The sequence below is a fragment of the Engystomops pustulosus genome, chromosome 2, assembly GCF_040894005.1.
Source record: "Engystomops pustulosus chromosome 2, aEngPut4.maternal, whole genome shotgun sequence".
NCBI classification, from domain to species: domain Eukaryota; kingdom Metazoa; phylum Chordata; class Amphibia; order Anura; family Leptodactylidae; genus Engystomops; species Engystomops pustulosus.
In genome coordinates this window covers 219103769-220257201 of record NC_092412.1, presented here as the reverse complement: position 1 = coordinate 220257201, position 1153433 = coordinate 219103769, and the positions used below count along the sequence as shown (strand labels likewise).

At 41.6% G+C, this 1153433-nt stretch overlaps 3 protein-coding genes and 3 long non-coding RNA genes across 13 annotated transcripts; 4 read left to right on the top strand and 2 right to left on the bottom strand.

Annotated features, from left to right (window-relative positions):
• Positions 1–316563: 316563 nt before the first annotated feature.
• LOC140116736 (uncharacterized) lies at positions 316564–359050 on the bottom strand. Its single transcript, XR_011852945.1, has 3 exons — positions 358998–359050; positions 317452–317618; positions 316564–316850 (listed from the first exon to the last, which is right to left on the bottom strand). It is a non-coding gene; the product is annotated as an uncharacterized lncRNA (long non-coding RNA).
• A 63172-nt stretch (positions 359051–422222) lies between these two features.
• On the top strand, positions 422223–431995 carry EXO5 (exonuclease 5). Its single transcript, XM_072138211.1, has 6 exons — positions 422223–422430; positions 426011–426077; positions 427521–427783; positions 429521–429625; positions 430652–430824; positions 430910–431995. The coding sequence occupies exons 1-6, from the start codon at positions 422274–422276 to the stop codon at positions 431375–431377; spliced, it is 1233 nt and encodes a 410-aa protein (XP_071994312.1). The 5' UTR covers positions 422223–422273; the 3' UTR covers positions 431378–431995.
• A 3317-nt stretch (positions 431996–435312) lies between these two features.
• LOC140117090 (tapasin-related protein-like) lies at positions 435313–445401 on the top strand. Its single transcript, XM_072133524.1, has 7 exons — positions 435313–435457; positions 438621–438782; positions 440241–440483; positions 441082–441423; positions 443900–444229; positions 444653–444736; positions 445253–445401. Exons 1-7 carry the CDS (start codon positions 435397–435399, stop codon positions 445399–445401), a joined length of 1371 nt encoding a protein of 456 aa, XP_071989625.1. The 5' UTR covers positions 435313–435396.
• Positions 445402–457372: 11971 nt separating this feature from the next.
• LOC140116735 (uncharacterized) lies at positions 457373–459988 on the top strand. Its single transcript, XR_011852944.1, has 2 exons — positions 457373–457518; positions 458326–459988. It is a non-coding gene; the product is annotated as an uncharacterized lncRNA (long non-coding RNA).
• Positions 459989–483356: 23368 nt separating this feature from the next.
• On the bottom strand, positions 483357–1000652 carry RAP1GAP2 (RAP1 GTPase activating protein 2). 8 transcript variants are annotated; one of them, XM_072138202.1, is made up of 24 exons: positions 1000458–1000652; positions 861571–861606; positions 649990–650074; positions 571093–571128; positions 559463–559507; positions 551668–551700; positions 550693–550902; positions 546615–546718; positions 545105–545183; positions 543518–543571; positions 542110–542193; positions 527554–527654; positions 525693–525822; positions 519399–519554; positions 510059–510130; positions 506036–506122; positions 505752–505886; positions 501461–501598; positions 500368–500480; positions 498223–498336; positions 495215–495332; positions 492977–493094; positions 490627–490709; positions 483357–486223 (listed from the first exon to the last, which is right to left on the bottom strand). In XM_072138202.1, the coding sequence occupies exons 1-24, from the start codon at positions 1000625–1000627 to the stop codon at positions 486221–486223; spliced, it is 2304 nt and encodes a 767-aa protein (XP_071994303.1). In that variant the 5' UTR covers positions 1000628–1000652; the 3' UTR covers positions 483357–486220. The 8 variants fall into 8 exon arrangements, with proteins under 8 accessions (XP_071994303.1, XP_071994307.1, XP_071994305.1 ...); XM_072138206.1 differs by lacking the exon at positions 1000458–1000652 and adding an exon at positions 928231–928322; XM_072138204.1 differs by lacking the exon at positions 1000458–1000652 and adding an exon at positions 895750–896047.
• Positions 662016–663226, top strand: LOC140116734 (uncharacterized). Its single transcript, XR_011852943.1, has 3 exons — positions 662016–662094; positions 662979–663102; positions 663176–663226. It is a non-coding gene; the product is annotated as an uncharacterized lncRNA (long non-coding RNA).
• Positions 1000653–1153433: the final 152781 nt, after the last annotated feature.

The window sequence follows — 1153433 nt, the reverse complement described above, 5'->3', positions numbered from 1 at the left end:
CTGTAAAACTAAAGGTTACTAAATAGAAGGACAAGATAATTAAATGTATAGTAGCACTGGTGTACCATAGAATGGTATACTATATATACTATTTTTGTGGTTTCGTTGAATCTCCAGTTTCCATCTATTCTGCCATTTTTGTGCTTGGATAAAATATTTTCCTAACACCTTTCCTAAGACATAATCTTCTCTGCAGGAGCTGTACAGCCAGGGGGATGGAAAGTCATTACAGGTGAATGTTCATTGAACACAAGTTCATTGCTAGTGGGTGTTTTTGTTTTGGAGTGAATTACATATTTCAGCTTTGGCAGTGACAGTGTTACAATCACATAGTCATTTTCTGCAGAGGATTGAGGATTTTTATATACTATTATTGATTTACCAATGCAGAGGGACTTTTCTCAATGAATGCAATGTGTTTCTTATTGATTCTTGAACCTTTAGAGCTTATAGAGTTCCCCGATTATAGCCAAACATTTTGAACAATATCATCTAATATTTTCAGAAGCAGTGAGTCCGGCATGAAACATAGTTGATAGAATTATTAAGCCGTATCTTTTTCTTTGTATTTTTTTTAGTGTGATAGCAGTGTGTTGAAGTACAAATGTGTCAAATTTTAACTTAGCACTTGGTGTATTTAAGAGGTGTCCTAAGATTTTTCAACACTATTAAAGAAGATAACTGTTAAAAAGGGAAACACAAATGAAACATTTGCCAGAGGACCTCCTATTCTAGTGTTGCCCTATGGACCTCTTGTCATGCAGAGAACATGACAAGTTACTAGTGGCTGAATGGCCATGTGTTATGTAGTAACTTCTGGTCTGGTCTGCACCAGATGCTTCGGGACATCACTAGGAGGGCAGGTCCTTTAGTAGGGTTTATAAGAAGCTAATAGTTCAAAGGCAACCTTTCCTAATAAACCCCTAGCAGTATGTTGCTAAGCAGTATAACACGTTCTAGACAATGTTTCTTTCAAGGTCCTGTGTGGTGGCATCATCCGGAAAGTCAACTTTAAGTGAGATGTAAATTTGTTGTACAAAGTCAAGGAGGAGGAGAGTTTAAGACTGAAGTCAAACTCTCCCACCTTGTGAACGTCTTTTCCCCTGTGGTTGACATCATGCACCAGACTTCAGGAGATCTAGTAAGTGATGTGTCTAGATTCAGGAACATCAATTACAGTGAAGGGGGCATTCTGAGGCAGGGAGAGCTTGACTTCAGTGTTAAGCTCCTTGACTTTATACAACCAATTTACATTTCACTTTAAAGCTAATTTTCTGGGTGATTCCACTACGGGGGTGCTTGTAAGAAACATGATCTAGGAGGTGTTTAGCCGCTTGGCAACATAATGTTAGTGGTTTGTAAGGTCAATTTCTAATTACAGAAAAATCCTGGATAACACTATAGTGGCCAGCGAGAGGTCCTTCCCTGTCACTGTCAGCTGGACAAGATGTGTTAGGGGACTCCCAAAATTGCTGGTTGGGCAGTGAGTGCAATGTTGGAACTGAGAGCTGGAAACAACCCTCCCCCAATCACAAAATAAGTCATATAATTCTACAGGAAATCAAGCACAAAATGGTGGCACACACTGGGCTACATATTTTTTATATCAAGAAAAAATTAAATTTTATTGCCAAAACAAGAAGTGCCACATTAAATAGACAAGTTAAATGCACTAAAATTTGCAATACATGAACTATCATACACAGCTTCTGAATCATGGCGTGCTACTGATGGTTAAACCAGCTACTATGAGGCTAGTGGAGCGGAAGTATACGGGGGGAGGGGGGGAGGGGGGATTGCCATCTGGTCAAGTACTATATAAAGTTGTAAGTAGAGATGAACGGATCTGTTAAGATTCATGCTCAGCCAAGTTCAGGCGAACCCGAACCTTAAGGTTCTTTTCCAAACCTGAACACTCGCTCACACCATTCAGGTAGTAACCTCCGATCTCAGTTGTTATGCTTTAAATGCCGACGACATTTGTGGTTCCCGATGATATTACAGGGAGCGATGATCCTCAGGAGAATGTGTCTGTGTGGGGCCGCCTGTAATAAAGCTTGTATTGCAGATTTTATTGTTTTTAACTTGTCTGTTTTATTTGCCACTTTTTGTGTTGCCAAAATATCAAAATATATGTATGACTTGTGTGTAAAATCTTTTTGGATTTGTTGGTTTTATCAAATCTGCAATAATGGTGTGAAATAATCCCCCTCCCCTCTGTTATTGGGGCACATTTACTAAGGGTGCCAGTTTTCGGTCGGACTTTGCACATTATTTTAAGTGAAAACTGCTTGCACAGGTATTTAAGAAGTGTCAGCGCCACATTTCTGTTGCAGGTAACTTTATGCGGCGCGGCTGCACTTTTCCTCATGTGTCATAAATTTCTACACTGAAGGGGGCGGTCCAGAGCTCAGTGGGATTGTGGGCCAGATTTAACATGCAAAGTCTGACAGAATGGTGTCGCACGTCCGATGTTAAAGGTGCACCAAAAAAAGTGGTGCACTCTGTCGGGGCAGTGCAGAGGGTGCCGGATTCATGAAGAACGGGTGCCAGAAATCCTGAATCTGGCGCCCTCTGCACTATACAAAGGCAAACTGCATATAGTGCTGTTTGCACTGTTCTCAGTAGATGTGCCCCATTGTCTCCTGTGCAGAACTGACATAAGATCATTTTCCAATCTCTAATTGTATTACAGGCTGTACCTCCATCCATGAAACCATGGGCCAAACAAATTAGATGCTACCTAAATTTATAAGTCTCTAAAATAGGCAACCGCTTGAGTTGCAGTTTTAACTGCAATGTGTGATAGCATTATCAATTACCATATATACTAAAGTATAAGCCGGCCCAAGTATAAGTCGAGGCCCTTAATTTTACCACAAAAACCTGGTAAAACATGTATTTTTTTTTACTCAAGTATAAGCCGAGTTTGGGTTTTCGTACACATTTTTTTGTGCTGAAAAACTAGGCTTATACTCGAGTATACATGGTATGTGAAAAATGCTCTCAAACAATTCTCAAATATTTGTATATTATACAGTGAATTCCACAAGGTCTTAAATTTTAGACTGAAACATAAATCCAACAAGTATCCACAACTAACTACAAATGCAAAGTAAAAACCCACACTCAAGGAAAAATACTACATTGAATATTTAGGAATTAAGTAATTTTACTTTCATGGTCTTTGATTCATACATAAACTAAAGTATTTACCCTATAAGGTAGGGGTAGTATATTGTTACAGCATGGTTATCCTATATGTGTGAACAGAATCAAGTCAAGAGTTTTGATGGCTGTCACAAAATGATGCCAGTCTAAATATCCTCCACACCAGCTAGTAATAAGAAGTTGTGACTCCATAGCTATTCCAGTGCAGTACTTGTGGGCCAGAATTGAACCAGTGCCAGTATTCTGGCAGAGGTTATAGTCAGGGGAGTAACTAGAAGAGGCAGGGCCCCATAGCAGACTTCTGAATAGGGCCCCCTACCCCTCCAGAAAATATACATATTTGTATACTCGCACATTTATACACTCATGCGCAAACATTTTTGTATTGATATATACATTTATACACTTACACAGATCTATCCCAATAGCTGCTGACCATATGCGGGAAGTAGACGGCAGTAATTAGAGATGAGACTGCTTGTCCTGTTATTTTGCTGTCCCTTTCCTTTCCCCAAACAATTCCTATCTCAGCTCCCGGGTCAACTGTGTACTGTGGAAGATATGCAGTGTTATATACATTTTATGCTCTACAATGTGCAGCATAATATGTATACAATGGTGCGCATCCTGCGTCCTGTGTCAGGTCAGATGCCGGGGCCCCCTGAATCTGTGGGCCCCATAGCAGCTGCTATGGCTGCTACCACTGCAGTTAAGCCCTGTCTGTGGCATTCACCAGACTTCACCTGTGAGAACTTCGTGTCCGAAATATCAGACACAGAGTTCTGGGTTTTAACGCTCAGCTGACACCACAGTGTAACACCCACAGTCGGAGTATGCTCAGATTGCAGGTGTTTAACCCTTTCAGCACGTCCACAGCATTTAAACTGTCCGCTGGGGGGTTTCTAATAAAATTTATTTCAAATTTCATTACAAACACTAATGTTCCTCCAAAAAAGTCAAAACTTATCAGCCAAAATTTACCACTAAAATGAAGAACCGCTAAAAATGTGACACAAGTAAAAGTGTTCAAAAGTTATAACCATATAAAGGGACGCGAGTCAGAATACAAAAAATGGGGCTGAGCTAAGCTAAGTCCTTAAGGCATTAAAACAGGTTTTTTTTTCAACTATATTTTTTTATATATTGTAAAGCTGCCCACATTTCTACAGAATCTTATTTCACATTTTTTACATACTTTGTGAATTCTTAAAACAAAATATCTATGTTAGGATAAGTCTGTAGCATAAAAACTATGGTTTATGCAGATACACATATATTCACATGAGTAAAGTTAAAAACTTTCTTTCACACTACTTTTAGTGGACCGTGACTTCAGACATCGCCTTAGGAGATACAGGTGGTCTGCACTTCTTCAAACTAACAATAAGAAGTTAAAAAAAATAAAGCGTTCCCAGGGAAAAGGAAACTAGGACATCAGCCGGGTAGTAAGCCATAATACTGTGCAGTAAAAAGCAGGCTTTTTGGAAAAAAGACTCTTCCGCTGTGTTGTTACTACCTGTGTTGTGTTGGCTGCCAATAATATCACACAGCGTGGAATAACTTACCATCACACCCCTCTATCTGGAATCCCCATTTTTAATGATTAAAGACTCCTGCCTCACTTATTACTGGAGTTTCAAGGAACTTCTGCAAGACTTTGTGCAATAAAAATAATATCATATGGAAGTTTTGATGGATATACAGTACAGTATGTCAAAACTCTGGAAAGTATGAATTAAAGGGGTTGTCTGAAGGTACAAAACATGGCTGCTTTCTTTCAAAAACAGCTCCACCCCTAACCATGGTTTGTGTTGCAACTAAGACCCTTTTATTTGGATATAGCCGAGCTGCTAAAGCAGCATAAACCATGGTTTAATGGCCCAAATTGCCCTGTGAGAATTTTTATATGGGCATGTGAAAAAATATATTTATACTCACCTCATCCCTGGTGCCTGTGTATTCTGCTAACTATAACACCACGGCTTCACTACACCAATGCTGTAGGTGCGGCCCATGTGCAATGTAGCCAGTGTATTATCTTGGGTTAACTTGAAGAAGGAAGAGGCACCAGCGTGGGATCTGCAGATATGAGTGCGGTGTGCCTCATCAGACTCACATCTAGGTCAGTAAAAAAGTTTCTTTTTTTATTTTTACCCACCGACATCCATCCTTAAGGTTGATTTAGGACCACAGGTCCATACTTACCTGTAGTTGGTTTAGGGTCCCAAATCTGCCAGTCCCTCTTTAATGTCAATCTTCATATTGTTTTATGCTGAAAATCTTAACATAATTTTCAGCTTAGAAACATGCACCACTAACCACTATGCAGAAGTATTTTTCTACTTTTTAAGTTGCATATTATAATTCAGCTATACAGTAACTCCCTGTTCACTTTTTGAAAGTGAAGTATCACAATGTCCCAAACTTTTCACACTAATAAGCCAATGATATGTCAAGTAATCGATCCTATATCCTATCTCCCGTCAGTTATCCGGCAAGCACCAGATACCAAGCTCCAGGCTTCTCTGCAGTCACTTTCACCTTGGTCCTTGTATAGAAGATGGCGGCTGATAAATGGTTCAAGCAAAGAATTTTTTATTAAATTATTTTATTCTGTTTTCTTATAAAGAATGGCTGGAGCATTATACAAGCTCCTTCACCTCTTGTGTCACCCCCTCAACCTCATAGACTGTAAGCTCTTGTGTCACCCCCTCATCCTCATAGACTGTAAGCTCTTGTGTCACCCCCTCATCCTCATAGACTGTAAGCTCTTGTGTCACCCCCTCATCCTCATAGACTGTAAGCTCTTGTGTCACCCCCTCATCCTCATAGACTGTAAGCTCTTGTGTCACCCCCTCATCCTCATAGACTGTAAGCTCTTGTGTCACCCCCTCATCCTAATAGACTGTAAGTTCTTGTGTCACCCCCTCAACCTCATAGACTGTAAGCTCTTGTGTCACCTCCTCATCCTCATAGACTGTAAGCTCTTGTATCACCCCCTCATCCTCATAGACTGTAAGATCTTGTGAGCAGGGCCCTCACTCCTATTGTTCCATATGACTGTTTGTACTCTAGAATGTAATATTATATCTGTATATGTCCCCTATGATTTGTACAGTGGTGCGGAATATGATGGCGCTATATAAATAAAGATTATTATTATTATTATTACTACATTTCTCACTTGTGTTTGGAGAATAGAAGTACATACTTGTAAGTGTGACACACTTGTATATATGACACAAAGGGTAACTTACTTTACATTCTTAACCTCCTGTTCTAAAGAGGACAGTATAAAAGGCAGATAGCTCCACTCTCATTGCATTGGCTCAACAAGTCACTTCAGCTCACGGTAGTTGCCCTATGAAGGAAATCTACCACACAGGTGCTGTGCTTATAATAATAAAATAATAATTCTTTATTTATATAGTGCACACAGATTAAGCAGTGCTGCACAGAACTTGACAAATCGGTCCCCGTCCCCATGGGGCTCAAAATTTAATCAACCTACCGGTATGTTTTTGAGTGTGGGAGGAAACTGGAGGACCCAGAAGAAACCCACGCAAACACCGAGAGAACATACAAACTCTTTGCAGATGTTGACCTGGATGGGATATGAACCCAGGATCCCAGTGCTGCAAGGCTATAATGCTAACCACCAAGCCACGTGCTTCTGGGGTATGCCTCCGGAAACAGGATTGGTTCTTCTTTTTGTTTCCAATAGCTCAGATTTGGAGAAAACCATATTTAACAATTATGCAAATGAGGTTCAAGAGCTTTTGGCTGTATCACAGAAGCCCAACCACTGCTAAAAATTCACCCATTCATTCAGAATTTCTGATTACCTCCTCCTTTCTTAAATGGCAGTTTGAATAATTAGCAGACAACGCAGCAATAAAATATGTGATATAGGCTCATTTGCATAATTTTTAAAGACTAACTTTAAAGACTAATTTTTAAAAACTAAGATATTTAAAGCAAAAATAGAAATGGATTCTTTTTCAGGAGGCTCATACCAGCATGTAAGTGTGCACTGCATCCAAGTGTTAGATTTCCTTTCAATAAATAAATAGGATGTGATGTGGGGGTAACTTCAAAAACAACTGAAGTGATCCCATGCCGAGCTCTAATTGATCTCATAACTTAATGGACATCAGAGATTTACTGATGGTTGATGTCCCAAACTTACTTACTTGTTACATCAATCAGAACTGTGTAAAGTAATTAATACTGAGGTTGATAGTTTAGCATTACAGAGGGATTTGTGGAAGCTTGAGGAGTGGGCAGAGAAATAGTTGATGAGGTTTAATGTAGATAAATGTAAAGTTATGCACTTGGGCCATGGAAACAAAAAGTATAATTATGTTCTAAACGGTCAATTACTTAGTAAAACTGAAGCTGAAAAGGACTTGGGGGTATTGGTAATTTTAGTGACCAGAGCCAGGCGGCCGCTGCAAAAGCAAATTAAATTATGGGATGTATAAAGAAAGGAATTGATTCTCATGATAAAGACATAGTCCCTTATATATATCCCTGGTCAGACCACACCTGGAATATTGTGTACAGTTTTGGGCACCAGTGTATAACAAAGGACATAGTAGAGCTGGAACGGGTGCAGAGGAGAGCAACCAAGATTATTAGGGGAATGGTGGGACTAGAATACAATGACAGATTACAAAATTTGGGATTATTCAGTTTAGAAAAAAGACGACTGAGGGGAGACCTCACTACAATGTACAAATACCTGAACAGACAGTACAAGGATCTCTGCAAAGATCTTTTTATACTTAGGCCTATGACCAGGACAAGTGGGCATCCTCTACGTCTAGAGGAGAGGCACATCTGGAATAGTAGATAAATGTGTCTTACTGACGAAAGACAAATGTCCAGTCAACATTTCGAAATGTCCCCAAAAAGGCGCAAAAATTGCAATGTGCCAATAAATATTTAAAAAAAGACAGAAAAAACAGATAAAAGGCCCCCAAAGTGTTGCCTGCAGCTGCTTCTACATTCTTCCTCCAGCCGATTGGTTGGAGGCGGGCACACAAAACGCCTATATCCCCTAATCCCTGTCATCAAGAAACACAAATCTGGTTGATGCTTAACAGAACCGGAGATATCCACTCTTAGGGGGTCTTTATTATCAGGAGATATAGCCGGCCACTGTCATGACGTAAATAAACGTCCTTTCCGCAATCTGTCACAGTAAAGGCTGGTATATATTTATACGGAGCAGTCCTGAAGGGGTTAAGGATAGGGAACCAATTTTTTTAAAAGCCTGAAAAACGACTAAAAAAACACTTCAAAAACTATTCGGAAATTGGGTTGTTTGTTATGCATGACATCACTTTTTGAAATGTAAGATATTTGATCAGTATGCAAGAAGAAGAGTCGGTCACATAATCTTAACTTCTCATAACTTTGTGTGATACTTCCAGACGCAACAGAAAGCAAATGTGCTTTTTCGTAATCCGTACCACATCAGAGAAAGGCAACGCGGTAAATGTTAGTGCCATAAAGAGTTCTGCTTATTCAAGTAACATCTGTACACAGAACATTTGGCGATAAGTGTATCATTGCAAAGTGTTCATATGCTCGATGCTATTAGCTTAATTATTCTTGGGAGATCTTCAGGCTTTAAGAGCACCACAGGAAGGAGAAAAGGATGGAGCTTCAAATCTGTAGGGTATTTTTAAGCCTACAAAAAAAATTGCGTGGTGCTGCACCTTCCCTCTTATGAGCTGCCCTTAACGGTCCTAGATGGATCCAGCAAACATCCACTATTCAATAATCCAGTAGAAGAAACTCTTTTGTGACCGGAGCTCAAAAAACGAAAAAGATGCCCCAGAAGAAGCACAGAGGCGAAACCCTGGGTCGGGCAAGGATTGGCGTCCTCGTGGAGTCATTTGTGATATGCGCATTTTTTATCTACATATGTGAGTAGAACTGGAAATAAAAGTTTTAAAAGTTTGAAACTGTCTACACTATGTCTGGATATGTCTCTTATATGCAGTGAGTGGAGGAGACTAGGACAGGAGTGAAAATATTGACGGTTTCTGGTCTGAATGGTGACTTATCCCTGAAAGTGATCCCTTGTGTTTGGTGCACAAATAAGGAGGAAACCTGCATGGATCGTCTTTTTCGTTTTTGAGCTCCGGTCACAAAAGAGTTTCTTCTACTGGATTATTTTTAAGCCTACCTTAATTTTCATACATGCAGTGGAATTATTCTGAAATGTTATTGGGTCACTTAAATCTATCTAAATATTTTACGGAGCTAAGCATATGTTCCAATGTTTAAAAAAAATTGTTACCTTTCTTAGTAGTGATTAGATCTCTTGTCTTCAGGCAATCCATATCTCCTGTAATGATGAAGGGTTAGGAGCTTTCTTATTTTTGTCAATCTGTCTTAGCCCTCGAATGACAAAGATCTTGAATGACCAAAAAGATGTGAACAAACGTGTTAAGTAATGGACAAAAAAGTAGAAGTTATTGAAGTTGCCAGTATGTTCAGGGGAATGTCCAAAAAGCAAAAATTGGGTCTCTAAGTATTGCATCACAATGGACTATAAAATTGAGTTATTTGCATAGTATGTTATTTAAATGCTAGTTTCAGATGGTTTTCTGGTCAGTATTTTGAGAGCCTGAAATCACAAATGGATCCTAAACACAGAAGATTTGTTACACTTTCTCTCTATATGATCCACTTTTAAAGGTTTAACCATTAACTACATTTATAATGTCTGTCCCCACAATCTGTAAAATGTGGGACTTCAAGTCTATACAATGGTGCCAACTTCTGGAATGGGCTTTACCTGGAAACATAGAAATCTATGGAGTGCAGAAGGAATTAGGATACTTGTCCTTTGCTTTATTGAGTTCTGTAGGTTTCGAGGGACAATTAAAGGGGGCCGCTATTCTTTTACTGCTTTAATAATCCTGAATGTTCATCAAGTGATTTAGAAGTGCTGCTACTTACTTTAGTGCTGTCTGCAGACTTTCTGTGGATCTTTGTTTCCATGTCTGAACACTGATGAATAGGAGGGATTGGCCCTGGCAGCAAAAAATAATGACTCTTCCTGCTGTCACCCCTCCCCTCTTCCTGTGTCAGTCAGTGAGACGGACTGTCAGAGAAAGAGGCACAGTGGGTGACACCATTAGTATGGACTAAAGGAGTGATAAACAGAAAGTTGTGTATATATGCAGAGGGCATCATGGAGAGAACAGGGAAAGGCCTCAAAAAGGGCAAAGCTACAGGTACATATACATAAAGGGGGCTTAAAAGTGGCTTGGGGTCCCTTGTTCTTGTTATTGCACATGGGGGTTGTGGCTGTCAGACATTTATATCCCATCCTGTTAATAGAGAATAAACATAAAGTATAAATTACTGAATACCATTTAGCAATTTATTGTCACGTTTTTCGTATTATAAAAGCATAACTTGCTCATACGTTTTGATTATTGTGTATTCTTTCACTCAGAAAATGTCAAGATATTTGATCCAATTAGCAGCACATTCACTTATTCTGAGAAAATTGTTTCTAATTAATAAAATTCAAGCACTACGTCTCAAGTACCTTTAATAGACCTCAACAGTGAAGTGCTTAAAAATAAGTTCATAAAATTAAACAAAAATGAAGAAAAAATAGAAAAAAAATGTTTTAAAAATATCTTGATGCAGCTAGAATCACTGAGCACATTAATTACGGGACCTAATTGTATGTTGCTTTTTTTGGTATTGAAAAGCAAACATATCATAATTTGAGGAAAAAATTGCTTTTCTTTATAAAGCTGTGGGAATAATGTACTTCTACGAATGCATTTTTATACCTAGACAATCAAAGTTAACCTGGAAAACCACTGGCCGGATGGCAGAAGGGTACTCACCTCTCTTAAGCTCCCCGTTCCCCGTTCTATGTTCCCACCTCCTCCTGCGATAGACCTGTCAGTACCCATGACCGCTGCAGCCAATCAGTAAAGAGTAGGGAGAACAGTCAGGCCTTAGAGAAGTGTGCAGAAGGAAGGGGAAGCTGGAGCGGTTCTAACATCTATTTTTCATGAAGAACAGGCACCCCAAATCCTGAGTCTGGTGCCCTCTGTACACCAGACAGGAAAACTGCACATAGTGAAGTTTGCAATGATTTTAATAACTGTGGGCAATTATTTCAAAGAGCAAATATTATGATATTGTAACCAGGACAAAAAAAAGTAATTATGGAGACTGGAGTGGTCATTTTCACTCCTCAGTAGGATCTTAACACAGAGAGGGTGAGGACGCCACATCAGCTGCGCTTGATAATTCCAAAATGGCCCGAAAAAATTTTTCCAGCGCTCAAAGCGGAACTGAAAAAGACATATTTTATGCCATCACATAAAAATATAAAAAGTATAGGAAGGTCAACTAAGACTGAGAACTTTTTCGATAAGATTCTATACTTTTTATATAAGATTTAACATACTATATTTTTAATGTGATAGAATAAAATATCCGATTTTTAATACATTTAATACATAAATTTTACAATAAAAAGCAAATCGGCTTTACAGACATTGACAGTCTAGATGTACAGTTCTCATACATCTCAAAAAGTACCGTATAATACATGCGCTTTGCATTGAAACTATACGAATACTAATGTAATGGTGCTGGGAATTCTATTACTACAAACCACAATTTGGATACAGAAACCTCCAATCACGTTTCATTAGAAATGATCATTTAGCAGGGTTGCGGTTTTACCCATGAAGAAGCTGCCCTAGGCCATTTCCATCTATTTTGAGACAGAAAAAAATGTGCTCCCTTTGCTTGACACATCTGGCGATGCAGAAAACATACCATTATGTGCTAACAAGATGTTCTTATGACAATTTTAATATGTTCTTAAAAAAAAATCATGAAGTCACCTACTATCAGCGTAGTAGAGGAGCAATGACAATGTGTTACACACCAGCCCCCATAACAGCAATAACAAAATATTAGATACATTAGATGTTTAACCGCTGAATGCTTCATGACACTCTATGTCAGTGATGGCTAACCTATGGCACTGGTGCCAGAGGTGGCACTCGGAGCCCTTTCTGTGGGCACTCAGGCCATCACCAGAGATGACTCCAGGTATCTTCCTGCAGTCCCAGACAGCCCAGGACTTGCTGTGCACAGAGATATTTTAAAGTGACAGCGCTACCTGGGACTATTTTCTGCTTTATTGGTGTCCTCAGGTGCTGGTATCAATGAAAACTGTGACAGAGAAGGGAGTATAAATCACAAATTACATTTCTGGGTTGGCACTTTGCGATAAATAAGCGGGTCTTTGTTGTAGTTTGGGCACTCAGTCTCTAAAAGGTTTGCCATCACTGCTCTATGTTATGGATACTCATATATAAAAGCACCTTGATATACAATGATACACAGATATGCCATGGTGTTTGTGCAGGCTGAGGAGCTGAACAGGAGATAGTTGCTGCCAGTTGACTCCCTAAATGCCACAGTCATGTTCTCATTAATGGATGGAGCGGGATGCAGAGCATGTGCCTGCCCCTTCATCCTATAGTATGGGAGTGACAGGAATAGCCAATAGCACATCACTCACTTTTCTCCGGCACTCATATTAAAGTGAATGTCTGTGCTTATCTATTCCTGACACTCCCATTCAATTGATTGGAGTAACAGGACACATGCTCTTTCTGCCGTTCCATCCATTAGTAAGAACTGGCGGTCCTCTTATCTTGATCCATAGGGATTCCTGCAGTCGGACCCAATAAGCTTGTAATCCCTATCAACAGGACTACAAACCCTTTCCGTACATTATTTAAAGCAAATCCTGTGATGAAAAATGTTATCACCAAGTAAGAAAAAGTTTTTTACTCTTATTTATTAACACCATGTTAAAGATGCACCAAAAAAAGTTGGAGCACTGTCAGAGCAGTGCAGGAGGCACCAGATTCATGAAGAACAGGTCCCACAAATCATGAATCTGGCACTCCCTGCACACTACACAGGCAAACTACACATAGTGGGGCAGATTTATCAAGCTGTCTGAAAGTCAGAATATTTCTAGTTGCCCATGGCAACCAATCACAGCTCTCCTTTGAAATATTCATGAGCACTGGTAAAATGAAAGCTGAGCTGCAATTGGTTGCCATGGGCGACTAGAAATATTCTGACTTGACACTTAATAAATCTGCCCCAGTGTCTTCTAGTCCACAATATTTTCTTTTCATCAGAGAAATTACATTTCTGGTCATAGAAACTAATTGAATATACACAGACCTGATAAATATGAAGAATCCTCTGCCTCACTGATTAGATTCTTATGGTTTTAAGTGACCAGCTTCTTTTTCTCCAATGTTGACCAGTTTACTTACATGCTTAGGCGGCATGAACAAATATATCCTTTCAAGCTCTTATGTTTTGACTCGATCTGAGGAAGGCAACAGTTTGCCTTCCTTTGTTACTCGTAGATACTAGTAAAACAAATACTCCTTCTGTTTATTCCTTGTTGTGTTTTTTTTTTACTTTAATATGTTTTTTGATTAATTATCTTCTCATCATCTTATCAGGTGTTTCTATAGGAAACTACTTTGGGATAGATTCCCCAAAATGTTAACACTCATATGCTTTCCACAAGATATTTATCTGATGGGTAGCATTTTGACCACCTGGACACCTATTGATCTCTTGAATGGGTGTACTCTGATACTAGTCAAAGTGGAAAATCTAAGAAAATGACAACTGCTATTGTACCACAATTTTTCAGTAGTTCAACAAAACAAAAATCAATAGACCCAAGAATGCATATTCAACTGAAACCAATGAACTTGGGAACAACATTCACATAGTTGCGCAGTCCCAGATGTCACACACCCTCCAATGATATAATTTTCAATTATCCTGAACGTAACTAATAGGTCTCAATCTGGAGACTGCTAGTTAAGTAATGACACTAGTTATACATTGACAAGACAAAGAAAAATAAGCAAGTGCTATCGGACACACATGTAAGATACTTCCAGGCAAGTAAAGGAATGAGTCTGGGATTGAGTTTATGACTTTAAACATGAGTTTACTCCAATAGATGAATCAAGAAACTGATGACCCATGACACGTACAGCAATAAGGAATGAACACTTTTGTTGTAAATGTTCTATTGGAAAAAAACTAATCCATGTTTAAATACATTTGCTGGATATTGGATTTTTTCCTCTTCTTGGCTGCAATTCTACATCACTCCCATCATCGCACCACATCACAAAACATTTCATGGCAACTTCCATATTAACACGGTGTAACTAAATATGATAAAGAATCTGCTAATTAATGACTTGATACTGAATCCATTGACATACATGTATAGTTCCATTATAACAAGCATGTCATTACAAAGGTGAAATGATTATCACATTACCAAGATGTCTCATTTAACTTTCTGTTATAGTCTATAAAGCTTGGTATTCTACAAATAGTCTCTCTGGAAGAAATGATTACTATTATTTCCTTACCACACAAAAAAACTTTGTTCAATTTTCACAAAATTTAATATCTGATGATTCCCCACTCACTCCATAGGCTGCTGGTCAAATTTCTTTTTGGCTTCATTCACACTTCTGTATGTTCTGTACGCTTTTCTGATTCTCTTCTGGTACCTGACCTCTGTCTTGAACCTCTTACTACCCTTTGAATCTCGATTTGTCATTGTTTGCTCCTGCACTTGCTGACTGTTGCTGGTTTGTTATGCCTTATTGTGTTTTTTATTTGTTTGTCTTGTTCCGTGTGTGCACAGAGACCTAAGGAGGGATTGTCTTCTAGTTGTCTTGGGTCAATAGGACTTGTTGAGGCAATAGGCAGCTGTCAGCTTTAAGGAGCTTATCTTAGAGCTTACTGTCCTGTTTGTCTTTCTGAGTTCCAGTACTCCTTACATTTAGTATAGAATTTGCTGTCTCACATATATTCATATCATATTATTTCCTGTCACACTCATGGGCAAGTGATGATCACACAGCTTACACACAGAATTACATTACTGATTAATAAAGACCCCAGATATGCTCTTAAACTAAGTACACTTCTAAAACCGTGACTGCAAAAATAACTAAACTCGAGACCATGCCGTTCAAATAAACAGACATCACAGAGCCAATCCTCTAGATAATCTTAGACAATACCCTAGAATTTGATCCCTGATTAAATACAGACACAAAATTACACCCAAAATTCTAGATGACACTGTAGCCCCAATTAGCTCCCATCCTTACTAGGAAAGTACACAGGTTTGACTCTTTATACAACATAGTCACCCTAGAAGACCTGAATGTCCATTCCAACGCGCTTTGATTGTAGGTTAAGTGACAACCTTCATCAAGAGATAAATGGGATAAAGTGAAAGCTAGACATTCACTCTGTTGCAAAGACTTCTCTACTCAAAGGTGGGACATTGCCACCAAAGTCATTGCAGCACAATTGTGCTCATGTTATATGTATGCAGCAGCATGCTGGCTTTTTCTGCTTCAAACTAGCACAGCTAAGAGAGGCCACATACACGGTCGCTGTCCATGGTAGCTAGTAAGATCTGTCCATGACGGTTTGTCTATGCTATATTTATACACTTTCTATTCTATATTTAAACACCAGAATAAACATAGTATACAAATAATATACAGAACCCCAAATTAATTAATACCTCAGACTAGACCCCAGGATATGGACCTCAAAATACAGGCCTTAGTACAGATCATTATGGACCTACAAACATATGGCATGGTCGTGTGACCTTATTCATCATCTACTCTTGAACCAATTTATACTACAGGGTTCCTAACAGTCTCATAGCAGTCATATAGCCAGTCCCATAGCCTTTCCCAGGCACCATTAATCTTTCGCTCAGTACAACCCCTGAAATAAGTCTGGTTTCTACTTCTCTTTGTGTCCTCACGTTCTGCTTTACTTCTGTACACAGCATATTCTTTTAAGTGATTTATGCTCATTGAGTAATTTCTTAAATTAGTATGATTTGCGCTAATGTGATAATGATCGCACCTATATTATGACAATTTTTTTTATTAATGTCACATTTACTGTTATATAAATATTTATTTTGTTGACACAAAGTAAAATCGTTAATTAGCAGCACTACAATATAATATCAGTAGGTATAAGGAAGTGGCGTGCCCCATAAATGCTGTATTATATTTCTTACTAAAATATTTTATGTATAGTAACCAGTATATGGTAAATATTACAATTAATTAAAAAAATCACTGTACTTCACATATTGGGCATATTGGGGCTTATTTACTAAGGGTAGCGGATTGCACTTTTATCTGACTGTTCACCATTTTCAGGATTTTCGCAGGTTTGACAGGTATTTAACAGGTGGCTGCGATGGGATTGTGTGGAATGCGATTGGTTTTTGGGGCAGCTGCGCTTGCTTTCATACAACAAAAATTGGGGGGCGTGCCATCGGACGATCCGACTGATTTGAATGAGCGTGGGATTTAAGATGCAAATTGTGTCGCAAGCCATGCACTTATATGCACAGGAAGAAGAAGGTGAACTCTGGCAGACCTCAGCGGGGAAGTGACACATGCAGGATATCGGACGCATGATCTTAGTGAATTGCGGCAGAGCGCATGATCATCGGACAATGCACTTTGGGTGAACTCTAGCGGCAAGGTAAGTAAATGTGCCCCATTAACTTGATTGCGTTTGATTGAGTTTCTACTTTCTACTTTGGAGAAGAACAGACACATGAGCAAGATATATAATAGTCAAGTAATTTTCAAGTAATGGGAAAAGTAATAGTACTACTAATAATTGTAGATGGGAAGACCAAAATTTCATTCATAGAAGCTTCATTCAATTTTTAAAAATATTCGGTTCGGTTGCGATTCTAATTGGTCCGAACCAATGTCGTGACACTTGTCCAGGAAATTGGTAGATAACCCTCCTCTATTCCTAACTGATTGTACAAAAAGCAGGTATTCGGAATATTTGTAATATACCATACCATTTGTTTCAAAAGAAATTGGAATCTTCAACCATAATTTGAGCTAAGGTATATATATGGATGCATCTGAGTGTCCTGTGCCTAGGGGATTGAGAAGGAGAGGTTTAGGTTCTAGCCATGAATAAGTGCTAAGAAAAAGCTAGGCTAGGTACCTAAACCTGGAGTTTTCAGGGTATATAAAAAATATATGGGTTGGAGTCACAAAGTTGAAACAGGAAGGCAAAGTTTATAATATTCTGTTCATGTTATGTAGTTTTTATTTTTGTCTGTTAAATCCCTTTAATGACATTTTTCTTTACCAAATTTGCATCCAACTTTACATTTGCCTTTCACACCGAGAAATTAGAACTAGTAGGAATGTATTGGACTATGCCCATATCTTTATATGCACTTATTACATTTCTTGAATAGATTGCATAATTTCATATGAACAAATTTTTTCCATTGTAATCTTGAATTGAAAGACAGTTTGTAAACGTCCTTAATATTGCTAAAATTGCTGTACTGCACACTCAATGGTTGGCAATCAGATCCCCATTCTTCCAGCCTCCATTCTGAGCCTCTGAAAAGTGCCATTTATTTTTTGCCAGCTCAATCTGTTTGAAAATTGAAATGACATAGACTTAACAGCACTTGACATGAAATGTCACTTTTCATTTCACCAGCTCAGTCTCATCACCAAAAGATATCCTCAGGGCAGAGTGAGCTGTTGAGAGCAGCATATACTGCTTTGTACCCAAAATCAAACCAGTGTCTTGGGACTCAAAAATGTGAATCACAGTATAGTAATTTATGTATAAATATTTCTAAGCTGAAGAATTTCATACACATATATAATAAAGCGAATCTGTATTGTCATTACTTGTATCGGATTAAAAAAGTAATGAGCCCTTAGCTTCAACATAGCCGGATGAAAAATGCTTTCAAAAGTAAAATTTTTATTACACAATTATAAGGCTCCTAAGCACACCACCATACAGAGCCTATTAGTAGATTTGATTTGGGATTAATCCTAAAGGAGTTTATCCTTTGATCCCATTTCCATCATTTCACCCCATCGAGGAATCTGGGCTTTACTGCGACACAGTTACGACCTCTTGTAGAAGTCTCAGGCAGGTAAGAAGAAGCAAATTTTAAGCTTTAGGGTGTCAGACAAAGAATGGTCACAGACAGATTGACATGGAGGCAAGAGAAGTTCAAGTCGAGGTCCGGTCTTAGCAAGATGTGATTTATGGTTTGGTGAAGCTGAGGTCATCGCCAAGGTTCAAGGACACAGGGAACAGATAAAATGAGTAGTGTATCTTCTTAAACAACTCATGGACTATAACCTATAATGCCAAAGCAACTTTCTATATGATAATATACTTACTACAACCAGTGATTAGGTCCTTTATATTTCACAGAGGGGGAGAAGAAAGCCCAGGAGGTGTGTGAATAAATTGGCAGTTGTGCCTCAAGCACAGGAATACCAACTTATATGTCCATATACCTTACTTTATCTCGGATTTGGCTAAAGACCCAATTTCCCATGCAATATCATGACCTTGTAAAAAAAAAAGATGCAGTTAAGAACAGAATGAAGCCAAAGTATCATCCCTTAGATGTAACTTTTTTGGTGTTTGAGGTATGAAAAAGGGGCAATTTCTGGCACATGCCATTGGCTTTTGGGCATATCAAGTTTGCACTGCCACTTTTTTGGCAATCAAGGTGTGAGGAATTAGCAACTTCTGACACATGCCACTGTCACATACATGGAGAGAAACAAGCCAGCCAAAGTTACTATGATCTGCACCAGAAAACTGGCAAAGGTTAAAGCTGAATCCACTCCAATGTAGATTTCAATTCCAATGCCAGAGTCAATAAGAAGTTGGATCCCATCAATAATTCATGATTGTGGTGTGCTGGCTGTGCTAATCATAAAACCTTAATACATTGACCCCAAGGTGAGATGAGTGGATACAACGTTTGCCTTTGGATTCAGGGTTAATATTTGTCCACGGAAACTGAACAACCCAGGTCAACCATATCCATGGAGAGGTGCTAATGGAGTCAATTTGCCGGATTGGCAATATTATTCAGGTTGCCCGGCTGAGCCTTAACATAAACGCTGGTTCCACTCATCTCGAAATACTATGCCCTAGCATATCACAAAATGCATATCACAAAAAAGTTTTCATGTGTGGCTGTGACTCATTGTTTTCATTTATTTTGTTTTTTAAAGTTGATCTCTTTGTACAGGGATGAGTTACCTTACAGGCCCCGTACGATGTCTAGAATCTGGTGCCACATCACCCACTGTACTCCTTAAATAAGCCTCTGCTTACAAACCAGAACTATAATAAATGCTCTCTAGGGAAAGCTACACCCAGACTGCAAACTTTACACAGAAGAGTTCAAAATCTTGTGCAAAATTTCCAAATTTTAAGGTTTACAGAACTAATTAAGAAATAAAAATGAATATAATTTTTTTTTATCAGTTTAAAATAAATGACAGTATTTAAACATAAAATGTCTTCCTCCATAAATATAATTTCATAAGGATGTTTCATTTTCAGTAACATAGAGCCATTACATTTAAACATACAGGCAGTCCCCGGGTTACATACAAGATAGGGTTTGTAGGTTTGTTCTTAAGTTGAATTTGTATGTAAGTCGGAACTGTATATTTTATCATTGTAATCCCAGCCAGAACTTTTTTGGTCTCTGTGACAATTGGATTTTAAAAATGTTGGATTGTCATAAGAACCAGGATTAACAATAAAGCTTCATCATAGACACCTGTGATAACTGTTATAGCTGTTTATTGTAGCCTAGGACTAAAGTACAGTAAATTACCAACATCCAGACGTCTGTTTGTAACTACGGGTCGTATGTAAGTCGGGTGTTCTTAAGTAGGGGCTGCCTGTACTTAAAATGGAAATAATTGCGCATATTATAGCACAATATATTAGTGTCATTTGTTGCTGCTAAAACTTTGAGTGTTTTCAAAACTAATGTAATGAATGTAAGAATAGGCAATAGCACAAATTAGATGGTATCTTTTTTTAATTTTTTAAATTATTTTATTTCCAATTTTTATGATACAAAATTTAGAAAAAACAACCAAAAAAAGGAAGAAAAGAACCTTGTCAACATATATGTAGATACAAATCAATATATTTGATAATTAAGAAGAGAAAAAAAGAAATTGAAGAAGATGGTGTCTATTCATCTATTTGAAATAAAATAGAGTCACTATAATAATCTAAATAATAATGATATTAATAATCTTCATATAGAACATCAAATTCTGTAGCATTTTACAAATCATATGGGACGTATACAAATAAGATGAGACATTACAGAGTAACAGACATTCATATGGAACAATGGGTGTGAGGACCCTGCTTGCAAGAGTATACAGTCTATGAGGATGAGGGGTTGACCCAAGAACTTACAGTCTATGAGGATGAAGGGGTGACACAAGAGCTAACAGTTTATGAGGATGAGGGGGTGACACTAGAGCTTACAGTCTATGAGGATGAGGGGGTGACACAAGAGCTTACAGTTTATGAGGATGAGGGGGAGACACAAGAGCTTACAGTCTATGAGGATGAGGGGGTGACACAAGAGCTTACAGTCTATGAGGATGAGGGGGTGACACAAGAGCTTACAGTCTACGAGGATGAAGGGGGTGACACAAGAACTTACAGTCTATGAGGATGAGGAGGTGGCACAAGAGCTTACAGTCTATGAGGATGAGGGGGTGACACAAGAGCTTACAGTCTACGAGGATGAAGGGGGTGACACAAGAATTTACAGTCTATGAGGATGAGGAGGTGACACAAGAGCTTACAGTCTATGAGGATGAGGGGGTGACACAAGAGCTTACAGTCTATGAGGATGAGGGGGTGACACAAGAGCTTACAGTCTATGAGGATGAGGAGGTGACACAAGAGCTTACAGTCTATGAGGATGAGGAGGTGACACAAGAGCTTTCAGTCTATGAGGATGACGGGGTGACACAAGAGCTTACAGTCTTTGAGGATGAGGGGGTGACACAAGAGCTTACAGTCTATGAGGATGTGGGGGTGACACAAGAGCTTACAGTCTATGAGGATAAGGGGGACACAAGAGCTTACTACAGTCTATGAGGATGAGGGGGTGACACAAGAGCTTACAGTCTATGAGGATGAGGGGGTGACACAAGAGCTTACAGTCTATGAGGATGAGCGGGTGACACAAGAGGTATAAGAGCTTGTATAGTGTACCAGCCATAGAATAAAATTATTTAATATATAAAAAGGCTGCTGCTTGACCAAAACCCATTGCCATCCTAAATACAAAGTCCACGGTGAAACTGAAAATTTGCAGCCGGATATACATTGTCCCGAAAGTCATGTGAATGGTTCCTTGGTCTGATTGTACAGTAGAGGGCAATCCAGAGAATTGACGCAACTCAGGAGAAGTCCAGGAGACATGTGTAGGAGGTTCAAATTAAGGAAGAGAATAATCACTGGGAGACCACAAGTTGGGTGATAGACTGAATATAGAATGTAAATCCCTTAAAAAGCTATTTCAATTACAACTATTTGAACCCAAAACTCAAATTTGAGGGCGTGACATAAACACAACAATGGTGAAGGTTGTGAAGAAGTTAAACTTTAACCTAGAGATGTGATGTTTAGGTGTCGACATACCATTGTTTTATTTGCAATATACCTTAATTAACTAAATTATTTGCATAAAATATCCTAAAACTAATTTAATAAGACATGGTTATTGATCTATTGATGATTATTTTCAATATCTCAAATGTTTTTTTTTTCAGGGTCTCCCTCCTCCCCGTTAGAAGGAACATATGACTGAAGCTAGATACCACAACCTGGCCAATTTTGGTCTGTAAAAACGAACATCCTTTTTTCATTGATCTGTTTGGAATCTTTTTTTCATGTATTCTCATTAATTATAGTCTCTGAGTTACCAATGAAAAATGCTTCCAACTGGGTCATGCTTTTACTTCTACTTTTTAATGGGGTGGACATATTTGGCACAGTCTATGGAAAACATTTCCAACGACTATTTCCATTTTACACCTCATTTAACAGGGTTTTTTGGTGCACGCAATCGGATTTTGGTGCAATCGCGACGGCTTTCATGCGACACATATCGGGAACGTAGTCGTCGGACATCCTGACTGATTTGGACTAATTCAGATTTTAAATGCAAATTGTGTTGCATAAAAGAAGGGAAGAAGAAGGTGAACTCCGGCAGACCTGAGCGGGGAAGCGACACATGCAGGATCTCAGGCGCACAATCTTGCTGAATCGTGGCATACTTTATCCTTGTCGGACAGCGCACCTTGGGGATTGCGCAGGGACCGGGTAAGTAAATGTGCCCCATTGTGCATTAATTAAAGGAAATCTACCTTTAGTTTACTAATAAGAACAATGTTCCTCAGGACTTCTTTAATTATAATTCTATAAGCCGCGGTGGGGAAATATAGGGGAACATGTATCAAACTTTTGGCTTGCCTTTTTCTTTAATTTTTGAGACTTTTCAGGGCTCATGTGCTCATTTGAAACTTTTTTTTAAGCCTAAACAGTCTCCCTGCATTGTCTTGTTTTCTGCAGTGTTCCTTGAGTTTTAAAAGTCACAAATTTAGGCTTAGAATTTGCACATATACTAAACATATGTATATACATATGTACATATACTATGTATGTGTGTGTACATAATGGGGCATATTTAATAACAGTGCAAACTGCACTAAATGCAGTTTGCCTGTGTAGTGTGCAGGGTGCACCAGATTCAGGATTCAGATTATTGACCCCTTGAGAAAGACCAGCAGGTTGAAACATGCATTGGGGGCTGAACGCCAGGTAATGCCTGTCTGCATTTTACCCTTTCACATATATTTACATATACTTGTTGAATGTACGTACAGTTGTTTTGCCCTATACCTTGTGGTAATATGAACTGTGAGGATGCACATTATCAGTCACATTATTAGTCATATACTATTAAATAGATGTCACAGTCTATGCGGATTAGTACCTTAGGACTAAGTAAGTGGACTCCCTGGACCACCGCGGGGGATAACAACACTAGCCGAAACCCGGGAGCGGAGTCTAAGTGAACTCCTGGTCTTCGCCAGAGCCCGTCACAAATCGTGATGGTCTTGCTGCGGCGGGGAGTCACCAGGTCGCTCCGCGGGTGCAACTAGGCCCACAGTGGCAGCCAAGGTAGGGACACTGGGACCATGAGAAGGCAGGACCACGGGAAGGCAGGCAGGCAGGAACACGGGAAGGCAGGCAGGACCACAGGAAGGCAGGCAGGCAGGACCACAGGAAGGCAGGCATGCAGGACCACAGGAAGGCAGGCAGGACCTCGGGATGGCAGGCAGGACCGCCACAGGACACCAGGACCGCCACAGGACACCATGAACATGGGAATCACCATAGAAAAACACAGAGGCGTCTGGAAACGCTCAGGAAGGCTTTCTCTCCAGTAGAATGACCTGAAGATCCGGCAGGGGATGCTGGGAGTCGCCAGGCTATATAGCCGAGCCAGGAATGCCAGAGCCAATAAGGAGGACGCTGGCCCTTTAAGGCTGGGGGAAGTCTGCACGTGCCCGTCCTAGTGGCGGGAGCGCACAACTGCAGGGAAGAAGCATGCGGCCTACACGCTGGGAGCCAGAGTGCAGGCCGGAGCCAGGAGAGGTAAGTGAGGGCTGAGGGAGCGGGGACCGCGGCAGCAGGCAAGGGTGCACCCTCAATCCGTACCGAGGATCGTGGGTGTAACCATGACAATAGATTGTTTGATGCATTCCCTTAGACTAACCTATTGTATACTACGGACCCATTGCCTGGCCTGTTCTTTTTTTTTGTCTCTCCTGATATTTTTATCCTTTTAATGGTATCATGTAGTTAATAATCTGTTAATTTATTTGCAATATGGCCGTTGGTGTGTTTGTCCCTCTTTGTTCTATTTTTTGGTTTTTTGGTATTTGATAGGGTAATACTGGCCACCCTGGTATTTATTTATTTATATGAGGAGGTCACGAATGACCCCTGTTAATAAAATTATATAGTGAGATTTTTTCTGTTTGGTTATATAATGTGATAGTTGGTTTGGCATTTACCTTTTGCGCCATACTTGTGGCTTTATAAAGTTTGGAAAACAAAGGCATTCTGGGACTCACAAGTTATTAATAAGACCATGAAACTGAACTCACCACAGGTGGTTGTAGCTTGTGATACTTCAGGTGCAAAAACTGTGCCTCAATTAGGCAAATAAACAAAACTAGTACATTAATGTGGGCACTCTTTTGGACATTACATTAATGGGGGCACTCTTTAGGACATTACTGGAGATTAAATTTATGGGGGAACACTGCTGGACATTTTATTAATGGGGGCACTCTGCTGGACATTATACTAATGGAGGCACTCTGCTGGACATTATACTAATGGGGGCACTCTGCTGGACATTACATTAATGGGGGCACTCTGCTGGACATTACATTTATGGGATGACTCTGCTGGACATTATACTAATGGGGGCACTCTGCTGGACATTATACTAATGGAGGCACTGTGCTGGACATTTTATTAATTGGAGGGGTTGCTGTGGACATTTCATTTGTGAGCGGAGACCACTGGACATTTTATTGATGAGGGGAGACTACTGGACATTTTATTAGAGAGTAGTGGCCGCATTTCCCACCCTAGGCTTATATTCAAGTCAAAAAGTTATCCCAGAGTATATACAGTAAATTCCACTGCCAGCTTCGATTTTTTCGGTTAGCCATGTGTTTGGTTTCAAACTTCCGGTCAAGATTCGTCCGAACTTGCCTAACCCGAGTCACTCTACTCATCACTACTACAAATCACTTCGTTACTCTTTATTTTTCTAAGAAAAAAAAACGGTTACATCCGTATTTTCTGATTTGCCGGTACAATAATAAAATTATGAACAGTGATATTTGATAAATGCATGCAATAATATTAATGCAATTTAATCCCAGTCGTGTAATCCCAGTTTATGCATGCACACTCCACATCTTAACTCACACATACAGTGGCCTATTTTTGCAGAGCCATAACTCTAGGTCACGCAGCCAAATTGCTCCCTGAGCAAAACTCAAGAAGCCTTTTATTATAGTAATGACCTTAAATAATGTAATGCCCTAGGATTAAAGAGACACATTTAGATTTAGTACTTCTGCTAAATTTAAACATGAAAAAGCTGTCAGCCTGTACATTCATTTTTCATAAAATTTCGGAAAAAAAATGTTGAATCAAAGTACAGTTGTCATCAGGAAGGCTGAACCTAGATGACCCCATCAACATGGAAATATTACAGCTATGGACTGTTTTAGAAACAGCTTACGTAACATTTACATAACACTCAGAAAATGAATGCACAACACAGTCCCACATCATCAGCAAGATCACGGACACTCTGAATAGCCGGATTTCTTCAGAGCTGGATACAGCCTAGTCCTATGGTCCAAAGTTTATGTACAGATGTATAGCCAAATATTATGACCTAACTTATTGTAAATTATCCATTTAAATAAAAAAATTACCCCACATTATGAAAAATGAAAATCCCTAAATCAAAGGGTTTTTTTGCCTCCTAGAATTAGAATCTTGCATTCACTAAATTGGAGCTCATCCCTGGAAAACAGGTCTAAACAAGAGCATATAAAAAACTAATATGGCATCACACAATGTAGATAGAAAATACATAAAGCATTTGAAGTTCCGTAATATTTTTTTAATGTTACACAAATGTAGCATTCTTTACCCTGATTTCTGCAATGTGTTAACTTTCTACAGTGTGAAATCTTTCTTTCAAAGAAAATAAAAGCCATTTATGGAGTCATAGTTATGTTAAATAGGTTTTCATCAGACTATTTTTTTATAACAAATGCACTACATATGTCGTTAAATAGATGATAGATGAGGGACCCACATGTATCAAGGGAACAGAGATCTGCTGAACCCCTTCCCACAGCCGGGCTTTATGGAGAGTGAGATGCGCATGCACAGCCACACACCATTTAACTCTATAGGAGCGCTGTCTATACTATTTTCATTGCTCTCATACTGTTGAATAGAGTGGTAGGGGGGGCAGAGGTAGAGTAAGGGGTCAGGATGCTGACCACATCCATACATTGTCCTCCACTGCATACTGTCTAAAACTGTTTAAAACAAGTATGCTTGAAAATGGTCGTAAAACACTGAAATGTCGCATCATAGAATATAAAGATCACACTTCGCATCACTACATTCCGGAGTGCTGCCTCTTCTTTGGATCTAAATAGATGGATTGGTAGACAGACAGACAGATAGATAGATAGATAGATAGATAGATAGATAGATAAAAAGATAGATATGAGATAGATAGATAGATAGATAAAAATCAAAAAAATGGTGGCACTCCAAGTTCTTGTGAAAAAGGAATTCTTTTATTCCAAAAGTGCAACGTTTCAGCTCCCATATCTTTTGGAATAAAAGAATTCCTTTTTTACAAGAACTTGGAGTGCCACCATTTTTTTATTGGATTTAACAAACCTGAAGGTCGAGCACCCGATTTTTCCTAACTGGTGCAGCTGAATTGTTTTAATTTTTATAGTTAGATAGATAGGTTCAGTGAAGAGGCAGCACTCCTTGTAGTGATGAAAGGGGTGAAGCTTTATTCCATAAAAAGCAACGTTTCGGTGTACCGTTACACCTTTATCAAGCTTCACCCCTTTCACCACTACAAGGAGTGCTGCCTCTTCACTGAACCTATATTGGAGACCCTGGCCAAGGGATCACCGGCTTCTGCACCCACCGCTGGCTGTGCTGCTCTGGATATTCTACTTTTCTACTTTTTTTAGATAGATAGATAGATAGATAGATAGATAGGGATTTATAGCAGCACAGTTAAAAAAAAAAACTTTACATAAAAAAAGACCGCAAAGTCACTTGTCTGGGCAACAGGACTGTCAGAATATATAAAGATATAAAGTAAGTACAGCATTCCACACAAAAATTATTCAAGCCAATGTATTTGGATAACAACACTTTTTTTACTTCTATTTTTTGTGTGAAGTGCTGCCTTTTGGATAGATAGACAGATTGAATAGGAACTCTTTAAATGGCTTCTTGCACCTATGTTCTGAGCTTCTTCTGAGCAATACATGGGGATGCTCTGTGTAAGTCTGTGCTTGACAGCTTGCTCTGCAGAGTTTATTTCCTTCGGATGAGTGATGGATGGGCAAACCAATTAGCAGCTGGGGAAGAGTCCAGAAACTCCACGTCACTCATGTGCTGGTCCCTTGTTACTTGTGGGACTATACCCTCTTGTATTTTAATACTTGCTTCATTTTTGACTACTCTTTGCCTCTTGATTTTTTAACTTGCTGCCATCTTGATTTTGACCCACTTATCCTGACTTGTCTTGTGTTTGTCTTGCCTGTCTGTCTCTGTTAGTTTATCATCTGTGCAGAATAGGAACTAACATTCAGTTCTCCCCTGCAGGTTAGTGTAGTTCTTGTAGGTAAGCGGGGACGAGATCATGGGGAGCTTAGGGCCTGCACCTCGTTTTCTGTCTTGATATATGGTGAGGCTTCATTCCATTGACATCAACTTTCAGCCATCTGCACACCTTTGTCAAGCAAAGTTTAATGACTACATGCCACATATATATAATAAAAGTATCCAATCCATAATGACAAATGTAGTAATTATGTATTTCCTAATCCTACTACCAGGGGTACTGACTAGGACCTGCAAGCCTTGCAACCCCCCCACATTGTTAGGGGATGGACTTCCTTTCATTAAATAGGTAGGTAGATAGATCGATTTATCAACCAATCAGACGATAGATACTATAGTTATATAGATACTGTAGGTACGTAGGTAGATACATACTGTACATAAATAACTGCCTATCAAATAAGCAGAAAGTTAATGTCTTTCTTATCTTTCAGACTAATTTCCTGTCCTTTATTTCATATTCAGCAGGTTGTCTGCATTCATGATATAAAGAACACACAGATTAAATAGTAAGGTGACCTTTTCACAATCTAACCATTAATATAGAAAACCCAGAGATGTCATTCCTCATTATCAGCTTCGCCCAAAGACATTTGAAAGAGATAATGATCTGAAAATGTATCAAGGAAGAGACATTAAGGAATCTATACAGTACATTGTCCGTGAAATCCCACTAATTATTAACAAGACTTTGAATTCTATTGAATAATTAGAGACGTCCTTATTGATGTGCAAAGAAGAGGCCCTGAACTTCTACAAGCCTTTGCTTCTAGCTGATGACATCATCACAGATAATAATTTCCAACACTATAATCACTGCAGAAATATAATAACAAGAGGGAAGAATATATAGTGTTGATGATAAATGGAAAGATAATGTCTGAATCAAGACTCCGTCTCCATGATATTTCCAGCGGCTCTTTATTCACTACTTGTGACAGAGTCATAGCAGTGCGTATATAATGATATAGACACCTCAGTGTCGCAGAAAGGGAAAAGGAATATGTTTTACTGCTCAGGTTTTGAGCTATGATTCTTTTGAGAAATATTAAATCTTCCTCACAAATTCTGTGTGAATAATACCTGAAGTTATTAAGAAGTTGAAATAAGTTGGGTGTCGGATGTTCTTTTTTCCTTGCAGATATTATGTACGGAATTATTGGCTGCCAGTTTGCAGTTTACAGAACACCAGTCTCATATTAGGGCCAGTATAATCTAAGGATCAAGGATTATAAATCACATACACAGACATACGGGTGTGCGCCCCCTCTGTCAGGATCTGTTCTTCTTTTAGTTGCTTATTCACTTGTTTTAAGAAGACAAAAAAATTGAAATGCGCTCAAGAGATATAAGAGATACAAGATAAGATATAAGAGCTGATATCTCCAGATTAAACATTAAACTGCTTTAACACCTTAACTATGAGTGATCTAATAGTACAGTGCAGCATTGCTATGTATGTTCTGGGATTGTAGGTCCATAGACAGTGGGTGACTGCAGTATTATACATCAGACACCTCCCACTGGACCACCGTGGACGATGATGTAAACCGACACTTGGGACTGGAATCTAAGTGACTTGCTGCGGTGTGGTACCACCAGGTCCTTCCACAGATGCGACTTTGTCTGTGGTGGCTGCCAAGGCAAGGTACTGAAACGGAAGGCAGGTTCGTGGTCAGGGACAGGCATGAGGTCAAGACAGGCGGAAAAGGTTCGGGGTCAGAGACAGAGCAAAAGGTCAGGGCTGGCAGTGGATGTTAGTAGACAGGAACAGGTCCGGGGTCACAACGGGAAATTACACTAATCGCAAAGGGAAAACAAGCTTTTTCTAAGGCTGTGAGGCACAAAGATCCAGCAGGGTGTGCCGGAAGAGGCCAGTTTAAATAGCATTCTGGGAAATGGCTACGCCTGGGAAATGGCTGTATAAATTTGCTAAAGCCGGCACGTCTACCCAAGGAGCTGGGGACATGTACGCACAGCCGATGGACCGGAGGCAGGAACAAGCACAGGTGAGAATCGCTGGCACTGCACAGGCTGGCATGGAGGGGCACGGGTGAGCCCACGACCTGTGATATGGGTCGCGGCAGAACCCGTGAAAACTGGTGCATGCATGCCACCATCTTGGCTCTGATTGTTGCCTCCTGTGACCTATTTAGGAGCGGTCATTCATTACAAAGCCTCTAAGAATATAGCTGAATTGTGGATTTGTGTCAAAAAAAATTTTCCAGCTTCCCAGTACATTGCATGGAATATTAAATGTTGCCACTAGGAAGTACAATATTTCCTGCAAAAAACAAGTCTTCTTGTATATGGAAAGAGATGAGTAAAGAATGTTAAGCCTTTAACCCTTGTATGTCTCAATGGTGGCCTCTATCAGGTCAGTGAATCTCTCCAGAAGAAAAAAACAAGTTCAAATAAATAGATACTAATATGAGAACACATACAGGAGCCTTTATGATATCCTATTCTGAATCCATAGGCATCAATAAGGCTTTGGTTCACTCATTCCACTCTGATTGACTTTGAGAATCTTTGCCCTCTCATGTAGAGCTTTTACAAAGTAAAAAAAATGGATGAAAAGGTTCTTCCTTGCTGTTTCTGTTCTAATTTATCCCAAATGCGTTCCTAGTGAAAAAGGTCTGTATGGGATAAGTTACTTTTTTATAAAGCTCACCCTACCATGCCTTTATGAAGTTTATTTTGTGCCTTCACTAAACTGTCCCTATAAACTTGGAAGCACAAAATGAAGCATTGAGATCTTCGCTGCCACAAAGAATCTTAGGCCAACCACTCAAAAACAACTATTCACAGGCGGGCCCATACTTAAGAACACTATGTGACCCCTAGTTAAACACGGACCCCTTTGCCCACTGTGACCTCTGGTGAAGCTCTCTGGATTCTTTACTATAGTCCCAGACTGCAAAGATCAGCTGTAAAGTTTCTTGATAATCCTTGGTCCCATTACAGCAAAAAATTCTCCAATTGTCACTGGGGTCCAAAATTTTTTGTCTGAATCTAAAATTATAAAATATACAGTTCCGACTTACATAGAAATTCAACTTAAAAACAAATGTATATAACCTATCCTGTATGCAACCCCGGGATTGCCTATATACTCCCTTTGGGTGAAGAAATCTACTTTGAGATGTTTGCCTCCTGCTTATCTATGTTCCACATCCATCATGTCCAAAGGTATAGAACTTCAGTAACACTATGGGGGACATTAATCATAGTGGGTCTCAGGTTCACCTATTTTTGCGCCTGGTTTGTTCTCTTTTTTGGCTTGTGATCTATGATGGATCTAGTTTTGCCTTAGTAAATGCACTTTGGAATTGCCTCATGTTCGATTCATTTGCGCCAAATTTGTCTCAAATTATTAGATCCCATTTGTGACCAATAATGAAAGTAGACTGAGGAAATGTGACAGAACGTTCAGGGCTTCATCTCTGCATCAAAAAAACTATCATTGTGATGCAAATGCATGGAATAAAAGTTACAGAGATGTAAAAAAAAAAAAAAAATTCTTGCTGAAATTAGTTTTTGCCTTTTTTATTATAATGTACAGAAAATTGAGTCTGATAATATTCTCAGATCTGTACAATAAGACAATAATCACTCACATAGATGATCCCATAGAAAATGAAGAAGTTGTTACTTGAGAAATTTTACATTTTAAAACTGAGCAGAAGTATTTTCCATGTTGCATAGAGGTAATTCTTTATTTGGCAAACGAATATATATGTTTTTAGTAATGAAAAGTGAATTTTTTTGGACGTGCACCTGCTCAGAGTAGGTTCATTTTTGTGCCTTTTTGCACCTTTTTAGGCGCAAATTAGTGATAGATGCCGTGCAAACATCTGTATAGGAGGCACTCACTATGTCAGATAAGGCACAGGGACTCAAAACCACTAAGTGCCGAACTTTGCTGTGCGCAAAACATTCAAACAGACTATGATTAATGTCCCCCCATGCCCTTTATTTGGCTTGCTTTTTCCTAGTTTGTTAATTAAGGTTACCTTTATAATTTGTTAAATATATAGAGTATAACTATCTACATACACTACTTTATACACATATATTATACTACATTAAATTGGATTAAGTAATTGGAGGAGATGTATCAATCTGTCTGTGCCAGAAAACTAGAGTAATATGCACCTGTAAGGCCATGTGCCATATTTACTGAAGGTTTTATACCAATGTTAGGTTATTTTCTGACTCCTATGAAAAAGGGGCGTTTCCTTTGTAAAAAGGGGTGTGTCTGCGCAGAAATAAACCATCCACCAGTCTGTGTGCCAGAAGATTTAATATTGGGGCTCAGCAAACTAAACCAACCTATAGGAGGTGCAAAGTAGGACTCTCCAGCCTTATACTGCACCAGATTAATCATCCAGCATCAGACACAGTGATATACCTGGTACAGCAGAGAAATGTCTAGTCCTACTCTACACATTAATACATCTCCCCCATTTTGTTTTGATTCCCTCTATACTTCTTTTTATTGTGTCTTATTTTTGGTATAGGTGTCTTTCTTTGTATTGATGTATTACTTAAAATGTATCATCATGTTTATTCAATAAAACTGTATTTTTTACCCATTATATTGTTTGGATGGGTTTCCTTATTTGTATAACCTATATAACATTATTTGTCACTCTAAAGAACACATTTGTAATTCCGTAGCAGAAGTGTGATTTCCAGCTCTGCACCTGATGCTAGGTCGTGTGTCTGGTGGTGTAAGCCTCGGATCCAGCTATTTAGTCACAGTAGCGGCTTCTGCTGATCGTAGTTCTAGGAGCGGTTTGGACCATGCTTTTTAACTTTTTATTGTCTTCCTCTTCATGATTAAGTTTCTGTAAAACCTAAACACTTCCACATTTCACAATGGTTGTTTAGAGGGGTTTCACCGCGCTCCTAGGAGGTAGAGAGGAGTAGGAGAGATGTTTGGAGAAAGGTTTTTGTAGAGAATATTATTGTATCTAGCTGCTGCGTCCTCTGGTTTGCAGGAACAGGTCCTGATGTGCAAAGATTTGTACAGTGGGTGGCCAGTGGATGGTCGCGCTGCTATTCAGAATTTAGTGTATCGATAAAGCATTGTATGCATAGCAACAGTTGTTCATTAAATGAAAGGCATTTATTTCACATAAAAACAGTAAGTTTAAGAATTCAACAGTATAAGATTGGACAACGCGTTTCGGGGTGGATTAACCCCTTCTTCAGGTCCACGAGGTTCTGTAGGTTGTAATAGTGTATTGTCAGATTTCGGAGAATTATACAGAAGTACAGTTTATAATTGCATAAGAGATGACATTATTGTCTATAATCGATAAAATATTTAAATACATAAAACAAAGTAAGATTAATACATAGTTAAAAGGTATGATAATAAGTAGGAGCAATCGTTGTTATAAAGTCAGTGTTTAGGGGTATAATAGAAGTTTGGATTCATTGTTACAACAAGGAGAGAAACATCTATTGTTACAATTCATAAGGCTCATAAGTGCCTTTCATAATGTTCACAGTTATACATAAGAAGGACAGAAGAAATTTCATGAACTTGTTCTACTAGTGGCATCATATCACTGTACTACAACTCAAGGGAACTTGTCATCCTTTTTTCACATTTAAAGGAAATCTACCATTTGATTTGATGCATTATGAACCAAACATATTTTAATGCTGTAGCTACACTGATACAGAAACATATTTTGTTTAATCCCTGAAATAACTGGTTTTGCAGAAAAAAAATATTATAAAATTATGATAATGAAGCTCTGGCGCTTCTGTGGCTGTCTCGGTGCTTCTCCTCACCCTAATTATGCACTGCTCCTGCCTTCTCCTGCCCAGGATAAGATGATAATCCGTAATCACTGCATTGTCCCTGACAGGCAGAAGTAATTGATTGACTGCACCATCCCACAGCTGCTGTGTATGAGTCATCCAGCTCAGGTTGATTAGTCCTGTCTGGACAGTTCAGACAGCTCTTTTATGTATGGAAGCCAGTCTGCACCTAGCTTTCCCAAGGTCCAGGGACTAAAAAAGATATTTTTATGCATCAGTGTAGCTACAGCATTCTAAAGGTATGTTTGATTATCAATGCATAAAAGCAAATAGTAGATTTCCTTTAAACCTAATGGCAGTTTTCTATAGCAACATACAAGTTAATGCTGATAAGGATTTTACAATAAAGATAATTTTGCTGCATACACGGAAAAAGCTTTGAAAAGTAACTGCACATTTCCCTCCTCCACGCAAATCATCAAATCACAGAATCAATGTCCAAAACATCTGCCTCTTCTCCCCTCCCCTCTGACCATGTTAATGTAAGTTTTAATGAAAATCCTGTGCATGTGCTGTGCTTTTCAGTACTTTCAAGATGATCATACACAAGGGACAAGCCAGGCAAAGAATACAATGACATGGTCAGAATGTGTTGGATGTGTTGATTGTGTGACTTGATGACTCACGTTCATGAGGGGTCTGTGCTGCCAAGGTGCCAAGTACATTAATTTTTGGTAATTAGAGAATTGGACCTGTATTATAAAATTAACTTATTACAAGGTGTGTCCCCATACTTGTGTCCCGTTACTTCCATCTCCCACCTCCGCTGATCACCAGATTGGATGCTTTTAGTTTAGTGGCTCTTCTGGCAATACAACTCTTATTCTATTATAACCTTGCAAATTCAATCACAATAAGATTATCTTAGGTGTAAACCCTTTTTATGCGTCAATTGCTATTTATAGAGCCTGATTCCCACCTGTTCCTTTCTCCTTTTAGCCAGACGTGATGCAGGATATCATTCTCTGACGTCCGAGTGACTCACATTCTGTGTTTTTCTTTGCTTTTTAAGAAATCATTGTAGAATCCCGGCTACTTTAAGGAAGCCGATACAGTTCTGGCATCCTCATGGATATCAGATGTTCTCTCTTGGCGAGCCACAAATCACAGAATGAATAGGACAGATTCCATCTAATGGGCTCTGTTATTTTTAGATCAAATTTGCTACTCCAGAGAACAGCTGGACCTTCCAAAGCAAATCTAATTTTAGGGTTTTTTTGACATCTTTATGACTTGATTGGCACACAAGACAGTAAAGCAGAATAGAAATGTATCAAGAAGTAAAGTAATAGGCAAAAGCTAAAATAATTACAATAAGAATTTTCTATCCACATTCTGCTAATATATCTTTAGTTTATTTTATTCTTTCTTTTTGTGCTGCTGCAATTAGCTGTTATTTTAATTATCTTTGCTTAAGATGATTTTAACTACAGGGTATAGCAATGTTCTAAAAATAATTACTATGTTTAATGAATCAGTGACAAGTTATTGAATTTCAATCATTCTCAAACCACTGCACATTAATGCACACAGCTTACATAAGTACAACACACATTACATACAACAATCCTTCTGCCGGAATTAGTTTTAAAGGAAATCTACCATTTGTTTTTATACATTATGAACCAAATGTACCTTGAGAATGCTGAAGCTACACTGATGTAGAAACATATCTTGTTTAATCTCTAAACCAAGTGGTTTTGCTGAAAAAACACCATCATTGGTGTTGCTGCTGATGGCGTCATAGTGAGCCTGTCTCTGCCGGGTAATAGAGCAGAGAGAAGAAAGAAGAGTAGCCACGAGGATGGTAGCATTGGGGAGCTGTGACAAGCATCAGGGACCGCCGGAAGGTGAGTATGTAAATTTATTTTTTTTAATGTGCTGGGCAAAGTGGGGGCTGGCTGGCTATATACTACACTGGGCTGGCTATATACTAAAGGGGGCTGGATACATAATAAAATGGGCTGGATGGCTATATACTAAAGGGGGTTGGCTGTAGACTACACAGGGCTGACTGGTTATATACTAAAGGGTGTTGGCTATATACTACAGGGGGCTGCCTATAAACTACTGGGGGCTTTCTGGCTACATACTACTGGGGGCTGGTGGGGTATATACTACTGGGGGCTTGATGGTTATATACTGGGAGGCTGTGACCAATGCATTTCCCACCCTTAGCTTATACTCAAGTCAATAGGTTTCCCCAGTTTTTGGTGGTAAAATTAGGGGCTTTGGCTTGTATATGGGTGGGCTAATACTCGAGCACATACTGTATGTAAATCCAGATACCAAATTCACACTGCCTGATTCAGATTTCACCTGTTCCGATGATGATGTAAAAAGAACAAAATCAATAACCAGTGAGGAGTTTTGGGTAGGAGATAGTCAGACATATATTGGAATTTAAGCAACTTGTATTCTGGTGGCTGACGGTGGGGCAAAGTTATCAATATGTTTACTATACAAATCTGTCTAAAATGTTGTGCGTGGCAAGTTTGACAAAATCGGGTGGCTTAGCTCACCCAACAAAATGCACCAGAATGTGGGTAATTTGTACCTTAATTAGAGCCGTTTTCTGATACTGTATGTCAATGAGTAGAAAAAGTGTCAAATTCAGAATAAAAAAATCATGTGTCTCCAAGCTATCAGTGAACCCCACCTCCTTCTTCGGATTGACAGCTCAATGTCTCTTCATATCTTGGCCTGAGCATACAGGAAGTCTTCTCCCTGTCCACTTCCTGTCCTCATCAGAATGTTGTCCCTCTCACTAAATGGTGAATTTTGCACTGAGTAGTGTGGAAACTTAAACTGGTGGGAAAAGGCAGCTTTAAGCTGGGACACCTGCACTACACTTTTAAACAAAGGTACAGTGGGTAGGGGGGAGTAAGGTTTATGATGCCAATTCTTGATGAAAGTTTCTCTTTAAATAGGAGGTAAAAGTTAGATTGGACAGTCCCAAACTATGTCATATTTATAATTCACTATCCAACACTTTGACAAAATGAGACAGAATTAAGGCAGAATAAGACTAATTTTGCACTTAAAATAAAATTTAATACATCTTTATTGAAGGGTCCATATTTCTTCTCAACCTCATCACATATAGATGAGAAGACCACTTTAGGATAAGTATTTCTGACCTTTATGTTGAGATGAATAAAGTCTTACAGCTCATTGATCAGCTTTGCCGTCTCTCTTAGTTACCCTGTGGACCTGTAGTTATAACTTGATGCCCTTTACAAGTGCAGCATTATATACTGAAAGATCCAACTCACCAAGAGTTGACCTTTCTTTAGATGATTTCTTAGCTATAGCCATTTGGCTGAAATAGTTTGTATTGTTTACCTCTGCTTCCTAGGAATGGCCAATAGGAGGATTGTCCATAACATGTTTAGTTTTAAGAGAAGTTAAAAACAAGTAGCAAGCTCACAATGATAGAATATTGGATAGTTTAACCCTTTAATGCCATACTGCTAAATACTTCCTAATTAGAATTGCACATGTATAGACCTCATGACAGTTTCACCAAGAGCTATATCTTCTGAACTGTGACACCTACCTACACATGTCATTTTTAAGTGGAGATTCTCACTTTAATATTACACTAGGATTGTGTTTCTGCCATGAACCAGAGATGTCCACTGTTAAATTTGGAGTTTATATTTTTATATACCGTATTTTTCGGCCTATAAGGCGCACCAAAAATCCTTTAATTTTCTCAGAAATCAAAGGTGCGCCTTATATGCCAGTGCGCCTTATGTATGTACTTATACAGAAGAAATGTACTACAGACAGGATGTACTGTACATTTACCAGTGTTTAATAGCTCCATCCCCAGAAATTTCCTGCACCTTCCCACACAGTATACAGGGTCCCTAGCTCCTGAAGTGCCCTGGCACCACAACTAACATTGTGCCCATCCTGCCCTCCCCTAGCACGGAGAGACCAGAGCTGCCATAGTGCCGACCACGAGGCAATCATCATCATCATCATCAGTAAACAATCCCCCATACCTGCCAGCCCTGTAACAGGGGAAAGAGAAGGAGCCACAGGGAACCCCACAGGAATAACACCCTGGCTGAGGAGGGAAGGAGAAGGGGCAGAGGGAGACCGCTTAACCCCTGCTGCATCACCCTGCATTAACCCCCAGCAGACCATACCTCTGAGATCGGAGCTCTCTGACACGCTGAAGACAAGTTTCCCGGGAAGTGTAGCTGGCTTGAACTGTGCACAGGTCTGCCACCTGCTGGTCATTTTTAGGTACTGCATTTGATCCTGCGCCTTATACTCCAGTGCGCCTTATATTTGAACCTAGATCTCTTAGCAGGCATTTATTAGAGGTGCGCCTTATAGTCCGGTGCGCCTTATAGGCCGAAAAATACGGTACACCTTAGAGTCCTGAGCTCATTCTTTAACAGTGGATATTTCCAGTTATGTGGCACCTAGAAACACCTAGATTCTCCTCTTTGAAATTACATTGTCAGCTGTGTTTCTAGGTGGCATGGTTCAGAGGCTGTCGGTGTTTGAAGCTTTTGCCCTCCAGCCTGCCACTTGAAGACAGAGTGGAGAAGGTGCTGTAGGGAGACAGAGCTGACAGTCTGCAAAAGGACATGCACCCCCTGCATCTGTTTCTGATCCTGAGGAAGGGCAACAATTTGGTACCATACATAATTTGGTAAAGGTCTATTCCATTTTTACTGCTTATCAAAAGACTGTAGTGATTAAAAATGACAAAAATGCATCAATTTTTAACATTTTTAGCTACTAATCTGCTAATTAAAATTAAAATTAAATCCACCAAGCAAAAGAAAAGAGGAACAAAGTGCAAGATGCAATGTATTTAAGAAACCCATGAATAAACTTTATTGATTGCAGTACATATTAAAAACATATCCATAAAAAGGGAAATGGCTACAGGAGAGACAGAAGTTTACATAAGCCAAGAACCACAGTGTACAAACCATCAATAATTTACAATAAAGGTCATTGTGGTACCAACCATATAAAGTGTTACAATATTATGTATGCCCAACCGGTACACAGTAATATCAACCCAGTTGCTGCAATCACAGCAGCTATAAGAATATATATTGGGTACACAACATGTGTAACTGTGAGTCGGATGCCTGTGACCATAGTTACCTGGCGTATAAAATCCCCAACGCGCATTTCAACCTGCCGGTCTTGCATTTTGTTCCTCTTTTCTTTTTTGAAGAAGCTTGGTTGATATGATTGTATATTTGTGAGTACAACTTTGAGTTTACAGGCATATTGTGCTGGATATTGATATAGGTTAGAATTCACCTTTGACACTCTGGTTATTGCTTTGTTATGTGAGTTAATTTTAAAAAAAAACATGTAATTAATAAAACCATCCTATTAAATTAAAGTATTGCATGCCAACAAAAAAAAAAGTAAAAATAGTTGATGATGTAAAATGGTTCCAAAGAAATCATCATTTACTGAAGAGTAAAAGGGACCTGCAAAAATTGACCTGGACATCCAGGTTCCAATTACCCTTAACCATGAAATGGTTAATTTGCGAACAATGAAGCTACAATGGTTACTTTTTAGTTTGTCATTCACAATCTACGGATGTGTGCATCGAATCACAGTTCTATTTTTATCACAATCCAATCAAAATAATTACTGAATGGAGTAAAGTTTTCTTAGAAATTCTGCATTTCCATGAATTAGAGTCTATTTACACTTGGCACCATACTAATCCCACCAAGGCCCCGCCGCCGGCAGTCAGTTTGCTCTGCCCACTCCATGCATCTGGTGTCCAAGCCCTTATTCCTAGATCTCCAGTTACACACAGAATGATGTGCAAATTTGTGGGCAGGGGTGGGACAGCAGATGCATGAAGTGGGCAGTGCAGCCTGACTACAGGAGGCTGGGTTACCTGACTGCAAGAGGTGGAGTTACCTTACCTCAGGCGGCAGAACTACCTAATTGTATCGTACTAAAGAATTTCATGATGATATTTTATTCATGCTGAAACCTAGAAATATGATAAAAAGACCTCAGAGGATGTACATATTACAAAAGAAGGCACTGTTCAAAGGGGACCTGTACCCAAATTTTACCCCACTAAACTACTAGCCCCCTCAGGTAGGGTATGAAATATCTTTTCTAGAAAATTCTCTTTTATGTCAAATCTTGTTTGATTACCTATTGAAAATCTCCCCCAAAGCTGATTTGGAAGGGATTTCTGCTAGGTTGTACCTATTTAGACTTTAGCTATATTCTACACCTTCTGCCCATCCCCCTTCTGCCCTACTCTCCATCCTGTCACACCCAAAGTGCCGTGTGGGCAGGAAAAGCCTCCAAACTGGCAGAGAAGTGGCTTTGTAGACCTCCAGAAAATTGTCAGACAAGGTATTTTTAATCTCCCTCACTGAATCCATTTTGAACCATATGGCCGCATCTGGCCTTTAAATAGTTTTTTTATGATCTTCTTTAGCTAAAAAGGTTTTTTTTTAAAATATATTTATGAGCTGCTAGTGCTCTGAGGGGCACCACCGGAGCACCTACAGGTCACCAGAGCAGATTCAGTCAGTGATGCTGCATTATAAGATATGAATCAGATGGTAGATTTCCTCTAACACAAAGTTGTGCTTGAATGGCTTTATGTGCAGGACAACCCCTTTAAATGATCTTTCTTAGTACAGAATACTATATACAAAATGAACGTAAGAGACTTTTCCAACATTTTATAAATTCTCATCACACTTGAGACATTTTTGTGAGCTTGAATATTCTGAGTAGATTGCGGCATCCTGGCCAGCAGAGTAGAAGAATAATTTTTATTTATTATTCTTCCATGGTTTATGCCTAGGCAGGAGACACTGTAGATAGCATACAAATAGTTATTACACTAAGTGCGCAGAACTAAACTGAAAGTAAGGCTAAAAAAAAAATTCCCTTTTTTTTTGCCTTAAGATCACAAGCCAAGGGAGCGATAAGGGATGGAGCATAAAAAAAGGTGGTAAATGGAGTGAAAATAAAGAGACAGCAAAACTGTGCTAAGACTCGAGATTGAAGAACTCCCTTTTCTTAGAGTTCAACTGTTGCCATAGCAATTAACTGCTGGCGCTAAGCTACATTTTAATTTATTGCATGGTGCACAGGCATAAGGCCATTCTGTAGGGAAGGAATTGCTGTTAGTTTGTGAATACATAGTGAAGGTTTTTCGACCATGAAGCAGGAGCCGCATATTAGAATCACTTTCTGAGGCTTGTCACCCTTATTGTCTAAGAGGTTCCAGTCTTTAAGCAGAAATAGTAAGAGTGCAGGGAAAAGGGCGGCCTTGACAGAGATCTAAGTATATGTTCTTTTACCTGACACACATCTCCGGGGAATTCACTCTCCACAAGTGACAGAGGACACAGCTAACATCCATCTCCCGTGCTGAATATATTAAGAAACACTGTAGACTGCGTGGCAAGGTCTTACCGAGGCGTAGAGTGTTTAACCGGCCTCCCTGCCACTAGCGCTATCCGCCCGATACCGAGACTTCAGTACATTCTGTATTACTGAACACAAACGTTCTCGCTCATGAAGTGCTATGCAACTGCAATAAAGAAAGGTTTTTTACATTTTTTCTATATACTGTATGTTTTGCTGTTTAATATTTAAGCTACAGTAAACCCAATAATGCCTGATTATTGAAAAGAACAAAGAACTTGTCATCATCCTTAAATGTACATTTAAATTACAATCTGTATGAAATAATAACAATAGCCAACATTGCCGTTCTTCTGTTCTTCATCTTGGAAATGTATGAAATAAAGGTATTAACCTTAACATCTTGGCCCTTTTTCATTTCCAGTTTTTGCTCCCCTCCTTCAAAAATCCATAAATTCTTTATTTTCCCATTTACAGAGCTGTGTAGGAGCTTGTTTTCTGTGTCTAATATTCCATGCCATGTACTGGAAAGCAGGAAAAAAGTCCTAAATGTGGGTAAATTTGCAAAAAACATGTTTGCACCACATTCTTGTAGGCTCTGTAGTTATTCCTTTCACTTTTCATTAAAATTGACACCTCCACTTTATTCCTTATGTTGGTACGATCATGGGGATACCAAATGTATATAGGTTTTCATATGGGTCAATAGATTTAAAAAATCAAAACCTTTATTATAAAAAAAGGTTTCTTAAAAAGTTTCCTGGCTCTAATAACTTTTTCATACTACAGATTACAGATATGTGTATGGTCTCATTTTTAATTTTATATTATGTATAAATTTAAATTTTATATATTTATTTTTTTTACTATTTTTTAGTCCTCCAAGGGTACTTTAACTCATGGGTCCCTGGTCACTTCTACCATAAACTATAATACTGCAGTATTGCAGTACTTGGCAACTTTGCTGGGGATCTCTAAGTATCTGCCTCCAGCAGACACCTAGAGATCATGCTGAATGACAGGCCTGGTAGTTTATTATAGACTCCCGTCAGTCATAGTAACTGATCTCTGGCCCCTGATGACCTCAAAGGGGGCAGTGATTGAATACAATATGGCGGCACGCATAAGTGATTTAAATGTCTCTTGCAAATTTGCTGGCAATTACATGGTTAACACCCACGATCCTGTTCTAACACTTACAGCATACTCACTAGTTTCTGTTTACTGGTCCCTTATGACGTTTGTCCCACATATAACACAATTATCCTTTTGTATGGCAAAGGGATCAGGATATGACTGCAGATCACAAGAATTGACATGCTCAGCACCAGAGGTGTAACCACCTGTGACCACACAAGCTGAAAAATGGTCAAAAAAGTCAATTTTTGAAGTTTAGTTATTCACTTCTTTATAGAGGCCCTTTAGCTGCACATAGTAAAGGAAGCATCTCCCTAGCCTTCCCCCAGTTATAGCACTATTCAAGTTCTAGCTTTATCGGAACAAAGCGAAAAGCTATTAAATGCTGAGATATGAAATGGTTCGATCAACAGACCTAGCTAACCAGGTCCTGCTTATTCATGAGGGAACCGTCCAGGCTGTCCCCTCTCTTCAGCTTCTCTTGGGTTGGTAAGGGGGCACTCCTATACCAGATGCCGTTAGTGACTGACTGCGGCTGACTGCTCCTCAGACCTTCCCCCTCATGAATACACCGGACCATCTAGGTTTGTCGATCGGACCGCTACGTACCTCAGAATTTCATAACTTTTCGGTATGTTCAGATAAAGCTAGAAATTTAATAGTGCTATAATTGGGGAAAGGCTAGGTAGGTATTTCCTTTCATATGTGCAGCTGGAGTATTTTACTGACCTGACAGGGTCTCTTTAACCCCTTAAGGACGCAGGGTTTTTCCGCTCATTTCTCGCTCTCCAACTTCAAAAATCCATAACTTTTTCATTTTTACATGTACAGACCTGTGTGAGGGCTTATTTTGTGCGTAACAAATTTTACTTTCCCGTAATGTTATTTATTTTAACATGCCATGTACTGCGAAGCTGAAAAAATTTCCAAATGTGGAAAAATTGAAAAAAAAACGCGTTCTTGTGGGCTCAGTTTTTTCGACTTTGACTGTGCACTCAAAATAACACCTCAGATTTATTCTATGGTTCAGTGCGATCACGATGATACCAAATTTATATAGGTTTTATTGTGTTTTAATACATTTTCAAAAATTAAACGAATGTGTACAAAAAAGAAAAAAAAAATTTTTGCCATCTTCTGACGCTAATAACTTTTTCATACTTTGGCACACAGAGCTGTGTGAGGCATCATTCTTTGCAAAATGAGGCGCCGTTTTCATTGCTACCATTCTGAGGTCTGTGCGACATTTTGATCATTTTTTATTTCATTTTTTATGTGATGTAAAAAGGTGTAAAAGTCGCATTTCGGACATTTGGGCGCCATTTCCCGCCTCGGAGGTCACCGCCGGCCGTAACCGTTTTTATATTTTGATAGATCGGGCATTTTGGGACGCGGCGATACCTAATATGATTTTTACTGTTTATTATGTTTTATATCAGTTCTAGGGAAAGAGGGGTGATTTGAATTTATTTTATTAATTTTTTTTATTTTTTAAACTTTTTTTTTCCACTATTTCTTAGACCATCTAGGGTACATTAACCCTGGATGGTCAGATCGCTCCTACCATATACTGCAATACTTCTGTATTGCAATATATGGCATTTTTGCAGCACATTCATTACAATGAGCCACTGGCTCATTGTAACGAATCTCCAGAAGCCATGTAGCCTCATGTCAAACGAAGACCCGAGGCTCCCATGGCAACCGATTGCCGCCCCCCAATGACGTTCGGGGGCGCGGCAATCGTAATAAAGATGGCGGCGCCCGCGCGCCGCCGTCTTTTAACCGCCGCCGCCGACTTTGCCGGCGGCAATGAAGAGGTAAATAGCCTCAATCGGTGCAAGCACTGACCGTAGTTATTAGCGGTGGGGGTTTTCTGCAATATGAAAAAAAACCCACCCTTGTATGAAGAGGACTCAGCCCGTGAGCCCTCCTCATACACTCCTTACACCTCTGCGCCGTAGAGCTACGGCGCAGAGCGTTAAGGGGTTAAATGACAATGGGGCAGATTTACTTAGCCGGTCCTGTTGCGATCCCCACTGTGCGTTCTCCAACGAGGATGAAGTCCGGTGCGATTCTTCAAGATCGTGCGTCCATTTTCCTGCATCTGTCGCTTCCCTGCTGAGTTCTGCCGGAGTTCACTTTCTTCTTCCCGGTGTATGAGAGTGCATTGTCTTGCGACACAATTTGAATTGTAAATCCTGCGCTTAGTCCGAATCAGTCGGGTTGTCCGTCGGCCATGCCCCCCGATTTGCGCCAAAATCCAATCGTGTGTGCCAAAAACCACACTTAAATGCGGCGCAAATCGGAAATAGACGGGAAACCCAACAAAAATGTGCTGTGCGGACCCTTAGTAAATGTGCCCCAATATCTCTGGAAAAGCTTTACATTTCAAAACAAATTAAACTTGTGACTTTAAATTGATAGGATAGTTTTATTAATTACATATTTATTTTTCTTTATAAAATTACCAGGTAAATTACTACAAATGTGAAAAATATGCTTTTTTGTAATTTTTCAAATTACATTTTTTTGTAATAAATAGTAAAACTGCATAAACATTAACCAAAATTTGTTATAAATATGTACATCAGCTTTCCATCATCCTTTCCCCAAGTTCAGCTACAAATTCAGAGGGTGCATGTACTTCCACAATTCTGCAAGTCTTTTCTAATGCCTAAAAAGTCTAGACTTGCATTATGGTGTCCTTTTTGAATTAATTTTTTTGTCTCATAAAGTGAACTTTTATACCGATATATTTTTTTTTTATCATGTCGATTTGCTGGAATTCCTATGGTATTTTTTTGTGTTCTTATTTGACTGCTCTCCATGAATCAACTTGAATCGAAATCCTATACCACCATTGAAAAGGAGGTGTGCTGAACTTACTTTTTTCTCTTTGCATATGTTCACACATTTCAAACGCTTATATCTCTTGACCCCTGGGACCTAGAATTGCCCGGCATCTGGATTGTGTTCGGATGATTCAGAACTGAGATATCCACTCTTAGGCCCCTTTCACACTTGCGTTTTTCATGCGTGTGTTCTGTGCATGATGATGTGAAGCTAGAATTGTAGTCTATGCAGATATGGAAAGAATAGGGGTCTTCCATTTTTCATATTAGTTTCTCCATGCACAATTTTTCCCAGATCCTGCTCTCCAGACATTGCACAGGTGTACAAACCAGCTGTTCACCCTTAGTTTTCACTAATTTACTGCTGGTTTCTACTACTTATTCCATGCTGCAGAGCTGCTCATCCATGGAATGAAAGCTGTCCGGCTAGTCATTACATAGATCTTGTATTAAAGACTATGTGAAGCTTAGGAGGCTTAATCTTACATAGCAAGAAAGTGATGCAGAACTTTTAATAGATGTATATTGGTAAATGACCATATATATTGCCTGCCCCACACTTTAACACACAATATAAAAGACATGTGGCAAAGCTGCCAACCCCTTTAAGCACGGATAAAATGCCATAATTCTAAAAGGGAAAAGATGAGCAATACTACATGTACAGGCTTCCGTTTGTTTTGCAATGGTTAAAATGGAGATGGGAAATAAAAGTTGATTTTAGAAGGAAGGAGGCCATGGACAACAAATATAAGAAGATTACCACAGTCAAGGTGCCTGGATCTAATAGTAAGTGTGCCTGGTTTATCATGACCGATTTTGATGGTAGGTTACGTACCAAACTGTCTAGGAAAATTCTTAATTTATTAGAATGTCTTGCTTTTTTCATCTTTTTTCATATCAAGCAAACTGATCAGTCATCTCTACATTAATGTCAAGACATATCACATGCTACTACTAAAATATAAACTTTTCTGGTTATTAACATTAGCACATACCGTCAATTAAAAAGAAATTGAATAATAGGAATATTGGTCTGTTTACCAGCTGAAAGAAAAATATAATGGGGGGAATGAATTATTACTTATGAGGCCAAAAAGGATCTGTGCCAATCTGACACATTTATGAAGGCTTTTAGACCACTTTTGGGCGTTTTCCGAATTGTCCTTCAAAGGGGCATGGCCTTGTGAAATGGGGTATGATTTTGAAGAAAGGGGCATGGGCATATGGAAATTAGTCCATGTGGCAAAAAAATTAAGGAGGGTGCGCCAAAATGTGGAGCGCAGTTTAGACCAGTGATGGCAAACCTTTTAGAGACCGAGTGCCCAAACTACAACCAAGACCCACTTATTTATCGCAAAGTGCCAACACAGAAATTTAATGTGGGATTTATGCTCACTGCTCTGTCACAGCTTTCATTCATACCAGCACCCTGAGAATACCAATAATGCAGAAAATAGGATACATTTGGATGATCTTTATAGCTTCCCTTCAACAGGAAGAATTGTCAGGGCTGGAGCAGGTTCTGTCACTTTCACTTTAAAATAGCTCTGTGCACAACAAGTCCTGGGTTGCAGGAAGATACCTGGAGTCCTCTCTGGTGATTGCCTGGGTGCCCACAGAGAGGGCTCGCCACCAGTGCCATAGGTTCGCCACCACTGGTTTAGACCAATTAAAAGCAGGTCTCAAAGTAAAACTCAACAGTCTCATAGTGCGATAGATTCATTATCACTATGATGAATTGGGTGAGCACAAGACTAGTGGTGACCAGCTCTGTGCTGAGACATTAATAAATTCCCCCTAATATGCTGGATTTAACACTGCTAAGGGTCTACCTTTTTAAAAAATTTTTAGTTGAACAGAAATTATTTCTTTTTTTATACATAATGAATAGGTCTCTTGCTTTAACACGACTCTTCTGCAACTTCATAAATCCTCCAAAACAATTGTACAAAAGATGGCGGGGAACACATTTCTCTGTTGAAACGTTACAGCCCACAGTGTTTGTATAAGATATCAATCAAGGGTATATTTTTCAATATCTGTGTGGGATAGTATCACAATGCAGCAGTTGACATATGCCCTTTGTATCTTACACCTACACAGCAAATGAAGAAGAATAATACTTTCTTATGCAGAATCTCCGAGATACAAATTCTTATTTTATTAGACATTATGCTGAACTAGTGAAATAATCTTAGCATGTTTTGTAAAACAGGTTTTCTTATGCATTGATTATTAATAAGATGGTCACTAAGGATAGACACTGGATGGGCTTCCAGCTGTAAAGAACAAGAATGGAAGAATGGTCTCCATATACCTCTGTCTCTGCAATCTGAGAATGCTGTAACAAAGAACATGACATTTTGGAACTGTAAGTAACAGAAATATGGCATTTAAATGGCAAAAAAGTTGAAATGAAAAAAATTACAAATATGTTTTGTAAGATGGACAAGCTGGACAAGATGGACAATGAATTTAGCAAGAAATAAAACCTCATCGAGCTACAGGACTGTAAGTTGTTGTATGTAAAAATACTATACATGGCTCTTCTAAAGTTATTCTTGTTTGATATCCCACCACTTTGAAGATTAGATTCCTGCTTCTCCTATTTAGGATATATTTATACCTTTCCAGAGCATCCTCCATATTCTGAAACTTTCTACCAAAACGTTTCAGTCTGTTTTCCACCTTCAAAACATTCAACCTGAAAACCCATCTGTTTAGGATTGTCGACAGCAATAACTGCACTGCTCTGCTCCCTCACCTACAATTCCATATAGATTGGAAATCCTCACAGGCTTTCTTCCACTTCTTTAACTTCTTCCAGATTACTGTAGTTGTTGTGCCTTATGTACTTGTTCTAGAATAACCAGCATCAACTGCACATAGCAGAAGCAGAGAAAGAGAGATACTGGGGGACAGGGACACGTGAGTATGTTGTGTTTATTATTTTGAATTACACTTAAGGAAAGAGATGGATGCGGGTCCACAGGATAGGGGGGTTGTGGTACATTATTATGGGGGTCCACAAGAGAAGGTAAAGATGAGGGGTGCACACAGGACAAGTGGTAGCTGAGAGGGTCACAATATGAGAGGGAGTAAGGGGCCACAATATGAGGGGGTGTGGGCGAAGGGGCCTCAATGTAAGAGGGGCTAGCAGGATGATGTAGACATGAGAGATCATGAAAAGAGGGGGCCCATAACATAAAGGGCCACAATATAGAAGGGAGATGACAGGCCACAAAACGAGGGGAAGAAGATGGGAGCCACTATATTAGGGGGATCTGACAGTCCACAATATGAGCAATATGAGGAGGAGATGAGGGGGTCACAATATGAGGGAGAGATGAGAGGCCACATATGAGGGGGGAAAGTGGTTACAATATTAGGGGGAGATATGAGGCCATAATATGATGGAAAGATGAGAGGGGCCACAATATGAGGAAGAGATTAAAGCTCCCACAATATCAGAAGCAGATTAGAGGGGCCACAATATGAGGGGAGAAGATGAGGTGCCACAATATGAGGAGGGGATGATAGGCCACAATATTAGAGAGGAGGGGAGAAGTCACAATAACCTCATGATTTGTAAAGCGCTATAAATAAAAACATATTATTAATAAATCATGAAATTAATGTTGTTCTTAAGATAATAAGAATATTGGGAGGATTTATGAAAGTGTCAGTGAATAGACCTGGGCGGCACAGTCATATTCTGCACCAGATGCTGGATAATGTTTATGGAATAGTTTTGTAGATTTTATGTTGTGGCACACTGCTCACTCTGCTATACCTCATTGTTCCTGAGGATTGTCTTACTTGTAATTGATATATGAGTATTTTTATGTTCTTGTCACTTTGCATTTGAATGTTTAATGACATATATTGGAATTAATTTTATATTACAATGTTTTAATATACACATTTCTATTTTTGATGTCTTCCCCTGAGGGCTACTTATCCCTATAGTATAAGGGCACCTTATAGGTACCAAGAAAGACTGTTCTTTACATACTTTTTGCTCACTATGGTATTTTCAAAGACAACAGTCCGGCTTCAAGATACAAAATCAATCAACGTTTCGGATAAGCTCTTTATCCTTATTCGTGGCTGACTGACATGTATGTGGTTAAAAATTGGATTTTGGCTGCACACTTAATCAAGTATTTGATGCAGGTGCACTGGAGAGGGTCCCAATCCCATATAGTGTAAGAAAATCTTGGACTCCAGTCACACTGTATAGGTTGCAGGGAGTTTTTTATTAATACAAACTATTATACGTGACGTTTCGGTCAACAATAGACCTTTATCAAACTCAGTCTGTAAAGCGGAATCAGTAAAGGGAGGTATGCTTGTAGCAATGTAGCGCTGCCCAGAAGGAATAGCGGTCTGTGCCGCTTAGGGGAGTGTGGCGCTGCTGACATGTATGTGGGACATGTATATAATTGGAAAAGACAAGAATAAAGACTTTGTATTTTTTACTCCATTTTTTACTCCATGTGGTTTTTGTATCTTGAAGCTGACCTGCTGTGTTTGTCTAGTTGCACTCCATAGCTGGAGAAACCTGTGCTCGATCAATCCACTTGTTTATCCGGCTGCATCTCAGGTAAGCTGACTATGTGTTTTTCTTTAGTATTTTCAGTTACATCCTACTATTTTTCTGACCATCATTACAAGCAGTAATTGTTATCTCTTCCGAATATGTATATTCACTTATCTATATTTGTCCATAATCGGTGCATTATTATAATTACTCTTGCTCTACATAGCAGTGGATGTCGAGCTGACTCCACGGGGGAGATTTATCATTACCCTGGCTCTTTACGGTTCTGTGCCTGCCTTTGGAGCTCCGCTGCTTTCCAGATTTATTAAAAATAGTCCATATCATTTATCATTTCAAATTGTCTAAAATTTACACCATTTTTTGCCGCAAAAAACTCCAGATGAAACCATACTTAAGGAAAACGTAGAAAATGGAAATAAGTGACTTGAGACATTTGTGCAACATTTTTGAGACACAAATTTGTATCAAATGTCTCAAAAAGATCTTAAAAAAAAACAATTAACACAAGGAAAAAGTGCGATTGATAAATTACCAAAGAAGCAGACAGAAAAACTAGCCAAAAGAAACAGAGATAAGATAAATGACCCCCTGTGAGTCGTGTATAGAGGCTGTCACTTTAGATTCAAATAACTTCACTTCTATAACACCTAGAAACATTGGGGCACATTTACTTACCCGGCCGCTGGAGTTCACAGAAAGTGCATTGTCCATCTATAATGCACTGTGCGGTGATTCCCTAAGACCGTGCACCCGATATCATGAATGTCTCGCTTCCCCGCTCAGGGCTGACAGAGTTCACCATCTTTTTAGTGGTGAATCTTAAGGCTAGGGCTTGCAACACAATTTAAAATTCAAATCCCGTCCCAGTCCGAATCTGTTGGGTTGTCTGTCGGCTCGCCCCCCCGATTTCTGCCGCATGGAAGCTAAAGCAGTTGCACCACGAAAAGGGCCGCGTTCGCCACAGTCCCAGTGCAGACATTTATTAAATACCTGTGCAAGCCATTTTAGCCTAGAAAAAAGTGCACGGTCCGACAAAAGTGAACAGGGTAACCCTTAGCAAATGTGTCCCATTATTTTGCCATATTAAAGGTAAGTCTCTCCTCCTTCAGATCACATCAGGCTTGAGGTTATATGAGATACAGAACCAGAGATACAGACAGTTAAAGAAATAGGTTGAAACTGGATCTTTGTCTGCAGCTCACATTTTCAACTCTGGGGCAGATTTACTTGTCACGATCCCGCAGTGCGTTGTCCGACGAGGATTTGGGTCTGCCGTGCGTGCAATTTCCTGCATGTGTCGCTTCTGCGGTGAGATCCGCTGGAGTTCACCTTCTTCTTCCTGGTGTATGTGAGTGCTTGATCTTGCAACGCAATTCCATTTTTAAATTCCGCTGTTTATCCGAATCCATCGGGTTGTCCGACCGCCACGGCCCCAATTTCTGTTGCATGAAAGCCGACGTGCCACAATCCAATCGCGTGCACCAAAAACCTGGGGCAATTCAGTGCAAAATGGAAATATTCGGGAAACCCGCAGTAAATGAGGCCCTCTGTCTTTAAGGTCCATAGAGCTCAAGATAGAGGCTTCTGAAGTGACACTTCGTCTCCAATGACTATGAATATGACTCTTCATACCCTACCTGAAGGAGTACCTTTAAGAGTGTCCTAAAGCCCTATATGGATTCGTCATGTTACACTGGATCTGCTGCTGTTTGTTAGTGGTAAAGTTTTATCTGTGACTCAGATTTAGTAGAAGGCTTTGTTCTCTATTTAAGATATTTATATTTTTGAAAATTCTGTCCTTTCGTGAATTTTATTCTTAATAGACCAGATTCTATTTAAATCTTTTCTTCATGTTGAGCATACCTTAGATCTGTCACATGGAGCTTAGATATAGTGCACTGACATGCTTTTGAACAATGTGCACATATGGCAGGGTGAATATCTTATCTTCACTTCAATCACCTAACATTAAAAAGTCAAATGGGAACATACAGAAACCATATTCAGTGCTAATGTCTGGTAATGACATGAGGACACTTAAAAGCTGTTCATCCTTTGATAGCTGTCTTTCAGATCCATGCAGGGGATCATGGAGAAGTACAGTAGGTTGACTGGAAGCCAAAAAGTCTCCAGCAGGGAGGGCAGGATGTTAATAGCTGAGATTCCAAAAAACAAAGAACATTACACTAACTTATAACAGTCCTACTCCCCCGAGTTCATTAGAGTCACATCAAAGGGTAAACACAGAATTTATCTCAATTCTGCACAAATCGAAAGGAAATAATGGTTATTTCATACATTTCATACACATATTACATTTCATGATACATATTCAAAATAATGCACGATTTAGTTTCAGACATATACCACTATATGCTTTCTAATATGGGCATGGGTGTAACTACAGCGATAGCAGCTATAGCAGCTGCTATGGGGCCCGCAGTGTCAGGGGGCCCCATCATCCAAACTGACACACTAAAGAATGGAAGATGTGCACCATTATATACATATTATGCTGCACATTGTACATAGCACTGTAAGTACAGCTACTATTCACTTCAATGTGTTTGGCACCTGCAGTGCAGTCAGACAAGAAATATACTGACGATATAGCTGTCTGTGTCTGGATCCACCCATAGTGCATAACAGCTGATCAGGCAGGGTTGCCAAATGACACAGCCTTACATATCCACTATTTCTGATAATGCTTTGCTTCTACTAAAACTGTTAAAAAATTAAACAGTTCAAAGTTAGACACAGTTTTATTCTGCACCAAACTGCTAAAACTGTCAAATGCTGTATGAAAAACCTATTTAATGGATTCGTTCATGACGGAATATTGTAACAAAATTTTGTTGCCAGAATACCATAAATTAAATTTTTGTTTTTGGATAGGCAAAGGGCGAAACACATCCTTTACTAACCAGAAAACCAACCAATGCAAGTGGATACAAAAGTCTCTAAAAGTCGTAGATTCTTAGATGATTTCTACGCCTGATAGGGAGGGGCAGCCATGAATTTGCATTGAGATTAACAACTTTTTTGCGACTTTAAAAAAGGCACAAATTTCACATCTGGATCAGGTGATAACTCTGAGAACACTGCAAGAGGGAGACTGTTGTCGTTGTCAAAAAGTCGCAAAAGTGCACGTCATGAAAAGTTGCAAAAAAGAAAGAAAAAGCCATGTAAACAATTTGATATGTGTGCTCCTATGAGTGATCCCTGAATAACCGTTGTGACTAGGACTTGCTTGACTTTTTAACAGATGGATCATTGGTTTGTTGAAATAATGGCTGCAGGCGCTGATCTATTAAAATGTATTGCATTCCGCCATGTAACATTCGTAAAACAGACAACACAGAGCTGATGTGAGCAGCCGGCCTGAGGCTACCATACCTCCTGCATACCCTCAAGTTATTGCCCTGACTTCATGACATCTGGACATACTCCTGTAGTGGAACAAAATTTGCATCAAAAGATGTCTGACACTTTCTTCTCATATTTTCCAAACAGGTTTATACTTATCCATGTAGCCATGAATAAGACTATGTCGAAACGCGTAGGCTTTATCTGCTGATTTAACATGTGTCTTCCAAGTTCTCTTTTTTGCCTGGCTGGATGTTTTATAAATTTGAAATAAAGTGAAGAAGATATTTTAATGGATCTTTTTCTGTTTTGTGTTGGAACATAATTGTACCTGAGAAGCCCAGGTGATCCGTCGCACGGACCAGAAATCTCCTTTTCCACTGAATAAGGAAGGGGAGCTGACTTTTTCCTCTATTTTGTAGGCTTATACTTACCCATATATTTTGGTGTTATTCTGATTAAAATGAGCTTATTGGGGCACATTTACTAAGGGTCCACGGACCGCATTTGCACCGGGTTTCCCGACTATTTCTGGGGTCTTTGGTGCATGCGATCGGATTTTGGCGCAATCGCGGTGACTTTCATGCAACACAAATCTGTGGCGTGGCCGTCGGAAAACCCAACTGATTTGGACTAAGCGCAGAATTTAAAATTCAAATTGTGTCGCAAGACATGCACTCACACCAGGAAGAAGAAGTTGAACCCCAGAGAAACTCAGCAGGGAAGCGACACATGCATGATATCGGGCGCAGGATCTTAGTGAATCGCGGTAGACTTCATCCTTGATCGCACAGGGACTGGGTAAGTATATGTGCCCCATTATGTTGTGTATAGATAATATTTATTGGAGCTAATTGTTATCTGGTTGGATGGAACATAGGGCAGCTTTAAAATATTGGGGAAGAGAATTCTACAAAACCGGTAGCACTAAAGCTCAGATGAATTCAAGATCACTATATTTATTAAAATTGTAATCTAAGTTATTACATGGCAATGGGGAATATTAACAGTATCTAATTTGCTTTCTTATAACTTCTAATTATCCATTTAAGTTTTTAGCAATATATAGTAATTTATATACTAATCCGTGTGTTTTCTGTTCTCTTCCTTTCATCATATACAGTTTTTGAGATGGAAATTGCATTCAGCTGCATAAGTAACCTCCGCAGAATTACAATGAAATTGACCTTTATTCCAAAAGTTTGTGAACAAGAAGTATAATTAATAGATGCCCAGTGTATAATAAATTTGCAGTCTTTACAAGGTGGTATATTGCTAGAAGCTTTGCAGCCATTAATTTTTAACAAACTAGGTGCCGCCAATGCTGATATTACCATTTTTATGCCTTTTATAAAATTGTAAGAAAAGACAAAAAAAAGTGTTGCTTGTGAAGTACCAATGCACAGTCAGCCCACTGTAGAGTATATTGCGTATGCAGCAGCTAGAATATAAGTACTATAGACTAAGAAACAGCTTATCTATACTGATGTGTGAAATCAAAAAAGTGTTACTTTTTTCTCTGTTTTTACTTTTCTTAGAAAATTTTACTAAAATTGACTAAAATAGCAGCTTTATTATTTTGAAAAAAAATAGGCTACAAACAATATTGTATATAGGCCCTCCCTGATAACAGTAAACAGAGTAAATTACATAGATTAAAATGTGATAAATAAATTAAAAGTACAACAAATGGTATTAATGTGTAAACACAACAAAAGTAAAACAGGAAGTGGACTCTGAATCATAGAGAACTTTTACTTCCAGTATGTTCCTAATCTTAATGGGTAAATATCAATATCTAGAACCTATATTTATAATAGATCATCATCAATGTCAGATCATTGGGATTTGATATGAGGTTGCAGGGCTTGACATCTTCCTTCTTGACAATCCCCATGGTCAGCAGGATCGCCACAGCGTAAGGGACAGAAAGAAGACAGGTTGTGTTGTGGCAGCATTTTTGGTCAATGATGGCTGTGCTGCGCTGCAGTTTGACTGAGGTGTCTGCCTCTCTGTGCCAGGGCTGTTATTAGGGCAGTATCCATGATACCCCCTGTGAGGAGTCCAGTTACAGTGTCATGAAAAGAGGGCCTGGTGCTAGGTAATCCTAAACTTGCCAAAACAGTTTACTCAAGTAGTAATAAATATTTGTCAAAAAGTAATCAATTGTACAGGTGTCTTTAAGACAATGGTTCAATTGATTACCATAGAACTGCTGCAGGGTCTTCTGGTCTGTGAGCATTGGCTGTATCCCAATACTGTGTTGGCTGCCCCTAAACTCTGGGGTTCTAATCAATTGTTGGGGTTCTTTTACAGGTAAAAATATGGAAGAGCATGGAGCAATTTCTGCTTCTCAGAGTGGAGCTATTCATCAGAGAACCCACATTTAATACTTTGACTAAGACCTGAGAAATGCCAAAGCTGCTCCTGCTCATATCACAGCCTCTGTTGACACTCCTGGCTGAGTTGGATGAGCTTGTGGCCACATGACTTCTGTGGACACAGAAGCAGAAATGGTCAATTTCTAAAGTTACTTAAAAGGGTTGTCCAATGACAACAGGAATAGCGGCTAACAAGTTGTCATTGGACAACCCATTTAAGTCACAGCAGAACTTGACTATCCAAACTTTGCTGGGAGTTTAGTTGCCCAAAATTCTGCAACCTGTTTCACATAAGAAATATTAATTGATCTTAATCATCAAATTGCACAGTAATGTTTTTCAATAAAGAGCTAAAGTACCTATACATTACAAAAATCCTTGTACATAAATATTCTGTGATATTTTTACATCCACTGAAAAGCCAAACACAAAATAAGATTACAAACCTCTATTTAGCTTCCAAAGTCTGACTACCAAAGTACAGACATAAGGTATGAAGGTCATGTCCTGGAGGAATAGGAGAGAAACGATCCATTTCTTTTTTAGGCATGTAGACATTTCATGTGTAATGCGGTTGTCACATTAAAGCTCGATATGCTCACTTTCCATTATTTCTAGCTTTAGAACTATTCCCATCTGGATTCTAGCTAATCACTGGATGACAAACATGTTATTAACACAGTAAATTAAAGAGGATGTTGCCCTTTAAAGTGCAGAAGTGTACTAAATTGTATTAATAATCATATGTGACTGGAAAATATACTTGATGTTATTGTTGATATTATTTTTCCTAACAATTTTCATCCACATTAATGTATCACTATTAAAGGGGTTTTCCCACGAAAGAAAATTCTCCCATTTCAATTCCCTAGTGATGTTAACACAATAAAGATCATTTTAACAATTTACTTTACAATTATTGCTGTTTTAGCTCCTAGATCTCCCTAGGCTGCTCAGTGTAAAATCCCAGGGTGTGGTAGGGGCTTCTCTAAGCAGACACATTGGGGCACATTTACTTACCCGGTCCAGTCGCGATCCAGCGGTGGGTTCTCTGACGCTGATTCGGGTTCTGCTGGGATTCACTAAGGTCCGTGAGCCGATATTCACCAGGTGTCGATGCTGCGCCGAGGTCCGCCGAAGTTCACCTGCTTTTTTCTGGTGTATGTGAGTGCTTGATTTTGCGACACAAATGGCTTTTTAAATTCTGCGGTTTTTTCGAATCCTTCGGGTTGTCCGGTGGCCACGCCCCCCGATTTCTGTCGCGCCAAAGACGGCGCGTTTGTGCCAAAAATCTATCGTGTGCGCCACAATCCCGTGAAATACAGCGCAAAGCGGAAATATTCGGGAAAAACCCAACGGATTCGCGGCTGCGGACCCTTAGTAAATGTGCCCCATTGAGGCTCATTTACTAAGGGTCTGAACGCTGCACTTTCGTCGGGTTTCCCGAATATTTCCGTTTTGTGCCGAATTGCCCCGGGATTTTGGCGCACACGATCGGATTGTGACGCATCAGCGCCAGCTTTCACGCGACAGAAATCAGGGGGCGTGGCCATCGGACAACCCGACGGATTCGGAAAAACAGGGGAATTAAAAAAACCAATTGTGTCGCAAGATCAAGCACTTACATGCACCGGGAAGAAGAAAGTATAATTCGGCGGACCTCGACACAGCAGCGACACCTGCTGGATATCGGGCGCACGACCTTAGTGAATCCCGGCAGACACGAATCCACGTCGGACAACGAGCCGCGGGATCGCGACTGGACCGGGTAAGTAAATGAGCCCCACAGAAAGAGATGAGACAGATCAGAGATGCATGAGATGATTACACAGAGGCTGATAGACATAGGTGGAAAGACCATTAGACTGTTACACTGTGACCTCTGCTACATCTCACAGACATGTGCCTGCCTCCCCCTCCCCTGGATTACTTATCTTCTTGTAGCTTGAAGTTTTCAGCTCTTCTTTCTCTCTGCTCACGATGTCCAGGCAGGAAGTGAGAGTCTCTGAGGCAGAGAGAGACAGAAATCTCAGCTCCACGATCTCACACAGAAATCCAAGAAGGCACCCGACCCTAAATCAGAAGTTACTGCGTCTTGCCTAGGGGCAGCTGAAATTGTGTACAGCAGGGCTGATAGAGACAGGTTGGACTTATTTCTATGAAATGCTGCATTTTTGTTAATAACAGTGAATTAGAGAATTTGTTATTTTGTTATCCTGTGTACATATAAGAAACCTGTTTTTCTGGGAATACACCTTTAACTGGTTTATTATGAACAATTCACTTCAAATAGTTTCTCCATTTATTAGTCAATTGTTTCTTGTGCAGAATGTTACCAGTTGGAAACAGTTTCCTGACCAGACATGAGCTGTCTGATTCATTGATTCATAGATTTGGTACGTAACTACTCTCTCAAATAAAATCAAATTGTCAAATAGCCCCCTCTAATTTTATCATTATGGTTATGGTTTCTGAAAACAAATCAATAGACCTCTTTCTATACATAAAAAAATATGTGTTTTAGAGGACATTTACTGAACATTGGTTCAGACTGATCCAATTGGGACTGTGTGCAGTTTGGCTGTGTAGTGTGCAGGGTGTGCCAGATTCATAAATTTTGGGCCCGTTGTTCATAAATTTGACGCCCCCAGCACTGCTCTGACAGAGTGCACCAACTTTTTTTGGTGCACCTTTAAAATGGGTCCGACTGTGCACCAGAAACGGCCCATTATGTGCAGAAATTTGTGTCGCAACAGGTATAGTGCAGCTTCCACACAAATGAGTCATGTGCGACACATGTATGGACACTTCTTAAATACATTTTCAAACAGTTTGAACATAAAAGAACACGCAAAGTCAAAAATGGGCCTCAGGATATGTGCTCCTGTGTGTCATCACTGCATTGTTTGTGCTTGGACTACACCAGATCTTTTGTAGGACTGGGCATCCATGACCATTGCCATGTCACAAGTTGTGTCTCCTTGGAACACTTTTGAGAAGCTTTAAACATAGTACACTTTGATACACTGGGGCACATTTACTGTTTTATAACTGAATTTTCACATTTTTTTAGGTGTAAACGGCTTGCACAGGTATTTAAAAAGTGACCCTTTTGTGGTGCAGCTGCGTTGGCCACCATGCAACAGAAATTAAGGGGCGCTCCGGCACTCAGTTGGACCGTGCGCCGGATTTAACATGCAAAGTCTGTCACACGTCCTATGTTAAAGGTGCACCACAAAAAAGTTGGTGAACTCTGTTGGGCCAGTGCGGGGAGCGCCAGATTCATGATTTCAGGTGCACGTTCTTAATGATTCGGTCAAACCCAGCATTATGCACGGGCAGAGGACTTTTAGTGCAGTTCCCTACATTCTTACTAAATGTGCCCCAGTGTTTCAAAAACACTAATAATAAATAATAATTCTTTATTTATATAGCGCACACAGATTACGCAGCGCTGCACAGGCATGTCAAATTGGTCCCTGTCCCCATGGGGCTCACAATCTAAACAACCTAACAGTATGTTTTTGAAGTGTGGGGGAAACCCACGCAAACACGGAGAGAACATACAAACTCTTTGCAGATGTTGACCTGGGTGGGATTCGATCCCAGGACCCCAGTGCTGCAAGGCAGATGTGCTACTCACTCAGCCACCGTGCCGCCCTACTGCACAATACATTCTGTTTCAGATATGTTTTTACTGAGTTATCTTGCTGTCACAATTTGGCCATTGTCAAAGTCATTCAGACTCTTCTGCTCATAATCTTTGATTCCAGCGCAACAACAATAAAACTGTTTATTTGCCGTCAAATATTTCCCAACCCAAACAGGTGACACTTTAGTGAGATAATCAATGTTATTCCTTTCACGATAATGGCTAATACTATAGGTCTACATGTCTCAATACAATTACATGCATAATATTATGTTATCAAAATAATATAATATAATGTTTATTTAACACCTAAAAGACAATTCCTGTTTGGGCTTTCAGGACATAGCACTTATTTTAGTTTTTCCATAAACAACACATAAAACATAACTTTTTTCTTTTTAATTTGACAAAGGCTTGTTATTTTATGGCAAATATAAAAATAACCAATAACAAATAGCAAATCACATTTGTTTAAAGGGGTTTGCCAATAAAAAAAAGTTATTGATGTTTACACAAAAAAAGATCATTTTAACCCCCTTACTTTACAATTATACTTAGTTTTATTGCTGATCGTGAGTCTTTCTAAGCAAACACTTCATGATTCCTCTGTACTATGAGATGTGTGCTGACAATGTACTTAGATTATCAGGGTACAGGGTTTATCTAAACTTTTATTTAGCTTCTGAACATTCTACTAGAATCTGACACATAGAAAAATAGAGATGAGTCAGATGAGAGATTAGAGATCATGAGATGGATAAAAAACACAATGAGACTTTCAGCTCTGCTAACTCACCTAATACACATTGTCAGCTCTGCTATATGCCTCCCGGATATAGACCTTGTCTGTAGCATGTATAGTAAGTCTCTATTAGCTGTATTGTGCTAATAATAGTGAATTAGAGAATGTGTCATTTTGTTACCCTGAGTATATTTAAGAATCTTATCTGTGTGGAAATACCCTTTTAAATGGTGCCTCATTGTGAGAGCTAGAATTTTTTATTCCTCAATGAAGAGGCCATAAGTATAAGTATGCTCGCCCTGAAGTCATACTCGCTCTGCATTCTCAGAGGCACATCAAGCCCTCCAAACCAAAGGTCCTACCAAATTTTCTGTAGTGTATGATGATATGGAAATGAGTCAGTGGCTCCGATGAATTATAAAATGAACCCCCACTCTTCAATGCAATCCTGTGAATTGAGTCAGGCGGGTGTTCCTGAGCTGAGCTGAGTCAGGCTGCAACACCCCCTTCCTCCAATGTCGTCTTGTACACACGCCTTCCATACATAGCATTCATACCACTTTCTCTGCTGCAGACTACCAGGAGGTGTATTCAGGAGGCGTGTGGAGAAGGTGTGGGTTATGTAGTGAGTTGCTCTGCATGATGATGCTGAAATGAGTCCGCAGGCTGCAACAACCCGTTCCTCCTGTGTCCTCTTGTATGCATCCCGCATACAAGAGGACACAGGAGGAACGGGTTGTTGCAGCCTGCGGACTCATTTCAGCATCATCATGCAGAGCAACTCACTACATAAAATGTGGTAGAACCTTTGGTTTGGGGAACTAGATGTGGCTGACAGGTTCCTTTTAAGTGAAGTATCCGTTCACAAAATCATGTTTTCCCTGAGAAAATGTAATGTCATAAATACAAAGAAATCTTAATTTATATTATATCCAAATCAACCACAAGCTCTACTGCATCCTCTTGTGCCAAGTTTCAAACTTACCAAATCCGAAAGATTTTGACCCAAATAAATACTATATTCATACTATATGAATACTTGATATATTTTATTAAATAGTCACAAAAATAGTAGTCACAAAAATAATAAAAGGATAGGCATACAATGGGAACACTTAATTAAAAACAGTGCATAGCCAAACAATAAAAAAGCAAAGTATCAAAGAAGAGGAAGTCATTATTGGACACATAATGCAATGATCTCAGTATAGAGCAGCTGAATACAAGCCTAAGCTTGTGCATAGATAGCCTCAGAGAGTCATAAGCATGGTTACCATACCAGGAGAAGAGGTATACACTGTGCAGCCCCAACACGTGTCTCGCCAACTGGCTTTATCAAGGGGAGTGTCAGGTAGAAGTGCACTGGGGATTATATATCTCTGTGTACTAATGAACAATAAGGAACAATTAAGCAGGAAACCATACAGATGAGTGTGTGACAGCAGGAGGAGGAAAAACGAGGGCATACAAATTACCCGGCAGCCCTAAGAAACATCACGTTATGTGATCGCGATAGTTGTGTATATAAGCCGATGCCATATGACAAAAGGGCTACCGCACTTGTCCCCAGCCACAACAATGATAAGGGACCAGGTAACCTAGGCTGCCGGAGTGTGCAGAAACTCCCGATATAGAAAAAAGCACATTGATATTGGGGAAGCAAAGACCTATGAAAAATGGGCCATATACAGTGAGTGGAGCTACATAAAGTGCCACATATAAATATAAAGAATGTGACAAACATAGTTAAGAGTGACGGAGCCACTATAAATGCATACATAAAATATGGATCAGTGCATAATTAGTACCAAGCAAAATCTAATCTACAATAAGATAATAATACAACAATGGCAATGAACTAAATTTATAAGGGCAGAATATGAAATATAAAAAGGCCATAAAAATGCGCTGCATATTTATATTACTAAAATTCATGATATATGTGAAAATGCAGCGAAAGAACAAGCACTAAAGTGACGTAGTGCTACAGTATAAGTATAATTAACAGTAATGGTTGATCAACTTTCATATACAGCCTCCACTTAGAGAGAAATGTTCACAAAGGTACTATACAATGAAACGGTGGACATATAATATACACTCACCGGCCACTTTATTAGGTACACCTGTCCAACTGCTTGTTAACACTTAATTTCTAATCAGCCAATCACATGGCGGCAACTCAGTGCATTTAGGCATGTAGACATGGTCAAGACAATCTCCTGCAGTTCAGTATGGGGAAGAAAGGTGATTTGAGTGCCTTTGAACGTGGCATGGTTGTTGGTGCCAGAAGGGCTGGTCTGAATATTTCAGAAACTGCTGATCTACTGGGATTTTCACGCACAACCATCTCTAGGGTTTACAGAGAATTGTCCGAAAAAGAAAAAACATCCAGTGAGCGGCAGTTCTGTGGGCGGAAATGCCTTGTTGATGCCAGAGGTCAGAGGAGAATGGGCAGACTGGTTTGAGCTGATAGAAAGGCAACAGTGACTCAAATCGCCACCCGTTACAACCAAGGTAGGCAGAAGAGCATCTCTGAGCGCACAGTACGTCGAACTTTGAGGCAGATGGGCTACAGCAGCAGAAGACCACACCGGGTGCCACTCCTTTCAGCTAAGAACAGGAAACTGAGGCTACAATTTGCACAAGCTCATCGAAATTGGACAGTAGAAGATTGGAAAAACGTTGCCTGGTCTGATGAGTCTCGATTTCTGCTGCGACATTCGAATGGTAGGGTCAGAATTTGGCGTCAACAACATGAAAGCATGGATCCATCCTGCCTTGTATCAACGGTTCAGGCTGGTGGTGGTGGTGCCATGGTGTGGGGAATATTTTCTTGGCACTCTTTGGGCCCCTTGGTACCAATTGAGCAAGATGGTGAGTAGGAGGGGTAAAGTGGCTACCGGGGCGTGGAGTAGCCGCCTCGTGTAATCTCAGATGCGGGTACTCCACGCCCCAGTAGCCGCATAATAAAATTACCATAAAAGTAAAATAAAAGTTACTAAAGAAGAGCGGGGACTTGAGGATTAGCCCTTAAAAGGGCTATCCTCACGTACCATTGATCCACCTACCACCCGATCTACCTTTATAGGTAGATTTGTGGTGGTAGGTTTCCTTTAATAGCTGCATTCAAATTAGGTGCCCCTATCCTTGGCTCCCTACCAGTTTGATGTGCAAGTTTCAAACTTGATTGATGGTGGGTAAAAGAGAACACCATGATCCTGGGTAAAATTTTAACAATTTATGGTTTCAAAGCAGTCAGAACAAATATTTTCTCAAGTAATTTTATTATGCTTAAATTTATTAAGCTTATTATGTTTTCAATTTGCATGCACTGCATTTTGTTGATATATCCCCTTGAAGTTGATAGAATTTATATAATAGTGATTCAGTTCTGAACTGTTGTCAATCACCCTTATGCGCATTGGGCATTGTTGGTATTGGGCATTTCTAGAGTCAATGCCAGGCTCATGGTCAGCATCCACTATTTTAAAAATGTTGTTGAATATTTGATGGTGTAGGAAGAACGGATGAGTTGCAGGAATGGACTGGTCTCTTCTCTACTGTAAATGGTTATAAAATTAAGACAATAGTCCAGTCCCAAAACCAGCTTTAATTTTTACATTGTACGGTTGAAAATAACACGTCCATCAAAATGAATCAAAGAAGGATAGGGAAGGGATATACAGGAACACAATTCTTTATTATATTATACTATACTTTATTATTTACTATAATATAACCATCGATGTTAGTTTGATGTAAGTGTCTGAGGCAGGCTATTCTACTGATTCACAACTCTGGTCACTTCTTCAGCTTAAACTTTTTTTCTTCAGAAAGAGACAATGGGGGAGATTTATCAAGCTGCCTAAGAGTAAGAATGTGCTTAGTTGTCCATGGCAGCCAATTACAGCTCCCCTTCAAAATATTCATGAGCACTGGTAAAATGAAAACTGAGCTGTGATTGGTTGCCATGGGCAACTAAGCACATTCTTACTCTTAGAGAGCTTTATAGATTTCCCCCTGTGTCTCTTGTCTTTTTGTGTAATTTAACCTGAAACAATTCCCCACCTTTTTTCTACAGACCATATATATAAGTATATAAATTATTCATGTCCCCACTTATTCATCTCTTTTCAAAACAAAAGAAATCTAATTCTGTAAATCTTTCCTCCATCAGAGACCCTCCATACACCCTATCATTTTATGGCTCTTCACTGTACCTTCTAAATATTCAGAACTAAACTGCCTATTCCACATGAGACTGAACCAATGCTTTGGACAGTGATAATATTACATCATTATCCCAAGTCGGTACCTCTTTTAATACATGACAAGATCCTGCTGACATTAGGGGCAGGTAGAGCATGAGATGCTGCTCTTGATTCACTCACCATTTATTGTATCATGTGTGGATAAGGTGGATTATTCATCCACAGTTCGATAACCTTCTATTTATCCACACTGACCTTCATTTGCCTCTTGTGTGCCCAAACACTCAGTTTGTCCAAGTTATGTGTTAGTTATTGGGGCACATTTACTTAGACGTCGAGAGGAGTTCACAGAAAGTACATTGTCCGACCGGATGCACTCTGCCGCCATTCACTAAGATCGTGCGCCCGATATCCTACATGTGTCGCTTCCCCGCTCAGGTCTGACAGAGTTCACCTTCTTCTTCTTGGTGCATGTAAGTGCTTGATCTTGCGACAAAATTTGAGTGTTTAATCCCGCACTCAGTTCAAATCAATCAGATCGTCCGATGGCACGCCCCTTGATTTCTGTCGCATGAAAGCCAGCGCAGCCGCGCCATTATCCAATCGCGTTCAACACAATCCCCAGTTAAATACCTGTCACAGTGGCGCAAATCCTTAAAATGTCGGAAATTAAGGTCCGCGGACCTTAAGCCCCATTGTGTCTAATCCCTGTTACCCAGCAGCAACTCCGTAGAACCCAATCCTTTACTCTGGCTTACTAAGTGTGGATTGGAAAAATTTTCTGTAGATGTCAAATATATAATTTCCTACAACCACTCTTCATATGTTTGTTTCTATTGATTTGCAGACCCCAGTGGACCCCATAGTTGTAGCATCTTGTTTGTCCCTCTTTAACTTTTTTCTTTCTTACTATTCCTACAGCGTGGCTATTCCTTCATAATGGAAAGCGAAAGAAATTATTGAAACGCAGCATTAAAAAAATTAGCTTTTATCATTCTGTTCACAGAGCTGTGAGGAGCCTGACATTGTGACATATCAATAGGTAAGAGAACCATTGTGAAGCCTCGATTCTTTCCAGCTACATTAGACATTCTAATTAGGTGAGCAGAGACGTGATGCAGAACCGTAGGATTTAGGTGCCCTCTGTTTCTGAAAGAGAAACAAGCAGGTGGCACAGGGAGCTAGAGGGAAGAGATGCCAGATTTTGTCTTAGAGGTCATTAAAGTAGGAAGGAAATGGCTCCTCATAGAGTTGAATGACAGAAGCAGCATTATAAAAAGTTGAAAGCACATTTCCAGCAGAGATTGTGAAATATGAAGAAATAAACAAGAAAATGCTTTGAGAAAGCAAACTTGTCAGAGACAGGGTTTATTTCTTATTTGTCAAATGCAAAGCATTGCCCAGTTGATTCCATTGTTTTAGGACCCACATGTATTGACAGAATGAAAATAAACCGTAATAATTCGTTTCTATAAGTGGCAGAAAAGTGCCCCCTATTATAAAGCCTTTCATTGCTGGCTGGCCTCATTAGCTTATGAAAACTGTATACAAGTTCATTTATTTATTTTCATACAAGACCCAGTGCTCACCTGCGCTTGGACCCCTGTTATTATGTTCTAACTGAATAAATAAGTAGAAAACACTTAGGTAGGTGAATGATTATGGAGTCTGTGTGAGAAGAGGAGAAACATGGGCGACTGTATGGGGAGTGGGCGTACATGGGGGACTGTATGAGGAAAGGAGGCAACATGGGAGATTTTATGAGGAGAGGGGACAACATGGCGGACTGTATGAGGAGAGGGGGAAACCTGGGGAACTGAAAGAGGAGAAGAGGAGACATGGGGGACTGTATGAGGAGCGGGGGAAATATGGGGAACTGAATGAGGAGAGGGGAAACATGGGGGACTGTATGAGGAAAGGAGGCAACATGGGGAATTTTATGAGGAGAGGGGAGAACATGCCGGACTGTATGAGGAGAGGGGGAAACATGGGGAACTGAATGAGGAGAAGAGGAGACATGGGGGACTGTATGAGGAGAGGGGGAACATAGGGGACTGTATGAGGAGAGGGGGGAACATAGGGGACTGTATGAGGAGAGGGGGAACATGGGGTACTGTATGAGGAGAGGGGGAACATAGGGGACTATATGAGGAGAGGGGGGAACATAGGGGACTGTATGAGGAGAGGGGGAACATGGGGTACTGTATGAGGAGAGCGGGGAACATGGGGAACTGTATGAGGAGACGGGGAAACATGGAGGACTGGATGAGGCCCGTTTTGTAGGCTATTCAATTTTCTCTTTTTCGTTATTGGGGCCATTGGGGCCATTTTTTTTTTTTGCGGGACGAGATGCTTTTTTCAGTGTTACCTTTTTGGGGCTGGTATCCCCTATTGTTGAAAATTTAGGAACTTTTTTTGAGGGCAAGCATCAATTCTGTACTTGTTAATAATCATGTTATCTTTATTCTATGGGTCAGTTCGATTATGGGGATACCAGATTTGAATATTTTTTCTTACGTTTTACTAAATTTGCCAAATAAAACCCTTCTTCCGAGTGGCATAACATTTTTATTTTTTTAGCTACAGAGCTTGATGATGGCTTGTTTTTTGGAGGACATGGGGTTAAACATGTTAGTTGTCCCAATGCCTGATCTATTCAAATATTTAAATAACAAGTCAAGTGTGATGACTCCAGTAAAAAAATATAAGACAAATGGGTGTCTGATGATTAGTCCCGGCCATCTACACACTTGAACATGAGAGGAGCGGTTTGTATGAAGTAGTCAAGTATTTATTATAGCGAATCTGAGCACTGGGACTCAGTGTAAATATATTCTGCTGCTTTGATCTACTTTTTGGAAAATTGCATTGAACCATGAATGCACGTCTTCAGTATAAATACTACTACAGCCTAATGTGCTGGTTGATAAAAGGAAAGATGTTTGATCACAATGTTTTCATAGAATATGCTGAAAATTATTGCATCCCAACCTGACCTAAGCATAACTGGTAAAAAGTTAAATTTTTGATTTAACCTTGAACCTAGGCTTCTGAAACATCTGCTTTAGTACACATTAACATGTCCGCCATTCATTCAGTGTTGTTAATCCATAGTGATTGCCATATTACTTGAATCACAGCTCGCTATAGTTTTAGTGTGGAGATGTTTCTGACCCAATCCTAATCATTAGCCATACTTCTGTCTAGGTGTCATTGTTCATCCCCTAAATCCTACTGCTCTATATTAAGTATTTGATTATGAAAAAGGGTTATAGATCCTCAACATGGTTTGCCAGGTGACATGGCTTCATGAGGGGACATGGACTAGATGCGCCACGCTGTGTGAAGGGTGAGGCCATTACACTCCACACGAAGGCATTCAAACAGCTTAAAGGGGTTGTCCACTTTAAGCACATTACAGCGAATAATACATATTGTTGGTGTACGCAAAGTTAATGAATTCTCCAATATACTTTCTGTATCAATTCTTTATGATTTTCTAGATCAAAAGTATCTGTTAGATTTCCATTATTATTCTATATATAAGTTTCATTAGTAGCAATTTGTATTTGATTTGGTGCCTAAAAATAACCAGAATCATACAGAATCTTAGAATAGATTCACTTTTCTCTAGTGTAAATTGCTATTGTACCTGGAAAAAACATTACTATATACAACATGGATACCAGCAAGTTGAGGCTGATAACTAAGGCTCAAGTAAGGGAAAGAACATCTGTATTTTAGAAAATGAAATGTCCACTGTATGGTGTATAAGTGGAACAATAGTAGAGGAAGTGTGTGGGCACAGCCGACACCTAATACAAAACAAGGCAGCACGATGAAGTGGACAGGGGGTGTGAAGGCATTGACTCCACCGGAGTGGTGCTCTTATCCGAAAAGGTACAACAGTCCAAATAGATGCAAGAATAGAAGGACGGATGGCACTCACCAAAGGTAGAAAAGTCTTCTTTATTGATTCAGGATAAAATACAGGGAGGCACGCAGTGCCGCTATGCCGACGGGCCGTTTCGCGCCGTTCGGCGCTTTCTCCAGGCAATGACAGCGCATGCGCGCCCCCTACCGGAAATAGGGAGAGGGGCGGAAGTTCGCACGCGTTGCCATGGAAACAGCAAAGCAATCTGGTTCCCATACACGCTCCGCCTGTAGTTGCTATGGGAGGAAAAGAACCCCAGCAATTCGCTAGCTACTAATGGTATTCATAAAAGATATAAAGTAGTCAAAAGATATCCACGGGGTAATAAATTCCCTAGGCAAGCAGGCGGGGCGTGCTGGCAAAAATGTGAAATTAAAAGAACGCAATACGCGGTATATGTGACTTAAAAACACATTTGGAGAGACACATCCATATCATAATGAGTTAAATCCAACACATGTTATACAAAATTGGCTACAAGAAGACCTTCATCTCATTGCGGTCATTGAGGCCCAAGGCACCCATAGCATTAAATTTCATGATACACCTGCTTTCTCGACGTAATAAATTTGAGGCACGATCCCCACCCTCAGGGGTGCACTCCACCCTTTCAATACCAGCAAACCTGAGGACATCGGCATTCCCATTGTGTTGTGATCTAACGTGTTCGATGAGACGTGGGCATCCGACACCAGTGGTGATAGATCTTTTGTGTTCTCTAAATCGGGTGGACATACTCCTAATCGTTTTCCCAAAATAATATCTCTGACATGGGCAAAATATAATATAAACGACAAAAGTCGTTTTGCATGAGATGAAAGCCTTGACTTCTTGAGTGACCCCTCCAAAGGTGATATATTTCGCTTGACTAATAAAGTCACAGTGGCGACAGGTACCACATTTGAAGTTCCCTTTAGGGATACCCTTGGAGAGCCAAGTGCCTCGAGGAGAAGAGTACCTGCTCTGAACCAACTTATCCCGCAGGGTCACACTTCTCCTGAAGGCTACAATGGGTCTCTGCACAGTAAATTGGTTCAACTGAGAATCTTGTTTCAAGATGTGCCAATGCCTATTAATGGCTGTTCTTATAGCTGTGTCGCACGGACCATAATCGAAGGTGAATACAAAACGTCTGTCTTTGTCAATATTCCTATTTTCATGTGGCGCTTTTTTTCTTTTCAGCAATCCTTCCCGTGGCACTTTTGAAGCCCTTTGCAATGCCCTATCTATCAAGGGTTTAGGGTACCCGCGTTCGGCCAGTCTTAACTTTAATTGCTCTGCTTGTGTATGGAAACCACTGTCCTCACTATTTAGTCTCCTCAGTCGCAGGAACTGGCTATATGGTAAACCCTCCTTAGTATGCTGTGGGTGGTAACTCGTGTAGTGGAGGAGTGAATTCGTGGCCGTAGGTTTTCTGTGGGTTGTGGTGTGCAATTGACCTTCCTTTACGGAAACCTTTACGTCCAAAAATTCAAGTTCCATACCTCCAAATACTGCCGTGAACTTCATGTTCATCTGGTTCTTTTGGTTAAGGTAGGTGACGAAGTCCAGGAAGGACTGTTTGTCGCCCTCTCACACGATAAAAACGTCATCCACATATCTGTGGAACGCCTTTATCTTCGTGGCGTATGGGTTGTCCAGAGAAAAAATATAACGGCCTTCAAAACAGGCCAAAAATATATTGGCAAGGGTACAGGCCACCGGAGTACCCATCGCCGTTCCGGTATTCTGGACAAACCACTTGCCATCGAAGGTAAAGGTGTTATGTGACAAAATCAAGCGTAGTCCCTCGCATACAAAGTCAATATAGATGTCCTTTTTTCCGGCATTAATGAGAACATCCCGTACACTCTCCACTCCTAATTTTTGTGGGATACGTGTGTACAGACTTTCAACATCAATTGATGCCAGTTGGTAACTATCTTGCCAATGTACACTCTGAATGACTTCAAGAAAAGCATTGGTATCCTTTAAATAGGATGGGATGTCAGGGAGAAGTGGGCGTAATAACCAATCCAAGAATTGGGACAGGGGCTCAAAAAGTGAGCCGATGCCCGCAACTATTGGACGGCCGGGGGGATTTTGTAGGGTCTTATGAACTTTAGGTATAAAGTACCAACACGGATACTTCGGGTATTCTGGAAATAGTTTTTTGGCCATGGACTCTGACAAAATGTTATTAGTGACGCTCCACCTAAGATAATCTCGCAGCCGTGTTTGAAATTTAAAGGTGGGATTATGGTCTAGGGGGGTGTAGGTAGACTCATCCCCTAACTGACGCATTGCTTCCCCCTCGTAATACTCTCTGGTCATGAGGACCACATTGCCCCCCTTGTCCGCCGGCTTCACCAGTATGTCAGAGCGGGTCTTTAGCCAGTTAAGGGCATTTAACTCACCCCTAGTCAAGTTCCTGGGGGGTTCAGGATAAACCAGGGATTTTACATCTTTTATGACCATCTGGCAAAAAGTTTCAACCAGTGAGTCCGCCGGACAAGGGGGGCAAAAAGTGGACTTTATACCTCCACTGAAGGCCGTAACTTCCAAAATTGGACTGGTGTCCTCCAAGTGACCCGACATGTCCCCCTCGAGGTCAAGGTCCAGTAATAGCTGGATGTCCGTGCCTCGCACAGGGGATGCCACGTTTGGGGGAAAGAAGCCCAATGGGCCCACGGTACTGGGAATCTCTCCTTCACACTGCTTATGGATAGTACTGGGTTTTTCTTGAAAGAATTTGTGTAGGCAAAGTTTGCGCACAGCTTTAAACATGTCAATTTCGAACCCTACGGGATCGAACACGACCCCCATAGAAAAATTAAGACCTTTAGATAACAAAGACAGACAATCTTTTGATAATGCCACATTTGTGAGATTAATAACGTTAGTAGATCTGTCACCATGATCACTAGAAACATCAATCAACGTCGTGTCCAAGTTAGTAAAGTTAGTGTCCGAGTAAGCTGAATACAATGGGGAAGGGTAGGGGTGGGAGGGTTCAAGGGAGTTAGAAGGGCAAGGTAGAATGCACGGGGATTCAGAGGATGAACTTGTACCTCTCAGCGCCAGGACACCTGCTTCCTCTTGTAGCCGGCTGGACGCCCTCCTCTTCTTCCTCTGCCTGCCTCTCCCTCTCCTGATCTTTCGTCTAAAGGAACCAATTGGGATGAAGCTGATGGAGCTGCCCCTTGTGGTGCTCGAGGTTGGTCCCCGACGGAGTCTGAGGCCTTGCTGCCTTGATCGTCAGATGCACTTGAGTCGGACTCTGTGGTCCAGAAATCGGTTGACTTTGTTTTGTTCTTCGCTCCCTGAGATCTCCTCCGGTTTGGCCTCTTAGTAGTTGTCATATTCCAGTCGAAGACAAATCCCGAATCAAAATCTACTTTATCTCTGAGGAACTTGTCCCTTTTCTTCTCTTTCACTTCTATTTGGATAAGAGATAGCCGTTTCTCCAATTTTTTAAAAAACATTTGATTTTGATTTTCGGTGAGTCTTGTTCTAAGCTCGGTTTTGGCTTTACAGAGCTCTGTTGTTACCTTGGTGTATTCCTCTTCATTTTGTTTGAGGACTAACCTCATGAGGTTTAGGGAGTGCTGAAGATGCAATTCTTTCCACTCCTGCATAAAAGCCGGTATGTCTTTGTACTGTGCTGGATTCTTGAATACACGTAATCCCCGTGGTACGCGGTTATTGGCATTATATGACCTCAATGAATGGTTAGTCCAAAAGAGACGGACTTCTTTTTCTGCCAGAGACATTATTTTGTATTCCAGTGTTTTTGTGCTCAACATATGGATAGTGTCCCCCAGATTACATAGCTCGAAGAATGCGGATGCGTTATCTCTCCCTGTATATAGAGAATTATCTTCGCCTTCTGCCCCCACTTCTGTGTCCATATTCATTTTATAAACGTTATGCTGCTTTTACTTGGGTAATGGTGTCCTGTTGGCGTGCTCCACGTGTGAAGGAGCCTATTATGGAACAATAGTAGAGGAAGTGTGTGGGCACAGCCGACACCTAATACAAAACAAGGCAGCACGATGAAGTGGACAGGGGGTGTGAAGGCATTGACTCCACCGGAGTGGTGCTCTTATTATCCGAAAAGGTACAACAGTCCAAATAGATGCAAGAATAGAAGGACGGATGGCACTCACCAAAGGTAGAAAAGTCTTCTTTATTGATTCAGGATAAAATACAGGGAGGCACGCAGTGCCGCTATGCCGACGGGCCGTTACGCGCCGTTCGGCGCTTTCTCCAGGCAATGACAGCGCATGCGCGCCCCCTACCTGTAGTTGCTATGGGAGGAAAAGAACCCCAGCAATTCGCTAGCTACTAATGGTATTCATAAAAGATATAAAGTAGTCAAAAGATATCCACGGGGTAATAAATTCCCTAGGCAAGCAGGTATGGTGTATAAGTGTTCTTTTAAAAGGAACATTCTCTTTAAATTAACCCACCCAAAATAAATACTTAAAAAAAAAAAACTATGAATACAAGAATTTCCCTTGTTCCTAAATGGTTCCTTTCCATGGTTGCAATGTTAAAAAATCAGTTTGTAAACGTATATGTAACTTATATGAGTCCAATGATATTAATGGAGTTCTGCATATAAAATTTTATTTGCATTGCCCTGCCTCCCTGTTTCTGATACACAGGACATACTGCTGTATGAAACTAGTAGTATATCTGCCAATATACAACTTAAAATGGATGCAGCTCTGTTCACTTATTTTTTAGAGGTAGAAATAACTGTGTCAAATGTTTTACTTGGTGCCCTGCTCGAACGTTGAGGGGAGTTCTGTTATTTCTTTGAGCATTTCATCTCATGTGACCATGGTCATCTAAGCTCCGTTAACCAATAATACCTGCCTCATATATGTATATGATCACATGAAATCACAGCACACCTCCATGGAGAGATCAGGAGGAATACAAGTCCATGGAAGAATGGGGAGGAGCAGGAATCCTTGAAGGCAAGATGTGTTTTCATGTGATCAGATACATACATGGGGTAGAATTTGTAAATGTTACAGGGTAGGCATCTCCTTGGTTACATGACATGAAGCACTGAATGGTGAAGAGACATATGTCACGGGGAGGAGTAGATGGGAGGTTCTGGCTGTGCAGGAAACACCCCCTCTGATGATTTTATGGAGATGTGAGGGTAATTTTTTTCGGTAAAAGAAGAGTGATATTTAGTTATTAGGGCTCTATGAGAAACTCTATGAGAAACGGTAAGAGGCAATATTACTTCCAACTTAATAACTGTGGAGCTTTGATTTTTATTAGTGAGAGTATAAGAACAATAAGAAGTGGTATGGAAATAATATTGCAGCAACATAAGGCACCTTAATAGATCCTAATACATAAATTATAGCTAATATCTCAGTTCTTTGCTCTTTGCCATTTAAAACATAGCGGGGAATCGTAACATTTGCTGTACTGCAAACTTTTTGATTTAGGTCTAAGCATTTGCTTTCTCACAGTTTGTCTCCTAATTAAAAAAAATAAATCTTCACTATTATCTATTATCAAGCGCCATTATTCACATTGCTCCAACGTCTACTGTTTTCATGCTGTGAAATTTTATCATTATGAGTTAAATCTGAAAGATCATAGAAAACTCCTGGTTTATACATTTCACACACCTAATTCATCTATTCATCACAAAGCATTTATCAGAAATTTTCCAGGAACGTCTCAAATCATAAAGAGGTTGTGCCCCCCAAAGATGAATCTTGTGGTATGTTTAGAACCGTATATAAAGTGCCTTTTGAGTCTCACAGTTAGATAGGAATTTACTATGAATCAAGATTTCCTGGTTTTTCCAATTGTTATTTATATATTTTTCTTTTCTTGATGGAGGCATCTTATAAGGGAGCCTAATACAATGGCATATCCAAGGTCACGTAGACGTTATTATCAACTTTCATTGTTCACAGTAGCATAAAATCTGTGCAATTACTGTAGCAAAATATCTTACAAAAACGTTTGTCCTTTTTTTTGGTAACTAATGTCAATTATTTTTCTCTCATATCTAAAATCAACAGAATACAAAATGAAAAAAAATTCACATCATACCTTTTACATATAAAGAAAAAAAAATCCATGAATTTAAAGGGGGCCTGACACCAGATTTTACCCCATTAAACTGCCACCCCCCTCAGCTAGGGTATGAAATGTCCTCTGTAGAATTCCCTTTTTAAGGTGAAATCCCAACTGTTTATCTATAAAAAAAAATCTCATCCGTAGTCATGTGAAAATGAGCAGAGATGAGTCATATTGAGATTAGTCAGGTTTAGAGGCTGCATGGCAGTAGCATGTGTTTGATTATATAGTACCTAGAAACAAGCTCCTGGTGTCACTTTAAAGACAAAAAATTTACGTGTATGGCTGGTGTTTCCATAAGCTTCTGATACTACTTTGTCTTTGCCTGTATATCTGGTTTTGTAGTTCACAGAACCACAAGCCTAATGTGATCTAAAGGATTTAATATATTTAGGATCTTATATTTAATAGAAGAGCAAAAGCGTGTTTCTGGGTACCCAGAAACAGAGTATAGGGGCTCTGAACTGAGGCTCCTCCTACAACCTCTAAACTTCAATAATCAAAAATATGACTTTTCTCTGCTTATTTTTACTTATTTTTAACTTTGGAGGAGATTTTTCTTTATAGGTAAACAGGTGAGATTTTACATAAGGGAAAATTCTAAAAAGGACATTTCAAACCCTAACTAAAAGGGTAAATTGTTTAAAAGGGTAAAATATTACGGCATGTTCCCTTTAAACTCACATGCTACCAAACCAAAGAGAACTGGAACCCTAGGGCCACATTCACAAGATCTTCTAAGAGGATTTTATGGATAACACAGTAAAATTAAAGTCCACGAGAGTCCAAAATTATTAGGCACAAGGTGCAAATTTTTTCAGTTAATAATCCATGACATGTCAATTTTTTGTATGTTTTCTGGTGTGGATTTCATGAAAATTTGGCAAAATGGAGAACAAGGAGAATGTCAGCTACACATAAATCAAGTACACAAGGGGATTTTTATGCAGATCTGCATGAAATTCCGCAAGTGTGATAAAGGAAGAGGAAGTGATGTCACAGCAAGAGGAGGGGAAGAGGAGCAGGAGTTATTTCACAAGGTTCACAAGAAAGTAATATAATGAAAATTATTTAAGTACAACTTTTTATCTAAAATAACAGGAAATATTGAGTTGATAAAAAACTGCAATGAAATCAGCATCAATTCCACATATTTACTTGCCAATCTCATGCAGATTATTTGCATACACATCCTGAATGTGTTAATGTAGTCCACAAACGTAGGTAAAAATGACTTAGCGCAAGAGGATATTAGACAGGACTATTCGAAGTATGAAAGAGGAAAACAGTAATGTGCTTAAAGGACATCTGCCACCAGGATGAAGGATTGTAAACCCAACACTCTAACATACTGATGCGTGCTCTCTCTTGTAGGATCTTCTCTTCTTCCCGTGCCTTTTCTTAGCTTCATGTGCCCTGTTTTTACAAAAAAAGGCTTTTACAATTAGGCATATGAGCCTGAGGGGCTCCTGTCTCCACTAACACCTAAGCCTCATTTGCATGATTTATAAAGCCTTTTTTTGTGACAATGAAATTATGGAAGCTCCTGGTAATTCCCTCCCTACTGGTGGTCTGTTCCTAAAGCATGTGTTCATGCCCTTATGTAACCATCGCTCCCAACCCCTCCTAACAGCTAGGTCGGAACTAATTTGCTCTTATACCCCCTTGTGGCAAGACCCAGGGTCTAATCAGATCACACCTTTAACCATTTACATATCTCCTTAACATAACCGCATACTGTATAAACTCAAGTATAAGCTGAAGTACATAATTTTACCACAAACAAATGGGAAAACGTATTGACTCGAGTATAAGCCTAGGGTGGGAAATGCAGTTGCAATTCTCTAATAAAATCTCCCCCCTCATCAATAAAATGTCCAGTAATCTCCCCTCATGAACGAAATGTCGACAGCAGCACCTTCAATTAATAGAACGTCCAACAGTGTGCCCCCATTAATATAAGGTCCAGCAGAGTTCCCCAAATAATAAAACATCCAGTAGAGTATGCCCAAAAATAAAACATCCAACAGAGTGCGCCATTAATATAATGTCGAGAAAAGTGCCCCAATAATAAAACCTTTAGCACAGTGCCCCCATTAACATAATGCCCAGCAGAGTGCCCCAATAATAAAACATCCAGTAGAGTGTCTCCAAAAATAAAACATCCAGAGTGCCCCATTAAAATAATGTTGAGCAGAGTGCCCCCTTAAAAAAAATAAACTTAGTACTCACCCTCCTGCACTAACCCCCATAGTCTTCTTCTCCCCACAGCACCTCCTCAGGTTCCCTGCCAAGTCGGCAGATCTACAACTATGTGATCTGCAGACACAAAAACGATGGCGTCAGCAGGCTGTGACGCTATTGTGTCATAGTTTCTGGGTTCCCGTCCGGGAACCCAAAGAGGTTCTACGAGGAGAAGAGGACACAGGGGTCAGCCAGAACTGTACGTTGGATAGGGTCGACGGAGAACAACATTTACTAGTGCACCATAAACTGGCATATGATATTGTATTATTATATTATTATGATATTGTATATTATGATATTATATTATGTACAATTATTGTAGTGAGATGTGAGAACATCAGATGACATCTGAGTGTAATGCAGGTTACTGCAAATGCTTTGTTTCCTAATTTTTTTATGAATAAATTTTTTCATGTCAATTACAGTATTTAATCAAAATTGTAATTTTTCTTATTACTGATCTATATCAAGCATTTTCCTTTATCTAATTAGTTCTTTTTAAAATTTAAGGGACAGATTCTTTGCGTCATTAACGGTGATTTGCTTTACATACGATTTCCTCTATTATTTCCTTCCCGTCACATTATTGATCACTGGGCTTTACTGGCAACAGGAATAAATAGAGACAACAAATCACTGAGGTCTCTTTCTCTTGTTCCTTTTCACTGGATTTGTACAGTATTGACTATTGATTTTTCAGTAGATATTTCAATCACTTTCTATTAATAATCCCAAATAGTTATTTTACTGTATAGTGTTCTTCTGTTCATACAGCGTTATATCAGTTAGCAGTCAACATTCATCAATTCTATATTGTTATTATTCTGGAGTCAAAGTTGCTTTGTGTAAGAGTGCTGGGCACATAGCTCCATGGGTATGATCAAAAGACCATAATTCATGTTGAATGAAAATATACTCTGCAAAATCACAGTTGCTGAATATATGTGCTTCTTCATATACTGGATTTTGCAGTATGATAAGAAATGTCTGGCTATATGATATACCCTAGGTTTACAAACAATAACCTCCCTGCTGGTCTGATGAAGCAGCGGAGTTAAAGGTATTGTGAAACAGTATTGGAGATACAGGCGGTCCCCAACTTAAGAACAGATGACGCCTAGTTACAAACTGACTTCTGGATATTGGTAATTTATTGTACTTTAGTCCTAGGCTATAATAATCAGCTGTAACAGTTATCACAGGTGTCTGTAATTAAGTTTTATTGTTAATTCTGGTTCTTATGACAATCCAACATTTTTAAAATCCAATTGTTACAGAGACCAAAAACATTTTCTCTGGAGCTACCATGATAAAATGTACAGTTCCGTCTTACATACAAATGTACCAATCTCTGCATTAGGCTCTGACTGCAAGGACTTATGATTGGAGTGACAGGTCAGGCATTTGTCCTTTTCATGCACAATCCATGTCTATGGGAGTAAGAGAAGTTACTGAACAAAGAGCATCTTTAGAACTCCTATTAAGGATTATGAAATGACTGGTCATATTTGAGAGCTTTGCTCAGCAATTTTGGACACACTGATAGTAATGAATGGAGCCAGACACTCATCACTTAGTAAGAACGGGACCCTGTGCATGGGAGATTACAAGAAAACTTACAACCACACAAATGTTACTAACTTTGGTGGCGTACAAGCCTTGATAAAGTTTGTTGTGGCTTTACCCTTCCAACTTATCACTGCCAAACTATGTTTTGCATCTTCAACCCTTCTTTTCCTACATTGCCCATGGCTTGTTCTGGTGCAGTATCTTGGATTGTTGGTCTACTTCCTTGCTCCCTCTTCTTGATATCCATTAATTGTCTACCATATGATGGCTATCTTTTATTCTAGTTCACATGGATTTCCTGTTGACTGGATAAGCCTTTTTATATGTATTATAATTCAATCAGCTTTTCAATACAATGGGGCACATTTATTAAGGGTCCGCGGACCACATTTCCGTTGGATTTCCTGACTATTTCCATTTTGCAGCGCATTCAGCATGGGTTTTTGAAGCACGCGATTGGATTTTGGCGCAATCTCGCCGACTTTAATGTGACACAAATCAATGGGTGGACCGTCAGAGAACCTGACTGATTCGGAATGAGCACGGGATTTACAATTCAAATTGTGTTGCCAGACAATGCACTCACATACACCAGGAAGAAGATGGTGAACTCCGGCGGATCCCGGGCGCACGATCACGGCAGATTTCATCCTCATCGGACAACGCACCTCAGGGATCTCGTAGGGATCGGGTAAGTAAATGTGCCCCAATATTGTTTCATGTATTTGTGTAAGAAACTCCTGCCACTTCAAGGGTTTGCAAACATGACACCAATAATTGATGGACAGATGTCTCTAGTTTTAAAGAGGAGATACTCGTTACCTGTAACCAGACAAACTTTGTTTGTTATCTTTATCCCCCTTTTGCATAAAACTGTCAGCAACAGCAACTACAGGATTTCATCCATCTGAGCTTTTTGCATTAAACTGCAAATTCTCTTTACTCCTGCCTACAAAACCAAGTTAACATCTCTCAAGATCAAAAAGAGAAAGATGTTTTTTATTTTTTTAACCAGATTTTGTTTAGTTGCATTTCTGCTTTGCTCCTAGGAGCAACGGCTCAGGACCGGTCCACAAACAATCCCACAATTAAAACAAAGGAAAGAGAGAAATGACTCTGACCGGTGCTCCGACAATCCTTATACAGAATAGCAGGGCCGGATTAAGGTTGGTGGGGGCCCCTGGGCGCAAAATCTGGTGGAGGCCCCCACTAAGTGTAGCGTACATACACGTCCTCCTGCTTCCTTTACACTATCCCAGCAGTAACACAGCTACATACAGCCGCCTCATCCCCAGTAACAAAGCTACATACAGCCGCTTCATCCCCAGTAACGCAGCTACATACAGCCGCCTCACCCCCAGTAACACAGCTACATACAACCGCCTCATCCCCAGTAACACAGTTACATACAGCCGCCTCATCCCCAGTAACACAGTTACATACAGCCGCCACATCCCCAGTAACACAGCGACATACAGCCGCCTTACCCCCAGTAACACAGCTACATACAGCTGCATAGCCCCCAGTAACACCGCTACATACAGCCGCCTCACCCCCAGCAACACAGCTACATACAGCCGCCTCATCCCCAATAACACCGCTACATACAGCCGCTTCATCCCCAGTAACACAGCCACATACAGCCGCCTCACCCCCAGTAACACAGCTAAATACATCCGCCTCGCCTCCAGTAACACAGCTACACACAGCCGCCTCACCCCCAGTAACACAGCTACATACAGCCGCCTCATCCCCAATAACACCGCTACATACAGCCGCTTCATCCCCAGTAACACAGCCACATACAGCCGCCTCACCCCCAGTAACACAGCTACATACAGCCGCTTCATCCCCAGTAACACAGCTACATACAGCCGCCTCACCCCCAGTAGCAGCTACATACAGCCGCCTCACCCCCAGTAACACAGCTACATACAGCCGCCTCACCCCCAGTAACACAGCTACATACAGCTGCCTCATCCCCAGTAGCAGCTACATACAGCCGCCTCACCCCCAGTAACACAGCTACATACAGCCGCCTCATCCCCAGTAACACAGCTACATACAGCCGCCTCATCCCCAGTAACACAGCTACATACAGCCGCCTCATCCCCAGTAACACAGCTACATACAGCCGCCTCACCCCCAGTAGCAGCTACATACAGCCGCCTCACCCCCAGTAACACAGCTACATACAGCCGCCTCATCCCCAGTAACACAGCTACATACAGCCGCCTCATCCCCAGTAACACAGCTACATACAGCCGGCTCATCCCCAGTAACACAGCTACACACAGCCGGTGGCAGCCAGTGTTGAGCACAGATCGGGGAGTGAGTGGAGAGGGGGGAGCGAGTGGAGAGGGGAGAGCGAGTGGAGCCGGGGGGGGGGGGGGCGGCAGCCAGTGTTGAGCACAGATCGGGGAGCGAGTGGAGAGCGGGGAGGGGTGGCGGGGGGGCGACAGCCAGTGTTGAGCACAGATCGGGGAGTGAGTGGAGAGGGGGGAGCGAGTGGAGAGGGGGGAGCGAGTGGAGAGGGGGGAGCGAGTGGAGCCGGGGGGGGGGGGTTTGGGGGTTTGGCAGCCAGTGTTGAGCACAGATCGGGGAGCGAGTGGAGAGGGGGGAGCGAGTGGGGAGCGAGTGGAGCCGGGGGGGGGGGGGCGGCAGCCAGTGTTGAGCACAGATCGGGGAGCGAGAGGAGGGGGGGAGCGAGTGGAGCCGGGGGGGGGGGGCGGCAACCAGTGTTGAGCACAGATCGGGGAGCGAGTGGAGAGCGGGGAGCGAGTGGAGCCGGGGGGGGGGGGGCGGCAGCCAGTGTTGAGCACAGATCGGGGAGCGAGTGGAGAGCGGGGGGTGGGAATGCTCCGAGCCGGTGTTGAGCGGGGAGCGGGGAGCCGGAGGCGGTGTTGAGCGGAGCGGGGAGCGAGTGAGCGGAGCGGGGGGCGAGCGGGGGGCGAGCGGGGTTGCTTGTTTAGGCGGTCCTGGAAGCAGTCACCTGTGCCGGATGGGGAGCGGAGTGACTCCCCATGCAGCAGGATGAGTGGGCGTGCAGTTTATGCAGGGGCTGGATCGCCGTGGAGGCGCTCGCCAATGCCCGGAGGCGGCGTTCGGCTCATGAGGGGGGGCACGGGAGGTGCGATCTGGTGGGGGCCCCTAGGGGGGGGCAGATGGTGGGGGCCCCGGGGCTCGAGCCCCGGGAGCCCCGCCTATAATCCGGCCCTGCAGAATACAGTAGTGCAGGCTCTGCTGACAGTTAGGCATGTCCCTTGCTCTGATATCGGGCATTCAGAGGGTGCGGCCGGCTGGGAGTGGGTTGACGCTCATGCACTGGCGTATGATAAATATCAACCATGGTGTCAAGGAAAGCCCAGTGAAAGTAAAAACACCTTTGCGGACAGCCTGACACATCTATTAAAAGGATTCTCTGCGGATATCAGAGCAGGGCACTTGCCCAACTGTCAACAGAGCCCATACTCTGCATCTAAGTGAGCATCAGCCAGAAACCAGAAAGTGCACTGTCATAAAACATACGACAGAAACACTACACTATAAACTGATAAATAGAGATGAGCGAACATACTCGTCCGAGTTTGATGCTCGTTCGAGCATTAGCGTACTCGAAACTGCTCGTTGCTCGGACGAATACTTCGCCCGCTCGAGAAAATGGCATCTCCCGCCGTTTTGCTTTTTGGCGGCAAGAAACAGAGCCAATCACAAGCCAAGAGACTCTGCACTCCACCCAGCATGACGTGGTACCCTTACACGTCGATAGCAGTGGTTGGCTGGCCAGATCAGGTGACCCTGGAATAGACTAGCCCCTGCCTGCGCTGCTCGGATCATTCTGTGTCTGGATGCCGCTAGGGAGAGAGCTGCTGCTGGTCAGGGAAAGCGTTAGGCTGTTCTATTAGAATAGTGTTAGGCAGGAGTGATTCTACAAGAACCCAACAGCCCTTCTTAGGGCTACAATAACGTTATACTTTTTTTTTTTTTATTTGCTTGTGGCTGGGCTTGCTGGCACTAGTAGTGCAGCTAGTACCATATTGTGAGGAATTTGCAGGGGGACTTGCTACCGTTGTGTTTAGCTCTTAGTGACACACATATCCACCTCAAACACCAAAGTGGGACAATTTATTAGGGGTTTGAGTAGAATTAGGCAGAGTCTGCTGATTTTTTTTTTTTTTAGCTGTATTTCATTTTATAGCTCAAACTCATCTTGCAAAGCAGTGTGCTCTCATTGTAGGCTACAAAATAGCCATAGAAGAACCCCAATGGCTTACTTAGGCCTACAATAGCGTTATATTTTCCTTTTTTTTGTTTGCTTGTGGCTGGGCTTGCTGGCATTAGTAGTGCAGCTAGTACCATACTGTGAGGAATTTGCTGGGAGACCTGCGACCGTTGTGTTTAGCTCTTAGTGACACGCATATCCACCTCAAACACCGAAGTGGGACAATTTATTAGGGGTTTGAGTAGAATTAGGCAGAGTCTGCTGATTTTTTTTTTTGTTTTAGCTGTATTTCATTTTATAGCTCAAACTCATCTTGCAAAGCAGTGTGCTCTCATTGTAGGCTACAAAATAGCCATAGGAGAACCCCAACGGCTTACTTAGGCCTACAATAGCGTTATATTTTCCTTTTTTTTGTTTGCTTGTGGCTGGGCTTGCTGGCACTAGTAGTGCAGCTAGTACCATACTGTGAGGAATTTGCTGGGAGACCTGCGACCGTTGTGTTTAGCTCTTAGTGACACGCATGTCCACCTCAAACACCGAAGTGGGACAATTTATTAGGGGTTTGAGTAGAATTAGGCAGAGTCTGCAGATTTTTTTTTTTTTTTACCTTTATTTCATTTTATTGCTCAAACTCATCTTGCAAAGCACAAAATCCAGTTGTGTGCTGTCAGTGTAGGTTAGAAACTAGCCATAGCAATAGGATAGCATCGTTTTGTTAAAAAAAAAAAAAAAATAAAAAAAAAATAAACACAATTTTTTTTTTTTTTTCAAGTTTACACTTTAATTTGGAAAATGTTTAACCCGAGGGCTAGGGGTAGAGGACGAGGGCATGGATGTGGGCGTCCAACTACTGCAGGGGTCAGAGGCCGTGGTCCTGGGCGGGGTGAGACACCACCTGCTGATGGGGGAGCAGGGGAACGCCGCAGAGGTACACTCCCTAGATTCATCATGTCTCAAGTAATTGGGACTCGTGGTAGAGCACTGTTGAGGCCAGAACAGTGCGAAGAGGTGATGTCGTGGATTGCGGACAATGCTTCTAGCCATTTGTCCACCAGTCAGTCTTCCACGCAGTCCACCCATGTCACCGAAATCGGCACTCCTCCAGCTCCTCCACCTCAGCCTCCTTCCCCCCAGTCTGCCCCTTCCCACCAAAATTTGGCATTTGAACCGGCATACTCTGAGGAACTGTTTTCTGGACCCTTCCCACAGTCACAAACCACTTGTCCTGCTGCTGCTGAGCTATTTTCCGATGTCCAGGTTTTCCACCAGTCGCAGACTGTGGGTGATGATGACATTATTCACGTAGTGGAAGAAGTGTGTAAAGAGGTGTCGGACGATGAGGAGACACGGTTGTCAGACAGTGGTGAAGTTGTTGTCAGGGGAGGAAGTCCGAGGGGGGAGCAGACTGAGGGATCGGAGGATGATGAGGTGACAGACCCAAGCTGGGTTGATAGGCCGGGTGAACACAGTGCTTCTGAGACGGAGGCGAGTCCTATAGCAGAACAGGTTGGAAGAGGCAGTGGTGGGGCCAGACGGAGAGGCAGGGCCAGAGCTGGTGCATCAGCGCCAAATGTTGCCCGTAGTCAAGCTCCTGTGGCGAGGGCTAGATTTTCAGAAGTCTGGAGGTTCTTTAAAGAAACACCGGATGACCGCCGGACTGTGGTGTGCAACCTTTGCCAAACCAGGATCAGCAGGGGTTCCACCACTACTAGCTTAACTACCACCAGTATGCGCAGGCATCTGAATGCTAAACACCCCACTCAATGGCACCAAGCCTGTTCACCTCCGGCCGTGCACACCACTGCTCCTTCCCCTGTGTCATCTGCTAGTCAGCCCCCTGCCCAGGACCCCGGCCCAAACACCTCCCGTGCGAAAACCCGATCTTTGCCTCCACGATCCTCCACAGCATCCACCAGCGTTCAGCTCTCCATACCCCAGACGCTGGAGCGCAAAAGGAGGTATAGCGTAACCCACCCACACGCCCAAGCCCTCAACGTCCACATCTCCAAGTTGATTAACCTGTAGATGCTGCCCTATAGGCTGGTAGAGACCGAGGCCTTTCGAAACCTACTTTTCCCGATGTGCCGTCCCAGCCCTGCACAAGCACATGTCAGAGAACATCCTCCGTGCCCTGACCAACGCCGTTTCTGACAAGGTCCACCTGACCACGGACACGTGGACGAGTGCTGCCGGGCAATGCCACTATATATCGCTGACGGCACATTGGGTTAACTTGGTGGAGGCTGGGACCGAGTCTGACCCTGGGGCTGGTCATATACTGCCGACACCGAGGATTGCGGGGCCTACCTCGGTCCAGGTCTCAAAGGCCTACTATGCCTCCTCCTCCTCCCACCCCTCCTCCACCTCCTCCTCTGAATTACCATCCGTGGGCATGGCGCCATCAGTCGGTAGCTCTAGGCACAGCAGCAGTGCCATCGCTAAGCGACAGCAGGCGGTGCTCAAACTGCTGAGCCTAGGCGATAAAAGGCACACCGCCCAAGAGTTATTACAGGGAATCACGGCGCAAACTGTGGCTGGCACCGCTGAACCTGAAGCCAGGCATGGTTGTGTGTGACAACGGCCGTAACCTGGTGGCGGCTCTGCAACTCGGCAGACTGACACATGTGCCATGCCTGGCCCATGTGTTAAATCTCATAGTTCAGCGTTTCCTCAAGACATACCCCAATCTGTCTGATTTGCTCACGAAGGTGCGCCGCATCTGTGCACATTTCAGGAAGTCCAGCACAGATGCTGCCACTCTCGGGGCAGCGCAGCGCCGCCTCCAACTGCCCGCTCACCGACTGTTGTGCGACGTGCCCACGAGGTGGAATTCAACACTAACCATGTTATCCAGAGTTTACCAGCAGCGCAGAGCGATTGTAGACTGCCAGATGTCAACTTCCACCAGAACTGGTAGTCAGGTCAGTCAGCTTCCTCAAGTCTACAATGAGGAGTGGACGTGGATGTCTGATATCTGTCTGGTGCTGAGTAACTTTGAGGAGTCAACACAGATGGTCAGTGGTGATGCCGCCATCATCAGCCTCACCATCCCGCTGCTTGGCCTGTTGAAAAACTCTCTGGTCAGCATGAAGTCGGAAGCTTTGCGCTCGTCACAAGAGACGGGGGAAGAAGATTCCCTTGTTGATAGCCAAAGCACCCTTAGGTCTGTTTCTCAGCGCATATCGGAGGAGGTGGAGGAGGATGAGGAGGAGAATGTTGGCGAGACAGAAGAGGGGACCATTGTTCAGTCCTTCACTGTTCAGCGTGTATGGGCAGAAGAAGAGGAGTTGGAGGAGTTGGAGGAGGAGGAAATGGACAGTCAGGCCAGTGAGGGGAGTGAATTCTTGCGCGTTGGGACTCTGGCGCATATGGCAGATTTCATGCTAAGCTGCTTATCCCGTGACCCTCGCATTCAAAGAATTTATTCCAGCACCGATTACTGGGTATTCACTCTCCTGGACCCACGGTACAAGCAAAATCTTTCCACTCTCATCCCTGGAGAGGAAAGGAGTGTGAGAATGCATGAATACCAGCAGGCCCTGGTGCACAAGCTGAAACAGTATTTCCCTTCTGACAGCGCTAGCGGCAGAGGGCGTAGTTCTGCGGGACAAGTAGCGAGGGAGAGTAGGCGACCAGGCAGCTTGTCCAGCACTGGCAGGGGTACGCTTTACAAGGCCTTTGCCAGTTTTATGTCACCCCAGCAAGACACTGTCACCTGTCCCCAGTCTCGGCAGAGTAGGGCTGATCTTTACAGAAAGATGGTGAGGGAGTATGTAGCTGACCATACCATCGTCCTAAATGATCACACAGCTCCCTACAACTACTGGGTTTCAAAGCTGGACATGTGGCACGAATTGGCGCTGTACGCCTTGGAGGTTCTTGCCTGCCCTGCCGCTAGCGTGTTGTCTGAGCGGGTTTTCAGTACAGCTGGTGGCATCATCACCGATAAGCGTACACGCCTGTCGACTGACAGCGCTGACAGGCTGACGCTTATTAAGATGAATAAAGCCTGGATTTCTCCGCATTTCCATTCTCCACCAGGTGAAAGAAGCTGAACCTGAATAATGTATGCACTCCTCCTTTTCATTGTCCTCCTTCTCCTCCTCTTTGTACACTAAAGCAGAGGAAACTGGCTATTTTTTTGCCAGGGCCAACTGGCTCTGGCTATAGTACTCTATGTATTTAATTTTTCTGGAGGGCCAACTACCCTGTCCTCTGTTTTAAACAATTTTTGTCTATGTAATTTTTCTGGAGGACCAGCTACCTGCTCCTCTGGTTTGAAAACTTTTTTGGACTGCCACATACAGGCACTCAATCTATGTAATTTTTCTGGAGGACCAGCTACCTGCTCCTCTGGTTTGAAAACTTTTTTGGACTGCCACATACAGGCACTCAATCTATGTAATTTTTCTGGAGGACCAGCTACCTGCTCCTCTGGTTTGAAAACTTTTTTGGACTGTCACATACAGGCACTATCCAAATTAAATTGTCTCCATAGCAGCCTCCACACGTCGTCTTTTTAGCTGCCTTCACACGTTGTCTCCATTGCTACCTCCACACGTCATCGCCATAGCTGCCTCCAAAAGTAGTCCATATAGCTGCCTCCATACATGGTCCCCTTATAAAACGAGCTGTGTCAGGCAGAATTTTGGGTTGTTTTCATGGCTTCCACATCAAACTTAACTTTGTCGCCACCCTGCTGTGTAATCCACAAAATATACTGGCAAACTTTTATCATTTACCAATATTATTTCAGCGCTTCTTGCGCATCTGTTTACATTCCTCTCACCCGCCAGAACCCAAACTTATAAGAACGCTACTACACTTGATCTTATACAAAAGGTTCTTAGAAGTGCTGTTTGGGGAGTAGCCTAGAGACAGGGGCTTGGATTGGCGAAAGCTCGCCTGGCAGCAGAGCGCCAGCTCCATCCCAAGATCCAACTAACATAGTTTTAACTGCAGCACCTTTAATCTACTACTAGTTCACTGCCTCCATACATGGTCCCCTTATCAAACGAGCTGTGTCAGGCAGAATTTTGGGTTGTTTTCATGGCTTCCACATCAAACTTGTTAACTTTGTCGCCACCCTGCTGTGTAATCCACAAAATATACTGGCAAACTTTTATCATTTACCAATATTATTTCAGCGCTTCTTGCACATCTGTTTACATTCCCCTCACCCGCCATATCCTAAACTTGTAAGAACGCTACTACACTTGATCTTATACAAAAGGTTCTTAGAAGTGCTGTTTGGGGAGTAGCCTAGAGACAGGGGCTTGGATTGGCGAAAGCTCGCCTGGCTGCGGAGCGCCAGCTCCATCTCAAGATCCAACTAACATAGTTTTAACTGCAGCACCTTTAATCTACTACTAGTTCACTGCCTCCATACATTGTCCCCTTATCAAACGAGCTGTGTCGGGCAGAATTTTGGGTTGTTTTCATGGCTTCCACATCAAACTTGTTAACTTTGTCGCCACCCTGCTGTGTAATCCACAAAATATACTGGCAAACTTTTAGCATTTACCGATATTATTTGAGCGCTTCTTGCTCACCTCCTTTGGTTCCTCTCTGCCACCCATTGGTTTTAAGCCTGAGTCCATTTGGGGTATGTTGCCAAGACACTCTCTAGCCTGCCGCTGCTGCCGCTGCCTCTGCATAGTCCCCTATAGTGTCAGGGTCAATTATTGGATGTTTTAGATGCTATCTAGCCTCATTCGGTCACTCTGTCATTGCCATGCTGTTGCCCATACTTTTGGCATAATGGTGCGATTAAGCAGCCTCAGAGGCATCCATGCATGCTGCCCCTGCTGTTTCCTGTCCATTTCCGTGGTGTTTCCATCCTTTTCTGAGGTTCCCAGGTGCTTGGCCAAGCTTCCCTGTGCAGATCCTTGGTCCCCTTGAAAAATGCTCGAGTCTCCCATTGACTTCAATGGGGCTCGTTATTCGAGACGAGCACTCGAGCATCGGGAAAAGTTTGTCTCGAATAACGAGTACCCGAGCATTTTAGTGCTCGCTCATCTCTACTGATAAAGCATCCCTAAAAAATTAGGCCTGTCCTTGGCTGATGTCTAGACAGGACAAAAGCATGCTAGGGGTATTCTGGAGTAGGAGCATGCTAAAATATAACTTTTATTCAATTCACATAAAACCACACTCAAGTGACATGTGCAAATGGTGTAATATAAGGAAAACAATAAAATTTAACCTTATTCGTTATAATATCCTCACGGCTCTCTGTATAAGCTTGGACGTCAAATATAGGGAAAACGACACCCTTACCGTGATTCTGGCGTCATTGCGCTTCCGGGCTGGAGATCAGGGGTGACAAATGGAAAATCTGTCCCTACACTGCTCCAATTGAATCCCGCCAGTCCACAGCTGACCCTGTACATATAAAGCATGCCCCGTAAAATCGCCTTGTACCCTGGCGCGTTTCGTCAAACTGACTCTTCAGAGGGATTTATGCATATAATGGTGGTTGGAACAACCTGCCAGATACTCGGCTCAGGTTGAACAAAAAGTGGCATGCATATCAAAAATATAACGGGCTTGCTGTAAGCTAATGCCCGGGAGACAATGGTAAAGCTGTTTGTCCCCAGTCCCAGTGGTGAACTAGGGGACCTTTTGTGTGCAGCTGGCACAGAAACTCGCCAGCTGTCTAGACAGAAATCTAGTTTTATTATTGATTATAAGAGGGCAACATGGAAACATTTAAAATTGTTATTACTTTGCTTTTTTAAGTTGATTCTTTTTGCAGTATATATTGTATCAGGTTTGTACCTGGTCTGACCTAATCAGGTCAGCTCGCTATGTTTAGTTCATGTACTGACTGCTTAGTGGAGCACCATCTGTGAGCAGAGCACTGGGAAATAAGACGACCCTCTGTGATATTGATCTGGTGATTACAGGTAACATTTACAAGCAGGTGGCTTGCAGGAAAAGGTTAAATCAGCAAATTTTGTGTCGTTTTCTCCCATTTGAGTTTTTTCATTTGTTAATAAAAACAAAATCAACAGCATAAAAGAATAATAGATTATGGCACTTACTGTTAAAATATTCAGTCATTTCTGTGCTCCCATTCTCTGTGTCACAATCCTGAGCTGTAATTTCATTTCTTGATCTCTTTTTATTTAATAAAGCAGGTTGTTATTGCATAAAGGTCTGAGTGTTTTAATATTTGATAATGTGAATCTTGCGTGAAGCAGAACACAGGAGTAAAATAGCATTTTATAATAATGTCTATCTGAGCCTAGTAATCTTCTTTTCAGATTTTCAATGGCCATTGACTGCAATATTCGGTATTAAAACACTATGTGGGCTTTCTGATGCCTATTTCCTATTTGTCTTTTCATTGCTAAGTATCTTTAATTTGTCAACATATGTATTTCAAGTACAGTAAATCTTTCTGTTAGCATAAACCTGCCTTTTCAATCTCAGTACAATGTGGATTAGGAATTTAGAGCCTGAACAATAAATTATTCTTTGCATTTAGCATATTAACATATATATTGCTTGTAGATCAATACATAACATTTTTTGGCAATTTAAAATTCAGTTGAAAGTGGTTTCAATGAATTTATTGACCTTCCTACAACCATTACTTATTGGGGCACATTTAATATGGACCTTGTGCCAGTTTTGTGGTGGACTTTCCATTCTTTAAGGTGTAAACTGCTTGCACAAGTATGTAAGAAGTATCAGTGCCAAATCTGTGTCGCACCCAACCCTTTTGTGTCACGGCTGCACTATTCTTCATGCGGCAAATTTAGTAATTGGAAATTGACGTTCTGGTGCACAGTCGGACCGTGCCCCAGATTTCTCATGCAAAGTCCAACAGAAGTGTGTTGCACGCCCCATGTTAAAGGTGCACCAAAAAATAGTTGGTGCACTCTGTCGGGGTAGAGCAGAGATGAATGAAGAACGAGAGCCACAATTCATGAATCTGGTGCCCCATTTTTTTAAACATTTTTTACAGAATCAAATGGAAGCTTACTTTTATTATTATTTATTTATTTTTACTGTTGTTTTTTTTGTTGACACATGTCTGAATGCTCCAGAACAGAAACTTCAAACTTCTGTTTTAGAGGATAGCCCTTAAGAGGACTATGGGAATGTAATTGAGCCCTTCCCCCACACCGCGATTGATAGCATTGTATACTGAAACTGGTAGAATTGTGTGTGTGCGGATATCGCCGCTCAACGCGAACAGCTGGGACAAGACGCTGATGTTGCAACAGCTGTTAGCCAATGAGCAACAACTTTTAGCCAACAGCTCCTACTGTCTGTGCCTGATAAATATGATGGGGAACCCAAACTGTGCAGGGACTACATTACCCAGTGTTCCCTGCACATTGAGCTCATGCCGTCTCAATTTGTTACGGAGTGTTCCAAGGTGGGGTTTACCATCAGTCTCTTCTATGGGATGGCCATGGCCTGGGCTACTCCTCTTTGGGACCGAGACGACTACTCTCACGGCCTTTCTGGAAGAATTCCATGTTTGAAGAACCTGCATGGGCCTTCTCTGCCGAGACTGCATTGTTGAACCTGTGCCAAGGAAACTTGTCCGTAGGGGAATATGCTGTCCAGTTCCGTAACTTGGCCTCGGAACTCTCCTGGAATGATGCAGCCCTGTCAGCAACCTTTAGAAAAGGTCTCTCTGCTCAAGTTAAGGACGCATTGGCCACCTGTGACCTGCCATCTACTCTGAGTGGTCAGATCTCCTTAGCTACTCTGATTGACGTGCGGTTTAGGGAACGTACTGAGGAGTTACGCCATGAGCAACCCCAAGTCTGTTCAGGACGTCTACCTCGTCTGGCTCCTGCTTTCCAAAGGCCGCTTCAGCTCCTGGCCATACCTTCTGCAGAAGAGCCTATGTAGTTGGACAGAACCAGACTCTCTCCCCAGGAGCGTACAGAAGACGTCAGGGGAACCTCTGCCTATGTTGTGCCAGCCCAGAGCACTTCTTTTGCCCTGTCCGTCCCCAACATCCGGGGAATGCCAGCACCTAGGATTCTTGGGAGAAGCATCCCTAGGTGTAAGCAAAGATTCTCCATGCTTGACTATTCCGGTGCTCCTCAGCGTTGGCGTCTGCAACCAGCTCCTGATCCCGGCTTTCTTGGACTATGGTTCTGCGGGGAACCGTAGCCCTTGGAAGGCCTACCAATGTGTTACCGGGACTTCACTGATGTGTTCTCCAAAAATCAGGCAGAGATCTTGCCACCTCATTGTCCCTATGACTCCCCTTTTGATTTGTTGCTGGGTACCTCTCCTCCCCGAGGTCGGGTGTACCCGCTCTCCATTCCTGAGACACAAGCCATGTTGGAGTATATCAAGGAGAAACTGCAAAGAGGTTTCATACACCGTCCTCTCCTGCGGGCTCAGGATTCTGCTTTGTTACCAAAACAGATTGCTCCTTGCGTCCTTGCATTGACTATCGTGGGCTTAACAGGATCATAGTTAAGAACCACTATCCCCTGCCATTGAGCACAGAGCTATTTGACCACCTACGTGGTCCAGGATTTCCTCCAAGCTGGACCTGCTTGGGGAAACAACAACCTCATCCGAATCCGTGAGGGTGATGAAGATAGCATTTAACACCCGAGATTGACATTTCGAATATCTTGTTATGCCATTTGGACTTTGTAATGCTCCAGCTGTCTTCCAGGTATTCGTCAATGACATCTTTCAAGATTTGCAGTATAAGTGTGTTGTGGTCTACTTGGACGACATTTTGGTCTTCTCCCCGGACCTTGAGTCCCATCAGTCTCACATGCGGCAAGTTCTTGGCTGCCTACGGGCTAATCGTCTCTACACCAAGCTCAAGAAGTGTCTGTTCCACCAACAAAGCCTAACTTTCCTCGGTTACATAATCTCCGGAACGGTATCAAGATGGATCCAGCCAAACTGTTGGCAGTTCTGCAGTGGCCTGGGCTTCGCAAACTATTACCGGCAGTTTATCCCACATTTCTCTACTCTGGTCTCTGCCATCATGGCGCTCACCAAGAAGGCTCCTGTTCTCTCTAGACCTGACTCGGAGAAGCCTTTTATTCTGGAGGTGGATGCATCTTCTGTAGGTGCAGGGGCGGTGCTCCCTAAGGGCCAAACGCTCATGTGCGGCTTCTTTTCTAAAACCTTTTCTCCTGCAGAGAGGAATTACTCTATAGGGGATAGAGAATTTTTGGCTATGATACTTGCCCTGAAAGAATGGCAATATCTCAAGACAGCCCAACATCTTAATCCCAGGCAAGCCCACTGGTCACACTTCCTCTCCCGCTTTAACCTGATAATCCACTTTCAATCCGCAGAGAAGAACATCAAGGCGGATGCCTGTGCCTCCGATGTCGTTGGAGAAGAGCTCCTCAGCATATTATCTCTCCAGAACAATTGGTTGTTGCCGTTCCGGGGGATCTTCGGCGGCTTCCCCCTGGAAAGACATATGTCCGACCTTCTTCACGCCTTGCAACGCTTGGTGGCCCTCATCTCCCGCTACTACTGGTAGCCTGACTTGGTCAAAGATGTTGCGGACTTTGTGGGATCCTGCACCTCATGTGCTCATTATAAGACTTCCCACCTGAAACTGTCTGGTCTCTTGCTTCTGTTGCCGATACCCAGTTGCTCATGGTCACACATGACTGTGGACTTTGTCACGGACCTTCCATCTTCCTCGGCCAATACAGTCATCTGGATGGTGATGGAAAGGTTTTTGAAAATGTCCCAATTTGTTTACGTCCAGGACTTCCATCTGCTCTACGTCTTGTCAGCCTGTTCTTTCAACATATCTTCCGGCTACATGATCTTCCTCAACACATTGTCTCTGATTGGGGGGTCCAGTTTTTTGCCCATTTTTGGCGTTCTCTCCGCAGCCAGCTACAAGTAAAGTTGGATTTCTCCTCAGTCTACCACCCTCAGTCTAATGGACAAGTAGAGAGGGTTAACCTGACTCTGGGATGTTACCTCTGTCATTTTCTTCCTGTCAAGACGACTGGTCTGCTCTGTTGCCGTGGGCGGAATTCTCCTATAATTCTCTGGATTCTGAATCTTCTGGCTCCACTCCCTTCTTAATTGTCAATGGACATCATCCACGCCCTTCTCTTCCTCTGCCTGTGTCCTCGGACATCCCTGCTGTTGAGGAGTTGGTACGAGATCTGAAGTCTATCTGGGAGCAGACTCACCTCTCGTTGTTACAGGCTTCTGCCTGTACCAAGCTCCAGGCTGACAAGAGACACTGGTCAACTCCTGTTTTCTCTCCTGGTGACAAGGTCTGGTTGTCCTCCAGGTACATCCGGCTTAAGATTCCTAGGTACAGGCTTGGTCGACGATTCTTGGGGCCTTTTGAGGTCCTGAGCCGCATCAATCGAGTGTCCTACAAGTTGCATCTTCCTCCCACTATGCGCATCCCATACTCCTTCCATGTCTCCTTGCTGAAGCTTGTCATCCTGAACCGCCTTTTCCTGCATGTACTTCCTCCTGCTCCTGTGGCTGACTCCACCGACATCTATGAGGTAAAGGAGATCCTTGACATGAAGACGGTGAGGGCTAAGCAGTTCTTCTTGGTTGACTGGAAAGTCTTCGGGCCAGAGGAGAGATCTTGGGAGCCTGAGGATAATATCCTGGACTTTGATAATCTGCAGAGATTTCCAGCCCAAGAAGAGGGGGTGGCCGAAGGGAGTGGGGGTACTGTCACAGGTGCTCCCGCGACCCATATCAGGGGTTGCGGGTTCACCCGTAACCATCGGTCACCACAAGTGCAGCCCTGGCGTGTGTTACCTGTCCCCACTCCTGATTTGCATCCTCACTCCGTGCACACGCATCCACTTCTCCTAGGGCGCACACTTGCCGGCTTCAGGAAATTTAAAGGGCCAGCACACCATTAATTGGCACTGGACATTTTCCCAGAAGGCTATTTAAACCTGCCTCTCCCATCACACCCTGATGGATCTTTGTGCCTACGCCTTAGAGAAAGCTCTTCAGCCATATTCCTGCGTTCCTGTGTTATCCTGCTCCTAAGTTCCTGTGTTCCTGCATTTCTGTGCCCCATGTTCCGTGTTCCTGTACTTGTGCTCCTGTGTGTTCCTGCATTCCTGTTCCCGTGTTCCTGCATTCCTGTTTCTGTGCTCCTGTGTGTTCATGTCCATTCCTGTGTTCCCGTTCCCATCTGCCTGGACCTCCAGTTGCTGACCCCGGATCTTTGCTGCCTGCTCTGAACCTGAACCTGACCAGAAGACTGTCTCGTGCTCAGGTACCTCAATCTTAGCTGCCACCCCAGGCTAGTCACACCTGTGGAATGACCTGGTGGTACTCCTCTGGTGAAGACCAAGTGCCACTTAGATTGTGGTCTAAAGTGTAGGCTAGTACCACCTCCCGCGGTGGTCCAGAGGATCCACTGAACCCGAATCCTGACACAAAGCTAACCAACAATGAAGACAAAGATACTTAATAAAATATATTTGCATTGGCGCACTAGGTTGGAAAACTTTAATGAGTATTATTAATGTCGCTGGTATCTTTATAAAGGTGACCTGCACCCAAACTACCAAGTGGTTACCACGTGGGGGCCACGTATAAGCATAAACATATAGTTCAAATACCTGCGCCACAGATAAGTATACAAGGGACACCAATATGTCATATGGAGCACCAGTTATAGTTTATGCAGTTTACTGGTGCTCCATATGACATATTGGTGTCCCTTGTATACTTATCTGTGGTGCAGGTATTTGAACAATATGTTTAAGACAAAGATACATCCTGCTTTTATTAAAAAAATAAAAAAAAACATCTGGAGCTCTAGTGTCTAACATCTGCTGAGTATCCCTCAGCACTTTTTACAAGTAACCTTGTTATATCAGGTTCACATTAACATTATTCTCAGCTGTAATGTTCTGCAACTTTAAGCAAAATACACAGCTTTGTAATGTCCATTTTTTTGTGACCAATTGGCATAACTTAGATTCCATTTCATCAAGATTCTGCAGCTCTGATGAATAGGATAGCAGCCTATAAGCATTGTACAAATTCCCATTGTAGCCTTAATACCAGTCTGAACAAAGACATGATGCTAAAGGGAAGGTCTTATAGTTACCCTTTTCATTTTTTCTACATAATAATACAGTAAGTACTCTACAGATGTAGCAAACCTTACCTTGACCTTTTCTATTGATTTCCATGGCTTTTGTTATGTGATATCATAAGGAAGAATGTTATTAGGTTCATCTTAAAGAATGTTACATTTGTAGATATGCAGGGTAGATGGGAAAAGGTGAGTGAAATATCGACTCAAGAGAAAAAGCGGAAAGGAAAACAAAGAGAGCGCACATTGAAGTGTATAGTTCAGTAATAAGTAATAGTGAAAGTTATCCACATGAAACACTCCCCTTGGAGGTATACAAGTGTACAAGGACATTAAAATCAATCTATCATTTGTTTTCATGTCTTATGAACCAAACATACCTTGAGAATGATGTAGATACACTGTTGCAGAAACATGTCTTGTTTAATCCCTGATCCTAGTGGTTCTGCTCAAAAAACTATTCTAAAATTCAGGACCGTGAGAAAGCTGGGTTGCATTTTGGCATGCAGGTTACACGGATCTTCCTGAACTGTCCAGACAGGATTCATCAACCTGGATAAACAGTAGCTGGGGGATGGTGCAGCGTTTGATTACTTCTGCCTGTCAGAGACAACACAGTGATTACATCATTCTCTGAAGCAGTGCATCATTAGGATGAAGAGAAGTAATAGAACAACCACAGGAGTGACAGAGTCTCATTATCATAATTTTATAATAATTTTTTCAGCAAAACCACTCAGCATGATATGATATACCATGATATGCTTGTGCATCAGTGTAGCTACAGCATTCTCAAGGTATGGTTGGTTCACGATGCATGAAATCAAATGGTTGTGCTACCTAGTGTTCTAGATCTTACCTGGTAGTATACCATTCAGCTTGGAAGTATCTCAGGAATCAGTAATTACTGTACACTCACTGGCCACTTTATTAGGTACACCTGTCCAACTGCTCGTAAACACTTAATTTCTAATCAGCCAATCACATTGCGGCAACTCAGTGCATTTAGGCATGTAGACATGGTCAAGACAATCTCCTGCAGTTCAAACCGAGCATCAGTATGGGGAAGAAAGGTGATTTGAGTGCCTTTGAACGTGGCATGGTTGTTGGTGCCAGAAGGGCTGGTCTGAGTATTTCAGAAACTGCTGATCTACTGGGATTTTTACGCACAACCATCTCTAGGGTTTACAGAGAATGGTCCGAAAAAGAAAAAACATCCAGTGAGCGGCAGTTCTGTGGGCGGAAATGCCTTGTTGATGCCAGGGGTCAGAGGAGAATGGGCAGACTGGTTCCAGCTGATAGAAAGGCAACAGTGACTCAAATCGCCACCCGTTACAACCAAGGTAGGCAGAAGAGCACCTCTGAACGCACAGTACGTCGAACTTTGAGGCAGATGGGCTACAGCAGCAGAAGACCACACCGGGTGCCACTCCTTTCAGCTAAGAACAGGAAACTGAGGCTACAATTTGCACAAGCTCATCAAAATTGGACAGTAGAAGATTGGAAAAACATTGCCTGGTCTGATGAGTCTCGATTTCTGCTGCAACATTCGGATGGTAGGGTCAGAATTTGGCGTCAACAACATGAAAGCATGGATCCATCCTGCCTTGTATCAACGGTTCAGGCTGGTGGTGGTGGTGTCATGGTGTGGGGAATATTTTCTTGGCACTCTTTGGGCCCCTTGGTACCAATTGAGCATCGTTGCAACGCCACAGCCTACCTGAGTATTGTTGCTGACCATGTCCATCCCTTTATGACCACAATGTACCCAACATCTGATGGCTACTTTCAGCAGGATAATGTGCCATGTCATAAAGCTGGAATCATCTCAGACTGGTTTCTTGAACATGACAATGAGTTCACTGTACTCAAATGGCCTCCACAGTCACCAGATCTCAATCCAATAGAGCATCTTTGGGATGTGGTGGAACCGGAGATTCGCATCATGGATGTGCAGCCGACAAATCTGCGCCAACTGATGCCATCATGTCAATATGGACCAAAATCTCTGAGGAATGCTTCCATCACCTTGTTGAATCTATGCTATGAAGAATTGAGGCAGTTCTGGAGGCAAAAGGGGGTCCAACCCGTTACTAGCATGGTGTACCTAATAAAGTGGCCGGTGAGTGTATATACTCTAGTATAAGCCGACCCGAGTATAAGCTGAGACCCCTAATTTTACCACCAAAAACTGGGAAAAACTATTGACTCGAGTATAAGCCAAGGGAGGGAAATGCATTGGTCACAGACCCCCCCCCCCAATTTATAGCCAGCAAGCCCCCAGTAGTATATAGTCAGACAGCTCCCAGTAATATACAGCCTGCAAGCCCCCAGTAGCATACAGCCACCAGCCCCCTGTAGTATACAGCTAGCCAGCCCCTAGCAGCATACAGCCAGCCTGCCCCCAGTAGTATACAGCCAGCCTGCCCCCATGTAGTATATAGCCAGCCTGCCCCCAGTAGTATACAACGTGCCAGCCCCTAGTAGTATACAGCCTTCCAGCCCCCATGTAGTATACAGCCAGCCAGCCCCCAGTAGTATACAGCCTGCCAGCCCCCGGTAGTATACAGCCAGCCTCCATGTAGTATACAGCCAGCCCCCAGTAGAATACAGCCTGCCAGTCCCCAGTAGTATACAGCCTGCCAGCCCCATGTAGTATTCAGCCTGCCCCTAGAAGTACACAGCCTGCCCCTAGTAGTACACAGCCTGTCCCTAGTAGTATACAGCCTGCCAGCCCCCAGTAGTATACAGCCTTTCCCTAGTAGTATACAGCCTGCCAGCCCCCATGTAGTATACAGCCTGCCCCTAGTAGTATACAGCCAGCCCCTAGTAGTATACAGCCGGCCCCCACAGCACTGAAAAAAAACTTGTATACTCAACCTCCAATGTCGGCGCGGCTCCCCGATGTCAGCGCGGCTCACTGTTGTCCCCGATGTCAGCGTGTCCCGTCTTCTTTCTTCTCCGCGGCTCCAGCACCTTGGTGCATCTATGCTACGAAGAATTGAGGCAGTTCTGAAGGCAAAAGGGGGTCCAACCCATTACTAGCATGGTGTACCTAATAAAGTGGCCGGTGAGTGTATATACTCGAGTATAAGCCGACCCGAGTATAAGCTGAGACCCCAAGTTTTACCACCAATAACTGGGAAAAACTATTAACTCGAGTATAAGCCAAAGGAGGGAAATGCATTGGTCACAGATCCCCCCCCAATATATAGCCAGCAAGCCCCCAGTAGTATATAGTCAGACAGCTCCCAGTAGTATACAGCCTGCCAGCCCCCAGTAGCATACAGCCACCAGCCCCCTGTAGTATACAGCTAGCCAGCCCCTAGCAGCATACAGCCAGCCTGCCCACAGTAGTATACAGCCAGCCTGCCCCCATGTAGTATACAGCCAGCCTGCCCCCATGTAGTATACAATGTGCCAGCCCCTAGTAGTATACAGCCTGCCAGCCCCCATGTGGTATACAGCCAGCCAGCCCCCAGTAGTATACAGCCTGCCAGCCCCCAGTAGTATACAGCCAGCCCCCAGTAGTATACAGCCTGCCAGCCCCCAGTAGTATACAGCCTGCCAGCCCCCATGTAGTATACAGCCTGCCCCTAGTAGTACACAGCCTGCCCCTAGTAGTACACAGCCTGTCCCTAGTAGTATACAGTCTGTCCCTAGTAGTATACAGCCTGCCAGCCCCCAGTAGTATACAGCCTGCCAGCCCCCAGTAGTATACAGCCTGCCAGCCCCCAGTAGTATACAGCCAGCCCCCAGTAGTATTCAGCCAGCCCCCATGTAGTATACAGCCTGCCCCCATGTAGTATACAGCCTGCCCCTAGTAGTATACAGCCAGCCCCTAGTAGTATACAGCCGGCCCCCACAGCACTTTAAAAAAAAACTTGTATACTCACCCTCCGATGTCGGCGCGGCTCCCAGATGTCAGCGCGGCTCACTGTTGTCCCCGATGTCAGCATGTTCCGTCTTCTTTCTTCTCCGCGGCTCCTCTTCTTTTTTTTCTTGCTTCTCTCATGGACGCGGCCATGTTTTCTTCTAGCAGGCGCATCTATGACGCGGCCGCTGCTGACGTCATAGTATGCGCGGCCAGGAAGAAAACATGGCTGAGTCCATGATAGAAGCAAGAAGAAAGAAGAGGAGTCGCGGAGAAGAAAGAAGACGGGACGCGCTGACATCGGGGACATCGGTGAGCCGCGCCGACATCAGGGAGCCGCGCTGACATCGGAGGGTGAGTATATAAGTTTTTTTTTTTTAAGTGGGTACATTTTTTTGTAGTAGACTCGTGTATAAGTCGAGGGGACATATATATATATACGGTAAGTTTTGCAAATACTGGTAAATCTTATGAAGATTTAAGGTGCTGCTACAATGTCACTTCAATACAATTTATAGGTAATTACGACATGTTTCAGCTAAGTGAGCCTTCATCAGGTACAATAACATGCTTCATATATTTATTTAACCTGAAGAAGGCTTGTGTTCTGTCCTAAAAAGCGTGGTAATCATCACTAAATCTTATTGTTATGGTATTGTAGCAACATCTGATGGGCCATATTTTTTACTGTTTTGCACTTAAGTGCAGTTGTTGCATTTTAATTATGGCACTTTTTTTTTTTTATGGCACAGAATTATCACAAGCTACAACCATCTGTGATGAGTTGAGTTCCTACCTCTCATTAATCACTTTCCTTTAGGCGCAGTTTAGGTGCATTTTAGGCACAGTATAGGCGCAATGATAGATTTGCCACTCTGCTTCTCTCCAACACCCCGGTATGAGAATGTTCCTCACAGCAGAGCACAGGTATGTAACACCCTGAACCCAGCGCTCTCTCCTCAGCAGTGGCTTCTCCTAGAGGGGATCCCCCAGTGCTGATCCCCTATAATTCTGTTCAGACACCAGTGTGGTCATCCTGCTACACGGGAAACTTCTTTGTATCTGGAAAATCCTAAAAACTTCTCTTCTCTCCTGCTCTGAGCTGCTGCTTTTGCAAATTCCTTTATAATTAGAAGCTTGTGAACTGTAAACAGAGGCTGCACATAGTGTCTCTACTAGTGTCTGACTGAGCTCTGTTGCTGAAGATTAGCTGCTCTGCACAAGCAGAGCACTAAAAGTGTTCTGCCTGTCTGTATTGCTCAGTGCACCAAAAATCACGAATCTGGCGCCTCCTTGCACTGGCCCCAAAGAGTTTGCAAACATTTTTATGGTTCACCTTTAACATAGGGCATGGGACAGACTGCATGTTAAATCTGTTGCATGGTCCGACTGAGCACCGGAACGCCCCTAATTTGTGTTGAGATGCCTAGTGCGACACATTTGTGGTGCAGACACTTCTTAACCCCTTAACGCTCTGTGCCGTAGCTCTACGGCGCAGAGGTGCGGGGAATGTATGAAGAGGGCTCACGGGCTGAGTCCTCTTCATACAAGGGTGCGGGTTGTTGCATATTGCAGCAAACACCCACCGCTAATAACCGCGGCAGAACTCGCACCAATCGCGGCTATTAACCTTTCCATTGCCGCCGGCAAAGTCACGGGGGGCGGTGATCGGTTGCCATGGTAGCCTTGGGTCTTCATTTGACCCGAGGCTACATGGCTTCTGCAGATTCGTTACAATGAGCCAGTGGCTCATTGTAATGAATGACCTGCAAAAATGCCCTATATTGCAAAACAGAAGTATTGCAGTATATGGTAGGAACGATCTGACCATCTAGGGTTAATATACCCTAGATGGTCTAAGAAATATTGAAAAAAAAAAGAAAAAGAAAATTATAAAATATTAAAAATTCAAATCACCCCCCTTTCCCTAGAACTGTTATGAAACATAATAAACAGTAAAAATCACAAACATATTAGGTATCACCGCATCCCAAAATGCCCGATCTATTAAAATATAAAAACGGTTATGGCCGGCGATGACCTCCGAGACGGGAAATGGCGCCCAAATGTCCGAAATGCGACTTTTACACCTTTTTACATCACATAAAAATGAAATAAAAAGTGATAAAAATGTTAAAATAAATAACATTACGGGAAAGTAAAAATTGTTACACACAAAATGAGCCCTCACCCAGGTCTGTACACATAAAAATGAAAAAGTTATGGATTTTTGAAGGTGGAGAGCGAAAAATGAGTCAAAAAACCCTGCGTCCTTAAGGGGTTAAATACATGTGCAAGTAATTTCCAGTAGAAAGAACATGCAAAGTCCGACAGAAAACTGTCGCAAAGCCCTTAGTAAATTTGCAGCCAGTATGTTATAGAGTAGGGGGTCACTAAGCAGATAGTACATAGGGGCGCATTTTTTATGCTGTTTGCGCCTGTTTTCTGGTGTGGGATGCAGTTTTTTTTCTGCATTCTATTTTTTATGTGTCGGCGTCATAAATTTTTTCCGACACTCTTTTAATAAATTAGTCTCACGTTTTGGGCTTTTTTTCCCCCAACACTTTTCCTTCACTTCTAACAAGTGTTGCACACTTAGACCCCAAAAAAGCCTATCAAGTTCAACACCTTAATGAATATGGGGAGTAATTTCAGACACTTTCTGCCATGCACCAAATTATTAACATGCAAACTGGGTATAACTCTTTTCAGTTTTATTAATGTATTCCGTACAGCTATGTAAACAAAACTCAAAAAATGCAGAATCATATTAGCCTGGAAATATGTTGAAAGGAAAAGCTGGCAGTGTCTTTCAGGTCAGCATGAGGTTAAACAAGGCAGCCAGTGCCTGCTAGACTTAGATGGGTTATACTGTGATGAAAGCCACAGAGTGAGAATTAATGTGCAGAACATTGCTATATTAATGAATACACTAATCTCAAAAGTGCCAGTAAATACATTGCTGTCAGAATATTGTTTATTGTGGCTGAAGGGTATATCACTTCCAGGGAGCGCAGTAATGCTGAAGGAAGATAGCAGAGAACCAGGGACAGAATTCGGGAACTCTGTAATTGGTTTCCATTACAAAGAAGCCGCTCAGCACCAAGTGAAATGTATGAAAAGAGACAAAGCCACAGAGCTGTCTCTGGGAAGGACAGAATGATTATGTTTAATGCATGTGTTTTGCTTGTACTACACTCCTCTAGGAAAGTCCAGATGGTGTGGTTATCTTTTGCTTTGGAAGACAAAAAACATAAGATTGTACATCATTCATCTGAAAGCTCCAGAGATTATTTTGTTATAGAGAGAGGTGCACAGATTTTACAGAGATGTCAGCAGCATCTGTGCTTGTACAGACAACCTGCGCACAATGCTCATCTACATGGTGGGACAGTGAGATGGACCATGTCATCCTGCCATCGTGAAATACCCTTTATCTATAAATATGTATTATAGAAGTAAATGCCTGTGTTACAGTACAAGGGAATTACACCTAATACCATGTCATTAAAGGAAATCTACCATCACAATCAGGCATAATAAACAGTGTCTGACTGGGGTTCCTTGGGCCCACCGGATAAATTATGCTGGGGGCCCACCCACCATCAACTTCTAGAAAACAGACTCTAGAATCCTCCTCCAAATTGAGTTGTCTTCTGCTATATCTCTGGGGTCCAGTACTGGGTTAGAGCCAGGGCCCACCGGAGGATCCTCTGGTACTATGGTGGGCCTACAGACCTACACTGATAATAAACCAGAGACACTTACTCATAGATCCAGACACTGTGATAATCTTCTTATGTTTGTTATCCACATCCTTCATCCTTCTAAAATCTCATTTTAAAATGATGCTAATGAGTCAGACAGGTAATGGGCATGTTATCAGAGCTATTCCGTGCTGTAGATTCACAGGTTGTTACATTGTGAAGGAACGCTTCCACCCCTCCACTGTGTGCCCACTGCTGCCAACTATACAGGTAGTGCAGTGTAACAGCAGCTTGAGAAGCCAGAGCACAGAGGGTAACACTCCCATTACTCTTTAGGCTCATTAGCATAATTTTAAAACGTTGATATTAGAAGGAATGGATAACAAATATATGAAGATTACCACAGTCCCGGTGCCTGGATCTATGAGTAAGAGCCCCTGGTTTTACATGATAGATATTGATGGTAGATTTCCTTTCACTGACTAATACCATTGCAAGCAATGGGAGTATTTCAGGGCAGGTTCTCTTGTAAGGCTTCCTTCATACTATATTGAACATGTAAATTCCACACACAGATGTGTGTACCCTGATCAAAACTCATATTTGGTTAAGGATTTAAAGGAAACCTACCATGATGATTCTACTATCAGGAGTAGATCTGATGCTGGATTCCTCTTGCCTGCCTCTGCCCTAATCTGTAATCTAATCACCACAAACAGGTTATATTTGCATGTAGCTGTACAGTTGACCCACTAATGAATTTTACTTGGGAATCATAGGTTTACCAGCTACACTTGCTCCTCTGGAAAGGCTTTCCTCAAAAACAGTAAATAATAAAACATGCATATGCCATAAATGAATGGCATGGTGTGATAAGCGGTAAAAGGGAACCTGTCATCAAGAGCTCTGTCTCCCCCATGTCCCTTTAAAGAATAGTGTGCACATTTCCATTTTTATAAAACAGTTTTTTTTCCCAATAAACAGGAAAGTTAGATTAAAATTTACCTTCTTCTCTGCAGAGCAGTGTCCCGTGTCCCATGGGAGTGTCCAGAAGCAGCCCCCTACCCCCATCCTTGGGAAACCACCCCATCATGTGTCTCTTTCAAATTTAAAAAGCCCATCTCCCTCCTATTTGAAATAGACTCATGAAGGAGCAGTTTCCTGAGGGTGGTGGAAACTGTTTCTAACTGGCCCCTCCCATGGGACACTGCTCTGCAGAGAGAAAGCTAAACTTTTCTTTTTATCGGAAATTGCCAGTTTAATTATAAAAACATGCACACTACTCTTTATAGGGATAAGGGGGAGCCATAAAAAGGGCTCCTGATGACAGGTTCCCTTTAAATGGCAGTGGCAATATATAACATCATTAGTTATAAAGTGTACAATATGCACATTTTTGACAGCATAAAAGATGAGAAGCTCTTTGTTCTAAGTCGCCTTCTCTTTCAGGATTGACTTGGTTAATGAATAACTGGAAACAACACTCCGTGCTTGCCAAACTTTGAGGCAACCCACTGTGTCCTGTCACTTCTGCCTACCATTTGATTAATAATAACATATTCAACTTCTTATTTGGAAATTATAATCATTAAATTCACGGACACTGCAAAGCTTAATGTCCTCCCAATATTCCAGAACAGCACACAACAGGGTATTCGCGTTCTGTTCTTTTGTGCATGTCCCTGGTGCTTAGCATTGCCATGTGTCCTTGTTTGTCCTTCCGTTAATGTCAAAATATATAGAAGGGACAGCATTTTTTTTATGAAGTGACAAGGTTTATATACAGAATAGGGCAATTATTAGACTTTGTTTTATGCTTCTCAGCCTTTGAGTCATATTTTAGATGTCATCAGGACATAAGTAAAGAGGCATCATAAATATCCAAAGTCAAACTGTGTTTACAGAATACAAAATGAGAAAAAAGAATTGCATTGATGTCAGCAGCGTTTTTCTTTTTTTTATAAAATAACTTTCTACTTCAAGGGGTTGTCATATAAAGATAGTTCTTCTACATATATACTAATAAGGCATCATAGAGGAGGTATTCCAACTGCAACTGACACACACAATGATCTACTAGTTGAGCAACATGAATGCTCTGCTCACAGCAAAAGCAGAAGACCTTGGTGAAACAGTCAAAAAGTGGTGTAAACAGCAATACAGGCAGTCCCCTACTTAAGAACACCCGACTTACAGACGACCCCTAGTTAGAAATGGACCTCTGGTAATTGGTAATTTACTGTTCTTTAGCCTCAGGCTACAATAAACAGCTATAACAGATATTAAAGATGTCCACAATTAGGAGTTAATGGTAATCCGGGTTCTTATGACAATCCAACATTTTTAAAATCCAATTGTCACAGAGACCAAATTTGGTTGGGGTTACAATTATAAAATATAAAGTTACATACAAATTCAACTTAAGAACAAACCTACAGAACCTATCTTGTACGTTACCAGGGGACTGCCTGTAGTTCTAACATTATATTTATATATGCAATGTCCATCATAACTGCCATGTAAGGAGGATAGTACATGGAAAACATGTAATGCTGCTAAAGACCATCAGTCCTGGCACACAGTTTAACTTTGAACCTCATCTCTCCTATGCAATTTATTTTTTAATAAGTCAACGCACTGAAATGATCAACCCTACTGCAACCAGGTAACTGGTAACTGAGGCCTATATCCAGATTATTTTATTAAACAGCCGTCAAAACAAAGACAATGAAGGTTAATTTCTACGTCCCTAGTTTTCTCCCTGCTCTGATCATTGATCATCATTAATTTGAGAGAGGAGGTGGAGAGAACAATGTAGCAGGCTGCACAGTACTCTCTATAACTAGACAGTAAGTTTTCGTCTGATCAGTGTTAGTATAATCAGGGAGAATATCCCAGAAACTGCACTGCAGTCATTGTGGGTCATTAATCTTATCTGACTAGTTTTTGCCTGTCTTTTTTCTGTCTGCTTCTTTGGTAATTTGTCAATCTCACTTTTTGTATTTTTAAATGTATTTTAAATGTATTTTTTTTCAGATCTCTTTTTGAGACATTTGTTACAAATGACTCATAAATGTTGCACAAATGTCTCAAGTCACTTCTTTCTGAGTTTTTCTTAAATATGGTTTTGAGTTTTTTGTGCAAATTTTAGGCAATTTGAAATGATTGCGAGATTTAGCATATCTGGAATAGAAAATAAATGTGTCTTACTGCCGTAAAACAAATCCATAGGAAAAACATATCCATAGGATATATCAAACTATTGCAATACACCAAAAAAAATTCAAAAAACACAGAAAAAGCAGGAAGAAAAATAAAGATAAATGATCCCATTGTGAATGTAATACTGGAAGAGTTTCCAAGGTCCATGTGAGTATGAAAAAAACTCACAGTAAGAAATTACATTTAACAAATTCTTCTTCTAAAAACAAAGGAAAGTAGCAAACATCTGACAACTGAACACAAGTAATGGAAGGAGTGACATTAATCACAGTGTACATGTTAACTTTGTCGAAATGTCTACAAATGTTCTTCATGGGTATTCATAAAAAGAATAAAACCATTCTAAAAATATATTGCAATACATTTCTGTAGGAAACTGTATGAAGGAACAATGGAATGACCTTGAGCAACCTTTTAAGATTTTAAATATTAGGATTCCTCCAAACTGTCAACTGCGATATATCAATGAGTATTAGATGATTTCCTTTCATTTAGCAAACCCATATAAACTCTGTTTAGAAAAAAAATCACTCCTGATAATTGTCTTCTGAGGTGGTAGGGACTTGAGAATACAGAAAATAACAAGGAATGACCTTCACAATGAGGATAAATCTTAACATTGGAAAGAGGTAATTTCCTATACATTCAAAGTGTGACTTTAGTCCAGAGGTTAGACAGCTTCTTGTAGTAAATAGCAGGTGGAAGTCATTGGGGCAGATTTACTTACCCGGTCCATTCGCGATCCAGCGGCGCGTTCTCTGAGTAGGATTCGGGTCTTCTGGAGATTCACTAAGGTCGCTCCCCCGATGTCCACTAGGTGTCGCTGCTGCGCTGAATTCCGTCGGAGTTCACTGAAGTTCACCAAGCCAGGCCGGGTGCAGGTAAGCGCGTGTCAAGCGACACATTTTTTAAATTAAATACGGCGGTTTCTCCGAATGCGATGGGTTTTCCGATGGCCACGCCCCGATTTTCGCCGCGTGCATGCCGGCACCGATGATCCACATTCCGATCACGTGCGCCAAAATCCCAGGGCAATTCAGGGAAAATCGGCGCAAAATGGTAAAATTCGGGTAACCCAACGTAAAAACGCAATTTGGGCCCTTAGTAAATGACACCCATTGTCTATAGTTTGTCTGGAGGCTTTGGTGGCATCAGCAGGGAATTGGCAAGGACAGAGGCTGCTCCTCTCCAGGTAATTAAAGGATATGAGGATTCAGTATGTAAAGTAACAGCTACATTGTATCTTATCTTCACTGTATTAATAGAAATAAAATTTTCCAGCATAGAAATGAGCATGTGATGTTACCATGTTTCTTTAATATTAATGGAGGTCAAGTAGAAAAAATTACATTTATCTTGACAAAATCAGATGAATTGATTGAATACCTAAAAAAAGATGACATTTGATTACCCTTAAATATGCTCAGGACTTTTTTCAGGATCAGTGGTAGAGGATTCTCTGGACCACCGCAGACAATTATGTAAGCCGACTCCTGGGACTGGAATCTAAGCGGCACCTGCTTTTCACCAGAGCCTGCCGTGGGTTGGACTTGCTGCGGCATGGTACCACCAGGTCATTCCACAGGCGCGACTTTGTCTGTGGTGGCAGGCCAAGGGGAAGTACAGAATCGAAAGGCAACTCTTGGTAGGGGCAGGGTAGTTACTATAAACGCAGAGGACATAGGAAAAAAGCTTTCTCAAGGGCAATGAGGCACAAAGATCTGGCAGAAAAGACAGGAAGGGGCTGAGAATGTATCAGAAATTGGCAGCCAGCCAGCGCCAATTATTGGTGCACTGGCCCTTTAAATCTCTGGACGTCCGGACCCATTGTGGGAAAGCGGAGAGGTGAGCACAGTGGCGAGGGTCCAGGTCTCTTGTAGGGGCACGGGTGCACCTGCATCTCGGCTCGTGGGTCGCAGGTGCACCCGTGACAGCTCTGATCTGTTATTAAAACGTATATTTGTGGTTGCAATTACCTATTGGTAAGTATTTTCCCATTTGCTTATGTAGGAATAAGAACATTTCCCAGAAGTTCTCCTCTTCAGTATTAATTCTCTGTGAATCTCTAAATATGGAAGTGGCTTTGTGATGATATCATTGTAAATCAGGAGAATCCAATTTTGATATCTGTTTAAGTCTCTTGCTCTCATTCTCCAGATTCTCAGAATTTTTGGATTGTACTATAAACATTACGTACTGTGGAATAATCAAATTTTTCATATCTTTCTGAAAATTTTTTTATATTCAGTCATGAGACTTATAAACACAACTTCCATGTGTTTTGTAATCTTTGCCTCAACTATTTTGAGATGTGTTTATAATGAACCACTGTGCCACCTAACTGGTTTGGTGTTGGACTAATCCCAGGGGTATTTTCCAAATGTTAAATATTACTCCTCATCCCATATATAGGAATCTCAGTGATGAAAACACGAGGCTGCTTCCTCTGAAAGTAGTCCTTGGTGTTTTTACAGCTTGCACAGGAGGGTGAGAATATGCTGGTGCAAAGGACCTCGGTTCAAGAGTTGGAGACTCTGAAGAGTTGGTCCAATTTCAAGGGTGACAAAAGCTATGACCCTCAGGTCAGAAAAGAATGGTCAGGAACTGAAGGAATGTGAAAGAAAACCAGACATTTTATCAATTGGAGTATTTTTCTGGGCTCAACTGGGCACAAGCATGCAACTGACAATGTATATCTGGCCACAGTATTGCGTTACCACAAATTAGGGGAAAATACATTAACATGAACATGAGGTATTGTTGCACGTTGGACTTATTAGGAGGCTCCAGCTACTGGAATAAAGGTGTGCTGCGCTAACAGAATGAAATCTCCACCAGATTAGGCCTGGAAGAGATTTTATATATAGTCTCCACAGTTTTTTTTTTGGTAAAAGGGAGTTTGGGTCAGGAATGTGCACAAGAAATCGGGGGTCATTTACTAAGGGCCCGAATCACGCTTTTCCGAAGTGTTTCCCCAATATCACCGTTTTTCCCTGAATTGCCCCGGGTTTTTGGCGCACGCAATTGGATTGTGGCGCATCAGCGCCGGCATGCATGCGACGGAAATGGATGCCATCGGCAAACCTGACGGATTCGGAAAAATCGCCGAAATTTTTTTAAAAAAATGTGTCGCTTGACACGCACTTACCTGCGCCCACCCTAACTTGGTGAACTCCGGCGGACCTCAGCTGACTTCAGCACAGCAGCGACACCTGGTGGACATCGAGCACACTACCTTAGTGAATCGCCGGAAGACACGAATCAGCATCGGAGAACCCGCCGCTGGATCGCGAATGGACCGGGTAAGTAAATCTGCCTCATTGTGACTTTTTGATGCCTTCTTTGCAAGATAATTGGCTGTCGAGGCATAGTTAAAGTCCCCCATAGTTCTTTGTACCTTCATGATTTATAAAAATAGCCGATAATAGTGGTGAGTTATTAACACATGACTCAAATTCAAGGGTGACCAACCATTTTTTAATTGTGTCCCAAGAACAAAATTTGGAGTTGGAAACCAAGGTAAGGCTTCAAGTCAAGGTAAGACTGTCAGGCTTCCTGCACCAGTTTTTAGACTGTCTTTGGAACTTGTTGAATGTCAGATTTATCATAGGGGCTTAGATAGTTTCATTAATGTGGCCCCCACCTTGGAAAACATATTTGCATATTTCCCATTATTGTGGCGCATGAGGTTTTACCTTCTGCATTAGATTTGAGACCTTTTGGTTTCACATTTGTGTGCAATGTGTTTTCTATGGGTGACCAAAATGCCCATATTAGTAAAGTATTAAATAATGGGGCTTATTTACTAAGGGTCCGCGGACCGCACTATCGTCGGATGTTCCGTTGATTTCCATTTTGCGCCGCATATAGCAAGGGTTTTTGGTGCACGCTATTGGATTTTCATGCAACAAAAATGGGGGGTGGTCCGTTGGACGATCTGACTGATTCTGAAAAAGCGCAGGATTTAACATTTAAATTGTGTCACAAGACAATGCACTTACATGCACCGGGAAGAAGATGGTGAACTCCAGCGGACCTGAGCGGTCAGCGACACTTGCAGGATCTCCGGCGCACAATCTCTGTGAATCGCAGCACAATCCATGATCGTCGGACATTCTGGATCGGAGATCGAGACATGGACAGGTAAGTAAATGTGCCCCAATGTATTCAATATGATGAACTTTTAAACAAGAAAACATAAAAATCCCAATTTTGCCACCGATTTAAATTTAAATAAAAAATGATTACATTTCCCGAAACAAAAGCACACAATTCAACTAATGAAACCTCACACAGTCATATAAAATGAAATGTATAAGTTGTGGCACATGCCTCTTTGCCGCACCCCTTTTACTGGGTCACTTCTTTTTTGTACTAGTCATAAGAGTGTCTTATCTGCAGTATCCCATGTTTTGGATTATTTTCCCTATTTTTGCCACCGTCACACCTGTTGGGCATGAAGTGGTGTTAAGTGGGATTTGCCCCTTTCTTGCAAAAATGATTGTAGAATTGTAGACTTGACCGACCTTTTGAATAACCACATAGAATTGTCCGACCACAAGGAGAACTGTCCATCCAGAGTCTGTTAACATACCTGATGTGACCAAAAGAGCAGTAGAACATGAAGTGTTGGCCTGCAATGCCCCTGCATTTGATAAATGTCCCCCCATGTATATATAGTAATACGTTCTCTTGATACTTAAGTTCATATAACAGGACAAAATAAAGTGTACAGGGCAATGAATCCAACGCTGTGTTGGATCAGATCCCTAAAATCTTTTCATTTTATTTCATTCAACTATTAAATGTACATATTAATATGCAGGTTTATATATTTTGCAATATCTCCAGGTACAAGTTACTGAATCATGGAGTTCTGGCTGAGGAACAGAAATAACTTGGCAAAGTTAACCTCAGATGTATTTTTTGCAGAAACAGAAATATTTTTTGCTTTTTTTTTTGCTTTTAACCCATTCTTATGTGTACTCTGGTAATTGAATGAACATAACTAAGTCTACCCTTAGTATTTCTGTAATGACAGGTACTGAGCAATACCAGGCAGATAGAACACTTAGGCTGCGTTCACACGTTCCATCTGGTTTCTGTTTTAAAACAGAATCAAGGCGGAACAGGGAGAAACTCTGCCCAATCTCATATGCGTTTTAACAAAATGGGATGGGTTTGGTAGCTAGCACCCAGTGTTTTGCCGAGCCTCTCCCTGTTCCATCTGGATTGTATTTTGAACTGCGATACAATTGGAACATGTGAACGCACCAGGATGTAAACCAAGCGCACTTACACAGTGGTGTGTGTGCCCTCTGGCAGGATCAACTTTCTATTAGCTTCTTATACTGCTGCTTTTATTAAAAAAGCTTTCAAAATTTGGAGAGGATTCAAGATGTTAATCATTTGCATAATTTTTAAAGCCCTTTTTTCTTTAAGAAAAAAAAGGGCATAAGAAGCTGAAAGAAGAGCAGATCCTGCCCCAGGCGACACACCAGAATGTAAGTGTACTTGCTTTACAATCTTTCATCCTGGTGAAAGATTCCCTATCAACTGTAATACACTATCGGCAGTACAGGGAGTCTTTAATTTCCATAGGAATGGAATCATTCTCCTTGTCCTCTTGTTGCTTTCAGTTTCATATACAGTGTAAAAAAACTCAGAAAAATTACTTTCTATCTTCACTACTGCTAATACAAGATTGTAGTGGCAAAGCAGTTAAAAAAGAAAATTCAAGCTGTAGAAGAAGTCTGTCCAAATGAGATATTAGAAATGTGTTTAATTGGTCTATTCACAGTTTCACAGCATGTGCCTCCGAAATAACGGACAGTAATCACTGCTATACCGTCTACTGCAAGTGCTGTCAGCTTTTTAGGTGGAAATGTGCAGCATAGTCTAAAACACAACAAACCGATGAAGTTGCACATAAAAATCTCTAGCTAGTGTTTTGCATTGGAAAGTTTCTCCTGTATCCATAGAAAAATAGCAATTAAATAACAAAAATATCATAAAACATACATATTTTATGTAAAAGAAAATTGTATAAACACACAAAATTTTCCCCTCCACCGACTGCAACATTGTGTATCCATTACAGAACCACATCTCTCGTTACCGTTATGTTCTTAAGTTACAATCAGCACTTTGGAAACTTCTGTTTCTTATTGTCATGCAGAATAATTAATTTCTAAAGACTTTTTATGACGAGTAATTCTGAAGAAATATTACCCAGCTGCACCTGCTTTTTATTTTTCGCACATTTCTGCCTGCCACAGCTAGCAGACCAGAGATGAGAACAGCCGTTTGTTGGGCAGCTATGTAAAAATATGTGTTTTGGCTACAAAATTGATTCCCCCTTAAACAGATGAGGAATCTTCAATTAAAACATATGGTGGCTCTACATGGCTTTTGGCGATGACTACTGTGGAGTGTTATTTGCTGTTTGTCAGGTGTTTCTAATCCCTCTGTTGCCAGTCAGGCTCAAATTAGCCATGCTATACATCTTAGTCTTCAATAGTAATTGCCGAGATCTGTAGTCTAAACATATTGGTTAGCTCTTACAATTCAAAAAAAAAAGATATAAAAAAAGAATGTAATATTTAGAAGTGTTAAAGTTTCCTGTTCTCTATTTCTACCGGTCCTAGTGCTGGTTCTGGTCTATTTGAAAAAAGAACTTGAAAAATTCCAATTGCAATTCCTGCATGAAGAAACCATGGTATAGAGGCAGGTCAAGACTTCTATTATTATCTACAGATATGTTTACTGCTGCCTTGCTGTGCTATAGTGAACCACCTAATAGGGTTCCAAGCTCATGCCAGCTTCATGGTCATCCTAGTTAGGGAACTCTGATCTGGATGAACTTTGGTGAAAGAATAACACTTACTTTTGCTATGAAGTTTTTCTTTTCAATTTTCGAAACAGCAACATATGAGAATGTGTCCTTTTTAACTTTACTTGTACATGTCCAGACACATGTGTCAAATTAGCATTTTAAGACAATGGGGCAGATTTACTTACCCAGTCCATTCGAGATCCAGCGGCGCGTTCTCTGCGGTGGATTCCGGTCCGGCCGGGATTCACTAAGGCAGTTCCTCCGACGTCCAGCAGGTGGCGCTGCTGTGCTGAAGTTCCCCTGAGGCCCGCCGGAATGCACTGAAGTACACCGGCCTATTCCTAGTGAGAAAGCACGAGTCCCGAGACACCTTTTTTTAAAAAAATGCGGCGGTTTTTCCGAATCCGTCAGGTTTTCATTCGGCCACGCCGCCGATTTCTGTCGCGTGCATGCTAGCGCCGATGCGCCACAATCTGATCGCGGACGCCAAAATCCCGGGGCAATTCAGGGAAAATTACCGCAAATCGGAAATATTCGGGTAACACGTCAGAAGGGTTAGGCCAGGGGTAAGTTTAAAGAACACTTAAAGGGCACCTACCACCACAAATCTAACTATAAAGGTAGATCGGGTGGTAGGTGGATCAATAGGACGTGAGGACAGCCCTTTTAAGGACTAATCCTCACGTCCTCGCACTTTTTTGGAAACTTTTATTCGGCACATATGTAAATCTGAGGTTACTGGGGCGTGGAGTAGCCGCATCTGCATGGAGTCTGCATGCGCAGACGGCAGGATTGTCGGACGAGGGTGCGCAGCTTCCTTGTAGCTGTGCACCGAGGATTGTAAGTAGGAGGAGAAAAGAGGCTACCGGGGCGTGGAATAGCCGCCTCGTGTAACCTCAGATGCGGCTACTCTACGCTCCAGTAGCCGCATAAAAAAATGTACATATGTGCTGAATAAAAGTTTCCAAAAAAGTGCGAGGACGTGAGGATTAGTCCTTAAAAGGGCTATCCTCACGTCCTATTGATCCACCTACCACCCGATCTACCTTTATAGGTAGATTTGTGGTGGTAGGTTCCCTTTAAGGCTGGGTGGATATAGGAGAGGTGAGTGCTCCTCACGTCTCCCATTTCCATAGAAGTTGGGCGGCCAAGCCACAATACTTGCAGGAATAGGTGCGACGCTTCGTTTTGCAGTGTGGCCACCTGGCTCGGTCACAGTGTGATGAGACACGGTAGGCTCACTTAACCGGAACCATGTACAATAAACCTCAGTGTCAGCTGTGAGCTAGTTGCCATTTTTGTGATTAGTTTATGGCCACCATATATACTCATGTGCATGATGCCTTAGGGTTATGGTTAGAACTAATAGTAAGCCTGATGGCAAAAAATTGTAGAGAATAAACAAAACAAGATGAAACCTTTTTATGAAAAAGATCTGTGTTCAAGAAGATTAGATGTGTCAGGCTTGCGGGTTGTGGATCCTCTGGACCACTGCAGACAATGACTCAAGCCACTACCTGGGACCGGAGTCTAAGTGGTACCCGGTTTTCACCAGAGCCCGCCGCTAAGCGGGTTAGACAAGCTGCGGCGTGGTACCACCAGGTTGTTCCTCAGGCGTAACTTGTCTGCACTGGCGGCCAAGGTTGAGGTACAAGAACGGCAATCAATCTCGTGGTCAAAGTCCAGGCACAGGGTCAGGGCAGGCGGCAGAGATGCAACGTCAGGGTTCAATCCGGGTTCAGCAACAGGAGGTCCAAACAGAAGGGTATGGGAACACAGCACACAGGAAAGCAGCGCGGAGGATCACTGGTACACGGGAACATGAAGGAGCTCAGGTAACACAGGAACGCAGAGGGACACAGGAACGCAGGAGACCCAGGAACGCAGGAGACACAGGAACGCAGGCTAATCGCAGTAAAGCTTTCTCTCAGGCTGTGAGGCACAAAGATCCAGCAGGGCTTGCAGGAAGAGGCAGGCTAATATAGAGTTGAGCAATATGGCCAGCACCAATTAATGGCGTGCTGGCCCTTTAAATCTGGAGAAGGAGCCGCGCGAGCGTCCTAGCAGTCGGGGACGTGTGCACACAGCGGAGGGGAGCGAGCCGGGAGCTGGGACAGGTGAGACGCGCTGGCGGCGCGCTGGCAGGGGCAGAGCAGCAGGAGTGAGCCCGCGACCCGCGATATGATGATAGAATCAGAAAGAATTTTATGGTGCTAGTTGTCCTGTCAGACACCCCAATGTGCTTTAAACATCACACACTTCTTCAAAGAGCTTGAAGCACAAAGTGGGGTGCTGAGCATTATAAAGGAGATTAGACTTTAGTTTATGAGGTTGAAAAAAGACACATGTTCATCAAGTTCAACCACAGAAGGGAAGGGATTGGAGGAAATATGTGAGATGTGTTTCATCTCCACTTCCAGCATCTCGCTGCCCAATATCTGGCGGGTCTGATACTACTGCGCATGTCCAACTCTCCGGACGTGTCATCGGAAGACGGGCAGAGGACAGATCTATGGATCTGTTCAGAGGTCCATTGAAGACAAATATCCACTATCATATAATTGGCTGGACATAACAACTGTCCCAATACAATGGGGGTCATTTACTAAGGGCCCGATTCACGTTTTCCCGACGTGTTACCCTAATATTTCCGATTTGCGCCGATTTTCCCTGTATTGCCCCAGGATTTTGGCGCACGCGATCGGATTGCACGCGACGGAAAACGAGGGACGTGGCCGAGCAAAAACCCGACGGATTCGGAAAAACCGCCGCATTTAAAAAAAAAAAAGGGTGGTTTGGGACGCGCTTACCTTCACTTGGTCCGGCCCGGTGAATTCCAATGCGTTCAGATACTTTTCAGCGCAGCAGCGCCACCTGGTGGGCGGCGGAGGAACTGCCTTGATGAATCCCGGCCGGACCCGAATCCACCGCAGAGAACGTGCCGCTGGATCGCGAACGGACCGGGTAAGTAAATCTGCCCCAATGTCTTAATTATCTTCTGTATCACACCAGTTATGTCATTACCATGCATGATATTCACTGACAATTCATGTAAAAAGAAAATGCATGATATGAACATATCCCATGAGATTTAAAGTGAAAAATAATTATGTATTTACAAAAGTGCATTTTAAATACAAATTAAAAAAAAAATTTAAAAGTGAAACAAGTGCTATAACATGCAATATTATGAAATTCATAAGACAAAAAACAAAATGGTGTAACCATAAGAGTAATGAAAAAGCTATAATGATAATGGTAATGATAAAAGAAGCCAACACACTTTAAACCACACTTTAAACTAAAGAAAAAAAGAGAAAAAGATAACATTTTTGGAGGTCCAACAGTGACACACATAGATTTGTGTCACAGTTGGACTTGCAAAAAAGTCATACCATTTTTTATTATTAAAAAATACTACAAGAAGTATACATGATACATAGACTAATAAAAACATTCAAAATTGTACATCAACAACAAATGGTTGTGTGGACCAGGTGAGGTCATTCAACCACACACCTCCTAATTAGCACGCCAATACACCCAAATATAGTAAGTTAAAAAGTTAAACTGAAATAAAACAGCCTGACAAAAAACACCCAGCTACATAATCCCCAGTAAATTCCATGTCCCAAAGTAAAATGCAGGGTATAAAGTATGGATAAAGATACCTACAAAACGTTAAATGTTAAATCAAGACAATATACCAACAGACTTTCATAGGGTACAGCAAGGCAGACACCAGTGGCAAGTATACAGTGTCTCGGATAAGTAGCGATGGGCAGAGGGCTCCTCACTAGAGATGAGCGAACACTAAAATGCTCGGGTACTCGTTATTCGAGACGAACTTTTCCCGATGCTCGAGTGCTCGTCTCGAATAACGAACCCCATTGAAGTCAATGGGAGACTCGAGCATTTTTCAAGGGGACCAAGGCTCTGCACAGGGAAGCTTGGCCAAACACCTGGGAACCTCAGAAAAGGATGGAAACACCACGGAAATGGACAGGAAACAGCAGGGGCAGCATGCATGGATGCCTCTGAGGCTGCATAATCGCACCATTATGCCAAAATTATGGGCAACAGCATGGCCATGACAGAGTGACAGAATGAAGCTAGATAGCATCTAAAACATCCAATAATTGACCCTGACACTATAGGGGACGGCATGCAGAGGCAGCGGCAGCAGGCTAGAGAGTGTCATGGCGACATACCCTAAATGGACTCAGGCTTCAAACCAATGGGTGGCAGAGAGGAACCAAAGGAGGTGAGCAAGAAGCGCTCAAATAATATCGGTACATGATAAAAGTTTGCCAGTATATTTTGTGGATTACACAGCAGGGTGGCGACAAAGTTAACATGGAAGCCATGAAAACAACCCAAAATTCTGCCTGACACAGCTCGTTTGATAAGGGGACGATGTATGGAGGCAGTGAACTAGTAGTAGATTAAAGGTGCTGCAGTTAAAACTATGTTAGTTGGATCTTGGCATGGAGCTGGCGCTCCGCTGCCAGGCGAGCTTTCGCCAATCCAAGCCCCTGTCTATAGGCTACTCCCCAAACAGCACTTCTAAGAACCTTTTGTATAAGATCAAGTGTAGTAGCGTTCTTATAAGTTTAGGATATGGCGGGTGAGGGGAATGTAAACAGATGCGCAAGAAGCGCTGAAATAATATCCCTAAATGGTAAAAGTTTGCAAGTATATTTTGGGGATTACACAGCAGGGTGGCGACAAAGTTAACAACTTTGATGTGGAATGCCCTGTAATAGCTCTTGGGCGGTGTGCCTTTTATCGCCTAGGCTCAGCAGTTTCAGCACCGCCTGCTGTCGCTTAGCGACGGCACTGCTGCTGTGCCTAGAGCTACCGACTGATGGCGCCATGCCCACGGATGGTAATTCGGAGGAGGAGGAGGTGGAGGAGGGGTGGGAGGAGGTATAGTAGGCCTTTGAGACCTGGACCGAGGTAGGCCCCGCAATTCTCTGCGTCGGCAGTATATGACCAGCCCCAGGGTCAGACTCGGTCCCAGCCTGCACCAAGTTAAGTGTAGTAGCGTTCTCATAAGTTTGGGATATGGCGGGTGAGGGGAATGTAAACAGATGCGCAAGAAGCGCATGATGCGCATGGAGCTGGCGTTCCGCTGCCAGGCGAGCTTTCGCCAATCCAAGCCCCTGTCTCTAGGCTACTCCCCAAACAGCACTTCTAAGAACCTTTTGTATAAGATCAAGTGTAGTAGCGTTCTTATAAGTTTAGGATATGCCGGGTGAGGGGAATGTAAACAGATGCGGAAGAAGCGCTGAAATAATATCCCTAAATGGTAAAAGTTTGCCAGTATATTTTGTGGATAACACAGCAGGGTGGCGACAAAGTTAACAACTTTGATGTGGAATCCATGAAAACAACCCAAATTTCTGCCTGACACACCTCGTTTGATAAAGGGACGATGTATGGAGGCAGCTATATGGACGACTTTTGGAGGTAGCAATGGAGACAACGTGTGGAGGCTGCTATGGAGACAATTTAATTTGGATAGTGCCTGTATGTGGCAGTCCCAAACATTTTTCAAACCAGAGGAGCAGGTAGGTGGCCCTCCAGTAAAATGGGATAGATTGAGTGCCTGTATGTGGCAGTCCCAAAAATGTTTCAAACCAGAGGAGCAGGTAGGTGGCCCTCCAGTAAAATGGAATAGATTGAGTGCCTGTATGTGGCAGTCCCAAAAATTGTTCAAACCAGAGGAGCAGGTAGGTGGCCCTGCAGTAAAATGGAATAGATTGAGTGCCTGTATGTGGCAGTCCCAAAAATTGTTCAAACCAGAGGAGCAGGTAGGTGGCCCTGCAGTAAAATGGAATAGATTGAGTGCCTGTATGTGGCAGTCCCAAAAATGTTTCAAACCAGAGGAGCAGGTAGGTGGCCCTGCAGTAAAATGGAATAGATTGAGTGCCTGTATGTGGCACTCACAAAAATTGTTTCAAACAGAGGACCGGGTAGGTGGCCCTCCAGAAAAATTAAATGCATGAAGTACTATAGCAAGAGCCAGTGGGCCCTGTCAAAAAATAGCCAGTTTCCTCTGCTTTACTGTACAAAGAGGAGGAGAAGGAGGAAAATGAGGAGGAGGAGGAGGAGTGGATCAATTATTCAGGTTGAGCTTCCTTCACCTGGTGGAGATTGGAAATTCTGAGAAATCCAGCCTTTATTCATTTTAATAAGCGTCAGCCTGTCAGCGCTGTCAGTCGACAGGCGTGTACGCTTATCGGTGATGATGCCACCAGCTGCAGTGAAAACCCGCTCGGACAAGACGCTAGCGGCAGGGCAGGCAAGAACCTCCAAGGCGTAGAGCGCCAGTTCGTGCCACATGTCCAGCTTTGAAACCCAGTAGTTGTAGGGAGCTGTGTGATCATTTAGGACGATGGTATGGTCAGCTACGTACTCCCTCACCATCTTTCTGTAAAGATCAGCCCTACTCTGCCGAGACTGGGGACAGGTGACAGTGTCTTGCTGGGGTGACATAAAGCTGGCAAAAGCCTTGTAAAGCGTACCCTTGCCAGTGCTGGACAAGCTGCCTGCTCGCCTACTCTCCCTCGCTACTTGTCCCGCAGAACTACGCACTCTGCCGCTAGCGCTGTCAGAAGGGAAATACTGTTTCAGCTTGTGCACCAGGGCCTGCTGGTATTCATGCATTCTCACACTCCTTTCCTCTCCAGGGATGAGAGTGGGAAGATTTTGCTTGTACCGTGGGTCCAGGAGAGTGAACACCCAGTAATCGGTGCTGGAATAAATTCTTTGAACGCGAGGGTCACGGGATAGGCAGCCTAGCATGAAATCTGCCATATGCGCCAGAGTACCAACGCGTAAGAATTCACTCCCCTCACTGGCCTGACTGTCCATTTCCTCCTCCTCCAACTCCTCCAACTCCTCTTCTTCTGCCCATACACGCTGAACAGTGAAGGACTCAACAATGGTCCCCTCTTGTGTCTCGCCAACATTCTCCTCCTCTTCCTCCTCATCCTCCTCCACCTCCACCTCCTCCGATATGCGCTGAGAAACAGACCTCAGGGTGCTTTGGCTATCAACAAGGGAATATTCTTCCCCCGTCTCTTGTGACGAGCGCAAAGCTTCCGACTTCATGCTGACCAGAGAGTTTTTCAACAGGCCAAGCAGCGGGATGGTGAGGCTGATGATGGCGGCATCGCCACTGACCATCTGTGTTGACTCCTCAAAGTTACTCAGCACCTGACAGATATCAGACATCCACGTCCACTCCTCATTGTAGACTTGAGGAAGCTGACTGACCTGACTACCAGTTCTGGTGGAAGTTGACATCTGGCAGTCTACAATCGCTCGGCGCTGCTGGTAAACTCTGGATAACATGGTCAGTGTTGAATTCCACCTCGTGGGCACGTCGCACAACAGTCGGTGAGCGGGCAGTTGGAGGCGGCGCTGCGCTGCCCTGAGAGTGGCAGCATCTGGGCTGGACTTCCTGAAATGCGCACAGATGCGGCGCACCTTCGTGAGCAAATCAGACAGATTGGGGTATGTCTTGAGGTAACGCTGCACTATCAGATTTAACACATGGGCCAGGCATGGCACATGTGTCAGTCTGCCGAGTTGCAGAGCCGCCACCAGGTTACGGCCGTTGTCACACACAACCATTCCCGGCTTGAGGTTCAGCGGTGCCAGCCACAGATCAGTCTGCGCCGTGATGCCCTGTAATAGCTCTTGGGCGGTGTGCCTTTTGTCGCCTAGGCTCAGCAGTTTGAGCACCGCCTGCTGTCGCTTAGCGACGGCACTGCTGCTGTGCCTAGAGCTACCGACTGATGGCGCCGTGCCCACGGATGGTAGTTCGGAGGAGGAGGTGGAGGAGGGGTGGGAGGAGGTGGAGGCATAGTAGGCCTGAAACACCTGGACCGAGGTAGGCCCCGCAATCCTCGGCGTCGGCAGTATATGAGCAGCCCCAGGGTCAGACTCGGTCCCAGCCTCCACCAAGTTAACCCAATGTGCCGTCAGCGATATATAGTGGCCCTGCCCGGCAGCACTCGTCCACGTGTCCGTGGTCAGGTGGACCTTGTCAGAAACGGCGTTGGTCAGGGCACGGATGATGTTGTCTGACACGTGCTGGTGCAGGGCTGGGACGGCACATCGGGAAAAGTAGTGGCGGCTGGGGACCGAATACCGAGGGGCGGCCGCCGCCATGAGGTTGCGAAAGGCCTCGGTCTCTACTAGCCTATAGGGCAGCATCTCCAGGCTAAGCAATCTGGAGATGTGCACATTAAGGGCTTGGGCGTGCGGGTGGGTTGCACTATATTTGCGTTTCCGCTCCAGCGTCTGGGGTATGGAGAGATGAACGCTGGTGGATGCTGTGGAGGATCGTGGAGGCGACGATGGGGTTTTTGTGCCAGGGTCCTGGGCAGGGGGCTGACTAGCAGCTGACACAGGGGAAGGAGCAGTGGTGTGCACGGCCGGAGGTGAACGGGCTTGTTGCCACTGAGTGGGGTGCTTAGCATTCATATGCCTGCGCATACTGGTGGTAGTTAAGCTAGTAGTGGTGGAACCCCTGCTGAGCCTGGTTTGGCAAATGTTGCACACCACAGTCCGTCGGTCATCCGGTGTTTCCTTAAAGAACCTCCACACTTCTGAAGATCTAGCCCTCGCCGCAAGAGCCCTCACCACGGGAGCTTCACTAGTTGACAGTGGCGCTGATGCACCAGCTCTGGCCCTGCCTCTCCGTCTGGCCCCACCACTGCCTCTTCCAACCTGTTCAGGTCGAGGACTCTCCTCCGTCTCAGAAGCACTGTGTTCACCCGGCCTCTCAACCCAGCTTGGGTCTGTCACCTCATCATCCTCCGATCCCTCAGTCTGCTCCCCCCTCGGACTTCCTGCCCTGACAACAACTTCCCCACTGTCTGACAACCGTGTCTCCTCATCGTCGGACACCTCTTTACACACTTCCACTACGTCAAGAAGGTCATCATCACCCACAGACTGTGACTGGTGGAAAACCTGGGCATCGGAAAATTGCTCAGCAGCAACCGGACAAGTGGTTTGTGACTGTGGGAAGGGTCCAGAAAACAGTTCCTCAGAGTATGCCGGTTCAAATGCCAAATTTTCCTGGGAGGGGGCAGACTGGGGGGGAGGAGGCTGAGGTGCAGGAGCTGGAGGAGTGGCGATTTCGGTGACATGGGTGGACTGCGTGGAAGACTGACTGGTGGTGGACAAATTGCTCGAAGCATTGTCAGCAATCCACGACATCACCTGTTCGCACTGTTCTGGCCTCAACAGTGCTCTACCACGAGTCCCAGTAACTTCAGACATGAACCTAGGGAGTGTAGCTCTGCGGCGTTCCCCTGCTCCCTCATCAGCAGGTGGTGTCTCACCCCGCCCAGGACCACGGCCTCTGACCCCTGCAGTAGTTGGACGCCCACGTCCCCGCCCTCGTCCTCTACCCCTAGCCCTCGGGTTAAACATTTTTAAAATGAGAGTTATAACTTTATTTTTTTTTTTTTACTTTTTTTTGTTTTTTTTTGTGTTTTTTTTTTTTTTTTGTGTTTTTTGTTTTTTTTTGAGTTTTTAAAACCAAACAATGCTATCCTATTGCTATGGCTATTTTCTAGCCAAGTATCAAAGCACACTACTATGCCAGATGAGATGACACTGAGTTATTGGCTAATAGAAATCCAACCCCTACTGAATTTTGCCACTTCGGCCTTTGCTATGGATATGTGCGCCACTAAGCGCAGAACACAGCGGTCGCAAGTCTCACTACAAATTGCTCAGAATTGGCAAGTACATGCACTGCAGAAACTACAGCCACCAGCAGATCAACCAGAAATCAAATATATAGAACGCTACTGTAGGCTTCAAGAAGCTGTTTGTATTCTCCTATGGCTATTTTCTAGCCAAGTATCAAAGGAAGCACAGTACTATGCCAGATGAGATGACACTGAGTTATTGCCTAATAGAAATCCAACCCCTACTGAATTTTGCCACTTTGGCCTTTGCTATGGATATGTGCGCCACTAAGCGCAGAACACAGCGGTCGCAAGTCTCACTACAAATTGCTCAGAATTGGCAAGTACATGCACTGCAGAAACTACAGCCACCAGCAGATCAACCAGAAATCAAATATATAGAACGCTACTGTAGGCTTCAAGAAGCTGTTTGTATTCTCCTATGGCTATTTTCTAGCCAAGTATCAAAGGAAGCACAGTACTATGCCAGATGAGATGACACTGAGTTATTGCCTAATAGAAATCCAACCCCTACTGAATTTTGCCACTTCGGCCTTTGCTATGGATATGTGCGCCACTAAGCGCAGAACACAGCGGTCGCAAGTCTCACTACAAATTGCTCAGAATTGGCAAGTACATGCACTGCAGAAACTACAGCCACCAGCAGATCAACCAGAAATCAAATATATAGAACGCTACTGTAGGCTTCAAGAAGCTGTTTGTATTCTCCTATGGCTATTTTCTAGCCAAGTATCAAAGGAAGCACAGTACTATGCCAGATGAGATGACACTGAGTTATTGCCTAATAGAAATCCAACCCCTACTGAATTTTGCCACTTCGGCCTTTGCTATGGATATGTGCGCCACTAAGCGCAGAACACAGCGGTCGCAAGTCTCACTACAAATTGCTCAGAATTGGCAAGTACATGCACTGCAGAAACTACAGCCACCAGCAGATCAACCAGAAATCAAATATATAGAACGCTACTGTAGGCTTCAAGAAGCTGTTTGTATTCTCCTATGGCTATTTTCTAGCCAAGTATCAAAGGAAGCACAGTACTATGCCAGATGAGATGACACTGAGTTATTGCCTAATAGAAATCCAACCCCTACTGAATTTTGCCACTTCGGCCTTTGCTATGGATATGTGCGCCACTAAGCGCAGAACACAGCGGTCGCAAGTCTCACTACAAATTGCTCAGAATTGGCAAGTACATGCACTGCAGAAACTACAGCCACCAGCAGATCAACCAGAAATCAAATATATAGAACGCTACTGTAGGCTTCAAGAAGCTGTTTGTATTCTCCTATGGCTATTTTCTAGCCAAGTATCAAAGGAAGCACACTACTATGCCAGATGAGATGACACTGAGTTATTGCCTAATAGAAATCCAACCCCTACTGAATTTTGCCACTTCGGTCTTTGCTATGGATATGTGTGCCACTAAGAGCTAAACACAACGGTAGCAAGTCCCCCTGCTAATTCCTCACAAAATGGTAAAAGATGCAAATTAAAATAAAAAAAGTAGAACGTTATTGTAGCCCTAAGAAGGGCTGTTGGGTTCTTTGAGAATCACTCCTGCCTAACAGTAAGCTAATAGAACACCCTAACGCTTTCCCTGACCAGCAGCAGCTCTCTCCCTAGCGGCATCCAGAGACAGAATGATCCGAGCAGCGCGGCCAGCGGCTAGTCTATCCCAGGGTCACCTGATCTGGCCAGCCAACCACTGCTATCGACGTGTAAGGGTACCACGTCATGCTGGGTGGAGTGCAGAGTCTCCTGGCTTGTGATTGGCTCTGTTTCTGGCCGCCAAAAAGCAAAACGGCGGGAGCTGCCATTTTCTCGAGCGGGCGAAGTATTCGTCCGAGTAACGAGCAGTTTCGAGTACCCTAATGCTCGACCGAGCATCAAGCTCGGACGAGCATGTTCGCTCATCTCTACTCCTCACACATATAGTCCTCACCAGGAGACTTCCTCTGGGGTACGATGAGCCCTCAACACTTTACTTTGGGATAAGGGAGTTACTGGGGATTATGTAGATAGGTGGTTTGTTTGTCAGGCTATTTTAGGTACTTAAAGGGATATTCCCATTATAGCAAATAAATGTTAGTGTTTGTGTAATTTAAAGTTACACAATTTTTTAATATACTTTCTGTATAAATTCCTCACAGTTTTCTAGATCTCTGCTTGCTTTTATTCTATTGAAAGCTTACTTTCAGTGGACAGAAATCCGACCAAGGTCATACAGAGCTGTGTGATATAATGAGCCGTGCACCTGTGTGACCATGGTCAGATGTCGCTCCACTGGAAGTAAAAATAGAAACTTTCTATAGAAATACAGCAAGCAGAGATCTGGACAACCATGAGGAAATGATACAGACAGTATATTAGAAATTGCATAACTTTTAATCACACAAACAATAACATATATTTGCTGAAATGGGAATACCCCTTTAAGTTTAACATTTCTAACAAACTATATATCAGAAGAGTCAGAAATGTGCCAAAAATGGTCTAAAAGGCTTGATAAATGTGTGTACCTTTTTTGGATGTAAATCCAAATTTTTATCGTTGGTGCAATAATGAATTTCGCTCTATTGCCTCACCCGACACCACAAATGTAACAATCTCTAGAGCCAAATGTACCTGTTTTCCATCATCTTAAGCATTATACTGAATATTTCCAAGGTAGAATTAAATAATAACTAATGTGATAATACAATGTTTTCTAGATATCCTAAACAGAGGTTCAGATGTGTCATTTCTTACATCTCTTGGCTGGATAAGGCCAGATGTTCTCATGTGTCTTGATGTAATTCTCAAATTTGTTTAATTAATACAATTTCTAATGAAACCAATTCACTACACAACATTGTTTCACAGTAATCAAAGCCTTAAGAGGCAACAACTCCCAGTACAGGGAAGAGGGGATGGGGAGGGGTCTCAAATAGAGATGAGCGAGCACTAAAATGCTCGGGTACTCGTTATTCGAGACAAACTTTTCCCGATGCTCGAGTGCTCGTCTCGAATAACGAGCCCCATTGAAGTCAATGGGAGACTCGAGCATTTTTCAAGGGGACCAAGGCTCTGCACAGGGAAGCTTGGCCAAACACCTGGGAACCTCAGAAAAGGATGGAAACACCACGGAAATGGACAGGAAACAGCAGGGGCAGCATGCATGGATGCCTCTGAGGCTGCTTAATCGCACCATTATGCCAAAATTATGGGCAACAGCATGGCCATGACAGAGTGACAGAATGAAGCTAGATAGCATGTAAAACATCCAATAATTGACCCTGACACTATAGGGGACGGCATGCAGAGGCAGCGGCAGCAGCGGCAGGCTATAGAGTGACATACCCTAAATGGACTCAGGCTTCAAACCAATGGGTGGCAGAGAGGAACCAAAGGAGGTGAGCAAGAAGCGCTCAAATAATATCGGTACATGATAAAAGTTTGCCAGTATATTTTGTGGATTACACAGCAGGGTGGCGACAAAGTTAACATGGAAGCCATGAAAACAACCCAAAATTCTGCCTGACACAGCTCGTTTGATAAGGGGACCATGTATGGAGGCAGTGAACTAGTAGTAGATTAAAGGTGCTGCAGTTAAAACTATGTTAGTTGGATCTTGGCATGGAGCTGGCGCTCCGCTGCCAGGCGAGCTTTCGCCAATCCAAGCCCCTGTCTCTAGGCTACTCCCCAAACAGCACTTCTAAGAACCTTTTGTATAAGATCAAGTGTAGTAGCGTTCTTATAAGTTTGGGATATGGCAGGTGAGGGGAATGTAAACAGATGCGCAAGAAGCGCATGATGCGCATGGAGCTGGCGCTCCGCTGCCAGGTGAGCTTTCGCCAATCCAAGCCCCTGTCTCTAGGCTACTCCCCAAACAGCACTTCTAAGAACCTTTTGTATAAGATCAAGTGTAGTAGCGTTCTTATAAGTTTGGGATATGGCGGGTGAGGGGAATGTAAACAGATGCGCAAGAAGCACTGAAATAATATCGGTAAATGATAAAAGTTTGCCAGTATATTTTGTGGATTACACAGCAGGGTGGCGACAAAGTTAACAAGTTTGATGTGGAATGCCCTGTAATAGCTCTTGGGCGGTGTGCCTTTTATCGCCTAGGCTCAGCAGTTTGAGCACCGCCTGCTGTCGCTTAGCGACAGCACTGCTGCTGTGCCTAGAGCTACCGACTGATGGCGCCATGGCCACGGATGGTAATTCGGAGGAGGTGGAGGAGGGGTGGGAGGAGGAGGAGGTATACTAGGCCTTTGAGACCTGGACCGAGGTAGGCCCCGCAATTCTCTGCGTCGGCAGTATATGACCAGCCCCAGGGTCAGACTCGGTCCCAGCCTGCACCAAGTTAAGTGTAGTAGCGTTCTTATAAGTTTGGGATATGGCGGGTGAGGGGAATGTAAACAGATGCGCAAGAAGCGCATGATGCGCATGGAGCTGGCGCTCCGCTGCCAGGCGAGCTTTCGCCAATCCAAGCCCCTGTCTCTAGGCTACTCCCCAAACAGCACTTCTAAGAACCTTTTGTATAAGATCAAGTGTGGTAGCGTTCTTATAAGTTTAGGATATGGCGGGTGAGGGGAATGGAAACAGATGCGCAAGAAGCGCTAAAATAATATTGGTAAATGATAAAAGTTTACCAGTATATTTTGTGGATAACACAGCAGGGTGGCGACAAAGTTAACAACTTTGATGTGGAATCCATGAAAACAACCCAAATTTCTGCCTGACACACCTCGTTTGATAAGGGGACGATGTATGGAGGCAGCTATATGGACGACTTTTGGAGGTAGCAATGGAGACAACGTGTGGAGGCTGCTATGGAGCCAATTTAATTTAGATAGTGCCTGTATGTGGCAGTCCAAAAAAGTTTTCAAACCAGAGGAGCAGGTAGGTGGCCCTCCAGAAAAATGAAATAGATTGAGTGCCTGTATGTGGCAGTCCAAAAAAGTTTTCAAACCAGAGGAGCAGGTAGGTGGCCCTCCAGAAAAATGAAATAGATTGAGTGCCTGTATGTGGCAGTCCAAAAAAGTTTTCAAACCAGAGGAGCAGGTAGGTGGCCCTCCAGAAAAATTGAATAGATTGAGTGCCTGTATGTGGCAGTCCAAAAAAGTTTTCAAACCAGAGGAGCAGGTAGGTGGCCCTCCAGAAAAATGGAATAGATTGAGTGCCTGTATGTGGCAGTCCAAAAAAGTTTTCAAACCAGAGGAGCAGGTAGGTGGCCCTCCAGTAAAATGGAATAGATTGAGTGCCTGTATGTGGCAGTCCAAAAAAGTTTTCAAACCAGAGGAGCAGGTAGGTGGCCCTCCAGAAAAATGGAATAGATTGAGTGCCTGTATGTGGCAGTCCAAAAAAGTTTTCAAACCAGAGGAGCAGGTAGGTGGCCCTCCAGTAAAATGGAATAGATTGAGTGCCTGTATGTGGCAGTCCAAAAAAGTTTTCAAACCAGAGGAGCAGGTAGGTGGCCCTCCAGTAAAATGGAATAGATTGAGTGCCTGTATGTGGCAGTCCAAAAAAGTTTTCAAACCAGAGGAGCAGGTAGGTGGCCCTCCAGAAAAATTGAATAGATTGAATGCCTGTATGTGGCAGTCCAAAAAACTTTTCAAACCAGAGGAGCAGGTAGGTGGCCCTCCAGTAAAATGGAATAGATTGAGTGCCTGTATGTGGCAGTCCAAAAAAGTTTTCAAACCAGAGGAGCAGGTAGGTGGCCCTCCAGAAAAATGGAATAGATTGAGTGCCTGTATGTGGCAGTCCAAAAAAGTTTTCAAACCAGAGGAGCAGGTAGGTGGCCCTCCAGAAAAATTGAATAGATTGAGTGCCTGTATGTGGCAGTCCAAAAAAGTTTTCAAACCAGAGGAGCAGGTAGGTGGCCCTCCAGAAAAATTGAATAGATTGAGTGCCTGTATGTGGCAGTCCAAAAAACTTTTCAAACCAGAGGAGCAGGTAGGTGGCCCTCCAGTAAAATGGAATAGATTGAGTGCCTGTATGTGGCAGTCCAAAAAAGTTTTCAAACCAGAGGAGCAGGTAGGTGGCCCTCCAGAAAAATGGAATAGATTGAGTGCCTGTATGTGGCAGTCCAAAAAAGTTTTCAAACCAGAGGAGCAGGTAGGTGGCCCTCCAGAAAAATTGAATAGATTGAGTGCCTGTATGTGGCACTCCCAAAAATTGTTTAAAACAGAGGACCGGGTCGGTGGCCCTCCAGAAAAATTAAATGCATAAAGTACTATAGCTAGAGCCAGTGGGCCCTGTCAAAAAATAGCCAGTTTCCTCTGCTTTACTGTACAAAGAGGAGGAGAAGGAGGAAAATGAGGAGGAGGAGGAGTGGATAAATTATTCAGGTTGAGCTTCCTTCACCTGGTGGAGATTGGAAATTATGAGAAATCCAGGCTTTATTCATCTTAATAAGCGTCAGCCTGTCAGCGCTGTCAGTCGACAGGCGTGTACGCTTATCGGTGATGATGCCACCAGCTGCACTGAAAACCCGCTCTGACAAGACGCTAGCGGCAGGGCAGGCAAGAACCTCCAAGGCGTAGAGCGCCAGTTCGTGCCACATGTCCAGCTTTGAAACCCAGTAGTTGTAGGGAGCTGTGTGATCATTTAGGACGATGGTATGGTCAGCTACGTACTCCCTCACCATCTTTCTGTAAAGATCAGCCCTACTCTGCCGAGACTGGGGACAGGTGACAGTGTCTTGCTGGGGTGACATAAAGCTGGCAAAAGCCTTGTAAAGCGTACCCTTGCCAGTGCTGGACAAGCTGCCTGCTCGCCTACTCTCCCTCGCTACTTGTCCCGCAGAACTACGCACTCTGCCGCTAGCGCTGTCAGAAGGGAAATACTGTTTCAGCTTGTGCACCAGGGCCTGCTGGTATTCATGCATTCTCACACTCCTTTCCTCTCCAGGGATGAGAGTGGAAAGATTTTGCTTGTACCGTGGGTCCAGGAGAGTGAACACCCAGTAATCGGTGCTGGAATAAATTCTTTGAATGCGAGGGTCACGGGATAGGCAGCCTAGCATGAAATCTGCCATATGCGCCAGAGTACCAACGCGTAAGAATTCACTTTCCTCACTGGCCTGACTGTCCATTTCCTCCTCCTCCAACTCCTCTTCTTCTGCCCATACATGCTGAACAGTGAAGGACTCAACAATGGTCCCCTCTTGTGTCTCGCCAACATTCTCCTCCTCTTCCTCCTCATCCTCCTCCACCTCCACCTCCTCCGATATGCGCTGAGAAACAGACCTAAGGGTGCTTTGGCTATCAACAAGGGAATCTTCTTCCCCCGTCTCTTGTGACGAGCGCAAAGCTTCCGACTTCATGCTGATCAGAGCGTTTTTCAACAGGCCAAGCAGCGGGATGGTGAGGCTGATGATGGCGGCATCGCCACTGACCATCTGTGTTGACTCCTCAAAGTTACTCAGCACCTGACAGATATCAGACATCCACGTCCACTCCTCATTGTAGACTTGAGGAAGCTGACTGACCTGACTACCAGTTCTGGTGGAAGTTGACATCTGGCAGTCTACAATCGCTCGGCGCTGCTGGTAAACTCTGGATAACATGGTCAGTGTTGAATTCCACCTCGTGGGCACGTCGCACAACAGTCGGTGAGCGGGCAGTTGGAGGCGGCGCTGCGCTGCCCTGAGAGTGGCAGCATCTGTGCTGGACTTCCTGAAATGCGCACAGATGCGGCGCACCTTCGTGAGCAAATCAGACAGATTGGGGTATGTCTTGAGGAAACGCTGAACTATCAGATTTAACACATGGGCCAGGCATGGCACATGTGTCAGTCTGCCGAGTTGCAGAGCCGCCAACAGGTTACGGCCGTTGTCACACACAACCATGCCTGGCTTCAGGTTCAGCGGTGCCAGCCACAGATCAGTCTGCGCCGTGATGCCCTGTAATAGTTCTTGGGCGGTGTGCCTTTTATCGCCTAGGCTCAGCAGTTTGAGCACCGCCTGCTGTCGCTTAGCGACGGCACTGCTGCTGTGCCTAGAGCTACCGACTGATGGCGCCATGCCCACGGATGGTAGTTCGGAGGAGGAGGTGGAGGAGGGGTGGGAGGAGGAGGAGGCATAGTAGTCCTGAAACACCTGGACCGAGGTAGGCCCCGCAATCCTCGGCGTCGGCAGTATATGACCAGCCGCAGGGTCAGACTCGGTCCCAGCCTCCACCAAGTTAACCCAATGTGCCGTCAGCGATATATAGTGGCCCTGCCCGGCAGCACTCGTCCACGTGTCCGTGGTCAGGTGGACCTTGTCAGAAACGGCGTTGGTCAGGGCACGGATGATGTTGTCTGACACGTGCTGGTGCAGGGCTGGGACGGCACATTGGGAAAAGTAGTGGCGGCTGGGGACCGAATACCGAGGGGCGGCCGCCGCCATGAGGTTGCGAAAGGCCTCGGTCTCTACTAGCCTATAGGGCAGCATCTCCAGGCTGAGCAATCTGGAGATGTGGACATTAAAGGCTTGGGCGTGCGGGTGGGTTGCACTATATTTGCGTTTCTGCTGGTGGATGCTGTGGAGGATCGTGGAGGCGACGATGGGGTTTTTGTGGCAGGGTCCTGGGCAGGGGGCTGACTATCAGCTGACACAGGGGAAGGAGCAGTGGTGTGCACGGCCGGAGGTGAACGGGCTTGTTGCCACTGAGTGGGGTGTTTAGCATTCATATGCCTGCGCATACTGGTGGTAGTTAAGCTATTAGTGGTGGAACCCCTGCTGATCCTGGTTTGGCAAATGTTGCACACCACAGTCCGTCGGTCATCCGGTGTTTCCTTAAAGAACCTCCAGACTTCTGAAAATCTAGCCCTCGCCGCAGGAGCCCTCGCCACGGGAGCTTCACTAGTTGACACATTTGGCGCTGATGCACCAGGTCTGGCCCTGCCTCTCCGTCTGGCCCCACCACTGCCTCTTCCAACCTGTTCTGGTCGAGGACTCTCCTCCGTCTCAGAAGCACTGTGTTCACCCGGCCTATCAACCCAGCTTGGGTCTGTCACCTCATCATCCTCCGATCCCTCAGTCTGCTCCCCCCTCGGACTTCCTGCCCTGACAACAACTTCCCCACTGTCTGACAACCATGTCTCCTCATCGTCGGACACCTCTTTACACACTTCTTCCACTACGTCAACAAGGTCATCATCACCCACAGACTGCGACTGGTGGAAAACCTGGGCATCGGAAAATTGCTCAGCAGCAACCAGACAAGTGGTTTGTGACTGTGGGAAGGGTCCAGAAAACAGTTCCTCAGAGTATGCCGGTTCAAATGCCAAATTTTCCTGGGAGGGGGCAGACTGGGGGGGAGGAGGCTGAGGTGCAGGAGCTGGAGTAGTGCCAATTTCGGTGACATGGGTGGACTGCGTGGAAGACTGACTGGTGGACAAATTGCTCGAAGCATTGTCGGCAATCCACGACATCACCTGTTCGCACTGTTCTGGCCTCAACAGTGCTCTACCACGAGTCCCAGTAACTTCAGACATGAACCTAGGGAGTGTAGCTCTGCGGCGTTCCCCTGCTCCCTCATAAGCAGGTGGTGTCTCACCCCGCCCAGGACCACGGCCTCTGACCCCTGCAGTAGTTGGACGCCCACGTCCCCGCCCTCGTCCTCTACCCCTAGCCCTCGGGTTAAACATTTTGAAAATAAAAGTTATAACTTTAATTTTTTTTTAACTTTTTTTTGTGTTTTTTTGTGTTTTTTAGTTTTTTTTTGTGTTTTTTAGTTTTTAAAACCAAACGATGCTATCCAATGCTATGGCTATTTTCTAGCCAAGTATGAAAGCACACTGCTATGCCAGATGAGATGACGCTGAGTTATTAAAAAAATAAACGTAAAATAAAAACGGAAATGGCAGACTGTGCCTAATTGAAATCCAACCCCTAATAAATTTTCCCACTTCGGTCTTTGCGATGGATATGTGCGTCACTAAGCGCAAAACACAGCGGTCGCAAGTCTCACTACAAATTGCTCACAATTTGCTAGTAGATGCACTGCAGCAAGGACAGCCACCAGCAGATCAACCAGAAATCAAATATATATAACGCTACTGTAGGCGTAAGTAAGCCGTTTGGATTCTCCTATGGCTATTTTCTAGCCAAGTAAGAAAGCACACTGCTATGCCAGATGAGATGATGCTGAGTTATTAAAAAAATAAACGTAAAATAAAAAAGGAAATGGCAGACTGTGCCTAATTGAAATCCAACCCCTAATAAATTTTCCCACCTCGGTCTTTGCGATGGATATGTGCGTCACTAAGCACAAAACACAGCGGTCGCAACTCTCACTACAAATTGCTCACAATTTGCTAGTAGATGCACTGCAGCAAGTACAGCCACCAGCAGATCAACCAGAAATCAAATATATATAACGCTACTGTAGGCGTAAGTAAGCCGTTTGGATTCTCCTATGGCTATTTTCTAGCCAAGTATGAAAGCACACTGCTATGCCAGATGAGATGACGCTGAGTTATTAAAAAAATAAACGTAAAATAAAAAAGTAAATGGCAGACTGTGCCTAATTGAAATCCAACCCCTAATAAATTTTCCCACTTCGGTCTTTGCGATGAATATGTGCGTCACTAAGCGCAAAACACAGCGGTCGCAACTCTCACTACAAATTGCTCACAATTTGCTAGTAGATGCACTGCAGCAAGGACAGCCACCAGCAGATCAACCAGAAATCAAATATATATAACGCTACTGTAGGCGTAAGTAAGCCGTTTGGATTCTCCTATGGCTATTTTCTAGCCAAGTATGAAAGCACACTGCTATGCCAGATGAGATGACGCTGAGTTATTAAAAAAATAAACGTAAAATAAAAAAGGAAATGTCAGACTGTGCCTAATTGAAATCCAACCCCTAATAAATTTTCCCACTTCGGTCTTTGCGATGGATATGTGCGTCACTAAGCGCAAAACACAGCGGTCGCAAGTCTCACTACAAATTGCTCACAATTTGCTAGTAGATGCACTGCAGCAAGGACAGCCACCAGCAGATCAACCAGAAATCAAATATATATAACGCTACTGTAGGCGTAAGTAAGCCGTTTGGATTCTCCTATGGCTATTTTCTAGCCAAGTATGAAAGCACACTGATGAGATGACGCTGAGTTATGAAAAAATAAACGTAAAATAAAAAGAAACTGCCAGGCTGTGCCTAATTGAAATCAAACCCATAATAAATTTTCCCACTTTGGTGTTTGAGGTGGATATGTGTGTCACTAAGAGCTAAACACAACGGTAGCAAGTCCCCCTGCAAATTCCTCACAATATGGTACTAGCTGCCAGCAAGCCCAGCCACAAGCAAACAAAAAAAAAAAAGTATAACGTTATTGTAGCCCTAAAAAGGGCTGTTGGGTTCTTGTTGAATCACTCCTGCCTAACACTATTCTAATAGAACAGCCTAACGCTTTCCCTGACCAGCAGCAGCTCTCTCCCTAGCGGCATCCAGACACAGAATGATCCGAGCAGCGCGGGCAGCGGCTAGTCTATCCCAGGGTCACCTGATCTGGCCAGCCAACCACTGCTATCGACGTGTAAGGGTACCACGTCATGCTGGGTGGAGTGCAGAGTCTCCTGGCTTGTGATTGGCTCTGTTTCTGGCCGCCAAAAAGCAAAACGGCGGGAGCTGCCATTTTCTCGAGCGGGCGAAGTATTCGTCCGAGCAACGAGCAGTTTCGAGTACGCTAATGCTCGAACGAGCATCAAGCTCGGACGAGTATGTTCGCTCATTTCTAGTCTCAAACAAAACAGATAGTGACCTTATCAGTCCCTCTACCAGCAGTTTTGAGCTTTCTGTGTTAGGGAAGAGCCCTGGAGATTTGTATCATTATACCTATGTGCGTGTAGCAGCAGGGCTGTGAATGTAAGTCTGTATACCAGGTCTGCAGATCTTGCCAGGACTCTGGTGGGAGATGTAGCCTGAAGAGCTTTCTGCGGTCTACACCAACCTGCAACACAACTCTTCCCATCACTCAGAGCAGAGGGAAGAGAGTCTGAGGAACAGCCCAGTGCATAGAGCAGAAAGTCCTTAAATGGGTTGGCCACCATTACTAAGCTTTACTAGGAAGTAAGGGCACCCATATATTACATGCCCTGGTAAAGTTTGTGTAAAGCTGCAGTGGTCAGAGGGGCATGCAGATTTCCTGAACACACTCCTCCTACAACTGCCATGGGTTATGATGGAAGGGGTGTGCATACAGTAATAACTGCACTGCCTCCTCCATCCACTGGAAGGCAGCAGGACATGGAACGGCACAGCACGTGATGTTCTGGGTACTGCTGCCTGCAATAAACTTTATGACGGTAAGTACTATATGGGTGACCCAATTAGGGTCTTATACTTACCCTAGTAAAGTTTTAAAACAAAGGTCTTCCAAAAACAGTGTCACAATTGACTATGGGTAGTGTGTGGTATTGTAACTAAGTTTCATTAATTTCTATACAGTTGAGCTGCAATACCTGTCAGGCTTGGTGATGTTTTTGTAAGAAATCTGCCATGTTTTTCAATCCCTTGAAGGTGGAAATATCTACTATAGGAGCTCGAAAAAAACAAAAAAAAGACATGCACGTATGTCTTGACTAAAGATAATTGACCCCTTCCCCTTGTGTCTCTAATTTATTCATTTATTTCCAGCATTTTGATTTGACCTAATCGAGAATTCCAATGTTTACTAAAACAGTCATAACATCAAAGTGTAAAGCTTCTAGTTAACATTGGATCATAACTGAGCGCAGTAACACATCTCTGTAAACTACTGTATGTACTGCGCTGGTAGAATAGCTGAATGAAGGTCAATTGTAGAGCTGCACCTTAATAACAACAAGAAATAAGAGTCAGCAGAGCACACGTACATGTATATTTATATGAGCACCACACGGCCCCCGCTAGTTAGATGCATAGTGTCCCTAGTTATAACGGAAAGAGAATAATGAAGCTCCAGACTGTCCTATTTAATTTCCCCTGAGAAAAAAAGGAACTGCGAGTCAGTTATCCCAAGAGAGAAAAATATAGGCAACTATTAATATTTCCTCTACATGTGAATGTCATATGCATGGTAACTAAAGCTACATGTATTTATAATAGTTGCTAAGTAAAGCAGTGATGCGATTGTAACCCAAGAGCGATAAAACTATCTATTATTTACAGAAAGTAGAGAAACCAAACAAAACTCCTATCTGTGAACAATTTATAGCAGCGATGGCGAACCATTTCGAGACTGAGTGCCCAAACTGCAACCAAAGCCCACTTGTTTATCTTAAAATGCAAACATTGCAATTAAAGCAGTAACTTAATCCTGACACAGCCTTCAATCGTATCAGCACACTAAGGAAACCAATACATTACACAGAAGGAGGAAATTCGAATGATCATTGTAGCTTCTCTCCAGTGCCCCCCGACATGAAGAATTGCTGGGCCTGTAGAAAGAGCTCCAATGATAACCCAGCCCGGTCTGGACCTCCCTGCTCCTCCCATAGTCCTAGGGATCAGTTTAAAACTGCACTGAGTATGGCACATCTTTGACTGCCTCGGACTGCAGAAAGAGGCTTTAAGTTCTTCTGATTATTGGAGGTTCTAGTGGTCAGTCCCCCAATAATCACATGCTCACTGTGATAATTCTCTTATATTTGTTATCCATAGCCTCTTTCCACTTAAAATCAACTGTTAAAATTATACTAATGAGCCAGAAGGGCTCTGCAGGACATAAATCACATGTCTCCCCCTGCTCCTGCTCAGCACTTCTACCCTTCTTCTGTCTGATGTAATCTCACAAGCAGAGGAGGCTTCAGCACACAGTAAGAGTAAAAAATGGTCCTGCACAACCTGTGAAGCTACAGCACAAAATGGCTCTGGTAACGCCCCCACTGCCCTTCTGGCTCATTAGCATAATGTTAATAGTTGATTTTAGAAGGAAGAAGGTCATTTATAAAAAATATAAGACAATTACCACAGCCACGGTTCCTGGATCTATGAGTAAATGTAGTTGGTTTATCATGATGGATTTTCATGGAAGATAAGTTATTACTATCCAACTACCATATGTACTTGAGTATAAGCTAACTTAAATATATGAGCCAAGGCAACTAATTTTACCACAAAAAAATGGGAAAACCTATTGACTTGAGTATAAGCCCAGGGTGGGAAATGCATTGCTGACAGCCTCCACCCAGTATATAGCTCGGCAGCCCCCTCTTCCCCTGTATAAAGCCAGCCAGCCATGCCCCAATATATTGCAAGCCCATGCCCCAGTACATAGTCTGGCAGCCCATGCCCCAGTATATAGCCTGCCTGCCCATAGTATATAGCCAACCATCCCAAAGTATACAGCCAGCCAGAACATAGTATATAGCCAGCCCATAGCATATAGCCAGCCCATAGAATATAGCCAGCCAGCCCATAGTATATAGCTAGTCCGTCCAAAGTATATAGCCAGCCCGCCCATAGTATATAGCTAGCCTGCCCAAAGTATATAGCCAGCCAGGCCATAGTATTTTTGTATAGTAGAAGAATATCCATTTTCACATTAAGCATTGCAGTATACAACATCCTGGAAAACTCTATGGGGACCGGGTCAACGATGGCAAAAAGAAAAGGTGTGTATCTTGCTGAAAGGATAACTTGCAGAGAGAATTCCCTGGATTATAAGAACACAGGTTGTACCCCCAGATGAATAGAGCAGCTAATTACACTTGCTCCCTGGTCTATTCCTTGTATATTTCTATGACACTGACTGCAATAGCCAAGCAAAGTACTCTACCCCACATTCATTTAAGAGAAATGGATCAGAGGTTTAGTGATCCCTGAGGGAGGTCCCACTAGTCCAACCCCCACCAATTAGAAAGTTACTGTGGAGGAAGGACACATATGTATTCAACACAAATATTGTATCACTTTGTAATGCAAGTTAATTACTTCTCTATATTTCTTCCTTTATACAGTGATTTAACTGGGAAATACTTTCTCCACAGAAAAGAAACTGTGTATATCTTGAAATTAATGAACTCTATGTAAGGTTTGCTGATCCACTTCTTACAATTTGACTTTGCTAGACTTCAAAGATCCTTATCTGCGAGACACTGGGTGAAATACAGCAGTTCAAACAGCTGTGCTAATAACTTACCACACTGATACTGAAAGAAAGTAACGCAGAACTTTTAACTACTGCAAAATTATTTAGTGCTTTATGACCTATTTTCTTTAACTAATCTTATTATACGACTTTTAAGTTTAAAATCTGTTGTAAGTGTAACTCATCAATGACTTTGCCGTTCTATATTATTTCCATTGTTCTGTTATAGAAGAACAACCATGGAAACTACTGTCTCATATAATTAAAAGGGCTCCCATTTACTATCTCTTACCTTTGACTATTTGTCACGTTTAAAAGAAATCAAGGGGAACCAGCAAGATGTCTAGTATAAAACATAACCTTTAATAATTACCCGATAAAATACAGATACCCAAAAGTTTGTAAAACACACAAAAATACTGACTTAGATGTCCAAGTGAAAAAGGCAAAATTTCAAGTCAATAAATAAGAAAACAGACCATGACCTTATAACCCAAGTACATCATTATGGACACTGAATACATAGAATTGGGATATAGAGAAAAAACAGGTTTGAACTCACCAGTCTTCACACGGAAGTCTCTTCCCTAATGAGTCCATCTAACCATGCACAAAACGTGTGCGGGAATTGTAATTGTATACCCTTTAGTAATAGGGCATAATAGCCACCATAAGGGACAGAGTTGGGACCTTTGTTAGGGCCGGGAGCAAAATACCACGGGGTCAGATCTGAGGCTATATGTAGGGAAAAACAGGAACTTCTAATAAGGATCCCTCCAACTACGAGACTCCAGTTTATATGAATTCGATGTCCTTAATGATGCACTAGGGCTATAAGGTCATGGTCTTGGTCATGAAATTTTGCCTTTATCACTAGGACAATCTGACATCTAAGTCTACATTCCATAGTACTGCGGACATACATCGGCGCTGGGGTGAGGGGGAGGGGATGAGCGCCGCTCACCCCCTCCCCTCTACATAGTGATATATGGGGGCACATTTACTAAGGGTCCGAACAACATATTTTCATCTGGTTTTGAGGGTTTTTTTCTGTATTGCCCCCGTTTTTGGGCGCACGCAATCGGATTGTGTTGCATTGGCGGCGGCTTGCATGCGAGACAAATTGGAAGGCGTGGATGTCGGACTCCGATTTGCTAGAGCCGATCGTGTTTACCGCCATCAAGAAGATGGCGTGCCCATGTGTGGATCATCGCTCCCTGTGACTTGATCGGGGAGTGGCGATCCATCTCCATGACAGCCTCGGTTCTTCCAAAGACACAAGGCTGTCTCGTTTTAACCCATTCAATATAATGTGCTATCAGCACATTGTAATGAATGAGGAGGAAAATCCCCATATAATGCCATTCTGATAACCCAGAGTATAATGCCATATAAGATAACCTAGGGTTAAAGTTCCCTAGGGAGTCTGAAAAATAGTAAAAGTAAAAATAAAAAATAAATAAATATTAATAAACAGTAAAAATCATAAACACATTAGGTATCGCTGCCTCTGAAAATGCCCAATCTATCAAAATATAATAATGGTTTTTCACTGCGTTTCACCCCGTAACGGAAAATAGCGCCCAAAGTCGAAAATGGTACTTTTTTTCATCTTGAAATATATTAAAAAAATCAATAAAAAGTCGTAAAAATCTATGGCAATGAAAATAGCATTAAAAAGTCGCAAAATATGACATCACCCACAGCTCCGTACACTAAAGTATGTAAAAGTTATTGGCGCCAGATGATGGCAAAATTAAAAAAAAAAATTTGTACAGGAGGTTTTAATTTTTGTAAATGTATGAAAACATTATAAATCCTATACAAATGTGTTATCTCCGTGATCGCACCGACCCAAAGAATAAAGTAGACATGTAATAGATTTTTGAATGTGGTGAGTAAAAAATGGAAGTGAAAAAACTAAAAAGGGCCAAGTCATTAAGGGGTTGATATTGGCTATTTACTCTGAGTTTATTTCCTCATATCTATATCTCATAGAATCCAGCATAGACATAGAGGGATTGTAGCTATTGTTTATTGTCCCCTGATTCTAGGCCCTTATTCTTGTTTTACCTCTATTTAATTGAAAAAGTTTTGAATAAACTTTGATTGACCATAAATTTCTGAAACTTAATGGAATGTACCATTCTGTCGATGGGTGTCATTAGTGACTTATACTAAACGAAAGGTCTTCTTTTTGTATTAGTAACTAGTCTTAGCCCAGCCTTGGCATCAAGTTTTTGTGTTATTTTTAAAGTAACACTTTGGTTTTCAATGACTTCTGCTTTACAATAACACAGTGACACCTATTAATGTAACACTATTGCATTTACAGCAGCAGATCACGGCTTGTCATTTGTGACAACAAATGGTCTGGTCAACCTTAATCGTTTCTATTAATGTTAAATCTACCCAACATGTGTTGATGAAATGTTGGTTTGATGAAGGAATATAATAAAATTCAGTTATATGACCCTCTCCCACAAAGTTTTTTTGTGTGCATACATGGATGAATAGGTCACCAGCCTAGTCATTTCCGTTCTGCTGTTGCCTGCAGCCCCCTCCCAGTACTCATGGTAGATGCTCCCACAGCCTCATAGCTATTTCCATCCAGATACAGTTCCTTTAGTCACATATAATATGAGCAGCAAAGAAAAATATCTGCACTGTGCACAATTGGGTTCACGTGTGACAGATATTTTCCTTTATGGATCTTGCCAAAAGAAGGTTTTGTACTTCTATATACATACTGCAAGGAAAGGGGAAAAAAAAGTGTTTGCCGAAATGTTGGGGTTTCAGATAAATATGCAGACATATGAGTATAAGGGAACAGGCGTGGAGTACAAAATCCGGAACATTGTACAGCCTCCAAAACAAGGTTCAGAGTACAGGATCGGGGTACAGGTATCGTTTCCACATCAGGCAGAGCACATGGTTTGGGGTTTCAGATCAGGTTGGGGATTTACGGTTTTGGGATCAGGCAAGATACAAGATTTGGGTTTCTAGATCAAGCAGGATAAAAGGATTGGGTTTCCAGATAAGGTTGGGGTTCAGGCTGGATGCATAGTCTGGGTACAGGTTCTGGGTTCAGAATCAGGCAGGATACAGGATTTAAGGACAGAAAGAATTTAAGATTCCAGGTCAGAGTTCTAGGTCAGGTTGGGGTTCCAGTTCACACCGGGGTTCATGGTACCGGTTCAGCCTGGATACTGACTCAGATTCAGGTTTAACTACAAGTTAAGGGTTTTTGGTTCAGCAAAGCAGAAAGAGACAGTTGTACTCCATGATATAGGAAAATGTGTAACCAGCACTGAGTGAACTGGGATTAGTCCTTCATCCTGGATGCAACCACACAACTGACTGGCTAGCTCCTGCATCACTTAACCCATAGCTAAGATCAACAATGAACTGCAGAATGAACCACCTAACTTTCCAGGGATCTGATACTGTCGATCAGCTCCCAGCAAGGCAGCACTAAGTGTGGCTCAAAGACTTTGGAATTAGAATTCAGAATTCTTTCTGAAGTACTTCTAAAACTTTTCTGTCTAGAAACATTAAGGTACTGGCCCACATCTATTACTATTGATGCAAACTGCACGTTGTATGCGCCACATTCATGAAGACCAGATCATGAATCTGGTTTACACTGCCCGCGGCCAAAGTGCATAAGCTGAGTGCACCAGTTTTATTCTGGTGCATTTAGTTTAAGGAGCGAGCTATACATTTATGTTGGACTTCTGACACAAATGCGGTGTCCGGTGCAAATATGCACCCGAACAACCCTTTCTGTGCATAGTATTGCATACCTTTATTATCCAGATCCTTCAATTACCCTGCTCCTTCATTTAAAAAAACACATTATTTTATTTTCATGTAAAGGGGGCAGAAGTGCTATGGGAGGCACTCCCTTAGACCCTCTGGGCTCTCTCATTCCCCCCCCCCCCCATTGTACTTTTACCATATCCCCTACCTATGATGTCACTCAGCTCTTGGGATTGTGCATGTGCAGTATGCTCTTCAATGCACTGCCATGTACTGCTGTGGCTGCTCTTGAGTAGCAGATGACAGGGGGGGGCCAGACGGTGTGGCAGAAGTGTTGCAGGGGGTGTGCTGCCGGAGCCCAGAGGGACTCTGCTAAAGCCCGCAAAGTACTTCTGTCACATTTACATAAATATTAAAGAAATGTTTTAAAATGAAGGAGCAGGCTAATCTATTTAGTAAATGGAACCTAAGGACAGGTGGTGATTTGTAGAAGTTAAAGGGGTATTGCCTGGATAATGCTAAATTCATATACAAATTGGTCCTTAAAATATAAGCTAATATGTAAATAGTTGTTATTTTAAATTTAGCTTCCCTTCGCCAAAAAATCCTCAAATTTACACATACATTGTAATGGTGTATCAAAATGTTACTGGCCCTTTAATCAGTCCATTAGATTTCTCCACACGGAGCAAACACAGGACTGAAGATGGCCGCTGGTCACATGTCCACATTACATGTCCTGCACCTGCCTGGGCAGGTCATGTGACCACCACTAGTTTGACTGTAGTCGGTTGGTTGCAGTGCATCCAGTATAGCCAGTGTTGTGGTGAGACGTCATCTCAGTGAGGTAATGTGCAGTGATGGCAGTTACACACATCATTACTATGGTAACAGAGTAAGAAAGTCTGTTAGATCATCACCAGGGAGTATAACAGGGAGGAGGAGTATCATGGGATTTGTAGTTTCCAGTGGCGACCATCTTGTTGATAACTTTGCCTACTTTAGAAAGGCCATAGCATTTTGAGAATCATAAAATCAAACTACTTAAGTTCCATTTTGTGACTAATAACATTGAGATTTGTTATATACATTTATTTATAGCATTATGGGTTTTTGTATCAGACATTCATATTCCTGGATTACCCCTTTAAATTTAGTAACTTATTTCCTCTAAGAAAAGTTGTGCACAAGAAGGATTACATTCCGTAATCTCAGATTTCCTTTTGCTTGTGTATATGCATTTGGCAGGATTTATTAGGCAGTGTTTTATAGCTATAATATTAATAATACTTCACTGATGTTATTTACTGTTAGTGTTGCAAAGCAAAATAAATGTAAAAAAAAAAGCGCCTCCACATAAACTGTGCTGTTTGCAGTCTGAAATCATTCAATTTGCCAGTCTGTTGGTGAACTCAATGGAATGAGCTGTTTACTTTGTTTTTTTACTGGCAGCTGCTACTGTGCAACAGAGAAAACACTGACAGTGTCTATACTAAAATACAAATTAAAAATAACGTAGGAATGTAATTGGCGTCGTTAAATAAATGATTTCATTTACAAATTCAATATTTGTTTTCTTCATGCATGTTTCCATCTGGATTATTATTTTCATTTTTTATTCTAATAGCTTAATGTTTGCTTTCATTGTTAGGATTGCAAATTATGGGGAGCTAAAAATTTGATTCATTGTTAATCCGCGCTACATTCAAATTTGTAAAGTAGAGAGAGCAAGAGCTTCATCTCCCTAGTGCAGGATTCAGGTGGAACCTTTTTAAGCATGATACGAAAAGTTTTTATCTTGCAGCAACAATACAAATTACAATTTTTTAATTTTGGGGCGAAGGAGGAATTGTATGCAGCCGTTCTCTCTGCAGTCTCTTCCTATGAATTTGCAGTCCTCTCTGAGTGGATGGAGAACTTGCTCTTCCCGCACACTTCTCCCTCCTCCAACCTACTGTAAATATATTTATTAATCTGTCAGCTCAATGGAATTTGGTCCCTCTTGTAAGCAAGACTAAATTCAGCAGAGATTTAAGTGTGTAAAGCAGATTAGGTCGGCAGGAAGCAGAATAGTTGGACCCACTTTATGTTAAAAATGAAGAACTTTGCTGTAATAAGGTATATTGCTATTTTTGGTGTGTACTTGTAATATTCAATTGTTTTTGAATATTAAAATGAAAAAAAAAAAACTAGTGTAAATCTCAGCAGTCCATAGAACTGCTATTAGACCTAGATATGAAGAGGACCCAATATATAATTTCCTTCTTCCACAGTGTAAGTCTATCTACATCAAGGACTGGAAGGAGCATGGTGAATTGAAGTTATATAACTTGCTTATACTAGTAGCTTTTGGCTCTCTTCCTTAGATCGGTTTTCCCATAAACTACATGTACTGTATCTCTAATCCATTGGATAGGGCATAAATGTCTGATCTAGGGGTTTGAATGCTAAGACCCCCTGTTACTAGCAAAACTAGTCCCCTTATCTGCCAGTGCTCTCATTAGCATAAAACAGTGAAAAAACACGGAAGACCGAGTGTTACTTTGCTGGCTTCAATTATAAAGGGTCCGGGAGTAAGAATTCTTTGCCAACTTTGCCAATTAAGGTTGCCTTGCAGGCTTGTGGAGACTTATAGCCATTGATGATCCACTAGGGGAATCTGTTTAATATGCAAATACGTTTTCCAGGATGAGATAAGGAAAACTACACCTCTTTTGGTACCTTGTAAGGCAGTTCCCTTACCATAAAGCAGGATTTTCAGAAAGCCTAATGACATGATGTGGGATTAAAACCAATATATCTATTGCAGAAGGAACAGATTCTTAACTGTAGACAGCGCTGTTTCAACGTGGTTGAATCCCACCACCCATAACTGTCTTTATATGATTGTAATATGGTACCCCTGTGTCTATAGAACTTGTATTAACGTTTTAAAAGTATTTGTCTTCTTTATTCCATATCAAGTAACAACAGCCAAATAATATATGCAGGCGCTCCCTGACATATGGACACCTGACTTACAAATGACACTTAGTTACAGAGGGACCTCTCTGCTCCCTGTGATGTCCGGTGAAGCTCTCTGGATGTGATACTTTCTCCCAGGTTGCAATGATCAACTATAAAGTATCTGTAATGAGGTTTTATTGATAATCCTTCTTCCCATGACTGCAAAAAAATTTGAAAATCCAATTGTCATTGGGACAAAAACTAGAGCTACAATTATAAAATATACCTGATCCAACTCTAATACAAATTCAACTAAAGTACAGACCTAAGGCTAACCTATTATGTATGTGACCCCGGGAATGCCTGTACATATACACTCACCGGCCACTTTATTAGGTACACCTGTCCAACTGCTCGTTAACACTTAATTTCTATTCAGCCATTCACATGGCGGCAACTCAGTGCATTTAGGCATGTAGACATGGTCAAGACAATCTCCTGCACTTCAAACCGAGCATCAGTATGGGGAAGAAAGGTGATTTGAGTGCCTTTAAACGTGGCATGGTTGTTGGTGCCAGAAGGGCTGGTCTGAGTATTTCAGAAACTGCTGATCTACTGGGATTTTAATGCACAACCATCTCTAGGGTTTACAGAGAATGGTCCGAAAAAGAAAAAACATCCAGTGAGCGGCAGTTCTGTGGGCGGAAATGCCTTGTTGATGCCAGAGGTCAGAGGAGATTGGGCAGACTGGTTCGAGCTGATAGAAAGGCAACAGTGACTCAAATCGCCACCCGTTACAACCAAGGTAGGCAGAAGAGCATCTCTGAACGCACAGTACAACGAACTTTGAGGCAGATGGGCTACAGCAGCAGAAGACCAGACCGGGTGCCACTCCTTTCAGCTAAGAACAGGAAACTGAGGCTACAATTTGCACAAGCTCATCGAAATTGGACAGTAGAAGATTGGAAAAATGTTGCTTGGTCTGATGAGTCTCGATTTCTGTTGTGACATTCGGATGGTAGGGTCAGAATTTGGCGTCAACAACATGGAAGCATGGCTCCATCCTGCCTTGTATCAATGGTTCAGGCTGGTGGTGGTGGTGTCATGGTGTGGGGAATATTTTCTTGGCACTCTTTGGGCCCCTTGGTACCAATTGAGCATCGTTGCAACACCACAGCCTACCTGAGTATTGTTGCTGACCATGTCCATCCCTTTATGACCACAATGTAGCCAACATCTGATGGCTACTTTCAGCAGGATAATGCGCCATGTCATAAAGCTGGAATCATCTCAGACTGGTTTCTTGAACATGACAATGAGTTCACTGTACTCAAATGGCCTCCACAGTCACCAGATCTCAATCCAATAGAGCATCTTTGGGATGTGGTGGAATGGGAGATTCGCATCATGGATGTGCAGCCAACAAATCTGCGGCAACTGTGTGATGCCATCATGTCAATATGGACCAAAATCTCTGAGGAATGCTTCCAGCACCTTGTTGAATCTATGCCACGAAGAATTGAGGCAGTTCTGAAGGCAAAAGGGGGTCCAACCCGTTACTAGCATGGTGTACCTAGTAAAGTGGCCGGTGAGTGTATACAGGAGGTCCCATACTTAAGAACACCTGACTTACATACGACCCCTAGTTACAAACAGACCTCTGGATGTTGGCAATTTACTGTACTTTATCCTTAGGCTACAATAAACAGCTATAACAGTTATCACAGGTGTCTACAATTAAGCTTTATTGTTAATCCCGGTTCTAATCACAATCCAACATTTTTAAAATCCAATTGTCACAGAGACCAAAAAAGTTCTGGCTGGGGTTACAATGATAAAGTATACAGTTCCGACTTACATACAAATTTAACTTAAGAACAAACCTACAGACCCTATCTTGTATGTTACCCGGGGACTGCCTGTACTGTATTTTATATATATATATAAAGAATAATCAACACTAGGTTCGCAAACCTGTTGGAGAGACCACCATTACTTATTTTGACATTTTAATCTGTACCTTTTCCATATTTATATGAAAGAAAATATATGTACATTTTGGAGAAATTACCTTCGCATTAACCATTGCATATCTAACTCCAGTTCTTCAATCATTCCCATAAGAATTTATCGACATCAATAATGCTATTGCATTTGAAAGTGAAAAGGCTTTTGACCCTTCCATCCTCTGATATTTTGAAAAGGATTTCCACTGATACTTTGGTAGTTATCATAAAGCTGTCAGGCAGTAGAGTTCGCTGAACATCTTGGCTTACCTTTCATACCTTCTCAGCAGAAATTCTATTTTGTAGCTTGAATTAAACTGAATCTACCAAATCAGCTATCTGAGTAATCGATACACTCCTCCAGGCTGGGTCATTACGAGATCACCAGTCAAGCAGAACAGGGATTAATGTCAGTCTTATGCATGTCATCTCTCTGTAGCTCCATTAAAACTGCCTTAAAGAATAGAATGAGGAGACTTTACTCTTTTATTTTATTTATCATTTTGAAAAATCTTCTCTTACTATTTATATACAGGCAGTCCCTGTGTTACGTACAAGTTAGGTTTCATAGGTTTGTTCTTAAGTTGAATTTGTATGTAAGTCGAACCTGTATATTTTATAATTGTAGTTCCAGACCAAAATGGTTTTTTTTGCCCCAGTGACAATTGGAGTTTCAACATTTTTTGCTGTAGTGCGATCAAGAATTATCAATAAAATTTCATTACAGACATCTTACATATCATCTCTGTAGTTTGGGACTATAGTAAAGCACTCAGAGAGTTTCACCATAGGTCACAGTGGGCAAAGGGGTCTGACTCAGGACAACCCAGGACTTGACAAATTGGTCCCTGTCCCCATGAGGCTCACAATCTAATCAACCTACCAGTATGTTTTTGGAGTGTGGGAGGAAACCGGAGTACTTAGAGGAAACCCACACAAACACGGAGAGAACATACAAACTCTTTGCAGATGTTGACCTGGGTAGGTTTAGAACCCAGGTCCCCAGTGCGGCAAGGCAGAAGTTCTACCCACTCAGCCAGTGTGCGGCCCCTTCACTGTATATATATGCATGTGTATAGTCATGTGAAAAAGAAAGTAAATCATTTTGATGTAATTATAAGAAAATCAGCTCTTAGAAGTTTGTAAAATTAGGTACATACACAGATCAAGTAGAGCTGATTCCACCATAGAATTCAAAAAGTTCTATGTAGTTCTAGTAGTTTCTTTTTCCATTTTATCTAATGCAATATCCATATACGCTAGAAGTCTCTACGGAAAAGAACATCTGACCTAGCCATTTCCAATATCTCTGCACCTTCCTTTTCAGTCTCAGTTTCCAAATTATGTAATTCTATACACTCAAGTCCCAGTCAGTATGGCAACCTATTGGCACACGTCTATTGGGTTGTGTGTGGGGGGAAGAGGGGGGCGGGGGGGGGGGGGAATGGCAGATAGAGGGAATATATTGGAGTCTAATAGAACCTTCTTTATGAGATACATTTACGTCAAGGTGAACTTATGTAAACAAAATCCATGATGTACAGGTATTTACAGTGCATTAGGAGGTTAAGAACTTATAAGAACATTTTAGATAACTTAATGGACATCTGCCACTAGGATTGAGGATTGTAAATCAAGAAATCAAGCACGCTGATTTAGTGTGTGCCCCCTCGGGCAGGATCTACTCTTCTTCAAGATTCCTATGCTCTTGTTTTTAAGAAAAAAAAGAATGTTCAAATTATGCAAATGAGCCCGAGGAGCTCCAGACTACATAGATGTTAATGGAGCCTGGAGTCCCTCAGACTCATTTGCATAATTCTAAAAGCCTGAGGATTGTAAACCAAGCATGCTGACATACTAGTGTGTGCCCCCATCGGGCAGGATCTACTCTTCTTTAAGATTCCTATGCCCTTGTTTTTAAGAAAAAAAAGGATATTCAAATGATGCAAATGAACCTGAGGAGCTCTAGGCTCTGTAGATGTTAATGGAGCCTGGAGCCCCTCAGACTCATTTACATAATTCTAAAAGCCTGTTTTTTTTAAAGCAAGGGCATAAGAAGCTAAACGAAGTGCAGATCCTGCCAGAGGGGGCACACACTAGTAAATAAGTAAGCTTGGTTTACAATGTTTCATCCTGGTGGTAGATTTCCTTTAAAAATGTGACTTTTGTAAGTGTAAAACGGCATACATTTACACCATAATGTTGTATGAATATTTAAATAATGAAATAAGTAATAGCATTTTATCTGTTGCTGGTAAAATAGTACAACTGCATTATACTATGAGGGACGTCTATGTCACTACCGTGATTTCTCCCAATAATTACAGTAGAATAGTATCAAACCCCGCGGCTTGCAACTGCACCTTTTAACTTCCACATAAAAATAATGCAGTAACAGTAATTGAGGATTTACAGAAATAATCTATAAATGCTATAATAAACCCAAACATTTGGAATCCATAGTGTTTTCTATAGAACTCTTTCCGTAGGAAAACCACAAGCCATGTGAACCTTAAAATCAATTCTCTAGCAGTTAAACACAGCGTAGGCCCCACAGCCTTACTCTGCATTGCAGTTAAACTCTATCGCTACCTGGGGAATAAATCCACATTAATATCTAATAATAAATGGGAAGACGTACAGCATGGAAGTGAATGTATGACCCACTAATAAAAATATGTAGTCATACACTAATGTAAATATTTATACTGCACCGTGCCATTAGCTCCTGCAGTTAATCTATTTCTCTCGCTAATGGATTGGAGTCGAATGTGTTCCCAGAGCCGTTTACATTAAAAATTATTGATATATCACACAATGTGGCTGCCCAACCACATTTCTAAAGTTAGTTATATAGCAGTCACAGTTTCAAGTGCAGCAGTTTAATGGATTGTTTTATTAGTGGTCAGAATAATGACTGAATAGATAAGACATCAGTACAAGGAGTTCTGGCCTCATTCTGCTAGGTTTCCTATTTTTTCTTCTCTAACTTTTATAAGGTCATTATGATACATTCTTAGACAATGGAAAATCAAAGTTCTAATAGTTAAAATAAATCCCCACAATTTATTGACATTGACTTAAAGCTCACAGAATGTAAGACAATCATACAGTATTTATTACCACTGTTGTGGATGTTTGAATACTGCAGTATAAAGCACAGAGTAATTTTCTGTTGTCAAAATCCATCCCTTTGTGTAGAAATAGCAAAAAAATTATGTGTTACTGTATATGTACCATATATTTTCATGCATTTTATTTCCTTTATTTAATTTAATTTACGTGAAATGTCCAGCTTTTAAAGGATTAAAGGGGTTATCCAGGTATACAAATTAACTTATGGCCAGGCTGGGGCGGGCTATTTAAAAATAATAACGGACCGCGCCGAGGTCCGTCTCATCTGTGCGCCGGTTTGTTTACAGGGGCGCACAGGGAGCTTCCGGCCGGCCGGAAGCTCCCATCCGACACCATCTCCCAGCGCTTACATCGCGGACCGGAAGCTCCCTGTGCGCGGCTTCTGTGCCCCTGTAAACAAACAGGGGCACGGACCGCGGCGCGGGACATAAGCGGCGCCGGAGGAGGTAAGTACCCGTTTGTTATATTTAAATAGCCCGCCCAGCCCAGCCATAAGTGAATTTGTATACCCGGATAACCCCTTTAATACTGTTAGCCATTGGGTTGTATTTAGGCACCTGACCCTGCCAAACCCAATTTGGTCCCCTCATCCCTAATATTCAGTACTAGAAATAATAAATGATTGGGTTTTCCCCTTTCTCAAAGTTTCACTCTTCAATATTGAACTCCACAGTCACGCTTATGTCTCCACTGTGTTACAGTCCCATTGCCCATACACAACAGAATATCATGTATTTATAATTTTCACCTACCATAGTGCAATATCATCCTATATTAACTTACTCTTCTCAACCCATCACTTAAAGGACATCTACCACCAGGATTAATGATTACAGACCAAGTACACTTGCATGCTGGTATGCACCCCCTCTGGTAGGATCTGCTCTTCTTTAGCCTTCTTATGCCCTGTTTTTTTTAATAAGCTTTAAAGAAATAATGCAAATGAGCCTTTGGGGCCTGAGGGTCCATTAACACTTACGGAGCTCGAAGCCCCTCAGACTTATTTACATAGTTTTAAAAACATTTTTTTTTCAAAAACTAGGGCATAAGAAGCTAAAAGAAGAGCAGATTCTGCCAGAGGGGGCACATACCAGCATGTAAATGTACTTGATTTGTAATCCTTAATCCTGGTGGCAGATGTCCTTTAACCACTAAATGCTTTTGTCTCTGCCAGTGATCCAAGACTATGAAACTCTGTTATGTGAACCTCGGTTTCTCATCTCAAAGACTTTTCTGGAGTTTCACCATTTTTTTGGTGAAAAAATGTTTGCAATGTTTACTCATGTTTAGCATACAGTCGCATAAGCTAGGGGCCGTATATGTCCCCAATATGTTCATGTGAATGAACCCTTGCTCATATTTGCCAAGTATTCAGGGAGATTTAAAAGGATTTCCACTCTGTCTGAACATATATTTTTTAAGTTAATAGTAGTGCACTTCACTAAATGGGCTGTGAGCCCTGTTGCCGCCATAGTAGGTTTATGTGACTTTCATGTCTGCTTATAAAATATTAATACCTGTAAAAGGGTTCCAAGATCTCACATGAAATTGATATGGACCCCACTGATTAGCAATGAAACTTGTTGACCCTATTGTTCCAGGAATACCACCTGGTTGCCATTACAGGATTATTGGATGGTACAGATGATGTTATGTAAATATTATTGTTGGCAGTATGATCTCATCATTGTAACTGTCTATATCAAAGTATGATGATTGTAGTGACAAAAATATAACAAACATGACAGATTTGCATATGATGGACATTAGGAGCCACAATGTGGACAGAGACAACTGGACACTTAGGTCACTCAAAGTGACACCACCATTAATTAAAACTAACTGTGATTGTGCTGGAGAGATCCCACTCCTGATACTTATATCCTGGCATTGTAGACCTTCTCCCATGCCAAGTCTGCCTTGGTCCCAACAGAGCAACAGCCATGTGAATCTCAGCTACCTGTATACAACTCATTACCTTCCTGTTGTAATTTGAAGAATGGAGGAGGGGGCTGCTGGGAAATTCTAAGTAGTAACAGAAATCACTTGAGGCAAAACAAGTTACAGAAATTAAAAATGCACAGGACATTAATTCACAGGACTTGACTCATGACTCCACCTCTGCACAATGCCACCTGAGGCCAGGAGCTCATGATAGAAGCGGCACTGAATTGTTGTAATGCAGGTTCTGGGAAAAGACAGAGAGAAACACTGGAAATGAGATTAAAGCCCTTAGAAGCTTTCCCTGCCTACATATCTTTTTTACCCTAAGTGGAAAAGAACAAATATTCAACGTTCCCTTCCTGCACCAAAGTCCAAAACACAGAGACGAAGACCAGACAAAGACAGAAAGCTAGTCTCCAGAGCCAGGTCAAAACCAAGAGGACAGTTGCAGTACAAAATGACAAGTTAGGGGGATACATGCAGGTGGTTAAAATGCCAAAATACAGAGTACATCCCAGACAGCAAGGGAGTAATGTGAGCGGAAAAAGAGTCTGTCATAAACAGCATGTTAGAACCTAATAGTATCCCCCCAAGGCAAAACCGGAGGGAAAAGAGGAGTAACCAAGACAAATTATGTAAATGTAAAAATTAAAATACTTTTATTTTAAACAACAAAAATGAAAAGACAGATCATATAAACAAAATTGGATACAGTGTGGTGATGACACAGAGAGAATAGCGGTCAGAACCAAAGGCAGTGGGGGAAAAAATGTGAAACATGGCGGACTGTAAACAAAAAAGAGAAGGGGGGAAGGGAACCCACTAAGGTACTGGCTGGTAATGTCTACCGTGCCCGGTACTAGACCAATGGTGTGGGAGCCTACCCAGTAATGAAAAAAGTCCTTACCAATTTAGGGTGGTAGCGATATGTTCCACTGCCTGGACTGAGCCGCTCACCCCGACGCGCGTTTCGGCTCGGGGATGAGCCTTCGTCTGGGGGTGGCGTCATAACGTTAGAGGGCCGTAAGATAAATAATCTATCGGCCAATAGGAGCTTGCAATATTGTACACGTGGGTCAGATGGTGCCTCCCCTAGTAATACCGGAACAACGCGAGGTCGCGCCACGCGATCGCGCGTCACGTGATGTACGTCACGTGACCGCGAGATCACGCGCCCGCGAGATCGCGATGCCCGGAGACAACACAGAGTTGTTGGAGAGAGTTTTAATCGGGGATATTTGGCTGGCGCATGCGCTTAGTCACCATGCGTGATTGTACTGGAAATGGGTATATCTTTTTGGCAACATCAATGCATATAGAAAAAATCAATAACCCAATAAAGTTGGATACAGTTAAATGATGTATAATAAGTTAAATTCAATATAGGACACATATTTGTGTAGCTAGTCCGCTACATATGTTATGGGTGCCAATGTAAAGTGCAATTGATCGGAGAAAGTGCTAAGTGCATAGAAATATAAATATGAATCGCATAATTAATAACATATAAACAGTGTACAAAGGTGACTGCTGAATTACAGTCATTTAAAGTGCAATATCAACTGTTTTGAAGTGCTGTGTGCATAGTTCCATTTTGACACATCAATTACTTAAGTTAATATGCAAAACTCATAAACAAATATATACATATTGTAAAAATTATTGAAATTATTATAAACAATGATTAAACTAGTACCTATAAATTCATATCCACTTAATAAAAGAAAGATTCATATTTGAATCTCTATATATATTTGACATTGCTATTGATGTTAATTGGTGCAATTGCTACCAAGTGAAAAAAGTGAAAAAAACACACGTGAAGGGAAGGGAGAGAGGTGAGGAAGGGGATGTGAGGGAAGGGGAAGGAAGGGGTTGGATGTGATAAAAAACCGTGAAATAAAGCGTGAGTAATAGCTAAAATGATAATTGTATTGTTATTAATGGTTACATTTTGGAACCTAAGACCACATATTGCATCTGGCTTGATACATCAGATAATAATAACGCAGTTTTTAACTGGGGCTTCTTAAATAAGTAACAGTGCGCTTGTTTTAGTCGCCAATCCAACAGATTGAATGGTCCTATAAGGGATATTCGACTCTTGTCCAACTTAATAAAAGGGAATTTTGTAAAGATGAATAAACCATTCCTGAGAAATTATGGGAGCCCATATAGTGCAAATATTGCAGTTTCTGAAAATACAAAAGAAAATAATCAAAAGTAAGATAAAATGAAATAAAAACACTTTAAAAACTGGTGCAAAAATGACGCCAGTGAATGAGGGCATTTGACATTATGCAGAGATATATTTGGGGTAGAACAAAGTGGAACGGAAGCAGTCTACTAGAGGTAAGGAGCGAAACTTAGTGTTTCATTCAAGCCCTTTGGTTTGAGTGTATTTAGAGTCCAGATCCAGCGTGTTTCACACTGTGCAAGACGTTGTTGGATTGGTCCACCTCTAATGCCTAAATCAATTTTATCAATACCCCGCACTTTCAAGGCATTTGGATCAGAGTGGTGTTTATCCCTGAAGTGTTGTGCTACCGGTTTCCCATCCAGGAGTACATTTGTGTCTGCCCCAGCCCTAATGTCTCGCATATGTTCTGTGGTATAAATCAATCAAGGGAGTCAACAAGCATAAACCAGTGTTCACACTAGGAATGTCAGAGTGAAACACAATGACACAATCAGTACATCCTTAACCACACTTTACAGACAATGGATGACGCCATAACAGATGTTGCAATGGAATTGTATTTTTAAACGCACATCTAGTTCACATCCAAAAAAGCAGATTCCTCTCTGTATCTTTAAACATGTGCCCCTTTAAGACCATATAAACCCTATTAATTGAGGAATACCATCAAAATATATTAAGAATATAAGTTTTTATAACTCCATCAAAGTGTTTATCTATAAAAGTTTTTTTCCGTATTTACTTCCTAGGTATTTCTCTATTCCCCAATTCCTTTATTTGAAAGCTTCTGCTGTTACAAATTAAAGAAGAAGCATTTGAGCCGGGAAGATAAGTGAGGTCTTAGAATCTGAGAGAAACAAACATCTGAAATAATTTCTAAATACTAAAAGATGCAGCAGAGAAGGGTTAGGAGCCTAGTGTCATTTTATGCCATGTGGGACTATTTCCACTTCACCTCTTTTGCTCTGCTGAAAATCATCACATAAGTAGAAAAAAATAAAAAAAGATTGCAGAATTCTGAAATCTATAATTTGCAGTATTTGAAACTCCCTTCTTATGAGTTTTCTTATAAACCAACCTTTGACAACTTCGAAAAAACACAATTTAGACTTCTGGGAAATCTCAAACAATTATGAGTTCTGAGAGCGGAAAGTGGAGACTAAAGACACCGTATGTGCAAAATAATATTGTTTTGGAATACTGTGTAAGTAACTTAGCAGATATTATGTACAAACATGATGGTAAAACCTCCTCTCCTCTAGGTGTAGAGGATGCCTCCTGTCTATGGTGATGGTAGAACCTCCTCTCCTCTAGGTGTAGAGGATGCCCCCTGTCTATGGTGATGGTAGAACCACCTCTCCTCTAGATGTAGAGGATGCCCCCTGTCTATGGCGATGGTAGAACCTCCTCTCCTCTAGGTGTAGAAGATGCCCCCTGTCTATGGTGACTGTCGAACCACCTCCACTCTAGGTGTAGAGGATGCCCCCTGTATATTGTGGTGATAGAACCTTCTCTCCTTTAGGTATAGAAGATGCCCTCTGTCCATGGTAATGGTAGAATCTCCTCTCCTCTAGGTGTAGAGAATGCTCCCTGTCTATGGTGATGGTAGAACCTCCTCTCCTCTAGGTGTAGAAGATGCCCCCTGTCTATGGTGACTGTCGAACCACCTCCACTCTAGGTGTAGAGGATGCCCACTGTATATTGTGGTGATAGAACCTCCTCTCCTCTAGGTATAGAAGATTCCCTCTGTCCATGGTAATGTTAGAACCTCCTCTCCTCTAGGTGTAGAGGATGCCCCCTGTCTAAGGTGATGGTAGAACCTCATCTCCTCTAGATGTAGAGGATGCCCCGTGCCTATGGTGATGGTAGAACCTCTTCTCCTCTACATGTAGAGGATGCCTTCTGTCTATAATGATGCTAGAACCCCCTTTCCTCTAGGTGTAGAGGATGCCCCCTGTCTATGTTGATGGTAGAACTGCCTCTCCTCTAGGTGTAGAGGATGCCCCATATCTATAGTGATGGTAGAACCACCTCTCCTCTGGGTGTAGAGGATCCCCCCTGTTGAAGGCAATGGTAGAATCGCCTCTCCACTAGGCATAGAGGATGCCCCCTTGTCCTGAACTTGCTCACAGAGCTTAGTAAATTTAGGCGAATAGGTGTGGTCTGACCAGTAAGGGTAAAACGTATCATGAAAATCAATACCTCTCTTGATACATGTTTTAATTTTATTTGCTTTATAAGCAGTCACCTGTTTCTGGTCTCAATCCACTAACGACCCCTAAGTCTTTTTCTGCTTAAAATTTACCAAGTAATTGACTTTTAAAGCATAATTGTAATTTTTGTTTCCATGGTCCTAGTGGATAACTTTAAATTTATCTACATTAAAATTAATTTCTCTGCCCAATTAGTGACAACCCTCTGTTTTCTATGAATAAGCCATTTTCTGACCCAAATTTTTGCCCTAGTCCTAGCAGTCTCATTTCATGTACCAACCTTTTATGCTGCACTGTATCCAAATTTTGTGCAAGCACGATCCAGCTCAATCCAAACCAGATGCAGCGTTGAGTAAAACTTCTTCTTTATTTAATGCATTTTAAAAGACATAGGGATAAATCATAATTTCCAACGCGTTTCAGACGCGGTGTGCGTCCTTAATCATGGATTACAATGCTTGGTGCAGGTAAAACATTTAAGTGAATGGGAACATGTCATGTGACAAAACGGCACCTCCTACAGGGGAGGGAACAATTATAATTCAGCTGTTGATGTAACCATGGTGACGGGTAAGCGGATGAGCGGCAAACTTAGCCGGCAGAGATGTGTCTAAAGTAACCAAAGCAATGCCCGCAATAAGGAACGGCCAGAGAGAAAAATCCTTTTGGAGGGAAAAGAAAACCCAGGTTAGGAATAATAAATGTATCAAAGGGCAATGGGTTGTCTCTATGACTGTTCCAAAGTAGAATTATGACAATATTTAATTGTCACATGAGTTCACCATAATGTATACGTGATATTAATATATTAAAAATGAAAAACACAAAACACAGAACAACACAAATACTGAGCGTAGCAGACATAAATTCACAAACCACAAGAATGGATGACTTAAATATAAAGAATGGTTGTTCAATAATGCAACATTAATTCATTCCTAATGTTCATGCCAAAGGGTGATCAAGCACGAGTCTTCCAATGTCACCCCTCCTTTTTCGGATTGAAACTTTTTCAAATGCAAACGCTGAGAGGTTATGGGTTAGCTGACAATGAGTATTTTTGAAGTGTGCAGAAGCTCCCCTGATATTACGGGACTCATTCCCAGTGATGTCATTAATGTGTTTAAGAAGTCTTATCTTGAATTTTTGGATATTGCAACCAACATAAAGAATGTTGCATTCCTTACATTGTATGACATACACAACGTTGGAACTAGTACCTGAAGTATTGTGAAAAATCTTAGTGGGTTTGATGAACGTGCAACATCTGCACCTTGTTGATCCACAGCTGTAAAAACCTTGGTTGTGAAGCCAGGTTTTATGGGAGTGTTCTTCTCTCATCATTGAAGGGGACAAAATGTTACCTAAAGTGCACCCCCTACGTGCCACAACCCTACAGCCATCCTTTAGAATGTGATCCAGTTTATCATCATCCCGTAGGAGAGGGAGATGTTTTAGAACTATTCGTCTAATGTCGTAAAAATCACAACTATATTGGAGAGAGAGCACCGGTAGATTACTAGTAGTGGTGGCATTAGAAGTGCAAGATTTTTTATTCAATAAAGGACTGCGGTCTTTCTACTAGCTATTTGAAAGGCCCTGGTAAGTGTTTACCGAGGATACCCTCTCTTAGTAAGTCTATGTGAGATTTGTTTCGTCTCCCTATGAAAATCTTTGTCTAAACTGCAGTTTCTTCTACTTCTGATAATTTCTCCCACGGGTATGGCTTTAGTGGTGTGTTTGGGGTGATGGCTAGAGTAATGTAGGATTGTGTTTCCCGCTGTAGGTTTTCTGAAAGTAGAGGTGGAGATAAACTCTCCAACAGTTCCACATAATTTAAGATCCAAAAAGTTATGTCAAATGTAAGTTGAAGGTATTGTTGTTTAAATACTGTATGAATGAGGGTATGGCAGATACATCGTCCCTCCAAATAAGGAGGAGATCGTCGATGTATCTGCCATACCACTCAATGTGAGACAGAAAAGGATTTTCCTCAGTATAAATGAACTGGAGCTCCCACCGTGACATGACAAGATTAGCTAAAGAGGGCAAAAATTTGGCCCCCACAGGGACTCCTTGGATCTGTAAATAGAAATTGTTAGAAAACATAAAGTAATTGTGAGTCATGAGGTGATGTGTGACTTGCATGATATATTCTTTCAAATCCTGTGAGTGATTGCTGTATGAGTTTAAATGAAATTCTAATGCCTTAATTGCAATAGTATATGGGATAGATGTGTAAAGTGAAGTTACATCACAGCTTAACTAACAGTAGTTACTGACCCATAGGTATTGATTGAGATTTCTGAGGACATTAGAAGAATCTTGGATGTAACCAGGGACCCTCTTTACAAGAGGTTGCAAGAGGGTGTCCAACCATTCACTCATTTTTTCATTAACAGAGCCCATACCAGAGATGATGGGTCTCATGGGTGGAGGGAAAGTGTTTTTATGTGTTTTAGGTAAACCATGTATAATGGGAATTATTGGTTCATGTACTTGTAACTGTTCACCCTGTCTCGGAGTAATGACACCTAAGGAGACACCATCATTAATTATGAGAGAAATTTTCTCACTAAAAATTCTGGTTGGATCACAATCAAGTGTTCTATAGACATCAAGACATCTATAGTCAGCAAGTAAAGAAAAAATCACGCACAATTCTATCTTGATAGAAATTTTCATGGAATGTGTCCGTGATTGCACTGGGTAAAAATAACGGTTGCTGAGTCTGAAATTACACAAGAAATTGACCTCCAGATCATTGGGAAAGGTGGTGTCAAGTGATGTCAAGTTCAGCAAGGTGAGTTGTTCCCGGAAATTGAAATCACTAAACAAATTGCTATTGGATTTCATATCATCATGATTAACATTATCAGGAATATGAGAAGTGTCATCATCCGTGAGAAAATGTCTCTTTATAGTGAGATCCTGAACAAATTTTTCAAGATAGAATTGTGCGTGATCTGCATAATTTAAAACAAAATTTGTTAACTAAAGGAGATGGTAACCTGTCCAGGCGACAACACCGTGCTCTTTCCGATTTAAAAAACAACACTGATCTGATTATTAAAATGTCAGATAAAGGTGGCACTGTTGTTCTCATGGACAGGTCACTTTATTGTTCCCAAATTTTTTTCTTTACTTGCTGACCATGATGTCTATAGAATACTTGATTGTGATCCAACCAGAATTTTTAGTGAGAAAATTTCTCTCATAATTAATGATGGTGTCTCCTTATGTGTCATTACTCCAAGACAGGGTGAACAGTTACAAGTACATGAACCAATTATATAATTCCCATTATACATGGTTTACCTAAAACACATAAAAACACTTTTATTTAGCTAATCTTGTCATGTCATGGTGGGAGTTCCAGTTCGTTTATACTGAGGGAAATCCTTTTCTGTCTCACATTGAGTGGTATGGCAGATACATCGACAATCTCCTCCTTATTTGGAGGGACGCTGTATCTGCCATACCCTCATTCATACAGTATTTAAACAACAATACCTTCAACTTACGTTTCACATATCATTTTAGCACCAATGAGATAAATTTTTTGGATCTTAAATTATGTGGAAATGTTGGAGAGTTTATCTCCACCTCTACTTTCAGAAAACCTACAGCGGGAAACACAATCCTACATTACTCTAGCCATCACCCCAAACACACCACTAAAGCCATACCCGTGGGAGAAATGATCAGAAGAAGAAGAAACTGCAGTTTAGACAAAGATTTTCATAGGGAGACGAAACAAATCTCACATAGACTTACTAAGAGAGGGTATCCTCGGTAAACACTTATCAGGGCCTTTCAAATAGCTAGTAGAAAGACCGCAGTCCTTTATTGAATAAAAAATCTTGCACTTCTAATTCCACCACTCCTAGTAATCTACCGGTGCTCTCTCTCCAATATAGTTGTGATTTTTACGACATTAGACGGATAGTTCTAAAACATCTCCCTCTCCTACGGGATGATGATAAACTGGATCACATTCTAAAGGATGGCTGTAGGGTTGTGGCACGTAGGGGGTGCACCTTAGGTAACATTTTGTCCCCTTCAATGATGAGAGAAGAACACTCCCATAAAACCTGGCTTCACAGCCAAGGTTTTTACCGCTGTGGATCAACAAGGTGCAGATGTTGCACGTTCATCAAACCCACTAAGATTTTTCACAATACTTCATGGAACTAATGTTTTTCACATTAAACAACATCTCACCTGCAATAGTTCCAACGTTGTGTATGTCATACAATGTAAGGAATGCAACATTCTTTATGTTGGTTGCACTATCCGAAAATTCAAGATAAGACTTCTTGAACACATTAATGACATCACTGGGAATGAGTCCCGTAATATCAGTGGAGCTTCTGCACACTTCAAAAATACTCATTGTCAGCTAACCCATAACCTCTCAGCATTTGCAATTGAAAAAGTTTCAATCCGAAAAAGGAGGGGTGACATTGGAAGACTTTTGCTTGATCGAGAAGCTTTTTGGATCATGCAACTAAATTCCATGTCACCCTTTGGCATGAACATTAGGAATGAATTAATGTTGCATTATTGAACAACCATATTTTATATTTAAGTCATCCATTCTTGTGGTTTGTGAATTTATGTCTGCTACGCTCAGTATTTGTGTTGTTCTGTGTTTTGTGTTTTTCATTTTTAATATATTTATATCACGTATACATTATGGTGAACTCATGTGACAATTAAATATTGTCATAATTCTACTTTGGAACAGTCATAGAGACAACCCATTGCCCTTTGATACATTTATTATTCCTAACCTGGGTTTTCTTTTCCCTCCAGAAGGATTTTTCTCTCTGGCCATTCCTTATTGCGGGCATTGCTTTGGTTACTTTAGACACACCTCTGCCGGCTAAGTTTGCCGCTCATCCGCTTACCCATCACCATGGTTACATCAACAGCTGAATTATAATTGTTCCCTCCCCTGTAAGAGGTGCCGTTTTGTCACATGACATGTTTCCATTCACTTAAATGTTTTACCTGCACCAAGCATTGTAATCCATGATTAAGGATGCACACCGCGTCTGAAACGCGTTGGAAATTATGATGTATTCCTATGTCTTTTAAAATGCATTAAATAAAGAAGAAGTTTTACTCAACGCTGCACCTGGTTTGGATTGAGCTGGATCGTGCTTGCAAAATTTGGACTTCTCTTTGCTGGAACGAGGATCCGTGCTCTCCCTCACTCAGGGTTTTCACGTGGTAGGAGCTGAACACCACGTTTGTTTGTTCACTGTATCCAAATACCTTGGAAAAGCCTTAACACACAACACCCACATCTTACCCCAATTCCAGTCTGGAACTTACCTTCTCGTAGAAGCCGATCAGATTAGTTTGGCTGGGCTGATGTCTCATAAATGCATGCTAATACTGGGTTATTAACCCCTTATCACCGACACTAGTTTTCAGCTCAATGACCAGACTCGATTTTTCAAATCTGACATGTCTCACGATAATTGGTTATAACTTCGGAACGCTTTAACATATCCTGATGATTTTGAGAATGTTTTCTCGTGACACATTGTACTTCATGTTAGTTATAAAATTTAAGTGATAAGTTTTGCGTTTCGTTCTGAAAAAAAGTGAAAATTTGGCAAAAGTTTGTAAAAATTCTTCATTTTCCAAGTTTGAAATGTTCTGGTTTCCAGACAGGAAGTAAAACTACCCAAAAAGTTTGATAATTAACATTTACAGAATATCTGCTTTATGCTGGGATGATATTTTATGCTTCCGGTCATTTTTCTAGGATGTTATGAGGCGCAGAACTTTAGGTGCGATTTTTCTTATTTTCATGAAAATTGCCATAACTCACATTTTGAGGGACAACTCGGCTTCCAAGTGACTTTGAGAGGCCTAAATAATAGTAAAACCTCATAAATTACCCCACTATAGAAACTTCACCCCTCAACATATGTAAAACAACTTCTATTAAGTTCATTAACCCTTTAAGTGTTTCACATGGGTTAAAAAATATGGACCTGCGATTTAGAAACTATGGAATTTTTTTGGAAATACATTCATTTAGGCCAAAACTGACATTTTCAGAATAAATTAAATGATGAAACGCACTGCAACGCTTGATGCCCAATTCCTCCCGAGTTTACTGATACCCCATATGTGGTGGTAAACTGCTGTACGGGCGCACGGCCGAGTATAGAATGAATGGAGGCGCCGTCCACAGCAGATTTGTATTGTCACATTGTACGACCTATAAATTTTTATTTTTTTTGGTAATGCGATCATATGAGGGCTTATTTTTTATGGGATGAGATACAATGTATAAATAATTTATTTTGGGAGTCTAAAGCTTATTCATGAGATTTTATTAACTATTTCAAGGGGGACACAAACAAAATCATCAATTTTTATTTTGGATTGTGAGCATTCCCCCCCCCCCCGCTCACCGTAACGTAAAAATAATATTTTATCTTTATTCTCTGGTTCACTACGATTGCGGTGATACCTCATTTATATAGTTTTTCTTATTTTGCTCAATTTTCCTGAGCAAAACCAATATTGGAGAAAATCGCATTGTTTTTACTATTGACAAGTTTTCAGGGCCATAACTTCTGTATTTTTCTGTTGTCAGATCTGGTTGAGGGCTTATTTTTTGCGAAAACAGTTGTTCTTTGCAGTCGTATCATATTAGGTACCGTAACTTTTTTTGATCACTTTTTAGAACATTTTTTGTGATGGTGTTTGATGAAAAATTGTATATTATGGGAAGTTTTTCGAGTTTTTTTTTTACGTAGTTCACCGAGCGGGTTCAATATTGATTTAGATATATTGTACAGATTAATACGGACGCGGTGATACCTCATTTATATAGTTTTTCTTATTTTGCTCAATTTTCCTGAGCAAAACCAATATTGGAGAAAATCGCATTGTTTTTACTATTGACAACTTTTCAGGGCCATAACTTCTGTATTTTTCTGTTGTCAGATCTGGTTGAGGGCTTATTTTTTGCGAAAACAGTTGTTCTTTTCAGTCGTATCATATTAGGTACCGTAACTTTTTTTGATCACTTTTTAGAACATTTTTTGTGATGGTGTTTGATGAAAAATTGTATATTATGGGAAGTTTTTCGAGTTTTTTTTTTACGTAGTTCACCGAGCGGGTTCAATATTGATTTAGATTTATTGTACAGATTAATACGGACGCGGTGATACCAAATATGTACGTGTTTTGTGTTTTATATACTTTATTTGCATTTTATGTGTTACTGGGGAGATTATGGGACTTTTATTTTATTTATTTATTTAATTATATTATAAAAAGATTTAATTTTTTTTTTTTTACTTTTTTACATTTTCTACTTCTTGGCTTGAATAAGCGATCATCCGATCGCTTATTCAAGCCTTTACACTGCAATACACTTGTATTGCAGTGTATAGTGTAAGTAACTGAGCATGCCGCGCATGCTCAGTTACTTACAGCCGGGTCCTGCCAGGAAGGCAGGACCCGGTGAGAAGAGGAGCCGACAGCCCCGGGTCGCTCGTCGGAACCCGGGGCAGCGGCAGGAGGGATCGGATCCCCCGGTAAGCACACCGGGGGGGTCCGATCCACGGGGGACACACTTGCACGCCGCGGTCATGCTTGACCGCGGCGTGCAAGGGGTTAAACACCCGGGATCTGAGTTTTTACGATCCCGGGTGTTAGTGCCGGGTCTGGGCTGTAATATCACAGCCCGACACCGGCACTATAATAACCCGATGTCCCGAAATCTTCTTCTGATGCGCCGCCGTAGAAAGGCGTCGCATCAGAAGAAGTACCCTTAATGACCGCCGTAGAATCCCGATAGGGCGGTCATTAAGGGGTTAAGTTATGTGTTTTCAAATGGGTCAAAAGCCAAAAAGTCATCTGTTAACAACAAATTGTTATAGTAAAGTCATTAATGAGGATTCATGAATATAGATAACACACTCTTAACTGGAGGACACACTGGGACACATTTGGAAAGACCACAAGCATAATGAAATCCCCATTTATTTTGATAGCTTAGTTTCTGTTTTTAAATGGAAGTTGCTACTGTCACATAATATTTATGTGATTTATGATTTCAAATCTTTTCAAAAAGGTTGAAGCAAAGGGAATCAACAACATTCCAAAAAATTATGACCATAATTGTTGCTATTGAATTTTATATACACTCTTAAAGAAATTAAAATGTATGACACTGAGGGTTATAATATCATTAGACGGGTATTCTATATAATATATATACATATAAATATTTGCATGTCTTTAGAAAAAAACCTACCTGTGTGAAGATAATTACCATAAATGAAGTCACATTGTTCATTAGAAACAAGTTAGTAATCCTTGGATACAACCACCCCTGCAGCTTGGCAGCGATGGCCATGCACTATTGAGTCTTGCCCAGCCACTGGATTCAGCGTTTATTGCCTCAGGAAGGCTGCAGTAACTCCCGGCAATATAAATAACTATAAGTTTCTATGTACAATAACCCCAGCAGCGGTGATCGTATCCAAGAACAGTTGTACTTTATTTCTAATTGACTATGTGACTACATTTCTGGGAAATTTTCTTCACACAGGCACTTTTTTTTTAATAACATGCAATTAAGAAATGTATATTTTGTAGATTATTTAAATGAAATATAAACACCCAAATGAAAATACCCCTTTAAATAAAAAACAGGGATGACTTCTACATGTCTGAAATCATACTTTACAACACTCCCAGGTTTACGAAGGTCACACTCATTAAATCTCGTGGCTGCCTTCCTCAATATATGGTTTCTATGTTCTCTAACACATTTTATGGCAAATGTCAAAGACTGCGTGACTCATGCAAGTAAACATGCTTCTGACGTGGCATGTGCAATTATTTTCTGTTAAAAACAAGGCTGTCAGACGCTGATAGACTAACAGTGTATCTGGCAGTGACTCACTCAAGTTCCAAAATTAAATGTATACTGGTTGTCAAATGTAGCTCAAAAACATGGTTTTTAAGAAAACAGAAATCACTTAGTAGATGCTGGTTTACGCAATAAGAATTTTTTATGACCATGAACTTTTAAAAGTTTTATATCCTAAAATAGAAATGTATTGATTTTTTTTCATTTGGAACCAGAACATATGACAGTCATGGATAGATAACAAATAGTAGATAAAAAATAACTAGTAATTGGACCATGAAGTTTATCATAATTATACTCCAGAGTCTATTAAAATGACATATTATGTTAGGAAATATGAAAATAAGTTTTGCCAGAAGGGACAAGGAAGACCACTCCTACTTTGTAAGCCAGCCCCCTTACCATCAAGCATGACTTTCAGGAAGCCTAATGACATGATGTGGGATTAAAGCCAAACAAATTGGGGGTCATTTACTAAGGGCCCGATTCGCATTTTCCCGACGTGTTACCCGAATATTTCCAATTTGCGCCGATTTCCCCTGATTTGCCCCAGGATTTTGGCGCACGCGATCTGATTGTGGCGCATCACTCAGACGGCCTCGGTGAATTCCGGCGCGTTAAGATGCTTTTCAGCGCAGCAGCGCCACCTAGTGGGCGGCGGAGGAACTACCTTATTAAATCCTGGCCGGACCCGAATCCAGTGCAGAGAACGCGCCGCTGGATCGCGAATGGACCGGGTAAGTAAATCTGCCCCATTGTGTTGCACAGCTATTTCTGATCCATAATGTGTTCATATGCAAAACATGCCACCAGGGCTGAGAGGGTCAGCTTGTAGACTAGGACTGGAGTGGCTGGCTTGGCTGCAGCCTCAAGCTTGTGCCATAGTAGCACTACGTCCTAGGGTAGGCCTCAAAAAGAGAGAGTTTGTAAAATACCTCGCAGGTCAGTTTATTGTGAATAACTCAAAACAACAGCAACAGGGTAACAGGCTGGCAACAAAATCCTTGAAAGGAATGGAAGGTCTGACAGTGGCTTTGGTAGGAGTATCTCCAGTCCAAGTCCAGGGATCTCTGTGTGGCTGGGATCTGTATCCTTTCTGTATATTAGCTGGATGAGCTCTGCCTAATGGTCAGCTAAATTTGGTGCAAGCTTCTGGGTGCCAGGGATATTCCTCTGGACACTCAGCAGGATCTGCAACCTGTCTCCTGAAGGGAGGTTAGAGTAGCTTGAAAGCAGACTGGGGCTTATTTACTAAGGGTCCCGTGGGCATATTTCCTTTGGGTTTTCTGATGTTTTCAGGGATCGCGCCGCTGGGACAGTTGTTTAGTAGGGTATTATGTTTCGCACGCAATCAGATTTTGACAGATCGGCCTCGGCTTTAATGTGACAGAAATGGGGGGCGTGCCATCGGATGATCCAACGGATTCGGACTCAGCGCGGAATTTAACTTTAAAATTGTGTCGCTAGACATGCACTTACATGCACCGAGAAGAAGGTGAACTCCGGCGTACCTGAGCGGGGAAGTGACAGATGCAGGAAATCTTGGTGAATCAGGCCAGAGTGCACGATCGTCAGACAATGCACAGCGGGGATCGCGACAGGACTAGGTAAGTAAATGTTCCCCACTATCTTGGAATAGCTTAAAGCTAAAAGCAACTCATTAGATTAACTAATCAATTAACTTGTCCCTATCTCCTAACAGGACAGCAGAGAAAGACCCTGAATTATAGACAGAACTAAAATGTATAGCCTTGGGCTGTGGATATACTTCTGGGAAAAAAATCCAATGACAGCCATGAAATTATGCAAAGGTAAATAGAAAGTAGTTTAACTCTTACAGAGTACAAGATAGTACACATGCATATACATGGGACACTACTGGTTTCCTTCACTTGGTGGTAGTGTCACAGCAGGGGCACAGCAATGACATACAATAGAATGGGATAGGAATAAACTTGGAATGCAGCTTGGCTAAAGGGATAAAGCTTTAGCTAAGTACCTGGTGAGTGTGGTCCATTGGAATTAATACCTGCTTGGACCATTGAATTGACCGGTCCTAACTGGGTCCACTTAGCAATAACACCAACTAGATTTAGTAACGGCCAAACTCCAGGACATAACTCATTCAAGAAAATTACTTACAAAATATATTGGGGAATTTTTTAAAGCATTTAAAGAGCCTTAATCCCCCCTCTCCCACTGGCATACAGCATGCCACATTAAGTAAGAACTACTGGACTTGGAAGGGATCTCTGCCAGGTTTAGACCAGGTCTAACGTGGCAGAGATTTCAGCTATAGCCTTTGCCCCTAACTGCCAATTTCAAACAGTAATAAGATTGTTTTTGTAATGTTTTTGTAATCAAATGTAATGTTTTTTGTAATCAATAGGTTGGGACATCTACCTGATATATTAATGTGGATCCTTTGGGGCAATTTACCTATTTAAACTACCTGCTGTGTCATGTAGAGCTAATACTTTAACTTTTATAGTCCAGCTGTTCCTTTCATTCCAAACCTTCATTTGAGAAATATGCAAACAGACTGAAATGCTTTCAGGGGCACCTCTCACTAGATCCAGGGGTGACATATGCACAGAAGTAATATGCACTAGTTATAAATTGAAAATATATTCTATTTAAATATCATGTGATGTAACTATACTAATGTTACATTAAGCAATCCATAAGTGTCATAATATCAAGATGTTTCTAATTCGTGTCAAGATTTTATAACTATCTGTCAAAAAGTCAAGATGTTGATAAATAGTGAGACGCTTTACTTACACACAGACAAGTTTAATACACTACTCTAAAAAACATTATGTTAACACATAAAGATAAAAAATTAACTTTATTTTTTATCTCATGGCTAGAAGTGGTTGGGAAGAAAGAAAAACCAGAGAAAAAAGGACACAGAAGCATTTTTATTTCAATATATATATATATACCGTATATACTTGAGTATAGGTTGAGTTTTTCAGCACTAAAAATGTGCTGAAAAACCCTAGCTCGGCTTATACCCGAGCCAAGAAAAGAAACAAAAAGTGTACTCACCTTCCGACACCCCTCCCAGCAGGTCTTCTTCCACACATCGCGGCTCTGGCATCTGCTCCGTGTCTCTGTGCGGTCTGTCGCAGACATCGTGACATCAACCGCTCACTGACATTGTAATGTGAGCGCCGGCATAGGCATACACTATGATATCAGCGAGCAGCTGACGTCAAAATGTCTGCAACGGACCATGCAGGGACACTGAGCCGATGACAGAGCCGCATTGCATAGAAGATGACCTGAAGACGACCCCGTCAGTGTCGATAGGTGTGTACACTTTTTGTTTTTTCCTACTTTATATTGTGGGCAGAGGCTGGCGGGCTATATACTCCAGGGGCTGGCAGGCTATATACAACAGGAGGCTGGCAGGTTATATAGTACAGGGGCTGGCAGGCTATATACTACAGGAGGCAGGCAGTGTTAGTGAGTGTTAGTTTAGTGAGGTAAAATCTGTTGACAGTTTCCCTTTGAAGAAGTTGACCAGTGATACATTTAGTGAAGCCTCAGAATGATGAAGCAAATAAAAAAATAATGTTGAAAAACTAGAACAAACAGATCATGCACGGAACTAAAACAGAATCATCAAATATTACAGCCTGGAGCAAATCTAAAATACATTGATTGAATCTAAATCAAAAGCAAAACTTGTGGACTGCACACACTGTACTTCTAATGTGAATAAAGTACATTGATCCAATTGCTGGAGTTACTCTGTTTCATTCTCTATTCTTCTCAAAAAAAAAATAAAAAAAAACTTTTATGATGTTGTGAATCTCACATGTTACTACCCTTTGTGAGATGGCAAAGCAGATCTCAGGGGCTATTCTTAGAGATCACAGCTCTTGATCTGATGATGGCAGTGCACTAGATATAAAGCAGTACATACACTAGGTATGTGGCCAGTGCAGTGTGAAATAACAGGAATACAAACTAAATGATTTTTATTGTAACATGAAATCTTGAGTTAGACATTGTTCACTTGTCTTTTAGGATCGTGTCTCCTTTATCAGAGAAATAAACATCCTAAATAGGAATCTGTGTAGAGACATAACCATATCTCCCAACTTCTGTGCTGGACAAAAGACCCAATGTGTATAGAGTGCCACCCCCTCACAGTATAATTCCCACTTAATGCCCGCTATCTCCTCCCACATTATGCCCCCCCCCCCCGCAGCTCCCTGTCACATTGTTTCTCTGCCATCTACCCCTCACATTGTGGCCCCTTATATTCTGCCCCCCCCCCCATTTATTGTGCTCCCAGTCATGTTATGACCCACCTGATACTGTGACCCCAGCTCTCCCTCATATTGTGACCTCCCAGCAGCTCACTCTCTTATTGTGTTCCCCCAGCAGCTCCATCTTATAATACTCCTCCAGCTGCTCTCCGTCACATTAGCCCCCCAGGAGCACCCCCTCATACTATACTGCAGAATAGTAAATGTATGGCGATCTTCCAGGCTATCAGCGGCGCCAATCACTCAGAATAATTCCTTTTCATAAACGAATATCTTTATCCATAGGCTGTATAATACGCGTTTCGAGCCCAGGACGGCTGCCGAGACCACTACAATACCTAAGCTACTTTACGAGTTGTACTGCTTGTACAACCAGAAAGGTGAGCAGATTACCAATCATATTTTTTACCAAGCCAGAAACTGCTTTCACACATGTGTCGCTTGTATCGCTTTTCTTTCTTTCTTCCCTTTCTAATTCTACTATACTACAGAAGCTTCACCTCATTTTACCCCAAGCAGTTCCCATCATATCACACTCCTAACCATCTCCCTCTCATATTACCCCCAAGCATCTTACCCCATTTTACCCACCAGAAGGTCTCCCATATAACACCCTGTCAGCTCCTCCTCATATTGTGTCCCCAGATCCCTGTTGTTGCTGTTTAATAAAAGTTAATAAAGAGCAGATACTTACCTCTCCACATTCCCTAGCTACACCTCACCCCTGCTGTGTATACTACTGTAGCTGGCAGCCAGGATGACATGATTACACTGCTGCACTCACCAAGCACAGTGACAATGCATTATCACTGTATTGCACGGTTCTAGAACATAACTCCTACTAGCCAGAACAGCAGGAGAGAGCCCGAAATCTGGTACTGTCCTTCTGGATTCGAGGCGGTTGGGAAGTATGCTGCAACACATTGAGAAGACTTAACAGCATGTCATAAAACCAACATTCACAGGACTAAATTGGTTGATATGTCCTGTTTAGCTGCTGGTTAAAATGGTTCCTAAGAGCTCTGCATGAGTTATATTATTACTGTATTCATAGAGTGCCTTGCAGCACTGGAGTCCTGGGTTCAAGTCCCACCCAGGTCAACATCTGCAAACAGTTTTATGTTCTCTCCGTGTTTGCGTGGGTTTCCTCCGGTTTCCTCACACACTCCAAAACATACTGGTAGGTTGATTACATTGTGAGCCCCATGGGGACAGGGACCTATTTGTCATGCTATGTGCATAATCTGTGTGCGCTTTATAAATAAAAATAAAGAAAAAATTATTAAAGCAAAGGAACCATTGGTATAAATTTACAGAATTTCTTCTTTTTATGTTTTCTGCTGTATCAGACTTCTTCTCTGCACAGTGTTACCTAGCTGATTTGTGGCTGAAGAACAACACATTGCTTAGGTGACACTTGAGGGCCATCATTTAGAGTTGTTGCCAGATAGGCAGGAACGGTTGGGGGTTTTAGTGTTAGGGCATCAGTATCCCCTTCCCCTCCTCTCCTGACATTTCCAAGTGTTGAAAACTTTGCTTTGCTTCGGACACTCCCTGCTTGTTAAAATGATCCATTGACAGTTAAGTATCCTTCTGTTGGGAACCCTAGTGATAAACCACAGCAATACCATAGTATGAAGTTTATTATAGGTGTATTTAATAATAAACTTTATTTATATTGCGCCATCAAATTCCGCAGCGCTTTACAAACCATAGAGGACATATACAAATATAATAATACATAATGCAAACAGTCATATGGAGAAATGGAGCATTCGGGCCATATTGACCCTGATCAATAAAAATGGCAAAATTCTAGTTTTTTCCATCCCCTGAGTAAAAAAATGTATAAAATTCAGTCAATAGGTTATTAGCACCCCCCAATGGACAACAAAAGCATCAAACTTGTCAACTAGTCTTGCAGAAAAAAAAACAAGTCCGAAACCAATAACATACATGGAAAAATAAAATAAAAACAGCTTTTATAATTCAAAGAAAAAATTGAAAAAGTCTATTCATTATTCCAGTTTTCGAAAGTTGAAAGTGCATGAATCTCCCCCTCCCCATCAGTTTCTTCGCTTCTCCAACCCGCATACCACTTTGGGCCTATCACAACTCAGAGCGGGCAGGGAGGGGCAAAAAATCTGCCATTTCACAGCTGATCTAGAGGCTGGAATCGGCAGAGTTTGTGCCCATATCCACTAAGATTCTTGACCTTCATTGTGGATATAAGTGCTGAACCGCCAGCGAAGAGAATTTCCCTCTATGAGCCTTGAATCCTAAAATTAACTTAAAAAAAAAGCCGTACATTTTGTACTTGAGAGCTATCCCTGAACCTCATAAAAAATCTCTTTTAAATTATTTTAAAAAGTGGTGATTTTTGTCACCATGTCTTCAAAAAAAGCTTAATAAAAATCCTCACGTACCCTTATTTTTAAAACCATCGTTTTCACCAAAAAGACAACACTTTCTGGTAGCTTTGAAGATAGCATGCCAAGTCCTCACTGTTAACCTTTGTTAGATGTCACTTATAAAAGAATTAATGAAGATTGACCCCACTGTCACCTTTCTTTACCTTCCCAGCAAAATCCATTACTTTGACACTTTTATATTTTTCACTCATCCGTTTTAGCCTTGATTTCAGATGGTGCTCTGAGGGTTAACTAGTTCATTCCTGGAATAATATTCCGACTTCTATTGTCATGTACTGGGGTATATTCTACTACACAGCACATACCATGGCACACATTATTTCTTCCTCCTCTTCTTCTTTCAGCTTTTTCTATTTTTAGTATTGGCATGGAGCCTGACTACATTTTAGTCAGTGGGAATCACATTAGGGCAGGACGAGCTGAATAGAGGGATTAGTATGGGCAGATGTAACATCAGGTGCAGAGCAGTAGGTTAGTAACCTTGCTGGGGCTGATAGTTTGAGAATAATTACCTCTGTATTTAGCACGCTGCTTTTAAGTGACTTTTTTGTTGCATGTAAACATCCAACAGTTTAGAATCCATATTAGCTTGTAAATCTTTTCTGCATGTTACACTTAAAATGTATTCCTAAAACATTTAACTTGGTTTTATTCCAGACTATTTAAAGGAAATCTACCACTTTCTCAGTAGACATTTAGACTAAATATACTTACCTGTCAGTGTCTTCTTCCAGATCCTGGCACATATGTTCATTAGGCTTGAAATTCCAAGATTTCTTGAAGAAAATGCATATGAAAAGATGTTACTTAGCCTCGCATGTCATACAGGTGATCTCGGCTAATGATTACACACGCCCCAGTGTGACGTCACCAGGCTCTCCAGCCAACAGGTAAGTATATTTAGTTTAAAAGGCTATCAAGCAAGTGATAGAATCACTTTATCACTAGCACTATTTGAGATATTAAATGTAAAAGTCATGTAAAAGGGTTGACATTAGAGATGAACGAGCACTAAAATGCTCGGGTACTCGTTATTCGAGACGAACTTTTCCCGATGCTCGAGTGCTCGTCTCGAATAACGAGCCCCATTGAGGTCAATGGGAGACTCGAGCATTTTTCAAGGGGACCAAGGCTCTGCACAGGGAAGCTTGGCCAAACACCTGGGAACCTCAGAAAAGGATGGAAACACCATGGAAATGGACAGGAAACAGCAGGGGCAGCATGCATGGATGCCTCTGAGGCTGCTTAATCGCACCATTATGCCAAAATTATGGGCAACAGCATGGCCATGACAGAGTGACAGAATGAAGCAAGATAGCATCTAAAACATCCAATAATTGACCCTGACACTATAGGGGACGGCATGCAGAGGCAGCGGCAGCAGCTGCAGGCTAGAGAGTGGCATGGCGACATACCCTAAATGGACTCAGGCTTCAAACCAATGGGTGGCAGAGAGGAACCAAAGGAGGTGAGCAAGAAGCGCTCAAATAATATCGGTACATGATAAAAGTTTGCCAGTATATTTTGTGGATTACACAGCAGGGTGGCGACAAAGTTAACATGGAAGCCATGAAAACAACCCAAAAGTCTGCCTGACACAGCTCGTTTGATAAGGGGACCATGTATGGAGGCAGTGAACTAGTAGTAGATTAAAGGTGCTGCAGTTAAAACTATGTTAGTTGGATCTTGGCATGGAGCTGGCGCTCCGCTGCCAGGCGAGCTTTCGCCAATCCAAGCCCCTGTCTCTAGGCTACTCCCCAAACAGCACTTCTAAGAATCTTTTGTATAAGATCAAGTGTAGTAGCGTTCTTATAAGTTTGGGATATGGCGGGTGAGGGGAATGTAAACAGATGCGCAAGAAGCGCTGAAATAATATAGGTAAATGATAAAAGTTTGCCAGTATATTTTGTGGATTACACAGCAGGGTGGTGACAAAGTTAACAAGTTTGATGTGGAATGCCCTGTAATAGCTCTTGGGCGGTGTGCCTTTTATCGCCTAGGCTCAGCAGTTTGAGCACCGCCTGCTGTCGCTTAGCGACGGCACTGCTGCTGTGCCTAGAGCTACCGACTGATGGCGGCATGCCCATGGATGGTAGTTCGGAGGAGGAGGTGGAGGAGGGGTGGGAGGAGGAGGAGGCATAGTAGGCCTGAAAGACCTGGACCGAGGTAGGCCCCGCAATCCTCGGCGTCGGCAGTATATGACCAGCCGCAGGGTCAGACTCGGTCCCAGCCTCCACCAAGTTAACCCAATGTGCCGTCAGCGATATATTGTGGCCCTGCCCGGCAGCACTCGTCCACGTGTCTGTGGTCAGGTGGACCTTGTCAGAAACGTTGGTCAGGGCACGGATGATGTTGTCTGACACGTGCTGGTGCAGGGCTGGGACGGTACATCGGGAAAAGTAGTGGCGGCTGGGGACCGAATACCGAGGGGCGGCCGCCGCCATGAGGTTGCGAAAGGCCTCGGTCTCTACTAGCCTATAGGGCAGCATCTCCAGGCTAAGCAATCTGGAGATGTGGACATTAAGGGCTTGGGCGTGCGGGTGGGTTGCACTATATTTCCGTTTCCGCTCCAGCGTCTGGGGTATGGAGAGCTGAACGCTGGTGGATGCTGTGGAGGATCGTGGAGGCGACGATGGGGTTTTTGTGCCAGGGTCCTGGGCAGGGGGCTGACTATCAGCTGAAACAGGGGAAGGAGCAGTGGTGTGCACGGCCGGAGGTGAACAGGCTTGGTGCCACTGAGTGGAGTGTTTAGCATTCATATGCCTGCGCATACTGGTGGTAGTTAAGCTAGTAGTGGTGGAACCCCTGCTGATCCTGGTTTGGCAAAGGTTGCACACCACAGTCCGTCGGTCATCCGGTGTTTCCTTAAAGAACCTCCAGACTTCTGAAAATCTAGCCCTCGCCGCGGGAGCCCTCGCCACGGGAGCTTCACTACGTGACACATTTGGCGCTGATGCACCTGCTCTGGCCCTGCCTCTCCGTCTGGCCCCACCACTGCCTCTTCCAACCTGTTCTGGTCGAGGACTCTCCTCCGTCTCAGAAGCTCTGTGTTCACCCGGCCTATCAACCCAGCTTGGGTCTGTCACCTCATCATCCTCCGATCCCTCAGTCTGCTCCCCCCTCGGACTTCCTGCCCTGACAACAACTTCACCACTGTCTGACAACCGTGTCTCCTCATCGTCGGACACCTCTTTACACACTTCTTCCACTACGTCAAGAAGGTTATCATCACCCACAGACTGCGACTGGTGGAAAACCTGGGCATCGGAAAATTGCTCAGCAGCAACCGGACAAGTGGTTTGTGACTGTGGGAAGGGTCCAGAAAACAGTTCCTCAGAGTATGCCAGTTCAAATGCCAAATTTTCCTGGGAGGGGGCAGACTGGGGGGGAGGAGGCTGAGGTGCAGGAGCTGGAGGAGTGCCGATTTCGGTGACATGGGTGGACTGCGTGGAAGACTGACTGGTGGACAAATTGCTCGAAGCATTGTAGGCAATCCACGACATCACCTGTTCGCACTGTTCTGGCCTCAACAGTGCTCTACCACGAGTCCCAGTAACTTCAGACATGAACCTAGGGAGTGTAGCTCTGCGGCGTTCCCCTGCTCCCTCATCAGCAGGTGGTGTCTCACCCCGCCCAGGACCACGGCCTCTGACCCCTGCAGTAGTTGGACGCCCACGTCCCCGCCCTCGTCCTCTACCCCTAGCCCTCGGGTTAAACATTTTGAAAATGAAAGTTATAACTTTAATTTTTTTTCAACTTTTTTTTGTGTTTTTTTGTGTTTTTTAGTTTTTTTTTGTGTTTTTTAGTTTTTAAAGCCAAACAATGCTATCCTATTGCTATGGCTATTTTCTAGCCAAGTATGAAAGCACACTGCTATGCCAGGTGAGATGACGCTGAGTTATGAAAAAATAAACGTAAAATAAAAAGAAACTGCCAGACTGTGCCTAATTGAAATCCAACCCCTAATAAATTTTCCCACTTCGGTCTTTGCGATGGATATGTGCGTCACTAAGCGCTAAACACAGCAGTCGCAAGTCTCACTCCAAATTCCTGACAATTGGCTAGTATATGCACTGCAGCAAGGACAGCCACCAGCAGATCAACCAGAAATAAAATATATATAACGCTATTGTAGGCGTAAGTAAGCCGTTTGGATTCTCCTTTGGCTATTTTCCAGCCAAGTATGAAAGCACACTAATGAGATGACGCTGAGTTATGAAAAAATAAACATAAAATAAAAAGGAAATGGCAGACTGTGCCTAATTGAAATCAAACCCCTAATAAATTTTCCCACTTTGGTGTTTGAGGTGGATATGTGTGTCACTAAGAGCTAAACACAACGGTAGCAAGTCCCCCTGCAAATTCCTCACAATATGGTACTAGCTGCAAATAAAAAAAAAAAAAGTATAACGTTATTGTAGCCCTAAGAAGGGCTGTTGGGTTCTTGTTGAATCACTCCTGCCTAACACTATTCTAATAGAACACCCTAACGCTTTCCCTGACCAGCAGCAGCTCTCTCCCTAGCGGCATCCAGACACAGAATGATCCGAGCAGCGCGGGCAGCGGCTAGTCTATCCCAGGGTCACCTGATCTGGCCAGCCAACCACTGCTATCGACGTGTAAGGGTACCATGTCATGCTGGGTGGAGTGCAGATTCTCCTGGCTTGTGATTGGCTCTGTTTCTGGCCGCCAAAAAGCAAAACGGCGGGAGCTGCCATTTTCTCGAGCGGGCGAAGTATTCGTCCGAGCAACGAGCAGTTTCGAGTACGCTAATGCTCGAACGAGCATCAAGCTCGGATGAGTATGTTCGCTCATCTCTAGTTGACATGTTTTCTCTAGATTTTTGGCATATGTGTCCTAGGTTGTAAAAAATGGGGAAAATGGTGTGAAGCTTTACTAGGAAACGGTAGGGCAGATTTCTCAATCCCTATTCTCTGGCTTTACAGTCCGGTCAGGAGTTTACTTTCAATTTGACTCCTGGATAGTGATCAGCAAACCATTAGAAATTCCAGTTTGAAACCCTGTTTGAGTCCCCCCACCAGCGACACACGCAATCAGTGGCGGCACCAATCATGAGTGTTAACTGTGTCAATGCTGCTGGCAAAGTCGCCAGTGGCAATTAAATGTGGTGCTTCGCGCAGCCATTTTGGGAGGGTTGTTGCTCTTGATGACGTTGCTTTTGATCCACCAAGATGGATGCACCCTGTGCCACCAGCATGTCACTGCTAGCGTGTGGGATTTAGCCAGTTAAATGCTGCTGGCTTATTTGGCGACGCCATTTTAATTATTATTATTATCATAATTATTAATAGAGCAGCATTAATTCCATGGTGCTGTACAATCAGTAAGGCGTTCACATACATTGCCTTTAGACAAGAACAAATGCAAGTACAAATACAAAAACGAAAGCACTACGGAATTTGATGGAGCTATATAAATAAAGATTATTATTATTATTATTATTATTACAGAGATCAGGAGACAAGTAGAAGGAGGATCCTGCCCGTGAGGGCTCACAATCTATATGGGAGGGTAGAGTCACAGAACAGTGACATGATCGGTGCCAGCATCAATCCCAGCCCTTAACGGCAGGTGGGGCTTCGTCCTAACCTGGTCACAAACTCCTAATGAATCTAAACAGCCTAACAGTATGTTTTGGACTGTGGGAGCAAACCGGAGGACCTGGAGGAAACCCACGCAAACACGGAGAGAACATACAAACTCTTTGCAGATGTTGTACATAGAAGCTTTCTATAGAAGGACAGCAAGCAGAGATCTAGAAAGCCATGAGGAATTGATACAGAAAGTATATTGAAAAACTGTTTAATTTTTTTATCATAAAAACATTAACATTCATTTTGTGAAATGCAAACACCCCTTTAAGCATTGGGAATCACAGCCAGGAGAAGTCATATTGAAGTTCTTCTCCAGATGGGACAGTTCATTACCTGCCAGCAGGGGCGTCACTAGATCAAAAGATCGGGGGCCCACGCCCCAGATCTTTTGTCTGGTGCCCCGGATCTCCCTGGGTCAGCAGGACATCAGTCCTGCTGCCCGGGCATCTTCTCCTCTCTCACCACGATCCTATGTCACTGGACATAGATCGGGATGAGACAGGCACAGTACACAGCCTACATGCTTTCCCTGCAGGACCTGTGATGATGTCACGATCACATGACCTGCAGGGGGAAGCAGTGCACGGAACTGCAGGAGTCAGGTGAGAGGGAGAACATAGGGAGATCTATATGGGCACATTACAGGGGTATCTGTATGGGGCACATTACAGGGGGATGTGTATGGGGCACATTACAGGGGGATGTGTATGGGGCACATTACAGGGGGATCTATATGGGCACATTACAGGGGGATGTGTATGGGGCACATTACAGGGGGATGTGTATGGGGCACATTACAGGGGGATATGTATGGGGCACATTACAGGGGGATGTGTATGGGGCACATTACAGGGGGATGTGGATGGGGCACATTACAGGGGGATGTGGATGGGGCACATTACAGGGGGATGTGTATGGGGCACATTACAGGGGGATGTGTATGGGGAACATTACAGGGGGATGTGTATGGGGAACATTACAGGGGGATGTGTATGGGCATATAACAGGGGGATTTGTGTGGGGCACATTACAGGGGGATGTGTATGGGCATATAACAGGGGGATGTGTGTGGGGCAAATTACAGGGGGATCTGTGTGGGGCACATAATAGGGGGATCTATATGGGCACATTACAGGGGGATGTGTATGGGGCACATTACAGGGGGATATGTATGGGGCACATTACAGGGGGATGTGTATGGGGCACATTACAGAGGGATGTGTATGGGGCACATTCCAGGGGGATCTGTATGGGGCACATTACAGGGAGATCTATATGGGGCACATTACAGGGGGATCTGTGTGGGGCACATAATAGGGGGATCTATATGGGCACATTACAGGGGGATGTGTATGGGGCACATTACAGGGGGATCTGTGTGGGGCACATAACAGGGGGATGTGTGTAGGGGAACATAACAGGTGGATGTGTGTGGGGCACATAACAGGGGGATGTGCGTGGGGCACATAACAGGGGGATGTGTGTGGGGCACATAACAGGGGGATGTGTGTGGGGCACATTACAGGGGGATGTGTGAGTGGGGCACATTACAGGGGGATATGTATGGGGCACATTACAGGGGGATGTGTATGGGGCACATTACAGGGGGATGTGGATGGGGCACATTACAGGGGGATGTGTATGGGGCACATTACAGGGGGATGTGGATGGGGCACATTACAGGGGGATGTGGATGGGGCACATTACAGGGGGATGTGTATGGGGCACATTACAGGGGGATGTGTATGGGGAACATTACAGGGGGATGTGTATGGGGCAAATTACAGGGGGATGTGTATGGGCATATAACAGGGGGATTTGTGTGGGGCACATTACAGGGGGATGTGTATGGGCATATAACAGGGGGATGTGTGTGGGGCACATTACAGGGGGATCTGTGTGGGGCACATAATAGGGGGATCTATATGGGCACATTACAGGGGGATGTGTATGGGGCACATTACAGGGGGATATGTATGGGGCACATTACAGGGGGATGTGTATGGGGCACATTACAGAGGGATGTGTATGGGGCACATTACAGGGGGATCTGTATGGGGCACATTACAGGGAGATCTATATGGGGCACATTACAGGGGGATCTGTGTGGGGCACATAATAGGGGGATCTATATGGGCACATTACAGGGGGATGTGTATGGGGCACATTACAGGGGGATCTGTGTGGGGCACATAACAGGGGGATGTGTGTAGGGGAACATAACAGGTGGATGTGTGTGGGGCACATAACAGGGGGATGTGCGTGGGGCACATAACAGGGGGATGTGTGTGGGGCACATAACAGGGGGATGTGTGTGGGGCACATTACAGGGGGATGTGTGAGTGGGGCACATTACAGGGGGATGTGTGTGTGGGGCACATTACAGGGGGATTTGTGTGGGACACATTACAGGGGGATGTGTGTGTGGGGCACATTACAGGGGGATGTGTGTGTGGGGCACATTACAGGGGGATTTGTGTGGGGCACATTACAGGGGATGTGTGTGTGGGGCACATTACAGGGGGATGTGTGTGTGGGGCACATTACAGGGGGATTTGTGTGGGGCACATTACAGGGGGATTTGTGTGGGGCATATTACAGGGGGATTTGTGTGGGGCACATTACAAGGGGATTTGTGTGGGGCACATTACAGGGGGATTTGTGTGGGGCACATTACAGGGGGATTTGTGTGGGGCACATTACAGGGGGATTTGTGTGGGGCACATTACAGGGGGATTTGTGTGGGAGGGACATCACTGGGGATATTACAGGGGGGCTGTGTGTGGGGACATTACAGGCGAGCTGTGTGGGGCTCATTACTGGATGGATGTGTGGGGACATTACTGATGGGATGTGTGGGTGACATTACTTGGGGGGGTGTTTGGAAGACATTACTGGGAGCTGTTTGGGTGACATTACTGGGGGATGAGTGGGTGACATTACTTGGTGGGGGGTGTGGGGGACATTACTGGAAGACAGTGTGGAAGACATTACTGGAAGACTGTATGGAAGACATTACTGGGGGATGAGTGGGTGACATTACCAGGGAGGGGGCTGTGTGGGGGACATTACTGGGGGGCTGTGGGGACATTTCTTGGGGCGTGTTCACACGTGGCAGCAGAAAGGGCCTAGGTTTGATCTCACATGAGTTTCCAGTGATGATTATGTGATGGATAAGAGCGCCTGGTCTCTTGTATTTGTTTAGATGCAAACCTGTGAGCGCAGCCGTGCAGTATTTTGGGAGAGTGTTAGGGGCAGCAGCAGGACAACACTGTCAGGGTGTGTTCACACATTGCAGTTACAACTGCATCACAATCAGCTTTGAGGGGGTTTTAGGTGCAGTTTTGCTTCTTTTACAAGTGAAAGACATGAACTAAATGGGTGAATTTGAGATTAAAGGGGAAACCTGCTCCAGAAATGTCTTTCACTTGATAAAATAATAAAACTGCACCTAAAACCACCTCAAAACTGATTGTGATGCAGTTGTAACTGCAAAATGTGAACGCAACTTCAGAGAACCGAGATTTCGGGACAATGAAGGACATAAGATGTCTGTGCGGTGAACTCCACAGGAAGGAGACGTGGTGATGCGGGGCCTAAGGGTGGTGGCACATGTGGCGTTTTGATCCAGGTTTTAGTCCGTTTTTTGAAAACCAATCCGTTTTTGTCAGTTTTTAATTAAGATAATTGGGAAAACCGGACAAAAACGAATGCGTTTTTAACAGATTGAAAATGCTTGAGAAAAAACGGGTTTAAAAGGTCACGTGTGCAACCACCCTAATAGTGAAGTGGACATGTCACCTGTAGTCACTGGATGTAAGTCAGGATTTCTCTTGTGTTTCTGTAGCTGTATAAACCCTCAGTAAAGTTGTTATTGGCACAACCACGTGTGAGGGGTTTACTGAAATTCTGATACAAATGCATTGGGGCCCGTGCCCCGGATCTTTTCCCACCCTAGCAACGCCCCTGCCTGCCAGTGTATGTTATCAGTCCTGACTAACTTTATATTGTGTGAGACAACCCTCAGCACGAGTAGTGTCAGCTAGACAAGTTTGCTTCTGAAATTTGGTGATGTTTAAAGATTTTCCTCTAAATTAAGCAAACTGAATGTAGCGGGGGATCAGGGGTAGGGTACTGTATCTGTATACAGTATGTAAAACTCAAGACCGGGGGTGGGGCACAGTCCTTATGTGGGAGCCTTAATCCACCACTGCTCAATGACATGTACTGCTTCTAAGACTTGTGCAAAACAAAAATCATCCACACATTTGTTATACTATTCTTTGACATTGATGTTTGTGCCTCTTTTACTTATACAGTAGTTAAATAACTCCATATATCACCCCCTCAATACCTCCCACACACAGCACCATGGGTCGTCTTCTAGAAAATGTGTGCTTTAAACAAGCATATAAACCTTCTTATAAAAGTGTCATAAACTATAAAAAAAAATTCTTTACATCTAATCCTCATACCAGAAATAGATTGAGAGGTATGTAAGTGACTAAACAAATTCTTTACAGAACTAATGTTAGTTTCCCACCTACTGTACTTTCAGTTACCAGTGGATATCTAGATGAATGCTGGTAATGTGAAAAGAGAAGAAATCATATAATAACATGAACATTATATATAATTGTACATAAGCTAATAGGTATTCTGACAATATACTGTCATGTTCATGCAAGACTGCTTTAAAAAAATTATGGAAATGTTAAAAGAAGGGTTTAAAATGTTGATGCAGCAGGATTATAAACATAAAACCAATAAAACCAATATTATAAAGAACTATCTCCAGTGTAAAAAACAGCAAGGATTCCTGAAAGATAATTGAGTCTCCTCGGGATTACATAAAGTGACCAAAATTTGTAAACAAGCCTAAACCTACAAAAGGTCTGTGATTAGTTCTCCAAGATGTTTGGAACAACCTTCCTGCCAAATTCCTTTGAAAATCATGTGCAAGTCTACCTAGAATAGCTAATAGTTTTTAAAGGCAAAATATGGTCACAACTAGAGATGAGCGAGCACTAAAATGCTCGGGTGCTCGTATCGAATAACGAACCCCATTAAAGTCAATGGGAGACCCGAGCATTTTTTTAGTAAAAGAGAACATTAAAAGAACAGTGCATTATAAAATATCCCAGATGTTTACTGATGTTTTACTTGTAAGAAAAAATTGAAATAACACTATTCTTCACTTTCCAGGTGTTCGCGCGTGTCTCCCGCTAAGTTAGGAGATGTTCAGAACATCTGGAATGTGAAGAATAGTGTTCTTTCAATGTGTTCTGCACTTAAATGGTCCTGTATTCACAGTTTTTAATGTTTTAATTCTATTCTTCACTTTGCAGATGTTAGCGCGTGTCTTCCGATAATTTTGGAGATGTGCGCGCACATCAGCAATGTGAAGAATAGTGTTATTTAAATGTGTTCTGCCCTTAAATGCTCCTGTATTCACTGTTTTTAATGTTTTAATTATATTCTTCACATTGCAGGTGTGCGCACGTGTCTCCCGATAGGTTCAGAGATACGCGCGCACAGCTGCAAAGTGAAGAATAGAATTAAAACATTATAAACAGTGAAAACACGAACATTTAAGTGCAGGACACATTGAAAGAACACTATTCTTTACATTCCAGATGTTCCGAACATCTCCTAACTTAGCGGGAGACACGCGCGAACACCTGCAAAGTGAAGAATAGTGTTATTTCAATGTGTTCTTACAAGCAAAACATCAGTAAACATCTGGGTTATTTATTATGTAATAAAAATACTGTTCTTCACTTAATTTAATGCTCGATCTCGAGCCGGCGAGATACTCGTCCGAGTAACGAGCCAGTCCGAGTATGCTAATACTCGACCGAGCAGTATACTCGGACGAGTATACTCGCTCATCTCTAGTCGCAACAAATATTGATTTGGATTTGGATTATTTTCTTCATTCACTTTAAATTTTGTTGAGAAGCTATACAAAAAAATAATACCTATAACACATGATAATTCTTAATGCATCGTTTTACACAACTGCCTTAATGGGGTATTCTCACCTGTGCATTCACATTTAATTAATTCATCTACCATATAAATTTATTTTTTCAATTAAAAATTGTACATGTGCAAAGACAATGTCCCATAGAAAGCTATCCTTGAATACAACTACCCCTCTACTCTTCCAGTGGTGGGCAGATTTGAGCGATTGAGCCCTGCTCATCCACCTTGAGTTAATTACCAAAGGAAGGTTGTGGGACATGCAGCAACTTACAACCATTTCATATGCAAAAACTATCTAAAAACTACTAACTCTTTCCTGCAGCGGTGGTTGTATCCAAGTACAGCTACCGTAAGTATCTAAACGACCATATTCTTTTAATAAAATCCAATTGAAAAAATTTATATATACATGGAAGATGAATTAAATTAAACGGGAATGTCCAGATGAGAATACCCCTTTAAACTTTTACAGTATTTATAAAAATTATATTTTACCAAAATCCAGTGCAAATTGGAAAGCAATTTCTTTCAAAATTTTGATCTTTCATATTGATTCATCAGATCTTACTAGGTTCAGAAATTTTGTGACATTTGGATTCCTATTTCTGGATAGGAATGTCTGACTGAAGAGGTAAAAGACATTTCTGAACCAGGGGTTTTACTTTGTATTTCAAGAAAACAGTGTAGTCCATTAATTGATGTTTATTGGTAAACTACCTAATATTCTGCCCCTCAAACATACGCACATTACAAAAACATGACGTAAGGTTGCCAACCCTTTAATAATAAAGGGCTATAGGTAGCATATACTGGGGCAGATTTACTTATTAAAGTTTTATTATGATTAAAGGATTTATTAAAGTTCCTCCGACGTCCACCAGGTGGCGCTGCTCTAAAGAGTATCAGAACGCACTGGAATACACCGAGCCGGGCTGAGTGAAGGTAAGTGCAATTTTCGCAACACATTTTTTTTTTTTAAATGCAGCGTTTTTTTCCGAATCTGTCGGGTTTTTGTTCGGCCATGCCCCCCAATTTCCGTTGCGTGCATGCCGGCGCCGATGCGCCACAATCCGATCACGTGCGCCAAAATCCCGAGGCAATTCATGGAAAATCGGCGCAAATCAGAAAAAATAGGGTAACACGTCGGGAAAACGCGAATCGAGTCCTTAGTAAATTACCCACACTGTCTCCGTTTTGGAGAAGTCAAGGTTTAATCACCAGTGGTGACAGGGCTACTATAAGAACTGTTAAAGGAAACCTACCACTTGAAGTGGTAGGTGTAAGAAGGCAATACCGAGCGCCAGCTCAGGGTGAGCTGGTGCCGCAGCTTCTTTTTGTTAGTGTTTTAAACCGCTGTATCGCGGTTTTAAACACTTTTTAAACTTTATGGCCGAAGCTGCTTCGGCGCACCATGCGCGCGACCGTGCACGCTGCTACATAAGAAGTGAAGGAGAGCCGCGCGCACGGTCGCGCGCATGGTGCGCCGAAGCAGCTTCGGCCATAAAGTTTAAAAAGTGTTTTAAACTGCGATACAGTGGTTTAAAACACTTACAAAAATAAGCTCCGGCACCAGCTCACCCTGAGCTGGTGCTCGGCATTGCTTTCTTACACCTACCACTTCAAGTGGTAGGTTTCCTTTAATCTGTGGAATAACCGAGCTCAGGCGCTGGTTACAGCAGGGACAGCAGAGAGAGCCTTCAAGAAGGGTCTAGATGTCTTTTTACACTTCAATAACATTGATGGTTATGTTACAAAGAATTGTTTCCCATAAATCCCTTCCTCATCCAATCCCTTCCCTTCCTTGGTTGAACTTGATGGACATGTGTCTTTTTTCAACTGTATAAACTATGATACTATGATACTGTGTCTATCATGCTGAAACACCTTACCCACAGAGACTTTATGATGGCTTTATCTCTTAAAACTGATTTAAACCTAAACTAAGTAAAATGTTATTTCATTTAGTCATAAATTAGCTTAAAAGATTGCTCAGGAGAGGAAAGCAAGAAACTGGAGACAGGTTTGTCAAACACATTTATACATTTTTACACACATACACCAATTTATATACTCATGGACACACATTTATGCACTCATATATACACATAACCTGAAAACACATATGGTAAATATGCATCATATCATTACACAGACAGTATACATACAATAACATATACAGACATACAGTAGGAACATGTCACTACCTGTATTTGTGAAAAACGTGGTGACAGGTTGCATTTAAGAATACCTAACTAACAGACAATCCCTAGTTACAGACCTCTGGATGTTGGTAATTACCGTAACTGTACTTAGACTACAATAAAGAACTGTAACAGTTATCACAGGTGTCTACAATTAACCTTTATTGTTAATCCTGGTTCTTATGATAATCCAACATTTTTAAAATCCAGTTATCACGAAGACTAAAAACAATGTGGAAGATTTACTTACTCGATCCCGTCGCTATCCAGCGATGTGTCACCAAAGTGACCAACCTCTGTTAGTTACACTGCCCGCGTAAATATGCCATCTTGGATAGGTGGGTGAGGAATTATGTGCAAAATTGTAAGGCTCCCTAGTGCATGGTCTGTGATGTGACCTGACAGTGGGAGTTTATAAAGAAACTACAAAAACATTTGAAGATGATGGGAAAATCAATCTGTTTAGAAACACACAAGTTATAAACTGGAAAAATGTCCTTAAAAAAGGTACCCACTTTTCGAAATATCTTAAAAAGGGATTTTGAAAGACAAGTACCTTAAGAAAACCGAAATAATAAGACTCAAATGTGGTGAAATAATAAGTAAGTAAAGAACAACAAAAAGAAAGCTGTAAAATTTCAAGTGCTTCCAAGTGCTTTCAATTCCAAGAATCCTTAAACAAAACTAAAACGGTTGGCCCACTAGAACAACGTAGCCTAGAATAGAAAGGAAAACAAAAAATACTGCGCTATTAAATGTCTTCTTTTCAATTTTATTTACAGAGGGAATAAAATGTCAGCTGAAATGTTCAGAGAGATAGTAAACTCTCCATTAAATGTCAACTGCCTAGCTTAAGGAAAAGACTTAGAAAGACTAAACTAGTCATGCCATAATGACTCAAACCTCATGGACAGACTCTAGTTTTTATACTTAATGGGGTTGTCCAAGGTAAGAAGATGTTGCTATGTGACTCAAAGTGGGTTAAACCATAAAGATGCAATGTACTTACTGATCGATCGCCTCTTTCTTTACAAAGATTATCAAGTTCCTCCTGATTTCTGCTTCTTGGTCTAGTTTTGAATTACATGATATTCCCCCTAGTAGAACATTAGTAGCTAAAGAGATGTACCGACTCAAAGGGGTTTTCTAAGAATCCTTTAAAATCCCATATGGTCTCCCAGTTACGGAATATTTTCAGTCTTTTGGTCATTAGCACTATTGGCTCGGCAGTGGCATTTTTTGGGAACAGAACCAAGGGATATCAAAAAGGAAGGCTTAAGGTTGGGTGTTAGTTAGTTGAGAATGTTGCAGAAAGGGAGCATAAGTTGTGGGGACTTATTCCTATAGGTAACAAGTATAAACAAACTAAATTGAACCCGACGTGGCTTACAGCTACAGTTAAAAGGGCAATAAAGGATAAAGATGGGGAATTCAAAAAATATTAATCTGACAGGTCACCAGAAGCCTTCAATAATTAGAAAACTCTTACCAAAAGCAGTAAGTAGAAAGTAAAATCTGCCAAAATACAAAGAGAATGACAAGTTGCCAAAGATAACAAAATAGATCTTAAGAAATTCTTTAAGTATATAAATGCGAAAAAATGGTTCAGAGCAGGTGGGACCACTTTATACTGAAAATGGGGTTTTGATGACTGGAGACCAAGAGAAGGCGGAGAAACTAATTGTTTTTTTTAGCTCCTTTTATACAAAAGAAGAAAGACAATATGGTGTGGGTGGTGCCATTTTGGGTCATGCATCCTATAATATACTAGACTGGTTGAATGTAAAGATGATCCAATCTAAGATCAATAAAATCAATGTTACAAGGCTCCTAGGCCAAATGAGCTACACCGCGGAGTTCTTAAAGAACTCAGTTCTGTTATTGCTGTGCCTTATGACTGGTACAGTGTCAAGTGACTGGCACAAGGCTAATGTGGTGCCAATATCTAAAAAGGGCCCCAGAACTTTGCCAGGAAATTACAGACGCCTGATGGGTAAAAGGCTAGAGAAAGCACCGGGCGGCGCGAAACGGCTGTCGCCTTTGTGTGTACCCCTGCTTCCCTCTCTACCCCAAGTTGGCACACATGCCGAATGTATTTTAACTCAATATGAAATAAAGAAGACACTTTTTCTGGGTGAGTGCCGCTTATTTTCTCTTTTTTATAGCATGTCTGATGGGTAAAATAATGTCTACTGGTTTGGCAGGAATTGTTTGCAACTGGATTGTAAACTGGCTGAAGGATTAATATTTTTTGTAATGGGGGCTTATTTTTTTCCGGGATGATGAGATCCACTTTTCAGGTACATCACTTAGGGGGGTTCAATAGCTAATTGATAATATTTTATTAACTCTTTCTTGGTGGGGGGTAAGAAAGTCATTAATTCTTGTTTGGGGGTTTTCATTTTATTTTTGTTGGCATTTCAGTACCATAAAAATCATATGTTTATCTTTAATGTATAGGTCACCACTATTACGTCAATACCCCATTTATATAGCTTTTTTATGGTTGACTTGTTTTGCAGAATACAAAAGAAAAGTCCATGTGGCAAGTGTGCTTCAAAGGAAATCCTTACAACTGTGAGCATTTGGTGATCCTCCCTGTCCTCTTGAAAGTGCAAAAGGATACACCCTCTGGTTGTAGGTTTTTGCAGACAATGAAAAAAATTCAAACAATCCAGCACTTCTTTATTGAATCATCATATAAAAGCATCATATAAAAGCACATGGTGGTATCCACATTTGTTTGTTATGGATACAGCAATAGCAATTATGTAGTGCTTTGTGGCGATTTTCACTATTTTATGTCATATGTATTTTAACATTGGATTGGGGAATTTTGGGACTTTAATTATTTTATAAATTATTTTTCTTATTTTATTTTTTATTTTATGTTGTGGGTCCCAGCTTCTCCTAGTTATGCACCTGACTGGATATCTACAAATCAGGAAATCGACTGGCTCATCTCTAAAATGAGCCATCACATTTTTTTTACATGCTTAGGGTGTTTAACGCCTCTAAATAGCTATTCTATATTTTCATATATATCATAATTTTCATATTACTGATTTTTTTTACAAAGGTAAATTCATGATTTATGTAAAACTTCAGAAATTTGATTTACCTTTGTCACGGTTCTCTATTTTATGAGAGCGATCAGACGGTTGCTGTTGGAGTTTTTCATTTTCAGTGCACTGAGATCATTCTGAAATCTTTTTGAGCGAAAGACATTTTCAGAAAGTGGAAAAGATTTGTGATATCTCGTCAAGTGAAGCATGCTGTTGTTCTAGGTAACAACAATTCCAAACTGCTATCTATCTGTTACAAGTAAATTCTCAATCTAATGGGACTACTACTTCAGCTTAATCGACACTATTAAAGTACAAGCTTTGGAGGGTTTTTTTCAATTGCTCTGTAACTGAAGATCACATGAGTTTGCCCATACTGGAAACTTGTGGACCCTGTCCATGACATCCGGGATAACCCTCTCACTACAAGGAGGTGGATTTTTTTCTCCACAATGTTATTAGTATGAGCCGCATTGGAGTTTTATCCTTTCTGTCCATTTATAAATAATGGCAAAGCATTTCCTTTCTATGTCTCTAGGACCATCAAACCTAATAGAATCTATATTATTTCTTATAAAAAGGAAATGTCCTGCCTTACCCTTTACATGAGGAGTCCCTGCAACTATTCCCTTAGGTTAGCTTATATTGATTTGAGAAATACAGTATTGCAACATGCTTACAAATTCCATGACAGACTTCCTTGACAAAAAACACTGGATATCTTATACATGAACTTGTCCCACATATGTAAGCAGAGGCTGAAATGAAGGGGGAATGACATTGGGGCACATTTACCTACCCGGCCGTGGAGTTCATTCAAAGTGCATTGTTCTGACGATCATGCACTCTGGTGCGATTCACTAAGATTGCCAGCCCAATATCCTGGATGTGTCGCTTCCCCGCTCGGGTCCGGTGGAATTCACCTTTTTCTTCCTGGTGCATGTAAGTGCATTGGATTGCGACACAAATTGAAAGTTAAATCCTCAGTTCAAATCAGTCGGATCATTCAACGACTGACCACCCGATTTCTGTCACATGGAAGCAAGTGCACCAAAATTCCATTGCGTGCCACACAATCCCCTACTAAATAACTGTCCCAGCGGCGCAAATCCCAAATACCATGAACAGTTTGACGAAAGTTGGATCCTCAACCCTCAGTTAATAAGTCCCATTGTCTTGAAAAGCTGTTTACCCTGGAACACACATATTTGGAAGTACTCAGCCAAGAACAAAGGTACATAGTAATAATAATAATCTTTATTTATATAGCGGCATCAAATACCGTAGCTTTACAAATCACAGGGGCCCTGCTCACAAGAGCTTACAGTTTATAAGGAAGAAGGGGTGACACAAGAGCTTACAGACTATGATGATGAGGGGATGACACAAGAGCTTACAGTCTATGAGGATGAGGGGGTGACACAAGAGCTTACAGTCTATGAGGATGAGGGGGTGACACAAGAGCTTACAGTCTATGAGGATGAGGGGGTGACACAAGAGCTTACAGTCTATGAGGATGAGGGGGTGACACATGAGCTTACAGTCTATGTGGATGAGGGGGTGACACAAGAGCTTACAGTCTATGAGGATGAGGGGGTGACACAAGAGCTTACAGTCTATGAGAATGAGGGGATGACACAAGAGCTTACAGTCTATGAGGATGAGGGGGTGACACAAGAGCTTACAGTCTATGAGGATAAGGGGGTGACACAAGAGCTTACAGTCTATGAACATGAAGGGCGTGACACAAGAGCTTACAGTCTATGAGTATGAGGGGGAGACACAACAGGTGACAGTCTATGAGGATAAAGGGGGTGACACAAGACCTTACAGTCTATGAGTATGAGGGGGAGACACAAGAGGTGACAGTCTATGAGGATGAGGGGGTGACATAAAAGCTTAAATTCTCTGAGGATGAGGGGGTGATACAACAGCTTACAGTCTATGAGGATGAAAGGGGTGACATAAGAGCTTACAGTCTATGAGGATGAAAGGGGTGACATAAGAGCTTACAGTCTATGTCACAACGGCTGTACTATTGTAATATATTAAAGGGGTTATTCACGAAACAATTGACTACAAAAAGCTGTCAAAGAGGTTAAAATATTTCAAAAAACTATTTGTAATGGTTACCTGGAATTAAAGATTCCTTTCTACGTGTTATTATGATGCTTGTTCAGCCTCTATTCTGCTCCACACAGAAGCAGATGTGGGAGGGGCCAGGCACATGCACAGCACTGACAGCGGCAGTTATTGCACAACTCAGCGCTACAGAGCGCTCAGCCTTCAGAGTCTCCTTCCACCTGCTGTGCTCAAATAGTCCCTGCATTTACTGATCCAATAGAAGTCCAATAGAAATGTGTCATACACCCCATGTTAAAAGTGCACCAAAAAAAGTTGGTGCAGTCTGTCAAAGCAGTGCAGGGGGCACCAGATTCATGAAGAACGTGCACCAGAAATCCTGAATCTGGCGCCCCCTGCACACTACACAGGACACTGCACATAGTATACATGTACTATGTATTCTCACAGCATCATGGTCGGTCAGGTTGACATGCATGGCGGAAGTCTAGGTGGTTGCAGGGGAGGCAAACCCGACATGTATCGTCACTCAAAAGTGCCACTTACCCCTGAGGAAGTCACTTTGAAGTGAGGATACGCATGGAGTTTGCTGTCCCTGCATTTTTCTAGACCTCCGACATATTTACACTTTACTGTCCGCCTGACCTAACATGATGCTGTGAGAATGCATTGTTTTGCTCTTCTTGTATGCACTGATTGTACAAAATTAGGTGCAATAGTTGTTTATATGACTTTTACTAATAAACTTTTGTATTTTTGTATGTTGATTGCATCTCTTTCTGTGTATTTTTTAAGGTATTGCAACCAAATCACTAGATAGATAGATATGTGATAGATATGTGATATATAGATAGATAGATATATAGATATGTGATAGATAGATAGATATGTGATAGATAGATAGATATGTGATAGATAGATAGATAGATAGATAGATAGATAGATAGATATGTGATAGATAGATAGATAGATAGATATGTGATAGATAGATAGATAGATAGATAGATAGATAGATAGATAGATAGATATGTGATAGATGGATAGATAGATAGATAGATAGATAGATAGATAGATATGTGATAGATGGATAGATAGATAGATAGATATGTGATAGATAGATGGATAGATAGATATGTGATAGATAGGAGATAGATAGATATGTGATAGATAGATAGATAGATAGATAGATAGGAGATAGATAGATGACAGCTTCTCACATGTTACTGATCTTTAGCTACTTCCCTGCTAGTCAGGGACAGGGGCCCCTTTGCAGGACAGCAGGGTAACATGGAAGGAGAGTGAATGGTGGAGAGTACAGGAGGAGGACTGCATCAGGAGAGCAGTGTAACATGGAGGGACAGTGCATGGTGGAGAGTACAGGAGGAGGACTGCATCAGGTGAGCAGGGTAACATGGAGGGAGAGTGAATGGTGGAGAGTACAGGAGGAGGACTGCATCAGGAGAGCAGGGTAACATGGAGGGACAGTGCATGGTGGAGAGTACAGGAGGAGGATTGCATCAGGTGAGCAGGGTAACATGGAGGGAGAGTGAATGGTGGAGAGTACAGGAGGAGGACTGCATCAGGAGAGGTCAGAGCTCAGCCTGTTACTTATGTTATCTCTGCAGCCTCCTGTGTGACCTGACTAATGGTGGAGGGAGGAAAGGGCTGATACATTGCTATGATCCATGTTAGGGGAGGACTCCTCTGAGCAGACATGTCTGGCTGCAGTTACCTTGTATCTGCTGCTATAGGCTCCTGTGTAGCTGGTGAGCAGTGGCCATCACAGCACAATCTCTGCCCCTCCTCCTCTCTCACCTCCTATTGGCTGCAGTGTGTCAGGTGATCTCTCAGTGTGCAGAGGAGCTGTGAGCCAGTGGAGTGATCTGTAGTGGAGAACAGCTGACTGACTCCCTGTGCGCAGACTCGGCCAGATCAGCTGTTGCTCAGGACGGGACACAGCTACCACCGGGGGGCGCCAGCAACCAGAACAAAAGGAGTTATCTCAGTAAGCCTGCAGATTTTGTAATAAGTGTAAATGGTGAAAGTACTTTTAACAATGCATTGGACCCAATTACAGCAATGTGCAATGGTGACATAACCCCTTTAAGCATCTTTCCATGCCAGGCCTCCGAACCTCTGAGAGGCTTCTGGCTTTATTGGAAGTGATTGAACCCCTCTCCCCTCTTCTGTATGACAACATTAAGTACCTCCACATCATGTGCCATTAAGAGGTTAAAGTGGTTGTCCCACTCCTGTTAAAAATAAAAACACATAGTTTCAGTCACTGCTGCAGCCAATCACTACACCATGATATTGGTCTCAGCGTATAATCTGAGGCCAGTCAGGCATCTGCTATTGTTGTACCAGTCACACATGAGGTCAGTGATTGGCTGCAGAAGTGTCATGGTCCATGCTGCCAACACAGAAACAATGCACGCTAACTTAAGGGGGTATTCCCCTGAAAACAAGATAATTAAATATTAAATATAAGGATAGCAAAATAACACATTCTCTTACTCAATGTGATTAACAAAAATACAGGATTTCACAGATATAATTCCAACCTTTCTCTATAAGTCCTGGTGTTTACAATTTTGGTTGCCCCTCGATCTGACCCTAAATCTTCTGACTATGTTCGGAGTCTTCTCATGAATAGCTTCTCTTGTATGCATGATACAGTGCACTCTCCAGCCACTCTCCCCTGCAGTACAATACTAGCTCAGAAACAGGCACTTCCTACAAGCTACAGAAAGATAAGGTCTTTATCCAGGAAAGGAAGGCATATAGTAGAGCTAACTCTGTGGGGTGCATTTACTAAGGGCCATGCATCAGTTTTCTGTTGGATATTGCACTTTCTTTTAGGTGGAAACTGCTTGCACAGGTATTAAAGATGGGTCCACACCACATTGTGGCACGGCTGCACTATTCTTCAAGCAACACAATAGGGGCTATTCCAGTGCTCAGTCAGATGATGCCCCAGTTTTAACAAGCATGTCCAACAGGAACAAGTCTGACAGAAATGTGTTGCATGCCCTATTTTAAAGGTGTACCATGAGCAGTTTTCCTGTGTTTAGTGCAGAGGGCGCCAGTTTCATAATTTCTGGCGAACATTCTTCATAAATCTGGCACCCTCTGCACTGTACACAGGCAAACTAAACATAGTGCAATTTACACTGTTCTTAGTAAATGTGCCCCTGTGTGTAAGCACTACTAAGGGTTTCATAGGGGGTAATTTATGTTTTCTCTTTTTTTTGTCTTTTTTTCTGTCTGTTACTTTGGTAATTTATCAATTTTACCTTTTCCTTGCGCAAAATGTTTTTTTCATATTTCTTTTTTGCAACATTTATTATAAATGTCTAAAAAATGTCACACAAATGTCTCAAGATGCTTCTTTCCATGTTCTCCAGTTTTTCTTTCAGAATGGTTTCATTTGGAGTTTTTTGCGCCAAAAAATATTGCAAAGTTTAGACAATTTGAAAAGATTGCGACATTTAGCACATTTGAAATAGAAGATAAATGTGTCTTACTTATGATAAACTAATGTGGGCGGACTTCAGTGCACATTTCAAAAAGTCTCCAAAAAGATGCAAAAATTGCAATGTGCAAAAAAGTCTCAAAAAGACAGAAAAAAGGAAGAAAGATAAATGACCCCTATTGTGTTTTATATATATCTAATGGATCTCATCATCTCTCATCTCTGATCTCTTTTTCTATGTGTCAGATACTAGTACAATTTTCAGAAGGTAAATGAAATTGTATATAAACCTGTACCCTGTTAATCTAAGCACATTGTCAGCACATAGAATCTCATAACATTTAATATGAAGTGTCTGCTGCACATGAAGCTCATGAAGCTCATACTCTAGAATCTTACACTGACCGTCACTGAGTTATAGGGGCTAAAACAGCAGTGAAACTGAGTAAAATAGTAAAGTAAGGGGTAAAATATTATCTTTGTCACTAGGGGATTGAAATTTGAGAAATCTCTTTCATGGGAAAACCCCTTTAAACAATCTCAAGGCCACAATCAATATTTAGTAGACTAATGTGTTACATATTTAGCAATTTTGAACTATTGGAACCTAAAAGAATTCTAGTTCTATACATCTGATTGTAGAGATGGAGCTTGCAGGTTGTCAATGACCCCCAGTTTTGATCAGCGCATTTTCCTGGATCGATGCCTATGTAGTAAATAAAATCCTTAATGTGGACATAGTGAAAGTGACAACTTAATTCCTAAGCTTTCAGGTTAGATACTTCTTAAATGCATCAACAATACCAGCTCCCACAAGATTGGTATCCGGGGATTGTGAAGGCTATCTCTTGCTTAATTAGTATATTGCAGAGCTCCCATCCTTAATGTATTTCATTGATTTACCACTTCTGTATCCAGGCAGGGAGGAAAGCCTGTGTAAACAAGTAGCAACTTCGACTTCTCACTGTGTGCAAAAATAATATTGTGCATATACGTATACAACAAAAAGAAACAGAATTGAGACAAATAGGTGGGAGTGAGGGAAATAGGTATATAGAGAGATATTAGATAGATATGCTGTCTGTGAAAGCATGTGTTTGGTTGCATGTGTGTGTGCATGTGTTTTCTATGCATGAAATTCTGCAGCAGCTGAGGTCTGTATTATGAGGCTCTGCAGCAGTTGAGGTGTGTATTAGGAAGTTCTGAAGCAGCTGAGGTGTATATTATGAGGCTCCGCAGCAGAAGAGGTGCATAGTATTAGGTTTTGCAACAGCTTTCAAAGACTTTGGGTGGGAGGGGAGGCAAATTTTGAGGTTCACCCTGTGAATGACCTGTGACCTGTGATTGACCTATAAACTGCACTGTCCACTGTCTACCATTTTTACAACTTCTTTGATGCCTTCTACAATGATGCAATTTTTAACCATATGGATAAGTCTTCCAAATTGTACATTGTTAAAGGACAGATAAAGTTGTCTGTTTTTGTTAGTTTTTTAATTAGTTCACAGGCTGAAATGCAGACCAAAAAATAACTAATATTCCCAATATTCAGGTGAAAAAAAGAAGGAAACTGTCAAGTAAAAGCCAATATGTTGGATGTTTTAGTATAAAGCAGAATAGACTTTCAAATATTTTATGTATAATTATGGCATCTGGCATTAAATCATATTAAAGAAATGTATGGCAAGATCTTATTTTTATTTTTAGAATTATTATTTATTTTTATCATTAGAATTATCATGAGGTACAGTGTATTTATAGTAGATCCTCATTTTCAGGTGCAGTGATGGGTGAGAAAATACACCAGGCTGGAGGTGCGACATTTAAAGGTAAAGAGAGTCCAGCAGGCTGAGAAATTACATCTTCATGCTTTGAGAGTTCATAAAATGCAGCATGGTTGTATCACCACTAAGTATACCTTCTAATTTTTTTTCTTCTGTTGTAAGTATATGTTAGGAGGATTCCAGACATATACTTATAATTAGAGATGAGCGAGTATACTCGTCCGAGCTTGATGCTCGTTCGAGTATTAAGGTACTCGAAACTGCTCGTTGCTCGGACGAGTGAAGAACAATAAAGAATAGAATAAAAACAGTGAACACAGGATCATTTAAGTGAAAAAGACAGTGAAGAACACAGTGAAGAATAGATTACAGATGTTCGGCACATCTGCTACTTGTCGGAAGATACGCGCGGAACGGCAGCAGTGAGACATCAAGCAGCAGGGAGACATCAAGCAGCACGGGGAGACATCGGGCAGCACGGGGGAGACATCGTGCAGCGGGGAGACATCGGGCAGCACGGGGAGACATCGGGCAGCACGGGGGAGATATCGGGCAGCACGGGGGAGACATCGGGCAGCACGGGGGAGACATCGGGCAGCACGGGGAGACATCGAGCAGCACGGGGGAGACATCGGGCAGCACGGGGGAGACATCGGGCAGCACGGGTAGACATTGGGCAGCACGGGGAGACTTCAGTGGAAGAAGAGGAGCGGATCCCGGGACAGCGTATCACCCCGACAAGTAAGCAGATGTGCCGAACATCTGTTAACTTGTCGGGAGATAATATACGCACGGAACAGTGAAGAATAGATTGCAGATGTTTGCATACATCTGCTAACTTATCAGAAGACATTCTTTTTCAATTAAATAACACATTTTATTCCTGAACCATGGTCCCTTTGAAAAATGCTCGGGTCTCCCATTGACTTCAATGGGGCTCGTTATTCGAGACGAGCACTCGAGCATCTGGAAAAGTTTGTCTCGAGCACCCGAGCATTTTAGTGCTCGCTCATCTCTACTTATAATGCATAGTGTCCCACTGAATAAGCACCTAGTGGGATACATTCTCTTGAGAAGCCCCACCCCTTCCAAAAGTGGGAGGATCAAACATCAGTAACAAATAACATCACTACAGTTACTCAGTTACATCACTGAGGGAACACCCACAGTATACAATCAGCATAGGCTAGGGACGGATACCATTGTCAGGGAAATATCCCTTTATCTCGATGTGATGGTGGTCCAAATCATTGTATAGTACGAGCTGCTCGGTGAATCACTCAGACCTTCACATGTTGTTTGAGAGGATTCCAATTTATTTAGGTTGCAGACAGTTTTTATAGGTTCTTGAGACAAAGGAGCCTATTGACCATACCCACATTCCAATAGCCAACAGGATGTAACTGAAAGATGATCAGTGTCCTTGGGGGGATGGTGCTATTCATAGGGATCTTTTCTATCAATAGAGCCAAAAATCTTTGTATAGATACATGATAGAAGAACAGATTCAAAAATGGATTAGATTCCCTCACAATTCCTCCCTTTTTGTGAATAATTTCAGGTACTGCTCAGGTGGTACATTGACATGTGCTAGTCACACATCCAGGACTTATCTAACCCCTTCACCTGCTTCCCTCCTGAGCATCCTGAACATTATATCACAACACAATTAATTCGGTCCTAATATTAATGGTAGGTTCTCTACACTCTCTTGGCCAAATTGTACATAGGTATAACCACTCCCTCTGTAGAATTAGGTGTATACCTAGGTTGATATCGCACAATCCTTGGTTTCCTTCGCCACAGTTTTACAACAAGCTAGATTACTACTCTTATGCAGATATAAACAAATACACATAACAAAATGATTTGAAATATTGCTTGCAAAACTCCCATGAGCCACCCAAAAGTACCCTTAAACCAATTGGCGGGGTTTAAGGATGCGAATGTGTCAGACCACCAGCTGTCCTTATTACTATCATGCTCCTTGAGCCATCTATCTCTAAAATCAGCAATTTTTGCTAAATTCGTCTTAATTTGCATGTTGCCTTGAGGATCGATGTAATGACAACATGTTGGCCCTATGACTTGACACATGCCACCCTGGGACGCAGTGATGTAATCTAAAACTAATGTATGTTGGTTGGTTACCACAATTAACTGTCTCTGGATGACATTTGTCTTATTCACAGCCCCCAAAATCTGAAAAATTTGTTGATCTAGATAATCTGTGGCTTCTACCAATTTATCCCACATCTGCATTATCATAGGATAAATAAAAAGTGTGCTGAAGATTGTGTTAGCTGTTCCCATCTCCACCACATGTGGGCGTCCGTCTGGTCTTGGAAGATTATCTGCTTTTCTCTTATGTAATGTGTGCTTGGGAATAAGATTTACATTTACATTGGTATGGGGGACAATAAAAGTGGCAGGAGTAAGGCGAGCCAGTGTACAAACTCCTGTAAAATTGCTAGGAAGCCATTTATAAGCCTGATGGCCACATACAACATATATGTTTTTCGGTACTCCAACGACAGTGCCATTAAAAAGCTCTGCTACCCATCTGACTAGCATGTTCACCTTCAGGATTTCACTCACTTCCTGTTGGAAAAAGGTGTCATTTGAAAGGAAACCTGCAAATCCAACAGGGGTAATATCAATAGTATCTTAAGTAATATTAACATTTGGAGATACAGATTCATCTTCATGAGCAGCTGGATTCAATACTCTTTTGCAATGGCTGGCGTGAATCCAATTAGGCTTCCCTTGTAACTTCACGGAAGTAGATGTGGTCAGAAGGACTTGAAATGGTCCTTCGAAACGTGGCTCAAGGCTTTTTCTCAAGTGTCGCTTCAAGACCACCCAATCTCCAGGTTGTAGATTATGTGATCCTCCTACTGCATCATGGTCTGGAATAGAAGCAAAAACTTGTTTATGCACCATAGCTAGATGTTTTTGCAGGGCTTGGACGTATCCTGTCAATTCTCCATGGTACATCTGTAAAACTTGTGGAAAATATAAGCCCATTCTAGGAGCAGATCCAAAGAGAATCTCAAAAGGTGAGAGGCCTGTTTTCCTGTTGGGAGTGTACCTTATAGAAAATAAGGCCAAAGGAAGACAATCAACCCAGTTCTTCCCTGTCTCTTCCATGGCTTTCTGAATTTTTAACTTAAGAGTCCCATTTAACCTCTCCACCTTCCCACTACTCTGTGGATGATAGGGGGTATGGAAGGCCTGCTCAATCCCAAGTGCTCCCATTACCTCCCTCATCACCTCCCCTGTAAAGTGGGAACCTCTATCACTCTCTATGGTCTCTGGAATCCCAAATCTACAGACTAGCTCCCTCATTAACTTCTGTGCTGTGTTTTTTGCTGTGGCTTTTGTCACAGGATAGGCTTCAGGCCACCCAGAAAAGAGGTCCACACACACAAGTACATATTCATAGCTACTTACCTTTGGTAGCTGTATATAGTCAATCTGCAACCTCTGGAAGGGGTAAAGCGGCTTTGGAGTGTATATATGAGGGTCTTCACTACTCTCCCTAAATTGTACTAGGTACATATAAACATACTTGTGTAAATGGACAGTAGCAAAAGTGAATGTAAGTGATACTCAATACTTATCCACCACGGAGCATATAGAGTCTTAGCCTGGTGAACCATCATAGGGTAAAGGGCCCTTGGCAGACATTGCTTGTCACCTTTTTGCCATAGTCCACCCTCCTTCCATTGGGTCCCAGTTACTCCGGTCTTGCTTCCTCACCTGTGAAGCCGGTTTCTATAAAGACAGGAGTATAGATAACCCTACTGGGCCAGCGAGGGTCACAGACTGTACTGATCCAGGCTCCTTTCCCCTAGGCTTTCTAGTAACCAGTATGGTCACTTCATGAGCTTTATAGGTTTTACCTTCTAGGATGGACCTTCATTGTAACACTAAGGCCTCTATCAGCTATTTCAAAGTCTCATAGTTGTTGATAAACTTACTATATGAGGTCAGGAATCATAAGGAATCCCAAAAGACTCACATTCTTCCCCTCTGCCACTTTACACTCCTCCATCAGTGCCTTCACCTCCGCCTCCGGTACAGACAGGTAGGTTAGGAGTGGTTCTGCTGCTGTTACCTCATGTTGTGTGACCTCTGCACATCTGATGTAGAATTAACCCCATTCCTGGTTTCTAAAGCCATCTACAAAAAACTCAAAATGCAGATTAATGATATATTAAAAGGTAACTGGTTCATTAATCATTAAGTTAATAGAAAATTTTAGATACAAGCTGTCTACCTCATGTCTCCCCCCTTTGAATCTAGCGAAAATAGTGGAGCTGGATTCAATGTAATAAAGAGGGCACATTGTAACCAAGGTTTCTAGTCATGAAGAGGTGAAATAGTAATAGGATAGTCCAAAACTACTACAGAAGCTTTTTATGCGTAGGCAGCAGTAGGATACAAAACCAAGAAGGATCCAGGTTGTCATGTGACACACGATCAGCAGCTTCCGGCCTGTTTCCTCTCCTCTGAGGTGCTTGGCTTAAACTTAAATGAGAACAATAAAAAGTGAACAATATATTCCAGAAAAACACAGTATTGGGACCAATGCCGATGTATCAATGCTGTATAATTATAAAACTATAGAGTCATACTGGGGACACATGCTGGGGGCACATACTGGGGGCACATAGTGAGGGACAGTGTTATTGAGCAGAAGCATCACTAGAACCAGTGACGTAGGAGGCTTCTAGGAGTGTTATAACTTCTGCCTAAAAAGCTCCTAATAATACTCTCAGTCATAGCTGCTGAATAGGACTAATAGTGTAGGGATCATAGGGAGGTTTTACTCCTGGTTAAAACAATAAAATTACAGATGTTGCACTTGAATCAAACTCAAAATCTGCTAAGGACCATGAGGGTTATCAGTCCTCAGTAATGAACACACATTCTCATTGTTCCTTTCTTCTCTTAACATTCCAACATGTGCTCCCCCTCCCCCCCCCCCCTCCTGTGTTCACTGAGACAAGGGGGGAGGCAGCCCCCTCCTTCTCCCTGTGGTGTCTGTAGTACTACGTGTCCCAGCATACCAGGAGAACAAAGAAGGAATCTAACACACCATTGTAACATCTATGATCACTGTATCATCCTACACAAATTGCAAAAACTTTTGACCACACCCTTCAGACTTTAGGTGTATTATAAAGTTTTACACTACATGTCTGATGTTTTTAAACATAAATCACAAGATTTCTCAGGTCCAAGCTTACAATGAACAATGTCCACAATTGTGTGCTGTGCTTTCCTCACATCTGGTAACTGATGAAATGCCATTAGCACTATACATGATATAGACAAAACACATATTTATATCTTTGCCATTATCTGCAGGACTGTATAATGGAATAAACTCATACATAGAACATCTACAGTATCTGGCAAGGGTCAGCTCAGGGAATCCAATTGGGACTGCACAACCGTCCAGGAGCTCTCCCCACAGAAGACCAAAATCCGTAACAAATATGTTACTACCCGGGTTTTTGGACTTTGAAGTTCTGAGAGGTAACTCCTAGATAAGAAGGCACAGTCTCCTATATTTATTCCCTGGGTACTATATCTTAGTTGTCTTCTAAAGTTACAACAATATCCAAATACAGCTAAATACAGCTGAGCGGACTGTAAGATGCAAATCCAAAGATCTTTAGGCAATGCATCATTACCCATACTACTGGTCTACTAAAATATATCAAAGTGAGAAACATCTGCCCCCTACAGGAGAAACATCTGAACGCTACTTCTTTGTCCTGTTGGAGCCCGCACTTTTTCAAATCTAGTCTTGACCGGATATATTCCAGTGTGGGGGTTGGGTCTAGGTGCCACATTGCATGCACATGTCTCCGCCAGTCTGTTTCTTTGTTTCCATACATCAATTCATCCACCATTTTAGGGTGGAGGCCGAAATTTTTCTGAATGTTGTCTTTTGTCTGTCCAACGTTTTTGTCCGTCATCGTCATAACACTCATACAACACACAATTTCCTATGGCTGTTTCTTTATAACCTCCTCTGGTCACTTCCTCTGTAACTTTCTTCTATCCACTTGCAATTTCCATCATATCATTATCATTATGCAACCAGCCTTTGTTCTTTTAAGAACCTTTCCATTTACCAACATACAAACAACCATCTTTTTGATATACTTGTCCTTTTTCCAACATTCTCTGACATCCATGTACAGTTTTTTTTTTTTTTTTATCATTCAAGATCCGTACGTCTGGTTTTCTCTCTGAATTGCCTCTCATCCTACCTAGCAATTTTTCCCATAATTTTCTATATTATATCTCTAGTGCCGGCACACACTCGCAGTCCCCCACTCTTCCTTAGGGCAGTTTTAACCACTTCTAATTCTAAAATTTTTTTTTTTTTTTTTTAAACCGTTTGCCCGTCAAGAGATGACTGCAGTCCCCTTCCATGAAGCAGCTCTGGAACCTACCACACAAAATAAATTTATAAAGTCCGACTGTCCAAACTCAGTCTACTTTGTCTCAAGCGAATTACGTTCCAAAAAGCAGCTAGCCTAGGGAACTCTTTAGGTAGGGGCAATTCCCAGCACGTTCTTAAAACCAGTACAGTACAGTATCACAATAGCGCTATCAAACACACATGTTCAAACTCACACAATACCCATATACACTACCACACATCACATGGAGTTTTCAAATAAACTAACAAGATTCTTTGGACTGGGCAATATAGGCATGCAACTCACCGGATGTGGGGAAATCTAATCAAGGAGAGACAGAACAATTTGTAAGAAAAAAAAGCTTCTTACCTTTTTGTGCAGCTGCATGGTCTGTCTGTCCTGAAAGGATTATCCCTAAATTCTCCGGTAGGCGTCATGCAAACCCAGGTCCCTGTTCGGGCGCCATGTTTTGTCAGGGAAATATCCCTTTATCTCGATGTGATGGTGGTCCAAATCATTGTATAGTACGAGCTGCTCGGTGAATCACTCAGACCTTCACATGTTGTTTGAGAGGATTCCAATTTATTTAGGTAGCAGACAGTTTTTATAGGTTCTTGAGACAAAGGAGCCTATTGACCATACCCACATTCCAATAGCCAACAGGATGTAACTGAAAGATGATCAGTGTCCTTGGGGGGATGGTGCTATTCATAGGGATCTTTTCTATCAATAGAGCCAAAAATCTTTGTATAGATACATGATAGAAGAACAGATTCAAAAATGGATTAGATTCCCTCACACCATACAGCTCCTGTAAGCTATTATGAACTATGTTATAAATTTACCTTTTCTCATAGCTGCAGCAGGAAGAAAAAGCTTAGTCTACCATACTGATCCACCCTTTATATGTTCACAAAATGAGATGTGAACAGTGTTAGTCTTTCATATAATAATGATCTACATAAGAAGTAGTGATGAGAAGACTGGGTAAGGCTTGGTGAGTTTGGCAGAACCTTGATTAACCATTAGGTTTGGATGTCCAAACACCCTGCTATTAATGATGGCACCAATCATGGGTGTTTTATCCTTAACGACAAAACCCACTCTTCAGCTTGTGGCATCATTTCTCAGAAATGTCATCTGAAATGATGTTTGGAATGCCCCTTTAACATAAAAGGTGATGTGGTGATCATCGGTATTAAGTAATGTCTATGTAGCGGGTATAGGCAGTCTTCTATTACGTTGCTTTAGGCGTGTTGAAAGTCTACAAATAGGAGACCCTATTCAAACCCAGTAGTGTTATTGATAGTCTAAAAAAATGTGTTTCTCTATATAAATCAAGAAAATGAGCTTGTATTTCTTATGATCACTCTATATAACTTTGCAGTAATATTGATATATAGCAGCAAATAGAAAGTTATACGCCTTCCCACCCCTCACATTATGGTTTGCAGAGAGGGTTATGAAAATGTAATGTTCCCCATTCCTCATAACTTCAAGACAAAGTGACAACAAAATATTGTAATAAAATAACATTATGTCATTTAAGGACATTATTAAACAGAAATCTATCATATTTTACATTTTGTGATGGGTTAGATGTTGGCATTTACACATATAAATCCTAAGGCAATTGAGTCCTACAGTATAATACAGTATAATAAGAGTGAAAATATATATAATATACATTAGAAGTATGCAAATTTATAATAAAAACAGGATGAAACATTCATCAAATTCCACAAAGCAGCTTACACTTATTAAAAACTTGGAGGGAAATGTATACCATATATAATCGAGAATAAGCCGAGTTTGCAGCACAAAAACCTCTCTATTCACGATGCCCCTCGGAGGTCTTCTGTCTTCTGAAGCTCCTGCTCCGTCTTCAGGTCCCTGCATGCTCCGTCGCACACACTATGACGTCAGCCAACATCATAGTGGGGGCCAGGGACTGCTGGCTATACATACTAAGGGGCATGGGATGCATTGGTATATACTGGGGGAGGGTGTAAGTGCTGACTAGCCATATCATCGGTGGAAGCTGTGACCAATGCATTTCCCACCTTAGGCTAACACTCGAGTCAATAGGTTTTCCTAGTTTTTTGTATTAAAATTAGGTACCTCTGCTTTTACTCGGGTCAGCTTATACTCGAGTATATACGGTAACTTATTGAAGAGTTCAGTAAATAATATTATGGCAATATTGCCAAAACCTAATTCTATTCAGCAAAAATATTTGAGATGCTATGCTCAGATTACAATTTTAGATAAAAAAAAATTCTGCATGCAAACTTACTTAAATAAAATACATTAGGGCACATCTACTAAGAGTATGGGAAACTGCACTAAAAGTGCTCTACCATGTATAGTGCTCGGTGCAACCGATTCATTATGAACGTGCAGCAGAAATCATGAATTTGCCGCTTCCCCGCACAGGCCCGACATAGGTCACCAATTTTTTTGTGGTGCACCTTTACCATAGGCTGTGCGACAGACTTTGCATCTTAATTCTGGCATACAGTTGGACTGAGCGCCGGAACGCCACCTAATTTGTGTCGCGTGGTGGCTAGTGCAGCTGCACCAATGAAGGGTCACATGCGACACAATAACATTGCAGACACTTCTTAAATACCTGTGCAAGCTGTTTCCACTAGAAAGAACGTGCAAAGTCTGACAGAAAACTAGTGCATGGTCCTAAGTAAATGTGCCCCATTGTTTCTCTATTTACAACAAAAGTTAGTGTACTCTATATATGTATATAGGCAGCATCGGACTGGCCCACCGGATTACCGGAGAAACCTCCGGTGGGCCCTGAGTACCGAGGCTGACTTCAGAAGTGGAGTCAGGCTGCCGGGGCCATCGGGCGCTGGCAGACGCTGTTTCCGCCAGCACCCGATCACAGCCGAGAGTCGGACACTCCCCAGGGCCGCCGACTGAGACGCGCTGTGCATGTGTTGTACTTGAGAGCCGCCGGTCGCCAGCATCAGAGCACGGTTGCCGCGGCTCTTGTGGGGAGGGCGGGACTGTGCGGCACCTGACAGAGACGCGAGCGCATAACAGCTTCCACCCAGAGCCGGAAGTGAGTGGCAGCTCTTGGCCCTGTGATGGCATCATGGCAGCTCTGGGAGAGCCAGAGAGAAGGGGGCTTTGATGGCTGCTGTAGGGGATGGGAGGGGGGGCCAGGGCCCTTTATTGGCATCTCCGGGGGAGGGGGGGGGCAGGGCCCTTTGATGGCATCTCCGGGGGAGGGGGGCCAGGGCCCTTTGATGGCATCTCTGGGGGAGGGGGGCCGGGGCCCTGTGATGGCAGCTCCTGGGGAGGGGGGGTGGCTTTGATTGCAGTGTCGGGGGGAGGGCCCTTTATCTCACATGACTGTTGTTACTCTTTAATGTCTTATTTTATTTGTTCCCCAGAATCTGTAACGCTATGGAATTTGATGTGACTGTACTGGGGGAGGACCTGTGACTGTACTGGGGCAGGGGGTAGGACCTGTGACTGTACTGGGTGGGGGTAGGACCTGTGATTGTACTGGGGCGGGGGGTAGGACCTGTGACTGTACTGGGGTGGGGGGGAGAACCTGTGACTGTACTGGGGCGGGGGGTAAGACCTGTGACTGTACTGGGACGGGGGGAAGGACCTGTGACTGTACTGGGGCGGGGGGAAGGACCTGTGACTGCACTGGGGCGGGGGGGGGAGGACCTGTGACTGTACTGGGGCGGGGGGTAGGACCTGTGACTGTACTGGGGCGGGGGGGGGAGGACCTGTGACTGTACTGGGGCGGGGGGGAGGACCTGTGACTGTACTGGGGCGGGGGGGAGTACCTGTGACTGTACTGGGACGGGGGGGAGGACCTGTGACTTTACTGGGGCGAGGGGGGAGGACCTGTGACTGTACTGGCCATGATAAGGATACTGGCTACAGTGGCATCATCATTGTAAAATTGCCTACTTTGGGATACTGATGTACTGTTTATGAAGTGAGGAGCCTAAAATCTACAGAAAAAGGGCCTGGCGGCTTAGAAGCTGCCATGGAGGGCTAGGTCATAGAAGAAGATGGAAGTAAGATTTAGACTGGTAAGTCCTGGTATTACCCCTAAGGGTGATGTCACACGTATGCGTTCTCAATCTGTTTTTGGCCCCTTTTTGCTTAAAAACACATTGAAAACGGACTGAAAACGCATACGTGTGACATCACCCTAAACTCACAATTCTGCAGCATCTCTCATGTGCTGTGACTTCTATGAGGAGAAAATAAGACTTTTTCTTAACCCCTCAAGAACTTGGCTCTTTTTGGTTGTTTTTTTGCTCCCCACCTTCAAAAATCTATTAATTCTTTAGTTTTCCACGTACAGAGCTGTGTGATGGCTTGTGTTCTTGGTAACAAATTGCACTTCATAGTGATGGCATATAATATTACATGCTTTTTCTTTTGGGCTTGGATTTTACGGCATTCACTGTGCGCCACAAATGACATATCTACTTTATTCTTTGGGTCAGTACGATCATGGGGATAACAATTTGTATAGGTTTTATAATGTTATCATACATTTACAAAAATTAAAACCACCTTTACAAAACAAAAATTCTCCATTTTGCCATTTTCTAGTGCTAATAACTTTTTCGGTGTATGCATGTGCCCTCTCTGTCCTCCCTCTCCAGACGTGCGCCGTACTGTTAGGGCAGATGTCAGAAAGGGGTTAAAGAGCTATAGCCACTGTACACAGCAATACATGGACTGACATACTCATACAGACATGTCAGATCTGTATTGTCCGGTGACTATTGCTGCACAGAGCTTTATCCACTCATATAGTGGTTAGTGTAATAACACTCTGCAGAACCCCTTTTGTAGACATAGAATATGACCGCTATATAATCACGGTTTGCTGCAATGGACATCTTTTTTTAGCACCCTTTAGATGTTGTTCTTAGGTTTGTGTCTCATATTAACAAGTTAGTGTATTTACAACCACCAGTATGTCACCTGTGTTGTTCTAACTAAGCTTTTATTCTGTTTGTATGGAGCATATTCTGGTGCTTTAATTCTGATGTATATAGTGAACTTGGCTGAATGCTGCAGTTATGTATGGAGCTTGGTTCTGGCCCTGTATCTAATGTTAGATGATTCTAATAAATCCGCCAGAACGTGTTTTACACTTCAGTTAGGAGTAGTCAGGTATTCTCTCACTACATGAAGGGTGGGCCTCCCAAAAAAATTTCTCTGGTGGTCCCAAGGTATTCCAGTCCGACACTGTATATAGGGCTAATTCGCATGATGTTTGCACTTTTAACCTTATATAGAAGTGTTTTTCTTTATCTTGTCTCTTGGTTGAGCAGTGGGGAAGATTTATCATTAGTCATCTTACTCAGAGTGGGGCATATTTATCAGGATCACTGGGGTGGCGCAGAGGCCCTGAAATAATCACAAACGCTAGCCTATTGCTAGCTTTGGCGATTATTTGCCCCGATCCGCCACCTTCACGCCCCACTGGGGGCACGGGCGGCTGAGCTGAGGGCGCGGCAGGCCAGGAGAGTTACTGTCCCCGCGCCGGCACACTTGCAGCTGCCGGCGCCTATTCATATGTGAATTTTGCTCATACTTTTTAATCTTGTGGCTTGTACAGCTTGGCAAATGTGATCTCATTTTGGCACATGAGAAGTTAAGTTACCCACAACATAGATGTTTTCTTAGGTTTTATGATATCCAAAAAATGGTTTAGACTAGAACATGCCCTACATTTAAAAAAAAAACATAGCCATTTGACATGATTATGTGCAGAGGATTTGCAACTTTTTGACAAAAAAGTCAAAAGTCACAATTAGTTCTTAACCCCCTCCTGTGCCACTTGGGGAGTGGAATAGATTTATTCTTATCGGTCCCTTTTCCATTTTTGTTTATGTTTTTTACCCCCCTCTTTCCATAGTCCATTGTTATCTGCAGGACATATTGTAATTCAAGGTGGTGCCATTTCATCATTTCAGTGGTGGAATTGACAAAAAAAACACAATTACACCTTTTACCTATGGGTTTGGTTTTAATTATTTTCCTGTGCAATAACACATCTCCTTTATTCATTGGTTTGGTATATCAAATTTATGTGGGTCATATCATAATTTAATACTCAAAAAATTGAATACCAAAGAATTTTTTTCACCATAACTTTTTCATACTTCATGTCTGGAAATGGGTAAGGGGTCATTTTATTGTGACATGAGATGCCATTTTCTTTTTTACCACGTGGTAACCATTACAATATTCTGGTCACCATTTATTCAGCAAATCAGCTAATCCATAGGATAATCACATTCATATTTTGATATTTCAGGGCATTTTGTAATGTAGTAATACCTAACATACTTATGGCTCTGCGTTTATTTTTTATTTGTGATCTAGAGAAAGGGGGTGATTTGAATTTATACATTTTTCATTTCTAAATGCTATTTTTTACCCTCTAAGGTACTTTAACCTTAGGCTGTCTGATGACTCATACAATACACTGTATTTCAGTATACTGTCAATATATTGCTTATTAATGAACAGGTTTAATGACAGTTATTGGAGTCACTAAAATACTCCCAGCTGTCATTGCAACTGAGTGGTGCCCCCTGATGTTGACACAAGCGGTGCAGGCCAGCAACAATATGATGGCGCCCATATGCTGCACTTTATGTAGCCTGTGCCCCTCTCACCCCCACGGATTAATTATATGCAGCCTGGGACCCCTCAACCCCCATGGATTAACCATATGTAGCCTTAGCACCCCTCACCCCTCCATGTACTAAATGTGGTCAGTAAAATAGAATTAAACAGAAATTCTCAGCTGAGTACTTAGGTCCAGCCGGGTCTCCCACTCTCCTGTCTTCTGGTCTTCTGCAGACATCTGCGCAGTGCAGGAAAGCAGGTTGGTGTTGCAGCACACAGAGCACTGCTTTACGGCACCAGCACCCAGGTGCCGCCAAGCTGCTAGGGAATGAGGTGGGCCTTCAGCATTTGCCAGGGTTTGGCTGATGATGTTGGTGCCGACCCTTGATATAACACACAATGACATACTCAGCTCTGCTGCCTCACCGAATCAATAAAACACTCAGTCAGAACTATTATGTCACCCCCTCCTCTTGGAGCAACAGCTTATCTTGTCTGTAGAGTTTGTAGAGCTGACATTTCCTCTGTATCTCCTGAACCCTGGCACCTAGAAACAGAATTATGGTGTCGTATTAAGGATGTCAAACCAAAAAAGAAAGAGGCAGCCCAATTTGGTACAGCAGTATATCACCGCAACTCCCAAAAAAACTATGCAATACACAACCCAAAAGAGAGCCGAAGAAAACCTCAATAGATAAATAAAATAAACAATGTATTTTATTAAAGTGACAATGCACACATTACAAAAACATGTATTATTAGGACAGAAATGGGGGGGGGGGACAATTTAGCCCCTGATGGAAATTGGGCCCCTGATGGAAATTGAGCCCCTGATGGAAATTGTGTGTTTAGTGGGAGCCGGTTGGTAATTTACTATTATCTATCAGACCGTGCAGTCTGTAGCACTAGTTTTCTTACATTAGGTTCTGGGGTTTCTTTTAGGGCGCTTATGTTTTCGATGGTTGCCCCAATTTCCATCAGGGGCTAAATTGTTTCCCCCCCATTTCTGTCCTAATAATACATGTTTTTGTAATGTGTGCATTGTCACTTTAATAAAATACATTGTTTATTTTATTTATCTATTGAGGTTTTCTTCGGCTCTCTTTTGGGTTGTGTATCGTATTATGGATGTGTATGGATGCTTCACAGAACCAGAGATATCCACTATTAAATAGTAGTAAAAAAAATGTAGATTTTTAAATACAGCTTTTTATTTCCGTGCGTTCTGATTGTAACTTTAAGAGTGGATATCGCCGGTTCTGTGAAGCATCCATACACAATTCTAGATGCCAGTATCCAGGAGATATAGGCATTTGAAATGGGCAGAATGGAGAAGCATCTGCAGGAAAGACTGAGCTTACAGTTTGCAGAAGTAGACCCTAAGCAATTGTAGCTGAACTTGAGGAATGGGTGATGGAATGATGCTGTACATATCTGTAACATATTTTGGTGAAAGTTTGTTCAGCTTTACTATTTATTTAAAAAAAAACCTTTATCAACAAATTACAAAATAGCTTATTCTTTCACATTTATAATAATTTTTTGGTTAATTTTACAAAGAAAAAGTATGTAATTAATAAAACTATCCTAACATGTTAAAGTCTCACAATAAAAAAACAAAGTAAAGCTTTTCCAAAGATATCAACATCTAAAGAGGTGCATAACAGAACATCAGAAAAACCACAAAGAGGCTAATGGATACCTTTAGGCTAGATGCATACAAAGTCTAAAATCGTGCCTTTTTTTACCTAACAGCAAGCGACTACACTAGAATTTAAAGGAATCAGAGCCTGGTCAGAACCATTTTTGACAGATCACTCATTGACTTCATATAGTTCATATTCATATAGCATTAAAAAACAGATACAAAAATGATGCAAATCCATGAAAAGATGAATAAAATGTTTTTCACAGCCACGAATCTGCATGATATCCTGCAGTACCTGCTGCTCAATAAGTCGAACATATATACTGTATATGGTGTAAAAAAGTACATTTTGTGATATGTATAAAACTATTTATCCTTTTTTTCTTCTCCTGTGATATCTGACACAAGATTAGAAGCTATCAAAATTGCATTGCAGTTGTGTTCTTCTTACTTGTCCACTTACTTGTAGATGTCTAGAATGTGTGTATCACAAGTTAAGCTACTTTTCACTGTAGTCTGATCAAGGTTTTGCTAGTGTATTACTTTAATGATGAATTTATATTGCATACAGTACCAGGACTAACCTTAGTGCATCAGCACCAGAACAAAACTAACTGCATGTATAGAGTACCAGAAACAAGCTCACCAAGATTACTGAAGATATACAGTACAAGGACAATGTAGTTACCTAAAAAAGCACCCCTTTAATTTTGGATCAAAGAGGTCAGATGAAAAAATCTCTAATTTAATTCCACTGCCCCTAAAACCTATGAATTAATGCACAGGCCCTAAAAATAGTTGCAATTCCTGGAAGGGCATAAAGGGTTACTGCCCACCACTTGTGCACTAGCTATAGCTTGGCCAGGAAATGGTGCAGGCTACACAGCAATTCTATGCTAGGCAGGTCTTTATGTAGCTTCTGCACAACTGTCGGATTTATGAGGAGGCCGGAGCCGCCAAATATATCCAGTGCCATGGGGGGGGGGGGGGGATTTACATAATGGAGAGTTACTCTATCCATTTTCCTGTCACAAGAACAGTGGGATTGATTTCCACTAATAGGTCACAAAGCAAGGAGAAGGGAACACAGGACAAGGATTTTTCTTTCCTGTTCTCTGTAATCAACCTCCTTCCTCCTCCCTTCCTGACCCGACTGCAGTATGGAAACAACAGCCAGGAGGCAAGGTGAGACTGTACTGTTGCATAATGCATGAAAGCAAATGGTATATTTCCTTTGAGCAAATACTAAAATACCATACTTACCTCCAGAGCAAGGTAAGTATAAATATTAGCTTTTTTTTTTAGAATGCTGGCACAATGGTGATTTAAGGACCTGTGGTTGGTTTAGTGTCCCAAATCAACTTGACTGGCTCCTTTTAAGGATAACAATGATGTGTATAGTGCCATATACAACAATTCCTATCTTTAGCAGAAACACTTATATGAGTTGCCTTAAAAATGATTGAATACATATCTCCAAGAACAGCCGGTGCATAATGCACAGCAATGAACTTGGTGAGAATTGTAGAGTGGGAGGAGAACTTCTGTCTTATTGGTCAATTGAACCCAGACAATCTCTTAAGGCATCTTAATTAGAGATGAGCGAGCACTAAAATGCTCGGGTGCTCGTTATTCGAGACGAACTTTTCCTGATGCTCGAGTGCTCGTCTCGAATAACGAGCCCCATTGAAGTCAATGGGAGACCCGAGCATTTTTCAAAGGGACCATGGTTCAGGAATAAAATGTGTTATTTAATTGAAAAAGAATGTCTTCTGATAAGTTAGCAGATGTATGCAAACATCTGCAATCTATTCTTCACTGTTCCGCGTGTATATTATCTCCCGACAAGTTAGCAGATGTGAAGAACAGTGAAGAATAGAATAAAAACAGTGAACACAGTGAACACAGGATATTTAAGTGAAAAATGCAGTGAAAAACATAGTGAAGAATAGATTACAGATGTTCTGCACATCTGCTTACTTGTCGGGAGATACGCTGTCCCGGGATCCGCTCCTCTTCTTCCACTGAAGTCTCCCCGATCTCTCTGCCCTTCCCGATGTCTCTGTGCCGCTGCCCCAATGTCTCCGTGCCTGCCGCTGCCCCGGTGTCTCCATGCCCGCCGCTGCCCCACTGTCTCCGTGCCCGCCGCTGCCCCGATGTCTCCGTGCCTGCCGCTGACCACGATATCTCCGTGCCTGCCGCTGCCCACGATGTCTCCGTGCCTGCCGCTGCCCCGGTGTCTCCGTGCCTTCCGCTGCCCCAGTGTCTCCGTGCCTGCCACTGCCCCGCTCTCTCCGTGCCTGCCGCTGCCCCGCTGTCTCCATGCCTGCCGCTGCCCCGCTGTCTCCGTGCCTGCCGCTGCCCCGCTGTCTCCGTGCCTGCCACTGCCCCACTGTCTCCGTGCCTGCCGCTGCCCCACTGTCTCCGTGCCTGCTGCTGCCTGTGCTGCTCCCCGGTGTCTCTGTGCTGCTCCCTGGTGTCTCTGTCCTGCTCATCGTGTTCTTCAATGTGTTCTTCACATACTATTTTGTTCGCACCGTTCCGCGCGTATCTTCCGACAAGTAAGCAGATGTGCCGAACATCTGTAATCTATTCTTCACTGTGTTCTTCACTGTGTTTTTCACTTAAATGATCCTGTGTTCACTGTTTTTATTCTATTCTTCACTGTTCTTCACTGTGTTTTTTTAATTAAATGCTCGATCTCGAGCAGGGGAAATACACGTCCGAGCAACGAGCCGTTTCGAGTACCTTAATACTCGAACGAGCATCAAGCTCGGACGAGTACACTCGCTCATCTTAATGCCTACAATTAAAACCAGAAATTCTACAGGCATCTGATTTGTGGACCAACAATAAAATGTGAGCAGATTGATATTCTTCCAGATTCCATGAAGTAGTCTGGACACTTCTTAGCTGTCTGCATAATTTAATGGTTTTGTAATATTCTATTTAATCACTTCTTTAATCACTGTTTTTAAAATTCTTTTTAATAAAACATATTTATCACACTAAAATATATTGGACATTTAACTTTATTATCTTATCCTGGTCTTTTACCAAAATACGATTCTTAAGAAATATAATTTTATTATGTTGGTTAAAGAAACACTTCAAATTTTTCTTTTTTTTTAAATACAAGTCTCTGTCCCATAGTCTTCATGGTAGGTCTGTTTTAAGATGTGCAAAAACAAGTTTGTTTGAATTTATCAATGTAATCAGAAACGCAACTTTTTGGGGGTCATTTATTTTAAACTTTTCTCTTAAATTTGTGACTTTTTGAATCATTCGCATATTTGTGGCACAAATTCGTTACTTTTTTACTTGCCTAGCAAAGTTAGCAACGCAAGAATTTTTCAGTCTTGCGCCTAATATGCCTTTAAAATCTATATGTGGAGGTATAAAAAGTAGCAATTTTGAAGCAAATTGTGGTTTAAAAGTTGCAAAAAAAACTGGGAAGAGATTACAAATAAGTTTGTGACTTTCGTGCGACTTTTGTGGGACTTTTTAATAAAAAAATTAATAAAACAAGTCCAAAACATAAAATAACCCAAAAAAAGGAAGGCACACAAATGTCCTTACTAAAGATAAATGTCCACCGTTGTGTAATAGTGATTCATTGGTGCAAAGAAAATATCATTTTAATTCAATGTAAATTATCTAACAGATGTAACGGTAACAAATCAGAGGCATTTCTAGCTCAGGCACCAATGCCAATCGAAAACAAAATGATATCATCCTGTGGCCTTTCTAGTCAGTTATCACTGTGCTATGATTGTAGCCTGATTGTTTTATACCTGTATTTTTGTTATTGGTGTGTCTGCATTATGTCCTGGTGTTTTTAAGTCTCAGCTGTGTTCATTTGTATTGTATCAGGAGTAGTCGGGCTCCATTTAATGTTGGTTTTGTCATTCAGTACTTGCTAGCTATTGTTGTATATATAGCTTATCCCTGCCTCTGTTCTGTAGGAATATCTACACTTTCCAGTAGCTTGTTTCTCTGATTGTGGTGAGAGATTCTGTGGAGTTTGTCTGTTCTCTTGTATTCACTCACCATTTTCCTGTCTGTTTTCAGTTGTCTCTGTTGTGTGTTAGTGTGCATGCTGGGATTGCTATTTCGCCAAGTTTTTCTTGCAGCAATCGTTTTACTAGGGGGGCACACATTTAGTACACCAGACCCTAGTATCCATTAGTCCTTTTTCCTACTATCTGGAAAGGTCTTCATGTTCAGAGAGAGAGAAGTTGTCATGTCCAGAGCTAGCCCGGGTAAGCTGACCATCACCTGCCGTCAGGAACTAGCTAAGCCTTAGAGTAAGGGACAGTTTTCCCTTCACTGTTTCCCTAGTTCTTGCTGCTCTCTTTATACGGTTTCCTGCTTTCTTGTAAACTGTGACACATAAGGGCACATTTACTAAGGGCTTTGCACCAGTTGTCTGTACAAAGTACATTCTTTTAGTGCAAACTGCTTGCACAGGTATCTAAGAAGTGTCTACACCACATTTGTGTGACACACGACCCTTTTGTGGCGCAGCTGCACTAGGCATCTCGTACGCCCATATTAAAGATGCACCAGAAAAAAAGTGGTACAGTCTGTCAGGGAAGTTCAGGGAGCACCAGATTAATGAAGAACATTTGCCAAACATCATGAATCTGGCGCACCCTGCCTTATACACAGGCACTAATCTTAGTAAATGTGCCCCACAGACTCTACAAGTCCCGCCTGGTCCTGGTGTATAGAGCAGGTGATGTGCGAGACCAGGTGCGACATGTAGAGTAACATGGAAGTGAATAGATTAGAACACTGATGGCGAACCTTTTAGATACAGAGTGCCCAAACTACAACCAAAACCTACTTTTATGTTGCAAAGTGCCAACAATTTGAACACTAACCTATTTATCTCTGCTGTGTTACAAGTTTCAAACGTATTGACGTCCTGAGGACACCAATACAATAGAAAGCAGGAGACATTTGGATTGTAGCTTCCCTCCAGGGTCACTTGAAGAGGAAGAATCAGGGGACCCCAAGCAGGAGCTCCAACGATAACACTGAGCGTGGCTTCTCCTGAGCTGTTGTTTTGGACAGCAGGAGGAAGCCTTAAGTCCTACCTGGTAAATTCTGTGCTGGGTGCCCACAGAAAGGGCTCCGAGTGCCACCTCTGGCACCCATGCCATAGGTTCACCACCACTGGATTAGAATATGAGGTGCTCTGAGGTTCTCTGGTAGCCAGAGCACCCGAGACAATTTGCATAATGTTTATAACTCTGTATTGATGAAGTTGCAGTGTATATGGTAATAATAAACAAAATCCTGAGAAGAACAATTCTTCAGTAACTGATTAGTAGGACTACTTCACCATCAATGAAACTGATGGTAGATGTTGTTTCAGTTTACAATAAAGTTTACAACAAGTTTACACAGTCGTACGTTTTTGGATTGTAGTATAGATTGTAATTTTTGTATTTCGTACTTCAGTTTGTTCTTGCCTTAATGTAATGTATGTGGCCCCCATATTGAACGCATAGATCCATGGAACTAATGATGTTCTATAAATAAATAATGGAAAAAATGATAAAGTATCACTCTCCGAACATAGAGGAGGTAATTTACCTTGATTTTTCTTCCTGCTTTTTCCGTCCCAAATGACTTTTATCATTTCAAGTTGGCTCAAATTTGTGACATTTTTTGGCATAAAAAACTCCAGATGAAACCATACTTGAGGAAAACTTAGAAAATGGAAAGAAATGAAAACATATATAAGATAAATTACCCCCAGAGACTAGTTGCTGCATCTATGTCCTTTAGATCTATCCAACATGGTGGAAGAGGAGGGGTTTACATCAAATGCTGGCATACCATGTGCCAGCATGTGATAAATCACTCCCAAAGTGTTGTGCAAGGACTTGTTGCCCCGTATCTTATGGCCTGTGCGCAGCATGGTGGCTTATTGGTTAGCACTACAGCCTTGCACCATTAGTATTCTGGGTTCAAGTCCCATTCAGGTCAACATCTGCAAAGAGTTTGTATGTTCTCTCTGTGTTTGCGTGGGTTTCCTCCCACACTCCAAAAACATACCCCATGGGGACAGGGACAGGGACTGATTTGGCAAGCTCTGTGTATGGAGGAATCTGTGTGCCCTATATAAAAAAAGCAATAATAATTATTATTATAAATATGCCTCTGGTCATGGCTATGTAATGAATCTTGAAGAGAAGACTTGGTTGTTTACAATCCTGATCATATGCATTTACCTTCAGGGGTTAAAATTAAATCCTAATACCATCAGCTGTTGGACTGTATGTTCTAGGTTGCTGGTAATTGATGGTGGAAACACTTACCATGTACATATTGTACTTTGTATTCCTATATTTATATATTTACAACACTTGTTCACATCTTTGTGCAATATTAGCATGAACAAAAGGTTCTTAGAGCCAAAAGAAAAATGTGTCTCTGCTATAATGTGTCATGGAATTGGGAGTCTTATCTTGGTATTCCACATATCATAGCGCCATTTATATAAAATATCCATAGGTCGTGGAAGGTGGACAGTATATTCATTGCAGCCTGTGTACATATTCTCCATTTCCATCCAGCTGAAAGATTGACTAATGAAGCCATAAATGAACATCTTATTAGCCTAATTCTCCATGGGAAAGTACTATAAGTAGCTATTTGCTCAACCGATATCATTTAAACAACTTCATCAATCTTCGTCAACGTGTGTCCCTGGGTTTAATTAACCACAGTCTCAACAAGGCGGGGAGATGGTATGAAAATAAAGTGTTGTCATGTAGGCTATTTATTTATACCCATCACCACACTAAACAGCAATGTAATGTTTAAATCTCCTGCTTGGAAGCTTTTTTCCGTGGCGTAGACTATTAATAATATTATATATTCACTGCATCGTACATTAGGCAGAAAACAATCTGCATAAAAGGCATCTAGTACGAGGAAATGCAAAAATATTCTAATCAAGTTTGCATTTGAACCATTTTGGTGGTGTGTATTTTTATTATTTTTTTTTAATAATACTTATACTATGAAACATACAATTGAAGGGATTTCCATGAATAATAAAGTTGATAATAACCCGAAGAACATTGATTCAAATGAGTTTTAAAATCTCCGTTCAGGGTCATGAATTATGTACAGAAAATAAACACCAATGAAAAAGCACAAGTTTTTTAATGAAATAATTATGTTACAGCATATTATGGAAAAAAAACTTCTCTTCATGTTCAAAACTTTCAACCCTCGCCCCACTAAGGTTATTCTCTAGCCCTAGACTGTTAGTGATGAGTGGACCCAAGAAAGCTTGGGTTGATCTACGTCGCCCAAACCAAAACTTGAAAACGTTGTTCGGGTGCCGAACACAAACCTGTACCCCCACCAGTTACACCCCAGATGTATCCAGTGTTATCCAGTTAAATTCATTTAAATCCCAGTGGGGTGTACAACCCCATTTTGGGCAGGATGGTCACATGCCGTAAGCCTGGATGTGCATGCGCTACATATTTACTTCCAGTGAATAGAAATCTGTCCATGGTCATGTGAAGGACACACAGGTGCGGGGGCCGTTAGTATCACACATCTCTGATTATTCTCTGTGATATTAATGGCTCATGCACCTGCGTGTCCATCACATGACCATGGACAGATTACTATCCCCTGGAAGTAAACATAGAATCTTTTTATAGTAGGATAGTAAGCAGGGATTGGGGCTTACTTACTATCTGACGTTTTTGGGTTTTGCACGGCTGTGACAGATATTTAACAGGGGATTGATTGTGTTGCATGCAACTGGATTTTGGCGCAGCTGTGCCGGCTTTCTTGCAATGGATGATCCGACTGATTCGGACTGAGGATCCGCAGGATTTAACTTTCAAATTGTGTCGCAAGACAATGCACTTACATGAACCAGGATGAAGAAGGTGAACTCTGTCAGAACTGAGCAGGGAAGCAACACATGCAGGATATCGGGCGCACGATCTTAGTGAATTGCGGCACAGTGCATTATCGTCGGACAATGCACTTTAGGGGAACCCCTCCGGCCTAGTAAGTAAATGTGCCCCATTATGTACAATGAGGAATTGATATATAAAATATATTGGAAAATTATGTAACTTTTCATTGCACAAATAACATCAATTATTTGCTGAAAGTAGACAATCCCTTAAAATACCATATATACTCGTGTATAAGCCGAGTTTTTCAGCACAAAAAATGTGCTGAAAAACCTCACCTCGGCTTATACACGAGTCAAATAAAAATAAAAAAACTTAGTACTCACCCTCCGGTGTCCGGATCGATGGCGCGGGTCCCGATCTTCAGCGCGCGGGTCCTGATCTTCAGCGCGCTACCAGATGGCGGCGGCTCCTCTTCTCTCTTCTTTCTTCTGTAGCCGGCAGATCGCGTCCATGCAATCTGCCAGCGGGTGCGCACTATGATACCGCGATGTCGCGGCTGATGACGTCATTAAAGGGGGTTGGCCACTTAACCTCATGTTTTTGCAAAGTGTGTGTATGTGTGTGGGGGCAGGATATTAGGTAATTCAGCAATATACATGTGTTAATAGTATTGTTCCGCTTTCTTGATATGTAAAGTGAAGTCTCCTGTCTTACCTCATCAGCCAGGCATCCCTGTCCACAAAATGGCCACAGATGGAGGGTCATGTGATGTCCGCGACCAATCAACCTGCCAGGACTTTATAGTAGTATTCAATAATATAAGTGACCAACCCCTTTAACTTAGAAAAAATGGATGAAAGTACAAAGCTGTATATTTGGAACCTCACTTGTCACAATTGGTGTAAGGATTACATTTAGCTTTAATTGTTTTGACCTTTAAAGAAGCATATTTCTATATTTTATTTTACAAAGATATTGTCAATGTGAAAAGATGTAATAATGAGAGATGCAAAGATGAATATGTTAACATTAAAGATTGTCTGCCTACCCTTTGTCCTTGGCCAGATGTCTTTCAAACCGCTCTATTCCAACTTTCAAATCAATACTGGATTGTGACAATATTTTTTTATGGAAAACCCACTGGCAAATATAAACAAAGCAACTGCAATAGTCCAAAGTCATAGAAGAAGAAATGTGTGCAATCCCATTCAAGAAAACTAGTGTCTGGGTAATGAAAGCAATTGTGTGCCCAAATTATTAGCACCAAAGACACCATAACAAACCAAAGATGAATGGATGACGTTAATGTCATAGGATTCCACATCATGCAGCGGGGACATTACTGTGCACTTTATTTCTTTTTTATAAACTTTGTATCTTCCCATTTTAACTTTTTCTGAGGTTATTAATAATTGATGCAATTTTGTTGACATTTTGCAGGCTGAAATTGAAAGTCTCTTGATTACAAGGAAGCAATAAGATATGCATTACTGCAAGAAGGATGGGAATCAAATAAAGACCATGAAGGTGAAATGAAGAGGGTGCAGATATATGTATTCTATTTGCCACCTTGGGAATTGGAAGTTCTACCAAATGTTAGACAAAATTATGCACCAAACAGTAAATGGTAAACATTTAACATCCTGATATAAATGGTCACACAGTCATAATCAATTCATTTAACGTCCAATAACCAAATATTTTTAAAGTAATCCACCATCAAAATCCATCAATATAAACTGGGGGCATTAAAGGGGTATTCCCATCTGGGCATTTACATTTAATTTAATTCATTTGCCTTATGTAAACATTTCTTCAATTGGATGTTAATTAAAAAAATGTTCCTGTGTGAAGATAATTTCTCATAAATGTGGTCATGTTGTCCCTTAGAAACGAGATGGCTTCCTTGGATACGACCACGTCACACTCTGGCAGCGCTGGCCAGACTTTCGCTATAAAGTCCTGCCGGACCACCAGGATTCAGCAATCATTATCACAGAACGGCTGTGCGACATGCAGTAACTCCTGGACATTTTATATACCTTTTGTTTCTTTGTGCAATCCCTCCAGCAGAGGTGGTCGTATCCGAGGAAGTGATCTCGTTTCTAAGGGACAACATGGCTACATTTATGACAAATTATCTTCACACAGGAACATTTTTTTTAATAACATCTAATTAAAGAAATGTTTACATATGGCAGATTAATTAAACTGAATGTGAGTGCCCAGATGAGAATACCCCTTTAACTTTTAGACCCAGGCACCGTGACTATGGCCTCCGTCCTTCTAAAATCCACATTTAAATGTGGATTACGAGAGCTCCTCCGTGCTGCAGCTTCATAGGCTGTTATCCACTCCCTTCATTTGCCTTTGATGTAATCTCACTGCAGTTGAAAAAGTTTCAGTACACAGTGGGAGGGGAAGTGTTCCTTGCATATTATAACAGCCTGTAAATCTTCAGCTTTGAGCGGCTATGGTAACACCTCATCTTAATCTAAAAGTTGAAGAAGCAGATAACAAGATCTAAAAGATCATGAAGAAGCAGATAACACTGCTTTTTAGGTAGTGTTCAGACCAGATTACTACAGATCTAACTGTATTTTGAGAGCTGCAGTGACTCAGTTACACCACCACACCTAGAACAAAGCTGCCTCAGGGCATCTGATACGTGGGTGATCTGGGTTTTAGACCACCACCACTTATATTAAGGAAATTATCTTGTGATACATCTGGAAGAAATTGTTTAGTGCTCTGATTATCAGCGGGGGACTGGAGGGGGCGTTGCTAAGATCTTACCGGATGTTGTAGCTGGGGTAAGTCCATAAGGAGAGAGAGGGAAGTTCTTGACCACCTGGACCTTACTCAGAAAGATTTTAGTGAGAGACCTTCTGTGTATAATCATCCATGTAAACTACCTTACAAAAAGGTTAAGATATTTTTAATATATCTTTACTGGTTGAATTAATTTGCAATTCTGTTGCTTGGAAATGGACAATAAGGCGGAAAAGAAACGGAAATACACCGGCAGCAAGCCCTTAATGTAGACCTGCTCAGCGGTGCTAACCTACTTGCTTATATTACCCTAGACGGAAGGTGACAACTGGTCGACACTCCCTATCTGCACCAAAGTAAAACATAGAACCAGGACAAAGACAGAAGAATGGTTGAACAAATAGAGGTCACAACCAAGAGAACAATCCAGTACAGAATAAAGAGAAAAATGGTTGGTCAGAACACAAGCAAGGGTCAGAAAATCAAAACATATGGAAGTCCAGAAAATGGTAGCAAGCGCTAAAGAAGAATTAAAGCAAGCGCTGGGAAGGGGGCAGATAATGTCTCTTATGGGATATCAAAGAGTGGTTGGACTGGTCCACTGACACCTAGGCAAACCAAACTAGCAGGAGAGAAAAGTGAGCTTAGGAGGCAACTGTCCATCACAGTTAGCTTAACCAACTTCAGTCCCGAACAGATTCAACAGGAATTTCCATTAGAAACTGAAGTCCTTTACCAAATTTGAGATAAGTTAAAGATACAAACATTTGTTAATGTTTCAGTATCTTGGATGAATTTGTATCAACAAACTAGTTCATTATTACAAAATTCATTATTTTTTTTACCTGTTCATCAAGAGGCTTGGCAGAAATAAGTTAGACTTAACATGTACAACATTTGTCAATATTGTGTATCAAGCATCCTCCACTATCGAATTTGGTGTATTAGGTATAAAAAGTAGCCATGATTAATAGTGTTGACTAAACCACAAAGTTTGTCCCAAACCAGATCCGACCTTGAACTCCATTAGAACTCCAGGTCTGGGTTTGGCTCAAAAACCCCAGTCTCCCGCCATAAAACCCGAAAAACGGTGCTGATAACGATCACAGGCATCAACTTTTTGAATGCAGCTGGTGGCATTTAAGTCAATGGAACACATGCCAGCACCGATCTCTTATGTTACTGGTTTGGGTTCGGGTTCAGTACATGGACCCAAACACATTTCTTGAATTCAGCTTCTCTCATCACTTATGATTAATGAATTTGTTTACTGCATGAACATTATTTTGTTTGATCTTCTAAGGATATATTTTTGAATTTTCTTTTTCTTTCATAGATTTTTTTTCTTTCTGCCTTGTGTAGTTGCCCTGGTAACTATTCACATACTCTGAATGAGTTTGTGAAGTTCAGAGAAGTGTTGCAGCTACACTAAGACTAATAGAGACAATTAGCTTTGTGACAGGTCTGAACTGGCAGTTACAGCAAGGAAATATTCCTTTTTTGCAGGAATGCATGAAGAGAAATAAAAAAAGGCTAATATTAAAGTTCAAATGCCTAGGTAGGGAGTCTTATTGTGCCCTACCGTTGTTAGTTTTATAGTTTCATAGCTTTGTATTTTTTTATGGTTTTTTTAAACTTAAGATTTAATAAAAAATTATTAGTTTTCATCATGTTTGTCGACCAGTGGGTGTCTGATCAAGAGAAGAAAGCGATAACATCACCAATATTAAGTGCACATTTCATACACTCCTTAGTGTGAAGTGGTTGTTTAGCCATTTAGATAAATTTTGGCACACAATGTCCCCAATGTTTTGAGTGTTTCTGTTACAATGCATTTCCCATCCAATAAAGGAGTCCATTTTGGTTTTAAAGGAGATCTACCATCAAAATCAAACATGATTCAACCAAGAGCATTTACTCATAGATCCAGGCACTGTGACTGTAATCTTCCTATATTGTTACCCTTGGCTTCCTTCTATAATCAACTTTTAAAATTATGATAATGAGCCAGAAGGACCTCTGCTGCCATATGATTTCAGCAGGAAGAGAAAGAATGAAGCGCTGAGGGAGCAGGGGGAGTGGGAGGCAGTGTAAGGGAGGGATAGGCTATGGTAATAACCCCAGAGCCCTTCTGCTTTATTATCATAATTATAAAAGTTAATTTTAGAAGAAAAGATACCATGGATAAAAAAATATAAGAAGATTTCCACAGTACAGTGCCAGCATAGACAAGCAGCTTCTTTCAATACCTTTGTTTTGGATGCTCCCTAATACCCATGTAGTGTTCTCCTAATATTTGACAAAGCCACAGCCCTAGTCATATATTAGGCGCACAGCTTGCTACAATTGACTCCACTAGCGGGCTGGAGTCAATTAAAGCAAGTATTCAGAAGTTGCTAAATCTAATGAGACATGTTGGCCCCGCCTTTTTCTTGCCCACACCACTCCCCCTTTAAGGGAACTTACAAAAAACTGAAACTCAAATTGCTTGCACAAATGGAGCAGAAAAAGACACAAGTCAGTGGACGAAAATCATGAAAGATCATAACAGGTCATTCATATTTGTGAACCTGTGAAAATAGAAGACAAACAACCAAATGTAAAATGAATCTGTTGCGCATCAGAGTCTTCTTCACCTTGTATTTTGTGCCTGCATGATTCTGAAAGAGGTTGAAGGGTAAAATTGTACAGCATAGGACTTACAAAACTGTAAATATGAAAGATTAAAAATGGTGTTAGAAATATCGTGAGGTAGAAAGTGTATCACAAAAGTAAGCTCAATGCTTGAAGTTCATCTTCGGTGTCCATAGCTAGAGTTTGTGATTCTGTATGAGAATTGGGACATGCTGCTACTTTTTTTTTTTAGAAAGATCTACATTAACCAAGCACAGATTCTTCTTCTAGTGTGTTTATTGATATTAACATATGGTCCCCATTTTGGAACCAGACCAGTTTCTTCTTCAGGCAACTTTAAACATTTTTCTAAAAGCCTCTAGAAGAAGCTGATCCTCTTCCTTTATATAAGAGCCTTCTACTACATAATCTATAAGGTGTATTTATGCAACCTACAGGATGACTGCCCCACCAGAGTACCATTACATCCTCCGGTTGGGCCCAGTTTTGACCTAACACTGGACCCAATATATACATCAGAAGACAAACTGATTTGTAGGTTGGTAAGGTCTATTTCCTGGGTCAAGAGGAAGTTAACTCCAAGAATAATTTAATTAGTGCGCCTAATGAACCCCAATACATTACTGCAGAGGAGAATCTTGGTAAGCTAAATTTCAGATTATCACAACCAAAGTTGTACTTGTTTCTGCCTGACTATTCGCAACAAGTTGTTTCTGTTTTGCCACTGATTTCTTGCATTATTGACCACCTGTTTATTCTTAACAGCAAAGGTATAAAGAACCTTGCTGTAATCTTTAAAGTCCACTTTCTAAAAAGTTTTAAATTACTAGAGTAGCCAAAAATTGAAAAACTGTAGTTTACATGCCACCAAAGGAGCTGTAGACACGATAAAGAAATGTTCCAATTTAGCAAGCCATATGATCTTTCGACCTCCATTGCTAATAATCTTTTATTCGACTATTTATAATTATTATTGTGCACCATTATGAGCTGCCGCGGTATCATGTTCTATACACATTCTGGAGAGACGATGATGTGCTTTATTCCGTAAGTCTTGGTTTTGTCAACAAGCAATCTCGCTGCTCTTCTATAATTTGTTGTGACAGCTGCTGATATCACAGCTGCAGGTGCTATGTCCACGTCTCTTAGATGAACATTATTTTGATTTACACTTGTCATTTGTATGCTAAAATGTTCAAACTAAAACGTCTCCCTAAAATTTTCCAATCATCTAGAATTAAAGGAAAGGCAATTTACATTTTAATATTAGGCATTACATTTAGTGCTTTGTACCTGGTTTTAAAGCAACATTTTAATGCAATTTAGCCGGAGTTTAAACTGAGTTCTTTAAGATAAGATATATCTCAGAAGTGGGGAAAATGTTGTTTTTTTATTGGCTCAAAATTCAAATTTAGTTTCACCCTGATATAATAGTGAATGTGTTTTAGACCTTCATCATCAGAGCAAAATGTTATCTTTTTGCAAGCTGCATTTTAAAGGTGAAATTGTGTTAATATTTAATAAAGGTGAATATTTGTATCTTTGTCTAAACAAATAAATATTTGCTTTTTTTAACAGGAAGAATAATGCTTTCTAATTACCGTATATACTCAAGTGTAAACCGACCCGAGTATAAGCCGAGGCCCCTAATTTTACCACCAAAACCTGGGAAAACCTATTGACTCGAGTATAAGCCGAGGGTGGGAAATGCATTAGTCACAGACCCCCCAGTATATAGCCAGCCATCCTCCTATAGTATACAGCTTGCCCCCAGTAGTATACAGCCAGCCCAGCCTGCCCCCAGTAGAATACAGCCAACCCAGCCTGCCCCCAGTAGTATATAGCCAACCCAGCTTGCTCCCAGTAGTATACAGCTTGCCCCCAGTAGTATAAAGCTTGCCCCTAGTAGTATACAGCCTGCCCCCAGTAGTATACAGTTTGCCCCCAATAGTATATAGCTTGCCCACAATAGTATACAGCCTGCCCTCAGTAGTATACAGCCACCTCAGACTGCCCCCAGTAGTACACAGCCTGCCCCCAGTAGTATACAGCTTGCCCCCAGTAGTACACAGCCTGCCCCCAGTAGTACACAGCTTGCCCCCAGTAGTACACAGCTTGCCCCCAGTAGTATACAGCTTGCCCCCAGTAGTATACAGCCTGCCCCCAGTAGTACAAAGCTTGCCCCCAGTAGTATACAGCCTGCCCCCCAGTAGTATACAGCTTGCCCCCAGTAGTATACAGTGAGCCCAGCATTAAAAAATAAAAATAAACTTATATACTCACCCTCCGGTGACCCTGATGCACAGCGCTGCTCCCCCGATGTCCGCGCGGCTTGTCTTCAGGCTTCCGCGCCCGTCTTCTTTCTTCTGCTGGGCGCCGCCATTGTTCTCTCCCGGGGCGGCACGGGGAAAAACAATGGCGGCGCGCTGCAGAAGAAAGAAGATGGGCGCGGAAGCCTAAAGACAAGCCACATGGACATCGGGGGAGCAGCGCTGCGCATCGGGGCCATCAGAGGGTGAGTCTATGTTTATTTTTTTTAAAGTACTTTTTACTTTTGTATTGACTCGTGTATAAGCCGAGGGGACATTTTTCCGCACATTTTTTGTGCTGAATAACTCTGCTTATACACGAGTAAATACGATACATAAAACTGGACAAAATAGGAAATGGGAAAAAAATCAAAAGCCAAGAGAATAAATTTTTTTTCTAATAGTTTCATGCCAGGCAGTTTACATAGATAGCTGTGCACAGCACTGCTTTCCTGCCAAAAAGTGTCTAAGATTCAAGCGGTGAACTCTCTTTCTCTTCTCATGCATGATCCTAGATGTAACAGCCATACAGCTCAGGGATTATCTCACAGCAGACAGTTTAGTGTGATACTACTCAATGCTGCTCTCCTGACTAAGCACCGCCCTCATCTCTCAGCAAACAGCTCAGTCTGATTCAACTCAGTTCCTCCTACAGTCATACTATTCCATCTCACAGCAGACAGATCAGTGTGATTCAGCTTAATCTATCCCTCTGTTCGCCCCACCCCCACTGACTGTTCAGTCTTATACAACATGTCTTTCAGTTTTAGTAGATAAAAAAATATATGTTTTGTATAAAATCACTCTGTCACTTTATAACAGTATCACCACATGAGAGTGAGGAGAATTTATTAGTATTATTTATTAATATAGTAGCCATGAAGTACAAATATAAATGGAGACGAGAAAAAAAAAAAAAAATTTCAAAAAAAAGGTTATTAAATGTTATATATTTGTATATTTATTTTATTACTTTAATTACAATATGTTAAATGTTGTTATATTTACTTAATATTAAGGTTGTATTATGACCGAGGACACACTTTGGCTTTACTTATCTCTCAAGGAAATTTCAATCAATTATCTTAATCCACCCCGATGACAACAAAAATAAAATTTTTCTCCTTCATAGAATGCCTTGAGTGACTTTGTTCCATCCACTTTACCTGAGAATGAGACAACCTCATAAGACTTCTAGAAAAACAAAAGGCTTTATTCTCTGGCCATTAAGAAACATACATGTAAACTGTGAATGCAAATAAAATAATAAATGTAATGATTATGTGAACACTATTATTGCCATGTGAGGGCTGTCTTAGGTCATTGACCTCTGACAAGAATAGACGTTGTACAACTTTGTGAATGACAGCTGTAGCTGGACTCTGCAAGACTAACCCCCTCACTATAGACTATTTTTATAATTACAGGCAGTCCCCGGGTTACATACAAGATAGGGTCTGTAGGTTTGTTGTTAAGTTGAATTTGTATGTAAGTCAGAACTGTATATTTTATCATTGTTATCTCAGGCAGAACTTTTTTTGGTCTCTGTGACAATTGGATTTTAAAAATGTTGGGTTGTCATAAGAATCAATATTAACACTAAAGCTTCATTACAGATACCTGTGATAACTGTTACAGCTGATCATTGTAGCCTAGGTCTAAAGTACAATAAATTACCAATATCCAGAGGTCAGTTTGTAACTAGAGGTCGTATGTAAGTCGAGTGTTCTTAAGTAGGGGACCGCCTATAGTTGCACATTCAAGCTTTCTCGTCAGCTTCATGTAAAGGACATATATGGCATCATGCGTTCTCTTATGTCATCAGTCACATGTTTATGTAGATTGTGAGGGGCAGTCCCAGGATTTCACCATATATAATAAAGTTTATTTGAATGCTCTGGGGGGTGGGGGGGGGTGGATAGAGCACTAAGCAAGACGTGTCACCTGTCTCTTTCTCTACCCCCACTATCTCTCATGGGGATGGCTATGTTGACCCTGTATGTCTGTCAGTCAGTCTGTCTCAGTCTCACACCCACAGTTAACTAGCTGTTAGCCATTGCAACGACAAAACTTATAGAGAATGTACAATACTCGCTGGTCAAACTCTCCAATTAACACAATGGGCCAGATTAATCCAACTGTTTGTGATAAAATCCTGTTGTAATTTGAGGCATTTGTAATTGTAGTTTTTAGACACTTTTCTGACTAGTACAATAAAACGGCCATGACTTAGGAGAAAAGTGGCTCTTGGGTTCATGGGAAAAAGTAGTTGCGCAAAAAATTTTTCACATGAGTCAAAATGGTGACACTTTTCTGGTACACTAGACCAAATAATACATGGTGGTCAGAAAGTCAATGGGGATGATTTTTGCCTATAGGTTTTTACAGTTTTTGAAAGTGTCTTTCGATATCTATCAGATTTCTTACAGTGATACATGCGCCACAAGAGGTGTTAGTGGCTGCCATGGATATGTGACTTTTTAAATTAAATCTACCTACCATACCTGGATTCACATGAAAAATATGGCAGAAGTTTCCTGAAATGAATAGTGCAGGGAATCAAAAGTTGCAAAATAGTCATTCATTTGGTGCAAATTTGACAAAAAACTGATGTAACTGCAGTGATACTTCCACTTAACCCTTTAATGACCCTTTAATAGCACGTCATGGGTTGGCCCTCTTCATAGCCAGTAAGTCTTTGCTGCTTATTGCTGCAAAGACTTACCGGTAACACCCGCGACCCGATGTTAACCTGCACATCGCCGCCGGCAGAGCTGCTGGGGGGTTCAATAAAGATGGCGCCGCACGAATAGTAAAAGTAAAAATTAAAAAAAAATTTAAAAAAATAAAAATTATTTAAAAAACCTAAAAATACAAATCCCCCCCTTTCACCAGAACAATAAATATAAATAAACAGGAAAAATCACAAACACATTAAGTATCGCCGCATCCGAAAATGCCTGATCAAAATATATTAGCCTTTTTTTCACTGCGTTTAACCCCGTAACCGAAAATAACGCCGGATTTGAAAATGGCACTTTTTTTGTCTTTTTTGAAAAATATAAAATATTCAATAAAAAGTGATCAAAAGATCGCACCTTCTGTATAATTTGATGTTTCATACTTCACAGAAAAGTTTTACTTATTTATCGAAAGCAGTATAATGCGGTTAGTCTTGCTAAGTGTTCAGCAATCAGCACCATCGAGTTCTATCGGTATATTGGACCTATATTTTTGTTGACTATTTATCAGAAGTAAATTCACAATTATACAGAAAATCCGATGAACAATGGGATATCTAGCTCGGAATAACTAAAAAAAGCTTTGTGAGATTTTCCATTTTTATTTGCTTTGCTAAAGTGTGTGATTAAGGCAGCACCGTGTACATTTCCATCACCATTAGAACACTTAAGAGGCTTTAGTAGACTCAGGGAAACCTTTAATGCCTTTTCACATTAGTCTGTACTTGGTCTAATGGAAAGGTTTGGATGACGTCTTTATGGTACTATGTCAAGTTTACAGCCAGTACTAGAGTCCTAAGTCAGAACAAGCAGATGAAGCTGAAGGGTTTTACTGAGTGATTTGCCTCCTCGGCACAAAGAGTCTGATTTACCGATTTGACCTACTCCTACACAGAATACTGCAGCGTTACATAGTGTGAGTCTCAAAATACAGTCTGACTTTCTAAAAGGGATTTAATATTCACGTCAAAATGCTTAAAAATAACTTAATTTCAATAACTAATAACTTTACACTAATACTATACACATGGTAAAGCAAAGGATTATATATACACCATAAGAGAGACTTCATGATTTAAGTTTATAATAATAATCTTTATTTATATAGCGCCATCATATTCCGCAGCGCTTTACAAATCATAGGGGACATATACAAATAAAATAAGACATTACAGAGTACAAACAGTCATATGGAACAATAGAAGTGAGGGCCCTGCTCACAAGAGCTTACAGTCTATGAGGATGAAGAGGGTGACACAAGAGCTTACAGTCTATGAGGATGAAGGGGGTGACACAAGAGCTTACAGTCTATGAGGATGAGGGGATGACACAAGAGCTTACAGTCTATGAGGTTGAGGGGGTGACACAAGAGCTTACAGTCTATGAGGATGAGGGGGTGACAGAAGAGCTTACAGTCTATGAGGATGAGGAGGTGACACAAGAGCTTACAGTCTATGAGGATGAGGGGGTGACACAAGAGCTTACAGTCTATGAGGATGAGGGGGTGACAGAAGAGCTTACAGTCTATGAGGATGAGGGGGTGACACAAGAGCTTACAGTCTATGAGGATGAGGGGGTGACACAAGAGCTTACAGTCTATGAGGATGAGGGGGTGACACAAGAGCTTACAGTCTATGAGGATGAGGGGGTGACAGAAGAGCTTACAGTCTATGAGGATGAGGAGGTGACACAAGAGCTTACAGTCTATGAGGATGAGGGGGTGACAGAAGAGCTTACAGTCTATGAGGATGAAGGGGGTGACACAAGAGCTTACAGTCTATGAGGATGAGGGGGTGAAACAAGAGTTAATAGTCTATGAGGATGAGGGGGTGACACAAGATCTTACAGTTTTTGAGGATGAGGAGGTGACACAAAAGCTTACAGTCTATGAGGATGAGGGGGTGACACAAGATCTTACAGTCTTTGAGGATGAGGGGGGGACACAAGAGCTTACCGTCTATGAGGATGAGGGGGTGACACAAGATCTTACAGTCGTTGAGGATGAGGGGGTGACACAAGAGCTTACAGTCTTTGAGGATGAGGGGGTGACACAAAAGCTTACAGTCTATGAGGATGAGGGGGACACAAGAGCTTACAGTCTATGAGAATGAGGGGGTGACACAAGAGCTTACAGTCTATGAGGATGAGGGGGACACAAGAGCTTACAGTCTATGAGGATGAGGGGGTGACACAAGATCTTACAGTCGTTGAGGATGAGGAGGTGACACAAAAGCTTACAGTCTATGTTTTAAATGTTTACTCCATTAAATTCTTTGATGAATTAGGAAGTTAAGTTGCCCCAAGGGAGGTGGAGGGAGCTTTGCAGATAATGGATGCACACTGTTCTGTTTATGAGTGTATTGTATTGTATGGATGCAAATGATGCTCAGATAAAATTGAGAATTTTCACTTTGTTAAAATTAACTTGAATTGATTTCAAAATGACCTTAGTGGAACGTCTGTTTTGAACATTATTTTCACAAAGTTAATCTTCCGTGTGCTCCAATTACTAGTCTCCTCTTTTTTTCTGTAAAAATGGCCACTAGTTTCTCAGTAGTTTAAGACACTCCTGCCTCCTCTGGACCAGCAGTCAAGATCAGGGGAAGAGTCTTAGACTACAGAGTTGGTTGATAAGCCAGTGGCCATTTATAAAAAAAAATGACAAGGTGACTGGAAAATCCTAGCTGGTACAGGGCCAGAATTATTTAAAATGAAAGGCATCAAATTTTTTTTAAACTTGCGTACTTAATACATTATACACTTATTGTAAATATGCCATCGTAAATCTAAGGTTACTAATGTAGGATGTACCTGCTTGTAGTCAGGAGCTTATAACTTATTGCATGTGGCTGTAAAGCTTTGTTTTTAGCAGTGCCCTAATGTCAAAAAGGTTTTGACCTTCTTAAGAAGTCCCTTTAGAACATTCATTTTCATATACTTTATTATGGAATTTTGAGTGAATAGATGAAGAAGCCTCATGAATTAGAGTAGAGAGCGGCTATAAAGCACATGGAGCACCGGAGCATCCGGTATACATGACTCTGACAACCAATTTACTTTCAAGTGCATAATGTTTTATCCTTATGCAATGACATTGCAACAAAATGAAACGTTATACTAATAAAGAGACAACAATATGTAAACAGCACAGAGACGCTGCAGGTATTTGAGGGATAATTGTTGAATAAAATCAGTTGAAAACAGAAAATAAAAATCAGTCAATACATTTTTCCAATTATGTCATTGCAAACATTGTAGCTAATACCAGAAAAATCAATAAATCCAATTAAAAAAAAACTATAAAAACAATGTGAATTAAATTCTGGTATAGGCAACATCCACAGCCAGCAGCCAGGGTGGGCTTCGGGATTTAGTAGGCCCCTGGGTTACAGCGCCTTACTGGACCCCTTTGCAGTGAACTTCCATGGTGGCATTAAAAATTTAGAAACTAAAACAGTCTCTTGTTATTCTTTAGTTTACCATCCCAATCAGCCCCCTCGTGGTTATTTTATATACAGCCCCCTTATGGTTATTTTATATACAGCCCCCTTATGGTTATTTTATATACAGCCCCCTCGTGGTTATTTTATATACAGCCCCTCGTGGTTATTTTATATACAGCCCCCTCGTGGTTATTTTATATACAGCCCCCTCGTGGTTATTTTATATACAGCCCCCTCGTGGTTATTTTATATACAGCCCCCTCGTGGTTATTTTATATACAGCCCCCTCGTGGTTATTTTATATACAGCCCCCTTATGGTTATTTTTATATACAGCCCCCGTATAGTCATTTTATATAAAGCCCTCCTCAGACCCTATGGATTTATTAGATACAGCCCCCTCACTCCCATGAATTCCTTATATACAGCCTTATGTGGGCCCCTCCAGCAGCTCTGGACCCTGGAACTTGCCCGGGTATGCCCAGTGCTAGCGCCGGACCTGTCCACAGCTTTTAGAAGTACATTATAGGACATCTACCACCAGACTCAAAGATTGTAAAACAAGCCCACTGACATACTGGTTTGAATTCCCACTGGCAGGATCTGCTGCTCTTTTAGCTTTTTAAGCCCTTGGTTTTGCAAAAAAAAAAATGAGCCTGAGATTTCAATGGGCCTGGAGCCCCTCCGGCTGATTTGCATCATTTTGAAAACCTATTTTTCATTAAAACTTGGGATTGAAAAGCTAAAATAAGAGCAGATCCTGCCAGAGAGGGCGCACACCAGTATGTCAGTGTGCTTGGTTTATAATCCTTCATCCTGGTGGTAGATTTCCTTTAAGCTAAAAGAGGCATGCTTTTGCTTATCCCATGCTGGAATTCCCTTGTGGAGCGTGCATGGCTATAAGTCTCCACACACCTACAAGGCCTCCTTAATTGGCAGTGTCCATAAGGAGAACTATTATTTCCTAAAAAGCAGTACATTTAGGCAGACATTCTCTAATCTGACTCCAATCCTTTCAATAGATGCATTTGATGTAATAATAATAATAATAAAAATAATTATAATTATAATAATTCCTTTATTTATATAGAATACACAGCTTACGCAGCGCTGCACAGAGCTTGCCTAATCGGATGTAGAATCCAGCCGAGCCTCTTAATATACTGTGTTTCCCCGAAAATAAGACAGTGTCATATATTCATTTTTGCTCACAAGGCACAAGGTCTTATTTTCAGGGGATGTCTTATTTTTTCCATAAACAAGAATTCACATTTACTGTTGAACAAAAATCCACTTCTCTAACATCCTTAAAATTCTCCAATCTCTAAATTTCATGCTGAATTTCTTGTGACTCCATTTCTATTGGAATCATTTGCCCTAATCTCTCATGTTTAGCAATAGCACTGTTCTTAAAGGAGCCCATCTTGTCGGGGTAGCTGCTTGTATCGCACTTGTAGCACTTGCAGTGCAATATTCAGTTATTTTCCTCTTGCCACATCTACTAATGCTAATGAATGGCACAGGGAAGCTGCTGCAATGACTGCCTCTAGGTCTTATTTTGAGGGGAGGCCTTATATTTCTAAGCTTGAACAAAATTGTACAAGGCCTTATTTTCTGGAGATGTCCTATTTTAGGGGAAATAGGGTATAAGGTCATTGTGCGCCAGTGAGAAGGTATCTTGACCAGACTTGATAAATCTGTGTTTTGATTCTGTGATCCCTATCATTTTCCCTTTCTGCATTAGATTTCCTGGTGTGTTTGGGGTTTGTGTCCTGTTGCATGAGCGACTTTCTGCCATGCTTTAGTTGTTGGAGAGATGTCTTTACTCTCGAATATTTTGGTATACAACTCTATGATTGTAAAATTCCCAGCTCAACTTTGCAAAGCAATCCCAAATCATCACTTTGACCACAATGATTGACAGCCTGTATGAGGTGTGATCTGATCTACTTATGGCAAGACATCTTAGCTTCAATCTCATCAAAAGGACATTGCTCTAGAAGTCTTGTATTTTGTACAAAGCAATTTTGCAAACTAAAGCCAAGCTGTCATGTTTTTTTTCGCAAAGAAGAGCCATTCTCCTTGCTAATCTTTTTAAGAAGCCATATCTGTTTCTTTCTAATTGTATTGTAATAATTTGAAACATTTAACATTCTAAAAAGTCTAGTCAAAGATTCTTTTAAATTGCTCTGAACATTGGCTGGTCTGACCTCTGTACATATCTATTATTAGTACTATTATATCTACTATATCTACTATTTCAGAATCTTTCTAACTATAAAATGAGGACCTTCAAATTAATCAGTCATTAACAATTCAATAATTCCTGATGAATTCCTCATTGGTGTGGTGTTAATATGGACTCAAAGTACATGTACCATCAAAATCAAGCATGATAAACCTTTATAGCTTATACCCTGTTTCCCCTAAAATAAGACATCCCCCGAAAATAAGACCTAGTACAATTTTGTTCAGGGTAAGAAATATAAGGCCTCCCCTGAAAATAAGACCTAGCGGCAGTCATTGCAGCAGTTCTGCCCAAGCCGTTACATTACTATTAGGAAATCCTTATAAATGCTACCAGGATAAGAAGGGTTCATTTATGGAAAGTGAAAGTGAGAAGGGGGCCAATGATTCTAATAGAAATGGAGTCACACGAAATACAGCATGAAATTTAGAGTTTGGAGAGTCATAAGGAGGTTAGAGAAGTTGATTTTTTGTTCAATGATAAATGTAAATTCTTGATCATGGAAAAATAAGACATCCCCTGAAAATAAGACCTAGTGCCTCTTTAGGAGCAAAAATTAATATAAGACACTGTCTTATTTTCGGGGAAACAGGGTAGTTACGGACACTGTAATTGTGTTAATCTTCTTATATTTGTTATCCATTGCCTTCTTCTTTCTAAAATACACTTTAAATTATGCTAATGACTTTAAAGGGCTCTGGAAAGCGATATCAAAGCCCCTCTGTGCTGTAGATCCACAGAGTCTAACACTAACCCCCTCTCACTGCGTGCTAAAGCTTCCTGATCTGCAGTGAGAATACATCGGGCAGAGGGTGGGTTGATGTCTTGAGGAAGCAGGGGGAGCGTGAGGCAGTGTGACAGCCTTTAGATCTGCAGAATGGAGGGGCTCTAGTAAAACCCCACAGAGCCTGTCAGATTTATTTGCATAATATAAAAAATTGGTTTTAGAAAGAAGGAGGCTATGAATAGCACATATGAGAAGATTACCACAGTCACAGTACCTGGATCTATGAGTAAGTGTCCCTGGTTTATCATGATGGTTTTTGATGGTAGATTTCCTTATATTGTACAAATCAAGAAGTGCTTTTAAAATAGTGGTCACATTTGCTGATGGTTTTTAGCAGTAAGGGTGTATCTAGTGTAGGTGTAGTATCTTTTTGAGTTCCTTATACATTTTGGTTTGGTTCATTATGACTCAATGGAATCTGTTGTATGTTGTTGACCAAGGGGTGCACTATCTTTTTCTCATGACAGTATCCGGTTTATATCTGACTGATGATAGTGCATGGACTTGTCAGACATATATACTAGATATACTTTACATCAATCATAAAGCCATAGTTAGTTTTTCCTATGGATTATTATTATTATTAATATTATTATTTAATTTACTATTAATATTATTCAATTACGAATATTCTTTTGAATGCAGTGTAAGAACCCCAATAATTTATAGTAAATCTTTGGGCAGTTTCAGCAGAAATATTCCCTGCAAGGCTTTTATTCGGTCTTCATTCATTAAACAGAGTATGATGACGTCCATCTTTAGGACCCTAGAATTATTTATTATTAAATAACTTTTCTATTAAACATTTTATACCTCTCTAACGTTCTGTCAGAATACTTACTAATAAGGCGGCTTTGCATAGTGGGAGAAAAGCAGTTTGCCATTTTTTTATGGCATCTTAAAAATGTGTCTGGCCATAACTCACACTATCTTTATGCTGGCTGAGACAGGAGCTTCTAAAATCCCCCAGAGATGCTTTCCGAAGATGGCACCGCACTATGCTCCATCCACTATATAAAACAGACCATCTCTCTTTATACCTTCTCGTCAAAGGCTGGATTGTTTTCTGATTAATGTTATAAATTATTACTGCATATAAAGCAGAAAATGCTATTACTGGGTATTATATGGATTTCATAATAGTTTCATGGCATAGATAGGGCTGAGAAAATAGAAAATGACAGCAATGAATCTGACTGTGTTGAAGTGTGTTATTTCTCTTATTGATGTCTCTCTATCAAATTGCAAAGGGCAAACTAGAATAAAGCAAATTTAAGCAGCACAGGCAGTTTGCTCGAAATTGGCATATAAAGAACGAGCAGACAGACCGAATAAGTAAAAGTGTGGTGGTCACAAAGAATAAAAGGCCAACGGAGGGCCAGGCAAGTCAACGATGAGATGGAATAGTAAGTGGCCAACCAGTTTATTGGGTAAAAATCTGAAAAGAAATTGAGCATCTCAGAAGAAACTTGTGCACCAGCCTTATTTAAAGTCACCAATGTTAGTACCCAAAGAGAACAGTAAACCCGTTTACCTGAAGGTCTTCCCCTTCTGGCAACTATCATAAGGGTTCATGTTCAAGTCTTGTTTTAGTTTAGTTTCCCTAAATAATTTATTGCAGAAGTTGTCTTATTGCCATAGGACAACATAAACAGCAATAGTAGAAACATATTAAACCAAACGGCCGTTAAAGAAGTCTGTGCTTCGCACCCAAGATCAGGGTGTAGTCTTTATCCATGGAGATACATACATTTGTACATCTTTTGTAAAATTGGATGATGCACATGTCTATGCGGTAGTTGGTGCATCAAGGTTGTGCTCTCAGTATCTGGAGAACTGCTATTCCCATTATTCGCTTCTTCTTCTAGATCTTCTTGCTACTTCATGCTTCCCATAAGTCAAATTTCCTGCTTTTCTGATGGAGTGGGTTGTGGTCCAGGAAGGAATAACAGTGATCTGGGCCCTTAGGGTATGACCTTGTGGACCAACTGCCTCAAAAACAGCACAATAAATAGAAATAAAAACAATATTTTAGAAATCATGGTGCATTTCTATACAACATGCTGCCAACAGATTATAATGGTTATGGGGGTGATAGACTTTATTTACGTAATCCCTTTAGCCTCAAAATAGGAAATAATATGCTAACTCTCTAAGCAGAAACATCATGATCCCTCTAGTGCTGTGAGAGGCTATGTCCTGACAATGTGCTTAGGTTATCAGGGTATAGGTTTATCTACACTTTCATTTAGCTTCTGAACATTCACTAGTATCTGATACATAGAAAAAGTAAGTCTCATTACACTGCTGATCGCTGGCAGGAAGTGTGTGTGAGCTTGTCTTAGAATGCAAGGAGATGGGCTGATGCAGATAGGAGCTCAGTGCAGCGTTAACCAGGAGAAGAATCTGTCCTGCCCGGCCCTAGATTTCTGATTTATGGTTGGATTCCAGGGCAACTGAAATTATATATTCCTGGACTGATAGAGACAGGTTGGAATTATATCTGTGGAATGCTGTATTTTTTGTTAATAACAATGAATTAGAGAACATGTTATTTTGTTATCCTGAGTATATTTAAGAATCTTCTCTTTGTGGAAATACCCCTTTAATAAATGAATGGAATGGCCGGTGCATACTCAACCTGCTTCTCAATCCATTTGAGAATGGGGTCATTCTTATGATCATGGGGCTTCCAGCTGTCATACTGTAAATACGAAATCACAATACATCTTTGGCAATATCCTTATTAATTGAAGTTTTCAGAAGCAAAATTTAAGATGGAAAACATAGCACACTGTGCAGGGGGCTTTATCACCATGATGTCCAGTTATTTGTTCTACTTTTTGTATATAAGACTAAAAAGTCTCAAAGGTCCAATATAAATAGACCATAAATTGTTATGTTTTACAACACACACGATAAACTGGAGCCTCGTTATGAACTGCTACTTACAGAAGGTTTAGTAGACTCCAGAAGACTATTGTCACTAATATGCTACTATTGTCCGAAGGACAACTGAGGGAAATGCAGCTTTATAAAAGGACCATTGCTATTATCACCATTAGGAAGTTCTTAAAAGCTCATGAAATAGTAGGGTTGGGATCTCGCACTTGACTTCAAACAAGTGTAAAGGCTGATAGCATTTATGATAATATCAGGGCATGTGTTTTTCATGCTTTATGGTCCCCCATGGCGATAACTCAAATAAAATATAAATTACCGTCTCCTTTCACATAACTGCCATTCATCCTGAAATGGTCTCCTAATCTTTATGTGATTGCTTTCTCTGTGATGGAAATATTGCTTTTTGTACAGTATTTATTGCTGGTTCTTTCAGAAGTATTGACTTTATGTAACAGTTTGACATACATCAAATACTTTGCAGGCTTAATAAACCTTTTCATTTTTTGGTCTGCTTTCACTTGTAAACACAGTAAGATTTATGTCGGACTTGATGCCAAGACCCTTCATCCTAGAAAAAGGTCAATGTTCCAGCATCTCAGGAAAATGTTTAATTATATTTTTTTTATATATTTTTTAGGAACGCAAAGTATAAATTAGTGATATCACAAAATCTCCTGAGTTTAATAAGAAACAACAGGTGTACAGCAAAGTCACACAGTGAAAAGATGGCAGAAGGTTGCTGCCATGATGAATCACTATTTATTGGGTTTTGTATGCCAGATTTTAGGCATACAAGCCCCCCAAAAATTTCAATTGCTGGTGCAACAAAAGTATTTCTATTTTTTTAATACCATGTCCATGTGTGAAAGGGCCATGCCCGGTGATGGAGTGGACCATCGTGAGGCATTTCTGCCCCCATCCCTGCGCACTAACCATAGATCAGGCCTGAAGGGGCACGGGATAGAAATGAAGATGGAGCCCCCTGATATTTCTGGCACGCAGATGGGGTGGGAGAAACATCATATACTGAGGAAATGAAGGAAGAAAAAGGGAGTTGCATATAAGTAGGATAAACAAAATAATTATTTTATTGTTTGACAAATACATGAACATAATTAAAAACCATTAAAAAGTCCTAAGGCGGACATGATACATCAATCAGACAATAGTAGGGGGTTTGTAAATGATAATGTGAAAATACATATGTGCATACATTTAAGAAACAAGATTCAAATGTACAAGGAGGCCAGATAAAGGTATTTGTAATAAGGTCCTCCTCCTCAGACGTAGGTTGGGTTTTGAGTCATCAGCTCTTCATACTTTTACTATGTGCACAATTATGCTTTATATGTTTACTAACTAACATTTTTATGGTTTGCTTTACAAATTTTATGGAGACCAATGTAATAGTCCTATATTCATTTCTATATCTATAGTCATCACCTATTACCCCTATTGGGACCTTATTACAAATACCTTTATCTGGCCTCCTTGTACATTTGAATCTTGTTTCTTAAATGTATGCATATATGTATTTTCACATTATCATTTACAAACCCCCTACTATTGTCTGATTGATGTATCATGTATGTCCGTCTTAGGACTTTTTAATGGTTTTTAATTGTGTTCATGTATTTGTCAAACAATAAAAGAATTATTTTGTTTATCCTACTTATATGCATCCCCCTTTTTCTTCCTTCATTTCCTCATTATTCTTTGGATGCAGATCAAATATTATATTTTGACCTATCCATGATATGAAACATCATATACTGGCTTACCATGTGAATAAACATAGCTAGCAAAAAATATAATTTATACAGCACAAGTCATTTTCAATTACTGTAAGTTGCAAAAGGATTAACCTTTTCATTTTGATTGAAGATTATTCTACATAGATAATGTGTGCCACCAACAGTGACTTGCTATTTCAAAACAAGGTTTATTTAGCAAAAAACATAGGGGCTTATTCAGTAAGGGTCCGCGGATCGCACTTTCAGCGGATTTTAGAAATTATCAGGATTTGCGCAGCTGTGACAGGTATTTAATGGTGATTGTGTTGCAGGTGATCGGATTGTGCGGCAATTGCACTGGCTTTCATCCGACAAAAATCAAGGGGCGGGCTGTCAGACGATCCAACTGATTCAAACTAAGCGCAAGATTTAATATTCAAATTGTGTTGCAAGACAATGCACTTACAAATACTGGGAAGAAGAAGGTGAACTCCGGCAGTTCTGAGCGGGGAAGTGACACATGCAGGAAATCGGGTACAAGATTTTGACGTCGGACAATGCACTTCAGAGGAACTTTGTCGGCTGGGTAAGTAAATGTGCCCCATTATTTCAGGCTTTAAGAAATTTAAAAAAAAAATTGAAAAGATTATTAAAACTGATTATATTTAATACAAAAGTACTTTATGAAAAATTGTTACTTTGTCTATTATGCCTTATACAGAGCTTATAGTCGGTCTTTCTTAGCAGAAAAAATATCACATACAAGACAGACAGCTTTCCAAAAGAAAATAATATAATCCTTACATCCACTACCAACAACATTCACTTCTGACAATTGATGATGTCACATTTTACTCCCCCATCCTGTAAAATGGTCTCTATACAGATAACACCACTGACCCATCATTACATCACTACTGACAATAGGTGATGTCACAGCTTATCTCCTCCCCCCTCCCTGTACAATGACCTCTATACAGATAACACTGACCCATCATTGCATCATTACTGACAATAGGTGATGTCACAGCTTATCTCCACCCCCTCCCTGTACAATGACCTCTATATAGATAACAATGGTCCATCATTACATCACTACTGACAATAGATCATGTCACAGCATATCTCCTCCTCCCTTCACAATGACCTCTATATAGATAATACTGACCCAGCATTACATCACTACTGATAATAGATGATGCTACAGATTATCAGCAAGCTTTGCTACACAGAGCATGCCTAGAAAACTCTTAGACTTCAATAATGTGCCGCATGCACATGACTGTAAATAGGGGCCATGTACTATCTGCAAAACAACTGTTAATTTGCAGCCCACATTAACATTTTGTGCATGGTCATGGTCTGGTGAGGTACGGTACATTTGGTATTAATACGTTCAAAGGAAAATGGGGGATCCATTCTCTTTAACCTGGCCCTGATGTATTCCATTGTATTATGGCAAAGTATCGAGCCAGTGGATGGAGAGTGCTCACAGGCAGAGCCCTCTGCATAGAAGGTGGGCATTTGCTGCATATTATAGCACACACCCACCTATAATACCTGCGAATGGTTCTGGCACTGATTATGGGTGTTAACAATTTAAATGTCTCCAGCAAAGCCTCCAGAAGATTTTCCATCTTGGATTGTCCCGCTGCCCCCATGTGACCTCACGGTTACCATTACACCCTGGGGTTTCTGTTAGACACCAGGATATGTCTAGGCCATACATTGTGAGGACACCTTGGAATCCTCCTGACACGTCCTTACAACCTATGACACAAGACGTATGAACCCAGCCTAAAGGGAACAATAGAAAGGTGGTAACATATGTAAGAAAAATGCCTTTCTTTTGCTATTGATTTGATAAATATTTGTCTTTCCATTGAATACGGTAAAAATGCTAATCGATTAAATGAAGCCAATACATGGAAAATGCTATGTTAATAGGCAATTCTTTTAATTTGTAAAGCTCATTTATCAGTTTTTCAATTACTAGTGTTCTGGTGGAGCAGAAATCCATACATTTGAAAGTAAAAATGGCAGGTCTTTTCTTTTCTCTGATAGGTTATTTTTTTCTGCAAATCCTTGTTAATGGTTTTAAGTAGTTTATTTTCTTAGCATTTGTGAATTTTCCCTAAGTTATAAATGTTCATATTTGCAAAAAACTATTTTTAAGAAATTTTCCATTTGATTTTACATAAAATAAAGGTGTTGTTTGTATTAAAGAATCTGAGAATAAAGGATAAGAAAATACTAAATGTTAGCTTGCACCACTAGTATGCTAGAAGCTCTGCTTTTACTTGATACTCAAAACTCTATCCCTCTTTCTTTAGGATTTAGTTCTGCTTTGCTGATAATACTTCTATTGATATGTAAGGATTATTTATATAACCCTTTTTTATTTTTGCAACTGTTTTCATTGTATTGTATGTAAATTTTTTGTACTCTTTTTTCATTTTTTTCTGACAATTATTTTTTTTAGTTTGTACTGCACTTTTGTGTATTAAATTTAAAAAAATCTTCTTTGTAGTCTTAAAAAATGTATTTTTCTGAAGGAATAACATTATCAATATTAATTCAGAGAATTCTATAGATAATTTTTTAACATTGTTATTAAATTGTGTTAGGAACTTGTAAAGGATAGGCCCCTATTGCCTAGTTAAAGTATATGTGGTGGCAGCAAAAGTATACAGATGCTGAGACACTAGGAGAGTAGATATAGCATAAGTCCATCATCTAGGATAGGTGGGGATGTATAAATGGTATATTGATAACTAGTGTATTTGCACCAAGTGATTGATCTAAGAGTGGGGGAATGTTCCATATTATGGAATGGTTTTAACTTTTTTGGGCCATCCAACTTTCATTTTATATTTTGCAGAGGTTATTTTCAATTTACATATTTTATGTAAATTTTTTGAATAACCATTAATAATGGATACATGTCACAGTGGCAGTCAACCTGAAACTCCAACTTCTGTGGTGAATACATAAAACAACTTTGCCGTAAGAAAAACATCAATCTTGCCAGCTAGATCAATAGAAAAGTAAGGTAACTATGTATAGTCACAAACCACTAAGCATAAGAAGGCTAATGAGTGTGTGAGTACACTAACCCCTACTCTTAAAGAATGGTGAAAAATGAATATCTATCAGGCAGATAGATAACACATCAGTGCTATCAGACCATCAGGGAACAATGTGAGATTTATCATATTTTTTTTTCTTTATTAGAAATATTTATCATAAGTTTTGCACTAGTTTCTGGCAGGAACTCTGCAAGGTTTACTATAATTTATGCCATCAATTTGTATCACAGTACTGTTTTTTTCCCCATTTCAGCAAAGATTTTTTTGCTTGCTGACATTCTTCAGGAAGCTTCATTGCTTACTTCTAGTGGACTGAAATGTGTCCATGGTCATGCGGTGTCACACAGGTTATAATGAGCTGTGCACCTGTGTGACATCACATGGACCATGGACACATTTCTATCCATTAGAATAAAGCAATGAAGCTAACTATAGAATAACAGCAAGCAGAGATCTAGAAAACCTTAAGAAATAAATACAGAAAGTACAGTATATTGGAAAATCGTAAAACTTTTCGTCACACAAACATTATCATTGATTCGCTGAAACGAGATGACCTCTTTAAGTTTCAGGTACTGGGGGTGGGCTTACACTTATATGTCAAAGAATAATGTGCATGTTATCACTTGGGGGAGTGGAGATTCAGATTGGTGGAGGCAGTGTGAATTTTAAAGAACCTCCCCCCATAGACTGCACATAGAAATCTGATTTATAAATAAAAGTACATTGTGATACATATATATCTTGTATATGATATGTTTTGCATAAGTAACAGCTGGAGTCTCTTAGAACAGTTTTTCAAATATATATATATACATTTTCTTAAAAAGAAATAATGAACTTCTTAAGAACTTTAACTTCTGTCTCACGTCTTCAAGCTCTGCCAGAGACCGGGAACATTGCAATCATTTCCTACCAAGTCAGCATGTAATTTCCAAAAGTCTCAAAGGCACTGGGACAGACATGAGAGAGAAATGTGTCCCTGAATCAGGCAAGAATCTAAAATAACGTGCAATAATAAAAATAGAAAAAAAGAACATGGAAAATGTAGAACAAAAGGAAGAGTTTTTTGACCCACTGGCCTGTGAAATGGTAGCACACTCAAGAGAAACATCAGATTACTGTGACCCTGAATGATTCACTTCAAATGCACATGCCTGAGCCTCTGAATCTTAATGGCCGTGTGCATCCAAGGGTTGTTTAGTACTAGACAGAAAATGTCTTAGATAATCTTCTGAGATGTTATAAACAATTTTAGCAGAGCAACGTGACCTAAAATGTTAGCACTTACCTGATATTTGTAAGTGAAATTATTAAAGTTTCCTAATTCCTAAAAAAAAATCACAAATGCATAAAAAAGATCTTCGAACGAAGACACAAGAGCAACAACTTTTTGCAACTTCATTATGGATATCAAGCAGTTTTTAAAATATTTTTTATACAACAGTTTTTATTGGAAAGTACGATGTAAACAACGTAAGAAAAATCTTAATCAAAGTATAAAATCTAAATAAATATTAGATAAACTATAAAAAAGAACAAAAACTGGAATCTTGCAATTACAAATAAAGTTGATGGGGGGCACATATTATCGTATCTGTGCTTAAAAAATATCCACCAAGGATCATAAGAAAAAAAACCCAAAAAAGTAAAAGTTACTTGGTAATATTAAAGGAAACCTACCATTTAGAATGGTCGGTGTAAGCTGTAAGAAGCGCGGTATCGCGGTTTAAACACTTTTTAAACTTAAGAACAGAAGACGCTCCGGCGCTGCGTGCGCACGATCGTGCGCACGCCTACATAGGAAATAGCGGAGATGTTGCGCGCGCACGGTCGCGCGCAGCGCCGAAGCCCCTTCTGCTCTAAAGTTTAAAAAGTGTTAAAACCGCGATACCGCGGTTTATAACACTGACGAAAGTAAGTACTGGCACCAGCTCACTCTGAGCTGGTGCTCGGTACTTACAGCTTACCCCTACCATTCTAAGTGGTAGGTTTCCTTTAAGTAAACATTTTTCTTTAATAAAAGTCATTATAAAGTTTTCTATATTCACCTAAAACCAAAAATTTGCCTGAAATGGATAGATCATTGGTGTAACTGTCCACAAGTTACTGTGGTAATAATAGCGGAATCCAGGTGTCCAGGTGCCTCAACAGCGCATGCCTGGCCACTGTTGCCAGTTTGTGGGGTTGGTCGTGTCCAAGATCAACTACCATCACCATAGACAAAGGTTCTTTTCTGTAAGAGCAGTGAGACTATGGAACTCTGCCACAAGATTTTGTAATGTCTGGTAATTTGAACATTTTCAAGAGGGGTCTGGATTACTTTCTGAAGAGCAATAATATCACATTGTATGGAAATAAAACTTTTTGTTATTAGTTTCTGTTGATCAAGGGGGTTATCCAGACCATTATATTAAGGATCAATATGGCCCGCTTTTATAAAAAATTATCTTCTCACAAGTAATTTTTTAATAACATGTAATTGAAGAAATACTGTTTATACATATATATACCATATATACTCAAGTATAAGCTGAGGCCCGTAAATTTTATCACAAAAAACTGGGGAAACCTATTAACTTGAGTATAAACCTAAGGTGGGAAATGCATTGGTCAAAACCTCCCCCCAGTATATAGCTAGTCACCCCCTGTGCACCAGTAGATAGCCAGCAGCCCCCCCAGTATAAAGCCAGCCCCCAGTATATAGCCAGCCCCCTAGTATATAGCCAGGAAGCCGCCTTTCCCCCTGTATACAGCCTACCAACCCCCAGTATATAGCTAGCCCCCCAGTATACAGCAGCCAGCCAGCCCCCTCTGTACTCACCTTTCCAAGACAATCCCACCCTCTACCCACAGGTCCTCTTCTTGATCCAGTCCTACTGGCAGTTACTATGGTGTCAGCCAGTTGCCAATGTCTTAATCTGTGTGCCACTAGCGTGCATGGATCTAGTATAAGCTAAGTTTTCCTTTTCCAGCAAAGAAATAGTGCTGAAAAACTCGGCTTATGAATCTAATAAAATGTGAATGCTAAAATGAAAATATCCCTTTAAGGGAAAGAAATCAAAGACTGATTTCCAGCACACTTGTTGAACCTATAACCTTAAATTAAAAGGATTTTTTGGTTGCTCATTGTACAATAACATGTTAAGACCATGCTTAGGCCTTGAATGATAGACAGGAAACATGTGACTAGTGTACATTTGTTATTTCGGATGCCATTCTTTGTTACTTTCCCAGAACTTGAATAGATTGGGAGATTTGTATGTTGGGTTCTACGTGAAGCATAGAATATAGGGTATGATGATGTATGAATGTTTTTGTGGTGACACCATTGGCTAACTATAGAGTATAGAATGTACAATAAAATAAAATGAATAAATGGACATAATAGGGCTCATTTACTAAGGGTCATGGTGGGGAATTTTGTCTGTGTACCTTCTTCAGGGTTAAAACTGCTTCGACAGGTCTGCACTGGGGTTGTGGCGCACACGGCCCTTTTTGTGGGTCGCTGGTTGCAATGGCTTCCATGCGACACAAATTAGGGGGTGTGCCGTCGGATGGCCCAAATGATTCGGACTGAGGGCTGTATTTGACTTTTAAATTGTGTTGCACGCACTATGTTTAAGATACACCACACAAAAGATAGTGAACTTTGTCGGACCTCAGCAGGGAAGCTACACATGCAGGATATAGGGTGCACAATGGCGGCACAGTGCATTGTAGACGGACAATTCACTTTCTGTGAACTACGATGACCCTGTAAGTAAATGTGCCCCAATATCTAGGACTGTCATAGACATCTAAGTATATTCCCAAGCGAATCCAATATAAAATTTATTTACACATTAGAAACTATGAAAGCAAACACCAGATTGTTGTGAATTTATATGGAAATATGAAATATGTTCAAAGCCTTTTTCCTTGACAATTGAGTGCTAGGCAGTAGTGAGCATCAAGTACTGTATGTCTGGTATAAATATGAACCAATTGATACAAAATAAAGCTTTTATTACAACTCCAGTAAGTAAATCTTTGTGAACATGTGCTGGGCATACAGATCCCTGTGCTAAATAGATATTGATATAGTAACAGGAAGCCCCAGGCTGCACACAGAAGCACGTCACAGATTCACCCAGAAGAGCCTCATTCAATTCAGTGTAATTCCAGCCAGCAGGGTTGGCGATAATGCTTCAAAAGGAGGATGAGAGGTTACTGGAGCAGATAATCTGACATACATCCATTAATACTCTTTTTTCACTTCCCTGCCAATATTATGTGAGAGGAATTAGAGCTATTTTTATCTTTTTAATTGCCTGAGATATTCACGATCTGTATTCCTTCTGCCGAACTATAGCCATCTTTCCCAGTTATTAAAAACTGTAGTAAACCTCTACAGATATTAGTGTATTGTATGTGACTGAAAAACAATGTTTTGCCGGGTACCGTAGTAGTTGCCATGTATATGTGTATGCGAGGAGTATGTGATACTTTAACGATTGATAAAATTATATTATTGAATTACTAATGAAATAGTATTGTTTTACTGAATTTGATATATTTATACTTATGTTAATGTAATATGTGCTGATATGTCCACCCTTAAAGCGTAAGGTAACTTTCTAAAATATTCTGTGAGACAATACAGAACATAATAAAAGTAAACTTTATAATACAGTCATTAAATAAATACCGTAAATACTTGAGTATAAGCTCAAGTAAAAAACAAACTTGGCTTATACTCTAGTCAAAAAAAGGAAAGTCTATACTCACCTTTCTGACGTCCCCCACAGGTCCTCTTTTTACATTTGGATGTTTCAGGACCGTGTGACATTGCAGTGCACAGGATATGATGACTTTTTTATGTGCTGGGCATACTGGGGCTGGCTATATACTGGGGACTGGCTGGCTAAATACTGGGGGCAGGCTGGCTATATATTGGGGCAAGCTGGCTGGCTATATAAGGGGGTCAGGCTGGCTGGCTATATACTGGGGCTGGCTGATTACATACTGAGGGATTGCTATATGCTGGTAGCTGGCTGGCTATGTAATGGGGGCAGGGGGCTGGCTAGCTATATGCTGGGGGCAGGGAGCTGGCTAGCTATATACTGGTGCAAAGGGGCTGAATATACCTTCTTGCTTCTCTTGTATTACAAGAGCAGGTTGAGTGGTAAGAGGCAGAGAGTACACTACAGATAGAGGCGCTTTCTGTTCCAGCAGCAGCTTCTACACTTTTCTCAGCAGCCTGGAGAGGAGTGAACAGTAGCAGCACTACAAACAAGATAAGCTCTGGATCTGTGTGAAGGGTAACATAGTAGAGCTGACTGTATGTTTTATTGATTAGGTTAGGCAGCAGAGTTGAGTGTTTTATTGTGTCTTATATCCATGTCATGACTCTGATCTGTCTCATCTGTCTTTATCTGTGTCAGATATTAGTAGAATGTTCAGAAGCTAAATGAAACTGTATATAAACCTGTACCCTGATAATATTGTCAGCACACAGAATTTTATAGCACAGAAGAATCATAACGTGACTGCTCAGCTAGTGCTCATTCATACTCTGCAATCTTACACTGACCAACCTAGGGAGTTATGGGACCAAAAACATCAATAAAACTGGGTAAAATTGTAAATTAGGTGGTTAAATAATATCTTTATTGTATAAACATCAGAGAGAGCATATGAAATAATGTGATATACAAAAAAACAATGTTTACATGCTGGAGGCAGCCAAGTTTGACGTGTTCCATGTTTCTCCTACACCTACAGGGCAATTAGGATTTACTTTAACTTGTAAGTTTCTGTTACTTTTCTCCCTTTTTATTTTGTAACTGTTTGTCTTCCTTATTTTTTTATCTTTTTAATAACTTTATTATAAGGGCTGAACTTCTTTTTGTATTAAAGCTTTTACTTTAATACTTTAATCCATAGCCCTATAAAGTGTAACTCTAAAGAGACAAGAGTGGATGTAGATGGGGATACCTTTGGATGTAGCTTGGAACTAGAGATGAGCGAGCACTAAAATGCTCGGGTACTCGTTATTCGAGACGAACTTTTCCCGATGCTCGAGTGCTCGTTTCGAGTAACGAGCCCCATTGAAGTCAATGGGAGACTCGAGCATTTTTCAAGGGGACCAAGGCTCTGCACAGGGAAGCTTGGCCAAACACCTGGGAACCTCAGAAAAGGATGGAAACACCACGGAAATGGACAGGAAACAGCAGGGGCAGCATGCATGGATGCCTCTGAAGCTGCTTAAATGCACCATTATGCCAAAATTATGGGCAACAGCATGGCCATGACAGAGTGACAGAATGAAGCTAGATAGCATCTAAAACATCCAATAATTGACCCTGACACTATAGGGGACGGCATGCAGAGGCAGCGGCAGCAGCGGAAGGCTAGAGAGTGGCATGGCGACATACCCTAAATGGACTCAGGCTTCAAACCAATGGGTAGCAGAGAGGAACCAAAGGAGGTGAGCAAGAAGCGCTCAAATAATATTGGTACATGATAAAAGTTTGCCAGTATATTTTGTGGATTACACAGCAGGGTGGCGACAAAGTTAACATGGAAGCCATGAAAACAATCCAAAATTCTGCCTGACACAGCTCGTTTGATAAGGGGACGATGTATGGAGGCAGTGAACTAGTAGTAGATTAAAGGTGCTGCAGTTAAAACTATGTTAGTTGGTTCTTGGCATGGAGCTGGCGCTCCGCTGCCAGGCGAGCTTTCGCCAATCCAAGCCCCTGTCTCTAGGCTACTCCCCAAACAGCACTTCTAAGAACCTTTCGGATAAGATCAAGTGTAGTAGCGTTCTTATAAGTTTGGGATATGGCGGGTGAGGGGAATGTAAACATCTGCGCAAGAAGCGCTGAAATAATATCCGTAAATGAAAAAAGTTTTCCAGTATATTTTGTGGCTTACACAGCAGGGTGGCGACAAAGTTAACAAGTTTGATGTGGAATGCCCTGCAATAGCTCTTGGGCGGTGTGCCTTTTATCACCTAGGCTCAGCAGTTTGAGCACCGCCTGCTGTCGCTTAGCAACGGCACTGCTGCTGTGCCTAGAGCTACCGACTGATGGCGCCATGCCCACGGATGGTAATTCGGAGGAGGAGGAGGTGGAGGAGGGGTGGGAGGATTTGGAGGTATAGTAGGCCTTTGAGACCTGGACCGAGGTAGGCCCCGCAATCCTCTGCGTCGGCAGTATATGACCAGCCCCAGGGTCAGACTCGGTCCCAGCCTGCACCAAGTTAAGTGTAGTAGCGTTCTTATAAGTTTGGGATATGGCGGGTGAGGGGAATGTAAACAGATGCGCAAGAAGCGCATGATGCGCATGGAGCTGGCGCTCCGCTGCTAGGCGAGCTTTCGCCAATCCAAGCCCCTGTCTCTAGGCTACTCCCCAAACAGCACTTCTAAGAACCTTTTGTATAAGATCAAGTGTAGTAGCGTTCTTATAAGTTTAGGATATGGCGGGTGAGGGGAATGTAAACAGATGCGCAAGAAGCGCTGAAATAATATCCGTAAATGGTAAAAGTTTGCCAGTATATTTTGTGGATTACACAGCAGGGTGGCGACAAAGTTAACAAGTTTGTTGTGGAAGCCATGAAAACAACCCAAAATTCTGCCTGACACAGCTCGTTTGATAAGGCGGGCATGTATGGAGGCAGTGAACTAGTAGTAGATTAAAGGTGCTGCAGTTAAAACTATGTTAGTTGGTTCTTGGCATGGAGCTGGCGCTCCGCTGCCAGGCGAGCTTTCGCCAATCCAAGCCCCTGTCTCTAGGCTACTCCCCAAACAGCACTTCTAAGAACCTTTTGTATAAGATCAAGTGTAGTAGCGTTCTTATAAGTTTAGGATATGGCGGGTGAGGGGAATGTAAACAGATGCGCAAGAAGCGCTGAAATAATATCCGTAAATGGTAAAAGTTTGCCAGTGTATTTTGTGGATAACACAGCAGGGTGGCGACAAAGTTAACAACTTTGATGTGGAATCCATGAAAACAACCCAAATTTCGGCCTGACAAACCTCGTTTGATAAAGGGACGATGTATGGAGGCAGCTATATGGACGACTTTTGGAGGTAGCAATGGAGACAACGTGTGGAGGCTGCTATGGAGACAATTCAATTTGGATAGTGCCTGTATGTGGCAGTCCAAAAAATTTTTCAAACCAGAGGAGCAGGTAGGTGGCCCTCCAGAAAAATGGAATAGATTGAGTGCCTGTATGTGGCAGTCCAAAAAATTTTTCAAACCAGAGGAGCAGGTAGGTGGCCCTCCAGAAAAATGGAATAGATTGAGTGCCTGTATGTGGCAGTCCAAAAAAGTTTTTAAACCAGAGGAGCAGGTAGGTGGCCCTCCAGAAAAATGGAATAGATTGAGTGCCTGTATGTGGCAGTCCAAAAAAGTTTTTAAACCAGAGGAGCAGGTAGGTGGCCCTCCAGAAAAATTGAATAGATTGAGTGCCTGTATGTGGCACTCCCAAAAATTGTTTAAAACAGAGGACCGTGTCGGTGGCCCTCCAGAAAAATTAAATGCATAAAGTACTATACCTAGAGCCAGTGGGCCCTGTCAAAAAACAGCCAGTTTCCTCTGCTTTACTGTAGAAAGAGGAGGAGAAGGAGGAAAATGAGGAGGAGGAGGAGTGGATAAATTATTCAGGTTGAGCTTCCTTCACCTGCTGGAGATTTGAAATTAGGAGAAATCCATGCTTTATTCATCTTGATAAGCGTCAGCCTGTCAGCGCTGTCAGTCGACAGGCGTGTACGCTTATCGGTGATGATGCCACCAGCTGCACTGAAAACCCGCTCTGACAAGACGCTAGCGGCAGGGCAGGCAAGAACCTCCAAGGTGTAGAGCGCCAGTTCGTGCCACATGTCCAGCTTTGAAACCCAGTAGTTGTAGGGAGCTGTGTGATCATTTAGGACGATGGTATGGTCAGCTACGTACTCCCTCACCATCTTTCTGTAAAGATCAGCCCTACTCTGCCGAGACTGGGGACAGGTGACAGTGTCTTGCTGGGGTGACATAAAGCTGGCAAAAGCCTTGTAAAGCGTACCCTTGCCAGTGCTGGACAAGCTGCCTGCTCGCCTACTCTCCCTCGCTACTTGTCCCGCAGAACTACGCACTCTGCCGCTAGCGCTGTCAGAAGGGAAATACTGTTTCAGCTTGTGCACCAGGGCCTGCTGGTATTCATGCATTCTCACACTCCTTTCCTCTCCAGGGATGAGAGTGGAAAGATTTTGCTTGTACCGTGGGTCCAGGAGAGTGAACACCCAGTAATCGGTGCTGGAATAAATTCTTTGAACGCGAGGGTCACGGGATAGGCAGCCTAGCATGAAATCTGCCATATGCGCCAGAGTACCAACGCGTAAAAATTCACTCCCCTCACTGGCCTGACTGTCCATTTCCTCCTCCTCCAACTCCTCCAACTCCTCTTCTTCTGCCCATACACGCTCAACAGTGTAGGACTCAACAATGGTCCCCTCTTGTGTCTCGCCAACATTCTCCTCCTCTTCCTCCTCATCCTCCTCCACCTCCACCTCCTCCGATATGCGCTGAGAAACAGACCTAAGGGTGCTTTGGCTATCAACAAGGGAATCTTCTTCCCCTGTCTCTTGTGAGGAGCGCAAAGCTTCCGACTTCATGCTGACCAGAGAGTTTTTCAACAGGCCAAGCAGCGGGATGGTGAGGCTGATGATGGCGGCATCGCCACTGACCATCTGTGTTGACTCCTCAAAGTTACTCAGCACCTGACAGATATCAGACATCCACGTCCACTCCTCATTGTAGACTTGAGGAAGCTGACTGACCTGACTACCAGTTCTGGTGGAAGTTGACATCTGGCAGTCTACAATCGCTCGGCGCTGCTGGTAAACTCTGGATAACATGGTCAGTGTTGAATTCCACCTCGTGGGCACGTCGCACAACAGTCGGTGAGCGGGCAGTTGGAGGCGGCGCTGCGCTGCCCTGAGAGTGGCAGCATCTGTGCTGGACTTCCTGAAATGCGCACAGATGCGGCGCACCTTCGTGAGCAAATCAGACAGATTGGGGTATGTCTTGAGGAAACGCTGAACTATCAGATTTAACACATGGGCCAGGCATGGCACATGTGTCAGTCTGCCGAGTTGCAGAGCCGCCACCAGGTTACGGCCGTTGTCACACACAACCATGCCTGGCTTCAGGTTCAGCGATGCCAGCCACAGATCAGTCTGCGCCGTGATGCCCTGTAATAGTTCTTGGGTGGTGTGCCTTTTATCGCCTAGGCTCAGCAGTCTGAGCACCGCCTGCTGTCGCTTAGCGACGGCACTGCTGCTGTGCCTAGAGCTACCGACTGATGGCGCCATGCCCACGGATGGTCGTTCGGAGGAGGAGGTGGAGGAGGGGTGGGAGGAGGAGGAGGCATAGTAGGCCTCAAACACCTGGACCGAGGTAGGCCCCGCAATCCTCGGCATCGGCAGTATATGACCAGCCGCAGGGTCACACTCGGTCCCAGCCTCCACCAAGTTAACCCAATGTGCCGTCAGAGATATATAGTGGCCCTGCCCGGCAGCACTCGTCCACGTGTCCGTGGTCAGGTGGACCTTGTCAGAAACGGCGTTGGTCAGGGCACGGATTATGTTGTCTGACACGTGCTGGTGCAGGGCTGGGACGGCACATCGGGAAAAGTAGTGGCGGCTGGGGACCGAATACCGAGGGGCGGCCGCCGCCATGAGGCTGCGAAAGGCCTCGGTCTCTACTAGCCTATAGGGCAGCATCTCCAGGCTTAGCAATCTGGAGATGTGCACATTAAGGGCTTGGGCGTGCGGGTGGGTTGCACTATATTTGCGTTTCCGCTCCAGCGTCTGGGGTATGGAGAGCTGAACGCTGGTGGATGCTGTGGAGGATCGTGGAGGTGACGATGGGGTTTTTGTGGCAGGGTCCTGGGCAGGGGGCTGACTATCAGCTGACACAGGGGAAGGAGCAGTGGTGTGCACGGCCGGAGGTGAACGCGCTTGTTGCCACTGAGTGGGGTGTTTAGCATTCATATGCCTGCGCATACTGGTGGTAGTTAAGCTAGTAGTGGTGGAACCCCTGCTGATCCTGGTTTGGCAAATGTGGCACACCACAGTCCGTCGGTCATCCGGTGTTTCCTTAAAGAACCTCCACACTTCTGAAAATCTAGCCCTCGCCGCAGGAGCCCTCGCCACGGGAGCTTCACTAGTTGACACATTTGGCGCTGATGCACCAGCTCTGGCCCTGCCTCTCCGTCTGGCCCCACCACTGCCTCTTCCAACCTGTTCTGGTCGAGGACTCTCCTCCGTCTCAGAAGCACTGTGTTCACCCGGCCTCTCAACCCAGCTTGGGTCTGTCACCTCATCATCCTCCGATCCCTCAGTCTGCTCCCCCCTCGGACTTCCTGCCCTGACAACAACTTCCCCACTGTCTGACAACCGTGTCTCCTCATCGTCGGACACCTCTTTACACACTTCTTCCACTACGTCAACAAGGTCATCATCACCCACAGACTGCGACTGGTGGAAAACCTGGGCATCGGAAAATTGCTCAGCAGCAACCGGACAAGTGGTTTGTGACTGTGGGAAGGGTCCAGAAAACAGTTCCTCAGAGTATGCCGGTTCAAATGGCAAATTTTGCTGGGAGGGGGCAGACTGGGGGGGAGGAGGCTGAGGTGCAGGAGCTGGAGGAGTGCCGATTTCGGTGACATGGGTGGACTGCGTGGAAGACTGACTGGTGGACAAATTGCTCGAAGCATTGTCGGCAATCAACGACATCACCTGTTCGCACTGTTCTGGCCTCAACAGTGCTCTACCACGATTCCCAGTAACTTCAGACATGAACCTAGGGAGTGAAGCTCTGCGGCGTTCCCCTGCTCCCTCATAAGCAGGTGGTGTCTCACCCCGCCCAGGACCACGGCCTCTGACCCCTGCAGTAGTTGGACGCCCACGTCCCCGCCCTCGTCCTCTACCCCTAGCCCTCGGGTTAAACATTTTGAAAATGAGAGTTATAACTTGTATTTTTTTTTTAACTTTTTTTTTTTTTTTGTGTTTTTTAGTTTTTAAAACCAAACGATGCTATCCTATTGCTATGGCTATTTTCTAGCCAAGTATTACAGCACACTACTATGCCAGATGAGATGACGCTGAGTTATGAAAAAAATAAACGTAAAATAAAAAAGGAAATGGCAGACTGTGCCTAATTGAAATACAACCCCGGGCCCTAATAAATTTTCCCACTTCGGTCTTTGCGATGGATATGTGCGTCACTAAAACACAGTGGTCGCAAGTCTGACTCCAAATTGCTCCCAATTTGATAGTAGATGCACTGCAGCAAGTACAGCCACCAGCAGATCAACCAGAAATCAAATATATATAACGCTACTGTAGGCGTAATTAAGACGTTTGTATTCTCCTATGGCTATTTTCTAGCCAAGTATTACAGCACACTACTATGCCAGATGAGATGACGCTGAGTTATGAAAAAAATAAACGTAAAATAAAAAGAAACTGGCAGACTGTGCCTAATTGAAATACAACCCCGGGCCCTAATAAATTTTCCCACTTCGGTCTTTGCGATGGATATGTGTGTCACTAAAACACAGTGGTCGCAAGTCTGACTCCAAATTGCTCCCAATTTGATAGTAGATGCACTGCAGCAAGTACAGCCACCAGCAGATCAACCAGAAATCAAATATATATAACGCTACTGTAGGCGTAATTAAGACGTTTGTATTCTCCTATGGCTATTTTCTAGCCAAGTATTACAGCACACTACTATGCCAGATGAGATGACGCTGAGTTATGAAAAAAATAAACGTAAAATAAAAAAGGAAATGGCAGACTGTGCCTAATTGAAATACAACCCCGGGCCCTAATAAATTTTCCCACTTCGGTCTTTGCGATGGATATGTGCGTCACTAAAACACAGTGGTCGCAAGTCTGACTCCAAATTGCTCCCAATTTGATAGTAGATGCACTGCAGCAAGTACAGCCACCAGCAGATCAACCAGAAATCAAATATATATAACGCTACTGTAGGCGTAATTAAGACGTTTGTATTCTCCTATGGCTATTTTCTAGCCAAGTATTACAGCACACTACTATGCCAGATGAGATGACGCTGAGTTATGAAAAAAATAAACGTAAAATAAAAAGAAACTGGCAGACTGTGCCTAATTGAAATACAACCCCGGGCCCTAATAAATTTTCCCACTTCGGTCTTTGCGATGGATATGTGCGTCACTAAAACACAGTGGTCGCAAGTCTGACTCCAAATTGCTCCCAATTTGATAGTAGATGCACTGCAGCAAGTACAGCCACCAGCAGATCAACCAGAAATCAAATATATATAACGCTACTGTAGGCGTAATTAAGACGTTTGTATTCTCCTATGGCTATTTTCTAGCCAAGTATTACAGCACACTACTATGCCAGATGAGATGACGCTGAGTTATGAAAAAAATAAACGTAAAATAAAAAGAAACTGGCAGACTGTGCCTAATTGAAATACAACCCCGGGCCCTAATAAATTTTCCCACTTCGGTCTTTGCGATGGATATGTGCGTCACTAAAACACAGTGGTCGCAAGTCTGACTCCAAATTGCTCCCAATTTGATAGTAGATGCACTGCAGCAAGTACAGCCACCAGCAGATCAACCAGAAATCAAATATATATAACGCTACTGTAGGCGTAATTAAGACGTTTATATTCTCCTATGGCTATTTTCTAGCCAAGTATTACAGCACACTACTATGCCAGATGAGATGACGCTGAGTTATGAAAAAAATAAACGTAAAATAAAAAGAAACTGGCAGACTGTGCCTAATTGAAATACAACCCCGGGCCCTAATAAATTTTCCCACTTCGGTCTTTGCGATGGATATGTGCGTCACTAAAACACAGTGGTCGCAAGTCTGACTCCAAATTGCTCCCAATTTGATAGTAGATGCACTGAAGCAAGTACAGCCACCAGCAGATCAACCAGAAATCAAATATATATAACGCTACTGTAGGCGTAATTAAGACGTTTGTATTCTCCTATGGCTATTTTCTAGCCAAGTATTACAGCACACTACTATGCCAGATGAGATGACGCTGAGTTATGAAAAAAATAAACGTAAAATAAAAAGAAACTGGCAGACTGTGCCTAATTGAAATACAACCCCGGGCCCTAATAAATTTTCCCACTTCGGTCTTTGCGATGGATATGTGCGTCACTAAAACACAGTGGTCGCAAGTCTGACTCCAAATTGCTCCCAATTTGATAGTAGATGCACTGCAGCAAGTACAGCCACCAGCAGATCAACCAGAAATCAAATATATATAACGCTACTGTAGGCGTAATTAAGACGTTTGTATTCTCCTATGGCTATTTTCTAGCCAAGTATTACAGCACACTACTATGCCAGATGAGATGACGCTGAGTTATGAAAAAAATAAACGTAAAATAAAAAGAAACTGGCAGACTGTGCCTAATTGAAATACAACCCCGGGCCCTAATAAATTTTCCCACTTCGGTCTTTGCGATGGATATGTGCGTCACTAAAACACAGTGGTCGCAAGTCTGACTCCAAATTGCTCCCAATTTGATAGTAGATGCACTGCAGCAAGTACAGCCACCAGCAGATCAACCAGAAATCAAATATATATAACGCTACTGTAGGCGTAATTAAGACGTTTGTATTCTCCTATGGCTATTTTCTAGCCAAGTATTACAGCACACTACTATGCCAGATGAGATGACGCTGAGTTATGAAAAAAATAAACGTAAAATAAAAAGAAACTGGCAGACTGTGCCTAATTGAAATACAACCCCGGGCCCTAATAAATTTTCCCACTTCGGTCTTTGCGATGGATATGTGCGTCACTAAAACACAGTGGTCGCAAGTCTGACTCCAAATTGCTCCCAATTTGATAGTAGATGCACTGCAGCAAGTACAGCCACCAGCAGATCAACCAGAAATCAAATATATATAACGCTACTGTAGGCGTAATTAAGACGTTTATATTCTCCTATGGCTATTTTCTAGCCAAGTATTACAGCACACTACTATGCCAGATGAGATGACGCTGAGTTATGAAAAAAATAAACGTAAAATAAAAAGAAACTGGCAGACTGTGCCTAATTGAAATACAACCCCGGGCCCTAATAAATTTTCCCACTTCGGTCTTTGCGATGGATATGTGCGTCACTAAAACACAGTGGTCGCAAGTCTGACTCCAAATTGCTCCCAATTTGATAGTAGATGCACTGAAGCAAGTACAGCCACCAGCAGATCAACCAGAAATCAAATATATATAACGCTACTGTAGGCGTAATTAAGACGTTTGTATTCTCCTATGGCTATTTTCTAGCCAAGTATTACAGCACACTACTATGCCAGATGAGATGACGCTGAGTTATGAAAAAAATAAACGTAAAATAAAAAGAAACTGGCAGACTGTGCCTAATTGAAATACAACCCCGGGCCCTAATAAATTTTCCCACTTCGGTCTTTGCGATGGATATGTGCGTCACTAAAACACAGTGGTCGCAAGTCTGACTCCAAATTGCTCCCAATTTGATAGTAGATGCACTGCAGCAAGTACAGCCACCAGCAGATCAACCAGAAATCAAATATATATAACGCTACTGTAGGCGTAATTAAGACGTTTGTATTCTCCTATGGCTATTTTCTAGCCAAGTATTACAGCACACTACTATGCCAGATGAGATGACGCTGAGTTATGAAAAAAATAAACGTAAAATAAAAAAGGAAATGGCAGACTGTGCCTAATTGAAATACAACCCCGGGCCCTAATAAATTTTCCCACTTCGGTCTTTGCGATGGATCTGTGCGTCACTAAAACACAGTGGTCGCAAGTCTGACTCCAAATTGCTCCCAATTTGATAGTAGATGCACTGCAGCAAGTACAGCCACCAGCAGATCAACCAGAAATCAAATATATATAACGCTACTGTAGGCGTAATTAAGACGTTTGTATTCTCCTATGGCTATTTTCTAGCCAAGTATTACAGCACACTACTATGCCAGATGAGTTGACGTTGAGTTATGAAAAAAATAAACGTAAAATAAAAAGAAACTGGCAGACTGTGCCTAATTGAAATACAACCCCGGGCCCTAATAAATTTTCCCACTTCGGTCTTTGCGATGGATATGTGCGTCACTAAAACACAGTGGTCGCAAGTCTGACTCCAAATTGCTCCCAATTTGATAGTAGATGCACTGCAGCAAGTACAGCCACCAGCAGATCAACCAGAAATCAAATATATATAACGCTACTGTAGGCGTAATTAAGACGTTTGTATTCTCCTATGGCTATTTTCTAGCCAAGTATTACAGCACACTACTATGCCAGATGAGATGACGCTGAGTTATGAAAAAAATAAACGTAAAATAAAAAGAAACTGGCAGACTGTGCCTAATTGAAATACAACCCCGGGCCCTATTAAAATTTCCCACTTCGGTCTTTGCGATGGATATGTGCGTCACTAAAACACAGTGGTCGCAAGTCTGACTCCAAATTGCTCCCAATTTGATAGTAGATGCACTGCAGCAAGTACAGCCACCAGCAGATCAACCAGAAATCAAATATATATAACGCTACTGTAGGCGTAATTAAGACGTTTGTATTCTCCTATGGCTATTTTCTAGCCAAGTATTACAGCACACTACTATGCCAGATGAGATGACGCTGAGTTATGAAAAAAATAAACGTAAAATAAAAAGAAACTGGCAGACTGTGCCTAATTGAAATACAACCCCGGGCCCTAATAAATTTTCCCACTTCGGTCTTTGCGATGGATATGTGCGTCACTAAAACACAGTGGTCGCAAGTCTGACTCCAAATTGCTCCCAATTTGATAGTAGATGCACTGCAGCAAGTACAGCCACCAGCAGATCAACCAGAAATCAAATATATATAACGCTACTGTAGGCGTAATTAAGACGTTTGTATTCTCCTATGGCTATTTTCTAGCCAAGTATTACAGCACACTACTATGCCAGATGAGATGACGCTGAGTTATGAAAAAAATAAACGTAAAATAAAAAGAAACTGGCAGACTGTGCCTAATTGAAATACAACCCCGGGCCCTAATAAATTTTCCCACTTCGGTCTTTGCGGTGGATATGTGCGTCACTAAAACACAGTGGTCGCAAGTCTGACTCCAAATTGCTCCCAATTTGATAGTAGATGCACTGCAGCAAGTACAGCCACCAGCAGATCAACCAGAAATCAAATATATATAACGCTACTGTAGGCGTAATTAAGACGTTTGTATTCTCCTATGGCTATTTTCTAGCCAAGTATTACAGCACACTACTATGCCAGATGAGATGACGCTGAGTTATGAAAAAAATAAACGTAAAATAAAAAGAAACTGGCAGACTGTGCCTAATTGAAATACAACCCCGGGCCCTAATAAATTTTCCCACTTCGGTCTTTGCGATGGATATGTGCGTCACTAAAACACAGTGGTCGCAAGACTGACTCCAAATTGCTCCCAATTTGATAGTAGATGCACTGCAGCAAGTACAGCCACCAGCAGATCAACCAGAAATCAAATATATATAACGCTACTGTAGGCGTAATTAAGACGTTTGTATTCTCCTATGGCTATTTTCTAGCCAAGTATTACAGCACACTACTATGCCAGATGAGATGACGCTGAGTTATGAAAAAAATAAACGTAAAATAAAAAGAAACTGGCAGACTGTGCCTAATTGAAATACAACCCCGGGCCCTAATACATTTTCCCACTTCGGTCTTTGCGATGGATATGTGCGTCACTAAAACACAGTGGTCGCAAGTCTGACTCCAAATTGCTCCCAATTTGATAGTAGATGCACTGCAGCAAGTACAGCCACCAGCAGATCAACCAGAAATCAAATATATATAACGCTACTGTAGGCGTAATTAAGACGTTTGTATTCTCCTATGGCTATTTTCTAGCCAAGTATTACAGCACACTACTATGCCAGATGAGATGACGCTGAGTTATGAAAAAAATAAACGTAAAATAAAAAGAAACTGGCAGACTGTGCCTAATTCTACTCAAACCCCTAATAAATTTTCCCACTTTGGTGTTTGAGGTGGATATGTGTGTCACTAAGAGCTAAACACAACGGTAGCAAGTCCCCCTGCTAATTCCTCACAATATGGTACTAGCTGCAAATAAAAAAAAAAAAAAATTATAACGTTATTGTAGCCCTAAGAAGGGCTGTTGGGTTCTTTTAGAATCACTCCTGCCTAACAGTAAGCTAATAGAACACCCTAACGCTTTCCCTGAGCAGCAGCAGCTCTCTCCCTAGCGGCATCCAGACAGAGAATGATCCGAGCAGCGCGGGCAGCGGCTAGTCTATCCCAGGGTCACCTGATCTGGCCAGCCAACCACTGCTATCTACGTGTAAGGGTACCACGTCATGCTGGGTGGAGTGCAGAGTCTCCTGTCTTGTGATTGGCTCTGTTTCTGGCCGCCAAAAAGCAAAACGGCGGGAGCTGCCATTTTCTCGAGCGGGCGAAATACTCGTCCGAGCAACGAGCAGTTACGAGTACGCTAATGCTCGATCGAGCATCAAGCTCGGACGAGTATGTTCGCTCATCTCTACTTGGAACAAATGGTGATCTTTATTGAAGTAAGTGGCGACGTTTCGGTGTTGTACACCTTTTTCAAGGCTTGAAAAAGGTGTACAACACCGAAACGCTGCCACTTACTTCAATATAGATCACCATTTGTTGATTTTGAAACTTGGAGTGCTGCCCACTTCTTCCAAATACCTATCTACACAAGGACCAAGCAAGGACCCTTGGGGGCACTGCACCCCTCCATCTGAGGAGACTTAAGAACTGTGCGGACTTGATCTTTATCACATTATATAAATATTCATGTATAAGCCGAGGTTTTCAGCACAAAAAATCCTAACTTATACACAAATGTATAAAAAATAAAGTAACATACTCACCTTATGATGCTCCCTGAAGTTTTGCAGAACACATGGATGCATTTCTGCCTGCTCTGAGTTAAGAGAAGGAAGAAGAGGAGCTGCGGGGAGCATGAGAAGGTGAGTATGTAACTTTATTGTTTAACACACCAAGGGGCTGCAGGGAATTTATTTAATAGGGGGGGCTGCAGGGCATATCATCATTAGGGAGGACTTCTGGGGATTTCCCTAATAATGGGACTGCAGAGCATTGTATTAATAGAGGGACTGCAGAGCATTTCATTAGGGGAGCTGCAGGGCATTTTATTGGAGGGCTGCAGGGCATTTTATTGGAGGGCTGCAGGGCATTTCATTGGAGGGCTGCAGGGCATTTTATTAATAGGTGGACTGCAGAGTCTTTCATTAGGGGAGCTGCAGAGCATTTCATTATTAAGAGGGCTGCAGGGCATTTCATTAATAGAGAGGTTGCTGAAGGGCATTTCATTACAAGGGGGTACATGGAGCATTTCTTTACTGGGGGAGAGCTGCATGGGGCATTTCATTACTCGGGGAGACTGCTGGGCATTTCATTACTGGGGAGTCTGTGACCTATGCATTTTCCACCCAAACTTTTATTCTACATAGAATATATATGTTAATATATAGTTTATATGTGAATACTTTGTATATTATCAATTTCTTGGTGATATATTAATATTCACACAGTAGAGCATGTTTCTTTAATATGCCTATTCATGCTTTTTAATGCTTTTTTTGTTCATAATTTTTGTGTATTTTTTTGTTTTTGTTTGCTTTATTGCTTTAAGCGATATTTGTAGCATGACATTACTTTTATCGCTCTGCTGTTGTATGATATTTGGTATGTGGTGGCAGCACTGGTTGCTTGTACATGTTGTGCTCAATTTATAGCATCAAATCTAAGGTCTGATAACAAAGGTCTAGATAATATACTATATTGCTGCATTGCTGAATCAGATCCTGGGTAGCATCCGTTATGTATAACGGTAGTGTGTTAGAATAGATATCGGATGATTGAAGTTTAACTTTGTAACATGAGAATGGCCCTAAAAAAATTAATAGAACCAATAGAAGTCAAGTCACATACAAGACCTAATCCATTGACATGTGATTTCACATAGAGGTACCTGCATAGTCATGATTGCGTTAAAAATGTACAGAACGCAGAAGAGAACATCTAAACAATTCAAGGAATCCTCCCCATACACAAAGTGCATCTGTTTATTTAAATCAACAAAATTTGCTGTTACAATTTAGGTCATCTTAAAATTTTTCGCACAAACCCCAGTGCTAACACAGAATTTCACACGTATAATATATAATCTACTGTTTTCATGTAAGTTTCCAGCACTTATAATACTGCAATAATTTCTTCTTCTCTTAAGGGATGTTTTTTACAACACCGTTGTGCTCCAGGATAGATTGTCTTCCTTTTTTTTTTAATAGGCTAAATCCATCACCTGTACAAATCTGTATCTGAACATAACATGACAGCCTCCCTGTCACGCACAGAGATTACAGATTGTGTAATCTGTCTGCCAGGAGGCTTTCAATGCAGAGCCGAACATCACTGCATTGTGATTAGTTATTGTCTGCGGATGCCTAAAACCCTATGTCCAATAGTTTATTCTAGGATATTTTTCTCGTTTCACCTGAATCGCTGCTTTTGAGGTAGACGTTATCCCTTATAAGAAAGTTATATTCTTCAAAGAAATTAACAAATTCGGAAAGTCGCCTTACAAAACTGCAGTATCAATAATGCACATATAGGGGCATATTTATCAGGACCTCTGCGCCACACCAGAGCCCTGAAATAATCGTAAATGCTAGCTTATTGCTAGCACTTGCGATTATTTGCCCCGATCCGCCACCTTCACGCCAGTGGGTCGTGAAGGGGCGTGAAGGGAGGGCGTTGGCGCACTCGTTGCTGCCGGCGACTGTTCATATATGAACAGTCGCCGGCTGCGTTTTTTTCTACACAAGGCCCTCTTGATATGTTTGGCTGCGACTATGGAGCGGCGATAAATATGCCCCATAGCCTTCATGTTACATACTAGTGTATCTTCTGCAAAATCTTTGAAGTGCGCCAGTGACATGCTAAGTGCGACAGCATGTGATGTTTCCCTCTACCATGCTGGATTTATCAATAGGTCCTGGCCTTCTCATAATCACGTGGCTCCACTGCGCCAATGGGGCAGTTGTAAGTAGGTTAGAATTTCGCCATAGCCTGCATCTGAATGGGTGCAGGCAATAGTGTTGTCCAAGCATGGCATAGGAATGCCCCGTGCCAGCCCACTCCACCACTGGACATCCCTCCCTTCATGTCACATGAACGTGTTCCCGCCGGGCCATTGACGGTGACTGGGTGCCATAGACATTAATGGGAACTGATATAAAGCCGCAAATGGTGTGGCCGTATATCGGTCTCCATTATATTTGTGTGAATGAGGCCTTAAACTGACCTGTGGCAGTCACTATTATATCCTTCTGATCAAGTTTTCCCCCAGGAAAGAGTAGATTTACCAAGTTCTAATTTGAAAGGGAATACATTTTTAATCCCTTAAGGATGTAGCCCTTTTCCGTTTGCACTGTACCATATTTTATTTTACACATTGTAAAGCATTTGCGCCAGTTTTCTGTCTGCACTGAGAATTACATGCAGACTGCTTGCACATGTATTTATAAAGTGTCTGCAACAGTTTTGTGTTGCGACTGCGCTGTCCCCGACAAGACAGAAAAAATGTCCACCTATATGGACGTTTTAGTGCGCCACATTTATTAATGACGTGCGCCACAATTCTGGAACAAGAACAAACACACTTCCCGAGCAGCGTAGGGGGCGCTAAATTCATGAAGACCTTACTCTGCACATAGTACAGACTGCACTAGTTTTGATAAATCTGGGTCAAAATGTTTTACTCTATTTGTCCTGTGTTCAGCACCAAGTTCTTATGCCTGAGCTTTCTTCATAGAGCCTTAACGACACTATATAGGTATGTCCTGTGCCTTTAAGAGGATTACTAAAAAATATAATGCTTTTGATTTCCAGATTTTAAGACTGTGAGAGTTAAAGAGTGTGCAATTTATATGTGATGCTAATTTATATCCAAAAAACACATTTATGAAATTATCATGTAAAAAGAAAAAAAGGGATGCGTATATCAGACTGAAAAACAAATGTTATTACAACTCATCAATTTCATAAAAACCTTTAAAAACCACTATGGGGTCTACAAATACATAATGACATGGACACACGAACTGGGAATACATTACATTTAGTATATAAGAATAAATAAGTGTGGTATACAATGAGTAAGACCAAGCTGTGTTTGGTATGACACAAAATGTGATAGATGGCACAGGCTTGGGTATACAGTATAAAGTGACAAATGATAGTAAAATAAATAGTAATACCACCAATATCTAAGTGTTTACTAAAGAGGTATAGTAATATATTACCAGTCCTGGTCCAAGTCAAATAAAAGCACCCAATGCATATCACTTATCAAATAGACTTCATCAGGGGTAATAAGGGGTACCTCATGGTTGATGAGATATCAGACCCAGAGAAAAAATGGACGAGAGGCTCCAGTTCAAAATGTAGATTTAGGATTTTTATTGGTAAAAACCAGGGTTAGTGTAAAAGCCAAGGGTAACGCATTTCGAGGGAAGACCTCCCTCTTCTTCAGTCCTTAAAGATTTGCATACTGAGGACCTGCCAAGGGGAGGCGTCGGAAGGTGAGTACACTGTTTGTTTTTTGCTGGCTATATACTGGGGGGCAGGGGCTGGCAGGCTATATACTACAGGAAGAAAATATGCAGGCAGATGGTGTGGTACGTTCCAACAAGGTTAAAATTTATTCCAATTCATCATACTCACAAAAATCCATTAAAAATGCGCATATCACAAATTCACATAACGGGACGCTAGCTTTCTATCCGCCCGACCCAGGGTTTCGCCGGCAAGGCTTCTTCTTGCCGGCGAAACCCTGGGTCGGGCGGATAGAAAGCTAGCGTCCCGTTATGTGAATTTGTGATATGCGCATTTTTAATGGATTTTTGTGAGTATGATGAATTGGAATAAATTTTAACCTTGTTGGAACGTACCACAACATCTGCCTGCAGATTTTCTTCCAGTTACAATATAATAAAGGAGGAGAATGAGAGTGTGATGGTGCTAGTCTGAATGGTGACATACTTTCAGCAGGAGAAATTGAAGATTGGTGCTGTTCATCGAAGTTTTAAGATAAAATAAGAGGGAGAAGAAGAATCCTTGGAGCTCCGGTCATAGTGAAAATATTTTTCTCTATTTTGTGGACTTTTTCAAAGACTGTGTGGACCAGTCTTATACCGTGAGTAGCTCCTTAAGGGGCAAACTGTGCACCACGAACCACTGTGTTTTTATATACTACAGGGACTGGCAGGTTATAGACTACGGGGGCAGGAAGGCTATATACTGGGGGGCAGGCTGTCTATATACTCTAGCGGCTAGCTGGCTATATATTGGGAGGCTGTGACCAATGCATTTCCCATCCTCGGCTTATACTCGAGTCAATATGTTTTTCTAGTTTTTTGTGTTAAAATGAGGGGTCTCGGCTTATACTCGGGTCAGCTTATACTCGAGCATATACAGTAGTTAACCCCTAGGCGCACCAGGACGTTTTAGTACGTCCCCGCGGCTAGTTGCCAAGCGCACTGGGCCGTGCTATAATGTCCTGCTTCTGGCAACGGCTCATGAATGGAGCCGGCACCAGAAGCAGTGGCTGTCAGCTGTCTACCACAGCTGACAGCCTGCGCTAACAACCGCGATCGGAGCCAAATTTGGATCACGGGTGATAAACCCTTACACGCTGCGGTCCCCTGGTAAGCGGCTCGGGGGATCCGATCCTCTTCTGGGCAGCCCGAAGACTGCCATGTGCCAACTGCCGACTGCCAACGTTCCGAAAAAAGATAATTTTTAATTAATACCCTATAAAAAATACTCTCAAAAGTGATTTTAAAAATGTTATGCACTCTAAAATAAGCCCACTAAAAATAACAACTGTTCTTGCAAAAAATAAGCCCCTAACCAGATTTGTCAGCCGAAAAATAAAAAAAGTTCTGCATATGAAAAGATGGTGATTAGAGATGAGCGAGTATACTCGTCCGAGCTTGATGCTCGTTCGAGTATTAAGGTACTCGAAACGGCTCGTTGCTCGGACGAGTATTTCCCCTGCTCGAGATCGAGCATTTAATTAAAAAAACACAGTGAAGAACAGTGAAGAATAGAATAAAAACAGTGAACACAGTGACCACAGGATCATTTAAGTGAAAAACACAGTGAAGAATAGATTACAGAAGTTCGGCACATCTGCTTACTTGTTGGAAGATACGCGCGGAACGGTGCGAACAAAATAGTATGTGAAGAACACATTGAAGAACACGGTGAGCAGCACAGAGACACCAGGGAGCAGCACAAAGACACCGGGGAGCAGCACAGAGACACCGGGAAGGCACGGGGAGCAGCACAGGCAGCGGCAGGCACGGGGAGCAGCACGGGCAGCGGCAGGCACGGGGAGCAGCACGGGCAGCGGCAGGCACGGGGAGCAGCACGGGCAGCGGCAGGCACGGGGAGCAGCACGGGCAGCGGCAGGCACGGGGAGCAGCACGGGCAGCGTCAGGCACGGGGAGCAGCACGGGCAGCGGCAGGCACCGAGACAGCGGGGCAGCGGCAGGCACCGAGACAGCGGCAGGCACCGAGACAGCAGGGCAGCGGCACAGAGACATCGGGAAGGGCAGAGAGATCGGGGAGACTTCAGTGGAAGAAGAGGAGCGGATCCCGGGACAGCGTATCTACCGACAAGTAAGCAGATGTGCCGAACATCTGCAATCTATTCTTCACTGTTTTTCACTTATTTGATCCTGTGGTCACTGTTTTTATTCTATTCTTCACTGTTCTTCACATCTGCTAACTTGTCGGGAGATAATATAAGCGTGGGACAGTGAAGAATAGATTGCAGATGTTTGCATACATCTGCTAACTTATCAGAAGACATTCTTTTTCAATTAAATAACACATTTTATTCCCGAACCATGGTCCCTTTGAAAAATGCTCGGGTCTCCCATTGACTTCAATGGGGCTCGTTATTCGAGACGAGCACTCGAGCATCAGGAAAAGTTTGTCTCGAATAACGAGCACCCGAGCATTTTAGTGCTCGCTCATCTCTAATGGTGATGCTAAAATGAACAAGATTTTCTCCAAATTAGTTTTTATTCAGTACAATTGAATAAAATACACAAAACCCCCACATATTTGGTATCCCTGCGTCCGTAACAATCTGCATAATAAAACAGAATCATTATTAGATCTTCAAAGTGAACTTCGTGAAAAAAAACCCCCAAAAAGCTCCAAAAAAAGATAATTTTCAATTAATACCCTATAAAAAATGCTCTAAAAAGTGATTTAGAAAATGTTTTGCACTCTAAAATAAGACCACTAAAAAGAACAATCCTTCTCGCAAAAAATAAGCCCATAAATAGATTTGTGAGGCGAAAAATAAAAAAGTTATGCATATGAAAGACGGTGATGCTAAAACTAACAACATTTTTGCCAAATTACTTTTTATTCAGTAAAAATAGGAAAAAATAAAAAATCTATATAAATGAGGTATTTTCGTAATCGTGGAGACCCATAGAATAAAAATAATATATTGTTTTTATGATATGGTTAATGGCCAAAAAAAAAAAACATAAAAATTTTCCTAAAAATTGATGATTTTCATTTCCTCCACCAACAAAGAGTTAATAAAATCTAACCAACTAGCTATAGATTCCCCCAAATTACGTAGCAGAAAAGTACATCTCATGTGGCAAAAGAAATAAGCCCCTATAGGTCCACATTAAAAAATGAAAAAAATTATAGCCTGTACAATGTGACATAGCAAATCTGATCTGGATGGCGCCTCCTTCCCTTCTATGCCCGGCCGTGCGCCCATACAGCAGGTTACCACCACATATAGAGTATCCGTGTACTCGGGAGAAATTGGGTATCAAATTTTGTGGAGCCTTTCTTTATTTAATCCATTGTAAATGTTAAATTTTCCAACCAAAATGAGTCTATTGTGAAAAAATATTACAATTTGCAGACTGCACCTCTATTTTTTTTAACCCCCATAAAACACCTAGAGGGTTAACAAACTTCTTAAAAGTGGTTTTTCAAACGTTGAGGGGTGTAGTTTCCATAATGGGGTAATTTATGAGTGTAGCTATTATTTAGGCCTCTCAGTGTCAATTAGAATTTGAGCAGGTCCAACTAAATACAGGTTTTGGTGATTTTACAAAAAATGTGAAAAATGATACCTAAATTCTGAGCCTCATAACATTCTAGTAAAATATGTGGAATCTTAAAAATCCATGCCAACATAAAGCAGATATTTGGGAAATGCCAGTTATGAATTTATTTGGGTGCTGTGAATATCTGCATCAAAAGTAGAGAATTTAGAACGTTGAAAATAAAGAATTTTTCCAATTTTTTTCCAAATTTTGTTTTTTTTCATAACTAAACGCAAAAGATTTAATTCAAATTTTTAAACTAATTTGAAGTACAATCTGTACAATATTATCATTTTTCACCTATTTTCTCTACAGTTTTGATTAATGGTTAATAATTGTACTTCACCACATGGAGAAGCCATAGATTTTGGTCACTCATAGATCAAATATTCCCTTCTATTGTAGCTTCTGCATTATTAAAGCATGACACTGTAGATCTAAAGCTCCCAGGTGCAGATATGCGGATAAACCTTCTGTAAAGACTCTGCTGGGATTTTTCTACTCTTTTACAAAGTGAGTAGCACACAGTATACTGAGGTTTATTAGATATATAGCATTGCTAGGCAGACATTATATTGTAAAAAAATGTCTATAAAATTTCATTGACGCACAGAATGAAGTATTTTACGAGACAGAAGATGCCTGTATACATAGCTATTTGGGTTATACTCATATTGAAACTGCCATCCAGAGCATGTATAATTCCTCATAGGCACAAAGTAAACTGTAATTGACATACTGCTATAGGTCAGTTGTGTATTATTGTGTACTATTATGGGTTGTGGGTATTCCTACTAAGACAAGAAGATTAAATAACTTCAGGAAAACAAAATAACACTTGCTCTAATTCACTGTTATTGAAAAATACAGCATTTCACAGATATAATTCCAACCTGTCTCTATCAGTCTTGGTGTTCACAATTTTGTTTGCACCTGGATCCAGCCATTAATCTTATGACTGTGGTCAGATTCTTCTCATAAATAAGAAGCAGTGTGCAGAGACTTACTCTTCCAGTTACAGACAGATAAAGTCTTTATCATGGGGAGGGAGAGGCATATAGCAGGGCTGATTCTGTGTGTGTTATCAGAGCTGAGAGTGTCATGAACCATGAAAATCTAAGCACATTGTGAACACACAGGCATCATGAAGTGTCTGCTTACAGAGTTCCTGCCCACACTTTGGAATTTTACAGTTTTTTATATATTTATTTTGCACTACACTTTATATTTATTAATGTAACAATGTATATGATATTTATTACACTTGTGCATTTGTGGTATATGTGCAACTTGTTCTGCTCATTACAACAATCTGTGAATCTATAGCATTGAGGGCCTCTACCAGCGTCCCCAGAGCCCTTCAGGCTCATTAGCATAATTGTAAAAGTTGATTTTAGAAGGAAGGAGGCCATGGATAACAAATATATGAAGATTACCACAGTCACAGTGCCTGGATCTATGAGAAACTTTCGATCCTAGATTTTCAGGATAGAAATCATAGTACTATAAATTATATTTTGTTACAATTCTGAATGATTAAATTTATGTTTTTTAATACATTTATTTTTATTTGTCATTAAACACATTTTTTTTAGTAAAGTGTACATTTTGAATTATAAATTCTTAATCTGTATTTTCTCTCTGGGATTAGAATATAAATATAGGATTTCAAGAACCTTGGCCTTTAAGGTTGCCTTATCCTCAGAAATCTTATCTCAATGAAAATTACATGAGACATCTCCATTCGTTTCAACAGCCAATCTGATTTATCCACAGTGCTTTGAGGGCAACCTGCCGAGTAAAGCAGCAATGGGTAATGGGTTAATGGGATATCAGATGACATTGCAATATATTATCAGTTCCTGCATGGAAACCTTCTTGCTATTATGAGGACATTTACAAGAAAATTCCCAAAGGCTGAAATAAACCTTTCAGCACAGACCTATAGAAATATGATTTTAAAAGCAGGCTGCTGAAATGGTGCCCATGCATCAATTTATGGGAATAACCTTTTGTATATTCTCCTCTCGTAGAATAGTAAACATCATGTTGTGAAATTGATTCAATCTCTCACTGATTTACTAGTTATGCTGACATTTTATGCTACTATGAAAATGTAAGGTGAAGTCAGAGGAGCACTTTCAAGGAGAGCCCAAATGTCACATATAAGTGCCACCATATAAATGTCCATTGTATAGACTGCATTTAAGGTCAAGTTTTTATTTAAAATTTACAGTATTAAGTAAAATCACTTTTCTTTTCCATTTATGAATGTGCCCTTATCCCAAGAGAACCGAAAAGCTTTAATAGTTAAAGGAAATCCACCATCATGTCAAACCAGGGGAACTTACTCATAGTTCCAGGCACTGTGACTGTGGTAATCTTCTTATATTTGTTATACACACCTATTTATACACACCTATTTCCTTTTAAAATCAACTTTTAAAATTATGCTTATGAATCTGAAGATCTCTGGGGGTCATTACAAGAGGCCATCTGTGTAGCTTCACAAGCTGTTACTCCGAAGCAGGAGCACTTTTCCCCTACCACTGTGTGAGATCACAGCAAACAGAGGGAGGGGTAAGAGCAAAGGGGCTCTGGTAACACCTTCCAGAGCCCTTCAGATTCACTAGCATAATTTTAAAAGCAATTTAAGTAATTTCCCACATGAGAGTCCAGGAAAATGAGCTATAGTCATCCTTAACTATATCAACTTTACCCACTTTTAACCACCGGACATGCATCATGTATTTACTTACTTATTTATGCTTGTGATGCAATTTTTAGTCTGAGCTGGCAGAATGTGTAGCTCTTGGCACAGGATTCTTATAAAAAGCACTTACCTGTCAGCACTCAGAATGGATTTCCTGGCACAGACCATTTAATACAATATGTTCCCACTCCTAATTAATGATATACATAAAGTCCGTAAATGCATATTTAGGCACAGAAAACATAGAAATCTGTGCCTCCTGTTGTTTTATGAGACAATATATTCTGCTAATACACTTCCTATGATAGCAGCTTTTCCATCGTGCAATGTATAATTTCAGAAAGTTTATAAACACAAAGTTAAAAAAATGAGCCAAAGCCACCAAACAAAATAAATTACATCAGACATAACTCATCAATTTACATTTCAGCATCGGAGTGTGATTTAACATCAAAAAGAATTCTCAAAATTGTGTTTATATTTGTTGGAAGTTGTAACATTCTGGTCCGGTTCAATTAAACATTTCCATTTCAACCTCCAGCATTACTCTTTTATATTTGATTTACTAACCTATTTTTTCTGATAGTGTAAGGTGTATACCAGGAGAACATTAGTTATCAAAGACATAGAGGCTGCAGGGAAATTGAAGAGGAAAGTAGCACATTTTTGCTTCTTCTCCTGCCCCTGTGATCTTCCTGTTGGTGTCTTTAATTATTCATCTTATAAATTTACTATTGTAAAGAATTTCAAATAAACATTTTGATCTACTAGTAGATGTCCTGGTGCGATAGTTATACTGCTCCAATTGACCAACCCCCAATTCACACAGATTCACATAGATTTCTTATGACTATTTTTTGATACACCAAATCAACATTTCATTGTATTAGAACATCATACAGATAATAATAATAATTTCTTTATACTGCGCACACAGAGCTTGCCAAAACAGTCCCTGTCACCTATACGGCTCACAATCCAATCAACCTACCAGTATGTTTCGGAGTGTGGGAGGACACTGGAGGAAACCCACCCAAACACAAGACAACATGCAAATTCTTTTCAGATGTTGATGTGGATGGGACTTGAGCCCAGGAACCCACCCCTGCAAGCTGCAGTGCTAACCACTGAGCCACTGTGCTACCCATACAGATGGATGCCCTGTTCAGTTCCACCTTGTGTTAGCGAAAGGACCATCACCAAAAGTGGCTATAGGTATGGAAGACCTAAACATATACATTACCCAAATACTGTATAACACCTTGAACCTTACATAGCCTCACTACTTCATAGCTTTAAATGTGATATGACTAACTTTTCAAGACAACATCTTCTCTTGATATTGTGTCACAAATAGGGATGAGTGGACCATTTGAGTTTTGGGTTTTGGCAATTTTGGCCAAACCTGAACCTGAATGTTTGGTTTAGGTACTCAAACATGAACACTCACCTCCGCTGGTAACACCCGCAATCAGAACTAGCAAGGATCCTGTGTGTTAACCTTTAAATGCCTCCGACAACACCCCAGTGACTTTAGGGAGTAGCGATCCTGTGGAAAATGCTACCATGCACATCACCAGCACCATTTATCGGTTTACGACCAGCAATCGGTGCCAGCAATGGTCACGGGTGTTACCTGTGCGGATGAACCAGAACACCAAACCCAAACTTGTGGCTGATGTCTGAGTTTGGGTCTGCTCAACCCTACTCACAAAGCGATATGCTGTATTGTATGTTCTGTGCATTCCAAACTATTGGAGGTTTACATTGCATGTCACTTGGTGTAGAATTGGTATATGATAAATAAAAGTTCATAAATTTGAGCTACGTTAACGGTGAACACTTCTATATCATCATTTCTTCTGTAGTGACCACTCATTGAGAAAACCTCTTATAATTTTCTCTTAAATATTATACATTGCTTTTTATTTTTATAATTGTTAGATATAGCAGTGATAGTTTTCCTGGTGAGTGTCATACTGTCCTTTATTCTATATTGCATAAATGATGGGAGATCTTAGCTTAGCCCTAGAAGATTTTCAGTTATTTCAACTATTAGCATGAGCTAATGCATATGAAATTCAAGGAGACTATAAATTAAGAATGTAGTAGGGGAGAAAAGACCAATGGTACATGTCCTTGCCTAGTTGGTGCAGTGTTTTGCACGTTGAACATACTTATTTGTGTGAAGAAATAAAACAGTATTGATCATTTTCAGATTATGACTGAAATGGGATTCGGTGGTCAGCTCTTTCCAATGTCAGGCAGCAGCCACCTAGAAGCGGAAATTATAGCACCCACAACAAAAGTGGCGTACCAGAACCTGAAGTGGTTCTCCCAAAGTTCTACTGCTTACACATTACACAGTGCATAAGTATTATGCCATGGCATTTCTATTTGTATGACGGGAGTGCTGCTGTGCACCTGTGACATAGAAATGGAATTTAAGAAGCTCTGCAGTACTTAATTATGAGAATTGGTGGGATTTCAGGCAGATAGCAAACCATAATCATAATAATATGTGCATGCCAAACACACCAAACATTGTGGCTTTGGGTCCCTGAACCCAGATTGCAGCCAGAAGTTTAGGTTCAGATTTGGCGTTTGAGCTCACCTGCTCACACAGACACGTGCACTGCCAATATTTAGAGTTAACAACCACAATTGATGGCAGGAGTTTGCCCTCAGTTCAGGTTCGGCTGAACCCCATTGAGTCCGCTCACGTGTAAAAATGAAGAAAAATGAATTAAGAAACGGTTATCCTGAAAATTCTACTTTCATTCTGCAACAATACTCTAAGTATTATTTCTTTCTTAATAAAATTTAGATGCTTTACAAGTGTATACAGGTGGTCCCCTCCTTAAGGACACCCGACTTACAGGCGACCCCTGGTTATAGATGGACCTCTCTGCCCACGGTGACCTCTGGTGAAGATCTCTGGATGCTTTACTTTACTTCCAGGCTACAATGATCAGCTTTAAGGTGTATGTAATGAAGTTTTATTGATATTCGTGGGTATTGATAATGCTTGTTCCCATAACAGCAGAAAAATGTTGAAAATCCAATTGTCACAAGAAATTTTCTTTTCTGTAGTAACAATTATAAAATATTGCAGTTACATATAAATTTGATTTAAGTACAAACCGAAAGAACCTATCTTTTAGTTAACCTGGGCACTGCTTGTATATGCTCTAAAACATTTCAATAGCTATAGAATAAAAAATATCCATTCCTTTACATTTTGCAAGGTCCATTGTTTTGCAGTACATATTTTATACGATTGTTGAATTGTTGAATGTAGCTATTTAGGCATCCATATAAACAGAAGGCAATATTCATTTTTATCTTCCTTAGAATAAAAGGAAAAGGTTGAATCATTGTCTAATATTTTTTTTCTAGGTTATTCTCATAAAGATATTATGTCCTGCTGAAAATTAAGAGAGAAAGGAGCAAAAAGAGGAAAAAAATAAAAGATTTATTGAGTCTCAAAGCTTCTCGTTAAAATGAAATGTGTTGAGGAAAGCGGCTTCCCACATTTAATTGTTTCATTCGCAGTAACTATCTGCCAGTCTACTCTAAAAGCCTATTAATTCCATAATTTAGTGTGAGGGAAGAGACCTAGGCAACTGATTTTTTTTTCACTTCATTGACTAACTGTCACAGGACATCATGGTTAAGGGTGTCTTCTCCTTGAAAATTCAAGATACCTGAAAAATTAATATCCAAAACATCTTAAAATACTTTGAATAAAGAATACGCTCTCATGAGAAATAATAAAATATCTAGAACTTAAGTCAAATAATATTTATTTAGATGCAAACCTATTTTAACTGTTTAAAAAACCAATGCATGCATGTAGACAATTTATTCCCTCCTACATATTTAATAGTCAAGCGTGATTTATATTATTGAAAACTAGAAGCAATTAGGAACCACAGCAACTGAACTGGAAAGTAAATTACAGAACATAGTTTCAGAGTCAAAAGTCACTCTTCTGAGTTCTGACACTTCTTTTACATTGGAACAAAAACTGTCTTTATTGGAGCTTCATGGTGTCACAGTGGATGGAGCAGCGTAACGCACAACAACATCATGGGGCACCGATGAAGTGGAAACTTTTTAGTGGAGTGCACTTCTCTAACTGACATTACATTAGTAGAACCTGAGTTTGGTGAATGCCAGGAGAACATTACCTTCCTGACTGCATTGTTTCAATTTAGGGTTGTAGTGCAAGGGTTTTTCCAAGGAAAATCCTAATACCTCAGCATAAAGCGACATTTTGGACAATTGCATGGATCTGAATTTGTGGGAACAGGTTCTTTTTCTATCCATAAATACACGATTGGGATACTTGGCTGGACTGCCTTTACCTCAATGCCATTAAACACTTTTCGAAACTCTCCAATGTGCTTAAAAAATTTTTCCTGACTTTATTCCATCTTCAAAAAATACATCAATACAGGCTAGAAATTTCCATTGGCACTAGATTATGGATGCATTTTTTAAGGATGGAATAAAGTCAAGAAACAATTTTTAACCACATTGGAGAGAATATTTGATTCTGGAAACTCCATGGGTCTTGGGCCAGTCATTGCACACCGTTATGGTGGAGAGCTGGTGTTATGATTTTTTGGTGTGAACTAGAATTGAGGTTGGGATTCAAGCCCTTTTGTCATAATAAAAAACACTGAGTCTGATTTGCAAGGATAGAAGATTCCATAATCACATTTTACTAATGCCATAAAAGTTCAGATTTTAAGCAATTAAAATCGAATCATGTGCATTCCATAAATGACCTTACAAAGTGCCTAGCTTTATGTTCTTAAAAGTTGATTTATAGTATATGGTAGGTGCACATTAATCACTTTGAATATTATAATACCAAACATAAACTGTAGGGAGTTATTTTTATCAATTTATTGAAACCTGAGATGAAATTGACCAGTGCTTCAATGGCAGGACATAAAGAAGGACAACGAGCACTAATACTGAGCCACCAAAATGTCACCTGCATGCTTATTGGCCACCCTAAATATTAGCCAATAAATGGGCATCGTTCTCTTCCTACGCTACGTGTGAACACGTAACAAGACAGGACAACTATCATATAAAATATTTTATATAGAATAAATATCAAGAAACAAGGAGGAGCAAATACACCAAAAAGAGAGCTGGGCAGATTAACTGTTTGACCAGCAAGGGAAGATGGTCCAGCTCTCACCAGAGTGCTGTTTTAGTAGTAACCAGTTTCCCACCAACACAGTAAAGAATAATGTACAACAGTTTTTAAAAAATCTCTAACTTTTATGGATTATGAAATAAATTAGATAAAATTTTACCTGCCTCCCTTTCAGCTTTCAGCTTCAAGTCTCAGGTTGTGCGGTACATGCAGCTGAGTCTGCTCCCCTCCACTAAAGGTAATCGCTCATTATCCTCCATGTGCAAATTCAAATGAAGCGTCCCTCCTCCTCCTGCTCCCTACTCTTGCGGACCGCAGCAAGCAAAGTTTGCGCCTGAGCCGTCAGCAGCTAATACATGCATAAGATACATGCATAACAACTGAATTAGATGTGTGTCTGTGTGCCCAGATCCAATAATGAAGACATTGATAATTACACTACTTTGATAAGTTTTACCTTTTACAGATTTCCAGAATATCTATGTCAGGGTCGCTAGGGAGAATGCTGGGATTTCTGGTTCTTCTGCTGGTGCCAGCAGCGTTCTCCGACCCCCGGCGCGTATCCGCGCAAACTCCACCTCTCGTCCCGGGCAGCGGCGGCTAAGATCTCGCGCTGTCTAGGAGTTGTGTTCGGAACTGCTGGGACTTGTGGTACCTCTGCATGATGCCTGGTTGTTCTGTACCAATAGGGGTTAATTCCCAGAAGCTGTCCAGCTCCTATCAGGTTCTGGAGGTGGAGTTCTAGCTGCATAAATTGCAGCCTCACTAGTCACCTGTGCCAGTGTTTGAAATCCCTTCTCCACTCGCTCAGCATTAGGTTTGACTTGCTCTGTATCTGTATCGTTGTTCACCTCGGCTCGTTTTTGACATTGACTCTTTGCCTTCTGATTTTGCTATTGACGTACCCTCTCGTTGTGAATCCGGCTAGTTAACCATTCGTTTGTGTTTTATGTTTGTCAGTCTGTGTGTGTTTCCCTTCCCACACTTGAGCAAGTGTATTTCGACTCTTCAAGTAGTCGCCCCACGGTTTAGTGTGGGGGGGCTATAGGAAGGGACAGAGGTTGGGGCAAGCTCAGGGCACACTTTCCCCTGTCCTTTGTGTTACCCAATCCTAACAATCTATTTCAATTAAAACAAAAAAGACTAATCTGGGGAATCTTTGGTGAAACAAGCTTAAGGGTATATTCACACCACACATTTTCAATCAGATGTTCTCCCACTACAAAGATTTGCGAACTCATTACGTTAACACAGAAAAGGGTTGGACCCTTGTATTCACTAACACTACAAACTGTTTTACCCTGTCTTGTTACCAGGATAAGCCAGGTTATTCAGTGCTACATCTGTATATTAGTCACTGTCAGCAGCTCTGCTAGCAGCTGATCAGTAGGGTACTGGGTGTGAAACTCCCTATTGGTCTTATATTAATAAATTATTTCAACTATCTCTGGAAAAGATATGCCATGGACCCCTTCAATCACTGATATGGGAGTAGTTAGGATAGGGGGGCTGTGCAGACAAAAATGAATGCATGGCCCCCTCCACTATGTAAAAGCCAGCAGGACAAGGAACACCAAAGGAAGTTCTGAGTCCTGCTACCCAGGGGCCATGTAACCCATGGCTCCCTGCAGCAAACAAGAAACTTTAAGAACATAAGTATAATTTGAGTGATTGTATTACAGTCTTATACTCACCTTGTTAAAGATTTTAAGTGGCCAATCCCTTTAATGAAATTTGGAGAAGTTGTTCCATAACGTAATGGCCCATATTTATCAAAAACTATATGCAGTTTGCCTATGGAGTGTGCAGAGAGCGCCAGATTCATGAATTGTGGCGCCCGTTCTAAATGAATCTGGTGCCCCCCAGCACTGCTCAGACAGAATGCAGCAACATTTTTTTTGATGCATGTTAAACATAGGGTGTGCGACACAAATCTGTCTGTCAGTAAATGTGGTACAAGGTCCGCCTTTCAGTGGCGAATTTTATGTTGCGTCGTGTATAGCACAGCACCGACACAAATGAGTCGCGGACACTTCATAAATACATGTGCAAGTAGACTGCACTGAATAGAACGTGCAAAGTCAGACAGAAAACTGGTGCATGGGGCTCCAACAGATCTGGGCCAATGTTTCTGATCTTATTTATTTTTAAAACAGCAATATATTTCCAAAGTTTGTCTTATAGAGAAAATTTTACATATCTAATGAAGCAGAAACAATAAAAAAGTTAATTACAAAACTTTTTAAATATATAACTTCATAAACTTCTCAGTTAATATTCTACACAAGAGGTTTCGGATAGGATTACTTCACTTACTAACAAATCACAAGACTGAAGTATTTTAGTTCAGTGGGACCCTCATATGAGCTCTTCTTGTTTACCAAAAATTCAAAGAGAATAAATCATGGTCACACATTGCTTTGCCACGTGGCTTCAAAGTACATCTGTAACAGCGCTGAGATAACATCATCTGGGAACTGCGAGCGCGCCACTGTTTTATGCAAGAGGTTAATTAAAACATTCATCAAAGACTTCTAAACTGAAGCGTCTGGGGCTTCATCTCTTTTAATTATTATTTTCACACATAGTCTTAAAAAAAACATAAGCGACTCATACAATCTTACTGGTGTCTGATAAAATCTGCACGTAACTGGATTGGATGCGAACAATGGAGATTATTCTCTGTTAATAATAACCATTATACCCTAATAAAATCCATTTGTAAATGTATCATATTGAAATCGTTTTACTCTTCTATAAAACATTTGTTTAATTTTACTAAGTTCTAATTATAATTATTATTTTGCCTTTTATTTTATCAAAGGTTTAACTACATCAGTGTGAAAAAGTTTCAGGTTGCTGTAGAAATATGCTTCTTAGTAGTCCCTCCTCCACATGAACATTAGGGAAGATTACATCACAAGACTCCGGCCTCCTGATGTATTAGGCAGGCTGGCTGTGCTGTGGCCGTACAATTCTACATAAAGCCTGCGACTGTTCAGGCTTCATTGGCCACTGGAGGAAACCTCCCTCCCATGAGCCGGCCCACTCTTCTGCCTGCCACGCCCTCCTTTACATTACTTTTGCGCCCAAGCGGCGGGTAGGTGACATTTAAATTTCATCTGGGCATTTAAATTTAATTTCATTCATTTGCCATATGTAAACATTTCTTCAATTGGATGTTATTAAAAAAAATGTTCTTGTGTGAAGATAATTTCTCATAAATGTAGTCATGTTGTCCCTTAGAAATTAGATAGCTTCCTTGAATACGACCACCTCACATTTTGGCAGCAATGGCCAGACATACGCTACTGAGTCCTGTCCGACCTCCTGGCTTCAGTGATCATTACCACAGGACGGCTGTGGCACAAGCAGTAACTCCCAGACATTTCATACACAAAAACTTTTTGTTTCTTTGTGCAATCCCTCCAGCAGAGGTGGCCGTATCCGAGGAGTCAGTGTTGTTTCTAGGGGACCATATGACTACATTTATGAGAAATTATCTTCACACAGGAACATTTTTTTAATAACATCTAATTGAAGAAATGTTTATATATGGCAGATATGCCTGGTGGTTCACTAGTAATTGTAATGATTTCAGGGCTTATACAACAGAAAACTGGCATACAAGCCCTGATAAATGTCCCCCATATTTTCTTTTGTGTCCATTTGTTGATTTAAAGGAAACCTACCATGAGAAATCTAGTATCAGAAGTAGATTTGAGGGTAGGTTATTCCTGCCGTCCTCTGCCTTAATATGTAATTTAATAATCCTGGAACCTAACTAGAGATGAGTGAACATACTCGTCCGAGCTTGATGCTCGATCGAGCATTAGCGTACTCGTAACTGCTCGTTGCTCGGACGAGTATTTCGCCCGCTCGAGAAAATGGCAGCTCCCGCCGTTTTGCTTTTTGGCGCCCAGAAACAGAGCCAATCACAAGCCAGGAGACTCTGCACTCCACCCAGCATGACGTGGTACCCTTACACGTAGATAGCAGTGGTTGGCTGGCCAGATCAGGTGACCCTGGGATAGACTAGCCGCTGCCCGCGCTGCTCGGATCATTCTCTGTCTGGATGCCGCTAGGGAGAGAGCTGCTGCTGGTCAGGGAAAGCGTTAGGGTGTTCTATTAGCTTACTGTTAGGCAGGAGTGATTCTACAACAACCCAACAGCCCTTCTTAGGGCTACAATAACGTTATACTTTTTTTTTTTTGTTTGCTTGTGGCTGGGCTTGCTGGCACTAGTAGTGCAGCTAGTACCATATTGTGAGGAATTAGCAGGGGGACTTGCTACCGTTGTGTTTAGCTCTTAGTGACACACATATCCACCTCAAACACCAAAGTGGGACAATTTATTAGGGGTTTGATTTCAATAAGGCACAGTCTGCCAGTTTCTTTTTATTTTACGTTTATTTTTTTCATAACTCAGCGTCATCTCATCTGGCATAGTAGTGTGCTTTCATACTTGGCTAGAAAATAGCCATAGGAGAATCCAAACGTCTTACTTACGCCTACAGTAGCGTTATATATATTTGATTTCTGGTTGATCTGCTGGTGGCTGTAGTTGCTGCAGTGCATCTACTAGGAAATTGTGAGCAATTTGTAGTGAGACTTGCGACCACTGTGTTTTGCGCTTAGTGACGCACATATCCATCGCAAAGACCGAAGTGGGAAAATTTATTAGGGCCCGTTGTTGTATTTCAATTAGGCACAGTCTGCCATTTCCTTTTTTATTTTACGTTTATTTTTTTCATAACTCAGCGTCATCTCATCTGGCATAGTAGTGTGCTTTCATACTTGGCTAGAAAATAGCCATAGGAGAATCCAAACGTCTTACTTACGCCTACAGTAGCGTTATATATATTTGATTTCTGGTTGATCTGCTGGTGGCTGTAGTTGCTGCAGTGCATCTACTAGCAAATTGTGAGCAATTTGTAGTGAGACTTGCGACCACTGTGTTTTGCGCTTAGTGACGCACATATCCATCGCAAAGACCGAAGTGGGAAAATTTATTAGGGCCCAGGGTTGTATTTCAATTAGGCACAGTCTGCCATTTCCTTTTTTATTTTACGTTTATTTTTTTCATAACTCAGCGTCATCTCATCTTGCATAGTAGTGTGCTTTCATACTTGGCTAGAAAATAGCCATAGGAGAATCCAAACGTCTTACTTACGCCTACAGTAGCGTTATATATATTTGATTTCTGGTTGATCTGCTGGTGGCTGTAGTTGCTGCAGTGCATCTACTAGCAAATTGTGAGCAATTTGTAGTGAGACTTGCGACCACTATGTTTTGCGCTTAGTGACGCACATATCCATCGCAAAGACCGAAGTGGGAAAATTTATTAGGGCCCGGGGTTGGATTTCAATTAGGCACAGTCTGCCATTTCCTTTTTTATTTTACGTTTATTTTTTTCATAACTCAGCGTCATCTCATCTGGCATAGTAGTGTGCTTTCATACTTGGCTAGAAAATAGCCATAGCAATAGGATAGCATCGTTTGGTTTTAAAAACTAAAAAACACACAAAAAAAAAACCACAAAAAAAAGTTAAAAAAAAAATTAAAGTTATAACTCTCATTTTCAAAATGTTTAACCCGAGGGCTAGGGGTAGAGGACGAGGGCGGGGACGTGGGCGTCCAACTACTGCAGGGGTCAGAGGCCGTGGTCCTGGGCGGGGTGAGACACCACCTGCGTATGAGGGAGCAGGGGAACGCCGCAGAGCTACACTCCCTAGGTTCATGTCTGAAGTTACTGGGACTCGTGGTAGAGCACTGTTGAGGCCAGAACAGTGCGAACAGGTGATGTCGTGGATTGCCGACAATGCTTCGAGCAATTTGTCCACCAGTCAGTCTTCCACGCAGTCCACCCATGTCACCGAAATCGGCACTCCTCCAGCTCCTGCACCTCAGCCTCCTCCCCCCCAGTCTGCCCCCTCCCAGCAAAATTTGCCATTTGAACCGGCATACTCTGAGGAACTGTTTTCTGGACCCTTCCCACAGTCACAAACCACTTGTCCGGTTGCTGATGAGCAATTTTCCGATGCCCAGGTTTTCCACCAGTCGCAGTCTGTGGGTGATGATGACCTTGTTGACGTACTGGAAGAAGTGTGTAAAGAGGTGTCCGACGATGAGGAGACACGGTTGTCAGACAGTGGGGAAGTTGTTGTCAGGGCAGGAAGTCCAAGGGGGGAGCAGACTGAGGGATCGGAGGATGATGAGGTGACAGACCCAAGCTTGGTTGAGAGGCCGGGTGAACACAGTGCTTCTGAGACGGAGGAGAGTCCTCGACCAGAACAGGTTGGAAGAGGCAGTGGTGGGGCCAGACGGAGAGGCAGGGCCAGAGCTGGTGCATCAGCGCCAAATGTGTCAACTAGTGAAGCTCCCGTGGCGAGGGCTCCTGCGGCGAGGGCTAGATTTTCAGAAGTCTGGAGGTTCTTTAAGGAAACACCGGATGACCGACGGACTGTGGTGTGCCACATTTGCCAAACCAGGATCAGCAGGGGTTCCACCACTACTAGCTTAACTACCACCAGTATGCGCAGGCATATGAATGCTAAACACCCCACTCAGTGGCAACAAGCGCGTTCACCTCCGGCCGTGCACACCACTGCTCCTTCCCCTGTGTCAGCTGATAGTCAGCCCCCTGCCCAGGACCCTGCCACAAAAACCCCATCGTCGCCTCCACGATCCTCCACAGCATCCACCAGCGTTCAGCTCTCCATACCCCAGACGCTGGAGCGGAAACGCAAATATAGTGCAACCCACCCGCACGCCCAAGCCCTTAATGTGCACATCTCCAGATTGCTAAGCCTGGAGATGCTGCCCTATAGGCTAGTAGAGACCGAGGCCTTTCGCAGCCTCATGGCGGCGGCCGCCCCTCGGTATTCGGTCCCCAGCCGCCACTACTTTTCCCGATGTGCCGTCCCAGCCCTGCACCAGCACGTGTCAGACAACATAATCCGTGCCCTGACCAACGCCGTTTCTGACAAGGTCCACCTGACCACGGACACGTGGATGAGTGCTGCCGGGCAGGGCCACTACATATCGCTGACGGCACATTGGGTTAACTTGGTGGAGGCTGGGACCGAGTCTGACCGTGCGGCTGGTCAAATACTGCCGACGCCGAGGATTGCGGGGCCTACCTCGGTCCAGGTGTTTCAGGCCTACTATGCCTCCTCCTCCTCCCACCCCTCCTCCACCTCCTCCTCCGAACGACCATCCGTGGGCATGGCGCCATCAGTTGGTAGCTCTAGGCACAGCAGCAGTGCCGTCGCTAAGCGACAGCAGGCGGTGCTGAAACTGCTGAGCCTAGGCGATAAAAGGCACACCGCCCAAGAACTATTACAGGGCATCACGGCGCAGACTGATCTGTGGCTGGCACCGCTGAACCTGAAGCCAGGCATGGTTGTGTGTGACAACGGCCGTAACCTGGTGGCGGCTCTGCAACTCGGCAGACTGACACATGTGCCATGCCTGGCCCATGTGTTAAATCTGATAGTTCAGCGTTTCCTCAAGACATACCCCAATCTGTCTGATTTGCTCACGAAGGTGCGCCGCATCTGTGCGCATTTCAGGAAGTCCAGCACAGATGCTGCCACTCTCAGGGTAGCGCAGCGCCGCCTCCAACTGCCCGCTCACCGACTGTTGTGCGACGTGCCCACGAGGTGGAATTCAACACTGACCATGTTATCCAGAGTTTACCAGCAGCGCCGAGCGATTGTAGACTGCCAGATGTCAACTTCCACCAGAACTGGTAGTCAGGTCAGTCAGCTTCTTCAAGTCTACAATGAGGAGTGGACGTGGATGTCTTATATCTGTCAGGTGCTGAGTAACTTTGAGGAGTCAACACAGATGGTCAGTGGCGATGCCGCCATCATCAGCCTCACCATCCCGCTGCTTGGCCTGTTGAAAAACTCTCTGGTCAGCATGAAGTCGGAAGCTTTGCGCTCCTCACAAGAGACGGGGGAAGAAGATTCCCTTGTTGATAGCCAAAGCACCCTTAGGTCTGTTTCTCAGCGCATATCGGAGGAGGTGGAGGAGGATGAGGAGGAAGAGGAGGAGAATGTTGGCGAGACACAAGAGGGGACCATTGTTGAGTCCTTCACTGTTGAGCGTGTATGGGCAGAAGAAGAGGAGTTGGAGGAGTTGGAGGAGGAGGAAATGGACAGTCAGGCCAGTGAGGAGAGTGAATTCTTACGCGTTGGTACTCTGGCGCATATGGCAGATTTCATGCTAGGCTGCCTATCCCGTGACCCTCGCGTTCAAAGAATTTATTCCAGCACCGATTACTGGGTGTTCACTCTCCTGGACCCACGGTACAAGCAAAATCTTTCCACTCTCATCCCTGGAGAGGAAAGGAGTGTGAGAATGCATGAATACCAGCAGGCCCTGGTGCACAAGCTGAAACAGTATTTCCCTTCTGACAGCGCTAGCGGCAGAGTGCGTAGTTCTGCGGGACAAGTAGCGAGGGAGACTAGGCGAGCAGGCAGCTTGTCCAGCACTGGCAAGGGTACGCTTTACAAGGCTTTTGCCAGCTTTATGTCACCCCAGCAAGACACTGTCACCTGTCCCCAGTCTCGGCAGAGTAGGGCTGATCTTTACAGAAAGATGGTGAGGGAGTACGTAGCTGACCATACCATCGTCCTAAATGATCACACAGCTCCATACAACTACTGGGTTTCAAAGCTGGACATGTGGCACGAACTGGCGCTGTACGCCTTGGAGGTTCTTGCCTGCCCTGCCGCTAGCGTCTTGTCCGAGCAGGTTTTCAGTGCAGCTGGTGGCATCATCACCGATAAGCGTACACGCCTGTCGACTGACAGCGCTGACAGGCTGACGCTTATCAAGATGAATAAAGCATGGATTTCTCCTAATTTCCAATCTCCACCAGGTGAAGGAAGCTCAACCTGAATAATTTATCCACTCCTCCTCCTCCTCATTTTCCTCCTTCTCCTGCTCTTTGTACAGTAAAGCAGAGGAAACTGGCTATTTTTTGACAGGGCCCACTGGCTCTAGCTATAGTACTTTATGCATTTAATTTTTATGGAGGGCCACCGACCCGGTCCTCTGTTTTAAACAATTTTTGGGAGTGCCACATACAGGCACTCAATCTATTCCATTTTTATGGAGGGCCACCTACCTGCTCCTCTGGTTTGAAAACTTTTTTGGGAGTGCCACATACAGGCACTCAATCTATTCCATTTTTATGGAGGGCCACCTACCTGCTCCTCTGGTTTGAAAACTTTTTTGGACTGCCACATACAGGCACTCAATCTATTCCATTTTTATGGAGGGCCACCTACCTGCTCCTCTGGTTTGAAAACTTTTTTGGACTGCCACATACAGGCACTCAATCTATTCCATTTTTATGGAGGGCCACCTACCTGCTCCTCTGGTTTGAAAACTTTTTTGGACTGCCACATACAGGCACTCAATCTATTCCATTTTTATGGAGGGCCACCTACCTGCTCCTCTGGTTTGAAAACTTTTTTGGACTGCCACATACAGGCACTATCCAAATTGAATTGTCTCCATAGCAGCCTCCACACGTTGTCTCCATTGCTACCTCCAAAAGTCGTCCATATAGCTGCCTCCATACATCGTCCCTTTATCAAACGAGGTGTGTCAGGCCGAAATTTGGGTTGTTTTCATGGATTCCACATCAAAGTTGTTAACTTTGTCGCCACCCTGCTGTGTTATCCACAAAATACACTGGCAAACTTTTACCATTTACGGATATTATTTCAGCGCTTCTTGCGCATCTGTTTACATTCCCCTCACCCGCCATATCCTAAACTTATAAGAACGCTACTACACTTGATCTTATACAAAAGGTTCTTAGAAGTGCTGTTTGGGGAGTAGCCTAGAGACAGGGGCTTGGATTGGCGAAAGCTCGCCTGGCAGCGGAGCGCCAGCTCCATGCCAAGATCCAACTAACATAGTTTTAACTGCAGCACCTTTAATCTACTACTAGTTCACTGCCTCCATACATGGTCCCCTTATCAAACGAGCTGTGTCAGGCAGAATTTTGGATTGTTTTCATGGCTTCCATGTTAACTTTGTCGCCACCCTGCTGTGTAATCCTCAAAATATACTGGCAAACTTTTACCATTTACGGATATTATTTCAGCGCTTCTTGCGCATCTGTTTACATTCCCCTCACCTGCCATATTCCAAACTTATAAGAACGCTACTACACTTAACTTGGTGCAGGCTGGGACCGAGTCTGACCCTGGGGCTGGTCATATACTGCCGACGCAGAGGATTGCGGGGCCTACCTCGGTCCAGGTGTTTCAGGCCTACTATGCCTCCTCCTCCTCCCACCCCTCCTCCACCTCCTCCTCCTCCGAATTACCATCCGTGGGCATGGCGCCATCAGTCAGTAGCTCTAGGCACAGCAGCAATGCCGTCGCTAAGCGACAGCAGGCGGTGCTCAAACTGCTGAGCCTAGGTGATAAAAGGCACACCGCCCAAGAGCTATTACAGGACATTCCACATCAAACTTGTTAACTTTGTCGCCACCGTGCTGTGTAAGCCACAAAATATACTTGCAAACTTTTTTCATTTACGGATATTATTTCAGCGCTTCTTGCGCAGATGTTTACATTCCCCTCACCCGCCATATCCCAAACTTATAAGAACGCTACTACACTTGATCTTATACAAAAGGTTCTTAGAAGTGCTGTTTGGGGAGTAGCCTAGAGACAGGGGCTTGGATTGGCGAAAGCTCGCCTGGCAGCGGAGCGCCAGCTCCATGCCAAGATCCAACTAACATAGTTTTAACTGCAGCACCTTTAATCTACTACTAGTTCACTGCCTCCATACATGGTCCCCTTATCAAAGGAGCTGTGTCAGGCAGAATTTTGGGTTGTTTTCATGGCTTCCACATCAAACTTGTTAACTTTGTCGCCACCCTGCTGTGTAATCCACAAAATATATTGGCAAACTTTTATCATGTACCGATATTATTTGAGCGCTTCTTGCTCACCTCCTTTGGTTCCTCTCTGCCACCCATTGGTTGGAAGCCTGAGTCCATTTAGGGTATGTCGCCATGCCACTCTCTAGCCTGCCGCTGCTGCCGCTGCCTCTGCATGCCGTCCCCTATAGTGTCAGGGTCAATTATTGGATGTTTTAGATGCTATCTAGCTTCATTCATGTCCATGCTGTTGCCCATAATTTTGGCATAATGGTGCGATTAAGCAGCCTCAGAGGCATCCATGCATGCTGCCCCTGCTGTTTCCTGTCCATTTCCGTGGTGTTTCCATCCTTTTCTGAGGTTCCCAGGTGTTTGGCCAAGCTTCCCTGTGCAGAGCCTTGGTCCCCTTGAAAAATGCTCGAGTCTCCCATTGACTTCAATGGGGCTCGTTACTCGAAACGAGCACTCGAGCATCGGGAAAAGTTCATCTCGAATAACGAGTACTCGAGCATTTTAGTGCTCGCTCATCTCTAAACCTAACCTAATTTATTACAAACATTATTTTAGTAATATGTAAATTAACTGCAGAGGCTACTGGGGCGTGGAGTACACGCCCCAGTAGCCTCTGCAATTACCTTGCATATTGCTAAAATAAAGATTTTAACAAATTAGGTTCCAGGATTATTAAATTACAGATTAGGGCAAAGGCAGGCAGGAGGAACCTACCATCAGATCTACTTTGATGGTAGATTCCTCATAGTAGGTTTCTTTTAAGGTATAGCACGCAGACAAACTCATTTCGATGGGGTCATAATTAGAGATGAGCGAGTATACTCGTCCGAGTATACTGCTCGGTCGAGTATTAGCATACTCGGACCGGCTCGTTACTCGGACGAGTATCTCGCCGGCTCGAGATCGAGCAGTAAATTAATAAAATAAATTGAATAAAAGAATTTTTATTGTAAAAAAAAAAATATTACACATGTTTGCAGATGTTTTACTTGTAAGAACACATTGAAATAACACTATTCTTCACTTTCCAGGTGTTCGCGCGTGTCTCCCGCTAAGTTAGGAGATGTTCGGAACATCTGGAATGTGAAGAATAGTGTTCTTTCAATGTGTTCTGCACTTAAATGCTCCTGTATTCACTGTTTTTAATGTTTTAATACTATTCTTCACTTTGCAGCTGTGCGCGCGTATCTCCGAACCTATCGGGAGACACGCGCGCACACCTGCAATGTGAAGAATAGAATTAAAACATTAAAAACAGTTAACACAGGAGCATTTAATTTCAGAACACATTGAAATAACACTATTCTTCACTTTGCAGCTGTGCGCGCGTATCTCCGAACCTATCGGGAGACACGCGCGCACACCTGCAATGTGAATAGAATTAAAACATTAAAAACAGTGAATACAGAACCATTTAAGTGCAGAACACATTGAAATAACACTATTCTTCACATTCCAGATGTTCGTGCACATCTCCTAACTTAGCGGGAGACACGCGCGAACACCTGGAAAGTGAAGAATAGTGTTATTTCAATGTGTTCTTACAAGTAAAACATCTGCAAACATCTGGATTTTTTTTTTTTTGCACTGTTCTTTTACTGTTCAGTTTTATTTAAAAAATGCTCGGGTCTCCCATTGACTTCAATGGGGCTCGTTATTCGAGACGAGCACTCGAGCATCTGGAAAAGTTCGTCTCGAATAACGACCTCACACAACAGACCATGGCTTTAATGTGCTGCGGCCAATGCAATACAAACATTCATATTTGGAGAGCCAAGGAATGCTATCAATAACATGAGTGCTAATAGTTTGTTTTTATCAAATAACTAAATGAAAAGTGATTTTAAAAAAGAAATCAAATCAAAGTTTTGGGTGACTATCCTGTTTCTTAAAACTACATCAATTATTTGAAGTTTATTTGCATAGAAGGAACTTGACAGGAAGGTTTTGACAAACATCTTGAAAACTTAACCATAGTCTCTTCATGTAATTTTAGAGAGACAGACTTGTTCTTCAATGGAATTATGACATTGATTGAATGTTTGGGGTCATTTTCCAGCTGCAAAATAAATTTTTAGCTTTTTTTTATTAACATTTTTATTAGAGATGAACGAGCACTAAAAAGCTATTCGAGTTATTCGAGAGGAACTTTTGCCGATGCTCGAGTGCTCGTTTCGAATAACGAACCCCATTGAAGTCAATGGGAGACTCAAGCATTTTTCAATGTGTCATTTTATTGAGAAATAATGTCTTCTGATAAGTTAGCAGATGCATGGAAACATCTGCAATGTGTTCTTCACTGAAGAACACATTGCGATGTTTCCGTACATCTGCTAACTTATCAGAAGACATTAGCGCAGAAAGGTGTTCTTCACAATAGTATGTGAACAACAATATGTGTTAAGATTCTTCACACATATTGTTCTTCACATACTATTGTGAAGAACACCGTTCTGCACTCATGTCTTCTGATAAGCTAGCAGATGTACGGAAACATCTGCAACGTGTTCTTCAGTGAAGAACACATTGCAGATATTTCCATACATCTGCTAACTTATCAGAAGACAATTTTTCATTGACTCGAGCAGTTCTCGAGCAGGCGAAATACTCGTCCGAGCAACGAGCCGTTTTGAGTACATTAATACTCTAACGAGCATCAAGCTCGGATGAGTATGCTCGCTAATCTCTAATTTTTATATTTTTCAGCTTATACCTTCAAGAGTTCAGAGTTCTGTACAATGATAGGAGCTCGTAGGGTTAGATTTATCTGTGGGTTAGATTCTATATCTAAAATCTAGTGTACAAGCTGAAATATACCCAATTTTTCCTCCCTTACACAACCTCAACACTAAGTGGCCATGGAGGGTTGTGGCTCAGATATCTTAGAAGGAATTATCTAAATTTTGACAAACTGTTTGGTGGCAAAGGTTGTTTTCAGTTTTTCTTTTCCAAAGTTGCTTATTTGCTTAGTTGCTTAAAGACACAGATTCCTCTTACCAATCTTCATCTTGTCAAAGGATCCAAGCATGTGCCTGTTTTAAAGTTTAAATAGCAAAAATATTCTAATAAGGCAAGTATAAAAATGGCAAAATATGCCAAAATAGATGTTTTTGGAAATTGTCTGGCTTATGGAGATTAGTATTGCTCAATTGTACGTGTGTACAAAGCTTGTGTATTGTATAAGCTGCTATCCCAAGTATTTATGTTAGAGATCACTATACATACAGTCTGTTTTGAATATAATTTACATTGAATACACTATGCAAATCATTAGAAATGTGCTAAAAATTAAACAGCATAATAGTCACCTTACAATTACAGCTAATCTGTCTGAATTATGTATAATGCTAACATAAGTGCTTTTCGGTGAGAAGATAATAGTGGCTTTAAGAATCTAACTTAGTGGTCCTAAACCATCAGGTCACAGCTGAAGACCAGGCCAAAGACCAGATGGACTTGGGCTGCAGCCAAAGAACTCAATAAAAAAAATCTATCATGTTCTAAAGCTGAATGTCATTACATTGCGCCTGTTGGCTTAAGAACCGCACTCTCAGTCATGGCAAAGGAGAGAGAAGAACTGCTGTGGGAGAAAGAGGATTGGTGAGTATCAGATTTAGATTTTTTTTTCTAGATAAGGAGAGGGGGTGGACTGTGGAAAAAGGGTCACTGTATGAAAGGGCCTTCAAGAAATGGGGCTGCTTTGTAAGAATGCTGCTGTAGCAAAAGGGGAATTTTGAAGGACATATACCACCAGCATCAAAGATTATAAACCAAACACACAGACAAACTAGTGTGTACCCCCTCTGGCACAATATGCTCTTTTTTTAACTACTTATCCCATGGTTTTAAAAAAAATGACTGTTTAAAATTATGTAAATTAGGCTAATTTGCATAATTCAAATCCTTTTTTTCCCCTAAGAACAAGGGCATGAGAAGCTAAAAGAAAAGTAGATTCTGTCAAAGGGGGTACACACCAGTATACCAGTATTCTTGGTTTACAATCCTTCATACTTGTGGTAGATTTCCTTTAAGGGGTGCTACTGTAGAAAAAGAGTCATAATAACAGGGGACTGTAGTATATGAGGAATTTTAAAGGGGGACTGCAAGTAAGTGGGGGTTGCTAAAAACGGTCACCATATACAATGGGGGAAGAAAATATGCTTTATGGGAACACATGAAATTGGGGTTAGTTAAAACTTTAAATGTATATTTTGGGAAATTTTTCAATGTCATATCCTTTACAGTTTAGGTTTAGGCACCACTTTGTGACTATAGATTTTGTTTTTGAAGTCACGCAGCCATGTTTTTCAAATAAGATTTAACTCCATGTGAGAAACATTTATGATATTTAATATAATTTTAAGAAATGTAGCTCATTTCTACAAATATATTTAAAAAATGATAAACAGTATAATTATTATAAAAAAGTTGAACAATCTACTGGTTATTCCGAGAAACCTTGTTTATCTAGAACTTGTTTTTGTGCATTGAGATTTCTTCCAAAATGTTTTAATAATGATGTTAAGAAGTGCAATGAAATTTCCATTACTTAAGTGTTATATAGAAATCTACAGAGACTTCTCTGTGCGGAGAAGTTTTACTTTTAAAAAGCAGCTGATGAAAGAACGATTTAAGTTTTAAATTCCATTTGCACTTTAGACACCGCACCATTAATAATGCTGAAATTTATTGGCCCTTTAAAAGGAAGCATTACTTATAATGGGCATTGAGTGATTTTAAGCATTTCTTTTTGTGTTTAAGTTGTATAGGTGGGAAGTAATTTATGTATTCTTCCTCTGGCTCTGTGCGATAAGTGCTGCTGTTTTTTTTTTCTTCTTCCATTTAACTTATTTTACTTGTTAGAAATATTACAGGAAAATATTGTACTTTCAAATGTGAATATGATATCTGTTTTAGTCCTTGTTCCTGAACATGACATATATAAATAAGTATGTAATACTGTGTAATATCTTTTGAACAAATTGTATGTTCCAGGTTAACTGCATGGAACCGTAGGCACATCTCTAGAAAAAAAAAATGGCATTGTGTAACTTAGGGGTATTTGTTACCTAGAGTGAGATAGCAGGTAGACAGGGCCACTGCCACCACCCACCATAGCAGGGTAAGTGCAGGGGGCCAGTGCTGCTGGGGGAACCACTCTCTATCCACCTTGGCAGTGGAAGATACCAGGACATGGGTACTGGCTCCTGCAGTCAGTGACAGGGGGTGGTGGCACTAGCAGATCACTTGATGTACAGACTTGCCAAACACTGGAAAAATCAATTGCATTTGTATCTTTGAGACACAGATGCAATTGAAAGGCAGACGGCCACTCCCTGCCAACAAATCACGGTCATGGGAGTATCTGAGTCCCTTTGCCGTCATCATGATTATCTCCCCTATATGCTCTGTTAGCTCTTTGTCCATGCCCATCTTCTGGCAGAGACTATTTTGATGACAAAGGGACTCAGACTCCCCCATAACTCAATGCAGTTTCTCGACATGGAACCTTATTTACTTCTATGTACTTTCAAAGGTGAGTGGCATGAGTAATGCCAATTAAAAAAGCTGATTGGGAAATACTGTTAAAAAGGCTATTGGAACCTGTCATTAGGTGAAAATATTTTATCCTGATGGCAGGTTCCCTTCAAGCCAGAACTCAGGAGCATCTAGCTTAGCAAACATGCCCCATTTATTGAGGAAAATATAGGTCATATGGCCAAGCTTAATAACTTTCTTATTTTTCAGAGTAGCTGTTTAAGGTTGTCTTAAGTCACTATTTTGGAGTTGTCATTTTTGAAGCCTATTTCTTTAATTGACTGTTTCTGCGTGGCATTAAAAATATAAAAACCCTTTTAACACTTTGCACGAACAATACATTCAGGGGTATATACAGCTTTTTGATCAACTTTGGTGAATACCCGACAGTTCTGGCATCATTTTTGTTTACTGTGTTGCATAGATAATAGCCCAGATTTATAAAAGTGTTTGCGCCAATTTTGTGTCTCAGCTGCACTGTGTCCAACAAGACAGAAAAATGTGCAGATAAAGAGGCATGTTAAAGAGGCTTAGTAGGAGTTTGTGCCACATTTATTACTAAGATGCGCCGAAATTCTGCAGCATGAATAAAGTGCGGCAAAAAATAGTGCCCACTTCCCGAGCAGTGCAGGGGGCACCAGATTCATAAAGACCGTGCACCAGTTTTGATTAATATGGGCTGCAAATATGTCTTGTTTGCGGCCCATTTTGGCTGGTTTATATTAGCTGGAAAGGGGGGGCGCACTGCTCCACCTCCCAAAGTCCATTTAAAGTAAGAGGCGAACATGGCTGCACGGCACAGTTAGGGTGTGGTATACATGGTTCATTCCTCACTGTCCCAAGCCTGTGCACAATGAAGGTCTAGGGGTGTTGTGAGCTGGTCACAGTCCAGACAGCTCACAGCCAAAATAAGACAGCTATCGGAATGGGGCCTTACTGAAACTCAGTGAATGTGGGGGTAGTTTGGGGAACATATGACTGAAATTAATACCCCTTGGGACCTCTTTAACTCCCTAAATTGGTAAAAGTTTAATCAAAAAATAGTACAAAAACATCAAAGACAAGAAACACATGTTGGCACATGTACTAAGGGTTTTGTGCCAGTTTTCTGTCTGACTTTGCACGTTCTTTCTAGTGTAAACTGCTTGCACTGATATTTAAGAAGTGTGTGCACCTCAAATGTGTTGGTTGCACATGACCCTTTTGTGGTGCAACTGCGAAGCCACCATGCAACACAAATTAGGGGATGTTCCGGCGATCAGTCGGACCGTGCGACTGATTTAACATGCAAAGTCTGTTGCACACCTTAAAGGTGCACCACAAAAAAAGTTGATGAACTCTGTGGGGCCAGTGCACTTTTGGTACAGTTTTTTACATTCTTAGTAAATGTGCCCCATGGAGTTTTTGTTGCTATTTTGGTTCGAATCAAAATACACTTTTTTTAACCAAAACAAGAAGAAGGTTAACAAGAAATAGAAATATAAAATAATTAGTAGTTCTTACCCTACCTTAAGAATCTAATCTTAGCTTCAGCACAGAAAAACTGCAGCAAAATCTTGACTATTTTTGTCACTGGTGGTTGAAACTCTGGCACAGGTAGAAATATGGACCAAATGTTCTCCTCGGCGGCCCTAAAGAACTGGTGGAATAGTCAGCATGTAGGTTGGTAGGCTGTCAAAGAAGACCCACAACTTCCAGGACCAAAGGGCATCTCAGGCAATCACGCTGTCCCCTATTCTGGTAAAGGAGTCATTCCCCCACAAAGCAGGCATTTATCCTCTATATTTTGTCTTTTTCATGACTTCAAAGAGAAACCCCCTTCAAAACGCTCATTTAAAAGGGTTAATTTTCCTTTGAATGTGAATTTAATGGTTTTTATTTAAGACAGTCTAAAGACGCATTGCGCTATTAGAGCAGATTTTGGTTGCTTCCCTTTGAAATGGGCTTGTGTTTATCTCGAGCCATTATGCAAACCAGGTTGATGCTTTGCAATTACATCAACTAATACAAACTGCCTCCCGCACCTGAAATTTACAAGAATTATTTGCCAATTCCGCTTCACTTAGCCCTGGATAAGATATTTATCTTGTTCTTCCCTTTGTTTTTACTTTTTCAGAAAACACTAAGACAAGCCAACATGAAAAGTAGGTATTGAAGCTCAGCAATGTTTATTGTAATGTTCCTCGGATCAAAGGTGTTTATTATGGAATATTGCAGCAAAGTCATCCAGCGTTTTACAGAACACATTTCCTCCCCTGACACCAGTGTAGAGAAATGGACTAATCTCTTCACAAAGGTTGCTCTCGCAAAAACCATGCGCCACTTTTAAAATGCTAATTTCCCGGGTGGCAGAACTATAAAAAAATCATTAGTAACCTCTAACTATTGAATTTATAGCAGCATCAAATTGTCTGCTGTGCACAGATGCTCACTGGAATGGTTTAAGAAAAAGGGACATGCGCCAGTTATTTTTTTTATATAATCTTAGGGTTTTTTTCTGTGTTTTTAATTTTTTGCATAAAATAAGCACATGTTTATGTCCATTGTATTTGTGCATTTAGTTGGCTTATTTATAAGGAATCTACAGTCCAGAAAGTATGTAAATAAGTTCTCTTCGTAAAATGCCATGTAATAGTCCATCTGCTCAGCCTCTTCATACAATGATTGCACATTAGCTCCTGTGAACAAAATGCATTGAAGGTACAAGTGCTAAAAAGTAAGGTAACAACATTGGCAATTACCAGGAAGGCATATTGCTCAACATTTTGCCCATAATGGAGAACCAAATGAGAAAAACAGATAATATAACTTAGAGCCCTTTAAAAGAGGGTACAAAATATGCAAATGAATATTTATCTTTGAAAAATAACATCTGATTGTTACCATGAGGCCTATGAACTGAATTAGGAGATTAGCGAGCTGAACCCAACATATTTGCTATTTTGCCCAGAAATCACTAAAATGATTTTGGCCACATGGCCGTGTAGAGAGGAAAGAAGATCACACAGATTCAGGCAGGAGCATAGCCCATGATGCCTTAGGAAAAATCTAGCAGTGCATAACTTTAGCAACCTTCAAAGCTGTATTGAGACGTTCTCTATGAGAGGCTAAAATATTTGGATTTTTCTTGCTGAATTCCAGGGGTAAGTCTTCACTCTATATGGTATATGAGTAGCTCCCCTCACCAGTCTTAGACATATATGTAGGCTGCCAAAACCTGGGCTAAACTAAGACTGAAATACAGACAAACATAGGATGCATGCCCACATAGATATTTTTAGTGCATGCCCACAAAGGGCTCAAGCATTTAAAAGCTATCCTCCTCCCCATATTTAGGGGGAAGCCAAAAGGAGTCAATCTTAAGGATCTGTGTATCAGAGATATACTTTGAGCCTTTTTAACTGTTCATTTAATGCTGCTTCTGCAACTGTTACACTTTTGTGTGGACTGGATAGTTTCTGTATAGCTAGAATAGTTTATCCTATCAATTTACTGTCAGATCCACCAATATTTATCCTTTTTCAATAGCCTGTTGAGGGTACCTCTCATGAGAGGGTCCATGGTGTATTTTCCTTCACACACCCTTTCCTTATTCATCTCCTGGTCTTTGCACACATTCTGACAATGCAATATTAGACAGTAGTTGCCACTATCCACTTTGCATCACATGCACATTGGTTACTTTCCTTAAACCTATCCTGCTTCTTCTGTGGCAGCATCATACAAAGCTCTTAAGGACAGTTTGCCCCCTCGCCTGCCCCCCACAAGTTTGTGTACTAGTCATCCCTTTGGCATGGTTTCTCTTGATCATACCTTCATTGTATTTATAAGCACAGTGGAGATGTGATGTACAGTTAATGAAGATACTTTTGGGGGTGGAGCTCTACTGTATTGGCTGATATAGGCTGATACTGTGAGAGCGTCCTCCTGGACCTGGATCTTGTACCAGTAGAGAATCCTTGTTTACTCTATTGCATGGTATAAGCAGGAAACAGTCTGTCCTATGCAACATACCTACGAAGCAAATGAATATAACTAAAATAATGTGATGGTGATGCAAATAAATATCGGTATGAAGTCCACTTGAAAAAAAGTAGTCCCAGATCTATGACTAAGGACTTTAATAGGTCTGAAATGCGTCAGGAGACACTGAATATACTCATGGTTGTACATTTTAGAGCTTTTAATCCAGAATCAAAGATTTTTTTTTTTTTTCTGAACAGTGAGTGCTGACCCATTTTTTTTTCATTATCAGCATGAACCTCATTCTCTTAAATTTGACTAATACATTTGTGGTTCCACTATTGCCTAAGCATTACAATGTTAAGTATAAGATAAAAGTTGGGAAAACTTTTTTCAGAATAATTGATTATGCAGCATTTGATATATTTGCTCACATTCATCCTTAGGTAACAGCAAATATAGCTACAGTCTAATACATATTCACCACAACAAAATGACCCAAATGAGATATATTAATTCAGTATGCAAACAATATTGCTAAAAGATTTATTTCTCTCACTGAACGCTAAAATGTCATATTGATTTGTGTAAAATGAATCAATTTTAAAGAAATTTCCTATTCAGCGCAGCATATTTGTAGCACTTAAAACAGAATGTGTAATCAAAGAAGCTCTACAAATGTTCCATTGGGGCAGGTGGAGCACCGTCATCCTCCTACCCCACTACAAACTGGTACAATGTAAAATTCCTGTTTAATATATAATATTGTCAAAGTGAAAAACTGTTACAAATCCCAGTCCATACTTTATGTTCAATGGGGGGAATTCTTTATCTTTTTTGTCTATGTTTGGCGTTGTTTTGCCACAGTGGTTTTACAAATGCTGTTTTGTGACTTTCTATTGTGCCAAATAAACATAGGACAGTGCAAAGTCCCTTTAAAATGTTCATTATTTTCATAGACTGGTTTTCACAAAACTGAGCTGAATTCATGATTTGCTCATTTTTAATTAGGCACAAATTTTGGTGCAAAATTACTCCAGTCACCCCCTGGCTTAGGAATAGGAGAAAAAACATTACCAAATTTATCAAGACATCAAGGGACATGTGCACCAACAAGAAATATAGACTCACTTGATGAATTCACTTGACTTGATAAAACAAAAATGAAGTTGAACATAGACAACCCAGTCAAAGACAAATTGTAATAATTCCCCCCAGTATTTGTATGTGTATGAATATATCGCTTGCTTTTTCAAACCACATACCAAAGCAAAAGTGTTTGTCCATGCCACCATTGTCTTCTAGTTGTCCTTCTCATTGTTTCTCATTTATATCATTCAATCCACTGTGTATGATTTTTGCCCGGTTAACTATTTTACTTTTTGTTTCTCCTATTCCCTCTGTCATTCCTCTACTAAACCCATTTTCCTAAAAATTACCTTTAAAATAATAACTATATCATCCAAGACCTTTTCCAACCTGATGCCCTCTTATATCCCTGACCCAATGAGTGATCTGCACTAGAGATGAGCGAACATGCTCGTCCGAGCTTGATGCTCGGTCGAGCATTAGGGTACTCGAAACTGCTCGTTGCTCGGACGAATACTTCGCCCGCTCGAGAAAATGGCAGCTCCCGCCGTTTTGCTTTTTGGCGGCCAGAAACAGAGCCAATCACAAGCCAGGAGACTCTGCACTCCACCCAGCATGACGTGGTACCCTTACACGTCGATAGCAGTGGTTGGCTGGCCAGATCAGGTGACCCTGGGATAGACTAGCCGCTGCCCGCGCTGCTCGGATCATTCTGTGTCTGGATGCCGCTAGGGAGAGAGCTGCTGCTGGTCAGGGAAAGCGTTAGGGTGTTCTATTAGCTTACTGTTAGGCAGGAGTGATTCTCAAAGAACCCAACAGCCCTTCTTAGGGCTACAATAACGTTATACTTTTTTTATTTTAATTTGCATCTAGTACCATTTTGTGAGGAATTAGCAGGGGGACTTGCTACCGTTGTGTTTAGCTCTTAGTGGCACACATATCCATAGCAAAGACCGAAGTGGGAAAATTTAGTAGGGGTTGGATTTCAATTAGGCACTAACTCAGTGTCATCTCATCTGGCATAGTAGTGTGCTTTGATACTTGGCTAGAAAATAGCCATAGGAGAATACAAAGAGCTTACTTACGCATACAGTAGCGTTCTATATATTTGATTTCTGGTTGATCTGCTGGTGGCTGTACTTTCTGCAGTGCATGTACTAGCCAATTCTGAGCAATTTGTAGTGAGACTTGCGACCGCTGTGTTCTGCGCTTAGTGACGCACATATCCATAGCAAAGACCGAAGTGGGAAAATTTAGTAGGGGTTGGATTTCAATTAGGCACTAACTCAGTGTCATCTCATCTGGCATAGTAGTGTGCTTTGATACTTGGCTAGAAAATAGCCATAGGAGAATACAAAGAGCTTACTTACGCATACAGTAGCGTTCTATATATTTGATTTCTGGTTGATCTGCTGGTGGCTGTACTTTCTGCAGTGCATGTACTAGCCAATTCTGAGCAATTTGTAGTGAGACTTGCGACCGCTGTGTTCTGCGCTTAGTGACGCACATATCCATAGCAAAGACCGAAGTGGGAAAATTTAGTAGGGGTTGGATTTCAATTAGGCACTAACTCAGTGTCATCTCATCTGGCATAGTAGTGTGCTTTGATACTTGGCTAGAAAATAGCCATAGGAGAATACAAAGAGCTTACTTACGCATACAGTAGCGTTCTATATATTTGATTTCTGGTTGATCTGCTGGTGGCTGTACTTTCTGCAGTGCATGTACTAGCCAATTCTGAGCAATTTGTAGTGAGACTTGCGACCGCTGTGTTCTGCGCTTAGTGACGCACATATCCATAGCAAAGACCGAAGTGGGAAAATTTAGTAGGGGTTGGATTTCAATTAGGCACTAACTCAGTGTCATCTCATCTGGCATAGTAGTGTGCTTTGATACTTGGCTAGAAAATAGCCATAGGAGAATACAAAGAGCTTACTTACGCATACAGTAGCGTTCTATATATTTGATTTCTGGTTGATCTGCTGGTGGCTGTACTTTCTGCAGTGCATGTACTAGCCAATTCTGAGCAATTTGTAGTGAGACTTGCGACCGCTGTGTTCTGCGCTTAGTGACGCACATATCCATAGCAAAGACCGAAGTGGGAAAATTTAGTAGGGGTTGGATTTCAATTAGGCACTAACTCAGTGTCATCTCATCTGGCATAGTAGTGTGCTTTGATACTTGGCTAGAAAATAGCCATAGCAATAGGATAGCATTGTTTGGTTTTAAAAACTCAAAAAAAAACAAAAAACACAAAAAAAAAAAACACAAAAAAAAACAAAAAAAAGTAAAAAAAAAAATAAAGTTATAACTCTCATTTTAAAAATGTTTAACCCGAGGGCTAGGGGTAGAGGACGAGGGCGGGGACGTGGGCGTCCAACTACTGCAGGGGTCAGAGGCCGTGGTCCTGGGCGGGGTGAGACACCACCTGCTGATGAGGGAGCAGGGGAACGCCGCAGAGCTACACTCCCTAGGTTCATGTCTGAAGTTACTGGGACTCGTGGTAGAGCACTGTTGAGGCCAGAACAGTGCGAACAGGTGATGTCGTGGATTGCTGACAATGCTTCGAGCAATTTGTCCACCACCAGTCAGTCTTCCACGCAGTCCACCCATGTCACCGAAATCGCCACTCCTCCAGCTCCTGCACCTCAGCCTCCTCCCCCCCAGTCTGCCCCCTCCCAGGAAAATTTGGCATTTGAACCGGCATACTCTGAGGAACTGTTTTCTGGACCCTTCCCACAGTCACAAACCACTTGTCCGGTTGCTGCTGAGCAATTTTCCGATGCCCAGGTTTTCCAACAGTCACAGTCTGTGGGTGATGATGACCTTCTTGACGTAGTGGAAGTGTGTAAAGAGGTGTCCGACGATGAGGAGACACGGTTGTCAGACAGTGGGGAAGTTGTTGTCAGGGCAGGAAGTCCGAGGGGGGAGCAGACTGAGGGATCGGAGGATGATGAGGTGACAGACCCAAGCTGGGTTGAGAGGCCGGGTGAACACAGTGCTTCTGAGACGGAGGAGAGTCCTCGACCAGAACAGGTTGGAAGAGGCAGTGGTGGGGCCAGACGGAGAGGCAGGGCCAGAGCTGGTGCATCAGCGCCAAATGTGTCAACTAGTGAAGCTCCCGTGGCGAGGGCTCCTGCGGCGAGGGCTAGATCTTCAGAAGTCTGGAGGTTCTTTAAGGAAACACCGGATGACCGACGGACTGTGGTGTGCAACATTTGCCAAACCAGGCTCAGCAGGGGTTCCACCACTACTAGCTTAACTACCACCAGTATGCGCAGGCATATGAATGCTAAACACCCCACTCAGTGGCAACAAGCCCGTTCACCTCCGGCCGTGCACACCACTGCTCCTTCCCCTGTGTCAGCTGCTAGTCAGCCCCCTGCCCAGGACCCTGCCACAAAAACCCCATCGTCGCCTCCACGATCCTCCACAGCATCCACCAGCGTTCAGCTCTCCATACCCCAGACGCTGGAGCGGAAACGCAAATATAGTGCAACCCACCCGCACGCCCAAGCCCTTAATGTGCACATCTCCAGATTGCTTAGCCTGGAGATGCTGCCCTATAGGCTAGTAGAGACCGAGGCCTTTCGCAACCTCATGGCGGCGGCCGCCCCTCGGTATTCGGTCCCCAGCCGCCACTACTTTTCCCGATGTGCCGTCCCAGCCCTGCACCAGCACGTGTCAGACAACATCATCCGTGCCCTGACCAACGCCGTTTCTGACAAGGTCCACCTGACCACGGACACGTGGACGAGTGCTGCCGGGCAGGGCCACTATATATCGCTGACGGCACATTGGGTTAACTTGGTGGAGGCTGGGACCGAGTCTGACACTGGGGCTGCTCATATACTGCCGACGCCGAGGATTGCGGGGCCTACCTCGGTCCAGGTGTTTCAGGCCTACTATGCCTCCTCCTCCTCCCACCCCTCCTCCACCTCCTCCTCCGAACTACCATCCGTGGGCACGGCGCCATCAGTCGGTAGCTCTTGGCACAGCAGCAGTGCCGTCGCTAAGCGACAGCAGGCGGTGCTCAAACTGCTGAGCCTAGGCGACAAAAGGCACACCGCCCAAGAGCTATTACAGGGCATCACGGCGCAGACTGATCTGTGGCTGGCACCGCTGAACCTCAAGCCAGGTATGGTTGTGTGTGACAACGGCCGTAACCTGGTGGCGGCTCTGCAACTCGGCAGACTGACACATGTGCCATGCCTGGCCCATGTGTTAAATCTGATAGTTCAGCGTTTCCTCAAGACATACCCCAATCTGTCTGATTTGCTCACGAAGGTGCGCCGCATCTGTGCGCATTTCAGGAAGTCCAGCCCAGATGCTGCCACTCTCAGGGCAGCGCAGCGCCGCCTCCAACTGCCCGCTCACCGACTGTTGTGCGACGTGCCCACGAGGTGGAATTCAACACTGACCATGTTATCCAGAGTTTACCAGCAGCGCAGAGCGATTGTAGACTGCCAGATGTCAACTTCCACCAGAACTGGTAGTCAGGTCAGTCAGCTTCCTCAAGTCTACAATGAGGAGTGGACGTGGATGTCTGATATCTGTCAGGTGCTGAGTAACTTTGAGGAGTCAACACAGATGGTCAGTGGCGATGCCGCCATCATCAGCCTCACCATCCCGCTGCTTGGCCTGTTGAAAAACTCTCTGGTCAGCATGAAGTCGGAAGCTTTGCGCTCGTCACAAGAGACAGGGGAAGAATATTCCCTTGTTGATAGCCAAAGCACCCTCAGGTCTGTTTCTCAGCGCATATCGGAGGAGGTGGAGGTGGAGGAGGATGAGGAGGAAGAGGAGGAGAATGTTGGTGAGACACAAGAGGGGACCATTGTTGAGTCCTTTACTGTTCAGCGTGTATGGGCAGAAGAAGAGGAGTTGGAGGAGTTGGAGGAGGAGGAAATGGACAGTCAGGCCAGTGAGGGGAGTGAATTCTTACGCGTTGGTACTCTGGCGCATATGGCAGATTTCATGCTAGGCTGCCTATCCCGTGACCCTCGCGTTCAAAGAATTTATTCCAGCACCGATTACTGGGTGTTCACTCTCCTGGACCCACGGTACAAGCAAAATCTTTCCACTCTCATCCCTGCAGAGGAAAGGAGTGTGAGAATGCATGAATACCAGCAGGCCCTGGTGCACAAGCTGAAACAGTATTTCCCTTCTGACAGCGCTAGCGGCAGAGTGCGTAGTTCTGCGGGACAAGTAGCGAGGGAGAGTAGGCGAGCAGGCAGCTTGTCCAGCACTGGCAAGGGTACGCTTTACAAGGCTTTTGCCAGCTTTATGTCACCCCAGCAAGACACTGTCACCTGTCCCCAGTCTCGGCAGAGTAGGGCTGATCTTTACAGAAAGATGGTGAGGGAGTACGTAGCTGACCATACCATCGTCCTAAATGATCACACAGCTCCCTACAACTACTGGGTTTCAAAGCTGGACATGTGGCACGAACTGGCGCTGTACGCCTTGGAGGTTCTTGCCTGCCCTGCCGCTAGCGTCTTGTCCGAGCGGGTTTTCAGTGCAGCTGGTGGCATCATCACCGATAAGCGTACACGCCTGTCGACTGACAGCGCTGACAGGCTGACGCTTATTAAAATGAATAAAGGCTGGATTTCTCAGAATTTCCAATCTCCACCAGGTGAAGGAAGCTCAACCTGAATAATTGATCCACTCCTCCTCCTCCTCATTTTCCTCCTTCTCCTCCTCTTTGTACAGTAAAGCAGAGGAAAATGGCTATTTTTTGACAGGGCCCACTGGCTCTTGCTATAGTACTTCATGCATTTAATTTTTCTGGAGGGCCACCTACCCGGTCCTCTGTTTGAAACAATTTTTGTGAGTGCCACATACAGGCACTCAATCTATTCCATTTTACTGCAGGGCCACCTACCTGCTCCTCTGGTTTGAAACATTTTTGGGACTGCCACATACAGGCACTCAATCTATTCCATTTTACTGGAGGGCCACCTACCTGCTCCTCTGGTTTGAAAAATTTTTGGGACTGCCACATACAGGCACTCAATCTATTCCATTTTACTGCAGGGCCACCTACCTGCTCCTCTGGTTTGAAACATTTTTGGGACTGCCACATACAGGCACTCAATCTATTCCATTTTACTGGAGGGCCACCTACCTGCTCCTCTGGTTTGAAAAATGTTTGGGACTGCCACATACAGGCACTATCCAAATTAAATTGTCTCCATAGCAGCCTCCACACGTTGTCTCCATTGCTACCTCCAAAAGTCGTCCATATAGCTGCCTCCATACATCGTCCCTTTATCAAACGAGGTGTGTCAAGCAGAAATTTGGGTTGTTTTCATGGATTCCACATCAAAGTTGTTAACTTTGTCGCCACCCTGCTGTGTTATCCACAAAATATACTGGCAAACTTTTACCATTTAGGGATATTATTTCAGCGCTTCTTGCGCATCTGTTTACATTCCCCTCACCCGGCATATCCTAAACTTATAAGAACGCTACTACACTTGATCTTATACAAAAGGTTCTTAGAAGTGCTGTTTGGGGAGTAGCCTAGAGACAGGGGCTTGAATTGGCGAAAGCTCGCCTGGCAGCGGAGCGCCAGCTCCATGCGCATCATGCGCTTCTTGCGCATCTGTTTACATTCCCCTCACCCGGCATATCCTAAACTTATAAGAACGCTACTACACTTGATCTTATACAAAAGGTTCTTAGAAGTGCTGTTTGGGGAGTAGCCTAGAGACAGGGGCTTGAATTGGCGAAAGCTCGCCTGGCAGCGGAGCGCCAGCTCCATGCGCATCATGCGCTTCTTGCGCATCTGTTTACATTCCCCTCACCCGGCATATCCTAAACTTATAAGAACGCTACTACACTTGATCTTATACAAAAGGTTCTTAGAAGTGCTGTTTGGGGAGTAGCCTAGAGACAGGGGCTTGAATTGGCGAAAGCTCGCCTGGCAGCGGAGCGCCAGCTCCATGCGCATCATGCGCTTCTTGCGCATCTGTTTACATTCCCCTCACCCGCCATATCCCAAACTTATAAGAACGCTACTACACTTAACTTGGTGCAGGCTGGGACCGAGTCTGACCCTGGGGCTGGTCATATACTGCCGACGCAGAGAATTGCGGGGCCTACCTCGGTCCAGGTTTCAAAGGCCTACTATACCTCCTCCCACCCCTCCTCCACCTCCTCCTCCTCCGAATTACCATCCGTGGGCATGGCGCCATCAGTCGGTAGCTCTAGGCACAGCAGCAGTGCCGTCGCTAAGCGACAGCAGGCGGTGCTCAAACTGCTGAGCCTAGGCGATAAAAGGCACACCGCCCAAGAGCTATTACAGGGCATTCCACATCAAAGTTGTTAACTTTGTCGCCACCCTGCTGTGTAATCCACAAAATATACTTGCAAACTTTTACCATTTAGGGATATTATTTCAGCGCTTCTTGCGCATCTGTTTACATTCCCCTCACCCGCCATATCCTAAACTTATAAGAACGCTACTACACTTGATCTTATACAAAAGGTTCTTAGAAGTGCTGTTTGGGGAGTAGCCTAGAGACAGGGGCTTGGATTGGCAAAAGCTCGCCTGGCTGCAGAGCGCCAGCTCCATCCCAAGATCCAACTAACATAGTTGCAGCACCTTTAATCTACTACTAGTTCACTGCCTCCATAATAATAATAATAATAATCTTTATTTATATAGCGTCATCATATTCTGTAGCGCTTTACAAATCATAGGAAACAAATACAAATGTAATGTAACAGAGCACAACATTTGTATGGAACAACAGGAGTGAGGTCCCTGCTCGCCAGAGCTTACGGTTTATGAAGATGATGGGGTAACACGAGGTAAAAGAATATTTAATGGTCAAGCCATTCTTCTTAGGGAATAGAAAAAAATATAATAAATGGAATTGCTGTCGCTTGAACCACTCAGCCGTCATCTTATATACCAGGTCCAGGGTGAATGGGACTGCAGAGAAGTCTGGTGCCTGTTGGTTGCTGGATAACAGATGGGAGGACAACACAGGACGGGTTAGTAGAAGAGTTAAAACTTCATGCAGTTAATGAGTGTTATAGGCTTGCCTAAAGAAATGGGTTTTAAGAGCACGTTTGAAACTTTGGAGGTTAGGTATTAGTCTGATAGTCCAGGGCAGAGCATTCCATAGAATTGGTGCAGCTCTAGAGAAGTCTTGGAGACGCGAGTGGGAGGTCCGCACTAGGGTAGAGGTTAATCTAAGATCACTGGCGGATCTAAGAGCACGGGTTGGGCGATAGACTGAGATAAGAGAGGAGAGGTAGGGGGGTGCAGCATTATACAGAGCTTTATGGATGAGGGTTATTATTATTTTAAACTGTATTCGAAAGGAGACTGGCAGCCAGTGCAGCGACTGGCATGAACTGTAAGCATACATGGTCCCCTTATCAAACGAGCTGTGTCAGGCAGAATTTTGGGTTGTTTTCATGGCTTCCATGTTAACTTTGTCGCCACCCTGCTGTGTAATCCACAAAATATACTGGCAAACTTTTATCATGTACCGATATTATTTGAGCGCTTCTTGCTCACCTCCTTTGGTTCCTCTCTGACACCCATTGGTTTGAAGCCTGAGTCCAATTAGGGTATGTCGCCATGCCACTCTCTAGCCTGCTGCCGCTGCCTCTGCCTCTGCATGCCGTCCCCTATAGTGTCAGGGTCAATTATTGGATGTTTTACATGCTATCTAGCTTCATTCTGTCACTCTGTCATGGCCATGCTGTTGCCCATAATTTCGGCATAATGGTGCGATTAAGCAGCCTCAGAGGCATCCATGCATGCTGCCCCTGCTGTTTCCTGTCCATTTCCGTGGTGTTTCCATCCTTTTCTGAGGTTCCCAGGTGTTTGGCCAAGCTTCCCTGTGCAGAGCCTTGGTCCCCTTGAAAAATGCTCGAGTCTCCCATTGACTTCAATGGGGTTCGTTATTCGAGACGAGCACTCGAGCATCGGGAAAAGTTTGTCTCGAATAACGAGTACCCGAGCATTTTAGTGTTCGCTCATCTCTAATCTGCACCTTACAGGAACTTTCCTTTTATCTCTTTTTCTTAAAATAACCTGCGAGACCTTGCATCCACATGGTCTGGAACTCATTATCCTGATACATCAGACTACAGCTAATTATCGAAAACTTCAAACGAAATCTGAAGACCCACTTCTTCAGAATCACTTACACAATACAGTTACCCTATCCTACAATATCAGTAACCTGTACCCTTACATATTGTCTTCACCCACCTTCCCTTTTATAGATTGTGAGACCTTACAGCATGGTCCTCTAACAGAACCGATAAAATTTTTTAATATAGATACCACTGATGCATTTTATGGCATGGTATATAACATAAAACAATATTTCAGCTGCCGTTAGCTTTAAGAATGATGTCATGGCAATTCCTCCAAAGCATATCAGAGCTGTGAAGTAGTCAACTAACACATTCATTTAAAGTATCTAAAAATTAATTAACAGTGTTATCACAATTTTTTTGTGTTTCTCAGATTATAGCAGTGTAATATTTTTGTTTTATGAATTGTCTCTAGTTATGATGATAATATTAATAATTAAGGCCTTATCAATTCGTTTTTCCATTAGGTAAAGCTACAGGCTATTATCAGACAGATTAGGCAAATGAAAAAGGAAAACAATGTTTCATTCAACATAGAATTCAATCTTATAGTCACTGTATAAATACGGATTTATGGGGAAATGAGGAATATTTCAATATGAGAATGAATTCTACCATAGCTTGAGCTGCATATTATTGAGGCTACATGCACAAGGATACGGCTGATTTTCTTCCGTGTTGGTATCCATCTGTAAGAGCTCAGTAGTTCCCTTCAAAGGGTAAATTGGTCCAAGAACCTGAAATACAGCCATGTGCATGGAGCCTGCCATCACTCACTTGTTTTAATGGTAGCAGGGTCGGCTCCAGGAATAAGTAAGCCCCTGGGTGACAAAGTGTCATTGGGCCCTATTATAGTGAACTCACATGGCAGCATTAAAAATTCCGAAACTGAAACAGTCCCCTCATGGTTATTTTATATAAAGCTCCCCTCATACCCTATGGACTCATTAGATACACTCCCCTTCCCCTATGGATTCCTTATGTGCAACCTTATGTGCTCCACCCCCAGAAGCTCTGGGCCCCAGGACATGGCGGGGCAAGCCTAGTGCTGGCGCCAGCCCTGAATGGAAGAGTAGTTTAGATTGCAGACTACTTCTCTTTTCACTGGGTATAGCACTGAAGAAGATCACCTACCCCCATCAGTCCCTTCCACAGTGAATAGAGCAGGAGTGTACCTGATCAATTACTGTAAAACTCCATTGTTTTGATCAGTGGCATTCAGAGCAATCAGATCTCTATTAATCCAGCAGTCATTTCTAGGTCAGTCATTGGGGTACTTAAGTACATGTTTTGTTTTGTTGAGTAATGTATTTTGGATTGGAATATGACTATATGACATCTTTATGATAGTAGGAACATGATAAGTATGTGGGGAATTTATTAGTTTCTGGAGCTCAACTTCATTGTTGTTTTGCACTAGGTTTTTACATTGTGACACATAAAGATATGGACGAGAGGCTAATTATTATCTTTTAATGTACCTAAATAATATTTTCCTTGATAATTCAGCTCTTTGAGTAGGTTAGATTATCCAGGGACTGTCTGTAAATAGTTAAGTCATAGATACTTACTCAGGTTCCTTTATCTTGCAGCTTTCAGAAGGACAGAAAGCTGATTTACAGACACTGCTTAAATAGAGAAGAAAGGCAGGTGTAAAAGAGGGACACAGGAACAGATTTAATAAAAAAATTATATTACAAAGTTTACTATTATTATCTGCTCTAGTTATGATATTTTTGTTCAAAGTTTAGTTACGGAAAAAAGTTAAAGAAAATAAAATCATACTGTAATGGAGGAGTTGGATTTAGGGAGGACAGACAAGACCGCACAGTAAGCCCCCCAATAACCTGTTTTACCTTATGCATAACAAGATTGACAAGGCGAGTCAAAACAAAGATAGCAATAAAGAACAGAATCAGAGGTACAAAAGGATAGTCACAAAACGTAAGCCTCGATCTGGAAGACAGAGATTCAGGAGACTTTAACCAGCAAGGGGAAAATAGACCACACTGGTCCATATTTATCAAAAACTGTGCAAACTGCTCAGTGTAATGTGCAGGGTGCGCCACATTCAGGAATTGTGGCTCCCGTTCTTCATGAATCTGGGGCCCCCTACACTCCTCTGGAAGTGTGCACCATCTCGTACAGCTCAGACCAAAGAAGATAGCCTAATAAAAAGTATTCCACTTTATTTACTTCATGTACTTCATTTATTTTTTTGAGGAACATGATCCAAAATAAAATATTCTTTCCTCCTAACTGAATCTAAACAACCTTTTTTGGTAACTGTTATCTAGGACTGCACATGGTCTTATAGGAATGTGTATTTGTATATGTGTTACTCCTGCCTCTGTATTTGTCTCTTTCAGTATGGATACAATTTTGTGTTGTGCACATATATTATATGCAGAGCTGCGTCTTTCAGCACCAGGGAAATTTTTATTCCTCTTCCTCTTCTCTTCTTTTGCTTAGAATAAAGTAAGTACAGTACATTGCCTCAGACAAGCCCTTGGGCAGATTTGCACTCACATGGCATGTCAACAATCCCACAGATCAGGCGAAAGTTATGTATTGATAAATTGGAAACATGCTTGTCAGTGTTAATTCACTTATTCTATGTGCACTGTGGATGTGTCAGAACTCAGGCTTCTTGCTGGAAAACCACACCCAGTGCTGCCTGTGATTGACAGCTGCTTTTCTGATCCTGGGAAAGCTGGGTGTGTCTTTGCACTTGTTTTGTCTGCAGCTGCGGTTTGAGTGATGGACGGCTGAGTCTTATATTCTGCCCAGCCCTTCATTGGCTGCTGGTTATTCATTCTAATCTATGTATCTATGTATCCTACTGACTAGAGATAAGCAAGCACTAAAATGCTCCAGTGCTCGTTACTCGGGTCGAACTTTTCCCGATGCTCGAGTGCTCGTATCGAATAATGAACCCCATTGAAGTCAATGGGAGACTCGAGCATTTTTCACTGAAAGAACACTTTGAAAGAACGCTGAAGAACACATTGCAGATGTTTGCAGATGTTTTCACTGAAAGAACACATTGAAAGAACACTGAAGAACACATTGCAGATGTTTCCGTACATCTGCTAACTTATCCGAAGACACGAGTGCCGAACGGTGTTCTTCACAATAGTATGTGAAGAACAATATGTTTCCATACATCTGCAATGTGTTCTTCACACATATTGTTCTTCACATACGTTCGGCACTCGTGTCTTCGGATAAGTTAGCAGATGTACGGAAACATCTGCAATGTGTTCTTCACTGTGTTCTTTACTGTGTTCTTCACTTAAATGATCCTGTGTTCACTGTGTTCACTGTTTTACTGTGTTCTTCACTGTTCTTCACTGTGTTTCGTTAAGTAAATGCTCGATCTCGAGCCGGCGAGATACTCGTCCGAGCAACGAGCCATTTCTAATACGCTAATACTCGAACGAGCAACAAGCTTGGACGAGTATACTCGCTCATCTCTACTACTGACCATTCTATTTTCTATAAGATTCTGGACCTTTTCCGCCATCTTGGTTTTGACCCGGTTTGTTTGACTCTGCTTGTCTGTCAGTATCGTTTTCCTCCTAGTGTTACCCCACCTTCCTGTCTCAGTCTTGTGTCGGTTTCTGTGTACCAGTGTGAACACAGGTCTATGCCAGACAAAGTAAGCCTTCCCTGTCATCTTGTAGGGTTGCTCAGGGACCGTCAGTTAGGTTCCTGATAGTGGGTTCGCCCTTACCAGGGCGGTTCATCTGCTTTAGGCAGAACCTTAGCCCACAGGGACGTCTTAAGGTGAATTCGCCACCACTTACCTAGTGTAACAGCTAGTGCCAAGCCTTGTTGTGGTTGCGCAGTTGCTGAACAAGTACTGACAGAATGAGATCAGTAATGATAAGAAATTATTTTGAAATAATTAAAGCTTTACCTGCAGTTAGTTTACATACATGTAGTTACCATCTGAGCAACCATTTCAGACTGTATACTGTAGAAGTGCACTGTTCTTGGTGCAGGTAAGTGTGGGTCAAGTGACGGCCACGCCCCCGATTTTTGTTGCATGCAACCCAGCACGATTGCACCGAAATCCGATCACATGCGTCAAAATACAGGCGGAATTTGGCGCAAATCGGAAATCGGCGGGATACTCGACGGAATCGCGTAATCCGGACCCTTAGTAAATGAGCCCCAATATGTATATAATGGTGCTCATTCTCCATTCTACCAGTGCCCCCTGACACTCCGGGCCTCATAGCAACTGCTTTGTCTGCTACCGCTGTAGTTATGCCCCTAGTATGTAAGCATAGATGACTGAAGGGTTCATATTTTTTACATTATCTTATAACATCACTACGGGAGTTTGAAATGTCTGTGATCACTGTGGATGTATGATACTAGCAGTTATATGGTACTAGCAGTGGCACAGCCATCAGCCTTTTTACCTGGATGGAAACAGGATCACAATGATAAGTGCTGATGAGAGGGATCCCGGCCTGACTCCTCCTGACTTTGGTAATGTCCAACAGGATTTGTACTGTACCTTTAGCAACTTCCACTCAAACTTCTGATGATGTACAGTACGTGGAAAATAGGACATCAATCAAGCGAGCATGGAAGATTTAATCATGACTCTTCTTCAACCATCCATGTGACACTTTCCAGGTTATGTAAATAAGCATCCAAAGCTCATTTTCAGCATAATGCAGAATCTTCTAGAATATACAAGGTCATCAATATTATCCTGATACTGTCCCACTTAACAGGCTGATTGTCATTCGTGAGCCTTAAACATCACCACAAGTTCCCTTTAAACCTTAATTGGGGAAGTTATAAGAACTAAAAATATTTTGTTAAAAAAATAAGGATGCTGAAAAATATGGTTTATATATACAATAAAGTTGCTACAGATTCACAAATTTCTTTTCAATGTGAATCATTAGCTATCACTTACATCCAGAGCTGTTCTTTTGTGTTGCATATTTCATTTTCACAGTTATCAATTAAACTACAACTCCCATGATCTCTCAGTACTCAGTACCAGCTCCTCCTTCTTGTGCTCAGCTCCCAGTGATGATGTAGCGGACTGTCCTGCTCTGTTACTATAATAATGATGTGTGCAACTTACATCATTGCACATTGTCTCACTGAGATGATGTCTCACCACAACACTGGCCATACTGGATGCATTGCAAGCAACTGGCTACAGCTAAATAAAGTGATCACATGACCTGTGCAGGCAGGTGCAGGACATGTAATGTGGACATGTGACGAGCGGCCATCTTCTGCCCTGTGTCTCCTCCACAGGGACAAAATCAAGGGACTGATTAAAGGGAAAATAACATTTTAATTCTTTATTATAATGTATGTCCACAGCATTTTTTGCTAAGGGAAATTTTAAATAGCAACTAATTACATATTAGCTTAGAATGACCCATTTAAATATGAATTATACTTATTCCTGGAACTCCCCTTTAAGGTAGATCACTAAAGTCATTATCTTAAAAAAAAATCTGAGCTCTATATGATCTACCTAGTAAAATACTCATTTTATGAGGAGCTATTGTATTCTTTTGATAGTTTGGTTGCATGTTGCCTGTTTTTACATTACAGTTTGTTACTGAGATCCCATGTGAAAGTATTGGTTCAGGCTGCCATTAATGAATTAAACCAGATATACTTGGCAAAGATCTTTTATTACATTTAGTTACTTTAATCATTTTCATATTATAAGAAGGTCAATACTGCATAAATTATGCAAATGAAGACTAAATTTAATCTATAGCCTTTAAACAAAGCACGCATTTGCATCTTGTCTTGATAATTTAACTCAAATTGCATGAATCCTGAAGTTACACTTGCAAGCAGCTGGTGCATTAAAGGGAATTGGTTTGAGACTAATTCATACTGTTCTAGGAAGAGCTGCTGAACCAAAGATTGCAAAAAAATCAGACATCGGGAGCACAGGTTTCTATAAAAAGAGTCATACTCTTGTAAGATTGGAAGATCAATAACAACTAACATTAAAAAAGGATTTCAAATATACAATAGTGTTACAATGGATGTGAACATGAAAGAAATAATCTCTGAAATCTCTAATTGGTCAGGGTGGCTTTCAAACAAAATACTGAAAATATTGATTACAAAGTTGAACGTTGGCCTAAAATCAATGAGGGAAGGGGCTGACATAAAATTGTGTTATGTCATTTTATCAGAGACAGTGGAGCACATTTACTTACCCGGTCCAGTCGCGGTCCCGCTGCGCGTTGTCCGACGCTGATTCGGGTCTGCCTGGATTCACTAAGGTTGTGCGCCCGATATCCAGCAGGTGTCGCTGCTGCGCCGAGGTCCGCCGGAGTTCACCTTCTTCGTCGCAGTGCATGTAAGTGCTGATCTTGCGTCAAATTATTTTCTAAAATTCCGCAGTTTTTCCGAATCCATCGGGTTGTCCATGCCCCCTCATTTCGGCTGGCGCCGATCCAACACAATCCGATCGCATGTACCAAAATCCCTGGGCAATTCGGTGCAAATAGGAAATGTTTGGGAAACCCAACGATAGTGCGGCGTTTGGACCCTTAGTAAATGAGCCCCAGTATTCCTAAATTTTGTATCTAAATGAAATGTACAGACATCTATAATATATACATGTAGTCATGAAATAAGGAAATTATGCCCTGTTTGAATTCCTTGGTTTTACATTACAAGATATGGTCCATAAAAAGTCAGAAAATTATGTAAATAAAACCTCAGCAACAAATTAAGACAATTCAGACTGCTTCATTATTTATTAAACAAAATGATTGGAAAAAAGGAGAAACATTGGGGCTTATTTACTAAGGGTCCCGCAGCCGCATTTCCGTTATCCGACAGGTATTTAGTAGGCGATTGTGTCGCCATTGGGGGGTGGGCGGTCGGACAATAAAAGATTTGTTAACTTACGCTTTCAAGATACCAAGGATGAACAACTTCATCAATGACCTCAGATACTTAATTGTTGTTGGCTTTTACCCTGGGAAGGCTTATGTTTCCATTACCAATCAATTTGGTGTTCTATGTTGAGAAAGATTTAAAAAATAAAAACATATGTAGGACAGGACATCCTAGCAAATCTAGCAAAACCATAGCAATAGTCAAATAAAAATAGAGCTCAGACTCTCCAGGTATCAGTCTGTATGTTCAAGAACATGCCCATACATTTAGTTAAAGATGTTATCTATCATTTTAAAAGAAAAGTGAGGTCCGGCAGTGACATATATCATACGGCAGTGACATATATCACTACAGGTGAATGGAAGGAAGGAAGTATAAAATGTTTATCATTTTCTTAGCCTCCACAATCCATATATAATTTTTTGTTAAAACCTGGACAACCTCTTTAAGCACGGGACAATCATGTCTTGTGTATTGAAGGGTTCCCAGCTGGAAGCCTCTTCTTCCTATAAAGAATGTTTGCAAAGTTTAACATATACAATCGACAGGCCTTCTGAGAACATCTTGTGAACAGACAACAGCGTTATACCAGCCAAGCATAAGGCCCATCGACCAACATGGGGAGAGAAAAAGAACTGGAGCGCACATCCACACATCACATAATTATCTACTCCCACTAGGCTACATTGTATAATGAACTCAAGGTTCTTATTTACATTTTGATCAAATTGTATAAGCCCACTAACCACTTCATGGTGACCTTGTTGTAGTGGGTCCCTACACTACTGTGTGCACCATCACATGGCATCCACCGCCGCTGCAGCACAGCCCAGCAGGGACCAAGACCCGGTTGCCCCCAGCACCCATTCTGGCAGGCATAGCCCCCTGGGTCCCCACCAGCACCACACCACAGAAGCAGCAGATGCCATGCAAAACCACACCATGTGAACAGGAAAAAGGCTCACCATGTGTGACAAGGTGTTGAATACTCACTGTTCCATGTGGTCTCAGACACTAGCTGAGAGGAAGTAGGCGGCCCCTATATGCAGTCTCCTGCTTATTTAAAAACACCTGGGTCGAATGGGGAAGAGTGCTGGTACCAGGAAAAAAACTAAATAAATGAAGGGATAGAATATACTAAACCAACATGGGGATAGAAAAAGAACTGGACCACAAATCCACACATTACACAATGATCTACTGCCGCTAGGCTACATTATATAATGAACTTAAGGTTCTTAGTTGCATCTTGATCAAATTGTATGTATATGGCCCATCGACATCCCAGTGGCAAAAGTCTTGGAAATAATGATAGCCTATGAGTATATCAATGTATGCATATGTTATAAGTCTAACCAAATTCCCACTTGTTGCATATGTTAAGCTGTGCTCTTAGGTGTTTTCAACATGTCCAGAAAGCTTAAATACAGAAGAGACGAGTGGTAATAAAAACATAATAGCCCACAGTAACTAGAATAGGTTTATTTCAAAAGTCTGTTGACCCCACAAGAATTTGCACAGAAAACACTCAAAATGCAATTAGCTGTAAAATACAGCGGTCTGTCGAAGGATGAATTATCTTGCTACAACAGTAACACCAGCATTTCAATGTTCTCCGCCATTCCTTCCAGCGAATGAATAAAAATGACTCTTTGCCTTCTATATTCACGTAAGATGATTTACATGCAGAGAGAAGAGCGACAGACTGTTCTAGGTAATTCGATAAGCACTCGCCACCCTTAAATTAATATGCAGCCTCCTTTCAAGTGCTAGCTATTTCCAAGTAATTGGAACACTGACTTAGTTGAGGGAAAAATGAGATTTCAATTCACTTTTACATGTCATTTAGGCAGCTAAGGCAACAAAAGACATGTTTTGCATACAATGCAGTTTTCAGTTAATACTCTGATCTTCTACACATTCTTATGACCCTACCTTAGCTAATTTTAACAAAGCTTCATAGGATATTCACTTCTATCTGGGTTTTACATGGCCTTTATAAGACTTTTAGAGCCATTTTTTAGCCTCATTGGGTACTTTATAGACTGTGGTTGGGGCAATCATTTTGACAGTAAAATGTTACAACGCATTTCACTAAATCATGCTTTTGTCCTTGCATATCTTTCCTTACTGTATTATACTATCATTACTGTAAAATGAGATGACCAGTTTCAAGACAATACTGGTTTATGATATTGTGCCAAAAATGCAAGTGTGTTTACCCTGTAGAGGAAATCAACCATTTGAAAAAAACTAAAAACTAGAAAAACTCACCTCCGCTCCTCTTGATGTTGATTCTGGCACTGTCTTCAGGTAGTCTTGACACGCAGGGATCACCTAGAAAAAAATTCCTTTTTTAAATGCTTGGGGCGGGCGGCATTTCAATTTTCGCCTCAGCCTGCAATAAGGTTAGAATCGGCCCTGCCAGGAAGTGATCGTCATACTGAATAAAAACTCTCAGAAAATGATTTATTAGACACATGTGTTTATGATTAATTGTAAAGAGAGCCTGTCATCAGAAATTGGCCTAATAAACAACAGTATGTTGTCAAACAGCTGAACAGCTTCTTAATCATGTTTCTTTCAAGGCCCAACTTAGTGGCATCATTCAGAAAATGATCTATGAAGTTAGACGTTAATTGGCTGTATAAAGTCAAGAGGGTGGAGAGTCAAGTTCTCTCTGCCTCTGAAAACCTTTTCCCCTATGATTGACATCATGTGTCGGACTTCAGGATCTCTGGTCAAATGACATCCCTGGACACAGGACCATCAATTACAGTGAAGGAGCGTTCTGAGGCAGGTAGAGCTTGACTTCAGTGTTAAACTCTCCACCTTCATGACTTTGTAAAACCAATTTACATCTCATTTCAAAGTTGATTTTCTTGATGATGAGACCACACCAAACCATAAAAGAAACATACTCAGCTTGATAACTTACTGGTAGTGGTGTTTGCATGGGGTTCCTCCAGGTCCTCGGGTTTCCTCCGGGTCCACGGTTGCCTCCCACACACCAAAACAAACCAGTAGGTTGATTAGATTGTGAGCCCAATTGAGGACAGGGACCAATTTGGCAAACTCTCTACAGCACTGCGTAATCTGTGTGCGCTATATAAATAAAGAATTATTATTATTAGGTCAATTTCTGATGTCGGTTTCCCATTAAGTTTCAAGAAATATACATTTGTTAATCTATTTGTGTACAGTATATTTCCCCTACCTACAGATTTATAATTTTATCATTGTAAATATTTTTTTTTATATTTTATCACCATGACAATGATAAAAAAAATCTACAATAAACAATTTTCTAAACTAATAAAAATTACCATATATACTCGAGTATAAGCCGAGACCCCTACTTTTACCACCAAAAACTGGGAAAACCAATTGACTCGAGTATAAGCCGAGGGTGGGAAATGCATTGGTCACAGCCTCCCAGTATATAGCCAACCAGCACCCAGTAGTATACAGCCAGCCCCCAGTAGTATACAGCCAGCCTAGCCTGCCCCCTTAAGTATACAGCCTGCCCAGCCTGCCCCCAGTAGTATACAGCCTGCCCAGCCTGCCCCCTTAAGTATACAGCCAGCCCAGCCTGCCCCCTTAAGTATACAGCCAGGCCAGCCTGCCCCCTTAAGTATACAGCCAGCCCAGCCTGCCCCCTTAAGTATACAGCCAGCCCAGCCTGCCCCCTTAAGTATACAGCCAGCCCAGCCTGCCCCCTTAAGTATACAGCCAGCCCAGCCTGCCCCCTGTAGTATAAAGCCAGCCCAGCCGCCCAGCCTGCCCCCTTAAGTATAAAGCCTGCCCAGCCTGCCCCCTTAAGTATACAGCCTGCCCAGCCTGCCCAGACTGCCCCCAGTGCTATACAGCCTGCCCCCAGTAGTATACAGCCTGCCCTCTCAAGTATACAGCCTGCCCATCCGGCCCCCTTAAGTATACAGCCTGCCCAGCACTAACAAAAAAAAACAAACTTATATACTCACCCTCCGGTGGCCCCGATGCACAGCGCTGCTCCCCCTCGTGGGTCCTCTTCTGTCTTCTATCTTCCTCTGTCTTCTGTCTTCCGCAGGACGCCGCCATGTTCTTCCCTCCCGGTAGGCGCATACGCTGACGTCATACTATGTGACGGCCGGAGAAGAACATGGCGGCGCCCTGCGGAAGACAGAAGACAGAGGAAGATAGAAGACAGAAGAGGACCCATGTGGACATCAGGGGAGCAGCACTGTGTATCGGGGGAGCAGCGCTGTGTATCGGGGCCACCGGAGGGTGAGTATATAAGTTGTTTTTTTTTTTAAGTGCTTGGCTGCCTATTGACTCATGTATAAGCCGAGTTGAGATTTTCAGCACATTTTTTGTGCTGAAAAACTCGGCTTATACACAAGTATATACAGTAAATATTAAAAGAGACTCTGAGGGTAAATACATCTAAGCAAATAGTATCAAAAAGGATCTAGAAGGAAATAAAGTATTTCACTAGTGCCACCTATTGGAGGTAGCTACTCCAATAGGGACACCTACTGGAGTCATTGCTCCAATCATTGAAGAGCCTTAAGAGCTGACTAAGGATATAACTACCCCTAAAGCCAGAATCGCTTCGTTATATGTCACCCTCATAAAATCCACACTATGTATTACACAAAATGTACCCAGTGTTTTCCCAGATAGTGTCCTTTCATACGGTTTAAAAAATAGTATATGTATAATACATTAATGCAAATAGTCATGGCCCCCTATCACATTTCTTCAATTTCATAAGATGGAGCATCCATTATATTCCCGAAATGTATGGATTAGGATGGTTGACAACATTTTCCCATATTCTTCAAATTTCATGAGGAAAAGATGCTAAGAACAATCAACAAAACCGACCAACTCTTTACTAGTAAAACCGAGACTTCACTTTCCATACATCAGTTTCCATCAGCTCTAACATGAAGTTATAAAACTAGAAGTATTTGAGAATGTTCTAACATGGATAATAATCATAAACTGGAATGAAACTCTGCTGACAAAGTATTACTGACAAATTGTTAGTGACAAAGCAATTTAAGGAATAATAGTATGGAATCTAAGTGGTTTTCACCAACAGAAAATAGAAATGTGTCATGTGCCAAAAGTAAATCTAGGAAGTATCATACTGCTCATGACTTGGTGATGATGTCATCTTTAAAGGACCTCTTCAAGGGGAGAATGGAGGTTAATGTATTGATCTTCTTTAATTTACTGTCAAAATAAGCCAATATTAAAGATGATTTGTAAAATTCATGATTTGAGTACATACTCAACAATTCCATTGCCATTTGTCTACATTATGGGGGATATTTATCAGGACCTCTGCGCACCGCCAGTGGCGCAGAGGCCCTGAAATAATCACAAATGCTAGCTTATTGCTAGCTTTTGCGATTATTTGCCCCGATCCGCCACCTTCACGCCAGTGGGGCGTGAAGGGCGTGAAGGGGGGGCTTGGCCGGCCAAGCGGAGGGCGCGGTCGGACGGGAGTGGGCCTGCATGGGGCGTTATTGTCCCCGCGCCTGCGCACTTGCTGCTGCCGGCGACTTTTCATACGTGAAAAGTCACCGGCTGTGGTTTTTTCTACGCCAGGCCTACACTGGCGTTTTCTACACTTGGCGGCCTCCCGCCCCGATACATTGGGCCCGATGTATCGGGCTGCGAATTTGCAGCGGCGGGGCTAACATACGCTGGCGCACGAGCACCAGCGTATGATAAATATCCCCCTATGGGTCTATGAGGTACCTTATCACCACAAAATTGCACTGGCCATATGAATAGTGCTGCAGCTAAGCCTCTTAAAGAGGACCTGTCACCCTAAAAAAAGGCGCTAGGAGCTGCTTACTAAAGTAAAGTAAGCAGCTCATGGCACTACCCCATTTTTAGCAGTGTTAAACTTCTAACTTTATCCTTACCCTAAAGCTAGCAGACACTGCAGTACCATAGCTTCAGAACGTCGGACCGTGCTTACAGTGGTTTGGCGTTTTCATGAGGGGGCAGTGTGAGGCACTGCTTCTTCTCTGCTGTCAACGCCTCTCGGACCGTCCCCTCATGAATACGCCAGACCACTGTAAGCTTGGCTCGGTGTTCTGAGGCTATGGCACTGCAGTGTCTGCTAGCTTTATCGGAGGAAAAGATATTAGTTGGGGATCCCTACTGTAAGGTATTCTTTATAGCTGTTTGGATTGAAAGGTAATAAAAGCTCAAATCTGTATTGAAGAACACTTTATGGACTAATGTTAGTTTTTTTTATTAACTTCATAAAACAGAGAAATAAGTAGTCAATTATTGTCAAAGTTAATAAAATAAATCTGAAACCCATTGTCATGCAGCATTTTCTCTTGTGAAACTTTGATGAATAGATGTCTACCTTAGAAACAATAGATGCATTATCCACATAAAGATGCTGTGAGTGACAAGCAGCGCCTCACAGAAAAGACTACTATACAAAGTAGTATATCAAAGTTGTAAATACTGACTAGAGAAAAAAATATCTGACAATGATAAAAATATTAACAGAGAAGAAAGCTGCATTATATTAACTCTACTAGCATTGTCTACAAGTCCTTAAAAGGGTTTTCCCAAAAGATCCAAAAGATAGGGCCTAACTTGCCACAGATCACGAGAATGGGGGGAACTGATGGGGTCCAATGTACCTTCGTCGTACACCTTTCCGCTCCCTGAAATGAGCGGAGCAAGCGGCTTTGAATATCTGTGCTGCTCCATTCATCTCTACGGAGGTGACGGAGATTGCCGATCAGCAAGTTAAGCCCTCTTCTGCGGACAGGGCCTTACTTGCTTCCTGGAAATACCCCTTTAAAGTGGAAATATATCCCTAATGTGGAATGTGATACAACATGTGGCATACAAATTTTTGGCATACAGTATATAAATAACCTGTTGGCTGCGCCACTGTATATGAGGGACATTTATAAGGGCTTGTACTCCAGTTTTCTGGTAATGCCTAGAGAGCCACCAGGAATTGTGATTATTTTGCCCTTTACTACAATTGGCGTGTAGGGGTTCCTGCCCCCGCACTTATGTATAGGGTATAGCCTGTGACTGGTTTCTGCTTATAGTCCAGGGCCAGAATAGCCCACGGCTAAATGGAGGCTACGGCCTACTGATGTATACGGCAGTGCCAGAGGGATGTGCATGATGCACCGGGGTGAGATAAATGTCCCTCTATATTTGTTACAATGCAAAAATTCTAAAAAAAAAAAAAAAAAAATTTTGGAAGTTTGCTTATCCAAAGCTTTCAGGATAGTGAAAAAGAGAAAAGGAATCATTAATGATCTTAGAAAATCAAATGCCCATCATTCTACAATGAGAAAGATTATTCACAAGTGGAAACTATTCAAGACATTCAACAGTCTTTCCAATAGTCGATGTCCCAGCAAATAGACCTCTAAGTGTTTTTGACCATGGCCCAGAGAACAATAAAACGACTGAACAGGCCTCTGTAGAATAAGTCATGGGTTGTTTTAAGGTTGTATTATCACATTTTAAGACCATCTTAGAACCAGATGTTAGTTATTGTGTCCTGTAATGTCAAACCAAAGAAGTCAAAGAGATTTGTGCCATGACTGTAGATTTGTATTTGTAATTATACATTGTATTAAAAAAGCTTACATAGAATTTGCATATATTTTTAACAATTCTTTCACTATACCGTTTCATTAGCCAAAATGGCTATGGAACATGTATGCTAGGGAGTACTTATCTTTTCTCATCTAGATATTGTTATTGAAAAGGTTCACATAAGGATATAGAAATGTGTACATTTCAAGGTGTGCCGATCCCATGCCAGACATAGATAAACAGTACAGAACTCTTTAATGGTACAAATGAGAACCAACTAATTATGTTTCCATCTTATAACTGCATGCATCTGCAGGTAATTATGTGCAATTATACCATCCACAGCTCTGAGTGTCTTGAGGACCTTATATCCTTAATTGTCTACCTAGGTACCTAACCACTTAAATGCTGCTGCTTCTATATCTTTTCCATATAGTATGAAACAAATGAAATAGATCTGCTAAAATGGGAGGTTATTTGGGAGCATATAAAATGCCTGCTGAGCAGAATTTTTTAAAGAAATGCGTACCAAAAACCAATGGAAAGCATAGTATTTATATATACTGCTTAAAAACATAAAGGGAACACTAAAATACCACATCCTAGATCTCAATTAATGAAATATTCCTGTTGTAATTCGTTATTCAGGACTTAGTGTAGAACAATAGAGAACACAAAACTGATCAATGAAAATCAAACTTCAGTGGAGATGCCTTAAGACAATGAAGTCATATACACAAAGCATGCTCCCTATGTTCTTCAGAGTGATCTCCTCCCAAACCTGTTTTAGAATTCACTATTGGATTTAGGTCTTGGGAATGGGCAGACCAGTCCATAGCATCAATGGGGGAGATTTATTAATCTATTTACAACAAAAATCTTTTGTAGATTGCACTAAAACTGTTTGCACCACATTAATAAAGAGTTTTAGACAGTTTTCTGGTTCTCCTACCACTAGCTTGACAAAAGGGGAGTGGCCTATGAAAGGGGGAAAAATCATCAGTGTGCCAAAAATACTGCTGACCCTACAGAATTGTGTCCTAATTTTCTGGCGTAAAGTAAGCCAACTAATAGGAGGTACAGGGTACGACTAGACAGTCTTATACTACAACAGATTTATTATCCAGCAACAGACACTTAAAGGATACCTGTCATCAGGTCTCTGTCACTAGTCTTGTCACTACTACCTATTGGAGCAGCTCACAAGGATCCCATCCCAGCCTTTATCTAATCAATTCATACATTAATCATTGTGCAATCATCTTTTCTTTATTATGTAAATGAGGCTGGTCACATGGTCAGAGGCAGTGATGTCACCCCTGTTACCCCTCCCCTCTCCTCCCCCTCCTCATGTCTGTGTGTAATGTATAGTAAAGCATTGCTGGTGTGTGTGCTGCATCTGCTGACATGTTCCATCCTTCTAATACACATGTAACAGACACAGACATCAGCTACACAAGTACCTGACATGTTCTGCTATAACATGGCTGCCTGGAGCTGTTGTATCTCTCCTATACACACACAGGCTGCAGGAGGCGTGGCCACCAGCAAGCACATGGATCAGCCTTTACACCATTATACAGGCTGTCAGTCAAGCACTGGGGGTGTGGCTGTGCCGCCCACTCATGAATAAGCTGGACAGCTTGATGCTAATGACTCATTGGACATTTCACAGGTCATTTGCATACAGCTTTAGGACCTCATTGCTTAGGTTTACAGGCATGTAGAGGGACAATGAAGGGATAGAGGCAATGCTTTCTAATGGCAGTTTATGAAAATCTATTTAGATTACAGGGTTATTTTGCCTGACGGGTTCTCTTTAAATGTATCTGGTGCAGAATAAGACTAGTGTAACTTTGCACTGTCTACAGAGCCGGTTTTAGGGGGCGGCAAACTGGGCATTTGCCTCTGGCTGGCAAATGCCTCCCTACACCATTACTACCCACTTCTAAACCAGTCATTTTAAATGGAAGTCAGTCCAATCCAAAGAGCACATCCTAGCACGATGCTGCAGTCAGGGTGATGTTGCTTATCACATAGAGACTTTTTTGAAATCCAATGATATACCTCTGCAGACCATCTTGTACCATAGCCAAAAGCATAAATAACACTGACCATGGTGTCTGCAGACACGCGGTGTCAGTCACATATATTAAGTATGAGCATGTTCCTATTGGTAGACATAATGGTAGACATGTCAACTGTGTTGTTCTCTGGAATTTTTTTCAGGGCTCCTGAAGTATTTTCCCTGTTACTCCATGCACAGACACCTGCACTTTTGTTGGGTTGAAGCTCTTCTGTAGCCATGTCCACTTCTCTTAGTGTAACAGTCTGTTCCAGCCATCTGCTCTAAAACTTTCTCAGAGAGACATCAAGCAAGTCACTGACATCAAGCAAGTCTTTATACTGTAATTCTTACAAATATATAAATATATAAGTAGATATATAAAATCAAAAAATAAATCCTTAAAGGGATTTTATTAGTAATTCTTCTCTATTGACTCACACACTTAGTGCTAGAGTGAATAGAGTCTTATCTTCATTGTAATCTCTCGAGTGCTTCATTTGTTTGGATCAAGGATGAGTTTGACTTCACCTTCAAATCTCTAATTCAATGCGCTGCTTTTCTTTTCTTTTGATGTTTTCCATATGTAAATTCACTTATAGCATCTTGCTAATAAGTGCAACTTTTGCATATCTGTAAAAAACATTATGAAGAACATCATCCAAGGTTACTGACATGAAACCATTCTCAAGGAGTACAATATGCCTTACACATAACTCATCTTATGTTTTCTTTCTATAGTTTTCTTAATAAAAGTATGTCAACATGACTATATAGTGTGTCCTGCTGTGACGTGTCTACTTTATTTGGCTATGAAAAAACTTTCTCTACTGCAACATCAGCTCATCAAGTAATGCATGTAATTCGTTTTGATGGTAATTGGTAGGGTATATAGCAAAGCATGAACCTGTGACCATTGCTGGCGGGCATGAGATATGAATTATCCTAGTGAAAACTAGTCATCTGAGCTACATTAATTTAACATTTTCATGACATATTAAAACATTTTGCAAAATGTTACCAAAATTTAACATTTTTTTGTTGGAATATGCTGAAGATTGCTGGTTACTCTCCTCTTTTCTGTATATAAAATACAAATTATTGTTATTATGTATATTATGAATAAAATGCATATAAATACCAAGATCAGGTCTGAACTTATAGATATGGTACAATCCAGGTATACAACTTGTTCGTGTATAATGTGATGGTCAGGGCCAGCTCCAGGTTTCAGTAGGCCCTGGGCAGCAGAGCCTCAGTGGGCCCCTTTGTAGTGAACTCCGGTGGCGACATTTAAATGAAGAAACTAAAACTGTCTCCTGTTTCCAAAAATATTCCCTAGTTTATCATTACAAACAGCCCCTCATGGTTATTTTATATACAGCCCTCTTGTGGTTATTTTATTTTCAGCTACTATGAATTTATTAGACACAGCCTACCTCAGCCCCATGGATTCCTTATTTACAGCCTTATGTGGGCCCCCCAGCAGCTATGGGCCCCAGCACTTGCCCAGGTATGCCCAGTGCTGGTGCCGGCCCTTGTGATGGTTTATAGGTGTAGTGTCCACAGGCTTTAGGTTATGGAAAATTGTTTTGCATTTTTTCTAGTAAACTAGAAAGTGACAGCACTATACCAAAACTAGTCTTGTGGGTCAGATATAGCTGGGTGGGTTCCATGGCGCACCGCTGCAGTGACGGCATGGGTACAAGAGATCACAGTCAAATTTAAAAATATTGGAGATTGGACAATACATTTTGAGCAAATTCTACAATGTAAGTAGCTTTATTCACATACACCATTCATGGTAGGAGAGCTTCAGAAATACAATTTTCTGTTAGCAGGAGTGCTGCAATTAGCCAACAGGGAAAAGGCTCTCTAAAACTTAGGTGAAGGCACTTAGGACTTTATACTAGAACAGTAGGCTTCTATTTTAAAGGGAACCTGTCATTAGCAACTGGCCTAGTAAACCCTTACCAATATATTGTCAAGCAGCGTAATGCCTTGAAGTTTTTGTTTCGTCCATGGTCCAGTCATCATCTAGAAAATCAACTAAAGTGAGATGTAAACTGGTTGTGTTAAGTTAAGGAGGCACAGAGTTTAACACTGAAGTCAAGGTGGGGAACTCTTCCTACTCTTCTGTGATTGACATTGTGCATTGGACTTCAAGAGATCTGGTTAGTGATGTCTCTGAAAACAGGACCATCAATTACAGTAAAGGGGGCTTTCTGAGAAAGAGAGAGCTTGACTTCAGTGTTAGAATCTCTGCCTCCTTGACTTTATTTACATCTTACTTAAAAGTTGGTTTTCTGAATGATGCCACCACACAGAATCATGAATGAAACATGATCTGGAAGGTATTCAGCTGTTTACCAACATACTGGTATTGGTTATTAGGTCAATTCCTGATGACAGGTTCCCTTTAAGGTAGATGTCTGATGAACAGATCTGTGAGCACTCTGATCACCCACCTTCAGCCATAAGACCTCCACCATCTGAGTGTACCCTTGGTTTACCATTACCAATCGTCTTTCTGTAGGCCTGCAGAGAAGGATTGGATAATGTAGTCACTGAAGATACGTAAGTTTTAGAACATGTTATTTCATGAATATATTCATTTAATTGCTGTACCCTACAAATGGCATATCATATTCTGTTTGACTCTGATCAGAAGCAAGGAAAACAAGAATAGCTGGTTTTGACAGTGATGCATCACTGTGAGTTGGATCAATAACCAAGGTTTCCTGCATAACATACATGCATAGACAATGCTCTTATACAAACATGAACTGTAGTTCACACCAATTCATATGACTTATAATAAGCTTCTATATAGAGATGTCTTTATTGTTTTTGTTTTAAGAGTGCTAAAAAGAACAGTGTAATGGTTTCAAACTGCAGATATAAAGAAATTTATTTCCAACTACAAAATTTATACAAATCAGCAATTTTTTTTTAGAATATGTCCACAGCTTCGATCAATCTTGATCAAAAACAATAGGTTGGCTAATCCATCACCATATAACAGTAAAACAAAGAACACTAGGAAGAAAATCAACAGTTCCGCTCAAATTCCTACATCAGAAAATAAAAGTAAATCTTGAATTTTCAATCCTAGACATTAAGAACAGAATTTACTCTTCTTTTCCTACATCTTCTTTCAATAATTTGTATTATTATTATTATAATTATTATTATACTTACTATTTTAATTATATAAATTATGGTCAGTAAAGTTGTCAAACATAAGTTGCTTCCCCCCACTCCCCTCCCCTCTTCATTACTGCTGCCCTCACTGGCCACTATAAGGAGGGTGTCTCTTGTGAGCCATTCCGAACCCCTAAAAGGTATGCAAGGTCAATTAATTATTGATTTCAAAGGCATTCCAGGAATGTACAGGTAGCGGGAGGCATCGGAAGTGAGATAGAGTTGTCCACACAACCTTTGACTTGGCACTTGGCAATCGTAATTGGCGCATGTTAAAGGGGTATTCCGATCAGGGCATTTACATTTAATTGACTTCATTTGCCATATGTAAACATTTCTTCAATTGGTTGTTAATAACAAAATGTTCCTGTGTGAAGATAATTTCTCATAAATGTAGTCATATGGTCCCTTAGAAACGAGATAGCTTCCTCAGATACGACCACCTCACACTCTGGCAGCGGTGGCCAGACATGCGCTATAGAGCCCTGCCTGACCACCTGGCTTCAGCAATCATTACCACAGGACGGCTGAGAGACCTGCAGTAACTCCCGGACATTTCATATACAAAAACTTTTTGTTTCTTTGTGCAATCCCTTCAGCAGAGGTGGCCGTATCCGAGGAAGCCATCTCATTTCTATGGGACAACATGGCTGCATTTATGAGAAATTATCTTCACACGGGAACATCCAATTAAAGAAATGTTTATATATGGCAGATTAATGAAACTGAATGTGAGTGCCCAGATGAGAATACCCCTTTAACTTTAGATATTTAATTGCCTTAAAGTCCCACTATACAAAACAATATACACAAGAGAATATACAGTAAATACAGTTGACAGAGTATAGATTACAAGCAGAGAACAACAAGTCTAAGCAAACCAAAGAAAGATAATTACTTTGTGTTCCACCAATGGGAATGGGATGGCCAGCACTTTCAGATTCTCCCTGTCTTGATGTTGTGATCTGGTGTTGTTATCCTCCCCCATGGCAAGAACAATGGCCAAGGGGACTGATTTGCTTTTATGGGTGGTGTAGTCAGACCTCTTCAACCTCTAGGTGTATTCTAGAACACCTCTTACCTAGACCAGATTCAGAACCTTGGATGAGTTCTAACTTCTCAATAGGTGGTCATTGGACTACAATTTCTGTGCCATCAGACCCTTCTGGGCATCCAGTGTCTTTTGTTACTGAACATGACCTATGTATATCCTCATTCAAGGATTCCAGAATAGATTGAGACCCAGGTGTATGTTCTCTCCAGTGCCCCAATCTGAGAAACAGGGTGGCCCATAATTGCATAACTGGCATATGACGTTATTGGCCATATATTTTTTTGGAGGGAAAAGTCTGTAGTGTCAATGAGTCTGCTGAAAATGTAAAGTCCCCCTTTCAAGCTTTTTCCCCTGGGGTATTTATTGCTCTATTCAAGATAAGGCTGGAGAAAGTGTTTCATTCTATGTAATCTTTTAATGTACATAAAAATACCTGACATGTGTCCTGCTTGTATGATCAAACTTTGCTTCTAATTTTTTTAAGGCAACAATCTAAGTGAATAGTAAAAATGAATATAAAAACTTTATAGCACCTGAAGAACTAAAATACAACCTAATTAACACATAGAAAGGTGTTATAAGACTTTACTAAAAATCAGACTGTGTGTGCTGCAGTTATCATAGACATTTTCCCTCCAATTAAAAACTGAATTTTGCAATTAAAAACTTTCATCTTTTTCTCTTTTTGTAAATGTTAACATCTAAATCAGCTGTTCTATTATTACCATATTTTTGGACAATAAGGCACACTTTTAGAAAGAAGAAATATTGCTAAAAAGTGCATGGGTCTTTAAGTCCAAAGGTCAGGAGAATTCAGTACTGCCAGACCCTACTGACCACCATCCTAGAGATTGGGGAATTGCTTTGTCAGCACTTTAAACAATCTCTGACAATCTCTGCACTGCTTTCTCCCTCTCCTGATATGAGTTTTACTGCAGAAACATGTGACTGATCACATGCTTCCTGCAATAGTGCAAGGGCCAGATGACAGGTTGTGGCTGGGACTAGAGATGAGCAAGCACTAAAATGCTCGAGTGCTCGTTACTCAAGTCGAACTTTTCCCGATGCTCGAGTGCTCGTTTCGAATAACGAACCCCATTGAAATCAATGGGAGACTCGAGCATTTTTCAAGGGGACCAAGGCTCTGCACAGGGAAGCTTGGCCAAACACCTGGGAACCTCAAAAAAGGATGGAAACACCACGGAAATGAACAGGAAACAGCAGGGGCAACATGCATGGATGCCTCTGAGGCTGCCTAATCGCACCATAATGCCAAAATTATGGGCAACAGCATGGTGATGACAGAGTGCCCGAGTGAGGCGAGATAGCATCTAAAACACCCAATAATTGACCCTGACACTATAGGGGACGGCATGCGGAGGCAGCGGCAGCAGCGGCAGGCTAGAGAGTGGCATGGCGACATACCCCAAATGGACTCAGGCTTCAAAACAATTTTTGTGGTTTTTTTTATAGAGCAAAACGTGCAGAAGAAATCAGACAGCAACCACAGAAGATGATTGCTATGGATAGTTTCTAACCTACACTGACAGCACACAAAAGTATTTTGTGCTGTGACTGAGTCTGTTACTTTAACTTTTGAAAGACGCTAATGTAGCCCTAACAAGGGTTATTGGGTTCTTGGAGAATCACTCCTGCCTAACAGTAAGGTTCTTGGAGAATCACTCCTGCCTAACAGTAAGGTTCTGCCTAACAGTAATCTACTAGAACACCCTAACTCTATCCCTGACTAGCAGCAGCTCTATCCCTAACGGCATCCAGACAGAGTTTGATCCAAGCAGCGCAGGCAGGGGCTAGTATATTCCAGGGTCACCTGATCAGGCCAGCCAATCACTGCTATCGACATGTAAGTGTACCACGTGATGCTGGGTGTACTGCAGATTCTCCTGGCTTGTGATTGGCCCTGTTTCTGGCGGCCAAAAATCTAAACACCGCAATATGCCATTTTCCCGAGCGGGCGAAATACTCGTCCAAGCACCGAGAAGTTGCGAGTACGCTAATGCTCGAACGAGTATTAGCGCTCATGCTAGTATGCTCGCTCATCTCCAGCTGGGACAGAATATGGTTAAATGTATGTAACAGGCCTAAGTGAGTGAGTGAATGTAGAATAAAGTGTGTTATTGAATGGTTGTAGAAGAGCTTTGTGAAAAAATGGATGTAACTGAGCTGTCTAAGTAAATGGATGTTGCAGGGCTGTGTGTGTGTGAATGGATGTAGCTAGCTGTCTGTGAGTGAATAGATTTACCAAGGCTGTGTGTGTGTTGGATGTAGCAGCTCCAATTGCAAACAAATTGGGAATCTTGTCACTCTTTAAAACAACTTCTTTATAATTTCAGTTTAATTGCCCCAACAAAGATACTGTTTATATATACACACACACGGTGCCCCAACACAAACACAATTGCCAGTGCGTAGTGCAGTTTGCCTCACTATCCTGCAGAGAAAGCTGGGATTTTCTTATTTTTCAGCAGGAGGTTTAAAAGGCTTTTCCTCTGCATTTTTGGGACACCACTCATACGACTGTTTTGCAGGGTTGAGCTGCATCTTACCTAATTGTATTTTTTTAATTGTATTCTTTGTTTCATTGAAGCCAATTGGTAAGATCAAAAGAGTTCTTTTTTTTTGCGCTCCATATCTCGAAAGAAAAAGACAGAAATGTAGATATTTTTGATAATTTATTAAACAAGAAAAACTGAAATATCACATGGTCATAAGTATTTAGACCCTTTGCTGTGACACTCACATTTAACTCACATGCTGTCTATTTCCTTCTGAGATTTTTCTACGCTTTCTTTGGTGTCCAGCTGTGTTTAATTAAACTGATTGGGTTTGATTAGGAAAGGCACATACCTGTCTATATAACAACTCAGTATGGGTCCACACAAATGCGTTCAGTTTTTAAGATGCAATTTTTGAAGCTAAAGGCAGGTGTGGATCATGATGGGTGAAAACACATAATTGGGAGCTGCTCCTCTTCCTTTTTTCACTCAACTCTTGGTTTGGACATCATAAACTGCATTTGAAAAACTGAACATGTGAACGCACCCTCACAGCACACAATGCATGTCAGAGCACATGCGAATCATGAGGTCTAAGGCACTGCCCAAAGAACTCAGAGACATAACACACTCAAGGACAGTGGCTTCTATAATCTTTAAATGGAAAAAGTTTGGGACAACCACAATTCTTCCTTCTAGCCAAACTAAGCAATTGTGGGTGAGGAGCCTTGGCAAGATAGGTAAAGCAGAAGCCCAAGATAACTGTGGCTGAGCTCCAGAGATGCAGTAGGGAGACGGGAGAATGTTCCACATAGTCAACTATCACTACATCTCTTTACTAGTTGGGGCTTTAATTGCCAACAGAAGCCTCTCCTCTTTTAGTGTTTATTATAAGCTGTATGCATGGAAAAAACAGACACTGCTTATCACCTGCAAATACAATCCCAGCAATGAAACATGGGGGTGGCAGCATCATGCTGTGGGGGTCATTTTCAGCTGCACAGGATGACTGGTTGCAAATGAAGGAAAGATGAATGCGGCCAAGTATAGAGATATCCTGGATGAAAACCTCTCCCAGAGTTTTCTAGACCTCAGCCTGGGCTGAAGGTTCACCTTCCAACAAGACAATGACCCTAAGCACACAGTTAAAATAACAGTGGTTTCAGAACAACTCTTGACTGTCCTTGACTGGCCCAGCCAGAATCCTGACCTAAACCCAACTGAACATTCCTGGAAAGACTTTAAAATGGCTTCCACCAAAGTTCACCATCCAACCTAAGGGAACTGGAGGGGATCTACAAGGAAGAGACAGAGGATCCCCAAATCCAGGTATAAGAACTTGTTGCATAATTCCCAAGAAGACTCCTGGCTATATTAGCTCAAAAACTGCTTCTACTCCATACTAAGAAAAGGGTCGGAATACTTATGACCATGTGATATTTCAATTTTTCTTGTTAAATTAGCAAAATATCTTAATTTCTTCAAAATTTAAAGGGGTCTTAATGCTTACCATACCCAATGTATATTTTTTCCTTTTTTTGGATGACTTAATCTGGGATTCATCAAGTAAATATAAGGATTATTGCTGTACTCTTCTAAAATGATTTTACAGGTGCTCTGGAAGGAACACAACCCGTTTATTCGTAAAACTGCAGTCACACTGTTTTGAGTTTGAGAATTTATTAATAGCTTAGTGACATTTCTGTTATACAAAAGATCTTCATCAGATTCTGCAAAATATAGCAAAATACAGAATATAAAAGCCAGAAACATATAATGTTTACTATATGTACATATTGCAATACACAGGTGAAAAAACAGTAAGTGTATCCCGTGTGGGCAACAGCAATATAATAAAGGGCTACAAAAAGACATATGTGTATAAGAAATTAATGAAAATAACAACATATTATTCCTTTGCTGGTCTTCTATCTGCCCCCTCGAATGATTATTACGTTAATATGCCTTATAAAATATCTCCATACTCAGATTTACCCATTATCTCCTTATTATAGAGCCAATATAAACCCCATGTATTGCCATTCATCTCCTGTATGCTCACACTCTTTCCAATACATATATACTCACCTGCCTCTCGATCCTGTGATTAATTGCTATATCAAGTGTTCAGCCTAATGCTCATGTTCCAATGTGCCTTCCACATCATGGAACACAAACCTCCTAACTTCCAGTTTGAGACCGGAAGATGTCATAGCCGAGAGACATGCCCGGAATTACTCCACCAATGCTAGCACTTCCTGCTCACGCCATTCTACATTTTCTGTGCCTAGTATCACTATATGCAACCTTATCTTTGCTTCTAACAATATATTGGTAAGTTTTATCTTTACTATTATCTTCTTTTCTGTACCTGTTTGGATAATCCCTAGAGCAGTGGTGGCGAACCTATGGCACGGGTGCCAGAGGCGGCACTCCAAGCTCTTTCAGTGGGCACCCAGGCCATTGCCCAAGCACACCAGACAGGACTCAAAGAATTTTCCTGCAGTTCCAAACTACTTAAAAGAAGCTGCTTTCAGTGATATTTTAAAGTGATACATACTTGGTTACATGGGACTGTAGGAAGAGGGGAATGTGTAGACAGGGCTGAATTATCTTTGGAGGACCTTTTGCTGGCCCCACGATTCTCTGTGTACAGAGGGACACTGGAAAGAAGCTACAATGTTGCAAATATTCCATCTTTTTTTCTACTATGTTGGTGTCGTCAGGAGGCAAATATGATTGAACGTTGTTGAAGAACAGGGAGCAATAAGTTACTGCTTTATTTTTGGTTGGCACCTTGCGATAAACAAGGGGGCTTTGGGGTTTCAGTTTGGGCACTCGGTCCCTAAAAGGTTCGCCATCACTGCCCTAGAGCATTGAAAACCCCATATGTAGACTATACATTATATCTTGGCACCCATACGTCTCTGTACTGTGCATATTGTGCACACCTTGCATTTTGATTATATATAGGCCTACTAATATCTCATATACATAAGCCATACAATTCTTAAAACAGTGTGACTGGAGCTAATTTGGGTTTCGTCTTATTGTAAGTAAATGGTCAAGACTGTCAATATATAAATGATCTTACCATAAAAAAACAAAATGCCCAAACTGATTTGTCCCTTGATAGGCTTATCTGGTTGATAATCACATTCTTCTTGTTGAGAGTATGTTACCATGGAGTTTTTTCTAGCTCAGTTTTTCACTTTGTAAATTCCTGCAAATACCCAGAGTTTGAGTTTTACATGAGGTTTTTGGGGCTGCTTTTGGTGTTAAAGGGAATTTGTCACCAAGGCACTAATTTTGTGTTATTACAGCCAACAAAAGCCCATAACATGACAAAAGCATATGTGCTTTTGTAATTTTTTTTCGGATGTATACAACCACTAATATAGGCATTAGAGTACAGTAACTGGCTCCCTGACAAAATGTCTTCTCCTAGATCACATCATGCCACGCACCGTATTCCATCACCTCTGTGATATTGCCAACTCTTACCCGGTGTGCAGTCTCTCGCTGGAGATGAGGCTCTCACTGCACATGCAAGCAAGATGACCTCACCTGATGTCCAGGGGGGATGGAATTCGGTGTGTGAGCTAACATGATTCAGGAGAAGAAAATTTTGGAATTTGAGTCCCAGCCCTCAGGTCTTCATGGGGGCATTGGCAGGAAGCCAGTAATGGTACTATAATGCTGAAATTATGTGATGTATACATCACACAAACATGACAAAAGCACATTTGCGTTATGGGCTTTTGGAAGCTGTAATAACTCAAAAATAGTGCTTTGGTGGCAATTTCCTTTTATAAAGTGGTACAAGATTCCTTACAAAAACCCTGTCCTATGATTAAATTCTGTTTCTTCCTTTTTTTTACCATAAGGGATCTTTAAAATTATTCATTGGAAAATTCTCCCTGTCTAAACAGTCCAGTTTCTTGTTGAAGTCAATGAGAGACCTCATGACTGTGTTTTCCCAAGGGATTTCGGTCCATAAATGTTTACAATTCACCATAAAACTGTGTGTAGAAATTCCCTGGCTTTTAATTTTCTTATTAAGATTAGTATTAATATTATTTTTATGTTTGCAGAAATGGCATTTTCCTATGAAGTATATGAGTATTTCGTATAATAAACACTTTACCAATGAACATTTTGCTAAATTTTTCTTCGCCAACCTGAGTAGTATATCTTGGATTGTCTAACAAATTGAACAACATATCTACTGTAAATAAAGCAACAGTTTGTACACACACCGACTCCTTAGGTGTTTTTTTGTTTTTGTTTTTTCTCGAGGGGCCAAATCATTTCTGCATTTGTAGAAGTGTTATTTACCAAGCAGCAGCTGAACCAACCGGTCCTGCAGCAAGTCACAAGAGTTCTACATTCAGAATAATAAAGCTAGCAAACATTTGGCAGGCAACGCTGTCCATCTGTGGCGGGATTAATGTTTGTCTAGAAATAAGCTTAGAAAATGGTTCTATTGGAGGGTTAAATCGGATATTAAATATGATAACACAGAATTTGTGACATAGAGGCTGAACAGTTATACTTGTAGAGATGACCCATGCTTTGCTGAAATCGATTGGCTTAATAACGGGAATCGCTCTTATTTGGATGAGTAATGTCTGTAAATAACTTGCTTTCAAGTCATTGGGCTGGAAAAGGTGTAAAGAGCAAGCAGGTGTTGAGGACAGCAGATGGCCAGAGACTCGTGGGGGCAGGTTAGCCTGTCTGCAATTAATTCCTTTCCCAAACTGCAAGGCACTGTGTACAGTGCTGCCTCTGCTCTTCTGTTCTCGAGCCATCTGGCAGATTTTGGATGTTTTCTACAGACTTCCCCAGTTGGAACTGCCAATGTTTCGTGTTCCTGACCTGAAGCTTTCCCACGGTTCCTACCCTGTGAGACTTCAACTTAACGCCAACTTTCTAATTGTTGGAATGATTTGTGATAAGGACAAGTGGCCAAAAGATAATGAGAGGAAAAACACATTTCAATGTATCATGTTGGATTATCGAGGAGGACCCTAGAATAAACACTATTGCTTCAGATTGCTGGACAACCGTTTATTGGAAAGCATCAGCTATACAAAGTTTAATTTGTTGTGAAAATGTATTATAATTAAAATGTAACTTTATTAATCTTCTATTATCCAGATTTAATTATGTAATGTCTTTACAGTCAGCCTGTTGGTTATTGCTGTTGGTCTTTTTGTAGTACCCACTGTTAAAGGGAACCTGTCATCAGCAATTGGTCTAATAAACCACTACCAGTAGATTGTCAAACAGTGCAACATCTTCTAGTTTTTGTTTATTTCAAGGTCCAGTGTGGTGGCATCATCCAGAAAATCAACTTTGAGGTGAAATGTAAATTTATTGCATAAAGTCAAGGAAATGGAGAGTTTAACAATGAAGTCAAGGTGGGAAGCACTGAGCCCCTTCTCCTTTGTGGTTGAGATCATGCTTCTGACTTCAGAAGATCTATTTAGAGATGTCTCTGGATGTAGGACCATCAATTACAGTGAAGGGGGGTTTCTGAGAAAGAGAGAGCTTGACTTCAGTGTTAATATCTCTGCCTCCTTGACTTTATACAACCATTTTACATCTCACTTCAAAGTTGATTTGCTGGATGCTGCCACCACACTGGGTCATGAGAGAAACATGATCTATGTGTTCAACTGCTTGACAACGTACTGGTAGTTGGTTAATAGGGTCATTTCTACTGACAGGTTCTCTTTAAATATATAAGGCTTGATGGAGGTGGTTCACATCGAAACGTCGCCACTGTTTCAATAAACCTCACCCTTTGGAATTTTGTATTTTTGGAGTGCTGCCTACAGTTTTTTAACTTTAATATATATAAGTAGTGAAACAAAGTATCTTTTTGCATAACAAATATAGATTTAATAGACTAGAATATTAATAACTTAACAATCTGGCCCTTTTTTTAGTTGAGTGCTTCTGTTTATCACTCCCCACCTTCCACAAGCTAATTTTTTTTATTCATTTTCTGTCTACAGAGCTGTTTAAAGGCTTGTTAAATGTGTGATGAATGCTTCTTCAAGTGTCAGTATTTAATATTCCATTTTAATTTTCCTTTATTGACATCAATTAATCAATGAAAATTAATATTAATTAATCAGCTGATATCCATACAGGGTACACAGTTGATTTTCCATACAGAAAAATACCAAATCCAAATGACAAAAAAACCACAATTGTACATTTTTTTTTACAGGATTTGTATTTACTGTGAAGTCCATTGCTTTTTTTACTTTTTGGGTCAGCATGACTATGTTTAATTTATATAGTTTTTGTTATGATTTAATAATTTAAGAAAATTAAAAAATGTAACTAATATTTTACTGTATACTACATATTCTATAATATAAGCTTTTCATACTAACCAGAGTATAAGGAGTTATGGTCATTGTAATTTTTTGTTGGACGAACTGACCTTCTAATTGCTACCATTTTGGTGACTGTACAACTGTTTGATTATATTTTTTTCACATTGTAAAATGGTGAAAAGGTGCTTATTTGGAATGTTGGTTTTTGTCTGTTGGGGGTTGACCCAGGGGATTGTCATTTTCATAGAATATTTTGGAACACAGCAATGCCTAGCATGTTTATGATTATGTTTGATTATTTTAATTTCTGTTCTAGGGAAGGAGGGTGATTTGAACTTTTTTGATTTGAATCCTTTTTTATTTTTAAATTTTTTTAAGGCCACCCTTAGGGAACTTGAACACTAGGGGTTATGATTGCTGAAACAATAGTCGGCAGTATAGTAGTATCTATTACTATAGTCTTGTAGTATTTTGGAAATTTTAATGGTTCTGTATTAGACTCTGCCTTTAGCCGAATGTATTATATAGTCTTAGAATACTTGTTTTTAAAATTACAGATTTTTTTTCAATTCTCCAGAAGAAAAATAATAATAAATCACAATTAATTGAAAGTATTCCAAAGTAATGACAATGAAGACAACAATTAGGTCCTGTAAAAAGCAAGGCTACATTGCTAAATAAAAGGTTCTGGATTTATACACAAGTTATATATAATTTGGTATTGTGGTAATCCCACCAATCCCATACCTCCCAACCGTCCCGCTTTCGGCGGGACTGTCACAGGTTTTTAGCCATGTCCCGGGAGGTTAAGAGAATGTCACGTTCTTCTCTGCATTGTCCCGGTCCAAGAGACTGAGTCCCGTCTCCTGGTCCCGGGACACACTGGCTGCAGAAACAGAGGAGACAACGCGGCTGCTGTGAAGTCTGAGCTCACAGTACAGCACGGCCCCACTCCTCCCCCGGTCCGCCCCTCCCCCTATGTGAGCTGTGCCGAGGGATGTGTGAGGAGGGGGGGGGTCACCTACAGAGCGGCGCTGTGTCTTCAGATTCTGAGCTCTGCTCCCTGCACGGCACAGTACAGCAGAGCATGGCAGAGCACAGCCCCTCCTCCCCCCTGTGTGAGCTGTCGCGGGATGTGTGAAATGGAATCATCAGGGGGGGGGGTACCTGGAGAGCGGCTGCTGTGTGCCCCAGCCATAGACCCTGCACACTCCTCTGCTCCTTCTCCTGAAGCTGTGGAGGTGCAGGGGGCAGCACAGAGGAGAGATAGCAGCACCTTGTATGATGTGCCCCTCCTCCAGCAGCTACAGACATCCAGCATCTGCACAGCAGGGATGAGGTAGGACACAGCCTGACCCCCACAGTAACCTGTAGCTGTGTGACAGGAGAAATCTATCAGGACTTGTATGTCAGCATTGTGACGTACAAGCCCTGAAATAATCGCAATGTCACCACGCTCTAACAGAAACCGCGCTGGTCTCAGAAACTGCTGATCTACTGGGATTTTCACGCACAACCATCTCTAGGGTTTACAGAGAATGGTCCGAAAAAGAAAAAACATCCAGTGAGTGGCAGTTCTGTGGGTGGCCTTGTTGATGCCAGAGGTCAGAGGAGAATGGGCAGACTGGTTCGAGCTGATAGAAAGGCAACAGTGACTCAAATCACCACCCGTTACAACCAAGGTAGGCAGAAGAGCATCTCTGAACGCACAGTACGTCGAACTTTGAGGCAGATGGGCTACAGCAGCAGAAGACCACACCGGGTGCCACTCCTTTCAGCTAAGAACAGGAAACTGAGGATACACTTTGCACAAGCTCATCGAAATTGGACAGTAGAAGATTGGAAAAATGTTGCCTGGTCTGATGAGTCTCGATTTCTGCTGCGACATTCGGATGGTAGGGTCAGAATTTGGCCTCAACAACATGAAAGCATGGATCCATCCTGCCTTGTATCAACGGTTCGGGCTGGTGCTGGTGGTGTCATGGTGTGGGGAATATTTTCTTGGCACTCTTTGGGCCCCTTGGTACCAATTGAGCATTGTTGCAACGCCACAGCCTACCTGAGCATTGTTGCTGACCATGTCCATCCCTTTATGACCACAATGTACCCAACATCTGATGGCTACTTTCAGCAGGATAATGCGCCATGTCATAAAGCTGGAATCATCTCAGACTGGTTTCTTGAACATGACAATGAGTTCACTGTACTCAAATGGCCTCCACAGTCACCAGATCTCAATCCAATAGAGCATCTTTGGGATGTGGTGGAACGGGAGATTCGCATCATGAATGTGCAACCGACAAATCTGCGGCATCTGTGTGATGCCATCATGTCAATATGGACCAAAATCTCTGAGGAATGCTTCCAGCACCTTGTTGAATCTATGCCACGAAGAATAGAGGCAGTTCTGAAGGCAAAAGGGGGTCCAACCCGTTACTAGCATGGTGTACCTAATAAAGTGGCCGGTGAGTGTTTGATTCAAGTAATTTGTATTGACAGACGGTGCTTTAATCAAAAATGGTCAAAAATTGTATTATCTTGAAAAATACATATTAGATTAAAAAATTAAAAAATATGTGAGAAATATTTTTTAAAAATCCATCCCATTATACTAAAGTTGACCATGTATTTTCACGCCTCTGGGGTGAGATTGGGGGTATGTAAACTTTTATGCAAAAATTAAATTCAGTGTAACTCTGGAATAACAAAGTGGATGTAGTCGTTTTATAATTTCTCTGGGGGCTGTATAATGTGAATACCCTTGCCTCTCACACATTGGATAGCTTGATAAACTAAAGTCTTCTCCCAGATTTTGGATATGATGTGTGACATGTTTTTCAAGTGTTTGCACATGTTTTGATTTAAGGTATTTACAGCAACATCTTTCGCCAAAATTGATTTTAAAAGTGATTTTAAAAAATCTTAAAGTTTCCATTTAAGATTTTAACCCCATAGCACAATAAGATGTACCCTTAAGTCTTGTTGCGCATGGGGGAGTATGAAGAGGGCTCACGGGCTGAGCCCTCTTCACACTCATTAGGTGTTTGCTTCAAAATGAACGACACGCCCGTCACTAACGCCTTCGATCGGTGCTAGCACTGATCCCGGGTGTTAACCCTTTGATTGCCACCGGCAAGGCTGCCAACCGCATTAATGAGCCGTCAGCGCGTGGGCCCCGCCATCTTGTCTCCGATCGTCACTCCCCGTGACATCATCAGGGAGCAGCGATCCATTGCCATGACAGCCTCGGGTCACACAAAGATCATGATCATGATCTAGGCTATCTATTACAATGTGCGATTTGCACATTATAATAGATGGTGTGCAAAAGTACTGCAGTGTGGCAGTATATAGTAGGATCAATCAGACAAACTAGAGTTAAAGTCCCCTAGGGAGTCTGAAAAATTGTAAAAAATAACAATAAAAAAACTTTAAAAAAAATTATATTTAAAAAACCTAAAAATAAAAAACACCCTTTCCCTAGAAGTCAAATAAACATAAATAAACAGTAAAAATCATAAACACATTAGGTATCGCCACAAGCCAAAAATGCCCGATCTATCAAAATATAATAACTGTTTTTCACTGTTTAACCCCATTAAGGAAAATATCACCCAAAGTCACAAATGGCATTTTTTTGCCATTGTGAAAAGAATAAAAAATTAAATAAAAAGTGATTGAAAGGTTGTACAGTCCTAAAAATAGAAGCATTGAAATCATCATCAAAATTTACAAAACAAGATGCTAGCCACAGCTCTGTACACCAAAGTACGAAAAAGTTATTAGCGCCAGAAGACAGCAAAATGAAGATTTTTTTTTTGTGCAGGTGGTTTTCATTTTTGTAAATGTATGAAAACATTATAAAACCTATACAAATTTGGTATCCCCGTGATCATACTGACCCAATGAATGAAAGAGACTTGTCATTTGGCGCGCACAGTGAAAGCCGTAAAATCCAAGCCCACAATAATTGGCGCAAATGTGTTTTTTCATAATTTTCACTGCATTCAGAAATTTTTACTTGTTTTCCAGTATATAGCATAGAATATTAAATACCAGCACTATCAAGTGTTGCGCAGAAAAAAGCCCATACAAAGCTCTTTACATGGAAAAATAAAAAAGTTATAGATTTTTTAAAATGGGGAGTGAAAAATAAAGACGCAAAATAGAAAAAAGGGCCTGTTACTTAAGGGGTTAAGGTTGGTAGGGAGTTGAGCTTGATATCATTGGATAGAGTTTTGAAAAATATTTAGCACTTATATTTGCATTTTTTTTGATCCGATGTGAATTTTAGCACATCCATTTTATGTATACGTATAAGGTATTGAAGTACTGGTATAAACCTGTAGAATATGGTTAATGTGGTTGAATTCTGTCCCTTCCCAAAGAAGATTAAAAATTAAAATTATTTTCCTTGAAAATTAATAACGAAAAAAATAATTTGGGGAATTCCAGAAATAGGAAGTAGTAAGCAAGTTCAATATTTTTTTAAACAGGAACCAGTATAGTGAATTTTTTTTTTTGCAGTAAAGAAGCAGCAAAGTTTAAGAGCTATTATCTAAAAATAAATAATAAATATATGTAACTAAGGAAAATGTGTGCTTGACATCCACAAAAGTACATTCCTCCAGGCTGGAGGTTTATAAATATCCATCCTCAGCACTTCCTTCTTCAGAGTCACCAGGGAATCCTGGACAAATAACAAAAATCAGCAGTTTGAGATTTTTTGTTAAGTTTCCCATTTAGTATTGTTTTCAACTTTGTTCACTTGTTAATCAGTATTTTTCTCCTTCCTTACTGGAAACTTTCCATTACTCATTTTCCTCCTTACTATTTGTGCTGCAATCAGCCTGAGGCTCTTACATTACAAGTCTGGAGCTTGGAAAGTACTTGTGAAATGAACATGATTCAAACAAATTCTATTTTCTGTTAAATAACAATAAGTATGTTGATATAGCAAAGATCATCCACACAAGGGCCCACATTTATCAAAGACAGTGTAATGTGTACTAGGTGCAGTTTGCCTGTGTAGTGTGCAGAGGGCGCCAGATTCATGAAATGTGTCTCATGTTCTGAATAGCTCTGGCGCCCCCTGCTCTGCTCTGAGAAAAAATATTCTATTGGAATTTTCTTCTAACTGTACGATGGTCTGGAGTTTTTCTGCCATTTTCCTAAACGGGCCCTTCTATTAAAAAAAGTGATGGCACTCGAGAAGAATTATGGAATGATTTTTCTACTCGACTTCAGACTTCTGTAAGGAAGGATTAAAGTTAGGGGATCATCACATTTATCGATGTAAATGAAAATAACTAGGATGTAGACAAAAGTCTCTGGCTCATATTGTTATTAGGCTTATACCCATTAACACAATTTACAGCTCTTCTAATTCATTCACACATTTGATACATTCACATTTCTCAGTACTGTACACTCTCCATTACTTTCATGCCACAACTTATTACAAAATTGCACTGCTGCACAGGATGTTATTGTGTTCTCTGTATACACTATATTATGGGTTTAAGCTTAAAAAAGACCCAGAAATCTCAGTTGCATCAGGAATATTTTGATGCACAATTCCAGAATATTTGTCATAGATTTTAGCTATAACTCACACCAGTTTGATGCTGTACACTATAAGAATTTTTGGGTTACTTTGGCAAGGTGGCAGAATTTTAGGAAGACAAAGATTTTGGCATGAAATTGTTGTTTCACCAAATTTGTATAGTTTCTAAATTTGAAAACTGTAATAAATTAATCAGTACATGTCACGGGGGCTCCCGCGATCCATGTCTCGGTTCGCGGGTACACCCGTGCTCCGCTGCCTGCCGGTCCCCGTCCCCCTACCCTCACTTACCTTTCCTGGCTCAGGGTCTTCGGTGTGCAGGCCGCACGTCTCCTGCCTTCCAGACAGCACGCTCCCGCTCATAGGGTGCACGCGCAGTGTCTCCTCTGAACTTAAAGGCCCAGCGTCCTTTCCATTGGCGCTGGTCACTCCTATATAACCCGGTGGTTTCCTTCACTCCCGGAAAGATCTTCAAGTCTTCCCAATGAAGTGAAAGCCTCCGTTGTGTATCCCGAGGTCCCGTTCCTGTGTGTTTCCTGAGGTCCTGTTTCCTGTGCGTTTCCAGATGCCGCCGTGTTCCTGTGCATTTCCAGATGCATCCTGTGGTCCGTGTCCTGTGGTCCGTGTCCTGTGGTCCATATACTGTGGTCTGTGTCCGGTGGTCTGTATCCTGTGGTCTGTATCCTGTGGTCTGTATCCTGTGGTCCGTGTCCTGTGGTCCATATCCTGTGGTCCATGTCTGGTGGTCCGTATCCTGTGGTCTGTGTCCTGAGCTCCATATCCTGTGATCCATGTCCGGTGGTCCGTATCCTGTGGTCCATGTCCTGTGGTCCATGTCCGGTGGTCCGTATCCTATGGTCTGTATCTTGTGGTCCATGTCCTGTGGTCCATGTCTGGTGGTCCGTATCCTGTGGTCTGTGTCCTGTGGTCCATATCCTGTGGTCCGTGTCCAGTGGTCCGTATCCTGTGGTCCTTATCCTGTGGTCCTTATCCTGTGGTCCGTGTCTGGTGCTCCATATCCTGTGGTCCGTTCCTGTATGACTGTGCTCCTGCTGTGCTGTCCAGGGTTCCAGCCCAGTGGTGACCTCATGCCTTCCTGTGCTTCTGCCGTGCCATCCAGGGTTCAAGCCCAAGGGTGTCTTCACTCCGTACCAGCGTTACCAGACTCTTCCCGCACCCCCGTGCGCGACTGTACATTTTTATTGAGATCTTGATATTGACCATAAAACCTAAAAGCGATTGGCCACTTTACTTTTGATACTTTTATAATGTGTGTGTAAGTGCAGGGGGGCAGGATGTAAGGTAATTTACCGATATATATTTATTAAAAGTTCTGCAACACTTTCTTAAAATGTAAAGTTAAGCTCCTGGTTCGGAAATGTATTTAACTTCATTAGCTGTCAATTCTGTCCAAACAGTGACAGTAGTTTAGTTGGAGGGTCATGTGACCACAAGTCAAGTGCCAGTGACCAATCAACCTGCCATAACCTTAAAGCGTTTTTCCCATTAAAGAAAATTCTCAAGCTCCCCATGCAGTATGGCACCTTAAGCAACGTATCTGCTTGACCAGGCTATAAAAATGCAAAAAAAAACATAATATAGAAAACTAGAAAACACCAACATTCAAAGTCAACTAAACTTTAATTCTGAACATACTCTAGTTTCATTTGTGACATCATTTGATAGGTAAGCAAATTTAAAGATCCACAGTCTCATATTATTCTCCGCAATATACATTGCTGGCTTTATAATTTCCAGGACTGCTTGTCCTCTTATAGTAAATAAATCCATCTTATGCCACAAACTAAAGGTTGCCGTTACACATCAGTGAAATCATCCCAGTCACTGCCTCTCTACTACTGAGCCGAAAAGAACGTACGGTTTTAGTATTACAGATTTGGAGAATTGGGGCATTTCTGACAGCACAGCAGGGATATAAATTCACAATAGTAACACAGCAGTCATCAAATTACTGTAAAACAGAAATAAAAAAATTATAAGAAGCTTGTTTGGATACTATGCTGTCTAAGCAAAAGCATACAGGCTTCCTGCAGCTGCAGCCATTCAGCTATTTTTACAGGCAAAACATGAAATCCCTTTAAGCTGCGGTAAACTTGCAAAATACCATAAACCAGCTTTTCTGTTAAATCATATAGAAGTCTTCATTAAATACAGAAGAGATAGAATTATCAATATATGTGGCACAGTCACCCGGTAATGGACTCAATCTTTCTCCTCCATAGTAACATATATCTTATTTCCTGCTTGCGGGGGTTAATGAGAAGAGAGGAAGCCCTGGCAACGAAGCAGAAAAGAAGAAATGTCCAATTAGTATGACAAGGTAAGGTTCCGTGGGCTGAAAAGCTTCTTTTCTTTCAACAAACTAGAAACCATTAAGAAATAAAACATCTTCCCATTGACAAAATTTCGCTCCCACACATCCGGCTAAATAATCATTCCAATGTGGAATGGAGAGGAATAGTGAGCTAATGAATGATGCATACACTGAATTATGTCGCCACTTTAGCTTTCTACTGTCAGATAAAATGCCACTTCAAAAGCCTGCACATGAAAGCTGGGCTGAAGATCAACAGATTAAAGATTCAGTGCATGTTCAGTGGAAAAATACAATGTTACCATATACCTCCCATATAGTTACGAATGGAAATACACAGAGGAGACCGATAGAGGATGAGATCCTTTTAGGTGCTGAATGTCAATGACAAGAAAAGAAATATATATACGTAAAGTAATTGTCAGGATCAGTGGTAGTGGATCCTCTGGACCACCGCGGGCAATTACGTAAGCCGACACCTGGGACCGGAGTCTAAGTGTCACCCGATTTTCGCCAGAGCCCACCGCAAAGCGGGTTGGACTTGCTGTGGCGTGGTACCACCAGGTCGTTCCATAGGTACGACTTTGTCCGCGGTGGTGGCCAAGGCGAAATACAGAATGGAGAGGCAGAAGCGCGGTCAGGGACAGGCAGGAGATCGAGACAAGCAGCACAGGATCAGAGACGGGGACGTAGCGGAAGGTCAGGGCAGGCAGCACAGAAGCAGGGTCAATAACAGAATCGAGGTCATCCAGGGTCGGACTGGGGTGCCTGGGGCCCACCTACTACTACATATAAATATTATAGAAACTGAACAGAGGGGAGACGTTGGCGCAAAAGTTGGGGGTCTATATGAATAAATGTTATGGGATAGGTGTCGCTGCTGGTATAATATGAGCCACCCGAGCTCATGAAAGTGTACAACACAATAGAAGACAAAATAACAATATACCTGCGCTGACTGTGACTACTGATGCAAACAATGATATATGAAGTGAAGAGATGTATTGGCTGGATGGGTAACTGACCTGATTAAAAACAGTCTTCAATTGAGGAGGTGGTGATGATCAGGAAGTTTCTCCGCAGTGTGAATAGTCCCACAAGGGTAGTAGCTATCCAATGTAGTAGATGGCTTTTTCTGTGAGCCAAATTTGAAGTTAGTCCAAGAGCAGAGCGATTCAGTGTGGGAGCCCCGGTCGGTGGCTCGACCACACGATGAGTCGGAAGTGAATAGTGACTCTAAGTCACTCTAAGTTACGGATGGAGCGGTGGGACATAGGTGAACACGCACCGAACGCGTTTTCAAGAGCTACGGCTCTCTTCCTCCCCCCCTCCATATTTTATTAAGGCCCCGCCCCATATATGCTGCCATTCCCTCCGGCATCTAATGTTTGAGTGTGGTGCGCACACTTAGTGATAGTACTCAAGCGGCTGCTTCCGGCCGCATCTAGTACGATTGCAGCCATTGGTAGGGGCCTCCCATGCAGGGGTGAAGAATTTAAGCCTTTATGTTGCCCGAGGCGAGCCATAGAGAGACACACCCCCACCCATATATGTAATATATAAGGAAGTGTCAGGACCAGATCCATCATATTGGTTTGGTGTGAAAATAAAGCAATGCAAAATGCATACAGAGTACCGCCATGTAGTACAAAATGCATACAGAATGCCACCATGTAGTACAAAATACATACAGCGTACCGCCATGTAGTACAAAATCCATACGGTGTACCCCCATGTTATATAAATACATACAGAGTACCGCCATGTAGTATAAAATTCATATAGTACCGCCATGTAGTACAAAACAGATACAGCCAGGCCCAGCAATCAGTGTATACAGCTTCTCCCCCAGCAATCAGTGTATACAGCTTCTCCCCCAGCAATCAGTGTATACAGCTTCTCCCCCAGCAATCAGTGTATACAGCTTCTCCCCCAGCAATCAGTGTATACAGCTTCTCCCCCAGCAATCAGTGTATACAGCTTCCCCCGCAATCACTGTATACAGCTCCCCCCGCAATCACTGTATACAGCTCCCCCCGCAATCACCGTATACAGCTCCCCCAGCAATCGCCGTATACAGCTCCCCCAGCAACCGCCGTATACAGCTCCCCCAGCAACTGCCGTATACAGCTCCCCCAGCAACCACCGTATACAGCTCCCCCAGCAATCAGTGTATACAGCTCCCCCAGCAATCACCGTATACAGCTCCCCCAGCAATCACCGTATACAGCTCCCCCAGCAATCACTGTATACAGCTCCCCCAGCAATCACTATATATAAATATACACACACATTACACCTATATTTACACCCTTTACATGGTATACCTGCATATACACATGTATACATATATCACATGTAAAACCTGTATATGCACATACCTATATATATATACACACCTAATACATGTTATACCATTATATACACACATATAGAACACATTACACCTATATATACAGCTATTACATGTTATCAGTCTATATACAAGCACATGACATGTTGTACATATATATATATATATATATATATATATATATATATATATATATATATGACAAAACACACATACACAGGGAAGACACACACATATACACATTACACTTACCTGATATCTAGCAGCAGGTCCAGGTCAGGCAGTGGATTCATCATGGCAGTGGATGGAGCTGTCTCCTCTGTGCAGCAGGCCCGGGCTGGTGGGCGGGGCTTCTCCTGTCAGCTCTGCCCAGGCTGCACCTCCAGGGAGACCAGCCACAGGTTTGAATGTGGCGCTCCTGCTCCTCCTCCTCCAGGCTGCTTCTGTGGTAGTGACACAGGAAGCGCTAACAAGGGCTTCCTGTGTGACAGCAGCACCGCACAGGACGTCCTGCACGGCGCTGTAAGCAATAGTACTTGCATCTGAATGATGCAAGTACTATTATTAGTAGTAGAGGAGCAGCCTCCATTAAATTAGAGGCACAAAGCTCCGGCAGGGTGTGTAGGGAGAGGCTGGGTTAAATAGTATTCTGGGTAAGGTCAGCGTCAATTAATGGCGCGTGGACCATTTAAATCTTGTGATGCCATCACGCGCGCGCTCTAGGACATGGAGACACGCACTCACGCCCGAGGACCCGAAAGCAGGAGCCGGGACGGGTAAGTGAATGTGCCGCGGAGCGGGGGCAAACGGGGGAGCACAGGTCGCGGGACCACACATAACAATAATCTTATGACACAGTGAAACATCACCAAAATGACCTCCTCACTGAGAAGACCATCCTCTATTGCAACGAGATCACACAGATTACAACTTTATCTACTGGTCATGATCTAAGAAAGGACTTTGTGGGGATTTATCATGTCCTGGTGTTTCATGTGTGAGTGCTTGATGTTCTTTCTGCCCCTTTAGTTGCTGCGTATATATCAAGAGGCTTCAGCTTCTTCATATATCCTGTGCCTGACCATGCAGACAGTCAGTTCCACACTAGGTCATGCCTGCTGTAGACTTGTGCTCTGTATATCCGTAAAGTCTGCACTCGTTCCAGCATAATTCAAATTCAAAGATTTTTATTGATAGTAGTATAGTTATCCAAAGCATGGTTATCCAGAAATGGATTGTCAGAGTGGAGAAAGTACAGCATATAGGCATGTAAATTGAGGACGCCCTTCACTTACATATCTATACACTGTACTCCCTCTTGCCACCTTGCTAAGCAGCTGTCACTTTAATCTTCTATACCTTCGCAATCCATGCCTGATGAAGAACCTGTTGGGGCCTGAAACATGAAACAACCTTTGATTGCTATCCTACTTTCAATAAAAATCTTTAAAATTTGGATTATTCTGAAATGAGTGCTGACTTTTTGGATATATATTGATATGGAATGGTACCCTAGTTATGCACCATAATTATCCTAAAAGAAGTGATGTGCATTATTATTTTACCGTAGAATTTTGTTATAACCTGTGCCACAGGCCTGTGGAGGTAGTGTGCTGCCCGCTTTTTACTTTATTTATCTACAAGAGGATCAAGCCAGAACCTTTGGGGGCGCTGCACCCCTCCTTATTAGGAGTCCACAAGATTGTGCTGACTTAGATTTTACTTCTTATATATATATATATATATATATATATATATATATATTGTACATTGATTGAAAGTCAACTAAACACCTTGGGTTTTTTTAAAATAGCAAATTATTCCAATCACAACCTGACATTTTAAACTGTAAATCCCATGTAAATCACAGGATTTATATGTCTCATTCATGAGGGATTTGCATTTGGTAAATAGGAGATTTACAAAAATGCATAAATTAATGACATGAATACCTAATTACATGAATTCATACATTAATGAATAAAGGAGCCGTATGAGAGTAGAGGCGACGTGTCTTCTCCAGAAGGTGTTTGACCATTCGTTTTGACATGATTGATCCTATTACTGGGATATACTTCACAAGCTTTGGCACAAGCTTATCCCATTCTCCTGCTTTTCTCACTCATTATTTATATTCCCGTCTGAAAGTCGAATTTCTTGCTTCAACATTTTTTTTTATTGCAACAATATTTCCTTGTGGTTATTGCTGGATCTCTTATAAGTATACGAAAACCAACAATTTATTTTTTTGGGCTTTAAGTGAAAACTCCTAAGTTATAAAGAAAAAATATATCTACAGAGAGGTCAGGAGGGAAGAAAATGAGGGGCGTGCTTGTAATATCAATGTGTACATTTTACAAAGGAGAGATAAGACTAAAGGGAATAATGCAGCTACTGTATAACAGAGAACACTTGACACAACTCATGTTATTCAAGGCTTGATTATCAATGTTGCAGTTGGACAGATAATTTGACCAATCTGGTTTCAATGAATAGAAATTTTGCATAATTTAGACAAATATCAGATGATAACCACAGTCACGGTGCCTGGATCTAAGAGTAAATGTCCCTGGATTATCATGACGGTTTATGGTGGTAGATTTTGCTTAAACCATTGTGGTCTACAGTATTCAAAAAATAAAACAAAACCCAACCTGACATCAAAGGGGTTGGCCACTTTACTTCAAACTGTTTGTAATATGTGTGGGGCAAATTTTAGGAAATTTAACAATACACATCTATTACTACCCCTACGTTCTACACCACTTTCTCTTAAAATATATAATGATGTCCCTGGTTTAGAAATGGCAGCAGATACACTGGCCATATATGGAGGTTCATGTGACTGTAACTGCCATTGACAAGTCTACCTTACAGGACTGTAAGCTTGTATTCATGAATACTATCATAAGGTCCTGGAAGAAAAATTGGGTGTGTTAGGGTCACATGACCCTCAATCCGTGGCCATTCTATGGCCAAGATTGCCAACTGATAAGGTCAAAGTAATTTCTATTGGTGTGTACTTTTAATTTCAATAAAGCAATGCAGAACTTCGATGTATATTGATATATTGGTACCTAATTTCCTGCCCCCACATATTAAAATAATTTTATGTAAATTGGCCAATCCCTTTAAGTTTCTTACATACTGTACTTAATCCCTACTAGGACCACTTATTATCTCCCATATCATTTTAGTACCAAGAAGCATTATATCCTCCCCATGGAAAAGGTTGCTCATGCACCGACAAAAGCATTGGTTATTCAGACCAAAGAAATGGAATTTTGTTCCAACTTCTACTTCCTATCTTGGGAGAAGAAAGAATTTGGATCACAGATTTATGTTGCTGAAACTTTTAATATAATGCTACACCTCACACTCTGGTCTAAACCAACTAAGCTGATGGCCCAATTATCGTCAAAGCTCTATAATGGTGATGTACCCCCCTATATATTATCTGTGAAGGTAGTGTGCATAGAATCTAAAAGTAGAATGGGCCAAATGTAAACAAATGAGAAAGTGACCTTGTTTTCCATAGCAACTAATTAAAGTTTTTTTTTCCAGTAAAATCATAACTAGAACCAATTGTTATAGGAAACAAGGACACTTTTGCTCTACAATACATAAGTAGTTTTTTGTTCTTCAGTGATCATCAAGCCATTAAAATAGTAAGGTAAGTAATATATTAAAGAATAACTGTTGCTATAGTTGTAGAAGGGAAATACAAGACCAGATTGGGCCCTCTAAGCTAGTTTTGTTGGATATTTGAGGGCCCTTATACCCACAACCTAAAGGTGGAGCCTTACCTGAGGTGCTCCTGAATTTTTCTGGAGATTTGACTGCCGAACATTCAGATTTTGTGTGCTGGATTTCCATGATACAGTAAAACCAGTAGATGAACTGGATCGGCGCCAGAATCAGAATTTGGATAATTTTCAGTGTTTAAGATAGGGAGCCCACACTTGGAAGTATTGTTGATAAGAATGTCTTTTTATTATTTGATTATTCATTTCAGAGGTGAACTACCTGCTCCATCAAATCTCTAAAACATTCCACAAGGATATACATAAAATCGTGTATCATAAAACAATATTTTATACAAAATATATACATACATTTATATTAAATAAATAATAAATGTATAGAACAGCTAGAGTACTCCTCCTTTCTAAGTCCGAAAATCCCTTTACTCGCCCTCCACCATTCACCATGACAGCACTAATCACTAAAAAGGTGACTTCCCTATATTGAAACCACCATCTTAAATTTCTTTATGACCACAGACAATTTGATTTCCCCACTAATAGTTTAAATCAGCTTCCTTTGATCATATATCTCTAGCCCCACAAACAAAATGTTACAACTACCAACACCAGCACATTACAGCCCTGCACCACGGCCCTCAAGATCAGCACCATGAACCATGGACAGCTCCACACAAGTCAGTAACCTAGACCAGTAGCCTTATTAATAATAATAATAATAATTACTTTATTTATATAGCTCCTACAGATTATGCAGTGCTGCACAGATCTTGCCAAATCAGTCCCTGTCGCCATGGGGCTCACAATCTAATAAACCTACCGATATGTTTTTGGAGTTTGGTAGAAAACCGGAGGACCCGGAGGAAACCCACGCTAACACGGAGAGAACAAACAAACCCTTTGCAGATGTTGACCCTGGAACTTGAACCCAGGTCCCCAGCAATACATGGCTGTAATGCTAACCACTAAGCCAACCTTGACATTGGACAGCACCACATAGGTCCAGCAATACATTGCTGGTAAACACTTTCACCGTGGCTTCATCCCACAGTCTGCACATGCTCTTAGGAGAAGGAAAAGGCGGCTCCTCTACACGCCCCTTCCTGCAAAAACACAAACAAATACTATAGGGGACTGAACAGACACCAGCAGTCCATACTGATAAGGTGGTCAGTTCCTCATGGTAAGAACCTTTTGTATTTCAATTAAACTATTGAAATGTTAAAGTGAGACCATTTGAGGTACTGTATGTCTGCCAAATAGATTTAGAGGCCCATTTCTGAATGGGCAGAAGATCATTTTACTTAAATGTGTTTTCTTTCAGTACACTTGCTCCATCCAGCACTATAAAGCCCAGAATACCTTTCAATTTAGCTTTGCATGTAAAAGCCCAGTTTCGAATTGTAATTTTCCATATTAGCCACTCATCTGTTACACCTACTTACACCTCCTCATTTAAAAGTAGTCTAGATACATGCATGTGTACATAAATAAATTTTAATAATATACATATTTTTACTTTATATAACCTGTCTATATAACTTTAAAAAATATGAACTTAAGCTGTACATTCCTACAGTTTTTGTTCCTTTGGCACCATATACTGCCACCATTGAATATGATGGCTTATTATTCGAATATCATTTATAAAATATTGTTTTATGATACAAGATTTAATATATATCCTTATGGAATATTGTTTTATCGATCTGTTGAAGAAGGTAGTTCACTTCCTAAATGCTTAATCAAAAAATAAAATATATTCTTATCAACAATCCCTATCTTAAACACTGATAAACGATCCGGTCCATCTCCTGGTTTTACTGTGATACTATAGTTGACATTACATATAGCATACAGAAATCCAATATTTTATGATCTTTAATAAGATATGTTCTTCGTTACATTTAATATTGGTTTTACATACACTACGCCGATATATGCAATGCAAAATTATTGGGGGATTGTATTAATCCACTCTAGCCCGACGTCTGGCATCATTTGCGTCTAAAACACCTTGTGCCCTATTTATCAAGACTTTTAAACTCTTTTCTGACTTTTCCAACTAATCTGACTAAGGGACATGGACTATGAAAACTGGGGTTGGTCTCCGAAACAGGGATGTGGCCGCACAGAAAATTGTCTTTACACGAAAAAATAAAACAATGCTCTACATTATGGCAAACGTCTAGGCCAACTAAAAGCAGATCTAAAGTAGGATTGGATAGTCTACACGAGAATGTATCATCACAGTGATAAATCTGGCGCACCAAAAGACTACTGTTGGCTACAGCAAAATTAGCATACCTTGCAACACATTGATAAAATCTGATAATACTGACTAAAACAAAAGAATGTTAAGATTTTTGTTAGCATAATCCGATAATGTAATGTGAAGAATGTATTGTGTTTGCGCTAGTATATTGTGCACCCCTCCTTTTAATGTAAGTACCAATATGAGTACGTAGGATCAAAAGGTTATCAACCATAAACTATAACTCCAATATTATAAAGTTTGTTACAATTCTTATTTATACATAATGTGGCAATCAAAAACCACTAAAACATACAATAAAATCTACAGAAAAAATGCTGTTGTGATGGCCAATTAGTCCAATACATATACATCCATTAAAACTATCCAAGTAAGCAAATCCAAAAGTCTTTTTCATTGTAAAAGATACTTAGAAGGAGGTGATTAGCCTCGGTCTGAGACAATATATAACAGCAGTGTATTCTATTTCTTATTGTTTATATAATGTATAAAAGTAAAATATTTATTGTTTAATAAAGAATTATTAAAATTTATTTTTAAAAAGTTATGTTAAAGTTAGATGCATCTGCTTATTTATCTTCTCATCTGTAATATTACATTTACAGGCGGTCCCCTACTAAAGAACACCCGACTTACATACAACCCCTAGTTACAAACGGATGGATGTTGGTAAATTAATTTACTTTTGCCTTAGGCCCCTTCCACACTTGCGTTGCAGATCACGTCAGAGTTTGATCAGGGTGCGATCAGGGTTTGGTCAGTGAAAAACGCACATTTTGCATCAGAGTGCAATCAGTTTTCAGTCAAAGTTTGTTCAGTGTCTCAGTTTTTCACTCGCGTTTTCAATGCAATTTCAATGCGTTTTTTCAAAGGACTCAGGACTGAGCTCTATCTTTTCTATGACAATTGATGCGTGAAAAACGCATTGCACTTGTATTGGACTTGCAAGTGTCTCAGAGTGCAATGCGTTTTGATGCATCTCCACGTGTATGGTGCATTTTTCACGTGCGTGACTTGCAAAATTAGAGCATGCTGAGATTTAAACGCGCATTAAAAAAAACGCGCGTGTGTGCATGAAAAAAAGTCTGAAAAAGCCCATTGATTACATTGGGGGTCATTTACTAAGGGCCCGATTCGTGTTTTCCCGACGTGTTACCCGAATATTTCCGATTTGCGCCGATTGCACCTGAATTGCGCCGGGATTTTGGCGCACGCGATCGGATTGTGGCGCATCGGCGCTGGCATGCACGCAACGGAAATCGGGGGGCGTGGCCGAACGAAAACCCCGCGGATTCGGAAAAACCGCCGCATTTAAGACAAAAAATGTGTTGCGAAAATTACACTTACCTTCACCAGGTATAGGCCGGTGAATTTCAGGGCATTCCAGCGCGCCTCCAGGGAACTTCAGCGCAGAAGCACCACCTGGTGGACGGCGGAGGAACTACCTTAGTGAATCCCGGCCGGACCCGAATCCACCGCAGAGAACGCGCTGCTGGATCGCGAACGGACCGTGTAAGTAAATCTGCCCCAATGGGTCAGAGTGCAATGCAAGTTCTGCGTGTCAAAAGCAAGCGCAGAAAACGTGCGTGAAAAACGCAAGTGTGAAAGGGGCCTTAGGCTACAATAAACAGCTGTAACAGTTATCAACTGTGTCTGCAATTAAGCTTTATTGTTAATCCTGGTTCTTATGACAACCCAACATTTATAAAATCCAATTGTCACAGAGACCAAAAAAAAATTTGGCTGTGGCTACAATAGTAAAATATACAGTTCCGACTTACATACAAATTCAACTTAAGAACAAACCTACAGAACCTATCTTGTACGTAACCTGCCTGTAGTTACATCCTTGTATGTGCCTCTTGAACAAAGAGTATTTATATTAATGATAACATGGGAAGATGTTGTACTGGATACAAAAACAAAAAAAATCTAAAAATTGCTGAACACAAAGTAATAGGTTATTTTCTTTTCTTACTTTTTTTCTGATGACATTTCAATTATTTTCAAATGTCCTTCACAGTTCTGTTTTTTTAGTGTCCCCATCCATAAAGTTCTTACAACTTGCTGTGTCTGATCCCTGAGAAGTCTTATTAATTTTAGTCTGAGCAGAGATGATGATAACACAGCCCATACATATCACACTGATGTTAATAACATTTGCACAGAGTTATTTATATGCTCACATCATTTTATTTCTGGCCCGTTGTGATGCATAGATAATTGCCCTCAACTTAACCTTGACTCATCTGGAAGCAGAATAACATTTTTATCTGATCACATGAAGCTTTCTTTATCCATTAGTAAAGAGTCATGGCTGTTTTTAATGACTGTTTTAGGGAGCTACCCTGAAATATCTGTTCAATGGGGCATCTTCCAGAAACTGCTACTGGACCGAGAAGGAAGGTCCTGGAAAAAGGAATCGGTAATTCATCAATATGTACATTTTTTTTCTTTTGGGATCCATTTTTCTCATTTATAAAATAATAGAAGACATTGGAGCCATTTATCTTATCTCTCTTTATATTGGCTAGTTTTTTCCTGTCTTTATTCCATCTGCTTCTTTGATAATTTATCAATCTCACTTTTTCTTTGTGTTAAATGGGTTTTTTTCCAGATCCATTTCTGAGACATTTGTTACAAATTTTGCACAAATATTCTCACATTATTTTATTTCTGGCCCGTTGTGATGCATAGATAATTGCCCTCAACTTAACCTTGACTCATCTTGAAGCATTTTTATCCATTTTCTAAGTTTTCTAAGCATGGTTTCATTTGGAGTTTTTTTTGCGCCAAAAAATGTTGCAAATTTTAGACAATTTTAAATGATAAATGTCATTTGTAACATAAAGCACATCTGGAATAGAAGATAAATATGTCACACCGACGAAAAACAAATGTCCGGCGGACATTTCAAAATGTCAAAATTGCAATGTGACGAAAAATGTCTTAAAAAAGACAGAAAGAAACAGGAAGAAAATGGCCTGCATTGACTTCTAGTGTCACTCAGGTCCTTAATATTAGCTATGGTCCCCAAGGCTTCAAGGTCTGACATCATGGATTTGTCACATACCATTAATATACTTTATGGGGTACATTTATTATACGCAGGTACTAAGTGTACCAGCGTATGATGTTCCTCCCACCCAGCTCCCAATACATGCGGCAGGAAGCTGTGCTGCATCAGAGGACAGTTCTACGTTAGGTCTGGCCTGGTGAAGAATTGCACTTTAGCCTGCTCCTGAATGGATGCAGGCTATACATTGTGCACAGGAGCAGAGAAAGAATGTCACTCTCCTTCACGACCCTCCACACCCGTTTGGCATGGAGGTGGCTCAAGGGGGGAAATGGAATTGCACCTATTTCAGGGTTTGTACATCACATACCAGGCGTAGAAGCTGGAAGTGATGCTCCACATACTGCAGTCTTGACTTGATACAGTCAAGATCAAGTATATTATGAATGTGACAACAGTTCTTTTGGTCCAACAGGAACAAAAGCCCTGGGCTCAGAAGGAGATTTTTCTTTTTTTAAACATACTGGCTGCAATCCTATAACACTTTTTAAAAAAATCTTAGATCTACCCTTGGAGTAAGATATTATTATAATAACCTCCTGTATTATAGAGTTAATATTAACCCCTGGAGAGGGCTGGAGAGCCAGCAGCTGCACAAAGATCTTAACAAGGATCGTCGTTCCCCGTGACGTCATCGGCTGTCGCCATGACAGCCTCAGGTCTTCCAAAGACCAGAGACTGCTTTGTGTTAACCCATTCATTACAATGTCCTATGTGGATGAGGAGGAAAATCCCCATATACTGCCATACTGAAGTGCGAATGCGTTGCGTTTTTTTCACTAATGCGCAAAGTGTTTTCTCACCAATTTCACTGCATTTGGAATTTTTTTTCCCGCTTTCCAGTACATGGCATGAAATATTAAATACCAACCATTTTGAAGTGTAATTTATTAAGAAGAAAATAAGCCATAGCACAGCTCTGTTCCTTTAAAAAATAAAAAATGTATAGATTTTTGAAGGTGGGGAGTGAAAAATGAAAACGCAAAAACGAAAAAGGGCTGCGGCGTGAAGGGGTTAAAAGTGGCAATAACTTATAATAAATTCGGTAGTTCATCCATCACCAATGAATAACAAATGCCTAAACAAATAAGAATCTGCCACCAATACGCTATTACGTTAAGTTTTCTAACTTATAGTTGTTAAATAACTAAAAGCCTAAAGTTTATACTTATTGCACCATGTTACATAGCCCACAGTTTTCTTTGGATATAAGTTGTTATACAAATGCCACATGTCACGCTGTGTCTTTGTACGAGATTTGTCCGCAGGTTCCTCAGTTACATTGAAGTTGTTCTAGATTACTGTATTTTATGAAACAAGGAAAAGGGAAAAGGGCAAAACTGAATTAACATCTTAGTTCAAATCTTACATGGAGATCCTTATAACCTTTACCGTTTTTGTTTATATTGTTTTAAGTTGACATTAGATTGCTTTTTGTCTCCAAGGACTGTCAAAATGTTAGAGAAATTGGTAAATTTGTATCATGTTATTTTCCTCTATTAACTGAACCTAGAGTATTGAATTTAAAAAATTTTAAATAAATCTTCTAAAAGTTTTCTGTACATGTTAATCAGATACTTCACATTGATCAATGACAGAAACACTACACGGGCATTCACGAACATCTCCAAATTTCATAACCTAGTTCTATTAGCTCATCCATGGTGCACAGCGATCAGTGGACAGATAAAGTCCATTGAAGGGAAATAGAGAATAGGCGGCACTCACTGCGGTGGTTGCAACACACTTTTATCAAGTAGTCATTTCAGGAAGACGCTGTTAAAGGCTCGGCAGTAGACCGAGTACAAAGCACATGTGCTTCATCAAGCAACTGACCTTCTTTTCACACCAATGTTTCAATGCTTTTACAGTACATTATAATTACTTTATAATTACTGTATCTCTCTTTCCATCTACTTATGGACTTGTGCATATTACACAGCAGTCAATCTAAATAAGCAAAACTACAGCGTAATTGAGGCCACAGCTTCTGCAGTGTCAATGGGTTTCTGACACTAACATACACTTTGGTTGTCACTAATCATAGCTATATCCATTTGGTGAAGTAGAACAAGAATAACATTTAGTATATTCCAAAATGTAATGCTTAGCAAAAGGCCAGTGACAGGAAGGATGGGAAAAATAACTTATAATTCAAAAATTACATCATTAAAGTTACGCTGTGTCCCGCGTAACCTGCCCATGCAGCCAATCGAGCAAATTGATTCCCCAATCTACTATCCAAGGTGATGGTTGGCCTGCCATTTGTGTTTTTGGAATGGTGGCTTATATATGTGGTTGTAGTTTTAATATAGGAGCTGTGGTACAGTTACCCGTTTCAGCTGTTGTCGTTTCTTTTTGTATCATTCTCCATTTCGATTCCAGAGCCAGGGGGAGCCACATTCAGCTAACTAGGGGGAATCCCAAGCATTGGATGTCTACTGATTTGATAGTGTTGAGGCTTCCTGAGATCACAGTCTCTTATAGCTGTAACATATACATAAGGATATGATTTATATATTTCATAAGTGATATATTTCATGCATAGTGAAGTTTTTGGAGAACAATTATAAAAATAAATAATTAGCCTGGTATTACTAGAAGCCATGTTTAGAATGTATCGCATTAACCAGAAACTCCATAGTTATGACCACAAGGTGACAAGATCCATTTCAGAATTCAACAATAGACAAGACATGTTTGACATTGACACTGCTGGTTATCAGAAAGTTGCCATCAAGGTTAAGAAAAATACATGCAAAATGCTGTATTATTATAATATCAATGAACACAAGACAAATGGATCTCCACCTACATGTTGTCCATTAAGGGAGGGATGAAACAGAAAAAGAAAAATAATGCCCTTTCTTTGTGGCAGCCTTCCAAGAGTAATAAATCTCTCATGAAGAATTGAGCTTGAAACAGTATCAATCTGTCAGCGGAATCAAAGAAGCAAAGTGACTTTGTGCAATAAAAAATGGAGACAGAGAAATAAACAATGTGTTGAGGGAGAAAATCGAAAGAGTTTTATAGGTTTTTAGAACTTTAGGATTCGTAAGATGCTATCTTCTGCACATGCTTTGAATGTCTGCGTATTGTTTACGAGGGAAAGATCTTGTAAAAAAAAAATCAGCTTTGGAAAAACAAAACAAGCAATTTCTCTGAGCTAAACTTTAAATCTTGGACTGCTTATAGCTAAGAAACTTGGCTATATATTGACATCAGAACGGTTGTGAAGTTCTGTTTTATTCCTATGTTTGGTTCCCTTTCAGTGGGGGGGGATGTTTGGAGAAGATACAACATAGTAATTTGAACCATCATGTTCTTTTGCTATAAGTGAACTCTTTAACTCTTTAATTTCAATTCAATCGGTGTGACTAGCACTTTCTGACCTGTGTTTCTAACCAGTTCCCATGGACTTAAACTTGGTACATTTCCTGAAGGACTTCCCAACATTAGGGGGCATTAACTATGCCTGTAGCATGTATTAAGTCCCTTCCCTGACAGGTTTTCCACCCAGCGTGCCATTTTTTGGGCATGATAGGGCAGAGATCATGGTGGGAGCGGAGCAGAATGGAAAACCAGCAGAAACTATAGCTAAAATCTTCACTAGGTCAGGCCTTGTCTAAACAGTTTTGACCTGGCAGAGATGGCTTCTGGATCTACTAGAGTTCAGAGCCTCTTAGTTGATCCGGCCAGCAGAGCACCACCATGGGAAATTTTCAGATTAGTGTGCAAAAGGGGTTTTACAGTCGGGGACATTGCCCTGCACCTTTTAGATAATCATAAGTCACTCCCTTAACTGATTCAATGTTATTAGCAATTCTAGTTTTAGAGATAATGTTATATAAAGTTATAAGGTCACTAGGTGTTTATAGTCACCCATCTCCAGGGAAACAACAACTTCACAGTCCCCAGCGCTGGCTGCGTATGCATGGTAGGCAGTCTTCATCATCCTATGTGCCCGCACATTTGCTCCACACAGTGAAATTCTCTGTGCAGCTTCCTTCCTTGTATGTACAGTGCTCACCTCCGCCTCCTCTACAACACAAGACAACAGCACTGGAGGCCAATCACTGCTGTGCTGTGCATTCTGTGCACGAGCACACTCCGGGTTGGTGGGAGCAAAGCATCGTGGGACTTGTAGTCCCAATGCAGAGCTGAGCGGCCATCTTGCTTCCTCGGTTCCTGCCTGCAGGAATAAAGAAGTAATTCTTTGTAAAAATCGCAATTACCACAAAATTTAAGTGGAAGTTATTGTATTAGATGGTGTAGAGGGTGTATTTACCACACCCAGGAGTTTGTTTTGGAGGTTCAGGGACCATACAACCCCTTTAATAAATCATCCCCCCTTGAGTTCATTTTCAAAACACCTTCTGGGTTAGATGTACTGTCAATCAGTGACTTCTCCAGGGCTGCAACCTGGTCTTCTTAAAGTGTAACTCCATTACTCTAAAAACAATATATTGTATATTTATATTAGTTGCTGATAAACTACAGTATACTGTAGCCAACATTCCTACTTTGGACCTAATGAATGAAGGATCACAGTAAATGTGGTTATATTTTATTTATTCTTTTGAATTATTTTTTACTAAATTTGTCTCTTTTCATCCTCCTGCCTTCTTTTCTGTTTTTATCAATTGGATTCCACTTTGCTAGCAAGGCAGACTCAAGATAATTGAGGTATCAGACAACAAAAAAGCTTTAGGTTAGGCAGAGGGGGGAGGAGGAGTGAGTCGCAGCAGCAAAGACTCTACCTAACAGATGTGAGGGGACAGCAACTTAGTGGATTACCAGTGATATAATGACTATAAAAAGTGTTGCTCCTCTTACACTAAACTATTGATTTATGAAAAGTTAGGCACATTTTTAGTTTGAGTTGGGCAAAACTGGCTCACATTTAAAGCGCCTCCTTGCCTGTATACTTATCCCTAGAATGCATGACCATAGAAATCTACACTTTTACATACCTGGGGCCTTTTAGGCCCATGTGCAAATAACATGGAATAACTCAAATAAAAATACTTTTTAAAGTTTATTTGAAAAATGCTAAGTAAGGATGCATTCCTACTAGCGCTGGTGTCGGCCAGGAGGGGACCTGAAATGGATCTGACCTCCTGGTGTCCCCAGCTAAGGCTGGTATATTCCGGGCATTCTGGCAGCCTTAACTGTAGTTACCAAGAGATCATATCCATTACAGATCACCTCCTGGCAGACACCAGCACTAGTGAGAATGCATCCTAAGATGTGAATAATTCAAAACATTTTGTGCAAAAAAAACCCCAAAGTAACTCAACGGGCTTAAAACGCCCAATATACTCATTCGATATAACTCTTTATAATAACGTTTTTTTGTCTAAAAAATTTTTTTTTATATAAAAGTTGCAGTAAACATGCTGCAGGAATTTCCCTTTTCAAAGTTTCCTTTTCGAATTTACTAATGACCGCAACATCTTTCACATGTTATCTGTAATTCAACATCTGGAAGATGAAATTGTAGTATTTTACACAGGACTGTCTATCAAAAATGATTGCTTTGATTTCTTGGTTAGTCAAACCCCTGGATGTAGACTGTGCCATTGTAACCTTAGAAGTCAGTAAACTATAATGAAAATAAATGATTACAATAAGGGTTGCAGACTCTTTGTTAGTGTCTGTGCAGCCCCCTCCTCTCACCTTCAGCAGGTCACCACTTTCTTTTAGGTGAAGTGGAAATCTTTGGATTTTTGGAGCTCAGAGTTTCTTTTTCAAGAAACAAGAAAACTGACTCCTTCCTCCTTCCTGTTCAGGAACTATGATGATGTCAGAGAAGCATGACATCATGAGGTAGCCTCCTTCCCAAGATCACATGAGCATGTAGTCAGGCACAATCCACACTCAGTCATAAAGACTAAGGCTACATTCACACGACCATATGGGGGACATATATACTGCCGACGTATATACGGCCGATATACGTCCCCCATAGACGGCAATGGGCGCACGGCGGCACCGTACCACTCTGTACCCGGGAAAAAGATAGGACATGTCCTATCTTTTCCCATAATACGGCGCAGTGCGCCATTTATCCCTATGGAGAGGGGCGGGGGTGAGCTGCGCCCACCTCCTCCTCATCTCCCCGCGTGCTGCCGTTGCCCGCTACGGTACGGCGGGCAATGGCAGTGTGAATGCAGCCTAAGTCACAGTTTTCCCCAGCAACAGAAAAGACAAAAAGACTTAGGATCACATGTAAACCTAGTACGGGCCTAAAAGGCCCCAGGTATGTAAATATGGGGTATTCACAAAAAAGAGTTATTATTCCGAAATGCCTGTAACATAAAAATATATGAACAACTGGAAATGACTAACAACTATATCACTGAGGAATACCTAGAATTTCAGAATTCTAACTAAAGTAATCTTGCGGTAAAAAGAAAAAAACTAACAGAGCGGGCCTGCGAGGCCCCAGGTATGCATTCTAGGGTTATAGTATAGCAGGTCAGCAGACAGAACAGTGAGCTCTACACTCCAGACCCCCAAGAGACCTGCTCCCACATATCCTATCAATATGGGACAAACATGTGCAGACATGTTAAGAGACAAACAAACAGAAAAAGACAATCAAGTGTAGTAAATAGTGTGGGTGGCAACTGCGAGAGCATACAAATAACCAAATACAGAAGAATAGTCACTAAATAAAGCCAAGAACAAATACCAAGAGTACAGAAGTAACAATTACAGAAAAGCAGAAAATAAGCTAGTAAAAGAATATGACCAACAAGGAATGAGCTGCATACAGGATATTTACAATGAGGTGTAACTCTGCCAAGGTGGTAGGATCAGGCACTCACAGTCACTTGGTGTTAATTCTTACTGGTTCAGAGCCTGGCTGAAGAGTGACAGGTGTGGTGAATAAAATCACAGCCAGCCACTAGAACATAGTTCAGACTGCCGGATGAGGGTCAACCACAGGAACAGCCAGCATTACCTCAACCTATCAGCACGAGTCGAGTAAGACTCTCAGACACAGGCGTAACACTGATCCGTTGCTGATGTTAATTATACAATTATATGGTAAAATAGCATTGATTATATTGATTAAACTGTGGGGTAAAGCAGTATAGTGTGTAAATATTTACCTGCCTGATCTACATCTAATGTGAAATAAAATACATAAAAATACCCCAATAATACAACAGACAAAACTGCACTTATCCGGTTGTCAAGAAACCTGTACATTTTCCTTTACAGTCTTGTATTGTAGTGAAATTCTTTATTTCAATTTTATGCATCAGTAGATTTTACCAGTAATTGGTATTGGATACATATAAAAAAAAATAAGGGAAACATTCCTTTAAGAGTAATCTTAAACCAGCCAAAGCACACAATAAATTTTCAGTGCTAAAGTTTTCTAATTTTGCTACATTTTAGCCTTGTAGGTCAATACTTGTGACAAGGACACATAAAGGTTGGTGACCTTGCAACAGTCAGCTCTTTCTTAATCTCCTTTGTTAATAGCCTAATGCACTTTTCAGAAAAATAGAAAGCTAATTGAGAGCGGCTGAATATGCTCAATGCTGGACTGTCAGATGAAGAAGTTAAATGTCCTTTAAACAGACGTGTCCCCTAATCATTAGGGGATGTAGCTATAAGAAAGAGAGATGATTAGATGGAAATTGTGCTGGAAAGAGAGGGATGGCAAACTCGGGACAATTATGAGAGAGTGTTTCTTAAAAGTCTCTGAGCTGGAAACGTTCCAGAGATACCTGATGGGCTAGAACAGTAATGTAAAAATAATATTCAAGAGAGTAAGTTTGGTGAATTGTCAGCTATTAAATGTGACACTTGGGAGCATGGAACAAACTTCTGACATTGCATACATCTCAGTTACTCATAGCCAAATTTGTCTTTCTTTCAATAAAAAATAATTGAGCTCTATAATTGTTTGGGGATGAGATTCTCTGGACGTTCGGTACACTTGAATCAAGATTTTTAGCAGAAATTGTTCCAATACTAACAGGGAACGGAGGATTTCGGGGTTTTTTTGTTGTTTTTTTTTTACTCCACACTAATTATTAATACAGCACAGTGCAAAAATAGTTATTTTAACCCTAACTGCAATTATAAGTGGCACAAACAGTATTAAAGGGATATTCCCATTTCAAAAATTTTTAATGTTTTTATAATAAAAAGTTATACTATTTTCGAATATACTTTCTGTATCAATTCCTCATGGTTTTCTAGATCTCTGCTTGCTGTCATTCTATAGAAAGCTTCTATGTTTACTTCCAGTGGACATAAATCTGACCATGGTCACACAGGTGCACAACTCGTTAGTAGCATAGAGGACAATCCGCACTATGTGATAGAACGAGCTGCGCACCTGTGTGACCATGGTCAGATTTCTGTTCACTGTTCATAGAATTTCTGTAGAAGCACTGCAAGCAGAGATCTAGAAACCACGAGGAATTGATACAGAAAGTATTTTGGAAAATGTTATAACTTTTTATGATACAAACAATAACATTCATTTTCTAAAATAGGAATGCCCCTTTAAGGAAAGAATTGAACAATAAAAATCCCTGCTTTTCCTCTCTTAACTTCCTCTCCTTTCCACTAATTTTATCATCAAAAATAGTATCTGGAAACTGCCTTACAGCACCCAATATCAAGGACACTTGCATAACAAGAAAGATATTGCCTTAGAAAAGTTACCAGTTACTAAGAATAGACACTTCATGCTTGGCTACATTTATTGTTCAGGGATACCAGTGCGCGACACAGAGGGATCAGGCAGGAGAATGGTCAGGGATAGTCCGAGGTGAAGAAAGGCAGAGTACAAGCAAGCAGGCAGTGGGTTGGTCTGGCAGTATGGGCAGTATGGGTTTGGCAGTAATCGGGGTCAGGGTTCTACATTGAGAATAAAATACCAAGAAAGTAGTCAGGGAATAAGCCAAGGATCAAACATATACAAAAAGTAGAAATAGTAGGACACTGCAAGTAAGGAACCTTTTTGCTTGCACTGGGTATGCTGGGTTATAAAGTCCCTGAGTAAGCAACGCTAGGAAGGGAAAGTTTTTGGACACACTGGGGGTCATTTACTAAGGGCCCGATTCGCGTTTTCCCGACGTGTTACCCGAATATTTCCGATTTACGCCGATGATACCTGAATTGCCCCGGGATTTTGGCGCACGCGAACGCATTGTGGCGCATCATGCTGGCATGCACGCGGCGGAAATCAGGGGTGTGGCCGAACGAAAACCTGACGGATTCGGAAAAGCCGCCGCATTTAAGAAAAAAAATGTGTCGCGAAAATTACACTTACCTTCACCAGGTATAGGCCGGTGAATTTCAGGGCATTCCAGCGCGCCTCCGGGGAACTTCAGCGCAGCAGCGCCACCTGGTGGACGGCGGAGGAACTACCTTAGTGAATCCCGGCCGGACCCGAATCCACAGCAGAGAACGCGCCGCTGGATCGCGAACGGACCGGGTAAGTAAATCTGCCCCACTGACTTTAAATAAGCCAAATGATCCCGTATCATATGGAAGCTGGAAGAGGAGGAGCCAGGGAGCTTAAGTGCAAAAACAGATGAGGAGATCTGAATATGAGGCAGGGACCTGCAAACTTGTTGTCAGACAATACAGTGGTAAGATCTTGCAGTTTGGTATGTGACCAGGTAAGGGACCTGTTGCCGTAGTTGTACTGCTATCCAGAATAAACAGCTAGAAAAGCCTGCGGGGCAGAACGGAAAACTAACCCCCTCTCTCAATACATTATATACAGTAAAATATACCACCAATACAGAGAAAATGGTCACATGAATAGAAAGCACAAAATTTCATTTGATATATAAGCAAACTATAAAACACATTAAAACCAGTGGGTGAACATATATGCAAAACAAAAACGTGCCATCCCAACAATTTCAGGGAGTGACAGTCAAGTTTTAAATGTGACCAGAGATGCAAACCCACTAATATGTGCATACAAATCCCTAACAACCTCCTGATATTGCAAAGTGTAACGTAGTAGCATCCATAAGCATAACTGAGGGAATTACAGAAAAGGACATGCAGGAAAGTAATAAGGCTTGGTTCACATCTTGATTTTTGTATACAACTAGCAAATACATCGGGAAAGAAAAGTTGTTGCCTCTGTCTGACCAGTATACATCGCATCCGGCTATGTCTTTCCATCCTGCTCCCTCAAGTTGAGTGACATAATACACTCAGTGGAGGCTTTAGTAGCCCATGGGGAGTGGATGCAGCGTATACATCCCGGAGCCCCAACTGCTGAATGGATACATCGCTCAGCAGGGGGATGGTGATGTCACTGTCTATATAAGGACAAAGACATAACTGGGGAAACACCTCCTACATTAGCAGCTAATCACCAGCTGCTGTTGTACACTCCTCCCCCATATTCAAGGGGAGGAGGGATCCCTGGCCCCGCCTGCCTCCAGGCCCCATGAAAAGGCTTGGCCCCAGTGGGGGATGTTGCACATATAAGTGCAATGTCTTGCGACACAATTTGAAAGTTAAATCCTGCGCTCAGTCCGAATCAGTCGGACCGCCCGACGGCACACCCCCTAGTTTGTGTTGCATGCAACCCTTAGTAAATGTGCCCCATTGGCCTTTACTCCTTAGCCTTCTAGACTATTGATTTTCTAGACTGCCCCTTTTCATTACACACCTCTTTGGCAATAGGAACTTCTCTATTTTCTTTATACTACATATGTACCCAGTGTTTTGAATTTTGAATTTGGGGACCAGCTTAAAATCACGTTAGAAACAGAAATGACCTGTTCTTCATTTCACTGTAGGAAACCAGAGACAGCGACACTTCTGGCAATGAGGTGGTTATGTATAAACAATCTAAAGATTTTGGAAATGAAGGTTGAGATACTTTGTATCCATATCAGCATTTTATTATCTTTTTCTATCCCATTACCATGCTGTATATTTTTCAACTGTCTCCAATTACTAATAAGAGAAGATCTAACATTTTTGGCAGTATTTGCATGTATTCTATTTGCGTAGCACACTAGGTATCCACCCAAAACCACATACAGAAGATAGCCACTAATCTTCAAAGATATTGTTCAGTTTCATTGCAAGTTTCACAGCACAAGTTCCAGAAAGGACATCTCTTGCAATAGCATTTTACGGAGGCATATATCATTTTAAAGAGCTCCTGCAGTCCAATCCATCAATGACAGTGGAGATCTTTGCGGCTATATGACAAAACAGTAGGGGACGTCCAATTAAGAAACACAGGACACAGTCTGTGGATACTACTAGAAATAGGCTGAACTGTTCTCTCTTTTAGAAAGAGTTTATTTTACTTTACAAAGATATACACGGCACAGCATGTCCTTTTTCCCTAATCCTAGAGACACACTAATTTAAGAGGAAGGTTACAGATTCCTTCATATCCCATAGATATATCCCATCACTCCTCTCTGTATTGAAATTGTCGGTCACGCTATGCAATATATAAGACAGGCAGTTCTGCTTATTCTTTTCACTAAGGGAAAGGGTGCTGGCACATAATCTAACATGCAGAGACTAGTAAGCAATATTGTAATGGAGTAAAGGGGGTCAATGAGAAAGTAATACAATGGAAAAGTACAGTTTATCCTCATTCCTAAAGAAATTTTAAAAAGTGTCCATAACCTGTGAGATGCTACTACGGGAGCTTTATAAATGGTGTAACTGAACCCACTGTAAAGTCTGCATTAGTAGGGGCAGTGAGCAGTATATAAACTCTGGAGGCTCATTTAGATGCAAGTCTTGGGACATATCTACAGTGAGACGTTCTTAAGCAGACCAACCAAATTTGTACAAAAAGAATTATAGGAGTTGTCTGTTTCGAGTCAAAAGTATACAGAATATAAGATTATGGGGTGAATTTATGAAGACTGTCATCTTGCACAACATTCTCAATAAATTCCCCCCATTAGTGCACAGTGTGCCGGATCTACTAAGAGGCTCCAGTCTCTTAAAAGTCCCAGATGTGAGCTATGCCAAGTTGGACCAGTTGAGACCAGCTCTAACCTAGTGGGGATTTTAGCGATAATCTCTACTGATTTTCCAGAGGAGACTATGGTAAATATGGTGGGGTAGGGCATTCACTCTCCTGCCTGCCTCCTGCACACCACAATCCTGCCCAGCTCTTAAATACTTAAAAAAACTGTGAGTTTGGGGCTCAACTAGAACCAATAAAACAGTCATTATACTATAGAATATTCCAACACACATATCCATGGGGCTCAGTCTCTTGTCTATCTTTGTTAGGTGATGAATGTTGAGCAGACAATGGTTGGTACCTAACTTTGTGGGTTCAACCAGTTTGCTTCAGAGAGCCAATCCGTTAAGTTGTCAAGTCTGGCACCACAGATTACAAATTTAGCACCTATTTTAAATATAAGCAATGAATTTTTGGAACTGGAAAGTCCCTTTACATGTATTTATTTTTTTAACATCGTATCCTATGGTGACACATGGGCAGAATATAGCATGAGCGGATGAGTTTTTAACATATAATTCATACCACACATCTCAGACAAGTGTGTATTAAGAGTAAAATTAAGGCAAACACATCGGCGCTGCCTTAATTGTGTGTCCAGAATCTGGGTTCCTCATGTCCCCATAGAGAATAGTGTACACATTGGGAAAGTAAAGTAAAACTGTTTTTTTCCAAAAAAAGATAAGTTAGATCAAAGTTTCCCTTCCTGTATGCAGAACTGTGTCCCTAGTCCCTGGGAGTGGTCAGTGAGGAGTGGGGCAGACATGTATGATGTCCGGATAGGGGAGAAGATATGGGGGACATTATTTGAAATCAATGAATGATGGAGTGGTTTCCCGAGGGTTTGGGATAAAACCACTCCTCACCGGCCACTCCCAGGGGACCAGGGAAACACCTCTGCATACAAAAAGATAAACTTTGATCTAACTTATATTTTCTTCATAAAAAAGGCAGTTTAACTATAAAAACTCTTTGGCAATGTGTACACTATTCTCTATGGGGACATAGGGGAGCCAGAAAAAGGTTCCCTTTAAAAGAAATCTAAATTTAGTGAAATTCTAGTAATTATTTCATATTGATTAAAAAGCCAGATGAATAAAAAGTTCCAGTTTTTTAAAATTCTTTATCATTTCCAATGATTTATTTGGCCAAAGAGAAGTGACTTCCCTGCGGCATCCAGCTACCAGGCACTACAGCGACCTGACATCTATTTGTCATCAGTGTTTGGATGAGTGCTGCGAGACTGATGTCTCAATGTTGTATGATACACATGAACAAAGCCCGGTGGGGAAGACAGATACGTAGGCCTCTTTTTTTCCACTGATATAGTTGTAATATGATTTTTATACCTACTGTATCTTCAATTGACCTCCACTGTAATTGAAGTTCTTCAAAAAAGTGAACGCTTTTACTGGAGATGCAAACATTTCATACACTTCCTTTATGTAACCTCTGTAACCGTAACATTTTATTCACTTCTTGCAGAAACAGTTTATAAAAAAGTTACTGTAATGTTACCAGAAATATGGCAGCAGAAAATCACCTATATTATAAACATGTTTTAATGTTCAACAAATAATTTAGGAATTTTGTACTTATTTTCCAAATAAATTGTGATGTAACTATCTACATTTAAAGGGAACCTGTCAGCAGAAACTAATCTACTAAATACTACCGTATGTTGTTAAACAGAGTAAGGCTACAGTCACATAAACGTGTGCCCGCCGTACTGTAGCAGGGAGGACACACGGCGGCACACGGGAGAGGAGGAGAGGGTGAGTGCTGCTCACTCGCCCCCCCTCCCTAGCGATGTATGGCACACGGCGTGTATTACGTGGACAGATAGGACATCTCCTATCTTTCTCCCGGGTACAGAACGTGCTGCACTGCTCCATACAGCACCATGCGCCCATTGCCGGCCTATGGGGGACATATACATGACGAATATACGTCTCCTGACAGCCGTGTGAATATAGCCTAACACCGTTGAAATCAAGTTTCTTCCATGGCCCAGGGAAGTGGCAATATCAAGAAGATAAAATTATAGTGAGATGTAAATTGGTTGTATAATGTCAATGGGGTGGAGAGCTCAGCACTGAAGTCAAGCTCTCCCCATCTCAGAACACCCCTCTGCTGTGATTGACATAATGCAATAGACTGTCTCCTCCCCCTCCCTGCTCAATGAGCTCTATATAGAACTGACCACAATAAAACATTTCACTATAGCTCAGGTAGTTCCTACAATCATGGACTTATAATAGAAGGAAAAAAGTAGTATATGGTGCTACAGCAAACGGTTCTAAATACAATAGGGGACACATTCCCTTTAGTGGTTAGTTACAGGGCACTGTAGTGTTGATCTTGTACATTGTAAGTTCTTGCGATCAGGGCCCTTACACCTGACCATGTAATTGCTCTGTAATGTCTTTTACTCTCTCTCTATATGTCCCTCGAGAGATCTACAGCGCTATGGAATATGATTGCACTCTAGAAATAAAGATTTTTTATTATTATTATTTCCATACTTTTAGCCTGCATTTATAGGATAAACTAAAGTAGGACAATAAAGGACCACATCATTCAACCTAACGGTGAACACATCATATTGTTAGTCCTCGGGAATCACTGAAAATCTAGGAAAATGTGCCAAGGATAAAGCAACAATGTTTTGTTCTCATCATTGTTGGTGGTCCCACAGCCCAGACCTCCACCATTGAAAACTCTGACTGGTTTCTATGAACTGGAGGTATCCTATAAATTGGCAGCATTTATCATGCATTACTGGAGCTGACACGGGTGTACATGGGATGTCAGGCGACATAGCTCCATGATATTAGTAACAATGAATGATTGATTTCAGTGATAGCAATGGTCAAATACAATGCATCAAATATTGTTGTGTACGATCGCGAAGGAAAATGAGGTTCACAACTCCTGCCTGGCTCTCCCGAATATTTATCTTGTATTTGCTTCAATGAAATGTGGGATATAAAAAGGGATATAAATGTGGTGGCCATATCTGTTACCGGTATTACTCTTTACTTTTTCTTTGCCCTAGATTTACAAATTACACACAAAATAATTAGACATTCTGCATCTCCACATCAGACAAGTTTTTCATATTCATTTCATCTTAATTTCATATTCTATTAAGTTTGTACATTTACAAATTAGGACCATGGTCCTGCAAAAAACAAGGTACATAAAAATTCTCATAGCCAGAAGTATTGTGCCTGGTTTAAACCAGGTTTTCAACAATTTTAATATTGATGACTTACCTTTAAAATAGAAAAAAATAGATCAGTGAGTTTGTATCACTTGGCACCCGTGATGGTGACGGCACTCTGTTAGTAGGTGGTTCTCAGTCCGCTTTACTCCATATATAGGACATGGTACACACCAAGATATGATTATATTTCAGTGAATTTTTCACATAGCATAGCCTTTACCATGGTATACGATCAAAAGATATACAAGTTACACAGATCAAAGTAATTTACGACATTTCGGTCATCAGGCTGCCTCACCACACATGTGGTTCCGCCGTTGCATCAGCCAGATCGTACTTGATAAAGGTTGAGATGACCGAAACATCATAAATTACTTTGATCTGTGTAACTTTTTATCTCTTTTGATCATATACCACGGTGAAGGCTATGCTATGTGAAAAATTCACTGAAATAAAATCATAAAATTTATCTTGGTGTGTGCCATGTCCTCTATTTGGCACCCTTGCCAGTCAACCATGGTTTGTTGGAGATTCCGTTACTGACACCACTGAAACATTGGACATACCATATTGCTATATTTTCTGTCTACTGAAATGAATGAAATGTATATTTTCCAACCCACTGGAAACATATTTTATAGGGATGAGTGGACTCAAACCACAATCTGCTGGTCTGTGCTGAACAGTGTAACACTGCTGCATCTATTGTAGCACTAGGAGCTGCTTACTTTAGTAAACTTTTTTATGGATGACAGGTCCTCTTTAAATGCTGCCAGATATTATATGTTAGTGGGTGATTTGTTTTCAGTTCAGGTTTTAGGTGAGCCCTCTTCATGCACCCTCACCCAACATGTGACGTAACATAACGTCACATGTGGGGAAGGGGTTTAGAATCTGTTTCAGCAAGCAATTTCTTAGACAATTCTAGCCTCCTTTGACATGACTCCCATTCCTTGGGGAAAAACTTTCTGGCCATTACTTGCTGGAGAATTCAGGTATGTTGTTTTCCCTTTGACACCCCTGAAATAACCTTTACTACTTTACCACCAATGACACCTTGCTAGCCTCCTAGAGCCCTTTACCCATGGACTGATCCAAGGATATACAATCCAGAGTTTTCTAAATTCTCACGGTGTATACACACTCATAAATGTAATTGAATTAAACATGAGCTTGAGCCAGTGTCTACTTGAGTATACGTCCTGAGACAAGTGTCAAGGAACTGTCTTAAGCAAAACCCTCAGAGATTTTTCACTGCTTTCTCATACCTGTTGCTTGTTTAAAATATCTGAGTAAGAAAAGGCCTGACATTTTAAGAGCCATTTTTCTGTTTTAATAAAAAGATTCCAAGACAACGATGACCTTTTTACCAAGGATTTGTAAATGCCAAAAACTGTTTGCATGAAATCTCTAGCCATCTTTTTTTCCATTCTCCAGAAAATGAAATCTTTATGTTTGAAAAGGCATCATGGTTGAGATGATGTCTAAAATGGCATTAACCATTACATTACTCTATCAGGCAGAATCCTTACTTCTGTATTACATGTTATATTACTTTAGAATACCAGTCTGGGAGTGTATATATATGAAGTATATACATTACACTGTTCACATTACAATGTACCTCATTGTAATGTGAGTAGGAAGTAGAATTTATGGGAATTTGATGAAACATCTTTATTTGTCTCTGAGGTTATTGACACCAGCTTTTACACCACCAAAGTGCCAACACCATCAGGTAGGATATGAAATGTCCTTTCTAGAATTCACTGTTTTAAATGAAATTTTGCACATTTACCCATAAAACATCCCTTCAAAAGTCATTTGAGATTGAACAGTCACTTTTACAATCTGAAAGAGGACGTTCATTTCAGATTTACATATCTTGGGCTCTTTAGTAACTAGTATGTACATACAAAGAAGTGATCTTTTAAAACTTAGCTTTTACTGAGAAATATTATAAAATATACAAACATTATGTGGTACAAAATAGCAACTGCTATGTAGAATCCTTAGTGCATGAACCCCATCTAGGAAAAAAATAGACAAATGCAAAACATGAGCTGGGTGGCCTAAATGGATAAGGTTTCACATGACACAATAAAAGACACCAGGCTCACCTTGAATGCTCAGCAGCATAAGTCATCAATGCACACTATCCAACTTCCTTGGACGCGACAATTGTTCATTGGTTTTGTTTCAAGAAAGAGGCGTCAGAGTGCTCGTCCAGAAAGAAGACACAACGTGTCTTTAAAGTGTGAAGAGGATAGGTGAGTACAAGCAGGGTAAGATGGGACTTACGGATGACAAGAATGGGGTCAAGATGACAATGTCACTCTCCCTGATGCACCCTAAGTCCAGCTTCTCTGATACCCTGAAAACCTAACCTCGGAGTCGTTGTTCATAATTAGCCACAACCCCGACAGGAACCTATCCCTGGCTAGATAGTCCTATCAAGCAAGCCTATACCGCCGGAATGGTTCAAGTAAAGGAATTGAGGAGAGTCTGGTATACAGTTATGGACCGTATTTTGTCCTATGAAAATTTAATACACAACGTAGGGATCAGGGCAACCGAATTGGGATTCGGTTGCCCTGATCCCTACGTTGTGTATTAAATTTTCATAGGTGGCCTTGAAACTTCATAAATACGAACAGTACAAGCAGCTTTGCACTAAAAAGAACGTGCAAAGTCAGACAGAAAACTGGTGTTGAAAGTTTTAATAATTCTAGGTCAATGACTTTAAAAGGCTGGGTGAATTTTCTACAAAATATCAGGTTTCTTAAATTAGGAGATTGATATGTCCAACAGAAAACGCATTTTACGTAAGCATAAAAAAGTCTTCCCATTTCTATTATATTTACATTTCCAATAAACTAATTCTAAATTGTTCAGTTCTCTGCAGAATACTAGTGAGACTTTTGTATGTTCCTGTTGTTTAAGAATAAAAAATGAATAGTTTCAAAAAAGGAGCAGCACCTGTCATTTTATTATTTTATCTCTGATTGTGGGGGCTTCAAAAATATCATTCACAAACCTAAACATGAAATTTGTAATTAGTACCCTAAAATTGTCAGGTTATCAAAATCAAGCAAGGGACACTTATTTCTAGATCCAGGCACTGTGACTGTGGTAATTTTTATATTTGTTATATATGGCCTCCTTCCTTCTAAAATCAGCTTTATAATATAAAATGATGCTAATTTGTCAGAAGGGCTCAGGTGGGGGCATTACCAGAGCCACTCCATGCTCTGGCTTTACAGGATCATGCTACACAGGTTACACTGTGCAGAAGCATATATTTGCCTCCCACTCCCTTCCTTCAGCACTTCCCACTCACTCTGGTTTCATATATTTATTCAGGACAAACCTGCTCCGGGCTGCTAATTATTCCTTCTGTGTGATGGATACCTCCCTCTCACATGTTGGAGAGGGAGGTGACGTCAAGCAGGACGGGTGAATAATTAGTCCAGGCATGTCAACATTAAAGGAAATCAACAACTGCAAAAACATAAAAAACCTACAGATACTCACCTCTGCTCCTCTTCATATTGCTTTCGGCACTGTCCGTTGCTAGTCTTGACATGCTGGGATCACCTAGAAAAAAATTGTAGAATTAGCAGCACGGAGCACAGGGACAAGTTGTCCAGCACTCTGGGCTAATTATGCACATGCAAACACCTCCACCTCTTAAACTGGGAGAGGTTGGCAACACGAGTGGCGTGCATTCATACCTCTCACTTGAATTCACTCCCAGCATGGGACAGGCAGGCACGTGGGCATGCAAAATTAGCAGCCCAGAGTGCTGAACCTCTTGTTATAAGTTTGTTTTCTAGTTGATGCGGGCATGTCAAACGGACAGTGCCGGGATCAAGATGAAGTGGTGCGTATTTTTAAGTTTTTAAAATGTTTTCAAAATGGTTCAGACACCATCTTGAGTAATTTGCCTGGAAATAATTTGTCCTTGCTGTTTTTCTTATTCTCTGCAGCATCTGCTTATCTTGTTTGATAACTGGGGAGCCTTCACAATACATTTGTGGCTTGGATAGTGATAAGATTTTGTTCCTCGGAGAACAGTGCTTTATAGAAGAAAACAATGGGGCAGATTTACTTACCCGGTCCATTCGCGATCCAGCGGCATGTTCTCTGCGCTGGATTCGCGTCCGGCCGGGATTTATTAAGGCAGTTCCTCCACCGTCCACCAGGTGGCGCTGCTGCGCTGAAAAGCATCGGAACGCGCTGTTTTAAATGCGGCGGTTTTTCCGAATACGTCTGGTTTTCGTTCAGCCACACCCCCCATTTCCGTCGCATGCATGCCAGCGCCGATGCGCCACAGTCCGATTGCGTGCGCCAAAATCCCGGGGCAATTCAGGGGAAATCGGCGCAAATTGGAAATATTCGGGTAACACGTCGGGAAAACGCGAATCGGGCCCTTAGTAAATGACCCCCAATATGTAGCATATGTCAGCATATTTTTCGAAAGCAGGGAGTTTTCCAAAGTATATTCAAGTTAACCTACAGCATTTGAGTATTTTATCATCCTTTCACGCCATATGCAAAGCTTTTGTCTTCTTTATACATGGCTGTGCACCCAAAAAAATGTGTGAATGAGTGCAGTTACAACCTGTATGTCTTCCTGTTCATTCATGCCAGAGCTGGGAACAAAGACTCATATAATTTGGAGATTGCCTTGCAAATGAGCAAGGGGTTTTAAAGCCCTGGATAAAATCTCTAACAGAAATGATCAAACATTATGCTATTTGTTAATCAGTTTAAGACTGTCTTTTAGTAAATGTGCCCCATTATATGAATATTTTAGACAGAAAACCGGTTCTACTCATGACCTATTCCAAAACATTTGGAAGGTACTTTTCTACAAAAAAACATTGCTTCCCCAATGATCAGCTGACAGTCTCTGGCTCCATAGAGACATCTTTACTCATGGCGAATGGGCAAAAGGAATGATTGTACTCAGCCAGAGAAAACATCCAGTACTGAACACATTAATATTTGTTTTTGGAGGTATATAAAAATAAACTGTAACAAATATAAAAATTATAATTAACAAAAAAAAGTCTATCTTTAAAATGAAGGTGTTCTTTAAAATATAAAAGTACTTAAATCCGCTACAGAGAAATAAAGTATGGAGACTAGAAGATAATTCACTTTTGCCACAGTTGTCCCTATGCAATTATTCCAGTTAAGGCATTGTACAAAATATTACAGCGTAATTGTAGCTTTTCTGAATTAATTGCAATGGGATACAATGATGAACTAACCATGTTGACAGCCCCTTATCATACCGATTCCTCACAGATGCACAGCGCCGATGCTGATAACCAGCCGGCTTTAATAATACTTTGGCTCAACGAATAGAGTGTGCAGATGTTCTAGTTGAGGTGAAAATATTTTTGTGAAGAGGAGCGGAGATTGCTAGGGGAAGATATGCTACAGAAATGTCAATGATAAATGTTAGTTATCACAAAAGAGATAGGAGCGATGGGAAAAGAAATGTCTGGGTGGCCAAGAATGTGAGGAGAAAGACAAGGCAGAGCGGAAGTGTATACATTGTTCAAAAGAAGACAAGTCCGATAGGAATGCAGCAGCTGATAGCCGTGTATGCTGGAGACAGATAAGAGCAGTGATGGGGGGAGGGACTGCGTGATTGTTGGCAGCAGAAATGGCAAATAGGGAGCTAAATTAGTTAGAAACATTGTAGCAGAGATAAGCTACTTATGGTTGTACAACTTCTAAACAACTACAAGACCCAGAATGCACTTTATCTAAAAGCATGTAGCATACTGTAGCAGGAAAAACACAGCAAAAGCTGATATTTTAAAGAGGATTTTTAAGGATAAGAAAAAAAAAATGCTCATTCTTTACTGAACTACTTATTTTGTCTTTTGGCCACGATGGATTTTGTCGATCAGCTCAGCTTGATAAAGGATAAGGTGCAATGCCTGACACAAAGCTCAGATCTTTATAAGCCAAAAACATAATAGAAATGGGCTTATTGCACCATAGCCTTTACTTCCAAAAAGTTAACATGGGTTACAGAGAATATCATTGTGCAGATGTACCTTTTACACATACAGTATACTATATCAACCCCCTCTCTACATAGCCTAACAGCCAAAAAAAATTGAATGATCCAAAAAATTTGCCACTAATGGCAGTTTCCTACAAAAACCATAATGCCTTGCATGTATCTCTTTTCATTGGTCCTGACACAACTTATTGCTGTCTGCAGTCTACTTTGAATTTGCTATTATTCTTACAACATAGATAACAGGTATATACAGTGAACCATAGATTAGCAGTTATCAGCCCTAAGTTCCAGAGTGCTCTTACTGCTGCTAATAATAAAGGGGGCTGTTTTTATTTATAATTAATCCCAAACTGAGAGGTAACCAGGCACATTAAAAGGGCATGTAAATAAGTAATTTAATTCTTTAGGGACTCTTTACAAGAGGTTGTGTGACACATTTTGCTTCAGAAAATCTTCATCACATGCTGAGAAAAAATATGTAGTGGAGCTTTTAACAGTAGTGAACAGCAGATGAACCCAAAGTGTACGGGTTCATTTAGATGAGCATTTGCTAGGCCAAACCATGTCCCAGACGAACACAGGGCTGGGAGGAGGAGGGGGAGGGGTAAGCGCTCTTCTCCCCTCCCCCCTCCGTAGGCAGACGAGCAGAGCCATAGGTGCACATGTACTAAGGGTCATGCACCAGTTTTATGTCAAACTTTGCAAATACTTTTTAGTGCAAACTGCTTGCTCAGGTATTTAAGAAGTGTCTGCACCACATTTGTGTCGCACGTGACCCTTTTGTGGCGCGGCTGCACTAGGCATCATGCAACACAAATTAGGGGTGGCGTTCTGAAGCTCAGTGGCACCATGCGCCAGATTTATCACGCAAAGTCCGACAGAATTGTGTTGCCCGCCCAATGTTAAAGGTGCACCCAAAAAACTGGTGCACTCTGTCTTGTGTAAGATGTATAGTACGGTAATATGGTTCATATTGTTCTTTAAATTCTTATTTTCAATGGTCTACAAAATGCTATTCACTTGAAATAATCTTAAGAAGGATAAACTAATACTGATTGCATACAAAATAGTATAACTATATGCAAAGCGATAAAAACGACTTGTTCAGTGATTTTTAGAAGCGATTTTATGCAAACCATTAGCTGTTAACAATTACTTTAATGTGTACAATTTAAGCAACATTTGAAAGGTAACATAATGCATCTTTAATGTGGAACATAATGGTTAACAGCATGTATACGTTAGACTTTCGGGAAACTTTCAAATTACCCTTCCATTTTATGTGTAATTTGTAGTGTGAATTGTGTGCTTTATTTCTGCAAATAATACTGAAGTACGCATGTAGTTAGTAAACCTGTAATCAACCAGGACCTTCAGTCGCTTAGTGCTGTATTTTATAGAACTACAGCAAATTTTGCAAAATGTTGGCTTCAATAAGTGGGTGTGGTGTTTCTTATGTGTATTATCCACTGCTTGTACCATAGGACTGAAAGAGCAATCAGCGTCCTGATGATAGATCTTACTTAAAGGGGACCTCTCAGTTGGTTTGTTATAGGTTTCACTTCACCCCAAACCTAATGGTCACAAAAGTAGCTGGTATTCAGTCTTCTTGGGTTAGCTTTGGCCCCCAGAGTCTTTGAATTGTGTCCGCTTGGTGTGAAGCCAAGGGTGGTCTTGATTCACTAAGCAACTTAAACTGTTGCTTCCCATCATCTCAATAGCAGAAGAACTGGCAATGATGAGTAAAATAGGTTTAGAACCCTAAACCCTTGCTTCATAAAGATATATTGGCAGTTCTGTGGTCCCAAACCACGTGTGCAGTCTGCACACAACGGTACCGAGCGTGTTTGTTTTATCCATAAGGCCTTTTTAATCTTTACTCTTGTGAGTATTACCATTAAAACAATTTTAACGACCATCGTTTTTTTTTTCCTTTCTCTTCCCAAATCGAATCTCTGGTTGGAAAGGTACTGCATCTTTTTTTTTTTCCTAAATGTGGAGTGGATGAACGTAGAGGCGGAGGATTAATCAATTTTGTACTAACATTTACTGGTTATTTTTTTAGATCTTTTTAACCTGTATCCTCCTTGCGCCGTTTTTTTCCATTCTCTTTGCGAGGTAAGGGTAAACTGAATATCGTTCTTCTATTTAGTATTCATATATAGAAGCTTAAGGTCCTGCAAAGGGTGATTGCTCATAGACAATTAGGATCACATGACCCTTAATCTACAGCCATTTTATGCACACGCTAAATCTGATTTTTGCATGTTTATGATCCATTCTACCCTCTTCAGTGTCTGAATAGTCAGATTTTGATTCCTGTCTAACTCCCCTTTGAATCTGACTACTAGTAGAAGATCCTCTAAATAGGGAACCACTATTAGGGAACCTCTCCGATAAGCCAATAACTCTACCATCACTTTGGTGAAAGTTCTGGGAGCTGATGAGATCTCAAAGGGCAGGGCCCAGAACTGGAAATGTACTATTTGGCCCCCACATTCCTGACTGCAAATCTTAGGAAGCTCTGACTGGAGGTGTGAATGGGGATGTGATAGTATGCATCCTTTAGGTTGATGGTACACATGAAAATCTCTTTCCCTATTAGGGGAGAGGCGGACTTTATAGATTTCATCTTGAACCTGCGATACAAAATCCAATTGTTTATTCTTTTTACATATATAATTAACTGAAACGACTCATTCGGTTTTCTTTATAAGAAGTTTGGGGGAATAGAAGCGTTTCCCCTTTCTTTCAACAGGACAGGAACAATCACATCCAGCATAAATAGATCCTAAATATTGGTCCACATGAGATTCTATTATAGTTTTGTGGGTTGGTAGGAAATAAGAAACCTGAACGGGGAAACTTTTACGAACTCTATCTTGTAGCCTGAAGCTAGTAAGTCTAGTCTCCAAAGATTTTGGGTGACCTCCTCCCACCAGGCTCGAAATGTTTTTGCCCCACACCCTGGCGTCACTCTTTAGGCTCCTTATGTCTAGGGGCAAAGAGGAACCCTCTTTGCTTACCTCCCCTGGGAAAAATTTCAGCGCAAATAAGCTTTTCTTTTTTGAGGACCTTCTTTCTGTCTGATGCTTTTTCAAAAAATAGAATCTAGGTCGGGCCCAAAGAGTAAATTAGTCTGAAAAGAAAGGCCACAGAGTTTATTTTTTTATTTAAAGTCTCCTTCCCAATGTTTCAACCAAAGAGCTCTGCCCGCTGAATTTGAAAGTGCAGTCTCCTTGGCTGCAAACCTTATGCTCTCAGTGGAAGCATCCGCTAGGAATGCTGTAAGTGGAAGGGATTGAAAGATCGCCTCTCTAGGATTTTAGTTACTTTAGTTATAGAGCCCTCCACTACTGGACGTCCACTAACACTTGCTATCATCAAATAGAAGCTTATTTCGGAATTCTTTGACAACTGGCGTTTTTTTTTATCTTTCCTCTCCTCTAACACAATCCCTCTAAGTATGTCATTAAAGGGAAACACTCTTTTCTTCCTAGCCATTAAACCCCCAAAGAATTCATCCTCTATCGTTTTAGGAGCTATCGCTCCGTCAATATTCAGAATGTCTTGCACTGCCTTTAAGAGGTTTTGCAAGTCTTCTGAGGAAAAAATGTATCTATGGCAGAGTGTATCTTCTGGAATGTTAGATGATACATCATTGTCCCAGGATTCCCTGGGATTGCCATAAGTGAAGTCAGACTTGGAAACAGAATCAGAGGAGGCCTAGGTTTTTTACTAGGAGTTCCGGACAGAGAGAGGACCATTCACCATTACTGGGTCGCAGGAGAACACCAGAGTAAACACAAGACCTCTGATCAACAGGACTCCCCATTTATATAGCACAGTCAGGCACCAGCATTACTGTTTGTGATCCAGCCCGCACCGTGCACACGCTGGAGCCAGTGGTCATCAAAGGGACCCTCTTTGTGCACCAGCTGGAGTTATGCTAGGAAGATAACTGGCACGTTAACCACACCCCGGCATCCAATGTCTCTTGCATTATCCCCCAGCAGACCGCCAGAAGGTGACAATGCCAGTTCAGCTGTTGGGATCTGAAGACCGCGGGAGCCTATAAGTGCCTTGCCCCTTCACCCTTGATGCAGAGATTTCTCTCTCAACCTATCCCCTGTAGGAACAGGAAGCACTGGTGAGGGGTTGCTAAGGAGGGAGATTTAACCTCCCTCAACTTCCTGTCTCTACAGGGTAAATGAGCAATCCCCAGGTGGGGTTGTTGTAGGGGATGTAATGGAAATCTCTTCTTTTATCAACATTCCTATGCGATATCTATTATAGGCGCTTGCAGAGGATTAGTTTCAAATATAGTCAGAGGGGCTGTTTCTCAAGTTTCTACTTCATTCACAAATATAATCAGTTAAAAAGATGTATTCATTAGAAAAATATGTCGACAGCAGCTGAGCTTTTTTCAAGTCAGTAAGGATGAACCACAATTCCTACAGTGCGTGGTCTTGTGTAGGCTTGTTCTGGAAAAACCAGTACAGTAAGGATTTTTTGTTCTTTCCATTCATTTCTTGTTTAGTTTTTCTTTACGTATTTGATACAAATCATACTAATGAGAACCAGCGAAGGTCCTCATATTTTATTCTTGTTTTGAAATATGAAAGTGTCTCACATTAATGGTATTCCATGTATCAAAGAGTAATACTTATCCAATGGGAACCCAGGAGGAGGTATTATATAACATCTTCTTTTTCCTCGCTTCTCATACAGAAAATAATATTCCATTGATGTGCTTTTTCACCCTGTGCAATCAATAAAACTAATTGCAGGCAGTTTTCTTCAAGAGGGCTGATAAGGTATGGTGCCCTTTGTGGGAATGATCTGCTTGTTAGGCATTCAGCTGTTTCCTACATGGAAATGCCAAACAGCTGCTGACATTTACCACCTGTTGACTTAATATTATTGGCCTTCTGATTCCATACCACACATGTATAGAGTACAGATAGCCTATGATGCTGGTTAAATATACATGGCATGCAATAATCTTGAACAGAGAATTCCCAGAACAGCTTTAAAGCAAGAGTGTTTATCCAGAATGTATTCACATAGGAGTATTGTGAATGTTAAAATGTTGCATTTAAACATAGGCAAAAAAAAACTGACTATGTGTTACACATTTATCTCTAGGAGCTGCATACAGCCATAGGACCAATCCAATATAAGTCTGACAAATAAAGCATACAAAATTATTCTGACCGGAGGACCAGAATCACTTGCTTCTACTGCTTCTTACTTTTCATCTGAAAATTCCGATATAGTATTTAAAACTTCTCCTCCAGTACAAGTTCCTGAATCCTCCGATTAGAATAATCCACCATTCAGCGGCTATTCCTGCATTTTTTTTGTGTATCCTCCCTCATTCACACTAATCGTCCTAGCTGATCGATGGAAGAAATTCACAAGCAGATAGCGTAATACATTCTTGGCACTCAGAATTTATTCAATAAAAATATACTCACAAACGATTATTAAAAATGCGCATAAAAAATTTCCAAATGGGACGCCAGCTTCACATTACCGCCCGACCCTGGGTTTCGCCAAACACGGCTTTTCCGGGGTGTTGTTAGCATGAAGTCTCAATTGCTATTCAATTCATCCTATCCATAACCCTCTATGGAACACGCCTTCTCTTTCACTCATTATCCTGGACCAATCAGAATCAGTAGTACTTCTCAATCCTATTGTCACAGTTACCGACGTACCGAGGATCGCGGGTGCCCCCGTGCCTGCTGCCGCGGTCCCTGCTCCCCCTGCCCTCGCTTACCTCACCTGGCTCCAGCCTGTACTCTGGCTCCCAGCGTGTAGGCCGCATGCTTCTTTCCTGCAGTCGGGCGCTCCCGCCACTAGGGGTGCCAACACCGATCGCGGGTGTTTTCACCTCGATCGCTGCCGGCAATGCTGGGCGCCGCCATCTTGCTGCAGATCGTCGCTCCCCGATGACGTCACGGGGAGCGGCGATCCGTCACCATGGTAGCCTTGGGTGTCCCGAATACCCGAGGCTACTTCGTTTTAACCCAGGGACAGACAGTAGGTGTTCTCCTTAAGGAGACAATGCCAATTAAGGCCACCTTAAAGGCGTGTGGAGACTTAAAGCCATAATGCATCTTCGTTTTAACCCATGCATCACAATGTGCTAATTGCACATTGTAATGAATGGGGAGTAAGATCCACTTATACTGCCATACAGTAGTATGGCAGTTTATGATAGGATGAATCAGTCTACCTAGGGTTAAAGTACCGCGTAACCCTGTAACGGAAAATAGCGTCCAAAGTCAAAAATGGCACTTTTTTGCCATTTTGAAAAATATTAAAAAATTAATAAAAAGTGATCAAAAGGTCGCACAGCCCCAAAAATTATAGCAATGAAAACACCATCAAAATCTGCAAAAAATGACACTACCCACAGCTCCGTACACAAAGTATGAAAAAGTTATTGGTGCCAGAAGATGGCAAAATAAAAAAAAATATTTTGTACAGGAGGTTTTAATTTTTTTAAATGTATGAAAACATTATAAAACCTATACAAATTTGGTATCCATGTGATTGTACCGACCCAAAGAATAAAGTAGACCTGTCTTTTGAGACGCATAGTGAAAGCTGTAAAATCCAAGCCCACAAGAAAACGTCGCAAATGTGGTTTTTCACCATTTTCACTGCATTTGGATTTTTTTTCCCGCTTCCCAGTACACGCCATGGAATATTAAATACCGTCACTATGAAGTGCAATTTGTTACGCAGAAAATAAGCCATCACACAGCTATGTGAAAAATAAAAAAGTTATAGATTTTTGAAGTTGGTGAGTGAAAAATGGAAGTGAAAAAACTAAAAAAGGCCAAGTCGTTAAGGGGTTAAATTAAGTCCAGGTTGCTGATAGAAGTACAGTGTAATCTTGGAGGTCTACCAGTTCTCTTAGAAGGTTCTGAAAACTGTGGATCTGATTTTCTAGATAGTGTTTAACACACAGGTTCATACAGTCATCAGGGGAAAATAATCAAGTGAAAAGTTGATCTGCAATGACTCTACATTATGCATGAGGCTCATGTACTTAATACTAATACTAAGATTATTGTTTTATTTCATGCAACCTCCACTAGGCAAATCATTTGCTATACACACTCTTGAATACTAACAGACCCATTATATATTTATGTTTCATAAATTGAGCCGCTTTATCTCGCTTTTAATTGTTTTTGGCTAACAGTAATTGCAAGCCATCAAATTGCTTCTAATACTTATTCATAATTCATGTCATGTTTACTTTTTACACTTTTATACATATTTAATTTTTTTCTATTATACAAGTGAAAATTAAAAGTCATGTATTCAGTTTATGTATACCTTACAGTACATTCCTGACACCCATAGCAACCCATCATGTAGTTACTAGAGATGAGCGAGCACTAAAATGCTTGAGTCCTCGTTACTCGAGTCGAACTTTTCCTGATGCTCAAGTGCTTGTTTCGAATAACGAACCCCATTGAAGTCAATGGGAGACTCGAGCATTTTTCAAGGGGACCAATAAAATGTGTCATTTTATTGAGAAATAAGGAAGTCAGTCCTGGTTCTTCATTTTTTTATTCAGTGGAATATTCGTTGAACTTCAAAAAGAAAAATGACCCTGTTAAACATCTGCAATGTGTTCTTCACACATATTGTTCTTCACATTATATTGTGAAGAACACCTTTCTGTACTCATGTCTTCTGATAAGTTAGCAGATGTATGGAAACATCTACAATGTGTTCTTCACTGAAGAACACATTGCAGATGTCTCCGTACATCTGCTAACTTATAAGAATACATTAGTGCAGAAAGGTGTTCTTCAGAATAGTATGTGAAGAACAATATGTGTGAAGAGCCGTTTCGAGTGCGCCAATACTCGAACGAGCAACAAGCTCGGACGGGTAAGCTCGCTCATCTCTAGTAGTGACCATTCATAGCACATTGGGGGAGATTTATTAAAGTGTTGGTGAATAGACTATAGTCAGACACCACAGTCATACTGGGGGCCTGTCTCTGGCTTCATCTTACCTGTCTGCTCCAGCAGCTGCCAGGTGAAGTAAGTTCCCCCTAACCACTTACAGGGTCTCTCGGGGTCTGTTAGCAGGTTCCTGATGGTGGGTTTTCTCTTGGAATATCAAGGTGGCATGGCTTTAGACTTTCTGTTCTGATTTGGTTCCCATTACAGATGCTTGTACTTTGTACACATTTTAGAATTTGTTCCTTGTTTTGCTATATTTAATTCTGTTGTAACTATCACATAGATTACTGTGAAATTTAAGTTAAAAACCCCCCAAAAACTAAAACAATTAAAACTAAAATTCCCTAACAAAAAAAATCCTGGTCATCAATATAGTCCAGTAAATGCAAAATAGTTTACTGCATACAAGTATCTGAAAGACAAAAAGCTAACAAAGGGCTACTGTAGCTACACAGACATGAGCTCTGATACCCTAACCAGTAAGTGAGACTTAGAAGGTAGTTCCTCCCTGTGCCAATGTGCAAACATACAATAGGAAAGAAAACACAAAAAGAGAAAAGTCAGCAAGCCAGGTCACAACAAAGATAGCAATGAAGTACAGAATCTAAAAAGCAAAAGAGTAGTCAGGAACAGGAACCAAGATCAAAATACCATAATTGCAGCAAAGAGAGTCTCTCTCACAATGTATGGAAAGGTCAGGATAAACCAGAAGTGAACTGAATGTGATTAGAGCATTTAAGGTAAACCAGCCCGTCTGCTCCGGATTGATTGGAGCAGAGGTATGTCAGTCATAACACTTAACCATTTCTGGACCATTGCAGCTGAACAGCTAGCAAGTCCATGTTCACACAAACAATGAAATGCACAAATAAAATCAGTCACCACAAACAAAGGATTAAGCTGACACGGCATAGTATTTTTTATTTAAGTAGGTGTAACATCTGAGTTCAGCAGAGGTCTTCTTCATTTACAGCATTCTGGCAAATGACATCTTACAACTGTCTTGGCTAGGTAACATCGAAGGGCTCCTAAGTAGGGATCACATGATGCAAATTATCCAATAACAGCTGAAAGTCATGAAGGTTTGCAATGATTGCTTCCTTTAGATAGAGTGCAGGACCTCCTTTGGAAGAGAAAGCTTTTCTGTGCTCTATTGGTTACTCATGGTCATTGGCTTAATTCATTTGCTACACTTCAGAAGTAGCCCATCCATTCTCCCACATTCTCCTGTCCCAGCACCTGCTACTGTGCTGGGACATAAGGACTGGTGGGCGGGCCAGGTGCTTGGGAGTTGCCAGAGGGAAGCTTTAGTGCCCCTGTAAATAAAACAGGGGCACAGCTCCGATGGACTGAGGCACGAGGTACCGGGAAAGCCAGAAGAGGCAAGTAAAGATTGATTGCTATTTCTAATTGGATAACCTTTTAGGGACATTGAAGGTTAGTTGGATTGTAGTTTTATGGTTTTAAGATTTGCATTATTTATTGTTTTATTGTTTGACAACAATTTGCATTATCATGTTATTACCACCACCATCCTATTTAGTTACCCAATAATAACAACTTTATTTTGTCTTGTATTGTTGTCACATATTAGTGATATAACATGAGCTTCAAATTTCCTGTTGATTTGACTGTACAATTGTCGACCTAATGATATATTATTTACCATTAAACTTACCGGTAAATAGGAAGCACCCCCCCATGCAAAGTTTCTTATTTTCTTATATGTGGATATATTTACTTCCAACTGTGTTCTGCGTAAAGTGGTGTATAAAAATGAAAAGGAAAATTTATATGCATTTTTTTTATGTGGAACAATAGATTTTATACCTGACGTTTAGAAATAAGTCCTAGAATTTATTTTTTAATACAGTCTACCAGTCTCTGACAATGGATGTTCTTTGAGCGTGTACTGCTGATTGATCTTCAATACAATCTATGTATGATTAATTACACTTAATAATGGACTGTTTTGTTGATTTTGCATCTGAAGTGATGTGCGCACCATATATATAATAATCAGCTTGAAAAGAAGCCTTGACGAACATAGAGTATCCTTTAATGTGTTGTCAATGCTGAGGACAAAAGATAAAGTGTTTATGGAGACGCCACGCCCTTTTTTGTATTGACTGTCCACAATATGGATAATTACAGAGTATGGTTGAAAAGACATAGGTCCATCAAGTTGAAACAAGGAAGACAAGGAACGGGGCAGAGACAGCATATAGAGGAACACAATTCTACACAATATAAATTAAATACTTGGATCATTAATAAAAAGACAAAACATAATATATTAATATGATGACTACCTTTTTAAAATTTTAGATCTTTTTATCCTTTTTGGTTTACCCTTTTACATTAATTGGGAAACTGTGGTGGGTTCACTCTTGGACTGATCCTGGTACTGTCATCTGGTCATGGTGCTTCAGAGTAAGATCAAGCTGAGTATGTAGACTGGACACGCTACATTGGGAGCAGACCATGAGGCCACATGTGCCATTAAAGTAGTCAGAGAGTACCCTAGAACCTGAGACCACCAGAGATAGGGGGTTCAAACAGCTATGAGCCAATGGTGTTATACATGCCTAAAGAAGACTTGTCCCTCCCTGACCTTACCAGAATACTGTCCTTCTCCCTCGGAAACACATTTCAGTGGGTGGGGCCAACATAGATAAATGGAGAAAATATTTTACTGGTGGGAGGAGGTAGCTTTAAGCTGAAACACCTGTTCTGCGCTTTTCAACAAAGGCACAGTTGCAATTCCAGCTGTTTAACCCCTAAAATGCCATGGTCAAACATAACTGCGGTACTTTAAGGGCTTCCTTATCTTTTCCCCCACGATCCCTCCACTACGCCAGCTCCGTGAAAACCCTGCAGTCTGATGAAGGACCCCAGGGCTGCTTTGAGTAGCTGCCTGACATATCTTGCACCCGACAGGACTGCGCAGGATTGCGTTGGTTTACAACTCTTATACACTGCCATACATCAGCATGGCAATGTATTAGTGGTACAATAAAAAAGTCGTACAGTAAAAACGTTTTTTTAAGTTTACAAATAAAAAATAAAAGGAAAAAATGATAAAAGTACCCTAAATGCCCCACTTATAAAACTCCCACATATAATTTTAAAAAGTGAAAATCACCACACAAACTTAACATACAAGATATCACTGTGTCCGTAACCCGTACTAAAAAAAACTAATCAATAATAAACCTATATTGCAAATGCCATAAACAATGCCAAAGGTTAGGATTTTTGTGTATTCAATCAAACAAAAATAGAATAAAAATGATTAAAAGAATTAACCAAATTTAACGCACAATGATACCAATAAAAAGCACAACTAATCCTGCAAAAATAAGCTCCAATACAGCTCAATGAACAGATAAATCAAAATGTTATGTTGATTAGAAGATGACGATGCAAAGTGATTTTCCTCTCAAAATGCATTTTTATTCTCTAAAAAACTATATAAATGGGATTTCCCCATAGAACATAAATAACTACATCTTATGCTGTGTATAAAGAAAATAAAAGTTAAAAATCAATATCAGAATTATTTTGCCATAATCTGCGATATTTAATTCTTCAGTTGCAAGTTATTAAAAAAAATTACCAGTGCAGAGATTTATCTTAAATGGTGCCATGTTTTCCCTTAGAAACAAATAGTCCTCCTTGGATACGACTACTCCCACACTCTTCCAGTAGTGGCAATGCGTGTACTTTGGAGGCATGTCTGACCATCATTAGCATTCATTACCACTTTGTGCAATTACTCCAGCAGTAGTGGTTGTATCTCCCGTTTCTAAGAGACGATATGACGACACATGAACATTTTTAAATACATCCATTTGAAGAAATACATCTATAAGGCAGATGGATTAAATTAAATGTGAATGTTGAGATGAAAATACACCTTTAAGAACACAGCTCATTTTTCAAACTTGTATGAGTCATTATATGGGATCATAACTTTATAACGAAGCCATTTTTCTGACACGGCCTATTTTTACAAAACTGACATGTGTCACTTTGACATGGTTATAACTTTGGAACGCCTCAACATATTGAAATTGTTTTCCCGTGACACTAACTTCATTTCAGTTAAAAAATGTTGGTGGTATTTTTTGCGTTTATTTATAAAAAAAAATTGCTGTAAAAATGGAAACATTTGCGATTTTCACAAATTCAAAATGTTCTATAGAGTCATAACAACAAAAATACTTGATAACTAACATTAAAGGGATTTTCCCACAAACTAAAGTTAGGCCTAACTTGCTGATCAGTGGGGGTCTCAGTGCTGAGACTCCCACAGATCGCGAAAATGAGGGATCCATTGGACCACTTGCCGCTCCGTCAGACTAATGGAGCAGAACGGTCACGCGCAGCCGTCTCGAGTGGTCTCTATGGAGCTGACGGACATTGCCAAATGATTCGAAACACATTAATCATCGAAGATAAATGAAAACTTGGATTGTTTTTGGTGACATTATGCATTTGAAAAGTTCCTGAGGTACAAGAACTATGGAAACCCCTCAGAAATGACTATATTTTAGAATTTACATAGGGGTATATTGATCATTTTAACACCAAAAATATTGTATAGAAAGTATTAACTTAGATTCATTTGAGTGAATTTTTTTTTTTCAAAAAATCTGGTTGCCAAAATTTTATTTTAGAACAAAATGTTCCGCGTAGTATGTTATCCAGTTCTTGTAGCATTAACTAATAACCCACTCATGGTCACAAACTGCGGTGCACATAATAGCTCGAAAGTAAAGGAGTGTCAGTAGACGTTTGGAGGGCGACTTTTGCTCGAACAAATTTCAAGTGTTATGTGTCTATTAGATTCCAGAACAAGGGAAACCCCCAAAATGGAAACTAAAGCCATCAAGGAATACAGTAACATTATTTTTGGGGTGACAATACCAAATTAGAAAAAAATATATTATATTAAATGTAAATGTCCAGGTGAGAATGCCCCATTAAAGGAAACCTACCATCAGGAATACACTAAATGAGGTATTCCTGATGGTAGATACCTTTCTCTCTCTTAAGCTCTATATCTTTATATAATCTTTTTGCTCTAGGTAATTAGATACAAACTTTATATTTCGTTTATGTAATTTGACTTCAGAGGCTACTGAGGCATGAAGTGCCAAGATATTTGGCTACCTCACGCTCCTGTAGCTTCTGAAGTCTGACCTCCCTGTGCGACGTTGTCTTCGGTTCTTCATCCCGTGCCATTTGAGTCTCCTCAGGTGTTTAGCCCATGCCCAAGAAAGTGGGATAAGTGTTGGAAGTTAATGTGCATGCATGGGCATGGCTGCGTAGCCGAGGAGTGCTGCGGGGGTGTGCAGGAAGGTCAGACTTCAGAGGCTAATGGGACATGGAGTAGCTTTAGGTTATGATGCTTGACTTGGTTACCTCTGTTACTGTATTCCAGATGGTAGGTTTCTTTTAAGGGGTTAGAGATTATCGTAAGTACTGCATTGTATGATTTTTCATTTATCGCTGGAAGTACACTATCAATAACACCATCAATAACTCACTGGCTGAGAATCATTTTTGTGCTTGGCTTTCTTGGGTAACCCTTTAGCTCCACTGACTTGATGTGTTAACACAAATAGCTATAATCTACACAATTCCTGAGGACATTCCTCCTATTGCTATCATTGATAAAATCATAAACCTCTTGTTGATCTATGAAATCATCAAAGCTCCTCAGTAGGCAAGTTAAATCATGTAAATTCAAAGAAAGCAATGTATTATATTTAGGATTGTGTGTGTCTCAAATAAAAACCCTTGTACTGGCCGCCTAAAACCATGTTTTACACAAAAGCTGATTAACAAAACATTGAACGCATTTTTTATGTGGAAGCAGATTAGAAAATAAATTGGCATATAGGTTTTAATACATTCATTGTGTAACATTCATTTTCCCATACAGTTAACTGACAAGTAATTGTTCTTGTAAAGAAATGCAGACACAGCACGAAATTCATTTAGCTTTTCACGCCAAGCAGGGATATGGCTTTAGGTCACTACTGGGGGTAAAATCCACCATTCATATTCAGAATGCATATTTTAACCCTGGCTGCATAAGCTGTGTTCATTATTTTACCACTGCGGAGGTGAAAAATGTGGGAGAAAAAAACATGCTAAAAATTAAATATGATCGTAGTCAAACTGATCAGACATTGGGCAGCACAAAACCACATCCTAGATGTCCTAAATGGAACACAATTAAAAAATTGGTTGACAACTGACTACCTGTACATGGGAAATATGCAAATACATTTTCTAGGATGGGATAAAGAAAACCATTACTTCCTGACCCTAGTAAATAGCTGCTTCTTATTCAGCTAAACCAGTTCCCTGTACTGTACTGAAGAGATGCAAACACATTGATACAGTACGGTCTACAGTTGGGAATCTGTTCCTTCTGGAGTAGTTATACTGGGGCACATTTACTTACCTGTCCCGTTGACGCCGCCAATCCAGAATGTCCGACGAGAATTTGGTGCTGCCGCAATTCACTAAGATCGTGCGTCCAATTTCCTGCATGTGTGGCTTCCCCGCTGAGGTCCGCTGGAGTTCACCTTCTTCTTCCCGGTGCATGTGAGGGCTGATCTTGCGACACAATTTGATTTTTGAATTCCGCAGTTTGTCCGAATAAGTCGGGTTGTCAGATGGCCGCGCCCTCTGATTTGTGTGGCACGAAAGCTGGCGCCGATGTGCCACAATCCTGGGGAAGTTCTGCACAAAACAGAAAAATTCGGGCAACCCGACGGAAATACTTCCGACGGACCCTTAGTAAATGTGCCCCACTGTGTTGGCTTTAATCCCGCATCATGTCATTTGGCTTCTTCAAAGTCATGCTTGATGTTAAAATGCCTGCCTTCCAAGCTATCTAAAGGCATTGCATATTTACCAGAATCCTGCTGTGAAACATCAGTGGCTATAAGTCTCCACACACCTGCAAGGTGGCCTTAATTGGTAAAGACTCCATAAGGGGAATATTTATTTCCCATTCCTGGTACATGAGAATATTAGGCGGTCCAGTTGAGTACAAAATGGATATCATAACCTCCTTATATTGCAGATTTGCTTGCCTTTCACAGTTACCTTAAGTTCATCCTGTAATTCTACAATTACCTAATTTTAAGTTATAAAAACACACTCCTGACTCCAGATATGACAAACAGAAATCTTATACCCATAATAATTCCCATACTTGTCATATTTAACATTATCTAAACTTGCATCCACTCCACACAACATATTCAATACTTCAAATATTGTCAAAGGTTCTTGCAGCAGGTCAATGGGAAATGAATTTTAGCTTGATAACAGGGGTTTGATAAGCAGTGATGGTATTGCAATCTACCCATTCCATCAGAAGAACATACCATATGAAGTAAGTTTAAAGCCTTGACAACATGATGTCCACTGAAATAATTGGATTGTTGGTCTGCAAACTTTTGGTAATGACCCTGAGGGAGCTACCTTACAAGATTGTGTAGATGCAATGTTTTTCCTTTCCCATCTTAGAAAATATATTTGCATATATCTATTCTAGAAAGTCAAAATTCTTCTGTACAGATCGATAAAAATGGGTGGCAACAGGTTATTTTCTATGATTAGGGTTATTTTTTCTATTCCTTAAACTTATATTTTATATAACTGGACACTTACACTCTTATATTTAAGCACAGCTTGCAATAAAGGACACAAGTATGGGGTAACTGCATGTTTTTTAATCTTAGATGTAGCTAATTGTTTAGTGTTGTAAAATGGGGGTTTACCAGTTGACAAATCACCCTATAAGTAAAACCAGTGTTTTGTTGGGCATCTTATAAGCTTTTCATGTTTACTCTATTTTTATGCAAATTAGCTTATAATTGCTTCAGGCCATGGCTACTTGTGCACCAGATCCCCTCTGCCGATATCTTATTCCTACACATTGCGGCTCATTTACTAAGGGTCGTGCAGCTCACTTTCTTTAGACTGTGCACCTTTTTTGGGGATTACGTGGCTTGCACAGGTATTTAAAATGTTTCTGCACTGAGATTTTGGTGCACGCAATCCTTTTTTGGCACAGCTGCACTGGCTTTCATGTGGCAAAATTTATGGTGCATGCCATCACTCAATCCGACTGATTCTGACTGAGTGCGGTATTACACTTTCACATGTGTCACAAGCTCAAGCACTTAGATGCACCACTTAAAAGATGGTGAACTCTGTCGGACCTGAGCGGGAAGCGACATATGCAGGATATTGGGGCGCACGATCGAATTGCATTATCGTCAGACTATGCACTTTCAGGGGGAATGTAAGTAAATGTGCCCAATTGTATCAAAAAATTTATAAAGAATGAAGCTGGGCAGCTTGGATAGTAGATATTCATTACTAACAGAAGAGCCCCTGTCCTTAAAGAAGATAATTAGCAAAGGAAATAGGAAAGGAATGTCTACAAAACTAAAAGAAATGTCCTCCACAATGCTGGTTTCCTTAAACAAAATCTACCATTTGCTTTTGTGCATTATGAACCAGACATACCTTTAGAATGTTGTAGCTACACTGATGCAGATACATATCTCGTTTAATCCCTAATGCGATTGGTTGTGCTGATCCGAGTGGTTATAAAATTCAGGACCTTGGGAAAGCTGGGTGCCTGGGCTGCTGTATGTAAACACATTCCATGGAGCTTCCTGAAGCATCCAGACAGGACTAATCAACCTGAGCTGGATACAGAGCAGCTGGGGATGGTGCAGTGACTGGTTACTTCTGCCTGTCAGGGACAACACAATGTTGACGTATTCTCAGTTTATGCTGGGCAGGACAAGGCTGGAGCAGTACATAATTAGGGTGAGAAGCGCTGAGCCAGCCAAAGGAGTGAAAGAGCCTCACCATCGAATTTTATAACAGTTTTTTCAGCAAAACCACTCAGTTCAGGGATTAAACAAGATCTATTTCTGCATCAGTGTAGCTACAGCATTCTCAAGGTACGTTGGTTTACAATGCATAAAAACAAACGGTAGATTTCCTTTCCGGTATTTGTAAACAGAGTGTGGACACTGGTCTATCAGATATTACTGATTTGTAATGTGACTGGCATTACATGGAGTCTACCAGCGCTTAACTAACCCTTTAGTTAAGCGCTGGTAGACTCCATGTAATGCCAGTAATATTACAAATCAGTAATATCTAATAGTGTCATTGCTTCATTTGAATTGCCGTAGTTTAGTGAGGTATGTGAGATGGATAGATGTAGCAGTTCCCCACTTAGTACTAGACCCACCAGGGAAAACTTGGCGGGTGACAATCCATCACTCAGTGATGAATGACAGGTATTTTTGAGTAGTTACTAGAGTTTATTTCACCACATAAATGCAGTCAAAACAATTTGCCTTTCAAATCGCTCTCAAAATAGGACAATTTTTCAGCAACAGATTCCTCTTCGAGGGCTGAGCTGAGGATCTATGATGATATTTACATTCTATCCGGGATGCTTTTTTTATACCTGCAGCTGAAAATTCATAAAAAGCGGCCAGGCTGCTTTGCCAATTCCCTCCTGCCTCGTCCGTATCCTACATTTAAGTCAACAAATCACAGCTTTTATGGAGTGAAACATATCAAGGATTAGCATCTGAAGCCAGTTATTAAAACCAGCAAATCTATAGCATACACAGATGTGGGGCCGGCTGAAATGCGTCTGGCTCTATACGCAGACAGTAATTTTACACTCTCAGATGGAATACACTGGATGTACGCCGGGCTTTATTACCTTTATTATTAACTTTAAATAATGCAGCTTGTCTATCATTTGCATAGCGCTCTGAGGACGGCTTTGCTGCTAGGCAGGTGTGCTTATGAACACTGAATGTAGGACACTGCGGGGTAAACTGTATATGACAACTTGTTATGATCATTCCCAAACGCCTGATGCACTCCTATTTTCAATGTTCATATGGATTCTAAACATATGCAAATTTGGCGTTTTATTGATCATAAACAATGCAGAGCCACAGGGATTGCGATTGCCGTAAGTCAACAACCTATCATGATATTATCATTAGAAGTATATATTAACATAAAAGTGCAGATGAGACTATCGCATCATAAAACAAGGACAGTTAGCATAAACACAAGAATGTCATCTAAAAGAAAAGCCAAAAAGTTTACAGATTCATTCGGCCTTAGAAAACTAGAAACTTCAAGAGTTCTCTTTACCATTTGCCTTCCTTTTACATTTTTATGTTTCCATTTTATTTTTATTTACATTTTTTAAAGGAAATCAACCATCAAAATGAATCCTGATAAACCAGGGGCACTTAGTCATAAATCCAGGCACTGTGACTGTGGTAATCTTCTAATATTTGTTATACATTGCCTTCCTTCTAATATCAACTTTTAAAATTATCTTAATGAGCCAGAGGTCTGTGGGATCACATTGTGCGCTTCCCCCTTCCATTGTGTCAGATTGCAGAAGGCAGAGAAGAAAGTGCTGAGAGTGCAGGATGGAGGGTGAGACAGTATACAAGCCGGTGAAGCTGCAGCATGAAGAGGCTCTGTTAAAGGAAACCAACCACCTGAAAAGAATGAAAAAAACCCTATTAATACTCACCCATGCTCCTCTTCACCTTGATCCCCGTGCTGTCCGTCACTAGTCATGACACACCGGGATCACCTAGAAAAGAAAGTTATAATAAGCAGCACAGAGCACAAGATTTCTGACGCTCAGGGCTGCTAGTTATGTCACTAGCATGAATTCACACCTCTCATGTGACGTCACCTCGCTCTGCCATGCTAATAATGCGGGGGCTTGAATTATTAGCAGCCCGGAGCACGGAACATCTTGTCCCCGTGCTTTGTGCTGCTAACTATAACTTATCTCTAGATTAGTGATGGACAAGGCCGGGATCAGGAGGAGCGAGGGTGAGTATTAATCTTTTTTTTTTTTCAGGTGGTTGGTTTCCTTTAATACGTCCCAGAGTCCTTCTGGCTCATTATTTTTTAGAAGGAAGTAGGTCAATGATAAAAAAAAGAAGAAGACTCGGATCTATGAGTAAGTGCCCCTGGTTTGGCGTGCTTGACTTTATGGAAGTTTTCGTTTAAATCTTTTTCTCAACACGTTGGACATACAATATACTGCAATACTACTTTTTCAAGGTGAGCACAAAACTGCAAAATTGTGTCAGCCATGTGACCAATATAAGACTGTTATGGTTCTGACATGACTGGTGGGAGGTAGGGCTTCCTTCTGATTCCAGGTACAGAAGGGTAAAGTTGTACATGCAAGTCCAGGAGCACATGAACAGTAAACGTTGCACTATGCAGTTAATAGGGACTTCCTCCCCAAATTAGAAGGGTAATAGGTAAAAGGAGATTTATGGGCCATAACACGCCAAAAGGAAACAGTTCATATAATGGACACATTCTAAGGTCAGGTCCATCTTGTGGTAAACCAAATCTGACCATCTATGAACCTCAGGAGAATAGATGGTGTGGTCTAGTCTGAGGAGGGGGAGGGAGTGGGAGTCATGGTTGTGTCTGCCCAGAAGGAGGAAGTGGAGTCTTCTGTCACTAGAGAATGTGCATGTTTAAAGGAAACCATTCATCACGATTTCACATTTTCACCTAATAACAGTATCCCATAGTCCAGTGATAGCCAACTTTTTAGAGACCAAGTGTCCAAACTAAAAGGAAAACCAAATTATTTCTATTAGAGAACTATGTGCTGGGTTGAAGGCCTGGGTGTCCACAGAGAGAATTCTGAGTGCCACCTCTGGAAGCTGTGCCACAGGTTCCACACCACTACCATTGTCATTTTAATGCTAAATTCTCGATCTACTTTTATAATTTACATTAGTGGTTCCCCTCACTGTTTAATGTTCAGTATACCTGGTTCCCAGCCAGTAAACTGCATCGGGCCATGGGATCATCATCATTATCTTCTCACAGCTCTCACAACTCTACTTCCTGCTTCCCCTCCCTCATGCCAACATGAACTGCAAGCAAAACTCAGCTCACATCTGCATGAGTTGTAAGAGTAGTGTGAAGATAATAATGATGACTCCCTGACTTGATCCAGTTTCCTGGCAGGGATCCAGATATACTTTTATCAACTTTTAAAAATGAGGGGAAGCAACACTGATAATTCTAAAAGCAAATGGGAATAAGTATTTAAATGGCTATAGAAACCTGTAATTTGGAAAAGATGTATCCCTTTAAACATTCTCCATCTAACTTCACCTAAAACCATTTCCAATAAGGATTTTTATGCTGCCATAAGGGGTCCATGTCTTTGGCATCACACTGCAAAAGAACGTTTATAATGAAAATAACAAGGACATTTTAAATAAAAGGAAAATAAACACTTCAAAAACACTAGGACTGTTTGGTTCATGCTCATCTTTAGAATAAATGTTCTGATTTATTTTGGATCACATTAGTGGATAAGAACATTGAGTCTAACAGGCAGATAATGGGTTTCCGACGAAATACAGGCGGTCCCCTACTTAAGGACACCCGACTTACAGACAACCCATAGTTACAGACGGACCCCTCTGCCCACTGTGACCTCTGGTGAAGCTCTCTGGATGCTTTAAAATAGTCCCAGATTGCAATAATCAGCTTAAAATTGTCTGCAATGAAGCTTTATTGATAATTCTTGGTCCTATTACAGCAAAAAAATTTTAAACTCCAATTGTCACTGGGGCAAAAAAAAAAAAATTGTCGGGAACTACAATGATAAAATATACAGTTTCGACTTACATACAAATTCAACTTAAGAACAAACCTACAGTCCCTATCTTGTATGTAACCCGGGGACTGCCTGTATACCTATTCCAAGGGCTGTTTCAATGGTCAATTAACCAGTGGTCTCAAAATAGCTTAGCGGGAGAAAACTTTTGCAAAGGTTATGTCTCTACGGATTATTTCTGTTGAAGTGCTTCAGGATAAAAGTATTTTGTACTAAGCACTTACATCATACAAGCACCAGAAGAAAACCTTTATTGAGAGCTGTTGAATAATACTCCATATCATCTGTAGTTAACAATAATCCAGGCTCTCGGTGACCGCTACTCGGCCCAATTTAATTTAAGCTATATTGCAAAAGTATTTATGAAAATGGCTTTAGCCAGATTATACATGAATTTGTGTACTGAATTTAAAGCAAAAAAGTTCTGAAGAGGGGATTTATGTGCTAGTAACTAATAACTACTGCAAGTATTGAACACATACAGAGGTTCTTATACAATACAGCAGGTGCTAGGCGAGGAATCAGATATTCTGCATTAACTTTTAGTTTACCTCAGAGTTCTTTGAATTTAGGTACTTTTATTTACACTTTTTTAAAAAATGAACTCAATTTAAAGGATTTGTGCACCAATCCTACCACCAGAAGAGACCACCTATATCTAATTCATTTGACAAATCCTTGATTTGTGTTGTAGCAGGGCCCTATAACACCAGCCATAGCTTCAAATTCACGGACAAACCCTTAAACCTGTGGTGCCCCAACCCATTTATATTTTTGTGTTTCCCACCTTTCATAACCGATAACTTGGTGGAGGAACATAACCAATTCAGCTCGTAGCAAGTGAAGTCAGAGCCAAGAATGGTTTCTGATCCTGTGTCAAAACCAAATTTTTAACACATGAATATGCTTTTATTTAAACCAGCTTGGCTGTAAGTTTAGGGTCGTTGTCCTGCTGGAAGATTTTTCTCCAGGATTTCCCTATACTTAGCTCCATTCATCTTCCCATCAGTTCTGACCAACTTTCTAGTCTTCACTGAAGCTTGGCATCCCCATAGCATCATACTGCCCCCACCATGTTTCACAGTGGGGTTGGTATCTTCAGGATGATGTACTATGTTGCACTTGTCCAATCATCAGCTGTCCTAATCACCCTCTTCCATATGCTTACTATGTCCCTTACAGAGATTTTTTGCAATCTGGACCTCTAATTTCAAATGCTATGTGTAGAGGAAAGCCATCACTGCATATGACCCTGAACTCAACATCTCCACCATGAAGAATGATGGTAGTGGCATCATGCTGGCAGATGTTGGCCAACAGTGATGGGAAGATGTTGAAGTTTAATCCAGGCTGTTAGAGGTCATTAAAAAACTTGAGGCATAGGTTCACCAGATGTTTTACCTTATCCCCAGGCTAATATCCATTTGCCATGCTTTCTGGTTGCCATGAGAAACTGTATAGTAAAGCTGGAGGAAGCTTGTTGAGATGTCACGAGCATGTGACTCATCACATGCTTTAGGTCGGCCAATTACAAACAAGCTGTCCTGCATCATTTGAAAGTACTTAGTGTGGTGCAAAGGACCTTTAGTGGTGTCAAAAACATGTGACTCATCACAAGTTTCAAATTGGCCAATTAGAAATATACTGACCTGTTTTGGCTCCAGTGCCATGAGCTGATGTCACAACCTGGAAATGCCCACCAACATCGGGAATAGCTGAATCTGAATTTAATGTTAAATATACCAGATATAGCTCAGGCTAGGAAGAAGCTAGAAGCATGATACAGGTATTGTTGGAATTGGTATCAAAGGCTCTCTCCAGCTGTGCTAACATTATTTTGTCAGTAACTTTAGAGTTACACTTTAATCCCATTGAGAATCTGTGTTTTGACTGAAAAAATTGCTGTTAACGATGTTCTCTGATCTAAGCTAAAATGAGCAAGAGCTGTGCTGCAAAGAAGAATTAGCGAAGCTGGTACATCCCCTAGCAGACTGGCAGCTGTCACTGCGGCCAAACCTAGTCCTACAAGGTATTGACTGGGGGCAAACACATATGCATGCCAAAAATCGGCATAGAAGATATGTCATTTTATTAACACTTCACAAATGAAGTTGTGTTGCTCTCTCACATAAAATGCATTTATAAAAAATAAGGAAAAAAAAAGAAAGGTATAAATCCTTTTCTAACCCACTGTATTTGTGCTTGTTTGCGATCCCCTCATCGAATATACAGCATCATGGAATGAGTGGTGCTGAATGAATAAATATTATGTTGTAAAAAATCCTTAAAATAATACTGAGCTTAAAAAAAAGGGACACAGAAATGTAACAACATGAAAAATATCTCTGCAAAAATATTTTTAGAGAAAAATATGCAAAAGGAAATGGCAGTGAACTGCTAATGAAGTAGTAAATTTATTCCAGATTCTTCACACTAAACTTACTGCTTGATTAAAGTATGGCTGTCACATCTTTGCATATAATTCTCAGATCCACATAACTCAGCCACCATCGACTTTGTTGTTATTTCTGAAGCAATGTATTAATAATGAACTCCTTTCCATATTTTCATTCATCACATTTTAAATAATGCAAAGCGGCTACAAAGTTGCACCTTTTTGTCACCAGCAGTAATAGACCTTTGCAGCTGACTTGACTTAAAGTGAACCTAAAAATCTTGTTCTTCTTGTGTTTTTTTTTTACCTGCTTTAAAGCAGGAGTATGAGACTTGTCAAAGGTGACCTGCCTATTACAAATTAGGAAAAAGCTTGAAATGCAATTTCCTACAACATACAAAAAAGAAGCTCTTTATTATTAAACATAAAACTTTAGATGGGCAAATGGAATTAATCAATTTATTATTACTCTACAACACTATTCTTTTAGCCCCTGTGCCACCATCACACCAAGTGGGTGTGACAGGTGGAACACCCTGGCATACTGAATTTAGACCAGAATCCTAGTGAGCCAAAGTCTACGCCTGTATATCCAGCACATTGTGAAAGATTAGGAGTGCCGCAAAATGGGGCACATTTACCTCCATCCGGAGGAGTTTACAGTGCATTGTCCGATATCCTGCATTTGTCACTTCCCCGCTCAGGTCCGACAGAGTTCACCTTCTTTTTCCTGGTGGAGATAACTTAAATTAACAAGCTTTAATACTTACTGAGATATGAGTCAGATAAGGCACATCAAACTCACATGTGAAGATCCTGTGCCAGTGCCTCCTCTCATGATGGGGCATTTCCTTTATTAAGTTCTGCCAGCAAAATATTGTAGTAGTTTACTTATTTACTTGTTTTGAGGAAACAGCAATAAACCCCTTGATTGTAGCTTTGTCGACAGCAGCATTGTTCCATTTCACTTTCTAATTTTCTAGGACGGTAGTAAGAGGCACCTGGCGCCCTGCCGTGCATTGAATTAATCTAGCCTGGAACTAAAGTAACGATCAGTGGAAAGGTGTATAGTTATTCATTTACAAACCATGCCAATAAAAAAGCATTCAGATAAACTGTGTGTGTTTTGTCACTATTCCAAAGTGCTGAGCCATATCCCTCCGAAAACAGCTGACTCCCCCAGACTGAATCAATACCAGTTGCCGGAGGGCTTCACTATGTACTTGAAGATGTTAAATTAGTAATAGATCCCAATTAAAGCTCTCTCAGAAATACAAGTCTGGTTTCATTAAAAATGATATTAAAAACATTGCAAATAATATATAAATGAGATTGTTAATAATTAACAATCATGGACTGAATGTTTATGCATGATGCACCCGATTCACATCAGGCACACATACCTTCCACTATGCAAGATCGGTATTCAATGCAGGAGAACAGAAAAAAATCTATATCAAAACACAGGGAAAGAAAATTTTCCCTATTACCATTTATTCAAAATCAACAGTTCTCAAAAGTTAATTATTTTCTAGGAAGATGAAAACTTTGTACAAATGTTTGGTAAGCCATTTGCTGTCCTACTCAATGTTTTATCTCTACAATACTAGCTTCTAGATACTGTAACCTAGCAAAATCGAAATGCTGCTTTGGAGAACCTAAACAAATAATAAATTGCATGTATGAGCATACAGTAGATGTCAATTTCCCATGCTCGAAACCAGGAGAATATGGTGGCCAGATTTCACAGACCCTCTGTGTCGAAAACAGAACTCTAAGTCACAGTGATAGATAATGCAAGGAGACTCTTCTTCCCCACGAAACAGCAGCACCAGACTGTACCACTAAAAATATAATGGCTCGCTAATGTTGTCTGGAGGTTTTAAAATTTCAGAATCACTTTAGATGATGAGGTCATGCTTGACCATGGCATTTTAGGGATAGAAGAGAAACTGTCACCAGAGGGCCATTTTTAGCTGAAATAAACGACATGGAACTTTACTTAACTCCCTGCCAGATTCTTTAACCGAGTCCCGGGAGAAGGCATTTCAAATCTTAGCAATTGTCATCTTCTTTGCATCCCTCCTCCCATCAGCATCCTTCTCCCTCCCCTTGATGATGTTGGCTCACCGGAGCAAGCTATTCTCGTGCTTACATGGTGAGGTCTCTCGCATCCAGCGAGAATGGAAACATGGCGAGCAGCCTTCACTTCTCAGTGTGCACGCATTAGGCATTAGAGGGAGGGAGGAGAACGATGATGGAAGGAGGGATGCCAAGGAGCAAATTAGGATTTGGAGCTGCCCCCCTCTCCCCAGGACCGTCAATATAACACACAGCTCTCATAAAAACATGTCTGGAATATACGGTACTGTGTCTATGGGAACTTGTTCCTTTCCAAAAATGGTCTTCTGGTCATAGATTTCCTTTAACACTCACTATCGTGTGGGTGTTAGAGCAGGGTGTCAGCTGTAATATACTGCTGACACCCACTCTGTATGGCACCAGTTCCACTTTTTAGCTGGTACTATTATGCCCGCAAGTCAGGAAGGGGTTATGGTCTCATTTTTTAAATAACTTCATCAAATTATTGATTTGTTGGCTTATTTTGGCCTGAACTTTATTGACATTGACTGCAAAGTTTAATTAAATAACTTACCCAATAATCCTTCCATAACTATCTGCTCCTGACTTATTTTCCTCCCTTTTTTTGGTGTGAAAAAAGTAAGCAGAGACACAACATTAATAATCCACTTCATTGATGCAGAACAAAGACAACCAGATGAAAAACTAAAAAAAAAACACAACATACCAAAAAATATCCAGGGAAAATACATGGAAAATAAATTTATGTAGCACAATCTTATCAAGTATATGCAGACGAGCTTCCCCCTCAATCCACTGCTTTTATGCCAAAGTCAAGTCTGGAACTGTAATGAAAATTTAATTGACATCCTCTCATTTGGCAATGGATAGAATATGTGAAAACAAAATGAAAAATGTGCCTGTAACCAGCTTTGCTGGAAGTCAAACAGTATCCCTCTAGGAGAGGAACCATCTCTGCTTTGTACAGTCATTAGTGAAACTGGAATATCATACTACCCCAAAATCTGTAAAACACATTGAAGGATTAAGTATTTGAGATAACCAGGAATAAACCTGGCAGTCCAATGTCCTGTAGAAAATAAACTCACACTGACTAAAGGGAATAGATAAAAAATGACACCCAAGTGGCACAAAGTCTTCCCACAGCGTTTGTCTTTCTCTTAACACATATTATTATTAACACATATTATTATTAACACATATTATTAGATTTCTTTGATAAAAGGAACCATAAACGTAATAAATCATAACTTCCAACTATTTATATATATATGCCAGGAAAACTGGCAGATACATAAAGATTCATACACAATGGGATCCTTGGCTGCAGTATTTGCATCCCTAACACCTTGTACATTTTAATAAACCATTGCATATTAACACTCATGCCGAAAAAGACAAACTTCTTATTTCTAACCCAAAAAAGTCTCCATCGGACACACTTGTCGAAATCGCCAATTAAACTATTTCATCTCAAAACTGCAAAACTTGCAAATCACAATGAAGGTCCCAAAAGGTTTTTTCTTTTTTTCTTAACAGGCCTGGTAAAGTTGAGTCACTTTTTTTTTTATATAGATTTGTGCATTTCATGTGCAAATTATTCCAGATTTCTGTCGTAGACAGTTTGATACATCACCCCCAATGTTTAGCGACGATTAAAAAACTTACCACTTAATCTGAGGATTGTACAGATCAAACTAAAAGGCCGCATCAACTTTCATGAAACTTTCTACAAACAGGATGGAGATCACCAATGCGGACTGATGACTGGGTTTGTTAAAATATTCGGGTAAACATTGTGAAAAAATTTGGTTCCAGATCCGGCCTCCACCCCAAGCATGAATCCCATTCAAGTCTTCAACCCATTTCACTTCTTTTGATAAGTGATGGGTACTCAACTGTTAATCAACCAGTGTGCCACGTTTTCCCAAACATGAACCTGAAGTCCGAACAACAGGCTATCATTTGGCTTTGTGGTTGTGTGTGACAAACCTGCCATGTTCGGTATGGACTCAACCTTTACGGTTCGGGTCCAAGTAACACTACCAATGAGTTACTATAAGTAAAATGCCCCCTCTCTGCTGGTGTTCCACAAAGTTCTGTCCTAGGACCTCTTACTCTTCCCCATGTACAAGTCTGGTCTAGGACAACTCATAAAGTCCCACGGCTTTCAATACCACTCATATGCTGATGACACTTAAATGTATTTCTCTGGCCCAGACATGTCCTTCTTGATAGCTTGATAGTCCATCGGTCATCTTATCTTTTTTCTCCTCCAGCTTTCAAAAAAGTTAACAATGGATGAAAAACAGAACTCATATTCTTTCCTCCATTTAACAAATTCCTCCCAACGGTCTATCTCTCAAAAAGAATGACTCCATACTCTCCCTGGTACCAAAAGTCTGCTGCATTGGTGTAAGCTTTGACTCTGCCCTATCTTTTAAGACCCACATCCAAGCCCAAACTTCAACCTGACATCTCTACCTCCAATGCATCTCAAATCCAATCCGTCTTCGACCCAGAGTCTACAAAATTGCTAGTTGGTTCCATTATACTCTTCCACTATTTCTCTTGTCAACTTACTTAATACAGTCTAATACACAACACTGTCAATATTTGGCTTTTCCTGACATCAGTAAAGTACAACACAGATATTGTACAACACAATACATTGCCCCCTCCCCCAACATGTTTTGCGGCAAAGAGCACCATCAAGGGTTGTGGGTCAAATGATTAGTCTAAAATTAATTTATCATTAGACCAGCACCTTGCAACATTTCTATGTCTGACATAGAATGTAAAACATGTGGTGCTCATTCCCGATTGCATGTAGTTCAGCGGAAACGCGTATGTGAATTGGCCACACCCTTCCTGTTGGATGTGATCATTACTTCTTGGTCATCCTTCTCTTTATTTCTCATCTGCTTCTCCCCTCTGCCAGTCCCTCTACTAACTATCACCAAAGCTACCTATACTCCGCCTGGTCCATACATCCCACTTAATAAGTGGAGAAGTGTGTAGTAACCCAGTGGTCACAAAGTAGCCCACACACTGAATATAATATGTAACAAAGAAGAAAAGGCTAGTATGTATAGGCATAAAGTACATTTCTTTTATTAATTCAAAATATTTCTTTAAACAAACACCATGCATCAAAAATCACTTAAAAACAATTAAAAGTGTGGAAACACACACAAAGAGACAACAAGTGGACCAAAACAGTACATATCGGTCCACACTCAGCCACGAGTACTAAGAGGTACACAATCAATTCCCACAAAATCACAATAACACATACAAAAACAGTCCTGGATGACTAGAATAATGTGGGATAGAAAATAGGAAGACTTCTGCTGTAGCCCCTACATCAATCAACATGGGTCCCTAGTTCACTGAGGTACTCAACAGTAGAAGGATAAACAACTGGCGAGTCATAGGGTAACCCAGGGGTACAAACAACATCCTAGGTACTCAAATCAAAAAAGAGGTCACAAAATCAAGAATTGGGAAGCTTGGGTCATAGTGTTACTCGTGGCTGGAGGCACCCCATGCGTTCCGTCGCAGACCTGCGACTTCCTCAGGGGTAAGTGCCTACATGTTGGTGAGCTCTGCTTTAAGTATCCCGGGGTGACCACCTACCTCAAATCAGGCTTGTGCGCACCTAATACACAACAGCTGTAAGCTGCCCCCACGCGTGCGGGTATAAATTATCACGGTAGTAAGTAAAAAGTATGCGCATGCGCCGTAGCATATACAAACATTCAAGTACAAGGTATCGCGATACTGGGAAGTATAGAGTATGCGCAAATGCGCAGTAAAACAAGGACGGCGATTAAAAATTGGGATGTTAGGTATGCGCATGCGCTGGTGCGCACCAAAGGGACAGCAACCCCATCCAGCCAAATGTATATGTATGCGCCTGCGCTGTCCCTATACACACAACGAGTTCAGAATGGGACAGACGTCCGCCGCAATGCGCAGTTAAATACAAGGATGCGCTGGGATGCTCGATCAAGGTAGATCACTAAGGGGTAAGTATAGGATACCTATAAAGTCTCCCAGACCGGCAAAAAATGAAAACCAAAAAATGGGTTATGACAGTAATTATTAAATATAAATTGTGCAAGTAATAACATGCTTGGTCTTATCTAATAAAGTTCCTTCCATACGTGCGTTTAAATCTCACCACGCTCTACTTTTGCAAGTCATGCGAATGAAAAACGCATAAGTCTATGGAGATGTATCAAAAACAGTTTACAATAAAGAATGTGGGAACAGTTACTGATGATAAACCAAACTATGTTTTGCTTTTGGGTCTGCTGAGCCATTAGCCACCCAATAAAAGGAAAAACAGAAGCTTCAGGAGAAGAAAGCATTGCATAACCCCTCTATGAAGCACTGGTGCAACTGCACTTGAAATACAGTATGCAGGTAAATTTTGAGACCCAGTTAATGAGAGAAGATATCACGAAGAAGAAATATCCAGCTGGATGAGAAGAGTTGGTCAGTAGGTAAAAAATTCCAAAGTTTATTTAATCCATTTAAAAAAAATATATACAGCACAGCACGTAGGAAGGATAAAATGGCCATGAATAAGGTATTATACCGAAACGCGTAGGCTTGATGCCTTCATGTCCTTTTTATCCTTCCTATGTGCTGTGCTGTATATTTCTTTTTTTAAATGGATTAAATACATTTTGGAATTTTTTACCTACTGACCAACTCTTCACGTCCAGCTGGATATTTCTTCTTCGCGATTTCTGCTTTGTGTGCACCTGTGGCCGAGGTTGTCCGTACTTGAGCCATTGGAGTCGTAGAGCAAAGGACTGTCAAAATTATATATTTTTTTTCGTTGAGTTCATCAGAGAGGTGCAGCCCTCAACCAATTAATAAGCAGTATGAAGGCAGGTTATGAAAACTCTATGTTGTGTGAAGAGAAGAGATACGGATAATAATGATAATGCTATAGAAAATATGTGAATGGTTCTTATGACCACACTGTAGTCAGACTGATTTTTTCCAGAAATTGGCTGAGAATCATCCATCAGTCTTCTAGAGAAGAGTGATTTATCATAAAGTGAATACCTTTGTGGGTTTTATTCCATGCAACGTTTCAGCTCTGAATTTTTCTTTTCGCATATTGTTAGTCTAACTTTTATGCTAAACAGTTTTATCTCAGCTGTTTGTTAAAAGGGGTTGGTTAACTATAACAAATTTTGACAGGGTAAGTATAAGATCTTAATAGGGTGACCCATATTATACTTCACCTGTACAAAGTTTGCAGTTCAAAACAAGTTATGTGACCCCCAAGCAACAGGACTTGGAAAATCCTGTGTATTGCTACTTTCTGGTCGATGGGATATAACAACTCCTATAAAAATGGATGGAGGGTCATGGCAAGAACATTCTCATTCCTCTCCAAACACCGATAGGGGAGTGATTATGACAGAGGAGGTGGGCTGACAGTAACAAGTGCATGGTCTCCTCCATCCTCAGGAAGCCAGCAGGACGCTGGAATTTACAGGAAGTCCTGCTGCCCAGGGATCACCTTGACCTGCAGCAAACAGCAAGCCAAGTATAATATGGGTAACCCTATTAGGGTCTTATGCTTTCACTCTTAGTGGCGGATTTATCAGAGCTAGTACGCTAGTATAAACCCTGAAATAGTAGCAAATCCTGGCAATGCCAGACCATGTCATAGTGCAATTCTACAACAGGCAGGACCAGATGTAGAATTGCCCAGTCAAAGTCTATCAATATATCTGGCAGCAGGGTTAACATCATGCCCTGGCAAACCATTTATTGACATTATTAACATTATATGCTGCCACTCAGGAACTATACTGTGTGTCTACTACTGAAGCCGGTCAATATCCTGAACCTCAATATTTTGCTCTATTTAAAGACACTCGACTTAAAGACAACCCTAGTTACAGACGAACGTCTCTGCCCACTGTGACCTCTGGTGAAGCTCTCTGAATGCTTTACTTCAGTCCCAGGCTGTAATAATCAGCTGTAAGGTGTCTGTTATGAAGTTTTATTGATAATCCTTGGACCCATTGCAGCACAAAATTTTGAAAATCCAATTGTCACAGGGACAAAAAATTTTGTCTGGAGCTTCAATTATAAAATATAGTTCCGACTTACATACAAACTCAACTTGAGAATAAACCTAAAGAACCTATCCTGTATGTAAACTGCCAGTATACAGTATGTCTACTGATCTATCAAATTTCTTACATACATATTTTTTGTATATATTTTTAATACTGATGTTTGTGTTTCTTTTTGCCTATATCTCTATTTATTTTTTATTGGTCCTATACATTTTTTATGATTAAAAATGTCCATTCTTTCTCCTAAAACTACAATCTAGTAGATCGGTGGCACTCCCCCAAAATATAAAAAGGGTTCAGTGGCACTGACTCAATCCAATACTTCAATATATTATCCCTATATGACCGTGCTCATCTAAAGCTCTTACCCAAGCCAAATATTTACTCCCCCAAAATACAGCATGTACAAATGAATCAGTTTCATTATGATCTATTGATAAGAAAAAAACACAGACACAAACACAAAAAAATCAGACAATGGACTTGGTGTACGAAAACAAATAGTCTGCGTGTTACTTATCTGGGAGCGAGTCAGGAACACAAGCAATCAGAACTGAACTAAAATCAATAGAGCTCTTTACATTGTATAGAAAACAAGCCGGATTCTGTTTACTCACCCATAGATGGAAAGGGATCACCCATCTCACCTCTACATTTGACAAGTCATGTCTGATAGATCGAATCCTTTCAGCCTATGTGGTATGAATGCTTTATTTATTACAGAAAACAATAAAGAAAGGCTGTAAAGTTATATATTGCTGTCTTCTTCACAAAAATGTACGTAAAGGTGATAAAGAGTAAAAGTTATATTCGCACAATGTAAAAGTAGTCACGACTTTTGTAACAATTCAAGAACTAATAAATATGATCGTACTTATAACAATCTTAAATGTGGGTTTTAAGAGATGGAGGAGCTGATCTATGAATACTGTATTGAGACAGCTAAAAATTAGGCTTAAAGGGGTATTCCCATCTGGGCACTCACTTTTAATTTAATTCATTTGCTATATGTAAACATTTCTTCAATTGGATGTTATTAAAAAAAATGTTGCTGTGTGAAGATAATTACTCATAAATGTAGCCATGTTGTCCCTTAGAAACGAGATGGCTTTCTCGGATACGACCACCTCAGATTTAGGCAGTAGTGGCCAGACATGCGCTATGGAGTCCTGCCTGACCACCTGGATTCAGCGTTCATTACCACAGGATGTTTTTGCGACTTGTAGTAACTCCCGGACATTTCATATACAAAAACCTTTTGTTTCTTTGTGCAATCCTTCCAGCAGAGGTGGCCGTATCCAAGGACATAGTCTTGTTTCTAAGGGGCCATAAGACTACATTTATGAGAAATTATTTTCACACAGGTACATTTTTTTTAATAACATCTAATTGAAGAAATCTATATATATATATATATATATATATATATATATATATATATAAAAATAGAAAAATAGGCGGCACTCCAGTATTGTGGGAAAAATCAAGTGGTTTTTATTCCCAAGTTGAATAAAAACCACTTGATTTTTCCCACAATACTGGAGTGCCGCCTATTTTTCTATTTTGTATGGAGTATGGGACCTAGCCGGCCCGTTTAAGCGTGCACCCAACCATATCCGTTAAGCAGTGCCGCTGTGAACTTTTTCTCTTCTCTCTCTCTCTCTCTATATATATATATATATATATATATATATATATGTATATATGTATGGCAGATTAATAAAACTGAATGTGAATGCCCAGATGAGAATACCCCCTTTAATTCACAAAATTCATCAATTTTAGAATAATGGGGCCAATATACATTAGGACTTATTATGTGCTTGGCTAGGACATAGTTTGCACTGCAAATTAATGTTCGCCAACCAAGGACTGGCATTGCTGGTGTGGGTTATAGTAAAGCTAGAAGCACATGCTGGTTGTCGGTCCATTTGTGCAGGATTAGTTATGATCCAAAGAAAGGGTAAATCTGTAAGACAACGGAGTAGTAGTGGAGGGGGTGGAGGGCTCCTTTTAGGAGACTTCCTCAGGGGGGACTTTCACCCCTGAGGAAGTCTAGTAAAAGGAGATGGAACGCGTGGGGAGCCCTCCACCCCCTCCACTACTACTCCGTTGTCTTACAGATTTACCCTTTCTTTGCTGACTGGAACACTGTGGTCCCGTGTGTAGTGTAATGTATTATGGCTTCTTCCAGGATTTTACTGACCCTTTCTTTGTATTATACATCTTGATTGTATTTATCCATTTTTTGATATTTTGGATTAGCCAGTACACACAGTCAGGTATCAATAGGTTACTTCAGAAATATACCATCCATTGTGTGAGGGGGTGTTGTAGGTTTATACTCACCTGTATAACCAACATTGCATTTCATATATGTACTTGGTACATTTTTAATTGATTTTAATTTTGAGTTTTCCTTGTACGTTTCATGTGTAACCCAATAAAGATTTTTCTATTTTTTGTGCTACATTTTGCCTTATGACGCACTCTCTTTGTTCTTGGCATTCGTGATAATTGTTTATGGTGTGTCGGCCTTTGTTATATTTGATTGGGCTGTGCAAGGTCCTTTTTGTGTCTGTCATTTTTCTTGGGAAATGCTTCAAAAACTTTGAAGAAGATATGTCAAATAACAGGAAGGGAAGAGGGCATCCAATCTGGGCTAGGTGGTCTAGTCGGACGGTAAAAGGAGTTTTTTTATCCCCTCTTTTTTCTATTGGGTCATCACCGGTAGCGGGAGGAAGGGGCAGGTAATTTATGGATTATTTGGTCTCCCTTTTTGTATGATCATCTTAAATGTATATATTTGATAGTTATTTCTGTAAAGAGATGTTGTTGCGGTTACACCCGCAATCCTCGGTACGGATCGCGGGTGCACCCGTGCCTGCTGCCGCGGTCCCCGCTCCCCCAGCCCTCTCTTACCTCTCCTGACTCCGGCCTGCACTCTGGCTCCCAGCACGCAGTTCACATGCTTCTTCCCCGGGCCCCCCCCCCTAGTGGCGGGAGCACGCGGACTTCTCCCAGCCTTAAAGGGCCAGCGTCCTCCTTGTTGGCTCTGGCATTCCCGGCTCGGGCTATATAGCCTGGCGACTCTCAGCATCCCCTGCCGGATCTTCATGTCATGTTAATGAAGAGAAAGCCCGCTGTGTTCCTGAGCGTTTCCAGATGCCTCCGTGTACTCTGTGATTCCCATGTTCCTGTGGTGATTCCCGTGTTCCTGTAATCCTGTGGCGGTCCTGCAGTCCTGTGGCGGTCCTGCAGTCCTGTGGCGGTCCTGCCACCCTGTGCCGGTCCTGCAATCCTGTGCTGGTCCTGCAATCCTAGTGGTCTTCCGAGGTCCTGCCAGCCATCCTTCCGAGGTCCTGCCAGCCCGAAGTCCTGCCATCCCGAAGTCCTGCCTTCCCATGCTCCTGCCTTCCCGTACTCCTGCCTTGGCCCTACCTTGGCTTCCGCCGCGGGTCTAGTCGCACCCATGGAGCGACCTGGTGACTCCCCGCCGCGACTCTGGCGAAGGCCAGGAGTTCACTTAGACTCCGCTCCCGGGTTGCGGCATGATTGTTATCCCCCGCCGTGGTCCAGGGAGTCCACTGACTATTCCCCTGAGATTGTGACAGATGTGCATTATATATAGACGTATATATTTGATTTTCGCAATAAAACTATTAAGAAAAAAAAAAAGATTTGTCGGCCAGCAGCAGAGCAGGAGCCATGTCATCAGGGAAATATAATGACCTGCCCATATATGGTGTTTCTGAATTTCCTAGGGCTTCCCCTGACACAAGGTCTCTCAATTATTTAATGTTATTAAATACAGAGCTGGGACTTCAGCAGTCGTGTGAGCAGCATGCCAAGGATGCGCAGGTAGGAGGGGACTCACAGGCTATTGGGGTGTGGACTAGCTTTTTCTCCCACTGCCACGAGGCTACTCCATACTCCAGTAGACAAAAATTAGCATGTTAGATAAAGTGTGGCTTAGTTTAAAGAAAGTATTATAGAATTATGTAAATACAGATCAGTACTTAGGAAGCTACTATCAGATGCACCTGATGGTAGGTTTCCTTTAATTTAATAAATCTAACATATATACACATTTCTTCAATTACAGTTTATTGACTGTCCTTGGATACGACCACCCCACACCCTGACAGAAGTGGTCACGCATACAATATTAAGTCCTGCCCAACCAGGACTTAACTTCTGGCCATTTCATATACAAAAATAATTTGTGCTATCACTCCAGTAGCAATGGCCGCATCCAATGTCAATAATCTCATTTCTAAGGGAACATATGACTAGATTTGATTAGATGACTAGAGATGGTAAATTATCTTCATACAGGATCCAATTCAAGAACCTATGAATATGGTAGATTAATTAAATTAAATGTCAATGCCCAGATGAGAATACCCCTTGAAGCCCCATCTGTTTTTCCTCTAACCATACTCCCTTGTAAAATTAAGCACAAAAATGTGTGAACTTGTGATGTGGCTGATTTCCCATCTCAGGTTCCCATGCTCAATTTCACATGACTTTGGAGGAGATTCTTTTTTTATAGGTAAACAAGAAGGATTTTTGGCCGCAAAATTAGATCAACAAAAAGAAAGTCAAACAACTTCTAAACTCCTTGGTGCGCCCAAGGCCATGCACAACAATATAACATCACAGTGCAAAACACTGATAAAATGGAGCGCTGTTAATAAGGAATGCCACCCAATGGGGCTTATTTACTAAGGGTCTCGCGGATGCATTTTCGTCGGTTTTCCCAACTTTTCGGGATCGCGCCAGGGATTGTGTCGCACACAATCGTTTTGTGTCACAATCGCGTCGGCTTTCCCGCGGCACAAATAGGGGGGCAGGCCGCTGGATGATCCGACGGATTCGGACTATGCACGTGATTTAACATTTAAAATTGTGTCGCAAACCATGCACTTACATACACCAGGAAGAAGAAGGTGAACTCCGGCGGACCTGTTCAGCAAAGCGACACGTGCAGGAAATCGGGCACACGATCTTCATGAATTGCGGCAGAGTTCATCTTCGTCGGTCTGGATCAGGGATCGTGCAGGGAGCGGGCAAGTAAATGTGCACCATTGTGTTTCAAGCCCTGGCTTCTCCTACTGTTCTGGCGTCAGTCAAGTGTTGAGATCTGATTTGTGTCTAATCACAGCTTTCAGCTTTGACATTTGCACACAATCATGTTAACTACTGGACTCAGTGACACCGGTTTTTGAAGGGTCCATCGGATTTTCTGTGTTCAAGTTCCACCATATAAGCCACATTCTGGCTACTCCCATTGTAGAACACTTATAATGCAATTTTTATGAGCTCTGTGATGTATCATTCCTCTGTTATTTCTCCTGACAATAAGTGAATGGACTGCATTACCATTCATCTAGTAGATCGGATGGGCAGCTACACAAGGAGATTTGTCACTGTATTTCTCATATAATATTAGCCAATATTAGTCTATAAAAACTTGCACAGGCCAACCTATATGTAATACTTATGATATCTGCAGTGGTATTTTATCTATTAGCGGACAAGATTTCAAAGAAAACATGACAGTTTTACACTGTCTAGGAAATGTACGATTCCTGCTGCTGGACGCATGGATGGATATTGATCATATGTTTCATTGTGAAAGTGAATTTCTGAGAAATGTGGTTAAAAGGACGAATGCTCCTTACTGCAGCTGAAAGCTATAGAGAAAGCCTTCCATGGAGACAGGTCATATCACATCTGACGCTCCTCGCAATTATTCCACTTCAGCTTGTCAATGGCACAAATATGTCTGGAACTAGACTCGGAGAAGGTCACTGTTGAAGAATGATGGTCATACTTGTAAGTTTCCAACAGTGAGAAAACATAAGTAACCAGAATCACCATCAAGCTGCGTACATTTACACCGGAGTGTGGCCATGTTTCCAGATCACTAGGTGACGGTAATCAACTCCACCATAAGAAAGCGAATGACTGCCATCAGGTGTCACATACTGGAACAACTCTGAAGCAGATGATGTGTGAAAATATAAGACACCGGCCCAGATATATCAAAACTGGTGCTATCTGCCTTAGTCTGCATTCACACTAACGTGTGCCCACCATACTGTAGCATGGCGGACATACGTCGGCGCTGAGGAGAGGAGGAGAAGGGGGTGAGCAATGCTCCACTCCACAGAGAAAAATGGGGCAGGGCGCCGTGTTACGGGGAAAGATAGGACAAGTCTGTTTTGTGCAGTGCAATGATGACTGCACGTGTTTCTTTAGAGATAACCATGGTTAACAGAAGAGAAACAATGATGCCAAGCACCAGCCTCCTTTTAAAGTGTCCAGTGGTGTGATACTTACTTAGTCATGACAGATTGATCTCCAGCCCTGTCCTCATCAACACCCACACCAGTGTTACTGGAGCAATCACTGAAATGATGTTAGCTGCTCCTTTTGAGGCAGGCCTGCAATGAAGTTGAAATCTGTTTTTGGGGAAAAAGTTCATTTTCTAGGCAAATATTGACTTTGCAATTTATTGCTGTTAAGCTGATCACTCTTTATAACATTCTGGAGTATATGCAAATTGCCATTATAAAACCTGATGCAGGAGACTTTGTAAAAATTAACATTTGTATCATTCTCAAAACGTATGACCATGGCTGTATACTATAAATTACCTGTAAGACTTTCCATATACAGCAGTGTCCCCTAGTGGTGCTTTACAAAAATGCAGAAAAAAACATCAACATTTGGAACCAGAAGGGTTATCTGGGATAATTTAGCTTTCCATAGTAACCTGAGGTGGGGAAAAAAAACAATAAAGGTAATACTTACCTCTTTTCCCCCACTACTGACCAGCTCAGCTCCTCACATAACAACGGGCCTCTATCAGTATACAGAGGCTCAGCTGTGACGCCAAACCGTCAGGATTCATTCCTTTTATAGGGCGTGTTCACATGTTGCGTTAATGCATGCATTTTAAAATGCATCACAACAGCTGAGAAGAGGAGATTTACATTGCTGTGAACATTGCGTTTTAAAAACACATGCAGTAACGCTGTGTTAACATGGTGTTGACACATGCATGTTAACACTGTTAATATATGTTAACATCACGTTATCACATGTGTTTTGTAAATGCAATGTTGATAGCAATGCAATTAGGCAAATCACCTGTGCTCAGCTGTTATGATGCCTTTGAAAACACATGCGTTGATGCCGCGTGTGAACTTAGGGTGCGTTCACACGATGAGTTGCATTTTTTGATGCTTTTTTGACGCATTACAAAGGCTTCAGCCGTGATCACATGATGAGGATACATTGGGGCAGATTTACTTACCCGACAAGGATTCGGGTCCGGCGCGATTCACTAAGATAGTGAGCCCGAGTTCCTGCATGTGTCGCTTCTGCGCAGAGGTCCGCCGGAGTTCACCTTCTTCTTCCCGGTGCATGAGAGTGCTTGATCTTGCAACACAATTCCTTTTTTAAATTCCGCCATTTGTCCGAATCCGTTGGGTTGTCCGTCGGCCACGCACCCCGATTTCTTTCGCATGCAAGCTTCGCCACAATCCGATCGCGTGCACCAAAAACCTGGGGCAATTCGGTGCAAAACAGAGATAATCGGAAAACCCGATGAAAGTGCGGCATTCGGATCCTTAGTGAATGAGCCCCATACACAACGCATAGTGTGAATGCACCCTGAGGCCGGCGCAAAACACCGGCGGCTCGTTCCCGATCGCAGGCGTTTCCATAGAAACGCTGATGCGATCGGGCCGAGGCCCGCCCCGGTGGCCGCGACTTTGTCTGCATTTGCAAGCGCAGACAAAGCGCCATGTGTGGCGCCGGCCTTAGGGCGCGTTCACAGGATGCATAGCATCGCATTTTTTGATGCATTTTGGCCGCATTCCAAAGGCTTGATCCTTGATCACATGCTGAGGTTACATTGCGTTTTAGGAGATGCAGGGGAAACACAATGTAACCTCAGCAAGGCTCAAGCCTTTGGAATGCTTCAAAAATGCATCAAAAAACGGGACACAATGCGTCGTCTGAACGCACCCTGAGGGCGCGTTTACACGTTGCGTTTTCATTGCGTTTGAAACGCATATACAACAGCTGATGGGAGGTAATTTGCCTAATTACATTACCGTTTACGTTTGTAAACGCAATGTTAACGCATGCGTTAACAAAATGCATGCATTAACGCTTTGTTAATGCATGCGTTAACATCGCGTTTACGATGCGTTTTGTAAACGGACACGTTAACAGTGATGTAGGAAAATCACCTCTCCTCAGCTGTTGTATATGCGTTTCAAACACAATGAAAACGCAGGTCAAAATGCAACGTGTGAACGCGCCCTCAGGGTGTGTTGAAGTGGTGCAGGTAGAATTGCATTAAGTTTTGATTTGTATTTTAATACAGTTTCTTAATCAAAATCACTAAGACACATTCAGGGGCAGATTTGCATTTTGGCCCTTAAGTTTAGGCCGCGGTCACACATACCGCTAGGCGTCCGTCATAACGCGACACTAGCACACAGGGGGCGGTCCTCGGCCCGAACGAACATGCGTTTCCATGGAAACGCATGCGAATGATAAGCGGATCGCATGCGTTTCTCTGGAAACGCATGTGCGTTCGGGCCGAGGACCGCCCCCTGTGCGCTAGCGGACGCCTAGCGGTACGTGTGACTGCGGCCTTAACGGGCAAAAAGCAATAGACTCCCTGCATGGTCATTTGGCACGGTGGCTGAGTGAGTAGCACTTCTGCCTTGCAGCACTGGGGTCCTGGGTTCGAATCCCACCCAGGTCAACAACTGCAAAGAGTTTGTATGTTCTCTCCGTGTTTACGAGGGTTTCCTCCGGGTACTCCGGTTTCCTCCCACACTTCAAAACATACTGGTAGGTTGTTTAGATTGTGAGCCCCATGGGGACAGGGACCAATTTGACATGCTTGTGCAGCGCTGCGTAATCTGTGTGCGCTATATAAATAAAGAATTATTATTATTATTATTATTATTCAGAACAAAGCTGCGAAATTCTGGTACCAACTGTGGGTTTAACCGCAAACAGATTTCTTATGAGTCTGGCTGTTACATGAACATTTTCTTTTGGTCGTGTAAACACATGGCGTTTATGTTGTGTTTTGAAACTCAATGCAACAAGAAAATGAAGGGGCTTGTACCCCTCTTGAAGGCAGCAAACGGTAACAAGCACCTCATATTTTGTATTGTTTACATTCAAAACATGTAGCGCTAGTTACCAATCCCAGCCTTCCAGAGGAAACACATATGGGATCGGCTCAAACCCCTCTCCATTCTAGATGCAATGGGGCAGATTTACTTACCCGGCCCATTCGCGATCCAACAGCGCGTTCTCTGCGGTGGATTCGGGTCCGGCCGGGATTCACTAAGCTAGTTCCTCCGATGTCCACTAGGTGGCGCTGCAGCGCTGAAGAGCATCGGAATGCACTGGAATACACCGAGCCAGGATGAGTGAAGGTAAGTGCAATTTTTGCGACACATTTTTTTTAAAATGCGGCGGTTTTTCCGAATCCGTCAGGTTTTCGTTCAGCCACGCCCCCCGATTTCCGTCGCGTGCATGCCGGCGTCGATGCGCCACAATCCGATCACAATCCCGGGGAAAATCGACGCAAATCGGAAATATTTAGGTAACACGTCGGGAAAGCATGAATCGGGCACTTAGTAAATGACCCCATTTACATTTCATTCACAAGCAGAACATGTGACACATATCGCTAGCACTGAGTTTACAAAGGTCATCAAATGGGGGAACACAAAACCTGTTTAAATTCTATGTACAATTCACGGTGAATAAGGATGCGGTCACACATACCGCTAGAGCTGCATTTACAAACACAGGGTACTGGGGCGGGCCTCAGCCCAATCCTAACTGAGACACCAGGTTGTGGTTACCGATCTCTAAGCTGTGTAAAGTCATTAATACTGAGGTCGATAATTTAGCATTACAGAGGGATTTGTGGAAGCTTGAGGAGTGGGCAGTGAATTGGTTGATGAGGATTAATGTAGATAAATGTAAAGTTATGCACTTGGGCCATGGAAACAAAAAGTATAGTTATGTTCTAAACAGTCAATTACTTGGTAAAACTGGAGCTGAAAAGGACTTGGGGGTATTGGTGGATTGTAAACTTAATTTTAGTGACCAGAGGTAGGCAGCTGTTGCTAAAGCAAATAAAATTATGGGATGTATCAAGAGAGGAATAGATTCTCATGATAAAGACATAGTTTTGCCCTTATACAAATCGCTGGTCAGACCACACATGGAATATTGTGTCCAGTTTTGGGCACCACTGTATAAAAAGGATATAGTAGAGCTGGAACGGGTGCAGAGGAGAGCAACCAGGATTATTAGGGGAATGGGGGGATTAGAATACACTGACAGATTCTGGTTACCCTACCAAAAAGGTTTTGCTTGTTGTTAAGGGGGCTGCCTTACAAGGTAGCTATGAGGCACTGTTTTCCTTTTTCCATCCTGAAAAATGTATTTGTAATCACCTGGTGGAGCATCAATGGATGCAAGTCTCCACACACCTGAAAGGCAGCCTTAGGCCCCTTTCACACTTGCGTTTTTCTCGCACACAAGCGCGTTTTTTTAACGCGCGTTTAAATCTCAGCATGCTCTACTTTTGCAAGTCACGCGCGTGAAAAACGCACCATACAAGTCTATGGAGATGCATCAAAAACGCATTGCACTCTGAGACACTTGCAAGTGCAATGCGTTTTTCACGCATCAATTGCCATAGAAAAGATAGAGCTCAGTCCTGAGTCCATTTCACGTGCATTTTCTGCGCATGAAAAACACATTGAAATTGCATCGAAAATGCGCGTGAAAAACTGAGACACTGAACAAACACTGACTGAAAACTGATTGCACTCTGATGCAAAATGTGCGTTTTTCACTGACTAAACCCTGTTCGCACCCTGATCAGACTCTGACGTGATCTGCAACACAAGTGTGGAAGGGGCCTTAGTCAGCAAAGCTCTTATTTCCAAAACCTGCAGAACAGCATGGTAAATTTTGAAGGGTTTTCACTAAGGCCAGTTCCACACTTGCGAGTGTGATACGATGAACTCACATCACACTCACAACGCATGCTGCCCGGTCTCCCGGCCCGAAAGTTCAGTTCCCATATGCAGCGTTCGTGCTGGGAGACCCGGGCAACATGTGTTGTGAGTGTGATGTGAGTTCATCGTATCACACTCGCAAGTGTGGAACCGGCCTGAGGCCGGCGCCACGCGTAGCGCTTTGTCTGCGCTTGCAAACGCAGACATAGTCACGCCCACCGGGGAGGGCCTCGGCCCAGTCGCATCAGCGTTTCTATGGAAACGCCTGCGATCGGGAACGAGCCGCCAGTGTTTTGCGTTAATTTAAAGCGAAACACCGGCGGCTCGTTCCCGATCGCAGGCGTTTCCATAGAAACGCTGATGCGACTGGGCCGAGGCCTGCCCCGGTGGGCGCGACTTTGTTTGCGTTTGCAAGCGCAGACAAAGCGCTACGTGTAGCGCCGGCCTTAGTGTACAGCCATATGTGCCATTCGCATTGCATTTAGAAACGCCAAACGTGTGTTTCACTGGAAATGCGATTGGGCCAAGTGCCACCTCCCCCAGCATTAGGATTGCTTTTCGGCATATGTGACTGTACTCATAAGGTGCCCTAAGCAGAATAACTGATGCTATCAGTTATCTAATATAACTTTCCTTATAAATGCCTGGACAGAAGCCTGTAACACCTGTGCATCGTGGTGGCAGGTGACCTGGTAGAGGCGCTATAATCTGATGCTAATTCATGCTCTGTCTTTACACATTTACATAAAAAGCAGATGTATGACATCCCAAGTGCCATCTGTACTGCCGCCTCATATTTATGCAGCGTCATGAATTACATTAAATGGCCCGCTTCTACTTTACTTTCTACAATGAACTGAAACGAGAACATTTTTTATGAGAAAAGACAAGTCAGACGGGAAACCATATCAGTTCTTGTTAGAAGTAATAAAGCTTGGATCGTGTGGTGGGATTTTCAGGGAAACACTGGTTGTGTCACATAGTCTATAGTGTGGACAAGGTCACGTGTACTCATATACACATTGGTCCGTGATCAGGGACCTGAGAAGTGCCGAGCCACAGACTGATCCCTCTGCTGGGGACTGAACTCTATGTATAATATTTATATATGAAGCACAGAGTTCTTGCTTCCCCGATATGTAGCAGAGCTGACATTGGTCTGTGATCAGTCCAGTACAGAGCTGCTGAGGGGGGGACACACATAAGGCTGTACATAAGGAATCCATAGGGGGTGAGGGCGCTTTATATAAAATAATCCTGAGGGGGCTGTTTGGGATGACAAATTAGGGAATATTTTAGGGAAAAGGAGACTGTTTTAGGTTCGGAATTTTTAATGTTGCCATGTGAGTTCGCTGTAAAGGGGCCCACTAATGCTCTGTCCCCCAGGGGTCGACTGACACCTGGGGCCGACCCTGAAGAGGTGTTATCTGGAGAGCACAAATCTGTAAATATAAAGCCCATGAATATATGGCGCAACTTAGTTTTGGCGTTATTTTTGACACATTTGTAATTTTTTTCCAGGTTCACGGCATTAAATGGTGACACTAGGAAGTAATTGTTTCACAGATAGCAATGAACAATGTGGTTCTATAAGTTAAAAAAAATAAAGTTGTGGCTTTTGGAAGTAGGGGAGTGACAAATGTAAAAGGGCCGCAGCGATAAACTACATCACACCCACCTCCTTGTACTGAATGGCTTCCTATGTAAGACTGGGGCTAATATGCTCCGGCCACTCAGGGGTTACAGAGGCAGCGAGGGAGAATTGTTTACATCACGTGACTATGGACACGCCCATACTACGTCACACCAGGTTGTAGCTCCTGCGGTCCACGGAGGGAGTGTCTCAGGATGAGCGAGCCAGGTAGCAGTGCAGCATCTGCAGGGACAGGGGAGGGCGGAGCCAATACAGAAGCGGGAGACCAACAACCACGTGACGACAATGAAGATTCCTTCTCAGACATCAGCGACTCCGAGCTGCTGCAGCTGCAGGATGCGACGGAGACGGGTGAGTGACGTCATGGTAGGGGGCGTGTCCACGCGCCTGGATTAGCCTGAACATGTCGCTGTGTCATGTGACCAGTGTTATTAGATCACGTGGTGCATCAAATCCATATCCCATAAATACTGTATTATTATGCACTATTTTGTGCTCTTGGAAACACTAGTAATAAGTCTTTGCTTTCTGCAGCAGGTTTCAAAGCAGAAGTAGGAGAATGCCTTAAAGGGGTTGTCTACATTACTTTTTGTAATGTGTGGGGGGCAGGATATTAGGTAATTTCCCAATATACATCTATTAATAGTACTGCTCCTCTTTCTTGATGTTTAAAGTGTCTTTTACCTCATCAGCCAGACATTCCTGACCATAAAATGGGCGCAGGAGGGTCATGTGATCTGTAACTGCCCTTGAATAATCTCCTTGCCAGGACATTGATCATATATTCATGAATCCTAGCATAAGGTCCGGGCAGGGTGATTGCTCATGGACAGATAAGATCACATGACCCTCCATCTGCGGCCATTTTATGGACAGGAATGTCTGGCTGATGAGGTAAAAGACAGGAGGCTTCACTTCACATATCAAGAAAGCGGAGCAGAACTTTTACACACACATTACAAAAAAACATGAGGTAAAGTGGCCAACCCCTTTAAGGTTGCTTCAACCCCTTATGGCCACCGCAGCAGTCATGTTATGTTTACACATAAATAAATGTTATTCTCCCCTCCTACCAAATGCTACTACTTTTTTATTACTCAATCTACAAGCCATATGAGGGCAGGTTATCTGCGGGACACATTGGGGGGACATCAGGGCTCATACACCAGTTTTCTGCTGTGCAAGACATAAAAGAGTCACCATTACTGGCACGTGGTCAGGTATTGCAGCATTTTCACAGTTTTCAGCCTCACATACACACTTTTTTCATGTGGACGGAGAACTAACTGTCACCTTTGCAGGGTCAATTTTAGACAAAGTGGGGCACTTGGCACAACTTAAAGGAAACCTACCACTTAGAATGGTAGGGGTAAGCTGTAAGTACCGAGCACCAGCTCAGGGTGAGCTGGTGCCGGTACTTACCTTCGTTAGTGTTATAAATCGCGGTTTTAACACTTTTTAAACCTTAGAGCCAGGAGAGGCTTCGGCGCTGCGCGCGACCGTGCGCGCGCCTACATAGGAAATAGCGGAGATGTTGCGCGCACGGTCGCGCGCAGCGCCGAAGCCTCTCCTGGCTCTAAAGTTTAAAAAGTGTTAAAACCGCGATTTATAACACGCAGCGCTGAAGCCTGTTCTGGTCTAGAGTTTAAAAAGTGTTAAAACCACGATACCGCGGTTTATAACACTAACGAAAGTAAGTACCGGCACCACCTCACCCTGAGCTGGTGCTCGGTACTTACAGCTTACCCCTGCCATTCTAAATGGTAGGTTTCCTTTAAAGTGGGGCCCCAAATTAAACTATTTTACAGTCAATAAGAGGCTCCTTTAGCCCTGCACAATAATAACACATAGTTTACAGTAGTATTGTAAGGCAATCTGTAATATGGGACTGTGGGAGATAGATGACAGGTAGATTGATGCTAGAAGATAAATATGAAAAATTATATAGATTTATAGATGCGTAAATATAAACTAGATAGCTAAATGATAGAAGATAGATATAGATGCGAGACAGAAGATCGATTGGTAGATGGATAAATAGGAGATAAAAGATATTAAAATCCAAAAAGATAGGCAGCACACCAATATAAAAAGAAAGTGGGTGCTTTATTCCCCCAAGTGCTACATTTCAGAATCCTTTCTCAGGCTTGAGAAATCCATGAGAAAGGATTCTGAACAGGATCCTAAACGTAGCACTTGGGGGAATCAAGTACCCACTTTCTTTTTATATTGGTGTGCTGCCTATCTTTTTGGATTTTTGTACTAGGAAGTGGAGAGTAAAACCAATTAAGAAAGCAAGCACTCACCCTATACTTATTAAGTGGTGCAGCTGTGAATTGGTTTTAAATTCTAGATAAAGATATATAGGGGGTCATTTACTAACGGCCCGATTCGCGTTATTCTGGCGGGTTATTCGAATTTTTCCATTTCGCGCCGATTTTCCCTGAATTGCCCTAGGATTTTGGCGCACACGATCGGATTGTGTTGCATCGGCGCCGGCATGCACGCGACGGAAATCGGGGGGGCGTAGTCATAAAAAAACCTGACGGATTTGGAAAAACCTCTGCATTTTTAAAAAAAAAGTGTCGCTGGACACACGCTTACCCTCACTCTGCCCGGCTTGGTGAACTCCAGTGCATTCAGCGCAACAACGACACCTGGAGGACGTCGGAGGAACTGCCTTAGTGAATCGCCGGAAGACCCAAATCCACCGCAGAGAACGCGCCGCTGGATCGCAAATGGACCGGGTAAGTATATCTGCCCCATAGTGATAAATACATGGACAAAAAGCTAGATAGACAAATGGTTAGATAGACAGATATGTATATAGGAGATGGATAACTTGACAGATAGATGATATATAGATAGGAAATAGATGATCAGCAATGGGGTATTAAAAGAGCAATACATCATCTGCCCACAAAAGTCCATATGCAGGGGGCCCCTTTAGGGCAGGGGACCCTTGGCAAATGCCCAGTTTGCCGCCCCCTAAAGACAGTCCTGAGCCTGTGGCAGCAGAGGAAATGTTAAGGTTGGCACGTGATGCGCTAGCTTCTAATACAATTATGTAATACAGCAAACACCCTCCCAGTTAATGAAGGGTCAGCCTAAAGCTCGCTCTTTACATGCTTGATGCCTCTGCCAAAATATTACGATACTTATCATTAAGGTAGCTAGGCAGCACTGGAGTACTATTTTATGCAGGTCCTGTCTGGCTTAGAATTGCACTATTAACAAGGAACACCCCCCACCGGCCCACTCCGCCACCAGCAGCTCCTCCCTTTACGTCTCTCTGCATAAAATCTGTACAAGTTCTTTAAATTCAATCATTGATCCTTAAGATAACAAGTCCTCATATGGATCTGTAAACTGAAAAAAAGTTTTTGGGATTGAAGTGAGTAAAAAATGGAAAAAAAAAATTGGTGGTTAAAGGGATATAGAGGACTTAAAAGCTTCTCACTGTCAGTTAGGTTTCCAATTTCAAGACATTTATGGCCCATCCTCAGGATCATCAATATTTTTGGGAGTCTGATACTTGGCACCTCTGATCAGCTGTACATTAGACATTAGGAAATCATTATGTTATATAACCATTAGTAGACTAAGATCAGCGACTCACGACCTTGGTTGGTCCATGAGTCACGGACCATTCTCTGGCAGGATTTCATGGGGGACAGGATGAGGCTCTGTGCATCAGTGATCTATTGATAAAATGAGAAATAAGAACTTCTTATATCATTTACTGTTATGCTCTGAGGTAAGTCCATGAAACCCTGGCAGTCTACGATTCACAAACCCACCATATTGTTTGGTGGTGGTCTGATGGATACAGGCGGTCCCCTACTTAAGGACACCCGACTTACAGACAACCCATAGTTGTATATCTGTTTTTCCAAGTAAGTTTTAAAGTCTGCTGTATTTTTATTTCTAGGAGACAGATCTTTATCAGAGAAACAAACTAAGCAAGCAGAAGACAGAAGGACGGGTCTGGAATCAATGTGAGGCTCTGTTCACACACTGGATTTGGGATTGGGTTTTAAGGGAGGCAGTGGCAGGATAAAACATTTTTTACACCTATCTTGCTTCAATAGTGGAATTACAGCTGAAACGGCAGAAGGTGGCCGCACACAGATAGGGCCCATTGCCCTCAAATGGCATGAGGCATAAGCCTATCCCAAATTTTCCATGTGTACGTATCTTAAAACATATAATCAAATATATTTTATTTCACAACCCACAGTTAGTAAAGTGTTTGCTTCAGTTTTCTGTTTCACTTTGCACATGTATTTATGAAGTGTTTGCAGCGGTTTTGTGGCAAGGTTGCTTATTTTTGCTACAACACAAAACTCTACACCTGAAGTGCTGTTTTGGTGTAGACTGCGACTCGACAGAATTGTGTTGCATGCTCTATGTTAAAGATGCAACAAAAAAAAGTTTGTGCACACTTCCCGAGCAGTGTATAGGGTACCAGGTATTAAGGATTGTGCGCCAGTATTCAATAATCTGGCGCACTCTGCACATTTGTGAGGCAAACTGCACATGGTACACTACTTTTGTTAAATGTGGACCAATAGCTCTTGTGGTGTAGGTTAACTTTGCCAATTACATTCATAACTATGTCCAACAACTTCTTTGCTATCCTCCTTAGTTTAGCCCATCAAAGGCAGTTGATGTTTCCTCTCGGTCTGTGAGACCCAAGATTTTGTAAACAAGAAATGCTACAGCTGCTTGAGGAGACACAATTGTTGTAGGGAGAGGTCATGTGATGCTGCTTTGTGTTACTAGCATTACTGAATTTTTGTCTGTTTCTCAGCACCTGAAGCAGGTAATACAGCACAGACTATACACTTCATGTTACTATTTCATTGCTGGCTTGTACTACTTTTTCCATACTTATTCCAGTTTTCTGGCATAGAAGCACTGAAATAATCACAGTTTTTTGCACCAAGTGTTGTTCAGGATTGAAGAAAGTGTTAATTAAGGGGGAAAGACAAGGAATATTTAAAAAGTTCTTTGGATCCAGAGTCCTTATGGAAGAGTGGTAGGGAAAAGTGATGTATATGTGCCCTTTAGTAGTTTGTGGAGACCAGACTTCAGGTCAGAGGTTATCAAGCTGTATCATTCCAGATGTCGTAAAAATTACCTGGACACTTGAAAAGATGTTAATTGCCTTTCTGCCAATATATATTTCATGACAGACAGGAAGATGATAGTCTTCACTGCTGCTGAGGGAGATCTCTGACAAGTAGCTTGAGGTCAGAAATATCAGGTAACGCTAAAAAGGGCGAGCAGCACAACATGGGTATCATTCTGTTTGTTTTGATGGGGAGTTTCTGAGCCTTTGATCATTTTAGTCTTGAATTGAAGCTCAATGAAATTGCAGAAGAATCTTTATGCTTCTTTATCTATTTACTTTCTCATTCCCTTTTATTCTTTTTCAGTAATGTAAATGCAGAAGCTGGGGAAGGCAGTCATCAAGTCCAGACAGGAGAGAACAGATCGAAAGACTTCCTACAAAGAAAAAGAAAGACAGAAGGAGAAACCCCACTAGAGAGATATTCCATGAGATACCTCTCCGTGACTGACATTTGTTCCCAGGTCTGGTGTGAGCAGCAGATGATATATAAAATGGAGCAGCCATTACTGATAGAACCCGAAAAAACAGCCGCTATGAGCGAAGGATCTAGTATTCACTTGGCCAGAGGTTAGCAGAGTCTTGTGTTTCATCTTCTACAAGTTTAATATACTTTATATAACTTATTTAAGTTTCCACTTTTCTTATTTCATGCATTTAACTGCAACATAAATTAGTTGCAGAAAGTTTGATTGTTGTCCTCTATCTACAGGATAGAGCATAACTTCTCGGACCCCCATGGTCATTCACACTGATGCTTTGGCATGTTGAGCTTGCATCATGCTGCTTCGTTTAATACCGGAGTATCGTCAAGAACGCCACTAGGGTATCTCCACCACTTCCACTAACTGTTACTGAGAGTGTGGGAGATAGCCAAGCGATGTGCTTGACAATTTTCACTGCTCTCATAGTATTGGATGGAGATTCAGGACACATGCTCATCCTGCCTCTTCATCAATTAGTGAGAACTGGATCCCCATTCTTGAAATCAGTGGGGATCCCAGAAGACAGACTCTCACTGATCTGTTTGCTGTCACCTTTCCTTGGATAACTTTGTACAACCCCTTTAATTCCTCTCACTGAAAGGCCAATAAAAGGTCTGTTCCCCATCGGATGCAGGTACAAACGTAGCGTTGCTTATGGACGTTAGTTGTATTGTGGTGATTGCTTTCTCTTCCCCCATACGTTTCAGGACTCCCTTTTCTGTAAGGGTCTTCATAGTTATTAAGCTGACACTTACATAGACCAGAAAAATTATATAACGCTCCATGAACATGAATTAATATACCTTTTAGTACCATTTGGTCACAACACGAGTGACGTCACATTTAGGGTTCACAAAGGAGATTAGTAACTTCAGGGCCAGTAGTTGGAGATAAAGTTGGGGATTAAACCTGGAAACATTATAAGTAAGTTTTACTCAGGCACTAATTCCTTGCTATAGTGGACACATATAGCTACTAATACACCTTCCAGGGTTGTGTACCAAAGCAGTTATGTTTTATCCTCTGGTGACTAAATGCTTGATTTTGCAGACGCTCGGCTTTATATTTAATACCTAATTCTTCATGTTTTTGAGCTGCACAGCAGGGGTTTTGTGCCCATGTCTCAGTCAGTGCTGCTCCTCTTACACTTCCCAGTCAGCCCATCCTGTTCATTCACTCTACATTATATTGGTTATATAGAGAACCCGTATTCGGCGTATCCCTCCTTTCACAAAACATGACATTTGTGACTGACTTGTAAAACCAATACATTGGCGAAATTCCCTACACTTTTTGTCTAGTGAAAATGCTTATCTAACTTCAAAGTGCATCATACTGATATTTATACAAGGAGTCCCTTCTTCCCTGCTGTCATCATGATTACATATCGCCACTGCTGGGAAGCAGGGACTCCATGTATCAAATATATCTATGATGATTGGAGTCCCTTCCTCTGCACCGTGGTCAGTCTGTAAAATCCAGTCACTGCTTGCTTTGGGATTCACAGACTGACCACGGTGATCTCTTTTAGCCCTAACTCATCAGATTGCACTGTATCATCAAGGTTTTCATTTCTAAGAATGGTCATTTGTGGAGCAGCACAAAGTGTAATTTCCATAATCACAGGTAAGTATCTATCACATATGCTGAACATGCTTCCCAGCAGTACTAACAAATCTATCACTATATTGAGTATCCACAGAGATTTCTTTTGGTGAATGTTCTGTGTCCAGACATAACACAGTACAGAACACTGTAGAGAATTCTTGCTGTAGCTCTACAATGCAAAATGCTTAAAATCACATTTTTACGTCTTCTTTAGAGCTAGAAGTCCATGATGTGGTATCAGTGACCACACAGACCCGTGAAGACCGCTGGGCAATAAAGTGTCTGAATATTTTAGCTATGATACCAGTTTTGCAGGGTGGTGAGTAATTTACATTATACATCCATAGAGAGAATTATAATTATGTTTTTCTGTCAAAAACAGACTGATCACTGTGCCGCCATATTGAAAGGAAATCTACCATCAAAATCAAGCATGATAAACCAGAGACACTTACTTATAAATCCAGGCACAGGGACTGTGGTAAACATCTTATATTTGTTATCCATGGCTTCCTTCCTTCTGAAATCAACTTTTAAAATTATGCTAATGAGACTAAATGGCTTTGGGGGTGTTGCCAGAGCCCCTCTGTGTTGCTGCTGCTTCACAGGCTGTTACACTGTCTCCCCTTCTGCTCTTGCTCAGCACTTCCCTCGGGCTGATGTAATCTCACTTCAGCAGAGGAAGTGTCAGCACACAGTGGGAGAGGGGAAGTGCTTCTGCAGGCTGTAACAACATGTAAAACTCAGATAATAGTGCCATGAATATATAATTTTTAAAGTTGATTTTAGTAGGAAGGAGTCCATGGATAACAAATATAAGAAGATTAGCACAGTCATGGTGCCTGGTCTTTGAGTAAGAGTATGAGTATTTATTGTAGGGGAAATTAAGACTTGGTCCTGAACATATTCAGTTCACCTCTACCTTTACCACTATGAAGAGAGATTCAGGTGGAAAGTAGCCAGGGGGTCCAATGAGATGGGTCCGCATGACCATGTGCAGTACGCCGGATGAAGCCTAGGGCAGTACTCCTCTCATTACTCCAGTATTGTGCGTGGTGATGCATGCACATATGACCCATGTCTACCTGCCACCCCGATTTCTCTGCATATTGCCAATGGGCAGAGCTGAGCTGAATATGTTTGGTGCCTTTAACCCCTGTATTATGGCATGCTGGAGGTTTCATGGTCCAAAACTGACAGATTAGCTTTAAGATGGAGCCATATTACTCAGCCAAGTGCTGCAGCCTCTTTACTTTTTCCTTTAGTTCAGCTTCCATGATGTAAGCCAAATATGTTATTCTACACGGTATGATATCTACGCTTTCTATTTCTCGCTGACTGATAGGAGGCAGAGTCCGTGAATTTCCAGTTTTCAGAGAGCTTGATGGTGTTTATGTGGTGGGAGTAATCGATGAATTGGGATATTCTTCAAAAGGTGAATTGGAGCTCCGAGAACTGAAAACCAGAGCCACCCCAACCCTACCAGGATCTGCTCAGAGGAGGAGTCATGAGATCCAGGTGAAGTCTCTTGTCTGTATATGGTCTACAATTCACATTTTCCTCATATGTTCTAGAATCTAATGTTCCTGGTTGTGACCTCTAGGTCTCGATTTACAAGATACTATTTGATGGGATGGTGAGCGGAGTTCTCCAGGCTGATGTTTTGATTCAGCATTTGAAGCTGAGGCCAGAACAAGAACTAGGACCTCCGGTGAAGGAACACGCCATGAAGTGTGGACTCACCGTGTCTACATTCAAAGATGTGATGGAGCTGACTTGTCTGAACCTCACCTATAGTGACTTGCCTATGATTGACAGCCTGAAGCTTGAATACTGCTTTCAGGGCGATGGTTCCCTGCTAGGATGTGATGAAGTGACGTTTCAGAAGGAGAAAGTTTTAGACCAAGTTACATTTTACTTATCGTATTGGAAGGGACTAAGAGACTTTCAGGGGGTGGACATTGAGGATGCCTGGAAGTGCAGAATGTGCGATTATTCAAGTATTTGTGAGTGGAGAGCACAGAAAACCAAGAATATCGCTTTTCGGACATTTAATAAGAGATTTAAGTGACGTCCTTGAAGTTATTACTTTAAAGAAGAAAACTCGGCGCTCAAATGAATAGATGTGTGGAGGTGTCACCGCTAACCTGTGACACGGAAAAAGCGCTCACTGCAGTGTTGTGACCTTGTTCATGCACTTGATTGACAAGCCGTGCAGGGTGTCAGACCCTCGCCAATCCCAGACTGATAACATAGCCAAAAATGTCCTTTTTTTCAATCCATTTTAATAAATTTCGGATACAGACTGTTGATTATAAAAGAATAATTATGCAATTAATGGTGATAACTTTCATGCTACATCAGTATTTTTAATATATCTTCAAAAATATATTGTATGGTTACTTTTTTTTATCCATTCGTGTACATTGATAATTTAAATTTTTTTGGTTTTTTAATAAATAACGCAGTTTTTCTATATATCTGTGCATGTTTTACCTCTACAGCAATAACAGATTTTATTGCTTTCTTTTTACAATTTACTTTCAATAATGACCAGAATGGTCTCAATGGCCTTCACAGCACAGTCTATTCATACCTCAGTACTGTGCTAGAACTTAAAGGGGTTGTCCAGTTTCCACAATTAATATTATTGTTTGTGTAATGAAAAGACAATACATTTTCCAATATACGTTCTGTATCAATTCCTCACTATTTTCTAGATTTCTGCTTGCTGTCATTCTATGGGAGTCTTCAATGTTTACTTCCTGTGGATAAAAAGCGGTCGATGGTCATGTGATATCACACAGGTGCACGGCTCGTTTACACAAAAAAACTCATATATTTGGTATTACCGTGTCTGTAACAATCTCTACAATAAATTCTGGGTTATTATATTGTCACAGTGAAAAACTTGCAAAAAGATTTTTTTATTTTCTGTATTTACTCGTGTTTAAGCCGAATTTTTCAGCACAAAAAATGTGCTGAAAAACCTTACCTCGGCTTATGCACCATTCAATAAAAAAGCAAACTTACTTGCCTTACGGCGCCCCGCATGGCTTCCCGATGCTTGGGGCGGCTCCTCTTCTGGGTTCTCTTTGCACTCTGCCGGCCGGCGCACACTATGATGCGGCGGAGTCGCCGCAGATGATGTCATAGTATGTTGTTACAGCAAAGAGAGGAAAAAAACGGGCCGGAGGGCGATTATGTAAGTTTATTTTTTTATGTGCTGGGAAACTGGGGGCTGGCTGTATACTACAGGGGGCTGGCTGGCTGTATGCTACAGGGGGCAGGCTGTCTGTATACTACAAGGGGTTGGCTGGCTATATACTGGGAGGCTGTGATCAATGCATTTCCTACATTCGGATTATACTTGAGTCAATAGGTTTTCCCAGTTTCTGGTGGTAAAATGAGGGCCCTCCGCTTATTCTCGAGTATATACGGTAAATCCCTTCACATCAAAAAATTAGTGATCAAAAAATGTTACATAACCCAAAATGGTACCACTGTTAAGAACAACTCTTCTTGCAAAAAATAAGCCCTCAAACCAAATGAGATTTACTCCCAAATTTACTTTTATTCATTAAAATTGGGCAAAAATAGAAAAAAAACTATATTAATGAGGTATTGCCATAGGGAGAATAGAGAGCTCATAGATAACAAATACAGGGGGGGGCATAAGTATTTGATCCCAGGCTGGTTTTGCAAGTTTTCCCACCTACAAAGAATGGAGAGGTCTGTAAATGTCATTGTAGGTAACTATCTGACAGAATATTTAAAAAAAAAACAGTAAATCACATTGTATGATTTCTAAATAATTTCTAAGCATTTTATTGTATGAATTAAGTATTTGATCCCCTACCGACAAGCAAGAATTGTCTCTTTTAGTTTTTCTTTAAGAAGCTCCTCCGACTCTGTCTCCACCACATGCCAAAGAGCTGTCTAAGGACACCAGGGGCAAAATTGTAGGCCTGCCCAAGGCTTGGATGGGCCACAGGACAATAGGCAGGAACTTGGTGAGAACTGTGAGCACATTTATTAGAAAATGGAACAAACACTATGACTGTTAATCTTCCTCTGCCTGGGGCTCCTTGAAAGATCTCCCCTCATGGGGTAAGGATGATTCTGGAATCAGCCCAGAACTGCACAGGAGGACCTTGTCAATGACCTGAAGCCAGCTGGGAACACAGTCTGATTACTGTGAGTAACACACTACACGGTCATGGATTGAAATCATGTAGGACTCGCACGTTCCCCCTGCTCAAGCCCAGACCGTTTGAAGTTCTCCACTGACCATCTGGATGATCCAAAGGAGGCATACGAGAAGGTCTTGTGGTCAGATGAGACCAAAACAGAGCTCTTTAGTATCAACTCCATTTGCTGTGTTTGGAGAAAGAAGGATATCTACAACTTTAAGAAGCTAGGGGCAGTGGAAACTTCATACTGAACCATATTGAAAGGAGAGAGGAAGTGACCATGTTTAACAAGATTTTAGTCAAAAACCTCCTTTTCTTAGTAAGAGCATTGAAGATGGGTTTCGGCTGTGTCTTCCAGTATGACAACGACCCCAAACACCCAGCCAGGACAATTAAGGAGCGGCTCTGTATGAAGCACTTCAATGTTCTGGAGTGGGCTAACGAGTCTCCAGTCCTGATCCCAATCAGAAATCTTTAGAGGGAGCTGAAACTCAATGTTGTCCAGCGACAGCTTCAAAACCTGAAAGATCTGAAGAAGATCTGTATAGAGTACTGGGCCAAAGTCCCTGCCACAGAAATACAGGAAATGTCTGACCACTGTCATTTCTTTCTGTACCATATATTGGGTTCTGTTTTTCTATGGGATCAAATACTTATTTAATGCATAAATTGCTAATTAATTATTTAAAAATCATACAATGTGATTTTCTGGATTTTTTCTGTCTCTCACTGTTGAATTAATCCTACAATAAAAATGACAGACCTCTCCATCCTATGATGGTGGAAAATTGTCCTGGGATCAAATACTTAATTCCCCCACTGTGTACAATCAGAAGATTATCGCATGGTGCCTGGATCTATGCGTATGTGCCCCTGGTTTATCATGATGGATTTTGATGGTAGATTTCATTTAAATGGTTTCTTTTCCAGGAAATAAAGATACTCAAAAGGGTTTTCCCTTTTATCAAGTTAGGCCCTATCGGTGGGGTCTAAGTGATGAGACCCCCGCATATCACAAGACCTGGGGGTCCAATGGGGTCCCAGGTACCTCCGTCGGACCCCTTGTCTCTCCCAGAGATGAATGGATCAGACAGCCTCGCATGTCTGTTCTGCTCCATTCATCTCTATGGAGCTGACAGAGATTGCTGAGCGCTGCACACCACCCGTTCTCATGATCTGTGCGGGTCTCATCACTGAGACCTCCACTAATCAGCAAGTTGGGCCCTATCCTGTGGATCGGGCCTAACTTGTAAAACATGGAACTCTGAAAAAATCACTACTTTTTTCATGGGTCACTGATTCTCTTCTCTTCTTGGTATCTCCTGATCGGGCAATCACTAGCTGCAGTGGGGGCTCACCTATTCATATTGGGTTTGACCCATTTTGACAGATACTTAAAGAAGTATTCCAAATCTTATCAGTGTTGGCGCTGAAAATAAGCCACATCATGCAAATACTGCGGTCTTTACAAACAGCTGATTGGTGGTGGTTTTTGCTCCTAGAACAGCCACCGTTATAATATTAATCCACTATCCCAGGGGTAGGTGAAGAATACAAAAAGAAATCCTTGAACACTCCTTTAAGTATCTTTTTACTTCTATGCAAAACCCCTTCTAGTTGTTCGAGGCACAGACCAGATTCTTAATAAAACTTTTGCAGCTCTACAATTATCTAGTAGCTCAGTATTTATAATAATGTGTAGCTATAATGTCTATAGTGTTAATAACTCTGTGGGAAATATAGACACTGCATATGTTTCTCCATACAGAGCTGTATACTACATATAAGAAGATGAAGTCGTGATAGCTTCCAGGACACTCCCACACTCTGAATATTCAGAAACGAAAGTAAAAGTAATTTCACATCAGAGGATTGAAACTGCACTGAAAGCTCTGGAATGGAGTCCAGCCGTCCTATATACCTTATACTATGTGCTACGTATGTGCTGCTGATAGGCGGTAAGGATCTGTGCTTCTACTGTATTCAGTCACACTTGTGTATACTATGGTGGGTACATGGATCTTCTCAGTTTTATCTGCCCGACCTATTCTAGAGCTGCAAACCAATTCTCCATAATACGTATAGACAGGGAACTTCTTGTTCTGAGCTGCCAGTTTATAGCAGTCTGTGCCAGTGTCTATCCACAGAGATGGCTAAACTGTGACATAGCTGCGTTCTAATGTTAAATTGCTCTTATGCTTAAAATTAAGAGCATTTGGTAGAAGCAGTAAGGTATAAAGGGGAAATTGTATTACAAATGCATTAAAGTGACTGCATTTTTGATTATTTTTAAAAATTGTTTTAAAGTCGATATGTATATTTAATAAAAAAGTATTATCTCACCCTAGCTGCTTAACCCGATAGTAGACTGACTACAGTTTTACAACCTGTTTTTAAAGAGCCTAAATTTTTTTATTAATTCATTTGATATTTAACCCCTTAAGGACGCAGGGTATTTTCGCTAATTTCTCGCTCTCCATCTTCAAAAATCCATAACTTTTTCATTTTTCCGTATACAGAGCTGTGTGAGGGCTTACTTTGTGCGTAACAAATTTTACTTTCCCACAATGTTATTTATTATTCCATGCCATGTAGTGGGAAGCCGTAAAAAAATTCCAAATGTGGAAAAATTAAAAAAAACTGCATTTGCGTCATGTTCTTGTGGGCTCAGTTTTTACGACTTTCACTCTGCGCTCCAAATAACACCTCTACTTTATTCTTTGGTTCGGTACGATCGCGGTGATACCAAATTTATATAGGTTTTATTGCGTTTTAATACATTTTCAAAAATTAAACGAATGTGTACAAAAAAGAAAAAATTTTTTTTGCCATCTTCTGACGCGAATAACTTTTTCATACTTTGGCGCATGGAGATGTGTGAGGTGTCATTTTTTGCAAAATGAGCCGACGTTCTCATTGCTACCGTTTTGAGGACTGTGCGACATTTTGATCGCGTTTTGGACATTTGGGCACCATTTGCCGTTCCGGAGGTCACCGCCGTCAATAACCGTTTTTATATTTTGATAGATTGGGCATTTTGGGACGCGACGATACCTAATGTGTCTGTGATTTTTACTATTTATTATATTTTATATCAGTTCTAGGGAAAGGGGGGTGATTTGAACTTTTAATATTTTATTATTTTTTTACATTTTTTAAACTTTTTTTTTTCTTTTTTTCCCCACTATTTCTTAGACCCTCTAGGGTACATTAACCCTTGATGGTCTGATCGCTCCTGCCATATACTGCAATACTACTGTATCGCAGTATATGGCATTTCTGCTCACTATACCTTACAATGAGCCACAGGCTCATTGTAATGGATATGCAGAAGCCATGTATCCTCGGGTCAAACGAAGACCCGAGGCTACCATGGCAACTGATCGCTGCCCCCCGATGACGTTCGGGGGAGCGGCGATCGGAGGTAAGATGGCGGCGCCCATGCGCCACCAAATTTAAAGTGCCGCCGGTGACTTTGCCGGCGGCAAAGAAAAGGTTAACACCCGCGATCGGTGCAAGCACCGACCGCGTGTGATAGCGATGGGTCTTTGCTGCGATATGCAACAACCCCCACCTCTGTATGAAGAGGACTCAGCCTGTGAGCCTTCTTCATACAACCTTCACAGCTCCATGGCGGATATATCCGTCACGGAGCGTGAAGGGGTTAAAGGAAATCAACCACTGAAAAAACATTAAAAACCTATAAATACTCACCTCCACTCCTTTTCCTCTTGATCCTGGTGCTGTCAGTCGCTAGTTTTGACATACCTGGATCTCCTAGAAAAGAAAGCTATAATTAGCAACAGAGTGGTGGGAAAAGATGTCCTGCACTCTGAACTGCTAATTATGCACGCCCCCACATTTCCCTCCCCCATGCTATAAGCGAGAGGTGATGTCACACAAAAGGTGTGAATTCACGGCCCTTGTGTGATGTCACCTCTCTCTCCCATGCTCCCAGCATGGGATGGGGAGGTGCAGGGCATGCATAATTACAAGCCCAGAGTGCTGGACATCTTGTCTCCACGCTCCATGCTTAATTATAACTTTTTTTTCTAGGTGATCCCGGCATGTCAAGACTAGCAATGGGCAGCGCCGTGATCAAGATGATGAGGATCGGATGTGAGGATTTTTATAGTTTATTTAGTGTTTTTTCAGTGGTTTTTTAATCATATCTGCAGTTTCAAGGTGAATCTACACTGAACATACACACATATAAGCTCACACTTACCTCACGTAAGTCATCTGTGCCGTCTCCATGCTAGGGCTGTAGCTTAAAGGGAACCTGTCAGCAGAAATTGACCTAATAAACCACTACAAGTATGTTGTTAAGCAGCTAAACACCTTCCAGATCATGTTTATTTCATGACTCAGTATGGTGGCAGCATCCAGAAAATCTACTTTTGAAGTGAGATGTAAATTGGTTGTATAAAGTCAAGGAGGTGAAGATTTTAACACTGAAGTCAAGCTCATCTGCAATTGATGGTCCTGCATTCAGAGACATCTTTGACAATATCTCTTGAAGTCTGATGGATGATGCCCCACCTTGACTTCAGTGTTAAAATCCTCACCTCCTTGACTTGACTTTATACAACTAATGTACCTATCGCTTCAAAGTTGATTTTCTGGATACCACCACCAAGGTTCATGAAAGTAACAAAAGCTAGAAGGTGTCACAGTGCTTGACAATATACTTCTAGTGGTTTAAGAGGCCAAATGCAGATGACAGGTTCCGTTTAAGGACCATTTGAAGTGCTTTCAAAAGTCCTTGAAGGTCTCCTGTATACACGTGTGTAGAGAGTGGGGCACATGTATACGGAGTGCAGGGCTACATTGGTGCCAATGCGCCTAACTCTACTCTGTGTTGAGTATCAAGACAGAGTTGAAATCTTAACCGACGGAAGTCTCCCCAAAACCCTCATATCATAACCTCTGCCTATTATACCTTTAGATTGTGTATTTTAGAGTTGCCATCATCATGATAGTAAGTGCATTTATGCCACTCATTATGGGGGAAAGGTGTATATATATACTGTAATTGTTATATAGAATGTCTCTGTGGCAGCATTTTACTTGTGTTTTTTGGGCATTGAAAATTTATACAGCTTTTCATTTTTATTTTAGGAAATTGGTCCATTTTAGTGCCAAACATAAAATTACCCTGTTTGTATGGAGTTCCACACAAAAATCTGCTGGATAACCAAACCGACAGCCCAAAGCCAGCGTGGATAATACTCGGAAGCAGACATGTCATTCATGAGCAGGGAGTTAAATTTATTTTTAAAGGTAACTTAATTTTTGGTTGATTGAGATGATATTCTAAAATATCTGATAGTTCCCAATTTATTGGACCAGTGCGGCTGCGCAAGGAAACCCGGCTGTTGTTTCCGTACAGGCTTCTCCATCTTCCTGTCTATTGGGAGTTTTCCCAATGTATGTCTTATTATTGGGGCATCTTGAACAACACATTATCATGTATACAACATTGGACGATGTGCAGGAGAATGTGCCATAGATGTTATAGTCCCGCTGTGTGTTGAGGATGTGGATGCATTTTTTATACCACAGAAGAATTTTTATTGTTAAAGGTGGGATGGGATATAAGAAGAATCGGATGGAACTCAAGAAGGATGATGGTAAGAAGGCAGTCCAGAGTGGGGCTTTGGTATCTAAGCCAATGCACTGGATCCACCACTGCAGGGATCCCTTTAAGGCTACATAGACTAGAACAATGTTTTCATCCATGTGCTTTTTTCAATGATGGCACACTAACCTTTATTTAAGTGTGTTCACTGCCTTGTACAAAATCATAAATGAAAATAGAAAATATGCAAATATATATAGAGACATTTCTTCAGATTTTGTTTGTATTTGGTTTTTCATCTGGGTCAGAGTCTCCAGTTTTATTTATTTTTTTGTTAAATATTGAGTGTTTTGGATTTTGAGGAGATTATGTGAAGATTGGTAAAAGTATTGCATATAATGGGGCTCATTTACTTACCCATCCAGAGGAATTCAAAGAAAGTGCATTGTCCAACGATAATGCACTTTGCTGTGATTCACTAAGATCGTGCACCCGATATCCTGCATGTGTCGCTTCCCCGCTCAGGTCCGACGGAGTTCACCTTCTTCTTCCTGGTGCATGTAAGTGCTTGATCTTGTGACACAATTTGAAAGTTAAATCCTGGACTCAGTCCGAATCAGTTGGATCGTCCGACGGTACGTCCCCCAATTTCTGTTGCATGAAAGCCAGCAAAGCCGTGCCAAAATCCGATCACGTGCGACACAGTCCCCTGTTAAATACATGTCACAGCCGTGCAAAACCCAAAAACTTCAGAAAGTCTGACGAAAATGCGGCTGCAGACCCTTAGTAAATAAGGCCCAATATGTCAGACTCTATGTGAGTGGTGTACTAGATACATATGTCCTGCAGGTGGCAGCATAACACCACTCAAGAATTTTAGCATTTATCTTTTTCTGCATTAACAATTAGTTCCAAAGGATCCCATGGTTGTTCACCATCAAAAAAGTAATTCATGAGGTATAACTTATTGGTTTTATTGTTTGAAGGCTGAGGTATGTAAAAATATATTATCCTTCTATTTACTAACATGGGAATAAATCTACTAAATAACAATAAAAATATCACCAAATAATAATATAAGGCAGATTACAATCTAGATTATTAGATGCCTTTGTTGTGTCTTTGAGGTTTATTTTAAGACAATAAATTTTATTTTTCAGATTCGCCTGTCAATCCGTTACCCTTTTTGAAGGAGGGTTTAAATGATGTGAAATGTGATATCACACCATATTTCACAGCAAACACACAGATTTTATGGCCTGGAGTGAATACAGAAAATGTACTTGATACTTGGTATACCTACACAGTAAGGCAGGATGCGGGTAAATTTCATGCTGTTACCATTTTTGCTAAACTATCAGAGATGGCACAGAAGAAAGAAGAGGATACACATCATGCATTAGGTGGGTAACAAAAATTTAAGAAAATCTACTACTAGGATGAAGGATTTTAAACCAAGTATACTTACATGCTAATGTTCCCCCATTGGCAGGATGCACTTTTCTTTTATCCACTTATCCCCTTGTTTTATAAAAAAAAAAAAAGGCTTTACAGTTATGCAAATGAGCCTGGAAAGACAGCTATGGAGGGGGCACACATCAGTATGTCAGTGTGCTTAGTTTACGATCCTTCATCCTGGTGATAGATTTCCTTTAAATAATTTAAGAGAACAATTATGGTATATGAAAACCTGATTATCCAACTAAATTTAGTGACTTGTTTTATGCTTTGTTCTGTAAATATCTTGCGTCCCCTTAAAAAATTCCAGACCTGGATTCTCTAATTCTCACACCCACAGATAACTGGTCATAGCTATTGCAGTATCATTAGCATACAGATTAAAATTGGAATTTCTCAGAAATGACATAATAGACAGACAAATTAAAGGTTAATTTTTTTTTTTTATTGTAGTTCATTTCTCTACATGATGTCAACAGATTTTAATGCTTGAGGAGGTGGTAGACTCCTTAAATTTTCATGCCTTCTGTGTTTTCTCTGCAGCTACCTTAATGGTAATTACCAAAACCCCTAATATCTATGTAAAACTAATGGGCAGTACTCTCCTGGACTGTGCATTCACCGTGGATCACCGGGCTGATGTCTCCGTCACTTGGAGTTACCGGGGAAGAGGAAGTCCAGAAGTGAAAATTCTCTCTTACAATGGGATCACAAAAAAGTTACATAATAACTGGAAAGATGCTCATATGTCGATAGAGCAATTACGGAATGGAAATGCCTCGCTACTTGTCACTAATTTATCTCTGAAAAGTGAAGGGCTCTTCACATGCGCCATATCCGTAGCTTCACTCTTAATAGAGGAGGAGATTCATCTCAAAGTCAGAGGTGTGTGTTTTTGTTTTAGTTGAGAATTTCTGGTTCTTTGGAGATGGTGTTAAAATGCAAAAAAATGTGGCACATTGAAGGCATGTACCCAGATGTCAGTAATATTTGTAAAACAAAGTTTTAGAATGCATCACAATGCCCTGTTATGACATCACAATATCCGTTATCATCATACATCATAATTCTGTCTTTTGAAATTACAGTGTCATCATAATTCCCTTTATGACATTTAAATCCCCTTTTATGACAGTCACATTCTTCTACTATAACATCAGAATGTTCCATTGTGACAGGGTATAGATCAGCTGTGACATCATCTGTTGCCAGTTGTGATGTAATGATGGGTCAGTGTTATCTATATAAATGTCATTATACATAAAGGAGAAGGAGATAAGCTGTTACATCATCTATTGTCAGTAGTGATGTAATGACTGGTCAGTGTTATCTATATAGAGGACATTGTACAGGGAGAGGGAGGAGATAAGCTGTTACATCATCTATTGTCAGTAGTGATGTAATGATGGGTCAGTGTTATCTATATAGAGGTCATTGTACAGGGAGGGGGAGATAAGCTGTGACATCATCTATTGTCAGTAGTGATGTAATGATGGGTCAGTGTTATCTATATAGAGGTCATTGTACAGGGAGGGGAGGAGATAAGCTGTGACATCATCTATTGTCAGTAGTAATGTAATGATGGGTCAGTGTTATCTATATAGAGGACATTGTACAGGGAGGAGGAGGAGATAAGCTGTGACATCTATTGTCAGTAGTGATGTAATGATGGGTCAGTGTTATCTATATAGAGGACATTGTACAGGGAGGAGGAGGAGATAAGCTGTGACATCATCTATTGTTAGTAGTGATGTAATGATGGGTCAGTGTTATGTATATAGAGGTCATTGTACAGGGAGGTGGAGATAAGCTGTGACATCATCTATTGTTAGTAGTGATGTAATGATGGGTCAGTGTTATCTATATAGAGGTCATTGTACAGGGAAGGGGAGGATATAAGCTGTGGCATCATCTTTTGTCAGTAGTGATGTAATGATGGGTCAGTGTTATCTATATAGAGGTCATTGTACAGGGAGGAGGAGGAGATAAGCTGTGACATCATCTATTGTCAGTAGTGATGTAATGATGGGTCAGTGTTATCTATATAGAGGTCATTGTACAGGGAGGGGGGACATAAGCTGTGACATCATCTATTGTCAGTAGTGATGTAATGATGGGTCAGTGTTATCTATATAGAGGACATTGTACAGGGAGGAGGAGGAGATAAGCTGTGACATCATCTATTGTCAGTAGTGATGTAATGATGGGTCAGTGTTATCTATATAGAGGTCATTGTACAGGGAGGGGGAGGAGATACGCTGTGACATCATCTATTGTCAGTAGTGATGTAATGATGGGTCAGTGTTATCTATATAGAGGTCATTGTACATGGAGGGGGAGGAGATAAGCTGTGACATCATCTATTGTCAGTAGTGATGTAATGATGGGTCAGTGTTATCTATATAGAGGACATTGTACAGGGAGGAGGAGGAGATAAGCTGTGACATCATCTATTGTCAGTAGTGATGTAATGATGGGTCAGTGTTATCTATATAGAGGACATTGTACAGGGAGGAGGAGGAGATAAGCTGTGACATCATCTATTGTCAGTAGTGATGTAATGATGGGTCAGTGTTATCTATATAGAGGTCATTGTACAGGGAGGGGGAGGAGTTAAGCTGTGACATCATCTATTGTCAGTAGTGATGTAATCATGGGTCAGTTTAATGTATAAACAGGTCATTGTACAAGAAGGGGAGGAGATAAGCTGTGACATCATCTATTGTCAGTAGTGATGTAATCATGGGTCAGTGTTATCTATATGGAGGTCATTGTACAGGGAGGGGAGGAGATAAGCTGTGACATCATCTATTGTCAGTAGTGATGTAATGATGGGTCAGTGTCCCTTCTTGAGAAGGACCTGGGGGTACTAGTAGATCATAAATTGAATAACAGCATGCAATGTCAATCAGCTGCCTCTAAAGCCAGTAGGATCTTGTCATGTATGAAAAGTGGTATGGACTCTCGTGATAGGGATATAATATTACCACTGTACAAGGCATTGGTTCGGCCTCACCTGGAATATGCCGTCCAGTTCTGGGCGGGTGTCCATAAAAAGGATACCCTGAAGCTGGAGAGGGTTCAACTTAGAGCCACAAAAATGATAAGGGGTATGGAGGGTCTCAGTTATGAGGAACGATTAAAACAACTAGATTTATTTAGTCTGGAAAAGAGACGACTACGAGGGGACAAAAGACGAGGGGGCACTGTCTCCGCCTGGAGAAATCAAGGTTTAATAACCAGAGGCGACAAGGCTTTTTTACTAGTGATGTAATGCAGAAAAGAAGGTCATCACCAATGTATTAGCAAATAAATTATCTTTGCTCTTAAATCTTCTTGTGCAATATATTTTTTTTTGTAGAAAGCCCCTCGGTTAGTCTCAATGTGGCCTCTGTAGTGACTCTGAGAGAAGGCGATGAGCAGAAGTTTCTTTGTGATGCCACCAGTTACTATCCTTTGGACGTCAATATCCAATGGCTACGTGAGAAGAAAAATACTGGATTTCTGCCATCCTTAATGTCAAATATCATCTATAGCAGTCACAGGAAGAACCATAATGGTACTTACAGCTTGTCAGGTTTCTTCCTATACACAGCTTCTCCACAAGACAATGGCGTTACATTCACCTGCCGTGTGGAACATGAAAGTCTCCAGAAACCAATCAGAAAGAGTGTGACGGTCATAGTAGAAGGTAAGGCTTGCATGGTGTTTATTTGTTAATAAACCCCAGAGTGGGGGCCCTTTAATAAGAATGACCCTGTGGACTCGGGATGTTTTACGGGGAAATTGCTACATTCTCTGCCTCCATGACTTTATGCATCCAACTTACACCTCACTTCAAAGTGAATTATCTGGATGATGTCGCTACACTAGGCCATGACAGAATCATGATCTGGAAGGTATTAAGATGTTTGACAACATACAAATAAGGATTTCCTGGGCCAATTTCATCTGACAGGTTTCAATAAACATTCAACCTAGGATGTTGTGGTGGACAACTGGGTCATGTGGGTGGTCAGAGAATCGAGATGACTAAGCCAATTTAGAGTGAAGTAAAGCTACAGCTCTGTATCCTACAGTCGTCTTGACAAATCTCTTGCCTTGTTGCTTGCAGAATCCCTGACTTGGAACTTTGTGATATTCTTCATCTTCTCCCTGAATCTGGTTCTTCTCTTCTGTTTGATAACGATCTTTAAAGGTAATTATTTCATGACATTGCAGGAGCAGAATGACATCATTTCTAAAAGTTACATATATAGTTATTGGTCATGTTAACTACTTTTAAATTTTCCTTATAATAGCGAGAATCTCCAATACTTTTTTTGTCCTGTGAACTAAAAGGTTTCTGCTTGGGTTGGCAGCACCAGGTGTTAGCCTTGTGTAGCCCTTCTGTGCTCTGTCCCGAAGAACCCCCTGTCCTCCATATAACATTGCTTCATGTTCTGAATGTCTGTCTGCTACCTGGGCAACCATTGTAGTTAAAATTGGTTAATTACTGACACTCCGCCCATCTAAATGGAGTAAAATAGCTACCAGATGGTCATAAACGAGGAGGCACATGGCGGTACCAGTCTGGGTACCATTACCGGCAAGTTCTCAGTGAACGTCAGCTAGGCAAGCCATCAGGCTTATGTATTGCAGAGAACATAATAATAGTTGTCAAATGAATTGGGAATTGTAATTTCTGGATTTTATATTTGAATCTTTCCTACAGGAATTCTGAAAGTAGTGAAAAAAACTATTGAAAAAATATTATTTAAATATCATTCTGTTTCGGACCAAGTGAGAGGCCTGAGATGGGTGGCTCTTGACACCATCAGTGTTTTTTTAATTAAGCTCTTCTGTAATGGAGGAACATGGTAAAAATAAGCAGAAGCCCACCCCAAACACCTATATACTGTATATAGACTGGTCCATGACTTTAGCCAGTGCCAGGCATAAAAGTTAGATATTAGAGAATGAATATACAATGACATATACATGTCTGGAAGTGCCTAGGCAAATCACAGAGCTGACCCCTGAATTTAATGCTAACCATATTAAGAATTTAAGCCAAACCAAAAAATGCTGTTTCTTCAAGGAGTAGACCCTTTAACTCACTAAATCTTGTAAAACCTTCAGCACAGCAGTGAGTCGCTAAAATCAATATAGTACTAGAAATACATTAAAACATAGTAATACCTGGTCAAACAAATAAAGTATAAAGTATCTTCACCACAATGTCAATATCAATGAGTGTATAACAAAAAGGTAGGCAAAGAAATCATACCAGAGTTATGATAAAGAAGCACATTTAACAGGTTGTGTCTGCATAAAATATATAGATTTTACGCAGCGGACAGGGAGCCCATAGGATGCACCTAGAATAATAGGGACGTACCTATATGGTACAGGATGGGATTTGACCCACAGAAGGGCTCCCACCCTTACAAGGGCAGTACTAAAGTATATGCCTTATTAAAACTATTGAGGAAAACCCCAGAGTGGTAAACATTGGTGAGCCCAGGTTAGAGGTCACCCGCCAGGTAGCCGATGCGGGAGCCCACTTACCGATCCCTATGTGGTCCAATAGAGATAGGGTCCACTATTGATTTCTGGGATAATTATAAAATTGCCACGCCCCTTACAAACCAATCTATTGTCCGGTCATGAGGTATCCTCCGGAACACCAGCCTCATCTAATCCAGTATCATGCTCTATGTTGTGACATTGATACTAGTTAGTAAGGGGGCATGGCACTTTCGGTTATAATTATCCCAGAAATCAATAGTGGACCCTATCTCTATTGGACCACATAGGGATCGAAAGCCATACACAGCTCTGCTATATGTCACCTATAACACATACTGTCAGATCTGCTGTGCCTCCCCCTTCCCCGGATAAAAATCTTATCTGTCTATACGGGGGCCGTTCAATAAGTACCTGTGTTTGACAACAGATGGCATTCCTGAGGTAAGTTGGTATTATCATTGTGTGCTGCCATCTTTCAAATGACGGCAAAACAAATTGCAGACTGATTGATTGGTTAGTTTGGATTTGGCAGCCATTTGAGTAAGACGTGTTTCGTGATTTTCGCTATGATGGAAAAAGAGCAGTATTGTTCGGTAATTTGCTTTTTGATTTTGGATGAGAAAAAATGCGAGGAGATAAAAGCAAAGTTGGATGCTGTTTATGGGGACTAGAGATGAGCGAACACTAAAATGCTCGGGTACTCGTTATTCGAGACGAACTTTTCCCGATGCTCGAGTGCTCGTCTCGAATAACGAACCCCATTGAAGTCAATGGGAGACTCGAGCATTTTTCAAGGGGACCAAGGCTCTGCACAGGGAAGCTTGGCCAAACACCTGGGAACCTCAGAAAAGGATGGAAACACCACGGAAATGGACAGGAAACAGCAGGGGCAGCATGCATGGATGCCTCTGAGGCTGCTTAATCGCACCATTATGCCGAAATTATGGGCAACAGCATGGCCATGACAGAGTGACAGAATGAAGCTAGATAGCATGTAAAACATCCAATAATTGACCCTGACACTATAGGGGACGGCATGCAGAGGCAGAGGCAGCGGCAGCAGGCTAGAGAGTGGCATGGCGACATACCCTAATTGGACTCAGGCTTCAAACCAATGGGTGTCAGAGAGGAACCAAAGGAGGTGAGCAAGAAGCGCTCAAATAATATCGGTACATGATAAAAGTTTGCCAGTATATTTTGTGGATTACACAGCAGGGTGGCGACAAAGTTAACATGGAAGCCATGAAAACAACCCAAAATTCTGCCTGACACAGCTCGTTTGATAAGGGGACCATGTATGCTTACAGTTCATGCCAGTCGCTGCACTGGCTGCCAGTCTCCTTTCGAATACAGTTTAAAATAATAATAACCCTCATCCATAAAGCTCTGTATAATGCTGCACCCCCCTACCTCTCCTCTCTTATCTCAGTCTATCGCCCAACCCGTGCTCTTAGATCCGCCAGTGATCTTAGATTAACCTCTACCCTAGTGCGGACCTCCCACTCGCGTCTCCAAGACTTCTCTAGAGCTGCACCAATTCTATGGAATGCTCTGCCCTGGACTATCAGACTAATACCTAACCTCCAAAGTTTCAAACGTGCTCTTAAAACCCATTTCTTTAGGCAAGCCTATAACACTCATTAACTGCATGAAGTTTTAACTCTTCTACTAACCCGTCCTGTGTCGTCCTCCCATCTGTTATCCAGCAACCAACAGGCACCAGACTTCTCTGCAGTCCCATTCACCCTGGACCTGGTATATAAGATGACGGCTGAGTGGTTCAAGCGACAGCAATTCCATTTATTATATTTTTTTCTATTCCCTAAGAAGAATGGCTTGACCATTAAATATTCTTTTACCTCGTGTTACCCCATCATCTTCATAAACCGTAAGCTCTGGCGAGCAGGGACCTCACTCCTGTTGTTCCATACAAATGTTGTGCTCTGTTACATTACATTTGTATTTGTTTCCTATGATTTGTAAAGCGCTACAGAATATGATGACGCTATATAAATAAAGATTATTATTATTATTATTATGGAGGCAGTGAACTAGTAGTAGATTAAAGGTGCTGCAACTATGTTAGTTGGATCTTGGGATGGAGCTGGCGCTCTGCAGCCAGGCGAGCTTTTGCCAATCCAAGCCCCTGTCTCTAGGCTACTCCCCAAACAGCACTTCTAAGAACCTTTTGTATAAGATCAAGTGTAGTAGCGTTCTTATAAGTTTAGGATATGGCGGGTGAGGGGAATGTAAACAGATGCGCAAGAAGCGCTGAAATAATATCCCTAAATGGTAAAAGTTTGCAAGTATATTTTGTGGATTACACAGCAGGGTGGCGACAAAGTTAACAACTTTGATGTGGAATGCCCTGTAATAGCTCTTGGGCGGTGTGCCTTTTATCGCCTAGGCTCAGCAGTTTCAGCACCGCCTGCTGTCGCTTAGCGACGGCACTGCTGCTGTGCCTAGAGCTACCGACTGATGGCGCCATGCCCACGGATGGTAATTCGGAGGAGGAGGAGGTGGAGGAGGGGTGGGAGGAGGTATAGTAGGCCTTTGAGACCTGGACCGAGGTAGGCCCCGCAATTCTCTGCGTCGGCAGTATATGACCAGCCCCAGGGTCAGACTCGGTCCCAGCCTGCACCAAGTTAAGTGTAGTAGCGTTCTTATAAGTTTGGGATATGGCGGGTGAGGGGAATGTAAACAGATGCGCAAGAAGCGCATGATGCGCATGGAGCTGGCGCTCCGCTGCCAGGCGAGCTTTCGCCAATTCAAGCCCCTGTCTCTAGGCTACTCCCCAAACAGCACTTCTAAGAACCTTTTGTATAAGATCAAGTGTAGTAGCGTTCTTATAAGTTTAGGATATGCCGGGTGAGGGGAATGTAAACAGATGCGCAAGAAGCGCATGATGCGCATGGAGCTGGCGCTCCGCTGCCAGGCGAGCTTTCGCCAATTCAAGCCCCTGTCTCTAGGCTACTCCCCAAACAGCACTTCTAAGAACCTTTTGTATAAGATCAAGTGTAGTAGCATTCTTATAAGTTTAGGATATGCCGGGTGAGGGGAATGTAAACAGATGCGCAAGAAGCGCTGAAATAATATCCCTAAATGGTAAAAGTTTGCCAGTATATTTTGTGGATAACACAGCAGGGTGGCGACAAAGTTAACAACTTTGATGTGGAATCCATGAAAACAACCCAAATTTCTGCCTGACACACCTCGTTTGATAAAGGGACGATGTATGGAGGCAGCTATATGGACGACTTTTGGAGGTAGCAATGGAGACAACGTGTGGAGGCTGCTATGGAGACAATTTAATTTGGATAGTGCCTGTATGTGGCAGTCCCAAACATTTTTCAAACCAGAGGAGCAGGTAGGTGGCCCTCCAGTAAAATGGAATAGATTGAGTGCCTGTATGTGGCAGTCCCAAAAATGTTTCAAACCAGAGGAGCAGGTAGGTGGCCCTGCAGTAAAATGGAATAGATTGAGTGCCTGTATGTGGCAGTCCCAAAAATTTTTCAAACCAGAGGAGCAGGTAGGTGGCCCTCCAGTAAAATGGAATAGATTGAGTGCCTGTATGTGGCAGTCACAAAAATGTTTCAAACCAGAGGAGCAGGTAGGTGGCCCTGCAGTAAAATGGAATAGATTGAGTGCCTGTATGTGGCACTCACAAAAATTGTTTCAAACAGAGGACCGGGTAGGTGGCCCTCCAGAAAAATTAAATGCATGAAGTACTATAGCAAGAGCCAGTGGGCCCTGTCAAAAAATAGCCATTTTCCTCTGCTTTACTGTACAAAGAGGAGGAGAAGGAGGAAAATGAGGAGGAGGAGGAGTGGATCAATTATTCAGGTTGAGCTTCCTTCACCTGGTGGAGATTGGAAATTCTGAGAAATCCAGCCTTTATTCATTTTAATAAGCGTCAGCCTGTCAGCGCTGTCAGTCGACAGGCGTGTACGCTTATCGGTGATGATGCCACCAGCTGCACTGAAAACCCGCTCGGACAAGACGCTAGCGGCAGGGCAGGCAAGAACCTCCAAGGCGTACAGCGCCAGTTCGTGCCACATGTCCAGCTTTGAAACCCAGTAGTTGTAGGGAGCTGTGTGATCATTTAGGACGATGGTATGGTCAGCTACGTACTCCCTCACCATCTTTCTGTAAAGATCAGCCCTACTCTGCCGAGACTGGGGACAGGTGACAGTGTCTTGCTGGGGTGACATAAAGCTGGCAAAAGCCTTGTAAAGCGTACCCTTGCCAGTGCTGGACAAGCTGCCTGCTCGCCTACTCTCCCTCGCTACTTGTCCCGCAGAACTACGCACTCTGCCGCTAGCGCTGTCAGAAGGGAAATACTGTTTCAGCTTGTGCACCAGGGCCTGCTGGTATTCATGCATTCTCACACTCCTTTCCTCTGCAGGGATGAGAGTGGAAAGATTTTGCTTGTACCGTGGGTCCAGGAGAGTGAACACCCAGTAATCGGTGCTGGAATAAATTCTTTGAACGCGAGGGTCACGGGATAGGCAGCCTAGCATGAAATCTGCCATATGCGCCAGAGTACCAACGCGTAAGAATTCACTCCCCTCACTGGCCTGACTGTCCATTTCCTCCTCCTCCAACTCCTCCAACTCCTCTTCTTCTGCCCATACACGCTGAACAGTAAAGGACTCAACAATGGTCCCCTCTTGTGTCTCACCAACATTCTCCTCCTCTTCCTCCTCATCCTCCTCCACCTCCACCTCCTCCGATATGCGCTGAGAAACAGACCTGAGGGTGCTTTGGCTATCAACAAGGGAATATTCTTCCCCTGTCTCTTGTGACGAGCGCAAAGCTTCCGACTTCATGCTGACCAGAGAGTTTTTCAACAGGCCAAGCAGCGGGATGGTGAGGCTGATGATGGCGGCATCGCCACTGACCATCTGTGTTGACTCCTCAAAGTTACTCAGCACCTGACAGATATCAGACATCCACGTCCACTCCTCATTGTAGACTTGAGGAAGCTGACTGACCTGACTACCAGTTCTGGTGGAAGTTGACATCTGGCAGTCTACAATCGCTCTGCGCTGCTGGTAAACTCTGGATAACATGGTCAGTGTTGAATTCCACCTCGTGGGCACGTCGCACAACAGTCGGTGAGCGGGCAGTTGGAGGCGGCGCTGCGCTGCCCTGAGAGTGGCAGCATCTGGGCTGGACTTCCTGAAATGCGCACAGATGCGGCGCACCTTCGTGAGCAAATCAGACAGATTGGGGTATGTCTTGAGGAAACGCTGAACTATCAGATTTAACACATGGGCCAGGCATGGCACATGTGTCAGTCTGCCGAGTTGCAGAGCCGCCACCAGGTTACGGCCGTTGTCACACACAACCATTCCCGGCTTGAGGTTCAGCGGTGCCAGCCACAGATCAGTCTGCGCCGTGATGCCCTGTAATAGCTCTTGGGCGGTGTGCCTTTTGTCGCCTAGGCTCAGCAGTTTGAGCACCGCCTGCTGTCGCTTAGCGACGGCACTGCTGCTGTGCCTAGAGCTACCGACTGATGGCGCCGTGCCCACGGATGGTAGTTCGGAGGAGGAGGTGGAGGAGGGGTGGGAGGAGGAGGAGGCATAGTAGGCCTGAAACACCTGGACCGAGGTAGGCCCCGCAATCCTCGGCGTCGGCAGTATATGAGCAGCCCCAGTGTCAGACTCGGTCCCAGCCTCCACCAAGTTAACCCAATGTGCCGTCAGCGATATATAGTGGCCCTGCCCGGCAGCACTCGTCCACGTGTCCGTGGTCAGGTGGACCTTGTCAGAAACGGCGTTGGTCAGGGCACGGATGATGTTGTCGGACACGTGCTGGTGAGGGCTGGGACGGCACATCGGGAAAAGTAGTGGCGGCTGGGGACCGAATACCGAGGGGCGGCCGCCGCCATGAGGTTGCGAAAGGCCTCGGTCTCTACTAGCCTATAGGGCAGCATCTCCAGGCTAAGCAATCTGGAGATGTGCACATTAAGGGCTTGGGCGTGCGGGTGGGTTGCACTATATTTGCGTTTCCGCTCCAGCGTCTGGGGTATGGAGAGCTGAACGCTGGTGGATGCTGTGGAGGATCGTGGAGGCGACGATGGGGTTTTTGTGGCAGGGTCCTGGGCAGGGGGCTGACTAGCAGCTGACACAGGGGAAGGAGCAGTGGTGTGCACGGCCGGAGGTGAACGGGCTTGTTGCCACTGAGTGGGGTGTTTAGCATTCATATGCCTGCGCATACTGGTGGTAGTTAAGCTAGTAGTGGTGGAACCCCTGCTGAGCCTGGTTTGGCAAATGTTGCACACCACAGTCCGTCGGTCATCCGGTGTTTCCTTAAAGAACCTCCAGACTTCTGAAGATCTAGCCCTCGCCGCAGGAGCCCTCGCCACGGGAGCTTCACTAGTTGACACATTTGGCGCTGATGCACCAGCTCTGGCCCTGCCTCTCCGTCTGGCCCCACCACTGCCTCTTCCAACCTGTTCTGGTCGAGGACTCTCCTCCGTCTCAGAAGCACTGTGTTCACCCGGCCTCTCAACCCAGCTTGGGTCTGTCACCTCATCATCCTCCGATCCCTCAGTCTGCTCCCCCCTCGGTCTTCCTGCCCTGACAACAACTTCCCCACTGTCTGACAACCGTGTCTCCTCATCGTCGGACACCTCTTTACACACTTCCACTACGTCAAGAAGGTCATCATCACCCACAGACTGTGACTGTTGGAAAACCTGGGCATCGGAAAATTGCTCAGCAGCAACCGGACAAGTGGTTTGTGACTGTGGGAAGGGTCCAGAAAACAGTTCCTCAGAGTATGCCGGTTCAAATGCCAAATTTTCCTGGGAGGGGGCAGACTGGGGGGGAGGAGGCTGAGGTGCAGGAGCTGGAGGAGTGGCGATTTCGGTGACATGGGTGGACTGCGTGGAAGACTGACTGGTGGTGGACAAATTGCTCGAAGCATTGTCAGCAATCCACGACATCACCTGTTCGCACTGTTCTGGCCTCAACAGTGCTCTACCACGAGTCCCAGTAACTTCAGACATGAACCTAGGGAGTGTAGCTCTGCGGCGTTTCCCTGCTCCCTCATCAGCAGGTGGTGTCTCACCCCGCCCAGGACCACGGCCTCTGACCCCTGCAGTAGTTGGACGCCCACGTCCCCGCCCTCGTCCTCTACCCCTAGCCCTCGGGTTAAACATTTTTAAAATGAGAGTTATAACTTTATTTTTTTTTTTACTTTTTTTTGTTTTTTTTTGTGTTTTTTTTTTTTTTTTGTGTTTTTTGTTTTTTTTTGAGTTTTTAAAACCAAACAATGCTATCCTATTGCTATGGCTATTTTCTAGCCAAGTATCAAAGCACACTACTATGCCAGATGAGATGACACTGAGTTAGTGCCTAATTGAAATCCAACCCCTACTAAATTTTCCCACTTCGGTCTTTGCTATGGATATGTGCGTCACTAAGCGCAGAACACAGCGGTCGCAAGTCTCACTACAAATTGCTCAGAATTGGCTAGTACATGCACTGCAGAAAGTACAGCCACCAGCAGATCAACCAGAAATCAAATATATAGAACGCTACTGTATGCGTAAGTAAGCTCTTTGTATTCTCCTATGGCTATTTTCTAGCCAAGTATCAAAGCACACTACTATGCCAGATGAGATGACACTGAGTTAGTGCCTAATTGAAATCCAACCCCTACTAAATTTTCCCACTTCGGTCTTTGCTATGGATATGTGCGTCACTAAGCGCAGAACACAGCGGTCGCAAGTCTCACTACAAATTGCTCAGAATTGGCTAGTACATGCACTGCAGAAAGTACAGCCACCAGCAGATCAACCAGAAATCAAATATATAGAACGCTACTGTATGCGTAAGTAAGCTCTTTGTATTCTCCTATGGCTATTTTCTAGCCAAGTATCAAAGCACACTACTATGCCAGATGAGATGACACTGAGTTAGTGCCTAATTGAAATCCAACCCCTACTAAATTTTCCCACTTCGGTCTTTGCTATGGATATGTGCGTCACTAAGCGCAGAACACAGCGGTCGCAAGTCTCACTACAAATTGCTCAGAATTGGCTAGTACATGCACTGCAGAAAGTACAGCCACCAGCAGATCAACCAGAAATCAAATATATAGAACGCTACTGTATGCGTAAGTAAGCTCTTTGTATTCTCCTATGGCTATTTTCGAGCCAAGTATCAAAGCACACTACTATGCCAGATGAGATGACACTGAGTTAGTGCCTAATTGAAATCCAACCCCTACTAAATTTTCCCACTTCGGTCTTTGCTATGGATATGTGCGTCACTAAGCGCAGAACACAGCGGTCGCAAGTCTCACTACAAATTGCTCAGAATTGGCTAGTACATGCACTGCAGAAAGTACAGCCACCAGCAGATCAACCAGAAATCAAATATATAGAACGCTACTGTATGCGTAAGTAAGCTCTTTGTATTCTCCTATGGCTATTTTCTAGCCAAGTATCAAAGCACACTACTATGCCAGATGAGATGACACTGAGTTAGTGCCTAATTGAAATCCAACCCCTACTAAATTTTCCCACTTCGGTCTTTGCTATGGATATGTACGTCACTAAGCGCAGAACACAGCGGTCGCAAGTCTCACTACAAATTGCTCAGAATTGGCTAGTACATGCACTGCAGAAAGTACAGCCACCAGCAGATCAACCAGAAATCAAATATATAGAACGCTACTGTATGCGTAAGTAAGCTCTTTGTATTCTCCTATGGCTATTTTCTAGCCAAGTATCAAAGCACACTACTATGCCAGATGAGATGACACTGAGTTAGTGCCTAATTGAAATCCAACCCCTACTAAATTTTCCCACTTCGGTCTTTGCTATGGATATGTGCGTCACTAAGCGCAGAACACAGCGGTCGCAAGTCTCACTACAAATTGCTCAGAATTGGCTAGTACATGCACTGCAGAAAGTACAGCCACCAGCAGATCAACCAGAAATCAAATATATAGAACGCTACTGTATGCGTAAGTAAGCTCTTTGTATTCTCCTATGGCTATTTTCTAGCCAAGTATCAAAGCACACTACTATGCCAGATGAGATGACACTGAGTTAGTGCCTAATTGAAATCCAACCCCTACTAAATTTTCCCACTTCGGTCTTTGCTATGGATATGTGCGTCACTAAGCGCAGAACACAGCGGTCGCAAGTCTCACTACAAATTGCTCAGAATTGGCTAGTACATGCACTGCAGAAAGTACAGCCACCAGCAGATCAACCAGAAATCAAATATATAGAACGCTACTGTATGCGTAAGTAAGCTCTTTGTATTCTCCTATGGCTATTTTCGAGCCAAGTATCAAAGCACACTACTATGCCAGATGAGATGACACTGAGTTAGTGCCTAATTGAAATCCAACCCCTACTAAATTTTCCCACTTCGGTCTTTGCTATGGATATGTGCGTCACTAAGCGCAGAACACAGCGGTCGCAAGTCTCACTACAAATTGCTCAGAATTGGCTAGTACATGCACTGCAGAAAGTACAGCCACCAGCAGATCAACCAGAAATCAAATATATAGAACGCTACTGTATGCGTAAGTAAGCTCTTTGTATTCTCCTATGGCTATTTTCTAGCCAAGTATCAAAGCACACTACTATGCCAGATGAGATGACACTGAGTTAGTGCCTAATTGAAATCCAACCCCTACTAAATTTTCCCACTTCGGTCTTTGCTATGGATATGTGCGTCACTAAGCGCAGAACACAGCGGTCGCAAGTCTCACTACAAATTGCTCAGAATTGGCTAGTACATGCACTGCAGAAAGTACAGCCACCAGCAGATCAACCAGAAATCAAATATATAGAACGCTACTGTATGCGTAAGTAAGCTCTTTGTATTCTCCTATGGCTATTTTCTAGCCAAGTATCAAAGCACACTACTATGCCAGATGAGATGACACTGAGTTAGTGCCTAATTGAAATCCAACCCCTACTAAATTTTCCCACTTCGGTCTTTGCTATGGATATGTGTGCCACTAAGAGCTAAACACAACGGTAGCAAGTCCCCCTGCTAATTCCTCACAAAATGGTACTAGATGCAAATTAAAATAAAAAAAGTAGAACGTTATTGTAGCCCTAAGAAGGGCTGTTGGGTTCTTTGAGAATCACTCCTGCCTAACAGTAAGCTAATAGAACACCCTAACGCTTTCCCTGACCAGCAGCAGCTCTCTCCCTAGCGGCATCCAGACACAGAATGATCCGAGCAGCGCGGGCAGCGGCTAGTCTATCCCAGGGTCACCTGATCTGGCCAGCCAACCACTGCTATCGACGTGTAAGGGTACCACGTCATGCTGGGTGGAGTGCAGAGTCTCCTGGCTTGTGATTGGCTCTGTTTCTGGCCGCCAAAAAGCAAAACGGCGGGAGCTGCCATTTTCTCGAGCGGGCGAAGTATTCGTCCGAGCAACGAGCAGTTTCGAGTACCCTAATGCTCGACCGAGCATCAAGCTCGGACGAGCATGTTCGCTCATCTCTAATGGGGACACTTCGCGATCTATGACCACAGTTAGATATTGGTTCAATGAATTTAAACGTGGACAAACATCCGTTTTTGATGAGGAGCGACCAGGACGCCCCTGCAGATATGGTTACCAAAGAAATCATTCAAAAAGTCCACGACTTGATACTCGCTGATCGACGAATAAAAGTGCGCAAAGTAGCAGAGGCTGTAGGTGTGTCGACCAGAACAGCAATTAATATTTTACATGATAAGTTGACGATGAAAAAATTGTCGGGCCGATGGGTGCCCAATCTCGGGTGTTTCTAGGTGGGGATTTGGGTATAGTAGCATACAAAAGTAAAGAAGAAATGTATTACGGCTCACCTGATCTTAAGCAAGTCCTCACACATGGGTGACTATCCATAAGGAAATCCTCAATTCTGCAGAGTGCTGTGCGTGTGGCCTGCCAGGACTGCAGGTGAAAGTAATCCAAAGTAACAAAGGGTCGCGGCACTTCTTAAAAAACAATATATTCTTTATTTCTTCATTTTGAAATTGCAGAGGACATGGCAGAGGTTTTGCCTACACTATTCGAGTGTTAGGTGCTCTTAGTCTTGGCCTGTCCTCTGCCATGTCCCCGGCAAATTTAAAATGAAGAAATAAAGAATATATTGGTTTTTAAAAAGTGCTGCGACCATTTGTTAATTTGGGTATGGTACCTGAACAGATTTTTAAAGTTCATCCAAATCTGAATTTTAAAGGGTCCTCTAATCAGTACTTGTAATGCTTACCTTAATTTGTCTTTATCCATGACCGTATGCTTTAACAGGTTGTGTTTTTGTTTTTTTTTCTACAGGCAGAAAGGCAAAGGTAGGTTTTTTATATTAAAAAAAAAAATCTTACAGTTCTAAAATAATAATTTATGTGAATTTTCTAATTTATGTTTCAGCTAAACGATTTTCACTTTATTTTATTAGTCAAAGCCTTATTAAGCAGTACTGAAAATTTATTCAAGGTAAGTGCAAATGCATATCTGTATTAGTGAACCAAAGCCAAGGCCCCTAATTTTACCACCAAAACTGGGAAAACCTATTGACTTGAGTATAAGCCGAGGGTGGAAATGCATTGGTCACAACCTCCCACAATATAGCCATCAAGCCCCCACTAGTACATAGCCTGCCAGCTCCCTGTAGTATATAGCCTGCCAGCCCCCTGTAGAATATAGTATGCTAGCCCCCTGTAGTATATAGCCAGCAAGTCCCCTGTAGTATATAGCCAGCCATCCCCCTGAAATATATAGCCAGCCCCTCCCCTGTAGTATATAGCCAACCCCCTTTAGTATACAGCTAGCCAGCCCCTTTAGTTTATAGCCAGCCCCCTGTAGTATATAGCCTGCTAGCCCCCTGTAGTATATAGCCAGCCGACCCCCTGTAGTAGATAGCCAACCCCTTTTAGTATATAGCCAGCCGTCCCCCTGTAGTATATAGCCAAACCCCTTTAGTTTACAGCCAGCCAGCATCTTTAGTATATAGCCAGCCAGCCCCTAGTTTGCCCAGCACATAAAAAAATAAACTTACATATTCACCTTCTGGCAGTCCCAGATGTTCGGCACAGCTCCCAGATGCTCTCATGCCCATGGCTCCTCTTTTTTCTGCTCTCTGCTGTATTAACCGGCAGAGGTGCTTCCATGCGCTCTGCCAGCCGGCACACAACCATGTGCAGGGAGTCTCCAGAAGATATGCTTTACTTTTAAATAACTTTTAGATTTTTTACATTAACTGATTTAAGTAAATTATCATCTTTGTGTGTTTTATATTCAAAGGTTTCCTTGAGAGAAAAAGCAGGAGGTCCATCTGACATCTTATCTCAAAAATAAAAAAGCACGCGGGACAAAAATGGAAACTGTGTCTGCGGCTGTAGGATCATGATTTTTTTCTCTACTGTCAAAAAAGTACCATCACCACCTGCCTAAAAAATATACATACTAAAATAGGGGCAGGAAGTCTGAAGTGTTAGGGATTGTATGAATACATGAGGATATCACACAATACATGTAGCAGAGATTTGATGTCTTGTATGAAATACATGAGGATATCACATAACATCCTCACGTATCCTCATCAGAGATACATGTATTGCCTGTATTTTATGAATGGGTTTTGTCTTTTTATGGAAGTTATGCAATTTTCCAATATGCCTCTTTATCAGTCCATTCAAATTTAAAGAGGACCTGTCACCAGAATTTTACACCCCTCACACCAGTAATGTGGCGAATGGAAACCTGAAAAAGGAACTTTATCTATTATTGGAATGTCTCAAACATCGATAATGGAGATGTCAACTTGGTTTCCATGCGCCTTCCTTATACTTCTGTACTTATCATATAACCATGACATATGGAGATAAACAATGACAATTCCTATAGAAGGAAGCAAGAGCTGTTTAAAACATCAGAAATTGATTCCCACTGTAAATTTTCATAGTGCCGAATAATTTTTTATTTAAAAAATGAAATTTTGGCAAAAAATTGTAATGTTTGTCAGATGCAGTAGACATCCCACTCCATTGGTTGTGCTTAGTAATAATATTGATTGATTAGGTTCAACCCCTTACCTAACACTGTCAATTGCGGCCACAGCATCTAAGGAGTCAGTGAGAGTCTGTGGCCTCTATTGTCACCTCTGCAGTACATTTTCTTAGTTCCTAAGGAGTTGTTCAGGGGATATACTCAGGGGGTCTAATGTTGGCCACATGTTTGCAATGTTGTCCATCTATAACTGGTGGCGAATCTATGGCATGGGTGCCAGAGGCGGCACTCAGTGCTTTTTGTGGGCACCCGGGCCATTGCCCCAGCACACCAGACAGGACTCAAATAATCTTCCTGCTGTTCCAAGCAACTTAAAAGATGCTGCTTTCAGTCATATTTTGATATTTTTTTCGCTACTTGGAACTGTAGGATTAGACAGGGTCGAATTATCTTTGGAGGACCTCCTGCTGGCCTCACAATTCTCTGTGTACAGAGGGAAACTGGAAAGAAGCTAAAATGATGAAAATTTTCCATCTTTCTACTGTGTTGGTGTCCTCAGGAGGCCAATCTGATTGAAAGTTGTTGAAGAACAGGGAGCAATAAGTTACTGCTCTAATTTTTGGTGGCACCTCGTGATAAATAAGCAGGGTTTTGGGTTGCAGTTTGAGCACTCGGCCTCTAAAAGGTTTGCCATCACTGATCTATTAGATCTGCTAGATGATTAATATCAGCACAACACTGAAATAATATACTGCGACCGAAAAGCATTGCTTACGATTGTAGTCATTTTAAGTTTTGTAATGGGATTTTTTTTGGGATGTGTTTGTATATGTAGTATTACTGTAGATCATTAGGGAGATACTGTATACTCTGCATTACTGTATATTTGTACATAGCATCTGTACATATTAGATTATTGTATACACTGTGACTGGCAATAAAAGCTTTTATTCATGAATATATAGAAATAAAATTACAATTTTTATGTTAAGAAATTGAACTTTTAATTAGTTATTTAAGTTACCGTAGTTAAGATACAGAATCATCTTTTCATTAATATTCATTGCTGGTGGTATATGTTTTGTAGGGGAAAAAAAAGTAAACCTGACAGGTAAATCATGAAATCACCTCTAGAATAAAAAAAGTCAGGATGAAGATATTTTTAGAATTAGCAATTAATCACATAAATGTATTTGCGTGGTCTCCCAGAAGATGCAAAATGTGAATGAGTTTTTGTAGTTAGCACGCGATCGCTTTGTGGCACAGCAGCGCTGGCTTTCGTGCGGCAGAAATCAGGGGGCGTGCCGTCGGAGGATCCGACCGATTCGGACTGAGCGCAGGATTTAAGATTCAAATTGTGTGGAAAGACAATGCACTTACATGCACCGGGAAGAAGAAGGTGAACTCTGTCGTACCTGAGCGGGGAAGCGACACATGCAGGATATCGGGCGCATGATCTTAGTGAATGGCGGCACAGTGCATTATCGCCAGACACTCCGTACTTCATGAACTCCGCTTGGGAGGGTAAGTATATGTGCCCAAGTAAGTGTTTGTAATCAGCAATCCAGGCCGGGTTTTGAATGGATATAACATATAAATTCCAGGAATGATTAGGAATAATGAAAGCTATTGAGGAAGGGATAAGACGCCCTGAAACGCGTCTAGCAGAAAATACCTATATTGGCAGGAGTTTTGAGGACCACAGGATCTAACATTCATATAGATCTGACAGACATTCTGCACCAAATAACAACTATACTGTGCACACTTATAAACAGCTGGCAAGTACCTAAGTGGATCTGCAGTGACTGGTATCAGCTGCATCCACACATTTGGGCACATTTACTTACCCGTCCGAGTGGCGATCCTCGATCTGGACTGTCCAACGAAAATGTACTGTGCCACAATTCACTAAGATAGTGCGCCCAATATCCTGCATGTATCCCCTCCCCGCTCAGGTCCGCCGGAGTTCACCTTCTTCTTCCCGGTGTATGTAAGTGCATCGTCTTGCAACACAATATAAAAGTTAAATACCGCGCTTAGCCCGAATCAGTCGAATCATCCTATGGCCCGCCCCCAATTTGTGTCGCATGTAAGTTGGCGCAAATCAGAAACCGTCGGAATTCCTGACGAAAGTGCGGTCCGTGGACCCTTAGTAAATGAGCCCCATTATTATGGGAACAATACAGTTGAGCATTAGGACCCAGCATCAGTTTGTACAACTCTGAAGTTAATCCAAAGATATCCAAATGGTGAAACTCTTTACATCTAATATAGGTGTGATTTGTCTGATTATCAATATATGGGACAGATAGAAAGTCAGGTGACATCTAGTTGTTATCTAACTATTATCCCAGCCTGATTTTGCATTATATTGTGCTGGTTTGTAATTTATTGATTTTATAATATTTTTAGTGTATATATGTGAAAATTCTGATATTTAGATTGCATCAAGTTATACAAGATAGCTACGTGATGTGTATATCAAGATGTATTCACAGGTGTATTATTAATAGTATTAATAAGATTGGACGCATATGTGTTGCTAACACATATGTTGATTTTGAGAAGCCCCCAACGGACGTACCAATGCCACCCCATTGACATCACAGGAAGGTGCCGCATAGGCAAGATGAAGCGCTAGTTGCGTGAAACGACTGGTTCCTGTAAACACTCCTGTGTAACTATGTTCCTCTCCCTGTGATGCAGGCTGTTTTTACGGTGTAAAGAAATAAAGAAGAAGATGAGTACCAACTCTTTCCTTTCTCTTCTCTTTCATGATGAATAAATACTCTGTTCTGTGTTCTACTAAAGACACGGACATCAACTACACAAGTACCTGACATGTTCTCCTATACACATGTTAGACACAGATATAAGCTACACAAGTACCTGATAGGTTCTGCTACACACATGTGAGAGACACAGACATCAACTACACAAGTACTTGACATGTTCTCCTATACGCATGTGTGAGACACAGACATCAGCTACACAAGTACCTGACATGTTCTGCTACGCACATGTGGGAGACACAGACATCAGCTAAACATGTACCTGACGTGCTCTGCTATACACATGTGAGAGACACAGACATCAGCTACACAAGTACCTGACATGCTCTGCTATACACATGTGTGAGACACAGACATCAGCTACACAAGTACCTGACATGTTCTGCTATACACATGTGTGAGAAACAGACATTAGCTACACAAGTACCTGAAAAGCTCTGCTATACACATGTTTGAGACACAGACATCAGCTACACAAGTACCTGACATGTTCTGCTACACACATGTGAGAGACACAGACATCAGCTACACAAGTACCTGACATGTTCTCCTATACACATGTGTGAGACACAGACATCAGCTACACAAGTGCCTGACATGTTCTGCTATACACATGTGAGAGACACAGACATTAGCTACACAAGTACCTGGCATGTTCTCCCATACACATGAGAGACACAGACATCAGCTACAAAAGTGCCTGACATGTTCTGCTATACACATGTGTGAGACACACACATCAGTTACACAAGTGCCAGACATGTTCTGCTATACCCATGTTTGAGACACAGACATCAGCTACACAAGTACCTGACATGTTCTGCTATACACATGTGTGAGACACAGACATCAGCTACACAAGTACCTGACATGTTCTACTATACACATGTGAGAGACACAGACATCAGCTACACAAGTACCTGACATGTTCTGCTATACACATGTGAAAGACAGACAACAGCTACACAAGTACCTGACATGTTCTGCTATACACATGTGTGAGACACAGATATCAGCTACACAAGTGCCTGACATGTTCTGCTATACACATGTGTGAGACACAGACAACAGCTACACAAGTACCTGACATGTTCTGCTATACACATGTGTGAGACACAGATATCAGCTACACAAGTGCCTGAAATGTTCTGCTATACACATGTGTGAGACACAGACGTCAGCTACACAAGTTTCTGACATGTTCTGCTATACACATGTGTGAGACACTGACATCAGCTACACAAGTACCTGACATGTTATCCCATACACATGAGAGACACAGACATCAGCTACAAAAGTGCCTGACATGTTCTGCTATACACATGTGTGAGACACACACATCAGTTACACAAGTGCCAGACATGTTCTGCTATACACATGTTTGAGACACAGACATCAGCTACACAAGTACCTGACATGTTCTGCTATACACATGTGTGAGACCCAGACATCAGCTACACAAGCACCTGACATGTTCTACTATACACATGTGAGAGACACAGACATCAGCTACACAAGTACCTGACATGTTCTGCTACACACATGTGAGAGACACAGACATCAGCTACACAAGTACCTGACATGTTCTCCTATACACATGTGTGAGACACAGACATCAGCTACACAAGTGCCTGACATGTTCTGCTATACACATGTGAGAGACACAGACATTAGCTACACAAGTACCTGGCATGTTCTCCCATACACATGAGAGACACAGACATCAGCTACACAGGTACCTGATAGGTTCTGCTACACACATGTGAGACACAGACATCAACTACACAAGTACCTGACATGTTCTCCTATACACATGTGAGAGACACAGACATCAACTACACAAGTACTTGACATGTTCTGCTATACGCATGTGTGAGACACAGACATCAGCTACACAAGTACCTGACATGTTCTGCTACGCATATGTGGGAGACACAGACATCAGCTAAACATGTACCTGACATGTTCTGCTATACACATGTGTGAGAAACAGACATTAGCTACACAAGTACCTGAAAAGCTCTGCTATACACATGTTTGAGACACAGACATCAGCTACACAAGTACCTGACATGTTCTGCTACACACATGTGAGAGACACAGACATCAGCTACACAAGTACCTGACATGTTCTCCTATACACATGTGTGAGACACAGACATCAGCTACACAAGTGCCTGACATGTTCTGCTATACACATGTGAGAGACACAGACATTAGCTACACAAGTACCTGGCATGTTCTCCCATACACATGAGAGACACAGACATCAGCTACACAAGTTCCTGACATGTTCTGCTATACACATGTGTGAGACACAGATATCAGCTACACAAGTGCCAGACATGTTCTGCTATACACATGTTTGAGACACAGACATCAGCTACACAAGTACCTGACATGTTCTGCTATACACATGTGTGAGACACAGACATCAGCTACACAAGTACCTGACATGTTCTACTATACACATGTGAGAGACACAGACATCAGCTACACAAGTACCTGACATGTTCTCCTATACACATGTGTGAGAGACAGACAACAGCTACACAAGTACCTGACATGTTCTGCTATACACATGTGTGAGACACAGATATCAGCTACACAAGTGCCTGACATGTTCTGCTATACACATGTGTGAGACACAGACGTCAGCTACACAAGTTTCTCACATGTTCTGCTATACACATGTGTGAGACACTGACATCAGCTACACAAGTACCTGACATGTTCTCCCATACACATGAGAGACACAGACATCAGCTACAAAAGTGCCTGACATGTTCTGCTATACACATGTGTGAGACACACACATCAGTTACACAAGTGCCAGACATGTTCTGCTATACACATGTGTGAGACACAGATATCAGCTACACAAGTGCCTGAAATGTTCTGCTATACACATGTGTGAGACACAGACATCAGCTACACAAGTTCCTGACATGTTCTGCTATACACATGTGTGAGACACTGACATCAGCTACACAAGTACCTGACATGTTCTGCTATACACATGTGAGAGACACAGACATCAGCTACACAAGTACCTGACATGCTCTGCTATACACATGTGTGAGACACAGACATCAGCTACACAAGTACCTGACATGTTCTGCTATACACATGTGTGAGACACTGACATCAGCTACACAAGTACCTGACATGTTCTGCTATACACATGTGTGAGACACTGACATCAGCTACACAAGTACCTGACATGTTCTGCTATACACATGTGTGAGACACAGACATCAGCTACACAAGTACCTGACATTTTCTGCTATTCACATGTGAGAGACACAGACTTCAGCTACACAAGTACCTGACATGTTCTGCTATACACATGTGAGAGACACAGACATCAGCTACACAAGTGTCTGACATGTTCTCTCCTTCCATACACATTCATGTATCCTGGAGCAGTTGAATACACACACAGGCTGTCGGGGGCGAGGCTGTCCGCACCAGGAAGCAGATAGAGGCAGCACCAAGATTGCATCAAGCCTCCCATTCATGAATAAGCTGGACAGCTGAATATGATGATGATTGATTGGACCTCTCTCAGGTAATTTTCATACAGCTTTAGTACCTGATTGCTTAAGTTTGCATGCATTTAGAGGGACAATTAAGGGATAGGACCAATGCTTTCTAATTGCAGTTTATGAATACATATTTAGTTTTGGGAATTAGTTTGCCTGACAGGTTCTCTTTAAAGCTCACTGTATTTCAGTCCTTTCAGAACTTTCCTCTACTGACCCTAAGAATTGCCCCATTAGGAGCACACAGTGAAAGCTGTAAATACAAAGCCTGTGAGTAAATGGTAGAGCAACACCCCTGCCAATGCGCATGGCAGAGGAGTAGTTGCGAATAAGCCCCCTGTACCATTTAGTACATTCAGAGGTAATTTTGCAGCGGTAGATACTGCCTGGATAGGCAAGGGTTAAGAATGTTTAATGTTTATCATCCAATGATATACCTCAATGCACTTAATTGTGCCAGCCACTCCGGTACTCTAGTACATTTTAGTTATTTCATGAATTTCATAAAAGTTTGGAATTGTTTTCCAACATCCCAGTACATTGCATACTATGTTAAATGGTGACATTAGGAGGTACAATTTGTTTCACAGATAACAATATGGTTATATAAATGGAAAACTGGAAAAGTTATGGGTTTTTTTTTTGTGTGATCTGTCAATCTGTGGAATAGCCTGCCTCAGGCGCAGGTCACAGCAGGGACAGCAGAGAGCTTCAAGAGGGGTCTAGATGCCTTTTTACACCTAAATAACATTTATGGTTATGATATATATATATATATATATATATATATATATATATACTGTATAAACTATAATACTATGATGTTTTTTGGAAGGAAGGAAGTGAAAATAGAATTGCAAAATTGGAAAAGGGCCACTTTGTTAAAGGGTTAAAATAAAACACATCTACTTCCTTGTACTGAATGGCTTCCTATTTAAGACTATGGTTAATATGCCCTGGACACTCAGGGGTTAATATGCTCTGGGACACAACAGTAGGCGTTCCCCAGTTATGACACAGACAGGGAAGGAGAATGTTTAATGCAGGGATCCAAAAGAGTCCAATAAAATCATTATATTTTATTCCAAATCAGGATAAAGGTAGTGTCCGCAGTAAAAACACACATACACACCAAATTATTTCTACAATAATGCTACTGACATCGTTATGTAGATTTATTGTTTCTTGTTCTGTTTCTGGTACTTTCTTTTTGTATGAATAAACTGATTCAACAAAAAATATTGTTTATTTAAATCTTAGGTGTTAGGGGAAACAGCACAATGGAGAGGGGGGTTATAAGAACATTGGTAGAAGAACTGTAAAAAACAGTCAGCCTGTGTAGTGTGCAGGGGACGCTAGATTCAGGATTTCTGGCGCATGTTCTTCATGAATCTGGCGCCCCCTGCACTGCCCCAACAGAGTGCACCAACTTTTTTTTTTGGTTCACCCTTAACATGGGGAATGCAACTAATTTCTGTGGGACACTGCATGATAAATTTGCCGCGCGGTCCAACTGTGCACCAGAATGCCCTATTCAGTGATCAAATTTGGCGCATGAAGAACACATATTTGGGGCAGACACTTCTTAAATACCTGTGCAAGCAGTTTGCACATGAAAGAATGGTGCAAGGACCTTTGTTAATATGCCCCAGTGTATCACACTCATGTATGTGAGCGGTGTACTTAATATCTCTAGCCTGCAGGTGGCGACATAACACCACACAAGAATTTTATCATTCATTTTCATCTCCAATAACAACTACAGGCAGTCCCCTACTTAAGAACACCTGACTTACAGACGACCCCTAGTTACAAACAGACCTCTGGATATTGGTAATTTATTGTACTTTAGCCCTAGGCTACAATAAACAACTATAACAGTTATTTAAGGTGTCTGTAATGAATCTTTATTGTTAATCCTTGTTCTCATGACAACCCAACATTTTTAAAATCCAATTGTCACAGAGACCAAAAAAGTTCTGGCTGGGGCTACAATTATAAAATATACAGTACGTAACCTGGGGACTGCCTGTAGTTCCAAAGCAAAAGAAGTCAGGGTTGTCCATCATCCAAAGAAACAGTGACAACATATTCTCCATCAGGGGAAAACTATACTGAATAACAATAAAGATCACTTACTGATAACATAAGGGATATTACAATCTAGAATATTAGAAGACTTTTTTTTTGTAGTTTATATGTTTCTTGGTCACATACAATTTTATTTTTCAGACTTACCTTTCAGTCCATTGAAGGAGGATTTAAATCAGGTGAAATGTGAGATTTCTATGGCCTTGTGTGAATACAGAAAATGAACTACGCAGTAAGTCGTAATACAGGTACATTTTATGATGTCGTCATTTTTCATCGTGCATCAGGTGAGTAACAGAAATTAGATAATTTTATAGAATAATTTTACATGCTGCACTGCTATTGCTATGAGATATTGAAGGATGGTATATTTAAGGTTGGGTTATCTTCCAATGGACTGACTCTAATGACTTGTTGTATGCTTTGACATCATACATGATTTTGACATATACACATAAATGAAATACATCCAGACCTGGACTAACTGATGAGATTGGTTGGAGCAGCCGTCCAGCTGTGAGTAGGCAAAAAAGTTGTAAATTTTGCCAATCAGCACAGGCGTTGCCTTAAAGGGATTGTTCAGAGAAAAAACATTATTGGCCTATATAATAACAGATTGATGGGGGTCCAACACCTAGCATCAGCCGGACCAGCTGTTCTCAGCATCAGATAAGCTGGGTGTCAGAACCGTTCAGTGTGAATTGTGTCTCAGGGGTTTTGACACGCCCGATTGCGGTGGTGCAGCAAGTTCTGACAGTAATGTGCAATGTGAATTGTGCCTTTGGAGTCTGGACACACCCGATGACTTTGGTCCAGCAGTTAATGAGTTACCTGGTCTTTGCTGGACTGATGCAGGTGATTTCAGCTCCAATCAGCACTAGTCCTATCAGCTTCTTGTCTGTCTCTCCAGCTTTACTGGCTCAATTGCGTGCTGGCTATTGTCTTGTTCTTACCTGGATATCCCAGCTCCCCATATTTCCCTGTGACCTCTTTGTACCTTCTGTTATCGTTGCCGAACCTCTGCCTGACTTTTACTACCGTTTTCTGCCCACTGAATTTGTACTGCGATTCTTCTGGTTTTGATTCTGGCTTGTCGACTACCCCTTATTGTGTTGTCTGTCTTGTCCTGTTACGTGTGTCACTTACATAGTATAGGGACCGCCACCGTGGTTGTCCGCAGCTGCTAGAACTGTCTTGAGGCAAGTAGGTAGGGACAGTGGGGGGGGTTCAGCCTTAGGGCTCACTGTCTGGTTGTCTTGCCCCCCTATACTGACAGAATAGCCAGCCCAATATACTGTCGCTGTCATGGACAGCAGAACTGCGTTGACAAATATTGTGGAACAGATGCAGCAAATCAACACCATGGTGCAGGAACTAGCTGTTCGGCTTCATGAGCAGGAGACGGCCCCACGTCAGTTTACCATGGCTTCCCCAGCACCACCTGAGCCACCTGTACAACTCCCAGATAAGTTCAGTGGGGATAGAAAGAGATTCTGTGCATTTCGGGAGGGGTGTAAATTGTTTTTTAGATTGCGCCCCCGCTCTTCTGGGGATGAGGTCCAGAAGGTGGGCATAGTTATGTCTCTACTCCAGGGGTCACCACAGGAATGGGCTTTCTCGTTACCTCCTAGTTCTCCTGAGTTGCAGACGGTGGATGGGTTTTTTCAGGCCCTAGGGCTACTGTATGATGACCCGGATAGTGCAGCTGATGCTGAACGTCACTTGACAGGTCTGAGGCAGGGTAGACGTCCTGTGGAGGAATATTGCTCGGAGTTTAGGCAGTGGAGTGGTCCCTCCACTTGGAATGACTCGGCACTCCGATTTCAGTTTCGTGTCGGACTGAATGATCGGTTGAAGGATCTGTTGGTAGCTTATCCCACTCCTAGTTCCCTTGAGGATAGCATGACATTAGCTATCCGAGTTGACAGACGCTTGAGAGACAGGCTAAAGGAGAGAGGTACATCAGACGCTTTTAGACCTTCACCTATTCGTGTTACCAACCCTAGTCCTTCCCCTTCTGCTATACCCCCATCAGAGGAACCTATGCAAGTGGATTCTACTGATGCCAAGACCAGACGTGCATATCGTGTGTTGAACAACTTATGTTTCTACTGTGGGAAAGCAGGACATCGAGTCCGGCAATGTCCATCCCTTCCTGGACCACCGCCGGAAAACTTCTACGCCTGAGTGACTATCGAGGGGGTCACTCAGGCGAACAGGTAACCTTCACCAATAAGAATAAGTTATTATTGCCTATTTCATTGTCTTTGGGAGGGAGAAACATCTCTGGTTATGCTCAGATTGACTCGGGGTCTTCTGCTAATTTTATTAACCCTATGTTCTTTTCCGGTCTAGAGGTGTGTCCCCTTCTGCTCCAATCTCCTGTTAATGTCACAGGAGCAGACTCAGCCCCCTTTGCTCAGGGGGATATACGTTACATCACTCCCTGCCTTGAGGTTAAGGTGGGGGCAGTTCATGTGGAACGTATGAAGTTTTTGTGTCTGCATAACCTGTCGTCTGATGTGATCTTAGGTTTGCCTTGGTTGGAGAAGCACAATCCTGTTTTTGATTGGGCAAACCGGGAACTGGTAAAATGGGGTACTGAATGTGACTCCCATTGTGAGGTGGTTTCTTTTGCTGAGTGCTCTTCCATGGAAGAGGGTATTCCGAGTTTTTTGTCCGATTATGCGGATGTATTTGATGAAAAAGCTGTGGACGGATTGCCGCCACACAGACCATACGACTGTACCATTGAATTAATTCCCGGTGCCAAGTTTCCTCGAGGTCGTATTTTTAACTTGTCTTGTCCAGAAAGGGAGGCTATGCGGGAGTACATTAAGGAAAGTCTCCAGAAGGGTCACATTCGCCCATCTTCCTCCCCATTGGGAGCAGGGTTCTTTTTTGTGGGAAAGAAGGATGGGGGATTACGACCCTGTATAGATTATCGACAACTTAACAGAATCACTGTTAAGAATCAACACCCTCTACCCCTGATTCCTGACTTATTTAACCAAATTGTGGGGGCCAAATGGTTTTCCAAGATAGACTTGCGAGGGGCTTACAATTTGATTAGAATCAGAGAGGGTGATGAATGGAAGACCGCTTTCAATACACCAGAGGGTCATTTTGAATATCTAGTGATGCCTTTCGGTTTATGCAATGCCCCGGCGGTCTTTCAACATTTTGTGAATGATATATTTCGTCAGCATCTAGGTCGTTTTCTTGTGGTCTACTTAGATGACATTTTGATTTTTTCTCCCGACTGGGCTTCACACATAAAACATGTTCGGGTAGTGATGGAACTGCTTAGACAAAACAGTCTGTTTGCTAAGTTGTCTAAATGTCAGTTTGGTATCCAGGAGGTCTCTTTTTTGGGTTACTACGTCACCCCTAATTCCTTCCGTATGGATCCCCTTAAGGTGGTGGCCATCGAAAAGTGGGAACGTCCCAATAATTTGAAGGCCTTACAAAGATTTCTGGGGTTCGCTAATTATTATAGGAAATTTATTAAGGGGTTTTCTGTTATAGCCAAACCACTTACTGATCTCACCAGGAAGGGGGCAGATCTTGTCAACTGGTCTCATGAGGCTATCCGAGCATTTGACAAGCTCCGTAAGTGTTTTTCAGAGGCCCCAGTACTGACTCAACCTAATTTTGAACGTCCATTTATTGTGGAGGTGGACGCATCAGAGGTAGGGGTAGGAGCGGTGTTGTCCCAAGGATCGGACACTCTCACTAACCTGCGACCTATTGCGTTCTTCTCAAAGAAGTTCTCTCAAGCTGAATGTAACTATGATATCGGTAATAGGGAACTATTGGCCATCAAGTTGGCATTTGATGAATGGAGGCATTTCCTTGAAGGTGCCAAACATAAGGTGGTGGTACTCACTGATCATAAGAATCTGGTTTACCTAGACAATGCTAAACGTCTCTCGCCACGTCAAGCCCGATGGGCTTTGTTTTTTACCAGATTCGATTTTGAAGTCACTTACCGACCTGGTTCCCGTAATATCAAGGCTGACGCCTTGTCTCGTAGCTTTGATTTAGAAAGTTCCCCCAGAACTCAATCTGATACTGTTTTAAGACCCGGGGTAGTAGTGTCTATTTTGCAACCTGACTTGGTGACCCTGATTGCAGAATCTCAGGGTCAAGCACCTCATAACACTCCAGACTCTTTGTTGTATGTACCGCCTAACCTTCGACTCCGAGTTCTTGAAGAGATTCATAGTTCTGTTTTGTCTGGTCATCCAGGTGTGGCAGGTACTAAGTATCTGCTCTCACGCCATTACTGGTGGCCATCTTGGGCTCGAGATGTCAAGGCTTTTGTCGAAGCTTGTGAGGTTTGTGCTAGGTCCAAGGTCCCTCGTAGGCCACCCGAGGGTCTGTTACATCCTCTACCGGTCCCTACGAGACCTTGGACGCATCTTTCTATGGATTTTATTACCGACTTGCCACTATCTAAGGGTAAGACAGTCATTTGGGTAGTGGTGGATAGATTTTCTAAGATGTGTCATCTCATTCCACTACGTAAACTGCCTAACGCTCGCACACTCGCCACACTTTTTATTAATCATATTCTACGTCTTCATGGGGTGCCTGAGAATGTTGTTTCCGACAGGGGTGTCCAGTTTGTGGCTAGGTTTTGGAGAGAGTTCTGTGGCAAATTAGGTATCTCTCTGTCCTTCTCGTCTGCATTCCATCCTCAGACAAATGGACAGACAGAGAGGACCAATCAATCGTTAGAGCAATTTCTAAGATGTTTTGTGGCTGATACTCAGAATAAGTGGAAAGACTTCATTTCTCTAGCAGAGTTTGCTATAAACAATCATGAACAACGTGCTATTAAGATGTCACCATTCTTCTGTAATTATGGTTTTAACCCCAGGTACTCGTCTGTTCATTCTGCAGAATCTATTAATCCCTCAGCCGAGGCCATTTTCTCTAAACTGTGCACAGTTTGGGCCCAAGCTCATCAGAACTTGGTAAAAGCCCAAGAGTCTTATCAAAGACATGCTAATAAAAGACGTATATCTGGCCAGCAATATGTACTAGGTGAGAAGGTCTGGCTTTCAGCTAAAAATCTGAAACTTAGGGTGCAGTCAGGGAAACTGGCACCCAAATATATTGGACCTTATACCATTGTGGAAATCATTAATCCGGTAACCTTTAGGTTGAAACTACCCAATGCTCTTCGTATCCATCCTGTGTTTCATAAGTCTCTTCTTAAAAGATATGTGCCACCGGTGTTGCCTTCACCTCCTCCGGCTCCACTCATCGTCCAGGGGGAATTGGAGTATGAGGTGGAGAAAATTTTGAATTCCCGCTGGGTACAGGACTCCTTACAGTATCTGGTCCACTGGAAGGGTTTCGGACCGGAGGAGCGCACGTGGGTCTCTGCTAAGGACATGCATGCGCCCCGTCTGGTCCGGCGGTACCATTTACATAATCCTTCTAAGCCTGGTCCAATGATTAAGGGTCCTGAGGCCCCTCATAAGAGGGGGGGTACTGTCAGAACCGTTCAGTGTGAATTGTGTCTCAGGGGTTTTGACACGCCCGATTGCGGTGGTGCAGCAAGTTCTGACAGTAATGTGCAATGTGAATTGTGCCTTTGGAGTCTGGACACACCCGATGACTTTGGTCCAGCAGTTAATGAGTTACCTGGTCTTTGCTGGACTGATGCAGGTGATTTCAGCTCCAATCAGCACTAGTCCTATCAGCTTCTTGTCTGTCTCTCCAGCTTTACTTATAAGGCAGCTAGTGGCTCAATTGCGTGCTGGCTATTGTCTTGTTCTTACCTGGATATCCCAGCTCCCCATATTTCCCTGTGACCTCTTTGTACCTTCTGTTATCGTTGCCGAACCTCTGCCTGACTTTTACTACCGTTTTCTGCCCACTGAATTTGTACTGCGATTCTTCTGGTTTTGATTCTGGCTTGTCGACTACCCCTTATTGTGTTGTCTGTCTTGTCCTGTTACGTGTGTCACTTACATAGTATAGGGACCGCCACCGTGGTTGTCCGCAGCTGCTAGAACTGTCTTGAGGCAAGTAGGTAGGGACAGTGGGGGGGGTTCAGCCTTAGGGCTCACTGTCTGGTTGTCTTGCCCCCCTATACTGACACTGGGAATGGAACATGTGGGCCAGGGCTCCATTCTCTGTGCACTAAAGGTGCTAGTTTTTGGATCTTTGCCAATTCTATATTGAGGACCCGTTCTACAGAAGTTTTAATGATATTCTTTAGATCATAATTCTATGAGATTGGCTGTGCTACATAGAGAGAGATGGAAGACAACTTCATCCATTGTGTTGCGCCCAACAGGGCCAGACGAAGGGTCCCAGTGGTATGGAAAACCTTGTTTAGGATGGGGCCCCCTCTTTAATATTCTACTTAATTATCCTTAGGAATTCAGCTCATTTACAGCGTTTCCTTGGAATAAGTTATTTTTGTGGAGACATGCTATAACTGGTATTGTCCCCATTGACCTAGACCAGTGATGGGCAACCTTTTGAGCTTGGTGTGTCAAAGTTCGCCAAAAAAACAAGCATAACTCGGGTGGTGTGTCACCTTGAGAAAAAAAATATATTTTGTGATGTTTATAGTTTAAATAACAAATATGTATAATTATTTAACTTACTTGCTCAGTGACTTCTTTGTTAATCTGTAACTTGCTGTTATTTAACTTGTGTGGGGTGCCATGAACTAAGATAAGTGAGGGGGAGGGGGAATTATTCCAGTGATGGCGAACCTGTGGCAGTCCAGCAACAGCTGGACTGCCACAGGTTCGCCATCACTAGTCTATATGCAGCTATTCTATACGTATAATGACCTAGTGACTTTTTTGTTGCTGAATTTCAATTGAAGGTTGGTATTTCGTACACTTCACGCCCCAGCAAGCGCTACTAAGTCCATCTGTCAATCTGTTTCTTTTGTTGTTTTTCATATTATTTAATGCTGAGAATAAGGTCTCACAAAAGTATGTAGAGGGAAAAATAATAAGTAAAGCTATATTTTTCAGGGTGCTAAAAGTGTCTGGTAACCGGTTCCAGGCACTCCAAATTTCCTGTTCATAGTGGCACTTCTTTTGATTCTCCAAGCGGCACCTTTCTAGATTATCAAGCTTTGACCTCAAGTCAACAAACGCCTGACCCCAGATGCAGTGCTGAAATTCTACAAGTTGCATCTCCAAATCATCAATTTGTATCCATTGGAAACCATTTAATTCCAAACTACTGTAGACTACTACATCAGGATACTTAATTATTTTCATGGTCTGTTCTAGGCTTCTACCTTTATTAAATCTATCACTGAACTGGTCAACTAAGGAGTCTAAAACATGCTGGTACTTTATATGCAAGGGTTTCATTTCATTTTGTAACTTTTCAACTCTCCAGTGGCCGCGTGTCAGTGAAAATGGCTACGTGTGTCAGTGCTGACACGCGTGTCATAGGTTCGCCATCACTGACCTAGACCATGGTCACCTGTCAGTGATAGATCCACGCAGTGGTTGCTTAGGTATCTACCCATAATTTTTAGTCAGTTATCTTGGTGTTACATTTCTGACTGTCTCTCCTGGTAATATGTCTTTAGATCTTTGTTTTTATTTTTTGTATTATCATGATATATTATCATGATATATTGTACTCTCGCCTGTTCTTTGGTTTACATGTTGGTTTGTACACTGGGGGGCCCAGGTCTTGTAAACAGCCTGGGGCCCATGGGCCCATTAGATTCAAGTTACGCCACTTCTCAACCCTCTAGAGACCATAACATTTTTTCATGGGTGCTCTTGCGACCCATGACTTGGGTTGCAGGTGCACCCATGTGCCTCTGCGTGCCTCACTGCGGCCCCCTCATTCTGGACACCCTAGGCACGTACCTCATGTACCTTGTTACAAAAACGGCTCAGGCCATGAGAGAAACATAATGTGGAATGTGTTAAGATGTGTTGAATTCTGCTGACAGGTTCTATTTATCATCCTACGTAGTATGTTGTGGGGGGGAACTGGGGCATGTGGGTTGTCAGGGAATAAGGGCCACTAAGCCAATGTAGAGTGAAGGAAATTCTAACTACAGGTATTTAGCCTACAGAAGTCAATTCTCTTGCCTTGTTGCCTGCAGAATCTCTGACTTTGTGAAAAGCTTCATCTTCTTCCTGATTCTAGTTCTTCTTTTCTATTTGATGTATTTTAAAGAGAATTATTTCATGATCTTTTAGAAGCAGAATTGCATCATTTGTAAAAGTTACATATATATTCCTAGGTTATGTGGACTACAGTTAAATCCTCCTTAAGTTTTTTTGTAATATGTTTTTGTCTTGTTACCTAGAAGGTTTCTGCTTGGGTTGGCAGCACCAGGTGGCAACCATGTGTGGCCTTCATGTGCTCTGCCCTGGAGAACCCCCTGTCCTCCATATAACATTGCTTCATGTTCTGAATGTCTGTCTGCCACCTGGGCAACTATTGTAGTTAAAATTGGTTAATTACTGACACTCCGCCCATCTAAATGGAGTAAAATAGCTTCCAGATGGTAATAAACGAGGAGGCACATGGTGGTACCAGTCTGGGTACCATTACCGGCAAGTTCTCAGCTCGGCTACCCATTAGGCTTATGTGTTGTAGAATATATTATTCATTGTCAGATTAATTGAGAATTTTAATTTCTAAATTTTAGGTTTGAATGTACCTTGTTACAGAGTTCTGAAAGTAGTGGAAAAACAAGTCAAAAAGAAAAACAAATCTTCAGATATCATTCTGTTTGTGACCCACCGAGAGGCCACTGAGATGGGTGGCTTTTTGTGCCGTTAGTGGTTTTTTTTTTCTGTAATGAGGAACATGGCAAAAGGTTTGAGAAGCTCTAATATAGTATAGTATATAACTATTTCCCATGACATCTGTAAGATCTATCCTCCTGCTATAGTAATAGTTAGTGTGTAAAATGTTTTACATCTCCAAAGTTTATCTTTAGATCATTGGGCATATTGCACACTATGTGGAATCGTTGTGTGATGTTTGCAACGCTAATTTCTATCTGTGGCAGAAACCAGCCCGTAAAAGCAGCAGTTTTGACCATACAAAGCCGCACAAAACTGTGTACTTAAAATGGGCCACAAACAGGGGGTAGTTTTCAACCTGTTTAGTCAACGTGGAGATGACCAAGTGCTCCAATAGGAGCTGAGTGCGTGTACAAATAAATTGGGGCAGATTTAGGACCCGCTCTATAATTTGTGTTGTGCCCACCCAACTCAGTCACTAACCACAGTATACATAATAGAAGTCAATCTCAGCCAAGAGACGGCCGCACAAACCAATTATAAAAGTTGTGTTCACGTAGCCTTAGGAAGCAGCCCTGGAGATCTGTGTGACCATTCCTTTGTGTTTTAGTAGCAGCAGGACTTTGAAAAATGCATTTATATTCCAGGATTGTAGCTGAACTTGGAGCACTTGGAACCATTGTGAAAGAAGGTCTGTGCGGGGAAGTACATAGATAATTTCTTTGGAAATAAACACCTCTTAAAAGTGTAGGATTAAACAATGAAACAAAGTTGACTTAAATACTCCCTTACATTAATTTGATTTTAGGACTAAGAACAAATTGAAATGTGTATAATTTAAAAAATTTTAATCTGGAATTAAGTATGCAAGTGCATTTGTCATTAAGAGAGATGACCCAGATATTTGACAAGTGGTGTTATCTGCCTTAGTGCAGGTTTCCTGACTCCTGTACAGGCTGCACAAGATAATTCAATACTGGTGCATGGTCTTCAATTATCTGGCGCAATCTGCGCTGCTATGGAAAGTGTGCACTTTCATTGTAGACTATGCGCCAGAATTGTGTCGCAGCTCACTATTACTGTGACATAATATGGACTAAGTACTACTTCATAAATGCATGTTCAATCTCCAAAGACCTTTGTTTTAGTGCAAAGATAGACAAAAAAAACTGCTGCAGACACAATAATATATCTGGGTCCAGGGCTGCATCTGCCATGAGGTGGGCCGATGAAATCGCCAGTAGATCGGACTTGCCAAACACTCAGCCTGTTACATCTGCACCTGCCTATAAAGACTTAAAGTACAGCTGAGGTTATCCTTATAAGTCCCATATTGTTCCACTCTGTCCTTGTTAGTCTCTTGTATTCCTTTCCTAAGAGCATTTGTTGTTGGGATTTACAAAATCTCTCTCCACTTACTCCTTACGCTCAGAGAACTAATCAAATTATCTTCTGGATTGGGTCTCTGGTGTATCATATAAGGTTTTCTGGACCAGTGCTCTTCCACTGCTCTAGTGTTGTACTGAGATGGCCAATGTTTTTTCTGTATTCTGGTACATTTGCTTAGTGATTTCGTACTGCATTATCCTCCTGGTTCTGACTTTTTTTTCTGATTGTATTATCTAGTCTTTGTCTTTGTGTTTTCACCGTGGCACAGGAAGGAATTGTTGACCAGTTGTCTCTTACCACTTAGATTAAGCATGGCCTTAAAGGGGTTTTCCCACAAAGCAAGTTTGGCCTAACTTCTTGATCAGCGGGGTCTCAGTGATGTGACTCCCACAGGTCACTAGAATGGGGGTCTTATGTCCCCCATCGCATCCCTCATAGCAGCACCAAAATGGCTGGGGCAGCTGGTCACGCATGGCCAGGCTGCGCCGTTCATCTCTATGGAGCTGGTGGAGAATGCTAAGTATAGTGCTTGACAATCTCCATCAGCTCCATAGAATTGAACAGGGCATCCTACACATGCACCTCCGGCCATCTCTGTGGTGATAGGAGGGGTGTATTGGGTTTACATCGGACCCCCATTTTCGTGGGGGTCCCATAAATGGAAACCCCCACAGATTAGCAAGTTCAACACAATCCTGTGGATAGGGCATAACTAGCTTTGTGGGAAAACTCCGTTAAGGCATGGACAGTTGGAAAGGAGTTTAGTCATAGGGTTCACTTTCCTTCAGCCCTTCCAGACTGTTCCCCTATATCTTTACAAAACCAGTGAGCCGTTTCTATACATGGCCATATGAAATAGGTATTGATTGGAAACAAATGTTCCTTGGACTATTTATCACAGAATTTTTTTCCCTTTTTGTTTTCTAGCATATCGGAGATGTGGACTAATGGGCATCTTCTGTTTGGTGTCAATTGCTTTCCTCTGGGCCAACAATGTGGGAGTATAGGTTGGACTTGATTCACTTGTGTCTATATTCAGTTTGTAATTCATATATAGGTAGTATAGCACTGGCATAGAAGCCTTGAAAAAGTTGCAAATCATGTTGGAAGGCGGTAGGCCCATCACCTATGCACTACCTACAATACTAACTATATTCTGTTCCTAACACAGGTCATAGGGCAATTCCATGCCATGCGAGGAATTGATCTGGCCACACGGTCTTGCACTGGAAATACTAAGAGGAGGAAGGGCGAGGGGGGGGACATCAAGAGCTGGCTCATGTTATCCTCCCATAATACTTCGATCTATGCTACTGTATAATTATGAACAAATTGTCCTTCCATATACAGTTTGCACATGTCGTCAGGGCATCGCCCTCTTTACATCAGATCACCAGATGTAGACCGAATTCTCATTTAGGCGACAAATACATTGACTTTGTAACTTCAAAATTTCTCAGGTTTTAACAAAAGAAGTCAAACTTTTTGTGCACATAAAATAGGTCATTTATTGTGAATCTTGCAAAGACACATTTAAGCAACAAAATATACATTTGTGAACTTTAGATTTCAGTCTATACATTACTTGACCAAAGCAATAAATTAAATGTACACTATTTACAGACAGAGGTCACCGGAGACTTACAATAAGCACCACCTATCTAAAAAGGATACAAATAGATGTACAGTATAGAGTTTCCCCTTCACTTCATCCACATACTTAAAAATGATTTTATACTCTAAAATTAGAAACCGACTCTGCTTATTGTCATTTAGTCTAGTGCTACATTTAGGTAGAAATGATATATATTTATATCCGCATGCTTTGTATTTACACAAATCTTAGATTTTCTCTGCAAAAAAAGATTATCTGACAAAAAAATACAATTCTAGAACATGGATCCGCATTCATTTCTCAGTAATGGGCAGATTCTTTAACCACATAGTCCATGACAGCGAAAGGGTGGATTTCAAATATTCCTAAAATATCATTAAATGTACAATGAGATTTACAGAACTTGGAAAAAATATATAGTTGTGTCTCTACAGAGAGACTTAAGACACAATGGAATAGATATTGGGGGCATAATATTTTATGATATCATAAATTGTCATCAGTTAAAGGGGTTGTACATTGAAAACTAAATACATACGGTACCCCCATGTCAGACTGTCTACTATATCTTACTACGTGAGTTTTAGATACTTTTAAAGGAGAGAATATTCATATGATTCATAACAGTGTTGGAACATATGTACCAGTATAGTATGGTCTCTTAAAGGGGTTGTGTGGGAATATAATTATTTTTATATATATGGCTAAGTTTCTTTTTAAAAAAGCGCTGAAGACGTTATACTCAGCTCTCTCCACACTCTCGTTCAGCCAAAGCTCTGTCCATCACTGTCGGTCCCTGTTTGTATACTGAGCCCGGCAGAGAAGACACATCAACAGCCCCGCGTCTGCTGCAGCCTAAGGCCCCTTCCACACTCGCGTTGCATTTCACGTCAGAGTTTGATCAGGGTGCGATCAGTTTTTGGTCAGTGAAAAACGCGCATTTTGCATCAGAGTGCAATCAGTTTTAGGTCAGAGTTTGTTCAGTGTCTCAGTTTTTCACGCGCGTTTTTGATGCAATTTCAATGCGTTTTTCACGCGCAGAAAACGCGCGTGAAATGGACTCAGGACTGAGGTCTATCTTTTCTATGGCAATTGATGCGTGAAAAACGCATTGCACTTGCATTGCACTTGCAAGTGTCTCAGAGTGCAATGCGTTTTTGATGCATCTCCATAGACTTGTATGGTGCGTTTTTCACGCGCGTGACTTGCAAAAGTAGAGCATGTCGAGATTTAAACGCGCGTTAAAAAAAACGCACGTGTGTGCGTGAAAAAAAATGCAAGTCTGAAAAGACCCATTGATTGCAATGGGTCAGAGTGCACTGCAAGTTCTGCGCGTCAAAAGCACGCGCAGAAAACGCGCGTGAAAAACGCAAGTGTGAAAGGGGCCTAAAACTCCCGTTGTAGCAGGTACAAGGCTATAGATGCTGAGTCACTGGCAGCCTATGTATACAACCAGAAATTGGCAATATAGCCAATGAGGGAGAGGCAGAGGAGGGGAATATAAGGTCTTGATTATTTTTAAACGTCGCCCATCCATAAATTAAAATTTTATGTTCCAGGACAACCCCTTTAAGTCCACCGTTGAACACATTTTGGTTTGTAGGTTTTAAAAACTCATGATTTCATTATATAGCGCTAATAATCTGTTTATTGAAGTCCTCTTTTACTCATGTGACCATTTCAGCCAACCTCTCATTCCTCAGGGGTTTTGCATTGACACGCTTGTGTCCAAACAAGCAAAAATCTAGAGATGACCACCAGGGGTGGCACTACTTTTGCAATTTGTTTAAAAACCAAAAACTGAAGATATATTTTAGAAAATGAGTAAGGGTGAAGCAACTCTCTGTAAGCTAGATGGTGTCTCACTGACCCTTTGCTTTGGACATCTTCTACACAAATGTCTTTTGAGTATGAGCAGAGAACACAGTGTTCCTCATCTGGAACCACTAATTGCATCTCTGTAGTAGATTTTACACACCACTTACTAACTAGAAGGCCTTATAACGGAATAAGTTATACAGTGTGAACTACCCTTTTCATATACTTGATTGACCGAAAGATCTAGTCGTACAATTAGCAGTACCTCCAAGTCTAGAAAACACTATGCTATCAGATAGTTCCCATAGACCTCAGATAGGGATCCGAAGTCAAATAAAGTATCTATTGAATTGAGTATATGCGATTTAGGAGGAAATAGCTCCACTTTATTTGTGGATTACGGTATATCTGGTATTGCAGCTCAGCTCTATTAAATTGAAGCTACAGAACATAAGAGAAACAGTAGGCAAGTATTCATAAAAACATGGCTAAATACGAAAGAAATTATTAAAAAAACAACTAACTGAAACATAATGTAATCAATAGGATCAAACATTGCAGATTTCCATTATCTTCCCTGAAAATCCCAAAACAGAAAATAAGCTGAAATAAACATTGCATTAATATTGATCACTTTTATGACAGTGTATTACACAAAATAAATAAAATGCCCAGTATTACCTCCATGGGTAAGGACACAGGTTGATTTTTTTTGGGTGCAGTTTTCGAATCTAAAACTGGTTTGGATTATAGGGGACTTTTTGTTTCAATTCCCTTTGGATCTTAGCCTCGAAAACTGCATTAAAAAACTAAATTTGCGTCCTCGCCATAATACAACATGAACCAATTGATTAAAATTGAATAAAATTATATTCAAGCCAAAAGCAATTCATCTATGTCACAAAATAAATAGAATAAAATCAAAGCGTCTGAAATACCAATTCAAAATGAGGGTTTTTTTTTTTACTGTGGAAATTCTTGGCTCCGTTAACTTTACTTATTAAATTGAAATGTCAAAAAATAGTCTGTAAACATTGGGTAAAATCTGTACACAACATGGTTTAAAAGGACTTCAAAGAAGCAAGTGGCCTGGTGCCTTTCTGAATGACAGCAGATGATAGAGGAGAGGGTTCAGAGATGTAGGGTTTTCTACCATCGAGTTTAGGAATTTTAGATAAAAAGCTGCTTAAAGGGAACCAGCATGTTGTCAAGCAGTTGAACAACTTCTAGAGTATGTTTCTTTTATGACCCAGTTGGTGGTATCACCCAGAAAACCAAATTTAAAATTAATTGTATAAGGTCAGGGAGGTGGAGAGTGTAACATTGAAGTCAAGCTCTCCCTGCCTCTGAACACCTCCCTCCATGTGATTGACATCATGCACCAGAATTAAGGAGATCTGCAGGACCATCAATTACAGTGAAGGGGGCGTTCTAAGACAGGCAAGGCTTGACTTCAGTGTTAAACACCACGCCTTCTTGACTTCATAAAACAAGTTTACATCCCACTTCATAGTTGATTTTCTGGATGATGACACGACTCCAGGACATGAAAGAAACATCATCTAGGAGCTGCTCAGTTACTTGACAACACACTGGTAATTGTTTAATAGGCCATTTTCTTTTGACAGGTTCCCTATAAATACAGTGAAGACTGCAAACCCAAATCAGTCTTCTTTAAGCAACTTTTTAGATAAAACTACTGAATCAAACAAAGTAAAATATATATATCCCATATTTAACATCACCCCATCTACCTCCAGATAGAATTAGAGGAGATCTGCCTGGTCTTCTGTCTTTGTCCTTCAAAAGTACAACACCTAAATAGTAGATGCAACAGTGGGTTGGTTAGCACTGAAAAGGTGGGGGTCAAGTAAATTTATTTTACTTAGTCTATGTGAGCATAAACATGTATGGTACCATGAGCTATCGGCACAAATTGTGGCTAGCTGACGGCGCAGGGGCATGTTCTGGTGAGCACACCCTGTCTCACCGCACCATAAGCAAAATGTGGCCACCCAGCTCCTATGAAGTAGTGCTCACCCAAACCAGTTCTGTTTTTAGGTTGGACAACCCCTTTAAAGGAAATCTTCCACCAGGATTAAGGATTGTAAACCAAACGCACTTACACGCAGGTGTGTGCCCCCTTTGGTAGAACCCACTCTTCTTTTAGCTTTCTATACCCATGTTTTTAAAGGTAAAAAAGGCTTATGCAAATGAGCCTTAGGGGCTCCAGGCTCAACTAACATCTATGCAGCACATAGCCCCTCAGGCTCATTTGCATAATATTTAAAGCCCTTTTAAAAAAAAAAACAAAGGCACAATAAGCTATAAAAAGAGCAGACCCTGCCAAAGGGGCCGTGCACATATACCTTAGTGTGCTTGCTTTACATTCCTTGATCCTGATGGTAGATTTCCTTCCTTATCCAATCGACACTCATTATATTTGGTATATTTCACTATAATCTTAAAAACTTGCGAAGATTTCAATGTACTCTATAAAGCAGGTCTAATACAATTTATAAAGTGTATAGAACACCACAAATCATAGAATAGAACCTGTGAGCGTTAGTTGTACCCATGGATTTCTCCCGACCAACAGTAGAGGGCAGTCACAGCAAATTAAAAACAGTTTGGCTTATTATGGGTCATTTTCTATTTGCATATTATTAACATAGCCTAACAAAGAAATTACATTTTACATGACAGCCTTCCGAGCAGCAAGATGTCTATGCATTAGAATCCAGCACTGACCTTTATCACTTAATACTAAAGGTTTTTATTATGCATGTGTACAGATTTATTTTAAATAATTTAGTACCAAAAAAAGAAACGGTGCGTCACTGTCTAGAAGGGTTCAGTGTGCCGCAGCTTTCAGTCTAGGAGCTCTGTTTTGTATAATACCTCATAGCTATGTGTCTATATATATATATATATATATATATATATATATATATATATATATATATATATATATGAGAGAGAGAGAGAGAGTCTATTGAATGTAGAGTAATACAGGACAAAACAAAATATTCCAAATATAAAACCAATTAAGTAAAAAAATAAGTAAAAAACAACTCAAACTATAAACCTAAAAATAAGTGTAGGGTTGTCATGTAACGTATCGTTTAAGGGCTGGTCACCGCTGCAGCCAATCAATGACCTTGTTTCTTCCTGTGGATATAGGGTCACTGATACGCTCTGTGATTGGTTGCAGCAGTAATCTTTCCCCAAATGTCATGTCTGAAATGGTGAATGGGCAGTCAGCGCTGGAATGGAAGGGCCGGGTAGATTTATTTCACTTATTTTAACACTTACTTATAAAGACAACTAAACTTTAAATGGAGTCTTGAGAAGGTTTGAATATTTTTTTATATATTTCTTTTGTTATATATTTTATACCTTTCATATTTTAATATTCACTACTAAATTATGGTTGTTATAGGCAAATTATCCCCCGTATTTGTATTTTAATAAAAATGGATTGGAGATTCAGTTATGTGTTTCTTGAATTAGCTCAAATTTAATTAAAGACTCAAATTTCTCAGTTGAAGATGGATTGAAATTCATATTGTGACTAAAACCTTCTCACAATATGATGTTCTCATGAACATTTGGTCATCTTGTTGCACATAACTGGACTTGTCCAACCAAGAGGAAAGACAAGAAAAAAATATCCATGGAAACTCTCCCAAGACATCTAAGAGATTGTCCAAAACCATAGAGAAGACAAATCTGCTCAGCGTGGGGGACTGCCACCACTTTTGAGAGGTTATATGATACTTTTATGTGGCATGGGCACTCACTGTGCCCAAAAAGAGATTGCAATTTTTAAAACTGATGTAAGATTCTGCACAGAAAGTGGGGATGGTCAGATTCCAAGACAATTTTCAAATGTCATAGCTATACCTACATAGCCAAGATAGACATCAGGGGGAGATTTATCAGAAGTGTCTGAGGTAAAACTGTTCTAGTTGCCTACAGAAACCAATCAGAGCTCCGCTTTCATTTTATAAACAGCTGTTGGAAAATGAAATCTGAGCTCTGATTGGTTGCCATGGGCTACAAAAACAGATTTACCTCAGACATGTCTGATAAATCTCAGGCCTAAGTGGCCGTTCTTCAGCACACCCCACGCTCCTACAGCAAATTAGAACTATTGGTGGTAAGACCTGGCATGCTCCGTAAGAATAGGTATGTATCAAACAGCAACTACTAATTCTGCAGAGGTAGAAAAAGTGCTCAAACAGATGGCAATACAATCCATTATTCCATCCATGTTCTCTATGCAAAGATTTGTTTACTGTCATCAGGCATGCAAGACAGGCACACATGATGTCAACTGAGGGTCTCCTGATACCAAGAGAGGTTTATAGTGGACACTTCTTGCCACCAGGTGATATGGCTACTATCTACTATCTGGTGTCAATGAATTCCATTTTAGCCCCAAGAAACGTCATACACATACAAGGAGTAGCATAACATCTATAAAAGCCGATGTCTTACTTTTACTCCTGACAAGTCAAAAAGGCCAAGGAACCTTAATCTGTGGTAATATTTCCCATTGTTGGAATCGTCATTCAAGCCGTTGCACATTCAGATACATTTGTGCGTAGACATTGCATAAGATACAGAAAAAGCAGCCATGTTTAATGAAACTGGTTATTCAATGAAATTGTATGGCGGATGTAGAGCCAAATGAGGGTTCTCAGGTGCTATCTAGGTAGATGGAACAGCAGCATTTGGTAATATCACTGTATCAAACATGAAGTACCACCCTTGGGAATATGTCCAAAATTGTGGTAAGAATTCCAGTGAATATCATTCATGAACTTGGCACTCGGTGTTCAGGTGCTGTTGCCTATAAAGACCGTGCAAGTAGGATGCTTCACATAAAAAATCTCTTTGATTAGACAAAGTAAAACCAAAAAATTGGGCAAAAGTCAATTCCACTATTGGACAAGACAGGTCATACTATAAACTCCGTTCACAAGACGAGTGTCACGAGACACAAGGAGTGCACTAAGATGGCAGGTCTTTCTTTGATTGGTGGGAAACAGCTTGGAATTGAACATTTCCATGAATGCATTGTGGCAGTAACTATTCATGGAGTGACTATACCCTCGCAGGCTAGTTTTCAAGTTGGTAAATCCAATTCGACAAGGCATCATCTCACTGCAACAAAAAATAAACAGTTGTCAGTACGGGGAACGATGAGCGAGGTGACAGGTTTAGTGTAGAATATCAGGCTGAAACATAGCATTCAGAGATTATGGATTACTCACAATAACAACATGCTCCATGACATACGCAGCAAGACAAAGACGGATTAGAAGACAGTAGAGACCCAGGGCATACAGAAAGCTGCCAGAAGGAAATGCAGAGTAATGGAAAATATATGGACATCTTCTATCTAGATGCCTAGACTTCGTATATGCGAAATGCTCAATGATAAGCAAACAGTGAAAATGAAGGAAATCTCTTCAACTCGGTAGGCGTCAAGTAATCCATATTTATATCCGCCATTATAACAGCATTACATTTTTCACATACCCATGAGACCACAGGTTTTTCTTCCTTTTTATAAGGCCCATTGCCCACAAGGGAGGTTGTTCTGGCATACAATGTGCATGGTGGATTTACCGAGCCCAACCTAGAACTTCTAGACTGAACTGTTGCTAGACTGTTCATTTCAGTAGTTCAAGGTTTACTCTGATAAATCCTGCCCATGCAAGTGTGTTTTATGGAACAATTTTGTGCACAACGGACCTAAGGGTATGTTCTCATGTCAAATTTTGTGGGAGGAAGAAATTAAAACCCAATCCTGTGTATCAATGCTGAAGTATTTTTTAACATGGATTTTGAACCTCCATGCATTGAGATGACTTCATGAAAATCACTCAATAATAGATTACGTTGCTCGAGGACAGTGCATCCACTTATATTATGGTTTCATGTAGAACAGATCCATAATGTACCATCATTATAACTGATATTACATAAAGTAACACAGACCCTTATCTTGGCAAATTTAACAGAAATTCATGAGAAATCCTAATCACATAGCATACTACTGTGTGCATCTTCCTTTAGTAGAGTCACAAGAGCACCAGATATCCCTACTGAGCCATCACTTGCACCTCTAGGCACTATTGTGGACAGATTTTTAAAGGGGTTGTCAACAACTTAGGATAGGTCATCAATATCTCACTGGTGGAAGCCCTATGAGATTTATCTTTGAAGTAGGATTAGAGTGTTTCTACAACTGCAAGTAACACTAGGCTATGTTTCATTTGTGTGATATTTGAAAAGCTTTGACAACTGTGCAGATATCAACATTTTTTGGCAAAGTTAAGTAACAACTTGAATTTAGTTTTTCTGTTGCTATAATGGAAACAGAATTGAAATAAGCCTCACATGTGATTATAATGTAGCCTACAGAGAGTACAGCAAGTATTCAGACCCTTTTACATTTTTTATTATTTAAATCATTGAAGAAAATTAGTAAGATCAAAAAATTTTTTGCTCATCAATGTACACTCTGCACCCCATCTTGACAGAAATGTAGATATTTTTGCTAATTTATTAAACAAGAAAATCTGAAATTTCACATGGTCATACGTATTCAGATCCTTTCCTGTGGCACTTATATTTAACTCACATGCTGTCCATTTCCTTCTGACCCCTCTTGAGATGGTTCTACTCCTTCATTGGAGTCCAATTATTTTAATTAAAAAGACTGGACTTGATTAGGAAAGACACACACCTGTCTATATAAGACCACACAGTGAATGTCAGAGTACATGAGAATCATGAGGTCTAAGAAACTGCCCAAGGAGCACAGAAACAGAATTGTGGAAAGGCACAGATTTAACCAAGGTTACAGAAGAATTTCTGCAGCACTCAAGGTTTCTGAGAGCACAGTGACCTCTATTATCCTTAAATGGAAGAAGTGTGGGACAACCACAACTCGACCTGGCCTTCCAGCCAACTCAGCAGGATCCTTGGTGAGTCTGCCAATGGAAACTTCTCCTCAATGCAAGTCTGCATACTATTTACAAAAAACAAAAAAAAAATAACAAAGTAGTGGCTTCTGAACAATTCTGTGACCGTTCCTGACTGGCCCAGCCAGAGTCCTGACCTAAACCTAATTGAGCATCTCTGGAGAGACTTGAAAATGTCTTCCACCGACATTCACCACCCAAACTGAGGGAACTGGAGAGGATCTACAAAGAGGAGGCAGAGGATCCCCAAATCCAGGTGTGAAAAACTTGTTGCATCATTCCCAAGAAGACTCATGTCTGTACTAGCTCCAAAGCTGCTTCTACTCAATACTGAGCAAAGTGGCTGAAAACTTAAGACAATGTGATATTTCAGTTTTTCTTGTTTAATAAATTAGTAAAAATATCTACATTTCTGTTTTTTCCTGTCAAGGTGAGGTGCAGGGTGTACATTAATGAGCAAAAAAAAAGAACTTTTTTGATCTTACCAATTGGCTGCCACGAAACAAAGAGTGAAATATTTAAAAGGGCCTGAATACTTTCCATACCCACTGTATATTATAGCAATTTTTTCAGATTGCTTTGCTTCCACCATTCTCATCCTGATAAGGTTCTGCTCAGCATCTATTATACCTAATGTATATAAGACTGGTAGTTTGTGAATGAACAACAATAAATGAGAGTTTGACGGTAATAGCCACTGCCTGTGTCAGAGAGACCAGCACTGCGTGAGAGGTTGGCAGATAGCATTGACGAGAGAAGAATTGACAGTGGGGCACACGGACAGGGTTTTTTTTCGCGAACGCGATCAGATTTTGGTGCAATTGGGCCAACTTTCATGTGCCACAAATTGGGGGGTGTGGCCGCCGTACAAGCCGACTGATTCGAACTAAAATTCAAATTGTGTCGCAAGACATGCACTCACGTACACCGAAAAGAAGATGGTGAACTCCGGCGGACCTCAGCGGGGAAGCTACACATTCAGGATATCGGGCGCAAGATCTTGGTGAATCGCGCTGGACTTCATCCTCGTCGGACAGTCTGGATCGGGGATCGCGACAGGACTGGGTAAGTAAATGTGCCCCAGTGTGTTTAATCTGGGAGTGTAGCATTGTGGTACAACATTTGAAATCTACAGTATTTTTCGGACTATAAGGCGCACGGGAGTATAAGGTACACCATCAATAGATGCCTGCTAAAATGTCTAGGTTCATATATAAGGCGCACCGGATTATAAGACGCACCTGATTATAAGGATGAATGACCAGCAGGTGGCAGACCTGTGCACAGTTCAAGGCAGCTGTTGTCTGTAATAACGGTTCATATATAAGGCACACTGGACTATAAGGCACACCTTTGATTTCTGAGAAATTCAAAGGATTTTTTTGTGCACCTTATAGTCCGAAAAATATGGTACTTATTTTTCCATCTTCACCTCAGTAAGTCTCTTGTAGAGACTGAAGTGCACACTTCTACGCCCCCTCCAGACTACCAAGTCATGTTTCACACTACACTAGTTCCTTTTTTATGTTGTATATTGTTATAGATATTATATATCTCTAATCACTCTAATATCTCTCACAATATATTCAATTATTGGAATTGTCTTTGAACTTTAACCTATTTCCCATGAACAAACATCTAAGTATACTCTGATAGTGAGCAGGTATCTACTATGGCTTGTCTACTTACGGACAAGTCATGTAACAAGTCCGATCTCCACCTGCAGAGCACCGGCAGGGAGCAATATCAAAAGTGACGAGTGATACTACACATTCAGAATATGTTGTGTATTTTCTGTTCTTTATAGTTTCCTTAACAGTATCTATTGATTGCCAACTTGTTTCAACACTAAAAAATGTGTGTCCTAAAATAGTAATAAAATGAAGCAAAAATATCAAAGGTGGTTTCCATAAAGTTATTTGCATAAAGAGAATTTTTGTCACCACTTATCCTTAGGATATCAGAATGGTAGTGGTCCACCTTCTTGTCTCTGATTTGAGCCGCTGTAGATCAACTGAGCCAAACAAGTAGCCTATGGAGGGATATGTTATATCTTATGTAGTAATTAAAGATGATCCCCCTGTCAAACTGGCTGGATGTTGACTGGTAGTGGTAGTGATGATGGACCTCTCAGCGGTTAGTTATGAAGGTTAGTAAAGTTTTAGGTACTATTAAAGTAACTGAAGCTACAAAACAATTTAGAGCAAAATGATGAAGCTTTAAGTCATAAGATGCGTTTGTTGATACTAAGCTGCTTTTTATGTTGCAAGCTCTCAGGCACTGGATCGTTTACATGGCTCACGAGGCCATTTTCATGCAACAGAACATAGGACCATATGACAAGGAGTGATATTATTACATATAAACTCCATAGATGAAAACGTCATGGAGTTTGGTTTCCATGTAAGGATGGAAGAAGCCAGTCACTGCACAGGCAAGATGGATAATAGGTTTAGAAACTATTGTATTACCTATGTTAGACGCTCAAACCTTTCACAACCCAGCTCATAAGACACAATAGTACAGCTCGCCCATGCTGCCTAGGGTTGGACATCTGTAGACAATGCTACTTACTGTACTTGAGCCGGAACTTGACTGGCTGAGCTTATCAAAACGGAATTTGAGGTTGGATCTTGGGGAATTTCTACTCTTTACATCTGTGAGAAGGAAAAATGATCAGAGGTGATTTTACGACTTCATTCACCCTCCGGCCTTGTGTGGGAAGCTTCTGTACTGTCAAATTATAGTAGATCTAAATCATAGACTATCCCCTGCGAGGGATATTGAGGAGACCCCCTTTGCAGGTGTGTGGTCACTAAAAATTTGGGTAAGGGGATATGAGTGAGAGATTTTCTTGGGTGAAAAAAATAAAACTATACCTCCAGGGCTAACATTAAATAAATTAAGAAATTTCTAGAAGCCTTGGGACAAACCTTGATTTGAAGGCAAAACCATGTCAACTGCAGATAGCTGCAGTATCATAGTTTTTGTCACTCATTAGCAGAGCACAAAAATGTTTTGGTTAAGTAAGAGGCCAAGGGTGGCTTATCCCAAGTCATGTTGCAAAACTTCCAGAAAGTTGGTAATTAACTTAGCATAGACTTAAAAGGAGCCGCCTTCTATAAAGTGGCATTAGAGGTAATAATTTTTGATTTTTCCCCCTTGGAACACATATATGCATATTCCTTTTCCCTGGACTAAATAGTTTAATAGATGCAGTTACAATTTAAGTTGCGAATCATAAAAAATAATAGTGGCCTTTTTAAAACACCGCAAAAATCCTTGTGCTTAAATATTGTTGTCCAAAGATCTACTTCGAAGTTCCCCTGAGCATTTCTTTAAATCAGTCTTCTATAGCTTCTTTTCAAAGCTCTCACATTGGTGGAGCCAAATTATCTTCCGCATCTTCATACACAAAATAGGATTTAATCTCAGTTAACAAATGTGGAATAACCTGAAAGTAGACCTCTGGCTTTAAACACAGGTATCTCAGCAGAGGAATAAAAAGGCTTATCCAATTATAAATATATATATATATATATATATATATATATATATATATATATATATATATATCTGCTCAAATTGTTGTACAAAAATTCTAATCTCATTAGTAATTCACCACATCTCCAATTCCAACCCCACCTGTTTCTCTGGCAAGTTCTAATCATGATCCGGTGATGACCTTTCGTGATGGGATGTGTAATCACTAAAGCCAATTACTGGCCAGAGAGTTGGCCAAATACAGTCAGTGATTGGCTACAATGGTTATATGTCCCCCATGTTAGAATGTCTCCATTTCACCAGGAATAGAGAGTGTAAAAAGATAAGGCAGTATCAGAACAGGAGATGGAGGCTGATAAGGTGGGTATAACTTTTTAAAAGGAAATAAAAGAATAACTAAACTTTTGACAAAATTCCATAAATCAATAGTTCAGATGATAATAGTGAATTTCGTAATATACTTTATGAAAGAAATCTGTCACTGTGTCCTTCTTTTTCCTCTGCCTTTCTTTCTGTATTAAGCAGCTTGCGTAAATCGGCTTTCTGCCCTGTATCCACTGACAGCTGAATGATAAAGGGACCTGATAAAGTTTCTAATGACTTTAATCTTTACAGACAGTCCCCGGATAGTCCAATCTTCTTAAAGAGCTCAAACATTAAGGGAAAATATACTCTAGATATGGAAAGATGGATATTGACCCCATACTTCTAGAATCTCTATCACTCTGATTCTTCCAGTTTTGGGGCCATGCATCTGACTGGAAGTACAGGGGGGTCATGAGTCCCACTTCATCAATGAGCAGAAGAACATTGGATAACACAGGAAGTGAAGTCCTCTGGAAAACATAAGTGATACCCTGGGTCCAAGAGGCCAGTCATTGGTTTAAACAGATCCTGTGACCCTCCTAGAAATCCAGGTAGGTGCAGGTGCCAAAACTAGAGGTAACATGTCAATCGGGAGCCAAGTACATATTCTTCCATATCCCATGGATTCTTCTTATCTTGACCCCCCCCTCCCCTTTAGTTACTATCAGCTTCCTTATCTGTCTAATATAGATGAACCTTAAAAAGCTTTCAGATACTCTGCTCACTACAGGAGAAAGAAGCAGAAAGAAGGCAGGAAGAAGCTGTTTTACTGAATTGAGTAGATTACAAACATTACAATTATCACCTGCCCTTTTCATTTCTAGAATTAAAAAATGTTTAGTTTTATTTTATTTATATGAGTTCATATTGCATCCAAGAAACTCTTCATTAAGGAAGAGTTTAGGTCAGATCTCATCAGACCTTAAACTAACATCATTTTAAAAGCACCAACTTATTTCCCTAAATGTAAAACCATTCTATAAACTTGTGCTATAAATAGCAAATAGCCTCCTTTTTAAAGTCCTATAGCCTTAAAGTTGAATAAGGGAAGCACCTGTAGGGCTCCTGCTCATGATTACAGGGGTAGTGGGAGTATGGCTCTCGTGGCTAGGCGACGGACTGTAGGCAAACACTTCCTGTCTGTAGGGTGATGCTGTCAGAGGTTGGCTGCCCTGTGGAAAATGTTTGTAAAAATAGATTTAGATCCTTTTTTTCTGTTTTTCATTCAACAAAGGCAAAAGTAACTGCTGGATCTTATTACAAGTATAAGGCAATGCACACAAATATCCTACAAAGAAAAAAAAAACTGACAGTCTGTATTATTTTCTGCTCTCCTTTATCCCCCTAAGCAGTCATAAAATCATTTGTTGTTATGGCTACCAGAAGATTTGCGCACATTGAACCATTATATTAAATAAGCCCTAAATGTTATAGATTGACTTCAGTTACTCCGGTTATTGGACATTTGTCTCAGATACAAGTTGACATGAAATACATCACACTAAGTATTCCAAACTGGCATCAAAATGCTGAAGACGTTCTAATGGTTATGTCAATTCTGTGAAGACCACTCAAATTAGATACATCATAACAGTCCTAGTAAGAAGATATTGCTTCTCCAGTGCCATGGGAGTTTCCAACAATATTTAAGCAATTTATAAAAAAAAATATTTCCTATTTATGTTACTGGAACAATACAGTAATGACTCCGATGATCTGTATTTTTCATTATGTGAATTAATTGACTAAGCCCCCCCCCCCCAATTTGGTGTATATACTAATGTTTAATTTACATACATTTTATTAAGTACCTATAATCTTATAAAAATGCTATAGTCAGCTTGGAATAAACCACATTACAAAAGAATTAATTTTTCTCTGCATTCCTTGCTTGTTCAGGGTTAGTGTAGAGCATGATCTGGGCAGAGTGCCTTTTATACTAGGTACTAGGTGCTGATCATGTCTGTTAAGATGTATAAGATGATCACAATTGTTGTTGGACTGGTCCACCAAAGTACCAGAGGATCCTCCAGTGGGCCAAGGCTCTAACCCAACAATGGAATCTATACGTCAAGCAGAAGACAACCCAATTTGAAGGCTACAAAAACTATTTACTAGAGGCTGATGCAGGTTGGGCCTCCAGGATAATTTTGTGTGGTGTCCAAGGAAGATTGCATTACATTACTTGGTAGCAATCTACGCTGTGTCTATGCTGGTAACAATTAATTCACTAACTGTTCTAGGAAACTAGAGAATTGTAAATGGAATGAAATAATTATACCTTGATGCCAATCTGGACTGGTTTAAAGTTCCAAGAATTCTGGAAAACCATGCGGGGTGGGGACGCCAAAAAAAAGAAAATGTACTTACCCTGCTATGGCTCCTAGTTTCTGTGTCTCAACAATATTTTAGGTCTTAGGCACCTGGAGCCTGCCTGTAAATGGTGGGAGTCATTGGACCCATGCACAGCTAACTAGGAATTCTGGAAAACCCATTAAGGCTATGTTCACTAATGTTGTCTGGGATCTTGATCATAATGGTAACTGTGATGTATCGTCAGATTAGTGTGTGATACCACTAGTATTTGCCATGGCTAGACTGTATTCTAGCATTTGAAACTTGTTAACTCGTGAAACCAGACCATGTATATTAGCTGAAGAGTTTATGGCTAGAATTGCTGTGCAAATAAAGGATATCATAAAGCTTGTTCTATTGTTGAACTCCATTTAATCCAACATTATGACTAGGTACCTTCAGAAGGAGCAGTGAGCTGGGCTATTTTCTGGATTTCAACATTCCCAGTTGCCCAATCCATTGTTCCCATGGGACACTTGCCTATGGGTATTAGGGCAACATAAGTGCCTAGTCTCAATAAAATACTGTATACCTATACCGTCCAGGGGTACATGGAATAAGTACTTAAAGGGGTTTTCCCATGAATGAAAGTTAGGCCCTAAACCCCTTTAACACTGCCCAATATCATGTGTAGGATGTAATTCTAATAATCACACACATACAGCTTAATTTTAAGACAAATACTCAAATTACCAATTTTACCAAGTGTATTGAAGGAAGGTATATTTATAATTGTCTATTTAAGTTTTGGGTCGTCTTACATTTTTGAGAAGATCTGCTCCTTATCTCCACTTGTTCTACTAAACCATATAACAGAACATTAGTGATGTTCTACCCCGCTTTAAGGCAAATCAATGTGGAAAAATTGGATTTCCTGAATTTCTATGAACACAAGGCATTCATTCAAGGCACATTAGTATCTGTTTAATATACGCACCACACTCTCATATTCCTCCATAGCCTCGCTCTCTCCAGCTGTGCTGCTGAAACTGCTCGTACTGGATGAAGAGCGGGAGATGTTGGATCTCCCATTCTCTTTCAGCTTGATGTACGGCCTGAAAAACAAAATGATATAAGGAAAAATTCATAACACAAAAATCTTAACATTTTGATTTTAAGGCCATTGATCACTACCAAATTAGCTGTATAAATTCTGAGAAGCTATTAAAGATCTTTAAAATGATGTATATACGTGAACCAATAAAAAAAAAATTATACCCTCCACAACTGATCCTCAACTGCTCCTATTATGTGATTCGTGGCTCCTCGCTGATTTCTGCTTGTTGGTTATTTTATAAACAAGAAATGCCAATTCAACCAATCTCTGGTCAACCTACTGACCTGCCTCAGACAGTGAATGCTAAATTTCCTGAATGTCAAGAAAGAGCAGGAGAGCGGAGAGCAATAAAAAGCCAAGTAGTCACAAGTATAGGCTTTAAATAAATGCCATTGGCCAATGCCATTTACTTAACATTTTCTTGTAGGTAAATTTAAAATGATCTCCTAAACCAAACACTAACATGCATGTCTATATGGCTTTTAAAAGATCAAGAACTCTCTAAATGGGTTCTGGTTGCAGGGTTCCGATCTTGTGAACCACACGCTGAGATGCACTGCTTGGGGATATGATGTTTAGTTCCCTTGGCTAGGTTGGGTGTGCATTGTGTGGAAAGCTGAGTGGTTTCATCTTGGAGTTTAGTGTGTGTGTCAGGTGTGGGTTATGGACGGCCTACCCAATCAGCAGCTGGGGTGGTGTCCATACTCCAAACTCCTAATATACCTGCTCCTCCCTTCACCCAGGTGCTGGTTGTACTGGTCTTCTGAAACTTGTGGTTCTATCTTCTACATTCTGTGTTCTGACCCTTGTTTAATTTTTTGACTACGCTTTGCCTCGTTATTTCATACTTTGCAGCCATCTTGGTTATCCTGACTCCACTTGTCTCTTTCTCTCTCTTGTATCTCTCTGTTGGTTTGTCTTCTGATCTGAGCACTTACTCAGAGTTGGGACTGTCAATGTGCCCCAGTTTATTAACCTATACAAGGGCATGAACCTTTTTTATCTATGTTGACATAAGCATTTTGGAAGCCAGAGAAGAACTGGCTAAAGCATACATGTTATCCATGCACACAAGCCAAGCAAGAACACGGCTGGAAGGAGGAAAGGGACCATAAGGACCATGATATGGCCGCAAATTGTGTGGCCATATAACAGGCCAGAATATGGTTGTGTGCATGGTGCCTTACTCTGGAAGGATCACTATTTATTTCAATTGCAGTGCAAACAGCACTGTTATAATTTTTGGAAATTTAGGACATGATTGAAAGCAAAACAATATTTTATTTTAATCTTACAGAATCCTTTAATAGACAGGTCTCTTTTGGTGACCTTAATGATTACATGAGTGGTTGCAATTGATTGCTAATATACCATCTGAACTGTGTTTGAAAATGGTTAAATATAATGTGTATGAAGGCAAAATATATTTTTTTCTCTGTAAGGTTTTTTTATTTGATTATAAATACAACTGTTGGAGCTTGTACAGAGCAGCAGAGGATATTTCCCAGTGGAGAATAGAACAAGCTCTTGTAGATCACTACCAGGATTTAGCCAGAGGTAGTTACAGAGCAGTTGTAAGGCAACGGGAAGAAGAATTATATTCAACAGTGGAATACTTGAGAAAAAATACTACATGATAGAGAATTCTAAATACTATAGAATACTAAATGGTAAGAGACAAAGGATCCTGAACTGATGCAATATGTGTATTTTCCTTTATTGTGTGATACTTGGTGCCAACTAAATAAGGACATACTGTAGACTGTAGTGCACACTGTAGACTTATTAAGTGGATACTAAAGACTGACTGTAGACAAGAGCATACTGGAGATTTACTGTAGACTACTACACATTAAAGACTTACTGTAGTCTAGAGAATATTGCAGACTTACCGTAGTTTAGTGCACACTGTAGTCTTAGCAAATTACTTAGTTTAAAGACTGACTTTAGACTAGAGGATACTACAGACTTAATGTAGACTTTTTCACAGAGCAGACTTACTGCAGACTAGTACACACTGTAGACTTGGCAAGTGACTTAGTCTAAAGACTGATTTTAGACTAGAGTATACGGTAGGCTTACTGTAGACTATTACACACTCTAGACTTAATGTAGGATAAAGCTTGCTGTAGACTTACTGTAGACTACAAGTCCCTTGAAGTGCTCCATTTGATTAGAGCGCTGGAACCCATTCTCAAGCTGTACCCAATTCACATCTCTGTTTTTTGCCTTCTAAAAAAACTTTTTGCTTTTTGCTTTCAATCATCAGCTTTAACATTGAGTTGTGGATAGAGTTTATATTTTTATTCCAGCATCTTCTGACTCCCTAACTTCATGTAATTCCCTGGAAGATGCTCGGATCGATGTGTAACAACACAATGAGCTGATTTATCTAGTTTTAATTCACCTGGTAACACAACGCTCATTTAAAATCAATGCGTCTTACAATGAAATATTGATTCTCTTATAGGTGGCGGAGCATTTATATGGCGCACATCTAACCTTTGTATATTGGCAGATGTAAATTGTGAATAATTATTAGCAATAATTAGATCTGACCAGCTACAGAGGGTGAGCTACTGAGTCACTGTCCAATATAGGAACTTACATTCATGTTTATCAGTGTCCTGTACAGACCAGAGCTAGATTTTCGGTCACAGATCGCCAGGGATGGCCAATACCTCTCTGCAGCTATGGTTAAACTGCTGGCAGCTTCCCTTAAACTGTATACAATGATTCACGTTTTTTTGTTTGGGCCAAGGAGCAAATGATTTTTTTCATTGAAATTTACATATTTTTAGATATGATATCTTCTCAACCTTCTCAGATACCATCATTCTGTAATTATTTGGCTTCAGTGCTACACAAAATGACTGTATTATCATTACCTTTCTTTGTTGGGGCATATCTCCGGAGAACTGGGATTAGATGAGGTTTCAGATTTCACATCCTGTGATGAATGGGCACAATCTTGAATTTTCGGTGTGGCGGACATGCTATCACTGTCAATTAGAGAGAGGAAAAGTTACTATACTACAAGCAGCATATAAATGATCTACCATCCAAACACATATTTAGAAGACAATCCTCTTGAAAACATAAAAACACAATGAACTTTGAAAATACTTGATATGAACCACCAAAATCCATCAGGATTCAGCAGACGCTTACTCATAGAGCTAGGTACTGTGCCCATGGTAATCTTCTTATATTTGTTATCCATGGCCATATTCCTAAAAGGGGTGTTACCAGAGCCCCTCCATGGTGCAGCTTCAAAAAGCTGTTACACTGTCTCCCCCTGCTCTGTAAGCACTTGCCTCTTCTCTCTGCCTGATGTAATCTTACAGCAGCAGAGAAAGTTTCAGCACACAGTGGAAGGGTGAGTGCTCCTGCACACTGTAAAAGACTATAAAGCCTCATCACGGTGGGGCTCTAGTAACACCCCCAGAGACCTTCAAGGTCATTAGCATAATTTTGATTTTAAAAAGTAGGAGGCCTTGGATAAACAAATAAACAATGCCAGGTTGCCCCATTCATCGCTATGGAGCTGACAGAGATTGGTGATGGAGCGCCATACTCGGCAATCTCCTTCAATTCCTTTGAGATCAATTGGCTTCTCTGCTTATCTCGGGGAGGGATGAGGGGTTCGATGAGGGGTCTGACAGAATACATTGGATCACATCAGACCCCCTGTGTCGTGATCTGTGCGGTGGTCTCATCACTATGACCCCCACCGATCAGCAAGTTAAACCCTATCCTGTGGATATCCTTGTTTTAAGTGGGAAAACCCCTTTTATCTTGACCTTTCAGAAAGAAGATCTATGCTGCAGTTCTTACTATAGTAGACATCAGTCTATCCTTAGTTTCCACCAGTGTTGTAGTAATTACATTCATGGTACAAAGATTCTATACAGCGGCAGCCAATCATATGTTCTGCGGCTCCATACATTTTCCCAGTTTCCAGGAAAATCATGTGTGAAGTACATTGATAGAAAGTAATGCTCTTCAATGACAGACACAGACTAGTTATTATAATAAGGTGCTGTGAAATATAACATTTATAAATGTCAGAAAAGAGCAATGCTGAGAGTACACAAAGGACCAGACAGGCAGAGCAGAACTAAGAAATATGTATGGTCATTTTGGAGAATGTGATCAGTAGAAAAAAACATTGATAGAGGTCATGCAGTGCAAAATCTATCGCCTGTTTTCTTTTTACAAAAGCAAATCCACTTGCAGAATCCTCTTCCCATCCTGATACGGGATCTGTTTGTTAAAATTGTTTTTATAGGTTCCGTTGTCTGAAAAATCCAGTTTTAAAAATATATATGAGCTGCAAGTGCTCTGGGGGGAGTCTCAGGAGCCCCTCCATGCTCCGGCTGCACTGGTAAATATACGCCCCCTGGAGCACTCATGCCCCCGCTGCTTTGTCTTAGATACCTGAAGCCAAAGTCATAGAGTTGCTGCACTGAAATCCTTCATCTCATTTTTAATCTAAAGTCAATGGATTTTTCATGAACAGATCCTTCATGAAGATGGTAGGAGAATTCTTCAAGTGGACATGATTTTGTAAGTAGAAAATTAAAGAAAATCTACCATCTACTACCTTCATCTTGGAAAGATTGTAAACCAAGCACACTAACATACAGGTGTGTGCCCCTTCTGGCAAAATGTGCCCTTGTTTTAGCTCCTTATGCCCTTGTGTTTTGCAAAAAATGCTTTAAAATTTATGCAAATGCACCTGAGGGGCTCCAGGCTCAATTAACAGCTATAGAGCACAAAGCCCCATGAGCCCAGGCTCATTTGCATGATTTTTAAAGCTTTTTAATGTAAAAACAATAGCATAAGACGATAATGGAAGAGAAGATTCTGGCAGAGGGGGCACACACCAGTATGTCAGAGTGCTGGGTTTACAATCCTTCATCCTGGTGTTAGATGTCCTTTAAGGTTCTTCTTCAAATTTAAATTTGCTGATACAACTGATATAAGTAAATATTACGTCTAATGATTTTATCATGCAAGACAAGCTTTACCATCGAGTTCGACTTTCAGACGGTGTCTCAGCTCCGGTGTGCAATCGAGGAAAGAGACCAGATCTCCGCTTTATGGGGCTCTTGGACTGTGTCTTTGTCACCACTGTGGGGGGCTGGAAAACATATTCACAAAAAATTATTATTATTATCTGCCTTGTATTAAACTAAAAGGAAATCTACCATCAAAATCAAACATGATAAACCAGTGACAGAAAAGCCCCACACCAGGAAAAAATACTTAGGGATTGGAGGGAGGGTGAGACAGTGTAGCATTCTGTGAAGCTTAAGTGTCCCCAGTTTATTATGCTTGATTTTGATGGTAGATTTCCTTTAATCTTAGCATTCTAAGATTGTCTGAATCTGCAATAATCTATTGCTTATTTTTTGTTTATTTGCAAACTACTGTATAACCTTTTTGCTGACCAATTGTACAAAAGAAGCAAATAAAAAAAAGTAGATCAAAGAGGTGTATTCACTTAACTTTAGATGCCAGTCCATAAGCACTCTCAATCAGAGAGCCCTTAACACTAGGTGTGGATCGTATTAAAAAAAAAAATCTTTAACCCAACATTTACAGTACTTCGTGGTGGGATCTTCCATTAAAATCCAAAAATTCCCACCTAGTGGACAATTGCTGTATAATCTGCTCCAGTTTCTCGTGCAGGCTGTAGCCAGTGTACGGGAGCAGTCAAGGAAGTCAAGGAAGACTTCAAGGAAGGAAGACTTCAAGGAAGACTTCTTCAAGTCCCTCCATGCCCACTTTGAGTGGAGGTGGTGTACGGAGGAAAATAGTTGCAAATCTTGGCTGTGTGCCAGGAACTGCAACTATTTCAAGGTCTGTACTGCACAAAACACTATGGGTAGAACAGGCCCATATTCAGGCATGTGATTATCTGTCATTTTACAAAAAAACCCTCAAACCTATTATTCCCTAGGTGAATAAGGACATTTATTTCCAATGACTATGTAATAGATGTACATATGACTTAAAAATAAAGAGAATAAAGATGTCAAAAACAATTCTGGAGATGAGCTTTGCGCATATAAAGAGAACACACAGTACAGGAGACACTTCTACATTCCCAATGCTTACGGAGAAGGTGGTTTTGGTCATTTCCGCAGTTGTGTGCACAATGCCTCCGCTTAGGCTCCCAGATATCCCCCCGGATTGATGCTTTTTTTGACTTCCCACCATAGTTTCCATGGAATGACTGCGTACCCGGATCGCTCTCTTAGACAAAGAAAAGAAAGAGGAAAATAAATAGATTTTTTTATGTGTTGACCATAAAACCACCGGGCAGTGTTTGCTATCAGATAAGCGGCATTGTCTACTGCCTAAAGATTAATCCAAACATGTATAACCAGAGGAACATGTGCTTGTTCTCAAACATACTGTCATCAGAATCATTTGTATCCTCATCTCAGCACATTGTCTGACCGTGGCCTTTTACACATATATAACAAGTCTCTAGAAAAAGACACTTTGATATTGAGCACTTTCCATTTCTTGTCTGAGCTGCTGTGTACTGTGGAAGATGTGCACTGCTATATACATATTATACTGTGCAATGTGCCACACAACATGTATATAATGGTGAACATCCTCCATTTTTAGCTATGCAGGTCAGATGCCAGGGCCCCCTGACACTGCGGGCCCCATAGCAGCTGCTACCACTGTAGTTACGCTCCTGCAGACAGTATAGGCAGTTGGTGTACTCGATCCAGGTCAAGGTGTTTTCATATCAGCTCTTTTTTGTCAGAAATTGCTTCGCTATTCACTAAGCTAAACCTACTGGACTATTTTAGATAGAGGAGACCTTTAGGAAGGAGAAATCATGTTTAGGTACCTTGGCTTATATTCCAGCATATACAGTATTTATCCCTTGCAGTGTAGCAATGACTGGTGGAGGGAATCTCAGCAGCTTCATCCCTATAAAATTATTTATAGTAATAACACAAAACCTTTTATCCAGAATGATGTAATCATTTCAAGGCCATTACCAAGTGTTTACTTTAATAGGACAGAGGAATATATCATGTAGGGAAGTACTGTAAAAAAAAAGACTGATAGTTGAGAGTTTTGAGAGCAGGCTCGGTTGAAATTCCGAAATATCTTTATTGTAGCATGTAACTTCCCAGTTAAATTGACGGCCCCTTTCTGTGTCCACTGACGGATCTTTGTGCCTCGTGCCCTTGTGAAATCTTGTCTCCTGTTTCCTTGTGCATTTATAGTGTTTTCCCGTTGTGACCTTGATTCCATCCTTGAGTTCACTCCTCTGCTGCCAGCCCTGACATTCTGCCTTGTTCCTGACTCCAATCCTGTGCCCCCTGTCCTGACCTCCAGCCTGTCCACCACTCCGTCTCAGCCTTACCATTCTGTACCTCGCCTTGGCCACCCCGTGGGAAAATCGTGCTTGGGGAACGACGTAGTGATATCCCACCGCAGCAAGTCCAACATGCTTTGCGGCGGGCTCTGGTATAAACCAGAGGTGGTTCAGTGGGTCCACTACCCCTCATCCTGACACTCCCATCTGTCATGACAAAGATTTGGTGCTTCCAAATGATGCCACCAGGGTGTGAGGGGGGGGGGGGGTCGATAAACTATCCCAAGATGGTGGTGCGCATGCTGGCATTTACATAGTTAATAGCGCTGGCACTGACCACATAGCCTATGAGCAGTCTTCATACATCCTTATGAACATAACGATGTATAGGTCCTTCATGTGTTGTTGAGTTGTTAACATATACACTCCACACATTGCACAGTCAGGTCAAGTAATATTTATGAAGCAGCCATGTATGTATTAAATTATTCACAGTACGTATAAGGAAAGTGAAGGGCACATTTTTGTAGTTTAGTGAACAGCATATTTGTCTCAAATGAGATTCTAATTGGAAGTGGCCTGACTAGGCGGACTGCAATCCCAAGCAATTATAGAGCATCTAGTATGTTATTAACAGGCAAACACCTCACCAGACGACCATGCCAGCCATTATCTTCCAAAGTGGCACCGCTACCAGGGGCTTAAATGCTGATCAAACCCGGAGACGGCGTTCTGAAGCTGGAATCAGAGCGGTACTCTTTAATTAACCATTCTGCAGCTGTTTGGATCCACGTTAAATGTCAGTCCTGGCAGCTATCCCGGTATTCGTACATGCCATCTGGTCATGGGATGTCAATTAGGGAAAGCGCTATATATATATGTGCATGTTTAATGGGAAATATTTCTTATTTCAAAGGAACTGCTCTATTCAGTAAAACATTTCTATGTTCAGCTTAAAGTCAACTGGAAATAAGTTTGCATTCTGGTCCATTTACTTAGAAAAGATAGAACATACAGCATAATTGATGTATGTTCTACTTATAGCTTTTATAGGGAATGTCTCCACTAAATTTAAAGGGGTTGTACAGCCACTCACATGAAAAATTAAACTAACTTGCTGTTCTGTTGGGGTCCTGATGGTGAGACCCTCATGGATCACGAGACTGGGGGTCCATTGTACCTCAAATATCTGGTTGTACATGTACCCTATTCTTTGCCGCTAATCGAGATTGCCGTACCAATTGTTTTCTAGATCACACATTAATGTGTAAATGATGTCCATATAGATGCAGGAAGGGGGGGATGATGTCACAGCTTATCTCCTCCCCCACCCTGTACAATGACCTCTATATAGATAACACTGACCCATCATTACATCACTACTGACAATACATGATGTCACAGCTTATCTCCTCCCTCTCCCTGTACAATGACCTCTATATAGATAACACTGACCCATCATTACATCACTACTGACAATAGATGATGTCACAGCTTATCTCCTCCTCCTCCCTGTACAATGACCTCTATATATATAACACTGACCCATCATTACATCACTACTGACAATACATGATGTCACAGCTTATCTCCTCCTCCCTGTACAATGACCTCTATATATATAACACTGACCAATTATTACATCACTAAAGACAATACATGATGTCACAGCTTATCTCCTCCCCCTCCCTGTACAATGATCTCTATATAGATAACACTGACCAGTCATTACATCACTACTGACAATAGATGATGTCACAACTTATCTCCTCCTCCCTGTACAATGACCTCTATATAGATAACACTGACCCATCATTACATCACTACTGACAATAGATGATGTCACAGATTATCTATATAGAGGTCATAAACTGTGACACCATCTTTTCTTAGTAGTGATGTAATAATGGGTCAGTGTTATCTATATAGAGGTCATTGTACAGGGAGGGGGAGGAGATAAGCTGTGACAACATCTATTGTCAGTAGTCATGTAATGATGGGTCAGTGTTATCTATATAGAGGTCATTTTACAGGGAGGTGAGGAGATAAGCTGTGACATCATCTATTGTCAGTAGTGATGTAATGATGGCTCAGTGTTATCTATATAGAGGACATTGTACAGGAAGGAGGAGGAGATAAGCTGTGACATCATCTAATGTCAGTAGTGATGTAATGATGGGTCAGTGTTATCTATATAGAGGTCATTGTACCGGGAGGGGGAGGAGATAAGCTGTGACATCATCTATTGTCAGTAGTGATGTAATGATGGGTGAGTGATATCTATATAGAGGTCATTGTACAGGGAGGAGGAGATAAGCTGTGACACCACCTATTGTCTGTAGTGATGTAATGATGGGTCAGTGTTATCTATATAGAGGACATTGTACAGGGAGGAGGAGGAGATAAGCTGTGACATCATCTATTGTCAGCAGTGATGTAATGATGGGTCAGTGTTATCTATATAGAGGTCATTGTACAGGAGGGAGGAGATAAGCTGTGACACCACCTATTGTCAGTAGTGATGTAATGATGGGTCAGTGTTATCTATATAGAGGTCATTGTACAGGGAGGGGGAGGAGATAAGCTGTGACATCACCTATTGTCAGTAGTGATGTAATGATGGGTCAGTGTTATCTATAAAATATGTTTTCCATAAATATGTGCAATTTCTCTTTAAAGGCAAATGCTGCCATGATCCCCAATTTTGCACTTAAAGGCCCAGGGATGATGTGTTAGTAGGAGGTCTTGTCACTGCTGTAGCCAATCACGTTCAGCAGCAGTAAATGGTGTCATGGAGAAAACTGTTGGGAAATCTAGCTATTCAGAGATCAGTTTCTCTGCAGCGCAGCCAGAGGGTAAATGAAGCACTGCACAGTGTTCATTGTAAAAGGGTTAAAAGTGTTAATAATGCAGATCAGGACAGATCCTCCAGAGAGAGAGGTTGTATATGTAACCATTCTGTACAATTAGTACCCCTCACTAATAACCTTAGAATTCCAAAATAATTTTCTTCTATTTCGGGCGTGGTAGTATTCATGTGCACAACTCTACTTTACTCACTTTGAAAGACTCCAAGAAACCTCCATGAGCACCATTTTCAAGTTTGTCTTCTTCTGGACCTAAGCCAAGCATTGCTTGTGTGTGCACATGGAGATCATCATGAAGATTGTCCAAAAGAGCGGCTCTTGTCCGATCCTGGGCCAAACAGAAGAAAAAATGTAGATGTCAATCACAAAAATAAATATCCCAGAAAATTTAGCTACCAATATTATATGAAGTCCCACTGTATCAGAATGTATATATACCAGATAACCTTTACATATATCTGCAGAGGATATGCTTACCTCAAGCTTAGCAAACTTGTCAGATTTGCAGCAAGCATGCTCACCATTAATGAGCTTGGTCAGTAAAAATTCACGGAATTCAGCATTCTGGAAAGAATGGAAAAGTACAACATTTGTTATCTATAAAACTTCTTTATATCATAATTTATAAAGTCAGGAAAATTAATAACCTAGTAACATTGGACAAAAAATGTAGAAATTGACCATAGGAAAAAAAAAATGAATAAAGGGGCAGTTGTCCATGGTTTGGGGCCCCAGCCTTGATATGTATTAATAAAAGGTTTGCCCCATGATTACATTTGATTTTGCTGTACAATTTTCTATTGGAATCATTATAATAAAAATACTTTTAAGGCTGCGTTCACACCGGCGCCGGGGAGAGGAGGAGGGGGAGAGCGCTGTCACCCCCGCCCCTCTTCATAGCTTAACATATAGACCCGCACCAAATTCCGTCAAAAGATAGGACATGTCCTGTCTTTCTACGGAACGATACGGTGCCGAAGGTGTGCTGCACAATACCGCTCCCGTATGGCGCCGTGAGGCCATTGCGATGTATGGGGGACATATATATGCTGTATATACGTCGACCGTATATATGGCCCCCATATGTTTGTGTGAATATAGCCTTAGTCATGATGTTTAGAGGTAGAACATCCACCTAATGCAATGGTGGGAAACCTATGGCACGTCTTCTCAGCACAGGGTTTGCCAGACATGTTGAGTTCTCAAGGCCTCCTCTGCCAGTCCTGGGTTGCCCAGGATGTGCTGCGTTCAGTGATATTTTAAAGAAGCACCTCCTGACCTTCCTGGGACTGCAGGAGGAATAACGAGCAGTAGACAGGACTGGGTTCCAAACTTCCCCTTCTTCTTTTCAATCTTTTGGTGCCCTCAAGATGCCAATACGGTTAAAAGCTGTGGCAGAGCAGTGTGCAATAACCAGCTTATTAAGTAGGTTTTTGGCTGTAGTTTGGGCACTCGGCCTCTAAAAGGTTCACTATCGCTGACCTTATATAGTGTTGGTAAGATTACCATAATGACCATGTGTGACTTTCCACAGTTATGTTAAGTGGACATGAAAAACTGAAGACACAAGTGACTCTTAGCGCAAGAATTAAACATTAGAAATTGAATCTAACTCCTGTGATACTTATATTCTGTACAATGTACATAATGGGGCAGATTTACTTACCCGGTCCATTCGCGATCCAGCGGCGCGTTCTCTGCACTGGATTCGGGTCCGGCCGGGATTTATTAAGGTAGTTCCTCCGCCGTCCACCAGGTGGCGCTGCTGCGCTGAAAAGCATCGGAACGCGTTGTAGTTTACCGGCTCGGGCTGAGTGAAGGTAAGTGCAAGCTCCGCGACAGATTTTTTGTTTTAAATCGCGCGGTTTTTCCGAATCCGTCGGGTTTTCGTTCGGCCGCGCCCCCCGATTTCCGTTGCGTGCATGCCAGTGCCGATGCGCCACAATCCGATCGCGTGCGCCAAAATCCCTGGGCAATTCAGATCGGCGCAAATCGAAAATATTCGGGTTACACGTCGGGAAAACGTGAATCGGGTCCTTAGTAAATGACCCCCAATGAGTGTATAATGTGGTCTTATGTACCAAGCAGCATCTTACGAGTGGTACAATGGCAGCCTTCCAAGCATAATCCACACCTATAAACCAGAATAGAACTTTGGAAACTTTCTACCCATCCCATATATCTTTAGAATTTGCTATGTTTGTAAATTTTTATGATATTTTTCACCCTTGAAAATGTACTTCCAAGCTCCTTAGTATTGTGAATTTTTTTAATCTGCTGTGAATCAGGTTGTGCTGTATCGTTTTCATTTGTAAGGTACATTGCCCTTCTAATGCTTAGCCGGCACCGTACTATACTAAGACATGACTCAGGTACAGTTTGGTCCATTACAAACACTACATGATCCTAATAAAGAATTTTGCAATACATACTCAAGCAGCAGGAGCCAGTGGTAAGAAATCAGAAAGTGTGAGACATAACGAACGCATTTGGTATTCAGATTTCCCTGCCTCTCTTTCATCTCTATGGGCGCTGCAGGATCTCATAGGCTTGGTAGCTGACATGCTGACGCATTTATGACAGCTCAGGGAGAGCCATGACTAATATTTTGACTGCCAAAAGCTGGCACTCATTTTCTTTCCAAATGATGGTCTGTTCCCTGCAGAGTACAGGGAAATGGACTGAAAGGATAAATTTGTTAATTTCTTTGAGTCATGCCCTGCTCGCTTCTCTGTGTCTGTGGTGGCTGCGGGCAGGTGTCCCTCCTGGAACGGGTTACATGAGTGAATGCACGTCTGGGAGGGAAAGGAACGTAAGAGAACATAACCAACTTCACTTACTACATAAACCACAAATGTACAGAGATAGGTATCATTTAATTTCCTTGTGTGGTCCCATAGATTGTTGAACCGATTCCCACTGCTCAATATAGTTTTATCACTATGACATGGAAAACTAAATCCAAACTAGAACCTGAAACATTTTGGGAACTTTAAAAGAAATCTACCATCAAAATCAAGAAGGATAAAACCAGTGGCACAGAGACTGTGGTAATCTTCTTATAGTTGTTACCCACGGCCTCCTTTCTTCTAAAATAGATTTTTACAATTATGCTTAGGAGCCTGAACAGCTCTGGGGGTTGTTATCAGAGCCCCTCTATAACCTTACAGGCTGCTACACTTTCCCCTCCCATTGTCTGTTTAAACTTCCTCTGATACAGTGAGGTTAGATCAGGCAGAGGGAGGGGGAAGTGCTGATGGATACGGTTGGAGGGGAGACAATGTAACGGCCTGTGAAGCTGGGAGAGGCTCTGGTAAAACCCATTGGAGCCTTCGGGGTCATAAGGATAATTTTAAAAGTTGATTTTAGAAGGAAGGAGGCAATGAGTAAGTGTCCCTGGTTTACCCACACTTGATTTTGATTGTTCTTTAAAATTCAAGAATAATACACAGAAATATTTAACTTTTTGCTTAATCAAACATACAAATCAACAATTCTGGAATACAGTGAAGGAGGGTGAAGCTTGTTCTTCCCACAAGCTCTGTCCCTGCCTAAGTCCCAGCCCTGTGCTAAAATGGATAAGACAACTGTACGGTGGTCGCTACTATGAAAAAGTGCACAGACACAAGACAAACATCAAGTAAAGTCTAAAAAATGGGTCAAAACCAATTAGACTAAGAGTACTTAAAGTTCAGATTCACATCAAAATCACAGAAGAATATCAAGAAACACCTCTCCAAGAACCAATTGGATTAACCGACAGGCATTCCAAATGACAATTGAGACACATCCCCAGCTCAGAGAGGCTGCTGACCTGTCACTCAAACAGCCTCCTGCAGAGCATCACACATCAACACGGGTCTGTTTCACAGCCAGAGGAAATGAACTGCAGAACCTTGCTCCAGCAAAAACCAAGGATTAAGGTGCAGAAGGTGTGACTTTGGAGAGTTGTGATATCTCCCTAGCTATCTGTATTTAATTATGTTAAACTTCTACCAACAATTATCTCTCACTGCCGCACTGGAACCCCCCTATAGGTGCACAGTGTTGTGTCATAGCATACACTGCACAACACAGCACACACAATACTGGTGCAAACACTTCATAAATACATGTCCAAGCAGTTTGCACACGTATTAATGTGCAAAGTTTATGTGAAAACGGGCGCAAATTCAATAATAAATCTGTGTATAATGTGTGTAAAATGTGAAAACTTGTCTTATATGATAAGACTTTTATACACTATAACCAAATACATGATTTATTTTGTAAACAAGTGTAGCTTTAAATTGTAGCCAGCTGGCACAATACAAGTATGGCACTTCATTCTGGTTGACATGTAATGGAGATTTTAGTTTATGTTGTTTTACACATCTGGTATTGTTGAATATAATGAATGTTCCTCTACAGCAAGGAGAATGTTTATCAGGATAATAATAGCTTAGAGGGTCCCGTGCCTTATGTCTCCTGGCAAAGCATGTAAACATTTCTATTTCTTACTTTTTGAAACACTGGTGGATTTGGAAGCGGTGGCCCAAAAGACGGGACATCTTCTCGTGCAGTCACTGAGACCTGGATAAAAAAGAAACAAAGTTAGATGAAATAATTGTAACTTCAATAAGACTCATTTTGGAATTATTTCTTAAATACTGTATTTATAAAGTGAGACTTTCCGTTTAGGCCCAAAACTTGTGTCAGCACTACTCCAGTGCCGTGCTGGTGTAGAGGCACAAATACAACCCTTTCTAAATTATGGACAGCAAATGGACTACTACTAGAGATGAGCGAGCACTAAAATGCTCGGGTGCTCGTTATTCGGTACAAACTTTTCCCGATGCTCCAGTGCTCGTACCGAATAACGAGCCCCATTAAAGTCAATGGGAGACCTGAGCATTTTTTCGCTAACACAACACATTAAAAGAACAGTAAATAATAACACATTCCACATGTTTCCAGATGTTTTAATTGTAAGAATACATTAAAAAAAAACACTATTCTTCACTTTAAAGGTGTTAGCACGTGTCTCCCGCTAAGTTTGGAGATGTGCGCCGAACATCTGGATGTGAAGAATAGTGTTCTTTCAATGTGTTCTGCAATCAAATGGTCCTGTGTTCACTGTTTTAACTGTTTTTATTCTATTCTTCACTTTGCAGATGTTAGCGCAAGTCTTCCGATAATGTCGGAGATGTGCGCGCACATCAGCAATGTGAAGAATAGTGTTATTTGAATGTGTTCTGCACTTAAATGCTCGTGTTTTCACTGTTTGCACTGTTTTTATTCTATTCTTCACTTTGCAGATGTTCACGCATGTCTCCCACTAAGTTCAGAGATACGCGCTAACATCAGCAATGTGAAGAATAGAGTAAAAACAGTGAAAATATGAGCATTTAAGTGCAGAACACATTGATATAACACTATTCTTTACATTGCTGATGTTCGGCGCACATCTCCGAACTTAGCGGGAGACACGCGCGAACACCTGTAAAGTGAAGAATAGTGGGGTTTTTTTTGGATTCTTACAATTAAAACATCTGGAAACATGTGTTATGTGTTGAAGAACAGTGTAAACACTGTTCTTCACTGTCTTTTATTAATTTAATGCTCGAACTCGAGCCGGCGAGATACTCGTCCGAGTAACGAGCCGGTCCGAGTATGCTAATACTCGACCGAGCAGTATACTCGGACGAGTATACTTGCTCATCTCTAACTACTACATATCATGTTATGGAGGATAATGTCATGTATCTAACACATTCTGGCATATGACCAACAACAGTGAGCAAGAGAATCAAAACCCAACTGTCACTATTAGATGAGCGTATCTATTCCTTGGTCCGTAGACTTGATATGAATCTGACATTTTTCAGGCATTAAATCGATGCGAAACCTTTCCTTCTTTACTTCGGACAAAGTCCGGATGGGCAGGGGTAATTTTAAAAATTAGTCTAAAAAGTAATAAAATCAAGTCAAGCATTTGTTAGGAAAATAATGGGGCACATACTTGTCTGGTCCTGTTGCGATCCAGCGGCGCGTTCTCCAAAGAGGATTCAGGTCTTCCGGCGATTTACTAAGGTCGAGCGCCCGATATCCACCAGGTGTTACTGCTGCGCCGAGGTCCGCCGGAGTTCACCATCCTCTTCCTGGTGCATGTAAGTGTGGGTCAAGCGACACTTTGTTTTTTTTAAATAGCGCAATTTTTCCAAATCCGTCAGTTTTCCAATGGCCACGCCCTCCGTTTTTCGCCGCATGCAAGTCGGTGCCGATGCGACACAATCCGATCGTGTGCATCAAAAACCCAGGCCAATTCGGCGCAAAACGGAAAAATTCGGAAGACCCGGCGGAAAACCGCGATTTGGACCCTTAGTAAATGTGCCCCAATATGTGTTTCCAGGGACTAGACGGGAGTTAAATACTAATTTCCAGGACAATTGAACCAATATTGAAAAGATTCAGATCCCAACAAAATCTGAAAAAATGAGCAAATTTTTAATGATCCACTCAAAATGTTGTGGGAGCAAACACCAATGATCTACAATGTGACCTCAGTGATGGATGGGATCTCAACACCTTATTGCAACTTTTTTGAAAAAGTTTACCAAAAGCATAGATTAATAATAACACTATTCTTGGTCATTATGTGACTGTGAACCCATTCAGAACTTCACGTTACTCAAAATCACGGACAGTATGAAATTCCAACAGGCTACCGCTTACCATTATCAAAATGTGTGCAAATACGTTGAAACATGGGATATTTCGATAAATACACATCAGATTCAAAATCTTAAAATAGATGTATGTAATATTTTTCTAAAAACTACCAAATGTTACCCAATTCGAGCACTTAATGTAGAGTATTTATAATTAGAAAACTGTGTAGGCAACAAGAAACATCCTGATCTTCAGCCCCCGAAGAGAACCTAAAACAGTTACATTGTTGTTCCTGGGTTACGCTGAATGTACTTTCTACATAAAAAATTTGATCCCCCACCTCACCCCCAGGGGGTGCAAATACAGGTTAAACTTTAGCACCATTGGATAGATTTTTAATAAATATTTATGTTTTAATTTTTCTATTTGATGTGTATTTCTCAAGATATCCCCATTTTTGAACAATTTTTTACCCATTTTGGCTTTGGTAGATTACAGCGCCATCTGTAAATGAGGATTACTTGAATTGTGGATTGAATCCATTTATTTTTTATTCTGGGTAATCCCAATCTACAATAAAAAATGTGGGTTCCCATTTAAGATTTTAAAGTAGCCTAAGGACATACATACATTTGGTATAATTGGATAGAATTTTCAAAAGTATTTCACACGTATATATTTAGTATTTTGATCCGATGTGTATTCCATAAAATATTGCACTGTTCAGACCTTTATGCTACACTCTGTATATATATTAATATTAATATGGCTATGGGATCCAGGCAATCAATGCCGAAGCTCCAGAACTTTGCTTTACATGTGACATTTTACTTACATTAGTGGAAGAAGCCTTCATAGGGGTCAATTATACAGTCCATAAACTTATTAGTGATGTTTCCAGTAAAATGACTGCACTTGTATTAGTTGTAAATCAGTTCACAACATGATTACTGCTGTTATTACATTAAACGTATGACCTAAAATCTTGAATGTAAGCAGTAACCTTCTATAATTGTGGGAGGAATAAAGGACCAAGTCCCTGTTATGTGCCGCTGCTTTCACTACCTGTAAGGTTACTAGGGAACATGTCGTTTTACCAAACCTGGTAGGTTTTATAAGTTTGTTTTTTTCTATTAACTATGTGACTCTGACAAATATAGGCTCGCCACAGGAACCCAACACTATCAAATTATTAGGAGAACCATAATTGGTAAGACAAAATGACCATACAGGAAGAGGTCAATTCTTTTCACATGTCTCTTAGCATTTTTTCAATAACATCTAATTGAAGAAATGTTTATATATGGCAGATTAATGAAACGCGATGCGAATACCTAGACGAGAATACCCATTTAATGTGTCATACGTGCAATATTTGGATCAGATTTTGACTTTCATATAAAAAATTGCAATTTTGGCACAACTAGTTCCTTATTTTTGTCCTACGCCACTAACTGATAACTATAATAGATTTATGCCTGAATTTGTGACTTTTTGAAAAGTGACTATTTTACAATTATTATCGGTCTTATTTGGATTAATATGAGAAATCTGGAGTAAGTTGTGTGAAGTGAAAAGTGGAGTGTGTTGACACAGTCACTCTTGATAAGATTAAAGGGGATATCCTGTCCACAGTATAGGGAATAACTTGCTAATCTGTGGGGGAACCAAGGGGTGGGATATCCACAGATCATGAGGGGGATCTATTGTACCCCCAAGTGAACCGAGCAGCTTGTCAAAAAATGGACTTGCTACTGAAATCAACTCTATTGCACTGATATAGCTGAACACAGTACTTGGTTACTTCCGCCATAGAAAGTGAATTAAGCAGGAGGCACAGTTGCTTTGTTCACTCCTTAAGGTTAATTTTCTCCTTGATAACATTAATCTTTAATATGTGATATATTCTATGGTTAAAATGTGGATTTAGTATTTTGTAACACATTTTTGAGACATAAATTTAAACTTTTTCTAACAATATAGGTTCCAAGAACCACTTTTCTACCATTGGCACCTACAAGACATCAGTAAGCTGGTATTGTAGTTACATCTCAAAAGGATTATACCCAGTACGTTGAAGATGCCAAAATTTACAGTAACATTCAAACAAATTAAGACAGTGAACACTGTCCCCTAATCCACTTGTAATAGATGCAGAACCAAATCCATGCCAAGACATGAATCTGTTAATATATGTGTTTGTGTTACATGTGTTTTCATGTAGGGACAGCTGGTATTTTAGTATTTTCTGATCCATTTAAATCATCAGGTCAATAAAATTAAGTCTGGCATATGCTTTTCCAATTTGGAGACCATTACGCTCTGGCCAGGGATACCTCCTCTCCATTATCCTCATAAAGCAACAATTGTAGCTAATAACCCCATCTTTGTCCTACGCCTGTGTGAGTTTCTGCCTAGCAACCATCCTAATGGGGGAAGTTCCTGTCCTCAAATAATATTTGCACTAGAATATTGTCTGGCTAAAGCCAGCTGCTTCTTGGAAACAATTAACAGCTCTACACAAGCCAATCTGTTCTTCCAAGGACGCCTCACCAAACAGCACATTCTGTAACTCTTCATATAAACCGGCATCTATTCGAACAATGCCGCCCGGCCTTCGTTTGTGGAGATCTAAGCAGCTTCCTCTCCTGAGCTCAGCTTTATTGTTTTATTGCTATAAACCTTATGTGCCTCCACCCGCTCCCCCTGTCAGTGCTTGGCCATGTTTCCTCTCAGTTGGCATTCGTAGAGATAGAAAATGTACACTGATAAGCAATGAGGTTTCCAGGTTTCATTTAATATCCAGTTAAGAACACGGTGGTGGGTGAAACAGCTGTTTATGACTTGTTAATTCCAGCAATACGTTTATCCGATGTAAAAAGTAGATTTTTCTGTTTTCAAAATGTCACCCTCCTTCGGTGGCTGATAAGTAAATGTCATGTCACTTAACCCCTTCTTCAGAATGCTGAAGGATTCTTAACGACAGATTCCTAGAATATTCGCTTATTCCATATGGCCAGATGGACAGTAAAGTGAGCTAGTGAGTTTGCTAAAAAAAATCTAATAATAAATGAATAATGTGTAGTTGAAATACAGAAGCAGCAAAGTTTAAGGCTTGCTGCACAATACTGTGGTTGGTCTTTGAGAAATTGGCCATGTGCCGGCCGGATTTCACAGACCGACCACCACGACAAGGACTCATCATAGTGATATATGATGAATGGAGTTTCTGCTTACCCGTTAAGCAGCGTCGACCTGTGTTTATTATTACTGTATTAATTATAGAGTAGATGGTGCTTTACTAATGGACAAAGTGGTGGACGAGACACACATCATTGTTGGTGTCCTCTCTAAATACAGTTCGACAATGTCTTTATGACATGCTTTATTTTAATGATTTATTTCATAATGCCTTCAATCACTGGGAGCATTTATCAATTTTTTTTGGTGTAGAAAAAGGTGACTTTTCAAAAGGGGTTGGAAGAAGAGATGAGAAGACCCAATGTTCTGTTTCGGCCGCCCAACCCGGACACGTTGACAGATTGTAAGTGAACAGCTAAGACGGCAAATGAACTCCCCTAGCTACTAGCCACGGCCATTATTGGCCAGGAGAACTCTAGTTGCTAGGGGCATTCATTGTCTGGATTGGCTGCTCATCAGGCCACCAATTCGGCAATATGTTAGGGTCAGGTGGCCGAACCCGCACCCCCAACCAGGATGTCAGGTCCCCTCCTCTCTATTGTGAGGCTATGGCAGGGAAAAGGCATATCCACTGAGCTCTACCTGATTTACTACGTTTTATGCTTTCTGGTGTGATGCTACACCTAGTTTCTTCAGCATTTATTAAGCACACGCTGCACTGGGGTAAGGAATTATCCAGATGGGCATAAAACACCAGTCTTGGTTAATGCTCACCACTGTATGTCACTGGATTATGTATTGACATTAGGTATTTATCCAATTAATGTTTAGGCTAAACAAATTTAGAGCATTTGTATGCAGATCTATTGGTATATTGTACGTGGGAGAGACCAATTGTATCCTGTATCCAGTATCTACATTTATCTACATTTATCAAGTGCTTTAGACAGTTTTTAGATACTATGATGATTAGTAAGACAAAATATCATGAAAAGGGGTGTGGCTTTGCAGGGAAAGGGGCTTTGGCCAAAATTATGGTGCATTTTTCATAAATAAAATATATAAACTAAATCAATTAGGAAGTGTAAAGCTAGACTACAATCCCACACCATGTTTTTAGACTTCTTGTAGGTCATACTTGGTGTTAAGGGGGCTGCCTTTCAAGGTAGCAAAAGGAGGTATTGTTTTCCATTTAACACCTTGGAAAACTTATTTGCATTCTTCCCAGAATTCCCTAGTGGAGCATCTATGGCTTTAAGTCTCCACACGCCTTTAAGGTGGTCTTAATTGGCAATCTCTCCTTAGGAAGAACATCTACTGTCTGACTTAAGCTAGACTAGAGATTCCAGCTTCAGAGCACAGAATATAAAATAGTCTGAGAGTCATTGAACAGAATTGTAGAGCACAGTGAAGAGGTATATCTTCAAGCTTCCAATCCAAAAATCTACAATAGAGCCTAAAGTAAGGACAAGGAGACAGATTTTTAGTCCCCTCCGGTTCTAGGGTACAGGTGCATCCTTACACCCTCTATAGCAAGTTGGGAATCAGTTGAACTGCACCAGAAAGATTACAGAGTACCATAAACTGTATATCAGCTATGTATTATATATTATTTTGTTATTGTGATTAATTTATTGTGAACTGGAGGGTTAAAGAAATATCACTTCATAGTTAATGCAGCGTCTAATCCTTCTTGAACTTTTGACATTAGTAACATGAAATAATGTCTATATATTTTTGAGCACAATGTCATCTCCAGACCATACCGAAGCACACAGAAATACATAACAAAACAACAGATTTCCCTATTCTTGTTTTTCTTTGTATAAGGTTTATCTGAAACAAAGTAAAGACCTACAATAAGGTCAGGTGGCGGTCAAAAAGCCATGGGCTCTGCTGCCGATGTCATTTCTGCTACGTTGAAGAGGTGACTTGTAATTTTTCTTGTACACGGTTATTTGAGGAAAGGGGAATGAGACCACCTGTGCCCATATCTCTCCTCTAACACGGCACCAGTTAGACACCTTTTATGTATAATTTTTATGTAATTGACTTGTTCAGCAGCCAATGTCATTACGTTCATCTGTTCACTTGCTGCTCTTGTTAGCCATGACCTAGATAGATCCCATTTGACATAATACTATGAGGTGTTGTAATGACCCCGGTAATGTTGGAGCTCAAGCTTTGTCATTTTGATTGCCCAGTAGTTTTTGAAGTTTACTTCTCATTATCTATCCTAATAAAACTGTAAAATATATTCTATACAAGACACTGGATAAAATATCACATAAAACATTCTGTATTTTGTTGTATGGGGAGAAAAACAATGTGGTTAAACCCTTAAAGACCAGTCGATTTAAAGGGAACATTAGGATGACACATTTTCACCTACTGACAGGTTCCCATGACCTTTTAAATACTAATTCCCTATCTGGTTTTATAATTAACATTATTGGTTCCACTAACTTTTAAATATGTTTAAAAGTATACTTGTCCCTTTGCCAGCAAACTGCATTGAGTCACGCGTGTGTGTGTGATGCAGTTATCACCATTATCTGCTCTCTGTTCAGCTAGATCTTTCCTCCCTCCCCCCTCCCTCCCACATGCAGTTACCTGACCCCGTGCTTCAATCAAATCTCTGTCAGGTCTGTCCGGCAGAAGTGAGGGGGAGGGAAAAAGGAAGGAGGGAGGCAGATCTAGCTGAGCAGAGAGGAGATGATTATGATGACACCAGGGACTTAAACTCCTGGGACTCATTGCAATTGCTGTTTACTTTTTAAAATGTGGTTTGCACAGTTAAAATTAGACAGATGGTTTGCACGGCATAATCTTTGGCACCTGCTATTGAGAAATTGTGACTTTTTGGTCTTTTTGCTCTGCCACTTTCAAAAAGAGTGGACATGGTGGGGTGGAAATCAATGCAGGTCAGCATGGAGATACCTTCAGCAGTCATATTTACTGTAACCTCAGTATTTCGAATTTGGTGGGGCAATACTGAAATTCCGGAATGTCTTAGTAATCCTGGAATACTAGGTGTGGCGCACATATCTGGCACACAAGTCCCAGTCTCAATACATTGACCCCATAATCTTTATTCTATTGGAAAGTATGATTTCTAAGACAGCAACTTTTTATAGTTTTTGTTTTTATTTAATTTTGCACAGAAATGTTTTTCAGTTGCCAAATTTTAAAAAAGAACCTGTCAGGGTGATATGGGACACTAAACCAACCAAGTCCTTGTGGACTTGTGGTTTAGTGCCCCAAATTGCCCTGTTAGAGTTTTCTCCATGGCAGTTAATAAAAAATAAAACTTTATTCTTAACTAGAGAGTTACAGGCACAGTGATCTCATCCCAGGTGCACCTTCACAGTGATATAATGAAGCCAGAGTAGTACACCACAGCTTTATTGTGCAAGTGCTGTACCTCCAGTAAATGCGCAATTAAGCTGAGGTACACTATGGCGGCTTCGTTGCATCACTGCACAGGTGCAGAGAGCTCTGGACTGGAGCAAGTTTTACTTTTTTTTATTGCCACAGCAGAAAAAATTAATGGGTGATTTGGGACACTTAACCACCAGTCCATAATGAACTGTGGGTTGCTTAGTGTTCCAAATCTCCTAGGCAGGTTTCCTGTGTAATCCAATTATTTTTCCGCTAACACTGCATTGTTTTTTTCAGCATCACTTGGAGATTACATTGACTTCTCAATTTTTTAGCTTTTTTTGGCAGTGGGATGAACCTATCCACACTGCAACTTAGGTGGATAATCCCAATAGGTTTGATTATTTCCTTTTTTACAATTTCTCTTACTTTTCAATTACTTATGGACATGAAATCCTTTCTATAATACACTGCCCTAGTTGAGAATTATTTTTATTTGACAGGTCACCTACTACAACTTGACATGATATTGCCACCTGGCGATAGTACAGCAATAAAAATTCATACCCAAAGCCTTTTCTGCTACTATAATTCTAGAAGAGTGATGTATCTAAATATCTATTAAGTATAGGACCCAACAATATTTTGATGTTTACATGGACCGTACCTTATAAGTTGTATTGTCCGTCTCTGGATTCTCCACTTGCACCACAATATACGCATGCAGAAAGTTTGACGCAATCATGTCTGGAACGAATGGGGTATTCTCTTCTTGAAACACAATAGCGACTATGTCATTCCCAATGTGTCTTTTCCTCTGCAACTGAAATGAGATGAAGACAACAGATGACATTGTCATTGTCACTTTGTAGATACAATGAGGCTGGATGGTCAAACAACTACAGAAATTTTACAAGACGAGTCTCAATTATCGCTAGAAAACGATAATAACAATAATCAATAGTAATAATAATTGTTTATATAGTACAAAAATATTCCACCCAAGAAAGAGGGTACATTGGTATACAGCAGTTAAATCCAATTGTTAAATGACTAAGGAATAACTTGCTGGATTTCTAGAATTTGTGAAGGCTATCATCCCCTTGTGGTAAAATGATTATGTAAGGGGTCTTCTAGGGGTCTGAGCAAAAAAAAATGAAATGTTACTCATCACTTTCCATTCCCCAGCTACTACAGTAGCACCAACCCCAGTCCACTAATACCACAGGAAAAACTTGGGGTGGGCACTCAACTCAAGCTGAGGGGGAGGGGTATTACAGGTACTACAACCCCCTATTGGCTGAGTAGCCTCCGCCTGTGTTTCCTGTGGTTTTGGAGGAGCACGCAAGAAGTGGAATTTGGTCGGGAATAGTTCTATTCAGGGCCGGCGCCAGCACTGGGCATACCTGGGCAAGTGCTGGAGCCCAGAGCTGCTGGGGGGGCCCCACATAAGGCTGTACATAGGTATTCAATGTGGGTGAGTGGAGCTTTAAATAAAATACCCATGAGGGGGCTGTTTGGGAAGATAAACTAGGGAATATTTTAGGGAAGAGGAGACTGTTTTAGTTTCTGAATTTTTAATACCGCCATGCGAGTACACTGCAAAGAGCCGCACTGAGGCTCTGTCACCCGGGGGCCTACTGAAACCTAGAGCCGACCCTGGTTCTTTCAGAGTAATATAGTGCAGGAAGTACCAATTCAACTGGTTACTAGCCTCCGGTAGCATTATTTAATAGTGCCATGGAAACCTCACACATCACGAGAACAGGCACCATGTTGCTGTATTCATCTCTCCGAAACTGACGGAGATAGCCAATGGCTGTATTCATCAATCTCTGTCAGTTCAATAGACAGTGAATGGAGTGGTATCCTATTCTTTTAGGGTGCTAAGAAGTACAATGGAGACCTGTTCTGGTGATTCTTGGGGGTCCCACCAGTGAGGCCCCCAGAGAACAGTAAGTTTGTCCCTATCCAGTGGATTGAGGGTCACTTGTTGTGACTGTACAACCCCTTTAACCTCTTGACAAACAAAGTGCAAAAATTGTCAATAGATCAGGCCTTGTTGGCAGAAAAGTTACTTTCAGAATTCTGGCTCAATTTGATTAGTAAACCTGTAGCCGCATGAGGCTTCAATATGATGATTGTAATGTCTATTCTCACACAGCTTGAGCAGTAGACTCATAATATTATGTAAAGTTATTATTTCCAGATGTAAACTTTTCTTCACTTTAAATGCCATCGCTGTTTGTGAAGGGTTTTAATAATATCCCTGGTGTTTATTGCTAATGATAAGCTTCTCACAAAAATGAATAGACTTTTCACACTTACTTTATGACTACCTAGCAATACAAACAAGTATTTATTACTGCGGGGACTATGCAAATGGGAAGCGGTGGCCTCTTATGAATTAATAGTTCTCAGTTCATTCACTGCGCTCATTGTAATGTGGATCACAACACACCATAGTGCCGGCGAATCCAGATGATGTTCAGCAAGAAACTGGAAACTGGATGAAGCTGTGGATAATGATCAACAGGGTTTCTGCTAAAGAGAACCTATCAGCAGGTTTTACCCCACTACTCAAACCAGCCTCAGGAAGAGTGTGAAATGTCCTTTCTAAAATCATTTTACCCGTTTAACTATAAAAAAAAAAAAAAATCTGCCCAAAACCAGGCAAATGTGACTCTTCTCACCTCATTTCCACATGAGATGAGTCAAGTTTAGTGGTCGAAGGGGTAGTGTCACTTTAGAAGCCCTTATCTTCTGTTCTAAAGTACCTGGAAACATGTTATTTGTGTTATATTAAAAATTAAAATTTCATATTTCATAAGCTCAGATAAATATCCAGCCGGCCTACTTTTTGCCTGCCTGTGTGTCTAGCTCAGTAGCTGACAGAACCGTAAGCTTGGGATGGGATCTGAGCTATGAGATTCTTACGTTTAATATGACACCAGATGCATGTTTCGAGGTCCTATAGAACAGACACTAGGGGCTTCTGCAGTGACACTACCCCTGAAACCACTAAACTTGACTAATCTCATGAAAAGAGTTACATTTGCCTGACTTGAGGGGAGATTTTTTAAATAGATAACCTTGTGAGATTTCCCATAACAGGGGGAATTAAATAGGATATTTCAGATTCTACACGAGGGGCCTAGTCGTTTAGTGGGGTAAACCTGGTGACAGGTTCCCTCTTAAAGCAATGGTTTACTTGACCAGATTTAACAGCAACTTATAATCAATGGCAAACATTTGTCTTGAAGTATCTTTAAAGAGAACCAGTAAGTCTTACACTTTCAGATGGGCGGTTCCATTCTCTTTTGGGACAGACAGCCCATACGACAGTAGAGGGCATACTGAGCATACAACGATTGGTCAGAAACAGGGGCGTAACTACAGCGGTAGCAGCCATAGCAACCGCTATGGGGCCCACAGGGTCAGGGGGCCCCGTCATCCGACCTGACACAATAAAGAATGGAGGATGTGCACCATTATATCTATATTGTACTGCACATGTCCAGCATAATATGTATATAACATATACTGTGATGTATATATGCGGTATCTGTGATGTGTATATGGTGTCTGTATACACTGTATGTGAGTATGTTGCATTTGTTGGGTATATGCACATGAGTGTAGTTATATGTGATTGTAACTCGCATGTGTGAGTATACTAATATGTATATTTTTTAAGTGGGAAGGGGGCCCCACACAGTAGCCTGCTAGGGGGCCCTGTCTCTCCTAGTTACGCCACTGGTCAGAAACATCACACCTCCCTACCTCTTCTACCTTATCTGAGAAAATTTGCCCACCCAAGCTGATCTGATCTGTCAATGATCTAAGATTATTCACCTGTTTAGTTCAAACCTCTCACTCGCATCTCCAATACTTCTCCCAAGCTGCACCAATTCTTTAAATTGTATCTATTCTTTAAAAATTGTATCTATTCATCTTTCACATTCCCTAACTGCATGTAACTTTAACTTTTTTTCACTAACCAACCCTGTACCCATATAATTCCTCGGCACATAATACCAATATACAGGTTATTCTTCAGTTCTATGCATCATGGATACATAAAGATGGCGGCTTATGACTGGTTATTTATTTACTCAATTGATTTACTTATTTCTTCTAATAATATAATTTTATTTATAACATAGTAAAAAATTGCTGCACCATTGTACAAGCACTGTCCCCTCCTGTGTAACCCTTCAATCGCTGCCTCCGACAGTCATAGTTATAATTTCACCTTTTATAGTTTTGATTCACAAAAAACAGCTCTTTTACTTGTTCTTATCCATGAGGGTGCATGCACATGGCGGTATGCCTGCACTGGAGAGCAGGAGGAGGTGACCGCTCCCCCCTCCATAGGAAACAGCAACCGCATATACGTCCCCATAGACGCGCGCCTGAATGTACCCTAAGTGGTATTTTTGTATGTACTGGTGTTGCACATACATATTTCTTATCTTATCTTATTCTCTATATCTCATATGGGATTTTATTACTGACTGGTAATAAGGAAATAAACTAAATGCTGGTAAATAAGTCATACAATGAGTCACTGTTTTATATGAACTGAACCCATCAGCATCTGTTCTCCATAGAAGTGTGGGAGTCTCTTCTTGACGAATAAGCAATATGTCCACAACTGTGACTATAGGTAATGGGGGAGATTTATCAGAAGTGTCTAAGAGCAGAACTGTTCTAGATTCCCACAGTGACCAATCAGAGCTCAGCTTTAATTTTAAAAACAGCTGTGGAAAAATGAAAGCTGTGCTCAGATTGGTTTACATGGGCAAATAGAACATTGTTAGAAGTTTGTTAAATCTCCCCAATATACGAGTCTGTTAGAAACCTCTGCAGCAGATTCCATCAAAAATCACACATAAATACTTACCCTTCTACTTAAGATTTGTATTACTGCATTGTTATTTGCACCAGTGCAATCCGGTTACCCCGGAGGGATCACTGGGATTATTAACTCCCTGTACTGTATCATTCTGTTTAAAAAACCCAATAAAAAAAAAAAAATCGCACTTAAAAAGTCCCAGAATGCTAGCCCAGCGTAATGGACATGCAAATCCTTTGAAGGATACCATATAGTTTATAGTAGACATCAGGATCCATTTGTGTTCATAGTAAACATCCTTCAATTCAAGAGAATGGAGAGCCAACAGAAGTGAAGCTCTCCACACACATAACAAAATATTGAAGTGAAGCTCTCCACATAACAAAATATTATTGGTGTCCCTCCTTGGTATTTTGGCAGTTGTGGAAACATCAGCAGGTCAGGCCTGTGGGACTTGAGGAATGTTACCTAATTACCTACAAAATAATACTTTTCTTTTTCGGAGGATGATGGAGCACCTGGGCAAGAACGCTCTTGGACAACACATGGAGTTCCCTGTCCAGTATTGAGGGTAGTTGAGGGGTTAAACAGAAGAGTTTCTCAGCATTCTTGGCCGGCTGAATTTGCTGTGTTGTTATCCTTGTGATAAGTGTAAATTACAGCAGTCACATAAGAAAGCTACTTGACCCCCTTGATCCGTCATGATTTAAGTGTTAGGGTGTGGGGTGAGTGTTCCATAAGACAGTACTGTACTATATTCTATGTGTGTTTGACACCTTAGGGCAGTGGTGGAGAACCTATGGCACCTGTGCCAGAGGTGGCACTCAGAGCCCTTTCTGTGGGCACTCAGGCCATCGCCCCAGGGGTTGACAGAAGTGCATTATCTCTGGAGGTCCTCCTGCTGGACCTATCATTCTTCCTGTACAGAAAGATCCAGGAGAGAGGCTACAATGAGAGTCTGAATTTGTTCTCCTTCTATCAACTGTATTGGTGTCCTCAGGGGGCCGATACGACTGAATGATGTGGAAGAACTGGTAGCAATAAGTTACAGCTTAAAATGCCATGTTGGCACTTAATGGTAATTAAGTGGATTTTGGTTTACAGTTTGGGCACTCGGTCTCTAAAAGGTCCGACATCACTGCCCTAGGGGCATATAACATAGTAAAAAATGTAATTAAAAAAAGGTTAACATTTTTTTAATAAAAAATAAAAAAACTAAATAGAATTACCCCTCCCCTTTCCCTTATATGTATATATAAATAAACAAATAATCATAGCAATTTAGTGTAGTGCTGATAGAGCAGGAAGGGGGGGGGGGGGGTGGCGTGCTCCTGAACAGTGTGAAGCTACAGTTTTGTCCACAGTCAGATGAAGGGGGCTCTCCTGAAATGTGTCTCTCTGGACATTTTTTAGACTCTTCATGATCTTATTTACTACTTTTATTGTCATTATTTATTTATTATTTATCCTCAATAAACGTCCTTATGGTGTCAGTTAATTTTGGCTTTTTCTGGTGTAGACACTCAGCCGTATAAGGTCAGTTTAGCGCCCCACCTATAGCCCAATATTTTTATGTTCTTTGCAGTGAACCTAAAGCATGGAGGGGGTCAGGTAACACCCCCCTCATAGCACTTCTGACTTATTACCATAATTAGTGCCATTTGGAAGTACAACTTGTCCTACAAAAAACAAATCTTCATATAAAAGATAAAAATAATAAAGCTTCTGGATGGGAAACAGAAAAGGACATAGTCCTTAAGAGGTTAAAGTATAGAAAGGCTACACAAAATGTAGAATAATATATACACATATCGTAATATAATTGTATTCAATATCATATAGTAGAATAAATTTATATTATACTCATAAATGAGCGTCTTTGCTGCATATTGCGGATTCCGGAGAAGAAACTGCCTGGTTACAGCTCAGTGATCTGGGATTATCTAGATAGTTTTGCCTTCCTAAATAATCCAATATTCACAAGCCGGTAATGATTTTAGGAGATTATGGTGCCAGCAATATTTTCCAGCATGTTTCTTATGATATTATAGAAATCAGGAAGTAGAACATTTGATGAGTGTCTGACAGCTTAGAGGTTCTCACCTGCTGGGTATCTCCTTCTGTAAACGGTAACTTAGTGGACACGTGAAACATGATCTCCTTGTCTCTGAATACAGTGTAAATGGACTCAATGCCCGTCTGACCGTGTGCCACATCCAGCCCTCCGCGAAAACTGAAACAAGGGGACAAATTATTAAAAACTAGGTATGAATAACAGTCATATTAATGGATTTATTTATTTCCGCAAAGGTTGAGATACTCACCCCCGCTCCTCTTCATCTTGATCCCAGCGCTGTCCATCGCTAGTCTCGACACATCAAGATCACCTACAAAAGAAAGCACTCTGGGCTGCTAATTATGCACACCCTCGCCATCTCTTGCGTGATGTGACATCACGGTGGGGTGGGTGTGCATAATTAGCAGCATGTAGTGCCGGACATCTTGTCCGCATGCTCCGTGCTGCTAATTATAACTTTCTTTTCTAGGTGATCCAAGATTATCGTCGGACAAAACCAGGATAAAGGTGAAGAGGAGCAAAGGGTGAGTATTAATAGGTTTCTTTTATGTTTTTGAGGTGGTTAGTTTTTTCGTTAAAGTAAATCTACCATCCAAATCAAGCACCACATACTAAGAGATCCATGCACTATGACTGTGGTAAGCTTCTTATATCTGTTATCCATGGCCTCCTTACTTCTAAAATTAACTTTAAAATTATGCTAAGAGCCAAAAGTGCTATGGGGGGCATGTCTTAGCCCCCCTGTTTTGTAGCTTCACAAGCTGTTACACTGTTCAGGAGCACAGTAATCTCACAGAAGATGAAGGAAGTTTCAGCACAACGTAGGGACACAGGTTGAACAGTGTAACAGCCTGCAGCACAGGGGTTTCTGAAGTAAAACTGTTCTAGTTGCCCATGGAAACCAATCAGAGCACAGCTTAAACTTTTTAAACAAAAGTGGGAAAACTGAATCTGAGCTCTGATTGGTTGTCATGGGTAACTAGAACCATGTGGCTCTAGAGGACTTCTGATAAATATCACCCATAGATCTTTAGTGCTTGGTGAGGTGAGGACTCATATAGTGGATCCAACTTTCTTGAACTTGTATTTGCTATCTCTCACATTAAAGGGATGTGTCCCTATACAAGACCACCTGTACACAAATGCTCTCAGACTGCAGAAATGGACCCTGATGCTGGTCACGTCCCAGGGACCGAGCACAGTGCAGTGGATAATAGTCGCTAGTGAATTAGGATGCAAGGGGTTCCTGACTACCACCCAAACAGCAGCACCGGCACAATAAGAACTGTTTCAATTTCTGCGATGCTGTTTGGCCGGCTGACAGGGATTCCTTGCATCATATTTCTATGCATTGTAGTGAGCCCAAACTGTACTCGTGCAGCAGCCATAATACTGACATTATTGATTGGATAGTGTCAAGGACACAACCCCTACTGGTAACACCCAGCTGTCAATTTATTCATAAATATTCAAGATACTCAGATAAATGTCTTATGTGGGACAATGAGGTAAGTTGTCTCCTCTCTACGCATTCTTGTTCAGCCTTTGATGTCCACAAAATTGTTAAAATTGTAAAATCTAGATTGATGTCAGACTTTTTGATTTCTGTAAATGCTGCAGCTTTTATACCTCCATTTTTCGCAAAAAAAAAAAAAAAAGACAAAAGAAAGATTGTGAATGGGCAATCAACTCTGACTACAGAGAGACCATAAGTCTTGATGGAAAAATGTAATCAGCAGATCTTTTCAACATCACAACACAAAATATTGATTTTCAACCCATTTTATGCCACTTCAGCCATTGCTACTGTTTGCTGTTCTATGGCAATCAAAACAATTGTGGGGTTTTTTTAGATGCCATCTGTGACTTTTAATCTTTGTAACTCACCCTTTGAAGTCTTGCAGTAAGACCGTATCTCCAAGTAAGCTCAAGAATTCTCGGAAGGCTGGACTCTCCTCATTATTGCCAAAAAGTTCCTCTTCTAGTGTCTGCAACGTACAAATGTTTGATTTTGGGTGATTTTTGGGAAAACTAGATTTCTGTGTTGTAATTGTAATTTGTAATATATACTTTACCCTTCACCTATGGGCAACTAGTAATCCCTATAAAAGGTGTTGACTCTTTAACTGCTGCCAACAAAGCCACCATTTTCTCTACAATTATTGGTCCCCATCAGCGACATTTAAAGAGTTAACACCGGGAATCGGTGCCAGCAATTGGTTGGGGTGGAGCCTGAACACTGAGCCCAAACGGCTGGCTGAAGCGCAGGTTCAGGTTAGGGTCCACTCAACATTATTCCCAATGCAAATGGTTAAACTATATGCTAAGTATAAGATAAAAATAGGAAATATTTGGCTACACCCATAGTAATCACAACAGGTTTACCCAACTTTACCAAGTCTACTACTAACACAAAATCCAGGGTTTGCACCAATCAAATGATGTTCCATGTAATTCTATAGCCAGAGAAAAAACAGAGGTCAGTGACCCAAGGCAAGGCTCTACATACCCCTCACCCCCACCCACCATCACCACCATGGATGTGTAAGTTCTCTATTTTATTAATTGATGGGGATGAAAATGGAACAGATGAGAAACACACAAGTAAAACATTAACAGTTGTAATATCCATTAAAATAAGGTTATACATGAGTCATGACTCCATTGTTTGCCGCCATTGAGCAGAGCTTGCAGTCGTAAGTTCTACCTTATAAAAACATGGTCTGTATAAGGTCGATACTTATCACGCCTTGTATGATGCCAGTGAACCACACCCCCTTATTTTGACTGACACCTCTTTAAATCACTGCCTTGCCTCCTTGCACTCTGGGACCGTCTACAGTTATTCAACTACAGACATACAAAGCTCTATTTACTTATAGGAAATATTGTGTCAATTTTTTAACACGGTGCCTTGTGTTATATTCGTGTCATGTGACCAGGGCATTATCTAAGGTCCCATACCCATTACATTTGCAAAATGTACCCCATGTATGTATCTGATCACATGAAATCACAGCATGCATCCATGAAGGATGGAGATGAGTAGAAAACCATGGAGGCTGCTGTGATTTTATGTTATGAGATCCATGGGGTACATTTGCAAATGTAAAGGGTTTATAACTAGAGATGAGCGAGCACTAAAATGCTCGGGTACTCGTTATTCGAGACAAACTTTTCCCGATGCTCGAGTGCTCGTTTCGAGTAACGAGCCCCATTGAAGTCAATGGGAGACTCGAGCATTTTTCAAGGGGACCAAGGCTCTGCACAGGGAAGCTTGGCCAAACACCTGGGAACCTCAGAAAAGGATGGAAACACCACGGAAATGGACAGGAAACAGCAGGGGCAGCATGCATGGATGCCTCTGAGGCTGCTTAATCGCACCATTATGCCAAAACTATGGGCAACAGCATGGCCATGACAGAGTGACCGAATGAGGCTAGATAGCATCTAAAACATGCAATAATTGACCATGACACTATAGGGGACGGCATGCAGAGGCAGCGGCAGCAGTGGCAGGCTAGAGAGTGTCATGGCGACATACCCTAAATGGACTCAGGCTTCAAACCAATGGGTGGCAGAGAGGGACCAAAGGATGTGAGCAAGAAGCGCTCAAATAATATCGGTACATGATAAAAGTTTGCCAGTATATTTTGTGGATTACACAGCAGGGTGGCGACAAAGTTAACATGGAAGCCATGAAAACAATCCAAAATTCTGCCTGACACAGCTCGTTTGATAAGGGGACCATGTATGGAGGCAGTGAACTAGTAGTAGATTAAAGGTGCTGCAGTTAAAACTATGTTAGTTGGATCTTGGCATGGAGCTGGCGCTCCGCTGCCAGGCGAGCTTTCGCCAATCCAAGCCCCTGTCTCTAGGCTACTCCCCAAACAGCACTTCTAAGAACCTTTTGTATAAGATCAAGTGTAGTAGCGTTCTTATAAGTTTAGGATATGGCGGGTGAGGGGAATGTAAACAGATGCGCAAGAAGCACTGAAATAATATCCGTAAATGGTAAAAGTTTGCCAGTGTATTTTGTGGATAACACAGCAGGGTGGCGACAAAGTTAACAACTTTGATGTGGAATCCATGAAAACAACCCAAATTTCGGCCTGACACACCTCGTTTGATAAAGGGACGATGTATGGAGGCAGCTATATGGACGACTTTTGGAGGTAGCAATGGAGACAACGTGTGGAGGCTGCTATGGAGACAATTCAATTTGGATAGTGCCTGTATGTGGCAGTCCAAAAAAGTTTTCAAACCAGAGGAGCAGGTAGGTGGCCCTCCATAAAAATGGAATAGATTGAGTGCCTGTATGTGGCAGTCCAAAAAAGTTTTCAAACCAGAGGAGCAGGTAGGTGGCCCTCCAGTAAAATGGAATAGATTGAGTGCCTGTATGTGGCAGTCCAAAAAAGTTTTCAAACCAGAGGAGCAGGTAGGTGGCCCTCCAGAAAAATGGAATAGATTGAGTGCCTGTATGTGGCAGTCCAAAAAAGTTTTCAAACCAGAGGAGCAGGTAGGTGGCCCTCCAGAAAAATGGAATAGATTGAGTGCCTGTATGTGGCAGTCCAAAAAAGTTTTCAAACCAGAGGAGCAGGTAGGTGGCCCTCCAGTAAAATGGAATAGATTGAGTGCCTGTATGTGGCAGTCCAAAAAAGTTTTCAAACCAGAGGAGCAGGTAGGTGGCCCTCCAGAAAAATGGAATAGATTGAGTGCCTGTATGTGGCAGTCCAAAAAAGTTTTCAAACCAGAGGAGCAGGTAGGTGGCCCTCCAGTAAAATGGAATAGATTGAGTGCCTGTATGTGGCAGTCCAAAAAAGTTTTCAAACCAGAGGAGCAGGTAGGTGGCCCTCCATAAAAATGGAATAGATTGAGTGCCTGTATGTGGCAGTCCAAAAAAGTTTTCAAACCAGAGGAGCAGGTAGGTGGCCCTCCAGAAAAATGGAATAGATTGAGTGCCTGTATGTGGCAGTCCAAAAAAGTTTTCAAACCAGAGGAGCAGGTAGGTGGCCCTCCAGAAAAATGGAATAGATTGAGTGCCTGTATGTGGCAGTCCAAAAAAGTTTTCAAACCAGAGGAGCAGGTAGGTGGCCCTCCAGAAAAATGGAATAGATTGAGTGCCTGTATGTGGCACTCCCAAAAATTGTTTAAAACAGAGGACCGGGTCGGTGGCCCTCCATAAAAATGGAATAGATTGAGTGCCTGTATGTGGCAGTCCAAAAAAGTTTTCAAACCAGAGGAGCAGGTAGGTGGCCCTCCAGAAAAATGGAATAGATTGAGTGCCTGTATGTGGCAGTCCAAAAAAGTTTTCAAACCAGAGGAGCAGGTAGGTGGCCCTCCAGTAAAATGGAATAGATTGAGTGCCTGTATGTGGCAGTCCAAAAAAGTTTTCAAACCAGAGGAGCAGGTAGGTGGCCCTCCATAAAAATGGAATAGATTGAGTGCCTGTATGTGGCAGTCCAAAAAAGTTTTCAAACCAGAGGAGCAGGTAGGTGGCCCTCCAGTAAAATGGAATAGATTGAGTGCCTGTATGTGGCAGTCCAAAAAAGTTTTCAAACCAGAGGAGCAGGTAGGTGGCCCTCCAGAAAAATGGAATAGATTGAGTGCCTGTATGTGGCACTCCCAAAAATTGTTTAAAACAGAGGACCGGGTCGGTGGCCCTCCATAAAAATTAAATGCATAAAGTACTATAGCTAGAGCCAGTGGGCCCTGTCAAAAAATAGCCAGTTTCCTCTGCTTTACTGTACAAAGAGGAGGAGAAGGAGGAAAATGAGGAGGAGGAGGAGTGGATAAATTATTCAGGTTGAGCTTCCTTCACCTGGTGGAGATTGGAAATTAGGAGAAATCCAGGCTTTATTCATCTTAATAAGCGTCAGCCTGTCAGCGCTGTCAGTCGACAGGCGTGTACGCTTATCGGTGATGATGCCACCAGCTGCACTGAAAACCCGCTCGGACAAGACGCTAGCGGCAGGGCAGGCAAGAACCTCCAAGGCGTACAGCGCCAGTTCGTGCCACATGTCCAGCTTTGAAACCCAGTAGTTGTAGGGAGCTGTGTGATCATTTAGGACGATGGTATGGTCAGCTACGTACTCCCTCACCATCTTTCTGTAAAGATCAGCCCTACTCTGCCGAGACTGGGGACAGGTGACAGTGTCTTGCTGGGGTGACATAAAGCTGGCAAAAGCCTTGTAAAGCGTACCCTTGCCAGTGCTGGACAAGCTGCCTGCTCGCCTACTCTCCCTCGCTACTTGTCCCGCAGAACTACGCACTCTGCCGCTAGCGCTGTCAGAAGGGAAATACTGTTTCAGCTTGTGAACCAGGGCCTGCTGGTATTCATGCATTCTCACACTCCTTTCCTCTCCAGGGATGAGAGTGGAAAGATTTTGCTTGTACCGTGGGTCCAGGAGAGTGAACACCCAGTAATCGGTGCTGGAATAAATTCTTTGAACGCGAGGGTCACGGGATAGGCAGCCTAGCATGAAATCTGCCATATGCGCCAGAGTACCAACGCGTAAGAATTCACTCCCCTCACTGGCCTGACTGTCCATTTCCTCCTCCTCCAACTCCTCCAACTCCTCTTCTTCTGCCCATACACGCTGAACAGTGGAGGACTCAACAATGGTCCCCTCTTGTGTCTCGCCAACATTCTCCTCCTCTTCCTCCTCATCCTCCTCCACCTCCTCCGATATGCGCTGAGAAACAGACCTAAGGGTGCTTTGGCTATCAACAAGGGAATCTTCTTCCCCCGTCTCTTGTGAGGAGCGCAAAGCTTCCGACTTCATGCTGATCAGAGAGTTTTTCAACAGGCCAAGCAGCGGGATGGTGAGGCTGATGATGGCGGCATCGCCACTGACCATCTGTGTTGACTCCTCAAAGTTACTCAGCACCTGACAGATATCAGACATCCACGTCCACTCCTCATTGTAGACTTGAGGAAGCTGACTGACCTGACTACCAGTTCTGGTGGAAGTTGACATCTGGCAGTCTACAATGGCTCGGCGCTGCTGGTAAACTCTGGATAACATGGTCAGTGTTGAATTCCACCTCGTGGGCACGTCGCACAACAGTCGGTGAGCGGGCAGTTGGAGGCGTGGCTGCGCTGCCCTGAGAGTGGCAGCATCTGTGCTGGACTTCCTGAAATGCGCACAGATGCGGCGCACCTTCGTGAGCAAATCAGACAGATTGGGGTATGTCTTGAGGAAACGCTGAACTATCAGATTTAACACATGGGCCAGGCATGGCACATGTGTCAGTCTGCCGAGTTGCAGAGCCGCCACCAGGTTACGGCCGTTGTCACACACAACCATGCCTGGCTTCAGGTTCAGCGGTGCCAGCCACTCAGCACCTGACAGATATCAGACATCCACGTCCACTCCTCATTGTAGACTTGAGGAAGCTGACTGACCTGACTACCAGTTCTGGTGGAAGTTGACATCTGGCAGTCTACAATGGCTCGGCGCTGCTGGTAAACTCTGGATAACATGGTCAGTGTTGAATTCCACCTCGTGGGCACGTCGCACAACAGTCGGTGAGCGGGCAGTTGGAGGCGGCGCTGCGCTGCCCTGAGAGTGGCAGCATCTGTGCTGGACTTCCTGAAATGCGCACAGATGCGGCGCACCTTCGTGAGCAAATCAGACAGATTGGGGTATGTCTTGAGGAAACGCTGAACTATCAGATTTAACACATGGGCCAGGCATGGCACATGTGTCAGTCTGCCGAGTTGCAGAGCCGCCACCAGGTTACGGCCGTTGTCACACACAACCATGCCTGGCTTCAGGTTCAGCGGTGCCAGCCACAGATCAGTCTGCGCCGTGATGCCCTGTAATAGCTCTTGGGCGGTGTGCCTTTTATCGCCTAGGCTCAGCAGTTTGAGCACCGCCTGCTGTCGCTTAGCAACGGCACTGCTGCTGTGCCTAGAGCTACCGACTGATGGCGCCGTGCCCACGGATGGTAGTTCGGAGGAGGAGGTGGAGGAGGGGTGGGAGGAGGAGGAGGCATAGTAGGCCTGAAACACCTGGACCGAGGTAGGCCCCGCAATCCTCGGCGTCGGCAGTATATGACCAGCCCCAGGGTCAGACTCGGTCCCAGCCTCCACCAAGTTAACCCAATGTGACGTCAGCGATATATAGTGGCCCTGCCCGGCAGCACTCGTCCACGTGTCCGTGGTCAGGTGGACCTTGTCAGAAACAGCGTTGGTCAGGGCACGGGTGATGTTGTCTGACACGTGCTGGTGCAGGGCTGGGACGGCACATCGGGAAAAGTAGTGGCGGCTGGGGACCGAATACCGAGGGGCGGCCGCCGCCATGAGGTTGCGAAAGGCCTCGGTCTCTACTAGCCTATAGGGCAGCATCTCCAGGCTAAGCAATCTGGAGATGTGCACATTAAGGGCTTGGGCGTGCGGGTGGGTTGCACTATATTTGCGTTTCCGCTCCAGCGTCTGGGGTATGGAGAGCTGAACGCTGGTGGATGCTGTGGAGGATCGTGGAGGCGACGATGGGGTTTTTGTGGCAGGGTCCTGGGCAGGGGGCTGACTATCAGCTGACACAGGGGAAGGAGCAGTGGTGTGCACGGCCGGAGGTGAACGGGCTTGTTGCCACTGAGTGGGGTGTTTAGCATTCATATGCCTGCGCATACTGGTGGTAGTTAAGCTAGTAGTGGTGGAACCCCTGCTGAGCCTGGTTTGGCAAATGTTGCACACCACAGTCCGTCGGTCATCCGGTGTTTCCTTAAAGAACCTCCAGACTTCTGAAGATCTAGCCCTCGCCGCAAGAGCCCTCGCCACGGGAGCTTCACTAGTTGACACATTTGGCGCTGATGCACCAGCTCTGGCCCTGCCTCTCCGTCTGGCCCCACCACTGCCTCTTCCAACCTGTTCTGGTCGAGGACTCTCCTCCGTCTCAGAAGCACTGTGTTCACCCGGCCTCTCAACCCAGCTTGGGTCTGTCACCTCATCATCCTCCGATCCCTCAGTCTGCTCCCCCCTCGGACTTCCTGCCCTGACAACAACTTCCCCACTGTCTGACAACCGTGTCTCCTCATCGTCGGACACCTCTTTACACACTTCCACTACGTCAAGAAGGTCATCATCACCCACAGACTGTGACTGGTGGAAAACCTGGGCATCGGAAAATTGCTCAGCAGCAACCGGACAAGTGGTTTGTGACTGTGGGAAGGGTCCAGAAAACAGTTCCTCAGAGTATGCCGGTTCAAATGCCAAATTTTCCTGGGAGGGGGCAGACTGGGGGGGAGGAGGCTGAGGTGCAGGAGCTGGAGGAGTGGCGATTTCGGTGACATGGGTGGACTGCGTGGAAGACTGACTGGTGGACAAATTGCTCGAAGCATTGTCAGCAATCCACGACATCACCTGTTCGCACTGTTCTGGCCTCAACAGTGCTCTACCACGAGTCCCAGTAACTTCAGACATGAACCTAGGGAGTGTAGCTCTGCAGCGTTCCCCTGCTTCCTCATCAGCAGGTGGTGTCTCACCCCGCCCAGGACCACGGCCTCTGACCCCTGCAGTAGTTGGACGCCCACGTCCCCGCCCTCGTCCTCTACCCCTAGCCCTCGGGTTAAACATTTTGAAAATGAGAGTTATAGCTTTAATTTTTTTTTAACTTTTTTTTGTGTTTTTTTTTTTTTTGTGTTTTTGAGTTTTTAAAACCAAACGATGCTATCCTATTGCTATGGCTATTTTCTAGCCAAGTATGAAAGCACACTACTATGCCAGATGAGATGACACTGAGTTATTAAACAAAATAAACGTAAAATAAAAAAGGACAAATGGCAGACTGTGCCTAATTGAAATCCAACCCCTACTAAATTTTCCCACTTCGGTCTTTGCAATGGATATGTGCGTCACTAAGCGCAAAACACAGCGGTCGCAAGTCTCACTACAAATTGCTCACAATTGGCTACTAGATGCACTGCAGCAAGTACAGCCACCAGCAGATCAACCAGAAATCAAATATATAACGCTACTGTAGGCGTAAGCCGTTTGGATTCTCCTATGGCTATTTTCTAGCCAAGTATGAAAGCACACTACTATGCCAGATGAGATGACGCTGAGTTATTAAACAAAATAAACGTAAAATAAAAAAGGACAAATGGCAGACTGTGCCTAATTGAAATCCAACCCCTACTAAATTTTCCCACTTCGGTCTTTGCAATGGATATGTGCGTCACTAAGCGCAAAACACAGCGGTCGCAAGTCTCACTACAAATTGCTCACAATTGGCTACTAGATGCACTGCAGCAAGTACAGCCACCAGCAGATCAACCAGAAATCAAATATATAACGCTACTGTAGGCGTAAGCCGTTTGGATTCTCCTATGGCTATTTTCTAGCCAAGTATGAAAGCACACTGCTATGCCAGATGAGATGACGCTGAGTTATTAAACAAAATAAACGTAAAATAAAAAAGGACAAATGGCAGACTGTGCCTAATTGAAATCCAACCCCTACTAAATTTTCCCACTTCGGTCTTTGCAATGGATATGTGCGTCACTAAGCGCAAAACACAGCGGTCGCAAGTCTCACTACAAATTGCTCACAATTGGCTACTAGATGCACTGCAGCAAGTACAGCCACCAGCAGATCAACCAGAAATCAAATATATAACGCTACTGTAGGCGTAAGCCGTTTGGATTCTCCTATGGCTATTTTCTAGCCAAGTATGAAAGCACACTACTATGCCAGATGAGATGACGCTGAGTTATTAAACAAAATAAACGTAAAATAAAAAAGGACAAATGGCAGACTGTGCCTAATTGAAATCCAACCCCTACTAAATTTTCCCACTTCGGTCTTTGCAATGGATATGTGCGTCACTAAGCGCAAAACACAGCGGTCGCAAGTCTCACTACAAATTGCTCACAATTGGCTACTAGATGCACTGCAGCAAGTACAGCCACCAGCAGATCAACCAGAAATCAAATATATAACGCTACTGTAGGCGTAAGCCGTTTGGATTCTCCTATGGCTATTTTCTAGCCAAGTATGAAAGCACACTACTATGCCAGATGAGATGACGCTGAGTTATTAAACAAAATAAACGTAAAATAAAAAAGGACAAATGGCAGACTGTGCCTAATTGAAATCCAACCCCTACTAAATTTTCCCACTTCGGTCTTTGCAATGGATATGTGCGTCACTAAGCGCAAAACACAGCGGTCGCAAGTCTCACTACAAATTGCTCACAATTGGCTACTAGATGCACTGCAGCAAGTACAGCCACCAGCAGATCAACCAGAAATCAAATATATAACGCTACTGTAGGCGTAAGCCGTTTGGATTCTCCTATGGCTATTTTCTAGCCAAGTATGAAAGCACACTACTATGCCAGATGAGATGACGCTGAGTTATTAAACAAAATAAACGTAAAATAAAAAAGGACAAATGGCAGACTGTGCCTAATTGAAATCCAACCCCTACTAAATTTTCCCACTTCGGTCTTTGCAATGGATATGTGCGTCACTAAGCGCAAAACACAGCGGTCGCAAGTCTCACTACAAATTGCTCACAATTGGCTACTAGATGCACTGCAGCAAGTACAGCCACCAGCAGATCAACCAGAAATCAAATATATATAACGCTACTGTAGGCGTAAGCCGTTTGGATTCTCCTATGGCTATTTTCTAGCCAAGTATGAAAGCACACTACTATGCCAGATGAGATGACGCTGAGTTATTAAACAAAATAAACGTAAAATAAAAAAGGACAAATGGCAGACTGTGCCTAATTGAAATCCAACCCCTACTAAATTTTCCCACTTTGGTGTTTAAACACAACGGTAGCAAGTCCCCCTGCTAATTCCTCACAAAATGGTACTAGATGCAAATAAAAAAAAAAAAAGTAGAACGTTATTGTAGCCCTAAGAAGGGCTGTTGGGTTCTTGGAGAATCACTCCTGCCTAACAGTAAGCTAATAGAACACCCTAACGCTTTCCCTGACCAGCAGCAGCTCTCTCCCTAGCGGCATCCAGACACAGAATGATCCGAGCAGCGCGGGCAGCGGCTAGTCTATCCCAGGGTCACCTGATCTGGCCAGCCAACCACTGCTATCGACGTGTAAGGGTACCACGTCATGCTGGGTGGAGTGCAGAGTCTCCTGGCTTGTGATTGGCTCTGTTTCTGGCCGCCAAAAAGCAAAACGGCGGGAGCTGCCATTTTCTCGAGCGGGCGAAGTATTCGTCCGAGCAACGAGCAGTTTCGAGTACGCTAATGCTCGAACGAGCATCAAGCTCGGACGAGCATGTTCGCTCATCTCTATTTATAACCCTAAATGACATCACATGACATTAAGTGCTGAATAGTAAGAAGGCATGTGGAGGAGTAGGTGGGGCCACCCCTCTGATTCCAGGTAATATAAGATGGGTTGATTTATAGGAATGTGAGGGAAACAATTTTAGCTAATAGATGGGCATCAGTTAGTTACTAGGGCTCTATAGGAACCTGTCGCTAGCTGTATTTGTGAAAATGTGGAGAAAATTTAAAGAAATCCAGGCATTAAAGGGGAATTCTGGTAATTTTATGATGAATTGCCGTTTGGTTACAAAATACCACTGGGGGGTCCCATTGTACATCCACAATGAACAGTTAGCTAGCGGTTGTAGGCTTTTGACTTCTAAGGGATGGCGGAGACTATGATCTAAAACCAGAGTAACCAATAAAATCTGTACAACATATACTGTATATAGATTATACACACAAGGTGGGTTGAATTGGCACAACTAAGTATATGTACGTATATGGTGAGATCGAGCAGCAGATTGATGATTTGTATTCCAATCCCTTCTCCCGCTGTCGCCTTCCATCTCACATTATGGGGACTCCATAACAATTTGCAGCTACACAGCGCTGGCACCGCAAAGAGGCACAAAATATGGAAAGTTAATTAAGATGCCTGCCAGAATTTTCTGTGACAAATTAGTGGATTTATTACTTTCTGTCTTTCGTGTTCTGATCCTTTTCCCTAATTGCAACATTTTCATTACACACATGGCTTCATAGTGTAATGTTTCAGCAGAGGGAATCATCTAATCTCTAGTACTCGGAGAACACATTCAATTTGTAATGTAGGGGATACAAAAAAGGGAACTGTATAATCCTAAAAAAAAACCATAATCCTCAAAATGTGTTGTACGGTATGTTACTGTAATGTTGGTATTAGTGTATCGAGTCTTTAGTAATGGGCAGTGATCTAAAGTTGAAGAATAAATATAGGGTGGAATGTTCTGACCACTGGCAGTAGGGTTTGATGACACTGTCTTCTACAGGTATAATGCTAACACTTATTTTAGGTGATAGATGTCATCCCTGGGAGATACTCCTAGAATGGAGAACTCAAACCTTCCATTTTGTTTTACGATGTCTTTAATGAGAAGGTTAACCATGATAGTCAAAATATTCTCTGTGTCTCCTTTCAAGGTTTTTTGGCTGAGGTATCACGTGTGTTTTCTCATATGCAAGGCATAAAAAAGTCGCAATGTCTGGTGCAACTTTTTGATCTATCTGTGCGAAGCAGGGAACAGCATAGGTTTATGAGGGATCGGTCCTGTGTAATCTGATTGGCTTCTACAAGGAGGTAAGTTCCAGACTGGGTCTGGGATACTCTGTGGATGTTGTATATCTGGACTTTTCAAAGGCATTTGACACCGTGCCACATAAAAGGTTGGTATATAAAATGAGACTGCTGGGACTACGGCAAAATCTCTGTATTTCAGTAAGTAATTGGCTTAGTGATAGAAAACAGAGGGTCGTCATTAATGGCACATTCTCGGATTGGGTTGACATTACCAGGGAAGTGCCACAGGGGTCAGTATTGGGGCCACTTCTTTTTTATTAATGACCTTGTAGTGGGTTTACACAGTCAAGTTTCAATATTTGCAGATGATACTAATCTGTGTAAAGTAACTACTACAGAATTTTAGCATTACAGAGTATTTGTGGAAGCTTGAGGAGTGGGCAGAGAAATGCTTGATTTAATGTAGAAAAATGTAAAGTTATGCACTTGGGCCAAGGAAACAAAAAGTATAATTATGTTGTAAACAGTCAATTATTTGGTAAAACTGCAGCTGAAAAAGACTTGGGGGTATTGGTGGATGGTAAATGTAATTTTAGTGACCAGAGTCAGGCAGCTGTTTCTAAAGCAAATGAAATTATGGGATGTATCAAGAGAGGAATAGATTCTCATGATAAAGACATAGTTTTGCCCTTATACAAATCCCTGGTCAGACCACACATGGAATATTGTGTACAGTTTTGGGCACCAGTGTATAAAAAGGACATAGTAGAACTGGAACAGAGGAGAGCAATCAAGATTATAAGGGGAATGGGGGGACTAGAATACAATTCTAGATTGCTCAGCAATTTCCGTCATCTCCATAGAGATTAATAGAGCAGAACAGTCATGCACGGCCGTCTGCTCCATTACCCTGACGGAGAGATGAGGGGTCCAACAGAGGTAAAAGGGACCCCATCATATCCCTCGTTTTTGTGATCTCTGGGGGTCTCACCACTGAGAGGATACTATGAAGGCAGGGCAGGGCAGGAATGACTTGGCCAGGCAAATTTACTAAACCTGTGCCATAAAACTGGAGCAGATATAGCTGTGTCGATTATTAAGTGTTGATACATTGTTCCCAATGAATACTTATAAAGACTGGCAAAGTACTAGCTATATAGACATTAAATGAAGTGGCAGATGCCTGTGCAGAGAAAATTAAGGGGTTGTCCGACTTAACAGAAAACTCTGCAGACATGCTGGTGAGGGGTGTTAAAAAATTAAACATATTGTTACCTCCCGTTTGTTTACAGGGGCATGGCACTTCAGCTCTGACAGGCTGGCACGCTCACCCATCTCCAGCGCCTGCTACAGCAAGTGGACAGGGGAGGGGTGGGCATGACAGTCTGATGGAATTTGTCAGAACGGAGGTGCCGCGCCCTGTAATCAAGTAACACCCCTCCTCCGCCTGCAGAGTTTTCAATTCAGTTGGCCAACCCCTGTAATGGGGGTAAATATTAGCCTAAACTCCCAGCTGATAACTGATAATATATACCATATGTAACAACCTAAAATGTTCCCACCCGTAGAACTACATTGCAGTGTATCAGCCACTGCTTCTTCAGATTATTTCTCCCATTGCCTGTATTTGTATTGCTCAGTCGGTGATACATATCTTGTTTGTCTGTAGCTTCAGCAAATGCTTCTTGGATTGAAACTGAAGCGAAGGAAATTCACTAATACACCATATGTCATGTATAAAGTAGTTACAAACACGTCTTCCCATCAATCTTTGTGGATTAGGTCACAGCTTTAGCTGCCAGTTTAATAGCTGCAAATAATTATTCTGAAGGCCGAGTCATTCCGTCTATTGATCTGGTGATTATTTCCAGCATGTGTCACATTTATTGGGAACAGCCTTTGATTTCATGTGTGAGCAGTAAAATATATATATTAAATATGACATTTAAATATGTTCGGATGTTTTTTTCTATTGTAGTAGGACTCAATAAGAATAGACAATTCCAATAGGACATGGACTGCATTGAGAGCAAATATGCATTTTATGTACTGCATGTGCATCACCAGTACAGGGAAGGCACATCCATGTCTCACTGACCCAGTAAAATCAATAATACATGAAAGTGTTAACAATGAAAAAATACAATAAAAGCTAATATATAAAGCTGAGTGTATATGTATGTATGTTTGTCCGCTAAAGGAATCTGTACTGTTGCATTTACAATCACGAAATTTTGCACAGCCGCTCTCTATGACTCAGGGAATGTCATAGACTGGGTTTTGAGACTAAAATTTAACCCCACACTTTCCAAAATACACTTATTAATCACCATATACAGGAGCCATTGTCTGCTGGCTGTTGTGATAGTTAGAAGCTGAGCCCTGATTGGTTGCTGTTTTGCCACAGGTCATTAATATGAGCTTTGATTGGTTACTATAGGCAATGAGTAGAAGACAGCTTATGTATCTTTATTTTCTAGAAGATGTCCCATGCAAATTTTCATGTATCACTTTTTAGGCGACTTTTTAGGCACAAATCTTAACCTGGATACAAAGATAGGGACACTTCTGATAAACCCCCCATAGACAAAGTGACAGTCAGAGACAAACACAGAGACAGTCAAAGACAGAGACAATCAGAAACATAGACAGTCTAAGACAGTTAGAGTCAAAGAAAGTCAGAGAGTCTAAGAAAGTCAGAGACAGTCAGAGACAGACACAGTCAGATACAGTCAGAGACACCACCTATGGATGCTTTAGTGTCTCAACTCGCCCTGACAGCTTCCTTTTCAGCTTCTTTGACATTATGATATTTTTTGCAGATCCAAAACTCTTGCCAATGACTGAATAATATTTGGATGTGTGAATGCAGAATACACATGGCGGTATATACATAATAAAGATGACCTTGCACTTACTTGCCTAAACTTCTGATATATAACACCAAACTTGAAGGTATTGTTGATTTCATGTTCATCATATGCGACAATCATTTGTGACGCCTGGAGATAAGAGAATGAATCCATTGTTAATTACCTCAAAGCGGGTTTCCCATGAAAGAAAGTTCTCACATTTTAATTACCTAGTAAAATTGAAAAGTTTACACAATAAAGATAACTTTTAACCCCTTAATTTGCAATTTAAGTTTTAATGCTGTTTTAACTCCTGTCACTCCCCAGGCTGGTCAATAAGATTCAGCAGTATGGATGGGCACTAGAAATGCAGACGCTACATGATTCCTCTGTGCTATGAGATGCTGTGTGCTGACAATGTGCTTAGATTATACGGGTAAAGGGTTTAACTACACTTCCATTAAGCTGCACATATAGAAAAAGAGTCATGAGATGGATATAAGACACTGCGGTATCTTTATTTTTGCTTGTTTTTTTTATTTTTTGCAACTTTTTGTGTTTTTGAAACGTTTCACTGTGACTTTTGCTGGTGTTTCTCAAGTACACCTTTGTCTGCACCTTGTGCAGTGCCTTATGTATCTTTATTTTCTAGATGTCCCATGCAAATTTTCATGTCTCACTTTTTTTGCTTACTTTTGTGACTTTTTAGGAGCAAATCTGAACCTGGTACAGGGCAGGTGCAGACGGAAGGATTTTATTCTCTTGGCCCCTGATTTAACGTGTAAATTGGAATAAGTTTTAAAGTTGCATTCACATGTGGAGTTTACATTGAGTTTTTAAATGCATTGCAGATACACATGCGTTTTACATTTTGCACTGCAACAGTAAAGAGAAACACTTTTAAACTAAAACGCATGCAATGCTTTGAAAAACGCATCCCTCACCACGTGTGACCGCAGCCTCATATGGTGTCATCTCCCTGGGGTGTGACTAGAGTGCCTAAAAATGCAAAACACAGCCTCAAATCCAAAATTTGCAGTAGTGTCCACTTCTGTACATAACCCCCTCTCGTGGCTTGTGTCCAGGTTCATTTAAGACATTTGCAACAAAAAGAATAAGATATATGACCTCAATGACGCACTCCTCTCTGCTTCCTCACCTAATCAATAAAACACACAGTTTGCAGGAGTGATAGAGACAGGTTGGACTTGTATCTGTGAAATGCTGTATTTTTGTTAATAACAGTGAATTGGAGAATGTGTTATTTTGTTATCCTGTGTATATTTAAGAATCTTATCGCTGTCGGTATACCCCTTTAACAAAGCAAACCCTGCGCAGTAGAGGGAGCTCTACTGCTTTTCGTACTGTATTAGTAAATCCAAAAAAGGTGTCTGACAGTTGCCATATTGGTTCGTACATTTGTTAGAGAACTCAGATTAGTTTACCATTTCACAATAATAGATGTATAACATACCTTGGGGTAGAGAACAGGATTAAACTTGAGTCCTGTGGCGTCATCACATAAGGCCTGTAATAATAACAAGGAGAGAGTCGGAAACTTGAAAAGTAAATGCAAATTGATGAACAACTGTCTCATTGGCCCATTTATTAAGAAAAGTGCAAACTGCACTACGTGCGGTTTGCCTGTAGAGGGTGCAGTGTGCGACAGATTCATGAAATGTGTCTCATGTTTTTCATGAATCTAGCGCTCCCTGCACTGCCTCGACAGAGTGCACCAATTTTTTTTTGGTGCACCTTTATCATGGGGGCGTGCAACACAATTCTGTCAGAAACTGCACAATAAATGTTTTGCATGCCCCTTTATGTGCAGAATTTTGTGTTGGGTCGGGCATAGCGTGCCACAAATGTGTCTCGGGCACTTTACAAATACCTGTGCAAGCAGTTTGCACTAAAAAGAATGTCAGAGAGAAAGCTGGCGCAGGGGCTTTAGTAAATATCGGCCACTGTGTCCTTACTAATGAACCTTCAAGGAAATTGGATGACCTGACTAGACTCCAGTATGTTTTCATGCATTTCCTATATGAAATATGATAAGTCAGAAATGGAAAATTAGGATTTCTTTGTATTACTATGTGTCTGTCGAGTGCAGATATCGACATTTTAGATAAACATTTCCATAAAATTCTAAAAACAACAAATTTGTTGCTTGTATTTGTCTTCCGCATGTGTCTTGTTTTCTCCTCTTTCTCCCACTTATGGAAACAAATACGGTCTCTGCGTCACCCATATGTCCAATGTAGTTATGGTCCGTATAAAATATGGAAGGCTGGCAAATGATGTCATTGGCTTGTTTGGGTCTCTTGATTTTTTTGCAGTGTGAATGACTACATAGCATAATTAAATATAATTTAAACAGAGACTGCTGTATAAAATATGGATGAGACACATCCGTGAAGCAATATAGTGTGCATGTAGCTAATAACTGATTGGCCCCGTTGTGCTTTTACCGCCCAGCTCCCATATATCTAACTGATTTGTGCAGGACCCAAGTGTCTGATCTTTACCAACTTTGAATTACTGACCTTTCCTAAAATAGCCATTAATACTCCTCCTTAAGTGTAATGGTAACTTAAAGAGATATTCTGATATGTGCATTGACATTTAATTTATTTCATCTGCCATATACATACATTTCTTCAATTTGATGTTATTAAACAAAATGTCCATGTGTGAAGATAATTTCCTATAAAAGTAGCCATGAGATCCCTTTTTCTTTGAAACAAGATAGCTGTCCTTGGATACGACCACCCCTGCTGGAGTGATAGCACAAAGAAACAAAATGTTTTTGCATATGAAATGGCTGTAATTTATTGCATGTCCCACAGTCGTCCTTTGATAATGAACCCTGTATCCAGGAGGTCAGGAAGGGCCCAATAGTGCATGTCTTGCCACCACTACCAGGGCACGGGGGTGGTTATATCCAAGGACAGCTATCTTGTTTCTAAGGGACAACATGGCTACTTTTATTGATGAGAAAAAGAATGTGTGTACCTATAAGCAGTCTGAACCTAGCCTTTCACTACTGAGTATAAATTCTTACCTTTGCTATCTGCGGAACACTGGGAAGTTTGTTAAATCCAGCCAATGGGATCCGCTCATGTAAAGTTTTAGCTTTAGACCTAAATAAAAAGCCACATATATGAGGTCAAACAAGGAAAAACATAGAACATTTGAGTGAATTGTATAAAATATTTGAACAATTCACCATTTTACTAGTATTATTAATTGTGATGATATCTAACAGGTGTAGACATTATTATGTTTTATTGTTCTAGCGGAGTAAAAATATGTTTTCTCACTTGTTGAGATGCAGCACTTTATTTATTTTTTTTTTTTGCCAACACTAAAGGCCAACATTTTTTGCAAGAAAATACATTTTTAAAGCCCAGTAGCGCTGTGTAACAATGCAGGTTGCTACAATTTTACAATTTCTTTAACAATAATTTTTTAAGAAGATTTTTAAAGTTTCTATTACACATTATTATTATAGAATGGACCTGAAGTGCAGATTCAAGATTCGGCTGGGTTCCTTCTAGCTCAGACATATTGCTGGATTGGCTGCCGAGCAGCAAATCCGGCAAATTAACGATCCTAGAAATTAGCCATGGCTATGATTGGCTATGGCTATGATTATATTTTATAGAATTTTTTTCCTAATAAAGTACCCACCGAGGATTCGAGGCTGAAATTCTCTGATCTTGTACACAATGCAAATAAGTTTTCTAGGATGGAACAAGGTAACATTGCCGCTTAAGCTTGCCAATTAAGGTCGCCTTGTAGGCATGTGGAAACTTATAGCCATTGATGCTCAAATGGGGAATTCTGGAAGAATATGCAATTAAGTTTTCCAGAATGGAAAAGGAAAACCATGTCCTCTTTTGCTGCCTTGTAAGGCACCCCCCTTAACATCACGCATGACTTTCAGGAATCCTAATGACACAATGCGGGATTCACTCAGCCAAACCAGTTCCCTGGGCTGTACTGAAGAGACACAACCACAACAAAACAGTGCTGTCTATTGTTGGGAATCTGTTCATTCTGGAATAGATACCCTAGTTTGGTTTTTATCCCACATCATGTCATTAGGTAGAAAAAGAGGTGTGGTTTTTCTTTTCCCATCCAGAAAAATGTATTTGCATATTTTCCCAGAATAACCTAGTGGCTATAAGTCTCCACATGCCTAAAAGGTGGCCTTAATTGTCAAATGCTCAGAAATACTTAGCATTCCATAGCATAGTAGCTTATTACTGATATTTGGCTTGTGGCATGGGACAATATTTGCCAAATTTGCTGTAACCACCTAAGAATTTAAGGCTCTCCCTTTTTCCTTAAAAATCCAGATCCCAGTGGAATTTTATAGGGGATAAGGGTACTTGTGTTGGTCCCTTCTTGAAAAAAGACAAGACAGGATGTAGAGTGTATACATCACAAAACTAATAATCAGAATCTAATAGGAAGATAAGTATGACAGATCTAGGGACATTTCCCAACATTCTCATTCCATGTGGATACACCATTGGAGAAAACACAAATGATTCTATTCTACAAACCTGAGTATAATTCTTAAATATTCTATGCTGTCGGCTTCTTCACATTTGATTGAAAGGATCAAGTTTCCAAGGCTGCTTCCAGTGCAATAAAAATTTAGATGGTCCTAAAATGGAAAAGACAAAAAGATCATGTCTATTTATGACTAGACAAAAATCCAAAAACATTTTATGTTGTAACGGGAACAGCTAGGATGGACTGGAAGGGGAGACAAGGACAGTAGTGAGCCCTTAGGCTCAATCCGGCCTTCAACAGTCGGGCAGGAGCCTCCGTCCATCCAGACAGGAAGCTCCTGTCCGTCACTGTGTAGTGCTCGATGCGGCCGGAAACGGCTGCTCGAGCACTATTACTGGAGCGATGTGGCCGGAATACATCCCGGGGGCAGCATAGGATATAATTAATTATGAGGGGCAGCATAGGAAATAATTAATGGTGGGGGCAGAATAGGAAATAATTAATTATGAGGGGCAGTCTAGTAATTAATGGGGGGAGGCATATTCAATAATTAATGGAGAGGGGTCCCAGTATATTTAATAATTAATTGACCTAATTAATTCATTAATTGGGCCAATATTTAAAATTGCTCACAAGGGGGTGCAGTATATTAAATAATTAATTGAGGGGGGTGCAAGTGTGTTATGGATGCGGTCACATGTACTGATATTAATTTTTAAACTTTAGTCCAGCCCTCCAACGGTCTGAGGGGGACAGTGAACGGCCCCCTATGTAAAAAGTTTGGGGACCCCTGCCTTAGGCTAAATGCCCTTCCTAGCTACCCCTGCCTAGTTGCTCAACCTACCCTGAGTGGTAGGTGTCAACTGGTCAATGTTTATTTCCTGCACCAAACATACAAACATAGAAGAGTAGTTGAGAGTCAAGTTGGAACTCAAGATAAACAGAAGCAGGGGTGAAACGGCAGGCAGCCCTTATATGAGATGTCAGAGTCCCAGTCCAGAAGATGACTGGACCAGTTCTCTGAGACCCAGAAAAGGGAGAAGTGTGATTGGAGAAATCAGGTCCGCCGAAGTTCACCATCTTCTTCCTGGTGTATGTAAGTGCATTGCTTGTGACACAATTTTAATCTTAAATCCCGCACTCAGCCCGACGGCACGCCCCTCCAATTTCTGTTGCATGAAAGCCCGTGCCGCTGTGCCAAAATCTGAACGCGTGCGACACAATCCCCTTCTAAATACCTCTCCCAGAGCAAATCCCAAATACCATGAATAGTCCAACGGAAATGCGATCTGCGGACCCTTAGTAAATAAGCCCCATTCTCTTTCCATATGTAATGTGAATCTGTGAACACCCAGAATGGTTGCATATATCACAAAAGCATTCACATTTATTTAAAATGTGCCAAATCCCAAGGCACAGAACTCTACATAAGAAATCCATGAAGAAAACTAAATAACTTCAGTAAAAGTTGCCTGAGGGTATATGGAAGCCAATGAAGTCATTTGAAGGAAGAACTCCTTCTCAGCTCAAAATGCAATAATGTGAAATTCCATCAAATCCTCAATAAAAGGGAAAATCAATCAATTTTGTTCAGCACTTTGTCATTTACAAGAACTTGCACGTAGACCTTATTTCCTTCCAGCGCTGTAATAAGAAGAGTCATAGATAGAACAAAATTCACTGCCATCGGAATTAAGATGACTCCTCATATGGTGGTGTCTGTGCAACTCCTATAAATTACAGCTAAGGAAACACATTTATGGTTTTTATCATAAATGTAAATCTTTGATTTTTAAGGTCAAAAATCTACCATGACTACAAGGCAAAATTTGTCATATTAAATGCCCAGATCAATAAAATGCTGCTATGTCTATGACCTCCAGACCTAGTCCCTCTCACTGCTGCGGGATGGATATACAGTAAGTACATCTTATCCAATCAAGGATTCTCTATGAGGAAACAGCACAGACCCCAGACTGATACAGATGCATTGCAGAAAACTATCATGATATACTGTATATACAGGTGCATTACCTGATGCCCAGGTAAACTTCATTAGAAACACTAGTCACATTGAGCTTTCCTCACTATTGGACAGAGAGTTTGGGAAAACTATTGTTTGAGCCTTAATTGCTGTTTCAGCTTAAAAATGCTCCTCTGTTTTGTCCCAATATGGCTGGAACATGATGGATCATATTGCAGTGAACAAGGTCCCTTGGGCTCAGCCATAATTTTTTCCCACTTATAATGAAGCAGAACAGTAATATCAGAGCACAGATGTGGTAATTACATATATAATGAAATACATAGTCTAATAGTTGTAGGAGTTAATCATTTCTATAGATACTATTAGTACACACAAGGGTAAAGGGAAGTGAGAGGCAACTTCATCAAGATCCCCTTAATGAATGAGGACTGGAATGAAGCGCTCTTCTGAGAATTACACATTAGTCTGGTCTATGAGATCACTTTAATGTAAACCCTTACTATATATCACTACAGAGAAGTTACTGGGCTAAAGATTGAGAACAGTACTGTTATCAGTCACAAGAATTCTGTCAGAGTCAGCTAAAATTTATGAGGTCTATATATGAGGTCTATCAGGGCCGCATCTGCCATGAGGCGGGGTGAAGTCCCCTCCTCAGGCGGCAGAATGCAGACCCTTTAAGAGGTGGCATTTTGCCACCAGTAGTACGGACTTACCAAATGCTGGCACGCACTACCTGAAAAATCAGTTACATCTGCGTCTTTAAGATGTAGTTGATAGGCAGAGCGGTGCACCACAGCTCGCCTGTACGCACTGCTCTGCAGGACACAGAACGACACACGTGATGACATCATCACTCACCCGTCCTGTGTCACTACAGACAGTGCGGCTGTTGGGAGAAAAGGACGAGGAGCTGCGAGGGAGCGCCAGTTTCTGGAGGTTTATTATTTTTGATGAGGCTGAGCACAATACTATGGGGGGGCTGTGCATAATACTATGGGGGGGAGGCCGTGAATAATATTACGGAGGGGGGCTGTGCATAATACTATTAGGGAGGATGTGCATAATACTATGGGGGGGCTGTGCATAATACTATGCAGGGGCTGTGCATAATACTATGGGGGAAACCTATGCATAATACTATGAGAAGGAAGATGTGAATAATACTATGGGGCGAGGCTGTGCATAATAGTAGGGGGGGAAGGCTGTGCATAATACTATGAAAAGGAGGCTGTGAATAATACTATGGGGGGAGGCTGTGCATAATACCTTGAGAGGGCTGTGCATAATACTTTGGGGGGATGGCTGTGCGTTATACTATGGGGGATGGCTATGCATAATACCTTGGGGGGGCACTATACCTTGGGTGGAAACACAGCAGAGCATAACCCTATGAATACCGGACATAGGGTACAGTGGTCCGGTGTATTCATGAGGGGGATCTGAGGCGGCGGTGACTGCAGCATAGAGCCTGGCAGTTACCACCAGCCTATGGTGTTGGAGTATCGGTCCAAAGATGAATCTGGAAAGAGGGCAGCGCCCCAGACCTCCCCCTCATAAATACACTGGATTGCTGTAAGCTTGGTCCAGTGTTCGGGGGCGATGAAGTGCAGTGTTTCCTAGCTTATCGGTATATTCCAATAAAGCTAGCGATTTCACACTGCTATAACTGGGGTAGGGCTAGGGAGCTGCTAACTTTAGTAAGTGCCCCTGGAGGGTTTATTTCTCCTGACAGGGTCTCTTTAAACCCTTTATGGACATGTATCCAGTGAATTGAGGAAAACTTTGCTGTATTTTTATATTGCACAAGGTTTAATGTTTTGTTGTGCATCTAACTGAAGACTTATTTGTGCATTTTTTGTCAGCATTTTAATGGAAGTGGGCGTGGCTTATCCCTTGAGCCAGATTTAGACTTTGCACCTTTTTCGAAATTGCTCAAAGTTTTTGCACAGTAAGTCATCTGCTTGTGCACAGAACTGGGCAAAACTGTCATATACACTACAAAGTTACAGGCTGTCACCCAAAGCAAAGAAGTGGAATACAAAGTATCCCGGCAATACACATCCAATATTCACCTTACACAGTATACATATGTGTAGAATGAAAAAAGGGTAAAATAATGTGAAAAAAATACAAACCTTTCCCATGAAATGTTTTCTGTATGCCCGTGCTGATCCTTTATATTCTAGTTTATAGCCATATGTGCTAGGGCTCATGGGTTCCTCCTCTTCATCACATATACTGCTGTCTGAGGATGTGGGAGTGCTTATATTTTCTGGATCTTCTATCCAATAACCTCCAAACTGAGGCAGGATAATGAGTGGGTAAGCGCTGTCCTTCTCCAGGATCTATAATTGAAACAAGCAATACTTTATGGGATAAAAAAATTACGTTGTATTCTTACCAAAAAAAATAACTCTTGACTCTGGAGGCCAGGTGATCAATATGGGATTGGAGAGGGTTAAAAAGTGACTGTGATATCTACAGTACTCAAAAATGTATCTTGAGTCAACCTCTCACAGAGAAAGTATTTACATTGGATACCACTATTTTCATGGTCATAGATAAGGTCTGTGATGTCACATCCATCCATCATATGGTCTATATGCAGGTCAGTCCCTATTCGCTTTACAGGCAGTCTCAGGGTTACGTACAAGATAGGTTCTGTAGGTATGTTCTTAAGTTGAGTTTGTATTTAAGTCTGAACTGTATATTTTATAATTGTAATTCCAGTCAATTTTTTTTGGTCTCTGTGACAATTGGATTTTAAAAATGTTGGATTGTCATAAGAACCAGGATTAACAATAAAGCTTCATTACAGACACCTGTGATAACTGTTATAGCTGTTTGTTGTAGCCTGGGGCTAAAGTACAATAAATTACCAACATCCAGAGGGCCCTTTGGAACTAGGGGCCGTCTATAAGTCGGGTGTTCTCAAGCAGGGGACCGCCTGTACAATGTATAATGGTATGATGGGTAGAAATAATAAGGACAACCCCTGGGTGTTACAAACTGAACGTGCTCAGCTCTCTATGCTTACAGAAGGCAAATACAGTAACTTCAGTAACTTCTTTTGTTTTACACCCTTTTATGTAATATTAACTGTGGATTACCTCTTCTATGCTGGGATATGGGATGTAGTCATCCTGTAAGAGGAAACGAAAAATGTATTAATTATCATATTAATACTTCACATTAAAGAAACAAAAAGTTATTACGGTATTTTCCCAAGAATATGGATGAAAATTATGAAGAATTCAAGCCATTCATACATAATAACACCTGTCCTCTGCATTTGTTTGAAATTGTAGGTTCGCTCTGATGTTCATAATCAATATCATCCTCAATATTATCATCAACATCATCCTTACATTTTTAGATATCATCATCAATATGATCTTCGATATCATCATTAATTTTTTAGATACTATCATCGGCAAACATCCTCGCTAGCATCCTATCAATTATTATTTTTGTATCATTACTAGTGCAATCTTTTATTCTTTGGCTAATTAAAAATCTATGCCTGGGTTAGAAAATATTAATAAAGTTTTCCACAAAATCATAGTGTAAAGTACTGACTGAGACCACTTCTGGTAACAGTATACTGCATGTCCTGGGTGTCTTTTAACCCACAAGGGAGGCCACACAATCAGACAAGCAGTCTGTCATAATGTTTCCCAAAGTTTACTTCACTTCCTGCAGTACAAGATCCACCCAGAAAGTGCAGTGGGTGGTGATATATAGTTTTACTATGTTACCACTATACATATATCAATATATATTTATAGTCTTCATGCTGTAACTACTGCCCTCCATGACATCTTTAACCACTAGAAGACTAAAATTCCTAAACACTAAGTAAAATGGGACTAGCATTTTGCCATTTGTACTCAGCCTCATTCACGTCCAACTGTACCAGAATCATTGAGAGACAACTTGAGTTAAAGATCCTCTTTAAAGAGAACCTGTCATCAGGAGCCCTTTTTCTGTCTCCCCCATAGAGAATTGTGTGCACATTGCCATTTATAATTAAACTGGCTTTTTCTGATAAAAAGAAAAGATAGATGGAAGTTTACCTATCTCTCTGCAGAGCAGAGTCCCGTGTCCCATGTAAGTGGCTAGTGATGAGTTGTCCCCCCATCCTCGGAAAACCACTTAATTTAAAATTCCAATAACCCCAATATCCCTCCTATCTGAAATAGACCCATGATGGAACGGTTTCCTGAGGGTGGGGGTGAAACCACTCCTCACAGGCCTCTCCCATAGGACTAAGGACACTGTTCTACAGAAAGAAAATTAAATTTTCATTTAACTTTTCTTTTTAATTGGAAAAACCCAGTTTTATTACAAAAGCACTTTGGCAATGTGCACACTACTCTCTTTGGGGACATGGGGGAGCCAGAAAAAGGGCTCCTGATGACAGGTTTCCTTGTAGGATTTCTAGACTCTTACTGCAACCTTCAGTTTTTAAAGCACTTACAAAACACAATTTTGTAAGCTACAGTACCAATAAAAGTATACACCCTCATTTACAGTGTAAACAATGCCTGTGTTTTATCTGATACTCCACCAAATGATTAATTAGTTTATTTGCTTTCTAGGCATGGAGATCAGCATATGGTAAAAAAGATAAGACATGAAGTAGATGCAAACTGGGTGCAACTAAAGCGAGTATATTTATGAGCGCTATCAAACTATCTATCTCCGTCTCCCAAACTATCCGAAGAGGTGTTGTGCTGCGCCTCAATAATTCATGACTCTTCATTGTCCTTTTATATGCCTCAATGATGTGCGCAGCATAGAAAACAATCATCCGCTGTGCACAATCTCGCTACCATTAGGAATGCAGGGAGAGCGCTGTAAAACAAAGTTGAGCTTTTATTAAGCCAGATGGTAAAGAAACTATTCACAATCCCAACAAGTTGATTTTGAAAGTAAATCAATAAAAAGAGAACTGGGAATTCAGACAATTTGCGAAAGAATGTGCGCTATCATTTATACACGTAATGCCATGCCCATACTATGCCAGCAGCCTAATAAACACTGGATGCCAACTAAGGGCAGATTCACATCAAGCATTTCCCACATGGTTTTCTTTGGTCTTTCTCTGGCCATTGTTGAGATGGCAGATATTTGTCTCTAGACAAAAATATAAAGTTGTTAAATTCAATAAAACTTCAAAAAAAATAAAACCCTGAGGGGAAATAAAATTGACAAAACTAGAATTTAAACATAATACATGTTATAACTCACAATACATATAATACTGAATCCATTGGATGATCCCAGGAGTAAGTCCCCTGTTAGGCCCCTTCTCCACTGGCGTTTTTCACGCGCGAGTTCTGCGCGTGCATTTGACGCTCAGAACTCGCATTGCACTCTGTCCCATTGTATTCAATGGGTCTTTCTCCATTAGCGTGGTTTTTAACGCGCGTGCTTGCGTTCGTTTGCACGCGCGTCAAAATCGCAGCATGCTCTATTTTTGCGGGTCACGCACGTTTTTCACGCCCCATTCAAGTCTATGGAGATGCATCAAGAACGCATTGCACTCGCAATCATTGCAAGTGCAATGCGAGTGCAATGCGTTTTAAACGTAAGGGTTGCTAGGTGACCAGAATAACATTATTTCCCCTGCTCGCGAACGATCATTTAATTAATAAAACACAGTGAAGAACAGTGAAGAATAGAATAAAAACAGTGAACACAGTGAAAACAGTGACCACAGGATCATTTAAGAGAAAAACACAGTGCAGAACACAGTGCAGAATAGATTACAGATGTTCGGCACATCTGCTTACTTGTCGGGAGATACGCGCGGAACGGCGCGAACAAAATAGCATGTGAAGAACAATATATATGTGTGAAGAACAAATTGCAGATGTATTTAAACATCTGCAATGTGTTCTTCACACACATATATATTGTTCTTCACATGCTATTTTTTTAAACTTTTCTGCGGCATTTCATTCCAAGTGAAATGAAGAAATGAAGCAGAGCTGAGTCTGTTATACGGCACACGCGCAATAGATTTGTAATCTTGGAATTACGGCGCCGCTTTATCGGATTCCACAATCTGTTTATTATTTTTCTATTAAAAAAAAGACATTTATTTTTACAATTTCTCTGATATTTCGATGTGCAGCCATGTAGCAGTGTTGGGTTTGTTGCGTGGCACAATTATGACATCACAGTAGGTCTGACATCGGGCGCCGCTCAGGAAGGTCAATCCGAATTGACTATTCCATTATTTATTATTAGAGTATAAGGGATTTTTTTTTAATTTGCTGAACTCTATGAACCGTGGTGCGTGGCTGAGAGTATTGGGGTGTCGGGTACCACATCGCACCCCCTGAGTATACGCCGTGTCATACAACCATCAAGTTTGTTCGCAGACACTTCCCATGAGTGACAGTAAAACTACGACATAGAAGAAGCAGATACAAGATGCAATAGATATAAAGATGATGTAGGATTGATGAGTTTGTCGTCGGATACAATGTATCAAAATATTATATTGTATCAAACACAAATTTAACACTGCTACATCTGTATTTGACTCTTTCAGCTCTGCTACATATTTTTTTGCAATGAGTAAACCCTGTTCCTTTAGTTTTTTCTGCATTTAATTTTTCGGATAGTCGCAGTCGCGTCTCCGGTCGCTTGTTGATGCGCTTAAAAAGTCATCGACTTATTCCCATAAAATGAAAGTTCTGCAAACTTTACAGAGAATAAATAAACCGAGGCGGCCACTGATTTATGGCCCCGGGTACAGGGGGGGCTGTGGACCCGTGTAGCAGAGCTGAATGTGTCATTACACGGCAGATGTGGGTTTGTCAGATGTACAAAAGTTAAATATATCTGATGCAGCAGAGAGGCGTTAGTAAGAATGTTGATGTTTGTAGTTGTATTTAAACATCTGCAATGTGTTCTTCACACACATATATATTGTTCTTCATATGCTATTTTGTTCGCGGCGTTCCGCGCGTATCTCCCGACAAGTAAGCAGATGTGCCGAACATCTGTAATCTATTCTGCACTGTGTTCTGCACTGTGTTTTTCTCTTAAATGATCCTGTGTTCACTGTGTTCACTGTGTACAATGATTTTATTCTATTCTTCACTGTTCTTCACATCTGCTAACTTGTCGGGAGATAATATACACGGGGAACAGTGAAGAATAGATCGCAGATGTTTGCAAATTATCAGAAGACATTATTTTTCAATTAAATAACACATTTTAATCCCAAACCATGGTCCCTTTGAAAACTGCTCGAGTCTCCCATTGAAACGCGCGTCAAAAATGCGCCGAAAACGCAAAAACAACGCTAACAACACGCGCGTGAAAAACGCAAAAACGCAAATTACTCCAAGGAAAAATGGAACAAAAACGCAGCCAAAACGTCAGTTTTTCACGCATTGCACCCTGACGTGAAATGCAACGCTAGTGTGCAAGAGGCCTTACACTTGCGTTTTTCACGCACGGGTTCTACGGGTGCTTTTGATGTGCAAAACTTGCATTACACTCTAACCCATTGCAATAAATGTTTTTGTTCTGACCACAAACACGTTTTTTCAACGCGCGTTTAAATCTCAGCATGCTCTACTTTTGCAAGTCACCCGCTTGAAAAACGCACCATACAAGTCTATGGAGATGCAAGGTGCTTTATTATTTGGTGCAGAAACAATATGGTTTAGAACTTTCTTCCATTCATGAAGGTGAAATAGAACTCCCTAGACCAACTGTTAGCTTCTCTAGTTGTGCAACAAAAATTGCGCCACAAAATGAGTTGGAATAATAGAAGCGCCGGAAAAGTCGTGAGTGTCGGAAAAGCACAAATATTGTTCATTTATATTCCTTAAGTAGATCATTTGAGGTAACCTGTATCCATCTGTGTAATGCCGGGTTGAGGTGTCTGTGTGATGAGCTGAGATGTATATTTCTGATCTGGTGGATATAATGAAGATGAGGATTTATTGCCTTCACGCTGCTCATGGCTGCTATCGTCTCGGAGAAGAAGCGCTGCCTTTCTGTTACTTGCTATCCTGAGAATTCTACGAAAACAACATTCACTGCTGACGATTGAGAAGAATAGAGAAATTGCCCAAGGGGGGATATTTAGGAACCATATTACCAACCTTTCAAAAGCAAATTTTAGATTTTATTACATTCTCATCTCACTGTAGAGTCTCAAAAGTTCAGTGTTTTGCCTGCGCTCACACAGAAAAAGCTGAGATGTTTTTAGATGTATGTGCTTTTATACTGAGTATATACTATGGAAAATGATGGCTACAGGGTATATATTCTCTGTTGTATAATCCAACTGCTTAAGAACAGCATGACCTGCAGACAGGGTCACCACATAACAATGCAAGGGTTATAGCAAAAAGAAAATTAAGTAAATCTAATCCGCATCTATACAAACTAATGGCATGGATGGGTCTGTGGGCTAGGTGAAAGCCAATACTGAGGGCGAATGAGAGTTTATTGCAGTTTATTGATTTGTTTTTTCTAAAAATATACTGCATGAACTTATCACAGGAGTAGTGATAAATGTCTAGGAATCTAGATGCCTATAAGAACTGATGAGTAACATACAGTTGCTCATTTTGGGAATGGGGGTTATCATGGCTTGTACCTGTGTACAAAGAGAAGACATACCCTATATACTCGAGTATAAGCTGAGATTTTTAGTACAATTTATGTGCTGAAAAAGTCCCACTCGGCTTATAATCAGGTATAAGCCCAGCTGATGTCACTCAGCTGAAGGGTTAATCTATGGACCAGTCTTCTGGAGGTTTAATCTTTGGGGGCACTCTGCTGGAAGGTTAATCTATAGGGGCACTCGGCTGGACATTTTATTGATGAGTAGCAGTTGCATTTACCACCCTAGGCTTATACCCGAGTCAATACGCTTTCCCATTTTATTGTGGTAAAATTAGGCATCTCGGCTTATACTCTGGTCAGCTTGTACTCAGGTATATACGGTATGGCTGTGCCAGGAATTGTGACTTTTCCTCCTTTTTGCAACCTCCACCGGTCCACCAACTCCTAGTGCAGGTGGTTATGGTGCAACTCTAGCAGTAGACAAGTCAGTAGGAGAGCCAGGTGACCCATACCCCACCAACCTCAACTGAATTCATTCTCCTATGCTCTTTTTGACCTTGAAGAGAGAAATTTGAGTTTTTCAGGAACAGAAGTCAAAATAGTAGACATGAAAGTTTACAAATAAAATTGCAACACTTTTATTGTAAACACTATGGGGGGAATACATTTATCAAATTCTTTTCTCTAATTTTGCACCTTTTCTAGGTGTAATGGTCAATATGCACTTTATTTATTCCAACCTTTATGACCTCCCAGCAAAGTTTGCCTTAACTGGAGTTTTCCAGTGTTGTGCCTGACTTAACTTTGGATTCCAAACGTTGATGTTTTAAAATATTTAGCATTGTGGTTACTAATATTAGCACAATGGGGGTCATTTACTAAGGACCCGATTCACGTTTTCCCGACGTGTTACCCGAATATTTCCGATTTCCGCCGATTTTCCCTGAATTGCCCCGGGATTTGGGCGCACGTGATCGGATTGTGGCGAATCGGCGCTGGCATGCACGCGACAGAAATCGAGGGGCGTGGCCGAACGAAAACCCGACGGATTCAGAAAAACCGCTGCATTTTTTAAAAAAAAATGTGTTGCGAAAATTGCACTTACCTTCACTCAGCCCGGCTCGGTGTATTCCAGTGTGTTCCGATGCTCTTCAGCGCAGCAGCGACATCTGGTGGATGGCGGAGGAACTACCTTAATAAATCCCGGCCAGACCCGAATCCAGTGCAGAGAACGCGCCGCTGGATCGCGAATGGACCGGTTAAGTAAATCTGCCCCAATAACTCCACTCTGGCAAAGGAAATGCATTAGAATGGGTCGCTCACTAATTTGCAAAATTTGTGCAACTTGTGCCAGTTTTAACATCATTTAAGATAAATAAAACAAGCCCAAACCCCCCTCCCCCACTCACACACCACACGCAGGGCGCGGTCACACATTGCAGTTATAACAGCATCACAATTAGCTCTTGCACAGGTATTTAAGAAGTGTCTGAGACAAATTCCTGGCGCACGCGACACAAATAGTGACGCTCACAAAACTTTGTGGCGCGTCCTGCATTAAACACAGGAAACCCCACTTTTAATGCAGTTTTTACGACTCTTAGTAAATGTTCCCCACAGTTCACACTTTCAATATGTTTTTTTCTCGCTCAAGATTTAGGATCCAACCCAGGCAGGCAGCCCCCGGGTTACGTACAGGATAGGTTCCTTGGGTTTGTACTTAAGTTGAATTTGTAAGTAAGTCGTAACTATATTTTATAATTGTAGCTCCAGATAAATTTTGGTTTTGTCCTAGTGACAATTGGATTTTCAAAATTTTTTTCTGTAATAGGAAGAAGTCAAGTGTCCTTAAGTAGGGGACCGCCTGTACTTACAAAAGGTAGATTTCTTTATCTGAATAGAATACAGTGTAAGTAAAATTAACAAAACCACACCTAAAATCACCTATTAACTGGAATGTGTTATAGCACCCATATAAAAAGAAAGACTGGAACATTTCTAGATTAAGTATAAATGATCCTCACTGATGCATATTCTGAATGTGTTTTTCTCCAAATCTCTTGATTTCCTTAACATTGTTTCTAACAGCCATGGTAACATATTAAAACTGGGATAACTCCTCCACTAATCTCCGTTCACCTTCCGCTCCATGTGTAGTAGTGTCGCGTACCCTATGCTTCTGTCTTTTACAGTGAGAAATATAGAACTATAATTTATGTCATCAATAACGGAAGAGCATGACGGAAGCTGCCGAATGCAATTGAGAACTAAGCCTCACATTTCGGCTCCTTCTGCACCCACCTTATTTTTCTGGCTGCTACTTTTCTGTTCTTCTAGCTTGGGAACCTAATAGAGAATAAGCAAAATTATAGGATTTAGAGGAAAAGAATGTAAGAGAAATAACTGAAAGGCTCAGTATACAGAGCCCATTGTCCATCTTCCCCCCCAAAAAAACAAAAGATCAAAACTATTTATCTTCTACAAAACATTCTGGGTTTCCATTTACTCATATCACATATCTATAAGGCATCTTGACTTTGATAACAAAGCTCATATTCAGACAAACATCCCACAATAAAGAGTGTTCCACATGAAGCAGCCCACTTTAGGTCGGGTAAGTACGGCAATTAGTCACCACTTTTGAACTGGGTACATGCAGAGAGATCTACTTGGAAAGCTTTTGAACTCCAGTAGGTGCTTGCAGTGACACACACTTCTGAGGCTTTGAGCAGGGGGTTCCATTCATATAACCATCTTGAAAGTATACTTCAAACGTGCCTCAAGAATGCTTCAGAAGCAAAGACTTTTCATCCACGATGCGTATCGGCTCATAAAGGAGGCAACAATGTATTTCTATATTTGGCAACGTCCTAGCCAATGTATTTTCTGAAGATATATACTTGCAACCATGATCTCATTCCTAATTATTTTCTACATGAACTTTTCCTAATACTACTCCCCAATTTTGGCATTTGATAAGCACCCCGCTTAGTTCCTATTTCTAATGTCACCACACTGTTTTTGTATTTTGGCCCTAGTTATTGTAATTGTTATTACATTTTATTTATTCATCTGTGTTTGCCTAATTATGCATTATGCAGAAGGCGCCTACCACTAAAAGTAATGATCGGTGATGGCCACAATCACAGGGTCCAACTCGGGAATTTGTCACTTATATGATGGCTGCGACTGTTGCTTCCGGTCCCCCATGGGATCAAAAGGGGAAGTAATCTCTGGTGGTGACAGCCGGGAGTCTCTCTTAGACGAGATCAATCTGAATTAGACCCTGCAGTAGGCAGCATCTAATTAAAATGTAGCAATTTGCCAATAAACTGCAATGCAGTTGTAGAGCAGGTTATTGAATAAGCAATTAGTCCTTCTTGGGGGAAAATAGTAAAAAAAAAAAAAAATGAAAAGGTTAAAAAAAAATCTAAAAGTTCAAATTACTCTTGTCTCAAAATGCCAGATCTATCAAATATAAAAATTATAATTACTTGTGGTGAACCCCATAATGAGAAAACACATCCAAATGTCCAAATCCCAGTTTTTTTAAAAAAAATTTATTAAACTTTTCCAGCAAAAAGTAACATCTTACATAGTATATAATGGGGTGAATTATGGGATAGAGTATGTGGTAATATGCCAAATTTGTTTATGTACAAAAGATAACTTTTTAATATATAAAAATATAGTAAAACCTATATAAATTTGGAATCTCCATCATTGCAGTGACCCACAGAATAAAGGGGATGTGTCATTTGGACTCTACAGAGCCAACATTAGAAAGGTGCAAATGTGTTTTTCATTAATTTTGCCTCCTTTGGAATTGTTTTCCAGCTTTTCAGTACATTTAGTTAAATATTAAATGGTGCAACATGGAAGTCCGAATCGTTATGCGAAAAAAAAGTGCTCAAACATTTCTGTAAATGGAAAAAAAAAAATGACAGCTTTTGTAAGGAGGGGGAGAAAAAAACAGAAACACCTAAAACTCGAGAAGGGCATAAAGCGACAAGGGGTTAAGACGTACCAGACTAATTTTGTTATCGTGCCCTGATATTTAAAAAGTTTGCGAAACTTAAGAGTAAAGTCTAGAGATGAGCGAGCACTAAAATGCTCGGGTACTCGTTATTCGAGACGAACTTTTCCCGATGCTCGAGTGCTCGTTTCGAGTAACGAGCCCCATTGAAGTCAATGGGAGACTCGAGCATTTTTCAAGGGGACCAAGGCTCTGCACAGGGAAGCTTGGCCAAACACCTGGGAACCTCAGAAAAGGATGGAAACACCACGGAAATGGACAGGAAACAGCAGGGGCAGCATGCATGGATGCCTCTGAGGCTGCTTAATCGCACCATTATGCCAAAATTATGGGCAACAGCATGGCCATGACAGAGTGACCGAATGAGGCTAGATAGCATCTAAAACATCCAATAATTGACCCTGACACTATAGGGGAGGGCATGCAGAGGCAGCGGCAGCGGCAGCAGCGGCAGGCTAGAGAGTGTCATGGCAACATACCCTAAATGGACTCAGGCTTCAAACCAATGGGTGGCAGAGAGGAACCAAAGGAGGTGAGCAAGAAGCGCTCAAATAATATCGGTACATGATAAAAGTTTGCCAGTATATTTTGTGGATTACACAGCAGGGTGGCGACAAAGTTAACATGGAAGCCATGAAAACAACCCAAAATTCTGCCTGACACAGCTCGTTTGATAAGGGGACCATGTATGGAGGCAGTGAACTAGTAGTAGATTAAAGGTGCTGCAGTTAAAACTATGTTAGTTGGACCTTGGCATGGAGCTGGCGCTCCGCTGCCAGGCAAGCTTTCGCCAATCCAAGCCCCTGTCTCTAGGCTACTCCCCAAACAGCACTTCTAAGAACCTTTTGTATAAGATCAAGTGTAGTAGCGTTCTTATAAGTTTGGGATATGGCGGGTGAGGGGAATGTAAACAGATGCGCAAGAAGCGCTGAAATAATATCGGTAAATGATAAAAGTTTGCCAGTATATTTTGTGGATTACACAGCAGGGTGGCGACAAAGTTAACAAGTTTGATGTGGAATGCCCTGTAATAGCTCTTGGGCGGTGTGCCTTTTATCGCCTAGGCTCAGCAGTTTGAGCACCGCCTGCTGTCGCTTAGCGACGGCACTGCTGCTGTGCCTAGAGCTACCGACTGATGGCGCCATGCCCACGGATGGTAATTCGGAGGAGGAGGAGGAGGTGGAGGAGGGGTGGGAGGAGGAAGAGGTATAGTAGGCCTTTTTTAGACCTGGACCGAGGTAGGCCCCGCAATCCTCTGCGTCGGCAGTATATGACCAGCCCCAGGGTCAGACTCGGTCCCAGCCTGCACCAAGTTAAGTGTAGTAGCGTTCTTATAAGTTTGGGATATGGCGGGTGAAGGGAATGTAAACAGATGCGCAAGAAGCGCATGATGCGCATGGAGCTGGCGCTCCGCTGCCAGGCGAGCTTTCGCCAATCCAAGCCCCTGTCTCTAGGCTACTCCCCAAACAGCACTTCTAAGAACCTTTTGTATAAGATCAAGTGTAGTAGCATTCTTCTAAGTTTGGGATATGGCGGTGAGGGGAATGTAAACAGATGCGCAAGAAGCGCATGATGCGCATGAAGCTGGCGCTCCGCTGCCAGGCGAGCTTTCGCCAATCCAAGCCCCTGTCTCTAGGCTACTCCCCAAACAGCACTTCTAAGAACCTTTTGTATAAGATCAAGTGTAGTAGCGTTCTTATAAGTTTGGGATATGGCGGTGAGGGGAATGTAAACAGATGCGCAAGAAGCGCATGATGCGCATGGAGCTGGCGCTCCGCTGCCAGGCGAGCTTTCGCCAATCCAAGCCCCTGTCTCTAGGCTACTCCCCAAACAGCACTCCTAAGAACCTTTTGTATAAGATCAAGTGTAGTAGCGTTCTTATAAGTTTGGGATATGGCGGGTGAGGGGAATGTAAACAGATGCGCAAGAAGCGCATGATGCGCATGGAGCTGGCGCTCCGCTGCCAGGCGAGCTTTCGCCAATCCAAGCCCCTGTCTCTAGGCCACTCCCCAAACAGCACTTCTAAGAACCTTTTGTATAAGATCAAGTGTAGTAGCGTTCTTATAAGTTTGGGATATGGCGGGTGAGGGGAATGTAAACAGATGCGCAAGAAGCGCATGATGCGCATGGAGCTGGCGCTCCGCTGCCAGGCGAGCTTTCGCCAATCCAAGCCCCTGTCTCTAGGCTACTCCCCAAACAGCACTTCTAAGAACCTTTTGTATAAGATCAAGTGTAGTAGCGTTCTTATAAGTTTAGGATATGGCGGGTGAGGGGAATGTAAACAGATGCGCAAGAAGCGCATGATGCGCATGGAGCTGGCGCTCCGCTGCCAGGCGAGCTTTCGCCAATCCAAGCCCCTGTCTCTAGGCTACTCCCCAAACAGCACTTCTAAGAACCTTTTGTATAAGATCAAGTGTAGTAGCGTTCTTATAAGTTTAGGATATGGCGGGTGAGGGGAATGTAAACAGATGCGCAAGAAGCGCTGAAATAATATCCGTAAATGGTAAAAGTTTGCCAGTGTATTTTGTGGATAACACAGCAGGGTGGCGACAAGGTTAACAACTTTGATGTGGAATCCATGAAAACAACCCAAATTTCGGCCTGACACACCTCGTTTGATAAAGGGACGATGTATGGAGGCAGCTATATAAACGACTTTTGGAGGTAGCAATGGAGACAACGTGTGGAGGCTGCTATGGAGACAATTCAATTTGGATAGTGCCTGTATGTGGCAGTCCAAAAAAGTTTTCAAACCAGAGGAGCAGGTAGGTGGCCCTCCAGAAAAATGGAATAGTACGCTTATCGGTGATGATGCCACCAGCTGCACTGAAAACCCGCTCGGACAAGACGCTAGCGGCAGGGCAGGCAAGAACCTCCAAGGCGTACAGCGCCAGTTCGTGCCACATGTCCAGCTTTGAAACCCAGTAGTTGTATGGAGCTGTGTGATCATTTAGGACGATGGTATGGTCAGCTACGTACTCCCTCACCGTCTTTCTGTAAAAGATCAGCCCTACTCTGCCGAGACTGGGGACAGGTGACAGTGTCTTGCTGGGGTGACATAAAGCTGGCAAAAGCCTTGTAAAGCGTACCCTTGCCAGTGCTGGACAAGCTGCCTGCTCGCCTACTCTCCCTCGCTACTTGTCCCGCAGCACTACGCACTCTGCCGCTAGCGCTGTCAGAAGGGAAATACTGTTTCAGCTTGTGCACCAGGGCCTGCTGGTATTCATGCATTCTCACACTCCTTTCCTCTCCAGGGATGAGAGTGGAAAGATTTTGCTTGTACCGTGGGTCCAGGAGAGTGAACACCCAGTAATCGGTGCTGGAATAAATTCTTTGAACGCGAGGGTCACGGGATAGGCAGCCTAGCATGAAATCTGCCATATGCGCCAGAGTACCAACGCGTAAGAATTCGCTCCCCTCACTGGCCTGACTGTCCATTTCCTCCTCCTCCAACTCCTCCAATTCCTCTTCTTCTGCCCATACACGCTCAACAGTGAAGGACTCAACAATGGTCCCCTCTTGTGTCTCGCCAACATTCTCCTTCTCTTCCTCCTCCACCTCCACCTCCTCCGATATGCGCTGAGAAACAGACCTAAGGGTGCTTTGGCTATCAACAAGGGAATCTTCTTCCCCCGTCTCTTGTGAGGAGCGCAAAGCTTCCGACTTCATGCTGACCAGAGAGTTTTTCAACAGGCCAAGCAGCGGGATGGTGAGGCTGATGATGGCGGCATCGCCACTGACCATCTGTGTTGACTCCTCAAAGTTACTCAGCACCTGACAGATATCAGACATCCACGTCCACTCCTCATTGTAGACTTGAGGAAGCTGACTGACCTGACTACCAATTCTGGTGGAAGTTGACATCTGGCAGTCTACAATCGCTCGGCGCTGCTGGTAAACTCTGGATAACATGGTCAGTGTTGAATTCCACCTCGTGGGCACGTCGCACAACAGTCGGTGAGCGGGCAGTTGGAGGCGGCGCTGCGCTGCCCTGAGAGTGGCAGCATCTGTGCTGGACTTCCTGAAATGCGCACAGATGCGGCGCACCTTCGTGAGCAAATCAGACAGATTGGGGTATGTCTTGAGGAAACGCTGAACTATCAGATTTAACACATGGGCCAGGCATGGCACATGTGTCAGTCTGCCGAGTTGCAGAGCCGCCACCAGGTTACGGCCGTTGTCACACACAACCATGCCTGGCTTCAGGTTCAGCGGTGCCAGCCACAGATCAGTCTGCGCCGTGATGCCCTGTAATAGTTCTTGGGCGGTGTGCCTTTTATCGCCTAGGCTCAGCAGTTTGAGCACCGCCTGCTGTCGCTTAGCGACGGCACTGCTGCTGTGCCTAGAGCTACCGACTGATGGCGCCATGCCCACGGATGGTCGTTCGGAGGAGGAGGTGGAGGAGGGGTGGGAGGAGGAGGAGGCATAGTAGGCCTGAAACACCTGGACCGAGGTAGGCCCCGCAATCCTCGGCGTCGGCAGTATATGACCAGCCGCAGGGTCACACTCGGTCCCAGCCTCCACCAAGTTAACCCAATGTGCCGTCAGAGATATATAGTGGCCCTGCCCGGCAGCACTCGTCCACGTGTCCGTGGTCAGGTGGACCTTGTCAGAAACGGCGTTGGTCAGGGCACGGATTATGTTGTCTGACACGTGCTGGTGCAGGGCTGGGACGGCACATCGGGAAAAGTAGTGGCGGCTGGGGACCGAATACCGAGGGGCGGCCGCCGCCATGAGGCTGCGAAAGGCCTCGGTCTCTACTAGCCTATAGGGCAGCATCTCCAGGCTTAGCAATCTGGAGATGTGCACATTAAGGGCTTGGGCGTGCGGGTGGGTTGCACTATATTTGCGTTTCCGCTCCAGCGTCTGGGGTATGGAGAGCTGAACGCTGGTGGATGCTGTGGAGGATCGTGGAGGCGACGATGGGGTTTTTGTGGCAGGGTCCTGGGCAGGGGGCTGACTATCAGCTGACACAGGGGAAGGAGCAGTGGTGTGCACGGCCGGAGGTGAACGCGCTTGTTGCCACTGAGTGGGGTGTTTAGCATTCATATGCCTGCGCATACTGGTGGTAGTTAAGCTAGTAGTGGTGGAACCCCTGCTGATCCTGGTTTGGCAAATGTGGCACACCACAGTCCGTCGGTCATCCGGTGTTTCCTTAAAGAACCTCCAGACTTCTGAAAATCTAGCCCTCGCCGCAGGAGCCCTTGCCACGGGAGCTTCACTAGTTGACACATTTGGCGCTGATGCACCAGCTCTGGCCCTGCCTCTCCGTCTGGCCCCACCACTGCCTCTTCCAACCTGTTCTGGTCGAGGACTCTCCTCCGTCTCAGAAGCACTGTGTTCACCCGGCCTCTCAACCCAGCTTGGGTCTGTCACCTCATCATCCTCCGATCCCTCAGTCTGCTCCCCCCTCGGACTTCCTGCCCTGACAACAACTTCCCCACTGTCTGACAACCGTGTCTCCTCATCGTCGGACACCTCTTTACACACTTCTTCCAGTACGTCAACAAGGTCATCATCACCCACAGACTGCGACTGGTGGAAAACCTGGGCATCGGAAAATTGCTCATCAGCAACCGGACAAGTGGTTTGTGACTGTGGGAATGGTCCAGAAAACAGTTCCTCAGAGTATGCCGGTTCAAATGGCAATTTTTGCTGGGAGGGGGCAGACTGGGGGGGAGGAGGCTGAGGTGCAGGAGCTGGAGGAGTGCCGATTTTGGTGACATGGGTGGACTGCGTGGAAGACTGACTGGTGGACAAATTGCCCGAAGCATTGTCGGCAATCCACGACATCACCTGTTCGCACTGTTCTGGCCTCAACAGTGCTCTACCACGATTCCCAGTAACTTCAGACATGAACCTAGGGAGTGTAGCTCTGCGGCGTTCCCCTGCTCCCTCATAAGCAGGTGGTGTCTCACCCCGCCCAGGACCACGGCCTCTGACCCCTGCAGTAGTTGGACGCCCACGTCCCCGCCCTCGTCCTCTACCCCTAGTCCTCGGGTTAAACATTTTGAAAATGAGAGTTATAACTTGAATTTTTTTTTTAATTTTTTTTTTTTTTTTGTGTTTTTTAGTTTTTAAAACCAAACGATGCTATCCTATTGCTATGGCTATTTTATAGCCAAGTATGAAAGCACACTGCTATGCCAGATGAGATGACGCTGAGTTATGAAAAAAATAAACGTAAAATAAAAAAGGAAATGGCAGACTGTGCCTAATTGAAATACAACCCCGGGCCCTAATAAATTTTCCCACTTCGGTCTTTGCGATGGATATGTGCGTCACTAAAACACAGTGGTCGCAAGTCTGACTCCAAATTGCTCACAATTTACTAGTAGATGCACTGCAACAACTACAGCCACCAGCAGATCAACCAGAAATCAAATATATATAACGCTACTGTAGGCGTAATTAAGCCGTTTGTATTCTCCTATGGCTATTTTCTAGCCAAGTATTACAGCACACTACTATGCCAGATGAGATGACGCTGAGTTATGAAAAAAATAAACGTAAAATAAAAAAGGAAATGGCAGACTGTGCCTAATTGAAATACAACCCCGGGCCCTAATAAATTTTCCCACTTCGGTCTTTGCGATGGATATGTGCGTCACTAAAACACAGTGGTCGCAAGTCTGACTCCAAATTGCTCACAATTTACTAGTAGATGCACTGCAACAACTACAGCCACCAGCAGATCAACCAGAAAACAAATATATATAACGCTACTGTAGGCGTAATTAAGCCGTTTGTATTCTCCTATGGCTATTTTCTAGCCAAGTATTACAGCACACTACTATGCCAGATGAGATGACGCTGAGTTATGAAAAAAATAAACGTAAAATAAAAAAGGAAATGGCAGACTGTGCCTAATTGAAATACAACCCCGGGCCCTAATAAATTTTCCCACTTCGGTCTTTGCGATGGATATGTGTGTCACTAAAACACAGTGGTCGCAAGTCTGACTCCAAATTGCTCACAATTTACTAGTAGATGCACTGCAACAACTACAGCCACCAGCAGATCAACCAGAAATCAAATATATATAACGCTACTGTAGGCGTAATTAAGCCGTTTGTATTCTCCTATGGCTATTTTCTAGCCAAGTATTACAGCACACTACTATGCCAGATGAGATGACGCTGAGTTATGAAAAAAATAAACGTAAAATAAAAAAGGAAATGGCAGACTGTGCCTAATTGAAATACAACCCCGGGCCCTAATAAATTTTCCCACTTCGGTCTTTGCGATGGATATGTGCGTCACTAAAACACAGTGGTCGCAAGTCTGACTCCAAATTGCTCACAATTTACTAGTAGATGCACTGCAACAACTACAGCCACCAGCAGATCAACCAGAAAACAAATATATATAACGCTACTGTAGGCCTAAGTAAGCCGTTTGTATTCTCCTATGGCTATTTTCTAGCCAAGTATTACAGCACACTACTATGCCAGATGAGATGACACTGAGTTATTAAAACAATAAACGTAAAATAAAAAGAAACTGGCAGACTGTGCCTAATTCTACTCAAACCCCTAATAAATTTTCCCACTTTGGTGTTTGAGGTGGATATGTGTGTCACTAAGAGCTAAACACAACGGTAGCAAGTCCCCCTGCTAATTCCTCACAATATGGTACTAGCTGCAAATAAAAAAAAAAAAAAATTATAACGTTATTGTAGCCCTAAGAAGGGCTGTTGGGTTCTTTTAGAATCACTCCTGCCTAACAGTAAGCTAATAGAACACCCTAACGCTTTCCCTGACCAGCAGCAGCTCTCTCCCTAGCGGCATCCAGACAGAGAATGATCCGAGCAGCGCGGGCAGCGGCTAGTCTATCCCAGGGTCACCTGATCTGGCCAGCCAACCACTGCTATCTACGTGTAAGGGTACCACGTCATGCTGGGTGGAGTGCAGAGTCTCCTGGCTTGTGATTGGCTCTGTTTCTGGCCGCCAAAAAGCAAAACGGCGGGAGCTGCCATTTTCTCGAGCGGGCGAAATACTCGTCCGAGCAACGAGCAGTTACGAGTACACTAATGCTCGATCGGGCATCAAGCTCGGACGAGTATGTTCGCTCATCTCTAGTAAAGTCCCTTGCATTAACGTAGCTTACTGTATACAGTGATTATCTAACACTGGGAGGAGTCAACCGTTTCTGGTGGTCATGTGATGTGGAGACATGATGTAAAAGGCTCAGCAATGCTACATCCTGCATCATATAACCTTCGAGTATATTGAGGGACCCTGTAAGCAGGGAAGCTGAACATATTTTAGTAAGTGGAATGTGGAATATAATAGTGAGCATAAATGTTTAACCCCTTCAGGATACAGAATTAAAGTGCGAGTTTCAGAGATGATTTACTCAATAAGGTACACAAAACCTGACAATCAGTAAAGCGATGGTTCTGTAAATGCCATAAAAGGACGCCTTCATAAATCTCTTATTAAATCCTATGTTTACTGGGTGCTGTGTTATAATAGGATATCATGCACAGTACAAATGATATTTTACTGCACCTGACCCAAAATGTCTGTCAAAATCCAATTAAGATCTCTAATTTCTTAGCAAGCCCTGTAATAAACACAATTGCTAGACCCTCCGGCACATTTTGGCAACACGGCATGGATAATTACCAATGAAAGATTGTACAGATAAGTAACAAACACTGCGACTGTAAATGAGGCTCTACATAATAAATATTACTGCTGATTAACCCTTTTCATGAAGGTTTTTCTTGACTTTACATTAATGATGATGGTGGTTAGACTTACAAGTCAGTGGGTCTACACTATTCTATTTGATTAGGAGTCTCTTTCCTCAACCTGGTCTCTTGGACCCATGGTTGGGGCTTCCCAAATATTGGGGGATGTAGATTCCTTGGTGTACCAGTGGCACCAGAGTGGTCATTGTATTTCTCAATCCTGACATCATGGTCGTAAGCCATATTATAAAAATGAACACTAGAATATGTATCATGTTTCATTCCCATATTTTTAAAGAATAAAGATTTAACACCTTTAAAAAATAAATAATCAAATGAAAACCCAAACACGGTAGGTATCCCTGCCTCTCAAAATGTCCAATGTATGAAAATATAAAAACAATGAATGCCCGCTGTGAATGCCCTAACATTACCAAACCCTACCTTTTTCACCATTTTGCCAGCCATAGAAATTTAATTAAAAAGCAATCAAAATAAGTGCACAGTGAAATCTGTAAAAACTATGCTTACTAAAAAATGTCACAACTGTGTTTTTTCCTCAATTACATCACATTTGGAATGATGCTACTAAGAAGTACAATTCCTCCCGTAAATGACAAGCCTGCATGTGTCACTGTTAATGGAAAAATCTAAAAGATATGGCTATGGAAGGAGGGGGGAAATAAACAGAAATCCAAAAATCGAAAAGGGCTGCGACCTCAAGAGGTTAAATGTATTAAAACATAATCTAACCTATAAAATTTGATATCAACATGATCACACTGACCCAAAGAATTAAGGGGAGTTGTCTTTTGGAGCTCACAGTGAAAATTGTAAATGTAGAACATGCAAGAAAATGGCCCAAGTGCCTATTTTTGGTCAATTTCACAGTTTTTCAGCTACCCAGTACATTGCATGAAAAAATAAGTGGTAACTCTATGAATCACAATTTGTTATGCTGAAAACAAGCCCTTACACAGCTCTGTAAATGGAAAAAAAAAATAGCAATAGCTTTTGGGAGGACGGGAGGAAAAAATGGAAAAGCAAAAAGGAAAAAAGAATACAGTTTCAAAAGGGTTAATATCAAACAGGAATTTGCAAAGATTAACTCACGATTCTGGTATTAGATCTAACATGTCAGTGCCCTATATATGTATTACATATGTATTTATCAGAGAAGAGAAGTATTTTTCTCACCTGCATTTTTTCCAGCATCTCGAAAAACTCTGCCGACTGAAAAGAAGAAAAGAAACTAATTTAAAGGAAACATATGACATTGTTAAAAAGTGACAATCCAAGAAATTTTTCAATGCTTGTTAAATCAGAAACTTTCCTAATACTGGTGTTTTCTTATTTAAAGACAGATATTACTTATTTAGCTTTTTACATCTGAGACCTGTAGGAAAGATGAACTACCTGGCACAATACAACATCACTACACAATGCTGCAGGGTACAAAAAAAAGCTTCTGGCGTGCCCCCCCCCCTGTGATCTTTCAGTCTCACAGAGATACTTCTGCACAGCCACAACATCAAGCGTAAAGGGACACAAGGAGAGAAAGACTTGTGGCTTACATCTTCTAGGCTTTTGATTTGGAAGCAAATGAAAAAGCGCCATTGTGCCCACTGGCTCCACTATGATAGGAGATCATGCAGAGAATTGGATCTTAAAGGGGTTGTTCACTTGAAATGTATTTATGGTATATATTATTACTATTGAATATTTTATATTATTATTTATATTTATTTATATGTATTTTTACGTATTTATTCATATTCTGTTCAGTTACTATAATCTTCATTTTTCAGAAACAAAGATAATGGGGGTCATTTATCTTTAGTCAGGACATTTGTTCGGTCTTTTCTTTGGTTTTTCCAGGTTTTGGACTGATTTATCTTAGAGGTTGATAAATCGGTGGAGTCTTTGGAGTTTTTGTGACTTTTCATTAAAAGGGGATAAAAGTCGCAAACTCTTCTGTCATCCCTTCGAAAGTTTTTCGTACCCCTGGAGTTTATTTGCAACTTTTTAACATTGAGGCCTTTTCATACGTCCACATCTACATTTTAATGATATATCAGACGCATCACTGAAAAATTCTTGCGCAGCTAACGTTGCTAGGAGAATGGAAAAGTCGCAAATTTAGGCGCAAATACTGTATTTTCTGGACTATAAGACGCACTTTTTAGCAAGAAAAAATCTTGCTAAAAAGTCCCTGCATCTTATAGTCCGGAGGTCAGAAGGATCCAGCACTGCCAGACCCTCATGACCGCTGTAAGGGAGATCGGGTGATGCCCTGAAATAGAGCTGCACCCGATCTCCCAGAGAGGAGCCTCCGTACTGCTCTCTACCTACAGCTACAGGACCCGCGGTGATGTCAGCATCATGTGACTGATCACATGCTTCTTACATCACCACAGGTCTCATACTGCCATGCTGCACTGGGACAGGATAAGAAGAAGGGAAATGGGGGAAGTATGTGTGTGTGTGTATATGTGTGTGTGGTTCTGTGTGAGTGTGTATAGGTGATGCAAAGTTGAGTGTGTACAGTTGAGCTGAGTGTGTATAGGTATGAATGATGCAGAGTTGAGTGTGTATGTGGATGGATGATGCAGAGTTGAATGTGTATGTGGATGAATGATGCAGAGTTGAGTGTGTAAATGTATGTCTGTGTATGCTATGCTTTAGTGCGACCAACAGGGATATTTTAATTGGTGTAAAATATATTTTTCCTTTTTTTGGAAGCCTAAATCTGGGGTGCGTCCTATAGTAAGAAGCGTCTTATAGTCCGAAAAATACGGGTATGCATATGTGCCAAAAAGTCACAAAAAGAAAAGAAAATAATAGATACAATTCTAAGATAAATAACCCACAATGAAGTGCAGCCACATTTGTTGTCACCTTTGCAACCAAAAATGATTTTCAAAGTTTCACTGCTTCTCTTACTATACTGATACATAACAAAATGTTTTTATCTTCATAAGCGTGCAGCTACATAAACCAGCAATTTCAGGAAGCAGGATTCTGGATGGACCAGCTCACATCTCTGTCTTCAGTTATTTCCTTCATTTATTGTGAGCCCAAACCTGGAGCGGGTGCAAGTCTTATCATATACTCTACGGAGGTAAGGTATCATGTTCACTGTTCAATGTTCACCTTGAAAATTTGCATTATTTTTGGGGTGCAGCCACCTGCTGAATACCTTGGAAGGATTAAGCAGGTGACACCGAAGGGGTCAGGTTTCTATCATACACCGAAGCACGAGCGCTGGCATAATTCTTCTCATGTGTTAGACCACTCCTGTTTTTGGATCAAAATGAAAGAAGGGAATAACTGAAGACCTAAGAAAGATATGAACTGACCATCCAACATATCCATTCCACACGCTGAATGAAAAATAAAAAACAATAAGGGGAAAACCACTCCAAAAACTCGTCCAATTACAACTTTCCTTTCTGCTACATCCTACTTTAATGACAATTCCTACAGTGTCGTTTAGACTCCAGGCTTTCATGGTGACTGATCGCAATCAAGATGGTGGTACCCCTGCGCCGCCGGCTGTTCCATGTTACGGTTTAGCTTTTGTCAGTTACAATGTTTTTGTCTTCCATTCTTTCTAAAATGTAGAGGAATGACATGAAATTGAAAATAATATGATAATATGACAGTGTAATGTATAAAATACGGCTGTAGACCATGTGTAGGTCTCCAATATTCTGATCTATGAACTGCTACAGTTGTATAGTTTTGTTCTTTGTTCTTTATAAAAACGTTTTGCCTGATTCACTTGTTTTGCTTTTTCTAACTAAAGATTAGCTGTTGGGAGTTTCCAGCAGTCCTGAGGATCAGCTCAAACACTCAAACATCCTATATGGAAATAAATATTTGCTCACTACTGAATGGTGTATAAGCCACCAGACGTTAACATGTGGCATTAACCTTGTAGAGGACATTGTCATTTCATGAGAATGTTTTACAATAATCCTGTAACCTCAACAATATGTGATTTCACATGAAATTTCTAAGAAAGTAGTCCTCTGGTAGGCCTAAGAGAATATGTCTGGTTTATGTGAGTTAGGTTCAGTTCACACATGCGTTTCCCCTTCCGTTATGAAATGGCTGAAAAAAAAAATACAGCAGCCAGTGTCTTTCTGTTATTTTAATTGTAATGGAAGACAACCATACATTCCGTAAATTGAAGTCAACGGGGATCGAAAGGTGCATGGAGCCTTGCCGTTCCTAATTTCTGTTATGCTCCCCTAAAATGGAGGGTGTAACAGAATCCCCTGATGCATGTGTGAACTGAGATTTAGCTTGGGACCATGGGAACAAGTTCAGTTTTATAAAAAACGGTGCAAGGGTGCAAGGTAGGTGAACACCTCTTTAGAAGATTGTTCTCATAATTACAAGGACTACATACCATTCTTTTTGCACATGAATATTTAATGCAGGGCCTAAATTGAGTCTCTATACTCTAATACAGGCGGTCCCCGGGTTACAGAAACGGCAATTACAAAATCTCCAATTCGTGGAAAAAAGTATAGGCTTGTTTATTAATAAGATAAATGCTAAAAACAAGTAAAAACCCATTAAAAATGTGTTATAAAAACAATGTGCATTTCGAGACCTGGACCGGGCTCATCCTCAGTCAGATTATAAAAAAGCCTGTACTTTTTTCCATGAATTGGAACGCCCAACTGGAATTTTTTTTTTCGAGCTAGCTATAGCCCCGACTCTTGTCTTTATATATATCACAATACCCATTGGGGGTCATTTACTAAGGGCCCGATTCGCGTTTTCCCGACGTGTTACCCAAATATTTCCGATTTGCGCCGATTTTCCCTGTATTGCCCCGGAATTTTGGCGATTGGATTGTGGCGCATCGGCGCCGGCATTCGCACCCGGGAAACGGGGGACATGGCCGAACGAAAACCCGACGTATTCGGAAAAACCGCCTCATTTAAAAACGGAAAATGTGTCGCGGAGCTTGCACTTACCTTCACTCAGCCGGCCTCGGTGAACTCCAGCACGTTCCAATGCTGGTGGATGGCGGAATAACTGCCTTAGTGAATCCCAGCCGGATCCGAATCCACCGCAGAGAAGGCGCCGCTGGATCATGAATGGGCCGGGTAAGTAAATCTGCCCCATTGTGTATGTTTGGGTCACCCGAGGCTGCCCCATGGATTAAGGCTTTACTAAAATTTTTAGAAGCGGTTGTGGCTTTTGTATTTTCACATCTATATACCTACGGAGGAGAAATACAACTTACTGCACAATGTTCCACTTTCCGCTTTCTTTAAAGTCCAGTAAATTAATCTGATGGGCAGAGAACCTCTAAAAATAGACATACGAAGAACTGTAACCAAGGGGCTGCCTAACGATAAATAACCCCCTATAGGTTTCGAGCATCTTCTTGGGTGCTGACAGAAGAATTGTGCATATGCGGAAATTCTTGATCCTATTACTGTATGATACTGTTACATAATTCCTTGGAGATTTTATCCCTAGATGTAGCCATTCCCTCCGGATTACTTGTATAAATAATACAATTTGGCTGCAGACAACCTTATATTATTGGAGACCTTCCCGGCCAGACATTTGCGCCCAATAATACCTTTTAGAAAACCTCAGGTCAATTGCACACAATTGAACTGTATGTTCTTTATATCCTGGGCTATCATTTTCTTTTGATGTCTGAATGGTGGAATGGTTGAACCTATCTAAAAGTCCTACAGACTCGTGAATGGTCTAACTGGTTCCTGTGGTCAGGTACTTGTCGGCCCCTGTTTGCAGCTATTGATGATATAGGATCCTGGCAAATCACATATTCTATTTTCTCTCTCCTGACAAGACTTTACTCTGAGGAAAACATATTATTTTCTCCCTAGAACTGCACCTTACATAGCAAAATGCTGAATGTGTTAGTTGAAATCTACAAGGAGGGGATTGAGTAAACATGACTTGTAGCTGCGCACTTAAACACTGCACGCTGCTTTTTTCCCTTCTCTTTACGTCTATTTGCACAAACACAAAGCGAACAAGTGATAGATGCTGAGATGTGGGTGTATGATGGGAAGACGGAGAATGAAATCCAGACAAAGAACTGATAGCCACTGGGAAAACATGTGTCTATTCAACTGCCATGTGACATTTCCTTTTATATAAGACATAATGGTTTCCTGCTCAGTGATTAAGAGCATATCCCGTGGTTTTGATGGACAAGACATCAAACTATAGCACAATCTATGTTAGTGGCGGAGGGACTGGCTTTTAATTGCTGGATTAATGCTCTCATGGGAACATGTGTGGCGCTATGAATGGTGGTTGTCACAGCGATAGCAATAACAATTCTGGAAAGAGAAGCGACATATAGAAATATATAGCACAATATATATTCCTAAAAATGTACTGTTTATGACATATGCACAAGCTTCATATCATATAGGATCATAGTAATATGTATTTAGAATCATTTTCTGTCTAAAAAAGCTAAATTTGAACCAATACTTCTTCTAAAGGTTTCAATCAACATCGGTACCATACGTGTTCACATGGACTTTTGTATTATCACGGCACAGTTCAGACATAATATAAATACAAGCAAACTGCTCTAGAGTCTTCTCTAATGACCAACACAGACATTTCAATTTATGAAAAACATGTACAGGGAATATTTTAGGAACATTTAGAATCCAAACACTCTGTAACTTGTTGGATTGCGCCTTCCAGGCTTGACTGATATCCCACAGACCGGGGTACGTCATTCCAAGCCACCTCCAATATACAGTGAAGGGAAGTGGATTGGCCTCTGCTTCATCTACACACTGAGCCAGCACTAAGTTCTGCTGGACTGTGGAATGTGGGCTGTCAAATAAAAGGGATGTTGGGTCTATGTCCAACTGGAAGTTCCAAGGGTGTCAAGGAATATGCTCCATCCAATGAGTGGCCTCCTGGACCATGGGACATCAATTTTCCAGGGTTTTCCCTTGGTTCAAGAAAGCAACTCATTGGATGCAGCAGGTCTTGTGACCCCCTGAAACCTGGAACCCCCTGGTCAAGGGAAGACCCAAAAACCAAAAATACCAGAACAACATGGGAACACGGAGCTGTATGTGTTCTTTATTTTTCCCCACCTAGCCCTGGCCCCTGGGAGTTTTCCATATCCATAAACCAACAACAGAGATATGCCTCAGATGCACTCTGGTTACATAACACTGGAATTATTACTCGGGTTGTGCAACTATGTAGGAGCATTGAACACCAGACAAAATACTGATACTCTAGTGGTCCTATAAATTTATGGTGAGATTTTGGACTTGTCGGGGGGTGTCTGTAACCTTGATGAGCAAATCTGACCATGGTTGATGGTGTACACACCACTTAGGATCTATTGATGGGTTGTATCGTGAATTTAAAATTAAAAAACAAAGAAATAAAATTACATTGTTTAGAAGTTCTTTTTTTTGTTCTAAAGAAATAATCTACACATGTTGAAATATTGAATTGTTAAAAAGAACTCTGTACTACATTTCAGGTAGGAGATAACCTAAGTACTAAACATATTCAACATGATTTAGATTGCTGCCAAGCTTTGTACAAGCAAGTTTAGGAAAAATTTTATATTTTTTGCTAAACTAGAACATGTAAAATAGCAACCAAAGCCCCTCTTGCTGCCCTGCAGATATAAATGAGCTCATTATATTTTCTACTTTTGGGTTCACATTAATTTTGGGATAATAACTTCACACAGTACAATCTCCTCAATCCTAATGAGGATCTGTCACTCATGTACAATGGATCCAGTCATTTCTGAGTTTTTCTCCATCTACATTCAATCCATAAAGTGATGAACTGCTGTAGTTATGTAACTGAAACACAGAATGGAGGAGAATCTTTTCTACGCCTCATAAGAATTCATGGGCCAAATGTTCATAAATATTCATGGACTGCACAAGGTTATAGGTTCACATTAAAATATCTGTGTGATAGACTCATGAGAAGATTGGCTAATATCTAGATCTAGATAATTAATAGATTAAGTGTTGCTAAGCCATCTCTGTAATTTACTAAATCCAGAGCATCGCCCTGATGCAGCCTCTGCCGTGCCCAGAGTGCAGTTAAGTATAAAATTATCCCTACGATTATTCTTAGAAGTTTAACTATTTTCAGCCCTGTCGCTGGAAAAGGAGCCTCGCAAGGTCTGAAGCTCAGAACTTGGACTTCCCAGTAATGAAGCTATATCATGAAGATTTTATACAAAGAGAGGATTCATCACAGAGGATGAATCTGCTATAAATTGTAACAAATATATCACATAATATTTGCATAATTTGCTGCATTTTTAAGGACGACCTGTTGGCTTTCCTGGCATTTCTTTTTATCGCGAGGACTGAATGTCTTCCTATATCTATGGAAGTCTCAATGTAAGTTTCAAAGGTCAAAGAGACAAAGAGAACTTAATTCGACATAGCAGAAGCCGTATGAACCAAAGCCACTTGACCGCCAAAGGTTAACCTAAACTCTCTGCTGTCTGAGGCAAGCTATAGAGCGGGGCCCTCCCCACCCCATCCAATAGTAAAGTATCAGGTTATTTTTTTTTTATAAATGGGTTTTCCATGCAGTGTCTAACACCTTTGCTGACATCAGATGTGAAAAGACGGTGGGGCACATTCTATTGTGTTTCCCGAAATTTCCTTTTTGCGGCAAATTGCCCCATGTTTTTGACGCACACGATCGGATTGTGGCGCATCGGCGACGGCTTTCATGCGACACAAAACGGGAGGCGTGGCCGTCTGACAACCCGACTGATTCGGACAAACTGTGGAATTTAAAATACAAATTGTGTAGCAAAATCAGCACTCACATGCACCAGGAAGAAGAAGGTGAACACCAGCGGACCTCAGCGGGGGAAGCGATGGATGCAGGAAATTGGGCGCACAAGCTATGTGAATCGCGGAAGATCCGAATCCTTGTCAGACAATGCACAGCGGGGACCACGACGGGACGGTAAGTAAATGTGCCCCAGTATTTCTAAGTCCTGCTTTGTAGCAGATAACTGCCCCTGATGTTGTTCCCCCATCTTGCTCCAGGTGGTGCTGCCTAAGATATGAGGCTCAACTCAAGTCTAAGTTTTAGTTGGTACAAAAAAAACATTACTCTCCTGGTATTAAATTATTTTTTGTGCAAAATTTTGTGGAGTAGCAGTCTATTCTATGAGGTTTAACCAAATCCCATTCACACACTGCAGAAAAATCTGCAGCGGCAACGAATGCACAACATGCCATTTATTGGCTGCGGTTCATGGTACAATTGCATTGTATAAGGTAGAACTCCGCCCAATTCTTCAGCAAGATTACAGCTTATTTCTGACGCTTGTGGAATGGCTGGGGTGAATTCTCCAGCCATTGCACTGGTCTGGTGATTGCAGAGGGAGATGTATGCAAAGTTTAGATATTAATGACCTATTGTGACAAATGTTGTTCAATGCCACCTCCGGAACGAACGTCATGAAAAGAGTAGGACGCATAGGACTGGCATCTGTGTAGTGGTCTACAGCTTCACTCTGATTCAGCTGAATAGGACCTAAACTACCATGACTGGTCGACCACTAAATAAAATCCAGAGCTCTATAGCTAGATCAGTGGTGGTACAAGTGTTAGGCCTCATACACACAATTGAAAGTAACGAGGCAGCAAACAGGAAAGTTTGCAGCCCGTTTTGGCCAGGTGGAAATGGGTGGTTGAGCACCGCCCATTTCTACAATAGGGGCAGGAATAGGGCCTGCTCTATATTTTGCGGCACGGCCGTCACCCTGTGACCGTAAGCAATAGACCTCTATAGGGGCTTGCTGCAATTTGTTTACATTACATTGGAAACTTTGTTATTACTGCTCATCCATGAAATATATAATGACTAGTTTAATAGAATATTTGTCAATAAACCAAATAGGTCAAGTAATTAATTCTGAAGTCATTTCTAAAATAAGTTGTCTCCTGCTGGATTTTCGGAGCCATTATTATGCTGAAGCCAAAGAAACCATTATTATAATTGGTCAGTTCCCTAAGACAATCTACCTACTCACTTCACAATTAAAATTAAGTAAAACTAATTGACAATTATCCTGCTCACCAGTGCTGGGAAGTAAGGAAGATATCATAGACATTTAAGAAGGAAATCCAAGGATGACAAACGACTACAAAAGAAACATATTGTAAGTAGTTACAGTAAATTCCTGTAGAGTCTGCAAGTGCCTGAGGCATGAAGTCAACAATTAGTCTGTCCCGATCAATGCTTAGTGAGGGAACGCAGATTAGAAAAGCCACATACAATAATAAAACATATTGAAGAGTGGAGTTCTCAAACAATAATGTAACCTTTCTATTGAGCAGTAGTTAAGAGCCTTTCTTTATACACGTATAGAAATGTTATTCACCTTGAATCCACCTCCCACACATCTGCACTTGGATTCTAGCAGGCAACCACTGCCATCATTATACTGTTGTCTATGGTGTGATGCATTGCTGAACACATGGATACTATTTTACCCCATGCAACAAAGCATTCATCATCTTTATTTATCCACATTATGGTGTCTAATTCCCAAGTACTCCGAGTTCACTTCAGGTAAAGATGGCTGATCTACAGAGTCATTCCCTATATATAGTGGCCATTAGTGACAGATCCAATGCTAGTATCCAGATTAACTGTGCTGGTGCCAGGTTGGATGACTTGTAGTATCATAATATATAAGGCTGGAAAAAGACGCAAGTCGATCAAGAACCTTTGTCTATGGTGATGGTAGAACTGCCTCTCCTCTAGGCGTAGAGGATTCCCCTTTTCTATGGCAATGGTAGAACCGCCTCTCTTCTAGGCATAGAGGAGGCCAAAAGCCTCACTGCCCTTACAATGAAGAATCCCTGTGTATGGTAATGGTAGAACTGCCTTTCCTCTAGGCATAGAGGAGGCGAAAAGCCTTACTGCTCTTGCAGTGAAGAGTCCCTCTCTATGGAGATGGTAGAACTGCCTCTCCTCTAGGTGTAGAGGATGCCCCCTTTCGATGTTGATGCTAGGGCTCCCTCTTGTCTAGGTGTAGAGGATGCCCCCTGTCTATGGTGAAGGTAGAACCGCCTCTTCTCTAGGTGTAGAGGATGCCCCCTGTCTATGGCGAAGGTAGAACCGCCTCTTCTCTAGGTGTAGAGGATGCCCCCTGTCTATCATGATGGTATAACTGCCTCTCCTCTAGGCGTAGAGGATGCCCCCGTGTCCTGGTGACAGGTCTAGGTATAAAAAGATCTTTGGAGAGATCCTTGTACTGTCCGTTCAGGTATTTGTACATTGTAATGAGGTCTTCCCTCAGTCGTCTTTCTTCCAAACTGAATAACCCCAAATTTTTAATCTGTCATTGTATTCTAATCCCCCCATTCCCCTTATAATCCTGGTTTCTCTTCTCTGCACCCGTTCCAGTTCTAGTATATCTTTTTTATACACTGGTGCCCAAAATTGTACACAATATTCCATGTGTGGCCTGACCAGAAATTTGTATAAGGGCAAAACTATGTCTTTATTATGAGAATCTATTCCTCTCTTGATGCATCCCATAATTATATTTGCTTTAGCAGCATCTGCCTGGCTCTGGTCACTAGAATTAAGTTTACCATTCACCAATACCCCACCAATTAATGATTATCTGACACAGCTCATCTTTAAAGTGTAACTAAGCTTTCAACAAAATGGCATAAATGAACTGTGCAGATAATAATAGTAAACTTTGTAATATACTTTATTAAAGACATATGGCCCTGTGCTTTTGTTTTTTATCTGTCATTCTTCCTTATTTAAGCAGTTTGTAAAAAAGTATCTTTCTGCCCTGTATCCATTGACAACTGAGAGATGAAAGAACATGAAAAGTATAATGACTTGACTCTTTAAAGACAGTCACTGCATAGTATAATCTTCTCAGGGATACGAATTATGAATGGAAATATTATCTAGGTATGAAAATAGTTAATTATTAGCCTCCTGATCTGTCTGAGGTGGATAGAGTGCAGAAGGCTTTCAGATACACTGCTCACAATAGGAGAAAGAAGCCAAGTTTACTATTAAAGGAAACCTACCATTTCAAATGGTAGGTTTAAGCTGTAAACACCGAGCACCAGCTCAGGGTGAGCTGGTGCCGGTGCTTAGTTTCGTTAGTGTTAAAACCGCGGTATAGCGGTTTTAACACTTTTTAAACTTTATAGCAGAAGCCGCTTTGGGGGCTGTGCGCGACCGTGCGCGCGCAACGCCTGCGGCATTTCCTATGTAGGCGCGCACACGATCGTGCGCACGCAGCGCCGAAGCAGTTTATGCTATAAAGTTTAAAAAGTGTTAAAACCGCGATACCGCGGTTTTAACACTAACGAAACTAAGCACCGGCACCAGCTCACCCTGATCTGGTGCTCGGTGTTTACAGCTTACACCGACCATTTGAAATGGTAGGTTTCCTTTAAAGCTGTGTATCATAGTCTATCCCTACCACTAACAGGCAGGATAGAAACTGGTTGAACATGGACTAAGTGGAAGCATAGGGAGCACTACAAGTAGTGCAGTGTATTAAATAACAAATAAAATAATCTCAGTCAGTGCCCCTGTGTGGGGGTTATGACTGCACATTTATTTTTGTATAGGGCAGGAAATAAACTCAGCTCTGCTACATCGGTATTAACAAACAATGGCTATTTGGGATAAGAATGCTTCCCATCATAATAAGGTGCATATACAATAGTTTAATAAGCACAGGTTGTATTTTTAGACACAGTCTCGACTGTAACAACACATAAGTTTCCAAGTAAAACATGAAAAGCCGGACCACTAATGCATTTGACATTGTGCCCAGTCTATGAAGAAAGAATCTTAATAACATTAACCATGTACTCGTACGGTGGAAATAACAAAGTGGATTTGTGGCATATTCCTGTACAGACAGCCTGAAGGTTCTCTTAATTCTCAAGTTACTGAAACCTGCTTTTAATCGAGGCAGACTGTCATAGACTGCTCCTGGTTATCTTTCCTGGTGTATAATGGGTTAAAAAAATGAAAAGGTGGGCCAGTGGTAATGAACAGGAACCAGGTCACATATTGTCATCTATCAAACTCTAAACGTAGGACTTGTGAGTCGTCAAGGACACCTCCACTTGAGCTAAAGAACCCAATATCCTATAGTATACATGGTCTCCTATGTTTAGTATTTAGACACAGCTTAATTTATCTAACCACCAATCCACCCCCAGATTTATTTACCCACCCTAAATGGAGAGAGAAATATAAGAAATATTAACATACCAAAAATCTTGATTCATGTTGGCATCATGCACACAACCATATTTGGGGGCTGTGAGCTAGCACCACAAATTATGGTCTTTTGAGTGCAGTCACGGTGAACCCACCAAGCAATATAACCCACTCTATAATTGGTTGTCCATCAGCACTCACTCCTCCTGTCTGCACCCGGACAAAAATTAGAAAAACAGGGTAATGTTTATGGGCGATTTTTGCATACAGTTGTGCATATGACACTTTCTAATCAACAAATGTATTTCTAGCATTCATAGAAATACTATTAAAGGGAACCTGTCATTAGGAGCCCTATTTCTAGCTCCTCATGTCGCAATAGAGAATAGTGTACACAAAAGTGTTTTTTTTTTGTCTTTTTCCCATAAAAAGAAAAATAAGATGAAAGTTTACCTTCCTCTCTGAGGAAGGAGCAGTGTCCCGTGTCCCATGGGAGTGGCCAGTGAGAAGCAGTTCCACCTCCCACTCTCGGGAAACCGTTGTCATGCTGTCATCTATTTCAAATAGGATATGGGCATTTTTAAAGTTTAAAATAGACACATGACGGAGCAGTTTCCAAAGGGGGGTGGGGGGTACCACTTCTCACTGGCAACTCCCATGGGACTCTGCTCTGTAGAGAGAAAGGTAAACTTTTATACAACTTTTCTTTTTATCTGAAAAAGCCAGTTTTATTATAAAAACACTTTGGTTATGTGCACACTATTCTCTATGGGTGCACAGGGGAGACAGAAAAAGGGCTCCTGATGACAGCTTCCCTTTAATATAGTATTTCTATTAATGATCGCTATAATAATAGAAATACATTGGTTGATTAGAAAGTGTAATGCGCACAATAAACATTACCCTGTTTTTTCCATTTCGTCCTATTGAAGATGGGAGGAAAGAGCACTGATGGACAGCCAATTATAGAGCGGGGCTCCTAATGACAGGTTCCCTTAAATTATACAATAATTACTTTAAAGTATCTAATTGTTTCTTACATTAATTCATGTATTAATGGTCAGAGTTCTAGATGAGATTCCACAAGGTTTTCCAATATTTCCTTGTGGTTTATTTGTCTGTAGACTACCATGTACAATACTACAGCCTACAGTTTTCTGATATGGCATCTATCAGTAGCATCTATTTTTCTTGGCTTCATATAATTTACTTGCCCTTTCAGTATTGGGCACACATTAATACATGATTTATAAATGTTTCTTCCCTCTAAAGTGAAAGTCAGAGTTAAATTGTGAATTTCACACAAGTGGGGGTCCGACACTGAGTTAAGGGTCCCACACTTAGGACCCCAACGACCAGCTTTGGCATCAGAGAATGTAGACAAAAGTCTAGTGCTGTTCTCTGGGCAGTGGCCAACTCGGGGTTGGTTCCTATTCTGTTAGTTTTCTATAACCAAAAACTGATTGTACAGGGTCTTAAGTGACCCCCTACTTAACTGTGTGTATAGATGAAGAGGCCTTCAATTTTGTGAACCTGAACCTAAAATTATCTCTATAATAAAGTTGTTTATAGACTTAGATATTTGAGACATTTTTATCCAAGGCTAAATTTACTTCTTGACTTCCAAACAAAGACCTTATGCACATGGTGTGCTGAGGACTGTGTAATAGAGCTGGCAATATAAAGAGATTTTTATAATTTCATCTAATTCAGTTTTACCATTATACTCGCTCATACTATGTGTAGGGTAGGATCCACCATTACCGGCAATTGACTTCGGCACGTCTTACTCTATGTTGTTGACCTGTTAGTTTAGTCAGCCTCGATGACAGTGTGAACCTTACTACATGAAAGCCGATATATGAATAATTGTTTGCATTCTGGGCAATCCTAATCTTATGTGTATAAACCGGCATAACAGCTACAGCATAGTAATACACCATAAACCAAAGCAAAATTATACTACATCCAAATAGCAGAATATGGAGATCCGTACATACAACAAACACATCTATGTTATAGGCAGTAACCTAAAAACAAATCACAAAAATAAAGTTTCATCCACGTCCTTCCATGAGAGTGTCACCAAGATTTTGCACGGTGGAAACGTTTGTGTCCAGTTCCTTTCGTCCTGGGCGCATTTAGTTAGCAACTCAATAAAGTCATCATGCTTAATGTACTGGAACCAGACAATTCATTGCAAACCAAACATGACAGGAACTAACACGAAATACACAAAAAGTCGGAATAAAGTAAAGTAACACTCACCAGTCTCATACTGAAATGTGCCCAAGAAAAGAAAACAAGGATATTCCTCTATGACATTGAGCATGTAGGAGAAACCTTATCAGTATTTTACTGTGTGCAGATAAAGAAGTTAACCCTTCATATAACCGGTAAATGCACATAATCCTTCCGGTGGAAAAATATAGATTTTTTACTTGATGCACATGATTAGTAAAATCCATGTAGAAATATAATTCCAAAAGAAACATAAAAATGTGAGTATAAAACCAGATGATTATATTGTCATGGTGGACTCATGGAAACAGAATTACAGATTAGTCTAATTCACATTTTCATCAGAACCTTAAAAAATGACCCCCCCCCCAATAAGACAGCTAAAAAGAACAACTCTTTCAAAAAATAAGCCCATAAATAGATTTGTCAGCCAAAAAGTAAAAAAAGTTATGAGTCCAAAAAGATGGTGATGCTATTTTTTTTTAATTAGTTTTTATTCAGTAAAATTAGGAACAAATTAAAAAGCAATAGAAATGGGGTATTGCCGTAATCGTGGTTATCCATAGAATAAAAATAAAATATTGATGAAAGAATTAATAAAATTTCATCAGGATGTAGATGCCCCAAAATGATGTACCTGAAAAGTGCATCTCATCCAGCAAAAAAATAAGCCCCCATATATCCACTTTAAAAAAAGGATAGCCTGTATAGGGTGACAACGCAAATCTCCTCTTCCATTCTACGCTCGTCCATGTACAGCTGTTTACCACGCCAAATGGGCTATCATCAAACTCTAATTTGTGGAAAACTACTTCTTCACCATTAACATTGGACTGGGGTTCCTATTTTGGGTGTCCATCCTTAATTATTCAACAGGATTTAGACCAGTATAAGGTAAGAACCTGGACCCACCGGAGGATCCTCTTTTACTCTAGTGGGTAAGTCCCACTCTGTTGCGACGTCACAATGGGGAGAAGTCACAATGAGGCATTGTAATCATAATATGAGGTGATGTAATATCACAAAAGAGCATTGTCACAACAGAGCATTTTGGTGTCAGAATGCAGCATTGTTGTAGTACAGTTGGGTATTGTCACAGAGGGGCATTGTGATGTCATAACGGGGCAATGTAACAATATGGGATTTTGATGCTACAATAGGGCATTTTTATAAAAGGAGACAGTGGGGCACATTTACTTACCCGGCGTGTTCTCCGACGAGGATTCGAGTCTTCCGGCGATTCACTAAGGTCATGCGCCCGATGTCCACCAGGTGTCGCTGCTGAGGTTCGCCGGTTCACCAACCTATTCCTGGTGCATTTGAGTGATTGATTTTGCGACACAAAATCGTTTTTTAAATTCCACGGTTTTTCCTAATCCGTCGGGTTTTCTGACGGTCACACCTCCCGATTTCTTTCACAATCGCGTGCGCCAAAATCCTGGCGGAATTCAGCGCAAGATGGAAAAATTTGGGCAACCCGGCGAAAGTGAGGCCACGAAGCCTTTAGTAAATGAGCCCCAGTGTGATGTAACAATTGAACATTGTGACATCACCATGGGGAATTGTTAAATTGGGACAATGTGATGTCAGAATGGGGAATTGTCGCAATGAGGTAATGTTACAGTGTCAAATGTTATTATGATGTCAGAATAGAGCAAAGTAATGTGACAATGGATATTGTGCTAGCACAATGGATACAATCACAATAGGACATGGAGGATTGTGACCTTGGGGCACTGTGATGTCCGAATGACATGATGTCACAATAGGGCGTTTTTCTGACACAATGGGCAGCATTGCAATCAGCGTGTTGTCACCATGGAGAAGAGATGCCATAATACGGTATCGTAAGTGTAGCATTGTGACATCAGAATGGGCTGTTGTTATATTGTCACATATGGAAATTGTGATGTCACAATGGCCATTGTTAAAAGGGCAGAATTGTCACAATTGACATTATGATGCAGTGCCAGACTGGGTTTTCTTAGGTTTACAAAACAAAATTATTCTGAGGGCTGAACATTCATAATTTCCCAAAAAGACCCTAAAGCCTCCAAATTAGATAATCTTCTGCTGTGTCTATGTGGTCCGATATTTGGTTAGAGCTAGGGCCCACTGGAGGATTCTCTGGTATTCTGGACTGGCCATAGAGTCAAAGGGACCTCTTTCCTCCTAGTGATATGTGGGGGTCTTATCACCCGCAACAACCTGGAATAGAACTTCTCACATCATTAAGATTTTGGGACTTCAAGCACAGGATTTTATATATGTAGGGATTGCAGGCAACTCTATCTGCTGTACTTACAGTGACGTCTGTTATGTAATTTCTCAGCAGTGTATCTGTGTCTTGACATTTCTATGCGCCACTAAGCTATTTTTTACATATTTATGTGTTATACAATCACTTCCTATTTAGACACAAATAATGCTTATACAATACAGACAGCGACTGTACATTCAGTACATACTGTATAGTTTATAGTTATTTTCTGTACAATTATTGATAAAATGTATGATTTAACCATGTAAACAATTGTGGGATATGTTTTTATTTATATCAAACCCATATTGCTGAAAACAAGATGAATTGTATTTAAAGTGTTCCCCCACTTTAAATACAATTCATCTTGTTTTCAGCAATATGGGTTCGATATAAACCACTGCAGTCAATCAGAGGGCTGAGCAAGGACATGCTATTTTTGTGCCAGGCTCAGCAGTGATGTGCCATATGTCATCAAAATTCAATTTATTATGTAGTGGTTGTAATGTCTCCACCATAACAGAGACCGGGTTACCCCTAGAAGTTGGCGCAAGATTGTCCTGGGTAAATAGTCAATGAAGAGATGAAAACAGGGGTACTATCATCTGGGATAGCAATAGTATTCAAAAGAGTACCAGTGGTGCTAAGCCCGCAATAGAGACCAGACTCAATATATCGATCGCATAGCAACAAGAAAAAATTGCGGCACTCACCATAAAACTTTCTTCTTTATTTCATCCAAACATAGAAAGGTTCCAACACATGGTTGCTACGGGGTAGAAATGGGAGCAGGGGTTTGCAGGTGACAGCCGCTTCGCACCTAGCCTTTCGTCAAAAGGATAGAGGAGGCCAAAGAAAGCGCCAGACAGCGCGAAACAGCTGTCGACTGTAAACCCCTGCTCAACATCCCTACCCCGTAACGACCATGTGTTGGAACCTATCTATGTTTGGACATAATACAGAAGAAAGTTTTATGGCGGGTGCCAAATATTTTCTTGTTGCTATGCGTTCAATATATTGTCCTGGATAAAGATGATTACAGTTTATATGGATAGATTATGCAAAATAATATTATTATTATCAAAAAAATTTATCTAAAAAAACCCCGTTAAGGCTAAACACATTAGATAGGAGAGTTACAGGATAATCCATCATATGATGTTGTGCCCCTGTGCACCTGTGACCCTCACTGTGGCGCTGCCGGCTCCCATTCCAAACTCACCTCTCCACGCTCCTGCTCCCGTCCGGCCTGGCCCACTCATGCACGCGTTCCCGCTCCCTAGGGCGCCCAAGCCGGCACTCGGAGATTTAAAGGCCCAGCGCACCAATGATTGGCGCTGACACTTCTGTATTTCCAGGATTTCCTGGCAGATCTTTGAGCTCATGGTGAGAAGAGAAAGCAAGTTTGTGTTTCCTGTGCCTGTTCCTGTGTTCCCGTTCCTTTCTTGTCCTGTTCTTCCGTTGCTGACCCCGGATCTGAACTTTGACCTTGCATCTCTGCTGCCTGCCTTGACTTTGTGCCTGAACTTTACTAGTCGCACCTGTGGAATGACCTGGTGGCACCCCGCCGCAGCAAGTCCATCCCGCTTTGCGGTGGACTCTGGTGAAGACCAGGTGCCACCTAGATTCCGGTCCCAGGTGTCGTCTAGTACCACCTCCCACATGGGTTCAGAGGGTCCACTGACCCTGACCTCTGACAGTATATTTGATGTTGAGCTTTCGAAAAGAGAACTCGTACCCCTATTGAATAGAGCAGCTGGTTCCAAATACACTAGCGTGCTCTATTCACCTCTGTGGTGCTGATGGAGATATATGAAAGCAGAACTTGGCTGCTACTCCACTCATTTGGAGTACCAGGACCCTTGTTCTTGTAATTTGAGGGCTCTTGTAGATAAGAGATAACTTGTGGTGACTGGACAACCCATTTAACACATGATGACTGGATTACTCAAATATTTCTGAGAATCGGGCGCCATCTGGTATGTTTTCTCCCCACAGACCTCTGATAAATTATGCCTTATTATTCCTCATACAACAGAGTTTGAGTCTAGAGATTTTAAAGAATCTACAGGACCCTTCTTACCATTTATCAATGCTCTGTCTCCTCGGTATGACCTGCCATCAACATAATGAACAACACAAGAAACCACATCGGTAAAAATATCATTTTTGTAATAATTAGTTACAGAGTATCTTAGCATCTGCTTAATTATGCATAAGTAAAGAAATTCCCCAGGGAATAAAATCATCAGAATAAGTTTTGTTTCTGTGATTATATAAGCTGTTCTTTAAAGAATCGGTCTTCTCGGAGCCTGGGTAAAACACTGTGAAGGTGTTCATGGGTAATGAGGCGTTGCGAGGGGCTACCTTTTTCAACATACGCTTTCATCTATGGTATAATAAGCCCTGGCTGGGAACAATATGTTTGCTTGGCAGCTATTTAAAGTTGCAGACAAGTTACAAATATAACATACAATTCAGTAGACGGTTGTAGACCTACACGTACCAAGCATAGGTATGCGGCCATCTGCCGGCTGCATGGGGATATATATTGCTACAAGGTCACATCTTCCCAATAGTTGTGGAAGTCATGGAACAAGATAATTATATCAGTCCTATTAATATATTTTTGTGTGGGAGAAATAATCCATGATGTAAATATTTAACCCATTTAAAGGGCAACTTTGATACGGAGATAAGGAATTTCCTCTACTTGTGTAGCTTATAGAGTGTAACCTCAGCAGATGACCACCTTTTCGAGAATATCGCCCTCTTTTCTACACCAGATTTCCTGTTCGACTTACTTCTTTGAGAAGACCACCCAACTAGTAGACCATATGCATTGTAATTTTGGTTGGTCACTGAAAATAGGGACATTCAGGGATATTGACCTTCGATAAGGGCTCCCCATAGCAGCTGTATTCTTTATACAATGTGGGACTTTCATTTAGCAATATCTATGCAGATTACCAATACATCAGTGTAGGACAAGAATACACTATACACTGTAGATGCTATGGTTGAAATATTTCTACTTCAAAGATAATTCTTTCCTACATGAGCATGGGCATATATTGATTGCTAATTGGAACAATCAGCAGTTTATGAGTCCAATGTATTCATCAGGGAAGCACCTTTCCACCTTGTTGTCCCCTCATCATAGCAATTAACAGACTGTAGAGTAATCAATCATCACTGAAAGGAGTAGAAGGAGGTAGTGAGAAGTGAGGAGGAGAGCACCACTCATGAATACATCAGACTCATAAGCTCCAATGATAGATCATTGAGGCCAAATAGTGCAATAGTTTTGGATTCTGAGGCAGGACAAACATTATGTTCTGTTATACATCTGAAAACAGAAATAAGACATCACTACAATGACTGAACATGGATTGAAAACCATCAGACAGTTGGCTTATATTTTTATTTGTGATGATTTTTATTGCCATCACACATATTCTTTGAAAAATAAAATATTCCCATCACATCTCTGAATTTAAAACAGACAATAGATATTTCCCATGATCCTCACGCAGTTTTACATGGCACTTTATTCCCATTCACATATAAAATTTATCACGTAAGAGCACTCCATGTTATCAGGTGTTTAAAAATTCAGGAGAATGGGTCAGTCAATGGGGAAGTCTATATAAACAATGCTTCCAGCTGTCCCTTCGTAGGAGCCGCTGGGGTTTCATAATTATTTAGACTTGCATGCTCCATCATTAAAATTTTATCATCGAATAAAACGAGGTAAAGTTTTTTCAAGTCAAGGTTTTTTTATGCAGAACATTGTGCCAATATCTTTCATTCACTAGATATAGACCAGGTAGAAGTGACTTATTTAGTCTTGTAGATCCATTCGGGCCATGGGATGGATACAATAAAAGAGCAGCACCCATTGTTAAGGAATATAAAAGATCAAAGTTGGCCAAATCAAATTATCTCAGCTGGTCCACCCTACCTGCACTCTACTTGGATGGTATTCTAACTCATCATCATTTGTTAGAGGGAATCAGAGATCAACACACAAAAAACAAGCCCTGCCAGATGTATCAGGCAGCTGTGTACTCTCCTATCCTATGTGCACGTATATGGGAAGTTAGGAGTTAGACGACGCTTAGTTACAAACGGACGTCTTGTTATTGGTAATTTTCTGTACTTTAGCCCCAGGCTACAATAAACAGCTATAACAGTTATCAAATGTGTCTGCAGCTAAGCTTTATTGTTAATCCTGGTTCTTATGACAACCCAACATTTTTAAAAATCCAATTGTCACAGAAACCAAAAAAAAAAAATTGTCTGAATCTACAATTATAAAATATACAGTTCTGACTTACATACACATTCAACTTAAGAACAAACCTACAGAACCTATCTTGTACGTAACCCGGGGACTGCCTGTATTAATATTAAAATCAGCACTTTCTTTGTGCCAAATTATCTTAAACTTTCTCCGAAGGTTCAGTTTTAAAAAATTGCCAAGTATTTTGTATCATCATATCACATACATATCACCATTTTAAAGACAGGACTGAAAACCAAACTAGTAAAGAGTATATTGGACCGGACAAAGGAATAATAAAATACCCACAAGATTTTGAATATCCAATTGTCACTGGGACAAAATAAAATTTTTGGGTTCTTTGGGTTTGTTCTTACATACTTACAGAAGTTACAAACTGACATACAAAAAAAAGTTAAGAACAAACCCAAAGAACCTGGTAATTCGCGGACTGCCTTTATTGGGTCTCTAGGGGTTCAAAGGATTTTTATTATTCCTTTATCTGGTCCAAGTTTGTTCTGTAATTGGAACAAGGATTATCAATAAAACTCCATTACAGAAACTAACAGCTGATCATTGCAGGATCTAAAGTAAAGTCTCCAGAGAGCTTTACCAGAGCTCTTTTTTGATTAAAGGGGTTGTCCCAAATTTTTAAGTTATCGTTTTTCCGCCAGATAGGGGATAACAAGGGGGTGGTTGTGGATCCCCCCTACCCAGGTCATGAGAATGGAGAGAATGAGGATCCTCTTCTCATCATTGGACAAATATTCTCCCTGCCTTCAATTATATGGGTGTGTCCTGTACTAACATAGTCAATGAATGGATCACATTTTCCCTGCTGCTTCACCCATCAGTGAGAACAGGATGCCTGTTCTCCGGATAGCGGAGGTCCCGTTCTTGTGATCATGGGGGATCCAGCACTGATATCCTACAAATAGGCGATAACCTAAAAACCCTTTAAAATTAAAAAATAAATATCATGAAATTCTCCTCAATTTCACCTATTTAGGAAACACTGAATGATAAGGATACACAATGTGCCAATAAGGTTCCTCCGTCAGGCTCCCTGTGTTATTATTAGCTCGTGTGATATTTTCAGTTACATTAATTCAATTAGTGCCATTATTTTACATTTTACAGGAATGTGTTTTGACAGCACTGGAGATATCACACAGACTCTTCACAGTTTTCCAGTCTAACGATCGTTTGTGTATTGTGATTTGCATAGATTATCATTTTCTACTAAGTCATGGGAAACGGTATATTACTTAATTATTAAATATTTGTGATCTCTGTGATCCTTAACCAGTCATGATGGTGATGGACGGTAAATCTGATTCTACAAAACAGTCAGTAGAGAACAATACTGTATCCCTCCTAATGCTCACGTGTGTTGTAGAAGGGTCGAGCAACTGGACCTCAATAGTTTTTTCCTCCCCTCTCCTCTATCAGAACACCAGCACTCCTTAGATGAGCCGAGTGTGCATGTGGAAAGGGAATTTGGAAATATTATTAGTAGCCACATGAGCATTCGACTCACATTGCCCTTATCTTCATGGCCAGTATCATTATTGATTATGCTGGATATACACATCCAATGAAAATCAGGTGTATGGACCCTTCCAATTATCCCGGGATGGTAGACAATGGTAGGGAAAAAAATCTAGCATCAAAATCCAACATGATAAACCATGGGCATTTATTAAGCACCATAACTGTGGTAATCTTCTTAACCATGGCCTCCTCCATTCTAAAATCAACTTTCTAAATTATGCTAAGGAAACAAAAGTGCTATGGTGGGCGTTACCTGAGCCCCTCCGTGCTGTAACTTCACCCTCTTCTCCCTCAGCACTCACCCCTTTCTCTACCTGCTGTAATCTCATGGTAGCAGGTAGTTTCAACATGCAGTAGGGGGGAGGTGCTAAGGGATTAAGGGTGATGTGAGGTTCTCCTGTTCTATGTAACAGCTCGCGAAGCTACAGCACAGCACAAAGCACTGTCTAATTAGCATAATTTTTTAAAATTGATATTAGAAAAAAGAAGAACGTGGATAAAAAATTTGAAGTAAATTACCACAGTCACTGTACTTGGATCTCTGAGTGATTTTAATTATAGGTTTCCTTTCCTTTTCTTCTTCTACATGGGTAGAAAATCCAAATTTACAAAAAAAAAAAACCTCATATTGTAAAATACAACATAATACAGTCCACATTATCATTACCAACTTTTCACAGCAGGGAATGTGCCGCCCTGACACTAGAGACTGTTAGAGGGAAAGCCGTGCTATAAAGTTGTCCAGCAGGTCACAATAGAGGAGGCATTGTATGCAAAACCTAAAAACCATGCTGCAGGCTGCAAGAACAAAAAACAATTGATCGAGCCGTTTACAACCGCCACCGAGTACACCGACTACTGTATACACATGTTCCTAAGTGCCGCTTGTTTCACACTGTTCCTGTTCTATCGGTTTATTACTAATCACATTTTATGTCTCTGTTTATTTTCTTAAGATTCCTAAAGAATCTTGATGAACAGGAACCAAGGGGAGAGGAAATTGCCATTCAATCCGCACAATTTATAAAGGAAAACAAGGGTTGGGTTCTGTGGGTTTATTTATCTGAATGCCAATGACCAAAAATGAACCGATAAAATGATCTTGCTGAGAATTATAGAATTAATGACCCAAATTTCTGCTAAAGTTTAAAGAATACTTAACTTTTTAACTAACATTGCAGAATTCAGTCAAGGTTGGCTGTAAGAAATCGAAAACTGGCTTCTATGACTCAACCAAAATCCCCCCCAGAGGGCTTCAATGTAATCTGGCACCTCAATAAACTTCTGTCTACATCGCTAGCAAGAAAGAATTCAGCAGAAATTTCAAAATGAAAATCAGATCAGGAAGGGAGGGAGGATGGAAGATAATAAGAGTGAAAGTATTTTGCGAAGGGAACAGTTTGCTCTGATAAGATCATAAGGTTTATACTATTCTCTTGCACTATTGATCTATGCAAAGTTTTTTGAAAAGTTAGTGACCATTTAAAAGTTGTCATTGGATTTTTCCCCATTAAATTACTATCCCCCTTCAGGTAGGGTATGAAATGTCATTTCTAGATTTCTGTCTTTTAGGTGGCATCTCTTCTATTTACCATATAAAGTCATGTGAAAATCAGCAGAGAACAGTCATATTTGTGTGAGTCAGGTTTAGAGGCTGCAAGGGGAGGAACACTGGGCTCTACAGTACGTAGACAGGGCCGCATCTGCCATGAGGCAAGATGAAAATCTCGCTTCAGGCGGCAGAATGCGGGTCTCTGTAAAGGGCGGCGAAAATTCGCCGCTCTAAAGTGGGCGATTCGGGCGTCCATTAACGCCCGAATCGCCCACCAGCTAAATAAATCGCGCCTGTCTCTTTAAGACACAGGCGCGATTTATATGCGGAGCAACGCAGCGCCTTTCCGGCAGCTGCGTCGCTCCGTTCTAAGCAGTGACACAGGCGTCATGACGGCATGCCACCTGTGTCACTTTGCGGAGCCGCGTCTCACAGGAGAGCCGCGTGAAGACGGGACCGCGCGCCGAGGGAGCAGCTGCCTGAACGTGAGTATGATTTTTATTATTTTTCATGTATTTAATTAATTAAATGTGGCTAATAATTAATAGTAGGGGGGGGGGGCGCTATATATATCATATGGGGCCAGAATTATTTTATACTGGGGGGGGGGGGCTTGATGGAATGCTATGTATTTTATTTGGGGCTATAATTATTTTATACTGGGGGGGGGAGCGCTATATATATCATATGGGGCCAGAATTATTTTACACTGGGGGGGGGGGGATGATGGAATGCTACGTATTTTATTTGGGGCTATGCAATATATATTTATATTTATTTGGGGGGGATGCAATATATTTTTATATTATTTGGGGCTATACCGTAATTATTTTATACTGGGGGGAATGCTATATATATATTATTTGGGGCTATGATTGTTTTATACTGGGGGGATGCTATAGATATTATATGGGGCCAGAATTATTTTATACTAGGGGCGGGGGGGGGGGGGTTCTGTATATTTTATTTGGGGATATAATTATTTTATACTGGGGGTGGGGACGCTATATATATTATTTGGGGCTATACTTATTTTATACTGGGGGGTGCTGTATATATTATATATCACTATATCACTAAGCTGGGGGGATGTATATGGGATACAGTATATTACTAAGCTGGGAGGGGGCTGTATATGGGGTACAGTATATTACTAAGCTGGGGGAGCTGTATATGGGATACAGTATATTACTAAGCTGGGGGGGCTGTATATCAGGTACAGTATATTACTAAGCTGGGGGGTGTATATGGGATACAGTATATTACTAAGCTGGGGGGGCTGTATATCAGGTACAGTATATTACTAAGCTGGGGGGATGTATATGGGATGCAGTATATTACTAAGCTGGGGGGGCTGTATATCGGGTACAGTATATTACTCAGCTGCAGGGGCTGTATATGGGATACAGTATATTACTAAGCTGGGAGGGGACTGTATATGTGGGGCAAGATTTTATCCCTATATAATGAAGGGATGTGTTATATGTGGGGTAGCGTGCGGTCAGTTGTGTTGTGAGGAGTATATATTATTTAGGAGCACAGTGTTGTTATCCAGGAGACTTTATACTGTAAGTGACTGTGGTATTTTTAGGGACGCCGGGTGGAGATGCTGCACGGAGCTGAAGATATCTGGCCATGAATTCACCTGTGATACTTCATGGATTGGAGAACCCGGAATAAAGTCCTCCTGATGGAAGAGATTGTCATCTATAAGGTACTAGATGCCACTAATGCCTCCCAGATTCTGTAGTCAGTCACACAGTGTCAGGGAGCTGTCTGTAGGGTTGTTAATTGTTAGTAACGTTTTCAGCATTTACTTAACAGGGAGGGGGGGGCAGCATTTTAATATTCGCCTCAGGCAGCAAATATGCTAGAATCGGCTCTGGTACGTAGAAACATCCCTTTTGATGTCAGATTAAAAATAAGAGTCTCATCTTTCAAACCACATCAGTTTGTGATTGTGTGTCCTACAGAACCAAAGATACAGGCAACTAAAGACATACAGGCGGTCCCCTACTTAAGGGCACCCGACTTACAGATGACCCTCTGCCCACTGTGACCTCTCTGGATTCTTTACTTTGGTCCCAGGCTGAAATGATCAGCTGTAAGGTGTCTGTAATGTAGTTTTAATGATAATCCTTGGTCCCATTAAAGCAAAAAAATTAAAAACTCCAATAGTTACTGGGGCAAAAAAAAAATTCTTCTCTGGATGTTCAATTATAAAATGTACAGTTTCAACTTACATAAAAATTCAACTTAAGAACAAACCTATGGAACCGATCTTGTACGTAATCCAGGGACTGCCTCTACAAGGAAATATGAGTTGCATATAAAAATCTATCTCCTGACTTAGAATTAGAACAATTAGAACAGTTTTGTCTCTGACACTCGTGATAAATCTCCCTATTTCTAGGTCTTTGGAACTGAAGACAGAGCATATTTTTTCACTGCGACTTTTGCTGTGGTTTTTTTCAAGTACTCCTTGGTCTGCAACTTGTGCAGTGCCTTATATATCTATATTTGCCATATTTTATGTGCGACTTTTCAGTAAAATATCACTTTTTTTGCTTATTTTTACGCCTTTTTAGGCGCAAATTTGCACCTTATTTATGACAGGTGCAGAGGAAGGACTTTTTTCCATGGACCCTATTTTAACATGTGATCTAGAATTATTTTGGATGTTTGAAATTTTTAAAATGTTGCACATAAACCTATTGGGCATTAAACGTTTGGGTTTTTTTTTCAATTATTATTAATACAGTTTTGCATCTTGTTACACACATTGGGGCACATTTACTAAGGGTTCGCAGACTTTTCCCATTTTGCGGCGCATTTAACTGGGGTTTTCATGCAACACGAATCGGGGGGCGGGCCGTTGGACGATCCGACTGATTTGGACCGGGCGCAGGATTTAACATTCAAAATTGTGTTGCAAGCCATGCACTTACAGGCACCAGGAAGAAGAAGGTGAACTCCGGCGGACCTGAGCGGGGAAGCGACACGTGCAGGATATTGGGCGCAGGATCTTAGTGAATCGTGGCAGCACCGAATCCTCGTCGGACAACGCAGCTCGGGGATCGCGACGGGACGGGTAAGTAAATGGGCCCCATTAGGTTTTGTAAATGCCATGTTGACAGCTATGTAGTTTGGCAGTACAAGGCCACTTTGTGCACACAGACATCAATGACGTGTACGTGCAGTATGTCATCACTGCAGGTGAGAAGTGCACAAGTATAATCCCATATCCCTCCCATAAGATAAAGGAGTAGTTGCTCAATTTTAGCTTATATTGAAATCCGTTCCTTAAAAATGTTCCTATAATATTTATGAAGAGTTATGGTCCTGCCAGCAGCCAGAGGACAGACCGCTATTAAAGGGATTTTCCCACAAATTAAGGTTAAAGGGCTTGTAGCTGCGCGCCCTCGTCCGACGATCCTGCCGTCTGCGCATGCGCAGAACAGCAGGCCCGCGTCACTGCTACGAAGCTGGGGCTGCACAGGCGCGGGCCTGCTGTTCTGCGCATGCGCAGACGGCAGGATCGTCGGACGAGGGCGCGCAGCTACGAGCAGCTGCGCGCCGAAGATGGTCAGTAGGAGGGGTAAAGTGGCTACCGGGGCGTGGAGTAGCCACCTCTTGTAATTTCAGATGCGGCTACTCCACACCCCAGTAGCCGCATAATAAAATTACCATAAAAGTAAAATAAAAGTTACTAAAGAAGTGCGGGGACGTGAGGATTAGCCCTTAAAAGGGCTATCCTCACGTCCCATTGATCCACCTACCACCCGATCTACCTTTATAGGTAGATTTGTGGTGGTAGGTGCCCTTTAAGCCCTATCCACAGGATAGGGCCTAACTTGCTGGGTGCACTCAGGCCATGGTTCCTAATATAAATGGTAAATAATAATATTCAGGAAGCACTAAACCCCATAAACATAGGAAATGATATATTACCAGAACTCTGTTACTGCCTAATTTATTACAGCAGTTTAATAAACCTTCACACTTTACCCAAGATAACACACCAGTACTGACACTCCCAGAATCCTTAGTAATAACTCTCTGCTCATTGAATGTTTTACTAGTTTTGGAATATGTGACAGCTGGATGATTATCATTGAAGTAATGAGTTTCTTCTGTATGTAAAACCAGCGATAGAGCACAGTCAGGTCTATGGATGCTCCTCCAACAGCTAGGGGCAACACGGTGGCTCAGTGGTTAGCATTACAGCCTTGCAGTGCTGGGGAACTGGGTTCAAGTCCCAGGGTCAAAACCTGCAAAGAGTTTGTATGTTCTCTTCGTGTTTGCGTGGGTTTCCTTCCACACTCCAAAACATACTAGTAGGTTGATTAGATTGTAAGCCTTATTGGGCACAGGGACTGATGTGACAAACTCTGTGCAGCACTGCTTAGCTCTGTGTGCTATATAAAGAATTATTATTATTAGATAATATTTTATACCTTTTGTTTGTTTACCATGTTACCTTTTTACAAATGTTAAATATATACTGTACACAGGGCAGTGGTCTGACCCTGCACATAGTAGCAGATAGTAACTACATGGAGTACTTCACATGTATCAGGTAGTGATGGAGGAAAGTCAAAGAATGTAGACGCTTTGTTCATATTATTATCTTACAAGTATCTCATATGTCTCCGAGCAATTGCCTTCATGTTCTGAGGTTGTCTATCTATCTGACTGATTATCTATCATATTGAGCTATCTACATCATTTATCATATCTATTGTGTTCATCTACATTATCTATCTTTCTATCACAGTTTTTTTGTTGTAGTTTTTGTGACTGTCCGGACTGTCAGTGGGTTTTTGCACCTAAGTTGTGATTGAACTTGAAACTAGCGGCACCAATATAACAGGTGTGGTTTTCTCATTTATCCTATGTGGCCAGATGTTTTACTATGCCTAGCAATGATTCATCACTAGACACTTTACACTGAGGTGCTATTTCTGAGACACAAAGACACTGGAGCCGGACAGTGGTGGAGAACCAGACATTGCGACAATTGCGCACCTAAAATATAGTACAGGTGCATAATCATGATGGGCAAATGAATGAATCCATCATGGCTGCCAAACAGCAGGCGCAAAATAGAGAGTAAACCAGACACACTAACAATACAACTGCATCTAAAATGTCATACATCTACCCCTATTTCTTTTCTGGAGATCTATCTGTATTTTCATCCAGAAGAAATGGCAGCGCTCCAAAATAGTGAAAAGCTGCGGTGCTTTATTCCGATTCTTTATTCTTTTCAGTGATATCTATATCTGTCTAGATTATTCCTATAAAATAAATACATCTAACCGTAGACATATACACATATATATAAAGATAGATAGATTGATAGATAGATAGATGGATAGATATATAAGTTGAGGAAAAGGCAGCACTCCGTAGTTGATGTCAAAATAAAGTGGGGGTGAGACACCCACTTTATTTTGACATCAACTACGGAGTGCTGCCTTTTCCTCAACTTATATTATAGTCTCCTGCAGGGCCGGATTAAGGTTGGTGGGGGCCCCTGGGCGCAAAATATGGTGGGGCCCCCATTAAATGTAGTCCAGACAGGGAACAGATATCGCTATACAAAGGCCCCCAGCAATCACTATATACAGTCCTCAGCAATCACTATATACAGCTCCCCCAGCAATCACTGTATACAGCTCCCCCAGCAATCACTGTATACAGCCCCCCAGTAATCACTACATACAGCTCCCCCAGCAATCACTATATACATCTCCCGACAATCACTGTATACAGCTCCCCCAGAAATCACTGTATACAGCTCCCCCAGCAATCACTATATACAGCTCCCCCAGCAATCAATACATACAGCTCCCCCAGCAACTACTGTATACAGCTCCCCCAGCAATCACTATATACTGCTCCACCAGTAATCACTATATACAGCTCCCCCAGCAATCACTGTATACAGCTCCCCCAGCAACCACTATATACAACCCCCTAACAATAACTATATACAGCCCCCTAGTAATCACTATTCGAACCCCCAGCATTATTTATATAAAGTCCCCCTATAACAACTATATACAGACCCCATAATAACTATAAACACCTCCTATAATAACTATATACAGTTCCCTATTATAACTATATACCCCCCATAATAACTATATACACCCCCCTATAATAACTAACTATATACCCCCATAATAACTATATACACCACCCTATAATAACTAACTATATACAGTTCCCCTATTATAACTATATACACAACACCTCCTATAATAACTATATACACCACTCTATAATAACTATATACCCCCTATAATAACTGTATACACCACCGTTTAATAACTAACTATATACCCCCAAAATAACTATCTACCCCCTATAATAACTATATACACCCCCTATAATAACTAACTATAGACCTCCTATAATAACTATATACACCACTCTATAATAACTATATACCTCCTATAATAACTATATACACCCCCTATAATAACTAACTATATACAGTTCTCCTATTATAACTAATTACACAACACCTCCTATAATAACTAAGTATATAGCCCCCATAATAACTATATGCACCCCCCTATTATAACTATATACACAACAGCTCTAATAATAACTAACTATATACCCCACCAATAATAACTATATACAGTTATATCCAGTTTATTTTATAAATAAAATTGTACATCACCTTCCTCCGTTCCCCCGATGCACGCCGTCCTTGTGTTCTTACCGCGCGGTTATCTTCGGAGGTGTACCAAGATGGCGGCGCCCTGCTAGCAGCCAGCGCAGTGACATCACACGCGGCGCCGGCGCCGTGACGTCACACACGGTGTCGGCGCCGTGAACACAGGGCGCCGCCATCTTGGTTTCCACGGATCATCAAATGGCAGAGCAGGGAGCTTATTGTTCCCTGGCTCTGCCTAGCATTAAGCATTTCTAAGCCCCATGTGCGCTACTTACGGCGGTCAGCCCGGACCCAAATACATAGTGGGCGAATCGGGTGGTCAAGCGACCGCTCGAATCGCCCACATTTGGTGGGGGCCCCTTTAAGGGCAAAGTGGTGGGGGCCCCGGGGCTCTAGCCCAGGGAGCCCCCCCTATGATCCGGCCCTGGTCTCCTGGCCCGGGGACTTACGGTCTGTGCACCCACCAAAATTGCTGTGCTGCTCCGAACTTTCCTTTTTTGGATAGATATATAGATAGATAGATATACATTAATCAAGTTCACAGCTGCACCACTTTAAGAAGCTTAGTTTGGGTGCTCGCCCTTCTCAGTGGTTTGACTCTCCACCTCTTCATGCATAAAAGTAAAAAATAGGCTGCACACCAAAATGTAAAAAGAAGTGGTGTGCAGCCTATTTTTTACTTTTAGATAGATAGATAGATAGATAGATAGATATGTGATAGATAGATAGATAGATAGATAGATGCTGTAGATAAGATGTAGATAAATACATGTGGTTGCACCCAACATGCATATGACCCCTAGTTACAGACGGATCTCTCTGCCCCCTGTGACCTCTGGTGAAGATCTCTGAATGCCTAACTATAGTCCCAGGCTGTAATGATCAGTTGTAAAGTGTCTGTTATGAAGCTTTATTGATAATCGTTGTTCCCATGACTTTAAAAATTCAATTGTCACAGGGCCAAAAACAAATTTTGTGTGGAGCTACAATTATAACTTAGAAAATATACCTGTTCCGACTTGCATACAAATTGAACTTAAGAACAAACCTAAAGAACCTATCCTGGGGGCTGCCTGTACAACATGTCTACATCTTCTTATCTATAGCATCTGAAGATGTAGATAAATAGTTAATCATAATTAGTACATAGAGATCTTAACTATAACTTCAAACCTGTATGATATTAAGTTTCCATTTCTGAAATATGGTACAGTATGTCACGTTTTCACCAATTCCATAAGAAATATTAACAGAAATAAAAAACAAAGATATAAGTTCTAATAAAATACATACTATATAATAATAGAACAATTCCCACCCACAAATTGGTTATATTGGAGAATTAAGATATTTTTTGGCCTTTCAATTTGGCCCCTGGAGGAATGAGTTAGTAAGTGCCATGTGTACACAGCCTGCAGAAAGGTAAACACCACTACGGGACCAGCAGGAGAAGAAACACTCCCGATAAAAAGAGGAATAAAAAAATCCACAACTCACCAGAATATTCCTAAGAAAATCCATCATGATTCCAGGCAGGATTGCTGGATAAAGTTATTTATAAACAGCAGGGAATCCCGCCTCCGGGCCGGTAGACAGAGTCCTAACAAGCCCGGTGCACACCTGACTCCTCTACCTGCTCTCCCGCAGCTCCCATGCAATGTTTGAAGAGTTAAAAGGGTGGGTCGGCTGCCAAGGCTGATCACAAGAAACTGGTTGTGCAGGAAATAGGTTTTCAGGCAGTAGGAAAACATTTTGGCGTGGGGTCTATGTAAAGAAGCGCAGACACCTGGAAATAACACAGAGCCAAGTACACAGGTTGTCACTTTTATCTGCTGGGATCTGGTTGTCTGATAGATATGTTGGCAAGTAAAAGTGAAGGAAATTACTAGTGTGGCAGTGTTAGATAGTGTAGATGTATCCATCCTCTGCACACATAGAGGTGTCCTTCCTTTACTTTTGCCTTAAAGGTGTTTTGCCTTAAAGTAATTTATGCACTAGTCACAGAATAAGGGTTCTATTACAGATTGCTGGAGTTCCAACAGATGGGACTTATAGCAATCAGAGGAACAAGTGACCAAATGTCCCACCGTGGAGTCCATGCAAAATTGGCACTCCATTCATCAGAGAAGACTGGGGGCCACAATATAAGAGGAGGGGGGGCACAGTATGAGAAGAGGAGTGGGCCACAATATAAGAGGAGGGGGCCACAGTATGAGATGAGGAGGGGACCACAGTATAAGAGAGGACAGGAGATCACAATATAAGAGGAGGAGGGGGCCACAGTATCAGAGAGGACAGGGGCCACAGTATGAGGGGGGACAGGAGGCCACAATATGAGGTGGATGGAGGACAGGAGGCCACAATAAAAGTGGGGGAACAAAAGTAGGTAGGTATGAAAAAAAGCATATATAACAGTATAATATGCTGTTCTCTGTACAAAAATGAATTAAACAACATAGACTCAACAGGAAACATTGTCACATAAGAGCATAAGAACATTATATCTCACTGTTTGTCTATAGCATGGGAGAAATTGCAGAGGTCTGTTGGACTCACTAGGTTTTGGGTCTTTCTCTAGCTTTCCTAAAGAAGTTCCATGTTATCCATTTTGATACTGTATGAATGACAAGCATGTTGTTGTGCAGATTATGGATACAATAGGGCACATAAGTCCATAAGTCTGGCTTTGTATGTCTGTGTTTTGGGACTTTTTTGGTCTTTCCTGCTGGTCAGATGTATCTTAGTAGTTTTTCCTTATTGATACCTGTGGTGTTTGGTCTTTAGAAAATTTCTTACTATTTAAAACAAAAGTCTCCAAAAGTTGCAATCAGTTCCAAGCTAATTTCTACGCCTGGTCAGGGGCAGCCGCAGATTTGCGCCAAAATTTGCGACTTTTTAAAAAGTCGCAACTTTCACATCTGGATTTAGGCGATAACTCAGGGAAAACTTCAGAAAACTAGACAACTTTGAGACTGTATAAGCACAAAAAAGTCGCAAATGAGCACAAGCACCATGGAAAGTCTCAAAAATGAAAGAGAAAGGCAAGCACAACGGTTGATTTCATGTCCCCAATTGTGGTGAGATCTTGGTCACATAGACTGTCACCACTGTACTCTATCAATAAACTGCAGTGCTCAGGTATGATGCACATAGAGGAGGGCAAAGTGAATAAACACCATTAGTGGTGACTTACCTCCTATGAGAATACAAGATCAGGTGGTGTAAACTCTAATATACCCAATCAAAGGAAATTAGGACACCCTCCATCAAACACAAAAGATGTATGGGCAGCCCTGTGATGTATGTGGGGATCTTCACAGATTGTGTGTCTGTACGGATATTACCCAGGTAAGAAAAAAAGGATTATAATGCGGGTTGGCCATTTATCTTACTGGAATGACATCATAAAAATTTTCAGCAATTCTCCTTCTCTTTTTTATATCTTTTCTGTATCATTAAAAAGTCTAATATGTCAAATTCATGATCAGGTTTCACCCTCACACAGTCTGATCATGGATCACATCCATTTTATCCCATTACTTCTATTTAATTCACTTAACAAGAATGTTGCATTGTGGATAATTAGTGAAGAGCTTTTCTAGGACCTTTAAAAGTCCTCCAAAGACCCCAAACTGTAAACCTGAAATCAGAAAGAGGCGGAATCACTCCCCTTCTTTCCTTAAGAAGCTTGGTTCTGGTACTGTATGTAGGCAGTAAATGTTTTACCATTGTTGTACCAGTCTTAAACCATCCCTGTCTCCTTCAACAAAGAATGATGCCCTAGCCGGCTCCTAGATTATATCCTTGTGTACTTTTTGCCTAGCATATTGCACTTTTTAAGCATTTGGATGACAAAGCTCAATCTCTTTCTACAAGAAATAAATGCAGTATAAGAGCTGACGCAAGTTGTTGACTCCCCAAGGTATTGATGACCAGTCCTACGAAGAGATTATCAATATAAATTCCTGGCTAACCCTTTTTAGGATTTGCAAATGTGCTCTTAATCCAAAATTCTCCATATCCTACAGAGTTTTCAGCTTTACACTAACACGGGGCTGAATATTATATTGATTTCATGCTGACAGATAAAATATCTACAAAGCCCCTGAATACAACAGAGGAACCAGACTGTTTTATATCAAGCACTGATGTCTTTAATGTATTTGCGCCATTCTTTTTATCTATCCTGTTTTTGAACTTTCTTATCTCCTTAAACCATAACCCAGTCTCTTGACCTCATTGTAAACCTGTTTCTCTCTGTCAATCACTGCTCTGGGTAAAGCCTCAGGATTAACTGTGAAGCACACTCCTTAAAGGAACGGCGCTAATGGATGTAGCTCCCTCCTAGGACTTCCCATCATTTATCTAAAACTTGCAAGAGATCCTTTTACTCTTCCTTCTCCAGTTACTTATTGTTGTAGCCTTAGGAATTAGTGCAATTAATCAGACTCTTCTGAACTAGCCATATCCCTTATAGTTATCATATACAACTTTCATGTGGCTACTGGTATTATGTAACCAAAAGTAACCAAGGCTTGGATGATCAATGAAAGGAGTCAAGTTGCTGCATACATCATTTTTCCAAGACCTGTGTAAATACAAGGGATGTTTTCCAATGCTGAAGATCTATATTATCATAGACCAGTGGTGGTGAACCTATGGCACGGGTGCCAGAGGTGGCACTCAGAGCCCTCTCTGTGGGCACCCAGGCCATCACCCAGGTCACCATTTAGGACTCAATACCTCCTCCTGCACTCAGAGGCAGCTCAGTTCGTGCCACGTTCAGCGCTATTTTAAAGTGACTGGAAGTGCAGGAGGAGCAAGGAGGTGCTGACAGAGCTGGATTATCATTGTAGACCCTTCTCCGCAGCTGTGATTCATCCTGTTGAAGGACCTTAGAGTGAAACTACAATAATAATCCGAATTTCTCCTTCTTTCTACTGTATTGGTGTCCTCAGGACTCCAATACGTTTGAAACCTGTGAGTTACTTTAAAGGAAACCCACCACTTTCGATGGTGCTTCTAAGCTGCAAATGCCGTGCACCAGCACTTATTTTCATTATATTTTTAAACAGATGTAAAGCGTTTAAACGCTTTAGTAATCTTTATATACGAAGTAGATTCACCGCACTGTGGTAAGCGCTCGGCCCACCATGCGCGCGACCACATCCTATTCAGGCGCACAAAGTGGACGGTGTGGTGAATCTACTTCATATACTACTATAATCTACTTCGCCGGCACAAGCTCACCCTCCACCCTCGCCTCTGGCAGCAGAAAGTTTAGATTCACAGATGCATATAGTCTATACATTAAATCTGTTGCATATAATGGATCAAATTATCAATTTCAGAGGCATATTTGTAAATTCTTCATTTTCAAGCAGTTTTTATCTCTGCAATCTGTTTTAGTAGCTTGCATGTCCTATGACCTGGTGGGTGGAGACTGAGCTGCTGTCTCCTCCTCCTCCTCCTTTCTCCATTGACTTTTATATGCAGTGGCTTTTCTCTGTTTTGTTAGCAAGATGGAATACAGCTAATGTTAAAGAGTGAAAAGTAAATTAGGAGATTAGTAAATTGAGGAGAGAGATAAAAGAGGAGAAAGAAGTATCTTGGTCTGCAAGCCTTTTGCAAGACAAACTTGCATTTTACAAAACTTGTAACTTGGTTTACAAGTAAAATTTCATAATACTAGCATTATGTGATCCCTCCCCACCCTCGACATTACTGTACCTCCCTCTCTCGCAAAATGCAGTATTAAAGAAGTAGGCGCCAAATGTTGTAGTACACGTGACTAAATATATTTGGGGTGTGGAACGAATCGTCTGCTGGTTGAACAGAGAGAAGAGGGAAATCTTATAATCCTAAACATGTAAATAGCAGGAGATTGATGAAATTAGCTGTGCTACTTTTGTTATAAAAAAAATGGAGGTGGGCCAACTAAAAGTTAAATATTGAAAAGCTGAAAAATGTAAAATTTCAATAAAAGGAGTAGTCTAGGAATAAGCATAATTCATATACAAATGGGTCCTTAAAATCTAAGCTCATATGTAATTAGTTAGTTAAAATTTTGCTCCCCTTAGCTGTGATGAGGAATTAAAATGCTACCGGCCTTTTAATCAGTCTGTTGATTTCTCAGTGCGGATCAGACACAGGACACTGTCCTGCAGATGCCTGGGCAGGTCATGTTATCATCACTAAGTTTGATTGTAGTTGGTTGGTTGCAGTGCATTTAGTATGGCCGGTGTGTGGTGAGATGTCATCTCAGTGAGGTAATGTCCAGTGATGGAGGTTACACATCATTACTATGGTAACAGAGCAGGACTGTCTGGTATATGAGAATAAGAGGGAGGAGGAGTTACTGAAAACTAAAGCATCATGGGACTTGTAGTTTCCAGTGGCCATCTTCGTGATAAGTCCACCTACTTTAGAAAGCCTATAACATTTTGTAATTTATAAAATCAAACTATTTAAGCTCCATTTCGTGATTAATGACATTGAGTTTTGTTATGTTATATATTTATAGAATTTTGGGTTTTTGTTTGAGACGTTCATATAATATTTAATATAATATTTTAATATAATATCACGGAATATGATGATCATCTCCATTCACATCTGAAAATGCATGTGCCAGGATAGTAATGAGCATTCACATCGCTGTCTCTTTTTCTTAATGTCTCTTTATTGCTTTGCTCTATGTAAAAAAATGTGATTGTTTAAGAAGAGCAAAAAACCACAAACAAGACAAATGTTAGAGATTTGCAGATATTTGCATAATTTCCCTATTTTTGTATATTACTTAAAGCAGCAATGGGATTGTTATTGGCCCCGGTGATTAGAACAGGGATATGAAGATGTGTTAGTTGCCTTCACTTCTTATAGTTTATGCAGGATGTTTATTTTATGCAGATTACATAGACAAAGCTGAATTCCTTATGCATGTCTGGTACAATTGGATTTTAAAAATGTTAGATTCTCATAAGAACCAGGATCAAAAATAAAGCTTCATTACAGACACCTTTGATAACTATTATAGCTGTTTATTGAAGCCTGTGGCTAAAGTACAGTAAACTACCAACTACCAGAGGTCCGTTTCTAAATAGGGATCGTCTGTAAGTCGGTAGTCCTTAAGTAGGGGACCGCCTGAACTTAAGAATAAAACCCTATCTGCAACAACGGTGCTGAAACCCATGAAATTCTGGTAGTGAGATGTGTTTTTTTTTAAAACACTGGAGCAGATGTAATAAGTCTAGTGTGTTGTGCACCAGTTTTAGTCATGAGCACACCTAACACACCACGCCAGACGCCAGATTTACCAAGAGGTTCCCTCCTTTTTGTTATTCCATGAAAGCACTTGTCGGCTGGAAGTAAAATCCACATCTACAATAACCTGCTCCATCATTTTTGGCACAAGATATAGTAAATTTGGCTGTTCCCCAGCGCCCCCTCCACCCCATCTAGTAGAAATATATCAGCAGATTTTTGTTAGTCCCTGGGTTCTCCATGCAGTGTCAGTGAAGAAATGCTATTTTTAAGTGTCAAGTTCTGTTTTCTAAAAGGTGACTGCATCCCAGATGCTGCCCTCCCATCTTGCTGCAGTCGCTGCTGCCTGAGGCAAGAGGCTCAACTTGCATGATGGCTGATGCACTCCTGAGTCTATGAGGGAGATTTATCAGAAATGTCAGAGAGCAAAACTGTTCTAATTGCTCATGACTACCAATCAGAGCTCAGTTTTCATTTTGCCACAGCAGTTTATAAAATAAAAGCTAAGCTCTGATTTGTATGAGCAACTAGAACAGATTTCCTCTCAGACACTTCCCCCAGTTATTTTACAAAATGCAAGCTTAACCAGAATTAATGAATATATTGACAATTGGATCGTTTCCACCTCCCCGAACTAAAGGGGCCTAGACCAAAATCACTTTGTCACTGGCCCATCGGTGCAGACATGTCTAGAGTGCCTACAGATGTGAAGTCATCATAAACCAAAATCCCATATCCTTTAGACAGCAACCAAGGGGATCCATGAGGTAAGGTAGATGAAGAATAGCAGCAGGGGAAGCAACATACGGGACAATAAAAAAAAATCTGAATTTTATGTTTTTGGTGCACCTTTAGTCAGATTTTTTTGTTGGCCAAACTCAAATAAATCAGTTCAGCGCATGATGTGCTAGTTATACATCACACTATTGTCCCCAATGTCAAGGTTAGGGTGTATAAGAATGAAGACTACATATTTTCTGTATGTGAGATGTATTGACAAAAATAACATAAAAACCCTTTAAAAACCTTAGTCCCCCTTTAAAAGTCATCCCTTAGAACTGTATCTAGACATCTTCTCTAGTAATTGTCCAGGCAATTTACAAGAATGAAAGCCTTCACCTCTGCCAGTTCGACCTTCATCACCGTAATCTGTCTCCCGATTCTGCAATAATGAAACAGTCTCTTGCTCTTAGGAAAAAGGAAAGCAGATGAAATAATAATCCCTCTGCAAACAGCTGTCTAAATTCGGCGTCTGCAAAGCCCATGCTGATATCAATATGGCACATTTATCAAGTTTATTGTTTATTGGGGATGTTAACCACTTTGCTGAATGAAGAAGGGACCACACTGTGCCGCGATATTCTACTTCCTCTAGAAAAAACTCCAGCCATTCGATACAAGTTTATTAGCCTTCCAGTTGCCATAGAGATTGGAGGAAAATTATGCTGGAGGTTTGTTGTAGCTGTTAGAGAGGTTTTAGCTCTTTAATACAAGAGACAATAACAATATTTTATGCCGTTGCTTCATCACTCACAATTATGCAAAAATGGGCATCAAAAAGTTGCACACCGTACTTTAGACATTCATAGATAAGAAGAGTCAATCAGAGGACTAGATCATCCTCCGGTAGTTCCAACCTTTGAGACATTAATGGACCAAAATACTGAGAAGACAACTACTTTGGAAGATGATTAACTTACCAAATAATCTATTTCTTAAAGAGGGTTTCCGTGGAAACAAGCTTATCACAAGCCTATCCACAGGATAGGGCATAACTTACTGATTGGTGGGGGTCTCATTGATGAGACTTCCACAGATCAAAAGAACGGGGGTGGTGTTTAGATGGCCGCCACTGGTGTTTAGATGGCCGCCACTGGAAACTACAAGTCCCATGATCCTTTAGTTCTCAGTAACTCCTCCTCCCTCTTATGCTCTGCTTCCAGTGATGATGTAACAGACCGTCCTGCTCTGTTACCATAGTAATGCTTTGAACTGCCATCACTGCACATTACCTCACTGAAAGGACTTCTCACACAACACTGGTCATACTGGATGCACTGCAAGCAACCGACTACAGCCAAAGTTAGTGCTGATCACATGACAGACAGGCAGGTGCAAGACATGTGATGTGGATATGTGGTCTGATGGTGTCCGAGGTACCTCCGTCGAACCCCTCGCCACTCCCAGAGATGAGCAGAGCAGACAGCCACGTATGTCCGTTCCACTCCATTCATCTCTATAGGACTGATGTAGATTGAGGAGCGCGGCAAGGTTGATTTACTAATAACCTACTTCTTGATAGGGGAATATGTGGTCATAATGCATCCTAGACTGGTTGTTATATCAACAGATGGTAATGAAACCCAACCATGTCGGTTGTTAACCCACATCCCCTCATTACTTCAAACTATCCTTTCATGGATCGGTAGATTCCCTGGTTTGTTATTCAGAGTGTGCATTAGAGGTGCCAAACCCACAGTTTAGACCTTACAAAGCTGCAGATAGGGTTAAGCAACAGTCCCAAAGATCTGTGTAACCATACCTTTATGTATGTCAGTAATAACAGAACTGTAAAAATGCATTTATATTCCAGGATTGTAGCTGAACCTGTTGCACTATGGTGCTTTCTTGTGTGAGGTCTTTTCGCTGAACACAGCATGACCACAATTCTCTAGAGGCTTCTGGTTACATATTATAGCAGATTGGAGAATCTGTGGGGTGGTTTGAATGCAGAGATCAAGGAACACAGTTCAGTTACACTCCTTGTAAATTAGTAAATTAGGGGGGAACAGTCAATGAGGCTGAGCTGGTTAAAGACCAGGTCAATGGGAGCTGACCAATGGACACTTCCTACTGTTTCCATTTTTTTTTTTTTTTTGATGTTTCCATAATGATAATGTGCTGGTCCATGAATGGGGTTGTCTAATCACAACAAGTTATTCTCTATCCACAGAATAGGGAATAACTTGCTGATCATTGGGGGGTCCCATGCATGCTGCCTTCACTGTCTCGGCTATCTTCCACAGTGCCATAGAATGAATAGAGCAGCAGGTGAAATGTACAATGCGTAATGTGTAAAAAATTATCCATCCATGAAGGTCCCACCACTGGGACACCCACGAATCACGACCCACAAAATCTGATTTTTCACTTTAGTGGCCGGACAACTCCTTAAGCTTTTCACATTCACACAGCAATGTAGAATGCTTCCCAGAATTAGATATTTATCTTATCCAAGCGATAGATAGAATACATGTCGGAAAGGTTCTGTCGTTGTGGCGGCTTTCCATATAGGTTTTTAATAGCCAAGACTTACAAAGTGTTGATGTACATTCTGTAATTGGGGGATTCATGACCGTCTCCCTCAGGATCAGGAAACTTGGAGTTTCTAATATAATAATTTGTTGCCTATGATGTTACCGATCCCTAGTGTTATATGAATTAAACTACCTCAGATGTCCTACAAGTATTGATTTTTAAGGTTTAGAGCCCCATAACTCATTGCTTTTATTCGTCTTGAGTCTTGGTTTATTGTCACTTTGCTGCTCAAATTTCTTGCTTCACTAAATTTTACAATGATCTTCAAATCTTTCAGCTACTTCTATAAATATCTTTTGCACTTTACCGAAGGAAAGTTATAGGACTATTAATACGACAGATGTCTTATGTCAGCTCTGGGGAAACAGTGATGAGGAAAGTCAAACAAAGGAACCAGCTACTCCACATAGCCACATGGCGTTACATGTAACCTCATAACCACATGTACTCGCAGTACTAAGAAAAGTAGCTGAGCTTCCTGTGAAAAGTTCATTGGAGGTATTGTACTAAGTGCCATCTCCTCCATTATCAGGGTGGAGCATTCATTAAGAATTACATAAATAAACACTTAACTTTTCCATGTGTGCTGGCCATATGTTATAAGACTGAGGTGATTCTTTTGTATCTTTATAAATCAATTGTAAAGGGAACCTGTCATCATGATTTCTTATATTCATCTAATGACAGGTTCCCCATAGATTTTTTTATTACTAATTTACAATATAATTAACAATATAATTAACATTACTTTCGCTCAATTTTAAAACTTGTTGTAAGTATACCTGGCTCCCTGCCAGCAAACTGCATCAAGTAATGGGGGCGTTTGTCAAAGAATTAACACCTGTGATTGGCAGCAGGAAGGTGAGCTGAGAGCCAAATTCTGAGAACCAACCCACAATTTTTGGCATTGACCCGACCATTGCGGTTTGGGTGTGCTTATCCCTAATCAATAGGATAAACTTGATTATAAAATAATAAAATCATGGATACTTATAATGCTGCCCAAAATTGTGTAATTTCAATTATTTTTTCAAAAATTGATAAGCATAAAGATGAATTTTTTCTATTTAGAATCATTTATATCCAAGAAGTTTTTAATAAAGAAACCTGTTGCTCTTGTAGGTGTAGTCTATAATTAAGAGGAATGTTGGGTTGGGGTGTCCTGAAATTCTGTAGAATAAATTCCCTGGTGTCACTTCAGTACATTGGAATAAAATCCTCACTCTTTTTACCTTCAGGTTTGGCATTTGTGATAATTACAGGTTAATCCGTTTATTTTTAGAATCGATGGTAATTAACAATGTATCACGTTCATTCTGTGCTGTCAAACTTACCAAAGTACAATTCTGTCACAACAGCGGTTCTGTTCTACATAATGAAGAATACAATTATTTTCTGTGAGATGTAGCAGGGTTCTCACAAGGTCTTCAGAAACATCAACTAAATGAGTTATCACAGTTCTCAAAGGAGACAATTAGATGGAAAAGTCAGTGCTGCTAAAACTTTATGCCTTGTATTGTATACTGATATATTACAGGCAACACTAAATGGGTGTCATACTTCAAAGGAAAGTACCCTCTGCTGTACCTGCAAGACCTTTGACCACTAAAAAGTTCAATATGAAAAACTAATTGTTTAACTTCCAGCTGACCACCTTTGAAGTTTCAGTATCGGACCATGTTGTTCTTGTATTCTACACAGTATATAATATTTAGATGTCTTTCTTCCCACTGAAGGGGTTCTATGGTGTCAGTATATGGTGTTCACTTTCATATTGTAGATGAGATCATTATTCCAATTGCTCCAGATCATTTGTTGTAATGTAAACCATAGTCTAAAAGTGAGCAGAAGTATTGAAGAGCACCAGGTACTGAAAGAGTTTCTTTATTCTTTATTTTCTTTATGTTAAATCCACTAAGATTCAGTAAAAAAAAAAGTGACTAAATTTGCAAAAATAGGTCTTCAAGAAGTGATTTTAATGGCCATGGTGCCAATTTTAGCCACTCAAGACAAATCAGTCTAGAATTTGTTCTCCTTTTATGATCTTTTGGTCATTTTCTGTAAATTTTTTTGTTTCCCCGGAAAAGCTCTTACCTCCCTATTAGAAGGTAGCTACCTAGAAGGAAATTTCAGACTTTCAAAAAACTTAACATAACTGAGGCATTTTAGTACAAAAGGAAATGTATTTCTGCACCAAGATAAACTTGCATTTTTATAATATGTAAAGGAAATCTACCATGGGGAATCTACTTTCTGAAAGATTCCCCATGGTAGATTCCTTGCAGCTGCTGCAGAAAGAAACTCTACTCCTTACATATGCAAAAAAACTTCAGAGGCTACAGGGGGCATGGAGTAGCCTCAGAGAGCTTTGGGTACAAAGGCTACTCCATGCCCCCAGTAGCCACTGCAGAACCACCCACCCGCTCGACTGCATTTGCAAGGGCAGAGTTTCATGCTACTGGCACGTGAATAGCAGCTACTGCGCATGCGCAGAGTTTCCCCTCTGCTGACGCGTCGCCAGCTGACAAATAGGGGCTACTTTGTATGCGCAGAGCTTCCCTGCTGCTGGCGCGTCGCATCTCTGCCCATCCAAACTCGGCTGAGCTGGTAGGCGGGACAACAGTAGCCTCTGAACATCGTTTTCATATGTAATGAGTTAAAGTTTAATTCTGCAACTGCTGCAGGGAGGGGGATCTACCATGGGGAATACTTCCAGAAAGTAAATTCACCATGGTAAATATCCTTTGATTACAGCATAAAATGTAGGTTTTTAGAAAGAAGGAGGCCTAACGCATTACCTTATAGGAAGACAGCTTCATAAAGTTGGTGCTAAAGGAGAGGTTTCTATATTTCCTAGAAGGTGGTTCATTGCTGAAAGATCTCTATTTCATGAATGATAGACCCTAGTGCCATGGCAGCCTGAAACTTTGGACTTAATGTAAAAGGTTACATGAACCTGGGATTTTGGTGGGGCTCGCCAGCCTTTGGCTGTTCAGCCAAGGGTCAAATAGTCTACAAAGGAGCATGCCATATGCATTGAAGGGGTTGAGGGTTATCACCATTTTGTCTGGTTTCTACTTACTTTTTCATGTGTTTTTATCAATAAAAAACATCTCAAAGAGTAGTACAAGAAACCAGACAATGTGGTGATAAATCCTTCCCCCTTTTGTTTTAAGGAAGATACACAGATGAATCACCAAAATAAAGTCAAGAAGGAAGAGAGAATAGGTATTGGATTAATTAAGAGTGTGTGTATCAAGAAGAGTAGTTGTTATTATAATGAGCATGACTAACATTTTTGAATGTTTACAGTCATCTTAACTATAGATAGGACAAAATTTTAGGGAACACAAACATATGTACAGGTTTGTGTCCTTCCTTACGTACTCTCTTAGCGGGACATGTCCAAATATGTGAGTCAGGAGATAGTCCAAAAGTGGCTGAGGTTAGTGGAGTAATGGTTTGGTTGGCGTCAAATACTTTACTTACCTGTATGATACAGCAGTCTGATAAAAGTGCTTTGAGTAATGGTCATGCATGCCACAACGATTTGATTTACATGGATCAACGCAAGGCCCACATTCACAGGATCACAGAGGTTCCAATAGCGGATAAGTGTCACTTTAGCAGAAGGGGTACAGGTTCAAGCTTACCCACAACTCTGGTCTCTAACTGATTGCTCAGGATGTGATAGTCACAGAGGACAACTTGAAGGCAATCCCTACTCTGAGTAAGACAACATAAGAATAAACGCAGAGGGACAAATAACAGAAGATAGACAGTCCAGCGAGATCAGACAAACTGGGTCAAATCCAAGATGGCGGTGAGGCACAGAAACAAGTAGCAAGAAATTAGTCAAAAAACATAGCAAGGGTCAGATCCACAGATAGGAAATAGCAAGCAGCAAAGCAATAGAAGGACAGAAAGTGTCAAGAGACTAGTAAAACCAGCAACATGAAATGAGAACTGGGAAGAAATATGAGGAGTTTGTGGACGCCACCCCCAGCAGCTAACTGGTCTGGCCGTCCAATCCTCAAGCCACAGTTGAGTCTTTCCCAAAGAATATACACATCACTAAGCTCAAGGAACTGACCCTGAAAGGCAGTTTTCAATCAAATCTCTCAGAAAAGTAGCCCTGGATGTGGCTCAACTCTGAACACTGCAGCAAGTCATTAGCAAATTCTGACAATAAGTGACTCATTTGCAGAAATTTTTGGTAGTAAAATTCTGTTCCATTTATGTGAATAGAGTTGTTTTTGCAGAAAGCACACGGAAAGTCCAATGTTTTCTTCACCTAGAGGTATGAGTTCTACAATCCTGCTCACAATCTGTCAAATGTAATAAATGTTAACGATGCCTTGTCTCCCAATACTTCTCCTCCAGAATATAGCACTGACGGCAGTATTATAAATGTTAACAGATTGTTTCATAATCAATAGCAAAGTAGTCTGGGAATGTCATAAGACGTGATAGATGACTCCCTAGTCTGGTAACTAAGAGCAAGCGAGCCCAGTCTGATATATTAAAATGTGCTCTGACATGTGATTCTCTTGGGTCTTTACAAGATAGAAATGATAAATATGAGGTGAACGTGAATGAATGTGATATAATGTATAATATCCTGTAAGTATATTATATTATACTCATCTTAGTACAAAGACCTTATGCATAACACATTGACAGATTATCAGTCTTATCTCATACAATAAGATTCAGTAAAAGACAGATAGATGTAATTCAGGTAGGTGACAGCCTATACTTTGCCTATCGGCGCTTGAAGGTAATAATAGCCGGCTCTGTCCTACGGCTCTAATCTACGTCAGTATTATGGCATTTACTTCTAAAGCCATTTCAAATAGTTTAGTAATGTATTATTAACCTTATAAAGATATGAAGGATTTAGTAAATACTTTACAAAACAAAAGCTGAACTAAAGAAACGGTATCTGCAGAATTACAATGTGCCCCACATAGTTCATTCAATGGTACAGCCAGGCAGTAATTGCTTTCATTGTTTAATTAGCAGCTCGTTCAAGGCTGCGTATTCAGACGGAACAATGAAGGAGGGGGTCAGTTCATTAATGAAAACATGAAAAAGAATTACAGGACTGGAGACCTTCAGAACGCAGCAGTTACTAAAGTTTTTTTCCAATTCTATATCCAATATAAATGTGGAAAATATGTATCAAAACAGAATGTACATTTGACTAATAATTGGATTAACATATGGTTGGCGTGGAAGGATCACACCCGCTGATGATGACAACTCCCCTACTGTGTCATCATTTCGATTGCCCTACATCTACATATACTGGTTGTCATAAATTTTCTTGGAATTACCAATCAATCTGCTGATGACAACTCCTCTAATGGGTCATCATCCTTATTGCTCTACATCTGCAGGTTCTGGTAAGATTGTTGCAGAATACTTTGTGAAGGACCACTCCGGCGGACGATGACGACTCTCATACTGTGCCATCAACCCAATTGTTGCTCTTCATACACAGATCTTGGTAAGGGTTTTCGCAGAATATTCATGTAGAGATCACTCCAGCTGATGATGACAACTCCCCTAATGTGTCATCATCCCCATCACGCTACATCCACAGATCCTGGAGTACGTTACAATGAAATCCCCCAGGACATTCACCTATTGTAGTCTTAGGACATTTCCCAACACACATGAAACCTTGTAATTAGGTTTGTCCCAGGAGATGTCACTTATATCGGAAATTATTAAGTTCATGTACTTTAGTTCAAATTTTATTGAACAATATACTAAGAATCATCTAAGAAATAAAATTGGTGAGGTCTGACAACCAGGCACGACCACTGATTCCAGTTAGGCCAATACCCAAATAGATTGGTTGATCTCAAATACATTTGTATCATCTGCCATAGAACTAATGAAATGTGCTAAACTTTTTTGTGGATGGACACCATGAATAAGGACTTGGATCAGCTTGTTTTTCCACGAGGTAACCTCAAGGTTGGACAAGAAGTTGTGAATTCAAATATTTATACGAAAAAAGAATTTGCTTTACAGCTAAGGAGTCAAGTCTTCATTAGTAAACTATTTTTTTTTCAATAACAATTATTAAACCATCTGAAAGGTATCTTAAAGTAAGCCCTTAAAGGAAACCTACCACCGCGCATCCACCTATTAAGGTAGATCTGGTGGTGGGTGCCTCTATGTACACTGTATATAAGGATAGCACTTTAGTCCCCTTTGTCTTTTTTAATCTTTAATTGGGGTAATGTACTAATTGAGGGTACTGGGGCGTGAAGTAGCCAGAGCTGAGGCTACACGGTGCAGCTACTCCACGCCCCTGTAGCCTCCTTGATCCTCCTACCCATATATCTTCAGTGCACGGCTACAAGGAGCTGTGCGCCCTCGTCTATGAAGCTGGCGCTCTGCGCATGGTCTCGGGTGCATGAGCAGAACATTTGCCTTGCGGAAGAGTGCGCGCAGCTCCCCTGCTCCAGCTACTCCACGCCCCAGTGGTCTTTTTGGTAAATTAGCATATTACCACAATTAAAGATTAAAAAAGATAAAGGGGACCAAAGGATTAGCCCTTAAAAGGGCTATCCCTACATATATTAGAGGCACCTGCCACCGGATCTACCTTAATAGGAAGATCCGTGGTGGTAGGTTTCCTTTAATAGAAAATGGGAATGTTTAGGATGATCATATATGACGTTGAAATTCAGAACTGGTTCCATCCTAACAAAACGTCTTGTTTGTAAATGACCGTTAATATGTATAAGATCAGACTTAATAGTGGAACATCTCTGTGTGTAAAACCAGCTTAAATTTGGAGGTACCTTCAGTTTAATTTAGGAAAGAGTGTTGTGATGACAATGGGAACCAAGCCTTAAAAAGGGTATTCAGACGTTGGCCAGATTGAAAGTCAGCAAATGAATCAAACTATTAACGATATGATACTAGAAGGGGTTCCCTCAGAGAGGGTAGTAACAGTATTATGTTAATGTTTTGAATGATGTTGTCGTGGTGCTGGAAATCTGGGCTTTCTGACTCCTATGCTCCCCCTTCCACTCCCCCTCCCCGTTGTTATTTTAGGTTTAATGAAGCACGTTCACAACCTCATGCAATCACTATGCAGGACTTTGCTTTAGGACTTCTAAAACCACTGGTGCCGTGAGATAGTTCCTAAGGGACGTACGTTGTGTCTCTGTTGTCCATTGATTATGTAAGATAGAAGTCACAGGATTATACCGAGTAGGAGGAGGTAATATTTCACTGCATTGTCTCTGCTCGATATGTCAAGCATGAGCTTGCTGTGCATTATATTTTCAAAGTTAATTCTATAACATTTCTTCTACTAAATAAACATCCTTTCAATAACAAAAGTTATTCAGTATCTAATCCAGTTTAGGAAATGAAAATGTTGTGGGTGATGGTCCATCTATATGCTCTCCACCAGACGTGTGAGCACTGATGCCTCCTCTAGGCACAGTGCTAATTGTTCTGTAGTGGCATTGCCTGGTACTGCAGATAGCTCTCTAGTTTTTCCCAATTATTCGAATATGTAGTACATTTAGCCATATTCCGTCTGACAAACAATGAATAGCTGACAGTGCTCATCCAAAAGCGATAAGCTCTGCAAATGTCTTAGTGGTGGGTCTACGGAGAAATGGATTGCCCTATCCTACAGTTCCTAGTGATAATGTATCTCCAATAAAGTCTCTTCTACCCCATTTGTGGTGTAGATAGGTGCATTAAAGTGCTCTAGAGGGTGACTGATCTGAATGAGGAGTACTATAAGAGTATTAGATGACATACATGCACATACATGACAAACATATGACGTTCTTTCATGGCATCCAGGTTTCCCTATTTAGGTCCAATACAAAAACAAGAAAAGATGAATAAATTTGCAACTTTTGTGCAACTTTCTAATTTAAAAGGTGTATATTCACTGCAGAAATCTGATGCGCCACATTTATCAAGCTGTGTAAGCGCATATAATATGTATAGGGGCTCATTTACTAAGGGTCGAGGATCGCACTTTTGTCAGACTGTGCACCTTTTTCGGGGATTGAACGGCTTGGACAGGTATTCCGGGATTTTGGTGCACACTCCGCTGACTCCCATGTGACACAAGTGGCGGGGGGTGCCTTTGAACAATCCGACTGATTCGGACTGAGCGCAGGATTTAACATTCAAATTGTGTCACAAGCCAAAGCACTTACATGCACCAGGAAGAAGATGGTGAACTCCGGCGGATCTGAGCGGGGAAGCGACACATGCAGGATATCTGTCGCACGATCTTAGTGAATCGTGACACAGTCCATTATCGTCGGACGATGCACTTTCTGTGAATTCCAGTGGCCGGGTGAGTAAATGAGCCCCATAATATGCACAACACATCTTAAGAGCTCCCAATTCCCAAAAAATTGAAGTAAGATCCTTCCTAATGATAAATCTGCCCCAATGCATGCCTAGCACATAAGGATCTGCCTACTGTAGAAGCCACCGAGAAATGACCTGAGACAGTAACCATCACATGTGCATTATAACAATGTGATGTGTCCATACGATATGTGTGTATTATATCATAAATCTGCATCTCATGCCCTGCCTGCTGGACAAGAAAAGTGAACACTATATTGAGAAATCACATATCTTGTCTGTTGCTGTCTGCTGGTGACATTGTGACATTGAAGAGCACTTACTGCTTAATACGCAACCTCTTATCACTCCGCTGCAGCATTATATGGACAGCGCCTGAGCTGGTAATGGATATATTAATCTTTCCTGTCTTCTATTGTGAATTATAACCTGTATAAATCAGGGCGCACGGTGGCTGAGTGAGTAGCACATCTGCCTTGCAGCACTGGGGTCCTGGGTTCGAATCCCACCCAGGTCAACATCTGCAAAGAATTTGTATGTTCTCTCCGTGTTTGCGTGGGTTTCCTCCGGGTACTCCGGTTTCCTCCCACACTTCAAAACATACTGTTAGGTTGTTTAGATTGTGAGCCCCTTGGGGACAGGGACCAATTTGTCATGCTTGTGCAGCGCTGCGTAATCTGTGTGCGCTATATAAATAAAGAATTATTATTAAATCTGAAAAATGAAAAGAAATATGGATTCTCAAGAGAAACTTGTAAAACTCCAGGTTGTTTATTGCTGCCTCAGTCTGCAGGAGCCCAGAGGACAACACATTACATTTACTCCTACACTGAAGACGGGAGCAGGTAAAAAGCAAAGCTCCTCCTGTGGTTCTAAAATTAATCGTTATGGACTGGCACAGTGATGGAAAAGGGCATTTCTCAATGTTTTTTTTTTATTTTTGCCTTCTTTTAATTCTGTTTTAATTAGGATTAAATTCCCAAGGATATTTACAGTAAATGGAAAACACAAAAAACATGGCCGTTGCCTTCCCATGAAGACATATGGATATGGAGTGCCAACACAGTCTATGGGCCTTCAGAATCATTTTACTAAATTTTCTTAACTCAAAACGTAACTTTCCGGCACATAGCTGTCATTCACTAAGAAGTACTCCAAATCTCCTAAGCTCCTCCTGCTGTATAACAAACTGCCTGCAGATAGGACATTAGATACAATATGCTCAGCTCCTCCTGAGCTATAACATCCTACAAGCAGATACAATCTACTCAGCAACCCCTGCTCTATAACATACTGCAGGCAGATAGAATTTAAAAGATGTTTGGCTTCTTCTCTTCTTTAAAGGAAACCTACCATTTAGAATGGTCGGTGTAAGCTGTAAGCACCGGGCACCAGCTCAGGGTGAGCTGGTGCCGGTACTTACTTTCGTTAGTGTTATAAACTGCGGTATCGCGGTTTTAACACTTTTTAAACTTTAGAGCAGAAGGGGCTTCGGCGCTGCGCGCGACCGTGCGCGCGCAACATCTCCGCTATTTCCTATGTAGGCGCACGCAGCGCCGAAGCCTCTGCTGCTCTAAAGTTTAAAAACTGTTAAAACCGCGGTTTATAACACTAACGAAAGTAAGTACCGGCACCAGCTCACCCTGAGCTGGTGCCCGGTACTTACAGCTTACACCGACCATTCTAAATGGTAGGTTTCCTTTAACATTCTTCCAGCATACAGGACACTATAAGGGGCATTTATTCATTTTGGCGCAGGGTGGCGCTAGAACCGTGCTATATTTTTCAGAGGGATGTAAGTTTGTGGTGGCAGGAATTGATAAATTGGCGCACAAACTAAAAGGTTTAGAACTCCCTAGACTTGCATTTAGCTGCTCTCTATTTGCACCACAAATTGCACCCAAACAATTGCGCTGACAGAGTACACCAACTTTTTTTGGTGCACCTTTAACATGGGGCGTGCGACAAACTTCTGTTGGACTCTGCATGTATCGCACGGTCCGACTGTGCGCCAGAATGCCCCTTTAGGTGCAGAAATTTGTGTCATGTTCAGCATAGTGCAGCCGCAGCACAAATGAGTCACGTGTGACACCTATGTGATTAGGGCACTTCTTTAATACCTGTGCAGGTAGTTTGCACATAAAAGAACGTGCAAAGTCCATCAGAAAACTGGCGCAGGGGTCTTAGTAAATGTGCCCAATGTGTTATAAAAGCTGAAATACTGTGGACGCCACATGGGACACAACATTGTAAGAAACAATTAACGAACGGCGCAAAATCCAAACATCCAGAATTTGGTGTTCATTTACTTTACTACGAACAAACAAATTTCTTCTTGTTCTGGAAAATGACTGAGCATTAGAGCCCTTAACTCAACATCCGCTAAACCAACATTAATGACAATGTTAGTATTTGCACTTTATTACTTTGATAATTGTTGCATGTTCTTTTTTCTAATAAACGAGTCATTTTAGCTTCCTGATTTTCTTCTCCCATTGTAAGGATTAATGAGGCTGATGGCTGAGCTGCTCGGGGACAGGGAGGGCTGTAATACAATGCTTAGAGCAGCATGACATATGTTATAAAATGGGATGATTACTTCCAAGATCTGAGACACACTTGCTTTGTACATAATTGTGCAATATCATTTGTCCTTGTTAGCTAGTGGCATATTGAAAGGAGACAGCGCCTTTATAGAACAAGGGCGGGCAGTTTCTTACTGATCACAAGGTAGCAGAGATTTACTTGGCACACGTGATGGTGTAGATTTGAATACCAGAAACTAAAATGATGTGAGATATAGATGGACTGGGAATCATTGTGCTATAGGTCTTTTATCACATATAGAAGGTTCATTGCAAAGAGATCCCTGCTGTCCACTGCCCAACAAATCCAATCAGAAGGTTACACGCAGTGAAGTTTACCATTACGGTGTGCCATTGTTCAGACTCAGCTTTAGGGTAACTGGGTCTAATATTAGGCCACATTATGCTCACTGTAGCATGGCCGGGCGACATAGGCGTCTATGGGTGTCACGGGTGCTCCCGCGATCCAAGTCACAGACGCGGCTCCCCCCGGCCCGCACTCACCTCTCCATGCTCCTGCTCCCGACTAGGCCGCATGCGTCCCCTCTCCTTAGGGTGTATGAGAACCAAGAAAAGGGAGATGGGCACTGCAACAATAAGACAGTCATGCTACAGAGACAATTGTAATTAGGATGTATGAGAACCAAGAAAGGGGAGGTGAGCACTGCAACAATAAGACAGGGTGCGCGCAGCGACACTCGAAGATTTAAAAGGGCCATCGCACCGCTGATGGGTTCTGATTTAAACCAGCAGCTCCCATTATTCCCCGCCGGATCTTTGCACTCATTACCCTCAGAAAACTTCCCAGTATTATTCCTGTAACCTATCTTGTTCCTGTTCCCTGTCTTGCTTGAATTCCTGTTGTGACCTCAGACCTGACCTCTGACCTCTGAATCTCTGCCAACTGCCCTGACTACGTGCCCTTATGATTAATATTTATGCAAATTAGCTTCTTTATGGTGCTTAAAGGATGTGGTGGTAACTACTTGGTGCATTAATTTTCTTCTTTCTACAGGAGGTGTAAATCAATGTGGAATCAGCTGATGCTGAGAGGCTCTGGGTAGTTTGGAAAGAAGAAAACTCTTCACTACCAGATAGAACCATCCTCCAGGAGAGCCATCCATGGAGTGTAAAAAAATTACAAAAAATTGACCAAATGTGACGGCAGGGGTAATTAGCATTAGCCATGGAGTGTGGTACCATGTTATCCATCAGAACAGACAATTTCATTGCAACCAATTACAGCTCCCCTTTAAAATATTCATGAGCACTGGTAAGATGAAAGCTGAGCTGTAATTGGTTGCCATGGGCAACTAAGCACATTCTTACTCTTACTCTTAGGCAGCTTGATAAATCTCCCCCAAGGACTGTATCCATGGCATGATAACTTCTTCATCAGCTGAGCAGAGAACAGATGCAACCTTTCGAGGCAGCTTAGGTCTCTTGGGTGCCACAGAAATGAAGTGTAGTCAGTGGAGAAACCAGAAAATAAGTGTCTATTAATTTGTCGGGTGGAAGACGTCAGTCTGTAAGAATCCTGAGATTCATTTGTTAATATACAGTGGATTAACATAGTGTACACCTTGATGTGAGGAGATGACAATCAGAAGTCATCAGTATGGAGAAAAGCATAAATCTAGGACACAGAAGTGTCATGAACTAGTTCTTTTGATATACAAGTCTCAATATCTTCTAAGATATCTTCACATAAAATCTGACACCAGCACCGGTAATGATCTGCTCCAATGTTTTAACATAAAGAGTTGTCATTTTTGATACAGTGGAGAAATATCCTTATAGTTTTTAACGAGGGCCAAAGGTCCCAAAGTGAATACTTTATCCTAGAACTAATATGATGTATTTAACATACAAAACACCTTTAAACTAATAGGGCACATTAAATTCAAAGAAAAATGACGTGAATTTGAAAACTTAATACAATGAATTGATCTCTGATCTTCCAACAATGTGAAATCGTACGCCCCTAAGATGTGTAATATGCAATCTCTAAATTACCGCAAAATTTGCATTCGAAGCTTCTGGATGCTCAGCTCAGTAGGTATTTTCTATTCTCTGTATACGATCCTTTGGTCCCATTATTATGCAAAGATACTTATAGTTTTGCTGTTAGATATATTTATGTACTCTACATTGTACAGATAGTAATAGTATTTAGGATCTAGTAAGAGAAAAACAAAAATAAATCAGTGTATGGACAACAGACTTTTTTAGGGTATGAATACTTGGGATTGTCATTGTGCAGTCATGATACGTTAGCAATGAGATGCCAAGATGAGGTTAAAAACTGTAATTTTATCACAGTATTCCATGAATTCCTCACAAACTCTTTTTCTCTCTAGCAGGGTCGGCTCTAGGTTTCAGTAGGCCACTGGGCGGCAGAGCCTCTGTAGGCCTCTTTGCAGTGAACTCACTTGGTAGCATTAAAAATTCTGAAACTAAAACAGACTCCTTTCCTTAAAATTTCCCCTAGTTTATCATTCCAAACAGCGCCTTCATGTTTATTTTATATTGATTGATTAGATACAGAACTACTCACCCCCCCATGGATTCCTTTTGTACAGCCTTATGTGCAACAACCTCCCCCCCAGCAGCTCTGCGCCCAATACTTGCCCAGGTATGCCCAATGCTAGCGCCAGCCCTGCTCTCTAGTAATGTGGTAACCTGCAAAACCAAGATACTGTTAAAGGGGTTATCCAACATCAAAAATCTCGAGGTGCTGGGGGACGGGGGGCTGTCCAAGAAAATTAACCTGTACTTTAATCTTTTCTGGCAATCCTGGTGTCCTGCGCCACTGTTCATCCGGTTTGTTTACAGGGCCACAGTACCTTGGCACCAAAAACTTCCGTCCGCCTGGTATGCCTCCCCATTCCCTGATACAAAAATCACTAAATAACCACACAGAAAAACCTAAGCTAATGCAGACACAATGCTTTAGCATAGGATCCAGTAAAACAGTTGCTACTAATGTGCACATTCTGGGAGCCGGTAAACTAATAATAATTTCTGGATATTGCAATGCAATGCTGTAAGAGGCAATGATAATTTGCACTCAGGCATCCTGTCTCCTGGTCGACGGCCTACATTACTTCTTCCCGGCTAATGATTTCACATATACACAGATGGACTCATAGGCCAGGTTACTTTATTCCCTACTGTGTGTTTATTTTATTTAAAAAATATTTGGAAAAAAATGTATTCAAAAATCTTCTGGTCAATTTCCACGACATTACTTGATATTGAAGCATAATTATGTAATTTGTGTGCCATCTTGGATTTCTTTGGTGGGGCACATTATTTAGTATTGGGTCTATCAGAGGCTGAATTATATTTGTCCATTTCTTGGCATTGTCATTGATTACACGAGATTTGTCAAAACATGATCAGGGAAAAAATCAGCCAGTATTTTGCTATGGGCCCATATCAAATCACTGGTCTCAGCGGTAACCTATCCCATATGGTTGTTAATTACTCTGTTTGACTTAACCTTGTCCAAAATTTATTTTAACACCAAGCTGCATTATAGAAGATATGTCTTTGATTTGGACAACTGCTTTAAGATTTTTGCTACTAATATAAGCCAGTTACCAAACAGCTTTAGAGACAGAAGATCATAAATCATGGGATGTGCACTGACTGGATTTCATGGACCGCCCAATAATGCAGAAGATGGGCATCCAAGCATATATAATATGTGGAATTCCTTCTTCTACATAGTGTAATAATGATCCATTACTATGATGCTCAGAGTCCCGTCCTCTGTACTGTGTGCAGTCTACGACTCTGGGACTGACCACGGTCCTGTGTTTTTAGCTTTAGGCCCATTGTGGAGATGTATATACAAGTCGCCATAGACGGCTATGATGCCAGGCCATGGTACAGTGTGCACACACGTGTGCTACCGTACCATACCGTGCACAGGATAAAGATAGAGAATGGGCGCGGTGCCTCGCTATGGTGAGGGGTGGGGTGAGCAGTGCTCCTCCTCTCCAGTGCGCCGACCATCCAGCAGATGTCAATTCATGCCAATGGCTGGCTCGCTGAATGTAACTATATGCTTGTCAAATACTTGATGTATAAAAGATACAATTCTGCAGGTGGCATCTGGTAATATATTGCCAGATGTAGCTGATTTACGAATCTGAGGCTTTAATTATACCATTCACTTCCAACCCTTGTAAATGTTTATTTTCATCATTTTTACACCTGTTAATAATGTCACATTACATTTAATTTCATTGCAGGTTTTATGATGCACCTGGGCTACAAACAAAACAAAGACGTCAATAAACTCCTATTGATTAGCACTTTGCATCCTCTTAAAGTGGAGCTGTCACAGTACAAACACTGCTGTATCTGTAGGCAGCCTGGTACATAACAAGAGCCAATAGATGTAGTTTTACAGAAAAAATTCAGTACAAATGTATGAAATGTATTACTAATTTACTGATTTGCCTCTTTTTCATCAACAGGGCTTAAGTGTCTAAAGGGTAGTCCTACTCTACGAGTGATAGCCTATCATATATGCTCCGATAGGGAAGGTTGTCCTTCTTTTCACATTGTTGCCTGAAAAAGCTTATATAATTTTGGGGAATTTCTGTGTAACAGTGACTCAGGACTCCCAAACTGTCACCTGCCTGCTTGCCTCAGTGTACCCTTGGTGATACGGAACAACCAAGACAATCCCTCCTTTGGTCATTGTGCAGACATAAAACAAGACTCACAATCATGTTGAAATTTCAAAGGTCGGATCTTTGTTTCTGGAGAAGACAGTGACTTACTCTCCTCTCACGATTCAGCCAAATCAGCCAAATGTGTGTATGGATGGAGTTTTGAAATATAGATGCTGATTAAACACTAAGCACACACTGAGAACCACTTTACTTGCCAGTCCCATGAGTAGCAAGAAACAAATACACGGATATAAACACAACCTAAAAATAAATTATGACAGAAAGTGAAAGTGTGCACGGTAATGAAAATACAACTTTTATGGTTAACAGGATGAAGGAAACGGTTACATTGTACACTCGACTTCCTGCTGCAGGTGCATCAATCAGGAAGTTGGAATGTAAATCATATTTGGTTTTCTCTAATACAGAAGCAGAACATAAACACTCAATCGTAACCTGAAAACCCATCTGTTCAAGATCGCCTTCAACACACAATTACTGCACTTCTCCCGCCCCTCATGTCTCCATCTACCCTTCTATGTAGAGTGTGAGTCCTCAAGGGGTGGGTCCTCCGCCCACTTGTTCCAGATCTGTGTAACTTTTGTATTTGCATTTGTACTTGTCTAATTGTAATGTATGTGACTCCCTTATTAATTGTGCAGCATTTGGAATTAATGGTGTTCTATATATATATATATAGAAATAATGATAAAAATCTATTTATTGTCAATCATACAGATGCAGCATTTTCTGCCTCCATAGCAGATCAGATTGCATGAGCACACTAAACACTTTATGTGACCTCATTTTAGTGGGTCTTAGTCCAACAGTATGGATACTGGGGTCTGCTGGGTCTTGGTCCCTTCTGGTTCTGTGTTGCGCATCCACAAGTGTAGGGACCTACCAAAACGAGATCACCATGAAGTTGTTAATGGGCATATGTAATTTGATCTTGTAAGAACCTAGAGTTTGTTAGTGTAGCCTAGCAACAATAGATTATTGTGTGATGCGTGGATGTGCAGTCCAGACATTTCTCTCTCCAAATGTTGGTACATTATTAATGTAGCAGACCATACAGTTCTATGCTAGTTGTGTTATAACATTGTTATACAAAGTAAGGAGCAACGTGCTATGCAACATGACTTGAAGTTAGTGTCCTAAGGCAGTCAAAATAACAAAGCTCTATAATAGGATACTGTCAAGGTACATGCACATGAACATATTTTTGGCAGTGTGCTAGCCATTGTTTCAATGACTAACACATAGCCCCATGTATATCAATGGGCTCATACACACAGCTATGGTTTCCACTGCCCAAGTATAAGACCAGGATAGCCTGAGCTGTCATTAGCTCACGACTTGACCTCATACACCAATGACTCAAGGGCCACAAACAACCAACTGAGGGCATGTGCCTTACAAAGACTTTCTCTAAAGAAAAGGTTCCATTGCTTAAAGGAAGTCTACCACACGGATGCAGTATTTTACACCAAGCACATTTACATGCTGGTACGTGTCTCCTGATACATGATCCATTCTTCCTTTATCTTGTAATGACCTTGTTTTCAAGAAAACTATTTTTTTTAATTAAAATAAGCCTCAAGGGCAGAGACAGTGACTTCAGATGTAGCTAGAAGAGCTTCTGTGACATAAACAAGAGCCCTTGAGGCTAATTTGCATATATTTTTACAAGACATTTTTTTTCCAAAACTAGGCCATTAGAGGATAAAGCAAGATCAGGTCCTGTTTCAGGGGACACGCGCCAGCATATAAGTGTGCTTAGTGTATAATGCTGCATACATATGGTAGATTTCCTTCAAAGAGAATCTGGCAATGAAAATAACCCACCCAAAGTAAATACCTCATTAAAAACTATGGTTAAACAGCATTGCCCTTATCCCCAAATGGTTCTTTTTCATAGCTACAATGTTATAAAAATCAGTTTGTAAACTTATATGAAACTCCCCGGATGTGAGTCCAATCACACTAAGTGAGTCCTGCATATTAAAGTTTACTTGAAGTGCCTTCCCTCCTAGTTCCTGATTGACAGGTCTCACTGCTAGAACATGATGCTGTATGGATCATTCAGAGAGAACTCTGTTGCATTATTGACCAGTTCATGTCATGTAACCAGTAAGATTTGCAATGTTTAACATGTATGTATCTGATCACATGAAATCACAGTATGCCTCCATGGAGGAGGCATAAAATGCGGTGACAGGTTCCCTTTAAACTAATAAATTCAGCTCACAAATACTAGATGTATCTGTGAAGCAGTAGAAAAAAATGATTCCAAAGAACATATTCCCCAGAAATAACTATAAAATACATAATCACAGATCTGTTATGTTAAATAAGGCTCTATTTCAATACGAAATGAATGGAGCAGGGTGGGGGTCTGGCAGCTATTTGCCACTCAAACCACTGAAGAAATAGAAAACAGAGAAAATAGTGAGGGGAACTGCTGCTTCTAATAGCCAATTAGTCAGAGCAAGAGGATCGATTAGCAGACACGCTGTGTCATTAGCACAACTTGGCCGGCTCAATTATTGATCTGTCACGCATTGATCTGCCACATGGTGTATCTGGAGATATTAGCTATTTCCAGGGCTGCTTGTTTCAAGAAAACTCTGGAGGCTTTTTAAGCAGGTTTGGTAAACTGTGAATAGAGCACAAAAGTATATAATACAGAATGTGAGACAAAGGGGCAGAGGTATAACAGTTGGGGCAGACAGCATTTTGTAGTGGACCTAAGTTTCGGAGATTGTGACCTGATTTGTTGAGGGGGGAGAATCGCAAATAATATGTTGGACTTCATGCATATATCTTATTTCTGTGCCGCTGTCATCATCTCTCTGTAGAATATGGCTGAGGATCCTTCACCACTGTGGCAGTGCATCGATGCTAGAGCTTCTCTTACCTAAATGGCATTTTTCATATCCGATGAAGGTCGGAAAGAGAGCGATATATGTTCCGGATTGCTCTCCCTGTTCTAACCACAAATTGAATTACAAACAAGACTTTATAATCTTGAGTGGCAAGTATAATATAGTATACTCCTCATAGTCTTGTACTTGGCTAGCTGTGTCAGGCAGCATTTACTCTGACGTATGTCCGCACGGCTATGGCTGGTGACACCTCCCCTCTCTATAGTAATGCATTGGGTACAGGCCGTAACACGGGGAAAGACAGGACATGTCTTATCTTTATCCGATGTATGGAACGGTACGACACTGCACATGTGGAGCACCGTATCACTCCGTGCGGCTATTGCCGTCTATGGGGGGCACATGTATGGCCTCAAGCATGCAGTTGTACATACGTACCCAATACAGTCGTCTGAATGCAGCTTTATTCTGTATATTGCATTTTGTTATCTTTGACCCTTTTGCTGTATTCTTAACTACCTGTTTTGCCGTTTGTTTTTGTACTGCGTTGTCCTCTTGGTTTCTGACTCGTATTTGACTACTATCCCTCAATGCTCGTATTTTCTTGTCTTTGTCTCTGTGTTCGCACTTCGGCACAGGGAGGGAATGGCAATGAGTTGTCTACCTCCCGCTTAGGCTAGGCCAGGCAAGTAGAGAGGGAATGGGATTTAGTATCAGGGCATACTGTCTGTGTCTCAAGTCCGTTCCCTGACATAACAAAATGTGCCTTTCTCCAGTCCTATTTTCTATGCAAGACTTGCTGATTTAAAAAAAAATTTTGGTAGAGTATGACTACGGTACATTGTTAATTGTTTTCTTTTAGAGCCTGTGGGGATGACATGTTGTCTCACTTAGTTTACTGGGAAGAACTGAAACACAAACTGGCGATTACATACGAATATGTCCTAAGTTACTAGGCCTATCACTATAGGAAATGAGATTACACAAGATGCAGGCATCATATAGTCTAGTTAATATGTGAATTAAATAATTTCTGGCGCCATCCTATTATGCAGCGATCAGTAGATTCTGGCTTTAGCTGAATATCATCAAGTTGGCAGCTGAAAAGTAGGAAAACTGACTCATAAAGTCAGAAGTGAAGCTAGACAAAATTTAAAAGGATTAAAATTAAATAAAAATAACAAAAATTGCTTTCCTAGCTAGTAAACTAATGCTCATCCAACAACTATCTTTCCCAATTTCCTCATACACTAGTGAAATTGGCTTGACCAAGGTGAATTTGTAATGAATCTAGAGAACTACCATAAAGTTATCTAGCAGAAGCAGCTAAAATATTTGGGGGAAAAGTTTCCATTCTGTTTAATATAGAAATCTGACTTTGCCCTTTTTCCCACATATCTGAAAACTAGACAGCTTTTTATGCAAACATGAAAATAGATTCAAATGGACCAAATATAAATGTTAGGCTATCTGCACACAAACATGTCCAAAATCACGTCGGGAAAATGGACACTATACCTGTTTTACACGGCCAATTTTTATCAATCACTGATCCTCATAAATTATAGTCTATGGGGGACATGTATCATAGATTTTCTTTCTCTGGTGAATTTTTGAGTTATTTGGCAGCTCTTTTTTGCGCCTTATGTATGATTATGTCTTGAGATACATGTTCAGTTTTTCCTGCCTGGCAGGCGCAAATTTTGGCTTCTGTTTGCAACTTTCTGTTGCAAATGTCTTAAATCCACATGGACACAAGCCATGTGAGGGGGCTACATGCAGGAGTGGACACTACTGTATATTTTGGATTTGAGGCCGTGTCCTGCATTTTTAAGCACTCTAGTCACACCCCCTTGGAGATGATGACATATGAGGCTGCGGTAGGGTGAGGTCACTCGTTGCGTTTAATTGCATTTTGAAACACATCACACAGGTGATTTGCCTAATTACATTACTGTTAACGTTTGTGTTTTTTTGGCCATGTGCTAGCGGTTCTGTCATGGGCTAGCATATGTATTCCTATGGGCTCACACATAAGGTTGTGCTTTCCAAGGCCATGTGAGTGAGCTGAATGCCCAGGCTCCAATTTTTTAACCAAGTCCTGTTCCTGTCGCTCTTTGTAACTTGATAAGTCTCTTCTACTGTCATTGGCATGTGAGCAGACCTCGCCCCCCAATGACACATGGACCACAGACTATTGACCACAGGACAGTTGCTGCTTATTTTCTGCCTGTTAAAAGCACATGTTCCTGTGCAGAAGACTAAGGCCAGTTGAGTAGAACTTATATAGAGACAACTCATATGATTCTGATCAGTGAAAATTGTGAAAAAACCCTCTGTTATTTGGATACTGGAATAGCATCAGACTGCAATCGCACCAGGAAGCACTTGTGGGCAGGGGTCCTAAGAATAGACATATTTGCTATAACTTTTAGACACTTTTAATAAATCTGCCCCTATGTATTTGAGAACTAATATTCACAAGTGTTTGTAGTTTCACTTTAAAGTATTCCCAGCTGGGCATTAACACTTCATTTAATCCATCTGCTCAATACATACATTTCTTCCATTGCATGTTGTTAAAAATAAAATTCCTTTGTGAAGATAATTTCCCATAAATGTCATCATGTTGTCCTTTAGAAATTAGATAGTTGTCCTTGGATACGACCACCACTGCTGGAGTGATGCCACAAAGAAACAAATAGTTTTGGCATATGAAATGTCCGGGAGTTAATGTATGTCCCATAGCCATTCAGTGGTAATAAACACTGAATCAATGTGGATGGGTTTCTCAATAGCGCATGTCTGGCCACCTCTGCCAGTGTGCGGAGGTGGTTGAATCTAAGGAAAACTATCTTTTTACTGAGGGCCAACATGGCAGCATTTATGGGAAATTAACTCTGCATATGTTTTTTTTTTAACAACAAGCAATTCAAGAAATTCATGTATATGGCAGATGAAGTACCCCTTTAAGTACATTTATGAATTACCTTGTTTACAATCTTACACTCAACTTTTTAATGTCCTGTATGTAGCAAGTAGATTTCCCTTTACAGCCCAAACATGAAACCCATTATTTATCTTATGAAAGGTCTGTAACTAATTCTTCTTCGCATTGTGTTAATATATAACTCCAAGGTCAGCCGTCTCATTTGTCTGGTCAAGATTGTAAACTTTGACACTTCCATTAGACTTTCCCACATCACTTCACCCCATCACAAAATGTCAGCTCCAACTGGCTGCAAACACACCCTAAAGTAAGCTAAATGTGTTTGCCCATGATTGGGTTTTACAAAAGGAACATCAGCCACATCATAAAGTCATTATCAGCCTCTGACTTCTCAGCGAAACATATGAAATTACTATGAGACCTTTTCAGGCTAATCAAACCTACTGAGAACATCAAACACCAATGTGTATTCGTACCGGAGAGAAAATGCCCTAAGGTCACAAGTCTTGGCACTATATTGGAAAACATTCAGCTTTCACTCATTATCTACTACATGGTATAGCACTTCATCCCATATTTATTATATTTTATCATCTGTTTATAGAGTTACAAGGTGTAATTGATGAAGGCTGTGCTCACATTTGCATCTGAAACTCTTTTAGCACCTTCCCTCCTAGATTCTATAAATAAATCAGTAAAATAAAGTCTGGTAAAAGTACGGACACCACAATGTCCCTGGGTTACGTACAGGATAGGTTCTAAAGGTTCGTTCTTCAGTTGAATTTGTATGTAAGTCGGAACTGTATACTTTATAATTTAAGCTCCAGTGAAACTTTTTTTGGTCTCCTTGATTTTAAAAATGTTGGATTGTCATAAGAATCAGGATTAACAATAAAGCTTCATTACAGACACCTGTGATAACTGTTACAGCTGATCATTGTAGCATAGGGCTAAAGTACAGTAAAATACCAAAATCAAGAGGTCCGTTTGTAACTAGGGGTCGTCTGTAAGTCGGCTGTTCTTAAGTAGGGGACCACCTATATAAGGCATATTTTGGACTCTTTTGGTGCCTCTGAAGTAAAGCTGTCATGTTTTTTCATGTTCTTCTCTTTAAAGAGAAGCTAACCTAGCAGAAAAATATTAATAATAATTAATAATATTAATTTACTAATATAAAAGCTACTGTGATCATAGACTTTTGTTTGGATGTGATTATTACAGGGGTTACCAATCTCAAACAAATATTTGTTATTTTTTGGCAAAATGAAAATTTGCTATTTTGCTTTTATACCAAAACATAAACTGGGGCAGAAATCTCTGGAAAAATAAATGTGGTTTAATCTGACGCTACCACGGAGCTTTAGGGATAAAAATAGTATTTGGTGGTAAATATAAAAGTTCTCTAACAATATCAGATATAAATAATTAATAATTAACTAACTAACTAAGTGTGGAAATGTTCATGTTTAATTCTATTGATAAAGAACCAGACGGAAGATTTAACCGAGGTTCATTGTGATGTGTTATGTACAGGGGCGTTGATTTAAGAATAAGAGGCAGCTCTTGGTTATAGTACGAGTACATTGGGGGTTGGGGGGGTCATTAATGTCTTGCAGGCTTCAACATTGTAGACCTCGAGTACGCTAGTCCTTGGCTATGACGGTTTCATTATTGTCATGATAAATCTGTAGTAGTTTAAGACTGTCTAGTTCTACCTGCTTTTGAGTGGTCTAAGCTCTGCGCCACAATGTGGGGCACCCTCCTTAATTTTTTGGCGCATGAACTATTTACTACACAGCCATGCCCCCTTTTCCAGAGACCACATGACTTTTCGAGACCACGCCTCCTTTGTGGGAATAGATGGAAAAGAGGAAAAATGGTCTAAAAGGTGATCAGGAGGTGTTTTTTTCGATGCCTGTCCACCCCATCCACCAGCCTCATGCACCATTTTTCGAAGGCTATGCCCTCTTTGTATGAAGAGATGGAAAAGAGGAAAAATGGTCTAAAAGTGTATCAGAAGATGTTTTTTTTTGTGCCAGCCCACCCACTCTTTACCTTTCCCCGTTTAGGTCACGTGATGTCAAGGTCACGTGACCTCAAGGTCTGACACAACGATGCTGACAAGTAAGTTAATAGAAGAAGAGAGCATATACAGTATATATCTATACATGTGTACATATATATATATATATATATATATATTTGTATACATGTATATATACTGGGGCTCATTTACTAAGGGTTGCGCTGTGCACTTTTGTCGGACTGTGCACCTTTTTCGGGGCTAACACAGCTTTCAGCAAGTGTCTGCGCTGGGATTTTGGCGCATGCGACCCTTTTTGTGGCGCAGATGCGCTAACCTCCATGCAACATAAATTAGGGGGCGCGCCGTCGGACAGTCCGACTGATTCAGACTGAGCGGGGGATTTAACTTTTAAATTGTGTCGCAAGCCCTATGTTAGTCGCCGCATGCTGCATTATAGACAGACAATGCACTCAGTGAACTCCAATGTATGTAAATGTGCCCCACTGTATATGCATATACAGTACATGTGTGCACATACACACGTGCCTATGTGTGTATATATATATATATATATATATATATATAGCATCAACTTAACAAATACACATTAGATAACAGTTCACATACACAGTACTCATACAACACCACCACAACACCCATGCACCATCACAGCACCTACAATAAAAATTATTTATATGGTAACTGTACTCCATCATCATAGCACCTAACTAGTATTCATTCAGCACCTATACAGTACTCATACAGCATTAGCATAACACCTACACTGTATTCATAAAGCATCAACAAACATTGTCTACAGAAGTGATATAGCAGTTGTTGTACCTACAGTATACATTATTCATACAGCACCATCAGATGACTTATTCAACATATCCATACAGAACCAGCACAGCTCCTACACAGTATTCATATAACACAGCACCCAAAGTGTATTCAAAAACACCAACACAGCACATAGCACAGCACTATGCATACAACACCTATACAATGTTCACGTAGTACAAACACAGTACATATACAGTATTCAAACAACACTAACACAACACGAACAGTGAAAATTATTTATAATAGAGTATTCTATAGAGTATCCATACATAACTATCACAGCACCTATACAGTGTTCATACAACACCAACATAGCACCTATTAAGCATTCACGCAGGACCTACACAGGTACTCATATGGCACAAACATTATGCCTACATGTTATTCATACAAGACCAACAAAGTATTTACAGTAAAACACACAACACCCATTGTGTATTCTAACAGCACCATTAGCACCAATAGAGCACCATCACAGCACCTAGAGTATATAGGATTCATACAGTACCAGCGGAGTACCTCTCTCTTTTTTGTTTGTCTAGTATGATGTCATTTTTAACTTTCATGGACTAAAAAAAACATTTTCTTTTTATATTTAAAAGTCCTCCTTTTTTCCCGGTGAGGTTTTTATACTTTTTTCTTTTCATCTGGAGTACCTATACAGCATTCCTACAACATCAATAAAGCAACTATGAAGAATAAATCATAAAGTACAGTACCAGTAAAACCTACTAGTACACACAAAACACAACACACTTATGCATTCAACACCTATACTGTATTCATAGGACACCAATACAACACCTATACTGTATTCATAGGACACCAATACAACACCTACACTGTATTCATAGGACACCAATACAACACCTACACTGTATTCATAGAACACCAATACAACACCTACACTGTATTCATAGGACACCAATACAACACCTACACTGTATTCATAGGACACCAATACAACACCTACACTGTATTCATAGGACACCAATACAACACCTACACTGTATTCATAAGACACCAATACAACACCTACACTGTATTCATAGGACACCAATACAACACCTACACTGTATTCATAGGACACCAATACAACACCTACACTGTATTCATAGGACACCAATACAACACCTATACTGTATTCATAGGACACCAATACAACACCTACACTGTATTCATAGGACACCAATACAACACCTACACTGTATTCATAGGACACCAATACAACACCTACACTGTATTCATAGGACACCAATACAACACCTACACTGTATTCATAGGACACCAATACAACACCTACACTGTATTCATAGGACACCAATACAACACCTACACTGTATTCAAAGGACACCAATACAACACCTACACTGTATTCATAGGACACCAATACAACACCTACACTGTATTCAAAGGACACCAATACAACACCTACAGTACAACACATACAGCACCTATACAGTATTCATAAAGCAGAATCACAGCATCTATATAGCAGCCAAAAGCACCTAAACAGTATTCATATAGCTTCACAGGGTACCAATACTTATTCATACTGTTTGCAACTCCTACATACAGTAATCACAAAGCCACAACCACCTTCAGGGAGACTGAATTACTTCATAATTTGCATGAAACTTTTTGGACAAAACATTGTTACTACAAGGGTTGTATCAAACTACTCAATGCATAGAGAAAACAAAACTCATCGTCCCAAAACTAATGTTTCCCTTGACACTTTTCTGAAAAGTGGTTGGGTCTTAGTGGGAGGATGTGTTTGGATTTCTGGAACGTTGAAGGCAGGAGATGAGAAATAAAGTATTGGATCATACAGGGGCGGATTAAGACTACCAGTTTATATATTATAGCCCCTGCAAGACTATAATTCACTTCCTTTATATAGTACTAGAGCTTCTTGGGGAATGAAGAATGTGTCCCTTTTGCCTGATTTCAATCTGCTGTTTTACGAACTTCACAGGTCCTTAAATGGCTCTTGTGTACATGTATATCAAGAGCAAGAACAGATGTATGACGATTTCATGGGTGAAGGACCCTCACGCTTTCAAAAATGGGGGGGGTTTGGGTGGCCATGGGCCCCCTAGAAGGCTTGGGCCCAGAGCTACCACCCAAACCACCCATATTATAATCCACCACATGTATTATAATGTATAATCATTGAGAAGAATGAGGACAGTGTATTGTGTGGGCGGGACCAGAGGCCAGTAATCTAAGCTATCTATAGGGAAGTCTGATGGTTGTAAACTGAAAGTATCCCAAGTTGTGCCGTCTTCTATTACAGAACATGCAGCAATGAGACAAACCCCAAGCACCATAAGGGTCTTCTGAGCACTTCAAAGTTTAAGTCTAATATACTTCCTAAAATGAAAGCACAATATAAATAGGCTACAATGATATATTACTGTAGCAGCACACACTTCCAAACCATTTTCTCATTAAAATCCAGACATGGACAGCGATGGAAGCTTTGAAGAGAACAATTCCACTTTACAGCCCTTTCTACTGCTCCTCTCTGCTGTTGTTCAAAGGCCTCTCCACAAACAAGAATAGAAGCCAATTAAAAAGAAAACAGCCCAAATTATAATAGAGTTTATGCAGCTTGCAGGAGCCCGGTCGGCGAATAACAAAGGAACAGCTGCCCTTCCCCTGCCCTTCCCCAGAACGTTATGCCCTATGGAGCAATAACACAGGAAGCGCTGGAAAGAATTCAATTAGTAAAGGCTGCTGTGTGTGCAGATGGGAAAGTCGGGCCGGACATTTAACCTGGTGCGTGCTGCAGTACTGCCGGCGACATCGCTTGTCACAAGTCTTGTCGATAAATTGTTGTATCATCAGTGCTGAGAAGCTTCTCAGAGGATAAACCAAAGCTTTCTGTGTTACATTCTTGGGAGCTATAGAGAGATACATGTGCTGTTCTCTGATTGAAAACAATGTTCCGTTGCATTTTATAAGTCTGTACGTCATCAGCAGGGCCGGCGCTAGCACCCGGCACACTCGGGCAAGTGCCAGGGCCCAAAACTTCTGGGGGGGCCACACGGCCGAATCTCATTCCCCAGCAACCTGTCAATAGATGGTGAGGGGTCCTGTATATAATGGGGCACATGTAGACTTTTCGTGGTTCTCGTTCTCATTTGCAACTTTTTTGTGCCTAACATCGTCTCCTTTCAAAGTTTGCCATTGTCTCATTTTCTTCAGTGTTCCCTGAGTTATCACCTGATCCAGACATGAAAGCTGTGATTTTTAAAAAAGTCACAAAAAATTGCAAATTTACTGGCAAATCTACAGCTGCCCCTGACCAGGTGTAGAAATTAGCTTAGAGCTGATTGTGACTTTTGGTGACTTTTTGCGACTTCTATCAAAGAGAAACCACTAAGATACATCTGACCAGCAGAAAAGCTAAGAAAAGTCCCAAAAAACAGATTTTAAATGACATTCATTTCCACACTGAATCCTTGGTGGGGTGAAAGGGGCTGTATATAACGAATCCATGATGGGGCTGTTTGAGATAATAAACTAGCGAATATTTTAGGGAACAGGGACGCAAATTATTGAATTTTTAATGCCACCACGTGAGTTCACTGTAAAAGGGCCCAATGAGGCTCTGTTGCCTAGGGACCTAGTGAAACCTGGAGCCGATCCTGGTCTTCAGTCTAAACTGCATACAGTCATCATATCTTCCCAAAATGATCCTCATGTCATCCATATGTCACCTGTTTTTACCAATCCGGCAAATTAAATCACTAGATTGTCCTCTTGAAAGATCACATGATTATGTTACCTACAAAGAGATTTGCACATACAGATGGCAGAACTCATGACATGTGTTACATCTGTATTTTTCATGTTTCTATAGACTTCTATGGGAGGGCCCGAGTGGCTAACAATGGCAGGAATAGGAGGCCAATAGGGTTCTACAGCCTCTACGAAGAACCACGAAATATCCATTCACTGAAAGTATGGATAGCACAAGCATGAAACATGGCAAGCATGTAACCGTACCATGACCATACTGGGAACAGGCTGATCAACTCTCCTGACTCATGTCTGCTTCACATGTATTTCCTCAGTAATTTCCATTCTGGAAAATTATTTCTTGTACCTCTGCTATTCCTCTATTATTCCTACTAGAAATATACACTCACCGGCCACTTTATTAGGTACACCATGCTAGTAACGGGTTGGACCCCCTTTTGCCTTCAGAACTGCCTTAATTCTTCGTGGCATAGATTCAACAAGGTGCTGGAAGCATTCCTCGGAGATTTTGGTCCATATTGACATGATGGCATCACACATGATGCAAATCTCCTGTTCCACCACATCCCAAAGATGCTCTATTGGATTGAGATCTGGTGACTGTGGAGGCCATTTGAGTACAGTGAACTCATCGTCATGTTCAAGAAACCAGTCTGAGATGATTCCAGCTTTATGACATGGCGCATTATCCTGCTGAAAGTAGCCATCAGATGTTGGGTACATTGTGGTCATAAAGGGATGGACATGGTCAGCAACAATACTCAGGTAGGCTGTGGCGTTGCAACGATGCTCAATTGGTACCAAGGGGCCCAAAGAGTGCCAAGAAAATATTCCCCACACCATGACACCACCACCACCAGCCTGAACCGTTGGTACAAGGCAGGATGGATCCATGCTTTCATGTTGTTGACGCCAAATTCTGACCCTACCATCCGAATGTCGCAGCAGAAATCGAGACTCATCAGACCAGGCAACGTTTTTCCAATCTTCTACTGTACAATTTCAATGAGCTTGTGCAAATTGTAGCCTCAGTTTCCTGTTCTTAGCTGAAAGGAGTGGCACCCGGTGTGGTCTTCTGCTGCTATAGCCCATCTGCCTCAAAGTTCGACGTAGTTCGACGTACTGTGCGTTCAGAGATACTCTTCTGCCTACCTTGGTTGTAACGGGTGGCGATTTGAGTCACTGTTGCCTTTCTATCAGCTCGAACCAGTCTGCCCATTCTCCTCTGACCTCTGGCATCAACAAGGCATTTCCGCCCACAGAACTGCCGCTCACTGGATGTTTTTTCTTTTTCGGACCATTCTCTGTAAACCCTAGAGATGGTTGTGCGTGAAAATCCCAGTAGATCAGCAGTTTCTGAAATACTCAGACCAGCCCTTCTGGCACCAACAACCATGCCACGTTCAAAGGCACTCAAATCACCTTTCTTCCCCATACTGATGCTCAATTTGAACTGCAGGAGATTTTCTTGACCATGTCTACATGCCTTAATGCACGGAGTTGCCGCCATGTGATTGGCTGATTAGAAATTAAGTGTTAACGAGCAGTTGGACAGGTGTACCTAATAAAATGGCCGGTGAGTGTATAAACTAATTGACAACTGGGCGTTACCAGTTGCAAAGGAGAGCAGTTGTTTCTCTAGACCAGTGGTTCTCAACCTTTCTAATGCTGTGACCCCGTAATACAGTTCCTCATGCTGTGGTGACCCCAAACCATGCAACTCGCAGTAAAAACACAGTAAAATTTCGGCTCCGGTGGCTTTAGGCGACCCCCGGTTTTGGTCGTTCGACCCCCAGGTTGAGAACCACTGCTCTAGACAATCTGATGTGTCAGACTGTGTAGAGACCCCTCAGAAAATGGAAAGTGTTATATAATACTTTATATGTGTGATGTACATCAGCTTAGTTTTCATAAAAAGAGGACAGAAGCCACTAAGTGACTGTTAATGTTTATTACCGCTGTGCTCTGACATCACTATGTGAATTATACCCTTGTATTGTTAAACAATTTTTATTATTTCTATAATAGAACTCCCTCCTCATCAGGGTTGGACCAGCCATGAGGCAAGGTGAGCCTCTTACCTCAGGCAGCACCACCGGCCGCAATTTGGGGGGCGGCATCAGGGGAGCAGTTATCTGATACAAAGCAGCACCGTACTCTAAAAAATTATGGCACACATTTATCAAAAGTAGTGTACATTGCACTAGGTGCAGTTTGCCTGTGGAGGGTGCGCCAGATTCATGAAAAGTGGCATGCGGTCCGCTGCTCTGGCAGATTGCACCAACTTTTTTTGGTTCACCTTTAACACAGAGCATGCAATACAATTATGTTGGACTTTGTATGATAAATGTGATGCAAGTTCCAGAATGCCCCTTTATGTGCAGAAATGTGTGGCACGTCAGAAATAGTGCAGCCATTATTTCTAGTGCAAAGTCTGACAGAAATTTTGTCTCTTTATACCTCATGTCAGCATCGATGTAAGACATGGACCACCCAAATTCCAAAAGATGACCTGATACATTAGGCGGGGGCACCATTCTATATCGCGCCTCAGGCAGCAGAGAGTGAAGGTTAATCCCTGCTCCTCATTCTCCCTCCTGTGTGACATTACTACAGTAATTATTCCATACTAAGACATCACTTTAGTCCACTGACATCTTTGTTGTATCATAATATTTATTATCCAAGTTCTTAGACATTATCCCACTTCTGTGGGGGGGGGGGGAGTAGCTTAGCACAGGGGGGCATTTCATCAGTGGGGGCTGTCTGCATGGGGCATTTCCTCATCAGTAGAGGGGGATAGCTGCATGGGGCATTTCCTCATCAGTAGGGGGGCTAGCTGCATGGGGCATTTCCTCATCAGTAGGGGGGCTGGCTGCATGGGGCATTTCATCAGTAGGGGGGCTGGCTGCATGGGGCATTTCCTCATCAGTAGAGGGGGGTGACTGCATGGGGCATTTCATCATTGGTAGTGGGGGCTGGCTGCAGGGGAATTTCATCATTAGTAGAGGGGAAGCTGCATGGGGCATTTCATCATCGGTAGGGGGGGGGGGTGTTGCCTGCATGGGGCATTTCATCAGCAGGGGGGCTGGCTGCATGGGGCATCTCTTCAGTAAGGGGGCTGGCAGCATGGGGCATTTCATCAGTAGGGGGGCTGGCAGCATGGGGCATTTCATCAGTAGGGGGGTTGGCTGCATGGGGCATTTCATCAGTAGGGGGGCTAGCTGCATGGGGCATTTCTTCAGTAAGGGGGCTGGCAGCATGGGGCATTTCATCAGTAGGGGGGCTGGCAGCATGGGGCATTTCATCAGTAGGGGGGTTGGCTGCATGGGGCATTTCATCAGTAGGGGGGCTAGCTGCATGGGGCATTTCTTCAGTAAGGGGGCTGGCAGCATGGGGCATTTCATCAGTAGGGGGGCTGGCAGCATGGGGCATTTCATCAGTAGGGGGGCTGGCAGCATGGGGCATTTCATCAGTAGGGGAGCTGGCTGCATGGGGCATTTCATCATTGGTAGTGGGGGCTGGCCGCAGGGGAATTTCATCATTAGTAGAGGGGAAGCTGCATGGGGCATTTCATCATCGGTAGGGGGGGGGGGGTGTTGCCTGCATGGGGCATTTCATCAGCAGGGGGGCTGGCTGCATGGGGCATCTCTTCAGTAGGGGGGCTGGCAGCATGGGGCATTTCATCAGTAGGGGGTTGGCTGCATGGGGCATTTCATCAGTAGGGGAGCTGGCTGCATGGGGCATTTCATAACTGGGGGAGGCTGTGACCAATGCATTTCCCACCCTAAGCTTATACTCAAGTCAATACGTTTTCCCAGTTATATTTGACAAAATTAGGGATGAGTATATACAGTAAACCAAATCCTTTGAAAATTTTAGTGAAGCCTCTGCAAAGCAAATCTTTTGACGACTCACTCACATCCAGTTATAACTGTAATCTCAGGTTATAATAAGAAGCAAGGTCGACCTGGGTTCAATTTTCCACGGCCATAGTCACAGTAAAGCCATATTACTTGTGGGACTCAAGTAAAAGCTGCAGTGCAGCCCATGAATTATAACCAATAATTGTTTATTGACACTTTTGTGGTATGATGGACACGTTTGTAGATGGTGAGACTTTACAGTATGGAGAGCAGTCAATACTCATTACTGAGTATGAGACGTTACAGACCTCCTGTGTGTAATAAATCTGCATCATAAAATGGGCAATTCTTCCAGCAATAAATGCCGCTCAATCTTGTGTGAAAGATGGAAAGTCAGGTACAGTACAGGCGATCCCCTACTTAAGGACATCCAACTTAGAGACGACCGCTAGTTACAGACAGACCCCTCTGCCCACTGTGACTTCTGGTGACCTCTCTGGATGTTACATTAGTCCCAGGCTGCAATGATCAGCTGATAATCCTTGGTCCCATTACAGCACAAAATTTTGAAACTCCAATTGTCACAGGGATAAAAAAATTTTTTGTCTGGGTCTACAATTATAAAATATACAGTTCCGACTTACATACAAATTAAGTACAACTTAAAGGGGTATTCCTATTCCGATTTCAGCAAATAACTGATATTGTGTGCATAATGAAAAGTTATACAAATTTCCAACATACTTTCTGTATCAATTCATCACGGTTTTCTAGACCTCTGCTTGCTGTCCTTCTATTGAAAGCTTCACTGTTTATTTTCAGTGTGATTTAACGGTCACACAGGGGCGCGGCTCGTTAAAGCCCACAGCTCTAATTACTCTCTGTAAAGAGGCTTTCTATAGAATGACAGCAAGCAGAGATCTAGAAAACCGCGAGAAATTGATATAGAATCTATATTGGAAAATTGAATTATTATTAATCATACAAACAATAACATTAATTTTCCAAAGTGGGAACACCCCTTTAAGTACAAACTCAAAGAATCTTGTATGTAACCCTGGGACTGCCTGTATGTAGAGTATACTGAATGTGATCCTGTATGTTATGAACTGATCAGCTGTCTGCGATGTTCATCTTGTTCATGTCATCTCTCCTGTCTTTTATTCTGGCCTCCTAATATCTTGTCCCCAGACAGAATGACATTTATTGTGATATGTCGTGTGGATATGGCAGGATGAAGAACGTTCACAGAAGTCATTTCCAGAGCGAGATGACAGCGCTGCTTGTGTCCTGCTGACGGCGGTGTAGCCTCTATGCCTCAGGTAATGGAAGATATATATCAGGCTTTGCTGAATAAGTCATTGTCTGATACAGCTTTGTAGTCAGCTCTGTGGCTGCATGAACAATACATCAAAACTAAACCTGATCAACTTTTCATATTGTTTGTTAAGAAGAAAATGTACAGTAGTTGTGGTAAAAGTGGTGGAATATCTTGGTAAGACTAGAAATCTTGTGACTTAGACTCTTGACTATGATGTCCATGATTATTGGATAGGTGATAATATGCAAACTTAGTACAACCCGTTTAATTTGTACCTGACCTTTCAACAAACTTTGAAGCATAATTCATATTCAAATGGATCCTTAAAATATAAGCTAATGTGTAATTAGTTGTTATTTAAAATTTTCCTCCCCTTAGCAGAAAATGCTGCTGACATAGACTGTAATGAAGAATTAAAAAGCTACTGGCCCTTTAATCAGTCCGTTAATTTCCTCTGTGCGGAGCAGAAGATGGACCACTGGTCACATGTCCACATCACAGCCTGGACAGGTCATGTGATCACCATTCGGTGAGGTAATGTGCAGTGATGGCAGTTATACATCATTACTATGGTAACAGAGCAGGACAGTCTGTTACATCATCACTGGGAGCAGAGAATGAGAGGGAGGAGGAGTTACTGAGAAATGAAAGATCATGGGACTTGTAGTTTCCAGTGGTGGCCATCTTGGTGATAACTCAACTACTTTAGAAAGCCCATAACATTTTGTGAATTATAAAATCAAACTAATTAAGCTCCATTATGTGACTATTTTGTCATATTCATTTATTTATTGGATTATGGGTTTTTGTATCAGACGTTCATATTCCCAGAATACCCCTTTAAGGAAATTAATAGTTCTGTGTATCTACATGAGGTATAAACCTGTTTCTGGACACTTTGGGGGTCATGTTTCTTTACTCAGGATATTTGTGTTTGTCTTTTTTGTTATTTTAGGTTTTGGACTTGTTTGATTTATCTTAGAGGTGAATATATCAGGCAGCTGAGTCTGTTGGATTTTTGCGACTTTTATTAAGTCACACAAAACTCGTGATGCGCCAGCGGATGATAAAGCCCCCACAGTGAAATTATGTCCAACTTTCTAGCATGATGGAATTCAAGGAAAGTTTTTGAGTAAAATGTTGATTAGGAGGGATTTAGGAAGTATGAGAAGAGCCAAAGTAAGTTCCATGATTATATATTTAAAAAGTTCTTAAACTCATATGAACTATTGGTTAATATAAAGTAAGTGAACATCTATGGCTTTTACACTTAAAATAGCAAAGTTATATATACTATACTTCCTGACCCACTTCCATACACATGCTATCTGGCCTTAGCCGAGTATATTTCTGTCCTGAATTAGGAGAAACTACGGCAAGGCGCCTCTGATTTTTGCTAAACTCCTTGAAAACAAAAGGATTGAACAAGGAAATTCAATATGTCTGACCCATCTTTTAACGTAACCTCCTTTAGGGGGAATGTCCCCACCCAAATCATAAGGCTTAGCCAACTTTTCTCTAAAGTGTAAGAGATCTTTAGCATTATATGGTCACTAGACAACAGAGAAAAAAATAACTTTATATCCAAATTTTATACTAATAATAAATACAGTACATGTCTTCTTGAAAGAACCTCAAGGAATAATTGATGATAAATGGTGGTTAAAGCTCACTGAATATCGTTATTGTGCTACTCCCATACACAGTAGGAGGTATGAAGCAATATCCCTACTGTATGTAATAAGCCGGGCCAAGTATCCTTGTTGCTTCCTCCTTTCCTAGAATGCGAATGTGTTCTCACATCTGACAATTCAGACAAGGGAATGTAGAATTATAGAATAATAATGAAATGTGTGGAAGTGGAGCCCTAATGAATTAGACACATAGATGTCATTTTTATTACAAAAACACAGTATAGTATGTTGTTGCATAATAAAGTTTATATAATTGTTGCACAGTATATTGGGTGGAGGGAATGGAGTGTGGTGGGGGAACTGTAACTTTAACATGCCTGCCTAATGAACAAAGACGGAAGCCTGACCCATTGAGGACAATTCAAAAGGTAAGAGGACTTCTTCTTCCTTTATTCCATACAAAGATTACACGCTTCAACACTCCTGCGTCTCGGTCATGATTAAGACGGAGGAGTGTTGAAATGTTTAACATTGAAAATGATATCATCAAAACCTTGCGAAGCGTCCTAAATGTGCCGGGCTTCCACCTTTGTTTGTCGGTGCTTATCTGCTGGCTTCAGATTGTTGCGTTCACCGGGCCGAATGGAGGGTGGAAGCAGAAGGAGACTTTGGTTGAGCAGATTTACCACTGTCATTTATATTTCGTTGACTGCCTAATTAACAACCTTTGTCCTTTAGCCCTGCCTATAGTGATAAGAATTACTCTTTATAGGGAGTCAGACTGTGCCCCTATAGTAGTATGCAATGAGGAAAAAAGCGAAGGTCCAGCACTCGTTAGGAAGATAACTAAAAAATATTCTTTATTTCATTCTGAGTATAAAATTGTTAGCAAGGTCGAAGTCATGCCCTAGTCTAAAAACTGGTAACAATTTTATACTCTGAATGGTCCGTTACCATTTTTTAGACTAGGAGCATGAGTGCTCTAACAGTTTTTCGACATTGCTAACAATTATTTTTTATACTTATATTTTTTACTTATCTTCCTAACGAGTGCTGGACCTTCGCTTTTTTCCTCTTTGGATACCATTGTATCGGCACAGGATTTTCTTGCTGTTCCCGGCACCATTCACACTGTCAAGCAATCAAAAGGATTCCATACCATACATCTGAATGGTGAGCAGTGATTATTGCATTTGGTTTTTTTCTCCTATAGTAGTATGTATGAGATGTGGAGCCTCTAAACTGCATCCGGTACATGGCCCTGGGCTGTATGAATTTTATGCAATTTAATTCACTTACTACATATGGTACTAGAATCAAGATTCTCGGAGAATGAGGATGTGTCTCTTCTACCTGCTTTCAATATGTGGTTTCAAAACCTTTTGAGGACCTTCAAAAGCCCTAAAATTGCTGTTGTGCACATGTGTATTTAGGTCAGGAACAGATGTACAGAGATGTCATGGTTGAAGGTCTTTCTGAGTATAAGATTCGGTAGGTAGTTTGAGTGACCATGGGCCCCCATGAAGGCTTGGGCCCCAGGCTACTGCCCAAACTGCCTATATTATTATCCACTACTGATCCTTTATCACCTGTTTTTCTTCCTTCCATTTTACTCAATATAAATGGAGATTTCTGGTTTATGAACACATAAGTCACAGGAGCAAAATAACCCATTATATTGTTATAACAGCTATGACTAAAGCTTCACAAACAGGATTCATGAGAAAATCCTTGCTGCCAGGTATAGTTACCTACCAGAACCCGGCCCATTACAGATGAATTGTAAAAATGACATGTATATCACAATACTCTCTTATATTTCAACTATTAACATAAGGATATAATTTTATCATAGTAATGTAGAACAGAATATATATGATATAATGGAAAAGCCATGAACTAAATAGCCATACAAAACTTATTCTATTCCCCATCAATAAGGCTGCTCCAGGAATTAGGGTTACAAACTTATTTCATAAAAGGATCTTTAGAACTATTATAAGTTATGTGAAATAATTATCCATTATCATTATTATAGATCCTCCATTTATCATCCACTTCATAAAAACAGTAAAAGACATAAGGCAAAAACAATAGATAGGTTTGTTCTTAAGTTGGTTTTAAGTTAGGTTTTTAGGTTAAGTTGTTCTTAAGTTAGGTTTGTTCTTAAGTTGAATTTGTATGTAATTGCAGACACATGTGATAACTGTTACAGCTGTTTATTGCAGCCCAATGCCAAAGTACAGTAAATTACCAACATCCGTTTGTAACTAGGGGTCGTTTTAAGTAGGGGACCACCTGTAATAAGAATGAGCCCTACTCGTAAGGCTTTACAATCCCTTGTAGGGAGTAGAGACCATAGCTGAGGGCAAGTGCTGCTCAGATTGGGGGGTAGCATGGCTGCAGTTGGTTGTTTTTAAGGGTTTGGGGAGTAATTAGAAAATGTGGATTACAGGATGAACCATTGAGATTCTTATCTGAGAAGAAGACAGGAGGAGAAACAGAGCAGGTCAGATCTTTAGATCAAAGTGCTACATGTAAACTCTGCATAACTATATGTGGACCCCAAAAACAAACTTATATATTAGGGTGTGAACATCTCTACTCATGTATAAGGCTTGAAAAAGTCTTAGTACTGAAGCCAACAAACAAATGTATGGCACAGAAATCATCATCATCCCAGCACTGATAGATACATTATCCCTTTTACCTTCATAGTTGGGGGAGCTGTGGCCGGAGGTGACAGGGGACGATCGGGTAAGGTAACTTCGGAAGAGTTGGACAGCTCCTGTTTCCTGTGAATACAAAAGGGATGATTGTTACCGATTCTGCACAATAAAAACTAAATCAATATAAAAAATCAAAGGCCAACTTATTTCCTAAGACACGAGGATCGAGGAATAATACTCATATATGGTCTCCTTACCACAGGTCCATTATGGAACACCTATGAGAAAATCACCACCAGTGTAACGTGTGATGCGGCCAATGACTCAGACAAGGTGTTTCAGGTAACATTAATTTCAGGTGCTTTTCACTCAGGATGAAGGCAGATAGATAGCTTTGTGTTTCCATGACAACCTCATTACGCCAAATTTCCCTTGTCCCTCCCTCCTTCAATCTCCCATCTGGCATCAGCTTATTATGGACCACATTCTGTTTGTTTCTGGCTTTCCTTTATGTGGTATAAAGGATTACATAGAGAGCGTGTGATAGGGAAATGCTGGAGACCAACTAAACCCATGGAGGAAGGAGAAAACCGGATGCCCTATTATATCCAGGAAAGCGAGAGAGTGAATAGAGGGGCATGGAGGACAGCAGATATGTTTTCTTATGGTTCAGTGATTATTATGGCTTACAGGTGCAGTAAGTAAAAAGATCTAATGGGATAACGGCTCTTTTACTGATTTATGGGATGTTATATTGTAGCAGCGTTATTAGTTATTGTACCTGAATGCGGAGGGATTATAATAACGGATACATTTTAAGTAAAATGTTATGCCATTGCATCAGATGAGAAATATGGGCAATTCTTGTTTAATGCTGGTTTTTAGGGTGCATTTGCACTTAGAAGATTTATTGTTGAAATGTTTGATATATTCCCAAATACTTGAATGGTCATAAAGAAATCCATCTTTTTGTTACCAAAGGAACATGAATCCAGTCTTTTACAACAAATTTTTCCCTCTTACTCAGTCCTTTACCAAAACACCAATCCAGTGTCTATGGTAATAGCACCAATATTGGGGCACATTTACTTACCCGTCTGCGGAGTTCACAAAAGTGCATTGTTCGACGATAATGCACTGTGCCGGGATTCACTAAGATCGTGCAACCGATATACTGCATGTGTTGTTTCCCCGCTCAGGTCCGACAGAGTTCACCTTCTTCTTCCCGGTGTATGTAAGTGCATTGTCTTGTGACACAATTTTAAAGTTAAATCCTACGCTCAGTCTGAATCGTCCGACGGCACAACCCATGATTTCTGGCACATGAAAGCCAGCGCACCGGTGCCACAATCCTATTGCGTGTGACACAATCCCAGTGCAAATCCCGAAAACCGTGAACAGTTTGACGAAAGTGGGATCCGCGACCCTTAGTAAATAAGCCCCATTGCCTTCATAACCGTATTGACACTTATCCCTCTCTAATCACTATTGCTGGGTGACTATTCTGGGTTCCTGGGACTGACCCCTCAGAGCAGCCAAATTTACTATAATCTCCACTAGAAAACCGGCAAAAAACTCTTGCAGTTCAGACATGGTTTGAGTTTGCCTTGTATTTACTAAGAGGCTGGAGTCTCTTAGTAGATATGGGCACTGGACCACCTGCGGGAGAAAATGTTAAGATTGGAGTTTAAAAAGACAATCTTAAAGGGGTTCTCTGAGACCTATAAAAACTGCTATGTGGCCAGTCTCACGCGTCCCCAGCTCTCCGTTTGTTTACAGGGGCGCGGAAGCTGCGCTCAGACCCCCTTCCGGACTGCAGTGGTGGATGGCCACGCCCAGCTGCCACCATATCTCAGCACTGTATCAGGTGCTGGAATATGGGGATGTGTTTATTTTTTATAAGCAGCCTCCCTCTTGGCCACATAGCTGTTTTTTTAGGTCTCGGATAACCCCTTTAATGATCACCCCCAATGGCGCACATTCACAAAGGGTCCGCGGATCGCATTTTCGGTGGGTTTCCCAACCTTTTCCGCTTTGGGCCGCATTTAAATGGGGTTTTTGGTGCACGCAATCGGATTTTTGCGCTATCACGCCAACTTTCATGTGACACAAATTGGGGGCGTGGTCGCAAAGCCATGCAAATTGTGTCGCAAGCCATGCACTTACATGCACCAGGAAGAAGATGTGAACTCCGGCGGATACCAGCGGGGAAGCGACACATGCAAGAAATTGGACGCAAAATCTTAGTGAATCTTGGCAGCTTCGAATCCTCGCCGGACAACACACCTCGGGGATCGCGACGGGACAGGTAAGTAAATGTGCCCCAGTGTGTTTAAAAAGTGTACTATAATTTACCATAAAAAAAACAAACACTCTCGCTTCATGTACTCAAAAACCTTCACCTTGGAAATGACCAATCTTGAAATGGTTAAAGTAAAACATGTCGAAGACTATATAGTCACATCATTAATCTGCAACTTTAACGTGTTGACACTTGACAGCTCAAAAAATTCAGTTTTTGTTACTGTTTCTGTCAAATCCCATAACAGCTGGACCCAAATGTACGGCGCTATACGTCTTTTATCACACTGCAAACAAGCTGGGTTGCTACAGCAACAGGCCACATGGTTCCCTAGCACCGCAGAGTACAGGTGACCAATGCACCCAGGAGGATGTGGGCAATTAAAGACCAAAAGGAAAGTAGACAATGAATGAAACACATAGAAACCTAGGGAAACTGTACATGGACAAAGCAACCTAATATGGTGCCAAAAACCATTAGCTACAAAAGGACAGCTTTGGATGGAGAGACCCCACAACTACCAATACACATGTGGATTTTGTTATTCAAAACTGTACAAATAATTTATAAGCTCACATCCTGGTCCTATACAAAACTGTAATATTATTTCCTTCTTAACTCCATCCAGTGTATATCCTCTGAACTCAGCAACATGCACAGATTTTGTTCCCTAACACAACATGTACCTTACCGACAGCCTGGGCCTTTATGGCCTCTTGTGATTTCCTCCAAAGAGTCACCATATCTAAAGCTCAAATCCAACACCAGAGAGAAGGTAAAACTTCAGACTACTTGTCTCATAGTGATGGCCCTAATTACTGCACTGAGTGTAATTAGGGTTGGTTTCTTAAAGGGGCCGGTCACCATACTTTCCGTAAATACTGTTAGATACAGGTAGAGTCCTTTTAACTAAATATCACTCTTATTTTAGCTAAAAAATTTTCCTCACATCCACATAGCATCAACTTAAACTCAAAACATGCCCTCATGGACTTCTACTCATTCCCATTCTCCATGGAGGCTGCTGTGATTTCATCTGATCAGATACATACATACAGTAGTTTTTGCAAAAGTTCATAGGTAAAGGACCTTGGATGTTCACATGACATGAATTTCTGGATGGTGAGAAGGATGCATAGGGCACCGGGAGGAATAGACAGGGGGCATGCCCCTTTTGACTCACTCAGGGTCTCCTTTAATGCTGATTTCCCAAGCCAAAAGTATTGAAATACACTGTCTGTATCACTCCTTCTCTGTTTTCTAGATCTCTGCTAATGTCATTCTATAGAAAGTTTCATTGCTTACTTCCTGTGGACATGGTCATGTGATGTCACACAGATGCACGGCTCGTTATATCACAGATAGTAATCAGAACCATGTGTTGTAACAAGCCGTGGATCTGTATGACATTACATGACCATGGGGCGGTTTTTAACCACTGGAAGATAACTATGAAGCTTCTTTTAGAATGACAGCAAGCAGAGATCTAGAAAACAGTGAGGAATTGATACAGAAAGTACATTGCAAACGAGTATAACTTTCATTACACATAGTATATCAATTATTTGCTGGAAATAGACAACCCCTTTAAGGATAAGTAACAGATCCAGTTTAAGATTTCTTCATGCTTGTGCTCAGTGAATGAGTATAAAACACACCAATAGTCTTCTTTACATCATGGTATTCCTACTTCCAATAAAACTATGGAGACTATAATATCTTACACTCCCTATCTTATTTCCCTCATCGTCTCCATTCTCCCCAGTGACCATAATATATGAAAATCATATACTAAGCTAATAATAGTCAGGACATAGTGTAATGCAATGTAATATTCTAATATAATGTATCTTATAAATCTGGAAAATTTTAATATTCCACACGATTATAATTTATTAAAATGAGATGAGCAGTGACCTAGACTGAATCCATAAAAAGTGAGGATTAGCTTTTGGAAAGTATATCTCCATGTATATGAGATACAAACTAGTCATTATTTACATGAAAAAGCGGTGCTTACTATTATATTTCTCTGAGAAACAAGAAATTGGTTCCTGCTCATAACTTTTTATAAGCAGATCACTGAGGGGCGTGACTACAGTGGTAGCAGTCATAGCAGCCACTACGGGGCCCGCAGTCTCAGGGGGCCCAGTCATCCGACCTGACACAGTAAAGAGTAGAGGATGTGCACCACATTGTACAGCATAATATGTATATGACATAAATGTGATGTATATATGCTCTGCGATGTGTATATGCTGTATTTGTATACAATGAATGGTGTCTGTATATACTGTATGTTCGTACATATGCTGTGTGTGTATACAGTGTATGGTGTCTGTATATCCTGTCTGTGTGTATAAATGCTGTATGTGTATGAGATGTATGGTGTCTGTATATACTGTATGTGTGTATACATGCTGTATGTGTGTGTACAAAGATTACGCAGCGCTGCACAGAATTTGCCAAATCAGTCCCTGTCCCCATGGGGCTCACAATCTAATCACCTACCAGTATGTTTTGGAATGTGGAAGGAAAGCATAGAGAACATACAAACTCCTTGTAGATGTTGACCTGGATGGGACTTGAACCCAGGACCCCAGCTCTGCAAGGTTGTAGTGCTAACCTCTGAGCCACCGTGCTGCCCTACTGCTATAATGAGACCAGGGGAGGACATTTATTTTTTTCATTGGGCCGCATGAGAATTGTTTTAGAGGGCCAGACTAATATACTTAACTAACTGCATCATTACTTAATGCTGGGGAGGGGAGCTCACATTTTTCAATGAGCTCAGGCGTGCCGATCTGAGAAAGGGGTCTGCATGTGGCTCTTGGCCAGACAATGCCCAGGTCTGTGCAGGAGTGTTCCTATCTCATTTATCTTTAGTTTCTTACATTAAAAAGATGACTGTGATTTGTGTACCTAAGGCTGCATTCACACAGTCGTATGGGGGATGTATATACAGCCGACATATATACATCCCCCATAGCCGGCAATGGGCACATGGCGCTGTACGGGAGCGGTAGGGTGCAGAACAAGTGCGGCACCATACCGTTTCATAGCCAGGAAAAAGATAGGACATGTCCTATCTTTTCCCGTAATACGGCGCCGTGCGCCATATATCACACCGACATGCGCCCACCATGCTACGGTACAGCTGTCCCACGTCGTCCACGTCGAATGTAGCCTAAGAAAGATATATTGTAGAAACTGTCTTGGGCACTTCTAATATACTTTATAACAATATGCAATATAATATTATAGCAATATAACATTCTTTATAGCAATAAGACTCCCCCCCTCCTCTTTCTGCATATAATACACAGATATAAAGAGCGCCTCAGTTATCAGGTAACACTTTCCAGGCTGAGAATCAGGATTTTAGAAGAAAGTTAGAGGCTGCTGACGTCTCTCAGAAGTCATGACACAGCTTAGTGACTGCTTCATGACTCATCTCTGCTGATCCTGGCAATGGTCGACTCATTCAGCGCGAAAATGCGCTCATTGCTTCTCCCTCCCCTCCCCAGACAGCATTTACACCCGGGATCATTCCACTTTCTGGAGCACCTCTTCATTTTCTGTTCCCTCTCTCTCTGGAGCTGAATGCATCTCTATTATTATTAAGTAATTGATTTCTGGTGGATGCAAATCACTTCATTTTCTGCAGCCAAATCTTATAATGACTATTGACACAAACCTATTTATATAGTAAATCATAATTCTATTCCTTCTTCTCTCCCTAATTACTTGGAACAAAAACTTTCAGAGAGGTATTTTCAGGTGATCAGATATTTCTTCTTGAAATCTGTGGTATTGTCTTCATATGTCAAACAAAGTCTCAAAGGTAAATCCACCATGGAAATCCATCATGATAAATCAGGGAGACTTGGTTAGGCGCTCATAGATCCAGGCACTGCGATTTACTGAATCTGTATAATGTGTATATGAGGAGCTCTCCCTAGAGGTGGCTGTATAATATATATGTATGGAGCGCCCCCTAGAGGTGGTTAATCAATCTGTATGTAAGGAGCTCCCCCTAGAGGTGGCTGTATAATATATATATGTCAGGTGCTCCCCTAGAGGTGGCTGTATAATCTGTATGTGAGGAGCTCCCCCTAGAAGTGGCTGTATAATATATATATATATATATATATATATAAGTCAGGTGCTCCCCCTAGAGGTGGTTGTTTAATCTGTATGTGAGGAGTTCCCCCTAGAGGTGGCTGTATAATCTGTATGTGAGGAGCTCCCCCTAGAAGTGGCTGTATAATATGCATGTGAGGAGCCCCCTAGAAGTGCCTGTAAAATATATATCAGAGGAGCTCCCCCAAGAGGTGGCCGTATAATCTGTATGTGAGAAGCTCCCCTTAGAGGCAGCTGTATAATATGTATGTGAGGAGTTCCCCCTAGAGGCGGCTATATAATATGTATGTGAGTAGCTCCCCCTAGAAGTGGCTGTATAATATGTATGTGAGGAGCTCCCCCTATAGGTGGCTGTATGATCTGTATGTGAGGAGCTCCCCGTAGAGGTGGCTGTATAATATGTATGTGAGGAGCTCCCCCTAGAGGTGGCTGTATGATCTGTATGTGAGGAGCTCCCTGTAGAGGTGGCTGTATAATATGTATGTGAGTAGCTCCCCCTAGAAGTGGCTGTATAATATGTATGTGAGGAGCTCCCCCTAGAGACGGCTATATAATATGTATGTGAGTAGCTCCCCCTAGAAGTGGCTGTATAATATGTATGTGAGGAGCTCCCCCTAGAGGTGGCTGTATGATCTGTATGTGAGGAGCTCCCCGTAGAGGTGGCTGTATAATATGTATGTGAGGAGCTCCCCCTAGAGGTGGCTGTATGATCTGTATGTGAGGAGCTCCCCCTAGAGGTGGCTATAAAATCTGTATTTGAGGAGCTCCCCCTAGTGGTAGAAACTAGGGGTCATGTTATCCATAGCCTCCTTTGTTCTAACACAGTGGTTCTTAACTGGAGTCGGGCTCAGGGGTTTGGCGGAGCCTCTGCCATGGAGGTCATGACACATATTTGATTTATCACTAAAGAAGGGTTCAGTGAATGTGCATATGAAACTGTTCAGTTTGGTACCTCAAACAAGGTTTAGGACCTCTGATCTAACATGAACTTTTACAATTATGCTAATGAGAATAAAGGCGGGTCTTACCAAAGCCCCTTCATACTGTAGGTTGACAGGCTTAATGTGAGGATTACAGCAGGTAAAGGGAGGGGGGAAGTGCTCCTGCAAAGTGTAACAGCCTGTGAAGTTACAGCACAGATGGACTCAGTTAACACCTCTAAGAGCACGTCAGACACATTAGCATAATTATAACAGTTGATTTTCAGAAGAAAATAGGCCATGGATAACACATATAAACAAATATAAGAAGATTACCACAGTTATACTGCTTGAAAAGTAAGTTCTCCTTGGTTTATCATGATGGATTTTAATGATAGATTAAAATTATGTCATAATGGATGTACTTATTATAAAGATTGCCTCATGATGCAATGTTTTTTTGCTATATGCAGAGATTTGTGAACTTGATGTTCAGCTAAGTCTAGTAGATGTAATCGTCTCCATCTTGTACATGATTCAATCCGTCAGTGACAATATATGGTAGAAAGTCTTATTTGTGAGCTGTGTTCTGGTTCTGGCTTAATTGATGGCTCATAGTACAATAATATACATAAAACTGTACTATGGTCTGGAAGACAATTGTTTTTTTATTCGTTTTTTTTATAGGACCAAAGGTCCATGGAAACTATTGTGAACAACTCATCATGATTTCCCATCAGCCTGATGAACATAATACACATCAGATGAAAGCAGTTGTGACATGCCCCCTAGTGGACATAATGTCATAAATCTCACACACCTTGACAATAAGAATTTACACTACAAATAGGTAAGGCTGCATCAATATGAAGATTTATCAAAATACACTGAACATTAGACCCACATTATACAATTTATATTAATTGTGTGTTTCTGACTTTTGGCTTTATTTTATCACTTGCACAAAATATCTTATTCTATGAGGTTATTCTATTTTGGAAATATCTCTAATGCAAGGTGGAAGAGTGGCAGATAAAAAAAATATATATATATATGATGGCTGGTTCAAGCTGCAGAATTTTTTCTTTATTAAATTATGTTATACTATTCCCATATAAAGAATGGCTGGAGCATTTTACAAGCTCTAATACCTCTTGTGTATCCCCCTCATCCTCATAGACTGTAAGCTCTTGTGTCACCCCCTCATCCTCATAGACTGTAAGCTCTTGTGTCACCCCCTCATCCTCATAGATTGTAAGCTCTTGTGTCCCTCCTCATCCTCATAGATTGTAAGCTCTTGTGTCCCCCCTCATCTCCTCATAGACTGTAAGCTCTTGTGTCACCCCCTCATCCTCATAGACTGTAAGCTCTTCTGTCACACCCTCATCCTCATAGACTGTAAGCTCTTGTGTCACCCCCTCATCCTCATAGACTGTAAGCTCTTGTGTCACCCCCTCATCCTCATAGACTGTAAGCTCTTGTGTCACCCTCTTCATCCTCATAGGCTGTAAGCTCTTGTGTCACCCCCTCATCCTCATAGACTGTAAGCTCTTGTGTCACCCCCTCATCCTCATAGACTGTAAGCTCTTGTGTCACCCCCTCATCCTCATAGACTGTAAGCTCTTGTGTCACCCCCTCATCCTCATAGACTGTAAGCTCTTGTGTCACCCCCTCATCCTCATAGACTGTAAGCTCTTGTGTCACCCCCTCATCCTCATAGACTGTAAGCTCTTGTGTCACCCCCCCATCCTCATAGACTGTAACCTCTTGTGTCACCCCCTCATCTTCATAGACTGTTAGCTCTTGTGTCACACCCCCTCATTCTCATAGACTGTAAGCTCTTGTGTCACCCCCTCATCCTCATAGACTGTAAGCTCTTGTGTCACCTTCTTCATCCTCATAGACTGTAAGCTCTTGTGTCACCCCCTCATCCTCATACACTGTAAGCTCTTGTGTCACCTCCTCATCCTCATAGACTGTAAGATCTTGTGTCACACCCCCTCATCCTCATAGACTGTAAGCTCTTCTGTCACCCCCTCATCCTCATAGACTGTAAGCTCTTGTGTCACCCCCTCATCCTCATAGACTGTAAGCTCTTGTGTCACCCTCTTCATCCTCATAGACTGTAAGCTCTTGTGTCACCCCCTCATCCTCATAGACTGTAAGCTCTTGTGTCACCCTCTTCATCCTCATAGACTGTAAGCTCTTGTGTCACCCCCTCATCCTCATAGACTGTAAGCTCTTGTGTCACCCTCTTCATCCTCATAGACTGTAAGCTCTTGTGTCACCCCCTCATCCTCATAGACTGTAAGCTCTTGTGTCACCCTCTTCATCCTCATAGGCTGTAAGCTCTTGTGTCACCCCCTCATCCTCATAGACTGTAAGCTCTTGTGTCACCCCCTCATCCTCATAGACTGTAAGCTCTTGTGTCACCCCCTCATCCTCATAGACTGTAAGCTCTTGTGTCACCCCCTCATACTCATAGACTGTAAGCTCTTGTGTCACCCCCTCATCCTCATAGACTGTAAGCTCTTGTGTCACCCCCTCATCCTCATAGACTGTAAGCTCTTGTGTCACCTCCTCATCCTTATAGACTGTAAGCTCTTGTGTCACCCCCTCATCCTCATAGACTGTAAGCTCTTGTGTCACCCCCTCATCCTCATAGACTGTAAGCTCGTGTCACCCCCTCATCCTCATAGACTGTAAGCTCTTGTGTCACCCCCTCATCCTCATAGACTGTAAGCTCTTGTGTCACCCTCTAATCCTCATAGACTGTAAGCTCTTGTGTCACCCCCTCATCCGCATAGACTGTAAGCTCTTGTGTCACCCCCTCATCCTCATAGACTGTAAGCTCTTGTGTCACCCCCTCATCCTCATAGACTGTAAGCTCTTGTGTCACCCCCTCATCCTCATAGACTGTAAGCTCTTGTGTCACCCCCTCATCCTCATAGACTGTAAGCTCTTGTGTCACCCCCTCATCCTCATAGACTGTAAGCTCTTGTGTCACCCCCTCATCCTCATAGACTGTAAGCTCTTGTGTCACCCACTTCATCCTGTAATGTAATATTATATTTGTATATGTCCCCTATGATTTGTAAAACACCACAGAATATGATGGCGCTATATAAATAAAGATTGTTATTATTATATATATTCTTTATATTTTGTGATTAAAGTAATATTTGATGCTTAGGCGGAGCACGTGTTACTGCCATCAGTGGAGAAATACACCAGTCCTAGTAGAAAATATTGTAAACTCCAGATCATCAGGTTATACTTCAGTAGTCAGATAGGATTAAATAAAGAAGCCCTCCAGCAGGGGTGGCTTAAGACTGCCAGGGGCCCCGGGCTGTATGATAATTATAGCCCCTACAGGTCTGGAATCACTTCCTACATGTGGTACTAGTATCCGCTTCTTGGGGAATGGAGGATGTGTCCCTTCTGTCTGCTTTCAATCCGTGGTTTCAGGACCATTGGAGGATCATCAAAGGTTTTTTAATGGCTCTTGTGTAGATGTGTATTGAAAGCAGCAACATATGTACGAGGATTTCATGGGTGTAGGGCCTTCACAGTATAAAATTTGGTGAGTGGTTTGAGTGTCTAGGCCCCCTAGAATTTTGGACCCCGGCACTACCGCCCAAACCGCCTATATTATAATCTACTACTACCCTCAAGATAGCGTATAATCCTCACATGGGGGATGGAGAGCCACAAGATTCCTGGGCAGGACCTAGCAAATACAGTTATGGAAGAGCCAGCACTCCCAAAAATCTATGAAAAAGCTGGGAATAATTCCATGTAAAAATTTGACCAAAACATTGAACTTTTACATGAAGTAAATCTCACCTTTTTTATGGATGGTGCCTTTTTCAGAATAGATTGATGTGTCGTGTAGATAAGGAGATGGATAGATAACAGAATAACCTCGGCATATCCCATTTAGATTCTGTTGGCAGTAATTGTATGTTTTCGGATTCCCCTGCAGTCAGGAGTCATACAGAGATACGTATTCTCACAGGGCTCTATATATATGTGTATATATTTTAATGCTTACATTGTGATTTTCACACCCAAGATGTTTGGGGAATGTACTGCAATCTGTCAGCTGCGGGATATGAAGTTTTATTGGCACAACATGTTACTCTACAAGTGAGTAGATTTCTCTCCAGTGCGCCCCTGACCCACGTAAGTCACTCTATCGCAAGGCACACCGAATTCATCATGGCGTAGGCTCAGTCATCTGTTATATACTGCATCTAGATTAATTGGATACTAAATCCATAACGTTGTGACTAATCACGTTGGCATTGTGCTATGGAAAAGTCTCATTCAATTACAAATACTGTTTATTTGTAACATATTCGGGTAAAGTACAGTATATGAGATGTGGTCGTGATACACCCATAAACTGCACAGACCATATGACCCAGGTGTTAAACTGGGACACTAAATCACCCACTAATGCGAACCTAGGCTCAAATATTTTAAATTCTAATAAAATATTGTTCAAAAATATTTTAGTCTATTGAGTGGGGACACTCAATACTTTATGATATATATGAATGCAGCCGATGATACTTTACTGTCTAGTGTGTAAATGAATCGTGCATTGTTCATATACATTTGGTATTACAACTATTCACTTTGTTTAAGACGAGCACCTGGCACCCTACTGATGGGACCTTCTACATTGCAGACAGAACAGATAAGAAGACAGTTCTGACTGTAGTGCAGTGGCTGAACTACAATCGTTGTAGACAGTGATGAGCAGACCCAGCTTGGTAAGCGTTTTTGGTTAACCGGGATTAAAAGATTAGTTTGGGTACCTGTACACACTGCTAATACCCACAATCAGTGTTGGTACCCATTGCGGGTAGGGGTGAATCTAAACTATCTACTGTATGAGGCGAGCTATAGAATTCCCCTTCTGCACCATCCTGTAGTTATAGATCAGGATATTTTTTTTTAGTAAGAGGGTTCTCCGCTCAACTTCACACACCCGTGCATCAGTTGTGAAGAGACACTGGGGCACATTTTCTAGTGCAAACATCACTAAAAATGCTCTGCCTGTGTAAAATGCTGGGTGCGCCAGATTCATTAAGAACGTGCCCCAGAAATTATGAATCTGTCGCTTCCCTGCTCTTGTCCGACAGAGTTCACCAACTTTTTTCTGGTGCAACTTTAACATAGGGTGTGCAACAGACTTTACGTGTTAAATACATGCCGTTACACTTCTTATTTGTGTCCCATGGAGGCCAGAAGCTGTGCCACAAAACGGTCGTGTGCGACACAATTGTGCTGCAGACACTTCATAAATACCTGTGCAAGCCATTTACACCTAAAACAACCTGCAAAGTCCATCAGAAAACTGGCGCAAAGCCTTAGTCTCTCCTTTCCTTTGGCAAAAAGACTCCATTACATAATTGTGAGTCAAACTCTCAAGAGACCCCGGCACCCTGTATAAATTACATTTCCTGCCACCACTGGCTACGGTACAACAAATGCTAAAAGACTATAACTTACCCAATATTTCTGGACGGGAAGAAAAAATGTGTTAAAATCCTACATGATGCCCAAAATCCTATACACCCTTTTGATGCTCCCTATTTCGATACCCAGGAAATTCTTTGCAGGAATTAGGAAACTATTTTCATCTTACCTGTAGCGCGGAAAACACACCCTGAAGAAATGGAAATGGAGACATGGGCTGGGGGATTTCTTCAAAATAGCAGACAATATGCCAGAAGAAGAGTTGAAAAGCAGAAGGGTGGTAGGGGCTTACCCACAAGGTAACCAAGGTTTCTCACATACATGATCTTCTGTTGGCAAGGAAGGCACAGGTTTACCTTTTATATATTTCAGCATGGGAGAAAGAGATGGGCCTCACCCTGACAGATTTACAATACAACTGGGTTTTTTTTGACACTCCTATGGATTCTCCAGATGTGTAAGGTTACAACTACAAGAACCACTACAAGTTATTGGCACACTGGTATAAAACTCCAGAGGCTTTATTCACCACTCGGCAATGTTGGAGGTGTGGGCAAGATCTGGGTACTTATACTTACTTATGGTGGTCTTACTCTCTAATCACGAGATCTAGAATTACTGGATTCTAGAATCACGGGATCTAGAATCTGCTCCATCTGTTGGACTAACATGCAGCTATCCTTACCACTGATTTGCTTGGGTATAGCACCAGAGGGTAACTATGGCTATAGGCATTTGAATGTGTAACAACCCATTGACATAATCTGGCTTTAATCTCCATGTATATTGAGCCCTCTTGCTAACTGACCTAATGTACCATTGTATGCTGTATCATCACCATTGTTTCACTGTTCCAAAAATCAATAAAAACAGAATTGATATAAAAGAAAACTGGTGCAAAGCCTTTAGTAAATGTGGCCACTGTTTTTAAGAATCATGCCATGCTTTGTTGCAAATGACTGCTCCCACCCATTTTGCTGCCTGTAGTCAACGTTCTTGAGGTGGGAATTCAAAAATGTTCTGGCATATGCAACCATCCGGAGACTGACAAGGCAAAGTAGTGAGAATTAGGGGACATTGTAAGGTCTCAAGATGAACCCACAGTTTGCAACTGATGTTACGAAAAAAATTGAAAATCGTCACGGCATCAGTCACAATTTAATAGCAATGGCAGGCCCTGCTCACTCGTACACATAACCAAGGTACTATATGCAATCTGGGAAGGACTTGAGGACTAGACACACATTATAAACAGGGTAGTCACAAGGGAGAAATAGACTTAAGAATGCAACTAAGGATAGTCTGAGATAGGTACAGGAGACACATCAATGTAGTCAATTTAAGAGCTTTACATACAGAGCATACAGCCAAGCCATGACAGGACCTTTCCATCTCTACCACCAGGATGAAGTATTATAAACCAAGCACACTGACATAATGGTATGTCCCTCTTTTGCAGGATCTGCTCTTTTTTTAGCTTCTTATTCACTGGTTTCTACAAAAATAGGCTTTTAACTTTATGAAAATGAGCCTGAGGGTCTCCCGGCTCCATAGGTGTTACTGGATCCTGGAGCCCCAAGGCTCATTTGCATAATTTAAAGAAGATCAGATACTGCCAGAGGGGGCATACACCAATATGTCAGTGTGCTTGGTTTACAATCCTTCATCCTGGTGGTAGATGTCCTTTAATGGGGAAAAATAGGGATGGGAATGTGACATGGGGGTTGGAGAAGTAGAGATGTACATCGGTAAAAGCTGAGCATTTTGCATGGTGGCCATTCTACTAGTGAGAAGGAATAAATCAATAAGAGAAGGAATAAGTCTGTGGGGGGATGACAATCATCAGGCTTAAGGCTCATGCACATGAAAGGACGCTTGCCGTAACCCGGGCGAGCATCCATCCGGGGAAAGGATAGAGGAGGGGTGTGCACTCCTCACCCCTTTCCTGTACATTGAAAGTCGAGCGGCCGTGATGGTAAAGGGCCTATATTTTTCAGTGCTTGGTCACAGTGCGATGAGACGGCGTATTCTCACCACACCAAACTTTGCATCCGGATCACGGTCCCCATTCAATTTGTGTGCATGAGGCCCTTGTGTAATGCATGGTTGTGCCAGTTCCTTCAGAAATAAAGGTTTATATCAAAGCTCCACTACATGTTTTCTAACCAAGACAACAACTTTACATTGATGTTTACTTTCCTTGAGTATTTAGCATAGGAATTGCATACCAATTGTACACTTGCACCCAGACATAGGACATAAAGGCATTTAAAAAAAAAAAGAGCAGGAAATAGCCATGACCTCTGTAAATGAATTCTATGTTGCCTAAAGCAACACTGTTATCCCCCCCTTATATTACGCACCATAGCTTGTTAGGCCTAATGTCCTAATGAATGGCTGTGTTTTGTTTAGCGGGCCGGCTTTCCCGGTTAATGGCTGATCTGTATTTACTGGAACATTTTGTCATGGCAATTGCAGGATTCATGATTTAATTGTAGCACAGTATATATTAGCTGCATATTTTGTAAGTCATTAATGGGTAAGAAAAACTGCAAAGCAATTACAATGTACACCGTGTGACCTCATCTGGAAAGGTTAACTGCGTTAACTAATGATAAGTCTGCTGGAATTTTTTTTACATGGCTAAACGTGGTTTCAAAAAACACATTAAAATAACCTCACCAATTTTAATGTTTAAAGGCCCACACCAGAGCTGTCCACCAGCATCCTAAACTTTCACTGGTTGGGAGAATGGCAGCACAAAAGTGTACAGGTTCCGAAGCAGTCCCAAGACTTGGGCTGTATGGGTAGAAAACTCTATAATTGAAGGTCCCACAGACCCTGGCCAAACTAGAGTTGATGGCATATCATAACTACTTCCTAGATGTACAATCACTTTAGGTGACTACTTTAGGTTGTCAACCTATCTTACACCACAATGTTTTCCAGATTGTAGACTATTAGGACCAAAATAAAGATAAGTCCAAATACTTAAGATAGAGTCTCTCAGGTCCTCTTCTGGCTGGCCACGGTGGCCAGCCCCACTCACCCGCCCCCCATATCTGATACAGCCCTGGGAATGGGGCGGGTAGACGTGGCTGGCTACTTTGGCCGGCCGGAAGCTGAACTCAGCACAGTTTCCCTGCTCCAGTAAACAAATAAGGGCACGGACCGGAGAGATAGTGGCGTGGGACAACGAGAGGGACTGCAGGCGTATGTACAGGTTTACATGACCCCCTCCCAGCCACACAAAGTTTTTGAAATAATCCCTTTAAAAATATTGTACTCAGACATCACTAATGTAGAAATTTTGGCTGGCACTTTCTAAAAAGCAATTCTCTTTCCTGAGTTTCCTCTGATATTCTGTTATACTCAGGAATTACCATGGGAGCTAATTATGTAACAACAGAACATTTAAAAAGAAAAACCAAGAAATATGAGGCAACCAGTAATGAGTGCATGGAATCAGGAACCCAAAGATAAGTGGTTTGAATGAAATTGGAATTGGTAGTTAGATGAAGGAACAAATGAATGAATGGGATGGGATACTGATAATAAAACAAAAACTCTTCCTGAAACTACCTTTTCCTGAATTTAGTATTAAATCAATCACCCAAAAACGGACACAGCCAACTTTATTGTTAATAGAGATTGTCAAGACAGGGAAGGAGTGTGAGCTCTACTTTTTCCCCAATCTCTGCCCCTGCTTACTTTCTGGCCTTGTTCAAAACTGGAAGCGGCAACTGGTTGGCGGTCCCTATCCTGGGTATGTGCACAGGGCAGTAAGAAAAACTAATTAGAGAGACAAGACAAACAAATAGCAAATTCAGGCAAACCAAGTAAAATTCAAGAATGCAGTGAAGTACAAAATTGTAGGGCAGTAGAATTGTCAAAAGTACAAGAAAAAGTACAGAATCACAGCAAAAGCACAGTATACGGTATATCAAAGGGCAAGATGACTTGTCTAACAGGTACCTGTATATGTTTCAAGGAATAATATATGCTGTGATTGGTGAAACGCCCACACTCTTATAGGACCATGTGGATACACATTCCCAGCTGAGAGACGCTACTGACATAATCATTTAAGTGACCCTCTGCAGAGCATATACCTGGGTATGGTACTAGACAACTCATACTGATGATCCTGCAGGAGCACTGATAGGGATTTCCCAATTTTTACACTACTTGGTACTGTTGACCCCCACAACAACAGCAGAGCACCGCACATAAACAAGGAACAGATTTTAACAGGAAAGTGTTACAGGAAAGTGTAAAAAAGTATATCTTGCCTTGAGGATGCTGATCATTTTGTACTATTTCATTCAAGTTCATAAATCTCCAAAAATGTCTGACTCTTACAGTTCATGTTCTCAATTAGATTTAAAAAAAAAGTGCAGTCAGTAATTTAATGCAAAGTGAAATGTCATTTACTGCTATGTGACATTTTATATTTTCACTGTGTTTTCTACTCAGATTTTTATATTTCAATTGCAATAGGTACAAATTGAATTTTCATAAGTGCTCTCATAAGGATGCGAGTTTTTATCCTAGGCAACGAGTTTTCTGATATTATGTTCCGGAATGTATGGAGACACTTGGCGAGGTGACCACCCAAGAGCAATTATGTTCATTTCCCTTAGTAATTGAGTTTCAATTTTAATAACTGTAATAACTTCAATGATTGCTTTTAGGATTCACATCTGCACTGGACGCTCCATTACATTAGCAGTAGAGATGCTAGCAGTGCAGGAAGAGCTACGCTGCTGTACAGAGCAAACAGAGTGATGTCCTTTGGAGTGTTATACTGCATACGGCCAGGAATTAGGACTATTTCCCCCATTATAAGTGGCCATGGAGAGGCGTGTAGGGTGAACTAAGCCGGACCTGCTGGGGGTGGGGAGTCTATAGTTTACGCCCATTCCCGATGCAGGTTATTTTTTTGACAAACCCAAATGGCCATCCGACAAGTATATAAAGAGACCGGACACTCTCAATATATTTGGGCCAAAGGGTCATTATCAAACACTGGCGCACGATGGGGCTGGGAAAGGTATTTAGAAGGGGATTGGGGGGGGGGGGCGGCCATCAGACAATCCGACAGATTCTGACTGAGTGCGGGATTTAACTTTAAAATTGTGTCGCAAGACGTGCACTTACATACACCTGGAAGAAGAAGGTGAACTCTAGCGGACCTGAGCAGGGAAGCGACACATGCAGGATATTAAGCGCACAATCTTAGTGAATCGTGCCAGAGTGCAATATCGTCGGAACAATGCACTTCGGTTGAACTCCTCACCAGGCGCACCATCAATAAATGTCTGCTAAAACGTCTAGCTTCATATATAAGGCGCACCGGCTTATAAGGCGCACCTGATTATAAGGATGAATGACCAGCAGGTGGCAGTCCTGTGCACAGTTCTAGGCAGCTGTTGTCGGTAAGTATGGTTCATATATAAGGCGCACTGGACTATAAGGCGCACTTTTGATTTAGGAGAAAAATCTAAGGATTTTTTGTGCGCCTTATAGTCCGAAAAATACGGTAGATATCCTGCCTGAAACAATAACTGCCTGTTCTATCCTCTTCAATCAAAAAATGGTAAATTATGTTGACAAAAACACTTTTATTGTCTCTGACAGTTTATCCGATGCCAGTTTTACTGTTTCCCAAACCTTTCCATCACATGTAATTCAATCTGTTCAAGTAACAAATTGAACAGCAGAAAGACATCCAAAGTAAGAGACAAACACTCCTCATTCTTCTCCCTTTCATCCAGTCAGTTGAACTCATTTCATGGATCTCAGTTTGAGGTCAGCAGCAGAGCGGATGACAATGCTCTCAGTAACCCTGTAAATTGTCTGAGAGTTATAGACCTTACAGCTATAAAAGCTCCGATCATATTCCACTACAATTCTATATTCTACTCTCATACAAAAAGTCAAAAAGTACTTATGTTTCATCCATCACGTTGTCATTGGGAAACTTTTCTATATAATGATTCTTTTACAGCCTCCACTCAACTTTCCTTCTAATGGATCAATTGTTCACAAACTTTATGTACAAGTACATTGCCAACCCCCCTCCCCCTCCTCTTAACCTCAGCAGAGACTACAAGATGCACCTTCAACATAGCAAACAATTCCAGATAGATTGTTATGTACAGATAAAGCGGCAGCAGGTCACCATTATGTATAAACTATCAGCTACATTTATTCTTCATATTACGGTAAATACTATGCTTTTTTCACATTGTACAATAAGGAAAACTAGAGATCACTTAATATATTCATAAAGATATTATTCATAAATCCATGACTAATTTACAACTAATCTATAAAATTGTATATGTCTTAAAGGGAATTGCTCAGTATTGAAAAATATTTACCTTCACATTTGGGCACTATTTACTCGTTTCTTAACAAAATGTTATGGATTGTTGATTTTTGATGTAAGGGGTTGGCCACTTATAGAAAACTTTAATAGGGTAAGTTAAAAAAAACCTAACAGGGTCACAAATATTATAAAAAAACCCTGATAGAGTTTCCCGTTTTCTGCCTGACCTGCTGCCTTCTGAAGGAGGTCGTTCAATCATTACCATTGTATGGCATCCATATGCCACTCCAAAGAGATCCGCAGGTCACTATCATGGAGGGGGTTGCATGCAGTAATGCTTTCATGGCCCCCTCCATCTTCTAGAAGCCAGCGAGTCCTACTGCCAGCAACGGTAAACTGAATCAGGGTATGAATGACCCTATTTGGCCAACCAGGCAAAATCCTGGAAAGAAGAAAGCAAAGGTCACGCAGCAGATTTGTAAAAGTGCACTTGCACGCTGTAAAACTACCCTGTTTCCTGAAAATAAGACAGTGTCTTATATTAATTTTTGCTCCTAAAGAGGCACTAGGTCTTATTTTCAGGGGATGTCTTATTTTTCCATGAACAAGAATTTACATTTATCATTGAACAAAAAAATCTACTTCTCCAAAATCCTTATGCCTCTCCAAACTCTGAATTTCCTGCTGTATTTCTTGTGACTCCATTTCTATAAGAATCTTTGGCCCCAATCTCTCAGGTTTAGTAAAAGCACTTTCCATAAATGACCCTTCTTATCCTGGTAGCTGCTGGTATCACATTTGCAGCATACAACCAGTGATTTACTTCCATGAATTCTTCTCCATGTAACAATCTCTTGTGGTATCTAAAAGATTTCTAATACTAATATATAGTGCGGGGGAAGCTGCTGCAATGGCAGCCACTAGGTCTTATTTTCAGGGGAGGCCTTATATTTATAAGCCTGAACAAAATTGTAGTAGGTCTTATTTTCAGGGGATGTCTTATTTTAGGAGAAACAGGGTATTAAAGTCATATTATAGCAAGAAGTTTACATAAGTAAATACCTTCTGGATGGCCAATACAAACAGTTCATTAATAAAATTGTTCATTTTCATGGTTCAGATAATCGGATAAGTAGAAGAAATACAAACAAACACTTTAAAACAGATGAACTAATTTGATATAAGACATTATTGGTCTAAGGGCTGTCATGCAAGAAAATTATCATTGCTGATAACAAATTTAGGCATAGCAACAGAGGTCACTGAGGTTGTATCTACAACTAGACCCAGCGGTTTCTCATCCCACGTGAGGGAAGGATTCTAGACAACCCAGATATTCCTCCGACAGGGAAGCACATCCTTCTTCAAACTGTAGTGACCCAAATATTACTCAGACCACATGTAAATACAAAATTCTTTTCATATATAGACATGTCTGAGGGAGGAAGAGCCACCTCTGAAACGTCACAGGACACACCGGGAGTTCGGTGTCTCAGTGAACACCATGGAGCTCTAAGTGTGGTCTTACATATAGACTACGGCAGGCTATAGCCAAATATTGGTGAAGTACCCATGCCTTATGTATTTTGAATTTATATATATAAAAATATTTTTGTATTTACGTATGCTCTGAATAATATTTGGATCACTACAGTTTATAGATGGATGTGCTTCCCTGTTGGAGAAATATCTGGGTTGTTGTTTCATCTGAGGTTTTATAACCCGAAACGCGTTGTTTCTGTTACATTTATTCAATAAATGACACTTTTGTTTCATTAGATGATCAACGCATTGGCTATCTTAGAGTTTTGGCAGTGGTGATAACGCTCTACAGTGCCCCCGCATGAACTGTAGTTGTGTCAGGGTTCATACCTACAGGTAGTACAGAACCCTGGTACTGGTTGATGCTGGGGGGGGGGGGGTCACTAACCAGCTGTGAGAATAATGGTTAATAATAAATTGATACACATATCAAATATATATGGAAACATACACATGATTATAGCCAAGGAACTTCCATCTTTGTCAGGAAGTTATTCTAGAACATATTCTCACCTATTCCACAGTTCTCTTGCACAAGGTTGCACAATTATCCTGAATACATCTAGAAGGTTATTTGTTATTGCGCTATGTTGGTTGGGAACAAGGCACACACAGAAAGAGTTTTTTTTCTTCAATTTTACTTTACAAATGCTTAAAGAGAACCTGTCACCAAGTTTTACCCCTCTATTATGTGAAATCTCACCCATTTACCTATACAAAATGTCCTCCAGAGTCTGGCAAATATGACTCTTCTCTCAGCGGTAGAGGTAGTAACAGTAGTTTCACTTTAGATGCCCATATCTCCTGTTATATAAGGTCTATCATATCTATAGGACTTGTCATTTTAAATATAAGAATATTTCTTATCACATCAGGACTGTGGTTCTGTGAGCTACAGAACCAGAGATACAGACAGTTTAACCCTTAATGCCAAGGCCCTTTTTATTTTTTTCATTTTCATTTTTTACACCCCACTTTCAAAAATCTATAACTTATTTATTTTTCCTTGTAGAAAGCTATGTGACAGCTTGTTTGATGTGTCCAAAATTGCACTTCATAGTAACAGCATTTAAAATTCCATGCCGTGTACTGGGAAGCGGGAAAAAAATCCAAATGCAGTAAAACTGATGAAAAAAAAATGCATTTGTGCTGTTTTCTTCTGGGCTTGGATTTTATGGCTTTCATGTCTCCTTTATTCTTTGGGTTGGTACAATCAATGGGATACCAAATTTCTATAGGTTTTATAATGTTTTCATAAATTTACAAAAATTAAAACCTCCTGTACAAAAAAATACAACAGGAAATAGGGGCTTCTGCATGACCACCCCCCTGTAATCACTAAACTTGACTCAACTTATGTGATCTCAGTCATATTTGCCTGACTTTGGAGGAGATTTTTTTTTTTTATTGGTAATCGTTCTTGATTTCACATAATAGATGGAATTCTAGAAAAGACATTTCATCCCCTACCTGAAGGACAAGTCATTTATTGGGTTAAATCCTGGTGACAGGTTCCCTTTAATTCCGAGCATAAGCCTTCACCATAATATGTGCTATGTACAGGTTATGAACAGATCACAGTTGCAATGTTCCGCTCAAGGCCGTCTGTATCTTTTATTGGAAGTTATATGGTATGATTAGGTGAGACATTGAGGCTCACTTACTAAGGGTCTGAACGCCGCAGTTTCGTCGTGTTTCCCAAATATTTGGGACTAGGCGCACGCGATCGGATTTTGGCACATCGGCTTCTTCTTTCACACTACATAAATCGGGGGCTTGGCCGTCGGACAACCCTACGGATTCGGAAAAAACGTGGAATTTAAAACATGCTTTGTGTTGCAAGATCACGCACTCACATGCACCAGGAAGAAGAAGGTGAACTCCGGCGGACCTCGGCACAGCAGCGACACCTGCTGGATATCGGGCGCACAACCTTCGATATCTCGATAGACCCGTATCCTCGCCGGACAATGCGCCGCGGGATCGCAACTGGACCGGGTAAGTAAATGAGTCCCATTATTGTTATTGGCTGGTATTTTCAGGGCCTCTGAGTCACATCAGTGACCAGAATCCTAAAATAATTGCTTTTTTATTGTTAGCTCTAGCGATTAATTTCCCCTGTCCGCCACCTCCACACCAGGAAGGCGCTGAGCGAGGGGCGTGGTTGTCTTGGGTGGGAGTGGCTGGATGAATCGGGCTCATAAATAATATTTAGCTGCGCCAGATGCTGGGCACGCCTATCATATCATGATAAATAACCCCCATTGTCTTTAGACACCATAATGAATAAAACCTGAAGATAACAACCAAAATCCTGCCGTGTACTGCTGATGGGCAATAGTCAACAATCGGCTTGATTACCTGTATGGAGTCATTTGCTTCTTGATGCCTATTATTTATGGTGCTATTTTAATGTGCCCATCCTAAATCAAAGGAAGCCTTGTCAACCAATCAGCCTTCAGATATAATTTTACAATTACAATGTCATGTTTCCCATGACCTGCTCAATGTACAGGTTAATCTTTTTACATAGACTTTCGGTCTTTGTAACGAATATTTTTTTTAATATGTTTTGTTTACTAAGCAGCGACCTGAATAAATTTGGGTTGTTGCTTAGCAACACAGGCCACAGCTGGCGGGTAACACTGTCAGGTCACCCAACTCTTACAGAGAGCCAGCTGTGTCACTTATCACACAGTAGGAGGACTTATGGTAAGTACAATCACACTACATTGTCAGATACTAGGATGGTAAGAGACAATGGGGAGCTGGATGGCGCCATTGATCACCAAGTATATAGCCCAATGATACTGCCATGTGCAGCAACATGGAAAACGGAAGAAGTATTTTCTTTTATTCTTTAATTTTGACTTTTAGGTGCTGCAGTCAAAGCCATTCGCACCTCATCACAAAGTTTCCTCCAACTCTCATGTTATAAAGTACAGTAATACATGCCTGGGATGGGTCTGTCACAAGCCAACCTTAGCAGACCCCCATTGTGGCTGATGAAGGGGCTTCCAAGCATGGTGACACCCCATTTAGTGTTCATATACCTCCCCCCTTCGTACTATGATGTATCCAACTCAGTTAAAAAATAGAATAACCAATAGAAAGCCTTCTAAAACTGCGAGATTATAGAAAATATTCACTTACAGGTGCTGTAGATACTTAAAAACAAGACCAAGACTCTAGGAGAGGCACCAAATTACTTATAGCAGCACATGCTGTGTGATAGATTTAGGCCAACTTTTTATCATTAGAGACTCCTTTACATCACATATATTTTTAGGGAATCAGTCTAGGGAAGCACAACATTTACGAAAAATAGTTTTCAGGGTTAATTGAGCCACAATTCTTATGAATCAAATTTAAAGGGCTTTTCCACATGTTGTTTAATGAATTGCTATGAAGTTTTATTGATAATCCTTGTTCCCATTACAGCAAAAAAAATTAGAAATTCCAATTGTCACCGGGGCAAAAAAGTTTCTCTCTTGATCTACAATTATAAAATATACAGTTCCCACTTACATACAAATTCAACTTAAGAACAAATCTGGGGAATCTATCTTGTACGTAACCCGGGGAATGCCTGTACTTATATAGTATATATATATATATATATATATATATATATATATATATATATATATATATATATCACTCAAGAGTAAGCAGCACTCCCAAAAAGTCCCAATTTTTTTAAACAGGATCAAATTTTTGCCTGTTTTTTCTGCTTCCAAAATGATAAAGGCTCATTGTAGATTAATTAAAGGGCTTGATTAGTCTCTGCAAGTAAATGTTATTGTTTTATAATGAATAGTTTTATATTTAATAAACAACATAATTTAATATTAATGTACATTTTTTTGAATATTTAAAGGTGTATTCCCATTTCGGCAAATTAACGTTATTGGTTGTATGATGGAAAAATTATACAATTTTCCAATATACTTTGTGTGTCAATTCCTCACAGTTTTCTAGATCTCTGCTTGCTGTCATCCAACAGGGAGCTTCACTGTTTACTTCCTGTGGAAATGATGTCACACAGGTTCACTGCAAGCAACCAGAGTTGTTTGTCACAACGAGCCGTGCACCTGTGTGACATCACGTGACCAGTGACCGTTTCTTTATCGATAGGAAGTAAACAATGAAGCTTCCTTTTAAATGACAGCAAGCAGAGATCTAGGAAACAGATATGTAAAGTGTATTGGAAAATTACTTATACAAACAATAACATTTATTGGTGGAAACTGGACAACCCCATTCATAGATCTCCAATTAGTTTCTCTCTTGTTCTGCTACGAATTTGAAAGCAGATTTTTTTTTCTTTTTACATTGCAAAAATTAGACCTTCCTTTATGGTGCAAAGAGACGGCCAAAACATAGATGAGTAAATAAAGCTAAAAAATATAAACTTTTTTTAACATGTGGACACCAGAGAGTTAGGGTTCTCCAACCTTTTCCCATTCTATCTCACTTTTAGGGTGACCCCCACATATACCATGAATATCATTCCCCTTTTTCTATAAAAATCTGAAGAAAATGGCCAATTACAACAACTGCTTAAACCTGACTGATAAATCTTGTCCTATAGCACATCCGCCTCATAAGCCTCCTGTTAACTTTTCACCCTGACAGCCCTGAAGGATGAGTGACAAAGGGATTTTTGAAGTGGTAAAAGTCAACAATGACATTTGTTTTCCATAAGTTTTGAGTATTTTTGTATTTCATGCAGTAAAAGAAGCGTCATCCACAGAACAGCAGAACAACTTGCAATTTTAACTCTTTAGGGACAACTCTTGAAATTCCAATCAGTAAATACCAGGGGGAAAATCCTGCCTGCAATGTCATATGAAATCATGCTGTAACTTTGCTCTAGTGTCCTCAGGGACCTTCTGAATGTAGTTTACACTTACTGACAAATTAAGATCTTAACACCAAGCACAATTATACCCAATAATAGCATCTAATACAATATGAAGGACTTGTGCTACAACCTCGCCAGCAATTATTAGGTTATTTCAGTTGTAGCTAATGCAACAATTACATAGGACTGATCCATGTACAACTACAAAACTAAAAGAAAGAAAAAAGATATTAAAAAATGCAAATAGCATCACTTTGCTTCAGGACAGGAATTTAAGGTGACATACAAATGGTGATCCAAGAAAATGGACCTAAATGTTGGGCAGAACCCACAGACTACACACAGGATTCCTTGCATCATAAAGATATATGCAATATACAGAAATATGATGCAGGGACTCCCTGTCTACACAACTACAGAACCAGCACTGCAACAGTTCTCAAAGTACCGATGCTGCAGAATGACCAGCAGACAAGAAATGATCCTTGCATCTTATTTCTGTATGATTCAAGGACTGATGTCCTGTGCAATGTCTGCCGTCCATGGGATCGGGCCAATATATGGGTCAGTTTCCAAAGTCTCCAAGCCGGCCTTAAATTGCAAAAGGGACCATCTGGAAACACCTGCACCTGTGCTATGGAATTCACTTGGAATGTTTTTTAAACATTTTTTTGGAAGGTTTTTGAAATTTTTGTAAAAGTACAATAAACAAAATTGAATAAGAAGATTACTGGCTATTGCTCATTCATCACCACATTGCAGGAGTAGCAATTGTCATCAGGAAGTAACAGTCAGGGTATTACATTTCCCATACATTACACATAGTATATTCTATAAGCATCAAGAAAGAAGTGAGAAATTGTAGCCAGTCCACTTGTTAAAACAATAAGTAACCTCAACACTAGGCAATCAGACACTCACACACACAGATCAATACACTTATTCTCCTTCGTTACGGTACTAAACAAAGACCTGGTGGGTCTGGTGCAGTATGGGGATTTTTACACCATCGGGACCAGATGAGCTCAAACTTCTGGGGGCACTTCCTGTTAACATACAGGGAACGGTAGTGAGGAACAGGGGCGTAAATTGAGGGGGTGGTTGCAACTGGGCCCAAGAGGCTTAGGGGGCCCATAAGACTAGTATTATATACAATAGATTATAGTCAGGGGCCTGGCACAGACTTTGCACTGGGGCCTGTCAACTTCAAGTTACACCACTGGTGAGGAATGGCACTGTTAATGAGAATTATCCAGCGTTTTAATGAGGGAGGCTCCTTGTCCTTCCATGACATCACCAACACTTTCCAGGTGTAGTATAGGTTGAACCTGAAGAAGATTTTATCGTAGTGGCCATTGATAGTCTCATTCATAATGCCAAGGAGACAGACAGAGGGGGACATTCACTCTTATAAAAAGTAATTAGAAATGGTCATCGGCAGCATTATTGATATCTATAATGACAAAAACATACAAAACCTAAAACAAAAATCACACACTGAATAGAGCTGGACTGCTTCCAACTGAATGAATACTGTCCCCAGTGTTTGCACTACCACCCCAGTCAGATAGGGTATGAATGTGTTTTCTAGAATTCCATCTTTTATGTCCAATCTCGCTCATTTACCCTAAAAAAATAACCCATCACATGCAAATGAGCTGCAAAGAGATGCTTTTTGCCTCTGAATATTCACTACAGAAACTAGAAGTTAAAGATGAAGCAATTCATTTATATCTGCAGCTCACATTGCCAGCTTTGTCTTTAACTTCCTGTATGTCTATTTATTTTGTTCAGAGAGCCTGATGGCATTTTAAAGATGAAATTCTCACTTTACAGTGAAACCAAAACCTTAGCTCTAACCACTCTAGACCCCAAGATCAGGGTGTTTGACTTTCTTTATTGTTAAATGGTCAAGTTTTAACATAATAGTGGGAATGTTGAAGAGGAAATTTCATTTCCTACATTAAAGGGCTGGTATATTAGTGGGGTAAAAAGGGTAAAAGGATTCACTAGCTGTCACACTGCAGTAGCACTTCTCAGTCTCACCCTACCCCCTGCTCTCGGACACTTCCTGTAATCTCAGCCTACAGCGGGAGGGGGGCAGTGCACTTTGACACAGTACAGATACTTTAGACCCATATATAGCTCATTAGCATAATTGTCAAAGTTGAATTTTAGAAGGAATCAGTCATGGAAAACAAAGATATTAAACTACCACAGTCACGATATGAGTAAGTGCCCTTGGTTTATCATGATGGATTTTGATAGTTTGAAGTTAACAATCGTGTATAGAAACCTTTTCATTTTTATTAACCAATTATGCCCTATGATTCTGTAACTTAATGGAGTCACTTCCTTCCCCTCGATAAATGTAACACTATAGTTTAATAGAGTAGGTAAACTTCCACCTATATAATTGTTGCTTACTGTGTTATACATTTCATTTCTATTTACTTGGTATATTATATTATAAAACATTCTTATGATATTAATCACATTTGCAGTCAGGTACATTCCAACTTTTATGGTCTTTATTACAGAATCTTTAAAGCAGATTCTATAGAGTTCAGCCAATTTGTACAAATACTGACAAGTGGAGGGGTGTGGATAATGTTCCAGAAACTATGAATAAAAGCTGATGGTAGGACCCCTCTATCATCCTAACAAGCGTGTCACAAATCCTGGAGGATGAAGACATGGAAAAAAACGAGACATGTCAGAGCGGAAGGTAGTGGAGCTATTAGGAACAGCGTGTCTGGGGAACTAGACTTGATGGAAGAGGCAGATAATTTTAGTAGGTTAGGATTTAGTCATTTTCTTTTTGTAACAAGTAATAAATCATAAACCCCAGACAAGTTCTTTCTCCTTCCACATTTGAAACATAATAAGCTGTTTAACTAAGGGATGGTGCAAACGTTTTAGGCACGGCTTGTAAAAGAATTCTGTAAAGTAAGAATGCCTCAGATCATAGAAGTATTCCTATAATTCCTATAATAATTCCTAGGACTGGTATAAACTTAGCCTAAGACTTTAGTCCGCAACTAGAAATGAGAGGACCCAAAGTTTCTGTTCGAGTTGGGGGTTTGGGAGCACCCCAAGTGACCTGGACATATTTCCAGATTGGTGGCTAGCTACTAGCATTGACTATGATTAGCCATGGGGACACTCCTGGCCATTCATATCCATGGCTAGGTGCTAGGGGTGTTAATTTGCCGGATTGGCTGCCCGGTCACCAATTCGGCAATATGTCTGGGTCTGCGGGATGCACCCTAATCATGAACCCGAACGGAAACTTCAGGAGCGCTCATCTCTATTCGCATATTGACCAATGGAAAGGTGCATATAGAGAACTTGGATAAGTTTGACTTCACTTTCTAAAATGTTACTGTAAACTTTTATTGGAAATCTACCATCTGCTTTTGTGCATTATGAAGCAAACATATCTTGAGAATGTTGTAGCTACACAGAAGCAGAATCATATCTTGTTTAATCCCTGAGCTGAGTGGTTTTACTAAAAAAAACTAATTATACTTAAAAAATACTAATTTACTAAAAAATCAATTATACAAATCAAGAGCCTCTGCCTGGCTCAGCGCTTCTCTTCTTACGCTGCTCAGGAGAATGATGTAATCACTGACAGGCAGAGGTAATCAATCGCTATACCATCCCCCAGGTGCTGTGTATAAGTCATCCAGCTCAGATTGATTTGTCCTGTCTGGAACAGTGCAGGCAGCCCCTGTAATGTGTTTATGTACTGCAAGAAGCATGCAATCCGGCTTTCCCAAGGTCCTGAATGTCATAATTTTTTTTTCAACAAAACCACTCAACTCAGGGATTAAACAAGATAAGTTTCTGCATCAGTGTAGCTACAGCATTCTCAAGGTATGTTTGGTTCATAATACATGAAATCAAATGGTAGATTTCCTTTAAAACCCAACAGATGTAACATCTTGCATTAATCATTGTGATAAATCTTGGGCAGCTGTAAACTAGATTTACCTTATATACTCGAGTATAAGCCTAGTTTTTCAGCACAAAATTTGTGCTCAAAAACCCTAACTCGGCTTATACTCGAGTCAACTAAAAACAAAGACAAAACTCACCTTTCTGACGTCACCCATAGGTCCTCTTCTGTCTGAGACAGTCTGAGACAGAAGAGGACCTATGGGGGACATCAGAAAGATGAGTACAGTGTTATTTTTTTTCCTACTACAGGGGCTGGGCAGGCTGCATGCTACAGGGGTTGGGCAGGCTGTATGATACAGGGGCTGGCAGACTATATACTGGGAGGCTGTAACCAATGCATTTCCCACCCTCGGCTTATACTCGAGTCAATAGGTTTTCCCAGTTTTTTGTGTTGAAATTAGGGGTCTCGGCTTATACTCGGGTCGGCTTATACTTGAGTATATACGGTATTTGTTAGCCGAATTTCTCCCTAATAAAATTTAATAAACCGGAGTATGAAACCATAACAATATGTAAGGCCTTCACTTCCCCTCTGCCCACCACCTTCTGTGATCCTTCCCCCTTTAGCGACATCACTTCCTGGTCATACAACATCTCACGTATAAGGTGGCCTCGGGGTGTAGCGGTGGTCGGCTTGTGCACAAGCATCGGAGAGGAATACCATTGCTTGGGACACATACATATTACTAACATAGTAGATATTAATAAGTAATACCACTAACTAATACTTATAGTACTAACAAATAATATAACATAGTAAGTAATTGCCACAATTTTGCCTAGGATCGTGTTGGACAGAAATCTTATCTGTCAAGTATCTGTCAAGACTGTCAAGTATTGTGCTTGTGGATTACATATTGCTTCTAGTGCCGCATATGTAGGAAGCTTAGTCCCAGCTTACTAATAATGTTACACAATGAGCCTGTACAAACATCAATTACTTCAATGTCACAATAAATCAGTTAGTACTGCAGCACAATAGAGCCAGGTAGGATGACTGGAGAACATTTTCCTGTGTACGATATACAGAATAAATAATAGAAAAATATTCAAAATTTGTGCATCAAGGAAATTCATGGTTATTGTGTTAAAATGCTCTTGGGCACCACCAATGTTCCCTTCGCCATCCCTCAAACTCTTTCTAAGGAAACCCTTTATGAGAGCTATGAACAACGAAATCGCTCCTCTATTGTCACAGACCTAAGATTTTAGAACTTCTAATGGAAACCTTTGCACACCCTATAGATTATCTATTGGGGACAATGGTTTATTTTAATAAAATAAGTATTTAATAGCTTTTTAATTATGAATTGATACACACAGACATGTTCTGGGACCAAACAGTTTGGCACGGAGGCAGATGACTACGATGCTTGTAGTCCTGCTCTTTGCACAGTGTTTGGTCCAGGAAATACATCTAACGTACAGACTGGGGGTCAATTATTCATCGGGTTTTCAAGCAGAAAACTGGCGGAATTTTTTTCCCTTGTTGCACCTGTTGCACCTTATTTTTGAAGTGTTGCCGCCACAATTTTGGTGGTTTTCCAACAATCTCAACTTGTTCTGTTTTTGGGCCAAAAAATTGAGTCAGATGCTTTTCCAGCGCTTCTATTTTTCCGACTGGTTTTGTGGTGCAATTTTTGGTGCGCAAATAGAACAGCTAAAAGCTATTCTATTTTACCTTCACGAATGGGGAGACAGTTCCAAACCTTATAGTTTGTGGGCCAAATCATCAATCTCTTGTGCCACAAACCTACATCCCAAAGAAAAGTATAGCTTGCTTCCTGCACCACCTTGCACCCAAATTAACAAACAGCCCCACTGAGTTTCTCAGACCCAAGGATACTCAAGTGCAAAACTTTTTAGATTAATATTTGTGTCATATCTTGCAAAATTCACAAAAAGAACAGACATAGGATCCTACATTACTAAATAAATAGGGGCCCTAAGAAGATGGAAGGAAAGTCATAGTATTCTAGTGTTGTAGCACTCCAATCTCCAGGTTTTAAGAACTATTTAGAAATAGAGAATTTCAAGAGAATTTTAGGAATGAGTAAATGTATCCAAATAAATACTTTAAAAGAACAGAAAATACCACAAGGAATCAGCCTGTTACTAAGTGATAAATATTTCTTAGGATTTGCTGACATGATATATTAAGACTAAAATCATGCATTTAAGCATTTAATAATAATAATAATAATAATAATAATCCTTTATTTATATAGTGCCTACAGATTACGCAGTGCTGCAAGAAGAATGTCAAATTAATTTACCTAAAAAATATTTATAAATCACTTGTGTAACAAATTGTATTAAATAAAACTCTTTTCCACTGTCCTAATAATCTGCTCCCCTACTGTATCAGCCTATACACAGAGAACAGACGGATACAGACAGGAGGTTTAAAACTTCTAATGAAATAACCTTTGCATAAATCAGCAGTACGTGCTCTATAACACAGAAGAGTTATTTTTTATCCTGTTACTTTGGATGTTATCATCCTTCTTTCAAATCTGCTTTTCACTTTATGCTGAATGAACTGATGAATTCTATCTTGCTAGAAGGACAGACAGAAGCTTACTTCAAAGGTCTATGCAGAAGGTAGGGAGCAGTGAGTCCCACCGGCTACGGCTCAGAAGGGAATAAAACTTCACATACAAACTAAAGAGATAAGAGCTGCTAGAATTAGTTTTTCTTAAGTCACAAAGTAAATAGAAACACTCACTACTACTTATTTCTGTAAAGTTTGTTGGAAGGTAACGTGTTCTTTAAGTCTAATGAAGCTTTGACCTCCTCTCCTAAAATGTTCACAATATAAGGAGTACAAAGGGGACTTGGTTATAATTTCAGGGGAGAATCTGGAAAAACATTTGTATTTTTAGAATTTTTTTCATAATAATATTTCATATACTATATATATTACTAACTACGCTATGGATTTTATTTAAAAAACTGTGGTATGCAAAAATCTATGATTTTATTTTTAATATTCAATGTTAATGGTAACAAGGTTGATGACTTCAATCAATGACTTGATAAAATTACTTGATAAAACTCCACCAGAACAGACTTGGGGATACAGGCAGTCCCCAGGTTACATACAAGATAGATTCTGAAGGTTTGTTCTTCAGTTGAATATGTATGTAAGTTAGAACTGTATATTTTATAATTGTAACCCCAATAAATCTTAATTGCAGAGACCTTTAATAGCTATTACAGCTATTACCTTGTAGCCTAAGACTGTAGTACAGTAAATTACCAACATCCAGAGGGCTGTTTGTAACTAGGAGTCATCTGTAAGTCTGGTATTTTTAAATAGGGGGATGGTAAACTTCTAGTGAGCAGAGCCAGGCAGCTGCTAATAAAGGAAATAAAATTATGGGATGTATCAAGAGAGGAATAGATTCTAACGATAAGGACATATTATTGCACAATCTTTTCAGACCATAAATAGAATATTGTGTAAAATTTTGGGCACCAGTGTATAAATAGTTGAATAGAACTGTTTGCAGAGGAAAGAAATAAAATTTATTAAGGAATGGAGAGATTAGAATACAATGATAGATTACTAAATTTTACTAAAAAACTGCTAAGGGGAGACCTCAATGTACAACAATGACCAACAATGTACAAATATCTCAATGGGCAGTACAATGATCTCTGCAAAGATCTTCTTATACCTAAACCTGTGATCAGGACAAGGGGGCATCCTCTACACCTAGAGGAGAGGAGGTTCTACCATCAACAATGACAGGGGGCATCCTCTACACCCAGAGGAGAGGCAGTTCTACCATCACCATAGGCAGGGGACATCCTCTACACCTAGAGGAGAGGTGGTTCTACCATCACCATAGACAGGGGGCATCCTCTACACCCAGAGGAGAGGCAGTTCTACCATCACCATAGGCAGGGGACATCCTCTACACCTAGAGGAGAGGTGGTTCTTCCGTCATCATAAACAGGGGGCATCCTCTACACCTAGAGGAGAGGTGGTTGTATCATCATCATAGACAGGGGGCATCCTCTACACCTACAGGAGAGGTGGTTCTACCATCACCATAGACAGGGGGCATCCTCTACACCTAGAGAAGAGGTGGATCTACCATCACCATAGACAGGGGCATCCTCTACACCTACAGGAGAGGCGGTTCTACCATCACAATAGACAGGGGGCATCCTCTACACCTAGAGAAGAGGTGGATCTACCATCACCATAGACAGGGGCATCCTCTGCACCTAGAGGAGAGGTGGATCTACCATTGCCATAGACAGGGGGCATCCTCTACACCTAGAGGAGAGGTGGTTCTTCTGTCATCATAAACAGGGGGCATCCTCTACACCTAGAGGAGAGGTGGTTCTACCATTACCATAGACAGGGGACATCCTCTACGCCTAGAGGAGAGGTGGTTCTACCTTCACTATAAATAGGGGACATCATCTACAACTAGAGGGGAGGTGGTTCTACCATCACCATAGACAGGGGGCATCCTCTATGCCTGGAGGAGAGGTGGTTTTACCATCACCATAGACAGGGCGCAGGCTCTACCCCTAGAGGAGAGGCGGTTCTACCATCACCATAGACAGGGGCATCCTCTACACCTAGAGGAGAGGCGGTTCTACCATCACCATAGACGGGGCATTCTCTGCACCTAGAGGAGAGGGGGTTCTACCATCACCATAGACAGGGGCATCCTCTGCACCTAGAGGAGAGGCGGTTCTACCATCACCATAGACAGGGGAATCCTCTGCACCTAAAGGAGAGGAGGTTCTACCATCACCATAGACAGGGGCATCCTCTGCACCTAGGGGAGATGGGGTTCTACCATCACCATAGACAGGGATTCTTTACTGTAAAAACAGAGAGAATTAAACTCTCTGCTGTTTGAGGTGATAGCCGACACTGCACATGTTCAAGAGAGGACTTGAGAACAAAAAATATAACATGTTATAGGAGGAAAACATTTGTTTTCTCCTGTAGGTTGGACATAATGGACCTGTGTCTTTTTTCAACCATTGCCCATTATACTACTAAGAATCTATGACTTGGCAACTGGTTGTTTCTACTAATAAGTATGGAACTTGCGTGGATAATTCAAGTCTGTCTCTCCAATAGAAAGAAAAAACTGTCTCAGAAAAATAGAGGATGGTGCCAGGAGAAATCATTTAAGACATCTTTCCACATTCTCAGGGGTAGGGGTATTTATAATGTTTATTGTGCAGCAGTCTAAATAAGTAATAACACATACTATTCACATTCAGAACGAGGGATGGTTGTCAGTGTTCACATCTGAGGTTGATATTCAGAACCGGTGGAGCGATGCACAACAACTAATTCACCTGATGTCCCTGATGGATCGCTAACATAATGAGTACACATCTAAATCCAGCCCACCATTCACATGTTTTACAATTATTTGTGTTACAAAATGTCTTGAGAATAATTTTTCCATCCCAAAATAATGAGTTGTTGTATGACTGCAATAAACCGTATATATGTGGAATTTCATATAGTTGTGGGCAAAAATATGAGGTTTACATATATTATAAGATGCAATATATTCCTCAGGAACTACCATAGTCAGTTGGGTATTTTGGAAATAATTTTTTTTAATTTAAAGGGCATATATTGTAGAAAAGTTCAATATAATTGCACACAGATATTTATATTGCTTTTTACAAAAAATAAAATAAAATTCACACTATTTTTCAGACTATAAGGCGCTCAAAAAATCCTTAGATTTTCTCAGAAATAAAAAGGTGCGCCTTATAATCCAGTGCACCTTATATATGGACCATACTTACAGGCAACAGCTGCCTTGAACTGTGCACAGGTCTGCCACCTGCTGGTCATTCATCCTTATAATCAGGTGCGCCTTATAATCCTGTGCGCCTTATATATGAACCTAGACATTTTAGCAGGCATTTATTGATGGTGCACCTCATAATCCGGTGCGCCTTATAGTCCAAAAAAACTGTATACGATAACAAGGTCAGCTTAATAATTCAACAATATCATTAAATGGTCACTAACCTTTTAACAAACTTGGAATTAATGTATAATATAGATGACCCCTAGACACTTTGTAATATATTAGAGCAGAGTGCTTTGTTCCATTTACCTTGGCTCTTATCAACCCTCCCTACTAATCTGCTTTTCTCTCTCAATAATTTCTGTGAATTCCCTCTAGCAAGCAGCGTGAGGTGTAAAATTGTATAGGAGCTCTGTGGAGAAGGGAGGGGAGCTGTAAGTCACTGGTCTAATGATTTCTTTAGTTTGTTGAAAGGTTAGTTACGCTGTAAAACATTATTTTTTATTACAAATGAATTGTAGAGATAAAAGTAAACTTTGTAGTATACTATATTAAAGACAAATGTTCTAGTGTCCTTCTTTTTCCCTTTCCTTTCTTCCTGTATTAAACAGTTTGTGTAAATCAGACAGCGAGAGATAAAGGAACCTGATGAAGTATCTAATGACTATACTCTTTACATATAGTCCCTGGATAGTCTGAGTCATCAAGGGAATTATTATCTAGGTATGGGCAGTGTTAACCATTAGACGCCTTCTCTTATCTCTCAGTTCGGTATAGGACTTCAGATACACTACTCACTGCAGGAGAAAGAATGAGCCAAAAAAGGCACAGAGAAAATGCTTCAATAAATGAAGTATATTACATAGTTTACTATAATCACATGCACTATTAATTTCTGCAGTAATGAAAGGATTAGCTTTAAGGGTTTACTCATAATTTAACCTTGGAAACATTTTTTAAATTTTTATAAAAACACAAACACATGGGGGAGGAGTTTAACGAAACAGAAACGTCAAACATTTATAACAAAAGAGCCCTGGGGGTGAAGGGACTTTGGGGTATATGGGTGTGGCCTGAATTAAAAAAAAACATTTTGCTAAAATATGATCCAATATCAAACAATTTGAAAATATGACTCTCTAAAAACTGTATTGTATAAGTTTCTAACTTTTAGTCAGTTTGTGTTTGTCTTTTTTAGATTACTACTAATTAAGGATAAGAAAATAAGTGTCATATTCTCTGAACGTATTTTAGATATAGATATAGGGTTACAAGTAGAGATGAGCGAGCACTAAAATGCTCGGGTACTCGTTATTCGAGACGAACTTTTCCCGATGCTCGAGTGCTCGTCTCGAATAACGAGCCCCATTGAAGTCAATGGGAGACTCGAGCATTTTTCAAGGGGACCAAGGCTCTGCACAGGGAAGCTTGGCCAAACACCTGGGAACCTCAGAAAAAGATGGAAACACCACGGAAATGGACAGGAAACAGCAGGGGCAGCATGCATGGATGCCTCTGAGGCTGCTTAATCGCACCATTATGCCAAAATTATGGGCAACAGCATGGCCATGAATGAAGCTAGATAGCATGTAAAACATCCAATAATTGACCCTGACACTATAGGGGACGGCATGCAGAGGCAGCGGCAGCAGCGGCAGGCTAGAGAGTGGCATGGCGACATACCCTAAATGGACTCAGGCTTCAAACCAATGGGTGGCAGAGAGGAACCAAAGGAGGTGAGCAAGAAGCGCTCAAATAATATCGGTACATGATAAAAGTTTGCCAGTATATTTTGTGGATTACACAGCAGGGTGGCGACAAAATTAACATGGAAGCCATGAAAACAACCCAAAATTCTGCCTGACACAGCTCGTTTGATAAGGGGACCATGTATGGAGGCAGTGAACTAGTAGTAGATTAAAGGTGCTGCAGTTAAAACTATGTTAGTTGGATCTTGGCATGGAGCTGGCGCTCCGCTGCCAGGCGAGCTTTCGCCAATCCAAGCCCCTGTCTCTAGGCTACTCCCCAAACAGCACTTCTAAGAACCTTTTGTATAAGATCAACTGTAGTAGCGTTCTTATAAGTTTGGGATATGGCGGGTGAGGGGAATGTAAACAGATGCGCAAGAAGCGCATGATGCGCATGGAGCTGGCGCTCCGCTGCCAGGTGAGCTTTCGCCAATCCAAGCTCCTGTCTCTAGGCTACTCCCCAAACAGCACTTCTAAGAACCTTTTGTATAAGATCAAGTGTAGTAGCGTTCTTATAAGTTTGGGATATGGCGGGTGAGGGGAATGTAAATAGATGCGCAAGAAGCGCTGAAATAATATCGGTAAATGATAAAAGTTTGCCAGTATATTTTGAGGATTACACAGCAGGGTGGCGACAAAGTTAACAAGTTTGATGTGGAATGCCCTGTAATAGCTCTTGGGCGGTGTGCCTTTTATCGCCTAGGCTCAGCAGTTTGAGCACCGCCTGCTGTCGCTTAGCGACGGCACTGCTGCTGTGCCTAGAGCTACCGACTGATGGCGCCATGGCCACGGATGGTAATTCGGAGGAGGAGGAGGTGGAGGAGGGGTGGGAGGAGGAGGAGGTATACTAGGCCTTTGAGACCTGGACCGAGGTAGGCCCCGCAATTCTCTGCGTCGGCAGTATATGACCAGCCCCAGGGTCAGACTCGGTCCCAGCCTGCACCAAGTTAAGTGTAGTAGCGTTCTTATAAGTTTGGGATATGGCGGGTGAGGGGAATGTAAACAGATGCGCAAGAAGCGCATGATGCGCATGGAGCTGGCGCTCCGCTGCCAGGCGAGCTTTCGCCAATCCAAGCCCCTGTCTCTAGGCTACTCCCCAAACAGCACTTCTAAGAACCTTTTGTATAAGATCAAGTGTAGTAGCGTTCTTATAAGTTTAGGATATGGCGGGTGAGGGGAATGTAAACAGATGCGCAAGAAGCGCTGAAATAATATTGGTAAATGATAAAAGTTTGCCAGTATATTTTGTGGATAACACAGCAGGGTGGCGACAAAAATAACAACTTTGATGTGGAATCCATGAAAACAACCCAAATTTCGGCCTGACACACCTCGTTTGATAAGGGGACGATGTATGGAGGCAGCTATATGGACGACTTTTGGAGGTAGCAATGGAGACAACGTGTGGAGGCTGCTATGGAGACAATTTAATTTGGATAGTGCCTGTATGTGGCAGTCCAAAAAAGTTTTCAAACCAGAGGAGCAGGTAGGTGGCCCTCCAGAAAAATGAAATAGATTGAGTGCCTGTATGTGGCAGTCCAAAAAAGCTTTCAAACCAGAGGAGCAGGTAGGTGGCCCTCCAGAAAAATGAAATAGATTGAGTGCCTGTATGTGGCAGTCCAAAAAAGTTTTCAAACCAGAGGAGCAGGTAGGTGGCCCTCCAGAAAAATTGAATAGATTGAGTGCCTGTATGTGGCAGTCCAAAAAAGTTTTCAAACCAGAGGAGCAGGTAGGTGGCCCTCCAGAAAAATTGAATAGATTGAGTGCCTGTATGTGGCAGTCCAAAAAAGTTTTCAAACCAGAGGAGCAGGTAGGTGGCCCTCCAGTAAAATGGAATAGATTGAGTGCCTGTATGTGGCACTCCCAAAAATTGTTTAAAACAGAGGACCGGGTAGGTGGCCCTCCAGAAAAATTAAATGCATAAAGTACTATAGCTAGAGCCAGTGGGCCCTGTCAAAAAATAGCCAGTTTCCTCTGCTTTAGTGTACAAAGAGGAGGAGAAGGAGGAAAATGAGGAGGAGGAGGAGTGCATAAATTATTCAGGTTGAGCTTCCTTCACCTGGTGGAGATTGGAAATTATGAGAAATCCAGGCTTTATTCATCTTAATAAGCGTCAGCCTGTCAGCGCTGTCAGTCGACAGGCGTGTACGCTTATCGGTGATGATGCCACCAGCTGCACTGAAAACCCGCTCGGACAACACGTTAGCGGCAGGGCAGGCAAGAACCTCCAAGACGTACAGCGCCAGTTCGTGCCACATGTCCAGCTTTGAAACCCAGTAGTTGTAGGGAGCTGTGTGATCATTTAGGACGATGGTATGGTCAGCTACGTACTCCCTCACCATCTTTCTGTAAAGATCAGCCCTACTCTGCCGAGACTGGGGACAGGTGACAGTGTCTTGCTGGGGTGACATAAAGCTGGCAAAAGCCTTGTAAAGCGTACCCTTGCCAGTGCTGGACAAGCTGCCTGCTCACCTACTCTCCCTCCCTACTTGTCCCGCAGAACTACGCACTCTGCCGCTAGCGCTGTCAGAAGGGAAATAGTGTTTCAGCTTGTGCACCAGGGCCTGCTGGTATTCATGCATTCTCACACTCCTTTCCTCTCCAGGGATGAGAGTGGAAAGATTTTGCTTGTACCGTGGGTCCAGGAGAGTGAATACCCAGTAATCGGTGCTGGAATAAATTCTTTGAATGCGAGGGTCACGGGATAGGCAGCCTAGCATGAAATCTGCCATATGCGCCAGATTACCAACACGTAAGAATTCACTCCCCTCACTGGGCTGACTGTCCATTTCCTCCTCCTCCAACTCCTCCAACTCCTCTTCTTCTGCCCATACACGCTGAACAGTGAAGGACTCAACAATGGTCCCCTCTTGTGTCTCACCAACATTCTCCTCCTCTTCCTCCTCATCCTCCTCCACCTCCACCTCCTCCGATATGCGCTGAGAAACAGACCTAAGGGTGCTTTGGCTATCAACAAGGGAATCTTCTTCCCCCATCTCTTGTGATGAGCGCAAAGCTTCCGACTTCATGCTGATCAGAGAGTTTTTCAACAGGCCAAGCAGCGGGATGGTGAGGCTGATGATGGCGGCATCGCCACTGACCATCTGTTTTGACTCCTCAAAGTTACTCAGCACCTGACAGATATCAGACATCCACGTCCACTCCTCATTGTAGACTTGAGGAAGCTGACTGACCTGACTACCAGTTCTGGTGGAAGTTGACATCTGGCAGTCTACAATCGCTCTGCGCTGCTGGTAAACTCTGGATAACATGGTTAATGTTGAATTCCACCTCGTGGGCACGTCGCACAACAGTCGGTGAGCGGGCAGTTGGAGGCGGCGCTGCGCTGCCCTGAGAGTGGCAGCATCTGTGCTGGACTTCCTGAAATGCGCACAGATGCGGCGCACCTTCGTGAGCAAATCAGACAGATTGGGGTATGTCTTGAGGAAACGCTGAACTATCAGATTTAACACATGGGCCAGGCATGGCACATGTGTCAGTCTGCCGAGTTGCAGAGCCGCCACCAGGTTACGGCCGTTGTCACACACAACCATGCCTGGCTTCAGGTTCAGTGGTACCAGCCACAGATCAGTCTGCGCCGTGATGCCCTGTAATAGCTCTTGGTCGGTGTGCCTTTTATCGCCTAGGCTCAGCAGTTTGAGCACCGCCTGCTGTCGCTTAGCGACGGCACTGCTGCTGTGCCTAGAGCTACCGACTGATGGCGGCATGCCCACGGATGGTCGTTCGGAGAAGGAGGTGGAGGAGGGGTGGGAGGAGGAGGAGGCATACTAGGCCTGAAAGACCTGGACCGAGGTAGGCCCCGCAATCCTCGGCGTCAGCAGTATATGACCAGCCGCAGGGTCAGACTCGGTCCCAGCCTCCACCAAGTTAACCCAATGTGCCGTCAGCGATATATAGTGGCCCTGCCCGGCAGCACTCGTCCACGTGTCCACGTACGTTATGAAAAAATAAACGTAAAATAAAAAGGAAATGGCAGACTGTGCCTAATTGAAATCCAACCCCTAATAAATTTTCCCACTTTGGTCTTTGCGATGGATATGTGCGTCACTAAGCGCTAAACACAGCGGTCGCAAGTCTCACTCCAAATTCCTGACAATTGGCTAGTAGATGCACTGCAGCAAGGACAGCCACCAGCAGATCAACCAGAAATAAAATATATATAACGCTATTGTAGGCCTAAGTAAGCCGTTTGGATTCTCCTTTGGCTATTTTCTAGCCAAGTATGAAAGCACACTGATGAGATGACGCTGAGTTATGAAAAAATAAACGTAAAATAAAAAGAAACTGCCAGACTGTGCCTAATTGAAATCCAACCCCTAATAAATTTTCCCACTTCGGTCTTTGCGATGGATATGTGCGTCACTAAGCGCTAAACACAGCGGTCGCAAGTCTCACTCCAAATTCCTGACAATTGGCTAGTAGATGCACTGCAGCAAGGACTGCCACCAGCAGATCAACCAGAAATAAAATATATATAACGCTATTGTAGGCCTAAGTAAGCCGTTTGGATTCTCCTTTGGCTATTTTCTAGCCAAGTATGAAAGCACACTGATGAGATGACGCTGAGTTATGAAAAAATAAACGTAAAATAAAAAGAAACTGCCAGACTGTGCCTAATTGAAATCCAACCCCTAATAAATTTTCCCACTTCGGTCTTTGCGATGGATATGTGCGTCACTAAGCGCTAAACACAGCGGTCGCAAGTCTCACTCCAAATTCCTGACAATTGGCTAGTAGATGCACTGCAGCAAGGACTGCCACCAGCAGATCAACCAGAAATAAAATATATATAACGCTATTGTAGGCCTAAGTAAGCCGTTTGGATTCTCCTTTGGCTATTTTCTAGCCAAGTATGAAAGCACACTGATGAGATGACGCTGAGTTATGAAAAAATAAATGTAAAATAAAAAGAAACTGCCAGACTGTGCCTAATTGAAATCCAACCCCTAATAAATTTTCCCACTTCGGTCTTTGCGATGGATATGTGCGTCACTAAGCGCTAAACACAGCGGTCGCAAGTCTCACTCCAAATTCCTGACAATTGGCTAGTATATGCACTGCAGCAAGGACAGCCACCAGCAGATCAACCAGAAATAAAATATATATAACGCTATTGTAGGCGTAAGTAAGCCGTTTGGATTCTCCTTTGGCTATTTTCTAGCCAAGTATGAAAGCACACTGATGAGATGACGCTGAGTTATGAAAGAATAAACGTAAAATAAAAAGGAAATGGCAGACTGTGCCTAATTGAACTCAAACCCCTAATAAATTTTCCCACTTTGGTGTTTGAGGTGGATATGTGTGTCACTAAGAGCTAAACACAACGGTAGCAAGTCCCCCTGCAAATTCCTCACAATATGGTACTAGCTGCACTACTAGTGCCAGCAAGCCCAGCCACAAGCAAACAAAAAAAAAAAAAAGTATAACGTTATTGTAGCCCTAAGAAGGGCTGTTGGGTTCTTGTTGAATCACTCCTGCCTAACACTATTCTAATAGAACACCCTAACGCTTTCCCTGACCAGCAGCAGCTCTCTCCCTAGCGGCATCCAGACACAGAATGATCCGAGCAGCGCAGGCAGGGGCTAGTCTATTCCAGGGTCACCTGATCTGGCCAGCCAACCACTGCTATCGACGTGTAAGGGTACCACGTCATGCTGGGTGGAGTGCAGAGTCTCCTGGCTTGTGATTGGCTCTGTTTCTGGCCGCCAAAAACCAAAACGGCGGGAGCTGCCATTTTCTCGAGCGGGCGAAGTATTCGTCCGAGCAACGAGCAGTTTCGAGTACGCTAATGCTCGAACGAGCATCAAGCTCGGACGAGTATGTTCGCTCATCTCTAGTTACAAGCATAAAACCCTCATCCTAATAACTCTGATTATCAGGTACAAATCTAAGATGTATTTTCCTTGTTTTACCAGAGTGGTTCTACTGGTGATAAATATAACTTTTCTTCTTCCGTGTAAGTTGTGAATGTCCATGTTATTTTAGTACCTTATCTTGTTGGGTAAATTAAGCATCGCTGTAGGTGTAATGACTCACTTATTTAAGTCACAACATTTTGGAATGTCATTTACACTTGTCGGGGGGTGTGAAAGTCTAAACCTCAGGAAATTACCATGCAATAAAGGAAATGTATAGAAGATAAAGAAGAATATGACCATTTGAAAATTCTTAGCTTGATGGATTAAAAGAGTGGGATGTAGGTGAGGTAGGGGTGGAGGTGTTGGCTTGGGTCATGACATACAGGACTAGGAAGTAAGCAGCGACCTGTCATTTGGGGGTTTTATATTCATTCCATAGCTATTTATATCAGCTGAAGAGCTTATAAAAAAGAGCCAATCTGAACTAAAAAAAAACCTGTAAAAAATAATTCAAGTAATGTTCATATCATGTAAATTTAGCTTTATAAAGATGATAAAGACCTTACCTCTTCTAAGGGTGGCTATACAATGACAGTCAGTGGATGCCTGTTCCTTCCAAGCTCCCCATGAAGGGAATCAGGAATCCACCAGCTCTCCAAGTTGCTGTAGAGAAATTTACTGATTTTTAAAATACCTTATTATTATTATTTTTATTATTATTAGTATTATTATCCAATTTCTAAAAAAAATTCTCATTTGAACCTGTATGTTCATGAAGCAGGTGGTGCACCTAGGGCGTGTCGTTAGCACCCAGAGCACTGCTATTACTACCTATATCACTCCCATCTCCATCAGATAAGCAGGAGATTTGTCTTGTGAGAAACATGAGACAATACTGGATAAAGAGGATATGAATTCATCTATTGAGAGCCATGCTCTGAGTGATAAGGACACAACCTTGGTGCACATCCTCATTAGCTTACAAATTAAACTGGGAATATCCTAGAAATGGCATAATGAACAGAAATAATAGTGGCATATTGAAAACCACAATAAATTTCTCTATATAGTGCTGCAAACAGATTACAATACTTACGGAAGTAGTGGACGACCCTTTAAAGGAATGTGTCATCAGGTCTTAATAGTCTTAATACTAAGCTCCATTTTTGTTGTATAAAAATCCATAGCACTAAAATCAATTTAAAAAAAAATTGTCTGGCACCTTAACAGGAAATTTATCGAGTTAAAAGGGGCACGTTTTATCTTCAGTCATCTCAGTTCTTTCACGCCCCCCCCCCCCTTCCCTCAGGAATAAAAGAAGTGTATGTGGCTCATTCAAAACAATTCCTTAGGGAGGGGGGAAGAAGGAGCTGAGAGAGATGTTGGCTATATGTGACTTGCTTGAGAGAAATCAGTCTCCTCATGTCCCCCTCCTTCATGCTGTAGGTGGGGCTGTGAATATGCCACACTCGGCACTATAGAAGAAGAGGTTCGGTGATTTTCATAGATAGTAAGATAACTATGGGAACAGAATGTGAAAGTTTATATGCTTAAGGAGGAACAATTTAGGGATGGTTGAACTACTTTCTAATAGAAGTTTTTAAAATATGCTTATTTAGGAGGGATTAAATTAACAGACAGGTTCCCATTATTTGAATATTTACAAGCAGGCACATTCATATGTAAGATATACACAACTCTTTGGGCCCAGCTTACCTCTACTGCTCCACAATATCTGCCTTATTCTCATCAGTTATACATCTAATACACATAAGTGTTGAGCACTCTCTAAGTTAAACTCTAAGCTGAAGGTAAATTTTCAGGATTTCAGAACTTTCGAGATCTCTTTACTAAAGTCAACATTTAGTATCTCTTGCCAACATCAAAAAGACTAAGTAATGTTGCTAGTAGGATCACTTGAGATTATTATGAGAGGGAATCTTTGTTAGCATATTCAGAATTTGGAAGGATCTCACTTTTCTAATACATCGACAAGTTATCATGAACTTAACTACCTATAGCATATACCTGGAAGAGGTATATACCTGTAGGTACTGTAGACTTCTATAGGTTGCAAGAAGTTCCTTGGACTTACTGGTCATTTCCCTTTCCCATCTCCCTCATTAAGTGAGCCAAGGCCATGAGCCACCAATTTATCATCCTATTTACATATATGCATTCCACTACAGGCAGTCCCCTACTTAAGGACAACCAACTTATAGACGACCCTTAGTTACAGACGGACTTCTCTGTTCATTTGGTCTTCCGACCTTTCAATGAGCTTCTTTAAAACAGCTTTATGGCCATAGGCAACTAGGGAGGATTTTCTAGACTTGCTTTGTGAATATGAATGGGTTAATTTTTTTTTTTTTTTCACAAGATACCAACCAAGCAAACAACTGTACAATATGCAGATACAATGGTGTGGGAGAGACAAACATAAATTGCGTTATTTGAATAATTTATTCTTTGTTACATCTCATGCATAATTCTGTCCTTTACCTGCAGCTAAATGATACAGCAGCCAATTGGAGCCCTTGGTTCTATATTTAGAAGAAATGTGTGAGGTGCTCCTGTTCCCCAGTCATTCACAAACTACAATGACACCAGGTCAGTGTACAGATATTTGGCTAGGGAAATACATTTGCCATAATTTGTGATAGAAAAAGGATAGAAAAAGTCCATCTAATTCAGTTGTCCTACAATGCATACAGAGGATCCAGAGGATGTCAAAGTCAACTGGAGGTCAATCAACAACCCTTCCCTGGAAAAATATTGCCAACAATTTGTAATATTATTACTGATCTTTACATTAAATATGTGGCCCAAAAAGTATGGAATGGGGGCAGCACATAGAAATGCTGGCCACAAATAAATGAGTGAATCCCTTAGGAACCAAACGCTGTAGGTCTTCAACTGTAGCAAGAGACGTAATCTCAGTGATTCTACCTTGCAGGAGACTCTGGCTTTCTGTATATTCCTAATCATGTTTTAAAGCTTTTAAATGGACTAGATAAGGTAGTGACCATGAAGATGCTTTAGCTTTCGCTGGGGTTATAATTATAAAATATACAGTTCCCACTTACATACAAATTCAACTTAAGAACAAACCTACAGAGCCTATTGTGTATGTAACCAGGGGACTGCCTGCATACAGGATAGCAGTAGTACTGTGAGGTGCCCATACATACACGGTAGGTGAAGTAGTGTTCACTGACTGATAAAACACATAAAAAATGGTAAAACATATTAAATAATTTAAAAAAATAGGAGAGGAGATTAGAACAAATTTAGGAAGTTTTATCTATGTGCTTTTTATCCTTGAAAGAACATATTAAGTTCAGTGAATGATTTACAATATCGAACCAACGCTTTCATTTCACAAGTAATTAACTTACAAATATGTTACATGCTCTTAAAATATATTAATACAACCAAACAAATATCTTCTACACCGAGAACAAAAGTAAAGAAAATCAGCCTCTGCTGTACACAACTTACAGGGCTATTTTCATTCCTCTGATAGATCATAATGGTGAGAGACAATGGGGCTCATTTGCTAAGGATCCGAACGCCGCACTTTCGTCGGGTTTCCCGAATATTTCTGGTTTGCGGCGAATTGCCCACGGTTTTTGGCGCACACAATCGGATTGTGGCGCATCGGCGCTGGCTTTCACGAGACAGAAATCGGGGGGCGTGGCTGTCAGACAACCCAACGGATTCAGAAAAACCACGTCAATTAGAAAAACGATTTGTGTCGCAAAATCAAGCACTTACATGCACCAAGAAGAAGAAGGTGAACTCCGGCGGACCTCGGCGCAGCAGCGACACCTGCTGGATATCAGACGCACGACCTTAGTGAATCCCAGCAGACCTGAATCCTCGTCGGACAACACGCAGTGGGATCGCGACTGGACCGGGTAAGTAAATGTGCCCCAATGTGGCTTATTTACTAAAGGTCGCAGATCACACTTTTGTCACACTGTTTGCCGTTTTCGGGAATTGCCTGGCTCTGACAGGTATTTAACAGTGGTCTGGGCTGGGATTGCAGGCAATCGTTTTTTGGCGCTGCTGCAGTGGCTTCCATGCGACAGAAATCAGGGATCATAGATAGCTACCTCTTCATCAAGAATTGAATATTTTAAAACTCTTTTCTTAAAATTGTAGCCCATCATTGTGAAACATGTCTGGCAGCGTGTCTCATAAATCTCAGTGTACAGAAGTATTTATGATACTTAGATCTCCTTTTGACATCGTACAATTTAAGTGGTAAACAATGTCTTGTGGGACCAGTGAGATCACTGAAGCCTCTTAGTAGTTACACCATTGTGTTTACAGTGCAATACTTAACTTTCAAGTATCACACTCATCCTAGGAAAGACATGGACTTTAGATTTCAAACTGTACCCTGAGTTTTCGATAAAGAAAACTTTGACACATACAGTACTTTATATTTTGTACCGCACAAAAAATAATCTGGTAGGAGCATAAACAAAGTCCTTGAGTCTCCCTGGGATGTTAAAGCAAAGTATAACACTTGGCTAATGAAGGTCAACAACAACATCAGCTTGATTAAGGACAATCGGCGCGTCGGAAAGGGGTAAGGAATGATTGCAGGAAGTAGGGAATGATTCAGTACCTGTCATATGTATCCAGCACGCTCTGGGTGCTATTAATTTGTTTTATGGTAATCCTTCCTGCTGTTAGGCATGTGTAATTCACTGCTGAAATTCTGTCATTAGTTATTCCTACCTGTGCAATAACTTGTAGCAACCAAATGGCAATGAACTTTTATAGGCCTAATGCACGGCTGATTATTAAATTCACTTTATGTCCTTGCAGGCACTAGTTCTCCAAATTCACATCATAGTTATTTTGCATCTTACAGATATACAGTACTGACCTATAGAATCCTGTGATATTAAGGTACATACACCATTCAGCCATAACATTAAATGGACACTAACAGGGTTGGACTAAGGTCGGCGGGTGCAGGGCCGGCTCCAGGTTTCAGTAGGCCCCTGGGCGACAGCGCCACAGTGGGCCCCTTTGCAGAGAACTCACGTGGCAGCATTAAAAATTCAAAAACTAAAAAACTGTCTCCTGTTCCCTGAAATATTCCCTAGTTTATCATCCCAAACAGCCGTGTCACGGTCAGGGCAGTTTTGCGGTCATTTAATCAACAAAGCGAACCTAAAAATGTGTACCCCTCCTCTCTGCCAAGTAATAAAACTGAAACTTCAACTCAGCTTCTGCGGAACCTCATAATATACACCAGAGCTGCTGCGGAACCTCATAATACACACCTGAGCTGCAGCGGAACCACATAATACACACCTGAGCTGCAGCCGAACCTCATAATACACACCTGAGCTGCTGCGGAACCTCATAATACACACCTGAGCTGCAGCGGAACCTCATAATACACACCTGAGCTGCTGCGGAACCTCATAATACACACCTGAGCTGCTGCGGAACCTCCTAATACACACCTGAGCTGCTGCGGAACCTCCAAATACACACCTGAGCTGCTACGGAACCTCCTAATAAACACCTGAGCTGCTGCGGAACCTCATAATACACATCACTGCTTACACTGAACCCTCTCTGCTTCTCATGTACATTTGAGATGATTAATATCATTCACACATCCACACATGCAGCAAGACATATATACAAGCAGATAGATACATGCATAAAGATAGACAAGCATGGAGGCAAACACACACACAATGACAGACAGATACAGATACACATGCAGGCAAACACATCATCACACATACCATAGACTCACTATATACACATCCATACATGTCACATACCATCACACATACCATACACTCACTATATACACATACCATCACACCCTGTGCTGTCTGCAGCAGCCCTGGCATCACACAGAGGAGTCTCCAGGCTTCTCTTCCTCCTCCTCCTCCTCTTCGTCCCGATCTCTGAGCTGCCGGATTTCAGCTGTACTGCAGCTCCGTGTGAAGAGGTGATAAGGGGGAGGGGGGAGGTTAACCCATAATGTGCTGCACCACACAGGCAGCTCTGTAGCCTCTACCTGTGCTGTGTCTGTCAGAGTGGGGGAGGAACAGTGCAGGACACAGCTCCTCATCACAGGAAGTGAAGATGTGCACAGCGTGTGTGTGGGCCCCCGGCAGCTCTCTGGGCCCCGGCACTTGCCCAGGTATGCCGGGTGCTGCAGCCGGGCCTGGGCGGGTGCCCCGGGTGCAAAATTAGGTGGAGGCCCCAACTGCATGTACTAAACATACACGTGCTCCCACTCACTATCCACTAGTCATGTGACTCTAGGAGTGTGATGTCGCTGAAGGGGCGGGGCCTCCTTCTCAGTACCTACTTTTCATGTGACCCTGGGAGTGTGATGTTATTGAAGGGGAAGGACCTCTTGCTTACCTGCCACCAGTCATGAGACCCTGGGAGTGTATCGCTGCACATCGCTCCTAGAAACAGTCAGATGTAAGATCATTATCTGTAGGAGTGATGCTGGTTGAGGCCCCCCTAAGTAGTAAATTGGTGGGGCTCCCAGGGCGTGTGCATAATTACATAAACTTCACATAATTACAAATTAATATAAGAAAAGTTGTAATATCTCTTATGAATTTGTCACTTATTCTGACATTGCCTTCTTTCCTTCATATCACTAAGAAATCCCTCTTGGGTTCCATCTTGCAAGCAGAAAGAGGTATCAGATTACATAGAAGCTCTGGCTGTGCAAAAAGTTACAGCAGCTAGATTTCCACACAATAGCTGTAAGGGGACTTACAACAGATGCAGGTTCTAAGTCCCAGTATTAGTGCTCATGCACATACACTAAAGTACTAGATTTCTACTAAATTTATTAATAGGGCCTGCAGGTGGTCCCTTACTTAAGGACACCCGACTTACAGATGGCCCTAGTTACAGACGGATCTCTCTGCCCCCTGTGACCTCTGGTGAAGCTCTCTGGATGTTACTTTAGTCCCAGGCTGTAATGATCACCTCCAAGGTGTCTGTAATGAAGTATTATTGATAATCCTTGATCCCGTTACAGCAAAAAATTTTGAAAATCCAATTGTCACTGGGGAAAAAAATAATTTATCTGGACCTACAAATATAAAATATACAGTTCTGACTTACATACAAATTCAACTTAAGTACGAACCCAAGGAACCTATCTTGTATGTAACCCGGGGACTGCCTGCATATGCTTTAAACCAGGCACACATAAATTATCTGGGGGTAATAATACCAGATAAGGGGTGTTATATATCAGGCTTTTCTTCCAACTAAAAGCTAAAAAAACTAAATTGTTATAGTAGGTCATCTCCAAAATGGAATTTAATGGTTTTCTAAAACAGAATTTCATGTACACGGCCAGATGCTTGTGCATATATGACCTGTGGAATGGATAGCACCAGGAAGAACTTTTAGAAGAAGATAAATGAACAGAAGGGGTGAGATTTATCAGCAGTATCGGAGAGCAAAATTGTTCTAGTTGCTCATGGAAACCAATCAGAGCTCATATTTCATTTTTCCACCTTTTTTTTATAAAAATGAAAGATGAGCTCTGATCGGTTGCCATGAGCAACTTAAATAGCTTTGCTTTCAGACACTTCTGAAAAATCTTCCCCAAGGAGTCTGATGTCTGAACAATGATCTGCTGGGAAACCTTTGGTGTGATATTGACACATCCCACCTACCTAAGAATTGGGGCGAAATATAAAAAGCAATAGAAAAACAAGTCCAAGTCATTGCGGCCACTTCATCCAAATCAAAGTATGCAAAGAATCTGCATATAACACCTGAACTATTGGAATGACTGGATGGGTCAGTACCATTTTCAACAGACAAATACAATACACAATATAGGGCTGTGGCTAAATGGTGTACATGTGGTTTACATGTGGTGGTATTTCCTTAAAGTGGATCTTACAGGTTAATGTAAGTGTACATGATTAAATCACCCTGAGGTCCTTATAGATCTATTGTTTAGTGTCCCTATATAACTAGTTCCCTACACTGTACTGAAGAGATCCAACCAAGTCGAAACTGTTCTGTCTACAGTTGGGAGTCTGTTCCTACTGATTTGGTTTTAATCCCGGATCATGTCATAAGGCCTCCTGAAGGTCATCCTTGATGTCAAGGGAGCTGCCTTACAAAGTAGCTTAAAAGGTGTGGTTTTTCTTATCCCATCCTGGAAAACTTTGCATATTTTCCCAGAATCCCCTAGTGGAGCATCCATGGCTATGAAACTCTACATGCTTATGCGGTGGCCTTAATTGGCAGTCTCCGTAAGGAGAGCACTTACTGCCTGATTAAAAAAGAGGGGTCAGATGGGGAGCATCAAACCCATCTTTAGTACTCCCGTTGCTTCAATGAATGAAGCCAGTGTAGTATACCTCAGCTTCATACACCAAGCCAACAGCGTAAGCATAGTGAAACCATAGCGTCCAATGTCGAATGGCTACGCAGGCGCCAACAGCTGTGGACCAAGGTGAGTATAAGTGTTTTTTTTTTATGTGGGCCCAGACAGAGGTGATACAAAGAGATTTCAGACACCACTGGTCCATTAGACAGGTTTTCTTTAAATGAAAGAAATATATCCCATATTAATATAAATTGACACAGATACAGGACAGGATAATAATATTCCAGCTATGATAATCATTCCTTTTAGTCCTTTTTGTCCTTTGTTTAAAGGGGTGACAGTAAATTTCTGCTTCATCATCTTCACATCTACCTTCGGGATAACACAATGATACTAAAGGCTAAAAATAATTTTAAGCTTCTTCGGGAAATATTAAATCTGCTCTGTGCTCCAAATATGGAAAATGTGTTCAGTGTAATATAATCTAAGTATAACCTACATATGTCACCTTCCCGGCAGATCACACAGCCGTACGCCTTCAATAGTCTTAGCTTCATTTGGGCTTTTACATTTCCATGGAAATAAATGATAAAGAGACAAATTATTCTTGACCAAAGGGCAGCGCTCTTACTTTCCACAAGCAGGACGATTAAGCCTGCCATTTCCTAGACTGTAGCAATCACTTAAGAATATGGTATTGTTATTGAAGGATGCCTTAATGGCATTACCATATTTCCTCGAATTCACAGCTTTTTCCCAGTCCAAGCTGTTTTCTTATTTGTGCTTAAAGTTTTTTTTTGTTAAAATCAAATCACAAATTATCTGCACGAAAGGAGGCAGTGAAAGGTTTTTCTTGTATACTGTATAAGAATATTGGGGCACATTTACTTAGAAAGTCGGAAACTTGAATAAAAGTTCTATTTCTGTGTATAATGCTGCGTACAGCACTAAGATTGCGCGCCAGAAATCATGAATGTGCTGCTTCCCCGCACTGCCCCGAAATAGTTCACCATCTTTTTTGTGGTGCATCTTTAACATACTGGGGCAAATTTACTTACCCTGTTCCTGTCGCGATTCATAAAGATTGTGCGCCCGATAGCCTGCATCCGTCGCTTCCCCGCCGAGGCCCGTCGGAGTTCACCTTCTTCTTCCCGGTGCTTGTAAGTGCGTGTCTAGCAACACAATTCAAAATGTTAAATCTTGCGCGTTGTCCGAATCTGTCGGGCTGTCCGATGGCCCGTCCCCCGATTTCTGTCGAGTGCAAGCTGGCACCAATGCGCCAAAATCCGATCGCGTGCGACACAATCCCCTGTTAAATGTGCCGCAAAACGGAAATTGTCGGGAAACCCGACAAAAATGCGGTCCGCGGACCCTTAGTAAATGAGCACCAGTGTGCGACACAATTTTCAAGTTAAATATGGCGCGGTCCGACCGATGGCACAAACCCTAATTTGTGTTGCATGGAAAGCTGCCCCACAAAAGGGTCGCTTGTGACACAATCTCAGCACAGACACTTCATAGATATCTGTGCAAGTCATTTTAGCCATGAAGAAGTCCAGCAAAAGTGTGGCACAAAGCCCTTAGTAAATTAGCCCCATTAAGTTTTTGCTATAGTCTTGCTAAAGTACAGTTTGGGTGTTGTTTTGTGAGCCAAAACCAAATGTGTATTCACTTCTGGTTTTGAGGAGCTAACAAAACTACCAGCATAGCTGCTGCAGGGCCCCGGTCAAGTCTTCTCAGGAACTACCATTGTGCCTTTGCCCTTGCTGTATGCGGTAGAGGCTGGGAGGCTTGATGTAGTGATGTTATCATGTCTGCTGGTTTCAGAGTCACGAAGGGTCAGAGAAGAGGACAGCTGTGGGAAATTGGGGAATGGTATCAGCGTTTTTTATTGCTAATGGAAAGAAAGGGAAGTTACTGGAAGAAAGTAAAGAAGAGGAGACATGGTAACTGAAACGGAAGGGTAAGCTCAGAAGGCGGCCCAAAAAGTCAGAAAAATACTTTTGCGGCATAAGAGGAATTTAGAGGGGCCCATAAAGGGGGCATTTTCTGTGAGGGTCTAACTGAAAGGGGAGATTAATAGTGTAGAGGGCACCAGAACAGGGTGACATTAAGGGAGGGGCATTCTGATACAGTAAAGTGGGGGCTAAAGGTAGGGGGCATTATACTATATGTAGTGTAGACAGAGGAGGGAAGAGAATCCTACTGCAGCCAATTGCCATACAGGCAGAAAAGAAGGGAAATGGAAATGGACATGTATGTTCTCCTTATACAAACAGAAAATATGTTTCACATTTTAAAAATTTTTTAAAAAATTGTATTCTGTTCATTTAAAAAACAAACTATGACTTACACATATTCTGCTATCTGTAAATACTCCTCCTATACAACATATGACAAGGATACCACTTGTTGTTTCTGCTTTTGAACATAGCCCTAAAACCATGCAGGCTCTTTATGGGAAACACTGACTATTGCTTTTGAACTACAATAAGATCGGCCCTAACAAGAACAGTAATACATAGAAGGACTTTTTCCTAATGGCTTTAACTTGTTTGAATGCCTCCTGTTCTTTCAGCTTCCAAAAGCATTTCTAATGGATAACCTTTAGTGTGGTGCCATATCTTGCCCATTAGTGCCCCACATGCATCTGAGGTCAAATCTAATCAAAGACCACTCTTGTCACTTCATGAGCAGTAATGGCATGTGGCCGGCAGAGACTGAGCTATTTCAATCAAGTACAGACATCTTACAGGTAACTATTAAGTATCTAGTCCAAAAGGTGCTGTCTGCTACAGATGGAGCATACCGTGCTGTGTCTACAGTGAAGTTCTCGTGGTGGAGCACGGTATACAGAGGGACAGCCTCTAGCATGTAAGTTAGTTGAGTGTTGGAGAGCGTCAACTAGAAACCTAGAAGCTCTGTCATCATCTGCAAGAGGAGAAGAATTTCTCTCTGAACTTATTAATACTAGGAGCTGTCCCTTTTTCTGAGAGATTCTTAGTTGAGCATTGAAGACCATCATCCAGAAACCTAGAAGCTCTGTCATCATAAGCAGAAGCATTAACCTCACAGGTGTCTTCACACCACCAAGACAAAAGGAAACATAGAACATGTTAAAAGTGAATGACCAAGTACCTCAAGTTGAGTTAGATTGTACCTAGGAGCAGTCAGTATTCAGGCCAGGGAAGGCCCAAGCATCCAATATGAACTTTTTGTTTTCTAGAGATGCAATGATTTACAGGAAAAGTGGTTCTCTATATAGAGATTCTGTATTGGCTTTGCTTGAGAGGTCGTGCACGGAGATTTGTTGCGTAGAAGTTTTGTAGAATTCAAAAGATGCAAGTTAGAATTTATTCTCTATCTATTCAGACGTACTCGATGTTGCTTTAATTGTCCTGCAAATTGGTATATAGCCCCCAAAGGTCCTTCAGAATACAGATTCTAAGGCAGAATGGAGTGGGATGGATTTTCTTTACAGTATAACTGAGCACCTGTGGGGGTGCACTGCACTCGATGGATCTGAGGATACAGCATCACCATGGAATAAATGCTAAGTAGTGACAAGGTAAATGGGGGCTTTGTTACTCCATAGATATCAATGGCATCAACCATCAAAGAATGTAAGAAAGAGGAATGAACTCATAAACACATAAATGCAGTCCTTGACGTTTCCTCTTGGCTGGTGTTCAATCCATGTCTATTCAAATACTCAATCCTGAAGTGTAAAACATCACAATAGTTGTACAGCAGTCACAAGGTTCCCTATTATATACTGTATGCATCATTACATTGATACATGTGTAAAGGCACCAACAATAGATTGCCCTACAATACCAGACACTTATTGCCATAAGAAGGCTCAATGATAAAGGTGCACACACAACACAAATATATTCAGCAAAATTGACTATTTCGCATTGTAAGAAATACTATGAATTTGTATTGCTCAACAACCATTCACCATATCTTGGATGGGGAGTGTGATAAAATCTTTGGCCCAAAAATTGCTATATCTGGGGGCCTAATTGAGAATACAAGGTGTACTGAAAATGTGTTTTTACAGGCATAGCAGTATACAGTTTTACAAGAAATAATGATGCAAAAAGAAAGGCAGCAACTCTAAATGATGGTATAAAAATGGTGCAGTTATCTTTATTTACCCAGCATAGCAGCAACATTTCGACATATAGGGAGATATTGGCTTCTCCTCCTGAAAACTAGCAGATAAACCATATGAATCTCTCTCTTCCCGACGGTTTCAAGAGATTCTCAGACCTGCCTGCCACTATTGAAATATCCGTGTGTACACCGGGAAGGGGGTGGACCACGGTGTGAACAGGCATGGTCCTTCACATTCACTATAGTCTCTGTCTAAAAACTGGTGGAGAGCAACAAACTCCACCAGTTCCGATCTGGTCTAAAGATTGGAACTGGCAGAGTTTGCTCCCATAGGGCACACAACCAACAGTGGGGGGCATTCTAATCGCCAGTATTAAGAAATTCCCCCCATAGTCTTTGTCAAGATGCTTAGAATGCCTTAGAATAAAGACAACTTCACAGTTTTTTCACCATGAGCCAGTGAGTGCCAGGGGAATATGAGAGAGGGTGGTAGGCTGGGTTCTGGTGTCATGACTGAGGGAGGCAGTCCGACATTGGGAGTCCACTGAGGAGCAAGAAGAGACTAGGGGCATTGCTGGAATATGAGCAGCCTACATACAGTATACATATCGCCTCACAGCGGGAAGGAAATGTGGTATGTGCCTAGTAAGTTGCCTCACTCCTTGCTATAGTTTTGGTGCAATCATTTATGGTCTTTTTCTTCTACATTTGTGTATAAGACCTAAGGGTTACAGTAGGTAACAATAAATCTAGGCCTCGCTGAAACCCACAAGATCTGGGTTCGTAATCACACATGGACACCTACTATCTCGCTGGTACGGTAGGTTTTTGCACATGCAGTTTGTTCTTTCCTTCTTGTTTTGGGATACTTTTGCTGCTATATGTTTAGTGTGTGTGAATAAGTCTGTGTTTTGTTAGTTGGGGTTTCCACTGCTCTGTGATAACCTTTATCAATCATTAACAACAAGGTAAGGGAACCAGCTATATTGATTGTCATTGACCTTTACAGTTCGGTGAACAACATTCTAGAGCAATGCGCTACTACAGGCAAATACTACTGAGAAAGGACTAATAAGCACTAAGTAAAGGCAAGTGGTTAAGTGGACTTCTTCCGGATAGCAGCAATTTAGCCACATATTAGCCTAGTATCGCGGCTGCAACAATAGGGCAAAACTTTTTGTTTATCCACAGCATCAGAAAAACAGGAAACTCTAAATCCCTTTGTGAAGTCAGCAGAACTACAGATGCACAAACATCACTCCATTCCCATCCTTGAGACTGACAGATAACACTTCTTCATTCCCCTGAGTACCACCAATCTTATCATTTGTCGGAGCTTTTAGCCAGTCCTCAAACCTTCCCTGACAATTACAAAATTACAAAAAAACTGGTTAAATACCTAATTTTATCTTATAAAGATGTTAATATGCACAGACCACATACACTTGTAGTACAGGTATGTCAGTCACAGTATTTTAAGTAGGGTGTGTGATATACTAAACCATTGCCGTGACCACAAAGTCCAGTCCCTCCCTTCCCCACTTTAAAGGACATCTACCATCAAATTTACTTCAAAGTCACCTCCCCGTTTTGTCCCTCTGTGCTGGAATCTTAGTTTGTTCTAAGCTGAAACTGACACATTTTTAAGAAAATCACTTTTTTATAATATTCAAATTGGTCTGAGGGCTTCTAAAGAGCCTTTTTCGGCTCTGCCCGCTTTAATTTATTCACACCCAAGTCCTTTGTTATCCCGCTGGGAACCGCCTACAGAGTTAGGCGAGAGTCGGCTGCGTAAGGAATGTAATCATCGAGCATCCACTCTCTGCAAGCTTTATAGGCAGTTCTAGGCGGGACATAGGGTGCTATATAGCACCATAAAGGCAGGTAGGAATAGGACCTTCTCTATATTTTGAGGCACAGCTGTCCGGCTTGGACACACGTGGTGAGAAGCAGTGTCCGCACATAATGCCTGTGTATGGAGGCCTCGAGCTAGCTGCCGTTGTTGTGCCGATCTTAAGGCGGCCCTATACTATATACGAACATGTGAATGGAGCCTTAAGTTGATGCTCCATTGTATGCCTTAGGGCAGATTCACATTGTCAGTGGTCAGTCCATGAAAAGTGCCGTGTCGAGGAGTGATCACTCCACCGGGGTCTGAACACTGTACAGTGCTGCATATTATCAATATAACACACAAACTTCAGTCCCCAGCAGTGATGTCTCTCCGTGCCACAGGACTCTTCACAGCGGCACACAGACCGACAGCGTCAGTGTGAAACTGCCCTTACACTGCAGCTCTGCTCCTTTAGATTGCCTTCTGTATACTCGCACAAGCTTCTTATTATTGACTACACCGGTAATTGGTTACAGACAGTTCACAGCTGAAAACTGGTCTCAGTAAGGAGGATCATGAAGATCCATTTTGCAACAATTAAAAACATATTCGACAATAATATATCCAAATAATCTTTGCAATCAGACATAAATTGACATTTTCCTAGGTTCATTGTGGTGCTTATGATTAGGATAATAAAAAGTGATGAGTGTACTAGGGACCTCGATTTGCCATATGGACAGTAGGCTTTTTAGATAAAGGCTTATTAATGTCCTATTATGCTGAAGGTTACTCTGCCAGATGCATCTAGAGCGCTTCCATGTCCCGCTCCTTGTCAGCATCAGCAAACAGCTTTTATCCTTGCTAGGTTTACATTAGAGAGCTACATGTGTACCTTTATGTGGACCTACAGACTGATAGGGATTCATCAGCAGAACCTATTTTTTGTTAAGTGCCTTAGCCAGCCTGCAGCGCTTTCTCTCCAGTGATTTATGTCTGTGAGATGGAAGCCCATGGAGATACCAACTCTCAATTTGCAAATGCAATGATAAAGTGCAGTAGACAAAAGGCTTTTTCCATCAACTCTGCATCAGCTCTGGTTTGTCCTCCTCCCTCTCCCGAACCTTATTAACTCCTTCTTTTGCTTGGGTTACTGCTGAATGTCCCTGCAGGCTGACAAAGTTGCCAATGGGTAAATATGTAATGTCACTACTGGCAAACTTCAGGGTCATTAATGCATTACTGGTCACCATAGTTGGGACTAGTGGGGCTGGAGACAGCACTGGTGTCTTCAAAGTACCATCCAGGAGCCAAGAAGACCTTCCAATTATAGAGTTCCCGCTGGTCCGCACCATTCAAGTCAAGTGTCTCATTGACTACTTCCTTTAAATGAGAGTTAAAAAAAAGCACTTAAATGCTGCCCTTGTTTTGTTAATGAGGCTCTTGAGGTTACAAGGTACAACAAACACTGATGGAAGCAAAATGGTGGGTTTCTATATTATATACAGGGTGAGTCACAAGTCCCAGGACACCCTTTAAATTTGGAAATGTAATGGAAAATTACATATCTAAATATGTATATGTCTGAAATATGGCCTCCATCTCGAATGTCACCTTATTGGGTCAAGGACAAGTCTTTCCAATGTAAAGGTGGTCATGCACCATCAGGGCTACCAGTATGAATTTTGTTGCCCTGGGTGGAAAACTTTGTACCAATAACCCCCACACATACAAACTTCATATTAGTTTCCCATATTACGTTTACTGGTCTACTTATATAAATTTAAAGGGGTATTCTCATCTGGGCACTTACATTCATACATGCAACATGGCTGCATTTATGAGAAATTATCTTCACACAGGAACATTTTTTTAATAACATCCAATTGAAGAAATGTTTACATATGGTAAATTAATTTAGTTAAATGTAAATGCTCAGATGGGAATACCCCTTTAAGACTATCATGATCTCCTCACATTGTGGCCCCCTTCTCGGCACATTCTGGTCCCCTTTTAAAATTGTGCCTCCTCACATTGTGGACCTTTTCTCCCCTTCACATTTTGGCCCCCCTCCTCACTTTGTCCCGCCATCTGCCTTACGCAGAGCTGACGGTTGCCTGCATCATCTTAGCATACACAACTTCAGATAGAGTTGCAGCCATGGCAAACCACCAACCCTTCTCCTGTACATTCATATCTATGGGATCCAGTACCTTCAGCTGTGTTGATATATTTAGAGTCGGGAATTAAGAATTCTCCTTAAGAAGACAGCCAATTAAGGCCACCATGTAGGTGTGTGGAGTATTATAGCCATGGATGCTCCACTAGGGGGATTCTGGGAAAATATGCAAAGTTTTTTAGGATGGGATAAAGAAAACCATGCCTCTTGAAGCTACCTTGTAAGGCAGCTCCCTGGACATCAAGCATGAGGCCTACAAGAGGCCTTATGACATGATTCGAGATTAAAACAAAACCAGTATATCTTTTCCAGAAGGAACATACTCCTAACTGTAGACAGCGCTGTTTTGACCTGATTGGGTCACCTCATTACAGCGTAGGGAAATTATTTATTAAGAGTCAGAAGAGATTTTTATCAATGCTGCTTTTGTCAATCTATTTTGAGGACAATTCTTCTTGGATATGCTACGTGACCACCTTCCCATTGGGAAAATATGCCTTTGATTCAATATTTGAGATTTCATGATGGCAACTGTGCTTCAGCCTAAAATATAGACCCAATACTTTCGTGGGTATTAAGATGTGCCATTGTCCATTTAATTTCCAACATTACCAGACTTTTGCCTCATCCTGTAGAATATAATGCATTCCAGAAAAGGTGTGAAAAGCTTCAGGAGGGAGTCAGTCATTATAATCGCCATAGGGAAGGTTGGTCCTTTGACTTTCTATAGGCGCAGTCATGGGGTCTTAGCATTACACATACATTTGAGTGAACTGCATTTCTTTTGTACTTTCCGAATGTCTTCTCATATTTGGTATTCTTCCTTTTCTTCATCCTATCTTTAGTAACCTTGACTCGACTCTCATTGTCATTTATTTATGCATAGACCTATTGTGTTGCACAAGAATCTGCTTTTCAGAGTTGGTTTCTTTCACGAGTGAACTGTTCTCAGGTTGTAACCGGGAAAAAATATTTATATGTTTGGACTGAATAGTCCCATATTTTAAAGATTTAAGTATATAAGAATGATTTCTTGTCAGAGCGGATTACTTTCATTGACGTAACTGAAGTCACAGGTGTCTCCAAGACCAAGGGATTATGGGAACTGAGGCTGGAATTAATAATTGATTCAAGGATACATAAAATTTACCAATACCAGAACTGGAATAAAATGTTCAGTTAATCTGATTTTAATTTATTTTATATATGAATATATAGAGAAAGAAGATCTGAATCTGGATCTCTCTCTCTCTTATCTATAGATTTTTTTTTTTAAATGTAATGGGAACAAAGATTATCAATAAAGCTTCATTACAGACACCTTACAGCTGATCATTGCGGCCTGGGACTAAGTAAAGCATCCAGAGAACTTCACCAGAGGTCACAGTGAGCAGAGGGGTCCGGCTGAAACTGTGGGTTGTCTGTAAGTCAGGTGTCCTTAAGTCAGGGACCACCAGTATTGGATCATCACTTGCAAGTAAATGGATCATTCTATGTACAGTATATGACTTGTAAGATGGATGTACATAATTTAAATGTGCAGGTCTCTTTTGATGCCGGTGATTGCTCAGGTAGGTAGTCTATCAAAGCTGTCAAAGGGATGGCCACCCAAGAGCCTATATGACCTCTAGTGCTGCCTCATTTCCCCTGCTTATTGTGGCTGTAAGAAAAAAGTGAGGAGGAAGAGATGACAGATGCATCAGACAATGGTGAGGGGTTTAATACCTGCAGCAGTCACATTTTCTATGTAGAAAATCACTGAATACTATCCTGCCAATATGGTGCATTGCTGCTATATACTGTATTAGCAATGTGTGGCATGATTTTGTTAGAAACAATAATCCTAAGCAACACCGTAGGGATGTAACATGTTACCATCCATCAGCGTACAGCGGTAATTACAGATCATTAGTAACGGACATCAATGTGACGTGCTAATTATTTATAGAATACGGTGCTGTCGCTCTCCTCCGCCAGCAGCTAAGTATAGGGACCCGGTGCTCGGCATTTAAACTTGATTATGGCACTGCCATTTTCATTATATGCCACTAGTATTGCGTCAATTTAAATTATTATTGATAATTATTGAATGGCCATGCACATTCATGTCTATAGGAGCGGTGACAATATCCCAGCGTATAGCCTGAATGGAAAGCGGCTTCAAATGTGCTACAAATGTGCCAGCAAATGGCACCAGGCTTTTATTTAATGGCAAAATTTGGATTCTAATGCCTTTGTCAAACATGGCCTTTGCAGGAAAATGTAGTATTACTTTTTCAATCTATAATATGAGTGTATGGCAGGTCTACTGTATATATTGCCAGAATAGAGCCCTAATAGAGCAGTAAAATTGAGGTTGTGATAACTCTTTATGTGAGTATAGTACAGCGATCCTGCTTAACTTCCCAGAAGAAAGGCATGAATGAATGAATTTCATTATTACTTTTCCCTACCATAGTATGAATAGCTTAAAGCTCTCTATAGTTGAATTGAGATGCTCTTGAATGAAACCTAGTTAGCCGGTGGCCACTATTACTTAGTGCAGCCAACTGTGCTAGACTAGCCATACAGTCTCCTAGGCAATCTTTATATAATGTAGACAGCCAATTGTGTGGCCGAACCATTGAACAGCTGGATCTTCACGCTTGTCATAACTAATTGTTGGATAGTTCTGTCTAACCATTTATCTCAGTGTCATACCGGAGGTAAGTTAAGTTCTTTATGATATTCCACAGTAATGTATGCGTTATGGAGTATTTCATGTTTTAAAACCAGTTCTCAAAACATACTGTCAAAGTGTGACATGAGATACATGCTGGAATATGGACGTGGCAGTACACTGAGGTGGAGAAACCATAAGGTTGTTGATGGATGTCTGCTCACTTCTCCAGGTGCCCAGCAGCAGTCCTGGTGGATGGTATATTCATACCTATTGTCCATGACCTCCTCAAATCACCAAGGGCTCTAGGCCTCTTAAGTCCTCTCCGATATCATTCTGTCTGTCTGTGTTGTTTTTCACTCTGCTTGGCATCAATTTGGTTGTGTTCTTGTCCTCATCTAGATTCTCGGCCTGACCTCTTCTTCATCACTAACCAGGATTGAGCTCCTCTGCCTTAACCTTCAATAGTTTCTGTCTGACTTATGGTGAACTTTGTCAGCTGCATTACATGCCTGTCCAGGACATTGGGGCTTATTTACTAAGACTCCACGAACGCATTTTCATCAGATTTTCCTACATTTTCGTGATTTGCGCCGGTGGGACAGGTATTTCACTGGGGACTGTGTTGCATGTGATTGGATTGTGGGTAGCTTTCATGTGACAGAAATCGGAAGACGGGCTATTGGACTGATTCGGACTGAGCGCGGGATTGCAAGGCTATGCACTTACATGCACCGGGAAGAAGAAGGTGAACTCTGGTGGACCTGAGTGGGGAAGCGACTCATGCAGGATATGGGGCGCATGATCTTCATGAATCACGCCAAAGTGCATTCCGGTCGGACAATGCTCTTTTTTTTCGGGGATCGTGACAGGACAGGTAAGTAAATGTGGCCCATTGTCTTTCCAACATGATATACATTAATCCTAATTGCTGCATAAAGAAACTTTTTACCCTATAAATTATAAACATATTGACTTGAGTATTAGCCTAAGACTTACAGTTTTATTATGGATCTTCCGCATAAGTTTTGTGTTCCCTCATATTTTTCTGCCCCCTTCTTGCCTTTTCATGTTTTTTGGTTCACTAATCCCCATAGCATTAAAATTATTAAAAAAAACAATACTTACCTCGATGAGTGGCAGGGGTCAGGAACTTTGCATCTGTAGTCCAGAACCAGAGATGCAGCAACATCATCAACAGTATCGACATCCTAAGAAAGCCGATATTGTTGAAACAAGGAGGAGAAATTTGCCAGAGGTTCGCCACCACTAAATTGGAGCCTCTCTGTGCAAACAAATAAGCTTATACTCAAGTACCATATATACTCAGTATAAGCCGACCCAAGTATAAGCCGAGGCCCCTAATTTCAAAAACCTGGGAAAACCTATTTACTTGAGTATAAGCCGAGGGTGGAAAATGCATTGGTCACAGCCTCCCCAGTATATAGCCTGCCGGACCCTGCCCCATAGTATATAGCCAGCACCTGCTCCCCGGTATATAGCCAGCCCCATGCCCCAATATATAGCCAGCAGCGGGGAAAGCCAAAAAGTTGAGTTTTGATTTTTTTTTTTTACTCAAGTATATGCCGAGTTTGGGTTTTCAGCACATTTTTTTGTGCTGAAAATCTAGGCTCATACCCGAGTATATATAGAGTATATATATATGCTATGTGGAAAATTCTAGATACATACAATATAAGAAATTGACCAGTATATCAGTAGACACATTATTTGAGGTTGCACAGCTCATAAAAATGTTTTAGTAAACTGTCCCGGAGTTGGATGCAATGTGAAGAATTATTATGGCTTCATCATTTTGACATCTAATTTTCTGCCATCTTTCTAAAGATATGTCTTTATTACATAGCCCTGTACATCATGTAGACAAGACATTGAGTTGTATTATTTATTGCGCTGGCTGAGGAGTGAGCAGTCATGCACATCACTGATACATAGATTTCCAGATTTTCTCCATCCCAGTGTGAATGTGGGGCTGCAGAATCAAGCGGTACAGGCAGCGCTCCTGGGGAACAGAGACAAGTGCCCCATCACAAACAATACGTTATCATTTTCACTTGTTCTAGCAACAAACATCTGATTCTCCGGGGGCCACTAAATCCCAGCTGCTGTTGTGTCTATGCCACTAACCCATTGCTGTCCAGAGATAAGCTTTTTTAGGAGCTCTACAATGCTTTATACTGTGCCGTTCACTTGCAACGTTGAGCGTTTGTTGGCTTCAAATCACTTGTTGCAAAGATTAATTGCTTTGATGCCTTAAATTCAGCTATAGAAGGTCATAACAAAAATGTTCTTGTTTTTTTTTTAAAAAATGAAAATGACAGTGATTTTCATCCTCTGATTTCAATAGGAGAGGAGCCTACCATAATCTGATATGTGAACTGGATGGCACAGGATCATGGTTGGTACAAACAGTACATTGATCAGATTTCAAGGTCTGACCCCTGTGCAGATGATTATTATTTGGCAACGTAGAATGGACTCCTTGCATCATGTATGAGTGCTACTGGTGAGGCACAATATAAGGGTGCTGTAACATGAGGGGGAGCTACTGGTGGGGCACAATATAAGGGTGCTGCAACATGAGGGGGAGCTACTGGTGGGGCACAATATAAGGGTGCTGCAACATGAGGGGGAGCTACTGGTGGGGCACAATATAAGGGTAATGTAATATAAGGGGGAGCAGCTGGCGGGGCACAATAAGAGAGAAAGATACAGGGGGGCACAATAAGATGGGGAGCTGCTGGGAGGGGCACAATATGAGAGGGTATGTAATATTAGGGGGAGCTACTGCACAGATGCATAATATGAGGGAGAACTGCTGGGGGTAGTACAATATGGGGGGATTTAGATATAAGTAGGGGCTGGGGGGCACAATATCAGGGGGGTTGCAATGTGAGAGCAAGGAGGGGGCTAAAATGTGACAGGGAGCTGAGGAGACACAATGTGAGGGGGAGAAGGAGGGCACTAAGAGGTAGTTATACTGTGTGGGTGTCGCTTAGGGGAAAAAAAAATTGCGTCCCTATGAAAGTTGTGAGGTGAGATGATGGAGCCCAAAAATCTAGCAGTAGACTTGTTAGCCTTACTTGGCAATTATTGCCATTGGGCTCTATATCTAGTGGTGTCCATACATATAGGAGAAGCCCAGCAGGCACTGTCAGACTGGCCCACTAGTGTATCCTCTAGTGGGACCAGGCTTTGAGAAAATAATGTAAACCCTAATATACCAAGGTCCTAAGGGTCAGCAGAAATCATTTTAGACTTAGAAGAGACATTGAAGCTAATACCCTACCACATTCTACTGTATACCTTATGAAATGAAATTAAACCTGGAAGTGCACATATTCCCTGGGCGCACGCATATTCTCGCTTGGGTGAGCACAGGAAAGCTGTTTTCAACTAGAAATAACAGTTTGGCCAAAATCTATAAGAGGGTATATGGTCAACTTGACAAATAGTCCATTACATTTTACTGACTTAGTATGTGCACAATGATAAACGGGGTAACCATGTACTTTTATATGGATATGTAACAGTTCTCTTTCTCATTTTTGCTACGTGTTAGAGAAATGAGCTGCAGAAAAAATTTTCATCATGTCCAAAGCAGTTTTATTGATTATAAATAGTATTTTGATTGAAAGGGAACATGTCATAGTTTATCATGGTTTATGTCATGAATATATTTCTGGACCACAAACATCCACCAAGAATGTTTATATCACAAAGATGTCTTTCTACATTCTGGGAGTCAGCATTGTACTTAAAAAAAACACTTCTAAGGACTCATTCACACTACAGCATATGGCGGCCATGAGCTATTTGCAGAAATTGGGGCTAGCTCATGGCCACCATTGATTTCTATTATGCATGGGCACGAAGCAGTGAGACACAGTGCGGCACATTTACTTACCTGGTCCCTCGGAGTTCCCGAAAGTGCATTGTCCGACGATAATGCACTGTGCCATGATTCACTAAGATCGTGCGCCCGATATCCTGCATGTGTCGCTTCCCCACTCCGGTCCAACGGAGTTCACCATCTTCCTACTGGTGCATGTAAGTACATTGGTTGCGACACAATTTGAATGTCAAATCCTGCGCTCAGTCTGAACCAGTCGGACAATCCGACGGCCCCCCTCCCCCCGATTTCTTCCGCATGAAAGCCATCGCAGCTGTGTCAAAATCCGATCACCTGCGACACAATACCCTGCTAAATCCCTGTCCCAGCGGCGCAAATACCAAAAACCATGGAACAGTCCGACGGAAATGTGTTCCGCTGACCCTTAGTAAATGAGCCCCAGTGTGCTGCCACGAGGAATAGGACCTGCTCTATAATGTGCTTTGTAGCCCCTCCCACCTCCACACCACCAAAACGGGCTGTAAACAGGGTGTTTCAGCACAAGGATGTGTGCATGAGGCCTTATGCTGTTGACAAAAGACTTGTTAGAAGATATTTCATGTTTGATGCCCCACAGTCCAGATATATCATCACAATTGTATAATACAGCAGACACCTGCCCTGTATGGAGCAGATCACAAGGTTTCATTCCAAAAGGTGAATTTTTTCACTGGAAATTAGATGGCCTTGAAACGGTTTATACAAAACTAAGGAAATATCATTCCTATTTTTGTATTTTGATCAAGGGAAGCAGGATGTAGAACAATAAACCAAGGATATATGCAACACATTTCAATGTTATTCAGCGGGTGACATAACCTACTGTAGGTGTTGTGGAGCATGACAGTCACTTCTATAGCAACTACATAACATGGAAACCAAGAGAAGAAGGTGTAGATTACAAACTATAGGATCTACAGCTCTATATAATTATACAGGGTTTATATGAATGTGGAGCTCGGTGTAGACACTGCACAGGGATAATGTCCTGTCAAGTATCTGCGACTTACTGAGCACGCGGTAGCGGTCGTATAATGACCCAGATGACAGTTTTACTGCGATTCTGGTGGCAAAGATTTAGTGCAAACTCAGAAGAGAACATCACGTTCTCTGTTCCATACCTGCAGGGGCATGGAGGAATGGGGGTTATTTCCAAAAATAACTTTACTGCTCTCTATTCTGTATTTAAAGCAGATAATAATTCACTTGTGTTTACTAACACAATATTTAAAGGGAACCTGTCACCACATTTGCACATGTACAGCCAGTAACAGATTCCTATAGAGCTCTATTAACTGACCGATCTCCTTCTTTTAGCTAACATCCACTTACATCCACATAAATCAACTTTTATCTTATATTACCTGGAAACTTAGGGGGCATGTCCTGCTCATCCTGCCCCTCCCATCTACTCCCTCCCATGCCTTATGCCTCCTTACTGGTCATAGTTCATGTCATGTGACCAGAGGGACATCATCTCAGGTCCTTTAGCCTCTTAACAAATGGCCAACTGTCCCCCATGTATCTTACCACATGAAGTTACAGCACCCTACATGGACCTCTACTCCTACTCATCCTCCATGGAGGCTGTTGTGATTTCATGTAATCACATACAAGTTGTACAGTTTGCTATTCTTAGAAGGCTGAGAGACCTGTGATGATGTCACTTGTCACATGTCATAAATGTAACACAAGGCACCCTGTAAAAAAATTGACAACATATTTCCCATCTGTACATAGAGCTTTATATGTCAGTAGTTGAATATTAGCAGGCAGTCCCAAAGTACAAGGAGTGGGAGCAGTGATTTGAAGAGACACAGAGCTGTCAGTCACAATAATGGGGCGTGGTTCACTGCCAGCCTGAGAGAGAGAAGGGTCACAGATACCAGACATGAGTCACAAAAGCTTATTTGCATATCAGAAAAATGTCTGTAATTAAGGTACAAGGCCCCACTGGCAGCTAATTGTAGGTGATATGGGGAGGACTTTCAACCCTTTATCAGTAGGTATTGTTAGTCAGGGTGGTCAAAATCTGGTGACAGGTCTTCTTTAAAGGCGCAATGTAGGGTTATGTGAGAATGGAAAAAAAATTGTTCAAATAAATGAATGTACAATTAGTCTCCAGGTCCATTTTGTCCAAATTTGTCTGTGAAATTTTATTGAATATGAAGGGGTTCAGGGGTTCACAAGAAGCCTTAGGCCTAGTGTGGCACAGGTCATCCCACCAATCAAACAATACCTGTACAGTGCTTACTTTGTATGGCCCCATATAAAAGATTGTGCTCCATTCCATTGGACACCTTAAAGGGGTTGTCAACAAATAGGGAATTTTACCAGGGTATGTACAATACCCTAAAAGTGTCACCCATATTGTACTTTCATTGGTATGGTTTATCTGAAGACCCCAGGAGCCACAAATCACATGAAGATCCAGATGCACACTAAGATAACCACTGACATGGATTGGTTGTTACAGGACATGAATAGAGTAATGACTATATTGTCCCTACATTCGCTGGAAGGTAACAGGACACAGAAAGTCAAAAAAAGTCTTGAGTCCGGCTGCTAGTGGGTCATGTGACCCACAGCAACCAGCAGCAAACCCCAAACTTTAACAGGGTAAATATAATATGGGTGACCCTAACATTGTCTTGTACTTGTACCCTGATAAAGTTTGCTATTAGAGTTTGCTATTAGAGCCTTTAAGCTCAAAGTCTACTGGGTGTTATTGTGGTGGTTCTCAGGGCCCCTCGTTGCGGCAGATTACAGGACTGTTACACTGTGCAGGGGCATTTACCCCCCCCCCCCTCCCACATTGTGTTGAACCTTCCTACACTGCAGTGAGATTGCAGGGGGAAGTGCTGAAGAAGCAGGGGGGCAGGGCAATATAACAGCTTGTGAATCTACAGCATGGTGGGGCTCCGGGAACCGATTTATTAGCATCATTTTAAAAGTTGCTTTTAGAAGTTAGGAGGCTATGGATAACAAATACAATAAGATTACCACAGTCACAGTGCCTGGATTGATGAGTAAGTGTCCCTGGTTTATCCAGAGGCAGCCTCCCAATGACTCTAGAAGAAGCTCTTGTATTTCAGTGTTAATTATACATTTCCTACCTCTCGCGGGTTGTCTTTTTGGCAGCCGCGTTACCTACATTTGACAAGCTGTTATTAAATTTGGAGGTATGAAAAGTATGTAAAACATTTTCAAGGCCTTTCGCAAGAAATGTATTCAGCGAGAAGAGAAAACTGTCTGGTACTAAAATATTATCTACATTTCACAGAAGAAAACTCCTTTAAGACCTTAGAAAAGTTCAAAGAGTGGCTGCCATTTCATCTACGTAAAGTTTCCTTGAACTAGGCATTGGAGGACTTTAATAATAGGAAGTGCCATGTCTGCTACTGCGGCTCCTAAACCCGTGAGGGAAGCACCTTAATAATTCATCTCTCACTCAATTAGCCTTCCCGTTAGTTTTTGTTTTTAAAGCAAGTCTGCTACCAGAAGCCTTTACAAGAAGCATGTCTTTGAGAAGTGGCATGTAACAAATATGCTTTACATGGGGACCTTCCTGATATATTTTTTATAGAGGATCTAACTAAAAGAAAACCAAGTTTTCAAGTATAATATACTGAAGGACTCTTCACAAAACTTTGCCATGTTAAGTACATGACCCTATCAGGGTCATTCATATTGTACTGGTCAAGTTTCTGTCTTGTTACAGCAGCAGGACTCATGACTTCCTGTGACTTCCCTTGTTCTGCTGACTTCCAATACAAGGAAGCGGCCATTGAGTCATCACTGTATGCACACCGTCTCCATAATTACTCCTCCCATATCAGTGGTTGGAGGATATCCGTACGCCCCTCAAATGGCTACTACGGAAGTGGGTATGACGAAGGAAGTGTGCAGACACCCACCGGAAGTCGGCAGGACACGGGACTTAACAGGAAATCCAAAGCAAAGCTGCTGGTTATCATTGAAATCACCAGGCTAAGAACTATATGAGTCTTGCACTTACCCTGGCAAAGGTTTGTGATAGTGGCCAATTTATTATTTATTCAAATGTACCCACTTATTCAAAAGATATGTCCAGAAGTTTATATGTGCAATAGCTAAAATTAGCCAAGATGGTAACTCTGCTATTCTAGGAAAGGTAAATCAAAGGCATGGATAACGGCCCCTCCGGTGAGAAGTATTGTGCCCCTGCAATAACATGAGGAGGGAATTGCACCATATTTCCTGGCACAATGTCAAACTACTCTCACTGACTTGACTTCTTGATGTGTCTTAGGATAAAGAAGACCATGCTTCTGCAACATCCCCCACCGGGCCAGGAGGCAGCTGGGGCCCAGGATACCGGAGTGGCTGGCTAGTGCAGCCTTGGGCACGCTGTGGTCATGTTGCTTGGTATGGGGATCAGAGGGCTGCCCTACAGGCAGGTGGTGTGTGCAAAAAAAAAAGATGGGAGAGGCTGATGCAATGGTTTCTCTCTGGGGCAACCCCTAAGGTGTTTTTAGGAGGAGTCCCTGGGTGATGGATGGGGAAACCCATGGCGGTAAGCAGCTGCAATTACATAATACCCAGGTTCCAGAACCTTCCTAGAGGGTTCACAACTCCAGATGGTCCATGCACACTAGAGCATGTAGGGGTGCAAGTAATAAATTGCACTTTAGGGTAAGTGCTGGGCTATGTGAAGTGTGCAGAGACAAACTGCCCATGGTCCTGGCTACGGGCAACGGGTTTGGTGCCGGAGTAAATGAGGACCATACAGTTGGTAGCTAACACCCTTAAACCCACTGTTAACTGTTGCAATTCCAGGCAGTATCGACAGCTGCAATTACACAACACCAAGATTCTAGAATCTTCCTAGAGGGTCCGCGACTGCCCTTAACTGCCCCTGACCTGGAGTGGGCACTATTCACAACTACCAGCCTGCCTATGCATTGGCAGGGGTTTTGCACTTCATGTTTCAGAATGGTGGGTTCCTTTTAGTTGAACTCATGCACAGCTTACAAAACAAAATAAAAAAATTCTCGTTATTCAACCATAGGGGATCATCTATTGGATTAAATCCTATTCTGGATCCATTCCACACATCCATTCTACACAGCGCTTTCCAAATGCTACAGTGTTAATTGAAAACTGATTAATGGTTACTCCCACGGTGTAGTCACAACGGCGTCCTCCACAGGAAAAAGATGGCTCTCTATCAATGTCATAATGAAAATGATGGAGAATGGAGCAGATGATAAAAGGCTCAGAACATTATATTGTACATCGGACAGAGTGAGTGACATCAGGTACAAGTGACATCTTTATATACATAATTGCACATTTACATCACAGGGTGTTGGGTCACCAGAAGACAATAGTGAATATTTAATGTTCCTGCCACCTCTCCTGAAGGTGAAAACAATCTGAATACAGAATAATAGTCTAGACCGGAGCCAACTCCTGAGCCAGCAGTTTTATACCGTTTCTGTACTATTGATTTTCATGACATAAATTTTAACAAAGATGAAAGTTATTGTCTCCTTATTGTTTATCCCTTTATTTTGTCTTTTCCATTGTAAACAGAAAGGGTTAAACCGGAAGACCTCTAGATAACCTCATACGATAGTAGGTTATGTATAATGTATTACGAGTATTCTAGGCATAGGCACTAAGCTTGAAGACGGAGGAAGCTGGAATAAAGCGGGGAGAATCGGGGGACGTGTATAAAAGCAGATAATACCTTCCTGTAGTCATGCAACCTGGATACTATTATGGAGCTGCCATGGAGTCAGACCAATAGAGTAGAGCACCAGAAGAACCTGTAGTGGCCCCAGACTCTGGGATTGATAGCCTGACTTGACAATTAAGAATTTAAAGGGTTTAAATCTAGCCATGTCATAAAAAAGTCAAAATGTTTAAGAAAAAATGATAATACACCCTTGGACCCATTGCTATGCTTTCAGATCTTTTTGGATCTTGGCCTCCAAAAAATTCTCAAAATGGCTATGTGACAACTTTAGACAATCCATGGGACATTCGGTGATGACCTCTATGATGTTGACAGGTATTACCACATAATGAAAGCTGCGGTGGTCACATTTGTTATTGGGAATTCATCGTTGAAGTCTTGCATCATGCAGATTTCTGGTGGATCAAGGGGGCAATTCACTTATTAATTTGTGTAAGCCCCCAATCAGTAATGACTGCACAACCACATTGATTAATCAGAAGTCCGCAGAACACAGGAAGTTCCAAGTGCTAGTGGGTCAAGTAATGTGCGGTAATGCTACAGGCTAAAGACAACTTTTAGTAAACGCGGTGGGCTGGGGAATACACTGATGTTCTTTCTGTGTCCTTACCCCTCCCCATCGTCCTTATTTAAACTGCTTGTGTAAATCAACTTACTGTTCTGTATCCATAAACTCTTTATAGACTGTCCCTAGATCAGTGATGGTGAACCTTTTAGCGGCCAAGTGCCCAAACAGCAACCCAAAACCTCCCTTATTTATTGCGAGGTGCCAACCAAAAATTAAAGCAGTAACTTTCAAGCATATTGGCCTCCTAAGGACAGCAACTCAGTAAAAAAGATGGAACATTTTCATAATTTTAGCTTCTTTCCAATGCCCCTCTGTACACAGAGAATTGTGGGGCCAGCAGAAGGTCCTCCAAAGATAATTCAGCCCTGTTTACTTATTCTCCCTCTTCCTACAGTCCCAAGAAGTAAGTATCAAAATGTGAATGAAAGCAGCATCTTTTAAGTTGCTTGGAACAGCAGGAAGATTCTTTGAGTCCTGTCTTGTGTGCTGTGGTGATGGCCCGGGTGCCCACAGAAAGGGCTCTGAGTGCCGCCTCTAGCACCAGTGCCATAGGTTCGCCACCACTGCCCTAGATGGTATAATCTCCTCAAAAAGTCATCAAAGGAAAAATTCTCGACATATCTAAAGAGTTAATCTTCATCCTCCTTTCCTTATGTCTATTCCGTGTTCAGATACTGCTCAATACAGGAGAAAGAAGGAGCAGTAAAAAGGAACATAGAAGCGGTTTTACCTAATCAAAGTTACAAAGTTTACCATCTTCTCCTGCACTACTAATGTCTAAAATTAATGCTGCTTCAACACCACTGCAAAGCTTAGTAACAACCCCCACTATCAGGCTGTAAAATTTCCAATATTTTTAGTCATTAAGTTTTCACAGAAATAATTTTAGTTACTTATTTATGGTTTTTATTGTTACAAATTTCGAGCCCATTTAATGCTCAATAAAAGCATGAATGCCCCTTTAAGGAACTATCAACTCAAAGTATGTGAACCTGAGGGTTATAGTGTTATAGAATGCTCCAAGTCTTGTCCCAGACTACAGGACATGGAAGTCACGAAAGGCTCCGTGTCTTTTCGTCAGATAAATATTGAACTTTCCTAATACTTTGTCTCTGCTGCTCTTTCGGACTGATTGGATTAAACATTCTGGGGCATGACACCTCTCCCTCGACATATTATCTCTGTCTGATGTCACTAAGCACTTGCCGAATTTTATTTCTATGCAAATAATCTAATCCAAAGCACAGACACGTCATTTGCTGGATACATACGGTACAAGCAGCACATCCCAGCTGCAGCCATGAATCATTTACTGGATTTAATTTGTGACTGAGCTGATTTCACTGAGTTTGTGAATAATGAAACATATACAAACCATGAAGGACGCCTTAAATGGCTCTAAGACGTGAGTGAAGTTTTGTTCAGCCGGAGATTCAATTAAGAGATGAAACTTGTAATATAGATTGAGTTAAAGGGAAGATGTCATCACATTTTTCTCTGTTGCAGCTAGTGACAGGTTCCCATCCCATAACACCCTTTTAAAAGGAACCTGTAATCAAGAAGAGGCACAATAAACCCAACAATAGTCGCGCCCAACTACATGAGGCCCAGCTCATCGCAGGATGGAAATATCTCTGCCGTCTCCCACATAGTGCTCACTGCTGAATTCACCATGCAAGTGAAAGGGACAGCATTTTGGAAAGGACCGTGTGAGGAAGAGGACTTACTGTCTGCTCAGGTCGAGATTTTAACAGACACAAAGCTGTCAGTCAAAAGAAGTAGGCGTGGTTCACTAGCAGCCTGAAGAAAACTTGACTCTTCTCTTTATAAGTGGACTCATGTCTACTCCTGATTTGCATATAAGGAAAACAGCTGTAATTAAGGTAGAGAGCCTCAATGGCAGATCATTTCATAGCTCCCAACTCTCCCAGATTTGGTGGGACAGTATTGGTTTTTCACCTCTGTCCCGCTGTCAAGAACAGCTGGGAGATTGCCCTGAATATTCCCTCCAGGAGTGGCTGTGGTTGTCCTGTCTAGTATACTTTCAAAGCCAGAACTTGTGGTACTGAATGACTTCGTCATCAGGGTAGACATCACAATCCGTTCATATATGGTCTCGACATCTCCCAGGGTTTTCCAAGACACAAGGTCTCTATTTTATTCAATTAAATAATTTTTGCCCAGCCTGGCATTTGAACCCACAACCTCCACACTCCACTCCACACCTGAGCCTCTATCCACTAGGCTGTAGGCTTAGTGTTTGTTAATGAGAGGATTTTATGTAACTAAGTGTGACACAGGCTCCATGCACTGGTATATAGAGAGGGATCTTCTCAGAGATTATTATTGCTGCAACAGTGAAAAGTGTGGTGACAGGATCCTCTTAAAGTATTGTCAATGAGATTGGCTACAGAAAACCCTGGGGATGGGATAGAGGCAAGAAGTGAAGATGTAATATGAAGCCAGGGACCCCATTACTATCACATTACTTCAATAATACTACCTTTAGCAGCAAGTGAATTCTGCCCCCTCCACAGTAATGTTAAATCAACAGGGATACACAGTAATATTTAAAGGGGCTCACAGGTAGGTTATGCCTCTGCAAGCAACTTTACACGTTCCCTTTGCCTAAACATCTAAATCTGAATTGGTAAAATTATACCAGTACATATACGGGTTTGTGCATCTACAGTGTTTCTTTATTACCTACCCAGAGCAACAGGGTGAGAAAAACTGTACAGTACATATATACAGTATGTGTAAGTAATGTATACTGTATAGTAGATATGTATGTATGTATGTGTATGTATATTGCATAGCACACATGTATTTGTATGTATGCATATTGTATAGTGCATATGCATTTGTATGTATACTGTATAGTGTGTATGTATGTATGTATATGTATATATACTGTATAGTGCATATGTATTTGTATGTATACTGTATAGTGTGCATGTATGTGTACTTCATAGTATGTATGCATGTATACTATATAGTACATATGTATGTGTATGTATACTGTGTAGTATATATGTATGTATATACTATATAGTACATATGTATGTGTATGTATACTGTGTAGTACATATATATGTATAAATGTATACTGTATAGTGCATTTGTATGTATATATACTGTATAGGGCAGTGGTGGCGAACCTATGGCACGGGTGCCAGAGGTGGCATGCAGAACCATTTGTGTGGGCACTCAGACTATCACCCCAGGATAGAGTTTACCAAACAGGACCAAATCCACCTGCACTCCGAGGCAACTTAAGAGATGCTGCTCTCACTGCAGGAAAAGTGAGAAGGTGTTGACAGAACTGCAATATCTTTAGAGGTTCTCATTCTGGACCCACCGTTCTTCCTCTACAGAGAGACCCTGGAGACAAGCGAAAACGAGAGTCTGAATTTGCCCTCCTTATTTCAACTGTATTGGTGGCCTCAGGGGGAGCGATACAATTGAAAGATGTGGAAGAACAGGTAGAAATAAGTTACTGTATAAAATGCCATATTGGCATTCATGGTAAATAAGTGGATTCTGGTTGTAGTTTGGGCACTCGATCTCCAAAAGGTTCGCCATCACTGGTATAGGGCATATGTATTTGTATAGCTTATAATGTGTATGTATGTATACTATAAAGTACATATGTATTTGTCTGTATACTATACTACTGTATACGGTAGTACATATGTATGTATGAATGTATACTGTATAGTGCATTTGTATTTATATATACTGTATAATGCATATGTATATATATATATATATATATATATACTGTATAATGCATATGTATATATATATATACTGTATAATGCATATGTATATATATATATACTGTATAATGCATATGTATGTATACTGTATAGTACATATGAATTTGTCAGTATACTGTATAGTACAAATACATGTATGCTTGTATAAACGGAAACAGGGGATGGAGTGCATGTACTATATACAGTATATGTTACAGCTAAGTCATTTTAGTAAATTAGACTTTTCACAATTCACTAGATCAACTTCCTACAATATTAGCACCATGGCAGATTTTCACATCAGAGACATTGGATGATAGTTCATAGTAACCGCAGTCAATGACCAGATACTTGTCATGTATTATCTATAGCATTGATAGTATTAAAATTGCTAATGTAAAGGTTATTTACATAAGATTTAGAATGTGTTAATTCCTGTTTGTCCTTTGACACACACTGCTTTCTTTATAACCCCCCCCCCCAACCCCCTCCAGTGCTAATGACTTATTGTTACCCTCTGCAGGTCTGGTGCTCCCACTCCTGCTTTCACTACCCCCTCACCATCCCACAGACAGAGATTGTGGCAACACAATAAGCAATTACAAGTCTACACTCCATGTAGGGCCACACACAGAGGACGGCAGCTATTAACGGGGCTCATCTATTAAACGTGTGTTACAGATCAATGGAGCAAGTAAATAGGAAAATGTGGTTAAAGTTCAGCTATTGTCCCATCCCCTCCCCCACTAACACTGACAGAAGGTGCATGGGCTGTCACAATACTCATTGATAAACATCACCTCACCATCATCTGTCATCTAGCCCAAAAATAACATGTTTGTACAAACACCAAGGCTCATCACCAAGGCTCATCATAAGGCTCCTAATTTTTATACTATTTTTATAATTTAAAGTGTTTCTTCACTTCAGACAACCACCACTTATTAAAATGATCCAGAAAATAAAGTGATCACAATTGTCGATCAGCTGTGATCTGCAGGGCAACAAGTGCTCTATTTCCCTGCAGTGCCACCACTGGAGCAATTGTGCATTACACTGTGCTCATACAAATAAATGTGTAATTGGTTTACACCACGAGAAGCCTACTTTATTGACTTATTATTCCCTCGTGGGGTACATGAGAATGGGTTTGATTTATGTCATTTTAATTATGTACATTACCTAAATTTTCCTTTTTATTGTCATGGGACACAATGACCATCACTAAAGTCACCCAAAATCTCCGTGGAGTAAATGTGAATGCTTCTGGGTCACAGATATTAAGTGAATCGGGAAGATATTTGCCATTCATGAGACTTGGCTGGTGCATAAAGGATAAAGGAAGTTTTCTCTTCCCTTACTGTTTGTATTTCAATGTAAAGAAGCCATGTGCAAAAAAAAGTAAGAGCAGATCAGGACAAGGCCTCATCTAGGAATATTTCTGAATAAGGTGAATGGCAATTGTTTACTACGGAAGTAATTGTGAATGAACAGGTAAATAGGAAGATGCTTTGTGATTTTTCTTAGTTCTTTTCATAATTCTGGAACTAAATCATTATTTTAGAAGTCATTTATGTCACGTCAATGACAAGGACATCATTATTTTAGCTTGAATCATATAAATAGAATGAAGTTGTCACCATGGCAGCCCAATCCAGGTAATGGCCAAGCAATCTATACACATTGGGAACTTCATGTTGCATAAATTGTCCAATTTATCTATTTCTAGCCAGTCACTATCTTCTAGAAAGATATCAGGGATACCACCTGAAATACCAGAGATGTTTTGCAGCAAGCGTTGTATTGTTTAGGTTTTCCTGTGACATTTTGATGAATGTTTTGCACATGCCAACATCAAAAGTGACACTTTCTAAAAGGTTCCCATTCATTTGACTGACAGCTATGTAGAAAGTTGCCATCTAGTGATCAAGTTACGTTCCCTATATGACAGTAGTTGATCGTCACTGTACTTACTGTACACACTCCATCCACTGCAGAAGTAGCAAAACAAATACAGAACTATAGGGACAAGGACAATGATCTGTATGCAGCGTTACCTCCTCTCTCTATTCTGTTTCCTTGATTTGTGAAGCAATCCAATTAAAACCACCGCAGCTCGGATTCCAGCTTTTTTGGAATGGATTCTTTCCGTCGGTTGTGACATGTTTATTAGATCCAAGCGTCACCGAAGACCAAAGTGTAAAAACTTGAGAAGCTAAAGGCTTAAGGATCCCTTAGTTATGTGTTTTGTTTCCTTCTCCCATTCAACGTTTGCTTAGACAAGTGATTTTTCCACCAGTGACCTTAAGGTCACTTGTCACCGTGATCCAGGGTCCACTCCCTCCGGCTCAGCCCCTCTCCTTGCTCTTGTCATTCAGTAAGTCGGACAATTAAATAGAAGGTGAAATATAACAAGTCACTTTCCAAAGTGCTGCTGTCTCATCCCAGCTGGAAAATGTCCATCGGAAGACCAAGAGTGAAGGTCTGTTCCCTCAGGATTCTCCTTCTCACAAATATTCCAACACAAGTTTCTCCTCACACATAGAAGAGTGCGTGAATCTCCTTCTCAGATCCATAATTTGCTAGGAGACACACACAACCAGGGATGTCATGAAATCAAAGCCCATGAGAGAGGGGGAGAAAAACAAACACATATACGACACAATGACTCGGAGTTGGCTCTGCACCTGCCGGTTAAAATATTAACTTTCACTAGCAAGATGATGCTGAGAGTGTGTGAAGTAGGCGGTGGATTCAGGAGCATCTTTGCCTGCACAGGCTGGAGAGACCAGGATCTGCAAGGTGGGTGTATCCAGACGGATTATGTCCTCCTCTTTCCTCATTCTTTCCCTTCTCGCTGCAGAACGCTGAGGATGAATTTTGTGAAAGCCAAGGAACAGCTAGAAATCTGGGTAGACTTCTCCAGAACTGGATTTGTGTCTGCATTGCTAGGAGATGCCGAATAGACACCGCAGATCCATCGGAGGAGGGGCAGATATCATATTTAACCCTATATTTTATATTCTATATGGCTAAGTCATAGTAAAGATGAAGTAGAGCTGAGTTTGTCATGTGATAACACAAGATCTCTCCTCTGCATAGGTTTTAATAGGATTGCAGAAATACTTATTATCTGAATTCTAAGCGCAATCCTGAGACACAAACATATAGAAATGACAAACACAGGTCTAAATGACAAACACAGGTCTAAATGACAAACTCAGATCTGCTGAACCTAGACGTAAGGGAATCCTCATTTTGTAAACATGGTTACATTGTCATTAATTGTGTTTCTGTGGACCGTGATCATATATGCAATTTATAACATGCATTTATATGTCATTAATGCAATACAATAATAAAAATAAATAAATAAGTAAAAAATAGGATACATTCGTGAATATGTTTGCATTGATGAAATCAATGTAACCTACATTTTGGATTACTGATCAGTATTACTTAACTGGGTTCAAATACTCAAAACCTCCCAAAATGGGGCATAAAAAACCCATCCTACCATCCAACAAGGAGGGTGCTCTTAAAATGGCACATGCAATATTTACTTGAGGTGGGGAACAGATTATATATTGGGGTTCTGAAGCTTCAAGTTTCACATCTGACCTTTGAAACCTTTGTTCTGAAACCAACACAATGGGGCTCATTTACTAAGGGCTTTGTGCCGCACTTTTGCTGGACTGTGCACAATCTTCATGGCTAAAACGGCTTGCACAGGACCCTTTTGTGGCGCAGCTGCACTCGCCTTCATGCGACAAAAATTAGGGGGCTTGTCGTCGGATGGTCCAACTTATTTGGACCGAGCGCTGTATTTAACATGGAAATTGTGTCGCACACCCTATGTTAAAGGTGAACCACAAAAAAGATGGCGAACTCTATCGGACCAGTGCGGGGAATCGACAGATTCATGATTTCTGGCGCACGTATGACATGTATGAAACTTATGACTTAGCCATACAGAATATAAACGATAGGGTTAAATATGATATCTGCCCCGAATCTGTGATATCTATCCTCTGTGGCAGAGCATGCACCTGTTCACCTTAGGCAGAGAGTAGTACAGTAAATTGATTCCAGACATTTCTAGTGTCACCCTATCTTCACAGAGAGCAAAGGATTGAGCATGTCAAAATCTAACACTCCCAATCCTTCTAATTTCCTATATATACATTACATGGTTAGCAAATCCTACCAAACTTTCGTGTGAATCTTATATTTATGGCTTGTTTGATTCCAGTGAGGATGAGATTCTATAACTTAGTTTCATTTTCTGCATGTGAAATGCCTGTTCTTGTTTTTACTTCATTCCAACAAAGTGCTGCACTGTTCCATTGTATCCGCACACTCAAGGAAAATGCCCTGTGTGAACCTGACCTTACTATTCACTCTCCAGAGCCTCCTCAGGGACTACACTTCAGTGATGACCTTTTCAGGGCCATGAAGACTGCAGCAAGCGCTGGAGGAGGATCTGGTGGAGATGCTAAGTGAGACAGTCCCTAGTGGATGATAATCATACTGCTCAACACCACCTAGACGAATATTCGGGTTCCCTGGAAAATAGCAATAATTAAAGATGCAGATATTAATATCTGTGTACCTCTGGTGTTATGTGAATCTCATGAATAGATGTATTTCCATGTTTCTATATCTGGAGCTGGTGAAGAATCAGACTTAGATATATACTTATATACTCTTGTACACTATACTCTATATACTCTTGGACAATTCAGGAATAACACAAGAAAATTTTGTGGCAGTTTTAGTTCTAAAACTAACTGTACACAGTGAAGTCACTATATTGTGATAATACACAGTGATGTCACAGTACAGAGGTAATACACCCAGTCAGGGTTTAAGTAGGCGTCTGGGGGCACCACACTCCCTCCCCCCCCCCAACCCACATGAGGCACATGCTGTAAGAAGTTATCTATCTTTCAATTACATCGGCGACACACAAGGAAGCGGTAGCCAATGTAATTGAGTTTTCTGATCGTGGTGGGCCTTTGGGAGCTCTGGGGCCCCAGCACTTGCCCGGGTAAGCCGGGTGCTTACTCCGGCCCTGCACCTAGTGATATCACAGTCAAGGGATAATACTCAAAGTGATTTCACAGTAAAGAATAATACAACCCATTGATTTCAACTTACAGGGATAGCAAAAACAGTGATACCACTGTTTACGAATAATACACACAGTGATGTCACAGTACAGGGATAATGCACACAGTGATGTCACAGTACAGGGATAATGCACACAGTGATGTCACAGTACAGGGATAATGCACACAGTGATGTCACAGTACAGGGATAATGCACACAGTGATGTCACAGTACAGGGATAATGCACACAGTGATGTCACAGTACAGGGATAATACACACAGTGATGTCACAGTACAGGGATAATACACACAGTGATGTCACAGTACAGGGATAATGCACACAGTGATGTCACAGTACAGGGATAATGCACACAAAGATGTAACTGTCACTACAGGGGTAAAACATTGAATGATTTCACAAAACACACACACAACAGCATCAGAGTACATGGACAATGCACACTGTGACGTCACAGTTCTGGAATACAGTATAATAGCATGGTACATGAAACACAGTGGGGCTCTTTACTTAGGGTCCGCGGACCGCATTTTCGTCGGGGATTTTGGCGCATGCGATCAGATTTTTTCGCATGCGACACAAATCGGGAGGCGTGCCGTTGGACAACCCGATGGATTCGGACTATGTGCGGGATTTAACATTTCGAATTGTGTCGCAAGACAAGCACTTACAAGCACCGGGAAGAAGAAGGTGAACTCCGGCGGACCTCGGCAGGGAAGCGACGGATGCAGGAACTAGGGCGCATGAACTACGTGAATTGCGCCGGACTTCATCTTCGTCGGACCGTCCGAATCGGGGATTGCGACAGGACCGGGTAAGTAAATTTGCCCCAGTGAATTCACAGAAAGGTAAAATAAGAGCAATACCAAATGTACTGTAAGACTGTAGAGACGAGATAATGGAGAATCCAGGACATGTAGTCTATCTCTAACAATGTTGTTCTGCTAAAATACATTAACCCTGTGTGTCATTTGTAGACTGCGGTCACTGTATATAAGCCCTGGCTTGTTAGTTATATACTTTTCTGTATTTTCTCGATGTGATGTCACATTGATAGTAATGTAGGTTGTCATACGAATACCTGACATATTTGTGCTTTGTCATTGCTGCAGGTGCTTTATCGTGTCACCATATTTCCCTGTATTTACAATCAGTAATACAAGTCTTTCATGTGTGCGGGTATTAATGCTCCTGCATACAATATCCTCGACAAATAGACACAAGTAATGGCAGCAAAGTAGTGATAGAAGCTTGTCATGAAAGAGTTGCTATGGAGTCACAGATGGTAAGTGCCTTTGAGAGGTTTTTTTTTGCAGCAACAGAAAATTAAAAAGCAAATCATTGCTGGATTTTCTGCATTTGTTATTCTACCTATGAAGAGCCCTGGAGACCCCGTCCCTTACAGTCCATGCATGGATCTGGGAGTAAGAGGTAACCCCTACTCTCAGGTCACAGGGGGCAATTGGAATCTGCATGGCTCGCTGCTACCACACTGTGTAGGGGGCGCTATATCTGTTCTGTGGAGCATGGCTTCATATGTATAACAAGCCACTGACCACCAGGAGCCGTACAGGGAATACCAGCATGTCCCCACCTCACCAGTATCGTATCCCTCTAGTCACCTGCCTGGCACAGCTATAGGCTGCACAGCTCAGTCTGTGAAGAATTAACCATTTAATGGCCAGTATAATTAGTTCGGTCAAAGAATAAAAAAAAAAATCCAAAATATTTTTATTTTAATAAATTCAATATGAAGCATCTGGTTTTCGCTGTAGTTTGCATATTATTTTTTTTCCTAACACATGACTGTATGGCTACCAAGTCTAGTTTTAGTGCCATCTCTGTGACTAAAACAGGAAATATATAAGACAGGATAAGCCTGTTTTTCGGCAACATTAACCGGAGCTTAGAATTTGTCTGTTGATGGATAGCGCATGGACAAATGCTTTTCTATGGGCCCATACACACGGCTGTGGTTTCCATGGCCCCATGTTACGTACAGTACATGATAGGTTCTATAGGTTTGTTCTTAAGTTGAGTTTGTATGTAAGTCAGAACTGTATTTTTTATAACTGTATCCCCAGACAAATTTTTTTTTGTTTCTGTGACAATTGAATTTTAAAAATGTTGGATTGTCATAAGAACCAGGATTAACAATAAAACTTAATTGCAGACACCCATGATAACTGTTACAGCTGTTTATTGTAGCCCAAAGGTAAAGCACAGTAAATTTCCAACATCTAGAGGTATGATTGTAACTAGGTGTCGTCTGTAAGTCGGGTGTTATTAAGTAGGGGACCGTCTGTAAAGTTTATGACAGTCTGCATTAGGCCAATAAATCTAGTTAAGAAACTACAACAACACCTTTAGAAGGGTTGTCTCAGGAAAACAACCAAAGTCCTGCTGCATAGGAGCAAATTCAGGTTTGCTACATAGATACAGTACCAGAACCAGACTTACAACATATATACAGTAGCAGAACCACATGTATAGCATAGATATGATTACAGAATATACAGTGCCAGAAACAAGTATCCTGTATACATGCAGTGGCAGAACACGTTACATGTTACACCATGAGTACATACTGGAGTCTTACAGCCACACTCCAAAAATACATACATAGGTTGAAAAAGAATTTACGTTGTGAACCCTAATTAGGACAGTACTCATCAGAGTAGCAAATTGTGCGTACATACATATAAATATATAGAGAGTATCTTATGGAGAGTAACTTCATAGAGTATCTACATCATTCATTTCCCTTGTCCCAGCAGACGACTCCACCTGCTTAGAAGAAGCTGAGATGATCCAGCACAAGTGCTATTCCATGCCTCTGTCATGAACTGAAAGCTAATTCTGTGTAAGCTATGAGATTCTCCTGGAATGTGATCTATTTTAGATTGTGTAAACTTCTCTCACCCAGCCTGACCCCACTCCTCTTATGTAGCCATGTCTGAATACTCAACACATGATGTTTTAGGTTGAGGCAGTCCCAAAGGTGTAAAGCTTGTTGGCAAAGTACACGCAGGTCATCCTAGAAGGCTGTCACTTCATTCAGTGAGCAGAAAAGTGAAGATTCTTGAAAGCAATGCAACTTTTAAAGGGTTTTCTTAGAATAAACATATATCAACTACCCGCAGGATGTCTGACCGAGGGTGCCCCACCAATTACACACATTTGTGGAAATAATGGAAATGAGGGTCTCGGTCTCTGCCCTTGGATGCATGAAGACTGTGGATTGTCTAACACTTTAATGTATCTAAAATATCCTAACCCTTTGCTGCTTAGACAGTATCCGGACTACAACAAAGATACAGAAGCAACCCAAACTCACTCAATAGAGAGCCAATATTACTACATATATATGTTACCAGACTTTCTACTTAATATACTTAATATATAGATAAAGTACTAATCTACATAAAGCTACATAAGTACAGTACCAGAATTAACCTTACTATATAGTACCAAAACAGAACAGTAGGTTATTATATAAATACAGTACTAGAACCAAGCTTAGTAGATATATATATCTACTAAGAACCAGTTTTATTACATAGATACAGTTTGCTAGAATCAAGTTTGCTACATTTTTTATTTAAATTTGTATAATGTATATATTACCAGAAACAGGCATCATACATAGATATGGTACCAGAACTAAGCAGGTTTGCTACATATATATATATATATATATATATATATACTGCTACCATACCAGAATTACACTTAAACTACATATAGTATGGTACTAGATACTCTTCTTTCTACATTTCAGTACCAAAGCCATATTTTATTACATAGATGTTGTCAGAGAACCAAGCTTACAATGTGGATATCATGACTGTATAATATTCACTGTATAGATACAGAAACAGCTTACTACACATATACAGACCCAAACCAAAGCTTACTACATAAATAAAGTAATGGTCCAGAATCAGCAGATTTCATTGATGTTTGTGGTTACTTGATTGCTTATGGGAAGTACATTATCTCCAGAAGTCTATTGTATTCTCGGTATCACACATATACTGTATGTGAATTGTTACGTTCTAATGTGTTACATTTTAGAACTAGCAACATCTGAGGTGTTGGACATTTTTCATGCATTTTTAGATTTTCCTTTCTGTATTTATCCCCCCCCCCAGGTTTGCTTGAGACTAGATCTAAACACACCCAGATTGACTTATGAATTAGTCACTCTTTAACAAAGAACAAGAAAGGTTACAGTCGATTTTGAAGTGGTTCTATCGGAGTTGTGGGCAACTGTGTAAACAAACCTCTTGGCAGTCAATGAGTTCCTCTGGCAGCACCATGGGCATACCACCTCGTTGTGACCTTAGATTAAGTGGTCTGCAAGGCATTTGTTGTTACAATTAATGCCTTGTAAATTAAATAAGAGCACAGCCAGCTGAGAGAGCGACGCAGCTCGGAAAAAGGTCCCATCTTGCCAAATGTTCAGCTACGTTCTGCTCAGAATGCTGCAGCTGTTACTATTCCATCGCAGAGTTCAGCTTTTTTCCCATTACCGCAATTGGTGGTAATATTAACCCACTAAATGCCCAATATCAGATCCATTTTGCCTTCTGTTTACAGAGATGTTCCTGTCCAGTGTATACCAAGTGCCCACACCCCAGTCTCAGACATTCTGTAGCAAAGTACAGGATGTAAAACATCTCGCCTGAGGTTGCCTGTACTTGGCATTGTGACTGAGATTCCTTCTCTGAAGCCCGGGCAGCAGTTTACTCATCTTCATGTCAGTATGACATCAGCCAGATCCAGGAGTTGAGGAAAGCTTTGTAATGCTCTCATCCTCTGCATTGCAGTCACATACTTTACCCAACAACTTTGCCTCCAGATATTTGAAAGTCTTGAATTTTAAGAGCAGCGGAACCAAAATCTAAGTCAATATTGCAATAACTCATCGCTTTGCGCCATTAGTCAAACAATAACCTGCTTATCCTGTGCCTGGATCTATATATGAGACTGTGTAATTGTCAGCTATGGAAAGAAACTCAAATATCTGCTCATTGAATTTAGGAATTAATATGTAAAATACTGTATAATCTAATATTGTTAAACAGTGGATGAAGTAAAGAGCCAAAAATAATCTGCAAAACTGTTGCAAATTTATCACAGTTGTGCCTGGGCAAAATATGGTGAAAATCACTTATCCCCATGAAATGGGGGCTTTGCTGTGTCTTGTAATTCGGACTAAGATTTTGAAAAGTGAAAGTTAAATTGTAACTAAATTTCAACAAAAATGTATAAATCAACAGTGCAGATGAAAATAGTAAACTTTGCTAAATACTTTATTAACTTTCTAATGTCCATAAAGTGCAACCGAGAATTGCAAGGAAGGAGCCGAGGGGGAGGAATATTCTTGGAACACAATTCTATATTATAATATGACCATAAATGTTATTTTGCTCTAAGAAGTCATCTAGGCCCTTTCTGAAGCTCTCTGCAGTCTCTGCCATGACTAGCCCCGGAGCTCAGCCATTCCAAAGATGTAAAGAATCGTGAATAAAATAAACTAAAATTAGTAAGAAAGTACATCATAAAAATATCTATATATCTAAATGTATAAAAATATCTATATATGTAACTGATTTAATAAACAATAGTAAATTAGGATACCAAAATTCACAGTTAATTTATCAAAAATGTCAAAAACATTTCAAATAGAAAAAATATTTCAAGGAGATTAAACTTTCAAACAAAATCCTGTCTTAATCATCCATCACAAGAATCTTACATCTTTTACAAACATCTAAGTCAGCCCAGATGGGAACATAGTCTAATGATCCGAATAAGTTTTTGTTCCGTGGCATCCAAGAAGAGGATATGGTTTCCTAGTGGCACCATTCCAACTGATGTCCTATATCTTCACCACCACTATTCCTCTTAAACTAATTATTGTTCATGGTGAAGGCCAAACTCTACAACATACTGTATATCCCCGGCCTTTACCCCACTGTCTTTATACTATGTGACTGTTATTGGTTCTAAAATTTACTATTGTCTTTTACTAATGTAGCAATCAGCCAGTATCGCTTACAGGTTTCTTGGACCTTAAGCTAAAGATTATAGCTTCAATCCCCTCACTTCCATTTCAGCACAACTCTTCATGGCTGTCATCTTGCTTTCTTGTGCAATATCACAGATGCACAGCACAAATAATAAAAGGTGTTTCGTGAATGACATATTCTTTCATTAAACCCATCAGGAGCTGTTCTCCTAATATTCCAAGCCAGCGGCTGCTGTCTGACAGCCTTCAGTTCTTTTAGAATGGATGAAAAATATAATGCACTTCATAGTTTACTTTTCCTGGGAGATCTTCTATGAAGGCCACAGCTTACTGCGCCTCCTACACACGCTGAATACTGTCTGCAAGCTCCCGGTATCCAGGGAGGAGCACACGCTAGATACCTGTCGGCATACAAATTGTTCTCCTCTGGTATTTATACCCAGGTCCTTGCTCTTATTCAGGATTCTTAAAATAAAAGTGGCAAGGACAAGCTGTGCATGAGGTTTAGGGGCAGCAGTTGTTATGTTGAATCTTTGTGCAGACAGGAGAAGCTATTTCCATACAGTTCTGTATTATAGCTTTCGTTTTAAAAACATATCGTAAGTGGCCCATGCGGCTGTTGGCCAAATGTTTATTGGGTTGGCAACTATTCCTCTTTATACTCTATACATATGCATGTTCAGTTCAGTGACCATTATTGGGTTTACCAGAAATTAGGAAAACTTCCAATGGGCAATAAAAAAAGAATACAGGCTTACTATTCTGGGTCAAATTCCCATGTCAATCCAGTACTGCTTACTTTTGGGACTGCGTCCATCCTGAGGATTCAGAGGGACACAGGGTCTGCTTGAATGACCTCCTCAGACCAGGGGACAGCAAAACAAGTGAGGTCCCCAGGTAAATGGAAAAACAGATGGGACATCTTGTTGTCCATGGAGGCCAATCATTGGGTGAACCAGGCCTGAAAATCTGAACTACTGGAGCCACGTAACTACCTACATATGAACTTGGCTGCAGAAAAACAAATCTGCGGTCTGTTCCCCACAGGGTCCTGCATCTTAGTCTGTTCTTCACAAATTTAGAGAGTGACCACCGAAATCAACACCTTACTCAGGTGCAGTGAATTTAAAAAAGAAATGTTGAAGAACCACTATAATGGAGAATTGACTGTGCATATTTTGTTCACTTCTATGTAGCATGCATGCTTGGCTATTTTCCATACAAGTGAATGAAAACAGTCAGACATAAGTAAGATTGAATTTTCTGCCCAGATGTGGTCAGAGGATGGGGAGGAGGGTCTAAAACAAATCTGAGAAATTAAACACAACAATTGGAAAATTTTTATTAAAACATAAGTGAACTGCTACTAATTAGAATTATAATATTTTACTACCCTAACTCCACCATATTACATGACAGATCGAAATCAAATAGCTGCTTTAGAGATTCCCTATACATCAGGAGAACGCTTCTGTCCTATTAGCTGCACTTTGATAATCTAATACTTGCTTGACACATTTTGATTAGCGGTTGTTTTTATGACTTTAGTGAAATTATAAAGCTGTTGTAACCAACGTGACTGATGGAACAAGACACAGGTTGTAAGCAGTAAATGGTGTTTCATACTGCGGTAAGTATGAAGAAATATGTAATGACATCTGCTCAACAGATTACTGGCAAATGGGACAATTTGGTAAATGTATCCCGAATACAGGGTTAAATGCATTAATATAAGGTATTCAATTATTTATTATATGCAGCAGTAACTTGTGGGATGCCGTAAGGTAAATCATATAAAATCATCTATAATGTAAGTAGAGGTAGATCGTAACTATAATGTACGTAGAGGTAGATCGTAACTACAGGCGGTCCCCTACTTAAGAACACTCGACTTACATACGACCCATAGTTACAAACGGACCTCTGAACATTGGTAATTTATTGTACTTTAGTGCTAGGCTACAATGATCAGCTGTAACAGTTATCACAGTTGTCTGTAATGAAGCTTTAGTGTTAATGCTGATTCTTATGGCAACCCAACATTTTTAAAATCCAATTGTCGCAGAGACCAAAAAAGTTCTTGCTGGGATTACAATGATAAAATATACAGTTCCAACTTACATACAAATTCAACTTAAGAACAAACCTACAGACCCTATCTTGTATGTAACCCGGGGACTGCCTGTATAATGTACGTAGAGGTAGATCGTAACTATGTTACTAGAGGTAGATCGTAACTATAATGTCCGTAGAGGTAGATCGTAACTATAATGTAAGTATTGGTGGTTCACAACCAAGAGGTAGAAATCTAGAAACCATCACCTCTAATCACCAATAATATGCATATAATAAAAGTAAGGGATGGGACTTTAGTGTAAGGTATATATTATACATTGCACATTTATTCCTCCTCCTTGACTGATAAAAACCCACTTTGTTACATAACATGAAGCAGCATTTCAGTGGGGAAAAAAATCATTTATCAAGCTCAAAGTTAAGTGAAAAATGAAAAGCTGCTTTAAAGCAACATTGAGTTATAATAAAAAAAATAAATAAATATGAATAAAAAATAAATTAAAAAAATAAACTGCCCCTAACCAGGCATCCTTTTAGGAGTATTGCAGCTCCCATTCTGGGGTGGTCAGATGACATGATGTTCGGGAGCATGTCATCCCTCTAGCCAATCACAGGCCTCAGAGGCGATAGTGAGTGATATGCCATGTCTATGTATTAAGAGCCAATAAAAAGCTGCAGACTGTGTAAGGAAGCCCACCTGGAGATGTATGTAATCTTACCTCTGTGTATTTTAGTAAAAACAGGACTGTGAAAATGCATTTTTTTCCAGGATTGCACCAGGACTTTGAGTACTCTTGCACACTGGTGTGTGAGACCTCTTCACTCATCTGCAGTATAGCCCCTCACCCCTCTGCTCTAAGTAAGAGCAGTATCGTGATTTTACAGCAGAGGGAAGGGATTGGGGCGCAATTTCAATGCAGAGATCAAAGAACATAGCCATGCGAGAACACTCCCCCAATGTTCCAAGTCCAGCTACACCCCTGGGATATAAATCTATTTTAACAGTTCTTCTGCTAAAAACAACAGAAACAGGTCTAGTTACACAGATCTCCAGGACAGCTACTTAGTACTACGGTCAGAACTGCTGGTAGACTCCCTTTAAGGACTACACCTTCCCACCAAACTAATTCAATAAAAAAGGTTGCAATTTAAAGCCCAACCGAAGCAGGAACCATATAAAATCTGAGAGAATATCACTTTGTGACAAAATACTACAAACTTACATATTCTAGAAAACCTAGTGACACCTATATCAGGCCATGACCAGACTAGATGAAAGGTAATGGTGGACACATCTGTGATTCTTTGCAATGCCGACCACTGTGACCTGCTTTTCACTATTCTATGTTCTAATAAAAGCTATTTTGAAATCCAGTCATTTTCACATACAAAATGTCATGTACGTCTTTTACTGCGACAGATGTCAGGACATAAGGGATGTGACAAAAAAACAACCGTTTTGATAAGGGGCTTGTGACAAGAAGTTACAGGAAAATTATCGGCCATTTTGGCCATTGACCGCACTCAGATTTATGAGGACCATTAGCCGAGCGTTTGACTGTACATCCTGTTCTTTTATAGCAGACAAAATAGTCCAATAATGATGAATGCTCAGAAAGTCCCTCTGCGCCGCGTCTCTGAGAGCCTCGTTGATTTCTTCATAAACACAATATCGAAGGACGAGGAATTAGTCTCTCATGACGTGTCTATAATGAATGGCTTGGGGATTTAAGCCGTTATGGTATGTGGAACAGGCGACAGATCCTCTATTCATTAGTTATGGAAATAATTCTTCATGTATTACTGATACGTTGTCACAATTTCATGCCTTAATATATTAAAGCTATTATGTGATTTCCTGGCTTATATGAAAAAATGATTATCTCCCAATTATCCGAAGACTGAAATATTTGCTAAATTTAACAAGAAAGCCCTGCACTGTAAATCCTTAAAATTCTGAATCTGAAATGAAAGGGGCTGGTGCAGTCATCTAGCAACGAGAATAACGGGGAACTCTGAACTTCTAGGTTAGTGGTTGTCCCAAAATTTCCCTAGTTATGCCCAATGAGTGGGGTACACATTGTCCCTGATTAGAGATGAGCAAATTGTTCAAATTTTTTCATTTTTTTAATGTGTTTTTATCTAAAACACATAAAAAATTCTATCAAATCTAAATCTAAGTTTCCTATTGTCTCGTGGACTCTTGGTTATCAATTCTTTTGTTTGACATTTTCACATATGTGTCTAAAAGGGAGCCTGCCAACAGAATTTGACCTAACAAACCACTACCGGTATGTTGTCAAGCAGCTTAACACCTTCACCTATGGTGTTTCTTTAGTGGCCCTGTGTGCTGGCATCATTCAGAAAATCAACTTTGAAGTGAGATGTAAATTGGTTGTATAAAGTTAAGGAGGCTGAGAGTTTAACACTGAAGTCAAGTTCTCCTTGCCTCAGAACAACTCATTCACTGTAATTGATGTTCATACATCTATGGCAGGGGTGGCACTCAGAGCCCTTTCTTAGGGCACTCAGGCCATCGCCCAATTTCACCAAACAGGACCATATCCACCAAATCTTCCTGCAGTCCCAAGCAACTTAAAGGATGCTGCACTATTTTAAAGCAACAATTCACTGGCTGTTTGAAACTACGGGAAAAGTGAGAAGGTGTTGACAGAACTGCATTGTCTTTGGAGGTCATCCAGCTGGACCCACCATTCTTCCTGGAGAGAAGCTACAATGATGGTCTGAATTTATTTGCCCACCTTCTTTCAACTGCATTGGTGGCCTCAGGTGAGCCAATACAATTGAATGATGTTGAAGAACTGGTAGCAATAAGTTACTACATGTTTGCACTTCCTGGTAAATAAGTGGATTTTGGTTTTAGTTTGGGCACTCGTTCTCTAAAAGGTTCACCATCATTGTCCTAAAGTATAAGCAACCAGCTCTCCTCAAGTCCAGTTCATGATTTTAATCACTTGGGAGATTGTGTTCAAAGGTGGGTAGAGCTTGACTTCAGTTATAAACTCGCTGCCTCCTTGACTTTATACAACCAATTTACTTCTCACTTCAAAGATGATTTTCTGGATGATGCCACCATGCTGGACCATGAAAGAATCATGATCAGACCATGAAGCAACAGTTTTCCAAAATAATTCTGTCACAAGATGTATATCCTATATGAGTGTTAGGGTGACCATCCACAGGATGTGGTGTAAGCTGAAGAGTTTTTTTTTATGTCAAAATATAGGAGGGATATGTAGAATTGGAAATATGCATTGGTAAATGAAGTCTGAAGAAAAAGATTTACTGGCAATTTTAGTTTTATTGACCCAAAAATGTTTTCATATTTAAAAACTGACTAGTGGAAGTGTGACCACTGATCAGCTGAGTGCTCCGGCGTCGGAGCAGGAAGAAGGCAGCTTAGTTTAGAAAGAGGGCAGAATCACTCAGTCTAGGGTACGCAGGACGTGAAAAGCGTCCTGTTCACCATTGACTTCTATGGAATTTCGGACAAGGTTAACAGGACTCAAGAAGAACTTGTGGTTCCCCATTCTGCCAATCACGTGGAGTTCCAGCAGTTGGCTCCCTTGCTTATGTGGATTGGGGACGAATGTTGGGATAAAACCCTTTTAATAATTTTTTATTATTATATTTACATATGTTCTGATAGTTATACGCTTTGTATTATTATTATTATTATTATTATTATTATTATTATTATTATTATATTACAGATCCCTACAGATTTCTACAGATTCTCTACAGAGAGAAACATAATTGTTACCAAGAGCTGTCTTCACAATTCTGCTGAGCTTAACAGGGTTTTTTCCGACATACTGTACGGAAAGCAATTGTGATCTTCCTTAATATAAAACTCTTTACTGTACTGAATTTTAAGGGCTTATTTTCCCTAAATTACAATAACCTCACAGTGTTTGGTAGCAAACCTTATATAGGCACAGAGCCAGCGGGAAATGCTGCACATTGTGAACTCAGCAATTTATAGAATGAGTACACTGCTTTGGATAACAGATAATATAACTGGTTGATATTCAAGAACATTATAAAACAAGTGAACCATTGTATATACAAACTTAAAGGGATATTCTGGTAAAAAGTTATCACTGGATAGGAAATAATCACTACATCAGTGAGGGCCGGACCACCTCTAATGAAGAGGTCCTGAGTTCCTTCTATTTGAAAGGAGCAGCAGTCAAGCAATGGTCTCCATTTAACTGTAAGAGATTACCCAATGTAGCACTCGGCTTTTAGTTGATTGTCTCATGAAGATCAATCAGCTGTTGGGGTGACGTCCAGGAACTCCTCTTATATTTATTCCTCACTTCACTTAAGTACTGGTAATACTGGCCTCTTGCTGATTGTGTTACTTCATCCTTTATTGTTCTATTGCTGAGTTTTATCACCCTTTCAATGTTCTAAACCTTCCTATTCATTGTCCATCCTTTTAAAATTATATGGATTGTTTTATCTATTAATTAAATAATTAAATTTTTGATTTATATTCTACCTTAATACATGTATACACCTCACTTCTTGTTTTTTACATGTGTATATTTTAACAATGCTCTTTTGACTTTCATTTTTATTGCATGTATATTGCTTTTATTACATGTGTATATCATGCTTCCTACTCTTTTTGCATATGCATTTTATCTGATCATATAGGATCTGATGAAGAGGGAGGTCCTCACTCGAAATGTGTCGTCCTCGTATAAATAAATGATTCTGACTATGCGGAAGTGGCTCCTCGGAGTCAGATATTTGTTTTCCAATTCTCAGTTTTATTTGTCATCCGTTGTGAGTACATAAGGTTATATTTTATGGTATGGAAAGTCAACCAGTCTCTGCGTTTTGGTTAGTGCATGGCATGGCAAACAGGCAAGGACAGAGGTCATGAGCTAGCCTAGGGTCTGCACACCTTACTCTATCATAATCTATCATAGAAATGAAAGCACTTGTTTACAAAGAAGAAACTCATTAAACTACGTGAAGAGCCATTTTGAAGTCATTCCTTCGCGCTCACAATCTTCCGTGTGCTAGAGACTAATTAGCGGATTGAGTCTTGACAGTAAAACTTCCTTAACAGCTTGTAGAAGAGAAGTGGCAATGAGAGCCCTCCAACATGACAGAAACCTCTACAAAAATTAAAAAGGGTTCCTCATATGAGATTTGAGCGGTGCTTCAGTCTATACTTGGCCCAATCATGTGCTACTATCTAACAACCTGTGACATTTACAGTGAGGAAAATACCTGTCTACATGAACTTAGGAAGTAAAGTTGCTGGAAAATATAGTGAGTTATCCACTTTTATGTTGGATCCTAAGGCTAGCTCTTTAACCATTAGTGCTCCTGCACACCGCCAAATATATCATATCAATATGTCGACCGTAATAGGCCCATTTTGGACCTCCATACGTCTCTGATTTTATACCCTGGGAGTAACGTGTATTCTTCTCCTACGTATTCTATCAGATTTTATATGCAGCAATACGATACTGCGACCTTTGAAGGGTTCCTGGTCCGTGTTCCTGGTCACATGACCTCCAATAGGGTGCTTCTACTAAAACCGCAATCAATAATAGTGAATGGGGGGGGGGGAAGTTTTAGAGTTTTAGATTTCTGCAGACAGAAGTTGTGTTGAGGTTGTAGCAACATTCACTATCATTAGTTGTTTATAGCAGCACGACACGGTAATCTTATTTCAAATAGCAACAAGTCCTTAAGAAGCCTTAGCTCGTAGGAACTGTTCAGTGCATACATCTATGTGCAATTATTAGCTTCAAAGTAATATTCAACATCCTGCAACCAGCAAATTGATAGATTAAAGTGTAAAAAAAACCTCTGAAGAATCTTTTTTTCATTATTTCAGAAATGTATAGAGCAGAAGATATAGTGAATTTTGTTAAATACTTTATTAAGAAAAACAGTTTCTCTGTCCCTTTTTCTTCTTTCTCCTGTAGTGAGCAGTGTATCTGAAAGACTTCAAAGTTCCATCCATGTCAGACAAATACACTCACCGGCCACTTAATTAGGTACACCATGCTAGTAACGGGTTGGACCCCCTTTTGCCTTCAGAACTGCCTCAATTCTTCGTGGCATAGATTCAACAAGGTGCTGGAAGCATTCCTCAGAGATTTTGGTCCATATTGACATGATGGCATCACACAGTTGCCGCAGATTTGTCGGCTGCACACCACATCCCAAAGATGCTCTATTGGATTGAGATCTGGTGACTGTGGAGGACATTTGAGTACAGTGAACTCATTGTCATGTTCAAGAAACCAGTCTGAGATGATTCCAGCTTTATGACATGGCACATTATCCTGCTGAAAGTAGCCATCAGATGTTGGGTACATTGTGGTCATAAAGGGATGGACATGGTCAGCAACAATACTCAGGTAGGCTGTGGTGTTGCAACGATGCTCAATTGGTACCAAGGGGCCCAAAGAGTGCCAAGAAAATATTCCCCACACCATGACACCACCACCACCCTGAACCGTTGATACAAGACAGGATGGATCCATGCTTTCATGTTGTTGACGCCAAATTCTGACTACCATCCGAATGTCGCAGCAGAAATCGAGACTCATCAGACCAGGCAACGTTTTTCCAATCTTCTACTGTCCAATTTCGATGAGCTTGTGCAAATTGTAGCCTCAGTTTCCTGTTCTTAGCTGAAAGGAGTGGCACCCGGTGTGGTCTTCTGCTGCTGTAGCCCATCTGCCTCAAAGTTCGACGTACTGTGCGTTCAGAGATGCTCTTCTGCCTACCTTGGTTGTAACGGGTAGCGATTTGAGTCACTGTTGCCTTTCTATCAGCTCAAACCAGTCTGCCCATTCTCCTCCGACCTCTGGCATCAACAAGGCATTTCCGCCCACAGAACTCCAGCTCACTGTATGTTTTTTCTTTTTCGAACCATTCTCTGTAAACCCTAGAGATGGTTGTGCATGAAAATCCCAGTAGATCAGCAGTTTCTGAAATACTCAGACCAGCCCTTCTGGCACCAACAACCATGCCACATTCAAAGGCATCAAATCACCTTTCTTCCCCATACTGATGCTCGGTTTGAACTGCAGGAGATTGTCTTGACCATGTCTACATGCCTAAATGCGCGCCATGTGATTGGCTGATTAGAAATTAAGTGTTAACGAGCAGTTGGACAGGTGTACCTAATAAAGTGGCCGGTGAGTATATGGAGGGTAATGGTTGATTCTTTCCATACCTAGAGAATATTTCAGCTCTTTTAGGAAATTAGATTAACAGATTAAATAAAAAAAAGTCTATTATAGATATATTATATCATCTGCTCTATTGATTTCTGCAATTTTGTTGAAATTTCTTTTACCATTTAAATAACAATGAGAAGTAAGTTCAGAGAAAAAGTTAAAAAAGTCTTTCTCCCTCATGTTTTATCATAAATACTGTTTGGTACTTTTCTAAGATGATATTTACGCTTCTGATTGCAAGATAGGTTATGCTCACATCTGTGTCAGAGGCAGACCTTCTTCATAAATACATCCCAATGGAGTACTCACTACAATGTGAAAAGGTGCCATAGACCTTTTATGGGGGCCGTGATCTGGATGTAAATTTTGTGGCCAGATTATGGCCTCCATAAAGTTCTTGTGTATGAGATCTTAGGGTACATTCGCATGATGATGCTGCCCACCCCTCCCCTCACCGTAGCGAAGTAAGCGTCTGGCACTATAACACGGCAAAGTATAGGACATGTCCTATATTTTGCCTTTCATGGTCACGATTTGGTGAGACAATGGGGGTCATTTACTAAGAGCCCGCATCGTGTTTTTCCATCGCGTTACCCGAATATTTGCGCCGATTTTCTGTGAATTGCCCCTTGATTTTAGCGCACCATATCAGATGGTGGTGCATTGGCACCGTCATGCACGCAATGGAAAATCGGGGGCGTGGCCGTAAGTAAACCTGACGGATTCGGAAAAACCGCCGTTTTTAAAAAAAGTGTCGCTTGACACGCGCTTACCTGCACCCAGGGTAGGACGGTGAACTTCAGTGAACTCCGATGGAATTCAGCGCAGCAGCGACACCTGGTGGACATCAGGCGCACAACCTTAGTGAATCACCGGAAGACCCAAATCCTCGACGGACAACCCGCCGCTGGATCGCGACAGGACCGGGTAAGTAAATCTGCCACAATGTGTGCTCTCTGCACAGTGACCCGGTACCATAGACTTCAATTTGGACTGATATGTGACCGCAAAAGGTGCGGCCCCATGTGTGAATGAGGCCTTAGTCTGATTTTTTTCCCTATTCTACCATACTGTTTTTTTTCGTCAGGGGCAGCACAACTAAAATGAACATATTCACTAATGTGTGTCCATTATTTTTTGCATTTTTTTCTCTTTCAAGTATATTTTTGTAGGCAGCTTTCAGGAAGTGCAGTAAAATAGACAATCAATATGGAACCTATGGCAATCACACATCATCAACATTTAATGTGCACAAATCAAAAACAATCAATTCAATCAGGTTCGGTCTGATTTGCACCTGGTCCACATCTGCATATCATTACCATCGGATCAAAAGAAGAACAGACATCTGAAATAAACTTTCAATTACATGCTAATACACAGCAGGTGCCATAAAATGGTGTCTGAGCACAGTGACGTGACTTACAGAGTCACCAACACTCTGTTCAGTATAACATTTAACATGTACTGCTGCATGTAATTCTAAGTGTGTTTTCAGAGACTGCCCTGGAATAAAAAAAATTCTAGATTATTTAGGTAAAAAGTCTCATGTTAATAAAGCATTGTCATTTAAAACTAAATCCATCATCAAAATCCATCATAATAAACCAGGGGTACTTACCCATAGATCCAGGCAACGTGACTAAGGTATTCTTCTGATCTCCTTCTGCCTTAAATCAACTTTTAAAATTATGCTAATTAGCCCAAAGGGTTCTAGGAGGTGTTACCACAGGCTCATTAGCTTAATAAAAGTTGAGTTTAGAAGGAAGGATAACAAATATAAGAAGATTACTACAGTCAGAGTGCCAGGAACTATGAGTAAGTGTCCCTGGTGTCAGGGGTGCTCCTGCGACCTGGCTCCTGCCACTCTCCGCTGCTCCGGTCCCCCGGTGATCCACTCCCCTCACCATGATCAAACGCTGACTTTGGCAGCGCAGCGTGCGTGTCCCGCCTCCTAGGGCACGCGCGTGGCAGCTTAAAAAAATTTAAGGGGCCAGCGCAATAATTGGCGCTGTCCAGCCATTCTAGTGAAATTCCAGTTACTTCCTGTGTCCCCTGCCGGATCTACGTGCTTACGCCTTAGAGAAAGCTCCCCAACAATATTACTGCGTCCCGTGTTCCTGCGTTCCTTTATTCCGGTGTCCCGTGTGCCTGTGTTCCCGTTCCTATCTGCCTGGACCTCCCGTTGCTGATCTCGGATTGGACTTGACCTTGCATCTCTGCCGCCTGTCCTGACCCAGTGCCTGAACCTGACCACGAAACTGTCTCCTGCTAAGGTACCTCGACCTCAGCTGCCACCACGGGCTAGTCGCACCTGTGGAACGACCTTGTGGTACCCACCGCAGCAACACCATCTTACTTTCCAGCGGGCTCTGGAGAAGACCAGGTGCCACTTAGATTGTGGTCCCAGGTGTTGGCTAGTACCATCTCCCGCGGTGGTCCAGAGGATCCACTGATCCCGAGTCCTGACACCAGGTTTATCATGATGTATTTTGATGGCAGATTTCCTTTAAAATTAATACGGTTTTCCTGATGTTTTTATTGTAGCTCTAACTGTACTCTGTCATAACATCTGCATACTCTACATAGGGATTTGTGTTTTATTAGACAACTTATTCACTAATAACTGTTTTTACCAAATTTTAGCAACTGGATGAGGCGTCAACCAAACAAGGTTGTTTACTTCAAAGTGATTTTTCAAAGTGATCTTTCTGTCAAATTTGACATTCTGTGTAGTGTCTTTTATCATACATGAAAACCTGTTATGAATAATGGATACTGTTCATCCATTGCTGGTAATGTATTATAGTATGTCTGTAGAATAGTTTTTCAATAGTACAACATTTTATATGAAACATGAACCTCACAAAATATTAAGGGATCAGTTGCCTTAAAGTAAAAATCTGTCAAACCCTCCAGAGAGCCTCGGTCAATGTGAGTAATAGTCAGGACCACAACATTTACAATGTGGTAAAAGGAGCACCTCTATGTAAAGGGCAGACTTCAGGGAAGTCACTTGGCGTCACCCCTGATGGTTAAATATTCATTTGTTTAAGTGACTGTGTGTTTTCTTCTGAAGGCACGGAGCAGCATATCCGTGTACACTGTGGCATTGAAGGATGAGCTTCAGGATCATCGCTAGTTTCACCTTGAGATGTGTTCTTATTGTTCTCTATGTCGTTTACTTGGTCCATAGCATCTCTATAGTAACAGTATCAATAATTTTGTGATTTAAAAGAATTTTTTTTAAATTTTTCTACTGTTTACGTTGTGTAGATTCTACAACCTTAGGCTGCATTCACACGACCATAGAGGAAGCATATATGGCAGGAAGCTTGCGGCCGTAAACACGTCCCACATAGGCCGGCAATGGGCACACAGAGCGGTACGGTGCTGCACACGTGCAGCATCGTACTGCTCCGTACACGGGGGAAAAGATAGGACATGTCCTATCTTTCCCCATGTTACAGCGCAGTGCGCTGAGCATCGCTGTGGAGAGGGGAGGGGTCACCACTCCTCTCCATTGCGACAAACTTATGCCCGCCGGGCCATTCTCTTGTAAGGGTTGGCCAGGGACCACAATTTCTTCGTGTGGTCCTTGGTCCCTCCAGTTTCTTCTGCCCATGTTCCTATGATTATCACTGGGTGGGATTGTCAGGAACGTCACAGGTTTGTCTTGTCTTGGGACTGGCCAAAACACACAACAAAGAGAAGAAGACCGCCCAGGAGGATCAGGACAATACTGGAGAATTCCAAAGGAAGATCATTTAGAAATTGTTTGTTTTTTTCGCCCCAAAGCCCTAGAAAATAAGTTGTTTTAAGGGGCATTTACAGAGGAAAACTGGATGTGTGATTCTTCAGGATCGAGGGAAAAAGTGATTAAAATATGAATGCAATGACATGACCTGTTCTCACTACTTTAGTAAGATCCTTAAGTGGTTTTAATACATAGATTGTTTTTTAAAAAACTGGTTAATTTCTGTCATTTCCAGTTTCATTTCCTTTTCTATAATTAATAAATAATGTTATTACATCATAACAATAGTATTTAGTATCCAGAACTCACTGTATTATTGGGAAAATATAGTTATTATTCCATAAAACATTTTCACTTTGCACTGCTAAGGGAAAGTGCCAACAGAAAATTACAGAATTTTTAACAGTAGAGGGTAGAAGATAAGTTATGACACCATCTATTGTCAGTAGTGATGTAATGATGGGTCAGTGTTATCTATATAGAGGTCATTGTACAGGGAGGGGGAGATAAGCTGTGACATCATCTATTGTCAGTAGTGATATAATGATGGGTCAGTGTTATCTATATAGAGGACATTGTACAGGGAGGGGAGGAGATAAGCTGTGACATCATCTTTTGTCAGTAGTGATGTAATGATGGGTTAGTGTTATCTATATAGAGGGCATTGTACAGGGAGGGGGAGGAGATAAGCTGTGACATCATCTATTGTCAGTAGTGATGTAATGATGGGTCAGTGTTATCTATATAGAGGTCATTGTACAGGGAGGAGGAGATAAGCTGTGACATCATCTATTGTCAGTAATGATGTAATGATGGGTCAGTGATATCTACATAGAGATCATTGTACAGGGAGGGGGAGGAGATAAGCTGTGACATCATCTATCATCAGTAATGATGTAATGATGGGTCAGTGTTATCTATATAGAAGTCATTGTACAGAGAGGAGGAGATAAGCTGTGACATCATCTATTGTCAGTAGTGATGTAATGATGGGTCAGTGTTATCTATATAGAGGACATTGCACAGGAAGGAGGAGGAGATAAGCTGTGACATCATCTATTGTCAGTAGTGATATAATGATGGGTCAGTGTTATCTACATAGAGGTCATTGTACAGGGAGAGGGAGGAGATAAGCTGTGACATCATCTATTGTCAGTAGCGATGTAATGATGGGTCAGTGTTATCTATATAGAGGTCATTGTACAGGGAGGAGGAGGAGATAAGCTGTGACATCATCTATTGTCAGTAGTGATGTAATGATGTGTCAGTGTTATCTATATAGAGGTCATTGTGCAGGGAGAGGGAGGAGATAAGCTGTGACATCATCTATTGTCAGTAGTGATGTAATGATGGGTCAGTGTTATCTATATAGAGGTCATTGTACAGGGAGGAGGAGATAAGCTGTGACATCATCTATTATCAGTAGTGATGTAATGATGGGTCTGTGTTATCTATATAGAGGTTATTGTACTGGGAGGTGAAGGGGAAAAGCTGTGACATCATCTATTGTCAGTAGTGATGTAATGATGGGTCAGTGGTATCTATATAGAGGTCATTGTACAGGGAGGGGGAGGAGATAAGCTGTGACATCATCTATTGTCAGTAGTGATGTAATGATGTGTCAGTGTTATCTATATAGAGGTTATTGTGCAAGGAGAGGGAGGAGATAAGCTGTGACATCATCTATTGTCAGTAGTGATGTAATGATGGGTCTGTGTTATCTATATAGAGGTCATTGTACTGGGAGGTGAAGGGGATAAGCTGTGACATCATCTATTGTCAGTAGTGATGTAATGATGGGTCAGTGGTATCTATATAGAGGTCATTGTACGGGGAGGGGGAGGAGATAAGCTGTGACATCATCTATTGTCATTAGTGATGTAATGATGTATCAGTGTTATCTATATAGAGGTCATTGTGCAGGGAGAGGGAGAAGATAAGCTGTGACATCATCTATTGTCAGTAGTGATGTAATGATGGGTCTGTGTTATCTATGTAGAGGTCATTGTACAGGGAGGGGGAGGAGATACGCTGTGACATCATCTATTGTCAGTAGTGATGTAATGATGGGTCAGTGGTATCTATATAGAGGTCATTGTACAGGGAGGGGGAGGAGATAAGCTGTGACATCATCTATTGTCAGTAGTGATGTAATAATGGGTCAGTGTTATCTACATAGAGGTCATTGTACAGGGAGGGGGAGGAGATAAGCTGTGACATCATCTATTGTCAGTAGTGATGTAATGCTGGGTCAGTGTTATCTATATAGAGGTCATTGTACAGGGAGGAGGAGGAGATAAGCTGTGACATCATCTATTGTCAGTAGTGATGTAATGATGGGTCAGTGTTATCTATATAGAGGTCATTGTACAGGGAGGAGGAGATAAGCTGTGACATCATCTATTGTCAGTAGTGATGTAACGATGGGTCAGTGTTATCTATATAGAGGTCATTGTACAGGGAGGGGGAGGAGATAAGCTGTGACATCATCTAAGCTGTGACATCATCTAAGCTGTGACATCATCTATTGTCAGTAGTGATGAATGTGAATGTACCCTAAGGAAAATTGCTATTGGAAACTAGTGATCCCAAAATAAGCAATATCATGTTCCCACAGTACAGATATTTAGCCTGGAAGTGTTGTCAAGTTATTGAAAGAAGCATACAGTTATAGAATCAGGTTCAAATATTTCTAAAAAGGTGGATTGGCATCTTATTTCTATCCCCCATGGGATTCAACCTCAATGCATCAGATATTTTTGGGTCAGCTTACAAAAGAATCTAATCAAGAAGGGGGAGTGGGAGAAGAGCCAAGTAGGTAGTGAAGTAAACCATTCTCTAGGTATTACAAAGTTTCTTGCAGTATCTTTTACATCTTGATTTATAGACTATCATAATGTTTGTAACCATTTAACACAGAAACTTAATTTTAAAAGAAATCTACCATCTAAATGAAGCATGATAAACCAGGGTCACTTACTCATAGATCCACTGTGACTTCTGTAATCTTCTTACATTTGTTATTCATTGCCTCCTTATTTGTAAAATATTTTTTTTTAATTATGCAAATGAGACAGAAAGGCTCTGTGCCAACCTGGAACCCCTCAGTGCTGTAGCATCACAGGCTGTAACACTGTGCTGGAACAGGACTCTACTCTCCCTCAACAACCTTAGCACTTTCTTCCTCCATCTGCCTGCTGTAATCTCACTGGGAGGGGGAAATGCTCATTCAAAGTGTGACAGCATGTGAAGCAACAACACAGAGCGGCTCTGGTAAGGCCATCCAGTGCCCTTCTGTATCATAAAAAAGTTATCATTTTAGAAGGAAGGAGGCCATGGATAACAAATATAAGAAGATAACTACAGGCACGGTGCCTGGATCTATGAGTAAGTGTCCCTGGTTTATCATTCTTTATTTTGATGTCAGATTTCCTTTAAGGGGTTTTCCAGGAATCTACCTACAGGGCCAGTTCTAGGGTGGGAAAAAAAGAAATCATACTTGCCCTTCTCTGGATTCTGGTACCTGCATATCTATAGTACTTCTGGCTTCCATCACTGCGAAAGTTTTGGTGGTCATGGCACCCAAGTTAGCCAATTAATAAGCTCTTCAAATCTGGAGACACCAAAGGAAGCGACTTCCCAGGGTCATTGTAAGTGATGTCCTGTGATCCAAGGAGGTTATTTATTGTCTCAAGTGAATCCTGTGACCTCTGAGAGCTCTCATCTGGACACAGTGCCAAAAGACAATATTCGTCTTGGCGCGCCACAGGAACCAGGAGCTGGAGCAGGGTCTGTGTGCTTTAATTTCACATTCCCTATACACAATGTAACACATTTATATGTATTGTCAAATTTTTTGCCTCTTATGTATACAATGCAAGGTTTTCCATTCCGGATCTTCCACAATATACTCTCTGAGGTCCCGTCAACAGGGAATCCTTATTAAGTTTATCAACATTAGTCGCACCCATTGACAAAAAAAGTATACGATACGAACAACCCCTGTGAGTCCATTGTCCATTTGAGCAATGTTTTAAAAATAACAACTTTTTAATCTGTTTTCCGGGTTCTGTATCTCATCTCATCTTCCGTACATTCACGATGCAATGTTCCAAATGCTGACATGAAGTGCGTCATATACAAATGAAGGTCTTGCTCTATGAAACCCATCAGATCACTGCTTCCATTTACTTACAGACTAGACAAATGACAAGACGTATCTAATTGGTTGCTGTGGGCAACATTCTGCTTTCTTTTCTTCTAATTTTCATAAATAAGCCTCACTGAAGCTCTTCTAGTCGCTGTAATATGGGATTTTTTCAATGCAATCTTTCTATTTGATGACTACTCAAGGTCCGAGGGGAGATTTAGAGCTGCTCTTTAGTCCATGAAGGTTGAAAATTGAAAATCATCCTCCAATTTACAATATACCCTGGTAATATATTAGAGACCCCACTCAGATTCTGCTGCAATTTCACAGAAATTGGTGCCAATTCTAGAAAAATTCAATGCACTACAAAGAAAAATAGAATGTTATATTTGCTTTTGTCTACTGTATACTACAGGGAGAACGTCAACCGGATTACACAGCAGTCGTACACACATCATGTCTGATGGTTGTTCTCACCCTCCCTATAATTGCTTATGTTTTCTCCAGTGAAAAGAAAGGAAATTATAAAGGAAATGAAAGCGTTTTTATGCCTTAGTATATTGGTTTGAAGACAGTTTCAAACCGTGTGTCACAGGGTTGGACTGCAGCTTTATGGTTCCTTTTTTGTAAGATAAAACCAGTACTAGAAGGGTTTCCTGATACAGTACTTGTTACACATTTTCCATTGGGACCCAAGAGCTTCACATATTACAGTACACAAAGGTAAAGCAATTTTAGCATACATCCATGCATAGATATAACACTGTTACATGGGGGTATTACATGTTAAAAGTAGAAAAAAATATATTACCTACTAACATTGTGCATATGGCGTCTGAGCCAATCCCTGACCTATGGTGATTTGAGAGGCTGCTAATTGCCCTAAATACCATATGCATAGGGTATATACATATATATACACTGTATATATACTTTGTTTGTCATCTTCTCCCATGTTAAGCACAAAAAATGGATGTAGTAGAGGAGAAGGTGGCCAGGGCTGGGATACCTTCACCAGCCTAATTTACTATGACCTGCTCCAAAAGGTAGAACACTGGGGTTGAACCTAACACAGATTTTAATTCCGGAACATGAAAAAATTCCGGACTCACTACATGGCCCCAGAGTGCCCAAGATATATGTTGAGCCAACAGCCTATCAACCAATGATGTTTTCAAGAGAGCTCCCAGGCTGAGCCCCTTTGCACACCCACCACAGAAACCCGCAATTGTTGCTTCTTTAAATGTCACCGGCAAAGATGTCGTAGAAACCCAAAAAATGACGGGAATGGGGAGATTCATATGCTTTTTCTGCCAGAAAAGCCAAAAAAATCTAGTCCCGATAGCTTTCTTTTCTCTTAAATCTTAATAGACTTATTATACTCTATTACACTAAAATATTATACTCTGCTTTTGATTAACTTAGGCTTCAATCAATTACAATTAGAATCATTTCAATTTAACCTATGTCCCACCCCAGCCATGTATGAGAGATTTTATTTTCTTATGGCTATATATACCATGCAATGATGGTGGATATTAATAATTAAAAAAAAAAAATGAAAACATTAAAAACCTCATCTGCAAGTCTAGTCTAATCCAATCATGGCACATCTGCTGGGTAAAAATGAGCTGTTCCGCTGACTTTTTTTTCCTGTTATAAGATTGATTGTCAAAGAGCCTCATGAGGGAAGAGATAATACTGTAGGCAAACATCCCACCTGCAGATGTTCTCAGCTTGGAGTGACATGCCATACACATTCACACCTCTCAGGGCAGAGGCTGGTCACAGTGAGACTTTTTCTGATGTAATAAATGGTACAAAACTCAATATTATATTCTAGTAAGTAGTGTATATATATACAGGGTCGGACTGGCCCACCGGAGGACCGGTGGATCCTCCGGTAGGCCCCCGTTACCTCCGCTATGGCAGGGGCCTCCATGCCGATCTGAGGGCCCTGCCAGCAAGGTCGCACGGGTCCACAGTGGGCTCCCGATATCTCCGCTACGGCAGGGGTCTCCATCAGGGGCCCCTGCCAGTGAGTGACAGTTCTGGTACTCGATGGGGCCTTAAGTGGCCACTCGAGTACCATCTCTGCTGTAATGGCATTGCTGAGTGTTTGTGCGACACGGCCGTTTTTATTCCCCGCACGCGTCGCACTTTGACCCCTGTTGCGCGGCAGCGTGATGATGCACTCACGCTGCCGCGCATCGGGGGTCACAGTGTGACTGGTGCCGGGAATAGAAACGGCCGCGGCGCAAAAACACTCAGCAATGCCATTACATTGTGAGTTCCACTATCGCGGGGAGAAGAGAAGCGGAGGACGCGGGAGCGCTGCGACAGGTAAGTGAGGTTTATTATTTTCATCTAATAGTCTTAACTATATAATAGGGGGCCACAGAAGTAAGGGGCTACATCAAATAAGGGACTCCATTGCAGGGATCAATGTTAAAGGGGCCACTACAAGACTAAATGTAATAATGGGACCGGTTGCAAGAATATATAATTAATGGCCACTAGAGTAGTGGTACTGTGCCAATTTATACAGGATAGGGGTAGTAGTACTGTGCTGTGCCCATGTATACAGGATAGGAGTAGTAGTACTGTGCTGTGCCCATATATACAGGATAGGGGTAGTAGTACTGTGCTGTGTCCATGTATACAGGATAGGAGTAGCAGTACTGTGCTGTGCCCATATATACAGGATAGGAGTAGTAGTACTGTGCTGTGCCCATATATACAGGATAGGGGTAGTAGTACTGTGCTGTGCCCATATATACAGGATAGGGGTAGTAGTACTGTGCTGTGCCCATATATACAGGATAGGAGTAGTAGTACTGTGCTGTGCCCATGTATACAGGATAGGAGTAGTAGTACTGTGCTGTGCCCATGTATACAGGATAGGAGTAGTAGTACTGTGCTGTGCCCATATATACAGGATAGGGGTAGTAGTACTGTGCTGTGCCCATGTATACAGGATAGGAGTAGCAGTACTGTGCTGTGCCCATATATACAGGATAGGAGTAGTAGTACTGTGCTGTGCCCATGTATACAGGATAGGAGTAGCAGTACTGTGCTGTGCCCATATATACAGGATAGGGGTAGTAGTACTGTGCTGTGACCATGTATACAGGATAGGAGTAGTAGTACTGTGCTGTGCCCATATATACAGGATAGGAGTAGTAGTGCTGTGCCCATATATACAGGATAGGAGTAGTAGTACTGTGCTGTGCCCATGTATACAGGATAGGGGTAGTAGTACTGTGCTGTGCCCATGTATACAGGATAGGAGTAGTAGTACTGTGCTGTGCCCATGTATACAGGATAGGAGAAGTAGTACTGTGCTGTGCCCATGTATACAGGATAGGGGTAGTAGTACTGTGCTGTGCCCATGTATACAGGATAGGGGTAGTTGTACTGTGCTGTGCTCATGTATACAGGATAGGAGTAGTAGTAATGTGCTGTGCCCATGTATACAGGATAGGAGTAGTAGTACTGTGCTGTGCCCATGTATACAGGATAGGAGTAGTAGTACTGTGCCCATATATACAGGATAGGAGTAGTAGTGCTGTGCCCATATATACAGGATAGGAGTAGTAGTACTGTGCTGTGCCCATATATACAGGATAGGGGTAGTAGTACTGTGCTGTGACCATGTATACAGGATAGGGGTAGTAGTACTGTGCTGTGCCCATGTATACAGGATAGGAGTAGTAGTACTGTGCTGTGCCCATATATACAGGATAGGAGTAGTAGTACTGTGCTGTGCCCATATATACAGGATAGGGGTAGTAGTACTGTGCTGTGCCCATATATACAGGATAGGGGTAGTAGTACTGTGCTGTGCCCATATATACAGGATAGGAGTAGTAGTACTGTGCTGTGCCCATGTATACAGGATAGGAGTAGTAGTACTGTGCTGTGCCCATGTATACAGGATAGGAGTAGTAGTACTGTGCTGTGCCCATGTATACAGGATAGGAGTAGTAGTACTGTGCTGTGCCCATATATACAGGATAGGGGTAGTAGTACTGTGCTGTGTCCATGTATACAGGATAGGAGTAGCAGTACTGTGCTAAGCCCATATATACAGGATAGGAGTAGTAGTACTGTGCTGTGCCCATATATACAGGATAGGGGTAGTAGTACTGTGCTGTGCCCATATATACAGGATAGGGGTAGTAGTACTGTGCTGTGCCCATATATACAGGATAGGAGTAGTAGTACTGTGCTGTGCCCATGTATACAGGATAGGAGTAGTAGTACTGTGCTGTGCCCATGTACACAGGATAGGAGTAGTAGTACTGTGCTGTGCCCATATATACAGGATAGGGGTAGTAGTACTGTGCTGTGCCCATGTATACAGGATAGGAGTAGCAGTACTGTGCTGTGCCCATATATACAGGATAGGAGTAGTAGTACTGTGCTGTGCCCATGTATACAGGATAGGAGTAGCAGTACTGTGCTGTGCCCATATATACAGGATAGGGGTAGTAGTGCTGTGCCCATATATACAGGATAGGAGTAGTAGTACTGTGCTGTGACCATGTATACAGGATAGGAGTAGTAGTACTGTGCTGTGCCCATATATACAGGATAGGAGTAGGAGTGCTGTGCCCATATATACAGGATAGGAGTAGTAGTACTGTGCTGTGCCCATGTATACAGGATAGGGGTGGTAGTACTGTGCTGTGCCCATGTATACAGGATAGGAGTAGTAGTACTGTGCTGTGCCCATGTATACAGGATAGGAGAAGTAGTACTGTGCTGTGCCCATGTATACAGGATAGGGGTAGTAGTACTGTGCTGTGCCCATGTATACAGGATAGGGGTAGTTGTACTGTGCTGTGCTCATGTATACAGGATAGGAGTAGTAGTAATGTGCTGTGCCCATGTATACAGGATAGGAGTAGTAGTACTGTGCTGTGCCCATGTATACAGGATAGGAGTAGTAGTACTGTGCCCATATATACAGGATAGTAGTAGTAGTGCTGTGCCCATATATACAGGATAGGAGTAGTAGTACTGTGCTGTGCCCATATATACAGGATAGGGGTAGTAGTACTGTGCTGTGACCATGTATACGGGATAGGAGTAGTAGTACTGTGCTGTGCCCATGTATACAGGATAGGAGAAGTAGTACTGTGCTGTGCCCATGTATACAGGATAGGGGTAGTAGTACTGTGCTGATGTATACAGGATAGGAGTAGTAGTACTGTGCTGTGCCCATATATACCGGATAGGAGTAGTAGTGCTGTGCCCATATATACAGGATAGGAGTAGTAGTACTGTGCTGTGCCCATATATACAGGATAGGGGTAGTAGTACTGTGCTGTGCCCATATATACAGGATAGGAGTAGTAGTACTGTGCTGTGCCCATATATACAGGATAGAAGTAGTAGTACTGTGCTCATACATACAGGATAGGAGTAGTAGTACTGTGCTCATACATACAGGATAGGAGTAGTAGTACTGTCCTGTGCCCATATATACAGGATAGGGGTAGTAGTACTGTGCTGTGCCCATATATACAGGATAGGAGTAGTAGTACTGTGCTGTGCCCATGTATACAGGATATGAGTAGTAGTACTGTGCTGTGCCCATATATACAGGATAGGAGTAGTAGTACTGTGCTGTGCCTATATATACAGGATAGGAGTAGTAGTACTGTGCTGTGCCCATATATACCGGATAGGAGTAGTAGTGCTGTGCCCATATATACAGGATCGGAGTACTAGTACTGTGCTGTGCCCATATATACAGGATAGGGGTAGTAGTACTGTGCTGTGCCCATATATACAGGATAGGAGTAGTAGTACTGTGCTGTGCCCATACATACAGGATAGAAGTAGTAGTACTGTGCTCATACATACAGGATAGGAGTAGTAGTACTGTGCTCATACATACAGGATAGGAGTAGTAGTACTGTCCTGTGCCCATATATACAGGATAGGGGTAGTAGTACTGTGCTGTGCCCATATATACAGGATAGGAGTAGTAGTACTGTGCTGTGCCCATATATACAGGATAGGAGTAGTAGTACAGGCGGTCCCCTACTTAAAGACAACCCATAGTTACAGACAGACCCCTCTGACCTCTGGTGAAGCTTTCTGAATGCTTTACTTTAGTCCCAGGCTGCAATGATCAGCTATATGGTGTCTGTAATGAAGCTTTATTGATAATCCTTGCTCCCATTAAAGCAAAAATGTTTAAACTCCAATTATCACCGGGGCCAAAATTTTATTTGCCTGGATCTACAATTATAAAATATACAGTTTCGACTTACATACAAATTCAACTTAAAAACAAACCTCCGGACCCTATCTTGTACGTAACCCGGGACTGCCTGTACTGTGCTGTGCCCATATATACAGGATAGGGGTAGTAGTACTGTGCTGTGCATATATAGCCAATAGGAGTATTTATTAGGACTTTTATATAAAATATTTGATAAGAGGAGCGGTAAATATAAGAATAATAATTAAGGAGAGCATTATATATATATATATATATATATATAAAACATAATTAATAAGTAGTATCACTGCAAGACTTTATAGATGAAATGATTAATTATGAAATTAAAGGGAACGATGTAAAATTTAATTTATTAGGTGTATCATTTTATTTACTCAGGGGTGCGTATTGTTTAATACTGAGGAGTCGCAATATAATATTTGATTTATGGAAAGGGCACAGTATGGCTTTTATTATGGGGGTATATTTGGTATTTGTGAGGAGCACAGTGTGGTCAGTTGCGTGGTGAGTGGTAAATATTATTTAGGAGCACAGTGTGGGACATTATTATCCAGGTGACATTATGCTGTAGTGACTGTGATATTTTTAGTTGCACAGTGTGGAGATGTGCCTCACAGAGATGAAGGTATCAGGTGAAAATTCTCCAGTGATAAGAAAAAAAAAAGGGAGAAGTCATCCTGCAGTTCAGTACCCAAAGGAGAAGACGTGTAACATGTAAGGTACTGAATCCCACTTCTGAGTCTGATAACTGATTACTGACCAACTATCTAGACTATAATGTAATTGCCTAGTTCTTATGTGCTGCAGAGAACATACGAAGGAGGTGAAGGGTTATAGTTAGTTATTCTTATTGGTAAGTTAGTAAGCACAATGCAGCCGCTGTGAACTCCTGGGAAATAACAAATATTTCTAGGTAGCGGTATGGTGGGCCCCCCAAATCAATTTCTCTGGTGGGCCCTAGGCACCCCAGTCCGACCCTGTATATATACATATATATATATCATAACAAATTCAAATAAAGTCATAATTGTTTAATAATTAATAATAATAAAACATTTAATTAAATATTTAAAATAAAAATACATATATTCTGCTTGATATTTTCAGAAAATGTGATACAGAGCAATGAATATTTTCCTGTTGATTTAAAGACGTTGCCTAGAAAAAACTGTGAAAATGAAAACCATGTATCTGTAAAAACAATAAAAACCTTTCTTTACCTTCTCCATCACGCCTAATGTCCTGTGCCTTCGCAACGGAGAATGTATCGATAGGTTTTTTTAATGTTTTTATAGCCCTCCCGCCCTGGACAGTTTTTCAAAGACCGGAGAACCCCTTTAATATATGTCCAGATGCATAGTAGTATGTGTGTTCTGAGATGAGTAGCTCGTCAAGATAACATGATGTCATAACATCTTCTATGTGTCATGTTATTATGCTGAATTGATTTTATTAAGGCACCATGTCTGAGTGTACAGTAGATATGGAAGGACCAAACTGTACATAAAGAAATAATCATATAGAGTAGGTTTTCTCGCTGTTACTTTTGGGCCACTGGGGTTACCTAGTCTGACTAGATAACATTTTTCAGAGGACTCACTATTAGTCAAGCCCAAGACAGACCCTCATAAGCTTCTACTGGGTCTTGCTGTGTTGGATTTCTGGAGTTCAATATTGGGTAAGGGGTGAGTCTCGCCCAGCAGAGGATCTTCTGTTATTCTCATTTGCAACAACAATATGGGTGTTAAAATGGACTGAACTAAATGAAAGCATCCACAGCTGGAAATACATGATAGCAGTAATTATTTTATTTATTATTATTATTAAGATCTAGAATAAGGATATGTATCCCTTTAATCTAAGTATTTGCACCAAATCATATTCAACATCTTGTGTTTTAAAATTTAAAACAGTTTTAAAATTTAAAACAGGCTGTTACTATGCCTTAGGTCTATAAGAGAAAAAGGGGGATATGGTTTATTGTAAAGGAGGATGTGGGTGGTAGCCCTGGAATACTTTACCTATGAATCACTCATATTATAGTAAATGTGCTTATCTATATGTATAAAGCAGTGAATGGTTTATGCAATGAGTAGTGCAGGCTGTACGGCTTCCTTTAGAAAAGTACATGTTGTAAACAGCAAAATGTAGCAAAATGCATAAAATTACCATAATATAACAACTCAGCTTCCCTTTGCAGCAGCGGCCGCTACCTCCTATCTCTGTTCTTATTGGAGGCTGCAGGAGTTAGCTCAGTCTGATCTTATCGATAGGTTAATATCATTATTCTGGAAAACCTTTTAAATGTGGACACTGGTTTTAAATTACAGCAAACCTTAGGCTTTGTACACTCTAGTGGATGCTCAGGTGGGAGCCTGATTTATCTGTTCTGTTCCATTTTACGATAAGAATAGCATATCATAATGACAGTATGACAATGCTCAGGTGGAACACACATTATAAGTAAAAGGAGTCTACCACCTCCACCAAGTGTTATAATCCTCTGGAAATATGTTACATTCCTTTATTATTTCTCTATATTATGCCATTTCCAAGATATTCCCAGTTTAATCCATATGCTAATGAGGCTGTTTGGGCAACGTGGTCGTGTCCTCAGCACCCAGAGCATTCCCACCTAAACCCCTTCCTTATTCTTCAAGTGTAACCCCACAATGCTTTTTCGACACAGAAGTGGGACTAACAGTGTTCTGGATGCTGAGAGAAGTAATTTTACATAAGACTGTACATAAGGAATTCTATAGGGGTAGAGGGGCTCTATCTAATAAATCCATAGGGTGTTTTAGTTTCTGAAATTTAAATACCGCCACGTAAGTTTACTGCAAAGGGGTCCACTGAGGCTCTGTCGCCCAGGGGCCTCCTGTGACCTGGAGCCGACCCTGCCTAGAAGCTCTACGTTAAACATTGAGAGAAACCAGTCAGAATTTCCTTCTAATCAATTAAAGGGGTTGTATAAGATTAGAAAAACATGTCAAAGTAGCAAAACCCCAGACAATCAATAGAAAAGAGTGTAGTAGTAGTAGCAGTTCTGAGTTACAGAAGACAGCCATTCCTAATCTTGAGAACATTTAAAGGGGTTATTCAGACTAAAATATTGTTGACCTATCCTAAAGACAGGATATTAGTACTATAATGCAGTAACCTGTTCTGACCACTACACAGAGAATGGAGCTGTCTGGTTCCTGCTCACTTCTCTATTTAACAGCTGCTGAGCACAGCAGATCTTTAGGGTCCTAAATGTTGGACTCTCTCCAGTATTTTTAAAACCCCTTTTAATGTTCCCCAACTGCTGAAATATAATTCTGTGTCATGATTTTTAATGACAATGTTACATGCAAGTTAGAATATTGTTCTCTTCAGGCAAGATTGAAATTAATTCACAGAAAATAACATCTGTTCCTGTTTTGGTTAATACAGATGGTTCTAGGCAATTATTCCACAGACTTCTGAGAAGAAAACCTAACAGAATAAAAGTTCTTTTACTCAATGACAATAACCAGATCTATCATCTATGTAATATCACGGATTACGTGTGATTGACAGTCCTTCAGGTACGGGGTGGAGTACATATTAATCTCACATAAAGGGGTATTTGGGTGTCTACATTTTAATGACATTCCCACATGGGGGATATTTTTTATTATAAATCTGAAAACTTTGCAATTCCTATATTATGCTTGCACAAGGAGTCAATAATAGCTTGATGGAGATATATCACTGGACCTTCAGGCTGAGTTATGTTTGGAAACCCAAACCCAAAAGGGTTTGGCCCTTTAAAACACATGCAATCAAAAAATTGGTGCTCGTTATCGAACGAATATGCAATTAGGCAAAGCCCCTCCCCATTATGATTGGCAGTTGGAACGGGCTAAAGACAACCGCATTTTTCTCTCGATTTATTTGATGGGAACATATTCAATTTAACTTGCAATATTATAGGATGGTATGTTAGGGAATATATTGATATCACTTGGGGTTAACTCCATCATGTAATGACCTTTCTATACAATATCTGTTGAGGCACCTCATTACTTTCCAGGTTTTTGTTCCCCCCTAGGCTATAGTTTTGAAGAAAGAAATGAATATAAACCACAGCTGTAAACAGATATTCATTGTTTCTACCGACAGCAACATAAAAAAATGAAATTAAAACAAGTCATTTCATATTTTTGTTACTTAAAAGAAAATTACCATTGGGAAATGGGGGATATTTATAAATAGGGCCATAAACATTATTGACAGAGGCATGTAAGGGGTTAAATGTCTGGAATATGACTTCCTGTCGCTCCCATACTGGTCATTGAAGCAGAGTTTCAGCTGCAAATTACTCACTTAGGAAGGCAAGAGCATGGGTCCTTGTTAAAGTGTAGAAAGTCTCTCAAACCCGTGGTGTACAATTTGAGGGTAACAAATGAAACAAAGGGGTGGGACTGCATAGACCCCCCCCCCCCAAATTATGAAAATGCACAAATTGATGGAGCTGCAAAATGAACATGCATCCTGCTGCTTGATTCAGTACGATGGGAAATGTTGGAAATTGCAAACCCCCGCCTAAGGTGGTTTCGACTAAGTAGGTCGGGAAAGTCTGGCTGGTTCATCTTTAGGGCTCAGAGTCTGTGTCGGTCTTTCTGTTCTTAATCTGCCCCTTACACTTATACTTTACAAAATTTATCAAAGCGGTATCTGATGCTGAATGATAATCTGACATAGACTAAGGGGGACATTTATCTTATTTCCCCCTTTCCAGATCTCTCTTTGCGCCTTTTGTCTATTTTTTTGCACCTGATTTGTCTTTGTCAAATAAAGTTTTTTTTTTTGTGCAAACCACGCCATTGCCTTTCCTAAGCATGGCCAGTACTGGCGCATTTTTACGCAATTAAATGCGCCTATGTAGGCGCAAACAAAAGTTAAATAGGGCACAAACATCTGAAAGCAGGAGAAATACAAGGACAAATTAGGGGCAAACCAGGATTACTGCGACATGGCGAACTGCTGGAAAAAGGCTCAAAAAGTTGTGCAAATACCCCAGTGCGCTCAAAAAGTCACTAAAAAAGGCATATCAGACTAAGATAAAAGACCCCATATGGCAGTCTAGTCTAACTTTGTACCTGATGTTAATTTGTTAATTGGTGCAGAAAAATATGCATCTTAAACCAAGCCCCCTCTTAACTAGTGCCATAACCTTTTACAGAGAACACCCCCCACCACCACCACTTATCACAAAAGTGTCTAATGACTGTGTGAAACCTTTTCATAAATGTGGCGCAAGGTTTTTTTAAACTAATTTTTTGTGTAAAGTTAGACAGAATTGATAAATCTGCCACACTGTGCCTTGGGACGGGGTAGATAGAAACAGAGGACTGAATTCATGAATTTGCGACTTTTCATTTAGGCGCAAGTTTTTGCACAAATTGACGCCGGTCCCTTTCTTGGTCTATGTTGCGACTTTTGATGTCTTTTCTAGCGACTGTCACCCAACAACAACCCAAAAAGTATAAAAAACTAGTAGCAGATTTATCAAGGGCCAAAGCCACTTTGATGAATCTGACTGCAGCAGAGCTCCAAAGATATTGTAGAACTGTTGCAGTCAGCCTGTCTAATGATAAATTCCCCCCAGAAAGTGTATCACTCCGGCACTTGGGGGCAGATTTATCAAGCTGATTTAGAGTAAGAATGTGCTCAGTTGCCCATGGAAACCAATTACAGCTCCTGTCAGGTACGCTGGAGAGAATGCTGGTACTTCTGGTTCTTCTGGTGGTGCTAGCAGTGTTCTCCAACCTCCAGCGCGTATCCGCGCAAACTCCTCCTCTCGTCCCGGGCAGCGGCTGCTAAGATCTCGTGCTGTCTAGGAGTTGTGTTCTGAACTGCTGACTTGTGGTACCTCTGCATGGTGCCTGCTATTGTGCTTGGTTATTCTGCACCATGAGGGGTTAATTCTCAGTAGTTGTCCAGCTCCTATCAGGTTCTGGAGGTGGGGTTCTGGCTGCATAAATTGCAGCCTCACTAGTCACCTGTGCCAGTGTTTGAAAACCCTTCATCACTCGCTCGCTGCATTAGGTTGTATTGCTCTGTATCTGTATTGGAATTGTTGTGACCTCGGCTAGTTTTTGACATTGACGTTTTGCCTTCTGACTTTGTTATTGACGTACCTTCTCGTTGTTACTCCGGCTAGTTTACCATTCTTTTGTGTTTTATGTTTGTCAGTCTGTTTGTGTTTCCCTTCCCACACTTTTATCCAGTGTATTTCGAGTCTTCAAGTAGTCCCCCCACGGTTTAGCGTGGGGGGGCTATAGGAAGGGACAGAGGTTGGGGCAAGCTCAGGGCACACTATCCCCTGTCTTCTGTGTTACCCAACCCTAACAGCTCCCCTTTAAAATATTCATGAGCACTGGTAAAATGAAAGCTGATGTCTTGTATTTGGTTGCCATGGGCAAACTAAGCACATTCTTACTCTTAGAAAGCGTGATAAATCTGCCCTCTGGTGTTATTTTCATCCAGTCTTTATTCAGTGATTTCATAAGTTATAATTTCACAATAAAAACAGTGTGTTCATGGCATTATCACACTGACCAGGGATCCAGCCTACGCGTTTTGAGTGTACTAGGCACTCACTGCCATGACTAACACTGCCTAGTACACTCGAAACGCATATGCTGGATCTCTGGTTGGTATGATAATACCATGAGCAGAGTTCTTATAGTGAAATTGTCATGGAATAAAGACTGGATGAAAACGACACCAAGTGTCGGAGTGATAGGCCTTTTATTTATCTATTGATGTCAAAGCCCGGACACATTCCTTGAGTACCGTGCCGTCTATAGCTGAGCTGTTTTGTTTATTATATAGAAACACGGCCAGGGCAAGAAACAGAATATTTGCCCCAAGTAAAGAAAGATTTTAGAAGCAGCTACCAAAAATACTAAGGACTAAGACTAAGGATTATGGTAACTGGAGCTAATGCTCTTATGTCTCGAGTCATACATGGCATAAGAAAACCTTACATTTAAGTATATCAATGATGATGAATTCTTGGCCAATACATCTTTATTGTTCCTTGTACTTTATAAGACAATCAAGAGAACTCTTCTAGAAAATAAATGAAGCGTCAGCACAGTTCAGTTACCTCTGTGCATCACAATTATGCCAAATTAAATAAGAAAGCCGACTAAACACTAAATAATGACTTTCATTAGGATCACGTACAGTCTTGGTTCGCCTCTAATTACCTCGGTTACAAAAACTAAATTGTACGCAAATTATTGTTAACAGACCCACTTAAAGGTTTTGCATAATGTAGAAAATTCAACAGAGATAAATAGGGAGGGTCTGCAGTCCTTAACATTGATGGGTCTTTCATTTTTGATTACATGTTGTTTCATCCAATCAAAAAACTCTATTGATTATTGTATTCATGAATCACTAGTGACTTTAGTAAAAATGAATCATTGTTACTTAAGTAAAGTTTTGATGATAAATCTATTTATATCTTTATTTTCTTTTTAATTTCCATGTTACCATTCCGAAAAAAATGTGTAATTATGCCGTTTTCAATTTAAAATGTAAAGCTAAGTGTATGTGTGTTTCTACACTGAAGAAACCTGCACCATCACATTTATAATCACAAAATTTTGCACAGCTACCTCTTGAGACCCAAGGAACATCATAGACTTTGTTTTTAGTGGAAATCTTCACCTTGCACTTAAAGGAAACCTACCACTTTGCTTCTAAGCAGCAAATACCGTGCACCAGCTCACGAAGTAGCTTTGGCGCACGGTGGTACGCGTTCGGCGCACCATGCGTGTGACCGTGCATGCGTCTGAATAGGAAGTGGTCGCACGCATGGTGCGCCGAAGCTGCTTCGTTTATAAAGATTACTAAAGTGTTTAAATCCTTTACAACGGTTTAAGAACATAATGAAGATATGCTCCGGCACCAGCTCACCCAGAGCTGGTGCACAGTATTTGCTGCTTAGAAGCACTGTTAGAAAGTGGTAGGTTTCCTTTAAGCAGATGAAAGTTGAGAGCCATGAGTTGTTGATACATTTTATTGGCTCACTAAAAAAGGATGATGACAATTGCAGGCTTTCCAGACTACTCTGGTGCCTTCATCAGGCAGGGTACAAGATAACATCTGAATAGAACAAAATTTATACACAACTGGACAAAGTAATGCTATGGTTGATGAGGCAAGTGATAAGAAACAGAGCAATGTAAGAAGAGAGCAAACACTATGAGCAGTAAATATTGTAGCTCTTGGGGAGTTAGATGGTTTTATTGGCCCTTGATTGAGATCTGGTCCATGGCTGTGATGACCCCACCAGGTCTGAGGAGTAGATTCCTTAAAAGTCATAAACTGCCATAAATCAACGTGACACATTCATCATGCTTTGGGTGTGTCAAATACACTGTTCAAATATTTGCTAAAAACTATGTTTTGAGAGACATGTTGAAATGAGCGACTTGAGAGAAACAATGGCTGTGTGCGACTCTAAGAATTCCTTAGGGAGGGTACAGTGAGGGACTTGAGAGAGACATTGGCCCACATTTATTAAAACCCCTGCACCAGTTTTTTATCTGACTTGCATATTCTTTTCAGTGCAAACTGCTTGCACATGTATTTATAAAATGTCTGTGCCACATTTATCATACAGTGTCTGACAGAATTGTGTTGCACGCTCAATGTTAAAGGTGCACCCCAAAAAAAGTTGGTGCACTCTGTCGGAGCAGTGTATGGGGTGGTTAATAAAGAACAATTCATGAATCTAGTACAGTTTGCACTTTTTTTTTATAAATGTGGGCCATTGAATGTGTGTAAATTGCTGAAGAGAATTCCAGGGGGAGTGGGTGAGTTAAGCGAGACATTGGGGCATATTTATCAGGACCTCTGCATCATGTTATTAAAAACTGATTTGATACATTTAACCAGCAGAAAAGCCAAGAAAAGTCCCAAAGAACAGATGGACAAAGGCAGACTTATGGTACATGTGCCCCACTGAGGAGAAATCAATTACTTAATTCCCCCATCTTCATGTTGTAGGCACAGCGGTGGAGTGTCGGACTCACCGAAGAAGACACAGACTAGACTCACATAGGGTGATTTACAATGTGAGATAACTTTGAGAAAAAAATGTGTAAACTAATTCTATGGAGTCAATAATGGTTAGGGTCCAACTGCTCGGACCACCTCTGATTTTGAGAATGGGACCCCAGCAAACCCAAGACTGGGGGTCCCATTCTCACTAATGGGTGGAGAGTCAGGACCGCATTGTGCTCCATTCAATTGTAAGAGCATATCAGAAAATGCTGAGAAATGCATAGGATGCATGCTCTACCTGACACTCCATCAAGTGAGCTGCCACTACATCACAGAGACCGTACCGTTCTTGTGATGTGTGTAGGTCCCAGCAGTCGGGCCCCTCCAAAAAGCTTATTAAATTGTGGAGAAGGGAGAACTTAAATAATAGATATGATCCCTTTTAGACCTTAGATATTAGTTACAACACATATGCACAGCAGACGGCCAGACAGGAATTGAATTAAGCACTTCTGTATAGTCATATATTACTCTCTATGTCATATGTAGATTTTGGCCTTTCTATCAAAATGGTAATTGTGTATTCAATTTACAGGAGCAGGAAAGTTAGTGATATCACATTAACCTTCTAGTGCTAAAGTATTTATTAGTATCATCATCAGTCTCATCCCCAGATGAATTGTATAAAGTCACCTTTGTTTCTAATGCAATGATCCCTGGAGAAATGTTTTTTTTTGGTTCAAAAAATGGAGCAATTATTAGCAATAGTAGCAGTCTACAAAATTATTGTAGACTGGGAGACTGGGTTACTCCTTTTCTAGTAGTTCACCTGTCTCTTGTGGACTTTGCTTTGTTCTACAAACTGTTAATTAACAAGGATGGACAGAATCTACCTGCACTCACATTTCTACCCTGTCAATATGTCGGGGATCTGTTCCAATCATCTTCTGGATCGGGACTCTGACATCTCATAAAAGGTTTGCCTCCTTGTATGCTATCGTCTTATTTTGAGCTGTCATTCATTTTGACTACTGTACTTTGGATTTTTTGACTTTTTGCCTGTTTTCTGACTATCCATTTGCCTACCGATTTTGTACAGCATTTATCCTCTTTGCTCTAAGCCATATATTGTCAACTTATCTTGGTGTTTATATTGTTCTATCTTTTTCCCTGTGTTTGCACTTTGGCGCAGGGCACGTTGACCAGTTGTCTCAATAGCTTAGGGTAAGCAGGACAATTAGGTTGGGACAGCTGAGAAGGAGTTTTAGTCTTAGGTCTCACTTTCCTTGTCTGTCCTTTCTGTCTGTCCCGGCCATCTAACCATGCATAACAGGTGCATCAAGAAAATAATGTGCATTAAGAAAATAGAAAAAGTAAGCAACCATCACATTTTCTAGGATGTTCCTTATTTTATTACAATGTATACTATTTTCAGTAGCATACATATGCATAAATTCTAGTGATTAAGTGGTGAATGAGTGATCAGATTCTCATGATTTCCATATCTTTTAAACTTATTTATACCATTAAAAATTCAATTTCAGGTACCTTCTATAGAGTAAATAAAAAAAATGAGTAGAATAAAAGTCAATAAAAAATTAGAATTCCATCCTATTATGATTATGCTCCCACCCTGTTCCAGCACAGAAAAAAAAAGCTGGAAAAAGACAGAATAACCAATGTCCTACTTGTTTTTGTCACATTTTGGTAACTTGTGAGAGATGGAATTCTCCACGCACTGTCGAAAGCCTCCAGTCCACAGACCCCGCTGCAGCTGTCTCAATGTAAAGTATGCCCATTGGCTATGCTTTGTATTTTAATTCCAAACTGGCAGAAAATTCCAGCATATGTACACCATCATTGGCTAGAAATGGTTAACAGATTAACCAGAGAAACGGCATCTGTAAATGTGTATTGAGGCACATATAATACAGCTTGTGAATTATTACCTGAAATCAAGCCCAATAAAAGCTTCCCTCCAGTGAGTGCTCAGCTAGGAATAAAAGTAAGGGGAAGTGGAAGCGGAATCAATCTCCTGATACATGCGTCGCAGGAACATTTATGGCCCAGACTCTGCAAATTGAAGGGGAAAATGCAAGCCAATTCATCACTGATTGTGACACCCGTGATACCGTCTATCTGACAACAAGGAAAAATAAAAGACACACTTTAGATAAGAAGTGCAAGGTTTCTAATGTGCATCATACATCTACTGATAAAGGATCCGATATGGTTTCCTACAGACCCTTTTAACAGTAAATATCTAATACTTAGGTCACATATAAAGGTAGTATTTCCTCCGGAGAAGCTGTTATAGAAGATGAATTATCATCATCCTCTATTAGAAGTGAATTTACCATTCAAAGAACTAAAACCTAAATGCATTTGTTTTGACGTAAAGGAAACCTGTCCTTAGCAATGTCATTTATAGCTGGTCACAGGTTCCAATAGCTTATGCTATGCCGATTTAAAAAATGTCTGCATTGTCCACATTCCAAATTATTTAATTGCTTTATAAAAGCCACATTTCCTGGCACCTTGTCAGCCACATGCGGTGAGCACCCAGGGAAAGGCAGCTGCAGCCTGTGTGTGCCTGTATCTCAGCCTCCTCTCCTCAACACTCATGCAGCATCCTCACCCCTCTCCTACTTCCTGTCATGTGAATAGAGCTGGTAGGGGAGGGAGGAGATGTTGTGGAGGAAAGGGTGATGTATAAGGAGACACAGGCTGCAGCTGCCCCCCCCCCCACCCCTGGGACTCACCACACGCTGATGGAAGGGAGGTAACGTAAACTGAACATATAGAAAACTACTGAAATTATTTCAGAAAGCTGACAAAGGAATTTTTAAAATCAGCATGGCATAAAATATTGGAACCTCAAAGCCAAAAATGGCATTCCTGGTGACGGGTTAAATTCTTATAATTTGGAACATATCAAAATTTACATGGTTAAATGGTATGTATTGTAAATTATAATCTGAAAAGTGATACATTTATGGTTGCATTTCTGACTCATCCAGGTATTTAGTCATAACCTATGTAACAACCAATTTGTATTGTAACCTGGTTTTGGTTGTTGGCAGTGCTAGAGGCATAATGTAGGCGTCCTCTTTGGGCCTTGACCTGGGGTGAGGGACCAGGTACTCTTTTACCCAGACTTCCAGAAACGCTTGGCAGAAACTCTTGAAACTTCTTGGAAACTTTAGCTATGGAGGACCCACTCCCAGGAGCCAGTGCTTCTGGTGGGCGGCCGCTTTTTGAGAAGATAATTATTCTGCTAAGACCTCAACAAAGCTCAAGGCCATGCTGTCTCTAAACTTTGTGGATGTGGATTGCCAATCCTTGATGCTTTAATAAAGAATATTTGAAACTGAACTTCTACTGAGTTTATACGATTTATGGGTGAGATGCAATACGCTGCATCCGCTCCCCATAGTGATCTATTGCAGGATGAAAAGACGTAGGTTTTTATGTCTTTCCATTCAGCAATTTTTGACAGACAGGACATAAAGTGGCCAAACAGAGACAACAACTATGCCTTCATCTGCCAATACATCAATGTATATGCTTATATATATATATATATATATATATATATATATATATATATATATAAGTGTACAGGTAGTCCCTGGGTTATATACATGATTGGTTCTGTAGATTAGTTCTTAAGATGAATTTGTATGTAAGTCGGAACTGTATATTTTATAATTGTAGCTCCAGTGACATTTTTTTGGTCTATTTGACTCTTTGAATTTTAAAAATTTTGGATTGTCCTGGAAGAACCAGGATTAACAATAAAGCTTAATTGCAGACACCTGTGATAACTGTTACAGCTGATTATTGTAGCCTGGGGCTAAAGTACAGAAAATTACCAACATCCAGAGGTCCGTTTGTAACTTGGGGTCGTTTGTAAGTCGGGTGTTCTTAAGTAAGGGACCGCCTGTATACAAAAACATGGTGTGAACCCACCCTTGTAAGCACAGTTCTGACGTATAAAAATTTTGGAAAAAACAAATAGCCAGATCTGAGAAAATAAATAACAAGTAGAAGCGACTGATTTACATATAATTTGTAATCTCTTGACTGTACGGGTATTTCAGGTGTAATCTTAGACTCCACTAGTTTTCATGATGCTAAATATGAATGAAGTATTCATGTGAAAAATACAGTGGAAAAGTATCACTTCAAGTTCACCCTAAGCCCAGGGCCCATTGGATGCCTAATCAAATAAGAATTCATGTGAAAGATTAAAAGTTGTGAATATCTATTGAGCATGTTATTAGATTTCACATTCCACGACCCAGAACATTCTAGATTTATAATGTATGGTTAAGGCTCAATGAAGAAAATGATAACATAAAAAGAGTTGAAAATGTACTGCCAAGCTAAAACTTAACACAATCTCTTGTAGGTGATTGCTCGGGGACCACTCGTGTCCTCTGTGTATAGGTTTTGTAATTGCCTGCAATCCACTCAATAAAAGATGTGGAGTTTTGTCTTTAGGCTCGTCTGTCCCTTGGGTCGCAAACATTTATACAAGTCTTAAGAAAATTCTACCAGGAATTCAAGGCCATCGGATCAACAATTTTAGCTAAATCGAGGCCTACTTTACATATCTCCAGAGGACACGTCGTATGTTGGTTTATACCGTAGTTATATTTATAAGTGATACATTCACACGTGTTCCTCGCGTCAAACTTTAGACCCCAACTGGGAAATCAAAGATGTATCTAGAAGTAGCACCAACAATTATGACTTCAGTTACCATTTACTGTATCTCTGAATATTTTTTTTCAACAGTAAATGAATAAACTTAATATGAATGAGAATTCCGTTTTGGCTTGGTCTCAGCTTGTGTAATGATGTTGTTGACAAACTAAACTAAGGACATGTAGAAAGAAGAGGAGTTTCCAAGAACCTCTATTGATGGCCTATCTGCAGGTCACCTGGCACCAAATACTTGAAGTGGTTTTCCAGGATCTCCTGGATAAGCCATCAATAGTTGATTGTTGGGGCGCCAACACCTATATCTGCAGAGATGTCATAGTCAGTGTTGACACAAGGCAGGCTTAATACACACAGTAATGTCACAGTACAGGGATAATACACACAGTAATGTCACAGTACAGGGATAATACACACATTGATGTCACAGTATAAGGATGATACAGGCAGTGATGTCACAGTACAGGGATAATACACACATTGATGTCACAGTATAAGGATGATACAGGCAGTTATGTCACAGTAGAGGGATAATGCAAACAATAGTATCACAGTACAGGGATAAAACACGCAGTGATATTACAGCACAAGGATAATACACACAGTGATGTCACAGTACTGGGATAATACACACAGTGATGTCACAGTACATGGATAATACACACAGTGATATTACAGCACAAGGATAATACACACAGTGATGCCACAGTACAGGGATAATACACACAGTGATATTACAGCACAAGGATAATACACACAGTGATATTACAGCACAAGGATAATACACACAGTGATGTCACAGTACAGGAAAATAGACATAGTGATGTCAAAGTACTGGAATAATCCACATATTTTTGTCACAGTGCAGGGATAATTTAGAAATTGATGTCATTGTAGAGGGATTTTACACACAATGAGGTCACTGTACAGGGACAATGAAGGCAGTGATGTCACTGTACAAGGATACCTAAGACATCAAACTGTCTCTTTTTTGTCTTTTTATCCCCCTTTTCTTTTTGTTCATTTATCCCTAATATTATTGTTGTCATATTTTGTACTTTGTACTTCACTCTCTGTACCCTCTCTGCTGCTGTAACGCTGTGAATTTCCCCACTGTGGGAATAATAAAGGATTATCTTATCTTACCTACAGCAATGTCACCATACATGAATAATACACACAGTGATGTCACTGTACAAGGATACCTACAGCAATGTCACCGTACATGAATAATACACACAGTGATGTCATAGTACAGGGATCATACTGGCAGTGTTGTCATAGTACACTTATGATACACACAGTGATGTCACAGTAGAGTGATGATACTGTCACGTGTGCTCCTGTGACCCATGTCCCGGGCGCACACATGTGCCTCCCTGTGACCCCTCGCGCCACTTACCTCGGCGCTCTCCAGCTATGGTCTCCTCCCTGCCCCCTAGGAGGTATACACGCTGGCCCTCCAAGATTCAAAGGGCCTGCACACCGCTGATTGGCGCTGGCCACCTGGCGGTCTATAGATGGCCAGCCTCTGCCCCTATGTCCTTGACTACGATTCTGCCCTACGACTCTGTACTTCGCCTTGGCTACCACTGCAGACAAAGTCACACCTGTGGAGCGACCTGGTGGTACCACGCCACAACAAGTCCAACCTGCTTTGCGGCAGGCTCTGGTGAAAACCGGGTACCACTTACGCTCCCAGGTGTCGGCTTTGTCTGCAGTGGTCCGGTGGGTCCACTACCACTGATCCTGACAGATATAGACAGTGATGTCACAGAATACAAATAATTATTCTCTCTGACTATGACCGGTACCTCTTGAGTGTCTTAGAGACGTATATTTGCTTCCCTTAAGTGTTGTATTTTTCAGCATAAATTGTCAACATGCACATATGTTGTTTAGTGAGCGCTAAGGAAAAAGACTACAGTTATTTTTATCACCTCTACGAAGCAAGAAATCAATACTTCTATAAAAAGAAATTATTGTTGTCAGTGAGAAAAATGGCAAAACCATTAAATATATTTCATAGACCCTTATACATGATATAAGCTTGACTGTTCCTCCTACTGCTTTATAATGGAATTATATTATCAGAGCTGCAATAAAAATTCAAAGGAGTTTTCCAGGAATCTTGGAAGGCAATATGGGGGCTTGGGCAGAGGTGCCAAAAATAAAGTGTACTTACCAATGCATAGTATTCCAATTTTCGAGCATTGATGGCTCTACTGATAATGTCACGGGACACGCTTCGCCAAAATAGTGGCCTCCTCAGGCCATGAAACATCACTTCCTCTTACGGCAAAAGTGACATCCCATGGTTCAAGTAGGCCAACAATTGGCCAAAACGTACCTCCTAACCTTTGGCACCTCCAGCCAAGTGATAAGCACTGAAGACCAGAAGTATCAGTGTAACACGAGAATCGGGAGGGTATTCAAGGATTCCTCACAAGTACTACCTTTTCAAAACTATATTATTGTATGATGTTGTGTCACATAATGTTATGTTACTGTATATTTATAAGTATGGCCACTAGTGGTTGTGTTGTGCATTGCAGATTTTAAAGGTTTAGTTAGGATGCTTTGCACTAAACTTATTTTATTAAAAATTCAAGAAATTCAAATGTAAGTAAAAATAAGTCTGGACACATCTATATGTAGGTGAATCTACCCCCAATATAACCCGGGAGTGAAACCAATAAAAGTAAAGAAGTAAAGAAGGTAGTCAGCAATCCGTCTGTTGTGTTGTTGGTTTAGAAAGTCTAATCTAAAGTAAATGTTAAGTTAGGAAGGAAAACAGAGACTGTGATAAGAGATAAGAGCCATAAGTGACGTCTATGTCTCCTAGTTTCTAAGGAAACTCAATATAAAAAACGATCATTTAATAAAGAGGTTATTATATGATTCATGTGCACACATCTAGCGGAGTCTTGGAGGTGACCTCTGAGGTTGTGTATATGTAACATAGTAACAGGATGGCTATTAGAAACTTTATTTGCCTTTGTAATAGCAATTTTTGACAAATGTATTTGCTATACAGTATAATTCTATAATAATATTATTACATTTACCAATAAAGAGAATATTCATTCTTATTGTCTTCCTATATTTAGTTTTTTTGTTTTTTTATATTTTAAATAACTTACACTATTTCAATGCTGGTTATGCTGTAATCCCAATACTGTACTCTAGGAGCCCAGACATCTTGTATCCTCCTCAATTCAACAAGCACTTGATTATAATAAAGGAAAACGTCAAATATGTTGGTGCCCATAACAATGATATGAAAGTTTCCCCTTCTAATCTTTGCTGTCATTCTTAAACCTTTAAGTGCAACATCTTTACAAAAAGTAATTTAAGAGAAAGTGAGTCCTAATAATTCCCCTACTGGTAAGAAGATGCTGTTGGTGCATGTCTTTTACTATCACCCAATCTAACCCAACTCCGTGTAGTTACTACTCAAATTAAAGGGGTTGCAACAAGATTAAAAGTAATCCCCTATCTATTAGTTATAGGAAATCTACAATCAAAATCCATCATGATAAACCTGGGACACTTACTCACAGGGACACCGTGACTGTGATAATCTTCTTTTATTTGTTATCCATGGACTCTTTCCTTCTAAAATCAACTTTTAAAATAAGCTAATCAGCCTGATGGGCTCCAGGGGGTGTTACCAGAGCACCTCCATACTATAGCTTCACAGTCACCCAGCCTTATCCTCCCCCCTTCTCCCTCTGCACTTCTCCCCTCCCTTTGCCTTATGTAATCTCACTGCAGCAGAGAAAGTATCGGCACATGGTAGGAAGTGCTCCTTGAACACAATAACAGCCTGGGAATCTACAGCATGGAGTGGCTCTGGCAATACCTTCAGAAGCCCATCTGACTCACTAGCATAATGTTAAATGTTGCCTTTAGAAGGTAGAGGCCATGGATATCAAATTTTAGAAGATTATCACAGTCAAGGTGCCTGGATCTACGAGTAAGTGTTCCTGGTTTATGATGCCAAAATTTTAATGGTAGAGTTTCACTAATGGTTGTCCTACTTATAAGCTCCTGGGGAATCCCTCTTTTCCAAACTTCCTTTAATATAACTTTATACGCCACGATTTCAGCAATATAGATTATAAAAATTATGCTAACCAGTCGGAGGTGCTCCAGCATAGGTCACCAGAGCACCTTTGAGCACTGTGGTTTATAATTTATTCACTCCCCCATTACTCTTCCAGTTCCGCCAGTAAGTAGGACTAGTCTACCAGTGAAACTGATGGATAATGTCCTTTAAGGTATAACTATCTTGTTGAGGGTCTGACTGCTGGAATTGCATCAATCATAAGAACGGCCCCCAACAATCCAGAGTACAGGGGTCCAATTCTCATTAATTGAATAAAGTGCTAGAATGAACATGCGTCTTGTGTCCTTTAAAAAAATGGAACAAATTGCTGAGAAATTGCTCTACTATCCGTCAGAGATAGATTTGTTCTGTAGGTAGCCGGTGGTCCTGTTGTTGTTATCATTAGGATCCCAGCAGTTGGATCCACTTGTTGTTATCCACAGGATAGGGGAAAATGGCAAAGTTGGTACAACCCCTTTAAGAGGAAATCCTATAGCAGAAAAAAGACACCTACAAGAGCCGCACAACTCCCTGTATATTTCCCTGCTCAATAAACAGTTTTTGTCAACCATTCAATGTCACATTATTATATAATTTCAGACGTGACTTCAATCAAGCCGAAAGCGCTCGCACACAATTAAATCTGGAGTCCCCTTGTCAAATCTGTTTTGTGGTTTTAAAGCCGAGAATGTGCGAACACTTTGTTATTCCATCATCCAGTAATTACAACTTCTGCTTAGGGAACAAACCCTGTGACTTTCAATGTGTTATTCTTAAGAGATTCTCACATATCAGGATATCAACCCAAGAGGACTGCGCTATTTATGTACTCGCTTTCACTTGGATGAATTCACAAGTGTCATAGGTGATGAGGAAGATGATCACTTGTGCATAAATAATAAAGAACTATACATTGGGGTCCGACCTATAGATTGATCATGTCGTGTTCATGTAGATTATGTTTGGAAGTAAACTGGTCTCTATTCACACCTGAAAAATAGCTTACATTAAAAACTGAACCCATAGAGCAGTGGATCTTAATGTTTGGGCTTAGTGCCCTTAATTATGCTCCTCACCTTCTCCAAAGTGCTACAGACGTCTTCTTCTTGGGGCACTTGCTCTACGGATGGCACCTCTGGTAAGATCAAGTGCTAAATTGCTAGTGTGTCTAAGGTATAACTGTTCTTGGTCATCAAGAGAAGGTGCCTGAGCATTATGGCTATGCTAATTTCCAGCTAAGGTACCTTGATCTCCTATTGTGTGTCTTATTTTCAATGTCTTTGACTGAATAACTGTGGTTCTGTGATAACCCCAGAGAATCGCTAGTTATAAATCTAAGCTTCTTATACTAAAATTAACTTAGTAAGTACATTACCTGCCCTGACCTTGACTTGTTTCTAGCAATTCTCTGTTTGACCCCGAATTGTTCCATATCAGCAATTTATATTGCTCCAAGAGGTAACTACCTATTGATCCTGGAGCAAAAAGAAAATGTGATGAGGGATGTGGGACTCCATTAAACTTGGGTCAGCCGGATCTATTTGGCCTTACCCGAATTTAAAAATCCTGTCTAGGCCTGGGTAGCAGACCCGAAGTCCAAACAGTAACACCTATCTAATTCAGCACTGCTGGCAAAGCCACCGGCAGCATTTGCATATGTCAATTGTGCCGCAATTTTGGGGAGGATCAGAGCTTCCTGTGATGTCATAGGATAGGGTGTTGAGCCAGTGTTGAGATACTGTTGAGCCCTACCCGGACACAAACTTACTCTGGCTTTGGGACCTGAAGTTTCTATGTAGGACCCACTCAACTATACTTTTGGGGTCATTTATCAATGATAATAAATTAATTAAAGATAATTACCCCATTTGTTTTTCACTCTACACTCCACACATACAACAAAGCTGTTCTGAATAATGACCCAGCTGGGATTGCAGTGTATTTGTTCCTTATTGTCGCCTCATTGGCTTCATAAATATTTTATAAGTGTCTTCATTAATGTTGTAGGTCAATTCAGACTGTCTACTGAATCACACTGAATGAATAAATACATACAACACAAAACAGCATATACATGTATCTGAAATACCAGACAGCGATAAAATAACAATCTGTGGGTGCATGGACATCATGGAGGGGGCTTATCAGACCTCCGTTGTCAGGCACTCAGAGAGTTTTGCTACCTTATGAAAACTCTAAGCAATCCCTCTATTAAATGGTAGCCATCCCTACCCTGGCCAGGGGTGTAACTAGAAATGACTGTGCTCCATACTGCAACAAACTTTTGGCTTGGACCGGTCCCATATATGTATGTTATGGTGTACGAATGTTCTGGTCACCTCAACATATAGTTCCTTTAATTCCATAACCCCATCATGTAGTGTGCCCACACCGTGTATCCTTCTTTTGGCCACCACTTAAAATGTCCCCTCACACAAATAATGCCCCTTTTCTATAACCCCCACATGAATAATTACCTCTCTCTATTGCCCTCTCTTGCTTATTCCCCCATTTCCTTATCCCCCTCCTCACCATAGATCGCATAGTAATCTTCTGGTGTAGTTTAGGCGGAGGAGCAGTCTATCTAAAAACCTGCTAAAGTCTAAAGTTAGTAGAAACAAATATATTCATTTACATTAATTCAGTTAAAGATGGGGCTAATCCTGAAGATTTTTTATCTCACTACCCATTGTGGCCTGAAATAGTAGATGTACGATGACCTTCCCACCATTCCAATACCAATGTCCAAGTCTCGCTGCAGGTAATGTTGGGGCAACTGCAGAATTTTGAAATTTTATTGGATAGTCTGAAGAGGCCCGAAGAGGCGAAACCTAGGTGGGGCAACACAATTTATTTTATTTGATGTTCACTGTTTTAAATCTCTTTTGTGTGTATTTCAATAAAAAAAATCTTTTATACCTATACCTTCACCCAATACCAAAAAGGATTTCTTCAGACCCCAACACAAAGGTGGAATGGCATCGGCTGTGAGACCTGGATATTGGGAAGGTCATTGTAAATCTTCTTTTCTGAGCCATAAAGGGTTGCAAGATTAAAAAAAACCTTTCAGATTGCTTGAAGAGTAATTGAAGAGTTGAGCATCTGCACATAAATATATTTGCTTCTCCTGACCCTGTTGACTAGCTTGGGATACCTACGCTTACATTTACATGTTTGGTAAGGCCGAGAGATAGTGGAGGGGGAATATTAAGGAACAAAGGATAGGGCATGGTGGTCAAAATGTGTGATCCGTACTTCCCCAACATATGCCGCCCTACATATTAGGCCCTCCAAAGTTGGGAACGTGGGCAACTACACTCTTGTATACATAGGAGTCTTAAGCATACAAGAGTGTAAACAGCCTTCTTGAAGAGTAACCTGTCACTAACTTATCACTTATCAATTCAGAATTTATGTAAAAGAAATGCAATCAAATCCCTTAAGACCACAGACCGAAGCGGTGAACCGATACGACCATTAGTATGTAGCATTGACTGTGTGTAACATGAAAATAAAACAAAATGAAAGCTTCTAAACATGAGTTAAGAGGTAAAAAAAAGGGAGACAATTTTACTCTATTAGCTGACACAATGCAGATAATTTTTATATCATATGTCAGGTACTTTTTTTCTCGCAGAATAAGCCAACGGTAAATGCAGGTAATAGCCGCTGAAAGAAACAATCGTAGCAGGTGGTGATCTGAGTGAAAATACATCACAGAAAATTGGCTTTTATACAGTTTCATCCGCTTTTCATGTTCCATTTAATTGCATTTTGAAAAGTGGATAAATGTGGGAATTAAAATGAATATGTGTTGTGAGCCGGGCATACAATTTGTCTCATTACAGGACAATGGACTAAGTAGCCTATGTATATGTTATGATCAGTAATTTGGCAGTCGTAGGTAAATTTAAAAACAGTAAAGCTAAGTCAGTCGTTGAGGCTGTAATGTACCCAAATGATCACAAACCGGTACAGTATTATTATTGTGACAGCTGCTGGTAACAATGCGTCCCTGGATGGACCCACCCAGCCAACTATGCCTTTAGTTTTCCCCCGTAGAAGGCAGCTCCCTATAGTTCAATCCCCAACCTTCAAGAAGACTTTCAACATGACTTGTTATAATAGTCGAAATAGCAAGTAAAACTGTTCCCAAGGGAATAGAGACTCAACTCTAGACAGCAATATCTTGAAGTGTTTGGTAGTGAAGTGGTTTGGCTAGACGAGAGCCCATGGATATGGGTCAGAAAGGATTAAATGTTTCCTTGTGAAGATCACCTTCGCAATACAGAATCTTAGAGACTACGATTTTGGGGAAAGGGATATGTATATAATATTTCTTGAATAGAAAAATAAAAACTGTGCTTCGAGTGATACTTTTTAAGAGTATAGTTCCCTAAAGATCGACTACAGACTAAATAGTGATATATTTAGACTTATTTAGACTTCTAAATTGCTCCTTAACATACCACTTCCATGGCTCTGCTAGACCACTGATACTGAATGGTTTGCTTATATGACTACAAGTCTCTAAATTTTCTCATACCTGGACCTATGTTACCAGACCTTTGCCTTGAGCAATTACAATAATATTTAAATGCATTTGTTTGCCTCATCCCTGATACCCCATGTCTCCATGGTGGCATGTACCACCTGAAACAGGATCTGTTCTTCTTTTTGCTTCTTAAATATTTTTCTAGAAAAATATATTTTACATTTATGCAAATAAGCCTCAGGGGCTTCTAGCTATGCCACCGAAGTCCTTTCTGGCTCTGTTGTCTGCTATTTATTCAAATCTCCATTCAGAGAGGGAGGAGATGGGCAGAAACACCAAATAGAGGCCTGGATAATTAGCAGACGATGGAGTAAGAAGGGTTTTCTGTGACAAAGCCAGGAGCCCCTGAGGCTCGTTTACATAATTTTAATGGGCATTTTTAAAAAAAAAGAAGCTAAAGAAGTATGCACACGCCAGCATGTATGTGTGCTTGGTTTGAAAACACTTTATCCATGTTGTAGATTTCCTTTAAATGACAGCAATATATTACTCATAGTTTGTCAACTTTCCCATTAGTTCCAATCCCCAACAGGCTTATTTTCCTTACAAATTTTACAATGTAAGACACATACAATACATGCACACATACTTGGGTCAATTTTAAAGAAAATTTGTTGTTTGGGTTGTGGAAAGAGCAGAATGCCCAAAGATCACCAACATAAACACGGCAAGAATGGTCAAGCTCCATTCCAATGTTGCCCTCACATCAGCATTGGATGTTCAATACAATATATCATTTTCCCTTGTATTACATATGATATTTGTGATGAACAGTTTACTTATTCTTAATTTTTACTTTGACAGGATGGAGCTTGTTTTGGTCGCAGGTACAATGACCAAACATATAGAAGACTCTTTACAGTAAATACCCATGAACATAGCATAGCCACTATTTTGCCAACCCTTCAAATGAACATTCTTGGTCATCTTACATATAATATTTCCTTAACAACCACTATCCCCCAGCCAAAAAAACAAACTGTAATGTTGTCCTCTTGCTCAATCAAAAATGTACTCTGTCCTGAGAGCCAAACATCTACCTTTCTTATGGATATACAGTTTGGACACTTCTCCTCGTGTTCTAAGACTTAGAGCTGGACATTGACTTAAAGGAAACCTACCAATTGACGTGGTAGGTGTAAGATGCATACACCGAGCACCAGCTCAGTGCTTACTTTCATTAGTGTCCTAAACCACTGTATTGTGGTTTAAACACTTTTTAAACTTTATAGCCGAAGCTGCTTCGGCGCACCATGAGCGCGACCGCGCTCGTGCCCACATAGGAAATGCCGGGGCTGTAAAGAATAAAAAGTGTTTAAACCGCGATACAGTGGTTTAGGACACTAATGAAAGTAGGCACCAGCACACCCTGAGCTGGTGCTCGGTGTATGCATCTTACACCTACCACATCAAGTGGTAGGTTTCCTTTAAGGAACATCTACCGCCAGGATCAAGGATTGTAAACCAAGCACACTGACATGCTGGTGTATGTCCCATCCAACCACCTCTTCTATTAACCTCTTATTAACTGAATTTTCCAAAAAAGGGATATTAAAATTTTGCAAATGAGACTTAGGGGCTCCATAGGTTTTAATGGAGCCTGGAGCCCCTCAGGCTAATTTGCAGACATATTAAAGTATTTTATTCTTAAAAACAAAGCTATAAGAAGAGTGGCTATTTATGTCAGTTCTAGGGAAAGGGGGGTGTTTTTATTATAATTTTTTAAACTTTTTTTTATTTTTATTTTTACTATTTTTCAGACTCCCTAGGGTACTTTAACCCTGGGTTGTCTGATCGATCCTATCATATACTGCCATACTACAGTACAGCACATTGTAATGAAGGGGTTAAAACGAAATAGCCTCGGGTCTTCAGAAGACCCGAGGCTACCATGGAGACGGATTGCTGCTCCCCGATGACATCACGGGGAGCGACGATCCTGGGCAAGATGGCGGCGCCCATGCGCCGCCGTCTTTTTGAGGCTGCAGCAGTTTTGCCGGCAGAGATCGCTGTTATGCAGCAAAGACTTATTGTATATGGAGTGGTAATACACGGCGGGCGGTCGCGAACCAGTTAAAGCTAATCTTTTCATCACTGCAGAAATAGTTCATGTGATTATAGTAAACTTTGTAATATGCCTCATTCTTTCTCCTGCAGTGAGCAGTGTATCTGAAGTCGAATACACAGCAGAGAGATAAGAGAAGGTGGCTAATAGGTAACACTGTCTATATCTGGATAATATTTCCCTTGATGATTCAGAATTTAGAGGAGAGGAGACAATCCAGGGACTATATGTAAAGAGTTCAGTCATTCAGGTTCTGATTTATACAAACTGCTTAATACAGAAAGAAAGGCAAGGGAAAAAGAAGGACACAGGAACATTTGTTCTTGGTTTGTAATCAGTGATCCTGGTGGTAGATTTTATTTAAAGGTAGTTAACCCTAAGAAATGGTACTGGAGAGATATTTCTACTTTCTTGTAAAATAGAGATTTTTGTCCATAGAGAATTGCACTTATGTCTCCATACTGATGTCCAAAAATCAATCACATAATGAGGAAATAATTATACTTTGAGGACAAGGACATCCATATACATGACTGAACTCATATTAAGTAAAAAAAAATCTGAGAAATACGTAGAAACCAAGTCATCAGATTAAATATATGAAGCTTTTATTTCACATGGCTGGTCACTTATCGCAGACAAGACGAATCTTCAGTCAAAAAAAAATCTGAAAAATTGTTTCATTACAGCCCATGGACGAGAACTAGTCTGTATGAGAGGAGATGACCTTTCACAGATTGATTATACTAGAAGCATAAAATACTTAACTGCTTTGCAGATTGCAAAAAGGAGAGTTAATCCACCTGGATTATCTATGATATATAGTGCGCTATCACTCCGTGTTTTCCTTAGATGAATTAGCTCAAACAGGAAATGTTAAAGAATTTTACACATGAACTTTAGAGATCTGTTACGCTCTATAGTCTAGGAATACAAATGCTGCAATTTTTATTGTTTACATAGAATAGATCTATGTGTGTAATGTGTAACTACTATGTACATGTGCCAGTAACTATCATTGAGAATACTTAGGTGGTTACAACTGTTGTGAAGTGATTACATTTGGAGTTAGGGTCCAAAGCTTTTAACCTAACATAGGTCAGTGGCCTTATTAACAAGATTCGAGGTGGTGAAGTCTTTGGAGGCAGTTAAGGTTGGTGTACTTACCTAATCTTCACTATGTGCAGTGCACATGAGCCAGGTTTCAGAAGTAGAGATGAGTGGACCTGAACTTCCCATTGAGGTTTGGCTGTGAGAGCCGGACATATTGTCATTCTGGTTGCCAAACAGACGATCCGGCAAATTAACGCCCCTAGCTCCTAGGGTTGTGATTGGCCAAGGGGACACCACTGGCCAATCAAAGCCACAGCTAATTGCTAGGGGTATTAATATGCTAGGCAGCATGGTGGGTTAGTGGTGGGCAGCACGGTGGCTTAGTGGTTAGCATTACAGCCTTGTAGCACTGGCGACCTGAGTTAAACTCCCAAGGTCAACATCCGCAAAGAGTTTGTATGTTCTCTCCGTTTTTGCATAGATTTCCTCCGGGCCCTCTAGTTTCCTCCCACATTCCAAAAAACACTGGTAAGTTGATTAGATTGTGAGCCCCTTTGGGGACAGGGATCAATTTGGCAAACTGTATCGCTGCGTAATCTGTGTGCGTTATATAGATAAAGGGATTTATATTATTAATATATCATTAGCTATTGGGCAGCAAATTTGGCAATATGTCATGGGAACTCAGGATGCATCTGCTTTATTGTTTACTTCCTATGGATAAAGACTGGTCACTGGTCATGTGATGTCACATAGGTGCAAGGCTCGTTGTCACACAACTCATATCGCGCCCTGTGATACCTGTGATATTCATGACCATGAACCTTTCTTTATCCAAAGGGACTAAATAATGAAGCTTCCTGTTGAATGCAGCAAGCAGAGATCTAGAATAAAGTGAGGAATTGACACAGAAGGTATATTGAAAAATATCAGTACAGGCAGTCCCTGGGTTACGTACAAGATAGGTGCCAGAAGTTTGTTCTTAAGTTGAATTTGTATCTAAGATGAAACTGTATATTTTATCATTGTAGATCCAGAAAATTTTTTGCCCCAGTGACAATTGGAGTTTCAACATTTTTTGCTGTAATTGGACCAAGGATTGTGAATAAAGATTCATTACAGACACCTCACAGCTTATCATTGCAGTCTGGGAATATAGTAAAGCATTCAGAGAGTTTCACCAGAGGTCACAGTGGGCAGAGGGGTCCGTCTTTAAATAGGGGTCATCTGTAAGTCAGGTGTTCTTAAGTAGGGGACCGCCTGTAATTTGCTGAAAGTCGAAAACCACTTTAATTTTGGGCCATGGTCCTACTGTAACAAAAGAAAACACCAGCCACTCAGTACAGACCCTGTTACACATTTTCTGAGTAATGTAATGATCATGCCTGACTAATGCACTGAACCCATGTGAGCAACACGTTCAATGGATCTTCTAGAGAAATGATGTATACACTTATCTCCCATGTAATATAGTGATATCAGTAGGAGGCAGGGGCAGGAGCGTGGTGATTACTGCCGTCATTTCTGTAGTCCCTTGTATGTGCATTAAACAAAAGAACTGACCTGCATACTTACCATGTTAAAGCAATTTCCTTCCCATCTGAATAATCCGTTCATTTTCCTCCCACAATAGTAGATTTGTCACGTTCACTTGTCACCTCTTCGAAAATTGAAAAATGAAACCATTTTTTCAGTCGCTAAAAGTAGCACCAAAGATTTACAGCACTTTTTGTCCTTCCTGCTTTTCTGCTGCAGCCCAAATTTCTGTCAAGCAGATCCCATGACGACTATGTCACATAAGTAAATGTATTTATATGATTTGTCATAGATTTGTGTATTTTATTGTGTGCTTATACGGTGGGAAAAAGACACATGTCCATCAAGTTAAACCAAGGAAGGGAAGGGATTGCATGAGGAAGAGATTTAGGGGAAACAATTGTATATAACATAGCCATCCAGGGCCGCATCTGCCATGAGGCGGTATGAAAATTTCGCCTCAGGCGGCAGATGCGGAGCCCTGAGGCAGGCGGCGAAACAGCTGTAGGTGATTTGGGCACTCGCCGGAATCACCCACAAGCAGTGCGGACCTGCCGCTGCCTCGATTCCTCACAGTATCGCTGATGGAGGACGCTGGCGGCATGACATCATCAAACGTCGCCTGTGTCCTCCATCAGCGCTACTGTGAGGAATCGAGGCAGCGGCAGGTCCGCACATGAACAGCAGCGCTGCTGGCAGGAGGAGGGGGAAGGCTGGCTCCCGGTGGGCTGATGAAGGAGAAGGGTCAGACGGGAAGCCTGTGCAGAGGCTTCACTGGCTGGTGGAGCAGCAGTCAGATGGAGAGTTATCACTTTGCTGCTGCTCCACCACAGCCGGGCAGCCAGAAAGTATCCTCCGCTGAGTTCTCTGCTCCTGCTGTAGAAGCTCCGATGAGCAAGCTCCGCCCACCAGCTCAGAGCTCCTGAACTTCATCAGCAGCTATGTGTGCTGCTGTGTGTAAGCTACAGGTATGTTGCTGGGTGTATGCTGTGCATGTTGCTGTGCATGTTGCTGTGCGTAAGCTACAGGTATGCTGCATGTTGCTGTGTGTATGCTGCTGCCTACTGTGTATGCTGTTTTGTATGTATGCTGTGTATAATGCTGTGTATATGCTGCTGTGTGTATGTTGCATGCATATTCTGTGTGTATGATGCTGTGTATGCTGCTGCCTACTGTATGTGATGCTGCATGTATATGCTGTGTGTATATGATGCTGTGTATGCTGCTTCCTCATGTTTGTGATGCTGTGTGTATGCTGCATGTATATGCTGTGTGTGTATGATGCTGTGTATGCTGCTGTCTGCTGTGTGTGTGTGTGATGCGGAGTGTATGCTGCGGCCTGCTGTATGTGATGCTGTGTGTATGCTGCATGTATATGCTGTGCGTGTATGATGCTGTGTATGCTGCATGTATATGCTGTGTGTGTATGATGCTGTGTATGCTGCTGTCTGCTGTGTGTGTATGATGCGGAGTGTATGCTGCGGCCTGCTCTATATGATGCTGCATGTATATGCTGTGTGTATGATGCTGTATCTGATGCTGTGTATGCTGCATGTATATGCTGTGTGTATGATGCTGTGTATGCTGCTGTCTGCTGTGTGTGTGTGACGCGGAGTGTATGCTGCGGCCTGCTGTATATGATGCTGCATGTATATACTGTGTGTATGATGCTGTAACTGATGCTGTGTATGCTGCATGTATATGCTGTGTGTGTATGATGCTGTGTATGCTGCTGTCTGCTGTGTGTGTGTGACGCGGAGTGTATGCTGCGGCCTGCTGTATATGATGCTGCATGTATATGCTGTGTGTATGATGCTGTATCTAATGCTGTGTATGCTGCTGTCTGCTGTGTGTATGCTGCATGTATATTCAGTGTGTGTATGATGCGGTGTGTATGCTGCTGCCTGCGGTATGTGATGCTGTGTATGGTCCTCCTGCTTACTTATTTTTGACCCCCTCAGTTACTCTTTTGACCCCTCCATCTACCACCTGCTGATGTACCAGCAAGATCCTCTGAAGAAAAATGGGTAAGTCATGATTCATTATAGGAGTAGTGGTGTATTTCATATATATGGCTGATGTATGTATAGATTAAAAATGTGTATTAATGTGGAATGTTAATGTAGTAAGTTGTATGTACATATATATATATGTACAGATAGAATGTTTCGCATATTTATGTACTTTTAGTGTAAATACTATTTAATTTCTATTACTATTTAAATTAATTTAGTTTTGTATTGTTTTATTGCAAGAGACCGGGTTCTGGTTACCGATCGCATGCGTTTCCATAGAAACGTATACGTGATCGGGCCAAGACCCACCTCTGTACACTAGTGCTATGTTAGTAAACACAGCGCTAGTGTTAAGTTGCGTATGTACATTCAGTGGGCGGTATATAGAAGGAGATCAGGGCTAGGATTTTTTTTTTTTTAAAGGGGGGGAGAGGGCAGCATTTCAGTTTTCGCCTCAGGCAGCAAAAAAGCTAGAATCAGTCCTGTAGCCATCAATGTTATTTAGGTGTAGAAAGGCATCTAGACCCTTCTTGAAGCTCTCTGCTGCCCCTGCTGTGACCAGCGCCTGAGGCAGGCTATTCCACAGATTGACAGTTCTTACAGTAAAAAAAGTCCTAAAAAAAGCCTGTCACCTAAACAGATGCTTTGGATCCCAGTGATGAGTCTGTTCTTGCCTCATTAGGTGGGATGGATTAAGACATTGATCAATTTTTAACATTCGACTTCAGCTAAGTAAAGAAAATATATTTTCATATTTTTAGGATGGACTGCTAAATTTCCCAGAATGCATGCAGCCTTAGATACAAATCACCTAAAGTCAGTTATTTTTGGCTGCTGTGCACCTGCATTGTCAAAGTTTAGCCATCTGTGATTTGGCAACAGCTAATTTGCAGCAATTATTTCATGCTTGTTTCTGGTTTAGAGGGATTTTCTCATAATCAACATGTATTCCCTATCCACAGGATTCTATTAGCAAACCTAAAGTCTTCCTTAACTTCCCTTTGATTCTGATTTAAAGTATTGGATTGTGCTGTGACTTGTTCCCCCCATTTTGTTGATCCATAGGGATTCCTGATAGTCAGTCAATCCATAGGATAGGATAATTATTGATTATGGGAAAAGCTTAATGAAGGGACTTTACCATCTCACCCCCAGGCATTGTAATCTGGCAGCATGGAGGAAAATGCACAATAATTTCCAAAATACCTTTGTTATTTCCCTCTAATATGCCATTTACAAGCGATCCTGTCACGTCCATACCAAAATGTTGCTCTATCCGCAGTTGGCAGAATAGATGGCGTTAATTTGTGTGTGAACTGTGGCTTAGTGTTTGGGTTTTATTATTTGAGCCACACCCTGCTCCTTGCATTTTAGTCCTGCCCAGCAAGGGTTACTAGCCGGATTGACAGTTCCTCCAGTGTGCTGCTGGAGGCGTGTCTGGGAACTGCCTTATATACCTGCCTACTCCCATCAGACCTTGCTGGTTAACTCAGTCTCCTGTGTTATCTAGTGCTTTTGCTTGTTTCTTGCTATACTGGGTATCGACTTCTGCTTTGCCTACTGACCATTCTATTTTGCTATACGATTCTGTACCTTTTCTGCCATCTTGGTTTTGACCCGGTTCTGTCTGACTACGCTTGTCTGTCTGTATCTGTTGTTTGTCCCTCAGTGTTGTATCTCTCCCGGTGTTATCCCGCATTTTTCCAAGTCTCAGACCTGTGTTTGTATTCTGGGCACCAGTGTGAACACTGGTCTATCTCAGTATTCCGGTTACCTGTCCGCTCCACCATCCAGCAGCTGCCAGGCGAAGTAAGTCTTTCCTATCATCTTATAAGGTCACTCAGGGACCGTCAGGTTAATGATAGTGGGTTTGCCCTTGTCAGGGCGGTTTATCTGCTTTAGGCAGGGCCTTAGCCTGCAGGGACGTCTCAGGGTGAGTTTGCCACCACTTACCCAGTCTGACAGCTAGCACCAAGTCTAGTTGTGGTTGCGCGGTTGCTGGACAGGTACTTAAAGATCTCTAGTTTAATCTGTATACTAATGAGGGAGTTATCAAAGCACTAAGTACCCAAAGCACTATTTCTACCTGGATCACTATCCTCTGTCACAAGTACAGACCGCCCCCGGGTTACGTATAAGATAGATTCCTTGGGTTTTTACTTAAGTTGAATTTGTATGTAAGTCGAAACTGTATATTTTATAATTGTAGATCCAGACCAAATTTTTTTTGTCCCTGTGACAATTGGAGTTTCAAATTTTTTTTCTGTCATGGGACCAAGGATTATCAATAAAGCTTCATTAGACACCTCACAGCTGATCATTGTAGTCTGGGAGTAAAGGAACATCCAGAGAGTTTCACCAAAGGTCACAGTGGGCAGAGGGGACTATCTTTAACTAGGGGTCGTCTGTAATTCAGGTGTAATTTACATCATATCTACTTCCTTTTCCTGCACAATGATCTCCATATAGATAATACCAATGATCAATCATTGCATCACTACTGACAATAGATGATGTCACAACTTATCGCCTCCCCCTCCCTGTACAATGACCTCTATATAGATAACACTGACCCATCATTACATCACTACTGACAATAGATGATGTCACAGCTTATCTCCTCCCCCTCCCTGTACAATGACCTCTATATAGATAACACTGACCCATCATTACATCACTACTGACAATAGATGATGTCACAGCTTATCTCCTCCTCTCTGTACAATGACCTCTATATAGATAACACTGACCTATCATTACATCACTACTGACAATAGATGATGTCACAACTTATCTCCTCCCCCTCCCTGTACAATGACCTCTATTAAGGTCTCTACAATCACATGTCCATATTCATATAAGTCCGGAGGAGTGATATGTTCTCTTTAAAAGAACTGATAGCTAAAACTTTATTTCAACAATGTATTTCTGCAGGAAATGTAACTATTACAGGATGTCAAGGGACAATCTCCACTGAAAATCCACTGTGAATGTGATGTCCTTGCTCCTGTATGACTGCTGCTCCTGTACGATCACTGTCCACCAGCCTCTTAGAAGCGAGGAGGACACCAGGGTGGTCAAAGCCTTGTTATGATATACAATTATTCCCCCTTATTATTAATAAGTTACAATTCTCTCCTCCTAGTGGCTGTTTTTACATGATCTTTCTATGGCTTTGACCTTTTAAATACATTTTAAACTGATTTAAGATTTTTAAAGAATCCAACAAAGAATCCAAACAAACAAATAGTTATATATACAAAATTTCATTCCAACTATGAGATATACTCTTCAAGCTCAGATGAACATGTGTCTGTGTGTATAATTTTATAAATAATGTATCAAATATAACATAATCAATTATATATGCCTTACCAAACCAAGTGGAAAATGACCATATTAGACAAGTCAATTATGTCTCCGAGCTCCTTACTGCCACAAGTGCACGGAAAGGGCAGCTCCAGTGTTTTCTCTTCATCAGCATCAGCTTATTTCTTAGCAAAACTACTTTTAGGATTTTGCCTTTCCATCATTATGTGACTGATCCACTAGTAATAAACGCTATACAGGCAGTCCCCGGGTTACGTACAAGATAGGGTCCGGAGGTTTGTTCTTAAGTTGAATTTGTATGTAAGTCGAAACTGTATATTTTATAATTGTAGATCCAGACCAAAAAAAAAATTGGCCCCAGTGACAATTGGAGATTATACATTTTTTGCTGTAATGGGACCAAGGATTATCAATAAAGCTTCATTACAGACACCTTACAGCTGATCATTGCAGTCTGGGGCTATTGTAAAGCATTCAGAAAGCTTCACCAGAGGTCAGAGGGGTCTGTCTGTAACTATGGGTTGTCTGTAAGTCGGGTGTCCTTAAGTAGGGGACCGCCTGTATTAACTTTTTAAAACTGTGCTATAAATAATGGGGCACATTTACTAAATGTAGTTTACCCGTGTAGAGTGGAGGGGGCGCCAAGTTCAGGATTTTTGGCACACGTTCTTCATGAATCTGGCGCCCCCTCCACTGCCCCCAAAGAGGGCACCAACTTTTTTTTGTGCACTTTTAACATAGGGCTTGCAGCACACTTCTGTCACACTTAGCATGTTAAATCTGGTGCACGGTCTGACTGAGCACCGAAACACCTCCTAATTTGTGTCGCACGATGCCTAGTGCAGCTGCGCCACAAAAGGGTTGCGTGTGACATAGAAGTGGTGCAGGCAATTTATAAATACCTGCAGTTACCAATACCAAGTAGTTTGGACCTAAAAGAACGTGCAAAGTCTGAAAGAAAACTGGGGGAAGGGCCTTAGTAAATGTGCCCCAATATGTGCTAAATGATGGGGTCATTGAGATTGATAAATTAAACTTATCTGAACCTTCCAACTTAACATGGAGGTAAAATGTCATCCAAATTTTATGAAGAGCAGACAGTCGCCAAATATATATTGGGGGAGAGGTTTGGTGTAGAAGGCTGATTATTGTACTTCAATGTCAGATTAGTGAGTTTATGTAGTGCTGAATATAGACTGCCCTACACTCGTAAACAACAATATGATACCAACTATACAAAGGTGTAGAAATGGCAGTACTTGAATCGTAAAAGCTTACTAATTTAATTGAGAATTCATTAAAAATAATAGAGGAGTAGGTATTCAAGACGTACTACGATAGGCAACATCTACACTCTTCCCTTCTAGGTCTAAGTATCGGCCAAACAGATACAAGTGTAAGCATGGTGTAATATACAAATCATCATTCAATGCATAACAACAAGCCCATGTATAGGGTAAAAAAATAGTAACCAATGTCACCCAGGTCTATCACCACGCCAACATGGCTTCCTTAGGGGCCCTGAGGATATCTATATTTTATTTATGAACTCCAAGGAAGGAAGCAGCACTCCAAGATAAATAGTGAATATTTATTCCATCAGTGGTAAGTGCTATGTTTCGGCTGACTCTATGCACCCAATCTCAAGCTTTTCTGCTTTGTAGATCCTAATATTTAAGGTCCAATTACTTTTTCCCGCTTTCTCTCATCTGTCTCATAATGAAGATTACGTGGGAATAAGCTAAGGTTGTTTCGCAAGGAACTCAATATTTATTAGTGCAAGAGGTAATGAACGTGAATACTCAAGAGACTGCACTGAGAAAGTAGAAGACTTTTCTTGAGATTGCCTTATTGTGGCTGTCATGTGGTTATTGACGTGCCTTTCCATGACAACACAAGAGCTGTCCTCACCATTGGGTGCACCCAGAGCACTGACTTGGAAACTAAACCACCTGTTTAGTCCCTTAAGACTTTTATTCAGAGTTCACCATCTGTCACCATGTACTGCACACAGGAATTATCCCTTCATTATTTACTAACAGGATAGATACAATGCTAGCACTGAGGCCTAACAGACCAAGACCTAAAAGAGTCCAAAATAAACCTGAAGTTTGTTTTTCCTACTAGGAAATGTATGCATAATATATCATATACTTAGAATAGTTCTATACTTAGAATTAGTTCTATAGTAATAAGTAAAATAATCTCATAAAATCCACAATTTATCCCCAAAAGCACAATCAATATTTTTTATTGCTAGAATAAAGAGTTAAAAATGTTATATAAATATTATTTTATATTAAACAAAACATTACAAAAATTAGATTTTTCAAAGAATCCACACAAACCGTCAACAACTCAACTAAAAAAAAAACCTTTTTGAATTTTTGACATTTTCAGATTGTTCCTCTTTTAGAATCCTAATTATGCACCTGCTATTGGTAGGGTGGGGTCCTGTTTATAAGTGTATAATTTCCCTACAGTGCCCCAGCAGTACTAAAAAAGCATTACACTTCCCACTAAAATTAAAAGGCTCTCCATATGGGTGAAATATAATTCGATAAAAAAAGAGGGGGCCGGTTAAAAAAATTAAACATTTACTTACCCCTTTCTACATCCAGTGCTGTGATCTCTCTCCGGTTTGTTTACATGGGGCACAGACCAGAGTAATGGCAGCGTGGGACATCGGGAGGGACCTCGGAGGTAACCAAATGTTTATTTTTTTTAGCCAGCCCCCTCCCGCCACCATTCAGTTGTTTTATGTTCTCGGACAACAGCTTTAATAAAACTATTGGGCAAAACCTTTAAAACTTCTTTTTGGTTTTAACTTTGTGTAATGGGATTAGCTCTGGGATCACCATCTCCTGGGATAAACGAGCACTTTTTGGCACAACACAGTCACAGTCCACTCCAGACAAGTTGGGTGCAACTGGCCTCAACCAGTTTTATTAACTTCAGGCAGGGAAAAATGGCAAAACAAAAACAATACAGAAATAAAATCCTAGGCCGTCTGGCCTCACTACCAAGAAACTGTACCTACTGTACAGATTCCCAACCACAGCACACAGCAGTTGGCAACTCACATTTAGGGTTTTCCCAGGAGCAGAGAGAGCCGTTCCTCTTGTGCAGCTTCAGACTTTTTAAAGCAACATCTCAGAGCTGCTGGTGATTAGCCCCAATCACCTCAAACACCTGGAGTGGCTGAGCAGAGTAGGGACCAAGCCCTACACTCCAAACTGCAGCAGCCAGGTCTTCCAGACCAGCTTTTGGCTCCCTAGATAGTGTAGGACATAAACCTAGGGGAAACATACACACCATTTAATACTTTTCCCCTGGTCCTGTCACATTTCATAATTGTCAGATTATTTTCATAAGCAATTTACTTATTTTATTAAATTATTTTAACAAATGGAAAAGCTCCTTTAACCGTGCCGATGGCCTACTTTTTTTTAGAATTTGAGTTTCTTTTTTATGTAAGGCAGATCCAGAGGCTGAACAGCAGGGCTGAAAACACAGAACAATTAAAGGAAACCTACCATTTCAAATGGTAGGTGTAAGCTGTAAACACCGAGAACCAGCTCAGGGTGAGCTGGTGCCGGTGCTTAGTATCGTTAGTGTTAAAACCGCGATACCGCGGTTTTAACACTAACGAAACTAAGCACCGGCACCAGCTCACCCTGAGCTGGTGCTCGGTGTTTACAGCTTACACCTACCATTTCAAATGGTAGGTTTCCTTTAAAGAACTTGCCCTTAGCAGGATGCCAAAGAAACTTAATGACATTTATATTTCCAGAAGTTTGAGGGAAAAACTGTGATCCATGTTTTGGGGTAAAAATAAAACTGCCTGTACACTTTTTGTCTTTGTTTATGGATGGCCAGAATGTATGACCATTCAAACATTTTCTTTTTAAAGGACAACTTCTTTAAAGGTCTTGTATATCTATATCTATCTATCCATCCGTATATATATATATATACAGAGAGAGAGATGGGGGCTTTAAAAATAATAAGGAACTTGTACTAATTTCTCTCCCCGCTCTCACTCAGCTGCGGCATTGCCCATCACTGCCCAGTGCCATCCCAACTGCAGTTGCGCACCTGCTATTGCCTGAAACTAATGCTGTGGCAGGTTTGCGGCCCGTTTGAGTTCCAACCTGTCTATGTCCTCCACTCTGAAAGTGAATATCTGGGCTGTGTGGGAACAATGGGCCACATTTATTAAGGTCCTTGCACCAGTTTTCTGACAGACTAGGCATCATGCGACACAAATTAGAGGGCATTCCGGTGCTCAGTCGGACCTTGCGCCAGATTTATTATGCAAAAAAAAGTTGGTGCACTTTGTCGGGGCAGTGCATGGGGCACCAGATTCATAAAGAACATGCACCATAAATCCTGAATCTGGTGCATGCTGCATTTAGTGCAGTTTGGCCCGTTCTTAGTAAATGTGCCCCATGGACCTTTCCTTAGCTGCTGACCCCCCTGCACCATATGAACCTGACTGTTCCATGTCTGTAATTTACAGCATTGGTCAAAGCTAATCATTTCTCTGTTCAGAAGAACACGTCTCTGGGTCTCACCTCCTGATGTGAGCATTTCTTAGTATCCCCTTTTGTACAGAGCTTGAATGGCACAGACGACTCTTGCCCGAGACCCCTGCTGCTATTCCAAGCACATGCATAGTTCCTGCTACAATGGACATCTCACTTTAATGATTTGAGGTTAACTTTGCTCCACAAGAAAAGAAAATCCTTTTCTTCCCTGAAGCCTGAAATGATTTACTGATTATATCTGCCCATACCATCTCTTCTGTGCATCAGTTCACTCTGAATAGTTTGCAGCAGAAGATAAGAAGACCAAAATGTATAGTACAATCTGGGAAAGCTGGATTTACACACAAAGATCTCAGACCAGATGATGAAATTGACCTAAACTAGTTGTTGTATGAGGGAACAGTGTTTATCTTCATCTATCACTTTGCTGTTTATATCCTACAGTTATTGTGACTGTTGGATACATTTCCTGGTAGATGAGTGAAATGAATTGAACCATTAGATGCCATATAGTAAATAGATTTTTGTTTGAATGGACAGAAATAGACCAGATATAGATATAGTTATCTGTAACTATAAAGCCAAAGGCTTCACTATCATGCTGAAAATTAGAGACAAAATCATGGCCACTTTCTAAATTGACAACACAGACTAATTTTATGATCTAAAATTGTTCCATAAGTGTCCTTGGCACCTGCTATTTGGACCACAGATAAGAAGGAGACTTGTCCCGTCAGAAGCAACAGTGGAAAAACATGGAAGATGGAAGCTCTGAGCGCACAGATTGCCCAATTAGCATATGGATTATACTTGGAAATAATTTCTAGGCATATTAGTGAGAATAAATAATAGAGTTATGTTTGGAATCACAGTGCATTTCAATACGACATGCTGCCAGCAGATTATAACACTTGGGGCTGGTAGATTTTAACTTATGTCCCACATTACCGGTACCTTGGCTTTTGGCAAGACATGTCTAGATACATTAGGTGTATCATAATGATTCATTTTTTCATGACAAGATTATTTTGCACTATTTAAACTCAAAAAGATATTCTACATAAGTCTACAATATGTGTGCCCCCTCCACATGACACTAGTAGGTCCCAGTTCCCAAATCGCCCTTGAACTTAGGTTTTCAGCCTTGTGTGTGACTGGGAGTTCTGGGGTTTCACGGGATCTGCTTCATCCAATGAGCTGCCTCCGTAGACCAGGGGATAAAACAGGAAGTGAACTCTACTGGAAACGGAAGTGACATCCCATAGTCCTTGGAGGCCACTCATTGGATGAGGTAGGCCCTGTGACCTTTTCCGTTCCCTCTGACCAAAAACTAGAAGTAGTGAAGCAACACAGGAAATATCCAAACAGCAAGGGATTCCAGCACGATCACGGAGGATGCTTGTATATTTTAAAAAACCTTTATTTCATAGTAAAATCCAGGTCACAAAAACATGGAGCAAACGGACGTAGACAGACCTACGCTTTTCGTCTTTTTAAGACTTAGTCATTGTCCGTGTTAAAATGAGGAAACGCGTAGGTCTGTCTACGTCCGTTTGCTGCATGTTTTTGTGACCTGGATTTTACTATGAAATAAAGGTTTTTGAAAATTTACAAGCGTCCTCCGTGATCGTGCTGGAATCCCTTGCTATTTGGATAATTCAGGTTTGTGTAAAGCTTATCCGTGCACCTGGAGGACTCCGTTAGGAGCCCAACGGTGAGCTGGCTTTTCCTTGCTTGTTTGCAACACAGGAAATAGGAGTGGGGTAAGTATGTGTTATTTACATTTCCAACCCTGGGCTCGGCCACAATTTATAGAAAACCCCTTTAATCTTATTTAAGGCAGTTTAAGGGTGAAATGATCTGTAGTGATGTCTCTACCTGGACTGGAGGCAAATATGGAACAGAACAGCTAGAATAATTTATAAATATTACGGACACATCTTTTTTCATGTGTTTCAATAACCTAGAACAAACCACTCAGCTTTGGCTTTGGTGATTAGAATAAGATATACTTTATCTTATGTAATCTAAATGAAATGAGAGCAGATACAGCAAATGGGAACTTACCAACCTCATCACCAGATGATAATACACATCCATTGCAGTTATGAGCAGTAAATATTGTGCTGTTATCGGTCTTTTCTATCATTAAGCTCCTTTTACATTGTGTATTGTTTGTGTACTATCCCCAGCCTGTCCATTTACAGATAGCTGCAGGATTTATGAGGCCAAAATTGATCGTCCTCTACAAGTTTACCAGGTTGTCCCTTCCTGCTTTATTAAACCAAAGCTGACTGTACATTCACCATTACAGCCCAGTACCGTGGATTTTCTGTGCCCGAGCCTCAATCCCTGTGATATACTCCTAAGGGTATTATGCAATCTAAAATGTTATAAAAATTGATATGACCGCATTTTTATGTTTCCAATTTTCTGTAACTTTTTTCTTATACATAAACACAAGTATTAAACCTTTATTTCCATCTGTGGCTTGGATGTAAGAAAAGGGATAGCGGAACCTAAAACTGTCCCAGTCGATCGCCATAAAAGACGATTTGGCAATGTTCCCTATACAAGGTAATGTAAAGGAGAAGGAGTAGTACAATAGTCAGCCATCAGAGGTCAGTACCAGCACTGTAGGTCAAGATCCAAATCATAAACCAAAATATAATTCAAACCCAGGACAAAATTTCTAAATTACAAGTCAGAAATAGCCAAATGGTCCAAAAAGTGCTCAACCCAGCAGCGTACAAACTCACTACCAGGAATTTTTAACTAGCATCTGATTGAAGTCTGGGAAGATAATTTATTTATTAATTTCCCAGAATCCCCAGCAGAGCGTGCATGGTCTATAAAACTTAGCACATAAGTAAGGGTGGCCTGAAAAGGTAAATTTCCATAAGGAGTTTAGATTCTTCCCTAACCCAAGTGAAGGGCCTCTGAACTAGCCACATTACTTCCTTACATTGTGCTGATGAGATTCAATGACACAGAAAATGCATTGTATACAGTTGTGTGTCTATTCCTTTTGGAAAAGATTTACTGGTTTGGCTATTATCCTACCCGATGTCACTAGGTTTCTTCAAAGTCAGACACAGATGTAGAGGGAGCTGCCTGTGACATGGTTCTCCTTATCTCACCCTGTAAATGTACCGTATATACTCGAGTATAAGCCGAACCAAGTATAAGCCGAGGCCCCTAATTTTACCACAAAAACCTGGTAAAACCTATATTTTTTTTACTTGAGTATAAGCCGAGTTTGAGTTTTCAGCACATTTTATTGTGCTGAAAAACTAGGCTTATACTCGAGTATTTGAATATACCTTTTGCTTATGTATGCTTATATGTATATATAAGATAAAGATTGCACTTCAATGTAATGGTGCTTTGGTACCTCATCTTTTTCTGATGTATTTTCTGCATGTTCATGAGTATAGTTGTTTTCTCTACGTGCTTTTTCAAAAAAATAGCCCAAAAACATCAATTACTTCCGTCCCCCAGGTGAACCTTTTATGTTCTCAGCACATACTGTTCCACAGAAATTATTGTTTTCTTGCTGTTAATCAAAGGGATTTTTGGAAAAAAAAAAGACCTATATCCGATGGGAGCATTTTGTGCTCTGATGGAAAAAGGTCCACGATAGCGTGTGGCTTTGGTTGGCAAGAAAAATATAAATCATTTAAAGAAATCACCTCAAATGAGTCTGTTTCTTTTTTTTGTTTTTTTCCTACTAAATCATAGCAGTAAGCTAAATGTAAGTGACAGGTGGTACTTGAGTTCTCAACACTAGACAAACTTTAAGAAAATAGCTAATACCTGTTATATAAAAACCAAATACAACCAGAAACCAAATACAAGTCCTGTTAATTTAATGGAGCCTTTCCAACACCAACTCCAACCCTTTGCATCTTTTCATAAATATCGCTCCATTCAAGCTTCATTGTTTACTTCCTGTGGATAAAAAACGGTTCATTGCCGGTCATGTGATGTCACTCGGGTGCACGGATTATTATCACAGATAATAATCAAAGTTGTGTGATTTAACGAGACGTGGATCACATGACCAGAAAAGTTTTTTTTTTCAACAGGTAGTAAAAAGTGACAGCAAGCAGAGATCTAGAAAAAAAAAAGTACAGATACAGAAAATATAAAAGTTGCATAACTTTTCAATATCAGTTATTTGCTGAAAGCGGACAACCCCTTTAATTCCAATAAAGTTGTGTTTTTTTTCTCTTCCCCCCATTGTTGCTGAGAAATCAGTAGTAGAAATATTGGCACCAAACATGTGAATTAGGCTCTCCATTGTCACATTGTGTAGGGCTGTTTCCTTCAGACCAGGACCACCCACCTGACAAGAGGTGGGTGGCACATTAGATACCTTATTTAAAAATCTGTCCTGAGACAGAAAGAAGCCTTATCGGTCAGGCCTAAAACGTAACTTTTATTAAATTTCAAAGTAAAACTTAAACTAAATTATATCACACTGACTTGTTTAAAAATACATGTTTAGACTGCTATCGTGAGGTATCAGAGGTAAATGTCACCTCAGTGTATTTAACTAGTTTTTGAATCTCTGCAGTGATCCTATTAGTTTAGCAGCCTCAAACATGACATAAAAAATAACACACAAGCCCCCACGACATGTTTCGCCGGATAACCAGCGTCATCAGGGGATGGGGCTACATTAGATACCAAAACTAACAGAATTGATTTCCTGGGAACAGAGGGAGCTAGAGAAAAAATAATGGATTTTATTATTATTTTGTGGCAATATTATTAGCAGGCAAATTGATATGAAGATTATTATTAATACACAGAGGTTTGTGAACATTTAGTTCTGAGGTAAGCTTCATGTATGACTAGAGGTGATGTGCACAAGGCACCGGTGAAAGAGAGAGTGGTCCATTTACCAAGTCAAGAATTGGAATGGGGAAATGTTACAATTATCCTTAAATCCCATGAACATGACCGCTTTCCTCATGTGAGAAAAATATGCAAAGTTTTTCAGGATGGGATAAGGAAGACCACGCCTCTTTTAGCTACCTTGTAAGGCAGCTCCCTTCACATCAAGCATGGCCTTCAGGGAGCCTAATGACATGATATGAGTTTAAAGCCAAACCAGTATATCTATTCCAGAAGGAACAGACTCCCAACTGTAGACAGCGCTGTTTCCACCTGGTTGGATCTCCTCAGTACAGTGTAGGGAACTGGTTTGGCTGGGTGAGAGGCTTGTGACTAGGGTCGGGAAGTAAGAGCTCTCCTTAAGGAGACTGCCAATTAAATCAAAGTCTACATCTGAGAGTACTCAGACAGCACAGAGAAGAACAAAACATGAACTACCCCGAGTCGTGCTTGAAACCTACCCATTGAAGTCATCCTAGTGTGGTCAGTTTTTTTATGCTCGTGTTTCAAGGAAATAAAACTGAAACTATGACCGAAGCAGGGTGACTCTAGGCCGACAAAAATGGTTGGCCTGTATCTACAGCCGGTCCCCAGGTTACGTACAAGATAGGTTCTGTAGGTGTGTTCTTAAGTTGAATTTGTTTGTAAGTCGGAACTGAATATGTTGTAGTTGTAACCCCAGTCAAATCGTTTTTGGTGTATGTGACAAATGGATTTTAAAAATGTTGGGTTGTAATAAGAACCAGGATTAAAAATAAAGCTTCATTGCAGACACATTTGATAACTGTTAGAGCTGTTTGTAACCAGGAGTCGTCTGTAAGTCAGGTTTTCTTAAGTAGGGGACTACCTGTATATGAATTCACAAACATAAAGACTGCTATTCTGTTTTCATCATAAAATACTGTATGAATACAGGGCGAGTGTATATTGGTGTCTCAGCTACCACTAAGGTATCAGGCAGTCTGAACAATGTAACATCTCATTAGTCTCTATATAAATGTATGACTTTTTGCTGGGTAAATAAGCCAGAGGTCAATAGGTTTTGTGGATTTAGTACTTTGGCACATTATTTTTCATATCTATACTGAGAGATGAAATGCTAAGCTCTGGTGTTACTCATTAAAACAGAACTTACCAAAGATCTAAAATGGAAACAAAACTCAGAAAAAGAACTCCTTATTTATGGAATGCTATAAATAGCCAGATTATACAATTTCCTTAAAGGAAATCTACCATCAATATGATAAATGTATAGATCCAGGCACCGTGACTGTGGTAATCTTCTTATATGTGTTAACCATGGCTTTCTTTATTCTAAAATAGACTTTAAAAAATGATGCCAATGAGCCAGAAGCAGTCTGGGGGATGTTACCAGTGCCCCTCCATGCTGTAGCTTAACAGGCTGTTACACTTTCTACCCCTCTGCCCTGCTCCTTCAGTGCCCCCCCTCCTTCTGCCTCATGTAATCTCACAGCACAGTGGGAGGGGGGAAGTGCTCCTGCACAGTGCAACAGCCTGTGGAGCTGCAGCACGGAGGGGCTCTAGTAGCACCTGATGTCCCTTATTTATCATGTTTGATTTTAATGCTTTAATGATTTCCTTTAAAGGACTGAATCCCTAATTTTTGCTCTTCTGGTTACTTTTATTGAGTGATTCTGAACCTGAGGTTAGTGCCTATGGCCTCTACTGTGAGTAAGTTATATAGACATTGTCAGGAATTTAAAAATCCTGGTGTTTTTCAGGACTTTCTTGATACCTCCTTATCCCAATGCAGTGTGTGCCATATATACATTGAGGTGCAGTCCTCATCATAAATTAGGCACAATGGCTTTGACCCAATTGTTGATCCCAGTAGGAGCCCAGAGTGCGCTCTCGTACTAGAAATCTGACATGATGTTCAGTTCATCTGGCAGAACCCATTAACCCTGCCTTTTCCCTGACCTCACCAAACCCTCTTCAGGAAGTAATGCGAGGTCAGCGAAAAAGAAGCAAAAGACAAGATACTTTTGTATTAGTAAGGGATGTGATTGGAGCAAGTAATTAGTGACAGAATTCTCACATCAGTGAACCCAAAGGATCTGGAAAGTACCTGATCACTTAATTATCAGCCATATATTTTATTATATGAGCATTGTTTTATTAGATTGATATTTTAAAGAATATACATGTGACAAACATTGCTAAAACTGGGTTACAGAGATGACGGGCGTCCCAGGGTGCAAGGCTTTTCTGTACTGTTCCCATACAGTTAATAAGCCTGAATCCCTTATGAGTTGTGGCACTTCGCTCTTTGAAAGTGAAAGGAAAGTAAAAGAATCTTGGAAATAAATGTCTTCTTATGGCAATACCTTTAGTGAAGCTCAAAAACATTTGCTACATGTTCCAGTTGTGACAGAAGAGCAAAGCTGACCTTTTCAAGGGCAAAGAGAGCTTTCTGCGTCTCGCGGGATAAAATAATTATATAGATGGATTCTGACAAGGTGACCAGGCAACCGTACAGCTAAAGACCTGTCCCGAGCATGTTACACGTGGCTGCATGAGGCTTCATCACAGCGCCCACCAAGAACTAGGACATGAAGCTTTCAATTACGTTATACAGCTCCTGCTGGAAGAGACCAATTCTCACAACACACATCTCTACTAAGGAACTCTACACACAGTATTACTATAGTGCACCAAGGGAGGGACGACAAGACAATGGGGCTCATTTACTAAGGGTCCGTGGAACGCATTTCTGTCGAGTTTCCCGAATTTTCCGCTTTGCACCGCATTTAACTGGGGTTTTTGGCACAAGCAATCAGATTTTGGCACATCGGTGCCGGCTTTTATGCTACACAAATCGGGGGGTGGGCCATCGGATGATCCAACGGATTCGGACAACGCGCAGGATTTAACATCTCAAATTGTGTTGCAAGACACTCGCATGCACCATTAAGAAGAAGGTGAACTCCGGCAGACGTCAGCGGGGAAGTGACACATGCAGGATCTCGGGCACATTATCTTGGTGAATCACGCCGGACTTCATCTTCGTTGGACCGTCCGGATCAGGGATCGCGACAGGACCCGATAAGTAAATGTGTCTCAATATTAGAACAATAAAACAAAATCCCCTTTATTACACAAAACAATACATAAGCTTAGAAAAAAATATCTTCATTAAAATTTTGAGGTGGTATACAAGATGGTTTCAGAGGAAACCAATCAGTGGCCCATATTTATTAAGTGTTTGCGCCAGTTTTCTGTCTGACTTTGCCCTTGGAACGTGTAAATTGCTTGTACATGTATTTATAAAGTGTCTGCGCCCGTTTTGTGTCGCAGCTGCACTGTGTCACAATATTTTTCACCTAAAAGGGGCGTTCCGGTGCCGATTTGGACCATGCGCCACATTTATCACTGCAAATCCACAGACTGCTCCAAAAAAGTTGGTGCACCTTCCCAAGCAATGCAGGGGGTGCCAGATTAATGAAGACCACGCTTTGCACATTAGAGAGGCACGCTGTACATATTACAGTCTGCACTACTTTTCATAAATGTGGGCCAATGGGTATATACAGGCATAATACAGACCACAAGTATAGGTCTGTATCGCGGTTTTAACACTTTTTAAACTTTAGAGCAGAAGATGCTTCGGCGCTGCGTGCGCACGATCGTGCGCGCTCCTACATAGGAAATAGCGTAGATGTTGCGCGTGCACGGTCGCGAAGCCTCTTCTGCTCTAAAGTTTAAAAAGTGTTAAAACCGCTTATAACACTAACGAAAGTAAGTACCGGCACCAGCTCACCCTGAACTGATGCTCGGTACTTACTGCTTACACCTGCCATTCTAAGTGGTAGGTTTTCTTTAAGGTAAAACAGTTTGAGTTGCCCATGGAAACCAATCAGAGCTCAGCTTAAATTTTATAAACAGCGGTGTGAAAATAAAAGCTGAGCTCTGACTGGTTGCAACTGTTCTAGCATGGGCAACTACAACAGTTCTGCTCTCAGACACTTGATAAATCTCCCATTGTGTCATGTTAGTAGCATTGTGAAGGATATCTTTTACTTAGACTGTGGACCTTAATAATATTGTTGCTTTCCAATTGCTGCTGTAGTTTGGATTTGACTTGTTCCTCCTTATACTAACATGTTTATGCCTTGTATGGTATGGATTGTATTAAAGGGGTTGTCAACTTTAAGTACAGCAAATTATTAATATTGCTTGTGAAATGTAAAGTTATTAAATTTTCCAATATACTTTTTGAATAAATTCTTCACTGTTTTCTAGATAACTGCTTGCTATCTTCTAGTTGTCATGCAACATGAAGCTTCATTGTTCACTACTTGTAGATAAATACCGCTCCATCGTCATGTGATGTCCCACGGCTCGTTATACCACACAGCTTTGATTACACTGTGTGATATCATGGGCCGTGCACCTTTGTGACATCATATAACTATGGACTGGTGTTTATCTACAGGAAGTAAATAATGAAACTTCCTGTTGCATGACAGCCAGAAGACAGCAAGCAGAGATCTAGAAAACAGTGAGGAATTGATACAGAAAATATATTGCAAAATAATATGACTTTTCATTATTCAAATAATATCAATCATTTGCTGGAATGTTCTTAAAGTGGACAACACCTTTAATTATATTTTCGAGTATCCATTTATGCTAACCAGGCCAAAACATACTGACTGACTGTGGGAGAGGCACCTTGTTTCCTCCCAAACCATATTGTATGCCAGCACTAAATTTTAATGAAGATATTTTATTCTAAGTGCATGTATTGTGTAATAAAGGGGATTGTGTTTTATTGTTCAACTCTTCTCTCTGTTGGTGCCGTGTATATTGTGATGAGAGGATATTGTGGTAGTTATACAATATATATATATATATATATATATATATATATATATATATGATATTATATAATTACTATAGCTTCATCTGATGCCCACAATCGGCAAATGCCAAGCAGTGGCAGGAGATGTAATATACATTGAAGCAGTAAATCAATAGATGACCTCGGCTTCTTAAATGCAATTACAACAGAAAACAGCTAGAATAGTATGGATTGAAGTGGGTATAGATTTTTTTTTGTTTTTTAAGACCAAAACATCTATGTTTCTTCCCAATTTGGGGAAGATTTATCGTAGTAAGCTGGAGAAATGTGCTTCATTTATAGGGGGTACAGCCATTGATGCCCGTGTGCCGATTTTCTTATAATACATATCCCTATTCATGTTTCTAAAGACTAAAGTTTCCTTAAAGTGGTTGTCTGGAGGGTGAAAAACATGGCTGCTTTCTTGTTTTTGGAGGAGAGCAGCCATGTTTTTCAACCTCCTGACAACCCCTTTAACCACTATGGCCTAAAGGTATTCATCATATGGTAGATTTCCAAAGTAAAGAGAGATACGGAATACTGAATTTGATATGCTATTATCAAAGTTTTCATACAGTGCCCTATACAGAAATAAAGATGAATAGGTAGGTGATTTTGGTGTTGGTTGAGATCTCATGGATGTTCTGGCCTAGAGGAAGAACTTGCTATTTTGGCCAATATGGAAATATGCAGTCATGTTTCCATCCAAAAAAGAGAATTACGTCCTTATTATGTACCGTTTAGTTGCTCAATCAGCTTGATATTCTTAAAGTGCTTGTCCAATGATTGAAAAACATGTCTGCTTTCTTCAAAGAAACTCCTCTCCTGGCCACGGGTAGTGCACAGTGGTGCATATCTATACAGCTGAGCTGTGATTCCGGGACAAACCACAGTCAGGTGTTGCTGTTCTTTGAAGAAGGCAGCCATGTTTTTGAACTTTAGGACAAGCCCTTTAATTATCTTAACATATACATTTGCACAATGGGTTCTGCGATTGTTTTTAGGGGCTTTCTCCCTTAAAAAGTAGGGATTGCGTGTGTTGAAATGCTAAATTTCCAATTTTTACAGTGTTTAACACTAAAACATGCTGAATGTCAAATATTTCATGAGAGTGTAGTCTGATTTTCTATGGATTGACCTACCTATGTTTAAAGGGATCCTTTAATAAGATAAAATGTGTTTTATAAAAAACAAAAAATATCACTAAAACTGGGAATTGACAAAGCTGCAGCCAATCACTATACGGGGGTGGTTCACCGTCACAGTTTACCATCCACTGCCTGAGTGAATGGGTAAATCCATTTATGTTGAGTAGAATTAGCAGTTTTAAAGAAGTTAAATGTAAGTATTTCACATTTATTTTCTTCACACTGCAGGGATCTCACATATGCTAGGATGTGACGTGCCCAAATTCAGAGTGTGTGAAGAATAAAGTAACGGAAAATACCATAAGTTGTTTCTGTGAGAGATATTGTGCACTATGCATATGATTATTTCCAGGGCTATGAGTATTTTTGTATAAACTTGTTTCCAAATGAATGGAAGATGTTTGTGCTGTGAAGTGCTGCAAAACTAAAATCCATCAAAGGAATGACATCTGAGGATAAGAGAAGAATCTGGATATTCAAGGACAAGTAACAATAGACTCATTCTATGTCTTATAATAATGAAAAATGCAGTGAAGACATAGAGGGAAACATTTGTTGCACTGTCCCCCATTCCAGCCCTAAAATCCATCTTAAACATGGATTTTAAAGGACCTCTACCACCAGGATTAGGGATTGTAAACTAATCACACAGACATACCGGTGTGTACCCCCTCTGGCAGGATTGACTCTTCTTTTAGATTCTTATGCCCTTGTTTTAAAGAAAAAGGTCTTTAAAAAATATGCCCTGAGGGACTCCAGGTGTTAATGGAACCTGGAGCCCCTCTGGCTCATTTGCATAATTCAAAAAGCCTTTTTTTTTTAACGAGGACATAAGAAGATATAAGTGAAGAGCAGATCCTGCCAGAAGGAGCACCACACACCAGTATGTCAGTGTGTTTGGTTTACAATCCCTGATCCTAGTGGTATGAAAAGGTTCCCTTATGTAATTCTGTGACCACCTGCACTTGTAGCAATATAATGCTCACATCAATCTGTAGGTTTTCACAGAATAGTTTAAGTATACGCTGGATAAAGACAAGGTCCAGTATATGCAAAGGTCATTTCAGACAGGAGCGTTGGGAATTCTCGAAGCACAGATGAGATTATAAAACACTGAGCTGGGTAGTAATATTTGCCTTCAGAATCACTGACAAAAAGACAAACATCTCTCGTCTTAGTGTCAAATTATTCAAATGTATAAAGTCTGTCTGCAGGCTATAGAGCAGGAGGAGCTGAGCAGATTGTACATAGTGTTCTATCTGCAGGTAGCATTTAATAGAACAGGAGGAGCTGAGTGAATTGTACATAGTGTCCTATCTGCAGCAACATACTATTGAGTGGAGGGAGCCAATGTAGTGTTTTATCTGAAGGCAGCCTGTTCTACAAAGAGAGCTGAGCAGATTGTAAGAAGTGTCCGATCTGCAGGCAGCGTGTCAACGTCCTATCACCAGGGCTGAGCTTTAGGTGTGGTGGCAGTTGGATTCCCCTGGTACCTGAGTGGCTTGATGCATGCCCTAACAGTAGTTGGATCACAATAGCTTGATCGAGGTGAACAGGTCTCTTCCACGGCAGATAGGGCCAGTGAGGGGATGCAATAAGACCAGGAGGCTGAAATAGGATGGAAAGTGTCCTCTGGGGCACTCCCAATGTAATGTGTGATAAAGGGATCCCTGGGAAGATGGGGATGAGGAGGCCTGTGATGTTAGCAGCAGCCAGGGATCACACGTGTAGACAGAGGTTATGAACATAAAACTCACAGGGAGACATATATCTTTTTCTCTTCTTTTTGCGGGTGTTTTGATTTTTTGGGACATTTTAGATGCATTTTTGCAACTATGCCAGGGTCTTAAGAAGTTAGCCAGTGAGTGTGTCTGTGGAAGTGTTCCTATATGTATCTTTCCAAGACAAATGTTTTCAGAGACAAAGAAAAAAAACAGACATTATCACAACGGCAAATTTAGAAAGATACCTAGCACTGATAAAGTATCCTGAATTCAGCCAACTTTAAAAAGTCTCAAAAGAAAACAAATAATACATGTGCCCCACAGTCTTTTTATTCACAGAGATTCAACAGCAACAGGTAACAGGTTGAAGTTCTGTAACTTGGGGCTGGAGAATGATTGAAGTTGAGCTGCTTGGGCAGATAGGTTAGGCAGACCCTGCGGAGAGGCAGAGGTGCAAGTCCGGCGAAAGGTAAAGCCTAGGCAACTAAGAACCGGATCAGTACACTTTATTTTTTCCTTACCCCAGCATCAGGATTTGCAAAAGACCCCTGAGGAGTATGGCTTCCACTTGATTCTTGCTTACGCTCTGCCTCTCTCTATATACTTGGTTACCTCCCTTCTTGGGTGTCTAATAACTGACTTGTCTTTAGTATTCATGCACAGATATGCTGCAATTGACATATAAACCATTATTCAATGCCATGAAATTACATTACTGATGTCTTGTTCAGTAATTTACCCAATTTGTATCCGCACTGCATATCATGAAGATGTGACAGATAATCCTTCAGAGGTAGCAGACACCGGCACGTCTTCCGAGCCCTTATATGACAACATGTCATCTACAAGTCACAGGATCTAGATGGGGTTTGTCTTCTGGCTGAATGATAAATCAGTTTGTTATCATGATGAGTGCATCTGTTTTATAGAACATTCACTGTCAGTCCTATTTATGTAGTCCCCGAATATTATCACTGTCATCCTGACTTTATTCCAACCCTCTGTTAGTATGTGTGACTAAGTCCAGATATCGAGATGATGAAAGAGGATTTATGTGAGCTGATCACAAGCCTCGAGAAAGACAACTTCTGCTTCACATCAAATTATGGCGTTTCTGAAAAACCGACCCTCTACTATGCTATTGCTGATATGTACATATAGTTCTAGTTGTTTAGTATAGTATTTTTTGGCCGATACTCTGAGGCTGCCAGTATGACTGCTGGTTGTGTGGGCGGCTGGAGAGACATTATTCAGCAGGACAAGGCTCAGTGTCAAATCCCAGAACATTGAGTGGTAGGAAGCAAAATCCAACTTAACCCAGCAGTCAAAATACGAAGCCTTCATTCGGCTCATATAGGCTAGTATCTCTAGTACCTAGAGGGGTTAGCAATCAATGGCGCACAAGAACATTTGCATTAGTCTGAAAACCCAAATGTGTTCTTTATATAGATGGCACAGTTCAGGATGCCACACACAAAGTCTTATACAAGGCAGTGGGGCACATTTACTTACCCGGTCCATTCGCGTTCCAGCGACGGCTTCTCTGACGAGCGTTCGGGTCTTCCGGCGATTCATGAAGGTCCTGCGCCCGATGTCCACCAGGTGGCGCTGCTGCGCCGAAGTCCGCCGAGGTGCCCCGGAGTTCATCGTCTTCATCGTGGTGCATGTGAGTATGGCCCATGGGACCAATGTTTTTTTTTTTAAATACGGCGTTTTTTCCGAATCCGTCGGGTTACCGTTCGGCCACGCCCCTCGATTTCTGTCGCATGCATGCCAGCGCCGATGGGACACAAACCGATCGCGTGCGCCAAAATCCCGGGGCAATTCAGGGAAAATCGGCACAAATCAGAAATATTCGGCTAACACATCGGGAAAACGCGAATCGGGCCCTTAGTAAATGACCCCCAGTGTCTCAGGGAACTGAAGAGTCCCATTGGGACATTGGGTGAGAAATCAGTCTTGAATGTTGGTAGAACACCTAGGTGAATAAGGATTCCAGGAGTCTACGTGGGTTGCATTAATGGTCTGAGATGTTTAATAAAAAGAAGAGACCCCCACAGAACAATAGAAACCTAAGTTGGGAATTCCCACATCCAACTCAATTTGTGAGAGACTGATCCATCAGATAATTGTTTATAGATGAAGGACAGCTCTGAAGGAACAATGTCCATTAACTATCCAAAAATTTTGTGGGATGAATAATAGGGGATGGGTGCTACAGAATTATTATACTATGGAACATATATGTATCTGGAGTTGGGAGAGGTGCAGTGTTGGATCTCTGGAGAATAAAAGTTCCTGACCTTCAAAGTGGGTTGTTGTTAGTTGGGCCTCTGGCTCCTATGGCCTAGGGGAGGACCCTCTACTAATCTGTTGGGCACATGATATAGCGTATTTTTCGGACTATAAGACGCTTCTTACTATAGGACGCACCCCAGATTTAGGCTTCTAAAGAAGGAAATATATATTTTACACCAATTAAAATATCCATGTTGGTCGCACTAAAGCACAGCACACACAGCTCTGCTTCATCATCCATACATTTACACACACAGATCTGCTACATCCATACATTTACACACACAGCTCTACTATACACATGAAGACACACACAGCCCCACTATACACATGAAGACACACACAGCTCTATTATACACATGAAGACACACACAGCTCTAATATACACACATGGAACCCCTTCCCCTCTTCTTCTTACCCTGTCCCAGCACAGCATGTCCCCATTCTCGGCAGCATGTGGTGATGTAAGAAGCATGTATCAATCACATCACCACAGAGCCTGTAGGACACCCGGGAGAGTAGAGAGCAGTGCGGAGGCTCCTCTCTGGGAGATCTATATCAGGGCATCAAACGATCCCCATTACAGTGGTCAGGAGGGTCTGGCAGTGCTGGATCCTCCTGATCTTCGGTCTATAAGACGCAGGCGCTTTTTAGCAACATTTTTTCGTATAGTCTGTAGAGGCTGAATCGCTCAAAGGAGGAAAATGTACAGGCAGCACGTATACATGGAGACATGTCTAATAGCTGAAATTTATTAGAAAGTGGTCAACCCTTTTATGTCTGCCAGCTAAATGCTCCAGTGATCATGAATCAAGGGTCTCTTGTTCTCCTAATTGAATGACACAGGGGTCAAACAATTCTATAAAAGTTCTCATGTGGATTCTCATGATTACTGAAGTCCTAGCAGATGGACCTCCACTAACTTTGTAACCAGTATACAGGCAGTCCCCGGGTTACATACAAGATAGGTTCTGTGGGTTTGTTCTTAAGTTGAATTTGTATGTAAGTCGGAACGGTATATTTTATCATTGTAATTCCAGACAGTACTTTTTTTTTTCTCTGTGACAATTGGATTTTAAAAATGTTGGATTGTCATAAGAATCAGGATTAACACTAAAGCTTCATTACAGACACCTTTGATAACTCTTACAGCTGATCATTGTAGCCTAGGACTAAAGCACAATAAATTACCAATATCCAGAGGTCCGTTTGTAACTAGGGGTCATATGTAAGTCGAGTGTTCTTAAGTAGGGGACCACCTGTACATGGTATATATATGATTCTTAGTAGGATGTAGACTGACATGTAAGTGATGCTAATTTCTTAAGCCTGTGTATCCTGCCAGGAAGCAAGAAAATAATCCATAAATCCAATTTTTTTTCCTCCTGTACAGATTATAGAGACTTTATACAGCGGGTCACTGTCATGGCTCTCAATTACCACAAGATCTGCTTTCTTAATCTATTGCTAAGATACAAGTCCTTGGAGAGGTAGGTTGTGTGCTGTGTATGTTGGATATTAATTTAAAGGGTAAATCTGAAAGTGAATATCCCTGGCAATCCATGTAATGGAAGTGATAAACAGCTTCACTGGTGCCTATAGATATGTATGGAAATCTGGACATCATATCTACTGTTGGGCCAATACATTATAGGTAGGAGCACATTTACAATGCAGAAACTCATCCGGAGTGTTTCCATGAAAGCTCTAGTGTTTTATTTAATATCTTGTACAGATAATTCACTTGACACTTCTTTGTTAGGTCACTAGGGAGGTTGTGTATAACATATGTGTCGTTTGTCCGTGGTAAGTGGCTGAGAAGGCACTGATTGTATCTCTTGAATAACACCACACCAGTGTTTTTCCGGTAGCTCAGCTTTGGTCCAGCATTTGTTAACCGGTGGTAATTGACAGCCTGCACACCACTCACCTGCTCCTAGTGCTGTCTGGATGTCTGAGCTCTGACCCAATCACTACTGAGTCTGGGGCTTTGAGATCACATAAATACCCTTCCCACCTTTCCTAGGGTGCTGATTATAGTGCTTAGATAATCAGGGCCCAGGGTTTATCTACACTTCTATTTAGCTTCTGAACAGTCTACTAATATCTGACACATAGAACAACCTGTGCTGGTCAATCACGTTTGCGTTTATAGAATGATTTATTTTGCTAAAATTGGAATAATATAAAATAGTATTCACGGAATATAAAATACTTGGACCAAGCGCTTCTTCTGGTTCATCGAGATGATACCAGGCAAGTTTATAACTCTGATTTTATGGAGATCTGAGGGAAAAATCTTTAGCTTAAAGAAGGGTGTCAGATAGTTACTAGGGCTCTATAGGAACCTGCCATTAGCTGTATTTGCAAAAAATTTGGTGACATTTCTGGCACTACACTACTATCCATGGGATATGTCATTAGCAGGTGATCGGTGGTGGTGTAACACAACATATGCCTGATCCAGTAGATCCAGTAGGTTCTGAAGATAAATGTATCCACCACTAGAATACAGTGATGATAATGCTTGTTTTTATCAGAAACTTTGCATGTGAATGTCTATCCAAATGTGTCTTCTAACAAGAAATGGTTATTTCCAAGACTTCACTGGGTCAGTACACATAGAGAATTTGTAAGTTATTGAGGATGAAGTTATATTCTAGAGCTGCTGAGGCTTTCGATTTTTACATACCATATTCTACAAAGATTGCAGACAATAAGAGAGGTTATTTTTCTGAGTGCAGTTTAATTATCTTTTGTGAGGATAGCGTATACTGTAAACCATGTCCCGGTGACTCTGCTTGGACATCATTATTAGCAGCGGCAGGTTCTCAGCGCCATATGTTACCCCGTGCAAAGTAATCAATCACCAGACAACAGGGAATAATGTACTTGTGTGGTCAGCTACCTGCACAGTGCTCCAAAGAGATTTCTCTTACAACTGTACAAAACAGGCAGCAAGTAGGTGCTTGACTGAAGACAGACTGTAGTGTTACACGTTATAAAAAATATGTACCGTAAGGTCAAGTGAGGACAGTCATACATTCTCAATAGGGGGTCATGAGAAATGAGATGTTTGCTAACAGCTGTAAAGCAGCATTTATACCACTAAACAAACTCCCTCTTTCATGTTAAAATTCTAGCATTTTCTGTTGTATGCAAATTAATTGCCAAGTTAGGTCTTCCTAACAGGGGTCAGGATCAGCATCTTGGGCTCTATAGCACATAGCACACTACTTATGGTATCATTTTAAAGATGAGATTATAAGGATTAACACAGTTAAAAACATAGGATTAAAACTTCATCCATTTCTTGAATTTCCAACTATGCCCATATTTCCAGTTCTGTGGCACCTAGACCCATATCCCGGGTTCTCATCTTTAAAAATACACCAAAAGTATGTTGCCAGGTGTTACCAGGTGTTACTGAGCCTGAGGTGGAGGCACCTGAATAACTGGCCCCTTTAGGTAGGGAATGAAATATTCTTTCAAGAATCCCTATGTTATTTGAAATGTTCCCCATTTACTGAAAATCTCCACCAAAGTAATGTGAAAAGAAGCACAGAAGAGTTGTGTATAGCCTGAGATGAGACACTTTTACAGGCTGAGGGAGAGTAATTTCAGATGCCCCCATGTTAAATTTTATAGTACCCTGCTGATTAAAGATAAAGATCACATCAGACTTGTGATTCTTTGAGCCAGAGATACAGGCTTTGTGTCTGTGTCTCTGGTTCTGTCTTACAGAGCCCACAAACCTGATGCGATCTGATAGATTAGTATTAGAGATGAGTGAGTACTAAAATGCTCGGGTACTCGTTACTCGGGTCGAACTTTTCCCGATGCTCGAGTCAATGGGAGACTTGAGCATTTTTCACTGAAGAACACATTGAAAGAACACTAAAGAAGAACACATTGCAGATGTTTGCGGATGTTTTCACTGAAAGAACACAGTGAAGAACACAGTGAAGAACACATTGCAGATGTTCCGTACATTTGCTAACTTATCCGAAGACACGCGTGCCGAACGGTGTACTTCACAATAGTATATGAAGAACAATATGTGTGAAGAACACATTTCAGATCTTTCCATACATCTGATGCACCCCTGAAACGCCACTCAGCTGGCAAAACATGTCGGGGGGGGGGGGGGGGGATATAATTTGTTTGTTTTATTGAGCAGAGGTGTGACATAATCAGTCACCTCAAAAAAACATATACAGATGTAGGACTAGTGGATTAGGAATACATTACGCAGCACAATCTGCATATTAATTGACTATGATCTATATAGCCAGAAAGTGCGGGAATAATATAGCTGCACATTAGACCTGGCTAAATAGATGAACCAGAGCTACTGGTAACAGTCTAATCCGTATCTACGATCCAACAGGCTACTGGGTTCTAGTGCTCACCCCTTTGTGGACAAATTACCAACTTGGCATTTCTGGCTTAAAAATAATAGCTAGGCACCTTTGTAGAAGTGGGTAAATTGATCACTCATTCTCTACACTCTACAGGCAAGTGTGGTTTATTTATAAACACACTTTGCTACATAGTTGGATAATGTTAATAGAGGGGAATCAATTATCTCTCTAGTAACCCCTACTAGTGATCACCTCTGTCTATGGTGCAGAATTGGAATCCACAGAAGTCCTCTGTTGGTGAATGCACACAAATTAATAGGTCCACCCCACTACTCTGTAGATTTTTAAATTTAAATGTAGTTCACCATAAGTGTTGTGTCATTAGCACCATTACAATATATTGTATTACTAGTTCAAATAAATGCTACGTTTTAGACAAATGGGTCTCAGTGAGGTCCTTGAGGACCTTTTTTGTATATAACTTTCTAGTATTGAAACGGACCCAGTCGTTCCCTTCTTTTTCCACCTTTTGTGCTCACTGTGTTCTTCACTTAAATGATCCTGTGTTCACTGTGTTCACTGTTTTCTTTGTATTCTTCACTGTTCTTCACTGTCTTTTCTTAATGAAATGCTCGATCTCGAGCAGGGGAAATACTCATCCGAGCAACGAGCCGTTGCGAGTACTCTAATGCTCGAACAAGCATCAAGCTTGGACGAGTATACACACTCGTCTCTAATTAGTATATATTCAACATGACACCAAAACCATGGTTCTACATACTAAAGAGCACAAGATAGGGGCATGTGATGAGGCAATACCACCTGCAGGCTCTAAACGTAACTCATTTTGGCAAACATGACTCTTTTTACTGTGTTCATTTTCACATGACAGGTGTCTCTCTAACATAAAAGAGGGGATAGTAGAAAGTATATTCTGTACCCGACCTGAGGATGCTTTTAGATTTGCAATGTAAAAGCAAGTTCCCTTTAATGTTCTGTATGATTATGATATTAGACAGAATAACCCAGCCTCTTATCCTTTGGACAGCCATACCTAAAACAACAGATAATCAAAATGTAAATGTGTTCTAGATCCCTAGTACGGTACTTTTTCAGAAGCTGCTTACAAAACAACAGAACAGAAGCCAGAATAATTCTAGTACTTATTCAGTACTGTATAAAAAAGATTGATCAAACATTGCCTTATATATTTTTCAATAAACACAAATATATATAATTAATCTATAAAATAGCAGGAGAACAGGAGGAGAGGGCGGGTACATAGGAGAACTGGAGGAGAGTGCCGGTACATAGGAGAACAGGAGGAGAGTGCCGGTACATAGGAGAACAGGAGGAGAGTGCCGGTACATAGGAGAACTGGAGGAGAGTGCCGGTACATAGGAGAACAGGAGGAGAGTGCCGGTACATAGGAGAACTGGAGGAGAGTGCCGGTACATAGGAGAACTGGAGGAGAGTGCCGGTACATAGGAGAACTGGAGGAGAGTGCCGGTACATAGGAGAACAGGAGGAGAGTGCCGGTACATAGGAGAACTGGAGGAGAGTGCCGGTACATAGGAGAACTGGAGGAGAGTGCCGGTACATAGGAGAACTGGAGGAGAGTGCTGGTACATAGGAGAACTGGAGGAGAGTGCTGGTACATAGGAGAACAGGAGGAGAGTGCCGGTACATAGGAGAACTGGAGGAGAGTGCCGGTACATAGGAGAACAGGAGGAGAGTGCCGGTACATAGGAGAACTGGAGGAGAGTGCCGGTACATAGGAGAACTGGAGGAGAGTGCCGGTACATAGGAGAACTGGAGGAGAGAGCCGGTACATAGGAGAACAGGAGGAGAGTGCCGGTACATAGGAGAACTGGAGGAGAGTGCCGGTACATAGGAGAACTGGAGGAGAGTGCCGGTACATAGGAGAACTGGAGGAGAGTGCTGGTACATAGGAGAACTGGAGGAGAGTGCCGGTACATAGGAGAACAGGAGGAGAGTGCCGGTACATAGGAGAACTGGAGGAGAGTGCCGGTACATAGGAGAACAGGAGGAGAGTGCCGGTACATAGGAGAACTGGAGGAGAGTGCCGGTACATAGGAGAACTGGAGGAGAGTGCTGGTACATAGGAGAACTGGAGGAGAGTGCTGGTACATAGGAGAACAGGAGGAGAGTGCCGGTACATAGGAGAACAGGAGGAGAGTGCTGGTACATAGGAGAACTGGAGGAGAGTGCCGGTACATAGGAGAACTGGAGGAGAGTGCCGGTACATAGGAGAACTGGAGGAGAGTGCCGGTACATAGGAGAACTGGAGGAGAGTGCCGGTACATAGGAGAACTGGAGGAGAGTGCCGGTACATAGGAGAACTGGAGGAGAGTGCTGGTACATAGGAGAACTGGAGGAGAGTGCCGGTACATAGGAGAACAGGAGGAGAATGCCGGTACATAGGAGAACTGGAGGAGAGTGCCGGTACATAGGAGAACAGGAGGAGAGTGCTGGTACATAGGAGAACTGGAGGGGAGTGCCGGTACATAGGAGAACAGGAGGAGAGTGCCGGTACATAGGAGAACTGGAGAAGAGAGCTGGTACATGCAGAACAGGAGGAGAGTGCTGGTACGTAGGAGAACAGGAGGAGAGTGCCGGTACATAGGAGAACAGGAGGAGAGTGCCGGTACATAGGAGAACTGGAGGAGAGTGCTGGTACATAGGAGAACTGGAGGAGAGTGCTGGTACATAGGAGAACTGGAGGAGAGTGCCGGTACATAGGAGAACTGGAGGAAAGTGCTGGTACATAGGAGAACTGGAGGAGAGTGCTGGTACATAGGAGAACTGGAGGAGACTGCCGGTACATAGGAGAACAGGAGGAGAGTGCTGGTACATAGGAGAACAGGAGGAGAGTGCCGGTACATGGGAGAACAGGAGGAGAGTGCCGGTACATAGGAGAACTGGAGGAGAGAGCTGGTACATAGGAGAACAGGAGGAGAGTGCTGGTACATGGAGAACTGGAGGAGAGTGCTGGTACATAGGAGAACTGGAGGAGAGTGCCGGTACATAGGAGAACTGGAGGAGAGTGCTGGTACATGGAGAACTGGAGGAGAGTGCTGGTACATGGAGAACTGGAGGAGAGTGCTGGTACATGCAGAACAGGAGGAGAGTGCTGGTACATAGGAGAACTAGAGGAGAGTGCCGGTACATAGGAGAACTGGAGGAGAGTGCCGGTACATAGGAGAACTGGAGGAGAGTGCCGGTACATAGGAGAACAGGAGGAGAGAACTGGTACATAGGAGAACTGGAGGAGAGTGCTAGTACATGCAGAACAGGAGGAGAGTGCCGGTACGTAGGAGAACAGGAGGAGAGTGCCGGTACATAGGAGAACAGGAGGAGAGTGCCGGTACATAGGAGAACTGGAGGAGAGTGCCGGTACATAGGAGAACTGGAGGAGAGAGCCGGTACATAGGAGAACAGGAGGAGAGTGCCGGTACATAGGAGAACTGGAGGAGAGTGCCGGTACATAGGAGAACTGGAGGAGAGTGCCGGTACATAGGAGAACTGGAGGAGAGTGCTGGTACATAGGAGAACTGGAGGAGAGTGCCGGTACATAGGAGAACAGGAGGAGAGTGCCGGTACATAGGAGAACTGGAGGAGAGTGCCGGTACATAGGAGAACAGGAGGAGAGTGCCGGTACATAGGAGAACTGGAGGAGAGTGCCGGTACATAGGAGAACTGGAGGAGAGTGCTGGTACATAGGAGAACTGGAGGAGAGTGCTGGTACATAGGAGAACAGGAGGAGAGTGCCGGTACATAGGAGAACAGGAGGAGAGTGCTGGTACATAGGAGAACTGGAGGAGAGTGCCGGTACATAGGAGAACTGGAGGAGAGTGCCGGTACATAGGAGAACTGGAGGAGAGTGCCGGTACATAGGAGAACTGGAGGAGAGTGCCGGTACATAGGAGAACTGGAGGAGAGTGCCGGTACATAGGAGAACTGGAGGAGAGTGCTGGTACATAGGAGAACTGGAGGAGAGTGCCGGTACATAGGAGAACAGGAGGAGAATGCCGGTACATAGGAGAACTGGAGGAGAGTGCCGGTACATAGGAGAACAGGAGGAGAGTGCTGGTACATAGGAGAACTGGAGGGGAGTGCCGGTACATAGGAGAACAGGAGGAGAGTGCCGGTACATAGGAGAACTGGAGAAGAGAGCTGGTACATGCAGAACAGGAGGAGAGTGCTGGTACGTAGGAGAACAGGAGGAGAGTGCCGGTACATAGGAGAACAGGAGGAGAGTGCCGGTACATAGGAGAACTGGAGGAGAGAGCTGGTACATAGGAGAACAGGAGGAGAGTGCTGGTACATGGAGAACTGGAGGAGAGTGCTGGTATATAGGAGAACTGGAGGAGAGTGCCGGTACATAGGAGAACTGGAGGAGAGTGCTGGTACATAGGAGAACTGGAGGAGAGTGCTGGTACATAGGAGAACTGGAGGAGAGTGCCGGTACATAGGAGAACAGGAGGAGAGTGCCGGTACATAGGAGAACTGGAGGAGAGTGCCGGTACATAGGAGAACTGGAGGAGAGAGCCGGTACATAGGAGAACAGGAGGAGAGTGCCGGTACATAGGAGAACTGGAGGAGAGTGCCGGTACATAGGAGAACTGGAGGAGAGTGCCGGTACATAGGAGAACTGGAGGAGAGTGCTGGTACATAGGAGAACTGGAGGAGAGTGCCGGTACATAGGAGAACAGGAGGAGAGTGCCGGTACATAGGAGAACTGGAGGAGAGTGCCGGTACATAGGAGAACAGGAGGAGAGTGCCGGTACATAGGAGAACTGGAGGAGAGTGCCGGTACATAGGAGAACTGGAGGAGAGTGCTGGTACATAGGAGAACTGGAGGAGAGTGCTGGTACATAGGAGAACAGGAGGAGAGTGCCGGTACATAGGAGAACAGGAGGAGAGTGCTGGTACATAGGAGAACTGGAGGAGAGTGCCGGTACATAGGAGAACTGGAGGAGAGTGCCGGTACATAGGAGAACTGGAGGAGAGTGCCGGTACATAGGAGAACTGGAGGAGAGTGCCGGTACATAGGAGAACTGGAGGAGAGTGCCGGTACATAGGAGAACTGGAGGAGAGTGCTGGTACATAGGAGAACTGGAGGAGAGTGCCGGTACATAGGAGAACAGGAGGAGAATGCCGGTACATAGGAGAACTGGAGGAGAGTGCCGGTACATAGGAGAACAGGAGGAGAGTGCTGGTACATAGGAGAACTGGAGGGGAGTGCCGGTACATAGGAGAACAGGAGGAGAGTGCCGGTACATAGGAGAACTGGAGAAGAGAGCTGGTACATGCAGAACAGGAGGAGAGTGCTGGTACGTAGGAGAACAGGAGGAGAGTGCCGGTACATAGGAGAACAGGAGGAGAGTGCCGGTACATAGGAGAACTGGAGGAGAGTGCTGGTACATAGGAGAACTGGAGGAGAGTGCTGGTACATAGGAGAACTGGAGGAGAGTGCCGGTACATAGGAGAACTGGAGGAAAGTGCTGGTACATAGGAGAACTGGAGGAGAGTGCTGGTACATAGGAGAACTGGAGGAGACTGCCGGTACATAGGAGAACAGGAGGAGAGTGCTGGTACATAGGAGAACAGGAGGAGAGTGCCGGTACATGGGAGAACAGGAGGAGAGTGCCGGTACATAGGAGAACTGGAGGAGAGAGCTGGTACATAGGAGAACAGGAGGAGAGTGCTGGTACATGGAGAACTGGAGGAGAGTGCTGGTACATAGGAGAACTGGAGGAGAGTGCCGGTACATAGGAGAACTGGAGGAGAGTGCTGGTACATGGAGAACTGGAGGAGAGTGCTGGTACATGGAGAACTGGAGGAGAGTGCTGGTACATGCAGAACAGGAGGAGAGTGCTGGTACATAGGAGAACTAGAGGAGAGTGCCGGTACATAGGAGAACTGGAGGAGAGTGCCGGTACATAGGAGAACTGGAGGAGAGTGCCGGTACATAGGAGAACAGGAGGAGAGAACTGGTACATAGGAGAACTGGAGGAGAGTGCTAGTACATGCAGAACAGGAGGAGAGTGCCGGTACGTAGGAGAACAGGAGGAGAGTGCCGGTACATAGGAGAACAGGAGGAGAGTGCCGGTACATAGGAGAACTGGAGGAGAGAGCTGGTACATAGGAGAACAGGAGGAGAGTGCTGGTACATGGAGAACTGGAGGAGAGTGCTGGTATATAGGAGAACTGGAGGAGAGTGCCGGTACATAGGAGAACTGGAGGAGAGTGCTGGTACATAGGAGAACTGGAGGAGAGTGCTGGTACATAGGAGAACTGGAGGAGAGTGCCGGTACATAGGAGAACTGGAGGAGAGTGCTGGTACATAGGAGAATTGGAGGAGAGTGCCGGTACATAGGAGAACTGGAGGAGAGTGCCGGTACATAGGAGAACTGGAGGAGAGTGCTGGTACATAGGAGAACTGGAGGAGAGTGCCGGTACATAGGAGAACTGGAGGAGAGTGCTGGTACATAGGAGAACTGGAGGAGAGTGCTGGTACATAGGAGAACTGGAGGAGAGTGCCGGTACATAGGAGAACTGGAGGAGAGTGCCGGTACATAGGAGAACTGGAGGAGAGTGCTGGTACATAGGAGAACTGGAGGAGAGTGCTGGTACATAGGAGAACTGGAGGAGAGTGCTGGTACATAGGAGAACTGGAGGAGAGTGCTGGTACATAGGAGAACTGGAGGAGAGTGCTGGTACATAGGAGAACTGGAGGAGAGTGCCGGTACATAGGAGAACTGGAGGAGAGTGCTGGTACATAGGAGAACTGGAGGAGAGTGCCGGTACATAGGAGAACTGGAGGAGAGTGCCGGTACATAGGAGAACTGGAGGAGAGTGCCGGTACATAGGAGAACTGGAGGAGAGTGCTGGTACATAGGAGAACTGGAGGAGAGTGCTGGTACATAGGAGAACTGGAGGAGAGTGCTGGCACATAGGAGAACTGGAGGAGAGTGCTGGTACATAGGAGAACTGGAGGAGAGTGCTGGTACATAGGAGAACTGGAGGAGAGTGCATTTCTGAGCTCAGAAGACTGTTATGAGAAAAGCTTTGAGTTTGCCATAATTCTGCTTGTTAATTATAGATAATGTTGTTTAACAACATTACATTTTTGGAGACTTATTTCACAAGGGCACTGATTTATAGATTTGTTGCAAAGTCTGAGGTTTTGACACACAGAGTTAAATCCCAGTCCCATTAATGTAACACAATACAACAACAGCACCACACTGAGATAAGCACATCCCTCTGGCCTGAGTAATAATTGCTGTTGTCCTCATTCTTCTCTATAAATAGGTAATTATGGACAGCAGGAGGTTAGAAGATCACAACATGCTCTCCAGACCATGCCTTTAAGGACTACCCAATCTTTTCAAATGAACCCTTTACATATTTCCATAAATAAAACATGAGTTATAGCACTTTTTCATTGAAATAAAAGAAAATTACTGGAGAACTCATGTCACCCATCTGGTGCAGGGTACATCTAATGCCAGAACTAGAAAACAGCTAAACTTTTAATATAATCCACTTGTGTACTTTAAAGGAAATCTACTACCAAGATGAAGGATTGTAAATTAAGCACACTGACAGCCTGTCGCAGGATCTGCTCTTCTTCTAGCTTCTTATTTCCTTTTTATTACAGGCTTTAAAAATAATGCAAATGACCCTGGGGGGGCTCCAGGCTCAATTAACAGCTATGAAGCATAATTTTTAAAACCTTTTTTAGTAAAAAAAAAACAGAGCATACGAAGTTAAATGAAGAATGGATTATGTCAGAGAGGGCACACACAGGCATGTAATTGTGAATGGTTTATAATGCTTGATACTAGAGGTAGATTGCCTTTAAATGGGTATTCCCATGAATACAAGATGCTTAAAAAATACTCAGGATAACAAAATAAGACATTCTCCAATTCACTGTTATTAACAAAAATACAGCATTTCACAGATATAAATTCAACCTGTCTCTATCAGTCTTGGTGAATACAATTTCGGTTGCCCCGGGATCCAAACCTAAATTTTTTGGCTATGGTTGGATTCTTCTCATGAATAGCTTCTACTGTCTGCACACTGTAGTGCTCTCTGCATCCAGCCCCTCCTCCCACTATTACAAGATGAAATCACACAAAGACACTTCCTGCCAGCAAGCAGCATGCAGACTTTACTATACAAGCTACTGATAAAATAAGGTCTTTATCCAGGGGAGGGAGGCACTCTGTGTGTGTTATAGCTGAGATGCAGCAGAGCTGGAGAGTGTCATTGTGTGTTATATCCATCTCATGGATCTCATCTCTGATCTGTCTCATCTTTCTTTTTCTCTATATCAGATACTAGTAAAATGTTAAGAAGCTAAATAAAGGTGTATATAAACCAGTACTCTGATAATCCAAGCACATTGTCAGAACACATCATCTCATATCACTAGAGGGATCATGAAGTGTTTGCTTAGAGAGTCCCAGCTCACACTCTGGAATTTTACAATGAGTGATAGGAGCTAAAATAGCAATAAAACTGTAACATTGGAAAGTAAGAGGTTAAATATGATCTTTATTGTTTAAACATCACTAGGGGATACAAATTTAAGAACTTTCTATCATGGGAGCACTCCTTTGAGGGTTAGGTGAGCAGTGATATATGATGCAAGTTCCTACTTCCCCATGGAACAACTGCTCTGAACCACATTGATGAGGGGAAGAAGGGACTCATATTTCACTATGATGCTCAGAGTCCTGTACTTGGCATAGTGTCCCGTCCATGAAATCCAGCCAGCACACAGTTTATGATCCATGTGCCAACCACGGTTGTGCGTCCATTAACTTAGGGGTAGCACCCAAAATATTACTTTTACCAGTACAGTTGATCAGGAGTTAAAGCCCCAAATTATTAATTACCTATTCATGAGATAGGTCATTACTAAGTGATCAGCAGGGATTGGGATACCAAGTACCGATGTACTTGCCACTATGGACAGATCTGTAAGCATACAAGTATCGTCTAACTTAATCTTTACTCTCATTAAAGTGAATGATAGTTGCACATGCAGGATGGCTGCTACACTGTGGAGCGAGCTGCACCACCACTCCCAATGCGTTATGACCAAATACACATCCATTCACACTGAGCAATAATATACATTACTGGATAGCTCTTTTTTTTTTAGTAAAATGAATTGCTCCCTGACCTCAGCTTCGTAAACCCATCTCTGTCATCCCATCCGTTATTTTTCCAATCCCTTCCACTGCCCTCATATCATCTCACACTTTAAAATCTTTAAATGACACATGGATTCCTAACTTGCCAACAGAGTTATAATGATCCACAGCTCCGCTAAAAGCAATTACTGCAGGAGCAAATGATTTACAAACAAGGAGACATAGGGGTTCATTTACTAAGGGTCCACGGAGCGCATTTTCGTCGGGTTTCACGCCAATTTCCGTTTTGCGCCGCATTTAACAGGGTATTTAGGCGCATCGGCCCCGGCTTTCACAACACAGAAATTGGGGGGCGGGCCGTCGGATAATATGTCAGACAACCCGACGGATTCAGACTACGCGCAGGATTTAACATTTCGAATTGTGTCACAAGACACGCACTTACAAGCACCGGAAGAAGAAGGGGAACTCCGGCGGACCTCGGCGGGGAAGCGGCGGATGCAGGAACTCGGCGCACAAGCTTCGTCAATCACGACGGACTTCATCTTTGTCGGACCGTCCGAATCAGGGATCGCGCCAGGACCAGGTAAGTAAATTTGCCCCATAATGTTAGTTAAATGGGAGGGTGGCATTACAAAGGGTAGCATGATGCTATACAAAGATAGGGGGTGGAGGGTTGGTTCAGATCACTGTCCTGTGGCTATGCACCATCTTAATAATGTTAATAAAACTTTTTGGAAAAATGAGCTAGGTTATTATTTAGTGTGCTCTTAAGCTCTCTGTAGTGGTGCCTAAAATCAGGAAGAATTTATCTTCTGTGCATGTTGCTGGCCACACCCACATTGTAGTCTAAAGATGGGGAATTTTGAAAAACTTGACAAAAAAACAAATTTAATTTGCAACATCTAAATAATAAATGTATCTGAAACGAGATGTATCAAAATGTTGGCACAAAGAGAGCTTTTCCTTTAGTCATGTCATAGTATTACATGAGCCGCATAGTATGTTTTATTAATGAAATGTTATAACAAATGAATAGAAGTTATATAAGAGATGAAAATCTTTCTTTCACAAACTGGAAAAATAAAATGGTGTAGACATTTGTGTAACGCTTACAGATAATGGGGGATATTTATCAGGGACTCTGCGCCATGTCAGTGGCTTCAAAGCCCTGAAATAATCGGAAATGCTAGGTTATTGCTAGCACTTGTGAGTATTTTCCCCAATCCGCCACCTTCATGCCAGTGGGGCATGAAGGGGGGGGGGCGCGACCGGCCGAGCTGAGGGCGTGGTCAGGAGTGGGTCAGCATGTGTTGTTATTGTCCCCACGCCTGCGCACTTGCTGCAGCTGGCAAATTTTCACATGTGAGATAAGCACTGGGCAGGACCCTGCTGGATCAAGAGGCCAAAGCAGCGGTGGATCTATTATAAATAAATGATAAATGTCTCTTATCTCTATAATATGCCATTTAATAAGTTACTTTTGAAACTAAAATATCATGCAGATATTGTTTTGGTAGACAAATCAAAGTCTACCTTAAATACTGCCAGAGATTGGGGCTTATTTATTAAGGGTCCTGTGGATTGTACTTTCGTTGGAAATTTTCAGGAGTTGTGTTGCTGTGACGATCCGACTGATTTGGACTGAGCGCAGGATTTAATATTCAAATTGTGTCGCAAACAATGCGCTTACATGCACTGGGAAGAAGAAGGTGAACTCTCTCAGACCTGAGTGGGGAAGCGACACATGCAGGATATCGGACGCACAATCTTTGTGAATTGCAGCTGATCGCATTGGAGTCGGACAACGCACATCAGGAAAAGCGTAAGAAAATGTCCCCCATTGTATCTATGATTCATGAAAGTACTGAAATTGTCATGTGTCTTTGTGCAAAAGGAAAATACATTGGGTTGGTTATGGTATGATTAAGGGCTACAATATGCTTCCGTCCGAAACGCGTTAACGCATACTCTTTTCTCTCTTTTTCAAGTGAGGTCAGTTTTTTAACCTTATATGGATTACATACAATGCAGTAGTTTTTACTTTTTTCTTGCCAGTGCTGATATTTTTATACTATCCTTTTTTTCCCAACACTAGGTTGTTTGTTTGTAGTCATATTAAAAAACTGTGTCGATTGACAATAAGGAACACAATCCAAACCAAAAAGGACAAACATGTATTGTTCTATTCTCTTTATGGCTGTATGCGTCCTAATTGCACATACCCTTATAAACGTCATGACTAACGGAATATTCAAACGGCTGAATATTCCGAGCTGTTGCACCTAGAAACACAGTTCTGGTGTCATGCTTAAGTGGAGAATCTTTCATTTTGCACAATAACTGTGTTTATAGGTGTCACAGAACCAGAAATATCCACTGTTAAAGTTTCAATAAAAATGTGATTTTTATATAAATCTTAAAATTCCCAACTGTACAATTAGAACTCATGTTATATTAAAAAGCAGATCCTCTTCTTGAATATGACACCAGAAATGTGTTGCTAAGTACTATGATTCAGAAGATCATGGTAAAGTCTCCCACGTCAGGAAAACTACAAAAAACAACTGTTACAATGTGCAAAGCAGTTCCAAAGATATCAGCATATAAAGAAGAGCAGAACTGCAAAATTTGACCTGCACATTCAGGTACAAATAACCCCTGTTCATGAAAGGGTTAAAGAGGATCTCCATCAACAAAAAACTCTCAGCATCCTTTAATAGATGTCATTTCACTGACTTAGATGTAGTTGCTGGTATGTGTCCCCCTCCAACAGGATCTACTGAGCCTGGAATCCCTCAAGCTTATTTGCATAATTTTAAAGCCTTTTTTTTTAAATAAAAACAAGGGAATAATAATCTGAAAGAAGAGCAGATCCTACCAGAGGGGGCACACACCAGTATGTCAGTGTATGTGGTTTACAATCCTTCATCCTGGTAGTAAATGTCCTTCAAAGAAGCAAAGAGTTGGTGGAAGTGGTGAAAGATCCTCTTTAAGACCTAAGGTTGCTCTAAAAATAAAGTACACTAATGGAAGTGTCCTGTTATAGCCCATTAAATGTAAAAGAACCATCATCAAAAATATTAACTGCACTAGAAAATAGTGAAGCAGGTGCTTTTCCTGTGAAAGGGATATGTGAAATATTTATATGTCCGTTCTGATAAAAATAAGCTCAAGCCCAGAACATTTCCCAGAATAAGCCGTGCCAGGCACCAGGAAAGCTCCGCATATCTAACGATTATCATGTATTTATTAACAGACTCAATTCACATCGACTTTTATAGAAACTAAGCAACCGCATTACAGAGCAAGCATTATATTCAATATTTTCTCATAGACATAGTGGGGCTCATTCACTAAGGGTCCGAACGGAGCACACGCGCTCTGCCTGCCCGCGCCGCACTTTTGGTTTCCCGAATATTTCCATTTTGCACCAAATTCCCCCGGGATTTTGGCGCACACGATTGGTTTTTGGCGCATAGGCGCCGGCTTGTGTCGCAGGTTGTACACAGACACGAGGCAGGAGCCCTCCACCACCGGCCCACTTCGACACCGGCCCACTCCGACACCGGCCCACTCCGACACCGGCCCACTCCGACACCGGCCCACTCCGACACCGGCCCACTCCACCACCAGCCCACTCCACCACCAGCCCACTCCACCACCAGCCCACTCCGCCACCTCTAACGTCCCTTCACACTCCTCCAAGTCCACTTGCTGTGGAGGTGGAGTAAAGGCAGAAATTATCGTAATGCCTGATGGTTCGCAATAAATTATTTCAGGTCTTAAACGCCAAAGAGCTGGTGTATAACTCCCCTAAATGGACTCTACAAGAGCTCTGGAGGAGTCCTGTAGTATCTCTAAGTTGTGACCTGGAATCTCTACTTATGAGGCTTCTTTGGGTTTGGGTACATATATCAGTTTTTCATTAGGTCTTTTTAACCTCAGGTCAGCACAGCTGATGGCACAACTGATGTAAAAAATTCTGATTTTGAAAACTTATATGTGATTTGTGACACTTAGAGGACATTTTACCACCATGTTACTGTCATCACTATCCTTGTGTAGGAAGGTACAATACAGACAGACCCCGGGTTACGTACAAGATAGGTTCCATAGGTTTGTTCTTAAGTTAAATTTGTATGTTGAAGTTGAAACTGTATATTTTATAATTGTAGATCCAGGCAAATTTTTTTTTTTTTGCCCCAGTGACAATTGGATTTTCACAATTTTTTGCTGTAATGCGACTAAGAATTATCAAAAAAACTTCATTACAGAAACCATCACCAGAGCTTCACCAGAGGTCACAGTGGGCAGAGAGCTCTGTCTGTAACTAGGGGTCGTCTGTAAGTCAGGTGTCCTTAAGTAGGGGACCACCTTTATTCTGCTGGAAGAGACATTGGTCCACGTCAATGTTACTACATTTCAATAATATTTAAAACAATATAAAAAGAAAAGAAAAATTTCAAAAATCACCTTTTCCTAAAATGTATGTACAAATAAATAATAAAAATCAGAAAAATATTGTGGTGCATCTGTGTGACCATGGACAGATTTCTGTCCACGGGAAGAAAACATAGAGGCTGTGTATAGAATAAAAGCAAGCAGAGATCTAGAAAACCATGAGGAATTGATACAGAAAGTATATGGGAAAACTGTATAACTTTTCATTGCACAAACAAAATCAATTATATGCTGAAATGGGAATAACCCTTTAAGCAAATGAAGAATCACACATATACAGTTTTTGGAATGTGAAAAGTAAAACTGTAGATGCAAGAACTGCAAATGTCTCGAAAGAGTCAATTATGTCCTATAATCTATAATCTTATAGAAAGGGAAAAATCTTCTATATAAGTGTCACCCTCCTTGTTTTAATTCCAAGCGTTAATGACACCAATGCAGAATCCAACCCTAGCCACATGTCGGCCTTCTTCAAAGTAACTTATAAATGAAAAGAGCAAGTATCAAACAATTAAAAGAAAATGAAAAAGAAAAAGAAAACCCCATAAGAGACAAATAGAAATAGATTTTTTAGAAGAAAATGTAATACACCCAATTAACAAGTAATGCAAGAGAGGGTTACTGGTATGAATATGTGTCTTTTATTCGTATGTCACAGATTGGAATGAAACAAGGCAGTTCCCAGCTTAAATGGAACCTGTCAGAGCGATTTGGGACACTAAACTACTAGTAGCTGGAAACATCCCCCACCGGGGCCTAGCCTTTTCTCGGGGCCTGGAGTCAGCCGGGGCCCGCAGTACCTGAGTGGCTGGCGGTTGCGGCCTAGGCACGCTACTGTCACGGTGCTTGGTATGGGGAACCGGAGGGCTGTCCTACAGCCTGGCAGGTCTCCAGCAGGGTGGTGTTGGCAAGAAATGATGAGGGAGAGGCTGCTTTAGCGGATCTCCCTGGGGCAACCCTTTGGTGTCTAGAGTATGAGTCTCTGTGTAGTGGACAGGGTGCCTGTGATGATGGCAGCCGTAGTAGCAGGGACCAGACGGAGGCAGAGGTTGAACAAAAACAACTTACAGTTCTTTATTGGAACCGACAGGAACCGCAGCAATGTGCCTTTAACAGAATGGTGGAGTGCTGAGATGCAGTTGGAGGGAGCCACAGGAGGTAGATCGCCAGCCTGGATGCAGAGGGCAGGCTAGGAGGTAGCTGTGTCCTAATAGGAAGCTTCAGCTCGTCCTGGAGTGCTTCAGGTATCACCCTTAAAGGTAGGATGATACCCCTTTCCTCACTAACTCTTATCTATTAGCTCCACTCTTCAGGCAGGGGCTAGGCTCTTCCTGCTCTGGTATGGTATGCTGGCTGGATAGAGTCTGGACTGGGATAACCCAGTCTGCTTCTTCTGATCTGAGCTAGGCTAAAACTAAACTCTTCTAGTGTCCTGCAGACCCTCAGGTCTGACTGGAACTGAACTCTAGAACATTCCTGGCCAGGGGTTTTGTAACTCCCCTGGTCAGGTGGTGGCTGCTCCTCCAATTACATCTCAGCTTACATTTTAGCTCACAGAGACAAAATATAACAAAGGTGATTGGCTGACACATCTTACATCAGACAAAACACTTAACTCCTGCCTTGCCAGGCAGGATCTTACCACTGCAATGTTCCCCTGTGTCCTATAAGGACTATGTCGTGTGATGTAGTGACACTCTGTGGGACGTATTCGCAAGGACCGGTAATTTAGTTTACCAAATAGCCATGTATGATTTTTTTAAGCAGGTGTTAAAAAAACCTTTATACTTACCTCATTCCCTTCAGCGCCTGTAAGTTGCGGCAAATGAAGCCGCAGTAGTACAACCTGGTACTACATACGGCACTTGCGCAATGAAGCCGATGAGTTATCCCGCGAGTTAACTCGCGAGAGGGCGCGCTGGCGGACACACATCTGGGTAAAAGAGCTGGGTAAGTGTAATCCCTCATACAAGTCTAAAACACAGGTCCGTATTGACCTGTAGCTTGTTTAGGGTCCCAAATCAGGTCCTCTTTAAGAACAACCAACTTATAGACAACTCCTACTAAAAAAGGAAAACGGCCAGGAGGGAAGGTAAGGAAGGACACATAGGAAGTCGTCATTGTTCTCACTGCTTAGCAGGATAAATGCTACTCTTTCGTTCACCATAGCGTCGCATCTACAAATACCAGAGATGATTATCTACATTACACACAGTTTACATTCACTATGTATAAAAAACTGATATTGTCTTCATTGCTTAAGGAGGACCTGTCATGGCAATTTGGAACACCAAACCACCCACAGGTCATTGTGGACCAATGTATAAAAAACAAAACTTACATACTCACCTTCCAATGCTCCGGGCAGCTCCTCTTTGTTTTTCTCTTCATGTGAAACAGAGTGCTCTGCCTGCCGGCGCACACTTTAATGCGGCAGTGTCACCGCAGCTGACATTATTGCGTGCGGCGATGGGTAGAGTGCATGGACGCGTCTCTACCTGCTTTGTTGCACATGAAGAGAAGAAGAAAGAGGAGGCGAATGGATAATCCGGGAGCGCAGTAAGGTGAGTATGTAAGTTTATCTTTTTACATAAACTCTTGTATAATCCGAGTTGTGAGTTTTAAGCACATTCTTTTGTGCTGAAAAACTCTGCTTATAAATACGATAACTCTATGTCTTCCGCTTCCATCTCTGAACCCATTGGCGGTATCACATCCTTTATGGCGCACTACGCAGTGACTTATATAAGTAACATATTGATCTCCGAGGATTAGCGTGATGGCTAATACTGTTTATCGCTGCCTTTCTATGGTAAGGCACGTAATGTTTCAGTCTTATAAATAATTCATACAGTATTTCTCTGTAGCTTCTCCGGCTCCTTTTAAGACATTACATTAAATTTGGTCATTACTTACAAGCGAAACGCTGGTTTGCCAAGGCGAGGGGGAACTAAATCAAGGTCACAATTAAAATAGCAGAGAGAAGTGTAATGTGCACGAAGAGGGCAACTATCTCACCGCTACACCTGCCATCACTGGAAATGTAAGGGACCAGGTGGTGATTTATAATGTGCTGCAGATCTGAGATCATATAATTACTGGGTCCCCCCCTATTGTAATGGCTTGATGTAGGCAGTAATATAACTTGTCCTATCTCTTTAGTATTTTCTCTATGGGTCCTGTTATTGCAGGGCCACTTCTTTACTTAACAGCCCTTCCCATTCAAATATACAAAGATGAACAAAAGATTCAATTTGTGGAAGCTTCATTGAATTTTTCAAGAAATTCTGTTCTGGTCCAAATCGAATCGTTCTTAACTGATGTTGTTCCAATTGTCCTGAAAATTGGTATACAACCCCCTCTAGTCAGCTATAAGACAGATTTTTTATAAAAAGCTGATGTCTCGTTTTGTTAAAAAAAAAAAATTTAAATGTAAAATTCTCCTTTGCCCATCCCCTTCCCTATGTTCTGAGAGGACAGGCAGCATCAATGTGAACATAAGAAAACTGCCAGACAATGAGTATGTGTATGGAGTGTATAAATAGATGTATGTGTATATGGTGTGCATTTATTGTAGGTTTGTATATATGATGTGCATACTGTATGTATGTATGTATAAGTGATGTGTATATACTTTATGTATATATATTTATTTTGTATGTGTGTTTAAGGGATGTGTTTGTTCTGTATGTATGTGTAGGATGTGTATATACTGTAGAAGTGTATAAAAATATATTAGGATGCTGTGACGCTGCCATGCTACATTTATGATGTGGCCTGCTGCATCAATTCAAGAATTGTAATGATAATTTACAATGTTAGCATGAAACTGTTACTAAATAATAATTTTCTTATGAATTATCCTTACATCCACCTACAGCACAAAAAAACATCAAGACCACAAATGCACCATCTATTCGCACCCTTAAATGTGTAAATATATGTCTATATATGTCTATACATGTGTGTATGAGTGTAGAACTGTATGTGTGTGTATATAAATCTCTGTGATGGTATAAACATGTGTGAGTTTATAAAAATATGGTTAATAGGGCCCCATGCAGGAGTCTGCTATGGTGCCAAGCCTCTGCTTGTTATAGCCCTGCTACAAATAAAGCTATAAATTCACTAATCTCTAAACATATATCTGGTTAAAAGCCTAGAAAGATTATTGACACTTTCAGTATTTCTAGTGTCAGTACAGAAAGGGGTTAAAGTAAAGTAAAGTAAAGTAAGGGGCTATTTGGCTCCTGTTTCTGGAAGAGGTAGTGAAAACCCTGCAGCTAAGAGCATTAATTCATGAATACCCAAAGTGAGTATCACAGATTCTAGGTCTCAAGGTGCACTGGTTGTATATACATTTGTTATTAAGTGTTTATAAATCAGGCCGCTTGTTGGCAGTTTTCTAGTAGCAACATTTGAACATAAAAATTTTGAGAAAGCTGCAATAAAAAATTAGGGAGATTCAAGATAATGGGGCACATTATTTCCACGAAAGTGTATTGTCTGCTGATAATGCACATCTGCCACGATTCACTAAGATTGTGTGCTCGCTTCCCCGCTCAGGTCCGCCGGAGTTCACCTTCTTCTTCTCGGTGTATGTGAGTGCTTAGGCTTGCGACACAATTTGAAAGTTAAATCTTGCACTCAGTCCGAATCAGTCAGATTGTCCGACAGCACACCCCCCAACTTCAGTTACATGAAAGCCAGCGCAGCCGCACCAAAATCCAATCGCGTGAGACACAGTCCCAGCCCAGACCCCTGGTAAATACTGTGCAATCTTCGAAAACGTTGTAAAGTCCGATGAAAGTGTGATCCACGACCCTTAGTAAATAAGCCCCAGTGCAGTTAATAGAGCAGACATTGGTAGTGGGGTTACAACATATTAGCCCACATTTATTAAAGTGTTTGCATCAGTTTTCTGTCGGACTTTGCACTGGAAAAAAAAGTTCAAACTGCTTGTACATATATGTACAAGTGTCTGCGCCAGTCTTGTGTCCAACAAGACAGAAAGGGTTCTGTTATTGTTTAGTTGAAGTTTGCGCCAGATTTAATACTGACGTGCACCACAATTCTTCAGCATGAACAAAGTGCAACAAAAAAAAAGTGCACACTTCCCGAGCAGTGCAGGGGGCGCCAGATTAATGAAGTCTGTGCGCCAGTTTTGAATAATCTGGCGCCCTCTGTACACTCCACAGGCAAACTGCACATAGTACAGACTGCACTAGTTTTGATAAATGTGGGCTAATGTATAAATTGGGAATTGTGGCAACCTTCAGTAATCAATGTGGCGCATGGTCCGACTAAGCAATAATTTGCTCCTTTAGATGCACATTTTTTCTGTCTCTTCGGACACAGTTCAGACGCAACACAAAACTGTAGCAGGCAATTTATAAATACATGTGTAAGCAGTTTCCACGTTCTTTTCAGTACAAAGTGAGACAGAAAACTGGCGCAAACGCTTTAATACATGTGGCCCAATGATTATTTTTTTGCACGGCTTTTTGGAAAATGTTTAGGAAATGTCCCTGATAATATTTAAAATCAGGCAAATGTGTAACTTATAAATAAATAAATATAATCTTACATTTTTTTAATAGCGTAACATTATCACTTTTACTAAACTTCTAGCTTCCATATTGTAAGCAGGCACTGCCACCTAGTGGCACCTTCACACTGTGCAACAATATTAACTGGCAGAAATAACTGAAAAGCCAGACTAGTCGTCTGAATTGTATAGTTTAGTAGCAAGCACATTTACATCTGCAACTATTTACAAAAATTTAAGTGATTGGTTTTGCAACAAAAACAAAACTTTTTTTTAAAAAAATCTGCACCCTGTGGCTTTTGATTGGCATAATTGATTTATTAAAAGAAAGCCAGACAAGTAAGAATTCTGCAGGAAAGTAAGAGGTGTAGTTTGGGAGGAGCGGTCATACAGGTTGAAGGATGTTTGGTAAAAACTCTGGGTTTGTCTGTAGTAACGTAAGGATTGAAGTAGACATGTGGTAAGCAGGAGTAGTCTGATTGTTAATGTTGGCTTAGCATAGCATAGATCCATACTGTTCCTGCTTACTATGGAGAAGGGTTTGCCTACAGCTTCGGTCCTGGGTCAGGTCACATGACTCATTAGGACCTGACATAAACTGCACATCAAAATCAATAGGTGATGCACCACCTGGAAACCCTCTGGTCAAGAGTGGGTGTCTGGCAGCTAGGTGCACATATAGAGAGGGAATTGTTACTGTAGTAGTCCGTGCGCAGGATTTGAGCAGGATTTGTTTGGTTTTGCTGAAATAAAACACATGATTTGGACTATAACCTGCACACAATACCCAAAGATACCTAAAGCCTTTCTAAAATAGGAGTTTAAGTACTTTTAAAAATTAGACACGTGATATGTTAACACCTTGTCTCTCTGGTCACCTATATTGTCGGAGATCTATCATATGCCTATAAACACACAAAACAATAGATTCCAACTATTAACCCATAAGTCATGTTTGAAGGATCCTTAATCCTATCAAGGTAAGGAGCAAAATAGAACTTTCAGCATCATTCAAAATCAGCAGGTATCCAAATTCTATAACTCATCACTTAAACTATGTAGTTATGCTTAATAGACATACTGGGGAAAAATATCTGAATATCTGGATGACAATAACCTCTGCTCAAGAGCTTATATTTATATTCCTTGGAATAACTGGGACATACTGGGGCACATTTACTAAGAACAGTGCAAACTGCCCTAAATGCAGTTTGCTTGTGTAGTGTGCAGAGGGCGACAGATTAAGGATTTCTAGCGCCCATTCTTCATGAATCTGGCGCCCCCTGCACTGCCCCCGTAGAGTCTACAAACTTTGCATGTTAAATCTGGCACACAGTGCGACTGAGCACCGGAACGCCTAATTTGTGTTGCTTGATGCCTAGTGCAGCCGCGCCACAAAAGGGTCGTGTGCGACACAAATGTGGTGCAGACACTTCCTAAATACCTGTGCAAGCTGCTTGCACCTAAAAGAACGTGTAAAGATGGAAAACTGGCGCACAGAGTAAATGTGCCCCACTGTTTTCTGCAGCATCTGCAACATTGGGGGTGATTTATAAATGCACTTGTGCCACAATTCTGGTGGATTTGCGCCAAAATCACTGTCTAAAATGCCTTGCACCACAGTTATCAAGAATTTAGACTTTTTTTGGCACTTTCCCGACTTGTACGATTAAGGGAGAGTAGCCTACGAGAGATAGGCGTGGCCTCAGGGGAAAGGTGATTGGTTTGCGGGAAATTTTCTAAACGCCCGAAATTCTGGCGCACAGTTTAGACCAACTAAAAGTAGGACCCAACAGTTGTATACTGCACCAGAATTCATCATCAGAGCGATAAATCTGACGCAGCAAAAGATAAGTGTTTTACAGCTAGAAACTAGTGGGAACTGAGGCACATTGTTATACCCCCCCTTATGTTCCACTTTATAGTCAGATAATGGGCAGGACATAATTACTTTCATGGATGAAGTGAGGAACATTCTTTCTTCTTTAATAAATGTGAACAATATTATCCCTTTGTACTGTCAGTTGCTGATATACAAATTAACAAATGATTGAATAACTGTAATTATACAAAATATATTTGTCAGTAGTCTTAACAAATGTTATATAAATCAATAGTCAATGATTTATTATACGATACCTTGTAATATGTCTTATCATAGAGAGAGGAATCATGTTCCACCAGTCTCCCCATCTTAAACCAATATTTACTATGATATCTTTGCTTAACATATCCGAATTCTCACCTCACAGAGGTTTGTGGAAAGTCAGGGGGAGCTAAGTTACAAACAAACAGAGAAAGGAGGACTCAAACAATGTGCTGCAGATAGCAGTAGGTTTTCTCTCCTACACCAGGTGCTGTATTACCTACAATGCCTGATATTACTCGCTCAGATGCATTAGCTGTGTCATATGTATTATAGTTTCACAATGTTGTAACTGCTAAACTAAGAATAAGAGAATGGAGATTGCAGAATACAAGTGAAGAAATGGCCAGAAATAATGTTACTCCTTATGTACAAACAACATATCAGCTCATCCTGGATCTGTTATTCAGCAAATTATTCTTCTGTATGAACCATTATAAAGCTATAGGAGAAAATATCTCTCACAATATATCATGGAGCTTTAATATTTGGTAAAACTCTCAAAAGTATGAAAGCAAACAGGTTTCATAGACACATTAGCAACTATTACTATACTAAAAGTGAAACACATAATCCATGTATTTTACCACTTTCCAGCCAATTTTGCCTTACGTTCCAATGAACTGATTTTAGATGGGAGTAGATCGCCATCTAGTGGTACATTATAAAAACACACATAATCGCAAAGACCACTGAAAAAAGTAAACTGCAACAGGCAACTCAGAACATTCAAGGGGTATTCCCACGAAGACAAGTTTCTTATGTACTTAGGATCACAAAATAACTCTCTACATTGTCTAATTCACTGTTATTAACAAAAAAAATGCAGCATTTTACAGATATAAGTCCAACATGGCTCTATCAGACCTGCTGTACACAATTTCAGTTGCCCCTAGATACGATCCAGTAACTTCTGACTTAGAGGTTGGGCCGCAATCTTGGATTTCTGTGTGAGATCGTGGAGCTGAGATTTCATATTTCAAACACTCACTTCCTGCCAGCACATGGTGAGCAGAGAGAGAGGCTGCAAACTACAAACTACAAGGAGATATGTAATCTGGGGGAAGGGGGAGGCAGGCAAACGTCTGTGAGATGTAGCAGAGCCCACAGTGTAACAGTGTAAAAGTCAGTCAGCCTCTGTGAAATCTCATGCATCTCTGATCTGCCTCATCTCTCTTTCTATGTGTCATATGAAACTGTATATACACCTGTACCCTGATAAAGTAACTACATTGTCACCCCACAGAACTAAAGGTATATAATGTGTCTGCTTAGAGAGTTCCCTCCCACACCCTGGGATTTTGCACTGAGCCGAAAGAGTGATAGGAGCTAAAACAGCAATAACACTGAATAACATTGTAAAGTAAGGGGTTAAAATGATCTTTATTGTGTTAACATCACTAGGCAAATGAGATGTGAGAATTTTATTTTGTGGGAAAACCCCTTTAAGGTGTTGTCTAGTATTATAAGGTCCCAAGGGGGTATAAAAGTAAAAAGTACACCTCTACCGGGTGCCATACCTCCCAACTTTGGGGATGTGAAAGAGGGACAAGAGATTAATTTTTTTACCTAAGCCCCGCCTTTTGTCCTGCCACTTACTCCACCCACACACAATATGATTTCCCCCTTAGTGCCCCCCAGAGTTCCCTGTGACATTGATGCTCCCTCCTTCTCTTTACATTGACCTCTGCCAACTGTCCTTCACATTGTGGCCCCTCATACTTTGCTCAGATCCCCCTTGTACTATGCTCCCTTCTCTAACATCATGTCCACTGTTTTGTCTTTTCTTTACTAAATCTTTTTAAGACTGAACTTCTTGTCCTCCCATCCAATACTAACCAACCAAGCCCTCACCTCTCCATTTCTGTCCGTGGTATCATTATAACCCTGAGGCAGCTGTATTGTAGTTGTACTGGACCTTGACTTGGACTCTGACCTCTCCTTTGCACCGTATTTTCATTTGCTTGCTCGCTCTTGCCGCATGCATCTCAAAAACATCTTTGGAAATAACCAATTTCTTACAATTGAAACCTTTAAAACATCAGGAATATACCAAGCTCCAGGCTTCTCTGCAGTCACTTTCACCTTGGACCTTGTATATAAGATGACGGCTGATAAATGGTTCAAGCAAAGAATTTTTATTTATTGAATCATTTTTATTCTGTTGCCTTATAAAAAAAATGGCTGGACCTTTATACAAGCTCTTATACCTCTTGTATCACTCCTTTCACCCTTATAGACTGTAAGCTCTTGTGTCACCCCCTCATCCTCATAGACTGTAATATCTTCTGAGCAGGGCCCTCACTCCTATTGTTTTATATAACTGTCTGTAGTTTGTAATGTGTAATTTTATTTATGTGTGTCCCCCCCAAAAAAATCTGTACAGTGCTACATATTTCAATGGTGCTATATAAAGATGATGATGATTATTATTATTATTATTATTAATGTCACTGCTGTGTGTGTCCCCCCAAAAAAAATCTGTACAGTGCTACATATTTCAATGGTGCTATATAAAGATGATTATTATTATTATTATTATTATTATTATTAATGTCACTGCTTACTCAAATGACACGAACATGTGATGTCACCAAAGCCCTGATACCTCCTTGTGATGTCACAGCAGTTTTTTTCTACCTGAAGATTCCCCTTGTGACGTCACAGCATTTTTTCTACTTGAGGATTCCCCTTGTGACATCAGAGTGGTTTTCTTACCTGATATTTCCCCTTGTGATGTCAGTGCAGATTTTCTACCTGAGGATTCCCCTTTGACACAACAGATGTTTTTTTTTACCTCAGAATTCCCTCTTGTGATGTCACTGCAGTTTTTTTAACCTGAGGATTCCCCTTGTGACGTCACAGCAGTTTTCCTACCTGAGAATTCCCTCTTGTGATGTCACTTCAGCTTTTTTAGCTGATGACATCACAGCAGTTTTTGTACCTGAAAATTCTCTTTGTAAAATCGCAGCAGTTTTTCTACCTGAGGATTCCCCTTGTGATATCAAAGAAGTTTTTTTTAACTTGAGGATTCCCCTTGTGACGTCACAGAAGCTTTTCTACCTGAGGATTCCCTTTGTGGCATCACAGCAGTTTTTGTACCTGAGGATTCCCCTTTCAATGGCATTGCAGTTTTGTTTACCTGAGGATTCCCCTTGTGACATCACTGCAGTTTTTCTACTTAAGGATTCCCCTTGTGATGTCACTGCAGCGTTTTTAACTGAGGATTCCCCTTGTGATATCACAGAAGTTTGTCTACCTGAGGATTCCCCTTGTGATATCACAGAAGTTTGTCTACCTGAGGATTCTCCTTGTGACATCACAGCAGCTTTTCTACCTGAGAATTCCCCCTTGTGATGTCACTGCAGCTTTTTTACCTGAGGATTCCTTTTGTGATATCAAAGACGTTTTTTTCTACCTGAGGATTCCCCTTGTGATGTCACATCAGTTTTTTACCTGAGAATTCCCCCTTGTGATGTCAAAGAAGTTTTTTTACTTAACTATTCCCATTGTAATGTCATAGAAGGTTTTCTACTTAATTATTCCCATTGTGACGTCACAAAAGTTTTTCTACTTCAGGATTCCCCTTGTGATGTCACTGCAGTTTTTCTACTTCAGGATTCCCCTTGTAATGTCACATCAATTTACCCAACCAAAGCTCACATCTGATATGTTGGTTCACAAACGTCTAATATCTCTTAACATGAGGTGTGCTAACTTTAATAGAAAGCCATGTACATAGGAATGTAGTGAAAGCCCAAATAATAGTCATTTTATCAAATAATCATTTTATCTTATAAATACAATTACCCAGATTACTCCACTGCTTTGCAATGATTTTCTTTAAACCTATGACTATCCATCTGTCAGGCTGCCAGGAATTAAGTGTGCCATCTGGATAGCAAATACGCCAAGCGCCATTTATTCTTAGACCACACATCAAAGCCACATAATATTACACAGTATTTCTTGCGGCATTATCTCATCAATGTGCTCCACTCTTCTCATTCAGTTTCATGGTTTTCCTAAATAATAATAATTATAATAAATAAATAATGCACATATTTTTTTCTCCACATCATCACTGTCAGAGAATGGAGCAGGGGGATGGGACCTATGACACTTTATGGAAATTTACCATCCAAAATCAAGAAATGAAATACATGGGGCACTTACCAATATATCTAATATATTTATTATCCAAGGCCTCCTTCCTTCTAAAATCAACATTATGCTAATGAGACAGAAAGGTTACGGGGGTGTTACCATTGCCCCTCCATGCTGCAGCTTCACAGTCTGTAACACTATCTCACTCTCCCTCTGCTCCTTCAGTACTTTCCCCTTTCCTTACAATCTATCTGTTGTAATCTCACACAAAGCAGAGTGTAAAGTGCTCCTGCGCAGAGTACCAGCCTATGAAGCTACAGCATTAGGGGCTCCGGTAACACCCCCAGAGGCATAATTGTAAACATTTATATTAGAAGGAAGGAGGCCCTGGATAACAAATATAAGAATAAGAAGATTCAGTCACTGTAAGTGGATCTATAAAAAAGTGCCCCTGGTTTACCATGTTTGATTTTTATACTTGATTTCGTTCAAATTATCAAACATCAAAAGAAATAATCGCTCTGGAGCCCATGTGTCCATGTCACTGCATTTGCCTGATGATTTCTAGATTTGCATCACAAAATAATCTTATTTCAAAATGTTAACTAAATTTAAGCTAAGGATGACAATTTCTATTTACCTAAAAATTACCTTAAAGGGATTGTCCGTTCTCCATAGACTTAAATGTATGTAACGTTACTTTTGTTGACATTTTTTTTGATACTACTTTTTGCACCAAGATCAAGTTTTGTAAACCGAGTACACTTACATGTTTACAGAGCAGGATCTGCTCTTCTTTTAGTTTCTTATACCCTGATCTTTTAAAATTATGACAATGAGCCCGAGGGACTCTGGGCTCCATTGGTCTTAATAGAGCCTGTAGCCCCTCAGGTTTATTTGCATAATTGCATAAAGCCTTTTTTTCTTAAAAACCAGGGTATAGGAATCTTAAAGAATAGTGGATCCTGCCAGAGGGGGCACACACCAGTAGGTAAGTGTACTTGGATTCCAATCTTTCATCCTAGCAGTAGATGTCCTTAAAGTAAGGTTATACTGAACCGTCCAAACGCAGGTGTGAACTGAGCCTAAGTGAAAGTGCTTCATCCCAGCGCAAAATCTGTACCAGGCTATAATGTACAGGCGTACTTAAGAACACCTGACTTACAGATGACCCCTAGTTACAAACAGACCTCTGGATTTTGGTAATTTACTGTACTTTAGCCTTCTACTACAATAAACAGCTATAACAGTTATAAAAGGTGTCTGTAATTAAGATTTGTGGTTAATCCTGGTTCTTATGACAACCAAACGTTTTTAAAATCCAATTGTCGCAGAGACCAAAAAAATTTTGACTGGGGTTACAATAATAAAGTATACAGTTCAGACTTACATACAAATTCAACTTAAGAACAAACCTACAGAACCTATCTTGTACGTAAGCCGGGGACTGCCTGTATTGTTTATAGCACTGGCATGGAGATAAAGCCCTTTTTGGCCTCCCAAGATTTTACCCTTTCCGCCTCTCAAATTGCAACCCTGCCTGTGGTCCCCGAATATTATAAAATTGATATACATGAAATCAAGTGTCTCGCGGGTCATTGTGCATCATCGTAGTCTGTTCTAAAAGAAATGTCATAGCTGTGATGTAGAAGAAAATAATCAATTACTGCCTCAAAAAAAATCTACCCAAGATCAAGTTTTACAGTGGATATCTAGTAGGGGTATAACTGCTAAATAAATTAACCATTTTCTTAGTCAGTAGTAAAGTAGTGACAAATAACGGCATAAAAAAAGTCATAAATTCTGTAAAAACTATGAGATTTTTTCCAATAACAAAAGTGTTACAAAGTTCATGTCACTGAACTTCTGCAGGACTGGAGATTTTATTATACTAGTCAATTTCTGTAAGGTACCAACAAAAGGAAGGGAGTGGATGGTGTTACACACCAGGAAACCTCTATGTGGTTTGTTGTACATAACATCAAAAGGTTCAAGAATCATTTACTACATCAATGAGAATATTATTTAAGATAATCACTTTGGATCCAATCACAACCCCCCAATGATTTAGACAGAGTAAATTTGCAGCAAAAATATATTAGGTGATTAATGCACTTTGCATAGGGACTGTAGATAGAAGAGTAAGGCATACAAGCATCTTAATGGTGCAGGCAGTATGGAGATCCTCTATGGAATATCACTCTTGGATTGGCTATCCTATCATGGACAGAAAACCTCAATCTGCGGTTTCAGGACCTTAGGAGGACCTTCATGAAATCTTCTTGTCTATTGAAAGCAGGAACAGATGTACAGTATAAAATTTGGTGGGTAGTTTAGTTGGCCATGGGCCCCCTAGAAGGTTTGGACCCCGGAATACTGCCAAAACCGCCTCTAATTATAATGCGAGGGAAGAACTCCTCACATTAAAGTTAAATCTGATGCTGGGAGTCCCACAGAAGCAAGTTGTAAGGCCTGTATTTCCCACATCAATATCATCTGGTGAGACCTTTAAGAGTACCTGTCATTAAGGAGGTGATTTTTACCTTAAGACAGGTAGCCTATGGCATATTCATTAATATTGCCTTTGCCAGTAATATAAATAAATCCAGTGCTTTTTAACATATAATTTTACATTACATGGCTCCCTGCCAGCAGCATGTGGTGAGTCCCTGTCAGGCAGCTTAAATTGCAGGAGCCTCCTTAATCCCTCAGCTCCTCTTACTCACTCATGACCAGCCCACTACATCCCTCAGCATCTCCCCTGCTCCCTGAGTGAGGAGGTGGGATTGAGGAGAAGACGACTGTCATTTGAACTGCTCCCCCCCCAGGACTCAACGTAGCTGCTGGCAGGGAGCCAGGTAAAATAATCAATTAAAAATCACAGGATTTATTAATATTTCTGACAAAGGCATTTGTTAAATCAACATTCCATAAGGCTATCAGGAAAATTACCTCCCTGATGACAGGTTCCCTTTAAAAAGATTTCAAGAAAGAATTGTTGTATTTTTAATATTGGCCCAGGGGATACAAACAAGCGATACTTAGCTCTCTAGCACTCCAGTTTGGCATAGCGCCTCCCACCACCACTCTGTTTGTACAAAGGCTCATGGGTGACATGGTGTCAACAGCTAGCATCCACTACAGCCTTATGCTGTGGTCTGTTAAAGGCAGTAGAGGATGTCTGTTGGTGACACTGTCTTACTGCTAAATCTCTGTTTACCTGGACTGCTGGAGAGAGGTAAGCAGAGGGCCGGCACCAGCACTGGGCATAACGGGGCAAGTGCCAGGGCCCAGAGCTGTCGGGAGGGGCACATAAGGCTGTACAACCCCATGGGGTTGAGAGGCGCAGTATCTAATGAATCCATAGGGTGTGAGGGGGTCTTTATATAACATACCCATGAGGAGCTGTATATAAAATAACCATAAGGGGGGTGTTTGCTATGATAAAATAGGGAATATTTTAGGGAACAGGAGACTGTTTAAGTCTCTGAATTTTTAATGCCGTGAATTAGCTGCAAAGGGGCCCACTGAGGCTCTGTCACCCAGGGGCCTACTAAGACCTGGAGCAAATATTGTTTGGTATTTTTATACCCCCCCCCCCCTTCACAGACAAAATTAAAAAAATAATAACATTCTTGGACAAACCCTTTAGGACTTTATTATTGAAACAACATTTTGTATATATATGGCAGTCATAATATGGATGTGGATGGTTGTATCCCACAGCTAGAATACCCAGAGGTCTGCAGTACCTTGGAGGAAAAATGTTCAATTCCCAAACAGAACCTCCGTAGTGGAGATTTTAGTATCCATATCAACAGAATTTCCCCATACACAGTATATGGTGTCCACCATCACCTACATTCTTGGCTGGACATAGGGGATAGAGTTAGTTCTTGTAACCTTTCCCACCTGCCTACAGCATCCATTGAATGGAGAATGTATGAAAAGATGGATCCTTCTTTTTACTGCTTTAAAAGGAAACTGTCAGCAGGTTTTACCCTACTATATATACTACAAGCCCCCTCACCTCCTCAGCTAGGAGATAAAATGCTTTTTCTAGAATTTCCTCTTTAGTGAATTTCACCCGTTTACCAATAAAAAATCTCCCCCTAAGTCAGGCAAATATGACCCTTCTCACCTACTTTTCACATGAGCCAAGTTTAGTCGTTGCACACACCGTATATACATACAGTACCAATACACCTATACAATATATACAGAGACATCCAGCATATACAGATCACATATTCACATCCATACATTTGTTCACTTATACAGACATATGTATATACTAATACTGAGGCAGACATTTTATTTGGGTGTTGGAGATCACAAATATGTCCCATTAGCTGGTGACCACATGGGGGAAGTAGACAGTAAGTAGTAGAGATTAGTGATTCCACTTCTGTCATCCTGCTGTCCCCTCTCCCCCAACATTTCTTGTCTAAGCCGCAGTGTACTGTGGAAGATGTGCACTGTTATATAAATATATAATTTGTCGAACTGTTTGACTTTTTCGGGGATTGGACAGGTACAGGATTTGCGGACACGATTGATTTTTGGCACAGCTGCGCTGGCTTCCATGTCACATGAATTGGGGGGCGTGCCGTAGGACAATCCAACTGATTCAGACTGAGCGCAGGATTTAACTTTCAAATTGTGTCGCAATCCAATGCACTTACATGCACCAGGAAGAAGAAGGTGAATTCTGTCGGACCTGAGTGGGGAAGCGACACATGAAGGATATCGAGCACTCGATCGTAGCGAATCGCGGCACAGTTGGTTATACAGGGAAAATGCACTTTCTGTGAACTCCAACGGACAGGTGAGTAAATGTGCCCCATTATGTTGTGAAATGCGCAGCACAACATGTATATAATAGTACACATCTTCAATTCTTTATTGTGGCAGGTCAAGTGCCGGTCCCCCTGGCACTGCAAGCCCCATAGAAGCTGCTGCCTATTTTTTAACTGCCTCTATGTCCAGTTCTGTAGCTTACAAAACCATAAGATGAGATCTAAATCTTGATGAGATATTATCTTAAATATGGTACATGTTTCTAGGTATTATAAAACCAAAGATAAGGGTTTCTGAAGTGTCAATTCCCCTGCAACCACTAAACTTGATTTATTTCATGTGAAAAGTGGACTCTGAGAAGAGTCATATTTGCCTGAATTTTGGATAGATTTTTTTTTTTGTAAAATGGTGAGATTTCACATATAAGAGATAATTCTAGAAAGGACATTTCATATTCTACCTGAGGGGACTAATAGTTTAGTGGGATCAAATCTGGTGATGGGTTGCCCTTAAGCAAAAATGCAGATAGATGAACATATAAGTGGCCACTTCTCCCTCTTACCAGGTTGGATGAGGGTTGGGTGGCCCATAGGGGCTGGTCCTAGGGGCAGTGCCTCTATCTAAGATTTCATCATTGGAATATTCCCTTTACTGAGAATGCCCTTTAACGCCTCACAGCCCCTTAACCAACTTCTATTAATTTTTTTAGATGACATATTTTGTTATCTGTAGTTTTACATAGGACTTCAATAACTCCAGCGCTACTACATTTGTACTGGACAAAGGTAACCATTCTTTAGAATATACAGGCGTTTCCCTACTTAAGGACACCCGACTTACAGACAGTTACAGACGGACCTCTCTGCCCCCTGTGACTTCTGGTGAAGCTCTGGATACTTTACTTTAGTCCCAGGCTGCAATGATCAGCTGTAAGGTGTCTGTAATAAAGTTTTATTAATAATCCTTGGTCCAATTACAGCAAAAAATTTTGAAACTCCAATTGTCACTGGGATAAAAAAAAGATTTTGTCTGGAACTCCAATTCTAAAACATACAGTTATGACATACAAATTCAACTTAAGAACAAACCTATGGAGCCTATCCTGTATGTAACCCAGGAACTGTCTGTATTCATGTTTCTAATACATTTTCTCATTCGAGTACCTGCTATCTAACAAATAAGAATAACTTACCATAACCTTCTGTACATTGTCTTAGTGGGAATCCTCAGAGTGTAGAATGAAGTTATCCCAGTCCAGAAGCTTTAGTCTCTAACCCTCTGCAGGGTCCTGCAAGTCCAATTACCGGAGTCAGGACGGGAGAGTCGGGCCGGGAGCTTATCGGTTCAGCTGCGCGCCTCACGCGTTTCCATGTTGTTATGTCTACTCATTTTCTCCCATTTCAATTCCCTTAACAGGAATTTTTAACAGGTTGTCATGGGAACTAATGAAAACTGATTTATGAGGAAAAGAAGAAAAAAAGTGCCTAGAAGCCCAGCACCACCTGCATGACTTTATTAATAACAGTATTGGCTGGCAGGATAACAGCAGAGCTGTGGCTGAGGGTGTCAGGGTTTAATTGAATAGGAAACTTATACTCCATGAAAATACCGAAACCGGCAGAACTGATGTATCCCATGTATCACCGATTCTCACTAACTTGGAGCTACTGTATAATAAGTTCCAGGACACAAGAGCTGCAGAGATGCTGCTCTTATATACCAGAGGCCATTACTTAAAGGGGTATTCCCACAAAGACAAGTTTCTTATATGTACTCAGGATAACAAAATAATACATTCTCTAATTCACTGTTATTAACAAGAATACAGCATTTTACAGATATAAGTCCAACCTGTCTCTATCAGTCCTGCTGTACACAATTTCAGTTGCCCCTAGACACGACCTTGGGTCTTAGATACGAGTTTCTCTCTCTCTGCTCCCTGCACTCTAGCCCCGGCCCCCTGCAGTCCAGGACAGAGCTCACTCACTGATGTACAGACATTGGGACACATTTACTGTCTGACTGATTCGGACAGAGCGAGGGATTTAAGTTTCAAATTGTGTCGCAAGCCCAAGCACTTTTATGCACCACTAAAAAGAAGGTGAACTCCAGTGGACCTGAGCGGGGAAGCAACACATGCAGGATATCGGGTGCATGATCTTAGTGAATCGCGGCACAGTGCATAATCATCCGACAATGCACTTTCGGTGAACTCCAGAAGACGGGTAAGTAAACGTGCCCCATTGTGTCATCTGCTAAATTTACCTCTCCTTAATATAAGTGATACAATGTTGCACGTTTGCTCTTCCTGCAAGATAAAAATAACACTGACGTTTTGCCGCTGATGTACACACATTCATTAACAGTTATGCACCTCTTTCTATGTAAAGTAGTTTTTTTTTATTCAGAGACATCTCATTACCTCCAGCAACTGTAATGAAGCCCTGATGTCATCACTCTGTATACTAAACATGTATCACAAAGTGAGGTAGAATACTCCCACCCCATCCCGCTGGCATGTATCCAGGTGGATGGGGTGGGCGTGGCCTTTATCATACGCTGTCACAGGAACACCGTGACCATGATCCATTCATATAGACTTACCACAAAAAAAAAAATACTTTTACTTCTACGTACAAAAAGTGTAGTGAGGTTAAAAATGATGTTGTTTTTACTTGTTTCACAACGATCCTGAGTAATCTCCTCTATTGTTTCCACAGTTCTGCTATCAATGGAAGATGTCTACTTGCTTATGTACAACTATTATTTATGTATTATCTGGACATACTAGCTAGTGAATTCAGTTAATATATTTTCTATTAAAAAGGACCAGTTATTCTTTAGAAAAGTTTAAGTAATGCCTAGTCTTCAAGTACAGGCGGTCCCCTACTTAAGAACACGCTAGTTAAGAACACACTTAAAGACGACCCCTAGTTACAAACGGACCTCTGGATGCTGGTAAGTTACTGTACTTTAGCCTTAAGCTACAATAAACAGCTGTAACAGTTATCACAGGTGTCTGTTATGAAGCTTTATTTTTAATCCTGGTTCTTATAACAACCCAACATTGTCACAGAGACCAAAAAAAATTTGGCTGGGGTTACAATGATAAAATATACAGTTCCGACTTACATACAAATTCAACTTAAGAACAAACCTCCAGTAGCTATCTTTATGCCTGTACTCTCTCAAGAATTGATTTAATCCTAGTAAATGAGAGGGGGTACGGTCTCATTGATAAGGTGGATATAGGAGCAAGGGGGCTTTCGGATCACTCCCCCATGTGGTTGCTGTTGACTAGCAGTGATAATACCGGGATTATATTTTATAAAATTAAGCCTTTCTTGTTTGACTTGGTTAAGGGGGAAAGCAAAATCCGTGAGGATATAGAGATATTCTTGAAGAACTGGAAGGGGGAGCAAGATCAAAGAGTAAGTTGGGACGCATTGAAGGCATATCTGAGGGGCTCGGTGCAGGGTTGTGTGAGTTATTTAAAAAAAAAGGGAAAGGTAAATCTTGCCCAGGCTGAATCGAGGGTATTGGAAATGGAGAAAAAATTTCTAGCAGACCCTACTGAAGGCAACAATAACCAATGGTTAGAGGCTCAGGAATGTTTGAGGCTATTATGCATGGAAAAGGCATCGCTGATATTAAGAGGACAAGCTCGGAGAATGATAGGGGGTCAATATACCTCAATGAAGAGAGTGGCATCCTTAATTAAAAATCAGACCCCTAAGCAGATAATTAGTACCATAAAGGCAAGAGATGGGAAATTATTAAGAACTCAAGTAGATATTCGAAATGAATTTCTGGAATATTTTAAGGATGTATACTCATCCGAGCTCTGTGTAGGGGTGGGGAAAATTGAAGAGGAGTTGGCTAACATCCCAATGCCAAACATCTCAATGGAAGATGTAGCGATGTTGGACGGTCCAATCTCCCTCTCTGAATTAAGTGATGCATTAAACAATTTATCTAAGGGTAAAGCAGTGGGGTCGGATGGAATTCCCCCAGAGGTGTATGCGCAATTTTCTGACCTGCTCTTGCCGGCCCTGTTAGAGGTATTTAATGCTTCCCATGAAAAAGGTAGGCTACCAGACTCAATGAGAGAAGCCCTTATCACCCTGCTTTTAAAAGAGGGGAAAAACGCTCAAGAGCTTGAAGCATATCGGCCGATCTCCCTGCTGAACACTGATTACAAATTACTGGCAAAAATTCTGGCTAATCGGCTACAGAAGGTTATACCGGGTGTGATACACGAAGACCAGACAGGGTTCATGGCAGGGAGATCGGTCCGTAATAATATTTTAAAAACCTGGTGGAATATACAGACACCATGTGAGATAAAGGGCAAGAGGATGTTGGTCTCATTGGACGCGGTCAAAGCTTTTGACCGCGTCGAATGGGACTATATTTGGGCTGTCCTTAAAAGGATGGGATTCGGCCCTCAGTACATTAGATGGGTCAGAGTCTTATATAGCGGGGCTGTAGCGAGAGTAAGCATTAATGGGAGGGCCTCGGCTCCACTAAGTCTATATAGGGGAACAAGGCAAGGGTGCCCCCTATCTCCCCTGCTGTTTGCGGTGGCATTGGAGCCCCTGGCTTGTAGATTAAGAAACGAGGGACTGTTAAGAGGGTTTGTTAGAGGTCCGAATGAGGACAGACTGAATTTATATGCGGACGATATGCTCTTGTTCATGGACCACTCAGGGAACATGCTCCAGTCTGTAATAGATCTCATAGGTGAGCATGGTACCTTGTCCGGTATATCTATAAACTGGAGCAAGTCCTCATATCTTTTGTTGGATGACACTGTTGGAGAAATTCCAAAAACTGGGCAATTGAACAGGGTATCTGAAATGAAGTACCTCGGCATAGTGATTAGCAAGAACTTGAAGGACTATATTAATTTGAATGTGAAGCCCATGTTGAATAAAATAAGACAAAAAATAGGAATATGGAAGAAAATGAATTTGCCAATGGCAGCTAGGTTGGTTATTTGTAAAATGGTAATATTGCCTCAGGTCTTGTTTGTTTTTCAGAATAGTCCAACAGTAATAATGAAAAAAGGCTTTAGGCTGCTTGAGAATCTCCTGAGGGATCTGGTCTGGGGGGGAAAACGGGCACGAATTAGTCTTAAGAAATTATATGCACCAATTGAAAGGGGGGGGTTAGCTCTTCCTGAATTTAATAAATACTTTATTGCTACACAATTACAAAATATTATGGATTGCGACATTATGAAAATTAGGTATGCACTTGGTAGGGATTATGATTTTTTGGAGGGATATAATATATGGAGTGTATTGGAGTCAAGAGTTTTGGCTAAGGAAGAATTTAAGGAACAATATCCACTGTTCACGTTGATGCACTGGGTATGGGAAAAAATTAAATTAGATTTAGGGTGGGAGAGTTTTATAAAAGAAACTCCACTGTGGGGTAACGGGGAGTGGACTCTAGCCCCATTGGATGGGTCAAGGTTTTGGTGTGGAAAAGGGGTGAAATATGTGCACCAGATAGTATACGGGAATAGATTCAAAACATTGGCAGAAATGACACAGGAATTTGAGTTGGAGGATAGGGACTGGTTACGATATGCCCAACTCAGGTTTGCCTTCAATGCGTCTTTAACAAGGGTAGGTTTTAGGGAGACACGACACCCGATCTTACACACAATGAGGTTGCAAAAAAACTCTAAAGGCTTGGTATCAAAATTATGTAAGGGATTGGATAACAATATATTAGAGGGAAATGCACCATATTGTTATGAGAAATGGAAAAAGGACCTACCGGATCTATCAGTAGAGGAATGGAATGACTCATTGTGTATGATAAAACGCTCCACTAAGAACCTATCATATAGGATATCTCAAATATTTTTGGTGCATAGGGTGCACTACACACCAAAAATGTTAAATAAATTCGGTCAATCGGGAAAAGAGAAGTGCCCGAGGTGCGAGCTTGTAGATGCGGATTTAATACATATGATATGGAGGTGCCCAAAATTAGTGCGATATTGGGAAGCCATAATAGAGGGCATCAGAGTGCTCAGTGGTTGTAACGTCCCATATAGTGCTAAAAACTGTATCTTAGGAACAGAAATTGGGCTAATTGGTACAAGAAAAGGTAAACGAGAGGCTATGGAAGGTCTGTTAATGGCACGTAAAATGATATTGTATAATTGGAAAAACAAAGATCCACCTAGGTTTCAAGTGTGGCGAACTAGAATGGACCATATGAGAATGATGGATGCTGATGAAGTTCTTGAAGAGTAAGATGAATTGTTTATGGGAGTAGTGGAATTAGGAAAAGAGAGTATAGACATGGTTAGCTAGGATTCACCAGTCGCTGGGGGGGTGGGCGGGGAGTTGTAAAGGGAATATAATAAAAAAATGTATATTTATATTTATCTGTGAAAGATCACTAATGTATATTCATAAATAAGCTGTTAAGGATTTCTACAATAAGTGTATATTGGAAACGTACAAAGTTTTGTATCTGACAGAGGATGAATTGTACATTTATTGTTGTGTTGTGCTGAATTATAAATAAAAAGAATTTTAATATCTTTATGCCTGTGCCCCATATTCAAGATATTTGACCTAAAAGATTCATGTATGTTTCAGTGTGCAAGCCCTAAAACAACAATGCACAAAGCTTTGATAAACTCAACCAACAGCTCTAACAACATTTCCATAGATCTTTTGCACATGCACCCCATTAAAAGACATCTTCCACCAGAATGAAGGACTGTAAACCAAGCACACTGACATACTGGTGTGTGCCCCCTCTGGCAGGATCTACTCTTCCTTTAAGCTCTTATGTTCTTGTATTTAGAAAAAAAGGCTTTAAATGTTATGCAAATGAGCCAGAGGAGCTCTGGGTTCAACCACTAGCTATGCAGCCTAGAGTCACTAAGGCTCATTTGCATAATTGTATAGCATTTTTTCCATAAAAACATATATAAAAAGAATACAAAAAGAATCAAAAAGAAGAGTAGATCCTGCCAGCAGGGGCACATACCAGTATGTCAGTGTGCTTGGTTTACAATCCTTTATCCTGGTGGTATATTTCCCTTAAAATATTCAGCCCAAATGAAACATTGTGCATGGGGACTAGTATTTTTCAAGGCACATGCTCTAAGAGAGCAATGAAAGTCTTCTCCACATTGTATGGGCTTAGCCTTCACTAAATATGGCTCATAGTACATTTCAGTGACCAAGAAGACTTCTTACATAAATCTCCAAACAAAATAGCATGACAAAGTTATAAGTATAGCTTTTGAAGTAAAAGGTGGTCAACCATCAATAGTTGCTTGCTTCAAGTGAAAATGCTATATCTTCTAAGGGTACATTCCAGGGGAGAGGTAAATACTGCTAGTGCAGGTACACCGGCAAAAGGACGGCCATTTTACTGCACTCAACACTTCTTCCGGCTTTTTGGATGAAAAATGGCCACCGTTTTTATGGTGCCCGCACTAGGAGGATTTCCCTCTCCCCTGGAAGTACCCTTAGAAGATAAAGCATTTTTTACTTGAAGCAAGCAACCCTTGATGGGCGAGTGCTCTGCTACCTCAACGGCTATATTTGTTTGTATTGTAATGAGACATTTTTCTAGGGAGCAGGAGCCGTCTGACTTTGAATAGTCTTTAAAGTGCCAGCCTCTCGCATCTGGATTTTTCACATGTGTCTCATATCACATCAACCTCACAGCTTACACAATAACAGTGTTATATTCCGTGCACGTCAAATCCAACAGGAAGATAATAAGATGACATGGAGCAGGTCAGGACACCTGACTGAACACATTGACATGTCATCTATAACCTGCCATAAGGATTATACTGTCGTTTCTTGTAAGTGGATCATTTCTCAGGATCATTTGTCCTAAAATTAGCCAGATTCTGCAGCCCCTTTATTTGGGGCCCACATAATGTGGTGACAACACAATACACAAGTAATACTTAGCAATGTAATAACTTAAAGTGTTGTACATAAGTGCTAGAAGACTGTGAATGTGGGGTAAACTGTCTGCCGTTCCATAGTCGTGACATTGGTCCATGTATCCACATCCACTAGTTGTGTGTATATATATATGAAAAAAGGAAAAATAGCAGCACAGTCCTTTAGGAACAAGGTGTTATGGGTGCTATCCTCACTCTCACCAGCCAGAGTGCAATCGATATCCAAAAAATGAAAACAGGCAGCACTCCAAAGTAGTGAACAAACTTGGGTGTTTTATTCCACCTCCCGCAATGTTTCGGCTTGACAAAGGCTGAGACTACAGCCGAAACGTTGCGGGAGGTGGAATAAAACAAGATGTGCGAGTATAACTCAACAGTCTTATAGTAGAACAGATTTATCATCCAGCATTAAATTGTTTTATGAATCTTGTACTAGCAGGGTTCATTTTTAACCATTTACTTCAAAATTTGACTTTATTAAATTTATTGCTGTTTTAGCACATATCACTCAGTGTAAAATGGTCAGTGTAAAATCCCAAGGGGTGGGCAGACACTCTATAAGCAGACACATTATGACCCATCTAGTTCTGTGAGCTAAAATTGTGGTTAGATTATCAGGGTACAAGGCTCATTTGGCTTCTGAAGATTGTAATATTATCTGACACACAGAAAGTGAGATGAGACAGATCAAAGATGAGATCCATATTACACACAATGACACAGTCCGCTCTCCCACTTCTCTGCTATTTCACAACACACTGCCAGATCCGCTGTGCCTACCTCCCCCTCCCCAAATAAAGAACCTGTCTGTAGCTTTACACTTCTCACGCTGCTGGCAACAATTCAGTGTCTGTGTATCAGTATGAGCTCCATCCTGGAGGGGGAGGGACCTCTGCAGGGAGCAGAGAGGGACATTAATCTCAGCTCCACGGCCGTTAGACAGAAAACTAAGATGGCTTCCTCGACCCTCACACAGAAGTTACAGAGTCGTGTCTAGGGGTAGCTGCAATTGTATAAGCCAGGACTGATAGAGACAGACTGGAATTATATCTGTGAAATGCTGCATTTTTGTTAATAACAGTGAAATAGAGAATGTGTTTTTGTTATCCTGAGTATATTTAAGAAACTTGCCTTTGTGGGAATACCCCTTTAATAATATGAAGCAGCATAATGAGGTTCAAAAAATGTATTGTGACCCATTACCAACCCCCGAAATGCCTTACAGTATTGAGTAGTGCATTATTAGTTGAATCCATCTTTTTTCCTGGAATTTTTCCACCGTAACATGAACAGTATAAAAGAAGACTGAAAACCTGGCTTACTCATGTGCGACCTATTTCCATTTTAGGTGGAAATCTTCTGTAATGGTAATTAAGAGCTGTACGTATGAGCTTATAATGTAGTTAAGAATTCCTGAAAGTTAACACATTAACATAAATCTGTTTTCAATTTATATGCCGTGTATAATATCATTAATGTGTTTAAGAAATCCGCTGACTTCCAAATGGGAATAAGTAATGCCAGCTTCAACTCTTATTATCTGGCTTCTTAATTAACTTAATTAAATTTGTTGTGCTAGTATACAGCAAGTGAAGTGTAGTAGCAACATAAGCCGACAATGTTTACAGCGAATACTCCTACAAATCCTTTAGCCGCAGCTAAACATTTGTGAACACTCTACAGATCATTCTACATACAGAGAAAAGAGATACAGTCCAAAAGACGCTAACAAGTTCTGTATCTGTTGGATTCTTTGACTTAATGAACTTTGCGTTTTATAAAGAATGTGCCCTGTGCTGTATCATTCCCTATCATCTTTCCTGAGATGATGGTTCAGCATCCTGGACCATCCCTTATGTGATTGCGTATGTGAGCTCGATGCTGCTTTCCTATTACTTCCAAAGTAATGCTTCTCACCCCATCTTCAGGAATTCTCTTTAGAGAGGTCTTTCTCTCAAGGTTCCAGCAAGGCATAGTGTAGCATTTTCCCTGATAACAGGAAAGTAAAGGGAGCTGTATATGTCTATAGTTGATTATTGGCAGACAGTCTAGAAGTAGTAGTTCCATACCAGCAGCGTTTCCTAGCAGTGAGACCTGTCAATCAGGAACAGAGAGGCAGGGCAATGCAGGGAACAATGAATAAGCAGGACTCACTTATTGTGACTGAACTCCCCTCAGGTAAGTTGCATATAAGTTTACAAACTGATTTTTTAACATTTAGGAATAAGGGTAGTGCTTCTTAATCATAGTTTTTTGTATGAAGCATTTATGTCGGGGGCAGGTTCCCTTTAAGTCCAACAAATGCATTTGTCTGTGGTTTTCCCAAAGTACCTTGTTATAGGTGGATTTAAAGGAAATCTACCACAGCTATAAAGTTTTTATAAGCAGCTTTCACATTGCTGGGGTGCTGCATATGATGGAGCTCCAATGCTAAAGCCCTGGAGCGCCCAACAGTAAAGGAGAGCATCTTGGGAACTCTCGCAGTTCAAGACTCCTCTCCTACATGGGAATAGGAGGAAGAGGGAAGAAGTCCCCCTCAAACTGTGAAAGGCATAATTATGCATATATGCATATAATTATGCATATATGGAGCGCCCAAGCTGTTATCAACTATTCTTGGCCACTCCAGGGCTGCGGTGTCCAAGGATTTCAAAAGTCTTTTTCTTCACAAAAGAACCATTCCTGGGCTTCAGCATTACAGCCCCCTCACCTGCAGCACTCCAGCAGTGTGTAAGTGAACGCTGCTCATAACTACTATATAGCTGTGGTAGATTTCCTGTAAAGCGTCGCTCTAAAGGAAATTATTTTATGTGATTCCCTCTTTAGAAACAAACAGAATGATTCCTACGTTGTGCTGCTCGTCCTTTTCTTTCCAAAGTTCTGGCATATTCTGTTTGGAAAGTGTTTGACAAAAATCTTTCTCACCAGAGGTGAAGTGGGCGGAGACTAATGTCTGTCAGAATATGCCCTCAAGCTGAGGCCAGTTAGCTTGCCCACAGATCCCATGATGTATTGTGTTCTCTCTCAAAGTAATTTAGCATTAAATCCATTTAGTTTCCCACAAGTAAATCCACTGAACATTGCACAGTACAGATACAGAATGTACATGGTGACCAGCCTGGCAGCTTCCATCACATGGAGGTGCAGGAAACATGTAATAAGTGGTAAAAATCATTAGTAACCCAATTCCATGCAGTCTATAGCCTGCACTAGGGGTTAATAGATCATATGCACAGAGCTGATACTTCAAATGACAAGGTGGGGGTAGGGCTGCAGCATGAAGTGCAGAGAAAAAAGTTCTGTAGAATCACAGACTGGGATTGAGGGACTGGTAGGGAAATCCTGTATTTCACTATTCTGTGCAGAAGACCTCCTCCTCTGTGAGAAGGGAGCATCAGCCCCTCTCTTCCCATGAAACCGACAAATAAACTATGAAATCAGAGGACTTATCAGCACAGGCAGAGGAAGCAGCTACTGCAGCACTGAGGTAATCGAAGGCTAAATGGGATATAGGTATAGGTTACAGTTACTCTTCAAGGAATGTTTGTGGCCAAATGGCGTAGAATCTGTTTTCTCTATATTAAAAGAACCACTAGTACACACTCAATATAACACCACACCACAGACATAAAATCACCAATAAACATTTAACAATAGAGAAAAAAACATGAGACTTTCAAATTAATACTAGAACATCACCCAGCTAAAAACATTTCTGTCCACCTGTTGCCATGTTCTCATCCTAGAAATGAAGTGTTTTTCCTGTTCTGCATACTCCAACTTTTGGCCATTAGTTTCCGAGGTAAGAGCCCTCTCTAAGCCAAAAAGTGGAGTCATTACAATCAGCAGCTGGCGGGCTACACAAAGGTCTACTCTATAAAAGCAATGAATGAGTCGTCCTCAAGATGAACGGAGCTTTTATAATCCATGCATCATAAATCAGTTGTGCATTATATGACATTGTGCTTCAGATTTCTAGGATGAATGGCAATTACCACGGCTACAAGGACTCCTGGTAAAGCAGATGTAGAACTGATTACATGTTACAACACACCTTGAGGGGCTGGGAGGAGGGAGATATTCAGAATCAGAGACGACCTCCAACAATACAGAGATGACAGCTCCACATATCAAGCTGCCTTGTCTTTGCTGAGCACAAATGACTACTAAATATTGATCTACTGATCTCATAATAGACGTGGAGAGGACCACACAGAACATGTATGTAGCATCAGACTGTAAAAGAGGAAGCCATATATTATTACATGTCCTGGGTAGGAGTTAAAGTGGTTGTTTATGTATCAATTCGTCACTGTTTTCAACATTTTTGTTGTGATAATTATATCACACAGCTCTCATTTGATTGTAACACATCGTGCACCTGTGTGACATCACATGACCAGGGATATAACGAGCCGTGCACCTGTGTGACATAACACGACCAGGTATATAACGAGCTGTGCACCTGTGTGACATCACACAACCAGGGATATATAATGAGCTGTGCACCTGTGTGACATCAAATGACCAGGGATATAACGAGCCGTGCACCTGTGTGAAATCACCTGACCAGAGAAATATAGCGAGCTGTGCACCTGTGTGACATCACATGGCCAGGGATATAATGAGCTGTGCACCTGTGTGACATAACACGACCAGGGATATAATGAGCGGTCCACCTGTGTGACATCACACAACCAGGGATATAACGAGCTGTGCAGCTGTGTGACAACACATGACCAGGGATATAACAAGCCGTGCACCTGTGTGACATCACATGACCAGGAAAATAACGAGACGTGCACCTGTGTGACATTACATGACCGTTTTTTGTCCACAGGAAGTAAACAATGAAGATACATCTTGAATAACACTAAGCAGAGATCTAAAAAACAGTGACTGATAACAAAAGTCTATTCAATAGCAAATAATATCAAATACTATCAATTATTTGCTGTAAGTGGACAACCCCGTCAAGTATTTATGGGTAACATGTTCTAGAAAAGGTGATGCGAAGCATTATATATAATGAGTAGGAAAACATTCAGTATATCTATGGATGCAGTTGGAGGGGGGTGTGGAGGATTAGGTTACATCAGAGGGGCCATGAAGTGTCTCTGTCCCATATAAAATGACCCCTATAAACAATACATTATAGTTAAAGTGCCTGGTAAAGATTTACCAATAGGGTCCAGTACATTCAACTTACGCCCATTATAATATCTTGTAGTTGACGTACTAAATCATTGGTGGTTCTACTTAGGGATCATCAGGCATCGCTACATTTACAGTACAACAGTGAAAGTTAGGCCATATTCACATATGGTTTCTATATTATCACAATATTAAAATATAGAAATCATTCTAAATAACTGCACAAGTTTTTAGGAAGGCCTGATAAAGAGGATGAATGGCATAAAAATATAAGTGTTAAAAATATATTCTGCGGAAGGACTATGATCTCAGAAATACTGATGGTATGACCCCCTATAGCAGTGATGGCGAACCTTTTGGAGTATTGGGGTCCGAGTTCACCAATACAATAGAAAGATGATGGAGAAATTTGGATTGTAGCTTCCTTCCAGGGTCTACTGAAGAGAAAGAATCAGGGGACCCAGAGCAGGAGCTACAACGACAACTCATATCTATCCACACCTTCTCACTCCTCCTTTAGTTCTGGCAGCCAAGGATATTGCTTAAAAATGGCGCTGAGCATGGCGCATCCTGGGCTCTATTGGACCACAGGAGGAAGCCCTGAGTCCTGTCTGGCAAACTCTGTGTTGGGGTGAAGGCCTGAGTGCCCACATAAAGGGCTCTGAGTGCCACCACTGGCACCCGTGCCATTGGTTCGCCATCACTGCCCTATAGAGTCTTGCATAAAGAGACTAAAGGATTTGAGCAAGACTAGATCCATAAAAACTGATGTTAATTCACTAAGATGTTTGGAACAACCTCCCTGCGGTCTATGTAGATACTGTTTTGAAAGAAATGTGTGATCACCACATTAATAATGATTCGCTTTACATTTTTCTTTTGTTCATGAACTTTGTATTTAACTATTTGATAATAATTAGCTTTTAACTGTACTATAAAAGTTTTCTTACATAGCAGGTGTTGGGAAAATTAGGCAAAAAACTTCTGCATAGTAATACATTGGTATGTATAACCTGCATACGTTTCCTCTTGAGGTCTACAATATGTTTATGATACAACACAACCCAAGCTCTAAGAAAATGAACTGCAATCAATCAAATTAACAAAACCTCTTAAAGAAAAAAGAATGACTTACTTGACTTTCAAGCTGGCCAGCATCGCTTTATCAATCCTGCAAGAATAAAATCGGTAAAGCAATTAATTATTCAGCTTTCACTTACTGTACACAAAGCTTTAACACGCATTGATTTAGGGATCAGATGGAGTTGTCACCGCTAAAATCTCCGGCTGATTGATCACTCTATAATGCAGAGCGACTTCATCAGCAGGAGCATAAAACTGGGGCATAGATGGCAGGGAAGGAAAACTTTCCAATTTTTATGGCTCCTGAATAATCTGTAATGCCAGACTATGGAGATTATACATTAAAAGTGCTTACACTGCAAGTAATATGTCAGTCAGGTACTAAATATCACTGTATGTATGAGCTGCAATGGGCCACAGTGCCAGGGGCCTGGCCTCATCACCGGAACACAAACTATTTGGAGGCCGTGGAGTTTCTAAATGAGATGATCTCCTCCTGGTCATCAGGGTGCACTCGGTATAAGCCCAGCCAATTTACTGGGGCTGAGGATGCCAAGTATTGGTGCCCTGTCATCTACCCTGTTATCCAGGTGTTTTACGCCTTTACTGCTTTTAATCACCAGATATAAATATTAACGCTTTTACTGCCAGAGACCAATGATGGCAGTGATGGCAAACCTAATAGAGACCGATTACCCAAAACACAATTAGTTATCACAAAGTGTCCGCGAAAGGAAGAATTACAGGGCCCACAGCAGAAGCTCGAATGATAATCCAGCCCGATCCATACCTTCTCCATACCTTCTCCTTCTGAACTGCCAGATATCAAAGAATGTGTTGCTTTAAAATAGTACAGATCACAGCACATCCCTGGCGGCCTGAGTCTCCAGGCGGAGGCCATAGGTCCTGCCTAGTGAACTGTGTGCTGGAGGGGTGGCCTGGGTGCCCACAGAGAGGTCTCCGAGTGCCACCTCTGACACCACTGACCTATGGTGCAAAATGAATACGTGCAATACACAAACAGTGCAATGCCCCTAAACCCCTTTAGTCTATAAACTTTCTTAGAAACCAGAGAAAACTATTATGAGAAGGTTATAACACCTGACTTCTGGATAGTTTACTATAAACAGTTATTTGTGTACCGATAACACGTCTCAAGACACAAAACCGCCCTCAAATTACAGCCATACCTAGATTCCTGGACTAGTCTTTGGTATGTGTGATAGTAACAAGTACTTTACTCAACAAAACATCAAAAGTAAATATATAAGGTATCAAGTTACTCAAAATGAAAAAAGAAATAAAAATACACAACATGATTAGATTTTTTTACTGTAGTTTTACAGAATTTTCTCTATTTCTTAAAGGGCACATTTCACACTGTAGAACCAGGCATAGCAGAGAAAGGGGGTGATACATAGAAACACTACAAAATTATAAATAGAATTAAGTAGGAGGGTAACTTTTTAAAGTCTTTGAATGGGTGCCTAGAAGCTTAACTTTATTTTTTTTTCAATTTTAATCCCCCATCATGAGTCTATTTCAAATAGGAGGGATATGGATGAAAGAGAAAAAGATAAACTTCCATCTCACTTTTCTTTTTATCTAAAAAAGCCAGTTTGATTATAAAAACACTTTAGCAATGTGTACACTATTGGGGACATGGGGGAACCAGAAAAAGGGCTCCTGATGACAGAAAAGGGAGATACGGCTCACCGCTAGTATATCTACATTCTTAGTAGAGGAACGGCTGGGTGCACGGAATCCTGCTACCCGGTCTTACTTGTAGAAAACACAAAAAATTGAAGGTTCCAGAATCCCAAAATGTGGGGAAAAAACTGTTAAAACATATTAAAAAATGTATTGGGTCTTAAAAACATATCTGCAAATGTTCACATGGACACAAAGACATGTCTACAGAAAAAAAACTGCTGCGGTGACAGGTTCCCTTTAAATAAGGAAGAAAGGTAAAGAAGGAGACAGGAACAGATTTCTATCTTTCATTAAAGGAATTAACAGTACAAAGTTTATTATGATCATCTAACTATTGATTTACAGAATTCTTTCCAAAGTTTTAATGTTAAAATAGTCAAATTCTTAGGTAAGTTTATTTAATATACTTCATATGAACAATACAAAGTTGTAGAGGGTGGATATTGTCAGGGACAGAGGAAGTGGACCCACTGAACCAATCAGACCAATGACGTGAGCCAACACCTGTGGCACATGGTTTTAACCAGAGCGCCCGCAAAGCGGGTTGGACTTTTGCACCTGTCGCCCAGGCCCTGTCGCTCCACAGGTGCCTCTTTGCAAAATCACCAGAGAGAGACAAAGTCATGGTCAGGCAGCAGGTCAGGACGAGTGGCTCAGGATCGGCGGGCACATGCACCGAAGCACAGCCACTGATGCTGGAGAGAGGGAAGGTGAGTGAGGCTGTGGCCAGGCTCCCGAGACACACCAATGCACACGGGTCATGGGCCGCAGGAGCATCCGTGACAGATATTTTACTAAATATCCCAAAACTCAGTCTAGAATCTTTAAAATGTGTTCAATAAAATAAAACTATACCTAAAGGGGATTTGCTGAGTGCCAGTAAAATAGTAAATAGTAATTTCCTTCTTCCATGTCACAACGTTACTGGTGCTACTCAATCCATGCTGCTTTCTAATTCCTGGGTGTCTCCTTGCACCTCAGAAAACACTAGAAGGACATACACAAATAATCACTGGCTGAATAGTGTCACTCTGATCAGTAAGTGGCTGAGCCACCTATGCTAATGTTTCCTGTGGTTTCAGGAGACACGCAGAAAGTGAAGTGGACAGCATGGTGGCTCAATGGTTAGCACTACAGCCTTTCAGTGCTGGGGTCCTAGGTTAAAATCCCATCCAGGTCAACATCTGCAATGAGTTTGTAAGTTCTATCCATGTTTGCATGGGTTTCCTCCAGGTCCTCTGGTTTCCGCCCACTCTCCAAAACATACTGGTAGATTGTGAGCCCCATTGGGGACAGGGACTGATGTGGTGTGCAGCGCCATGTAATCTGTGTGCTATATAAATAAAGGAATAATTATGAAGTGAGAACAGAACAGCAGGCCACTGAGTAATAATTTATTAAATACTGGTTTCCTTCAAAGTCCTTTGAAGTATCAAATAAGCCCTTTAAGTAAAATAAGGATATAATCAAAATGTTAAAATATAAATTATAAATCCCTAAAATTACAAACTACAGTCACTCCGCTACAGTAACTCTGAAACAGAATTTTACAGTAAAGATTGGAAAAAAATTATTCAATTTGTCAGAGTTCTTGGGGCATAACACCGACACATAAATAGAAATGTAGTATTCCACTGCGCTCACCCTTCATAGCAGAAATAGTTGTAGAAACGCTGTTTTCCAGATTACAGTAATCCCTACATCAGAATGCAGCAATCGCTTCTCATGTAAATCCAGGACGGCTACAGAAAGGGAGCACATTCTCACCGCTGTGGAATCAAGGGCAGCGTGTTTTTCATTGCACACGGTGACCTCAGGCTTATTGGTGACCACTTGGCTGCGGAAACCCAATTCATGAGCTCCCTGCAAGCAGTTCTTATCCTGATATTACTTTCAGAGCAGTCTGGTACTTGACACTTCTATTTCTAATGTAATGCATTGACTTAGCAACAACAACTCAAACCCAACCTCTTGACTAGTGGGCTGTGCTGGAAAGTGATTTGCCTCTTTCTTGACAACAAAAAAATGCATTGATACATAGACTCTCTATTCTTTTATTCCTTAACATTGACCCCAAATAACCCTCACACCCCTGCCAGCTGTGACAGTACATATTCCAGGGGAATTAAAGGGGTTGTCCACTTTCAGCAAATAATTGATATTGTTTGTGTAGGGAAACGTTATACATTTATCCAGTATACTTTCTATATCAATTCTAGATATATTCTAGATCTCTGCTTGCTGAACTGCTACAGAAATGTTCTATGTTAACTTCCAGTGGATAGAAACCTGTCTCTGGTCTTGTGATGGACACGTAGGTGCATGAGCCACGAGTATCACCGAAAGTAATCAGAGACGTGTGACGGCTCGTGCACCTGCATTTCCACCACAACAGTGGTCCCAAATCTTTTTTGTAGGGACCGGTGGGCATTGGTAGGTGTTCTAGCCAAAAATGTATGGCTTTTATTGTTCGAAGAAGCGCCCTTTCCCCCACACTTATATTGGCCCATTTCCTGTTCGTTGCCTTTGCTTCCATTGTCCATTGATTTCTTTTTTTTAGACCATGGACAGATTACTATCCAGTGAAAGTAAACATTTCTATGGCAGAACAGGAAGCAGAGATCTAGAAAACTGTGAGCAATTGATATGGAAAGTATATTAGAAAATTGTATGACTTCTCATTACACAAACCATATCAATTATTTGCTGAAAGTGGACAACCCCTTTAATATTAAAAGAAGAGGTGATATTTGCCCTTTCATTCCCCCATTTCCTGAAAGTTTGTCAAATTTTCCATAAAGTATCTAAATCTTCAACATCTCCAGCGACATTGACTTTAAAAAGTCCCAAGATAAAAAAAAATGTTCCCACTAGACGTTTTGTACCCAGCAGCTACCTAGATAGACGGCAATTACCCAGTGCTTTAGCAATGGATAATTCTACGGTCGCAGAGCGCTCTATTTTTCACACAGATCTCTAAGCTCATTAATTATCAATGATTACAGAGGGGGACTTTCTTCTATTATAAAGAATGGGTGGTAGCTCTTGTATACATGACACCTGCTCTGTGGTTTGCTATAGCGCCCATTGTACTGGATATTGTGACTCAGAGCCAGGTCATAGGATTGCTATGTTCCACCTGCAAATTTAGTTTCTGATGCCAAGCGTGGTCAGGATTTTTCCAAATTAGACCTACAGAGCAGTGGAATGCTTGCTATAATACCCCAGGCGTGACTGAAGAAAGTCATACGCATCACATTAATAGGAAGCATGCATATTCAACGACTGAATGATGTGCGTTGCAGTATTATTTCACTTCAATTGACATGTGAAAATCAGATAAGTTATTGCTAATGTTTTATATACAGAGTGGAGACTCGACAAAGATTAATTGCACCTCCCCTGTAAAAAACTGGTCTTTTTGCATTGGAAAGTGAAGTTATTCTTTATAATAACTATATACATTGACGTATACACACTCCTTTCACCATAACCACTTCACTTCCATATCAGGGGTTGGAGGGACCTGCAGATTTGTGAGGTTTTTTTTAATGAATTCCAAATTGTGTCTATTCTATTTTACTCTTTTAATGACCTGTGCTATACATGAACATCATGCAGTTGTTAACCCCTTACAGGGTTAGCCCTCTGCATACTGAAAGTATTTATGTGTGTAAATGAATGCAGCACTTTGTACCATATTTATGTAAAGGTTAATGCAATGGAAATATAATGATATAATGTTTTAAGAGTGCTCCTGTATCTAGCTCTTTCTATTTACTACTCGTTATGACACCACCACATGTAGTTTTTAATTTTTGTCTACCAAGAGTGTCCACCAAATGAGTCCGGTGCTGGTGGTCACACATGCTCCAAAGCAGAGTTCACAATAAAGTCATTCCTAAAGGTACAGCTGGCGTACTCAATATCTCAGGACCAATGGTTTAGATACTCTTGTGTATGGGTATTGGAGTAATTCCTACTGTTGTGCACATTTCATACATAAGAACATGAGTGCTCTCTATACCCCAAAAGATATTTTTTTTTCTTTTTTTATCTTTGCTACTCCCTAAGATGAGTAGCCTCATAGATAAATGCATCTGCCATTGTGAATCTGAAAGTGGTGTGTCATAGCTAGGCCTGCTTGGATTTCCACTTCCCAGTTACTAATGTAAAAGTTTGGATGTTTGTACTTCTCATGCATCTTCTATCAAGATACAGTACTAAACAATTCAGACTGCTGAGGTTTTGTTTTTGTTTTATGTCAACAGGCTGTAAAGCACAATTAAAAATCCACAAAAATGATTTTAAAATACCCACAGTCCCTCACTTTATTTCCTCCTTTGCATTGCCTTCATTTTGTTATCATAGTTAAAGGACATCTACCATCAGATTACCTGATGGTAGAAGACTAATACATTATGAAGTCAGAGACAGGCCAACATGGACACAAGGACACATAGGGAGTCGAAACAGAACCAGGTCAAAACCAATATGGCCGCAAAGCACAGAATCAAACTTCTAGAGGGAGGTTGAGTAAACAAAGCAGCGGTGGGATACACAGAATAGCAAAGTAATAACTAGCATTAATAGGAAAAGGTATGAGGAGACTAGTAGAACCAGCAAGATGTAATGGAACTACGTAGGTATATAAAGGAATTCCTGGAAGCCACCCCCCAGCAACTAACTGAATCGGCCATTTAACAGTCTAGTAATCCTTGGTGGAAAGGGATGCACCGCATGAGGCTCAATCAATGGGTGTGGCTTAATTAATCCCAACACAGCAGCAACCTTAGCCTGTTCACACACACACAAAACACAAAGGAAAATCAATGGCACTTAAGCGGCACTATGTGGGCAGAGGAAGACTTTGGCATGGATGTTACAGTTTGTCTTTATGAATCCTAAGTAAATCAAATATACTGAACATCAGTACTCTCTTTTATGTGGTGTTTCTCTGTGTAGTATTCTCAATCCATTGGAAGCTAGTATGTTGACACAGCACACACTAGTTTGTAGATCAAAGTGTCGTCAAGTGCCATAAGAACAAAGAGACTTCACCAAATCAAATACACATTTCCAGTGTTTAGTAGACAGTGTAATAAAAAACAGATTAATGGAAGTTATGCAACTTTTCGCTAAATTCCTGACCTTTGTCAAGCACAATCTGTAAGGAGGGTGGTAAGAGGCCACAAGATGACAGACAAGACAGTGAGCCCTAAGCTGAATCACCAAAGCTGTCACCTACCTACTTACTGGCCCCACCCTTAGCTGAGCAACCAAAGCTGTCACCTACCTACTTACTGGCCCCACCCTAAGCAGTGGGCAGTTACTAGGAGCTGTTGACTTCCTAGGTCACAGTGCCGACACGAAACAAGACTGACAAACAAACAACACAGAAAGTGGGGCCAGGGGTCCGAGTCACAACACGATAGCGGGTACAGTAACCTGTATAACTAAATAAACCTAAATAACTAATTTCAAGTTCAAATAAAGTTACAGTTTATGCAACATCAATCTGGAATTAGACTTTCTGGGCTCAGAAACCCAACTCCATTGGCATAGGCTCTGTTTCTGTTTATAAGGTGTATTCATGTGCACCAATTCTTCTAAAGTTTAGAAATTATGAAAAAATGTAAAAATTATTTATTTTACTTTTAATGATCACAGTACACCAAAAATGTATTTTTATTATGTCAAACAGATAGCATAACTAAAAATACATATACATCAATACATCATATACTACAATGTATGGAGGTGCGTGTCTAGTCTGTCTTAGGTAAAAGCAGATGACTAGATAAAACGTAAGAAAATATAATGTCCCAAATATATACAGGAAGTCCCCAGGTTACCTACAAGATATGGTCTGTAGGTTTGTATCATAGTATCATAGTATATAAGGCTGGAAAAAGACGCCATCAAGTCCAACCTTTAAGAATTAAATTAATGTTTTATCCCCATAACCCGTGATATTTTTCCTCTCCAGAAAGGCATCCAGGCCTCTCTTGAACATGTACATAGAGTCCGCCATAACAACCTCCTGCGGCAGAGAGTTCTATAGTCTCACTGCTCTTTCAGTAAAGTACCTTTGTCTACGTTGATGGTAAAATCGCCTCTCCTCTAGGCGTAGAGGATGCCCCCTTGTCCTGGTCACAGGCCTAGGTATAAAAAGATCTTTGGAGAGATCCTTGTACTGCCCGTTTAGGTATTTGTACACTGTAATGAGGTCTCCCCTCAGCCGTCTTTTTTCTAAACTGAATAATCCCAAATTTTGTAATCTGTCATTGTATTCTAGTCCCCCCATTCCCCTAATAATCCTGGTTGCTCTCCTATGCACCCGTTCCAGCTCTACTATATCCTTTTTATACACTGGTGCTCAAAACTGTACACAATATTCCATGTGTGGTCTGACCAGGGATTTGTATAAGGGCAAAACTATGTCTTTATCATGAGAATCTATTCCTCTCTTGATACATCCCATTATTTTATTTGCTTTAGCAGCAGCCGCCTGGCTCTGGTCACTAAAATTAAGTTTACCGTCCAGCAATATTCCCAAGTCCTTTTCAGCTCCAGTTTTACTAAGTAATTGACCGTTTAGAACATAATTATACTTTTTGTTTCCATGGCCCAAGTGCATAACTTTACATTTATCTACATTAAACCTTGTCAACCATTTCTCTGCCCACTACTCAAGCTTCCACAAATCCTTCTGTAATTCTAAACTATCGAACTCAGTATTTATTACTTTACACAGCTTAGTATCATCTGCAAATATTGAAACTTGACTGTGTAAACCCACTACAAGGTCATTAATAAAAATATTAAAAAGAAGTGGCCCCAATACTGACCCCTGTGGCACTCCACTGGTAACATCAACCCAATCTGAGAATGTGCCATTAATGACCACCCTCTGTTTTCTATCACTAAGCCAATTACTTACCCAGATACACAGATTTTCTCCTATTCCCAGCAGTCTCATTTTATATACCAACCTTTTATGCGGCGCGGTGTCAAATGCCTTTGAAAAGTCCAGATATACAACATCCACAGCGTCCCCCAGATCCAGTCTTGAACTTACCTCCTCATAGAGACCAATCAGATTAGTCTGACAGGACCGATCTCTCATAAACCCATGCTGACGTTGGGTTATAAGGTTGTGCACAGTGAAATACTCCAGGATAGCATCTCTAACAAACCCCTCAAATATTTTCCCCACCACAGCAGTTAGACTCATGGGTCTGCAGTTTCCAGGATCGCTATTTGATCCTTTTTTGTATATTGGTACCACATTTGCTATGTGCCAGTCCTGTGGAACATAACCACTCCTCAGTGAATCTTCAAATATTAAAAATAACGGTCTGTCTATCACGGTACATAGTTCACGCAGAACGCGGGGGTGTATGCCATCTGGCCCCGGTGATTTATCTATCTTAGTGGTTGCGAGGCGGCGCCGTACCTCTTCCTGGGTTAAACTGTTGACATTCCAAAAAGAATTTACATTATTCCTCATTGTGTCTTCCATCAGGGGATTTTCCTGGGTAAAGACAGTTGAGAAGGCGACATTCAGTAGATTGGCCCTTTCCTCATCTCCTCCCACCATGACCCCCATGTTATTTCTAAGGGGACCCACAATCTCTGTTTTTAGTTTCTTATCATTTATATACTTGAAAAATAATTTGGGATTATTTTTGCTCTCCCTGGCAATATTTCTCTCAGTCTCTATTTTTGCGGCCTTTATCTGCTTTTTACAGGATTTATTTTTCTCTCTATAATCCTGTAATGCCTTATCGCTACCTTCATGTTTTAGCACCTTAAATGCCTTATCTTTCTCGCTTATTGCTTTCCTTACAAGACTAGTTAGCCACATAGGCTTTTTCTTGTTCCTCTTATGCTTTTTCCCATAAGGTATGTGTCTCTCAATATACTTTTTTAGAATATAATATGAGAAAAAGTCCCATTTTTTTTTGGGGGGGGGGGCTTTTGTCTTTGAGAACATTATCCCAGTCTATGCCTTTAAGGTCTTCCCTTAGTTGCTGAAAATTTGCCCTCCAGAAGTTTAGAGTGTTGGTTGCCCCTTCCCTAATGCTCTTAGTAAAGCGTAATACAAAATCAATGATATTATGATCACTATTCCCCAGGTTCCCCCCAACCTGTAGTTTTGATACCCTATCAGGTCTGTTGGTTAGGATAAGGTCCAGCAGTGCCCCCCCTCTTGTTGGCTCCAGGACTAGCTGCGACAGGTAATTGTCTTTTGTTGTAGACAAGAACCTGCTACCTTTGAAGGACCTGCAGGTTTCTGCCCCCCAGTCAATATCTGGGTAATTGAAGTCCCCCATGATAAGTACTTCACCATGCTTTGAAGCCGCATCCATTTCACTTATCAGCATTTCCTCTGCTGCCTCCATTATATTTGGAGCCTTATAACAAACCCCTAGTAATATTTTATTATTCTTTTTCCCTCCCCTTATCTCCACCCATAGGGACTCCACATTTGCATTTGCGTTACTGATGTCATCTCGCAAGACAGGCTTGAGGCAAGAATTCACATATAAACAAACCCCTCCCCTTTTTTATTTATACGATCCTTTCTAAAAAGACTATAACCATCTATAGTAACAGCCCAGTCATAGCTACTGTCCAGCCATGTCTCGCTGATACCCACTATATCATATTTCCGCTCCAACATCAAGAGTTCCAGTTCCTCCATTTTGTTTGCGAGGCTTCTGGCATTTGTGTACATATACTTTATATGGTTTTCCCTGTCCGTATTCCTTTTGTTCTTATTACCCTCCCCCCAGGTCCCAGTTTAAACACTCCTCCAACCTTCTAGCCATTTTTCCCCCAAAACAGCTGCACCCTCCCCATTGAGGTGCAGCCCATCCCTACTGTAGAGCCTGTAGCCGACAGAAAAGTCAGCCCAGTTCGCCATGAACCCAAAACCCTCCTTCCTACACCAACTTTTGAGACACTTATTTACCTCCCTGATCTCTCGCTGCCTTTCAGGTGTGGCACGTGGTACAGGCAGTATTTCGGAGAAAACTACCTTTGAGGTCCTTGCCCTGAGCTTATGGCCTAAATCCCTGAAATAATTTTTAAGGACCTTCCACCTACCTCTTACTTTGTCATTAGTGCCAATGTGGACCATGACCGCTGGCTCCTCACCAGCCCCTCCCAGTAATCTGTCAACCCGATCCGCAACATGCTGAACCCGAGCACCCGGCAAACAACGGTCTTCGGTATGCACGGTCTTTGTGACAGATTGCCCTGTGTGTTCCCCTAATAATCGAATCTCCCACTACCAGCACCTGTCTGACCTTGCCTGTGCTCCCATTACCCTTCTTACTGGAGCAGACAGTCCCCTGGCTGCTAGAGGCCACGTCTTGCTGCAGCCTTGCTACCCCAGAGCTGATATCCCCCTCATCCGCCAGCCTGGCAAACTTATTGGGGTGCACCAGATCAGGACTAGACTCCCTACAACTCTTCCCTCTACCCCGCCTTCTACATGTTACCCAGCTAGCTGCCCCCTCACTCTGCACCTCCATACTTCTCTCCCCACACCCATCTTCCCCAGAGAGTTTGTGCTCCAGGAGCAGCAAACTTCGCTCCATATTGTCAATTGCCCGCAGCCTTGAAACTTGCTCATTTAGATCCAGAATCTGGGCTTCCAGATGAGCAATTTTCACACACCCCACACAGCAGTATTCCCCCTCGAACGGCTGTTCAAGGAAAGCATACATGGCACAGGATGTACACTGTGTAGCAATGCCACTTATGGAGTTCATTATTCTAATGGGGATTACAATAGAAATATGCACAGAAAGAAGAATTTACAGTCAAAGTAACACAAAATACAGCAGTTACCTGCTAAAACCCCTCACACTTAAGTCCCTTAAACGTAAGTCACACTTAAGACACTGCACACACTTCGGATCAATGCATACTCGCCACCAAGCTCTCACACTCGCTTTTCTGATGCTTTTTTTTTTAAAGGTTATGTGCCACAAAAATCTGCTGAGCTCACTGCAACAAGATCTGGCTGCAAACCACCAAGTTGAGTTCTTAAGTTGAGTTTGTATGTAAGTCAGAACTGTATATTTTATAATTGCAACCCCAGCCAAAAATGTTTTGGTCTCTGTGACAATTGGATTTTAAAAATGTAATAATAAAATGTAATAATAAATCTTCCTTGCAGACATCTTGATAACTGTTACAGCTGATTATTGTAGCCTGGGGCTAAAGTACAGTAAATTGCCAACATCTAGAGGTCAGTTTGTAACTAGGGGTCGTCTGTAAGTCAGGTGTTCTTAAGTAGGGGACCCCCTTTATAATACTATAAATAAAAGAATGTATCTTGAGTACAAAAATAGTCATATAAACAGAAAAATTTACCGAACCCAGACAAATATTTTTGAGATTGATGTCCTCCCCAAAGGCTGAGCACCCGCATGTGTAACCGCAGATGATTTCGATTATGTTTACGCTACATTTAGCGTCCTGCTGATGTGAACGCCGTATCACAGTTATGTTTTCAGCAGGTCCAGAGGAAAAATTCAATCTGCCCTTGACAAAGGTAATTTGACTCTGTGAAGCTGCAGGTAGGAACAGCACAACTAAGCTACTTATTATCAGCAGGTCACAAAAAGCTCAGGTCTCAAACAGATCAATGCTCCCATTAAGAAAAATTAAAATACATCCAAAGTCCTGTAAATAGAGATATGAAGGCCCCTTTTCATATAATCCAGCATGGCCTTCACAATTCAAATACTGCTTTGCATCTGCTCTGGTGAGTTCATATTTATCCTCAATGTAGGGAAGGCATTCATTCTACATGTAACATCATCATTTTAGGATTTTCCTAGTATTAGGGTACAAAGCAGAATCATGTACACAAATTTAGGGGAGATTTATCAGATGTGTCTGAGGGCAGAAATGTTCTAGTTTCCCATCGCAACCAGCTGAGCTCTGATTGGTTTCCATGGGCAACTATAACAATTTTACCTTCAACACTTCTGATAAATCTCCCCTCAAATTAAAATCTGTATAGAGGCTAACAGTTGTATGTGATTTTAAAGGACAAGCACAGCACCAATAGCGGTGGACCCCCATAGCTAAACAAAGAAAGAAAAAAATGTTTGGAAAAGTTTAAAAAGTTGTTTAAAACATACACAATGAAGAAGAATTAATAGGAATCCTATCAGCCGAAATACAACATTATGGGGCACATTTACTTACCCGTCCGAGCTGCGATCCCCGATCCAGAATGTCCACTGGAATGCATATCTGCCGCGATGCACTTAGATCCTGCGCCTGATATCCTGCATGTGTCACTCCCCGCTCAGGTCCGCCGGAGTTCACTTTCTTCTTCCCGGTGCATGTGAGTACTTGGCTTACGACACAAATTTGAATGTTAAATCCTTAGTCCAAATCCCTCGGATCGTCCGATGGCCCGCCCCTGATTTGTGTCACGTGAAAGATGGCGCAATTTCGACACAATCCGATTGCATGCGACACAATCCCCGGCGCGATCCCTGAAAAGTCAGGAAACCCGACGAAAATGCGGCTGCGGGACCCTTAGTAAATAAGCCCCAATATGTTATCACATAAAAGAAGTGACAAAATAAGACACATAATAAAACCAATCACCCCAAGAGGAAGCCACAGAATGCAGAGATAAACTTGGGGTTTACATGAAGACTATTTCTTTTTCAGCAAGTAAGAGATCATTTCACATCTCTGTTTGAACAGTGGCATAACTACCGTGTTTGCAATGGTTGCAGTTTCTTTTGAGCACCTAAGCCAGGGGAACCATAGGCTGCCTTTTATCTACCTTGATATCTTACAATTTAAATTTTTCAACCTTTCTCTGCACTCTAACATTTATGTCACAAGCTGCCTAATGTAGTTACTCTTCCCCTTAGGACAGTGGTGGCGAACCTATGGCACGTGTGCCAGAGGTGGCACTCAGAGCCCTCTTTTTGGCCACCCAAGCCATCAACATAGAAGAGAGATCACCAGACAGGACTCAAAGACTCATCCTGCTGTCGCAGGCAACTCAATAAATGCTGCTCTTAGTACTATCTTGAAGCAACACATTCTTGATTGCTTGGGACTGCAGGAAAAGGTAGAACATGTGGAAAGGGCGGATTATCTTTAGAGCTCCTGCTAGCCCCACATTTCTTCCTGTACAGGGGGACCATGGCGAGATACTACCCTGTTAAGTCACAGCGTTCCTGTCTGCCGGCACTCAAGCTAAGCCAGCGAGGTTACTTTCTTGCGACCAGACTATCTGATTGGCACTTATTTCCCTGCTACCTTGACAGAGCTGCATGGTCTCCTATATACACCTCAGACGGACGCTGCCCACCACACTCTGATCAGGCAGAATACTTGTGTTGACTGTATGGACCTGAGGAAGGGTACAATCCGACCCAAAATGTGTTGAAATAAATAAATTGCCTGAGTTAGAAGCACGTCCTGGAATCCTGTTTTTTTCCCCTATCCCCATACGATCCAGTTTATGGAGCGCTCTGAGTAGCAACGTCTCGATCAAGTACAACTCAGGATCCGACTTTTGCCCTGCCTGGCTCGTGCCTTCCAAAGGGCTCTTCAGCCACCTGCCGATTCAGTTGCAGAGGAACCGATGCAGGTGGATAGAGCTTGGATGTCTCCCCAAGAGAGTTCCAGGCGATGTCAGGAGAACCTCTTCCTCCAGCCCGGAACACTTCCTTCAAACCTGTCCACTCCCTCTTCAGCCGGGAAATGTACACACCTAGGGTTCTTAGGAGAAGTGTCCCTAGGTGAGAACAAAGTTTGAACATATCTGTCTTACTCATTTCCAGGATGGGAAATCAGTTTAAAGCCTCTGCCTTCCTGGATTCTGGTTCTGCAGGAAACTTTGTGGATGCTGCCCTGTTCTTTCAGTACCGTCTTCCTGTGGTCCATCTCGAGAAGCCGCTGGTCATCTAGTCATTCAGTGGGAAGATTCTCCAAGACCCGATGTGGTACCACCCTGAACCCCTATGCCTGCAATTGTGGTTGTTGCACAATGAGAGACTTTCCTTTTACGTGCTAACCCGGTCCACATCTTCAGATTTTCTGGGTCTTCCGTGGTTGCAGTGCCATGCACCGGTGTTCCACTGGGGTCTGGAATGTCAGTCATGTTGTCTGGAGCTATTTTGTCCCGTTTCCATCGCGTCTCTTCCGAAGTCCCCCAAGCCTCTAGTGGGTCTGTGGTCTTCCCACTCCAAATATGGGCTATTCCAACATCTTTGCTTCTTGTGAGAGCGTCAGCCTTTCCCTGCCCTCTGCATATATTCACAACTTTTTGTTTATAACTGCTCCAGTCTGTCCTAATGGTATCTTCCACGGTGTCTCTCTATTTACTGTCTTTCCTCACTGACAGACCCAGAAAGAGGATTAATCATAACTGCTACATCTCCTCCTATTCATCAGTGCTCACACATGTAATACTTAAAGACTCACATAGAGTGTTTGCACATAGTAAATAGCAGGACTTCTCAATCACTTGACAAACATTCAGGGTTTATTATTAAGGCAGTAATGGAACATAGGCAATATATGTAAAAGAGTGGCCAACCCCTTCCATGCAGTAGGTGTGGGTTATGTTGAAGAAAGAACTATTTTGCCTATCAAGAGGATGATTTGGGTTTTACCTGGTGCACAGAGGTGAATTTTTGTAGCACAGCTGTTCTACCGAGCAAGAATAAATGATCACAACAGATGATGCACAGACTTATCAATAGACTGGACAGTTCCTATTGAACCCTTAATGTTTCCTAGCTCTACACCGTGACATGGGACAATTATCATGTAGAATGGCTAAACTTTTTAACTCACAAATTTTTAAATTTATTTATGTGGTGCAAATTTCATTCTGCGATAGTTTATACAAATGTGGTGTCCATAATTACAAATCAGTTTATAGGTTACACATTCATGTGACCCATCAAAAGGTTGGGACATTTGCCAGCCTCATATTTTTCTGTGGATCAACAAAAACAGATTTCACAAGGCTCAGCAGATTGTACTGGAAAGACAAATAGGCCGCAAAACGGACCATGGATCCAATGTTTGGGGCCAGAATACAGCATCAAAGAGAAGAGTCTCAGAAAAGCAGACCACCTTTAGCTTGTACTGTCAATATACCTCACCAGGCTTCATGGTCCTTGAGACCTAAATTTTCGATAATTCAATTCCACAGTACAAAAAAAAAGTATTGTTTTTTAATATCTTTCACCTCTTAAATGCGACACTAAAAGGTAATAATTAAAAACTGCAAATATTGAGTTTAATGACACAGAAAAGCTTATTGTCTATATGTTCTGTTTGACTACCGTAAAAAGCAAATAGCGCCATTTTATCTTGTTTATAACACCATCGAATCCAGAATGGAAATCCTTGGAGAAAGCCAGTGGGGGAGGCTTCTGTTTTTCCAGGATCCTCATTAATGTGATAAGACCTTTTATAAATTTTTGAAGTCAATCATAAACCACTTACAGTTTTAAGAGCTTAATATCGTGCATAATGCAAGAACCGGCTTGTATTGTCCTAATGAACTTCCCTGGAAGTGGATGTCTGATAATGTTCCCATTATGTAGCATATACTGCATGCTGCGGTACTATTGATAACATGGAGTCCTGTGTGTACAACAGAAAAGATTATATGCAGATTTTCTACTCAGCACAAAATTCACTGTAAAATGCATTTTCTATGTATATGAATAAAAATAATATTGTTTTTTTTTATCACATAGCAGACGACTTTATATTGAGCTTTTTTTAAGAGAATGTCAGAAGTAAAGGTATGTAGTGAACCAAATGGGGCCCACAAATTTCCTACACTCACATTTACTATTTATTTACGACAAGCTAGTTTATAATTGGATGTGCGCTTTAAATGTTTAAAGCCCCTTCCACACTGGCGTTTTTCACGCGCGAGTTCTGCGCGTGCATTTGACGCGCAGAACTTGCATTGCACTCTGTCCCATTGTATTCAATGGCTCTTTCTCCATTAGCGTTGTTTTTGACGCGCGTGGTTGCGTTCGTTTTCACGCGCGTCAAAATCGCAGCATGCTCTACTTTTGCGTGTCACGCGCGTTTTTCACGCCCCATTCAAGTCTATGGAGATGCATCAAGAACGCATTGCACTCGCAATCATTGCAAGTGCAATGCGAGTGCAATGCGTTTTAAACGTAAGGGTTGCTAGGTGACCAGAATAACAGTATTTCCCCTGCTCAAGAACGATCATTTAATTAAAAAAACACAATGAAGAACAGTGAAGAATAGAATAAAAACAGTGAACACAGTGAACACAGGATCATTTAAGAGAAAAACACAGTGCAGAACACACTGCAGAATAGATTACAGATGTTCGGCACATCTGCTTACTTGTCGGGAGATACGCGCGGAACGGTGCGGCCAAAATAGCATGTGAAGAACAATATATATGTGTGAAGAACACAAGGCAGATGTATTTAAACATCTGCAATGTGTTCTTCACACACATATATATTGTTCTTCACATAGTATTTTGGCCGCACCGTTCCGCGTGTATCTCCCGACAAGTAAGCAGATGTGCCGAACATCTGTAATCTATTCTGCAGTGTGTTCTGCACTGTGTTTTTCTCTTAAATGATCCTGTGTTCACTGTGTTCACTGTTTTTATTCTATTCTTCACTGTTCTTCACATCTGCTAACTTGTCGGGAGATAATATACACGGGGAACAGTGAAGAATAGATCGCAGATGTTTGCAACTTATCAGAAGACATTATTTTTCAATTAAATAACACATTTTAATCCCAAACCATGGTCCCTTTGAAAAATGCTCGAGTCTCCCATTGACTCGCGCGTGAAAAATGCGCCGAAAACGCAAAAAAAACGCTAACAACACGCGCGTGAAAAACGCAAAAACGCTAATTACTCCAAGGAAAAATGGAACAAAAACGCAGCCAAAAACGTCAGTTTTTCACGCATTGCACCCTGACGTGAAATGCAACGCTAGTGTGGAAGGGGCCTAAGGCCCCTTTCACACCTGCGTTTTTCACGTGCGTTTTCTGCGCGTGCTTTTGACGCGCAGAACTTGCATTGCACTCTGACCCATTGTAACCAATGGGCCTTTTCAGACTTGCATTTTTTTCACGCGCACACGCGAAAAACGCACCATACAAGTCTATGGAGATGCATCAAAAACGCATTGCACTCTGAGACACTTGCAAGTGCAATGCAAGTGCAATGCGTTTTTCACGCATCAATTGCCATAGAAAAGATAGAGCTCAGTCCTGAGTCCATTTCACGCGCATTTTCTGCATGTGAAAAACGCATTGAAATTGCATTGAAATTGCATCAAAAACGCGCGTGAAAAACTGAGACACTGAACAAACTCTGACTGAAAACTGATTGCACTCTGATGCAAAATGTGCGTTTTTCACTCACCAAACCCTGATCGCACCCTGATCAAACTCTGACGTGATCTGCAACGCAAGTGTGGAAGGGGCCTGACAGGAAAAAAACTGTACTCTTAAAGGAGCCTTCCCAAAATTATTATTATTAAAAACACCTGTGGGGGCTGGGAAGGGGTGCCAAAACAACAAAGCATTCTTATCCTGCTCCGGATCCTGGGTTCCCCCTTCACATTTGTTCTTCTGGTCATCGCTGTCTCAATCCGGTAGAAAGTGTTGGGGGATCAAGGACCAGCTTGGACCATGAGCCAAAGCACATCCCATGACCCACCTAGAATTTCCGGCTGGATTGAGGTAATAAAGATCAGAAGTACTGGAGCAATGCAGGAACACCTTTGAGTATGTTTCCAGGATAACTTTTTTGAAAAACCCCAACACCTCCATACAATGTATAATACTCTGCTTGGTCCAAATGTTCTGCAAACATTAATGGCCTTCAAACTGTTAATGGGGGTACTAGGTACTGCCCTGAAAAAACATTAAAATTCTCAAGGACCAGTCAGTCCATGTGACAGGATTGTTTAAACAATGATTATCCCCTTGAAATAATAATTATTGCTCCACTGTTATTTGTGCCACAAATGTTTAATTAATCTGCAAGCAAAGGGTAACAACCATTGGTCATAATTTTTTTTACATACTTTAAAAGCAAGTCCCCTAAAATGGTGAACGAGCATCACAAAGGGCCACATTTATTAAGATTTACGCCAATTTTTTCTCTGACTTTGCACTGGAAAGAACATGCAAACTGTTTGCACAGGTATTTGCACCACATATATTATAGCGACTCGACAGAATTGTGTCGCACACTCTGTTAAAGGTGCACCAAAAAAAGTTGGTACACACATCCCGAGCAGTACAGAGTGCGCCTAATTAATGGGACCCAAAGTGGCCCAAAGTGTTTTGTTCGCTTTTTTAATAATACAATAAATCAATTAAAAGAGAAACACATTCTGCTGTTGTATCATATGTAGCTGGAAGATAGTCAGTAGATTTATTTCATGTTCTCTGTTAGAAAAAATGATTGTTTTTCAGACAACAAGCTACTTCCAGCAAGGTGAAAACAGAGCCTTCACTGTTACAAAGAACAGAAATAAATGGATGTTATGACACTCCCTAGGGAGCTCAAACAACCTAAAAAAAATTTAGAAAATAATTTAATTTAAATCAATCGCTTATCCTTAGAACACGTATAACTATAAATAAACAAAATCATTGACATGTTATATATCCTTTTATCCCAAAATACAAAATCTACTAAAATAAATTAGCATAAAAGAAAGAAACACCCACATTTCAGAATCACAGCTTTGGCTGCCATTTTACACCCAGAAAATGTTTAACAAAATGTGATCAAAAAGTTCCCATATATACTCGTGTATAAGCCGAGTTTTTCAGCACAAATGAGTCAATACTTTAAAAAAAAAAACACTTAAAGCTTACATACTCACCCTCCGGCGGCCCGATGCGCAGAGCTGTTCCCCCAATGTCCGCACTGCTCCCCCGATGTCATCGCGGCTCCTCTTCTGGCTTCCCGGCTCCTCTTCTTTCTTCTGTAACAGCCAGCAGGACGCGGCCATGTTATCTCACAGCCGGCAGACGCATAGTATGACGTTGGCAGCAGCCGCGTCATACTATGCGCCTGCCGGCAGATAACATGGCCGCATCCAAAGCATGACCCAACCAAAACAGAAGTTTTCATCTTTTACATAAGGTTTCTTATGGAACAGACATTGAACATTTAAGGAAGGTCTTCATATATAGCTAGTGCATGATTGTGCACCCAAATGTAGCCTACAGCAGGTCTGACCTAGTGTCTATTTCAACTATACCCTGTACCAGGCTACCTGTACTTGCCCCTCCATGCTCCAGTTTCAAAAAAAGTGTTATGAAGGTGGCAACTGGGAAAAATTTGCTATTTGCTAGCTATGCTCCAGGAATTGCAACTTTTTAATATCTTGCACATCACTTTTCTGGCTTCATAAATCCCCCCTGTTGGCTGGAAAATGCTTTTTCACATCCTTTCTTTCTACTCCAATAACAAGAATTTTAATTATTGGAAAATTACAATCACTATCTGTAGAAGAAGATGAAATTACATAAGTATCTTCTTATTTTACTAAACTGGTTGGTTAGAACCCTGGGAAGAAGAGAAATGATCAAATAAAGTACTTAACACGCACCCTAGGAATCCAGACAAAGCAGCTGTTAAAAGAAAATAGAAGTTGCTTTCAGGCCACGAGAGTAATAAACCGGCAAATGAGTTAATTGAATAACACCTACGGATCAAATATCTCCGTCTTCTCTGGAGCTTGCTACACAATCCTTCTGAAAGGTCAGAAAAGATCAGTGATTTCTGTATCAGTGTTTGAAGCTCCAAAACCCATGTTCCATTGAAGAGATAAGACACAAACTTATAATGTTACATGTAGAAGGAATTAATACACTTTAAGCCTGGTTTGTTTTCCTTTGACTGTATAGATGGATTGGAAAAACAGAGGAAAAATGAAATGTCTTGGAGAGAGGGGAGGTAAGGTGAAAAAAAGCAAAAATAAAGCGCTTGGGTTTTAAGTCAAATGCTGTTGGGTTTGTCTTATTCAGTGCACATTGATCATATCCCTTTTCAGAGAGGTCCATCAGAGAAATTGTCTGCTGGCCAGGGCCGGTGTTAGGGGGCAGCAAACTGGGCATTAGCCCAGGGCCCCCTATCCCTGTTCATGAAATTGTTTTATTTTGGGGCCCCACTTTTAGTTTTGCCTAGGGCCCCACTTTGTCTAAAACCGGCCCTTTTTTGTCTAAAATTTCATAAAATTTCATCCGTGTACAGCTATGCATCTGGGAAGGAGAGTACAGTTTCATGTGAAGTCAGACACAACCAAATGACCTCATAATGTACTGAATGACTAGTGTATGACTAGTCAGTTCAGTTTGCACTTGGGTCACACTTGAAGTATCACTTCTTTGTACAGAATGAAAAAAATATATTTCAACAAGTTTGTGAGTTTTAAAATAGAAAATGTTTATCTAAAGGACTTGTCCTCTACCACTTAGCTCTGATTCATACTACTGATATGTTGGCTTCTTCATATATGGGGGGCCCTAAAACATGACCAGATGCAGAATTAGATAGAAAAGATACCATAAAAGCCATGGGATCTATTCCGGCATCAGTTTTCTCCCAAATTTCTTGCACACGGGAAGGTAACTGATATAAACGCACCCTATCTCAGCTAAAATAGTCAAACAACTACACAATTATTCTCTCATATTCCACATTGCAGATTTAAAATGGTCAAGCAATAGATACCACAGAAATGGGTATACAGGCAGTCCCCGGGTTACATACAAGATAGGGTCTGGAGGTTTGTTCTTAAGTTGAATTTGTATGTAAGTCGAAACTGTATATTTTATAATGGAAGTTCTAGACATGTTTTTTTCTTTTGCCCCAGTGACAATTGGAGTTTCAAAATTTTTGGTGTAATTGGACCAAGAATTATTAATAAAGCTTCATTACAGACATATTACAGCTGATCATTGCAGTCTGGGACTATAGTAAAGCATCCAGAGAGCTTCACCAGAGGTCACAGTGGGCAGAGGGGTCCGTCTGTAACTATGGGTTGTCTGTAAGTCGGGTGTCCTTAAGTAGGGGACCGCCTGTATATTAATGAATTTCCCCCAGGTCAAGAAAAGTGTATGTTTATTCAGTATATATTGTCTTTTTTTAGGACTGTCTTTAGTCTGATTAGAAGCTCAACCATGTTGAATATTATAGACTTGGTGAAGGATCCATTTAGAGATGTATAAGGACCATATAGAGAGATGTATTTTCTAGATAGATGGTCCAAAATATTAAACATTGCCCAACCTAGAGTAACCTTGAATGGAACCTTAAAGGACATCTACCACCAGAATAAGGATTGTAGACCAAGCACACTGACATACTGGTGTGTGGCCCCTTTGGCAGAATATTCTTTTATCTTATTAATTCCTTGTTTTCAAGAAATAAAGGTTTTAAAAATTATGCAAATTAGCCAAAGGGGCTCCAGGCTCCATTGACGTCCAAGAGCCCAGAGCCCCTTAATCTAATTTGCAGCATTTTTAAAACCTTTTTTTGTAGAAACAAGATCCTAAGAAGCTAAAAGAAGAGCAGATCCTAACGGGGGGGCACACACCAGTATGTCAGTGTGCTTGGTTTACAGTCCTTATCCAGGAGGTAGATTTACTCTAAATCCTCTAAAACTTCCCAGACCTCTTTGATATGCAAAAAGTCCCATAAAAAATGGAACAGTTACCAGCTTGACTATGGGCATAAATACCTTTGCAGAGGTTAGAATTTAGGTTTTAGGTAAACAATATCCGCTGGGAAGAACCAATAAAGCCATAGTCTGACATGCGTCTTATGGAAATGTTTCCAGCAGGTCGTTTATCTCCTGGTAGGTGACTGAGTTATCTATTTTACCAGCCCCATACAGACTGGGCCCAGGGTATCACTGGTTTGATCAATTTATCTTTTGGACTTTGTACATTGTAGATCATATCTCTTTATACTGTAAGCTGTAAACATAAAATGAATCAAAGAGATCCAAAGCCACATCATAAACATAGACAATTTTAATTTAATCTGATACAATTTAAGGATCCCACAATGATATTTGGTATTATTTTGCCATTTAGATTACTTCTTATGGCTGAGGTAATGAACTTTTAACCTGTGTTCTATCTATTCCTGTTTCCTGCTCTTTTTTACAAATTAAAAAATGACCTCAACCTGGCAACAGGTAGCAATTGTGTAATTTCCTGACCCATCAATTACAGTCGTTGGGCTGATTTGTCCTTTTCCTTTCTTGTTACATGAGCCATTGGCTATAACTGTGGTCCCTGTGTTTTATGTATCTAAGGCTGCATTCACACGACCGTATGAAAATGGCCGCATGTAACCTGTAAAAAAAAAGTAAATGCGGGTAGCATACGGCCATTTTCATATGGTCGTGTGAATGCAGTCTTAGATACGCAAAACACCTGGACCACAGTTGTAGCCAATGGCTCACACATTAATTTCAATGGACAATATATCCAACCATTTATATTGCTGTTGTTAACATTGTACCGTATATAAGCCATGGAAAGATATAGAGCATGTCCTATTTTCTCCCCTATTTCAGTTACGTATGCCCTAGAAGTCTAAGGTTACATTCAGACGACCATTGCCATAGGGATATATGGCGCATGGCGCTGTATGCCGTGAAAAGATAGAACATGTCCTATCTTATCATGGGGTACGGAGCGGTACGGTGCCGCATGTGTGCTGCACTATGCCGCTCCCGTAGGGCGCCGTTCGCCCATTGCCGTCTATGGGGGACGTATATCAGCCGTATATAAGTTGGCCGTATATACATCCCCCATACGGCCGTCTGAATGTAGCCTAAGGTTGTTGGAAGACATGGGAGCTATCAATTTCTAACTTAAAGGACATAAACCACCAGGATGAAAGACTGTATGTAAATGAGCCCCTTCAGGCTCATTTGTATACTTTTGCTTCATCCTGGTGGTTGATGCCCTTTAACCGGTTCCTGCTCAGCGTCTGATATATATCGGACGCAAACTCTTCCTGGTTCTTGCAACAGGGTGACAAATCTTTGGGGCGGCTGGGGATCGCAAGGCCTCACCCACCCGCTGATATCATAGCACCAGTTTGATTGATCCTGCAATGTCGATCGCTGAGACTGGCCAGTCAATACAGACTGGCCAGTGAGAGTGAACTCAGTCATGACAGATCATGTCATGACTGATCTGAGTGTCAGGACTGATGTGCCGCTCTCCAACGTCACCATTCTGCATTTGGTGGTGTGTTTGGAGAGATACGTGTGATCTGTTACATAAGCACTATTGCAGCCCCCCCCCCCCCACTATTGCAGCCCCCCCCCCACTATTGCAGCCCCCCCACTATTGCAGCCCCCCACTATTGCAGTGTTTTACAACCTCAAAATCAGTCAGAGATCAGTTTTCATTTTCCAATAGCTGTTTATAAAATGAAAGCTGAGCTCTGATTGGTTTCCATGATCAACTAGAAAAAATGTCCCTCAATAATTGTCTTTTAGTAATAAAGTTTTTTACAGCTTTTTAGCCCTAAGAAAGCCTATTTTTTACTCACTGTCTCTTTGTCTATTTATTTTGTGTTATATTTGTTAGCGTGCATTTCATTTGGGATACATAATACCATGCATATCATTTAGATTCTTTGCCATAAAATGAGGAAGTCACTTATAAATAACCTTTACAAACGGTAATAACTATTACATTCTTATATACATTTTAACATTGAGAAATAATAGTTTTCTTTTTGCAAAAAACTCATATCCAAATTGATACAAATGCAGGTTAAATACATCTACGAAAAAAAGTCAGATATGCCACTTAAGGTCACAAACTGTAAAACTAAAAGCCTTGGAGAGAAGGGCTCAAAAGATGTCTGAAAGCAAAAATATAGGACATTGCCCTTCAGGGAAAAGTCTTCTGTCAAGACACAAAGCCCTTTAACAGCTCTGGACGATAGTGGTGGGGATGTATAAGCCAGAAGTCCTGGCCCAGTAAACTGACTACAGGCGGTCCCCTACTTAAGGACACCCGACTTACAGACAACCCATAGTTACAGACGGACCCCTCTGCCCACTGTGACCTCTGGTGAAGCTCTCTGGAAACTTTACTATAGTCCCAGACTGCAATAATCAGCTGTAAGGTGTCTGTAATGAAGCTTTATTGATAATTCTTGGTCCAATTACAGCAAAAATTTTGAAACTCCAATTGTCACTGGGGCAAAAGAAAAAAATTTGTCTAGAACTTCAATTATAAAATATACAGTTTCGACTTACATACAAATTCAACTTAAGAACAAACCTCCAGACCCTATCTTGTATGTAACCCGGGGACTGCCTGTACTATGTTGATGGCACAAAACAAAGTCCCAAATGAACAAATATAAGGCAAGCTAAAACTAAATAATATCCTACAGTATGTAGGATAAATGACTCAAAAGAACTTCATGTGCAGAATCAGAACCAAACATAATATCTGAAAAAAGAAAAATATTGGCCCAAAGTATCCCCGCCAAGGTTATGTGAGGAGGCCGCTATTCACAACCTTTAAAGAGGTATTCCAGGTACACGAACGTCTGATACAAAAACCCATAATGATTTAAATTATTAAATATTACAAAACTTAATGTTATTAGTCCCAAAATGGAGCTTAACTAGTTTGATTTTATGATTCACAAAATTTTATGTCCTCTCTAAAGTATATGGAGTAATCACCAAGATGGCCACCACTGGAAACTACAAGTACCATGATCCTGGTCCCTCTTATGCTCTGCTCCCAGTGATGATGTAACAGACTGTCTTGCTGTGTTACCATAGTAATGATCTGTAACTGTGATCACTACACATTACCTCACTGAGAAGATGTCTCACCACACACCGGCCATACTGGATACACTACAACCAACCAACTAAGGCTACATTCACACAACAGTGTGTCCGCTGTACCATAGTAAGGTGGGCACACATCGGCGTCCGGGAGAGGAGGAGCTGCTCACCCCCGCCCCTCACCATACCGATTTATGGCGCACAAGGCCATATTACGGGGAAAGATAGGACATGTCCTGTCTTTTCCCTGGCTACAGAACCGTATGGGGCCGTGCACCCATTGCCGTCTATACAAATGAGTGGTGATCACATGACCTGCCCGGGCAGGTGCTGAACATGTGATGCGGACATGTGACTGGCAGCCATCTTCTCTTCTGTGTCTGCTCAGTGCAGAGACAATCTTTAAACTGACTGTTTAAAGGGCCAGAAGCATTTTAATTCTCCATTATAGTGTATGTCAACAGCATTTTATTTTTTTCAACAACAACTAATTACATATTAGCTTATATAGGAGCCATTTGTAAATGAATTATGCTGATTCCTGGAATATCCCTTTAAGGGAATCTGTCAGCAGTTTTGACCATTGAGTGCGGCATGCAGTGCAGTATTAGATTGCAGCCATGCGTGGAGCCATACCTGTGTGTTCGTAGTAGCTGAACTGAAAAAAAAAAACGATTTAGGATTGTAGCTGGATTAGGAGCACTTTGGTGCACTAGTGTTTGAGGTCACTTCCCTGACTTCACTGGCATCATTGCCCCTCCTCTCTGCTCTAAATAACTGCTGTAACAGGCTTCTGTATGAATACTAGAGTAGTTACTCAGGGGAAGGGGCTGTGCAGTAGTGCATCAAAAGAGGTCTTACACTCCAGTGCATCAGAGAGCTCCAAGTCCAGCTACATTCATGGAACAGAAATGTATTTTTCACAGTCCTGCTGCAACTTACAACAAAAACATGTAAATCTGAGGCAAGTTTCCATATACAACTATGATTCAAACAGCAGCTTGTTGACATCTTCTACAGCAGGGGATTATATTCTACACTGCACTAGTTGACTATACAGCCAATAGTAATAATTGGGAGATTTACTCTTACAGTTTGTCATTTATTTAAGCAGCTGCTATCGGTTTTCTAGTAACTATAGCCTCAAATAAAACTACTATAAGATCCACCTTATATCTTGTATATAGCCATAATAACATGGACACCATAGGACGCCATTGTGCGGTGCTTATTATAGCTTCCTAATCCTTCCTTTCAGAATATTAGATGCATTTTCTGTGCTGATTTGTTCCATAAATCATTTCATGCACATAACACACGTCCCTCTGAGATACGAGTGGTGCCCCCTGGCATTTGGGAACGTATCGTCTGGCAGTAAAACTCTCCAATGCTTTACTGATGATTGGCGCACACACATCATAGGTTTCTGGAGCGTAGAGATATTAATGCGCCATAACCTATGTTTACACCTTTAACGCACAGATAAGGGTATTTTAATAAGCCGGCTAATTTTATTTTCAAATAAATTGAAATTGGTCTGGAATGTTTTACTAAAGCAGCGAGGGAAGGGATTACTTCATTAAAGTTAAGTAGGATTAATACTTGGCTAATACACAAATTAACCCTGTGTAGTATGTATGGATCAAAATTTGACAACAGCTCAACAACATTGGTCCTGTGTCCCCTTTCCTGAATGAGGCAATGGTCTTCCATTTACCGAAAGTTGCATTCATTGCAATCACTATAAATCTGATGGAGACTTAGTATAGCACTGGGCTTTCTTTATTAGACCCATAGGGCCATTTAGAGACTTTTGCATTTTAGAGACTTTTGGCGGCTAGTTTTTGCACCTTATGTATGATCCTGTCTTTTTACTTGTGATACATGTTCAGTTTTTCCTATCCTGGCAGATGCAAATTTTGGCTTCTTTTTGAGACTTTTTGTTGCAAATGTCTCAAATCCACATGGACACAAGCCACGTGAGGGGGTTATATACAGGAGTGGACACAAGCCATGTGAAGGGTTATATACAGAAGTGGACACTACTGTTAATTTGGGACTTAACATGTTTAATTTTTAATGCAATTTGAATTTCCAAAACGCATAGTAAACACAATGTTAACGCATGCATTAACGCTGCGTTTATATTGCATTTAGTAAACACAAGTGTTAACAGTAATGAAATAAGGCAAATCACCTCTCCTCAGCTGTTGTAATTAGTTTCAAAATGCATTAAAAACACAATTAGACCGCTATGTGTGACCTCACCCTTAGAAGTAACCAATAAAAAAAAATGCAAAAATTTAAGAATTTTGACAAAAGAGGTTACTGTGCAAAATGTTAAACATTTAAATCATGTGAAATAATTCTAATTTACATGTTAAAATCGGGTGCATGAACAAAATTTGGACCAGGTGCAGATTTACACCTAAAAAGTCTCAAAAAAAGCGCAAAAAAAGTTGCATGGAACATCTGTAAAGTTAAGATACATGAGGCACACTGCAAATGGTGCAGACCGCAAAAAAAAACTCGCTAAAACGAAAAAAGTCACCAAAAAAAGACAATTTGCCTAGCTGAAACTATGATACATGTGTCCCATTGACTTAGCATGGAGCAGCAGTGGACATGTATAAATGTTGCTCCCCCCATTGTTGTAATCAGGGATGGTCCGGGACTGGTTAGTTTTCTGATATTTTAATCCATGTGGTATTTATATCAGTAACATAATGAATTTTATAGACTGTGAAAAATCTTTTTGTTGGCCAAATTACTAAAGGCCTAAGATCACAAACTTGGACAATAAGTTCTTCTTAGAGCAGCTTTCTCTTCTAATGGTGTTTTCTTAAATTATTGATAACCTATCCTCAATCAGTTTAGTGGAGGTCAATCAGTAGTTTAAGGGAATTGCAGCATTCAGTCAAGTACTGTAGTCTCAACACAGCTCAGTAAGTACAGCACTATACATTGTATAGTGGTCGTTTCTGGTATTGCAGCTAAATGCCTATTTGCTCGAAGAGGACTGAGCTGCAAACAGGTTATGTGATTGATAAATATCACACGATTGGCTTTGGAAGCGGAATTGAAGCTCACCAGAATGCCGCTTTGGGGGAATTAACCCCTACAATCAATCATCCACTCATGTTATATTGATGACGTATCCAAAGGAGAGATGCACCAGGGCCAACAGTGTATGGAGGGGCAGTTGAAAACTAGGAACAGAATGGCTGGCTTGGTTGCAGTCAGCCAAAGTTGTCATGGTAGCGCAGTCCAAGTGTAGGCCTCATTTACAGGGCCAGCAGGGTGAAGAAATAAGAGGAGGAGGCCGCATAATAGTAAATAGTAAAAGAGAGGTCCATTATGGAAGCAGTTAGCCAGAGATTCACACAGAAAACAGAGATGATGCAAACTCATGGTTCCTTTATTAGGAAAACTCTCAGGAAACAAAACGTCTTTCTCTGAGGGCAAGTAGACTGACTGTTGTCAGATAATAATCCTCTGGACAGCAGAAACTAGTAGTACCTCAGCCTGGAGCCAGGTCACCTCTGCTGCAACAACAATGCAAAATATCAACAGCAATCATTACACAATCTCAATAGAGAATAACAGAATCACATAGAACCTGAGCCTATGTTTATGGACTTAAGCTAAGTCTGGAAGATTATATGGTTCCAGCCAATCACAACCTGCTTTACCTCTGGAAATATACATTTTAACATCAATGAAAGCATTAATTCTTTGGTGTAATACCAAAATACAAAGGATTAATGCACATTATAGATACCTATTGTTGTCAGATATTGTAGCATAGGGCAGTGCAATGGATTATAGAGGATTATATACTGTATCTATACCTGGAAAAATTAGTTAAGACCTCTAATTAGCTGGGTGCCTGGATCACAGAGCCCATTAGGGTGATAAGTCTTACTGGGTCCATTAAGCCAGAACTCCAGGCTTAAATTTAGTAATGGTCCAACTCTAGGACATTACAGAGGCCATCAATTTTTTAAACCCAGAGAATACAAAGCTGACACTTTTCAACACTATCCGCAGTTAGCCTGTGAAGTGTGCAGGATGTGCCTAATTCATTCATCTGGCGCCTTGGAAGTGTGTACCATTTTTTGGTGCATTTTGTTCATGCTGCAGAATTATGGCACAGGGTCCGACTTAGCACTAACACTAACATTGTTTCTATCTCTTCGGACACAGTGCGGCTGCGACACAAAACTGGCGCATACACTTTATAAATGCATGCGCACGCAGTTTGCACGTTATTTCTAGTGCAAAGTCAGATAGAAAACTAGTGCAAACACTTTAATAAATGTGGGCCAACGTCTTTCCACATACCCAATAATTTTCCATCACGCTAAAATGACACTCCCCCAAGCATCACATAAATGAGCATTTTTTCGTTGCTTGTCATGCACAAATTTCTGGCTTCCATTAAATTCATGTTCCATGGTTCCAGGATTTAAATCCTTTGCAACCAGTTAACTGTAGTAGACATATTGGAATATATTCACATTTGGCTGATTTTGTAGAGAAACTACTGTGACATTCCCCTTCTTCAAAATTGACCTTCAGAAATCCCTGATTTTCATTCACACAACCCCATTTAGTGAAATCAATTTATTTTCATTTGTAGATATTTTTTTTATAATTATTTTATTTAAAATAAAATAGACAAATTTGTACTAGGGCAGAAATAGCAGAACTTTATAGGACGTTCTGATGTTGGTATTCAGTTCCCCTTTAACTTCTGCTACCAACTAGTCTCCGCTTTCAATATTTTTATAATTCAGGAGAATGGAGAAGGAGGAAGCACAGAGCGACTTATCTATGTGTGAACGTGCACTTTCTCACTCATTTGGTGAATGTCTACCAGAATGTATATTGTGGGTAAAAGAACTGGGAAGAAATAGATTGTAAGATGTTGAAAAAGAAGGAAGATCGTGTGGGACGTGTGGTCACAGAACTCTTGAGAGTAGAGATTTTGAGTGAAAATCACTTCCCTTTTCTGATACAGGTTATTATATTCTTTACTTTGTATTCTGACTGGGGAAGTGTATGAAAAGATGACAAGGGCCCATATTGTATGCAACTATCAGGGTCCATTATGCCCTTAAGGCCTGGTTGATGTTATTGACCAATTAGCTGTTGTCAGGATCAGGAGTAGTGGACCCACTGTACCACCACGGACGATGAAGTAAGCCGACACCTGGGAGCGGAGTCTAAGTGGCACCCGGTTTTCACCAGAGCCCGCCGCAAAGAGGGTTGCAGAATCATGAGGCAGGATCATGGTCGGGGACAGGCAGGAGGTCCAGACAGGCAGCACAGGATCAGAGGGATCGGAGACGTAGCAGAAGGTCAAGATAGGCGGCAGAGAATTGTGGTCAGGATGGTGGCAGACGGTCACTACAAGGAATCACTAAATTGCAGGAGTACAACAGGAAGCTTTCTCTCCATCTGGGCAAGAGGGAAGAGGCTGGCTACTTATCAGATTGCCAGGTGGCCATTGCCCCTTAGCGGTGCGGGGGCCCTATAGATCTCGAGAAGCCAGCGCGCGTGCGCCCAAGGAGGTGGGGACGCTTGGGCCAGATGGGGGGAGACAGCGCTGGGACGTAGACAGGTAAGCGAGCCTGCCGCACAGCTGAGGGGACACAGGGAGGCACACGGGTGCTCCTGCGACCTGAGAGGAGGGTCTCAGGAGCACCCGTGACAGTTAAGGGCTAATCATTATCCTTTAAATTTATTGTACTTTTGAAGATGCTTTTTCTTACACTCACTGTCGCTTTGCAAAGAAATCCATCAGAGAAGCAGCCTGACAGCTAAGTGTGCGCCCATTTTCTATATCCTTCTAAGCAGCTAGAAACACTAATTTGAGTTCATTTATCTCAGTCTGATAAGAATTGAGATGAATTCTAGATGAGAACCAATTAGGAGAAGACAGATAAGAAATACAGTCTGAACTGTCAGACTGCTTCTCCGATGGATCTGTCTGCAAAGAGAACAAACTAGCCTGTAGTGACTTTGAGAACAAGCAGCATCAAAAGACAAGTCAACAAGCAACTACAAAGACACTTTGTTTTAGGTACACCGAACAATGAGGCAGGAAAAAAATGGTGGGAAGTTACCATATTCTGAGGTGCAGGGGCTCGGGTATGAAGGTCGATTAGCGGCTGGCATGGGTGACTGGCCCTAGTCTTACTCTTCCAGTGTAGCAAGCCCTGTGAAGAATCTCTATGGGACAGCAGTCTAGTGAGGAGAAGACAGACCAGTGTGACTTCTCTCCCCCTATGAATCTTTATTGGTCATGTGAATAGTTTTTCAAGTTGTTTTTCTGCACATTGCTTAAGTGCCCAGAATATAGAAGGCCATTGTCCATCCTGGATAACATGTTCGGTGACGTCTTGTGGGCCTAAATCCTCATGACAGTTTCCCTTTAAAACCACTTTTTTCTACCAAAACAAAGTGAAGTTATTCTGCACATAGTGGATGGTCATATTGTATGTTTCACATTTGTTACTTTAACTATTTATTCGCCTTTAAAAGTTTAGATATAAAGAGGCCTCCACAATTGCGGTACTGTACATGATGGAGCAGTTCACACTGTGCAGCTATATGCAAGGCACATACAAATAAGTAGGAAATATTATATCTCGCATAATAACTGACATATTTGTCCATATTTTCGCATATGACACTCACTCAATGACATCCAGCACAAAAACCACAAGCCTATCTCTCTTTGCCATATCACACACGTTGTGGTTTGCTCACATCCTTTTCCTCGGAGGCGCTGTGACTACTGGAATAACCTGCATGAGGGAACCCTCATCAGAAAGTTCCTATTTATATGTTCCCACATATGAAACAAAGTCCATGCTTACAGGTGAAGCTCACAAACTTCTATATTACATACAAATCAGTTTCCAATCTTGTTTACCTCAAATGTAAAAAGCACATCCTGCTCTATAACATGCTGCCTGCAGATTACACTGCATTGACATAGCGACAGCTTCCCTTTAAAGGTAACCTGTCACCAGGGACCTCATTTTCACTAAAGACGGGTTGCAGAAGCTTATTACACCAGCAGTGCAAATTTGCCTTTCTGCCTTTTCTAAGCATTTGCATTACAATATAATTGTGTGTTATAACTTACTGTTGCATTCTGACAAAATCCTGGGGTAGTCACAGGGGCTGGACTTTGGTTTGGATGCATTTAAAAAAACAACATGTGCCTTGTCTGTTACTCACTCCTCAGAGCTTGTCCCCCACCTTTGTGCTCCTGTACAGCTCCACCTCCTGCTCCTTTTCAGAGGTCACAGTCTGGTGAGATGACATCAGTGGGGGAGGGACAAGCTGTACAAGAGCACAAAGATGGAGGCAGCCTGCAGCTTAGACAAGTCACATGCTGATTTTTGAAATGCATCCAAACCAAAGTCCAGCCCCTGTGACTACCCCAGGATTCTGTCACGATTCAAGATTAAGTTATAACACATAATTATATTGTAATGCAAATGCTTAGAAAAGGCAGAGAGGCATCTGTGCACTGCAGGTGTCATGGGCTTTTACAATCTGTCTTTAGTGAAAAATGAGGTCCCTGATGACAGGTTCCCTTTAAACAGTAAGCCTGATGATTATACTTGTCACATTTGTATTCCTAGGATTCACTAAAACAGTTGTATTCTTGTTACTATACAGTATTGTCAAGCGTAGTTTACTCTACAACTATATTCTTACAGTCATAAAATACCAGGTAGTTAACGGAAATCTCCAACGTTCCCATTGGAGTCAGTGGGGCACATTTACTTGTCCAAGCCATGCAAAATGTGCCCAGTCCGCCGAAAGTGCGATCCGCCACCCAATGAGCCCCATTGGGTTTCATCGGAACATATTTAGATGCCACATAAATGTATCCATCATGTGGTTTCTGTTAGTAACACAATCCACTAGTGTGAACAGAGCCATACATTTATATTACACTTGTAATATATCTTGATGGTCTTAAAAATTCATTGCTTTATGACAACTGAAAATCTATAACTCCATCATCTGCACAGCCATAAAATAATACCATATAAAAACTGCTATAATTACTGAGATTACATACTATATTGCAATTCTTAACTGAATCGGCCTACATTGTAGCCCTACACAATTCTGCTGTCAAAATCCACAGGGGAAAGAGTGAGAGTCAAAAAAAGAGAATCCTCCCCTCTGCATCTGAGGAAACACTATGGCGTACAACACCGTCTATAGAAACCTCCTACTTCCAAATCCAGAGTTTCTGAATGGGATACAACATAGACTTAGCATCCTATACATCCTATATGTAGTATATATAGTGGTGACCTGCATATGTCTCACACTGATTGTATAGATATCACAGGCATGGTATTTGTCTACCTTTACTGTTACACGCTTGGAGAGTATCCTGAATGATCTGCTGCTAATAGTACTGGTTATATACGTCATAATGATACATGGACCATACATTATACTAATGCAGTCCTATGTATACAGAATTGACAAATGGATGTTGTCTACATCTGTATCAGCTAAACACATAGTATCGGATACAAACATAACGAGATACATAGAAGATATTGTGAACCCACCAGCCGTAGCCCCCGAATGAAACGCTGCGTTTTCTTCTGAACATCTGTGCAGTTCCTGCTCCGCCGAGCGTCTCTAGCAACGACTTGAGCTGAGCGCAGCCGGAGGAGCCGAGGGGAGAAGTGGGAAGGTTGTGGAGGACACAGAAGCTCCTGCAGATTCTGAAACTCGGTTACGCTGCTGCTACTGTTGTTGGCTGGAGATCTTGTGTTTCTAGCTTAGTGGGAAAGTCACTTCTCGGTTTCCTGTGAGCTGCTACTGTCTGCTGACCGACCCTGTGCAGCTTCTTCAATCTACTCAAGTTTCTACTATTTAGGAGGAGTCTTGGGGCTTGTTTTTGTGGCTGTATATACATACACATACACTGTATACACAGCACTCAGTGAATGCTGTACCACAGGTCAGGCGCTTTGTTGATCTGCTACTATTCACTTGTTTTGCTGTGATTATCTAAGCATAATATAGTGGTACCTAATGGGGCATCATCCACAGGTAAAGGGATATTCACAGATGTGCAATGCTGCTAACCCCGGGTACACTGGAAAAAGAGAGATAAGGAATTGCAGTGTTTTATTAAAAAGTAACAAAATTTACAACTAAATCGAGGGAATAGCCTTATAGGGATATAAACATAAATGGTGGATACTGCAAATTCTTATTTCTCTTAATACAATTTACAACTATCCTAGTATACCCGGGTTAGCAGCATTGCACATCTGCGAATATACTTTTACCTGTAGCATGCTGAAACGTGTAGTCCCTCAGGTTTCCAACAATTAGTAGGGGGCACTGCATCTCCTTACTAAAGTACATTGAACATTGGGTGGAATTTATCATTGTAGTTACACCAGCTTTTTGCTGTACAAATGTCTTACAATTGTCTTAACTGCCAATTTGCACAAATATTTGCACGGTTTTTGCAACATTTGACAACATACTCTACTATTCATTTTACCCGACTTATGCCAGATTTATCACGTGAATCTGGCACCCAGTGTTATCTTTTTGCTTGTGCTGCTTGGGACTTTCTATATGTATATATTACATTTAGATTCAGTACAATTTTTATGATTTTCAGGCGGGGAAACAGTTGTGTTAAAATATCCAGTGATTTTCTCTTTGTATTTTTCCAATTCATCATTTTTTTTTAAATAAACCAAATGACTAAAAAAAAACCAGTGATTTAAATTGATTCATGATAGCTTTGTTACTGTCAGTCTGCCCCATATCAAATAGGTTACAATTATCTTTTTTTTTTCAGAGAATTAAACAATTCAGGATAGGACCTTTTTATAAAAAAAAACCTGTTGTTGTATGACTTTACTATTAAAGTAACATACAGTATTTTTCAGACTATAAGGCGCACCGGATTATAAGGCGCACCATCAATAAATGCCTGCTAAAATGTCTAGGTTCATATATAAGGTGCACCGGATTATAAGGATGAATGACCTGTGCACAGTTCAAGGCAGCTGTTGTCTGTAAGTATGGTTCATATATAAGGTGCACTGGACTATAAGGCGCACCGGATTATAACGCGCACCTGATTATAAGGATGAATGACCAGCAGGTGGCAGACTTATGCACAGTTCAAGGCAGCTGTTGTCTGTAAGTACGGTTCATATAGGAGGCGCACTGGACTATAAGGCGCACCTTTGATTTCTGAGAATATCAAAAGATTTTTTTGTGCGCCTTATAGTCGGAAAAATACGGTAAGTCTGGACAACAAAACTTTAGCTAAGCAGATGTTGAATGGTTTGCTCACCGGTAATTATAATCTATTGCAAAATATGCAACACAACAAATGTAGGCTAAAGCCAGGAGTCCAAAAGGCAAAAGGTGCTGAAAGTCTTTTTTAACAATACAAAACTTTTAACTTCTTCAGTTAATTATTTCCAATCTTTATTTCCAGCATTCTGTATCATTCAACCTCCCTTGTAATAATGCGTTTAAATTGGAATTCTATGTTTAGTGGCCAGACTTGGGTACTGCAGATCAGCTGTTATAACTGCATTAACTCAACTCTGCCACTACAAAAAGAACGGAGCTCTTTGCTTCGTGCATTTCCCAGTGGGCATCTTGTTGTTTGATACCCCCTAATTTGATATTAGTGAGCTATACAAAGGATTATTAGATTATACTTAATCAATAGACCTGGAAACTTATTTTAAGGTTCTATGGGGGGTGGGGGTGGGGGTCAGAAGTGTCTGATAGAAAACTTTTCTATTTGCTCATGGCAACCAATCAGAGCTCAGCTTTCATTTCCCAACAGCAGTTTACAAAAATGAAAGCTGAGCTATAATTGGTTCCCATGAACAACTACACTCACCAGCCACATTATTAGGTACACCATGCTAGTAACGGGTTGGACCCCCTTTTGCCTTCAGAACTGCCTCAAATCTTCGTGGCATAGATTCAACAAGGTGCTGGAAGCATTCCTCAGAGATTTTGGTCCATATTGACATGAAGGCATCACACAGTTGCCGCAGATTTGTCGGCTGCACATCCATGATGCGAATCTCCCGTTCCACCACATCCCAAAGATGCTCTATTGGATTGAGATCTGGTGACTGTGGAGGCCATTTGAGTACAGTGAACTCATTGTCATGTTCAAGAAACCAGTCTGAGATGATTCCAGCTTTATGACATGGCGCATTATCCTGCTGAAAGTAGCCATCAGATGTTACAGGGTACATTGTGGTCATAAAGGGATGGATATGGTCAGCAACAATACTCAGGTAGGCTGTGGCGTTGCAACGATGCTCAATTGGTACCAAGGGGCCCAAAGAGTGCCAAGAAAATATTCCCCACACCATGACACCACCACCACCAGCCTGAACCGTTGATACAAGGCAGGATGGATCCATGCTTTCATGTTGTTGACGCCAAATTCTGACCCTACCATCCGAATGTCGCAGCAGAAATCGAGACTCATCAGATCAGGCAACGTTTTTCCAATCTTCTACTGTCCAATTTCGATGAGCTTGTGCAAATTGTAGCCTCAGTTTCCTGTTCTTAGCTGAAAGGAGTGGCACCTGGTGTGGTCTTCTGCTGCTGTAGCCCATCTGCCTCAAAGTGCGACGTACTGTGCGTTCAGAGATGCTCTTCTGCCTACCTTGGTTGTAACGGGTGGCGATTTGAGTCACTGTTGCCTTTCTATCAGCTCGAACCAGTCTGCCCATTCTCCTCTGACCTCTGGCATCAACAAGGCATTTCCGCCCACAGAACTGCCGCTCACTGGATGTTTTTTCTTTTTCGGACCATTCTCTGTAAACCCTAGAGATGGTTGTGCGTGAAAATCCCAGTAGATCAGCAGTTTCTGAAATACTCAGACCAGCCCTTCTGGCACCAACAACCATGCCACATTCAAAGGCACTCAAATCACCTTTCTTCCCCATACTGATGCTCGGTTTAAACTGCAGGAGATTGTCTTGACCATGTCTACATGCCTAAATGCACTGAGTTGCCGCCATGTGATTGGCTGATTAGAAATTAAGTGTTAACGAGCAGTTGGACAGGTGTACCTAATAAAGTGGCCGGTGAGTGTAGATTGGTTCTCAGACAGTTCTGATAAACCTCCCCCATAGTTCATTTAGTACTTCAAATATATATCCAGTATTTTAGGTTTTCAAACTGCCCTTTAATGTGATCACAATAATTACTGCATGATACTTCCTTTAGCTCACTCATCAGCTGTGTTGTATAGTCAGGGACAGGAGGAGCAGAGTCATCTCAGCCCTAGACAGATATCAGTAATATACATAATACATATTAATACCCCATTATTTTATAGACACTGGAAGTATGAATATTTATCTGTCAATGACCTTGTATTCATATTGCCTTCAGTGAATCCTAGTCCTGTGTACACAAACAATGCTGTAAGGAAGCTTTTTTTTCTGCTTACAGGGAGATTGACAGTTCATCCTGTATCCAGACTCAAGTAAAGCTCAACCAGGCTTCCTATATATAACACCTCATAAGAAAATCTGTATGAACTATGTTATCCACATACAATCAGTGAGAACCTCATATCCCCAGTGCTCCAGTACTAGATCTCAGTATATACGGCCTGGTGTCATCAGCTCTAATAGCATATAACCCTGGAGCAGAGAGCATGAAAGTACATTCGTCTTGGAAGCAGGATTCTAATAAATTTAAGATGTTCCATCAGAAGGTGTCAATATAAATTCAATTTGGTCACCAGACAGAAAGACCCGGGCATTGTTTTCTCATCCCCGGAGTGTTTGCACTGTGATAAATCACTGGTAATTTGAAACGTATTGAGGAATCACAAAAATAAACAAAAGCAATCTAAAAATAAAAAAGAGAATTTTTTTTTTTGTGATGGTTACTAATTTGTGGCATTAAAGGGGTTATCCGGGTTTAAAATTTTTTTTATGGCCGGGCTGGGGAGGGCTAGTTAAACATAATAAACATGGACTTACCTCCTCCGGCGCCGCTGATGTCCCGCGCCGCGGTCCCTTCGATCCGTGCCCCTGTTTACAGGGGCACGGAAGCCGCGCACAGGGAGCTTCCGGTCCGCGATGTGGACGGCTCCTCCCATCCATCCCTATCTCTCAACGTTGTAAGCGCTGGGAGATGGTGCGCATGGGAGCATCCGGCCGGCCGGAAGCTCCCTGTGCACTGGTGTAATGAAACCGGCGCACCGAGAAGACCGGCCGCGGCGCGGGACATCGGCAGCACCGGAGGAGGTAAGTACATGTTTATTGTGTTTAAATAGCCCTCCCCAGCCCGGCCAGAAGAAATTTTTTAAACCCGGATAACCCCTTTAACTACTTGATTGGTGCTTATTTCATTGACATATGATGCCATTTGTAGTAATGAAGAGCAAAAAATGTCAGCACTCCATAGGGTAGCTTAGAGGCATTAAATGCTAGAATAACCCCTGGTTGTCGTATAGGGTAGCTTAGAGGCACTAAATGCTAGAATAACCCCTGGTGCTTGCATAGGGTAGCTTAGAGGCACTAAATGCTAGAATAACCCCTGGTTGTCGTATAAGGTAGCTTAGAGGCACTAAATGCTAGAATAACCCCTGGTGCTCGCATAGGGTAGCTTAGAGGCACTAAATGCTAGAATAACCCCTGGTTGTCGAATAAGGTAGCTTAGAGGCACTAAATGCTAGAATAACCCCTGGTTGTCGCATAGGGGAGCTTAGAGGCACTAAATGCTAGAATAACCCCTGGTTGTCGCATAAAGGATAAGACACACATCACAATACTAAGTCATGGAATAGGTTAAAATAACGTTCCAATAATGAATTGCTCTGTAATAAGCTGCCGCGTCTCCTGGGGTCCAGCGTGAAATTGGATAAGATAATGGATAGGTGTTTGCAGAAAATCCAGGTATACACAGACGTGCTGCTCCATGGTAGATCAAGTTTTCTATTTATCAGGTTGCTAAAATAGACAACGCGTTTTGGGAACTCAGCGTTCCCTTCATTAGGTCAAAACGGCTGGAAATGATATTTGGTGGGAAAAAAAAAATATATGTAAGAATGCATAAAAAAGAAAAATATATATTAAAGGGACATAATATATCATACATAGATGCGCAGATTAATATTAACTGAAGATCTGTAAGAACTGAGGACAAATAGCCATTTTAGCAACCTAATAAATACGAAACTTGATCTACCATTGAGCAGTGTGTCTGTGTATGGAGGTAGTAGAGAGGTAAGAAGGAAGGTCTATAGTAATAAAAATATTTTGATCCCAGACAACCACTTAAAGGGAACCTCAAGAACAGACACAATAAATCTTTACTTTACTCCCCCCCCCCTCCTGCCCCCCTTTTATGTCTTTGTTGAAAGTGCAGCTCTGGGGCCCCAACTTAAATCTGCCTCCTTCCACCAGTAAAATTGTTCCTCAAACATTTTCTGCCTTTGTCTATATTGGCCCTACACACTGGTATTTGGCTCTGTCTATCACCTTTTGGCCCACCCATCATGAGGTGCGTGAAATGGTGAAAAGATCTACAGTTTTCCACATATTACTCACTGCTAAATACAACATGCAGTGAGAGGGACAGGATTCTGGTAAGAAAAGGGCGAGGATTTCCTGTCTGCTCAAGTCAAGATTTAAAAAGACTCAGAGCTGTCAGTTAAAAAGGAGTCGTGGTTTGTTGGCAGCCTGGAGAAAACTTGACTCTTCTATTCAGAAGTTGACTCATGTCTACTAATTTGCATAACAGAAAAACAGCTGTAATTAAGATACAGTGCTTAGTGACATCATTTTAGGTGATATGGGTAGGACTTTTAACTCTTTACCAGCAGGTATTACTAGTGTGAGGGATGGTGACAGGTCTTTTTAAATATAAATTAAGTAGTGTTTGCAGAGCCCAAGATCATAAGATTTTTTGGGGTACTTTATATGTGTGTATAGAAACAATTATGATAGAAATATCATAACAAATACTGTTACAAGGAGAACTCACCAATCATCAAAACAAGAAACCCATGTCCCCAGTTCCCTCTAGCCACCAGCCCATGGTCAGTGGTCAAACATGCCCCCCGCCTGTTTCATGCAATATCCAGGAGGCCTTGGTGCAGCACTCAGCTATCTTTGTCATACACTTTATATTAAGTTACAGGGGCCATTCTATCCAGATTGCATCTAGTGGCTATGGGTAATATGGGATTCTTGTTTTGACAATCATTGGGGTCTCATTGATTTGAACCCTCACCACGCTCCAAGGTTATTGGATATGTTTTTAGCAATGAAAAACAGAAATGTGTTATGGTAACAATAGATCAATGAACTTTGTGTCTCTTTATGTTCTGTTCCTTTCAACGATGTTGACCAAACCTGCTGTGAACTTAGCTGGTTATAGGGGGCATGTGATCTGCCTGTAGTGTTCTCTACTCCGCGCCATTCATTCCACTGATGAATGTCACACAATATCCTGTTTTCCTGAAAATGTTATCATGTCATTTTCTTATCTCCCCGAGCAGCAATGTGTGTACATGAAACACCAGTCTGGTTTTGTACATTTCTTTACGGTTTTTGAAGTATAGTAAACTGAGAAGTGTTACATTTGTCAATTAAATTTTAGTTTGAAACCTCTTATCTTGTTGCAATACTCAGTCCACTTTTATCTACTTCTACTGTATGTAGCTGAGCTGTAGCACAAGACATGGCCCATGGTACATGGTACTGTTACAGATTATATGCTTTTCTAATCATAAAGAAAACTTTATAATATACATTTTTAAATTTTTACTTTATAAATATAAACTTTACTGACAACTTCTATTAAGGATTAATCTCTCAATGACATGTCGCTTCCTGTACATCACAGTCTCATTATAGTATAAGTTGAGGGCTCACAGGTTAATCCCTCTACATAAAGGGTGGATGTCTGCTGTATTTTATAAAACACATATACTTACAAACATAAGTTAACACAAAATGTCAAAAAGAGTCCAAAAATGCCTCATCTACTGAAATATAAAAATAATTATTCCATACGATATTTCACAAAATGGTATTTATGAAAATGTCAACTCGTTCCTCAAAAAATCATGCATCAAACCGTATAAAAAAGAGTTATGGGTAACAGAAAATGAAGATAAAAGAACCTTTTATCTTGAAGTATACAAGGCTATATAAATTTGGCAGTAGTGGATTATAATAATATAATGGTTTGGGCAGTAGCATGGGGTCCAAGCCTTTGAGGGGGCTCATGGTCACCCAAACCACCCACCAAATTTTATACTGAGAAGAACCTTCACCTATGAAATCCTGGTACAGGATCTGTCGTCACTCAGCTCTCGGCACTTCTCGCGCATGTACAGGCAGTGAATCTCGCAGCCGGTTGTGACACATTGCAGCTGTGCGAGATTCACTGCCTGCACGTGCACAAGAAGTGCCGAGAGCTAAGTGACAACACTGACTCTTGGTCCAAGGAGGAGGAACACAACAAAGATAGGGCGTGCATAACGACCCTCTGATTGGTTTCCATGGGCAACTAGAACTGTTTTACCTCAGAAGCTTGAGGATAAATCTCCCCCATCGTTTCCATTGTGGAGCCCTTCATATAAACCTCGTACTCTCAGCTTCTGGGCACTGTACTTTACCTTGCTGAAAGCCAAGACAATTTCATGACAAAGGAAATATGAATCATTCAAGAAAGATCATTTTTTGCCAATTTTTAATACACTCTACTCAGTAACGCTAATGGAGGAGCTTTCTAAGTAGCAGTTATTTATAATGAAAATCTGTAAAGTGACTGGCTTGTGTCCAGTTTCACAAAAACATAAATGTGCTGTCCCTGTTATTGAGAGGCAAGAAGCTGCCATACTATTAATATGTCCCTGACGCAGAATGGCTCTCACATTGATGTTTAAAAAAACTCCTTCTTTTGGTGGAATCCCCCATCTGGTTGATCTAAATGTCCTTAACGTAAACACCTTGATACCGTTACTTAAAGGGGTTGTTCCATAATGGACACTTATCCTCTATCCACAGCTGTCTAATCTCTGGTGGTCCGACAAATTGGACTTCAGTACTCAGAAAATGGGGAATGAAAGTCCCTGAAGCTTCCCATGCTAAATAGACTACATATGCACCTAATATCTCATACTACTCAAACAAACACATTGGGGCACATTAACTTACCCGGTCCTGTCGCGATCCCCGATCCGGACTGTCCAACGAGGATGAAGTACGGCGCGATTCACCAAGATCATGTGCCCGATATCCTGCATGTGTCGCTTCCCCGCTGAGGTTCCCGGAGTTCTTCTTCTTCCCGGTGTATGTAAGTGCATGTCTTGAGGCACAATTTAAATTTTAAATCCCGCGCTCAGTCCAAATCAGTCGGGTTGTCCGACGGCCACACCCCAGATTTGTGTTGCATGAAAGTCGGCGCCAAAATCTGATCGCGTGCACCAAAAAACCCTGTTAAATGCAGCGCAGATCGGAAATAGTCGGGAAACCCGACGGAAATGCGGTCTGCGGACCCTTAGTAAATGTGCCCCGTGGTAGGGAATTAGATTTAAAGAGAATCTATGCCAGGGCTATTTGGGATACTGTCCCACCCACCAGGGGTGAACCTGAACTTTATGTTGTTTGAGGCGAGCTATAGAATGACACCCTCACCACCCCATCCAGCGGTAATATATCAGGTTATTTCTTTAGTATGTGAGTTCTCCATGCAGTGTCTCACACCCATACAGACATCAGGTGTGAAGAGACACTATATTAAATGTAAGGTTCTGCTTTGCTCCTCTGATACTGCCCCTCATCTTGCTGCAGATGGTGCTGCATGAGGCAAGAGGCTCAACTCGTCTCATAGCAAGTGTACACCTACCACCCACAGGTCCTTATAGACTGGTAGCTTAATGTCCATAATAGCCCTAAATTAACTCTGCCCAGCTCAGCACTGATAAAAAATAAAACTTTTATGCTTACCCGCTACTCTTGATGCCAACACATATCTTTATTGTACCCCCTGGCTCCAGTATGCAGGTGCCCTTTAATAAAGACTCTTGTCAACCACTGTCAGAGCATCAACCACTAAAATTTTGCTCAGGAATTTCACTAACTCGATCTAAATCAGTGGTGGAAGATCTGGCAACATCTCAAGTTGGTGGATTTTAATCTATATTAATTTGTTTACTCCAATTTTCCTAACCATAATTTAAAATGTATTGTATAGTTTTTAGTACTGGTCTATTTATAGGCAAGAGACTCCTTGTAGGCTACCTGGACCTAGATGTGACTGAGCCTTTTGCCAGGTCAACCTGAACCAGTCAAGTTATTCAAACAATATCACCAATATATGGTAAAATAATAGACTTGAATAGATAAAGAATGCATGAAATAACTAAAGTGTTCCATTAAATATTTTTTTTTTACAATTTTAAGCCAGCTATTTATTTCCTGTCTGTGAATGCACTACTTATGTACTATACCTGTTACATGTTTGTATTGTATGGTTTCACATGTATTAATGTTATATATATTACTAAACCGAAACCTGGACTGCAAGTTATCATTCCGGCTTCCCAAGCGTGGCTATGCCTCTCAATATACACAGGATGCCCCACCCGTATTACACTCCTGGGCTGTGGTTTCACCATCAGCTACTGGTTTGTGGACATTTGAGTTTCATTAGTACTAAGAAATTCAGTCAATGTCACGTAGATATTCTGAAAGCACAAAGTCCAACGAGAAACAGCAGGAAACACATAAGCTTGAATTCTCACGGTCACATACTAACGTCATAATGCCATCGTAATTGTGCAACAAGCAGAGGCAAAGTTATCGACTTTAAAGTGTATGTGCAGCAGATACTGAGCTGAAAGAGGAAATGTAGCATGAAGAGCTGGAGACATTCCACACAGTGTTTTTCACACTAATGCGGCACAAATGGGTCCACGTCTGGGACCTACACCTATTTCTAAAATGTGCTGCTTTAGACTCTTTTCCTATCTGCACGGAGTCAGCTAAGTTCTCTCAATGTTCCCTTTTATTATCATTATTATTATTTCCCCAACTCCCATGCTAGGGCTGCATTCATAGTAACGTATGAAAAGGGCCGAATATATGTGTAGTATAAGGCCCCATTCATTTCAATGAGCAATACGGCCGTCAAGACGTATAGAAATATAGAGCATATCCTATTTTCTTGTGTATTTCTGTCTGACACCCCATAAAAGTTTTTGGGAATGTATAAAATATGAGTTACATACATGCCCCATATGGATGAGCACCGATGAGATCCAGCTATTGTTTGTTTTTTCTTGTTTTTACATTAAGGTAAATTTGCTGGGGCATCAACTCCTGGGAATATCATCAACTTTATATTCAGAATGTAAAATTTTTGGGTGGATTTATCATATTCTGACAAATTGTGCGCCCGTGTATGATTAAACCCCGCCTTCCCTCCATGCCGCACCTATCAACATGGCTGTGCCGCCTGGAAATTCCAAGTCCTGCATGGTGTAGCACAGCGCTATAACGGGTGTCAGGTAGGTAGCAGGAACACCCAATGCTGGCCCACTATGCTGGGTATGGTCCCCTTCATTTAGCGTGAAGTTGGCATAAGATGGAAATAGATGTTTGTCCTTAGAACTTCCAAGGTTGATGCACAGCAAATGTTGCTTCTGTGAAATAATTACTGAGTTATTCCTACTTGACATTGTGTTAACACATCCCTGAATCCTGAAGAGCAGCAAACACTCCTGCTTTACTGGGAGAGTTGTTGGCTCTCTATTGTCAAGTTCCAATTGTGGCAGAAGCAATGTCGAAGACCTATTAAAGCAGTGGTGGCGAACCTATGGCAGAGGGGGCACTCAGAGCCCTCTATGTGGGAACCCTTGTCATCACACCAGGGCAGGGTTTGCCAGGCAGGACTCAAGGCCTCTAGCAGTCCCAAGCAGCCCAAGACCCTAAAAGGAAGCTACAATGGTAATCCTAACTACTTCTCCTTCTTTCTACCGTATTGGTATCCTCAGATGCCTATACAATTTAAACCTGTGGAAGAGTGGGTGGTAATAAGTGACTGCATAAATGGTCGCACTGGCACTTTGCAAAAATAACGTGGGTTTTGGTTGTAGTTTGGGCACTCGGTGTATAAAAGGTTTGCCATCAAAGATTGTTGGAAGTTAGTGAATTGTTCTCTTTAACCCCTTAAGGACGCAGGGTTTTTTCGCTCATTTCTCGCTCTCCATCCATAACTTTTTCATTTTTACGTGTACAGACCTGTGTGAGGGCTTATTTTGTGCGTAACAAATTTTACTTTCCCGTAATGTTATTAATTTTAACATGCCATGTACTGCGAAGCTGAAAAAAAATTCCACATGTGGAAAAATTGAAAAAAAAACTGGCTCATTGTAACGAATCTGCAGATGCCAGGTAGCCTCGGGTCAAACGAAGACCCGAGGCTACCATGGCAACCGCCATCTTTTAAATGGCAATGAAAGGGTTAATAGCCGCGATCAGTGCAAGCACCGACCGCGGTTATTAGCGGTGGGGGTTTGCTGCAATATGCAACAACCCCCACCCTTGTATGAAGAGGACTCAGCCCGTGAGCCCTCTTCATACATTCCCTGTACCTAAGGGGTTAAGGGGTTAAACAGGGTTTTCCCACGAACAAAAGTAGCTGATCAGTGGGGGTCATAGTGATGAGATGAGACCTCCACAGATCACAAAAATGAGGGGTCCAATGGGGTCCGACATACCTCAATCAGACCCCTCGTTGCTGTGGTGCTCAGCAATATCCGTCAGCTCCTTAGAGATTAATGGAGCAGAATGGTCATTCGCGGCCGTCTAAGCGACAAGGGGTCCGTGGATAGGGCCTAACTTATGTTCGTGGGAAAACCCCTTTAAGTGAATCTGTTGGAATCTATTGTGTGTTATTGTATTACCTGATATTGCATATACTGTACCTAATTTATATCCTGATATCTAAAGCAATAATAATTCAGAGGTCGTACATTCTTTTTCTTATGACGTTACATGCCATTTCATAATACACTGACGTGACTTCTTGAAGAGTAACATTTAGAATACAGTAACGTCTTAGTGCAGAGCATAGTGTAGCTATGCACAAGTACAGTACAGATGGGGCAGTCAGAAAGACGAGCGGTTACACTGGATTTATTCTGTCAGTGCAGCAATAATTGAAGGTTAATTGGGTTTTCGGCTCATTAGGAGAAAATCATACCCTCTAATTGACATTATGCACTTCTATACAAAGAGTCATTTTGGAAGTTTAAGATTTTATTCTCTATTTCATCTCGAATAGCAAATTGCCTTTCCAACTGTCAGGTGTGATTAGAAAATAACTTATTGTATAAATCAAGATTTTGTATGAAACATTTTTGTAGAATGTTTGGTAAGTCCTGTATACAAAGAACATTCAGAAGTTGTGTGTTTTGTCTCTAGTTACTAAACTTCCTAATATTTGATGGAGCCAAAGTTTCTAGTGACTGGAGCATCTGCGGGGTACTATATAGACTCTGAGTACTTGCTGGGCTTGGGATTACCAACTGGGAACTGGCAATTCATTTTCTCAATGATAAAACCACGGGCCAAGCTACATATGAGTAGATATGTTTGCATTTTTAAATGCACTAACAAGTGTTGTCATCCCCTTCTTCATTTATATAGCACGTACAGATTACGCACGGAGCTTACCAAATCTGTCAGACAACCCGACTGATTTGGACTGAGCGCGGGATTTAAAATTTAAATTGTGTCCCAAGACAATGCACTTACATACATTGTCAGAAGATGGTGAACTCCGGTGGACCTGAGCGGGGAAGCGACACGTGCAGGATCTCGGGTGCACAATCTTGTTGAATCGCGGCAGACGCGTCGGACAATGCATCTCGGGGATCGCACAGGAATGGGGTAAGTAAATGTAAGCCAATGAGTGTGGTGGAAACCAATTATGGCTGCTAGGAAAGGAGTTAACCAGGGTTCTTACTTGTAAGGACGAAATGAAACACTATGGGGCACATTAACTAAAAACAGTGCAGTCTGTACTACATGCAGTTTGTGTAGTGTGCAGAGGGCGCCAGATTCATGGCACCTGTTCTACACGGATCTGGCGCCCCCTGCACTGCTCTGACAACTTTTTTTTGTGCACCTTGAACATGGGGCGTGCGCCACACTTAACATGCAAAGTGCGACAAGCCCTATGTTAAATGTGCACCAAAAAAAAGTTGGTGCACTCTGTCGGTATAGTGCAGGGGACTCCAGATTCATGGTCCGCCTATACACCAAGCAGTTTGCACATAAAAGAATGTGCAAAGTCTGACAGAAAACTGGCGCAAAGACCTTAGTAAATGTGCCCCACTTACCAGCACATCCTCAGCCGTATTATGGTGCTGAAGCACAGATGTTACCCCTACATTTTGCACCACATTTATAGAAGATGAATTAAAGATCCATAAATTTAAAACTGATATAAACAGTTTTACTAGATTTCAACAAGTTTGGAAACCAAATATATAATGCAAAAGCAATTCTGGGACTGAATGTCTTCTCAAGTCCTTGTATCTTCCAGCTTGTACATCAAAGGCAAGGTGAGCTCTATTTGGAACAGTGTAGTCTACCACAAAGGAACATGAACATATTCATCCATATTAAATAACCACACAAGATCTGGCAGTCTCTTTAGAGGACAATACAATATCTGTTCTATATAAATGCTAACCTTTCTGTTCCAGCGGTACATGGATACAGTATATTACCATTTACAAGTGGGCAGAAAATAAACCTGAAAAGAAGCTGTCCCTATCCTGAAAAGGAAAATTCATTGTATATATCTGAATGTAATTTTCTTCTGAGAGGCGTCCGCTTTGTGTTGCTTTGCCGGCATCATCTGCCAACATAATAGACCATGAAGTGAGCGCCATGCTGGGTGTATTCACCAGCAATGATTATTCTGCTATGATATTCTCCAAATGACAATAACCAAATATAAACCTTATCAATTATATTAATGAATTATTCTCTTTAATGAGGTTTTCTGCTGTGCTAATTTCCAGAGGTGGTAAAAGTTACAATATCTAAGACATATGTGACTCTGACCAACAGTTCAATGCCTCTGGACTGGGTCCTATTCTCTAAGACAGCGGCCTCCAACTACTGAGATATGGCACAAGACCGGGCCATGGACCACCCAGTCCTGGACTGTTGGTAAAAAACTTAAACCTGAAAAAAAACCTCTGTACTTTCCTCTGGCACACCTCTTCCCCCCGCGACTCCAACTACTTCTCATTGCAGGCAAAGGCACGTGACACGTGTATGCTCTCTGCCCACGTGAACCCATAAAGATGTATAGAGGGCAGAGGGCATAGAAGTGCCTCTGCCCGCACTGCCAGGTGAACAGGAGCACTGTAAAGTAATAACTTTATTATTTTTAAGGGGCCTTCACTGTGGACATTACATTGTACATTGCTGAGGAGATTTCATTAATAGGCGAGGGTCTGGTGGAGACATTCCTTTAATGGGGGAGGCACGTCTGGGGAAATTTCATTAATGGGTTAGGCTCTGCTGGGGTAATTTTATTAATGGGGGAGGCTCTGTTGGGCACATTTCACTAATGGATGGAGGCTCTGCTGGTGACATTTCATCAATGGGGGAGGTTCTTTGGGGACATTTCATTAATGGGGTAGGCTTTGTTGGGGACATTTCATTTAGGGGGAGGCTCTGTTGGAAATATTTCATTATTGGGGGAGGCTTTGCTGGGGGCATTTCATTAATGGGCGAGGGTCTGCTGGTTCATTAATGGGGTAGGCTCTGCTGGGGATATTTTTATTAATGGGGAGGCTCTGCTGGGGACATTTCATTAATGGGGAGGCTCTGCTGGAGAAATATGCATATGTAGAATGAGATCTGAATGCTCCTTTTTTCACTCCATATTACAGCGGTAAGCTCTGAACCTTCAGAAGAGAAGTAAGAATACCACCGAAACCAATCTCCAGTTTTGATGAACCAAAGCACATCCATGTGCTGTTGCCATAATATGAACAAGGAAAAATGGTCATATCCCATTATCATAGTGGCCTGACAGCTAATATTGGTCTCATTACATAAATGCCTGCAATATTGACCATGTTTTTCAGAAGTGCGAGACAGGAAGATTGTTGTTACATCCTTTGTGATATTTCATTGTTTGTTGATCATTGATGTTCACAATCTTTGTCTGTTTGATGACTCCAGATCTGTCATTTATTTTTTTTTTGGTGTATAATGGTCTATTCAGCACCTTTACCGTGTCCTATTATCCCTGAGTAAAGCTCTATCCTGCGCTCCTATGATATTGACCCCGCTGCCCCGACACTGGTGTATTGTGCTGTTAGAACATCATTCAGCTCCAACTCTCTTCTCTGTTTTGTGTTGTATCTAGACTGGGTTGAGCTTTTATTAGTGTAATATTTCCATTGCCTCTTGCCTCTGCTCAAATGTTATATGTAAATCATACATAAGCCTCCAATTATAGGAGGCAAACTTACCCTTTTTGCCTCATACCTCAATATAGTGCATGGGGCACAACATGGTGGCTGCTGCCAAACTTTTATGAGGAAAATGCAGCAGCAGAGCATTTTGCGTGAAGGAACATATATATATATATATATATATATATATATATATACACGCCGGCCACTCTATTAGGTACACCATGCTAGTAACGGGTTGGACCCCCTTTTGCCTTCAGAACTGCCTCAATTCTTCGTGGCATAGATTCAACAAGGTGCTGGAAGCTCCTCAGAGATTTTGGTCCATATTGACATGATGGCATCACACAGTTGCCGCAGATTTGTCGGCTGCACATCCATGATGCGAATCTCCCGTTCCACCACATCCCAAAGATGCTCTATTGGATTGAGATCTGGTGACTGTGGAGGCCATTTGAGTACAGTGGACTCATTGTCATGTTCAAGAAACCAGTCTGAGATGATTCCAGCTTAATGACATGGCACATTATCCTGCTGAAAGTAGCCATCAGATGTTGAGTACATTGTGGTCATAAAGGGGTGGACGTGGTCAGCAACAATGCTCAGGTAGGCTGTGGCGTTGCAACGAAGCTCAATTGGTACCAAGGGGCCCAAAGAGTGCCAAGAAAATATTCCCCACACCATGACACCACCACCACCAGCGTGAACCGTTGATACAAGGCAGGATGGATCCATGCTTTCATGTTGTTGACGCCAAATTCTGACCCTACCATCCGAATGTCGCAGCAGAAATCGAGACTCATCAGACCAGGCAACGTTTTTCCAATCTTCTACTGTCCAATTTCGATGAGCTTGTGCAAACCTCAGTTTCCTGTTCTTAGCTGAAAGGAGTGGCACCCGGTGTGGTCTTTTGTTGCTGTAGCCCATCTGCCTCAAAGTTCGACATACTGTGCATTCAGAGATGCTCTTCTGCCTACCTTGGTTGTAACGGGTGGCGATTTGAGTCACTGTTGCCTTTCTATCAGCTCGAACCAGTCTGCCCATTCTCCTCCGACCTCTGGCATCAACAAGGCATTTCCGCCCACAGAACTGCCGCTCACAGGATGTTTTTTCTTTTTCGGACCATTCTCTGTAAACCCTAGAGATGGTTGTGCGTGAAAATCCCAGTAGATCAGCAGTTTCTGAAATACTCAGACCAGCCCTTCTGGCACCAACAACCATGCCACGTTCAAAGGCACTCAAATCACCTTTCTTACCCATACTGATACTCGGTTTGAACTGCAGGAGATTGTCTTGACCATGTGATTGGCTGATTAGAAATTAAGTGTTAACGAGCAGTTGGACAGGTGTACCTAATAAAGTGGCCGGTGAGTGTATATATGCTAACCTTTTAGCAATGTTTGCATAAAATAGCAGCAGAGTGTGTAAAACTGAGAACTAGCAATCCTGATTATTACTGGAAAGATTTATCAAACTATCTGGGACACAATTTAGACCACTTTGGGGGGAAAAAAATAAGATTATGCAACAATTATGCAAGTATAACAACATTTTGGCACAATTTTCCAGCTATTAGATGCAAAGTTTGAATCCACAGTCTTAACCTAGGCCAGATGTATGGTCCAGGAGCAGACACAGTGATAAATCTGGCGCAGTATAAGAGCGTGTGCAGAGGCTGTAAGCTAGCCGCACAAGCTGTGGTTGGCTGACGGCCCCGTAGACTTTTATGAGGCACATTTATGGTACAGTGCAGTATCTAACAGCACTGTAAAACTTTCAGAAAATTATAAAGTCAGACCTATTTCTGGATATGTTGCGGCACCATAAATTTCTTTCAATTGAGAAGGTTGGGTGAGCGGTGTTCACCCAGCCTGGGCCAGAAAGCTGTGCCAGTAACAATGGTACATGGCTTCTTGCATATACACATGGTGGTGTGCATGAGTCCTAAGACCGTCAAGTCTAACTACCTGTAAACTCTGCATGTAAGCTCAATGCTTCCCTCTGCAGCCTGTATTTGTAGATATTTTGTCCTCTCTAAGCTGGTGGGTGCAGACCTAACTGATGGGACTTACTACCCTTTAACTTTTCACAGATCCTCTAAGTGTCCTGACAGCTCATTGAGTTTCTGTTGCTCTTGTTACCAAGATGGAATTCAGCCAGAATTTTTTCAAGAAACAATGAGTAAGGAAGGAGCAAAGTAAGAAGAAAAAAAAGCATTTTCCATTGATAAAATACATTACAGAGTTTTCTGCAGTTACTAATACTTTGTTGAAAAGTTAGTGACTGTTTCAGGAATTACAGGTTTAAAACTCCAACTATTTGATTTAAAGAACATGCGTTGGATTTGCTAATGTCACAGGGGTAGCAGAAGATTCAGAGCTCCAAATTTTAGTACACTAACACACTGTAAATGTACTGCAGGTCAATACACTCTGTAGTAGGTGGGAGCTTAAAGGACATCTATCACCAGATCAAGGATTGTAAAGCAAGTACACTGACATACTGGTCTGTGTACCCTCTGGCAGGATCTGCTGTTCTTTTAGCTCCTTATGCCCTTGTCTTTAAGGGCTTAAAAAATTATGCAAATGACCCTGATGGGCTCTAGGATCCATTAACTTCTGTGGAGCCTGGAGCCCCTCAGGCTCGTTTGCATAATTGTAAAAAGCCTTGAAAACTGGGGATAAGGAGCTAAAGGAACAGAAGATCATGTCAGAGGGGGCACAGACCAGTAAGTCAGTGTACTTGCTTTACAATCCTTGATCTGGTGGTAGATGTCTTTTAATGATGATTGTGACAGCAGCACTGATCCTGCATCTAAATGCCCATTTCATAGGTTGATATTCTTCATCATCATCATCGGTCAGGCCTCTCTGCCTCTTAGTGGTGTAACTTCTGCAGATTTGGCTGATTATATTTGTCCTTCACGTTTTATATCAAAGATTTCATGTCACAGCTGGTGGCCAAAGTAAAGTGACATCTGGAGGAGACAGAAAAACTGGTGGCTGGTTAATTGTATAATCCAACCTTCAGACACAAATAAATGCTATTTGTTTTTGTCTATTTAAAAGGGGATCTCTATACTGCTCAGGGATATTTGGAATTGTTTTACGATATGGGTCTGCACACTGCACTCTCTGTAACTATACAAAGTTATAACATGTATTACATGAACTCTTCCTTTCACTTATCTCCCAGAAGATGGCGCTGTATTAACAACCATGTGATAACTTGATAATTAAATGCTGGAAGAAGCGGTAACAAAGCCTAAGTACCTAAAAGTTTCTCCCAACAAGTGCATCTTCTATGAGAGTTAAAAAACCTTAAAATAGAGACATATTCTCTAGTGAAGAAAGTCAAAGTACCTGGGATATAATATGTTAAAGCACATTTCTAAACACATTGGCCTACATTCATTAAAGTATTTTGTTTTGTTTTTTTTGTCGGAAAATAACATTCAAACTGCTTGTACATGTATTTATGAAGTGTCTGTGCCAGTTTTGTGTTGCGGCTGCACTGTGCCCGACAAGACAGAAAAAATGTGCACCTAAAGGGTTGTGTTACTGCTTAGACATGAGCGCCATATTTATTACTGACGTGCGTCACAATTATGTAACAAAGTGCACGAATAAAAATGGTACACACTTCCCGAGCAGTGCAGCGGGCGCCAGATTAATGAAGGCCGTGCACCAGTTTTGATTAATCTGGGGCCCCTGCACACTTCACAGGCAACCGCACATAGGACTGCACTAGTTTTGCTAAATATGGCCCATTGAGGGCCCTGTTGTAACAATGTGGCGCGGGCTTTGCCAGTGTAAAGACAGACAACACTAGTTTTTTACTCCGCCACATTTATAACTTTGATGTCAAATTCTGGTGCAGTTTAAACCTGTCGTGTTCTACTTTCCGCCTTTATAGAGTTGATACAAACAGTGGGCCACAATGTGGCGCAAAGTGTAAAAATTTTCCACCTGACCAGGCACCTTGTCATAGCTGTGCTGGCTTCCAAATTGGGGGGGGGGGGGCGTGTCCCACCAGACAACTGGACTGGATTTAACTTTTAAATTGTGTCACATGACAATGCACTTCCATGCACCATGAACAAGATGTGAACTCCGTCATACCTGAGTGGGGAAGTGACACATGCAGGATATCGGACGCACAATGCAATCGCAGCACAGTGCATGATCGTTGGACAATGCACTTTAGGTGAACTCCTCCGATGGGTAAGTGAATGTACCCCATTGTGATGATGAATCTGTCACAGTTTAAGTTTGTCAAGTTCTAGTTCTAGACCTACTTCCTTTAGATGGTCTAATCTATACGCTACAATGTGGCCCACCCTCCTAATTTTTTGGGGCTTACTCAATATTTTAAGCCCCGCTACACCCCATTGTTGGAAAACGGTAAAAAGGGGAACATAATTGTCAAAACGCCTCATAAATGTATTGGAAGGTGGTTTTTGGAGCAAATTATGGCAGAAGTCTGGCCATTGGTTTTGTGAATTTCCCACCTTGTACAGGCAGTCCCCGGGTTACATACAAGATAAGTTCTTTATGTTTGTTCTTAAGTTGAATTTGTATGTAAGTTGGAACTGTAAATTGTATAATTGTAGTTCCAGACAAATTTCTTTTTATCCCAGTGAAAATTGGATTTTTAACATTTTTGGAAACTTGGATTATCAATAAACCTTCTTTAGAGACATCTTACAGCTAATCATTGCAGCCTGGGACTAAATTAACATCCCGAGAGCTTCACCAGGGGACAGAGAGGTTCATCTGTAACTAAGGGTCATCTGTTGGGTGCCATTAAGTAGGGGACTCCCTGTATAAGGATATGTAACACAGCGGTTGAGGTGGGGTTTGAGCGTCACCCTAAAATTGTGTGAGCACAGCCTACAGTATATGATGGGGCAAACTCACTTATTTAAAATCCCATCAATTGCTCATTTATGGTCTAGTCTACAGGCTATTTGCTTTAGGGAGAACACACTATAATAAGGCCTTGTTTTAGGCAGAGTAGATTTTTTGTTTTGCAGTTTAGAGGTAGATACATGTACCTCTGTACATTAAAGGTAATTTATTTTATTTTATAGTATGATTTATTTTTATTCTATGATCTTTGTATTGTTTGCTAAGTACAGTATTGTTTCTAAATGTTAGATTTCTTCTAAATAACCTAACATTAATTAACTATGAATATGTACAAGTAATGTATTATATACATTAAAACTGATTTCTGGCATCGATCAGTGAGAAAATGGACATACATACCATTACCAACTTTTTTCACCAACTTTTTTTCTGACCATTTTATTTATAAAGAGCCTAAAAGCATTTTACCAATAAGGATATCTTAAAATAAAATTCCCTACCCTTTGTGTCTGGTAGTTTGCATGGCTTAACAAAGTACAGCTCTCTCACTATCTATATTTCTTCATGTACAAGCTTCTGTACAAGGTCACAAAGGCAGTGAGCTCACCCATTCCCCCCACTCTCACAGCAGACAGCTCAGTCTAATACAGCTTAATCCCTCGGCATAGCTCCTCCCTTTCCTGTCACAGCACAGAAGTCTCAGGTTCATTCAGTAAATCCTGCCACTCACCTCCTTCAGCCACTGCCCTTCCTGCAGTCAACCATTTCCCCATCTCACAACAGACAGCTCAGACCCCTACAGCTGCCTCCCTCAGCAACACCCCTCCCCTCCCTGAGTAATGCTCAGAGTACAAGACTCAGGTCTGATCCATTAAATCCTGCTACTCCCCTCCCTCAGTTACCCCCTTCCTTTAGTCCACCACTTCTCCATTTCACAACAAACAGCTGCTTTCCTCCATGCCATACTCCATCCTCTATGTGCAAAACAACAAAAGGTAAAGGCAACATCTGTCATTTCCATATAGCTATGAGCTATGAATCGAAAGTGAGATTGGGGCAAAGTGCAGAACTGAAGCTGCGATTCTTCATATGAAATCCAAAAAAAACCTATGAGACCAGGTCTAGCGAACAACCGACAGGCAAAACTCTAATATATATATATATATATATATATATATATATATATATATATATATATATTAGAGATGAGCGAGCACTAGAATGCTCGGGTACTCGTTATTCGAGACGAACATTTCCCGATGCTTGAGTGCTCGTTTCGAGTAACGAGCCCCATTGAAGTCAATGGGAGACTCGAGCATTTTTCAAGGGGACCAAGGCTCTGCACAGGGAAGCTTGGCCAAACACCTGGGAACCTCAGAAAAGGATGGAAACACCACGGAAATGGACAGGAAACAGCAGGGGCAGCATGCATGGATGCCTCTGAGGCTGCTTAATCGCACCATTATGCCAAAATTATGGGCAACAGCATGGCCATGACAGAGTGACCGAATGAGGCTAGATAGCATCTAAAACATCCAATAATTGACCCTGACACTATAGGGGACGGCATGCAGAGGCAGCGGCAGCAGTGGCAGGCTAGAGAGTGTCATGGCAACATACCCTAAATGGACTCAGGCTTCAAACCAATGGGTGGCAGAGAGGAACCAAAGGAGGTGAGCAAGAAGCGCTCAAATAATATCGGTACATGATAAAAGTTTGCCAGTATATTTTGTGGATTACACAGCAGGGTGGCGACAAAGTTAACATGGAAGCCATGAAAACAATCCAAAATTCTGCCTGACACAGCTCGTTTGATAAGGGGACCATGTATGGAGGCAGTGAACTAGTAGTAGATTAAAGGTGCTGCAGTTAAAACTATGTTAGTTGGATCTTGGCATGGAGCTGGCGCTCCGCTGCCAGGCGAGCTTTCGCCAATCCAAGCCCCTGTCTCTAGGCTACTCCCCAAACAGCACTTCTAAGAACCTTTTGTATAAGATCAAGTGTAGTAGCGTTCTTATAAGTTTGGGATATGGCAGGTGAGGGGAATGTAAACATCTGCGCAAGAAGCGCTGAAATAATATCCGTAAATGGTAAAAGTTTGCCAGTGTATTTTGTGGATAACACAGCAGGGTGGCGACAAAGTTAACAACTTTGATGTGGAATTCATGAAAACAACCCAAATTTCGGCCTGACACAGCTCGTTTGATAAAGGGACGATGTATGGAGGCAGCTATATGGACGACTTTTGGAGGTAGCAATGGAGACAACGTGTGGAGGCTGCTATGGAGACAATTCAATTTGGATAGTGCCTGTATGTGGCAGTCCAAAAAAGTTTTCAAACCAGAGGAGCAGGTAGGTGGCCCTCCAGAAAAATGGAATAGATTGAGTGCCTGTATGTGGCAGTCCAAAAAAGTTTTCAAACCAGAGGAGCAGGTAGGTGGCCCTCCAGAAAAATAGAATAGATTGAGTGCCTGTATGTGGCAGTCCAAAAAAGTTTTCAAACCAGAGGAGCAGGTAGGTGGCCCTCCAGAAAAATGGAATAGATTGAGTGCCTGTATGTGGCAGTCCAAAAAAGTTTTCAAACCAGAGGAGCAGGTAGGTGGCCCTCCAGAAAAATTGAATAGATTGAGTGCCTGTATGTGGCAGTCCAAAAAAGTTTTCAAACCAGAGGAGCAGGTAGGTGGCCCTCCAGAAAAATTGAATAGATTGAGTGCCTGTATGTGGCACTCCCAAAAATTGTTTAAAACAGAGTCGGTGGCCCTCCATAAAAATTAAATGCATAAAGTACTATAGCTAGAGCCAGTGGGCCCTGTCAAAAAATAGCCAGTTTCCTCTGCTTTACTGTACAAAGAGGAGGAGAAGGAGGAAAATGAGGAGGAGGAGGAGTGGATAAATTATTCAGGTTGAGCTTCCTTCACCTGGTGGAGATTGGAAATTAGGAGAAATCCAGGCTTTATTCATCTTGATAAGCGTCAGCCTGTCAGCGCTGTCAGTCGACAGGCGTGTACGCTTATCGGTGATGATGCCACCAGCTGCACTGAAAACCCGCTCGGACAAGACGCTAGCGGCAGGGCAGGCAAGAACCTCCAAGGCGTACAGCGCCAGTTCGTGCCACATGTCCAGCTTTGAAACCCAGTAGTTGTAGGGAGCTGTGTGATCATTTAGGACGATGGTATGGTCAGCTACGTACTCCCTCACCATCTTTCTGTAAAGATCAGCCCTACTCTGCCGAGACTGGGGACAGGTGACAGTGTCTTGCTGGGGTGACATAAAGCTGGCAAAAGCCTTGTAAAGCGTACCCTTGCCAGTGCTGGACAAGCTGCCTGCTCGCCTACTCTCCCTCGCTACTTGTCCCGCAGAACTACGCACTCTGCCGCTAGCGCTGTCAGAAGGGAAATACTGTTTCAGCTTGTGCACCAGGGCCTGCTGGTATTCATGCATTCTCACACTCCTTTCCTCTCCAGGGATGAGAGTGGAAAGATTTTGCTTGTACCGTGGGTCCAGGAGAGTGAACACCCAGTAATCGGTGCTGGAATAAATTCTTTGAACGCGAGGGTCACGGGATAGGCAGCCTAGCATGAAATCTGCCATATGCGCCAGAGTACCAACGCGTAAGAATTCACTCCCCTCACTGGCCTGACTGTCCATTTCCTCCTCCTCCAACTCCTCTTCTTCTGCCCATACACGCTGAACAGTGGAGGACTCAACAATGGTCCCCTCTTGTGTCTCGCCAACATTCTCCTCCTCTTCCTCCTCATCCTCCTGCACCTCCACCTCCTCCGATATGCGCTGAGAAACAGACCTAAGGGTGCTTTGGCTATCAACAAGGGAATCTTCTTCCCCCGTCTCTTGTGAGGAGCGCAAAGCTTCCGACTTCATGCTGACCAGAGAGTTTTTCAACAGGCCAAGCAGCGGGATGGTGAGGCTGATGATGGCGGCATCGCCACTGACCATCTGTGTTGACTCCTCAAAGTTACTCAGCACCTGACAGATATCAGATATCCACGTCCACTCCTCATTGTAGACTTGAGGAAGCTGACTGACCTGACTACCAGTTCTGGTGGAAGTTGACATCTGGCAGTCTACAATCGCTCGGCGCTGCTGGTAAACTCTGGATAACATGGTCAGTGTTGAATTCCACCTCGTGGGCACGTCGCACAACAGTCGGTGAGCGGGCAGTTGGAGGCGGCGCTGTGCTGCCCTGAGAGTGGCAGCATCTGTGCTGGACTTTCTGAAATGCGCACAGATGCGGCGCACCTTCGTGAGCAAATCAGACAGATTGGGGTATGTCTTGAGGAAACGCTGAACTATCAGATTTAACACATGGGCCAGGCATGGCACATGTGTCAGTCTGCCGAGTTGCAGAGCCGCAACCAGGTTACGGCCGTTGTCACACACAACCATGCCTGGCTTCAGGTTCAGCGGTGCCAGCCACAGATCAGTCTGCGCCGTGATGCCCTGTAATAGTTCTTGGGCGGTGTGCCTTTTATCGCCTAGGCTCAGCAGTTTGAGCACCGCCTGCTGTCGCTTAGCGACGGCACTGCTGCTGTGCCTAGAGCTACCGACTGATGGCGCCATGCCCACGGATGGTCGTTCGGAGGAGGAGGTGGAGGAGGGGTGGGAGGAGGAGGAGGCATAGTAGGCCTGAAACACCTGGACCGAGGTAGGCCCCGCAATCCTCGGCGTCGGCAGTATATGGCCAGCCGCAGGGTCAGACTCGGTCCCAGCCTCCACCAAGTTAACCCAATGTGCCGTCAGCGATATATAGAGTGGCCCTGCCCGGCAGCACTCGTCCACGTGGACCTTGTCAGAAACGGCGTTGGTCAGGGCACGGATTATGTTGTCTGACACGTGCTGGTGCAGGGCTGGGACGGCACATCGGGAAAAGTAGTGGCGGCTGGGGACCGAATACCGAGGGGCGGCCGCCGCCATGAGGCTGCGAAAGGCCTCGGTCTCTACTAGCCTATAGGGCAGCATCTCCAGGCTTAGCAATCTGGAGATGTGCACATTAAGGGCTTGGGCGTGCGGGTGGGTTGCACTATATTTGCGTTTCCGCTCCAGCGTCTGGGGTATGGAGAGCTGAACGCTGGTGGATGCTGTGGAGGATCGTGGAGGCGACGATGGGGTTTTTGTGGCAGGGTCCTGGGCAGGGGGCTGACTATCAGCTGACACAGGGGAAGGAGCAGTGGTGTGCACGGCCGGAGGTGAACGCGCTTGTTGCCACTGAGTGGGGTGTTTAGCATTCATATGCCTGCGCATACTGGTGGTAGTTAAGCTATTAGTGGTGGAACCCCTGCTGATCCTGGTTTGGCAAATGTGGCACACCACAGTCCGTCGGTCATCCGGTGTTTCCTTAAAGAACCTCCAGACTTCTGAAAATCTAGCCCTCGCCGCAGGAGCCCTCGCCACGGGAGCTTCACTAGTTGACACATTTGGCGCTGATGCACCAGCTCTGGCCCTGCCTCTCCGCCTCGGACTTCCTGCCCTGACAAAAACTTCCCCACTGTCTGACAACCGTGTCTCCTCATCGTCCGACACCTCTTTACACACTTCTTCCAGTACGTCAACAAGGTCATCATCACCCACAGACTGCGACTGGTGGAAAACCTGGGCATCGGAAAATTGCTCATCAGCAACCGGACAAGTGGTTTGTGACTGTGGGAAGGGTCCAGAAAACAGTTCCTCAGAGTATGCCGGTTCAAATGGCAAATTTTGCTGGGAGAGGGCAGACTGGGGGGGAGGAGGCTGAGGTGCAGGAGCTGGAGGAGTGCCGATTTCGGTGACATGAGTGGACTGCGTGGAAGACTGACTGGTGGACAAATTGCTCGAAGCATTGTCGGCAATCCACGACATCACCTGTTCGCACTGTTCTGGCCTCAACAGTGCTCTACCACGAGTCCCAGTAACTTCAGACATGAACCTAGGGAGTGTAGCTCTGCGGCGTTCCCCTGCTCCCTCATAAGCAGGTGGTGTCTCACCCCGCCCAGGACCACGGCCTCTGACCCCTGCAGTAGTTGGACGCCCACGTCCCCGCCCTCGTCCTCTACCCCTAGCCCTCGGGTTAAACATTTTGAAAATAAGAGTTATAACTTTAATTTTTTTTTTAACTTTTTTTTGTGTTTTTTTTTTTTTGTGTGTGTTTTTTAGTTTTTAAAACCAAACGATGCTATCCTATTGCTATGGCTATTTTCTAGCCAAGTATGAAAGCACACTGCTATGCCAGATGAGATGACACTGAGTTATTAAAAAAATAAACGTAAAATAAAAAAGGAAATGGCAGACTGTGCCTAATTGAAATCCAACCCCGGGCCCTAATAAATTTTCCCACTTCGGTCTTTGCGATGGATATGTGCGTCACTAAGCGCAAAACACAGTGGTCGCAAGTCTCACTCCAAATTGCTCACAATTTGCTAGTAGATGCACTGCAGCAACTACAGCCACCAGCAGATCAACCAGAAATCAAATATATATAACGCTACTGTAGGCGTAAGTAAGCCGTTTGGATTCTCCTATGGCTATTTTCTAGCCAAGTATTAAAGCACACTACTATGCCAGATGAGATGACGCTGAGTTATGAAAAAAATAAACGTAAAATAAAAAAGGAAATGGCAGACTGTGCCTAATTGAAATACAACCCCGGGCCCTAATAAATTTTCCTCCTTCGGTCTTTGCGATGGATATGTGCGTCACTAAGCGCAAAACACAGTGGTCGCAAGTCTCACTCCAAATTGCTCACAATTTGCTAGTAGATGCACTGCAGCAACTACAGCCACCAGCAGATCAACCAGAAATCAAATATATATAACGCTACTGTAGGCGTAAGTAAGCCGTTTGGATTCTCCTATGGCTATTTTCTAGCCAAGTATTAAAGCACACTACTATGCCAGATGAGATGACGCTGAGTTATGAAAAAAATAAACGTAAAATAAAAAAGGAAATGGCAGACTGTGCCTAATTGAAATACAACCCCGGGCCCTAATAAATTTTCCCACTTCGGTCTTTGCGATGGATATGTGCATCACTAAGCGCAAAACACAGTGGTCGCAAGTCTCACTCCAAATTGCTCACAATTTGCTAGTAGATGCACTGCAGCAACTACAGCCACCAGCAGATCAACCAGAAATCAAATATATATAACGCTACTGTAGGCGTAAGTAAGCCGTTTGGATTCTCCTATGGCTATTTTCTAGCCAAGTATTAAAGCACACTACTATGCCAGATGAGATGACGCTGAGTTATGAAAAAAATAAACGTAAAATAAAAAAGGAAATGGCAGACTGTGCCTTATTGAAATACAACCCCGGGCCCTAATAAATTTTCCCACTTCGGTCTTTGCGATGGATATGTGCGTCACTAAGCGCAAAACACAGTGGTCGCAAGTCTCACTCCAAATTGCTCACAATTTGCTAGTAGATGCACTGCAGCAACTACAGCCACCTGCAGATCAACCAGAAATCAAATATATATAACGCTACTGTAGGCGTAAGTAAGCCGTTTGGATTCTCCTATGGCTATTTTCTAGCCAAGTATTAAAGCACACTACTATGCCAGATGAGATGACGCTGAGTTATGAAAAAAATAAACGTAAAATAAAAAAGGAAATGGCAGACTGTGCCTAATTGAAATACAACCCCGGGCCCTAATAAATTTTCCCACTTCGATCTTTGCGATGGATATGTGCATCACTAAGCGCAAAACACAGTGGTCGCAAGTCTCACTCCAAATTGCTCACAATTTGCTAGTAGATGCACTGCAGCAACTACAGCCACCAGCAGATCAACCAGAAATCAAATATATATAACGCTACTGTAGGCGTAAGTAAGCCGTTTGGATTCTCCTATGGCTATTTTCTAGCCAAGTATTAAAGCACACTACTATGCCAGATGAGATGACGCTGAGTTATGAAAAAAATAAACGTAAAATAAAAAAGGAAATGGCAGACTGTGCCTTATTGAAATACAACCCCGGGCCCTAATAAATTTTCCCACTTCGGTCTTTGCGATGGATATGTGCGTCACTAAGCGCAAAACACAGTGGTCGCAAGTCTCACTCCAAATTGCTCACAATTTGCTAGTAGATGCACTGCAGCAACTACAGCCACCTGCAGATCAACCAGAAATCAAATATATATAACGCTACTGTAGGCGTAAGTAAGCCGTTTGGATTCTCCTATGGCTATTTTCTAGCCAAGTATTAAAGCACACTACTATGCCAGATGAGATGACGCTGAGTTATGAAAAAAATAAACGTAAAATAAAAAAGGAAATGGCAGACTGTGCCTAATTGAAATACAACCCCGGGCCCTAATAAATTTTCCCACTTCGGTCTTTGCGATGGATATGTGCGTCACTAAGCGCAAAACACAGTGGTCGCAAGTCTCACTCCAAATTGCTCACAATTTGCTAGTAGATGCACTGCAGCAACTACAGCCACCAGCAGATCAACCAGAAATCAAATATATATAACGCTACTGTAGGCGTAAGTAAGCCGTTTGGATTCTCCTATGGCTATTTTCTAGCCAAGTATTAAAGCACACTACTATGCAAGATGAGATGACACTGAGTTATTAAAAAAATAAACGTAAAATAAAAAGAAACTGGCAGACTGTGCCTAATTGAAATACAACCCCGGGCCCTAATAAATTTTCCCACTTCGGTCTTTGCGATGGATATGTGCGTCACTAAGCGCAAAACACAGTGGTCGCAAGTCTCACTCCAAATTGCTCACAATTTGCTAGTAGATGCACTGCAGCAACTACAGCCACCAGCAGATCAACCAGAAATCAAATATATATAACGCTACTGTAGGCGTAAGTAAGCCGTTTGGATTCTCCTATGGCTATTTTCTAGCCAAGTATTAAAGCACACTACTATGCAAGATGAGATGACACTGAGTTATTAAAAAAATAAACGTAAAATAAAAAGAAACTGGCAGACTGTGCCTAATTGAAATCAAACCCCTAATAAATTTTCCCACTTTGGTGTTTGAGGTGGATATGTGTGTCACTAAGAGCTAAACACAACGGTAGCAAGTCCCCCTGCTAATTCCTCACAATATGGTACTAGCTGCACTACTAGTGCCAGCAAGCCCAGCCACAAGCAAATAAAAAAAAAAAGTATAACGTTATTGTAGCCCTAAGAAGGGCTGTTGGGTTGTTGTAGAATCACTCCTGCCTAACAGTAAGCTAATAGAACACCCTAACGCTTTCCCTGACCAGCAGCAGCTCTCTCCCTAGCGGCATCCAGACAGAGAATGATCCGAGCAGCGCGGGCAGCGGCTAGTCTATCCCAGGGTCACCTGATCTGGCCAGCCAACCACTGCTATCGACGTGTAAGGGTACCACGTCATGCTGGGTGGAGTGCAGAGTCTCCTGGCTTGTGATTGGCTCTGTTTCTGGCCGCCAAAAAGCAAAACGGCGGGAGCTGCCATTTTCTCGAGCGGGCGAAATACTCGTCCGAGCAACGAGCAGTTACGAGTACGCTAATGCTCGATCGAGCATCAAGCTCGGACGAGTATGTTCGCTCATCTCTAATATATATGCATTTGAGAGTTATGCCCCTTCCACACTAGCGTTTTTCACGCGCGAGTTCTGCGGGTGCTTTTGACGCGCAGAATTTGCATTGCACTCTGTCCCATTGTTTCCAATGGGTCTTTCCTCATTTGCGTTGTCTTTCACGCACGTGCTTGCGTTTGTTTTGACGTTTTTTTCCGCCCCATTCAAGTCTATGGAGACGCATCAAAAATGCATTGCACTCGCAAGCATTGCAAGTGCAATGCGAGTGCAATGCGTTTTAAATGTATGGGTTGCTAGGTGACATGAATAATTCCCCTGCTCGAGATCGAGCATTTAATTAAAAAAACACAGTGAAGAACAATGAAGAATAGAATAAAAACAGTGAACACAGTGAACACAGGATCATTTAAGTGAAAAACACAGTAAAGAACACAGTGAAGAATAGATTACAGATGTTCTGCACATCTGCTTATTTGTCGGGAGATACGCGCGGAGCGGTGCGAACAAAATAGCATGTGAAGAACACTATATATGTGTGTAAAGAACACATTGCAGGTGTTTCCATACATCTGCAATGTCTTCTTCACACATATATATTGTTCTTCACATGCTATTTTGTTCGCAGCGCTCCGCGCGGATCTCCCGACAAGTAAGCAGATGTGCAGAACATCTGTAATCTATTCTTCACTGTGTTCTTTACTGTGTTTTTCACTTAAATGATCCTGTGTTCACTGTGTTCACTGTTTTTATTCTATTCTTCACTGTTCTTCACATCTGCTAACTTGTCGGAAGATAATATACGCGCGCGGAACAGTGAAGAAAAGATTGTAGATGTTTGCATACATCTGCTATCTTATCAGAAGACATTCTTTTTCAATTAAATAAAACATTTTATTCCCGAACTATGGTCCCTTTGAAAAAGTCCCATTGGCTTAAAAAAACGCGCGTGAAAAACGCACCGAAAACGCAAAAAACCGCGAACAACACGCGCGTGAAAAACGCTAATGACTCCAAGGAAAAATGGAACAAAAACGCAGCCAAAAATGACAGTTTTTCACGCATTGCACCCTGACGTGAAATGCAACGCTAGTGTGGAAGGGGCCTTAGAGTGCAAAAAGCAGCTTACTGAATCTTATTCTACTACAGAAACCCAGTAACATAAGTGTTACAAAGCTTCCATAGCCTTCAACCTAAGTCTTTGTAAATAATATAAGTGCAGGTCTACTGTATGTAAAAATTAACCACGTAAGGCTACATTCATAGCAGCCATAGATGATATATTAAAAGAAATGCACCATCAAAATCAAGCATGATAAACCACAGACACCTACTCATAGATCCAGGCATCGTGACCTTGATCATCTTCTTATATTTCTTATACAAATGTGTTATCCTTCCTTCTAAAATCCACTTTAAAATTATTCTAATGAGCCAAAAGTGCTATGAATGGTGTTACCAGAGCCCTTCCGTGCTGTCGCTTCACAGGCTGTTAGACTGTGCAGGAACACTTCCGCCACTGCCACTGTGTGAGATTACACCAGACAGAGGGAAGGGGCTCCAAAGGAGCAGGGTGGAGGGTGTGAAGTGCTCCTGCACAGTGTAACCGCCTGTGAAGCTAGAGTACAGAGGCTTTGGTAGTGCCTTCCAGAGCCCTTCAGACTCACTTGCATAATTGTGAACATTGATTTTAGAAGGAAGGAGGCCATGCATAACAAATATAAGAAGATTACCACAGTCATGGTTCCCTTAGTTTATCATGCTGGATTTAAATTTTTGGCTAAAATTGCTGAAAAAATCTCAAGCAATCCTTATTGTATAATCTATTCCTTTATTTCTATGAGGGAACAGCAGAAAAGAAAAATAAAGACTAATGTGAACTCAGCCTTATGTAGTCAGATGATTCTACATGGGGGGCTCAACTCCTGAAGGAGCAAGAGAAGAAGGTTGACCTCAGGGTCAGCCAATATCACGTCAAACCTAAGGTGTCACCCCTCATCCCAGCAGTGTCACTGCAGACGTCTGATGATTTGTGTGACTTAGAGAGAAATTGCAGCTGTCAGATACACGCCAAGAGCGATAGATGAGAAAAGAATGGAATGCATTTCCCTCTCATTATTAAAAGAAACACAAAGATTAAGACTCAAAGGCATAAGACAGGACTGACCTGGTATTCAGCTAATGTGCGAGGAGAGAAGGCTGTCACATCAGGATACCGCTGGACCATGACGCGGCTGTCGACAAGGCGCTGCGGCTGTGCATTAGTTTGCATTTATCAAAGTGAAATATTGCAGCGTGTACGAGAGTGATCTGCATTACAAGACACCGAACGGCGATCTGTCTCTAAATCAAACGTCTCCCGATCGTATCCCAGACTAATGCCCAGGTAATTGGTTTACTAGGTGCTAAAACAGCAGCAATCAGAGACTTGTGATTGATCTCACATACTTCATGTCATTCTTCACCGTGTCACATCAGAATTGTATCCAGCGCCAAAGTCACCATGATATCACAAGTGAATTACACTACACAATTATTTTCCTCTTCGGTCACATCAATGACTCCTTGAGAAGAGGAAACATCTCCGTGTATCATGGATGAAACAACAATAAATCAGACGTTTTAAGGCGATATTATGCTTTTAGTATTCCATGAATGTTTCTTCCACCAGTAATATCACAAGGGCATTGAGTCTGTCACCTCCCGAAAATTCTATGTCCTCTCTCATATCAATTACAGAACATCAGAACATCAGAGGTGTACCGATCACCATGATCCCTAGCATCTGCAGGAACACAGACACCATAGTAGATAGATAGAAGTGTGCCGCCACCTAACTTACCTTATTTTTTTTATTAAACATGATTTGCCCCAGAAAACTTAACAATAGATGTTGTCACAGCTTATCTCCGTCTCCTCCCTGTACAATGACCTCTATATAGATAACACTGACCCATCATTACATCACTACTGACAATAGATGATGTCACAGCTTATCTCCTCCCCCTCCCTGTACAATGCCCTCTATATAGATAACACTGACCCATCATTACATCACTACTGACAATAGATGATGTCACAGCTTATCTCCTCCTCCTCCCTGTACAATGACCTCTATATAGATAACACTAACCCATCATTACATCACTACTGACAATAGATGATGTCACAGCTTATCTCCTCCCCTCCCTGTACAATGACCACTATATAGATATCACTGACCCATCATTACATCACTACTGACAATAGATGATGTCACAGCTCATCTCCTCCCCTCCCTGTACAATGATCTCCATATAGATAACACTGACCCATCATTACATCACTACTGGCAATAGATGATGTCACAGCTTATCTCCTCCTCCCTGTACAATGACCTCTATATAGATAACACTGACCCATCATTACATCACTACAGACAATAGATGATGTCACAGCTTATCTCCTCCCCCTCTCTGTACAATGACCTCTATATAGATAATACTGATCCATCATTACATCACTACTGACAATAGATGATGCCACAGCTTATCTCCTTCCCCTTCCTGTACAATGACCTCTATATAGATAACATTGACCCATCATTACATCACTACTGGCAATAGATGATGTCACAGCTTATCTCCTCCTCCCTGTACAATGACCTCTATATAGATAACACTGACCCATCATTACATCACTACAGACAATAGATGATGTCACAGCTTATCTCCTCCCCCTCTCAGTACAATGACCTCTATATAGATAACAATGACCCATCATTACATCACTACTGACAATAGATGATGTCACAGCTTATCTCCTCCCCCTCCCTGTACAATGACCTCTATATAGATAACACTGATCCATCATTACATCACTACTGACAATAGATGATGTCACAGCTTATCTCCTCCCCCTCCCTGTACAATGACCTCTATATAGATAACACTGATCCATCATTACATCACTACTGACAATAGATGATGTCACAGCTTATCTCCTCCCCCTCCCTGTACAATGACCTCTATATAGATAACACTGATCCATCATTACATCACTACTGACAATAGATGATGTCACAGCTTATCTCCTCCCCCTCCCTGTACAATGTCCTCTATATAGATAACATTGACCCATCATTACATCACTACTGACAATAGATGATGTCACAGCTTATCTCCTCCCCCTCCCTGTACAATGACTGCTATATAGATAACGCTGACCCATCATTACATCACTACTGACAATAGATGATATCACAGATTATCTCCTCCTCTCTGTACAATGACCTCTATATAGATAACACTGACCCATCATTACATCACTACTGACAATAGATGAGGTCACAGCTTATCTCCTCCTCCTCCCGGTACAATGACCTCTATATAAGTAACACTGACCCATCATTACATCACTACTGACAATAGATGATATCACAGCTTATCTCTTCCTCCTTCCTGTACAATGACCTCTATATAGATAACACTGATCCATCATTACATCACTACTGACAATAGATGATGTCACATATTATCTCCTCCTCCTCCCTGTACAATGACCTCTATATAGATAACACTAACCCATCATTGCATCACTACTGACAATAGATGATGTCACAGCTTATCTCCCCCTCCTCCCTGTATAATGACCTCCATATAGATAACACTGACTCATCATTACATCACTGCAGACAATAGATGATGTCACAGCTTATCTCCGTCTCCTCCCTGTACAATGACCTCTATATAGATAACAATGACCCATCATTACATCACTAATGACAATAGATGATGTCACAGCTTATCTCCTCCCCTTCCTGTAAAATGACCTCTATATAGCTAACACTGACCCATCATTACATCACTACTGACAATAAATAATGTCATAGCTTTTCTCCTGCTGCTTCCTGCACAATGACCTCTATATAGATGAGGTCCCATTAACTCTGGCCGTGTGGGGACATATATATCTGGCCGAAATACGTCCCCACAGACGGCTAAGGCAACCCGGCAGTGCTACGGTGCCGTACAGTGCACGGGAGAAAGTAGAAGGTGCTCTATCTTACCCCCTGTAAAAACAATGAACCTCTTATACTCATCCACCAAGGTACTCCTGTTGACCCAATGTGCCATCCCAACCGGGTTCATGTTTGTTTAGGAAGGGTGCTGGTGTCATCGTGACCACTACTACATGCTACAACTGTAAATTTTTTTCAAATCCTGGACAATCCCATTGATGAAATAATAAAATCAATTTTATTCAGTTCACTTTTCCTCCAATAGCCTGAACTATTGGGTTCATACGGGTAATAAGGGTAATACGGTTTCATCCATTTATCCGCCTTGTGCAAAAATTTTAATCTTCCCATCAGCCGATTCCGGCAGTGGATTTTTTTTTAACTAATCGATAATGTTATATTTAGCTACTCGAATGTAACTTTTCTGTTTCCTTGTTAAGGCCATGGTACTTGTTATGGTTAACTGCTAGTAAGGGTCCATCTGTGCAAAGGTGCGACATACAGTATTAGTGGTGTGAATTTTGCTTGCCTATTCACCAGGACAATTCCTGACATCCTTTTTCATCACAAGTTCACAAGATCGCGCTTTGCTGTATGTTTTTACTCTGTCACATCATTCTCAACATGATCTGAACACCATTGCATAACAAACCCAACAATGTTGGCAGTTTATAAAATCTTGGCTCCCCCTAGTCTAACATTCGATTACCGTATATGCTACACTACGTAAATGTACACCCTAAATTACTGTATCTATTTATCTATTTGCTTGTATCTATCTGTAAGTGTTGTAGCTATTATTAAGAGTCCATGAGACTCGAAACGCGTCAGAAGTTCCTTCCATATTCCTCTGCATGAAGCTGGTCGATTCTATCGATGTATGAAATAAAGGATTTGATTTTTCATATGTTTCATCGTGGATCGGCTGGTCAAAATCTTTTATTGTGGACTATATGCTGCACTATGAGTTTACATGTATTACCTTATAGGGAAGCCCAATTGTGAAAAGGCATTTGTGTGAGGGGATTCAGCATAGCGTAACTAGGAGAGGAAGTGCCCCATTATAGACTTCTGATTGAGGTCTCTCCTACCCCCTTAAAATCATATACATATTTGTACACATGTGAGTAGCAATCACATGCATTTATATATGTATATACACACACATTTATATACTTATATACACTCGTGAAAAGTCTATGTGGCATAACAATGTTCCCCCCAAAAAACAGGTGCCGGCCAACAAAGCCTGCTAAAGACTTTACATCCAATTTTTATAAATAAATGGCAGCAAATCCAAAGTTCAGCGAGGAAACCAAGTGGGGTTTATTCCGAGGCTGAAACGTAGCCATGAAATGAACCCTACTTGCTTTCTTCACTGAACTTTGGATGTGCTGCCATTTTAGAAATATATATATATATATATATTGTAGACATCTCACTGGAGAAGTGCTCGAGGGGGTGTACATCTCACCTAGGTTGCTACGTAGTGTGAGATGGTAAGTCCAGGATTGACCTGTTGCTCAGCAGTATTATGCTGCTGAGTTGTTGTTTAATCTTGCCGGGCCTGGATTTACAGGGAGTGGCAGGTAGGTTTGGTAGTGGGACTTGCCACTCCCTCCCCTCGATCCAGTTCGGGTTTTGGATCAGGTGAGCTCTGCTCCTAATCAGCCTGTGAAGGTAAAAGCTTTCCAAAGCTTACAGGTCCAGCCCCCTCCCCCTCTCAGCCACGAAACAGCCTATGTGGGTTTGGAGGAAGTTGCGAAGGCAGCCACTGCGGGAGCTAAAACTCACCCTGCGATATCCCGGCTAAAGACGCTGTGTTTGTGAGTGTCAGATAGGAGAGACAACCTGTTAGTAAGCGCCCAGACGGGTAGGTCTTTTGTTTGAATTTTTTTAAAAGCACGGTGTTGCTGTATTTATGTTTGCTGGACTGTTTATGCTAAAAATAAACGCCAAGTTTATCTTTTATACATCTACGTCTGCTGTGAACTGTGTCCTAACACACCATCCCCCGGGAAGATCCCTACAATTGGTGGAGGATGCGGGCAAAACGGTTGCTAGGGGCAACGGTGTGTATCAACTTGGCTACAGCTGCTTATGTCCTGGGTGAAGACTGCTACTTCACTCCAAAAACAGACAAGCGCCATGGAGGAGATGTGGAAGCAGTTTATGCAAGTGAATTTGCAACAGCAGCAGGCTCAGACAGCGGCTAACCTGCGCCATGAACAAGCAATGGCTCAACAACAAAAACTCATCGAGCTCCTGATAGCTAAGCAAGAGGCGTCTGCAGAGGCTAATCCACAGCCAGCGGTGACAGCCGCTCCAGAGACTTTTTATGTGAGACGGGCTGTGCAGCGAGCGCTGCAAAAGATGACTGCTGAGGACGATGTTGAGGCCTACCTAACTGTCTTTGAGCGTGTGCCTGAGCGAGAGAAGTTACCAGCTGCTGAGTGGGCAGAGGTCATTGCGCCCTATTTAACAGGTGAACCTCAAAAGGCCTACTATGACCTCAGTGAGCAGGAGGTCAAGGACTATACTCGGCTAAAAGCAGAGATACTTGCCCGACTAGGAGTTACCGCTGCTGTCCGTGCCCGGAGGGTACGCAACTGGAACTACAGTCTGGACAAATCTGCGAGGTCCCAGATGTATGACCTGATCCACTTGGCAAGAAAGTGGTTGGAGCCAGACACCTCTACTCCTGCACAGATCCTAGAGAGGGTCGTGATGGATCGCTACCTCCGAGCACTGCCTGCTGACCTGCAACGCTGGGTGGGACAAGGTGATCCTAAGAATGCAGACGAGCTTGTCAACCTTGTGGAGAGGTTCCAAGCGACTGAGGACTACCTCCGTGATGTTCCTGCAGCTTCTTCACCTCCCCGGAGTGCCAGGTCTGTGCCGTCAGCTGGTAAGAGACTTCCATCGATTGGGGGAGTGTGGAGGGGTGCTGATCGAGGGAAAAGGGCTCAAGAGGTATCTCAGGGGCAAAAGACTGGCGTTGGACCCGGGTGGCCAAGTGGCCCTAAAAAGGACTCCCTGCCAGGGAGACCAGGCCCTATCCAGTGCTGGAGATGCCATGAGGTGGGACACGTGTCTGCCCATTGCCCCCTTACCTCTGAGCCAATGGAGTGTGACGCTAGCCGGCGTCAGTCGCTATTTGCGGAACCATCTTGTGTTGCAGTTCCTGGACTAGAGACTGAACCGCAAGTCTGCAACATTACCATTAATGACTTCCCTGTTAAGGCGTTGCTGGACTCAGGAAGCCTTGTAACCTTGGTGCATGCCAGCCTGGTGGCTGGGAACTTTGGGTCAAAAAAACACATGAGTGTGGTTTGCATACATGGTGATACAAAAGTTTACCCTATAGTGCTGGCTAAAGTCGGGACTGAACTAGGCTCCGTACAGTTTGAAGTGGGTGTGGTTAAAAACCTCATGCATAATGTAATATTGGGACGAGACTTTCCGTTGTTTTGGGCTTTATGGGGAAAAAGAAAAACCCCCGAAAGGAGTGAGTATACCCCTAGGGATGTGGCATTACCCACTGTAAATGATAAAACTGTGCAGGATGAAAGTGATGCTTTTCCTTTACAGGTCCTGGCTGGAGAGGAGGAGGAAGCTCCTCCCACTGAGCAAAAGATACCAGACTTAGAGGTGTCTAGGGTTAATTTTGGGACTGCCCAAATGCAGGACCCCACTCTTAAAAATGCGAGAGAGCAGGTTACTGTTTTGAATGGGGTACCTCAGGAACCAGATGCTGAGAATAAATTTCCACATTTTTCCGTGACTAATGATTTCTTCTATAGAGTCACTAAAATTAATGATGAACTTGTGGAACAGCTTCTGGTCCCTAAGCCGTACCGGCGTCAGGTGCTTGACATGGCACATAACCATGTTCTTGGGGGACACTTGGGGACTGAAAAAACGCGGGAGAGAGTCCTCCAGAGGTTTTACTGGCCTGCAATTTATGATGACATTAAAAAATACTGCGAGTCATGCCCCACATGTCAGCTTAGCGCCCCAGTGTCTCATTTTCGTAGTCCTTTGGTGTCGCTCCCCATTATAGAGGTGCCTTTTGAGCGTATTGCCATGGATTTAGTGGGTCCCATTGTAAAATCGGCTAGAGGACACCAGTACATTTTGGTTGTCTTAGACTATGCGACCCGCTATCCTGAGGCTGTGCCCTTAAGAAACACTGCATCTAAAACAATTGCCCGGGAGATGTTTTATATGTTCTCTAGGACTGGGATTCCCAAAGAAATCCTGACGGACCAAGGTACGCCCTTTATGTCCAAGGTGATGAAGGAGCTATGTAAGCTATTTAAAATCACACCTATACGCACCTCTGTATATCACCCCCAGACAGACGGATTGGTGGAGAGGTTTAATAAAACCCTCAAACATATGTTGAAGAAAGTGGTAGAAAAAGATGGTCGTGATTGGGATCACTTGTTACCTTACCTGATGTTTGCTGTGAGGGAAGTTCCCCAAGCGTCCACAGGGTTCTCTCCCTTTGAGTTGGTCTATGGTCGTCACCCTAGGGGTCTATTAGATATTGCAAAGGAGACATGGGAGAGTGAGTCCACCCCATTCAAAAGTGTTATCGAACATGTAGCACAAATGCAGGACCGTATAGCCACTGTAATGCCCCTAGTAAGGGAACACCTCCAGAGGGCGCAAGAGAGCCAAAGTAGAATTTACAACCGTTCTGCGAGAATCAGGACATTTAACCCAGGTGACAGGGTTCTCATACTAGTTCCCACTATAGAGAGTAAATTCCTAGCGAAGTGGCAAGGTCCCTATGAAATTGTTGAAAAGGTCAGTGAGGTAAACTATAAGGTGCACCAACCAGGTAGAAGGAAGCCTTTCCAAGTTTATCACATAAACTTGATCAAATCCTGGAAAGACAGGGAATCCTTGGTGGCAACAAATCCTGGTAATAATTGGTCACAACCAATCCCTTCGGTCAAGGTTGGTGATACCCTATCAGGGTCACAGAAACAGGAGGCTAAGGAGTTTTTGCAGAAAAACAAAGACAAGTTTTCTGACCTTCCAGGGCGTACACACCTCATCCGTCATCACATTGAAACTGGGCCTAGAAGCAGAGTAAACCTCAAGCCCTATAGGATACCAGAAGCACGCAGAGAGGCAGTGTCGGCTGAGGTGAAACGTATGCTTGACCTGGGAGTGATTGAAGTTTCACAGAGTGAATGGTCCAGTCCGATTGTGCTAATCCCAAAGCCCAATGGAACTTGGAGGTTCTGTAACGATTTCAGAAGGTTGAATGAGATCTCCAAGTTCGATGCTTATCCTATGCCCAGGGTAGATGAGCTGATTGAAAAGATGGGTAATGCCAGGTACATAACCACCCTCGATCTCACAAAGGGCTACTGGCAGATTCCCCTTACTGATGAGGCTAAAGAGAAAACTGCATTCTCCACCCCTGAGGGGTTATTCCAGTATGTAGTGATGCCATTCGGGTTACATGGAGCACCTGCGACTTTTCAGAGGTTGATGGACTTGATTCTGCGTCCACATCGTGATTATTCAGCTGCCTACCTCGATGATGTGGTCATTTTTAGTCCCGATTGGGAAAGTCACCTCTGTAAGGTACAGGTTGTGTTGAATGCCATAAGTGATGCAGGGTTGACCATAAATGCCGAGAAATGTGCACTAGCCCTAGAAGAGGCCAAGTACCTAGGTTACATTATTGGGAGGGGTTTGATTAAGCCACAGTTAAATAAAATTGAGGCAATACAGAATTGGCCTAGACCCCTGTCAAAGAAACAGGTCAGAGCTTTCCTGGGTATTACGGGCTATTACCGTAGGTTTGTGCCGAACTTTGCCTCAGTTGCAGCCCCGCTAACTGACTTGACAAAGGGCGGAAAGTCAGCAATGGTGACGTGGACTCCAGAGGCCGAGAAGGCTTTCCAAAGCCTTAAGTCTTCTCTGTGCCAACAACCTGTGCTAGTTACCCCCGATTTCAGGCGAGAATTTCTGGTCCAGACAGATGCCTCTAACACAGGGTTAGGTGCAGTTCTCTCACAGGTGGTGAATGGTGAGGAGCATCCGGTGATGTACTTGAGTAGGAAGTTAACCCCGGCCGAGAAGAATTATGCTATTGTGGAGCGTGAATGTCTGGCAGTGAAGTGGGCCCTAGAATCCCTGAAGTATTACTTGCTAGGCAGGAAATTCAAGTTAGTGACAGACCATGCCCCCCTAACATGGATGAAACTAAACAAGGAGAAAAATGCAAGGGTGACTAGATGGTTTCTGTCCCTACAAAATTTCAATTTCACTGTGGAACACAGACCAGGGAAATTACAGGCGAATGCTGATGCACTGTCAAGGGTACATTGTCTGTGGGGACAAAATGCTCAGCCCTCCGGTCTGAAAAAGAGGGGGGGGATATGTAGACATCTCACTGGAGAAGTGCTCGAGGGGGTGTACATCTCACCTAGGTTGCTACGTAGTGTGAGATGGTAAGTCCAGGATTGACCTGTTGCTCAGCAGTATTATGCTGCTGAGTTGTTGTTTAATCTTGCCGGGCCTGGATTTACAGGGAGTGGCAGGTAGGTTTGGTAGTGGGACTTGCCACTCCCTCCCCTCGATCCAGTTCGGGTTTTGGATCAGGTGAGCTCTGCTCCTAATCAGCCTGTGAAGGTAAAAGCTTTCCAAAGCTTACAGGTCCAGCCCCCTCCCCCTCTCAGCCACGAAACAGCCTATGTGGGTTTGGAGGAAGTTGCGAAGGCAGCCACTGCGGGAGCTAAAACTCACCCTGCGATATCCCGGCTAAAGACGCTGTGTTTGTGAGTGTCAGATAGGAGAGACAACCTGTTAGTAAGCGCCCAGACGGGTAGGTCTTTTGTTTGAATTTTTTTAAAAGCACGGTGTTGCTGTATTTATGTTTGCTGGACTGTTTATGCTAAAAATAAACGCCAAGTTTATCTTTTATACATCTACGTCTGCTGTGAACTGTGTCCTAACACACCATCCCCCGGGAAGATCCCTACAATATATATATATATATATATATATATACACACATACAGCATATACTGGGTAAACAGGATCGTAATCCGCTCTAACCCCAGGTGCACAGTCTCGAGGAACACCTTCCACTCCCCTAGGAGTAGACACTTGGAAAAAAATTCCAAAAAGTTAATATATTCTTTATTGGTTATGGGTAAAAGCATTGATCACATTCAGACACCTAGCAGGGTGATGCCATCTGACGCGTTTCAGTCCTAAATCAGTTTATATTCACTTTTAAACTGACAAGTGAGTGTGGGATGGAATTTGCCTCCAAGTACATACCGAATATACATACATACAGCATAGGCATACATACAGTAGAGACAAGCCACATATACATATACCATATACATCCATGCAGCATATACACATCACATTTAGAGCATATATACATCATATACACACAGCAAATACACACATACATACAATATCATATACAGAAATACAGTATATACGCTCCCAATACACACCCCATACCCAAGATGTCGAGGCCCCCTAACACAGTGGACCCCATAGCGGCTGCTATGGCTGCTACTCCTGTAGTTACAATCCTGAAAGGTTACTATAGCCTGAGCATTCAAAAATGTTTATTGAATCCATTATACATTCCTTATATCATTTTATAGCTAAACATTTTACCTTTTCAATAACCCACTTTAAGTTTTTTATGTCAAAGCTATTAGTGTATAGGTGATATATGTTAGACAGTAATGGTCATACTAATCTATTGACCAATAGAGAACAGATGGTTTTGTCAGAGAGCTATAATTAGAAATCTCAATTTGCTTTGTTGTGTTAGATAATAATCCTTTTGCAAATGTTATTGTGACTATGTGTGAAATACCCAGAAGGCATCTTAATCAGACTTCCAGTAATGTTGACAAGGTGGCAATGACTCACTAGAGGACTCTAAATATGAAATCGAGCAGTTTCTCAACTTCTCAGAAATAAGGTGAAAGGTATACGATATAAGAGACTATGAGAAAACGTGGTTATAACCGACTATGGGATTTGGAACCATCGTGTCTGATTAGTTTTTTCACTACTCCCAGGGTTGTTGCCAACGTAATCCCCATATTCATCCCTGTGCAGGGAACTAGTTTGCTGTAACAGCACCATGTGGTTGATATGTATGGCTGACCTAAGTATATAAATGTGTAACTATATGAGTGCATAAATGTGCGTGATTGTAACTCACGTGTATGTACAAATATGTATATTTTTTTAAGAGGAAAGGAGGGCCCCATTTAGAAGTCAGTAACGGGGCCCTGCCTCTCCCGGTTACGCTTCTGCATCAGAAGTCAGGGTTCAGTCCGATATCCAGGTTCAGCTAACCACCAACCCACTTAAGTAAAAAACAAGGATACCTGCACTGGCTATAAAATTAGGACTATTAGGTTCGGATAAACGCTATACCACTAACGGATCTACAATGATTTAAACATCAGTGTGCACGATGCACTAACCTGTAAGTGGTACCCCTCCTGTGTGGGAAGTTTGATTCCTTCCGTTTAGTGAGGTTTTGTCCCGTAGGTCTTGTAAATCTCATGTAGAGCAATAATCTTTTCGTGAGGTGTATTTCACTTCGGATAGCGTTTCCAAGCCAAGTAGTAATCCACAAAATGCAGATCAGCACGCGAGCCCCAGCCGGTGGCTTCGCTGTATCTGACTAACAAGGTACCGGTGACGTCACCCTAGGTACAGTCCGTCTGGTGATACAAAAGGGTTTTCCACCGACGCGTTGTGGAGAGCTCCGGCTCTCTTCCTCAGGGTTGAATTCCTAACCACCAACCCCCTAATGGCAACTGCTCTCGCCATGCACGCCGCCATTCACAGCATGTAAAGGATAACACCTGCGATCAGTGCAGGACCCATTTAAGGGAAACCTATCATCAGGTTCATAGTAACGTTCCAAGCCCCAAGCTAACTTAACCTTTTCCTATAGGCAACTAGGGGCTTGGGGTAGAAGACTGGACTGTTACAAAAGCTTGAGGAGCACGTTGAGGACATGCAGTTAAGTGGGATGACAGAGGTTAGTGGGGCATGGAGAAGTCTTTGTTTCCAATGCCCATAGAGGCTACTCCACACACCAGTAGCCTCTGTCAAAAATTTAACATATTGTGACAAACTGAGAGCTTTTTGGGAAGAGTCTGTGGACCCTCTGGACCACCGCGGGAGGTGATGGAGCTAGCCGCAACCCGGGACCGGAGTCTTATTGGCACCTGGTCTCCGCCAGAGCCCGCCGCAAAGCGGTGTGGTGTTGCTGTGGCGGGGTGCCACCAGGTCGTTCCACATGTGTGACTAGGCCTGCGGTGGCAGCCAAGGTAGTACGGCAGGAAATGCAGGAAACAGTCCAAACCTGAGATGACAGCAGGAAAACAAGGATGCTGAAGATCCGGCAAAGCAGGAAGGGAGGTGCCGGATTATAAGGGCAGCTGGATTAAGGAGCTCCAATCAAGAGGACGCTGGCCCTTTAAGTCCAGGAGAGCCGGCGTGTGCACGCCCTAGGAGCAGGAGTGCACGGCCTAGCAGGAGCACAGCCAGTAGCGTGGAGAGGTGAGCCCAGGGCGGGGAGAGGCACATCGGCAACAGAGACCGCAGCACCGAGAGGGGCACGGTTGTGCCCACGATCCGTGGCATGGATCGCGGGGACATCCGTGACACATATTAGGTAGATAAAGTGTAACTTAGATTAGAAGGTAATATAGGATTAGCACCACAAAAATCCACAAAAATTATCTGATGGGAGTACATTGTGTCCGTGCCCCCTATTACTTGTATCAGTGTTCATTCCTATAGGATTATGTAAATTTAATTAGGGCATGGAACATTACTAGCCAACTACTTTACCCTACATTTCTTCATGTGCCACAACTTAGGCTACTAGTCTGGGTAGATAGTAGCTTAACTTGTGGCACATGAGGACCCCCCCCCCCTTTCTATCGTAAGTGGGACAGGTTTGTTTGACGATGCTCCGCCACTGTGGCACTGCGTCTTTTTCTTTCTCCAGTCCTCTGCATGATGTTTTGCACAAAGGGGGTGAAACTTAAATACCAAAAATTACCTGGAGGAGTCACTAGGAAGCGTGGGTATGGGTGTATAAGGGCCAGCATAGCCGCTATAGAGGGACAGTTGCTGGGTATTGTCCTTGTAGGGGCAGCAGCTATGATGGGGATGCGAGGAGTCAGCTTTTAGGACAGGGAAAAAAGGGAACTCCCAGCGACTGCCACCCGCTCCTGGCCCCGCGGCTACATGTCCAGTCTGTGGTAAAATCGTTTCACATTTTCTATTTCCTATTTCCTCTAAGTATACTCAGAGACTGTTTTTGGATATATTGAATAATGAGGAACAAGCCAAAGTCAAGGAAGGAATACACTCTTTGTAATAAGATAGGCTGGATAAGTATAAAAAATGAAGATGATGAACTTTTCATTAATTTTTTTGGTATCCATTATAAATTGATGTGTTTTGTGACAGTAGACTTACTGTAGCTACATATAAAATGATGACATCTGAATTTGTTAGCAGTTGAGCATTTGGGATGATGCCGTCTACTTTCCCTAAATTAGCTACCGTAAGTGTAGACACTGCTGATATCTATGCAGAATTGACACCACAAGGCCTCTAGCTGGTAGAGTCCACTAAGTTGTCAATTTAGATTTATCACTATATTGGGTATAAAGACTAAAAAATCTAATTAGGATGGGATGGACTAGAAAAAAAAACCGATGCTTTGGAATAAAAGGTCAAGCATGGTCCAGTGTGTATGTTTTTTAAAGGTGCCTTAACTGAGGGCTCCGGTCAATCTTCTCAAATGTTACTACGGTTACGGTGTACCTGCACTAAGCGGAAACAACATAAAAATAGATCCAAGGTCACTAAGATTTTTACTAAGACTCTACGAAAGGGAGTTGTGAATTTCCAAGGGCACGTTGTGTAGTAATGCAGGTAATGCAGTTCTTTGTATCTCTAAGAAAATGTGTATAAATTGTGATATTTTTATAAAATAACATTTTTAGTTGTCAGGCAAAGAAAAAAAATATTCAGGGATTGGACCTGGACATATAAGCACTTATATGATATGTGACAAAACGGGGGCCGTAGAGTGCTGCATATCCATAACAGGCACACATATCCAACTAGCAACCCATTGTAACAGACTTTCTCAAGATCTATCAGATGGGTCCTAGCAGCAATGAAACGCTCATCTTTAGAAGCCAACCTAAGAGTTTATGCCAAGTGTTACCTCTATCTTAGCCATTAATAAGAAAACTGCCAAAAAAACCTTCAGAATCCCAGCAGCATGTAGGAGATGTTTATTTTGCGGTTGTCAGTCAACTGGTGTTGAGTGGACCTCAATTTCATTAGAAGGTTGGCTGTGGGTTTGGTTCAACTTCCCCTAGTCCTGCTGGAACTCCTTAAATGCTGCTGACAAAATTGAAATTGGTGCAGCCTTGCCTACCAGTACTGGCATGCCAGGGCTGGACAGCCCACCATTTTGGGGAGGATGGTCCCTCCCCGATGATTTCTCCCCAAAACGGCAGCATGTTGGTGTTGGCACACATGCAGCCTTAGCAATGAAATGCCGGCAGCATTTAAAAAGTCAACACCCGCAATCGGTGACAGCACCAATCGCAGGTGTTACTAGTGGGGGTTTGGGTCGGGGTTCAGTTAACAGACCCAAACAGATATTTAAAATCTGTGTTCGGTGGAGTATATGGTTCTGCTCATCACTTGTCATAATATTGTGCTATTACCTCCATCAGAGCTACAGGATTCTACTGTCCCAGGTACCTTTATGTCACCCTCTTGACATATACAGTTAATTCTTTTTGTTAGGTATGGATATATGCATTATTGGTTGTCTGAAAGTTGTTTAGGACCTAACTTGTACTTTATTATAATATTATCCCTTTCAACAAATCTATATTGGGACCACGTCACTGATCTTATAGCGGTGGTGTGTGTGCTATAGAAATATTTGTGGTCTAAAATGATATTTTACAGGATAATATAGTCCCCTCCTTAATAAACGTACTATGTACCATAATGGAAGTCTAAGTGCCCTCATAAATTAAACTAACAATCCTCTTGAAAAATGTATCTAATTTTTCCTCCTTTTAAGAAAAAGGATAACCAGCATTCACGCATATTTTTTACCCTGATCTACCGTATTCTAGGTGCTCCTTAAACAAAAAATGTATTTACAAATAAAACTGATAGTCTGAGTGCTCCAAAAACACTCTAAATCTAAAAAATACAGGGACTAACAAAAGGATAACAAAGTTTTAAACATTTGACTTTCAGGCTGTGCTAGTAGCCTAGATAAGAAATGCCCGGATCAAGGAAGCACAAGTACAGCACTAGAAGTCTCTCATGTCTACTCCTGACGTCTCCTGTGGTCAGCAGCTACTGGGCTGCATGGAGAATCCTACTTTAGGATCCAGTCTCTTCAGCCTCTCTTCTGAGAAACTGCCTCATCTAGCACATCAATAGTGGTCTCTCGGCCAAAAAAATTGCCAAACTGCATCATGTGCCATGATAGCCAAACATCTATCTTATCTATAGACAAGCCCTCTCCATGCACCCGCACCCGACGTGTGACGTACTATTACATCACATGTCGGGAAGGGGTTAAGGGTTATGTCAGTGTCTTCTGGGGCAATTGTTATTTTTTGGTGTACTAAGAATTTCATTTGCATAAGTCTGAAAACCAAATGACTTTTACTTGTGGTATGATTTAGGATCTGGTAGACTACCTTTCAATGGGAAACAGATGCAAAGACTCATTATTCCTAATGTTCCAATTTAAAAAGACATTCATGATTTCTAACTTACAACATGATTTTATTTGGAATGCAAGTAGCAACATTAAAAAAACACATAGAACATATATTTATCACCAACACTTACAGTCTGCATCCGAATAAATAAATTCTATAAAAATAAGATATCACACAACCACAATATGTATAGGATTTCAGACTTGGCAGAGATACAAGTACTGGTCCGGCTTATGAAAAATGAGTAATTTACGCAAGTGCTAATGGGAAGCTGCTGGCACAAGATACACGTTTTACATTACAGCCTGAACCAAAACACTCCATTTGTATTCTGCTGAGCAGAATTACACCCAGCATTAGTCTACATATGGACTTTGTAATACGTGAAAATATTGAATTGTACTAAAACTACATGACTCATATTCATTGCGTATCAGCTGCGCATTCTAAATGACTGCCCAAACCACAAAAACATTTACATTGTACATTGTGAACTGTGAACACGTTTATCATATTAATCAATGCACATTTATTATAGATGACTTATTACATAAACAAGAGAAGGTCCACCTTCTTCTACCTATGTGTCCTACATAAATGCTACACTGAAACAATTTTACTATGAACGTAAAAAACTATTTCATGGAAACAAACTTTAAACAAATCATATATTCCGCCAAGGGGGTTTCCTATGAAAGAAAGTTCTCACATTTGAATCCCCTAGTGATGTTTACACAATAAAGATAATTTTTAACCCATTACTTTATAATTTTACTGAGTTTTATTGCTGTTTTAGCTCCTATAACTCAGTGATTGTCATGGTTAAAGTCCACACTCTCTAAGCAGACACTTCATGATCCCTCTAGTGCTATGAGATGCTGTGTGCTGACAATGTACTTAGATTAACAGGGTATAGGGTTTATCTAGACTTTTATGTAGCTTCTGGATATTCTACTAGGATCCGACACATAGAAAAAGTGAGATGAGACAGATCAGAGATGAGAGATGATGAGATCCATGAGATGGGTATAAAACACAATGACACTCTCCACTCTGCTAACTCACCTATTACACAAACTGGCAGCTTTGCTATATTCCTCCATCCCAGATAAAGACTTTATTTGTCTGTAACTTGTAGAGTAAGCACACGCTGCTTGTTGGCAGAATGTGCCTGTATCTGAGCTGGTCTTGTAAAGCAGGGGGAAGGCCAAGAGGCATAGAGCACTTCATCATGCAGACAAGAGAAGCTATTCATGAGAAAATCCTGTATTTTTGTTATTAACAGTGAATTAGAGAATATGTTTCGTATATTTTGTTATCCTAATTTAGGATTCTTGTATTTGTGGGAATACAACTTTAAATAAGCCCCTAATACATTGATGGCAAAACAACTGCAGGCTCAGACTACATTAAGTTTTTTTGTCACGACTGGAATTTATTTGCGCCCAAATTACAACGTTTACTGCAATTTCCAGCAGAAATGTAAACTTTTTATACATCCACATCTGGATTTTGAAGATATATGATGCCCGACAAAGAAATATTCGAGCTCAGCTAGCTTTGCTCAGTGAGTGCAAAAGTAAAAAAAATTGGCGTAAACATTCAAATGTGCCAAATAAAGTCACAAATATAAGACGAAAAAAAATAGAAAAGCCAAACATAAATGACCCCCTTCGAGGCCTAAATATCCATGTTAAAATGTCTTGTTTTTTTAAAACTAAAATTGAAATGAAACTGTGCATTTTATTTTCATTTCTGATTCAATTTTATAAATTATTATCAAATAATTGTCTATGAAAGATATAAAACTTTCATGTCTGCCATTTGCTGGTGTATGGGCACAATTTGAGTGTTCTTTTAGCTTTTTTTGGCACAAAATTACTATTTTATATTACTTCAGCGGGATCCTCCTAATAAAGTGTCAGAATTATATGGTGTACATAGAAAATTAAGACAAATGTATAGAAAATAAAGCATAGTGTTATAGTGTTAAAGGGGTTGTTCACTTATACAAAACTGTAAGAGAGTAAGTATACGAGCTTATTGGGGTCACTCATATTAAACTTACCCCAGTAAAGTTTCTCGTTTGTCACGGCTGAGATGACTTTCAGGCAGCAGGACTAAGGACTTCCTGTGATATCCTGTCCTGCTGTCATTGGATGAAGGAAGGAGGCCATGTTAGGTCGCATGGAACTTACAAGTTTCAGTGAATTAGTTACATTAGACTTAAAAATTCTATTTACAGAATCTAAATATCCAATGTGCAGCAGAATGCCAGGTAGAACTGACAACCGAATCTGATCTTGGTTCCAGTCTAGAGACGACCAAATATGGTACTGGAGCCTGCTTCATGTGTAGTTTTCCTCAATAAATTCCTCCTGTTGCTCTATTATTATAATCATTTACATATATCCATTAATCATCATCCTTCAAGGTGCATTATTTTCTTTGTGAATGATTATAAACATAACATTATGTGCCGAATTCCTGTTTTTATTGAATTTCCTTGAATACCTTCTTATGGGGACAAGCTGCAATGTTTTGAAATGTTGTACAACAATTAGATCTAGTAATGGTTGTTTTTCTACCTAATGAGGGTTCGGTAATACACTGCACTATCTCACTGAGGGCACTTGTATGGAAAATGATGCTAATTGTCATGAGAAAAAGTACAAGCTGAACCTACCATAGATGATCACTAGAGCTCTATTCTGAGAAATACATCATAGATGTACAAAACATTGCCATGACACATGCCAAAAGATTGTGTACTGCTGCATGGAAGAAAATAGGTTTCACGCTTTTACCTTAAAAGCAAAATATTAAAAGCTGGATATTATATGAGAATTTTAGGAAATGGTACATCTAGCACCACGTATTAAAAGGCAGCTTCCTATAATGCAACATTCACATCTACTTTTTGGACATGTTCAGCATATGCGTCAGGAAGGAAGCCACCATATATGCAAAATTTGTCTATAGAGTTAAAGTGGCAGACGGAGGCATCTATTTTGGCTTTGTCTCCTCAGTATATGTCACTTCCAGCAAGTAGCAGCAGTTTGTACTTTTACATACTGCTTAAAGGAGCAGTATATACTCAGTGGAGACCACTAAAGGTTATGGGAGACGAATGCAATTATATGGCATCCATCCCTAGCCTCCATTTAGTGTACACTGTGGGTTTTCCTATAGCAGTGATGGCAAACCTTTTAGAGTCCAAGTGCCCAAGCTGCAACCCAAAACCCTGCTTATTTATCGTGTGGTGCCAACCAAAAATTAAGCAAACCTGAGAGGACTTGTGAAGAACCAAATCAGTCACTTCAAAAAAAAGAAACAAAAGAGGCTGGAAGAGCTCCAAGAAAGAACCATTGCCCTGGAAAGGGAATTCATCAATCATCCCACAGATGGGAATAAAAAGCTCTGGTTGGAGGCCCAGCAATGCCTAGAAAGATACTGCACAGAAAAAGCGGTTAGGGACAAAACAATACAAAGCCAAAAACTGATTTTGGGACAATATACCTCAACAAAAAGATTGGCTAATCTAGTTAAAAGACAAGATGAGAACAACACTATTAGAATAATTAGAGGAAAACAGGGCACATTAGTTACAACCCAGGAAGAAATCAGGGAAGAATTTAAACAATTTTTTGAATCACTCTACACCTCAGAGAGGGGAACAAACTTAGAGGAGATCAAGGATTGCCTGACAGGGATTAGGATCCCTCAACTGTCCCATGACGAGGCACATTCACTAGACCAACCGATACTGTTAGAAGAACTATCAGACGCCCTTAGAAAGATGCCAAAGGGTAAAGCGGTGGGAACAGACGGGATACCGCCGGAAGTGTTAACCCATTATGCCGAAATATTGCTACCCCTATTGCTGAGGGTTTATAATCACTCATTGACCAAGGGCCAACTACCTGACTCTATGAGGGAAGCGATTATTATTTTAATCCACAAGAATGAAAAAGACCCATTGGACCTAGACGCTTATAGACCGATCTCCCTGCTGAACACCGACTACAAATTGCTAGCAAAAAGTTTAGCAACAAGGCTACTGAAAGGAGTTAGGACAGTAGTTCATGATGATCAGTCGGGGTTCATGCCAGGGAGGTCGGTCCGGGACAACATTTTACGTCTATGGTGGAGCATACAAACACCAAGTGACTCAGAAGGGGAATGGATGGTGGTCGCGCTCGACGCGGTCAAAGCCTTCGACCGGGTCGAGTGGGACTTCATCTGGTGCACCCTGGAAAGAATGGGCTTTGGATCCCAGTTTATTAACTGGGTGAAGATCCTCTACAAGGGGGTATCGGCAAGAGTAAATGTTAATGGGCGGGCTTCTGCACCATGGCAGCTATACCGGGGCACAAGACAAGGATGCCCCCTTTCCCCACTGCTATTTGCATTGGCGTTAGAGCCTTTGGCATGTGCTATAAGATCATCCAACCAGATAAAAGGATTGAAGTGGGGTAATAGAGAGTCCAAGGTTCAGCTATACGTGGACGATATGTTGATATATCTTGATAACGGTGGGGAAGGTATAAAAGAAATTATCACCCTAATAAAAAAACATGGCAATCTATCAGGTATATGTATCAACTAGAGCAAGTCTGCATGCCTCCCTCTAGAATCATCTGGCCCCCTAGGGGAAACGATAGACCAACTCCCTGTAGTCGAGAACATGAAGTATCTGGGGATAATTGTAAGTAAAAATCTAAATGATTATATCTCTCTTAATATCAACCCCCTGATTCATAAAATAAGACAGAAAGTAGCAGTATGGAGGAAAATGAATTTACCCATGGCAGCCAGACTAGTTTTATTCAAGATGATTATTTTACCACAAATTCTCTTTAAGTTCCAAAACAGCCCAGTAGTCACACCAAATAAATTTAGTAAAATAATGAACGCACTATTAAGGGAACTTTTATGGGATGGGAACAGACCACGTATTGGTTTAGGAAAATTATATTCACAAACAGATAAAGGAGGACTTGCGATCCCGGATTTATCATCTTATTTCATAGCAGCACAGTGGCAAAATTTACTAGATCACGATATATACATGATAAAACACATATTAGCGGAAAATTACAAAATTTTAGGGGTTTATGATATTTGGTCACTATTAGAAACAGGGGTTTTTTTGAATAAAGAATTGAAAACACCGTTCCCTATGCTAAGGCTAACACAATGGATATGGGAAAGGACTAAGGATAAAATGCACTATAAGGGCTATATGGACACAACACCCTTATGGGGATTCACAAATAAGAATCTAAAACCAGAAGAGTATTCTAAGTTTTGGATAGGGAAAGGGGTATGGTTTCATAGTCAAATATTGAAGCAAGGAGTACTAAAATCTTTTGAGGATCTGGCTGTAGAGTTCAACCTGCACACAAGAGATTGGTACCCTTATATGCAACTTAAGAATGCTTACAAAGAGTTTGTTAAGAGGGAAAAATTCACCTTGGAAGATCACCCATTAAAGCCATTCATAAACTACGAAGTAGCTAGAAAAGGTTTAATGGCGCATGTATACAAACTACTCACGGAAAATCGAACGCTGCCTCCGGTTAAAGAGAGATACATACAATGGAAGAAAGAGATCCCCGAACTATCTAAGGAAACATGGGTAGATGCTCTGGCAATGGTCAAAACTAGTACTAAAAACATGTCACATATAATCTCCCAGATATTTATAATACATGGTGTCCATTATACGCCAAAACGGCTGAACCAATTTAAGAAAAATAAAGAGGAAAAGTGCCCAAAATGTAATTTGATCGACGCAGATCTGGTACACATGCTCTGGCGATGCCCGAAGCTTCATATATATTGGGTTAAAGTCATAAGTAGATTAGAGACAACATTTAACTGTAATATCCCAATAAAAGAAAGTGTTTGTATCTTAGGATCAAAACTGGGTGTGATAGGCTCACTGGGGTCGGTGATGTACATAATGAAGGGCTTATTGCTGGCAAGGAAAGCAATCCTATTCAAATGGAAAAGTAAAGGAGCTCCGAGTCTGCAGGAGTGGGAAGGCAGAATGGACCTACTCTTATACGCAGAACAACAGGAGGGAATAGGAAAAAATATAGAGGCCGAAAAGGTAAGGAAACTCTGGTTTGAAAGATCAAGCCCAGAATAGAATAAAGTAGAAATAATGCTCACATCACAAGAAATGGCAAATCGGGGGATTAATAGTATCCCAACTATCACCCCCAATGTTTCCCAATTGTATATGCTCTTTGTAGGCAGCTTATCTACAACCACTCAGGGAGGGCTGGGGTGGGTATCTATAAGGAATAAAATGTTAAATTATATATGACTGTAATTATAAATTATGTAACCAAGAGTACTTTTTATATGATTACATATTGTACATATTAAGATAATTTTGCAAATAAAAATATTTAAACAAAAAAAAAAGGAGCAGTATATACTCAGTGGAGACCACTAAAGGTTATGGGAGACGAATGCAACTATATGGCATCCATCCCTAGCCTCCATTTAGTGTACACTGTGGGTTTTCCTATAGCAGTGATGGCAAACCTTTTAGAGTCCAAGTGCCCAAGCTGCAACCCAAAACCCTGCTTATTTATCGTGTGGTGCCAACCAAAAATTAAAGCAGTAACTTAATGCTCCCTGTTCAACAACTTTCAATTATTTTGGCCTCCTGAAGACAGCAACACAGTAGAAAATTGGAAAATTTTCATCATTTTAGCTTCTTTCCAGTTTCCCTCTGTACACAGAAAATTGTGGGGCCAGTAGGAGGTCCTCCAAAGATAATTAGACACTGTCCACTCATTTTCCCTCTTCCTACAGTCCCTAGTAGCAAAGTCAGTATCAAAATATGACTGAAAGCAGCATCTTTTAAGTCACTTGGAACTGCAGGAAGTTGTATTTGATTCCTGTGTGGTGTGCTGGGGCAATGGCCTGGGTGCCCCCAGAAAGGGCTCTGAGTGCCACCTCTGGCACCCGTGCCATAGGTTCGCCACCACTGTCCTATAGTGATATAACTGTCCAAATCACTCAAGAGACACTCGGAAAATCCACTGGTTAAGCTCTCACCTGAAAACAGGTGGAGGAGAGATTGGCTATTGCCGATGTTCACTCTTTTGAAACAAAAGCTACATTGATAGATAGCAGATATAGAAAGGCAAATATGAGATGGATAATAGATATGAGATTGATAGAGATAGATAGATAGTTGGATAGATAGATCTTTTGCTGTATATACGGCACAGCTTTACGTCTCCCTAATGACAGTGGAAGGGTGATGAGTGCTCACCCCTTCTCTAGTGGATTGTATGCTACGCCTGGTTTCCGACCTGGGAGAGCATACTTTGATGTGTAAGGGGCCTGACTGCAGCAAACTGAGGAAAAGTGACAGCAAGGAAAAACTTTAAGTTTGCTGGGAGGGGGGCGACTTCTTGTCTCTATTGACAAAAATGTCTTTGGAGCTTGTACATGGATTTATTATTTTATTTGTTTGCGCCACTTTTGTGTCACAGTTGCACTTTGTCCGACACTTGCATTAAAAAGTGACGTGTTAATGCTTTGCGCCACATTTATTAGATTCTGTCGCAGCAGCATGAAGCAAAGTGCTAAGGAAAAAAGGTGCAACTGTGTCACATCCTGAAAACAGACCCGATTAACTAAAGGTGTGCAACACTATTGGATTATCTGGCACTAACTACACATCAATGGGGCACTAAGGCAGTTTGCACCAGTAACATTCCGAGGAGTACTGTTAGGATTTACTAAGCTTTGCATCCTCAAATCCTGTTCTGAATTACATTGTTTACTTCACTTATGAGCAACAATTAAACCATATCTCCATTTTACCTTACAGGATGTAAGAATTCCAGATTATATAGCGGCTTCTCCTTCAGCCACTTATAAAGGTGGGGTCTAAATTCAACAGGTTCCTTGTGGGCTCTCAGATGTCTGTTACACAAACAGATCTAGCAGTTGTGTTACATGTCTGACAACAGGAGCATGCAATGTGCTCTCTGTTTCCAAGCAACCTTGGATGGAGAAGGGCATATGTAATAACCCAAAATCAGTATTTCACATCAATAGTAAAACAGCATTTGAAAACATATTTAACCATACCTAGCAGAACTGTAAATACTGTGGATAAGATTCTTAAAGGGAACCCGTCAGCTTGGGGGTCATATAATAACTAAAGATTAGAGATGAGCGAGTATACTTGTCCGAGCTTGATGCTCGCTCGAGTATTAGCGTACTCAAAACGCCTCGTTGCTCGGACGAGTATTTCTCCTGCTCGATAACGAGCTTTCACTTAAGGAAACACCTTGAAGAACAGTGAAGAACACAGGATCATTTAAGGATCATTAAGGATCATTTAAGTGAAGAACACAGTGAACACAGTGAAGAACACATTGCAGATGTTTTCATACATCTGCTAACTTATCAGAAGACAATAATGCAGAACGATGTTCTTCACAATATTATGTGAAGAACAATATGTGTGAAGAACACATTGCAGATGTTTAACATGGGTCATTCTCCTTTTTGAAGTTATACGAATATACCATTAAATAAAAAAATTAAGAAACAGGACTGACTTCCTTATTTCTCAATACAATGACACATTTTATTGGTCCCCTTGAAAAATGCTCGAGTCTCCCATTGACTTCAATGGGGTTCGTTTTTTCGAAACGAGCACACGAGCATCGGGAAAAGTTCGACTTGAGTAACGAGCACTCGATCATTTTATTGCTCGCTCATCTCTACTAAAGAAACAATCTGTGACACATGTCATATGCCTGCCTTGCTTGAGGAAATCTATGGCCTAAATGCAATTACAGTATATATAATAATTGCATTATATTATATTTATTTTAATGTAAATTTGCAATTTGGCTACAAGGTCCAGTGCACCCACTGTTGCTGTCACCCTGGAAGCCAGGGTCGGGAAGTAAGAGTTCTTCTTCCGGAGACCACCAATTGAGGCTGCCTTGTGTGGAGACGCTCAACAAGAGGATTCTAGGAAAATATGCAAATAAGTGTTCCAGGATGGGATAAGGAAAACCACGCCTCTTTTAGCTACCTTGTAAGGCAGCTCTCCTGACATCAAGTATGAACTTCAGAAAGTGCCTGAAATGACTCCATATTCAAGAAGTCACAATAGAACCTGTTGTTTTTTCTTTTTGGTTATGCTGTGCTAAAAAGCATTGAAAAGCATTGAAACTAGAAGTACAGGAAAGTGGCAGGATTCAAAAGTTGTGCCCAACTTGTGCGACAGAAAAAAGCCAAATTTTGTCAAACAATTTTGGCACATGGCACCAAAACAAAAATAAACACGAAAATTCTAGTGCAAAGCAAATAATAAATGCCCCCCATATGTGCAGCCTGGCAGTAACATAGGAGACCACCACACAAGCACAGCAATTCCAGACTGAATATAGCGAACTGTGTAAATGAATTCCTTGATCTGCAATGATGGGATTTAATTTAACTTTTTGTTAAAACAAGTAAAAATAATTTCTATCTTTACTGCTTCAGTGTCAAATGCTGGTTCTAAATGCCGGCTGTTGTCAGATGATGTTCCATTCAAGGGTAGGTCACATCTGCAGCCAATCACTGGCCTCAGGGGTGACCTCTACACACACAAAAGGTCAGTCAGTAAAGTACTATTTGTATAGAAGTCATCTTTGAGGTCATTGATTGGTTGCAGTAGTGACCTGTCATATGACCACACCGAAACATCCGTCACTTTTACCCAGTAAACTATGCATTCGATGCAAATTTGGATTCTGTCTTCTTCGCCAGGACAAACTGAAGCTAGGAATATTACCAATAGACGATACCATATCCAATACTGTTGATGCGCCTCCCCCAATTACTCTCTTTTTTCCTTTTCCAGTCCACAATCATGACTCTCAGCCACTGACTGTGATAATATTCAATCAGAATTTTGTTACAGCTATAATTCATAGTGGAGAGGTGGACCTCTAGAGCTGCTCAAAGCATAAAACTCTGGAGGCTGAGCGACTGCTCAGAGATGCAAACCTGTATTAAAGTTTGGCTTTTCACAGTTCCAATACTACCTACTACATACACTAAAGTGTGATTAAAATGCTGCCCACAACTGCCCCATAACACTGTCTGTAGATTGGCAAGGCCAAAACTGCTAACAGATTCACTTTAGATCTACTTTGCCTAAGGCTTTAATAAAGATAATGGCACATGAATATAACTAGAACAGTACAAAATGTGCGATGGCCATGTGCATTGTAAATATCTATGGAATTTTGAATCCCAAATAGAGACGACCCAGTTATTTTTGTCTAGAACGTTTTTGATTTATGCTACAGCCACAAACTTAAAGGGTAACTCCAAAGTGACTTCCCTAGTCCTCTGGCTTCTGGTGGATGGAGGGGGCCGTGCAGTCATTACTGTCTGCACACCCCCTCAGTGGATAACCAATGGTTGGAGGGGCATGCCAAGGACATACAAAAGCCCCGCCAACCACTGATATGGGAGTCATTAACACATAGGGGTATCCATATAATAATGACTGCATCGCCTCCTCCATCCACCTGAAAGAGAACAGGACGCAGTCATCACATGACAGGAAATCCAGAGTCCTACATAGAAGTTTAGGATAAGTATGATATATGTGACTATATTAGGAACTTATACTTACCTTGGTAAAGCGTTGTATAAATGGTCAACCCCTTTAAGTTTGTAGAAGTTTGTTAAAGTAGTATGAACATTTTTTCTAGTGTATATCAATAAATGAATTGACTCTACTATTCTAATTGACTTTATGCTAAGTGAAATCATAATAAAGAAAAGCAAATACTTAAAAAATATATTTTCATTGAGGGAATGTGACAGAAAAACACAAGCTTTTAAACATGATATTTCCGTGTAAACATGTTGTGACATTTCAGTGTGTAAGTGTACAGTACGAAGACTTATATTCCTGAAGCACAGAGAATGTGTCCTTCACATCACCTCCAAATACAGCTCCAAGGATCATAAAGAAAAAAAGGTTTTTCAGCTCACCTATAAAGGCATATGGGTAGCGATTCGTGGCTGCACGGACACCTGGGTTGGAAAGCCAGTATCAGGCAATGCAGAGAAAAAAGTGCGGTCCAGCTTCCAGCGAAAAAGCAAAAATAATGCGTTAAAAATCCACTTTATTTAGAAAAAATATGAGCAAATTAAAAACATAATAGGACGTCCATAAGAGGAAAAACTGACGCGTTTCGGGCGTACAAGCGCCCTTAGTCGTAGCCTGATGTATGGAGTGTAATGTCGATATATAAAGGAAGTAAAGGAGTCACATGATACAACTGGGTGGGGCGAGTAGAGGAGAGAACAAATATAGTAACATATGCAAGGGAAACAAAACCCAAGAGAAACATTATACTGCCCTGAGGAATTATGAGTTAATAGAGATACATCAAGTCATTTTTGTAATTTAAACCTCGGGGAAACCTAGTTTGGAGAGAGAGGATCCAGAAAGCTTCACGGGATCGTAGCTGTCTGGTCCAGTCTCCACCTCTACGAGGGCGTGACAACCGTTCAATGGGAATGACGGATAGAGAGGTAACATCACCGTGATGTGTCTCTAGAAAATGTTTAGAAAGTCCCGACAGGCCTGTAGACAAGGTGAGTGGTTGGTGTTTGGTTGCACCACTGATGTGTTCAGCGATCCGTTTTTTGAGAGGTCTAATCGTACATCCCACGTACTGTACACTGCATAAAGAACATGATGCCAAGTATACAACGTGATCGCTGGCACAGTTCAGGTGGGTATGTATGGGAAAGGATTTGTTGGTTACATATGAAGAAAAAACAGAGGTTTTGACAATGTATTTGCATATGTTGCATCGAATGTGGCCACATGTGGTACTGCCCTTGTATTGAAGCCATGTAGATTTGGCATGGGGAGAGGTAAATAAATTAGGAGCTACTATTTTACCTAGTGAGGGTGCATTTCTGGAAATGTAGCGCACTCCCTTATCCAAAACCTTGGACAAAATAGTGTCCTGATGTAAAATTGGTAAGTGTTTTTTAATAATGTGAACAACATCATTGTATTTTGAATTGTAGGTGGTACTGAAGGTGATGGGGCAGGGGGCCTTAAGATTACATTTCGGTTTACCACTTTTAGAATATAACACCTCTTGTCTAGTTTTTTTCTGAAGAGCAGAAGAAATGTGAGAAAGAGATTTAGCCTGGTACCCTCTAGCTCTAAGTCTGGTGGTGGTATGTGTGGCTACTTCCTCATAGAAAGAGTTGTTGGAGCAAATTCTTTTGGCACGGGTGTATTCACCCTTAGGTAAGTTTTGTATGATGTGAGGAGGGTGACACGATGTAGCATAAAGGACAGTGTTACCAGATGTGGGTTTTCTATATAAATTGGATAGAATCAAACCCGTGGTAGTGTCGCCAATTAATTCGACATCCAGAAATGGAATAGAAATGTTGGACAAAGAAAACGTAAAATGAAGATTGAGATGGTTCGAATTTAAATAGGCTATGAAATGGGTTACATCTGTTTGTGGTCCAGCCCAGATGAGGAGGCCATCATCGATATAACGGCCGTACCATTTAATGTACTCAGAGTAAGGGTTATTGTCGCCAAAGATGTGGGTCTCCTCAAACCAGGCCATATAAAGATTCGCTAGAGTGGGCGAAAATTTAGAGCCCATAGGGCAACCTTGGCATTGAAAAAAATACATATTGTTGAAAAGAAAAAAATTGTTAGTGAGTAAAAAATATAGCACATCAGTGATGTAGCCAATTAGATCGTCAGAAAAACTACTGTATTTATGTAGATGAAACTGAACAGCTTCAATAGCTAAGTTGTGGGGTATCACAGTATATAAAGAGGAAACATCACAAGCAACCCAAATGTGTTCTGCTGTCCACCTAATATTCTGCATGCTCTTTAAGACTTCAAAACTATCTTTAATAAAACCAGGGGTACGTTTCACAAAAGGTTGAAGTAAGTTATCAACCCAAGATGACATTTTTTCAAGTAAGGAGTTATTGCCGGCAACAATGGGTCTGAAACTGGGAGGGAACAGACCTTTATGGGTTTTAGGGAGCATGTAAAAAATGGGAGTGTTAGGAAAATCAGGGATGAGATCATGTGTATTAGCATCTTTAAACACTCCTAGAGAAACCCCTTCATCGACAATTTTCTGTAAGGTATTTTTGACCACAGATGTGGGGTTGTAGGAGACCTTACGGTATACATTAACATCATATAACAAAGATAGAGCTTCCCGAAGATACAAGGTCCTGTCTAGGACAACGATAGAGCCCCCTTTGTCCGAGGCACGGATGATGATGTGGGGGTTATTTTTCAGATCCTTGATGGATAAAAATTCATCTTTGGTTAAATTCTTATGTGGAGTATAGGAAGAATTGTTGCATAAAGATGTGAGATCCCGTTCAACCAAAGTTTGAAAAGTGTCCATGACAGGAACACGGGCATTAACAGGATAAAAATAAGGATTAGAAGATTGTGCAAGTTTGGATGCATCGATGTGTGAATGATTAGTATCCTGTGAATCCTGTTGGAGATTAATTAATTGTAGAAGAGTTCTGTGATCTTGAAAAGATTGGTCCAGCGGAAAAATAGAAAGTCCCTTGTTGTTGAAAACGTCCATGGTAGTATCCGAGGCGGAATGGGTATCATCGCACTCGTAGAAATGTCTTTTGAGCGTAAGGAGGCGAACAAATTTATTGACATCCTTGATAGTGTCATATAATTTTAGATCAGTGGTAGGAATAAAATTTAAGCCTTTAGATAATAAAGAAATTTGTGCAGTGGTAAGTATGCAGGCTGACATGTTGATAACACTGTATTCTTCTGTAGGTACAGTTACTTGCGTCGAGGCATGTATGGCTGTTTTTGAACGGTGTTTCCTTCCTCCTCTTCGTCTGTAACGTACGTTTTTTTGTAGTTTTTTGACTTTTTTGGAAGGTTGTCACTCTTTTTGTGTTCATTTTTGTTACGGTGGGAGACATTGGGTGTAGTGTCATTAGATTCATAGCCTGAGAAATCGGTGTTGGCATCAGAGGTATCGCAGTCAGAGGAACTGAATGTAACATGTGGTTGACTGTTCACATTATAGCGTTTTTTTAGGATAGACTTAGGTGTTCTATTGCCTTGGTTCCTCCAGGTGTAAATTTGTCCCTTTTGATAGTCTCGTAAGTCTCTCGTGAATTTGTTTTTTTTAGTGGTGGTGATAGCATCTTCCAATTTCTTGATGTTGGTTTCAATGCGAGACATAAGGTTATTGTAGTCCGGATGTGTTTTATGTTGTTCCATGTCAGTTTCCAACTGGGATATTTGTAGATTAAGTTCGGATAACTTGGTTTCTTCATTTTGAACAATGAGAGTGATTAATTTTAGGGAACAATCTGTGAGGATGTTGTACCACTGTTTGGTAAATTCTTCTGAATAAATGGTAGTAGGAGATTTATAGAGCCGAAGTCCACGAGGAATCATGTTGTTTTCTAGATATTTAGTGAGTGTGGTGAAATCCCACCACACCCGTAATTGATTGAGCATTTGTTTTTCAAGTTCATTGGCTATAGTTCTCACTGGAGACTTGTCTACTGGTGCAGAGTCCGACATAGAAAAAATTTGTTTAGCTTTTTGTAAGCGATCTGTGTTAGTCATTGATAAAAATGCCCGTGTTCCTGTCATGGACACTTTTCAAACTTTGGTTGAACGGGATCTCACATCTTTATGCAACAATTCTTCCTATACTCCACATAAGAATTTAACCAAAGATGAATTTTTATCCATCAAGGATCTGAAAAATAACCCCCACATCATCATCCGTGCCTCGGACAAAGGGGGCTCTATCGTTGTCCTAGACAGGACCTTGTATCTTCGGGAAGCTCTATCTTTGTTATATGATGTTAATGTATACCGTAAGGTCTCCTACAACCCCACATCTGTGGTCAAAAATACCTTACAGAAAATTGTCGATGAAGGGGTTTCTCTAGGAGTGTTTAAAGATGCTAATACACATGATCTCATCCCTGATTTTCCTAACACTCCCATTTTTTACATGCTCCCTAAAACCCATAAAGGTCTGTTCCCTCCCAGTTTCAGACCCATTGTTGCCGGCAATAACTCCTTACTTGAAAAAATGTCATCTTGGGTTGATAACTTACTTCAACCTTTTGTGAAACGTACCCCTGGTTTTATTAAAGATAGTTTTGAAGTCTTAAAGAGCATGCAGAATATTAGGTGGACAGCAGAACACATTTGGGTTGCTTGTGATGTTTCCTCTTTATATACTGTGATACCCCACAACTTAGCTATTGAAGCTGTTCAGTTTCATCTACATAAATACAGTAGTTTTTCTGACGATCTAATTGGCTACATCACTGATGTGCTATATTTTTTACTCACTAACAATTTTTTTCTTTTCAACAATATGTATTTTTTTCAATGCCAAGGTTGCCCTATGGGCTCTAAATTTTCGCCCACTCTAGCGAATCTTTATATGGCCTGGTTTGAGGAGACCCACATCTTTGGCGACAATAACCCTTACTCTGAGTACATTAAATGGTACGGCCGTTATATCGATGATGGCCTCCTCATCTGGGCTGGACCACAAACAGATGTAACCCATTTCATAGCCTATTTAAATTCGAACCATCTCAATCTTCATTTTACGTTTTCTTTGTCCAACATTTCTATTCCATTTCTGGATGTCGAATTAATTGGCGACACTACCACGGGTTTGATTCTATCCAATTTATATAGAAAACCCACATCTGGTAACACTGTCCTTTATGCTACATCGTGTCACCCTCCTCACATCATACAAAACTTACCTAAGGGTGAATACACCCGTGCCAAAAGAATTTGCTCCAACAACTCTTTCTATGAGGAAGTAGCCACACATACCACCACCAGACTTAGAGCTAGAGGGTACCAGGCTAAATCTCTTTCTCACATTTCTTCTGCTCTTCAGAAAAAAACTAGACAAGAGGTGTTATATTCTAAAAGTGGTAAACCGAAATGTAATCTTAAGGCCCCCTGCCCCATCACCTTCAGTACCACCTACAATTCAAAATACAATGATGTTGTTCACATTATTAAAAAACACTTACCAATTTTACATCAGGACACTATTTTGTCCAAGGTTTTGGATAAGGGAGTGCGCTACATTTCCAGAAATGCACCCTCACTAGGTAAAATAGTAGCTCCTAATTTATTTACCTCTCCCCATGCCAAATCTACATGGCTTCAATACAAGGGCAGTACCACATGTGGCCACATTCGATGCAACATATGCAAATACATTGTCAAAACCTCTGTTTTTTCTTCATATGTAACCAACAAATCCTTTCCCATACATACCCACCTGAACTGTGCCAGCGATCACGTTGTATACTTGGCATCATGTTCTTTATGCAGTGTACAGTACGTGGGATGTACGATTAGACCTCTCAAAAAACGGATCGCTGAACACATCAGTGGTGCAACCAAACACCAACCACTCACCTTGTCTACAGGCCTGTCGGGACTTTCTAAACATTTTCTAGAGACACATCACGGTGATGTTACCTCTCTATCCGTCATTCCCATTGAACGGTTGTCACGCCCTCGTAGAGGTGGAGACTGGACCAGACAGCTACGATCCCGTGAAGCTTTCTGGATCCTCTCTCTCCAAACTAGGTTTCCCCGAGGTTTAAATTACAAAAATGACTTGATGTATCTCTATTAACTCATAATTCCTCAGGGCAGTATAATGTTTCTCTTGGGTTTTGTTTCCCTTGCATATGTTACTATATTTGTTCTCTCCTCTACTCGCCCCACCCAGTTGTATCATGTGACTCCTTTACTTCCTTTATATATCGACATTACACTCCATACATCAGGCTACGACTAAGGGCGCTTGTACGCCCGAAACGCGTCAGTTTTTCCTCTTATGGACGTCCTATTATGTTTTTAATTTGCTCATATTTTTTCTAAATAAAGTGGATTTTTAACGCATTATTTTTGCTTTTTCGCTGGAAGCTGGACCGCACTTTTTTCTCTGCATTGCCTGATACTGGCTTTCCAACCCAGGTGTCCGTGCAGCCACGAATCGCTACCCATATGCCTTTATAGGTGAGCTGAAAAACCTTTTTTTCTTTTTGCTTCTAATGTTGGACTTTTTTTCGTGCTCCCTATTTACCATACTAATTATAAGATTTACACTACAAAAAAATCGTTTTTTCTCCATATAATTTTCTTCCACTTATAAATATATTTTCTGTAAAGGATCTACATTTTTCAACATGGCAACGGAATCGGACAACGTCGTTCCTACCAATACTCGTTCTTTTTTATCAATGACTAACACAGATCGCTTACAAAAAGCTAAACAAATTTTTTCTATGTCGGACTCTGCACCAGTAGACAAGTCTCCAGTGAGAACTATAGCCAATGAACTTGAAAAACAAATGCTCAATCAATTACGGGTGTGGTGGGATTTCACCACACTCACTAAATATCTAGAAAACAACATGATTCCTCGTGGACTTCGGCTCTATAAATCTCCTACTACCATTTATTCAGAAGAATTTACCAAACAGTGGTACAACATCCTCACAGATTGTTCCCTAAAATTAATCACTCTCATTGTTCAAAATGAAGAAACCAAGTTATCCGAACTTAATCTACAAATATCCCAGTTGGAAACTGACATGGAACAACATAAAACACATCCGGACTACAATAACCTTATGTCTCGCATTGAAACCAACATCAAGAAATTGGAAGATGCTATCACCACCACTAAAAAAAACAAATTCACGAGAGACTTACGAGACTATCAAAAGGGACAAATTTACACCTGGAGGAACCAAGGCAATAGAACACCTAAGTCTATCCTAAAAAAACGCTATAATGTGAACAGTCAACCACATGTTACATTCAGTTCCTCTGACTGCGATACCTCTGATGCCAACACCGATTTCTCAGGCTATGAATCTAATGACACTACACCCAATGTCTCCCACCGTAACAAAAATGAACACAAAAAGAGTGACAACCTTCCAAAAAAGTCAAAAAACTACAAAAAAACGTACGTTACAGACGAAGAGGAGGAAGGAAACACCGTTCAAAAACAGCCATACATGCCTCGACGCAAGTAACTGTACCTACAGAAGAATACAGTGTTATCAACATGTCAGCCTGCATACTTACCACTGCACAAATTTCTTTATTATCTAAAGGCTTAAATTTTATTCCTACCACTGATCTAAAATTATATGACACTATCAAGGATGTCAATAAATTTGTTCGCCTCCTTACGCTCAAAAGACATTTCTACGAGTGCGATGATACCCATTCCGCCTCGGATACTACCATGGACGTTTTCAACAACAAGGGACTTTCTATTTTTCCGCTGGACCAATCTTTTCAAGATCACAGAACTCTTCTACAATTAATTAATCTCCAACAGGATTCACAGGATACTAATCATTCACACATCGATGCATCCAAACTTGTACAATCTTCTAATCCTTATTTTTATCCTGTCAATGCCCGTGTTCCTGTCATGGACACTTTTCAAACTTTGGTTGAACGGGATCTCACATCTTTATGCAACAATTCTTCCTATACTCCACATAAGAATTTAACCAAAGATGAATTTTTATCCATCAAGGATCTGAAAAATAACCCCCACATCATCATCCGTGCCTCGGACAAAGGGGGCTCTATCGTTGTCCTAGACAGGACCTTGTATCTTCGGGAAGCTCTATCTTTGTTATATGATGTTAATGTATACCGTAAGGTCTCCTACAACCCCACATCTGTGGTCAAAAATACCTTACAGAAAATTGTCGATGAAGGGGTTTCTCTAGGAGTGTTTAAAGATGCTAATACACATGATCTCATCCCTGATTTTCCTAACACTCCCATTTTTTACATGCTCCCTAAAACCCATAAAGGTCTGTTCCCTCCCAGTTTCAGACCCATTGTTGCCGGCAATAACTCCTTACTTGAAAAAATGTCATCTTGGGTTGATAACTTACTTCAACCTTTTGTGAAACGTACCCCTGGTTTTATTAAAGATAGTTTTGAAGTCTTAAAGAGCATGCAGAATATTAGGTGGACAGCAGAACACATTTGGGTTGCTTGTGATGTTTCCTCTTTATATACTGTGATACCCCACAACTTAGCTATTGAAGCTGTTCAGTTTCATCTACATAAATACAGTAGTTTTTCTGACGATCTAATTGGCTACATCACTGATGTGCTATATTTTTTACTCACTAACAATTTTTTTCTTTTCAACAATATGTATTTTTTTCAATGCCAAGGTTGCCCTATGGGCTCTAAATTTTCGCCCACTCTAGCGAATCTTTATATGGCCTGGTTTGAGGAGACCCACATCTTTGGCGACAATAACCCTTACTCTGAGTACATTAAATGGTACGGCCGTTATATCGATGATGGCCTCCTCATCTGGGCTGGACCACAAACAGATGTAACCCATTTCATAGCCTATTTAAATTCGAACCATCTCAATCTTCATTTTACGTTTTCTTTGTCCAACATTTCTATTCCATTTCTGGATGTCGAATTAATTGGCGACACTACCACGGGTTTGATTCTATCCAATTTATATAGAAAACCCACATCTGGTAACACTGTCCTTTATGCTACATCGTGTCACCCTCCTCACATCATACAAAACTTACCTAAGGGTGAATACACCCGTGCCAAAAGAATTTGCTCCAACAACTCTTTCTATGAGGAAGTAGCCACACATACCACCACCAGACTTAGAGCTAGAGGGTACCAGGCTAAATCTCTTTCTCACATTTCTTCTGCTCTTCAGAAAAAAACTAGACAAGAGGTGTTATATTCTAAAAGTGGTAAACCGAAATGTAATCTTAAGGCCCCCTGCCCCATCACCTTCAGTACCACCTACAATTCAAAATACAATGATGTTGTTCACATTATTAAAAAACACTTACCAATTTTACATCAGGACACTATTTTGTCCAAGGTTTTGGATAAGGGAGTGCGCTACATTTCCAGAAATGCACCCTCACTAGGTAAAATAGTAGCTCCTAATTTATTTACCTCTCCCCATGCCAAATCTACATGGCTTCAATACAAGGGCAGTACCACATGTGGCCACATTCGATGCAACATATGCAAATACATTGTCAAAACCTCTGTTTTTTCTTCATATGTAACCAACAAATCCTTTCCCATACATACCCACCTGAACTGTGCCAGCGATCACGTTGTATACTTGGCATCATGTTCTTTATGCAGTGTACAGTACGTGGGATGTACGATTAGACCTCTCAAAAAACGGATCGCTGAACACATCAGTGGTGCAACCAAACACCAACCACTCACCTTGTCTACAGGCCTGTCGGGACTTTCTAAACATTTTCTAGAGACACATCACGGTGATGTTACCTCTCTATCCGTCATTCCCATTGAACGGTTGTCACGCCCTCGTAGAGGTGGAGACTGGACCAGACAGCTACGATCCCGTGAAGCTTTCTGGATCCTCTCTCTCCAAACTAGGTTTCCCCGAGGTTTAAATTACAAAAATGACTTGATGTATCTCTATTAACTCATAATTCCTCAGGGCAGTATAATGTTTCTCTTGGGTTTTGTTTCCCTTGCATATGTTACTATATTTGTTCTCTCCTCTACTCGCCCCACCCAGTTGTATCATGTGACTCCTTTACTTCCTTTATATATCGACATTACACTCCATACATCAGGCTACGACTAAGGGCGCTTGTACGCCCGAAACGCGTCAGTTTTTCCTCTTATGGACGTCCTATTATGTTTTTAATTTGCTCATATTTTTTCTAAATAAAGTGGATTTTTAACGCATTATTTTTGCTTTTTCGCTGGAAGCTGGACCGCACTTTTTTCTCTGCATTCCAAGGATCATACATTCATCTGCAATAAAAGCTTTGAATTCTCCGCTGCTTCCAAAATGCTAATATCTGCATTGTTAATGTGATTTAAAAGCTCTCAACTTATTGAACTGAAATAAACAATTTGGTTTTTCGGAGCCTATTGAGATTTAGCATTTTTAGTATTTTATTCTTATATGTATAAGTGGTAAAATTATTTAGCATATTGATCATAACATGTTCCAAAAATCCTGCAACAAAAGCTCACCCCCAATTTGGTCTTACCGCCCTGAGTCCAGATGTGTGCTTGCATTTAGTTTTTATTAGCGCCAAAAAAATATATATTTTATAAATATGGAAAGGAACCTGAAGGAGTTTGGGGGGGGGGGCATCACCAGAGCCCCTCCAGACTTTGGCTTCTCTCTCTGATGCACATTTCCCTGGGCCTTCATGCCAACTGCCTTTTCACCATTGCCATCAACTGCCTCTCTCCAATTCCCTAGTATGGGTGGTTGCATCTTCATTGTGTGACAACATGGTAGCAGCTTCACATACAGAAGGGCATGTCCCAGGATGAGCGATGAAGACGCCCATGTGCTGGACTTCAAGAGAGCTGGGTGTCATCACCAGATTAAAAGCAGGGCTGGAGGAAGAAAGAGACAATGTGAAGGACTGCAGGGGGAGAACATCCGAGAGAGAAGTCGGAACCCAAAGAGACTCTGGTGATGCCTCTCAGGTTCATTTGCATATTTTTCTGAAAATTAGCCCATAAAAATGAAATACAAGCACACATCCAGAATCAGAGATGAATAACTCAATGACGCTGCTTTATAAGGTAAAAAGATTCAGCTTGTAGAATTCCTTAAAATGAAAAGTTTTCTTAGGCTGCAAATTGTATAAAAAGGGGTCCTCCATTCCGGCACTGGGATTCCAGTGATAATTGTTGCTAGATCTTCATGACAACTTCTGCCATTTACTTTTTTTGTTCAGGTCCCTGCTTCCAATTTTTTTTTTTTTGGACAAATCCTTTTTAGCAGCAAGTTTTTCAGCCAGAATTTCCAATGTCATTGACTTTTGTTTACCCACAACAATGTGTGCCAGGCAGCGGTGCCTCCTCTAGGTTGTCTCTCAGAGTTGTCTATCATACATGCAGCACCAGTTGCTGACCACAAATGTATCCTAGATTCCCACTCGCAGTGTCAGAACACAACCAGTTGTTCGTCTTCTTACCTGGGGCTAAACTTTTAGACTGTGTGTGATGAATTCTCAACAACCTCATGACATGTCACATGATGCAGATGATGATGGCATCATATATGATGATAATAACCCAAGAATCTTTCCTAGTAAAAAGCTATTGCAAAGAGTTAAAAAAGAGACAATTTATCATTTTCAGAAACAAATGTATGGTCTGCAAAGAAAAACCTCTCTTCCAAATTGTCACATTTTGAGGCAAAATCCTCAGCATGAAAGCGAATGTATTTGTCAGTGCACTTTCTCCATGAAATGGTGGATATTTTTAGATCAATAAAAATCCAGCATTCTGTCGGAAGGTGTAGAGATGGAAAAGATACAATAAGTAAATAGAAGAAGAAGGATATTGAATGTGCCATGCAAGCAAAGGCTCTGACCTAGATGAATAAAGGTTGCTATGATTCCGTCTACCTGTAAATGGAAATACAGAAGTACAGGAGTAATAATGGACTCTGGCAGCCATTTGAAAAATGTCAATGAAAAGAGATGGAACAAGGTTTATCGTAGTCAAAGGTTCTCTGGTCTAGGATCACGTGCAAAATCAGTACAAGCAAATATGGGATTTAACACTTTCTCTGTCTATGAATTTCACAATGTTGAACCTCTGGTATCCAGGACAACTTTTTAATTGTTGACATGTACAAATAAAAGAAATAAATGAATGGAAAAAAAACTCTAAGGGCAGATGCACACAACAGACACATGCGGTCAAATCTCAGCTTTCATTTTATAAACAGCTGTTGAAAAATTAAAGCTGAGCTCTTATTGGTTGCCACAAGCAACTAGAACAGTTTTGCTCTCGGACACTTTTGATAAATCAGCTTGCTAGTGAAAAATTAGTTCTGATTAGGGCATGGTCGGTCGCATGGTCCATTACAATAACTCCCATGGACACTGATGCATTAAAGGACACCTGTCAGTTAAAAAAACAGAACCAGCTGCACATACTAATGAAAAACAGTCCCTAACCCTCCTCCATTTATCCTACTGTCAAACCTATAAGAACCTCCTGATAAGTTCTTCCACACAATGGCACTTAGAGGTCCGATCTTCGGCGGTTTGGCTTATCCAGGAACTCAACTCTCTTCTGTCTCTCCGCCCCTCCTACGCTAGATGCTGGCGGTGACTGCAGCGTGCACCCGTGTTGATGCTGCAGTCACTGCCCCAAGGACAGCCCCCTCATGAATACCCAACTGCCACAGTGTGGTGGAGCTTATCAGGAGATTCTTATCGGTTTGACAGCGGAATAAATGGAAGAGGGTTAGGGACAGTTTTTCATTAGCTAGTTCTGTTTTTTAGCTGACAGGTATCCTGTAAAAAATATTGGGTATTTGGCTTGGAGGTGGTGTAAAGAAAATAATAATTAGAAATACCTAGCAATACCTCCAAGCATTGGGATTATTTCAGGGTTTGTATGACAGAAAACTGGTTCCGAAGTCCCGAGAAATCTCCGCCTTGTCTGCATGAGGGTGTAAGCATCAGGGGAGTGCGGCAGGACACATTGGTGGGAGTGTACAAAACACATACTTGACAGTTCCGAGATGAACCAAATTCATTTATAAGCATCAACCACTGGATCAGTTTGAGACCACCTAGTTTATACTATCTATTTATTTGTATCGTGGGACATAGTATTAATTTAGAAAACAGTTTTAATAAAACATTTTGGATAATTTTTGCAACCCAAACTGTTAAAGTCAAAACATTTCATTTCCATAAAGTACTATAAAATATACAGATACATAATATGAAGAGGAAAACTTATAGAACTAGCCAATTTTAGCACTTCTGGTACCCTGTGTTATATGAATGGGACCTCCCATCACATTGCTGTCATTAACTATAGCCTGCGCCCATTCAAGCATGGTGCGTCAGCACAGCCGTCTGCCAGATACATTAGGGGGCTGGACCGTCCTGATGTATTTGTTGCAGAAGAGAGGTGGGGTTTCATCATACACTGGTGCCTAACACACCGACGTATGATAAATACCCCCATTGAATTCTTTTTGAGTCCAAAATTAAAATTTTCTTTCTTTAGAGTTAATGAATGAAGATATTAAACCGGCCAAATATGATATTATACAGCACTTATATGATGTACCTCATGCTACACTTACCGTCCAGATAACATGGCTCATGAAAGTTTATACTTTCAGCTAACACTAGAGGCAATTTATGAGAAAATACTGTAATAATGGAACAAAAGTAAAAATGTCTTCACTGAATCAGCAAGCCGGCTCTACAGAAAGCACAAAAATTGTTTGAGATTGAGAGCTGATGTGGGAAAACACGGTCATGATGACAGAAGCTTAGCTGTAAGCCAAGACGTATTTTCACTTTGTATATTAAAGGTTCATTCCCAGAACACAGCTCAAAGCAACAAAGAACTGAAAACCCAGATAATCTGAACAGTAGTTGTGCGCGCCCTGTTTGACAGATGACATGGTTATAGGGCATCCTTATTACAGGCAACATAAAAGGGATAGAAGGTCAGCCTTACTTGAATCTATTGATTCCACCGAGAATTATGTTTCAGAAGCTACAGAGTATACCGAGGACAACGATTCAGCCGAGAAGATGGAAGTGCTAAGATAATAAGATCTCATCTAAAAGTGTTTATTAGATTTTAGGCACTTAGTAGGGATTTCCTATGGTATTATTATATCAGCATAGTATACTATGGTAATTACTCTCTTCCTGCTCTTCAGAGTCAATTTCTCTATAAATGACACTTGTTCCATAGGTTGTGATATAGTATTACATGTTTTGTCCCACATAATAAGTTCATAAACAGAATTGAGAACATTTCTAATGGATATTTAAGATGTGCCTTTAATATGGCAATTACCAGATACTTCACCTGTTAGTATATTCCCGTTATCATAATTAATACTCAATGATAAACAAATTGATGCATTTAAAGGGGTTTTCCTGGACTGTAATATTGATGACCTTTCCATTTACTTAAATAGTAGCTTTCCGGAAAGAACTAACCGAGAGGTCCTAAGTGTCGGAACTTCACCAATATATGATTAAGGATCAATTCTATATATGACTAGAGATGAGCGCTCCCGATGGTTGGGTTCGGGGTTTAGGTTCGGCTGACCGACCTGGACATATTGCCAAATTAACGGTCGTACAGCAAGTACAGTAAATGTTCCCCCCTAACCAGGGACGGATTAATACTCACATGGGAGCCCTGGGCTGTATGCATATTATAGCCGCTATAAGTCCAGAATTCAGTTTGGTGTCCCCCTGTCCCCACACAAAAATATGGATTAAGCAAGGAATACCAGGAAATGCTTGGAAACTGGACGTCTCTTAAACCCATTCCATCTCTCTCCATTATCTTGGGAGACAGTAAATTATTTTCCTGGACTGTCAGCATGGATCTAGTAAACATTAGGGCTCTCCATATTTCCGCAGTGTGGGTGATACAGAATAAATAACACGGCTCCAGGCTGCATAGAAGAAACAACCAAGATTTGATATTGTAATGGATGCCAGACATCACAGGTTGGCAAATATTCACCATCTGGTAAAAGAAACAGCAGAGGGATTTCGGTGGCAGCAGAACATCACTGGGCTTTGTGATGAGGTTATTATTATGGATGGGGACATTGAAGGTTATGCAAAAGCTGAATAATTACCACCGGGCTGATCAGACTGGCATCTCTTGTTCTGCAGGCGCCTAATGAAAGCTTATTATGGCCATGTCCTGTGTATGACAATTTGTGACAGGTCATTTTATTATGCACAGTCCAACGTTTAGTCTAGACAAAGCAGGACAATCTTGTGCAATGCCTAATCACTTTAGTATCTGAGTGAATAAGAGGATCTGACATGTGTTCCTGTATTCTACTTCTGTAAATGAAAACTATACCATAAATGGTTTCTGATGTTTAGTGTAATATATAATGTACTGTATTAGGCTAGGTTCACGCTTTGCTTTTAGCATACGCTCAGCGAATACGTCGGTAAAGCTCATGATGTATATGCTGAGCATACCCATTGACATATACTGGCAGATGGGGGCATAGTCTTTCAATCCTGCAAAGGATCATTTGCATAATTTTTAAAGTCTTTTTTGGTAAAAGCAGGAACATAAGAAGCTAAAAGAATAGCAGATGCTGTCTTCATGCAAGTATTCTTGGTTTACAATCCTAGATCCTGGTGGTAGGTACCTTTTTAAGATCCTTCATTCTCATGTAGTGAGCAGTGTATCTAAAATCTTGTTCAAAGCCTAGAGATAAGGAGTGGAGACTAAAGATTAACTCTTCCATACCTGGAGATTATTTTACTTGATGATTCATCTCTCTTAAGAGATTAGACTATCCGTGTACTGTCCGTATTATCAGGTTTCTTTATCTCTCAGCTGTCAGTGGATACAAGACAGAAAACAGATTAAGGCTACATTCAGACAAACGTGTACACATCGTGCAGTAGCATGGCGGGCACACGCTGGCGCACAGGAGAGGGAGTGAGCGCTGCTCGGCCCCGGTCCTCTCCATAGAAATATGTGGCGCACAGCGCCATAATATGGGAAAAGATAGGATAGGTCCTATCTTTTCCTGGGTACGGAACAGTACGTGCCACACGTGTGCTGCACCATACCGCTTCGTACCACGCAGTGCGCCCATTGCCGGCCTATGGGTGACGTATATACGCCCAACGGCCGTGTGAATGTAGCCTTACACAAACTGATGGCGGTGGCTCCCATTCACTTGCCCAGCTGCAAAAGGGACACTAATTCTAATTCTGTGAACTGTGTCTGTAGGAGTTGGTGCAATGTGTTGGTGTTGTCCCCCCAATGTTCAACTTTTGATGGCCTCCCAAGGATTGTTATTACTGTAATTGAACCCTTATAGAAATCTCTCCCTCATTGCCAAATATCGTGGAGCTAAGGGACAGTTAGTAGACAAAAGCCACTACCAGAGCTTTTTACCATCCGGCCAATAGTTATACGAAGTGAATATCCAGTCTTGTCTTCATTTTTCTGCTTACAATATGCACAGATAACATAAATGGATGAGAAATGTGACCAGAATACTGAAATAAATAAAATCTAACTATTTTACATATTATTTTATGCTGTATAGTGGCTGACCAGAATCTTAAATGCCTCCATAAAGCAATTCACCTGAAATATTCATTTTTCTTGCCCCACAATAAGAGGGAAAGCATTCAACTGGTTGTAAGGCTATTAATTAAAAGTGTTGGCAGGACTTCACAGTATGCAATACAGAATGTCATTTACCGTTACTAATAAATATATCTGCTAGGGAAACACATGGATGAAGTGATGCATGTAAGACTGCAATGCAGCAGCTATTTGGATGCCAGTGAAGTACAATGGCGCCTGCACCTACATACTATACATGGGTACAAGCCTCGTCGGTGCGGAAACTGAGCATTCAGAGAATACAGAGGATCCCTATTTACTTGACAGAAATAAACAGCGGCATTTACAAGCTGCAGGGGGAGATAAAACACTCTGCTGAATCAGTACAGAGGGAGCATCACGGGAAGCACCGTGACATGTATTGATCAGCGCGGTAATGTTCAGCCATCGGAAAGAGCTTGGAAACAAAGGCAGTCACCTGCACATAATATAGACATTGGGAAATTCTGACTTGGGAAAGGTCTACGAATAATCACCCATTAAATTAAAGGGGTTGTCCAAGACATATAAATAACAGCTATGGGGCCAGGGGGGCGCCATTTAAAAAAAATAAACATGTACTTGCCTCTTTGGTCCCCCTTGGTGTCCCGCACCGCCCTCTCTCCATGCCGCACCCCTCTTTATATTAAGGGAACAGAAGCAGGGGTGTAACTTGAGGGGGTGCAGAGGTTGCGATCGCACCCAGGCCCAAGAGGTTTAGGGGGCCCTTATGGTGTCACTTTCCCATATGAGAAGACTATATACATTATAGTCGGGGGCCTGGCCCAGACTTTGCACTGGGGCCCATCAGCTTCTAGTTACGCCACTGAACAGAAGCCACGCTCAGACCACCCGTCCTCTCCCCCCAGTGCTGTATGAGGCTGAGCACAGCTTCCGTCCCCCTATAAGCAAACATGGGCACAGCATAGAGAGAGTGTGGAAAGTGACCAAAGAGGAAAGTACATGTTTATTTTTTTAAGCAGCCCCCCCTGCCACATAGCTGTTTTTTATATATCTCAGACAACCCTTTTAAGACATAGATTTCCTGTAATAATACCCAGAAATACACAAAACACACAATCAGCTATAGTAATGCAGGGAGTCATCTGAGTATCCAAACTAATTATCACATAAAGTACTGTGCAAAAGTTATAAGCAGTTGCAGAATATGGCTAAATTCACACCACATTATATGGATACGTTCAGCATATACACCAGGAAAGCTCCTGAGCGTATACACTGAACGTTTCCATAGACATATACAGACAGCTAGGGGAATTTTTTTTGCCTCCGTCTGCACAGTATACGTCACATCCTGCAGAGCACACAGGATGGAAAGAGGCAGAAAGCTATGTTCTTCCATTCTTCCTACGTTCCTACTGCTGAGCGACATATACAATCAGTGAAGGCCAAATGTAATGAATCCATCTCCAGCCTCCACTGAGCATACACTCTGAGAGGTCCGCATGTCCATATAAGGAAGTTTACATCATTGGGGAAACACCCTGAACATCAGCAGCAGCCAATCACATGTTCAATTCTCCTCCTTCTTTCTTGGGATAAGAGAAGAAATATATGCTTATACAGTACATTGTAGGGACACATCAAGAATCTGCTCGACCTTATAATGGAGGGCCAAAACAAGATGGTATGGCAGTGACAGATTCTTACAGAGATAGAAGTGTTAATAGCATTTTTTAATTGCTAAAATATCAGATCAATACAGTATATGGTGTCACCACCATTTCAAAACAGCAGTATTTCTTCTGAGTATACTGCATACAGTTTATGATGACACTCTACAGGAAGGTTGTTCGAAAAATCTTGGAGAACTAACCACAGATCTTCCATGGATGTTAATTTGATCAAACCACTCTGTCTCTTCATTTAGTCTTAGACAATCTCGAAAAAGACTAGGCCATGGTGGGGGATGTTGAATATCTATTTTATGTATATTGATTAAAGGGAGCCTGTCAGCAGAAATTTAGTTCAAAAACCCCTACCAATATGTTGTCAAACAGATTAACACCTTTCAGATCATGTTTATTTCATGGACCTGTATGGCAGTATCGTCCAGAAGATTAACTGGATGAAATTTATTGGTTTTTCACTACCTTAGAAGAAGGTACTTTTATTGATGACTCTGTGGCTAGGGACGTCAATAACTGGGTCTCCTGTGCGGACCACAGACAAGGCGTGCGGGTGGGCCTGGTCAGCACAGCAGTGACGGCAGGTGGGACCCTGTTACTGCTGTGCTGGCACTACGTACAGGCGCCCCTATCAACAGGGAGACAAGGGTCCTAGGAGAACAAGAGTGCACGAACAAGGTTCTGCAGTCCATCCCGGGCCCCTGAGCAACGCGGGCCTCGGCTATTACGGCTGTTGTTATGCCCCTGCTCACACCCATGCTGACATCAGGTGTGAAGAGATACTGAAGTGCACCAAGTGCACCAGATTGGATGTGTCGGCTGATGCAAATATGCACTGGAAAACCCGGTTAGGTGCACAGTATTGTGAACAAAGTGTGTAAGGTCATCTAACTATCTGCTTCTTTCTTGAATTATTTGATGTTGAGCTTTGCATCCACACTCTTTTTTTATCTCAAATCATCACTCTACTGCTCACCTGTAGATTTCTAGGTTAGAATCATATATTAGGCCAAGAAAATCATTGAAATGACCATAAAATTGGAAGAAGAGAAAAAATGTACAGAAGAACATAGACTTTTTATGTACATACTAGCAGGGTGACCTCTATATGTTGCAATGTGTCACAGCTTTGTGAGATAGTTTAAAGGCATGAAACCTCCTCGTCTTCTTCACATGCTATGATCTACTCAGGTAGACAGTCCTATTTTTAGAGCTTTACATTGGAGTGTATAGAACATACAGAGAAGGTTAAGATGACACCGAGCAGGATACATTCTCACTTTGGTTTATACAGTAGATACAGTGCCAGTTAAAGATTATCTCTATTCTATGCACTAACAATATATGGGGTTTCTTTTAGAAATTACAGCAAGTCTTGGATGTTTTTCGGTCACCAGGCTATGATTTAAAGCTCCTACAGATCTGAACATTCTGTAAAATAGGATCATTCATCCAGCTTTACTTGAATATATTAAAAGAGTTTTTCATTATATTTAATGTGTGGATCTGTCACCAACACAAAGGGGCACATTTACTAAGGGTCCGCGGAACGCATTACCGTCGGGTTTCCTGAATTTTTACGTTTTATGCTGCATTTAACAGGGGTCTTTGGCGCATGCGATCGGACTTTGGCGCATCGGGGGGCTGGCCGTCGGACGATCCGGGACGCGCGGGATTCAACATCTCAAATTGTGTCGCAAGCCATGCTCTCACATACACCAGGAAGAAGAAGGTGAACTCCGGCGGACCTCAGCGGGGAAGCGACACATGCAGGATCTCGGGCGCACGATTTTGGTGAATCGCGCCGGACTTCATCTTCGTCGGACAGTCCAGATCGTGGATCGCGACAGGACCGCGACAAGTAAATGTGCCCCAAAATGTTCAATGACTTACCTCATTTCATTGTCCCTAATCATCTGGAGGCTTTAACGTTTTATTTTCCTAAAGAATGTAGAGGCACATCGTCAGAGAAAATAAAATGTTTCTCCCCCATGACTAATATGAACGCTGTCACATAGTAACTTATGGGGGCCATGTCTTTGGACTGTTTTTAATGTACTACGGTATATAAAATTGATCAGGGGCAAAGAAGAAACAAAATATAATTAAATGGTGGTGGTCACATATAATTACAGGGATGGTCACATATAAGAAGGTTGACAAGTGTAATTATGGTTATGTTTAGGGTAAACTTTATTTTGTGTGCTAACTCATTTAAGCCTTTTGTACTTGGTGACAGGACCTCATCAAAGGCTCTAAAGGGATCCCATAACATAAAAAGCTAACTCCTTATAGCTCTTAGCTTACCAGCTGCAACAATATCAATTCACTTTTTGATTGTCTATTGATACTATGTGAAACACGAGGGGATGACACTCTATTTGTGATGCCTATTGTGTTAGAAGCCACCACAGAATTGCAGTGCATCATTATGGGACTACCATGGGACAGCCATTTTATTATGATACGCATGCGCGGTAGGTCCGCAATAGACAGTGCATTAGAGGTTGGTCTGATGTGGTGCATATGTCAGTATAAAAGGTTGTTTTAATCATTATTACAGCTATGGACAGACATCATATAAGGCAATTTGGGATCATAAACACAGTACGGGTCCTTCATTACGCAAACATTGGGTCCGCCGATCTCTAATCATAAAGCATTTTTCCAAATCAACTTGACAGGTCCACTCAAATATCAAGATTTCCAGCTTTGCATGCTGCGCTGTGGAAAAGTTTTAAAGGAAACCTGTCAGCTGTTCTGTCTCACTAATTTTGATGAATACCCTTTAGAGCAGCTCACAAGGATTCCATCCCAGCCTTTACCTTGTTGATCCATACATCATTCGTTGTAAAATCACCATTTATTATGCAAATGACTCCCCCATCTTCTTCCCCCTGCTCATTTCTCTGAATACAGTAATATAATGCATTGCATTACATTAATAGTTATGTTGCTTTATCTGCATCCTGTGAGAGACACAGATAAGGCAGCAGAAGTAGGTGACCTCCCTTCCCCCGTACAGAGGGCTGCATCTTGTAACCTACCTAGACACACTTCCGGCAGCTGAATCTCTGCTTCTCTGCAGAGGTCCTCTACTCTTCTTAGTACAACGGAGATCATCATAGAGGCCGTTAATCAGGGAGGTGTTGCTATGCAGAAGAGTCATGAATTAGCAGGACTCAGCTTCAGGGTAGATGCTGATCGGACTCACCTCAGGTCATTTTTTATCCAGCATTAGGCACTGAATGTTAAAGGTTTCAGGCATGGAGAGAGACAATTTGGGGGGAGCAATATTTTCTAATGGCAGTTTGTGAAAATATATTTAATTTTAGGGATAACTTGACCAACAGGTTCCCGTTATGATCTACGTCTGTTGTGCACCTGAATGTCCACTTTTCTGCAAAATCTCTAAAAACAAATCCTTTGAAAAAGCTAAAGAGATGTACTCATATACACTCACCGGCCACTTTATTAGGTACACCTGTCCAACTGCTTGTTAACACTTAATTTCTAATCAGCCAATCTCATGGCGGCATTTAGGCATGTAGACATGGTCAAGACAATCTCCTGCAGTTCAAACCGAGCATCAGTATGGGGAAGAAAGGTGATTTGAGTGCCTTTGAACGTGGCATGGTTGTTGGTGCCAGAAGGGCTGGTCTGAGTTTTTCAGAAACTGCTGATCTACTGGGATTTTCACGCACAACCATCTCTAGGGTTTACAGAGAATGGTCCGAAAAAGAAAAAACATCCAGTGAGCAGCAGTTCTATGGGCGGAAATGCCTTGTTGATGCCAGAGTTCAGAGGAGAATGGGCAGACTGGTTCGAGCTGATAGTAAGGCAACAGTGACTCAAATCGCCACCCGTTACAACCAAGGTAGGCAGAAGAGCATCTCTGAACGCACAGTACGTCGAACTTTGAGGCAGATGGGCTACAGCAGCAGAATACCACACCGGGTGCCACTCCTTTCAGCTAAGAACAGGAAACTGAGGCTACAATTTGCACAAGCTCATCGAAATTGGACAGTAGAAGATTGGAAAAACGTTGCCTGGTCTGATGAGTCTCGATTTCTGCTGCGACATTCAGATGGTAGGGTCAGAATTTGGCGTCAACAACATGAAAGCATGGATCCATCCTGCCTTGTATCAACGGTTCAGGCTGGTGGTGGTGGTGTCATGGTGTGGGGAATATTTTCTTGGCACTCTTTGGGCCCCTTAGTACCAATTGAGCATCGCTGCAACACCACAGCCTACCTGAGTATTGTTGCTGACCATGTCCATCCCTTTATGACCACAATGTACCCAACATCTGATGGCTACTTTCAGCAGGATAATGCGCCATGTCATAAAGCTGGAATCATCTCAGACTGGTTTCTTGAACATGACAATGAGTTCACTGTACTCAAATGGCCTCCACAGTCACCAGATCTCAATCCAATAGAGCATCTTTGGGATGTGGTGGAACGGGAGATTCGCATCATGGATGTGCAGCCGACAAATCTGCCGCAACTGTGTGATGCCATCATGTCAATATGGACCAAAATCTCTGAGGAATGCTTCCAGCACCTTGTTGAATCTATGCCACGAAGAATTGAGGCAGTTCTGAAGGCAAAAGGGGGTCCAACCCGTTACTAGCATGGTGTACCTAATAAAGTGGCCGGTGAGTGTATTAATTAGCCATTCTTTTGCATGGATGCAATACCACATTTCACCTCCAGGAGGTTTCTGGAGCTACCCAATTTTCTCATTCAAAGGTGTCTTACATACAAGACAAAGCTATTTAATTACTCTCTGATGTAAACCAAATTGAAATTGTATCAAGGAGACCACATGGTGATCAGTGAAACAAGTGGACACCACTCCAATCCTAATAATATTGTCTTTGAGTCTTGAACTATAGCATTAAAGTTTAATTGAGCATTGACATCATGGGCTTCCATTCATTTGCTTGGTATTAAGTTATTTTATGAACATCGGGATGCGTGCCTTGCATCTTTACGCTCCTTCCCCTTAGTGCTTTCTTGGCTATATACTCTTCATTTAAAGTACAAGATCAAAGCACTTAAAATAAAAACCCTGAATCAACTCCTAGCGCTGCGGATCAGAAAGTATACTAGCACAATAAAGATGTCAGATCTAAGGCCTGCCCAGTGACCTGGATACAAGGAGGGGATGTTTTTTGGAGATATTGCAGAGGAGCTTTCCTAAAACACTTGTCCACATGTCACAGCTACTGAAGCACAAATTCTGGAACTGATAAGCAAGTGCTTTTGAAAGGAAATCACAGATTCGGATAGAAATGGCGTAAGAGGTCCTCTCATCCCTGATCCACCCTCATCTTACATGGCAACACTTGTAAGCAGAGGTTGGCTCTTAAATTATGCTAATACTTGATTTACTTCAAGTGCTGATTAATGCTTCTTTGCATAAATTTATAGTCCTCCTGTAGTTCAGTTTAAGTACATTATCAATTCCTGGAACCTTCAGAGAAGGCAGAAAATGAGGAGACTAAGCGGTAACTGCTGTCAGGAATCAATTAAACTAATGCTGATGAGTGTGATAAAGACATAACCGAGCGCTGGAGTCTTGAGCACTCAATGAGGGAATCCGCAATGTTAGGGCTCTTTCACATTGGCGTTGTTTTTTCACGTCTCTGGTTTAGTGATTTGCACGGCTGCATCACAAAGCCATTGATTTCTGTGGGTGTTTTCACATTGGCTTGTATTTTCACCGATCCGTTGTCCTTATTAAAATTATAAAACATTTTTATGTCTATTTTTTTCACGGATGCGTATCAAAAGAAGCGTATAAGACCGCAATAAAAACTGATGAAACATCCGTTAATTTTTCACTGATGAGGGTGATGTTTTCAAAGCAATGTTAAACCTTTAAGTTTTTTTTGCGGACACTGAGACAAAACGGAAGAAAATTGGAGATGCAACAAAAGACAAAAAGCATCTGAAGCTGTGCACCAACAGCAAAGTGAAAGAGCCCTTAGGAATAGATTCTGATTGCCATGTTTGCACATCTTATTCCCTCAATATAGTCTCGGCTGAGTAATTTATTGGGACTTCAAAAGAGACTTAGATTAGTAACCTATAATGAGTTTAAAACTTTGTTGAATATCTCTTGGATACTGGATAAAGTTAAAAATCAAGTTAGGTCACTCAAATCTAAGAGGAATGTTTTGAAGGGGTAAAATAAAATAAAAAGTAAGTATATTTACCCCTCTCCATCTACTAGTTATTGCATTGTTCAAGAACTTCAGACTTTTGGGTAACCTCTCGGACCCCAGAGCAACAAAGGAAATACCCCCACCCCCAGTAAATGAAAGTAGAGTCCTGTGATTCAAAGTGGCCTCATTAGCCGCAGCTGGTCCCATTACCCTCCTCACCCAGGTGCATGCTCCAAAAAGGTAAGTACTTGAGCAACGTAATAACTGAGAGTCAAAGCCGGAGGTCATGGAACTAGTTTTACCCAATTAGCAAACATGTCAGATCACAGGACATAATTCTGTTTACTTTCTTTTCCCCATTACGTGGTTCACATGACCACTCGAAGTTGCCAGGTCCAAAAAACGGAAGTGACGGAGTTTACTTATTTTTTTTTTCTACCCTTGAACCACTCTTCTAAGTCAAAGCATTTTATAAGCCAAAAGCCTTAATACCAAAGTACCACAAAGTACAGATATATCAAGATACAGTATATCTACATATAAACAGACCATTAAAAAGAATAAAAAAGGTGGATAAAAGGAAGATCATTAAAAATGTGCAATCAGAAGTGGCAATATAGCAGTATAATGTAACAATGAATAAGGTTGCGTCACACGTTCATGGAGAATGGTGTCTGGAGCACCATTTGCTCTGGGTCCCTCCAAACTTTTACCGGGCGATTTATCCACTGGTGGCAACCCCCCAAGAATATCAGGTCTGAAAGTGTCTGATAACCACATACCCACTCACCAGCTGTAACAAGAGACAGCATCCTTTGCAAAATCATTGTGGCTTTTTCACAGTCTAACAAGCACAGTACCATAGATTGTATAGTGGCGGTGCTTTATATTGAGGCACAACCTTATTCACTAACATTTGTCCAAGAGTCATGGGGGGCTATCATTGGTTTTCCTGAGCTTTTTTTGGGGTAAAAATAATCTCAAAATAGTCACATTGAGGTTTTTTGGGACTATTCTCTGCTAAAAACTCTACAGGGCTATTTCTGCCACTTCATTAATCTGGCGTAAAAATAGAACTACTGCCAGAGCAAAGCCAACTTCACGACTTGGGACTTTTGCAAAAAGTCCCATAAAAAGTTTTAGGCCCCTTCCACACTAGCGTTGCAGTTCACGTCAAGGTGCAATGCGTGAAAAACTGACATTTTTTGCTGCTTTTTTGGTCCTTTTCCTTGGAGTCATTAGCGTTTTTGCGTTTTTCACGCACGTTTTTTAAATCATATCCTTCTTAAATTCATGACTTTGTTTCACATCATCTAGCAACTCATACGTTTGAAACGCATTGCACTTGAATTGCACTTGCAATGCTCGCGAGTGCAATGCATTTTTTTACCACACGTGAGCTGAGAACATCAGCTCATGAGCAAGCCAGTGAGATGAACCTGAGATGATTTCCATTACAAAAAGCATAAAATCAGCAAAGACATGTAGAAAAACATTCTTAGGTAATAGACAGAGCTTCATTACAAGGTAAGCCTGAAGTTCTGGAGTGCACGTTAAACCTTTTGTTAGCTCTACACCAATTCCCCAATGAACCTCCATTATCATAGTGGGATCATCACATTAATGGAACAGAACATTCACAAGCAGAATAAATTTGTAGGATACAAAAACTCCACTTGTATTTTCACAGTATAGATTCAGCGAGGGGCACACATTAAGACATTCCTACAGTACTTGTTACTGTCCTTGGAGAGCAGATGGACCAGGCCAAGAGATGAAGTCTGATGGCATAGTCTTTTCACCAGAACAAGAAGAAATTGCTGCAAATAGAACTACATAATTTGTCCACCTTAACCTCAGCTGGATTTTAGTGAAGGACTCCAATTTCTCATGAAACTATTTCTTTGAAACACTACAAAATTTACCAACAAAACTTAATAACCCCATAAAATAAGGTTATTATTTTTTCAAAAAGCTGCTCATCATGTGACATGTCGAGGCAGCAAAAAAGATATGGAAAGATCCATCTGGACTGCCCTAATGAAGACCGCAGGACCAGCTTTCCATGCATTCCTTCCTATGGAGAATATTGGTGGACTCTTGGGTCACCAGAGGTAATCCTTAGCAGGTCATCAATCATGCCAAGAGCATATCCACGTTCTTAGAAAGACGTCTCTACTCATCATGTAAGAAGTAGGTTTTCATGGCAGCCGTGAAGTAATTGGTGGTGTATAGAGATGAGCGAGCACTAAAATGCTCGGGTACTCGTTATTCGAGACGAACTTTTCCCGATGCTCGAGTGCTCGTCTCGAATAACGAGCCCCATTGAAGTCAATGGGAGACTCGAGCATTTTTCAAGGGGACCAAGGCTCTGCACAGGGAAGCTTGGCCAAACACCTGGGAACCTCAGAAAAGGATGGAAACACCACGGAAATGGACAGGAAACAGCAGGGGCAGCATGCATGGATGCCTCTGAGGCTGCTTAATCGCACCATTATGCCAAAATTATGGGCAACAGCATGGCCATGACAGAGTGACAGAATGAAGCTAGATAGCATCTAAAACATCCAATAATTGACCCTGACACTATAGGGGACTTCATGCAGAGGCAGCGGCAGCAGCGGCAGGCTAGAGAGTGGCATGGCGACATACCCTAAATGGACTCAGGCTTCAAACCAATGGGTGGCAGAGAGGAACCAAAGGAGGTGAGCAAGAAGCGCTCAAATAATATCGGTACATGATAAAAGTTTGCCAGTATATTTTGTGGATTACACAGCAGGGTGGCGACAAAGTTAACATGGAAGCCATGAAAACAACCCAAAATTCTGCCCGACACAGCTCGTTTGATAAGGGGACCATGTATGGAGGCAGTGGACTAGTAGTAGATTAAAGGTGCTGCAGTTAAAACTATGTTAGTTGGATCTTGGGATGGAGCTGGCGCTCCGCTGCCAGGCGAGCTTTCGCCAATCCAAGCCCCTGTCTCTAGGCTACTCCCCAAACAGCACTTCTAAGAACCTTTTGTATAAGATCAAGTGTAATAGCGTTCTTATAAGTTTAGGATATGGCGGGTGAGGGGAATGGAAACAGATGCGCAAGAAGCGCTGAAATAATATTGGTAAATGATAAAAGTTTGCCAGTATATTTTGTGGATGACACAGCAGGGTGGCGACAAAGTTAACAAGTTTGTTGTGGAAGCCATGAAAATAACCCAATATTCTGCCTGACACAGCTCGTTTGATAAGGGGACCATGTATGCTTACAGTTCATGCCAGTCGCTGCTCTGGCTGCCAGTCTCCTTTCGAATACAGTTTAAAATAATAACCCTCATCCATAAAGCTCTGTATAATGCTGCACCCCCCTACCTCTCCTCTCTTATCTCAGTCTATCGCCCAACCCGTGCTCTTAGATCCGCCAGTGATCTTAGATCAACCTCTACCCTAGTGCGGACCTCCCACTCGCATCTCCAAGACTTCTCTAGAGCTGCACCAATTCTATCGAATGCTCTGCCCGGACTATCAGACTAATACCTAACCTCCAAAGTTTCAAACGTGCTCTTAAAACCCATTTCTTTAGGCAAGCCTATAACACTCATTAACTGCATGAAGTTTTAACTCTTCTACTAACTGACGGCTGAGTGGTTCAAGCGACAGCAATTCCATTTATTATATTTTGTTCTATTCCCTAAGAAGAATGGCTTGACCATTAAAAATTCTTTTACCTCGTGTTACCCCATCATCTTCATAAACCGTAAGCTCTGGCGAGCAGGGACCTCACTCCTGTTATTCCATACAAATGTTGTGCTCTGTTACATTACATTTGTATTTGTTTCCTATGATTTGTAAAGCGCTACGGAATATGATGGCGCTATATAAATAAAGATTATTATTATTATTATTATGGAGGCAGTGAACTAGTAGTAGATTAAAGGTGCTGCACTTAAAACTATGTTAGTTGTATCTTGGGATGGAGCTGGCGCTCCGCTTCCAGGCGAGCTTTCACCAATCCAAGCCCCTGTCTCTAGGCTACTCCCCAAACAGCACTTCTAAGAACCTTTTGTATAAGATCAAGTGTAGTAGCATTCTTATAAGTTTGGGATATGGCGAGAGAGGGGAATGTAAACAGATGCGCAAGAAGCGCTGAAATAATATCGGTAAATGATAAAAGTTTGCCAGTATCTTTTGTGGTTCACACAGCAGGGTGGCGAGAAAGTTAACAAGTTTGATGTGGAATGCCCTGTAATAGCTCTTGGGCGGTGTGCCTTTTATCGGCTAGGCTCAGCAGTTTGAGCACCGCCTGCTGTCGCTTAGCGACGGCACTGCTGCTGTGCCTAGAGCTACCGACTGATGGCGCCATGGCCACGGATGGTAATTCGGAGGTGGAGGAGGGGTGGGAGGAGGAGGAGGTATAGTAGGCCTTTGAGACCTGGACCGAGGTAGGCCCCGCAATCCTCTGCGTCGGCAGTATATCACCAGCCCCAGGGTCAGACTCGGTCCCAGCGTGCACCAAGTTTAGTGTAGTAGCGTTCTTATAAGTTTGGGATATGGCGGGTGAGGGGAATGTAAACAGATGCGCAAGAAGCGCTGAAAAAATATGGGTAAATGATAAAAGTTTGCCAGTATATTTTGTGGATAACACAGCAGGGTGGCGACAAAGTTAACAAGTTTGTTGTGGAAGCCATAAAAACAACCCAAAATTCTGCCTGACAAAGCTCGTTTGATAAGGGGACCATGTATGGAGGCAGTGAACTAGTAGTAGATTAAAGGTGCTGCAGTTAAAACTATGTTAGTTGGATCTTGGCATGGAGCTGGCGCTCCGCTGCCAGGCGAGCTTTCGCCAATCCAAGCCCGTGTCTCTAGGCTACTCCCCAAACAGCACTTCTAAGAACCTTTTGTATAAGATCAAGTGTAGTAGCGTTCTTATAAGTTTAGGATATGGCGGGTGAGGGGAATGTAAACAGAAGCGCAAGAAGCGCTGAAATAATATTGGTAAATGATAAAAGTTTGCCAGTATATTTTGTGGATAACACAGCTGGGTGGCGACAAAGTTAACAACTTTGATGTGGAATCCATGAAAACAACCCAAATTTCTGCCTGACACACCTCGTTTGATAAAGGGACGATGTATGGAGGCAGCTATATGGACGACTTTTGGAGGTAGCAATGGAGACAACGTGTGGAGGCTGCTATGGAGACAATTTAATTTGGATAGTGCCTGTATGTGGCAGTCCAAAAAAGTTTTCAAACCAGAGGAGCAGGTAGGTGGCCCTCCAGAAAAATGGAATAGATTGAGTGCCTGTATGTGGCAGTCCAAAAAAGTTTTCAAACCAGAGGAGCAGGTAGGTGGCCCTCCAGAAAAATGGAATAGATTGAGTGCCTGTATGTGGCAGTCCAAAAAAGTTTTCAAACAAGAGGAGCAGGTAGGTGGCCCTCCAGAAAAATGGAATAGATTGAGTGCCTGTATGTGGCAGTCCAAAAAAGTTTTCAAACCAGAGGAGCAGGTAGGTGGCCCTCCAGAAAAATGGAATAGATTGAGTGCCTGTATGTGGCAGTCCAAAAAAGTTTTCAAACAAGAGGAGCAGGTAGGTGGCCCTCCAGAAAAATGGAATAGATTGAGTGCCTGTATGTGGCAGTCCAAAAAAGTTTTCAAACCAGAGGAGCAGGTAGGTGGCCCTCCAGAAAAATGGAATAGATTGAGTGCCTGTATGTGGCAGTCCAAAAAAGTTTTCAAACCAGAGGAGCAGGTAGGTGGCCCTCCAGAAAAATGGAATAGATTGAGTGCCTGTATGTGGCAGTCCAAAAAAGTTTTCAAACCAGAGGAGCAGGTAGGTGGCCCTCCAGAAAAATGGAATAGATTGAGTGCCTGTATGTGGCAGTCCAAAAAAGTTTTCAAACCAGAGGAGCAGGTAGGTGGCCCCCCAGAAAAATGAAATAGATTGAGTGCCTGTATGTAGCAGTCCAAAAAAGTTTTCAAACCAGAGGAGCAGGTTGGTGGCCCTCCAGAAAAATTGAATAGATTGAGTGCCTGTATGTGGCACTCCCAAAAATTGTTTAAAACAGAGGACCGGGTCGGTGGCCCTCCAGAAAAATTAAATGCATAAAGTACTATAGCTAGAGCCAGTGGGCCCTGTCAAAAAATAGCCAGTTTCCTCTGCTTTACTGTACAAAGAGGAGGAGAAGGAGGAAAATGAGGAGGAGGAGGAGTGGATAAATTATTCAGGTTGAGCTTCCTTCACCTGGTGGAGATTGGAAATTATGAGAAATCCAGGCTTTATTCATCTTAATAAGCGTCAGCCTGTCAGCGCTGTCAGTCGACAGGCGTGTACGCTTATCGGTGATGATGCCACCAGCTGCACTGAAAACCCGCTCGGACAAGACGCTAGCGGCAGGGCAGGCAAGAACCTCCAAGGCGTACAGCGCCAGTTCGTGCCACATGTCCAGCTTTGAAACCCAGTAGTTGTAGGGAGCTGTGTGATCATTTAGGACAATGGTATGGTCAGCTACGTACTCCCTCACCATCTTTCTGTAAAGATCAGCCCTACTCTGCCGAGACTGGGGACAGGTGACAGTGTCTTGCTGGGGTGACATAAAGCTGGCAAAAGCCTTGTAAAGCGTACCCTTGCCAGTGCTGGACAAGCTGCCTGCTCGCCTACTCTCCCTCGCTACTTGTCCCGCAGAACTACGCACTCTGCCGCTAGCGCTGTCAGAAGGGAAATACTGTTTCAGCTTGTGCACCAGGGCCTGCTGGTATTCATGCATTCTCACACTCCTTTCCTCTCCAGGGATGAGAGTGGAAAGATTTTGCTTGTACCGTGGGTCCAGGAGAGTGAACACCCAGTAATCGGTGCTGGAATAAATTCTTTGAACGCGAGGGTCACGGGATAGGCAGCCTAGCATGAAATCTGCCATATGCGCCAGAGTACCAACGCGTAAGAATTCACTCCCCTCACTGGCCTGACTGTCCATTTCCTCCTCCTCCAACTCCATCAACTCCTCTTCTTCTGCCCATACACGCTGAACAGTGAAGGACTCAACAATGGTCCCCTCTTGTGTCTCGCCAACATTCTCCTCCTCTTCCTCCTCATCCTCCTCCACCTCCACCTCCTCCGATATGCGCTGAGAAACAGACCTAAGGGTGCTTTGGCTATCAACAAGGGAATCTTCTTCCCCCGTCTCTTGTGACGAGCGCAAAGCTTCCGACTTCATGCTGATCAGAGATTTTTTCAACAGGCCAAGCAGCGGGATGGTGAGGCTGATGATGGCGGCATCGCCACTGACCATCTGTGTTGACTCCTCAAAGTTACTCAGCACCTGACAGATATCAGACATCCACGTCCACCCCTCATTGTAGACTTGAGGAAGCTGACTGACCTGACTACCAGTTCTGGTGGAAGTTGACATCTGGCAGTCTACAATCGCTCGGCGCTGCTGGTAAACTCTGGATAACATGGTCAGTGTTGAATTCCACCTCGTGGGCACGTCGCACAACAGTCGGTGAGCGGGCAGTTGGAGGCGGCGCTGCGCTGCCCTGAGAGTGGCAGCATCTGTGCTGGACTTCCTGAAATGCGCACAGATGCGGCGCACCTTCGTGAGCAAATCAGACAGATTGGGGTATGTCTTGAGGAAACGCTGCACTATCAGATTTAACACATGGGCCAGGCATGGAGCATGGAGTTGCAGAGCCGCCACCAGGTTACGGCCGTTGTCACACACAACCATGCCTGGCTTCAGGTTCACCGGTGCCAGCCACAGATCAGTCTGCGCCGTGATGCCCTGTAATAGTTCTTGGGCGGTGTGCCTTTTATCGCCTAGGCTCAGCAGTTTGAGCACCGCCTGCTGTCGCTTAGCGACGGCACTGCTGCTGTGCCTAGAGCTACCGACTGATGGCGCCATGCCCACGGATGGTCGTTCGGAGGAGGAGGTGGAGGAGGGGTGGGAGGAGGAGGAGGCATAGTAGGCCTGAAACACCTGGACCGAGGTAGGCCCCGCAATCCTTGGCGTCGGCAGTATATGACCAGCCGCAGGGTCAGACTCGGTCCCAGCCTCCACCAAGTTAACCCAATGTGCCGTCAGCGATATATAGTGGCCCTGCCCGGCAGCACTCGTCCACGTGTCCGTGGTCAGATGGACCTTGTCAGAAACGGCGTTGGTCAGGGCACGGATGATGTTGTCTGACACGTGCTGGTGCAGGGCTGGGACGGCACATCGGGAAAAGTAGTGGCGGCTGGGGACCGAATACCGAGGGGCGGCCGCCGCCATGAGGTTGCGAAAGGCCTCGGTCTCTACTAGCCTATAGGGCAGCATCTCCAGGCTGAGCAATCTGGAGATGTGGACATTAAGGGCTTAGGCGTGCGGGTGGGTTGCACTATATTTGCGTTTCCGCTCCAGCGTCTGGGGTATGGAGAGCTGAACGCTGGTGGATGCTGTGGAGGATCGTGGAGGCGACGATGGGGTTTTTGTGGCAGGGTCCTGGGCAGGGGGCTGACTATCAGCTGACACAGGGGAAGGAGCAGTGGTGTGCACGGCCGGAGGTGAACGGGCTTGTTGCCACTGAGTGGGGTGTTTAGCATTCATATGCCTGCGCATACTGGTGGTAGTTAAGCTATTAGTGGTGGAACCCCTGCTGATCCTGGTTTGGCAAATGTTGCACACCACAGTCCGTCGGTCATCCGGTGTTTCCTTAAAGAACCTCCAGACTTCTGAAAATCTAGCCCTCGCCGCAGGAGCCCTCGCCACGGGAGCTTCACTAGTTGACATATTTGGCGCTGATGCACCAGGTCTGGCCCTGCCTCTCCGTCTGGCCCCACCACTGCCTCTTCCAACCTGTTCTGGTCGAGGACTCTCCTCCGTCTCAGAAGCACTGTGTTTACCCGGCCTATCAACCCAGCTTGGGTCTGTCACCTCATCATCCTCCGATCCCTCAGTCTGCTCCCCCCTCGGACTTCCTGCCCTGACAACAACTTCCCCACTGTCTGACAACCGTGTCTCCTCATCGTCGGACACCTCTTTACACACTTCTTCCACTACGTCAAGAAGGTCATCATCACCCACAGACTGCGACTGGTGGAAAACCTGGGCATCGGAAAATTGCTCAGCAGCAACCGGACAAGTGGTTTGTGACTGTGGGAAGGGTCCAGAAAACAGTTCCTCAGAGTATGCCGGTTCAAATGCCAAATTTTCCTGGGAGGGGGCAGACTGGGGGGGAGGAGGCTGAGGTGCAGGAGCTGGAGGAGTGCCGATTTCGGTGACATGGGTGGACTGCGTGGAAGACTGACTGGTGGACAAATTGCTTGAAGCATTGTCGGCAATACACGACATCACCTGTTCGCACTGTTCTGGCCTCAACAGTGCTCTACCACGAGTCCCAGTAACTTCAGACATGAACCTAGGGAGTGTAGCTCTGCGGCGTTCCCCTGCTCCCTCATAAGCAGGTGGTGTCTCACCCCGCCCAGGACCACGGCCTCTGACCCCTGCAGTAGTTGGACGCCCACGTCCCCGCCCTCGTCCTCTACCCCTAGCCCTCGGGTTAAACATTTTGAAAATGAGAGTTATAACTTTGATTTTTTTTTAACTTTTTTTTGTGTTTTTTGTGTTTTTTTGTGTTTTTTAGTTTTTAAAACCAAACGATGCTATCCTATTGCTATGGCTATTTTCTAGCCAAGTATGAAAGCACACTGCTATGCCAGATGAGATGACGCTGAGTTATTAAAAAAATAAACGTAAAATAAAAAAGGAAATGGCAGACTGTGCCTAATTGAAATCCAACCCCTAATAAATTTTCCCACTTCGGTCTTTGCGATGGATATGTGCGTCACTAAGCGCAAAACACAGCGGTCGCAAGTCTCACTACAAATTGCTCACAATTTGCTAGTAGATGCACTACAGCAAGTACAGCCACCAGCAGATCAACCAGAAATCAAATATATATAACGCTACTGTAGGCGTAAGTAAGCCGTTTGGATTCTCCTATGGCTATTTTCTAGCCAAGTATGAAAGCACACTGCTATGCCAGATGAGATGACGCTGAGTTATTAAAAAAATAAACGTAAAATAAAAAAGGAAATGGCAGACTGTGCCTAATTGAAATCCAACCCCTAATACATTTTCCCACTTCGGTCTTTGCGATGGATATGTGCGTCACTAAGCGCAAAACACAGCGGTCGCAAGTCTCACTACAAATTGCTCACAATTTGCTAGTAGATGCACTGCAGCAAGGACAGCCACCAGCAGATCAACCAGAAATCAAATATATATAACGCTACTGTAGGTGTAAGTAAGCCGTTTGGATTCTCCTATGGCTATTTTCTAGCCAAGTATGAAAGCACACTGATGAGATGACACTGAGTTATGAAAAAATAAACGTAAAATAAAAAGTAAATGGCAGACTGTGCCTAATTGAAATGAAACCCCTAATAAATTTTCCCACTTTGGTGTTTGAGGTGGATATGTGTGTCACTAAGAGCTAAACACAACGGTAGCAAGTCCCCCTGCTAATTCCTCACAATATGGTACTAGCTGCACTACTAGTGCCAGCAAGCCCAGCCACAAGCAAACAAAAAAAAAAAAGTATAACGTTATTGTAGCCCTAAGAAGGGCTGTTGGGTTCTTGTTGAATCACTCCTGCCTAACACTATTCTAATAGAACACCCTAACGCTTTCCCTGACCAGCAGCAGCTCTCTCCCTAGCGGCATCCAGACACAGAATGATCCGAGCAGCGCGGGCAGCGGCTTGTCTATCCCAGGGTCACCTGATCTGGCCAGCCAACCACTGCTATCGACGTGTAAGGGTACCACGTCATGCTGGGTGGAGTGCAGAGTCTCTTGGCTTGTGATTGGCTCTGTTTCTGGCCGCCAAAAAGCAAAACGGCGGGAGCTGTCATTTTCTCGAGCGGGCGAAGTATTCGTCCGAGCAACAAGCAGTTTCGAGTACGCTAATGCTCGAACGAGCATCAAGCTCGGACGAGTATGTTCGCTCATCTCTAGTGGTGTATTATGTAAAAGTAAGGCATCTACAGCTGAAAACATAAGATTTGTTAGGACTTTGAGGACTCTTGGATATAGACACTGTGCAGCAGGCCATGAATACATACATGAATTTCAGGGAAACTGTATCCAAGATATACAATTTCAAATATGCCAAAAGTCTGTGTTTTCACTGAATATTATTCACTTTCTCTAATCCAGGAAACTGATGCATGATCTGAAATATTTAGCATCTGCTAATCTTATTCCACACTATGTTTTGTCTTACCTAAGGCAAGTCAATGGAGGATTAAAAGAAGATCTGCAAGTAAAACAGAAATAAATTGCTTTTCCCAAAAGGTTTTTCTGAGAAAACAATTATAAATCAGTAAAGAAAGAAAGTAAAAGGAAGGTGTATATAATGACTGTAGAGAGTATATTAGCTCAAAAAACCTAAAGAAAAAAAACAAAAAACAGAATATACAATAGTAAAAAAAAAAAGGATTACATAGGCCTAATCTTACACATAAATGGGTTGTGCAATGAAATAAAATTAGATGTAAAGGAACTCTGTAGCAGCAGCTGAAATAATAAATGGTCACCCCCTTGCCTCTCTTTTACCAATGCCTCTGGTCCCTTCTGCCATTTCTTGGTTGTCTCCCAAAAACACAGGATTTTTTTTTAGATGATCCCCTACAGCTATTGGCTTACTGACATGGACACCCACCTACTGTCAGGAAGCACCCAAGAGGAGAAGCGCAGGTAGGGGCAGAAGTTTTGGTTTAGTATTTTAGCAGCCCCCACAGGGTATCTTTATTATTTAAAATTAGATTGTATAACTTACATTTTAAAATATTGTATGGGCACATAGAGTATCCATTTTTAGTATGGAGTTTCACTTAAACTTGAAAGTAAGAGCTGAACATTACTTCCCAGTTATATTTTTATCTCTAGGAGTAAAAATAAAGAAATAATTAATAAAATCAATTTTAAGAAATCTTTGCTTATAAGGATGTTATATTTTTCTGTTATTTCTTTTAGAAAGCATGGAATATTTAGACAGTACAGAACGCACCTCCTGGACAAGGGGACATTTCAATAATATCTCTATTAAGCATGTCTCTGCATGTATATGTACCTGTATTGAAAGCTGCAGCCTTTCCCTGTATTCTGCATGAACATCCCCTAGTGATGTTTACACAATAAAGATCATTTTAACCCCTTACATTACAATTTTACTTTCACTCAGTGAAGGTCAGTGTAAAATTCCAGAGTGTGGGCAGGGACTCTCTAAGACACTTCATGATCCCTCTAGTGCTATGTGCTGACAAAGTGCTTAGATTATCAAGGTCCAGTTGTATCTACACTTTCATTTAGCTTTTCAATATTTTACTAGTATCTGACACAGAAAAAGGTACAGATGAGACATATGAGAGATGATGAGATCCATGAGATGAAATGAATATAAAACAGAATGGGGTACATTTAATAACGTTCCTGCGGCCATAATTCCGTTGGGTTTTCCTGAATATTTCCAATTTGCGCCGCTTTGCGCTGAATTGCCCCGGGTTTTGGCGGACGTGATCGTATTGTGGCGCATCAGCACTTATATGCACCGGGAAGAAGAAGGTGAACTCTGGCGGACCTCGGGGCAGCAGCGACACCTGCTGGATATCGGGTGCACGACCTTAGTGAATCCCGGCAGACCCGAATCCAGCCCTGCTACATCTGTGCTTTATCTCAGCTATAACACACACAGCAAACTGTGCTATAAATCCTTCCCCTGCTATAAAGATCTCATCAGCAGCTTGTAGAGTAAGTCTTCTCACACTGCTGCTTGCCGGCAGGAAGTGTCTGTGAGTGTCTGTGTGTGAGCTTGTCTTAGAATGCAGGGGGAAGGGGTAGGAGGAAGAGAGACACTGCAGCCAGCAAACAAGAAAAGCTAGTCAGAAGAAGATTTACATTCGGATCCTGCCTGATGCAACCAAAATTGTATACACCAGCACCAAGGGTCATAATTAGGAGAGGCAGGTCCCCATAGCAGACTTCTGAATAGAGCCCCACTTCCTGCTTTAAAATATACATATTAAACTCATATAACTATGTACACAAACATACAGTTCCACACTCTTACACAAACATTTATCCACTCACGCACACATAAGCACACATATAGAGCATATAACACATATATAACATGTAACACATGGAGGAGCAGTTTCCCAAGGGTGGGGGGGGGACTGCTCCTTTACAGCCATTCCCAGGTCACGAGTGCCTAGTCACACAGCACATGGTATTGAAAGGTACTATATTACATATCTTTTTTTCTGTAAAACCTATTTTTTTATACAAAAACTCTTTGGCAGTGTATGTACTATGCTCTGTGGGGACTGGGGGAGTGCTAAAAATGGGTCTCCTGGTGACAGGTTCCCTTTAATAAAGATGCAGGCTCTGCACAAAGTAGAAAAGAAAGTTTCAGGACTTATTATTGACTTGAGAAATACTCAGTGATTGTGTACAGGCAGGTAAGGCACATGGGTATATTAGGGAGAATGAGAGAATAACCCATAACAGACAAACCAAGAAAGGTGACAGGTCCTCATTAGGAGATGTCATGCCTGCCAACAGTTTTGGGTAAATGATGATTGACAAGTAACCTCCATTGACAGGATTTAGAATACAGAAGTATAACAGAATCTCATCTCAGAGGTCTATAATGTATCATATCATGATCAATGCTCCGCAGAATGTAAAACCCAAGCCAAAAATAGCCCAACATAATTATTAGTGCACATACACACAATGGTATTGGGTCTAATGGAGTGGTTTTCTGGTTTTATTAGAAAAACCGGGGCAGGGGGAAGTGAATGAATTATGACACTTACACTTACCCTTCTTCAGTTCCCCATTCCAGCAGCCCTGCAATATTCACGTGTCCTTAATTCAATGAGTGACCAAAGAATGGCACGCGTAGCCAGAGCACACATAAATGTAGCCAAATTTGGGCCGACAGCTTATGGTTTATGATTCTGAAGGGCTCTGAAGGACACATAACCCCTCCTACCTGCTCTACTCATTGGAATAGCATGTGAAGCTGCAGCCCTCAGGGGCTCTGGAAACAACCACCAGAGCCCTTCATCCCTGATTTTAAAGTTGATTTTAGAAGGAGGTTGTGGTAGCAAACATAAGAAGATTATCACAGTTACCTTGGCTGGATCTATGAATAAGATTTTTTTGGTAGATTTTCCTTAAAGGGGTATTCCCATCTGGGCATTTACATTTACAAATTAATTTGCCTTATGTAAACATTTCTTCAATTGGATGTTAATTAAAAAAATGTTCCTGTGTGAAGATAATTTCTCATAAATGTAGCCATGTTGTCCCTTGTTGTCCCTTAGAAACGAGATAGCTTCCCCGGATACGACCACGTCACACTCTGGCAGCGGTGGCCAGACTTGCGCTATAGAGTCCTGCCGGACCACCAGGATTCAGCAATCATTACCACACGACGGCTGTGGGACCTGCAGTAACTCCTGGACATTTTATATACAATAAGCTTTTGTTTCTTTGTGCAATCTCTCCAGCAGAGGTGGCCGTATCCGAGGAAGCTATCTCGTTTCTAAGGGACAACATGGCTACATTTATGAGAAATTATCTTCACACTGGAATATTTTTTTTAATAACATCTAATTGAAGAAATGTTTATATATGGCAGATTAATGAAACTGAATGTGAGTGCTCAGATGAGAATACCCCTTTAAGGATGGTAACATCTTTTTGTCTTATTTTGTAAGATTTTCTCTGTTCCAGCCTTTTGGTAAATCCTTTGAAGGCGATAATAATCCAATCACACTGATAGGTTGTTTGCAATACAATACCATTATGTGCTCAAAGTACAAAACTGCAGGGGAATAGATGTATAAATGAAGACTAAGTGGTTTTAGTGCAATCCAAAAAAGTGCCCCAGTCCTAAAAGTGGTTGAAGAACACATATAAGGCCCCCTGACACATGATGGTAACGCTCAATACTTCTGTTCTCAGTGGAAAAACTAGGCATCACTAAGATGACGTTCTTGTGTCACTTCCTCATCCTCATAGGCTGTAAGCTCTTGTGTCACCCCCTCATCCTCATAGGCTGTAAGCTCTTGTGTCACCCCCACATCCTCATAGACTGTAAGCTCTTGAGTCACCTCCTCATCCTCATAGACTGTAAGCTCTTGTGTCACCCCCTCATCCTCATACACTGTAAGCTCTTGTGTCACCCCCTCATCCTCATAGACTGTAAGCTCTTGTGTCACCCCTTCATACTCATAGACTGTAAGCTCTTGTGTCACCCCCTCATCCTCATACACTGTAAGCTCTTGTGTCACCCCCTCATCCTCATAGACTGTAAGCTCTTGTGTCACCCCTTCATACTCATAGACTGTAAGCTCTTGTGTCACCCCTCATCCTCATAGACTGTAAGCTCCTGTGTCATCCCCCCATCCTCAAAGAATGTAAGCTCTCGTGTATCCCCCTCATCCTCATAGACTGTAAGCTCTTGTGTCACCCCCTCATCCTCATAGAATGTAAGCTCTTGTGTCATCCCCCCATCCTCAAAGAATGTAAGCTCTTGTGTTTCACCCTCATCCTCATAGACTGTACGCTCTTGTGTCACCCCCTCATCCTCATAGACTGTAAGCTCTTGTGTCACCCCCTCATCCTCACAAACTGTAAACTCTTGTGTCACCCCCTGATCATCATAGGCTGTAAGCTCTTGTGTCACCCCCTCATCCTCATAGACTGTAAGCTTTTGTGTCACCCCTTCATCCTCATAGACTGTAAGCTCTTGTTTCACTCCCTCATCCTCATAGACTGTAAGCTCTTGTGTCACCCCCTCATCCTCATAGACTGTAAGCTCTTGTGTCACCCCCCTCATCCTCACAAACTGTAAACTCTTGTGTCACCCCCTCATCCTCATAGGCTGTAAGCTCTTGTGTCACCCCCTCATCCTCATAGACTGTAAGCTTTTGTGTCACCCCCTCATCCTGTAAACTCTTGTGTCACCTCCTCATCCTCATAGACTGTTAGCTCTTGTGTCAGCTCTTCATCCTCATAGACTTTAAACTCTTGTGTCACCTCCTCATCCTCATGGACTGTTAGCTCTTGTGTCAGCTCTTCATCCTCATAGACTGTAAGCTCTTGTGTCACTCCCTCATCCTGTAAACTCTTGTGTCACCTCCTCATCCTCATAGGCTGTAAGCTCTTGTGTCAACCCTTCATCCTCATAGGCTGTAATCTCTTGTGTCACCTCCTCATCCTCATAGACTGTAAGCTCTTGTGTCAACCCTTCATCCTCATAGGCTGTAATCTCTTGTGTCACCTCCTCATCCTCATAGACTGTAAGCTCTTGCGACTAGGGCCCTCACTCCTATTGCACCACATGACTCTGTCATGTAGTATTTTAATTGTCCCCATGATTTGTAAATCGCTACAGATTATGATGTCGCTATATAAATAAAGATTATTACTATGAAATAAAGATTATTATCGTAATAATATGATTTTTATACAATGACGCTGTCCAGTGCTGAATATATCGGCCCGTATAGAGTTTTATAACTATTAAGAAAGAATAGGAGAGGGACAGTACAATGCAGACCTCAACAGGGTCATTAGTAAGAAGAAATATGGATGATGTCATATACTATTTAATGAAGGCTATTCTTCATACATTGCACTGGCTGTGGCCTTGTATATGACCATAAATCATCCAATAAGCAGTTTAATTTCTCCCAAGCTATTGTATATCTCAAAGATCAATGAAAAGATTGCACTAAGCGAATATGGGTTCTGCTGATAAAACGCTACGTGTGATCTATCATCAGCAAATAGCTTATAGCATTACTAAAGATCCCATAAGAAAGTGTCCTCTGATAACATAAATTGGTGCTGTGGTACAGTATGGCAGAGTAATGATAGCGGTAAACACTCTTATCACAAAGTCACAATGATAAATGAAACAAGTGCTTATATCTAACGCATAATACAGCGCCCAATTGTGATCTATAGCCTGGAGCTGACCTTTCCCTCTCCGTGCCCCCTGCAAATCTCTATCTCATATAACTGAGAGTCCTATTGATTTTCCTGCTATGGATCAGATCTATTGTTATGACCCATCTACATCACAAATCCATAGATCTGATGATGATGTCTTCTGAAATGGTGGAAGCATCTGGAGACATATCAGCTGCGGTTCACAGCCGCTTCCCTGCTCCTCGCTATAGAGGTCAGGCAACTGTACAATCCTCAAGACATGGCCACGTCACTGTAATGATGACAACAGATCGCCATGTCATCTATAAGGTGTTATACCTTCTATATATGCAGTATAATATCCCTATAGACAGTCTGAACGATTAAGCTTAAAGGGGTTGGCCACTTTACCTCATGTTTTTTGTAAAATGTGTGTAAAGTGAAGCCTCCTGTCCATTACCTCATCAGCCAGACCATTCCTGTCCATAAAATGGGCACAGATGAAGGGTCATGTGCCATCATCCTGCCAGGACCTTAATCTTATATTCATCAATGCTATCAAAAGGTCCTGGCAAGGCGATTGGTCATGGACAGTTGGGATCAAAGGACTATCTGCAGCCATTTTATGGATAGGAATGTCTGGCTGATGAGGTAAAAGATGAAGAGGCTTCACTTTACATATCAAGAAAGCAGAGCAGAACTTTTAATAGATGTAAATTGGTAAATTACCATCCCTCACACTTACGCACACATTACAAAAAACCATAAGGTAAAGTGGCCAACCCCTTTAACACTTTGCTATGTAACAGATGACACATGGAGGTCAAATACGCTATGACACATGGAGGTCAAATACGCTACACATACTCTGTGTGAGTTGTTGTGAGCCTGGAATACATAGACATAACTTCAATCTGCATTAAGCACAACATAGGGGCTCATTTATTAAACGATGCGCTACTCACTTTCGTTGGACTGTGCACCTTTTTAGGGGATTGCACGGTTTGGACAGGTATTTAACTGGTGTCTGCACTGGGATTGTGTCACAAACGTTTTTGGCGCAGCTGCGCTGGCTTTCATGGGACAGAAATTGGGGGAGCATGCCGTCAGACAATCTGACTGATTCGGAGTGAGATATAAATTGTGTCACAAGACAATGCACTTACATACACCAGGAAGAAGAAGATGAACTCTGTCAGACCTGAGCGGGGAAGCGACACATGCAGGATATCGGGCGCACAATCTTAGTGTTACTATATTATTGCTATTGATAGGGTCTATTTTACTATATCTTCTACATAATCTATAATTGCTACCTATATATTATATAGTATATGCATTTTGATTTAGTATGATCTGTATTTACTGAAAGAGGGAATGGGACGGGGTAGGCTCCATAAAGAGATAACAAAAGGTTCTGATATTTACAGATTTTTTAGCAGATTCATTCCATATGAACATACGTATCCTATCCCTTCTCCAGCTTCATCAGACCTTAAGTTGATGTCAAGCTTTCAGTTATTGGAATGAAAAACTAGCTGGATAAAGATACATCATGTAATGGACCCATATGGATCCCATTGAAACAGTTTATATTGTGATGAAAAGTTAAACAATTTTGCAATATACTTTCTGTATCAATTCCTCACTGTATCCTAGATCTCTGCTTGCTGTCATTCTAGGAGGTAGAAATCAGTCCATGATCATGTGATGTCACACAGGTGCACGGCTTGTTATAGCACACAGCTCTAATAACTCACTGTGATTTTACTAGCCATGCAAATGTATGAAACCGCATGACCAAGAATATAACAAGCCATGCACCTGTGTGACATCACATGCCCAGGGATAAAACAAGCCGTGCACCTGTGTGACATTGCATGACCAGGAATACACAAGCCATGCAATGGTGTGACATCACATGACCAGGGATATAACAAATTTTAAAAATAAAATCAGTCGTTTATTCCTTTTAAATGACATTTTGAGTCGGAATCAATATCACAAGGACAGCGCCGGTCCGAAATCCTTTTTCATTCCTCGGGACCTATTCTACTTCAGGGATATAACAAGCCATGTACCTGTGTGACATGACATGACCAGGGATATAACGACCCGTGCACCTGTGTGACGTCACATAACCAGGGATATAACGAGCTGTGCACCTGTTTGACATCACATGACCAGGGGTATAATGAGCCGTGCACCTGTGTTACATTGCATACAAAGGACCAGTGTTTATGCACTGGAAGTAAACAATGACGCTTCTTACAGAATGACAGCAAGCAGAGATATAGAAAACCATGAGGAATTGATACAGAAAATTTATGCCTAAAGAAAACCAACAAGTTTCTGTCGCAGCGTGTGGGTATTTCGTTTAACAATGCATTGGGACGCCTGTTAAATGTATATATAGGTATATGTTTTTTAAGTACATTCCAATAATTGCCTAGTTATAGCACCAGAACCAAACTTTGCTGATTTACAGTAGTATAAGCTTTATGTAGTAACTATATATCTAGTCATAGTACTGTGCATTGCCATTTATGTAGGATAGCAGTTTTGTTCAGTCCCCATGTATGTTATATATACAGGATAAGAGTAGTAGTAATTTGCTGTGTGCATATATGCAAATTAAGAGTGACAATATAGTGGCGCGTAGGGTTGAAGTCACCTCTTCATATTGGGGCACATTTACTAAGGGTTCGTCGGACGCATTTCCGTCGGGTTTCCCGAATGTTTCAGTTTCCCGCTGAATTGGCCCGGGTTTTTGGCGCACGCAATCAGATTGTGGCGCATCGGTGCCGGCTTTCATGCGGGGCGTGGCCGTCGGACAACCCGACTGATTCGGACAAGATCAGCACTTACATGCACCGGGAAGAAGAAGGTAAACTCCCGCAGAACTCAGCAGGGAAGCGACACATGCAGGAAATTGGACGCACGATCTTAGTGAATCGCGCCAGCTCCGAATCCTTGTCGGACATTCCGGATCAGCAGCGTCAACGGGATGGGTAAGTAAATGTGCCCCATTATCTTTAGCATTATGTCAGTATTAGACTAGCGGATTTTGTGGTCATGGGCCACCCTGGAGCCTTGGGTCCTGGGTTGCTGCCCCAACCATGGCCTAAATAACATTGCTTATATCCCAGTTATATCAACTTTAACAGCAGGTTTTAGGTCTACGTTAAGATAGTTAGATTTAAGGTTAAGTTAGATTTTAGGAGCGCTGAAGTGATATAAAATGAGTACATATACAGTAGTAAGAAGATAATCAGGACTATGCTGCAAATATACTGAGTGGGAGGGTCACGTTAAAAAAAGAAAAGATAAGGTGGTAGATGCCCAAATATTTGGAAGAACCAGTGGAAATATCCCAGGGAGCGGTTGATATACCCCGACATACACGTCTTCTGAGCCCAAATGCTCCTGGACCTATACATAATATATTCTTACCGTGCGCACTGGAATCTCTCCAGGCGAACTACAGCACATTATTTCATGTGACATAATGACAGGCAGGAAGAGTTATAGGGCTGCATAGTATATCAAAGGAACCCACCATACAGACCAGCAAGATAATGTATGCAGCCATTAGAAGTCAAAACCGATTTGTAATATGAATATAGTAATAAAAGATAATGTATGCCGGGAATCACATGCCCATATATGCTGTTTAGAAAGAATTTATCATATACATAGATCAACTTTTTTTTCCCATTATTTTTTTTTTTTACAATGTACAGGGTGATGTTATAATATAATCAATATTTCCTATAATAAAAGTTTTTTTTTTTTTTTTGCTGTTTTCTATGTGGCCTTATAGCCTGTACCAGCTTTACGCCATTATATTTTCAACAACAGATGTGACAATTCAACCAATGGGATAACTTTTAATACCTTTCTACATAAGCAACAAGTACATGGTCCTACGCAGAAGCTTTCCAGAATCATCCCAAATCCTTACATCTTTCCGTTCTAGTCGCCAGAATAAATCACCTATCGCACAAAGGGAATTCCAACTTTATCACCGGTACAACCCTGGCGTAGATAAAGATGAAGTGGTGCCAGCCATCATGAATACTTCAGTGCCCCATATTGTTTGCTTACCCAGCAAAGTAAAAAAAAAAATAGACCTGTTTCCATCATATAGAGTATTCCCTTTCAGCAGGTGTCAGCAGAATTTTACATAGCACACACAACACATGGACTATTCAGGGAACCTCCTTTAAGCTTTGATTCCGATGACAATCAAACCATTAACCCCTTTAACGCCAACTTCTAGTACATAAATGCAGAGATCTAGCAGACACAGATTCAGCAGCATTGAGGAATGAGCAGCATAGACATGGATGAGTTTGGAAGGTTAAGAGTGCATGATGACAGTATACATGGACATACATAGGAGAAGGTCTCCTTGACCCTGTCCCTGGCATCTGTAGCCAGCCTTACCTGGGTGCCAGGAACCCTTGTGCACAGAGGAGAGGCTTGTCTTGTAGCACAGGACACGTCAGGAGCTGGATTCTGCCAGTCTTCCAGTTGAGCAGAGCTGAGATGAAGCTGTTACTGCTTGTAGGAGACGATGTGCTTGTCTTTGCTAACCTGCTGTTTGAATGCTTCATGGGTCTCTGTTGGCATGCTCTCACACACATCCAAACAGCCACCAGGGGGCCATACAGGCTTGTGCGCACTGCTGTGCTACTAATGCTCCTGTGTGTATGTACACAGCACACATCCAAGTGCTAAGTGCACCTGTTATTATTCCTAATGCATTATGTACTAGAGACATAGGCAGACCAGTAGACAGATAATAGATGGATAAATTGACAGTAGATAGATGGATGCGCCACGATGAAACAATGGCAATGTTTTTTTTTTCTAATGTAATGTAACCTCTACGAGCACCTGGGCATAATAGTACGTCCGTGCGGAGCTATTACGTCCTGCTTCTGCCACCGGTTTACAAGTGGAGCCGGTGCCGGAAGCTGCGGGAGTCAGCTATGTATCACAGCTGACACTAGAGCTGATCGCAGGTGTTACCCCTTACATGCCGCCGTCAAGCATGACTGTGGCATGTAAGGGGCTTCTCCCTAGGGATCGGACCCCACCTGGGCCACTTACCAGAGGATTTGATTCTCTTCAGGGCAGCCTTTCGGGTCTGACTGTAAACTGTCCATGGCCATGACTGTTTCTGGTCATGTCTTTATAAGTTTCCAATGCTGCCTTCAGCTTCAGCCACAAAAATGAACATATAGTCAGGGGAATGGGGTCCTCGTGACAGCAGTTAAGCAGGCACTCCCCGTCATGACCCGTTATCTCCCTGTACACACATGTCCCGTCTGGCCAGTGTCTCATTGGAATTCCTGTGCATGTGCAGTGCGACAGTCATCTCTGCTCCTGGCCCTGCACGTACCCGGAGGGAGAACAGTGCACTGCGCATGCAGGGAAAACTTATAAAGACACTAGCTGTAGTTCCCAGCCCGGGATAGGCAGTAACTGTTCATAGCTATAACAAAATAGAATGGGTTAACAAAAAATATTTTATATCTCTTCAGTGACCGTCTCTGACTGTCACTTTGTTTATTGGGAGATTTATCAGAAGTGTCCAAGAGCAGAACTGCTCTAGTTACCCATGGCAACCAGTTAGAGCTTAAGTTTCATTTTTCCACAGCTGTTTGTAAAATTACAGCTGATCTCCGATTGGTTTCCATGGGCAACTGGAACCGTTTTACCTCAGACATTTCTGATAAATCTCCCCCTATGGCTACATTTTTGAGGGACATATATACGGCCGACGAATATACGGCCAATATACGTCCCCCATACACTTCTATGGGCTCACAGCACTTTACCGCTCCGTAGCCCGTAGAAAGATAGGACATGTCCTATCTTTCTACATGATACGGCACCATGCGCTATATATGCCTATGCCTATATATGCTGCGCTCATCCCCCGCTCCGCAGTGCCGATGTATGCAAGCACTACTACGGTATGGCGGGAATACATTGTCTGAATGTAGCCTATCTCTATCCATCTTATCTCACACATAGCAGCGGCAGACAATGGCTCCTGTAAATGGTGGTTAATAACTGTATTTTGGGAATAATTTAGCTCAAAATCAATTCAATGATGTTGAGTCACAGAGAGCAGCTGAGCAAACTTTGGTGATTGTAAATGTGATGGTGCAGATTCCTTTAGCAGACATACATACATATACACACACACACATACAGTACAGACAAAAAGTTTGGACACACCTTCTCATGCAAAGAGTTTTCTGCATTTTCATTACTATATAAAAATTGTAGATTCACACTGAAGGCATAAAAAATATGAATTAACACTTGGGGAATGATATACAAAAAAGTGTAAAAGAACTGAAAATATGTCTTATATTCTAGTTTCTTCAAAGTAGCCACCTTCTGCTTTGATTACTGCTTTGCACACTCTTGGCTTCTCTTGATGAGTTTCAAGAGGTAGTTACCGGAAAAGGTTTTCACATCACAGTTGCCCTGTCAGATTCAATAAGTGGAATTTCTTGCCTTATAAATGGGGTTGGGACCATCAGTTGTGTTGTGCTGTATTATGGCTAGAAAAAAGCAGCTAAGTAAAGAAAAACGAGTGGCCATCATTACTATGAGAAATGAATTATTGTCAGTCAGTCTGAAAAATTGGGAAAACTTGCAAAAACCATCAAGCGCTACAAAGAAACTGGCTCACATGAGGACCGCCCCAGGAAAGGAAGACCAAGAGTCACCTCTGCTGAGGAGGATAAGTTCATCCGAGTCACCAACCTCAGAAATCACAGGTGAACAGCAGCTCAGATTAGAGACTAGGTCAATGCAGTTCAGAGGTCTAGCAGCAGACACATCTCTACAATAACTGTTAAGAGGAGACTGTGTGCAGCAGCCTTCATGGCTTCATGGTAAATAGCTACTAGGAAACCACTGCTAAAGACAGGAAACACGCACAAGAGACTCGTTTGGGCTTAAGAACACAAGGAATGGACATTAGACCAGTGGAAATCTGTGCTTTGGTCTGATGAGTCCAAATTTGAGATCTTTGGTTCCAACCACTGTGTCTTTGTGCGAAGCAGAAAAAGTGAACAAATGGACTCTACATGCCTGGTTCCCACCATGAAGCATGCAGGAGGAGGTGTGATGGTGTGGGAGTGCTTTGCTAGTGAAACTATTAGGTATTTATTCAAAATTGAAAGAATACTGAACCAACATGGTTACCCCAGCATCTGGCAGCGGCATACTACTCCATCCAGTTTGCATTTAGTTGGACTATCATTTATTTTTCAACAGGACAATGACCCCCAAACACACGGCCAGGCTCTGTAAGGGCTATTTTACAAAGAAGGAGAGTGATGGGGTGCTACGACAGATGACCAGGCTTCCACAGTCAGCAGACCAGAACCCAATCAAGATGGTTTAGGATGAGCTGGACCGCAGAGTAAAGGCAAAAGGGCCAACAAGTGCTAATCATCTCTAGGATCTCCTTCAAGACTGTTGGAAGACCATTTCAGATGACTACCTCTTGTATCATCAGAGAGAATGCCTAGAGTCTGCAAAGCAGTCATTAAAGCAAAATATGGCTACTTTGAAGAACATAGAATATAAGACATATTTTCAGTTTCAAACTTTTTTGTTAAGTAAATAATTCATGATTTTGATGCCTTCAGTATGAATCTACAATTTCTATAGTCATGAAAATAGAGAAAACTCTTTTGGTTTGCATACTCAGCTTTATATATTAGATTGACTAGGAGGAGTGTAGGATTTATCTTTGTGCGGTGGGAGGGTCCACTCTGTGGACATGGACCACCCATTCTTTTACCCAGAGTCACTGAAGAAGATTTACTTACCCGGTCCATTCGCGATCCAGCGACGGGTTCTTGACGCTGATTCATGTCTCGGCGATTCACTAAGGTAGTGTGCCCGATGTCCACCAGGTGTTGCTGCTGCGCTGAAGTCCGTCGGAGTTCACCAAGCTAGGCTGGGTGCAGGTAAGTGCGTGTTAAGCGACACATATTTTTTTTTTAAATACGGCGGTTTTTCCGAATCGGTCGGGTTTTCCACCACAAACCGATCGCGTGCACCAAAAGCCCGGGGCAATTCAGGGAAAAACAGTAATATTCGGGAAACACGTCGGAAAAACGCGATTCGGGCCCTTAGTAAATGACTCCCAGTAAGTTACATTTTTCGATGATGTATAGAATTAGGAAAGACTTGGGAGGGGAGGAGATGAAGGGCATTTATAATGTATTTTCATATTCCAGCTTTATACACCACATTTTTTAAGATATTAGCCTATTAAAATATTAAACCCCTAACAATGATTTTCTTTCTTACGTTTAGGTTCTGGAACCATTCTTTCCATACGACCGCAGATCCCATCTTATATCCAGGTGACCAGCGTTCAGTGTGAGATCTGCTGTTATATTTCGTATCTATGTACTTTCCATGTCTGACATCTTCCACCTATACGTTAGTCTTAAAGTGACTTCATGACCCCTCCCCCTTGTATAGTAACAATGTATATTGAACATTACCATAGTTATACAGTGATACGGAAATATTCATTGCTACACATTGTAGTCACTGAACACATTTACTAAATTCTCTATTCTAGATAAGGAGAATAGTCACTATATCAACCTATAGTGATCCATGTATTTGCACAAGACACAGCATAGCCTGTACCTGGATCACAGTGGGACCAGTGACCATAATACACATTACACATCCATATGAAAGCTGTAGGACCTGCTGGTTTACCATAGATATGGGGGTCTAGAAGGAAGTTTTGTGCAATTGAACTACATGGGGTCTTATCACTGTAATGGAGACAACACAATGCAGCCGCATAATATCCGGTAGGTGATCGATGTACAATGGATATTATATATAGAGGATTATCTAATATAATTACTTTATAAGGCTACATTCACACACATGTATGGGGGACGTATATACAGCCGACGTATATACGGTCGATATACACCCCCCCCCCCATACACTTCTATGGGCTCACGGCCCTGTACGGGAGCGGTACGGTGCAACACACGTGATACGGCGCCATGCGCTGTATCTCCCTATGGAGAGGGGCAGGGGTGAGCTGCGCTCATCCCCTGCTCCTCTCCGCAGCGCCGATGTATGCCCCCTGCACTATGGTACGATGGGCATACATCGTGTGAATGTAGCCTTACTCATTATTGTCACTATAATCATTTATTTTATATCATTGATAGAATCTTATTGTAAAGTTATCTACTCTTTTTATCTGTTTTGTAGATGAAAAACATAAAGACTGTTAAGAAAATCTTTGTTTTATACAGTTAGGGCCAGAAATATTTGGACAGTGATACAAGTTTTGTTATTTCAGCTGTTTAGAACATGTTCAGAAATACAATTATATATATATAATATGGGCTGAAAGTGCACACTCCCAGCTGCAATATGAGAGTTTCCACATCCAAATCGGAGAAAGGGTTTAGGAATCATAGCTCTGTAATGAAGGCCTCCTCTTTTTCAAGGGAGCAAAAGTAATTGGACAATGGACTCTAAGGGCTGCAATTAGCTCTGAAGGCGTCTCCCTCGTTAACCTGTAATCAATGAAGTAGTTAAAAGGTCTGGGGTTGATTCCAGGTGTATGGTTTTGCATTTGGAAGCTGTTGCTGTGACCAGACAACATGAGGTCAAAAGAACTCTCAATTGAGGTGAAGCAGAACATCCTGAGGCTGAAAAAAAAGAAAAAATCCATCAGAGAGATAGCAGACATGCTAGGAGTAGCAAAATCAACAGTCGGGTACATTCTGAGAAAAAAGCAATTGACTGGTGAGCTTGGGAACTCAAAAAGGCCTGGGCGTCCACAGATGACAACAGTGGCGGATGATTGCCGCATACTTTCTTTGGTGAAGAAGAACCGTTCACAACATCAACTGAAGTCCAGGACACTCCCAGTGAAGTAGGTGTATCTGTCTCTAAGTCAACAGTAAAGAGAAGACTCCATGAAAGTAAATACAAAGGGTTCCCATCTAGATGCAAACCATTCATCAATTCCAAAAATAGACAGGCCAGAGTTAAATTTGCCGAAAAACACCTGAAGAAGCCAGCTCAGTTCTGTAAAAGTATTCTATGGACAGATGAGACAAAGATCAACCTGTACCAGAATGATGGGAAGAAAAAAGTTTGGAGAAGAAAGGGAACGGCACATGATCCAAGGCACACCACATCCTCTGTAAAACATGGTGGAGGCAACGTGATGGCATGGGCATGCATGGCTTTCAATGGCACTGGGTCACTTGTATTTATTGATGACATAACAGCAGACAAGAGTAGCCGGATGAATTCTGAAGTGTACCGGAATATACTTTCAGCCCAGATTCAGCCAAATGCTGCAAAGTTGATGGGACGGCGCTTCATAGTACAGATGGACAATGACCCCCAGCATACAGCCAAAGCTACCCAGTAGTTCATGAGCGCAAAAAAGTGGAACATTCTGCAATGGCCAAGTCAATCACCAGATCTTAACCCAATTGAGCCTGCATTTCACTTGCACAAATCCAGACTTAAGACGGAAAGACCCACAAACAAGCAAGACCTGAAGGCTGCGGCTGTAAAGGCCTGGCAAAGCATTAAGAAGGAGGAAACCCAGCGTTTGGTGATGTCCATGGGTTCCAGACTTAAGGCAGTGATTGCCTCCAACGGATTCGCAACAAAATATTGAAAATAAAAATATTTTGTTTGGGTTATGTTTATTTGTCCAATTACTTTTGAGCTCCTAAAATGCTCCTAAAATGCGCAGCTACGAGACATGTTTGTAAAGAAATGTGTACAATTCCTACATTTTCTATCAGGTATTTTTGTTCAACCCTTCAAATTAAACGTTACAATCTGCACTTGAATTCTGTTGTAGAGGTTTCATTTCAAAAACCAATGTGGTGGCATGCAGAGCCCAACTTGCGAAAATTGTGTCACTGTCCAAATATTTTTGGCCCTAACTGTATGTGAAACATATGCAGAGGACTGTCAGAAAGCCCCCAATGTATACACCACAATAAACTTTATTTATTATGTATTAAAGTGTAACTAACCTTTTGCCAAACTTTGCAAACCCCCTGCCCCCTCCCCTCTCCATAGACTTTTATATAATCTGGTATCAGAGTCTGGTGACACAGCAGCCTCCTATATCCTGATCCCACTAATTGTATGAATCCCTACTGTGTGTTGGGTTCTCACTTCTCTGTTTTGTCACTAACAGGACTGATGATGAGGATGGGCCAGACCGGGAGTAAGTAAATCATTGTAAGATATAGTGTAATGGAGGAGATTTATCACAACTAATGAAGGGAAATCTGGAGCCCCCGATCCCGGCTCTTGTACTTCACAGGTCTATCAGTTATTATGGCATCCACATCCCTTTTATTACTATTGATAAAACTCTCCCACTGTAGGAATAATTCCTCCCTCCATCATGATATATAACATTTTTTATCTCTCTAATAGATGGATCAAGAAAGTGAGGAAGTCAAAACGGGCATTCTCGTATGTATCCCAGGGGTACAGGGGTCATGGAAGAGGGATATAGGAATCAGCTGGAATAAGGGATAATATGGATACTAAATATTAAGGATGAAGTGTTAATAATCTTAATCTGTGTTTTTTTTATAACAGACGATGGAAAATGAGAAAATTTAGGGAAAAAAAAGTTGGCTCCCCACACTGGAGACCATCTGGTGAGTGTATGGAAGCTGCAGAGCTGAATTCATACTTCTGCAGTCTGTGGTGATCACGGGCTGCACAATAACTATATATTATATATGAGATGTTTTATGTTATTACAGGGAGGTGGAGATAGAGGAGGATGTGGAGGAGCCCCAGGTAAGGAACCAAATGCTATAATAACATACTGATTGTAGGGAGGGAAACCATGAGCTAGGGGGCGCTATAAATAGGAATAGATGTATTTTCTGTAAATTACATAAATTCCAATGTACTTGTACTAATGAGGAAATATTTCTCACATATTTTCTATCTACACTATAAAGATTCTCTATGACTAAATCCTAAATCTGCACAGAATAGTAAAGTTTAGAGACATCGAGGGATGTCAGAGACTGTTCACACCTCTGGTACAGCCGGGTCATCACTTCTCCTGCAGCTGAATTATTTTGTCTATAATATAAAAAAAATGTATGAAAAAAAAACATCATGTATAATTAACCCTTTGTTTCTGACCACATCTTACTCTTCTTTCCTCAGCAATGATAGCAGCAAGAGGCAGAGCTTTCTCTCCAAGTAAATACTAGTGCAGTTAAAGGGGTTGTCCAAGATTATAATATTGATGTTCTATCATAGGATTGGTCATAAATATCAGTGAAGTTCTAAATGTTTCTGACATTATTGAAGTTATGCTGGGTTCCGTTTTTAGAATAAGATCTCTGTTCTGCTGCTGCTGGGGCACAGAACATTGTTGTCCAGTAAGTATGATAATATACCAGAGATAGGTACACACTAGAGATGAGCGAACACTAAAATGCTCGGGTACTCGTTATTCGAGACGAACTTTTCCCGATGCTCGAGTGCTCGTCTCGAATAACGAACCCCATTGAAGTCAATGGGAGACTCGAGCATTTTTCAAGGGGACCAAGGCTCTGCACAGGGAAGCTTGGCCAAACACCTGGGAACCTCAGAAAAGGATGGAAACACCACGGAAATGGACAGGAAACAGCAGGGGCAGCATGCATGGATGCCTCTGAGGCTGCCTAATCGCACCATTATGCCAAAATTATGGGCAACAGCATGGCCATGACAGAGTGACAGAATGAAGCTAGATAGCATGTAAAACATCCAATAATTGACCCTGACACTATAGGGGACGGCATGCAGAGGCAGCGGCAGCAGGCTAGAGAGTGGCATGGCGACATACCCTAATTGGACTCAGGCTTCAAACCAATGGGTGTCAGAGAGGAACCAAAGGAGGTGAGCAAGAAGCGCTCAAATAATATCGGTACATGATAAAAGTTTGCCAGTATATTTTGTGGATTACACAGCAGGGTGGCGACAAAGTTAACATGGAAGCCATGAAAACAACCCAAAATTCTGCCTGACACAGCTCGTTTGATAAGGGGACCATGTATGCTTACAGTTCATGCCAGTCGCTGCACTGGCTGCCAGTCTCCTTTCGAATACAGTTTAAAATAATAATAACCCTCATCCATAAAGCTCTGTATAATGCTGCTCCCCCCTACCTCTCCTCTCTTATCTCAGTCTATCGCCCAACCCGTGCTCTTAGATCCGCCAGTGATCTTAGATTAACCTCTACCCTAGTGCGGACCTCCCACTCGCGTCTCCAAGACTTCTCTAGAGCTGCACCAATTCTATGGAATGCTCTGCCCCGGACTATCAGACTAATACCTAACCTCCAAAGTTTCAAACGTGCTCTTAAAACCCATTTCTTTAGGCAAGCCTATAACACTCATTAACTGCATGAAGTTTTAACTCTTCTACTAACCCGTCCTGTGTCGTCCTCCCTTCTGTTATCCAGCAACCAACAGGCACCAGACTTCTCTGCAGTCCCATTCACCCTGGACCTGGTATATAAGATGACGGCTAAGTGGTTCAAGCGACAGCAATTCCATTTATTATATTTTTTTCTATTCCCTAAGAAGAATGGCTTGACCATTAAATATTCTTTTACCTCGTGTTGCCCCATCATCTTCATAAACCGTAAGCTCTGGCGAGCAGGGACCTCACTCCTGTTGTTCCATACAAATGTTGTGCTCTGTTACATTACATTTGTATTTGTTTCCTATGATTTGTAAAGCGCTACAGAATATGATGACGCTATATAAATAAAGATTATTATTATTATTATTATGGAGGCAGTGAACTAGTAGTAGATTAAAGGTGCTTCAACTATGTTAGTTGGATCTTGGGATGGAGCTGGCGCTCTGCAGCCAGGCGAGCTTTCGCCAATCCAAGCCCCTGTCTCTAGGCTACTCCCCAAACAGCACTTCTAAGAACCTTTTGTATAAGATCAAGTGTAGTAGCGTTCTTATAAGTTTAGGATATGGCGGGTGAGGGGAATGTAAACAGATGCGCAAGAAGCGCTGAAATAATATCCCTAAATGGTAAAAGTTTGCAAGTATATTTTGTGGATTACACAGCAGGGTGGCGACAAAGTTAACAACTTTGATGTGGAATGCCCTGTAATAGCTCTTGGGCGGTGTGCCTTTTATCGCCTAGGCTCAGCAGTTTCAGCACCGCCTGCTGTCGCTTAGCGACGGCACTGCTGCTGTGCCTAGAGCTACCGACTGATGGCGCCATGCCCACGGATGGTAATTCGGAGGAGGAGGAGGTGGAGGAGGGGTGGGAGGAGGTATAGTAGGCCTTTGAGACCTGGACCGAGGTAGGCCCCGCAATTCTCTGCGTCGGCAGTATATGACCAGCCCCAGGGTCAGACTCGGTCCCAGCCTGCACCAAGTTAAGTGTAGTAGCGTTCTTATAAGTTTGGGATATGGCGGGTGAGGGGAATGTAAACAGATGCGCAAGAAGCGCATGATGCGCATGGAGCTGGCGCTCCGCTGCCAGGCGAGCTTTCGCCAATCCAAGCCCCTGTCTCTAGGCTACTCCCCAAACAGCACTTCTAAGAATCTTTTGTATAAGATCAAGTGTAGTAGCGTTCTTATAAGTTTAGGATATGCCGGGTGAGGGGAATGTAAACAGATGCGCAAGAAGCGCTGAAATAATATCCCTAAATGGTAAAAGTTTGCCAGTATATTTTGTGGATAACACAGCAGGGTGGCGACAAAGTTAACAACTTTGATGTGGAATCCATGAAAACAACCCAAATTTCTGCCTGACACACCTCGTTTGATAAAGGGACGATGTATGGAGGCAGCTATATGGACGACTTTTGGAGGTAGCAATGGAGACAACGTGTGGAGGCTGCTATGGAGACAATTTAATTTGGATAGTGCCTGTATGTGGCAGTCCCAAACATTTTTCAAACCAGAGGAGCAGGTAGGTGGCCCTCCAGTAAAATGGAATAGATTGAGTGCCTGTATGTGGCAGTCCCAAAAATGTTTCAAACCAGAGGAGCAGGTAGGTGGCCCTCCAGTAAAATGGAATAGATTGAGTGCCTGTATGTGGCAGTCCCAAAAATGTTTCAAACCAGAGGAGCAGGTAGGTGGCCCTCCAGTAAAATGGAATAGATTGAGTGCCTGTATGTGGCAGTCCCAAAAATGTTTCAAACCAGAGGAGCAGGTAGGTGGCCCTGCAGTAAAATGGAATAGATTGAGTGCCTGTATGTGGCACTCACAAAAATTGTTTCAAACAGAGGACCGGGTAGGTGGCCCTCCAGAAAAATTAAATGCATGAAGTACTATAGCAAGAGCCAGTGGGCCCTGTCAAAAAATAGCCATTTTCCTCTGCTTTACTGTACAAAGAGGAGGAGAAGGAGGAAAATGAGGAGGAGGAGGAGTGGATCAATTATTCAGGTTGAGCTTCCTTCACCTGGTGGAGATTGGAAATTCTGAGAATTCCAGCCTTTATTCATTTTAATAAGCGTCAGCCTGTCAGCGCTGTCAGTCGACAGGCGTGTACGCTTATCGGTGATGATGCCACCAGCTGCACTGAAAACCCGCTCGGACAAGACGCTAGCGGCAGGGCAGGCAAGAACCTCCAAGGCGTACAGCGCCAGTTCGTGCCACATGTCCAGCTTTGAAACCCAGTAGTTGTAGGGAGCTGTGTGATCATTTAGGACGATAGTATGGTCAGCTACGTACTCCCTCACCATCTTTCTGTAAAGATCAGCCCTACTCTGCCGAGACTGGGGACAGGTGACAGTGTCTTGCTGGGGTGACATAAAGCTGGCAAAAGCCTTGTAAAGCGTACCCTTGCCAGTGCTGGACAAGCTGCCTGCTCGCCTACTCTCCCTCGCTACTTGTCCCGCAGAACTACGCACTCTGCCGCTAGCGCTGTCAGAAGGGAAATACTGTTTCAGCTTGTGCACCAGGGCCTGCTGGTATTCATGCATTCTCACACTCCTTTCCTCTGCAGGGATGAGAGTGGAAAGATTTTGCTTGTACCGTGGGTCCAGGAGAGTGAACACCCAGTAATCGGTGCTGGAATAAATTCTTTGAACGCGAGGGTCACGGGATAGGCAGCCTAGCATGAAATCTGCCATATGCGCCAGAGTACCAACGCGTAAGAATTCACTCCCCTCACTGGCCTGACTGTCCATTTCCTCCTCCTCCAACTCCTCCAACTCCTCTTCTTCTGCCCATACACGCTGAACAGTAAAGGACTCAACAATGGTCCCCTCTTGTGTCTCGCCAACATTCTCCTCCTCTTCCTCCTCATCCTCCTCCACCTCCACCTCCTCCGATATGCGCTGAGAAACAGACCTGAGGGTGCTTTGGCTATCAACAAGGGAATATTCTTCCCCTGTCTCTTGTGACGAGCGCAAAGCTTCCGACTTCATGCTGACCAGAGAGTTTTTCAACAGGCCAAGCAGCGGGATGGTGAGGCTGATGATGGCGGCATCGCCACTGACCATCTGTGTTGACTCCTCAAAGTTACTCAGCACCTGACAGATATCAGACATCCACGTCCACTCCTCATTGTAGACTTGAGGAAGCTGACTGACCTGACTACCAGTTCTGGTGGAAGTTGACATCTGGCAGTCTACAATCGCTCTGCGCTGCTGGTAAACTCTGGATAACATGGTCAGTGTTGAATTCCACCTCGTGGGCACGTCGCACAACAGTCGGTGAGCGGGCAGTTGGAGGCGGCGCTGCGCTGCCCTGAGAGTGGCAGCATCTGGGCTGGACTTCCTGAAATGCGCACAGATGCGGCGCACCTTCGTGAGCAAATCAGACAGATTGGGGTATGTCTTGAGGAAACGCTGAACTATCAGATTTAACACATGGGCCAGGCATGGCACATGTGTCAGTCTGCCGAGTTGCAGAGCCGCCACCAGGTTACGGCCGTTGTCACACACAACCATTCCCGGCTTGAGGTTCAGCGGTGCCAGCCACAGATCAGTCTGCGCCGTGATGCCCTGTAATAGCTCTTGGGCGGTGTGCCTTTTGTCGCCTAGGCTCAGCAGTTTGAGCACCGCCTGCTGTCGCTTAGCGACGGCACTGCTGCTGTGCCTAGAGCTACCGACTGATGGCGCCGTGCCCACGGATGGTAGTTCGGAGGAGGAGGTGGAGGAGGGGTGGGAGGAGGAGGAGGCATAGTAGGCCTGAAACACCTGGACCGAGGTAGGCCCCGCAATCCTCGGCGTCGGCAGTATATGAGCAGCCCCAGGGTCAGACTCGGTCCCAGCCTCCACCAAGTTAACCCAATGTGCCGTCAGCGATATATAGTGGCCCTGCCCGGCAGCACTCGTCCACGTGTCCGTGGTCAGGTGGACCTTGTCAGAAACGGCGTTGGTCAGGGCACGGATGATGTTGTCTGACACGTGCTGGTGCAGGGCTGGGACGGCACATCGGGAAAAGTAGTGGCGGCTCTGGACCGAATACCGAGGGGCGGCCGCCGCCATGAGGTTGCGAAAGGCCTCGGTCTCTACTAGCCTATAGGGCAGCATCTCCAGGCTAAGCAATCTGGAGATGTGCACATTAAGGGCTTGGGCGTGCGGGTGGGTTGCACTATATTTGCGTTTCCGCTCCAGCGTCTGGGGTATGGAGAGCTGAACGCTGGTGGATGCTGTGGAGGATCGTGGAGGCGACGATGGGGTTTTTGTGGCAGGGTCCTGGGCAGGGGGCTGACTAGCAGCTGACACAGGGGAAGGAGCAGTGGTGTGCACGGCCGGAGGTGAACGGGCTTGTTGCCACTGAGTGGGGTGTTTAGCATTCATATGCCTGCGCATACTGGTGGTAGTTAAGCTAGTAGTGGTGGAACCCCTGCTGAGCCTGGTTTGGCAAATGTTGCACACCACAGTCCGTCGGTCATCCGGTGTTTCCTTAAAGAACCTCCAGACTTCTGAAGATCTAGCCCTCGCTGCAAGAGCCCTCGCCACGGGAGCTTCACTAGTTGACACATTTGGCGCTGATGCACCAGCTCTGGCCCTGCCTCTCCGTCTGGCCCCACCACTGCCTCTTCCAACCTGTTCTGGTCGAGGACTCTCCTCCGTCTCAGAAGCACTGTGTTCACCCGGCCTCTCAACCCAGCTTGGGTCTGTCACCTCATCATCCTCCGATCCCTCAGTCTGCTCCCCCCTCGGACTTCCTGCCCTGACAACAACTTCCCCACTGTCTGACAACCGTGTCTCCTCATCGTCGGACACCTCTTTACACACTTCCACTACGTCAAGAAGGTCATCATCACCCACAGACTGTGACTGGTGGAAAACCTGGGCATCGGAAAATTGCTCAGCAGCAACCGGACAAGTGGTTTGTGACTGTGGGAAGGGTCCAGAAAACAGTTCCTCAGAGTATGCCGGTTCAAATGCCAAATTTTCCTGGGAGGGGGCAGACTGGGGGGGAGGAGGCTGAGGTGCAGGAGCTGGAGGAGTGGCGATTTCGGTGACATGGGTGGACTGCGTGGAAGACTGACTGGTGGTGGACAAATTGCTCGAAGCATTGTCAGCAATCCACGACATCACCTGTTCGCACTGTTCTGGCCTCAACAGTGCTCTACCACGAGTCCCAGTAACTTCAGACATGAACCTAGGGAGTGTAGCTCTGCGGCGTTCCCCTGCTCCCTCATCAGCAGGTGGTGTCTCACCCCGCCCAGGACCACGGCCTCTGACCCCTGCAGTAGTTGGACGCCCACGTCCCCGCCCTCGTCCTCTACCCCTAGCCCTCGGGTTAAACATTTTTAAAATGAGAGTTATAACTTTATTTTTTTTTTAACTTTTTTTTGTTTTTTTTTGTGTTTTTTGTTTTTTTTTGTGTTTTTTGTTTTTTTTGTGTTTTTTGTTTTTTTTTGAGTTTTTAAAACCAAACAATGCTATCCTATTGCTATGGCTATTTTCTAGCCAAGTATCAAAGCACACTACTATGCCAGATGAGATGACACTGAGTTAGTGCCTAATTGAAATCCAACCCCTACTAAATTTTCCCACTTCGGTCTTTGCTATGGATATGTGCGTCACTAAGCGCAGAACACAGCGGTCGCAAGTCTCACTACAAATTGCTCAGAATTGGCTAGTACATGCACTGCAGAAACTACAGCCACCAGCAGATCAACCAGAAATCAAATATATAGAACGCTACTGTATGCGTAAGTAAGCTCTTTGTATTCTCCTATGGCTATTTTCTAGCCAAGTATCAAAGCACACTACTATGCCAGATGAGATGACACTGAGTTAGTGCCTAATTGAAATCCAACCCCTACTAAATTTTCCCACTTCGGTCTTTGCTATGGATATGTGCGTCACTAAGCGCAGAACACAGCGGTCGCAAGTCTCACTACAAATTGCTCAGAATTGGCTAGTACATGCACTGCAGAAAGTACAGCCACCAGCAGATCAACCAGAAATCAAATATATATAACGCTACTGTAGGCGTAAGTAAGCTCTTTGTATTCTCCTATGGCTATTTTCTAGCCAAGTATCAAAGCACACTACTATGCCAGATGAGATGACACTGAGTTAGTGCCTAATTGAAATCCAACCCCTACTAAATTTTCCCACTTCGGTCTTTGCTATGGATATGTGCGTCACTAAGCGCAGAACACATCGGTCGCAAGTCTCACTACAAATTGCTCAGAATTGGCTAGTACATGCACTGCAGAAAGTACAGCCACCAGCAGATCAACCAGAAATCAAATATATATAACGCTACTGTAGGCGTAAGTAAGCTCTTTGTATTCTCCTATGGCTATTTTCTAGCCAAGTATCAAAGCACACTACTATGCCAGATGAGATGACACTGAGTTAGTGCCTAATTGAAATCCAACCCCTACTAAATTTTCCCACTTCGGTCTTTGCTATGGATATGTGTGCCACTAAGAGCTAAACACAACGGTAGCAAGTCCCCCTGCTAATTCCTCACAAAATGGTACTAGATGCAAATTAAAATAAAAAAAGTAGAACGTTATTGTAGCCCTAAGAAGGGCTGTTGGGTTCTTTGAGAATCACTCCTGCCTAACAGTAAGCTAATAGAACACCCTAACGCTTTCCCTGACCAGCAGCAGCTCTCTCCCTAGCGGCATCCAGACACAGAATGATCCGAGCAGCGCGGGCAGCGGCTAGTCTATCCCAGGGTCACCTGATCTGGCCAGCCAACCACTGCTATCGACGTGTAAGGGTACCACATCATGCTGGGTGGAGTGCAGAGTCTCCTGGCTTGTGATTGGCTCTGTTTCTGGCCGCCAAAAAGCAAAACGGCGGGAGCTGCCATTTTCTCGAGCGGGCGAAGTATTCGTCCGAGCAACGAGCAGTTTCGAGTACCCTAATGCTCGACCGAGCATCAAGCTCGGACGAGCATGTTCGCTCATCTCTAGTACACACCTACCCCCGGTCAATGTTATAGACCTGCTAATTGTGTCTGTAGGGCACTGCCAATGAGTCTCGCTATATTTTTTCCTTATGAAGCATAGCAATGGTTTGTTATATATAAGGTTTATTGTTTCTATTTTCTTTACATATTACTTGGTTTGTCTTCCTTCCAGGTTATATTATACCATCATAGTGGAGGAGCCGACTCATCTACCATCTAGCAGAGTCTGAAGGCAGAGGTGGCGCCTGGAACATCAGGAGGCAAATTTGACGGAGGGCTGTCCTACATCCTGGCAGGTCTCCAGCAGGTGGTGTGTCCAAGAAATATGGAGGGAGAGGCTGATGCAATGGTTTCTCCCTGGGGCAACCCCAGAGGTGTATGTAGGATGAATCCCTGGGTGATGGATGGGGAGCCCATGGTGGTAAGCAGCCATATCCAGGGATCAGACGGAGGCAACATTGTGCAAATCAACTTACAGTTCTTGAGCGGCAGGCAACGACCAAAACAATAACAGCAGATTCTTAAGCTGAAAGAGTCATGGAGAGCCGGTCAACAGTAAGATTACAAACAGCCTGGTAGTAGGTTCAGACTGGGCTGGTAGAGATGGAACTGAGTCCCGGTGGTGGAGCTCAGTGCTAGGTAGTATGCCTGAGGCCCCTGAAATTCCTGGGATTGGGACGCTGGCTGTGGCAGACAGACCCTGAGGTCTGGTGCTGTCTGCAGACTCTGTAGACTGAACTGATCCGTGTGATTCCATCCAGCAGGGGTTTATATACTACCTGCTCAGGTGGTAGCAACTCTCCAATCACTTTCCAGCTTGCATTACAGAAACATCATTGGACAATCACATATCACAATGTTAACTGTTGCCTTGCCAGTCAGTAGCTACAATTGCAATTACACAATATTCCAAGTTCTAGAAACTTCTTAAAGAGTAGATCAATCCCCCTAACAGCTCCGAACCTGGAGAGGGTGCTATTCACAACCTATGCATTGGCAGGGGTGTTGCACAGTCATAGAATATGTAATGAAAGCATCTACCTGTAAAGGCAGGCACTGTTTATAATAATTGTAAGACGGACCCTGGTGGACAGGTCTAAGGGGGTCACTGGTAGAGACTAGAGGTGATAGCGGCAGGCCAGGGTTCACAATGTACAAGGAGATCTTGAAATAACTCACAGTCTCTTTAATGGCAGACACAGTACACACAGCAGGAGATAACAGGCTGCTGATGATGGCCCTTCCTGCAGCCTGAACATCTCCCCCTTTCCTCTACCTGATGTAATCTCACACAGGGGAGGGGGGCAGTGCTCCTGCACAATGTAACAGCCTGTGAAGCTATAGCATGGCGGGGTGCTGGTAACACACCCCAGAGCCTTTTTGGCTCATAAGCATAATTTTAAAAGTTGATTTTAGAAGGAAAGAGCTCATTTATAACAAACATAAAAATATTACTACAGTTACAGTGCCTGGATCTATGAGTCAGTGCTCTTGGTTTACCATGCTTGATTTTGTTGGTAGATTTCCTTTTAGGGGGTTAATGTACAGACAATATCAGTCAAACGCTTCCCCCACGGTCAAGAAAATGAACTGCTTCCAAATACTAAATAGTTTTAATTCCATACGTGAAAAAACAAAATGAAAATCCAAAGCAATTTGCAGAATGGATTGTAAAAGGAGCAATAATTTAGTAGCCTCTTATTAAATTAGACAGAAGCAATTCCAAGTTAGTAACAAGGGACATATTTCACAATTGTAATTCTAGATTGGAACATGCCGTAGAATATCTACATGTAAATTTGCCAATTTTTGTTGCAGCATCAAGTTATCGCAGCAGAAAATAAATGATATATTTTACTCTCCATTAAGATGAAAATGAATGCGGCAATGAATGTCATTCTCAATTTCCTCTGTGCAGAAAATGAGTTTTCGGTTTCATTTCTTAAGCAACACGTCTCAAAAACTAGCAACAAATTGATGTTAAACGTAACAAACCTCGGGGTCGATAAGCCGGTATTCACGATGCCTCCAGGCAATAGGTCTTAGTAATGGGCTTATTTTATATTAGATTGAGTTCGGCAGTGTAAATATAATTCCTCTAGAACTATTTACTTATTGGAAGTTGTAAATTATAGTATATGACCATATAACAAACTAGCAAAATGCCCTCGCAGCAGAAACATGAGCTGCAATGAGGACTTGAGCTACTTATAATGTGGGAAATAACAGGCTTCTTTGCAATGAAAACATATGCTGATCTTGACGTTATGGCTGTTATGCTCATCTTGTCCATATTTCCCCATAGAATTAACTCTGCGGGTGCTGTGCTTTCCATGCATGTCTCCGTGTGTACCAGCAATACAAGCGCAAGATCACCACATCATGACTTTTAAAGGAAATCTAACTTTGTTTTTATGAATTGGGAGCCAAACATATCTTGAGAATGCTGTAGCTGCACTGATGCAGAAACATATCTTGCTTAATACCTGAACCGAATAGTTTTGCTCAAAAAACAATTATAAAATGAAGGACATTGGGAAAGCTGGGTGCAGACTGGCTGCCATGGATAAACACATTACACGGAGCTTCCTGAACTGTTCAGACAGGACTGATCACCTTGAGCTGAATGACACAGACACAGCAGCTGTTGGATGGTGCAGCGATTGATTACTTCTACCTGTCAGGCACAACACAGTGATTACATATTCTCAGCTTATGCTGGACAAGACAAGACTGGAGCAGTGCATAATTAGTGTGAGGAGAAACACCTGAGCTGCCACAAGAGTGACAGAGCCTCATTATCATAACTTTATAATAGTTTTTCCAGCAAAACCACTCAGACCAGGGATTAAGCAAGATATCTTCCCACATCAGTGTAGCTACAGCAATCTCGAGGTTTGTTTGGTTCATAATGCATAAAAGAAAATGTTAGATTTCCTTAAAATAATGTTTTCAAAACTAGGTGATGACATGCCTAAACATGTCTGCAAAATGCCATATAAAGGTGCCATACTTACCAAGTCGACAAGCAACTCTATTAACGTTCTTAAATGTTATTACGAGTCTGACATTGGACCAGGGGATTGCCAGATATTTTTTTCAAAACTGGAATCCCAACATAGAAAAGGGCAGAAAGTTTCCAATCATACACAGAACTCAGTGAGCCACTGGTGCCATTTCTTACTCCTTGCCTTGTGCCTTGTGATCAAGAGTTTTCCAGGTGTCAGGTAATTGCAAAGGTTTATGGGTACTTGAAAAGCCATCTTAGCTCTGTATTATATTCCCTATGGAAGAAAGATTACAGACTACCATGCTTGGTCTGTAAATCATGGACTTGCAGTGTCCTGTCTCACCGTACAGAGGACGGGACTCAGGGAATTATGGTGACATATGATACAAGGAGTCCCTGCTTCCCTGAAAATCAGCACCAAGCTATATGATTAAAACAGGAAAGAAGAGACTTCTTGTAATATAAATCATTATGATGTATTGAGTTCTGTCCTCTGCACTGTGGTTGGTGTGTGAAATCGAGTCACCGCATGGTCTGTGATTCATAGACCGACCACAGAAGTTTGAAACTGCCCTAACTGAAGCTAATGGAGGGGTATTTATTATTTTTGTTGCTATATAGATGTTGGCAGGACCACACAGCCGTTACATCTTAGACTAAACCAAAACCACTTAATATTAATCATGGAAATATGATGCACAGATTAATCAAACACTTAAAAAATTAGGCAAAATCAACATTACTCCAATAGATTGTATCCCAGAATCAAACCCTAATCGCTTTGTGTCCCTTAGAAAAAACAGGAAATCTAATGGAAAAGTTACAAACTTTGAAACCAGAGGGCTTAAATGCAATGTCGGAAACCATTTTAGTATAGATGTATGTACACAAGTTCCCCCTCGTTACTACTAGCATTGTATAATTACTTTCAGCATCATACATAATGCATTTGTAATACTTGATTCCCTTTTTTATATACTTTTTTTTTATAATGCACTTATTTATCCAATTAATAACTGTTCTTTCCTCAGTATATGCAATTTTCCTTTATACTTACCATATAACTCTGTTATAGTGCCGAGAATCCAGTTCTGCTAGAACTGTTGGACCCACTTCAGCCTCCATAGCTGTAGTTCTCCTCAATTTTGGTACTTATTGGCTTCCGTAGTTGTAGTTCATTTGTCGTAACTTTAATATACTTTGATTATCGTTAGTCTGGTGCAATAGATATAGATATTAAAATGAAGAACAGACATGTGTTAACGATGGTTATCTGTGGTTTTATCATGTCATTGCCTCTATCCCTTCATTGTCCCTCTACATGCCTGTAAACCTAAGCAATGAGGTCCTAAAGCTGTATGCAAATGACCTGTGAAATATCCAATGGGTCATTAGCATATTCAAGCTGTCCGGCTTATTCATGAGTGGGAGGTACAGCCACACCCCCAGTGCATGACTGACAGCCTGTATAATGGTGTAATGGCTCACCCCCTGCAGCCTGTGTGTGTGTGTATGTAAAAGATACAACAGCTCCAGGATGCAGCCATGTTATAGCAGAACATGTCAGGTACTTGTGTAGCTGATGTCTTTGTCTCTGTGTATTAGGAGGATGCAGCATGTCAGCAGATAAAGCACAGACACTAGCAATGCTTTACTATACATTACACACAGACATGAGCAGGGGGAGGAGAGCGGAGGGGTAACAGGGGTGACATCACTGCCTCTGACCATGTGACCAGCCTCATTTACATAATAAAGAATAGATGATTTTGCAATGATTAATGTATGAATTGACTAGATAAAGGCTGGGATGGGATCCTTGTGAGCTGCTCCAACAGATAGAGGTGACAGAAATAGTGACAGATACCTGATGACAGGTGTCCTTTAATTAGTATGCTATAATTTACAGGGTTTTCTTCTTTATAAAGAAGAAAGAGGATCTAAGAGACATGCAGGAACTGTGGAAGAGTACGCTTCGGACATGAAACATTATTAAAATATATATATATTTAAATAAAAATACCATGCACTACTCAATTCTGTCTATTCAACATGTATTTATTATACAAAAAAATAATAAAATGCATTACATTGCATAAAAAACCTCTTGATTATAAATGGATAGTACACTAATAATAGCATATATTGTGCATGCTCAAATTCTAAAAGATAAGCTTTTAGTCAGACTTTATTTGTTCAGATATGTATATATGTGTGACTTAGTACAATACAGTAACATATGCAATAACAGGTGCAGATACATTGTCACAATTTGTATTACAATTTATAATCAAGAGGTTTTTATGTAATGTAATACATTTTATTATATTTTTTGTGTAATAAAAACATGTTAAATAGACAGAATTTAGAAGTTCATGGTATTTTTATTAAAACTTTTTAGTGCTTTTCATATTACCGGTTGACACACTGTTAAACCATATTACACTTCCCAGAGAGCGGGTTATCCAACAGGTGAAGTATTGTCAAACATACAATTCCAATGAAACGTGTCTTGCTTTTTTATTTATTTATTTATCTATATGTACACTCATTGATTTTATATAAAAATTAAACTTTCAAATGAAATCAAGGATTTGCGTTCCTTTTCCTAGGATCCATTCTGTCTGGACTTAGTTTACAATCTTTCACTGAGAATTAAAATGACATAATAAATGTACTAAACAAATTTAAAAATATGTCTGGCCTTGTACGGGGTGAAATGGATTGGTTTTGAAGTGATTAAACAGTAGGTGAAGGCGTACAAAGTGTCTTTTCTTGGAAAGAATATGTGACTAGGATACAGTCTGGCAGGTCATCAAATTATGCTCATGCCAGAAGAGCCCTCTCTCCTAACCCTGTGATATCAAAATCTGCAATGTGAGCAGAAATCACACTGTACATCTAAATCCAACCTTTAGTGCTGATTAAGCAAGATTATCAGAAAAAGAGTTTTCGATTTAAAGGACCATGCCTCTCCAAAAATATATTCAGGGGATGTCTTATTTTGTTCCATGAATAGAAATCCCGATTTATTCTTGTCCAAAAAAAAAAAATTGACGTTTATTCTATTATAATATTATCTTTGTCTTTTGGAGCATCATCATAACTCTCCAAACCCTAAATTCCATTGTGAATTATTGTTTCTTTTTTCCTTATTGGACCCAACGAGTCTCATCTACTAAGGGTCGCACTGCTCACTTTTGTCGGACTGTGCAGCTTTTTTTTGGAATTACACGAATTGGACAAGTAGTTAACAGGTGTCTGCGCTGGGATTTTGGCACACGCAATCCTTTTTTGGCACAGCTGCGCTGGCTTCCGTGTGGCACAAATTGTGTGTGTGTGGGGGGGCGTGCCGTTGGATGATACGTCTGATTCGGACTGAGCGCAGGAAATAACTTTCAAATTGTGTCGCAAGCCCAAGATGCACCACTAAAAAGATGTCGAACTCTGCAGGATATCGGGCGCACGATCTTAGTGAATCGTGGCACAGTGCATTGTACACTCACCGGCCACTTTATTAGGTACACCATGCTAGTAACGGGTTGGACCCCCTTTTGCCTTCAGAACTGCCTCAATTCTCAGTGGCATAGATTCAACAAGGTGCTGGAAGCATTCCTCAGAGATTTTGGTCCATATTGACATGATGGCATCACACAGTTGCCGCAGATTTGTCGGCGGCACATCCATGATGCGAATCTCCCGTTCCACCACATCCCAAAGATGCTCTATTGGATTGAGATCTGGTGACTGTGGAGGCCATTTGAGTACAGTGAACTCATTGTCATGTTCAAGAAACCAGTCTGAGATGATTCCAGCTTTATGACATGGCGCATTATCCTGCTGAAAGTAGCCATCAGATGTTGGCTACATCGTGGTCATAAAGGTATGGACATGGTCAGCAACAATACTCAGGTAGGCCGTGGCGTTGCAACGATGCTCAATTGGTACCAAGGGGCCCAAAGAGTGGCAAGAAAATATTCCCCACACCATGACACCACCACCACCAGCCTGAACCGTTGATACAAGGCAGGATGGATCCATGCTTTCATGTTGTTGACGCCAAATTCTGACCCTACCATTCGAATGTCGCAGCAGAAATCGAGACTCATCAGACCAGGCAACGTTTTTCCAATCTTCTACTGTCCAATTTTGATGAGCTTGTGCAAATTGTAGCCTCAGTTTCCTGTTCTTAGCTGAAAGGAGTGGCACCCAGTGTGGTCTTCTGCTGCTGTAGCCCATCTGCCTCAAAGTTTGATGTACTGTGCGTTCAGAGATGCTCTTCTGCCTACCTTGGTTGTAACAGGTGGCGATTTGAGTCACTGTTGCCTTTCTATCAGCTCGAACCAGTCTGCCCATTCTCCTCTGACCTCAACAAGGCATTTCCGCCCACAGAACTGCCGCTCACTGGATGTTTTTTCTTTTTCGGACCATCCTCTGTAAACCCTAGAGATGGTTGTGCGTGAAAATCCCAGTAGATCAGCAGTTTCTGAAATACTCAGACCAGCCCTTCTGGCACCAACAACCATGCCACGTTCAAAGGCACTCAAATCACCTTTCTTCCCCATACTGATGCTCGGTTTGAACTGCAGGAGATTGTCTTGACCATGTCTACATGCCTAAATGCACTGAGTTGCCGCCATGTGATTGGCTGATTAGAAATTAAGTGTTAACAAGCAGTTGGACAGGTATACCTAATAAAGTGGCCGGTGAGTGTAGACAGACAATGCACTTTCGGTGAACTGGCGACAGGCTAAGTAAATGTGCCCCAATGTCTAGCAATAAGCCCCTCTTGTCCAAGAAGCTAGTTGAAGGTCATTGCATCTCTCAGCTCAGCTTGTACAGTTTTTAGGAGATTCCCAGAGATGTGTTTCTAGGTAACTCTATTCAGAAGATGTAGCTGTGTAACGAGGGCTTATTTTGGAGGTAGGGTTTATATTTCAGCAGTATTCAGAAAAGTCCAAAATATCATGCTAGGTCTCATGTTCAGAGAAACACAGTAGTTACCCTACCATCAGGATTGATAGATAAATAGAGGATAAGAGAAGTGATGCTTTGTGGTGTCCGTAAGTATAAAGCATAAGAGATGTGGTACTGCACAGATGTATAAAGGATAAGGTAAGTGGTACAGTACACTGCACATATACAATGACAAGTCCCCATAGACACTCACAGGATGTCATTCTCTTTACTGAGAGACCGTTGGCAACGAACTGGATGATGCCATTTCTGATTTCTAGGTAAATCTTCTTCACGGCTGCTCCTCGATTGCAACCAGTGACCTGTCACTTGGAAATCAACCTAATAACACATTGGGGGACATGTATCTTTATTTATGCTCATTTAATTATCTAATTTTTGCGACTTACCGGTAAGTAATTTTTGTGACTTTTCAATGCAACTCTTGCTGTCATGTTTCAGGTACACCTTTGTCTGCGCCTTGTGCAGTGCCTTATTTATCATTATTTTCTAGATGTTCCGCACAACTTTTCACTTATCTTTTCACTTTTTTTGCAACTTTTTCGGGGCAAATCTGAACTGTTCCAGTGCAGGTCCAAAGGAAGGACTTTTTCATGAACTCTGTTTTTACATGTTAATTGGAATTATCTCACATGTTTCAAATTGAGCACATAAACCTGTTGAATAGTGAAAATTTGGGCTGCTTTTTTCTTAAATTCATACATTTTTGTATTCACAATTTATTGAAATTTATTGGCTACTTTTAAGAGTGAGGTCAACACAGACGTTTTCAAACTCATCAAAACAGTTGAGAATAGCAGAGTTGCCTAATTACATTTCTGTCAACATGCTTGTATTAACACTGTGTTAAGGTAGATGTTAACATTTTGTTAGCTGCACAGTTGCATTTTGTAAATGCAATAATGACAGCAATGTAGTTAGGCGAGGCTCCTCTTCTCAGCTGTTGATGCACTTGAGAAGACATGTGTTACTGCCACGTGTAACCCCAGCCTCATATGTTGTCATCTCCCCGGGGTGTGACAAGAGTGCTTAAAAATGCAGGCCATGGCCTCAAATCCAAAATTTACCGTAGCATCCACTCCTGTATATAACCCCCTCACATGGCTTGTGTCCATGTGGATTTTAGACATTTGCAACAAAAAGTCTAAAAAAAAAGTCACCTGCCAGGATAGGAAATATTTAACATGTATCACAAGAAAAAGGCACAAAAAGACCTACCAAAAGTCTCAATTATACACCAAAGAAAAAAACTAAGCTAAAAAACTGACCTATAAGGGAATGTGAAAACAGGTTGCACATTTTATATAGTAAGGAAGTTCCACCATCAGGCCTGGAGCCTTAGAAAGTGTCTCCACTCGATATATAGAGACCAGTCCTATAAACAACACATTAAAATAGGGGACCAGGTTAAAATTTTACATTAGACTCCAGCATCTTGATGACAAGTCACGGCTCTGCATCATTTCGTGGTTCCATCATGTAGTGCTTTTGCAGCAGCTTGTTAAGAGCCTAGAGACAATTGACGGAACTCTTTGGGGCTCATGTACTAAGCGTCCATGGACCGCATTATTGTTGGAATATCCACATTTAGAAGGGGATTGTGTCGCACGCGATCGGATTTTGGCGCACCGGCTTTCATGCTACAGAAGTTGGGGGGGCGTGCCTTCGGACAATCCGACAAATTCACACTAAACATTCAAAATTGTGTCGCAAGCCAAGCACTGACATGCACCGGGAAGAAGAAGGTGAACTCCGGCGGACCTGAGCGGGAAAGCGACACATCCAGGATGTCTGGCACAGGATCTACGTGGATTGTGGTAGAGTTCATCCTCGCCGGACCGCGGGGATCGCGCACGGACCAGGTGAGTAAATTTGCCCCTATGTATTATGTTTTTGGTTACTTCTCTTGTCATACCTTCCACAATCTAAAACTTACTGATGTGACGTTACTTTGCAGATCGCTACTATAAAGCTATATTACCAGTCTGCTCATACATACTGCTCAGAATTATGTGGCAGCCGGGGAAGGTAGGTAGTAGGATATGTAACAAAGAAGTGGTGGGAGTCGGAGACAGCTGCGCTGTAATATTTGTTGTTGCTAATTATGTACGAGAAGTGTGAAAATGAACAATGGATAATAATAGATTAGTAATCTTCACTGTGTCACAACCGGGAGGAGGCAATGATTGTCACATCTACAAATATATACACATATTTACAGAATACATGAGAAGAGAGTGACAGTGCAGCAGTGGGACTATAAATGGAAAATGTTATGTTTGTATATGTTTTACATGTTTTTATAAGGATATATTGTAAGACTCAAACTCTGTGATTCCTGGGCTCACTTTTACAATATAAGTAGAAACCTTCACACTTTTTCCTCTCCTGTATCCCTCCTCTTGTTGTATGTATATATAGTTAGCCTAATTCCAGCAACATCTGTTTGACCTAAGGTTCTCCCTGAAACATGTTAATAAGCTAATTTTATGCATTGTACACTTTTCAAACACATTTGGGGAGATTTATCATCATGTTTCTGAGGTAAAACTGTTCTAGTTGCCCATGCAAACCAATCAGAGCTCAGCTTTAATTTTATAGAAAGCTGTTCGGAAATGAAAGCTGAGCTCTGATTGGTTGCAACTAGAACAGTTTTACATCTGAAACTTGATGATAAATCTCCCCCATTAAATTGGTTTTATTTATTATATGGAGTTGAGTCAATGGGGGGGAGATTTACTAATTCTGGCGCAAGCACGACTGTTGGCAACGGAGATCAGTCTCCGGAAAGCACAGCCCGATATTTTAAAGTGGCGCTTGGCTGTAAGTAAATAATGGGTAGATGGTAATAATCAGTCGTGCGCCACAAAAATGCCGACATCAATGAGATGTGCGCCAAAATCTTACATTTTGCTATATAACCATTTTTCCCTGGTCTGTTGTGCGCCAAAAATTGCCCCTAAAAATGCCGACAAAAATGTGATGGATGATGTGGAAAAGATAGGCTATTCCCACTTGCGCCAAAAAAAGATGGAGGAGTCGGGATAGTCGGAAACATCTGTTCTTTGTGGCGCAAACTCATTTTAAATGATCCGCAACAATTCTGCGCCCAAAAAAAAACAAAGATCACTGCATGTATGATAATACATGTCCCCCAATATCTTATTGATGTAAAAACTTTTATTGATGTAGAAAGTTAAGGCCTGCTATCACTGCCAGCGCTGATTATGGCAATTAAGGGGGGGGGTTGAGCCTAACCCAGAATCGGATCTGAACTTCCAAAGAACTCTGCGTTTTCGGGTCTGCTCAACACTAGCGGTGACATGTACAAACCGGAGCTGCATGAAGTATTACATCTGTTTAGGGTATAAAAAGGGGGTTTCCATTCACTGACAGCATGCTTACCACATATGAGATATTCATCATGTTAACAGACCAACATAGTTTATACAGCAGGTTGTCATTCCCAGCAGGTATCCATTGTAGATTATACATTAACAGAATCCGGATGACAGGGAATTCTATAGAGATTTCCATCCATATGTAAATGTGGATCTGCATCCGTGTGCATTTGCTCCTCAAGTGAAAAAGACCCAGTTTTAAGTACAAAGTTTACCTGATGAATAAGGGTCCTGCTTTTATGAAATGAGTGAAAACTATTGTATGAATAAGAGGCCATATACACTCGATGGGGGGGAATGTATAATGACATGTTTGCCAGTTTTTACTTTGTGTGAGAGTAGCGATGGTAAATGTAAACATATATTAGATTGAAAGGTTCAGTTTGTATAATTGTACCAAGTACCCACCTCGAGTCTGGATACAAGATGAATGAAGACCTTGTAGATCCTACACTCTTAAAGGTGGTCTCATAACCTGGCATCCATATAGTCCTATAAATGTTCAAGTCTTTAGCAGTCAAGGTTTCTTTTTCATAACATCACATCAGGACGTTACATATGCAACATCCCCCACCGGGGCCTAGCCCTTGAGGTGAGGCCTGGAGTCAGCCGGGGCCCGCAGTACCGGAGTGGCTGGCGGTTGCGGCCTAAGCACGCTATTGTCACGGTGCTTGGTACGGGGGAACCGGAGGGCTGTCCTACAGCCTGGCAGGTCTCCAGCAGGGTGGTGTTGGCAAGAAAAGATGAGGGAGAGGCTGCTATAGCGGATCTCCCTGGGGCAACCCCTTAATGTCCCGAGTGTGAGTCTCTGGGTGATGGACAGGGTGCCGGTGATGAAGGCAGCCGTATTAGCAGGGACCAGACGGAGACAGAAGTTGAAGAAAACAACTTACAGTTCTTTATTTGAACCGCAGGAACCGCAGCAAACGTGCCTTTAACAGGTAGGTAGGGTGCTGGAGATGTGAGTTGGAGGGAGCCTCAGGAGATAGTTCACCAGCCTGGAAGTAGAGGGCAGGCTGGGAGGCAGCTGTGTCCTGGTAGGAAGCTTCAGCTTGTCCTGTAGGGCTTCAGGTATCACCTTCAAAGGTAAGATGATACCCCTTTTCCTCACTACACTAACTCTAATCTATTAGCTCCACTCTTCAGAGGCAGGGGCTAGGCTCTTCCTGCTCTGGTATGGGCTAGACAGAGATTTACTCACTCACTCACTACATAGACTGAGAGACTTCTCTCTCTAACTCTCTAAGAGTCCTCCAGAACATTCCTGGCCAGAGGTTTTATTACCTCCCTTTGGTCAGGTGGTGGCTGCTCCTCCAATCACATCTCAGCTTACAGAGCACAGGATGTAACACATATCATTGGACAATAGCATCTTGCATCATACAAAATACTTAACCTCTGCCTTGCCAGGCAGGATTAACCACTGCAATATCCCTATGTCCTATCAGAACCATGTTGCGTCTTTGGGATTACATGCAGGTGGGACGTATTCGCAAACCCTACCTCGCCATTGCATCGGCGAGGGTGTTGCACATACATCAAATTTTCTTCTGCTAAGCACCTGGCATTGGTCCTGTTAATGATCTATTCCTCTACAGCGGCCATCTTGGACCAAGAGAACCAAACAGCGCCCATTTTGGAGATCAAGCGGCCATTTTAGTATTAACCGGGGTCATGCTGACCACTGTCCAGCTAATGTCATGATTCAGCCATTTTTGTGTAACCTGCCTGTAAAAGTTTCTCCTTGACACGTATTATAGATGATTGTTCTTTGCCATGTTCTTCTCCTTATCATGTTTTGGTTAGCAAGAAGCATTTGGAGCCATACTCTGTACATTTTGGAGATGGGATAATATAAACCGTTTAACTGTGAACAAGGTCCCTGAGAACAGAGCAGAATTTATAAACCTTTTCGTAGAAAGTATAAGATGGGCGGTTGTAGTGCATTTAAACTAAGCCTATATCATCTAAGAAACCTTAGCTCATTTTTCACGCCCTCAGCAAGCTTTTTCTAGTTTCTTATACACGACTGCGGTTTTGAAAAAAACAGTGTAATTTGAGTGCAGCTGAAGACTGTCTGTGTCTTGGGTTTGTTCTCTCATCCTGGTACCGGGCAGCCATGAAAGGGTTAATTTGAAAATCACCTTTACAACTGATAAGGGCAGTTTAAGCCCTAGATAAAAATCAGTCCAGTTAGAGAGAGGGGGTGTAATAAAGGAGCCACTTCTGTCTGGATGGCGGCAAGGAAACTGTGAGAGGTGCTTGTCCATGATAGCAGATTTGATCCTTTCAACTGGAGTTCTTGCGCCCATATAACTTGTGTATACCCCCTTACATAACCATTGATGGGGGTGAGGGGGTTAATCCATTGAAAGGACCATGTGACTTCTCTTGGTCTAATGAAACACTTCCTCTGAGAATCTCTCACCAAGAGGTACACAACTCAAAAGTAGCTTCTGGGAGCCACTCCAAATGGCAGCACTTCTACAACCTCCTGTAGCGAGACTGTGTCCTTCATGACGTTATTATGCCCTGAACAAATCTCAGGTTCTATGTGTACATGAACTGCACAACTTTTGTAGTCTGTATCCTCTATTTAATAAGATGGACAACTTGTTCTGTGTCTGATTTGTATGGTTTCAGCCCGAGTGCGTCTTTTCTCTTACCGTGCCCTGAATTCAATTAATTACATTTAACTTAATTGCATTTCATCTAATGTATTCTGTATTTCTCCTAATAGTGTATTAATCGGAAGCTGCACAGGATCACATTGTGCATTATTTTCCTTTGCTGCAGCAAACAAGTTATACGTCCATTTTATAATACTATAACAAAAATTTTGGATATCGATGTTAGCATCTTTTTAATTAACTCGATAATCCAGTTTTAGCAAATTTTGGTAATCTTAGTATTACAAAATGTAGACAATGACATTGGTCATTTGAGTAAGAGAGGCAGGGTACAGGCAGTCCCCAGGTTACATACAAGATAGGGTCCGGATGTTTGTTGAATTTGTATGTAATTCTAGACAATTTTTTTTTTGTCCCAGTGACAATTGGAGTTTCAAAAATTTTTGGCTGTAATGGGACCAATGATTATCAAAAAAGCTTCATAACAGACACCTTACAGCTGATCAGTGCAGTCTGTAACTTCGGGTCGTCTGTTAGTCGAGTGTCCTTAAGTAGGGGACCGCCTGTATATCCGTCCTGCAGGTTCGTGCATTCTACAAGAATCAATAGCATCCATGTCTTTAAGTGCTCCGTTCTGTTTCTGTATTTATGCATTGAGCTTGGTTCTGGTGCTGTATCTATATACTGAGCTACCAGGTGCAGAAATATGTGCAACCGATGACTTCTCATAAGTTTTTCCAATAATTACTTTTTTCCATATATCGCATCTTCTTTACCACCAATTCATGAGTTCCAAAAAGCTCTTTTATTGCTTATTAATGTACACTCTGCAACCCATCAGAAATGTAGATATTTTTGCTAAATTATTAGACAAGAAAACTGAAATATTACATGGTCATAAGCATTCAGACACTTTTCTGTGACACTCATATTTAACTCACATGCTATCCATTTTCTTCTGGTCCTCCTTTAGATGGTTCTTCCCCTTCATTGGAGTGTGTGCAATTAAACTAATATGATTTGATTAGGAAAGATACACACCTGTCTATATAAGACCTCACAACTCATAGTGCATGATAATCTTGAGAATCACATAAGAATCTTGAGGTCCAAGGAACTAACCAATGAGCTCAGAGACAGAATTGTGGAAAGGCACAGATCTGGTCAAGGTTACAAAAGAATGTCTGCTGCTCTCAAGGTGCCTAAGAGCACAGTGGCCTCCATAATTTATAAAGGGAAGAAGTTTGGGACAACCACAACCTTTCTTCAACCTGGCCGTCCTACCAAACTAAGCAATCGTGGGAGATGTGCCTTGGTGAGAGTGTTAAAGGAGAACCCTGATATCACTGTAGCGGAGCTCCAGAGATGCATTAGGGAGATGGGAGAAAGTTCCACAACTATCACTGCAGCCCTCCACCAGTTGGGGCTTTATGGCAGAGTGTGTTAATGGAAGCCTCATTTCAGTGTAAGATAGCAAAGTCTGCATACAGTTTTGCAAATAAACACATGAAGGACTCCCAGATTATAAGAAATAGATTCAGTGGTCTAATTAGATGAAGATTGAACTTTTTGGTGATAATTCTAAGCGCTATGTGTGGAGAAAATCAGGCAAGGCTCATCACCAGCAAAATACAATCCCAACAGTGACACATGGCGGTGCCAGCTTCATGCTATGGGGGAAGGGGGACGACTGGTTACAATTGAAAGAAAGATAAATCCGGCCAAGTACAGAGATATCCTGGATGAAAACTTCTTCCAGAGTGCTCTGGACCTCAGACTGGGCCAAATAAGGTTCACCTTCCAGCAAGACATTGGGGGTCATTTACTAAGGGCCCGATTCACGTTTTCCCGACGTGTTACCCGAATATTTCCGATTTGCGCAGAGTTCCCCTGAATTGCCCCGGGATTTTGGCGCTCGCGATTGGATTGTGGCGCATCGGCGCTGGCATGCACGCGACAGAAAACGGGGGGCGTGGCTGAACGAAAACCTGACGGATTCTGAAAAACCGCCGCATTTAAAACAAAAAAAGTGTCGCGGAGCTTGCACTTACCTTCACTAGGAATAGGCCGGTGAACTTGATTGCGTTCCGATGCTCTTCAGCGCAGCAGCGCCACCTGGTGGACGTCGGAGGAACTGCCTAAATGAATCCCGGCCACACCCGATTCCACCGCAGAGAACGTGCCGCTGGATCGCGAATGGACCGGGTAAGTAAATCTGCTCCAATGACTATTCCTAACTGGCCCAGCCTGAACCCTGACTTAAACCCAAGTGAGCATTTCTGGAGAGACATTATACCTTCCTGATCCTATGTCCAGATATTTATATTCTGTGCATGTACGATTTGTCATTGGTCTGGTAAAATTATTTTCTCTGCATGTAAATGAAATAAATTGAAATTCCAATGTCTAGTTCAGACTGATCCAATGCATGATTAGCATTGCTATGTTATGCATCGCATCATCTCTTACAACGTCAGTATTTCAACATATGCATGACTGACCGGTACTCCAGCTAAACGCCTAGCCTACTTAGCCACATGAGATTCAGTGTTGTTCTGCAACCTCTATGTTAAATAAGACAAGGCTGGCAGAATTAGCAGTAGCGGCACTTATCATGAATTATATATCACACTGTGTTCTTCACTTCCAGGCCCTAGTAATGCTGCATTTTTGCAACTCCAGCACAAAAATTGTTTTTCTATGCATGATAAGAGCCTAATGAGCTGCTTTATTAAGGAAATTTTTGTTCGCATTCTCAATTTTTCACAGCATTATTAAGAAATTTAGGTCAATTTAACTACTTACGAAGAAAATCAGGTTTCATCTGGAGTATTTTAAAGGGTTTTCCTGCTATGAAAAGGAGTTGGTAACATAATAAATCCATACTTACTGTTCACCCACTGGTGTTTTAGACATGTACCTATTCCCTTGCTGTCCTCAACTTCCTGTGTGTCTCTTGTGAAGTGCAGCATATTCTGAGAGGGCCGATACTGTTGCAGTGGGCGGGAAGAAAATACAGTTTTATTAGGTGACTTGCCCCCAACACACCCAACAGTGACACCTCAGAAACTCCATTGGCTAAACCCCTAAATGCATTGAATCTACATGTCAAACTAGCAACATAACAAAACGCAAATCACAATCTATAAAAATACATTGTGCAAACTTACCCTTAGACTTCCTGCTCCCAAAGGATATATGGGGCTGCAAATAATGGGATTGCTCTAACAAGGTTATAAATGGTGATTGTAGGAAAACTCTATGACTAAGACATGCCATGTGGACAAATTCTGAGTTGCGGATCTCTTCAGCTTCTCCAGAGTGACCCTTAGGGTGCTGTCACACGGTGAATTCTTGGACAGTTCTTGGACCGCTTTTTTAAATGTACTAAAAATGCATGTTTTGGATGTTTACAATGCATTTGGCTGGTTTAAATCTGTTTTTCTTCATTTATGGAAGTGTAAGCAGCTGTGAAATGGATTAAAACTAGCCAAACGCATGGTAAAAATGCAAAAACTCATGCGTTTTCAGTATATTTTAAAATGGTCCAAGATGCACTGTGTGATAGCACCCTGAGCCTCTTGGTTGTTTCTCAGATTAGACGGATGGCCATTATGAATTCTGGTGCACACAATTCTTTCAAGCTGCAAACTCCAACTAAGCATTAAAACGCCCCTTTAGCTGCACATGTTTTCTGTTTTAACGGACATAGTGCAGCCGTGACGCAAACCTTGCGAAGACACTTTATAAATACATGCACAAGTTTTAAAGACGTTCTTTCTGGTGCAAAGTCACACAGAAAACTGGTGCAGCCAGTTTAATAGATCTGGCCCAATGTATTGAGCAGTGCACCATGATATATGTTCAGAGGTTGTGCTTTTATTGCAACCTTACCTTGCAGTACACATTGGTACAACTGTATCCTGGACTTGTCTCTTGTTTGTTCGCTATTGTTCTCTGTTTTTGGTATACTGAAAATAAGTGTGCTGACTACTAAACTGGTAACTTATAAAGGAAATTGGACACACTGGGGCACAATTACTTACCTGGCCACTGGAGTTCACAGAAAGTGCATTGTCTGACAATATTGCCCTGTGCCGCGATTCACTAAGATCGTGTGCCCGATATCCTGCATGTATTGCTGCCCCGCTCAGGTCCGACTTAGTTCACCTTCTTCTTCCTGGTGCATGTAAGTGCATTGTCTTGCGACACAATTTGAATCTTAAATCCCGCGCTCAGTCGGATCAGTTGGATCGCGTGTGACACAATCCCAGCACAAACCCCTGTTAAATACCTGTCAAAGCTGCACAAATCCCGAAAACCGTGAAAAGTCCAACGAAAGTGCGATCCTCGACCCCTAGTAAATAATCCCCGCTGGATTCTATTTAGGGCAATCAGAGTACAATGGTCGGAATACTTAAGCATGTCCCAATTTTGCAAAAAATTTAAAAGCACACTTTATACTTTGTATTGATCTAATATACATAGAAAAAGCAAGGACTGGCACCATCAATTAATATTAATGTGATAAAAAAATAGCTGACAATTTACATGGAAGCCAGTTAGTTTACATGACTAAGAGATATGACATGAAGCAAAAAGCTACTTGACCTGGTATAAAAATATTATTATATCCACCAAAGACACAGATAAATTCATTAAAACAATATAATTAAAAGGTACAACAAAGCAGTTATACAACAAAATTTGGTCTTTTTGGTTAGATTCCTGCTCTTCCTCCATTACGCTGCGTGGTTGTCCAGAGGCGTCCACACCTCCTGATTTTGTATATTCCATGTTTCGCATTCTCCCCCTGTACCTTCCTTCCTCTTCCTGTCCTACATACAGTTGTCATGGTTTCAGTTACATTGTTGTTCAGTTTCTTTTCTATGGTTCCTACAACTTGGTGAAACCATGGAACTAGCAGACATAATAATGCACTATATAATAATGTACTTTTCCATGCTCACCGCTTGTTTGTAACAATTTCCAACATATGCAACTTTATAAACACTTATTGAACCATAATCAGTTATACCAGTTATAAATGTAAACATTTCTTCAATTAGATCTTATTAAAAAAAATGTTCCTGTGTGAAGATAATTTCTCATAAATGTAGTCATATGGTCCCTTAGAAACGAGATAGCTTCCCCGGATACGACCACCTCTGCTGGAGTGAGTGCACAAAGAAACGAAGGGTTATAGAATATAAAATGTCCGAGAGTCCCTACATGTTGCACAGCCGTCCTGTGGTAATGATTGCTGAATCCTGGTGGTCCGGCAGGACTCTATAGCGCAAGTCTGGCCACCGCTGCCAGTGTGTGGCGTGGTCGTATCCGAGGAAGCCATCTCGTTTCTAAGGAACAACATGACTACATTTATGAGAAATTATCTTCACACAGGAACATTTTTTTTAATAAACATCCAATTGAAGAAATGTTTACATAAGGCAAATGAATTTAATTAAATGTAAATGCCCAGATGGGAATACCCCTTTAAGCTTGCCCAGGCAAAACACAGGCAAACATAGAAATCAAAAAATGTACCGATATTAAAGCCAATAAATTTTGGTATAGCAGGTTACAAGTTAGGGGGACTGGGAAGGGCCCCACCTGTAGAAGTGGTTTTGGCAAGGAAAAAACATCTGTCTTCGTTCCATCACATAAAATATCAATAAAATATGTTTAGGTTTGTAGCTTAAATGTTCAAAAATAGGGAAAAGCGCAAGAGGTATAAATACCTTTGCAGTGCGCTATAAGAAATAATTAATCATCATCATATATTCCAACGTTATCACTATCCTTCATTGAATAAATACTAGTGACCACAATAATACTTCTAGGCTTTTGGTTACTGAAAGCGAGAGCAAAGCAGAACACTGGGAGACATAGAAAAGAGGACGCACTGCAGCACAGAGCAAGGGTTTATTGTTATTAGATTACAGAAAAGTGGTTTTGCAGCTGAAGTTAGGCTTTAAGCAATCCATAAATATTAGATGGTGTTTTGATGTAGGGGTTTGCTGAAAGATCTTTTACTTGAAAGATATTTCTATTACCGTACATGCGCATAGGATTGCCTGTTAAAGCAACCCATCAGACCAAAACAAAAATGTGACCATATGTCTTATTGTAGTGTCAGCAGTTCATGGGACATAGTCTGAACAGAGGAACACCACAATATGAACATTTCTTCTATAAAGCTCCTTTTATCTTTCTTGTATTCTCATAAGATCATATCATCACAATCAAATGGATGGAAATTTCTTACCAGTAATTTGATTTCCCCTCCACCACTGCGGCAGTCCCAAAGGGAATACTCCACCCCCTACCCGGAACAGGAAACAAACACCTCTGAAGCCTTTAAAGGGTCCTTCCTCCCGAGTCAAGTTTCAGAAAACCTTATTGGATGAAAGCAAAACACCTTTATTAACAGAACAAAAAAACATAGCACCCGCATCTGAGCAAAATTCATACAATGATCACAAAGGTAACATAGCAGGAACAGAACAGAAATTTTGCTACCAAGGAGGCTAAATCAAATTAAAGGTAAGTAATTGTCATCCTTCCCCCACACACCTCCACGGCGGCAGTACTGGAGGAATACAAGAGAATTTTAGAGGGGAGACAAAAGCAGATAATACTTTACCGAATGACAAATCAGCATTAGCAGAAACTTCCAGCTTATAATGTCTAGGATTTGCCCAGGTAGCAGCCTTGCATATCTGTTCTAGAGAGGTTGATTTAGGCCATGAAGCCGACACAGCACGTGTTGAACAGAGGAACAGAGGAACAGAGGAGTTTTTTGCAATAGAGGATCTGATCCATCTTGCTACGGTCCCTTTACTGGCTCCTTTATCTTTATTGGGGCCCTGAAATATAATTAAAAGATGATCAGAGGCCCTCAAATCTGCAGTCCCTTGCAAATATAGCAGAACACATCTATGGACATCTAACCGATGAAACTCTTCCCCCTTCTTAGTAGAGGGAGAGGGGCAAAAGGAAGGGGAGACAAACCTCTTGTTGACAATGAAAGAAAAAAAAGAAACTACTTTTGACAGAAATTAAGTTTGATGCTCCAGAACAATTTGGTCCTCAAAAACAGAAAAGTAAGGGTCCTTTCAAGAGAAAGACTGAATCTCCCCAACCCCATAGCCATAGTAATGGTTCATACAAAGGCTGTTTTCAGACTTAAAAACCAAAGGGAGGATTCCAACAGAGGTTTAAAAGGGGAACTTAACTAAGGCCAAAAGAATTAAATTTAAATCCCAGGGAGGAACCAAAAAATGACAGGGGAGAGGGAATCACCCTTAAGAAACCTCTTAATTAACGGTGAATTGAACAATTTTAGAGGCATTCAAGGCTGAAATTTTGACTTCAAGATTAAAAATCATGGCACCAGTATCTAACCCTGCCTGGTTAAAGTCAAGGATAATATTAATACTTGGAGAGGATGACTACTCCCAAATGTCCTCAGAAAACTTCAAGAAGGTCCTCCAAATTCTTAAGTAGATGTTCAAGGTAACCTTTTTTCAGCTTAAGATAAGGGTAGCGATTACCTTGTGTGACAGTCCTTTATTTTCCAGGAGGAAGCGTTCAATCTCCAGGCTGTAAGTTAAAGCACTGCCAGATACCGAACTGGACCCTGGAAAAGTAGATCCAGAATTAGCGGAAGATGGAAGAAATCTCCTACCAAGATCTCCAGCAGCAGTGGAAACCAGCATCTTTTCGTGCAGTAGGGAGCCACCAGGATCATTTGAGTCTCCACCTCCTTTATCTTCTGGCTTCATCTAGGAAGAAGAAAGGGGAAAAGCAGACAAAGGTCCATTCAGCCAGCCTGTACTGCGAGGAGCTACTTCTGAATGGAGCTAGTGTGTGCACACACCACAGAGTAGCATAGAGTAGCAACTAAAGACCAGCGAACCTGAACTTTAGGTGAGGAACTGTGGTTTGAGTGTGCCCCTCGGTATCCAGTCATATTGCCAGATTGATGACATGCAGCCAATCCGGCAAATTGTTGCCCATATCTACTAGCCAGGCGTGTCCTGGTGGCTGCACCCAAACCACGGAGCTAAACCCTAAAAGCAATCCCAATCATCTCTACTAGCAATGTTTCAGGGGGCCATGCCACTGTGTTCACAGGTGACAAGGACGCACAGGTAGGTGTCTTTGCAGAGGCTACTCATGGCATGGAGTATCCTTAGTCCCAGAGCTCACAGAGGCTACTCCACATCCCAATAGCCTTTGTAGCTAATTTGCATAAAAGAAAAATAAAGTATATATTATAAAATATAAAGATTAAGTTTAATAAAATAATAAAAGGTGGTTAGGGATGAGTTAGATTTGGCGAATTTACCATCAGGATTTACTAAGTGAGTAGATTCCTGACGGTAGATTTACTACAAAATACCGTACATGATCTGAAATAACTGATTTAAAGGGTATTCAAGTTTTTACTAAAAATAGAAAGTAAAGAGGGAGCAGAGCTTATTTTTAACCATAGCGACAGCACATCAAAGATTCCGTACAAATGATATATTAATAGTGGAGACCCTGTGAGTAGGAATTTGTTTCTATGCAGTACCATTGTAGGGTGAGCAGAATATATGATAACATGTATTTTATATGATTTTGTATATTATTACATGTCTTTTTGTAACTGTATCTTGGCAACTATTTCAGATAAAGTATTAAAGCAGTTTATGTGCTTAGCAATAGGAATCAACAAGAATTTTATTGTCATGACATTGGCATGGCTTCACCTGTGTGGTGTGAGGGGGCATCATCAACTGGTAATTTAGTAATAAATTACAAGATAAACCACTGTAATCTGTTATAGACGCAATGCAAGAGAACATCTCGTATGATGAAATATAGAAGTATTGGGCCAGTGTTGGGGGACACAACACGACTGTGGAAGGTGATAGATGATACATCAAGGAAAAGAGATAGAAATAAATTCAAATCCCTAGAAGAATATGCCTGGATGAGAAGATTGGAGAAATACAACCCAGGGGGCTAAACGAATCTGTCAGCATTAGCTGAAGGGACATGGCTGTCTCACATTTAATATTCCCCATGTATTTCTAGACTCTGTACATCCAAACCTTCTGCCAGGATAATGGTTATGAAAATGTATATGTTTATAACTTTTCTTCAAAGCTATTTATGGATCATATTAAATCAGATAAAATCGGGATATATCAAATGTAATATGTCATAAAAATAATAAGGTTCAAATAACAATCCCTAGTATATTAAAGGAAAATATTGTGTCCATATTCCCAACATATATCATTCAACAAGTGTTTTCTTTTTCAAAGGAAATCGACCATGTAAAAAACATAAAAAACCCTACAAATACTCTCGGCCGCTCCTCTTCATCCTGCTGTCCGTCGCTAAGCTTGACACACCAGGATCACCTAGAAAACAAACTTATAATTGGCAGCACGGAGCAAGGGGACAAGCTGTCCTGCTCTCTGGGATGCTAATTATTCACGCCCCCATACCTGCTTTTCCCAGCATGGCGAGGGCTCTCATGCTCAGTGCTGCTAATTATAAGTTTGTTTTCTAGGTAATCCTTGCTTGTCAATACTAGCGGAGGAAGGATCAGGATCTATATGAAGAGGAACGGTGGTGAGTATTTGTAGGTTTTTTTATGTTTTGCATGTGGTTGATTTCCTTTAACATTAAAATTCTGGAGATCCTTCACTTTGGCTTGATAGACTCCTGTTACACAGTACAGCCTCCCTATCTGTATACTTATGTTGTCTTAGGTTATTTTGGAGAATATAGATAGAAGAATCACATTTTCCTCTTAGCAGACAGATACTTCACAGTCTCTAGTTGCCCATGTGATAGAGTATTAAGACATCGTGGGACCGAGTAGAGGGCTGGGAAAAAAGTCTAACAATCAATAAGATGTCTGATGAGCTTAGAGAGACATTGCAGTAAAAGGATTGTCATCTAGTTGCCAATGTGATGCAATGTGTACACATCAATGGACTGAAAAGAGAAGTCTATGAATTAATATGACACCTGATAAGAACAATGAGGTGGCTCTGCAGGAAAGGGAGTGTCATCTAGTTGCCCATGTGATGCTATATTGAGACATCATAGGATTCAAAGGAGAGAATAGAGAAAGAGAAGTCTAATAATCTAAATAGTGTCTGTCCAGAACACACAGGAGGCTGAATTGTAGGAAAACGAGCATCATCTAAATTCTTGATAACCTACCAACTATACATGAAGAAGAAGAAGAAGAAGACATACGTAATGCACAATGGAACTTCACAAGGTTAGTTTGTATTCTGTTACTATGGAAATACATTGAACCAGTATAAGAAGCAGTAGGACATTTTAAACAAGACCATTTCCAATGCTTTACTTTTAGTATTATTACTTGGTTTAGAGTAAAACACTCTAACAATTAGATTGTGGCAAAAACATGAAGTTTTCAGCCATGAAGATTCATACAACTATTTGGAAAAGTCCATTTACTTATTTCCGTTTGCTTTTTTTAACAGGACCTTTATTTTCCCAGCATCTTACAACAAATTATGCCCCGTGGGCACTGCCAATGAAGTAATAACAAGGCTTTGAAGATGTTTAATGACACCTCAACAGCACTCATCTATAGCTGCCTGTAAGGAACTGCGTACACATAGAGACTAGTAGAGCCTAGGAGACAGTGTATACAGATCTCTGAGGTAGCAGATGTAATACCTATGGCAACAAGAACGTAATTAGAAAACAGAAAAGATTAACTGTGTCCCTCAAGGTTTAAGTATGTTACAACATCAATTGTCTATGCTAATTCATATAGACAAACTAGCTGCCACATCGAAAATCAAACGATCTGGCTTCTTTCTAATTAACAGCCTGGCTGCCAAAATGCATTAAAAGCTGGATTGGAAAATTGTTTGAAGACTCCACTCTGAATTTTTGACCTCAGAGTATCTCAATTAGCTAATATTGTCTTCTGGGATTTAGGGAATGATAGGGATCATAAGAGTAACATGAGCAGTAGTATTTATCTTGCATCCTTATATTCATGCTGTGTACTAGACTTGATATTCCCTTTGAGCGTCAGGCGTCAGGCGATGAGTCAGTGGAGGTCATACACAAAGTTTAAAAGTGCAAAGGCATCAAAGGTGACATAAAGCTTATTGACACATTGGTGGCCTTTTCAGTTGTAAAATAAGGGTTTTCACGAATAATTTTGTTACTACGCGGTCGTAAACATTGTCCTTAACTTTTTGTCATACATTGCAAACTTCTTTACCCCACACAGAAAGAAACTTTTGGTTTGTTTTCGATTCACAAAGGTTTTACAGCACAAATGAGACTCTTCTTAAAGGTAACTTGTCACAACATTTTCACAAATATAGCTAGTGGCAGATTCCTATAGAGCCTATTAACTAATTGACACCCTTCTTTTAGCTAAAAATGGTTTCCCTTACATCCTCATAATAAACTTTATCTTAAATTACCTGGCTTCAGAGGTGGAGTGTTCCACCAAGCCGGCCCCTCGCATTTACTCCTCTCCATACCTTTTGCCTCTTTACTATTCAGCACTTCATGTCATGTGACATGTCCTTTACCCTGTAACATTTACACAATCTACCCCATGTATGTATCTGATCACATGAAATCACAGTATGTCTCCATGGGGTATATTTTGCAAATGTAAAGGGTACAAGAGCTTAGATTACATCATCATGGTCACATCACATGAATGTAACAAAAGGCACTGTGTAACAAAAATTGACAGAATGGGGCACATTTTCTTACCCGGTGCACTGTGCCGCGATTCACAAAATTGCTACGCCCGATATCCTGCAAGTGTCGTTTCCCTGCTCAAGTCCGACAGAGTTCACCATCTTTTTCCTGGTGTATGTGTGCTTGATCTTGCAACACAATTTGAAAGTTAAATCCTGCACTCAGTCCGAATCAGTCAGATCATCCGATGGCACATCCCCCAATTCTGTTGCATGAAAGCCAACGCAGCCGCGCCATAATCCAATCGCGTGCAGTCCCCAGTTAAACACTTGTCCCAGTGGCGCAAATCCTGAAAACATCGAAAAAACCAACGAAAGTGTGGCCGCGGACCCTTGCTAAATAAGCACCAATATTTCCTATAACGAAATAGAGCTTTATATGTCTGTAGTTGTATAATGGCAGATGGTCTCTAAGTACAAGAAAGCAGGTCAGTGATTTGAAGAGACACAGAGCTGCAAGTCAAAACAAGGTTGTGTATCACTGGCAGCATGGGAGAAAATAGTCATATCTTGAAAAAAAGAGTAAACTATGCTAATTTGCATGTCAAAAAATGCCTGTAATTAAAGTACAGTTCCTCACTGACATATCACTTAGGTGATATGGGGAGCACTTGTAACCTTTTACCAGCAGGCATTGTTGGTTTGGGAGGTAAAATTGTGGTGACAGGTCTTCTTTAAACAGCAGGTATCAATTCTGATAAGTTAACCACTAAGATGCTGAGGGCTATTGCAACTGTGGTATTTAGTGAAGAGTCTCCATATCAGTAACAGACAATGAGGCAGGGATCATGATTTTTATTTCTATGGGCCCAAGTGGAGTTTAAGTATAACTCTGATTTAATGATCTAATGATTTTTATCAAATTGTCATATGTGATTCCCCCATTCAGAGTACTGGCATTTTATGTTCTGGAGCTACTTGTTAGAAATCATCCTCAGCTGCAGTGAAAGGGTGGAGACAAACCCTTTTCTATCTTTACCCCAAAGCCGAATCAGTAAGCTGTCCTCACTTCCCATAGTGCCCGTAACTCCACTGAGAAGTAACTCAGAAGAGGGGCGGACTGGGAATTTAAAATGGCCCTGGAAAAAACTATAAAAGTGGCCCCATTTTATGGGCGGGGTCAAAACAAGTGGGTGTGGTCATATAATGTGGGTGGGGTTATAACAGACAAAGTGTTGGTAGATGGCCTTAATGTAAAACAAGAACATCTTTTGCTAGTAAGTGAATCTAATGAATCTAATGCAAAGAATGTGACCTGTTGATCAGTAAATGATGCAAACACACGACCCGGTAATCCTTAAATACCTTTCCCCTGTGCCATACATGTACAATTCAGAGAAAGAATATATTGATACTGCCTCCTATGTACAGGAATAATGCTACAATAACACATTAAATCCTGCCTTCTATATACAAAATAAAACTACTACAATACCTTCTCCCATATACAAGCCAATTACTATAATACTGCCCCCTATGTAAAAGGATATAACTACCGTACTACAATACTGCCCCCTATGTACAAGAATATAACTACTATAATACTGCCCCCTATGTACAGGAATATAACTGCTATAATACTGCCCCTATATACAAGAATATAACTACTATAATACTGCCCCCTATGTACAAGAATATAACTGCTATAATACTGCCCCCTATGTACAAGAATATAACTACTATAATACTACCCCCTATGTACAGGAATATAACTACTATAATACTGCTCCCTATGTACAAGAATATAACTACTATAATACTGCCTCCTATGTACAGGAATATAACTACTATAATACTGCCCCCTATGTACAAGAATATAACTACTATAATACTGCCCCCTATGTACAAGAATATAACTACTATAATACTGCCCCTATGTACAAGAATATAACTACTATAATACTGCCCCCTATGTACAGGAATATAACTACTATAATACTGCTCCCTATGTACAAGAATATACTATAATACTGCCCCTATTTACAAGGATATAACTACTATAATACTGCCCCCTATGTACAGGAATATAACTACCATAATACTGCCCCCTATGTACAAGAATATAACTACTATAATACTGCCCCCTATGTACAAGAATATAAATACCATAATACTGCCCCATATGCACAAAAATATAACTACTATAATACTGCCCCCTATGTACAAGAATATAACTACTATAATACTGCCCCCTATGTACAAGAATATAACTACTATAAAACTGCCCCCTATGTACAACAATATAACTACTATAATACTGCCCCCTATGTACAAGAATATAACTACTATAATACTGCCCCCTATGTACAAGAATATAACTACTATAATACTGCCCCCTATGTACAGGAATATAACTACTATAATACTGCCCCCTATGTACAGGAATATAACTACTATAATAATACATATATACACAGAAGAAAACATGAAAAAAATCAGTATTTATCATATACAGCTATAGAAAACACATGAGATCCTCACTTACTGCATCCAGTGACATCAGGTGACGTCTCCTCGGATTAGACTCGTTCCTCATCTTCTCCATTAGTTCCACCATCACCTTGTCTCTTCCTCCACGTACACAGCTTTCCTGCAGAGTTTACCACACAGACGTCTTATGTTCTGCACTTTCCCATTGTCCCTTCTTCTGCTACCACCTATACTGTGCCCCAAATACTGTAATAGAGCCCCCTACAATATTAGTACCACACAAATAGTGCCCCATAATGTAACATACTGTAATGGTAAGGATAATTTATTTCTTTCTCTCCTTTCACCCACCCCAGTATTGATAGAGCTCCTATTATGACCCAGGCGTAATAATAATTGCCCCAGCCTATCCCAGACATAGAATGAATGGCCCCAGCCTACCCCAGACATAGAATTAATAGCCCCAGCCTACCCCAGGCATAGAATTAATGGCCCCAGCCTACCCAGGGCATAGAATTAATGGCCCCAGCCTACCCAGGGCATAGAATTAATGGCCCCAGCCTACCCCAGGCATAGAATTAATGGCCCCAGCCTACCCCAGACATAGAATTAATTGCTCCAGCCTACACCAGCCATAGAATTAATGGCCCCAGCCTACCCAAGACATAGAATTAATGACCCCAGCCTACCCCAGACATAGAATTAATGACCCCAGCCTACCCCAGACATAGAATTAATGACCCCAGCCTGCCCCAGACATAGAATTAATGACCCCAGCCTATCCCAGATATAGAATAATGCCCCCCCTCCCAGACATATAATTAATGCCCCCCCGCCAGACATATAATTAATGCCCCCCGCCAGACATATAATTAATGCCCCCTGCAGCCCCAGATATAGAATAATGCCCCCCCAGACATATAATTAATGCCCCCCCCCGCCTGACATGTAATTAATGCCTCCCGCCCCAGACATATAATTAATGCCCCTTGCAGCCCCACATGTAGAATAATGCCCCCCCCCAGACATATAATTAATGCCCCCCCGCCAGACATATAATTAATTCCCCCCCGCCTGACATATAATTAATGCCTCCCGCGCCAGGCATATAATTAATGCCCCCTGCCAGCCCCACATGTAGAATAATGCCCCCCCAGACATATAATTAATGCCCCCTGCCAGCCCCAGATAGATAGAACAATGCCCCCCGCGATTAATGTCCCCCATTCTATAATTTAAAAAAAAAACAATACTCACCTCTTTGTAGGTTTCTTCCCGTCCTTAAAGAGACAGGCGCGATTTATTTAGCTGGTGGGCGATTCGGGTGTCCATTAACGCCCGAATCGCCCACTTTAGAGCGGCGAATTTCGCCGCCCTGTACAGGGACCCGCAATCTGCCGCCTGAGGCGAGATTTTCATCTCGCCTCATGGCAGATGCGGCCCTGGATACATGTGCCCCATTGTCTCACAAGGGGACACTGAAATGAGATAATTTGATCTATTATGTAATGCATTGCACTACTTATGTAGTGCAGTGCATTATACTGTATGTCCCTGACAGGCATCTATTAGGTCAGGCCTTAAAATTAACCCCGTTAACCCTGGGCTGCTGTGCAACACCAGCGGCATCCTGCGATTGTTGCTGCAGAGTGTAAATGGGAGACAGAGGGATCTCACTCCTACTACACCTGCTTAGACACCACGGTCCATTTTCGACTGCGGAAAAGCTCCAATCCCGGATACTCAACCGCTTAGACACCAAGGTTGAACATGGACTGTTGGTGTCAGGGGGTGTTCTCTGATAAAACAGCCTGGTGGCGGCACAAGCAGGACACTAGGTCCTGCAAACGTCTTCTGACGAGGTGCCGTAGAAAGGCTTTGCATCAGAAGAGGTACCCTTAATGACGTCCTTAAAAAGTCGGTACAGCGGTCTTGGTGTGTGTAGTTAGAAGTAGCAGAACTGTGAAAACTGAATTAATCTTCCAGGATTGTAGTTGGACTTGAAATTCCCCCAAGAAATATACTCACACTGCAGTGCTCTTACTTCACTGCACTGAATTCCCACAGCCTCCCTGCAGTGATTGAGTGATTGCTATAGTAGTTAAAGGTGTATTCCCACAAAGTTTCTTATATGTACTCAGGATAACAAAATAACACATTCTCTAATTCACTGTTATTAACAAAACTACAGCATTTCACAGATGTAAGTCCGACCTGTCTCTATCAGTCCTGCTGTACACAATTTCAGCTGCCCCTAAACACAACCCAGTAACTTCTGAGTTAGGGTTGGGCCGCCATTTTGGATTTCTGTGTGAGATGATGCAGATGAGATTTCTGTGTCTTTCTGCTCTGTGTCTGTAGCCAAGCCCCCTGCACGTAGCTCAGAGACACTGACTGATTACTTCCTGTCAGGACATTGGGAGCAGAAAGAAGCTGCAAGCTACAAACTACAAGGAGATAAGTGATCCGGGGGAAGCGGGGGGCAGGCACATATCTGTGAGATGTAGAAGAGCCCACAGTGTAACACTGTAAAAGTCTGCCAGCCTCTGTGTAAACTCTGTGTCAGTGTGTTAGTACAATGTCAGAAGCCAGATGAAAGTGTATATACACCTGTACCCTGATAATGTAACCACATTATTATCCATCTAATTCTGTGGGATGACAATGTGTCTGCAAAGAGAGTTCCCACCCACAACCTGATATTCTGCACTGAGCAGCCTAGAGATTGATAGGAGTTAAAACAGCAATAAAACTGAGTAAAATTGTAAAGTAAGGGGTTAAAATGATCTTTATTGTGTTAACATCATTAGGGAAATGAAATGTGAGAATTTTCTTTTGGGGAAAAATCCCCTTTAAAGCTTAATTCTGTCAACAAATTTTACCCCATGAAGCTAAAAGCTTTTTGAGGTAGCATATCAGATACCCTTTCTAGTATTGCCTCTTACATGAAATCCTCCCCAACCCATTTAACCATAAAGTCAATGGCATAGTCACTTTTAGAGGCTATAAAGAAGCATCAATTCAGACAAAATTGATATAATGCATTTTCGGGCACAGTGGCAGTTGAAGAAATATAACTGGAGCTTTAGCAGTACCTCCTATTCCCATCTATGTTTTAACTGCCTGTATCTCTTGTTCTGTAGTTCTCAGAATCACAGCATCATGTCATAAGGTTTTAATGAAGGTCATGCTTGATGTCAATGGAACTGCCTTACAAGGTAGCTAAAAGAAGTGTGGTGTTCCCTATCCTTTCCTGGAAAACTTATTTGCATATTTTCCCAGTCAAGCAGTCTGAAAGACATGATTCTTACCTTTAATTTTAATACATAACAAAAGTATGGTTCTAGATACCTTAGAACAGGGGTCAGGAACCTTTTTGGCTGAGAGAGCCATAAGCGCCACATATTTTAAAATATAATTCTGCGAGAGCCGTACAATATGCTTAAAGGGACACTGACAGAACAATGGCTCCAGCAGTCATTAGTACAGCAAGGAGTGTTCCTCCCCCCCTGTACTAAGCCACCACTGGACTGAAAGAATGGTAATTCCCTGTAAAATAAAAAATAGATAATTCACATTCGAGCTTGTCCCTATACAGACGCCAACCGTACCAGAACATCCCTATACAGACGCCAACTGCTGCAGAACATCCCCATACAGACGCCAACCGCTGCAGAACATCCCCATACATGAGCCAACCGCTGCAGAACATCCCCATACAGACGCCAACCACTGCAGAACATCCCCATACATGAGCCAACCGCTGCAGAACATCCCTATACAGACGCCAACTGCTGCAGAACTCCCCATACATGAGCCAACCGCTGCAGAACATCCCCATACAGACGCCAACCGCTGCAGAATATCCCCATACATGAGCCAACTGCTGCAGAACATCCCTATTCAGCAGCCAACTGCTGCAGAACATCCCCATACAGATGCCAACCGCTGCAGAACATCCCTATACAGACGCCAACCACTGCAGAACATCCCTATACAGAAGCTAACCGCTGCAGAACATCCCTATACAGAAGCTAACCGCTGCAGAACATCCCTATACAGAAGCTAACCGCTGCAGAACATCCCTATACAGAAGCTAACCGCTGCAGAACATCCCTATATAGAAGCTAACCGCTGCAGAACATCCCTATACAGATGCCAACCGCTGCATAACATCCCTATACAGAAGCTATATATTTTATACCCTACCTGAGCGGGCTAATAGTTTATATAAAAGCTGGTGAAAGCTGTTATAGCTTTTACTACCTAACACTGTCTGCACTCAAAAACTGTACATATTTATAGGTGTGTCATATGGTACAACCACGAAGAACCAAAATTGGTGATCACATGTTCATTTTTAAATTTTTTTAATTGTGTAATAACTTTTTCTAAAAGACTTGTTCCACATTAAAGGAAATCTATCATCAAAATCCATCATGATAAACACTTACTCATAGATCCAGGCACTGTGACTGTGGTAATCTTCTTATATTTGTTACCCATGGCCTCCTTCCTTCTAAAATCAACAAAATTATACTAATGAGCCTGAAGGTCTCTGTCGGGTGTTACCAGAGCCCCTCAATGCTGCTGTTACAGTGTATAAGGAGCACTTCCCACTCTCCAACTGTGTGATGAACTTTCCTCTGTTCCCGTAGGATTACATCATGCAGAGGGAGGGCGAGAAGTGCTGAGGAAACAGGGTGCTGGGTGCTGGATCTTTTTGCTACCAATAAATATTGTGAATTTTGCTACACTTGAAGATTCCATTCTACTAATTTTTTTTTGGTTACAAGCGCACCCACTTGGCTCTCTCTCTTTTTCTCATTTTGTATCAGGGTGCTGGGTGAGACAGTGTAGCAGCTTGTGAAGCCATAGAATGGAGGGGCTCTGGTAAAGCCCTCCGGGATCATTAGCATAATTTTAAACATTGATTTTAGAAGGAGGGAGGCCATGGATAACAAATATAAAAATATTACAGTCACGGTTCCTGGATCTATAAGTAAGTGCCCCTGGTTTATCATGATGGATTTTGAGGGTAGATTTCCTTTAAAATGAACAACATAAAGTTTATACACTCGTAAATAATTTTTTTTCAAAGCTAATGCTGACAGTTCAGAGATTTTCTTATGCAATACGCTAATTTTTATTTTTTTTTGTCACTAAACATACAGTGTAGCCAAAAAGTAATGTCACAGAACAAAACATAAATTGTTACTTGTAAAAATTAATTACTGGTTTGTAGCACACGCGAGTGTTCGGCTCGGCACATTGCTGCAAGAGGAAATTAAATTTTACCAACTGAAAAATGAAAAGAAATCTTGCACTTAGTTACAACAGTAAATATGTGTGCGGGGAAAGCGATGGCAACAACAGATAAAATAACATTATACCATGATAACATTAAAAATAAATAAAAAATAACATTAAAAATTTCCTATGCATACATTAAATGCCTTTGTACTGGGTAGCACATTTCTGTTCTGTGCTGTTAATTTTACGAGAAAATGTTAGAGAGAAAAAACTATTGCTTTTGATGATCAAGGAATTATTGATGGAATAAGATTGTATTATGCAATAAGATTGTATCTGTAATGAATAATTCACACTCAAGTTCAGAATGTCCGGCAAGCCGTGATTGTAATGATATGATAAAGGTATCCTGTAAATATGATGAACGACCAAGAAAGAATAATTATTAAAATGCGAAAAAAATGAAACTATAAATGGAAAATTTTTTGAAAAGGAATAAATACTGTGATTCTTGTTTTCAGTTCGGTCATGTGATCTAAGGCTTTATTTTGGTCACAATCTCAGAGACCATGAGTAAGTGACCATGGTTTATCAGGCTTTGTTTTGATGGTAGATTTCCTTTAATAATAAAGCTTCATTGCAGACACCTTACAGTTGATCACTGCAGCTTTGGACTAAAGTACAGTAAATGACCACTATCCAGGGAGCTTCACTAGAGGTCATAGTGAGAAGAGAGGTCTATACGTTACTGGGAATCGTCTGTTACTCTGCAAGTTTTTAATTGATGCCCAACAGTTTATTCTGCTTCTGGGAACCCCTAATTCACTTCAAAGGGATCCATATTAGATTGTCTTACTAATTCCCATTAGCTGGCAAATCAACTCAACCCCCACCCACCCTATTTCAAAGTGAGCTATATGTGAATGATATGTCTCATAGAGGCCTTAGGCATGGAAGCCAATTTAAAGATGCCCCTTCCAAAATGGGTCTGCCTAATAGCTGACTTTTTGAATAACATGTTTTGGTTGCACTACAGACACACATGGGGGAGATTTATTAGAAGTGTCTGAGGTAAAACTGTTTTAGTTGTCCATGGAAAAAAATCAGAGCTCAGCTTTAAATGTATAGACAGCTGTGGGAAAATGAAAGCTGAGCCCTGATTGGTTTCCATGGACAACTGGAACATTTCTGCTCTCAGACACTTCTGATAAATCTCCCTCCCTTCAAATTAGGTGCATCTAATTGAAAGATGCCCCCATTTAAAGATGCCCCTTCTAAAATGGGTCTGCCTAATAGCTGACTTTTTGAATAACATGTTTTGGTTGCTCCACAGACAGACATGGGGGGAATTTATTAGAAGTGCCTGAGGTAAAACTGTCTATGGCTAAGAACTCTTGGGAGTTCGAAACGCGTCAGATGTCTGTAACATGGTACCTTTTTTAACTTTTTTATTATTATGATGAAATAAACAGAAGTTTTATTGCATGACAATCAAGCCTGGTTGCTGGATAAACGTTCCTTTTTCCTAAAACTGTTTTAGTAGTCCATGGAGACCAATTTGAGCTCAGCTTTAAATTTTTAAACAGCTCTGGGAAAATTAAATCTGAGCTCTGATTGGTTGCCATGGGAAACTAGAACAGCTTTACCTCAGAAACCTGATTATAAATCTCCCCCATTAAATTGGATTTATTTTATTGAGTTGAGTCATTATCTTATTGATGTAGAAACTCTGCTACTTTTTTTTAAACGTTAATGGCACATATTAAAAGTTAACGGCTGCGACCATGGTCGGACTTGGCCACCAGTAAGCCTTGAAACCACAGGTGGCCCCCGGCAGCTCTTGGCATCGTCCCCCCATTATACTATGCAGAACGCTGATGCAGTGGTTCCTGTATCTGTGATGCTACTCAGTTTCCCTGAGAGTGCCTGCTCGCAGTCGCTAGTTCTGAACCTGTACCTGCGATTGAGACCAGACACATTTAGTAACTCCAAGGACTGTCAGATTTATTCCTTCAGAAGAGACAGAAAGAAGACGTCAGAATCAGCTGGAGAGTGGGGGAGATTTATTAGAACTGTCTGAGGTAAAACTGTTTTAGTAGTCCATGGAGACCAACTGGAGCTCAGCTTTCAATTTATAAACAGCTGTGGGAAAATGAAAGCTAAGCCCTGATAGGTTTCCATGGGCAACTAGAACCGTTCTGCTCTCCGACACTTCTGATAAATCTCCCTCACAGATTATAAATCCATGTAATGTGTCCTAATTTAAATCATTTAAAAAAAAAATGTTAATTTCTAGCCCCCTAAACAGAGACTTGAGAAACAAGGGAGCATTTTTTAATTTACGTTGTGGCCTTAAGAATATGACATTCAATCGGTTTTGTCATAGTATCACAGCATTTGTTTTTCTTCTCCAAAGAAACATAAGCAAGTAATAAAAAAAATGTCTTACCACCTTACAAAACCAAGCGAGTGGGCAGCTGTGTATTACTTGACATCTTTGTCTGGTTGCTTAGTAGCAAGGTGAATACAGAAGTTAGAAAAATAATACTACTTTCTACAAGGCAAATGAAAGACGAGAGCAAACTAAAGTGTAGCTAAAAATATGTCAATTGCAAGCGGACATCGCACGTGACTATAAGGAACATTCGCAAATTATTGTCATCTGAGGGACAACTCTGCTCATCTATGCAGAATGCTTAAGAGATTTCTGTACTGCAAATGTATGAACATGTGTTATAGTGCTCTGTTTTGGGTAAATTTTAGAGATAGGCACAGAAATTTTAGGGGATCATTACTTAAATGTAGGATGTCTGGAGCACCATCACCTGAAGATGTTGTAACTCAGGATGTTGTAGCAGTTGAAATAAAATTATAGGTTTACTCAAGATGAGAGCCCCCAAGTAATTTTTCCTCCTGCCCATCAGTACCTTTTGCTTTAATGCTGGTTTGTTGCCAAGGTTGTTAAAAATGTAATACATGTCCCCTGATCCCCCATTATCCAAAAAAAACTAAAGGGGAACATTTCCTAAGGGCTTTGCGCCGCACTTTTGTCGGACCGTGCACTTCTAAAATGGCTTGCGCTTTTGTGGCGCAGCTGTGCCGGCTTCCATGCAACACAAATTAAGCTCAGTCAGACCGTGTGCCGTATTTATTTCATCCAAAAATAGTCCTTTCATAAACAGAATATTTTAGGTCACTCAAATATTAAAACAAAGTAAAAAAAACCACCACTATATAGCTACAGAGTTTTTAGACCAAGAAAGATTTCTTTATTATCGAAAAACATTTTTTATTATTATAAACATGATTTAAAAAAAGATAAAATTCTTTATATGATTACAAGCATGCTATATTAGAGGAGGGGGTTTGGCACAGAAGAGAAAAAGAAAAAAGATTTAAAAGCATACATGGGTTGCCGGGGTCCATTTAGCTTGAAAAGTATTTCTTATCTAATGTGCCTTCTTTATTCAAAGAAAAGCTATATTGCACCTATCCCTGCCATGAGAATTTAGTTATTGCACTTTTAAGGAAAAGAAATCTTATCTGTGATCGTTTGTATGAAATAAAAAGTAAGGTAACAGCGTTACATTTAATTTTATTACTTTCAGACAGCAGGGGAAATGTGAAAGCCTAGCTGTAGAGACCTGGCGCCCAAGGAACACCCTGAACGCGCGTATCGCCATATGGCTTCGTCAAGAGTGTGTGCGTATTTAACATGCAAATTGTGTTGCACGCCCTATGTTAAAGGTGCATCACAAAAAAGTTGGTGAACTATGTCAGGCCAGTGTGGGAAAGTGACAAATCATGATTTCTGCCGCACGTTCTCAAGCATTACACACAGAAAGAGCACTTTAAGTGAAGTTTGCAAGTTTCTAAGTAAATGTGCCCCTGCATGTTTTTGAAAACAGATTATCAATAATTCTATCTTTTGGCTGTAATGCTACTGCAAGGAAATGGAAGGACAGACACAGAAAGTGCACCCTAACACTAGACTAACCCAGCTGTCCCTAGCTAATTGCCCATCCTACCTAAAGCGGTAGCTTGGTCAACTGGTCGACTATCCCTTCTTGTGCCAACATGAAAACACATTGGTCCAGGTTCTGACAAAAGTCAAACCCATGTCAAGGGTCGCTGTTGGAATCATTTGACACTAGTAGCTATTTCTTAAGGAATAATTCACAAACGTTATAAATTATTATTAATAACACATCATACATGCACCAGTCTTGTATAGTTTGAAGGGTGGGCCCTCAGAGTCCATCCCTATCACAAGTGATCTATAGCAGAGGTCCCCAACCTTTTTTTGCACCAGGGACCGGCTTTAAGCTAGACCAGTTTTCCATGGCCCGGTGGGGGCAGGGCTTTAGTCATATGGGGTGGGGTTATGGAGGGGTGGAGCTTATAATATAAGATATCAGGGAGTGTCCGGACCAGATCCATCATATTGGTTTGGTGTAAAAATAAAGCAATGCAAAATGCATACAGCATATCGCCATGTAGTATAAAATGCGTACAGCGTATCGCCATGTAGTATAAAATGCGTACAGCGTATCACCATGTAGTATAAAATACATACAGAATACCGCCATGTAGTATAAAATGCATACAGAATACCGCCATGTAGTATAAAATGCATACAGAATACCGCCATGTAGAATAAAATGCATACAGCGTATCACCATGTAGTATAAAATGCATACAGAATACCGCCATGTAGTATAAAATGCATCCAGCGTGCCACCAAGTAGTATAAAATGCACACAGCATGCCACCAAGTATTATAAAATAGATACAACGTACCGCCAAGTAGTATAAAATGCATAACGAGTACTGCCATGTAGTACAAAATAGAAGCCCTGATAAATATCACAAATATCACAAATGCTGCATATACATACAGCATATATACACATAAACAAACAGTAGATACAGCATATACACATATACACATACATACACACACACACATATACATATATACAAACACACATATACATATATACAAACACACATATACATATATAAAAACACACATATACACACACACATATATATACACACACACATATTACATATATTTACACTTATATACACATATTACACATATATATGCAAAGATAAAGTAACCTTACCTATTGTGTTTTTGGAAATTTCGGTGCCTTGTCCTGCAGCGGTGGTGGCGCGGCGAGGTAGCTGGGAGCGGGTAGGTCGTGAGAGCCGGGAGGCTAGGGAGCCTGGAGCTTAAGCGGGGGCAGGGGGAGCAGGGAGCCGGGAGCCTGGAGGGGGGACGTTAGCGGAGCCGGGTTGAGACGGGAGAGGAAGGGGAGCCGGGAGCGGAGAGCCGGAAGCGGGTAGGTCAAGAGCCGAGAACCGGGAGTGAGGTGGCAGAGGGAGCCGAGAGCCGAGAGCGGAGGGAGCGGTAGGGGAGCATGGAGCTTGAGCAGGGGCAGGGAGCCGAGAGCCTGGAGGGGGCGTTAGCAGAGACAGGTTGAGACGGGAGTGGAGAGCTGGGAGCGGGTGCGGAGGGAGCGGAGAGCCGGGAGCAGGAGGTCGTTAGCGGAGGGAGCGGGAAAGGAGCCTGGAGCTTGATCGGGGGCAGGGGGAGCAGGGAGCCGAGAGCCTGGAGGGGGGGAGCTCGGTGCCGGCAGGGTCTGGGGGCCGTTGTAAGGTGCCGGCGGCGTCAGGGGGTGGGCGCAAGGTGCTGGCAGCGTCGGGGAGCAAGGTGCTGGACGGAGGGCTGCAACGTGGTCCCATCTGGTGCGGGAGCTCAGTGCTGGCTGGTGCCGCCCCTGCGCGGAGCGGCTGATGAACTCCAACGGCCCGGTCCTGCTCCGCGGACCGGCGGTTGGGGACCTCTGATCTATAGCACCCTTTGTTCTCTATATGGGGGCACATTTACTTAACTGTCCCCTGGAGTTCACCGAAAGTGCATTGTCCGACAATAATGAACTGTGCCGCGAATTCACTAAGATCGTGCTCCCGGTAAGTGAGTCTGAACGTCCGACGGCACACCCCCTAATTATTTGTGTCACATGAAAGCCTGCTACGCTGCACCAAAAAACGATTGTGTGCACCACAATCCCAGCGCAAACCCCTGTTAAATACCTGTCCAAGCCGTGCCATCCCGAAAAAGATGAACAGTCCGACGAAAGTGCGCTCCGCTACCCTTGATAAATGAGCCCCATGTTGTTCTCGAGCTGTCTGTGTTTCCCCATACTTGAAATCCAGGAGATAGTTTATAGTTAAGCTTTTTAAGTGGGACACATTATATAACAAGAGGTAGTATGAAGCAAATAACTACTCTAAATCTATTGATAAAGTATTTGGATAAAAATGTATTTCTTAAATCCAGTGCAGATATTTTCTAGACTACGGACTAGTATTATATTATTTGTCATTTTCTTTAGAAACTGAAAAGCTTTATAGTATTTACCACAACGCCTCCCTTTTCATCTACAGCTTGGTAAAAGACATTTACAAAGACCATGAATAATGAGATGGTCTAGACGGGAAACCATTCACTTTCTTGCCTGTGGTGAGTGATTGTACGCTGCTCTACGTTAGAAGGATGGAAGACATGTAATCTGCTTAAGTGAAAAATCTAAAAGGGAGATCATCCAAGCAAAAAATGGAAGCCATTACTTCTGTCAGGTAGAATGTATTGTCTTGTATGCAGTCATGCACAGGATGATTTATCGACACATATAGGATTGTGAGATGACATAGCCAATAATTTAATCTCAATGCAAAATTAGAACCTCTTTAGTGGATGAAAAACATTTCAGGTTTCTACTGAAAATTAATATTTTCTTCTATTACTTTTAAGGGAAACTTTCATCTCCTTTTTTACCACTAAATTAGCAGCATCCTCAGGTAGGGTATGATATATCTTTCTAGAGATTTCACCTGTTAAAAAAAGTGTTATGCTAATGAGAATAAAACTGCCATCTTTTGCCAGAGGCTGGAGGGGGAGCAGTAGTATAAGCCGAGTTTTTCAGCACAAAAAATGTGCTGAAAAACCCCACCTCGGCTGATATATGAGTCAATAAAACAAAAGACGTACATACTCTCTGGCTCCCCAGTGCTCAGCGTGGCTCCTGGCGGCTCCTCTTCTGTCTTCACTTTGCTGTTACAGCAGCGCACACTTTGCTGTTACAGCAGAGAGAAAAAAGAAGAGGAGCTGAAGGGATCAGAGCATCAGGGAGCAGTGCCAAGCTTTGGGACCATCCGAAGGTGAGTTTGTAAGTTTGATTTTTTTATGTGCTGGGGAAACTGGGGTCTGGCTGTATTATAAAGGGGGCTGGCTGTATACTACTGGGGGCTGGCTATATACTACTGGGGGCTGGCTTGCTATATACTTCTGGGGCTGGCTGTATACTACTGGGGGCTGGTTGGCTATATACTGGGAGGCTGTGACCAATGCATTTCCCACCCTCAGTTTATACTCGAGTCAATAGGTTTTCCCAGTTTTTGGTGGTAAAATTAGGGGTTTAGGCTTATACTCGGGTCAGCTTATACTCAAGTATATATGGTCATTTCGTTGCCTATATCTTGGGCTTTACAGCAGCAACAACCAGGGGTGTTGCTAGTGTTGTAAAAGATTTGGGGCCCAAGGCCCCATAGTTTATGTACCAAATTCTGAGCAGTGGGCACGTGTTGACTTTACCTTTTAAAGTGTTTAATTGCTATATTTTGCAGGTTGTGGTGGTCTTAAAGTTTCTAGCTGAGAAGCAGATTTTAGGTTATTTCAGTTTTAGTGATTTTATGATGATTTATTCATGTGAACATATGAGGCATCTATGAACTCTACACATGTTCATCTCTTACATTAAGGAGGTGTGAAGCTAATTATTTTTGTTTGGGCCACATTTTTTACCAATTAATTTAATTTTTATGCATTTTATTATGAAGTTTTACACTAAAAATGAAAATTACATGAAGGTGCATTTGTCTATAAATTTCGTAATGCCATGTTGTGTCTGCTTTCAGTAAAATATAAATTTAATTACATTTTTTTATAAAATGCTGCAGATTTTTATGAAACACTCAGATACCGATGCATATCTACAAGCATGAGTGTGACTACCATGATAGAAGGCATTGCAATGACTTTGGGTTTCACTAACCGAGAGGAACCATTTCAACAGGGAGAAGTTAGTGATGACAGTGGAAGTGGGCATGCAATATTTAATTTTTTTTTTTTTAAGTTTTACTTTGCACACATGAATTATCCCCTTATCTTGTTATAATTCCTGTATTGTAATGTTACATAGTAGTTTATCAATGTGCCTTGGCTTCACTATTTTTGCTATCTTTGTAACATGACATAAGTCATTCAATATTATCAGGCTACTGTATTTTTCGGACTATAAGGCCCACAAAAAAACCTTTTATTTTCTCAGAAATCAAAGGTGCGCCTTATAGTCCAGTGCGCCTTATATATGAATCGTACTTACAGACAGCAGCTGCCTTGAACGGTGCACAGGTCTGCCACCTGCTAGTCATTCATCCTTATATTAAAGTGTGCCTTATAATCCGGTGCGCCTTATAGATGAACCTAGATGTTTTAGCAGATATTTATTGATGGTGTGTCTTATAATCCGGTGAAATAATTTCTTAGTTTCAAAATATAAATGTGGATATATGAATACCAGTTACAGTATGAGCTAAATGAATATACATAAACTTTGTAATTAAATATTCGTCAGCTTTATATAACATATCGTGTGAAACATATGATTAGCGAGACTAAAATATATTCTCAGTTGCCACCCACATCTGAGGACAATACACTGAATGCTGCGTACAGAGTATGTGTATCATTACAGCTCATTATGTGACTATATGAGTGGAGGGAATCGGAATGAAAAAATGGGGTCAGGGCTTTGTCTGCTCGTGTTAACCACATTTCAGATGGTTGTTATAGGTGGGGAGATGGTTCCCCCACCTCATTTTCTTATGTCTTAGGCCCTGCATTGATTCACCCCCACCATTGTAGATAAGATAATATTCAGTTGGCTTCTCTTATAGCCATGCTAGAAGTAAATTCAAATGTATTAAGTCTAAAATGTGTGAGAAATTTTTTAAATACACCGGGGTGTATACAGATTGATACAGATTTCTCTTAGATAAACATCATCCAATCACTTTGCTTCATAGCAATCAGTGCTATAGCCCACCCATACCAATGAAAGAGGGGGACCAGCACTACTCCAATAAATATTATCCAGGTCAAAGCCTATGGAACTAACTAGACATAGAAACAAGAATGCAGACACAAGCTATATGACAGGACTAAATGCTTTATTAATATGAAAATACACCTCAACACAACAAAAGAAAATAAAAATATCTAAAAGTGTGAAAAAAACTCACACAAATTCTCCCATACAGGAGTGCTGGTCGTCCAGATGTACCTCTATGGAGATAGAAACATGGGACAGCTGATCCTAGAGAGACTAGTGGAACACCGGAGCAAGGTCAGAGGTTGGCACCGGAACCGTAGTGGAGGTCCAGAGGACAAGGCTATATGGCAGAATGACAAAAGCAGCAGAGCACTTCAGGAAAGTCACAAAGAACTTTGACCCTCAGGCACTGAGGGAGAGGGTACGGTCCAATAAATACCTGCTGGAGGGCCAGGATTGGTTGTTCAGCTCCCATGAACAATTCTCTTACATCACAGGAAGTGATGTCTTCACAGGTCCTGCAGAAACAAGACTAGAGCAGACTCAACAGAAACTCTGGAATGGACTCCAGAAAACACCACTATCCCAGGCAGGAAATCCAGGAGTGGAGTGAAGCTTGGAAAGTGCCTGGTAGACCAGTCAGCACTTCTTCCTGCGCTGCAACACAAATGGCAAGCGGCCCAGGTGGAGAAGACCAGAAGGGTCAGCGCCTCTCTCAACACAAGATCTGGAGCTGGAGCAATGAGTAGGAGAGCATCGGTGCTCCGCAGCCGCCATTACACTGATATTCTTTATCAAACAAAAATATACATTTTAGAATGCAAAAAACTTTAAAAAATTTTCAGTAGCTCATCACACCTGACTCCTGTTGTAGATGAGCCACAAAGTGATTTTAGGATATTGTCCTGTGAGACTAAAGGAAAGAGGTCAACTTTGTATACAACATTGCTACAGGTACTTTTGGCTGGGTGAGTTGCCTAGAGGCAAAGATGAGGCTGCTTCCTCATGTCTCTGTACACATAGGTGTACATAGGGGAGCAAAAGAACCCAATGACGAAGACAAAGGAGCATTTTGGAAGCTTGTCATTTAGTGGGAAATCTTTAAATATTTTTTATAAATTTGTAACATGAATAAACTAATGTGAGTAACATCAGTATCTATGTCACGTTCCCTTAGCTAATGATATGTATCTATACATAATGGGATGTATAATATGCCTAGCATAATGATCAGCACAGAATGAATCATGGGGGGTTGTGCAACATTTGTCGCTAGAATTAACAACCATTTAATGTATCTGCAGAATCTGATGTGATGGAAGTTGCTACATTAAGCCTAGAGATCCTCTACTGGGGACAACGTCACTTTCTATTACCTGACTTTATTATGCTTACTTATAAACCCAGTCAGGGAAGTCCTGGCCGGCAGCCTTGTTTCCAACTCACGAGCCAAGGGCATAAGCACATGGAAATGTTTAATGTGGAGATGATTGTGCCCCAGGTTATACTGACACCAGGACCTAGCATGTGTCATTGACTTGAGGAGAAAGTTTATAGCAAGAAAACCATGTACTTACTAAAAACCGAGCAACAATGCAAAATAAAACCAAGCATTACAGTTATTATAGCACATAACCCCATGTCTTCATTTACTAAGGGCCCGATTCGCGTTTTCCCGATGTGTTACCCGAATATTTCCGATTTGCGCCGATTTTCCCTGAATTGCCCCGGGATTTTGGCGTACGCGATCAGTTTGTGGCGCATCGGCACTGGCATGCATGCGACGGAAATCGGGGGCGTGGCCGAACGGTAACCCGACGAATTCAGAAAAACCGCCGCATTTAAAAAAAAATAATTGGTCGCACGGGCCATACTCACATGCACCACGATGAAGACAATGAACTCTGGGGCACCTCGGTGGACTTCGTCGCAGCAGCGCCACCTGGTGGACATCGGGCGCAGGACCTTTATGAATCCCCGGAAGACCCGAACGATCGTCAGAGAAGCCGCCACTGGAATGAGAATGGACCGGGTAAGTAAATCTGCCCCAATATGTATCACAGGGTTTAAGAAGAGACCTTAGAATTCCATGGATAGAATAGTAGTATTTCAGAGGTCTGGCAAAAATAACAAATTGCTCAAAATTCTTCACAGTGTTGCAAATATGGTGCCTATTTACTATAAGTTTTGACATTTCTACCAACTAGCTTGCTTTCACAAACATACAATAAAAAATTAAGTAAAAGCTCATATTGCTGGACATAGAACACTTGGTATGTAAGTCAAGGTAGGCTAAAAATTCCAAATTTGGCTTGTAATTTTTTAAGCAATTCTCACCACTATTTTGGTGCATTTTGCACTGAACATATCTTCGAAAATGTTCTATTATACAGATATACTATACTATATAGAAACACAATACATTATTTTTAATAATATATATTTGAACAAATAAACATAAACCTAATAGGAATAAAAAAACAAGACTTATTTTGAGACAGAAATAATTACAAAAGTACAAATGGGGTCCTGAGCATGCACTCACAAGAGCAATTGGCATTTCTGGGGCTCCAGTACCAGGAGGTTTAGGGAAGCCCTATAGGACATCATAGAGCCCTTGACAGCTTGGTATGGTTTTGTGTCTGCGTTGCTGCACAATTTCCTTCAAAACCAGAAGTTTCTCAACATGTAGCTGCCTTTCTGGAAACCTGACTTGGCCTCCTAATGAACCTTCCCTGGAAATTATAGTTCTGATTCACCACTGGCAGGACCCATTCTCCCAGGCCAAGTCAGAGTTCCAGGAGGGCAACTACATTTTGAGAGACTCCAAGAATTTGCTGCAATTCACTAAGCACGAGGTCATGCTGGAAACAGTTCCTCCAGGAGGTCACTAATGGCTTCCATGTCCTCCTGATTTAGAATGTTTCAATCCGGACCTGAATCTAATTTTTCAGAAAAATTTGGCAAATTGGTGGAGAGCAATGAAGGACTCCATTGTTTCTTACCAGAAAATATAGCACTGCAGTTTGTAAAATCTTTTAATTTGTTTTGTCAAAATGAATTAAAGGGTCCCATAATATTTACTGAATAAATGCATAATGAGTTGCTTTTCATTTTCTTAGCCTATGATAGCTGGCTTAATCGTGAGTTTTTAATTAATCTGACAGTCCTGTTTCTATGTTGCAGGTCAAAAGCTGCAGCTGGAGCCTCTCCCCACTACCCTGTCTATAATAGGAAACCATCATCATAAAGCCTCAACCAGGCTTTCAGTTTAAATCTGCCCAAAATATGACTTTTAAAATAAATTGGAAATATATTTGACCAAAGGAAATTTGATTGGATTGTCAAGAATAATGATGGAACATCACATTTATCTATCTCATACACGTGTTGCTGAATTACAGAAATAGCAGACTTTCATCTTTTCCAATTATCTGAATTACTAATATTGCGAAAAAACTGTGAAGTCATACAAAAGTGTAAATCCCAGGGTTTTTTAATATGCTTTGCTGCTTTGAGCAATGATTTTATTGTAATTACATTTGGTACAATGGTGAACAACCTCCGGTTTCACCCCTTAAAGAGGACCTGTCACCAGATTTTGACCACCCTGAGTAACAATGCCTACTGATAAAAGGTAACATATCACCTAAAATTAGCTGCCAGTGGGGCTTTGTACCTTAATTACAGACATTTTTCTGATATGCAAATTAGCTTTTGTGACTCATGTCTGGTATCTCTGACTCTTCTCTCTCTCGGTCCGGCAGTGAACCACACCCCATTATTCTGACTGATAGCTCTGTGTCTCTTCAAATCACTGCTCTGCCTCCTTGTACTTAGGTACCGTCTGCTAAGATGCAACTACAGACATATAAAGCTCTACATACAGATATATTGGAAATATTGTGTCAATTATTTTACACGTTGCCTTAGTGACACTAGTGATATCATCGCAGGTCCTTTAGCCTTCTAAGAATAGCAAACTGTACACCATGTATGTGATTACATGAAATCACAGCAGCCTCAATGGAGGGTGGAGAGGAGTATTAGTACATGGAGGCTGCTGTGACTTCATGTGGTCAGATACATGCATGGGGTACAGTTTGCTATTATTAAGAGGCTAAAGGACCTGAGATTATGTCACTCTGGTCACATGACATGAACTGTGACCAGTAAGGAGGCATAAAGCGTGGGGAGGATTAGATGGGAGGGGCAGGATGAGCAGGATACGCTCCCTCTGATGCCAGGTAATATAAGATAAAGGGTGATTTATGTGGATTTAAGCAAAATAATTTTTAGGTAATAGAAGGGTGTCAGTCAGTTAATAGAGCTCTATAGGAACCTGTCATTGGCTGTATATGTGCAAATGTGGGACAGGTTCCCTTTAATGAACAGACACTTTTTTGTTTTTGCATTTCCATTTTTCACTAATCCAACTATTTTTCCATGCAAAGAGCTGTGTGAGGGCTTCTTTTCTGCATAACAAATTGCAATTTATAGTGACAGTATTTAATATTCCATGCCGTGTACTGGGAAGCCGGAAAAAAATTACATATGCAGTGAAATTGGTGAAAAATTGCAATTGCACAATTTTCTTGCAGGCTTGGATTTTACGGCTTCCTGCACTACCATTTTGCTGCTGTTCGAATAAAGAACTTGTTGGAATCATCTGTCTCTTTTGTGTGTCCTTGGGCTAGGTGCATTTACCATCACAGGTCTTTGCTTTGCAATTAGCAGTACCATTACCAGCTGGGAGCACCTCCTTAAAATGTACATGTCAACCTTGACTTTGGGAGAATAACCATCAGCCAGGAGAGGGGCATCCTGACCACCCAGCTTTTCCTAGACCATTTTAGTCATGGATACAAGTCCCCAATATCTGTTAAGCACTGGCAGGGACATTGCAGGTACACTACTGATTTTGTAAAAATATTAGCTTGTAGTAATAAAATTGTATCCATAGTTGTGTTGTTCACCTGAAGTCCGTGTAATAGCTGAAACAAAATCAAAAACTTTGATAAAGTGAATAAATAGTTAAAAATTTTGTTAACATTTGCCAAATCAATACTTAAAATCCGGGAATTGCGAGCAGATAATGTGAAGGCTTATGGAAGCTGGCAGCAACCCACCCGCCCCAGTTTATCAGAGTTAGTCTTTCATTAACATGTGGTTGTAATGCAGTTGGTGAAGTGTCTAAAGCATCAGATAAATTGGTGCATCCTAAATGTTAATCTTCTGAAGAGTAACATATTGTGAAATTTGAGTTTTTGAGAGGGTCACACGCAGAGCAAATTAGAGAATGTGCGGCACACGTGACATCCCCCGCTAAGAAACAGGTGTAGCAGAAAATCCATTGTGAACAGCTACCAATTACATCCTCAGGGAAGATTATGGTAAATGTCTAAAGGCACAAATGCCACTGAAGCATTTATTTCCACAAGCTTTGCTCAAGCTGCACATTAATGATTAGCAATTACGTTTTACTGTTATGTCGCCTCATGATAATCTATTGGTATTCCATGGCTTTCACAAAGGTTTATCTAAGACAAGTCATGCACTTATTTGCTGCCTCATTGCCTCTATTCTGACTCATACTATGTAATTTATTTAGGAAGATATATTATGAAAGTGTATTGCAATGTACCATATATACTCGAGTATAAGCCGAGTCTTTTACTTTTACCACAAAAACTGGGAAAACGTATTGACTCAAGTATAAGCCTAGGGTGGGACATGCATTGGTCACAGCTTCCCACCAGTATATAGCTTTTCAGACCATTGCTCCCAGTATACAGACAGCCAACATTCCTCCTGCATATAGCCTGCCCCTGTATATAGCCAGCCCCCTGCCTTAGTATATAGCCAGCCAGCATTCTCCCAGTAGCTAGACCCCTGCCTCAGTAGCCAACCAGAATTTTCCCATTATATAGCCAGCCCTTACTTCATGACGTCTCACCCTCTGACGGCAGGCGACGCAGCCATAATATTGTGTGTGACTGGTAAGGTGAGAAAGAAATGCTGCAAAGCAAGAAGTATTTAACATGAGACATCTCCTTAAGTAACATGTTTGTTAAGGATGTATGGATGTATTGCGGGTGTTAACTCTTTAAGTGCCACCAACAAACATGATGGCGCCACCATCTTGGATCCAGTCCCTCATGTCAACAGTGGGTACCGACTGGTTGCTATTACAGCTGGGACACTTACCGAGGGATCTGTAAAAGGGCTTGCCAATGTAGATACAGGAATTTCACTTATTTTGCAGTATATTGTAAAACTGGTCAGACCCTCTACGGTTAAAGTGCCCTAGCGGGTCTAAAAGTACAGTGCAGACTATGTTCCAAAATTCCTACATTCCAAAAAATAAAAATGGTTATTTCAAGGGGCAAACTCTGTAACAGAAAAACACGACCAAATGTCCATATGACCACTTTTTCATCATTTTCCAAAACATGAATTTTTTTTTATAAAAAGTGATTAAAAAGTCACAAAGCCCCCAAAATGGTAGCATTTTTAGATTTAAAAAAAAAAATTTTGTTTTGTTTTTTCTATGTGAATTCTATGTGTTTGAAGCAACTAGCAAAATGTATAATTGGCACGTGAGATGGAGCTCCAGAGCAGATCTCTAAATGTTACTAGAAAAGATAAGGCTAGCTATGATCAATGCAATTATCTCACAGTAGTATGAGAAGATAAATGGCATGCTACATATCATCATAAAAATATATTTTTATGCAGTTCCCCCGCACCCTTGGGAAACAGCTACTCCATGTGACCTTTTCAAATATATGAAAACACCCATCACTTGGCTTAGCGACGCCCCCTGCTCCTCTACAGCCAATCCCGAGTGAGGGGAGTTATTCATATATTTGAAAAGGTCACATGTTTCCCAAGGGTGTGGGGGAACTGCTCCTTTCCAGCCCCTCCTATTGGGCAACTGCCTAGTCACACAGCAGATGCTAATGAAAGGTACAATAAAACATATCTTTTTTCTGAAAAACCAATTTTTTATACAAAAACAATTTGTATGGTACATGGTACAAGTATGTACTATGCTCTGTGGGGACTGGGGGATTGCTAAAAATGGCTCTCCTGGTGACAGGTTCCCTTTAAGCTGAAAACAACATTCCTTAGGACATTCTGACAACCACTCGCTATGATATTAAAATCAAGCAGTATGATAATAAAAAGCGATAACATCTATAATTTTAGCTCCCAGCAGCAATTCTTCTAACTCTGCTTTGTGCAGAGTTTTCCCTGTTGATTTGGAGAATTGCTAATATACTTAACATATCAAAGGGAATTTTAGAGAATGAAAATTATATATTGCATCTGACTACTAGGAGATCGCATTGTTTTTGCTGTAACCTTTTTTTTAAGAAAATGTAAATCTAGCTCATAAAAGCAGTGACTTGTCCTGTTTCCCAGTAAAATAACCTTCAATTCCAGACTGTAGAAATAAAGGCAAATGTTCAATATGTCTTCCCCTGGCCCCGTTTTTATTGGTTTTTTGATAAGCTATTGATGACCTATTGAAAGAAATTATCATCAATATCTAAATCCCAAATAAAAAGCAAAAATTTACATGTGGATCATAAAGAATCATATAGTTGTTAAATTATTGTATATATGCAGGGGAAGGACATCCTTGACAATTTATGGCTACATTCAGACGAACGTGTGCTGCCATGCTACACCTCGGTAGGAGGGGGTGAGCCCCTCTCCATAAAGATACACGGTGCATGGTGCCGCATTATGGGGAAAGATAGGACATGTCCTATCTTTTCCCTGGGTACGAAATGGTACTGTACCGCACTTGTGTGCCCATTGCCGGCCTATGGGGCATATTTACGTCTCCAAACGGTTGTCTGAATGTAGACTATAACAGTTAAATGCGTCTAGTATTATGTTTTATATCTGAGAGATTTTCTCTCTTTGATGACTGCTCAGAAATTACACATGGATGAGTTCATTTTGTATTTGGGCTAAAATTTATCCTTGAGACTTCAGCCACTGTTCCAACATTGAACAATTATATTTTGTCAAGGATTAAGGTTCTATTTTCATAAAATAATACAGGTAGATCATGTCAAGAGTTTGATGGTAAAAACTACATCTGCATACTATTACCCCAGTGAGCGCAATATTTGATGTGCAAAATACTATACACAACAAAGTTTTAACCAAGTGTTCATTTTAAGAGACATGTAATTTTCCACCAACATATCCTTGCGAAGTGAAAGCCAAACCAAAAAAAAAAATTCTGTCAAAAGGTTTAGTTAAAGGGCATGTCCACTCTCAGCAAATAATTGATATTAGTTGTGTAATGAAAGGATATACAATTTTCCAATACATCAATTCCTTATAGCAGGGATGGTGAACCTTTTAGAGACAGAGTGCCCAACCTACAACCAAAACTTTTATGTCGCAAAGAGCCAACATGACAATTTGAGCAGTAACCTATTGACCTAAGGACACCAATACAATAGAAAGAAGATGGAGAAATTTGGATTGCAGCGTCCTTCCGGGGTCCCCTAAAGAGGAAGAATCAGGGGACCCAGAGCAGGAGCTCCAAAGATAATCCATCTCTGCCCACACCTTCTCGCTTCTTGTGTAGTCCTGGCAGCCAAGGAGGTGTCTCTTTAAAATAGTCCTGAGAAAAGCATGTCCATGGCTGTCTTGGACCGCAGGAGGAAGCCTTGAGTCACGTCTAGCAAATTCTGTGCTGGGGTGAAGTCCTGGGTCCCCACAGAAAGGGCTCTAAGTGCCATCTCTGGCACCTGTGCCATAGGTTCGCCACCACTGCCTTATAGTTTTCTAGGCCTATGCTTGCTGTCCTGCTAAAGGGAGCATTTATGCTTACTTCCATTGGATAGAAATCTGGCAATGGTCATGTACACACAGGTGCAAGAACCGTTAGTATCACATGGCTTTGATTAGTTTCTATCATAATAATGGCTCTTGCACCTGCATGTCCATCATATGACCACGGACAGATTTTTATTTCCTGGAAGTAACATAGAAGCTTTTTATAGCAGGACAGCGGCAGAGAACTAGAAACCTATCAGGAATTGACACAGAAAGTATATTGGAAAATTATGTAACTTTTCATTACACAAACCATATCAATTATTTGGTGAAAGTGGACAACCCCTTTAGGTGTGCATTGCTCTTTCATCTCCCTCCAAGTTAGATTGGCTTGATGGGCACTTTTTGTGTACCAGACTGTAAAGCTTCTCCAACAACAGCTCAATGGGATTGATATTCGGAGACTCGGCTGGCCACTCCATTACAAATAAAATACCAGCCGCCTGTTTCTTCCCTAAATGGCTCAAGCATAATTTGGAGGTGTGCTTTTGGTCATTGTCCTGTTGTAGGATAAAATTGGTCTCCAATCAAGCGCTATCCACAGGGTATGGCATGGCATTGCAAAATGGAGTAATAGCCTCCTCATTCAAAATCCCTCCTCATTGACCTTGTACAAATCACCAATGCAACCCTGGACCATCACATAACCTCCACCATGATTAACGGATGGTGTCAGGCATCTTCCAACATCTTTATAGATGTTCTGCAATTCACAAATGTTCTTCTGTGTGATCCAAACAACTGAAGCTTAGATTCGTCTGTCCATAACACTTCTTTCCAATCTTCCTCTGTCCAATGTCTGTGTTCTTTTGTCCATATTAATCTTTTCCTGTTATAATCCAGTGTCTGTTATGGCATATTCTTTGCCACTCTGCCCTGAAGCCCACATCCTGGAGTTACTTCTTCACTTTACAGGTTGACACTAGCGTTTGGTTGGTACTATTTAATGAAGCTGCCAGTAGAGGACCTGTAAGGCATCTCAGTTTCTCAAACTAGAGAGTCTAATGTACTTGTCTTGTGGTTTAGTTGTACAGCAGGGCCTCCCACTACTCTGGTTAGAGCCTCCTAGTACTCTCTTCTGAAGGGTGTAGTATACACACTGTTGTATGAAATCTTCAGTTTTTTGCCAATTTGCCACATGGAATGGCCTTCATTTCTAAGAAAAAAAATAGACTGTTGAGTTTCACATGAAAGTTCTTTTTTTCTGGCCATTGTGAGAGTTTCATAAAACAAACAAATGTGATGATCTAGATATTCAAGCAGCTCAAAGGAAGGTCAGTTTTGTAGCTTCTTTAATCAGCCAAACAGTTTTCAGCTGTGCTAGCATACTAGGGCAAGGGTTTTAAAGGGTTTACTAAACATCCATTAGCCTTATTACACAGTTACCGAGCTTGTTCAAAAATGATAAAACTATTATTTTCTGAGGAAAACCCTGAGTGGGTGGAGCTTTAGGTTGCATCTGAAGCTGTGACTATATGCATAGTAATCCTTTCAAATCACTTTTAGACGGAATTTTGTGGCTGCCGCCCTGCACCCATCGGTTGTTGTTGGATGGCTGTCATTTTCTTATAGAAAATGCAGTTTCCAGAGTATAGATTCCTGCATACTCTGCTTAAGAGGGTGACAAGGGTGAAAGTCATGTGATGATCCCATTAACTTCTGTATCGACCTGCGTGTGTAAGCACTACAGCTCCAAAAAGAACTATACCTTTGTTGAATAGTTCTCATAGCTGCATTACTTAACTGATAGTGACCCCTAACACCCCATCAAAGAACTTACATTTTTAAACCACTCAATTAAAAAACCTCCTAGGTGGATCAATGTGTGACTCTCTACTTGACTATTGTACTTGCATGAGCCAATTGTGTCTAGTTCTCCTAATTAGACATAAAAAAAGATTAATTTTGCAGGTCTTAAGATTTACCAGATAGGTATTCATTCTTGTAGGCTGTCTATGGCCATTTCATTTAATATATTCTTACTGTCACAATGAACAGTGAAGTAGAGTATGACGTTATATGAGAGTCATAAACAGGACTTTCTCATGAAGAGGATTTTAATAAATTTCTTTCTATAATCCAATCACTTTGTGGCATCACCTCTTCATCCTTCTGTCACACTGTTCTTCATGGTCATGGGCACTGTACTTCAGTACTTATTTTCTGATATCTTAACCCTGAATTCAGCTGTAGCCACTCCCCTGCACAAGTGGGCTATTTTAGGAAACTCCTTCCACAGAAGACTGCTTAAGCAATAAGGTTTCTAGATTGTCTAGCCCTGTTACAAAGTGTATTTGTCTCTGTTGTCCTCTGCATTACGATATACTCTGACCACCGCATGTTCCTAACCTCCCAAACTAATACATTTACTGCCCTGACCTCTGACTGTACCTGACCGTAGGTTTGCCTATTTCTTCTGTGCCTTGCACCAATGTCTCCTAGTCTGCTGGTTGTTATCCACACCAATTTATTTGGTTGTAGTTTATATAAGAAATATGAAAAACATTTAATTTTAATACTTTTTCTAAAACAACATTCTGACTTTTTTTTTTACAATTTTAGTCCCATTAGGGAATTTAAACATAAAATCGATTGTGCATTATACTGTAATAATTGAGTTTACTTTACATGTTGCATTAAGAAGGTTGGCTCATCCTATGAAAATACTGTGGCACATTTACTCACCCGTCCTGCGCAATCCCCGAAAGTACATTGTCCGACCGGAATGCACATCTGCCGCGATTCATGAAGATCATGTACACGATGTCCTACATCTGTCGCCGGAGTTCACCCTCTTCTTCCCGGTGTATGTAAGTGCACTGTCTTGCCACACAAATTGAATCTTAAATCCCGCACTCAGTCCAAATCACTCAGATCGTCCAACCGCACGCCCCCCCCCCCGATTTCTGTCATATGAAAGCCAGCGCAACTGCGCCACAATCTGATCACGTGCAACAAAATTCCCAGTTAAATACCTGTCACAGCGGTGTAAATACTGAAAATTTTGAAAATCCGACAAAAGTGTGATCTGCAGACCTTAGTAAATAAGCCCCACTATGTAAATAAGCCCCCACTGGAGTGTTCAGTGTGGAACACTCCACCAAACCCCCCCCCATCCCCTACCCTCTTCCTCTGTGGGGCCTTATACAGTATTTGGAAGATACTACAAGCTATATGAATTATCACTTTTTGTGTTTTTTTTTTTTTTTTTTACAAACATCATTTGATTTTCAGAGAGATACTTTGTTTTCAGGGATGACTGCTGCTGTGTACCACTGCTGTGAAAAATATTACCGCATACAGAAATCACTGTTGAGCCTTGAGATACTGGTAAACAACGTTACTAAGATAGAAAACAACTATAGATTGTCTCTTGAAACATGATTTGTCCTCTAAATGTTCGGTAACCGGCACTAGAGACACTACAACTGGGTAGCCCTGAGCAGAGGAGAGGTTTATTTCTTTAGTTTGGGGTTTGTATTCTTATCTTTTGTCTGGTCTGGAGTCTGAATGATTATGAATTGTGTTATCTATGGGTTATTTTAACGACTTCCTGCTTCCTGATGTAACGGGTGATCACCCGGGCTCGCCCAGTTGTTTAACCCTGTACACCATGATAGCAGCATCTATAGGGCATTACCGGTGAAGGACCCCAGGTCTGCCGGCAGTAAATCCCTGTTAGGATAAAGAGTGCTACTTTCAGCCTATGCAGAATGCAAATACAACATAAAAAAGTGAAAAACACCAAAAAACATTACATATTGGGAAGCAACATGTCCGTAACCACCCATGCAATAAGATAAAATTGTCCCTGAACCCCTAGGGTGAATGCCCTAGGAAAAAAAAAGGAAAAAAACACTCACAAAATGTATGATATTTTCACTTTTGATCTCATAAAAACAGGATAAAAAGTGATCAAAAAGTAGCATTTACCTGACACCATATAAAAAGTACAACAAGCCCTAAAACTCTGTAAACAAAAAATAAAAATGTTACGCCCATTAATACATGGTGATGCAAAAACAAGCAAATTTCTTACAAAATTGAATTGCTATATTCTGCAAAACAAGTCAACCGTAAAAAAGCTAAATACATGGGTTTCGTCGTTAACATGGTGAGATGTACAATAAAGATATCATATTAATTTTTGGGTTTGGTGAATGGCTTAAAAATCAAAAGCTAGAAACTGTAAACCAAAATAAATTTTTTTTTAATCACGACCAAGAAAGAGTTAATAAAATCTAATCAATTAGCAATTAAATGCCCCTAAATAATGTACCAGAAAAGTGGATCTCATCCTGCAAAAAATAATCCCTCATATGTCCAAACTACAAAAAAATAAACATTTTATAGCGTGTAAATGTGGCGCTGCAAATCTGTCCTGAATGGCGCTTCTTCCCTTCTATGCCCGGCCGTGTGCCCATACAGCAGTTTACCAACATATCCTCATGCTCGGGGGAAATTGGGTATCGAACTTTGTGGCGTTTTCCTGTTATTTAGACTTCTCAAAGTCACTTAGAGCTGAGCAGCTGCCTCTAAATACAGGTATTGGTGAATTTCATAAAAATGTGAAAAATTGCACCCAAAACTCTGAACAACCTAGAAGAAAGAGAGGATGCATCAAAATCCATGCCGATATAAAGACGACATTTCGGAAATGTTATTCATGACGTTATTATGGTGATATTACTTTCTGCCTGAAAAGCAGAATATTTATAACTTTGAAAATGTAGAATTTTTTAAAATTTTAATCATATTTTTGTTTCTTTCATAGCTAAAGACCAAAGATATCCAAATTTTTGTGACAAGAAAACAATCTCAAAATCCCCTGGATATGTAAAAGCATTACAAAGTTATAACTAGAGATGAGCGAGCACTAAAATGCTTGGGTACTCGTTATTCGAGACGAACTTTTCCCGATGCTCGAGTGCTCGTCTCGAATAACGAGCCCCATTGAAGTCAATGGGAGAATCGAGCATTTTTCAAGGGGACCAAGGCTCTGCACAGGGAAGCTTGGCCAAACACCTGGGAACCTCAGAAAAGGATGGAAACACCACGGAAATGGACAGGAAACAGCAGGGGCAGCATGCATGGATGCCTCTGAGGCTGCTTAATCGCACCATTATGCCAAAATTATGGGCAACAGCATGGCCATGACAGAGTGACAGAATGAAGCTAGATAGCATCTAAAACATCCAATAATTGACCCTGACACTATAGGGGACGGCATGCAGAGACAGCGGCAGCAGCGGCAGGCTAGAGAGTGTCATGGCGACATACCCTAAATGGACTCAGGTTTCAAACCAATGGGTGGCAGAGAGGAACCAAAGGAGGTGAGCAAGAAGCGCTGAAATGATTTCCTATGTGAACAAAAGGTTGACGGTATATTTAGTCGATAACACAGCATGGTGGCGACATAGTGACCAAGTTCCATAACGTATCTGGTGAAACACCCGAAAAATGAGCCTGACACAGCTCTTTTGATAAGGGGACGACATGTGGAGGCAGCCATGGAGACGACTTCCATGATTAAGAGCGACAGTATGGGGCATCCATATTGCGCTGCTATGATTGCAGCTTCAGGACTCCAGCATGGCGGCGACAGATGGGCCGAGTTCCACTATGTATCTGGTGAAACAACTGAAAATTCTGCCTGACACAGCTCGTTTGATAAGGGGACGATGTATGGAGGCAGTGAACTAGTAGTAGATTAAAGGTGCTGCAGTTAAAACTATGTAAGTTGGATCTTGGGATGGAGCTGGCGCTCCACTGACAGGCAAGCTTTCGCCAATCCAAGCCCCTGTCTCTAGGCTACTCCCCAAACAGCACTTCTAAGAACCTTTTGTATAAGATCAAGTGTAGTAGTGTTCTTATAAGTTTGGGATATGGCGGGTGATAGGAATGTAAACAGATGCGCAAGAAGCGCTGAAATAATATCGGTAAATGATAAAAGTTTGCCAGTATATTTTGTGGATTACACAGCAGGGTGGCGACAAAGTTAACAAGTTTGATGTGGAAGCCATGAAAACAACCCAAAATTCTGCTTGACACAGCTCGTTTGATAAGGAGACCATGTATGGAGGCAGCTATATGGACGACTTTTGGAGGCAGCTATGGCGATGACGTGTGGAGGTAGCAATGGAGACAACGTGTGGAGGCAGCTAAAAAGACGACGTGTGGAGGCTGCTATGGAGACAATTTAATTTGGATAGTGCCTGTATGTGGCAGTCCAAAAAAGTTTTCAAACCAGAGGAGCAGGTAGGTGGTCCTCCAGAAAAATTAAATAGATTGAGTGCCTGTATGTTGCAGTCCAAAAAAGTTTTCGAACCAGAGGAGCAGGTATGTGGTCCTCCAGAAAAATTAAATAAATTGAGTGCCTGTATGTGGCAGTCCAGAAAAGTTTTCAAACCAGAGGAGCAGGTAGGTGGTCCTCCAGAAAAATTAAATAGATTGAGTGCCTGTATGTGGCACTCCCAAAAATTGTTTAAAACAGAGGACCGGGTAGGTGGCGCTCCAGAAAAATTAAATAAATAGAGTACTATAGCTAGAGCCAGTTGGCCCTGGCAAAAAATAGCTAGTTTCCTCTGCTTTAGTGTACAAAGAGGAGGAGGAGTTCATACATTATTCAGGTTGAGCTTCTTTCACCTGGTGGAGAATGAAAATCCAGAGAAATCCAGGCTTTATTCATCTTGATAAGCGTCAGCCTGTCTGTCGACAGGCGTGTACGCTTATCGGTGATGATGCCACCAGCTGCACTGAAAACCTGCTCGGACAACACGCTAGCGGCTGGGCAGGCAAGAACCTCCAAGGCGTAGAGCGCCAGTTCGTGCCACATGTCCAGCTTTGAAACCCAGTAGTTGTAGGGAGCTGTGTGATCATTTAGAACAATGGTATGGTCAGCTACGTACTCCCTCACCATCTTTCTGTAAAGATCAGCCCTACTCTGCCGAGACTGGGGACAGGTGACAGTGTCTTGCTGGGGTGACATAAAACTGGCAAAAGCCTTGTAAAGCGTACCCCTGCCAGTGCTGGACAAGCTGCCTGCTAGCCTACTCTCCCTCGCTACTTGTCCCGCAGAAGTACACCCTCTGCCGCTAGCGCTGTCAGAAGGGAAATACTGTTTCAGCTTGTGCACCAGGGCCTGCCGGTATTCATGCATTCTCACACTCCTTTCCTCTCCAGGGATGAGAGTGGAAAGATTTTGCTTGTACCATTGGTCCAGGAGAGTGAATACCCAGTAATCGGTGCTGGAATAAATTCTTTGAACGCGAGGGTCACGGGATAGGCAGCCTAGCATGAAATCTGCCATATGCGCCAGAGTCCCAACGCGCAAGAATTCACTCCCCTCACTGGCCTGACTGTCCATTTCCTCCTCCTCCAACTCCTCCAACTCCTCTTCTTCTGCCCATACACGCTGAACAGTGAAGGACTGAACAATGGTCCCCTCTTCTGTCTCACCAACATTCTCCTCCTCTTCCTCTTCATCCTCCTCCACCTCCTTCGATATGCGCTGAGAAACAGACCTAAGGGTGCTTTGGCTATCAACAAGGGAATCTTCTTCCCCCTTCTCTTGTGACGAGCGCAAAGCTTCAGACTTCATGCTGATCAGAGAGTTTTTCAACAGGCCAAGCAGCGGGATGGTGAGGCTGATGATGGCGGCATCGCCACTGACCATCTGTGTCGACTCCTCAAAGTTACTCAGCACCTGACAGATATCAGACATCCACGTCCACTCCTCATTGTAGACTTGAGGAAGCTGACTACCAGTTCTGGTGGAGGTTGACATCTGGCAGTCTACAATCGCTCTGCGCTGCTGGTAAACTCTGGATAACATGGTTAATGTTGAATTCCACCTCGTGGGCACGTCGCACAACAGTCGGTGAGCAGGCAGTTGGAGGAGGCGCTGCGCTGCCCTGAGAGTGGCAGCATCTGTGCTGGACTTCCTGAAATGCGCACAGATGCGGCGCACCTTCGTGAGCAAATCAGACAGATTGGGGTTTGTCTTCAGGAAACGCTGAACTATGAGATTTAACACATGGGCCAGGCATGGCACATGTGTCAGTCTGCCGAGTTGCAGAGACGCCACCAGGTTACGGCCGTTGTCACACACAACCATGCCTGGCTTCAGGTTCAGCGGCGCCAGCCACAGATCAGTCTGCGCCGTGATGCCCTGTAATAGCTCTTGGGCGGTGTGCCATTTATTGCCTAGGCTCAGCAGTTTGAGCACCGCCTGCTGTCGCTTAGCGACGGCACTGCTGCTGTGCCTAGAGCTACCGACTGATGGCGCCATGCCCACGGATGGTAATTCAGAGGAGGAGGTGGAGGAGGGGTGGGAGGAGGAGGAGGCATAGTAGGCCTTTGAGACCTGGACCGAGGTAGGCCCCGCAATCCTCGGCGTCGGCAGTATATGAGCAGCCCCAGGGTCAGACTCGCTCCCAGCCTCCACCAAGTCAACCCAATGTGCCGGCAGCGATACTTAGTGGCCCTGCCCGGCAGCACTCGTCCACGTGTCCGTGGTCAGGTGGACCTTGTCAGAAACGGCGTTGGTCAGGGCACGGATGATGTTGTCTGACACGTGCTTGTGCAGGGCTGGGACGGCACATCGGGAAAAGTAGTGGCGGCCGGGGACCGAATACCGAGGGGCGGCCGCCGCCATGAGGTTTCGAAAGGCCTCGGTCTCTACCAGCCTATAGGGCAGCATCTCCAGGCTAAGCAACTTGGAGATGTGGATGTTGAGGGCTTGGGCGTGTGGGTGGGTTGCGCTATACTTCCTTTTGCACTCCAGCGTTCGGAGTATGGAGAGCTGAACTCTGGTGGATGCTGTGGAGGATCGTGGAGGCGAAGATGGGGTTTTCGCACGGGAGGTGTTTGGGCCGGGGTCCTGGGCAGGGGGCTGACTAGCAGATGACACCGGGGAAGGAGCAGTGGTGTGCCTGGCCGGAGGTGAACAGGCTTGGTGCCATTGAGTGGAGTGTTTAGCAGTCATATGCCTGCGCATACTGGTGGTAGTTAAGCTAGTAGTGGTGGAACCCCTTCTGATCATGGTTTGGCACAGGTTGCACACCACAGTCCGTCGCTCATCTGGTGTTTCTTTAAAGAACCTCCAGACTTCTGAAAATCTAGCCCTCGCCACGGGAGCTTGACTACGGGAAACATTTGGCGCTGATGCACCAGCTCTGGCCCTGCCTCTCCGTCTGGCCCCACCACTGCCTCTTCCAACCTGTTCTGCTATAGGACTCGCCTCCGTCTCAGAAGCACTGTGTTCACCTGGCCTATCAACCCAGCTTGGGTCTGTCACCTCATCATCCTCCGATCCCTCAGTCTGCTCCCCCCTCGGACTTCCTGCCCTGACAACAACTTCACCACTGTCTGACAACCATGTCTCCTCATCGTCCGACACCTCTTTACACACTTCTTCCACTACGTCAATAATGTCATCATCACCCACAGACTGCGACCGGTGGAAAACCTGGGCATCGGAAAATAGCTCAGCAGCAACCGGACAAGTGGTTTGTGACTGTGGGAAGGGTCCAGAAAACAGTTCCTCAGAGTATGCCGGTTCAAATGCCAAATTTTGTTGGGAGGGGGCAGACTGGGGGGAAGGAGGCTGAGGTGGGGGAGCTGGAGGAGTGCTGATTTCGGTGACATGGGTGGACTGCGTGGAAGACTTACTGGTGGACAAATGGCTAGAAGCATTGTCTGCAATCCACGACATCACCTCTTCGCACTGTTCTGGCCTCAACAGTGCTCTACCACGAGTCCCAGTAACTTGAGACATGATGAACCTAGGGAGTGTATCTCTGCGGCGTTCCCCTGCTCCCTCATCAGCAGGTGGTGTCTCACCCTGCCCAGGACCACGGCCTCTGACCCCTGCAGTAGTTGGACACCCACGTCCACACCATCGTCCTCTACCCTTAGCCCTCGGGTTAAACATTTTCCAAATTAAAGTGTGAACTTTAATTTTTTTTTTTTTTTTAAACAAAAAATCCTATTGCTATGGCTAGTTTCTAACCTACACTGACAGCACACAACTGGATTTTGTGCTGTGCCTGATGACTTTGAGTTATAAAAAGAAATAAACGTAAAAAAAAAATAAATCAGCAGATTGTGCCTAATTCAAATCAAACCCCTAATAAATTGTCCCACTTCGGTGTTTGAGGTGGATATGTGTGTCACTAAGAGCTAAACACAACGGTCGCAAGTCTCCCAGCAAATTCCTCACAATATGGTGGGACTATGGACTTTTTAGAGACTGGTTTGCGACTTATTTTTAGATCTGCTTCCTACGCCTACTTCCTACTCCTCAAATGCCACATGTATTAATAAGATACATCTGATCAGCAGAACTGCCTCCCCCCACCAATAAGCAGGTGCACAGGGCCAGACTTAAGATACATTTGCCCTATCTTCTGGACTGGTGTCAGTCATATTAAAGAGGTATTCCCATTTCAGCAAGTACAGGCGGTCCCCTACTTAAGGACACTCGACTTACAGACAACCCATAGTTACAGACAGACCCCTCTGACCTCTGGTGAAGCTTTCTGGATGCTTTACTATAGTCCCAGATTGCAATAATCAGCTGTAAGGTGTCTGTAATAAAGCTTTATTGATAATCCTTGGTCCCATTACATCAAAAAGTGTTTAAACTCCAATTGTCACTGGGGCCAAAATTCTTTTAGTCTGGATCTACAATTATAAAATATACAGTTTCGACTTACATACAAATTCAACTTAAGAACAAACCTCCGGACCCTATCTTGTACGTAACCTGGGGACTGCCTGTAATTGATATTGTTTGAATAATGAGATCTAGAAAACTGTGAGGAATTGATACAGAAAGTACATTGGGAATTTTTATAATTCTTAATCATACAAACAACAACATTAATTTGCGGAAGTGAGAATACCCCTTTAATGTCTGGTTTGGAGTCTGTATTTTTATAAATTGTCTAGTCTGGGTTCTGTATTAGCACTGGATCAACACTGTAGAATTCATAAAGGTACTTGACTTTATGAGCTACACACATGCTTTTGGTGTGTGATGTAACTTTTTGGGAATGGATTGAAAAAGGAAAGTAAAGACACTGACAGTGAGCACCAAAGCTATACCCACCTAGCTGTCCCTTCCTACTTGCCAATCCTACCCAAGACAGTAGGTGACCGCTGGTCGACATTCCCTTCCTGCACCAAAGCGAAAAAAAACAGAGACAAAGCTGTACTAAAGAAACACAGAAGATTAGTTGAACAAATACGGGTCAAGACAAAGAGGATAATGCGGTACTGGGTCAAAAGACAAAAAAATGCTATGGTATTATGCTAAAAGGGCATGCTAAAGCATTGTAGCATTAACTTGCATCCTCGAGTACTCTAACTTTCTTTATCAGTTACCATTTCTTTTTTACCGAGGGTATGCTTGGTTTCACTGTCCAGAAGCAGAAGCAAACAATATTATTGTACCTCAACGTTACTGCTACATCAGGTCACTTCGTGGTCACAACTAGAAAATATTCCCTCTCTTTGCCAAGGTAAATGTCTCCTACAGTAACATCCAGCTAAACACTACTGCCAAAGCATTGCAACACACAGTATACAACAAAAAAGCACAATATCTATTTGGTTGCATTCCCTATACAGCTATTCTTGGATGTCCCATGGAAGAGAATGTGGAAAGTAATGCATCTACTACCCCTAAACTTTTGAAATCTTTTGAAAAGTATTTTTTTTAAAAAACAGCAAGAACAAGAACTGTACGTTTATGTTTCATAGACCCAACCTTGGAAAACAGTATGACTCACGTATTTATCAGTAGGATCTGTAATCAGCACACATTCAGCCTAATGTAAGAACAATTAACCGGGCCACTTTGCCAGATTGCATGGACCAACCCCAACTTGGCACATCTACTAAACAACAACAGAGATAATTATACTTAAGATTTTATACCATTCATGCCAAATTGCTTAATAACTAGAGATGAGCGAACACTAAAATGCTCGGGTACTCGTTATTCGAGACGAACTTTTCCCGATGCTCGAGTGCTCGTCTCGAATAACGAACCCCATTGAAGTCAATGGGAGACTCGAGCATTTTTCAAGGGGACCAAGGCTCTGCACAGGGAAGCTTGGCCAAACACCTGGGAACCTCAGAAAAGGATGGAAACACCACGGAAATGGACAGGAAACAGCAGGGGCAGCATGCATGGATGCCTCTGAGGCTGCTTAATCGCACCATTATGCCAAAATTATGGGCAACAGCATGGCCATGACAGAGTGACAGAATGAAGCTAGATAGCATCTAAAACATCCAATAATTGACCCTGACACTATAGGGGACGGCATGCAGAGGCAGAGGCAGCGGCAGCAGGCTAGAGAGTGGCATGGCGACATACCCTAATTGGACTCAGGCTTCAAACCAATGGGTGTCAGAGAGGAACCAAAGGAGGTGAGCAAGAAGCGCTCAAATAATATCGGTACATGATAAAAGTTTGCCAGTATATTTTGTGGATTACACAGCAGGGTGGCGACAAAGTTAACATGGAAGCCATGAAAACAACCCAAAATTCTGCCTGACACAGCTCGTTTGATAAGGGGACCATGTATGCTTACAGTTCATGCCAGTCGCTGCACTGGCTGCCAGTCTCCTTTCGAATACAGTTTAAAATAATAATAACCCTCATCCATAAAGCTCTGTATAATGCTGCACCCCCCTACCTCTCCTCTCTTATCTCAGTCTATCGCCCAACCCGTGCTCTTAGATCCGCCAGTGATCTTAGATTAACCTCTACCCTAGTGCGGACCTCCCACTCGCGTCTCCAAGACTTCTCTAGAGCTGCACCAATTCTATGGAATGCTCTGCCCCGGACTATCAGACTAATACCTAACCTCCAAAGTTTCAAACGTGCTCTTAAAACCCATTTCTTTAGGCAAGCCTATAACACTCATTAACTGCATGAAGTTTTAACTCTTCTACTAACCCGTCTTTATTATCTTTGATTGCACTTAGGCACTTTTTTCAGCCCTAGGGTATTTTAGGGCTTATAATGCTTTCGGCGCTTGCTCACTTATTGCTATACCACTTATGCGCATGCACCTTGTACCTGTATGAATGTGTTGGTTTTGTGGCGCAGTAGCGCCTAATTTGTCGCGGCAGCGCCTAATTTGTCGCAGCAGCGCCTAATTTGTCGCAGCAGCGCCTAAATATCGTGGATTGCAAACCCCGGAAGTGACACCTTACTGACCGGCTGGAACGCATTGCGTCACATCCGGCCAACTGAAACGCACGCCACACGCAGGCACTCACTGGACACAGCTGTTGAATGTTAGACTCTGGGGGTGAGTACCCTATATATTCCTTGAACTTCCTTTCTGCACATTACCCCTGAGGAAGCCTGCCCAGACAGGCGGAACGCGTGGGGACTGTTTCCTGCCCCTTCTATCCCCAAGCTGGAGGATCTAGACATTGAGGTAAATTGTGACTTTCTACAGACTATATGCCTGTTGCTCACTTTGGTTTTTCATTTCTACTTATGTCCATTTTAACTTCAGCCTCAATGACCTATATCTCCACTTACCTACTATATCCTTAGCAGATTTATCTACCATTTGTGATAGTGGGGCATGTGCAGCACAGAATTGTGCTTTTTAAATGTTTTTAAATGTATTTGTCTTCTATAACTAAATAAAATTGTTATTTTGCATTGAAAAATTTCATAGACATCCGCTTTTCTTCTTTAAATTCAAGCTATTGTACTGGGTGTCTTACAGTTTGATAGACCCAACTATATAAATATTGTTCAAACTACTAACCCGTCCTGTGTCGTCCTCCCATATGTTATCCAGCAACCAACAGGCACCAGACTTCTCTGCAGTCCCATTCACCCTCGACCTGGTATATAAGATGACGGCTGAGTGGTTCAAGCGACAGCAATTCCATTTATTATATTTTTTTCTATTCCCTAAGAAGAATGGCTTGACCATTAAATATTCTTTTACCTCGTGTTACCCCATCATCTTCATAAACCGTAAGCTCTGGCGAGCAGGGACCTCACTCCTGTTGTTCCATACAAATGTTGTGCTCTGTTACATTACATTTGTATTTGTTTCCTATGATTTGTAAAGCGCTACAGAATATGATGACGCTATATAAATAAAGATTATTATTATTATTATTATGGAGGCAGTGAACTAGTAGTAGATTAAAGGTGCTGCAACTATGTTAGTTGGATCTTGGGATGGAGCTGGCGCTCTGCAGCCAGGCGAGCTTTTGCCAATCCAAGCCCCTGTCTCTAGGCTACTCCCCAAACAGCACTTCTAAGAACCTTTTGTATAAGATCAAGTGTAGTAGCGTTCTTATAAGTTTAGGATATGGCGGGTGAGGGGAATGTAAACAGATGCGCAAGAAGCGCTGAAATAATATCCCTAAATGGTAAAAGTTTGCAAGTATATTTTGTGGATTACACAGCAGGGTGGCGACAAAGTTAACAACTTTGATGTGGAATGCCCTGTAATAGCTCTTGGGCGGTGTGCCTTTTATCGCCTAGGCTCAGCAGTTTCAGCACCGCCTGCTGTCGCTTAGCGACGGCACTGCTGCTGTGCCTAGAGCTACCGACTGATGGCGCCATGCCCACGGATGGTAATTCGGAGGAGGAGGAGGTGGAGTAGGGGTGGGAGGAGGTATAGTAGGCCTTTGAGACCTGGACCGAGGTAGGCCCCGCAATTCTCTGCGTCGGCAGTATATGACCAGCCCCAGGGTCAGACTCGGTCCCAGCCTGCACCAAGTTAAGTGTAGTAGCGTTCTTATAAGTTTGGGATATGGCGGGTGAGGGGAATGTAAACAGATGCGCAAGAAGCGCATGATGCGCATGGAGCTGGCGCTCCGCTGCCAGGCGAGCTTTCGCCAATTCAAGCCCCTGTCTCTAGGCTACTCCCCAAACAGCACTTCTAAGAACCTTTTGTATAAGATCAAGTGTAGTAGCGTTCTTATAAGTTTAGGATATGCCGGGTGAGGGGAATGTAAACAGATGCGCAAGAAGCGCTGAAATAATATCCCTAAATGGTAAAAGTTTGCCAGTATATTTTGTGGATAACACAGCAGGGTGGCGACAAAGTTAACAACTTTGATGTGGAATCCATGAAAACAACCCAAATTTCTGCCTGACACACCTCGTTTGATAAAGGGACGATGTATGGAGGCAGCTATATGGACGACTTTTGGAGGTAGCAATGGAGACAACGTGTGGAGGCTGCTATGGAGACAATTTAATTTGGATAGTGCCTGTATGTGGCAGTCCCAAACATTTTTCAAACCAGAGGAGCAGGTAGGTGGCCCTGCAGTAAAATGGAATAGATTGAGTGCCTGTATGTGGCAGTCCCAAAAAATTTTCAAACCAGAGGAGCAGGTAGGTGGCCCTCCAGTAAAATGGAATAGATTGAGTGCCTGTATGTGGCAGTCCCAAAAATGTTTCAAACCAGAGGAGCAGGTAGGTGGCCCTGCAGTAAAATGGAATAGATTGAGTGCCTGTATGTGGCAGTCCCAAAAATGTTTCAAACCAGAGGAGCAGGTAGGTGGCCCTGCAGTAAAATGGAATAGATTGAGTGCCTGTATGTGGCAGTCCCAAAAATTTTTCAAACCAGAGGAGCAGGTAGGTGGCCCTCCAGTAAAATGGAATAGATTGAGTGCCTGTATGTGGCAGTCCCAAAAATGTTTCAAACCAGAGGAGCAGGTAGGTGGCCCTGCAGTAAAATGGAATAGATTGAGTGCCTGTATGTGGCAGTCCCAAAAATGTTTCAAACCAGAGGAGCAGGTAGGTGGCCCTCCAGTAAAATGGAATAGATTGAGTGCCTGTATGTGGCAGTCCCAAAAATGTTTCAAACCAGAGGAGCAGGTAGGTGGCCCTGCAGTAAAATGGAATAGATTGAGTGCCTGTATGTGGCACTCACAAAAATTGTTTCAAACAGAGGACCGGGTAGGTGGCCCTCCAGAAAAATTAAATGCATGAAGTACTATAGCAAGAGCCAGTGGGCCCTGTCAAAAAATAGCCATTTTCCTCTGCTTTACTGTACAAAGAGGAGGAGAAGGAGGAAAATGAGGAGGAGGAGGAGTGGATCAATTATTCAGGTTGAGCTTCCTTCACCTGGTGGAGATTGGAAATTCTGAGAAATCCAGCCTTTATTCATTTTAATAAGCGTCAGCCTGTCAGCGCTGTCAGTCGACAGGCGTGTACGCTTATCGGTGATGATGCCACCAGCTGCACTGAAAACCCGCTCGGACAAGACGCTAGCGGCAGGGCAGGCAAGAACCTCCAAGGCGTACAGCGCCAGTTCGTGCCACATGTCCAGCTTTGAAACCCAGTAGTTGTAGGGAGCTGTGTGATCATTTAGGACGATGGTATGGTCAGCTACGTACTCCCTCACCATCTTTCTGTAAAGATCAGCCCTACTCTGCCGAGACTGGGGACAGGTGACAGTGTCTTGCTGGGGTGACATAAAGCTGGCAAAAGCCTTGTAAAGCGTACCCTTGCCAGTGCTGGACAAGCTGCCTGCTCGCCTACTCTCCCTCGCTACTTGTCCCGCAGAACTACGCACTCTGCCGCTAGCACTGTCAGAAGGGAAATACTGTTTCAGCTTGTGCACCAGGGCCTGCTGGTATTCATGCATTCTCACACTCCTTTCCTCTGCAGGGATGAGAGTGGAAAGATTTTGCTTGTACCGTGGGTCCAGGAGAGTGAACACCCAGTAATCGGTGCTGGAATAAATTCTTTGAACGCGAGGGTCACGGGATAGGCAGCCTAGCATGAAATCTGCCATATGCGCCAGAGTACCAACGCGTAAGAATTCACTCCCCTCACTGGCCTGATTGTCCATTTCCTCCTCCTCCAACTCCTCCAACTCCTCTTCTTCTGCCCATACACGCTGAACAGTAAAGGACTCAACAATGGTCCCCTCTTGTGTCTCGCCAACATTCTCCTCCTCTTCCTCCTCATCCTCCTCCACCTCCACCTCCTCCGATATGCGCTGAGAAACAGACCTGAGGGTGCTTTGGCTATCAACAAGGGAATATTCTTCCCCTGTCTCTTGTGACGAGCGCAAAGCTTCCGACTTCATGCTGACCAGAGAGTTTTTCAACAGGCCAAGCAGCGGGATGGTGAGGCTGATGATGGCGGCATCGCCACTGACCATCTGTGTTGACTCCTCAAAGTTACTCAGCACCTGACAGATATCAGACATCCACGTCCACTCCTCATTGTAGACTTGAGGAAGCTGACTGACCTGACTACCAGTTCTGGTGGAAGTTGACATCTGGCAGTCTACAATCGCTCTGCGCTGCTGGTAAACTCTGGATAACATGGTCAGTGTTGAATTCCACCTCGTGGGCACGTCGCACAACAGTCGGTGAGCGGGCAGTTGGAGGCGGCGCTGCGCTGCCCTGAGAGTGGCAGCATCTGGGCTGGACTTCCTGAAATGCGCACAGATGCGGCGCACCTTCGTGAGCAAATCAGACAGATTGGGGTATGTCTTGAGGAAACGCTGAACTATCAGATTTAACACATGGGCCAGGCATGGCACATGTGTCAGTCTGCCGAGTTGCAGAGCCGCCACCAGGTTACGGCCGTTGTCACACACAACCATTCCCGGCTTGAGGTTCAGCGGTGCCAGCCACAGATCAGTCTGCGCCGTGATGCCCTGTAATAGCTCTTGGGCGGTGTGCCTTTTGTCGCCTAGGCTCAGCAGTTTGAGCACCGCCTGCTGTCGCTTAGCGACGGTACTGCTGCTGTGCCTAGAGCTACCGACTGATGGCGCCGTGCCCACGGATGGTAGTTCGGAGGAGGAGGTGGAGGAGGGGTGGGAGGAGGAGGAGGCATAGTAGGCCTGAAACACCTGGACCGAGGTAGGCCCCGCAATCCTCGGCGTCGGCAGTATATGAGCAGCCCCAGGGTCAGACTCGGTCCCAGCCTCCACCAAGTTAACCCAATGTGCCGTCAGAGATATATAGTGGCCCTGCCCGGCAGCACTCGTCCACGTGTCCGTGGTCAGGTGGACCTTGTCAGAAACAGCGTTGGTCAGGGCACGGATTATGTTGTCTGACACGTGCTGGTGCAGGGCTGGGACGGCACATCGGGAAAAGTAGTGGCGGCTGGGGACCGAATACCGAGGGGCGGCCGCCGCCATGAGGCTGCGAAAGGCCTCGGTCTCTACTAGCCTATAGGGCAGCATCTCCAGGCTTAGCAATCTGGAAATGTGCACATTAAGGGCTTGGGCGTGCGGGTGGGTTGCACTATATTTGCGTTTCCGCTCCAGCGTCTGGGGTATGGAGAGCTGAACGCTGGTGGATGCTGTGGAGGATCGTGGAGGCGACGATGGGGTTTTTGTGGCAGGGTCCTGGGCAGGGGGCTGACTAGCAGCTGACACAGGGGAAGGAGCAGTGGTGTGCACGGCCGGAGGTGAACGGGCTTGTTGCCACTGAGTGGGGTGTTTAGCATTCATATGCCTGCGCATACTGGTGGTAGTTAAGCTAGTAGTGGTGGAACCCCTGCTGAGCCTGGTTTGGCAAATGTTGCACACCACAGTCCGTCGGTCATCCGGTGTTTCCTTAAAGAACCTCCAGACTTCTGAAGATCTAGCCCTCGCCGCAAGAGCCCTCGCCACGGGAGCTTCACTAGTTGACACATTTGGCGCTGATGCACCAGCTCTGGCCCTGCCTCTCCGTCTGGCCCCACCACTGCCTCTTCCAACCTGTTCTGGTCGAGGACTCTCCTCCGTCTCAGAAGCACTGTGTTCACCCGGCCTCTCAACCCAGCTTGGGTCTGTCACCTCATCATCCTCCGATCCCTCAGTCTGCTCCCCCCTCGGACTTCCTGCCCTGACAACAACTTCCCCACTGTCTGACAACCGTGTCTCCTCATCGTCGGACACCTCTTTACACACTTCCACTACGTCAAGAAGGTCATCATCACCCACAGACTGTGACTGGTGGAAAACCTGGGCATCGGAAAATTGCTCAGCAGCAACCGGACAAGTGGTTTGTGACTGTGGGAAGGGTCCAGAAAACAGTTCCTCAGAGTATGCCGGTTCAAATGCCAAATTTTCCTGGGAGGGGGCAGACTGGGGGGGGAGGAGGCTGAGGTGCAGGAGCAGGAGGAGTGGCGATTTCGGTGACATGGGTGGACTGCGTGGAAGACTGACTGGTGGTGGACAAATTGCTCGAAGCATTGTCAGCAATCCACGACATCACCTGTTCGCACTGTTCTGGCCTCAACAGTGCTCTACCACGAGTCCCAGTAACTTCAGACATGAACCTAGGGAGTGTAGCTCTGCGGCGTTCCCCTGCTCCCTCATCAGCAGGTGGTGTCTCACCCCGCCCAGGACCACGGCCTCTGACCCCTGCAGTAGTTGGACGCCCACGTCCCCGCCCTCGTCCTCTACCCCTAGCCCTCGGGTTAAACATTTTTAAAATGAGAGTTATAACTTTATTTTTTTTTTAACTTTTTTTTGTTTTTTTTTGTGTTTTTTGTTTTTTTTTGAGTTTTTAAAACCAAACAATGCTATCCTATTGCTATGGCTATTTTCTAGCCAAGTATCAAAGCACACTACTATGCCAGATGAGATGACACTGAGTTAGTGCCTAATTGAAATCCAACCCCTACTAAATTTTCCCACTTCGGTCTTTGCTATGGATATGTGCGTCACTAAGCGCAGAACACAGCGGTCGCAAGTCTCACTACAAATTGCTCAGAATTGGCTAGTACATGCACTGCAGAAAGTACAGCCACCAGCAGATCAACCAGAAATCAAATATATAGAACGCTACTGTATGCGTAAGTAAGCTCTTTGTATTCTCCTATGGCTATTTTCTAGCCAAGTATCAAAGCACACTACTATGCCAGATGAGATGACACTGAGTTAGTGCCTAATTGAAATCCAACCCCTACTAAATTTTCCCACTTCGGTCTTTGCTATGGATATGTGCGTCACTAAGCGCAGAACACAGCGGTCGCAAGTCTCACTACAAATTGCTCAGAATTGGCTAGTACATGCACTGCAGAAAGTACAGCCACCAGCAGATCAACCAGAAATCAAATATATAGAACGCTACTGTATGCGTAAGTAAGCTCTTTGTATTCTCCTATGGCTATTTTCTAGCCAAGTATCAAAGCACACTACTATGCCAGATGAGATGACACTGAGTTAGTGCCTAATTGAAATCCAACCCCTACTAAATTTTCCCACTTCGGTCTTTGCTATGGATATGTGCGTCACTAAGCGCAGAACACAGCGGTCGCAAGTCTCACTACAAATTGCTCAGAATTGGCTAGTACATGCACTGCAGAAAGTACAGCCACCAGCAGATCAACCAGAAATCAAATATATAGAACGCTACTGTATGCGTAAGTAAGCTCTTTGTATTCTCCTATGGCTATTTTCTAGCCAAGTATCAAAGCACACTACTATGCCAGATGAGATGACACTGAGATAGTGCCTAATTGAAATCCAACCCCTACAAAATTTTCCCACTTCGGTCTTTGCTATGGATATGTGCGTCACTAAGCGCAGAACACAGCGGTCGCAAGTCTCACTACAAATTGCTCAGAATTGGCTAGTACATGCACTGCAGAAAGTACAGCCACCAGCAGATCAACCAGAAATCAAATATATAGAACGCTACTGTATGCGTAAGTAAGCTCTTTGTATTCTCCTATGGCTATTTTCTAGCCAAGTATCAAAGCACACTACTATGCCAGATGAGATGACACTGAGTTAGTGCCTAATTGAAATCCAACCCCTACTAAATTTTCCCACTTCGGTCTTTGCTATGGATATGTGCGTCACTAAGCGCAGAACACAGCGGTCGCAAGTCTCACTACAAATTGCTCAGAATTGGCTAGTACATGCACTGCAGAAAGTACAGCCACCAGCAGATCAACCAGAAATCAAATATATAGAACGCTACTGTATGCGTAAGTAAGCTCTTTGTATTCTCCTATGGCTATTTTCTAGCCAAGTATCAAAGCACACTACTATGCCAGATGAGATGACACTGAGTTAGTGCCTAATTGAAATCCAACCCCTACTAAATTTTCCCACTTCGGTCTTTGCTATGGATATGTGTGCCACTAAGAGCTAAACACAACGGTAGCAAGTCCCCCTGCTAATTCCTCACAAAATGGTACTAGATGCAAATTAAAATAAAAAAAGTAGAACGTTATTGTAGCCCTAAGAAGGGCTGTTGGGTTCTTTGAGAATCACTCCTGCCTAACAGTAAGCTAATAGAACACCCTAACGCTTTCCCTGACCAGCAGCAGCTCTCTCCCTAGCGGCATCCAGACACAGAATGATCCGAGCAGCGCGGGCAGCGGCTAGTCTATCCCAGGGTCACCTGATCTGGCCAGCCAACCACTGCTATCGACGTGTAAGGGTACCACGTCATGCTGGGTGGAGTGCAGAGTCTCCTGGCTTGTGATTGGCTCTGTTTCTGGCCGCCAAAAAGCAAAACGGCGGGAGCTGCCATTTTCTCGAGCGGGCGAAGTATTCGTCCGAGCAACGAGCAGTTTCGAGTACCCTAATGCTCGACCGAGCATCAAGCTCGGACGAGCATGTTCGCTCATCTCTATTAATAACCTTATTAGGGCTCATCCTGTACAATAAAATACAAGCATCACGTTGCCAATTTAAGGCGCTTGTCCTCCTTACAAAACTTTCAATACAGTACATGTTGCTGAAAATCTAACAAAAAAGTAGTGGTAATGTTTGTTGTTAATGAAGTAAAAATAGAGCTATTGTAATACTACTTACATTTTATAGATAGATGGATAGAAAATGGATAGAATATGGTCTGGCGTTTACGTAAGTGAAGTACTTATTATAAGGATTAGCCATCACAGACATCTATCACCTATCTACAGGAGAGGTAACAAATGTCTGATTCTGGGGGTCCAACATCACAGATCTACAGCAATCAAGCAAATAGTACTTCCGGGATCAGCCATCTTATAAAGTTTTCCAGAGGTCCAACAGAAATTATTGGAGCACAGGGCAAGTTCCCATTGCTCCATATCCCCAATGTCACACTTTTCCCCAAGCCTCTTCACCTTTTTGCTAAGCAGTTTTGTCCTGACACAGTCAATGGCTGGTTGTATACGAGGCAAATAACTAGGTTACCAAAACGCAACGCTTAAGGTCAAAAGGGTTGTCCAGTGACAACAAGTTAGTTCTTCTCCACAGAAGTCAGTTATGGGACCCCCACGGGAAAATAAAAATGGGGGTCCATTGTATCCCTGTTGTTTTGCAGATGAATACAGCAGCCGGATGCACAAGCCCTATGCTTCTCTATTCATCTCTATGGCGCTGACAGAGATAGTCGAGCACCCTGCTTGTGATCTATGGGGGTGCCATCACTGAGACCCCATCCATCAGCAAGGTAGCTACTATCCTGTGGATAGGGGTTATCTTGCCACATAATACATAGAGAGCAAAAAATTACTGGCACCACCCCAACCGCAGATAAATTAGAAGGCACAAGTCCAGCAGGAAGAGCCAGGGCCGGATTAAAGGAGGGGCTCCTGGGGCTCTAGCCCCGGGGCCCCCACCACTTTCACTTTTTAAGGGGCCCCCACCAGTTTGCGACAGTCAGTCGATCACTGTATGCTGCTGCCAAAACAGTGCATCAGTTATCTCCCCCAGCGATGGCAGCTGTGCCTTCAGTGGCCGGCGGCTGCCTGAAGAGCGAGGAAGAGCATCATAGGATCACTGGAAGGGAAGGTGAGGGTAAGTATGAAGTTTATTATTTTGTGGCCATTTTCTACAGGGGACTGGCAGCTAAATTCTACAGGGGGCTTGTGGGAGTATACTACAGGGAGCCGGTGGCTGTATTCTACAGGGGACTGGTGGCTGTATTCTACAGGGGGCTTGTGGGAGTATACTACAGGGAGCCGGTGGCTGTATTCTACAGGGGACTGGTGGCTGTATTCTACAGGGGACTGGTGGCTGTATTCTACAGGGGACTGGTGCCTGTATTCTACAGGGGGCTTGTGGGAGTATACTACATGGAGCCGGTGGCTGTATTCTACAGGGGACTGGTGGCTGTATTCTACAGGGGGCTTGTGGGAGTATACTACATGGAGCCGGTGGCTGTATTCTACAGGGGACTGGTGGCTGTATTCTACAGGGGACTGGTGCCTGTATTCTACAGGGGGCTTGTGGGAGTATACTACATGGAGCCGGTGGCTGTATTCTACAGGGGACTGGTGGCTAAATTCTACAGGGGGCTTGTGGGAGTATACTACAGGGAGCCGGTGGCTGTATTCTACAGGGGACTGGTGGCTGTATTCTACAGGGGGCTTGTGGGAGTATACTACATGGAGCCGGTGGCTGTATTCTACAGGGGACTGGTGGCTAAATTCTACAGGGGGCTTGTGGGAGTATACTACATGGAGCCGGTGGCTGTATTCTACAGGGGACTGGTGGCTAAATTCTACAGGGGGCTTGTGGGAGTATACTACAGGGAGCCGGTGGCTGTATTCTACAGGGGACTGGTGGCTGTATTCTACAGGGGACTGGTGGCTGTATTCTACAGGGGACTGGCAGCTAAATTCTACAGTGGGCTTGTGGGTGTATACTACAGGGAGCTGGTGGCTGTATTCTACAGGCTATAAACTACAGGGTCTGGCAGGCTATATACTAAAGAGTCTGGCAGGCTTTATACTTCCAAAAACATTGTTGGAAGGGCCCCCACCAGTTTGTGCCCAGGGGCCCCCACCACCCTTAATCCGGCCCTGGGAAGAGCTGCACGTCCAGAGCTTCGGGAGCATATATAATCCAGATATGGAAGAGACGGCTCTCACCAACATATGAAGCAAGGAACTCTTTATTGCAGGGAAGAATCCAGGACAAGGGTGATGCACGCCACGGCAAGGCGACAGGCCGTCTCGCGCTGAAAGCGCATTCACAAGCCTTGGACCTCGGTGAGTACCGGGTGTTGGTGAGTGCCGTCTCGTCTCTTCCATATCGGGGTTATCTTGTTGTCACTGGACAACCCCTTTAAATAATAATCCAAACCACAGACAGGCTGACAAGTGAAATACAGATTATAGACAGAGTCACATAAATAGTAACTAACACTTAAGCAGGTGACAGGAAGCCCTTGCCTACTTTAAATAGGCCGCCAGCTTAGGTAAATGTGCAGTTGTCATAGAAACCAGATGCTCCGACTGAAAGTACTGGAGCCATAAAAGGTATGTGACACTTGATATAAAATAGATAGATATTGATTTAGAGACAGATATTCTATATCTTCATTCAGGTGGACTCCTAATACTCATTTCCTAATACTAGACCTTCAAAAACATCTGTTGTAAGAGATGTCTGAGCGGTAGCATTCTGGAGTACATGTATCAGTTATTATGAACATATTTTCACATTTGGGAGATCCAGACATGGAAACAGAAGCCTGGAAATGTAATCAAATGCTACTGAGAGTTCCCAAGAAAAAATAGTTAAGAAACAATGATATAGGTTGTAGTATCAGACACATTTTATGTCCTTCTCGTGTATGTGGCGAGACAATCCCAGCTCTAAACAGCAGGCAGTCTAATGAAGCACATCATCTTTTCATTTCCACAAAACAAGCCGAGAAAGTGCCATAATTGCTCCGTTGCCTTAACAACCTTTTATGAGTATTTAACAGACCTATTTTGTGTCACGGACATCAGAATATTATGGGCTTTTCAGCTAAATCCATCCTGTTGTCACTGTTAAGGAAAGGTGCAAAATAGATAATAAAATCATTTAGTTTTACCTTTTTATTAAACAAAAATTGGACTAATATCATGGACAAGCTTTAAAAATAGAATAGAGTATAATGTCTGTGTAGGTAATCAGAGAAAAACATGAGTTTTATGTGCTGATTCAGGGATGTCGGCCACTAATATCTTTTAATCTTCTTTATACTTATCCTCTTAATCAGAGACTTTTATTGCTAATTTAGTTGTTAGCAATATTTTAAGTATACCATCATTTTAGTGATCTTTTTTTCAGTTTTTTTTATTTCCCAAAGACAAAGGAAACCTGGAATATTTTTTGTCTTTTATTTAAAATTGTATTTTATTAAAATTAATTTTTCTTCAATACAAATTTGTGTTCACCTTTTTATACAGTATACCTATAATTTTCATGTTATGTATCTTTTACTTTACATATTTCTTGTTAGGTACTATAAAATCCATGTTGCTCAATAAAACAGTTATCAAATATGAACAGTTTACACACAGTAGCCAATCAGAAAAGACAGAGCACTGAAGGAGGGTCAGACATGCAGATTGAACCAATGAAGTAGCAGAAGACGTGTCTCAGACTCCATGAGACTTCCAATGTGCACGGAAGCTCTGCTTTCAATTAAATGAGATGAAAGCAACCATGCTAAAACCACTCAGGTAAAAATAGCAGCTACAAAGGGATTTAACTTTATGACCTACAATCATGCTTCTGGTATGTAATGCTACTTTTTGCGAATGGACTCAAGTATTGAAAAGGAAAGTAAAGACATGCACAGTATATCCTAAAACTATATCCATCCAGCTATACCAATCTACTTGCCAATCCTACCCAAGACAGTAGGTGGCAGACAATAGATATTTCTTTCCTGCACCAAAGTGAAAACACATACAAAACTATTTTAAAAAAAAACACATAAGAATGATCATACAAATACAGATTGACAATCTGGTCAGAAGACAATCAAGGGTCAGAAAATCAAAAATATGGAAGTGTAGAAAGCTCTACCAAGCTCCAAAGAAGACTTTTAGCATGCACTGAGAAGCGGGAGGACAAGCCTCTTATGAGATATCAGAGCCCCGGTCCAGAGTAATTGGACTGGTCCCCAGACATCCAGACAAATGAGACTAGCACGTTAGGCATTTGAGTGAAGCAGGCATCACACCTAAATTAACGATGACCAGTTTAGTACAAAGCTTGAAACAGACAGCCATGGTGGAAATAAATTAAGACAGAGTGTGAAATTAGGCAGTGTTCAGACTAGTGCAGGACAGAATGCAAACCTAGTACAAAATCACACATACTTAACAAAGGATGGCACAGGTGTTACATTGTGTCATTTTAAAGATTAGAATCTCATCTTTTAGATTGCTCGCCCGGGCTGGATCCCAGGTGAGCATGTGGTGGGTACAGAGGAGAGGAGAAGGGGAGAGCTGCATAGAAAGTCAAGCAGCTGCAATACAGCAAAATAAAGGATATGTCCCACCCCATGTGGCACCCGACACGGTCATTGTTCATTACAACAAGATCGGGTGCCAGATCACAGGCCACAATAACGGTCATGTGCATGTAGCCATAAATTGGAACATATAAAATAGAAAAATAGGCGGCACTCCAATATTGTGGGGATAAATCAATGATGCAGATTTGTGCTTGAAATGACACCGATTGAGTGAAAAAAAGATTAAAAAACCTCATGTAAATCTGCACTTGATTTATCCCCACAATATTGGAGTGCCGCCTATTTTTCTATTTTATATGGACTGTGGGACCTAGCCGGCCCGTTTGTGCGTGCACCCAGCCATACCTGTTAAGCAGTGCCGCTGTGAACTCTCTTTTTTCATAAATTGGAACAGATATATTTTCTAAGTGGAACTCCAGGCCCTGTTTATTGTACCCTGTGACAATTGGTTTTCATTATTTTGTATTGTCCTGGGACCAATGATTAACAATAAAGTTTCATTTCAGACACCTTTGATAACTCTTACAGTTGATCATTGCAGCCTTGCCTTTCATCATTTATGGCCCTTAACCTGTTTTGGACCGCCTGCTGACACCTAAAGTCTGCAGTCTGCAGCAACTTCTTTAGACGCACTAGCCACTGGAGCAGGATCGGACCCTAGGGAGAAGGCAGATGTGGTTTATTACCGCTTCTCCCTTCTCCGCTCCTCACAGCATCGCACTGAAGTCAAGTGACCGCTGGGGTCTAAAGAGTTAATCAGAGCTGCTGGGTCTAATTAGACCCAGTACAGCTCTGACCTAGTGACAGGTGGTGCTTTCCCCCTGTACCTGGGACACTTACAGATGCCTTTGTTACAGGGGAAAACTTGTAAAAGAAAAAGTAAAGTAAAATTTAAAAAAAGAAGTGAAAAATGTCCCCTAGGGGTCTTTTAGGACCTGTTTGCCCGAGCATATACATATTATATATAAAAATGACCGAAACAAAATAGGGAATTCATGACTAATGTTAATTTTGAGCTAACTTTAACATTAAAAAAAAAAATTCCGGGGTTTTTCCGAATCCATCGGGTTGTCCGATGGCCACGCCCCTGATTTCTGTCGTGTGAAAGCGGGAGCGAATGCGCCAAAATCCTGGGCCTTAGTAAATGAGCCCCTATGTGTCCCAAAAAACACTGCAAAAATGTTTAAGGTGGCATGCAAAATAAAAAGTGGCCCTTAAAGTGCTGCTTCCAAAAATTCGCTAAAAATGCCCCGTTCACTAGAACCTTTTCAGGCCATGTTAAACCACTATGGGGTCATTTACTAAGGGCCCGATTCGCGTTTTCCCGACGTGTAACCCGAATATTTCCGGTTTGCGCCGATTTTCCCTGAATTGCCCAGGGATTTTGGCGCACGCGATCGGTTTGTGGCGCAAAGGCGCTGGCATGCACGCGACGAAAAGCATGGCCGAACGATAACCCGACGGATTCGGAAAAACCGGTGCATTTAAAAAAAAATAAATTGGTCGCACTCACATGCACCATGATGAAGACAATAAACTCCTGGGCACCTCAGCGGACTTCGGCGCAGCAGCGACACCTGGTGGACATCGGGCGCAGGACCTTCATGAATCGCCGGAAGACCCGAACGCTCGTCCGAGAAGCCGCCGCTGGAACGCGAATGGACCGGGTAAGTAAATGTGCCCCTATATGTGCAAATTCAGGCTGTGCCATCAAGGGGTTATATTATTTTTAAGCTGATGATTGAATGGTAAAACTTTCCATGACTGCTAATGGAACAGACTTATCATGTAAAAGTAATGGCACTAAGTGGGAGTATTTTTATAAAACACACTTTGTGCCCAGTACTGGTGGGCTGGAATGGGTAGAATAATAAAAAATAAAAAGAGCAATTTGGAGATGACATTTAACTAGAAAGTAGAGCATGCCAGGCAGAATCTTTTGTCTCTGAAAGTTATGTTATGACAAGGAAATCATTTGAGATTACAGGGTAGATTTAATCTAAAGTTTCCGTAATTGATTTTTGGCATTTTTTTTGCATTTTAATATAATACATGAATACTCAGAGATCGGTTTTCGTCCTGTGTTTTCATAACCATATTCCATTTAGGCCAGTTGTGGCTTAGAGCTTCTAGTCTGACAATATTTTGAGAACCAGAGAGGGTGTTACTACAACAGAAAGCAGAAATGTGCTAAATACAGCAGTATGGAAGAGGACTTAAAGGAAACCTACCACCACGGATCTACCTATTTAGGAAGAGCTGGTGGTAAGTGCCTCTACTGTACAAGAGGATAGTCCTTTTAAGGGCTAATCCTCAAGTTCCCCTGTATTTTTAAAAATCTTTTATTGAGTTAATATGCAAATTTTGTAAAGTGGCTACTGGGGCGTGGAGTAGCCGGAGCTGAGGCTACATGACGCGGCTACTTCACGCGGCTACTAGCCTCTTTCATCCTCCTACCAAGACATCTTCAGTGTGCATCTACAAGGAGCTGCGCGCACTCGTCCGTGAAGCCTGGCGTTCTGCACATGCGCAGTGGCTCCGGCTTTGGAGCCGAGAACGAGCTGCCACTGGCCTGTGTTCTGCCCATACGCAGAACTCCGGCTTCGCGGACGAGTGGGCGCAGCTCCTTGTAGCTGTGCACTGAAGATGTCTTTGTGGGAGGATCAGAGAGGCTACTGGGGCGGGAAGTAGCTGCACCGTGTAGCCTCAGCTCTGACTACTCCACGCCCCAGTAGCCTCTTTAGAAAATTTGCATATTAACACAATAAAAGTTTTAAAAAGATACAGGGGACCTGAGGATTAGCCCTTAAAAGGGTTATCCTCACGTACAATAGAGGCACCTACCACTCCATCTACCTTAATAGGTAGATCCGTGGTGGTAGGTTTCCTCTAAAGGGGTTGTTTTTTGTTACACTATTTTTCACGCAAACAATATAAATTGTATAATGCAAACAATAAAATTAATTTGCTGAAATCTGAACACCCCTTTAATGAAGGCCTTCGCGTAACCTGGCTACAAAAAGTAGCAAAATAGGGAATTTGACCCCATGTGCATACTCCTCCACACTATGGGGCACATTTACTTCGGGGTTCACAAAAACCGTTCGGGGAAATTCACAAAAAGTGCATTGTCCGACGATGATGCACTGTGCCGCGATTTACTAAGATCGTGCGCCCGATATCCTGCATGTGTCGCTTCCCCGCTCAGGTCCGACGGAATTCACCTTCTTCTTCCTGGTGCATGTAAGTGCTTGATCTTGCGACACAATTTGAAAGTTAAATTTAGCGTTTATTCCGAATCCGTCGTATCGTCCGACTGCACGCACCCAATTTTTGGCACATGAAAGGCAGCACAGCTGTGCCACAATCTGTTCCGAAAACATAAAAAAGTCTGACGAAGGTGCGTCAGCCGAACCCTTGTATGTGTGAGTAGGAAGGTAAAGCCTGTTTATCCTGTGTAACCAGGTTTATCAAAAAGTCCTAAAAATCTCTAATTCTCATCCCAGTAAAGGGGATAGAAAATGGATAGAAAATAAAGTTACATTTCAGGACAGACTTAAAGATGTACCAAATTAATCAAATTGTTCAAAAAGGTTGGCTTGTCTTTGAAACATTCCCATAAAAAATTCTCACCATTGTTTTTATATAAACTATTACAATGTGGCTTAAAATTACACACACAATAAATCATTTCCACAAAATACATTTACATACTAAAAGCCCTTTAAATGAGAACAATGGAAACAATAACTTCCATTGTATTGTTTGGAATGAGACATTGAATGGACTTGAGACTGGACCACCCTTTCACATAAGTAATGCAACTGGAACAGAAAGATTTGATCGATCTACTAATGATTTTCTGCCAAGGTCATAAACCAGTAGTTTACAAACGAGATTTAACCACTTCCACTAACCTCAGGATTTTGTATCCCCCTATAGGTGTTACTTCACTGAATTCCCCCCACCCCCACCATTCCACCACTATAGTGCATAACACTATGCCTGGCCTTTATATAGTAACTGTCTTATGTCCTGCATTTTTAGCAGTTGTCCCCTGTTTTTCCTGAGGACTATCTGATATGAAGTGTCCCATAGACGGCACATGTAGAAAGCAAAATAATGGGGCAGATTTATCAAGCCGTCTGAAAGTCAGAATATTTCTAGTTGCCCATGGCAACCAATCACAGCTCCCCTTTAAAATATTCATGAGCACTGGTAAAACGAAAGCTGAGCTGTGATTGGTTGCCATGGGCAACTAGAAATATTCTGACTTTCAGACAGCTTGATAAATCTGCCCCAATGTGCTCGACAACTCTTCAGAAGAAGAAGCATGAAGGACATTATTAAGCAGTACTCTAAAGTGTTGATGTGAGTAAAGCACTTGAGGTAAGGTAGAAAATCTACTATGAGCTACAGCAGTGGGTGTGTGCACAGAAAGAGGGACACATATTGTGAGCCCTAAAAGTGAACCCACAAGAGGGATTCTACCTACTTACTCATAACCACTGAAAGAGGTTGCCATTAATTTGGCGATGGTCCCTGTTTATCTCCTAGGGCTGTTTCACACAAACGTGTGCAGTCTGTGTAAGAGGAGTATGGTGGTGTATGATGGGAGGATGGGCTACAAATAGAGTAGTGGATGGGAGTCCCTGCATTATATAGAAGTATAATGCAGAGACATTCCCTCTGCTGGCTGAACAACTATGGCGGAAATTTAATAGTTCATACAGTTCTTATGTGGCTGTTCAGCCGGCGGAAGGAAACATCCTTACATTATATTTCTATATAATGCTGGGAGCCAGATCCACTGCCCTATGTGCAGCCCATGGAATTATATGGCATGTTAACTTGGGCTGCACGAGTTCATGTGAAACAGTCTTAAGTTATAACAACAGACCGAGACAAACAAACAAGAAAAGATCAGGGTCAAAACCTAGAGGACAATAAGGTACCAAATCAATACACAAAAGGGAGTACCAGGAAGACAACCAAGGGTTCAGAAGATAACAGATATAAGTACAAGCACTGAGGATTGATTCTCAAGAACTTTTATGTCAGAATCCTGGTTCCAAAGATGACACGGGTGCTCCTGTGCCCCAGCAGCCCGACAGCAGCTACACTCACCTCTCCCGACTCTAGTGGTGTCTCCGGTATGATTTAAAGGGCCAGCGCACTGATTATTGGTGCTGCTGGCTGACTGCCCTAATAAATGGACTGCCTTTTCCTCTGCCCCCTGCCAGATTTTCGTGCTTGTTTCCGTATGCCCTGCACTTGTTTTGTGCTTTCCGTTGTGACCCCGCTTCCGTTCCTTACTACGTTCCTCTGCTGCCTGCCCTGACCTTCTGTTCTGCCATTGACTTTGATAATGTGCTACCTGTCCTGACATTCTACCTGTCCCCGACCACAATTATGCCTCACAATTGTGTACCTTGCCTTGGCCACCACCGCGAGCAAAGTTGTCCTGTGGAGTGACCTGGTGCTATTGTGCCAAGCAAGTCCATCCCCCTTTGCGGCGGGCTCTGGTGAAAACTGGGTGCCACTAAGACTCTGCTCCCGGGTGTCATATTACACCATCCCTTGCGGTGGTCCAGTGGGTTCACATCCCCTGACTCCTGACAACAAGGTAAGAATTCTGTCCACTACAGCAGGTTAACTGTTAGCAAACATGAAAGGACACAGCTGGGTGTCTTGCATAATTAATCAAAACTGCTAGGAAGAACCAGAACCAGTGTTATAGGCAGATCATTGTTTATCTGCCCATTCTCAGCCACACCTTTATTGACCAAGGATGATGCCGGCACAGATATTACAATAACTGAGACACATTCAGGAGAGAATTGAAAGTGAGTTGAACATTGCATGCATCCATTTTCACATGCAGCTGATTTTAGTAATATTGCTGAATATTTCTCTAAATCTTAGCATAGCTGCTATAGATGCTGCTGTCGTGGCAGTTTCTATGTAATTTGTTGTACAGGGCGAATCTCATAAAATCGCCCCCCAGGTTATTAAAATATATACATTGCCACAGTTTTTAGCATAAACAGCCCCCCACAAATTAAAAATATTTGTCACGGGTGGTCGCAGGCTCACCTGTGCCCCTCTGCCCCTGCAAGCGCACCTCACCTGTCCCGGCTCCTGGCTCGCTCCCCTCCGTTGTGCGCACGCGACCCTGCCTGTTAGGGCGCGCGCGTGGCAGCTTCTCCAGATTTAAAGGGCCAGCACGCCATTAATTGGCGCTGGCCGTATTGCCTAATTCTACATAAGCCTGCCTCTTCCTGCAAGCCCTGCCGGATCTTTGTGCCTTACAGCCTGAGAGAAAGCTTCCTGGTGATCATTCCTGCGTTCCTGTGTATTCCTGCGTTCCTGTGTGTTACCCAAGTTCCTCCGTGTTGCTGTGTCCGTGTGCCTGTGTTCCATTCCCACCTGCCAGGACCTCCCGTTGCTGACCACGGATTTGGACTTGACCTTGCATCCAGGGGTGCACCTAGCCTTTCTGCTGCCTGAGGCTAGCTATAAAAAGACGCCCCCCCCCCCCTCTCCATATATGTAATATATAAAGGAGTGTCAGGACCAGACCCAATCATATTGGTTTAATGTGAAAATAAAGCAATGCAAAATACATAGAGCTTCCCATTGTACTATATTATAAACAGAGTGAGCTACCACAAAGAACAAAATACATACAACAATCCGCCATATAATATAAAATCAATACAGCGTGCCGCCATATACCATATAATACATACAGCGTGCCGCCATATACCATATTATACAAACAGCGTGCCGCCATATACCATATAATACATACAGCGTGCCCCCATATACCATATAATACCTACAGCGTGCCGCCATATACTATATAATACATACAGCGTGCTGCCATATACTATATAATACATACAGCGTGCCTCCATATACCATATAATAAATACAGCGTGCCGCCATATACCATATAATACATACAGCGTGCCCCCATATACCATATAATACACACAGCGTGCCCCCATATACCATATAATACATACAGCGTGCCGCCATTTACCATATAATACATACAGCTTGCCGCCATATACCATATAATACATACAGCGTGCCCCCATATACCATATAATACATACAGCGTGCCGCCATATACCATACAATACATACAGCGTGCCGCCATTTAGTATATAATATATACAGCGTGCCGCCATATAATACATACAGATGCTGCCATATACCATACAATACATACAGCGTGCCCCTATATAGTATATAATATATACAGCGCGCCGCCATATACCATAAAATACATACAGCGTGCCGCCATATACCATAAAATACATACAGCGTGCCCCTATATAGTATATAATATATACAGCGCGCCCCCATATACCATATAATACATACAGCGTGCCGCCATATACCATATAATATATACAGCGTGCCGCCATATACCATATAATACATACAGCGTGCCGCCATATACCATATAATACATACAGCGTGCTGCCATATACCATATAATACATACAGCGTGCCGCCATATACCATATAATACATACAGCGTGCCGCCATATACCATATAATACATACAGCGTGCCCCCATATACCATATAATACATACAGCGTGCCGCCATATACCATACAATACATACAGCGTGCCGCCATTTAGTATATAATATATACAGCGTGCCGCCATATAATACATACAGATGCTGCCATATACCATACAATACATACAGCGTGCCCCTATATAGTATATAATATATACAGCGCAAAAAGAACACAGAAAGGCAGATGCATATGGGTGAAAAAGTATCAAATTTTATTACAATATGTGTAAATATAAAAACAGTTAAAAAACCCTATACAAGAGGGTAACAACACAAAAACAGAAACTCCCCAGCATAGCGAGATTCATAATGTAGTACTAGAAACATAAGTATGGAAATAGTACATATGTATCAAAATACGGTAACCATTAATTGAGAACAGGATAAATAACAAAGAGGGACACTCAGTTGAGCAGTCGGAGCCTCATGAGAATTGAGCAATCACAATCGTGTCCAAAATTTGTGAACAATATCATCAAGAGAAAAAAAGTGTTACCGTATGGAGAATGTAGAGCTGGGGAGAGCAGGAATGCCCCACGCGTATCGCCCGGTACACGGGCTTCGTCAGGGGATGTCAGCATGTTATAAGTGTTGGGTTTAAATACCTCGCTGCTCTGACGCGGAGTCCCCCGGTCACCCCCGGGAGGTGCCGCCCCCATGTGACGTCATATCCGGTCATGCGCAAATACCTAGTGAAACATGGTTGTGCGTTTCACAGGCCCGGAAGTTAGGGTGCGCGTGTCCTAAGAGCACGGGAACGCCGCTAGTAAACTAAAGGTTCCTACCAAAAAGTAGTAAATTTCAAACATATAGCCAGAATGTACTGGAAAAGGTAAGTATGAAAGTAGTAGGCGTTTGGTGGTACATGCAAAGATAGTGAATCAGACCGATATTTAATAGTACAGCAACTAAAGATATGGTACGACGCATGGTATGGCAGTATATGTCCAATGGAAAAAAGGTCCAATCACAGGTCCCTAAAAGAATAAAAGTACAGACAATATGGCCCTAAAAGTTCCATGACCCCTCTAAAAGAGAGAGGAGTCGTGCGTTGCCCCTCTTAAGTAAAGTAAGTGGCGCCACTGATGTGGAGTTACAAATTAAAGCACAGCGTAAGACACATAAAACAAAATATCAAGAATAAGTGTGAACCAAGCTGTCACGATTATATAAAATGTTTGTGAGAACGAGGTATGCCCTATTTACAAACTCGTTGTCAAGATGAGTGCAAAAAATAGTGCAAAAAATATGTGATAAATATGGAGACCCTGACGTATTTAAAGTATGGCATCGCATCAACATAGAATAAATGAATCGAGCCTGTGAAATCCTACTTAGAAACAGTGAGGTCGTATAGGTTATACGTCGTTTATAGATATATAATACAAGTACATAGTACTGAATAGTGTAAAACAGACACTATGTAGATCCTTAGAAATCAAATCCTACCTAGACACGATTTAACCTGAAAAAAGTGATAAGCGTGTGGTGGTACAAGCACAAATATATAGTAAGTGAATCGAATATTATACGGCGCAGTGACTATAAGTATTGGGCGGCGCATAATATGACAGTATATGTCCGATAAGAAAAAAGGTCCAAACAAAAAATCCCTGAGATAAAATAGAAGTGCAAATATTATGGCCCTAGAAAGTTACATAACCCTTCTAGAGAAAAAGAAGTCGTATGTTACCACTATTAAGTAGAGTAGATGGCGCCACTAATATGGAATAGAACATTGAGGCTCAGTGCACGACACTTAGAGCAAAAACTAACGAAAAAATAAATTAATACAGAACATAACACAAGGACATACCGTTCTATATTAAGCAAGACATGTCTGTGAAAAAAAATATATAAAAAGCAAAGTGAAACATAATATCTAAGTATACATTAAATAAGATATGATACCAACAAGAGTTGGATTTATAAAGTGACAAAGTGCCTAAAATATAAAAACTACATAACATGTGATAAATATTGGCTACAAACGGCAGCAAAAGCTCGAACATTACTGCTTTGGAGACAAGACCTGCACCCAGGTGTGGAATGATCACTTAGAGCGGGCCACAAAGGAAATAAGGACAGCATAGACAAATTGTGTCCCTGTGTATCTCATTCATACATGTCTTAAAATACACTACTAGAAATACTGTAGGGGTAACCCCCACTGAGTATTGAATATCCACACCATCCGAGATGCGGCCTGAAAGTAGGCTCCTCAAGAGTCTCCTAAAAGTTGAAAATCTATATCCTTGGATGCACTAGAGCAAGATAAAAGAATTAGTTCATACATGTATACTGCGGCGGTGTATACACAAGATACACATCAATAGTGCGATGGTTGTGCAAAAAGGACCAAACCACGAGGGAGTACAGGGGGGGGGGGGCACAAGGGGGGGGGGGGGATTTACCAAGCCAGAGCAGCAAGGAAAATAATAATTGTATACATGGATAAGAGAAAATAAATAAAGAATCAATATAGCATGTAGTAAATATGTAATATAAGGGTGATCACTAAAATATATACATAGACACAAAGATATCAATCCCTCCCAATGGCTAGAAAGAACAGACCCGAGAGCAGCAAGGAACAGTCAGTGATACAAGCCCAATATAGGCTAAAAGAGCATCCACGTCAAGCCATGAGGATATACTCATAAAAGAGCACAGAGGGGAAGAGGAGTCTCGGTAGGTCACACAGCAGATATTCTTGCATGGCGTAGTCAAAGAGGGTTCATCGTCTACCGTATCTCGCACAACCATCCTTTTCCACAAGAATGAGTAGTGTCTGAAACTTAAAAAAAGAAAATGAGGAAAAAAGCAAAAACACTATGACATCCAACTAAAGTGGCTTAAGAGGGCCCAGTAGGAACACAATATAGGGGGTCCAAGACTATGAAAATGAGTGTGTAATGTGAGCAGTCTCAGTGCGTGAGGTGAACTGAATATGGTGTTCAAGAAACGAAAAGATGTAGGATGTGAGAAGGACATGAACATGCCGTGGTGGAATAGAGGTGTACAAATATGGGATGGTAAGTCCAAGGTTTATGTTTTGTAATGGCCGGTGAACAAGAGCTCCTCATTCAGGCCCCTAGGGGTCATAGTATCCAACGTGTAGATCCATCTGGATTCACTGCGTAGGAGTAGGGGTGTAAGGTTACCTCCTCTGATGTTCAGTGTCACTCTCTCCAGGCCTACAAACCAGAGACCTCTTGTACAACTGCCATGATACTGTAAAAAATGAAGAGCCACAGAGGTAAGTTTTTTACCTTTCTGTTGATCGGCGGCTGCCGTGCGAATTGTTGACAGGTGTTGTTGGCACCTTTTGCGAAATTCCTGGGCCGTTTGGCCTACATAAAGCTTATGACACGGGCATGCGAGGACATAGACAACTCCCTTTGTTTTACAGTTGATGTAACTTTTGATTTTAAACTTTTTGTGCCCCATCGGCTCCTCAAACTCCGAGGTCCGTAACATAAAAGGACACACAGAGCAATCACCGCACGGGAAGGACCCACACAGGCGGATGCCTCGTCCCAAAGGTGCCGATGGGCGTTGGAAGTGGCTCCTGGTCAAAACATCTTTTAAGTTTTTAGCACGTCTGGCAGTCAGTTGTGGTTTTTCGGTAATGAGAGGGGTAAGTCTACTATCGCTCTTAAGGATGCCCCAATTCTTCTCTAAGATCTTATAAATATCCGTCCACTGGTTGTTAAATGTAGTAATCAACCTCGGTCTGGCATCAAAAGGACGTGGCTTCGTCTGTAGCAGATCCTGTCTATCGTTGTTGCACGCTCGGGTAAACCCCTTTGAGATGACTCGATGTGGGTAGCCTCTATTTTTAAAACGTGTAGTTAATTCGCGTGCATGGAGTCTGAAGTCTTGTTCATTGGTGCAATTCCTTTTCACACGAAAAAATTGGCCCGTTGGTATCCCTTCCTTTAGGTGGGCTGGGTGGAAGCTAGAGAAATGCAGTAGACTATTAGAGGCAGTTTCCTTACGAAATAGAGTAGTGGTGAGCTTAGGATGTACATACCTGATGGAAACGTCCAGGAAATCGACTGTAGAATCAGATATGTGCGCCGTGAGTTTAATCTTCCATGGGTTGTCATTCAGTACATCGATAAAGGTGTAACAATCGTTAATGGTACCTGTCCAGAGAAGCAAGATATCATCGATGTATCGGTACCAACCGGCTACCTGATCTTTAAAGGCCTCCAGTTGGTACACCACCTTCTCCTCCCACCACCCCATGAATAAGTTGGCATATGATGGTGCACATTTGGCCCCCATGGCCGTACCTGATACCTGTTTATAAAAAGCACGATCAAAGAGGAAATAATTCTGATGTAATATCAGGTAAAGAAGGTCCAAAAGGAAGGAGTCGTGTCTCCTATCTGTGGACCATTCCTTATCCAGATAGAAAGCAATAGCATCCAAACCCACCTGGTGTCCAATAATCGTATAGAGCGCCTCTACGTCCAGGGTGATCAACAAGATAGGGACAGAAGTTTCAAAATTTTCCAACCTCTGGATAAGATGTGTCGTATCCCGAACAAATGATGGCAATCTTGAGACTAATGGTTGGAGAAAAAAGTCCAAGTAGGTACATAGTTTTTCATTTATGCTCCCAATTCCCGAGACGATTGGACGTCCCGGGGGTTTATCCAAGGATTTATGAACCTTTGGTAACATGTAGAAGGTGGGTACCGTAGGTTTGTCCGTGGTGAGGAAAAGTGCTTCATTCTTGCTTAGGATACCCACCCGCAAGGCAGCTGACAACAGTCGATCGGTCTTCTCTTTGAAAACCCGGGTGGGATCTGAGGGTAAGACAACGTAGAAATGTGGATTACCAAGCTGTCGCGCACTGAGACTGCTCACATTACACACTCATTTTCATAGTCTTGGACCCCCTATATTGTGTTCCTACTGGGCCCTCTTAAGCCACTTTAGTTGGATGTCATAGTGTTTTTGCTTTTTCCTCATTTTCTTTTTTTAAGTTTCAGACACTACTCATTCTTGTGGAAAAGGATGGTTGTGCGAGATACGGTAGACGATGAACCCTCTTTGACTACGCCATGCAAGAATATCTGCTGTGTGACCTACCGAGACTCCTCTTCCCCTCTGTGCTCTTTTATGAGTATATCCTCATGGCTTGACGTGGATGCTCTTTTAGCCTATATTGGGCTTGTATCACTGACTGTTCCTTGCTGCTCTCGGGTCTGTTCTTTCTAGCCATTGGGAGGGATTGATATCTTTGTGTCTATGTATATATTTTAGTGATCACCCTTATATTACATATTTACTACATGCTATATTGATTCTTTATTTATTTTCTCTTATCCATGTATACAATTATTATTTTCCTTGCTGCTCTGGCTTGGTAAATCCCCCCCCCCCCTTGTGCCCCCCCCCCCCTGTACTCCCTCGTGGTTTGGTCCTTTTTGCACAACCATCGCACTATTGATGTGTATCTTGTGTATACACCGCCGCAGTATACATGTATGAACTAATTCTTTTATCTTGCTCTAGTGCATCCAAGGATATAGATTTTCAACTTTTAGGAGACTCTTGAGGAGCCTACTTTCAGGCCGCATCTCGGATGGTGTGGATATTCAATACTCAGTGGGGGTTACCCCTACAGTATTTCTAGTAGTGTATTTTAAGACATGTATGAATGAGATACACAGGGACACAATTTGTCTATGCTGTCCTTATTTCCTTTGTGGCCCGCTCTAAGTGATCATTCCACACCTGGGTGCAGGTCTTGTCTCCAAAGCAGTAATGTTCGAGCTTTTGCTGCCGTTTGTAGCCAATATTTATCACATGTTATGTAGTTTTTATATTTTAGGCACTTTGTCACTTTATAAATCCAACTCTTGTTGGTATCATATCTTATTTAATGTATACTTAGATATTATGTTTCACTTTGCTTTTTATATATTTTTTTTCACAGACATGTCTTGCTTAATATAGAACGGTATGTCCTTGTGTTATGTTCTGTATTAATTTATTTTTTCGTTAGTTTTTGCTCTAAGTGTCGTGCACTGAGCCTCAATGTTCTATTCCATATTAGTGGCGCCATCTACTCTACTTAATAGTGGTAACATACGACTTCTTTTTCTCTAGAAGGGTTATGTAACTTTCTAGGGCCATAATATTTGCACTTCTATTTTATCTCAGGGATTTTTTGTTTGGACCTTTTTTCTTATCGGACATATACTGTCATATTATGCGCCGCCCAATACTTATAGTCACTGCGCCGTATAATATTCGATTCACTTACTATATATTTGTGCTTGTACCACCACACGCTTATCACTTTTTTCAGGTTAAATCGTGTCTAGGTAGGATTTGATTTCTAAGGATCTACATAGTGTCTGTTTTACACTATTCAGTACTATGTACTTGTATTATATATCTATAAACGACGTATAACCTATACGACCTCACTGTTTCTAAGTAGGATTTCACAGGCTCGATTCATTTATTCTATGTTGATGCGATGCCATACTTTAAATACGTCAGGGTCTCCATATTTATCACATATTTTTTGCACTATTTTTTGCACTCATCTTGACAACGAGTTTGTAAATAGGGCATACCTCGTTCTCACAAACATTTTATAAAATCGTGACAGCTTGGTTCACACTTATTCTTGATATTTTGTTTTATGTGTCTTACGCTGTGCTTTAATTTGTAACTCCACATCAGTGGCGCCACTTACTTTACTTAAGAGGGGCAACGCACGACTCCTCTCTCTTTTAGAGGGGTCATGGAACTTTTAGGGCCATATTGTCTGTACTTTTATTCTTTTAGGGACCTGTGATTGGACCTTTTTTCCATTGGACATATACTGCCATACCATGCGTCGTACCATATCTTTAGTTGCTGTACTATTAAATATCGGTCTGATTCACTATCTTTGCATGTACCACCAAACGCCTACTACTTTCATACTTACCTTTTCCAGTACATTCTGGCTATATGTTTGAAATTTACTACTTTTTGGTAGGAACCTTTAGTTTACTAGCGGCGTTCCCGTGCTCTTAGGACACGCGCACCCTAACTTCCGGGCCTGTGAAACGCACAACCATGTTTCACTAGGTATTTGCGCATGACCGGATATGACGTCACATGGGGGCGGCACCTCCCGGGGGTGACCGGGGGACTCCGCGTCAGAGCAGCGAGGTATTTAAACCCAACACTTATAACATGCTGACATCCCCTGACGAAGCCCGTGTACCGGGCGATACGCGTGGGGCATTCCTGCTCTCCCCAGCTCTACATTCTCCATACGGTAACACTTTTTTTCTCTTGATGATATTGTTCACAAATTTTGGACACGATTGTGATTGCTCAATTCTCATGAGGCTCCGACTGCTCAACTGAGTGTCCCTCTTTGTTATTTATCCTGTTCTCAATTAATGGTTACCGTATTTTGATACATATGTACTATTTCCATACTTATGTTTCTAGTACTACATTATGAATCTCGCTATGCTGGGGAGTTTCTGTTTTTGTGTTGTTACCCTCTTGTATAGGGTTTTTTAACTGTTTTTATATTTACACATATTGTAATAAAATTTGATACTTTTTCACCCATATGCATCTGCCTTTCTGTGTTCTTTTTGCTTATACGTTATTCAGATGTGGGTTATCTTTTCATGCTTTTGATTTCATACTGCCCCAACCCTACATATACCATATATACAGCGCGCCGCCATATACCATAAAATACATACAGCGTGCCGCCATATACCATAAAATACATACAGCGTGCCCCTATATAGTATATAATATATACAGCGCACCGCCATATACCATAAAATACATACAGCGTGCCGCCATATGTTATATTTTACATGGTGGCATGCTGAATGTACACACATACATACTGACTACACATACAGCAAATACATTTATAAACAGTATATACACCAAATATACACACACACACATACATGTACCACATACAGAATATACAAATATATATATACATACATACTTACATATACATACATACAAAGAAGTTACCTTACCTTTTTTCTTCTTCCATCGTTGGCCTTGTTCCCCAGTGGGCGGGGTGGGCTTTGCCAGGGAGGTGGGAATCAGTCCCAGGGGAAAGGGGGGAAACGGAGCGGGGGGGGGGGGATCGGAGCCGGGGGGGGGGGGGAATTGGAGCCGGGGGGGGGAGGGAAGCGATCCGGGGGAGGGGATCCGAGCGGGGGGTGGGGAACCGGTGTGGACTTTGGACCGGGGCAGGTACCTTTGCGGGTGGAAGTGCCGGGCGGCCGGTAGATATGATGAGCGGACCGCGTGGGAAAGTGCCGCTGGGTTGATGTGATGGGCGGTCCGCTGGGGAGTGTGCCGACCAGCGGGCATGTTGATGTGATGGGCGGGCTGTGAGGGGAAATGCCGGTGAGCGGGTGGCTGTGATGGGCGGGACGCGGGGGAGTGTGCCGGCCAGCGGGCGTGTTCATGTGATGAGCGGGCCGCGTAGGGAAGTGCCAGCGGGCGGGTTGATGTGAAGGGCAGGTCCATGCGCCGGCTGAGGGGGGGGGGCGGGGTTCGTGGCGGCCGGAGAACATGCCGGCAGGCGGGACCCCGACGCCGCCCCCTTGTCTAGCAGGAGGCGCGCCGCCTGAGGCGAGAATCTCAACTCGCCTCATGGCAGGTGCGCCCCTGCTTGCATCTCTGCCTCCTGCCGTGACCCTGAGCCTGGACTTGACCACGAGATTGTCATCTGCTAAGGTACCTCGACCTCAGCTGTCACGGCAGGCTAGTCACACCTGTGAAACGACCTGGTGGTATCCTGCCGCAGCAAGTCCAACCCGCTTTGCGGCGGGCTCTGGTGAAAACCAGGTGCCACTTAGACTCCGGTCCCAGGTGTTGGCTAGTTCCATCTCCCGTGGTGGTCCAGAGGATCCACTGATCCTGACAATATTACTATCCCACTAAGTTACCTTAGACATTGCTCCACCCAAATGAATTCTAACATATACAGTGTCCCCTCTTTAATTAAAATGTACAGTGTCTTTCAAATTATAATATTTTGCCTGTGATTAATTATTATAAAAGTGATTTACATATATACTTCACCAGACCAAAGCTTAGCTCATAAATACAGCACCAGTATGAAGTTCAATACATGAGTATAGCACTAGAACCAAACACAGCACCAGGACCAATTCCTGGTCCCTAAATACATATCTGCGCATTCCCAAATGATTTTACATATGTACAGAGCCCTCTAATTTACATATATACAGTACCCCCATAATAAATGAATATATACAGCGCCTTATTTTAATTCATACTGTGCTCTCTGTTATTAATATAGATAGATACGATGACCCCTGTATTAGATATGTATAGTGTGCCCCTGTATTAGCTATATACTGTGTCCCCTCTCTTAAATACAATCCTCCCTTAATTAGATATATACCGTACCCCTCTCTATTTTATATTTATATATACATGATGCATTCATATACATATCAATGATCACACACTATATACCATTAAGGCATCACGCCTGCAGGACGGGAGCGCTACGCTGCTAACCACAGGGTGAAAAATAAAGAACCTAAACAATGGGACACATGTATCAAACTTTTGGCTTGCCTTTTTCTTTAAATTTTGAGACTTTTCATGGTGGTTGTGATCATTTGCGACTTTTTTTGCATGTAAAACAGTCTCCTTTCAAAGTTCACCATTGTCTAGTTTTCTGCATGCAGTGTTCCCGGAGTTATCACCTGATCCAGACGTGAAAGTTGCAAAAAGTCGCAAAAAAATCTAAACTTTTTGCACAAATCTAAGGCTGCCCCTGACTAGGCATAGAAATAAACTTGGAGCTGATTGCAACTTTTGGAGACTTTTTGTGACTTTTGCTTTAAAAATTCCCAAATTCCCTAAAGATCAAACAACATATGTATCAATAAGGACAAGATACATCTGACCAGCAGGAAAGCCAAGAAAAAGCCAGACTATGATACATGTGCCTCAATGAATATTAAGAATGGAAGCTTGAAACATGATAAAAATCCCCCCAGTATATAGGTATCCAGCGCACTGCCCTCCAGTATGTATGTATTTGACACACACTGACCCCCAGTATATATGTATCCAGCACACTGCCCTCCAGTATATAAGTATCTGACACACTGCCCCCAGTATATAGGTAGCCAGCACACTGCCCCCAGTATATATGTATACAGTACACTGCCCCCAATATATATGTTTACAGCACTATGCCCTTAGTATATAGTGATCCAACACACTGCCCCACACTATATAGGTATCCAAGACACTCCACCCAGTATATAGGTAACCAGCAAACTGTTCCCAGTATATAGGTATCCAACACACTTCCCACTTGTATATAGGTATACAGAACACTACCCCAAGTACACATATGTGTCTTGCACATTGCCCCCAGTATATATGTATCCAGCATACTGCCCCCAATATAGATATACCCAGCAAAATGCAGCCCCCCATTGTATAAGGAGCCAACACAATCCAGCCCCCTCATGACAGTATATAGTTAGTCAGCACACTGCAGCCTCCCCCCCTCCCCCCCCCCCGCTATACAGGTAGTCAGCACACTTCAGGCCCCCCACCATCACAATATATATAGGTAGCCCCCAGCACACTTCAGCCCTCTCCTGTATATAGTTAGCCCTGGCACACTACAGCCCCCATACACAGTATACAGGTAGCCAGCACACTGAAGCCCCCCTTGAGTATACAGGTAGCCAGCACAATCCACCCCCACCACAATATATAGGTAGTCAGCACACTGCACCCCTCATCACAATATATAGTTATCCAGCACACAGTAGCCAAATACACAGAATAAAGGTAGCCAGCACACTTCAACCCTCTACCACCACAGTAAATAGGTAGCCAACACACTCCAGCCCCCACTGCCATCACAGTATATAGGTAGCCAGAACACTGTCGTCCCCCCATACAGTATATAGGTATCACTTCATCACACTGCAGCCCCCCAGTATATAGGAAGCCAGCACACTTCAGCTCCCTAACACAGTATATAGGTAACCGCATCCCACTGCAGCCCCACAGTATATTGGTATTCCCAGCACACTGCACCCCCCCACACACATTATATAGGTAGCCAGCACACTGAAGCCCCTCCTGATTATATAGGTAGCCAGCACACTGCAGCCCAGTATTTATGGATCCAACACCCTTCAGCCTCCCCACCACCACAGTACATAGGTAGCCAGCAAATTCCACCACCCGCCCATAGTAGTTAGTTAGCCATCACACTCCACACCCCCACCACAATATGTAGGTAGCCAGCACACTCCACTCTCCACCACCACAGTATATAGTGAGCCAGAACACTGCCTCCCTATAGTATATAGGTAGCCAGTACACTACACCCCCCCTCCAGAGTATATAGGTAGTCAGCACAATCCACCTTGACCACCACCACAGTATATAGGTAGCACATAAAAATTAAACTACTCTTCACTCTTTTATCTTACAATGTGCTTTCATTTTTCATATTTTGATGTTTTTATGAATGTTTTATGATAACAGAGGACACGATACTCCCAAAACATCCATCCACGTACTATATTTCTTTTTCATTTGTGGGAAGTAAAAATGTATTAAAAATGTAATTAATTGAAGTTAAGTCTCCTTGTCTTGTTTATGGAATTCTAGTTAGTGTCAAAAATACCTGATTGATAAGTGGAAACAGCTAAACAGAAAATGAATTATACAGAGATGCCTGAACATCAATATGTAGCTGCCCTCATGCAAGACTTGATGACACAGATAACTAATGATTTTCTTACCAAGCAGGCAAAGCTGCCATTTTGTTTACCACATGAATCTGGCGCACCCTACACTGCTCTGTAAGGGTGTGCAGAATTGGCGCCATGTCCGTCTAAGCACTAACACGCCTCTTTATGAGCACATTTTTTCTGTCCTGTTGGGCACAGAGCAGCCGTGACACAAAATATGCACAGACACCATAACTATAGCCTAAGATTTTTGGTGGAGGTTAGTTGACAGTATAAAGTTAAAGTTCTGTGCAAAAGTCTTAAGCAGCTGTGGAAAAAAATTCTTCATGTGGGAATATTTTCAAAATAGAAATGTGAATAGATTTAAAGGGGTATTCAAGGAATTGGTATAATTCATATACAAATGGGTCCTTAATTAACCCCTTAAGGACGCAGGGTATTTTCGCTCATTTCTCGCTCTCCATCTTCAAAAATCCATAACTTTTTCCGTATATAGAGCTGTGTGAGGGCTTATTTTATGCGTAATAAATTTTACTTTCCCGTTATGTTATTTATTATTCCCTGCCATGTAGTGGGAAGCCGTAAAAAAATTCCAAATGTGGAAAAATTGAAAAAAAACGTGTGTGCGTCACGTTCTTGTGGGCTCAGTTTTTACGACTTTCACTCTGTGCTCCAAATAACACCTCAGGTTTATTCTTTGGTTCGGTGCGATCGCGGTGATACCAAATTTATACAGGTTTTATTGCATTTTAACCCCTTAAGGACGCAGGGTATTTTCGCTGATTTCTCGCTCTCCATCTTCAAAAATCCATAACTTTTTCATTTTTCCGTGTACAGAGCTGTGTGAGGGCTTATTTTGTGCGTAACAAATTTTACTTTCCCATGATGTTATTTATTATTCCATGCCATGTAGTGGGAAGCCGCAAAAAAATTCCAAATGTGGAAAAATTGAAAAAAACCGCACATGCGTCATGTTCTTGTGGGCTCAGTTTTTACGACTTTCACTCTGCGCTCCAAATAACACCTCTACTTTATTCTTTGGTTCGGTGCGATCGCGGTGATACCAAATTTATACAGGTTTTATTGCGTTTTAATAAATTTTCAAAAATTAAACGAATGTGTACAAAAAAGAAAAAAATTTTTTTGCCATCTTCTGACGCTAATAACTTTTTCATACTTTGGCGCATGGAGATGTGTGAGGGGTCATTTTTTGCGAAATGAGCCGACGTTCTCATTGCTACCATTTTGAGGACTGTGCGACATTTGGATCATTTTTTATTACATTTTTTATGTCATCTAAAAAGGTGTAAAAGTCGCATTTTGGACATTTGGGCGCCATTTGCCGTTCCGGAGGTCACCGCCGCCCGTAACCGTTTTTATATTTTGATAGATCGGGCATTTTGGGACGCGGCGATACCTAATGTGTCTGTGATTTTTACTATTTATTATATTTTATATCAGTTCTAGGGAAAGGGGGGTGATTTGAACTTTTAATATTTTATTATTTTTTTACATTTTTTAAACTTTTTTTTTTCTCTTTTTTTCCACTGTTTCTTAGACCCTCTAGGGTACATTAACCCTAGATGGTCTGATCGCTCCTGCCATATACTGCAATACTACTGTATCGCAGTATATGGCATTTCTGCACACTATACATTACAATGAGCCACAGGCTCATTGTAATGCATGTGCAGAAGCCATGTATCCTCGGGTCAAATGAAGACCCGAGGCTACCATGGCAACCGATCGCCGCCCCCCGATGACGTTCGGGGGAGCGGCGATCGGAGGTAAGATGGCGGCGCCCACGCGCCGCCAAATTTAAAGTGCCGCCGGCGACTTTGCCGGCGGCAAAGAAGAGGTTAACACCCGCGATCGGTGCAAGCACCGACCGCGGGTGATAGCGATGGGTCTTTGCTGCGATATGCAGCAAAGCCCATCACTGTATGAAGAAGGCTCAGCCCGTGAGCCTTCTTCATACAACCTTCACAGCTCCGTGGCGGATATATCCGTCACGGAGCGTGAAGGGGTTAATACATTTTCAAAAATTAAACGAATGTGTACAAAAAAGAAAAAACATTTTTGCCATCTTCTGACGCTAATAACTTTTTCATACTTTGCTATACAAAGCTGTGTGATGTGTAATTTTTTGCGAAATGAGCCGACGTTTTCATTGCTATCATTTTGAGGACTGTGCGACATTTTGATAATCTTTTATTACATTTTTTATGTCATGTAAAAAGGTGTAAAAGTCGCGTTTCGGACATTTGGGCGCCATTTGCCATCTCTGAGGTCACTATCATCCATAACCGTTTTTATATTTTGATAGATCGGGCATTTTGGGATGCGGCGATACCTAATGTGTCTGTGATTTTTACTGTTTATTATATTTTATATCAGTTCTAGGAAAGGGGGGTGATTTGAACTTTTAATATTTTATAATTTTTTTTAACTTTTTTTTTTCTTTTCACTATTTCTTAGACCATCTAGGGTACATTTACCGTTCCTACCACTTCTGCATATTATACATTATACATTACAATAAGCCACTGGCTCATTGTAATGAATAGGAAGAAGCCATGTAGCCTCGGGTCAAACGTAGACCTGAGGCTACCATGGCAACCGATCGCCGCCCCCGATGAAATTCGGGGGAGCGACGATCGAACATAAGATGGCAAGATGCCGATGGCAAAGAAAAGGATAACACCCGCGATCGGTGCAAGCACCGACCGTGGGTGTTAGTGATGGGTCTTTGCTGCGATATGCAGCAAAGCCCATCTCAGTATGGAGAGGGCTCAGCCTGTGAGCCCTCTTCATACACCCTTCACAGCGTGAAGGGGTTAAAATATAAGCTAATATTTAATTAGTTGTTATTCTAAATTTTGCTCCCCTTAGCAGAAAATGCTGTTCACATACACTGTGATGGAGAATTAATATGCTACTGACCCTTTAATCAGTCCGTTGATTTCCTCCACACGGAGCAGACACAGGACAGAAGATGGCCGCTGGTCACATGTCCACATCACATGTTCTGAACCTGCCTGGGCAGGTCATGTCATCACCACTATGTTTGGCTGTAGTTGTTTGGCTGCAATACGGCCAGTATGACCAGTGTTGTTGTGAGATTTCATCTCAGTGAGGTAATGTCCAGTGATGGCAGTTATACATCATTACTAAGGTAACAGAGCAGCACAGTCTGTTACATCATCACTGGGGCAGAGCATTAGAGGTAGGAGGAGTTACTGAGAACTAAGGGATAATAAAATTGTAGTTTTCAGTGGTGGCCATCTTGGTTATAACTCTGCATACGTTAGAGAAGCCACAAGATTTTGTGAATCATAAAACCAAACTATTTAAGCTGCATTTTGTGACTAATGACATTGAGTAACTATCATTAAAATTATTATTTTAAGTAGTTTTCATATTTTGTTAGTATTTGAAGTATAGTGAACATTTGTATAACATACTTCACTTTCATATTTAGCTTAGTTTGTAAAGAAATAGACTGCAAATCCCCTTAGAAACAGCTTCTATCTATGTGTTGATAAAGAAGATCCATATTACAGCCAGACTACAGGTTCCTTTCTGCTCTTCCTGTGTTTTCTTATACAGATCTGAAGAGTGAGATTTAACCCTTTCTGCTCACTTCCTTGCTATACTACTCTGTGTATTCAGTATTTTCTGGCAGAAATGCTTTTCAACTTTAAACTTTCACTTTTGGCTGAATAAGGAAAGATGTGCTGAGCAGCAATTGGTAGCAACTTCTTTTAGAAAATAGTTCTCATTAAAGGCGATAGCCAGGTAGAGAGCAGAAAGGGTTAAAACTCACCACCCAGAACTATGTAAATAAACACAGGGAGATAAGATCTAGGCCTGCAATCAGCCTCTATACTGACTGGAATATGGATTTCCTTCCCAAAGAAAGAGATAACATTTACTGTTACTGAGGGGGGACTTTTTTTTTAAACTACGGTAATTTTTTTTTTTTAAGTAAGGTATATTAGAACAATGTTTACCCCCCTTTCCAATATTAAAAACTATCTGTAATGACAGCTATCTCAAATTACATAATTTGCCCTCAAAACATCATCAATACTTCTAGTTATACTTCCTAGTTTGAAGGAACTTGGTAGGGAGTTTCTTCAAACATCTTGGCGAACGAACCACAGATCTTTTGTGGATGTAGGCTTGCTTCAATCATTCTGACCCCCACTAATTAAAATTGCAAAGATCCAGAACAGTATAAGAAATAATTAAGGGTTCAGAATTTTTTTCCTTTTTTTAAACAACAATCCCATAGTTAGTTTACTGGAAAAAAAAATCCTTACACAAAGATACTGCAAGGAATGTAGATCTATACATGATCATGCACATTGGGAGATATTTATCATACGCCGCCGCTTGTGCGCTGCATTTTCCCAGCGAGGTAGATACATCAAGAGGCTTCTGCCTCTTGATGTATCGGGCAGGCTACTGCGCAATATTTATTGTATGCCAGGCAGGGCTTGGTATAGAAATATAAGTAGCCGGCGATTTTTCAGCAGCGAGTGCACTGGTGCAGGGACAGTAATGCCCTATGCCGGCCCACTCCCGGCCGCGCTCCCCCTTCACGCCCCACTAGTGTGAAGGTGGCAGATTGGGGCAAATAATCGCAAGTGCTAGCAATAACCTACCATTTACGATTATTTCTGGCGCAGAGGTCCTGATAAATACGCCCCATTGTGACTATCAGAAGTGTATAATGTGATCTCGTCAATCTTCTAGTAAATCTGTATACTAATAATCATCTCAGACTCTCGCAGCCTCCTGTATTTGCAGAATACATGACAGAACACAAATGACCTTGTTTTCTTCTAACCATATGCTCTGAAAGCAATAAGCCCTCTGGGGATGATTCACTGAAACCTTACAGCAGTAAACCATTAAAAAATATTTATCCAGAAAACGATGCTGCATTTTAAAAACTCAACACAAGGAGAACAATTGGGCCCGGTTTTATCCAATGTTATTCTAATGAATTATTAAATCAGCAGTGGCCTGTAAAATCATTGCTTCTGATTGTAACATTTTTTTTTTCCCAGAGTAATGTTAGCAGGGAAACATTCTTGTCATACATTTATTAATTTATAAAACTTCTCTGCCTCTAGCAAATATCTATTAAATATTTACGAATGTACATTTTAAGTTTATGAATACATACTACATTTGTATTGCAGGAAGAATAATCATCTAGATCAGTGGTGGCGAACCTATGGCACTGGTGCCAGAGGCGGCACTCGGAGGCCTTTCTGTGGGCACCCAGGCCATCACCCCAGAATAAAGTTCACCAGACAGAACTCAAAAGAATCTGCCTGCAGAATCTTCCTACAATGATAGATGAATTTGCCCTCCTCCTTTCAACTGGGTTGGTGTCCTTGGGAGGCTGAAGGATTGAAAGTTGTCAATGAACAAGGAGAAATACATTATTACTTAAATTGGTGTGCTGGCACTTTCCAATAAATAAGTGGCTTTTGGTTGAAGTTTGGGCACTCAGGCTCAAAAAGGTTCGCCATCACTGATCTAGATGGATTGACTGCTCTAAATAGCTTTATTCTCATTAAGATTGCCTTTAATTTGTAAATTACCATATAAAAAATCCCCATACTATAGAACTGTAAGAGCCTCCAGCAAATCTTCTTTAGTCTTTGCAAACCAGGGAAATATTTTACCAATATCCATATTGTGTATAAAAATTAAAAATAAAATGTCAAGATGTTAAAAGTAGAGACTGAATTTTGGAGGGAGTCTTTGGAGAGTAGGTTACGCTGTTATTCAGTGGATTAAAAAACAAAAATACAATTTAATATTATATGCAGATTAGGGACCCCATGGTATGCTTCCCCTCCAAAAATCTGGTTTTACATGCTTGAACTCTCCCCTCAAGGATCAGCACAAGCACTGGGCATACTCGGGCAAGTGCAAAGGCCCGGGCCTGCTGGGGGACTCACATAAGGCTGTGAGGGGGGACTGTTTGGTATGATAAACCAGTAAATATTTTAGAGAACGGGAGGAGTATTAGTTTCAGAATTTTTAATGCTGCCACATGAGTTCACTGCAAAGGGACCCTACTGAGGCTCTGTCGCCCAGGGGCCTACTGAAACCTGGAACTGACCTTGTTTCCCTCCACATGTTGTGTTACCCCTTACATCTCCTATATGTAACCTCCACCTCCTTTGCCTTTAGCAAAATCTTACAAATGTGGATCGGGGGCTTGCGCATATGCAATACAAGAAAGGGGAGGCCTGAGAGTAGTGTGTGTGCACAGGCTTCTGTAATTCACCTGCACCAGCATTGCCTTGCCAGGCAATTACAGGCCTGTAAGCTTAATTGCAATTGTGGGGAAAATATTGGAAGGGTTACTAAAAGACTGTATATTGGAGTATGTGACATCACATGGTATAATAAGTGACAGCCAGCGAGGGGTTGGATTGAGAACTGGCTGAAGGATCGTATCCAGGGAGTTGTGGTCAATGATTACTGCTCAGAATGGCCACCAGTTATAAGTGGTGGACCCCAGGGTTCTGTGCTTGGTCCACTACTATTTAATATATTTAAATGCCTCTAAAGCCAGCAAAATAATAATAATAATTCTTTATTTATATAGCGCACACAGATTACGCAGTGATGCACAGAGCTTGTCAAATTGGTCCCTGTCCCCATGGGGCTCACAATCTAAACAAAGTACCAGTATGTATCATGTATCAAAAATTGTATGGACTCTCGGAATAGGGATGTAATATTACCACTGTACAAGGCATTGGTTTGGCCTCACCTGCAATAAGCTGTCTAGTTCTAGGCACCGGTCCATAAAAAGGAGTCCCTGGAGCTAGAGAGGGTACAAAGAAGAGTAACAAAAATGATAAGGGGAATGGAAGGTCTCAGTTATGAGGAAAGATTAAAACAACTAGATTTATTTAGTCTGGAAAAGAGAAAACTAAGAGAGGACAAGATTTATTCATGTAAATATATAAATGGTCCATACAAAAAATATGGTGGAAAGTTGTTCCATCTTAAAACAAATCAAAAAACAAGGGGCACTGTCTGCATCTGGAGAAAACAAGGTTTAACCAGAGAGCTTTAAGAAGGGCCTAGATGCCTTTTTACACCTAAATAACATAGATGGTAATTTTATTATATAACTGCTTCCCATAATTCCCTGGATCCCTCATCCAATCCCTTCCTTTCATTGGTTGAACTTAATGGACATGTGTCTTTTATCTTCTGTATAAACTATGATGGGCATTTTGTTGAGAACAAAATTGAGACTGTGTTAAAGAGAAGGATGGTGTTTCTTCAAAACCCATGATATGGACAAACATAGAAACAATTTGCTTATTAGTGTAACATGCTAGACCACACGTCAAAAAAATACTTGCTTACAGAATCCGGCACACCGCCTCATTTAATGTGTTTATCAAGGTATATAGCATATAAAAAACTAATTCAGCATTTAGATCCAGTGCTAGAAGTGCCATGTCTGAATTTTCATTGGAGCTCCTGTTCCAGGTCCCTACCACATAAAACTGATGTGCTGTCCTACAACATCAGGGTTGGTTGGGTGGATGTGGGGAAGAGGAGAATTTTGGAATGGTAGTGACAAAGCTTTTGGACAGTTTTACTAGTAAAATTGTCCCTTTACATGCTACCATTGGATGATGTGGCCCTTATTGTAATTGATTTTGACACCCTAGATCTAGATCATCCACTAGGAAAAGTAACTGACGTCTTAGACCACCAGGGATGTTACCACTCAGCTTTTCACCTTGACTTCTGGAGATTTTCAGATTACAAATTGCATTTTCAAATTATGAAAATTGTAATTTTTGGCTCCTATTTTCTATTAAATTGAGCCCGCAAGTTTCAGTGCTGGTTTAGTTTGTCTTATCAAGGCTACGTCCTTAGTATAGTCCAAGAAACATTGTTATCAACTGCAGTCTATGGCAATGTACCATCACATGTCTGGGGCAATTTAGTCCTTAAACGCCACATAGGATGTATCACTGACTGTGTAATTTACATGAAAGCAGCACCAAGCTGAGAAAATTGTCAGTTTGCTAACACAATTTCAATTCATTACCAGCAACACTAAAGCTTGTGTGCATTTAATAATCTATAGAAATAAAGTATATGCACATTCTTGAAAAGATTCTTCGATGCAGCTGTTTAGATAATAAGACATTTACATAATTGGGAAATAGTAATTGATGTCTTTGGGGGAAACCTATCACTGCAATTATGTCAGTTTTAATTTAGCTAAAAAAGAGTCTCCCGTGAAACTGGTTTAACCACAAGTGATACTACTTTGATGGCGATACACAGCCATGTTCTTGCTACAGGGTCAGACATAACTCAGCTGAGCCTCTTAGATGCTTTGGTGAGTTAGTGACCATAGCATCTCAATGGTTGGTGATTTGGTGTGCCAAAGGTTACTCTAAAAAACTAGGGAACATTAGAAATGTATCTTTGTGTTAAACGGAAAAAAAAAAAAATTAATCTACCTAAAATAGATTGTAAGCTCTTTGTTTCATTTGATCAGGTTATTATTCTGTAATGTCTTATTTTGTCACTATATGCACCCTACGATCTGTAGAGCAATGCAGAATATGATGGTGCTATATGAACTTACATTTATAATAACAATAATAATAATTATTATTATTAGAGCACATATAAATGACAATGCCACATCCATAACAACAATAGCTTTCATAGCTATATTATATCATTATTTAACACATACTGTATGGTGATAAAAGCTGGAGTAACTCTTTACAGTTCATCCTGCCTCACAAGAATAGGATAATTTTAATGCAACATTAAAACATCATCTGGTCCTGCAAAAAGTAAGTCCCATAAAATAGCTAAATAAGATGGCAAATGGTTCTGGGGAGGCAGTAAAAATAAACTTGTTTGATAAGGACAAACATACCTGTTAATTTGGGAATTTTCTAGGAATTTGGGAGATCTGTGAGGACTATCAGATCTGTGGGGTCTGACATCAAGCATCCTAACTTATCAGCTCTGGTGCCAGAAGCAAAGCCATAAGCAGAAGATTTTATCTACCATATAATAGCTATGCCAGCTTAGCTCTCCTTTAACCATATTCCAGAAGGTGTCACTTGACCGATGTGTAGTGTAGACCGCTGTGCATTGGCCATACCAAGGTACTTTAGCTCAGCTTACATTTATCTGGACATTGCCATTTCACTAATTCTATTACACTCTTTTTGTCAACCTTGGGGAAGATTTATTCCACACCCCGCTTTCTCGCACACCCTGAAAGGGGTTTTCAATGAAAGAAAATTGCCACATCTCAATCCACTAGTGATGTTAACACAATAAAGATAATTTAACCCCTTACTTTACAATTTAACTGAGCTTTATTGCTGTTTTAGCTCCTATCACTCAGTAATGGTCAGTGCAGTGTGGCTGGGGAATCTTTAAGCAGACACATCATCATCCATCTAGTTCTGTGAGCTGAACTAAATGTGGTTAAATGTGGTTAAATTAAAAGATAATCAGGGTACAAGGTTTATATACACTTTCATTTAGTTTCTGAAGATTGTACCAGTATCAGACACATATAAAGAGAGATGAGACAGATCAGAGATAATGAGAGATGCCACACAATGACACAGTCAGCTCTCCTACATCTCTACTACAACACACTGCTAGATCTACTGTGCCTTCCTCCCCCTCCCCAGATAAAGAACTTATCTGTCTGTAGCTTTACCCTTCTCACACTGCTGCCGGCAGGCCAGACCAGGACTGATAGAGACAGGTTGGACTTTTTGTTAGTTACAGTGAATTAAAAAATGTGTTATTTTGTTATCCTGAGTACAATCAAGAAACTTGTCTTTGTGGGAATACCCCACAATATATGGTGGGTAGCAGCAGCACTCCAGGGCAATTCTACACCAGGTCCTGGAGTATAGCCTGGAATTGTCCACTTAAAATGAAGGTGGCGTAAGTGGAGAATACACCTGACAGAAAACTGGCTTTCAAGCCCTGATAACTCTGCCCCATTGTGTTAAACACATATTTTCCTATGTCAAATAAAATGTTCTTGAAGTGGAAACCTAGTTTACAAACTACAGAAAATTATAGTACAGCTTTACTATATAGTAATCTGCACTACCTTTACTACAGCTTATTTCTTCTCCTAACCTTCCAGGGTTAAAGTACACAGGGTGCTCTTTTATAGTAAGCAGTGTCTCTAGATGTTCACATTAGTTCCCCTCTTGAATGGTTTTGGAAGGTGAATTAGAAATATGATCGGAGCAGATGTTACTTCCCTTGGCACAATGTCCTTGTCAGGTCATACAATGTCCCGGTACTAAGCCATATATACACTAAATACTTTCTTTAGCAAGACAAATCATTTAAAATCTAGAATTGAAAACCATTCCGAAAAATTCTGTTGTCATATATTTATTATATTACAGATCATAAATTACTAAATTATAAAATATATGTATATGACAGATTTGAAATTGCTGAATTTAATTTTGCTAACAAGGCAGACAGAACCTCACAGAGGCGTCATAGCAGTTAGGTCGCAACCCACCAGCGCTGAAAGAACCCCAAATTAGAGATAAAGGCTACCGATATAATGATAACACATAACGTTAGTCCTAATGTACTGTATACTCATTGATTTGTCCAAAATTAGCTGAAATTTGAGGTACACCTTAGGGTTGGGACAAAGTATAAATTTAAAGGAGTTTTCCAGGCAACTGAAAATGGGTGCAGATGGTCTATTGTAATAATAAAAGACCTTATACAGGCGGTTCCCTACTTAAGGACACCTGACTTACAGACGACCCCTACTTAAAGACGGACCCCTCTGACCACTGATCTATTATGAAATTCTCTGGATGTTACTATAGCCCCAGACTGTAATGATCAGCTGTAAGGTGTCTGTAATCTTTATTGATAATCCTTGGTCTCTTTACAGCAAAAAAATCTTGAAACTCCAATTGTCACTGGGAAAAAAAAAAATAATTTGTCTGGATCTACAATTATAAAATATACAGTTTCGACTTGCATACAAATTCAATTTAAGAACAAACTGTCTGTACATATATATCCCCTAATCCCCCACCAGATTTTTCTAACCATTAGCAACCCGGTAAAATTACAACCCATTAACACATAGGGCTATAATATCAATCCAATGCATACATTACTGGTGGGTGATTCTGATCCTACATCTCTAGCACAATGATAGACAATGAAGAAAGAAAAAGTAAATTGGACCAAAGTGGACAAAATCTGGATTTATGGTCCACATCTATTAGAGGTCCTGCACCATTTTTATGTCTTACTTTGCACACTCTTTTCAATACAGACTACTTGCACATGTATTTATAAAGTCACATTTGTGTCGCGGCGGCACTATACCCGACCTAAAACAAAATTCTGCACTAAAAGGGGCGTTTCGGTGCAAAGTCAAACTATGTGAAACATTTATCAAGCAGAATTGTGTCGCATGTCGCATAGGTGTCCACATAAGGCTACAGTCACACTGCGGGGCATTTATTAATTTGGGCTCAGGGTGGTGCTGGAAGTGTGTTATAATTTTCATTGTGACTTAAATTTGTGGTGCAAGGGATTAAAGGAATGTTCCCATGAAAGAAAAGTCTCAAATTTGATTCCCCTAGGGCAGCGGTGGCGAACCTATGGCACGCATGCCAGAGAGGGCACGCAGAGCCCTCACTGCTGGCACGCGCCCCATCCTCCCAACCACTGCCAGGTGCGGACAACCACTGTCAACACCTGGTCGTCATGGCTGTTAGCAGTATCGGAGCTGCCCTAGGGATTACACAATAAAGATTAAACATTTTTAACCCCCTACTTTACAATTTTACTTTGTGCAATAAACTTGTAAAGGATGAAGGTCGCACTCTTGCTTGTTAGTATCAAAAAACTTTAAGCTTTATTCTTGCATGGATACAGCGATTACAACATGAAACAGTATCTGACGCGTTTCTGACCTTCTCGGTCCTTAGTCATAGATAAAAAGTGAGTGTGGTGCGAGAGGCACTTATACTCTAGATACCGGAAATGGTAAGGTAATTCACAGGTGTATGTGTCTCTATCGCACCTCAGACACTATGTGGCAGATTTATCAAGCTGTCTGAAAGTCAGAATATTTCTAGTTGCCCATGGCAACCAATCAGAGCTCCCCTTTCAAATATTTATGAGCACTGATAAAATGAAAGCTGAGCTGTGATTGGTTGCCATGGGCAACTAGAAATATTCTGACTTTCAGACACTTGATAAATCTGCCCCTATGTGTTTATACAATAAAAAACAATTTTACTTTGTGCCCAAAATATCCTGACCCCACACTTACACACATTACAGAAAACCTGAGGTAAAGTGGCCAACCCCTTTAAGTGATAGATAAAACAGAAGTTGTTGTTTTTATAATTACAATTCATTATCCACCAGATGCCTAAGAAAAGGGAACATTAGACATAACAAGTAAATAATATAATTATTTGCTTGCTGGACAGTAGTTACACTTATGTCAGCTTCTCCCATAATGCCTGCAGCATCTTCCTCCTTATACACAACCCCAGAAACATCCACCCACACACTCCAGATGGCAAGTCCAGGGAAAGTTTGATGAAGAATCTGCCAGAGAGATATGAGAGAGATGACTCCCGTTTCATCTTGATATCATTATTATTATTACTTTATCTCTGCAGAGTTTCATTTGTATGTAAAACAGATGAGGTCTATGAGATCCAGGGACTGACTTATATTCACACAGTGACCTCTGCTGTTCAATGTATCCATAGATAAGGCAGAGTCTCATCCATCACTGACACGCGCATACGGTATATGGTCTTATTATTGGTGCGTGTATTATAAAAGGTGAAATTGTATTCTTAAACATTGGAAGCCTGACCCTATGTGACTGGGGTTGACCTCTGTCTCTACTATTACTATGCTAATGAATGTGTCAGGAATACAGTCTGTTATATAAATATATGGAAATTGCCTACGTCTAAACGTTCTGTAGGGGGGAGATTTATCATATGAGCAGCGGCGAATGATTGTGGCCCCGCCCCCTTGTCGCGCCAGGCTTTTAGCGCAGTATACTCCATGTATGCAGTAGTAATAAAATATTAGCATTCTGCTCAGCCAAAAATTAATGAGCATAACAAGTCTCACCCTCCCCCTGCTATCTCCCTCCTCCCTTTGCCCTCTCCCTCCTCCCTCTGCCTGTGTAATACAGCAGCAGCTGGAAGTACAGGGGCAGGAGAGACCTGTTCTGGGGTGTGTGTGCAATGTAAATGTTAGCACCAGATAAAACATTGATAGCTTAGCACTATCTCTCACCAAAATTTTGCATCCTTTAATATTCCTTCACTTATTTAGCTGCATTTACTGCATGGAGCATATGGGGAAGGTGAGACAGTGTAACAGCCTGTGAAGCCACGGCACAGAGGGGCTCTGGTAACACCCCCAGGGGGGGGGGCTTTCAGACTCATTACCATAATTTAAAGAGTTGTTTTCAGAAGGAAGAAGGCCATGGATAACAAATATAAGAAGATTACTATAATCATACTGTCTGGATCTATGAGTAAGGATCCCTGATTTATCATACTGAGTTTTGATGGTTGAATATAATTAAGTGTGTCAGACCCCCATTGATATGCTATTGATGATTTGTTCTAAATCTAACAAAACTTTCATTAGGACCCATTTAAAGGGCTTTTCTGTTTTTTTGAAAATGATAATAAAAAATTCATTATTTCCTCTCCGTAGGATGTCTCCGTACCAGGGGAGTTTTTCCATTCTCATTCTTGTGGTGCAGCCAGACCAGAAGCGATCATATCATATACACTATGCCCAAGATATCTGAGCCAATCCCATTTAGGCCAATTCCTACCCTGAGACATGACAGTTTTTCCAAATGGTTTACAATTGGCACAGTATGAGATTTAGTAAAAGGAGTTGTACAAATTATTTAAAGGACGTCTACCACCTGGATGAAGGAACCAAGCACACTGACATACTGGTATGTGCCACCTCTACTAGGATATGTTCTTCTTTTATCTTCTTATGCCCTGTCTTTTAAGAAAAAAAGGCTTTAAAAAGTATGCAAATGAGCCTTTGGGGCTCCATGCTCAACAACTATGGAGCCTGGAGCTCCTTAGGCTTGTTTGCATAATTTTAAGAACTTAAAAAAAACCCAGAAAATAAGAAGATAAAAGAAGAGCAGATCCTGCCAGAGGGGGTACAAACCAGTATGTCAGTTTGCTTGGTTTACAATCCTTCATCCTGGTGGTAGATATCCTTAAAGTCATCACCGATCCATAGCAATTTGACCAGTGAGACTCCTACCGCTGTGACCCCCACTGATAACGAGAATGGGACCCCCAACAATCCAGAGAAGAAGGATCTCATTCTCACTGATGAATGATGCAACAGGCGGCGCATTGCCAAGCCCAGTGCTTTGCTATCTCTGGCCCTCTCATAGACTGAATGGGAATGCCGGAGATTGGCAAGCGCTATTCCAACACTCCCTTACAAGTGAATGGAGAAGCAAGAAATCAGAGACTTTAGAGACTGTTTAGGTCGAAATAGAGTATTTCAATTACCATAAAAACATCCCATACAATGACTATTTTTTTCTCTTTTAACACCTTGCTAAGACATGACATCTCCAAGCTGTACTTGGCCAACTGGGGGTGTGCCCATTGCCTCAAGGGTGTTTACGATGAGTCATCTGTCCACCTCAGAAGCCAGCTCCGAAATTACTGCAGCTGCAGAACACTTTGGAAAGCAGAAATTGTAATCACTATAATGCTTTGTGAAGTCGTGCATTAGAATCGGACAATGTTATGTTGCTCTTGGATGAGTGGGAAAATAGGTTTCCCTGACCTACCTATAATTACGGAAGACAATTACAGCTTCATATCTGAGCCAGTTAGACTCATGTGCTCTTCGCTGACTTGACACTTGCCAGATTGGTTTCAAGTCAACACGGCATAAATGGTGCAAACTGCAGGTCCCAGCGTTATACTGAATACTAACAAGGAGCAAGAGGAAGGACTGCGCCACCAAATGAGTAATGATAGAAAGTTACATGACTGATGCATCGGGTTTACCACAGTGCAATTTGCGCCCACACAGTTTTTTTTATTTTGTGTTTATGTACTTCCTATGTGGATAAAAGAAATACATTCAAACAGCAAAACAATCACTTTAAACGTGCAGCGGAGTGGTGCAGGTACAGTACAGTGCAAAGGCTTTAGGCAGGTGTGGAAAGTATATTGCAAAGTAAAAACGCTTTCAAAACTAGACGTGATGCTGTGAGCCCAGTTCTCAAATGCGCTCAGTTGGTTCCAGTCCCCCTTTTGTTATAAAATAGCAGGAAAAAAAGGGCAGCAGCACTTTTCTTTTTTCCGCTGTTATAGCAGAATTGTAATGAAACAAAACCTTCCATACATTGGTTTCAAAACCTTCCATTCCCCATTGGAACCAATAATTCATCATTTTCAATTTTAGGAGGGTAAAAAGAGGTAAAAGAGGTCACAAATGAAATGTCCTCCACTAAATTAGATTGTTCCCAAACTTACCTGATGGTAAAGGGATACAAGTCCTCCCCATCTCACCTTACTTTAGCTGCCAGTGAGGCACTGTAACTAAATTACCACTGTTCTTCTGATATGCAAATTACCTGACTTGATTCTTTTATCCTGGATATGATTCTTTCTTTTCTCCCATATTTTGACTGACAGCTCTGTGTCTCTTTAAATCTTGGGCACTGCCCTGACGCCTGAATGACAGGTGTCACTGCTAGGACATGCCGCTGTACTGAACCAGTAGTTAGGGATCATCTGCAAATATTCAACTACAGACATATAAAGCTCTGTTTACGTATAGGAAATAATTTTCATGTAACGTGACCAGGGGAATGTCATCTAAGGTCTTTTCCCCCCTTAAGTATGGCATATTTCTATATAACTGTTTGTACTCTGCAATTTAGCATTTTATTTGTATATGTCCCCTCTGGTTTGTAAAGTGCTACATAATGGTACACATTTACTTACCCCATCTTTTCGCGATCCCCGATGCGGACGGTCCGACGAAGATGAAGTCCGTCCCGATTCACGTAGCTCGTGCGCCTGAGATCCTGCAAAGCGTTGATACCTCATTAACCCGGCGCAGCCTGAGTGAAGTGGCTGATCCTGGTAACGGGAGAGGTCCAATTGAGTCAGGATAATAGTAGAGTGAGTAATGTTGCTGTGAGTATACATTGCTTAAAGCTGTATTCTCGCCTGGGCATTCACATTCAGTTTGATAAATCTGCCATATATAAACATTTCTTCAATTAGATGTTATTAAAAAAAATGTTCCTGTGTGAAGATAATTTCTCATAAATGTAGTCATTTTGTCCCTTAGAAACGAGATAGCTTCCCCGGATACGGCCACCTCTGGTGGAATGATTGCACAAATAAACAAAAGGTTTTGTATATGAAATGTCCGGGAGTTACTGCAGGTCCCACAGCCGTCCTGATGGTAATGAACGCTGAAGCCAGGTGCCCAGGCAGGACTCTATAGCGCAAGTCTGGCCACCGCTGCCAGAGTGTGACGTGGTCGTATCTGAGGAAGCTATCTGGTTTCTAAGGGACAACATGACTACATTTATGAGAAATTATCTTCACACAGGAACATCCAATTGAAAAAAATGTTTATATATGGAAGATTAGTGAAACTGAATGTGAATGCCCAGATGAGAATACCCCTTTAAGTGCCTGAAGTTAGCCCTCATAGAACAGTATTATTGCTATAGGGGTGTATAACAATACTGTTGTATGAGGAGTATATAGCTATTGTTATTGGATTACTTTTGTGGTTCTTTGCTTATACCTAATTGTGGTGCAGAATTTGTCAAGTCAAGGTATTGCTTACAAACAAGTATTGCACATTACCCAGAGGAATAACAGAGGACAAGGGACACATACAAAATCCATATACAGGTACACATGTTTCGTCTCACTTCTTCAGGGGTATACTCAAGAACGGTTGCTGGGAGTTAAATACCCCTTGGCATCCCAAAGTGAAATGCCATATCAGGTGACTTAAAAGTCACCAGTGGCAGCGTGTGCGCCAGCACGGGGACAGTAACATCTCGTGCTTGCCCACTCCCGGCCAGCCGTGCCCTCCACTCAGCCAGCAGGTGGCGGAAGGTGGCGGAGAGGGGTAAATAGTCGCAAATGGCGCTGAGGTCCTGATAAATATCCCCCTTTGTGCATGTTGTTTTGTAATGGATTCATTTTAAATTGATGAAATAAAAGTGTTATTTTATGTTCGATTTATTCTAGTCTTTATATCCTTCTATTTGGTGTCATTTTAGAAGAATGTAACAGAAACCCCTAGAATGTTCTATAGGAGTGAACTGAGTCATAATAGTTTATTTCAATCAATTTACAAACTATAATGGGGAGCTTTATCAATCTGTCCAACAGAATTCTGGAGTAATTTGCACCTGAAATGCTGTGCGTCTCCATTTTTAAGACAGTTTTCCGAATTATCCCAAAAGGGGGTGTAATCAAGTGAAAAGGAGAGTAGCCTAGTTTGGGCACCAGAACATTCAGTCTGTCCACTAGTTTGTTAATAGCTGGTCTAAAATACCACTCCACAGTCTTCCACTACTTCAGATACATCATACAGCATGAATTATCTGGCACCGAAGAGGACTGTCGAGTTTAACTCTGTACTGGTCTATTCACCGACACTTTGTTAAATCTCTGCCAATGTGAATGCACTAAAGAGAAATGTAAATCAAATCAATATTTTGCATTCCGAACAGTATCAATTCTTCTAAAAAAAAAATACAGTGGAAAATTCTTCATTCTTTGATGGCAATTCTTTCTTACAGTATTTGAAAGAACTTTCTGGAAGGTTGTTCCAAACATCTTGGAGAACTATCCATGGATCATCTGTGCATGGATCCTTCTGTCTCTTCATGAAACCCCAGAACAACATCATTATATTGGCCATATAATTACCTTCTGGACAATTTGGGGCACATTTACTAATCTCCGTGCGCCAGTTTGTTGCCTGCAACCCTTTTGTGTCGTGGCTGCACTGTTGTTCATGCAACACAAATTTCTGCACTAAACCAACATGAGGAGAGAAAAAGAACTGGACCGCACATCCACACATGATACAATGATCTACTGCCGCTAGGCTACATTATATAATGAACTGGAGGTTCTTAGTTACATTTTGAACAAATTGTATAAGCCCACTAACCACTTCACGGTGACCTCTTTTTGGTGGGTCCCTACGCTATTGTGTGCGGCATCACATGGCGTCCACCACCGACGCAGCACAGCGCCGGCAGGGACCAAGACCTGGTTGCCCCTCAGCACCTGTACTGGCAGGCATAGCCCCCATGGCTCCAGGCCCGGGTCCCCACCAGCACCGCACCACAGAAGCGACGGACGCCATGCAAAACCGCACCATGTGAACAGGAAAAAGGCTCACCATGTGTGACAAGGTGTTGAATACTCACTGTTCCATGAGGTCTCAGACACTAGCTGAGAAGTAGGCACCCCCTATATGCAGTCTCCTGCTAATTTAACCCCTTAAGGACGCAGGGTTTTTCCGCTCATTTCTCGCTCTCCAACTTCAAAAATCCATAACTTTTTCATTTTTACGTGTACAGACCTGTGTGAGGGCTTATTTTGTGCGTAACAAATTTTACTTTCCCGTGATGTTATTTATTTTAACATGCCATGTACTGCGAAGCTGAAAAAAAATTCCAAATGTGGAAAAATGTAAAAATTTTTTGTTCTTGTGGACTCTTGTGGTTCTTGTTTCAACTTTGACTGTGCACTCAAAATAACACCTCAGCTTTATTCTTTGGTTCGGTGTGATTGCGGTGATACCAAATTTATATAGGTTTTATTGTGTTTTAATACATTTTCAAAAATTAAACTAATGTGCACAAAAAAGAAAAAAAAAAATTTGCCATCTTCTGACGCTAATAACTTTTTTTCATACTTTGGTGCACGGAGATGTGTGAGGTGTCATTTTTTGCGAAATGAGCCGACATTTTCATTGCTACCATTCTGAGGTCTGTGCGACATTTTGATCATTTTTTATTTCATTTTTTATGTGATGTAAAAAGGTGTAAAAGTCGCATTTCGGACATTGGGGTGCCATTTCCCGCCTCGGAGGTCACCGCCGGCCGTAACCGTTTTTATATTTTGATAGATAGGGCATTTTGGGATGCGGCGATACCTAATATGTTTGTGATTTTTACTGTTTATTATGTTTTATATCAGTTCTAGGGAAAGGGGGGTGATTTGAATTTTTAATATTTTATAAATTTTTTTTATTTTTTAAACTTTTTTTTTTCTTTTTTTTTCCCACTATTTCTTAGACCATCTAGGGTACATTAACCCTAGATGGTCAGATCGCTCCTACCATATACTGCAATACTTCTGTATTGCAATATAGGGCATTTTTGCAGCACATTCATTACAATGAGCCACTGGCTCATTGTAACGAATCTCCAGAAGCCATGTAGCCTCGTGTCAAACGAAGACCCGAGGCTACCATGGCAACCGATCGCCGCCCCCCGATGACGTTCAGGGGCGCGGCGATCGCTTTAAACGCCGCCGGCGACTTTGCAAGCACCGACCGTGGTTATTAGTGGTGGGGGTTTGCTGCAATGTGCAAAAACCCCCACCTCTGTATGAAGAGGACTCAGCCCATGAGCCCTCTTCATACACTCCTTATACCTCTGCACCGTAGAGCTATGGCGCAGAGCGTTAAGGGGTTAAAAGCACCTGGGTCGAATGGGGCGGAGTGCTGGTACCAGGCAAAAAACTAAATAAATGAAGGGATAGAAGGTACTAAACTAACATGAGGAGAGAAAAAGAACTGGACCGTACATCCACACATGACACAATGATCTACTGCCGCTAGGCTACAAATTTATGCACTGAAAGGGGCCTTTCGTCACTCAGTTGGACCATGCACCAGATTTAACCTGCAAAGTCAGAATTGTGTTGCACGGCCCATGTTAGAGGTGCACAAAAAAAAGTAGTGCCTTCTGTTGGAACTGTGCAGAAAGATTTATAAAGAAAGGGCACCAGAAATCCTGAATCTGGCGCCCCCTGCACACTACATAGGTAAACTGCATATAGTGCACTTTCCACTGTTCTTAGTAAATGTGCCCCTTTGTTCTTCTTTATGTTGAAGATAGTTCTTGAAGACTTTGAGGGGGATTTAGCTCTTTATTTGGCCTTATTTTGGCAGTGTTTTAGCGGAGTTGTGGTGGATGTGCCTTTTTTGTCTTATGTTGTGCCAAACTGATGTTTTTGAACAACTTTTACATAGACCCACATTAAGGCCAATTCTTTTCATTTGCCTTGTAGTTGGTTTTATTGTTTTGCAACTTATTTATGACTTGCTACTTTTCGTTTAGCCGCACAATAAGACCGCAAGACAAGCCTTATCAAATTAACCCGTTAACGCTCAGCGTCCGATATATCGGACGCTGAGCTCAATGACTTAGCGCTCAGCGTCCGATATATCGGACGCTGAGCCCATGCCGGTTCAGCTCAAGATCTGAGCCGAACCGGCATCGGGAAACACGGGGTGCCGGCTGTGACTGATAGCCGGCACCCCAGTGTAACACCCGCGATCGGAGTTGACTCCGATCGCGGGTGCTTAACCCGTTAAATGCCGCGGTCAGCGCGACCGCGGCATCTAACATGCCTCTGGGGGGTCTTTCCCCCACGATCGGCCCCCCCGAACCGTTTTCGGGGGGCGCCGATCGTTGCTATAGCAACTCTGGGGTCCGATCTGGACCCCAGAGTTACCTGCAAGAATTGCCGGTAAGATGGCGTCTGTGACGTCATCTTACTGGCACAGTGCCAGCCTATGCAAGTGTATAGGCTAACACTGATAATACCCTGCAATACATGAGTATTGTAGAATATTATCATGAACAAGCAATCAGAGGATTTCTTGTTCATGTCCCATGGTATAAAAGTGAAAAAGTAAAAAAAAAAATGTTATTCAATAAAAAAATAAAGTAATAAATCACTAAAAATGCCCTAAACCCCCAAAACATATAAAGAGACATATAACTAAAAAAAAAGTCTAAATCATAACACAAACCCCACATATATAGTATCACAGCGTCCGTAACAACCCGTAGAATAAAAGTAAATCATTATTGAACTCCCACGATAAACGCCGTAAAAAAAAACTGCTATAAACCTTCTAAAAATTATGATTTTTAGCTATTCAATCCCACAAAAAATTCTATAAAATGCGATCAAAAAACCATATGTACTCCGACATGATACTGGTGCAAAGCACAACATGTCCCGCAAAAAATAAGCCATCAACCAGCTCCGTAGCCAAAAAAGTAACAATGTTATGCCACTTGGAAGACGGCAATACATAAATGATAGATTTTTCCCCACATTAGGGTTTTGTTTGACAAATTTAGTAAAACGTAAGAAAATATATTCAAGTCTGGTATCCCCGTAATCGTATCGACCCATAGAATAAAGATAACATGATTATTAGTCTATACGGTGAACACCAAAAAAAAAAAAGAGTAAAAAATCCAGTACAGAATTGATGCTTTTCTACTCCTGCCCTCAAAAAAAGTTCCTAAATTTTCAACAATAGGTGATACCAACCCCAAAATGGTAACAATGGAAAAAGCATCTCATCGCGCAAAACAAATGGCATCACATGGCCCCAATAACGCAAAAGCGAAAATTTTATAGCCTTCAAAAGGGGCCAATGAGGAAACTAAAATCCTGGCAGCTGCAGGGCGCTCCTTCCCTTCTGCGTCTCGCTGTGTACCCATAAAACAAGTAACGTCCACATGTGGGGGGTCTTTGTACTCAGGAGAAATTGCAGAACAAATTGTATGGTGAGTTTTCTCTTTTTATATTTTGGAAATGTGTAAATTTTAGGGCTAAATGAACGTATAAGGGAACAATTTGACCATTCTAAATTTCACCGCCATTTTGATTCAATTACTATGAAGATCTCAAGGGGTTAACAATCTTCGTAAAAGCGGTTTCTGATAGCTTGAGGGGTGCAGATTTGAAAATGGGTTGGTTATATAGAGGTTTTGATGCTGTATTTATCCCCAAAATAGTCAATTCTGAAAATCCGGAAAAGCGATATTCTTTTTGTAAGCATCAAAATAAATTATCCAGACATTTCAGAAATTATGAAAATGTAAAGTAGACAAATGGGAAATGTTATTCAGCAACTTATTTAGGTGGTAAATCTATCTGCCTGGAAACACAATGATTTTGAATTTTGAAAATGGCAAATTTTTCAAAAAAATTATCATATTTTCTTTTTTTTTGTAAATAAACGCAAAACTTATCAGCCAAAATTTACCACTAAAATGAAGTACAACATGTGGGGAAAAAACAATCTCAGAATCGTTTTGATAAGTAACAGTGTTCAAAAGTTATAACCATATAAAGCGACGCAGGTCAGAATCCAAAAAATCGGGCTGAGCCTTAACCTGCAAAATGGCTGCGTCCTTAAGGGGTTAATGAAAGCAAATCGACTAAGGCTTGTTTCAGTCGAATGTGTGCTACACCCAGGCAGGGCCCCGGGCACAGGACACATTCAGCTGGAGAGGTGGAGGAATGAGCTCTCGATAGGAGGGGCCTTCCCTCTCTATAGGGTCCCCTTGTGCCCAGCTGTACTCATGGGAAACGATACAGCATGGTCTATATTTTTCAAAGTGATGGCACGGTACAGTGACACACAGGTGGTTATAGGGACGAATATCCGGCCGCACAATTTGCGTCCCCGTATATGTCCCCACAACATTTGTATGCAAGGGACCTAACATGTATCATGCAACATAGGATAACAAAATGATTCAGAAACATCCAAAACTGGCACTGGGTTTTAGTGAAAAAAATGGCAACACTTTGTCATACTTTACAGCAATTTTTCCACACCTACCAACAATGTTTGCACCACTTATAGTAATCAGTACATTACAGTTGTGTGAGAATTGCTAGTACTTGCAATAAATGCCCGAAAAGTGTCCTTAGAGGTAATGTTTTTTGTCAATTAAAAATGTCACTTTTAAAATACTGCCATATAGAAAGCAATTAAAACTATGTAAGTTCTAGTCCTCTCCCACGCCACAGGTTTCCATTGTGATCTTTCTTTATAGAAAAAGTTAATAGAAAAGAAATATTGAAGGTTACTCATGGTTCATTAGTAAGCGTGCCAGATAGCCGCATGAAATGCGTTTTTTACCCTATTCATTCACTATGTTGGTGTTGAGATGTTTTATGCTGTAAGAAGAGAATGAAATAATATTGTTTATATTGAAAGTTCGGTGATCGGTGCTGGATTAAAAGAACTCTGTTTCTATTACCTGAATAATAACTATATCCCACACTGTGGTCCTAAATATCATATATCTGTGTCCTCACAAGAGATGGTGCTATGCCCCTCCCATGTATTACTACTTATCAAAATATGTTCTCATGCTGGCCCTGACCTGGTTAATGCTACAGCCTGTTGCAAAGAAACAATGACCATTGAGTATGTTTCATAAAACTAAATATGAATATGTCAAGTTTCATTCGCCAGAAGTCAGAACAAGGATAACACGCCAGTCCGTAACAGCACAGTAACTGCAGAATTACCAGATGGAACTGGAATCGCTCTTTAAATTGACAATACGTTTATGAAGGTTACAGAGTAGAATGAAATAATCCTTCTGTTTTGGTTCCATGAATGATGCATGGGAGATAAGAGTCTGAAGTCATTACTCATCTTCCTAGCAGTAAGGATAAACCAGAAGTAACTGAGAAGAAAGCAATGTGGCCTGGATCATGACCCATATAATGAGAACAGAGATCTCGCCCACCTCATCATTGCTCTTTCTCAGCAATAGGTCAGTCTAATCTTGACTCCAATCTCAACCACTTTCTATCAGTGTTCAGCTAGTGACGCTCATTATAATGAACAGACATTGTCAAGCAGGAGCTGTAATGTGATGCATCAGCAAAAGCAGGAGGAGGCAAAGAGCTCGATGAATGTGATGTCATCACTGCTAAAGAGGGGAAAATGCTGAGCAAGTATCAAATGTGGGAAAATGGAATCAGAGAATGAAAAAATGTTATGCAATATATTTTACAAAGCTATTTTCTGAAAATAAGCGTCTTCATCATCTTCTTCAACGTAATTGTTTTTTCATTAAGTAGATATCTACCACTATTCAGATCCCCAGCAACTCAGCTATCAGCGTACATAGAGAAGGACTCCCTCTAGAGGACCCAGCTAGGCAATGCATAAACAGATAATCCATTTAGTTTTATCATTTTAGATTTATTAGCATTTCTATTTCATTCTCTCTGTGTAGTGTAGAGAAGAATTTTCAATTTTCCAATTTTGCATACATGTATCCACTCGGACACAATGGGGCACATTTACTTATGCACTGTGCCGCGATTCACTTACAGCGTGCGCCCGCTATCCTGGATGTGTCGCTTCTCCGATCAGGTCCCCCGGAGTTCACCATCTTCTTCCTGGTGCATGTAAGTGTAAAACGGCTGTAATTAAGGTACATTACCTCAGTGGCAGATCATTTTAGGTGATATCGGAGGACTCCAGCAGGTATTACTGGTGTTAAGATTAAAATTCTAGTGACAGGTCTTCTTTATTAAGTATACTTTCACTGCATGGGATATGTCTTTGAATGTGCCCTGAAACTTTGGCGACTTTAAAGGGAACCTGTCATCAAGAGTCATTTTTCTGTATCGCCCATGTCCCCATAGAGAATAGTGTACACATTGCTCCCGTCACTTCCCCCCGCAGGGCGACATGTCTGCCCCATTCCTCACTGGCCACTCCCATGGGACTGGGGACACAGTTCTGCATAAAGAAATGTAAACTTTGAGCTAACATCTTTTTTTTCCTGAAAAAGACAGTTTTACTTTAAAAGCTCTATGGGGACATGGGGAAGCCAGATAAGGGGCTCCTGATGACAGGTCCCCTATAACTTAAAAGGTTAGTATAACACACTTATAGGATCATCAATATACTTAATAATAAAAGTTTCCTGTTTGCCACTGGGAGCCACAGGTCATGTGACCCCTGGGCAGCAGAACTTACTGTGATGTCCTATTGGCTGCTGGCAGATGGAGGGGCCCTTGAAGTCATTATTGTCACTCCCATATCAGTGGTTGATGGGGAGTTTGGATGTATCATTAGGGTCTTATACTTACCCTGCTAAAGTTTCCTCTAAGTGGCTAACTCCTATAAAGAGAATTTGGGACACAGAAACACCCACAAGTTCATATTAGTTAGTCTTATGAATCACCCTATTTCATCTTTGTTTATGTAGTAAAAAAAATGCTTGCAGCCCTGGTCAATGGGAGAATTTGGGACCCTAAATGACCAATCCATAAGGACCTCTGGCTGGTTTAGTGTCTTAAATTGCCCTGATAGGTTCCCATTAACTCTTTCCTGCAGTATTCCATGTTGAATGGAATTAATTTAATTATTCTTTTAATAAATTCTTTGACTCTACTTGATCCTTGACTAAATTAAAAGATCTATATGTATTTAATATTCAACATTTTATCTACATTTCATCTGACTACAAGATATATGTCTATATATGATCTCTGACTGAATCATCTGTTACTTCATCATGTCTGTCTTCAAGATCTCTCAATTATGACTACATGATCTCTGGCTATATAAACACTTGTCACAGTCTATGAGGAATAGTCCCTTAGGACTAAGTTAGTGGACTCCCTGGACCACCGCGGAAGATAACGATGCCAGCCGCAACCCAGGAGCGGAGTTTAAGTGAACTTCTGGTCTTCGCCAGAGCCCGCCGCAAAGAGGGATGGTCTTGTTGCCAGTTCGCTCCACGGGTGTAACTAGGCCCGCCGCGGCAGCCAAGGTTGGGACACGGGGACCACAGGAAGGCAGGACCACGGGAAGGCGGGACCACAGGAAGGCAGGACCACAAATGGCTGGCAGGACCTCGGATGGCTGGCAGGGCCTCAGAGGGCTACTGGATTACCGGACCGCCACAGGATACCAGGAACACCACAGGATACCAGGACCACCACAGGATACCAGGACCGCCACAGGATACCAGGATCGCCACAGGATACCAAGATCGCCACAGAATACCAGGACCGCCATAGGATACCAGGACCGCCACAGGGCACAAGAACCGCCATAGGACACAGGAACACGGGAACACCACGGAACACCACAGAACATGGGAACACCACGGAACACGGGAATCACAGAATACACGGAGGGGTCTGGAAACGCTCGGGAACACGGAGCGTTTTCTCTTCAGTAACAGGACATGAAGATCCGGCAGGGGAATGCTGGGAGTCGCCAGGCTATATAGCAGAGCCTTGATGCCAGCACCAATAAGAAGGACGCTGGCCCTATAAATTCCTGAAGAGCCGGGCGCGCGCGTCCTAGTATAGGGAGCACGTGGCATTGGCAGGAAGCAGGAGTGCAGCCTCGGAGGAAGTCGGCGTGGGACCCGGACGGGATCAACGTGGAGTCCGGAGCCAGATGAGGTGATTATGGACCTGGGGGAGTGGGGACCCTGGCAACACAGCGGGACACGGTTGCCCCCGCGAATCATGTCTCGTGACAACAGTGATCTCAGTCTGGATGAGCTCTGACTATATTACCTCAACGCTGTCTACATGAAGTTTGACCACATTATCTCTGTCTACATGACCTCTGTCTACATGACCTCTGACTACATGGTCTCTGTCTACAGCTTCTCTTGTACTATAAATTCTGGTTAGGGGGCACAATACTCAGGTTTCTATCCTAATCAGCTGCTTATAGATGTGACAATAGTCCTAATAAATGTAAGTCAACTTCACGGGTCTAGTTATTTAGACCAGTTTCTTTGGTTGGTGTAGAACACACAGGCCGACATCTATCAAAAATAGTAGTAGAGTGCAGAGGGCGCCATATTCATGAAATGTGTCTCACGTCCATCATGAATTTGGCGCCTCCTGCACTGCTCCGACAGAGAGCACCACAATTTTTGGGTTCACCTTTAAAATAGGGCTTGCAAAACACTTCTGTCGGACACTGCATGATAAATATGTTGTGTGGTCCAACTGTGCACCCAGACGCCCCCTTATCTGCAGAATTTTGTGTCACATCGGTTCTAGTGCAGCTTCTACACAAATGTGTGGCATGCAACACATTTGTGGTTTGGACACTTCTTACAGGAAAACTACCATTTGTTTTCATGCATTGTGAACCAAACATACCTTGAGAATGTTGTACTGATGCAAAAATATGTCTTGTTTAATCCCTAATGCGAGTGTTTTTTCTCAAAAAATATTAAGTTCAGGATCTTGGGAAAGCTGGGTTGCATGCTGGCTGCCAGGGCCAGATTAAAGTTGGTGGGGGCCCCTGGGCGCAAAATCTGGTGGGGGCCCCATTGAATGTAGTCCAGTCAGAGTATAGCAATACCCAGCAATCACTATATACAGCTCACCCAGCAATCACTATATACAGCTCCCCAAGCAACCACTATATACAGCTCCCCAGCAACCACTATAAACCGCCCCCCAGTAGTCACTATATACAGCCCCCCAGAAATCACTATTTACAGCCCCCCAGTAATCACTGTATACAGTTCCCCCAGAAATCATTATATACAGCTCCCCCAGCAATTACTATATCCAGCTTCCCCAGCAATCACTATATACAGCCCCCAGTAATCACTATATACAGCACCCAGTAAGCACCATATATGGCTCCCAGCAATAAATATATTCAGCCCCAAAGTAATCACTATATACAGCTCCGCCAGTAATCACTGTATACAGCCCCACAGTAATCACTATATACCGTTCCCCCAGGAATTACTATATACAGGCCCCCAGTAATCACTATATACAGCCTCCAGTAATCACTGTATACATCCCCCGAGTAATTACTGTATACAGCCCCCAGTAATCACTATATACAGCTACCCCAGCAATTACTATATAAATTCCCACAGTAATAACTATATACAGCTCTCCAGGAATCAATATATACAGCTCCCCAGCAATAAATGTAATCATCCCGACCAGTAATCACTGTATACAGTCTCCAAATAATCACTATGTATAGTCCCCCTATTATAGCTATATACACCCCCCATAATAACTATATACTCCTTCTCCCATAATAACTCTATGCAGTCTTAGGTAAAATAATAAAAGTGTACTCACCTTCCTCTGTTCCTCATCTTCCCTTGCGGTGTCCCTCTCAGGTATACAAAGATGGCAGGGCGCTGTCAGTAGGCATCGGGGTGACGTCACACAATGCGCCGCTAGTGGCAAGGCGCTGCCATCTCGGCATACCTCCGAACGTCTATGGCAGAGCAGGGAACTTATTGTTCCCGTGCTCTACCATAGGCTGAAGACGGGGCACGGCTTGCAGGCTGTGTGCTGGGGATGGCCCGGGGGGCCCGGACCCAAACAAGCTGTGGGCGATTTGGCCCCTTCCTGTAATCTGGCCCTGCATAAACACATTACAATTCCTTAATTGTCAATCAACCTGACTTGGATGACTCATATACAGCAGCTGGGTGATGGTGCAGCGATTGATTACTTCTGCCTGTCAGGGGCAAAACAGTGATTACATCTGCAACATCCCCCACCGGGGCCTAGCCTTTTCTTGGGGCCTGGAGACAGCCGGGGCCCGCAGTACCTGAGTGGCTGGCGGTTGCGGCCTAGGCACGCTATTGTTACGGTGCTTGGTAAGGGGAACCGGAGGGCTGTCCTACAGCCTGGTAGGTCTCCAGCAGGGTGGTGTTGGCAAGAAATGATGAGGGAGAGGCTGCTATAGCGATTCTCCCTGGGGCAACCCTTTGGTGTCTAGAGTATGAGTCTCTGTGTGGTGGACAGGGTACCCATGATGGTGACAGCCGTAGTAGCAGGGACCAGACGGAGGCAGACGTTGAACGAAAATAACTTACAGTTCTTTATTGGAACCGGCAGGAACAGTAGCAACGTGCCTTAACAAATGGTAGAATGCTGGAGATGCAGTTGGATTGAGCCACAGGAGTAGATCACCAGCCTGGATGCAAAGGGCAGGCTGGGAGGTAGCTGTGTCCTAGCAGGATGCTTCAGCTTGTCCTGGGTTGCTTCAGATATCACCCTTGAAGGTAGGATGATACCCCTTTCCTCTCACTAACTAGCTCTTAACTCCACTCAGGCAGGGAGCTGAGCTCTCCTGCTCTGGTCTGTCTTCCTGTCTAACTAGACTAGACTGCTCTATTCAGACTCCTTGGTCTGACTCCCTTCTAGAAGTTTCCTGTCCAGGGGTTTTGTTATTCCCACTGGTCAGGTGGTGGCTACTCCTCCAATTACATCTCAGCTTACAGATTCATTAGGATAACACATGGGATTGGTTAACACATATTACATCACATCAAGCATTAACTCCTGCCTTACCAGGCAGACTCTACCGCTGCAGGGTTCATCTGTGTTATGTAGTGACATGCTGTGGGGCTGATCAGACCCTACACAGGCTGCAAGCTACATGGTAGGACGTATTCGCAACAACCCCTCTGCCTTGCATCGGCGAGGGTGTTGAACATCATTCTCTGAAGCAGTTCATAACTAGCGTAAGAAGAGAGCGCTGGGACAGCCACAGGAGCAAAACCACACAAATTCGGGGATAAAAGAAGATATGTTTCTGCATCACTATCACTACAGCATTCTTAACGTATGTTTGGTTCACAGTGCATAAAAGCAAATTGTAGATTTCCTTTAAATACCTGTGCAAATAGTTTGCACTAACAATAACAAATCTGACAAAAAAACTGTTGCAGGGGTTTTAAGTCTGGGCCACTTTCCTCTTTGAACTAAAATTGTTAAAAGAACGACAGTTCAGGCCTAGCCCCCCCCCCCCCCCCCCATTGTTTCTGGGGGTTTTTTGTAGTTAATGTTGTAACTTTGATATTTACAACTGCAGCAATACAAGCTATAGGTATGTTTTTTTAAACTATATTCACTATGTGGGAATTTTACAAACGGAGGTTTAATTTTAGACTCATTTACTGTGATGTACTTTTATATCATGGGGCAGGAAGGGGTTAATATCCTGTCTAATTTTTCTATCCCATATGTAAAAAATAGTAGTTTCAAATATCCCCTAAAAGCCAATCTTTTTAGGCAAGCCTATCACACTTGCTAACTGCATGAAACGTCAACTCTCTCTTTACTGATCCATCCTATGTCCTCCTGTCGGTTATCTGGCAAACACCAGATATATACCAAGCTCCAGGCTTCTCCGCAGTCACTTTCACCTTGGATCCTGTAAATAAGATGGCTGGTTCAAGCAGCAGAATTTATTAAATTATTTATTGAATCATTTTATATTGTTCCCTTATAAAGAATGGCTGGACCATTATAAAAGATTTTTACCTCATGTCACCCCCTCATCCTCATAGACTGTAAGCTCTGGTGTCACCCCCTCATCCTCATAGACTGTAAGCTCTTGTGTCACCCCCTCATCCTTATAGACTGTAAGCTCTTGTGTCACCCCCTCATCCTCATAGACTGTAAGCTCTTGTGTCACCCCCTCATCCTCATAGACTGTAAGCTCTTGTGTCACCCCCTCATCCTCATAGACTGTAAGCTCTTGTGTCACCCTTCATCCTCATAGACTGTAAGCTCTTGTGTCACCTCCTCATCCTCATAGACTGTAAGCTCTTGTGTCTCCCCCTCATCTTCATAGACTGTAAGCTCTTGTGTCACCCCCTCATCTTCATAGACTGTAAGCTCGTGTCACCCCCTCATCCTCATAGACTGTAAGCTCTTGTGTCACCCCCTCATCCTCATAGACTGTAAGCTCTTGTGTCACCCCCTCATCCTCATAGACTGTAAGCTCTTGTGTCACCCCCTCATCCTCATAGACTGTAAGCTCTTGTGAGCAGGACCCTCAGGCCCGTTCCACACTTGCGAGTGTGATACGATGAACTCGTATCACACTCGCAACGCATGCTGCCGGGAACGCACGACCCGAACGCTGCACCGCGGGAGTGAACTCAGCATGTCAGTTCACTCCCGATGTGCAGCGTTCGGGCTGTGCGTTCCCAGCAGCATGCGTTGCGAGTGTGATACGAGTTCATCGTATCACACTCGCAAGTGTGGAAGGGGCCTCACTCCTATTGTTCCATATGACTGTTTGTACTCTGTAATGGAATATTATATTTGTATATGTCCCCAATGATTTGTTAGGCACTACAGAATATGATGGTGCTGTATAAATAAAGATTATTATTATTATAGTTTTATTCTGTAAATGTATAGATTTTGATATACATGTAATTGGAAAAAGTTTATTCTTCCATATGGCTGACAAGGCCTCCTGATACCGTTCCATGGCTAGTGTGGGAAGTGTACAGTGTTAGCTAATGAATAATGGATTATTGCTATAGCAACCTGGGTCATATCCGTCCACCATCCCTATGTAGTGGCAGATCTCATTCACTGGTTAATATTTACTAACATTTTCCCTGCTCGGGCATTTCTCTGTTGCTACACTTTCAGGAACATTGCTGGTCAATGACGTATCAGTAGGTGGCAGCAGATGCCAGTTATATTTCCAGGCCTGACACTGAGAGGAGCTCATCTATATGCTGCATGTTACAGAGCACTGGGAAAAAACAAAAGTTTTGTACCGCATTTAACTGGGTTTTTTGGTGCACACGATCGGATTTTGCCATATCGGCGCCGGCTTTCACGAGACACAAATCGGGGGGCGGGCCGTAGGACGATCCGATGGATTCGGACAATGTGCGGGTTTTAACATCTCAAATTGTGTCACAAGACATGCACTCACATACACCAGGAAGAAGAAGGTGAACTCTGGCGGACCTCAGCGGGGAAGCGACACATGCAGGATCTCGGGCGCACTTCATTTTTGTCGGACTGTCCGGATCAGGGATCGTGACAGGACCGGATAACTAAATGTGCCCCATTGTTTTTAAACAGGAGAAACAGTCAGTGATGGAGCTGTCCTGTAAGTGCCTGAAAGCTGTTAAAGGAAATCTACTATCAAAATGAAGCATGATAAACCAGGGGCACTTACTTATAGATCCAGGCCCCTCTCCCTCAGCACTTCCTCCTCTCTCTTTCTCTGCCAGATGTAATCTCATTGTAGCAGACAAAGAGGGAAATACTTCGGCACAGTGTAACAGCCTGTGAATCTCTAACAAGGAGGGGCTCTTGTAACACCCCATGAGCCCTTCAGGCTTTCCCTGAGGTTATCGCTCCCTAATTATGTCAAGGGAAGCTACTATCCCTGGGGAAATGTCAGCATGGCAGCCATTTAAATGATGTGTCCAGCTTTGCCGTAGTAGTTGACGAGTTATCACCCTTGATCAGTGCCAGAACCAATCAAACCTCACTGGGTCCATTCATCACTAACTGTGCCTTAAATCACGCAACCAAAAAATATACGGTAATTGAACAAAATAATATTCTATTATTTTATATGCTGCATATGTCGGGAATCAGTCTCGTTAGCTGTTATTCTACTATAAGTTTATTATTGATTTATATGATGTCACCAGGAATCTCCTTTATCGGGTCATTAGTTTAACATTGTCCAAATTATTAGAAGTGATAAATAGCAGTTACTATAACATTTTTGCATTGTATTAATAAACTGAACTTAAAAATACCAACAGAACTTTGCAGGAATACAGAAACTGGAAAAATGAGATTATTACTTTCTTAAAGACAACAGAGGTTCCCACGAGATTTGCTCCAGATCTCAGAATACTACAGCTAGAGCCGTATGTCATATCAATTGTCTAATACACCTAATTATTTAATACTATGAGAAACAACATCATAATTATCAGAAAGACATGACAAAAGTGTCAGATAGGAAGTGGCTCAGAGAAGCCTTAGCATGTGCCTATGGCAGGGTGTACTAGGCTGGCATGCATGGCAGCCCCGGAGGTCATTGGGGGGCATTTATTATTTGTATTCCCCCAGTTTTTTGGTTGACTTTTTTTTTGTTGCTGCACCTATTTGCGACATATTTATGATGTGCCACCGCCACAATTTAGCTTTTTTTTTTGTCGCTTTCGGCACAGCTTTTGAATCCTGACACTTCTCCACTTTTTTAGATGCAATTTTTGGTGCATAATTAGACCAACATAAAGTCAACCAAGTTCTATTTCACCTTTAAGGCTCCTTACACACTTGCGTTGCAGATCACGTCAGTCTCATCAGGGTTTGGTCAGTGAAAAACTGACATTTTTTATCAGAGTTCGATCAGTTTTTAGTAAGAGTTTGTTCAGTGTCTCAGTTTTTCAGTGCAAATTCAATGCGTTTTTCATGCACAAATAACGCGTGTGAGAAGGACTCAGGACTGAGCTCTATCTATTCTATGGCAATTGATGCATGAAAAATGCATTGCACTGATCTGACATATCAGAGATGCATGAGATTACACATAGGCTGACAGACTGTTACACTGTTACACTCTGGGCCCTGCTACATCTCACAGACATGTGCCTGCCTCCCCTTTCCCCCGGATCACTTATCTCCTTGCAGCCTGTAGTTTGGAGCCTCTGTCTCTGCTCAGATCTCCTGGCAGGAAGTGATCAGTCAGTGTCTCTGAGCTCCATGCAGGGGGCGTGGTTACAGGCACACAGCAGAAAGAGACAGAAATCTCAGCTCCACGGTCTCACACAGAAATCAAAGATAGCGGCCACCCTACCCTAAGTGAGAAGTTACAGGGTAATGTCTAGGGGCAACTGAAATTGTGGACACCAGGACTGCTTGAGACAGGTTGGACTTATATCTGTGAAATGCAGCATTTTTGTAAACAACTGTGAATTAGAGAATGTGTTACAGGTAGTCCCCAGGTTACGTACAAGATAGGTTCCATAGGTTTGCACTTAAGTTGAATTTGTATGTAAGTCGAAACTGTATATTTTATAATTGTAGCTCCAAGAAAAAAATTTTTTGCCACAGCGACAATTGGAGTTTCAAAATTTTTTGCTCTAATGGGACCAAGGATGATCAATAAAACTTCATTAGACACGTTACAGCTGATCATTGCAGTGTAGGACTATAGTAAAGCATCCAGAGAGCTTCACAGCGGGTAGAGAGGTCCGTCTGTAACTAGGGGTCGTCTGTAAGTCGGGTGTCCTTAACTAGGGGACCGCTTGTATGTTGTTATCTGGAGTACATATAAGTACCTTGTCTTCATGGAAATACCCCTTTAAGGGGGCCCACATATTATGATGTCCCCTTTCAATAGCCCCCAACACACACATAATGCCCCCCACTTTAGATTTCTTTAGACCCCCCATTCCCCATTCACCTGCATCAGAGCTTACCTCTCTTCTCCAGCGAAGCTACATACAACTCTCCCTCCCACTGGACTCCTAAATTAGTCCTAAATTACCAAAGATTTATGGACAATTAATTCAAAAAAAACCTTTAAACTGAATCTCTCCCTATAAAACTCTATATGAATTTGCTCTGCTGAATGGACTTTATTTGAAATATTATATACAAATATCCTAAAACTTAGCTGAGGTTTTTTAATTATCATATGCAGATTTTAATGTGCCTTCCTGCATAACTTATTGCACATAAGAATAAAATGAGATAGGAGATGATATAAATTGGTAGGAAACAGTTTGAGAGATTATAATTGAAGGATTGAAAGAATCTTATTGCGATTATGCAAATGTCCTCAGCTTCTGCAGATTCTAAAGAGTCAGAATTGAAGTCTGTCATTTGCAGTCTATATCAGTCACTTTGAAGACAGTAACAATGTGTCTACACTGACAGAAGGCATTAAAATATTTCATGTCATTAACACAGACTTAATCATCGACTCACAACAGACAGAATTTTACAAAATCGCTCCTAAATATTGTGGATGACCGTCACTGTGGATGAAAGTCGAGTATTGTATATAGGTCAATGTAATAATACCATGACATAAAGTGTCTTCAATTTATATCTGCAGCTAATAAAAGAAAAATGGTAATAGTAAAAATGTATACAAAGGGTTGATAAAATTTAAAGCACACCTGTCATCAGGTCTGTGTCACTATTTCTGTCACCTCTACCTGTTGGAGCAGCTCACAAGGATCCCATCCCAGCCTTTATCTAGTTATTTCATACATTAATCATTATAAAATCATCTTTTCTTTATTATGTAAATGAGGCTGGTCACATGGTCAGAGGCAGTGATGTCACCCTTGTTACCCCTCCCCTCTCCTCCCCCTGCTCATGTCTGCGTATAATGTATAGTAAAGCATTGCTGGTGTGTGTGCTGCATCCGCTGACATGCTGCATCCTCCTAATACACATGTGTGAGACACAGAAATCAGCTACATGTGAATCTGACATGTTCTGCTGTAACATGGCTGCCTGGAGCTGTTGTATCTCTCCTATACACACACACAGGCTGCAGGAGGCGTGGCCACCAGCAAGCACATGTAGCAGCCTTTACAGCATTATACAGGCTGTCAGTCATGCACTGGGGGTGTGGCTGTGCCTCCCACTCATGAATAAGCTGGACAGCTTGAATATGCTAATGACTCATTGGACATTTCACAGGTCATTTGCATACAGCTTTAGGACCTCATTGCTTAGGTTTACAGGCATGTAGAGGGACAATGAAGGGATAGAGGCAATGCTCTCTAATGGCAGTTTATGAAAATATATTTAGATTAGGGGGGCTATTTTGCATGACAGGTTCTCTTTAAAGGGAACCTGTCAGCAGAAATTGACCTAATAAACCACTACCTGTATGTCATCAAGCAGTTGAACACCTTCAAGATCATGTCTATTTCATGACCCAGCACAGTGGCATCATCCAGAAAAATCAACTTTGAAGTGACATGTAATTTGGTTGTATAAAGTCAAGGAGGCGGAGAGTTTACACTGAAGCCAAGGTTTCCTCATCCCGACACATCACTAACCAGATCTACTTCATTCTGAGGTGAAGAAAGCTTGCTGAGCATTGCTGAGCTCTCCGCCTCCATGACTTTATACAACCAATTTATATCTCACTTCAAAATTGATTTTCTAAATGATGCCACCACATTGGGCCATGAAGGAAAGATAAACTGGAAGATGTAAAACTACATCACACCATACTGGTTAATTAGGTCAATTTCTGATGACAGGTACCCTCTAAGCATTTATTAATGAGATGACATATTTTTTAACTTCCTCACTAGAATACTGCAAAGAACACAAATGTGAGGCGGTATTGACTGTATGATGGTGCTCTCCACCTCCATGACTGGTTCTTTAGTAAAAGAAAGCATCAATAAAAGTCTTTTTCAAAAGAATGGTGGGTCTAATCCTATGGATAGAGCCATCAGTGTAATATGTATAAAGACATCTAAAAGATACTGGGGGACATATAAGTGATGTTACCTTCGCCGGCTTAGCTAACGACTAGCTTTCGGCAAATAGGTAAATATTTAATTTTGTGCCACTTAGCAGATAATATTTCTGGGACCATTTTCTGTCCCTAGTTCCACAAATGTGTGCAGTGGTCAGAGAATTTGCTGAGCAGGTGTCTGAGGAGTTGTAGCAATGGCCATTGCAGCCAAAAAAATTGCATCTGTGGCTGACCTGGTCTGATGGCTTGTCCAGTAGGAATTAGACACAAGAATGGAGGGCAGCAGAGACAAAATGTGGGGAGTCAAATATCTTCTTAAACCCCACAGCCATCTACAACTGGTGTTCAAAATAATAGCAAGAGCAGTGGTTCTTAACCGGGGTTCGGAGAGTCGGTCTCAGGGGTTTGGCGAAGCCTCCACCATGGAGGTCAAGACACACACATATTTGATTTATCACTAAAGAAGGGTTCGGTGAATGTGCATATGAAACTGGTGGGTTCGCTACCTCAAACAAGCTTAAGAACCACTGAGCCAGAGGATGGAGCCAACTATGTCCACCATATTATCAGCACCCAAACATCCACAGGTGGAAAGCCTCCAAGGAAAGGTTTTTATTCTGCTCGACCAATTTTCTTTTGGTCTACTCTTTGCCCAAATTTTCAGCACCCAAAAAATGAAAAAGACACATTTTTATTGTGTCAGAGTTTCCACACCACGGAAATCATTTCCCTTTTGGAGCAGAGTTGGAGGTTGCGGAAAATCAAATTTCTTTGGAACTGACCAATAATAAATGTGTAGGAAAGCAGAACAGACGGTGAGAGTGCCACAAAAAAGGCGGAAAACCCCATAGTAAATGTCCCCCACTGTGTGTGGCTCGAGGGGAAGAGGAGTCGCTGGTGATAGATTCTCAGACAAGATTATTGCACAGTTCTGCCTTAGGCTACATGCACAACGCCATTGCCCGCCATACCAAAGCACGACGGGCACACGGCAGCGCACGGGGAGAGGAGGAGGAGGTGAGCACAGCTCACCCCCAGCCCTCTCCATAGGAACATATGGCGCACGGCACATTTGCTGCACCATACCGCTCCCGTACGGTGCCGTGAGCCCATAGAAATGTATGGGGGACGTATATCGGCCGTATATACGTCAGCCGTATATACGTCCCCCATACATGTGTGTGAATGTAGCCTTAGGCTGCATTCACACGAACATGTGATATTTCTAGTCCCATAATTCCATGCTGTATGAGACCATATATATGTGACGTTTTTCATCCGTATGCAGCACATATTTATACGTCCCCATAAGGGGGGACTTCTAAGGGCATACGGAACTCAACTATGGAAGAAAATAGTGCATGCTCTATATTTCTAAACGCTTTGTATATGGTACAGTGTTAACAATGGCAATGTAAATGGTTAGACGTATTGTCCATTGAAATGAATGTGGCCATATGTAACCCGTAAAAAAAAAAAACAGTACAGTACGGGAAGCATATGACGATTTTCAAACACTTGTCTGAATGCAGCCTTAGGCAAGCACAATATAAGGAAAATATAAAATGTACAGTTTTACTGAGTCCATCGGAAGTAGGGGGGACGGGGGAGCAGAAAGCCAGTGTGGCGACCATTTACCTCATGCAGTGCAACAGATTTCCTACACATGGGGGGTAATTTGTCATTAGACAAGCTCCTTGGGTCCGCTCCATGGGGGATATTTATCATACGCTGGCGCTCGTGATAGCCCCGCCGCTGCAAATTCGCAGCCCGATACATCAAGAGGCTTCTGCCTCTTGATGTATCAGGGCGGGAGGCTGCGAAGCGTTTATCCTACGGCAGGCAGGGCCTGGCGTAGAAAAAACTGCAGCCAGCGACTTTTCACGTATGAAAAGTCGCCGGCAGCAGCAAGTGCGCAGGTAACGCCCCGCTCCGGCCCACTCCCGTCCGGCCGCCCCCCCCTCCCCCCCTTCACACCCCACTGGCTTGAAGGTGGCGGATCGGGGCAAATAATTGCAAAAGCTAGCAATAAGCATATTCTCTCACAACAAATTATTTACAGATCAATATGCACTGGAAATATACAGTGAAAGACAGGTAGTCCCAGGTGGACAGATGGTCCCAGTGATACCAGGTGGTCCCAGTGAAACCCTTCTCAGTCTATGTTAAAGTGAATATTGAACCTTTTTTTAGAGAATTCTGTATAGACGAACCCCTTCCCCAATCTCTATTGATCTCTGATGACATATGAGCCTGCAGTCACACGTTGCGTTTTGATTGCGTTTTGAAACCTTTTACAACAGCTGAGGAGAGGTGATTTGAAGTAGCCAATTAATAAAATGAAAACAAGAAAATTCAAATATGCACAAAACAGGCTACTGTACAAAATTTTAAACATTTACAGCATGTGAAATAATTCCAATTCACATGTTAAAATAGGATCCATGAAAAAAAATCCTTCCTTTGCACCTGCCCACGACCATAAGCAAAAAAAGTGATACATAAGTGAAAAGTTGCCCAGAACATCTGGGAAACAAAGATACATAAGGCACAAGGTGCAGAACCAGGTGCCCTTGAAAAACGGCAGTTGAAAAGTCGCAAAAATGACAAAAGTCGCAAAACTGAGACAATTTGACTAGCAGAAATAATGATACATGCCCCCCATTGACACCTAATCCTCAGCGATTAGAGAAAAACTATAAAGGCAAAATACTTCACACACTACAGTACATCAAATTTTTCTAATATTAATTAACATTATTTCATCTTTTTGTTGCAGATGTGCATACATTATACAACCCCCCCTTGCAATTTACTAGGAGCAGTTACTGTGCTTATTCTCAGCATGGTAACTAAGGCTTGTCTTTCTGATTTCATTCCCTACCTGAGGGACTAGTAGTTTTGCAGTCTAAAGGTCGCAGTACAAAAAAAAAGAACATGCTCTTTGCAAATAGAAGATATACATAAGCTGTGACATCATCTATTGTCAGTGATGAAATGATGGGTCAGTGTTATGTATATAGAGGACATTGTACAGGGAGAGGGGGGAGATAAGCCGTGACATCATCTATTGTCAGTAGTGATGTAATAATGGGTCAGTGTTATATATAGAAAGATCATTGTACAGGGAGGAGAAGATATGCTGTGACATCATCTATTGTCAGTAGTGATGTAATGATGGGTCAGTGTTATGTATATAGAGGATGTTGTACAGGGAGGGGGAGGAGATAAGCTGTGACATCATCTATTGTCAGTAATGATGCAATGATGGGTCAGTGTTATCTGTATAGAGGTCATTGTACAGGGGGGGAGGAGATGAGCTGTGACATCATC

What these genes read in the sequence shown, in the direction of transcription:
- EXO5 (XM_072138211.1), top strand. Translation starts at nt 422,274, where the DNA reads ATGAGCGAGCCAGGTAGCAGTGCAGCATCTGCAGGGACAGGGGAGGGC. An exon ending in GATACCAGTTTTGCAGGGTG is followed by an intron (nt 429,626 to 430,651) that starts GTGAGTAATTTA and finishes GCTGACTGATAG; the next exon opens with GAGGCAGAGTCCGTGAATTT. An exon ending in GGAGGAGTCATGAGATCCAG is followed by an intron (nt 430,825 to 430,909) that starts GTGAAGTCTCTT and finishes TGTGACCTCTAG; the next exon opens with GTCTCGATTTACAAGATACT.
- RAP1GAP2 (XM_072138202.1), bottom strand. Translation starts at nt 1,000,627, where the DNA reads ATGAAGCATTCAAACAGCAGGTTAGCAAAGACAAGCACATCGTCTCCT. An exon ending in CAAGGGTTCCTGGCACCCAG is followed by an intron (nt 861,607 to 1,000,457) that starts GTAAGGCTGGCT and finishes TTATTCTTGCAG; the next exon opens with GATTGATAAAGCGATGCTGG. An exon ending in CTGGCCAGCTTGAAAGTCAA is followed by an intron (nt 650,075 to 861,570) that starts GTAAGTCATTCT and finishes TTGTATTCACAG; the next exon opens with GAAACAGGAGCTGTCCAACT.
- LOC140117090 (XM_072133524.1), top strand. Translation starts at nt 435,397, where the DNA reads ATGGAGTCCAGCCGTCCTATATACCTTATACTATGTGCTACGTATGTG. An exon ending in GGATACACATCATGCATTAG is followed by an intron (nt 440,484 to 441,081) that starts GTGGGTAACAAA and finishes TTTTCTCTGCAG; the next exon opens with CTACCTTAATGGTAATTACC. An exon ending in TGTGACGGTCATAGTAGAAG is followed by an intron (nt 444,230 to 444,652) that starts GTAAGGCTTGCA and finishes TGTTGCTTGCAG; the next exon opens with AATCCCTGACTTGGAACTTT.